General features: G+C 47.4%; 9 protein-coding genes, 2 long non-coding RNA genes and 1 other non-coding gene across 22 annotated transcripts; 6 read left to right on the forward strand and 6 right to left on the reverse strand.

Moving 5' to 3' along the window:
• Positions 1 to 87,670: 87,670 nt before the first annotated feature.
• MYMK (myomaker, myoblast fusion factor) lies at positions 87,671 to 103,336 on the reverse strand. Its single transcript, XM_075015424.1, has 5 exons — positions 103,079 to 103,336; positions 99,170 to 99,284; positions 96,255 to 96,403; positions 92,646 to 92,762; positions 87,671 to 88,393 (listed from the first exon to the last, which is right to left on the reverse strand). The coding sequence occupies exons 1-5, from the start codon at positions 103,211 to 103,213 to the stop codon at positions 88,247 to 88,249; spliced, it is 663 nt and encodes a 220-aa protein (XP_074871525.1). The 5' UTR covers positions 103,214 to 103,336; the 3' UTR covers positions 87,671 to 88,246.
• On the forward strand, positions 101,538 to 111,220 carry LOC142023945 (uncharacterized). The gene is made up of 3 exons (XR_012648346.1): positions 101,538 to 101,587; positions 103,810 to 103,874; positions 111,186 to 111,220. It is a non-coding gene; the product is annotated as an uncharacterized LOC142023945 (long non-coding RNA).
• A 189-nt stretch (positions 111,221 to 111,409) lies between these two features.
• On the forward strand, positions 111,410 to 176,898 carry ADAMTSL2 (ADAMTS like 2). 3 transcript variants are annotated; one of them, XM_075015425.1, is made up of 19 exons: positions 111,410 to 111,511; positions 122,091 to 122,205; positions 124,864 to 125,006; positions 126,873 to 126,948; positions 129,063 to 129,165; positions 132,294 to 132,439; positions 132,543 to 132,666; positions 134,055 to 134,135; positions 137,280 to 137,455; positions 139,751 to 140,093; positions 141,295 to 141,676; positions 150,454 to 150,557; positions 153,717 to 153,843; positions 157,889 to 158,102; positions 161,784 to 161,939; positions 170,635 to 170,805; positions 171,251 to 171,427; positions 173,400 to 173,544; positions 175,938 to 176,898. In XM_075015425.1, the coding sequence occupies exons 1-19, from the start codon at positions 111,411 to 111,413 to the stop codon at positions 176,054 to 176,056; spliced, it is 3,003 nt and encodes a 1,000-aa protein (XP_074871526.1). In that variant the 5' UTR covers position 111,410; the 3' UTR covers positions 176,057 to 176,898. The 3 variants fall into 3 exon arrangements, with proteins under 3 accessions (XP_074871526.1, XP_074871527.1, XP_074871528.1); XM_075015426.1 differs by lacking the exon at positions 111,410 to 111,511 and adding an exon at positions 119,945 to 120,130; XM_075015427.1 differs by lacking the exons at positions 111,410 to 111,511; positions 124,864 to 125,006 and having other exon boundaries at positions 122,114 to 122,205; positions 132,294 to 132,434.
• Positions 176,899 to 177,804: 906 nt separating this feature from the next.
• On the reverse strand, positions 177,805 to 240,010 carry FAM163B (family with sequence similarity 163 member B). Of its 5 annotated transcripts, XM_075015611.1 has the most exons (5): positions 239,513 to 240,010; positions 219,561 to 219,632; positions 218,946 to 219,102; positions 181,536 to 181,651; positions 177,805 to 180,711 (listed from the first exon to the last, which is right to left on the reverse strand). In XM_075015611.1, the coding sequence occupies exons 4-5, from the start codon at positions 181,626 to 181,628 to the stop codon at positions 180,322 to 180,324; spliced, it is 483 nt and encodes a 160-aa protein (XP_074871712.1). In that variant the 5' UTR covers positions 181,629 to 181,651; positions 218,946 to 219,102; positions 219,561 to 219,632; positions 239,513 to 240,010; the 3' UTR covers positions 177,805 to 180,321. The 5 variants fall into 5 exon arrangements, with proteins under 5 accessions (XP_074871712.1, XP_074871714.1, XP_074871713.1 ...); XM_075015613.1 differs by lacking the exons at positions 218,946 to 219,102; positions 219,561 to 219,632 and adding an exon at positions 200,651 to 200,716; XM_075015612.1 differs by lacking the exon at positions 218,946 to 219,102.
• Positions 240,011 to 273,178: 33,168 nt separating this feature from the next.
• Positions 273,179 to 311,283, forward strand: DBH (dopamine beta-hydroxylase). The gene is made up of 12 exons (XM_075015361.1): positions 273,179 to 273,559; positions 276,089 to 276,235; positions 278,710 to 278,967; positions 280,122 to 280,298; positions 281,915 to 282,017; positions 289,974 to 290,140; positions 293,672 to 293,815; positions 294,028 to 294,066; positions 296,408 to 296,467; positions 299,789 to 299,916; positions 300,246 to 300,405; positions 308,924 to 311,283. The coding sequence occupies exons 1-12, from the start codon at positions 273,179 to 273,181 to the stop codon at positions 309,056 to 309,058; spliced, it is 1,899 nt and encodes a 632-aa protein (XP_074871462.1). The 3' UTR covers positions 309,059 to 311,283.
• A 7,899-nt stretch (positions 311,284 to 319,182) lies between these two features.
• On the reverse strand, positions 319,183 to 418,819 carry SARDH (sarcosine dehydrogenase). 3 transcript variants are annotated; one of them, XM_075015402.1, is made up of 21 exons: positions 417,621 to 418,819; positions 412,950 to 413,277; positions 411,476 to 411,654; positions 408,908 to 409,087; positions 407,360 to 407,483; positions 406,938 to 407,038; positions 403,273 to 403,377; positions 399,087 to 399,216; positions 387,708 to 387,794; positions 387,398 to 387,488; positions 376,965 to 377,106; positions 372,318 to 372,401; positions 371,779 to 371,892; positions 369,690 to 369,828; positions 367,686 to 367,799; positions 360,916 to 361,063; positions 359,239 to 359,332; positions 330,611 to 330,773; positions 327,589 to 327,757; positions 326,049 to 326,184; positions 319,183 to 319,550 (listed from the first exon to the last, which is right to left on the reverse strand). In XM_075015402.1, the coding sequence occupies exons 2-21, from the start codon at positions 413,269 to 413,271 to the stop codon at positions 319,425 to 319,427; spliced, it is 2,748 nt and encodes a 915-aa protein (XP_074871503.1). In that variant the 5' UTR covers positions 413,272 to 413,277; positions 417,621 to 418,819; the 3' UTR covers positions 319,183 to 319,424. The 3 variants fall into 3 exon arrangements, 2 of the variants coding, with proteins under 2 accessions (XP_074871503.1, XP_074871502.1); XM_075015401.1 differs by lacking the exon at positions 417,621 to 418,819 and adding an exon at positions 414,982 to 415,250; XR_012648342.1 differs by lacking the exons at positions 319,183 to 319,550; positions 326,049 to 326,184; positions 330,611 to 330,773; positions 417,621 to 418,819 and adding exons at positions 340,342 to 340,395; positions 345,770 to 345,886; positions 414,982 to 415,250 and having other exon boundaries at positions 327,647 to 327,757.
• Positions 418,820 to 420,643: 1,824 nt separating this feature from the next.
• On the reverse strand, positions 420,644 to 803,323 carry VAV2 (vav guanine nucleotide exchange factor 2). 2 transcript variants are annotated; one of them, XM_075015084.1, is made up of 28 exons: positions 802,468 to 803,323; positions 734,013 to 734,129; positions 559,231 to 559,289; positions 525,104 to 525,172; positions 497,370 to 497,472; positions 491,058 to 491,156; positions 488,540 to 488,608; positions 486,567 to 486,667; positions 468,460 to 468,559; positions 464,921 to 465,016; positions 464,049 to 464,117; positions 456,493 to 456,579; positions 454,370 to 454,455; positions 451,376 to 451,508; positions 449,120 to 449,229; positions 448,506 to 448,607; positions 445,732 to 445,820; positions 444,030 to 444,046; positions 443,361 to 443,382; positions 442,351 to 442,478; positions 441,564 to 441,638; positions 437,885 to 437,937; positions 436,662 to 436,778; positions 431,501 to 431,588; positions 431,281 to 431,404; positions 428,872 to 428,958; positions 426,281 to 426,435; positions 420,644 to 425,302 (listed from the first exon to the last, which is right to left on the reverse strand). In XM_075015084.1, the coding sequence occupies exons 1-28, from the start codon at positions 802,669 to 802,671 to the stop codon at positions 425,258 to 425,260; spliced, it is 2,604 nt and encodes an 867-aa protein (XP_074871185.1). In that variant the 5' UTR covers positions 802,672 to 803,323; the 3' UTR covers positions 420,644 to 425,257. The 2 variants fall into 2 exon arrangements, with proteins under 2 accessions (XP_074871185.1, XP_074871186.1); XM_075015085.1 differs by lacking the exon at positions 428,872 to 428,958.
• An 8,877-nt stretch (positions 803,324 to 812,200) lies between these two features.
• BRD3OS (BRD3 opposite strand) lies at positions 812,201 to 816,999 on the forward strand. Its single transcript, XM_075015370.1, has 2 exons — positions 812,201 to 812,284; positions 812,938 to 816,999. The coding sequence occupies exon 2, from the start codon at positions 813,854 to 813,856 to the stop codon at positions 814,121 to 814,123; it is 270 nt and encodes an 89-aa protein (XP_074871471.1). The 5' UTR covers positions 812,201 to 812,284; positions 812,938 to 813,853; the 3' UTR covers positions 814,124 to 816,999.
• An 8,980-nt stretch (positions 817,000 to 825,979) lies between these two features.
• On the reverse strand, positions 825,980 to 888,725 carry BRD3 (bromodomain containing 3). Of its 2 annotated transcripts, none has more exons than XM_075015184.1 (12): positions 888,612 to 888,725; positions 863,629 to 863,943; positions 855,818 to 855,955; positions 853,627 to 853,774; positions 851,359 to 851,573; positions 848,149 to 848,520; positions 838,270 to 838,398; positions 836,826 to 837,017; positions 835,219 to 835,460; positions 830,734 to 831,026; positions 828,176 to 828,334; positions 825,980 to 826,214 (listed from the first exon to the last, which is right to left on the reverse strand). In XM_075015184.1, exons 2-12 carry the CDS (start codon positions 863,827 to 863,829, stop codon positions 826,099 to 826,101), a joined length of 2,205 nt encoding a protein of 734 aa, XP_074871285.1. In that variant the 5' UTR covers positions 863,830 to 863,943; positions 888,612 to 888,725; the 3' UTR covers positions 825,980 to 826,098. The 2 variants fall into 2 exon arrangements, with proteins under 2 accessions (XP_074871285.1, XP_074871286.1); XM_075015185.1 differs by having other exon boundaries at positions 825,981 to 826,214; positions 828,176 to 828,304.
• A 16,852-nt stretch (positions 888,726 to 905,577) lies between these two features.
• WDR5 (WD repeat domain 5) lies at positions 905,578 to 929,105 on the forward strand. Its single transcript, XM_075015483.1, has 14 exons — positions 905,578 to 905,659; positions 909,377 to 909,567; positions 911,379 to 911,487; positions 913,843 to 913,916; positions 915,303 to 915,392; positions 916,114 to 916,203; positions 917,328 to 917,411; positions 918,606 to 918,661; positions 919,105 to 919,151; positions 921,293 to 921,368; positions 922,932 to 922,965; positions 923,438 to 923,512; positions 924,110 to 924,197; positions 925,352 to 929,105. Exons 2-14 carry the CDS (start codon positions 909,487 to 909,489, stop codon positions 925,450 to 925,452), a joined length of 1,005 nt encoding a protein of 334 aa, XP_074871584.1. The 5' UTR covers positions 905,578 to 905,659; positions 909,377 to 909,486; the 3' UTR covers positions 925,453 to 929,105.
• Positions 929,106 to 933,575: 4,470 nt separating this feature from the next.
• LOC142024148 (U6atac minor spliceosomal RNA) lies at positions 933,576 to 933,703 on the reverse strand. The gene has a single exon (XR_012648427.1). It is a non-coding gene; the product is annotated as a U6atac minor spliceosomal RNA (small nuclear RNA).
• Positions 933,704 to 947,465: 13,762 nt separating this feature from the next.
• Positions 947,466 to 951,776, forward strand: LOC142023790 (uncharacterized). Its single transcript, XR_012648312.1, has 4 exons — positions 947,466 to 947,515; positions 947,715 to 947,814; positions 950,178 to 950,318; positions 951,511 to 951,776. It is a non-coding gene; the product is annotated as an uncharacterized LOC142023790 (long non-coding RNA).
• The last annotated feature ends 182,500 nt before the right edge of the window (positions 951,777 to 1,134,276 follow it).

The raw sequence follows: 1,134,276 nt of genomic DNA on the forward strand, positions 1-1,134,276 counted from the left end.
GCGAGCAGCTGGGCGCCGCAGAAGAGGAAGCTTGGTGGGGGCCGGGAAATGTCAAAGAGAGACAGGGAACTAACCCTTCCCTGCCATCAACCCACCTCCAGGGCTGCCTGTCTCACCCCGTCCCCCGCCCCCGTCTGTGACCCACTGCCGCGCTCGCCCGCTCCTGAGCAGGCCCACCTCAGCTCCTGGCTCCGTTGCTTCCTGCTGGGGTGTGAGAGACAGAGAGACTGGGAGGGCAATTCCCCTGTGACCAGGGACAGCTGGCCTCCCCCACATGGCACAGCAAGGGGCGGGTGGCACATTCCATTCAGCTGTGGCAAAGGGAACCTGGCATGGGCCAGCTGAGCAGGATGGCAGGGCCCCCATTTGGTCAAAGCATCTCCATCAGGGTGCCTCGTGTCCGTGTGCGGCCAGGGCGGCCCCCTGGTTTGGGGGAGGGCTCTGAACACAAGCACAATCTGAAAGGAGCAATAGCAACTTGCATCACAACGGGCCAGTGCCTGGCAGCCCAGGACGGGGGCTGCGAAGGTAAGGCCAAGGTCAGGCACAGAAGCCAGACAGGGAGCGTGGGGAGACTGTTCCTGAAGCATCGGGGTACTGCTGTGCAGGCCCTTGACCCTGGTGCCTGGCATCACAGCCGAGAGGGGAGCAGGTGCCTAGTGTGGTAAGTCCCTCACTGGAGACTTCATCTCCACAGACACGCCCTTCCTCAGCCCAGCCTTCCTTACCCTGTGTCCTGGCTGGGCAGGAAGCATGGGGATGAGCCCGGTCGGTGCGCCTCACTGATGATCTCTCCCATCTACCTGACTGTGCCCTCTGCTCACATGCATACGAGCACAGCAGTCTTGCATGGCCAGGGGCCTGCGGGATCCAGAGCAAACCTCACCCCGCTGCAAGATTCAATCCTGTAAACAGCAGCTGGGCAGGGACCCAGGCACAACTAGCCCTGGTTGCCCAGGTGCTACCCTCCAGCTCCCCAGCCAGGATCAATAGTGAAGGGTCCTAATGACAACCTCGTAACCTGCCATCCCAGCACAGGAGGGAGTCTGGCTGTGGATGCAGACATTGCGGCAAATTCTAGGTCTGTGGTGTGTCTAATGCTAACCCAGTGCCCGGCCTTGGGGTTTGGGATTACAGGTCTGTGCTGGTGGGATGGATTTGCAGACATGGGTAAGAATGGCTCATCTGGTGGTGCAACCAGATCAGAAATCACAGAGGAAGAGTCTGGCTTCTACCAGGACCACGGATAATATCTGACATTGAGGGACGCCTCCTGTGACGGGAGGCTGCCTGGGCAGACGCTGCCCTGGGGAGGAGAGCTGGTCTTGACCAATGGCCATTTTTATTTGCTTATAATTTCAATGGATAGAAGCCACGCTTCCTTGTCCCTGCGCATTTTAGAGTTGGTTTGAACATACACAACTGGGAAATTATGTGGAGAACATCAGGCAATGGAGGGGGTCAAGCAACAATCATTTAACCACTGTTGAGGTTGAGATTCAAGAGTGGAAGTTTTAGAACTGGTAAATCACCCATAGACACCATCAAACACCCGAATAGACTTGGGCAAGGGCTTTAAATCCCACACAGACAATGTAAAGGGCCTTCAATGAGATTCTCAAGCAGATTTGACTCATTGATTAGCTGCCAAGTTCTCCATGGAAATAGTTCCTGCTGCTGGTCTGTGCATTGGGCAAAACTGACATTTCCCAGCTTCCCCAGGCCTAAGGATAATACGGTGAGTCCTGGGGTGTAGGGCCCCCTTTTGACCCCTCCCAGTGCTATATCCACAGCAGCCTTAGGAATCACAGGGGAGTCTCTGCCCGGGGATACTTGTCTGATCTGGTTCCTCTTGCGCACAGAGCCCGGACCACAGGAGAACCAGGGCTGCATGAGCATATTGAATTAGAATCTAAGTTGCGCTGGTACTTTATTGCTGGCTGAGGTGCGATTCCCTGAAGCAAGAGAGCTGGGGAGTTTGGAAGCTGAGCCCACGGTTCTGCTCATCCCTCTCCCCCCCACCACCCTGCAGCAGCCCTTGCCCAGCTAGGAGGAAGAGTCTGGCAAAGCCACATTCACTCTGAACGGTTCTGATCACATGGCTTTACTCCCTCCCCCCCACATGCCCCTGCCCCAGGAATCTCAGCTCTGATGTAACACTCTCAGGCTCAGTTCTGCTCTGCATTATCCTGGATTGACACTGAAAGGAGAAGCTGGCCTTTGACAGACTCTGATGAGGAGATGCCAATTAACTCCTCTCTGCTATCAGGACCATGGGTCACTTTCCAGGCTCTGCTGTAATAATGAGGGCCCTTTTCCTGAGATTCACAAGAAGTCTTGTGGCACCGTATAGACTAACAGATATTTTGGAGCATAAGCTTTCGTGGGCAAAGACCCGCTTCATCAGATGCATGAGTGGGGGTGGGGCGTGGTTTCAGAGGGGTATTTGAAGAGTTGGGTCCCAGTAAGAGGGAGGGCCAGAGCTGACAATGTCTATTCAGCAAGGTGGAAATGGCCCAGTATCAACAGCACTTATCAAAAGAGGACTCCATTGTAATGTAATGGTAGTCCATCAATCCGATGATGACAAAGGACTCCATTAACTATGGATTAAACAGACTGGGAGGGGTTTGCAGCTTAAAAGGCAGTTTCTCTGCCCTGGGTGCCAATATCTCCCCATTAGACTCTGACAAAGGCTCACATCCCCCTGTCTGATCTGACTTGTTTTTTTCCTCTTTTGATAAGTTCTGTTGATACTGGGCCATTTCCACCTTGCTGAATAGACCTTGTCAGCTCTGGCCTTCCCTCTTAGTGGGACCCCACTCTTTAAATACCCTTCTGGAACCACCCCCCCCACTCATGCATCTGATGAAGTGGGTCTTTGCCCACGAAAGCTTATGCTCCAAAATATCAGTTAGTCTATAAGGTGCCACAGGACCTCTTGTTCTCAAAACTACAGACTAACTCGGCTCCCTCTCTGATACTTTTCCTGAGATTGTTTAACCAAATGTAAAGGCAATAAATATCTAGAGAGAGGCTAGGAGCAGAGAGATTTACTGTGTGAAATTTAAAAGCCAGCTTTGATGGGGAAAAGCTTTTTGTCTGAACTCACCACAGCTTGGGGAAATCTTCTGCCTGAATTCTGGGTCATCCTAGGGACAATAGGCTTTCAAAGCGTGCCACTACATTGCCATCACGTGGCCACAGGCTGTAACTGCACCTGGTTTTCTGCACTGCCTGAGAATAGGAGCCATCCCAGGAGAAGGGAACTGCCGCGAGCCCAAGAGAATGTGTGAAGCAAAGCCCCAGGGTAGCAGCAGTCAGCAGCAATTTGAGCTTTTAGGTTGCCCAAGAGGAAAGCCTCTGTTTGGAACATCCCAGTAGCCTGTGAGCTGCCCGTGGGGTAACTGGGCCCTGGCACATTGTGGGAATTTGAATCCGAATTCTGAACTTAAGTCTGTTTGAAATGATGATGCCGATATGGGCCACTCAGCAGCCAGCCTGAGCGCATACTAGGCTGTTTGCAAACCAAAGGTCTGTGAGGCCGTGTACCTGCAAAGACTCCTGCACCAGCAGGGGCACTCACCACTCCTCATTCTGGCTCCGCACGGGAGATCTTGGCTTCCTCAGCCCACTGGCTCTTTAGCACTCAGCCATTGGTAGTCCTCTTGTGCTCCTGGACCTCTCCTTCCAAACCTTCACAGCGAGACACAGACCTGTCCTTTCGCAAGGTGTTATACAAGGGCTGGCCTGGGGCAGGTATGTTGCTACAGCTGATTGGGTGGCATTTCAAGTTCCCACTATTTTTTTCTACCCTTGGGTGGAAAAAATTTTGTTATGTGCACCAAGGCATGAGCTACATGCTGTCCACCACCAATAGAAACACACGCTGTCCCCTGTGAGTGGTTGTGGGTGATCTGCCAATCAGCTGGGCAGCTCCTGAATCTCTCTGGGGTGGCCATGCAAACACTCAGCTTACAGGGAAGAATGGTGCCAGATTCCAGCACTTAGTTCAGTTATTTTGCGAGCGCACCCTGGCCCTTGTGGTACAAACATTTGACCCGGCACATCAAGGTTACAGATTCCTGTAACATCCCCAAGATCTTTCCAGGAGATTGCATGCCAGAGCACAGCACAGAGCTGGTCTCATCCCAACCAGCAAGCTAGTGCTGCCCCTGGTCGGGCTCCCCAACACAGCCACAGGCCAGGGGACCGGGTGCCTTTGGTTAGAGAGCTCTGTGATAATTGATACAATAGCTGACAAATACCCATTCTGCATGCCCTTTAAAGCACCCAAGTATAGGAGGTGCAGGCATCTTGCATGGGTCTGTGCTTTAAAATGATGTAGCTCAGTATATCCCAGTGAGGACCTGCTGAGTACTTTGTATGTTGTTACCTGCTCTGGTGGTAGGTTTCCGTTGGCACAGGTGAGGCTGAGTAAACACACCAACTGGCTGTTATAGGTAAGGCTAATAAATTGCATTCTTCTATCAGCTGTGGAAATAGTTCACTGAAGGATGGGAATAAAGGACTGGGAGTTGTTAAGAGGACAGGGTTGTATTCCCAGCTGTGCCATGGGTGACCTGAGGTAAAGTGCCTCACCACTCTGTGCCTCAGCTCAAGTATGCTCAAAATATGGCAAATAAAAGGGCTTTGTCTGCCTGATTGGGTGAGGAGGTATCATTTATTACTCCATGTAAAACATTTGTCACCCTCAGATGAGGGGCAACTATTCAAAATTTTGCCCTTGAAAGAGGCCTGTGACTATCCTGAGGAGAGAATGCCCACAGCTGGGGGTTCCCTGGGAAAGTCCATGGGCTGATGTCAGAAAGGGTGATCAGTGGTAAGCAAATACTGTGGCAGGAGGAGAGCTTTGACTCCCACTCCTTGAACTCACCAGTCCTCCAACAGACAAACAAAAAGGATAAAGTGTATTTTAGGACCAAGAGGAGAACTTGCCTTCAGCAGGGAGGGTTTTAATGTGGCAACACACCTGAGAAAAAAATCTTCACCTGCCTGAGCTTAATTGAGACGTGGAGGAAGTTTGTGGGACAAGGAGCTATGTGGGTTGTTGTCCTGGGAGTCAGAAGGACAGTAAGGTAAATAGTTACATCTCTTATTTCTTTTCTGGATGCCCTAGTCTTGGATTGACTATTTCCCTCACTGTTCCCAATGAACAGCCGAAGGGCCTGAGGTTTTTCTTTCAGCTGCTCCTGGATCCCCCTGTCTTCCAGGTCTCTTTAAAACCAGGGCACTGGGTTTAGTGCCTGCTGGAAATGCTGGGGGAAGTGAGTTCTGGCTTATAGGTGCATGGCATTGAACAGTGCCAGGGCTGTGTAGGGAGGTTAAGGAAGCAGAACCTGAGTCTTTTATTAAGGGGATGCATCTCTGAAATCAAAGGTGTAAAAATGGTGTAAGGAAAATGGTCTTGTCCCAGCTGGAAAGACTGTAGCAAGAAAATAGATATGAAGGAGAAGTGGGGTTCTGTGGCTCAAACATTCCAGTAATGCCTTCCAAGGGACTGTCTTGCATGTTATCAAAGAAGAGGTGTGAGCTGTGGATTTTGTTTCTGGATTTGAATGTAGCTGAAAGTGCCTCACTCTAGTGTTTCCTAAACTTCTTGAGCCCATAAACATCAAACAATATTTCTTATGTGGAACACTTATGAAAATCTTCTTAAAAAAATGGTCAGAACAAAAATAACTAAACAGCAACATATACAGCAAAAACACAGTGAAGTAATTTGATCAAGTATCATAGTAATGAAGAAGTAACACTGTATCTGGTTTTAATAACAGAAAATACATATCTCATCAGTGTATTTCTCCAAATGCTTGTGGCACACCTGCGAATTGTTCACAGAACACCAGTGTTTTGCAGCACATAGTTCAAAAAATGCTGCTGTTTTGTACCTGGGCTGGCTGTCCATTGTTTTCACTCAGAACCAAGAACTCCCTTTCAGCTCTGTCTACTGGCCTCTCTATCTCTGGGAAAATGGCTCTGTTCAGCCTGGGGTGTGTCTCACTCTCTCCTTTTTTCAGAAGTCATTAGTCACTGCTAACCTTCAGAGTGGTCTGACAACATTCTGCTACATCCTAGGAGGCTGTTGCAGTTTTCCCCATGTAGAAGCTGCCTTACTGGGCACTGCGTGGCAGAGTTCACAGCACACACAAGAATTGGAGGCATAGAGTGCACACACAGAACAGACCCCTGTGAAATGGCTTTTGGCTCCAAATTAGGCCCATGTGTGAGAGCAAATGGAGCTGTTTTTACTTTAGCTTCTGAGTTGTGGCTTGGTTGGGCAAAGAATAATTCTGGCACCAGCCTTTACTTCAAATAACTTACTTCTTCAGCCAATAGCCATACCAGAGCAGACTCAATATTTAAGGCACAGAGAACCAAAAATAGTAATCGAGGTTGACAAATCAGAAGAAAAGTATCAAGGTGAGCAAATCAGAGAGCAGAGGGACAGAAGGAGTGGGGGGAGTCAAGAATTAGATTAAGTCAAATATGCAAAAGAGCCCCTATAATGACCCAGAAAATTCCAATCCCGGTTCAAACCACATGTTAATGTGTTGACTTTGAATATAAAAGAGAGCTCAGCAGCCTCTCTTTCCAGACTGTTGTGAAAATTCCTTGTCAGTAAGACGCAAACTCTTCAGTCATTAACAGAATGGCCCACTCCGTTAAAATGTTGACTGACCGGTTTGTGGATCAGGAGTGCTTTTCTGTATGTTTTGTGCCCATTAACCCTTTGTTGAAGAGAGTGTGATGTCTGTCCAATATACAAAGCATCTGGGCATTGTTGGCACATGGTGTCATATATGATGTTAGTTGAGGAACATGAGAATGTGCCTGTGATTCTGTGAATGACCTGGTAGGTCCAGGGATGGTATCTGCATAACAGATATGTGGACAAAGCTGGCAGTAGGCTTTGTTGCAAAGACAAGTTCCAGGACTGGTGTTCCTGTAGTATAGACTGTGGTTGTGGGTGAGAATCCTCATAAGGCTGGGAGGTTGTCTGTAGGAGAGAACAAGCCTGTCACCTAGGGCATCCTGATCAAGGTTAGGTTGTAGGTCCTTAATAATGTGTTGCAGTGGTTTGAGTTGGGGGCTGTAAGTAATGATGGCATATGGCATTATTAGATTGGAGCTGTATGTATGTAGTATCCAGAGGCACTGAGACCTCATCAGGGTGAGTGAAGTCTCTGCTCTATAGCCTCAGCTGAGAGCCAGATGGCCTTTAGCTCATGAGGTAGAGTGCAGGGCTTTAAATCCTATGCTCAAAGGTTCTATCCCTGGTGCTGGCAACCCAGGTCAGTCAGTGTCACACCTATATATGTCTTTATCCACTTCATGCATGTGCCAAGGTGGGTTCCAGCCCAAGAAAGCTTGTACCCAAATACAATGGTTAGCCTTTAAGGTGCCCCAGGATTCCTTGTTAATTATTGCTGAGAGAGGCTAACATGGCTGCTTCTCTTGAGTCTTGTATCTACGGGGTTTCTTAACAATGTTGCCTGTCCCTCATTCAAGATCAAGTGAGGCTGATGTATTTTCGGGTTAGTTGGTTAACCTAGGTGTGGTGGGGGAGTGTGTGTATGCATCAACACACAGAGGCTGCAATTTTTCTTCTCCTCCAAGAGTTGCTTTGTTTCTGAACCTCTTCTCCAAAGTAACTTAGATTCTTGCTTCTTCCCCTCCTCTCCACCCAGCCTGGACATGTTTAGCTGCCAATAACTCAGTGTAGTGTGTTTTACTGGATTAGGGTTATTACCATTGATTTAGGGAAGCTAAAGCACATCCCTCATGAACAATGGCACTCTGCACATTTGAAAAGTTTTGCAAGTATGAAGGAATCGCCCTGGGAGCTAGGTGATGACTTGGATCTGTGAACAGATCATGAATTCCCTGAGTCCTTGTCCAATCACCAGGCATGCTGGGCTTAGGCTGCCCACTTAGTTACATCAGTCTTGTTCTGGTCTAGCTCCAGTGATTTCAATGTAAAGCTGGCCTGGAGGATGGATTAGGCCTATCACCTCTTGTATTTTTCATGCTCCCATCTGGCTGATGGTATTTTAATTTTTTTTTTTTTTTGCTTCCAGCAGTAGAATTTCAAGATCTGCCACCTGAGGAGGAAATGTTGGAGGAAAGCTGTTGCCTCTACCTGAACCTGCCAGCCTCCCTTTTGTAAGCCCAGCAACCAAATGGAGATGGAATCCAGAGAAAGGCAAACGCCCTTGGCATCCTCCGAGCCTGTTTCTCTGAGGCCAGAAGACTCTGATTTCTTGCCATCTGTCAGCCTTGCAGGCATCTTGGGCTTTGTTTTTATCCTTGTCTCTCTCTCCCTGATTTATGGCAACAGTGACCGAGCATGCTTTAACCACATCAGGGCCCTCAGTTCCAGTGGAGTTTGTTCACTGGACAACAGACTCAGCCCGTTTTGTCTGGTTTTCCCAAGCCAGCTGGAAACAACATGGCATGCCCTCCAGCGCAGTGTAAGTAGCCGGCGTTGGGCTGGCCATCCCAAGGAGTTTGGAGTCTCTTTGGTGGCTGTGGGGCTGGGGGACGTGAGGCATACACTCTTTTGTCTCTCAAAATGGCTCCTCTCCCTGATGGCCACAGGAAAAGGTCTGCCTCATTCAGGGAGAGTTCAGATACTAGACGACAAAACTATTCAACTGCCTGGGGGGAAGTATCCACAGACGGGGATGTATCTCTCCATTATTTACGAGAGGGAGAAGTTTACACCTTATGGTTTGCTGGTGACCATACAACGCTCATTTGATGGAAGCCCCTCTGCCACCGATACCCCACTTGTCCTCCTGACAAACAGCACAGACCAGCCTGGAGAACATTCCTTGCACAACTTGACATCCTGTCTAGTGGCCAACATTTTAAGTGGCATCTATCATACTGGCCGGGTACCGGACAAGTTGTGGACCACAGGAAGGAGCCAACCTGTGCTCGTCATAAGGCCTGAACCATATCTAGAAGGTGGTTTTATTTGCTGATGATAGGTGATCTACTGGGCATACCTACTGAAGTCAGTGTCATTGGGTCTGGCTGTTTCTCTCTGGCCCAAGAGGCACATTTTTAAAAGGTAACAGAGAGAAATTTTTAAAAGGGGCTCTCGTTTAGCTACTTGAACATGCTTGGGGCTACCTCATGATAGTACTATCATGGGTCTCTCTGCAAAAGGTCCGGCGCAACAGGGACAAAATGACCTAATAGGCTTGCGTGAAGCTTGGCAGAGCAGGAGATACAGCTGTCACCTCTTCCTCTCTTGGAATCCAAACCTGGACAATCAGTGGCTGATGTCCTTGCTCAGGGCTCTGCTAGCAGACTGGGACTGAGTGCAGACTTCAGAGGTGGCTGGGGGAATATGCGAAGAAGTGGTCACCCCTGACCCACCATGTGTGATCCATCTACATCCATCACCCCAATCCATCTACAAATGGTGTGGTCACGAGACACCATGTGCAGGCATGAGCAGAACTTGGGGACTGTTGTTATACCAGCTTTCCAGGGGACTGCAGTGCAGCAGAGGAGCGTCTGTGGGAGTCAGTCTCTGAAACGCACCAGAGAACGAGCAATGCTGATGGAATATGAGGGCTGATTTGCTTGCTGCTGTAAATCTGTGATGAGCCGTTGACATCTATAGATTATACCCATAATCACCAGTTGGGGGGCTGGCTTTGTGACAGTACAGGATTCCTGGGGTCTTTTTGCCTCTTGAAGGTGGCAGGCAGAAATCCGCAGGGTGTGGCTTGCTTGGTGGGTACTGTGAGAGGCAGAGGGGCTGGGATAGAGGACATGCAATAAAAATTCTTTGTTAAACAGTGCCTCCACTCCACCTTTTCAGAGGCTTTTCTTCTTCCTTTGGGCTCTGTACAGTCTCAGGGAGATAAGTGTGGCTAATCCTTTGATGGTAATGTGTGAATGGGCTGGAACCCAGAGGGAGGGACGAGCTCAGTGCTTGCCCTTGCAAACTTAGGGTAGTGAGTTCAGTCCTCGAGGGGCCCTTTCAAGAGCCTGGGGCAGGTTAGATTAAAAAAAAATTTTGTCAGGGACAGTGATGGTCTTGCTGAATGGATTCCATGACCTATTGAGGTCCCTTCCAGTTCTATGACATAGTATGAGCCAGTGGAAGCTGCTGGAAGTGGCTCTGTTTCACATCTGTAAAATGGCAGCTCATTTTACTTCCTTATCTCAAATGGCATCAGAACAGCTGTGGGTACTCTGTGTGCGAAAGAGGCTGTAGGAGGCTAACAAAACACTTAGCTTTGGGCCAATTCTTGCTTCATCCAGCCCTGGTGATGTACAGCCCACCTCTTTTCACAAGGAGTTTTCAGGATGCTGCATGGCCAAATTTCTAGGTGCAGCTTCCTTTGCGAGGGTGATAAGTCAGAGCAATCAATCTGCTATGGTATCCTTGTCATCCATCTTTCTGCAGCAGTTCTTCAAACACTTAAGTAATTAACGGTAAGGTCTACTAGCTGCCAATGAGCTGTTTGCTTTGTCCAGTCTTGCCGGAATCGGTAATGATGGATTGCGTTCTCTAAGCACCTTTAAATTTCTCCTGCTCAACAAGGAAAGCATGGCTCTTGGCTAGACAGGGCTGGCTGTGGACCATCTTGGGTGATTAATCTTTGATCTGTCATGCTTCACTGGAAATGAATGGAGGCTGTAAACTATTAAACTAGAAGAGCAGTAAGTAATCCAACAGCTGAACGGCTGCCATTGAGGCAAGGTATGGCTTAGTCCTGCAAGCCTCTGAAATGAGATTTATGATCACAGCGCATCCTCCTGATTCCATTTTTAGCTCAAGCAGCGGCATTTGTGCAGTGGGAATGGCAGGGCTGTGATGGAGATGGATAATGGCTAGCATTAATCTCAAGCCATCAAAATGATAGAGGCCCCAACCTGTTCTCTTGTGCATGGGCATGGTGGGAGCAGATGTGTGTGGGAGAGCTGATCATTCTTTCAGCTAAAACAAGCAGACCTATGACACGTTAGAAACTAACAAATTCATTAGGTCTTGAGCTTTCATGGGGTGGGTTTTACCCACAAAAGCTCTTGACCAAATAAAGGCATGAGGCTCTAAGGAGCCACAGGGTTGCTTGTTGCTTGTGAATTTACAGACTAACTCGGCTCTCTCTCTGAGTCTTTCAGCTAAGACACTCGGGCATCTGTTACCCTGAATGAGATGATTTACTGATGGCAGATGAACTCTCCCTGATGCCCTGTGCTAATTTGCCTTAGAGGTGCCTATACAATGGAGCATATTCATCCCTGGGATAATTCCGTTGACTTGTGGCTGCATCAGGTGGCTGGATATTTCAACGAAGAAAGCACATTTGCAATACCAGAAATAGGTTTTAGTCTTATCGTTCCAAGTGCTCAGGAGGTGGGCAGCCCATGTATGCCGATGGACTAGTGGAGAGAGTGACTGCTAAGCTTGGAGAAGGTGGTGTGTTTTTTTTGAGTGGGGGAATAAACCAAATCCAAGCAGTCAAGTGGCTTTGGAGAAGCAGAGTGTGCCACCATGTTCCTATGACCCAAGAGCCCCTATGTGCTGAGATACAGCTTGCATGAAAAATAAGCTACAAAGTAGAGTCTTCCTGGGCTTGTTGCACCCTTCAGCTTGGGGCATTGCCCCACTCTGTGTGTGAGCACACCTTGGATTGGAGATGCAACCAAACTCAGGTCCAGGCTTTCACAGTTGGAGATGGTCGTAAGAGGAGTTTTGGGTCTGAGTCCATTTCTAATTGGCAATTACACCACAGTGGGGCACTACTGCTTTTGCTTAGTGGCATTGTTACTTTTGGGCAAATTGTTGTTGTTCCTGAAGCCTATCCCAAATGAAGACCCGTAACAAAGGGCTGCATTAATTCTGTGGAGGTCTTCTCCTCTCACACTGCTGTGACTGCGTTGAACCCGAGCCATGGCAGAGGGGAGAGAATTAAACGTCTCCTCTTCCGAAAAGCACAGATTTCACAGGATTGCCGTGAGCAGAAGAGGGCTGCAAATGTTCTGCAGTTGTGAATCTGCTCAGCAGAGGGCAGTGGTCCAGCGCACCCTCGCTAATCCCTGACATGAAATATTTAACACGTCCACTTTGTTACGGAGCAGCAACAGTGCAACAACTTGCCAGTGCAGAAAGGTTGGGAGTGAAGTCCTTTGTCAACAGCACCGGCCTGAGAGGGCAAGGCCTAGGGCAGCCTCCTCCTAGTGCCCTAGGTGTGGGACCTAGGGCAACCCCCCCCACTGCGATGCAGGCCCCATCCCTCTCCCATCCTGTCCTCTTACACTCTCCCCCAAACAGTCCAGGGGTTACCTGGGGCGGGGCAGGGCAGCAGGCAGAAGCAGGAGGGGGTCACCTCCCCTCAACCTCCTGCACTCATTCTGAGGGTGGAACAGGTGGCAGCCTGCTCTGCTCCGCCCCCAGCCCGCTGAGCTCTGCTCCCTGCGCCAGGCACGGGGAGAGGCAGGTGCCTAAGAATGCAGTCCAGCACGCCAGGCAGGAAGCAGCTCATTGGAGCGCTCGGGGAGAAAGGTAGGTGTTAAACACTGCCCCTTTCACGCAGACAGGGGCTTAAGTCCAGGCTGCAGGTAGGTGCCTGTCTCTGCTACTGAGCTACATAGCTGGGAACCCCTCTCTTGGAGTCAGGCAGCCAAGGCCTCTCAGTCGTTTCCCATGAGAATGAGTTAGGAGCCTGCCTCATGCCACACACAATGGCTGATGGAGCAACTGCTGCCAACCCTCCGCCCGCCCAGCCACACTGTATAACTGAAGGCTCCACGTTAGAACACTTGTTCGGGGTGTAGGAGACAGAGGTTCAATTCCCTCTCCTGCCACAGGGCAGGAAGGGTTTGAACAAGGACTTTTCTTGCCTGAGGGGCATGCTATGCTCTTGCAGCTGAGCTTTGGGGTAATCTGGTGGCACCTCATCTTCGCTGGGGCAGCTGTTCTGAATAGTGAAAGAGCCACTGGGCCCGAGAGAGAGAAGCACTCTCTGGTCTTGTGACTAGGGCGCCCAGCCAGAAAGTAGGAACCCCGAGCTCTACACCCTGCCCTGTGTCAATGACTCGTTATTTCTCCACAGAAGAACAGCTTCCGCAGAAGAGGCTGAGAGAGCCCTGCAACAGAACGGTTGGTTAGAGCACTTGCCTCAAAGGGAGGAGACCCACATCCAAACGCACCTTCTACCAGAGTGGGGGGAGATGAGGTGAACCAGCATCTCCCAGACAAGTTCTCTACCCATTGGGCAAACAAGCCATAAAGCTGTGTTCTACCTCCTCTTCCTCCACTGGCTAGTGCCAGGCAGCTCTGCACTTCAGAAAGCCACTTTGATGCCCGAAATGTAGGGACTGGCTTCCTCTCCAGCCAGGGGATGCTGGGTGCTCACCAGAGGTGGAAAAATTACCCAATACATTACTTGAGTAAAAGTACTGCAGCTTCGCAGGGGGCAGGGATGTACTTAAATACAAGTAACAGCATCCTTCTGGAAACTACGTGAGTAGAAGTATACATGTGAGAGTCACATCTTGATTGTATTCAAGTATCTAGGAGTGAAAGCAGCTACACTTTTACTCAAGTAACTTTTTGGGTACTTTCCCCACTTCTGATGTTCATCCCCACCCTGGCTTCACACCAGGTCCTGCCCTCACTCCAGTCTTTCCCCAAGACAATACCCACCTCTTCCTGCCTCCACTCCAGAAGGGGGGAAAGTACCCAAAAAGTTACCTGAATAAAAGTTCAGGTTTTGCTTTGGGATACTTGAGTTAGCGTACAAGCATCTTGATTGTACTCAAGTAGTTTTCCAGAGGGTCACCAGTGACATGTACTTAAGTACGTTTCTCCAAAACAGCCGCGCATTTACTCAAATAACTTTTTGAGTACTTTCCCCACCTCTGCTCAGCTCTGCCCCGTAATACTCCACCCTTCTGTCAAGCCCTCATTTCTGTTCCACCTCTCTCCATCCCCCAAGGGCACCCCATCCCTGCTCCCCTCCTTCACCCTCCCAGAGCTTCCTGAATGCTGCCCATCATCTGTTTGCAGTGCTCCAGAAGTGCTGGGAGGGCAGGGGAGGAGTTGGTAAATGGGGACCAGTTGGCAGGCAACTCAGCAGGCACTCACTAATTTTTCCCAGTTGGGTGCTCTAGCCCTACGACACCTTCGGAGTCAGCGCCTATGTCCCCAAATATATTAGAGGCACAGCCCAAACCAACCCTCTGGATCTGAATATCCCTGAAACTGAGGGTGCTTGAAATTCAGAGCCAAGTTCTTCAGTTACAGCATGTCCCTGTGCTCGAAGGGAACTGACTTCAGATCGGGGAGAAATTCCTGATACTGGTAATGACCTAAAGCATAAGTACTGGTTGAACCTCTCTAATCCGGAACTCTTGTCCAGCAACATCCACAATCTGGCATGATTTTACTTAGACTGATGGCCACTTATCATGGATGTGGCCAAGTTTCCCAGAGTCCCATAAAGTTTGTTTCCAGCCACCGGGTGTGGGTCTCAGCGTTCTGTGCTGTTATTTAGCTGTAATTTACCCCTAAATGTCATGTAAGAGCCCAGGAAGCAGTGGAAGTGCTGGTAATGTGCTAGAAAATGTTAACCTGTGGTCTGGCAAATTCTCTCATCTGGGAACGGTCAGGTTCTGAGGGTGCTGGATGAGAGACACTCAACCTGTATTTGGTGTGGATGGAGCTGGAGCTCTCAGGCCAGTCTGTTGAGTAGAAATGTCCCTTTCTCTAATGACCTAAAGGGAGTATCAGAGAGATTTAGTAAAACAAAACAACAGAAATGTAGCACTTTAGAGGCTAACAAAATGATTTATTCGGTGGTGAGCTTTCATGGGACAGATCCACTTAATCAGGTCAATAGCATTTCCAGTACAGATCGACATCTATAAGTACAGAGGTCCAAAAAAAAATTGCAATAAAAACTGACAAATCAAACACATGGGACTGAAGAAGCGGGAGTGAAGGGTGGGGTGATGTCAAGTGTCTTTCCTGAGATCATTATGAACATCAAAGGAAGGGAAGCAGTCCTTACAATACGTGAGGTAATTGCTGTCTTTGTTGATACCAAGTGTTCATGTGTTGAATTTGAATATGAACTCCGATTCACAAAGTTCTCTGCGTTCTAATGTTCTCTTGGGTGTGATGGGCAGTAGGGAACACCAGAGGACAGCCAAGTGATGGTTCGCAAGACCCTTTTGGCTGGGAGAAGAAATTCTTTACAGCATGGGTTGTTGGAGATGGCTGCAGAGGCCCGGAATGCAGAACATGTGTGTTCGTTGCACCTGGTGTGTTTGGGGTGTAGAGGGGAGAGAAATAAATCCTTAATTAGCCGACAGGCAGTTCAGAAATATACAGCAAGAAATAGGGAAGTGGACTTTTGTGGGTTGTAGGAAAATGACGTGGATGGGCTTCTCGTTACTGATCACTCCACCACCCCCACGTCCCCGACTGGAAAGGGTCAAGCCTACCAAAAGGACACAAACATGGACACTTAAGGGATAATATAATTTCCTGAATAGCTTTTGGCTTAGGCGGGCTGGAGAGTGGCTCGCTCAGTGGTATTGTTCTCTTCTGGCAGCTGGGCAAGCGATCATGAGCATTCATTTAAAAAGAAAAATAGCATCAAAGCCACTTGGCAACAGCACAACGCAATTCAGAAATGTAATTTCGATCTCTCTTGTAAGGGAGAGGGAGAAATTTGGTCAATCCTCAAGGCTATCTGTCTCTCTCTCTCTCTCCTTCTCTCATCTGCCCACATCCTTTCATAAATCTTCTCCTGTAAGTCTGAGTTGCTGATTACTAGGTCAGGATGTAATAGTGCTTAGGGTCTGTACGGAGCTCTACACAAACAAAGGGCTTTTGGAATGGCAACTCTAGTTCTTGTCCCACCCCAGAGGTGGTTTTTAGCCCTACTTGATAGGGTCTTGACGCAATTTCCTCTACCCCAGAGCGTTCACACATTTTTCCTGTAGGACTCGCAGGGATCCTAGTGAAGGCCCAGTGGCATTTTTGGTCCATATTATGCAGACCGGCTCTGAGAAGAGCTAGCCAACAGGGCAGCAATGTTGTTATTTACTCCTGAGGGCAGGCTCTGCCTAAAGATTAAAAACTCCACACAGGACATTTTAAAATTCTGCAAGTTTTGTTTGTCAATAGATGAATCCCAAGCTCCGGCCTGGTAGTGGGGAGTATAGGCCACTATGTACACAGGTGGAAGATCACCCTACAGGCTCCTCTCCTCGGACATAGACTCTGCGGTGAAGCTGCACCCCTCCCTGGTGCTGCACAAGACCTGGGCTTGCCGCAGAAACACTCTAGGGCCCTGCCCCTCTGTGCCCGCTGCACCAGGTTTGGGGCGGGCAGGCTGAGCCAGATGGGATCCAAGTGTGAAGGGGTTCAGTGTGGGGTGAGAGAGTTCTGTGTGGGGCCATCTGGGCGCAAGCAGCTCAGGGCTGCTAGGTGTGGGTAGATCAGCATGCACAGGCTCATGGGGGGGTGCGTTGAGGTGCAGGGGTATTAGGGCTCTCCAGGGCCTTCTAAGTGAGCATAGTGCGGGGGGGGGCCTGGGTGCTTAGGCTGGGGTTTGGAGGGCATCTGGGTATAGATAGCTGGGGGTCAGTGGTGTGGGGGTCTGGATATGGGGGCTCAGGGTGGTGCAAGGAGGCTCATCAAGGAAGGAGGTTGACTGGTATGCCTAGTGGAAAAGGCAACCAGCCTAAAGGAATGTTCCCCTACCCGCTTCTGTCATCGGGGCTTGTTCCAGCCCCTTAGAAAAAATAAACTGACTGAAATGTGTGTGCTAACAAACAGGATTTTATCCAACAGTTCAAACAAACCAAACCAAAGAATAAAACTATAACCAGGACCCCATAACAAAGGTAAGTGACGTAAAGTGGTGCATGACTGCAACTCGGGTGAATTCCCTCCACAAGGCAGGACCCAGATAAGTGAGCAGAGGATTATAAACCCAAAACCATTTCCTGCAGCTTCTGATTCTCACAGCGGTGAGACTGCTCCGGTGCCAGGTCAGAGCAGTCAGGTTGTCAGCTCTGCTCCAGAGATGGTTGGCCCACTTCCCTCCTTACGCCATCGTGAGCGTGTGTGTGTGTCCTTGTGGTTGAGGGGTGGCAGCTGGTAGCTCACCCGTTGCCTGCAGGTGAGTTCACCCTCCCACAACTAAAACCTATTAGCTTGGTATTGTCGTATCCTCCAAGCAGCTCCAGACTCTGCAACCTCAGGGGGCAGCCCCTTGGAACTCCAGAGGTAACCCTTTAAGTAAACTGCTGCTGTTGGGCAGAACCTAGGTCACATGTCTTCCCGTCAGAGGGGTCGCCATGTCCGTCTGTGTCCACAAAAACAACAAGAAGTCTTGTGGCACCTTGCAGACTAACAGATTTGTTAAAATATAAGCTTTTGTGGGCAAAGCCCCACTTCGTTAGATTCATCCTAGTTTGACCCCACTTAGACCAACAGCAAGATTTGAATCTGGGAATTTGAACCAATGCTAAAAGTGCAAGCTTCTAACTCCCCTAGGCTCCTTTCAAAACTCTCATGCTATTGTTTTAGCTGGCCACTGTAGCTGATTCATTAACGTCTTATGTGGAGCAGCCACTGGAGGGGGACAAAGCCCCATACTGAGCCAGCATAACCTACATTAGTATTTCAAGCTTTGCGGGAGTGGCTGAGTCCCAGGTGAGAGGTCTAGGGATGTAACTGGCTTGCACCCTGGTAAAGTAGCTGCACGCTGTTTGTTACTTGCCCTAGTCTTTTGGGAGAACTGGTGGTCTTGTGTAAAGCTGTGTTGCAGTTCTCCAGACTGGGCATCAACCCAGTTTCAGCAATCCATCTTCATGGGTTTGTTTTGCAAAAAGATCTCTCCCTCCCCCTGCCCACACATCCCCACTGTTTTCAAGAAGCTGCAGTTTGGGGCACTTTGGGGCAGCCATCGGTTTACTTTTGACCACAAGATTTGCTGAAATGTGTTTCAATGGATGAAGTAACACAGAGTGAAAGAACAGAGACTGGCAGGCTGCATGGTGAATGGAAAATATTTTTTGGGCCTTGCTGGAGTTTGAAGCTCTGATGATGGATGTGTGTGCAAAAGATGGTAATAGCTTTATGAGTATCAAAACAAAGAGCAAAAGAATAACCGTCTGTCTAATAGTGTGAGGAACATATGCAGGGTAAAATCCATTTTGCTCACAAGTGGATGGAAAGCGGCAGTGGTGAAAGATGAATTGGCAGGGGGCTCAGGTGGAGAGTTAGGTTTGTTTAATGTATTGGGGAAAAAAGGGTATGATAAGGCTTAAAAAGAATAAACTTCCACTCTGAATAAGCAAGATCCATATCTCCAGTCAAAGTATAGAAGTACCCGAAAAAGATTGTTGGTCTACAAAATGTTTGCTCTGGTCTGCTAGAAGGTTAGCGTGGCAGCAGGTCACGTTACTGGAGTTTTCAAAATCACATGATTCTGACTACTATTGTGCTTGCTTTCTCTGTGTCACTTCTGCTGCCAATATCAAGAGCCAGTAACTCTAATGAGTAATTTTGAAACAAAATGAAAGCTTTTGTTTTGTCTTCAAATGCTTCATTTTTTAATGAAACTGGTTCGTGTTGTTTGGTTGAATTGTTGAAATTCCCCAGCCCTGGTTCATTTTTGTCCTCATGATCCACTGGAAAAAGGGGAAGAAAGAGTTTTCATCCATATCGCTTTTGAAAAGAGATCTTTCACACTGTTCTCTATTTAATTAAAAGTAGGTTTCCCACCACTTCCTGTTTTTCAGATTTTGCTGTTTGGGAAACAGTTGCATTGTATCAAGTGTGAATTTCCAGAATTCTGAAATGAAAAATTCTGATTTTTTTTCTTCTTCCCAAATTTGTTCAACAAAAAGCCCCCTCACCCCAAATTTTCCATGTGAATGAAATTCTATTTTACAATTCAAATCTTGATGGAAAATTTTCAGCTAACTCTAGTTAACAATAGGGATTAAATGCGAAATTTTCAGTGTTATTTAAGTGACAAAAAATCTCAGGCCAATACTTTGAACCTGTAGAATATGAAGCTACATAACTATCACAATTTTTTTTTTAAAGGACTCCTCTAGATTTCTATGTAGCTTGCCTTCCTGTCATTTTATGGGACAGAGTTGATGGAAAATGTGAATAGGAGACGCACACTGTGCTCTCTTGTGGAGGCTTAATTTGTGTTTGTTCTTGTGAATTCCTTCGCATCGTTTGGACAAAACACAGGGTTCCATTGTGACAGAAACTGGCTTATACTGCATACATCTAATTTATTTAAAGCGATGTGCCCTACTCAGTGTTCCAGGTGAATGGGAGCAAATCCTTTCCCAACTCCTTTGGAAGTGATGATAAGCTTAAACTGCTGGCTGTGATGATACTAGTAGTTTGTTAAAATCTCCCTCTGTTACTACCACTATTTCAGGTGGTAGCCCCAGGCTTGAGAGGGATCTGGGCAGTGGCTGATATTTTTAGCATAGTGTCATGTAGCCCGATTCAGAGCAGATCTGTGTGATAAGGGGCTGGGACCTTGTCTGTCCCTGCACTCCTGCCGGTGCAGCAGTCAGAGCCAGTGACAAAAAGTCGGGAGTACTAGTGACTAACTGTCTTGCACAGACGTGATCTGTGTTGACCTCCATCGCCCTTGTGATCCCATCCCACAGATGCGGCGCAATCAGAGCAGAGGCATGATCTGTACCATGAGCCACATCCACAGCTGGTGCTGTTGGGTGTAGCTCCACTGAAGTCAGCTCTGTGTGTCTAATCCAGAGCTATTGGCAGCCAGGGAGGTGTCCACGTTTTTCCTTCTTGAAGAGTCACATTAAAATTTCAAGCGGGAGAATTTGCATTATCTCATTCTCTGTATTGCTGTCGAAAAGCTCCTCTCCCCCATGAACTTAGGCTCGGCCAGGAGACATGCAATTCCTCTTCCAGATTTTTATTTTCCTCTCAGGCACATGGATGCTTGGAGCCCCACTGCATAAAGCACTGTAAGGATGTGTCTAAGCAGCAAAGGTATTTTGGAATAACGGCCACTAATGCAAAATACCTTTGCAAGGGTCTACATGATACAACTGCTATTTTGAAATAGCAAATGGTTTTTTTTGAATTTGGTAAACTTTGTTCTACAAGGAACACTGCCTATAGATAGCTATATCAGAGTAGGGGCTGTGTAGACCGAGAATAGGGGCTATTTGGAAATAAATTATTCCTGAACAGATTATTTGGAAATAAAGTTTATGTGTGGACATAGTATTTCAAATTAGAGCTCTGGAAGTAGGGCTCTAATCTGAAACAGGCTCTATTGTGCGTGGACACGCTACTTTGGAATCCTTTTTGCTTATTTTGGGGCTTCCCTGTAGCGTGGATGTGTTGTTCCAGAATAGTATATTTTGCAACAATAACTCCGGAATAAGCTATTCCAGAATAACTCTGTTGTGTAGACATACCCTAAGAGGGCGCCCCTGCCCAAAACATCTTCCAATGGGAATAGATAAGGGACATGATTATATTAAGGTTGGTAGGAGCAGGATATCAACTCCTAATGCCTGTCTTGGACCACATTTATTCTGCTCCACCTGAAGGAGAGAATCTATGCAGCTGAAAATTAGAATGATCTTGTTAATTTCCTGTGAGCTGGGGGACAACTCTCAGTGGGAAATAGCCCCCCTGCTGAACTGGTAGGGAGACCCTGAATGAATGACTAGTCTTTCAGACAGATTCCTGAGGGAAGTTTCTTTGCCTTGAATTACAGGGCTGGAACTATGGGTGCTGCCCCCAGGGCCTGGGAAGTGGCACTACGCACCCATATAGAGGGTGTCTGTCTTCAGCACATCCATGATAAAAATTGTTCCAGCTCCTCTGCTTGAGTACCCCCATGTCATGCCACCCTTCCCATTCAGCAGGCTTGTATTAGCTGCAGAAAGGCTGCGTTGGCGGTCTGAAACTCACGGAGGCTCAAAATCCTGGCAGGGTTACATCTGTCCTTGGTCCTGGCAAGGAAGGTAGCTCCCCAGCAGGTGTAAATTAGCATAGCTGGGTTGACATTGATGCAGCTTTGCCCTGCTCTTTGAACCCCACGCAGTTTCCTGGGACCTGAGACTTTTAGAACGCAGATTCTATGGGATTGTTGACTATCCTGTTCTTTTCTGTCCAGGTTCTTTGCATTGCACCCATCACCCTGGTATCTGACCATCTTCTGACAACAAGAAGTGACGTTGGCTTGTCATGTGGTTCTTTGTCCATTCCCCACCCCATCTCCTCTCTCTGTCTCACGTGCACTTTTCCTAGGTCAGATCACAGGCATGCACTTGTCCTTTGGGAGGACCGGCACTTGGAAAGAGTCTCCATTATTCTGAGTGCTATGGCCTGTGACTAGCTCCCATGCTGCCTTCACCACTGAGGTTTGTCTTTGCAATGATAATATCACGTCAAAGGAGCAGAGCAAACCACCGCACTACTGGCCCTCTTGTGGGCAGGGATGTGGCATTGACCGCTGTCGAAGGACAGGGATACTGGGTTAGATGGACCTTTGGTTTGACTCAGTGTGATTGGTCTTACGAGATGCTGCTGGGTCTATAACAACCAAAGGAACATCCAGGAGGACTGAATGGGACATTGTGCCATTCTGGGGAGGGTGTCCTTGTAGTGAGCAGATGCTGGGCTGGGTGTATTTGATCCCCCATGCTGTACAAAATGGGGCGCTTTGTCAATGTTCCCCCACAACTGGGATCACCCAAGGTAAGCGTAAGCCATGTGAATGTGCAGATTCTTTTTCCTCCTGGGCAGGTTGCTCGCTTGTAATCAGACCCCAAGTGGGTTCTGAAATCAGGCCCTCTGCATCCTAAAAGTATGAGCCTCTACTGCATTATACAAATCCTTTCATTTAAAGAGAAGCAAAGACTTTCTTTCCCCTCCCCCTTCTACCATAGCTGAAGCCCTTCAGTGAGCACAAACTTGGAGCTCAGCACAGTCAGTGTCTGCAAAGGCTCCTCCTAACCAGCCCCCAGTCTCTGATAGGACCAGAATGTTCGCCTGTCTTCCCATCTGATTCATCTCCACCCTGGGGGACCATCCCTGGATCCTGCGCCACATACCAGCTGATTTACAGTGTCTAACACGTATCGCTTTGGACAGGAGTCTGGTGGCTCTGCTCCAAGACGTGCACATGGATAATATTTCCTCCCAAGCGAAGAGTGAGCTGGCTGAGTGGCTGCTCCTTCAGACATCATCCAGCCTGCTGGTGGTGGAGACTCAAACCCCTGAGCCCCACTGTCTCGAATCTGCTTATGGTTTTAGGTCTTGGGACTCCCCAGTTCTATTACGTTCACCACCACAGACATCCTCTGGTCTTGGGCCTGTCACTTAATCTCTTCATACTGCATTTCATCCCCACCCTGCAGTGTGAGTTGGGCATAAGAGCACTGCCCTGCCTCCTCAAGGTTTTTGGCAGGTGACTAGATGTTACAGCAATAGGCAGCCATGCAAGTACTTTGGGCAGTGTGGTTTTCAGAGACGGAATTGAGGGAATTTTGGTCATAATGAAACCAAATAGGAGCCCAGAACTTTGTTCCCTCCCTCTGGGCATGTTCTGATTTTTTTCAGGATCAGTACCTGCAGTCGTGGCCTGTCTCTTCTTTCTGTGCTTTGGGTTATAACAGTGAGGGTAGAGGGGGTTATTTGCTTATCCTGAAAAAGTTGCTCTCACAACTTAAAAGTTTCACGTGGGCAGGCTCCCAGGGACTGGGTGTACAGGTTGAACCTCTCTAGTCCAGCACCCATGAAACCTGACTGGTGCTGAACCAGAGATTTTGCCAAACCACAGGAGATGAATATTGTCTAGCAGCACTTCCAGCACTTCCACTGCTTACTGGGCTCTTAGAAGACATATGGGGGTAAATTACAGCTACGGAACAGCACAGAACACAGAGCCAGAACTGTAGCTGTAAACAAATTTTATAGGACCACGGGAAATTGGACCATCCGTGGTCATCCGGCTAACTAAAATCATGCTGGACTACACATGTTGCCAGACCAGAGAGTGCTGGACTGGACAGGTTCAGCCTGTGGTTATTTACTTCCCATCTGTTTCCCTGCTGACCATGGAATGGGCTGTGTACCTGCCTGGGAGCAAACAGGTGTCGCACAATTCCCAAGGAAGGAAGTTAGCATTGCTGATGGAGGGTCCCAATCTAACATGTCATGAAGTCCTGGTGACTTCCGTGGGTTTGTCTACACAACACTCAGTCCAGGCTTTGACTCACATTTGAGCCCAAACTTTCTTCCGTCCGCACACAATCAGACTTGACTTGGGTCAGCAGGCACTTGGCAACTGCTAGTCAAAGCCTGAGTCCCACTGTGATTCTGGCCCAAGCCTTGTCCCTTGCCAGTGTGGATGCAGATCCAGGCTCAGACCCGAATCAGAAGGCTTATGTAGTGTGATATGGCGTAGTTTAGTGTGGGTGAGAGACACTGATTTACAGAGCAGTGTGGCAGCTCACATGCCAGCTTGGAAACAGCGAGTCTACAATTCTCGTTCCCACAGCACTGCCAAACACAGCGGGGTTTGAGAACGTGTTTAACTTAGGTTACGTCCTTTGCCGATTTGGGAGTGATTTGGGCCTTGAACTGCGAGGACCTTAGTCATGCTGAAATGTGACTGTAAGGTGACTTGTCCAAGATGCGCTGTGGGCACGAGGAAGCATTACTAATGAGGCTGTGGGAGGAGAAAGAAGCCATGTGGCTGAGTGAATAGAAAACCACTGACCTTGAAGTGAGGGGTCCTGGCTGTGTGACCACGGGTGCATGGCTTCCCCTTCCATCATTTGTTCACCTTGTTCACTTAGGTTTTGTCTACACTAATTCTTTTGTTGGCAAATCTTATGTCCGTGGGGGTGGGGGAAACCTTCTCGACTGACTTAAAAGTCACCCATAAAAGCACTGGTGTGCGCAGTGCTCCGTTCATGGGAGATGCTCTCCTGCTGACATAGCTACTGCTGGTTGTCAGAGGTGATTTAACTGTGCTGGCAGTAGAGCTTTCTTCCATTGACGTAAGCAGCTATGCAGGAGACCTCGCAGTGGTGCAGCTGCCCCGTACAACTGTGCCACTGTAAGGGCCATAGTGTAGACCAGTATCAGAGAGGTCGCCGTGTTAGTCTGTAGCTTCGAGAACAACAAGAAGTCTTGTGGCACCTTATAGACTAACAGATATTTTGGAGCATGAGCTTTCGTGGGCAAAGGCCCACTTCATCAGATGCACTTAGCAACCCCCAGCATGGGTTCCAAGAGTGGCAGAAGAACCAATTTTTATCTCCACACAGGGCGGGAGCTCAGCCCCACCCCACCTCCCCCATGCAGCTGGGAGATTGCTCAAAGCCATGAGGTCTGTGGGTTAATGAAAGACCAGCTAACGCGGCCAACCACCACCTACACAGTAAAGTTATGTATCTTCATTTATTTATGAATGAGGCTGCTGTAAATAGGACCATGAGTGACTTTAAAAAGTATCACCAGCACCTGGACCATACATATAGGTCAAAAGGTAAAATTTCAGCTCTCTGCCTGGGAAAGGTTGCTGACCCCCCAGTGTAGACCTAGTCTTAGATTGTCTCCCCTTTAAGATATGCATTTGTCCAGCACCTGGCTCATACCAAGAGGTGTCAATCCTGATCAAACCCTGTAAGTGCTGCTGCCGTACAGATGACCAATAGTCCATTAACACCCAGTTTGAAACCTGAATTCATCTCCTACATGGGGCTCACCAGATTGGCAGTGAGAGCACCTGCCTTCTTGAGTAAGTCTCTGGCCCCTCGTCTGAGCACTATCCAGGTGGCAAACTAATGCTCTAGGATTTTGCAGACGTTCCTCTGTCATCCAGAAAGAAACTAAAGGGACCCAGCATGCAGTGCTAGGGAAGCGATTAAACTCCTGTAGTGCCAGTCAATAGCAGCACAGAATCTATTTCTCTTCTGCCTTTTTGCTGCTGGAAACTGATGGCTTCCCCCAGCTGTGAGGCCAAGCCAGGCCACTGATGTCAAGAGCAAAAGAAATGTGTGGCTTCAATGAAGGCTTTAGTTAAATCAATAAGCACTCTGAGCCGCAGAGCTCTTTGCCCTATCTTGGTTAGCATCAGGTGGACAGGAGGCTGGAACAAGAGCAAGACTGAGGAGGTGGGCTGGGGGAAGGAAGGAGCAGTGATGGGTTTGAATTAACAGTGCCGGCAGGACATTTAGGTTCCAGAACTTTACTGACAGGAGGCTGTGGAGCTGCAGACACGGAGGATGATGCATAATGCTGTTTGATTGGAACCACGGGGTGATGTTTCTAAAGGTGTGATCCTATTAAACCCCAGCCTGCAACACTGGGAAAATCCAGATCTTATGGGCATGGCCCAGGACCCCCTGTTTATTCTCAGAGCCAGACTACACCCAGAGATTGCTCCATCTTAACTTCAGTCGGTTTTAAAGGTTCTAGAGTTATGCTGTTGATCCAAGGTAAGTGTAAACTGGATGTGTCAACACAGGGGTTTGCACCAGTGTAACACAATCAGTTCTAAGGACCAATTTTAGTTGAACCCATGCCAGTTTTGTGTGTAGATGGGTCCTGAGGCTTCAAAGGGCAGACCCCATTTTAACCTGTGCTCCTAAGAAAGGCGGCTAAAGGGAGATGGGACATGACTCAGAATCTCTTGAATTTTAATTGGCTCTTCCATCAACTTGTGGTGCTCAACCTTTTCAGAATGCTGTACCCCTTTTGGGAGTCTAATTTGTCTCATGTACCCCCCAAGATTTGCCTCACTTAAAAACTTTTTGCTTACAAAATTGGCCATAAAAATTAAAACACTATTACTAATTGCTTACTTTATCATTTTTACCCTAAAATTGTAAAATAAATTCATTGCAATATAAATATTGTACCTACATTTCAGTGTATAATATTTAGAGCAGTAATAACAAGTAATTATATGAAATTTTAATTGGTACTAACTTCATTAGTGCTTTTTATGTAGCCTTTTGTAAAACTAGGCTAATCCCTGGATGAGTTGATGTACCCTTGGAAGACCTCTGAGTACCTGGAGAGGTATGCATGTCCCTGACTGAAAACCACTGTCCTAACTACCCTATTTACAACGCTCAAGGTCTCTTCCAATCTCTTGCAATCTCTAAAGAAGAGCTGATGATAATTCAGAGGGTGAAGTCAGGAGTAATTAGGTTTCGGGCCAAATTAATCACTCATTCATAACTGTGGGACTTGCTGAAGTCAATGGAGTTGTACCCAAAGCAGGCAGGGGTTTGAGCCAAGGTTTGTAAAACACTCTCAAAATGTTTAAATGCTCTGTATAGAATGGGGGTCAGCAACCAAAACAGCAAGAAGAGCCATTTTTTCCAATTCAGTAAAAAATGCAATAATTCAAGAGCCACAATGCATGTGAATAGGAGATGGTCCTTAATAAACATCAAACCATACTTTTTGTAATCCCTATTTTAAGAACAGCGCACGCACAATGATTTGTAATGTGATCCATGTTTACTGCAGGATGTTCACAAACTTTTTACATATTGTATTTCCTCACACTTTATATGTGTGTTTGTACCACCGTCTTCCTGACTTTCACTCCTGCACCTCCTCTCTCTCTCTGGAGGACGCTAGGGGGAGTTATCTAACGTTTTGAGATCACAGATGGTTTTGCTATTAAGATATGACTTGTCCATTTTGAGGCTTTCAGACATTCACCGTTTATGGAAAATAATCAGGAGGTGTTTTTAAACTTTGCAATTATAGCATCAGACGTCACAAAGAAGTCCTTAAAGAGCCCCATGTGGTTCTGGAATGCAGAGCGGTAACCGTCTGAAAGCCGACCGGAGAGGAAAGCCACAGCTGTTTCAGGCTGATCCTTTATCAGGGCTGATTAGGACAGGACTGAACAGAATGGACCCCAGTTAGAGCCAGCCAAACAAAATAACCAGGGTGTGACATCAGCCCTTTAAGTCAGACACCTGGTCGTCGTCATCATGTGCATTCTTCATTCTATGACCTCCCCGCCGGGAGGCTTTGAACCTCTACCACCACCAGGGGGTTCTGGAGCCCCCATGCTCCACTCCCCTTCATACCTGCTGCCTCCCCATTGGAGGCTGCAGTGCTCCCGTCCCTGGTGCCTCACCCTGGAGCAGCAGCCCCCATAGCCAAGGAGCCCTGACATGGGACAGCAGCTCCACCCCCATGCCCGGAGGTCAGTGTCCCATATTTGCTGTAGCACAATGTAGTCACCTTATGGGTGGGTAAGTGTGTGTGTGTGTGTGTGATTGTGGGAAAAGGTGAAAGACAATCAGGTGAGACATGAGGGAGACTGGGAATTTCCCACTAATTCCCAGGTCTGCAAATGGGAATGCAGCAATTGGAAGCGCAATTTGCCTAGGGAGCTTTCTGCATCCCTTCACCTGCAAAACTGACCATGACAAGCTGGTAGAGGGCCAGATCCCAAACCCAATAAAGTCCATGAGAGTTTTTCCATTGACTTCACTGGGCTTTGGATCAGGCCCTAAAACAAGAGTTTTGTTTAAGAAGCGTTTTTCTTTGTTTGGTGGTAATAGGTTTTTTGTGGATAGCCTAGAAATAATGTGGCGCCGCAGCATAATGCTGCTTATTTAGACACAGCTCACTGGGGCCAGGTGTTTTGGGCTGGAATATGGGAATGAAGTCCCCTCCTCTCCACACCTGCTCCTGGCTCTCCTCCAATATCTGGTGTGGGAGGTCTAGGTTGGATAGGACGAAAACTATGGGTGGGTCAAAGAAAGTTGTATTTCAACAATAAAAGGAAGAAATGTCAATGTTCAAAATACTTTCGGTAGGTGTAAAAAAATTCATTTTATTTTAACTTTCCTTCCTCTCTCCCCCTTTTCCCTGAAGGGAGAAAACGTAAGTAATAGATGAGGAGCTGTTACATGCTCCCCCCTGCCCCACCAAAATAATGTTACCTGCCCTGAAAACGCTGAATGTTTTTTAAACATTTTACTTTGAATCTTTTCATCAAAATATGCAACCTTGTCTCCTGCCTGGTGGGATTGGGAAGGCTGGTGGTGTGGCTCTTGCTTGGTGGTGGTCGTATTTTTCCCTTTTGTACGTTGTCCCCATTTCCTGTTGGTGCTATGAGAAAACAGGGCCAGTTCTAAACAAAGGAACTTTGCAAACTCCCGCATGGTGCATTGCTGAGGCAGGAGCCTTTCACCGTATGAGCTCCATATGATGGGAAGGTCTTTCCATATGTGACGGCAGAGCTGGAAAGGAGGGGGTAGTTATCTGAAGAGGCATTGTTGCGCAGTGGCTAGGACCCTTAGGTTGGGATGCAGGAATGCTTTCTAGTCTCAGCTCTGACTTGACGTGTGACCTGGGATACATTGGGTCTCCTCTCTCTGCTTTGTTTGAATAAAAGGGCAGCTGGCATTGACCTTTGAGAGAATGTTTTGAGATCCTTGCTGGAATGTACCTGTCTGAAGTGCCAAATATCACATTGTTACAGCCCAGCCCTCTTCCTCGACAGCTGGTTTCAGCCCTGCATCACATGCATTGCCTCCTGACCAGGGAGATACTGAGCACCCCTTCTCTTTTAACACTTTAAACCCTTGTACTCCGGGTGGAGCACCAGCCATCTCCAAGTCTCCTCCACTTCACTCTGTCTCTGGGCAAACCTTCTCGCTGACCCCAGGAGTACCCCAGTTGTTGTCCTCCAGTCTCAGTAGATCTCCTCCGCATTGTTCGAGGTCTTCCTCTTTTGCATCTCCCTTGGGGGTTCCATTTGAGAGCTTGATGGACTCTGCTGGATGATGGCTTTCTGAGAGCGTGGATGTAACCCAACCACAGCCAAAGCAGTCAGTGCAGGGTGAGGGGTGCTAATGGTGGGTGAAGGGAGAAAGGTCAATTTGCAGAGCCCTGGCTGAGCAGACAGCTAATGGCACCTGGTAATGCTGACAGATGACATAGCAGAGCTGGAGCAGTCATCTGGATGTGGCGAGCATCAGGCCATCCATCACTACGGCTATTTTTTCAGAAATTACTTACTTCGATGTTCTAACATCAAAATAAGTTATTCTGAAAAGAGGCTTCACCCTGCAAGAGTGTTTCAAAATTGAGCACTGACATCAGAGAGCCCAATTTTGAAATGAAAGTGATGCTGGGATGCCTCCCGGGAGGCCAATTAAGTCGTAATTACCTCTGCTTAGCACACACTGAGCCGATTTCGAAATGGAAAGGGAGAGGTCGGTGAAAGTCGTTTGTTTTGGTGGAGTTACTCTTTTGAGTTAAATGCCCTGTTATTCCAAACTAGCAAGTTTTGCAGTCTGGATGCAAGGGCAATTTTTTCTGGAAAAAGGGGCTTTTCTGCAAAAAAAAAACAAAAAAATCACAGTGTACACAAGCCCCAGTTGGAGTGCTACATGCCGCATTTATCTCATGCCCAGTCTCTCTACCCTCTCTGCTTCCTTTCTTTAAAGCAAAGGTGGCTCTGGGTGTGCAAATGTCAAGGGTGAGGCCAAACCTGCCCTTTCCCCCACCTTCTATCCCTGGACGAAACCCTCTCAATTGGCGGGGGGGGGGGGGCGGGGGGGGAGCATGGTATAATAGCTAGAGGAGTGGGCTGGGAGAACGGAGTCGCAGATGCTGCTGTGTGATTTTGGGTAAGTTGTGTCACTGTGTGTAACGGGGGATGAGGCTGCCTCATGGCCTCAGAATATTGTGAAACTGACTCCAGTAATACTTGTTTGCTGCGATGTGATCCTCAGTTTCAGAAGTACAGAGTACTGTTAACAATGGAGCCAGCTCTCCTGCGGCTGGGCAGCTGGGGGAGCGCCGCCCCGGGTGCTTTCCTGGAAAAGGTGTCACCTGCTGACTGCGCTTGGCATCTGCAAAAGCTTAAAAGCATGCAAAACAAAATCCAGGGTAGGGAGCTGTAAAGGCCCCAGAGTAGCTGCTTTTCCATACTGCACGAGCAGCACATGTTGTTTTGATTAGCTGCTTGCTGCTCCTGGCCAGCCGGCCTCTGTCTGGAGATTGGGAGCTGAACAGTGCAGCCAGTGGAAAACGAGCGAGTGATCTGGGGAAACCTCGGATAGTCCTTGAAACCATTCAGGCCTGCTCCAGCCCAGCCATGCACACTCAAGGCAGGGTGGAAGTGGGGCCTTGGTCTTTTAGGGTCATTGTCTTCAGCAGTATGTCTTGTATGGGATGGCAGTAAAGCAGAGGCCAGAGCCAGGACCTGTGGCCCTCATTCTGTGGAGGTAGAAGTGTTTCTTGCTGCAGTTTTGGTAGCAGTGTGGTCCACTGGATGGTTTGGGGCAGCTGTCCCAGGCCCTGCACTTTGCAGGATCCCTCTGAAACCCCTGGGGAATTACTGGGTGGGGGTGTGTGTGTGCTGGAGATGGGAATCTGATGCCAGCCGTGAGGCAGTGACAGGAGCCATGGGAAGTAGAGTGCCTCAGGCTCAGCCCATTCAGGACTCCCGAGTGACACTGCGTGGTGAGCGTAGGGCTGGGGCTCACCCTCCCTGCTGGCTCCAGGTCGGGTCACTTGGGAGAGGTGGCGCGAGGGAAGGGGTTCAGTGGGGCAGAGCAGGGGCAGGAAGAAGTGGAGTGGGGGTCAGAGGAGGAGCAGGGCTTGCGGGGTGGAGGCGGGGGGCAGAGCAGGAGTGGGAAGAGCCTGGGTGGGGACAGACAAGCAGTGGGGCTTGGGGAAGAAGTGGGGTGGGCTGCAGTGGAGGTGGGGGCGCAGCAGGGACAGGAAGAGGCAGGGGTGGGGTGTGGGGGTTGTCCCATGCCCTAACCTGCCCTAGGAACAGCACTGCTTGTAGCTGAGTTGTGGTGTATCTCCTGGAGAGGGGTTCTGCCCCGGTTTAAAGCCGCCACCTGAGGGAGTATTAGCCGGTCAGCTGTTCTAGTGGGTAATGGCCCTGGCCGTATTTATTTCTGGTCTGACTTTTGTTCAGCCTCAGGTTTGGCCAGTGGGCCTCATTGTCTGCTAGGCTGCCAAGGGCTCCGATACGGAAATCGGCTCCTTCTGCAGGCGCTTCTAGGCCGTGATTAAGTTCTGTCTTCGCCTTCTCTTGGCTTAGCCCCATGGAGCGGCTGTAGCACTCCCTGTGAGGTAGGCTCTGGCTTTCAGTCATAGCCCCTGCGGCTGGCAGCCAGGCAGGCAAGTGCAGGGGCGGCCACGCCGGGGGACAACCTGTAGCTTCTCAGGTGAGACTACCAGGAGTGATGGGGGAAGTGACCTGTGTGGGATATGGAATTCATCTCCCCCCTGTCTTCCTCCTGTCCTCTGATTTCTCTTAGCTCCTCTCGTCTGGCCCCCCTCCCTTCTCTCTCCTCGCCCCTCGGCTAATGCTCCACTCCCCTCTCCTTCCCTCCTTCCTTTGCAGAGCCGTCCCCAGCCCGGCCTGGATCGCGCAGTCCCAGAAGGGCACCGCGCTGTGCGCGACACAGTGCGCTTGTTGCAGCGTCACACTGCTGCGCTGTGCTCTGCGGCTGTGGTGTTAGGGTGCAGCCCCTAGAGCTCTGCCGTGCCAGACCGTATCGGTGTGCCGCAGCACTGCATGGCTGCAGGGCTGTGCAGGGCGTGGTCTTGTGCCTGTTAGCGCCCCCCACACTGCGCCAGTGCAACACCGCATGTCATGCAGCGGCACCACCTTCCTCTCCAGCAAGTGGGTGCTTGACCCCAACCCGGTGCCCCACCTCCTCCCCCAATCCACTCTTCCTGCTCCTCCTGCTGTCTCCCAGAGTATCCCGAATGCTGCAAAGCAGCTGTTTGCAGGTGAGAAGTGCTGCAGGGATGTGGAAGCTTGGCTGCTGGTGGGTGCTGAGCACCCACGAATTCCCCCACCCCAGGTGCTCCAGGCCTGGAGCATCCATGGAGTCACCACCTCCGATAGGATGTCTCCCTGTCTGTGAGGACGCGTCTAGCCTGCATTCAAAGAACTAATCTGATCTAGCTAATTCCAATAACAGTAGTAGTGAAGCTGTGGCAGCACAGGTGACTGCAAGGGCCAGCACCGAGTGCAGGCGTGTGATGCTGTGGCTGCCCTGTCATTGTTAAGTGACCTAGCGAGGCTAAACCTAGCTTGGATGTTTGTGGGCATGCTGTGGTTTGCGGTAAAGACATAACCTTAGTTCTTTACCAGCTGTTCAGAATGGCATGCAACATTTTAGTGACAGTCTTCATCTATTAAAGAGTGGAGCAGGGGCATCATTGTTAATTTTCAGAGCCAACAGGGCACCAAAATTACCTGAGCAGGGAGTTTTTCCCTTTCAGAGCCATTGTTTCAGGCTGTAATCAGGCTCAGGAAGCCAGCTTGTGCATCCATTTAAACTTGGCCTACGTTTGGAAAGTTATCTTTACAACCACAGAGGCTAAGAAATTACTTAAAAATAAAACAAAAGCTTATCTTTGGCATATTGAACTAGAAAATGTAGAGAAGTTCACATATCTGGGGAGCAATATAACATGATCTACACTGTAAGAAGGAAATAGCGGCTAGAATAGCCAAAGCAAGAGCGAGTTTGAAGGCGATGGATAAGATCTGAAAAAACAAAGCAATTAGCTTAAGAACAAAGTGGGGCATCTTGAATACGAGTGTATTCAGCAGCATGTTGTACGGATGTGAGAAATGGGTGATCACAAAAGATTTGAAAAGAAGAATATTGGCGTTTGAAAGGAGTTGTTATAGAAAGATTCTGATAACAGGATGGATGCAGAAGGTCGCCAATGAGGAATTATATTGGAAGATACAGCCAAAAGAGAACCTGCTGCAGAAGGTTATAAAACAGAAGCTACAACTATTCGGACATATTTGAAGAATGAACAACAAATGAAAAATCATGACTCTAGTATTCGGCGTAATGGACTGTTCGAATAGGAGAGGCAGACCCCACAGAGAATGGATAGATGATGTAGTAGATTGGTGCGGAGCTAGTCTACAGAAACTAAGCCACTCTGCACTGGATAGGGAAAGATGGAAGCAAATAGTGAGAGAGGCATCAGACACCAACAGGTGCTGAGCCCACGGTTATTGTTGATGATGATGATGATTATCTTTGGCAGAATCCCAATATGCTGTGAAGACCACATAAAGGCATCACGGAGGGTGGGGGCTTGAGCGATAAAGATTCATTTAAAGAAGACTTTTGTATTTTTCTGAAGAGCGCTCAGTTCAGAAACACCAACAGATCTGAAGAGATTTTAAGCAATGACCTATTCCGACTCCACAATCTCTGTTTTCATTCCTTGCCACCTGCCTTTGAACATATGCAGCTTGTCAGCTGTTTTAGTTATTTTGAAATGACGCTGATTTTTCTTTTTGTGGGGGGAGCTGGATTTCTTTTCTCTTCAGGATAACCCCCCTCCAAAAAAAAAAATTCCTGAGAACACTGCTGTCTCGTTCTCCCTTTACTATGTGAGTTTTTTCCGATTAATATGATTGAAACACACACAACATATCATTTCCTTGATTTAATATCAGCCACTTGTGGCTCTCAGGCTGTTAACTTCATCACTGCTTCTTCCAAGAAAGACCTTTGTAAAATAAACTATCATCCCAGCATACCAGAGCAAAACGCAGACAATCGAACACACCATTTTAATTCTTCCGGGATATTAAAAACACGACCAATAAGGTATGCAAACAAAAGATGGCCATTAGCCCAAGCCCTCAGCAACGTTACCGTATCCTTGTGTGGAAAAAGCTAAAGCCCCTGTCACACAGGTTCTCTAAAATATCTAACCACTTGTTGTACATCTGCTGACGGATACCAACTGGAAAGGAGATTAGCGCTCAGACTCTTGTGCTGGGCTGTCTGCCCTCCCTAATGAGGAACAGATGGAAAGGCCTGTCTATTTTACAGCATGGTACTGCACCGCGAGCCCCGAATGGAGCAAATAGCAAAACCAAGATGGTTGGGAAGGCCCAGCATGAGTTAGTTGGATGCCAGGGCACATGCCAGTGTTATTAAACCATAGAGGACTGCCAGGCAGCGCTGCCCTCTGGCTGTCAGGACAGAGGGGTGTGGGACTGGGCCTCGGGCTTCTTGAGTTTGGGTCTTCTCCCTGGCGGTTCTTAGAGGGTGCCCGGCAGGAAGCACAAGCAAGGTGCAGCCCTCCACTCAAAGCAGTACCTGCTCCCTACCTCTGAGGAGAAAGCCAGAGCAGGGCTTGCAGCCAGCTGGGGCAGGGCATGGGCAGAGAATGGGCCTGTCTGTGGAGACATGAGCTTTGTTGCCACCCTCACCGTGCTAGTGAGGCGCTTTGCTGCACGTGCCCGCTCTTAAGTGCTGCCGGAAAGGAACGACGCAGTGCCGCTGCTGCTCTGTGCTCACTCCGGCAGGGTCAGGCCACTCTGGTCACCTTGCAGCACTTGATGTCTGTGCAGGGCAGCATAGAACTCTGACGAAACATCCAGACTGCAAGGAAAGGTGTGACTGGAGCCCGGGGCAAGCACGCTGGTGCTAGCTTTCATCTTGTTATGTCAGGTAACAATAGTGGTGTAGCTGCAGCGATATGGGCTCCAGTCCAGGCCTGGTAGTTTGTACTTGGCGGCTGGTCCGTGTGGCCATGTAGCCTGTTGTGACACAGGCTGGATTAAAGCAGCCAGTGTTACAGTCACACTGGAGACGTGCCCTAAACCTGGGGTCGTCTTCTGAAAATTAGCAAGGTTCCACTTTAAATTCCTGGAGCTGAGCGTTGGCCAGTCCTGGGGAACTGCCCCTGTCAGAAATACCAAGCAAAACTCAGACCGTGGGCAAGTTTACGTCTTCTCTCCCACAACATGCTGCTCTATCCTGCGGTGTTCCCTGTAAGCCGAGCATTTGGGCGACCACCCAGGAGAGATTCAGGTGCTGCCCAGCTGATCAGCAGAGCACCCACAGATGGGAGCAGGTGTTTCTATTGATGGTGCACATTTGCACATATCTCAGTGCCCACAAGAAAATTTATTCCACACGGATGCTAAAAACTAGAGGACCTATTGCTGTCATGTGATCTAGAATATTTCTGGGGACCCTTCCCTAAATGCTGGGGACCTGGGCCTGTTTTGTTCAGAGTGTGGTGTGTTAAAGACCAGTGGTGACAAATTTTCCCCGGGAGTGATAAAGGAAGAAAAAAGTTCCCCTCTCCTAATCCAAAGGGGAATGGATCTCTGTGCTGAGCTCTCAGGTTGGACTCTGGAACCAGCACAGACTAGGCAGCAGAAATCCGCCTACTCTTTGGAATTAAGTTTGCAGCGAAAACATTTTTTTGCTCCAGTATCTTCCTGCTGGTTGGGAGAAGTGACATGGCATGAAAAATATGCGCCTTATGACTGCATTTTTCTGGGACTGTCCCACTCATTGGGTGCCTGTTATATTGGGGTATCGGCTTTCATGGTTTTGGGCGTGAACGAGTCACCAACTGCCTGGGGATAGAAGGAAATTTCCATTATGGGCTGTTTTATAGCATAATTGTACAGTATGGAGCTCTGACATGTTCCCAGGGCTTGCCACCAAGAGAGACCAGGTATTGGACTATGTGAAGCACTGGTTTGAGTGGTAATCCAGCATTGTGAATATTTTATCTGTGCTACTGGAGCAGCCAGAGGCTCCCCACCAAGATCAGATATCCAGCATGCTAGGTTCTGTTTGAATGTGTAGTGAGAGACCATCCTGGCTCCAAACACAGAGGAAGCGACTTCTCTAAGGACATGTCTACAGTATGAGGAAGATCAACCAGGTCAGGATTGATCTTCCGGAGTTCGATTTCATGCACCTGGTAGAGACATGCAAAATTGAGCTATCTGGGGTTGTCCGTCAATCCTTGCACATCTCGATATTGCAAGGCGTAAGGGAGGGACCTCCTTCTATGAAGATGGCCAGGTCAGTTGATTGCAGATAAGTGGATGCTATCTATGCATTTGCTGTAGCTAGAATTGTGCAGCTGCAATCGACTTACCTGCCATGGTGTGGCAGAACCAAAAGCACAGCCCAGGTCTCCCAGTCCAGCTACCACACTTGCACTGAATGGGCGAGACTCTCTTCCGCAATGGGCCTTCTCTTTAAGTGGAAATGCTAACAATGAAATGAAAGCAGATGAGCTGTCCTTTAACTGCCTCTTTTATGCCTTCCACCGCTCCCTCCCCCACCCCCTGCTGCCACCCAGGCATTGCGAATTCAAAGAAGCTCTCAAACCACCTGGGAAAGTCATTGAATTTGATCCGATCTCATCTTTCTATGCAGCTGTTGTGTTTGTGTCAAGGCTGTGGTGCTTCTTTTCCCACAGGGCTGTGCTAGGTGCACGTTAGTGCTGACTCCTCCTTTGCAGTCTAACAGGGCCCAGTTAGTGCTGGTGGAGGTTTCTGCAATGCAGGCACCGGCTAAAGCAGGGGTCAGCAACCTTTCCGAGGTGGAGCACTGAAATTTGACTGTTTGATCTCAGTGTACTGTCTGAGTTCTGGTGATACTTTTTTAAAGTCACTCAAGCTACGTGTACACTACAGAGTTATTTCGAGTCTACTCTACACACACTCTACTACACTACCCACACTCTACTACAAAATAAATTCGAAATAGTGGATGCATTATTTTGAAAATCGGTAAACCTTAGTGCAGGAGAAATAATGACTATTTCGAAAGAGCTATTTTGAAATAGGCGCTGTTAAGACATGGACTTGTGCTGTTTTGAAATAAACCATAATGGCATCCAATGGCACGATTTGGAAAAAGCACTGCATGTCTGGAAATGCTATTTCAAAATAAGTGGGTGCTATTTCAAAATACATTTTGACTGTCTACACTAGCATTGTGCTGGTGAAAGAGGCATGCAAATGAGGAAATCAAAAATACAAATGAGGTGCAGATTTATATATCTGGGGCCTCATTTGCATATGCTTCTTTCGAAAGAAGAAAAGCAGTGTAGACGCGGCTCTTTTGAAAGTCGACCCCATCTATGAAAACAGCCTTCTGCCCACAAAAAATGGGGTTTACTTTCGAAAGAGCCACATCTACACTGCTTTTCTTCTGTCAAAAGCATATGCAAATCAGGTACCAGATATGTAAATTTACACCTCATTTGCATTTTCAGTTTCCTCATTTGCATGCCTCTTCTGAAAGCGCAGTGCTAGTGAGGACACAGCCTTTGTGTGTAGCTGTGTTATTTCGCAATAGGATTTCAAAATATCTTATTTTGAAAGACCTCTATAGATATAGCCGAACAGTCCTAATTGCAACAGCTTCATTAATAAATAAAGTGCAGAGCTTTGCCATGTAGGTCGTGGTTGGTAGTATTAGCCGGTCTTTTGTCAACCCACAGGAGGCCTGGCTTTGAGCAAATGCCCAGCTGCATAGGGGAGGAGGGGTGGGGCTGAGCTCTTGCCTTGTATGCTGATGAAAATGGGCTCATGTGCCACTCTTGACACCCGTGCAAGTTTGCTGACCCCTGGGCTAAAGCATTGTAGGGTAAAGCTCAGAGGCTCCATTGGCAAGCGGCTTTCTAAGAGCAGAGGACCAAGCCCGGAGCCTCTCCTGCTTTTCAGGGCACAACACACAACATCCGATTTCGAAGACCTTGCGCCAAATCACTTCCTGTGGCAATGGCTGTGGTGGCTGAGGGGACAAAGATTAAAGCCAGTGCCAAGCCCCCTAGGAGCGGTGGAGACCAAGGGGCAAGCCCTCCGTTTCTGCAGCAGTCTTGGAACCGAGCGGGGCAATAAGCCCCGTCAGCAACACCCCAGCGGGGGGTTTCTCCACACAAGATGCAGGCCGAGGTGGAAGCGACGCGAGGTCTGTCAGCAAAGCCTTGGAGCAGCACCTCACACATTCCCCCTTTCCAGTTCAGGCAGCAGGCCTGGGACCCATAGACCATATGTGGATTCATCATTTATTATATTACAGCCTCCTTAAGTGCTTTGCCTCTTGGCAAGATCCCAGGCGAGGAATGTTAACGTTTTTCTGTGGCTAATTCCTGAGGGCCCCGGGCTGGTCCAACACCAGCCTTCCTCCTCCTCTCCACCATTGGCTCGTCTTTTATTTTATGTTTCTTTTCATCGGTGGTTGAATTGAAAATTAAGATGTGCTGGGCCCTAATCCCAAATAAAAATGCCAATACTTTCCCTCTGGGGCCCTTTATTTAACTTCCTAGGCAGACTGTGTACATTACAGCTGTGCATGTGTTACACACACACACACACACACACGCGTGCGCACAGTGGAAAGGCTGCATGCCTCAGCTCTGACCTGCCTTTCATGCCAGCTCTGAGGAGCCTGCAGAAGGAGCTCGGTCTTATTTTCTAGGAGGGATTGGGGCAGGGGAAAGCTGGGGCATCCACTCTAGGCTGAAAAGGGTCTGTCCCCTCTCCTGGGGTGGGAGATGGGGTGAAATAAAATAACAGCCCCCTGGCTCTATTGCATTTCATCTGCAAATCTCAAAGTGCTTTACAGAGATGGTTGGTGTCATTGTATAGGGAAGAAACTGAGGCATGGAGAGGTGAAATGAGTTGCCTGGGGTCACTGTGTGAGTCACTGATAGCCCAGGGAAGAGGTGTGAGTGGTCTAACCGCACTGCTCACCGGTGCAGTATTATGCCCAGAACTAGCAGGGTTTAATGACGCCTCTCAAGCTGATCACTGGGAAGAGGGGTGCTCAGTGGAGGGCAGTGAAGCAGAGGAAATTAGTTCATGAGACACCTGGCTGTTTTGTGCTGACTGTAGCTATTTGGGTCCTCCCCTGCCCCAACCAAGTGCTAAGGCACTGGGGATGTGGGCTGGGTTTTGTGGCATGGACGCATCTTGTCTGGGAGGTGCAGGGCTGCTGGGGTAGAGTGAATTGCTGCACTCGCTGGCGACCATGGTGGGGAACAGCTGATGCTGCCTGTCTGGAGTGCTTTGGATATGGGACCTCCTTCCAGCCCTGCATCCCTAGCTCCACTTAAAGAACCAGGGAGAGAGGTTGGCCGGTGTAAGTTGTAGACATCTACATGACCATAAAATGTGTATGGGGATTGTTTGGAAGGGGCTGCAGGGGGCACCGCGGCTGAATGACTTACCGTGGTAGTCCGTGGAGGAGATGGACTTGATGACTTCTCAAGGTCCCTTGTTGTCCTGCATTTCTAGACTGGCCTTGCCAGCACCCTTGACCATTCCTAATTGTGTGGCATATGGGGCACCTGTTTCCTTTAGCCCCTGGACGAAACCAGGTGTGGCTTGGTTTGGAATTTGCACAACTCAGTGGCCCAGATTGGGTCTTGCAAACTGGTGAGTCCTGGTGGGAAGAGGAAAGCAAGGGCTGCCTTGGATCCAAGTCTGTCTAACTGGAAACCCAGCCTTCTGGGGCACGGCTGGGGTGGACACTTTTAAAGACAGGTTAGCTGAGACTCTGGGATGACTCGGAGCATTGCTCCCTTTAAATGTGTGCTGTGGGGCAAAAGTCTCAGGTAATAATTATAAAAGTCAACCATCATGTGTAGCTGTGATTGCATTGTGCTAGTTCCCAAAGCTATTTCAGGGTACGCCAGCGCAGGGTGCTCTATCAAAACTGAGTCCAGCCTGAGCAAACCAGGATTATAAACATCAAAGGAAACATGGAGATATATACACAGCTCATCGAGCTGGAAGAGACGTCGAGAGGTCGAGTCCAGTCCCCTGCACTCACAGCAAGACCTACTGCCATCCCTGACAGATTATTATTTTATAAATCAACCCCATACGTTTGGGGCTCTTTGTTGTCTTGCTTTGAGACGTGTTTGTAACATTTTCAAGATTCTCTCTGCAATCAGTAGGGGAGGGGCTGAAGGGCTGAAAATTTACTTAAAAAACCTGAATGTTGAGATGTTCTAAAATAACCGACTCTGGGAGCTGTTCTGCCCAGAGGCTCAGAACTTGGTTCTTCACCACTTGATCTTTTGCTCTGACCTCTCTGTGCCTGAAGGAGCCAGGGAAGTGTTATGCAATGGGGGTCCTCTGCTCTGTGGGTCCAGTTCAGCTCTCATTGTACTGAGCCAGTCAGCAGACTGGCCCCCATTAGGTGGCTGGATTTGTAGCTGGGTGAAGCTGAACTCGAGAGAGTTGCACTTGGTTATGTCAGGTCTGAATCGTGTCAGAGCTGGGACTGGAATATGGGCAGTCCAAAGACAGCAGCCACTGTCCGAGAGGAATCTTCCTTCTCCCGGAACCAGCAAGAGCTGTGCTCAGTCTCTCCCCTTGCATCCGCTCTTCCCACATCCAGCAGCTGGCTTGCAAGCTGAACCCAGGGATCCAAACTAAAACCAGATCCTCACTTCTACTTGCAGCAAGGCCTGTGACCCCTGAACAATAACAGTGCTAGGCTCTAGAACAACAAGAAGTCTTGTGGCACCTTATAGACTAACAGATATTTTGGAGCATAAGCTTTCGTGGGCAAAGACCCACTTCAGTGCTAGGGTCTGAGGCCCTAATTCTCTCCATCTCTGACTTTGTCACTTGTAAAGTGGATCTTTCACATCTGTTTGGTCCGGTTTGACTGCACATTCTTCCGGGCAGGGATATTCTTTCACACAGTGTGTATACAGCACCCGACACAACAGGGCTCTGGTTTGAGTCAGGGCCTGTAGTGCTCCTATAATGCCAGTTGATCAGTTAGAAATAATAGGGGAAATGTGCTAAGGATGAGCTTTGCCGCAGAGTACTTTGCCATGGGAGAGAAACCCCGTAGGTTGAGCCAAATAAAATTGTTCTGGATAAAGCACCATAAAAATCTATCCAAGACCAGTGGTTCCCAACCTGGGGTCCAGGGACCCCTGGCAGTCTGTGAAGGCAGTGCAGGGGGGTGTGTGGAGGAAAAAATCCAAATGATCATAGAGAAGTAAGTTTTAAATAAATTGCAAAGTTACATTCAATTCTTATTTTTAAAAATCTTCCAATAACGCTACTAATTGCTACCCAAAAAATCTATGTGGTGGAGCCTTTGGTTACGTTTCCCTTCTTGTTTAATGAAATGTACCTAGTGGCTGGAACTGGCTTTGATGGGGATCCGTGAGTGGTTTGGGGGGTGATTGGGGGTCTGCCCTAGTGAAAAGGTTGGGAACCACTGTGACGTTGAGGACAATCTTGACCTGGCAAAGATGCACAAGAAGGGCCTTAGGTATGTCTTGTCCATCACTAATTTCTACTCTCCCATTTCGGAAGGTACAGAGCTGGTGTCTCTCTTTGGTTAGGAGGTGGTCAGCCATTTTGGCCTTTGTCCAGCATTTATTCTCTCGTGATACTCATTTGCCTCTTTCTGCCTGTGGTAGAGTGTTTTAACACACACCCTCTTTGCAGTATCTGGCGCCAGTTTAGGCAGGTTGACCACGCTCTTCCACCTGCTGGGTTCTACCCTTCACTCAAGAAGCTTTTTGATGCTGGTTTAGCATGAGAAGGAGGTCACAAGTCATTCTGCCCAAGTCAGCTTATTCCTTTTTAAGCAGCCCAGCTCTGACTACATCTCCTCTCCCCAGCCGTGCTAGATGCTTCACAGCTTGCAGGGTGTGTAGGAGAGGTCAGGGAGGAACGGATTGTTTCTCTTGCAAACTTGTGGTTCTGAGCTTATGGCCTTTCTGATATGAGCTGTGGCTGGGATCTAGCCCTGCCCCCTTCACCTTGTGGGCCATAACATTTGGCCTTCAGCTGGAGAGGGTGGTGGAGCGTACGACTGAGGGACTAGACCAAAGCCAGCTGACAGGAGTGGAAAGACTCCCACTGGTTAGCGTTGGGGGTATCTTTAGGCCATAGCTTTTCTTTGGCTTCCTTTTTGTTGCTTTTTCTTTGGAATTTGAGCCCTCAGTCAGCTGCAGGAGGCATAGTGCTGCATGTCCCCACCAGGCAGAGCTGTGATCGCTGGAGTCAGCTGCTGCTGTGGGGAAGGGATGAGGACAAGCCCTTGTGCCATCCTGACAGCTGTGGGCAGAACGGCACTTTGGGCAAGATGAATGTCTGAATTCTCAGCTCCCTTGGCTTGCGGCTGCTGCCAGAGCCAGAGAGGAGAGAGGGTTGTTGTTGTGCTCTATAAAAAGGCAAAGATGAGCTGGGATTTCCATATAAGGGGGAGAACAGGAGACAGAGTCATGTCCTCAAAGCAGGAGGATGGGGAGCTGGTTACAAGTCCATTTTTGCATGAACATTTTTAATCCATTTATCTTTCCTACAGAAGAACTCCTGGATACAACGTAGGGCCTGCAAGTTTCTGCTGTGGTAGAAAGCTCTTAATCTTGTGCCATTCTTCAAACAGGTCCTGAGTATTTCCTGAACAAGGATTCATTAGTTTTATGGGCATAGCATTACTGTGTGACTTATATTACTATAGTGCCATCCATGAAAACAGTCTCAGGTCACTTAATAATTCGAGGCACTTTGAAAGCTGCACAAAATAGGAACCTTCTGGTCTGTGGTTATAAAATATGATTCAGAGCTGGCTGTGTGATCACCAGGAGGTAGCTGGCTCCATAGACCAGGGCCCTGAGTCAGAGACCAGTGAAGTCAATATAAAGACTCTCATTAGCTTTATAAGGCTAGATGCAAAGTGCTAGGTACGAGTCTTAGCTGTATCAAAAATCTTTCTCCAATAACTCCTCTCTGTCACAGAAAGGTTAAGTTCCTTGCCCAAATTCATACAGTGAATCAGTTGCAGAGTCAGAGCTAGTCCAGTGCTCTGTCGTTGGATTACGGACTGAATTTTCAGCTCTCTCTCTCGCTCACACACACACATGCACACTGCAGCCATGGTTTAGGTGGAAACACCTGTATGCACATGTAAAAGATATTAACACCGGCTCACTCACCAGTGGTAGAATTGCCCCCTGTAGATGCCTTTAGGACAAATAGGCTTCACAGGTACAAATTCCTTACACCCATGTACCTACCCACGTGTATTCTTTGGCAAAGTGCAGGAACATGCAGGAGTGCCTATCATACGCCCTCACATGCGTGTAGGCTGGGGGACTGAAAATCTAAAAGAATAAGGAAATACCAGGGACTCAACTTACAAATGGCCAGAAATGGTCAGACGTGTCTGGATTTCACATGATGCCTATTAAAAGTCGAGGCCTTAGAGGCTGAAGTCGTAGCTGCTATTTCTTAAGGCGGAGAGTCCATTCTGGGTGCTGATTCAGGCCCATCCGTACTGGGCAAAGTCTGCTAATGACATTAATCAAAGGGCTTCAGTACAGTGTTTCATCAGGAACCAACGTAGCTTCCAGAAGAGCACTCGTCAATAGCCATGTTCCACTGAGAACTCCTTGAGCAGCATTGCTATGTATCGAGAACAACAAAAAGTCTTGTGGCACCTTATAGACTAACGGATATTTTGGAGCATAAGCTTTCGTGGGCAAAAAATATCCATTAGTCTATAAGGTGCCACAAGACTTTTTGTTGTTCTCGAAGCTACAGACTAACATGGCTACCTCTCTGATACTTGTCACCATTGCTATGTATGCATCTCTTCGTACCCTAAAAACGAGAGAGCAGTATCAATTTGACTTCCTCCCCGAGTCCCCTTTTGTCAGTTTTCTGCAAGAGGGAATAATCCATTCCCAAATCATTCCCAGAATAGTGGTCCTGCAGCACTGGGGCTATTACTATAGGCCACTGTCATGTCTTTTTTTTTTTAATATGGGAAGAAAAGATTTGACTGAATGACTGTATTTGCTTCTCTTTCATTTTGCTGTACTTTCAGAACTAATCAGGCTCTGACGATTTGGTATCCACAGGACAGCTGGTCCTTGAATCACATGATAGCATGGTACTCGGCAGTGCTTTTTTTGCGCCAGTACTTGCTGGTACTGAGTACCAGCACTTTGGCAGCCCCAGATGGGGGATTGGCTGAGGCGGGGGGCTGGCTGAGTACTCGCTCCTCTTAAAACCAGCACTGGTAATCTGAATTCTCCCTCTCTGACCTGTAAACTGACATGGCAGGTAGGGAAGAATTCCTAGTTCCATTTTTTCAGGCATCTTGCAACCACTCCCACAAATTTATTTCCCTCATAATGTCTCCTAAGCTTCCTACACATCCTTCAGCCTATACTGGATTCCTCTCTGTGTGTGCATGCTTGCGTGCATGACCAAATGAGCAGATTTTGTATTAAAGTGTGAGACCAAAATATCTCTCCTCGTGGAAGGCTCTGAGTTTTTGAGAGCACTTGCTCAAATCTCCTGGACCCCCAGTGCCCTGGCTTGTCCAGAGAAGCTAATGTGAAACACATTAAAAGGATAAGAAGAGGGAGTATGATGGCTGAGAATAATGTTGTTTGGGTTTCTGAAACGTGCACATGAAAACACTGTGTGGTTTTCTGACAAATTTGAAACAGCGCTATTCAACGCGCTCCAACATCGCTACTGTTGATCTAGCAGACTGTAAAGCATTTATTGGAGTTGCTTGAGGCGAATTTAAGCATCTGTGGAATAACAAGTCCAGGAAGTAATTGCATCCACAAGGAAAATATTTTTATGTATAATTCAGTGACCCATTTTATAAACATTGCGGTTCCACCTTGGACTTTATTTTTTTCATCCAACCATCTGAGGTTAGCAAACTATGTGGAGCTGTGCTTGGTGGATCACATTTTGTGGCCCATGGAACACAGTTGGGGTCGGGTGGTTGAAAGGTAAGAGCCCCAGTTGACTGGAGAATGAAGTATGGATCTTCAGCTATATCCGGTGTGTTTCCCAACCTGTATGAAGGAATGACTACTGGTCTGACACCGGTTTGGTGCAAGAGGGGTTTACACAACACTTGGAAATGGCTCCACTGGATGTGCTGGGGAAAATTTGGGTTTTGGTTTCCTTTTTGGAAAACGGGGGAGGTGTGCTGGGCAGATTCTAAATTTCAAAACAAAAACAGTGGAACCATTGTAGAACAAGGTCTCACTCTAGTTTCCAACAGACTGGGCGTCAATATAAGCTGAATCATGTACATCTAGAGTCGTGTTTTTTGTACATTTCAAAGCATTTGGTGGGCTAGGCCACGGGTCGGCAACCGAAATAGCAAGAGGAGCCACTTTTTCCAACTTGGTTAAAAAACTCAATAATTCAAGAGCCGCAGTGCATGTGAATCTGAGACCTTCCTTAATAAATAACGTCAAACCATACTTTTTGTAACCCCTATTTTAAGAACAGCACACACAGTGATTCGTAATGCAACACGTTTACTGCAGGACATTCACAAATTTTTGCATATTCTATTTCCTCATGTTTTACATGCGTGTGTGGACCACTGCCTTCCTGGCTTTCGCTCCCAAACTGTCTCGCTCTCTGGAGGATGCTGGGGGGAGTTAGCCAATGTTTTGAGATCACAGACTGTTTGCTATTTAGATGTGAGTTGTTCATTTTTGCGCTTTTTGATGTTCACAGTTATAAGAAAATGAGCAGGAGGTTTTGTTTTTATTTTGCAATTTATAGCACTGGGAACCAGAAAGCAGTCCTTTAAAACCACACGTGTCTCTGGAGCTGCAGGTTGCAGACCCTGGGCTAGGCCAAGGGCAGGCCTGATGACTGGAGGGGTAAGGGGGACAAAGGGCAGGCCCGGCGTTTCAAAAGGGCCCAGAGCTCCGGCCGTTATAACTTCAGCAGTGGTGTCAGCGGCTGGAGCCCTGGGCCCCTTTGAATGGCTGCTATCGCCCTGCGCTGCTGCATGCAGCTCTGAGGGAGCGGGGGCAGTGCCATGGTTTGAACAGTGCTGAGGGCTGACTGCCCTAGGCCCAGCTCCTTCAGCCCTTGGCCCCACCTCTTCCCAGGTGCAGCACCGTGACCCCACCCACCTTGCCCCGGGGCCTGCAGTGGCTGTCGGTGCCACTGGCCAAAGGCACGGGAGTCAAGATTTCTGGATTCTGTTCTCTCAGCTCACTGGATGAGTTACCCAACCTATTTGTGCCTCAGTTTACTCTGCTCAGAAGAGGCGTAGTAGCCATGTCTCTGGAAGAGAGCCTGAAATGTGCTTTGAGTTCCAGGAATGGAAGTTCCAATAGAAGTGCAGGGTAAACACATAACACAACTTGGGACTTCCTTGTAGGGTTGCTGGACAATTTGTATAGTGGGGGGGTGGGGAGGGTAGAGAGCCATTAAACCAAACTGTAAACCTTGTCTATTATGGAAACCACTTCAAGCCAGGGGACAGCAGCATCACCTGCCGCACCCCTAGTTCCAGCACCTCTGCTTCCTTGTTACTCTGCTCCACGTGGAATTTCATCCTGTCTGAATTACGGGTGGGTGAAATCTGTATAGAGAACAGGCAATATTTCTTAGATCCGTTTGAGTCATGAGGTCTTAAGCGATGACTAGTTTTCGCGCTGCTTCTCTGTGAGGGGATTCCACTGACATACCAAACCTTCTCAGCATCATATTTCCTTTATTCATGCACCTTCAGCCATCTGTCATTCTTTGAATGAAAAGTGTTTTGCATTGAGAAATGGTCTTTTTACAAACTCAATAATTTTCCGGGAAAAAATATTACCCTTCGCAAAGATTTTTCTCTGCATCTTTACAACTTTTTTGGATCAATTTTTTTTAAAAGAATTACCAAAATTTTATGTTTGCTGAAAAGCCCAGTTTATGGTGAACTAAAAATGTCCACTTTGAAGTCTACCCCGGGCCAGTCCACTTATTACCAGCTGCCAATCAAACACTGAGCCATTGAGCCCATTGATTTAGCCAGCTTTTTATCCACCTTTATAGTCCGTCCATCCCACGCATACGGCTTTAATTGGCTGGCAAGAATAGGGTGGGAGACTGTGTCAAAAGCATTGCTAAAGTCAAGGTAGGTCATGTCCACTGCTTTCCCCATATTCTCAGTCCCAGTTATCTCCGCAGATGGCAGTCAGGTTGGACAGGCACGACTTGCCCTTGATGATTCTATGTTGACTGTTCATGATCATCTTTCTCTCCTCCAAATATTTCAAAATGGATTCCTTGAGGCCCTGCTCCATGATTTTTTCAGGGGCTGAGGTGAGACTGACCAGTCTAATTCTTCCCTTTTTTGCAGCTGGGCACTACATTTGCCCTTTTCCAACCATCTAGGACCTCTGCTGACCATCATGAGCTTCCAAAGATAATAGCCGGTGGCTCCACAATCACATCAGCCGGCTCTCTCAGTAGCCTTGCATGCATGAGATCTGCCCATGGACCTGTAATGGTCCTTCACCCGTTCTTTCTTTCACCACAGAGGGCTGCCCATCTCCTCCCCATTCCGTGCTGCCTAGTGCACTAGCCTGGGGAAAAAATGTAAAAAAATAAACAAGCAAACAAATAAATAAATAACGAAACAAAAGCCCCAGGAAAATTCTTAAATTCTGCAATGACAACGGGTACGTGTGCACCTGGAGCTGGAGGTATAATTCCAAGGTAGGAATTCCTGCACTAGCTCGGATACAAGCAGTGCACTAAAAATAGAATAGAGCCATGGCAGCATGAGCAGTCGGGTGGGTTAGTCACCCTGAGTGTGCATTCATGTGCTTGGGGCAGCTCACTTTATATCTCCTTCAGCGAGGAGTTAACATCCCTGGCTCAACATGCAGATGTACGCAATGATGCCATCCATTCCAGATGTTACTGCCACGTGCATGCGCAAGATACACATCTAAGGACTGGTCCCTTGCCTGTGTCTTTGTGCAATTATAAGCAGGTCTCTTGAGCTGTGTGGGCTGTGCCAAACACCCCAGTGGCTAAAGTAAAATCATCTTTGGCAACCTGATGATTAGAAATAAGCATTTGCATTCCAGTAGTACCTGTGGGCCCCAACCAAAATTAGGGCCCTCTTGTGCTAGATGTGGTGTGAGCACACGATAAGATCCCCTGCTCTGGCGAGCTTTTGTGAGGACTTCTATCTTGACTGACACGTCGGTGGTTGAACTGGGGATCTGTAGAGCAAATGCTGGGAATTTCTCCAGTTTGAACGTCTGTAGAGGGAGCTGTAATAGACTCTGATGCTCTAGTATGGAGGGAAACCTGTAATACAAATGGGTAAATACACTACATTTCTAATCTAAGTAACCCTGCCATGCAGGGAGCAGAAGGCTGCAAGAGGAACTTTGTTGTCCCAGTGGAAGTGCTGGAAGAGGTGCATTAGATGGCTTTTGGAGGGGAGAACACTCCTTTGGGAGCTGCAGTATCCCACTTCCTTGCAGCCAGTGGCTAAAAGTATGGCCCTGGTGAATAACGTAATGAGACACGATTTACTAGAAAAACAGCAAACAAAAAAAACCATCCTGAAACGGCGGCGAAGTTGTTTATTGTTGGGCAGTGGAGAGGCTGAGCCAGGTATTCCCTGCTCAAACTCCATTATGGGTGGCTTTGGAGTACCATATTTAAGAGCCTGACGGTCTTGTTTTGCAGGCCCTGGGAATGTTTTTGCTGGCTGTTTTCATCCAATCACCTGTGTGAACCTAGCCTTCGGCTGTTCAAATCCTTTGTTGAATTGCCTTTGTCTAGCTCAGAGAAAGGAGTGTGCGTGGGACGTTGGGGTTTGCCCTATAGGTCTATGGACTCTCATACCCTTTCTAAGATGGCAGCGCTGTAATACCCTGGAGGTGTGGCATGGACTAGGCGGAGTAGAGTTGCACGTTAAGCCAGGATGCCCCACTCTTCCAATCAGGCATTCCAGAGGGAGAGACCAGCTCATGGAGGCAGTTAGAAGCCAGTGGAGACAGGGAGCACTGGCCTAATGTAGGGGTCAGCAGACTTTTTACATAGCCCCCAACCTGTGTAAGGTCATCCAAACTGATGGAAATTTTGGTTTTGGCATGTGGGAGTCTGTAGAATGCAAAAACTTTATTGATCAGTATATACGTGTGAATACACAGACCTAAAACAGTAACAGATTCCAACGTTTTTAATGAGCTGGATGAGCCTGAGACCCAGCAGCTGATCATGCTGCGTCCCCCTTATGAAATTGCATGTCCCTTCTCCCAAGTGAGCCAATCCCCCACTTTTCACACCCCCAGCCTAATGCATCCCCAAATGCCTCCCCACTGAAGAGCCTGCAAAGATCTGACCTACAAAGCTCTAAATCAGGAATGGGGAATGGCCAGTCTGGGAGCTGGATCTGGCTTCCTGCTTAATTTCGTTCAGCCCATGGCAAGTCTCTGTGCCACATGCTGGAAACCCTGAGCCCAGGACTGAAGCTGCAAGCCCTGTCTTTTGGTGATCAGACAAGCTCCATATATATATATATATATCTCCTCACCTGCAGGGGCTGACCCCATAGCTCCAATTGGGCAGGAACTGCAGCCAGTGGGAGCTGCAGAAGCGGTGCCAGCAGGCGAGGGCAGCACACAGAACCACCTCCCCCCCATGCCTGGGGTGTAGGGACTTGCTGGCCACATCCGTGAACAGGAGAGGCACAGAGCCTGCCTGAGCCCTGCTGTGCCACCGAACAAGAGCTGCCTCTGGTAAGTGCCCCACCCCACAGACCCTCTCCCCCAGCGCTGAGCTCCCTCCTCATCCCCCTGCCCTATCCCCACTGCCTCCCATCAGAACCCTGACCTCCTTTCACACTCTGCCTCAGCCCTGAGCCCCTTCCTGCACCCAGATCCCTTCCCTGAGCTCACTCCAGCACTCTAACTCCTGCCCAGAGCCCCCTCCCACACCCCAAACAACTTACCCCCAGCTTCACCCCAGAGCCCTCACCCCTCCCACACCACAGCCCTCTGCTCCTGCCTGGAGTCCCCTACCACATCCTGAACCTGTCCTGTTTGGCCCCACACCAGAGCCTAGGGGAAGTCCAGAGACACCTCCACCCTTCTGCGGGGCTGTGTGCAGCCCACAACTGATATTTTTTTCTGGGGGTCTGTGGCCCCTGAGAGGAAAAAAATTCCCCACTCCTGCCTTAAAGGTTTTGGGGCCTTGTTCCCTGTAATATCACCTCTGTCCCTGGGATTGTCACGGTCGACCTTCTGGAATTTGATTTTATGCATCTGGCAAAGATGTGGAAAATCGATCTGTCTGGGGTCGGCAGTTGATCCCTCTACTCCCTGCTATCACGAGGAGTAAGGGAGGTCGACTGGGGAAATGCTCCCTTCGACCTTCCTAAGTGAGGACTGTCACAAAAGTCAATTTTCTATACTGTATGTCGATCCTACGCCATAGCTTGAATTGCGTATTGGAAATCAACTTTCCAATTGTCGGTCCACACTTGAGCTGGAGCATCCCAAGTATAAGACTTACGCCAGGTCTACACTAGACCTGAAAGTTGATCCTAGATATGCAATTCCAGCTACAACAATTGCATAGCTGGAATCGACTTATCTAGGATTGACTTACGTGGCTGTGCTCATAGAGGGAGGTTGATGGGAAAAGCTCTCCCATCGACCTCCCTTACGCCTCATGAGAATGAAGAGTATGGGGATTGGCTGTCAAGCCTGGTTGGTTCAATTTTGCATGTCCACCACTAGGCGTGCAAAATTGAACCCCAGAAGTGTGTATGTAGCCAAAGGCTCCACTGGCAACATGTTCTCTGCAACTTCCTTCTTTCCCCTTGGCCCTGCAGAGCCTAGATGTGCTAACCTACCTGGCAAAAGTCACTTTCTGCACAAAGGGTGTTGAGGAGGGGATTGGGCTTTATTATAGGCAATTCTCTGTCTGCTATATGATTTTTTTTTTTTAAATTGATGGGGTGGCACCCAGAATGCAGGATGGGCACCCACCCTCACTTTTAAGAAATCCAAACAAAGAGAATAAATTTCCAGAGTCTTGAGATGAAATTTGGACAACTCTGCATATTTAGGCTCATGCATCTGTCCATCTGTATCAGAAATTATTGCATTCTTCAGCATGGCCCTCAGTCTCTGTCTGGGAGATGGGAGTAATTGGGGTGTTTGAGGTCAGGGTCCAGCGGAAGCCAACAAAAATGATTAGGAGGCTGGAGCACATGACCTATGAGGAGAAGCTGAGGGATTTGAGTTTATTTAGTTTGCAGAACAGAAGAGTGAGGGGCGATTTGATAGTAGCCTTCAGCTTCCTGAAGTGGGGCTCTAAAGAGGATGGAGAAACGCTGTTCACAGTAGTGATGGCTGGCAGAACAAGGAGCAATGGTCTGAAGTTGCAGTGAGGGAGGTCTAGGCTGGATATTAGGAAAAAACTATTTCACCAGGCGGGTGGTGAAGCACTGGAATGTGATGCCTGGAGAGGTGGTGGAATCTCCATCTCTAGAGGTGTTTACGTCCCGGCTTGACAAAGGTGTTAAAGTCCCGGCTGGGATGATTTAGTTGGGGTTGGTTCTGCTTTGGGCAGGGGGTTAGACTTGATGACCTCCTGAGGGCCCTTCCAGCCACAGGAGTCTATGATTCTAGAATTAAGGTGGAATGGTAAAACTGCGGGACGCTCTGGGCCTAGAAGAGCAGGGATGTTGCAGGCTTGGATATAGGTGCATTGCCAAAGATGTTCTGAATTAGGCATGAGTTGTGTTATCGCAGCTGTACAGAGACACAAAGCAGGTAGAGGGGGATTGAGGGCAGGTGGCTCTCAGCCTGTCTAGGAGAGGTTTGGCTATGGAACTGTCAATCAGGAACTCCAGCTGTAGCACCCACTCCCACTGAAACTTTAGACAACTCATTTAGTCTCACGCCAATACACTTTCCCTACTTTGGAAATGGGGATAATAATTTTACCAGCCTCTCTCCTGGGACGTTGGTGGATGCGGGGGTCTTGTGGGCGGGGGGAGGGGCACTTTTGAATATGGAAAATGTGATGCAAGTGTTAACTGTAATACTGGAATGAGCAGGCTAATGTGTATTTGTACCATTGTACCTGCTGGATAGAATCAGAGCTCCTCAGCTGTGTGTCATACGCCATATGCTGCTAACAGATCATGAAGAGTGGCCGGCAAGTGAAATGTCAGAGGCGTGGGCTTTTAGTGTCAGTGAGATTACATGCTACATCTGCTGCAGCATATGCTTTACTGTAGGATGAGAATTTTGGGGCCAGGACAGTCTTGTTTAGGGATTAGGTTGAGCACTCTGCCACTGCCTCTCTGGGTCAGTCATTTCATCGTCCTCTGTCCCTCTCTGTAAAGAATGGGAGTGGGGCCTGAATCTGAGTTCCCAGTTTCCACCTATTTCTACAGCCACCAAACCTGACTCAGCCATGGCCCGTATGAGACAGTGACAACTGTGACGGCCACCAATTTGTTACAGTGTCATTATTGTAGCATAGCCATGACTGATAAAAAAAATTCCCCCAATCCCCCCAAGATGGATGTTCTAAAAGAGCTCTAAATTCTCTGCAATGTGCCCCGAACTCTTGGGAGGATACTCAGCTGGTGCCTTGGCATTAAAATGTGTCACTGCTGGACTTGTGAGCTCCTTGTCCCTGACCCCTTTGAACAAGGCTGGCGAGAGGGTGAAACACACAGGCGAACTTGGCTGTGATGTCTGAAGATGCACCAGAAGCTAGAGAGAAATCCTCCTGGATGTGTTATTCAATTCATTCCCTATGAAATCGCTCTGTGGTGATACCTGACTACTTGATTCTGTAACAACGACTCATGTACATTGTGCTTCATTGCCCAATCTGTCTGATCGGCTGCTAGAGGAGTACGCATGTGAGTAAAACTCCCAGGCCGGGTCCTTATTATTGCTACTCTTTCCTTATTCCACCTTCAGATGAAGCCATCTCTCTGCACAGTCAACCCAAAACACCAGGGAGGCCAAGAGCAGTAAAACAAACCAGGGTGCTGGGCAGCTTCCCAGAAGGAAAATAGAACAACAGAAAACACTGTGAGTAAATATTATCTGAATATAAAGGAACACTGTGTTTCTCCGTATGGGTCTAGAATTTCTGCCTTTTCAAAGCGAACCTTGACTCAGCCAATATCCACAGCATGCAACCTAGGCCAAAATATTTCTGGGTCTTAAACAGCTGGTTTTCTTGCTAAAATGCCACATGAACATTTTTGGAGGGCTCGATGTTTCTTCAGTGAAAGTGGGCAAGGAGGTGTTTCCACTTGCCCGCTCTCCTGCCTCTTTTCTCTTTCTCTGCAAGGGGCAATAATGCCCGGGCCATTTCAGACATATCCTAAATACAGGCCATAAGAGCGCCCGGGCCCGGCCCGCTTCCCTCGTGCTGGAACGCTGGCTGCAACCTGAGAAATGGGCTGCTGTTTGTTTAACATTCTCCCTTGTTATTCTTGGAACCTGCCTGCGCCCTGACGGAATCAATGCCAGAAGCAATTAGAGGGCTGACATCTTGTTTTGCTGATGGGTTGTAGTATGTCAGAAACGTGCCAGCGTTAAAGCGAGCCGCCAGAGAGGAGTGGGGCTGGGGAAGAGGGAAGACCGGGAAAAGGGAAACCGATTACTCCAAGGTTACTGTGGCAGGTAATGATCCTCTCTAATGAGAGAGAGAGAGAGAGAGAGAGAGAGCCTTTTTGTGGGTGTCGCCAGGTGCTGATTGGTCAACGGGTGTCTTTGCACTTGAATCGTGTCTTCCTTAAAAGGCATTGCAGGGGGTTTTGGGTTGTTTACAGTGACCTCTGGGTTTTAAGAGTTCCTGCCATCTGCTGTACCCACTGCCACCTAGGCTTTACTGTAAGATGTGAAATTTTGGGCCAAGAGGACAGTCTTGTCCAGTGCCTAGAGTGATCGCTCTGCCACTGACTCCCTGGGCAAGTCACTTAATCTTCCTCTTGCTCCTTCCCTGTCTGTAAAACCATGGGAGTAGGGCCTGGATCTGAGTTGCCACCTTACACCTATTTCTATGGCTGCAAAATCTGTAATGCCGTGGGAGCTAGAACCCAAATCGCACTTCCCTGAATGTTTGGCTCCAGGGTCTGGATGTGGGATTTTAGCTTGGGCTGATCTCTCCTAATTACAATTAATAAAGCGTAGCCACTTTGGTCAGTTACTTTGAAAAACTCTATAAAAATACCATGTGCAGTGGCTGGCATTAAAAAAAATCGCCAGTGTTATATAAATATTTAATCTAAGATATACTTATGTAAATAGCTAGAGCTATCCCACTCCGTGCCGTACGCCCCATGCTCACTAGAGGAGGTGCCTTAGGCATGCTGCTGATGTTTAGGTAACATTTAGGGTGCAGGTTTCAAAACAGGCTGAAGGAGTTCATCACCCAAATCCCTTACACCCCTTTGCAAGCTCCAACCTTATCACAGAATCCTGGGGTTGCAAGGGACCTCAGGGAGGAGGAAAGTTCTACCAGTGTCCATTTCAAAGTGGTCTTTCGTGGACTGGTTAAGAAATTAACTCAACCCAGCTGGTGTCTTGGGGCTCCCCCTGGATACAAGCCAGCTCTTCTGTGTGTTGTAAGTGCTTCTGCAAGAGAAGCCTTATTGCACTGACTAGACCCTGGCATAATAAGGACAAGCGCTGTGCGCACCTTCACTTGCAGCTCTGCCAGTGCGCCTCAATCCTGACGCATCAGATCTATGCTGCTCCGGTCACGGACTCTCCCACAGTGCTGCCAATGGCCCTGTGTCCTGACCTGCTGCTCCCTCTGCTGAACAGAGATGGCCCAATTCTGCAAAGGTGGTTTTGTATTTTGCAAGGAAGGGAATAAGATGGGACCACCAAGGCTGTTTTCAGTGGTGCGGGGGGGGGGCAGACTTCTCATTAATCTATTTTTCTGTCCGTCTATGAAACGGGCTTTTCCGAAGTGCTCACTTTTCGTGTAACACTGTTCCCATTGATGTTAAATGTAAAAGTCCCACTGAAGTCAGTGGGAGTGGCTTTAGGCCAATGCTAAATGCTTCTGAAAACCTCCTCCTTCTTATTATTTTGTGGACCAGGGTCTCTCTGTGTACTAGGTGCTGTACAAACATAGAACTGAAAGACAGTTCCTGCCCCCAGGAACTTACAATCTAAGTATAAGACAACGGGACAACAGATGGATACAGACAGATGGGAGAGTACAAGAAAACAACATTGAAGGGTGTTCGTTCTTTCAAAAATGATCTTTAGTTGCTCCTCATTTGAGAACAATGGGGGAGGTCCAGTTTCATGGACCAGGATTTGTAGGCCACTGTATTTAATAGATGAATCTAAGGCTCCTTTTTCTTTTTTGCATTGCTAACATTTTAAGCAAATGCAATTTGCACCTTCTCCTCCTAAGCATCTCAACATTCTTTCAATGACTTTGTAGGCACTTTTGTCTAAGCAAATCTTGCATAAGGAGAGTGCAAGGATTTGGCGTGGTGTTTGAAGGCCTGGTTGTTTGTCAGGGTCAGCAGGCCCGCTGTTGCCCGTTGGCATTATTAATCGCTTGCTCTGCCCAAAGATGCAGCTAGCAGAGCTTTGCCACATGATGTCTTGATTGCTGCAAGGGTCATGTTTTCGAACACACACTGCCAGCTGGAGCAAAAGCAGACCAGTGCTGGCATGATGTGGGTGCTGCTGGCAGAATGATGGATGTAGGAGTTCTGAGGACAGGTTGAGAGTGAGGCGGAGATTGAAAGAGTGCGGACAAGAAGCTTGATCCTGATGTGGTAGCAAAGAGAGGAGTGAGTATGCCAGCAGGAGGTGCAAAGGGGATGATCCTAGCAGCTCTGTTTGGCATGGCCTAAAGCAAGCTCAAAGCGAAGGGGTTGGCAGCAATCAACATGGGAAGAGGACCAGGGTCTCATTGTGCAATATGGGGAGAGGGCAGACAACGACCCAGATGACAGTGTTAGCTGGGTGGGTAGAAAGAACAAGCTGGGTCCAGAGGTGGTTGCCTCATCTCAAAAAAGATATCTTGGCATTGGAAAAGACTTAGAAAAGGTCAACAAAAATGGTTAGGGGTTTGGAACGGGCACCATATGAAGAGAAGTTAAAGAGACTGGGAGTTTCAGCTTAGAAAAGAGGAGAATAAGGGGGATGTGGTGGAGTTCTATAAAGTCCTGAGGGGTGTGGAGAAAGTGAATAAGGAGAAGTTATTCACTTGTTCCCATAGCATGATAATGAAGGGTTGCCAAATAAATTTAATAGGTAGTAGGTTTAAAACCAACAGGAAGCGTTTCTTCATGCAGCGCAGTCAACCTGTGGAACTTCTCGCCAGAGGATGTTGTGAAGACCAGGACTTTACCAGGGTTCAAAAAAGAACGTGATAAATTCCTGAAGGAGAGGTCCATCAATACTTATTTGCTAGGATGGGTAGGAATGGTGTCCCAGCCTCTGTTTGGCAGAGGCCGGACGTGTGTGTCAGGGAAGGGATAGCGCAATGATTACCTGTTCTGTTCACTCCTTTTGGGACATCTGGCATTACCCCCTGCTGGGCTAGATGGACCTTTTGTCTGCCCCAGTATAGCCATTCGTATGTGCTTTATGTTCTTATATACGAGAGAGAAGAAATGTGAAAGCTGCAAATCATCCCCCCTCCCCCAAACAGACTTTCATTGCCCAGAACCTCTTGCGGGAGTTTATTTTGACTGGGGCCTGACATTTCATGGGTCGAAAAACTGAAAGTGACAGATAGGCACTCTGTCGACACAGGGAGATGATATCATCAAAAAGCTCTGGGGTCAGCCTTGGGGGTGCTCCAAGCATTACTAGAGGTCTGGATCCCCATCCAAACGAGACCACTATTCATCATTCTTGCTATTTTCTTAACAATTTTACTTAAGTGCCTTATTTATACCAAAAATGGTTTTTTGCCAAGGATCTGGCTTGGCGTCTTGTACACGTGTGTGTGTGTGTGTGTGTGTGTGTGTGCGCGCGCGCGCTCATTATATTTCTATCCATCCCTGTGTGTATATCTTGCTACGTTTTGTGTGTCTGTGTGTGCGCGCGTGCATAATATATGTATTCCCTTCTCCACGGACAGCTACCATGTGTTTGGAATTAGTGCAGTGATTACAGGGGGAGAAGTCAGCTGGGTTCCTCCCGAACCTTTCAATGCTTAATCTCTGAAGAATGCAGAATGTCTGTCTGGGCATGTGAGCCAAGATCAACTCCGCGGTGCAGGGAGGCCAATGTAAACGTTCATGTTTTGTGTCACCGAGATTTCATTAGATATTTTTTATGTAATTGCATAAGGAGAACTACTGTGATGAAAATGCCACAGCAAGCAAAGGTGATGAATCGCGAAATCTCTCTTTCGAAGAGACATGGGCCTCGTCCAGACGATTCCTATCCAACTTCTGTATAGCCCAGCTCCATTGTGACCTTGTTGGATAAATAATAGGTTGTCTTTCCCACTCGGCTGCTTTCGTTTGCAAATGGTCTGACGTCATGGGGAAGTTGGAATCTCTTTTGGGAAAGTGGGGAGGAGGTCTCATTCACATGTCACTTCTGTGGCCTGTATTTGCATTCTGGGGTTGCTTTGCTGGTCTCATCTTCAGGGCCTTACATGTCCACTGCTCAAAGACTGGCCAGCTGAGCTCTGGAGAAGCAGAGATGCACTTTGCTGCTCGGGATAGTTGAGATGCGTTGGCAGAGTCTCGTGATGTTGCAGGATGGGAATAACGAAGCATGGTGCAGGTCAGGATTAACGTACATTGGTTGATAGTCTTAGAGTGGTACCTGTGTTCGTATAGTTTCACAAATAACTGTAGCACCTAAACCACGGTCCTGTTGCACCTTAGAGACTAACACATTTATTGGGTCGTGAGCTTTCGTGGGTGAAACCTACTTCCTCAGATGAAAAACGTATGGGAGAAAGAGAATCCAGGGTTTACATAGCAGGGGTGGGCAGTTGCTGGGAGGACCAGTAAATGAAGCAAATTAAGAAGGACGTGTCTTATTCCTGCGAATATCAAAGATGGAGAAATTGCCCTTGTTTACAAAAGAATTGTACCACAAGATTACCGAGGGAGACAGCTGAACCAGAATTCATTTATAAATGTAAAACCTTTAACAGGGATCTTAGTTATCTTATGCATTATAAGGGAAATTCTCCCACCTTTGATATTCGCAGGAAGGGGACACATCCTACTTAATTTGCTTCATTTACTGGTCCCACTAGTGACAGCTAACCTTTCCCCTCCCCGACTATGTAAGCCCTGGATTCTGTTTTTCCTTTAGCCTCTCCACTTTTTCATCTGAGGAAGCGGGTTTTACCCACGAAAGCTCATGACCTTATAAATTTGTTAGTCTCTGAGGTGCCACACGACTGCCTGAGACATTGGCTAGACTTGCTCAAACAAAAGCCTACCTGTAGTATGGCTGGCTTCGGCCAGAGCTGCAAGCCAGTTGCTGTAATTCCGGGGAAAGAGAGAGAAAGAAAAATCTTCTTTTTTTGGCTGCCCACTGTACCACTGCTTAAATGATATCATTGTGTTCTTTGATCCTAGCTTAGCTCTTTGAGAGGGTTGTGGGTAGAGAGACGTGTATCCCCAACTCAATACTGTGTGCCACACACTTAGTAAATTAATGTGAAGTTGTAGCAGATTTTCCATGTCCCTGATCTCTGCCCCATTGCCTCTCCACTGATTTAAAACAACTTGGTTCAAGTGTCACTTAACAGGGCTGGTGGATGTCACCAGTTATAGAGATTAATGTGCAATTAATTAAGTCTTAATCATGGGCTGGTCATGTGAACCCCCGTTCCCAGGCATGCGATCCTTCTGTGGTTTAGTTGTCGCCTGGCTCGTCCGCCTGTTAGCTGAGCTTTTTGCAGCCAATCAGAGGAGAGAATTGTTGTCCCTGAGTTCTTTTGCCCTGACACATACTGGAGTCCCCATCTGAGCAGCTGTGTCAATCGCAATTTAAAAATGAGCCACAGCATGGATATGCAAGCAAATAAATGACTGGGCAGGAGAGCCAGGGGAGTGGATAGCATCTCTGCGGGATGGCTTGCTAACGAATGAGGCCAGCGTTGCCTCTGTTAGCACCTTCTCTGGCCCTGCCTAGAGAGCCTGTGTAATATCTGTGGTAGGAGCTCTCCCTGCAGGGCCCCCGAGATGACAGGCTGTTGTCTAGTGTCACTTGTGTAACCCGGCGCTCGGAGTCCTGGCCCCCTCCCAGCTGTCAGCGCCTGATGTCAAGTAGCTCTTGTGAGCTGATTTGGAACATTCCCCTCCCCACCCCCACTGCGCCCCAAGGCACATCTGGTGGGTGGGGACAGGATGGAATTTGGGATATTGTTTTTCTCCCAGGCATCAGTGAGTGCCAGAACCCTGATAAATTAATCACCTCTGACGTGGGTCAGCGGAGGCTCTGGCATGTGACCCATCCTGGCCCTTGAACCACACAGAAGAGACAGCGTTGCTGCAGTTTTACCTCGGGCATGGGTGTGCGCTGTGAAATAACACACTGGCAGCGGTAGCTCGTGGAGAGCCGTGTTGCAGTAAGGCCATGCTTATGCACAGTGAATCCTGCTCACAGGGGGATGGTGCTCTGGCAGGAGTCAGAGTTGTCTGCAAATTTCCGGGGGGGATTCATCAGACAGGGAAGTTGACCTGTGGAGCTATTTAAGAAAAAGCTGTTTTGCACACCACTGTGGGTGATTTTTATACCTGAAGAGTTACTCTGCATTGGAAGCACCCTAATTGTTCTGAAATAAAGTGATTTTTAAAATAAGAAAGTGATTCCAGAACAGTGTCCACATGGGGAGGTTTTCCACAACAGCTGTGCTGGTTGGTTTCCCTGCGTAGACAAATCTAAGCTCTGTGAGTTATTTTGTTCTGTGTGTCCTTCAGGGCCTTGCCCAGTGGAGTCCTGATGTGTGACAGGGGCTGCCAGGTGATCAGTGTCCCCTGTAAGATGAACACTTGGGCGGTCACCCAGGAGGGATACTCGTGCTACTCAGCTGATTAGCAAAGCACCCACAGCCAATAGCATGTATTTCTATGGTGGTGTGCGTACACACAGGGCTTAGAGCCCATAACAAAATTTATTCCACCCACGGCTGGAAAAAATGAGAGGGAACCCTGGAGGTGATACTGAAATATAAGGCTCCAGTGGTCCAATGGATTAGGGTGTAGTTCTCATAGAGCAATACTGCAGATAGGCATGCAGAAGTTATGCATTTTAGGCTTACTGGGGGCATTACTTTTGGCTGAGCACTGGAATAAATTGCCTAGGGAGGTTGTGGAATCTCTATTGTTGGAGATATTTAAGAGCAAGTTAGACGAACATCTGTCAGGGATGATCTAGATGGTGCGTGGTCCTGCCATGAGTACAGGAAGCTGGACTCCATGACCTCTAAAAGTCCCCTCTGGTTCTAGCATTCTGTGAATGTCAATAATAAATAATAGTAATATACCTGGTATGCAGAGGTAGGTCTGAGGGGCAGAGAGCGGGACCTGTAAGTGGGTTTTGGAAGATGAGGGTGGCATGCTAATTTGTCTCCATTTCTGAGAAAGGGGCTCAATTAATTTTACTCCCTCTTAGATTGAGGCATTGAGGGCTCTACCTCCTTTCTTGCAGGGTGTTGGGAGTTGCAGGGCAGGTGTACATTACAGAGAAAAAGAATCGATTTTAAGATGTGCAACTTAAACTATGTGAATTGTGCAGCTGGAGTAGACGTCTATGAAATCGATTTTTTCCTTACCTCCCAGTAGAGGGATGTCAACAGGAGAAACTCGCCCATTGACTTTCCTCACTCCTTGCAGTTGCGAGGAGACCCAGGGTTGAGGGTAGAGCTGTGATGGTTCGATTGAACAGGGTCCAACTAGGTGCGCAAAATCGAACCATGGAAGGTCGACCACCACCATGTTGATCTTCCAGTACGTGTAGATGTACCGTTAGTGGCTGCTTTGCCTCTCCTTTCCTGATGCATTTCAGTGGGTCTGTCTGTGATCTTCCCCATGGATTGTTCCCATCACTGACAGAATAGAATCATAGCAGTGTAGAGCTGGAAGGGAGCTTGGGAGGTTATGAAGCCTAGCCCCCTTCACTGAGGCAGGACCAAGTAACCCTAGACCAGGGGTCAGCAACCTTTCCGAGGTGGCGTGCTGAAATTTGACCTTTTGACCTCTCTGCATGGTCCAAGTGCCGGTGACACTTTTTAAAGTCACTAATAGTCCTACTTATAACAGGTTCATTAATAAATAAATGAAGACGCAGAGCTTTACTGTGTAGGTGGTGGTTGGTAGCATTAGCTGGTCTTCTGTTAATCCATAGGCCGCCTGGCTTTGAGCAAGCTCCTGGCTGAATGGGGAGAGGAGGGGGCAGGTCTGAACTACTGCCTCTCATGCAGAAGAAAATCTGCTTGCCTGTCGCTCTTGGCCCCCGTGCTGGGGGTTGCTGACCCTGCTCTGGACTCTCTCTAGTTTGTCCACATTTCTTCTGAAGTGGGACGCCGAGAACCAGGCATGGTTTTCTAGTTGAGGCCTCACTAGTGCCAGCAGCATGGACAGCTGCTGCAGGCCTGGGTACGATGTGGGAGAGTGCCCGGCTCCCTATCCTGGAAGTGGCAGGACTAGTGGCAGAAGGGGCAGAGCTTACCGACAGCTGCCCCTTTGCCTCCCTGTATCAGCAGGCCCAGCTAGTACTGAGTAAAGAGGAATCATTTCTCCCAGGTCTTACAAATAAGCCTGTTTGCACACCCCGGAATATTAACCTCTTTTGCAGCTGAATCACATTGACTCAGATTCAGTTTGTGATCCCCTGTGCCCTCCCTGCCTGATCCTTTTTCAGCAGTGCTACCACCTAGGCAGTTATTTCCCCATTTGTACTTGTGCATTTTGATTTTTCTTTCCTAAGGGAAGTACTTTGCACTTGTCTTTATTTCTCCATCATCACGGTCATTTTGAACACTAAGGCTGTCCTCCCAAGTGCTTGCAACTACTCCCAGTTTGATTTCACCCACAAATTTTATGAGCAAATCCCCCACTTCCTTATCCAAGTCATTCACGAAAATGTTGAACAGTATCAGACCCAGGAGCGACACAGGCGGGACCTCCTCGGGATACTCTCCCAGTCTGACGGCAGATCATTGATAGCTGCTCCTTTACGTGCTACTTTTCTCCAGTTGTGTTTCCATCTTATAGTAGTTCCATTTAGGCTACATTTCCTTAAAGCCTTACTAAGGTCAAGGTATAACGCATCTACTGCTTCCTCCTCTATCCACTCAGCCAGTGACCGTGTCAAGAGGAGGAGATTAGCTTGGATTGGTCTAATTTGTGCTTGACAAATCCATGCTGGCTGTTCCTTCTAACCCTATTATCCTCCAGGTGCTTATAAACATATGTTTAATAATTTGTTCCAATATCTTTCCAGGTATTGAAGTTAGGTTTACTGGTGTGTAATTTCCTGTATCCTATTGTGCTCTCTCTCCCACAGAGGGCACCGAGTGCCAACTAGTGTATTCCACGCCACTAGTGGCAGCCAGGCCTACCAATCTGGGTGCGGGGGTGGGAGCTGCCTGAGGTTCCCAGCTGCCACTGCTACTGTGGCAACCAGCATCTCATACCCTTTAAATCACTGGTGGAGCTATGCACTGCACAGGCTGGGCAGCTCTGAGGGCTGGCAGGCGGGTGGGAAGGCTGTGCGGTGCTGAGCTGAGGTGGCTGCCCCAGCCCCTCCCCTTCTGCCCAAGGCCATGCCTCTTCTGGGAGCATACAGCCAGCCTTGTCCCTCTCTTTCCAAAGGGCCCAGCAATTCTATTGGCCAATAAGCATCACCACATGGGGATGGTCTCCTCTGAACTCAGGGACCAAGAGGTCCTGGTGCTCCAGAATTCCTGCCTTCTGCAGGTGTGACTGAACGGCTTTTGGATGTTGTCTTAGTCACTAACTCTTCCACAAGCCAACTGTCTTGTGGAGTAGAGCAAGAAAAATTTCTTTCTTTCACTGACCGTGCAAAACTTAAATGATGCCCTAGCTGTAAGTACGGTAAGTACGGCTCCTCATGGCTGTGTGGAGAGCCCTGTTATCGGACCACAGGCTGCACCCCTTGTTCAAGGGTCTGGAGGGGCAGGGGAATAGCAGACTGACTCTGCATTGTATCACGGCTGCTTGGGAGATTAATGAGGTGGCCCGTCAGCCTTGTATCTCAGACCATTAGCAAACTGAGGCATCAAGGTTAAGTGATGTTGTGGCAGAGCAAGGAGGAGGATCCAGGAGTTCTTTCTCCCGGTTCCTTCCATATACAACATCCTCACCATTTTGATGTGCATCTTAGATCTGATCTGGGCTTCAGTTACATCTGAAATATATACAGTAAAAGGGCACCAAGGAACGATTGCAGTGACTCCATTCACTGCAAAGAAATACAATTTTTAAAAAAAATGAATTCACTTATCTTCCCCCCCACCAACACAGACCCCTTTATTTTTCTCTATGCTATTGACTTTTACTGACATTCCTCAACATCTCCCAGTATTTGTCATCCTGCCAGGAACAGTATTTGCTTTATCTTTTTTTCCAGGCTTTCTTGGGACTTTTGCAGTGAAAAGAAAAGGGTGAGGGAGTAAAAAGCCCGGAGGAAAGATTCCCATTAGTGTCCTTGAAAACATTACAGCCTCTGTGTGCATCTTTATTATTGCCAGCTGAATTGTTTTGCGGACTGGCTTCTATTAACAAGATGCTTCAGCTAGGCTGGGATACATTGTTCTGTGTTTCATAAGTGGCTTAGAGAAGTAGGTGTTAAAATAAAAGACATACATTTATAATCTTCCTATTGTAGCTGGGCAATAATCTGAGTCCTTTTTCCTTTCCTTTCCTTTCCTTTCTTCTGTCTTTCTGTCCTGACATAAATAATGCAAACCAAATGGTCTGAACCCAGCTCCTGGAATCCTGAAATCATCTTGTGTGTGGTCTTTCCTTTAACCCGAACAAGGAGCAAACTTATCCCAGGCCTCCAAACCTGCTTGGGTAGAAAGCAGCATCTACTGCATAACGAACACTGTTTGCACCTTCCACTAGTGAAATGGTGCTAGGCAAATAGGTTAGGATAATATAATCCAACTGCCCAAAACTGTTATCTTCCAAAATCCAGCCACACCCAAAAGGAACTTTTCCAGAAAAATTCTGTAACTGAAAATCCAAATGTCTTTCTACTTTTCATGGCTGTCTCTGGTACTTCCTGTTTCTCTCCAAAGGTGGACGTGAACCTACCAAAGCTATTAAAAGGAAGGATTTCCTTGTGAAGTTATTGACGTTGCTGGAGGTATAATGCAATGAAAATAATAGAATCCTAGGGCTGGAAGGGACCTCAGGAGGTCATCAGGTCCAGCCCCCTGCCTAAAGAAGAATTAACCCCAACTAATCATCCCAGACATGACTATGTCAAGCTGGGACTTAAAAACCTCTAGGGATGGAGATTCCACCACCTCCCTTGGTAACATGTTCTAGTGCTCCACCACCCTCCTGGTGAAATGGTTTTTCCTAATATCCAACCTACACCTGTCCCTCTGTAATGTTAGACCATTGCTCCTTGTTCTGCCATCCGTCACTACTGAGAACAGCCTCTCTCCAGCCGCTTTAGAGACCCCCTTCGGGAAGCTGAAGGCTGCTATCAAATCGCCCCTCACTCTTCTCTACTGCCAAATAAATAAGCCCACATCCCTCAGCCTCTCCTCATAGGTTATGTGCTCATGCAGTCATGCACCTGATGAAATGGGTTTTTGCCCACGAAAGCTTATGCTCCAAAAAATCTGTTAGTCTATAAGGTGCCGCAAGACATCTTGTTGTTTTTGCAGATACAGACTAACACAGCTACCCCTCTGATACATTAGGGATACCTAGAACATCTCTTAGAAGTCCAGGTGTTGGTCTAATCTGTTCTTAAAAATCTTCAGGATTCCACCACTTCCTTAGATAACCTGTTCCAGAACTTAAATATCCTTTTATAAGAGAATTTTTCTCAGTATGTAACCTAAGTCTCCCTTGTTACAAACTACACAAATTACTTCTCGTGATTTGAGATCTTTGACGGAAGGCACTAAATAATAGTTGACACCTTTCCTTTGTAGAGTCTTTTGTGTAAGGATCCTTAACATGGGGAATCACCCTAATTCAGTAGATGATGAAACTGAAGTACCCATAAAGCAACTGACTTGGCTGGTGCCATGCAGTGAGTCAGTGGCTGAACATGTTGTGGATAGTTTCACAATCTGGGAGCATCTGAGTAGCATGGTGAGGAATTGCTAAGGATTCCAGGGTGGTGAAGATACAACAGATGCCTAACAAATGGGATAGGTGGAGGTTTATTTATATGACACTGAATGCTAGTGAATATAAAATCTCCCATTTATCTATTTATTTATTACCTTCACAAGCATGAGGGGGAGATTCAGTAACATTTGATTATTGAAAGGAAATACACAACTAGAACTGTATGAGAGAAACCATGGAAGCATGTTTATTCCACAGGGAAATAAAGGAGCCATCATAGGAGTTAGCAGCCCAACCAAGGGTACATCTACACTTATTGGAAGATTGACCCAGTCAGGGTCAATCTTCCAGGGTTTAATTTTGTGCACCTAGTGGTGATGCGCAAAATCAAACAGTCTGGGCTTGACAGTCAACCCCGTACTCCTCATTATCGTGAGGAGTAAGGGAGGTCACTGGGAGAGCTTCTCCTGTCAACCTCCCTCAGTGAGGATGGCCAGATGAGTTGATCCTAGATAAGTAGATTCCAGCCATGCAATTGTTGTAGCCAGACTTGCATCTAGGATTGACTTTCAGGTCTAGTGTAGACCTGCCCCGAGGCAGCCTGGAGAAAGTACTGGTCAAAATGAGAATTCTGCCATTGACTTCAATGGGCCTAGAATTTTGCCCCATACTTCCAATTGATCGTTAAGTTGAATCCACCAGTCTTTGAAACATATCATTTGATTTTCAAATCTCTCCTGGAGAACTCTATTTTCCCTCTTGTGGTGCAATATCACCGTATCATTCAGGGGTCTGACAGCAGGCTGTGGGGCCTTTCCCATCTGGAATATGGTTGAGGACAACGGTGGTTTACAGTCTGATGGCTGTTTAGTGGATGGAAGGGACCTCAGGAGGTCATCGAGTCCAGCCCCCTGCTTCAAGCAGGATCAACCCCAACTATGTCATCCCAGCCAGGACTTTGTCAAGCCGGGTTTGAGGATCTCAATCCAGCCTCTAAAGGACAGAAATTTTCATCACAAAACCCATCCTTATAAGAGGCATCATTGTGTGTGGTCTGGCCAGTGAGGCCAAGGACTGAGTAAGTATAGAGACCAATCTATCTTGATATGTCTACAGATGGGTAATGTTGAGAGTAGAGCTATTCAAAAATGGCCTTTTATTCCATGGGCAATTTACAGTTTTTGATGAATAATCGAAACCTGAGATATTTTGACTAAAAACTGAAATATTTTGTTTTAGAAATGCTGTTATGGTTTCTCAGGTAACTACTAGTTCAGGTGCCTCATGCCCCATTCTCCTATATAGAGTGTGCTTCCTGGTTGGACTACATTTCCCAAGGTGCACCATAGTTTCCCCCTTTGCGAGGGGAGTGATAAATCATGAGCAGCTGTGACTATGATGCACTATGGGAGATGCAGTATGTAGAAGAAGCCTGGCCCAAAGAGTAGAACAGGGATGTGAAGAAGTTAAATGACAGCACCCATGAGACAACATAGTGAGATAGCCAAATTGAAATGTTGTTTTTCAGTGTTTGGAGTTTTTTTAACCAAAACCGCTGAAATTTTCCATGCAAGGCAGGCACTTTTTAAGAAAAATTTCATTTAGCTGAAACTCCAATCTTCCATTTTTTTTTTAATGTTGATGGAAAATTTTCAACCAGCCTTGTTAAAGTACATTGCGAGAAGACCATGAGATACCTGGTAAAGCTGTTGATTATTCTGATGCTTATCTGCGCCTCGTTGGGGGACACACCAACCTGGGGAACTGTCTTGATGAAGCAGTGAAAACCTTCTTTCCCCAAAACCCCCCTTTGAGTGTCAATGTGCTTTTACTCCCTGACCAGGAAATAGACTGTGATGCTGCACCAGAAAAACAGTTGTCTCCACAAACTGCCCCTTGGCTCTCAGGTGATGACAATTTTAAATGAGCGAGAGGTTGAAAAACAGCAAGTGATTTTTTTGTAAGGTTTCCTTGGCAAAGGTGGCCAAATTCTTCTTTGTGAGACTGAGATGCTTTAAGAACTGCTTTATAATTAATCCCAAACATGAGTCTAGCTCCAAAGGAGTGGGACTCGGCAAGTCTGCTGCATGCATTATCTTGAAACACATGCAGGAGTCATGTGGTGATGGTAGTTTTTTCTGGTTGATCTGATTCCCCCATCCCCATCCCTCTGTCTGTGTTAGTTCTTTTTTCAAGCTTGAGTCCGTTGTATTGTTTGTGGAGGTGCAATTGCCTAAAGTCAGGTATGCACAAAAATGCATGATTGGTATTGGACTATTTTGCTTACTAAGGTACTTTTTTTTTCCAAAGCAAGCTGTGTGTGTATAAGGGTCCCAGAGGATTATTCACTGGGTGTAGTCTTTCACCTCTATGTCACTTATTCAAGTCCAGCCTGGATCAGTAGTGGGTGATGGCTGTTTCATAGACTGTAGTAGATTTTCAGAGGCACTCATGGTAGCTGGAAGCGTCAGACCCTTTGATTTACAATGAAGCTTCAGTTACTATGTTTGAGAACAGTGTTTCCCAAATGGTGTTCCATGGAACCCCGGGATTCCGTGAAGTGACAATAAGGGTTCTGCAAGAAAATTCCTTTACAATAGCTGACTCCTCTGCAGCTCCCTGCCTTGCCACAGCTGAAGCAGTAGGACTAAATTTAATTGGTTTAACAGGTGGCAGGGCGGTGGGAGGGACCCAGCCATTAAATCAACTGAATTTAGTTCCATTATTTCAGCGGTGTCAGGGCAGGGAGCTGCAGAGAGCCCCAACTTGCCCTGCTACCTGAGAGACCCCACCCCTCCGGTGGGCATGGTTCGGCTCACCCCCACCAGCAGAGCACCTCCATGCCAGCCTTTCTTCTGCTGGGTGCACGTGGCCACTTGGCTTAGGCACCTCAGCCAGCGCCATGGATGGGTTAGTCCTGGGGGCCAGTTTGGAGCTGAGGTGGGGTTAATCCTGGGGATGGGTGGGGTTTGGGGCTGAGAGGAGTAAAGCCTGGAGATTGGGGGGGGTGGATTTGCAGAATGGAGGGTACAGCTTGGAGGAGGGGGCAGATTTGGGGGCTGAGGTGGGTAAAGTCTGGAGATGGGGGTGTGGGTTAGGGGGCCGAAGGGGTTAGAGCCTGGGAATGGGGTTCCACAAAATTCGTTCAAGTTTAAAAGAGTTCCGTGGACAAATAAAATTGGGAAACACTGCTTTAGAAGATGAGTTAACTCTTGTAGTCTCTTAGGCACTTCTGCAAATTGTATCCTCAACTCTGGGGCAAGAACTGTCTTTCTTTGTGTCCTATGGGGCTATTTCTGAGTACATTCTTTGTACCTAACTGATAAGGATGGTAACTAAAAGCCCATATATGACTTCTCCTTCTCTCTATGAACTTTGTGTGGATTTGCTGTACTTGGCTGGGACCCATCTTCCATAATACTTTACCTTTAGTAGTGTTTTTCCTAAGAGAATCTCAGATAACTTTACAGACATTTGGGAATTATGCTGCAAAAGGCATCTGGTAGGATGCTATTTTTCACCTAATTTTACAGATGGGTAAACTGAGGCAGAAAAAATGAAGAAACTTGTTCAGGATCACAGAGCAGCTCAGTGCTCACTGCCTGTCCCCTGGTGTAAAAGCTACCCTATGCCCCTTCTCCTCATTACCCCAGTGTGGGGGGCTGGTCTCCAAGGCAATGTTTGACTCATGAACCACACTCACACCCGCTGAGGTAAGGGAGTTTGTGCTTGTAGTGGTAAGGCTTATGACAAGTCAGGGAAAGAACATGAGCTTGAGTGATGGAAGGTGAGGTGCACAGTGGCTGCAGATTTGCAAGAACCTCTCAGCCTTGTATCCTGTAGCTGTGGCATGTGGGTTTTAGGGACGTCCAGGTCTCCATACAGCCATGCAGATAAAATATAATAGTAACAATAATGGGTGATGCGGAGGAGAGTGTGGAGTTGGAGGTGCACAGGGTGAGAGTGAAGAATATATCTCTCAGGCCTGTTTGCAAGAATTTCTGTGTGGGTTTGTGTGCTGTCTACTGTAAATTGGACTGCATTTTTTTTAAATATAAAGGAGTTCAAAACAGTCATGCAATGAAAGAGTACGTAAGAAAGGTTAATGAAAATTGAGTGGAAACAGCGATTGGTAAAGTGATTTTGTTACAACCTACTGAACATATATATGGTAATAAAGGTTTTATAGAAATTATCTTCTGGGATCTTGCTGTAGTAGCAAAGTGAAAAACAATTTCCCCTCCTCTCCACTTTCCTGTTGCTAGAGGCCAAGAGCATGCTGGGAAATGTAGCCCCTTTCCTGCTCAGGGCTAGCTCTGTAGGCAGGGAGCTGGCCAAAGAACTATAGCTCCCAGTGTGTCTTGGGTTCCCCCATCATTCTCTGAAGGCTCTGCCTGCACAGAGCAGCAGGGAGGAAGGGAGAGAAACCAGACATGGTGCAGGGTGCGTTAAAACCCTTCCAACACCCTGTGTGTATGAGCCTGGAAAGGAGATCGTATCCGAACTGTAAAAGAGGGCTTGGTTTGGGACACAGGAACATTATGATCTAGTTAAGTGTGGTGTTATTTAATATTTATATTGCAGGAGCCCACAGCCCTTGGTGCAGGGCACCGTGCAAACAGAACAAAAAGGCAGTATCCAAAGAGTATCATCTAAGCTGGGAGCTCCAGAAGGAAAAGTAAAAGATTGTTAAGCAACTTGTGGCTTTTTCCCCATAGGATCATGACTGGTCACTGACTGGTAGCTGCAGTTCAGAAGTAATCTCCTCGCTGAACTAGATCATCCATCAAGGCAGAGAGGATTTTAGGAAGCCAGCGTAGCAAAAGGCTCTGAGCTCCAGAGAGATGTCCTAGAAATGAAAACTAAGACCCTAATGGGAGGTTTCAGCCTGCGAGAGCAAGTGGAGTGAGATTTCCAGGACAGTCATTGCTGAGGCTCAGGAAAGGGCATAGGAGCTCAGCTGTGCTGAACAATGTAAGACTGTGATCTGGTTCTGGGAATGGTGGGAGAGGGGAATCTGAGGGTGCCGAATTATGTCTAAGACCTTGCCAGCATGATTTTTCAGACTGGTAATTCTCTACAGGCTCATTGTTACTGGGGGTAGCACTAGTAGAAAATAGTGCAGATGAGGTCTCAACATTTTAACTTCTGTGTTGTCTAGAGCCGCTCTGAGCAGGGTTAAGAAGGATGGTGATAAAGACCTCTGAGCCATGGGTAAACTAGAGAACTCTGCCCGCCTCAATTTTGTCCCAAAAATTGCTGATGTAGACACAGGCTGAGAAAGCTGATTGTGAACAGCTGACTTGTCTAGGGAATTAAAATTTTAGATCCTACTGAAAACCAGGTATAGGAGAGTGTCCACTAGCCAGACCGTGAAGAGTAATTTTGGTCAAGTCATTCTATATTTACTTTCTTTCTGAACTGAGACCCAACCACCAGCCATGAGTAGCCAGGCAAATACCCACTGCATGTTTTGTGTGTGTGTGTGTGTGTGTGTAATTTTCAAGGGTTCAGTAATATGGCAACACCAGCATGGATATACCTACACATTCTAGCAAACACAGCTTCCTACTGACTTCTTAAACCAGTTGCTATTTATCGGATTTTGCCTGTAGCAGTCTGGGAGAACGTCTGTCAAAATCCCTTCCAGATGTGAAGGTGCTACCTGATACTTTGGCTATAACCTGGGCCCTTGCTCTTGCTCAGATCAGATTAGTTGAGCGATTGTGAAAATAAAAATACCAATAAAGCCATGCAAACATACATGTATCTCACCCAAAACTTTCCTGTCTACTTTCACAATGAGTTCTGGTTTAATGATCAAACTCACAATCTCTTTATAAATGCTTGCTCCATTAGAAAAACTCAGGTAGCTAAAGGAAAGAAGATATATGGTTAATGCAGTGCCAAAAGCAGCATGCCTGTGGTTTTCTTAGTGTTACTAACTTTTCCTCCATTTGTCTAATGCTCCTTCGACGATGGTGCTTCCAGACACGTTAGCTCTTTTTAAGAAATGCAGGTTATGTGCACAATTTTAGGTCAGAGATCATTCCCTCGCATTAAGAGCTTGTGGGTCAGATAACATGATTAGTTAAACACTTATTGAAAAACTATTACAGGTTTGGGTCTGTTTCTAATGACCTATAATATGCAGGCAGCCTACCTAGTTAGCCTCCAAATCAAGCTTCAGTTTCACAAAATATTCTAGGAATAATAAAGGAAAACCCTGGAGCTCAGTGATATCCGTTTGACCCAGCCGCCGTTGTAGTCAGTGTAGTACCCACAGGCCCTGAGACCTCATACTAGGGTGAGTGAAGTGTGTGCTCTACAGCCTTGGCTGAGAGCCAGCTGGCCTTTAGCTCATGTGGTAGAGCACAAGGCTTTAGACCCTATGATCACAGGTTCGGTCCCGGCAGCCTGGGTTTGTCAGCATTACATCAGTAAGGGGCTTACTGCTGATTTTCATTAGAATTGGATCACTTATCTTCGGGAAGTCCATCTGGCCTCTTGATGACAGAATCTCTGTGAGATGGGTCTAAACCAAGATACCAGACCTTAACGCACTGGTACTTGGTTTGGGAGTGGTGGCTTGCGCACACATGGCCCCAGAGTATGCTTAGAACAGTGTTTCCTCAGCTCCTGTCACCCCTCCTTTACTTACGCTACATCGACTAATATCTTTATCATTTTGACCCAGGGTAAAACGATTCTTGAAGAATTCCACAACCTGCACCCCACCATCACTCTCAGCCTTGACTCTTCCACAAGAGAGATGCGTTTCTTGGACAGCACAGTGCAAACCACTGATGGTCAAATCAATACCACTCTCTGCCGGAAACCCACTGACCACTACTCTTACTTACATGCCTCCCACTTCCATCCAGGACACATCACGCGATCCATTGTTTATAGTCAAGCCCTAAGATACACTGTATGTGCTCCAGTCCTACTGACAGAGACAAAAAACTTCAAGCTCTCTATGAGGCGTTCATTAAACTTAAGTACCCACCAGGAGAAGTAAAGAAACAGATTGACAGGACCAGATGAATACCAGAAGCCAACTGCTTCTAGATAGCACCAAAAGGGTTAATAGCAGAGCATCACCTGTCATTACCTTTAGCCCTCAACTCAAACCCATCCGGCGCATTATTAACAATCTACAACTTATACTGGAACATGATGCTTCACTCTCACAGGTGCTGGGTGACAGGCCTGGTCTCTCCGACAGACATCCACCCAACCTCAAGAAAATTCTCACTAGCAACCACACGCCACACCACAGAAATATTAATCCTGTGATCTTTCCTTGCAACAAACTCTGTTGCCAGGTTTGTCCACATATTTATACTACAGAAACCATCCCTGGACCTAACCATGTCGGCCACAAGATCAGGGGCTCATAGCCCTGCACGTTCACTAATGTGGTATGTGTCAGCAATACCCCTCGACCATGTACATTGAACAAACTGAACAATCATTTAACCAAAGAGTGAATGGACAAAAATCAGACATTAGGAATCTGAAGACATATAAACCGATAAGTGAGCATTTCATACTGGCAGTACGCGCTATTCACAACTTAACGTTTTAAAACAAAGATTTTAACAACAGATTACAAAGGGAGTCATCTGCATTGGAATTCATTTTCAAGTTTGATACTCATCACCATGGACTCAACAAAGATCTCTGTTACCTGATGCATTACAAGGACAATTTCCCCACCTTTTGATATTTGCAGGGGTGGCCGACGTCCCACTTTGCTTAATAGACACGTGCAGTGATTTTTTTTTTCTCTCTCCTACCTTCCTTTCCTCCTATTTAGCTGATTCCTTAGGCTTTTTTCTGTTTTTACAGGATTTTGTATCAGATCTTTTTCTCTCAGATATCAGTATTCTCCAGATCTGAAGAAGTGGGTCTCTCCCATGAAAGCTCATCTCCCAATAAGCTAGTATTTAATGTGCTACAGAACTGCTTTCTTGGTTTGTTTTGTCTAACATCTCTGTAATGGGCCAGACGAGAACCGAGGTCAAACACCCCCTCCCTCACACATCCGAATACAGAGGATTCCAAATTTTGATTTTTACAGACTGGACTTATCTCTAATCAAAATCTAACGGGTGAACTCTGCTATCTGTGGCTACGTCTACACGTGCAGCCAACATCGAAATAGGCTATTTCGATGAATAACGTCTACACGTCCTCCAGGGCCGGCAACGTCGATGTTCAACTTTGACGTTGCTCAGCCCAACATCGAAATAGGCTCAGCGAGGGAACGTCTACACGTCAAAGTAGCACACATCGAAATAGGGATGCCAGGCACGGCTGCAGACAGGGTCACAGGGCGGACTCAACAGCCAGCCGCTCCCTTAAAGGGCCCCTCCCAGACACAGTTGCACTAAACAACACAAGATACACAGAGCTGACAACTGGTTGCAGACCCTGTGCCTGCAGCATGGATCCCCAGCTGCCGCAGGAGCAGCCAGAAGCCCTGGGCTAAGGGCTGCTGCCCACGGTGACCATAGAGCCCCGCAGGGGCTGGAGAGAGAGCATCTCTCAACCCCCCAGCTGATGGCTGCCACGGAGGACCCAGCAATTTCGACGTTGCGGGACGCGGATCGTCTACACGGTCCCTACTTCGACGTTGAACGTCGAAGTAGGGCGCTATTCCTATCTCCTCATGAGGTTAGCGACTTCGACGTCTCGCCGCCTAACGTCGAAGTTAACTTCGAGATAGCGCCTGACGCGTGTAGACGCGACGGGCGCTATTTCGAAGTTGGTGCCGCTACTTCGAAGTAGCGTGCACGTGTAGACGCAGCTTGTATGTCCACCATTACTGTGGTATTTGTGCACCTCAGCGGCTTTACTGTGTTTATTTGCATAACACCCCTGTGGCATGGCAAGTATAAGTGACTTGCCCATGGTCATATAGGAAAGCTGGCTCTGAGCAAGGAACTGAGCCTCGGTTTCATAAATCCAGGCCATGGCCTTATTATTGAATCATTGTTCCTCTTGAAAAGTCTCTGTTGGTGCTGTAGATCTGGGCTAATCACTAAAACTAGCTTTATAAATGGATCTGATCCTCCTTCCTGCACCTTTATTTGCAGGTGGGGAAAGAGGAAAAAGAGAAGAAAAATGTAAGCTGTGAAAGGAACAGTCGGTGTTATTTTGATCTTCATTTGGTTGTTAATGCTGTCCACAAAGATGGGTTTCCCTCCCAGTAGGAGGCAGGACAGGTGGGGTTCCGTTGGATTGTTTCCGGAGCACTGCAGAGGATGAGGGTCTGTCCTTGTGTAAACTGGTAACATGTAAATGTGGTGTGTGTGTAATCAGGGAAGGCACTCCGCTTCTGAGATAAAGGACCACGGAAGCAAATCTATGCCTGTGTTGATGATATCACGAGTGATGTGATTTGGGGCCCTTCTTGTGGCCATCCAGTGAGAAAAAGCTTGACTTACTTGGCTTAAACCCTTGCACTCCGAGTGGAGTGCAGGTCTTCTACATGTCTCCTCCACTTCCCTCTGTCTTGACACACAACTTCTAGCTGACCCCATGAGTACCCACGTTGTTGTCTTTCAGTCTCAGTAGATCTTCTGCATGTTGTCCAGGTTCCACTGGAGAGGCTGGGAGACTACGCTGGATGATGGATTTCTGAGCGTGTGGTCTAACCGTACCCACTTTCGTCTCTCGATTTGAATGTCAAGTGGTCCTTCTCATCCTGTTCTGTTCCAAAGATCCTTGTTTGTGGCCAAGTCTTGCCATTTCAAGTAAAGGATGCACCTCACACATCTGTTTATGAATGTCTGTAGCTTGTGACTTTAAGAGTTTTTACTAAAAAGCTTGGCTCCTTGGGAATCTGGGCAGAGCTGCCACCAGCTGTGCAGCTCAGACTACAGGCAGCTGTACCAGCAGCCACAGCCTGCAGTCCCAGGTTGTCTCTGAGCAGGGTAGAACTTGAAAGCAGGTGCAGGACAGGGGAGCTGACCCTGGCCTCACCACCCAATGCAACTGCAGGAAGAGGAGGGTAATGGAGCAAAATGCCCCAGCGGAGACCCTCCCTGGGAGGCAGGAGGCAGAGAGCAGTTACTGGAACCTGCCAAGGGATTGGAGGCTAGAGAAGTGGAGATGACGTAGGCCTGTGACCAGGTGTGAGTGGAGGCTTGGAGATTGGGGAGATTATTGGAGCCTGCCAGTGGGGAGCTGAGCAGAAGAAAGGGCCCTGGGCATGGGAGGCTGGAGCCTGAATTTTTGTGCATTCGTATTTCATATGCAGTGAAGGGTGCATTTTCCATCCTGTGTCATAGTGTGAACAGACAGGAGGAGCTGCAAAACAACAAAAACAGACCCAAAGAGCATCCCCAGTTCTTTTAACACAACTTTCTTGATTTTCAGCTCCCTCTTACAATTGCCTTTTTCTGATTCTAATGGGTGGATTTCAGTCAGGACATCGGCAGGGCCAATGGTAGGTGTAGTACCATTGTTTAGGATCTGGCTCAAAAATGGTACTCGATGTAAATGGCTCAGTGATAGAGACCTACAGGCAGTTGACACAGCTCAATAACAAAATTAGAAGAATTAGAGAACTTGGTAAGTGAATTATCATCTGTGCTTCCATTGGAATTCCAATTCTGCAGTTCATCCAGCTCATGCAACGTTAAATTTAAAGGGCTACAGAGAATTGCTACCAGCAGTTAAAGATGATCCCACCCTGCAGAATGTATAGAATTTTTGGGGATAATAGACTACCAGCCAACCTGTCTCCTGCAAGAACTAATTCTTAATCCAAACTCCAGGGCACCTCACATGATGATCCAAAAATGTGGGAAATTGGCAACCTCAGCTAGACCAAGCATTTGGACAGGGAGCCAGCTGTTAGGGGTATGTGCCTCCTGCATCCCATTTCGTGCTTCCTCTTAATTTTACTGCTTGTTGATGTTAAAATCAGCCACACACCTATCTGAATGACATTGTAGCTAAATCTGGAAGTATTAAAGACTAACATACCAGTACTGGATTGGTTTCACTTTGCAGAACACTGTAGTATCATCTGTTCAAAATCCATCCCCTGTGCAACCCCAGGTATTTTTACAAGTAATGAGACTTTTTACTGTTATATTTAAAATTGCCTATTTGAAAGCTCTTATTATTTTTCTATTGCTCCACTGTATATAACAAATCCAGTTCTGCCTGCTGGATGCACCTAAAATTCCCACTGGAGTCCATAAGACGCTCGAATGCAAAGAATACCCAATCAGGCAGTATTATGTAGGGCAGGGGTGGCTAACCTGCAGCTCTTGAGCTGTGTGCAGCTCTGTGAGCCATTAAATGCAGCTCCTCCTCAGAGTTGCGTGCCAGGAGTGCTGTGCACAGCTCTGCACGTGCGCCCCAGTGCCTGGTGGGAGAAGTGCTTGGCAGCAGTGGCAGTAGCTCTAGTGAGCTGCCAGTATCGAGTTAGAACCAGTGCAGGGGGAGGCTGGGGGTGCCTGGCTCTGGGGGAGGGGGAAGGTATGGCATTAGAGGGGGAGGGCTGGAGAGGGGTAAGGGATTGAGTTAGAGCAGGGCCTGGCTCTGGGGAATGGGGAGGGCATTGAGCCACGTATTATATATTTATTTATAGATCTATAGACAGATAAAAATAAATACATAATATGTGGCTGTTTGCACTCTGTCCATGGCTCTTCATCCCTAACTGGTTGGCCACCCCTGGTATATGGTTTCCAGGAGTGATGGGCAAAGCTGCTGAAGTGCACAAGAAACGAGTTGACAAACGTGGGATTTTTGACAGTGGGGGAACGTGGTGCGGGTGGGGGTGCACTGCTGCTCAGTGATTTGTGGTGTAGGTGGTGAGGGCTAGTGGACTGGCCTGGGAAACCAGAGCCCCCAGAGCTATTTGGTCTGCCTGGAGTCTTTAGGCTCTGAGTTCTCAGAGGTGGAGACCATCCTGTACAGTGCGTTTGTCCACTGCCAAGTGCAAATGGGATGGGACTTGATCTCCTTTGAGGACTAGCCACACAGATCAAAACACTTTTCTGGAGACACAGGTTCTGATCCCCCTCATGACACGAGCGTTGGTGGTGGTCTCATCTTGCTCCCTGTTCTTTATGTGTTGTAACAGATATCGGGATGGACTTCTGCGGTTCACGGCCTGGGGGCTGGGAGGAAAGGCCGCGCCTCAGGACTGGAGTGTATTGAGATCCGAGCAGGCCCCTTGCATGGTGCCTCTCTCGGTGCACTGGCTGGTTTGGTGTCTCTGGCGGCCACTTCCCTGGGGACTCGCCCTCACTTGTGAATTTTGAGGGAGCTAAAAGTGAGTTTTTTCTAGCCTGGCCTGGGAGAGAGTAGCCTTTCCATGAGCATCCTGGTAGGCACATCATGTTCTGTTGCTGTTCATTACAAGTGTGTATATCTCTGTCTGGAGGGATGGACCTTGGAGGATACTGTGCTTTGGAGGATACAAAAAGAAATAATGGGGGGGTGACTCCAAACCAGCCTTTCAAAGCTCACAAGCTGATGGGATATTTTTACTGTGTCCAATGGAGCTGGCAGCAGAGGCTGAGTGAATAAGTCTGTGTCACTGAACCCTCTTTCAAGCCTTAGTTAACCTCCGGAAGGGAGCCGCTCACCCCCCGAGCTTGTGGCCTTGTCACCCCAGAATATTTGGAGCCACTGCACTGCCCTGTGTGGTGAGATCCCATGTTACTAATGGAGGAAGGGCGAATAACTACAGGAGGGTTCTGGCAAGGGTGCTCGCTGTCATCAGCCCCTTCCCACTTCCCCTCCCTGATCCTGGAGCTCCAAAGCCCTTGCTCTGCCCTGCTTCCCTCCCACATCCCAGCTGCAACACACGTCTCTGCCCCACTGTGCCTCTCGGCCTTCTTCTCCCAATCCGGATTGGATTCATTCCTCTCTTCCCTGCTGCCTGGAGCCGTCTCCCAGCCCCTCTCGCCAAACACTCGCTCTCTGGCTTCAGAGCATTTCTAAGAACCCATTTGTTCCACACTGCCTGCCAGCCACTCCTTGGCTGCATTGCACCTCACTGGGCTGTTAGGTCTGATCCTGCCAGGTGCTGAGCATGTATGGGAATGGCTTGTTGGGAACGGCCAGCACTAGTAGGCTCAGACCCTCCTTAGATGATAAACTCTTAAGGATAGAGACTTTTTTTTTATCCTCTGGGAAGAAGGTGATCTAGTGTTCTGGGGGCCAGGAACTCCTGGCTTCCAATCCACACTCTCTGAAACTGTGTCCATCTGAAGTATGGGGCCAGTCTTGCCCAGCTCTGTGCCTCAGTTTCCCTCTCCTTAGAATGCCGTTAATGACATCTAAAGATGTTTGTGAAGGGCTTTGAGACCCACAGGAACCGATGCTGTAAAGTGCAGTGTGTTGCTGTATGGGTTACTGATGGCACGGTGCGGCGGAGCCAGAATCTCTTTGTGCTAGGCCCAATGCTCTGTAAATGGAGCTAAGACATAGTCCATTCACAGGGGGTGGCGTGAGGCCTGGAAGGATGGGGACTGCTACAGAAAGACTAAACATTAGAGCCTGCACTATGTCCTCTGCAGCTGTAAACCCAGCGTCTCTCCACAAAGAACACCAAACGCGTTTTCGCTGGCAGTAGCGTTAGCTGAGTCGATGCTGTGAGCCGTGAGGGTGGTTCTCTGGGATCTCTCTGGTTCTGTCTCTGTTGTGGCTGCCCAGAGTTCTGTGTGGTGCCAGGTCCAAGCGTCGATGCCAAAGCTACCACCTCCACAAGAACTGCGCTTGCCTCCTTCTCTGTAGCTCTTCAGGCAGAGGTTTTTGCAGTGTACCCAGAAGGTCAATGAACCCAGACAATGTGGGAGCTGGTGGAAATGGAGCATGCTGGAGCAGAGTGTGTCCTGGGCCAAGCCCTTCCTGTTTCGTTCTGCTGATAGATGGCTCAGAATCCACTGCGTGGCAGGAGAAGCCAGGACCCTGGCTCAGGTGCCTGCCATTGGAGGAGGTTCTGCCCCTTTGCATACCCAGCATGAAGACTGGGCATAGCTGCCATTGATGTGCTCAGGAGATTAGAGGTTGCTGCTGCCTCCCATTGGTTGGGTACCAAACCACTCCAACAGGGAGGTGCAGAGGAGACGGGGGAACAGAACCTCATCTCTTCTGCGAGCAGAGGGGGCCAGAAACTAATGCACTAGGAAGGGCTGGCGCCTCATGAAGCCCAGTCTGCTCCAGAGCTCCCCCTGCTCTCATCTGGGTGGTAAATGCTGTGGGGGTAGGAGGCCAGCTTTGTTCTGTGTGTCAAGCAGAGACTGGGTTTGTACAGTGCCTAGCACAAGAGGATCCTGGCCTGGGACTAGGGCTCCTAGATGCTCAGGCCTGCTGACAAGGGGTGCTAAGAGGGTAGATGCCCTGGGGCTTGGCAATTCAAAGGGGTGCAGGGCTCCCCTTGCCACCGCTGTCACAGTAGCAGCAGCACCTGGAACCACAGGTCCTTTGAAATGATAGTTGGAACACCACGCTGCATGACTTCGGTCTGGGGGGGGGCATCCAGTGCTGTGGTCTGGGTGGCACTGAGGTGCGGCTGCTCTGGTCCTGCATCTTCTGCCCAGGATGGACCTCCCCACGCTTTGCCGGGGGACCTGCAGAAGTCGTCGGCCTCCGTGTTGATGCTACTGTAGTGCAGGTGACAGCAAAGGCCTGGTGGTGGTCTGTACCAGCTGCATTGCCCCTCAACCATAGCCTCAAGAGATGATGGCATCAGGCTGCATGGCTGATAAAGGCAAATAGGAAAAGAGACAAGGCTCTCCCACCCTTACTTATCCCCGGCTGGGCTCTACACCCCGTACACATGCTGAAAGCTAACTCAGCATGAGCAAAGCTTGCAGAATGTTGCTCTGCGTTAGCAGCACATGGTGCCCGTGCCCCTTAGACAGACGCAGGAGCCCTGCTAAATTAAAATGCAGAGTCTCTGCCATCTCATTTCTCCCTCCCGCCCTCAAAAGCCCAGGCCAGGCATGAAACCTAAATGCCTTTTGCAGTGTCAAGCACGGCTCCCCTAAGTAATATCCCAGCACTGGAGAATAAGACACTCTATGAAGTAGACAGGGAGCAATAAAGACACTTTAAAAGGGGCAATAAAAGTTTTGGGTTTCATATCGTCTTACCGAAGAAGAGAATAACAGAGAGGCCGGAAATTTCAGTAGCAGACATGACAAAGGTCACAGCACTCAGACTGCACCTTAGACAAAAACACCTACTCTTATGAAAACATCAAGAATGTTTGGCAGCGGCTCAAGAGCTGTTACAGGCAGAGCTCTCCACCACGCTCAAAGGTTACAAGAGACTGTTTTGTCTACGTTGCCGCAAATGTTTATAATATTTCTCTGCATGTGTACGGCGTGGGATATCCTGCCTCCCAGATGCAGAATTTGCCAACTGTGCCTCTCATAAGGAAGCCCGAGTCTTTCTTCATAACGAGGGGAGAGGGTTTGCTTTGTTCCGCTGCACGTTTATTGGAATTCTGGAGACCTCTGTGAGGCAGATGGCACCGTGGGTATTGTATGGCATATCAGAAGCATCACGTACGGGTGACAGCCTGATCTGGCATCATTTAAACCAGTGGGAGGCTTGCCCTTGATTTCGGTGAGAGTGGGAGCAAGCCCTTATGGCTGAGTCCTACTGTCTTACTCTGCCCTGGCATGGGTAGGTCTCCTTTGACGTTAGAGGGGTCGTATGCTGCTTTCTCAGCTACCGTTGGGTGTTTCCATCACCATCAGTGGAGTTCCACCAGCAGTGGCAGGTGAACATGAGGGTCCTTGCCCCAGGCGTGAGGGGCTCCATAACTCCATTGTGTTGAAACAATCTGCTTTCATGGAACAAAAGAACTATGTCATGTCATTCTTATTTTAAAATTACTTTAAGTGTAATTTGATTATGCATCATGAGTAATAATAAGCATGTATAGATTTTAAAGCATATGTAACGACATTACATTAATATTTTAATATACTGGGGGGAGGCTTGTGACTATTGTCCCAGGGCCCCACCTGTTCTTATTTCACCCCTGCACACCAGCGTAACGAAGACCAGAGTTGGCTGGATAAGGACTGTAGAAAGCAGCTGCTTTTGTGGGGAGGTGCTCAGTGGCTGCAATGGCAGGTTGCTGTTCCCAGGAGACAATCAGCACCACTTCACTGCCATCTGTGCCTCAACCCCCAGGCAGACAGCTCTGTAGCCATATTTGCTAAAGCAGCCTGTTTCCAGCTGCCTTGGATTTTGGCTCGCCAACCCTGAGACTGCTTGTACCTGATTTTTAGAGGCACTAAATACCTCTGGCTCCCATTAGCTTTAACCAGAGTAGTGGGTGCTCAGCACCCATTAAAACCAACCCAAGATTACTTCAGTTGTGCATCCAAAACCAGACACATGCAGCGCTTTTGAAAATGTCCATGCTTGTGCTTAAACAGGCAGAGTTGCCCCTCCTCCCATCAGTGTAGCAGTTGAGAGCTCTGGGAATGCTCCTGCTGTGTGTTCCTGAGCCCAGCAGCAGGCTTTTCTCCCTGGGGCCTCGGCATCAGCTCCCCGACGTCGGGCTGTTTGTTTGCCAATGTGCTCTCTTCATCAGCAGCAGAGGGACAGCCTGGCCAGCAGCAGAGCCAGCATCCCTCACGCTATCCTGCCAAAGTAGGGGCTTTTCAGGGCAGGAAGGTTGGCCAATGGTTTGTTGGGTTCCTGGCCACTCCTCTGAGTCTGCAAGTTAGGAGTCTAGTTAGAGGGAATGGTGACAGAGGCTGGGCTGCGGCCGCCAATACGTTTCCAGCTGGAACCAAAAGCCAGAAATCCTCCATTTAGGTTAGAAAGATCCAGGGTCTAATAAGGTCCTCTCTGAACTTGGGATTCAGTGATCAGTGTGGCTGTACCACTACAAACTCCCTGTGCAGCCGCCAGGAATTCCATGGATTACTCTCTGGGAGCTTATACCTGCTTGAGTTTACATCTGTTTAAGCCTCAGGTGTCCTGAACCAGGGACTTGTGCTGATGCAGTGAGATGGCTTGCTGGGCACCGATGATTGATCTGGAGCTAATCCCAAGTATAGACAAAGCCTGGGACCCAAGCAATTACTTAGGGAGCAGCTCACTTATTTTCCATGCAATGGCCTGTTAAAGGTGAACTGCAAAGGAAAAAGCATCTCTGTTGTTACTTGAGCTCTTCTTCATGACGGCTGATGTCTGTCTATCTAAGGGGCTTGTCACTGGGGTATCAAAGTAACACAAACAGAAATCAAAGCGGGAAATGAGAGTTCCCAAGAGGGTGATAGTTAATGTTGCTTCTAATTTTTTCCATTTATGTGCAGAATAAGTTTTGTTATATGCACAGAAGCATGTGCACCACCAGTAGAAACACACCCTGCTGGCTATGGGCACTCTGCTAATCAGCTGGATGGAATTTGACTCTCTCCTGGGCGGCCGCCCAAGCACTCAGCTTACAGGGAAGTCTTTCAGACTTCTCCTGATTTGGTGTGGTTTGTTTGCACCTGCCTGACCCAAACATCTTCCTTCTGTCTCAGCTGGGGACTGGGAAAGCTGCTGGTCATGTTTGAGTCCTGGTAGTGTCATTATGTCGCCAGTTCTCCAGAGAACGTCCAGCAACAAAAGCAGGAAAGCCACGAGCTGACAGGCCAGACCCTTTGCAGAGCAACACTGATGCTACCGGCAACTCACCCCCAGTAAAGATTGGGCCTGGTGCTTCTAAAGCAAAAAGGAAGCAGAAGTAGTACCCCCACAAACACCTGTTTAAAAAGCTCTTTGAAACTTTATATGGAACAAACAACGGTGCCTGGCAAATCCCCTTTTTGCTGTATGGGCACCTGTTAAAAGGCCTGATGGGGGCTGGGAGCACAGCCCCACACTGTCTCCCTGGCCATATTTCTCCTTTAACATCAATAGCACAGTGGCTGGGTGAACCAGGCGAGAGACGGAATTCAAGTGGGGTTTGTGCGGAATAGTTTGTGTGTGAATTATCCCACGCTCTTTGGGCTCTCCCTGTTGGGAAATTTCAGTGCAGTTTCCCCTATTTGCTCATTATTCTTGGTTCACTTTCTGCACCGTGCCACTCCTAATAATTCCTCTGCCTCTTTTGTGTTTTAAAATGCGCTGGGGTTAGTGCCACCCCCTTTGAGGCTGCTTCACAGAGCTTGTGTGTTTGCAGGAAGCATTCTGGGTGCATGAGTGGGAGGAGAGAATGAGATTGCTAGACACAACAAAGTGACTTAGGAGCACTGGTACCCTTGACTTTCACGGTGCTCCTAAATCCCCTGGGTGATGTTGAAAGTTGCACTCAAGACCTTCCGCTCCCATTGGTTTACAATGGAAGTTGGACCCCCCCCCTTGCTATATGTTACAGCAACTGCTAAGATAAGTGCTTTTTAAATTTTTTTTTTGTTTTGCACACTCAGTGCAAATCAGTTTTCTCTCTGATCTTTCCTATCTATGGGCTGAATAAATTTTATTTGCACCAAGGCATGTGTGGATGTGCACCACCAATGGAAACAAGCTGCCGGCTGTGGGTGTTCTGCTAATCAGCTGAGCAGCACCTAGATCTCTCCTGGGCAGCTGCCCAAACACTCAGTTTACAGGGAACGCTGGGGCAGAGCCCTGTTGCGTCACCACAGAGGGAGGAAAATGTGCCTTACCTAGTATTTTTATTAGCATACAATGGACCCGTTAACTTTTTTTTTATAGAACATCTAAATACAGGGCAGGTGTGACCTGCAACTTGATGGGCTCATGTAGCTATAATTTACTTAGCTGTGTTTTCACTTATTTGCCCTGAGTTTGCCAAACTGCTTGTTTGCTCATTTTTTTAATGCATAATATGTTCTGAAAGTACGTGACTCCCATTCCTTTATGGATCCAGTTCTTCACATTCAGTGCTCAGATCACATTGCATTGATGTAACAACTCTTATTAAAGACCTCACAGTGCTCTGTGCGCATTCTTGCCACGTAATTGGCCATCTCTTTCTGTATGTATGTACAACCTCTAGAACAGGGAGGCCCAGTTTTAGATGTAGCTGCTTGAGGCTACTATAAGAAGAGTATCTGTTTTTAAGTGATAAATATATGTGGATTGAAAATATATACAGGTTGAACCTCTCTAATCCAGAACTCTCTCGTCCAGCGACATCTGTAATCTGGCATGATTTTACTTAACTGGACAACCACTTATCATGGGTGTGGCCAAGTTTCCTGTGGCCCCATAAAGTTTGTTTCCAGCCACCAGTCCTGGCTCTCAGTGTTCTGTGCTGTTATTTAGCTGTAATTTGCCCCAAGTGTCTTCTAAGAGCCCAGTAAGCAGTGAAAGTGTTGGTAATGCTGCTAGACAATATTGACCTCCCATAGTCTGGCAAATTCATCTGGCACTGGTCAGGTCCTGAGAGTGCTGGACTGGAGAGGTTCAACCTGTATCTGGAACTGTTTTATTGGCTCCAGTTAATAGACTCAGTAATATTTGTGGCTTTTTTTTTAAATGTTGCCTAAATTTTTTTTGAATGACTAGTGGTTTGTGGGGCTTAACCTGAGAGAGAATAAAGAGGGTCTCATGTACAGAAAATACTGAGCACCTGCCCCTGAAAAACCAGACTCCTTTTCAAGTATCTCAACTCCCCCCTCAATCTCACTCATGATTTTTGAAAATAGAGGCTAGTAAAAGGCATGTGCCTGTTTTGGTCCACATGGGTACATAACACACACTTAGTAGAAAACTTTAATTGAGTAGGAACCATTCCACTTCCTTGTGCTGCTAGTAGTTTTTTTTAAAGCCTTCCATGAAGGATTTTCTCCCCCGCCTTAAAAGACCAATTGCAGAATGGACAAGTTAAATACATGCAAATGGTTTCTTTGAAATTATTTTTTGCGTCTGCTCAGGAATCCAGCAAATTAAAGTACCGCTCATGATCTGCCCAAAGTGCATGTTCATGGCAATGCTGATTGTTCATACTACAGAAGCATCTGGTGTCTCCTGTCAGGATTCAGGGCCCCTTTGTGCAAGGTGCTGTACAAAAGGTTAAAATGATGGCCGTTGAACTAGCATTGGAAAAGGTTCAGAAAAGGGCAACAAAAATTAACCAGGGTTTGGAACAGGTGCCGTATAAAGAAATATTAGAAAGATTGGGACTTTTCAGCATAGAAAAAAGGAGATTGTGTGGGTGAGTGGCTGGGTGGGGCAGGATGTGACAGAGGTCTACAAAACCATGACTGATGTGGACAAAGCTAATAGCTTGGCTAGAATTGCATGTCTGGGATCGACTTTTGTCCCTAGAGTAGACCAGGACTTAGTCAGCTAGTGGACAGATCAAACAACCCCTAGGAAGGGAAGAATGCCTTCAAAAACCGTGCATATGAGGGACAAAATGTGACTGTCCAGCAGTGCCCCATGGCATGTTTGCTACCCAGAGGCTATGTGGCCTGGGGCACACCTGGGACCATGCTTATTTCTTTGGAAAACATAAGAACAGTTATACTACGTCAAACCAACGGTCCATCTAGCCCAGTATCCTGTCTTCTGGCAGCTGCCAATGCCAGATGCTGCTGATGGAATGAACAGAACAGGTAATCATCCAACTATCTGCCTCCTGTCAAACTGCTTGTGTAGGTGTCTAATCGGGTGATGAACCCAATCCTGTCTGTGACCTTTGCATGACGCACTAGGCTATGGGACGTCTGTTGTACCTGGAGACAGCAGCAGCATTGGTGGTACTGTTGTGGCAGCGGCAGCCTATTAGTGGCGGCTGGGCCTGTGGTGCTTTTTTCATCTGTTTGTGTTTGTTTTGGAAGCATGTTAACTTTTGGTTGTTACCCTGCAAGCAGGAGGCTGCTCTGATGAATGACCCCCATGGACTTCTGTTTCTGAGGAACCTAGGCTTAAGCTAGGCCTTCAGTGGACATCACTGTATATCAATACTACTCTAATTGTCCATGACATATAGATTTGGCTTTGCTCCCAGACAGTCTAAATTAATCATATATTTCTACTATAGTAAATAGTCTGTTTGATGGCCTGTTATAGGGTTTCAGCTCTTCCCAGCCCTTCCAGGAGCTTCTTTCTGTGCCTCTCATTTTCCACGCTGTTTACATACTAATGAGTTTCTGTGCCGGCACACCTGGTGGACATGTGAGCCAAAGAAGGTCTGCCAGCACAAAGTGCCCAGTGTTGCAGCTGACTCCGAGGCGGAGTGGATTTGGCAGGGGAGAGGCTGTAGCTGGGGGCCCAATCCTTCAGCTCCTCAGTCTGTCTTCTCTTGGGCAAAACTGCCGTCGCCTTTGCCCAGCCGTTTTGCCGAGTGAGGATGGCGTGGGAGCTAAGCCAGAGCATCAGGAGGTTTGCTCAGTACTTGCTAGCGATCCAGTTACCAGCGGGAGGGAGTAAGAGGGGAGAACAAAGAACTGTAGGCTCTGTGCAGCAGAATTACAAGCTTGGCTTTACCTTCCCCACCCCAAGCCCTGCCAGTGCCCCTTTTGGGCCTTCAGAGCCACAGGTGGGAGTAAGATCCTCTCCCATCCAGGGTTTATATAGCCTCAGATTTCAGCTGGCCTCCTTGGACATTCAGAACCAGGGCTTATGTCCCGAGAGTCACGCTGTCGTGACCAGTCTCTTTTTGTCCCCTCTTCTTCCTCATGTTCCTCTTCAGTCATTTCCTCTCCTCCTCATCTATGAACCTTCCACTCCTCTCCCACCTTCTGCACAGGTGTCTTCTCTTGTGTTTGTCTTGCCTTGTTTAGGTTCTAAGCTCTCGTGGGCAGGGCTCTTGTCTCCTCTTTGTCTGTGAGGCACCTTGTCCACTTGTGGCTCTCTCTAAACATCTAATAACAATATTAAGGCCAGGGAAGTTGTGTGACCCTAAACTAGGGTTACAGTATTTGAACTTTCAAAGAAGAGGACACCCTTGAGAGGGAGTGTATCTGTATCAGTATCTACTCACTCAGAAGATAGCGATGGATTGGACTTACCCTCAGAAAAACCAACCACCTGCTTTGGATCAGGTCCTATAAGAGCAATGCTCATCCCATCACGGATCAGTGATAACATCATGAGACTTATTTGACCAGTCATAACTGAGAGGCACAGCTTGAATTTCAAATGTGAAAGCACAAAGTGAACAGGACAGAGCCTGAACTGGATCCCAGAGACCCAATCCTAGGATTTAATCTGGCGTGAAGTGTATGTGAACTATGTAAAATTCCAGAGATGGGGGAATCTTGAACCCAAGGCAAGCCTTAAGTTGGAACCCACAAAGGAAAAGGAAAAGAGGGTACCTAAGAAACACTTGGCATAAAGACCTGACGGCAGACACTAAAAAGACGGGATACACCCAGTCAGAACTGTAAAAGATCGCTCAGGACAGAAGCTGTTGGTGAATGCCGTCAATGGCCTATGCTCCAGTATGTAGGAGTGGAAGAGGTTTCCTACTGCTATATGCTATAACACATAAATACAACGCGAGTTGGTAGACACTGATACAGCTACACTCCCTCTGGGGGGTGCCCTCTTTTTGAAACGTCAAGTATGGTAACTTGATCCTAAACTCTGGTATCTGCTCTGTGCCCAAATCACTGTGCTGGTTCTGTTAGGCTTTACTTCCAAATCAATATCTAATCTGAAGAAAAGGCAGAAATAAAATAGCAATTTTCTAGCAAAAATACAGGTTCTGTTATTTCAGTGTTACAAAAAGCAATACCCCTGGCTTAGCAAACTCAAACTTGCAAGTGCGCAAGGTGCAATGTTAATACTCATTTCCAAATGCAAACAAAATGTGATATCCCTTGGGTCTAGGTAGCCTGCAGAAATCTCTGGCAGAGGCAAAGAACTGCTGGGTTTGTTGAGTAGTAGTGGACCGGATCACTTGCCAGCCAGGAATTCTCTACGGTGGACAAAAGGTTCTCTGTGGGAAATAGACATGCAGCGACTGATAAAATTATCAGCTGGCTACATAGACACGTGGATGCTGGTATGAATAGGGACCAACAGATGCAGCCTTTCAGGTTGGATAGGACCAGTTTTGTTCCTCAACAAATTAAAAATTTGTAACAGCCTACACTTGGGTTTAGAAGGTGGTAGTAAAAGTCCTTTCTACCACAGGAAAAAAAAAGGGTTACAGCTGGCAGCTTGTGTCAGATCACAGTCCCCACTAGAATAAAGAGCAAGGGCTGCATCACTTTCTTATGGTCCTTTTAAGGTTGCAAAGCAGTGCCTTTTGGGATGCAGAAGCCCCGGTCTCGAAGCAGGTGGCAGGATCTCAGACGCAGCAGCAGAGAGTGGAGCAGTCCAGTTTGGCAGGGTTTCCTGCATTCCCAGCCTTCTTGTTCACCTTGGGCAGCAGCAGGACGAAGGACATGGCCAACGCACAATGGTAGAAGCTGTGCACATAGGTGTAATCCCACTCCTGCAACCAAAGAGCATGTCAGTAAAAGAACTCACTGCCAGAGGAGTGGGGGGTTTCTATGGGTTCAAGATTCTCCCATCTCTGGAATTTTAATGTAGTTCATATACACTTTGGACCCGATTAAATCTAGGATTGGGTCCCTGGGATCCAATTCAGCCCATTTCCTGTTCACTTTGTGCTTTGACATTTGAAATTCAAGCTGTGCTGCTTAGTTAGGATTGGTCAAATAAGTCATATGATGTTATTACTATTTCAAGATTGGATGAACATTGCTCTTACAGGGCCTGATCCAAAACCCAATGAAGTCAGCAGCAGTCTTTCCATTGATGTTGGTGGATTTTGGGTCAGACCCATCAGCAGATTTCTAGTGCGAATGTCTGCTGAAACCAGATTTAAAATGGGTTCTGTGCCAGATAGGCTACATTTATCTCTGCTGATGCCTGGAGGTACATGCTGAAAGGCTGCATGCCCCAGATCACTCATGCTTAGACCAGTCCAAATGGATACTTGCAGCAGGGAAGTGAACTTCCTGTTTCACTTTTCTCTGAGCTCGGCTGTTTCTGCTGCAGCCTCCTATATGGGAGGCTCTAGAGATGGGTTTTCTAGACCGCTGGTTCCCAACTTTTTCAGGAACACGGCACACTTCAGCGAGACAATTCCACGGCACACCCACTTTTGTCAGCTGAATTGATTGCTCATAAACATCACATATATTTACATTTACTACGGTTACAGTCTTACTAGAGAGGTTTGCAGCGCAGCAGTGCATCCAACAAGCTAAACAAGGATCAGATGGATTCATGTTTCAAATCCACCATGGAATACACTGTCTTACACAGTGAGCACAGACACGTTTTCAAATCTGCTCAATGCCAGGCTATGAGTTTGAGTAACCACTGAAGGCAGGCTCCCCTCCCTGCCAGCCCATTGGAGCCAGGACATGGCATTTAAACTGCAATCCCCGTCCAACAGGCTTCTGTCTGCCCTCCTTCCCCTGGCCATGCCACAGCAGGGAGCGGGGGCGGGCTCCTTGCCAGCTTATTCAGACTGGAAAACAGCACTTCACCTACCTCCCAGCCCAAACAGGCTCCTGCAGGGTCAGCATTTTCCCTCATAGTGGCTCTGCAAAGAGCCACAGCAGGGGGAAATTGATGAAATTTCGTGGCACACTTGGAGAGTTCTTGTGGCACACCGATGTGCTGTGGCATGCTGGTTGAAAACCACTGGTGTAGAATGTCACAGAGATGCCAGCATGGCTTGGAGCACTGAGATTAAGAACCAGCTTCAGAGCATCTAGCAACTCCCCATCAAAGCCTTTAGAATCACCTCAAGGGGCAGGTATTGGAGCACCTCTCATCTAAGAGGGTACTGGCTTCAACTGGTTCAGTATGCCTGAGTTTAGACCCCGTATTGACAAATCCCCATGCATGGAATATGCTCTCACGTGTAATTTCTCCTTACGTTTGCTAGCTGGGGTCTCCCACACAGGAGCTGTGTCCAAAGGAGCTGCTGGCTACCTAACCCAGTGCAGTTTGCTCACTAACTGTTTTTATCCACTGGAATGGGTCAGGAGGGTTGGTCATCCAGAAGGCCTAGTTTTCAAAAGAGACCAGCGTCTCCATTGGCCAGGGTGAATGCAGAGTGCTTCTTGAAAAGATTCAGGTGCCTCAATGGGAGCGCCGAGCTCTTTGGAAAATCTCACCCCTTGCGGAACATCCCAGGTAGAAACCTCTGTGTGTGTGGTTACCAACCCCCACTCCTTGCACTGTGTTCCAGGCCAGATGGGCAATACCAGCCATGCCTGCCAGTGGAGAAATGAGATCCTGAGACCTTTCCCTCCCTTCAGTGTTGGAAAAGGGCTCCTTCCAGCCCTAAACAGGCAGCAGTGGAAAAGTAAAGTGGATTTAACACAGGCCACTTGCACATTTCCCTGCTCGTGAATGAAGTGTTTCATTACTCTCTTTAGGACAAGCTGGAGCAGAAGGAAGGAGGAGATTGTGGATGGTGGGGAGGGGGAAGGTTGAGGGGAATTTGTGCTGTGACACTTTTATGTTCTGCTAGAAGCTGCAATTACTTAAAGCTTTGAAAAAGAATCCTCTGGCATCCCTGTGAAGCCATATCTATTGGCTCCTACGTACAGAAGGGCTGAACACATGCTCAGCTAGAGGCTGTGTTGACAGTATCTCACTCCTCTTCACTCTCCTTCATGGACATCTGTGATGTAGAACCTTTCATGTAGGAAAAGAGTCTAGTCTGGTGGCTACAAGAGAAGATCAAGGGCCCAAACCAATGCTCATTGGAGTCACTCAGGCTATGTCAACGCAACGGGTGCTATTTTGGGATACCTTCATGTCCTGAAATAGCTGCCTGTGTCTAAGCAACAGTTTTCAAGACAACAGGTGAGCTGTTCTGGCATCTCTGTATTCCTCACCATAGGAAGAGTACAGGGAGGCCGCGAAATAGGGCTTCATTTCGGCATGTGGCATTGTGTAGACAGTCCCACATGCCAAAATAACCTATTTCAAAAGCTACTTGAAGTAAGCTACACAGTTTGTGTCGCACAAATTGCATAGCTCATGTTGAGCTTACGGCACTGTGTAGACATAGTTTCAGTGTCCTTCCATGGACTTCAATGGACATCGGATCAGGGTTTTTCTTAGCACTCCTGGGTTCTGTTCCTGACTCTGCCACAGATTTGTGTTTTGCCCTTTGGCTAAATGACACAGGGCCCGATTTTCCAGTGGCCCATGGTCATTAGCAAACCACTTCAAAGAACAAATACATCTGAGAAGAATGTGAGCGGGCCACCGGCTAGCTGCCAATGGCAAAAGAGGCAAAAAAAGACTTCATCAAGTACATTATTCTCTGTCAATTCTATGCGCAGCTCTGGTTGCAATTAATTGTTCGAGGCCAGTGCAGAGAGCGAATTGGTAGGCATGGGTGATCTAGGAGCCACAAACACACCTGGCGGATCCCATAGACCTAACAAGGATCTCTGCAGGGTTCTATTCATAGCGTGTCGCCTTTTTAAGATGTTCAGCACAATGGGCTGAAAGCATTTCTGTGGGGAGCTGAATGAGAAGATGACATGCCTACAGTGAGACGCTATACGTTTAAATGGTCTTGCAAAGCTCCCCCGAGCACGGTGGTGCAATGAGTTAGGACCGACGAAGGGTGGCATCTGTGAAGGGACTTAGGTGTCGCGACGTGCAGTGTCACAGAGCCCACCTCTGAGATGCCTAGAAAACAACACTGTGGTCCACAATGCCTGAGTGAGGTGCCTAGGATCCTATGCAATGCATGGGGAAGACAGGGCCTTAGATTATGACCCGTAACAGCCAGTGTGCCAGGTGGGCAGCTGCCCAAGCTATCTAATGAAGATACCAAGGAGAGAGGGATTGAACCTGGGTCTAAAAATTACAGACTGGATACGGGCCCCATCCCTTCCTCCCTCAGCTGGATTTTGGAGGGGCCCAAAACTTTGTGGCCCTGGAGTTTGTCTAGTGGATCAGGCTCCATGTGTACCTTGGTCAGCTGAATGCCCAGCTTCCCCTGGTTTGTGAGTCGCTCTGGGGCTCAGGCAGGAGGAAGATGTCCAGAAGCTGAGAGTGAAGCAGCCATCTGCATGTTCAGAGGCAGCAACCTGAGCGCCAGCGGGGCCGACAGCCTCATCAGGCCCCTGGGCAAGGTAGGGAGGGCCTTGCTCCACACCTCCAGAAGGGGTGGGGCCTCAAGCAGAAGGGGGTGGGGCTGAGGCTAGGCAGCCCTCACTGCCACCTGGAGAGCACCGCGCCTTCCCCAGGCAGTCCTCAGTGCTGCCTGGAACATACCACACGATGCTCTGGCCGTCACCACCATTGCAGTAGCGGTAGCTGGAGGCTCTGCTATTGCCAGGCCCCAAGGCAACTGCGTGCTCCCCTCCCACCACACCTTGTTGACGAGCCTGATGGATGCTGAGGGACCTTATACCTGAGGCACAGGTGTTCAGTGAGCTTCGGCCCCTACAGGGTGTGGCAGGTGTCTTGGGGTGGCAAGGATGTAGACACCTAAACCTCCAGTCAGCATAATGTCTGCTCACATGAGCTTCTGGACACCTGTCTGCTGGCAGCTGGACTAAGACCTACCATCTCCTACGGGCAATACTTTTAGATGAATTCTGGCCTGTGCTGGCTTTGAGCCAGAGGTCCTCTTACCCTGGCAATCTCCTTCACACTCTGTCATTATCACCGTAATGTATTGTGTAAATGGGTACCTCAAAAAAGAATCTCAGCATGAGTGCTAAGGCCCCAAAGCAGAAGCCTGGGCCGATCTGTTGTGTGTAGACGCTCTTGTCTGGGTACAGGCCTCTCTTCTCTTTCATCTTCTGCAGCTGGAAGGGAACAGAATGCATGTGAAGCACTCTCAGCCCATGGTCAGTCTCCTCATTCGGCTCCTGAAAGACCCCATGCAAAGAAAAAACAAGCCAAGCTAAACCTCAGCTTCGGAACCCGCTAGGGAAAGGCTGGTGGAGCGGCTTTCTTCGATCCTAGAACTGGACTCTGAGCGCTTGGGACCAGATGAGACTGGGGAGACTGCACCCTTATTCTCTGCATTCAGAAGTGAGTCTTGAGCCAGGTAAAGTGCAGACAGGCACCTGGGTGTTCTCCCCCTCAGCACAGCAAATTTTTCTGTTGTGCCTTCACCTTCTGACAATTCACCTCAACCCTGAGCTGCAGCACCACCTGTTATTCCACAGGGTTAGGCACATAGTTGTGCCTAACCCTGACCTGCAGCATTTTCTGCTGTCTCAGTCCAGGGCTTCTCTGAAAGCTCTATCCTGCACCTCAGTCTTTAGCAATCTCTGCTCTCCCAGCTAAGCACTTGTTCAGCTATGCCAAGGTGCCTGACTCCTGCCTTGCAGCCTGCCTTTCAGTTCTACTCCTTCTGTCTGCCAGTGCTCCTGAAACCTGACCTGCAGCCCCTCCTGAGCTTCACTGAGCAGAGACTGTGCCAGACAGGGGACAAAAATGCCCTCTGATTAAATCACCCATCCATGCATTCCCTTGTGATCCAAACTCAGGATTTCATAAAGAGCTCTTCAGAGCTGAGAGGTCCTCACCACCCTGGAGATTTCTGACTATAATTTGGGTCTTAGAAAGCGAACAGGATGATTAAGAAATGGGCAATTTAACCAGGGGCAGTCCATTCTCGTGAGTAGCTATCCCCAGAAATGCCATAGGGCCAAACCAGTGAATAGCCTCTCTCCATGAAGATGGGACATGGACATACGGAGTCTGCTCGTGCGCCTGCTCAGCTGTGAAAGACCCATGAAGAGCAAGTAATGGAGAATATCCTACACAGCACCCACCAGAGCATGGTGTTTAGTCTGAAGGTTGCACAGGGAGCATGGGAAATGAGGCCATTTGGCCGAAGGGCCAGCCTTCTATCTAAGGTAGGTTGGTTTTTCGGGGTTGGGCTGTGGGGCATCTAAAATGTGCACGGAGAGGGCCACTCTGTCAATGGATGAAACATGAGATTTCCATGGGCTGAGTTGGGCCATAGCCTTGTAGTTAAGGCAGGGCTGTGTGCTTCAGGCAATCTGGGTTCAGTTCTCTTCTCTGTCACAGACATGTGACATTGGGCCAGGGCTTGGTGCTCTCGCTGTGAAATGGGGATGGCTGCTGCTTGTCTAGCTGTAAAATCTTTGGGCAAGAAACAGCTGCTTATTATGGTGGTTTCTCAATCTCTCTCTCCCCGCCTTTTACCTCTCCTCACCCCTCCCTCCTTTTTAATATGTATATTCAGCTGATTCCTCAGTTTTCACTCAGTTTTCCTCTCAGTTCTGTTCGAGAGTATGAAGAAGTGGGTCTTTCCCACGAAAGCTCATTACCTGCTAAATAATGTTAGTCTTTAAGGTGCGGCAGGACTGCTTACTTTGTTCTGCTTATTACAGGTTGGAAACTTTGCCTAGCACAGTGGTTCTTCAACTGCGGCCCCGGGACCACTAGTGGTCCATGACCATCTTGCAGGTAGGCCACAGGGTTGGGACTTCCCACCTGCCTTGCAGCAGAGACCTCACCCTGGCTCTCCAGATTTGTATCCTCCCTTATGTGACAGCTGCGTATCTATGTTTTTGTGCACCAGTAACCTAATATGGATAATGTAGTATTTAAAGCGTTTAGAGATAAATACGTGCACTTTGTCTTCATGGGTGGTTGTCTGGTGGTCTGCAGGAAGTTTGCATTGAGCGGGCTGGGCTGTGAGCCAAAAAGTTTGAGAACCACTGGCCTAGCACCTAGCACAATGAGACTCCAACCTTTGCTGTGGCTTCTGGGAGCTACAGTAATACAATAAACACTAATAAAGGAGTGTTAGCTCTCTACAGAGGTGTAAGTGAAGGTTAGTGATGTTATTAAATTGGGACTTGGCTCACTGAATTTCCGTGATGGTTGGTAATGTTCTTACACAATCTTTGTTCTATCAACTTTTAATCCTTGGAGCTCCTCTTATGTACACAACACAGTGTCTCTTGAATAACGTTGACTCTCTCTCTCTCTCATAAATATGACCTGCACAAACTAGTTTTTGCTGCATAATAATGTCCTGTGAAAGACTGTTGCTTTCCAATTATCCCCAGGTGGCCCTATCTCGAAATAACTTACACAATTTGCACAATGCTATTTCCAGTGCTGCATTTGGCCTTGGGGTTTCTATTTTAGGATACAAATGTATCCCGAAATAGAAACCAGAGTGTAGACGTAGCCCCAGGTGTTAGAAGTCCTCACAAAGAGTCAGACCTGTGTGTGTTCAAACAGAATTATGGCTGTGCTGTGCCGTGTCACCTATTTTTACGCAAATCTTCCATTGATTTTGGGGCAATTTACCAGAACACATTGCCTCTTGATTACTGTAAAAAAAACTCCATAAATATATTTTTGATTATTAAAAGCATAAGAACCTGAGATCTGCTAGAGCGGCTCAGCCCAATCAAATCTTGCAATTACCACAAAAGCTTTTTGTTATTTACCTGCTTTCAGTTTTTGTTGAACAATAAAGGCTGTTTAATCTCCCAGTAGAGTAGCTCCCCTGTTTTACTTCTGAATCTAGCCCCAGAGTCAATAGAATCATGGAATCCTAGGTCTGGAAGGGTCCTCAGGAGGTCATCAAGTATATCTCCCTGCCTAAAACAGGATCCAACCCCAACTAAATCATCCCAGGCAGGACAGGAATTAAAAACCTCTAGGGATGGAGATTCCACCACCTCTCACAGTAGCACATTCCAGTGCTTCACCGCCCTCCTGGTGAAGTATGTGCATTGTGCATACCACATACTTTATAGGGTGACCACATCTCCCTGTCCCAAATCTTGGGGGAGGAGCATCTCCACCAAGCCCCGGGGAGCCGGGAAGGAGGCAGCAGCCGCTGGTAGCCCTGGAGAAGGAGCAGCCACTGGCGCTCTCCAAGCCCCGGGGAAGTGGCAGGGACGCAGCAGCTGCCCACGCTCCCCCTGCTTCCCCAAGGCTCAGAGAAGTGACTCCTGCCAGCAGCTGCGCCTGCACAGGAAAAGGTCAGTGGGGATGGGCTCAAATATGGGACAATTTGTCCCTTTTAGAAAAGAAGTTGGGATGCCTTTTTGGCATCCCAAATACAGGACCATCCCACCTAATAGAGGACGGATGGTCGCCCTCATCCTTTGGTTTAGAAGAAATAAGAGTTTCCCCCCACAGTTTCCTCTCTGTAGCTTAAAAACTCTACTGGGAAACTCCCACTGTTTTCTGGGATGGTAACCTGAGAAGTGGGCACAAGCAGACCTCAGGGTTTGAGTGGGACTGACGAGGCAGATTCTAGCCCATGGGAGGTGGCCATCTGGGATCTAACTTACCCATTTCACAGTTATCGCAAGGACAGCTGTCCCAATTGGTCCCGAGTAGACGCCATATCCCCATCGGTCATGGTAAGTCCGCACGGCTATGGTGAGCACGCCGAACATCACAAAGGTAGACCTCTTGGGCTCATCGAACTCTGCTAGAGCTGCATAGCACAAACCACAGTAAGGGCTTGAGCATCCTCCATTGTTTTAATTTGGCTCCAGATACTTGGTGTGTCTGGCACCTTCCATCCAAGGGCTCAGTTAAGGCTAAACATGGCTGATGGGGGCCTTGAGAAGTTGACCCACCACCTGTCGTCTCCCACCACTTGTCTCTTAAGTTGGCGTTATTATATGGTGTATGGGGAAAGTGAGGGTAGAGAGGCAAAGACGCTTGCACAAGGCAGGAAATATGGCAGAGCTAGGAGTAGACCTCAACTATCAGAGAGGTAGCCGTATTAGTCTGTATCCTCCAAAACAACAAGAAATCCTGTGGCCTTATATAGACTAACAGATTTTTTGGAGCATAAGCTTTCACGGGCAAAGACCCGTCTTCATCAGATGCAGCCTTTGCCCATGAAAGAGTAGGTCTCAGATCCCCTAACTCCCAGACTCCCTGGGGGGAAAATAAAAGGGAATTTAATTTTGCATGAAAATGTTTTTCTCATTCGTTCATTTATCTCTGTCCTCAGCTAGGGCCAAGTTGAGTCGGAGTTGAGAGGCGCATCTAAGATAGCTCCAGCTATAGCTTCCTGATAACTCACGTTACTGGTCCTGCCTCTGTGCAGGAGGGTGGGACTGACATCTTCATAAGGTCCCACTCAGTCTGGCATTTCTAGCATTCTATAGCTTGGTAATAACATTCAGACAATGCTGAACTGAGCTGTGTTGGAAATCACAGCACAGAGGCTATATTCCCATACCATGTGCTTGACCTTTTTGGCTTTTGTTAATGTTGATACATGCAAAACAATACATATAGGAAAACCCAATCCCAACTATATAAATGATGGGGACAAAATAAGCTGTAGCTACTCAAGGAAGAGAGATCCTGGCATTCTTGTGGATAGTTCTCTGAAAACATCCACTCAATGTGCAGTGGTAGTCAAAAAAGCAAACAGAATGAAAGGAATAATTAAAAAAGGGATAGAGAATAAGACAGAGACGATGTTATTGTCTTTATATAAATCCATGTTCCAACCACATCTTGAACGCTGCATACAGGTGTGGTCACCTTATCTCAAAAAATATATTTTGGCATTGGAAAAGGTACAGAAAAGGGCAACATAAATGGTTAGGGGTTTGGAACAGGTGCCATATGAAGAGAGATAAAAAGGCTGGGACTTTTTAGCGTAGAAAAGAGGAGATGAAACGGGGAGGTAATAGAAGTCTATAAAATCATGACAGGTGTGGAAAAAGTGAATAAGGAAAAGTTATTTACTTATTCCCATAACATAAGAACTAGGGTCAGCACATGAAATTAATGGGGAGCAGGTTTAAAACTAACAAAAGAGAGTTTTTCTTCACCCAGCGCACGGTTGGCCTGTGGAACTCTTTACTAGACGATGTAAAGACCAGGACTTCCACAGAGTCCGGAGAAGAACTAGGTAAATTCATGGAGGTTGGGTCCATCAATGGCTATTAGCCAGAATGGGTAGGAGTGGTGTCCCTGGCCTTTGTTTGTCAGGGGCTGGAAATGGATGACGGGGGTGGGGGGGGATCACTCAATGACTATCTGTTCTGTTCACTTTCTCTGGGGCATCTGGCATTGACCACTGTTGGAAGAAGGGATACTGAGCTAAATGGACCTTTGGTCTGACCCAGTGTGGCTGTTCTTATGTAATGCTTTTCACTTTGAATCCTCTGCAATAATGATTTTGCATCATCTTCTGTGTGTGATTCTACAGGACTATTTTGTCCACCCTAAGATCTGAATCTGGCTAACTAGCTCCAGACACAGCATAGGCTGGGCCTTGTTGGCTGTACAAACACCTGCTTGGCATTTGGAACCCTGAAGCCACCCATGCAAGTAAGTTATTAGAGGCTTTTGTTTAGCACAGAATCAGGTAATAACTGATTAAAAGTTATGGATCCCAACGGGCTCCATGCTTTTCCAGCTTACACAGCTGTGTTATGGCTGTCCTGGATTTGCATTCCAGGAAATGTGCCCAAGGGTCTGTGCGTAGCACATGTGCGTTCGATCTTTACAAGCACCGTGGTGGAAAGCTCTCCCTGGATTTCAGTCACCACACCTTCTATGTCCTTGGATCACATTTTTACAGGGATAAACGTCCGCATTTTAATCTGTTTTCCTGCTGGTCAGTAATTTAAACCTCTTAGTCCTGATATATATATATATATATATATATATATATATATATATATATTGATATATATATATATATATATATATTTTAAATTCAATAATAAAGCAATCAAGTTCCACCAAGCTGCAACCAGCCAAGAGATACAGATCAAATCTCACTTCTCTTGAAATTGCTTTCAGCTCGGGAAGAATGGCCCTGGAATCTTACTTGTCTATTCTTTTATATTCATCACTCAGGCGAGTACAAACATGATGGATAGACTATGAACCCTTCCCTTGATTCTCAAACTGTTATTGAGCTGAAACATGTCTACGATTAACTTTTCCCACACTCATTTTAACATGCACATGGTTCATCGTGTTCCTTATTGTGGGATGAAGTACCACGGTGCCTCTCTGCTGTGTAAATGCTGCGTATGCCCTGGATACTCTTGCCTTGAAGAGCCATGGAACGCTGGGACTGGCCCAGTCATCCTTCCATCAAAAGAGGCCAGAGAGCTGGGGATAAAATGGTCTCAAGGCGTGTGGGGAATGTGTCTGTGTAGATTCTCACTTGAGCACAAATACAGCAGCATGTTAAGACATGGTAAAGACTGATGCTTACCCATCAGCGATACCCAAATGGACAAAGCTGTCCCATAGATACTGAAGTACTCCAGGATATCATACCGCATGAAACACAGCACCGATAAGCCAGGTCCATCACATGCATGGTAAATCTATTAAAAAGGACAATACAAAGTCTCGTTACAAAGGCAAAGCTGACTATGTCATTTTTAGCTTCCCCTGTATTGTGGCCCCTTTTCAAGCCCCCAGGTCTTGTTTCAAAGCCCACTGGAGAAAAAGGAATGATTCCCTTTGATTTCAGCTGGTACTGGATCACACCCGAAGGGTATATTTTATGCTGCAGCCAGTAGTGAACTGAATAGCCATAGCAGTGAAGGAGCATAGGCTAGCTGCTCAAATACACAGCCAGGGTCCTGGACAGGTTTGAACAGCCAGTAGTGCTGTGGGCAGACTGTGATTGTGACTCAAGCCAGTGAGATAAAATATCCACACAGTGTTTCCTGTAAGCTGAATGCTTGGGTGGCCACCCAGGAGAGATTCAGGTGCCGCCCAACTGGTTAGCTGAGCATCCACAGCCGGCAGCCTGTGTTTCTGTTGGTGATGCACATCTGCACGCACGTTGGTGCACTTAAGAAAATTTATTCTGCATGTGGATGGAAAAAAAAATAGAGGGAATGCTGGTCTGCATGTGTTGCAATCACATTTCTGTTTGCAGTGTGGACAGGGCATAAGTCAAAGGCCCCAGTCAGGAGCAGAAATCAAGAGTCCTGATTGCAGCTGGGCAACTTATACAAGAAATGTTGCCTCTATTTCTATTGGAGCACTGTCTGAAAGCCTTGGTCTGCAGCTGATCTGTGAACCTCTCATTGCCGGAACCAGTGATTGATGGTCAAGCTGGTCGGAATGGAGACACGGATTACAGGGTGAGTTTCCTTTCTCTTACTCTCAGGATCATGTTTCTGGTGTGAATGAACCCAAAATGGCTTTTCAGGGTGAAATCCTTTCAGAAGCAGAGAGGGTCAGCATTCAACTGAGCCTAAAATGGGACCTGTGTTGTTGCCAGGCTCTGGATAAGGGTAAATTTCATCCTTTGCAGCATTCCTTTAAAATTTGCTGATTCAGTGGATGTTCCTGCCCGTAAGCTCATTTGCTAGAATATTTGAAAAATGTTTTCATGCACAGTGGGCATGAGCACAGGCAGAGGAAATTAAGTGGACAAACCAAAGGAATATTCCTGGGAATTCTTCTGTAGTATTTGCCTAGCTTTAGTCTCTTCCTTTGACAACTAGGCCAGGTCTGTACTGGGAAGAAAATCAATGTAAGAGATGAAATTCTAACTAGCTGAATTTTGTAGCTGGAGTGGACACACCTGACAGCTATTTTCTGTGCCCATAGTTGAAGGCTGATAAGAGAAACTCTCATGTCGGCTTTCCTTACTCCTCACGACTGCGAGGAGTACCAGGTTTGATGGGGTGACCCTCAGAATTTGATTTAGTGGGTGCTTACTAGACCTGCTAAATCAAACCCCAGAGGATCGAACCTTTAAGTATAGTCAAGCTCAAAGGGTATGTCTTTACTACCTGGAATATCAACCTGGTTAGGGTCGATCTTTCAGGGTTCGATTTTGTGCATCTAGTAGGGAGTCATGAAATCAAACTATCAGGGGTTGACAGTCGAGCCCTGTACTCCTCGATATCGTGAGAAGAAGGGAGGTTGATGGGAGAATTTCTCCTATCAATCTCCCTCTTTGAGGATGGCCAAGTAAGTTGATCATAGGTAAGTCAATTCTAGCTACGCAATTGCAGTAGCTAGAATTGCATATCTACCATAGACTTTAATGTCTAGTGTAGACCTGGCTTTAGACTCCACTAGATCCCCTCTTCTCACTCTGGGAAGCTTCTCAGTTCCTGATTTGGACCCAACAAACTGGCCTTAACCAAGTCTTGCTGTCATTTCTCTCTGGAGATACCCAAATCATTTACGGTGAGAAAGTTCTGCAAGTTCTTTGGCTCTTTCTCTTTTGGATAGCAGCATTTGCCATTGCTGTAACTTTTTCCCTGCTTTGGGGTTGGGCTTTCAGAAGGCTGGAAAATAGGAGGCGAGAGTTAGAGAGCGCATTTCTGGCTGACATAGAAGCACTTGTCTAGGATGGACACATGCTTTCACTGGTCTGAAGAATTTCCTGTGGGGGAGTCAGAGTGGGACTACACAATTCAGGCAACAGCAGCAGCTGTGTTGCTCGTCTTGACATACTCTGACAGTCCTGGCAGCTGTCTCCTGTTTCTTACATTTTAATATTTTTGCATCTTCAAATTATTCTCCCAGGGCCTGTTCCATCCATCTCCTGTTGAAATCTATGGCAACTTTTCTATTGGCTTCAGTGGGAGTTATAATAGGCCATAAAATGGTGCAGAATGTGTTGACGTGGCCTGGTACAGTTTTATTCGCCAGTCTGGTACGTTTTCAGGTATTAGCAGGAATTTTTTTCCCATGCTAACGAGGCTGGCCTTAATAATGAGGGCTGAGCATGGTCCAGGGGATGAACCACCAGACTGTGTCTCTGGAGACTTGTGTGCTACTCCTAGCTCCACCACTGATGTGCTTTCATGATGCTAGGGGTAGGTCTTTTAGCCTTCCTGGGTCTGGATTTCCCTACATCTCTAACAAGGGCATAATGATTCTTACTTGCCATTATAAAGTGCTTTGAAGTCTCTGATTAACATGGCTAAATACTGTATGAGTTCCCTTACGAGGTATGATGGAAAAATCCAGTTCTGTTCAGGTTCTTATACCATGCTCATTCCTATAATGTTTGAAAGGTAACTATGTTGATGATGTGAATTCTGCTCTGTATCTATAAGAAGTGGGAGTACAGAATACTAGAGTTAACAGCTGCGCAGAGTTCTGCTCACCTGCGTGACTGGAGCAAGTGCAGTAATTTCTGTATGTGTATTTAAGCAAAATAATTATCCACCCCTGCTAGTACCTGGGAAGGGAGGGCAAATAGATTTCCAGTCCAATTTCAAGACTGCTCTGCCAAACTGAATGGTTCATAATTATCTTTCTTGATAACTCTGTGATGCCTCCCTCAGTCTTCTCTCTGCTACTCCATCAAGTCCTCCTTTTTGAGCCTTAGAATCACAGAATAGTAGAACTGCAAGAGACCTCAAGAGGTCATCAAGTCCAGTCCCCTGCCCTCACGGCACAACCAGGCACTGTCTAGATCATCCCTGATAAATGTCTTTCTAACCTGGTCTGAAATACCTCCAATGATGGAGATGCCACAATCTCCCTAGGCAGTTTATTCCTGTATTTAACCACCCTGACAGGATGTTTTTCCTAATGTCCGACCTAAACCTCCCTTGCAACAATTTAACCCCATTGCTGCTTGTCCTAGCATCAGAGGTCAAGGAGACCATTTCTCCCTCCTCCTTGTAACACCTTTTTGTATACTTGAAATTTAGCCTTAATTTAAACCATAATTCGCTTACTGTAAATTCAGTAATTCCACTGCATGCTTTTGTCTAAAATACAAGACATCAGCATACTTTAAATACAGTTTAAACCCAGATACAGGACGGCCACTTACCAACTGCAGTGGAGAAACAGACAGACAATACCCGACACTAACTTTGTAATTATAATAAAGGGTTTCCAATATATTGCCTGTGATCACTGCTCTGTGTTGGTATTAACTGAAGAATCCTAATTTTGATACTCAGGGCAATACACAGCAGCAAACACATCCAGTAGTGGCTGTTTTTCAGATATGCGGTACATTTTGTTCCCTCCTAGTATATGGTGCTTCCCCCTGCTAGTATTTCATAAAATCCCTGTTTGATTTTTAATTTTTCAGACCACTTGCATATTTATGTCCCAGTGGCAACCCAGCAAAGAAAGGGTAAAATAAGACATTGTCAACAAAACAAATAGAATCAATTCTTACCGCAACAAAGAACATAGTGAAGAAATAAACCATAGCTTCCATGTGGAACCTTCTCTTGGCTGCTATGCTGATGGTGGGGAGGAAGACCAGGCTACTGATAGTTGGGAGAAGAAGTTTGGCCACTAAGGAACCCATTGAAGGATAGGGGAAAAAAAACTGCAGGCAAACTTGGAGGAATATTATGCAAGGGAATAAAGCCCTTAAAAATTCAGCCACAAGACTGGTTAGAGAGGACTCTGAAGGAGAGCACAGTGCAGCTCTGAGGAGACTACAGAGTGTTGTGAAAACAGCTGTGGCAAGCGTCCTTTAAAATTTAAATGCCTCGATGTTGAGTTCGTTCTAGGTGATGTCAGTCGATGACAAGGGCCAGCAGCTGAAGGGGAAGATGGCACAGCTGCTGATGGCTTGGCCTTCACAATCTCTCTCTCTCTCTCTTTTTTTTTTTTAACATTCCTGAAATGCAATGTAGACAAATACCTTTTACCACCAAGGGAAACGCCCTTTGACTCGTCTCCTTCTTGCGCAGCATTTTTGTAAACTAGCTGTTATGGTGTCAAGAGAGAAGCCACACCTACGGGCCAAGTTTTTTTTTATTTTTCTGGGGTGGGTGATTGACTCCCACTGAAAGTAGCAAAGGGTGCCTATCCGTATTGGAAAGCAAAGCAGCCCTCCTTTGGGGCCAGTTAGTGATATGGATGACTTTTACTAATCTGCAAATATTTACATTCCAGACTTAGCAGTGGTTGTAAGGATCTGAACTTCTTTATGACCCACCACCTAGAGAAGAACATACCAGGTACAAACTCTCCTTCATTTATTTTTCTTCAGTGAGCAGAGACCTAGGATTGGTTGTGTGGTAAACCCGGTGGTAGACCCTTACCTAGAAGCTTCCTTCTAGAAGGACAGTATACTGGGTGGTGGGCCAATGCATTTCTGTTCCCTGTGTAGGCCCAGACCGTCATTGGTCAGATAGGCCCTGTCCTCCCCATCTGGTAGCAGGGGGGAAGGTTTTGGGAGGTGCTCCAGAGGAGCAGGAGCACAGCAAAAAGGTACCACGGGGGAAGTGGTGGGTGAAGTGGCCCAGGGTGAGGCTACTACTTTGGGGCAGGGGTAAAGGTCCTGCCGGTTGCCTCTTGTTCTCATAGGGACCCTGGGCCAGAGTCCAGGGTAGAGGGTGGGTCTGGACTCCCCCCACCCTTCCCCCGAGGGATCACTTTACTGGAGCAGGCGCGGGCCTGCAAGGGGACTGGTATTATTCTCCCTGTACTGGTCCTGCCTATGATGAGGATGGCTCGCTAAGCGGAGACCCCTGCTTTTGGAAGGGCCTGGGCAAAAGGGGGGCCTCCGTGAGTCTCTGAGGCAGCACAGATCCACCAGGAGGCACAGGGACCCACAGAGGCTGACAAGGGACTTTGTCACAGTTGTTATCCTTCAGTAATAGCTCAGATAAGATGTAAAGGTGCATTAGTCATTCAGTGGAAAAGCCACACCGGATGGTAATAGGTGACAGACCTTTCCATATTCTTGTCCTGTCATTTGTATGTTCTGACAGAGTTAAAATTCTTCCTGTTTCATGGTGGATCATGTAGCCTCTTAACTCCTGTCAATCTGTCTTAAGCAGTGAAGCAGTAGAACTTTTTGGAAGGTGAAGAACCTCACTGAAACCCCGTGTGTTGAATAGCGCTGTACGAAAGGAGAATAAAAGCCAAGCAAACATTGTTCTGTGAATCTACTTAATGGCCTCTCTCGTTTATTATGACTTTTTATTGTAGACTGGTGGTTCCCCTCCTAGCTTAATATCTTTTCCTTGGAATCTGGGATAGATTCTCTGCATCTTTTCAGTGCAGCTGTGCTTGTGAAGCAGGGAATAGGAATGTTGTGCTTGAGCAATAGTCTTTGGGGTTGTGGGCTCAAGGAGAAGCTGTCTGTTTCTTGTACTGATAGGACTGGCTTGTTATCTACCTGCAAGAGAACTCAGTGAAAGAGATGTTCGGAATGGCAACATCCTCTTTAAATAGCGTAGCCACAGGGTGGGAGAGGTGAGCTCATCCGTTCAGTGGATTAAGGCTTTCGCCTGCCAGTTTTGGGAGTCTATGCCCAAATCTGCCCTTAAGCTACGTGTGGAATGAGTTTGCTGGGTTTCATCCCAGTCCCCTATTTGGCTGCAGCCCAGTAACCACCATCCAGCTTATCCCAACAGGCTCTTTCTGTGCTGGAAAGAAGCTGAGGTGGCAGAGGGGCTGGCAACAGCTTTGGGTTGAAGTGCATTTGCAGGGTTTTGTGGAGCAGCAGATTGGCAAGAGGTGCTGCAGGTCAGGTTTAAAGTGCATTGGGGGCCCAGGAAATGCTTTGGCAGAGTTGTTGGCAAAGTCTGCCCACACTGTGTGACTCCCCTGCCTTTATAAGTAATAAACTCACCATAAACATTTTTTAAACTTACCAAGTTTTCTCCAGTGTTCTCCTTGCAACCAACAAGGCAAACCTGTCGGGTCACATATGCCGTGTGGTATTTCTGTTCCCTGAGTGGTGGAGCATAATTCTAATAATCCTCTATCTAATGTCGCCAGCCTGATTTCATCACCATAGTACTGGTGTTGGAGTGGTGGGAACACGCACAGAAAATGATTTTCACCACGAAGATCTAGATGAATTTTTGCCTCGAGTATTTGGACATGTTGTCCACAAACATTTGTGCCATCACATAAATGTTTGTGGGAAGCAAATTGCACACCTGACCAAAGTGAATTTGTTTAAAAATATGACTGAATATTTGTAGAAATATTCCCCCATCCCCGCCCACAGCCAGTAGTCATTACCCAAGTTCTACTTGGAATCCATTGGAAAGGAAACCTGGTTGGCTGATGGATGCTGGAGGTGCCAGCCATGGAAAGTGTTCTACTGAGCAATAAAAAGTGCTATAGTTCTCAGAAGCAAGAAAACATTCCACAGGTTGTTGGATTTTTTTTTTCACAGCTGCAAACCCTGGGCCTGGTGTTTGGTTTGAAGTCAGTGCTTTAGGCAGCAAAAGGGGGGGAAAAATAAAAATTAAAAAAAAAACACATCAAGTTGCACATGTGTTCCTGCAATTAACAGGAAAAAAAAAGAGTCACACCAAAGAAAACAGCAGGTCCAGGCAAGGCAGGTGGCTGGGTAACCCCATTAATTGTAGCCCTGGGACTGCTGTTTGAAAGACTTCTTCAAACTGCAACCAATATAAGACAATGTGTTGGACGCAAGCCTTTCAAGGCTTCCATAAGACAGAGGCTACATTTTCTTCTTTTTTAAACACAAAGGAAATGTCAATGGATAAGCAGGTTTTCAGCTCGTACACTTGATACTCATGAAAAGCAAATTTTAGGCTCATTTTCTGTGAGCTGTTGTATGACTTAAACTTGGGTGTTGAAAATAAGATGGAGTGATACATCCAGGCCTGCAGATGGGGTCGGGGGAGGTGAAGGAGGCTGTTGCCCCCAGGCTCAGCGTTTCAAAGGGGCCCCAGAGCTTTGGTCACAACTGCTGCTACTTTGGCCCTGGCGGCTGGAGCTCTGGGCCCCTTTGAAGTGTTGCTCCTGATGCGCACGGCTGTGGGGGGTGTCCAGTGCCACATTCTGGGTGGTGCTGAGGCTGAATGACCTCAGCCCCACACCTTCTGCGCGACAGCCCACCACTTCCCGCTGCAGAGCCAGACTCCCACCTTGCCCAGATACGCTCTTAGATTGTTGGGTGATAGGCATGAGAACAGACTAGGACAGTCCTCCAACTCAGCATAGCATCAAAATATTTAGATCAGTGATACTCAAACTGAAGCTCGAGAGCAGTAAGTGGCTGTTTAATGTGTCTCCCGTGGCTCTTGCAGCATGTGGTATTAAAACCCTGCCTGATTTAAATATTACCCAGTCTACGTTATTAACCAGTCAGGGTGCTTCTACTCTGTTAGTCACCAATTGTAGTTGATATAATTGTAAAACTTGCCAGTCATTTTGCCATGAGAATAGTATCTAAGCCTCATGCATGAAACAATGAATTCAGGCTGCTGTGGCTTTTTGATGGCTAATTAGGCTCCTGAAGCACAGGGGGCTGAGTATCTTTGATTTAGATGGTAAACTCATCGGGGCTGGGATTATGTATATGGAATAGCATCCTGATTTTGTTTGGAGTCTCCTGGCATTCCCACACTACAAATAATTTCATATGACAATAATGAGAGAACCAGAGAGAGACCTTTGTTGTAATGCTTTTGAACCAGTAGCAGATACTAGGATCTGAATTTTGGTTCCATCCATTCTATAAAAGGGGGGGTGTCCCCCAAACCTAGATTTGGACTCAGTGGTTCACGTGCCAAGCTCTCCCCAACATTTCAGGGCATTTGAGTTCCTGAGTCTGGGCTCAGGCCCATCCATACCATGGGGCCATTGCTCAGACTGGAAAATAACCCACCCCATTGGATTCAATGGGACTAAACACATAACTGCATTGGGAATATGGTGTGAGAGGTTGAATCACAGACGTTCCCTTAGGGCTGTTCCCTGGTGTGCTGATTACGCCATTAATGCTGTCTTCTTGCAGTCTGGGGCTCCCCATCACCCCGTCCTGCTGGGCCTGATCCTCTGGTCTCCCCCAGGCAAGGCACAGAATTGGAGTTACCAGACCCCTGTACCACAACATAGACACTGAACCAGTTCAACTCTGGGAGCACTCAGTTTTAAGGGCTCAGAACCCAGGACAGGGCCCCAAGTCCCAAACAAAGCAATCTTACTTCATGTAGAAGTTTGACCAGTGAAAGCTCACAAGGTCTGCCCGCTTTATCAGTGAAAGACAGACGCCCACAGTGGTTGCTCCCCTCTCCTCAGGTAACCGTTATTTACACTGGGCATGATGATAAAAATGTTTTTCTGAAGTACAAAAGGTAGGCGTTATTAAGTGGTTGCAGGCAAAACCAGATCAAAATAAGTTACTAAATTACAATGAACAAAAATCCACTTAGCTAGTTCTCTACTAAGAAACTTGTCAAATGCAAATTCTTACCTTAATCTGCTGTTTTTATTTCAGGTAAAGAACTTTAAGTCAAAGTTAATTTTCACTCTGCCCAGGTCTACAGCTTCTTCAAAATCCTTTGTATCCTCTTAGGCTATGCCTACATGAGGGAAAGTAAGTCAATCGCAGATATGCAATTCTAGCTATGAAAATTACATAGCTAGAATCAGCATATCTGCAGTCAACTTATGTGGCTGTCCTCACTGAAGATGGTTGATGGGAGAAACTCTTCCATCAAACTCCCTTTCTCCTTTCATCTAGCGAGGCGTACAGGGGTCAATGCTGACCCCTGATAGGTTGATTTTGAGCATCCCAACCATACCCAAGTGGATCAATCTTATGGGGTAGTGTAGACATAGCCTTAGAGTGGACCAGGCAGTTTCAAAAGCCGTCTGCAGACAAAAGGCTGATGATTTCCTGTTGCTTAAAATAGACTTTTTTCTCAAGGGCAGGAACCTTTTGTTCCACACTTCCCATCCCCTTGGAAAAATACCAGGTTCAAGATAGTTTACAGTACCAGCTGGTTTGGCACATGTCTTTCTAGGAGCAACCAGAGTTAGGCTTATAGGACAAACACAATCTATTCATAAGTAGGTGGTTTGAGTACTGAGTCATTAAGTACCGGAGTGCCAGTAATGGCCCTTATTAGCACATTTAGAACTATAAACAGAGCCACACTTCATATTTTTAAAATCACATACAAAGATGATACATACAAAAATAGGCAATACAGATTCAGCTGATTGTAACCCTAAAATTGATACATTACATGACTTGTTTTGCATAAACATAAGAGTTATGCATATTCAAATCCTTTAGCCAATTTCCATAAAGCCTGTGGGGCAGGTCCTGTGACATACAGTGCTTTCAGCATGGCCTTTGGTGACTTGCCTGGCTGAGCAGAATCGAGCACACAGCTTTGAAACTTGCTGTTGCTCAACAAATTCTGCCAAGGATTGACCAGCAGATGAGTCTGTGCAGCTCCCCCTAGCTGAGCAGACTGGGCAGGTGAACAGCTCCCCTTCCACCAGTAGGTGGGGCTCCAGGCAACAGGCATTACTGTGGGTGATTCCATTTGGTCTGGTACAAAGAAGCCCAGCATTCCCAACCATGTAGTAGCTGAATGGCTTGTCTTGAGATGCAACTCCACTCAAACGCATTCTGGGTTGGTTTTGCTGTGTCTTTGTTAGGATTTACAGATCCCCTTCCCCCCAGTAAGTCTTTCGTCTGGGTTTTTCCCCTTTCGCTCTGTCAATCAGGCAGGAAGCTCCATGCTATTTTGCAATATGGGTAGAAATGTTTGGAATTTCTCTAGGCTTGCCTCTGTCTTTTTGCAAGACCGCCATCTGGCTTTTCCATTTCTACTCCAATCCAGCTGTCACATCACTCTCCTTCTGCTTCTGTTGTTATGTGTATCACATCTTCATTAACAAACCATTGAGATTTGTTGGGCTGGCATCCCCAATCAGAAGTATATCTCCACAGTCAATCAGCTAAGTGGTAACTTTCTCTTTAGCTTTCACTTATATTGGAAAATAATCTTTTCCTGCCTCCGTGGGGAGGGGACCAGAACAGTATCTGATATAAAAAAAAATATCTCGTTACATACATTGCTCATCAGGGCAAAGAGCCATTGCAAGCACCCAAGGTGTTTGGGGTCCTTAATAAAAATGTAATTTACACGCATGCCCCAGCATGAGAATCACAAGAAATACATAAGCTGACAGGTGTGCCTGAAATGCACTCAGAGATTCTTTTTGCAGGCACAAGCTGATTAGCCTGGACTACGGCTCTTGCCAGCTTCCCTTACACAGCTCTGCCAATGCACCTGTATCCTTTTTTATTAGTGGAATAAATTTCCACTTAAAAGTCTACATTCCCTGGAAGGTCTGGCCTTGCGCTAGGTAGCTTTAGCTGAATACCTGCCCTTTAAATCTCCCCTCCACATTTCAAGAAGCCTATTTGGCATTTTCTTTTCAGTTCACTTTGTTTCCTTTGCATAGACACAGACCTTTTTCCATCAGTAACTTTCCCCGCTACCCCATTCAGTGTCTTTTTATACTCACGGCAATTTGTCCAGGGGAGATTCTATTTTCGTTTTTTCAATCACAGATGTTTTCTGTCACCCAGACTCAGGGTTCTAGGAACTCTTTTTTTTTTCCCCAAGCAAACATCATTAAACTAGAATATGCTGTGCAAACAGCAAAAACCACCCGAATAACAGCTCATCTTCATCCACTCAGTTTCCACATCCTGTGGCTCTCATTCAGTATGCTTGAGAGCCACTTCTCAGGAGAGCACGGGCACTGGGAAAGCCGAGGTTCAGCCTCCCATCTGCCCAAGGATCCAGAACTAGGGTAGGACAGGAGACAGGGCTGAGGTGGAAGGGCAGAGCTGGGCTGCAGGCAAAGACTGGATAGCAAGAATTGAGATGCATTGGCAGAGCTGGGTAAGGGTGACTGGCACTGGGTTGCAAAGGGTGTGAATAGAATCAGATTACCTCTCCGTACTATTCATGGCTCATTTTCAGAAGTCCCAAATCACCCCCACAACCCCCAAGGCCAGTCAATTCATTAGTATGTCAATATGTTCCTGTCAGAATCCTACATGTACAAACCAATCACTTTAGATGGACCATGCCATTCAGGGCCCATTGACACTGCTTCTCTGTCATCTGAAGAAGCATTGGTCTCTCGCACACAGGTTGGGGATTTAACAGCATTTCCAGCTCTGCAGAGAACAAAAAACCAGCAGCACAGACGTCTGTTGTATTATGGCACTTGCAGTGCTGTTGGGCCTCTCCCTCTTTTGTCCTCCTTTGGGAACCCCTGTTAGGGCACCATTGCATCCCATCTGTTCCTGGCTGCCGGAGCAGCACAGGGTGGTTGCATGCCCTGGGCATGCCTGGGACAGCACCACAGGCCTGAATAGGAGAAGAACAAAGGTGGCAGTTGAAAGGGACTCAGAGAGAAAGTTAAGTCCCCCTGACAGGCTTATTGCAAATGCTTGGCAGCTAAGTGTCCTATTCCATCCTCACAACACCTCACATGCATGACCTCATCTGCTCTTTCAGACACCCCTATGGTGAAGGAAGGATCACGACCCCCATTTTACAGACAGGAAAACTGAGGCTGAGTGAGCATCCAAGGGGCACACATGGAGTCACTGCCAGAGCTGAGGTGCTACAGGCTCTCTGGTGGGTAGGCCATTGCTATCATTCTCTTTGCTTTGCATGATGTCATCTTGACCATAGCAGTGTTTGTTGAACCCCCTTCCTGCTTGTGTCTGTTGTTACAGGATGCTGCCTCTCCTCACCTCTGGCTCAGAGGCCTGTTCTCTCCTACAGACAGCCACCCAATCCCAGGAAGATTCTCACCCGCAACCACAGGCCATACTACGGTAATGCTAATCCTGGAACTCTTCCTTGCAACAAACCCCGTTGCCAACTTTGTCCACATACTTATTCTGGGGACACCATCACTGGACCTAACCACATCAGTTACAGGACATGGGGCTCATGCACCTGTACCTCAGCCACTGTGATATATGCCATCATGTGCTCGCAATGCTTCTCTTTTGTACATTGGACAGGCTGGACAATCGTTTTGCCAAAGAATGAATGGACACAGAGCAGACATTAAGAATCAGAATGCTCGTAAACCAGTCAGTGAGTATTGCAGTGGAGTGGGCCATACTGTTAAAGACCTGAGAATACACATCTTAAAACAAAGAGACTTTAACACCAGATTACAAAGGGAAACACCTGCAGTCAAACTGGAGTTTATGCTCAAATTCGATACTTTGCTCTTTGGCCTCAATAGAGATACCAAGTACCTTATGCATTAGAAAGGCAACTTCCCCATCTTTGATATTCATAGTGATCACAGACGAGCGACTTAACTTAATAGACGCTTGCCGTAAGTAATTTTCTGGGACCAAAATTCTTAGTTTCAGCCTCCCCCTGCCCCGGTAAAGATCACCTATTTTATCTCATTGTCGCTTCCATACCCCTTTCACACAAATGGTGGGTGGTATCCCACCAGTGGTGTTGACAGCTGCTGTGGGCCCTGGGGCAAGATGGGGGGGACCCTGGCTCCGTGCCCCAGAAGGGGCAGGACCAAGAGTGGAAATCATCCCTCAGCACCACTCACACCTGCTGCCAAAGTAGCTCCAGTCCCCTTTGAAAGGCCGGGCCCAGAGGCAACTGCCCTCCTTGCCCCCACCCCATCAGCAGGCCTGGATCTCACTATGTAAGTTAAGTGTCAGCAACCTCCAGTATGGATGCCAAGCATAACACACACTTTAATTTTCATTGGCACATGAGGTGGGAGCTCAGCTCTGCCCCTCCTCCCCCATGCAGCCAGGAGCTTGCTCAAAGCCATGCCAGCTGTGGGTTAACAAAAGACCAGCTAATGCTACAACCACCACCTAAACGGTAAAGCTCTGAATCTTTATTTATTTATGAATGATGCTATTGTAAGTAGGAATGTTAATGATTCAAAAACTACAAGAAGTCCTGTGGCACTTTAGTCTGTAAGGTGCCACAGGACTTCTTGTTGTTTTTGAAGATAATGACTAAAAAGTATCACCAACACGCAGACAATACATAGAGGTCAAAAGGTCAAATTTCAGCACTTCTCTTTGGAAAGGTTGCTGACCCCAATGTAGCTTAAGGGCACCTGTCTGTCATTCCCCAGTAATCGCCTGTTAGCTCCTACTTGCTTGGACATGTCAGTCTCTGGGCTGGTTAGATACTGCCTGTCATCTGGCACCTGTGAGTGCTACATACCTGGGGAGCAGTAAAGGAATGCAAGTGTTACTTGTTTGTTCAGGCTTGGTAGTATATTGAATAAGCTCTTAACTTTACAGGGTGGTGGAGAGAAAAATATGAAGATATGACCAGCTAACAGCGCAGAACCCAGAAAGCAAAGGAAAAGAACCCCGAATTTATTATTTTTTTAAACCAATCTTATGATTTTGGGGAATCTGACTCATGATTTTTGAATGCTTGAGGTTGGCTGTACTGCGTAGCTTAGATTCCTAAGCGTGATTGTACAAAGCTTTCAAGCTAAAGCTGTTTCATTAATATAAAAGGCCAGGCACTTATTTCATTTTCATAGCGATAAGACAATCCGCAGCAAACTTTGATTCACAGCAGAGTTCTTCTCAGTTTTGTGTAAGAAAATGTAAACTTGGGGAGCAGGTAAAATGAAACAGAAAAATCTGCTGTGGAAAAGTGGCTTTTAAAGCTAATGGAAATATGTGGACATTATTGTGGCATATGCCAGAGATTAGGCAATTTATGGATTTTGATGGGTTCATAGATGCATGTAACATGAGGCTGATGATGATGGCAACTTGGTAATTATCTAATTTGATAAAGCATGTTACAAACATTAATGACTAAATATCATAGAAATGTGAGCTCAGTCACAGAAAAGTAAACTGAGGCACACAGCAATTGGGACAGTGGCAGAACTGCAAAAGGTATCTTGTGTTTTGATACTTAGGCATTCCTTGAAACATTACTATTTATTATTCGTACTGAGGTAGTGGCAGAGAGCCAGAGTCATAGACCAGAACCCTTCTGTGCTTGGTGCTGTACATGTGCTGAACAAGACAGTGCCTGTCCCCAAACCTCATTCTTCTTGATTGAGAGGTGGGTGAGGAGACCAGCCTGAGAAGGATGTGGGAATGTTTTCATGGAGCACACTGCCCTTCTATCCCATATTGCTGCTTTGGAACATTAAGTACATAATGGGTCAGAGATTCTTGGAGATTATTGAGATTTTTGGTGGAGGACACTGCAACAGACAGTGAAAAAGGCTGAGTTTGTTTCCAGAGCCTGTTGTTTTGCTGGTTTCGTCTCATCCCAAATTGACTCCCTGGGCAGAGGACTCTCTGTCCAATAACGGAACTAGAAACAGGAGGTCAGAGCTGCCTGGGAAATTATTGGGTTATTATGGGACCTGCCCATTATGCCCAGCTATGCAGGCAGCTGAGCATCTTGGTCATACATGAATACAATCTTTTCATTTAAAAAAATCTGCAAATTTTCAAATGTCCAGCTGAGCAGGAAACTGCTGTGTGATTCTGAGCTGGCAGAATCTATTGCCTAACCTTGCTTGTTTGCTATAATACACTCTGGGCATTTTGTCTGAGGCACTTCCTGTATCGTGGAAGCCAAAGCCAATGCTTAAGATACATGCGCGTGTTAGGAATGGTTCTAAGTTCTGGATTTCAAACTTCACATGGAACTTCCTCCATTGTTGGAGGTGCTTGGACTTAGATTCAGCTTGACTGTGGGGATCAGTCTGAGACATGGCCTTTGGTTCTAGGTGGGCAGCAATTCTGAATTCCCTGGGTGGGTTCTGCTCTCATGGCAGAGCTGATAACTAGTCTGCCTGCTGCAAAGTCACGGGGAGGTGGGAGGGTAAGGGCTTGATTCAGCCCCTTGCCCTACACAGAGTATCTTACCCCTTGAGTGGTGGGACTGATTTACTTCAGAGAGCTGTATGTTGTTGTATGGGAATCAATCCCTAAGGCAGGTCTATATAGGAACTAGACCAATGACAAGCATCTTAGGCTAGTAAGTGGGCTGCATGAGTGGCCCTCCTTCCTCTCAGTGGGGTGCAAGATTGTCGTAACCAAGATGTTCTCCCAGGAGAGGGTGGTTTTGCTAACCGCACTCGTGTACCTCATATCTGTGGCCAGTGCCGACTGACCCATAGCAGTGCTTTGCTTGGATGCGGAGGGAGCACATGGCTCTCACAGTCAATGTTGTGTGCAGTCAGCACGCACCTCACTGACCTGCCCTTGTTCTACTTTAGTAATACTGGTAGCAAAAAACCCCACACCGATGGAAACCAGCAGAATCTGGCAACCCTGCACATGGGCAAGGGTGGGAGAATGACTGGTGGGTCACATGTACAACTCCAATGGGCCCCATGGGGTCCCCGCAAGGCCAGTTGTCCATCACTGAGCTGACTCAGGCTTGTGGGCCTTGGGGCTGTTTCAGGCTAGAGTGTGAGCCCTGAGAGACCCAGTCGCCTCACAGCATCTGAGAGTCCAATCTCCAGCCATTTGCAGCGTAGACATGTCCCAAACAACCAAAATCCCAAGCACACCATCCCCATTGCTGTGTGCCCTCACTTCACACCAATTCTGGCCCTTAGGGGTGTAATTTCAGTTAAGGCTTTTTTTTTTTAAACGCTTTCACAGAATCATAGGGCGGGAAGGGACCTCAGGAGGTCATCTCGTCCAGCCCCCTGCTTCAAGCAGGATCAACCCCTACTAAGCTGCTCCTTGGCTGAGGGAAAGGTTGCCTTTTGCTCTCATTCAGCAGGGTAGGATCTGCTTTGCCTTTGCGTGCATTCTAATGATACATGGCACCATTTTAAAATGGAAATGCTGACAGGCTGGATAAGGTACCATTTCAGAATTTTCCCCTCAGGGCTGTAGTCAGGCTAAATGTTGTCATTGATACTGCCGTGACAGGCTCCTCCTCTTGCTGTGGAGACATGACATCATGCTGACAGCTATGTGGCTTGTTTACCATCGGGGAAGGTAACCAGCAGACACTCGGAGATGGCTTGTTTAAGGAGACTAATAGTCACTTGAAACGCTTAGTGTGAGATGATGAGCTGGAAGCTACACATTGCAGTAGGTCGGGAGGCATGTGGTTTTCAATACAGCCACTTATTCTCTTGTTAGGGTCTCCTCAGGCTGTGAATTCTTCTCCATGGGACAGAAACAAGTTGCATAACTTTGAGGTATGGTTACCATGTAAAAAAATGACACCCCTGAGAGGGAGTATAACTGCACCAGTATCTACCAACTCCTGTTGTATTAATGTGCCATAGTGTAGGTATTCAATACAACCTGAAGTGGTATATGCTGATATGGATCTAAAAAAGTGGGTCTGTCCCACAAAAGCTCATCACCTCATAAATTATTTGGTTAGTCTTTAAAGTGCTACAGGACTTCTGGTTTGTTTGGTTAGAATATGCACTAAAACGGCTACCTCTTTGTTACTGATATAGATACATTTCCTGTCAACGGTGTCCTCCTTTTTTTGGAACGGTCAAATATGGTAGCCCTTGTGCTGCTCTAGGGGACTGAGCCTCAGACGTGCAAGTAGGAGCTGCTTCAGTTTCACCCAATGCCATGCTGGCACAGCTATTTGGCTTAGATCTGTGTGGACCAGGTGCAGAGGTGGAGTCTAACACACCCTGAGCAATGGGCTACATCCATGCCAAAGCTGAAGGTGTTTGGCGTTCATTATGCAGCTGCAGGGCCCTTTTAAAAATGAGAATCTGGATCCAGGTTTACCCGTTTAAACTGCTTCCCTGGTGCCAGAGGGTGTTTGGATGAAGTTGCTTGTTCTGGCCACTCCATGGAGTGCCTGCAAGAAGAAACCACCACTAAGTTTGTTTGTGCCTACTGAGATGCTCAGAGTTGCCTGGGCTTTTTGTAGCAAAGACTATGCTCATTGGGTAGGGTGACCACATTGCCCCTTGGCAAATACCGGACACTTGCCTCCGGAGATGTTCTCCCGTTTCAGGAGTCCTTCACAATGGAGGCTGCTGCCCTATGGTGAGCTACACACTCTCCTGATGAGGGGGAGCGGAGGATGGGGGCTCAGTAACTACTTGGTGCATGGGGAGGAGTGTGCTGAAAATAGGGGCTTCGCGGCCTCCCAGCAGCGGGGGCCAGGGAACAGGGCAGTGGCTCCACATGGGAGCTTCCCCACAGCAGGAGCTACCTCACCGAGACCCAGGGTGTCAGGGAACAGGGCAGCCATCCCATGGAGGGGCTTCCTGGCAGCAGGAGCTGCATCCGCTAGACATGGGGCACCAAGGAACGAGGCAGCTGCCCTGTGGCAGAGCTTGCTATCAGGGAATGGGGCAGCCTCCCCACAGAGGAGCTCCCTGGCAGTGGGGGTGCTGCCCCAAGGCAGAGGGTTCCAGGGAACTGGGCAGCTGCCCTGCAGTGGGGCTCCCTGATAGCAGAGGCTGCCACCCCAAGACACAGGGTGCCAGGGAACAGGATCCCCATGAAATACGGGACAATTTGCCCATTTTCTTAAAAAAGCCAGGATGGCTGTGGGACAGCTTAAATAGGGGACTGTCCTGGGGAAAATGGGATGGATGGTCACCCCATCATTGGGGGCAGCCCAAGGAAGCTTGCCCCGCTGTAGACGGTGCTGTGTATGTGCAGGGGATACAGAAAGGGTTATCCTGTCTGGAGATCAATTAACCTAATGCTTTTCATGAGCCTGATATTTGCTTTCAAAGTAAAACAACAGCGAACAAATGCCCTTTAAGGTCTATGCATCAGAAGATCTGTCTCGTTATTTCATACTGATGGGCCTTTGTCTCAGTTTGAGCACTGGCTTTACAACTCCTTATTGGTAAATAGCATCTGTTGATTTTGTTTTGAGTCCTGTCAATGGAGTTTTACAGATTTATAACTGCAAATCAGCCCATGGGATGTAATCAAACCCATGATTATTTCACATTAAATGGACTATGTGCTACTGTTTTTTCTGCACATACAGAGAAAGCTAATGGGCCATCTCTATTCCACACCAATACGCTACAGGAGTGCTTTCTGTGTTCCGGTGCTCGTCGGTATTGAGGATTGGCTGGGGCGGGGTGGGAGTGTGGAGCTGGCTGAGTACCAGCATCTGTCTGTTCTTTCTTACAAAAATGCACTGCAGGAGAGCCACAAACTACCTCAGTGTGACAGAGAAAAATCTGAGATCCTCAGCCTCCATTGTTCTGTTTAACCATATGAGGCTCTGAGCCTTCCCACCTGTGAATGAAAGTTTCTTCTACTTTTAAAATAAATGTTATCATCAAGGACTAGTGTACACACTGTGTACACACAGATTTCATAGTATTGCAATAAGGAGGGAGGTTTTTTTTAAAAAAAAAAGACTAATATACCAATACAACCCATAGTATGGAGGCACTATGCTGGTATAAGGGCTGTGTGCATTTTGTCTTTATAGGGAATTAACTGTCAAGGATAACAGAAAAGCTTTTTTTCCACTGCTATTCTGGAATAATTCTGCATGTCCACACTGTATTTCAGAATGAAACTGACTTTATTCTGGAATGATCACTCCACTAAGGAGTCGGGGGAAATATTCTGGGAATGGAGCGTCCCTGCAGGGACCTTACGTCTGAATAGCTAAATTACACTGGAATAGTTATGGGGGAGGAAAGATTTCCTATGGGTGGACAAAGAGCGTAGATCAGCATTCCCCTTCTTGTGCAGGAGTATCAGCACACTCACACCTGGGTGGTTGCACTGCTTTAGCTGTATTGGAATAGGTAAAGCAGTGTGTAGACAAAGCTTTGGATCCTTCCTGGACGTGATGGGAATGTTTGTGTGGTCCAGTGACCCTGAAAGGAATGCCAGCAAGAGATTGAACTCCTGTCCAAGCTGGACAGGTCAAAGGGCAGTGAGCAGGCATAGCAGCCAACAGGCAGAACTGAACCTGGAACCGCTAGGGCTTAGTGGAACAGTTTCTGGCGCCTGAGCTAAACGCCAGCTGGCTGTCCACTAAGGCTGTAGGGGAGACTCACCCTTTTTTCTCTGTAAATGGTTTGAGGGCCATTACAAGGGACGGTGAACCACATGCAGTGGCTAGTTACACTAGAGAGTTTTCTTGACAAAACACGCTGTGCATTTATACACACAATGGGGTTTGTCGACAGCGCGTTGACAAAACTCAGCTCTTTCACTGGCAGCCTTCTGTTTCAAAACTTTGAGGCATAATACCTTCGCCAACAGATTTCTCTCGACAAAACAGCTGTGTAAATGCCCCCAAGGGACCTCTCTTGCCAGACAGGGCATCCGCAACAACGGGCAGCCCTGTGCGCTGTACTTCAGAGTGCCTGTTTTGTCGAGAGAGCGGCCAGGCAGTCCAGCTGCTCTGTCAACAGAGCGGAGCGTTCTCCCAATTTGCTTTTGTGTGCTGCCGCGCTCTCCACAGAAGTTTTGTCGGTAAATCTCTTCCGACAGGGACTTCTGCTGACAGAGCACTGTAGTATAACCAAAGCCAGTAGGTGTGTGGGTGACACAGGCGAAGAGCAGCCCAGGCTGGGGGGTCAAGCGAAAAGCCAACAGCCCGTCTTTATGAAAAAGCTGCTTCTGAGAGCCCCAGCCAGGTGACTTGTCTGAGAAGCAGGAACGGCAGAGCCTCGTTCATGCCCCGAGTGACGTCTGGGGAAGGAGCCGCATTCCGGCGGCCTTAGATGCCCTTTGCTTCCCTCGGGCTGTGCTATAAATCTGCTGGCCTGGCGGCGTGTCTCTTGTAGGGAAAAGAATGCAGCTGTGCTCGTGGGTGGCGTTGCCAGCGCGGCCCGCTCGCTGAGACGGAGGGGCCCGTACAGTAGAATAGCGCAGTCCTGCCTGCGGGGCTGTCTCGCTCGGCCTGGCCTGCCTTCTTCCCCGCTAGACTCCAGGGCTGAACGCTTGGCTCTGCGGGCTGTGTGTGTGTGTGTGTGTCTGACTCTTTCTTGGTGAGGAGAAACGCATGCGTACAGCTCCCCCTCCGCTCCTCCACCAGTCTAGCTGCAGGAAACCAGCTGCTGCTGGCCTGCATCAGGGGAGCTGAGCGGGTTAAACCTGGGGCTTGAGGTGAGGAGGGGGGAAAGAGACATCTCAGGGTGAGAAGTGTGAATTCCTCACAGTCTGTCTGACAGCTATAAAACCGACTAAAGCCGACTTGGGAAAGCCACTAGGCAGCTCCTCCTCGCTGGAAGCCCAGGCTCTTTGGCTGCCCTTTGAAGTTTGAGGAGAGAGTGAGAGGGAGGGAGAGCGAGAGAGAGAGAGAAAGAGTGTATCTGCAGCTCCTGCTCCTCCTTTTGCTGCTGTTGCTGCTGCTGCTGCTGCTGCTACTCCACACTTTCCCCCCACACACAAGCCTTTGCACCTGGTGTCTGGAGCATCTTCAGCCTTAAAACAAACCCCTTGCACCTTGCTGGCACTTCCCAATTTTTCAAGGTATGGCTTATTTATTGTACTTTCATGGCAGTGATACACAAGATTTTAAATATATTGATTTAGAAGAAGAAGACAAAGGAAAAGGAACCAAAATAAGAAGAGACAAACCTTCCCCCCTCCCCCTCCCAACCAAGCAAAATCTGTTGAAGTGCCAGAAAAGCAACCAGCCCCTTTGGGTTCACTTTGGAGCTAGGTTAGACTTTGTTGGAGTCATGTTCTGTGTCAGGAGACAGTTATGTAACCTGGTAGACTTATTGGATGGGAAAGACCTGAAAACTGTCTCTCTCTCTCTCTCCCTTTCTGCTTTGCCATTGGAACACCGGATTTCAATTCTGTCCATAGACTCATTGATTGCCCTTCCGTTTTTGATAGGTTTTTATTTTAGCTGTGGTTTTCTCTCTGACTCTGCCCCACTAAAGATGGATGGTTGGGTGCTGAGGGTTTTTATTTTTGACTGAACAAAGGATAACCCCTGAGCAAGCTGTTTTATTGGCTTTGGACCAGCAGTGTCTGGAAGTCTTAATGAAAACCAAGTGTAAGGCAAGTCTCAGCCACCTGTCCTGGGGACGCACAGCCAAGAATTCTGGGCTTCAGTTAATCAATGAACTTTAAGCTTTGGAAACCATATTCAGAATATTAAGTGAATACATGCAGGGGGGAGGCAGGGGCTAAGAAAACTAACTGATGACCCCTTTAAGTCAGACACTAGCTAAATTTGTGGTGATTTTCACACTAGGGCCACTGTCCCGAAACGGCTACAAAAGCTCAAGTTGAGAAAGGGAGAGAGTTTAAAGGGGTGGAAGAGGAACACTTGTATGCTCCAGATCTGATGACAATCTCCTTTCCCCATGGGTTGTCTGGATCTTACTCAGCTTCCCACTTTATTGAATATTTACTTTTCAAGGGAAGTCTAGTGTTAGCCCAGAGGTTTTTCCTCTCAGACATGTGGTGCTTTGGTTACCTGAAACATGATTTCCTGTAATTTTGCTTATCTCTGTCTCCCACTGTGGGGTTTCACTTCACTCTAAAGTGGACTATGGTATTGAGCTGCATTTTCTTTAAAGTCATGTCAATCTGGGTGGCTGGGTTTTCTGTTACCCTTCCTTTCACAGATGTTCTAGGGTGTAGAAATGAAAGGCTGACATTTGTTGATTTAAAAAAAAAGAGAAAGACAAAAAGAAAAAGCTTTTGAGGATTTCTTTGCTATCGGAACAGACTTTTCCATCAGCAGGAACTAAAGTAGAACAAGAGGAACTGCTGTTTTTAAAAAAGAAAAAATAAAGGGTGTCAACTGTGATTTATTTTAATTTGTGGCATGGCAAAGCTGCAGCAGAAAATATTCAAATGATCTTGCTTTTTAAATACTGCTCTTTCTTTTTCTCTAAAGCTTTCTGCAGAGCATTTGCAACCCTTTGCTCAACTTAAAAACATAGACATGCTCTGCATTTCGGCTAATTCTCTTGCTGCCAAGTGCTTGCATGTAATTCCTTCAGAGCCAGAACCCCAGCTGGTGTAAATCAACATGACTCCGTCGTATTCAGTGGACAGAGGTTTGCGATGGATGACCTAGTGTGAGAATAAATTATCCTGACAGCAACACTGAGAGGAGACATTGGTTTCAAACGGAGCTACATCAATTTACACCAGTTGAACATCTACCCACCACATTTTTTAATTAATTAACTGTATAGCAATTATGGCTACTGTAAAATCCCTCAGTCCTTTTCTTAAGGTAAAGTAATTCTTGCTAGTAAACAGATCCTGATTCTCCTTTATGATCAATGTTATTTTGCTTATTGGTGGTGAGGCTATAAAGTAGGATATTTGGTGCTGTCCCTTATATGGACTCTGTAACCTAATGTGTCTGACACTGTAGTATGGATCTGATCACTAAAAACATTCCATTAATGAAATAACACCTGTGTTTTGAATGGATACTTTTGGACCTCTTGCTTTATAGAATGAAAATAATTAAATGGTGCTGGAGCAGCTTCTTCATCCGTGAAAGTTCTCACCTGAAGGGGACCCTGGCCATTGTGCTTTTTGTAGGAAACATTGCCTTTGTGATCTCCCAGGTAAGTGTATCCACTGGGCAGGTAAATTGCTGGTGCTGAAGGGATAGCTCCATGTTCACCTGGCAGGCTGGTTTCTGAGCTCAGGAACAGAAAGAGGCACGTGCCACAGAGCTCAGGTATTTTCCAGCGCACGCACGTCTTAGCACTCTGTATTTTACAATCTGCAAGCAAAGACTCTTGAAAGTATGTGGCAGTTAGTTATTCCATTGACAGGTTTTTCTTCTGCAACTTGGATCTCACTAAGAAGGATCTCACCTTCTCCACAGCATTTACATAACATGACATTATTGTTCCGTGTTCATTAGGTGAGACAGTCCATTCACCCTGGGGCTTTGGTCAGTTGCTAGATTTTTGGATCCTGTTTCACAGAATGCCATTATCGTTTCTCAGGAAATGCAGCATTCCGCAGCCAGGAGAACGGGTGGAAACGTTTACCCCTGCCCCCATGAAAAATTAATCTTCTCGTGTCCTGGAGATGATACATCTGATGTTTATTGAGACAGGCTGTCACGGTCCATGCGTGGGAGCAGACCAGTCATGGTAATACATTAAAAGCCCAGAGCCAGAACAGGGCACATTCACTCTAGGTATGGAAGTGCACGAATGTTAGCAGAGTCACTGAGGGAACTCCCTGCTGCTGCTCCACAATGGAAGCAGTCAGCATCACCCTGGGACCTTCTAACAGCAGGGTCCTCAAAGGAAATCTGGGGCCTGGGAGCATCTTCCAAGGTGCCAGGCCGTGCGCCAAAACAGGATGCACAGGCTGCAGCTACAGACTTTGTTGCATCCAGGAAGAGGCAGGCTGATCTGCTGCTGAGCTGCTGAGAGAGCATGATGAAGTAGTGGGGGAGAGACATTTCTCTTCTCCCTTCTACTTCACCACCTGCACAAGGCTGATGAGGGTTTGGGTTTGGAAGATGCTGTTGTCATTGCCCTTGTAATTAAACCTAAGAACTGCCATATTGGGCAGAGCCAACGGTCCAGGAAGCTCAGTACCCTGTCTTTGATGGGGGCCAGGATCAGAACTTCAGTGGGAGTGTACACAACGGGTTGGTTGGAGTGATTTACCCCTTTCACTTGCAGCTTCTGGTAATCATAAATTTCAGGTTGCCCTGGAGCATGAAGCCCCATCCAGTGGGGCCAGCAGCCCTGGAACAAGGTGGGAAGAGGCGGGACCTAGGGCCATTAGAGCTGCTCAGAATGTGGCACTGCCCCTCCTTCCCTTCCTCTGAACCGCATGGAGTGGCAGAGTAGCGCTGCTGCAGCATTTCACAGGAGCCTGGAGCTGGGCCTGGTCCCATTCTGGCCATCTGAGCTAATAGCTAATGATGGACCTATCCTCCATGAACTTACCTGTTCTTTCTTCCACAGATCAGCTGTGTGTTGTGTGGGAAAGTACTTCCTCTTGTTTGTTATATCTGCCACCTCTTAATTTCATTGGGTGAACCCTGTTTGTTGTGGGGCAGGAACAATTGAATAATACTTTTCTTCCACATCATAACTCTAACGAGTTCTGTCATATCCCCCTTCCCTTTGATGATCTCTTTTCTAAGATGAACAACCATAATTCTTCTAGTCTCTCCTTGGATAAAGTCATCCTATGGTCTTCAATCAATTTAGATCTTCAACATCTTGCATTTGAATTCAGTGTGGGCCAAGAATCAGAATACACTGACGGGTTAATTAAGAGCACTATCTTCATCTGGGAGATGTTGAGGGCCCACGTGACTCCATCAGAATACCCATTTTAAGTTAATGGGAATTCTGGCTGAGTGAGGACTGAAGCCGAGAATCTTTGTCTCTTGGAAGTGGGCATGGAAGGTGGGTAGAAGTTTCATAAGGTCCTGGATTAGAGCTGGTTGAAAATTTTCTGAAAAAAAAAAAAAATAGAAAAGTAAACAGTTTATGGGATCAACATTTTCCAACTGAAAAATGTATTGCAGGAATGCGTCAAGTTCAATGAGATGTCATTAAAAATAAAATGATTCATTTCAATGAGGCCAAAACATTTAATGCCATCTTATTGAAATGTTTCATTCTGATTTTGTGTTTCAAAATTACTTTTTCATTCTGAAATTTATAATATAATATAATCAAAGTGAAATGGGTACACTGATCTGAAACAATTTTTTTTCAGAAAATACCCTGTCATGAGTGATTCTAAATGTTGCCACTTTGGAACAAAAATCAAACTTTGAAATCATGGAGTTTCCCACAAGACAGCACTTCTAGTTCCTGTGCTGCTGTGTCGCCAGTGTGGTGGGAAATGCCATGTCTCTTCTGTGTGCAGAAGGCCATGCCATGGAGAATTCTCAGGCAGATTCCTCATCCCCAGTGCACTGTGATTGTATGTACAAATGTGCAGCATGGGGTGGGTTGTGGGGGTGGTGAGAACATGGCCTGTGAGCTGCATGGATCCATCGCATGGCAGAGTGCCAGTTGGAGGGTGATCCCATGCCCCTAATAACCTCATTCTCCCCCCACCCAAAGTCCTTTTGCTTGGACTTTGCTCCAGTGGATCCAGTTTTTGCCTCTGAGTGGGGTCTGCTCTCTTGGAGCCTAGAATCACTGTGAAGAACTCCTAGTGACACTAACGCAGCAGTGTAAATGTTTAACGCCTCTTCTCTCCTGAACATGAATGCCCTGCATTGTGAACAGGACAACGCACAGACATCAAACAGCCTCGAAGATGGAGCAGATGTCACAGCATACTGGTGGGGGGAGTGGACCAAATGGACCGCGTGCACAAGAACCTGTGGGGGAGGTATCAAATCCCAGGAGAGGCACTGCCTCCGGCAGAGGTATTGTCACAATAATTAAGTGAGACATATGTACTGGACAGGCAGAATATTGTAACACTGTGTCCCTGGCTTGTTAGACAAACTGCACAGAATTTCTGCTCTCAGGCCCATTCTGGCAACTCCACTGAAATCTCTGGAAGTCAGTCTGTGTATTCCACAGATGAAATTGATCCAGTAAATTCATCTTTGGGGAAATTACTGGACTGAAAGCCCTGGAGAATGAACATCTCTCTCTGTCCATAGAACAGGGACCACACACAAGCTTCCAAGTTCCACTCGCTGCCTTTGTGCTTCAGTCCTGAGCAGGAAGGACAGACTCTCAGGGTGAGAAGTCTGTGTCCCCTGTCTCTGTCCGTTCAGTGAATGAGCAGTCTTTCTGCTCATGCAACCAAATAAGAGTGTCTGTCACTGCCAGGGAGACTGGGTGTTTTTATGGTGTGGATGGTTGTCTTCTAGGAGCTGAGCTCAGTTCACCAGCTCATTACTCACAAAGGAACAGAGTCATAGATTTTAGATCCAGAAGGGAACATTAGATCATTTAGTCTCACCTAGAACTAAAAAGAACTAGATAAATTCATGGAGGGTAGGTCTATCAGTGGCTGTTAGCCAGGATGGGTATGACTGGTGTCCCTCGTCTCTGAGAGCCTGGAAATGGACAACAGGAGAGGGATCACTCAATGATTATCTGCTCTGTTCACCCTTTCTGGGGCATCTGACATTGGCCCACTGTTTGGAGACAGGATACTCGGCTAGATGCACCTTTGATCTGAGCCAGTCTGGCCATTCTTGTGTTCATCTCCTATTTAGTCACACCTGTGCTCTGATCATGCTTCTCCACAGGAGCACCCAAACCCTGCTCCTGGTAGAAGCACCTAGTGGGTGGGACCATCCGAAGCAGGAGACGGGTCTGGGGCAACTGTGCCTCTTTGCATATAGCATAAGTCGTGGGGTTTCATTGTTATTTCTTTATGGGTTCAATACTTTGTACTTAACTAAAGCATATAATCCTGAAAAAGATCTGTCTGTCCATCTATCTATCTGTCTGTCTATCCCTCCTGCATTACTCATATGCATGTTGAACCATTTTTCATGTTTAAATAGAGTAGGGTGACCGCATTGCTGTATGGCAAATACAGGACACCAGCCTCCGGGGATGGGGGACCGCTGTCCCATGTCAGTGCTCCTTGGCAATGCAGTCTGCTGTGCCATGGTGATGCACTAGGGATGGGGCCTCCACAGCCTCCTGGTGTGGGATGGGTAGGGAACAGGGCAGCTGCCCCATGGTGGAGCTCACCAGCAGCGGGTATTGCCATCATGGGGTTCTTGGGGGAGCCACCCTGCAGAGATGCTCCTTGGTAGTGTGAGCTGCTGCCCCAAGGCACTGGGCGCTGCGGAACTGGGCAGCTGCCCTGCAGCGGGGTTCCCTGGCAGCGGAGGCTGCTGTCCCAAGATACCAGGTGCCGGAGAGCAGGAGCCCTGCAAAATACCTATTTTCTTTAAAACAAAAAAAAAAAAAAAATCAGGACACCTGTGAGAGTTTAAATAAGGGACTGTCCTGGTAAAAAAGGGACAGATGGTCATCTTAAAATAGAGTAATTAACAACAATTCTGTGGTGGACTGCCTGTCTATTAGTAAGTGTTCAGAGTACCTAGTATAGTTGGGCTTGAGCCTTGAGGTGCTACTATACTAAACTTAATAAGCACTTATAGTAATATACGTCAAGGGCACCTTTGCCACTGGCGTTAATAGTATCAAGGTTTTAAGGTATTGCCTCTATTTGTGGGAACCCCTATAAAAATAAGGAAGGTAGATTTTATTTGGCAAAGATTTCTAACTCCGTATCTAACCATCCTGTCTTTATTCAGAAGAAAGTCCGTGAGTGGGCTTGCTAATAAAACTTGCACTGGGACATCCAAAAGATACCAGCTCTGCAAAGTACAAGTAAGAATATTCTTTTCTTGTGGGAAATGTTCCAGATCAGAAATCTTTAATCATGTCTTTAGTACAACAGCATTTCTGGGTATTGTGCCAGAGTGGGGTTTGACTGGTACGCTGCTTGTCCAAAACCAAGTGACTGCATTTTGATTCTTCCACTTTTTGATGGCTTCCATAATTGCAGTATCTGCAGAGTCCTGCCAATCTGCGGATATCTGTGATGAATTTTTTGCAGATATTGGAGCAGACGGGGATACTACGGAAAGGGCTCTACACAGGGGCTTGTCCTGCTCCGCCTTACCTGGCACTTACTGGGGAGAAGGCCTGTTGATGTGGGGACAGAAGGGTCAGTTGTCCTATTCCCCCCAGGCCCAGCATTTAAAGGAGCTCAGTGCTCTGGGCCCCTTTAAACTGCAGTGGTTGCACATGGCTGTGACGGAGTAGGGGAGGGCCCAGCATCACAGTCAGGACAGCACTGAGAGCTGACTGCTGTTGGCCCTGCTGCTTCCTCTCTTGGCTCTGCCCCTTCCAGGGTGCAGAGCCAGGCGCACCTTCCACCTTGCCCATGGTGGCTGTCAGTGCTGCTGTCAGTGAACAGGGTGCTCTGACCCTGCTCCTCCACAGGAACACCCTAACTCCACTCCCTGGCATGAGTGTCCTGTGGGCAGGGCCATCTGGAGGCAGGAGGCGGGGCCTTGGACAACACCTCTCTGTTGCCCCAGGCATATGGTCTGGGGCAACCTTCTCACACCCCTGCTGTACTGCAGATGCTACCCCTTCCCCAGCTCTGCCCCTACTCCGTCCCTGCCTGCTCTCTCCCCTGAGCAGCACTGCCTGGGGGATTATGGAGTCTGACACTGTGACAGCAGGGGTCACCACGCTCCCTACTCACCATGTGGGTGGTGGGAGGTGACCTCTGCTGCTGCAATGCCCGTGCCCCATAATCCCCCCAGTCTGTGCTCTCCATTGTGGGGTTGGGGCAGTCATCGCAGGGTCCCCAAAATCACTAGGCCTAAGAAGACTGCCCCACTTTGATGGGTAGCTGTGCTGGTGGGAAGGAATGGGAAAAGCATCCTTGGGATGCACACACATCCACCCATGCAGATGCACTTCCTGAGAGCAGGGAACTGTGAGACCGCTGGCTGCAGTGGAGTTGTAGGTGGGGATACGGGTATAAAGCAGATTGCGGGTCAGATGCAGATTGTTTACAGCAGAGGTGGATTGGAGGTAGATCCAGAGGTGGATTGGATATGGATCCACATTTTTGTGTCCACACAAGGCTCTAAGGATCTGAGCCCATTATAAGACCCCTTTGTAGTAGGGAGCAGGGTGGTCCCTCGTTTAACAGACAGGGGATTGGGGTGCAGAAGGATGAAGTAACGTGGCCTCCCTTGCAGAGTAAGCCTGGAGAAGAGCTGGAAACAGAGCCCAGCTCAATGTCTGAGGGTTTGTTTTCCCTACGCTGGGGATCGACGCTGCAGCAATCAATCCACTGGCAGTTGACTTATCGCAACTGCTTAGATGTGATAAATCAATCTTCCAGCGCTCTCCCGTCAACACCCACCAAACCAAGAAGAGCAGCCAGTGTTGAGGGGAGAGCAGCTCCTGCCAACCTTGCCAAGTGGAAGATTCCGTGGCGAGTATATCGACTTCAGCGACGCAAAGAGCTGAACTAGATTGAGGGCGCCACATAGTGTAGACTAGGTCTGAGCCAGCTATAGCCCATAGCCGGGAGCTGCAGCTGCACCTCATAAGTGGGGGTTTTGGTAGGCGGAACTGCCTTTTTCCTTCTTTCTTCCTCCCCCAGGTTGAGGGACTACAGAGAAAGTTTCAAGCAGTGCCTTGCACTGCTTCCCAACGGCCCTGCAGAAGAGCTGCACCAGTGAGGCTGTGTGTCAGGCACTCTGCTGACAATTCCAGTGGGAGCAGAAGGAGCTGAGCTACCTTGCAGAAAGCGCTCGGTGCTTTGCAGTACTGAGCCTTTAAGAGATAGGAAGCAGCCAGGCTCCAGGGACTGGAATAGGCCATGAAATGCTAATTGTAGAAGTGGCCGCCTGAGGTTTGCCAGAAGGTTTTCCTGCATTTTGTTTTCATCAGGATATTAATGTATCCCATTCTAGGAGTGCCCCCCAACCGGAAGGAGCTTTCGAGAGGAACAGTGTTCATCATTTAACTCCCATGTGTATAATGGAAGAACATATCAATGGAAACCTTTATATCCTGGTAACAAGACATTCTTTGTGCGTTCTATAATGCCTAGCCAAAATATTTTGATAGTGATGAGGCTATATCCTTCAGGAAGACGTGGGGACACCACCTGCTCAAGCTCAAAGGAGCATTCTGCAGACACAAAGCATTTAAAAAAATGACAAATTAGCTCAAAGTTTGGATGCTCTCTTGGGCAAAATTCCTGTTGACGCCAGTGACTCTAGGCTTGCAGACTTAAGATTTAACAGACAAGATAGCACAGAGAGATTTACGAATCATGGTGTCCAACCAGCTCTGAAGCGAAATAACCACATTATTCTGAAAATATATTTATTGTTCAAGCCGACTAGCCACACTCAACTGGCCAAGTGGATAGCATGTTGGACACCACGGAATTAGAATCTGGCTTGTCCAAGCAAAATGTGCTCTGAAGAGTTCAGTGTGGCCAGGGATTGACTCATTTCATTTCAGTGGCATTTGATAATACACACTCATCACCTCTGTAAATAGTTCTTTATTTTATCTAGTGTCATGGAAATGGGACCAGTCAACACAATGGTTACATAAGACAAAACTTTTTTTAAATGGCCTATGTGACTTTTGTGCCTACATCCCATTTTCAGAAATGACTCAGATATGTATTACTGTTTTTTTTTCTCTTGGACTTTGGCTCCTACAGACCAGATTTTTAAAGGTATTTAGGCACCTACTACTGCAGATAGGACTGAGTGAGATTTCCAAAAGCACGTAGGCATTAACTCCCATTGCCATCAGTGAAAGTTAGGCACTTTTAAAAATTCCACTAAGTCCCTATCTCTATTTGTAGTTTCTCAGATAACTTGGAAAATTGTTATTTACATGCTGACCCTGAGTGACTTAGGCTCAGATTTTCAAAGGCATTTAGTTGTTGTTGCACTTAGCAGTATGATACCTAACTTATTTAGGAATCTAAAGTTCATTTTCAAAATAAGATTTAGTTTATTAAATTAAGCAGCGCAACACTGAACACAGCAATACCTAAAGACCTCTGGTCATCTGGGTCTGAGGCTATGTCTACACTAGCCCAGAAGATTGACCGACTCAGGGTAGATCTTCCGGTTCAATTTCTGGTAGGGATATGTGAAATTGACCTATCAGGGGTCTGCATCAATCCCTGTACTCCTTACGAGATGCGAGGAGTAACGGAGGTCAATGGGAGAAACTCTCCTGTTGACATTTTTCAATGAAGACTTCCAGATAAGTCGCTTGCAGATACATCGATTCTAGCTACGCAGTTGTAGCTAGACTTGTGTATCTGCAATTGACTTATTTTCCCTAGTGTAGACATAGCCTAAGTCTCTTTTGAAAATGGGTGTTCAGGTCCCAAAGTTCTTATGAAAATTATACCTGTCGTGGCTGGACTGTGTCTGGGTGCTCAATGAAAACCTTTGCATCACTTGGCACAAGAGCCAGGGCTGTTCAGGGGAGCATTGGGATTGCTTGCATCATCCTAACAGAGGCAGCGAGAGGTGGCGCCATGAACCTCCCCATCCCTTTACTTTAGGAGTGGAGCAAGATGCACATCCAAAAAGAAGCTGCAGCCTGAAAATAGTAGGGAGCAGTTGTGCTTCATGCCATCTCTTTGGTCCTCCTATGGTGATACAAGTCCATGTTGCACCCCAACCCCTGCTCAAGGCCTTAGGGTAGAATTTGGCCCCTAATCTGAAGGTGAATAAATTATTTATCATCAGTAATTTCTTTGGCCAATAATAACTCTTTCAAGTGGCCAAGTGGAAATTTCCACAAACATATTCCCTATTGGAAATTACTCATTTCAGTGAATAATTCTTGAACTGTAGCTGGTATGTAAGCAGCTCCTTGTGAGATTCTGAAAAGGATATTTTGAAATTCACGCTGTTTTGATGGGACATAGAGGTCAGAGGTTATATTCTTCTCCCTTACTAGTTGAGAATAACTTTTAGAATCAGGCTTCTGGAGCAAAACCAATTTTGCAATTTGCTCTCTGCAAATATTCTGCAATATCCACTTAAAATTCAGTGTTTCAGTGAAGGCTCCTGCCAGTGGATTTAGCCACCTGAATATGTGTGGAAAGCAAATGCAGCAGGGGGCGCCCACAACACAAGTGAGTTCATTAACCCATTCAGACAGATGCTTGTCAAAAGTTTGCAATGCTTGCCTATATACAGATGTAAAGCTTCTTTTCTCTCAGTGGTAGTCTGTGTGTTTAATATTTACATATGTATATACAGAGAGAGATTAAATACGTCGGCTAGCACATAGGTATTTAATCTAACCTATATATTAGGTAGTTTGTATATGGATAATGTGTATATATAACAAAGCTTTTTATCATATATATGGAATATAGATATATTTAGTCATACATTTAAGTTATATATACTGCAGCTTCCTACACGGGTGAGTAGTCCTTACTCCTGCAAGTAAGCCCATGGACTCTTAGCTTATAAATACAGGTTGAACCTTTCGAATCCAGCACCCTGGAGACCTGGCTGGTGCTGGGCGAGAAAATTCGCTGGAACACAGGAGGTCAATGTTGTCTAGCACATTACCAACACTTCCACTGCTTAGTGGGCTCTCAGGAGACATTTAGGGGTAAATTAGAGCTAAAGAACAGCACAGACCACTCAGAGCCAGGACTGGTGGCTGGAAACAAACTTTATGGAGACATGGGAAACTTGGCCATGCCCACGGTAAATTGTCATCCAGCTAATTAAAATCATGCTAGATTATGGATGGTGCCAGACGAGAGAGTGTTGGATTAGAAAGGTTCAACCTATATACATACATACATTTTTCAAAGCTCCCTTGGAGATGCCCCTCTGCTTGGCTGCATGGAAAATTCACAGCTATGTTGTATAGATAATTGATGACGTTAGCATGTGCAATGGCTTGCTGGAAGTAAGGACTCCTTACCAGTGCAGGGTTTTGCAATGCTGGGTGTCTCATGCTCCCAGAACTGCAATGTGCAGTCTAGTTTCTAAGCCCTAGAAATGGTAGCTCCCGGCATGTTGCTCGCTGTGCAGTTCATCATACGGTTGCTGTTGTTAGCTAGCTTAGATGACGTTAGTTGATGTTGATTATGTTTCTCCTGTTTTGAATCTGCTTCTGTCCTTTCCCCTTAGATGACTATGTTCACATTTCTAGCAAGCCCTGTGACCTGCATTGCACCACCGTGGACGGGCAGAGACAGTTAATGGTTCAGGCTCGGGATGGAACATCCTGCAAATACACTGATTTCCGAGGGGTTTGCGTGTCTGGAAAATGTGAGGTTGTTAAACATTATAGCAAAAATATTGTCAGCAGCATTCAGAAAATTACAACGGGTGCAATATTTGCCTGGCCCTCAATATTCTATTTGCCCTCTTTTCTAGCCCATTGGCTGTGATGGGATTCTGTTTTCCACCCACATGTTGGATAAATGTGGAGTTTGCCAAGGGGATGGAAGTAGCTGCACTCATGTATCTGGGAGCTACAGAAAAGGAAATTCCCATCTTGGTAAGACTTTACATGACCCTTTCCTGTATTTTTAGCTTGTGTCTACTTAAAATTACAGTCATTTTTTGCCTGGAGCCCCAGGCCCTTTAATCTGCTTGTGGAGCCTAGTGTTGTGCACATCAGACAGCACTGAGAGTGGAGGGAAATGGGCACCCTGGTCCTGGCAGTGCTGAGTAGTGGCTGTCCCTAGCCCCGTCCCTTCCTTCTGAGGCTCCACCCCTTCCTGGGTGTGGAACAGCCCCTGCACCTTGCTGGGGGCCTGGCAAGGCTGTTGGTCCCTCTGAGCAGGGATGTCTTTTCAGAAGAATTCTTGCAGGTGGTGAAGATGTGTCATCATGGGGACATTACACTTGAGTGTATTATGGCTTGGGAAGTCAGTGGTGGAGGGTGGCAGATACAGATTTATGAAAAGTCTGCCAGGATGATACAAACCAAAATTTATGGCAGGTGACTGCTGCCCTACCCTAGAGATGCTTCTAGATAAATTATAACTCCCCTCCCTCATCATATTCATAGACAAGTGTGCCCAGATCTATATGGAGGAATAATTTCTTCCTGACCAGCATGAGAATCATTTTACCTGCTGCTGAATGTGACTTGATTTTCTTTTTCTTAGCAGGTACCACTGTAAGTCTTATTATTGGTCATAACATTATTCTGATTTAATTGCACAAGAAATAGAAATGAGATGAACAGTAAGACACACTGTGGATTCAGAAATACTTTTCTTAGTGTAAACAACACAATGGAGCTGCGTTATAAGGCAGACAGATTCTGGTTTACCAATAGGTTTTTGAGCTCAGTCTCAGTGTGTGAAGGCCCAGTAAAATGTGGCTTTGGGTCTGTCTGCACTGCAGCCAGGTGTGAGTGCAGCACCTAGCTGTGATGTAGTCACCTTGAATAGCAATAGCAGTGAAGCTGCAGTAGCATCGGCTAGTCACTTGACTATATGCCCAGCATTCCAGAGCTGCCATGTCTTCGTAGCTGCTGGTATTCAGGAGCTAACTAGATGAAAGTTAGTGCATCGGTGTACAAGTGCTGCAGTCATACCTCTGATTGCAGCATAGACAAATTCTTATTCAGAGATTACAGGCCAGACACTCAGCTGGTGCAAATTGAGGTCAATCTGTTGAAGTGGATAAAGTAATGTCAGGTTACTGGTATGGAGGTTTTCACCCCTGGAAGAAGAAGCAGGAGAACTACCTTATATGGTTGGCCATTATGAGTAATATGATGGTTACTGACATCTGTCATTTTACAGAAATGTAACTGAGAAGGATCAAATGCTCAGAAAACCTCGAAAGTGGCCAAGCTTGATTCTTGAACTCATCTTTGTTCATATTATTGGTTATAAGGTTTTCCTTTCATTAATATATAGTTTTCCGTAGGCTATTCTTTGGTAACACACATTCCTGCTGGAGCCAGAGATATCCAGATAGTAGAACGGAAAAAATCAGCAGATGTTTTGGGTGTGTATGACCTTTTTGTAGTCAGCTAAAAAGTGTTTGTGTAAGCATGTGTGGGGTGTTAGTATGTATTCATTTTTTCTTTGCAAGGAAAAGCATTTGCTGAGAATACATTTGCCAACATAAGCCAAATCCTCAACTGGTGTAACTTGTCATAACACTGTTGAATTCAGTGGTGCTACACTGATTTACACCTGCTGAGAATCTGATGCAGGCAGTACAACCTTTTAGTTGCTTTAACTCTGAACTGTTGAACAACGTATACGACTCTTGTTGCAGAGAATTGTAACAGATCCACGTACATCCTTGATCTCAAATAATTGCCATGCACTTTCATTTCTCTCTGTCCCGTGGAACTTCTGTGTTTCAGAGAAAGTGCATTGGCTATGGCAAGCATTCAGGAAAAAGAGAGTATGGTTAAGGATATGTTTACACAGGGTCGATCTTCTGGAGTTCAATTTCACATGCCTGGTACAGACGTGTGAAATCGAGCTGTCTGGGGTCGGCAGTTGCCCGCTGTACTCTGCCCTATCATGAGGCGTAAGGGAGGTCTCCTGTTGACCTCCCTCTGTGTAGATGGCCAGGTTGGTCGATTGCAGATAAGTGGATTCTAGCTACACAATAGCTGTAGCTAGGCTTGTATATCTGCAATCGACTTACCTTTCTAGTGTGGACCAAGCCTTAGATAATTACCTTGTTGACGTCTTGGTGGAACATTGCTGATGCCCATGACTGAATGCAAGGTTTCAGATGCAGGCAGTGGCAGATTAACATAAGGGCAAAAGGGACAGTTGCCCCAGTCCCTGCTCTCCCCCACCCCAACCATTTGGTAGGCCCCAAGGTCCCTAACTCCATTTTGTTTCAACAATTTGCTTTAATGGAACCAAAAATGTGTTGTGTCATTCTCATTTTAAAATTAATTTGTGTGATTTTGTTTTGCATCATGAGTAATAATAAGCATGAATAGACTTTAAAGTATCAATAATGACGTTACATTCATATTTTAATATTTGGGTGGGAGGCCTTGTGACTGTGTTCTCCCAGGGCCTCACCTGTTCTTCAGGGAGCTGTAGGTTAGTTATTAGGATGCAGGATTTGGCCGGTGTGGGCACATTTGGTCTGCTCAAATGACTCACACAGATGCTTCAGTGAGTGTCAAATTCTGATGCATCCTTCAAGCTCTGTGGTGAGTTGAATGGGGCTCAGGTAGCGAGATTTCCATGTGCTGAGAGAAAGATAATCTCTTTCATTTTATTAAAAAATGGGACTCTGGGTGCAGTCATGAAACCCAGCTGCTTTGTCTACAGCAGCGGTGGGCCACCAAGAAAAGTGAGTGGGCCACATGAGTGGCCCTTTCATCTCAGTGAGCAGTCTGCAGCCCACGGGGGTTCCACCTGCAGCCTGCCAGTCCCTGTCTGCCCCGCCCCACCACACGCCTCTTGTGCACTGGGGAACTGGAGTCCTGCACTTCCCCTCCCTCGCAACACTTTTGGACCACTAGGAATTGCTGATTTGTGCTCCATCCCAGCTCCTCCACCTCTTTCCCAGAGCCTGAAGAGCCATGGACAGCCGACAGCCTTCCAGCTCTGGGAGGGAGGCAGAGGAATGGGGATGGAGCATGAATCAGGGGGTTTGTGGTGCTCCAGAGGGCGAAAGGGGAGGGTGAGGAGTTGGAAGTGTGGGGCTTCACTGCCCTAGTACGTGAAAGGTGCATGGGGGATGGAGGCAGTTGGGGGATACATGCTCTGCAGGTGGCACCCCTGCGGGCCACAGGTTGCTCACTGCTGGTCTATCTCATGTGAGACCTTTATTATTTTAACATGTGTATTGTAGTAGTGCCAAAGAGCCACATCCAGGCTGGGCCCCATTGTTTGAAGCCCCGTACAAACACCAAGGGCATGTCTACACTAGAGAGCGTTGTAGGCAAAACTGGGGTTTTGTCAACAAAACTCTTGGAGCATCTACACACACAATGCATTTTGTTGACAGAAACTGTTGACAAAAAAGTCATGTAGACTCTCTGGTGGTCCTTTGGTTGGCAGAGCAGATCAAAAGATTTGGTGTGTAGACATGATCTGTTGACAGAAGTTGTCAAAACATCTCTTCCGGCAGTAACTTCTGTAGACAGATGCTTCTAGTGTAGAGACAGTTGTAGTAAATGACAGTCCCTGCTTCTTTAGTCTCATACACATGTGCCTAAAATACTGCTGTCGAAATAAAGTAACAATAGCAGCACACTTAATGGTGTTAATGACACTGGCCTTTGTAAAGCACTTAGGGTATGTCTACACAGCAAAGTTATTCCAGAACAGCTTATTCCGGAGTTGTTATACCTTATTCTGAAATAGCATGTCTGCACACAATAGAGACTATTTCAAAATAGAGCCATTGAATGCACGATGGCTTATTTCAAAATAGGCTCTATTCCCTGTCTACACAGTCCCTACTTCAAAACAGATGCTATTCCGCATACAATGAGGCTTATCTATTCTGAAATAAGGAATCTGCCATTTCAGAATTATTTTGAAAAAGCAGTTGCATTCTACAGACACTAGCAAAGTTATTTCAAAATAGAGGCCATTATTTCAAAATAATTTTGCTGTGTAGACATACCTTTAGAGATCTGTTCCTCAAAAGCACTCAATATGAGATAACTATTATTATTATTTTTATTATTTATTATTATTATAAGAAAATCAATGTTTCTTATTATATGAATACAGCTTTAGGACATTCTTATATAGCAAATGTAATAACGTAAGTAAATGCCAGCTGTTATCAGCATCCCGGAAATAAAGATATTCAACATTGTTATGAGAAGCAAACAGCAATGATTAAGACATAATCAGTGTATTCTGAAGCAAGGGAGATTTAGGTTAGATATTACGAAGAGCTTTCTAACTCTAATGATAGTTAAGTATTGAAAATCAGTTACCAGGGTGGTTGTGGAATTCTGCTGTCTCTGGGAGGTTTTTAAGAGCAGGTAGGACAAACACCTGTCAGGTATTGTCTAGGTAGATTTGGTCCTGTCTCAGCACAGGCAGTTGGATTAGATGACTTATTGAGATCTCTGCCAACCCATCCTTGCTGTGATTACCTATTTCATTGGCCTTAGATGAAGCTGATTTCCTGCGCTCTCTTTTTCAGCTGTTGCAGATGAGTCTGGATATTATTTTTTCAATGGGAATTACAAAGTCGACAGCCCAAAGAACTTCAACATTGCCGGCACAGTGTTCAAGTACAGGAGGCCTATGGATGTTTATGAGACTGGCATAGAATATATCGTCGCACAGGGACCAACAAATCAAGGCTTGAATATAATGGTGTGCTCTGGCTTTCTATATTTGTTGGGATAGAAATGATAGGAAGAGAACAATTATGGTGGAGCCTACACGTTTGTTTTCCTCCGGTTGTTTCTGAACCATGTTCATTACTGATGGTTAAATCGTCTCTTTGCAGCCTGCGTACCAGCTGGGGATCTTTGCAGGTGGCCACCTCCCTACTTTTACGGGCTACTCAACTTCTGATGGTGCCAGTACGTTCTACAAATGATGAAATTAATGCAAGCCGCATGGCAAACAAGGCCCTCCTCGTTTTCCCAAGAATTTGAACACTGTCTGCAGGGCTTGGGAGGAAGGATTCCTTTGCCCCGGTCTGCAGAGTGGCTTCTTTGCTGCTAATGCAGACGTTTCCCCACTGTTTTCTAGCTGTGGCAAAAATGCAGCCAAGGGAGGAGACTGAACAAGGCAAGCAGGGAGAAGAGAGGCAGGTTAGAAGCAACAGGGGCCAGATTCCCCCTGTATCCGATTGGTAAGGCTGCAGAGAGCAGAGGTGCAAGCACCCTGCAACTTGCTCCTTACATTGCAGCCCTAAATGTGGGCAGAGCAGGCCCTGGAAGGGGAGAGCTCAGGACAGATGAGAGTTACATACATTAGATGACAACCTTGGGCAACCCCCTTAGGAATTTATGAAGTCTCTCATTCCCGTGAATGAATGCTCCATTCAATAAACTTATTCCACATGGGGAGAGAGGATGAATATTGCGTCTTGGGGCTGAGCATGGCTCCAAGTTGTTGGCTAATTTACTGTTTCACTTGCCTCTCAAGTTCAGAGAGGACCTGGGAGACTTCCAGAAGCAGAACTGGCTTTAAAGAATGAATGCTGGTTTATGAAATGAACTCTTTTGGCTAGGTGACAAGCCTGGGCATGGGGGTTTTGACTGTTCTACTTGGCGATAATATCTCATCAACCTAAAAGGGCAAGACAATGGGGCCATCAAACAAAAAACTGTCCAAATCTTAAACCACAGTCTTACTGCTATTATCAGTTCCACTGCAGGGAAAGGGAAGAAATTCCTCACTGTGCAGAGCCTGTACGCAGGCCTCAGATCCCTTAAACAGTGCATGGACCTCTTTGCAGGGTGAATTTCACTCTCAGAGCCAAATTCTGTCCTAGGTTCCCTATACATAGCTTGCTATGAAGATGCTGGAACCCCCTCTATGTTTCAGGGTAACGATCAGCAAATAGTGATGGGATGGCTGATGCCTGGAGTTTTCTGCAGCACAACGCTACCTGATATTTCTTGTCTTCTGTTTTTGTCCAGAAGGGATGACGATAGTAGCCATAATGGATATCAAAGCCCGTACAGCTGTTTATTCAGACGCTCAAGGTTTAAATTGTCATCTCTGGTCCTCCTTTTGACTGGGACTCCCTCCTTTTCATAAGCCTGTAAATTTGGACTCTCCTCTGGAACCCCCACAGGACTTGTTTGTTTTTCAAGGTTTAAATGGGGCTTTATATGGTGCAATGCCCTTCTGCCATCCTTCTGCATGGGGTTGAATTCCTCCTCAGTGGGCATTGCACTGATTAGAAGTGCTGAATAACTAGTTCATCTCAGATAATTCACTGGGCAAACTAAGCTTTGTTTTCTGTTGACCAGTTGTCTGTTGGCAGCTGATGGTTCTTCCAGTGTCATTGATTATTGCAAATGTCTTTCCCCACACTTTTCATGTGAAGAGCTCCAGGCACTTGAGAAAAAAAACAATTGTAAAGTTCATTACCTTCATTTGACAGCCTGGGTGAATAAGTGAGAGAAGTGACTTGTCCAAATCATAGAATCCTAGGGCTGGGTGGGATCTCAGGAGGTCATCTAGTCCAGCCCCCTGTCTAAAGCAGGATCACCCCATCTAAATCATCCCAAGTCCTTAGTGTCAGTCAGTGGCAGAGGCAGAGGTAGAATTAGCACCTAGATTTCCCAGTCTGGTGCTATATTCCCTCGGGAACACTGCCAAATAAATTGCTGCAGTGCCAATTACAATAGATATACGATATGAACTGCTGAAGTGGGTTCCAGCTGACGAAAGCTTATGCCTAATTACAATTGTTAGTCTTTAAAGTGCTGTAAGACTGCTCATTGCTTTTGCTGAAACAGACTAACATACCTCTGTCTCTGAAACTTACAACATGACTCGGTTCTCTAATGATACAGCATCAGGCCCATTAAAAATGGATAAACAGACACTAAGCAGCAGCCATTTCCAGACAGTAAGCAACAATATTGAATTCTACGCCAAATGTGCATTACATCTCAGTTAAGTCATTTCATTTGTTTCACTTAGGTATGGAACCAAAATGGCAAGAATCCATCCATAACATTTGAATACACTCTTCTGAGGATGCCACATTCAAAAATAAGTCAGCCTATCTACTACCCCTTTTCTGAATCAGAGAGTGAGGAAAGCAGAGAGTTTGCTGGAGAAGTGCCTTTGGGGTTTAGCCAGCGCAACACAAGCTATTTTGGGGACCTCTCCAGGGAAAGGATAGATTTGGAGAACCAGGTGTTTGGAAGGCAGGACACCGCGGAAGATCTGAACTTGAGCAAAGGTCAGGAAACCAATGAAGTTTATGAAAGATCAGAAGCTGTTGACTGTGAACCAAAACTGAAGGGCAAACAACCCAAAGGTGAGGTGGAGACCTGGACCTGGCCCAGCTCCATTTCAGAGTTTTTAATGAGACAAATTCTGCTGCCTGGATTAATTTTTTTGGCATCCTCAGAGAGCTTGTAGAAATGTCTCTGCTTATCCATTCGCTTTGCCTGGAGGGGCCTGATTTCTGGCTTGGCTGGGCTGGAGGGATGGCTGGCAGTTCCCTTCTCTGCCGCAGGGGGTCAGGGTGGTGTCTGCAATCTGCCTCTCTCCAGCTTCCCAGTGCTCAGAGGCAGCTGCACCAGGGTTCTCCCTCAACATGCTCCAGCACCCTTCACCTCCTGCCCAGCTCACACCTAGCACCTCCTGTACACCCTACCTCCACTCAGCAACCCCTGCACACTCTACATTCACCCAACTCAAGACCTGTGCACCCTACATCCATCCAGCTCTCCCCAACCCCTCCAACATCCTCCTACTTCCACCTAACTAGCACCTCTTGTGTCCCTCTCAGCACCTCCTACCTACCTACACCACCTACAACCACTCACATCATCTCTTGCACCCATGTAAGCTAACCTAGCAACCCCTGCATCCCCCATCTCACTCCTGCACCCTCTTCACCTACCTACATCCACACAACTCATCCCCTATTCATCACACCCCATCCAACCTGCCTCCACCCAGCACCTACTCCCACCTAGCATTCCCACCCAACCCAGCTCTGCTCAGCACCTCCTACAGCCACCCAACCTGATCCCACCCAACCCAACAACACGCCTTGGGGCACCCTAACTCCCCAGCACCCACTCCACCCCCATCAGCACCACCTCCCGGCACTCCCACTACCTCAGTCCCTCACCCAACTCAGCTCCCACCCTGGGTGTGGTCCCGCCAGGGAGCTGAGTCGAATTCTATGTTCTCCACGCTGGACGGAATGTCTGCCATGGTGGGGAGTGGAGCAAAGTTACAATTTACCTTTACGAGGAGCTTGCTCCTGTGACCCATATGACTGGAGAAGCTCCTCATGTCTGGCCACTAGAAACTCTCAGTCCTCCAGTGTGCATAAGTTGTGGGTCTCACACGTCGCCTGCGAACAATGGCCACGGATCTCACCCACCACCGCCATCATTCCTTGACCCAGCCACTCCGACCCCTCTCCTGCACTTTCTGCTTCTCCCATCACCTGTGTTAAGTTTACTTTGTGGTCACTTTCCCCTCCGTTTACTCCAATCCAGATTCAAACGGAACCAGGTCTGCTTACCTGACAGACAGGAACGACCGAGACTTTGACTCAAGATTCGCCTCCAAGGAGTTCCTGTCAGAAAACGCCATCACCGACAAGCTTCTGGACAAATCCTCGGACTCCAATGAATTGGCTGTGAACATGACCATGAACAGCATCTTCGCCCAAGGAGACCCCGTCAACTCGGTGGGGTCACACATCGACAGCCTGTACGTCGACTATGAAGACAACGAAGGGGCGGTGATGTACAGCATCAATGGGACCTACATGGCACTGAGCAACGACAAAATAATTAACGCCTCAGCAGAGACGCCGTTTCCCAACGCTACCATTACCCTGACCAGCCCCCAAGCAAACAGAACCCACAAAGCCAGGTAGGGGAGATGTTTTTAATGATCCTCGATCCCATTTGTCCCTGTGCTGTGCTCTTATTTGCATTGCGCTCAGGGCTGTCCCACTTGCATGTTTTGATCCCTGAGGTAAGTGGGGTGAAAACATCATCAGAAGTTTCTCCTAGAGGTTAATTTTGCGAGGAAAGTTGAAAAGTGCTGCGGGTAAAGGGAAAAAAATGGATTCCTTAAGAAGATGAAAGTTCACTGTCTTCATTAAAGGGCCAATGGCCGGTGCTTTTTTTATAGTTATGGTCGGGGGGCTGACAGCCACTGTTGGCCCTGCAAGGTGCATGTGGGCCCAGCACCACACCCTGGAAGAGGCGGGGCCAAGGGCAGAAAGGGTGGGGTCAAGAGCAGAAGGGGTGGGGCCTAGGCAGTTAACAGCACTGCACCTCACCACTGCATGGAGTGCTGGAGCAACGCTGCTGACGCTTGAAAGGGGCCCAGAGCGCTGGCCACCACTGCTGGCAAAGTAACAGTGGTGGCAGGCGGAGCTTCAGGACCCTTTGAAATGCCAGGCCGTGGGGCAACTTCCCCCTTCCGTCCCTGTTGCCGGGCGTGGTAATCATCATGCTTATTGCTTTCAGTCAGTTGTGACATTTCGTTAGGGGAGGGAACATCATAAAACCTCTTTTTCTACTAATTTGTTATTCTCCTATTTGACCAACCCTTAATTTTCCCCTTCTTCCCTTCCCTGACATTTCTAATGCAGCAGAAGTCGGTACCGCTCCTCTTTGCATACTTCCTTGTGCTTGATGGTCACTCAACTGGATGGTTATTGAGGTCGGAGGAATGTGGGCACAGTAGCTTCTGGGAGTAACCTGTGTTAGTTAACTGTTACTCCCTAGCCAGAGGGGGAATGAGTAGAGCTTTTGTGCAGGTCCTACAAAAATAGGCTGGTTTGTTTCTTTCATTTAATTTAATTGCTTGAAGAAGCAGTGTTGTTAACTGATGTTTATTAAGAACACAAAAAGCTCCCTACCAGCTGCTTATTGTGAGCTAGGTGAGGTAGAGGGTGTTTTCTATTGACTCTATTGTGAAATGTATATAAAGAAGGCATAGAGTGTATTTAACAATTATATGTACAGGCAGGTATGGCATGGATTAAGGGGACTTAGGGACATGTAGTTCCCCTTGTTATGTAGTTTACTAGCAAAGGAATTCCCTATAAGGAGTAAATTATGGCTCTTCTGCCATTTTATCCCCTACCAAATAATTGTCTTTGGAGCTAACAGTACAGAGGTAGAGTACAATTTACTGTAGAGCTCTCCAGAACAAAATTGGCACTGGCCTTATTTACACTTATTCTGTGTGCTGGGAGACCTGGTGGCAGGGGCCCTCCCCTGCTCTGGGGGTGCATTGGGGCTTGAGCTCTGAAGCAGGGGGTGTATTTCTGGAGCACAGGGGCACTGCAAGGCACTCCCAAGAAGTCCTGCACTTCCTCACCATCACCACTGGTGCAGTGACTGCTGGGGCAGGGTGAAGGACACAAGGGGATTCTTGGGAACGGGAGAGTGTATGTCTAACACATGCATCTAGGAGGATTCTGGACTGCCAAGCAGCTGTTAGGCAGCCTCATAAATCAGAGCACCTCTAGGAGTGTTCAGATTTATCTCAAAGGCTCTTTTGGCTGCAGGAGCAGTCCTGCATCCCAAGGGCAAGCAGTGGATTCCAGTGACCTCTGCCTGCCCTACTTCTAAATGGTACCCTTCGGAGATGCCAGGTAGAGTCAGCCTGGGCGTCTGTTCTTGTTTCGGCCATGGATTTACTGTATGACTTTGGGCAAGCTGCTTTGTCTCTCTCTGCCTCAGTGTCCCCACCTGTAAACTGGAGCTAGTGGGCCTTTTGAAGTGCCTGTAGGCCTGTGGATTCTAGGCATAAGAGTAGTGCTCTGGGTCACTGTTATTTTATTTCAGTGTATTTTGGCCCAAGACATAACCATTAAAACAAACAAACAAGCCAGCCAAGCTCCCTGATAAGAGCTTTTTTAAGAGCTGAGAGATACCAGCTGTTAAGGTTATCACTACTTGGTGTCGAAATGGCTTTGCAAGGACTTCTGCTAGTGTCACTGTAGGGTGCGAGAAGAGTTTGTAACGGTCTCATGAGAGCAGATCGACCCCTCTGTGAATCCTCAGGAGAATCTAAACAGACCAGTCTGTGCAAGGTGAAAGCTGCAAACTGCCATGGGAACAGCTGCAGAATAAGCCGCGCTTGCCAAGATTTCAAGGCTACGCTGGCAGTAGGCCACAAGAGATAGTGATAAGAAATGCATAGGCAATTTTAGGCAATCTTATGTTAATGAGCTCAGCTTTATCAGCTAGTGTTAGGAGGCCTGTTACAGAGCCTCTCCCCGAGCGAAGCTCCGGCGCGTCGGGTTTCCCCCCATGGGTGACTGCGGCGTCTCCGGGGCTCCCGTCGCGGGTGTCACGCGCTTTCAATAAACCAAATATAGCACTCTCCTTCTGGGTGCAGCCTCATCTCTGGGGAACCCGAGCCTGGTTGGCTACAGTCACTTAGAGGCAATGCCCCATAATTTAAAGCTGAAAGGTTTGGAAAGAGAGGATGGCCCAGTGATCAGGGTGCATGCTTGGAACCTGAGAGATCAGCTTCCATTCCCTCATCTATTGCCAACTGCTTGTGTGACCATGGGCCAGTTTCCCTGTGCCTCTGTTCCCCATTTGTGAAATGGGGATGAAAGCACTGCCTTGTCTCACATGCTGAATAGTAACAGAGAAGGAGCTGTGTTAGTTTGTGCCCTGACAAAACAAACCAGCAGTCATGCAGCATTTTAAAGACTAACAAAATAATTTATTAGGTGATGAACTTTCGTGGGGCAGAGATATCTCCAGATCTGAAGAAGCAGGTTTGCGCCACGAAAGCTCATCACCAAATAAATTATTTTGTTAGTCTTTAAAGTGCTGCATGACTGCTGGTTTGTTTTGTCTCACAGAGGCACTGTGAATGTTAAATGTATTAAAGAGTGCAAGACATTGGTGTCATCTAGTAATGGGGGCTAGATCAGTACCTAAAAGAGAGAATTCTGCCTACCAGCTGTGAGCGCTCCCAGTGTTACGCGGTGACGAGGAACTTCCTAGACTGCACCATCTGTTCTGCCCTCCCCCAGCCCCTGCTCAAAGACAGTGTTAGGAAGGGTTAATCCAGAGGAATCGGGTGCCCCACAGCAGTTTTCTTGGAAGCCACATTCATAAAATGTTCCCTTTCCCGCCCAACGGAAGCAAAATGCTATTTTTTTTTCAGATCAAAATAATAACATAGGGTTTAAATGAGTGATTAGTTTCTCAAAAGGAGTGATTTTTACCTGAGTCTGGAAAGGCCCCAGTTCTGCGTGGTGGCTAAGGAGGGAGTGGTGCATTCTGGGAGTTAGGGGGAGATAGAAAGATGTATTTTGCACCTGCCTCTCTAGTCATTGCCTGGCTCTGCACTGGCTCTAAACTGTGCCAGTTACCAGTGGTCTCCTATAGTCAGCTGAGAGGGAATGTTCACCACCAGCACCCTGCCTGTTGGCAGCCCGGTGTGGAGGGGTTGGATTAAGCATGCTGAAAAGGGCCAGCTAAGCCGGGGTAGGGAGCTTTACCCTGCTTTGGCAATGTGGAGCTGAATCAGCCCAGCTGAGGCTCTGGCCCGACGCAGTCTCATTAGAAAGCAGGCAGTGCAAAACTGTGTGGGTTTAATTTACATTGTTTTCTTTCCACACTTCACTGAACCATCGTTCTCCAGTGTGGTGGTTCAAAGGGTCCTTATGACGTCATTGGCAACTGATACTTCCAAATATAGCGCCTGTGTGTGTGTGTGTGGGGGGGCGTCTGTGTGAGAGTGAGCGAGTGAGCTAGCTCTGCCAGAAAAGGCCAGGCCATGCTCCAGTGCCTCTCAGCACGTCATGTACGGCATACGTCCACAGCCCGGAGGATGGTGGATTGCGAAGATAAAGAGAGTGATGGATGGGGACGGTGTCTGGAGAGGCGAGGAAAGCTGGCAGAAAGCAAATGGGAAGTGTGTGGTTGTAAAACCGCTGGAGCTTTGCATCACTTGGAACAGACTGGAGCAGAAGGATGGGCCCCAATTCTACAGCGGATGGAGAACAGCTATGCTGTGAGGTCACTGGCAGTTGGAAACCGCTCCATGGTAGAGGGCAGTGACGAGAGGAAACAGGCAGTTGTGGCTTTCTGCAGTCGGTCCGCTTCAGATCCAGGTCGGTGTCTAGTGAGTTAATCCAGTATTGACAACTCCTTAGGGGAGTTTTGTTCCCTGGATTGCATGATGCCATGGCTTGCTTAGGAACGGTGCAACTAGAACAGGGGAGTACGGAAGGGGAGGAAGAAGTAGAAGAAAAAGTGGGCAGATCTCAAGTTCCTTACAGGTCTTCTCCCACCTTCTGTGTTTGTCCTGAGATCTTGGTTCATCTGCGGGCTTAGGGCATGGAAATCTCAGCCCATTCCTTGTGGGCTGGGAACCATTCTCCCGGTAGAGTAAAGCAGAGGGGACACTATGGCCACATCTTCACTCAGAGGAAAATGTTAAGTGTATTTTTAGAACTTGAAACAGGCCACCTATAGACCAGACAACTAGTTTTATGGGTGTCAGCTAGTCCACAGAAACCCACACTCCCTCCAGTGTTGGCCTTCACCAGTTACAAATGCCTGGTCTGGTGAAGCCTGAAAGTGAAAACACAGGTTACCGGCAAACCTAACATGGATTGTCCCAGGGGCAGCTAGTGGCTCTCCGCCTTGACTTCTGCTCTCTGTGGAAGCTGAAAGGGTTACTCAGCTGGTACTGAGAGCAGAATTTCGCCCTGCTGTTCCAGTTGTCTTTTCGAGGACAAGGTAAAACAAAATATGGAACTAATCCCTATTATTTCATTTGTCCCCATAAAATACGCAGGTATCTGAGTCTCAATGGGCCTTTTTCCGCTGATTTCAATGGCAGCAGGATCAGACCCGGGCTTGCTGACAGGGTGGGCCAAGGGGGCAGTTTGCCCAGGAGTCCCGGTGATTTAACATGATTCGCCAGCCCCAGCAGCTGCTGCAGTACCTCTGCCTGCTTTGGGGAAAGTGTTTTGTGAGCCAGAGATGCGTTTGATATGTCCCAGGCAGGTTCCGGGGGAGCGGGGGGTTACTGAGTCCTGGAACCTGCATGGGGTATAACAAAAGCCTCTTTGAACAAAGAGACACTGCTGCAGTTGTATTCGCACACTTAGGTGTGGTTCACTGTCCTGTGTAGTGACACTTAGACTACTTACATAGAGAAGAGACGTGAGTCTCCTCTAGAGCCTTAACTGAGAGCCAGCTGTCTTTTAACTCCAAGTGTAGAGGCTCCTTGCACTAAGCCTGAGGGCCAAGGTTCTAGTCTGCTTGTGGGCAGTTACACAGCTTTTCTCCAGCAGTCAGGTTGGGTCTGGGGAAGGGAGGTGCGGTGTTGTATAGCTACCCTGGGGATCTTCCAAGCAGGAGGGGACAGAGCGGGGTTGGCTCAGGGCTTCTCTGGCTGGGGCGAGGGAGGGAGTTTGTGGCCCCAGCTGAGGGAGAGAGATGGGGCCCATTGATTTCTGCGCTGGGGCCCAGAATTACTGTTGTATCGTCAAGTCCACCAATACAAAATGCTGTGAAATCGTGATGGTTCTTGGGGTTAATCTACTTCACCCTCACTGCATGGGTGTAAAAATCTGAACTAGAGAGCAACAAATGTGAGTTACGTGCTTTGAATATGAAGCCTCCTTGGTTGCTTGTGCTTGTTAGGATTATTCTTCTGTTGCAAAGAACCTTGCTTGAGTCCAGCAGCTGAAACAATAGCAGATTCCAGGCTGGTAATTCCTGCCAGAAAGAGATGTTTGTTTCCATAGCCCCAGGAAAGCTGCTCTGTATAAAGCCACTACGGGTGCGCCTGGCTTATTGTAGAGATGGGGTGGTGCTAATTTTTGTTGTGCTTGCTGGCTTCAGAAACTTTGACACAAAAGCTCGGAGGGTGGGAGGAAAATGGTTGACCTTAGAGCAACCCATAAGAATCAGAATCAGAATTAAAAAGAAAAAACAAAAAACCAGCCTGGTTGTATAATAACTCACTGCTGTTTGCATTTAGAAGAAAACAAACCCATAGTTTTGTCTGTGGTCTCAATGGGAAGAGAACTAACTGTTACCATATGGCGAGATGTCTCCTTTATCTACAAATTGTTTTCGCAACATCATTACTAACCGAAGAAGCTCTTTGAATTCAGATCACATACATTAAAGGGACACTCTTGAGGGAGGCTAATCTCCAAATGTGACACAAACCTATTTGGGGCATGTGTGTGGAGGAGGATTGGAAAGAAGGGAGTAACACCTACATATTCCAACTGCCAAATGCACTCAGGTTTTCCAGTTGCAGTCTGGAGTGACCCTTTTGAAGTCAATGCATTCAGTGACACAGCTGAAAACCTGAGGGGTCCCCAGGCATTAGAGTTATTTTGGAATCACCCTGATGTGACTGAGGCTTGGTCTACACTACACCTTACAGTCAACTGCAGGTACGCAATTCTAGCTATGGCAGTTGCATAGCCAGAATCGATGTATCTGCAGTCGACTGTAAGGTCTGTCCTCACTGAGGGAGGTCAATGGAAGTGTTTCTCCCATTGACCTCCCTTACTCCTTGCTATGGGAGGAGTACAGGGGGTCAACTGCCCACCCCAGAAAGATCCATTTCACACATCTTTACCAGATGTGCAGAATTGAACTCAGGAACAGGTCGACCTCCCAGTAAGTATAGACGAGCTCTGAAAAGAGACTATAACCTGAAGTATATTGACAGTGTTATCTTTCTCCAGACACATTTTAAAAACATAAAAAGAACAAGTATCAGAGGGGGAATACTGTTAGTCTGTAGCTGCAAAATCTTTGAGATGTCCTGTGGCACCACCCTTTTTCTGCAAAACAAAACAAAAGCTTGTGTCCACACTGCAAAGCTTGTTATTCTGGAATACAGGGCATTGAACTCAAAATAATAACTCCACCAAAACAAATGACTTTTGCCAGCCCCCCCACCGTCTTTCAATTTCAAAATTGACTCAGCAGAGGTCATATACTTGATTGGCCTCCAGGGAGGCATCCTATCATTGCTCTTATGTCAAAATTGGGCTCGCTAGCCTGAACGTTCCATTTCTAAATGTTCTTGCAGCATGAACGCTCTGTTCAGAAATAGCTTATTTTGACATTAGAACATAGAAATGAGTTATTTCTGAAAAACCTTGCAGTGCAGACATAGCCATTTGGGCATAAGCTTTTGTGGGCAAAAAGCAACTTCATCAGATGCATGGAGTGGTCTCCAGTCCATGTAGCTTATGCCCAAATAAATCTGTTAGTCTTTAATGTGCCACAGGACTCCTTGTTTTTATAGAAAAAACAGAAGCTGAGCACCATTTTTATGGGGCTTATGGAAAATCATCATTTCGTGCCTGCTGGACAGCAGTAGTTAGTGGAGAAGACAATTGTTGGGACTGTTTGACATCAGTGGATGATGCTGGTCCACAATCAAAGCTGTTTTGGTGAGATAAAGCTCTATGTATAGTGAGCCAAGGTTGTGAATATTTTAAAACAAAAATAGCTACGTTAATTTCAGCTCCATTTCAAACACAGGAAGTGACCGTTTGCCAAAATGACAGAGGCAAAATCAATGGGGAAAAATTGATTGTTTTTAATTCTTCTAAGAGGCCATCACTAATGATGGAAGGAGGGTATGTCTAAAAGGGAGACCATAAAAACCCTCATCAGTGTCCTTTTAAAGCTTTTATGTGGCAGAAGGGATGTGAACTTTTCTTATGAATGCATAAATAAAGCAATTTCAGAGCTTCTGCTGCCTAGAAATCACATGAGCTGCATGTCTTGCTAGGCCCGAGACAGCTGTACATCAGGCTATAACTGTATATATAGTTTTAAAACATTATAGTAATTTCAAGGGTTTAAGCAAAGTTACAAGTGCAGTATTTAAGCCTTTCTAGTTGTAAAGGTGCAGTATCCCTGGTGCATGATCATGTTACATTATATACCTGTACAGTGAAGTTGGGATTCTTGGTTTTGTAAATGCTTGTATGTCTAGCAAGGTAAATTCATAATTCCTATGCTCTGGGCATTGAGTTTGTCAATATAGTGTCCTAAAAGATGAGTGTTACATAAATAATCTAGGAAGAGTGACACAGGGGCATACGTGAACTTGGAATGCCTGGATGTTTAAAAACCAAGATTTGTTTTCAAAAACAACCAGAGCAAAGTGTTCTTCAGCACGTAGGTTTTCAAAACCAGTAAGCTTGTGGGATTTGCAAATCTCACGTCTACATAGGGAATGTTTGTGGGGCCATATCTGAACAGCAGCAATTAGCAGGGCACATTTTTTTATTTCACACCAATATCACTAGGAAGGAGATACTGCACCTTTCATTACGGGATGTCCAGGGTCAGAGGTATTTGAGCAGAAAATGCAAACTTTGTTAAATTCTGAACTGTTTCTACTTGTGGATATTTTTATCCCATTCTCTCTATTTCTAGACAGTGGAAGCTCTGTCTCTAACCAGGCTGGGGATTCTACTTGGGGATCAGGACAGGTATGTTGTAAAAAAACAAACAAACAACCAACTAAACTGAACAAACCCCCCCAAACCAAACAAAATACCCCCCCACCCAACCAAACCACAACCAAGTCAGTCTGAGTGTTTGTTGTGACGTGTTGAGGCTCTCCTTGTAAATGCATTTTTTTTTTTTTTTGCTTATTGCTAGAAACAGATTGAAGTTGTTAAGAAAGGGCCAAGGTGTGAGTGCTGCTGACATGTACAGGTGGAAACTTTCCTCCCACGAACCCTGCAGCTCTACATGCACGACAGGTAGTTATAAGAAGCAGCCAAATTCAGCCTCTGCAGAAGTACTGAAATCACCTGCTGTGTGAGTTGCTTTTCTTGTTCCTTAGAGATGGGGAGGACCTGGCAATGTTTAGGGGCTGGATCTAAAGCCCACTGCGTGAATAGCCTTTGGATTTGATCTCATATGGAGCTGGCCTGATCCACTAGAGCCCGTATTCTGCAATCAGATCTATGCAGAGGAATCCTGTGTCCATGGGAAACCCCTTTTGGATTTGAAAGAACTTTAGTTCATTTTGCACAGGTGGAAATGCAGGGAGTGGGTAAAGCAGACCCACTTCCTCTGTCAGGAACCAGCAGACAACATTTTGAATAGTGCATCTGTGACTTAGGAGCCTAATTCCCATTGACACTTAGGGTTCTAAGTCACTTAGGAATTTTTGAAAATAGTGCCCATCTCCACTCCTTAATTTATTAGGCCTGCAGGGCTACACTGTGGGCTAGGGGACTCTGCCAGATCATAGAGTTTGAACCGAGTTTTAACAGACTGGCTGCTTGAACTTGAGTCGCCCAGCCTGTGAAGTGACTGAAATTCATGTAGCCAACGTTTTTTTTTTCAAACGTTAAGGCGTGACTGTACAGCTCTGGCAGGAATCAAAGTAGCATTTTATTGTTTGAATTTTTGTTTCTCTCTTTCCTGATTCAGAGTCTGATCTCAGTTACATGGGTGCCAATCTGGAGTCGTTCTACTGATAGCTGTGACCTCAGATTCTGTCCACCATTTCACCCCCTCATTTCCTGCTGATGGCATGGTTTCAGATTACCCACTCTCCATGTTTCACTGATTGGAGGGGAGTCATGCTGCCAAGAAATCTGGCTCAGGACGCCTTCATGACTTATCTTGAAAGATGCATATAGGTAGAATGATCATCTGATAGTGGCAAAGAGGTCCCCATGTTAGTCTGTACTCCACCGAAACAAAGCAGCAGAAACGTAACACTTTAAAGCCTAACAAAATGATTTATTCGGTGATGAGCTTTTGTGGGACAGACCCACTTCATCTGTCCCACGGAAGCTCATCACCGAATAAATCATTTTGTTAGGCTTTAAAGTGCTACATTTCTTCTGCGTTGTTTCATCTGATAGTGGGTTTACCTGTGTCATTTCACAAGTAGCACAGCAGTCAAAATAAAACAGATACTTTAGAGTGTATTAGATAAACATCTCTCAAGGATGATCTAGACTGGGGGCAGCAACCTCTGGCACGGGTGCCAAGAGTGACGCATGAGCTGATTTTCATCAGCACATGAGGGGGGAGCTCAGCCTTGCCCCTCCTCCCTCATGCAGCCGGGAACTTGCTCAAAGCCAGGCCACCTGTGGGTTAACAAAAGACCAGCTAATGCTGCCAACCACCGTCTTAACAGTAAAGCTCTGCATCTTTATTTATTTATCAGTGAAGCTGTTGTAACTAGGACTATTAGTGACTTTAAAAAGTATCACCTGAGCTTAGACCGTATACAGATGTCACAAGGTCAAATTTCAGCACTCCACCTCAGAAAGGTTGTTGACCCCGATCTAGATCTTGGTGTCCAACACTTTAGCCACTAGCCACACGTGGATATTTGGCCCTTTGAGTGTGACTAGTTGGCTTGAACAATAAATATATTTTCAGAATAACGTGGCTTGTTTGCTGTAGTGGCTAGTGCTTCAGTACTTGTAGCACACCATGGATCTAGATGGTGCTTGGTCCTTCCATGAGAGCAGGGGACAGGACTTGATGACCTCTCGAGTTCCCTTCCAGTTCTAGTATTCTATGATTCATGGCTTCTGGAATGACAGGAAATGAAAGAGGGGAATAAAAATCATAGGAGGGAGACTTTTTAAGGGAATGAATGCACCAATCTTTTTGTAAGCATGCCAGAGCCATTGGCTTGTCCTGCTGGTGTTGCTACGAAATAAGGACCAGGAACGCTGACAGCTTGTCCTCATTTCAAAATCCCAGAACTCACAAAGTTCTGTCCTAGAGCTCTGTGATCACGAGTGAACAGCTGTTTCCTATCTGATAGAGGCTTTTGACTAGACTCAAACTGTAGCCAGTGGAAAATGGCCTCTCCAAGCCACTCCTCATCTTCTCTTGTTGGCTTGTTGCAGAGGAGTTCGGCAGTGTTAGGAGTCGGTAGGTGTTTCTTAGTTTCATACAACGTTGTGTTTTAGAAACCTGGCTGTGCGAGCTGGAATTCTTGCCACCTGTAGTCAGACTGGTCTCTGGGTCCCAAGCAACATCCCAGAAGGACTGAACAATATATATTCTGGCAAACAAGGCTGCAGGGGACACAGTCCCAGCATAATGGCATTCTGCTTTCTGTGCCTTAAGCACAGAACAGATTCCTCTTTTTAGTAATCATGTAAGAATCAATATGAGACCAAGTGCACTGGGTACAGCCTGCAGGCAGTAAGGCCCAATAGCGGCATGAATTGTGGGTGGGGAGAGGGAGATGAGAACCTACTCCCCAGCTTCTCTGAGCACCAACAGGAGAGCAGGGCAAAATCAGACTCTAAAACTCCTTTGAGAGCCGGGGTGAGGGACCCTGCTAACAAGCTTGCTGGCCCATGGCAGGATGACGAGAACCCCTGAACATTTTTCACCTATGCTAGTTTTGATAGTAAGTGCTGGTTGGGATGTCATGTTGTTCCACCTTGGAACAACACGAAGGAGAACTTCAAAGTGTGCATTAACCAGGTATCCCAAGGGCCACTCTCCAGGCTGCTGGGGAGGAGCCAGGAGGCCTAGGACCGAGCAATTTGAAAGCACTGGCTCAGGGAGGCACAGCATGGTCTGGGCACTGCTGAGGGCTGGATACCCCTAGCTCACCCCTTCTATCCAAGGGCTCACCCCTTCCAGGGGACCTCAGAATCTACACCTGCCACCCAATTGCCTAGAGCTAGGCAAAGTCTGTTACCAGCCCTGGCCATCTTGCTCCTTACAGGCAAAAAGGGCTCTCCATTATTCCTCTCCCCCAGCCACATCCTCGTCTGTCACCAGCTTCCCTGCTGACTTGTCAGGTCCAGTCATGGCCCTTCAGTTTTAATTTGGAACGGAATTTGGGAATGTGCAGCTCAGAAGCCGTCTGGATGCAAGAATCACCAAGCATGCGTTTTGTGTGTGTGTATTTCTTTTAAAAATAGGAGTGATGTCTACATATGCAATGTGTGTTCGTTATGATGGGATCGAAGTGGATGATTCACACTGTGATGCCATGACCCGCCCTGAACCTGTCCATGAGTTCTGTGCTGGAAGAGAATGCCAGCCAAGGTACTAACTCACAAAGGCGTTCTTCACGCGGTCATACGCGTTGTGTTCTTTAGAGTTATTTGGAGCTGGTGGGGGTTTCCTACTCGGCACTAAGGTGACCTATCTCCACTCAGAGGACAAGGGTTTAAAAAAACAACCAAACAAATGAAATCTAAACGCGGATGGGCCAAGCCACCCGGCTGAGAACCCTTCCAAAGGCCTTGAGATGGCTGATTCTGGGATTTGGTGTAACCCATCTCTATTTACAACGGCTATCTCCTCACCAGGCCAGCAGAAGGGGGAGAGGGAGAACTCACTGGCCAGCAGTTTTCCCTCTAATTTTTTTCCATCCTTGGGCAGAATAAATTTTGTTATGTGCACCAAGGTATGTGTGGATGTGCACCAACAATAGAAACCAATGCTGGTGTCTGTTGGTGCTCTGATAAGCAGCAGGATGGCACCTTAATCTCTCCTGGGTGGCTGCCCAAGTGCTCAGCTTACAGGGAAACCTGGCCAGAGTGGATTAATCACAGGTTGAAGTGTGCTTTGTTGATCCTTGGCATGTTTGCATTTGTGAGGGGTGGGACAGCCCTCCTGGGCCTGAGTTCTTGCCTCTGTGGAGAGATGGTGGAAAGTCTGGGACGTCAGAGCTCTTGGGAACACTCTAAGGGCCTTGCCTGTGAGGCTTTGTCTACAGCAGAGAGTTTAAAGTGAAGCCACAGCAGCAGTTTGGCCATGGCAGGAGGACTAGGAGAGGGCTCTCCCAGCCCTCTAGGTAACCCACCTCCACGAGAGATTTAGTTAATTGCTCACGGCTCCCAGCACTGTTTACACTGGCACCAGCCCAACTCTGTGCTCCTGGAAGGGTGGAGCTAAGGGTGGCAGGGGCAGGGCCTAGGGCCATCAGCCCTTAGTGTTCTCCAGACTGTGGCGCTTCCTTACGCTCAGAGCTGCGCGGAGTGGTGTAGCAGTGCTGCCACGGCACTTCAGAGGGGCCTGGTACCCTATGCCACTTTAAAATGCCAGGACCTGGGGATACAGCCCCCTTTGCTTCAGCCTGTCAGTGGGCCTGACTGGAACCTTACAGTGCTGTGCTTGCTGCAGTCACGGAAGGGGTTTTTTTTTAAACCCACCTTGAGCCAGAAAGTAAAGTGCCAGTGTAGACTTAGCCTAAGAGGAGGAGGCTTCCCACTCCCTTTCACCCTGCTATATTTTGTCCAGCCATGACTCCTGTGGCAGGAACTGGTCTTGCTCCCAAGCCATAGCTGCTGTTAATGTACACATTAAACATCCATAATCCAGCATGATTTTAGGTAGCCAGAAGACCACTTACGGGTGTGGCCAAGTTTCCTGTGGCTCCATAAAGTTTTTTTCCAGCCACCAGTCCTGCTCTCAGTGTCCTGTGCTGTTGTTTAGCTGTAATTTACCCCTAAATGTCATCTAAGAGCCCAGTAGGCAGTGGGAGTGTTGGTCATGTGCTAGGCAATAAAGACCTCCTGTGGTCCAGCAAATTCTCTCATCTGGCACCGGTCAGGTCCTGAGGATGCGGGACAACAGAGGTTCAGCCTGTAGAACCTAGACTCTCCATTCTTGTCAGGGGAAGATGAACTGGCCAGTAAGTGTTACTCTCCCAAGCTTTGCTAACATCCGCAATCATGTAAATGCACAATGAGAGACAGCAGCATTCCATTCAAATGAGAGCCTGGGGTTTGAGTCTTCAAACTCCAGGAAAGGTCAGACTCTCACTCCGTTTTGGATTGAACTACATGGTTTGGATCAGCCTCTGCAAAGGAACCCCAAATCCAAAGATTTTTCCATTTGGGGGACACTAAGAGTCCGATGCAGGTTCAAATTTCATGGCTTAGGCCCACCTCCGATTAATTTTTGAAGGTTTTTTTTCTTGTCTGGTTTCTCTAGAAATGTAAGTGATGGGTGGGATAGGAACAGTGCCTGCCAAAGGGGAAAAGGATGAAAAGAGGCAGGGTAAGGAGTGTTATTCATTCTAATGTAGGTGGCAAGTAGTGAAAAGAAGCCAAATTGTATGATGCGTGTTCTGTAATAGCTCCCTGTTAATGAAATATCATAAAAGTGGGTTAGAGCAGTGGTCTGCATAAAACACGCAAACACATGAAATGTGGAAGTGGAGCAATTTGGCAACTGCTGCTGGGTGTTTGTATTGGGTTGGGCAGGTGAGTGTTTGAACGCGTGGTCATACATTGCCCAGTTACATTCACCCACCACACTGGGCCCAAGTCTGGCTAAACTGTTGAGCGTCTCTGAGTGCGAGTGGTACTGCTAAGTGTGCAGAGTCTTTCCAAAGGTGTCCTGCTTAAGGCGCCCAAATCCTTATTTGCATCCTGACCCCTGGAGTGTGTACCAAGCATGGTGACCTTTTTGCTGGGAGACATCACTGCACTAGATCCATTTTGCTTGAGATTTTCAGATGTGCCACCCCTATTGGAAGTCAAAACTTTTGGCCACCCTATCTATAGTTATATAAAAGCAGGAGTAAAAACACCTCTGGGCTCAGCCTAGGTAATTGCTTATGTGATGAAAGAGGTTGAGGGAGCAGATGGAGAATTCTTGACCTTGAGGGATAATGGTGTGTGTGTTTCACAACAGCATGCGACTTCCTGATTGCCTTCCTGACCCCCCACCCCTGGCCCTGGGGATCATGAACCATCCTTTGAAAACTGCTGCTCAAGAGCCACTTATGTTCCCCTCATTTTCCTAGTGGGTAGATCTTTACGTTCAAAGCATGTTTCATCCAAATATCTGCAGCATCATAGCTGCACGATACTCATTGCTTGATTTGGCCCTGTTTTACGAATGTGTTTCTATAACCAGGCTACCTAGGCACTGGTTTCTGAAGTCAGTGGAGTTAAAATGGGGGTAAATGTGGTGCATCGGGCCTCCTGTTCTAAAAACCCTAAATGTACTCTCTAGTATTGGATAAGGGAGCACTTAACTTGGCAGCTCTTCTAACTGTACCCCAGGGGAAAATAAAAGGGTTCACTCTTTGGCCATTCTGTGACATCCCTACCTCCTGTTGAGTTTAATGGTGAGCTGTGTGATTGGTTTATTTCTCCTGCTTCAGACAATTCTAAAGGTATGTTTTTGCAATGTGGGGTGATGATTTGTGCTTTCAAAGGCAGGGGGTGTGACATCAGTACCCAGCCTAGGAGGACAATGCCCATGCCTGCACCGGTCAACAACAGTAATGCATTTGTCTTCAAACTGCTGAGCCTGCCACGGGTGTGGAAAGTTGTTGTGGACGTATATCTTTTTAGGCTAGGCTCAGACCACGGCAGTTATCTTCTCATGGGTCTACCTGGCTCTCTGAAGGTTTTGTTCTAGTGTTTGTTGTGGTGGTGTCCATGCGTCTTACAGTCCCTGCGAACTCAGGTCTCCAGGGTGAAATGTCAAGCAGTCCTGCGGTCCCTAGGGACTAACAAATTTATAAGGTGGGTAAAACCCATGACAGAAAAAGAAAGAGAAAGAAAAAAAGATTAAATATTAGTAGACTGATGCACAACACCACCTAATCTTACCTTGTATGGCTGTAGCTGAAACATTTACAGCCCTGTTCAGGCCCACTGAAGGGGGATGAGAAATGGGGCAGTTGCCCCAGGGCCTGGCATTTCAAAAGGGCCTGGACCGCTGGCTGACCCTTTGAAGTGCTGCGGCAGCGCTGCATGGCTGCAGGGGAGCTCAGTGCTGCAATCTGAGTGGAGCTAAGGGCTAACTGCACTAGGCCCCGCCCCTTCCACCCTTGGCCCCACCCCTTCTGAGAGCGTGGAACTAGTCCCCCCCCCCCACACCTTGCCCTAGGGCCTGTGGTGGCTGTTGGACTCACAGGCCTTGTTACAGAATGTGCCCATGACAACAATTTCCATATGAAAATGATCATTTACAGGGTCACTGGCAGCCTTGAAGAACCATGCCTGAGCTGCAATGACCTCCACCGAACACCGTTTTCCTAATCCGCTGTTCAGCTCAGACCTGCTGCAGCTCTCCCATTCTGAATGCACACACTCCCGTCAGAATCTCCCTCGCTTCCTTGCAGGTGGGAGACGAGCAGCTGGAGCGAGTGTTCCCGCACCTGCGGAGAAGGGTACCAGTTTCGCATCGTCCGATGCTGGAAGATGATATCTCCGGGTTTCGACAGCTCTGTCTACAGTGACCTGTGCGAATCTGCTGATATCACCCGGCCAGATGAACGCAAAATCTGCAAGAACCCAGCGTGTGGGCCTCAGTGGGAGATGTCCGAGTGGTCTGAGGTAAACCCCCAGAAAAGAGTCGGCCGCTTGTGCAGAGAAAGCAGGCAACGGTGATTGGGATCAACCCCCACGTGCCAGGTGCCTCCTTACGAAGTTCTCTTGGCTGTGATTCCAGATCCCAGACATCAGGGGATGCAGGTTTTAAAATTATGCAAATCCAGAAGATGTGAATCCAATGATTTCTACGCAGGCCACGACTATTTTTGCATTGTTCTTCAGACCCATCCCTGGTGTGGCCTGGCTGATGCTAGCAAGGGCATTACTGTAGACAGGCCTGCTGACGGGAGAGAGTTGGGACACAAAGGGCACAGTTGCAATGGGGACCAGCCTTTGAAAGGGACCCAGTGTTCCGGCTGCTGTTGCTGCTACTTTGGGGCAGCTCCGAGCCCCTTTGAAGTGTCACAGCAGCACCTCTCTACATGGCTATGAGAAGCAGAGAAAGCCCTGTGTCTCTGACTGCCTTATGCCACACCCCTTCTGCCCTTGGTCCCGCCCCTTTCAACATTTTGGAACCAGGCCCCCCACCCACCTTGCCCCAGGCCTGTGGTGGTTGACAGCCCACTGGCTGTAGACCAGCTGTGGGTGTTTTAACTACTGGGTCATTTAGACCTGTCCACCATGCCTTGGAATGAGGCCAGGATGCAGGTGGGACCATGGGGTTAAGGTGTTTTCGTGGTGCTTCTCTGCACCTTGCCGGACATGGCTTATGTTTGTAGTACCCAGAGACACTGAGAACTCATGCTAGGGTGAGTGAAGTCTCTGCTCTACAGCCTTGGCTGAGGGCCTGCAGGCCTTTAGCTCAGGCAGTAGAGCACAGGGCTTTAGTCCCTATAATTGCAGGGTCAATCCCTGGTGCTGGCAACCTGTGTCTGTCAGTGTTATGTGTTAATCCCCACCAGACCTCCTCTAGGTCCCCAGTAGAGATGATTTTGCCCCTCCTTTACAAACGTCTAACTGGAGAGGGCCTGAGATCAGATCTCCTGTCTTGGGAACCTTCTGAACTCTGGAGAAGTTTGGATCAAGCCTGAGCTCATCTCTGGTCCTAGCGAGGTTTTGGGATTTTGAGTCTGGTTCCTAGACAAGAAGACTTTTCTCCCAAAGGAATCTTGTTCAGCTGTACAGCAGCTGGGGGATCTAGACCCTTTCTTTGTCACTTCTATGTAAAAGCCTTTGCAACAATTCAGAGCTGTTCTGGAATGTTTTTAGCCATGAAGTCATTCTCAAGATAGGTCAGTCACTTGGGCTTCAAAGCTTCTTTTCTCTCCTCCAATAAGGATCTTCTGAATTCATTTACAACCACTCCATCCTGGTGTGTGCCAGAGTGTATCTGCCAGCATTCGAGGATTTAGCTTTCTAACATAAAACCCTTTAAATGATAAAACCAGTGCTCTTTCTTTGGCTGTCCAGGGCCAGATTTTGATCTTCATTCACTTCAGTGAAGTTGTTATGGATTTACACCTGAGTAATAGAGACAAGCTTTAGTATGGCTTTTCAATAAAAGTGTAAAACTCGCATGTAGGAGTGCAGTCCTGCTCACACACATTGATGGAAAATTATCTTTTTTTTGGGGGGAAAAAAAATCTTGAAGTTCAGTCCTTGTCCATCTGCACAGGAGGGAAAAACACCAAAGCCAAATTGCTCAAGGATCTTAAGGAAACAGAGTTTTGCCTTCCAGTTCAGACAGCTGATCAGTTAGTCAAACATCCTGCTTTGCTTGGGGGCTGGTAACTCCTGTGCCAGAAAATGTCAAAACAAACCCATAACACAACTGGTCCGTGTTGCTGCACGTGGGGAGGTGAATAATTTCCTTCCTGACCACGGGCTGATTAGTTTTTTCTTTGAAGTGCAAGTTTTGGCTTTTCATATATATGTATTATTGCTCACAAGTGAATCCAACTCCCTTTCTTAGCAAGAGCAAGTATAAATTGAAGTAAAGTCTCCACTGGTGCAAACGGTCCCAGATCCACTGACTTCAATGATGCTGCATCAGTTTTCACCAGCAGATATGACATGACCCCTTTTCTTCCAGGAGACACGTGCAATGCCTGTTGCTGGTATTTTAAAGGCATTCTTTACGCTGAGTGCCAGTGTGAAGTAGCCTTTTCTCTGTAGTGCTCCATATTGGAAAAATGTGGTGGTCTCTTTTATTTTGTTTTGACTTTTCAGGAGAGAGAAGCTCACTGGGCATGTGCTAACGCTGGAGTTTGACCAGCTTAGCAAATTGAAGTGGCATGTGGCTCAGAATTCCAGCTACTCCTCTGGCATGTCTTGGGGACAGATTGCTGAGCCGTCTCCCAGAGCAGTTCTGCAGCCAGCAGCAAGGCTAAACTAATTTGGATCTGAATCTGAAGCAGGGTGCCAAATTGGCTTGAAATAGATGGATAGAGTGTATGGGGATGGATAGATAGATACATAAGTATGCTTCAGAACTGTCTGGCCACCATGGCAGTAGAGCAAGAGGAGAGGGCAGACCTGCACTTCTCGGGTGAGTGTCTTGCACAGGGCTGCCTTAGGGAAAATGATACCCTGGGCAAATTTGCATTCTGGTGCCCCTGGCCCCCGTGGTTGTGGTGCCCCCTATTACCCAGGTCCCCTGTGAGCTCCCTAGGCTCCCCACAGTCCCCTGCCCTGAAATTCCTGCATTTTCTTCCCTGCACTATGCTCCCTTGGTCCCTAATATCTGCACCTCCCTCCCTCCTGTGCCGTAACCCCTGCACTGTGCCCCTTCACTCCGACCCCTTGCTTCTCCTGCATCTCCTTCCTGCAGCCTTGTGGGGAAACTGTCCCACCTGGTTGCACAAAGCAGTTGGCATTGCTGCTCACCCCTACAGCGGACGACTGCTCCTTCACCTCAGGCAGCCCAGGGGTGCACAGGGAAAGGGAGGAGAACACAGCTGTTGCTGCCTCAGCAGAGCCAGGTGGGGAAGCGACCTGAGTGTAGGGCTGTATACTGGGGGGACAATAACCCAGCCACTTCGCTCCCTTGGTGATGTTTAGCATGGGGCCAGGATTAGGTGACCAGCTGTCGGAGCACTCTGTGTCCCAGGGGCAGGGGACATGCCGCACCCCACCCTGCCTGTGCTTAGTGAGAAACAGTATGATGGACACCCACCATGGGCCCAAGGGCAAAGCTGGACAGGAACCTGGCTCTGGCCCCTGGGAGGGGCGGGGCCAATGGTAGAAGGGGTGTGGTCAAGAGTGGTAGGGGCGGGGCAGAGGCAGTCAGTCCTTAGTGCTGCTCAGTTCCTAGTGATGGCCCCTTCACCAGCTGTAGCGCCACTGCAGCCGTTCAACAGGGCCCAGAGCTCTGGCCACTGCCACGGTAGCAGCGGCATCCCACCAGAGGTCTGGGACCCTTTGAAAGGCCAGGTCCATGTGCAACTGTCCCCCTGCCGTCCCCAGTGGGTGGGCTGGCAAGAAGGCAGGATGTAACCCACACTGTACGTCAGACTCGTCCGTGGATGCAGCGTGGGCTTGTTTTTGCTCTGTGATATTTTACAAGCCAGATAATACAAGAGGCCAACATGGATCACACCTTAAACCAGATGCCTTGGCTGCTGCTGGGGCGACATGTACCTTCCCCTCGTCAGGAGGGTGAGAGCACAAAACAGCTGCGTTGCATGGCAGGGGCTGTGCCCGGGTTGCGCTGACTCTGTCCCGTTTCACTCTGTGCCCCTCTAGTGCACAGCCAGGTGCGGCGAGAGGAGCGTGGTGACCAGGGACATCCGGTGCTCAGAAGACGAGAAACTGTGCGATGTGAACACCAAGCCACTGGCCGAGAAGAACTGCACCGGGCCCCCCTGCGACCGGCAGTGGACCGTGTCTGACTGGGGACCGGTGAGTGCCCTCGGGGGCAGGGGAGGAGAGGGATCGTAGTCCAACGATTGTATCAGCTGTTTGAGGGGGAGAAGGAAGCTATTATCAGCCGTGCTCCATTACGTCGTTTACCGTCTGCAGGCAAATTCTGCTTTCAGCTGTGCAGCCAGGCCTGGGGAGTTCAGAGAGGCTGCAAGGGGACAGCCTTTGGCTCAGACAGGCAGAAGGGAGGAGTTCCCCCTTTCTTCCCCTGGGTTCTCTTACCAGTGCAGCCAGAGACCTCCTGGCAGACCCTGGGCTAGTCATCAGCAGTGACCGCAGGGCGTGAACTTGCCTTCTGGGCCTCTTTCCCTGGCTGCTCGTGCCGTCTGGGCTCCCAAGCACTTTACAAGGCCTCGGGCATCAGTAGCTGCATTTTACAGCCGAGGAACCAAAGGTGGCAAAACTGAACATAGACTCCGGTCTCCTGAGCCCTACTCCTCTCATGTACCCACTAGCTGTGCTGCCTCACACCAGTAATATGCCGCCTGTGTAACCTTTCCTGACCAGAGTGCTGGGAGAATTAACCTGTGGTGATTACTTAAGGCCAATGCACCTGGGTCGTCGGCAGGAGGGACTGAACCTTTAACTCACTTAGGGGCTAAAGCCCTGTGCTCTGCCACGTGAGCTAAAGGCCAGCTGGGTCTCCACCAAGGCCGCAGAGCAGGGACTTCACTCTCCCTAGCACATGGGCTCAGTACCTCTGGGGTTACAATTATAAGGCACTTTCCACTGAAATACTGCTTGCGCTGCTGCCCTCTGGCTGGAGAGGAAAAACCTCCCTACTCGGGGGACAGCTACGCTTACCAGAAGAGACACAGGGCTGAGGCTGCACAGGTGCCATCCTCTTCGTGGGGCAGGGGATGGAGCCCTGAGTGTGGGGACACCCCCCCCCCCAAACATAGGGCACCAACTGGGCAGCAAGCCCCATCGCTGTTGGGGGGCTTCCCTCACTCTCCTCCACCTGAGTAGCAAGGGCCTGGGGCTGTCCCCTGTGACTGGCAATACCCCCGCACAAGCCAGGGACTATCTGGATTGGACTGTGTTTACACTGGAGCTGCTACCTCACCTCTGCTTCTGGGGGGAGCATCAGGAACCCTGTTCCCAGGCGGGGGTGCTGGGGGTCACTGGGGCGGGTATGAACATACACGAGAGTAATATAGAGGAGCTAATGTATTTCTAGGTTTGCTTGCATTTGAGTTGCACTGGGAGAGGGGGTGGGAGGTCAGGCAAGGGGACCTGCAGGGGGTAAGTGGAGGGGGGCACACAAAAGGGGGGGGGCAGAAAGATGCAGCAATCATCCACCTCCCCCCAAGACTTACGCGAGCAAACGGCTGAACTTTCTGTCACTTTTTTCCCCTCCTTCCATGGCTGGAAATACCCCACTAAATGAAGTCACCAGGGCTCCACTGTTGCCTGTGGTCCTAGGGAAGTTAACGGGGGACTTTCTCCTGTCAACCTTCCGCTGTGGGGGTGAGTCAATCAATTGATTTCCGATCCGTCGACTCCAGCTACGCAATTCATGTAGCTGGAGGTGCGTATCTTAAATGGGTTTTTCTTCGTGGTATAAACCTGGCCTCAGTGACTGAGCAGCCTGTCCCTGGAAGTGCTTCCCCTGGGCCCAGCAGGCCCCCCCAGAGCAGGAAGGGGTGAGAGGAGGACACATGCAGTGTTTTAACAGCACAGACACCAGCAGTGAGCCCGAGAGCTGTATCTCCCTGCTGTGCAGCACACGGTGGAATCTTAGCGGTGCAACTCCAAATGTAGTCGTGGCCCGTGCAGTGAGATACTAGTGCAGGGGTGGCCAACCCCTGGCTCTTGAGCTGCATGTGGCTCTTTGAGGAATTAAATGTGGCTCCTTCTTGGAGCCACATGCTGGGAGTGCTGTATACCACTCTGCGCGTGCTCCCCAGTGCTAGGTGGGAGAAGCACATGGCGGTAGTGGCAGTGGCAGTGGCAGTGACAGCTCTGGTGAGTTGCTGGCATCAAGTTTGAGGATGGGGAGAGCATTGGGTTAGGGCAGGGAGGCTGGGGGTGCCTGGCTGTGGGGGAGGGATGGGGGATTGGGTTATAGTGGGGAGCTGGGGTTGTCTGGCTCTGGAGGGGGCAGGATTGAGCCCCATATTATCTATCTCTCTAATCTATCAAAATAAATATGGAATACACGGCTCTTTGCACTCTGTCCACGTGGCTCTTAGTCTGGATGGGTACCCCTGTACCAGTGAATAAAATTCACAAGCACTGAGAAGTGCTGTGAAAGCTTTTTGGGAAATCCTGGGGCTGCTGCAAATCTTCTCACCATCAGAAAACTCACAGTTAAGATGACCTGGGGATTAGATTAGAACTTGTTCGAGTTCAGCGATTCAGAGACTTTCAGCCTCCCAGTATCGCCCTCCTCTCTGGCCTGAGCCCAATACCAGCTGCAGAATTCTTGCACCTTCTCTGTGAGCCGGTCCTGGCGCCGGAGATGAAGAATGAGTGGGGTGGTGAATACAGCTCTCTCTCATCAGAGGCCTCCAGCTCAAATTTTGCTGTACTCAAATGGTTTGTTTCACCCTTGGGCCCTCCTGGTTTGGAAAGAGAGAACCCAGGAGTCTGGTGTGTCAGTGGAGGTCCCAAGGCCAAGAGATTGGCCCACACTCCCAGCCTCTTCCTGCCTTTGTTAGGTCCATGCTTCTGAACGATTTCCAGCTCTGTTGAAGCCTTTATTTACAACACTTCCCACTAACTGCAGCTACTTTGACACCTGCTCTTACCAGCTGCTGTTCAGAGCAGGAGAGACAGACGGGCTTGGAGCAGCATGGAGAGGGTGGAGAACGCTATCCATCTCCCTGTCCCACAGTGTCTTGCTTGAATAAACAGCTGAGTGGCTCTGCTCCAAAAAAACAAAGGAATTTATGATCACTTTTGCAGATTCTAGCTCCTAGGGAGCAGACGGTTTGACCGGTCCCTGAAATGTGCCAAATATACCAAACTAGCAACCCACACATGAAAATCAGCATCCCCCCAACCCCCCAAGAAGCTGCTTCGGGTGATTTTTGTCATGGAAGCCCCTCGCTATGAACAGGTCCCCGCTGCTACTGCCTCTCTTGCTGTATCCTTCCCTCTCTGAATGGGCAGCACACAAGAGCAAAGGATTTATTCAGGGAGGTCAGGCTCCTTTTCCTGCAGACGTGGGTCCAAATTCTAGCCTGTGTTCCCCAAGGGGCCCCCTACTGACCAGGTAATGGAGCACAGAACTCAGCCCTGGGAGATGTACCTAAAAGGGTGTTACAAAGATGAAGGAGAAAAATTATTCTCCTAACTGTCAGGGTGGTTAAATACTGGAATAAATTGGCTAGGGTGGTTGTGGAATCTCCGTCATTTTAAAGAGCAGGTTTGACAGACACCTGTCAGGGATGAGCTAGATGGTGACTGGTCCTGCCATGTGGGCAGGGAACTGGACTCAATGACCTCTCGAGGCCCCTTCCAGTTCTAGTGCTCTATGATCCTATGAACCCGTGTGTGTTTCCCATTGTTTTTCAGTTTGGGCAAACCTATCTCAGCCTATTGGATTCTGCACCCTATTGTTCACCCTGTGTGATTGGTTGGTACCTAAGTCACATGGTGTTGTTTCTACTGTCCCGTTAGCTGACTCAGAAACCTGCTGAGTCCTTTGCAGATGGCAGATGCTCTCGATGTGCAATTGTATGCAGACATGCATTTGCAGCCATGGCCCCATTCTGCTGACCAAAAACCAGCCTGGAGTGATGGTCAATCAAAAGACGTGCAGGTATCATCAAAGAGAATTAGCCATTTTCAGTCCAATCAATATTTTTTGTCCTTTGGGTCATGTTCACCTTGGGAATATCCAGTCAGGCAAAGCGTCTAGAAGTGCTTTTGTAGTAATAATCTCCCGTTCTTCTCTCCCAAATAATTGCCTTTTTGTCTTTTGAAACGCCGTCGTGAGCAATGTCTATCTTGCATCGTCTAGTGAGTTGGCTGTGCTCCCCCGCTCTCTGTGTCTGTCACATCGTAGTGAGATCTGTCTAGCTCTGAGCTGAAATCTATTGTTTTGGGTTCTGCTTCAATGCTAACTAAAAGGGGAATTCATGCGGGAGGGGGTTGGAGGAAGAGGAGCAACTTTACTGCTGTTACTTTTGATTGTTCTTTTGCACAGACCAAGTGGGAAAGGATTATTTCCCTACACCCCAGGCTGGGCTCTTGGGCTTGTCTACACAGGGGCTACAGTTACACTACAGTGCTCTGTCAACAGAAGTCACTATCGGAAGAGATTTCCTGACAAAACTTCTGTTGACAGAGTGCGGCCACACACAAAAGCCGATCGGGAGAGCGCTCCGCTCTGTCAACAGAGCAGCCGGACTGCCCAGCCACTCTCTGAACAAAACAGGCACCTGGAAGCACAGCAGACAGGGATTCCCATTGACCTAGATGCCTTGTCTGATGACAAAAATCCCCGCAGGGCATCCAGACGCTTGTTCTGTTGACAGAAACTGTGGATGAAAGTGGCAGAGAGGCAGAACGGTCGGTGAACACACCGGGTTTTGTTGAGATACGGTCGACAAATCCCATTTTATGTGTGGAAACCCTGCCCCCCCCACCGACTAGTTTTATTGACAAAACCAGGGTTTTGCCGGCAAACTCACCAGTGTAACCATAGCCTGGGTTTGTTTTTTTTTTTGCAGGAAAATCCCTTTTTTCCTGGTGGGGGAGACCCCAAACCCTTGCGTCCATACTGCAAAGCTTGCTATTCTGGAGTAACAGAGCATTTAACTTGAAATAGTAACTCCACCCAAATGAACGACTTTTGTTGACCCCCCCCCCACCCTTTTCAGTTTCAAAATGGACTCAGTGTGTACTAAGCAGAGGTAATTATGACTTAATTGGCCTCCAGGGAGGCATCCCAGCATTGTTCTTATTTCAAAATTGGGCTCTCTCGTGTGAAAAAAGGACAACTACAAAGTATTCCACTTAGGAAGGAATAATAAGTCTCACACGTACAGAATGGGAAGTGACTGTCTAGCAAAGAGTACTGCAGGGAGGGATCTAGGGGTGATAGTGGATCACAAGCTAAATATGAGCCAACAGGATGACGCTGTTACAGAAGAAGCAACCTGATTCTGGGATGCATTAACAGGAGTGTTGTGAGCAAGAAACCATTCTTCCACTCTGTGCTGATTAGGCCTCAGTTAGAATATTGTGTCCAGTTTTGGGTACCCCATTTCAAGAAAGATGTGGAGAAATTGGAGAAGGTCCAGAGAAGAGCAACAAGAATGATTAAAGGTCTAGAAACCATGAGCTATGAGGGAAGACTGAAAGAACTGAGCTTGTTTAGTTTAGAAAAGAGAAGATAGAGTGGACATGATAGTGGTTTTCAAGTACATAAAAGAATGTTACAAGGAGGAGGGAGAAATATTGTTCTCCTTGGCCTCTGAGGATAGGAGAAGAAACAATGAGCTTAAACTGCAACAAGGCAGGTTTGGGTTGGACATTAGGAAAAAGTTTCTAACTGCCAGGGTGGTTAAACACTGGAATAAATTGCCTGGGGAGGTTGTGGAATCTCCATCCTTGGAGGTATTTAAGAGCAGGTTAGAGAGACATTGATCAAGCATGGTCTAGACAGTGCTTGGTCCTGCTGTGAAGGCAGGGGACTGGATTTGATGACCTCTCGAGGTCCCTTCTCGTTCTAGTGTTCTATGGTTCTGTCTCAGTCACTTCTGGTTATAATCTTTGCTTGACATTGCCAAAGTTCCTGCAATTTAAAACAACCCTGCACCCTATCCCACAGAAAAGAAAGCCTTTCTTTAAGAAAAAAAAAAGTGTCATGTATTTGTGTCACATGAACCTTGTATCCAAGCTATTTTTACACTGATTTTGATTCATTGGCATTGTCTAAAAATAAGTGATCTCCCTGGCAACGGCTGTGCTCTGAGTTGCATCTCCTCAAAGAATTTCAACAAAAGAACACGGGAACTCTTGGTGTTTAAAATATAGCTCTAGACAATACCTGTGGGGCAATTTGTTTTCTTTTTTATTTTTTTTTCCCGATTTAAATACAGGGAATATATTTATAACCATTTACCTTATTTTTCCTAGTCTCTTTGAAAGCTGCCACCTGTTTCCTCAAATGAAGGCAGAACACTTTGCCTTCTGAATTCCCCTGGTGTCCTCTCTCCTGCCAGTGACTAGACATAAGAACATAAGAACATAAGAATGGCCATACTGGGTCAGACCAAAGGTCCATCCAGCCCAGCATCCCATCTGCCGACGGTGGCCAATGCCAGGTGCCCCAGAGAAGGAGAACAGAAGACAATGATCAAGTGATTTATCTCCTGCCATCCATCTCCTGCCCTTGTTCTGAAGGCTAGGGCACCATACTTTATCCCTGGCTAATAGCCATTTATGGACCTAACCTGCAAAAATTTATCAAGCTCCTTTTTAAACCCTAATAGAGTCCTGGCCTTCACAGCCTCCTCGAGCAAGGAGTTCCACAGGTTGACTGTGCGCTGTGTGAAGAAAAATTTCCTTTTATTAGTTTTGAACCTACTACCCATCAATTTCATTTGGTGTCCCCTAGTTCTTGTATTATGGGAAAAGGTAAATAATTTTTCTATATTCACTTTCTCCACACCATACATGATTTTATATACCTCTATCATATCGCCCCTCAATCGCCTCTTTTCCAAACTGAAAAGTCCCAGTCTCTCTAGCCTCTCCCCATATGGGACCCGTTCCAAGCCCCTAATCATCTTAGTCGCCCTTTTCTGAACCTTTTCTAATGCCAATATATCTTTTTTGAGGTGAGGAGACCACATCTGCACGCAGTACTCAAGATGTGGGCGTACCATAGTTTTATATAGGGGAAGTATGATATCTTTTGTCTTATTATCGATCCCTTTTTTAATAATTCCTAACATCCTATTTGCCTTACTAACTGCTGCTGCACACTGCGTGGATGTCTTCAGAGAACTATCCACTATAACTCCAAGATCCCTTTCCTGATCTGTCGTAGCTAAACTTGACCCCATCATGTAGTACATGTAATTTGGGTTATTTTTTCCAACATGCATTACCTTACACTTACCCACATTAAATTTCATTTGCCATTTTGCTGCCCAATCACTCAGTTTGCTGAGATCTTTTTGTAGTTCTTCACAATCCCTTTTGGTTTTGACTGTCCTGAACAACTTGGTGTCATCTGCAAACTTTGCCACCTCACTGCTTACCTCATTTTCTAGATCATTGATGAACAAGTTTGACATGAGTTTAGGGGTGACAAGAGTAGCTTCTCTGTGCTGCCTTGGCAACTTGGACCCTTATTTTGTGGCACATTTCTTCCTTGTTTCCTGACTTGTCCCATTATGTGTTGCTTAGTGAGCATGAGTGGCAACGTGTGTCCTCTCATGTGCATATAAATCTGTGGGACACCCATGTCTGGAATGCTGTGTACAGATGTGGTCCCCTCATCTCAAAAAAGGTATTTTGACATTGGAAAAAGTACAGAAAAGAGGTCAGGAATGGCTGCCCTATGAGGAGATATTAACATGAGTGGGACTTTTCAGCTTGGAAAAGAGGAGACTAACGGGTGATATGAGAGAGGTCTATAAAATCATGCCTGGTGTGGGGAAAGTGAACAAGGAGAAGTTATTTACTTGTTCCTATAACATCAGAACTAGGGTTCACCAAATCAAATTTATAGGTAGTAGGTTTAAAACTAAAAAAAGGAAGTATGTCTTTGCACAACACGCCGTCTATCTGTGGAACTCCTTGCCAGAGGACGGTGCGAAGACCAGGATTTTAACCGGGTTCAGAAAAGAACTCGAAGTTTTCATGGAGGATAGATCCGTCATTAGTCAGGATGAGTAGAAATGGTGTGCTTAGCCTCTGTTTGTCAGAAGCTGAGAACTGGTGACAGGGGATGGATCACTTGATGTTCATTCCCTCTGGGACACCTACAATTGACCACTGTCAGAATATAAGATACTGGGCTAGGTGAACCTTTGGTCTGACCCACTGTGGCCATTTTTATGTTCTTCTATGCCATCAATTTCCTTATATTTTAAAAATAAATGGCCATGGCCATAATATTTGGTGGCCCTTAATTAGTGGGCAGAAGTTGCTGCTTGGCTGAGATCCCCAGCAATTAGTGCCAGGGATTGCTTTTATAAGGTAGGATGATCTTCTGGTTAAGGCTCTGGGCTGGGACTCTGTGTCCAATAGCTGGCTTTGCCACAAACTGCCTGTGTGACCGCAGGTAAGCCACCTAAGCTCTCCAGCCAAGATTTTGTGGGATTTTTGGGTGCTCAACTTGAGTCACCTTAAAGGGCCACTGACTTTTGGGACATGCTAGGGGAATGAAGACTGCGGTTCTTTGTAGGCTTGGTCAGATGCCAGGGTTGGATCAGTTCCTTGTTAGCCTTGGGTAACTCATTCCAGATTGTTGGCTGATTTTGCCTGGTCCTAAATGAATGCACTCAGTGCCTGCCCCAAAGGACTTATACCTGAGGTCAGCTGGAGGATGCCGTTCAGACACACAGGAATCCTGTGCTGTCGAGAGGAGGGTCTGTGAAGCCGTGTGTTTGAAGAATCACTTGGGGAGGAGCTGGGACGCTCATAGGAATGTGGTGTGTTTGGACCCTCCCCTTACTCACCAGCCTATCTGCTCTTTTTGTTTCAGTGCAGCGGTAGCTGCGGGCAGGGGAGGATGATCCGACACGTGTACTGTAAAACCAGCGACGGCCGTGTGGTGCCAGAATCCCAGTGCAACCTGGAGACCAAGCCGCTTGCTATCCACCCCTGTGGGGACAAGAACTGCCCCGCCCACTGGTTGGCACAGGACTGGGAACGGGTAAGAGCTGACTCAGCTCAACCGACGAGTTCGCCCATCCCGTGCGTACATGGGTACGAGCCTTGTGAGGGAAGCGCTGAGGGGGTCTTACCTCTTGGGTCTGGTCCCCACTTTTGACCTGCTGTGGCTCACTTTTCCTGTCAGATCCTCATGCTCCCCAAGTGGGGATAACACTAGAGATCTCAAGTGCCCCCAACGGCCTCTGATTCCATCCCTTGCTCCCCACTGCTATTGGGGTGGGGCAGGGCCTCAGTGGGATCTGTCTGGATGTGTTGTCTTTCCTTGTGGTTGTGCAGCACAAGGGAAGAGCCTTCACATGGAGGCCAGGAGTGAGACCAGCCCAGGCTGGGAGCACACTGAGCTCCAAGCAGTCTGCCAAGGTCACAAGACAATGGCCACCTCACCAGCTCTCCGTTTAGCTCTCTCTGGCTTCTGTCCTTGGCAGTGTAACACCACATGTGGCCGGGGTGTGAAAAAGAGGATAGTGTTGTGTCTGGAGATCCTCAATGGGAAGATCAAAACCCGGAACCCCACCGACTGTGACGTCACCAAGAAACCCGTGGAAGAAACCACCTGCTTTGAGCGGCCTTGTTTCAAGTGGTATACGACTCCCTGGTCTGAGGTGAGGTGCAGTCTGGAGGAACTGGGAGTGATGAGGTCTCGGATGTTTTCTGAGGTGGTGGTAGAACAGGGGACTCATGAGCGGGAGGCAGTAGACAGGTCTACTAGGCAGAGAGCCAAGAGTCCTTGGTTCTCATCCCACCTCTGACACAGTTGCTAAGGCAGGCCATTTCCTTTGTCTGTGACTCAGTTTCCCTGACAGTAAAATGCGAGCAGCCGTACCTGCTCCCCTTCACCTGCAGTTAGGAAGCAGTAGCAAGTGCTCAGTCACCACAGTAAAATCATGGCTCATGGGCATCTCAGTGGGACCCGGTGGCTAACCTGATCGGGGGAAGAGACAACTGTTTTCTACAAGCAGGGGTGAGAGGGGATGGCTCCTCTGTTCTTTGTGAGGCAAGGACTCTCAAATGCTCACTCTGCTGATGGCCCAGTGGGTTTGATCACACACCTGCTAGGTTCATAGGACACTGTCCCCAAAATGCCCCTCAGGGTGCTACCTCCACCCTCTCTCTCTAAAGATGCAGGGGAGTGGGAGGTCCCATGCTGCGTTCCCTGTAAACTGAGCACTTGGGCGGTCACCCAGGAGAGATTCCGGTGTCACCCAGCTGATTAGCAGAGCACCCAGAGCTACCTACAGTGGACAGCTTGTGTTTCTATTGGTGGTGCACATAACAAAACTTATTCCGCCCTTTGATGTAAAAAATTAGAGGGTGCCCTGGTGCCATGCAAAACGGTTTGAATATGTGCACTGAGTGAAGGACACCTGCTCCTCAGCAGCGTGATCCTTGGAAAACTCGCCCCTCCTCTCCCAGTTGCAAAAGAACCAGGTCCTTTCCCTGCTCCACCAGGAAGGAGAACACACAGAGCTTGAAATGCCGTTAGGAAGAGGGAGCACAAAATGAACTGTTCCGGTGTTACTCACAGGGCCTTGCCAGCAATGGCTCAGCCAGAGAGGCGTGTCACAACTGCCAAGAGCTGATTAGCATGTGGCGAGGGCCACCATGACAGCTGTTCGCTGTTTTAGCTGCTCGGGTGAAGCACAGGCCCTGCCAGGATGTAATCGGCACTCACTGGGCTTTCAGAGAACAGCAAGGAAAGGGAGGGTTTGGGTTTGCGTTTGGGTTTCGGTTATGTTTTGCAATTGCTTGTGGGCGTGTGGCTTGGGCTGCAGGAGCAGCCATAGTATCTGTGTAATGGGGCCATGGAGAGGGGGAGATATGGGCTTTGAAGCCTCGGGTCGGCCCATGGCCTTTGGAGCAGTAAAACGCTTCCTGGTGTTTGCTCTGCCGATGGCTCAGTGGGTTAGACTAACGAAGATGGACCTGGTTAGATTTCATGTGCCTGGCACAGATGCTTGAAATCGAACTCTCTGGGGTCGGCAGTCAAACCTGTGCTCCTCACTATCCTCAACGAGAACGTTTTTCCTGTCCATCTCCCTCTGTGTAGATGGCCGGACAAATTGATTGCAGATAAGTCAGTTCTAGCTATGCAATTGCTGTAGAAAGAATTGCATATCTGCCATTGACTTAACTCCCTAGTGTAGACCAAGCCAGAGACAGGCAGTGCTCAGAGCAGCATTGGCTTTGTGTCACAGGCTTTTACGTATGCTGAGACACAGGCCGTATTTGGCCTGACATCTCCAAAGGGCTGGGAAATTGCATCTGGATGTTGCCCAGTGTGCTGTGCAGCTCCCCTTAGTACACCAGCTCCCCAGCATGAGGCCAGCCCTTTGCAGAGGGTCAAAGCAAGGCCTAGGGGCTGCTGATGTGGGATGAGAGCAGCACCTGGCTCTGCACCGTGGGGTGGGACGTGTGAAACCGTTGCACTGTGAAGGGACCACAGGATTTGTTGTGAAAGGGGAGTAGTTAGTCTCTGTGCACCTCAAAGCAGGGCTCATCGGTTTCTCATTGATGTTGTCGTGCATGGCCCTGGGTGACCTCTGCCAACAACGTCCATTTCGCTCTGTTCCCCAGTGCACCAAAACGTGCGGCCTTGGTGTGAGAATGCGAGATGTGAAGTGCTACCAGGGGACGGATATCGTCCGTGGCTGTGACCCGCTTGTGAAGCCTGTTGGTAAACAAACCTGTGACCTGCAGCCCTGCCCTACTGAGCCACCAGGTGAGAAGAAGGAATTTAGATCAGCCCTCCAAGGCAGGGTTTGGGGCTGTGTTTCCAGTGAAAGCCAATAAAGAACAGGGGTTAGACTAAGACCTTGTCTACATGGGGAAGTTTTACCATTTATACGGGTGTCGTTAAATCCATGTGGTTACACAAATTATGCTGGTATAAACGCTGTGTGGAGACAGTTTGCTATAAAAGTGGCATGGATTGGTCCAGCTTAAGTTGCCAAAAAAGGGGGCTTAAGTTAAACTGAAATAAGCCATTCTTGCACTACCTCCTTCTGGGGTGCTGGGCACCTGCTGCTCCACTCCTGTGACACTGTTCACAAGGGCAGAAATCTGGCCCACACTTTACCGCCTGTCATTGTTACACAATACTTGGTGCACATGTTATATGCCTTGTAGCTGCCCGTACCCCAGAGATGGTTGCTTGTCAGTGGCGGTGTCTGTGCATTGGTTGTGCAGTGATTTGGGACAGAGGCGTGTATCTTTATCCATAAGGCACACAAGCTACTGTCAGATGCAACAGAGGCAGTTTGGCTTATTGGACAGCTTGGTGATATTGGACAAGTCACAGCAACAATCGGTGCCTCAGTTTGCTTATCTGTAAAATGTGGATAATGATACTGACTTGTTAAGTCTACTTGTAAACCGTGCTCTCTACAGGATTTTTCTGTCTTTATCAATTTAATTTGGAGGAGGGTAGTTTTAGCTATTTTTGAGTGCTGGGTAGCTGTCCCAAAACTGGGAGCTTTCAAGGCTTTCTGTTTGTATATACACGTAGTACAGTTACAAACTCTCTGTTAAAGTGTCCTAGGGAACCTTCAGTGCAGCATCTACAAGCAACCAATTAATGTATAACACACACGCTTTAGAAATGACACGTTGGCACTCACACCTGGGGAAGATTACATTACTGCTGCCTGTAGAAAAGCCCATGGGTACAAGTTAGGGTGTGGGGACAGCCCTTTATAATCCAACTGCACTGGGAACAGGGACAGGTCAGCATGAACTGAGAAACCATTGCCAATGTTTTTCTGGTGTTTATTATCTAAATACCAGTATCCTCTTTCATAGCGGTTTATCAGTTAACTCAGAAGCCCTGGCGACATACGAGTAGTATTGGTCTACTGGATTTTTCCAACTGAGAAAAAATCTGCATTCAGCTCAGCAAAGGTGTAACATTGGCAGGTGCCCATGTCTGAATAAGCTGGCCCTTACACACACTCACCCTGCAGATGCCCATGTAAAGTCAAAGGGGTGTATTTCAAAGGAATAAAACTGTGGCCTGAAGCTAACTTCACAAGCTGACAGCTGGTAGCCTGTGTTGCTGTGAATTCCCACTAACCTCCTAGTAAGTTTCCGCAGTGCTGTTATTTTAATGACTTAGGTCTCTGGATGCCCTGGTGGGGTTTTTAAATATCTCATTATCAGAGTACGGCGTGGTGGCTCAAAGAACCTGTAGTTCTAATGCACTAATAGGCTTTGGGGCTAAAAATAGTCCTGCATCGAAAGCAGGAATCTGGTGTCATATCTAGGCTCTGTGCCTCTCGCTGCTATGGTCTTGCTGCATGATCTCTGATAACCCATCTGTGCTCCAGCTCCCCAGTCTGTCACCTGGGGAAAGTGATGCCTGCTCACCATTGGGAGGTTTGTAAGGCATGGGAGGTGTGGGGATGGAAGGCAGCATGGATGCGCAGAGCACTGCTAAAAACCCAGCAAACAAGGAGGGATGCCTGCGCATCAGCTAGTGCTTCCGTCAGTCTAAGACAGTGATGGGTCATGGCTGGTGTTCCCTGTAAGCTGAGCACTTGGGCGGCCGCCAGGAGAGATTCAGGTGCCGCCCAACTGTTTAGCAGAGTGCTCACAGTGTTTCTATTGGTGTGTTTCTATCAGTGGTGCACAGTCCTCCGTGCATGTAACAAAATTTATTCCACCCGTGCATGGAAAAAATTAGAGGGACCACTGGTCTTGCTTCCACTCAGCAACCTCATCATGGGAGGGGAGGTTCCCATTCATTTGTCCACTCTCCCACCTACTCCAGATCCCCGCAGCCCATTGCACTGAGAGCGAAGGTATGGTGAGCCTGGATGGGACTGGATTGGGTCTTCTCCTGCCAGTCAGCTGGTCCCACCCTCTGAATTTTTACCATCCTACTGTGCTCATGGTTATTTCAAATGTGTGTTTCGACCCGTTACTGTCTTTATGTTGTGTGTTTCTACAGCACCAGACACAGTAGGGTCTTGGGTGTAGAACCATAAAACCGCCCAGGAGACAAGGTGCTACTGAGCATGGGAAGAAACAAGCACAAACAATACAGGCTGTAAGTTTCTTCCTACTGTTGCCTCCCGACTTCACTCATCTGCATGCCCACATGTTTCTCTTCTCTAGATGACAGCTGTCAGGACCAAGCAGGAACGAACTGCGCCTTGGCAATCAAAGTGAATCTCTGCAGCCACTGGTATTACAGCAAAGCCTGCTGCAGGTCCTGCAGGGCTCCCCACTCCTAGTGGAGAGATTAGACTAATGACTTCAGCACTTGGAGACTGAAGGAATTAGGGGTAGACTTGTTATGAGCACCCAGCATTTGGCAGGAGATGTAACATACACTCCCGGGTTTGACTTTCACACCAGACCAGCCTTGTTCCGAGTTCAATGTGCTGCACGCTTGCGATGAGGAAGTTCTCTTCCACCACTGCAAATCTGCTCTCCTTGTTCCTCTCATTCCTTGTAACGGAGGGCAATGGCACCAACATTTTGTTTCGAAGCTCACCTGAAAGCTTCGTTACTACTGTATATTGGTAGCACGTGATTATCAAAATCTGTACATAGAATCTTGTATATTTGATTCAGTCTGATTCCAAATATTCACTTGTTTTAAAAGGTCTTGTCGTTCTTTTCTGTTATCTGCACGCATTTCAAACTGAGAACGTCCAAGAGACAACCATATGAAATTAAAGCACCATTATGTTTGCCTTAGCAGAGGACCCTAGAACCTCTTTCCGAATTCATCCCACAAGCCTGCTTGCTAGTCTTAATTTCCTTTATAATGGGTTGGGAGCGGAATTTCATTCATTACATGAGTTCAAGCCAAACCCTTTTGTAATATGTAGGTGTATACTTTTTCAGAGAATTTTATCTTATACTCAATCTTTAGTTTTATAGGCCTTATAAAAATCATAATGCTGACATAATGTATATAATAATGAACCATAACTGCACTTTATATCACAAAAAAGACGTGCTCTTTCTAATATATTTGTTTACAAACAGTGAACTTTATCCCTATAATCATTAATTTGTACTCGTATGTATAATGGAATAAAATTGTCATATTTATGGTGGTATCTAATTTTATTCTTGAGTTTTTCATGTATGGTTGTCCCTGGAGATTGGCACCAATGAAGCGGTATTGCATAGCAATCACTGTACATTGGACAAACCAGACCATCTGTGCACCAAAGGATGAATGGACAGAAATCAGACATCAGGAATTGGAACACATAGAAACCAACAGGGGAACACTTTAACCTCCTGGGACATTCAGAAATGGATTTAAAAGTAGCCATTCTTCCTTCAACAAAAGAATTGTACCACAAAATTATAGAGGGAGACATCTGAATTGGAATTCATTTACAAATTTGACACCTTTAACCTTGGCCTGAACAGAGATCTTAACTAGCTTATGCACTCCAAAGGCAATTTCTCCACCTTTGATATTCACAGGAATGGGACACATCCTACCTAACTTGCTTCATTTACTGGTCTGACTAGTGACAGGAAACCCTTTTATTTCCCTTCTCCCCCACCATATCAACTCTGGATTCTATTTTTCACTCCATTCATCTGAGGAAGTGTGTTTTAGCCACAAAAGCTCATGATCTAATCAATTTGTTAGCCCTAAGGTGCCACAGGACTGCTTGTAATTTGTGAAGAGTCACTTACTTTACTATGGGGTTGACCCAGTGAAGTCAATGAGCTCTAAACTCTTTGGGGCAGGGACTGTCTTTTTGTCCTCTGGTCACACAGCACCATTCTATGAGATAGGCATATCTCCATAGAGGAGGCGGGCTCTCCCAAGTAGCCATGTGTTGGTATCACTGGTGAAAACTCACACTGACATCAGAAGGGAACACTGGGACCAGTCCTGGGCACATCTCAAACCCCCTCCTCTGGAAGCCGATGTAATTTGCACAAGACAACATGGTTCCAAACACCACCCATCAAAAAATCGCTCTGAAATCATGGCAAAGAGTCATTTGTTTTTATTATTTATTTTTTTACCTCTGTGAGGCCAGAAGTCCTGTACAACAATTCACCATGTGAACGGAAGGGAAACAGATGACATTGTTGGTTTGTTTCAAAGCTCTACAGGAAAGGGGGGGAAAAAAGTGAGGAAAGATGAAGCTATAAGTACAGCCACAGGAAGTGCAGAGAATCGAAATTCGAGATGCATTTGAAACAAACTTAAGACTCATACAAAGGAAGAGACCCGTAGAAGCAGCCGCTGTTACATCAGATCACTTAGAGGACAGAACACCATTCCCAATAAGCATGTTTATAGCAAGGCTTTCCCGATTAAGAAATAAACCCAGTACAGTTAACTGGTTACAAACCAAGACAAACCACTGCCCCACCCCCCACCACCCAAGATTGTCTAAGCTATTACATTGAAAAGAGAAACATGTACTTTAAAAGGTCTCCCATGGAATTAAAAATGCTCAAGGTCAAAAATATAATTTCCAGGCAGGCTACATACAGGGGTTATAAACCGATGAGTCTGAAACAACCACTTTCCTCTCCACGATAAAGAAATCTTAACCAGAGCCTAGTGCCGAGATCAGCTGTCTATTTGCAGCTAGTCCATTCTCTGTAGCTGGATAAGTTGTTCTGTATGTACAGAGCAATACTGTTGGCCTGGCTAAGGTAGAGTGCCATTACAAAGGAGATGGTTCATAACAAAAACTGTATGCACCAACAAGCCCAGCCATGTGAGTGCGTCCAAGACAGAGTTGCGAAGGACCTTCCTTGCTCTGTTAAAGACATTGTAGATCTGTGATTTGACTGAATAAAATTATCCCTATTGTGCTTTAGCCCGGGAAGTGCCTTACTACATCAGTCGACCACCCTCTAAAACTTCCAGGGAATTGCATGTGAACGGATTCACAGCATCAAGAAGTGACAAGTCTGAGCCTAACTTGAGTGCATGCGTCTCCCAGCCCTTGCACATGAGCCTACTCAGCCCAGGGCATAAGACAGTGTTTAGACACTCATGGTGCTAGCCAAACAACCCTGCGGCAGGCATCATCCGACCTGATGAAAGCAATGGTGCAGCTTTCAGTTCTTTCAGCAAGCTTGACCCTGAAAACTCAGACAAGCCTGTTCCAGAGCAATCCTTGTGCAAAGCTGCATATGGCGAAGAGAATGGGAAACCAGCAAATCGCAGCCTCCACCCTGGCCAGCAGTGACTACACAGCAGGCCCTTTCTGGGCCGTGCATGGCCTTGGCGACTTGTGTTCCCTGTGGCCTGAGCATTTGGGTGGCCACCCATGACAGACTCAGGTGCTGCTCAGCTGATTAGCGGAGAGCCCACAGTGAGCAGCATGAGCTGCTATTGGTGGTGCACATCTCCATGTGCCTTGGTGCACATAACAAAAATCATTCTGCCCATGGATAGGAAAAAATGAGAGCAACCTGCTGGCTACCGCTGCAAATTAGCCAGGCTAGTTAGCCAAGTGATGTCCGTGATTTGTAACTGAGAACGTGACCGTTGCTGTGTGTTAAGTCTGAAATGTGCCAAATTTCCAGCGGGGGCGGGGTGGGAAAAGAGAATGTCATCTTCATTTTTGTTTAGCCCTCACTTTCCTAATTTAGATATAGTGTGTGGCATTATTGGGTTGTTTTTTTTTTTTTTTTGAGGCAGGGGGTAATCTTTATGAAAAGAAAACGTCTTGGTGCACTCTTCTCCCATTCCACAGAAATCTGGTAGCTCCTGCATAGTCTTTAAAAAAAAAAAAAAAACAACACAAAAAACTTTCCAGCAGAACGGAGGTGTGATACGGTTCAGCTCTGGAGGCCTCCACTAAAGGAAGAGACTTTACAAGTGTTGTGCGTCTTGCGCCTCAAGGCACATCCCTTCAGCACGCATGACCAAAAAGTGGGAGCCAGAGAACACTGGCATTGCAGAAAGCTCATGGCTCGTAGGATTTATTAATCAGTAAATTAAGATGAGCTAGAGCGACGGCACAAAACGACGCATGGCAAAGTCCTAGTTGGTCCTGCTTTCTGGGTTTCGGTGGCCTTGGTGGCCCATCTCCTGTGGGAAGTGAGTATCATCCCTAAAGACAGGCTGGGGAGCCCTCTTCCAGGCAGTGCTCTTTTTTTGTCAGTAAATCTGCCTGAAAGATTGAACACTAGCCCAGAGCAATTGTTGGTGATGGTTATGGCAGGGCCTTTTCAGGTCTATGAAGGATGCACAATACCAAAATCTCCTCAGTATAAAAAGAAAACATCTCCAAAGCACAGCTCTAGAAAAGCCACCCATGCAAGCTGCAATCTCTACAGCCATCTCTTGCTGGGATTTTTTTTTGCCTACCCATTACCTAGCCATTTAATATCTTTATATGTCTGTCTAGTGTACAAAGACATTCATAATTTTAAAATACTCCCACTGATTTTAAAAGTTTCACCTTTGTTAAAAGCCACAGTGGCATAGGAAAAAGCCTCAGGCTCAGCAGATACTCTGGGCAGCTTGCCCGTGCGGGGCTCCAGCTACTCAGACATCGGTGCTTATGCTCCGACTGCGAGAGAAGGCTTCTCGCATGGCTGACAGCCGGTTGGGGTTGAGCGCTTGCAGGTTGGTCGCACTGACCGGCAGTTCAATATCTTCCTGGCTGATGGTCTTGTAATTGATGCGGTCGCCTCCATTGTGGGTCTCTTCCGGCGGCTGCAGAAAGAAGGTGGGTGGTTCAAAGTGGGAACAACTGGAGCAGACAGTCCTGCGCTGGGAGTGCTGGTGGCTGAAGGGCGAGGCAGCGGAGTAGAGCGAAGGCCCATTGGTCAGTGCTACATTGCGGTTGCTGTGGAGTGGAGGGATGTGGGAATGCACGGCAAAATCTGGCTCCTCCTCATCCTCTTCAGATTCCTCCTTCTTGCAGCAGTAATACTGAAAAGCCAAGGAAGCAGAAAGCCGCTGAGTACTTAAAAGGCACCTGAGCTCACAGCCGGGTCATTCAACGCAGGAATGGATTTGCGTGTGGCTTTGGAAGCTGCCAGCCTTTGGGTCACCCCAGGAGCATGAGATGGGCCATTGGCTACCTCCAGACTGGCTTTGAGTTTGGATTTTGGATGGGCCCAAAACTCAGAGTCAGGCCCGCTGACAGGAGGGACAAAGGGCCCTTTCAGGCACTGCTGGAGGCGTGAGGGCTGGCTACCGCGGCTCTACCCCTGCTCACCCGAGGCGCCACCTTTTCCGGGAGTGTAGAGCCAACCTCCCTCCCCTCCACCTTGCCCAGGGGCCTGGTCAGGCTGTTGGCCAGGGCGCCATTTTGGGAGGGGGCAGCAGCCATGCGAACCAGGAAGCCACTCGCTCTTCATCCCCTTCCCCTGACTAGCAGGGAGCGAGGGGAAAGAACCCAGATTGCGTGAATGACTCCTCCACCCACTACCCTCCCCAGTCAGGAGTGAGAGGCTCACACACAAGCCGGGCATTTTCCCTCGCTCCCTGATAGGGCCCTGCCTATGGTCATGGTCCATGGTTTTACAAGGTACCATGCACTTGATCTTGTGTAGCTCCACATATGTCAAGGCCTGGCACTAAGCCTCCTTCAGAAGCAGCTCCTGCCCCCTGTCGCTCTTCCCAGAAGTCCCCATGAACTAATTCCCTGCCTCCCAACCCTCCCCTTGCAGGCTGGCATCCCTTGTACCAACTCGTCTCCGTCGCTTTGAAACAAAGAAGCGTGGGCTGACGGGCAACCCCGCGAGGAGTACCTGAAGCCTACAATAGCAGAGAACCGCTATAATGCAAAGCAAAATGACAGTCGCTAATATTCCACCTGTGATGACCACGGTCCCGGCTGTCATTCGACCGCTTCTCCATTAACAACCTGGAAGACAGAAGAGGCTTTCAAACACAGGTCAAATGGGCAGAAGAATTATGCACAGTCCTGGTGCAACCAAGACAAAAGGAAAACAAAAACACTCTGGTGGGGAGTTGAGGGGGCAGCTTGGCACCTAACCCCACTCACGGTGCTCTAGGGGTGTGTGGGGTTTGGGGGCCTGCTGAGGACCCAGCTCTGGGTGGCTATGGCCTTCTTTGGTACAAACAGACTGAGCCCAGCATTCAGTACAACCCTGCTCGATGCTGGTATGCCGGGCTGAGTAGCGGGGGATGGGGGTGGGTGGGAAGAGAGAGAGAGAGAGAGTGTGTGGGTGCAGGGTGGTTTACTCCTGCTGGCCAGTTGCTGCTTGGGCTGCTTCATACTGGATTTTTAGTGGTTGATTTTTTTAGCCCATGTGGAGGCTGGGCCACGAGAGCAAGCAGGGATGGTGGCATAGACAGTAGGCTCCATAACAGCTGTGACTTAAGGGCCACAAGTCAAGGCTTACCTGTGGAACAGGTGGGCATGGGCTGTGGGCTCCTTATCTAGAGACCAGGGCAAGGTCCTTGTACTGCAGCTCATGCTACCCTCTGGCCCTATGAGCCAAGTGATGTATGGGCAGCCACTGGGTGTGCCTTGGGCCAGGAGGTCTCTGAGCTGCAGTCCCCCAGGGACTGGCTATGGAGCGGGGGCAAATTTCTCCTCTGCCTGTGTCCCCTGTTTCCCTTACTCCAGCCAGTGGGGTGGGGTGAACCACTCAGCTTGCAATCACAAATGCAAACACCAGCAGAGATCGTGACATCCGCTGATGTGTCTGGACCTGTTTCCTGTGCATGTCTTTGTGACAGAAGACCACCAAGGCACAGCCCCCGACGCTTCCAGCTAGCGTCAGCATGAGTCTTCCACTAGGCCCAGGCTTGCGCAGATGGCTGGTGCTTGCTGTCTATGCACGCAGTAGCTGTGGGTCAGTGGTACAATGGCTGCTTGGTTTGTACTGAGTGTGCTTAGTAACATGCCTGGCCTCACTCTGCCCTCCCACACTACTGGCTGGAATGGGTCCTGGCTGGCTTTACAGCTAAGCCGGTGCATTAAGAAAACAAAATCATTGCCATGCAGGTGAGCCTTGCTGTGTGCAAATTATGGCACACTGAGATTCCCCAAGTAAGACGCTAACAAGCTAGCTCTCACCCAGCCAATAAAGCACTGCCCAGCAGCTGGCACAAAACAGCGCAAACCTGCAAGCATATGCGTGTCACCCAAAAGGATGACAAAGGTGGAGGGGAGCCGATTCAGGCTCAGGGGCTGTAAACTCTTACCCACAAGTGGAGCTAGTGACTTCAATAGCCAGCCTCAGAGATGATGTGCAGGGCCGGGCTGTTTCACTTTGGTACATGAAACATACTGGCCGGACAGGAAATCAAATTAATGCAGGGCATCTTGAAGGCCTTGAGATGGTAAAAGCATCAGTGGGTTGGCCTGGTCTTCATTTCTGGAGCCAAATGACTGGCACTTGCAGGAGGCCAGCCATTGAGCTGGCTGGTTTACCCAGCCGTTACACGCTCAGTGCTGGGCTGGGTCACGTGCATGTCAGCACAACCTTGGCACCACCTGGTGGAACAGCTGGGAGGGCTGTGGTGATGTTGGACCAGATGTATGTCATATAAATATGCACAAGGAGGGGGATATATTTTTGAGATCATCTTTGGCTAACCTCCCCCTCTCCCCAAGAAAGGCCCTGAGCCTGCCGGGCGTGGCATACTTTCAAACGCTAGCAAGGGCTATGCAGCTTCCCAGAAAATGGGCCCCATGGAAAAAGAGGAGGGGGTGGGAGAAGTATCTTCCGACTTGTAATTAGACCAGCGTGGCTTCAGCAGGAAACCATAGACAATTCCTGGTCTGGCGTGTGTACCCGGCTCGAGAAAGGCAATATTACCTAGCGTGACGGGCTCTCACTTGCACTAAGATTTATGGCTTCAAATACAGGGTGAGTGGAAGTGCTTTATAGGGTAAAGAATTTGAATTGTGCAAGTTGCCTCTGTGCCTGTGATCTATTTCCCGTATGCAACTCATGTGGCTTTGTCTTTGGAATAACTGGAAGTAGCAAATGTTGGCCTACAAAGAACCTGGGGCAGCACTTTTTTGTCGCAGAACTTCAGGGAGCATCATCGAAGTATTCAACTATGTAACTCATGCCTTTGTGTGAATAGTGAACACAGACATGCACCAGTACTGGCAGCTCATATAAACACACACACACACACACACCCACACGCGCTACTCATGGAAAGCTACAATTATATATAACTAATATTAAGGGAGACCATTTAGCAATGCCAGAGTCCAGCTTCCACTACCAGCAGCAGGGAGGGATTCAAAGACCCTTTCTCGGAAGTGGCTTTGCCTCAGCAAATGCCTCTGAATGTGCTGTTCCAGGCTGGGTTGGGCACAAGATACCCTCAGGCCTTTCCAACGTGTGCTGCGGTGAAAAATGACCATATTGGTTACAGCCCTTTGGCACAGCTTTGACTGAGCCTGGCCTTCCTGCCATGGAAATGACTGACTGCATTTTGGACTAATGGAACAACTGTAATTTAGTCTGGGTCTGGCACCAGCCTGATAGCAAGAATATTTGCCTGACATCGATATATCGCTAATTTACATTGACCACGGCTAATTGACCATTGACCGACTGGTTGGTGTGCTTTTTTTCCTAAACCTTTCCACGCAAATCCTTTTTAATCTCAAGTTCGTCACTCTGCATGTGCATGGCCGGTACCGCGCCTTTCGAACGAGCAGCTCAAGAAGGTAAAATACTGAGCAAGCTGGAATGACACCAGACTGATGCAGAGGCTACGCGCATGCGATGCTCCCAGGTCATGCGTTATACCAGGGCGAGCAAACTTTTTACACCAGGCCCCACTTTTCAGCTCTGCAATTAACAGCCCCCCCCATCCCCGCCACCTGTGCAATGTAATTAAGCCGACGGCAATTTTCGTTATATTCATATGCAAAAGAACATTTTTAGTATGTGTAAGAAAATAAGTTTGTGGAATGTAAAAATCTTTATTAATCAGTATAGAAATACGAATCACAGACAAAAGAACTGTCACCTATGTCAACATTTTTAATGAGATGGCTGCGCCTCAGCGCCAGAACTAATCAAGCTGTTCCCCTGCCTCCCCCACTTATCAAATTTCATGCCCCCCCCCATCTGCACACCCCTGCTTTATACATATTGCAAACCCTTGAGGAGCCACAGCAGTGAAAGCAAGTCAGGAACAGCCATTTCTTCCACTAGAGTCCTTTCCGGATCCTCAGCATGACCCTTGTCGAATGACTTGGAAGCTGGTGTGATCAGAACAGGTCATGCAGCTAAGGCTCAGTGTTCCCTCTGGTTGGTTTGCAAGGAAAGCTGCTCCTGGTGCCGTCCCACCGGCTGAATCTGACTCTTGTCCTCTTCTGAAGCAACCCGCAGAGCAAGAAAACCCAAGGGACAAGAAATGCAGCAGGACAGCTCTATTACATGACAGACAAGGTGGGTGATGGAGCAGCTTATACCAGACCCTCTTCTATGGCTGCAAGGGTTCTCCGACAATAGAGCTCTACTTGTAGCTGGGGAGGGAAGCCAGTGTCTGAGTTCTGTAACGTTACAGTCACCAGGCGGGTCGTGCCCCACTGATGTGCATGGGCGGCTGGATACACAGGCACTGATCCTGTGGGTGCACTGGGGCTCAGGCACCCATAGAAAAAAATAGGGGGTTCTCAGCTCCCCCCCACCTGCCACAGGGGTTCCAGGGCCCCAGGACTGGCTGCTGATTGCTGACGGGAGACAGCTGGGGGGAGGTGCAGGCTTGGAGGGTGGGTGGTTCTGGGTGGGAAGAAGTGGAAGGAGTGCCAGGCCTTGGGGGGCTCAGCCCAGGGATGGAGCGTCCACTGGAAAAAGAGAAGTCCGTGACCTTAGCTTGTCACCCCCATAAGTGGGGCACTGAGATTGGCAATGTGCAGCGGTTAGTGGGTTCAGTGCAACCCGCTGCCGTGGCCGCTGCTGGCCCAGCACTCTGCTTTCATTCTGTGCTGTCTTGGGCACTAATTCAGATCAGGCGGGGCTCTGTCGCCCCTCCTGTTCCCCTCCGGCTGTAGCTTCCCAGCTGGACTGCTCCCAGCCATCCACCAGCATGCAGGCCACTCCCCCGTCCAATTGCCTGTCAGTCCACCCGGCTTCTCTCAGCCTTGCTCACACGGCAGGGTGACCCCAACACACGCCCAGCCCAGGCCCTGCTCCCCCAAACTGTCCATCCTGCGCTGCCCCAGCCCTTGCTCCACCCATCCAGAAACACACGTTTCATTACAGCTTTACGGAAATAAACACCCCCCCCATTTATCCTGTGAAATGAAGTCACCCAGAGGCTTTAACCTACGCTCAGTGAATTAGAGGCTGCAGTAAAGCAAGGTTATTCACTACAGAGAGTGAGTTTAAGGGAGTGCAAGTAATGCGGCGTGCAAGGCTGGTGACAAGACGAATGCAGACAAAACACAGCCTGGCTTAACAAACGGTATCAGCTTGAAGCAGAGGTTTGCATTGCACGCTGCCTGACCCAATGCTGCAGCGCAGGCCCCCCTCCCTAATGCCAACCGCTATTCCCTTTGCCTTAGTAGGTACAGGAAACGTGATGGGCGGGGTGGGGGGAGTTGCCCTTTCCTTTTGTGCTTTCAGTCCCCCTCCTGCAAAACAGAGCCAGCTGGGAACAGGAAGACGGACCCCCGCCACCAAGTTGCCTTTGTCTATTTCCGCTGCACAAGCCACCCTGCGCTGCCATATACATAGACAGTGGGAATATGGGTGTATTCCATCACGCACACCTGGGAGAACTCTGCTGGAAAACCTCAGGTTCATTGTGAACTTGCTGGAACAACTCCCCTTGAGCCACTCCTTCCCTTGCTTCATAAAGGGCCATGTGCAGATCTTGGGGTGGGGGTGTGAAAATTAGGGTCCATGGGTCTTATGCAAAGTAGGGATGTTACTGGTTAGCCAGTAAGCCTGTCCCTAAATGGATGAGGCTTACTGGTTACAGTTAAGTGGTAGGGGCTGAAGCAGCCCCTCATCTGCTGTGGGTAGGGGACTGCTCCAGCCCAGTGGGGCCTGCTGTAGCTAGAGAAGTCCGTTTGTGATGTCAGGTTGGGTGGGGTGGTTCCAGGCCAACTGGACTGGAGTGGCCGCCCCAGTCAGCTCCCCCCAACTCTCATTTAATCAGTCAACCAGTTAATGTTTAACCAGTTAACTACTTAAACGGGATTTTTGAACTGTGTCAGATCACTAGCCTTGGTTAAGAGCAACCGGCCTCTTAAAAGTATAGAAAAGATCCTTTGGCATACTCAAAGTCCTCTAGTTCTTCGACTCATAGGGCTAGAAGGGACCTCAGGAGGTCATCTATCTGGTTCTGCTGCTGGGCACACTGGTTTGCTGCACCGGGCAAGTTGAGCACCTCACCCAGCAGGTGCCTGGGTTTTTAGGGAGTGTAGTAACATGCAAAATGTCTTCCTCCAGCACCAGGTCCAAAGGCAACTGTCCTGTAGGGGTTTGCTTCCTAGGGCCAGGCAGTATTGCTCTGTAAGTACCCGGGATACATCCTGGGGGCGGGGGATGATGACCACATTATCATCACAGCACCTCTCAGGATCAGGTGGGTCAGCTAGACTGTGCAGTTCCTCCAGCCATGCTGTTGGACACCCCAATCTTGGGCCAGCGTGCATTCAGCTATAGCAACCTGGCTCCTTCAGCCACCTGCGGGTCTATGACCTGAGAGCCTGGTCTGGCAAGAGAAGCAAAGGCCAACTGGGCTGCGTTTATTACAAGAAACTGCCTGGGCTTTGACCTGCGAGGGCCACCAAGATGCAGATGCCACAGCAGCAGCTGACAATGGAGTTGCCAAGCGGCCTAGAATCTGATTAATTGCCATTAATCTCATTAATGGCCATTAAGCTCATTAATCCGCACAGGCTCCAGGCTTGGCAAGGGGGCCCTGCCCAGAGGACAATCACACCACAGTCTGTTGCAGCAACCCAGTAGTAATCACTGGGTTTATACAAAACACAAAAGCCAGCTGGCTTGCTGCCTCGATCCCACTGTCCCAGTCAGGAAGGAATAAAAGCAGCCAGCCAGCCCCACCTAGCCGCCACACCTCCCACCATTGCTCAGTCTCTCTCGCCAGGCCAGGATTGCAGGCAGAGCAGTAGATACCCAGTGGGGGCTGAAGCTGCTGACAGATGCACACACCCGGGACTGAAAACTGTTTGATGTTGGCCCTCCGTCCCCACAGCTGAGATTGTCACCCATCAGCGATTCTAGCCAGGTACGACCCAGTGCTAAGATACTGCTGGATGTCAAATGCTGTCGGGTAACACTGGCCTGGGAAAGGCTGATGTAGGGTGAACGTCTCAGCTGGTGTAAACTGCTGCAGCTCTGTGGGATACTCTGGAACTTTGGTAATTAACACCAGCAGTGTACCCACCACCCCTTTATAGTTGTATCCATGGAATAAAAGCACTTCTGCAAACTTTGCCACAGGTGGTGTTCCACCGAGCTCATCGCTTGGCCCTGCTGCAATTTCATTGCCATCCTTGGGAGGGCAGAGGAGTTGCTGAGATTTACTCCCTGCGATGAATATTGGCTCCCTGTGTTTGTGTGCATATATCTGCCAGAGCACTAACAGCTTCCTCAGTCCTCTCGCCTGCAGTAACATGGGCGCCGGTATAATTATAAATCTTTAGCAGCGGATGTATGACAGGGCACAGGCTCTACCACGTAAATTACCCAGAGCCTGCCTGTTCCGAACACCTCCCTCACCAGCACTGTAATGCAGCTGGCCCACAGCAGGTTAACACGGAGAACCCTTCTCCTCCCAACTAAATGACTCCAGCACCAGAGGAACATCAGCCTTATCCGTTGAGGATTTGAGTGGATCGCAAAGAAAGTAACTGACCAGTGTATTGGCAGGCTTGCTAAAGTTGGTAAGTACTGACTGGTGAAAGCAGGGTCGTATTTTATGCTGGTGCTGACCAGGCCTGTAGAGAAGCATGTCGTTTAGAGTGTCGCTCTAGCGCTGGGGCTGCAGGCCTTCTGGCACGATGCATCCTCCCCGGGCGGAGCGCTGGGCTCACTCCTGATGGTCTGCCTTGGGCAAAACTCACCGGCCTCTGTGGGCATTGTACCTGAGTACAGACCAAGGCATGTGTTCAAAAACACCTAAGTGACTGAGCAGCCTAAATTGCGTATTCAGCTGTGATGCACACGGGCAGGCGTCGAGTCATTCAGTGACGCAGCAGCGGGTCCCAGCGACTCGGTTCATCTCTGGGGCGGCTCTGTGCGGAGTGCTTCCCTTTCAAATCCGATGCCGCCTGGGTCATCCAGCAGCCTCTCTCCCACGAGTTCTGGGAAATTATCATGGGCCTCTGTAAGTCCTGGACTCCCCACACACAGCACACCCTGGGCCTGATTCAGCTCTCCCCAGGTTCACGCTGGGCTATCTCCACAGCAGGCGTGGGGGGGAGCCGGGGGAAGGGGCACTTGTCACAGCTCCAAGGCCCACTTGGTGCCATGGCAGTGCTGTTCACACCACTGTGATGGAGTCAGGGTGGGATTGACTGGGCTAGGTCCCACCCCTTCCACAGGTGGAGCCGGGTTCTCCTCCCACCTTGCCTTAGGGCTCACGGCAGCCGTAAGCCCGGCTGGTCCACTGACTTCCTGACTGACGCAGGCAGCAGGAGAAGACGACTCATCCCGCCCCAAATAACTGTCTTGCGATGGCCAACCTGCCAGAAAGCCCTCCCCATGTTACACCTGTCCTGCCTTCCCACTGCCCGAGAAGCCTGTGCCCCTGTGCCCTCCCAGACCAGCCGTTGCTACCCACATGCACGCCTGGAAACAAAGGTAACTGAGGCATGAGTGTGGTGATACACTGGTATCATATGCTCCTGAAAGGGCATCTCTCTGTCCTGTGGCTGAAGCAAGGAGAGCGGGAGTCATGAGGTCTGGTGTCTACTTCATGACGCTGTTGGGTGACCTCACGCCAAGCGTCCCATCTGGCCTGGCCTCAGGGATAGAGATGTCCACCCACCATTGTCAACTGCTTTGAGATCCCCGGATAAAAGTAAATTCTGTGTCTTTTGATAATGCGGATGCAGGTTCCTTTCCTTCCCCGCTCATTGAGTAAACAGCCATGCCCTCCCTCATGGAATCAACAAGGAAGGGTCATCCGTGCTGCTTCCCTTCACCCTTGGACACAAAGCCGCTGGCAACAGGACAATCCCGTGTCAGGCTCTTTGGAATTCTCAGACCCATGTGGAGTTTGCTGGGTTTTTTTGAACATATGAGGCTGCTGAAGGGTCTCTCGCTTGAAGCTTTCAACTCTCCAGTGTGCAAGGGGCGGTGGGGGTAGCGGGAGACCTGAAAACTGCAGATGGAGGCCCACAAGCAGAACAGTTCCTGTCTAGACCGCTTTTACATTTGTTCCTCATTTCACGCTCCACAGGCTCCCAGATTCATCTAGTGAGTTATAAACCCACTGCAAAACAGAAGTGCTTTGCTGCACTGCTGTGGTCTTGGAGAAACTATGCAGAAGCCCTGGAATGAGGCGCACAGACGCTGAGAGGTACCACTCGCAGCGTAACACCATATGGTTTCTTCCTGTTCATTATGACCTATTAGGAGCCCTAGCACTACTGTGGCTGCCTGAGGATACTCCCTGTCCAAATCCATCCATCCCCCCAGCACCCAGTTTGCTTTCATTGCCAAGAGTGAGGAAAGACCTGCAGTCGAATGTTAACTGTGTGTGGCCTGAGGTGAATGCGCTCCTTTGTACGCTGGCATTGTCTACCAGCCTCCCCCACCCCAAAGGCACACCTGCTCCCCTTGCTCTTGGCCTATGTGCAATCTGCCCTCTGTGTATAGCCACTCCATCCAGTTTGTCAGGACGCCTCCTGGGGCTGTTTCTGGGTAACAAGCCTGTCTCTGCTCAGGCTTGGTGCTCAGCTCTGATCACTATGCTAAAGGCAGGCCAGGCCCATGGCCAATGCACATGCTAATTTTTTACACCAATGTGCAGATTAAATTTTATGTGCACCAAGATGTGCAGATGTGAACCACCAGTAGAAACACATGCTGCCGGCTGAGGGCGCTCTGCTAATCAACTGGGCAGCATGTGATTCTCTCTGGGGTGGGGTAGGCTGTCCAAGCACTCAGCTTGCAGAAAACACTTTGCCATGCCTATGAGGTAGGAACAGCTGCTGAGAGGAAGATACGGGGTTATGACACAATCCCATAGCTGGTGTGGAGACATTCCCTGCTTATGGACTGAACCCTGAAGCTGCAGCTGGGATAGACCCTCCCGATCCCTGTTCCAGAAACATGGAACAATGGTGGAGTTGGAGAATCTCCTGTGTATAGGCTGCAGATAGAAACTGCAGAGCAGCTAACACACAGTAACTGCTCTGATTCAATCCAGCAAAGGGCGCTCCCTTAAACACATCTACACATGCCAGTATGTTCAAGCCCATGGGTGGGTGAGGGGACCTCAGGAGGCCCAGTCCTAGGGCTTCATAGTAAATCAGTGGCAAATTTAGCTTGGTGAATCATTCATTCTCTTCGCTCTCTGGAAGTGTGCTTCCAACAGGCCCAGCTGATGCCACGTCTTTGCTCTACCTTTTGCGCCCATCTGTTTCCAAAGTTCTGCCGTGGACACACGGGTCTGTCCGGGTAATCACTCATTCAGGAAAGAGAAGGATCTGCCACTCAGTCAAAAATCAACTCGACAGAGGCCATGTGAGCGCCTGGCCCCCAAGAGACACCTTCTCTTTTTCCTTCCCACCTTGGCATGTTTTGGGAGTGGCTGCAGTTGAGAAGAAGAAAATAAACGAGTGGACTTACAAATGAAAGAAGATGGCTTTTCCCTCAATAAACATTCTGCTGCATTTGGGGCAGATGCTATTTCTGTCCCAGGTGTATAAAACTCACGAGAGAAACGTTGGCTGCTGAGGGAATATGAGGTAGGCGAGATCATACCTTTTACTGGATTAATTTCTGTTACTGAGAGGGCCACAGAACTTCACAAAGCTCTTCTTCAGGCCTGCAGATGGAAATGAGGTTGTCTGAGCTCATCACAGGAGTGTTGCGAGCAAGACACGAGAAGTCATTCTTTGACTGATTAGGCCTCATTTGGAGTCTTGTGTCTGGTTTTGGGTACCATAGTTCAGGAAAGATGTGGAGAAATCGGAGACGTTCCCGAGAAGAGCAACCAGAACAATTACAGGACTAGCAAACATGAGCTATGGGGGAAGACTGAAAGAACTGGACTTGTTTAGTTTAGAAAAGAGAAGACTGAGAGGGGACGTGATAGCCGCTTTCAAGAACCTCAAAGAGGGTTACAAGAAGGAGGGAGAAAAATTGTTCTCGGCCTCTGAGGAAAGGACAAGAATCAATGGGCTGAAACTGCAGCAAGGGAGGTTCAGGTTGGACATTAGCAAACACCTCCTAACTGTCAGGGTGGTTAAATATGGGAATAAATTGTCTAAGGAGTTTGTGGAATCTCCATCACTGGAGATATTTAAGAGCAGGTTAGACAGACACCTATCGGGGGATGGTCTAGATGGTGCTTGGTCCTGCCGTGAGGGAAGGGGACTGGACTCAATGACCTCTCGAAGTCCCTTCCAGTTCTAGTGCTCTATGAGTCTATAATTCTAACACGAGTTGGGAGAGAGCATTTAGATTCATTTTCTTCTCCAGACCTGAAGAGGAGCCCTGTGAAGCTTGCAAGCCGGTGTCTTCCACCAGCACAAACCAATGCAGTAATTTATATTACCACCCAACACCACAACGAAGGGAACAGTTCAAAACGTCACGGGTCGCACCATCCCTCCAACAGCGGGGGGCAGTCAATGCCGAAAGCACAACACTGTGTTGCATGTACGCCACATTTTCCAACATCAAAGCACTTTGTAAACATTAAATAAGCTCCACTGCAGGAGGCAGGTGTGCACGTAGGGCAGTACCAGCAAGAGATTATTGGATTTATTGGAAAGTTTGGGGTACTGGTAAGCCTTGGGGCTACCTCAGCTCTGAAGGGAGGGGTGGGGGCTGTGCTCTACTCCCCAGCACCGCGCCACTTCCAGTGAATGTGGGGGGCATCCCCAACACCCCTCTGCCCCCCCGGAGCGGTGCAGCCCGAGAGCAGCATAAGCTTTCTACTCTCAGGCCGCGCCACTCCAGGATGGGAGGGGAGACCTGCCCCCACCCGCGCTGGAAGTGGTGTGGGGCTTCTGCAGGAAGAGGCGGCTGGAGGGTGGGGCTGGGTAGAGGCAGAGCAGGGGCAGGAGGGATAGGGGCATAGCCAGGGAAGGGACATGGGCAGAGGAGGGGCTGGGGCACGTGGCTGGTGCCACCGCCGTAATCTCCACTCCAGTTGCCTTTGGGAGCAGAACGCGATTAGGTAGGGCATTTGTTCTTTATACAGCTTTACCTGCATAATACCTGCACTAACCAACCTGACCCGCAGCTTTGCTTCCTTTCGTTAGCATATGCAGTGTGCTGTTACGTTGCTCAGGTTAGGCGTCCTCAAGAGCAGAGGGGTGAGGAGGACAGCAGGCGTTTAAAATGCTGATTTTTGGGTCTGTTGCTCCCCAGGGGGTCTGAATTTTCCATGGTCATACATCAGAGGGGTAGCCATGTTTGTCTGTTTCGGCAAAAACCATGTGGAGCCTTGTGGCACCTTGACGACGAACAGATAAGCCCTCCGGCTGCAACCTACTTGGTAAGATTTAGTTGGGGTGGAGGTGGTAATCTCCCCATAGGTATTCTCATCATCGTATCAGCTGTTGGAAATGAGCCACTGCTAGTGTGCGAAGGGAAAGTGGAGTGATTGGCCTTCCTCTCCTCCTTTCATGGCAGAAGTGGTCCATTTGGGGTGCAGCAGGAGCCTCAGGGACACCTGGAAGGACACATGGCACCAGGAGCCGAAAGCATCGTTTTACACCTGCATCTGTTTAACAGACACAGTTGAAAAATTTGAGACAGGTCAGAGGGGACTTGGAGAGAGGCTGGGGGTGGGACTGGGAGGATTCACATGGATGATTAGTTGGAGAGATGATGTGTCCACCCTTGGGTCTCTCCTGAGCACAGGCCGACCAAGAAAATACTTCTGAGTGCACCACTGGAAGTAGGCAAGGACTAAGATTGTTACTTTATACATCGAGAGAGCCAAAGAGGCGACCTACCCTGATTTTCATACACAGCTCCAGGTGCGTGGTGCAGTTTTACACCTGCAAACAAGGGACACGGGTATAAGAGGCAAGGGAAGGCAACCCCTCCTGTGGGTCTTCGTGCCCAGCCGCTCACCTCTTCCTATCCCTATGCCGCCTCCTCCTGCAGGCTCTCTCAGAAGGCTGCTGCCGGGTGGTGAATTGTCCTCTAGAGCAGGCGTAAAGCCTCCCAGCTTGCCGGCCCTATTGGCCTATTAGTAGAAGTGTGAAAATAGCCATTAGGTGGGAATGAAACTATTTAACAAGCACTTGCAAACCTGGCGATATATGCTGTCCATTTCTGAATATACTGACAAAAACTGTGGTGCATTACATATTTACTCAGAACCTGTTAGTCTACAGGAATTTAGTTTAAAATTTACTTTAAATATTTTATTAGTTTGTTGTTGACAAATTTAAAATCACAGCTCTAAAAGAATCCTTGCATAGATTTTTAGATGCACACAAATTGAGAATCCATCTTGAACCTTAAATACTTGGATGTCTAGACAATTTTTCAGGTAAACTCTTGTTTTTTTTTTTACTTTTGACTGTTTGAAGAATGAGTTTTAAGAGAGCCCTCCTCCAAAATCATTATCTTAGCAACCTATGAAATCCTTTGTTATGCCTAAAATCTTTGGAAACAAATTTTTAACATAACCATATGGCAAAATTTCACAACCACGTCTATTTTTATTCAGAGCACACAATATAAATCAGTGTTCCCTTTTTCAAAACCAACGAATACTGTTATGAACACCCTAAACAGCTCAGACCGATTAATTTAAAATAATCTTTGTTTCCGTGTGTTAAACATGTAGTAATCTGGAATGATTACTTGATGAAGACTTAAGAGCACATTTCAAATATAAAATAAGCTTAGAAATATGTATTAGGAAAATGTAAAAGAGAGAGGGTCTCCATCACGCATTCCATAATATTTAATACTGTATTCAGCAGGACAGCTGACTTGCCCTTATTACAAAGCTTTCGCAAATAAAGCCCTGACAACCTTCCGGGTATATCAAAGAACCTGTGATTGACACTTGTTTTTATTAACAAATTTAGTGTTTTTAATCAGGTAGCTTCTGCACGTCCAGTCTTCACAATCTGGCATGCAGTGGAAAACAAGCTCCGTTTTCTTTGGAAAGAGATTGTAGAAGAGTTTTTTAAAATGACATTTGCTACACTTAGGTTCAAGGATTTGGCTGGAAGTGGGTGAGCAGAGCAAGGGAGACAAGAAAGGAGGAAGATAGTGAAAGGAATCAAAAGAGAGGGGGGGTGCCTGGGCAGGGTAGGGATGGGATCACAGGCAGGGGAGCTGCCTCCCCAAACGGCAGCTTCACCCACCATCCGTGCCTGCAAATAATTTAGCCTGCATTTTTGCCCTCAATGAATTGCAAGCACAAATATTACCTCCTCTGAGCATGCATGCATTTCAGCATGTTACGCAGCTAGCCGCGAACATTTACCTAATACTCAGTGTCAAAACAAGGACGTATGAGGAAAAAATGGAGGCTGGGTTAAGAACCAGCTCACAGAATGAGACTGAAAGGTCACTGGAGAGTGAGGGGCAGAGTGAGGGATTAGAATCCAGAGAATTTAACACCCAATAGAGCAAATTTCCTTCTTATTCAGCCAGACCTGCATTCTTGCTGGGAATTGCGGGAAATTTACTGAGCCACTATTAACAGAAAACAATTATTGATAACAATGGAACTTCTAAAGCAAAGTCCCAGCTCCGCTCCATGGCTCTGCAGAGACTGCTGAAACACAACCACCATAACACTAAGGCTCAACTCTCCTCCGAACAGCAGTGTGAAAAACACAGAACTGGCCACAGCGACAAAGAAAACAGCACCAGTACAAAGGAAAAATGCAGCACTTTGCAGAGGAGAAAAAATTCACCTTGGGACCATTAGGTGCCAAAGGGCTGGAATGGGGACAAATCCATTAGAGCCTGTTGAAGTGAATGGGAGTTTTGCCTCTGACCTCAACGGGCATTGGACTGGGACTGCATGGAGGAGCGATGTGTGGAAATTCAGTGTCAAAGGCAGAACGCAGAGCTTAGTGAGGGGGTGTCTGGGAGAGGCGAGGGCCTTTAAAACCACTTTGTGCTGAGCCAAATGCCTTGCGATCAGCAAGATTCAAGGAGGCAACAGCAGCTAGTTAACCGCCTCTGCCTCCTCTCGGCTGCCACTGATATAGGTGCCTGGAGTCACGTTTTGCCATCAGTCTCAGCCAGGCGTCTGGCTGCGGTCAGTGGGATGTGTGTCTGAGCAGCATCCAGCCAACAGCCAGGCGTGTGTTTCACTGCTACTGCTTGTTATTAACACAGCTGCTTGGCGTTGTGTGCGGTATGGGAGAGGTCGCATTTTCCTGTCCAATGGGCTGAGATTCCTCAGTGTTCGGGTGCAAAAACATCCCCAAACAGTTCGGTTTCCAGCAAGCACCTGAACATATGTGTGGAAAATTTTAGAAGACCACACCGCTTTTTTCACTGGCGCCAAAAAAATAATTGTGGGGGCGGGTGGAGAGATGCCGTCTCCCACCTAGCCCTGCGACACACAAAGCAAACTCTGCTGATGTGTGGAGCGAGGCTGCATGACAGAAAAGACCCACACGTTGGGCTGACCTGGCAGGGCTGTCAGGTTTCCCAGTTAAACTGAGCGGCTGGGCTATCACCCAGGAGAGATTCCGGTGCTGCCTGGCAGAGTGCTCACAGCACGCCCCAGACAGCAGCGTGTGTTTCTACAAGTTCTGCACATGCACATAACTCTTGGTGCCCATAAAAATTTATTCTGCACATGGATGGAAAAAATTTGAGGGAACCCTGAGTGGGTCCCAAAGAGTTTTGCCTGACTAGCTTGTTGCACTGCCTGTTGGGCCGTGTTCAAAAGCCCAGGCTGCCAGTCACTTCGAGGTGGCATTTGCTTTTGTAGGGTTCCCAGGATCTGCTCTGACTTACAGCCCCTGCAGGGCACCCTGCCCCCACCCTGTGTGTTAGCTTCGGGGCCTTTATTCTGCACCTGGTGAAACCGGGATGAAGCCAATGTGAAGCTTCAGAAAGAGAAGTGCGATGGGTTCTCGTCGGGGAGGCCCCTCACCAGCACAGAGCTGTTGGGTGCTGCATGCAGGTGTTCTCAGTGGGTGGATTCTGGCCGGCTGACAGGCAGACACCCACCTGGCCAAAGCCAAGCAAGGCTGACTGATTGTCAGAAAAAAAAAGCGCCTGAATTTGCAGTGCCACAAGAGCAGAACTGCTCCACTGGCTTTTGTCCTGCGTCACGATGCCGCACCTTTCGTGACCAGGCTGGCACCCAGGCAGCTCTCCCTCAACAGCTTCTCCGGTTCATGCCCCTGTCTGCACGCAGCTCATTTCCAATGGCAGAGGAGCTCGATGCTGGCAGGCAGGCTGGCTCTCGGCCAGTCCTAGCGCCATTGTGCTGGGAAGCTTGGAAGAAGGTTTTTGTCTGGTTCGTAACTCTTCCCATGAAGGCCCAGGAAGGCGGGGCTGTCCCACGGGGGGGGAGAGAGAGGGAAGGGCTGTTCCGGGGGCGGGGGGGCCTGGGGCAAACCCCCTCCAGTGTCCCCAGTGCAGGACCCTGGGTAGCCCCCCGCATTGCAGGCCATGACCATTCCCCACTTCGCCCCCGATCCCCATCCCAGCCAGCCTGTCTGCGGATAGTCTGGGGCAGGGTAGCGGCAGAGGGAAGCAATGGGGGGGGGGGGGGTGTCACTCCCCCCCCACCCCCTTACCGCATGGCCCACGTGGCAGCCTGCCACACCCTCCCAGCCCCTGAGTCCTGCTGCTCTGTGGAAGGCTGGGAGCAGAGGCTGCATCCAACTTCTGAGAAGTGGGGCTCAGTGTGCCGGGAGGCTGTGGCGGAGCAGGGCGAGGGGATCCCCTGCTGCTGTTGCCATCCGCCATCATTGCTTTGCCCCAGGTAATCCCCCCCTGCCCATCTGTGGGACATCTGGGGCAGCCACCGCAGGGCCTGAGGTGGCTGCCCCATCTCATCCTATGGACAGGATGACGCTGAAGAAAGGATTTAAATTCTTTGTTGAGGGGAGATGTGGGGGGGGCGGGCAGGATGGGAGAAAGAACTGTAAAACAGCCAGAAAGAAAAAAAGAAAACATGCTCTGGGAACAGTCTGTGACTTTCTGACAAGAGCCCTGCTGCTTAAAAACCTGATTGTTCCAGGCTTCAGTTCCCCTCAGTTCTGCCTTTCTGCTTCCAAGAACTGCAGTCTGCAAACTTTTAGACTATGTCTACATGAGCGGCATCTGTCGACAGAAGATATTATCGACAGAGCAATTTCAATAGCACCTCTGTCAACAGATTGCATCTCCACATCTTGCTTTGTCGACAGAGACCTGCCAGCCTGCACTGCCCTCTGGTGACAGAGAGTGGAATGGCAGCTCTGTAAACAGGGTTGCTCGGTGAACCAGACACCCGCTCTGTGGACGGAAACATCTACGTTGCACCGCTGTGGAAAGTACACTGGCGACAGAGTGGTATGCCTCAATTTTTTTGAGGGACACCACCGGTGAGGCAAAAGCAGAGGTCTGGCGAGACTCTGTCAACAGATCGCTTTGTGTTTAGCCATTCCCTGAGTTCTGTTGACAGAGGGCCCCTCCTGTCAACAAAACTCCCTAGTGTAGACACAGCTGTACGCATGCAGTGACCTCCTTGACGGTATCTCTGCTGTCCAAGATGGCGAAATGGAGGCCAAGTTTGTTTTTGTTTAAGGCAAACGTTTTCAGGTGCGGCTGCCGTTTTTGGGGTGTTCCCCCTCTCGAAATTCCATGGGCCTGGTTCTCAGACGTGCTCAGAGCCTGCTGTGTTGTTTCAACCCCCTCAGTATAACCCATGTTGGAACGCTATGTGGACTACGATGCTGAAGCCCGTTGAAAAATCCAGCCCTTGAAGAGCTGTCGGTGTTAAACCTCACTGCAAATATGGCCTAAACGTGGATCACAACAGAAGTGCATTCAATTGCCAGGCATCTTGCCCCAGAGTCATACTGGCAGTCTTTGGCAGAGCTGGGAGCTATACCTCTATCGCTGCATCATGAGCCTCAGTGCTAACCACTAGGGATGTTAATGGTTAACCAGGTAACCCGTTAGCCTCACACTAAACGGATGAGGCTTACTGGTTACAGTTAAGCAGTGGGGGCTGCTCAACCCTGCAGGCCATGCTGTGGGCGGGGGTTCACTCCAGCCGAGTCAGAGCAGCCTCCTCCCGCTTCATGCGCCCCACTTCCCATTTAATTTGTTAACTGGTTAAATGTAACATTTAACCAATTAATTAAACGGGATTGTACGGCCCTGCTAACCACTGTCCCACACTGGAAACAATTCTGCTGCTTAGTTTCCCCCATTCAGGGCTTATTTGGCTCTGGGTGGGGTCATCGAGAACAGTTTCTTAACCTTTTTGAGACCCTATTTGTATGTGGAACCCCTATGAAAATTTTCTTCAAAAAATCGTTGTCAGACAAACCAAGCAGACAGCAACGTATAGAGCAAAAACAAAGGGAAGTAATTGCATCAGGTCTCACAGCAGTGAAGAAGTAACTGTATCTGGCTTTAACAACAGAAAACATAGAGCATCAGCGTCTGACATCAAAAAAGTATCTGATGCTCGCGGCACACCTGCGAGTTTGTCCTGGCACACCAGTGTTCCACAGACCATAGGTTAAGAAATGCAGGTCTAGAAGGAAGGGGGATTTCTACGAGCTGGGTGGCAATGCAGCAGACGTAGGTTTAAAAAGGGCCAATTATGTAATTTAGATGCCTATCTTTAAATAACTCAGATGTTCTGCATTCTTCTAACAAATATCCCTATGATCCCACCCACAGATTGTTCCGTGTTACTGATTATTCCAGCTCACAGCTTATTTTATTTTAAATGGAAAATAACCTACCAGCAGCAGCAATAAAAACCGACCATACTTATTATGTAGCTTAGCCCATAAACATAACTGGTATGTGGATGCCATGGGGGCTAGGAGTTGTTATTTAGCTTCAACTCATAAACATAGTGGTTGTCTGTGTGCCATGTAGCATAGGAATGAAAGCAGTGCTTTACAATCAGAGCACCGGGAACAAGTAACCAAGCTACTGTATATGCCAAAATGCAATTTTTGTACAAAGGGGAATCATGCACAGCTCTGGACTGTGTGGTGTAACTGCTTGATCAGGCGTCCGAAACTCAAGATGCCGAAGTCTTCCGTTTCCACACTAGCTGAGCATGTGACTTTTATCTCCCTGTACAGGTTGAACCTCTCTAGTCCAGCACCCTGGGGACCTGACCAGTGCTGGACGAAAGAATTTGCCTGATTGTGGGAAGTCAATACTGTCTATCATTTTCAGTGCTTACTGGGCTCTTAGAAGACATTTAGGGGTAAATTACAGCTAAATAACAGCACAGAACACTGAGAGCCAGGACTGGTGGCTGGAAACAAACTTTATGGGACCACAGGAAACTAGGCCACAGCCATGATAAGTGGCCATCTAGCTAATTAAAATCATACCGGATTATAGATGTTGCTGGACAAGAGTTCTCCAGATTAGAGAGGTTCAACCTGTAGTCTCCTCAGCTGTAAAATGGGGCCATGGCTGCTGCTAGGCTTGTGAGGTCCTCAGATGCAATGTTCCCCACTCTGATACTCTGACTACAGAAGGTGGAAGTCTACAAGAAACTTTAAAAATACCTTGCCTCTGTTGGCTCCTTCTTTGAAGCTTTCCAAAGCCATGGATTCCCTGATGCTGGGAGGTAGCTGCCACCATCCAAGTGAAAAAAAAAAAAAGCAAACCCTTTTTAGAACCCAGCAGACACACTTGGGATGTCTCCCTGTGCGGTAACCCCAAGCTCTTAGCTCTCCCTCAGAAGAGAGCTTGAAAACAAAAAGAAACACTGCAATCTCCGCTTGCTGACCTTTTACTGTATTAGGCAGACATACGCACAAAACCTCCTCTTGGGCACTGGAATCAAATCATTGCCTTAAAAAAGGCGATTTTATTAATGAAACAAAGATGACATACGTGTTTGAGTGTACGTGGTTGCTAGGTGTTCAACAGGCCTGAAAAAAAGGTAGATTAAAACTCAGAGAATTAGTTCCCTGGGATTCACTGTAAAAGTCACAGCGTACAGCGGAGTACATCGGCCAGCCTGAGGAGTCCCACACCAACCCCAAAATAAAAAAAAAGTAGCCTGATCGCGCTGACCAACCATATCCTTTCTACTTACAGTTCTGTTATTCCAAGCTTGCTCTCGGGGACACGGATCTTACTGAAAACACCAAGCCTAGTTTCAGACTTAATCCATCTCTGTCTCTCCCCTCCAGCCACACAAAAGAGTCTCTCAAGCAGGTAACTGCTTCAATTCAAACCCTCCCTTCCCCCACCCATTGGTTCACCCGGCTGGTTGCCTACACAGAACCCACTAGCTCTGGCTATAACCTTTTACAGACAATTTAGTTAATTGAATATGGGGATTCCTAGAAAAAGAGGCAGTAGCTCTCCCATCCATCACATATGTAGGGTAGGAATGAAAGCAGCACCTAATAATCACAGCACTGGGAACAAGTAACCAAGCTAACATCTATGCTGAAGTACATTTTTTTGTACAAATTGGCATTATGCACATCTCTAGCCTGTGTGGTAGAACTGCTGGAGCAGGAGTCTGAAATTCAAGATGCCTCAATCTACTCCCGAACTAGCTCAGCAGGTGCATTGTATCTCCGTGTACTCTGCTCAGCTGTAAAATGGTGCCGAGGCAGCTGTCCGGCATCATGCTTGTGAGGGGCTTTGAGATCCTCGCATGAAAGCTGTTACTGGAGCGTGGAATGCTGAATAAAGACCACTGCGCTTTGCCCACTGACACACAATGATCCATTTCGTATCGCCTACTTTGCCCAGATACTACGCTTGCCTAGTCAATCACAGCTGTAGAAGAGCTCAGTACTGCTCAAAACTGTATCACTCTTACCAATCGAACCTGGTCCAGGCACAGCTATTACCTCAGTCACCTGGGCTAGCTCAGAACAGTCATTACTAGAAACTAATCTCCACAACAAGCTGCCGACGTGTCACGCTGCAGCAACGTCTCAACGGGTCACATTTTGAAAGGTTATCTGGGATAGAAGCCACAGAATTCAACAGCACAACCGTTTTTGTGTGTGCATTGCTCTGTCCAGGGCACATCAGTGCTCCGCCAGTGTCTATGAAGAAGCACTGATGGCAGGAAGCTACTTACCAATGCATCTTAGATGAGCCTGTATGTCAGACCCACAGTAAGAGTTAGCCGGTTTGAATCACAGACTCGTAGGCTATGTCTCCACTAGAAGCATCTGCCGACAGAAGTCACTGTTAGTGACAGAACCTCTGTTCCTCGGATTGCATCTACACACAGCTTGCTCTGTCGACAGAGAACTGCCAGACTGCACTGCCCTCTGGTGACAGAAAGTGGAATGGCAGCTCTGCAAAGAGGGCTGCGCAGCAACCGGAAACCCTCTCTGTAGACAGGCGTGTCTACACTGCACTTTTGTCGCCAGTACTCGGTCCAGAGCTTGTTATGCCTCAAATTTTTAGGGATAATACCATCGCGGAAGATGCAGAGTTCTGTCAAGGCTTTGTCGACAGTGTGCTTTAAGTGTGTAAATGCTCTCTGCCTTCTGTCACCATAACTCAGGGAGCGTTTACACACGTAAATTGTTCTGTAGACAAATTCTCGACAGAACTCTGCATTTGCCTCGACAGTATCATCCCTCAAAAATTGGAGGCACACCACTCTGTCGCCACAGTGCTTTCCACAGAAGTACAGTGTAGACGCTCCTGTCGACAGAGGGGGAGTCTGGTTCACTGAGCAGCCCTCTTTGCACAGCTGCCATTCTGCTTTCTGGCACCAGAGGGCAGTGCAGTCTGGCAGTTCTCCGTCGACAGAGCAAGTTGTGTATAGCAGCAATCCATCGACAGAGGTTCTGTCGAGATTTCTCTGTTGACTGCAACTTCTGTCCACAAATGCTTCTAGTGCAGCATAGTCCATAGGTACAGCCATAATGGATCAGACCAAACCTCCATCGGGCCCAGCAGCCTGTCTTCTAGCAGTGGCCAATGCCAGATGTCCCAGAGGGAATGAACAGAACAGGCAAGTGCTCCAGCCCTTGTTGCTAATTCCCAGCTTCTGACAAACAGAGGCAAAGGCCATCGTTCCATGCCCCTAATCATTTTTGATGCCACTTCCAGAACTTCTTCCAATGCCAAGATATCTTTTTTGAGATGAGGTGACCACATCTGCAAGCAGTATTCAAGATGTGGGTGTACCATGGATTTGTATAGTGGCAAAAAAATATTCTCTGTCCTTGTCCCCTTTCTAGTGATTCCTAACATTCTGATTGAGCTTTTGACTGCTGCTGCACATTGAGTGGATGGTTTCAGAGAATGAGCCATAATGACTCCAAAATCTCTCTCTTGAGTGGCAACAGCTGATTTAGTCCCCCTCATTTCATACATCTAGCTGGGATTATGTTTTCCCATATGCACTATTTTGCATTTATCAACATTAAAATTCATCTGCCATTTGTTGCCTGATCACCTATTGTTATGAGATCCTTTTGAAGCTCTTCACAGTGGTTCCGAACCTTTTCATCAGTGTGGATCCTCAATCATTCCCCCACCCAAAAATAAAAGAAACCGGTTGTGGGCCCCCAACATAGCCAATTCTAGCTGCTATGCACACTTCATTAAATGAAAAAGGAAAGCACAGCATAGATTTTCAGACAGCCATTAATAACATTATTGGAAGATACTGAATTTAAAAATAATAATTGATTGTAAATTTGCAATTTATTTAAAACTTATTTTCTGTGATTTTTTTAATAATCTTTTTATTTTCCCCCACAGATGCCCTTCAATACCTTCATGGACACCCCCCTCCCTGCCCCAGAGAGCCCCGGATCTCAGGTTGGGAACCACTGGCTTAGGATTTAACAATCCTGAGCAGTTTCATATCACTGGCAAATTTTGTCACCTCACTGTTTACTTCTTTCTCCAGATCATTTATAAATACGCTGGCTGGGGTAGGTCCCAGTATGGACGCCTGCAGGACCATACCAGTTACCTCTCTCTCCGTTCTGAAGAGCTGGCAACGCTCTGCGCTGAACATCATTGAACTTTGTCAAAGCTTGACCCTTAGCTTCAAAAATCAGTAATAGAATATCCCCAAATTTGGCATTTCTGCATTTCAAATCTGTCTCCACTTATTAGCTGTCCCCGTGCTCAGGCCCGTGAGGAAGTGAGACGCAGCACCTCCTTGGTCAGCCTGAAAACAGTAAGAGCGGATAAAGGAAGAGAGAAAAGTGCTTTGAGGGAGCCCTGCTGAGGCCACCCGTGTCCTGAACTAACACCAGCCTGCCTTGTTTTGGCTGCACTGCACACCAGTACGTCACAGCCTGCACGCTATGTTCTTGGCAGTTATTTACATGCTGCCTTGTGGAATGGGTGACATTCACCCATGGTAGAAACGGCTCCTAGAATGGAAAGGAACAGCAAAGGAAATATGAAGTGACAGCATGTTCCTCCATTGCAAGTGCCGAACATTGCAAGTGGAGAGGTGGGGAGAAGGCTTCTCGTGGGGAGCAGCCAAGGCTATTTGTGTTCACTTCTGAGAGCCAGCCTGGCTGGCAAACCGGCAGCATCCTTCTGCTCCTCTAAAGATCCCTTTCGGAGCTAGCAGCTGCGTTTTTCTGAACATTCCAGCCCATATCTCATGCTGCTACCCTACTGAAGGAGCACAATAAGGCCTCCTGTGCCTGCCTGCATTGCCAGGTGCATGGAGGAGGTGTTCCCCAGGTGCCTTCTGTTAGTGACCAGGTTGTAACTGAAGTGGTTGAACACAGCTGGCTGGTTGGAGGCCGACCTCACCACCACAAATGTTCCCTCTAATTTTTTCCATCCAGGTGCAGAATAAATTTTGTTATGTGCCCTGAGGCATATGCAGATGCGCACCACCAGTAGAAACACAGGCTTCCAGCTCTGGCTGCTCTGCTAATCAACTGGGCAGCACCTGAATCGCTGCTTGGCGGCCGTCTAAGCGCTTAGCCTACACTGCTCACCACCCCTTTCTTCTCTTGCAATGCAGAGAACCAGTCCATGGGGGTATCAGCATTTAGGCCCAATGCAATCTACTGATCCCACACTGCAGCTGGAAAGGATCTCCTGGAGACAGGTCAGGCTGCTGGGGAAAAGAGGCAGGAATGCACCCAGCAGTGAGAGTGGGGAGGCAAAGGTCTGACAAAATGCAAATACAGAAGCAGCTTGGTTCCCCATCGGCACTCCTTGTGCAGACAATTTTGGTGGGGTAAGGCTAATAGGATCAGGCATCTTATGTGACACTTGGTGGGGAGGGGTTCTGGGGTTGTTTTTAATTGCACAGAAGTGTCAATCTTTGTTGAATATCCTGGCATTTGTCAGCTTGCCTTAACGCCCTTAATGTTAGTTAAGCGCTTTCTTTTGTCACTAATGTATTATTATAAACCAGATATAGCACAGCTGTGCATATCTGACAAGCCTCTCATTTCTCCAGCAGCACCAGGCAGCTTCACCATGGAGCGAAACCACTTTTTTCCGTTTGTTTTATAAATAGCTGGGACTTTGTTCTGAACCAGTTCACTTTCCAGCGTGCAAGCTCACATGCAGAACTGCAGGTCAGTGACCAGGGAGCAATTCCATCCTCTGCGAGACAGGTGTGAGGCACAAGCCAGGTGATTCTTGCTGGGTTGAAGGCACCAACCTGCTCGCTGTCTGTCTGTCAATACATCGCCACTGACTCAGTTCCTGCACTAAGCAGTGACATACTGTACAGAAATCGAAGACCGAGGAGCGGGGAGAAGCCCTGGTAGGAGGAACTCAGGCTGAAGACAGGGCCGTTGCTTCACAGATGGTGATTACATTAGCAGCACAATCTCTGTTACCAGAGCCTTGCAAGCTGCAGGCACCCCTTCTGCAGTTCCTGGAACTTCAGGTGCCTTTGCTAAGGGACTGTGCTGTAAGGGGAGGCTGCCCCCTAGAGTGAGCAGAAATCATGACCTGATAGGGAAAACAAATGCCAACTCTCTCCGTGGCAGAGCAACAACCGGCACAGAATCACAGAATCATATAACACTAGAACTGGAAGGGACTTCGAGAGCCTGGAGGTCACTGAGTCCAGTCCCCTGCCTCATGGCAGGACCAAGCACCATCTACATCAGTGGTTCCCAGCCTTTTCATTAGTGTGGACCCTCAATCACCTGATCCCAAAACCATTTGCAGACCCGCCCCCCCATCAAAGACAATTCCAGCCACAATGTGCACTTCATTAAATGAAAAAGGAAACCACAGAACAGATTTTCAGACACCAATTATTAACATTATTGGATGATATTTAATTTAAAATTAATAATTGAGTGTAACTTTGCAATTGATTTAGAACTTATTTTTCTCTGATCACTTTATTTATCATTTTGTTTTGTTTTTTCACAGACTCCCCACAATACCCTTGCAGACTCTCAGATGTCCACGGACCCCGGGTTGGGGACCACTAATCTACATCATCCCTGACAGCTGCTTATCTAACCAGCTCCTTAAAAGCATGCACAGAGTCCCTGTCGCTGCTCAGCTAACATGCGTATGCTCAGCAAAGGACCGACTGTGTTTGCAGAGCAGGGTTTTGTTTCCAGACAAACTTAATTTTCTGTCTGGTTTATTGCACCCCTAATCAATAGACAACGAAAAGCCCATTTCTTCCAGGAAATGTCCCCCGAGGCTTCATGTCACTTCTGAATTGCTCCCTATCTGCCTAGGTGTTTGCGGTGTATTAAACACCATGGACCCTAGCAGATCTTCTCCTCTGCCCTTCTTCCTATTGATCACCCAATGTGCTGTTACCGATGATGCCCAGAGAGGCATAAAGAAATAAGCATAATAGCCGAGAAACCATTTCCTTGGAGTATAACACACAAGCCATTCAATTTGTTTGTGTATGGCATTTCAAAGGCAGCTATCATTCTCCAAGCTGAGGGGCAATCTACACAGAGGGATTTTTATCAAGTGGTGTTGCTTCACTGGTCACTGATATCAGAGTGTCATTGCAATAACCGTGTGTGTGTGTGTGATGCAAGATGAGTGATGTAATAGAAAGCCAACTGCAAAGTTCCACTGGTCCCTGGGTGGGACTGGAGCTGAGGTGGAATTTTTCCTCTCCCATCTGAGACTGCCAATTCACACTTACCTGGATTGCCTGGCTTTTCAATGGCTGCTGTTAGCATTGGTCAAGGCTGTGAGAAATCTGAATAACTGTTTTCTCAAAATGTTGCTGAGCAAATAGGAAGAAACTTCCATGAAAATGCTGAAACTCTGTTGACCATCTCTAGTTGCTCTACTTTCTGTTCTTCTAAGCATTTGACGCCTAAATGACTCTTACATACTCTGAACCTTCACTTAAATTCTTCCCAGCACCAAATACAATGGGGCCCAGACGTGCTGAGGGCTTCTGGGTGCTACAGTAATAAATAAATGCGCAATAATAAGACAGCATAGATGGAGAGGGCTGGATCTGGGCTTTGTTTTTCAGTTTTGCAAACCTCTCCGTGCTTTTGACAAGCAGGTCCACTGTTTAGAGCTCTCAGAAACTTGGAATACAAAATACTTCTGAACCCACAGGCAATGGAGGATGGAAAAGAGGTCCCAGAGTTGGCCCTTCTAGTTTCTTACTGCAGTTGAGCTCACACAAGGCAGTGTAACCAAGCTGCTACATTAGAACAGGGTGGGTCTATTTGAGGTGGATTAAAAGGATGACTATCTTAGTGTAAGCTGGGTCAGCAGTGGGTGCCTGGGAACGGTCCAGAGCAACGTTTCTCAAGCAGGGGTATGCATACCCTTGGGATTACACCGCGGTCTTCCAGGCGTTACAGCAACTCATCTCGAGATTTGCCTAGATTTACAACGGGCTACATAAAAACACTAGGAAAGTCAGCACAAACTAAATGTTCATTCATGCACTGACTTGTTTCTACTACTTCATAGGCTGAAATGGAAGTACAATATTTCTATCCAATTCAGTTACCTATTAAGAGCTGATAGATATTCAGTAAGTTTTCAGTAGTCATCTGCAGCGAGATATTTGCATGCTTTTGTAAGTTGTTTTAAAGCAAGGTGTAACTTGGTGGGATGCAAAACAAATCCGCCTCCTGCAAAGGAGACAGTAATCTGGAAAGGCTGAAAGACTCTTGTTTCAGGACCTCAGATTACCATAGGGACCATGTTTCTCAACTGGTGGTACGTGCAACCTTGGAGTACGTGACAGAAGTTGTGTGTGGGGGGTGGTATTTATAATGTTTTCAAAAGGGGGGATTTTATAAAAAACAAAAGGTTGAGCATCATTGATCCAGAGCAGCAGTGTATTGTACAGAGTGTTTCCGCTGAGACTCGCAGAAGGCACACAACTGCGCTGGCCTGCCCCTTCAGACCACGCAGGGGGTGAGTGGGGGGGATGTGATCATTCCTTCCAACCTCAATTTGCCGCTGTGGGAAAACCTAGTATTTACGGATGCCCTAGCCTGTGGCCATGGCTGAGCTAGAACTGTGGCCTGTCCCTGCACAGGGGACACAGTGAGGGCATGAGGGTGGGGCGGCCCCCCTTGCTCTGGCCTTTTAAAGATGCCCCAGACTCCTGGCAAGCTGCTGCAGCAGCCCGACGTGCTGCAAAATTTGGGCCAGCTTGGCTTAACCCTACAAGACTTGCCGATCATTCCTGCCAGCCTAGAGCCTCCTGCCGCCCAGGGTTATACACAACATTCCTGCATGGGATTCAGAGCTCCAGGAACACTGCACTTGCCCAACAAGCGACAGCGAGGGAAAGCAACAAATAAGTTAGAAGCCAAGAAATCCGTGGCAGCAAATACGGGCCGTTGTCCTGCATTTGACCCAGCTCCTCCTGTAACCCTACCTAGTCAATGAACAAGAGCAGGGCTGCCAGGGCTGGGTGCCAGCAGAGGGCTTTTCAGTTATGGAGCCAGGAGCCAGGGCAGCTGCCAGGCGTGCAAACAGGGAATGTGGCTTTCCATTAGAAAAATGCTTCAAGTGGAAATCCTGCATCTTTTTTAATTCTCTTCCTCTTGTGAGCAGCGCTTGGGAACTGGAGGAAACATACAGAGCAGCACCGTGGTGGGCTGAGCAGGGAAGGGATGCATTGTGCTGTATATAAATCCATAGGGCACCCACATCTGGAATCCTGCCTACAGATGTGGTCGCCTCAGCCCCTCCCCAAAAAGACATTTCGGCAGTGGAAAAGGTTCAGAAAAGAGCAGCAAAAATGATGAAGGGTTTGAAATAGGTGCCATCTGCAGAGAGGTGAAAAGACTGGGCTTTTTCAGCTTAGAAAAGAGGAGACTAAGGGAGGATATGAGAGAGGTCTATAAAATCATGACTGGGGTGGAAAAAGGAAAAGTTATTTACTTGTTTCCGTAATGCAAGAACCAAGGGCCACCAAATGAAATGAATGGGCAGTAGGTTTAAAACTAACCAAAGGAAGTTTTTCTTCACACAGCATGTGATTGGCCAGTGGAACTCCTGGCCAGAGGAGGTTGTGAAGACCAGAACTTTAACAGGGGTCAAAAGGGAATTAGCTAAATTCACGGAGGTTCGGTCCTTCAATGGCTCTGAGCCAGGATAGGTAGGAATGGTGTCCCTAGCCACCTAATAAACCATTTTGCTAGTCTTTAAAGTGCTACTTGACTGCTTTTTGTTTTGGAAATGGGTGTCAGGGATGAGATTGCTTGTTCTGGTTACTCCCTCTGAGGCATCTGGCATTGGCCACTGTCAGAAGACAGGACACTGAGATAGAGGGACCTTTGGTCTGCCCCCACGTGGCCATTCTTATGCCAATGTGATTGTAGCTGGCAGCAGCAAGTTCTTAGCTGGGGAATATGAGTGGTATGATCAACACTCAGCCCTCTTCACTGCCTCTGGGACGGGGCTTTGTTCCACCAAGGACTCCTCAGTACAGGGCAGCTGGGTGCTGGGCAGCCTTTCCTCTCCGGGAGGCATCTGGAGTGCTCTGGTGCCTCCAGGCTGGTTCAGATGGGCCTGGTCAGCAGTGACTGGAAGATCTGCCTGTCCCGCGAATGTCCTGCGAGGCTCTGAGAAAACAGTGGGCAGTCAGAGGGAGAAATCCACCCTCTGCTTTTGCTGAACCTGTTGCACACATCCAAGCCTGTCCGTCTGACCACTTTTGTGAGTATTAAATTCACTCCTGCCCTTCTTCATGTGCCGGTGGATTTGTCAGCTGTGGCAACCCAGAACATCGTATTCTGAACCTCCACCACCTCTCCTTTACCATCGGTGTCCTGCTTTGCCCCTCTCCAGCAGGCACCCCCAGGCCGTGTGCCCTGTAAGCTGAGTGCTTGTCTGGATGCCCAGGAAAGCGTTAGGTGCCATCCAACTAATTAGCAGAGCACCCATAGCCGGCAGCATATATTTCTGCTGGTGTTGGACATCCCCATATGACTGGATGCACATAATGTTTATTCCTCCCATGGATGGAAAAAATCAGAGGGAACCCTGCCCTCCAGCAGTGTTGGCTCTTTTGAGGTCATTACCCCTTTAGCCGCAGAAGCCAAGTGCACAACTAAAAGGCTGTTTAAAAGGTGTCAGTTACTGAGATTTTATAAGGCTCCCTGCCCAAAACTGCCGATGGATCAGCTCCATGCTCGTTGGGCTTTGTGGGAGGAAGACATCCAGAACTCTTTTCTGTGCCACTACTTGCTGGTACTAAGTACTAGTGCTTCACCAGCCCCAGCCATGGGATGGACTGGGGAGCGGGGGCGGTTGAGCAGCCAGCTGAAAACATGGCTTGCAGAAGACGGCAACATGGTCCAATGGCCTGAGCGTCCACTCACTTACACCAGTTTTGCGCTAGCTGTAATTCCAATGGCTCCACTTCTTTTCCCAGACACACTGGCTTCGTATGGGCATAACTGCATAATAGCTAGCTGTTAAAGACACTTTAGCTTGTTAACCTTACTAGTCATATTTCACCACAGTTCGGTGACCTCAGTGACATAGGCCATTTCAGCCTGATGTGGAATTCTTCACTTCCAAACTGTGTTGTGTTGGTGTGGGATGTTAAACTGCTTCCTTGTTACACCCCAGAGATGACTGAATTTTACTTGCAGGGTGAGCACTTCTTGCAGATAAGTTTACATTAGTGCCCAGTGGTCACACTGACAACGTTCCTTCTTGGTCTAGAGATGACCCATTCTAACAATATTCTCCATTTTAAGTTTAGAGAAGGTGTGTGAAACTGGTGCTAATAGTAACAGCGAGGGAGCTGTGCTAGTCTATATACCACCAAACAAAGAAGCAGTCAAGTAGCACTTTAAAGACTAACAAAATATTAGGTGAGCTTTCGTGGGACAGACCCACTTCTTCAGCCCATAGCCAGACTCAATATTTAAGGCACAGAGAACCAAAAACAGTAATCAAGGTGGACAAATCAGAAAAAAAAATGATCAAGGTGAGGAGTTCTGATTTGTCCAACTTGATTACTGTTTTTGGTTCTCTGTGCCTTAAATATTGAGTCTGTTTCTGGTATGGCTATGGGCTGAAGAAGTGGGTCTGTCCCACGAAAGCTCACCTAATATTTTGTTAGTCTTTAAAGTGCTACTTGACTGCTTCTTTGTTTGGTGGTATATAGACTAGCACAGCTCCCTCGCTGTTACTATTAGCACCAGTTTCACACACCTTCTCTAAACTTAAAATGGAGAATATTGTTAGAATGGGTCATCTCTAGACCAAGAAGGAACGTTGTCAGTGTGACCACTGGGCACTAATGTAAACTTATCTGCAAGAAGTGCTCACCCTGCAAGTAAAATTCAGTCATCTCTGGGGTGTAACAAGGAAGCAGTTTAACATCCCACACCAACACAACACAGTTTGGAAGTGAAGAATTCCACATCAGGCTGAAATGGCCTATGTCACTGAGGTCACCGAACTGTGGTGAAATATGACTAGTAAGGTTAACAAGCTAAAGTGTCTTTAACAGCTAGCTATTCAGTCTCATCTTTACCATACCCTGTGAGGCTCTAGTGACTGCTCACCGCTCCCTTAGCTTTTGCCTTATCAGACCACATTTCTGGGCTTAAGCTGTCATTTGCATCTGAACCGGAAACAAATACTTTTAAAAGGCATTTTATGTACAGTGCTGCACTAAATTATTCAGCAATCCAGATACCACAGGAATAGTGCTGAGGTCTGCAGAAGAGAAGCTGGAGCTACCTACAGGCTATGGTAAGCAAAAAGTAAACTCTCCAATCCATTCTCACAATCTTCTGAGAGACTAACATGGAAATAATCAGCTCTTTGTAATGACAGCGAGCTGCATTTGCTTAAAAACCTGCATTCATGGTTTTGACAGTGGCGTTATCGTGTTAGACAACAAAGCAGGAGTAAACAAGACAAGGGGAGTGCGCAAATCGCATTTCAGAAAGCGTGACGCCTCAGGGACGCGCTTAGCGCAGCGTTCAGGTTATTTATTGGCAGGGTGAAAGGAAAGGATGTTGTTGAAGCCACAGAGAGGACAAGAGGGGCAGGTTTGGGGCTGAGGGCAGGTCAGAACGACCGAGGATGCTGTGGTTGCGAATCTCTCTGTGCTAGACTAGGACTACATTAGAAAAGCAACAGCATTGCAGCTTTGCTGCTTGGAGCCTCACTACAGCGATGGAAGGTCTTCTTCCATCACTAAGTGGGGCTTAGGCTCCTAAATCACCTAAGAGCCTTTGAGAAATGAACCCTAACTTCTTAAACGTCTCTGTGCCTGCATTCTTCCTCTCACCAGGAAATGGCACACTGATCCTTAGCTATCCCACATGGCCATTGTGAGGAGCACACCGTTAATGCCTGTACAATGCTTTGAGCTCCTTCGCCTGAACGTGCTATAAAAGAGCCACATCTTACAAATTCTCTGATGATTGTGGTGTCTAGTTATTACAGTGCTCAGTGCCTTAGAACTGCCCAGATAGCAGAACTGTATTATTTATGATTTGGTTTGTAGTAGGTGGAGAGGCCTCAATGACAAACCAAGTTGTCATTGTGCCAGGCACTGTACAAACACAGAACAAAGTCAGTCCCTTTTACACTTGGGAGACTACAGAGATACACAGACTTTTACAAGCAGCTGCAGGATTCAGACCCTTCCTGTGTGGAATAGTTCACTATCCATTCTGAAATCTCTAGTATTCTGCTGTTTTGTCTCTTTCAGAGGCCAGGCAAGCAAAGGGGTGGGGTGGGGGGTCATTCTCCCCTTTCACCTGTGTTCATCCCACAACATAGACAGTTAATAAAAAGCGCTGAGAGCTCTGTCCATAACCACCACTTCATTGTGATTAACGCTCTTCACTTTGATGTCCTAGCAACTGGACTATTGGTTGGTGCCAAAATGTAAAACAATCTTTAGCACCAGTCTTGTATTCTGCCTTGAACAGGGATTCTCTGCTTCACAGCCAACCGTGCAAACCTCTTGGCTGCATGCCTTGAATAGAGCCCTTTGCAGCACCTGGCAGTAACCGCGAAGCTATTGGCCCCACAGTAGGCTCCTGAACATCCTTGGCAGAGCAGCGCCTGCTGAGACATTGGCTACCTGCCGCAAACAGCTTAATTGTGCCAAGCAGCTCTGAGGCCTCTGTAGACTTCCAGTGGGAAGGAGGCAGCCCGCAGTGAAGGCAAGGGGAGAAGGGTAGTTCTGGGGGACCCACGATCTGTGGATTCTACAGGAAGGACTAGCTGGTGAGGCGCCTACAGGGAATGTCAGATGGTGCGTACCCCAAAGGCAGCTAGAGCCAATGGATAACGAAGAGTTCTCCCCCCCCCCGAGCCCCAGAAAGATCCCCCCAGAGGCTGCATTCTAATCTGACAAGCTGCTTTTCCCTGCACAGATTTCAAGCGAGTGAAACCCAATGCTGTCCAAACCAGGCACACACTGACAGCCATATGATGTCACAGCCTAGCTCCAGGCCCATGGCTTTGTCTCGCTTTGGCCAAGAGCAAGTTCCCCTCCAACCCGGGAGTCCTGGGCTGGCTCTGCACAGCCCAAATCCTGTCCATGTGTGGACCCCCGTGCCAGGCAGGGGAGCTGTAACCTAACTGCGAATCTGGCCTGTAGAATTTAATAGCGAATCTGAGTCTTCCTACAGGTTTCTTGTTTTTTTTAAATACCTCCCGTAGAATTTTGCTGTCCCGGTATAATGCTCTATTAAATTCTGCAGGACAGCCCCAAGCCCCCAAACCTGTTAGAAAATATATCATGGCTCTATTAAATTTTATAGGGGTTTTCCATATGAGTTTGAGAAAACAATGTCTGTGCCCCCACTGTAGGTGCTGCTGTTAGCAGCAACAGCAGCATTATTGTCTCTGTAGAAGATTCCAGTGGAAAGCCGGGCCTCACACACTGACTGGCAATAGGCAGCCTTCGTGACCCCCAGGGACACAGTGACCGTGACTGCAACAGAAGGATACACAGCAAACTGCCTCTCCTAGCCTAGACACCTCATGCTGAGGATTCCAGACAGGGCACAGGCCATGTGTCCCACCACCCATCCAGGGAAGGGCCAGAACAACTTGCTTCTGCCCCAAGCTCCACCTCTCTCCATCCTTGCACCACTTCATCCCACCACTTCCCCCAGTGGAAGGATGAGCAAGGCCAGAGGGCCAGACCCTGGAGCAGGGGACCACAGTCCCCTCTGCACTCACTGGTAGTGGGGAGGGGAGTTTCTGGCTGTGCCATGCCACTCTGCTCCTGGAGAGTACCGGGGTGATCTGCCCCCTCCCTGAAAGCCTTTCTAGTTCTCCCACCAACTGCCCCCTCCCGCCTTTTGTGTGTGTGTGTGTGTGTGTGTGTGTGTGTGTGTGTGTGTGTGTGTGTGTGTGTGTGTGTGTGTGAGAGAGAGAGAGAGAGAGAGAGAGACCCCCTTGTGCATCCCCACGTTGTCCTCTGTGCGCACACATACACCACTGAAATGCACCTGAACCTTCCTCCAGCTTTCCCCTCAAATGACCTCAGAGTTTTAACAAAACACGTCTTCCCCCATCAGCCACCCACCCTACAGTGCTCACTGCCCACAAAAGTATCGAGCAGAGGTAACCGAAAAGGTAAATGGAAAAAGCGTGAGTTCAAGGGACAGTAATGTTCTCTCCCACAAAGGTAGCCTTTTTTCTAAACGGACAACTGAGCTGTAGCTGAGCTTTCTGAATTCCTAGCACCCTTAGCCAGACGGTCTTCAAAGCTAAGCCACCCAGGGAATGCCTGTCCCAGCAGATTGCAGAGGAAATACATACTTCCAATACGAGGCAGTAATGTCATTTCTGGTGACTAAGCCATGACTGATGAAAAAATAATATTTGCACAGCTCATCAAATTTAAATGGGTGTGTGTGCAAACTGAATGCACCAGTGCTGCTGGGGCATGGACTTGGCATGTGCACTTGTGTGTGAACTGAACGTAAAGACTTCCTGCCTTGGGCAAAGGGGATATAAAGGTGGGAAATCAAACCATAGGGACATGGGTCAGATGCCAGGAGATCCCCCACTTCCCATCCAGGATGCCTGCTGGAAACATCTGAGGCTGAACAAGGGGGAAGGACCAGGCCAAAGCTAGAATAACTGTAAGGGTAAGAATTTGCACATAACAAGTTTCTTAGGCTATGTGTATACTAGGGAAATAAAGTCGACTACAGATACACTATTCTAACTACAGCAGTTGCGTAGCTAGAACTGGTGTATCTGCAGTCATCCTACCTGGCAGTCCACAACAAAGGTTGACAGGAGAATTTATCCCATCAACCTCCCTTACTCTTCACATCTTGCAAGGCATACAGGGGTCAACTGCTACCCCTGAAAGGTTGATTTCATGCATCCCCATCAGATGTGTGAAACTGAACGCCAGAAGATCGACGTTGAGTGGGTCAATCTTCCAGGCTCGTGTAGACTTTGACTATTAGGCTTAGCTGATGTGTTTTGTTTTTGTTTTTGTTTTTGTGTTTTGCTTAGTTACTTTCTTTGATCTGTCTGTTACCACTTGCAATCACTTAAATCCCACCTTTTACACTCAATAAAAACACTTTTGTTTATTATCAAACCCAGTGTAAATAATTGTTACATGGAGAAGGGAAGCAACCACTGTCTCTCCCTCTCTCTCTCTTTCATAGATAAAAAGAGCTTTCTCTGTGTAAAACTATGCAAGACAGATCTGAGGTTTTGGTCGTCTTTGGAGCTGTGTCCTGGATGCTCTCAAGGCTCTGGTGCTGAGCACTCGCAGAGCTGAACTGGTTCAGGGTCTGTGTTGTTCTGCTGGGGGAGCTATTAACCCAAATCTGTGGTTTTGCTTGGGGAGACCAGAGTTTCTGGCCCAGCAGGACAGGGGAAGCCCCAAAGGCCAGCTGGGTGGGCTCAGTGGCATGATCATCACACCAGGGACCTCAGCGGCAAGATGACCCTATTGGTGAAGTACTAGCCAGGGGCTTGGGAATGCTTCATGCACTGTCTCCTGCTCCACTAGCAGCCTAGCCTCTGTGCTTTAGTTCTCCATCTGTGAAATGGGAATAATGGGCCTGCCCTGCCTCACGGAGCCATCGGGAGGTGCCCAGATAGTCCCACCTTATGGTACTAGACCTTGGACTGATGTGTTGAACCTACCAGGGCAAAGGAAAGTTAAGCACCAGCTTTAACACCACTACTTGTTTTTCCTCTAGCAACATTATCCACCTCCCCAACCCTCAAAAACCTGACACCCGCCCCCCGCCCAAGCTGCACAGGTATTGTTGGGCAATAATCCTTTTACAGACTGGGGAACTGGCCCCCGGAGATGGCAAGTTACTTGCCCAAGGCAACAGAGAGTGCAGGAAATAAACCTGAGGTCCAGCTAGCTTTCCTTCAGATGCCCAGAACATGCCACCTAGATCAGGTGTCAGCAAACCCCCCCGCCTCCCCGCGTGTGTGCTAAGAGTGGCACGAGAACTGATTTTTACTGGCAAGCAAGGCAGGAGCTCAGCCCTGCCCCTCCTCCCCCCCGTGCAGCCAGGAGCTCGCTCAAAGCCCTGCCGCCTGTGGATTAACAAGACCAGCTAAAGCTACCAAGCACGACTTCAACGGGAAAGCTCTGCATCTTCATTCATTTATCAATGAAGCCGTTGTAAATAGGACTATTAGTGACTTTAAAAAGTATCACCTGCACTTGGACCTTACACAGAGTTCAAAAAGTCAAATTTCAGCACCCCGCCTCAGAAAGGTTGCTGACCTCTGCCCTAGATCGCACCTGTGTGCTCCCATAAAGGTATGTCTGTCTAATCCTTGGATTGGGAATTCTGAGAGTCGGCCTGTTCTTCATCTAATCTTAGAAAAGTCCCTGAGATCTCTCTGGATCATATGTCAAAATCCCAGTCTCCCCCTGCCTGCCCCACTTCTTCCCTACCAGTTGCAGCAGCAGCTGAAAACAAAAAAACCCTAAAAACTAGACCTAGAAAAACAAAGCAAAAACCAGACAAGCCGCGCAGAACCACCACTAAGGGAAGCTACGTTTGTTCTCATAGAGGCTGAAATGGAATGTTTTATATTGCACATGTCTCGGCTTTGGAAATCCAAACAGGGAGACCCAGGGCAAAAGACATCTCTGATTTCATCTGGGCAGATGATAATTTGCAAGATTTTAGAGGGGATATTAAAGCCGTGTCACAGAATTTCACCCCTATCAGTTCCAGCCCTCAAAATCCAATGTGCAGTTTAAGTAGCAGAGAATTTTTTCCCCTACATCAGTGGCAATGAAGGCATTAATCCAACCTACATAACCAGCTTAAATGCTTTAAAAATAAGATAGGCTGATTTTATTTCCCCCTATCATTTCACCACCTTTCGAATTAAGGTTTAGACAGCCTGAGCCATTAGCATCAGACATGCTGTTTCCTGTATTACCAGATAAGCTATTACCAAAGATAAGCTACAGCAATTACTGCTAAACTAGGAAATAAAATCCTAAAGCAGGGAAAAAAAAACAACTCCCTCTATAATTTCTTTTATTAACAATCCCATTTGGTCAGCTAAGAACTTTCTGTAGCCTCAATGTCAGCTACAGACTGCCCCGAGGAGGACTGCGAATCTACAAACTGCCCAAACATAATGAGATTGAATGGTTCAGTCTCAGATGTTTTTAGCTTGGCCCATTTCAATGAGCAACACGCATCTCAGCAACGTAAGAGCACGTCTCAGCTGCCTGGTGAGAAGCGCACACAATGTAATCTGCCGGCATGCAGGCTGAGAGAACATAAAGCCTTAATTATTCAAGAAGAGATGCACAAAAGCAGGAGGGAAGGACGAGAACAATGTTTTCTTTAGACTAGAGGGAAACTTAGGGACCCGCCCCCCGCAGAAATGCTCCATTTTGTTTGGTTAAAGAGAAACGGCAATGTCGACACAGCTCATGAGGATGGGTCAGGGAACGGTGGGAGCTGGGACTCAGTAATGTTAGATGGCTGGTTTGGTGGCAGTGAAAAAGATCTTGAGGTGGATGAGCTCTTGGCTCCATTGCTCCATGGACGGTCACACTGGGGGCTCTGGCCGGCCACAGGGCAGGTTGGAATGTGACCATCACTTAAGTGAATGCTAACAGTGCAGTGTTGGCATCCAGGCTGCCATAGAGCTTGTGCCTCTGGACAGGGCAGAAGCGGGATACGCCGGTGGACTTTTAAAGCGCATCCAGGGAGGAGGGTTCCCTCTGATTTTTAACGTGTGTGTGGAATAAATTTTATTATGGGCACCAAGGCACGTGTGGATGTGCACCACCAACGGAACCATGGGCTGCTGGCTACGGTCGCTCTGCTAAACAGCTGGGCTGCATTGGTATCTCTCCTGGGTGGCTGCCCAAGCGCTCGGCTTACGCGGAACGCTGGTTTAGGGGACCCAGCTCAGTTCTCCGATACCCAGTCTTACCTCACGCTGAATTTCATTAGGTGCTGAACCTATGGATCCAAACGCAGTAATGGGCCCTTGGCATTCTAACTCAGCCTCTCGTTCCGCTTCTCCTAGCATGTGACTCAGCTTGCTCCACGACAGCGGTTTGCTGGTCCTTGGCAGTCAGATGGAGATGCTGAGGCACACAGAGGTGAAATGACTCATACAAGGTTGCAGAGGCAGATCTGAGATTAGAATCCAAGGCTCCTGACTCCCACTCCTATGCCCTATTAGGCCGTGCTGACTCCGGAGAAGGATGTATTTACAGAGTGGCCGTAGGACTAACATAAGGAGCGTAGGGCAGAGTTTTGCAGTCTCCTGGGTATAGAGGCAATCATCATAATACAGGTTGAACTGCTCTAATCCAGAACTCACTTGCCCAGCAACAGCTGGAATCTGGCATGATTTTAGTTAGCCGGATGACCACTTACCATCGGTGTGGCCAAGTTTCCCGTGGTCCCAGAAAGTTTGGTTACAGACACCAGTCCTGGCTCTCAGTGTTCTGGGTTGTGATTTATCTGTAATTTATCCCTAAATGCCTTCTAAATGCCAATAAGCAGTGGCAGTGTTGGCAATGTGCTAGACAATACTGACCTTCTGTGGTCCGGCAAATTCTCTCATCCGGCACCAGCCGGTCCCAAAGGTGCTGGACAAGGGAGGTTCAACCTGTAATAAATATATGTAACTTTGTCATCCCAAAGAACCTTCTAAATACCGGTCTTTGAGGCATACACTACACTGCAACAGGGGAGAGGGATTTTTGACCAAGAAGATGTAACACATGCTAAGTGGGTTTTTGCCCCCCCTCTAGTGACTGGTCCCTATAGATGACAAGAACCTACTATAGCAGCTCTCTAACACAGTTACCCGGTTAGCTCAAACAACATGGCCCTTTCACATTGACATGCCTTGGTTCAATCCCCATGATGGGGAGCCATGAAGCTCTATTCTTTGAGCAATGCCTGGGCTCCAGGACTTTAAGTGTTCATGCAAACCGAAAAGACCCATGTGCAAACAGCCTGGAATGCAGTGGCTCAGTGAAGAGGAAGGGCTACTGTGATTCAAACGTGTGCTACCTGCGACGCTGGGTGTTTCAATGCTTGTTTTTGGACCTGTAAGCTTTTTCAATGGACAAGAACAAAACCATCCCCAAACGATGCACAACGTAGAGCAAAATCAGGGCTGGAAACAGGCCCAGACCAAAACATCCCAGATCCACACAAATCCAAATGTGGGAGAAGTTTGGATCTAGAATCACCTCCAGACAGAGCAAGGCAAACTCCATGTTGCTCCACATGCAGGCAGATGGCTGTAGTGGAGACAGGTGGTCTCAACTCTCTGCAGAGATTTCATTCTCTAGTACGACTCTCTCTGTGCTGAGCCACAGTGAGGATTCCTAGCCCGCTAATTCTAATGCAGCCATTCAGAAGCAAGTCCGTCTGTGGCAATTCCTGCTTCTCTCTCAGCACTTAAGATGGAAATTCCCAGTTCTTGACTGCATCCCACCCCTTTCTTACCCACAGAAGCAGAGTTCAGGGGTTACTTGGCTCCCTGCTGCCTAGGAAGGCACCTGCCACCTTACAAAATCCTGCCCTCTCTTGCAGAGGTGAACTTGAGAGAGGGCAAGAAGTCTTTTTCCCTCTTCATTCCTCAGCAGCTCTGGAGCTGAACCAGGCTGGACCCCGGACTAGCCATCTTGTGAGCATGAGGCTGGGCACCTAGTTTATGCACCTGGCAGGCATGGCTACCTTGTGCAGCTGGTTGCAGACATGTTGTTAGTCAACTTGGGGCCAGACTAATTCACTAGGAAGTCACAAATTTCCCATTTAAGAAAACCCCCTGAATGCCCCCTCCTCGCGCCTCCAAAATAAAAAAGTCAGATTTTTGATTCAAAATATTTTCAATGCTGGAAATTTAAGTTAATTCGCTTTTTTACTATCACTTACAATGAGGTCAAAACAGACAATGTTGTTTGACACAAACGCATATTGGGGCAGGGCAGCAGCTGGGTAACAAGAGTACTTGAGAGTTTGACTTCCCTTCTTCAATCAGGAAGAGAAAACTGACTCGCACCTGGCACGGGGCAGGGAATCCTCTGTATAGCATAAAATCATAGAACACTAGAACTGGAAGGGACCTCGAGGGGTCATTGAGTCCAGTCCCCTGCCCTCACCTCAGGACCAAGTACCACCTAGACCATCCCCGATAGATGTCTGTCTAACCTGCTTTTAAATACCTCCAGTGATAGCAGTTCCATAACCCCCATAGACAATTTATTCCAGCGTTTAACCACCCTGACAGCTAGGAAGTTTTTCCTAATGTCCAACCCAAACCTCCCTTGCTGCAGTTTAAGCCCATTGCTCCTTGTCCTATCCTCAGAAGCCGAGAACAATTTTTTTCTCCCTCCTCCTTGTAACACTCTTTTAGGTGCCTGTTAGTCTAACCTTTCAGAATGGGGGCACATACCAAGCAGAGAAGTTACAGCTGCTTCCAGATCATCTTATAAAATACAAATGACCACAAATAAACAAGGACAAATCAGTGCAGGCTTTTGCCGGCTCTTGCATTGTGTGTGAGACAGCTTCAGCTTCTCAGACTGGCTGCTCTTCTGTGCGGAGGTGCTGCTATGAGAGTACAAATTTTAACAGGGCAACGAAAGGAGCCAGTTGGGGGTACCTAAGGCAACTATCAGTGGCAAAAACGCTTGTCTAACGAGAAGGAGAATAAGCAGACAAAGTTACGGAGCTTGTTATCTGCACCAGTTGAACTGTGGTCTTTTGGGTGAGGTGAATTATCTATTAACATTAGTTGTACTATCTAGGATCATGGACCACTACCCCACTGCAGCAGGTGCTGTACAGAAATGGAACAAAAAGATCGTCTCTGCCCCACAGTGTTTACAATCCAAATAGAAAACAGCAGCAACCAGGTGGATAAACACATACAGATGAAAAAGCGTAAGGCAACACCCAGACAGGGCTGGCCAGCATGACAGGCAGTAGCCTGTACTGTATAGGGTTGCCAGCGTTCCCGACCAGGTGCTCTTTGCCACAATGGCAACTAGTCCAGCTGAGAAAGTTGGGAACTCCAGTGCACACACCAGCTGCTAACCGTTGTCAGCTTCACCGTAGGTTCTGCAGCAAAGGTGAGGTCGAAAGGAGAGTTAGGGACTTTTTAGGGGAAGGAGCTGGTGGTTGTAAAGCGTTTCGTTCATGAAATATGTGCTTTACATTCGAGGGGCCATTGGGCCCAAGGAACGCTGAGGGAGTTGCCTTTGGGATGAGGCTAGTCCAATATTATTCCTTGTTAGAGAATAATTCAGGGTGCAGAAAGTGGGGGACAGGCCCCCTTGTGGAGGCAGCAAATTTCATAAGGAAGGCACAGCATGATCAGCTGCTCAGTCGTGGGTTCATCCATCTCATTAAAAATGTTGAAATGTGTGCCTGTTTTTGTGTCTGTGATTCACATTTATATACCCATTAATAAAGTGTTTACATTCTACAGCCTTATTTTCTTACACATGCTGAAAGAATTTTTTTTCTTCATAGGAAGCTAGCTGCAATTTCCATAGGTTTAGATTACATTAGACAGGTTGTGTGTGTGTGTGTGGAGGAAAAGCGGCCGTTAACTGCAGGGATGAAAAGTGGGGCCTGACATAAGACGTTTGCTCAGCCCTGGAATAACTGATGTCCTGACCATCTGAGGTCATAACAGATCTCAGAGCAGTTTTTCACAGCCGTGGCACTAACCCAGTGATATGGCCATATTCAAACTCAATCAAATTATATCCCCCCGACTTCCCTTCAGTTTCAATTGCATAGCATGACCTGCACTTTCTATACTAAGCTACTGCATAGCATTGCTGCACACTGCTAAATATCTGCTATATCAGGCCAACAGAGAGATGTGTGACCTGATACCTCTAAGACCCTTGCTGACCTTACAAGAGTGCTATTAATGAATGCAGTGGGGTCCTTAGACCAACGGGGCTATACACACACGATGTTCAATGAGAACAGATGAGCACTTTTCACCCATCAGATGTTGATTCTGGCTCCTGGACAGTTCATGCTTTTGATCTTAGTTCCACTTGCTTGGAATAGTCCTTGCAGGAGACAGCTGGCCAGGGAACAGCATGATGGACGGCTACCTTTCTTTCAGGGAAATGGGGATAGAAATTAGGCCTGCTCTGTCCTGTCACTACTGCACAGAACTGCAGTTCAGAGGAGGCTAAATGTCAGAACATTTGTCTCTCCAGCCATGCCATAAACACTCAAAGATTGTCTTAATCAAAACCAAGCCGTCTCCCGAGAGTCTGAGTGATGTGTGGGAGGATAGGGAGCATTTAGCAGATGCAGTCCCTTCCATGAGCAACACAGTATTCATGCTGTTATCCCTGCTGGAAGACTGACCGCAGCAGCTCAGTACCATGTGAATACTTGACGGCTATTGGCCCCTTGATTCGCTCACAGCTGGTCCCAGGCTATGAGAGAGAGAGATTTCGCAGGAAATTCTCACTTGTGTCTGAGGGAACATGCAGCTATTCGGGGAAGAGGAGCAAGAAACCTATTCTTCTGGGTCCAGAAAAGAAGGCTCAGTGGGAACATGTGTCTGCTAGAAACTGGACTATGCTACCGACCCACCACCAGAGAGTAACGACCTATCACTGCTATTAACACAGCCTGGATTCCAAACAACACCCTCGAGGTTTACAGTTGTGCATCGCATGACTGATCCCCAATGCTTTACGTGGGCGTGGTTGACACGAGCATGACATCACAGACAGCCCACCGGATACCAGCCGTTAGGGTTTGTGTCCGAAAGCTGGTTCCTACACAGCCCTGACCGCCTCCTCTTTGTGCCTGGTGGAAAATTCTGTCCATCGTTCTAAGCTCTGTGCACATTCCCAGCCTGAGACATGGGGTGGTGATGAATGAACAGAAGGGAAGGGACCCAGCTGGAACGAGGGTGCTTTAGCGATGGGGTAGGGGCTTGCAAACCTGCCCAGCTGTTCAGGACACTTTGCAGATTGTGTGAGATCTGCTGCAATTTACCTTGTTCTCTAATTTATCATTTACTATTTTTAAATTCCTGGGGTTTAGCCTCCTGGTTAGTTTAAGTGGCATGCAGCCAAACCTCCTCTTTTCTAATCGAAGAGCAGCTGGGGCTCTGTTCTTGGTTAGCAGAGCCCCTCACCAGCCAACCTGGCCCAAGCAGGACCTGTGTCTGTTACCATTCATTTGATTTTCTCCTCTTTGGCGCTACCTTTCTCAGTTTGTAGATTCCAAGACCCGCCAGGACCATTGTGACAGTCTGGTCTGACTCCTCTATCACATAAGTTATCTGACTGCCCTCAATTAATTCCTTTCAGCCAATGCGCTTCCTCTCTCTGCGGTCTCTGTCCTCGCTCACCGCATTCTGCTCCTTTTCTCCCCTTTATCCATTGGATTTATTGTCTTTATTGTTCCCCTGATCTCTTTCGCCCCCATCTAACTGTGACATGAGTCCAACAGTGCCTGAGATTGGGATGAACTTTCATACCCTCTGCTCAGGCCGTGGGGCAGAGGAAGGGAAAGGTAGCAGTTGCTTCAGCGCGTGTGTGGGTCTGAGGGAAGAGGGGAAGCCAATGCATTGGTCTGGGCAGCACTAAGGACTGACTCACCTTAGCTCTGCCCCCTTCAGGGTCATGGAGTCAGCCCCACCCCTCTCCACCTTGCCCTGGGGCCTGCGGAGATTGTCCTCTGTTTCTTCATGAGGTTGGCAGTTAAGTCAGTCCATCCCTAGTCCCAGGAATCAACATAAAAGACATGGCTCCTCGTCTTTGCCTTGTCCCCAAACAAAGGACAGGGAAAAAATTCCTACAGACACACTGGTGCAGCAGGAAAGGGAGCAGCCCTGGACAGCTCAGGAGAGAGATACATCATAGTTTAAAAAAATGTTTATATATACATATATATGAAAAGCCTGCAAGGGGTTGCCATAGCTACAGATTTAAGCGGCTCTCACTGAGCCCCAGGTTCAACCTGTCTAATGAAAACCAGGCAGTGTTATTTCCTTATTGAATGCGTATAAAGTAATCTGGCCGCAGTGCAAACACACAGGCTTGGCAATATGCTGCTGGCCCCGCCAAGTCAGACAAAGTGACCGGGAACAGAGTCTCTAGCTCGCGATGTTGTTCCCCACTGACCTACAGCTCACGCTTGCACTGCGAGCACTTGCTCCAGACAGATCGGCCTGTAAGGTGCAGTGTTCAGAGGTTCTGAGCCCCTGCGATACCAGTTGAAGCTGCAAGTGCTCAGCCTCAATGAGGATAAGGATTTCAGTGTCCAGGGGAGAGGCAGGCTGGGGCTAGTGACTGGTTCATATTCCCCTCTTGCTGTGTAATGCAATACGGTGGGATTACCATAGACACTCTAGTCTTAGTATCGCAGGTCATAGCCCAGGCAGCAGAAGAATGAAAAAAGCCTGCCTCGGTGCTTTGCTCTCACTTATAAATAAAACTATGTGGCCGGATACCATGGGTTTTCCTACAGTCGAGAGGCTGCAGAATCAATTTGTGCTTCAGGGTCTGCATAAAGATTTAAAATACCTACGCTATGTCAGGAGCATAAGGCCATATCTACAGTACTCGGAAGATCAACCCACTCAGGGTCGATTTTTCCAGGGTTCGAGTTCACGCACCTGGTAGGGACGTTTGAAATCGACCTGTTGGGTTGGCAGTGGACGCCTGTACTCCTCACTATCGTGAGGTTTGGAAGGGAGGTCAACGGGAGAAACTCTTCCGTGGTCCTTCCCCAGTGAGGACGGCCAGGTAAGTAAGTGAGTTCTAGCTACTCAATTCCTATTTGTGTGTCCACAATCGACTTACCCGCCTAGTGTAGACCAAGCCTAAATACAGAGAGTAGTCCTCAAAAGTAAGATTCAGGCTCTCTCGGCGACTTACACTAAAAACCCCTCAGTCAATTTTCCTTTTGGCCATGCCTTAATTGTGTCTCAGCTTGTCCCATGCTTCGAGAGCCAGATTTCACATGAAATTCTCACTCGCTGTTGGGTGAAAAGCAGAAAGAAGAGACGCATGCAATTCCTATGGGTAATTTTGAGCATTAACGTTAAGGAAAAAAATGCTCATAAATAGTTCTGCTTAAAAACATGAGGGTTTAAGAGAGCTGCTTAAATCAAATGTAAAAAATACTGATGGTTCCCAGGTACAACGGACTTTGAAGTGACTTAAAGAGGCTCCTTAGTAATGATATAAGAATTAATACACTTCAAACAGTAGCTGATTATTCATCTCACCAGCCCTGAGCAGCAGCACTAAGGCATGGAGATCAGCTGGAATAGGCAAGCCCGGGTTCTGCCAGGGGGCAGAGGGCAGGAAGCGGCTCGGTGTGATGCTGCTGCTGCTTGTCATTCCCCCAGCAGGGGGAAAGAGATGGGGAGCAGAAGCAGCCTTGGCTGCGCTGTCTGGAGGCTTTACCTGCTGCTGTGACTGGCTGGAATGCCAGCCAATCAGAGCAGCAGAGGGCAATGCCTGGGAGCAGAGACATGGGGCACACAGCCATGTACATCCAGGGGGTGCTGCCCAGGTAAGCTGCATGCCCATGGCCCAGACCTCATGCCCCTTGATCGCTCCCGTAACCCCCTCCCGCCCAGATCCCCTCCTGTACCCAGCTCCGGTACAAAGCACCCACCCCCAGTCCACGCCCGCGCCCCGCTCCTTCCTCCGCACCATGCTGCCGAATTCCCAGCCTGCTTCTGCATCCTCCCCCCCCGCTAGATCCAATATGCCAAGCCCACTTCCTGGCAGCCTTTTCCCACACTAAACCCGTCATTCCCCTTGCACACCACACCCCGAGAGACCCACAAACTACATTAGTCCTGTCCCCCCAAAGGCTTTGGGGCTGAGGGCAGTGTCTCTTTTTTGCTGTTTTTCAGTTGGGGACCACATCAGTGAGTTCCTGTTTGCTGAAGTCTGACCACCACTGTAATCTTGTGGAGTCCTCGGGATGTTCTAAGTAGGTTTATTTTTTAAAAAATGATGGATTATTGGGGCCAGGGAAGAAGGGGAAACATCCAGAAACTAGAAAATGCCTCCTGTAAAGGAGGCCATCCTGCTTTCACTGGCCCCAGGCCGAAACAGGAATAACGCTGCTGAAGTCAATGGCTTTATTATGGTTGCAAAGTTAGGTGGGCAACAGGAAAGTCAGGTCAGGACTGCTTTGACCAGGCTTGCACAAATTACATGTTACATCTCCTGGCGCTGGGGCTGAAGGCATGGATGTTATTCCCAGCACTGGCCAGAGGGTTCGCTTAAAACTCAGTATGTTTGGCATTTCCTGCCCTGCAGTGCAACACGCTTAGGTTTTGGTCCTGCCTGGTGCTGAAGGCTGCGTGAGGCGCTGAGTGCCCTCTGGGTTGCCTCCTGACCTTGAGTGGTGAAGGCACTCAGCACCATCCAGGAAGGAACCCATAGCTTAAGCAATCTTCATTTTCCAAGTGTGCCTCTCTGAATTGTGAAGCCTGTTCCTATCAAAGCTGAAGGGAGTTTTGAAAATCATTCAACTGACCACAGACTTACAAACCAGGTTTCTTACCCAAGGCAGTCACCTGGGGGACTTTTAGGAAATCCTTTCCATTGGGCATACATCAGAACGGAAGTGATTTGGCTGTAGTACGCTGTTCCTCATTAAGACAATGACTTGCTGAAAGCCTGAAGACTTACAGGTACAAGGGAAGCTGTCTCCCCAAGACTGGGTTCTCTGATTTCTTACTGGTACACAGAGAGCAAGCTCAGAGAAAACCTCCAGGAAAGACACGTGTTAGGAACATTCCCCAATCTCTGTCTGGTCTAATAACAGTACAGGCTGAACCTCTCTAATCTGGAACTCTCTTGTCCAGTGACATCCGTAATCTGGCATGATTTTAGTTAGCTGGACGCCACTTATCATGGGTGTGGCCAAGTTTCCCACAGTCCCATAAAATTTCCAGCCGCCGGTCCTGGCTCTCATTCTGTGCTGCTGTTTGGCTGTAATTTACCCCTAAATATCTTCTAAGAGCCCAGTAAGCAGTGGAAGTGTTGGTCATGTGCTAGACAATATTGACCTCCTGTGGTCCAACAAATTCTCTCGTCCGGCACCAGTCAGGTCCTGAGGGTTTAAACTGTAATACGCCCATGAGAAAACCCAAACCAACACTTACTACCTATGTACTCCCATGCTCAACCCCAGAGCATTTCGGAGAGTCCCATTTATGCCCTACATCACACCTGTAATCTTCCCAACTAAGATCAGAAGGAGCACTCTTTGCAGCCTTTTATTTCCGGTCCTTAATTAGGCAGGGAGAGAAAGACTGAACAAAAGAAGATATGCCCTTTGCCTCATGGCCTTTGTAGATTGCATGTGGGCAACTTCCACCCACACTGGCTCGCAAAAAGAGGCTGGAACAGATCCCAGATGTCTCACATGGCAAGGTTGTGCTCTCCCACTAGGCTGTCATTAAAGCAGCCAAGGCACCACTGAGAGTATTCAAAAGCCTATAGTAATGCTGAGTCTTTGGCTGCTTGGGCACTGTTTTTTCCCCAGAGTGTGGCCTAGACTTTGTTTACACAAAGGACATCTCTATTTAACACACACGTATTGTTAACCGAGAACTCCCCCAGTAACAAGGGCTATTGTATTGCAAATGATTCCTATCGCTGCAAGTTAAAGTGAGTCAACTTGAAGGAGTATTTTCTGTCTAAGGGGAGGTTAGTGACAGCACTTTTGCCACTGGCTGTCAGTCAGTGAGAATATTCAGCTCTAAAAGCAAAATGAACCTTTCCAAAGATCATCCTTTCTGCATTGCAATAAGGTGATCACTGAAGGACAACATGACCTGCCACTAGGGGAACATGGTGATTTTAACTGTGTTAGTACAGCTGATAACATCCTAAGGACACTGCTTGTTTCAACAGTCACAGGGCCTAACCCTCTCCAGCTGTGTCAATCTCTCAGGTAGCCGAGAGATCAACCTGGTCAGGCCTTGTGGGGCCGCACAAAATTGAACTATCATGGGATCGATAGTTGAGTCCTCTACTCCTATTCCCATAAGGAGTCAGGGAGGTCAACGGGAGAGTTTCTCCTGTTAACGTTCCTCGGTGAGGACGGCCATATAAGACGATTGCAGATACGTCAATTCCAGTGATGCAATTACCATAGCTGGAATTGCCTATCTAGGATCAACTTTAAGGTCTAGCATAGACCTCGTCTCTGCCCTTACACACCTGGCAGTGATCCTGCCATACTACCACCTCCTTTCTCTTTCAAGGTTGGGTTGGTTGGGGTAGTTTCAGCAGCTGCTGGAGGTGCCCTAAGGTCTCTGCTGCCAGGGGGCTGCAATGGGGACGCCAAGAATTGATGCATTTTGGAACAGTGCTAGCTGCCTGTGGGGACTCCTCATGGAAGGAGGTCATCAACCACTGCAAAACCCACTATAAATCCAGATGTGAGATCACCCTGAGGTGGCTGTTAAGGAGATGGGGAAAACCAGCATGTTCTCACAACTCTGCTTATCTGCTAGTATTCTCCAACCAGTGGCTCCAATAGAAACCCAGGCCCCATTGTCCTTGGTGCTGTGCCCCAAAGAACTTACAGTCTAACGAGACAGCACAGATAAAGGGTATCAGACAGGAAGCATTATTATCCCCACTTTAGTGATAGGTCAACTAAGGCATGGAGAGATTAACTTGACAGCTCCAGGGACTCAGGCCAGGTCTAAGTTAGGGGGAAAAAATCGATTGAAGATACTCAACGGCAGCTATGAAAACTGTGTAGCTGCAGTCGGTGTATCTGAAATCAATTTTGCTGCCATCCCCACAGCGGGAGGTCGACATGAGAAATTCTCCTGTTGACATCCCTTACTCCTCGCAACTGTGAGGAGAACTGGAGTTGAAGTCGGTGCCCTCATCGATTTAGCGCAGCCTCACTAGGCACGCTCAATCGAACCCTGGAAGATCCACTGCCAGCACATCGATCAGCCAGTCAGCGTAGATGCGCCCTCAGAAACAACGTCTGAGGAAGAAGCTGGAACAAAAACAGCCGAAAGAGGTCACAGACAGGGACAGCGATGTCATTTTTCCAACAGAAAAATCCTCCCTTTTGGATGGTTGGTCCAATCAAACGACAGCTGCAATTTGTGCCTATCAGTGCATGTTTGGGGACAAGAATGGTATTTGGGAACTTGGATGGCACTTCACTCCAGAGTGAGGACAAACTGGCTCCATTGTAACCACAACAAGTAGCAACCTCAATGAAGTTAATGCACTGCCTTTTGTGATAGGGTCTAGTGCATATTTCTGCTGTGAATGGTACTGCTTTTCATGTCTTTATGTTGCAAAAAATTCTGACCTGCTTTAGAGGGCACTGGTTAAGAATCCAAGGGATGTAAATGCTTTGGTATTTGGTACTATGCTTCTGTTTTCTGACAATTTCAGGGCACATGCATTATCCAACCATCTGTGTCTTTACCGTTCCCTCAGCAAGTGAGACACTTTCACTAATTTTGAGGCAGATTCTGATATTCTAAGGCATGGTCTACGCTAGGCAAGGTGGGTTGATTGCAGATATGCAATTGAACTGACGGCAATTGCATAGCTAGAACCAACTTATCTGCAATTGACTTACCTGGCCGTCTCCACAGGAAAAGGTCAATGGGAAAAACTCTCCTATTGACCTCACTTGCTCCTTGTGATATCGAGGAGTCCAGGGGTTGACTGCTGACCTCAGATGGTTCCATTTTGCACATTGCTACCAGGTGTGTAAAATCAAACCCTGGAAGATCAACCCCGAGCAGGCTGATCTTCCAGGTAATGTAGACATACCCTTATTCCCTTCACGTTACCTTCCTTCTCCAGTAAACAGTCCCAGCCAACCTGTGGACTCCTTACCAGAGGATGCTGGGAAGACCAAGTTCAAAACAGAACTAGATAAATTCATGGAGGAGAGGTCCACCAATGACCATTAGCCGGGATGGGCAGCGAGGGCATCCCCAGCCTTTGTTGGCCAGAAGCCGCAACTGGGCAATAGAGGCTGGATCACTTAATGATTATCTATTCTGTTCACTCCCTCTGGGGCACCCGGCATTGGCCATTGTTGGAAGGCAGGACCCGAGGCTAGACGGACATTTGGTCTGACCCAGTATGGCTGTTTTCATGCTCTTATGACTTGAGATAAGTAAGAGAATCAGATGCCGGCCCTGCTAATACAAAGGGAACGGGTGACATTAAAGAGTTAATTTCTTGGTCATTAAAATCAATGTAAACGCAATGATATTGTCCCCACATAGTCATTTCTGGCCAAGCCACTATATATTAATTTATTACATGATGTGAGCTCTTTCTCCCCAGTTTTAGGGTTTTGTTTTCGGTTTTACAGGAGTCCCACCCAGCACGTTCAGTGTTTTTCAGATAACGAGCTACCGCAGATCAGGATTTTTTGGTGAACCTGTAGCTCCCTAGTCAGAATCTAGCAATTCAGAGGGTCTTGTCTCTTTCCCCACCAAGGAGATGATCTGTGGCCAGCAACTTGGAAGATGAGCAAATTACTCTGGATTGATAGGAAACTTGAGCTGGGTGGAAATTTGAGACCACACAGCAAACTCCCACCCACTTTTAGAGGAGGGCCTCTTTTTTTAGGGTGAGCAGTAGGGCTGACAGCTGCCACAGACCCCAGGGCAAGGTGGCAGAGGGGACCAGGTGCCGTGCCTGAGAGGGGCGGGGCCAAGCTCTTAGTGCCACCCAGACCACGGTACTGCCCCCGCCTTCAAAGGGGTCTGGGACAACTGCCCCCTTCCCCCGCCCCATCGGCAAGCCTGAGGGTGAGGACCACTAAGGGGTTGTCTGGCTGCCTAACTTCACCATACAACAAGATCTTAGGGAGGAAAGAGAAGAGGAAAACACGTGCCATAAGGTAGCAGTTAATGAACTGCGCCGGGGAGATGGACCCGGTTGCCAAACTCAAATCCAGCTGACAAAAAAGGCCCCTGGGAGTACCCAGAAAGAAACCTGCAGACTGTGCAGGGTAAGAATGAGCATTTTCAGAAAGCCAGGTCCACAGCTGGAGTGGATCAGCATTGCTCCACTGGCCAACAATATGATGCTTTCACTGACAAAATACTTCCACCCCCACCATGAGCTGGTTTCACTTTGTCGGCAGGAAAGTGCTCTCCAGCCACCAAAGCAACGTTCACGTCCTGCAGCAAAACGTTGTCATTCCTGGGAGTGGGAAGGACACTTCTGCACCCTTATACCACAAAAGTTTAGTCAAGCAAATGCGACTGCAGATACAGCCTTCAGAGGATTACTGTGTCCTCTACAGCGCTGTTTCTTTAACTATGTTCCACTGAACACTGGTATTCCATGAGCAACTCCCAGGTGGGCCATGAGCATTTAACACTTGTTGAGTATCATACACGTATGGTCTATATTTTCTGTGATTAAAACCAGATACAGTGTCACTTCTTCACTGCTGTGATACCTGATTAAATTACTTCATTTTAGCTCTGCTGTATATGTTGCTGTTTGGTTTTTTTTGTTGGTTTTTTTTGGCCTGGCAATTTTGGAAAGAAATTTTTACAGGCATTATGCTTAAAAATATTATTATTTGGTGTTTCATGGTCTCAGAAAGTTTAAGAAACACGGATATAAAGTACCTCTGACACAAGAGAGCAGTACGGCTTGTCATAGGCCTGCCTTCAGTCATTACGCCAGCTGAAAGTGAGGTTGCTAGAGTTCAGCAAGGGAACTGGACTTAGAATTCCTCTTTCCTGCTCATTGCACAACCATCCAGGCAAGTTTCTTAATCTCAGCAGCCTACAATTTCCCCATCTGTAGGATAAGGTCAGTAATCAGAGAATCCAAGAATTACAGGGCTGGAAGGGACTTCAAGAGGTCATCTAATCCAGCCCCCCTGCGCTAAGTATAATATTTACTTCCTTCTAAGATTTTATGACACTTAGATAATGTTTCTAAAGTGCTCTGAGAGCTTCAGATAAAAGCTGCTTCTGTACCCAAGTGCAGAGCATTGCACAATTGCATTGTCTTGCCTTATCACATTGATTCTAGTACTACTGTGCTGCTTGCAATATCAGAGGAGTCTTTTCACTCTTTAATCCAGGAGAAACTCCACTTTGTCCCTAGATATGTCCGAGAGCATCCTGCTCCCTTTTGGAATTACGTGGCTCTGCCCTGCGGCTGAGCCAGCTACTATTACTGAAATAAATGGAGAAACTCCTCTTGACTCCCTTGCTACGTGGATCAGGCCCTTGGTTGGCTGGTGCTAGCTGCAGCTCGCTCTTGGCTTTTTAACTGCTCTTTTCTAAAGCGTACTTTGAAAAAGCAATTATCGCCTTGCCATTAAGGCTCTCCCCATTGCATGGCCAGATCAGTTGACAGGCGTCTCTGTAAATAACCTTTAAACAATATATCCCCATCTTGTTTACTGAACGTTTCTGAACTCGACAGCGGTGCATACCGATGTCATCTGTGCATACTGTAGGCCTAACTATTTCTGGAAACATACCAAGGGCAAGTTGGATAATGTCAGATATTGCCATAGACAGAGCGTGACAAGATCCCGTCTCGGTGATAAAAGCTGCGGGGCAGAGAAGGAAGCCGGTGGTAGTAACAAAACAAAAAGCAGCCAAGTAGCACTTTAACGACTAGCAAAATAGTTTACTAGGTGAGCTTTCGTGGGACAGACCCACTTCTTCAGCCCATAGCCAGACCAGAACAGACTCAATATTTAAGGCACAGAGAACCAAAAACAGTAAGCAAGGAGGACAAATCAGAAAAAGATAATCAAGGTGAGCAAATCAGAGAGTGGAGGGATGGGGGGGAAGGTCAAGAATTAGACTGAGCCAAGTATGCAGACGAGCCCTTCTTGACCTTCCCCCCAACCCCTCCACTCTCTGATTTGCTCACCTTGATTATCTTTTTCTGATTTGTCCTCCTTGCTTACTGTTTTTGGTTCTCTGTGCCTTAAATATTGAGTCTGTTCTGGTCTGGCTATGGGCTGAAGAAGTGGGTCTGTCCCACGAAAGCTCATCTAATAAACTATTTTGCTAGTCTTTAAAGTGCTACTTGACTGCTTTTTGTTTTGATAGCGTATAGACTAGCACGGCTTCCTTGGTGTTCGTAACAGAGGAAGATTTGCTTACACAATCCATCATCATATCAATCCAGCTTAGAAGCCGTCTGCACATCTCCAGTTTTATCTCAGGAAGGTGCACAAGGCATCCACTCTTCGCCTTGGAAGCAACCAAGCCAGCAAATGGAAGTGCTGATCCTGCTAGAAAGCATTCAGCAGGTTCTGCTGACACACTGTTGCAGGGAACTCTTTACCCAGCTGTCTCTAAGGAAGACAGGTGTATCAGTGCAGAGACAGAGGACCATGAGCAAAGCAGCCCTTGGGGAGAAACCATGGGAGCAGGCAAGCCTGGGGGGCAGGGGAAAACTAGGCTATTTCTGCGTTGGTTTCATTTTGGAATGGAACCAACACTAAGGAAGTGGGTGAGTTCTGACCGGCCCGCAGTTTCTGTGGTCTCTCTGAAGTCAGGTGTAGGAAAACCACCTATTCGTACACACAAAACAGGGTGGAAAAAAATCCCAGAAAACCATTCAAAATAAAGGCTCTGAAAAGCAAGAGAAAACGGCATCAGATCCAAGGGAGTAAACAAACAGCTTCCCCCTCAGCCTGAGTCATCCTTCCTCTTCCTTCATGTTATTCATTCTTTATAGTGAGGATGACTCGATGCCCCTTTGAGAGGAACTGTGGGCAAGAAAACCCACATATCATGCTGATACCCGGAGGAAGAAATAAGAGATACCATGACCCAAATCAGAAAAACATCCCGATGGACTGCACAGGCGAGAGCTGCAAATTATGCTGAGCTTTGCAACAACCCAAGTAAGAAAATAACATGCACAAAAACACAGTAAGATGGGATGCAAAATCCAACTGACTTCTACTCCCAACAGCAAAACCCCTGATCCAAACACAAAACCTACTAAAAGCTACAACACCTAGAAACTGCAGTGTACTGAAAACTGTCATAATTGCAAGATATCCCGAATTTGTAAGGGGCTTGCTGGTCCTGCAGTCAGACTAGGGGTCTACAAAGGGAAGCCTGCAATCAGAATCTGTCTGGAGACAGCTAGCCTAGAGTAAAATGGAATAAAGTGTACTTGGGAGCAGTCTGTTTTTTCTCTCTCTGTTCTTAGGTTTTTGTGTGTTATTGTTCAGAATTTTAATAAAAAACATAGTGCCAGTAGGTTGCAGCTCTCTAGCATGAGTATTTGTTTTTATTCAACATCTGCGTTTGTAATCCAGGAACATAACAGAAATCAAAAAAAACATTTACCTGTTTTTTGTCTACCTCTCCCCAGAACCTGCCTTTTCAGAAATGAAGTGCTAAGTAACTAAGAAGATACTCATAAAAAGAAGTCACCGATACAAAAAGACCACAATAAAGTTAGAATGAGGAACAATTAATGTATCAGCAAGGGCATGGGGTCCTTTCACTAGAAAAAAAATCTTACGCAGCCAGTCTGCACATGGTCTAATGTTGCTGACCAAGGCAGAAGCTCAGCAATAGGCAAAGTCCTGTCTGGCATCAATTTCAGTTTGGGGCATCTTGCAGCGCAGTGCGGCTTAACCTATGTCAGCTGCTCTCAGAGCGGTTTGGTCATTGGCCTGCTAAACCCAGGCTTGTGAGTTTAATCCTTGAGGGGGCCATTTAGGGATCCGAGGGAAATAGATTTAAAAAAAAAAAAAAACTGTGAAGGATTGTGATAGGCCCTGCTGTGAAGGCAGGGGACTAAACTTGATGACCTCTCAAGGTCCCTTCCAGTTCTGTGAGATAGGTATATCTCTACAGATAAAGTTTAGCAACCTGAGAATTCCCATTTTGATTTACAATTTTTCACGGATCCCTCTCCCCAACTCTGCTTTTGCTTTTCCCCAATGGCCCTGAAGTTCTGCTCATCTCCAGGCCTTTCCTCCTCTCCACCTCTTCCCCCAAGGCCCTACCCCACCTCTTCCCAGCCCTGCTCCACTGCTGCCCCTCCTCTTCCCAACCTCCTTCTGCCCCTTTCGGCTAGCATGTCCCATCCTCTCTACTCCCCTGCTTTCCCAGCGCCTCCTGCATGGCACAGAACAGCTGTCCTGGGGCATGCAGGAGTTCATCAGTGGGACCGGTGGCTCTGGATAGGACTCGGGGACCCCAGTTTGAGAACCTCTGTCTATGTGATCTCTAGCTGGACCCTTCTCCTGCACATGGTACTAATCACACGTTGTCTTCTTCTGGAGCCTGTCCCCAGGATTCTGACAAGAGGCACCTGCTGTGCTCTATCTTCTGTACTGCACGGCACCTGGTCATCGCCTTGACAACTGCGTGGTCTGCTAGAAATGTTTCCCTCTTCCTAGCGGCCAAGAGGAGAAGCTGGTGAGCCTGGAACCCATTTTGTCATTGTCTTAGCCAAGCTTTCAGGGAACAAGAGGGGAGCCAACAATTTTGGGAGCGATGTCTGCTAGCCTCCTCAAGCGACTTACTCAAGCGTCGGCTGCTGTGCTGATTCCAGTGCCTGTGGCCTGCCTGAACATTCCTTATCGCCAGAACTCATACAGCATGGCCTCAGCCAGACGGGCTTTCCTGCCCTGCCCTACGGGCCTCTCTTGTGAGTTGTGAAAGGGAGTTTGGTCTGCCATGAAGCTTTGAATCCATGGTCTCTGTGCGGAGGTGTGTTGCTTTAATGCACTTCCCCTCCACCCCCAGCCAGAGGGGAAAGCCAGACCGCCTATATCCCCTCAGGGAGAGCAATAAACCAAGGAACGTGCCCCCGCATGCGCCTCTCCCGATCCTCACCCGTTCCTTTCTTAGTTGCTTCTTTAAAAGCCAATTCTCCTGTGGAACCAGGCACCTCCGTGTCATTACTGACCTTACCAATCGCTGTGAGACTGTTCTGAGGCTACGGCACAAGGCAGCGAGTCATTGCTATTTATCTGTGTGCCGCCACTGCTGACAGTCAACATTCAGCCAAATGCGAAGACCAGCGATTTGATTCTGTGCTGCGTCATATACGTGTGACTCCCATCAAATGAAGGCAGCAACAAAACTGCCTCATGGAGGCAGGGAAGGAAAGTATTTTGGGTAAAACTTTCAAAAGTGACCAAGAGGCAGATATCCAAAGGTGCCGAGTGGAATTACAAAATACCTCAGCAGGTTATAGACGCTTCTGTACATCCCACTGAATGGGCGCATCTTGAGGCACAAAGATACCTTTGAAAATCTGGCCCACATTATTTAGGAGCCGAAGTCTCACTGAAAATCAGAGTCACTTAGGCACTTTGGAAATATTACCCTTAGACTGTGAACATCTTAGGCTAGATTCTGGTCTCAGATCCACTGGTGTTTTGGGTGGAGGGTTGCAATTGATTTGGAAGGGGAACAGGGCTGGACCCAGTGACAGGAATGATTTGAAATGAGTAACTGAAATGCCAACAAGTACCAGAGGGGTAGCTGTGTTAGTCTGTACCCACAAAAACAAAAAGAAGTCCTCGGGCCCCTTGTAGATTAACAGATTTTTTGGAGCAAACGCTTTTGTGGCCAAAGACCCACTTCGCCAGAAATGTCAACGTAACCAAAACGGAGCCTAGTTAATAATCTCTGCAGCTGTTAACTTTTGGGCATGAGCAGGCAACACACACAGGATCTCATTTTATTTATACGCTGAATTCAGGGCTGGAGAACACACAGAGCCAAGTGCATGGTTGCTGTTTCCCTTTTCCTCTCATGCCTCAAAAAGCAGCTCAGATGTGGAGCAATTGCCTTGGGAACGTGAGCATGCCATATGCAACCTATCAGTCCTCATCCTCAAAGGATGAGCCTGGCAGTTTAAATGCATCACTGTAAGACACTGAAAAAATCACGGTTTTAATAAAGACACTGGATTCATGCTTTATAACAATAACTAACCCCTCTTTGGCCCGTGACTCCTGAGGGGTTAACAGGTGTTAACGGAGCTCTTCACCTTGAAGGGTCCTTTAGAATATTAGCAAACTAGTGCCAGGTCCGCTGGTGGGGGGGGAGGGCAAGGGGACCACTCACACCACTCCAAGCAGTGCTGAGGGCTGCTGGGACGAGGGGGGCACTACATGGTACACTCCCGGCAGCGCTGAGGGCTGGCTGCCTCAGCCCCACCCCTTCCACCCGAGGCCCCGCCCCTTCTGGGAGCATGGTGCCAGGACTCCCACCTTACCCAGGGGCCAGGCAAGTCTGTCAGCTCTGATGAATGTTTATGCTAAACTGCCTGTTTCACCTCTATTTAGCTCTGCCACTCTGAGTACATTTCCCAGACCTGTAGACGAGCTCCCTGTAGCTCCCAAAGCTTGTCTGAGTTACCAACACAAGTTGGCCCAACAAAAGATATTTCCTCGCCCACTTGGTCTGTCTTGTTATCTTACAAAAGACGGATACTTGAATTATCATCCTTGTTGCCTCCACCTCTGTGTTTCCCTGTCACCCTAGACTTATGTCCTATGACTGCAGTTCTGACCTGTTCCTCCACTTAGGAGCAGTGAAGTTTATTTATTTTGATACCTTGGGATTGAGGCAATCCACGGGAAGCCCCGTGAATGCAACTGGGAGTTTCCCTGGGTAGCCAGAGATGGAGCTCCAGCTGGGGATGACCACTTTGCCTAAGTGGGTGGCTCCTTTCCTCATGTCCCAAACAGAAGACTGTCCAGAGAGAGAGCAAAACTCAACTTCAGCTCTGACTTCTGCAGCTGTCACGGGGGAGTATGAGCCAGGGGGAGCTACCCCTGGACCAGCTAATAATGCAACCTGTGTACTTAGGTAGCGAGTCCATCCCTCCCCCCAGCAAGAGTTGACATAATGACCTGGCATTTTAGGACTGACAGTGATCTGTACTAGCACAACAAAAATGCCTTTTGCCTTTTCTGGGATTTTTAGTCATTCAGCTCTTGGTGCGTGGGTGGGGAGGATTCACCTGTTCCCTCAACAGGGGTTAAAGAAGCAGGATAGCAGCTAGTGTACAGTCCTCTCTCCTTGGCCCTATTCCATCCAGTCAATCACTGGGAATTCCCCCGGCCAGATTCCCGACCATCCACAACTACATTGCAACAAGGGCTAGAATCTCCCCGCTATGACCCTTGCAAGTACTCCATGGAGCCTTGTGGGTAAGCTATCCAATGGAAAGGAGTCCACAGCGGCAGCATCCCACTCTCCACTGGCCTCAGAGCTGTTCAGATGTCCAGGGAGCAAACCCAGTTTTGGACGGAGAAAAGGGGCGGGGGTTGAGAAGTAAAATGCAAAGAAGAGCAATTGCAAAGGACCGCGGACCCTGCACAGGCAAGGACAGTGCACGGCTGGGGGTGCAGGGCGAGACAGGTGCCCAAACTAGAGAGAGGATCTGGTTGCAAACCAAAGTGCATTTGCAATTCTACAACACGCCCCCGCCCTCACCCCCCACCCCTCTCCCCGCCGCCTCTTACCTTTAACAATTGGAATTGTGCCTGGGTCTCTTTCAGGGCAGCTCCTGGCTCAAAAGCTCCAGCCTGGGGCGCCGCGAGGCAGTCACCAAATAACTACACCTCCCAACAAGCTAACTGCACGCGAGTCGTCCCGAGAAGGGCGGGGGGCTGAAGGGGCCGGCGGGAGGGAGGCGGGGGGTCGCGTCGCACGCTCGCTCTCCGCCCAAGCGCGGCTGGCAGCAGCGGGGTCCCGCCAGTCAAACCAAGTCCACGGCCGGCTAAGGAGCGCCGGGCCTGCCACCCCCTGCAAAGTTCAGCGGGGCGCGCGCGAGGGCTGGCATGAGCAGTAAAAAGACGCGTGCAAAAAACAACAACCCACCACCGCCGGCAGCGGAGGAGTCAAGGAGCTGGAGGAGGCCCCCGCTCCGGCTGCTCCCCGTGGTGCTGATGCGGCCGCCTGAGCGCCGGTCCCGGGCACGCAGGGAGAGCACCACGGCAGGCGCGCGCGGCTGCCGGGTGGCGCGCGCCAGCCCGGCCCCGGGGCGGGCGGGGGGAACAGGGCGCACGCGCTGGGAGCCGGGGGAGGGAGGGGGGGAAGTGGGGGGCCAGCGAGCGCCAGGTAGCTGGAGCACGAGGGAGGGCGGGGCTATTCCGGCGCCCCTCCCCCCCCCCCCCCGTGCAGAGGAAGCAGCAGGATGCCCTAGCTCCAATCGCCACCTCCCCCCCAAAACCCTGGGCAGTTGCCCTGCCCCGGGGGCACTGTCTCCCCAGCCCTCCCCGCTTGGCACAGCTCTGTTGGTGCACAGTAAGAGGATGGCACTGCAGTGCAATAGACCTGCCAGACACAGAAGCGCCTCTGGGCGGCTTTTCCTCCCCCCCCCCCCACTGCCCCCACCACTCTGCAGCTAACAGAGCATCCTTGGATGGCTTTTCACTCCACCCTGCCCTGCTCCAGTACAGCTTCCCCCACGCCTCTGGGGGCACAAATACTCACACAACTTCAACTTTGAAAGCAGCCCCTCCTCAAAAGGCACAGTGGAGATGTCCTAACATTGGCCCTTCTAGGGCTGCCTGCACTGCCCGCTGTAGGGCCTTGCAGAAGTACACAGGCCTGGGCTCTACTAACAGATTGCCTGAGCGGCCGTTCCACAAGGTGTGCATCACCTGTAGGTCTGTGCTCACAAGTGATGTGAAAATAGCCTCTTTGGATCCAACTGACCCTTCCAATGTGAATTCACTCAAAGGGCCATTGGAGTTACTCGGCTCACGCTAGTACAAGTGACGCATTGTCTACACGCAAGAGGTGGTACTTCAACAAAACCAGTATAGTGAAAGTGTTACAAGCCTATGAGTATGCATGAACTTATTGTAGTGTAAAGGAGCTGGTACTGAATAGCTATGCCCATATGGGAAAGGGAATAAGGCATCTTTATGCCAGAATGGCCGTGTCTACACGTGCCCCAAACTTCGAAATGGCCATTTCGAAGTTTACTAATGAAGCGCTGAAATGCATATTCAGCGCTTCATTAGCATGCGGGCGGCAGCGGCGCTTCGAAATTGACGCGCCTTGCCGCCGCGCGTCTCGTCCAGATGGGGCTCCTTTTCGAAAGGACCCCGCCTACTTCGAAGTCCCCTTATTCCCATAATAATAATCCCCATAATAAGGGGACTTCGAAGTAGGTGGGGTCCTTTCGAAAAGGAGCCCCATCTGGACGAGACGCGCGGCGGCAAGGCGCGTCAATTTCGAAGCGCCGCTGCCGCCCGCATGCTAATGAAGCGCTGAATATGCATTTCAGCGCTTCATTAGTAAACTTCAAAATTTTCGAAGTTTGGGGCACGTGTAGACGTAGCCGATGACTGCAGGCACACTCAGGGATTGTACTAGTATAACTATTTCACGAGCAAGTGAAAACTGCTTATGGTACAAAATTTTGTGCAGATCAGGATTGAGAGTAGAATTTGGCCTGTATCAATTTAGTCACTAAAGTTTGGTTGCACTTTGAACTTGCGTTAGCTCTTTCCCAAACTGTGAAGATTTAATGGAGGAAAAGCTCATCATGCTGACAAACCATGTTCTGGAGGAGGCTGTCCTTTGCAGAATTTGAGCATGTCATGTTGAAATCTCCTGACTCTCTACATTTCTTTTGGATTAATTTCTGTTCATGGAGCTCCATGCAGCTTAAAAGATGACAAAGGAGCACCTCCCTAGAGCCAAACCTCTTTGGGCCTCGTGGATCATTAATGAGGTATGTCCTGAAACACCAAGAGAAGCAGGAGAGAACGCACAGAGAACTGGACTTCAAACCTCAGAACTTGTCTTGGCATACTATCCTTCATTAAACTGAGCCCCATCTAATAATAATTAATAAACCCCCTAGGGGGAAAGGAACTGGATTCCATTCCCTCTTGTGCATCAGCAGAATCACTGACTAATTACAGAGTTCAATCACTCATACCTTTGCAAATCTAGTGAAGTCAACAAGGGCAGAATATGAAGACATCTGTGAACTGTGTCACTGTAGGCAGAATTTGGCTTGTGGACACTTCATTATTGATAATGCAAAAGGAAGGCTCCTGCTTGAATCTCGTAGCCCAAACTGAGATTGCAGGGCTGGCAGTTAGGAAAAACTACATATTTTACTAAAAAAACCAATTCCTTTCTTACCATTGAACTCCACAATGCAAGTCATACAGTGGGGTTTTCACATTTTAAATTGCTACCTCAAATTCAGTTTATCATGAGCTTATGTATTGGGAAACATTTGAGTGAAAGTTATTCTCCCAGTGCACAACTGAATGTCTTCCCTTTTCCTAAGGGGGTGACAATTTCTTCCCATACTCTCACCATCTGTGCTACAATGATGACCCACAGCTCTTTAAAATACACATTCCTATTGCTCAGCTGCCTGTTAACTGGAGGAACAAGTGCAGGACTAGGCCTAGTTTTCAGTTGTACGTGCAATTAAACCACAATTGCCCTTTGCCTGCTCTTTCAGCTGCTAGTTCCCCACATCTCTGTTCCAGTGACCCCATCTCTGTTTGCCTGCAATCCCCTTGTATCTGTGGCTACAGCCATCCTTTGCAGGTCCCTAGTGCTCAATATTTGGATCACAGTAAGATAAGAACTAAACACATCCTATGCAGCATTAATTTCAGTGCCAGGAAAGATGATGGAGCAAATAATCCATCTGCAAACAGCTGGAAAGATAATAAGGTGATTGGTAATACCTCAGCACGGATTTGTCAAAAACAAATTGTGTGAAACCAACCTGATAGCTTACTCTGATAGAACAACAAGCCTTGTGGATAAAGGGAAAGCAGTGGACATGGTATACTTGGACTTTAGGAAAGCATTTGATACAGTATCATGTGACCTCAGTAAACTAGGGAAATGCAACCTAGCTGGGTGCATAACTAGTTAGATAACCATTCACAGAGAGTGCTTATTAATGGTTCAGTTATGCTGAAAAGGAATAACAAGTGGGGTCTGCAGGGGTGAGTTTGGGGGCCAGTTCTGTTCAATATCTTCATCAATGATTTAGATAATGACACAGAGTACACTTATCGAGTTTGCAGACGATACCAAGTTGGAAGGGGTTCCAAGTGCTTTGGAGAACAGGGTCAGAATTCAAAGTGATCTGAACAAGCTGGAGAAATGGTCTGAGGAAAATAGGATGAAGTTCAATCAGGACAAATGAAAAGTACTCCACTTAGGGAGGAACAATCAGTTTCACACATACAAAATGGGAAGGGACTCCCGCGGATGCAGTACTACAGAAAGGGATCTAGGGGTCATATTGGATCACAAGCTAAGCATGAGTCACCAATGTGACACGGTTGCAAAAACAGCAAACGTGATTCTGGGATGCATTAACAGGAGTGTTGTGAGCAAGACATGAGAAATAATTCTTCCACTGTACTCTGCGCTGATTAGTCCTCAGTTGGAGTATTGTGTCTAGTTCTGGCCTCACATTTTAGGAAAGATGTGTAGAAACTCGAGAGGGTCCAGAGAAGAGCAACTAAAATGATTAAAAATTTGGAAAATATGACCTATGAGAGAAGATTAAAAGAACTGGGTTTGTTTAGTTTGGAAAAGAGAAGACAGAGTGGACATGATCGCTACTCTGAAGTACCTAAAAGGGTGTTAAAAGGAGGAGGGAGGAAAATTATTCTTCTTGGTCACTGATGATAGGACAAGAAGCAATTGGTTTAAATTGCAGCAAGGGAGGTTTAGGTTGGACATTAGGAAAAATTTCCTAACTGTCAAGATGGGTAAGTACTGGAGTAAATTGCCCACAGTGGTTGTAGAATCTCCATCATTGGAGATATTTAAGAACCAGTTGGATAACTATCTACCAGGGATGATCTAGATCACTGGTTCTTACCCTGGGGTGTACACACACCCCGGGGGTACATAATGCCCTTTCTTGGGATGCGAGACATGCCAGATTTTTTTTAGAAGGTAAATCATCAAAAACACAAATTAAGCACAGGCATGTAAGTACAACTACTTTGTTTCATCGGACCTACATATGAATTCAGTTAGCTGCTAACTGTTAGCACATTGAATAGTAATAGAGAGGTAGCTGTGTTAGTCTGTGCTCCAACAAACCAAAGCAGCAGAAATGTAGCACTTTAAAGGTTAACAAAATGATTCATTCGGTGACAAGCTTTCATGGGACAGACCCACTTCATCAGATCCATTAGCATGTCAGTTACAGTTTACTTCCACAGCAAAACTCCTCAATATCTCTGGGTAGTACTTGCATATTTTTGTATGCCTACTGTACTATTATTTGTGATGAACAACAACATAAAACATATATATATATATATATATATATATATGCATTTAAAAGTGTATAGCCCCCCCATCTCCATTTGATTTTTGGTAAGGGTTCCAAGAACGTATTTTGAGAACCAAAGGGGTACAGGCTGCAGTATATGTGAAGTACCACTGGTCTAGATGGTGCTTGGTCCTGCTGTGAGGACAGGTGATGAGCTCTCAAAGTCCCTTCCAGTTCTAGTGTTCTATGATTAGTTTAAAGATTGTGCTGTCATCTGAAAGCTCTTGAGTTAAAGAAATGCAGACGGGCATAGCAGAATCCAGACAACAACTCCAAATTTCACATTGCTATTATTTCATATTCCTATTAGAAGTACACCCAAAGTGCCCATCCCAAGTGAGACCCCACTGTGCTAGGTGCAGGACAAACCAGAGTACATGATCCTTGCGAGCCCTAAAGCTTGCAGTGCAGGAAAGTCTAAACTGACAGCACCCCTTCCAATATACTCCCTTTGTGACTCTGGCCCTGTTCCTGTGACTTGCAGGGTGTATTCAACTCCCACTGGGAACTGAGGCTGCTCGGCATTGTTCTGGAGGCACTGATGCCCTTGCCTGATCACAGTCTTTGTCATAAAAAAAACAATTGTTTCGTCACTTGGATGGCTTGAAAACTGAAGTGCGTGATTTGGAAGACACCCAATGAAGGCCAGTGGCAGCCTCCAGGACTGTTTCCATTATCTTTGACAGAGGAAACTTTTCCTTGGCAAGCAGACATTTCCATTACTTAAGACTATTGTTACTGTTGCAAAGTTATTCCTAATATTTAAGTTAATTTTTCCCCTGCTGCTTCTTGTTCTGGTCTTGTTGATTAATGAGAAAAATTGGCTCCTGTCCTCTTCACAGAACATCTTTTCTTTTAAGATGGGATCACTTACAGCTCAGTTCTAACACTACAGAGGGGAGAACAGTTCCATTTAATTAATGACTCTCTAAATAAACTAATTACTGCCAGTAATTTCACCATGCTTTGCATGGGCTTTGGAATTGCATGCTAAGATCTGAAGTACAGACCATCTCTTCTGTTGACAGGAAGTGAGAGAACCATGCAGGAAACAGCCAATTGGTGCTGGAAGAGTCCATATGCAATTTTGTGTTATTGATGTTATTAATATAGTACAGCATGGTTACTTTTCAATTTTACTTGACATTTGCTTGGACTCAGGCTAACGTGCAAAGACTACTGAAACGTCATGCAAAGAACAGATGAGCTTGACTCTTTTGGTGGGTCAAAGGTCATTGCTGAGTTATTTGTCATTGCAGCTTGGTTCAGATATGGGAAAAAGTTCTCGGTTGGTAGACTCATTTTGGTTTAGAGAATTGTATTCTGGTATAAAAACAAACAGCCTCTTTGTTTCCCAAACTGCTTTTTATATATAGGTAGAAAAGCAGTTCTGCAGTGAGCGGAGTACAGGACGGGTGACATGGACCACCCGGGTTACAGCACTGGCTTGGACATGGATTGCTTGGGTAGGCTTGAGCAAGCACCATCTCTCTCTGTCTCCGTTCTCTAATACCAGGCTATTAATAATCACCCCAGTTGTACAGTGATGGTGTGAGGATTGGTTAACTGGTTTCTGAAAGGTGGAATTATTTGCACTGTGGGAGTGTCCAGGAGCCTCAGTCATGGAACGTGACCCCATTGTATGAGAAACTGTCCAAACACAAAAGAAAAAGACAGATCCTGCCCCAAAGTGCTGTTTAACCAAAGCCCAGCTAATCACACAGGCAGTCTAGCTACTTTTTGGTCTCCCAGAAGGTGATTTATTCAGAAGGAACTGGCCAGTTTCACATTTCATCTAAAACTCACATCATCTACAAGGTTGCTGATGACCCCAGGGACCAGGAGATAACCAGAGCAGGAATAGGCAGGAGCTCAGCTTTGCATTCCACACCACAGATTCATAAGATGGGTACTAATCTGTTTCCCTCAAACCGGCAGTCACCGATTATTTAGAATCTAACTCCACGGCTATATTCACACACCCAAGCAGTATCCCAGCAGACCCCAGTTCTGGGTTTTGCTGCATTGCACAACACTGCAGCTGTTACATCTTTGTCTGAATCCCCACTCCTGCAGATTCACCAGTCTGCTGCAATAAGTCCCACCCTTTGGTGCCCATGTGCTTCGAAGGCAGCTAAATCTGACATGAATACACCGTATCGGAGAACCACGCTGTGGGGCTCACAGCCAAATATTGGACCCTGTGCGTTTCAAAGCCCAGGTCTGCGCAGCATGGATGCAACGGTTGGGGCACCTCAGATCCACCCCCCAGAGCACCAACTCCCTGCCTGGTACCCCCGTCTCAGATGTGAGACCCCATGGTCCAGGTCCCCTAGACTCCCAAGTCTACTGGACCTCCCTGAGGCTCTCCAGCTATTCAAATGCAGCCCTTCCCAGAGTCCCACCCCCTCATGGGTGCTCCTCTTCATTGTTTAACCCATTCAAGGAGCCATGACCGCTACAGCAAGGAACTCAAAGCCTTTGCAAAGTAACTTCTGATGTGCACACACACCCCACGTGCTTTGAGAAAGCCCAGATACTTACAGACCGACACAACCAACCTTTCTGCAGCAGAACTCCTGCCCTACAATGTCTTCACCGCTCGGAGAGCCGTTGGGTTTTGGTTGGGCCTTTCAGGGTCCCCAGACTGTCATCTGCTCCTGCTCGGCCTTCTGTTTCTCTTCCTGCCCCTGCAACAGGCTCTCCATTGCTCGCTGGGATTGAGCAACCAACCCATTCCTCTCAGCTCAGGGAGCAGGTGTCTTCTTAGCAGCTTCTAACCACTTACTTTGTTCTCCCAGCCTCCTGGGATATTTCCAGCAGGCCTCTTCTCCTCCCCAGTTTACTAGGAGGAGAGAGGCCGTTTATTATATATTTGATATACACTCTATATTTATTTTTATATATCTATATATGGATATATAAATATAAACAAACATCTAATACATGGCTCTTGGCACTCTATCCACTGCTCTTTTGTCTCTCTCTCTCTAACTGGTTGGCCATCCCTGCCCTACTAGAACAAGGAGTGACGCATTCCATAGTTAGTACTCTTTGGATGGTCCTCGAGGGCCTTCCTGATGGGGTGTGACGTCAGGGAGGTGGCAGGCGTTATAAGCTGCCTTTTGACATCTCTTAGTAGTCCAGTTGCACATTCTCCAGGCTCTCCAATGTCAAATGAAGGACACAATGTTGTCTTGGGGGGAGGAATAGCTCAGTGGTTTGAGCATTGGCCTGCTAAACCCAGGTTTGTGAGCTCAACCCGTGAAGGGGCCGTTTAGGTATCGGGAGCAAGCAGAAAGAAAAAGAAAAAAAGGATGGTGCCTGGTCCTGCCAAGAGGGCAGCAGGGGACTGGACTTGATGACCTCCTGAGGTCTCTTTCAGTTCTGAGATGTGTGTATCTCCGTATCAGTTGATCACATGGGCACCATCAGAAGGAGAGCGTCCTCCAGCAAGGACCACAGATCATCCCTTCATGCCTGAGGTTTGTCAACATGATTGGAAACTTGACTGGAAAGCTAAAGTCAGTGGAGTTACACCATTTAAAACCATTATATACAAGTAAATAACCATGAGCTGTTTTGTCTCTGGGAGAGATTAACTAGGATGGGTCGACCCGCCACTACTGTCGGCCAGCAAAAGTCTTCCCTGTAAGACGAGTGTTTAGGTGGCCATCCAGGAGAGACTAAAGTGCTGCCAAGCTGATTAGCAGAGCACCCACAGTGGGCAGCCTGTGTTTCTACTGGCAGTGCACATTCGCCCATGCCTTGGTGCACATAACATTTATTCTGCCCAGGAATGGAAAAATTAGAGGAAACACTACTGCAAGGATACTACTATTTTAATGTATAAAAATATGCAGGAGGCAGGAATTATTGGGGGAATTCTTTGGCCCATGGTTTACAAGAGGACATACTGGATGGTCACCAGAGTTAATGCTGACTTGAAAGTCTATGAAATTATCCCAGCTAATAAAAATCCTTTTTTCAATCTAGAGGTGATTGGGAAATGACTTTTGAATAGAAGTTCAATAAAAACATAAATTTGGTGTGACATGTGCCATTCAAAATTTGCAATGAAAACAGAAATGTCTTTTATAATTTTTATAGGAAAACTAAGTTCCTATGGAAAATCTTCCACACTCTCCAGTTACTAGCTCTATCTATGGTACTTATATGCTCCTCTCCCCCACCACCCCCATGATGGCATCAGAGTGCCTCACAATCTTTAAAGTACTTATTCTAAAACACTTCTGTGAGATAGGGCAGTGTTCCGATCTCTGTCCTAGAGGAGAACAGAGACACGAAACAGCTAAGTGACTAGCCCAAGATCACATAGGAAGTCTGTGGCAGAGACAGGAATTAACCTGGCTCTCAAGTTCCAGGCATGCACCATAACACTGGACCAATCTTGCTCCAGAAAACATATCACAGTGAGCTACAACCAGAGAAACTCAGGGTCAGATCCAACTGCCATGACCCCAGGGTTCCTTGGTTTACTAAGAGCTCATCTGAGGTTCACTCTTGGTAGGAATGAGGAAGAACCCATGTTTGAATGCTGCGGTGGAATATTAAATGAATTCATCATTTTCATATTTATTTCCAATACTTTACAGACCTCACTTCAATGGTGGCTCAGTGGGTGATAATTATGCCACTTCTGCATTCAAGCATTTTTCAGCACCATCAGTTACCCACTGGGCATAGCTTAAATCAAACAGGTGGCCTAGCTGGGATAAAGCACAATAGAAGTGAAGCTGAAATAGAGCTTATACGGAGCAGAAGGCACCCAACATACGTAGACATGCATGCAGACTTCTCTTCTATGTGGTGCAACAGTTGACTCGCATTAGGTTCGCTGCACTCCAACCTGAAAAAACAAAACCAGATTTTTGCAACAGCGTAAGACTGATGGACATGGGATGTCAGCAGGAGGGAATGAACCTGTGACCTTAAGGGCTGAAACCAGGGGCTCTATCCCATGAGCTAAAAGCCAGCTGGTGCTGTAGAGAAGAGATTTCACTCTCCCTTGTCCGTGGTCTCAGTGCTTCTGGGTTTACATATGCATTGTACACACTTACATGTACAGAGATAAAGGTTACATCATGCATGTTATTACCATTCACTACAAACCCCTGCCTTAAGAAACATCAAGTGGATTTTGATGTAGTGAACCAGACACATTAATTGAAGATGGGCTTTCATAAGGTGTCAGTATATTTAAAACATCCATTCATTATGCACTTGTTACCACCATGATGAATTCACCCTTGAAAAACCCAGGCACTATGTGCCCACCCCCAACAGAAGTAACATTTTCAGTCTCTGCCTCTGATTTTAAAAAGACAGCGCTTTTCAATAAAAAGTCCCCGACGCTTTATCTGTGTGTTAAAGGACCTGAATAGTGAAGCCCAAGACACAACTCAAGAGAGTGTGAGAGAGGTGGCCGTGTTAGTCAGTATCTTTGAGAACAAGAAGTTCTGTGGCACCTTATAGACTAACAGATATTTTGGAGCTTATGCTTATGGAGCTTACGCTCCAAAATATGTTAGTCTATAAGATACCACAGGACTTCGGGACCCCACTCTTTAAATACCCCTTTGGAGCCCCCTCCCCCCCACTCTTGCATCTGATGAAGTGGGTGTTTGCCCACAAAAGCTTATGCTCCAAAATATCTTTTAGTCTATAAGATGCCACAGGATTTCTTGTTGTTCTCAGAGTGTGTGTTGAGTTAGTATAAATTACATAAAATCTGATTAAGACCCTCAGGACCCAGCCTGTTATGAATAACCATGTTAAAATCAGCAGCATATAGACCAACTTTTGGCAGAGAGTTCAGTATAAAGATGACTCTTCTGCCCTCAAGATAGGGATAAGCAATGACTTTTGGTGTGTGTGCGCGGGTGGCGGGGGCACTCAAGGAATCTGGAAAGTGGCCAAGGGCTGTACTCTTCCATGATACTAATGGAGGGGGTGCAGGATCTGGGCTTGGAGGCTGGCTGCAGAAGGGAGCTAGGGGCAGGGGACTAGGGAGTAGGTGGGGGTGTGGGGTCTGAGAGAGAGTTTGGGTGAAGGAGGTGGTTGTGTCCTGGGGCAAGGGTCTGGGATGCAGGAGGCAGTGCAGAGGTTTGGGTTATGACCGGGAACAGGAGGGGATTGTTACCCGGGCAAGGGACTGGGGGGGGCAGAGTCTGGGAGGGGGTAAGGGGCAGGAGGAGAGGCGGAGGGTTTGGGTTATGTAGGGTGGGGGGCAGAGGATGGGAGAGGCGGAGATTCTGGAGTGCCAGAGGCCGGCTCTGGCTAGGAGACTTACCCGGGTGGCTCCTGGCCAGCAGACCTCATCCAGGCTCTTTGCCTGCTGCAGCCACAGACTGCTCCAAACTATAGTCTCTGCTGCACGTGGCTCCGTGCTCCAGTTAGAGCGGGGAGGGAGGCTTCGCGTGCTGACCCCACCCGCGCAGAAAAAAAAACCTCTCAGCTCCTATTGGTTGGAAACCATAAACCAGCCAATGGCAGATGAGATATTTTGCAAGGGGGTGGGAGCAGCATGCAAATCATTCCCCACCCTCCCAGGGTCTGGAGCAGATTGCAACAGGGAACGAGAAGCTGCTTAAAGCAGTGGTTGGATCATCTGTGCTCAGGTGGTCTGTGGGCCCAGTCCAGCAGCTGGGTGGGCTATATCTTGCACGCCCCAGCCTTAAGATCTGTGACCGTATATTTGCTAGTGCATCATCTCTGAACAACGTGAAATTAGCCCAAGGCCAATGCACCACTTGCATCCCACTTAACCCATCAAAAGAGGATCTGTGGATTTAACAGAGGCACAGACATCTTGCTGCTTCTCAGCATGACAAATTTCACCCCGAAGCACTGAATTCTGTCCTACGAGACGTGCTTAAACCTCTTATTGAGTCAGCGTGAGTTCTAATGCCCCTGTCTACATTTTTATATGGTATTTAGCACCAAGGTTTTGGTGTGAATTACGTGTGGGCATTCTGAAGGCAGAATTTGACCTCAGACCTTCTGTAATGATGGGGATGGATTAGGCGAGTTACTGAGAACAGCTGGTTTACAGACTTGTGATTTCATCCTCTGGTGATAGCAGTGCTTCAATCTTATTTTGATGTAATTGCCTCATTATTTTTCAGCTCTTCATCCAGACTGGCCAAGAAACGTAGCAAAGCTTGGTGTGCAAAGCTGAATCTCTTCATGCCTCACTTTGCCCACCTGTAAATGGGGATGATTTTACTTTACCTCGGTTTTAAAAATGAATGTGTATAAAATGGGTTGTGATCTCAGGCTGACAGGAACTACACAAACATCATCCTTAGTTATTATTGTTCCAGTATTTGAAGTTATTGAAGTAGGAAGATAAGAGCCTACTTGGAAGATGACAGGGATAGGCAAGAAAGCATCCATCTGGCATGCAACAGGAAGTAAAATGCAGAATAAATTCACAATTAGAGGAAACGAGTTCAGTTATTTTACAAACCTGGCTGCTACTCCTCCCAGCAACAGGGAGCACCACGCATCAAAAGAGATAATATGTACAGTATTGCCAATGCCAACAATTAAATAATCATGAAGTTGACTTAAAACCATAACATATCATTAAAAAGCATAAATATGGGGCTTATTTTATGTGTCTTCTGTTTTTGAATTTCTAGGATGCGCCTGAGTATTGTTTTCAGGTTTTTCTCTGCACTCGTGAAGGCTAGAAATTATTTTTTTAAAGAGCAGAGCTAAGCATCTCACCTCATCATCTGACTCCAGGAGCCAGGGCTTTGAGAGAAGCATGAAATACCACAAGGCTCATGATAAAGTCATGAGAGTTGGCAACAGTGAAAAAAAAAATCACAGTTATTTTTAAAAGCTAGAAAACACATTAACAGCTTAATCAACATTCTAGCCTTCCATTAAATGTACTGGGTGAAATGTTCTTTCCCGGGGAGATTTGCAACTGACTTCAGGGGGCTGTGGTTTCACCCATGAGCACTGAGATGAACCAGGAAAAATAGGGTACGGGAGTAAAAATACATGTTCATCAAACCCCTTCCATGCATTTTCGATGTGGTGTGTCAAGTCCTTCAACAGCAGAAATCAGTTCCGGCAATTTCCATGGTAACTCAGACAATGGAAATACTGTGTCTATTCAGCATCTTTTGACTAGAGTTCATCAAGTGGACACCCCTCAAATCTTGCTGGCCTTGCTGGTAAAAAGAAAAATTCACAGGGAGAAAACTAACAGAGGAACAGATCCTGTCTCCTGCAACAGTACCTGAGTCCACAGGTTATTCTAGGCCGCTTTGGGGCATTTGATTGCATTTGCTATGCGTGGTAAAATTTGCTCCTGTGCAGCAGATCCAGAACAAGGTTTGTGCATCAGGTACGCTGCCAAATAGCTGTGCCTACTCTAGGAGACGTTTCTGGCACAAATATGTCAGTCAGGAATTATACCTCTTTATCTCTAACCAACATAGCAATAAAAGCAGGAGTCCTGTACCCTCACCACTGCACCATTCTACCTCGAACTAAATTTAATTAGCAGCATCTCTAAATATGCTTAACTTGAGCCATTGAAAACAAATGAGCAACGTATTAACAAGTGCCCCGGTAGGTCCCGCTTAACAGCAAAGGAATCTCACACGTGATATGGTTTGAAAAGCAAAGAGTCTTCATCCTCGCAGTGGCACTGAGCCTTCCGGTCCACCTGTAACACTAACCTCAAACTTTATACAGTGGGTAGCTGATAGTGACATGGCTTTAAAAGCCAACGTGTCAATCTCTGAGCTTGGCACATCATATCTGACTTTGCCTGTCTCCTTGTGCTTCTGCTTGGAACATGGCAGGTCTAACTAACTTATGTGGTCTGACACGTATCAAGCAATCCTGTGGCATCACAGAGACTAACAAATTTAGTCGGATACAAGTTTTTGTGAGTGAAATCCACTTTATCAGATGGAAATGGAGCCAAAAACACAAACCAGAGTTTATATAGCTGGGAGGTTGGAGGGAGGCAGTTACCTGTCATTAGGAGGACCAGTTAATGAAGCAAATTAAGTTGTATGTGTCTCATTCCTGCAAATATCAAAGATGGAGAAACTGCCCTTGGAATGCCTAAACCAATTAAGAGCTTTATTCAGGCCAAGGTTAAAGGTGTTACATTTGTAAATTAATTTCAATTCTGGTATCTCCCTCTGTAGTCTTGTGGTAAAATTCTCTTGTAGAAGAACGGCTGCTTCTAAACCCATCAGCCATGTCAGCTGAAAATGTTGACAGAAGTGAAGGCTTGTGGGGCACAGAGAGGTGGATAGTTCATTCCTATAACTAGGCATGAGCCTTCACCAGTGACCCTCTCTGCTCCAGAGAGAACCAGGGCTGGAACAGCAGAGTGGCTGCAGGTGCATTGGAAGCGCCGGGTGGGTTAATTTTGCTCCTGTTGAAGTAAAGGAGAGTTTTGTCATGGACTGTAATGGGAGCAGGGTTGACTCCGGGAATTGCAGGAACACCATGGGAGAGGTACACAGGGGATTTGTGAACCATCTGGGGGAAAGGCTTGGAAATCAGACCCGAGTCCACTCACTGTGGTGTACGGCCAGATATGGTGACACAGCCTCTTACTGGGCTAGTGCTTCCGGGCAGTGGTTGCTCCAGCACTGTGATCGGGCCCCTCCAGCCAGCTCACAAATTTTAATCTCCCCCATTCCAGCATCACACATGTCCAAACTGAAGTTAAAAAACATCTTTAACAGAAACAAAAGCTTCTACCCTTTCTGAGGCTTTTCTTCAGCTGTTTTTCAGGGTCTCTTCCCATGCCTCCCTGTTCAGAGAGCTTGCCTTCCTGTTCACTTGGGGCCTGGAGGGAACCCGCCAGCTCCAGCAGTCTCTTTCACTTGGCAGGCCAGGGATTGGTAGCCACAGATGGTGAGGTGGCTGCATGAGTGGCCGTCCTTCCCTCCAGTGGGCCACAGTAGCCTGCAGGCCACTGGAGCTCCTCCTGTGGCTTCCCTGTCTGCCTCATCTTCCCTCGCACCTCTCCCTCACTGGGACACTGGTGTCCCACACTTACCTGGCTCCTCCCTCTCCCCCTCAGCGCTAGAACACTGCGAACAGCTGATTTCCAGCATTCCAGCTTGGGGAGAGGAGGGGAGGGGTGGGGCTGGAGCATGAATCAGGCCATTCACGGCTTCGAAAGTGCTGGGAGGGAGGGGGAGGAGCAAAGAAGTGTGGGGTTCTGGTGCCCCAGTATGTGAAAGGCGAGTGGGGGAGGATGGGAGCCAGGGGGTCCACGGGCCACAGGTTGCCCACCATTGATCTAGGCCTTCTCAGCACTCAACCCCCGCTCCCTTTATACAGCAATCATCTGATTCCTCTCTCATGGGGCTCATTCTGTAATCAGGGCTGGCTTAGCCCTATGATCGCCAGCCTGCAGGCCAGCCACCATGTTACACACCACACTCATCTCTGACGTGCAGTCAATGCTAGTGGTCCCTCACACCTTTCAGCAGCATCGCCCCTTCCCAAATAATAAATCCATATATGAATCCATCAGCATCAGCATCATAAAAGGCTAAACAGTCAGGCATTTCTCCCCTGCCAGAGTTATGAGAAATAATGATTAGTCACTGCAACTTGCATTGTTTTGAGGCTTGGAAGGATTTGATTTTTATCGCTCTGTGCCAGTCAGTGTTGATTTCATGACACATGCACACAAACCAATGAAAAGTGACTTCCGTGGATGATCGTCAACATTTAGCGAGAGACGCAGTAAGGAAAATGTTGCTTGAGAGCTTGCTAGCTTGATTTAAGACTATTTACTTTGAATATTTTGACACAGGGGGACAGCAACGGCCGAGAACCTGGCTCTGTAGTTTCCATCCTCTCACAACCTCGTTCAGCCTGCCCAGCTGGAGTACTTCAACAGTAGGTGAGACAAACACCTGTCAGGGATGGTCCAGGTTTGCATGGCCTGTCTTAGCCCAGGGAGCTGGACTAGATGAGCTCCCATGGTCCTTCCAGTCCTGCATTGCTGTGATAAAAGAGCACATTGCATAGCATCTGTCTATACCAAGCCTCAAGGAAAGACGAAAACAAACTGGCTGCTGTCTGCGCAGAAGGACAATAGCTTTTACAGTTCTAAGGAGAAGGAGATCACAGAGAAGGGCACCATTTCCAAAATGCACGTGCTGCACCTTGTCCCCCTCCCTAACCTTCTCTGCACATCATCTTTTGCTGCTCTGCTTATTTTAAAAATAACAGGGGAGGGGCCGCCTAGCAGGTGGAGTGGGGAACATTTCTGAATATTTTGCTAACTCGTTTTGCACCATCTCCACCTCTGCAGAATTTCAAGTGATGGACACTGAAGCACGTGCAAAAAAGATGCTGGATCTTTGGCAGCGGGTGAGGTTTTAGCTGTGCCATACATAGCATTGTTTTGATAGAAAGGAGGGGAAGCCAACACACAAAGGTGATCTTGGTTTTGACATAGGCTTGCTGTGTCATCACTGAAATCGGAGCAGGTCCTGGGTAAATTCACTGCCAAGCCAGGGGTCAGTCCAAAACTTCAGCTGTACTGTACTCCGTCTCACGTAAGCTCTCAAAGTGGGATTTAAGTAGTGGAATTGACCTTCTGCTGGCCCCAGGCCCTGGTGGGATTTCACACCTCCCTATGCCCTAAACTCCTATCAAGTTGTTAGAATATTTACCCATCTCCTAGTGGAGCTCAGGGGCTAATTCATTTTTGTTTATATGGGGACCTCAGCCCCTAGGATGGAGGATGATACAGAAGGAGAAAGGACAAATGCCATTAACTAACTGAGAGGCAAAAAATGGATTTGGTGTGATAGCTGCGGAGCTCTCCATGCTGGGAATCTGGCACACTCCATCCAGCATAGGTCATGAAACCTGGAAAGCATTGTCTTCGATCACAGGCAGAGAACTGGAAAGCCAACAAATAGATGCGCAACCATCCCCCGGTGAAGGGCGTCAGGCAGGCTGGGAGGAAACAAGTGGCAACAGGCTGAAAGGATCGGCAGGGAAGAATGACTGCATGTTACAGTAAATACTTTCATATCCGGAACGCTCAACTAACCGGCATTATAACCCTACGTAAATTTTGGTTACTTTTTCCGTAAGTACAGCATAGTGAAAGTAAATACTAATAAACCCAGCAAATGCAGGGTAAGTTTACAGCGTACCATATGCCTGGTGTTGGTAAAAAAAAGTACTCCACATACATTTTGTTTGTTTCTTAATATTTCATCTTGTTTTTCCTTAGGGTTATGCATTGCTAGGTTGACCTCTCTCTTATCCCGAATATTTGACTATCCAGCAACCTCTCGGTCCCAGGGCTGCCGGATATGAAAGCGTTTACTGTACAATGGAGACCAAGGGGGATTTGCAGGGATAGTGCCCATGCCACAGAGACAAGTAGAGTCAGACGCTCATCCAGGGATCCTAGCTCCAGCGTGAGACCTTCAGTCTTCTGTAACAGAATGAGGCTGCAGTGATCTATCTTGGTCGGACCATTGAGACCTGTAAGTGGCGTGTTTTGGGGCTGTCTTTTGGATACATGGGGTTTGGGATACATCGGGGCTGACTGGGTAAGGTTCAGATGCTGGGGTATATTACCCAAGACTGGGATAATAAGAGGGAGGTTCAGATCAAAGGGCATCACAGAGACGTTGCTTCATGGCACATGAAACAATGTTCTTTGTTCAGCGAATGCACAAGGTCTTTACTGTCAGTAAAGACCAGCAAGTGACATGTTTTGTGACTCTCCACAGAGCGGCCGTGACCCACTGGTCTTCTAGTCGCTGTCTGTGCACTGGGCTATCCTTCCTCTGGGAGGACCCTTTCCACTGATGAGCTAGGGCGTTCCTTCAATTCACACCCGTCCCTGCTAGTGAGCCCCCCCAGTCTCGATGCACTCAGGATTTCAAGTCAAATGCAAAACTGTCCCCCTCTCACCCACCCCAGGGCCCTAGCCACAAGGCAACAAAGCCCCCTCTGCTTTTGTGTGTTTCAGCCAGGGAGAATGCTTCTGCCTCTTCCTACTACTTTCAGGGCTTTTAGGTGTTGGTGGAAATCTTTCTTGTTTATATAACAAAGTCACAGCCCAGTGTTTGCGATACCATATCCATGGAAACCCTAATATAGCATGCACAGCGACGTGGGATTTCATTATGTGGATAAGCCGCAGGAGGACTAGGAAGGCGAGGGGGGGAAGTCATCTCTAGAATGCATCGAAAAGATGGTTGGCCATAAGACTGGACTTGAAAGAGGCAAGAGCAGGATTTTCTGCTACACTGGAGCCAATGGGCACTCTTCATTTTCCACATAAAAGCCTCAGCATCTTCATGGCAATCACACAGTGATGTAAAAGAAGCATCAAGTCATCTCAAGCAATTCACAATCCCCTAAATGCCCTTTTAGGCTGTCAAGGAGCCGTAATCATGTGTATGTGTATCAGGCCCTTGCTGTCCGGGTGGAAAAGACAAAGGAGAAGGATAACAGTGAAGCACCCAAATGACTGTACTTGTGCCAGCTCACTCCCCCACACATCCACTGCAACATGACAAACCGGTGACTGGCCATTTCAATCCAATCCCGAGGTCTTTACTCAGAAAAAGTGCCCTGTGGAAATCAGGGGGGAGTTTTACCTGCAGGCTGGAATAGGTTATTTTCTTTGGGACAGATTCTGACCTGCCCTTGCCATACTGAGATTGAAAGGAGAGGGGCACAGCTCTGTTCAGGGTGAGGCAGGGTGTCAAACAATAACCCTTAGTCAGTAACAGACCCCAAAGAACAGCATCTGCCATACTAACAGGAGGTTACAAAACAAGCCAGCAGTCATGGAGCACTTTAAAGACTAATAAAATAATTTATTAGGTGATGAGCTTTCATGGGACAGACCCCATGTCTGTCCCACGAAGGCTCATCACCTAATAAATGATTTTGTTACTCTTTAAAGTGCTCCATGACTGCTGGCTTGTTTTGTTCGAATACAGACCCACACAGCTACCTCTCTGTTACCATAGGAAATTACAAAGTTTTCCAGTTCTCATGCTCCAGGGTAGGCCACCTTGAGAAGCATGAAATTTCATACGGGGGGCGGCGGGGGTTGTGTGTGTGCGCAGAACAATTGGCTGCTGGGTCTCAGGATCAACCATCTCATTAAAATGTTGAAATCTGTTACTGGTTTTATGTCTGTGTATTCCCATTTATATACCAATTAAAGTGTTTACATTCTACAGATGTATTTTCTTACGCATTGCAAAAGGGTATTGTGTTTGGATTGCATTAGACAGGTTGTGGGGAGGCCCTGCTAATTTCAGGGATGCAAAGTGGCGTCCGACATATCAAATTTGCTTACCCCTGTTCCAGGACCCAAACACAAATTATCAGCTGCGGCAGGAAGCAACGTCCCCTCTCTTTGTAGGGCACCTACCGATTATACAGTTCTGTACACGTGCCAGTGGGTAGAGAACTGAATCTGGAATCAAGAGAACAGCATTTCATTCCGAGACATGCCACTGCCTTACTATGTGACCTTGGCTAAGTCACTTTGCTTCCCTGTGCCTCAATTTCTCCATCTGTATAATAAGGACAACAATACTGAGCTTCCTTTGTAGAAACACTGAATTCAATGGATGGAAAGGCATAGGTAAGAGCCCAGCATCACACCCTATAAAGCCTTCATTCTCTGCGGGGCTCAGCCCGACAGCGTTAGTGTCTTCCCTACGTGTCAAATCTCTCTCTGCCCTCTTGTAATTTGCCTTTTCCAGATGTACAGCCTGACTCAGACTCCACATAACCTGATCAGCACTGAGGTAAATTTGATCAGGGCATTCAAGCATAGCACACAATCTTGCAGTGAATGTGAGCTGTGAATGTCAGAGGCCTTCGGGCGCTGAGACCTGCTTTTTCTGCGTGTCCCTTCTTTGGAAAAGCAGATGGCAAGCTTCCTCCCCCCTCCCCTTCCCAAATTTAATTTCCATTTACGGTTCGGTTGCATTTTATTATAGCTGGAAGGAGTGCTGCCTACTTCAATCCCTAATTTAGTGCATCAACATTGTCTAAACCTACTTGTCTGTAAGTAACTCTTTGTTCCATCAGGCAGGTTAGCCCCTTGCTGGTGGGGTCCAGGTAACAGTGCTCACACACTGCTTTCTCAAAGGCCCCAAGGACAACTGTTAGCCGGGACTGATTTCAAGGCTCTGGAAATGGAATCATATCTCTGTATGAGGCTGGGTTTTCATCCGGGGGTGCTGCTGGCACTGCACACTGCAAGGGTAATGGTGGAATGGTTTTGGCACGCCTCCAGAGCTCAGAGGTTAACTTTGCAGCGTATAGGGAAATGGTTAAAGCAACTCTCTTTGGGGCAGGGGCCAGTGTTCCCTGTAAGCAGAGTGCTTAGGCAGTCGTCCAGAAGAGATACAGGAGCCGGCCCGCTGATTTGCAGCTTGCCCACAGCTGGCAGCGTGTGTTTCTATGGGTGGTGCACAGCTGCAGATGCCTGAGTGCACACAACAAACTTTATTCCACATGTGGCTGGAAAAAGAGGCTTTTGATGCCCTTCCTCTTATCTTCCCCTCCCCCACCACTCTCAGTCCTGCCTACACAGCGCAATGGATTGGGCTCCGTCTGCCAGCTCACAGCCTTCTGCATCTCTTAAATGAGCCTATGGCCTGCTCGCCCTTAGCAAGGGGCTGGTGTCGGAATCGGGTGAGCTTGCAAGCGTCTTGGTATTCATCATCATCAACAACCATGGGCTCAGTGTCTGTTGGTGTCTGATGCCTTCCTCACTATTTCCTTCCATCTTTCCCTGTCCTGTGCGGAGTGGCTTAGCTTCTGTAGACTAGCTCCACACCAATGTACTACAGCATCTTCCCATTCTCTGTGGGGTCTGCCTCTCCTATGTGAACTGTCTATTATTCCGAATACCAGGGTCTTGATTTTTCATTTGTCGTTCATTCTGCAGCTGTGCCCCAAGAGCTGTAACTTCCATTGTGTAACCTTCTGCAGCAGGTTCTCTTTCGGCTGTATCTTCCTATATAGTTCCTCATTGCTGAACATCTGCATCCATCCTCTTCTCAGGATCTTTCTATAACAACTCTTCTCAAATCTTCAAATCTTTCGTTATCACCTCGTCTCACGTCCGTACAACATGCTGCTGAATACACACGTTTTCAAGACGCTCAGCTTTGTTCCTAAGTGAATCACTTTGGTTTTCCAGCTCTTATCCACCACCTTCGAACGCACTCTCGCTTTCACTGTTCTAGTCGCTATTTCCTTCTTACGCTCTAGACCGTCTAGATCATGTCATATTGCTCCCCAGATACGTGAACTTCTCTATGTTCTCTCATTCGATCCCGTCTACACTGATCTTCCTATTTCCTTATCTCCAGACACCATTGTCTTCATTTTATCGATGTTCACAATCAGTCCATACCACTTCCCTTCCTCATCTAGTACCTGCACCATTCTCGCTAGCTTCTCTTCATCTTCCTCAATGATGATTATAGCAGCCGCAAATCTCAAGTTGCTGATGCTCATCCTGTCCACCGATATCCTTTCTACCTCTTCCTTGATCTTGTCCATGGCTCTCTCGAGGTGCGTGATGAAGATACTCGGCGATATCGGATCTCTATGTCTCATACTTCTACTCATTCTAAACCAACTTCCCAACTCTCCACTCGCTTTCACTGCTGCCTTTGCATTGTCGTTGATAGCCTTCAACAACCGTATCAGTCTGCCATCCACTCCATATGACTCCAATGCCGCCCAAGTCACTTTCCGGTCTATACTGCCAAATGCTTGATATTACCTTAAAATAATATCCAGAGCCAAGGGTGGAAGGGGACAGCTTTGCTCTTTGCCTGGATGTATGAGAAACTATTCAGGATAAGTGGAATGAAAGTATTTCCCCCCTCCATATCAAATCTGACTGCTTATCTCCACAGCTGAGCTGCTTTCGAGCTAACGGGCCTGTGTTATGCTGTTTTACGGCCAGTCCTTGAGGGAAACAGCTCAGGAATGCCACTTGCGCATGAGAAAAGTCTGGTGGGTTCTGTTCTAACAACCTTTCAGCCCACAGGGTCAGGGGAGAGAGTTGGTGGGGAGGAGAACTGGTTACCTTTCTTTCAGCCTAGTAAGGATAATTTTACCTCCTGCTTTGTTAAGTATTGAGCTCCTTAGCCCAGATATTTTAGAAAGGAACCAAGAGAAATGGAGAAGTTTGTGCATCTGTGGGGGGCAGGGAGAGGCACAACTCTTGTTTTCCAGTCTCTTAGTGATGGCAGTCCCATGAGAAATTGTTGTGTATGTGTGTGGGTATGTGAACGCATGTGCAAGCAAGCCAGTTATGTTGAGGCTTTCAGATAATGATTTCAAAGTACTATGTGAACTCAAGTTAAGCCTAGCACCTGCCCCATCCCTCTCAACAAGCAGCAGGTAAGTAACAGCTCCTCTTCCCAACTGGAGAAACCAAGGTATAGACAGCTTAAGTGACTTGCTCCAGAACACACAGCATGTCACTGGCAGAGCCAAGAACAGGGCCCAAATCCTAAGGGCCTCCCTCTAGCCACCAAGACACACTTCCTGCCTCCAAAAAAGTAAAGCTCGAGGGCCAGATCCCCAGCTGGCATAGAAACAATATCATTCAAGTCATGTGATTTACACCATTCGAGAACCTGGCCCAGAGAAAAGCCAATGAATGTGATGAGCTCACAACTGAACTATTCTCATGCCTGAGCTGCTCAGAAGACCCACTGCCCCTCCCCTTCACGCAAAGCTGCCATTGCGTGGTTGTTCATAAGGGACACAAGTGAAATATAGAACAACGACAGTGATCATGCCACTCATTCTGTGCCAGTGCTACAAAACATGAGCCCCAGAACCCTGGGCACAGAGCCAGACACAGCGTAACCCAAGGGGGAGGGAAACAGACTCATTCGTTTGCTAGAAAACTTTATTTCATGAGGAATCTATGTGCACTTTACCCTCTTCTTAACCCGTGTTTGGGCATATACTGTATTAGCACTGGGTCACCTAACCAGGATAGATGCTTTGCATCAATTGCCTCATTCCAGGCTAATGGTGCATCAAACGCCAGTAAAACCTCATTCAATTACACTTAATGGTGCAAGAATGAGTGATTCACCAAAACACTGATGCCCCAGTCGAACGCTAATCCATTTCATTACATAGAAACAAGAGCAAGGTTTGGGAATCTGGGCTGTCCCTTGCCACACATCCCTAAACACTTCTAGTGACACCTGGGATTGGGCTGAGACAAGGTAGTAGTCCACACCTACAGTCATCTGAGAGGACAGCTTGCAGCCATTGATGAAGACTGGATATGCTGAATTGAAAAGCAAAGCGATTGCTGTGTACCAGAGCTCTAGGCAGTTCAATGTAATTCCAATTAATGGATACAAAATTAGGAGCCAAACTACAGCACATAAAATCTTTAAGGAAAGCGAGAAAAAAGAGCAGGGGGAAAACACACCTTTAGAATGTAGTCCAAAGTCACAGTTGCCACTAAAGAGAAGAAATATCAAATCTTGGGCATCTTTAAAGCACCAAATGAGTTATGCCCTATCTACCAGCCCCACGCATGGGCTGGGTATCGAGGGATTGCTTTCATTTCTTATGCACCGGATACACCCAGGGGACAGGCGATGAGGCAGGAGGAAAAGGGATGGTGTTTTTTTTCAAGTGCTGTTCAGGATCAGGACCTCATTGCACTAGGCTGGGTAACAAAGAAACACAAAAGATGCTAATTTTGGACACCTTTCAGCATCTTCACACCTTTGTATTCTTGAGCTATTGAAACTCAATGAATAACAGCCATAACAAAGGGCACTGCTGGGCTTACCTTGATCAGGGTGGTAATCAGAAGTCGCTGGGGTGGTATCCTCAAAGCTCTCCTGCTCTATCAATGATGACACTTATTTGGCCCTGTGAATACGCCCCCTCTCTCCTCGGTGTATCAAATTGCCCTGCGCTGATGGATAATGTGGTAGATTTCAAGACAGCCCCAAAGACCACAAAATCAGAGAAGGATCAAAGGCACCAGCCCAGGTTTAGTGCAAATGAAGCTTTGCTGGACCAGAGGTCTTTGGTGAGGCTAACACATGTACGTGAATGACAATAGATGCAACTCAGTTAGCGACACAGGATCTATGACTGCCCTCTCGGTTGGACGACGACAGCTCTTTGGGGTGCACTTTTATATTCAGGGATAAACAAGTTACATACCACTCGTTACCATTGATTAGCTTGTACATGATGGTTTAATAAAAACAGCATTATCCATCCTCCTGACCCTGAGTTGGTCGGTCCGTGACTTGTGGGGAGTGTGTTGGTACCAAGATGTTTCTTTAGGAGTTGTTTGTTAGGGCCCCTCTGGAATGCTCTCCCACTCTGTGTCTAGTACCTTTTAGTGTTTTATACCATTAACCTTGTTTGTGTCAGGTTCTGTTAGCAAACCCTGCCTCTTGCTCACAGCTGAGTATTAACACAGTCTTGTCCCCCATGGCTTAGGCCTTTGGCCTCACAGCAGGCCTGTGATACATGGGCTTATATTTCAGGCCCTCATCTTATGACAATCAGCAGACACTGGATTAGCCCTGCTGCGAAGAAAAAGTAGTTCTCCCTGTAAGTTAGCTGGGGCCACTCAGCAAGAAGGAGACCAAGTGAGCTATGTTTCTCTTCTTCACAGTCTTCAGAGCCATGCACCACTGCATATTTAACAGTCCAGCCCTTTCACCTTCCAGGCAAGGAGCCAGATCCTTAGCTTGTCTAAATCAATGGGGCTACACTCATCAGCTGTCGTCGTGGTCCAAACAATCCATATGAGGGTGGCTGCTCCCATGCCCCAAGCTACTTGGCAGCTTTTCAGGACAGAGCTCTGCACCAGCACCCACACAAAGTCCTGCATGGCAGGGAACAGGCCAGAAGTCCGAGCAGAAGGTGGCTAACTAGGAATGAATTCAAGGTGCTGGATGTTCAAGTCCACCTTTTCAAAGGCATATAGGCATTGACCCCTCAGAGCCTTGCTGATCAACATGGTCAGCTGAGGAGTGGTCGGGGCCCAACTTCCCCTTTTAATTTACAGCCTCAATTGGGCAAAATAAAATACACCTGTAGTTGACATGATGGACAATGGACAAGTCCCAGTTGGATAATAAAACACGGCTCTGTGGGAGAGCACCAGGCATGTACAAACAGCAGCCTCTTCCCAGGCAGGGCTCATTACTAGAACTAAAATAAGTGCTAACACATGCCAGCCACTCTGCATTTATTTCTTCATTTAATTAAGGAAACAAACAAACAAACAAACAAAGAAAAGCCCCAAAGCCCAGTGAGAAGCAAAATTTTAACAGCTCTGAATTTATTTTCCCACTTGGGCTGGTCGATTAAATCAACTGCACAGGCTGAAATAGAGACTTTGCACTATAGACACCAAGGCAAATCCAACTGTGTCACGTCCCCCACTCCCAGCGCCTGTGCCAAGCTAATGCCATGCCTTCTCAAACAGCAGCTGCTGAGAAGATAGAGCTTTAGGGTCCCCAGGCCGTGGGATGTTCTCTAGCACTGAATGAAACAATAGAGCAGAGACGGAGTGAACGAATTATGTGCCGAACGAATTATGGAACTCAAAACTCCTCTTCCCCCGCCCCAGAAAAAAAGGAAAGAGAGGGTGCTCCTGCTGCTGGCTTTGTGCTGCTAAATTATTTACTTCCCGAATGAGAAGGTGGCTCGGATACACAATGCTTTAAGGAGCAAATGCAAGGAAGAAGCAAACATTCCTCTAACCTCCGATGGTCGGGTCATTGGTTTTTCTCATCTTCACGAGAGATACGTGGAAGAGAGGCAATTTAGCAGTTGTAGTGGGAGACCGAGGCAGGACTCCTGGGTTCCAGCGGGGCTACTGGCTTTGGTAGGATGACCTTCCTCTGTCAAATGGGGCTAATTTTATTTACCTCCCTTCCAGCGGGAAGAGGTTATGCTCTTGGGGTACGCTAAGATGTGAAAGGTGCCACCTGTCTTCTATTAACATTATGTCGATGGTAATTGTTTTTAACTGGTTTCTCCAAGTGCTAACAACCTAGCAGTGCTCCACTGTGGGTTTATTCCATCCACACAGGAGGTGGGTCTCTGGGGCTTGTTACAACACACGAGCTGTGCTCAGCAATCAAAACAGAGACACATTGTAAGGGTCTGTGAAAGGGGCCTTACAGGTCTCTCGGGGGAAGCTGCCCTAGGAGAGGCCCCCCCTCTGCTAATGCTTTGAAAGATCTTGGTCCCCAAATGAGCGACTGCTTTTTTCAAAGGAGTTCCCCACCTGAAAATCTGGATCCCTGGGTATGTTGAAGCTCACGCAGGAAGTCTCCACGACACAGAGGGGAAGTGAAGCCAGCTCAGCTGAGTCCCAGGCCGATGCCTTCTCTCCAAGACCATCCATCATCCCTGTCTCTGACCTGCCGCTCTGTGTGGATCCCAAGACATTGGCCAGGGGAGCGGCAGCTATATTCACATTGAAGCGGGGCAGAGGAGGTTGATTAGGCTGGCCCCAAGCCCAGTGACAGAGAGGGGCAAAAGGAGCAGTGGCCCCAGGACCTAGCAGTTCGAAGGGACCAGGCGCTCTGGCTGCTGCCACAGTAGCAGCAGCAGTGGCTGGAGCCCCAGGCCTTTTAAATCACTGCCAGAGCCCCTCACCAGGCTGTGCGCTCTGAGAAGCACAAAGGGCTGGTGGGATATGGGTCCCGCTCTGCTGGCTACCCTTGGCCCCACCCCTTCCACCCTAGGCCCCGCCCCTTCCAGGGCGCAGAGCCTGGGCCGCGGCCCCACTTTGACCAGGGGCCCACAGAGGCTGTCAGTTCCACTGGCTGGCCCAGATAAGTGAGGCACACCTGGTCTCTGAACACCTGGGGAAAGCCAGGAATGTGGGCATTCCCCCTGCGCGAGCAACGTTTGTTCAGCACACTCGTGAGCTTGGCACAGAGGCAGGGGGTCACGTTTCCCACAGCCGAAGCGCTGTTGCAGAGGGGTTTTCCCTCAGCACCAGGCAGCGTTTCCCTTTCCCCCTGTTGCTTCCTCCTCACTGAAGTGCTGCAGCAGCACAGTTCTGCTGCTTCACGCAGTTCTGAGGTGAGGGGCTCAGCGCAGCTATCTGAGCGGTGCTAAGGACTGACTTGCCTAGACTCCGCCCCTTTTGGTTTTGGCCCCACCCATTGCAAGGGCTCAGAGCTAGGCCTCCCTTCCACCTTGCCCTGGGGCCCGCTGTGGCTGTCAGCCTCGTGGGTCACCCTGGGGTGGAGGAAGAGGAATTGAAATGACCCCCCTCTTGCTGATGAGAGTTCAGAGTATCATCTAGTCTGCTGCTGTGGCAGTGTTCCCTGGCACCAACCAGCAGTGGCTGGAAGGGCAGCCGAACCATGGCAGGTGGCATGAGTGTCAGAGGTACCAGAAGCTGCAGCATGGGTGCGTTCACAAGCAGATCTACCTCTGTACGTACAGGCACTTTCCAGGCACTCCCCAGTGGCCGAGGCTGCCTTCTTGAAGCAAGGAACCGTGCCATTACAATATGCCTGTGCATAAGGGCTCTAGGGATCACAGCGGACCACAAGCTAAATATGAGTCAACAGTGTGACAAGATTGGAAAAAAAGCAAATATCATTTTGGAGTGTATTAACAGGAGCGTTGCAAGGAAGACACGAGAAGGAATTCTTGCACTCTTCTCTGCGCAGATTAGACCTCATCTGGAGTACTGTGTCCAGTTCTGGACACCATATTTCAGGAAAGATATGGAGAAATTGGAGAAAATCCACACAAGAGTAACAAAAATGATTACAGGTCAAGAAAAACGACCTATGCGGGAAGACTGAAAGAATCAGTTTGTTTCATTTGGAAAAGAGAAGATTGAGGCCACATCTGCATTGCCTGGAAGATCAGACTGCTCCAGGTTGATCTGCTGGGGTTAGTTTTCGCTCATCTGGTAGGGATGTGCAAAATCAACCTATCAGGGGTTGGCAGTTGATCCATGTAGTCCTTGCTAGTGTGAGGAATAAGGGAGGTTGACAGGAGAAACCATCCCATTGCCCTTCCTCAGTGAGGATGGCCAGGTAAGCAGATTTCAGATAAGTCGATTCTAACTATGCAATCGCCATAGTTAGAATTATGTATCTGAAATTAACTTATTTTCTTAGTGTAGACATGGCCTCAGAAGGTCCATGATAACAGCTTTCAAATACCTAAAAGGATGTTACAAGGAAGAGAGAGAAAAATTATTCCCTTAACCTCTGATGATAGGACAAGAAGCATTGGGCTTAAATTGCAGCAAGGAAGGTTTAGTTTGGACATAAGAAAAAACTTCCTAACTCTTAGAGTGGTTAAGCACTGGAATAAATTGTACACGGAAGTTGTGGAATCTCCAGCCTTGGAGATATTTAAGAGCAGAACAGACAGACATCTATCAGGGATGATCTTAATCAGGGGCATGCAAAGATGGGGCCTGATATTTCATATGGGAAGCACAGCATGATTGGCTGCTGGGTCTCAGGCTCATCCATCTCATTAAATTGTTGCAATATATTACTGTTTTTATGTCTGTGTATTCACAGTTATAGCTTGATTAATGAAGGTTTTACATTTTACACACTTATTCTCTTACACATGCTGAAAAGTGGTTTTTTTTTTTTCATATGAACATAACTGAAACGTCCCTCAGTTTGGATTACATAACACAGGCTGGCAGGCAGGGATGGGAGCTGCTAATCGCAGGAATGACAACGGGAGCCTGACGCAAAAAGTTTGCTCACCCCTGATCTAAATGGCGCCTGGTCTTGCCATGAGGTCAGGGGACTGGACTTGGTGACCTCTCAAGGTTCCTCAAGTTCTTGTGTTCTGTGATTAAAGACAGATCCTCAGCTAATGGAGACTGACCTGGCTCCAATGGGGGATTTATACTGATTTATGACGGCTGAAGGAAGATCTGGCTCTAATTTTCTAGGGTCATATCACTAGGGAACACTCAGGCCTCTTTGGCAGAGACATTAAAAGCACTATTCCAGGAAAAGGCAGATGTACACAGTACACAGAAGAGGAGCTTTGGGCAGTCTGTGATTTAGCTCCCACTCATCAGTTCTATGCATAAAATCCATTGAAGAGGAAACATATTTGCCCAACCAAAAAAAGGCAGCATGTGCAACCTACCAGTACCTGCTCACTGCTTGCATCCTGCAGTGCATGTTCATGAGGTCATGGCAGTTAGAGACCAGGAAGATGAAGACTCATCAAACAGTGTCTTGAGTAGACTGCTTGTCCTTGCAGCAGGGACTGTCTTTCTATTCTGCCACTGTATAGAAACTAGCATGAACTCTGCAATTTAAATAACAATAATAGAGTCCAGCCTCCTTCTAAAGGAGAATGCTCTGCACTGGAGGAAGAATGACGACATTTTAAATAAATCCCACCTTGGATCAGTTTTCAGGAGTGTTGTGGTCCATGACTGTAACATAATTGTGTTGCATTTTCCTGTACATAATGGATGGGCTCCTGATTCCTTGCAGAAGGTGACGCTAGGAGGCTAACAAAATGTGACTGAGCAGGGCAAGAGGGAGAACTGACAGCCCCTGCACTTTTGAAAGAAGAGCTTTATTGGGTGAGGCTGCTGGAGTGGAAAGCACTGTTGCTTTCACTCACCAAAGGGGAAGGATATTTCATATACGATCTCATTGCTCACTCATCCTGCAGAGATAAAGCAGTTCCTGCAAAGTGGGGAATGATTTCTCGCAATGCTCTGGGAAAAGCCAAAAGCAGAAGGAATATTTAATGCAGGCCTTTTGCCCAATACTGAAGCCCCCCAAGCTGACCTAGGCAGGCCAGAAAGTTTGGACCTAAACCCAAGAGGAGTATGCAGATTTGTTCTTCGTTCCAGGTAGGATGGGAACTGTCAGCCATGACACGAGACAGGACACCCCAGACCTAGCTGTGCTAGCTTGTGTGTGGGTGCCCATTTCATCTCCAACAAAAACAGCCTATCGGTGGGCATGTTAGATGGCTGCGTGGCCTTGCTATTCCCGGTAACTGTGCTTCACCAGAAATAGTAAGAGTAAGTAGCCTGGGTAAGAACCTGCTGTCAGAGGGGATTGAATTTAGAACTCCTCAACACTAAAAGCAAAAGCCTCCACCTCTTGAGCTAACAGAGCAACTGCTTTATTGCTTAATAATTTACAGTTACTGGGTCCAGCTACCTAGACAAGTATCATTTTTCTCTCTCTCACACACACGCTTTAAACCCCATTAACTCACAAAAATGCATGAGAGCTATGTTTACCCTGCATTCCCCTTTCGAAAGAGGAATGCAAATGAGGGAGACTGAAAATGCAGATGAAGCGCTGATTTACAAATCTTGTGCTTCATTTGCGTAATTTTGCACAATCATGTTTCTGGAAGAGACTTTTTGAAAGAAAAAAAGCCGTGTAGACGGGGTTCTTTCTAAAATGAACCCAGTTTTCGAATAGTAACAGAGAGATGGCCGTGTTAGTCTATAATCTAGCAAAACAAAAAAGCAGCCCAGCAGCACTTTAAAGACCACCTAATAAATTATTTTGTAATTTATTAGGTGGTCTTTAAAGTGCTACTGGACTGCTTTTTAATTTCCAATTTTCAAAAGAACCCTTCTGCCTGGAAGAAAATGCTTCATTTGCATTTTTGATCTCCCTCACTTGCATTCCCCTTTCGAAGGGGAATGTAGCGTGTACGTAGCTAAAAGGTGTAACTGCACACAAATGTAATTAAACCAGTTCTGCTCTGTGTGTGTCCACTCCTAAACTGCTTTAAAGCTGCCCTACTGTAATTAGCTTGCCTCCATAAATATCCAGGCTTTGGCCGATGCAATAGAAGCCTGTCCACACGGGGGTTCGCTGTGGTTCAGTGTAGCTGGGTTTTTAAGTAATTTCAGTTAAACCAAAGCAATCCCTCTGAATGGAGATGTCAGAACTTCCACACAGCTCCTTGCCCACCTGCTCAGCACCTGAATCAAGGGAGCCCTCCCCACCAACCAATTAACGAGGCCTGCTTTATCTTACATCTGCTCTGACTCTTCCTAAATCCTAGGCCAGCCACTGGCTTCTCATTAAGCAGAGGACATAAGCTGAGTTCTGGCTGAGGCAGCTACAACTATCATAAATGAGAGCTGTGTTCAGATCTTTTTGCTTCCTGTAGATTTATGCACAAAAGACTGATCAGCTCTCGGCTGGGCCTCAGTGCATCAAAAGCTCCTGTAACGCCTTATTAAAATGTAACCCTCATGGGGTTGCCCTTCAGAAATTACCTTGACACCTAATCAGAGTATTTATTGTTATTTAATCAGACAGGCGGGCCCCAGCCGTGGGCTTGGAACATGCTACAACTGAGACGCATAATCAAACAGGGCTCTGGGCTTTGATGACAGCAAGCAGGGGAGAGCAGTTGGGGGGTGTTGTGGTCCTCTAGATCTGTGCTCAGATGTGTGGAAAATGCCTTGGAGTTTCATTTTATGTATTCAAAAGAGCAGTCACCAAGGCAGGCGCTTTCTTTTCCTGCTTCAGCCGTTTATCATGTCAGGCTAAGTGACGCAAAAAGGTAACGGCACACAACAGCGGGTCTCTGGATGAGAGTGATGCTGTAGGGTTACCATATCTGAACTGTCAAACAAGAGGACACCCCTGAGAGGGAGTGTATCTGTATCACTATCCACCAACTCACATTGTATTAATGTGTTACAGTATATATAGTACGTTAACAAAATGTGAGTTGGTGGATAGTGATACAGATAATACTCTATCGCAGAGGGTGTCGTCTTTTTTGAAAGGTCAGATACAGTGACCCTAAAAATAGTGGGAATCTGCTGAGCCAGGACTCCAACAAATGCCTTGAGCCTGAAGTATTGGAGGAAACCACGTCTCCAACCTACCCGCGGCTGAGAAGTTCTCCAAGGTCACCACTGATCTGTCCCATCTTCTTCAGGCCTTCTGCAGTAGCCGGGCTGCTCTCAGCCTCACTGATTTAGAGGGAACAGCTCTGTTAAGTGGTGGAGAATTAAGAGGAAAAATCAGTTTGGCAACAATGTTCCGCCCCAATCCAGGGCAGCGGAAGGTGTGCCGGAACCAGGCCTTGCCAGTGCAGCCACCTGTGAAATTAACAACCCTCTGAGCTTTGCTTTCTGCTGCTCTTTCCACTCATCCGAGATCAACTTGCTTTGATTCAGCCCTTCGTAGACTATGCTCCTGTATGCCAGCCTCTCTGAGGAGAGTGGGCACTATCCAGAGAGGGAGAGGCTGGAAAGGCTTCTGGGAAGAAAGGGTGGGTTGTGCCCTGTAGGGGGCCTCAGTTGTCGTAAGAATTGTTTTTCGTGGGTGGGGCTACATCTAGAGTGGTTCCACAGCTGAGCTTGAACGACAGTTTTGTCTAGAGTGGGGGAAGCAACCTTTCTGAGACGGCGTGCCAAAATGTGACCTTTTGACTTCCGTGTCCAGCACAGTTCGAATGCGAGTGATACATTTTATAGTCACTCATAGTCCTACTTATAACAGCATCATTCATAAATAAATGACGATACAGAGCTTTACCATGTAGGAGGTGGTTGGCAGCATTAGCTGGTCTTTGTTAACCTACAGCTGGCCTGGCTTTGAGCAAGCTCCCGGCTGGGTTGGGGCTGAGCTCCTGCCTCGTGTGCTGATGAAAACTGGCTCATGTGCCGCTCTTGGCCCCTGTGCCGGGGGCTGCTGCTCCCTGGCCTCATGCATGTACATATCAAAACCAAAGTCCATTTGTGGGCACGCACAAGCACTGATGCACACTGCCCCCGCACCCCACTGCCCAGGGCACGCATACCAGGCAGGCAGATGGCAACTGACTGAAGTTGCACACTTGCTGGCTATGGCTTTATGGCAAAGAGGGGGGTCTCCTCGGCCCCCAGCTGGGAGATGGAGGATTGCTTGGCAACTTCATTCCAGTCCACTTCCTGTCCCCTCTACACATGGCTGTGCGTATCACAGCTAGGAGGTGGATCTCTGAAGGCAGGAGGGAGGCAGGTTAAAGAAGGATCAGCTGAGTGTCTTTGGGGCTTGTCCACAGATAGGAGAGATCCAGCCAGGTGAGTGGGTGGAAAGGAACTCCCCCTGCCCATTGGTGCTTTGGGAGAAGCCATAGGGACAAGTGCTCCCTATAAGTTGAGCACTTGGGCAGCCCCCAAGAGAGATTCAGGTGTCACCCAGGTGATTGGCAGCATGCCCACAGCCAGCAGTGTGCATCTTTATTGGTGGTGCACATCCACGTATACCTTGGTGCATAAAAATTTATTCTGCACACAGATGGGAAAAAATTAGAGGGAACATTTACATGCACTGTGGGAATGTCTCATTTAAATCAACAGGAAAAGGCAGAAGGATCAGACCCTAAAAGAGATGTGTGAGAAACGGGGAGACAAGGAGCTGTACAGTGTTATCACAGAGGCCTTGGCAGAGATTGAGGGGTGCACAGCAGGCTGCAACTGTGGTGAGAAGGAAAGTCAGGCAGGAAAGATCAGTGTGGGGCTTGGTGAGAGCCGCTCGCAGGAAAAGAGCACTTTTCAACCCACGCCACATGATGTAAGAGAGAATAAAATCAGCCCAGTCTGGTTCAATTCTCATTGATAATGTCCATGTACAATTAGAGCCAATTAGGGTGAGGCAGAGAATGACAAGTGTTTGGCCAGAAGGTGGGGGTGGGAGGTCAAAACAACAATCCAATTTCCCAACCACCAAATGCAATTAAATTACCCAGCTTGCCCAGGAGGCCCAACACATAAATGGCAAAAGCCAGGAGTGTGAGTGCCTTTCTGCCCAGCATGCAGTCGGCCGGGAACAGGCGATCCCGCTGCTCAAGTCTCCGGCTCCGGGAGGTGGCCTCCATGTATTTCACCATGATTATGGTTTTTCTGGTGATCCTGGTGGTGGCCCTGCAAGGCACAGCTCCCCAGGAAAATTATTTCCCTTACAAGGTGCCCCTGGATCCTCAGAGTTTCCTGGAGCTCTCGTGGAATGTCAGCTACCCAGAGCAGGTGGTGCATTTCCAGCTCTTGCTCAAGGAGCCGAAATTTGGGCTGCTCTTTGGGATGTCGGACCGGGGTGAGTTTGAGAATGCCGACCTGGTTGTGCTCTGGAGTGACGGGCACAGTTCCTATTTCGGGGTAAGTTGCTTGAACTTCGCCAGGGTTCTAAGCTCATCTGCCTGTCCCAGGAGTCCCATCCTGGGGCAGTTTTTGCTCTGTCATGGGAAAGGCTTGAAACTTACCCAGTTGTGACTCCCAGTGGCGTCCATAGAGTGCTGGCTGAGTGAGTCCTTCAGGTTGGATCTGTACTATTAGCTGTGGGTGGTTAAGAGGTGCTGGCAGGTTCAGTGAGGAATATGATATAGGACTTAGAACAGAACAGAACAGAATAAGGTAGCTACTGAACCACACATGCTGTTAGACTAGCAGAGAGGAGCTAACAGCTGCTCTCATTTCTTGACCCCTGTGTCTTTATTTATATTTATTTCCCAAGTACCGAAACAGGTGGCTGGATAGCAGCAGCTACCGTATTCACCCACTACGTAGTTCACTTGGGCATTTGTCAATCACATTAAAAATTAGCCACAACTCCAGTTAATGACATCAAGAAAGGGCAAAAGTTATCATCCAGAAGGTCCCCTCCTGCTGGTCTCACTAAGCTGGATGCAAGTCAGATTTGAAGCAGTAGCAAAGATCAACAGGACATTGGAAAATACTATATGATTGACTGCTGCCGGCAGCATGGTCTTAGAAGAAACTAAACATGCAAATGTATTTTAGGGGGACAAAAAAGACAAAAGCTAGACAGGCAGCTGGAGTGCCGATTTCTGAGCTTGCTTTGATTTTGGTATTGAATATTAGCTCTTTTGTTTAATTGATTTTTCTTTCCAGCGGGTGTGTATTTGAAATAACAAATCATATGAACTCCCCGCGGGGCTTTGGGTTGGGCTCACTACAATATGTTTCAAGGTAGAAAGCAATTCTGATTTCATCCCATCAGTTTGAAATTCCAAATAAAATATTCCCTTGCAAGTATCAGTACAGAAATCTACAATAGAAGGATGAAAAGGAGGGCTTAAGCCACTTACTCCTGCTAGTTTTCTCACTAATTACCAACTAATTATCAGTGTGGGATGACCTGAATGCCACAGGTTTGCAAAGCATTGGGTTTAAAAAAGAACATAAAGGAATATTTCTAGTATGGCTTTTACATGCTTATTGTAAGATGTACAGCACTCAATTCAAAAGCACTCAGTGTCTTGACTTTCAATTCCATTTCGGTGCTTAATAGCATCTTTTACAGCTCTATGGAGACCTATAGAAATCTGTAGTCTATTGTTTCTCTCCCTGGAAGTCTTTCTTCTGGTTGTGTTTATTAGCTCTGAAAAGAGACAAATTTGCTTAACTTCTCTGCATTCTGCAATGTTAATTCACACAACAAATTTCTATGAAAACAAATGCCATTCTTGGTTCTTTATTTTCCCTTTCTTGGGACAATATGTTCAAGCAATATAATTCTACGCTTCAAGTTGAAAGGATGCCAGGCTGTCTAGTTCTTTTTATTTCTCAGACAAACATAAAATGAGATGAAATCAGTGGCTGCTCCACTGGAGTATGTGCAGTGAAATATTTCCCAATCTCCTCCTGTACCCAGGAATTGTAGGAGATGAAAAGGACATACTTCCCGAACCAGGACATACTCCCCGAACCAGGACGGTTTTAGGCCTTGATCCACTAAATCTTTAAACCCAAGATTGTTTATTGAGCCAGTTTTGCCACCTGTATATGGTGCCTAACAATATCTTACTCTTAGAGTGGTCTTGCTGAGATCACGGGCAGTATTTTAGAACAAGTTCTGGCTGCAGGTAATTAAGGTCTACTAATGCAAATAATGGCCTGCAGAGTCATGTCCATAGTCCTCCAAGGAAAGGCTGTGTCTTGATCATAGGCCAGTGGCAGCTGGTCTGTGACAAGTCTTTGAAACAAATATTTCATCATGGACAGGTGCACTATCTTCTTACATCCCCGCAGGATCTTCCTACCTCTGTGCTGCTTGTCCAAAATCTAGTCCTTTGCTCAAAGGAACACGAGCACTACTGACCCAAAAACTTAAGATACTTTTTCAAAAGTTACTAGCATCTGCTGTGCTTAGTAAATACTGTTCCTCCCCCACCCCTTCAACAATACATTTTGACTCCCTAAAAATCTTTCTGTGCCATATAAATTCTGGGTAAAATTTATGGTCACACCACTGCGCTATGGTGAAATGCCGCTGACCAATGTAATATTATTTGCATCACAGGAGCACACAGGAGCACAGTTCATGGCCCAGGACCAGTGTTCCCTGTAAACTGAGCCCTTGGGGGGCCACCCAGGAAAGATTCATGTGCCACCCTGCTGACTGGCAGATTGGCAGAGCACCCACAGCTGCACAAGCCGGCAGCATGTGTTTCTGTTGGTGGTGCACATCGGCACATGCCTTGTTGCAATTAAAATGTATTCTGAACTTGGATGGAAAAACCATTAGAGAGAACATTGGCTAGGACCCCAGTGTGCCAGCTTCCTGGGTGCACACAGAGCAAAAAGACAGGCCTGCTAAGATTGACTATCACTGGCAAACCAACCTCGCCTAACTGGTGATAAGGATTTTTTCCCCCTCCTTGGCAGGATGCATGGAGTGATGAGAGAGGGCAGGTTCACATGGATTCCCAGCAGGACTACCAGCTCCTGAAAGCACACCGAACCTCTGAGGGCCTCTACCTTGTCTTCAAAAGAGCCTTCAGCACTTGTGATCCAAAGGACTACCTTATTGAGGTACTACAGTGCCCAGCCATGGGCAGAGGCAAAGCACCAGCTAAGCTGTTCTCTGGTTTACAAAATGGGCTGCTCACTTGACTCCTCTGTCCCGCAGGTGGACAGGTGCATTGGGATCACTTACCACTGAGAGAGCAGTACTGAACTGCTAACGGATGGGTGAAATTCTGAAGTCAATGGCAAAAAGTCCATTGGTACCTTATAGACTAACAGATTTTTTGGTGCCTAAGCTTCATGCATCTGACGAAGTGGGTCTTTGCCCACGAAAGCTTATGCTCCAAAAAAATTCTAGTCTATAAGGTGCCACAGGACTTGTTGTTTTTGCGGATACAAACTAACATGGCTACGCCGCTGATAAAAAGTCCATTGGCTTCACTGGGTTCAGGATTTCGTCCAGTGTGTGCTCTGGTGATGTTTAAGTATCTGTGGTCTAGTGGTTAGAACTCTGGGTCAAAAGTCAGCAAGACCAGGGCTCTGGATTGAAAGTTAGGGTGTTTTGGCTTCTGATTGTGTTTACACTGGTGTACATTAAGAGTAACTCCATTGAAATCAGTGAATTATGCTTGTGTAAAAGGGTGTGGTATCAGAATCAGGCCTCTGGTTGTGGCACTGACTTGCTGTGTGAATGCAGACATGTGGCCTCACCCCTCTGTGATTCAGGTGTACAAACAGAGATACTACTTGCACCGTGGGAGGTACAAAGGGTTAATTCACTAATGAAAAGACCCTTGGAGGAAAGGGGCTTGGATTGGCTCAAAGGAGCTAGATACGTATAAAGTCTGGTTGTTGGATGTTGCATTTGTGCCCTTGTATTGTGGAGGGCCTTGTGTTTTTGACTGCTGCTCATGGGTCAATGGCCTCTCAACTCTCTTGGAAGGAATCAGAACATGAGACTACATCTTGAATACACACACTGATGGTTGTTAGGGAACAATAGCACTCACAGCACAGGCACCATTTTATCCTTAATTCCCATCCCACCCAGCCCTGCAAAAATGCAGAAAACTACATCTTTTTAAAGCTCCCCAACCCACCAACAACCCCACCCGAGTGAATTTGGACCCCACAAAAAGGACACATGCCAGAGAGTCCAGGAAGCCCAATCGGGCCTTTGCTATGACTACTGCTTGTACGGGGAAAGTGCTCAGATACCCCTGTCATGGGCAGCAATATAAAGATGATTAGATAGAAAGGTAGATCAAGTGCTTGCCTCATTGGCACTCACAGTTCAGCTGTTTGGCCCCACACACACACACACGCACGCACGCACGCACGCACGCACGCACGCACGCACGCGCGCGAGAGTAAAACAAACAATTGAAAATCAACAGTTCATCGACACACTTCCCAGTTTTTTGTCTGAACGGGTCTATTTGGCACATGCCTGTAAGAGAACATCAGCGCCCCATCCCTTTGAAGAGGAAGACTTCTACTGCTGTCACTTCTGAGATTTCACTCGCAGTTACGAAAGCCACCTGCAGCTCTCTGTAAGTCTCCATAAAATGTAGATTTCACCCGGGTCCCACTGCACTCTGCCACTTAGCACAGACACCTTAGTGCTATTTAGATGCATTTTCTACATCATTCCACATCACAATGTGCAGCCAAAACCCATGGAAAGCAACAGGAGTCTTTTCACTGGCTGTCGTTGGATCAGACTCCCCTAACAACAACTTTGTCTCTGAGTGTGTGAGCGTATGTGTGAATAAATGAGAAAGAGGGAGACTGACAGAGAGAGCCTTATGTTTAGGGAGGGGGAATGGTATACAGGTTGAACCTCTCTCATCCGGCACACTTGGGACCCGACCAGTGACAGACAAGAGAATTTGTTAGACCATCGGAAGTCAATATGGTCTAGCACATTACCAACACTTTCACTGCTTATTGGGCTCTTAGAAGACATTTAGGGATAAATTACAGCTAAATAACAGCACAGAACACTGAGAGCCAGGACGGGTGACTGTAAACAAACTTTATGGAACCACGGGAAACTTGGCCACATCCATGATAAGTGGGCATCCGGCTACCTAAAATCATGCTGGTTTACAGCTTTTGCCACATGAGTGAATCCAGGTCTAGAGAGGCTCAACCTGTAGTTCACTGTTAATATACAGGCATTAATTTATTATATCTAGAAAAGAGCTGGAATTGTCATAAACCGATACACCCCGAATAAAGTAATTAAAACTATCTAAAGTGATAGTCAACTGCCTCTGACTGGGGACTAATGCTATGAAATAATCGCAGCTAAATTCCCCTAAATCTGTGATGTCATTCTAAGCAGCTCCCTGCACAACATGGCAGTGACAGACAGATATAAAATAACAGTAGGCCTCCAAACTGGCCTGGCTTGGAAAGGTAGCATCACCCTGCCTAACTCATTCCATCTCAAAGGGCATTAAAATTGGCACAGGCATTCTAATGTTCTGCAAGATCTCCCCTGCTGGGCCAGCCCCCTTTGTCTTTCATTTCAGGATGGCACCGTGCACCTTATCTATGGGATCCTCGAAAAACCAGTCCGTTCTCTCCAAGCAATCAACATCTCTGCCATATACAAGGGGCTGCAGAGGGTGCAGCTGCTGAAGCCCAACATCAGTACCCCTGAACTGCCCAGGGATGTGAAGACCATGGAGATAAGAGCCCCTAACGTGGTCATTCCCAGCCAGGAGACCACCTATTGGTGCTATATGGTGGAGCTTCCAGACGGCTTCCCGAGACATCACATTGTCATGGTAAGGAGGAAGAAAGCCTTCTCTGAAGAACTGGGGTATTTCCCCTGGAGCTAATCCCCTAAACTCAGGCAAGTTGTCTCCATGCCCTTAACACCCAGTGGAGGTGTTCCTCTGTTTTGTCCTTCCTTGGCCAGTATCCTGAACACACAGTCCTCTCCGTGCTCCAAAGCCCATCTTTGAGTTCTCAAGGTAGCACATTCCAGAAGATACTTTTAGAGACACCAACCACACGGCAGCTTCCCTGTGGCTTGTTATCTTCACACCCAGCCTCCTTCTGTGACCTTTCTCCTAAAGACAATGTTCACTAGGGTTGACTGGCTGCAAAATCCAAAGATCACAGGCTTCTCAGCAGGCTAGCAGGAGGTGGGAACTTTGTGGACAGGAGCACCACTCTGCTTTCTTGAATTGTCTAGGCAGTAGGTACAACAGCAATGGCATGTCTGGAAAGGAAGTGTCAGATGCATTATTAGATTCTGGACACATGATTTAACATTTGGAAAACACATTCCACCCGGATTGTCAGTTGGATACATTTTCCTTCACTTCCTGTCTTTAACCATTGTCTGTCATTGCTGGTCCTTGTTAAACAGCTTCCATGTTCTGCATCAAAGGTGACTGCGTTTCAGTGGTGGATGAGCAACAAACCTGTATCATCAACATCCAGGCACATTTAGTTTGTAAAGCGTTTTGAGATCTACTCTCTGGATACTGAACAGAAACAGGGATAGGATGGTGATCGGTGCTTTAGATCAGGGCTCAGCAACCTTTCTGAGGCCATGTGCCGAAACCTGACCTTCTGGCCTCTGCGTACAGTCCAAGTGCCAGTCATACTTTTTCAAGTCACTAATAGTCCTACTTGCAACAGCTTCATTCATGAATAATTAAGAGGCACAGATTTACTGTTTAGATGGTGGTTGGTACCGTTAGCTGGTCTTTTGTTAATCCACAGGCAGTCTGGCTTGGAGCATGCTCCCAGCTTCATAAGAGAAGAGGGCCAGGGCTGAACTCCCGCTGCATGTGCCGATGAAAATCATCTCCTGTGCCATTCTTGGCATGCGTGTTGGGGGGTTGCTGAGCCCTGCTTTAGATAATTGCAGGGTCACTATCCTCCATTATTGACACTCATGCCTTCTTCTCGGATCCATCTTTTGCAGTATGAGCCAGTGGTCACAGCAGGCAATGAAGCTATAGTCCATCATATGGAAGTGTTCCAGTGTGCTGCAGAATTCGACAGCTTTCCACACTACAATGGGCCCTGTGACTCCAAGATGAAGCCTGACCGACTGAACTACTGCAGACATGTGCTTGCAGCGTGGGCCATGGGAGCTCAGGTGTGCAAATAAAGGAGTGGCTGGTGCACTGATTTTCACTCTCACGTTGGGTGCATGTTCCATTTGTCCCTCCTTCGTATTAGAGATGAATCGGAACTCCACCCTGAACACCCCCTGCAGCTTGTGGGACTGCAGGTCTAGATCTTGGTATTGGGGTTTGGGTTCAGCCTTGCTGCATATCCCCTCCCCCCCCAGACAGGTGAACCTCATGCATGGGCCAGATGCTCACTCAGTTCCACTGACATGAAAGCTGCGTCTACACGTGCACGCTACTTCGAAGTAGCGGCAGTAACTTCGAAATAGCGCCCGTCACGTCTACACGTGTTGGGCGCTATTTCGAAGTTGAAATCGACGTTAGGCGGCGAGACGTCGAAGTCGCTAACCCCATGAGGGGATGGGAATAGCGCCCTACTTCGACGTTCAACATCGAAGTAGGGACGTGTAGACGATCCGCGTCCCGCAACATCGAAATAGCGGGGTCCTCCATGGCGGCCATCAGCTGGGGGGTTGAGAGATACTCTCTCTCCAGCCCTTGCGGGGCTCTGTGGTCACCGTGGGCAGCAGCCCTTAGCCCAGGGCTTCTGGCTGCTGCTGCTGCAGCTGGGGGTCCGTGCTGCATATACAGGGTCTGCAACTAGTTGTTGGCTCTGTGTATCTTGCACTGTTTAATGAAAGTGTGTCTGGGAGGGGCCCTTTAAGGGAGCGACTTGCTGTTGAGTCCGCCCCGTGACCCTGTCTGCAGCTGTGCCTCGCTCCCTTATTTCGATGTGTGCTACTTTGGCGTGTAGACGTTCCCTCGCAGCGCCTATTTCGATGTTGGGCTGAGCAACGTCGAAGTTGAACATCGACGTTGCCGGCCCTGGAGGACGTGTAGACGTTATTCATCGAAATAGACTATTTCGATGTCGCAACATCGAAATAAGCTATTTCGATGTTGGCTGCACGTGTAGACGTAGCCGAACAGAGCTGTGACAGTTTGTACCAACTGAGGGTCTCTCTCATGTGCAGGGTTGTCACTTGATGAGGGCGGGGCCTTGGGCAACCCCTCCCCATGCCCCACTTCTCCCCTGCTCCGCCCTCACCTCACCCGGTCCCCCCTTCCCCCAGCATCAGGGTCCAGGGTCTACCTGGGGGTGGGGGTTGTGCACGGCAGCAGCAGGGGGTCTTCTCCCCCACGTACCAGGTGGGTGGTGGGAGTGGCAGCCTGCCCCACTCTCACCACCAGCGTGATGAGCATGGGTTGGGGGAGGCAGCAACCTCCTCCTGCTCCTGCTCCTTCTACCTCTGCCACTGCACAACCCCCAGCCCCAGGTAATTCTCCCTTCTCCCATCCATAAGATGACTGGGATAAGCTGCCACAGGACCCCCAACAGTGCAGGGACCGGGGCAGCTGCCCCACCTCATCCTATGGCTCTGCCCATATGCATGCAGTGTAAGTGTGGCAGACGCCTACCCGTTCCCACAGCCTTTCGGGACGGTACCCCCAAGTCCACCGCACACAGCTGTGAGCCAGAGAGCGACCACTGCCTCACATCCTTCCCCGCCAGCTTCTTCTGCCCGGCTCCATGTCGCAGCAGTGCACAGTCCCCTCACAGGCTCTCCTCTCCTGCTTCCAGGCTTTCTACTACCCAGAAGAAGCAGGACTTGCCTTTGGTGGTCCCGGATCCTCCAGATATTTACGGCTTGAGGTTCATTATCACAACCCCCTGGTGTTCAAAGGTAAGAAAAGCCTTCACAGACCTCGGGCTGGGACCAGAGACTCCTGTATGGGGCCAGCACAGCCCGGAGAAATCTGTAACCCAAGGGGTTAAAAAACAAACTATAGACACTCTTCAGCTGCCTGCGACCCTGGCACCAACACCCTGAGGTCCCAGACCACTCCTGGGTTGGTCTCCCCTGGGAGGGCAGATGGCACAGCACAGCACGGCAGCAAACCTCCCAGGCTCATTCCTTGGGAAGGGAGCTCCTGTCCCCCCCAGGATCTAACTGCCCCTACTTGCACAGCTCAGGGAGAGAGATGCCAGGCTGCAACTTGGATAGAACTGCTTTAGTTAGAGGCAGCCGGAATCTAAAGCCTTGCTGGGCCCCTGGGCAAGGTGTGTGTGTGGAGGGGGCAGTTCTGCATTCCCAGAAGGGGCGGGGCCTCAGGCAGAAGAGGCAGGGTTGGGAACAGCCAGCTCTCAGACCTGCCTGGGGCATGTTGCATGGAGTTCTGGCCCTGCCTCAAAGGGCTTGGGGCTCCGGCTGCTGCCACTCCAGCAGTTGCAGCAGAGGCAGTCACGAGCCACCAGCTCTTTTGAACAGCCGGCACCAGGGCAACTGCCCCCTTTGCTGCATCCCCATCGGCAGGTCTGGCAACAGCTGGGGCATAGACCTCGGTCTGCACAGTCACTGGAAAGCCGTCGGAAGCCAGCTCCTACCCAGATCCCTGCAGAGCCCAGCCCAGTGGAGCTCCTTAGCAGGTCTCCCTGAGGGACACAGGCAAAGTGAGCCCTTTCTTTTACGACCTGCTAGCTAGATCCTGCTGATACCAGCCTAGGGCTTGGTATTTATAACCCAGCTGAAGCCAGGAAATACAGGGGATCTCATGCAAAGGCCCTGCCTGTGAGACTTCCAGCGCGAGAGGAGAAGTTTGGTCTGGAGCTGAAGCTCGCCAGCGTTGTCTGGCTTGGCTTGTGCTCTGTGTCTGGCTTGGCTTGTGCTCTGCCTCGTACCCTGCAGGCTGCCAACCTGCCAAGCAGTCTGGCACCATTAAGCCCACTGGCCGGCTCCAGTCCAGGGCTGCAGCAGCCAGTGTTGGGTGCAAAGAGACCTTTCAGAACTGGGCTGAGAAGCCCTGGGAGAACTGTTGAACTGCCTTCACTATGCCTGACTCAAAGCAAAGTTGTTAACCCCTCACACTGGCATGTTCCTATCTGCACCTTTCGTCAGAGTCTTCCCAAACAACAGGAAGCCCATAAACTTGGAGGGTTCAGGCAGCTAATTGCCAAATCCAATGCAATAAAATCAAAGCAGACAAAACAAGTCTGCACAGAAGCAAGATGGCAGCACCACCTGTTAAGTGTTAGAAGTCACTTTCCGGTGGTCTACATGAAATAGCTCCCAGCTTAGAATAGCCTCATTATGAACAGGTATCCTGGCTTGGAATAAATAACAAGAGCATAAATGGTCAATACTGTGCGCTTGCTTTACCTTAGCAATGAGGAGCTGAAAAATGCTCATACAATTAATTTAGCTGCCCAATCCCCGATGAGGCAGAGCAGCATTATTAGCCCCATTTCACAGATAGGAAAACTAAGGCACAGAGTGGTTAAATAAACTGGCCAAAAAAGTCACACAGCGGCAAAAAGAGACCCTAGGAGCAATGGTTATTACCTTTGGACAAAGCAACCTCAGAATCAGGCTATACAGGCTTTTCCTCATGCTCAAGTATTCATAGGGACTTATGGCTGTATTATCTCAGCTCCTTGTCTCTGTGAGGTGCCATCCTTCCCATTGTATAGCTGCAGACCTGATGTGTAAAGAGGCTGAGGGACTTACCCGAGGTGCCACAAGAAGCACATGCCTAAGCCAATACTTTAAAGTGCAGGTCCTGCTAGACTAATCCTATAACCACTAGTCACCACTAGTGACTAGACCATCCTTCCTGCCTCTGGGGTGTGAAAACATCTTCCGGTCCCAAGTATGCAAACTCTTGGTCTCCCTGCCTTCCGCCCCACCCCTCACCCTGCCGCCACACTGCTTTCAAACACCAGGGTTGAATTTCATTCTCGAGGGAGCAGGCTAGGTGGGAGTGGGATGGGGGAGATGTTTTTAGAGTGAATAAATAGCATTTCTTGATAAGTTTGACAGTCGACACATTTTTAAAAAAATGCCGCTAAATTACCAAATTTCTGCATTTACATCAAATCAAATCACTCCACAAATATCCCAGAGTATTTTTAGGAGGCCAGAGCATATGTACTGCAGATCAATCACATGACATTCCAAGACTCGAGAAGCAACATGTCTATAAATATGCCGCTCGCTCCTTTCATTATTTTAACTGCTTTTTCCCTTTAACCAATAACATCACCCCATTTATTCTTACCCGTTTGATGAATCCAACCCAGAGACAAGTTCTTATAAATAAGTCCGAGCTCTCTCAGCTCCAGCTACCCTGGCCTTTCCCTTTACAGCTCAAATCTGAAAAACGTGCCAAGGGGGAAAACCATTGTAGCTAACTTTGTTTTTGCTATTCAGAGAACCCAGGAGTCCTGACTCCCATGCTCTTGCTGTTAGAAAATAGGTATGCTGGATTGCCTGTATAAGCCTATACTTAGGTATGTTAACAAAGGATCAATATCAGTCTATCAGTCTGAGGCCTTGTAAACCAGTAAGGAAGGTAAATTTCATATCAGTCATTAAACCTTAATTTGATGTTTGTCTGGTAAGGACCTACTCCCCATTTCTTTATTGTTTGTATGTCTGGTTCATAGAATCATATAACACTGGGACTGGAAGGGACCTCGAGAGGCCATCGAGTCCAGCCCCCTGCCCCAATGGCAGGACCAAGTACTATCTAAGCCATCCCTGATAGACATCTATCTAACCTGTTCTTAAATATCTCCAGTGATGGAGATTCCACAACCTCCCTTGGCAATTTATTCCACTGTTTGACGGCCCTGACAGTTAGGAACTTTTTCCTAATGTGTAACCTAAACCTCCCTTGCTGCAGTTTAAACCCATTGCCTTTTGTTCTATCCTCAGAGGCCAAGAAGAACAAGTTTTCTCATTCCTCCTTATGACTCTCTTTTAGATACCTGAAAACCGCTATTATGTCTCCCCTCAATCTTCTCTTTTCCAAACTAAACAAGCCCAATCCTTTCAACCTGTTTTCATAGGTCACATTCTCTAGACGTTTAATCATTCTTCTTGCTCTTTTCTGGACCCTCTCTAGTTTCTCCACATCTTTTTTGAACTGCAGTGCCCAGAACTGGACACAATACTCCAGCTGAGACCTAACCAGCGCAGAGCAGAGCAGAAGAACGACTTCTCGTGTCTTGTCTGGTTCTGTGATTGTTTCCATTTCCTGTACAGCTAATTGTTCTGGGTGATAAACCAGAGGTGGAAAATTACCCAAAACGTTACTTGAGTAAACGTGCAGCTGCTTTCACTTCTGGGCACTTGAGTACAACAAAGATGTGATGTGTTTGCACGTGCACATACTTTTACTCAAGTAGTTTCCCATAGGGATACCAGTGACTTGTACTTAAGTACATTCACCCAAAAGCGGCTGTACTTTTACTCAAGTAACTTTTGGGGTACTTTTCTCACCTCTGGGGTAAACCAGTTAATGTGGTGGGATGCAACTGGTTAGAGAATCATGTTGTAATATGTTAGGATTGGCTAGTTTAATTCAGTACAGGTTGACCCTCTCTCGTCCAGCAGTCTTGGGACCTGTCCAGTGCCAGATGAGAGAATTTGCCGGATGACAGGAGGTGAATATTTTCTAGCACAGTACCAACACTTCCAATGCTTACTAAGCTCTTAGAAATCATTGAGAGGTAAATTACAGATAACAGCACAGAACACTGAGAGCCAGGACTGGTGGTTGGAAACAAACTTTCTGGGACCATGGGAAGCTTGGCCACACCCATACTAAGTGGTCATCCAGCTAACTAAAACCATGTTGGATTATGGAGTTTGCTGGACAAGAGGTTTCTGGATTAGAGGGGTTAAGACAGTAGCATGATTGGTTAAGGTCTACCTGAGACTATTACTATATACATGGGGTCAAACAGGAAGTAGGTCGGAAAAACAAGGGAAAAAGGAATGGACCCTTGGTTCATGCTTGTGGGAAGCTAACCCCAATAAACATTTGATTGTTTGCATCTCTGAATTTCAGGAATCACTGTTCTCTCTTCATGTGAGAAGGACCAGAGAAGGGGGAGGGTAAAAGAATAAACCCTCTCACACCTGCTTTAATCACCAGTTGCTGTGTGGGTAGGGGTAGAGTAGAGAATAGCTGTGGGTCTCCCTGTTGGCATTGCTTCACCTACTGCTATACTGTTCTTTACTCTTCCAGGAACAACGTAAATGCGGAGCACAGTGTAACTGGTTCCACATGAGCCATACAATGAGGCTGTAACCCTAGACCTACAGATCCAAAAGCATGAGCATAATACCTGGTCTAAAGGTCTAAGTCTTTCAGCTTGAAGCAGTCATCAATCCTTCATCTCTGATGCGTCCCACTCACCAGCAGGCAGATTACCCCAGTATCACTCCAACCTGCTGGAGGTTTGTCTTGCTCCTACCCACCCAGCTGCCAGCATGGGTGCAATTTCTCCTTTTTATCCCCATTGTTGGAGAGGAAGAGCCTTCCATGGGGAAGGGTTCTGTGAGCTCATCTGGACAAGCCCACCCCAGACAGCCTCCCCAGGGGATTGTCTGTATTTTCAACCATCCTTCCAGAAGGGCTGGTCAATGCTGTGCACTTGCTTTACCTTAGTGGTGAGGAGCTGAACATACTCATACAATTAATTTAGCCTCCCAATCCCCTGATGAGGTAGAGCAGCATTATTAGCCCCATTCCACAGATAGGAAAACTAAGGCACAGAGCAGTTAAAAATTTCCTGTGCAAATCAGCCAGCAGGATTGTGCCATTCTTAATCCATTTCCCTCCACTCTTGGGATGAGGGCCTGGGTTCCACTTAAAAGATTTGCTGGCATGGCAATGCTGCTTAGAGATGTGATTTTTTTCTTTTAACACAAACCTAGTCCAACAAATCTCCTACTGTAGGCAAAGTTCTACCAGTAACATTCAATATACCAATTTCACTAAGTAGTTTATTGTGTTTGGGGAACTGGTGTAAACTGTACTGGCAAACTCTCTCTTTTTTGGTATGAGCCACGTCCCCACTGTGGATTGCAGGGGGGGAGGGTTTTACTGCTGAATCTCTACCTGCAAAGCTTTTCGAGTATAGACAGGGCTCAGTGTGTTGTCACCACCAGTCAATGAATGGAGTGAATAGGAATCATGGTCTGCACACTGCACCTCGAGAGGTTTTTCTAAGAAAAGCATCAAACCAGCCTGCTGCAAATCTGACTCAGACCCTGTCCCCTCACATGGACCTTCCTGTTGTGTTCCAGAAAGAAGGACTTGCGCACAAGCACTGACTGCAGAATAGTTCTACTTTTCCCAGAGCTGAGACCCGTTTTTCCGCTCAGATCAGTTTGCAAAGGGTTAGGCCAGGATCAGAGACCAAAGGGGGTCTTCTGCAGTGACGTTTCACTAAGGCTTTGTCTACGTTGCCAACTAAATGACAAAGCTTCTTGGAAGGGTCTATCTACACTACCCAGGAGATCGACCTGGTCAGGATCGATCTTCCGGGGTTCAATTTCATGCACCTTGTGAGGATGCGCAAAATCAAATGATCAGGGATCCCTGTGCTCCCCGGTCTCGCGACGAGTAAGGGAGGTCGACAGGAGAGTTTCTCCCATCAACCTCCCTCAGCGAGGACAGCCAGGTAAGTCAATCATAGATACGTCAATTCCAGCTACACAATTGCCATAGCTGGAACTGTGTATCTACAATCGACTTTAAGGTCTAGTGTAGACCTGCCCTCAGTCACAGGTACTTAAATCCCCTCTCCCACCCACTCCAAGACAGAAGTTTGCTCTGTCAAGTGGCCTTGTAAACAGCTCTGACAACATGATCCCCCGATCCTGCTCTTAGGGGGTGGAAGTATTTCATTGGCAAAAGTGCCAACAAACAGTGCTTACGCTGCTCAGGTTTTAGCAACACGAGCTGCACAGTGTAGTGTAGACAAAGCCTTAGAGACCAGCCGGTGCATCTTCTGTTAATGACAGCCTGGGGCAGAACCCTCAGCAGAGCGGAAGATGTTGCATCATCGTAGAGAGTGCACATTTCACTGTCCTTAATCTCCATAATTTCTTCTCCTCCTCCACCTCAGCACTAGAGAATGAATACAACAGCTCACGCCCTGGCTCTCTCTCTCTCACTCTCACACACACTTGCTCACACGCCTCCACCACCAGTAACAACATAGTCTCTGTTTTTGTAACAGCCACGCGAGTAGAACAGATACAATCTGAAATTCCCATCCTCCAAAGGCACTCTCAGGCCAGTGGCTCTGGGCTCTTTATCATTTGCTCATCCAAAGCTCCACCCCTGCAGGACAGATTGCACTAAGCAAAGTTCCTAGCACAGCCAAACTACACACAACTATCCACCTGGGAGAAGGGATGGCAGAGGAGAGAGAGATGCTAGTCATGCTGCTTCATCCATCAACAGATGCTCATGTACCACAAATACAAGGACCTGAATGGCATAAAAGGGAACCCCCTAAAGGCCCTAGCAGTAAGTAACACACCCCCTAGGTGATTCAGCTGGAGTCAGTCCAGATTCTCAGGGCAAATTCAGGTAAGTGGTGAATTCTGGATCACTCACGTCTAGCCTCAGGAAGGGCGACTCTGCTCTCTTTTCATGCTAGGCAGTTACCTGAAGGCAGGACAGCAATTTTAGGGATTAATTTGTGAGGGAACCTCGTTGTAATGAGGGGGATGCTCAGAGCTGGGGAAGAAGCCAGGAGATGATGGATTCACATAGGTGCTGCATTCCAGCCCAGGGCACTACAGAGCATAGAGCAAGCACCCTGTCCTTCCAACACCACCTGACTCGACTCTCAGGCTAGGCTGGGTCCGGACCAGTTTGATGGGGCACAAGAGAAGCACAGGGTATAAAAAAGCCCCATCTCCAGCAGGCTACTTACTGGTCTCGGTAACTGGGGGAAGGCTCTCCCCAGCCACAGGAGAGAACAGAGCCCTGCCATTGCAGTGGGTCAGAAGGAGCCGGGCTTTGGGACCACACAGGGCAACACGGAAACACAAGGAACCCTCTGATTCTTCTGCCTGAGATACTGACACACTGTGGGTCCCTGCATGGCCGACGTGGGGTCTTTGGCAGGGACCTAACCCACTTCCAGCGTGCAGGCCAGTGCAGCTTTCCCAGGTTGCACTGGGAAGTCAGCTGCCCCCCCAAAAGGCAATCGCAGCTTACATCTCTTACCGAGCCAGTGGGACTCCAGCTGTCATTTGCATCTCAGTCCCAGGCTGGTTCCTGCCCGGCTTTTGGGCCAGTGAAGCCATACGTTAGCCCTCACTCAGGCTGGAGTGTTGGGCTACACACTGGGATAAAGGTTTAGCCCAGATTGTCCCAGTGCAGCACTAGGCTGGGTCTCGAAAAGGCAGAGAAGGGAGAGACTTCTCACCGCTGGGTCCAAACTGAGCTCAAGGGTCTCATCAAATTCTGCTTCCCGAACATACTCCCACCCGCTGCGGCTGCTCCTGGCCTTCCAAAGACATTCCTGTACGAGTCCCTCATCTCCTCTGGCTACCCCAGAAGCAGTCAGTCCCCGGGCTTGAGACAGGTATTCAGAGACCATTTAGTCCAGTGTCGCTGCTGGTGCAACCGCCTAAGGAGAGAAGGGATTCTAACAGGTTTTGTAAAATGCTAACCCTAGTATGAGGCACGAACGCAGCCAGCCAGCAAATGGAAGAACTGAGCTGCTTTCCTGACGCTTCCCTCACTGAGCTTTAATTTTTCACGTCTGACATTTCCCCCCAAGTACCATTTGCAATATGGTGTCATGTGGTGTCCTCTTGCCACGCCAGGTCGCCACGACTCCTCAGGGATTCGCCTCTACTACACAGCCACGCTGCGACGCTACGATGCCGGCATTATGGAGCTGGGCCTGGTCTACACGCCGGTAATGGCCATCCCGCCTGGGGAAACCGCTTTCCTCCTCAAGGGGTACTGCACCGATAAATGCACCCGCGTGGTGAGTATGCCAGGGCCTGGCAGAGGCCACACAAGCTCTTCCACCTCTCTGCCAAGAGAGGCCCGGGGCTTGTGTTTACTTGAATGAGAAGATTAAGTTTTAGGGAGGAACCGGCCAGTTCATAGCTTCTTCTCTGTACCATATGCACATCGTGCCTCAGATGGCAGGAGACCAGGATTCATTGCCGAGCTTGGTCCATGGGTTGGATCATTAGTTTCTGGGGCCAGGTACTGACGGAGTAAGTAGCTGTTGCCCAGTATGACTACAGCAGTGGGCCCCAACCTTGTCAATAACATGGCACACTTCAGTGCAACAAAAAATTCCAAGGAAAGCCCCACTTTTTTCAGCTGAATCAATGGCTCATAAATGTCTCGTTTACTGACATTTACTACGGCGGCGGTCTTACGAGAGAGGTTTGCAATACAGCTGTGCGTGCAACAAGCTAAACAAAGATCAAGTGGGATGTTGAATTGCTCGCAGGGTGGGGAGGCAGGTCCAGAGAGCAGGTTCCTCTTCCTGCCAGCCCACTGGAGCTGGGATGGGGCATTTAAACTGCATCCCACTCCAACAGCCTCCTGTCCTCCTTCCCTCCCACCTTGCCGCAGCAGTGAGAGGAAGTGGGCTCCCTGCCAGCCCTTTCAGCTGGGAAGCAGCATTGCAGCTGCCTCCTGGCATGAACGGGCTCCTGTGGGGTTGGCATTTTCCCTCACAGCAGCTCTGCAAAGAGCCGTCACAGGGAAAATTGACCAACCCCCTGCCAGGTGGGACTCTGGCAGCTTCCCATTTGAGCCCCAGCTGGCATGGGATACATCAGTTCTCCCCTCCCGCCCACTGTGGTTCTGCAAATTGCCACAGCGGGGGGAAATGGATGAAATTTCACAGCACACTTGGACGGTTCTTGCGGTGAGCCAGTGTTGAGCACCTCTGGTCTAGAGTCATGATCTGCCACGTAGTGCTCGGAAGAAAGCAACGCAGGAATGAAAGATGTTGCAGCAACTTGGGCTCTTTTATGCTGCCATGAGGTGCCCCCGCCCAGATCTGCTGACGGGGGTGGGAGGCAAACGGGCAACAGCCTGGTGATTCTCAAGGGCCTGGAGCTCTGGCCGAGGCTGCTGCTACTATGGCCGTAGCCCCAAGCCCTTTACATTGCTGCCAGAGCACCACGCGGCACACTCGGGGGAGCTCTAAGGGGCAGTGTGGCACGCTCCAGGCTGCAGTAAGGTTGGCTGCTCCAGCCCCCATCCCTTCTGGCAGCACAGAGCCCCCCGCCCCTTACTCAGAGGCCTGGTGTGGCTGTCAGCTTCCCTGCCCCTACCTAACAACAGAGGTGGCTTTGCACCACTGAGGGACATCTCTTTCCCATGCCCCGTCAGGCATGGTCTCTCTCCCCGGCAGACAGAGGTGCAAGGGGAGGTTGAAGCGATTGGCCACAGATCCGAGGACAGAACAGGAACAGGAACACCGGCGTTCCTGGCTCCCAGCCCTTTAGTCAGGCTGTAGTGTTTTAATCTAAACATGGTGCTAGGTGAGTGGGAATTAAAACTGCCCCTTGGGCTCTCAACACATGCACGCCTCATCCGAGCCTCTTATTTGAGCTATAAACAGCAGGAGACTGACAAGCAGCGACATGACCTTGTGTCACAAGCTGAGGCCTGTGTGGTCTGATATCAAAGTTCCTGCGGCAGCAGCGTGTACCACAGGTGTCCTGGCATGGCATTCCTCCTCCTGGTGAAGCCCCCGGGTGTACAACGTGCTGCTCCTCTCACTTCCTTGCAGTCACAGTGCTGCCAGCATCTAATTCACTTCCTGACAAAATTCTTGTGGGGACAGGAGCAACCCCACATTCCAGCCTGTCCTACTGTGAGCCCTCCACAGTTCCACTATAAAAAACCCACTGTCTCAAGCAGAGACCAGGAGTGTTCTCCAGATGTTCCGAGAATGCTGACAGTCCATTTGAAGTCAATGCTCCTTGACAGCCATCTGCTTAATCTCCCTGGTCTAAGAACCATTCCCCAGCTACCACTGGCATTTCAGCACCTAAAAGGTGCTTTTCTCCTTAAGATAACATGAGTTACTTCCACCTTCAAGCCAAACGACTGTGGGTTGATGGGCATTATGCAATTATATAAATCGCATCCCAGTGTAGCTCTCTGTTGGGGTTTATATTTCTCCCATTTAAAGGGCCATGACCAAATTTAATATGCGGAGATTAAATGTCACATAGAACTGGAAGGGACCTCCAGAGGTCATCAATGCCAGTACCCTGCACTCACAGCAGGACCTATATAACGGTTTGCTTCAGGATGTGCAGGTCCTTGGCTCACAAACAATCACCGTCAAAGACTTGGCAGTGGTTAGGGGAAAGGAAGCAACGAAAAGGATTTTTAATTTGAATGTGACAGGGAATGTGGTCTGGATTTGGACTCTCCCTAGTATATTTTCTCGATTTGCACTGTGACATCAAAGAAGTTATAACCAATATTCTTAGCATCCCTACCCAAAAACAATAGCTGGTGGGGCACACTAACATAAGGAAGCCAACAGTGCTGGGTAAATCAGTGCTGGACAGACTGAATTGCTGGTCACCAAAAGCATATTTATCTTCAAGCTGCTAAGAGACTTTAAAAAAACAACTCTACTTAAAATTACTGGACTCTGTCCCTTTAAATGCCTGCCATACCCCTCTCAGACCTGGTCTACACTAGAGCTGTGTCTACACAAGCCCCAAAGGAAGGGGCATGTTAATGAGTGAGGTCGAAAGATGCTAATTCGGTGCTGCCATGAATATGCAGCGCCTCATTAGCATAACGGCAGCCACAGCGATTCATAAGTGCTGCTTTCGCATCACGCGCTGCCGGTGGAGATGGGGACCTTCCGAAAGGACCCCCCCAGTCTTTGAAAGCCCCTACTTCCTAACACCAGATAGCAAGAAGGGTCTTTCGAAGCCTGGGGGGGTCCTTTCGGAAGGTCCTGTCTCCACCGGCAGCTCACAATTCAAAAGCCGCACTTTTGAATCGCCACGGCTGCCATTATGCTAATGAGGCACTGCATATTCATGGCAGCGCCTCATTAGCATCTTTCGACCTCACTCTTTAACATGCCCCTTCTGAAAGGAAGGGGCTTGTGTAGACACAGCTTAGGGTTATAGGCAATTCTAGTAAGGCCAGTAGCATAGCTAGAATTGACATATCAGGATCTACCTTGTTCCCTGGTGTGCATCAGGGATCTTCAGGCTCACGCCCACATCACTTACACCTCACGTCCACATGAAGTATCAGGGTTGATGGCCAAGCCCAGAGAGATTGATTTTGCTGCATCTTCACACACATGGCAAAATCGATACCTGGAAGATCGATTGCAGCATGCCGACACCCGTACGTATAGACATACCCTCGCTGAAGCCACGCTCAGTTCCTCAAGAGTGCTGGTAAGTGGCGCTTGGGAAAGGGGTAGTGATGTTGGTTGATTTAGTCAATGTTCATTATTTTGACCCACACAAGCCTGGACTTTCCCGTGGGATTGCTTTTCCAGGCTCTGCCCCCAGCTGGGATCCACATCTTTGCCTCCCAGCTCCACACACACCTGACGGGAAGGAAGGTGGTGACAGTTTTATCCCGAGAAGGGAGAGAAAGAGAAGTTGTGAACGCAGACAATCACTACAGCCCTCACTTCCAGGTATGCTCCTCTCCCCATTGTCTGCAGCATCAGACTACCCTGAAAACAACCCTGCCATCAGTCAAAGGTCGGTCTTACTTCCACACACACAGGTGCAAATGGGATTCACTGCTGTTCCTAACTAGGCTCATTCGTGCTTAACAGGGGAAGTGGGGTGGCAAAGGAGGAACTGGTCACATCTAACTCCAGCCTTGTTGTTGTTCTTCTTTTAGGAAATTCGCATGTTAAAGAAAGTGGTTTCTGTCTTCCCGGTGAGTTCGCACAAGCACCTATAGCAGCTCCCAAGTATGAGAGACATTTGCTTAAACAGCAGTACCCTGGGGAAGTTCTTTGGCCTGAGGTCAGAGCTCATCAGCGTTTTTCAACCTTTTTTTTTTTTTAAAGCAAAGTAGCCCTTTAACAAATTAGTATTATCCCCCCCATACCTCCAATTTTCAGATGCACAATTTTTTTTCTACCAATGCAACACATTGTTTAAATAACTTAATAGTAAACTGGTTGCTGGAAGCAATGGCAGATAGGCAATAAATTTGCCATTGTACTTATGACAGTGCAAAAAGGATAAGTAAAAAAATTAGATGAACACAAAATAAATCCAATATTTTTTATTCATGAAAAAGGTTGAGAAACGCTGAGTTAATGTACCCTCTGGAAGAGCTCCGAGTTCCCCAGGGGTTCACCTGCCCCTGGTAGAGAACCATTGGACATGATCATAATGGTCCCTGCCAGCCTTTAAAATTGGTGTCTCCCTGGCATTATTTTATCTTACCTGCTATGATAATTAGTGAAGACGACAACCCGGGGCCGGGGGGGGGTGGGGGCAGACCTGTCATACCCCTGGGCAAGCTGTGTGTTAACGGGACGGCTCTTCACTCCTGGAAGGGGCGGGGCCTCAAGCAGAAGGGGCAGGGCTGGCGGCATCCAGCCCTTACCACCACCCAGAGCACGCTGTGCAGCAGTCCACCCCTCGGCCAGCCCTCAGAGCTGTCCTTAGGACTCCATCATGGGCAACATTCGCTTTGCATGTGCCCCAGGTGATCTCTTAGCAGCAGCTGTGGAGCAGATTAGCTCAATTACTCCATCTCCTTCAGCATTTTCCCACTCCCTGCAATAGCTTCCTGCGCGCAAGTCTCCACTCCCAGAAGACTCTCTGCCTCTGGCTACAGGAAAAACATACTCACCATCATTACAAAACACAAACAATAGGAACCCATTTGTCCCCAGCTCTTCCAGGGCTCTCACAGGCACATTATTACAGCAGCACGAATAGACACAGGTGGGCAGAAAAATTTGGGCAGAAAAATTCACAGTACACCTGCAAAATGTCATGTCTAGCAATGCCCTGGCAAGCAGCATGAATAACTACAAAGGAGCGGATGCAGGTGCCACTAGGACTGGGTGCCAGGGAAGTCCATGGGAATTAGATAGCAAGCCTGTGCAGGCACATCTCTCAACGCCACTAGACACCTGCCCATCTGCTGCTGTAGCTTAAAATCCATCCAGAATCTGGCTCTAGATTCCTTAGAACAGGGGTGAGGAACCTACGGCTGGCAGCCGGATCCACCGCCAGCTTGCTTCGATCTGGCCTACAGCCAGGGCCAGATTAATAAAGGGGCTTTTGGGGGCTGCAGCTGGTTCTGGGCCAGCCCATCCTGGCAGAGGGGGAAGGCAGCCCCATCAGCAGCCATCCCTCCCCTCCCCAGCCCGGGGTTGGCACATGTCACTGCAAGAGCTGGAGGAAGCTCCGCCCCCTGCGCTGCTCTCATGTGCAGGCTCCACCCCAGACAGCAGCTCCCATTGGCTGAGTATCGGAGTCAATGGGATCAGCGGAGGGGGGCGGTGCCTGCAGTTGAGTGCAGGGCCATGTGGAGACACCTGTACCCCCCAACTACCTCACAGGAGATGTCCCAGCCCTGACTCCCCTCCCACATCAGAACTCCCTCCTAGATCCCACACTCCCAGCCCTGGGTCCCCTCTTGTACCCTAACTCCCTCCTAGACTGTGACCCCCCAACCTCCTGCCCTGAGCCCACTCCCCTCAGCTCCAGCCAGGAGCCCCTCTGCACCCCAAATGCCTTATCCCCAGCCTCACCCTAGAGCCCAGTTGGGGACTTGCCACACTCCTGCATTCTCCCTCTGGCCTCCATCTGCAGCTCCCTCTCGCACACTGAACCCCTCACACTCCTGCCCCACAGCCGGTCTCTGAGCCTCAGCAGCCCCCCATGGGTCTGTAAGCCACGCACCAGCTCACCCCTCTGCCAGGGGAGCCTTGTGTGTGGCCCCCAAGTGATTTCTCTGTGGGTCAATGGCACCTGCCCAAAAAAAGTTTCCCCACTCCTGCCTTAGAAAGTTGGGAGGTGGAGGAAAATCCCTCCGGGCGACGCCTTGAACCCTTCCCTTCCGAGGATGTTTTAGCATTGTCACACCAGGGCCAGCCTGTGACAGGGCAGCAAGTTGCCTGACATGTCACATAAATGGCTGCAGGGGTGGAGGCTGGGGGAGGTCTCCTACGGCCCTGGTCGTGGTCCTGCACATCTCAGGAATAAGAAGGTTTCAGACGTAAGGCTGCAGCAATATGTGCTTAAACACACAGGGCGACGTGCTCATCACCACCTGCACATACAACACAGAGGACAGGACTCAAGCAACAGTGGTAAGTGTGAACGTGGGCACACGCTGGCGCATGTGGGTGTTTACGAGACAGGGAGACATGGGTGGCAGGTTGCAATGGACAGCAGTACACACAAACTCTGGGTCAATGAGATTAGTTAAGAGCTGTAGCTTAGACGTGCTTAAATACCTTGCTGGCTCCAGGCCTTCAGCCATTTCCCCAAGGAAGAGCAATGGAGGAATGGATGTGTAAGCCGTTCACGCCTTGCAGTCTTCTTAGGTGTTCAGTGAAAGGGAACATGGGACATTCCAATCCCCATAACAAGTCAGTATCCCCGTTAGAAGCAGAAGTGGATCTGTCCCATGAAAGCTCATCACCTCATTAAGTATTTTGTTAGTCTGTGAAGTGCTCCAGGACTGCTCTCTGGTTTTGTGAATCTACAGACTAACACGGTAACCTCTGTGACTATCCCAGTTAGCAATGGTTATTAAAAATAAGCAGAGTTGTTAACAGGTCACATTACGTGCCGATGTTTGCAGCAAGAGTGACTCAGCTACACAAGCTAAGGGGACAGATCTAAACAGCAGTGAGGGACTGCAGGAAATCTACAGATTATTATACACTGCAGAATCTATCATGGTCATTGATCCCTGCTAAAGCAGGGAGATGAGACAGATTAACAGAGGGTGCTATGGATCAGAGCACATGTTGTGTGTGTTGATCCAGGGCTGGCCTTAGGGCAAGGTGAGCAGGGTGGTTGCCTAGGGCCCTGGGCGCCAATTGACTATAGCAGTGTTTCCCAATTGTATTTGGCCACGGAGCCATTTCAAACTTGAAAGAATTTTGCAGAGTCCCTAATAACATTCTTGTACAGGCTTAACCCCTCTCAGCCCCAACCCCACCCCCCGCACCCGGAGGCTTAACCCCTCTCAGCCCCAACCCCACCCCCCGCACCCGGAGGCTTAACCCCTCTCAGCCCCAAACCCGGCCCCCGCAGCCACAGGCTTAACCTGTCTCAGCCCCAAACCTGCCCCCACCATCCACAGGCTTAACCCCTCTCAGCCCAAAACCCGCCCCCCGCATCCGCAGACTTAACCCCTCTCAGCCCAAAACCCGCCCCTCGCATCCACAGACTTAACCCCTCTCAGCCCAAAACCTGCCCCCCGCATCCGCAGACTTAACCCCTCTCAGCCCAAAACCTGCCCCCCGCATCCGCAGACTTAACTGCTTTCAGCCCAAAACCCGCCCCCCACATCCTCAGGCTTAACCCCTCTCAGCCCAAAACCCGCTCCCCGCATCCGCAGACTTAACCCCTTTCAGCCCAAAACCCACCCCCTGCATCCGCAGGCTTAACCCACCTCAGCCCCAAACCAGCCCCCAGGACTAACCCGTCCACCCACAGAGGCCTCTACCTAACCCTGCTGGAACAAACTCTGCCCAAGTTAGCTCCTCCCATTACCTCACCCAACGTGGCAGATGAACCTACCTTAGCCACCGCAGCTCCTCCAACTCTAGTCCTGAGGGCCCGATTTCATTGGACACCCTAGGGCAATGCGAGAGGCCAGTCGCAGCCAATGGAAGGTGAGGATGACACAGGAACTGCAGGACCGATCTGGCTCCCCTTGTGGATAGCCATTGGCTCCCCTTGCCCCACCCCGTTGCGCATGGCAGCTATTTCGTGAGTGAGGGGCTCTCTGCAGCTCCCTGCCCCGCTGCTGCTGAAATAATGGAACTAAATTCAGCTGGTTTCGTGGCCAGATCCCTCCCACCACCCTGATGGCCGTTAAGCCAATTACCTTTACCTCTTCTATTTCAATGGCGGCAGAACATGGAGCCACAGTGGGGTCAGCAGTGTCAGTGTCGGGAGCCTCAAATGACTCCTTAGAGCCATGTAGCTCCGGAGCTGCAGGTTGGTGAGCCCCGATCACTTTCTCATGGAGCCCTTATTTTCACTTCACTGAATCCTGCGTGTCTGCAAAACACCATTTGGGGAACATTAGTCTATAACTTCCACCACCCACCCGCCGGGCCCTGCTGAGTCAGCTCTCTGTTGTTCTTTAATTTTGAGGTTCACATCTCTAGTTAGAAAATCGCAATGGTTTAGTTATTGTTGATCAGGTTTTTTATGCCAGCTATCTATACCCCAGGAACGACTGGGGATTGGGTTCCCCTTCCACAGAGAATTTTTGATATTCTTCGGTCCCCAAAAAATCAAAATCTAAATATTTTCCTCTTTATTTTGACCTCTGTTTTTTTGCCCTTTCTAAAAATATAAACTAAGTTACATTTCAAAGTGCAAAGTCACTCCACGCTGAAGAATCAGAACTTCTTGTTTCAGAAATGTGGAGATGGGACGTTTTGGCAATTTAAAAACCTCTGTCCCCCCAGTATGTGTCAGCTTGGGAAATTTGTCCAAACCACCCGTCGAGTGAACGACCTTGGTTTTACCAAATGGGCATTTTTCAGTGAAAAAATGTTTCAGCCAAGTCCAGAGGTGACTGGTGCGAGTTTGCAAGGGGGCACCAGCCATATGCCCCCGCCCCCTTCCTGCAACTGCCCTACTGCTTCCTTGACCATACTCCTCCCATGACCCACCCCTTCCCTTGCCCATGCCTCTCCCTCCAACCCCTCCCCCTCCCTCTCTCTCCCATGCCCCGCCTTCCACCTGCCCCATCCACAGCTTCTGGTGCATGTGGGACAGCCCCCACCCCCCGGCCCCCAAAGTGGCGCAGCCTAGAAGTAGCAGGAGCTTGGAAGCTTATGGCGTTCTCAAACTGCAGCGCACTCATTGGAAGCGGTGTCATGCAGCACTGACAGTGAGTCAGGGGGAAGCAATGGTGGGGAGTACATGACATCACCTATGACCACATCAGCTGCTGTGATTTCCTATTTGAAACCCAGTAACCATCACAGCAGCATTCAGGGGCTGATGATGCACATGATCCCGCCAGGGTCAGCAACCTTTCTGAGGTGGAGTGCTGAAATTGGACCTTTCGACCTCTATGTACGGGCCAAGTGCCAGTAATACTTTTTAAAGTCACTAATAGTCTTACTTACAACAGCTTCATTAATAAATTAAGGTGCAGAGCTTTAACGTGTAGGTGGTGGGTGGTAGCGTTAGCTGGTCTTTTTTTAACCCACTAGCAGCCTGGCTTTGAGCAAGATCCCAGCTGCATGGGGGAGTAGGGCCGGGGCTGAGCTCCTGCCTCATGCGCTGATGAAAATTGGCTTGCCTGCCACTCTTGGCACCTGTGCTGGGGGTTGCTGACCCCTGCGATACAGCAACAAAGAGTGTCTGTTTATTTTTGACTGAGGTGGATGCATTGAAATCTGCACCTCTACTTGTTTTCCTTTTTCTTGCAGGGTGGGTTTGGCATCATGGAAGAGATGTGTGTTAACTACCTGCACTATTACCCCCAGACACAGCTGGAGCTATGCAAGAGCGCTGTGGATTTTGGCTACCTGCAAAGATATTTTAATCTCGTGAACAGGTACGGACAGAGTCCTCACTTGACTCAGGCTGAGCCTCCACCTGCTTAGGTAACCCCTGTCACCATAGGATCTGAGCTCTGGTAATGTGTCCAATATACAACATAGAAAAATAAAAACAGGGCCTGCTCCAAAGATCCTGTCAATGGTCGCTGTAATTGTGTAACAAACTGAGCACCTCCATATAGTGGTTGCTGTCTTAAGTGAGTTAGGGATGCTCAGAATCGTTCAGGATCAGGCCCTTGTCAAGGAGGAATCAGCTCCTCTGGCATGGAAGAGGAATCTGTACAGCCTCTGCTGCAAGAGCTAACCAATATTTCTCCCGCGTTAGGTTTAATGACGAGGAGATCTGCATGTGCCCCGAAGCTTCTGTCACCCAGCAGTTTTCTTCTGTTCCTTGGAACGCATTCAGCAAAGACGTTCTGAAAGCTCTCTATGACTTCGCCCCAATCTCGATGCACTGCAATAAATCCTCAGCAGTTCGCTTCCCGGTATGTACGGCCCTCTCCAAACAATGCATCAGAAAGTGTAACTTGGGGACTATGTGGGAACAAAGCAAGCAGTCCTGTAGCACCTTCAGGACTAACAATTTTATTTTATGGCCTTACCCGCAAAAGCGCATTACGGAATAAATAAAATTGTTATCCTCGGAGGTGCTACGGGACTGCTTGCTTGGTTTTACAAAGCTACAGAATAACACGGCAACCCCTCTGTTTATAGTTATGAGGCAACAGCAGAGAAGGTCTCCGCGCTGCAGTGCCAGAGGGGCTGAGGCTGGCTAGCATTGCAGAGTGACCCAGCTATGGGGATGGATTTTGTTCTCTCTCTGATCTCATCAAATTCCTTCCTGAGGTCCAACCCGTGATGCCCATGTAAAGCTGTTGAAAACGATGGGGCATAACACAGATTCACCATTTGGCCTAGGGATCCTTTCTTACTGGTGCTGGTCCGTGAGATGTAAAGACCTCAGCTTGATTCTAGGGCTGGACCCAGTGTGAGTAAAGCACCAATGGCTGCGCCTTCGGAAGGCCCCAAAGGAACGTACCTGCATCTTTAGCTGCCTAAATAGCTGTAAACAGGTGACATGCGGGGGGTACACAGGGCCACACGCACCCCTAGTAATGTCCCCTGTAGTTTTGCCCCTCTGGGGTGAGGGAAGGCCACCCAAACCCACTCCAGTCTTGGCCCCGCCCTCGTTCTGAGTGGGCAATGGTCTGTATGGGCTCAGCTCCCCTTTAACGGGGCCGGGCAGGCAAGCAGTCCGTAAGGAGCATGGGAGAGCGTGTGGTAATAGTCACTATAGGCTCAGCCCTTGTGGCAGGGCTGACCCACAAACAGCATGTATGTAACTGGCTTGCCCTGGGGCAGGTAGAGCAGAAGGCAAATGGCTACCTCTCTGGAGAAAGAGGTAGGGGGTGCAGGCCCACCCGCTCCAATGCACCCCACCCTGGGGTCCTAGCAGCAGCTGGGGAGCCAAGCTTCAACACACTGACACTGACTCTGGCAGGACGTCCCCTGGGCTACTTCCTACCTCCAGTTCCATCAGCGCGGGGTCCCACTGAGGTCATCGGGCAATGAGGCAGGTCCACATCGTCCAGGGAAGTGGCCGATGGCAGGTCCGGAGACTGAGGCATGTCCATGTCCTTGAGGTGGGTGGCTGATGGCAGGTCTGTGGGTTCAGTCAGGTCAGAACCGTCCAGGTAGTGAGCCCACAGCAGGTCAGGGGCCCCAGGTAGATCAGGGACCTCTGGGTAGCAGGCAAGCGGCAGGCTTGCAACCCATGGCCTCTGGTGTCTGATCGGGGCAGCTGGCCAACTGGTCTGGTCTGGTCAGTCTAGCACAGGCTCTTCGGCTCCTGCTCTCAGGACCCCAGCCAGGACCCCTGCCTAGCTCAGAGGCCATCCTTTTAATGAGCCACGGGTCCCGCCTCTGGCACTTCCTTCCTCACATGTCAATCTCCAGGAGGGCGGAGCACGTGCTCTGGCCCCACCCACCAAAGCTTCTGAGGGGCTTCCTCTACTTCCCCAGCAGGAGAAGGCCACACCTCCTTGCTACCCTCCCCCCCACTGCACTCACCATCAGTGCTGCTTCTGAGGAGCACGGGGGGTGTCTTGTCCCTTCCCTGGAGAGGTGCGGCCCAAGAGCAGCATGAGTTTCCTCGTATGCACTACTCTCGGGCTGCACTGGGGGGTGGGGGCCGCCCCTGCACTCATAGGAAACAGCACGGCACTTCTGGAGGAAGAAGTGTGGGGGGGGTGAAGCGGGGGAGGGGTGGGAAGAGGGCGGAGCATGGGCAGCGCAGGGGGAGGGGCATGTGGCCAGTGGCACCTCCCGTCCCGTGGGAAGCTCCACACTCGTTGCCTCTGGCTGTGAAAATTAAGCCCTAGAAGTGCAGCATAAAGCTGCTGAGTTAGAATTTAGAAAACCATGCTGCAGTGCTGGGTGAAGCATAAAATACCTCGCTGTTAGATAATTAAATCAGAGCAGGCTGATTGACAAAGTCCATTTCCAGAGTGGTGTCACAGAAGTGACCTTTACACTAGAAGCTCCCACACAAGCAAGGGAAAAATAAAGGGCTATTTCCAGAATTTTGGAAAATTATATTCACTCCCAATAGCGCTAACCCAGCGAACAGAAAATCAGTGAGCACATAGCATAGGAGGCAGTATGGCCTATGGGGTAGTGCATCGCACTGCAGAAAGACTCAGGAGACCTGAGTTCTAGTCCTGTCTCTGCTGCTGGGTGCATTGGGGCAAGTCACATTAAACCCTCTTTGTGCCTCAGTTTCACCACCCAGGAAATGATATAGTGCTTTGAGATCTTTGAATGAAAAATACCATATCAAGGGATGCTGGGCACAGTTTACAGCCTTGTCTCACCAACACTTCTTAATCCCATTTGGGTCAGCGCAATAGAATTGTCAATGATACTCCAAATTATTTGTGGAGCAGGTGTAATCCAAAGCAGTGGGGAGAAACAGATTGAAAAGGATGAGTTTCAATTCTCAATAAGTTCATTTTACCCAAGTCTCCATTTAAGCTGGCAGAGTCCCGTTAAACTCACTGGTCCCAACTCTGCTCTCAGGATAGAGTTCCTCCTTGTGCCGAGGGCCAGAAAAAAGATTAGCTCTATCCCCCTAAAAACCTAAATGGAGGATTTAAGTGGTGCACAGACCTCACACAGGGTGAATTTCTCTCCCAGTTACTTCCATTGAAGCCCCTGGATTTAAAGGGGTCGTATGAGGGCAATGGGGAAGAGAATTAGAAATTAGTAGAGTGCTGACACTAACACAAAACAGGTGATCTGGCGTCTAAAAGTAAACAAGAAAAGAAAATAAGAACTCCCTTCCCTCTGCCTCTATTTGTTTTTTCAACCAAAGGGGTTTTTATATCTCATTTATTCCACAGAATTCCTGTCAAGGGACCACTAGGTTCTAATTGGCTGCTTGCCTTTCTGCACTTGACTGATCCCAAGCCTGTCTTGATTTTCTGGAAGAGCTCTGTGCTTTTCATTATCTAGTAAAATCAAAATCCTTCTCCTGCACAGAAGGTGGTTGAAGATAACATCTGTGTGGTGCAGTTCTGAGGGAGAGGGCCCTTTCTACTGACATCCACTTCGACCAGAACTTGTAGAGTATTTACTTATTTTGATTGATTAACACACACGCGCACACGCACATACACACATACACACAAAAGAAGTGGGTCTGTCCCACAAAAGCTCATCACCTAATAAATTATTTTGTTAGTCTTTAAAGTGCTACAGGACTGCTGGTTTGTTTTGATAGAACACAGACAAACACGGTGACCTCTCTGTCACTATTCAACACAAAAGAACTAGTCTCACGATCTAGACCAGTGTGTCTCACCCAATGTGCCGTGGCACTTAGTGTGCCTCAGAGCTGCATGCTGGGAGTGCCCTCCGCCGCTTTGCGCACGTGGCTCGCCACTTGGCGTGAGACGTGTGCTGCCATTGGCAGTGGCAGCCCTGGTGGCGGTGGTTCTGGTGAATCGCCAGCATTGAGTCAGAGTAGGGGAGGTGGGGGCTAGGGGTGCCAGGTTCTGGGGGATCAGGGGGAATGGGTTGTAGCAGGCAGCTGGGGCTGTCTGGTTCTGGGGGAGGGGGAGTGGATTGGGTTATAGTGGGGGGCTGGGGGCACCTGGCTGTGAGAGGGGATTGGGTTATATATATTGGGTGTGCCATGAAATTATAACGAGTGTGGAAGTGTGCCACGAGGTGATAAAGGTTGCTGAGCACTGATCTAGACAGCCTTATACACAACAAATAGCAGAGGCTCTTAACTACGAACTTAGGGGTATGTAAGCTAAAGCTGTGTGAAATTTTTTTGACAAAACTCTTTTGCCCCCAAAACGCATATTCACTTCAACAGAAACATGTTATCAATTGGCACTAAAATCATTGAATCCTTTTGGCAGTGAGAAAAAAAAAATCCCAAAACATTAGAACTGTTTGTTTCCATGTTCGCTACACAAAACATTTTGATTCAGAATGACTTGCCATGTCAAACTCAACACCCATATCGTTAAAAAAAAAAAAAAAAGACTAAAACCTCAAATATGAAACAAAGCATTTTCTTTGGCAACACCAAGCAGTCCCCTGGCACCTTAGAGGCTAACAAATTTATTAGGTCGTGAGAGTTTGTGGGTAAAACCCACCTCCTCGGATGTGTGGAAATAACAGAATCCAGGGGAGCTGTAGCAGAAAAAAACTGAGGCTCAAACATGACAATTAGTTTGAGTGGAAGTTAAGTTTTTATTTACTTTTTTGTTCAGGAGAACAATTAAAAATGATGGTTTCAGGTTGACCAGAAGTTAATTTTTCTTTTCTTTCTGGTGTGACCACTGAACCGCAAAAAACTTGGTTATTCACACAGCTCTAACCTCAGCAGAACTGTGCAGGGCCCCTGAGTTGGAAGCACGGATGGTGCTGCAGGACGGCAGAGCTCTTCACCGCTCTGTGCTGAGTCCTACCCTGGTATAGCAGCTGTGCAGCTTGGGAGAGACATGCATAGGAAGCCCTGGGTGTTGGGATGTGTACATAGTGCTTTTTCAGACAATGACTAGCCAATGCCGTTGCAGCCCCTCACTGTCATGGCTGCCCAAGTCACGTGACATCTGCCATTGTGTGAGGTGCAGGGCTGCATGTCAGGCAAAGTTCATTTTTCTGCTTTCCTGTTTGTTGGCTGTTCCAGCACCGTCGCCCTCCCCGGCTATTTAAAGCCTCCAGCTGCAACAGATGTCCAGTCCCCTTCTGTGTCAGACTAGAACTCTCTCTCTGCTCGTAGGCAGGAATGACAGGAAGCTGCCTGAATAATCACAGCCCTTACAGACAAATGATGCTCATTGAAGTCACTGACCGATCCCAAGCCGGACGTGCAGCCCTGGTGCGGAACAATCATCTTCCCCATCCCTTAACCCTAAACTCAACTCACCTCCTCCAGGAGGAAAGACTGACTCCACCTCCCAGAGCCCCAACCTCTGTGATGGGTTGAGATGACTGTGGAGTCCACAGAACAACCGCACTTCCCCTCTAGATGAGGTTAGGGTCTTCCGGAGGATACATTAAGCAGGGATGGGGTTCTTGTTGCATGGAGAAGAACTGCTGGCTCTATCGACTGCATCTATGTTTTTCTATGACTTTTACACACTGTGCAGATGTATAAGAGGGCTTAAGTGACAATGCCAAGGCAAAGGGCGAAAAGGTCCCAGTGCCCATTCAGCAACACTCCTGGCACTGAACGTTCAACAACGCTAATGATCTGGCCTCCTCTCCGAAACTGTAATCCCTGAAGACTGTACGTAGCCTGCACACCCAGCCGCAGTCTCTGTAAGCAGAGCGCTTGGGCAGCCGCCCAGGAAGAATTCAGGTGCTGCAGAGCATTTGCAGCTCCCACAGCTGGCAGCGTGTGTTTCTATTGGTGGTGCACATTCCTCATGCCTTGGTGCACATCACAAAATTTATTCTGCCCATTGATGGAAAATATTAGAGGGAACCCTGCCACCCAGGGGTTGAGTGGCAGACACAGGCTGTGGGCTCAAAGCTCAGGAGCCAGCTTGCCCGAAGTCTGGAAGTGATCAGGTCTATGGTTTGTGTTGGGCCTCTCTGGGTGGGAGAAGTTGTTGGATGAGCTTTTAAGGAATACTCTGGACAGTCATGCCAGAGGATGAGTTTGCAGACACGGTATCAGTGAGGTAGCCATGTTAGTCTGTATCTTCAAAAACAACAAGAAGTCCTGTGGCGCCTCATAGACTAACGGATATTTTGGAGCATAAGCTTTCGTGGGCAAAGACCCGCTTTATCAAATGCATGAGTAGGCAGGGGGGTGGGTAAACAAAATATCTGTTAGTCTATTAGGTGTCACAGGACTTCTTGTTGTTTTTGCAGACACAGCAAGCTCCAGCTCTCCGTTCCTTTGCAGTATCTGTAGGACACTTTTTACACCTCAGGTCAGGAATGCGCCTGTCTAATGATGCTTGCCCTCAGATTATGATGGCTTTTATACCGGTGCAATTCCAACATAATTACAGCACTGACAGGAGCTTAAAGCAGAACGCAGTGCAAAGATTTCATTTTTTCTTCATTACCCTGCAGGCACCAAACCGTCCGATCCTCATTATCTCTGTCGTCAGAATGGACTGAAAGTAATTTGCAAACACATACCAGTTATACCTTGTTTCCACTCTTTATGCTTGCTAGCTAGCTCTTGGGAGCTTCCGTGGCACATCCGCATCTGTAACGTAGGAGTTGTCTGTGTGTGCTGAGAGCAGGTGGGAACAGAGGACCATCATTTCCAGCAGCAGGCAGTTCTCATAAAACAAGCTGTGTTATACAACTGCTCTAGAGAAGCAGTGCATGAGAAGCTGGATATGAACTAACGGTGTGCCCTCATAGTCCAGAAGGCTAATGGCATATTGGGGTGCATTAGGAGGAGCATTTCCAACAGATCTAGGGAAGCTGTTATTCCCCTTTATTCAGCACTGATGAGGCCATATCTGGAGTAAAAGTTGAGTTCAGTTCTGCCCACCCCCCCCACACACATTATAGAAAGGATGTGGATGCACTGAAGAGGGGGCTGGAGCACATGACCTACGAGGAGAAGCTGAGTGATCTGAGCTTATTTAGTTTGCAGAAGAGAAGAGTGAGGGATGATTTGATAGCAGCCTTCAACTTCCTGAAGGGGGGCTCAAAAGAGGATGGAGAGAGGCTGTTCTCAGTAGTGACAGATGGCAGAACAAGGAACACTGGTCTCAAGCTGCAGTGGGGGAGGTCTAGGTAGGATATAAGGAAAAACTAATTCCCCAGGAGGTTGGTGAAGCACTGGAATGTGTTACCTAGAGAGGTGGTGGAACCTCCATCCCTGGAGGTTTTAAAATCCTGGCTTGACTAAGTCCCATCTGGGAGGATTTAGTAGGGATTGGTCCTGCTTTGGACAGGGGACTGGATTCGATGACCTCCTCGGGTCTCTTCCAGCCCTTGGATTCTATTTCTATGAAGCTCAGAAGTCAAAAGCTGTAGAATCCACAATGTAGAGCAGCCAGAAATCCAGCCCTGGCTGCTGCTGTGCCTTGCTTCTCTCATTGAACGCGTTTTCCCCAAAGGATGTTCTCATCCAGGCAGCTTCACACTTCATTCCATCACAAGCTCCTACTAACAAAAATTACATGACTCTGGGGAGGGAAGGAGACAAAAGCCTGAGCCCACCCAAGTCCCCGTGCCCGAGGTGGGAGGGCCAAAGTAGAAGCCCAGAGGCTTCAGCTCCAAGCACGGGGGCTGTAACCTGAATCCTGGCAGTCAGAGCTGGAGCCCTCGGGCTTTGACTTCGGCCTTGGGGCTCAACAAGTCTAAGAAGCCCAGGCACCCCCATTAAAATGGGGTCTCACCCTGCAGTTTGAGAACCGCAGCTCTCATCCTACCCTCTGCCTGTGAGGCAGTGCGGTCTCATTGCAATGGAGAATCAGAGAATCATAGACCACTAGAAGTGGAAGGGACCTCGACAGCTCAAGTCCAGTCCCGTGCCCTCACTAAAGGACCAAGCACCGTCTAGACCATCCCCTGATAGGTGTCTGTCTAACCTGGTCTTACATATCTCCAGTGATGGAGATTCCACAACCTCCCTTGGCAATTTATTCCAGTGCTTAACTACCCTGACATGTAGGAAGTTTTTCCTAATGTCCAACCCAAGCCTTCCTTGCTGCAGTTTAAGCCCATTGCTCCTTGTCCTATCCTCAGAGGCCGAGAACAATTCTTCTCCCTCCTCCTTGTAACACTCTTTTAGGTATTTGTAAACCACTATCATGTCTCCTCTCAGTCTTCTCTCTTCTAAACTAAACAAGTCCAGTTCTTTCAGTCTTCCCTTACAACCCATATTCTCCAGACCTTTAATCCTTCTTGTTGCTCTTCTCTGGACCTTCTCCAGTTTCTCCACATCTTTCTTGAAATTTGGTGACCAAAACTGGGCACAATACTCCAACTGAGGCCTCATCAGCAGAGCAGAGAGGAAGAATTATTGCTTTGTATGGAAGAGCTGCAGGCTCTGTAGATTACTCTCAAGTTCTTCGCTGGCTTTTGCACGCTGTGCAGGTGTATTGGAGGGCTCTGTAAACGCTTTGAAAACAGACCCTCAGCTGATGGAAAACAGCATAGCCCTGTGGGCAGAGAAGATAGATGGGTGGACACTTGCTGGGGTCTGGTCCCAGTGCCTGTAAATCAATGTTTCCATGTGCTGGACTCGAACAGGAAAAATCCAAGAGACCTTTAAAAAAGAGAAGCACACGCACTGCCATCTCAGTGCCACCCCCACGGACGTTGGAACAGCCTGGTTCCTGATCCAGTCCCCTGTCTCACCTCCACCTTGCGTGTTCCTGTTATTACTTGTGTTACCACAGAGCCCAGGGGCCACAGTCACAGCTCCCAGCCAGGCCGGGCTAGGTGCAGTGCGAACACAAACAGCCCAAGAGCTCACTTGCTGACATCTCCCTCTCTCTACAGGGCGAATGGGAGAAGCAGCCTCTGCCAAGGATCACCAGCACACTACCGAAAGCAACCCCAAGCTGCCAGCCCACCCTAGGGCCTCCTCCTGCAGCCCCTGCTCTCCTCAACCTGGGCAGGGTAAAGGCTGAGTGAAGCCCCCATGACCTGTCTTCCTCTGCGCAGATGTCACCTGGATGGATGCTCCTCACGAGGGTTGTTTGGGATTTGGCTTGGCTTTTGTAATGCTGCCGCAGATGCGATGGGTGCATGTCAGAGCAACTCCCCACCGGTTGTATGGGCCATCATAGAAAGGCCTCTGCTCACAGCAGCCTGGGCTCCATGCACGAGCTGCTTTCACACCCCAGGGGGCAGTGGCCGAGGTGGAAGAAGTACCCCAAAGTGACTTGAGTAAAAGTGCAGCTGCTTCCACTTCTGGATACTTGAGTACAATCTAGATGTGACGTGTGCTTGCTTTTACTCAAGTAGTTGTCCAAAGGGACACTGGCGACTTGTACTTAAGTACACCTCCCCAGCAGCTATTCTTTTACTCAAGCAACTTTTGGGGTACTTTTTCCCACCTCCGGGTGACGGACATGGGCGGGACACAACAAACACCTCTCCACACACATGCAGGTCCTGCTTCTGCAGACCATTCCCAAATCTCTGGGCTGGGGGGAGGATGCAACACCAGTGCAGAAGCCAAAGAGAGAAGAGACTCTCCTCCAGCGCCATGGGAGCGGAGAGATTTGCAGATTAGCATGTTGGCTCCCGCTTCATCTAGTCCCAGGACCCCTGCTGGGAAGAGCTCCGCCCCGTATCAGACACCCTGTCGGGTGAGGAGCCCCCGTGAGACACGTGCTGTCTTGTGGGCCCAGGCTGGACCCGGGAAACCTAAGATCTAAGTGCAGCTCTGCTGTGGACTTGCCGTGGGATCTCCACCTCCCTGCCTCGGTGTCCCCAAACACGACTAATCCATTGCTTGCTACCTGCCTGCCGGGCTCGTTAGGGCGAACTCGTTCAAGTTCAGGATGCACTCCAACGCCGGCAAGCGCTATTATTAGTGGAGTATTAGCAGTGCCGGTGCTGAGTAATGCAGGCTGCCACCCCTGAAATAACAACGCTGGGGGGCTCCACTGTGCTTTGTAGCCCAGCACTCGCTTCGGTGCCCCTGTGCTCCTGCTGGCCAGGGCTATGTGATCAGTAGGGAAAAAAACGGCCCAGAGGGTGAGCTGCACTGGCCAGGTCAGGCACAGCATCAGTGGGGTCAGAAGCAGCTGATCTGGCACCCAGCCATGCACCCCTCTTCCCCTTAGAGCAGTTCATTACGAGCCCTCTTTTTCCTGGAGCTGACGGCGTAGGCGCCGCAGGCTGAGAGCTGCTGACTTGTCACTGACGGCTCCTTCTGACATTTGCAGCACAGCCCTGGGAATGTCACTAATAGCCAGGGACAGGCTCTGCTGCAGTGCCCCCCTCAACTCGGTGGGGCTCATTGGGGGGCTCTCTCGGTCTCGGGCCTGGGAGGAAGGACAAATCACTTGGCAAGAGTAACGAGTCCATTAAACAGAGCAATCTGCACCGGCACATTCAGCCATGATGCCCCGGGACTAAAGGGGGCTGGCAGCTCAAGCACCTCTTCCGCTTGCCACTGGTCGGGGCACTGTCTGGGGCTCTCCCCCGGGGGTGAGGATAAAGCGTGCAGCAGGCGATGGAGCTCCAGAGGGGCTGAGCCCAGAGCAGCGGACGGTGCCTCTGTCTGTACAGGCAGGGTGGGGCAAGGGGCACATGGGTTGAGTGCAGGCCTGTCGAAGGCAGGACAAAGGGATCATGTGCCCCGGGGCCTGGCCTCTCAAGGGGACCCGGAGCACTGGCCACCACTGCTGCTGCCAAAGTACAGGCTGTACCTCCCTGGGCTGGCACGCCTGGGACCAGCATGGTCCTGAAGGAGGGAATCTGCTGCACTGGGGAGGTCAGACCTCTGCTCCCCTGGAAGGCCACCAGCCTGCTGGTCAGGCTGCCCTCCTGACTGCTCCCTGGCTGCCTGGTGGGGCTCCCTGCTGCTGGGCTGCCACAGGGCTCCCCCGGCCCCGGCTGGTAGGGCGCCCAGCCACCAGCAGGACTCCACTCCCAGCCTGCAAGCCAGAGCAGTGCCAGTCTTTGCCCCAGAGCTGCTGATGGCTCTCAGCCTCACTGGTCAAGTGGAGTGGAAAATCGGTGCCCACGGGTCGGAAGTGTAGTGCCACTTGGCCACTGGAGCTTGTGGTGTTTGTGCAGAGCAAAGACGGGCTTGGGGCGTGAAGGAGCCACAGGAAGGAGCGCGTGGGCTGGATTCTGATCAGTGACTCCTATGTAAATCCGAGGAAGCAAAAACGCACTTGAGAATAAACCCTTGGACTTGCCAAGCCCCATGGTCTCTCTGCAGGTCCTCAGTGCCAAGTCCTCGATCTGCAGCTGCTCTGAGGCGGTTGTTGGGCAGGGGGAGAAATCCCTGCATTGTCTTGGTCACACAAGTGGCCTAGCACAGCAGTGCCAGTGACTGACTGCCGGGGAGTGCCAGGCTCAGGCAGTCCTGGCGCCCACTGGGAGTGGAGAACAAATTGTGGGCTCCCAGAGCAGAACGCAGCCTGCACGCGGCTGTAGCTGGGAGCAGCTCCTGCTGCCAGGGGCTGGTGAGGGCGTCAAGGCTGGCGTGTGAGGAGAGGAAACAGGCCGAAAACGCAGCTTTCGTCCTGGGCGGGGAACACTGCCGGGGATCCCGGGATCTCTCGTGTGTTCGGAAGCTGGTTTGTGGCAGGCCCAGTGCAGGTGGGGTTTAAAGCAAAGCTGAGCGCCTCCGGTCTGGCTGCATCTGGAGAGCAGTGCCCCCTTCTCCTCCCCATGCCCCAGGTGCGCAGGGCCTCCACCGCTCCCCATCTCCTTGCCAGACGTGAGGAGAGCTCCCTCATCGACGTCAGCCTCCCCACATGCCTGGCGCGACGGCACAAGGAGCCTTCCATCACCTTTGAGAACCTGCCTGTGGTGCCCCCGGCACTGCGATAGCTGGCCCAAAGCAGGTGAGAGGGACCAGGCCCTTGGCCAACAGGAGCCCTCCCTCCCTCCCTTTCCACACTGGCTACTGGAGTTGGACCTACCCAGGCAGGTTTGCCCCAGAGCCACCCTGGAGGAATCTGGACTTGGGCTTCCTCACCTTGCCCCAGGGGCTGGAAGCCATGGGAGGGTCTGGGCTCTGCGTATCTCTGAGGTAGCCCCAGGGTGCTTCACTCTTTGGTGGGCCAGTTCAGCAGCACCTGGCACACAGCAGAGCTACAGCACATGATGCTAACACCTGCCATGTGCAGCAGAGCTTGGCCAGTGGCCTCCTCACACTCCATCACAGAGTAACCAACAGGAGCCAGCGATTCCTGCTGCCTTTCTATCAATGACCCCCTGAGCTGGTGGGACCCAGATCCCCCATGGAGTGTCCCAGCAGGGAAATGCCCACCATGGACCAGATGTGCTTATACCCCACTTACAGCAAGGAAGGTGGGATGCTACTCGTCAACAACATGGCCAGGGCAGAGCAGGCTCCCTTCAGCTGTCGCAGTGGAGAAGGGGTTAAGTCCCTGCCCTTCCTTAAATCCATTTCTGACAACCTAAGGGGGGTCAAGTCTGGTAGCCTCTGGGATATCTAAACCAGAGTCAGCCACTGGGTGTGATAATCGCTGTTCAGTATGACGCCACGGTTACACATGCTTTCCCAGCCCTCTAGGCCTTCCAACGTGAGCCACATCTGGGATGGGGATTTAATTGATATAGGTTTAAATAATAATAGCAACAGGACTGTCTAAAAAGGCATCAACACAAAGCCCTCCTGCCTCGTCACTGCTCTGGGATGCAAACCAGCCAGCCGCTCCAGAAACCCAGCTGAACGCCATAAAGGCATCTTGCTCACACTCACCAAGATGCACATCTAGATTTACTCGCAGAGTTCAGAGGTGGTCCCTGGAACTGGGGTTGCACTGCAGACTCACTTGTGGCAGCAAAGCTCCTCTAGGTGGGCTTTCCATTCAAGGGAAACAATGCAGAGAACGAAGGCAATGCAAAGAATGAAGCAAGAGTCCACAGCATGATCTTGAATGGACTGCTGCAAAAAAGCACGTGTGTCTCGGGCAAGGGTGGTATTTGAATGCACTGGAGGGATGGATGATACAGCTCTCTTCAGGACTGCGTAGGAGAAGTCTCCATACTAGACACACATCATTTGTAGGCCTGGTTGGGTATTTTCCAACGAAATATTTTGCCATCAGAAAATGCCATTTTGCCAAACTCTAAACCTCCTGCTGATAAGAAACCAGAACGGACGTATTTTGATATGGATAGAGCCCTGCAAATCCATGGATATCTGCTTTATAGCCACAGTATCCACACCTGCCGATATGGATGTGATTACCTACAAGTTCATTTTTGCAAATGTGGATGCAAATTTTGTATTTAGAACCTGGCAAATCTGTGGATCTCTGCTTTATATCCCCAGGTCTCTGCACCTGTGGATATCTGTGGCTCATTTTTGCGAATGTGGATACAAATTTTGCCAGCTTTTCCAAATGAAACATTTTGATTTTCTGCTTCATTTTCTAAAGTCTTACATTATAAACTGTCCACTTCCCACTATCTCACCTCCCAGCCACAGGGGCCCCCCAAGTGGGCTCCCTGTGGCAGCCCCCCAGCCTGTGGGGACAGGCTGCAGGAGCCCCTCAGAAAGCAGGTACACCGGCAGGTCCTATTGGGAACCAACCCACCCACATTTAAAAGGCTCCTCTCAAAATGAGGGGGGACCCATTAAAGGACCTGGACCCAAATGAATTTTGGGGGGCAACTAAAAAGAGAAACAGGGACAGGAGTGGAGGTCAAAGGTTCAAAACAAGAGAACCAGAGGGGGTCACCGAGCAGAGAACCCCAGACAGCGCCCACTGCGCCCCGAAGGCTTCGAGGGAGCCAGTGGATGCCGCCCAGAGGAATTCTGCCCGGATTTGTGAGTGGAGGGTGGAGCAGAAATAGACCCCACAGTCGCAGGTCTCCCCCTCAGCCAGCCTCCTCTCTCTGGTGTTACAGATAGATGGCTACTTTAGCCATAACCAGGAGGACGCTGACGAGTAGGTCCTGCGAGAATGAAACCTTTTAATTTTATAGAAACCTTCCGATCAACCTAAAACAACTTTTTTTTCAGAACGTCACTTTGCAGGAAATTCCAATTTACTTTGTTTTTCATTCCATTTTGGAAAGAAAGAACATTCTGAAATAATGGAATGTCCCACCAGAAAAAATCCCACCCATCTCAATAAGGCTCCAAATGGGTTTAGCTTTGGGGGGTGGGGAGGGAGAAACTTTAACCTCGACCCTTCCATAATCAGATTTACTCCAACTAAATCTTGTAGTGACCATGCTTGTGTTAAGAGGACGCCCCACCTTGCAGAGCATTTCAGACCAGGCAGGGGTAGGCTTTTTCAAAAACAGTTCTGTCTGCCTGTCCTACTTCCAAAGAAGCAAGTGTCTCATTTTGTACTGGAGAATCTGATCCACTTGGATGAGTCTTGCACGGCGAATGCAAACCATTTTTCAAAATTCTAGAGTGGTGGCGGGTGCTTTCAGGAAGATAAAGCTGCATTATCTCTATCCGGCACACAGCTAATCCCCTGCCATTGCGTTTAACAGCATCATGGACAGGAACACACATCTTCTGTCTTTCTTTCATCTACAGCTTAATTTTAAAGATGACTGTCAAGTAATTTTCATGGCGTTTAAAGCCAACAGGAAACATTGTGCTCATGTTTTGGGTTTGTTTAGAAACAAGGTGGGTGGGGCGGAAAGAGAACCTTAACAGAAGATATTGTGGAAAATATGGTTACATTTTTTAACTTTCCAGTAAAAACAAGGTATATGAGGACTGAAAGCTCTCCCTGTGGTGTTGTTAACTCAAGCCCAATGGCTCCTTGAGGTAAGGGCATGAGAACTTGACAGTGCAAACGACAAAGTGAAAACGACCAGCTCATTTTCACTAAAGTAGCCCAGAAGCAGGGTTATCATTATATGGTACTGATCAGGTCCAACTGAGATGAGGGCCCTATTGTGCTAGGTCAGGGAGGGCCAGGATTTTTGATGGAGGAGGGCGCTCCAGGAATTTGGAAAGTGGTCAAGGGCTGCACTCTTCCGTTATATTAATGGAGGATGTGCAGGGACTGGGGTGGAGGTTGGTTGAAGGAGAGAACTTGTGGTAAGGGCTTGGGGGGGCAGATGGGGGGGCAGATCTGGAAGGAAATTTGGGTGGAGGAGGGGGTTGTGACCCTGAACAGGGGCCTGGAGTGCTGGAGGGTGTGCAGGTACAGGAAACGGTTCTGACCTGGAGGAGAGGGTGCAGGGTTTGGGAGGGTGTTGTGACCTGGTGCAGGGGTGCAGGGTTTTGGGTTATGACCTGGGGCAGGAGTCTGGGGTGCAGGGTCTGGGATGGGGTATGCATGCAGGAGAGGATTCTGACCTGGAGGAGGGGTGCGGGAGGGAGGGTCCGGTAGGAGATTGGGGTGCAGGGCCTGGGAGAGGGTAGGTGTGCAGGTGGGGGAGCAAAGGGTTGGGAGGGGCTGGGGTGCCAGAGGCGGGCTTTGGCTGGGAGGTGCTTATCTGGGCAGCTCCTGGCCAATACCCCAGCAGGTTTCTCATTCAGGCTCCCTGCCTCCTGCAGGCTGCTCAGGACAGCCACCTGCAGAGGCCATGTGCTTCTTTGAACACTGCAAGCCCAGGGGAAGAGGGTATTTCACATGCTGCCTGGCCTGCAAACAGCAACTGGCCAATGGGAGCTGTGAGACTGTGCAGGGGGTGGGAGCAATGTGAAAAACCTTGCCCGTCCCTCCCGCCCGGGCTCACAGCCTTCAGAGAAGCACATGGCCATTGCAGCATGTGGGTATGGAGCAGGCATAGGGCCTGGTTGAGGCTCCCACTGGGCCGTGGGGCAGATCCAGGGGCTTGGCAGACTGGATCTGGCCCATAGGCCATATTTTGCCCATCCCGTGCTAGGTAGCAGACAAGCCGAGAGATGCAATCCCTGCCCTGAAGAGTGTATGACCTAGCAGCCCAGGAAGGATATTTCCTATTTTATAGATGAGGATTGAGGCAGCGAGAGATTATGTGATTGCCCAAGGACAGATAGGAAGTCTGTGCTGGAGCGAGAATGCCTCCTCACAAGCTCTCCTAAATGCCACATCAATGCCTTAACCCCAGGGTCGTCCTTCCCCTCCAGCATGACACAGACACAGCAAAGGGATGAAAAATCACTAGGTTTTCAAACCTTACTTTTAACAAACTCCCATGTTGGTTAGGGTTTTGTGTGTGTGAAATACAGGAGGTTTGATCCAGGGTTTTGTGTGTGTGAAATACAGGAGATTTGATCCAGGGGCTAGAAAGGCATATCCTTTTTGGATTCACCATAAATACACAAGCTAAAGGAGCTCGGCATGAGAGACCTGATTAAACTGAGTGTATAAATGAAGAGGGTTTAACGAAAGGCTCCTGTCCCTCTCTCGCCGCCAGACTGCAGATGCCCGTGCTGGTGAGAACACTCTGGCTAACGCACATTCTGGACAGGAGCCAGCCAAACTTCTTCCCAGTAGTTCTGAACAACGACCTGCAAGCTGTCCTCGCCCGTCTTAAGGTGACATCCAGAACAGAGCCTCTAATCACAGGCCAGTGATATGAGGTTCGTTTGGGTTTAAGCTGTAAGCAGCAGCTCTTTTCCATGCGAGACCATGTTGGAACACAGACTGCAGGGGGGCCAACTAGCCCTCTGGCAAACAAGGCAGCACAGCACAGAGACGACTGGTCTTGCTTGGCTCTCTCTTCTTTTTGGCCAGTCCCCCTCTCCCTCTGCCAGTCACCCTAAACCACTAGCTTGTTTATAAACTCTTTTGATTTTGACGTGAAAGACACCTGCCTACCCTCCATCCAAGGGACAGAGGTTCTGGAACATTATCTTGATCTGATCAGTTGCTAGGAAATAAACATGACCCCCTAGCTGTGTGTATAGTAAAACTTGTCCCACGCAACAGCTCTGCTTTAAAAATTCAGCCAGGGCAGCAATTATCTTCGCAACCACCCTGCGTGTGCGAGCCCATCTTGGGAGATATTTTGATGAGAATTTAAAGGATAGATGCGTTGCAGAGGAAATAACATTTCCCACCTGAATTCTCTGTCTGTCAGGCAGAAGAAAGCCAAAGAGAGGATGGGCAGTGCCAGCCACAAATTGTATCAGCCCAAGGCTGGGCAGGTGGCCTCTGGCTGATGGATCCCCCACTCCAATGCTGGCCTGTTTTCTTAGCTTTGAGAGCTGCACCCCACTGCACCTGGCCTCCTCACAGCTGCAGAAGCAATGCAGGAAAGACCTGGTGCTGTTTTGATGGGACCAAAGTACAGGACTAATGAAGCTTGACCAGGGAAACCACAGGAGTAGCTTTTGGCTATTTAGGGACATGGGTTTGAATCCCTCCGCGGCTCTGTCAGCGTTTGTCTTATGCAGGTCGGGTGAGACACGTGAACTTTTCCTTCTGGTCTTAAATAAAAATAAACCTCAGTTGTTGGGCTAATGAAGAGGGGAGAGACCCCCTTGCTAGGTGAAAAACAACAAGTCCTGTGGCACCTTACAGACTAACAGAGTGTTTGGAGTACAAGCTTTCATGGGCAAAGCCCTGCATCTGACGAAGCGGGTCTTTGCACACGAAAGCTTATGCTCCAAAAATCTGTTAGCCTACAAGGAGCCACAGGACTTCTCGTTGCTTTTCCAGATACAGACTAACACAGCTACCCCTCTGGTCCTTGCTAGGTCATTACCTCAGGACAAAAGCCTCCTATTGCTGTGGTGATAGAAGCTGTCCAGCCCTGGACAGAGAGGATATTTCTTACTGAGCCAACGCCAGCGAATTCATTCAGCTCCCCCCGGCTCTCTTGGCTCGACCGAACCCTGATGGGGCGGAACGGGAGGTGGCATTGAAAGCACCTCCTGTCATGCTCCTGTTTAGCTCCCTTAATTAGGGCCGTGAGTCACCGCCAGGGAGACGGCAGGCTCCCGCTCTTCCCATGCTCAGAGAACAGCTCCTCCCTTGAGAGGAGGCTGAGGGTTTCTGCAAAGCCCAAGTGTGAGACATGGCCGTTTTCTCCTTCGAGCTGCAGCCTGGGAGGAGGTGAGGAACCCTGAGGGTGCTGGGAATCCATGCTGCCCTCTGGCCCTCCAGAAAGACAATCCTTTGCTTCCAAACATCCTGTGCCCTGGGTACCCTGCCACGCAGCCCCTGCAGCGAGAAAGACACCCCATTGCATGGGAAAGAGGCAGAGCTTTATCACCTGGCCATTGGTGCAGGATGTAGGGGTGCGGGGCTGCTGCCGCCCCCAATATCACCACCTTTGGCCAGGGTTGGGCTGCCAACGTGCACCTGGGGTCCCATTGGCTGCCCTGCTTCCGCCTGTGGTCCTGGCTGCAGGATCTGCCCCCAGTAGCTTTGCAGCTCCTCAGGGTTCTGACCACCAGCCCCATGGGCTCTGCTGCAGGTAATGGGGCAGCAGCTGGGAGCCCTGGGCCCTTTTTAATCGCATGGCCCTAGGGCAGTTGTCCCCTAAGCCCCACCCTGCCAGAAGCCCTGGAAAGCCTTCAAGATGCACTAACCAACTCATGCCCAGACATGCTGTGTGGCAGTGTCATGCCCTGGATTCCAGCTGAAGGGATTGGATTCCATCCCCTACAGACCCTACCTGGCTCCCCTGTGGATTGTCCTTTCACGCCAGTTTTGCATAGGGAAGGAGAATTTGGCCTTTAGATACCTCCTTGCACTTATCAGTCTGGAAATGATTAGCATGCTTGTCCTTCCCTAACGAGCATTGCAGAGGAAATGCTCGCAAGAGCCCTGGCGGTGCATGGATCGCTGAGGTGCAGCTCCAGACAACAGGTGAGAAAGTGTAGCAAAACCTTCTCCTCTCCATCACAACCATTTGTTTTTGTGGGTAGCATATGTGGACAATGTTCCCGCTATTCTTTTCCTTCCCTGTGCGGAATAATTTCTCTATGCGCACAGTGGCACATGCGAACGGGCACCACCATTAGAAACAAACACCTAGCGGGGGGCTAATCTGCTGTTCTAATCACCGGGGTGGCATTCATATCCCTCCTGAGCAGCCGCACACACACACCACTTACGGGCAACACTGTAACGTGGCCACACATGCCCCAGGAGAGAATCTGAAAGCAGTTTGGAGCATGCCCGGTACCATCTTTTTCAGCACCTGATGAGCTTTATTGTTTCCGCTACAATGAAAGAGCCACCAGGACAGCACCCCTGAGGACTTGCAGCGTTCTGCAGGGTCTGAGCAGACAACGGTAGGGGCCTATGGTGAAGGTAGCTTTGGAAGACGCCAAGTCCTTGCTGGAGCCGGGAGGTTTTACCTTCATGAGTCAGCTGTTAATATCCACCTCCCTCCTTCCGATTCGCTCTCCAGCTGCAGGCCTGGTCTCTCAGTAGATCCCCTTCACTCTCTTGTTCTCCGGGTCGAACGGTGACTTGGTATGGGCTGTGGCAGGGTAGGTAACTCCCATCCTCTCCAGCAGGTACTCGCCACTCTTCACAAACTCCAGGGAGACCTGCGGTGAGGACAGGGCAGACACAGTGAGCCGCTCCCCTCCGCTGGTTAAACAAGCATGGTGGCGTTTTACAGTCACCCCCCAAGAGGAGAGCTGTGCTGCCCCAACCTGGATGGAGGCTTGTTACCAACTCCGGTGCAGAAAGCCAGGAGCTGAGCAGCGCTAAGGGCTAACTGCCCTAGGCCCCGCCCCTTCTGGGGGCGCGGCACCAGTCCCCCCTTCCCATCTTGGCCCACTGTGGCTGTGTGCCTGGGTGTGCCAATAACTCTGGTGTGGCTGGAGGGTGTTGCTCGCTCTGTTCCCTGCTGTTCACTTCCTCTGCCTCCGCAACCCCATTAACTTTGGGCATTCTAATAATAGGGTGCAGCAGGAGCCTTGATCCACAGGCAAAGAGCCTCAGCCACAAGGAAAGCCTCGCACACAGACACAGCCAGCCACTGGGCTCCATTCCTATCTCTGCCACAGTCTCCTTGGGTGGCTCTGGCTGGTCATTTCCCCTCACCCTACCCCAGTTCATTCCCTCTAAGCCAGATAGAACAATGCTCCCTTCCCTGGCAGGGAATTCCTTACAAAGCACAGGGATGAAAAGGCACTTGCAGAGCTGCATAGTGCAGTTATTACCCACACCGGCAGAGCTGGAAAAAATGGAGACACTGTCGTGTGTATACCCACGGGTGTGCACTCGCACACACACCACTGCCCTCCACTGGACGGAATCAGACCTGCTCAGACTAGTGCCGTATGCCCTATAGTGCAGCAGGCCAATACAGACTAGAACACCTTGCACACCTGGAGCCAGAACATACAGAGCATGTTCTCACTTGTACCCACATTGTGCAGCTCTGTCAGCCCCAGGAAATGCTCCAGGGCTGCTGATTTGTCCCAGTGCCCCCAGCGAATCACAGGTGCACACAGGAGTCCAAAGCTCCGTCTTGTAAGCAAGGACGGTTATCTCTGTGCATGGCTAAGTAACGCCTGCAAGTCTGCGGGGATCCCTTGTAGGCTGAACAAGAGGGGTCCAGGCCTTAAAAGTGTCCTACCTGGGCCAGCAACAATGAGCAAAAATAGGGAGGGTCCAGGATGCTGGGGCCAGGTGGAAGGGTCCTTTGGTTTGCCCTGTGACCTGGGGAAGGTGCCGGCTGCTGCCGTTAGACGTACTTCCCGCAGCAGGGCCGGGAGGTATTTTTATCCTATGCAGATGCCAGTCTCTAGTGGGCACACTGAGCACAGACGTGACAGCTGGGGTGGGACGGATGGGGACAGCCCCTCTGGGCTACACCATCCCTGCCGCCCACCCACCGCTGACGCCTGAGCCGTGGTGGCCTTGCCTGTCCACCCCCACCACTCCTCCAGGAGCTCCCGCTGCCCACTGCATCCCTCCTCCTCCTGGAGGGGAGTGAGGAGGGGTGTGGTGAGCCAGAGGGGGCAGGGTCATCCCAAGGGATGGGGGCAGTGCCTGGGGTACCCCCCACACACTCTGCAGGTCCTGTCCCTTCCCATGCTCAGCCCCTACCAAACCTGTGCCCTGGAGGGGATTACCTGGGGCAGGCGGCAGCAGCAGCTGCTGGAGGTCACCTCCCCTCCAGCCTCCCACGCTCTGTACTCACCTTGCACCTCCCAGCCACCATGGAGCAGTGGGGCTCAGTGGGCAGGAGGCAGTGGTGGAGTGCTGGGGTGGGGGCAGATGAGGCAATGCTGATCCCCTGCAGCTGCTGCTGCTGCCACCACCTGCCCCATGTAATCTCCCTCCTGCAGCCCCTAGGATGGGTGGGGGAGCTGCTGCAGGGCCCCCAAAGCACATGGCCTGGGGCAGCCTATGGACAGGATGACTCTGGCTGGGGGCATCTGGCAAGGGAGTGAGGCGGGTTGGCTGCGTGCCGTCCAGTGCTGGGGGCCCGGTGGCTTGGGAGGGGCAGTGCCCTGCCCTGTGTTTCAGGGATGGGGTAGGGCAGGGCCTGGCAGCTTGTCCTAGTGCTCGGTTGCAGGGGCCAGCGGCTCAGCCCAGCACTGAAGCTGGCCCAGCCTGGCGAAGGGGTAGGGCTTCGGGGCCAGGAGCCTGGCAGCTTGGAGTAGAGTACAGCCAAACTCCCCTCTGGCATGGCTGGGTCCTAGCCCTGCAGCATGGGAAGAAGCCAGATAAAGGTCTTCTGCCAGGCTGCTTTGGGGCAGCTGCCCTGGCACCCCACAGCATGCCAAACTGTACACCCTGCACACAGAGCTCCCTGATGCCTCCCGCAGTGGCAATGGCCATGCAAATCAGGCGGGCGTTACCATACCCAGCAGAGAGATTCAGGCTGCCCATTAACATCAGCTCAATGAGCTACTGGGCCTTCCCATAGGAGGCTTCGAGCTGGTGCCACCGACTGCAAGCAGCACTTGCCACACAATAGAAGCTAATGAGGTTGGGGGTGTAGAGAGAGAGACCACCTGTATGCAGCCCTGATGGCTGTAATTGGGGGTTAACGTCGCCTGGAAAGGCCCCGGAGGAGAGCGGGGGCAGAGCTCTGGAAAACGCCTTCTCTGGCGTGGCCGAGCGAAAGGATCCTTGGTGGTGGGTGTCTGAATGGTGAGTGCGCAGCAGCCTGGCTGCCTGGTGAGCGTTAGCAGAAGGCCTGTGCGTCGCTCCAGCTCTTTACACACAGGAGGGGCCGGTCCTCTCCCCACGTACACCTCCGCCGCCTCCTGGGCTTCACTCAAGAACTCTGTGCTGGTTTCAGGCCAGGAGAAGGCTCGTGGCAGGGAGAGGAGTTACAGGCAGGAGAAAGCAATGAAAGAGGAAGCCCAGCGAAGTGACTGGAGCCATCATCCTAGAGATGGGCCCAAAGGGGAATAGTTTAATGCAATCCCGGTGGGCGAACGCGCTCTGGGGTCCAGCCACGGCTAGCTAATGTTCTGGCTCCCTGCGCATTCCCCAAGGTGCTTGAAGGGTTAACTCTATAGCCCTGGGCTCTGGCCTGCAGACTCATCTGCTTCTTCCTGCACTCTTCCCTGCAGTGGGAGGCGACCGGCGGCTAAAGGGAAGAAAATCTTGCCTAAGGCAGCTCTGCAGAAATCTTGCAGGGTCTGGTGACAGAGGAAGAGGGAGCGACACATCACTTCACAGAGAAATAAGCAGCTCCTGACTCTTACCAGCTTCAAACCTGCCACGTCACTCACACCCGCTGGAGAGGTTAGCTCAGAATTTATCAACCTGGGCCTCTAAACAGGTATCTCCCTGAAGCGTTTCTCAGTGTTGCTGCTGCCAGGCTTCGCAGCTGCTGCCTGCAAGGTCCCCTTTTGCCAGCAGCCATAGTGAAGATTACAGCAGGGGAAGAGAGGAGTTTTTGCAAAAATTCTTGTTACTTCACCAGAGCCTGTTTCCCAGCTCAGCTCCCTCCCCACGTATCTGCAACTACTAAGTGAGTGTGCCCAACCAGACGTATTTAGGCATCCTGAGAGCCTGTCTTTACATGATGTATCCCAATGTCACCACGTGGCACCCAGTTGTCACCATGTCATGATGCTCAAAAGCAAGGAAGGGTTGGAGGGTTGTTCTTATATTTGCATTACGACAGGCTGAACAGTGGAACGGCTCAGTGGGCAGGGTACTTGCCTGAGACACAGGTTCAATTCCCGGCTCCACCTGAGAATCGCCGTGAGATCACAGGCAAGTTTACTAGCTTTTCTGTGCCTCGGGTTCCCATCTGCAAAATGGGGATAATAGCCCTACTGTGCCTGATGGAGGTGATGTGAAGATACACCCAATAAAGACTAGGACGGGCGAACTACAGTAGCAGGGCTGTATAAATAGCACCTTACAGAGGTACTAACTAAAAAAGAACAGGTCAAATTCTCTTCTCATCACTATAAATCCCCCCTGCTTTTGCTAATGCAGGCAAAGGGTAATGCATTGTTGCAGCTCACCGTCTAGCTCACACCTGATTTGTAACAAAGAACAGCTTGACATGGGTTAGAATAATTCTCATTTTGGTAACAGGACCCTCTGGAAAAGAACACATCTCCGGCAAACCTCGATCCCAACTGAGCCTGAAATTGGCTTCCTTCACCACAACTCTAGTGGATGCGCTTGTGTGGTATTTCTTCTACGCTCAGCTCTGTCCCTAAGCACCTGGCTGTAATCCCCCATGTGACACTTCTCTCCTTCTCCCTGGCTGCTCTGCATCCAGTATCCCAGCCGCCTAGCCTTGTGCAATCTGGTTTCACACCAACATCGCAGGCTCCACGGTAAGGAGATTAAAATCAAACAAGCTCCTTCGGTGGCAATTCTTGAAATCTCTGATTCAACACTTCTTGCTCCCTTCTCTGTTGGAAACTGTCCCACCCGCTTATAGTGCTGCCTCTGTCAAGGTCAACAGGGTCTGGGTGGAAGGAGGAGGGGACCTGAACCACAGCAGAGCTCAGCCACTGCCTCTGGTGTCCCCAGATTTAACACTGTATTCATTTTAAAGCTACAGACCTGTGCCTTTAAAATCCCCCCTCTCCTGCAGGAGATCTGAATTGGAGAACACTGAGCTTCAGTGCAAAGGAAACTCTCTTTCCACAGAACAGGTGGGATACAAAGGTTCCAGGGTTGGATTTTAAATCTGGGCATCTCTCCCAGCTACTGGGATCACGTGCTCAAGTTTTCTCTCCTTACTTTCTTCTGTGTTAGTGGCAATCCAGCAAAAGGCAAAGACCCATCAGGAGCCCCCTCTAATTCCCAGGGAATACAATGGTTGCAAAGGCAGAGCCCGCAGAAAGAACAGAGCTGGGATTTTTCCTTGATATCAAATCCTGCATTATTTGTTGCTTTGCCACTTTGCTTTTACATCTCAGTGCAGATCCCCCTCCCTTCCTTTCTCTCTGGCTGCGTCCACACTACCCCCTCCTTTTGGAAGAGGCATGGTAACGAGGGACTTCGGCAGATGCTAATGAAGCACTGCCATGAATATGCAGCGCCTCATTAGTATAATGGCAGCTGCATGCGATTCAAAAGTGCTGCTTTTGGAACACATGCTGCTCATGTAGCCGGGAGCCTTTTGAAACGACCCCTGATTTCGAAAGCCCCTTCTTCCCATTTGGTTTTGAGAAGAAGGGACTTTCAGAGTCTGGGGGGTCCTTTCAAAAGGCCCTGTCTACACGGGCAGCATAGACAGGGAACAGCACCTTCTTCTAAATAAGCCATAGTGTGTCCAATGGCTCTATTTAAGAATAGGCTGTATTGTGTGGAGACACTCTTTTGAAAGAGCTGAGGGCTATTTCAAAATGAATTTTGTGTGCAGCAGCATTATTTCAAAATAAACTACTCTGGAATAGCTCTTCTGGAACAGCTGATTCAGGAACAGTGCTGCTGTGCAGACATAGCCATTTTATTGCATTTGGGTTAATTCGAACACTCCCATTCCACCTCCTCCTTTAAACCTAACTAGGAGCAGGCTATTTAGATTATGCACCTGCTGTGTTCCTATTGGACAAAAGTTCTCAGGGTCAAACTAGGGCTAATACCCTGTTGCAGTTAAACAAGAGCTGCAGTTAATGTTGTAGCTTGCACCTGTGAGCTGGAGCTGTGCAAAAGAATGGCATAAGAGTCACCAGAGAGAAAACTGTTTGCTGCTAAACTGCTCTGATTTCTCCCTCTCTAGAAGCTTTCAGTCCTGCTTGACACAAGCGAAGAACTTGTTGATGGGGCGCGAGGGACTCTTGCAATCCGTCAGTCCCCAGATTAGTGTCTGCGCTCTCTCTTTAAAGATTAGCATGAGTGAGGTTTTCAAAAATGACTGTTACGCTCCCACCCGCTGCAAATCTGCTGACTTGGAGAATGGAACACAGAATTCTCGGCACATAATGTGAATCCTCCGTGCATAATTCTGCCTCTCCCTCCCTGTCCATCCTTGTGTTTTTCTGCTTCCCCTCCCTGTGTCCTGAACTCTGCCAGTACCCTCAACCTCAGCACAACACTTGTCTGATTCTCCAGGGCTCTTCCTTCCAAGCTGCTCCCAGCACCCAAAACATGTTTTTTAAACTATGTTGCTGCCCTCTCTCCCCAGACACCAAGAACCAGACCCAGGCCAGTAACTGATTTTTTTTTTGGCTAGATGACCTGTCCAAAAAAATCTAAAATCATTTCCAAGACAACCTGACATGGACACTTTTCATAATTTTCAGTGACCCAAAAAGGCTGGAAAAAGTTGGCTTTGGATCAAACATAACATTCCCTTCCCTTTTTTTGTTTTTTAACTTTACAAATGTTTGAAAATAAAAATGAAGCAAAGATTGACAGCAAAAGTTGTCTTGAATGAAAAGATTTTGCTTAGAAATTGTCAGAATGATGCATTTCGATCTTGTTGGGTTTATTTTCTAATGAGGCAACCTCCAAACAAATTCTTAGGGTCACAGAATCCTAGGGCTAGGCGGCACTGCAAGTTCAGTTCCTCTGCAGCCCTTCCGATGTAGTTCTGGGTAGCGCTGGATAATTTGGGGCTGCTAACACAGAGGGAGGTAGCATGGATGCATACTCACTGTTCCTCCCTCAGGGTTGCGGATGTACCCGTAAGCAATGGTTTTGTTGATAGCAAATCCAAAGTCTGCCCTGCGGATGTGTCCGACTACCTTCCCGTTTCTCCAGATGGCCTCCAGTCCAAACAGGGGCACCTTCCTGCAGGACCCAGAGCAGAGCAGACCATTAGCAGAGAGCAGCTCAGGAGGGCTCCTGGGTTTTACCAAAGGCAGTTGTTATAGGAACTCAGAGGGTTATATGTGCGGACCACAGCAATGCATTGTGCAGGCAGGCTCTGTGCTAGCTTCCTAAACAGTGGTCTGCCATACAGCTCAGTCCAGACACACCGCACCTCCCGTTATTACCACCCCTTGGACCTGAGCCCTAACCTCCGGCAGACAGTATTCCAGCTCTGGAACCTACCCGGCTCTGCCCGTGAACCTCCACCCTGACATGCTGAGGTGACCAATGGGAAGGACAGAAAACAGGGTCCCTGCAGAAGGGAGGCCAGGCACATGACCCATGGGGCCAGCATGTTAAGAACAGTTGCATGAAGGACAGCCACGTTATTCAGTTGCATGTGTCCTGCTGATGACGGGAGATAATTTTTAAGTCTTCTGGAGCTGGAGAGCGAGTTCAGGACGATACAGGCACAGTGAGAAGGATTCTTAGGCAAATGACTCCAAAATCTCTTCCTTGACGGGTAACAGCTAATTTAGGCTTGGTCTGTACAAGGCAGGTAAGTTGATTGCAGATCTGCAATTCTAGCTATGGCAATTGTGTAGCTAGAATCAACTTATCTACAATCGACATAGCTGGCTGTCCTCACTGAGGGAGGTCAACAGGAGCGGTTCTCCCAGTGACCTCCCTTAGTGCTCGCGATAGTGAGGAGTGCAGGGGTCGACGGCCCACCCCAGATAGTTCAATTTCACCCGTCTCTACCATGCAGGAGAAATCGAACTTTAGAAGATCGACCCTGATCAGGTTGATCTTCCCGGAAGTGTAGACATGGCTTTAGGCACCATCCTTTCGCATGTCTTCTTGGGGTTATATTTTGCCATGTATATTACCTGGCATTTAACCTTAAATTTCATCTGCCATTTGGCTGCCAAGTCCCCTAAGGGTGACGAGATCCCTTTGTAAGTCTTTGCAGTCTGTTTTGGACTTAACTCTCTGGAGTCATTTTATATCATCCGCAAAATTTGTCACTTTGCTGTATATCCTTCTGGCTGTGTCTGGGTCCCTCGACCAGTGGGGAGGGAAATGTGACCTTTTGCCCCTCCTCACATGACTCTGACTTGCGGAATCCCCTGCCATTTTGGTTGGCACCTGACAACCCCACCCCTTTTCCCAGGGTAGACCTGAGAGGAAGGACTTGGGTCAGACAAACCCAACACAGAGCAAACAGCAAAGGGACTTTGTGGCTGAGCTTCTAGTTGGTGTCTGGGCCAGAATCATCTTTCCAGTGACAGCTGGATCATAAACACTAGGGTGGCTGCTGTGTTTAGTACCCACAGGAAGAGCTAACTGAGGCAAAGCCAAGCCTTGGGTGGCCGTACTTACTCATCAATGGTGAAGCAGACCAGGCGCTGGAGCACGCCTGTTGCTTTCTGTGCCTCCAGAGCTTTCCGTCCAAGGAAGGGGATGCTGGACTTGAGTTTACAAGTGAAGGCCAGGCCTGCTTCTAGGGGGGTATCATCAGAACGCAGATCTGCATGCCAGTGCCTGTATCCTGCAGAGAACGAAAGAACCATCGTGGGTCTCCCTGTGTGTTCCAAATCCCAGGAGAGCCAGGTTGAACCTCCCAGGGCTTGGTCTGCCCCTGCTCCACCCTTGACTTATTCAGAGACAGGGAGATGAGAGGCAGCTTTGCTTCAAATGACTCCTCTGTTATGCTCTTGCTCTAGTATTCCCCTGCAACTAGAGGACGAGACAAACCACAGGTGCCACATTCCTGCCCTTGGCCTGGGGACAGCCAAAGACAATTCTGACCTCACTGAATTCTTGGAGCCTGCGTGGATCCTAGAGGAAGTTAGAGCAGCGCTGTGGTTGCTCTAAGTTACAGTAAAGGTGCTGTAGGGTCCCTGAGGGCTGGGAGCATCTGAGAATAGCTTGAACTCAGCATGATCCAGCCATGTCCCCACATCCTCACCGAGTGCCTCAAAACCCATCCTCACTGAGAAATTGCAGTTGTGGACACAGAGCTGTTTCAACTTTGCCAGGTAGGGATCCTGGTATGTGGGCCTTGTTCCCTGTGGGCCTCCCCATGACCATGGATGGACTAGCGAGAATTGTTCAAGGGGACAGCACGGGATCATTTGTGTTCTTAACGTCTCCCCCACTGTGGTCCCTGCCTCCCACCCCAGAGTACTGCCCTAAGCCTGTTCCCTCTGGAGTATTTCATTCCCCTCACAACACCTCCCATCCACCAGCCTCCATTCGGAGTATTTCACCCCTACTCCTCCATGAGTACCTCATCTCCATCAGCCCAAGCAGAACACGAGGCCTTGGGAGAGCCGGCTGAAATCTTCCCATCAAAAGGGATATTTTTTGAAGGAAAACCCATTTTTTTAAAATCAAAATGGGCATTTCCACCATTATTTTTTGCAGGATGGGGTACTGATTCCAAAAATGTTTTGTTTTTAGTTAAAAAAAACCAAACCAAACCAAAACCAAAACCAAAATGTCCTTATTTCCTGAGCATCTGTAGGCGCCAAATCACTCCTCAAGGGCAACGGGTGTATCTACAGGTAGGCAGCTCAGTATGGAAAAGCCCTTGGAGCATCTCTGAATTCTCTGGCCATTTATGGGAAGTCTCCTAGGACGGGGGCTCACTCTGGGGATTTCAGATACTTCCTCCTTCCCCTTTGGTCAGAAAATGGCCTCTTCGGGGGTATTTTGGTGCCTCTGCACTGCGTCCTGTGGCAGGAAGTACGGAGGAAGCTGCTTACAGAAAAATTATGCAGAGCAGGGAAGGAAACAGGGATGCTTTTGAAAAACAGCGCTCTGGTTTCATTCGGACGGTTTCCTCCACTCCTCCAGTCCCACCTGGCTGTAGCTCCTGGAGACAGGCAGGGGCGCACCGGGCCTCCAAACAGCCACAGAAGGAAGGGGCTGCAGGGGAGGAAGCTGGGAATGAAATAGGAGAGGGGAGGAGGAAGCAGAAACAACTCCATTCCAGGTGGAGAGGAACGAATAAACATGCTGAACAAACCGGCTGCCAGGGAGCAGTGAAGCAAGTAACATCAATATCCTCTGCACGTGTGTGGGTGTAGGTTTGTGGGTGGAGGAGTCTAAGGAGGGTTAAGTCACAGAAAAGAGGCATGAGGAGGAAATAAAGGACAGGCTTATTAGCCTGCGCAGGCCCTGACTTAAAGCAAGGCAGTTGCCTTGGGCCCTATGCTTTCAGAGCCTCACGCTCCAATTAATTTCACTATCCACCACTCACCAGCGCAGTCCCGCTGTCAGCATGCTGCCTTGGGCCCTGCCCACCGGCCAGGTGTCCTGGGCCTGCTCTGAGCCTGGGGGCCCTATTCCCCATGGCTAATGGGATGTTGGATGAGTTTGTGGTCAGAGTTCAGCTGCCAGGTCTGCCACAGGCTCTCGGTGTGCAATACTTCCTCTCTTTGTGGCTCTGCTCCGGGAAGGAGTGGCATTACTTCCCTCCTGGGAAGGGGGCCATGCTTGTCTATGAGGGCTTGGATACTGTGGTGAGAAGGGAGGTACAGGGAGCTGGGTCTGATAACTGCAGTTGATGGGAGCTGCTAGTTTCCCATGAGGGCAGAACGGCCCACTTGGAAGTTTTTCATGTACCTTTGTCATAGTGTAACTCCTCAAAGTCTAACAGGTTTTTAACCCCTTTTGGATGTGACCAGGAAGTTAGAACGGGGTGGAACTTAATCCTGGCTCACATAAAAGTTCTCCTGAGGGCAGATGACCCTGCTTCAGCGAGAGAAGAGGATCCCCGTTCCCAAACCTTCACTTTGTGCCAGTAGAATTTTAGTGGACTCATTTCTCAGGGCAGAGAGCTAACAAGTCTTTCCCTCAGGCCCTTAAGAGTTAAATGCAAAGAGAAGAGGTCAGTGGAAATACAGCAAAATAACTCCACACATCCTTCATCCGCTTTGTTTTCTGGTCCCTAACTGGTGGTGGACCAAAAAAACTTAATTTAAACTTTTACCCTCCGTGCAAAGAAAGTGGACTCAATATGGTCACCCCAACCAGTCCCAGTTACTGGGCCATTACGGGGAGTTTGCTGGCCTATCCCTGAAGCTAGAAAAAAACCTGGCCACAGATGGGGGACTAGGACTGACTGGATCACTGTGCAAAGGGCTGGGGGCAGCCGGAGACAGGTGCGATTGGGTCAGCGAATTGAAGGAGTTCTGGCAACACTTCTGAACTCCTGGGAGTTTATTTGAACCAAGCCCACACTCAAACTTCCCAGGCCTGCCCAAGGCCAGGGCAGAGGGACAGATAGCAGGTAATCCGCCATCTTTCTTTGCTTGCCTCAGGTGCACTGATCCCACTGGGTGACAACCGAGCAACGTATGTTAGTACAAATGAGAAGCAAGCCCGCCTGAGAAACCTTTCTCGACGCTGAGAGAGTCGATGGCTCTGTACCCAGCGTTGGTAATGCCGTGCCTGGCACCCGCCTTCATCACAGCCTGGTAAACCCTCACGCAGTCCTGCCTGGGCACATGCAGCTCCCAGCCCATCTCTCCCACAAACGACAGCCGCATGGCTCGTACCTGTGAAACACAAGAGATGAAAATCACCGGCCTTGCTGGTGCCTCTCATTCAAGCACTCTAGAGTGGGGCAATGGGGTCCAGCGTAGGGGGAGGATATAAGGCACAGGGAGTCAGGAGAGGTGCTTTCTGTTTGCAGCTCTGCCAGTTTCCTGCTGTGGATGTGGATGAGTCCATTACTACTCGGTGCCTTAGCTGCCTCATCTGTACAATGGCACTTACCATCCTCCAAGACGGCCAGATGAAAAGAGCTAAGGGTACGTCTACACTTACGGGGGGTTCAACGCATCATGATCGAGCTTCTGGAATTTGATTTTGCCACATCAGTGAAGAGACGGCAAAATCGATCTCTCTCTGGGCTCAGCTGTCACCCTGGGCACGCCACGCTGCTGCCTGGAGTAAGGGACATCGGTGTGAGCTCGAAGAGCACCAATCTACACCAGGGAACAAAGCCAATCTTGGTACATTGATTCTAGCTATGCTAATGGCATGGCTAGAATTGCGTATCTGGGATCCACTTTGATCACTAGTGTAGACCAGGCCTAAGCAGCGTACTGTGAACTTCTTGTGGAAGTCTGGGCAGCACTTTCTGGGGATCAGTTCTATTTATATACAACTTGTTTCCTCTAATCTCTTTATTCTTCCTGGGTCTTTACTACAGAGATGTGCATGAAAACTTTTAAACCTTTAGTTCATCAGGTCCTGATGCTTATTGCTACTGGAAGAGACAAGCTTTGGCCACAACTGACCACTGAACAAACTCAGTTTCTAAGCTCAGTTCTTGAATCTGTCCTTGTATTGCCTCCAAACCAGTCTATTGACAACACACTAAGGATATTCATCATGACAGATCCGCTATTGCAACCAGTACATTTTCTGCTGTATCGCCTTTGTCTGTGGACCAAGTCCTATGCTATAAGATAAAGCAAGGCTGGGTCTGTCCTGTTGGATAAGAATATTCACCTGCTGTTACCTTCAGCCTGTGGCTTTGGGCCCATCTAACAGGTAGTCTATGTAACTAGAAATAACCTACTACAACCACTGGCTGAGGGAGTCACTTCTTAAGTGTTAGAAGCCTATGATGAAGGTCATAGGTTGGAATCCTACTGTTACCTCAGCCAGGGTTGGTCTGTTGGCCTTTCAATACTAGAGGCACTTTTCTGCACTGAGGCAGTCCGGAAGCAATTCTCCAGCAAGGTCTTTGCGGGAGTCGTGCTACTGGGTGAGCTCTGTATCAGGAGATCTGTCAAAGTAACGTTCTCCCAACCCCTACGAAGGTCTCATCCTGTCAGAATAAACCAGAGGTAAGATGCTGAGACACGTAAGCCACGTGTGTGCGACCAAACACTCCGGACATGCTCTTGGTGCTACAAACGAGGCTTGTTTTTGATCCGGCTCTGGGGCTTTCCAGGCAGGATGGGGGAGTTTCCTTTTGTCGCTTTCAGCACCACAAGCAGGTTAGAGAGAAATGCCGGGGGGATCCTGAAATCAAGCCTTGCCTGGGAAATCAGTGTAGTACAAGGTCAAAGTCAGCCTCCAGTGCTCTTGTTGGAGGAGGGAACTTGCGCTGAGTGCAGGGACTCAAGGGTAGCCAAGGTAATTCTCCCTGCAGGCCCGGAACATTTCTAGGCAAACAAGATTGTGCAGACAGGTCAATTTTCAGGCCTGTTTTGCTGTCAAATTATTGTGACAGTCTCTCCCTTTCTTGGGCTTCTGCTTTTCAGAGGGTCTCTTTGTTATCTATGCGCAGCCCTGCGGATGGGGCACGGGGAGGGCAGCCTTTGGACAAGCCTCGTCTTTTCTAACAGTGATTCAGTTGCCAAGTATTCCCTACTCTGCACAAGCTCTTTCTTCAGCCACCTAGAAGGAGACTGAAGACTGATGCGAGCAGCTGTGGGGTAAATGACATTTAATGGGGGGGCGGGGGCACAGGACTGTGAGTTAGGATCCTTCGGTTCCATACACCACTGGGCAATTTGTACTGTCGTGCCTCAGTTTACCCACCTGTGTAAACGGTTTAATGACTCCGTACTTACCAATTTGTAAGGTGATTTGTGATCTATGCATGAAGCAAGCAAAAAGGGGCCAGCAAATCAACACAGCTCCATGGTACCCCTCTTTTACAGCTGGGTAAACTGAGGCACGGACTCATTAACTGCACTTCCCGTGGCCAAACAGTGAGCTGGTGTGACTATGATGTATTGAAGTCAGAAATCCTGATTCCCAGTCGTATTGTTCTATGGAGCTACAGCCATCACACCAGCTGATGATCTGGCCTGAAGCATCATTTCTGTTGCCAAAATGAGCTCCAGGGGAGGAAATGCCATGACTTCACCAGAACTATGCAAAGGAAGACAGCAAAGCTGTTACGTAAGTTACACGGATGAATTTATGAGGTAGTTCGACTTTTCCTTCCCTTTTGTTCCCCCTTTGGTGCCAACAGGCAAACCCTGCTCTGTCAACATCCAGCTCCCAGTCAGAGTTTATGAGCTTGGAGTTCTCTCTGTCTCAGAGGTGCTGGAACTCAGTACGACATGTGCAGGGCAGTAAGAACAGCCCATCTCCGGCCCAGCTGCACTGCCCCCTGGGGGTTGAGATGGGGTTGTGCGTGACTGTCAGTGGTACCCCACTCACTGGCTGAGGACCCCTAGGACCCCTTTTTATTCTGTCTTCTGAAAACTTTCCTGGATGGACCTGGCCATACTCAGACTCCCCTCACCACCCCCGCCCCGACTCTCCCCTTCAATCACAGCTGTGCTGCTCTTTGGTTACAGGGTTTGGATTTAATTCTTCCTCTTTTTTTAAGTCGTGGGAGGATCCATCAGGCATCCCAGTGCGGACTCCTTCCCCCTCCCCCCCTGCTCAAGAGGCTGAGCCAGCACAGCTACTTTCTTTGTTCTGCACAATCTTTCTTCCCTCCCCTCATTCTCAAGGCCCCTGAGTCACCCAAAAGCCCCTCTGTTGGGACCCCAGGCCTAGGCATGGCCTGACCTCCATGAAGACAGGTTGGCTAGCCTGCTCCTGCAGTGCTGAGGACAATGTCACCCCAACAGCTGGCCTTGAGGGGTCCAAACTGACTCCCATCAAAATCAAAGGCAAGACTCCTTTTTGGGCTTCATCATGTGGCAGATCAAGCGTTACTAAGCTGAGAACATGCTCCCCTTTCCTCCCCATAATGCATCCTCCATGACTTCCCAGAGAACCTCTGGACCAACTCTCCCTTCTGTTTTATTCAACGGGATGTGCCAGAGCTGTACGATTTTGACCCAGAACCAAACCGAACACAACTTCTGATGCATTTAGACCCATGGCTCACACTCTTGTAACACATTGCCCCTCCTACGAGTGGGCTGGCAACCTTGTGCTTAGAGCCATGTACTGCTCACATCTCCTCTAAGGGGCTGGGGGTGGATAATGCGCTGATTTTGTTTTCCACCACTCTGACCTGCTTTGCAGCCCTAATGAAAGTGGCAAGGCATTATTCCATTCCAGAGACCTCAGCAAGCAAAATGCTTTCAGCAAAGACAGCCAGGGGAAAAGCCAACATAATGACGGAGGGCAAAAGCAATTGCAAAACTGAATGGTAAGGGCTGGATTCCTTTAAGAAGTGCTTATCAATGGGGTCTAACTCAAAGACCCCCTGAAGACAAGGATAAGTCTGCTGGAGCCCTGTGGCCCGCTCCCGGAGAACATCCCGCACCTAGGACTCTTCAGCTGCTTTGCAGCTCATAAGAATAGGGACTAGCTATCACCGTGGTGCAAATAAAGACACTGAGGCCAGGTGATTTCCCCAGACTGACACAGTGACCAGCACTAGAATGCAGAACTACTAAGCACTGAGCAATCCTAGAATCATGGCAAGGTAGGGTTAGAATGGGCCACAAGAAGTCATTAAGTCTATGGCCTGCATTGAGGTGGGACCAAGTATACCTAGACCATCCCTGATAACTATTTAGTTAACCTAGTCTTAAAAAGGGCAGGGATTCTACAACCTCCCTTGGTAACCTGTTCCAGTACTTCTTTACCCTTAGAGTTAGAATATTTTTGCTAAAATCCAACGTAACTTGCTCTTGCTGGAAAATAAGCATCTCTGAGCAGATGTCTGGTTTTCTTTTACTGGACTCTGCTCCTATTCTGTTTCGCAAGGCTGGATACTGTTCCAATGGACACTTGTTTACCATGGGCGTTTAGATGCACCTGCAACTGTTAAACAAATCTTCTAGGTCTCTTGATTGAAAAACATCGCTGCAGTATTTGCAGCAGAGAGAATCCTGAATGCCGAGGAAATGTCATCTTGAGTTCTAAGGCGAAACTGGAAAGTTTCCGGGCAAGTTTTGTACAATGCCGACAGCTGTTCTAGAAATAGGATTGTACAGATGGGCATGCATGGGGCTAGACAGACAGACACACAGATGCGTATGAGGTCAGACAGACACACAGATGTGTAGGGATCTAAACAGACAGAGAGTTTGAAGTAACCATGAAGTAACCATGAGACAGCATCCAGGGAATACATCCAGACGCACGTCTAGACTGACCGACTGCACATCTGCAGCGAAGCAAGCCTCGCCATGCAATAGAGGGAGGGATTTGTAGACACTCTGCAAGCCAGACTGCATGGGAAGCACGGCTGTCTCATCTCTCCACGGCTGCCACCCAGTGTTACCCAGTCATCTTAGCCTGTCAGACTCAGGACAAGCCTAGGCCCCCTTTGACTTAAACCCTTGTACTCCGCGTGGAGCATAGCCCATCTACAAGTCTCCTCCACTTCACTCTGTCTTGGGATGTAACTTCTAGCTGGCCCCAGGAGCACCCTAGCTGTTATCCTTCAATCTCAGTAGTCTCCCTGTTCTCCAAGGTCTTCCTCCTTTGCATTTTCCTTGCGGGTTCCATTGCGGAGCTTGACGGACTGTGCTGGATGATGGCTTTCTGAGAATGTGGCCTAACTGCCCCGCTTTGTTTTCTTGATTTGAATGTCAAGTGGCTGTTGTCCTGCTGTCTTCCAAAGCTCCTCATCTGTGACAAAGTTCTGCCATTTGATGTGAAGATGTGCCTCAGGCATCTGTTTACGAACACCTGTAGCTTGTGATTTGAAGACTTTTTAGGCTGCCAGGCCTCAATCAATGCATCCTAGGGCTAGGAGGGTCATTGAGTCCAGCCCCTTGCACAAAGCAGGATTGACCTTAACTAAATCTTCCCAGCCAGGACTTTGTGAAGCTGGAGTACAGAAGTCGGGGGGCATTACAGGAAACTCTAATTTTGGACAAGGAGACTTAGCCATGGATGGGGACTGATGCTTACCATCCCATTTACTGGGAGGAAGAAAAAGCCCTGTAAAGGACAAAGGCTGGGCAGACGGAGGTAAAGCCATGATCAGAATGCAATGCCCACTGTATCCCTGCAGCTTCCTACTGTTGTAATTCCAGAGGTCTACCAATATTGCCTGTAAAATTTTACATCCACGTACAGACTTTTTCCATCCATGTGCGGAATACATTTTTATGTACAGCAAGGCGTGTGTACCACCTGTGTACCATCAGCACAAACAAACAAATGGTGGGCACTCCTCTAATCAGCGGGGTGGCATTTGACTCTCCCCTGAGCAGACGCACATGTGCACAGGTTTCAGGGAACACTGAGCTCTAATATCACTGTAAAGTCACATTGTGTGGACCTGTCACTCTTCTAGCCTACTGCCTTTTACAGACTTGAAAACACTCCTCGGCTGTCTAGGTCCTACACTTTGCAAAGGACTCAAAGCACCTAGTGGCATGTTGTGCCAAAGTGAATCTTATATATTAGCAGGCAAACAGCTAATTATTAGCGGCCCAACAGCTTCTGATGCACGTTCTGGTTCACACTTGTGTTCTTACTCACAGACATTTATCTGCTCTCAGTTCATTCAATAGAACTTGTCTTTATAAGAAATTAAATGGATTTAACTCTGCATAGGGCCTGGCATCATTAGAAAAGTATGCTGCTGGAACTAAAATTGTACACCACCACTAGGTAATTAACTAGCTTGTCAATACAGCCTACAGATCTGGAGTCAAATACAAATTAAGTTCTTCAAGAAGAAGAATGGTTATGGACTGGTGGCTATGGCTGAGACTCAGAAGATCTGGGTTGCATTTTTAGTTCAGTCACAGACTCCCTGTACAATCTTGGGTGAGTGTCACGGGGTGGACCAAGTCATGAGGACAAAAAGGAGCCATGGAGAAGTGAAGTCCTCCAAAGAGGCTAGAGTGGCTGCAGAAAATCCAGCCAATCAGGGAGCCAGGAAGGCCTATAAGAAGAAGATGCAGAACCTTGATTCAGCTCATTTTCTCTGGATCCTTGAAGTGGTGTAGACTGTGGCTGGCTGGTTGAGAGAGCAGCAGCACCACGGGGAGCTCCATGGGGTGAGCTAGTGTGGAGTATCAGACTTAAGATAGGCCCCGAGGAAAAAGTGAGGACACTGTCTCTCGGAGGGGAAGCCCTGGAGGCACCACTCTACTAGAGTGGGCAACAGACTCAAGGGACACTACAGAGGGCACTGAGATGGGTCCCTGTTAAATGTACCCCAGAAGGGGTTTAATTCACACAGGTATGTGAGGGCTGAGGAGCTGCAAAAGCTGGTAAAATGAGGCAGTGCCACCATATGCACTCAGCCAGATAGGCGTGCTCACAGCAGCTGATTGCCACCCCATTACAGCAAATCACTCCATCTCTTTGTGCCCCATATCCCCAAACAGAAATTGGAAATAGTAGTTCTTCAGTTTAGACTCCAAGCTCTTCTACCTTTTCCTGAGTATATGTGCAGGACCTAGCACAAAAGGGCCCCAATCTTGGTTGGAGCCTCTACCTGCTGCTGCAATAGAAATAATAATACATTAAGCTATTGTGAGTTGTTCATCTTTGTAACCCTGTCCCCAGCGATCACTTATTTGCTTCCCAAAATCACTGTCCAGTTGCACCCAACTCAACCTATCCAGGTATCGCTCCCAACCAAGCGCAGATCAGTGGGAGGTGCAGTGGGTCATGACAGAAGTGCATGGGTGGAAACTCCTGGAGAAAGGTAAGAGTGCAACACAAAGTCAGAGCTGACTGGGAGCTTCCTGGCCAAAGAGAAGGTCAACAGGCAGAACTGGTGAGCGGCCTGGTGGAACGGTCACATGACAGGATAGAGGACAAATGGCGCATGCCATGAGGTCCTTCAGGGAGCTCTGATGGTCAGAGCTGGCCTATCTGCGAAGGGTTGGAATGAAAACCTCCACTACACCCAATCACAGCTACAGCTCCTTTCAAGCACAAATGCTAAAATTTATCACACAACACATTTAAAAATACCAGGCAGAAGCCTTATAAACTTACAATTATTCACAGCCTCGAGTCCCGTCACACCTCTGGAATACAATCACACACTTGCAATTAGCAATACAATAAAGCAGCTTACGAACACAGGCGACATGACAACCCTTCCTGACTGCTCCAAGGAAATGAGCTGGCAGGGGCTCTTGTCTGAGCTGGCTCTGGAGATGACAGTTTAACGTGTCGCACTGTGGTGATCTAGATTAGGCAGATGAAATATTCACATGTCATAAGTGAGAGCAATTATTCAAATGTGGATTTTGAGGGGTGGGAGGGAGTGATATCTAGGCAAGGAATGAATGGTGGTTACCAATTTCCCTTGCATGATGAGCCCAAGAACAGCACATGGCCAAACAGCAGCAGTATTGATCTTCTAATCAGCTGGGTGGCTTCTGAATCTCCCCTGAGCGGACGCTAAGCAACACAGTCCCCACAAACTCCTCTCTTGTTCCCCAAAATAACACTTGAACCAGGCAAACTCCTGGGACAAGCCAGATCTGAAGTAGAGCTCAGTGCACCTCAAAAACTTGGCTCTTACACCAACACAAGTTGGTCCAATAAATGACATGACTTCACCCATCTTATTCACCTGGGATAGGAGTCAGGCCATGCACAGTGTCCCACAAGGTCAATCAACACTGGGTGTGTCTACACTGCAATAAGATGTGAGACTGCAGCCTGTGCAGATGCAGCTGTTAGTCACTTGAGTGTATACCCAGAAAGGCAAATATACACCGTATATATTGAGGGTCCCAGGTAGGCAAATTTGTACAGCTGTACTGCTGCAACTTCATGGCCCAACTACCTCAGCTAGGTAGATCAAAACTAACTGGGGTGTGCGACATTTCCCATTGCAGTGTAGACACACCCAGTGATGCTGGATCAGCAGAACGCTAAAATCACGCTGGACCTCTGGCCTTAGGCATTTAAATCCAGGTACGGTACTGTTCCTTCTTGTGCCACAACTGCCATGGCAGCTTAGCCAAGAGTCAAGCCAAAGGTTCTACAGCAAGAGCCTTCTCTTCTCTTTCTCTTGGCGGTCACTCGATAGCGAGTAGGACGTCTTCATGTCACTCTACTATTTGTGAGTCCGTTGGTTGACCAGCCTGATTCTGGAACCTCAGGTCCCAGGCAGGTGTTGGTAGCTGTTGGAGGGATGCGGGGCAGTTTTCGCTGGTCTTTTCTTCTTCTTTGCCTCACCTCATCTCCGCTGCGGTGTGACTTCTCAAACTGCACCACCCCCTCACGGATTACCTCAACAGTCCTCAATGGCAGAACAGGCGGAGGATAGGAAGAGTAATGCTACAACAGCTGTGAAGGTGGATGAAGGCTGCAGTGGACAGAAGACTCCCAAACATCCTGGATCCCCTGCCATCAAGTATTGCATGGTGGCTTCCTGTAGATATTACAGCACGAGTAAACAAAGCGCATCATCATGAACACATATTTGCAAGCAAACTATGGACAGGCCCCTGTCATCTACACAGTTCTGGAGTGCCCATGGCAAAGCACCACTTCCAAGAGCTCCACTAGTGTGCCTCTGGCTTTTCACCGGCTGAGCCAAAATTAGCACAACATGAAATGCCGTGAGAGGGAGCTTTTTGTTCTGCAGACATGTTCCAGCCAGCAGAGGTGTCACTGTCAGTCTACCTGCTGCGTCACCACCCAGCAGGAATTAAAACACCAGCTTCTCTTCTTGTGGTCCCCAAGGAGCCAAGTGAAATTTCCTGATTCTGTGAGGTGCAATAGCAGAATGCTCTCTCTCCCAGGAAGAGCGTTAACAAGGCTCCCTTTCGGCATTTAATTTGGATTTCCTCCCTTCACATTAACTTCACTTGAGATGCTTTGGAGTGTCAGCACTTTGGAAAATGTCGCATACCTTCGTTACCTTAAGTGGAGAACTAATTGGCACAGATCTGTCCTTGCAGCAGGGATGCATTGGGCATATTTTGCAGAGCTCTATTTTTATAGTGAATTAAAGATGCCCCAGGATACTGGGCTTTTAGTTTTTGTTGAAGCCTTTTATAGGAATGAAAACCCAACCTTTGCTAACCAGCTTGAATTAAAAGGAAAGAAAAGAAGGGGAACTGATGCTTTCACCCTAAATATTCTGTATTTCTCTAAGTCTTGCACAGCGATTAGGAACCCTCTTGCCACTAAACCTGTTGCAGGTGCAGATTTCATACAGTCTGGACTCAGAGGAGAACTGCAGGTACAAACCTTATTTTTTTGATATGGGATTAATCCATTTTCCTGCAAGACGCTGGCTCAGAGCTTTGAAAAGAGAAACAAAACACTATTTGAAAGAGGAAGACGCATCTACAACAATACGAACTGCTTAAATCAATTGTAGATTCTCTAACCTTGGTTTGTCTTGTATGAGTAGATTATACAGGGCAGAGGCTGTCTCTTACTGTGCATTTAGAAACACTAGAACTGGAAGGGACCTCGAGAGGTCATCGAGGCAGTCCCCCACCGTCTCTGAAGGACCAAGCGCCATCTCTATCATTCCTCTTAGATATTTATGTAACCTGTTCTTAAGTATCTCTAATGATGGAGATTCTACAACCACCCTAGGCAATTTATGTCAGTAATTAACTGTCCTGACAGTTAGGGAATTTTTCCTAATGTCTAATCAAAACCTTCATTGCTGCAGTTTAATCCCATTGCTTCTTGTCCTATTTTCAGAGTCTAAGAAGAATAATTTTTCTCCTTCCTCCTTGTAACACCCTTTTAGATGCTTGAAAGCTGTTAAGTTTCCTCTCAGTCTACTCTGTTCCAAACTAAACAAACCTAATTCTTTTCAACTTCTCTCACAGGTCATATTTGCTAGACCTTTAATCATTTTAGTTGCTCTTCTCTGGACCTGCTTCAATTTCTCCACATCCTTCTTAGATTTGGGGCCCAGAACTGGACACAGTACTCTAGTTGAGGTGTAATCATTTGCACAGCTCCTGGTACAATGGGGCCTGATCTCAAACGGGGCCTTTTTCTTCCTGGTACAAAACAAAGAATAAGGTACTGTAGTAATTATTATTCAGAACAAGCAAGGCTAAGTGAGTAAGTCATTGGGCCAGGAGTGCTCCACACTCAGTAATACAATCCCAAGCATGATGGGGTTGAAAGACACAAAAAGGCACACAGAAAAAGAATCAGTCAGCTTGGGGATATTCCCATTGACTTGGGTGGAATGGCCAAAGAGGAAATGAAGAATCTGACTCACAGCTGATTTTAAGAATACATTGTGCCATTCCCCTTCATTATGACGTTTACTCCCTCCTTAATTTTGCATTCTCTGTGGCCAAATCAGGGAAGACAGAGAGAAGAGCAAAGGGGACCAGAATGCAGATTGCACTTTTTCTGTTTTCATGTAGAAGCCAGGTGGCTAAATACTGGGAACAGCCCATGCCATCTACAGAGAGTTTGCACCCGGCGGCTTAGTGGTCAGTGAACCAACACATCTGGCTAGTCCTACACAAATGCCGCACAGAAGAATGGTTCTGCTCCGCATCTTGTTCACTGTTCGGAGGACCCCCGGTTTTATATTTCTCCACTCTGGTGCTTAGGTCACCCCCGGGAGAGTTAATCAGTGATCAGAATTTGCCAGGAAAACTGACTTCTCCTGCCCCTTAATTACTCCAGTTAAGATCAATTGCAATTAGCTCTTAATAAAAACCAGTTATTTTACTAATTCACCCCAGGACACTAAATTGTTCCTTCAAACACTACAGCCACTGCTAATCTCTAAAACCAACACCTTACGGCTGCCAAACTTCTGCTGCCACTGAATGGAGAAAACCCAAATTTCAAGAACTTGGCTTGGCTGGACTGCCTAATGTTGAAATCCATGCTCCTTCCCACCCAAAGGAAACATTCAGATTCCTTTACAAAGCTTTAGGAACACGACTTACTTTCCATCCAAGAACAACGAGAAGTCCTGTGGCACCTTATAGACTAACAGATTTTTTTGGAGTATAAGCTTTTGTGGGCAAAGACCCACTTCATCTGAGGCAATGTAGTGGAGTAGCCAGAGGCAGGTCTAATTACACAGGCTCATGAAAAGAAGGGAGTCCCAACCAAGAGCAAGGCCAGAGTTGACAATGTCAGTTCCATCAGGGAGGATGTGGAGGTGTGACCACCAAGAGAGGAGAAACTGCTTTTGTAGTTGGCCAGCCACTCCCAGGCTACATCTACACTACCAGGTAAGTTTGATTTTATTACATTGGGTTTTATAAATTGGATTTTGAGTAGCCTCACTCCCCACAAAGTCCACACAAAGTGAGTTAGTGCTGCCACACTAGAGTGGCCAAACATCGGCTGCTGCAGCAGTGCATCGTGGGAACCTATCCCACAGTTCCTTCAGCCCCAAATTCTGTGCCCTTCCCCTGGGCCCTGCGGCACCCCCACCACTTGTTAGCACTCACCCTGCTTCCTGGTTTCCAGGTCCCTGCAGCCTGGGGGAGCCAGGAAACTGACCAGTGCTGCACCAGGGAGCCAGGCGCTACTCTGATCACTTTCCCGGTTCCTGCAAGTGGCAGGCAGCTGAGAGCCAGGTGCAACAGTGCCTCTGGAGGCTAATGAATTTGATTCAAAGACATGGTGCTTCCACACAAGCCTTCATTCAAACTGTTAAATTCAAACTTGATGCAACACCCCCCCGGTTCGACAATATTATGTTATCGATATTAGTGCTCCCTAAATCGAGCTGCTGCTATTTACAGTGAAGACAGTCACTTGGTACAATCAAGCTAATTGCCTTAAATTCAAATTTATCTCACAGTGTCAACATAGCCCCAGTCTCTGTTCAATCCTTGACTGATGGTGTCGAATTTGCAAATGAATTGTAGCTCTGCAGTTTCTCTTTGGAGTCTGCATACATCTGACAAAGCTGATCTTTGCCCACGAAAGCTTATGCTCCAAAAAATCTGTTAGTCTATAAAGCACCACTGGAATTCTTGTTGCTTTTGCGGGTACAGACTAACATGGCTACCCCTATGATAGTTAGACAAGTTAGAGGTCTTCAAGTCACCAGCACCTGATGAAGTACATCCTAGAATACTCAAGGAGCTGACTGAAGAGGTATCTGAGCCACTAGTGATTATCTTCAAAAAGTCATAGAAGGCAGGAGAAGTTCCAGACTAGAAAGGGGGACATACAATGCCAATCTATACCAAGGGAATAAAGACAGCCTGGGGGATTACAGACCAGTCATCAGTTGGTGCAGTCAGCTAAGTAGCCTAGGCTAATGGCCTGTTGTTCATTATTGGTTGCCATTCTAAATTGTCTGTGTGAGCAGACACTGACTTGAATCACTGGGCTCCAAACAGCCTGGCCAGGAGAGGCAAAGCCAACGTCACCATTCCCTGTATGTTTCAGATTGAGCCTGCAGCAAATTCTAACCAGCAGGGAAAGACTGTTGAGTATTCTGGAGGTTCAGCTGGGACACAAAGTGAAGTTCTATAGGGCAAAAACTTTCATGGGCTGAGCCTGCAACTGCCTCACAGATGTCTGTGTTGGCTCAGTGGCCCCATTTAGTAGATCCAGTTGAAGACCAAATTCCCACGTCCTCTTCAGTGCTGGATTCCTTTGTTCCAAACGGGCGTATCTCAGACCTGTATCCCAGCACGTGTGGAGCCGCCCGGGAGACAGAGACTGATTTTTGGTGCTGCATTTGCACAGCACCTAGAACAATAGGATCCTGAACTGTGACTAGGGCACCTTGGTTCTACTTCAGAACAAACAGTACATAATAATCCAGCTTCCTCATCCTTCTGTCAGGCAAGCTGTGGGCATGAGTTCGCTCTTAAATAAACACTAATCATAATGCTATATCCAAATGGGTCAGCACCTTCTCCCCCGCCCACCTTTCTGTGCACGAAAGGCATGTCTAAAATAAAACTTCTCTGAGTCTGAAAGGGGCATTTAATGCTGCTTTGAGATGCCTCAACCTGAGCAACAATAGAAATGGCGGGTGGCTGGGTGGGGGGAGCGCAAAAAGTACTGTGAATGTATTTTGAGCTTCCTTACAATAGAGGAACACTCACTGAGCCTGCCTGCCTTTAACCATTGTCTTGGAGCAAGAAGGCTGGAAATCAGCTTAGGAACACTCAGGCTACAAAAAAGCTTTTTGCTCCATGCTAATGTGTCACCTAATTAGAGAACAGCGAGAGATCAAGGCCCTGTAGTCAGCTCCAGTATTAATCACAGCAGGAGATACTTCAGGCAATGACAGCCAACTCCATGGCTCATTTATCCTGCCTGGGGCGGCTGTACTGCCGTCTTTGGGGAGGTAACACACCTTCCACACAAGAGCAACGGCTTCCTGAGGAAAGCTTAACCCAGCTCACGCTCTTTAAATCACGTGGCATAACCACAGCTGGGGGGACCATTTGGGTCCCAGCCTGAGTCTTGAGGCCATGCAGCCTACAAACCATGCAGCCAACCACAAGGCATGGGTGGCAGTAATTGCTTTCAAGCAGTCTGCAGATCTGATCGGCTGATATACATCCATAGGCCATATGCACCCCCACCCATGCATGCAGACACGCTGCTGCAGCAACACGAGCAGGTGTGCAGGGCTATGGACTAGAAAGGTGGCGGGCTTGAAGTCCCCAACACAGAGATATCCCAAGCTACTCTCGTTAAATTGCAACATCAGCTGTCCTTGCTGGGTTCGCTGGCCAGATGTTCCCGGGAATTGATGTTCCCACGGTATTTCACATGGAGCCATGAAACAGCACCGTGGCCTCTGTCTGTGAATCACAAGCCAGACCTCAGTTTAGTCAGCTAGGTGCACATTTGAGGATGATAATTCAACCACTGCTAAAATTCAAAAGGGTGCAGGCCTTTGATGTAATGCACAACGTAATATGCGGTTGATAAAGACACACGCTTGCTCAGTGACCAATCAGCTGTTCCCAGAAGGCCATTTACTCAGTTGGAATTCTCCTTGCGCGCTGTCACCCCAGCTGCTTGTAAGTATAAACCCAGATGGCAGACAACGTGCGTGAGAAAAGAGGGACTATTAGCTGCATTTTATTGCTGGGGAAACTGAGGCATGGAACAATTAAATGACTTCTCAAGGTCACACAGAGCTTCCACAGCGGAACTAGGATCTGAAATCAGATTTCTGGAGTCCTAGTCCAGTGCCTTAACAACAAGATCACCTTAACTCCTTGCACCTAAGGAATTCAAAGCACTTTACACACACTAACGGATTCAGCCATTCATTTCCACACGCCCTGTTTCACACCTGGTTATAGATACAGGCCAGTTACTTCACTTTCACAAGGTCTCCAAGTGGTGGAATCAGGAACCTAGAAGTTCTGACTCCCAGAGCTCCCACTAGCTGCTGCTCCGCCATCCCACAGACGAGGGAGGGATGACCGGAGATGAATGCAGAGGAACAACTCATGTGGCACAAGACATTTCTGTTTAGTCACTTCATGGCTATTTTATCAACACATCCCTAACCCTCCCCTTCAAAATAAAACCCACTCTACTGTATTTAGAAAACAGACCAGCCAGAGTAACAGTTAGGAATCAAACCACTTCCCAGGCAAGCTGTCTTTTTCTAACAGATAGAGCTTCACTTGTACAGAACAGGTGTCTCCTATCTCCTTAGGCCAGCCTCATTTTACCAGCTCACCTGCATAAGGAAGCAGCTGTCCAGAGAGACTTGTGCTGCATGATGTTAAGGGCCATCCAGAATCTATCTGCAGGAGTCAAATGCTGTCCCACAGGGGGAGGGCTCTGCTCTCTCCACCTGGTAATGAGGAAATGGAGGCCGACTCCACACAGATCAACAGGCAGACAGAGAAACAGACAGCTAAACAGACACCCAAAGGGTAGACAGAGGCAAGCACAGGCAGACAGATAGATGCCCAGTTCCCCTTCACTCAAGGGAGCCTCATTTCAAAATGATTTACTTTTTATGAAATGTCACCTTCAAAAATGCTGATTTTGCAGCCCAGCAATTTGCTTCCTCTGTTTTTTTCCCCCCCAGTGCTTGCAGAATGGCCCATTTTTGCCAACAGAGGTGAAAATTTCACCTTGGTTTTCATCTGCCTGGCATTTCATACTGCAAAATTCAAAGGCAAGGGGGAGGTTGTTTGCTGTAAAATTAGAGCGTTTGAGCAGGTCAGGAGCATCTTCACTCCAAAAAGCCACAATTTCCATAACGTTTGTGAAGGCTCTTCCTGCTGAAAAATTGGACCATTTTACAAATTAGACATGAAATGCAAATATAGTCACACTTGTCTCAAGGGTTCATTTATACAGCTCTTGGGAAGAGTTCATATACAAGAGGTATTATAAGCATGCTACACATGAGCCGTGTATGTTATAAAGCAGTGGTTCCCGACCTTTTCACTAGTGCCGACCCTCAATCACCACCACAAGCCATTTGAGGACCCTCAAGTACCCCTAAACCATTTGTGGACCCTCATTAAAGCCAATTCTAGCTGCTATGCACACTACATGAAATGAAAAAGGAAACCGCAACTCAATTTTCGGACAGCAATTAATAACATTATTGCAAGATATTTAACGTAAGAATAACAATTGATTGTAACTTTGCAACTTATTTAACATCTTTTTTTTCTCACAGACCTCCTGCAATACCCTTGTGCAGTCCCTAGGGTCCACGGACCCCAGGTTGGGAACCACTGAATAGAAGGCTAGGTGTTCATCAGTGGGAAGATGAATAGACAGTTGCACGTAATCTACTGACCTGCTGGACAACAATCTGTACTAATTGATTACTCATTTATTAAAATATCTATTATTAATTTATTAACCCTTTATGAACTATGTATAAACGCACACTTCCTGTGACACCAACACTGCACTTGGTAAGGGTTTCAGACACCTCAAGCCGCCCATTTAAACCAATGCTTAAAGATGGAACAAGGAGTAATGGTCTGAAGTTACAGAAGGAGAGGAGCAGGTTGGATATTAGGAAAAACTACTTCACCAGGAGAGTGGTGAAGCCCTGGAATGCGTTGCCTAGAGATGTGGTGCAATCTCCATCCCAGCTTGACAAAGTCCTGGCTGGGATGACTTTAGCTGGGGTTGATCCTGCTTGAAACAGGGGGCTGGACTCAATGACCTCTTGAGCTCCATTCCAGCCCTATGATTCTATTGGCCGATTGTTAAGTACACTCTACGGGCAGCAACCCATGCATTAGCCAGCTGGCTTCCTGGCTAAGGGTCTGCTTTAATGTGTCTGATACATCCTGCTCCCATGAGACAGCAAGCATCATCTAATGGCATGTTCAGTTCTTATGTAGTACTAACCTGGTCCTTAGCAGAGACAGAGGAACTAGGAAGGCAGGAGTTATGCAGAGAGGCCCAGGACTACAGGTCACTGGCATGCTGCAACACCTTGGCAAGGACAATACCTCCCCAAGAGCATAAGTCAAGGAAACGAAAGAGTTGGCAGTGAGTGGCGGGTGGGACTGGAGCACAGTCTGAGTGGCAGAGCTTAGGCGCAGCTATTACCGGGTCAGCAGCTTTCCCTGTAAGCTGAGCACTTGGGCAGCCGCCCAGGAGAGATTCAGGTGTTGCCCAGCTGATTACCAGAGCTCCCACAGCCAGCAGCATGTGTTTTTATGGTGGTGCACATCTGCACAGCCTTGATGCATGAAATTTATTCTGCCCATGGATGTAAAAAATTAGAGGGAACTCTCCTAGCCAGTGGGTTGGAGGTGGTTAGATCAGGTGGGCCCAAAGCACTCAGTACTGGCCTCCCTCTGCTCCCACTGCAGGCAGCAATAAAATGACTATCTAATTCAATGGGATCGTGGTCAGCCAGTACTTAAGGAAAATCCAGGTGTCGTCTCTAGGAAAGACCCTGGTATATCCTCAGATCCGACCCCCAGGATATCACCCATCAAGGGCCTCACCTGGATATTGCATGTGATAAGCCCCTCCGCCTGTGGGAGTGGCCCCAGCACCAGCTGTGCTGTGAATGCTGTGCTGAGAACACCCCACCCATTCACAGTCACCCCATGGTGGCAGGGCTAACTGCACCTCGCACCAAATATTCCTGCTGGACACCATCAGTCTATCCAGAGACGCCACTCTGCTGGCTAAACAATATCCCCAACAGAGGCAGAAGCATTCTGCTAGGCTTTTGTTCAGCTTACACGCTCATTACTCAGTAAATAAAATTGTTAGTATTTTAGAAGCTACAGGACTGCTTGGTGGTTTTGGAAAAACTGTTTGGTGCTTGTGTGCCCAGTCAACACGAGGGCATAGCTGTATGGATATAGTTACTCTAGTGCATATTTCCTTAATGGAGTCAGGGGTCTATATATTCCCACCCCCCCGCCACCCCACATCATGGTTTACTGCCTTTACGCTGCTAAGCAGATGTGGACATGGAAGAATCACAGCCAGACTCTTCCCGGTAAGATACACCAGTTCCCAATGATCACACACTCTCAGAAGCTTGCTAACGTTAAGCTATATCTCCATCCCCCTTTTTTTTCCCTACCAAGAAGATGGTCATTACTAGGTGAACCCTTTCAGTTCAACCTGTCCTGCACTTCCTAAAAAGGCAGCTCAGTTAAAATTCTCTCTCCAAAACCCATGGCCACCTCTCTTTTCTCAAGTGGACGAGGTCTCTTTGTGCCATGCCTTCCTCTGCCCACTAACCTGCTGTCTCCCTTCCTGCTCCTGCAGCTGGAGAGGTGGTGAGTTCACTATTACAGTCGTTCATGCAAGGTGTAAAGGGCATTCATTGACTCCCCCCCCTCACTATCCCCAGTCCCAGCCTTGCCCAGGAGACCCCAGGGATATCGCCACCCAGAGCCTTTGGGGAGTGCACCTCGTTTCCCATTTCAATGTGTGCTGCTGATGGCAGGGATTGTGCAATGCTTCCAGGCAGAGTCTCTCTTCACCAGCTCTGGGATTTGTCTGAGCAAATTGCCCGAGTCACCTTAAATTAAGTTTTTAGCTCTCTCAGCTAATAAGACGCTCAGAGGCTGTTATGCTCAAGCACCAAGACAGGCAGACACATTATTCATTTTAACAGGAGATGAGACTATAGCCAAAGTCCAGATCAGACACTTGGGGCAAGTGCATGTGTGTGGTTCGGAGCATGAACCCTGATCTAAATTTTGCACCTGGCCTCTGGCTCTGGAAGGGGCCTGATGAACCACCCAGACCCACATGACTCCAAGCATGGGGGATGAGCCAATATCAGGATCTTGCTTGATTGTTTTTGTCATGTGTGTCTTCAGGCAGAGAGTGCTTCATGCAGGGCCCAGTGTGCTTATTCGATTTGGCTTCAGGGGGCACTCTGTCTCTTTCAATGGTGTTAGGGCCATGGGGAATACCCTGCCAAAGGCAGCAATAGGAAACAGCTAGCAGGAGCTCTTTGAAAAGTGAAGGAGGCAAACATATGGAGGAAAACAAACCTCTTATGGATGGGGAGGTGGGCCCACAGAGCATCCTGGGCTGCTGCCAGGACAATGAGCTTCACAGCGCTCGCCTCCCACCAGACTGATGGAATTGTGTCACTCCAAGCAGGACTCACACAAACAAACCCCGTAAGGATCATCCCAACCCGCGGCTCCGTTCATTTCAGAGACGCACGTGGACATCTTTGCAAACAGCCGCATGTGCCTCACATACCGGAGTGCTGAGGTCAAGGCAGACCCTCCGTGCTCCGTCTAGGTTCTTTATCCTCTTCAATTGGTTCAGTCTCTGCTGCCTGGGGCAATGGCTATTTTATTTCCCCACTTCCACATCTGCTTGGTTACCAGCCAGTTTCTTTTCTGCAAACACTTGGATGAAGCTGTAAACCTCAGCTCTGGAGCAAGATTGCTTCCCAGGGCTGTCATTGCTCTTGGAGGATGCAGGAAACTTCACCCATGAACCACTGGCCTGGGCAATGAGACAGATTCTGTCTCCCACTCCAGGTCCATACACAGCTGATGGCATGCTGGGGTCACATGGAGCCCCAACATGCTTGGGGTGAATTTTCAAGCTCCTGACTCAAGCACTGGTGGAGGGAGCATGTGGGAGAGGGCGGGGAAAGCTCATAGAAGATGGCGCTATAGGGATTTGTGATTGCACCACAATGCTGGATAACCCAGCATGGGAGATATTCCAGCCCTTAGAGCATTGCAGGGCATAAAGGCAGCATAAAACTTTTGTCCCCACCTCTGTCTGGGCTGCATCTTCTGTTCTGCACCACCAGGAGCGAATGAATTTAAGCTGTGGACGTTTTGCCCAGCAAACCACAAGAGCTCTAGGAAAGAGAACAGGAGGGATCGGACCCGCGGATGCTCTCACTGGCTGTTTGTGATGGGTGCACCGAATGTCCTGGGGCATCCTACGTCTCCACTGCCTTACTCACATACAGAATCACAGGGCAGCCACCAAGCACCAGAGCCAAGGCTGTGCTTAATCCCTGACCACCCCTGTGTAATTGGGCCCATCTGGTTGACCAGCAAAGGAAAGCAAAGCTATTGCCAGCCACTCCTCAAGGAATCTCACCGTCCCATGGAGATCTGAGATTGGGTGCCTGCTAATCCTGGCTCTCTTGTGGCAGTACAGAGAAGGCTGGAAGCCCCATATAGATCACCCAAAAAAGAGCACTCTCAAAGGCAGGGCAGTGGAAGGCGGAGCCCACCTGCTGTACGTTTGCCCTGAGCCAGGCCCTGAGCTTGGAAATGTGAGCCAAGGTGTGGAATATGCTCAGCTAACTGGGGTCCCCATTCATATGTTCTCACCTCCTCATGTCTGTGAATCTTTGCTCCGAGCCCCTGCAGCCCTCCTACAGAATGCTGGGGTCCTTTTTCCACCCACGGACAGAATAAATTTTGTTATGTGTGCCAAGGCATGTGCAGATGTGCACCACCAATGGAAACACATGCTGCTAGCTTTGGACATCGTGGGGTCTCTGCTAACCCACTGCGCAGCATTTGAATCTCTCCTGGGTGGCCGTCCAAGCGCTCAGCTTACAGGGAACGCTGGTCCCAATCTCTACAGGAAAACTCCCCTTGTTCATCAGCAACAACCTAATGCAGACCCTTGGTAACAGATGCAATGTCAACTGAAAGGATCAGTGCTTCAGTCTTAATTACATTAAATGCTCAGTCCCTGAAACCTCCCTCACTTTAGTCAGCTGGCAGCAGCTTTGCTTTTCTTCCCAGACTGATCTCCTCCTTAATTCTCCTGTCAAACAAGTTTTCCCATGCGCTCGGCCTGCATTTCATCATGAGCCTGAGATAGCCAAAGGTCTCGTTTTCTTTTCCTGCAGTGTAATCCACTCAGCATACCCGGGAGGGCCAAATCTTCCATTGAAAGACAAATAAGAGCCTCTGCCCTTGCAGTGGGAGGAAGAGAAATAAAATGTCAAGAAGGAACTTTGGCTCTATGCTCAGCTAGGACATTATTTACCATTACAGCATTAAATTCCCTCTTCTTTAGAGTGCATCGATGGCGTAATTTACCAGATTAAGTTCTCGGCAGCAGAAGCTCCACTTCACATTGTTTCTGCTTCTCTGTATTAAGGGATCACTCTGATGTAAATACATTGTTCTGGTACACCAATGCAAATTTATCTGGCTAGATGGGGCCTCCAAGGTGTCCAAATCAAAGCTCCAATTCCATAGATTTCTGGACTCTGGGAAAGCCCAGACCTCGATCAGAACTCAATGGCTGGATCCCAATTTTGGTTGAATGTAGTAGCAGATATTGAGCACCAGCATTACATTAAGTGCTGTGCACAGAGGCTGAAACAGTCCTGGCCCCCATGGCGGTCAATGGGACAGGATGGAACTGTGTCATGGGAGAGAAAGATTCTAGCCTACACAGATTCTTACATGTCACCATAGTGTCTAAGCGCCATGCATTGAGCTATGTAATTAACATCTGTCACGAATGGTTTGATCTCACTCTCCCCTCTCCCATGGGGACAACTGGGGTGTTTTGGTAGAGTGTTGGTTTGGGGATTTTTTTTTTAAACGTGCTTCTGCACAGAAGGGAGAGAAAGTGATGTGTGATGCTGGATGTATGGTCAGATGGCTTTTCTACACATCAAGATATTCCACAACGTGGGAGGTTCTGAATTTAAAGTGGAGCAGCTAATATGGTGGTCAGGCTTATTCCATAACTAGAGTGCCTTTTACTGGCTTAGGCCAGGTCTACATTATCCAGAAGATCAACCTATTCAGGGTCAATCTTCTGGGGTTAGATTTCGCATGCCTGGTACAGACACGTGAAATCGACCTATCAGATGTGAGCAGTTGACCCCCGTATTCCTCGCTATCACAGGAGTAAGGGAGGTAGACGGGAGAAACTTGCCCATTGACCTTCCTCACTGAGGACAGCCAGGTAAGTCAACTGCAGATAAGCCAATCCTAGCTACGCAATTGCCATAGCTAGAATTGTGTATCTGCAATCGACTTACCTACCTAGTGTAGACTAAGCCTGAGTTTAATCCATTTCCACTACTCAGGAGTCGTTATTCTAGAACAGCTATGTTCTTTCATTGTCCGTCCCACAAAAGATCATCTCCTAATAAACTATATTGCTCGTCCTTAAAGTGCTACAGGACTGCTTTTTTGTTTTGTGAAGATACAGACTAACACAGCTACCCCTCTGAGACTGTTACACCCTAATAACTCTGTGTATTGATAAGACCAAAACAATGAAGCATTTCAAGAAATGAGAGCACAAATAATAACTTTTTGCCCCATTGCGACAAGGCCAAGGAAACCAAAATGTTTTAAAGTCAATTGATCCCTTCACTGGGCCGGTGTGTGAGTCGCACAATGTAATAAAGACCCCACAACAAGTCCTGACATCGGTATCAGGCCCAGCACTGTTTCAGTTCCACTGCACTGGTTTCACTGAGTACAAAGGAGACTCACGGTGTCTCATGAAAACTGTACATTACAATCCTTTACACCCAGTATGATTGTGTCCACTTTTGCTCATCACGCAGTTCTACAGCCCTAGGACAGGGTTAGCTTGTCTGCAAGTCTTTACGGGGTAATGGAATGAGGCCAGAGTGATGGATTTTTCTTAGTCTTCCAAATGAACATGTATCATAGTTTCCTCAGACACACAGCAGCTTCGCCCTGGGTATTAGCATTAAGAATTACCATTCGCACATTTCACATGCATAGCCACCACCTTTGAATAGAAGGGCTTAGCACATTCAAGATAATCTGCACTGGTACAGAAAGCTTAAAGATGTCGGGCTTCTGTGATGAAATACACAGACTTCTCAGGGCCCCATACCCTGGTATTTTAAGGGGAGAACATGACCTATTTTATATCTAATCAGTCGCCGATTTTTAAAAGAGGGCTCCTGTGTCAAGTGAATCTCTTTTTCACCAGCTCTAGTCCCTCGGCAGCAAAGAGGGCTCTTTTGCACCTTTGACATAACTGCAGAAACACAAGTCAGTGTCCCCAAATGAGGACTTATCACATCAGATAACTGCCAGCTTCTTCTCAGAGCTCAGACCAGCAACGCTAAGAAAGAACTGCGTAGGCTGGGAGAGAATGCTGGGTATTGGCATGCAAATGAGAACAGTGAGCACTGTGGAAAAGCATGCTGGGTATTGGCATGCAAATTAGATCACCGAGCCACCCACTTTGATCCTTGAACTTTTCTTCCCAGCAGAGCTAGAACAGAGGCCTTTGATACACACTCGAGATTTACGCATTGTACGTTGGAGGAACCACATTCTCCTCCTGGCAATAAAGTGGTGCAAGGAATACTAGTTACCATCCTCGTTAACAATCCTGTATGCTGTACTGTAAATGCACACTGCACCTTAGAGACATAGGACAAGACACATTCTCTGCCCTAACAAATCTGCCATGTTCTACCACCCTGACTCATGACAAGTAGCTCACTACTCTGACCTTTCCACTGAGCAAAGTGCTACTCAACATGACGTAGGGCGGCAGCACGCAGCCCTCGCAACCTGTAATAGGCAAGCAAACTCCCACCAAGACAGTTGAGCGAAGGAAGGACCAGGGGAGATCGCTGGTGACAAAGGAGGAAGGAAGGATTTGTAGAAGGGGCTGGTTTTAAGAGAAGATTTGAAGAGGCTTGAAGTGGGAGGCATCTCCCAGCCCAGAAGGAAGCTGAGGGCACTGAAAGGCCACCAAGTGAACCACAAGGAAACAGGGAGAGGCCTGAGAACAAGCAAGGAGATACACAGAGCGTGCAGGAGAATGGTGTGCATGGGAAGGGCAGTTACATTCCCCCAGCGAGGAGTCAGCATTCCTAGCGCTGCTGTTTGTATTTAGTCTTTCCCAGCCCACTGCGGGCAAGGAGCCTGTTCTCACTCAGTTTAGAAACAGGTGAGAGTCACAGACAGGGACTGCAGCTTTGGGTGATGAGCCACAGATGGGTACTGCAGTCCCGAGCAGGCAGGAAACCAGACACAAAGACCTACCTATATCTGTCTACTCACATGGCTGTTTCTCACACACAGGCCGCCTGGGTCGACAGACAGAGACAGACAGGTCTTCTTGCTGGCCTCCTGCTTTCCTTTTTGGTTTGATCCGGTCCGCAGTTCTTACCAAGTACACACTGGATGGGGAGCTGTATTTCCTGTAACCTAAGCACTTGGCTGGCCACCCAGGAGAGATTCAGGTGCTGCCCTGTTGGCTAGCAGAGCACCCTCAGCGGGCAGCAGGTGTTTCTGCTGAGGGTGCACATTCACACATGCCTCGATGCGCAGAACAACATTTACTCAGTGTCTACAGACATAGGAACAAATCGCGTCAGGCCCCATTCAATGGTCCCTCTAATTTTTTGTCCATCCAGGTGTGGGATAAATTTTGTTGTGTGCGGATGTGCACCATCAATAGACAGACAGGCTGATGGCCGGGGGTTCTCTGCTAATCAGCTGAGCAGCATCTGAATCTCTTCTGGGGGGGGCCGCCCGAGCGCTCAGCTTACAGGATTCGCTGGCCACATTCAGCTGGTACTTTTCACATTGTTCCTTCCTCTCTCAGCAAGTCCATTTCATTTCAATGCACAGCCAGGTGGTACTGAGAAGCATCTGAGCCTGTCCCCTTGTGGGGGTGTGGTTAGGGATATCGGAACCTGCAAGCCGGCACGCACATGCACGAAGTTCACGTGTCTCTGGCCAGGCTGTTTGCTCATCAGGCAGCTCTAGCTGGGATTCTGGGCTCCCTACAAGTCCCCAGAGCATGCGAGAGTTCCCAGCACACGCCCAAGCTTCAGTGCAGGTGAATAAGACAAACTGCAATGTTAGGCTCAGAGAATGAGTCTCCCTGCCAGGCTGCAGGGTCATCCAGCAGACCATGACCATAGGAGCTGGAAGGAGGGGTAATGGCGGGCTGCCGGCGGTACAGCGCAGGGAGGATGAGGAAGAGACATGTCCAAAAGCAACACACACAGCAGCTGCCATCCCCAAGAACAATGTAATGCTCTCTATACAGCTGGTCGTCTCTCAGACGCTCCCCCTTCACCTCCCCCACACATGTGCATTCAGTCCAACACTGGAAACCAAAGCCAAGCTGCAGAAGAAAAAAAGAAATCCCGTACTAAGGCCTCGGGTGCGGAGTAGATCGGCTGAGCATCCTGGTTCACAGATCCCCAGGCCAGAAGGGGCCACTGTGATCCTAGGCTGCCCTCCCTTGGAACACAGGCCCCCAGATAATTCCTGGAGCAGGTCTTTTAGAAACCCCTCCCATCCTGATTGAAAAGCCGTTTGTGATGGAGAATCCACACGGACCCTTGGCGACTTGTTCCAGTGGATAATCGCTCTCCCCGTGAAATATGAACACCTTGTTTCCAGTCTGCATGGGTCTGGCTTCAGCCCCCAGACACTGCATCATGCTAGCCTGAGGAGCCCATCATCACACGTGTTCCCCATCCATGTAAGCAGAGGGTGACCCTCTCTAATCCAGCACTCTCATGTCCAGGAACATCCATAATCCAGCACGACCTTAGTTAGCCAGATGGCCACTTATCATGGGTGTGGCCAAGTTTCCCGTGGGCCCATACAGTTTGTTTCCAGGCACCAGTCCTGGTTCTCAGTGTTCTGGGCTGTTATTTAGCTGTAATTTACCCCTAAATGTCTTCTAAGAGCCCAGCAAGCAGTGGAAGTGTTGGTCATGTGCTAGACAGCATGGACCTCCCCTGGGCCAGCAAATTCTCTCGTTGGGCACTGGTCAAGTCCTGTCTCTGATGGCCTAGAGAGGTTCTACCTGTACTTACAGGCTGGGAACAAGTCCTCCTTTCATCTCCTCACACCTGTGTCTCAGGGAGTCGCCAGAGGCCACACAGACCACAAAGTGACTGGGTCGTAGCGTGGAGAGGCACAAGCCACAGTCTTCAAACTCCCTTTGTCTTGTCCCTGAGGGACACTAGACTGGTTCCCCCTATTAAAGAACCATAGGACTGGAAGAGACCTCAAGAGGTCATCTGGTGCGATCGCCTGCACTCACTGCTAGACTAAATATCCTCCAGACAATCCCAAACAGGCATTTGTCTAACATGCTCTTAAAAATCTCTGATAATGGAGATCCCACAGCCTCCCTGGTCAATTTATTTCAGTGTTTAACCACTCTGACAGGAAGGTTTTTCTCCTGGCCAGCCTATACCGCTTTGCTGCAAATTAAGCCTTTGTCGTAGCTCCAGAAAGACGGTCTGAGAGCACGGCCTTGCTTGGCCTAATGCAGAAAAGTCACTGAATACGTTCAGATAATGGAGGCTTGGTAGAATCCAAAGGGGAAAGGGATGGTGGGAACAGCCCAGAATCCCATCTGCTGTTGCTATCCCCTCTCCCTCATGCTCCCTGTAAAAGGCAAGTGCCCCTATTGGCAAGTCACCTGAACCGCAGCCAGCCAGGTCAGCCACAGGGGAAAGTCAATACCCTCTGACCAAGTCAGCAGCCTGTGTGAAATGAGCTAGTCCAGTGCAATGCTGCTTCCAATGCCGCCACCACCCCGACCTGCTGGGTGGCTGCAGAACAGGCTAAGGACTGAATGGACCGTGAAGATAAGACTCTCTTGTCCTAGCTCCCATGGCTGGGCAGCACGCAGATGCCTCCAGTTATGCTCTGCATGTGCTGGGAGACAGGGTGTTTCTCAGGCTCTAAGCTTCCAGTCCAGCATCTTCATCTGGAAAATCTCTTGTTCTTTTCTTCCAACCATGGGACCACTGCTTCCCTTGTCGCTTTAAGCCAGGAAATGCTGGCGGGAGGGGCACAGGGGCTGCCTCTGGGATCAGCCCCAGGTAGGTGAGAATGAAGGACATACAGAGAACTGCACAACCAAGGAGGTTTCAGCCCAGGATTCCACATCCCAGATGTGTCCTCAGCAAGGCTGCCTGATGGGGAGCATCAGAGGGTCAACCCGCATGAATGCTCAGGAAGGCACTGTTTGCAGAGATGCCATGGAGCTGGGGAGGGAGGGGTTTATACACACGCATCTCTTCCTTGCTGCCGCCTTCTTCTCTCCACCCTGCCACTGCCCCAACCCATCACTCAGCTCCATTACACCCATCCGGAGCATCACTCAAACAGACACCTGTCTGCAGCCCTGCAAGAGCTAAGGCTCCTTCCAGCAGGAGACGAAGGACACAGGCTCTGCCTGAGAGCAGGCTGGAGCAGTCTTAGCCCTTTTCCTGGCTCCTGCCCCTCAGGGGGATGAGAAGTCCTCTAGGCCAGTGATTCTCAATCTTTTTTTTTTTTTTTTTTTAAATAAAGTACCCCTTTAAAAAAGTTACAAGTACCGCAGGCTTCTCTTCGGGGTAGGCATACCACTAGTTGAGAAACACGGCCCTAAGGTAATCAGAGTTCTTGAAACAAGCATCATTCAACCTTTCCAGATTACTGTCCCCTTTGCAGGAGTCAGACTTGTTTTGCATCCCACCAAGTTACACCTCACTGAAAAACTACTTACAAAAATCTCACAGCAGATGACTACTGAAAACTGGCTGACTTTCTACCATCTCATTAGCAAATAAATGAATTGGATAGAAACATTGTACTTCCATTTCAGTGTAAGGCACATGAAGTAGTGGAAAAAAGTCAGTGTCTGCATGTACTTTTAGATTGCACTGACTTCCCTAGTGTTTCTATGGAGCCTGTTGTACATCTAGGCAAATCTCTGGATGAGTTGCTGTATCCCCAGAAGACAGCAGTGTACCCCCAAGGGTACAGGTACTCCAGCTGAGAAACATCGCACTAGGCAAGGCAGGATGAGGTCTGAGTGATCATCTCTGTTGGGGGCAGGTTTGGCTCCATTCTGACGCTGCTTCCAGCAGGAATGGAGGGTGGTAAGAGCCTAGGCCAGTGGTTCCCAACCTTCTCACTAGTGCAGACCCCCAGCCACCCTCCTAAACCATTCATGGACCTATTTTCTATGATCATTTTTATTTATCTCCCCCACCCCCCACAGACCTCCTGCAATACCCTCACAGACCCCCAGGGGACCATGGACCCCTTGGGAGCCACTGGCCTGGAGTGTTAGCTTGCACAGGGCAGGTAGAACTACACAGAAGGGGGAGTCCCGCTGCAGGAAAGGCCTGCCAGCCAGAACCTCCAGGAGCCCAGAGCATTTAGGGAGCTCATCACAGGAGCATGCTCTCTCCCTTTGCCCATGCATAACAGCACGTGGCAGGGAGAGTGGATTGACCCAGGAGCTTGCAACAAAGACACAGAGTTTAAGGCCAGACAGAATTACTGGATCACTGAGCCCCTGCCCGCTAATGGGGCAGAGCTCAATAACCCAGCCCAAGGGGTTATAGAGATCTCACACCTTCACCTCCCAGCTCCCTGATTCCCAGCTTATCTTCCTCCTGCTCACACACGCATACCCCAGACCTGGCTTCCACAGCTGCTGGCCGCAACCCCGAGACCTGCACTCAGGTGGGTATACGCCTGCGCTAGTGAGGGGGCATGTCCAGCAGGGGCCTTTTTACAGCATCCTGGTCCAGGAGGCCCCGCTCACAGGATGTGGGATGTGCGAGAGGCTCAGCCAATCTAAATGCTTTGCCGCCCATGCCGGAAAGGCTCTCGCTCACACGCAAGGGCCCCCCAAGTGAAAACTCTCTGGGCAGAACCTTCCCTGTGCAAAGTGTTGGCTTAGGGCTCGGACTCCTACCATGCATCCTGCTGCCTTCACCAGCTTGTGCGAGGAGAAGGGGAAGGCCTCATTGCTGAGGTCAGTGTCGAGAACCTCCTGAAGGACCGCGCGGCTGCCGAGAAAGAGGAGAAAACTCTGGTGAGAGGGAAGCTACAGCCAGTCAGTCACCAGCTCACACACAACACCCTTGGAAGGGTCAGCCTCTGGCATTGCTGAAAGGCTGGCTGGCTGTCCGGTGAGGAAAGACAATCTGCCCAGCCCCTTCCCAGCTGCCTTCTCACCTCTTTATTCCATTTACACACAGCGTCTTATCCCTCATGACCTCCAGCTTTCCTTATCACAACCCCTACAGCAATCCTACATTCCAAAGCAAGGGTAACTCCACAGGGTCCACAGTGACCAAGGTAGCTAAGAGTGCCCAGGGTCTGCACACTGGGAAGGAATTTCTTCCTCTCCTTGTTCTTCTCACCTGTCCCATTGACTCTAGGACAGGGGAACGTGCCAGTGAGTTGCACCGGGGGTAAGTACTTTAACGAGGCCAGAGGAGAAGTTGCACTGATCAAATGGGGGACATGGCAGCCTTAAGCTCAGGAGAAAGCAGGGACTGGGACCAAAAGGAAACCGCTGTGCACAGAGCAGGGACTTCTAGCTGCGTGGAAAGCCACCGTCTTGGGTGGGTGTCCCTGGGGCTGGTTGAAGTTGAGACACCATTGTGCTCCCAGCCGGCAAGCTTGTGGGAGGGGCAGAGCCTTGCGGCGCGGGCCTAATGCAAAGGGTTAGTGCCTGTGGGGTGGAGCATGCGCCAAGCAGTGCAGAAGAAAGGGCTAAATATCTGGTGCTCCATGGTACAGCTTAGCAGCAAAAATAGCACAAAGGGCTGGGCGAGGAGAGGCACCAGGGGAGCCCGGATGAGACCATTCCACTCCAGTGCAGGCAAATGCGCTTGCTCAGGGGCTCAGCCAGGACTCCAGCTGGGGGGCAGACAGTGGGCTGGGCCCCCTCACCCGCTCCCCTGCCCTGAAAGCGATCGCTCAGCTTCTCCCCTCCTTCACCCCAGCACCAGTAGGGATGGGACCCAGCACACACAGGCTGGGGCCATTTCACTGAGCACGCCCCCAGTTTGCTGTGGGCTGGATTGTGCCAGGCCCTGCACAGATGGAGAAGGAGACAGCCCCTCCCCTCCCCACGTAGGGACTGCGAGTGGCCCCAGTGGGAGCCCCCTGCTGGTAGCATCACCCCTGCTAGCCACCTAATTATGGGGGAGGGTGAGGTGCCCTGCTCCCCGCCCCAACACACACACTATGGCCCACTGGGGACACAAGCAGCCCACCCTGAAGCTGCTGAAAGGGGCTTGGAGCTGCCCTAGTCAGAGTCCTGCTGTGGCGAGCTCTCCTCACTCCTCAGAGCAGACCACAGCCTATGCCAGTATTGCTCTAGCCCACCTAGGGCCCAGTCCTTAGCTGCCTATGTAGCAGGAGCAGCCCAGGTTGCAGGGGCAGGCCACTTGCTCCTCCAGAGCCTTCCCTGGGGGTTAGAAAGTCAGGGTTCCAAGGCACCAGCTCAGCTGCCTTCCACCCCCGCACCCCTGGCCTCCGTCACATGCAGCGGGGAATCTGGATGATGTTCAGCTCAGGGCCAGTTAAAGGGCTACTTCCCAGGGGACCCCGGCTCCTTCTCTGGCCTCTCGGCCCTTACCTTGCGGGCCCCTGGGTGCTGATCATGCCCAGCTCCTCGGAGCAGTCCACCAGCTGGCACTGAAACTTCATGTCCTGCAGCACCGTGGTGATGTGCGACCAGTTGTGCTGAGCAGCAGCTCCCCCAACAGCCAGGTAATAGCCATCCCCTGCAAGGGACACCGCCAGCCGTTGAGCCAAGCAGAATCCGTGCTGACCCAGGGACGAGCTGAGCTCCACAGGGCCAGAGCTCAGGCTCCATTTGGTGAAAGCTCCAGAGCTCCGATGCTTCTTGGAGCTGCACGGGTCTGGGGGGGGGGGAGCCTCTTGTAAAGGGCAAACCCTGCAGTCCTTACTCTGCGAAAAGTATCCAGAGAGTTACCTGAACAAAAATGCAGCTGCTTTCAGTTCTGGATCCTTGAGTACAATCTGTATTTTTACTCAAGTAGCTTGGGGGGGCACACCTATAACTTGTACTTAAGTACATTCTGCCCCACAGAAGCAGCTGCAGTTTTACTCAAGTAACTTTTTGGGTACTTTTTCCACCTCTGTACATGGCCAAACCTCTCCTTGAAGCTGATGGGGCAGGAGCCTGTGAGAGATTAGCTCCCCTTGGTCTGCATTTAAACCAGCGAGAGCTGAGGGCAGGGATCAGGCCTAAGGGCATTTTCCCCAGTAAGGACAGAATAAAGCCTGAGAAAGGCAAGGCCCAGAGGCTCTTCTGGATCTTTCCTTTGCTCTTCACCTCTGCTTCCTGCAGCACCACGAGGGGCAGATCCGGCAGCAAAGTAGAAGGAAACAATCAAACCTGGCACAAAGCGGATGTTTCGGACAAAGCTTTGGGTTTGCTCCCCCACGCTCCTTTGTGGTGCTGATTTCACTGGATGGCCTCATACCCTGGACCTGAATCTCTGCTCCCTGCACCTCGCCCCAGCTGCTACCCCACTGGTGCACAGTGGGTGCACGATGTTACCAAGCCAGGACCGGGCTGTCGCACACGGGTGAATGCCTGACACGGAGCAGGGGAGAAGATCCAAACACAACACTTGCCTTCCATTCAGCTCCCACAGTCGCCCTGCTCCCATATGCGGGGGGAAGGGCGGGGTTGCTACCCTAACATTCAAGGGTAACGTCTGTGACACCAGCCTCTTAGGCAATGTCTGCACCACAACTGAGTGCCCAGGGCTGTCCTGGGTCAGCTGATTTGCAGGGCTTGGGCAGTAAAACATCTTTGTAGGCATCGCGGCTGGAGCCAAAGCTCCGGGATGCTGCAAGAGGGGACCAGGACCTGGGCTCCCACCTGAGCCAGAATGTCTACACAGCTGCATTTACCCACATAGCCTGTCACCTTGACCCCCCCGAGCCTCAGACTGCTGATCTGGGGCTTTTATTCCTTGCGTCCTCAGCTATAGCATTGTTTCCATGGGAGCAGCTTCCCAGATTTGCTTAAGGGGAGCCTTGGCTGCTGCTACACTACCCTGGTCCCAGCAGAGGGGGCATAGTAATGAGGCAATTCGAAGCAGGCTAATGAGGCGCTGACAAGCATATTGTGTCTCATTAGCATAATGGCAGCCATTCGAACAGACTTCAAATTTCAGATTGACAGTGAAGATGGGGGCAGCTTTGAAATAAATGCCCCATTTTGACGTTCCTTTACTTCCACAGAACTACGTCAGAGTAAGGGAACATTGAGGCAGGGCGCTTATTTTGAAGCTGCCCCCATCTACACTGTCAACCTGCAATTCGAAGTTTGTTCACATGGCTGTTATCATGCTAATGAGGTGCTGAATATGGATGTCAGCGCTTCATTAGCCTGCTTCAAATTGCTTCATTACCACGCCCCCTCTGACAGGACAATGGTAGTGTAGCAGCAGCCCTTGATTGACCTTTTCTTTCTACGGTGGATCATTAAAGATGTCAGAGCAAGAAGTCCCAGCCCTGCAAACCTTCAACATGCAGCACTCCTGCTCAAGTCAAGGGGGATTCTGTACCCTAGAGCGGGCAGGGCTGGTCATTCCAAGCAGCTGGACTAAAGACCCTCGATAAAGACAGCAAAATCTTTCACTAAGGACCCTGGAAGCTTCTGTATCTTGAGCCAGTTTTCCTTACTATAAAATGTAGGGTGCCATGTGACACAGCGGTGCCAAGCGAGTGAGAAGTGCAAGTCAGAAGAGCCTACGAGTACCTTGTGTGCATGCATCCTCAAGCAACAAAAACACACAACCAGGCAGCAACGTGAAACTGCTGAGCCAGGATTCATACACATATCTGACACCTTCAGAATGGATCCGCATGGAGCCTGGGAATGGCTTACTCAATACCCTAAGTCTCAGAGGGGGAGCTGTGTTAGTCTGCAACTTCAGAAACAACAAGCAGCCCTGTGTCACCTTAGAGACTAACAAATTTATTAGGCCCTGAGCTTTTGTGGGTAAAAGCCCACTTCCTGAGATGGGTTGGAGCAGAAACAACAGAATCCAGGGTATATACAGCAATTCCCCGACCTTTGATATTTGCACTTCTACATCACATGCTCTGAATGAGACACGTTCAGCTTAATTTGCTCCATTAACTGGTCCTACCAAAGACAAGTAACTTCCTTTTCCTTCCTTTTTTCCCCTGCTATCTGTACCCTGGATTCTGTTATTTCCACTCCAACCCATCTGAGGAAGTGAGTTTTACCCACGAAAGCTCAGGACCTAGTAAATTTGGTGGTCTCTAAGGTGACACAGGACTGCTCATTCCCATAAGTAATTTTCCACATTAGGTATTCTCACCTTTTTACCCACATCCACCCTGATTCAATTTGCTCTGGTGTAACATTCCCACCCCTGTACTTTCACTAGGTTCCTTTCTCTTTCCCTTCATACCTCTGACGAAGCGAGCTACAACTTACGAAAGCGTATGCCATAATAAAATTGTTAGTCTGTAAGATGCCACCAGACTCCTCATCATTATTTTTGAGACTGGCCGAGCAACAGGTGACCTTGTCCTCACAGGCGTGTTTTGTATAGAAATGCGCCTGCTGAGTGCCCCCACGGGAAACGTAGCTGTGTAGGTAACCTATGCTTTGTACCTTCTGTCCAAAGGGATGCACAGAAGGCAGGAAATTAAAGTCACCTCTGGAAAAACTCATCACAGACATAATGGGATCAAACTCCTAGGGACAAGTAAGTGGCATGTTTCCCAGCTGCCAGGGTTACAAGGTTAATGAGGCAGGGCTCTTCCACAGACCATGGGGATTTTCTCACAGTCTACATGTCTGCTGCATTCATGACAAGGGGGAATTTCACTTAGCCAGCACTCCTGTGGGAAAACGAGCCCAACCCCACAGAAGGGATTTGGGAGTTGATTAATGCTCCATGATCAACTCTGCCTCTACTGCGCCACACGCCAGTAATCTGTCATAACGCTAATAAGTGCAGCCACCTACTGTAATTGGAAAAAAGCTCTGCTTTTATTAAACTCCTCCATCACCCATCAAACACAGCAACTCCCCAAGCTGCATCCCTCCCTGCGGGGCTGTGCACGTCTGTGCTCAGTGCTCTGGAAAGGGAGTGGGGAACAACGAGGGGGAAAGCCACTTAACACTTCTTAGTCATGGCATCCAACCAGTTCTGAAGCAGTAGCCACTATAGTGCCTATTGCTACAGGGAACCTGCCAGGTAATTCTGAAAATATACTTATTGTTGAAGCCAGCTAGCTGCACTCACCTGGCTAATGCTTGTGTGTTGGACACTCGCCCAACTCAACTGGCCACATAGCCACACATGGCCAGTGGCTGGACACCACAGTCTTACAGGTACTGTTCTATTGTAACCCAGGTCCCTGCCAGCTCTTTAAATAGCTCCCAGTTGGCGTTTGCCACAGCTCACTCCTGGAGCTGTACGTCGGGTGCACATGCTTGTTTTCACCTCTGGGAGAAGCCCTGGATACAGCCAGGCAAAGCACAGGCAGGGGCTGTGTAGACATTCCACACAAAACTCTGCAGGCATCTCTGGGCTCTAGCACAGCTACTCCAGCTCCACCTAGAACTTTCTCATTGTACCTCATTCTTGACTTGCCGGGCTCCCAGCTCCTCCATTCCCCAGCCGTTCCTAGCCTGAGCGCACCCCACTCTGAGGACGAATGAGTTGGGGTCCACCAGCTGGTCCTCACTCAAGACCTGAGTCTAAGCTCTCTTTTCCCTTTGCAGGTGCTCTTCTGACAAGCAGCTAGTCCTCTGCTGCAGCTGCAGACTCATTAGCAAATGGACACCCAGGATTCCAAGCCAAAGCCTTTTGTACATGTGCAATGGAACTTTTGTACATGTGCAATGTTACCTCTCCGCCATTAGTGAGAGATGCATTAGACCCCAACGGGCGCTGAGCCGACGATTATTATTGATGATGATGATGACCCCTCCGCTATGCAGCGGCCTCCTGACCCCACTGCCAACCTCCCTCCAGGATGATTGCTCTGCTCCCTTCTCATTCCCTTTACTGCAGCAGAGGTGGCCCTGGCCTGTGAGCCTTTCAGGGCCACAGCCTCTGAATGAAATCCAATCATGCCAATAAGCACCCACTTTGTTTGCAAGTGCTGGGGGAACAAAGAAAGCTCTAATCTAGTTACAATCACACTCTGCACACTGACCAACAGAAACACCATTCCCTTCTGGCTGTGATGGAAATTAGAGGCCTTGTCAATGTTGCCACACTGCATCCTTTTATGCAGACATAAATCTACTGGTTTCCATGGAGCCTGCACTGTCCACTTGCAGAATCTGGGAGCTCCTCCTATATTGCCCCACAAACTCAACCTATTTCCATCCACATGGTTTGCCCTGGAGCTGGATGAGGCTGCCTGGAGCTTCTTGTGGCAGAGCCCAGCTCACTGAAGTCAGGATGGAGCGTAAGGTGGCTACACAGAACCTTCCAGCTCTTGTACACTGGAGACAGACAGGTACCAGAACAGCCCTGATACAAAATAGAGCAGCTTTGGGGCTGCTCTGCAATGTTCCTTCTGAATTTTTTCATCCATTGGTGGAATAAATTTTCTTACATGCATTGAGGGATATAGGGATGTGCACCACAAGTAGAAACGCAGGCTGCCAGTTGTAGATGCTCTGCCAGTCAGCTGGGCAGCACCTGACTCTCTCCTGGGCAGCCACTCACAGGGAACGCTGCTGCTCTGACTCACGCTGCCTGCACTGGGCTTCTCCTTCTGGCACCATTTAGTGCCATAGAGCAGCTAGAGGACAATGAGTTCCTCCTCCACCTCCCAGCATTCACCTTGCACCGGAGCTGCCTGGTGACATATTGTTCTAGCCCCAGAGAAGACACCTTCTTATGACGGGGTATTCCTCAGCAGGGAGAGTTGCAGCCTGCATGATCTTTTATGGCCTCAGGCCTGGCAGGGAATACTGGAAGGCATGGAACCCAAACTCCTGTAAAGGGCCATTAGAGCATCAGATCAGCATGACTACCTGACATCTACCAAGCCGCTGACAAGAGCCCTTGCTGGAAGGTTGCCAGGACATCTTTAGTCTCCCATTGCCCTGCTGTGTCCCAGCATGACAAAGCTCAAAGCCCTGGTGACTCTCTTCAGCTGCGTTCCCTGCAAGTTGAGCACTTGTGTGGCTGCCCAGAAGTGATTCAGGTGCCACCCAGCTGATTGCAGAGTGCCCGCAGTATGCACAACCGGCAGCATGCATTTCTATTGGTGGTACACATTTGCATATGCCTTGGTGCACATAAAATTTATTCCACCCAGGGGATGGAAAAAAATTAGAGGGAACCCTGCTCACAAACCAGCAGCCAGTGTGGGGGTCTCAGTCCTTGATCACACATTTCAGGAAGGACAGAATATCCAGCTCAGTTATCTACATGAGTGTGGAGGAGTAGCTGAAAACTGAGCCTGGAAACAAAACGAGCACAATACAGCAAGACTCCTAGGGGCAGGACCACAGATGGTGTGAATTACCACAGCTGCTCTGACTTCACCTTTTACATCAGGCTGTCAATTAACACACATTAACACCTGCAATTAACACAGGGCAGACTTAACGCCTTAAAAAATTAACATGCTTTAATTGCAGGCCTTAACGAGTGTTAATTGACAGCCCTACTTTAAAGTGTGCACATAGCGCCAGCCTCTGCTGGTCATCACAGCTGCAGAGCTGCCCATGCCAGAGCTGGGGGAACACCAGTAGCCCCATGGCTGAGAGCGGTTGGTACATGGAGCCCCACAGCAGCAGCCCTGTAGCTGCAGGGAGCCTGGCTGGGGCCAGAGGAACCACAGCTGCCCTGTGATTAATCAAGTGATTAAATAAATTTATGGAGATACACATCTTGCAGAGCTGGAAGGGACCTTGGGTGGTCATAAAGTCCCATCCCCTGCCCTCTTAGAAGGGCCAAGCACCATCCTCTCTTTTTTTCAAACCTACTTGCCCCAGAGCCCTAAAGGGTCCCCTCAAGGGCTGAACTCACAACCCCAGGTTAAAGCAGGCTCATGCTCAAAGCACTGAACTATCCCTCCTGCACCTTTTTTAATGACTTGGCAGTCCTACTTTTACACCATTGATGCCAACAGAGCAATGAGAATTTACAGCAACTGCTTACCACAGCACAGCAACACTACACAAGAGTTTGAGGTATGAAGTACTGGCAGCGAAGAAAAATTAAAAGTAAGAAGACTAAAGGGTACATGAAGTGACAGAGGGAATCTCTGTCCGTCCTAATAGTTGACAGGGGGATCTTCTACTTCTACAGCCAGCAAGGGATGATTTCTCTGCTTTGACACACTTGACGGTTTTACCTTCAAAGGGTGGAGTCAGTGAAGAGACCTGGATCCCAGGACTGATTGGACTAACGGTCAGATCACTCTCCACACCGCCATATTTGTTCAACATGCACGTGTAGGTGGTCAGTCCTAGAAGCAGGAGGAAAAACACAGGCACTGGGGATCAAACCTTCCAATGATATTTCAGCAAACACCGAGTCTAGAAAAATACAAAAGTCTCGCCAGGCACTAGAACTCTTCTAATCACTCATCAGTTCCCCATGTGGCCTCTGGCTGTGCCACATCATCTAAGCTCCCCAGATCTGCTCTTCAACTTGCTGGGCAGCCCTCTGTATTATTCAGGAGTTAGGCCTCCCAAGAGCAGAGACAGCTAATCAAGTATTGCATAATAATTAAAAACGAGGACCAGAAAGGAGACCTCAACCACTCAACTGTCTCCCTTCATACAGACTTGAAGCCAACTCTCTGGAAACGAAAAGGTTAATGAGTTAATTCACAGCCTTTCCACCTACCACAGAACCAGCCAAACTAGTGTAAGCAGAAGTCTAAAGCAAACAGTGAACTCAGGTGGGAAAACACTACAAGCTGAACCTCTCTAATCCAGCACTCTCACGTCTGGCAACATCCGTACTCCAGAATGATTTTAGTTAGCCGGACGACCACTTATCATGGCTGTGGCCAGGTTTCCCAAGGTCCCATAAAGTTTGTTCCTAGCCACCAGTCCTGGCTGTCAGTGTGCTGAGCTGTAAGTTACCCCTAAATGTCTTGTAAGAGCCCAGGAAGCAGTGGAAGTGTTGGTGATGCTGCTAGACTATATTGACCTCCTGTGGTTCGGCAACTTCTTTTGTTCGGCACCTATCAGGTCCCAAGGGTGCCAGATGAGAGAGCTTCAACCTGTAGAATCAGGACTTCCAAAGGAAAACAAGTGCCCTGAAGGATAGCAAAGGGCATTCCCCTTGTAGCTCCAAATTAGAGAATAAAAATAAATGCACATGGAAGGGTCAGATTCTCATCTGGCGTAGCACAGCATAGCGACCCTGAAGTTCATTTAGCTTGGCCAGTTTATGCCAGCTGAGGTTCTGACCCTGACTCCATCAATAGGTGGCCATCTTTAAAGGTGAGCTGCATTTGAACAAGGAATTACAGTTGATTGGGTCTAATTTTCTTCTCTCATCAGTATTGCCTAATTGACTTCAGGGGCTATTGTCAATTTACACTGGGGCAAGAGAGAACAGATTCAGTCCCAAATGCATCATTCTTCTGCTCAGGCTTGGTCTACACTAAGGAGTTAAGCAGACTGCAAACATGCAGTTCTAGCTATTGCAATTACATAGCTAGAATCGATCTACGAGCAATCGACTTACCTAGCGGGCCTCACAGAGGGAGGTCGACAGGAGAAACTCATGAGATTGAGAGGCAGAGGGAACTATCAGAGCCCTGATGTGCATCTGATAAAGCAGGTCTTTGCCCACGAAAGCTTATGCTCCCAAAAATCTGTTAGTCTATAAGGTGCCACAGGACTTCTTGTTAGAGTCCTGATAGTTCAATTTCACACATCCCCACTCGGCGCGTGAAATCAAACCTGGGAAGATCAACCCTGACCGAGTCTTCCAGGTAATGAAGACCTGCCCTCAAATTATTAGCAAATTCCCCACTGACCTCAGCCTACTTGTCCACTAGGTGTCACTATTGCTTATTCCAGTTCATGCATTTGCCCAGCAGAAAATTTTAACTGGACTCTGAGGATCAGCTTCTAATCTCAGCCTCACCTGATTCACAAGTCATGGGGTTTTACAGCAGTGTAAAGGCAGCCTGGGAGAGGGCAGAGAAAATCTTCCCTCTCAGCTGCTTTCCAACATCACCAGCAAAAGCAATAATTTAAAACCTAGCAGTTCAGATCAAATAACGTAGGTCTTGATCAAATATATAATTTTGTAGGGCGGGGATTTTATACCGAGCTCAGCAGAAACATCAATAACACTGGCATTTGTAGCTGAAATAACAAGGTTGGAGCTATACCTGGTGACTTGCAAACATCAGCAGTAAACAGCCAGTCGGCCGCTTTCCTTGCTTCGGGACCCACCAGGTAGAATTTGCCAAAATAAGACATGTCAAAGACAGCCAGTGCATTTCTGCAGGTTAAGCATTCCTTCTTGATCTGAAAAAGTGACGCACGCCCAGGTAAAGCCAAGCCAGCTCTTCTTGCACCACACAAAGAGTCATCAAGACAAATTAAAACCATTATGTAATGAGGCGGGAGAAACAAAAAAAAGAGCGGACATGTGACTCACGCTGGAACTTTCTTCAGCGTTTTAAAACGTTCCTTTAAAAATAGGTATTCAAACGGAGCATCTCCGATGATAACACAGCCTCCCCTCCCCCGCTCGTACCTTGCCTCTCACGTCAATAACTTGTCTCTTGGCTTGGTGTCATCTTGTCAAATTTGTATTCTTTTCTCCCTAGAATTCACCTCCCAGTGGCCCTGGGTTGAACTGAGTTCGGAAGAAAGGATCGAAGCGTTGCAGGAAGGGGACGCTATGGTTCGAGGGAGGACGTGCCGCTTTCAGTACCTTTTTTGTAGAGCTTATAAACTTGTTAGGGGGAAAAAAAAATCATGTCCTTCCCAGACTCACTCTCAACCTACCTTCGACTTTTTCGTTTGGGAAAGCAGCAACCCAAGCAACAATAAAATTCCATTCAGCCAGCTGTTTATTTTGAGATTCCAAGCCTGTAACGAAGGTGTTTTTCACACTTGGAGGGTAGGCCTGCTGACATGGACAGGCATAGAGGGCAGTTGCCCTGGGGCCTTGTGATTCTAAAAGCCCTGGGCCTCTGGCTGCTGTGGCAGTGGTAGCATTTGGGGCCCTTTAGAATCACCGCAGGAGCACAGCGGCATGCTGAGATACATACCGTGCACTCCAACTGATTCTGAGGGCAGTCTGGATGGTGCTGAGGGCCCCATCCTGCCCCTTCCGCCACCACAGAGCTGCCCCCTCACACACATTGCTCCAGAGCCCGACAATCCTGTCAGCTGCCCTGTTGGAGGCTTTTTTTCAGTAAAGATGGGGAAAGTGGGGACTGGACTGAATTTTTCCAAACCTCACCAGCAGCGCTCCCTGTAAGCTGAGCGCTTGGGCAGCCATCCAGGAGACATTCAGGTGCCGCCCAGCTGATTAGCACAGCACCCACCGTGGGCAGCATATTTCTATTGGTGGTGCACATCTACACATGCCTCGCTGCACAGAACAATATTTATTCTGCCCATGGATGGAAAGATTTAGCAGGAACCCTGCTCACCAGTGGGGTTTTGCAAAGCCAATACCAGCAGCACTGGTTTGGCTCCCGGTCTCATTGCTCTAACCCCACCCTAGTCTATGTGGCATGTGAGTATGGTTTTAAGATCAGTCGTGCTGCTTGGATACCTTCACAAATGGCTCTTTTCGAAACTCCCCTTCCTGCTGCAGGCTCATCTCTGACAGAAGAAATGCATGGGGCTGGGGTGCCTTGAAAGCCACACACTACACCTACAGGCCTCCTGTGACATTCCACTCCGTTCTCAATATTACAGAACCATACACACTAGAACTGGAAGGGACCTCGAGTCATCGAGTCCAGTCCCCTGCCCTTATGGCAGGCACAAGCGCCATCTAGACCATCCCTGATAGGTGTCTATCCAACATGCTCTTAAATATCTTCAGTGATGGAGATTCCACAACCTCACCAGGCAATTTGTTGCAGTGCTTAACCACCCTGACTGCTAGGAAGTTTTCCCTAATGTCCTTCCCTTGCAACAGTTCAAGCCCATTGCTTCTGGGCAGCTGAAATTCACCCCCATTGCCTAGAACAATGTCAAGTACTTCTCAATTTAGGGAACCAAAGTGAATTCCAGCCTGAAATAGTCTGAGATTTATGAAGCATTTAATACAGTTCTGCAGTTATCCTTGGCACCTAATGGCTCAGACTGAGACACAGTCCCGCTTCCCAATTCCTTACAGCCCCACAAGACCACGGCAAGCATCTCTGTTGGCCATTTGCTGTTCCACCAGAGAATTACAGAGCAGAATGGTCCCAAGGAGGAGCCTGTTGAGCGCAGGCCCTTTCTACTCACGATGTCGTGATGAGGTGGGAAACCAAAGGTGTATTCATCCCCTAGCAGCTGCTTATAGAGGTAGGAGCCATGGGGCTTTCGGTCATAAGCACCATAGTAGTCGTAGTCCAGAACCTGACCCCAAAGAGGGGAAGAGAAGAGGATAAGGGAGGAAAATCACTGATAGTGAAATATCTGGGGAGGGCTGAGGGGGAAGGAACAGCAGCTGGGTTTGGGTGGGTGAGAGATTCGGAGGAGAGTTCTGCCACCTTCCACCCACACCAGGAGAACAGCCCCTTGTCGTGCTGGGCCAGAGTGCAGGTGCGAGTGTCATTCCCGAAAGCTGATTTCAGACGTTCTCTCTTCCCCCACCTCAGTCCCGACACAGGAAAGGGTGAGAGCAGAGGTGCTGGTGTTAAAGCGTTTCACGCCCATTGCACCCATCAATGCACCGCCCACAAAAACCTCTCCTCGGTGCCCACCACAGGTCTGCGTGTGCTGTTTAACAGGTCTCTGTGGCTTTGCCCCGGTCGTAGCATAAGAAAGGTCGCTGTGCTTACCGGCGCTGCTCCCTGCGGATTAAACCAGCCCGGTCTCTCCCAGCCGTGCCTCTCCTGGAACACACAGCCTTGACGGAGAAGCTCCTACGGACAAGAGGCAGAACAAGCTGTGTGTGAGAAACACCTGGGCCTTGAGCACCTGGTCACCCTGGCCTCCTCCCCCTGGTCACTTTCCAGGCTGTCCCCCTTACTGCACCAGATGGCCCTGGCTGCAGCCAGGTGGGATTTGTCAGCAAACTGGATTCGGCTCCTGCCCTGGAGCGGGTTACAATAGCCTGAGGTTTGCTCTCTCAGTCAGAGCTTCTCAGGCTTTTCCTCTCCCAGGCCGTGCTCCCTGGAAGCTGAGCACTTGTGTGGCCACCCAGGAGAGTCAGATGCTGCCCAGCTGATTAGCAGAGCACACACAGTGCACAGCCTGTGTTTCTATGGGCAGTGCACATCAGTGCGTACCTTGGCGCATGTGTAACCCACGCACCTAATAGGGACCCTGGGGGTGGGTGGCGGTAAGAGTGAATTGAATGTTACTGTTGCTGGGCAGATTTACCACTCCACCCAGAAGTTTCTGGAGTTAGGTCCAGTAGTTTGGGGTCAGATTTCATGAGTAAGCAGGCAGGGCAGATGCTTCTTTAAGGCCTGTGTGAGCTGGGAGAAGGTGAGCCAGGAGCAGAGAGCAGACTGCTCCTCCCTCACTCTGCAGCAGGTTGTTAACCCTCTGCCAGGGATCCTGCACAACGCTACTTAGAGCACGGAGAACCTGGGAGGGAAAATACCTTCTTCTATGTTCATTGTCTGCTTTAAATGCTCTTTTGATTTTAGCCAAACTGTCTTAGTTGCTTTTCTCAGTCTGATTCTTCAGCTTCTCCATAAATGCAGCAATGGGGAAAGAGTCCTTCCTACTGTCTTATTCTCAGGTTGGATTGTTTTTTGGATTTTCCTGCAACAGCGTTTCTTTAAGCCTGTTCACTTGTGAGTTAACTGACTAGTTTAATCAGTGAGCTGGCTGCCTAGCAGTGACCCACAGCAGAGGAAGAGGCTGCCTGGACTTCAACTGAGGATTCCCTACAAGCAAGTGGAGAGATGGTTCAGACTCAGCATATGGTGCAGATGGGATGATCAGAGGCACAAACTGAGGCTTTGGTGAACTAAACCTGAGCTTTTGGGATTTCTTGGTTTCTTCCTACTGTGTTTGTCTGGACAGAACTGTGCAAATTTTAGTTTTCTTTCTACTTACTGTAACTCTGGACCTTATCTCTGGGTTATACAATAGCTGTGCTCTGTTGTAAGAATTAGATTATTTGTTTCTTCATAAGTTTTATGCAGCTATTTAATTACATTCATTTCTTCAGTTTCTTCTGGAACGTGAATGTCAGGAGGCTGACACTGGGCAGTCCTTGCCAAAACTCCTCCAGACTGAACTCTGGGTCTCCAGTACTCTACGGCTGTGGGAGTGGGGTTTTCTTAGGCACTGGAGAAGGGCAGTGAGGTGTAGCCCACCCAAGGTTGCACACACAATAAAATTTATGCCACCCACAAATGGGAAAATTTACAGAGACCCCTGCTCAGGCCCCTCCTGGAACAGTACAAAATGCTGCGACCCACCTTCGCTGCAAACAGGGAATTGCCCAGAGACCCACGCTGCAGAGGTCCCGGCCAAGCTAAGTGGCTCAGGGTTTGGGTTCGGCTTCAGCCCCAGGCATCAGGGCCTGGGCTGCTGCCCTCCACGTTGGTACTCTGCCTCTCTGCCTTAGGCCCCAGTAAGATTAACATGGCCCTGCCTGGCAGATCCCCTGAAACCTACCTGTGGCCTCTGAGGGGGCCCCAGGCTGCTGGCTGAGAACCACTACTCTGTCACCTGCTCAGGTACAGCTGTGGGTGCCAGGAGGGGGGATTGGCGGAGCACACTGCACCATGGCCACCCTCTCTGCTCACCCCCTTGGCTGTGGTGCTTCTTTCCCACTGGAGTGACAGAGAAGAGCAGCCAGCTTTCCTAGCTGCCCAGCTGCTGAGGCCGGGGGGATCTCCAGCACAGAGCTGAGGGGAGGTACCACTCTCTGCTGCCCAAACGGAGCAGCACAGAGCAGACAGGCTCCCTCCCCATTATACCAAACCATTCCTGTGCGGTCACACACCAGCCCCCACATCTCAGCTCTCTGCAGAGCAAGAACTTGAGTAAAGATCTAATCTGGGGCCCAAACCCTGGGGCAGGCCACAGAGAGACCCTCCGACTACCAACCCCAGAGTCCCTGCCAGGGGAGTGGCCCTGATCTCCACCCTGGCACAGGGTAACTGGCACGGTGGCGAGGTGAGCAATGCCCAGCGGCAGCCCATCATGCTCTCGCCATGCTCTGAGCTGAGCAGAGAGCTGGCGTGAGGCTCTGCTGAGTACTAACTCCAGGACCATCACATTCTCTGCCTTTTGCGGCACCGGGCAAGTTACGAACCCCTCTGGGTGTCCGTGTCTGAAGAGCAGGAGTGGACGTATTTACGGCCACCCAGGAGAGGGGGGTGGGGATTTCGTAGCTGGAGAACACTTGGAAAGTTAGAGGCGCAAGAGAAGTGTGGAGTATTACAGCTATTCGCACTAGTGGGCATAGACGTGCTTTTCCTCTGGTTTGTGGGAAGGGCAGAGTTTGGAGTAGGCATAGACGGGGCTGGGGCAGGGAAAGCAGAATCATTCCTAGTTTGCTATTCAAGCACCAGAGAAGAGACAATGGAAGGATACGCACAACTGGGCAGATTATAATGAAAGAAAACAATGAGACAGTCTTGGCCAGGGTGACCACAGGCTGTGTCAAAGATCAGGTAATCCTGTGTTGATTGGTAACCGATGATAAGCATGAGAACCAGATTTTCCCCAATGTAAATTTCTTAAGTAGTAAAAATAATACATTTATATGCCCTCTTTTTTGCCTTGTCTCCATCACCTGCTCCAAAAAAGTTTCTACTTGCAATAATTACATGAACCATCAGGATATTTCTGTTTTGTGTTTATGTTCCAAAAGAACATTTATTATTGAATATTTTAGAAACGATCCACATCTATTTATAAAACTCACGCATATTTTGGCACTTAGTGTATAAATACCAGGCTGTCAGTCAAATGGGCACCACTCATTAGACATGTATTAAAATGAAATTGCATTCTCAGTGACAGAAAACAACTGAGCTGCTGACAGTGGAGTGATGCACATTTATGTGAGGAAATTTCTGTCTCGCTGCTCAAGGCTCTGTACTACAGCGGGGGGCAAACCGGGGGGATTAGAATTAGCAACTAGCGGCAACTGGCTCAGGAAACTTGTTTTCCGATTCTTACCTTGTTCACGTTGGTGCAAAGGTACATGGGGTCACTTCAGATTGAAATCAAGGTAAAGGAGACCAGAACAGAGCCCTTTGGCTTCTGAGTCTGCCTGCGAGCAGATGGTTTGGGTGCTGCTGAGCAATGGTAACTGTGGGTATTGTGTGTGCAAAGCACTTTCGAAAAACCGAGCCTCCGATTTGAAACTTTTGGTCCGCAGGGGTTGGTTCAGGAGGACACGGCAGTGCGGCAGCAGAGGCAGGCAGAGAAGCCAGTGGTCTTGCAGGCTCTCCTCTCCAGAAAACCAAAACGCAACCAGTGGCCAAGGTCACCTGCAGAGCTGCTTCCCATGAGCCAGGGAGCCAGTGTGATCCCAGGAAAGTGCTCACTATTTAAAATGTCCATCTCCATGTTTCTAAGGCCCCGTGTCCCTTCTCCTCAGCCCCCGGCAGAGTCTGCCTTCAGCCCAGTACCAGCCTGGGACCGAATGGAGAGAAAAAGCCCACGGAAGCTTTTCAGCTTCTCTCTTAGCAACCTTCCTTGGCGGTGTCAGCCCAGCCTTCTGGAGGGATTCGGAGTCAGCCCTGACAGCTTGACAACGGAGCGCAGACGCGCCGCTAGTCAGCTAGTCACACAGAGCCATCTGCTGAAAAGTGCCATCTGCCCATGCCACAATCCCCACACGTCAGGCTGGCGAGGCAGCCGGGGAGAGCCAGAGCAGGTTTTTACAGAGACCCGTCATCCCGTAGGGATTCAACTACAGGGAAGACACCCCGGTGGGAGCAGGAGAGCTGCAAACACAGAGTGGCAATGTCCACAGGATCCTGCGATCCCACTATGTACAAGCCAGGAAGGAATCCTAGAGCCCCAGGGCTGGAAGGGACCTCAGGAGGTCATCGAGTCCAGCCCTCTACCCAAAGCCGGAATGACCCCAACTAAATCATCCCAGGCAGGCCTTTGTTAAGACAGGACATATAAACCTCCAGGGAGGGAGATCCCACCACCTCTCTGGGAAGCTTATTCCAGGAGAGCCCAGTGCCCAGTTCACCACCGGTGTATTCAGGCATGGTGCCCTTGATTTCCAGGGACCGATGCCTGGTTGCACCAGCAGTGGATCAGGCCCCGGTAGCCAATTTATCACTCTCTGAGCCAAAAGATGGTAGCAAGTGTGGCCTTTGGCTTTGCTCCATGGCTCCCCATGTGGCCAAATAAGCAGCCCTTTGCTGGGTGCTGGCGGGAAGGCCTGGCCACTACCCCACCACAATCTGGTGAGTGGACACGTGCTTATGGACAAGGCTCGCACGTGGCTCCCCCGCGCCCTCCCACATTCCCCAGGGCACTTGGGCACCAACCTCATGCAGGGGATCTTTCCTCATGTTGCGCCCAGCCAGTGGCTCGTCATAGGGGAAGACGACCGAATAGTTCTTGGCATACGACTCGTGGCTTCGCTCCCGGATCCAGCGGTTGTTGGCGGTGAGCGAGCAGTGAAACCTCCTGAAAGGCAAGACTTTAAGAGGCGAAGCTCCCAGCCTGTGCTCTGAGGGCTCTGTGGCCTTTTAGTCAAGGGGGAAGCCACTATGGATTACAGCAGCCCCTGGAGTCGGCAGCTGAAATCACAGCCCTCTCGTGCTAAGGGCTGTACGTGCTCATCGTGAGGCCGACACGGACAAAGCAACGCCATGAAAATGCCGGCCATGCAGGCACCCACCCGGCTGGTGCAGAGCTGGTATCAAGGCTCTGTGTGGGCCCTGCTTTCAGCCCCCAGGCGTAGGGGGCCAGGGGCATGCCGGGGAGGGAGAATGTGAGGGAAGAACAGGATGCGGGATTACAGCAGATTGAACCACAACTCTTCTCCGCTTCCCAGAACCTACAGACTGGTGCCCGGGTGGACAGCGCTGGCTCCCAAGCAAGCCACTCACACACAGCTCTGCCGCTCCCCGCGGCCTGCCTGAACCACCACAGGCAGTCCCAGGGCCCAGGCAATCACACAGCTGTAGGTCGCCCTGTGAGGCTCCCACTGCTCTGCCTGCCCCACGTCACGCCCTCAGCTTTGCCATCGCCCTTTCTCTGCACCATCGCACCTGCTATCTCACTCCTGGTCTTCCCCCAGCGCTTCTGTACTGCGCCTCACTCTAGAGCAGCCACTCCAGTGCCATCCCCACCTTCCTGCTCTGCCTCTGGCTGGTGTCCGGCCTGTGCCGCCCCCAACCCCCACGAGTCCCCGCACAAGCCCCCTCCTGCAGCCTGGCCACAGGGCTGCCAGTTGATGACCACTAGGCCTGCCTGGGCCTTTCGAGGAGCAAGGTGGGTGCAGGAGGGATTGTGGAGTCATACGGGGAGAGGCCAAACACCTCGTTGTCTCCTGACGAGCTCAGAGTAGTTACCTCAGGTCTCCTGAGGCGAGGTCCCAGCATGCACATTCATACACCTGGTCAGAGTTTGCTGGCCAGGCACACGGCATGCTGGGCTCGCTACCGAACCAAGCCCTCTCACCTCACTCGGCGGCGTCAGAAGGGACCGAGAAGCAGGAAGGAGACAGTGAGGGAACCTTGTCTGGGGCAGGGAGGGCAGAAAGGTTAAGAACAGGAGGATATTTTTAAAGCTCTTCCTGTCTCTCAATGGGGCTCGTCATGGTAGAGAGGAGAACATTCCCAGGACTTGACCATCCCCTAAAGAACTATGTGCTCAGATGTTCACCCAGGGCAGTGTCATGCATGTTGAGCTCTGCCAATGTGTCTGCCATGGCAGCTTTGTCCTGGGGCTTGGGCTTCACACAGGCTTCTCTCGGTCTCTGCCCTGGGTCAGGACGGGGTGACAAACAAAGGCGGTTCCAGGCAGGGAGTCAGGGAGCAGTCATCCCTGCTCACTACACATCCTTTTTTCCCCAGAAACTCGTCGGAGAAGAGCATCCGCCTGAAAGACCACGAGTGCCTGTGTGCAGCAGAGCGGCAGTCTAGCCCAGGGGGTGTGGATAGGGCCGTGGAGGGCAGCAGTGAAGTGAATAGAAGAATCCAACGCATTGTGAGCCTAAGAAATGGTACTTAACTTTCCTCTGCTACACTCTCTCTCGCCCTCTTTCCCCCAGCCACCCAAGATCCTCAAGAAAACCAAGCCATGTAGGGAAAGCAAGAAAAAGCCACGCAGGAGAGGGAAACACTAAGAGCAAAGGGAACTGTGTCTTGCTTTCTGAGCTTGGTGCAGGAAAGCAAGCCAATCGCTTTGATTTCAGTGGGACTACAGCACTTGCCACTGAGCTGTCCTGAATCAGGGCCTCGGTCGCTAGTAACAGATCTTTAAAAGCAAAACTCCCAGCTGAGCGAAGCCCCACAGCCCCCTGTACAATTCAGCCAGCTCTGGGCTCCCCTTACAAGTAATTGGAAAGGTCACCTTTCAATTCTCCCTGCTGCGTCAGGGCGTTCAGATCCCCCACACCCAGATCTCCACAGAGTGGAGAGTAATTTAAAAAAAAAAAAATTGAGTGGGTTAGAGCACAGAGGCAACAGATGGGGAGTGGGACAAGCACAAAGGCTCCTTGTCGGTGGCCGAAGAAGCAGACCGGAGTAGTGTTGTGTGTGAGCTGATCTCCACAGCAGACTTCCACACTGGGCCTTCCTCATGGTATGTATACACAAGATGAGGGTCCCCCAGGCTCAGCTGTGCTCAGCTGCCTAACTCCCTCTGATTTCAATAGGAGTTAGGAGCCCAAATACTTCTGGAGATCCAGACTGACCAGCGTGGCTCCCAGCATGAACGAATAAGCTGTAGTTTATCTGGCAGAATGGGATGATTGTGGAGAGAGAATCCCATCCGCCTTCTCCCTCCTGCACACTCACCCTGAAGCCATCTCATCCTGGGCAAATGGCACACGCTCTAGAAAGGCAAAAGAATCTTCCCCGGGGGGGAAAAATAAAGAGACAGAATTGATTTTAAAAGGGTCACTAAATCCGCCTCGACCACATCCTGGTGTTCCTCAGCAGGCTAACGAGTCCTGAGCGGACAGCCCCAACGGCCATAAATCTGAAAGAGCTCCATCAGTGACGCTCAGATTTCTTCTCACAGCAGGGTTGCTAGGCAATTAAAGATGTTCCGATTATTAAAAGTGGGCAACCTACCTACAGCAGCAGCCTTATTTTGATTGCACTTCCTGTGCGATGCACCTGAGGATTGGGTTGATTTCTGCTGTAACTCTCCATTTACGATGGAAGGATCAAAGACAAGCAGGACCTGGATCCAAAGATGGCCTGGGAGACTTGGTGTGCTGAGGCCTACTCGCAAATAGGACTTTACCGCATACCCTAATTTGGGGCGAGGGATGTGCTCTCTAGCAAGGTGAACAATTTCTTCATGCATGGGCTGGCCTCTGGAATAACACTCTCATAAAAGACGATGGGGAACTCACATCTGCAGGGAGTCCTTTTTAAACGCAGCCATCGAACCGCTGTGAGGCCAGTGCTTACTGCAACGGCTGCTTTCAGTGCCATTCAGAACAGGCTGGCTCACCTCCTGAACTGGTGCAAACCAGAGTACCACCACCCAGCTCCATGCCCATTTACATCAGCTGAGGGCGACACTCAGGTCTGAAAACCGCCTGAGCCCCATCGGCCTCTTCTTTGCACCTCGTGTGACACCTACAACTGCACAGCTGGGTCTGCTTTGTCACCACGCCGTACATTGACCTGCACTTTGCACCAGGGCCAAAGGAGCAAAGATGCCACACACCAAGAGCAGCAGCATTCCCATTCCTTCTGTATGGTTATGGAGTGTGACTGTCCTGGGTGCTGGGCAGTAGTAAAATCTGTCTCTTCTCCTCCCCATTCCCCCTGCCAAGCTGGGTATAAACATATCCCCCTCACACACTTGTCTCTGCAGCTGCCACAATGCACCAGCCGTGTGTCACCTCAGCTCAGAACTAATCAACCTCCTGGAAGAGCCTAAGCCAAGCTGAGCACTTCCAAGAAATTGCCTGACACAGTTCCGCTGTGTTTCCCTCCATTTTCCCCTCATTACCATTCACTGCCAGATGCCACCAAAATCTTGAGGCAGCCCTGCTGAGACCAAGACAAGCCTCAAATGCTGCTTCTTCGAACCAATGTTGAGAACGGGCTGGCACTTCAGGGGGAGGAGGCCTGTGACCAGTGACAGGAAGGGGGGAAAGCACAACAAACCCCAGAATACACTTTCCAGCTGTCTCCCTGATGACAAGATGGACCTGCCACTACCACACTGCGCAGCTAGAGCCAGGCAGGATCTGTGAATGCACATCAGCGCTCAGAGAAACCAGGGCGTAATTAGCTCTGACTACGTCTGAGAGACCTCAGTGCTTCAGTGATGTGCTTGTAAAATGTGTCGTGTGCCTCTAAGAGCTGGGCTTTTGAAGGCTCAGCTCCTGGTAGCTGAAGGAGTTCCCTCGTTAGCTCAAGTCTGTGCTGTGGTACTGAAGGTCTTAAGTTCTGAGCCTCACTTAAGTATTGTTTGTCTTAATGTTTTTTACAGCCATATTTAACTCTGCTACACTGGTACAAATCCATAGATGTATTTGAGACTTGGTCCACACTAGGGAGTTAAGTAGCTTGCAAATACATAATTCTAACTACAGCAATTGTGTAGCTAGAATCTGCTTAACTGCAATTGACTAACCTAGCTGTCTGCACAGAGGAAGGTCGACAGGAGAAGCTCTGCCCTCAGCCTCCCTTACTCCTCATGATATTGAGGAGAACAGGGGTCAACTGCCGACCCCAAATAGTTCAATTTTGTGCATTCCCTACCAGGTGCGTGAAATCAAACTCCGGAAGATTGACTGACTGGGTTGATCTTCGCAGTATTGTAGACATACTACCATACAGTGCTTTGGATACAGAGGTCTCCAGTGCACTTAAGGAATCGTAAATATTATCTTAAATTTTCCAGAGGAGAAACTGAGGCACAGCAAGGTGGTGTGATTTGGCCTCAGCTTACTCAGTTGGGCAGGTGAGGAACTGGGAATAGGGCGCAGGTCCCCTGAGTCCCAGTCCACCATGAGGTCACACTGCCTCCCATTACACCCCCATTTTCAATAGATTACCTGAGGATCTCTACTGGAGAAACTGAGATCCTGCATTTGATTCTTTGGGCAGATGCCACACTTGAGATCTCTGCAGATTAAAAAGTGAAGTGGAGCCTCAGAATTCCCCTTTGGTCCTTATGAAAGCAAACAGAAGAGTGTATGCAGGACAATGGACCATGGCAGGACCTGACTCACCAATTTCACCAGCTGGACCAAACTCCGCAGCCCTGATTTAAGCAGATGTAAACCACTGCGCCAGGGACACAATATGGCCTCATTGGTGGGGAAGGATATTTTAGGCTAAGTTCTGCTCGGCCTTCAGCAAGTTGAGCTGGCCTGCAAGTGCCTCTGTCTGGTGTAAGGCTGTTTGAAACACACCCAAGAAAATGGAAAGCACCATCGATATTCTTTACATTTTTTGTCCGGTTCCTTCCAGACATATTTTCTTCTCTCAAACGGAAAAGCTCCTTGAAGGAATGTGCCACCTCAGCACATGCTCATATTATTACGAACAGAGACCTATAACTCACAGACAATAGCCTCCTGCTCTCTTACTGATGGCACCATTCCCATCCACCGGCTTTGGCAAGCAGGGGAGGGTGCCTTGCAAAATCGCAGCCAGCTGCATTCCAGCCCAAAGCCCCCAGGTCTGCGGAAGGCAGGGAAGGGAATCAGACATCAGGCAAGACAGAAGAGAATTTAAGTGGCCGTTTCAAACAAGGCTTTCGCTCCCGACCCCCTTCTTCATGCACAGGAGGAGGAGGGGCATGCTCAGAAAACAGGATCGATAGAGAAAAAGGCCTTGGTGTCTTTTCAAACACAAGGTTGGGCCCTCTCTGTTCCCTGGTCTGGCCATCAATAGAACTTTTAGGGCACTAATAAGAGGGCCATGTCTCACCAGCCTGCAGCTGAGTTAATGGTGAGATTTGCAGGTTGTCACCCGCCTTGTAAAGGCATAGATGTGCTTGTGTCGGGGGCAGCTCAGGTGCGGTTTTGTAGCTCATACCCATCGTTATCCTCCACTTTGCACCCTTGTTGATCAGCTGTTAGACTAAGTGCAGAGACAGGACACGGGAGCCCCAAAGGCCATGCAGATTTCTCGACAGGAAAGGAAACCCACTGGCAAAGAGCTGTGGCGGGATCGACTCACTGCCATAGGGAGGGCCTCCTGCTGGTCACTTTGAGAATTAGCTCTGCGCCATGACAGGGCGCCCTCTTGTGGACTGTGTCTCACCCATTGCTGCTCTCCACTCTGCTGTCTCTCTTCGGACCCGCGTTGCTCTCAGGACTGTGGCAGCCTCTTCACTTTAGTCTCTTGCCCCCTTCTGGGGGGTATCAGCCATCCCCAGTCTCACCCCTGCCACCATGGCCATCTGCAGCAGGTCTAACCCCTCATCTCAGGGGCAAGCTGCAGTGTGTACAGGCTATGCTCCACAGAGGCTAGGTACAGTGCAAGAGGGAAAGAGGGACCCAGGCCTGCCCACTACTCTGGATCTCAACCCAGGGAACCTCTGGTAGCACCCATCTCCTGCCTTCCTTCTCCTGCATTTACTGCTTTCGTCCCCTGGGCCACTTCCCTGTGACCTTGCATCAAGGCCGTAGCCTGGGAGGTAACAGGCTGGAGCATCTCTACAGCTCCCCTGAGCCTACCCAGCACTGCTGTCTCCAGGTGCTTCTACTCTCTTCTGGGCCAGTGCAAGAATGAGCAACCCTCAGCCCTGCCGCCTTTTATAGGGCCCAGCCTGACCCTGATTGGCTGACAGCTTCCCACCCTAATTGGCCAGGATTGCACAAGCCTCCTCTGTCATGTCTGTAACCCTCTCCCAGCTGGAGTGGGCGACAGCCTCAGGCGACTCAGCTCACTGGGATCTAGACTTGCTTGGAGAGCTGAGCTTGAGGCCTTAAAAGCCACGGTTGTCTGGTTCATCAGCATACACCACTTCACTGTGGCATGCTGCAGCTCACCCGTCAGCCATCTTTCCGGAGCCTCAAGCCATGTAACAGGGCAGCGAACGTCTGACAACATCTGCAAAAGCAGCAACCCTCAGAAAGTGAAATATTTACCAGTGAGCATTTGAAAGAATAAATAAGTGGAAAAGGGAGCTATTGAAAAAAGAACTTAAAAAGTAATAATAAGCAAAGATTAACAGAGAGTTCATGGCTCCAAAACCAGAAAGCAAGCCACAGGCTGGGGCCCAATGTGCATTCTGGAAGAGAGACAAACCAACCCAGAGACTACGAAATCCAATAGGCCCAGGAGCTATCAGAAGCTCACACCTGCCTTTGCCTTGCTTAGATCCTTGTTTGGAAAACATCGCTGTGCCCCCCTGGCAGCACCAGCTGGTTCCAGTATTCTCCCTATGCTGTGAAATGTTCAGCCATTGCCACAATCCAGCCAGAGGTGGCTGTATGTCAGTGGTGGGCAGAGTGATGGATACATACCTCTGCCCACATGGGAGCAAAGATGCCTTTGGTGTGCCTCCGTCAAAGCCAACGGAGTTCCACGAAGTTGCAATTTTTGAGCAACGTATTTTTAAAGAGCTGCCGGTGCCATCGAGGTGCAAGCTCCCTTACTCAACGCTGCGTGCGCTAGGATGGCATGGTGATTATTAGACACTGACGGGGAGGTGTATCATAGCTGCCTGGGCAACCCAGATCCCGTCACGACAATTGAAAATCTCCACTGTGGTTTCCAGACATAAGACGAAGCTGCCGAGCTCTGATCTGGATTACAATCCCCACAAGGCTTCCAAGTATGTGCCCAGCACCTCTTATAATATTGCAGCAGGTTCTTTCCCAACATAACGGTCTCCCTCACTCCTGCAGTCTGTGCACCCCCACCTCTGCCCACGCGCCTCACACGCTGGGGCACTGGAGCTTTGCGCTCCCTTGCTCCTTACCCTCCTTCCCAGCCCCTTCAGAGCACCAGGAATCAGCTACTTCACGGTGTTCAAGCTCTGGGAGGGTGGGGGAAGTGTAGGAAGTGTGGGGCTCTGGTATCCCAGCGCACAAGAGGCGTGGAGGCAGGAAAGGTGTGCAGGGGGCAGCTGGAACCCCACTGAGCCACACGTGGCCTGCAGGCTGTCCACCGCTGTGTTTCAATCTTGTGGCCCACTGAGACAAAGGAGGGAAGCCCACACATTAACCTTTGTTGCCTTTTGCAGCTCTATCATCTGTGAGCATCATGTCTCCTACAGAGGGACTGGCCCCAAAGCTAGGAGCAGGAAGGCCATACACTGTAGTTTTCTACTCTCCACTGCTGGCAGTCAGGTTAACTGTTCTGTTCCCTCGTACCAGCCTATGCTGGGTCTGCCTTTTCTTCTGATGTGACTTTTAAAACTTGCATGTGACAACTTTTCCTGTTCTCGTTCCCATAAAGCAACAAACCCAATAAAATATAATTGAAAACGACAAACCAATTACTGAGCCAGCCTCTGCGCATTTAAAACCTCATGGCCCCTGTCCTGCCATGGGAGGGGGGAGATAATCTTTTGCCATTTGAAAGTGTCACCCTGATTATTAACTTAGCGGATTTAAGCACTGCGGTAATTGAAGGATGACAAAACCCAGATGTAATTACGCTGTTTTCTCTCATCCCTGCAGTCTCCTTACGTCTGAGGGAAGCGGTTTGCATGAAAAAGCAATGTGGGAGAAGAGAGAAACCCAACACGTAAATTCACTAAAGCTATCCAGTGCAATTAATTCCTGCGCTTCAGAGAGACCGGGCAGCCACAGAGAGACTGGGCCTGTGCTCACAGGGTAATCAGCATTGTCAAATGACAGACCCCCGGTTTTGACTACAAGCCATGTAAGCAAAACTGCTTCAGAAAAACAATTTTTCTCCGTCCCCTTTGAGCCCCTCTTCAGGAAGTTGAAGGCTGCTATTAAATCACCCTCACTCTTCTCTTCTGTAAACTAAATAAGTCCAAATCCCTCAGCCTCTCATCATAGATCATGTGCTCCAGCCCCTCAATCTGCCCTAGGGTCCTTAACCCCAGCATATTTAAATCCCAGTTCTGTTGAAGTTGGGCAGGAGGTTTATGTTTCTCTCTCTCTCTCTCTCTCTCTCTCTCTCTCTGATGGCAGAGCAGCACATTGGCTTTTGGGGATAAGAGAATCATGCTCCTGCATGGCTAGACATGGACTCAGGCCACCAAGTTGAGAAAAGGAGTTCCAGACCCCCACCACCCCATTTGGGAGGTGTTTGGAATCAGGGCTTTGGTTTGCTCCATGACAAAGATAATAATGAGGCTATCCGCACAAATGCGATCTAATGTAAGGGATGGATTTCAACAGCCGCGCCCAGGTTTGTGATGGGATTGAGTCTCACCGCTGTGGGGGGGTCTTACTGAAAACCCCAACTCCAGCAGTCAGGTAAACACATGCAAATCAGAGCCATCTTGTTGGAAGAACAGGTTCTGGTTCTCTCACGTTTGTAGAGCAAAACTCTAATGTGAGACCCAGGTGCCCCTTTCAGGCTCTCAGTCCGGGGGTCAGGACAAAGGAAAAGAACCCTAAAAATCAGGGTCATTGTAAAAATCCTGTGGTTTTGAATGTCTGCAAGCTGCCCACACTGTTTCAGACACCCTTAACGCTAACGGGCAGCTGGCTCTGAGCCGGTTTACTTTGGTTCCCTCTTTAACAGTGGGCTAAGAACTAGACTCCACTTGGGGTCAGGGTTGATCTTCCGGAGTTTGATTTCATGCACCTGGAAGAGACACGCGAAATCGAACTATTGGGTTGGCAGTTGACCTCTGTACTCTGCAATATTGTGAGGAGTAAGGGGCCCGAATGGGAGAGTTTCTCCCTTCAACCTCCCTCTCTGAAGACAGCCAGGTCAGTCGATTGCACATAAGTCGATTCTAACCATGCAGTTGCTGTAGCTAGAATTGCCCATCTGCAATCGACTTACCTACCTCGTGTCGACCAAACAGTGCTTTAGTGAGGCTGCTGAGGGAGACTCTCGGGCTCAGCCCTTGTGGGGCATTCAGAAGACGAGGGCTCCCATTGCCTGTGTGAAATTTTGGCCAAGTAATTTAAGTTCCCTTTAATTTAACCTCCATTCCCACCCTGAGCTCGAGAGCTCAGTGGAGTGGGTGTAACAACAAGAGACCCCAACTGTTCACAGGTGGAACTGAACTTGAGACCTATTGAAGCTTAGCGTAGGAGCTAATAGCCAGCTGGCTTTTAGCTAAGGCGGTAGAGCAGACTCATTATTCTCACTCAAAAATAGCAAAGAAGTCCTGTGGCACCATATAGACCAACAGACAAGTGCATGACGAAGCGGGTTTTGCCCACGAAAGCTCATGCTCCAAAATATCTGTTAGTCTATAAGGTGCCACGGGACTTCTTGTTGGCTTTGAAGATTAACACGGCTACCTCTCTACTCTCTCTGTAAGTGATCTCGATGCCACTAGAAGGGACAGTACATCACGCCCAGGAAGTGGGTAGGTTACACAGGCACTCCCTCTCTTGACGTTCACCTTCAGTGCCTACCACAACAGTGCCTTCCTTTGGGCTGCAGGCTATTGTAAGATAAAAAAAATAAGGTGAACAACATGAAATGTTTTCACACCAGCTTAATGGGGATGGAGACGCAGCAGTCTCAGTGCTTCCAGCTCCTGCCAAGAAGCAAAGCTGAACAAAATGCTTCTCCTCCTACCTGCACCATCTTCTTTAGAATCAACCCGTGATGATGAGCTAGAAGAGAAGGAAAGATCCAGGGTGGGGGTAGCTACTAGCCTGATATCATAGCCGTACATATCCTTTTCTGGACGCCCGTGAATGATCCAGTGGGCCAATTCCTTCCCACAGCCACCTCCAAGCATCATCCCTGAGCAAAGAGAAAAGGAGGAGAGGGGAGTCAGGAGATTAATTCTGGGTGCTTTGAGCCTGAGAAGCATGCAGAACACCCCACCTAATTGAGCCAGGAATTGTGTGTCTCCAGCTGGGATAACCCTCTCCTGAGCCCAACCCTCCCCACCGTGAAAATAATCAGGTTTTGCTCTCTCTCTATTTTTTTAAAGACTAATTTTTTTAGGTCTGTTCTTACCTGCACTGTTGAAGCCACAGCCCAAGAAAAAGCCTCGAACTTCTGGTGCTTCCCCCATGAGGGGCTTATGGTCGGCCGTAAACGATTCTAGAACACAGGAAAGACATCACAACCCAGCCAGACAGCCCTGACTGGCCACGTGCTCACAGCACAGTTCAGAGGTAGGTCTCACACGTCCATAGACGGGTTTTCAAGTGTTCTCCGTGTTGGTGTGAAATCAGAGGCAGCAACACAGAGTAAAAGAAATCATTACTCATTACTGTCCTTTGGAACAGGGGTGGAAATTAGCCTGGATCAAGGGAGAATAGTGCTCAGTTGCCCTGGTAATGAGCACATGCCATAAGGACCTGATCCCAATCAGTCAAAAGACCCCCTTTGGCTACAAATGGCATTAAATCAGGCCCTGTCAACAGAGATGAGTAGAGGCGTACCAAATTCACATTCTGTTTTGGTCAGTTTCACTGCCGTAGGATTTTACAATGGTAAATTTCATTATTTCAGTCTCAGATTTCAGGGTGCTGTGAATACAGTGGTGCTGACCCAAGAGGAAATAGTGGGCGGTGTGTCACAAGATTATTCAGGGGTGAGGGTTGTAGCACTGCTAACTTTACCTCTGCATTACTGCCGGCGCTGCTGCCTTCAGAGCTGGGCAGCTGGTGACTCCTGGCAGGAGCCCAGCTCTGAAGGCAGAGCTACCAGCAGCAGCAGGGAAGAAGAAAGAATGGCATATGGTATATTGCCACTTTTACAGGTCTGATGGTGCCTGCAGAGCTGGGCCTTCAGTGAGCAGCCAGCATTCTCTGGGTGTCCAGCTCTGAAAGCAGTACAAAGGGTGGCAATACCATACCCGCCCCCAAAACAACCCCATGACCCTCCTTGTGAGTCACAACCCCCCCCCATGAGAAATTCTGGTCTCCCCCATGAACTCTTTTGATTGTAGGATAAAAGCACACAAGACTGGATTTCACAGGAGGAGACCATAATTCACGGGCCATGACGCATTTTTCTTGGTCGTGAATTTGGTAGGGCTTGAGAGATGAGGCATGACAACGATTGGTGGAAACAATCAGAGACTGGTAGATGCCAGTGAGACAGTCGCTCATTCTGAATGGCCTTTCCCCACTCTTGGAGACCCCAGATACAACCAAAATAGCTCACTGGTATGGTCAGCCTTGGGCAAGCAACAGACGTCTAATGTTACAGCCTATTTCAGCATCTGGGGGCGGGGGTGGGGGCGGGGAAGGGAATCTGATCAGGACATAATAGATCCCTTCTTTCACTGAAAGGCTTCCCTCAAGCCAACACCCACCCCGCTCCGCCAATTCCATGCTACAGTTTATTTAGCACTAGGATATCTAGCTCATTGGTCTTTGGGGGCAGTGGGGCAGACAGCTACCAGGGACCCAGAAGTGGTGGGGCTTGTGCAGTCAGCCGATGGTGCCACTCAGACTGTAATGCTGGGTCCTCCACCCCTCCCTCTGAGCTACACGGGATAGCAGACCAGCACTGCCGCAGCATTTCAAAGGGGTCCCAGAGCTCCAGCCACCAGCACCGCCAAAGTGACTGCTGTGGCAGCCAGAGCTTCAGGCCCCTTTGAAATGCCACATCCCAGGGCAACTGGTCTCTCCCCCACCAACAGCAGGCCAGTTGCGGGGAGGGAGGGTTGCCACAGTGCTAAGCCCCCAGCTTTGCCCAGAACACAGTCCATTCGCCTTTCCCCCAGCACATCAGCAGAACGCTGGCGTGCTTCTCCAAAGAGTCAGCCGAGGCGACGGCAACAGGCAGAGATGGAGAAGATTTTGATCATTGGTCTGCAAGTGAGATCAGATCACAGGCTCAACCTGCTGCTGACAGAGGACTCTTCCCATCCAGCTATTTTCCTAGCTCCTTGTCCAGTCTAGCTCATATCCCAAGTGATGGAGGTCACACTGTCTCAGCATGAGACCCACTACTGGCTGGTCAAAAAGGATTCAGCCTCTGCAGCGATTCCCTGATAGTAAGACTTCTTTGTTCCTGTTCTTTACCCTATCACACCCTGGTTTGTCCTCACTCCTGCTCCCTAAAACATTCCCTTCTCATAGAATGCTCCTGGCACAGGACCCCTTATACCTGTTCACAGAGTTAGCACTGGGCAAGGAGCCTGTTGGGGCAGGAAGTGACATCCTGGAAGTTGTGGACCTCTGCAAAGCTCCACTGAAGCTGAAGCACAAGATGGGCAGCACTGGCCTGCCCCCGACATCCCACCAGACCCCCCTTGTCTCTGAGTCATTACATTGCCAAGCTCTCTAGCGCAGTTCATCCACAGGCCTTAAAATGCTCTCCAAAGGAAGGCAGTGTCCTCAGCCTCATTGTAGAGACAGGAAAAGTGGGGCATAAGCAAGGGGCAGTAACTTGCCCCAGTTCACCCTGCAGGCCAGCAGCAGAGCTGGGAACAAGAACTAAGTCTTTTGCATCCCAGCCCAGTGCTTTACCCACTGACTTCACACCCCTCTTATCCCCTGCACCTGTGTCAGCACAGAGATGAACTTGGCCCAGCAACAGGGTTCCCTTTATTTTTTTCCCCCCATCCTTGGGCAGAATAAATTTTATATGCACCAAGGCACGTGTGGATGTGAACCACCATATATAAACAGGCTGCCCACTGTGGGTGCTCTGCTAATCAGCTGGGCAGCACCTGAATCTCTCCCGAGTGGCCGCCCAAGTGCTCAGCTTACAGGGAACACTGCCCAGCACAGAGAAAAAGTGGGAAGCTAAGCTGTGCTAATGGTATACAAGGACGGGTGCAACCCGTGATTTGTCCCCTTCTGCAAGTCCCTGCCATTGAGACTTTGCCTCTAGTTTCCAGGGGTTCAGGAGATCTCCACAGTGTTAGTTTGTCCCTGTATGTGAGCACAGCTATTTTGAAAGGAAGGCTGCCAGCTGCCTGGGCTGGGAAAAGACCCTGTACAGGAATCGTTAAACATAGAAGAGCCCTTTGTGAAGCAAGATGAATCTTGTGGTCTAACATAATCGGCAAATGCCCCAAGAGTGCTTAATTATTCCTAAATTAGTATTTTAAACAGACATATTTCTCTGGCTTAATCCCATCCAATGCAAAACAGCTGTCATCTTTGCAAGGGCCAGGGCCAGTTAATATTTCTTTATTATTGTTATTTTCTTTTTATCCTCAGCTCTTTCTGCTGGTATGCTTCAGGAACTTCAGATAACTGTGTCTTTATTAACCTAATGGATTTCTGCTGAACAGATGCCCAGGGCTCCTGTGTTAATGATGGCTCATTCTGCCAATTCCCATTCTAGAGAGGGCTGTCAATCAAGAGTAAAAAAAAAAATCCTATGCTGGCTGGGAAAAATCCCACAGGCAAACAAGTTTTTTTTAAGCCTCCATCTGATGGATCTATCACTCAGTTTGTCTATGCACTGGTATGTCAGATCCTGTTTTTAGGATCCCTTGGACCTTCCTTGTGCATCACAAATTTCCAGCTGGTTTCAGTTCTCCTCTCTTGCTCACGAGAAAGGACCAGAACCAATGAATCTGCTCTTTTGGGGAGGGACCATCTTTTTATTCTGCACCCGTATAGCACCGAGCACAAGGAGACCCTAATCCGGGACTGTGGCTCCTACCACAATATAGATACATAAATAATAGTAGATGATATGGCATTACTACTGTGTCAGTACCTCGAGTCCCTGTGCAAACCCACACAGAGTGGCCTGTGCCTTAAAGAGTGCACAGTCTGATGTACATCTTAGCACATACGTCTTTTATCTGAAAGGATCCCAAAACGGGGGATTTGAAGCTCTTGTTTAACTGCTGTGGGATTTGGACCCCTACCTGCAAGGTGATGCAAACCCCAGCTTGCAAGCAGAATTCACTATGTCCACCACTGAAATCGAGCCATCTCTGGAGCAAGAGGTGCCAGGTGCTCAGGGGTGCATGGCAGCTCGACTCAACAATTCAAGACTGGGAAAAGCCACAAATACTGCACACAACTGGAAAACGCAGCAGGCCAAAGGTGATCCTCCAGACTGGGAGTTTGCCATGATTGGTGTTCCCGGTAAGCTGAACTCTTGGGCTGCCGCACAAGATTCAGCTGCCACCCAGTTTATTATCAGAGAACCCACAGCAGCCAGAAACAGGTGTTTCATGCAGTGCACATGCCCTGGAGCACATAAAATTTATTTCACCCATGGATGATAAAATTAGAGGGAACATTGGCTATGACTCCATAATACACTTTCTTTTTGGAAAAAAGCATGACAGGATCTTATTGGCCATATGGTCACTATCTTTGTTTTACCTCCTAACAAAAAGCTGCGCGTGTTGACTCAAGGCTGATTTCTTCTCCATAAACTGTTTTTATTCCAAGTTATTCCTATGTCTAGCCTGCTTGGCTTGAGAGATATGATGAGACTACAGCTTCAGGCGGTATGGCTGCAGACACAGATAGTCACACTGAATCTTCACTTAGGCTTGCTTCTATGTCTGCTCAAGCCAAGCCTGAAACAGCATTTGGCCATATCTGAGCTTGAGGGGCGGAGTGTGAATCCAGATCTGGATCAGAACTTCGGGGCTTCAGCTCACTTCTATTCAAGTATTTAGAAAAAAGCTTTAATCTTCAACAGGGCAGGTTGCCAGACAGCTCACTGAGCAAACATGCAGGGCTATAAATCAGGAATTAAGGGACAGAAACCTGACAAAGGGATTAGAACCCAGGCCCATGGCTTGCCAAGCAGCCACTCTAAGATGAGCTGTGACATGCCAAGATTCTTCTGCTGGTAAATCCCTTACAAGCAAATTGAGTCTTAGATGTTCATCCCCAGATTTGTCTGCTCTGTTCTTGGTTCTGCTTAACCACAAGAACAATAAATTATAAGAAATACGAACTCAAAGCTGGCCAAAACACAGGTTGCCTTCAAAAGAACAGTCTTCTTTGGTACGTGAGGTCTGCTATAACCCTGCATCCAAGATGGGCCATAGCCATCCATTGGCAGAGGGGAAAGACAAATGTGGCTTGGCTGCCTAACATACTGGACTTGCAGAGGGAGTTGATCTGCTCAGTCTAGATATTTATTACACTCTTTGCCTCCAGCTCCAAAAGCTGAACCAAGCTGTGGAAAGAGAGCCAAGAGGGGAAAAAATAGGAGCTGAATGTCTGATGGCAACAGGAATCTGGACAGAATTTTGTGCCCTAGGTAAAAGCAAGTCAAGTGCTTTTAAATCATCATGGTCTTTGTTGGGTGAACTTGGAATTGATACCCAGGAAACAAAAGGCTGCTGCCCTAGTTTTCCTTGCAGAGTTCTGCTGTCAGGCACACAGCTCATGCCTGACCTGTACCGCCTTCGGTTCCAGGTTGGGTTGGTGGGAAACAGATTTCTCCATTTCACAGAAATTTTAGATATTCTAATATTTTCAGTCTTTACGCAGGCCGAAAAGTTGAAATCTCTCAACTCTTGTGAATTGACAATCTCTACACCGTTTTTTGTGTAGCTCAATCAAAACCTTCAATTTCAATCATTTCCAAATACCTCATTTCCGTTTTCTCTTTTGGAAAACGTCTTTTAATCTGAACTTATTAACATTTCAAACAAATCATTCCAACTAATTAATTAATAAATAAATAAATATTTCTCTTTCAAAAGCATAAAGGCAATCCCATTTTGAAAACCTTTTTCTGCCCAAATATTACCAAATCAGGACAGTCGTTGAAATCAACCTAGTTTCATGAATCATTTTGGTTTTGGTGAACTGGTAATTTTGGAAAAAAAAAAACAAAAAACACTCATCTTAAAAAATGCCTATACAACTCCAACGCAGTGCGAATGACGGCCTGGCTAGGGACCTAGGAATCTGGAGCAGAAGAAGAAAAATTCTATCCTTGCAGCTACTATGAAGTTCCTGCTATCCACAATGATCAGTACAACTTTGGCCACACGGCCCAAGATGACAAGGGTCTGTTCCAAAATGGAGGACAACCCTTGTAGTTGATAAAAAGTTTCTGGGATACAGAAGTTTGGATAACTGGGCAATGCTTGTAGTCTCTGTTCTCTTTCCTACTTAAGCCTCTTCCCCCATTGCCAGCCCACCTTCCCAAGCCCCTACCACCTTTACAAGCTGGTCTCTTATGTCCTTGAATTCTATTCATGCCATAAGTGGGGATTTTGCCCCTCCCTCTCCCTGGAAGCATGTTGGGCTGCAAACTGAAAAAGGAGACAAGCCTTTCTTTTACAAAAGATTTACTGCACCATGTGAACAGCACACAGCTATCATTTGTTTGTGTGCTCCAAACCCGCCGTGACTTGGCTTTCCCAGATTGAACACAGGCATGTTTAAAGAAAGCGTGCAGGGGCTGCCAGGGAAGCAATCATTGAGCCTTCAGAAATTACATTTATTGTGTTACAGGTATTGTGTATATATATATATATATATATATATATATATACACATATACACACACACACACAAAAAAGGTGGCTTCCTGGAGGAGACCTGGCTTCTCCCAAGAGACTAGGAGCTGTACTTACACCTTGATTTAATCAAAGTTACACTTCCCAGGGCCAAGGCTTTTACCTTGTAAATGTCATGTCCTATCTGGTTAGGAGCAAGAGATGTGACCTACTTTCCCTTTCGAGCAACTGTGCGGCTCTCCCGGGGGGGTTGGAGGGTTTTTCCTTTTAAACACTTCAGTGAGATGAGAGCAAGTTTGTATGGCGCAGACGGGCTCCAGTAAATGAACAGCAGCTTTGAAATGGAACCTCATGGGCAATGATTCCTCAGACTTCCGTACAGTATTGCAATGTATCTCATTCCTGAAGGAATACCCTTTTATATAAACTTGGTGCATGCCCATCCTAGAATGGTCAATGGTACTGGATTGGCAGATCTGGTAAATATTTTCTACCCCTAATGTCTAGAGAATCCAGCTATGCTTCCTAAGCATATCATGGGGCTATTTCCATCAAAAAGATCCATAATAAAATGGTCATCAGTGCTGACTTTCTAAGGTTTTGTCATTAGGTTCCAGAGTGAACATCAAGCTGCTATAAACTGGATCAACCAATGCTCTCCAGAGCTATTGCTTCAGGGTGTCTGCACCCTAAGAATAGTGCTGCATTGGGTAAATCACAGGTTTTCCTTGCACCTAAAAGGTTTGCAGACATAAGAGCTTTAAATTGCCTTCTCCCTGCCCCCCTCATCCCCCGCAAAAACCACAACCAAGAATTTAAATTCTGCAGAAACTGAGCAGCGACTCATGGTCACATTCCCAGCGCACAGCAACCTCCTAATAAAACCAGATCCGCTATGAACTGGACCACCAGCAACTTCAGTTTAATTTGTGCAAGGTTAGTTCTGAAGCACGGAGAGCAGAAGTGAAAGGCTGCATACGGCTCAGCTATTTGATGAAGGGTAGCGCATGGGGTAGTAAATATCTCCTCCCAACCAGGGCTTCATAGAAGGATGGCTCTTTCTCTTGCTGACTACTTGTGCCTGCTGCAGGGATGACCAGAGAAGATGGACTGGCCCAGCTGTGCTGAATTAAGTCATCCCCTTAGGACAGTGACAAAGTGTTCCGAAGAGTCACAGCTGGCTGGCTCTTGCGGGAGAGAGGAAGATGCTATCAGGAAAAGTGCTCGCTATGCAGGTGTCCAAACCTTGCTTGTGCAGAGCCTTTTCCAAACCCTTCATTTAGAACCTCTGACTTTGGAAAGTTGTCCCTGGTCTGCCCAGGAGCCTAGAAATATTATTTGGACTTCTAGAGTCTAGACATGAGCTTTTAATCCTGCTTTGGGCAGGAACTGGACTCAAGGACGTCCTGAGGTCCCTTCCAGCTCTAGGATTCTAGGATTTTGGTCCCATGTACCACGTAATGTCCACTTTCTGCAAGGCAGCCATCATGGGTCTGATTTCTAGAAGAACTGGAAGCCCATAAGTCAGTTAGCTTTGATTGGAGCTGCAAGCATACTGCCTCTCTGGAAATCAGGCCATCACAGTCCCTGCTGCATATAATTAATATTGCCATGTTATTCCCACTGATACAGTGATGGCCAGATAGCACAAGCCCTCAATCCCAGCCCTCAGGTCTGCAGGGGGCTGTTGCAGTCCAGTGAAAGGAGCTTGGGCTTAAGGGTTGGCAGAGGTGGGCACTACCGTGTGACTCTACCACCAATTTGCCACGTGATCCTTGGAAGACACTGCACCTCAGTGCCTCAGTTTCCTCCTCGCTAAACATGGAAGCAGCAATGCTACTTTGCGATCCAGAGATGGAAAGCACGTCAGGCCCCATTTCTAAAGGCATTCAGGAACTCAAACAGGCAAATAAGCACTTAGTGGGATTTCCAAAATCTGCTAGCTGCCCAATGTGATTGCTTTCCTAGCTGCAGTTTTCAGTGCCTTTGAAAATCTGGCCCTAAGTATTGTGTTTATTTTCTCTAGTGTTAGAAAATCCCTGCTGGCATCCCCATGCAGGAAGCAATTCCTGTGCCATGAAAAGACACAAAATATGCAGCGAGGACAGAGGTATGTGGGGCTGTGGCTGCACTACAAACCCAAAGTGTGATGCGGCTGCTCGTGTACACGCTCTTGTTGAAATAGCGTGAGTGTCCATAGCAGCACAGCCACAGCACCCTGGGCAGTGGCAGTGGAGGAATGGCTGAGCCGTGCCAAGTACGTGTCCACCCAGTTCAGGAGGGTTTGTGGTCAGTCCAACTCAGCTGTGCCTCTGTGAGTGCACTACACAGCCATTCATAGGTACACCAGTTCAAAGAGCGCTACCATGAGTACATGCACATGGCAGGCAAAGCCCAATCTTGCTCTTTGTGTAGACATACACTAAATGTTTAGCAGTTTCCTCCTGCCTTCTTACTTGCCTTACCAAGTCTCCTTACTGGAGTCTCTTTTATCTTAGGGCCCCAGGAAATGGGATTCTTCTGTGCCCTCTGCTAACAACCCCCAACTGGGAATCTGCATTACCAGTATGTTGTACCAGGGTATCCCCTAATTTCAATGTGGCCAAGCATTCCCTGACACTGCCTGAACGCAGCGGGAAGGATGGATGTGTCCGAGCCCGAGGTACCACTGCCTCAGGCATTACTTCTAAACACTAGGCACGTTCCGTCCAGGGAACCGTTCTTCTAATGGGCCTGGAACTAAAATTTCCCACTGCCCCCTGCCCATGGTTACCCTGCTTCCAGGTAGAGCCTTACAGTACACCTGCCTCCTACACTCCCCTCTAGATTTGAAGGCACAATAGATCCCACTTGTGAAGCCACAATTTGGAAAGGTCATGCAATGTGATGAGCAAAGGGAGTCGAAGGAGGATCCATCACCTCGCAGGACCTGTGTCCTAGGCAAGCTGATTCCTCATATGTGCACACAAATCAAGGACCTAGATATCTACTGACCAGAGCTGAGGATGCAAAATAACTTCACGCTTGCAACAGACAGAGGCCAGTGTCTGAAAATCTGGCCTTCAACATTCAAATCTGCTGCTGCAAAGTCAGCAGTAAACGTAAGTGCTGTGGAAACGAGGAAATCTGGGTTTCCGAGAACGAGGAAAAAGCCACCCACTGAAGTGTAATGAAATTTCACAGCTCTTTTCTTCCCTATCATAGGCTTCTGGCACCACCTTCAGGAATAGGATATCACTGCATCCCCTTTTGTATTCCAACAGATTTATTTCCTTCAAAGGACAATCCAGTGCTAACAAGAGCACTCAAGCCAGGTCTGGCCTTAAGGAAGGTGAGCAAAGGCCCCATGCTCCCATTGAATATATCTTCCTCCGCCCACTGGTGGGGCCCCGCCCACTGGCCCAGCCCTGCTGTCAGTATGCTGCCTTAGGCCCCACCCACTGGCCAGGCTCACTGGGCCAGCTCTAATTCAGGCAGAAATCCCTTTGGTATCCATGCCTATTTGGAAGAGCTACTTCCAAATATCCACACAATACCCATCTTGCCAGGACAGAGCCAGCTCTGCTTTGCTTCAACTTTTAGTGCCAGGAGGAGGGGAAAAAAATTATTCTCCTTAACCTCTGAGGGTAGGACAAGAAGTAATGTGCTTAAAGTGCAGCACTGAAGGTTTAGGTTGCTTATTAGGAAAAACTTCCTGTTTGGTGGTTAAGCACTAGAATAAATTGCCCAGGGAGGGAGTGGAATCTTCATTATCAGAGACTGTTAAGAGCACGTTCCGCAAACATCTGTTGGGGTAGTCTGTATGGTGCTTGGTCCTGCCATGAGGGCAGAGGACTGGACTCGAAGACCTCTCAAGGTCCCTTCCGATTCTAGTGTTCTATGGTACTAGCACTCTAGGTCAACCAAGTCAATATTAAAGCCATCTGGTGAAGCGGGTCTTTGCTCACGAACTTTTATGCTCCAAAACATCTGTTAGTTTATAAGGTGCCACAGGACTTCTTGTTGTTCTCGACAATACAGACTACCATGGCTACCTCTCTGCAACAAGTCAATATTAGCTCTAATTATCACTCTCACAAGCTGTCAAGTTTGAGCAGCTTCTGGGAGGTGCTGGATTCTCACTTGCCTTTAAGAATGCTGAAGAACATGTTTCTATTCCCTCCCTCGCACTTTGGAGCTCCATCACTCGATAAAAACAAGGGGCAACTGCTGCAAGGGACAAAATGAGTTGATTGAGGTACCACATGATCACTCCAAGGATTGACTTGTAGAGGCATTTTCCACCCCGTCTTTGTGCAGTCAGCACATTTTTAGGCAATCTGTATATTTACAGGGTCTGTTCCATAGCCTGCTGAAGTCAGTGGGAGCCTCTTTCTTGATTTCCATGGGTGGCAGACCACCTCTTTGTTCCACCTCTCTTTCTCATCACACTGAGGCTTGGTCTATACTAGGCAGGTAAGTCAATTGCACATATGCAATTCTAGCTATGGCAATTGCGTGGCTAGAATTGACTTATCTGCAGTTGACTTACCTGGCCATCCTCACAGAGGGTGGTCGAGGGGAGAAACTCTCCCTTAGACCCTCCTTACTCCTCACAATATCGAGGGGTATGGGTGTCGATCCCCAACCCCAGATAGCTCAGTTTTGAACATCGCTACCAGGTGCATGAAACTGAATCCCAGAAGATCGACCCTGACCAAGTCCATCTTCCAAATAGTATAGACAAGTCCTTAGTGTGCACATGTATGTCTTTCAAGAGAAGCCAAGGAAGACAGACATTTTATCTAGTCCCAATTTGTCTCCTTGCATGGGTGGGTAGGAGAAAGCCAGAGAGACTGATTCATACTAACTCTGCATCTCACTATAATCTTTGCTTGTTCCAAACTAGGAGAATTCATTTAAAATGTCAGCACAGACTCACCGGGAAACCAAGCTGCATTGATGGCATGTCAAGTGCAGTGTCACAATATTACCTGGCCCACAGACAGTGGATTTCATTCCTGTTTTCTCCAGCACCGGGATTCTGTTTATCGCACCTTCAATATGCTGCATGAACACATCCCAGTCCAGATCAAAGAGCCCAAAGGCAAATTTCTCAGAGACCTAGAGGGAAACAGGAGCCATAATACACAGAAGTTAAGTTACAGATGTTTGTTTTATAACAGACTCCCCATTCTGCAAGCCACTTAGTGGCTGCTTCCTCTCAGGTGCTGAATAAATTCATTGTGCAGTGAAATCAGTAGGAACTGAGTTGGCTCAGCACTTCCAGAAATCATCCCCAAGGGCTTAGAAAAGTTAATGGGAGTATTAACATTGTTTAGGGAACTCAGAAAACTAATGCACTCAAAACAGAAGCTGCTCTGGAAACCGTTTGCATAAGACCTCACCTGCCAAACTGTCCAGCCAAGGACAGCCACTGTGATGCCTGCTTCGTACTTTAACCACTTATGCTATGGGTGAGGCTTAGGCTTCCCTGAGTTAAAACAGAACCATCTGCAGATGGGCTCATTCACAATCACCGCCTGCTTTGCCTCAGTGTAAAATACAAGAAAAACAATCTCATTTTCCCTTGAGAGACAAACATGTTAGCTACATTAGTAATTTACACATTCAACTCCTGGTACATTTACTGTGAAAATGGAACTTGCCACTCACAGGACACAGAAGGGGAAAAGGAGGCAAGGAGAGCTGAAGAATAAGCTCCTCATGAGCTGCAGAAATTTACTACAGGTTCAATCTCTCTAATCCAGCACCCTCATGACCTGACCGGTGCCGGATGAGAGAACTTGCTGGACCACAAGCCAACATTTGTCTAGCAGCATTACCAACACTTCCACTGCTTACTGGGCTCTCAGAAAACATGTGGGGTAAATTACAACTAAATAACAGCACAGAGCCAGGACTGGTGGCTGTAAACAAACTTAATGGGACCTCTGGAAACTTGGCCACACCCATGATAAGTGGCTGTCCAGCTAACTAAAATCATGTTGGATTACAGATGATGTTGGATGAGAGAGTTCCAGATTAGAGAAGTTCAACCAGTATCACCTTCAACATCAATTCCAGAAAGACTTCATTAGTACATCTGGAAGCCACTTCCCCATGGCAGAGAGGGAGCAAGGTCTAACCTGGACTTGTATTACAAGCCTCTGTGGTGTCTGATTAGTCCATTTCCGATCATTACTGCTGGTAAAGTCATCTCAGGGTAACTCCCACCACCACAGGGAATCTATTCTCAGGGTTAGTTACCCTCAGTGCTCATTCCTACCTAAACACTAACTGGTCACAGAGATACAGCACCATTTGAGCCAGTAATCTTTGTGGTTTGCCATCTAGCTAAAGCACCGGAATATGACTCAGGAAGTCTAAGTTCAATTTCTCTCCCTTCCTATGTGAACTTGGACAAATCACTTAATCTCTTTTGTGCCTCAGTTCACACTCTGCAAAGCCAGGATAATACTTTCTGCCACCAACCTCTGTCAGATCTACTTGGCACATAAGGTCCTTGAGCCTGTGCGATCCCAGACTATTTGTGCATTGTGCCTAGCACAACAGGCCTATAAACTCAGCGGGGGCCTCTGGTTAGTCTTCACTTTCTGAGGAGACTGCAGAGGGGATAGGAGGAGAGGGTGGCATTTGTGTATGTTGGGCATGATGAAAAGTTGCCTGTTGTGGTAGGTGGACTGAAGGGTAGTTTGGGGGAGACAAATTCATACAGTTTAAGGGCAGAAGGGACCACTGTAATCATTCAGTCACACCTCTGGGATGACCCAGATTCTAGGGTACACCCAGGGAGCCCTGCCTCTAGCTCAACAGCTTATAGTTGAACTGGAGTTTACCTGACAGAACAACATCCCACCTTGACTTAAGGATTCTGAGTGAGGGAGAGCCCACCATTCCAGCCAGCGAATCCGTTCCAAGGATGCTAAAGAAGAACAAATAGCCCACTCCTACTATGGGTGATAACTAAATAGTAACTGGTCTCAGACAAACAACCATATTAGACTCTAATTTCACAAACAACAAGCAGTCCTGGGGCATCTTAGGGTGTGTCTAGACAGCAGCCTTATTTTGAAATCAAACAAAAAGCAGTCAAGTAGCACTTTAAAGACTAATAAAATAATTTATTAGGTGAGCTTTCTTGGGACAGACTCACTTCTTCAGACCAGATCTGATAGTATATCAACTAGCATGGCTTTCTCTCGGTTCTTATTTTGAAATATGGCTGCTACACACAAAAATGAATTTCAAAATAGCACTTAGCTATTTTGAAATACAGCATCTACACACAGGGAGTCTATTTTGAAATAGAGCCATTGGGCGCACGAAGGCTTATTCTGAAATAGGCTCTATTACTTCTCTTAACAGCACTGATATTGAACCAGCCACTTCGAAATAAATTTGAAATAGCAGTTGTTATTTTGAAATTGGTAACCCTCTTTGTACGAGGATTAGCGCCTATTTCAAACGCATTTTATTCAGATTAATTATTTGAATTTATTTACTTATTGTGATTTAATGGCTGTGTCACAGGGATGCTGTTATTTCAAAATAACTATGCTTTGTAGACCTACCTTTAGAAACTAGTAAATTTATCAGGGCATGAGCTATTATGGGTAAAACCCACTTCATCAGGTGGACAGAGAAGGGAAAAACAGAATCCAGGGCTAATATATCATGGACTCGGGGTGTGATAAATGGAGTCACCTGTAACTAGGAGGAGCAGTTAATGAAGCAAATTAAACTAGATGTGTCTGATTCCTGTGAATATCGAAGGTGGGGAAACTGCCCTTGTAATGCATAAGCCAGCTAAGATCTCTATTCAGGCCAAGGTTAAAGCCATTACATATGTCAATTAATTCCAGTTCCCATGCCTCCCCCTTGTAATCTAGTGATAAAATTGTTTTGTAGAATTAGAAATAGTAATTGGTGTTTAGTTCTCATCTTCTGAGCCCTTGACAAACACCAATAAATTCTCAGCACCTTCCCGTGAGGGAGGCACACCTTACAAACGTGGACTCAGGTAGTGAGACATGAGGTTAGCTGCCCCAAGCTACAGAAGACATCAGTGTCAGAGCTGCAGTTAAAACTCTGAGTTCTGGCCCCCTGTCCAAGCCACTATGTACTCCCCCCATGCAGAAGGTCAGCTCCAGGCCTTTGTTCCACTAGTGTCCAGGAGTACCAGAGTAGTGGGCAGTCTTGTGGTGACTGGGGTGAAGCTCATGCTGTCTGAACAAGCAGGCACAGTGTCCGTCTCTCTAAGGTGGACAGGCTCCTTGTGGCTTCTATAACCAGAATTTAGCACCTCCCCAGCTTTAACATAGATACCCTCACAACACCTCTGCAAGATAAGACCAGGCTACTTCCTGAACACAGGGAAAAGAGACTGCAGACTTCAGCTCCCAGGTCCCAGCAGCTTGCAAAGTCCTGCCAAGTTACTGTCTCCTGGCTGCTTCTGAGCTCGCGTGGGTGAGTCACTAGAACTTCGGAGCCAAGGCTTGTGGTTCTTTGCACTGCAGTAAGTGAGCAGTGCGAGAACTGGTCTGTCTGCTAGGCTGCCAGTGGGAATTGTAGGACAGCGCAACAGAACATTTTGCACTCAAGTGGTTTAGTCTGTCTCCTCCCTGCAAAGCGGGCCGGGTACAGGTGAACTCAGAACCTGGGTCTAAGTTGCGCTCTAGCCAGCCCAAATTGAAAGCACCATTTAAACTGGGCCACAGAGTTGCATGTGGAGACAGATGAGGTTTTGGAGGCAATGCATGAGCGAAGGCCCAAGCTAGCATGGAGGTGAAGACATACCTCATGGGGCTTGCCCAAGGTCAAAGACAAGAATCTGTGGCCAGAGAGAAATTAAACCTGGACCTCCCAAGCTAGTGCCACAACCAGGCCATTCTCTTTTTCTCCCATTCTCTCTCACAGGTCATGCATTTCTTCAGGCAGGTTTGGGTCTTGTCTAGATCTAAGCCACGTCCAAACAGAAGAACCTGACAAATTCCCGCACCCCACCAGCCCCTTTACTCTTCATTCAAAGTGTCCCCCTTTCAAGCATTCTGGCTGATACACAAGAACTCAGGAGCTCCCTTCTGTGCCTGCTTTGTCAAAACGGCTTTCATGGTGAACATGTTTTATTGCCTATGAAAACCTCTCAGCACTGCTCACCTCCTCCCAGAATATTGGATTTGACTCATATCCGCCCACGGAAAGGGCATCGCCTTGGAGACGGAGATACACTGAGGCATCATGATCGCGAACGTTCGGCATATTCTAAAGAGAGGGAGAAGGGAATATCATGAACACAGGGCTGGGGGGCGTGGGGAGCACACGGGTTCTGACGCACATGGGATGTTTCTGCCCTTTTGCACCATTCCAACAGTACAGCCAGGCTGAACGACTGTCTTCTGACCCAGAGTTGCCTTGCTGGGTGGTCACTGTGGCACAACAACAGAAGGGTGCAGGTTACTGGTCCCTTTATTCTCCAAATCGTTCCAGTCCAGCAGAGACCCAGGCCCGCTGGAAGCACCAGCAGCTCCTCTGTGTTCCTCTCAGCACAAAAATCCCCTGTAAGCGCCCCGCCAAAAGGCAGAGAACACCCCGCTCCTCCCTGCATGCCCCATGGCAAGACCTGCCAGTGGTCAGGCCTCTTTGTGCTCTGAGGACAGAGCCACCGTGCAGAGAGAGTCAGAGCCAGTCCTGGTGGTTCACTACCTGCCCCAGTTCTGGCTCCCCCACTTGTGGGAATGCCACGTTATTCCTACTCTTCCGGGCTGCTCACCAGTCTATTGCCCTGTGAAGGTTTATCCAGCCTCTTCTTCCCCTGGCTGGTGGCATCTCTGCCTGGACACTCCCCGCCCTGGAAAATCCACCCAGACCACATGACCAATGAGGCAGTTCTCCAGAGGCCTAGAAGAGCCATGAGGAACCACTGGCCCATCAAGACCCAGCAGGCCAGTAAGAAAGGTGCCTTGCTTTTGCTCAAAGGTGGAGCTGGGCTGGACAGCAGCTCCTCAGGGCCAACACAGGCCCAAGTCGGGGCCTTGCTTAAGCACTGCCACAAAACCATTGTGCTTTGAAGGGATTTTCCCCCTCTACTCCATTTAAAGGCTCAGACAGATGGCTCCTGAGCTGCCATTTTGGTGAGAGACTAATACCAACCTTATGCCAGAGGCCAGGTGTGGCCAACTGGTTCGAGATGAAGAGTCAAATAGCGGTGGATAGAATGGAAAGAGCCACGTATTATATATTTATATTTATCTCTCTATCTATCAATAGATAAAACTAAATATATAATATGTGGCTCAATGCCCTCCCCCGAGCCAGGCACTGTCAACTCCCCCACCACTCTAATCCAATAGATCCACCCCTCCCACACAGCTAGGCACCCCCAGCCCTCACCCAAGACATCCAACCCTCCCCCACCCCCAGCCCTAACCCAATGCATCCACCCCTCCCCCACTGCCAGGCACCGTCAGCGCCCCATACACATACTCTAACCCAATGCCCCTTATGCGCGGGACTCGCCAGAGCCGCCCCCCCATGCGCTTCTCCCTCCAAGAACAGGGGCATGTGCACAGTGTGGCCATGAGCGCTCCGCATGTCATTGCTCAAAGAGCCACACGCAGCTTGAGAGCCGCAGGTTGGCCACCCCTCCCATAAGCCACCCTGCCCCAAGCCACTGGCCAAACCAAGGCAGGATGGAGTTGCAGTACCAAGCATGGCCTGAAGGGGGCACTGCTGAGCAGCCCTGCTGCCCACATCACCATCCCTGACTCCAGTGCCATCCAGGCCCTGGGCTAATCACAGAACAACCAGCCGAGACAGGACCCCAAGCTGCCACCGCCCTGCACAGCGTTTGAAGCCTCACTCCAGACATTGGCATGGTACAGTCCTGCCTCCTTACTGCAGATTTCCCTCCCTGACTTCCATTGCATGCGCACACTGGTTTGTTGTTGTCGGGCTGCTTTCGAGCGCTGGCGATACTGTCGGGTGGCTGACAGCACGGATGCTATGCATATTGCTGTGATGCACGTGCTGGGTTGTTATTGTCGGGTGGCTCAGGAGCAAAAGTGCTGCACAGGCTGGCTTGTTATGGTAGGCTGGTTCTTGGTGGCTGCTAGCAGAGCATGCAGCAATTTGTTACTGAGGACTGGGAAATTAATCTGAACGCCCTCTAGCTCCAGCAACAAAGGGTCCTGTGGCACCTTATAGACTAACAGAAAAGTTTTGAGCATGAGCTTTTGTGAGCACAGACTCACTTCATCAGATGCTGTTCGTGGAAATCTGCAGGGCCAGGTATAAATAAGCCAGAGCAAGGGTGGAGATAACAAGGTTAGCTCAGTCAGGAAGGGTGAGGCTTACTACCAGCAGTTGATCTGGAGGTGTGAACACCAAGGGAGGGGAAGCTGCTTCTGTATTTCGCCAGCCATTCGCAGTCTTTCTTTAAGCCAGAGCTGAGGGCGTCGAATTTGCAGCTGAATTGTAGCTCAGAAATTTCTCTTTGGAGTCTGGTCCTGACATTTCTTTGCTGTAGGATAGCTACTTTTAAGTCTGCTACTGTGCGGCCTGGGAGATTGAAGTGCTCTCCTACGGGTTTTTGTATATTGCCATTTCTGATATCTGATTTGTGTGCGTTTATTCTTTTACGTAGCGACTGTCCAGTTTGTCCGATGTACATAGCAACAAACCTCGTTGCCAGCTCTGCCCACATATCTACACCAGCAACACCATTACAAGACCTAACTAGATCAGCCACACCATCGTGGGTTCATTCAGCTGCACATCTACCAATATAATTTATGCCATGTGCCAGCAATGCCCCTCTGCTATATACATCGGACAAACTGGACAGTCTCTACGTAAAAGAATAAACGCACACAAATCAGATATCAGAAATGGCAATATACAAAAACCCGTAGGAGAGCACTTCAATCTCCCAGGCCACACAGTAGCAGACTTAAAAGTAGCTATCCTACAGCAAAGAAATGTCAGGACCAGACTCCAAAGAGAAATTTCTGAGCTACAATTCAGCTGCAAATTCAACACCCTCAGCTCAGGCTTAAACAAAGACTGCGAATGGCCGGCTAAATACAGAAGCAGCTTCCCCTCCCTTGGTGCTCACACCTCCAGATCAACTGCTGGTAGTAAGCCTCACCCTTCCTGACTGAGCTAACCTTGTTATCCCCACCCTTGCTCTGGCTTATTTATACCTGGCCCTGCAGATTTCTAAGACCAGCACCTGATGAAGTGAGTCTGTGCTCACGAAAGCTCATGCTCAAAACTTTTCTGTTAGTCTATAAGGTGCCACAGGACCCTTTGTCGCTGTTACAGATCCAGACTAACACGGCTACCCCTCCGATACTCTAGGTCCAGGAGAACTTAGCTGCTAAAGTGGCGGGGGGTGGGGTGCGGGGGGCACGAAGAGACATACTGAGACGCACATGGGCTTGCCAGGAAAGACCAATCTGGTTTAAAGCATCTAAGCCTTTGTTTTTAAAAGGAGCACACTGACTGTGCAAACAAACAGGCGAAAAAAGTGGCACTGGCGGGTCACAGCCAGTTAGTTTCACCTTGGGCCCTTTCTAAGTGGCCTGTTTTGCCGCCAGGTCTGCTGTCCCCCAGACCAAGAGCACAAACTACAGGGTGCTGAAATGCAAGTGGGTTTCTGGACTGAGCTGAGCCAGACTGAAGATTAACCATCTCTAAAACCTGCCTCCCCTTCCCGCCCCCGGTGAATTCTGAATCAAGTCCCTTCCCGAGCCCCACACCCTGGAACATGCCCCTGTCTGATGGCAAACCCTCCAGGTAGAGAAAAAGAGCAACGTACTGACCTGTATGCCCTCTATCCGCTCCGTCACCACGTAGGCATGATGCATGGCCACCAGGGGTATGTTTACACCAGCCATCTGGCCCAGGGCTCGGGCCCACACTCCTGTCATGGAAACAAATCACCTCTTGGTGAGGGATCACAGCCAATGCCCCAGGCTGACTCTGGAGCCCCTCAGGAACTGCATCAGAGAAAAATCTGCAGTCCTGCCCTTGACGTGTGGCTACAGGGAGTTCACAAGGCCCTTTGGTGCAATGTTACATAGAACCAAAAGATGCATTTCCTTTGGCATTGATCCCCTCGCTGAGCCCAGAATGCCACACTCAAAGATCACACAGTCTCCTTATTGCTGTCACAGAGGGGCTGGTGTCCTCGTACGATTACACTATGTGGGAAGTTTGGAGCCAGGTTGCTTCGATCTCCTACCTGCGCAGTTCACTACACAGGGTGTCTGGATGGCCCCGTAATCTGTTTCCACTGCAGCTACTCTTTGCACACCCAAGTAATCGGCTCTGACCTGAATACCGGTCACAGGGCAATTCTCTATTACCTGGAGAAAGAGACAGAAGCACAGGGACAAGCAGTGGGGTCTAACTGTGAAGTTCTCGGCTCAACACTGAAGGAGAAACCCAGGGGTCCTAGGGGAATAAAGCATTGTTCTTTGGCAAGTTTGACAAATCGAAAGACAAGACGGCGAAACAAGAGACGGCAACCAATCCAAAAAGCTGCCCCCAATTTACATTTCAGAGCAGGTGGACCCACTTCCATTCTGAACACTTCTGAATGTGAAACAGTGACATTAAAGGACCTTTTGAAACAGAAAATCATTTGGGGCCAAACTCTCAAAATGCTTTGGGTTAAAAATGTCAAAACAAATGATCTGGACTTGGGGAACTGGTGGTTTGAGAGTGAAATGAAGTGAAATGAAACTGACACAAATTTGCCACGTTTCAGCTGAAATTTTTGCTCAGTTCTGCTCTGGAGACACAGGCCAGTAGCTTTACCCCACATCTGTCCTTGTCAGTGGGGAAAGCGCTAATCTGTCTGCCCGCCCCCCCCACGCGCCATCAAAAGCATTCCTATTACTGCCAGGGAACGACATCCCTCTTTTTAATTTTGGGTTTAAACTACCCATCAGTGGCCTTTTAAGATGACTGAAAATTAGAACTATTATCATTTATTTGCATGGTGGTAGCATACCTCCCCTCGTCACTGTACAACCACAGAGCCAAAGGCTGGTCCTTTCTCCACTGAGTCAGTGCATTTTACTCCACCCTGACAACTTGTTTTTCCCTGATGTAGCTGTTTTTGGCATACACATTTTTTTTCTCCTCTTGACTTCCCCAGCTCTAAAGGTTCCATATCAAAACCACCAGCTTTTTACATTGGATCTCACTTTTTGTCCCTGGAATGGCAGAGCCTCCCCAACCCGTCTAATGCATTCCAAACCAGGGGACATTTTGGTTTTGTTCATATGTTTTAAAAAAAGCCCTTTTCAGCCTGTGTAAGGAAAAACGTCTGTAGAAAGTAAAAAAACCTGTACGAGTCGGTATATAAATGTGAATACACAGACCTAAAAACAGGACCAGAATTCAACATTTTTAATGAGATGGGTGAGCCTGAGACCCGGCAGCCAGATGTGCTGCGCCCCCCGCCCTTTGAAGTTCCATGTCCCGCCTAAGGAGGCCCACCCACCCACAGTGTGCACCTCGGTTCTCTCTGATGAGGCACATCCGGGACTCACTTCAAAGTCAGCTCAGCACCTCACCCCCATGTGCTAAAGGGGAGGGGTGCTGTTAAGCAGAATGGGGCAACTCAGAAAGAGAGATCTGGATGATGGAGGCTGGATGCAGCAGGAAGCAAAGGATCGTGGGGCAGAGGGGGCTGGGAGTGTACTGAACGAGAACATCCAGCTGAAGCTGTGCAAAAACTACAAGGCTCAGATGCCCACCCGATTGTGCAACGGTCAATTACCAAAGCGCCTCTGGCAGTAGCTGCCCTGGTGAGGGCTGTACAGGTGCCTGCAGGATCCATTGTGCCATCTTTAGGGACGTACAGCGTGCCACAAAGATCATCCACATTCATCAGCGGGTACAGGTCCTTGGTTTCTGCAGGGGACAGGACGTAGGATTCTATGCCATAGACCTTTCCCAGCTACAAATGAGATACGAGAACAGGTGCATGAATGCAAACATGGTGAGCAACGTTCCCTCTCATCATTTCCATCCATGTGCAGAACAATATTTTACGTGCACCGAGACATGGGCGAATGGGCACCACCAAGAGAAACGCAACACCTGGCTGTGGGTGCGCTGCTGATCAGCTGGGGGGCATGTGAAGTGTTCCTGAGCGGCTGTGAAACTCGACAGCTTATTGGGAACAGATCGTGTGGCATCCGTACACGACAGCCAAGGGGAAGAAACCACAGGGGCACCTCTGGGTCCCAAACGCAAACATGCCTTCCCACATATGCAGGGAGGATCTGTCTGGTTTCTGGGGGGATTCCCAAAACACAGAACTGGGTGAGCACCTCTTGTGGGCTCAAACTATTTAAAGGCCCATTACCCTATTCCTACACAAGCAGGCACAGCAGTTGGAAATATTACACTGTACTTAACTGAGATGAGCACTGGACAGGTTTGATTTTGCAAAGCCCAAACCACGGACACATTAGATCTGGGGATCTTTTTACCTGAATCCCAAAAGCTGAGTACAGCAGAAAGAGGTTTAAAACCAACTAGTCTGCTTTCCCTGCCACTACCCCACATGAGCCACACATGTCCAATAGGCCACTGAACCAATAAACGTAAAGCTAGACACTGGTCTCTCCATCACAAATATGTCTGGGGATACAGACAAAACTAGTCTCATGTTACCCATCTTTATTGTGATTCTTTGAAAGCAAATGCCAGTGTGTGCTTCTCCCCAGCAGGAAAAGACAAGAGGGCCACCAGGGCAGCTAGGAATGTATATGTCTTTCTGCTACTGTGAGACAAGAATACAGCATTCTGAGCAATTCCAATACAGCTTTTTAGAGGAGGAGGGTGACCGCATTTGCACGCAGCATTCAAGATGTGAGTGTATCATAGATGTATATAGAAGCAATATGGTAAATAGTCTCAGATGCCAATTGCAAGGCAATTTACCCCACTTGGATATTCGCAGGAATGGGACACATCTTTCTTAATATGCTTCATTTTACTGGTCCTATTAGTGACATGTAAGCCACCACCCGCCGCCCCCCTGTCCCCCACTACATAAACTCTTGGTTCTGTTTTTTCTCTGCAATTTTCGTCGGAGGAAGAGGATTTTACCCATGAAAGCTCATGACCTAAGAACTAAGTTAGTCTCTAAGGTGCCACAGGACTGCTTGTTGTAGACATAATATGATATTTTCGGTCTGAATGGATCAGAGCCAGTTATGCTCAAGGCTGCGTTTCGGTCTATGGACTGCCAAGGGAGAACACAAAGCCCTGACTAGCCATGACCAGTGGAATGGATCGGGCTATTGCAAAGGAGATAGGATGACCCTAGAGCCTGTCCATCTGCAGAGCAATCCTTCCGCTTGGAGACAGCTTTGCCTTCCTGCAGCAGGGTGTACCAACCCCACGGCGGGCCTGCAGGAGTTAACTCCAGCTACTTAGCTGAGAAGGCCATGCTCCCACAGCCCTGATGGCTATGCTCCAGCTGGAGACCAGCTATAAAGGCTCCGTCCAGCTGACTGCTGCCAGGGAGGGAGGTGCTGGCGGAACTCCTGCAGAAGAGTGGAGGATGGCCCTAACCGCAGAGGCCAGCCAGTGAGGAGCAGCTGGAGGAAACTGGTCCGGAGATAGCGACCATGAGTTGGATAGGAAGTAGCTCAGGGTGGGAAGTTATGCCCCCCAAGAGCTCGGTGTGTTTTGGGGCATTCCCCACTGAGCTGGTGGAGGACCACTCCAGCGCTGCTATTAACCTGGGCTGGGACCCAGTGGAGGGGGAGGGCCTGGGTCTCCTTTCCCCCACACACTGACACCAAGAGGGGGTGCTATACTAGCTACCAGGTCATGCTACTGTGCCTGAGGGCGTGTGACTGTTGCTTCCGGCCACTAAGCCCCACTGCCCAGAGCGGAGGGAGTAGTTTATTGCCTGTGGTCGCTGGGCTGGACTGGAACCGATACATATGCAGGATGGCGCACCCTTTGAGGTGCCTCAAATACCCAACGTGCTCCCACTGAAGGAGAAGGGCGTGCCCATCTCGTGACCCCTCTTAACAACGGTCGCACCATCAAACTACAGTCACCACACCCTGACAAATAACAGCCCCAGGCAGAGCTTTTGGTGACCCACTGAGGGAGAAGAGCCCGAGGGACCAGGAAGTCCACTCAGGATTTTGCCAATCTATGTTCTAGTGAAAGTGTCCAGACATCACGGTGATGGGTGGCAGCACAACCCCCCGAGCCAGCTACCCTCCCCGACTTCTCCTGTCCAGCTAACGGGCAGCACCCACCCTGATTCAGTGACCTGTGAATAAGCAGGAAGGCAGGAGATGAGACTTCTGCTTACAGACATGAGCCTTTTGTACTCATCCAGCCGCTGTTGGCTGGAAGCAATGAAGAGTCCACCGTTCTGAATCCACCCTGGGTGCAGACCCGTCTCCTCCTCCAGGTCTTGGCTGACTATTTGGCGAGTGTGAGCCAGCAGCTCCACTTCCACATCGCTCGGACGCAGCTGCCACAGGAGACCTGGGAAGACCACAGAAGTGCCTGTCGGCTCTGGTATCCCTCCCCACTTCCCAACCCTACCTTACAAGCCAAGCAGAGATACGGAAGTCAAGGGTGAGAATTGCGCTACAGCCATTTTAGCAAGAATAAGATTCATGGCCTAGATGTAACCCACACTGTAGTTTGCTGGCTCCCTGTAGCAGCTGGGCCGCATAAAGGTGCCCTGCTAGTGGCTCTCAAGTTAGCTCACTTAGTAGAGGCCTGTGCTTTTAGAGTCAGAGGTCAATGGCTCAACTCCTGTTGCTGGTGACCCACCCAGCAGCCGCAAGTTTTGGTCCATTTGGGCACTAAGCCCTCAATGTAGGCATTAACAGCCCAATGACATGCACTCAGCATCCTTCCAACCATCATACACCCAGGCAAAGCTACCGCTGGGAGCAGCAGTAGCTGGCTTTGTGGGCTATTCTCAGGAGAGATCCCACAGACTGACAGAGCCAGCTTGATTGCACCAGCCTCTCGCCCTAAGCAGTGGCTCCTCGAGGCCAGGCTGGATGTACTCTGGTGGGAACTAACTCCATGGCCAAGTAGCTAGGATAAAAGCCGTAAGTCAGGGAGAGGGGCAGGGGTGCTGGAGCAATAGGTGGGGGTACTGAGAGCCATTGACACAGACTGTAAACCCTGTGTAGAATGGAAACCTCTTCGAGGCGGAGGCTGTCGCCACACCCCGCCTTCAGCTCTTGTTCCAGCACCCACGCAGAGTAGGGAGGCTTCCAGAAGGATCAGAAACCATCTGAAGGAGGTTCCACAGCAGGAGCCTGGCATGGACCTGCCCAAGGAAGGACCCAGAGACCCGCCATGGGAACGGGGGTAAGACTGCTAGGTAATAGCGAAAGGGGTATTTCTTTCCCCTCTACCCTGGGGAGGGGAAGGCCAGATTCTGGTGGCCCATGTTGTCTGGCCTTAGTGATATTCTTGCACGGGGCCAAGGAGTAGTTAAATGAGGTCTGAGAGACTGGGCTCTTAAAGGGTCAGGATACCACAAACGCCCTTAGATGAGAACTGAAGGAACCAAAGAGGCCTCATCTTCATCCAGGCCACAGGATCAAGAGAGTCACAAACATCTTAACCTTGAGAGGGGCTGAGCTCTCCCACCTGGAGCTGAGCTGCTGCAGCTCCCAGCACTTAACTGGGCGCTGAGGGCTGCTCAGCACCCAGCAGGATCAAGTGCCGAAAGGCTCCCTTCTGCAGCTCTAATTTGGAGCCTTTGCTCTGCCAGACACTTGATCAAAGGTTGCTCCTCACAGAGCTCTGCTCACCAGCCGTGTGCCAGGTTGTCCCCGACGTCAGACGGTCTCTTTCCAGTAACACCACATTGCTCACCCCCATCCTGGCCAGGTGGTACACAGTTTGACATCCCAAACTGCCTCCGCCCACCACCACGACCTCGGCAGATTTGGGGAGCAGCTTTGTTGGCCTTTTTCCTTGAGGGCTTCCTTCCTTCAGAGTCTTGTGGTAAGGGACGCTCTTCTCCGTTGTCTGGCCTGCCACACTGCTGAAGCACCTGAGGAAGAGGTTTCTCCCAGCGGCTGGCATCTGGCAGGAGGCAGCTCTTTGGACCACAGCTCTGAGGTAGGCCATGATGACCTGGGATTCCAAAGACAGATCTTCAATGGATCAAGCAAGGAGCTTACCATGTGCAGAACCAGACTAACTCTTCTGAGAGCTTGGGGCTCCCTAGCCTCTGGGGTAGGGGGCTGTGGCTTGAAGCTGGGAGTCAGATGCCAGGGACAAGGGCTGCAGGGTGGGGCTGAGGCACTTGGGGTTCAGGAGGAGGCCGGGGCCAAGGGGTTTGGAATGGGGGAGGTGACTCCCGGCAGGAGGTTTGGTGCGGGAGTTAGGGTGCAGGAGGGGGCTCATCCAACAGGTGGAGATGTGGGGTCTGGGAGAGAGTTAGTGTGGGGGAGGGGGTTAAGGCAGGGGGGTGGAGGTGCAGCATTGGGAGGGGGTTAGGGTGCAGCACAAGCCTCAAGGCAGGGGGTGGAAGTGTGGGGTCTGGGCCCAGGAGGAGGCTCAGGGAAGAGGGTGGGGGTGCAGAATCTGGGCAAGAGTCAGGATACAGGAGGGAGCTCAGGGCTGGGGATTGAGGTGATGGGTTAGGGTGTGGGAGGCGTGCAGGCTCTGGAGGGCGTGGGAGAACATTGCAGGCTCTGGGAGGGAGCTTGGGTGCAGGATGTGGGTTCCAGGCTGGGGTAAGGCATTCAGGTGCAGTAGGGCTGAGGGGTGAAGCCCTTACCTTGGGTGGCTCCCCAAAGTGTCCAGTGCATCCCTTCAGCAGTAGCTCCTAGGCTGGGGCCTTTCCATGTGCCTCTACCCCCAGGCACTTCCCCTTCAGCTCCTGGCCAATGGGAGCTGCGGAGTCCATGCTCGGGCACGGGTGGTACATGGAGGACCCCGCTCTCTCAGGCTACAGAGAGCAAGGGTGGGTTGCAAGCTGCTTTGGCCCCACTCTGACGCTGCTGGTGGTGGCTGGGAACCCCTTTAAATTGCATGGGGCCAGGGCAGTTGCACCCCCAGTTGGCAGGCCTGGTGAAGCATAGTACAGACAGGCTCTGGACTGGCTCCCGGGTGAAACCTCTAACCTCACTCCTTCCCTGAAACTCATGTGTCTGCCCCATCTGTCAGCTCCAGCGAGGTGCTGGCCTGTGCCCCTACAGGCAGGTTTGGGTGTGTTATTTACACAGCCACGGCCTTGCTCTGGGGATGTCTCTTCCCAGATCCGGCAGTCATCAGAGTTAAGGGATTCCTTGCCAGCCGGGGAACCTCGGTCACTGTTCCTCCAGTAGAGACCTGAAACCTCAGCCAGCAGATCCTGGCTCCCTTCCACATTCGGGAGAAAGTTGCTCAGCACTGAGGGGCATGAAAGCCAGACCCCAACCCTAATGCTTCTCTGACTGCTTCTCCCCAGCACTCAGTCACAAGGGTGGGTGAGAGGTTTCTACACCTCTCTGCAAGCTCCAAAAAATCCTTCCCTCTGCCACCGCCTTCTCAGACACTTGAACTGCCCCAAACTTTTGCGGGGAAGCGATGCTGAGAGTCCTGGGCTCAGGCCCCCCACTTCTAAGATTAAGGAAAATAAAGTCCCTGTCTTACCATACACTTTACAGGCTGAAAACATTTAAGACACAACCAGCTCTCTGAGCCTGCTCAAGGGACCCTTTGGCTGCTCAGACACAAACCCCTCTAGTCAGTTGTCCTCTCTGCTTAGCAGGCCTGGCTTTCTCTGCCGGCGCTGTGGGCTGGCAGAGAAGAACACACTACTGTAAAAAAAAACAGTTCAGTTCTCTGTACCTGGGCAGGCAACTGCGAGGTCCTTGTTTCCTCTAACGCTCTCCTGCTGCCTCTCACACGTGTCCCAGAAGCAGCTCCTAGCAAAAGCCGCAGCCAGACTTCACTCACTGCTGCGGCTGGCCAGTCACAACTGTTCCCAGAGTCTGGGAAGTTAGGACAGGCCCACGTGCCCTGGGCTTGACAGATAAAAGGACGGATATTGCCCCGTTGCTCCTTAGCAGAGACTGAAGGCGGCAAGGGTCAGAGACATTAGAGCTGGAAAAACTCCCTCTTCCTTCTGCCCAACGCAGGGAACAAAACAGAGAGCCCAGACAGGAACTGAACACACAGCCGTCAATCAAGGACCCGGCTGGCTTTCCTTTGGGCTTGGCCAGAGCTATTTCAGCTGTGTGCCATCTGTTATGGCCAGAAAGAGAAGCCAATAAGCAAGCACCACCTCTGAACATTCTGCCCAATTTCCCAGCTGTTCAAGTATACTCATGCCCTTAGAATGGCAGCAGAGGAAAATCAAACGTGGACAGGAGCTTTAGCTGGAATTGAGCCTGGGCTGCATGATCCAAAGCTGGGCTTCAGGCCAATGTTACCTCTCTCTCTTTATTTTTCTCCCAAGCCTGTGTGGAATAAATTTTGTTACATGCACTGTGACATGTGTGGTGTACACCACCAGTAGAAACTGTGGGTGCTCTGCTAATCAGCCGGGTGACATTTGAAACTCTTCTGTGTGGCCACTGAAGTACACAGCTTCCAGGAAATACTAGATCAGACCCCAGACTTATTGGTGGTTTTTTTTTAAACCATTTTGTTTAGCACATTCTCCCTCACAACAAAGATGATTATTTGCATTACTGTCATGTCTGAAGTTCCCAAATGAGATCAGGTCCCTTTGGGCAGAGTACAAACACACCACTCGGAGCAGCCTACTGCTGAACAAGACATTCTGATTAAAACACCAGTCTGCAGGGCACCTGGAGGCAACTAAACAAGACTCTCACTTCCTGCGTTTGCTTTCTCTTGCGTTAGATTATTTTGTCTGGCACAGGTAAAGCTAGGGGCAGAATCATTATATTTGTAGTGAGAGAGACATTAGACTGTCCCTAACACCCTGTGATTGATGAGGCTGTAAGTACACTACATGTATTATCTTATATCCATCAGAGGTTGGATTTAGAAGTGAGCTTGTGTTAGAGACAGTATCAGGAAGGGCAGTGGCTCTCAAACTCCCCTGACTACTGTATCCCTTCCAAAAGTCTGGTTTGTCTTGTGTACCTCCAAGTTTCATCTCACTTAAAAACTACTGATTAAGCCTCTCTAGTCCAGGATCCTCAGGAGCTGACCGGCATCAAATCAGAAAATTTGCCAGACTGCGGGAGGTCAATGTTGTCTTGCACATTATCAACACTTCCCCTGCTTCCTGGGCTCTCAGGAGACATTTAGGGATAAATTACAGCTAAATAACAGCACAGAACACTGAGAGCCAGGACTGGTGGCTGGAAATAAACTTTATGGGACCTTGGGAAACTTGGCCACACCCGTGATAAGTGGTCATTCAGCTAACTAAAATCATGTCAGAGTATGGATGTTGCTGGATGAGAAAGTGCCCGGTTAGAGAGGTTCAACCTGTAGTTGCATACAAAACCAGACATAAAAATACGTCACAACTCACTACTGACAAATTGGTCACTTTCTCCTTTTTATCATATAATTATAAACTCAATTCAAATACAAGCACTGGACTTAATATTTCAGCTTATAGTACATGGAGCAGTACACACAAGTCTGTAACAAATTTGAGTTTGCATGGACTTTGCTAGTGCTTTTTCTGTAGCCTGTTGCAAAAGTAGGCTCATATACAGATGACTTAATGTGTCCATGAACGACTGTGTACCCCAAAGGGTATGCATACCCCTGGCTACTAACCTTAGGCATATTACAACAACTTAGGAGGCTCAGCGAATGCAGAGCAGATCTAGGGGCCAGTGATTAAAAGACCAGCATCTAAAGATGTCTTGGCTATAAATTGTTTTCTCGGCCAATTTCACCAGAAGTGAAGCCACAATCGGGGGACTAAGAGTGGTTTTCCTTCTTTATTTGGCAAGGAGCCTTATTGACGCATCCGTTCCCACGTTCCACACGTGGATTGTGTTCCTGGGACGAGAGCTGGGAATGCACTGCAGACCGAGAGATGAAATATTTTCTGAGAACCAGCTGGGATTTTTCCAGGTCATGTAACACCTGGTGGCTAAAGCACAAACGAAGTAGTTAAATATGATGCAAAACCGCAGCTCGCGACAAAGTGCGTGAAGCTGGAAATGTGCAGCAATTTGATTGTTGCCAGGACTTGGCCTCAAGACTGCATGTGGCTTATGCCTCTTTGTCCCTGTGCATCATGCCAGCCTGATTGCTAGAAGGAAGGGGACGCTACATGGGCATGTATGGAAATTGCAGGCAGCTTCCAATCGCATAGGAATGGGAGGCCAGAGACTTGCCTTCTGCAGTCCCTGCCTTGGGCAGGTCACAGCCCTGTTCTGTGCCTCAGTTTCCCCATCTCTCAAATGAGGCCCGTGAGAAAGCGCAGAACAATGGTGGCTAAGATTGCTGGCTAAGAGCTGTAGGATTGCTGCGATTAGCTCAGTACTGACCTCTGGCTCTCTTGTTTGGGGGAAGCCTACAACGCAGTTATGTTGCAAAGACTTCCCGTGTCTCCATGCTGCTGGGCTGTTCAGAGGCAGCGGTGGCTCTGCTGGTGCTTATGGTCGGCCTGCGTCGCTCGCCTGTGCACAGTGTGTATCAGAGACTCGCCTGCCAAGAATATCAAAGGAGAGGGGAGGCGGCTGCACGCAGGCCTCCAACTGGCTCAGCGAGGCAGTGGGGGCGTGTGAGAGGCCAAGCCAGGGAGGCAGGGATCTGCCTAGTCAGCAGTTATAGGGGTGCTGGTGCAGGGGGGGTGGCTGCTGTGACAACTTTGCTGCAGACTCTGGGACTCAGCGTGTGGCACTAGCAGGCTGGTTAAAGGGACAGCAGCCAGCACCAGCCGCATCTGTTTGCTTCTGATAAGAGGCAGCCTTTCCAGCAGCCTGGACTCCTTTTAGCTGGCTTCGTAAATCACAAGTGTCAGCAATTGCCTGTCCTGTGTCCAGGAAAGAGCTTGTGGTGTCTCCTGGTGAATACCCAGGGGGTGCCTGGCCCTCCCTGGTGTCCTGTTCAATGCCTCTGTGCTAATAATGGGATGTGTAAACCTATTGTTTCTCCCCTTGGCTTTAAACTCCCTCCCCTATGCCTGAAACTCCCAGCAGGCCAGATTTCTGCTCCACTCCCCGCTCGAACAGTAATCAGAAACTTACTGTCCTGAGCAGCCTGGTGATGAGGAGCCCTGGCACTAAAAATAAGACCAGTTAGCTCCTTACATCCCACCCCAAACATCCACCGTCACTCAGACAGAGCCATTCCAGGCATCTAGTGACTTACACAGCATCAGCGCAACACTGAATCTCAGAGACCTCCCCGGAGCAGGAGGGTTTGGTCTCTTCCTTCTCTGCCACTGAGCAGCCACCTTGGGGCACAAGGGGATTGGTGCCATTAGTCATAGAACAAGAGTCCTGGGTGGAGAGGGAGGTCATGCATTGACCTGTGCACGCAAGAGCTTAGTAATAACTTCTACTCTTCTGGGCAGCAAGGACCACGGCTGCGATCTGGTGATGGTAGGTGAAGAATCTGCCCCTGGGAAGGTTAATGTCTCTCGGCTCAGAATTCTACTAGTGAATCTGGGGATTTGGCAAAGAGCTGAGTTCTCAGGAGTGAGTCAGGGAGAGCGTCCCCTTGTCGAGTGATGGGGCAGGTGTCAATTCGCCTGTCCCAGGGCGTTACGTGTCTGGCCTTGATTGTTCATCTACAGCACTGGCACTGTTGAGCTACATCCACACAGCAAAGTTATTGTGAAATAAGAGCTGTTATTTGGAAGTAACTTTCCAAGCATCTACACTATGCACACGCTATTTCAAAACACATTCGAAACAGAGACTGAGTTATTTTGAATTTCGTAAACCTCACTGCAGGAGGACTAATGCCTATTTTGCAACACGTGCCGTTAAGACACAGACTAGCGCTATGTCAAAATAAGACAGAATGGTGCCCAATGACAGTATTTCAAAATAGCGCTGTGTATCTGGACATGCTACTTTGAAATAGCTGGGTGCTATTTTGAAACGTGTTCTTGTGCACAGCTGTTATTTCAAAATAAGCTATTTCAGAATAGCCATTCTAGATCATTTTGAAATAACCCTGCTGTGTAGCCATAGCCTCAGAGAACAGAGCCAGCTCAGGGTTATGGCAGATGATAGCAGAATTAAAGGGTCAATGAGACAGAAACTGCAGGAAGGTTCACAGATGGCCTGTCCTGCCCATAAAGATGGAGGTCGGCGGCTGGGGAGGCAGTTTTAGCTCGGGCTGCTGGAATATTCCTCATCGGAGTCACTTTTAAAGCAACTTAGCCGTGGACCAACTTTCTGCACCAGCTCCGAAACTTGGTAGAGAAAGTGAAATGTCACCAGCATAGATTCTGCTGCCCCTAGCAAGTTCTCCCCGTTCATGTCAAAACAGAACAGGGAAAAACTGCAAGGAAACTATGGGGTGGATCCATTTCACAAATATTCTGTTAGTAATTAAACTATATGTCACCTCACAGTGAAATCTTGGGGCCTCCTCTGGTGAAATGGGCTCATCATGTAGAAAAGCCACTAGCATAGTTTTTAAGATGCTTTAAGTTATAGAGAATTCTGCTGGATTCAGTATAGGACTTTCTGCAGTAACTAAAGACCACACAGAGTTATGGTTCATTGCACAGAAACCTGTATCTTAGCTCTGTGCACAAAAGCCCAGCAAGGCCAAAACAAAAAAGCAGCAAAGCACTTGGCCAAATTGACTGACTCTAAACAGAATCTCAACGTTGCACAACTTCTAAGCGACTGTGCTATCAATGCACCTGCATGTTTAATTTTCCCAGAAAATGGAAACAGCTGCTGGGCAGACACAAGACTCCCTGTACCAGAGGTTGAAAAAGTAGCCTAAAAGTAACTTGAGTAAAAGTGCAGCTGCTTTCACTTCTACATATTTGAGTACGATCAAGATCTGACATTGGTGCATGACTGCGTGCTTTTACTAAAGTAGTTTTCCAGAGGGACACTGGTGACTTGTACTTAATTACATTTCCCCCAACGCAGTATTTTTTACTCAAGTGACTTTTTGGGTACTTTTTCCACCTCTACACTGTACAAAGTATAGCAGGCTTTTTTTTTTTTTTTAAAGAAAGGACTGGTTGTTTCATTGGAAAACATAAGTATTCAAATTGTAATAATACATTTTTTTGTTTTTTGTTTTGTTTTGTTTTGTTTTTTAAATTTAGGTTTGGGAAGTCCTATGAGCTCTCACATTCCAGGGTATAAGCAGCCAATCTCTCATTACTTAGTCAGGACCAGACTTCACTGTGGGCAGATTATCTCATAGCTGCCTGGAGCAGGGTTCTTTCATCTTCTGAAGCAGCCTGTTCTGGCCACTGTTGGAGAAAGGAAAATGGGATGAGATGGAGCAGGACTCAGGTCGTCTGGCAATACCTACCTTCCCAAAGCAAACCTTTTGAAACAAGAAGTCCAACATGAAACCAACCCTCTTATGCAGAAAAGAATGTAGGTTTATTTGCAGTAAAAACCACAGTTGGGGAAAAATTCTATCAGCAAAATTACACTTCATTTGTGCTGTGGGATTTCCTTTGATGTACTGTAACTGAAAAAGAGCTGGAAAACCTCATGCAAGAAAGGTTTCTAAGTACCAGCTAAAGTTTCTATTCCAGCATTACAAGCTACTCCAAATGATTTCCAAATCCCAAACTAGAAACTATTCCATAAACAAACTTTGTATCTTACATTCCCTCCCTCTATCTCAATTAGTGCAGTGTGAAGGAAAAATCAAAAACAAAAACAAAAAAACAATGAATTTACATATTATTTTCCAACATATCCCATTACAATTTTGAAGGTTTTGCGATGAACTAAAATATATATACAATTTTCTTGCCATCATAAAAAAAAATTTCCCCTTCTTATTCACAGATATATATCGTGGCAATTGGCTGAACAATTACTTACAAACAAGAAGAATCTTTTTAAAGAAGTTTCTTACAACAATAAGCACGAGAAAGAGAGAGTTTTGTTTTGAGGAATGACTCGTTTTTGCTGAGAGCGAGGAGGGTTACAGGCAGATACTGTATCTGTTACATAGTTTGGTAACTGGCAAAGATACTATACATGCTACATGAGAGAACAAGTAAGGCTCCAGTGAGATGGGACGCATGCTTTTTTTTAATAGGGTTATCCATCCAAAGTCCCTCATAATATAACCATGTTTTGAACAACAGAAATTTTAAACAGGCTCGATGAAGACTTAGGAAATGTCCTGAATTTTCTTTTCTTCGATCTGGACTCAAATCTGCCCTCAGATGGTACCAAAGTTTGAAACAGGCCCTTTGATCTACATTTTCAAAAGTGACTAGTGACTTTTGGATGCCTAACAGGAGACATCTTAAAGACCTTTTCCCCAGAAAGACAGTCCTCAGCCGTTTTTGGAAATCAAGGCCCTTGAGGATATCTCAAAATGGGCACCAAAATCACCAGTCAGCCTTAAGAAGCTTGGCCTGCAGGCTGGGATTCTCAAAGGAGCTTATTGGACGTGGGTACCTGACTCCCAATTCCCTTTCATGGGAGCTAAGCTCACATCTCAGCTGGCTTGTCTAAATGAGGACACTCCAGAAAATTAATCTAAATTAGCTAAGGCCATGAATTTACGTTTGATTAGTTAAACTGCAGTAAGCCACTGTGCGGACACTCATTGGGCATTAAAATGTCCTCAAGTTTGAATTCAAATGTAATTTTCAGGTTTAAAACAAACACCAGGAAGTATTTCTTCATGCAATGCACAGTCAACCCTTGAGCTCCTTGCCAGAGGTTGTTGTAAAGGCCAGGACTTTAACAGGGTTCCAAAAAGCGCTAGATAAATTCAATGGCTATTAGCCAGGATGGGCAGGGATGGTGTCCCTGGCCTCTATTTGTTAGAGGCTGGGAATGGGTAATAGGGGAGGAATCACTTGATGATTACCTGTTCTCTTCACTCCCTCTGGGACACCTGGCACTGGCCCCTGTCAGAAGACAGGATGCTGGGCATAATGGATCCTTGGTCTCACCCAGTGTGGCCGTTCTTGTGTTCTTAATCGAAGTAAACACAACTGAACTAAGGCCACTCTACTTCTGAATAAGAGCATCCACACAAGGATTTACACTATTTATCGAAACCACTTTACACATTATTTTGGATTTATTTTCCTGAGTGTCCCCCTATACACAAATCCTTAGCGCCTCCTTTTCCATCGCTCTTCCTTATTCCCTTTCCATATGGGCAGACTGGGGTGACACAATCCATAGGTAAGGAGCTCATGGACAATGAAGACTGAATTGGAATAGGTTGGCACCAGAGAATAGCCTTTAACAAAACCACAAGCAATATGACTGCTCAGTTCTTTCTATCACTCTGCAAGCAAAATTCAAGAGGAACCACTCCTTGGTTGTATGCAAATTGCAATACCCACCTGACTGCAGGGACATTTAGATGGTGGCATTTGCGCAGCAGGCTTAGACAGTCATTGCGTTCATGGGTACAGTTAAACAAAAACTATTTTCTAATCAATACCGTGCAAATGTAAGCATTTCACTGGCAGCTTTGGCACGAGGAAGACTGCCCAGCTGGGAAGCTTGCACTGATCAAAACAGAACACAGGAAAACATAAAACCCCAATGCCAACATCAAAACAATTAGCAATATTATTCAACTCACGCCTTGTCCCTAAACAGTCATTTACCTTCAAAATTAATTTGTTTTCTTTTTGTTTCAGAGCACAGAATTCTCCTTTTGGCTTTAATATCCCAATCTGGCAGCAGCCAGGCTGCTGCTGTTCCACAGATTACACCTGGAGCTTCTGCGAAATGGCTAGAAACATTTTTTTTTCCATCCACCATAAAACAGGGGGCTGCAGTTCTCCTCTAAATGCGAGTAGCAGCGATCACTTAGGTCGGCACATGCTTGATGTCCATTATGCCAGGGCAAATCTAGAGCTCCTCTGGATTTACATCACTGCGGTGGAAAGTGGAGTCTGGTTCTCAGGACCTCAAAGCCCAGTAGTAAAATTCCAACCAGATGGGCTGCTGAAAAACGCGAAAGATGGGAGGTGGGACTCAAAAGTGCACTGAGAACATGTCGACACTAGACACCTAAGTTGACTTATCTTAGGTCGACTTGCAGCTGCAGTGTATCACGTCCACACTACCTGGCTTCTGTCGGAGGTGTGGGACCTCACCGAGAATGCTTCCACTAACCTAAGAGGAATGGAGAGGCTGGGAGTCCAGGATCTCAGCTCCACAAGCGCCACGCTCTGGGAGGTTAGCTGCTCGGCTGGAGCTGTGAAACTGCCAAGAATGACCACCGCAACCGTGGATGTAAGTAACGCAGCATCAACACAGCCACTGCGCCACGCTAACACCACCAACTAAGTCGTATGCCTCTGGTGGAGGTGGTTATTATGGAGTGCATGGAGTTTCCTGCCACGGACGCGTGCTTGTTTTAAATAGTGCCCATTGGTAGGAAATGCTGGATGGGGAACACTGGGCAGCACCTGGCAGAGGTCACGCAAAACTGAGTCCACTGGATAATTTTGCCTCTCCTATAAAACAGTCACGGTCTGGAAAGCAAGAGGCTCAGGAGCACGTTATTCAGCACAGTGCACTGACGAAAAAGACAAAGCGAGGGGTGACTCAGAGCACTTCCTTAGTAGCTTTGAGGGGTGAGGACAGACCTGGGGCATAACCTAAACGTGCAAGTGGATGCAGGGAAGACAAGACACTTTTCCGCCACATTCTTCAGAGAATGAGCCATCCTGTGGCACTTTAGAGACTAACCAACGTATTAGGTCAGGAGCTTTTGTGGGTAAAACCCACTTCCTCAGGTGGCTTTTACCCACAAAAGCTCCTGACCTAATGGTAGCCTCTAAGGTACCACAGCACAGCTTGTTCTTGAAGCTGCAGACTAACACAGCTGCCCCTTTGAGACTGTCAGGTAGTGCAGGCTGCAGCCTGCAACCCTTACTCAGCTGAGTGAGCCCCGAGATCGATGAGGCAGAGACGTATAATGGCTACACGAACAGGCCATTAGTCCAGCGGGTGCTTCTGCATTCTTGTTTAGCACAGGGACGGGAGATGGCGAACGGCGCACATGCAGGAGCAGATGTTACCCATCTGGAGCTATTTCTGTCTGCACTACCCAGTACGTCAATGGCTTCAAATGCTCTTCTCGGGAAAGGCACTTTCCGCAGCCCCAGAGCCCCATCAGACATCCTGATATGGAGGGGGAGAGGGAAACAGTCCAGGTTAAGGATGGTCCCTTTCACCCTGGGTGAACCAAGAGGGATCAAAGTTAGTCCAAGAGAATGGACCTGTGATGTGAAGCTGGGACTCTCTCACAAAGGCTGAGGGCAGTCGTATTCCCACCCGTCCCCCTCTCTCTTCAGAAACTCATTCCTACTTTAAAACTGGCAACTTACAGAGCTCACAGCGAGAGGCCTCCTCACCTGGCCTCTGCTCCGCTTCCTGAATCACCGCAGCAGGGCCACTGAGTTTGGCTCTGCCGTTGAGCAGGCTGACTTGACAAGGAAAAACATTAGCCAGCTGGGTGCATTCTCCAGCAGCAGGGGAGAGGGCAGGGCAGGTGAGAGAGACTCCTCTGTTACTCTGGGGCTGGCTTGCTCCTTCTGAGTAGAAATCCAAAATGTTCCCTCCATCTTCAGTCCCAGGGTGAGGCGGCTTTTGAAAAGCCGTCCATGAGCTGGGTTTGGATGAAGTGTCTGAGCCTAGCTGCGCTGAGTCCTTCTGCTCAGGCAAACTCATTGAGCATGACGTTCCCAGGACACTCCTGCTGCTGTTACGGACAAACGTTATCGGACAGACACTCTCTCTCTTACACACAAGGAACACAACCCAGGACTGACAGCCAGCGACACCCCTGACACGCAGACACACACTTGACAGAGGACTGATTTTAAAACCAGTCGCAAGAGATTGGTTGTTAAGATTGGATGATTTTTTATGGTGTTTCATTCAGAGCCCTGGGCATCGGGACAACCGTGTACAGTCTGCAGCAGCTTTTCCGGGGTGCTCGATGATTTCTGCCAAAGATCCAGTTTTCATTACACTCCCTCCTCCTCCACGTAGGTCGAAGGAAACCAACCAATCTGCCGCAGAAATGGAAAGGTGAGCAGAACCTTGGGCATGGCTATGCAAAGGGATCCTACCAAAGTGAGTAGAGACAAACTTCCCTCACTGCACAGACTTACTTGCCCAACCATTTAGGTTGCCCCAGAAGTCTGGTACTGCATTCATAGCGCTGAAGCATGCCTAGTATCTTTCACCCAGCTAACAAGAATTAGGCAGCGGTGAAAGGCTCTGGTAGGTCTCCCTACCATGTAGCTACAGCTGCAGTGTGTAGTTATATAGGGTGAACCTCTCTAATCCAGCACCATCAAGACAGGTCAAGAGAATTTGGCGGATCATGGGAGGTCAATATTGCCTAGCAGCATTACCAACATGTCCACTGCTTACTGGGGTCGTAGAAGATATTTAGGGGTAAATTACAGCTAAATAACAGCACAGGACACTGAGAGCCAGGACTGGTGGCTGGAAACAAACTTTATGGAACTACAAGAAACTTGGCCACACCCATGATAAGTGGTCATCTGGCTAACTAAAATCATGCCAGATTGCGGATGATGCCAGACGAGAATGTGCTGGTTTAGAGAGGTTCAGCCTGAATGCACCAAGAGATGCTGCTGACAGATTCAACAACGCCTAAATTTAAACTGGGTTTCACATAAGGCAGTGTGTTCTGGCAGAGCAAGCACAAAGTTGAGAGCACAGAAATCCTGAGTTCTAATCACCTTCATCAAGTCACTTTCCCCATCTGCCTTGGTTTTCTCCATCAGTAAAATGGGGCTGATACTTACTGTTCCTCTTCATGAGCATTAATTAGTAGGCCTGGCTGACAAACTGGGGAAAGGCAATGCTTCCCTCACCCTCCTCCCTTTTGTTTTCTTAAATAAAATTCTCTTTAAAGATTAAAATTTGGACTATTCTGACCTGCTGTACCAGTAAGTTAACATCCCAACTCACCAACTCTATAAAGGCAAAGAAGTGTTACTTAAATAGATACTTACTCTTCCATTTGTTTCTCCCTTCCACCATCCTTGGTCTCCGCCTATCCTGCTGTAGATTTTCACCACATCGCCTTCCCGCAAAGAGAGCTCTCGCATGTCGCGTGCCGCGAAGTTGTACCGTGCCACTGCCGTCCCTATGACGGGTGGTGTGACCACTGGGGGTGTACAAGGAAAGCGAATTAGAAGCTTGAACTTTAGCTCAAGATCAGCTGAAGCCTGGGAAAAGTAAGACTGGATTCAACCTGGGTTTTTAATCAGGAGTCCTCATATTTATTGCAAGATCAGGGCAGAAAACACCTCTGTGGACAAAAAGTCCATTAGGTACTGAGGTGACTTTATTTTAATCCTTCAGCCATGTGTGAAGAGGGTTATATCCCATTTCCAAGGCTGGGTTTTCCATTATCAACACCTCATTGGTCTCAGAATGGGTCTCAGTCAATTGCAACACCACGCTGGTCCCTGGATATAAAACCTTGAAGGATGCTCAGGAAAGGTGTGTATATATATTTCATTGTTAGGTGTTGCTAGAGGCGCTTGATGAAGGGCCATCTCTATGGAAGAGGGAAAGTGGGATAAAAGCAAAGGGTGTACAGGACCAAATTAAAATAAAGGGAAAAAGAAAAATCTGTTCCGCAATTACTCCCATAATTTCCACTTCTGGTGTTACTGCTCTGACAGCCAATGGGCTGCCTCATCTAAGGGAGATTCCACAAAGCGATTCATGTTTAAACTATCACTTTATTAGCCTTTGGGCATAGCCACCATAGCAGATTCTTTCTATGGCATAGAGGTGAGGAAGCTGTAAATTGTACCTCAGGAACTGATCACCTAGGAAGGGGTCCTCTTGAGGACAGTAGGTGCTTTGGTGAAAAGGCCCCCATACAGGACACCATTTTTTAACAATGTCCTAGCAATGGGAAATTTCTTCTTCACCTTAGCTGGTAATCAGTTTCTGTTCTGAAGTGTGAGACCTAAAACGTCAGCAGAACTGCAGATATTCCTAACGGCCATCTCTAAGGAACTGCACTAATTTAGTTATTACAGGATGACCCAAAACTGGTTAATGACATGCAAGAGGCCATCCATTGCTACCGTCTCCCCCAGGATCATGAACTGAACAAGACTGGGATGTGGCGACTGGTGCAGATCTCATTTGCTTCAGGCCAGGAGAGAAGGGCGTGGTCTCCTTTGGCACACAGATTGGAAAGATGATACGGGAAATGGACCACCTGCATTCTCTGCAGTGTAGTCCTGCAAGTTATACAGCCAGAGGGAGTTTGGGGGTTTAATGGTGGCAAGGGCATGATTATAGCAGAGATCATGTGCTCAGAGTCACAGACAAGTTTTTGTAAGCTTGCTTTTTTAGGGCGGTTTGTTTCTTTTCCATGAAAAACATGTTTGCAATTTTAAATTTTTTGCCAACCGAGGTTGAACTGGGTTTGGAGGAAGAAGCTTTGCCCAGGCTTTCAGCTCGCAGGAGGTGAGATGCAGAAGGGAACAACCACACACAGCAAATACATTTACTGTAGGGCTCACTCAGCCTAGTTAGGGGCCCAGGCTGGAGAGCAGAGTGTGAATCATGAAAGCTTTGAACTCTCACCAGAAGCATGCTCAGAGCTGATTTTTTTTTTTTTGTATCAATCTAATTCACTTGCAGGATTCCAATTTCAGAGAAAAGCTCATTGGAGAAGGAATGTTTCTTTTAAACTTACATAGTGTCTAGGACAAAGGAGCCCAGGATCATGGTCTGAAAGAAATCCCTAGACCAACAACATCTTTTAACTCAATCAGCCTTCTCCCTGGGGTGGGGGTGAGGTGGAAGGTTGTAACCAAGCACAGCAGGAACAAGACTCTATTTTCACTCTTCACGCTGCTGATAATTCTAAGTGTTAACAGGCATATGCAGAAAGAAATGACTTTAAACAGCTTTTTTTCACTTCTGATCCTTTAAGGTGCTGCTAGAACCAGAAAAGAAGGAAGAGGCTTGTTCGATGCACCTTGGTGTTGGTGGGTTTCAAAGATCAGAATATTGCTCTAACATTTGGTAGGGAATTCCAGTGCTATCTGGCATGGTGGGTTTCTCCCAGCTGCCCTCATCGTGACGCTACTGAGCATGCTTGGCCAGCAGAGCTCAAAGACAATTGGAAATGAAAATTCTAGTATTATGGTAAGGGAAAAAACAGGCTTTGAAATGGTGTGAGTCTGATGTTCTGTTTCTATGAGAAACACGGGAAAAACGGGTCAAGCTTGAAGCACAGCGTGAGATCCCAATTCACTAGATTTAGACTTCTATCCCTACCCCACCACCCCTTTTCTCAATATTTAGTTCACCAGGGTTTCTTATTTAGTTTCTCACATTTTGTGGGTTACCAGATTCTGCCCCTGGCTGACATAAGGAGGGTCAATACTTTAGCAGAACTTCATATACCGATAGGGAGGGACGGCAGGGGATAGGTGCGGAGGGAGGTCCCACTGCGGATGGCTTTCAAGCTGATGCCGTTTGCATCATGCCAGAGTAGGTACAGGCCCTGCTGCTCTAGGGATGGCCAGTAGATGGTGCTTTCCTCTCAAGAACAGAAGGAGCTATGTACCTGACCAGAAAGGAGTGGAAGGATTCTGAGAAGAAAAGTTGAGGCCCTGAGGACTGAGAAAAGAAAAGTTGTAGGAAGCACAGGAAGCTGCAAAGAGGTTAGAAACAGAGGCAGAAGAAAAAGAATTAAAAAGGAAATTAAAAAACCACAATGCAAGAAAGAGAAAACTATGCGTGCAGCAGTTCTTTGTTCTGGAGCTGCAGCCGTGGCTACATTAAGGCAGGAAAAGTTCTGGGAGGACTTTGGATACCTCTGTACAATCAAAACATAATGGACCAAATTCTCTTCCTGCTTACACTGGTGTCAATCAGGAGCGAGTCCACTGAAGTCAATGGGCTGAATTCTCCTCTTGCATTTACCAGTGTAAATTGGGAGCAACTTGCCACTGAAGAAAATAGATGGAGCCAGTTGAATGTTTTCAACTGAGACTTTATTTTTGGAAGGAAAATGCCTTTTTAACCAAAATGAAAATGTTCACCATAAAAAAATCATTTTTCATAGGTTTTTGTTTTCAAAGGAAAGAAATGTTCAACAAAAATGTTAGTTTTTATGGGCAAAAATATCCACTCTCACTTTTTTTACTCCTTCCCTCTTTTTTGCAGCAGCAGAGGAAGGATGGGAGGCGGGAGCAGGGAGAAGGTTGCAAAAAAGTAGAAGAAAAAGATTTTTTTTTAAAAAATCACCAAAATTAAACTTTCCTAAAAATCATCTTTGAAAAAAAAATCTCATTTTCCCAAATTTTAATCAAAAATGAAATAATTCCTAGGATTTATCTATCATAATTTAAAGGTTCATTTGTTTCAGCACTTTCCACACAATATGCTCGCTGTGGTTTTGACTAGGACTAACAAATCATAGGGGTACAACCGGCATGAGTGACATCAGAATCAGGCCCAGTAAAACTCACATGTGCAGCGGGACCGACAGCCGCCGTGGGTCCCCGGGCAAAGAAGAAAGGACGGGCCTGACTCTGCACCCCCACAAGGGGCGGGACCAAGGGAGGAAGGGGTGGGGCCAAGAGCAGTCAGCCCTTAGTGCTGCCACGACTGAGGCTCTGAGCCCCCAACAGTGGCAGAGCAGACCTAGGGCAGAACTTTAAAGGGACCTTGAGATTCAACTGATGGTGCTGCCAAAGACGCAGTCGCAGTGGCTGGAGCTCCATGCCCTTTGGAAGGCCAGGCCCCCGAGGAACTGCCCCCATTGGTGGGCCTGGACATGTGGAGGCTTGTATGCACTGACAAGCGAAAACCCTGCGTCTCAGAGGTGAAAGCAGTTCCTCTCTTCACACCAGCTGGCTTTGGTCCTTTTATATTTATTTATTGCAAAGGACTTGAAATTTCTCACACTGAAGATACTGACCTTGAATTTTTTTGACACTTGATAATTACGTTCATTGTAGCAATACAGGCCTGTTCCTGCCACATGCGTAGCACCTTCCATCCCTCCCTTCAGCTTAAGCGTGCTTTGTGTCTTGCAAAACTGCGGTCTGATTATTACCCTAAAGGGTTTGGAGCACTGCGAGAGGGATGACTCGCTGCAAGCCCTCTCCCGACAAAGCGAGTTACAGCCGGGTGGGAAAGGATGTTTGGAACAAGACATCAGCTACGTCTACACGAGAGGGTTTTGCTGACAAAACTCGCAGAGCATCCTCACTGAAAATGCATTCTGTTGACAGACCTCAGGACTTTTGACAACAGCCTTCTGCCTCCCCCGCATCTGCCCCAAGGTAGAACATCTTTCTTGACAGCATCTGTCAATAAAAAAGCCATGTGGATGCACCGGGGGGGCCTCTGTTGACAGACAAGGCTTCAGGCTCATCGGGCAGCCCTGTCCGCTGTGCTTCTGGTTGGCTGTTGTGTGGAGAGAGCCGCCGGGCAGCCTGGCTGCTCTCTGTCAACAGAGCAGATCAACAGAACGATCCGCCTTGCTGTGTGGACGCACTCTGTTGACAGAGATTTGTTGGAAGATATCTTCCGACAGTAATCTCTGTTGACAGACCTCTGTAGTGTAGATGTAGCCATCATGAATAGTTACTAAAGAGAAACCTCCCAGCTGGGCCTTCTTCGGAACATGGCCTTCCATGCAACCAGCCCAAGACCCCCTCCTCTCAGCATCTGCACAGGGGGGCACTGAACTTGGACTCAGCTGCTTGACAAAGGGCCCGACTAGTTCAAACTACCCTCCAGGGTCCTAGGTTCAAGTCCCATATTGGGCACACTCCTTTCCACAGGTCAGGCTCAATGATCTGACAGTCCCCTCTGGGCCCTCAAGCTTGTTAACTCCCATTGTGGAAACCAGAGAATGCTCCTGCCTCTATCATGTAGGCCTTTCTCTAAAGGGGAACCAGAGGAGTAGGTATACATGAAATATCTGTGCTGGTGTAGATGTTCTATGCACAGTGGTTTTTACCTGGGGAGCGAGTGAAGGTTCTGGAGGTAGAACGTTCCCGGGATTTGTATGGGTATTTTAATGTTGTATCCAGCTGTTTAAAGCTCTCTTTTAGCGAGTGGCTCTGGTAGTATTCGACCAATTCCTAGAGAAAACACATCAGGTGCACAAGATCACTGCTGGGGCTCAATGCAGCTGAGGAAAAGCAATTTAAATGAGAAAAGCCGATTCAAAAACATACCAAAAGGCTTTCAAATTTTTTGGCTTCTGTGATGTGAATCCAGTTATCCTTCTCCACCACCTTAATGTGCTTCACTTCCTCGTTAAACCTGTGAAAACAATCGCAGCAGGCACTTGAGAAACACCCTGACCCTTGCACTTCTCTCCTGCTGTGTAGTAGCCCTTTGAATGCTTTGTGACCATCACCTCACTTGTCTCAACCTCCTGGCAGAAGCAGCAGCCTCATCCACTTCCCAGAAGGGGAGTCGAAAGCACAAAGGTTAAGCATCTGAAAGAGTCGGTGTCACAGCTGGCAGGGGACTAGAGCTGGGTGCAGTGCCTAGGACAAAGTTTACGTGCCAAGAAGCACAGTGCCGTGTGACCCAAAACTATTCACGAGTTTGCCAAAGAGCTTCAGTCCCAATAAAATTCTCCAGCATTGTTCACGGAACAGCCAGAGGAGGTGGATGTTGCATGAACTCTGCCTCCCTTGTAACTGTTAGCACAGCACTTAGAGCACTAGTTCAGCTCTCCCCTCTGTCGGATGCGGAGCGGGGTTTGGAATCGGGAGGGTGTTCCTCACCATGGGAGGTGCTCCAGCCTACGGGTGGGGAACCGACGGCTCGCAGGCTGAATCCAGCCCGTGACATGCCTTGATCTGGACTACGAGGCTCAGGACTGCTCCCTCCGCACAGTAGGACAAGCTGGTGCTGGTGCTCCTGTCACAAGGGGGGTCATGCGGGGGACACAGCATGGCTGGAGTGCATTAGGCCCCTGGGCTCTGCCAGGCAAGGAGTGAGGAAGTGGCTCTGTGTGCTGCAGGGAGGGTGTTCATGTAACGTGTGGAGCACCTGTGCCCCTGCCCTGGGAGCTGCGCCAGGTGGGCACCCCAACCCACTGCCCCTCCCCCACCCAGACCCTAAACTCCTGCACCCCCTTCTGCCCAGTCCCTGCTCCACACCTACCCACTGCTGCAGCCCATCTCCTGCCCAACCCCCACATCCTACCCTGCACCTGCGCCTCCTCTCTTCCAGAACCTGCACCCTCACCCCCCCATTCCTGCACCCCATCTCCTGCCCAAATCCCCCATCCTACCCTGCACCCGAGCCTGCACCTCCTCTCTTCCAGAACCTGCGCCCTCACCCCCTGTTCCTCCACCCCATCTCCTGCCCAAACCCCCCATCCTACCCTGCTCCTGCGCCTGCACCTCCTCTCTTCCAGAACCTGCGCCCTCACCCCCTGTTCCTCCACCCCATCTCCTGCCCAAACCCCCCATCCTACCCTGCTCCTGCGCCTGCACCTCCTCTCTTCCAGAACCTGCACCCTCACCCCGTTCCTCCACCCCATCTCCTGCCCAACCCCCCCATCCTACCCTGCTCCCACGCCTGCACCTCCTCTCTTTCAGAACCTGCACCCTCACCCCGTTCCTCCACCCCATCTCCTGCCCAAACCCCCCATCCTACCCTGCTCCTGCGCCTGCACCTCCTCTATTCCAGAACCTGCGCCCTCACCCCCCGTTCCTCCACCCCATCTCCTGCCCAAATCCTCCATCCTACCCTGCTCCTGCGCCTGCACCTCCTCTCTTCCAGAACCTGCGCCCTCACCCCGTTCCTCCACCCCATCTCCTGCCCAAATCCCCCATCCTACCCTGCACCCGAGCCTGCACCTCCTCTCTTCCAGAACCTGCGCCCTCACCCCGTTCCTCCACCCCATCTCCTGCCCAAATCCTCCATCCTACCCTGCTCCTGCGCCTGCACCTCCTCTCTTCCAGAACCTGCGCCCTCACCCCGTTCCTCCACCCCATCTCCTGCCCAAATCCCCCATCCTACCCTGCACCCGAGCCTGCACCTCCTCTCTTCCAGAACCTGCGCCCTCACCCCGTTCCTCCACCCCATCTCCTGCCCAAATCCTCCATCCTACCCTGCTCCTGCGCCTGCACCTCCTCTCTTCCAGAACCTGCGTCCTCACCCCCTGTTCCTCCACCCCATCTCCTGCCCAAACCTCATATCCCTACCCTGCTCCTGCGCCTGCACCTCCTCTCTTCCAGAACCTGCACCCTCACCCCCCCATTCCTGCACCCCATCTCCTGCCCAAATCCCCCATCCTACCCTGCTCCTGCGCCTGCACCTCCTCTCTTCCAGAACCTGCACCCTCACCCCCCCATTCCTGCACCCCATCTCCTGCCCAAATCCCCCATCCTACCCTGCACCCGAGCCTGCACCTCCTCTCTTCCAGAACCTGCGCCCTCACCTCCTGTTCCTCCACCCCATCTCCTGCCCAAACCCCCCATCCTACCCTGCTCCTGCGCCTGCACCTCCTCTATTCCAGAACCTGCGCCCTCACCCCGTTCCTCCACCCCATCTCCTGCCCAAACCCCACATCCTACCCTGCTCCTGCGCCTGCACCTCCTCTCTTCCAGAACCTGCGCCCTCACCCCGTTCCTCCACCCCATCTCCTGCCCAAACCCCCCATCCTACCCTGCTCCTGCGCCTGCACCTCCTCTCTTCCAGAACCTGCGCCCTCACCCCGTTCCTCCACCCCATCTCCTGCCCAAACCCCCCATCCTACCCTGCTCCTGCGCCTGCACCTCCTCTCTTCCAGAACCTGCGTCCTCACCCCGTTCCTCCACCCCATCTCCTGCCCAAACCCCCCATCCTACCCTGCTCCTGCGCCTGCACCTCCTCTCTTCCAGAACCTGCGCCCTCACCCCCTGTTCCTCCACCCCATCTCCTGCCCAAACCCCCATCCTACCCTGCTCCTGCGCCTGCACCTCCTCTCTTCCAGAACCTGCGCCCTCACCCCGTTCCTCCACCCCATCTCCTGCCCAAACCCCACATCCTACCCTGCTCCCAAGCCTGCACCTCCTCTCTTCCAGAACCTGCGCCCTCACCTCCTGTTCCTCCACCCCATCTCCTGCCCAAATCCCCCATCCTACCCTGCACCCGAGCCTGCACCTCCTCTCTTCCAGAACCTGCGTCCTCACCCCCTGTTCCTCCACCCCATCTCCTGCCCAAACCCCCCATCCCACCCTGCTCCTGCGCCTGCACCTCCTCTATTCCAGAACCTGCGCCCTCACCCCGTTCCTCCACCCCATCTCCTGCCCAAACCCCACATCCTACCCTGCTCCTGCGCCTGCACCTCCTCTCTTCCAGAACCTGCGCCCTCACCCCCTGTTCCTCCACCCCATCTCCTGCCCAAACCCCCCATCCTACCCTGCTCCTGCGCCTGCACCTCCTCTCTTCCAGAACCTGCGCCCTCACCCCCTGTTCCTCCACCCCATCTCCTGCCCAAACCCCCCATCCTACCCTGCTCCTGCGCCTGCACCTCCTCTCTTCCAGAACCTGCGCCCTCACCCCGTTCCTCCACCCCATCTCCTGCCCAAACCTCATATCCCTACCCTGCTCCTGCGCCTGCACCTCCTCTCTTCCAGAGCCTGCGCCCTCACCCCCTGTTCCTCCACCCCATCTCCTGCCCAAACCCCCATCCTACCCTGCTCCTGCGCCTGCACCTCCTCTATTCCAGAACCTGCGCCCTCACCCCCTGTTCCTCCACCCCATCTCCTGCCCAAACCCCCATCCTACCCTGCTCCTGCGCCTGCACCTCCTCTATTCCAGAACCTGCGCCCTCACCTCCTGTTCCTCCACCCCATCTCCTGCCCAAACCCCCCATCCTACCCTGCTCCCACGCCTGCACCTCCTCTCTTCCAGAACCTGCACCCTCACCCTGTTCCTCCACCCCATCTCCTGCCCAAACCCCCCATCCTACCCTGCTCCCGCACCTGCACCTCCTCTATTCCAGAACCCGCGCCCTCACCTCCTGTTCCTCCACCCCATCTCCTGCCCAAACCCCCCATCCTACCCTGCTCCCGCACCTGCACCTCCTCTATTCCAGAACCTGCGCCCTCACCCCCTGTTCCTCCACCCCATCTCCTGCCCAAACCTCACATCCCTACCCTGCTCCTGCGCCTCCTCTCTTCCAGACCCTGTGCCCTACCTCCTGCCCAGATTGGAAAGAGCCGATGCCATTCTGCCTTGATTTGCCTGACTTGGAGTCACATGTGAGTACTGGTGCTTGTTTGCTGGGCTGGATAATATCGTTCTTGCTGATTATTTAATATTCTGCCCAGACCTCCCCCCACCCTTCTCCTGCACCCTACCGCTCCCCCAGACCCTGCAGCCCTACACATAGCTGATTCCCCTACAGCTCTCTCCTGCACACTGAACCCCTCATTTTGTTCCCTAAGCTACTAGCCCTGAGCCCCCAAAAGAATTAGTCTGGTCCTGGGGGTAAGCCCTAAGCCTCAGCACCTGAGCCTCCAACTCCTACCCTCCATTGGGCTGCAGCTCAAGGGGAGGGAGGTGAGCCTTTTCTCCTGCTTCTCAGCTGTGGGGGGGCCCTCATCACTGAAAGGTTTTTTTAATCTCTGTTTCACTTGGGGGTCAGGTCAGCCAGGATTTGCTCTTTTCTTTTTTGCTTCTCACTAGTGTATGGCCACCGACTGATTTTTCTGTGGGTCTGTGGCCCCACCCTGCTCCTACAAATGGGCTATGGGATATTCTAGTGCAAGTCTCTCTCCTGTTGAAGCTGTTCTATTACGTATAAATAATCAAATTAACTATTGCATGTAGTGCCCAGGTGCTTTACCAACCAATTCATGATATGCTAGATTAACCAGATGGCTCCATAGTGGTGTGCTAAATTTATCAGTGGGGCCTTTACTTTTATAACCCAGCAATCCCCATGTTTAAACTGTCCAGAGTCAATTGCTAAGCAGCACTTCATCTGTGTGCGTTCTTTTACTCTGCAGGAGACGCTTATGTGGATCCTCTGCAAAGCCAAACCCAGCAAGAACTAGATAATCTGCCCTAGCAAATGGGCACCAGTATTAATGAGTCTTACAAAATCTCACTCCAAGTCAGGTAATTAACGAGGCTAACTTGCCCTTTCAAATCTGAAAGGGAAAAGGAAGCATCTTCTGTAGACTGCTTACCTGATATCTAAAGTGATCAGGCCGCCGTTAAAATCACAAGCTTCTCTTGGGGCAGAACCAGAGGACAGTAAAGTTTATCGGTCTAACATGGTCAATTTCACACCCACATCTCACTGCCTAGTGCGGTTATCCAGCAGTCACTTTACCACCTTGTCTAGGCTCTGTTAACATGAGCACACCTGGCTACACTCACTTAATACTGATGGCGAAGCGCTCTGCTTCCGCTGGTCTCTCTCGAATCAGGTACGTCCCGCTGACGTGCGACTTCAGCAGGTTGTCTGTCTGTTGCCTCTCCATGTTTCCTGCAAACCTAAAGGAACACTCGCTGTTAGGGGCCGAGATCACAGAGCAGCCAGGCACTGGCTGTAGGTCTGCTGGATGAAGCTCTGGCTGGTAATACAAGATCTCCACTATGTTTTGAATTGGGTTAGGGTCAGAAAGTCTGCAGCCATCCCCCCTAAATGTCAATCAGCAAAGACCAATCACAGTCACCTTTCCTGGTTTCTGCATGAGCCCACAAGACACTCATCATACCAACAGCTTTTTTTTAAATTTAAATAAGCTTATGTGGCCTTCGCTGTCACTGGTCATCTCCTGGTCCTCCCCAAAGAACATCCTGCATGGTAACATGCTTCGAAGAGAGTGAGCTGCTTGCTGAGACCCAGGACAGAAATACTTTGGGTCACCCCACTTGCAACAGAACTGGAAGTCCTGGCAACAAGTCTGCAAGACAACAACAAATAACCGGTCCAGGCATGTGGGGAGGGGCGGGAGCTTGCGGCAAAATGTCAAGTGAACTGAATGTTAGTAATACCAGTAGGAAAAAAATCGACACGGCTAGACACCAATGGACTCTGGCAACCCTCTGCATGGGCAACAGGAACAAAATGTCTTGCAGACCACTCATAGAGCCCTGGGGGGTACATGTGGCTCTCAGGCCACAGATTACCCACTGCTAACATTCTAGTCTAACATCCAATACCCATCTCCTGAGCAGGGACTGCCAACCAGGCCAAAACCTCAGCAGGCAAAGTGGCATGAGATCCCCCAATGCATTCCCAGCTGTGCTCTGATCCAAAACTCACTGCAGTCAATGCAAAAGGTCCCTTGGATTTCAGTTGGCGTTGGCTCAGGCTGAAGCCAGGATTCGAGCTCGGGTCTTCAGAAGTGAAACGTTAATGTACCAACTGACTATGCCCTCTTAGCCCCGTTTGCCTGAAAATCTGACAGTTCCTGCACGTCAGCCGCAGATTGTGGGAAGGAAGGGGAGGCAGAAAGGAGCTTGCAAAGTGCATTCATAATTTGTCCCATAGCAGCTTCGTGACAATGTAATGAAATTAAAAGGTAAACCCAATACGTCTTTATGCCTGTAGTAAAGCATTTCCATCGGAACGTCTGACATAATGACCAACTCACCAAGGGTACGCCGTGTAGTCTATTTCTCTCGACGGAGGACGGCTGTTGGGAGGCTAGAGCAAAGAGAATACCGCTTATTACGAGGGTGCACAGCTTCTAATTAGATTATAGATCATCCCTGATACACTCCTCCATATGGGAGCAATTTTCTGTGCCCAGCATTTTATATTATTGGCCTCAGAGTCAGAGGAAGAGGGTTATAATCAACTGCTTCTCTCACTGGTACCTACACAGAAACCAGCTCTGTCGAGTCTATTGCATATTTTGATTTATCTGACCCTTTGTGGGGCTGCAGTGAAAAGTCAGGTGCATTCACTCGGCAGGAGGATAGTATAGGGGGTCGACAGACGTCGGGGACAGGGACCATAAAGTTGGGACTTGAAGCAAAATGATTTATAATGAGGAATTTCCCTGATAAGCAATAATGTAAATAGAGGGTGACAGGGACTGTTAGAGCCTCAATTTTGCCTACATGGCCATTTAAATCTTCATGTATCACTCACTTACCATACCAGACGTTTAAAGAATTTTAAGCATCATTTCAAGAAATGATCCTAACCCGAAGGACATTTTTAAACCGTTTTTATCCCATGTGCCGTATGAGACAGAGGAGAGCTGCAGAGGATGCTGGGAAGGTACGTTAATTTTCCCGGTTGTAAACAATGTAATGACTTCAGCATGAGGAATTTTTACATCGTGTTCCTCCACATTTCAGTGGTGTAAGTGCGAAGCAACGTCTATCAGAGTGACTTCTATTGAGGCCTGACTGCCTATGAGCGGGGGAAAGGCCCGAGCAGGGAGACAGGTTCAGCAGGGGAGCGCTACACCGCTAACAACAGTCGAAATACGGAAGGCACCACTTGGGCAGGTAGAGACGATGCAGGGCACCTACGCTAGGGCGCTGGCGTGTCTTTGCTCTAATCACCTATGCAGGGGTTTGCGACCTACGCTGCTATTTATACCTGTGCTCGAGGAACAGGCCATACGGGGGTCTACATCTACACTACAGCCATCTGTTGAGAGAAGTTACTAACTTCTGTTGACAGATCCCGTCCACACACAAAAGCAGACTGAAAGAGCAATCTGCTCAGTCGACAGAGAGTGGCCAGACTGCCCGGCTGCTCCCTCCACGGAAGTGCCAGCCAGAAGCTCAGCGAACAGGACTGCCAGCCCTGTCTGTTGACAGAGGGCCCCTGGAGCGTCAGGAAAGGCACGACACCTGAACACGGAGAGGCACAATGCTGCCAGAGGACATGCCGGGTTTTGTCGAAAGTCTGTTGACAAAGTGCATTTTGCATGTAGAAGCTCCGCTCAGCGTTCCCCTTGCTGCCTACGTGCTAACGATCCCACTCCTTCAGTCCTTTCAGGACTGCTAGCACATGGTTTGCATGGAATGCGGAGCAGCAAATGGCCAGCAGGGGTGGGGAACCTTTTTTGGGTCATGGGCCACTGAACCACAGGGAAATCAGTTGGGGGCCACATAAAAGCAAAAAGCACAACAAAAAATTGCTCACAGATGTGGCCCCCAGCTGAGAAATCGTCACAAAAGACATTCACCTCACCGTCACCCCAGGACTAGGGGAACGGGGGATAGTAGATTTCGTGGGTCACCCCATGCTCTAGGGTTGTGCCAAAAAATGAGGGTTCAGTGCAAGGCAAAGGGCTGCCCCAGGGTGTAGGCTGGGGAAGGGTCAGGGTGGGAGAGAGGGTGCAGGAGCGGGCTGGGGGCGAGGGGGTGCTGCTGGAGTGGGCTGGGGCAAGGGGTTTGGGTCGGGGTTACTGGAGCGGGCTGGGGGCGAGGGGTCTGGGTGTGGGGGTGCTGGAATGTGCTGAGCGTGAGGGGTCTGGGTGGGGGGTGCTGGAATGTGCTGGGGGCGAGGGGTCTGGGTGGGGGTTGCTGGAATGTGCTGAGCGTGAGGGGTCTGGGTGGGGGGTGCTGGAATGTGCTGGGGGCGAGGGGTCTGGGTGTGGGGGGTGCTGGAATGTGCTGAGCGTGAGGGGTCTGGGTGGGGGGTGCTGGAATGTGCTGGGGGCAAGGGGTTTGGGTGGGGGTTGCTGGAATGTGTTGAGCATGAGGGGTTTGGGTGGGGGTTGCTCAAGTGTGCTGACGGCGAGGGGTCTGGGTGGGGGGTGCTGGAGCGGGCTGTGGGCGAGGGGTCTGGGTGGGGGTTGCTGGAATGTGTTGAGCACGAGGGGTTTGGGTGGGGGTTGCTCAAGTGTGCTGAGGGCGAGGGGTCTGGGTGGGGGTTGCTGGAATGTGCTGAGCACGAGGGGTTTGGGTGGGGGTTGCTCAAGTGTGCTGAGGGCGAGGGGTCTGGGTGGGGGTTGCTGGAATGTGCTGAGCGCGAGGGGTCTGGGTGGGGGTTGCTGGAATGTGCTGAGCGCGAGGGGTCTGGGTGGGGGTTGCTGGAATGTGCTGAGCGTGAGGGGTCTGGGTGGGGGGTGCTGGAGCAGGCTGGGGGCGAGGGGTCTGGGTGGGGGGTGCTGGAGCGGGCTGGGGGCGAGGGGTCTGGGTGGGGGGGTGGATGCAGGACTGAGATGTGGCTGGTAGGGGTCTGGAAGAAGGGGTACAAGAGCAGGGTTGAGGTGGGTCTGAGGGATCTGGGCAGAAGGGGGGCTGCGGGAGCGTGCTGTAGGTGGGGGTGAGCTGCCTACCTGGCACAGCTCTGCGGGGCGCAGGGGAATTGAATAGAGACCCCTCATTCTGCTTGCTGCAGGGAAAGCACCTGCCGGCACTGCCCCCGACTCTCCCATTGGCCACAATTTGATCAATGGAAGAAAAGGAGGATGGTTCCTGCACCAAGCACCTCCCTGCAGCATTCACAGCTCTCCCGCTACCAGGAAAAGGCTGCGGGCTGGGTCCAGCCATGACTTGCCTGGATCAGGCCCGTGAGGCTCAGGGCTCCCCGCCACACTGCAGTGATGTGAGCTGGCTGGGTCTGGTGCTTTAGCAATGGCGTCCTCCCCTGATGTGGCTGGAGCTTATGCATCTGAGATGTGTGTGTAGGCATGCATGCAAGCTCAGCCTTGTGGGTTGTAAGTTCCCCACCCCCTGTGCAGAGGGATTTCACCTGGTTACACATTAACACAACCACAGAGCACAGGTCTTCAAAACAGGGCCACTGTTAAGGCGCAAAGCACCACCAAAATAGTTCTTTAGGCCTGAAAAATAATCACGGCTGTTTCTTTAAGTGAAATAATTTGCAGACTCCCATCTAGTGTCCCTGGCTGACCTTGAGTCTCCTTCAGAAAACTCCCCCAGTGCATTCTTCAGGCCTCAGCGCCTGAGCCAGGCCTGCAGGCAAAACTCACACTGCAGGAAGTGCTACAGCCTCTCTTAGGCGTTGCTGGAGGCCCCAGACAAAGCAGCGTGTGAAGCTATGCTCTGGAGAAAGGCATCCATCAAGCCAGCACAGCATGGGGAACTTTCCCTTTTCTGTATAAATATTCACCCACCTCAAACAAAATGCCAACACAAGACAGACTGTTCCTAATTGCGGCTTACACCCGTTACACCCCAAGAGACTCCAACAAGCAGAGAGACTTCAGCTGCATGCTGGGGACCAGCCCACAATTTAAATTAACTTGCTTTAAAAGATGGGCTGCAAGCCAACCCCCTCAGACCAGAGAATGCCCATGCTTGGAGGTGCACAGCTCAGGTCTGCTTTTATGCACTTACCCTGGCGTCCACAGGGCAGGGCTTCACCGACGAACTGGGAAAATAACCAGACTTCTTTGTCTGTATTAACCTCCCCTGTAAACAAATAAAGCATAACCTCAGCACTGTGCCAAGAAACAGGTTCTTTGCTCCGGTTTTGGAGAATTGCATATGCTGTGTCTTCCTGGCGTCAGCTGAAAAATATGCCTCAGAGGATTGTTTTGGAGGATGGCTTACAAACTCCAGTGAATAAAGCTGCTTCAGGGGAAAACAAACAGAAAACAAAATCTGCTACATATTGAGAATTTGTCTGTCTGTCTGTGTGTCCAAGAACTCCTCCTAAATGGTAAGAGCTAGGACCACCAAGTTAAGTATACAGCTTCCGCTTCTCACAACTTAAAGCAGCATAAGAGTTTGATTATGCCAGGAAAAGGGGATGCGCCTGGAATGGCATTGCTTCTAATAACACCAGACGAAAAAGACACAGATTCACCAGGCAGGTGAAGGGGGTTGGCTGGGGGCACCCTGCCATCCAGGACTGTCCCAAACCTGAGTATCCCAGCATTCCTTAGGGAGGACAGGGTGGGAAAGGGCTGACCCCTCCCCCTGAGTCATATGGGGACATAGGGCTGGCTGATCCCCTTCATCAGGGAGCCAGGGGAAAGTGCACAGTTTGCTGCATTCCTCACCCTGGGTGGCAGAGCAGAAACCGAGATAATGAGCCGAGCAATGCCAGGTAAATGCAGCAGTCAAGAAGGACAACTTTATGGCTATCCAGCAGTGCCTGGGTAAGATCAACGTCACTCACCTCCCACCACTGTGAATCTGGGTCCCCTCTTAGCAGCTCTATTACGTCCCCCGTTTGAAACGTTAACACTGGCTTCCCTGGGTGAGCTGGGTTGCCGTGGTAGTTCTGAACTGCCACCATTTTAGGACCTAGAAAGAGGAAAGGAACAAAGCCTCTGGTTACCACAAGACCATCTTGTGAACCACTAACCCCAAGCACATCAGCAGTCAGGATTTGATGGGACAGCACCAGGAGAGGCTCTCTGGAGTCGTCAGCCCAATTCCCCAAGAGGTGGTGGCTAGGTTGGCAGAGGAATTCCTCCTATTGACCTCGTGCTTTCTACAATGGAGACAGGCTGGCTTAAGTGCATCTCTGTGGGGTATGGCTTTTTCACACCTGGACAGATGTAGCTCTGCTGATGTATGTTTTCCATGGAGACCAGCCCTACAATAATAAGGCAGGGAGGGGAAACCATAGTGCTGGTGTAGTTATACTGGGTACGTCTACACTAGAAGCATTGGCCCGCAGAAGTTACTGTCAAAAGAAATGTTCTGAGAAAACGTCTGTCAACACATCGCATCTACACAAAAAAGCGGATCATCTTTTCACTGGCTCTGTCAATAAAAGTCTCCCCCGCTCCCCTGAGTGTCTACACGGCTTTGTTGACAAAATGCATTTTGTGTGTAGATGCTCTGCAAGTTTTGCCAACAGAATTGTCTAGTGTAGACATAGCCCTGGTGTAAGATTGTCCATACTGGTAAAAGGCACCTTCCTGTTCGTATATCTGTGTCTACACTTGGGTTTTTAGTGGCATAACTATGCTGGTAAAAAATCATACCTCCCCCCGACCAGCATAGTTATGCCAGTATAATTTAAGTGTAGACAGGCTTTAGGTGCAAAATCTGCATGAGAACTTCTTGCAGAATTTGCCATCCTCAGGCTCTTTGAGCAAGAAACCAATGCTGTCTTCTCATTTAGAAAACTTTAGAAAACTTTCCCACTTTCCCCATTTAGAAAACAACCCCTCTTACCAGCTCCTGTATTTAATGAGTCCTGCAAAGAGAGAGAAAATAGTTTACATTCAGTAAAACTTATTGCAATTGAATGTATTTAAAGATAAACTAAAATACCTCTAAGTACCCTAGTAACTTCTGCTCTTATCCTGACACCGACAAAACTCCCTGTGCAGTTACTGCTGGATTCAGTTGTTTCCTGATGCAAGGGCACGTCAAATTTTATGTAGCCATAAGTCTTCATGTTGGGGACAGGAAGGTTTCAATTTTCTCTGTGGGGAACCACACAATGTGGCAGGGGAAATGAGGAGGTGAAAATTCACCCTGCTGTCCTGGGTTCTCAATCTACAAAGAGCCCAAAAATGCAATCATTGCAGCATTGTGATTCAACGCACCTGGTGGTGGTGTCCACAAATTAATTACAGGCAAGGTCCATGCGGAACAGGCCAATTCTAATCTAAAATGAGGGACATCTGTCACTAGCTCACATCCCTCAAATCCCTGCAAAATGAAAGGAAGCTGGAGGTGCTCAGCTCCTTGCAGGATCAGTCCCTAGGATGAAGAAACATGGCTAGTTGAAAGCTTGCAGCTATAATTCAATCTGGGCTAATGAAACACAGATATCCCCACACTCCCTGCATGAACAGGAGTCAGGAGGGAATGAGAGGACAGTTAACCAAAACGTACCTGGTCTGCTGGAGAACCTGCAAATAAATGTTTAAAAAATTGGTTAATTTAGGGCAAAACAACCTTCTGCTTTGCACTTCCCTGTACTCCACGGCAGAACTCAAGCGACTGCAGCACCTCATCGTCGTGACAGAAGTGACCAAAAATGAGTTGCTCCAACACCCACTGAATCCCAGGGGTGGAAGAGACCTCAGGAGGTCGAGTCCAGCCCCAGGATTCCAATTCATGTCTCCGGAGCAGACTGCTGTCTAAATGCAGCACCTTGGAGCACTCAATCATCCTGACCAGACCCAGTCAACAGGGGCCTTTCCAGCCACATCACCTGGCTGCAGGACAGGCACCAATTTGCACCCACCTCAGGCCTGAAAACAACTCTGTGGTAACAAAAACATCCTGAGTGGATCTGTGTCAGGCTGTGTGATCTCAGGGTGAGAGAGAAAGAGCACTGTGTGGCCACCCACTCACACACACACCCCTGCCCCGCTGAGGAGTCTCATGAAATTTTCTTTTATTATTGTCTCTTTTCCCTAACCTTGCTGCTCTCGAAGCAGCAACACTAACACTTTCACCTGCTGGGAAGAATATGTCCTCTTCTCAGAGACTGACATGAGAAGACTATGCCAGGGACATGTATTAAAGAGTGCAGTCAGTTACCCCTCTGCCTTCCACAATCCCCAGCCAAACTGCAATTTCCCAGTCAACATCTGTTCACAGAATTGCAGAACACTAGAACTGTAAGGAACCATCAGAGGTCATCAAATCCAGTCCCCGGCCCTCAGGGCAGGACCAGGCACCATCTAGACCAGTGGTTCCCAAACGGGGGTTTGTGAGGGTAGTGCAGGGGTCCATGAAAAAAATAAAAGATAAATAAAAATGAGTTTTAAACAAATTGCGAAGTTACAATCAATGACTGTTTTAAAATTCAATATTTTCCAATAATGTTATTAACAGCTATCCAAAAATCTATGCTGTGCTTCCCCTTTTCATTTAATGAAGTGTGCATAGCAGCTAGAATTGGCTTTGGTGAGGGTCAGCAAATGGTCTGGGGGGAGGGCGATTGGGGGGTCTGCACTAGTGAAAAGGCTGGGAACCACTGGTCTAGATCACCCCCAATAGATGCCTGTTCAACTGCTCTTAAATATCTCCAATGAGGAAGGTTTCACAACCTTCCTAAACAACTTATCCCAGTGTTTAACCACACTGACACTTAGGAGGTTTCTCCTAATGTCCAATCTAAACCTCCCTTGCTGCAATTAAAGCCCATTGCTTCTTGTCCAAGCAAATTTGGGGAGAAATGTCAGGACTGCTCCTGATTTGGCTCTATATAACCTGCACTTCACATCCTACGACAGTAAGTCTCTTCTAAAATTAATTTCAGCAAATCAATCAGTTGGTTGCAGGATCCCACCAATGCATGGTAGGGATCAATAAATATCTTTCCAACCTGTATGTTCCTTGACTGTATCCTGAATATTTTGTGTCCCCTAAAATAGATGTGTAATAGTCAGCGTGTATTACATTGAAGAGCTACGCACAGTGAGTTACAATAGTAGGAAGTGGCTGGAAAGTTCTCAATCTTTTTTCTTAATCTATTCAGACATGGGAGCAGCTTTTACTTCGAAAAAGAAAACACCTTTAATCCATGAGATCATTCACAAGAAGCTGAGCCCTTTAAAAACAGCTAGAAGGGCAAAAAACTTACTGATCTTGCAGGGTGGAATAATTTCCAAGCACTCTTTATGAGCACCTGCTCCGCATTTCATGCAAAGATAGCCTTGGTAGAAAGTTCCTCTGTGAAAAGAGAAGTTGGAAATTTATGAGTTTTCTTCAGTCCAGTTCCCCTCTTGATATTCCTCCCCGGTTTCTGGTTTTACTGCTTGAACAATTGTTTATTCTGTAAACTTTTTAACAGCCCTTCAGTGTATCCAGCTTTCAAAAATAAGAGCACTAGGAAGGAATGGCGCCTCTACTGTAAGCTGGGAGGACCTACATCTAGGGAGATGATGGGTGGTTAGAGCCTTCTCCTTCATTCACCCCTCAGTGTCTCTGCTGAGGGTAGCCCACGTGGCCCATCTGTGCCAACGACAGCAGAGACTTTTGCAAGATAGGTGTGTGACCCCTCAGAAGCTGACTGAAACCACCAGCTCATTTCATGTCAGGCCCCTGGACTCATTAGATTGTAACCTGCAGAGCTTCAAGGTGGTGATTTAACAGTTGGTAGGCTCCATATCCCTTTACCATCCCTGCAAGCCATTCACTTATGAAGGTTACACCCTTATGGAAGGACAAACACCCCCTGATGAAAGCAGAAAATCAACACAGTCCCTCATTTCCTCAGCTGAGTTTGTGGTGTCTGCAGAAAGCTGTAGAGCACCCTAATGTTGGGCTAAAATCTCAGCTATTTTCAAGCAGGGACGGACAAATTCATACAGTGGAAACTTTCAATGACCCCAAAATCCCAGTGGTAAGAATTGGTGCCTTTGTGCAGAGAAGGACTCAGTGAAGGTATCACACTGGTCAGTGGGAACACAAGAACGAACTGGAGGCGAGCATAGCATCTTTTGTAGCATCACTCTCCCACAGTGTTAGTACCAGCAAATCTCCACTGGGCGTGACGTTAGATTGCCCCTGCTGTGCATCATGCTGAAAGGAGGACAGACAGCTGGTGTAGTTAAACTCCATAAGGAATAAGCTTCATCTTCTCAGCTTCCTAAGATTTATTCCCAGTTCTAGAGGAGTAGCCGTGTTAGTCTGTATCCGCAAAAACAACAAGAAGTCCTGTGGCACCCTATGGATTAACACATTTTTTGGAGCACAAGCTTGTGTGTGCAAAGCCCCGCTTCGTCGGATGTACACGACGTGCTATGCTATCTGACCTACATCTGACGAAGCGGGGCTTTGCCCATGGAAACTGATACTCCAAAACAATCTGTTCCTCTATAAGGTACATCAGGACTTCTTGTTATTCCCAGCCCTGTCACTTGATTTTAGGTAAATCACTTGACCGCCTGGTACCCCTGTTTACTCTTCTATGAAGTAGAGCTAATAGGGTTTTGCCAACATTAGGAGGCAGAGATGTGGGAGTGGGCAGTGTTGAAACTCAATTGCTTGTGATGTGCTTTCAAATTCCCCCTATGACATATGTAGTGCAAATGTAAAGATCTCTCCACTAAATGACAGCCCAGCATTAGTGACCAGATGACAAGCTTGCAGAATTGTATGGCAAAAAGCCACATGGAGATGGTGTTGATTTGAAGATGCAACTCTGGTTGATTTTGCTGTTAAATGTTATTGATGGTCCAGCCAATCCCATCAGATTGCCCCTGGAGATGTTCTCAGAATGGCCTATGAAGACCAGCAGCATAACACACTGAATTCCATATACACAAGGAGTTCCTTGATGCACCTTGTGTACAGCTAACGATAATTTCATTTGCCATTTGGTAGGCCAGGCAATTAAGCAGCCCCCCTGGGCGGGTTATAGCTTCAGCATTTGTTCCTTGCATGCAAAATGCATCTATTGACTCAGGCCAGTAGTTCTTGCTTGGTGCCAAAATTCTGCAAAGGTGCGGAAAAGATTACATTGCCTGTCAAGTGGCCACATATTCATCCCCAATTTCCCACAGCACAGGACTTACAGCTCCTGCAGCTACTCGGTTATACGGATGATTGGCATCAAGGGCATTCCTGAGGGCTCCAGTGTTGGATTAGCCATCCTGTGATGCTACAGTAGTAGGAAGTCAGGTGAGCTGCCCCCCGCCCCATGTGGAAATACATCCCAGCTTGTGGATCAATGCGTTAAAATCTATAGGTCTAATGCAACCACTAGTCTGGAGAGCTGGGAGATGCCTATGGGCTCAGCTGCTTCAAGGAGTGGCTGAGCAGTGTGATCACGATACTGCAGAGCTAGCATCCCAGAGGGTGACGTGGAGGAGATGGAGGCTGGGAGTCCAACTGACCTGCAACAGGTGTTGGGTGTCTCACCGCCTGCCCATTGCACCTTAGAAAATCTCCCCTTTTGGGGGTCAAGTGTAGAACAAAGACAGCTGCATTTTAGGGGCAGAGAGGGAAGTGGCAAATACAGCACAAGCCATCATGTAAACAATGGGCAGGCATGTGCGTGAAATACTGGTAAAACCACATCCTCTTCCCACTCAACAATTGTTCTCCAGGGACAGGGCAAAGAGGCTGATTGTGTGGGATTCTGTGCCACCATTCACAATGCTGTTATCACAGTTAAACCCTGTTCTGACTCGTATGAAGAATAATTTTAAAAAATTTACCCTGGTCTGAAATACCGCAACTGACAAGTGGTAAGTTGGAGAATCTCACATACCTAGCTCCACCTACCATACATGTCTTCTCTTGACTGGGTGAAGGAACAGGGAAACGTTGAATGAGCAATTACAGTTTTAAATGGACATATCTTTTTAAAAAGTAACTTTCGCCTGGACGAGCTGGAAAATCATCACTCACCTTAAAAACATCTTGCATGCTTTGCAGTTGGTCGTTTTTTCAAACGTGTACATCTGGAAGTTGTGGTGATTCGCGTTGGCCTTCTCTGGCTTAATGTTGGACCTGATTACAAAGAGCAGAGAAAAATAAAATAAAAAATAAAATAAAAATAAAAAAACCCTCAAAGTTGTACCAACCTGCTTTTCTCTGACTTTTTGAATTCTATGGTCACCGGTCACAGCCACTGTCTGGATTTCAGTTAAGTTTTGAGATCAGAACATGGTATAATATCTTGCATGAGACTTACAGTCATTTGGGTGTTGGGAGGGGCTTACGTGTGACGCCTTAAACTTTTATTGATATATTCCCCATGATGCTGTCTTTCCCCTCCAAGTCAGTCAGTAGCTAGTATTCACTGCTGTGAAGAAGGCAAGTATGAAACTTATGCATGACTTATGTCTTCCAAATAGGACTTAAATAGGATGTAAGGCCCTTGTACTGGCTATCTCCGCAGATGTTGGCTCTTAACTCTGGTTCTTGGGTCAAATACACCCTCAATGTTCTCTCCACCCACCCCTGCCACACACACACACACACTTTCTGCCAATTTTTGTAGAGAAGCTTAAAATTCTCACATTGCCATTTCAAACTGCTCCATCCACTTCCGCTTCATGTCCTCTGTCTTGCAGAAAAACTGGAAGCCCTGCTTTCCTTGTAGGTGAATCAGGTAAAACCCATAGGACCACTGCAACAGGAAATCATGGGTAATAATCAGATGTTGCTTCATTTTTCCTTGCCTCTTTGTGCTCAATGCTTAAGCAACAACTTCCTGGGTGAAGGGAGGTTGATTAAGTTCCTTTTGTAATCAGGTTTACTGGGTTTCCTTTACTTGCTTCTGTGGCTACAAGGGCTTTTCTGGTGAGTGGTGCAAAGACTAGCTCTGTAGTTCTCTTGTACACTGCAACAAATAAATGGTTGACTGTGGTACACACCACGATCGACCAGAATTTCACGGTAGCAGATGGAAAAGAGCCCAGATCCTGCAGCTCCAAAAGCTCAGGTCCCTGTCGCTAAAGCTCAGAGAGACTCTCCATTCCTCATCAGCAATTTAGAGCTTATGACACACAGACAACCTGTCCTGCAGAAGGCAGTGGTGTGTATCCTCACTGGCCGGTTCACTACAACATTAACAAAAATAAAGTGGACCTCGTGGTTGCTTACCATTTTTCCATGCGACTAGAAAGCATAGGAGAGCAAAGTGGAAAAAGATTTCATTAGAACACAAGGGCAGCAATCTCTCCAACATCACAGCAGCAAAGCCACCAATTGTTTTCAAAACGCTCCTTGTTGCTGTCTTGTACATCACTCGCTCACGGGGTGGCCAAAGATGCTAAGCTCTGGAGTCTACTGGGATGCAGCTCTTCCCTCTGCATGGACACCTAAGCCCCAGCTCAGACAGAGTATATCTATCTCTGACAGAGCATCCTGGTTTCGAAGAGTGTGCCCAATGCAAAAAGCCTGCCCTGCCCATGCTAAGTCTGAAAAACAAACACATTTTCTAGGGCTTTGAGAATTGCCAGCAGAAGGACGGGCTCAAGAAGCTTCAAAGATCCTACCATAGAAAGACTTCCACCAGGAGCTCCGGGTCAGCCCTTTTAAAGGATCAGCACCTCTCCCAGGGTATTTGAACTCCAGGACTGATACGCCCATGAAGTACTAGGAAGGAGTAACCATTAGAGAGTCCTTCTCCTGAACAGTTATTGCTGGCGGTTCCAGTCCCATTCGCTCTTTCGAACAATGGGCAGCGATAAACCGCATCACTCAGCCCATGTTCTCTATCCCAGTGACAACATTGGAGCTGGTGCTTGAGAATGTGAGAGCCGCCGCCTCTGTCACTTTCTGCCATTTAGAATAGCGGTTTAGTCTTCTGTAAGATGCACTGAGCGCTTGGGAGCAGGAAGCTTGGAGTTCGAAAGACGACCTACACAATGACAGCCTGCCCTTTCTTCCCCATCCTCACAGCTGTCCCATCAGCTGGACGAACCGGGATGGCTGCCCCAGGCCCCGCGCTCTTGGGAGCCCCATGGCAGCTGCCCCAACCAGCCTATGAACAGGAGGGACCTGGGGAATAAGGTTGGGTGGTGGAGGCAGCAGGGGTCTCCTCCCTCCTCCTTCCACACATGGACAGTGGGAGGGGCAGCCTGTTCTGCTCTGCTGTGGTGCACCACCCACCCCCTCACCACTGCCCACTGCCCCTCACTTCTCCACAGCGAGCCAGAAGGGTGGAGCAGGCTGCCATCCCCACTGCTCCCATGGTGTCTGCAGGGGAGGCGGGGCGGGCGGGAAGAGATATACCTGCTGCTTTCACCATGCCCGGCCTCTGGCCTCAAGTAACCTCTGAGCTCCGTTGCCTGGTGGAAGAGGATAAGGAGGCAGGGTGGGGGCATAGGGGGAGAGGAGCAGGGCCTGCAGCATGGAGGAGGTTGTGTTGGGCCCCACGCCTGGAGCACTGGCTTGCCCCAGGCTTCACCCCTGCCTCAGGACAAACCTGCCCATCTTCCATTCTTTTACAATCTACTCTAATTTCTCTGTGAATTACTCTGTCTGAAAGTTGCTTCTCTAAGAGAGAGCAGCTTCCTCTATTCAGGTTAAATCACTCTCATTTCTTGAGGGCTCCTCAGCAGGCCACAGGTCAGGGCACCCAGCACTGTGTTTCACTTCCAAGCTCTCTGCAAAGGCTGCCCCGAAATCTAAGGGTGGGTTGCCTGGTTTTATAAATGCTATTTGCATTTTAGAAGTCCGATAGGAGAGGAGAACAAGGGTCACTGACTTGCATAGTTATGAGAAGCTCCCCCAGAAAGCCAAGACAATTTCTTACTCCATCCACTCACCTTCTTAATGTCCTTGTTGTTCATGGGATCATCGGTCATTTTATGGAAAAGCAGCTCGATGATTTCTTTCAGCTCATAATTGTACCCTTTCCTTTTACAGACGATCACCACTTTATCGAACAAAAATAAATACCTGCAAGAAACCAAATCCAACATCTAATTATGCACACCTCTCAGGAAGCTCAGCTGAGATTTTTGCCCAATCAGGAGAGTTAAACATCACTAGCTGTATAACGCTTTAACACTGAAGGCACTCGGCACCAATGCGATTCTAAGGAATGACAGACAAACAAGGATGAAATGTCAGGAAACATGGGACCAACTGTCCTGCTGGTCTCACTCAAGTAACTATAAGGGAGGCCAGTTGGCCTGCAGATGATCTTATGGGGCAAGGGACTGGGTGAAAAACAGACAGGAGGTTAATTTCATTTATTTCAAATAACCTCAGAACAACTGTTCTTTTATAAGAAAATGCTCCAGCCCACATGGTGACAGAGTTCTCAGAGAGGGCTGAGAAGGGTTTTTCATATGCATGCCACTTAGCCAGAAGACATCTTGGTTTTGCTTTCTGAGCTCTTCTGACTGTAATCTAGAGCACCCAAGAACTGCTTGATGTTTCGGTTGTAGATACGCTCTAGAGAACACACAATACTCTGTAGTTATACAGGAAAAAACATCCCAACTCTGCCTGAGATTCTCTGAAATCAGCCTCTGGACCAGTTCACCTAGCGCACACAATTCCCGAAGTAGGGATGGAGATTTATTTGGCTCTACAAAAAAATAAAAAGACAGGGCTTTCCTCTGAGTGCCATCTCTGTAGCACTCTCAAGCAGTGGGAGCCTCTTTAACCAAAACATGTCTGACAGTTCCATAGGTTGGCAATGAATCTAGACATAGGGTTACCATATAAAAAAGACGACACTCCTGAAAGGGTGCGTATTTGTCTCAATATCTACCAACTCACATTGTATTAATGTCATAGTATATATAGTACACTAATATAACGTGAGTTGTTAAATACTGATACAGAGACAATCCCTTATGGGGGGTGTCCTCTTCTTTGAGAGGTCAAATATGGTAACCCTATGGGAACACAAAAGAGCTTTCACTTGCACACATTTTAAGTAACAAAATAAGCAACTTAAGTACTTCACTGTGGATGAAACTTGGGGATTCCAGAATTGTCACATTTTTACGATATAAATAACTGATTTGAAAACTTCTGCCTGTGACTGCCTCAACTCCCCAGGAAGTAATTCTTCTGCTCTACTCTGTGCTGGTTAGGCCTCAGCTGGAGTATTATGTCCAGTTCTGGGCACCGCAGTTCAAAAAAGATGTGGAGAAACTAGAGAGGGTCCAGAAAAAAGCGACAAGAATGATTAAAGGTCTCGAGAATGTGACCTATGAAGAAAGGTTGAAAGAATTGGGCTTGTTTAGTTTGGAAAAGAAAAGATTGAGGGGAGACATGATAGCGGTTTTCAGGTATCTAAAAGGGAGTCATAAGGAGGAAGGAGAAAACTTGTTCTTCTTGGCCTCTGAGGATAGAACAAGAGGCAACAGGCTTAAACTGCGGCAAGAGAGGTTTAGGTTGGACATTAGAAAAAAGGTTCCTAACTGTCAGGGCGGTCAAACAGTGGAATAAATTGCCAAGGGAGGTTGTGGAATCTCCATCACTGGAGATATTTAAGAACAGGTTAGATAGATGTCTAGCAGGGATGGTTTAGATAGTACTTGGTCCTGCCATTGGGGCAGGGGGATGGACTCGATGGCCTCTCGAGGTCCCTTCCAGTCCTAGTGTTCTATGATTTTATGATTCTACGATTCTGCCTGTGGCCCTGCCCTGTCTGGCAGTGTAGAGCCACCCCTTCTTGTCCAGGGGCCCAGCAAGCCCGTTGCTCGCCCCCCACCTGTGGGCATTGTGGGATAGATGACTGAGGCCTGAGGAGAAACACTGGAGTTGAACACACACACCCCTCTGAATTTCAGAAGAGTGCTAGTTAACATCTAAACTTGGGCCTTGACATGAATTTCACAGCTTGCTCATTGCCGCCTTATAATGGGCCACATGTGATTGGAAACACACTAGATAGCTGGGCATCAGAAAGCTGAAATCCCTAGGTAAGGCTGACTCCTCATTGCTAGAAGGCTGGGCCTCTGAACTAGACCGGCCAGTCCACTACAAAATGTACAGTAAGAAAAACCCTGCATTGGCAGAAGGATGGATGACCTATCCAGTCTCGTCTGTGTAAGGCAACAGTCTAGGTGGGTTGCCAGCAATGAGAAATGAACCTGGAACTTCTGCACCTCAAAGCAGGGGCTCCTGCTTTCCAAGGTTCATAGGCTGAAAGAATGGAGCAGATTCAAGAAACCTCTGTGCTCCCACTATTATGGGGGGGGACAGAGGACCAAACCTGCAGGTGACACACACCAGGTCAGGGAAGCTCACTCTGAACCTAAGGGTACATCAAAACTATATGGAAGATGGACCCGTTCAGAGAGATGCATGAAATCAAACTTTCTGGGGTCATCAGTGGACCCCTGTACTTCTCAATATCACAAGAAAGGAGGTCGATGGGAGAGTTTCGACCTCCCTCTGTGAAGACAGACAGATACGTCGATTGCAGAAAAGTCAACTCTAGTTATGCAATTGCAGTTGCTAGAATTGCATATCTACAATCGACTTACCTACCTAGTGTAGACCTGCCCTAAGACAGATGTTAAACTTTGTTAGAGTCCCCAGGAGAGGGTGACGAGACAGGAAGTGTGAAAAATCTAGATATGGTGCGGGGGGGAGGAGTATTAGGCACCTATACAAAATATCCCAAGTATCAGGACTGTTTCTATAAGATCAAGACATCTGGTCACCCTATGCTGGGTGCATAGCAGTAAGGGGCTCTGTGTTGCCCGTAGCATTTTGAATGTTGTGGGGTCTTGTAACTTGGCTTTTGGGGAGAATTTTGTCTTTTCTCATGGTCCATTTCTTCATTTGCTCACCTGTCCTGCTTTGTGTGGTTCACTATTGAACGGACTTTCAGCTCTCCGTCTATCTTTGGCCTCCCGAATTCTTCCAGTTTCCCTTGCTGCAGATAGCAAAATAAAGGTTAGTAATGAATGGCTTTTATTTTTGCTCCCAAAAGGTCTATGAATATGGCACAAAACGCAAAGAAACAAAGAAGACTGTTTCCAAAAGACAACAAAGCCTCTCCTCCCTCACCCACCCAGTGTTTCCCATAAGCTGAGTGCTTGGGTGGCCACCCAGGAGAGATTCAAGTGCCACCCAGATGTTTGGCAGAGCACCCAGCGCTGGCAGCATGTGTTTCCTTCAATGGTGCACATCTGCACATGCCTTGGTGCACATAAAATTTATCCTGCACTTGGTTGGAAAAAAATTAAGGGAATATTGTGCCCACCCCCAAGCCCAGCTCAGATTCCAAAATGGACCCCTAACAATGGAGAGCATCACCACTCACCAAAACACATAACCAAAAAGTGAACCACCTCACCAGTAGTGCTAGCTGTGAGGGCCTGGAACAGACAGAGGGAGAACATTCCAAAGAGAGTCAACAGGGAGAAGATGCACTAGTGTAAGACTGTACTATGAGGGCCTATCTGGAGTAGCAGAGATTCATATAAACAGTATCCCCAAAAAACAGATGGAACACCAACAGATGACTATTCCAAAAGAAGATGACCCTAGAGAGGATGTTAGGACTCTGATTAAAATAGGGTGAGCATTAAGGTTTGATGACAAACCTGAAGTTTGAAGACAAACCTGAGGATCTAGGTGCAAAGAGTTCACCTCAAGTACTTTTTGCCAAGATTTCCACTCTGGGTGGCAGAAATCTCATGCGATTAGAGGCTCTCGTGAGATTTTCTATTAAAAATGTTCCGGAATCAGAAAATAGAGTTCTGCCCATTTTAGCTCCTGTCTGGAGCCAAAACCAGAGATTTGGGGGATATTCAGAGACCAGAATCATGGATACGTCTCAGACTTCAAGTCCTTGCGAATGCTACTCAATGGAGCACTGCTGCTGAGGGATACGAAACACTCCACCTACATTATTTCATTCTAAAAAAAATCTTGACGCTTTGCTGTTGATCACAAAAATACATATCTTACACAGCTGTGTGTATAATCTGTGGTTATTTCATTATGTGCCATGTAGGTTTTGTACATACAGAATGAGAATAAATCCATAACTTCCGCTACAGAGAAATGAAATTAAACGCAGAACAGATTGTGTTTGGGATTGATCTGAAAAAAGAAACAACTGCATTGCTAACATTTCATCTTCCACATGTCACACCAGCTCGCAGACTGTAGCACGGGAAAACAGATGCTTAAAACACCCATTTGCATTCCAGTAGTTAAAGAGCACCATCCATCTCATTTCTCATACAAATCATGGCTTATCTGACCATTCCATCAAAACCTATCAGCTGGAAAGGCCTACCTCCCGCTTAGGAGTTTACTCAGGTTTCTCCTGGAAACTAGGGATTGTGTCTCAGTCTGTTAAAAAATCATCTATTAAAGCCAACAGTAGTATGTTCAGATGGATAACGCAGAGAGGTGTGCTCAGGTCTCAGTGACTTCAGCAGATCAGTCTCCCATGTGGTTTGAAGGAGAGATGTATGGTACATATTTTTGGAGTTACTTGCTTAGCAATATATTACTTGTACTGTTCTCTCACTTGTGACTATACTCTTGTTCATAAAAATGTTTATTTATCTCCTCTCTCTCTACCCACATAACAGTGAAATAAAACTTTTAATCAGCAGCCAGAGGTGCAAAGATTCATTTTCAGAAAAGGACAGTCCCCCAGCATTGGTGACATGCCAAAATACAGTATGGGAAATCCTTTCAATGGAAAGAACGATAGCCTCACACTGGGATCAAGTAAAGTTTAAAATGTCATGGTTCTCTTTTTGGAATCTGAATAAAATTAGTACCTGGAAAACGAAAAAAGATTGAGCAAATATAAGTGGGTCTTTTAAAGAAAACAAGTACAGCTGATGAGTGTAATTTGTTAATACTTGTATGGAGAGTTCAAGGATGTCAATAAAGACGGAATAAAAAGTTTGGTCATGTGGAGAAGAGAGAAGATTTTCAAACTCACCAAGTTTTCTATTGACTTCTGAAATTCACGTATTTTCTTTAAAGTCTCTTTGTCTCTCTTGACTTCATTTATGTACATGGCCAAGTCCTTAAGAAAAAAACAAATGGTGATTCAGCATTCTTGTTTACTTTCTAATCAAGAATCATTAAAGTAAAAAGCCAGCATCCAACTTCAGGAATTGCTTCAGTAAGTGAAAAGCCTCAGAGGGGAAGCTGTGGTAGCCTGTAACACAGCAACAAGCAGGTCTTGGAGACTAACAAATTCATCAGCTTCTGTAGGTAAAATCCATTTCCATCACTTGAGAAGTGGAAATTAGAGAATGCAGGAACAGAAAGTTACTTGTCATTAGTAGAACCAATATTGATATTCGTCTTTCTACATCATGTGATATAAATGAGACACATCCTGCTTAATTTGCTTCATTAACTGGTTCTACTAATGACAGCTAACCTTTTTTCTTTTTTTTGCTGCTATATATATCCTGGGGTTCTGCTATTTCCACTCCAACCTATCTGAGGAAGTGGGTTTTACCCACAAAAGCTCATGACTTAATTCATTTGTTGGTCTCTAAGTTGCCACAGGCCTGCTTGTTATGTCAGAAAGTGAAGATATTAACTGTTCTGCCAGAATTAAAACTGCCACTGAGCATGTTGGCTGCATCAGAGAAAATATAAATATGAGACCACAGAACTAGTTCAAAATATTTAGAACAAGTATCAGTCAATCAGAACCAAGTGAGGAAGCATGTTTGGTATCATCTTCCATAATCTTTGCATCAGTACACTGCTCACACATCAAGAGTGCTCAGTACTCTGCCTGCTGTAGCATTCAACCCTTCTGGGGCTCTGTAATCATCCTGGTCCATCCTTTTCTCATGTGGCCATCTAGGATTTGCTGGTGTGGGCCAGTGCTAGCTAACTACCTACGGACTGATTTAGATGGTCTCAAAAAGCACAGTTCTGACTTTTAGTTCAGTTGCTACCTGAGTTGACATTCCAGTTCCAGCCAGCATAAGCAACACAAGAACACTGGGCCAGACCAAAGGTCCATCTAGCCCAGGATGCTGTCTTCTGACCATGGCCAAAACCAGATGCCCCAGAGGGAGTGAACAGAAAAGATGATCACTGAGCGATCCCTCCCCGACATACATATCCAACCTCTGACAGAGGCTAGGGACACCATTCCTACCCATCCTGGCTAACAGCCACTGATGGACCGAACCTCCATGAATTTATCTAGTTCGTTTTTGAACCCTGTTCAAGTCCTGGTTTTCACAACATCCTCTGGCCAGAAGTTCCACAGGCCTACTGTGTGCTGCATGAAGAGAAAATTCCTTTTATTAGTTTTAAACCTGTTACCCATTAATTTCATTTAGTGATCCCTAATTCTTATGTTATGGGAACAAGTAAATAACTTTTCCTTGTTCATCTTCTCCACCCCAGTCGTGATTTTATAGACCTCTCTCATATCCCCCCTTAGTTTCCTCTTTTCTAAGCTGAAGGTTCCCAGTCTTTTTAAACCTTCTGAAGAGAGACAGAAAACTCTTCATTTTCTTTTTCCTCCATTGTTGTCCAAAGCCTTGCACCTCAGTGCTCCCTTTTCTTTCAACTCCTTCTTCACCTTGTGTTCCCTTCATCATCATCCTTGTGCAAAATCCAAGTGCCAGCCATCATTCTTAATCAGGGTACTTCTGCTCATCCTCCATCTATACATTAACTAGACTGACAGTAATCAGCACTGGACAAGAAGCTGCTGTCTGACACCTACTCAGCACCATGGCCCCAGTCCAGCAAACCCCTTAAAACATGTCAGCATTCCCATTGACTTCAATGCAAGTTAAGCCCACATATAAATTTAAGCACGTGCTTAGGTGCTTTGCTGGATCAGCAGTGCCACTGGTGTTCTTTCAAAAGGAAAGCATTTTGCAGAGTGCCTTTGGGAGCACTGGACACGTACAGCCTCTCACATCCCCCTTGCAAATGGTCTAGACATCCGTAAAAGAATTCTTCCAATTCAAGGGAAAGCTTTAGTGGAACTATTCCTGTGCTGGAAGTAGGGTAACCTGATACGCTTTCCTGGTTAGCCCTTCCTTTGGCCAAATTCCTCCATGAGCTGAATTCTGACCCAGAGGGCAGAGAAAGACTTCTCTAACCCATCCACCAAACTAATTTCTTACTACATTTTTAACTGATTTCTCATTTATATATTTATGGCCTGTCATCTAGACTCCTCTGTCTCTTTCCCCTCAACTATAGCTCTTGCCAGCTTGGATTAAATCACAACAATCCTGAATTTTTCAAGACATCCCTTTGGGTGCAAACTTTCTGCAGCTTTCCAACATGAGGACTACTACTCAGAGATGATAATCACAGCCCTAAGCGACAATACTTATATAACATCACGTAATACCCATTTAAATAGTCAGTGTCAGCAACAGTTAGGAAGATACAGAAAAAGGAAAAGAGATCAGGTGAAGTAAGATTCCCCTGCCTGTCCAAGCCATCAGAAGCCTCTTCCCCCAGCATTTTCAGCTGTCTCCTTCTCTGGAACATGCCATCTTGCACACACGGAAACAGCACAGCAGGGAGACCTACAGCGAACTGTCGGCTTGACAAACTGTGCAAACTGGGCCCCTTCACAATGAAACAAGTGTTAAAGCTAATGCTGAGAGGCACTCAGTGATTTGCATGCACGACTGTGTGAACAAGTGCTGGGATTTTGCATGCGCCCAATAGTTAATTTGCAAATCTTGCACAAATGCCATTGCCTTACGCAAATCCTACTGCTGGCTCGTGCAAATTTCCATGAGTGGAAAATCAGAAATGAAGTTGAAACCCTGGGGACAATTCAGCTATCGAAACATCTGGGTTTTCCATCATAAGAGTGTTAGAACCCTCCAGCTAACAAACAAGGCTGGAATCTAAATGAAACAAACCATCTGAAAACTGAACCTTGACGTTCATATCAACCAAAGTAAAATTTTGCTGCTTCCTGTGACTATGGCAATTCTGACACTATTTAATTCAGATCTACACTCTCGTGATGGTTTGAAAATGGAAGCAGAAAATCCTGTCTGATGGCAACTGGCAGCTTCACAAAGAAAACAGTGAACCATTAGCACAGCCCAAGAGTTTATCCCTATCATTACTAGTGTTAAAGGGCATCTTATTCAACGAAGCCTGATCTTTTCAAAATTACACAGCCTCCGAAGAAGTCACATAGTGGAAGGATAGAATCCTGCAACGCGTGAAAACATCTCTGCAATTCTCCTGCTTTTTTAAACCCTCGCCACATTTCACTAATGATGTGGAACAGTGAATTTTTCAGGTGGGGTGTTCTGGAGCTCAGATGGAGCAGCTCACACCAGCACTTCTACACTGCAGAGGAAGACCCACTGCAGTAAATCTCAGGGCCAAGGTCAACTGACTTGGGGTCACCCTTTGGGGCTGAAACCAACAGCATAATTATTCATACTCAGGCTGGAACCAGGGCTCTGAAACCCAGCAAGGGGGATGATCATCATAGGCTAAGCCCCAGCTTCAGCCAGAATGTCTACACCAGTGGTTTTCAACCAGTGTGCCGTGGCACCCTGGTGCCCCGTGAGAACTGTCCAAGTGTGCCGTGAAATTTTGTCAATTTCCCCTCAGGGTGGCTCATTGCAGAGGAGGGGAAATGCCAACCCTGCAGGGCCCTGTTCATGACCGGAGACAGCTGAAGTGCTGCTTCTGGGTCCGAACAAGCTCTTGGGAAACCCTTCCCCACTCCCTGCTGCGGCAAGGCGGAAGGAGGGAGGATGGAAGCCGGTTGTAGCTGAGATGTGGGTTAAATGCTGTGTCCTGGCTCCAACCGGCTGGTGGGGATGGGAGCTGCTTTCAGTGGTTACTTATTTATTCAACATCCCTAGCCTGGCGTTGAGCAGATTTTGAAATCCGAGATGGCGTCTGAGATGGCATATTCTGTGATGGATTGGCAACATTAATACATTTGATCCTTGACTAGCTGCTGTATGCGCTACTGTGTTGCCAGTCTCTCCAGTAAGATTGTAACCATAGTAAATGTGATGTTTATGAGCAATTGGTTGAGCTGAAGAAGTGGGTGTGCTGTGGAACTGTTCGTCTCATTGACGTGTGTCATGTGACTGAAAAGGTGGGTCCTTTACATTGCTGTTTTTAGCTCTACAGCATAAGCCCAAGGCAGCTGACCTAAGGCTTATGACTTGCTGCAATGGATTGTCTGTTTCTGCAGTGTGGACACACTCAGACATGGAATGGTGAGGAGAGGGAGGGACATGTCACAGCATCAGAGAATCCTAGAGCTGGAAGAGACCTCAGCAGCTCATCAAGTCCAGCTCCCCGCCCAAAACAGGATCAACCTTAACTAAAACATCCCAGCCAGGACTTTGTCAAGCCGGGACTTAAAAACCTCTAGGGATGGAGATTCCACCACCTCACCAGGTAACACATTCCAGTGCTTCACCGCCCGCCTGGTGAAACAGTTTTCCCTCATAGCCAACCTAGACCTCCCCGCTGTAACTTGAGACCACTGCTCCTTGTTCTGCCACCCCTCATTCCTGAAATCAGCCTCTCCCCATCCTCTTCAGAACACCCCTCAGGAAGTTGATGGCTGCTATCAAATCATCCCTCAGTCTTCTCTTTTTCAAGCTAAATAAGACCAAATCCTTCAGCCTCTTTTCCTAAGTCATGTCTTCCAGCCCCCTAATCATTTTGGTTGCCCTCCACTGGAGCTTCTACAATGCATCAACATCCTTTCTGTACTGGGAGACCCAGAACCGGACATAATACCCCAGATGTGGCCTCACCAATGCTGAATAGAGGGGAATAATAACTTCTCTAGATCTGCTGGAAATCTGCTCCTAATGTAACCTAATATGCTATTAGCTTTCTTGGCTACATGGGCACATTGTTGACTCATATCGAGCCTCTCAGCCACTGTAATCCTCAGGTCCTTTTCCTCTGCACTTCTACTTAGCCACTCGGTCCCCAGCCTATAAGAAATTACATTACTCTTCTTTCTCTCCTTGTATGGAAGTCACTGATTTATTTTCAAAAAGGGTCTCCTTCCCCATTCCAACCCCGCTGTTAAATCCTGGCTAACCATCCAGATCTATACTGCAAATCTCTCTCTCTATCCGTGGCTTGTGGTATTTCCCCCAATCCCACACAGTTACAGGTTAACATTAACAGTACAATAGGAGAAATCTCTGGGCTAACAATGCAGACAGCTCTATGGGCTTGATGCAGTGCGCACTGAATTCAATATATTGACTCCCACTGACTTCAGATCAGGCCTTACTGTTAGCCCTTTATACATTTTTGGTGGGTGTTGTTGTGTGAGAAATCCACACACCACGACTTCGATTCAACAAGGCACTTCAACACATGCCTGACTTATGGCATGTGAGCAGTCCCATCAATGTGCCTCTTTAGGTTCTCTGAATCAGGTCCTTGGCCTTATTCTGAAAAGTGCTGAGCATCTTTAACTGCCACTGACCATGACAGCAGGTGAAGACACATAGCATGCAACCACCTCATATGCTACCGATGTAATTCTTTACCCTGGCAGCAGGAAAAACAAACAAAAACTTTCAGGTCACTGTTGGGGAAGGTAAGCAGCGACACACTGCATTGAGAAAGTCAGAGGCTGAAGTTAGATAAATCGCACTTGTGGAACCTGCAAGTTTTGGTCGGAGCCTATTTAAATCCAGCACTTTGTTTTAAGCACGGCTCACCCCAAAACAGAGAAATTAAATCACTGATTATGCAACAGCTGGCACAACCATTACAACCCCATATCCCCAATTTTCATCATGCCAGGAGCTTGAAAATTCTCTCATCCAGCCTCCATGGATACTTCATTTTTAAAATAACTCAGCAGCGTAGCCATGTGAGTTAAAAACAGTGAGCAGTCCTGCGGGTTTTACGCAGGAAAGCTCATGGCCAAATAAATTTGCTAGTCTCTAAGTTGCCATGGGACTGCTTGCTCATTTTAGAATGGCCACAATTGGAATCTGCTTTCTGGCCCAAGATACTTGACTTGGAAAACCCTGGCCTTGAGTAATCTAAACTGTGACATCCTTCAAACAACCTTCATTTTCCTGTGACCTACGTAACAGCTCTGGATGTACTGGCTCGAAGGGATAATGCTAAAAAGGGCACTGAACTTATGTAAGTCCTATGAAATGCAGTGTCATTAGAAAAAGAAGCTGATCCTCAGACAACGCCGATTTCAGAACATACAGGGCAGATTATGGGTAAATGCTTTGCGTGGTCATGAAGACAGTCTGGGTTTAAGAACTGGTTTCAGGGGCTGACGCTGCGCTGAGTTGTATGGCGATAAAACCAGAGTCTTGCAAAAGATGCTGACAAAAATGGATGTATTTGTTTTTGATTCAATATTTCTTAACTTTGGGAGTTTCCAAAGTTTTTGTGAAACCCCCACATTTTCAAATGCATAGAAATCTCCATCGTGTGGACAAGCCATTGTCTATCAACCCCCTCCACCCCCGACAAGATAGATGGGAAACTCCCCATCTGCTCCAGCCCTGTGGTATTCAGATCTGGAGGATGATGCATCCCCATCTGTGCCCCATGCAGACACAGTACACAAAGAGGCACAGACCTGCTGTGGGGATGGGGGAGGGGGCAATTGGAGCTGTTGTCCTGGGACCCCTTGAAGTGCTGGTAGCTCTGCTCCACTTGGCTGTGGTGGGGCCAGCACCGCAGTCAGGTGGCGCTAAGGGAAACTGCCCTTGGACCGGCTCCTTCTGCCCTGGGTCCTGCCCCCTTGGGGGCAGAGCTGTGTCCCCCTCCCAATTTGCCCTGGGGCCTATGGGGGCTGCCAGCTCCACTGAAGAGGGACAAATTTGCACAACACTGGTGTAGATCAGAATAAGGCCACACTTGCCAGTGGAGTCACTCCAGATTTGCCAGAAGTTGAATTTGTCACAGTATGTCTACATACAATGGTTATCAATGCAGAATCATCACCCAGTACCAGTTTCCATTAGACTTTGGAGCAGAGATATCAGTGTCAGCTACGCATTCCTTGTGAAATGACTTCTAGCAGCACAGGTACATATCCTAAAGGAAAAGACATCACTTTCCTGTGCCCTGATGTGTTACAATTTTCCCTCTAAAGTTTTTTCTGCATATAATTAATCTTCCTGCCCATCACCCCTGTAGAAAGACTGCATCTAAGGAGTGGTGACACCTAACTCTCACCTGCAGCTTTTGTAAAGCAATTAAGAAGCATGTGTATGACATCTGACCACCCTACGTTGAACTATCAGAAATGGCTATGTCAGAACTCTGCAAGCATCACTATCTTTGAAGAAATAAGTCTGTAGATTTTAAGCTCTTTGGGGAAGGAATGGCTTGTTCTGGGTTGATACCGTGCCTAATGCAACTGGGCACTGACCTCTTGGGACTACGGTACCACAGATAAATAATAATAGGCTAGTCCCTGATTTATCTCCACTGTTGCAAGCTCAAGTTCTATGGTGTGATGCTTCTATCAGTTCCCGACTCTTCTCTCACCTGCATAGCTTCCAAAGCTTCCTTGAGTTGTTGCTTTTCTGGCCGATCAGAGGAATGGCTGAGAAGCTCCTGCAAAAAAATATTCCAGGTGTGTTACATGTTGAACCTCTCTAGTCTGGCACTCTCGTGACCTGACCCACGCCAAACAAGAGAATTTGCCGGACCATGAGAGGTCAATAATGTCTAGCAGCATTACCAACACTTCCACTGCTTACTGGGCTCTTAGAAGACATTTGGGGTAGCTTACAGCTAAATAACAGCATGGAACACTGCAAGCCAGGACTGGTGGCTGTGAACAAACTTCATGTGACTGCGTGAAACTTGGCCACACCCATGACAAACGGTCATCCAGCGAACTAAAATCATGCTGGATTACAAATGTTGCTGGACAAGAGAGGCTCAAACCGTAGTAACGTTTCACACACTACTGTGCACCTTGTGTAACAGTGCACCACTGCGTGCCATAAAGCAATTATTGCATGCCACTGTAAACAGAGAGCAGCAAAGATGTGACGGCAGTTAGCCGCTATGCCCATAAGGAAAGGAACCAGCAAAGCTGTTGGTGCTTGGTGGATCTGTTACACAGAGCTGACGGGAGGAAATTCACACATAATCAGATTACCTGAAAGCTTATTTTATATTAATTAATTGCCTCTCATGACTAATTAGTGCAGAATTACCCTGGGTGATTGTACTTTAAAAGATGCCACAAATATCCCATTGTGTTAAGCAGCTGCAGTCATTAGTTCATTTAAAGAAAAAAATCCCTCACACTGAGCTCTCCAATACCGATTCCATGTACTGCAGGAAAAATCCAGAGCTACTCTAGCAGGAATGGCTGCCACAAGGGAACTGGATACTGAAACACTTACTTTTAATAGGAGATGATACTTCAAGACCCTTTGCATTGGGACCACCAACAAGTCCTGCAATTTAAACTTTCCATCCTGAACCTTTAATGTGCATTCCTAAAAACAGAAAAAAATAAATGAAGAGGTGGGAAAAAATTCATCTAAAGTGACTTTGTTTTGCTTCTGTAAACTCTCAAACCACAATGCATCATTAGTTCCTAACTTTTCCAATAGGGTCGCTGGGGTGGGGGTTTGGGAGAAATGTCCCAGTTTCATCATAGCCATCGTACCATAAACCCTCGAAATGCAGGATTTTCAGTTGCCCTTAACTCTCATTAACACGAGCTAAGCACTGCCGCTCCTGCAGAGCTGGTTGTGCTACCCTGCACTGGGGAGACCTCGGTTAGAGTTCTGTGGCTCTTCTCGCCAGGCACAGGACAGGTGTGCTGGGGAGCAAAACACCCACCTTTTGGGGAGCAGAACCGTGTTTCAGAACACTCAATTAGTGACAACACCGGCTGATTCAGGGACCGCATTGGTTGGTTCGGATAACAGTCTATCCAGCCCATAGAGAGGAAGTAGTGACTAGGTCATAGGGAGAGACTGGCCACAGCCACTGGGCAGGGGTGAGGGAGGACAACCAGGAAATAAAATAAAACAGAGAAACTCTCCCTTATCCCAGACCAAATATTAAACTGTAAGACTTGAGTGCATCACGATGGGTCTGATAAGTGCATTAGGCTCCACAGAGAGAGGCTCTGCTAACAAGCAGAAATGTAATTAAATAAGGAGAGATGGATGAACAGCTGGAGGTCACAGCAGCAGTGCCGCGGACACAGGACATAATCTGGATCCTAATAATTTGACGTGAGAGCCGGGAGGTGGGGGTATAAACAGCGGTTCAGTTCATAATCACATGGCTGCATGTGCAGTGCAAATCAGAAGCCATTTGTAGACAAGAAAACACACAGAGGCAGCCTTGCAACTTGAGATTAACATCACAAAGGAAGCAGGAATTTCATCCGGAAACAACAAGCAGCTCAAGGAGCCTGTCCTTTCTGGCTCCTCCTCCTCCTGGGGTGCTGGGAGGACAAATGCACTAAAGATTGTGAGGTGCTTCAGTACGCCTGTAGTGAGGCCAGAGAAGAGCCCAGACCGGTGGTCAGCAGCCCCCGGCACACGTGCCAGGAGTGGCACACAAGCCCATTTCATTTGGCACACAGCAGGTGCTCAGCCCCACCTCTCCTTCCCCTGTGCACCTTGCCACAGTGCTCCTTGTCAGGGCAGGCAGCAGCCGCCAGCCTGGGGTTCTGCATTCAGGGTTCAGCCAGGGCTCTGTTCCCCAGGCTGCCAGTGGCTGCCAGCCTGGGGTCAGCCAGGGCTCCTGCCCTAGGCCGTCAGCAGTGGCCTGCTTGGAGCTGGCCACCAGAGCTCCCCACCCCAGGCAGCTGTCAAGCTTGGGGCTGGCCAGGGCTCTGCACCAGCAGCTGTCCAGGTGGAGTAGCTGGGAATCTGCACCCATGGCCTCCAGGACTCCCCACCTGAAGATGCTGGCTGCTGCGGACCCAGGGCCACCTGGGCTTTCTGCCCAGCACCCGTGGCTGCTCCGATCCCAGCCAGTCAGGCTGCCCACCAGAATGGTTGAGTCCCCGGTCTTAGCAGCCCAGGTTCAGCAGGTCCTGTCTGACCATGGATGTTGCTGGACCAGAAAATCCAGGATAAGAGAGAGTCGACCTCTATTAAAATCCTGGACAATTTTAGATAACTGAAAACCCAGTGGGATGAAGATTTAAAGACTGAAATGGTAAAGCGCTGCATCTTCATTTATTTATGAAGGAAGCAGTTGTGCAAAGGACTATTAGTGACTTTAAAAAACATCACCGGCACTCGGGCTGTACATAGAGGTCAAAAGGCCAAATTTCGGCACTCTGCCTCAGACAGGTTGCTGAGCCCTGGCCTAGACTAAGAGAAAGACCACGTCTGGTCTGTTAGCCCAGGCCAAACGGATTCTTGCTGATGTAAAGAGAAAATGTTTGGTGGGGGGCAGGTCTGGCTGCCATAGCCACAAGAGCCATTGGGGCACACAACAGAGAGAACAGAACAATTCAGTCCCCCCCAGTTAGTGTAAGTAGGTCCAGTCTCCATTGACTTCGTTAGGTTGTAACAGCTTGTGCCAGAACCGAACGTGGTCCAAAACTAGAGCTCAGCAGGAGGAAGGGCTGGGCTGGGCAGGGCAGACACCGAGCAGGAACTGCTAGATTGGTGGGTGGACATCTGGGCACGAGCTGCCCACAACACACCTGGCTCCAGCACCACAAACACATCTTCCAGGAAGTCAGCACCAACGACACAGGCGCCTGATCCAAAAACCACTGGAGTCAACAGAAAGGCTCCCACTGGCTTTGGAGTGGGCCCAGAACACCCCAACTTTGGAGGCAGGGAGTGATTTCACCTTACTGGGGTGGAGCCGTCACAGAGGTCGGGAAGTGACTCTCAGGCTCGGGGAGTGGAAGCAGGGCTGGGTGAAGCTTATTCACACATGCAGCCCTAATGCTTCTGAGCAATGAAGTACGGAGAAGAGGTGGGCTTTACGGAGGGAAACATAGTGGATGGGAAAGACAGGCTACATGGGACACCTGCTCTCCTGAGCTGGGCTGATCCACTCCTAAACCCTTTTTACTGGGGAAATGGGTAGAATGCTCCGGGGGCCAGTCACGGATCTGCCAGAGACAGTGATATTCTGTGGGGCTCGGAGCAGGAATGACTGAGTGAAATCCTCTGACTTGGGTGAGACAGGAGGTCAGAGAGGACACGATCCTTCTGGCCTCAAACTCCACCAGTATCTGAATGAGCACTGAGGGTGCTCAGCACCTTGCAAGGGGATGACAAATCAGGTCATTCTCTACTAAATCTTTTCCTCTACCCATGGCTGTCATTCACTGGGACACACGCAGCTGGCTGGGGGACGTTTTTGGGCCTTTCCTGCTACAAAGCCAGAGGATTTAAAAAAGAGAAGGGTGCGGGAACCGAAACACGTCCATGAACACAGTCTAAGCGTGCAGCTCTAAATCTTGCACCAGGGAGGTCATGCGGGTGTAAGAAGCTGATTCTACACCCTGCTCTGCACAGTGGCTACCAAACAGTTACAAGGGGCTAAGTAGGAGCTCCTTTAGCACAGGCCCTGCACAGGGTTGGGAGTGGGAGGCAGATGAAGGATGCAGTGGTGACATGCTACAGAGATTCTGGGCTGCTCACTAACTCAAATAAAGCATTCTGGGGCTGCTCTAATGTATGCCAGGGGCACATTGGCAGACCCCCTACCAAGATGGCTGACAGCTGATGTGAAGCTATCTTTGCCCACCAACGCCCTTGCACTGCCCCAGAATCAGCCCCCGTTTCTTCCCTCCCTTTTTAATCAAACGTCTTTGGGATGCCTCCTTAATTGTTCAAACCCAGCAGCAGTTTCTAAACCAAACAAGCAAGTCAGGGATGCAGAACCCAGAAGAGCAACTGGATGGAACACTCGGTGGATTGATCCCATCTCCCTCACCTCCACTTACCTCGACTTTCAGCCGAACGTCCTCTTTGTTTGCAATGAGGCTGTTGAGGGTGTTTTGGGCGCATTCCATGTGGCTGCAGTATTCGCCATAAATCAGAAGCCTGGAGAGGATGGAACGGGATACATTTGCCAACTGTTATGACTCATGAGAAAAAAAGACAGGGAAGTGCAAAGCAAACAGCTAGACCCGCATTTATCTGCTCAGTGAAGATTTGCACCTTTTCACTATACCGCTTTTTTAACGGCTGAGGCTTTCTGAGAAGCATGTTTGAACTGGTATGGGAAATTTGGTGGCCAAATTAGGCTGGGGGGAGGTGTAGCGGGGAGCAGAAGGGAATTATTAATTAATCTGCCCTTGTACCATGGCTGCTCCCTTGACTGCCAGGCCCCAGAGTCCTTACGTAATTCCAACACTGTCCTGTAACTGGACAATCTCTTTGCCAAAGAATGAATGGGCACAAATCCGACATTAGGAATCTGACTACATATTAATGGGTAAGTGAACATTACAACTTGGCAGGGCACACAATTGAAGACCTAATGGTGTGTGTTTTAAAACAGAGAGATTTTTAACACCAGATCACAACGGGAGACATCAGAATTGGAATTTATTTTCAAGTTTGATCCCTATCACTGCGGTCTCAACAAAGATCTCAATTATCTTACGCACTACAAGGATAACCTCCCCACCTTTGATATTTGCAATGATGGCAGACATCCCACTTCATTTAAGAGATACGTGCAGAGGGATTTTTTCCCTCATCTTCCCCTTCCCCTTCCTTCTCCCACTGAGCTGATTCAACAAGTTTTTTCTTTCCCCTTTTTCCCCTATCTTTTTAAAATTCCTTTTCTCTCAGTTGGCAGCATTCTCCATATCTGAAGAAGTGGGTCTGTCCCACGAAAGCTCACCACCTAATAAAGAACATTGTTAGTCTATAAGGTGCTGTAGGACTGTCTTTTTTGTTCTCTATACCCAAGTTTGCTTGAGTGATGTTACCCTGTAATGCAATGCTCATGTGCCATTGCTCTAGACTGCTATGAAGTTCCTGTTAATCCAGGAGGAAAGGACCTGGGATGATTTCCTATCTGGAAATTCATTCATGTTTCGTCTTTCTACTGACTGAAAAGCTCCAAATCAGGCCAGTAGAGGGCATCTGTTCTGTGTTGCTACTTCTTAAACCGTCCATTCTCGGGCCCACACTTTACTTTATTCTTTACCAACTGTTTCTTTTCCAGTAACTTTCCAAATGGAGATGGGTCTGGCTCAAAACTCTGGATTGAAACACATCAAGCCCGTGGCAAAGTTTGGATCTGAATCTAGATCCCAACTTCCTGTCAAGTCCTTATCTCTGTAGGGAGCTGTACCAATGTCCCAGAGCTTACCACCTTAGTGATTGCTAAATTATCTATATTGCAGCAGCACTTAAGAGCCCCTGTCATGGACCAGGAGCTCACTGTGCCAGGTGCTGTACAAAAGACAGAACAAAAAGCCACTGCCTCTCAGAGCCTGCCATCTGGATTAAGGTTCCCTCTATTTTTTTTCTAGCTATGTGAAGAATAAATTTTGTTATGTGCACTGAGGCATGTGCAGATGTGTACCACTAACAAACACAGGCTGCCAGATGTGGGGGCTCTCTGAATCAGCTGGGCAACACCTGAATCTCTCCTGGGCGGCTGCCCAAGCACTCAGCTTATAGGGAGCACTGGACATAGCATCACAATCTTGTGGCTCTAGGCTATCGGCTGGTCAGATACATTTAAAAGGAATCTGTTTCAGGAAGGAGCATTTTAAAATAAACATATAAAAGTGCATCCAGGAAGAACCTCCTTTATAGCATGTTATGAAATGCTCCCGTCAACGGTAATAAGCAAACACACCACTCCAAACACTGTATCTCTTACCCAACGATTGCAATACGAGTTGCACTCCCCACATATGCTATGGATCTGCAAGGGGTGTACAGACAATTGCCTTTGGTTATGTCTACACTGACAAAGACAAACTACAGAGTCAAGTATCTGAACTCAAGTCAATCAGCTCTGGCTTGGAGGGCTAAAAATAGCAGCACAGACTCTCTGACTCAGGCTGAACCTGGGCTCTGAGTGTCAGTGAAGGGGAGACATTTTTGGAGTCCTACCATTTTTAGCCCTGCAAGACAAATAGACCCAGGTTCTGAGACTCGGTTGTCCTACATTTTCCTCTTCAGTGTAGACAAAGCCAGAGACTCCTTCCATGAGATGGGTCGAGTCACGTTAACTCTCTCTGCTTCAGTTCCTCCTCTGTTCAATGCAGAAATTAACACTTCCTCAGCAACAAGTTCTCTGGGACAGAGACTGTCTCACACTGCTTGTCTGCACAGTGCCCAGCTCAGTGGGACCCTGGTCACTAGCTGATAGTGTAATACAACTAACTGTACATTATAATCAGGGTTCCCTCTAATTTTTTCCACGTGTGGATAAAATAAATTTTGTTATGTGCACCAAGACATGTGCTGATGTGCACCACCAGTGGAAACACAGGCTGCTGGCTGCGGGTGCTCTGCTAATCAGCCAGTCATCACCTGAATCTCTCCTGAGTGGCTTACTGAGAACACTGGTTATAATAGCTCTTAAGACACGAACACCAAAGAAAAACACCCAAAACCGCCTAGTTGCGTGTGAAAACAGAACTCCGGCAGCACTAAATCAGAGACCAGGCCAATTCTTTCCTGCCACTATTCAGCAGGCAGACTGCACCGCCTCCCAGCTCTCACAAAAGAGCGAGTGCAAATTGTTCTTCCCAATAGACCTCACCCGCCAAGTCAGTCCCACTGGCTATTCAATCAGCAACAGAGCTCAGTCCATACATAATGCAGCGCCTAAAAATGCTCCTCTAATTCTCTATTTGCGATGCACACAATAAGCTCTTTGCGGAGCAGATATCTGGTATGAACAGCATGAAAATGTGACATTAACACACTCAGCTGCCGCAGGGGGTGTGGGCATTCCCAGGAGGGAGGGCAGAAATTCAGAGACAAAGCTGAACGACAAGCAGAGCTGCAAGATTGGGGCAGGGGGAGGGGAGATTCCCTTTCCTACGAGGTGCATCGTGCTACCACTAGAAACAGGAACAAGCACGCAGTTAGATGAAGGAAGCAGCTGCCCCAAAAGGAGGCACTTTTGGCCTCTTCTGTCGAACAAGCCAGCACCCTCCTCGCCTCCATCCAGCAGTTGTCCACACCAGAACTCTTGCTTTCAAACCGATTAGCAGAGATGAATAATTTCCACACCCCCATTTCTGATTTAGTGCAGGGAGAAGATACTTCCCCAGGAGTTAAGGGGAGAGCAGAGCTTTATTTAAATTGACTCACGATACTTCTCGCTGCCAAGCTTAATGTTTAAAATACCCTCCTCAGAGTCCGAACAACAGGTCATATTTTGGCCTATCTACCGACCTCTGGAATTCCTACAGAGCCATGTCATCCGAACTCCAGTACAGGTTATAGGCTGAACCTCTCTAATTCAGAACTCTCTCTTCTGACAACACCCGTAATTTGACGAGATTTTAGTTAGCTGAACAACCACTTATCATGAGTGTGGCCAAGTTTTCTGGGGTCCCATAAAGTTCGTTTACAGGCTCCAGTCCTGGCTCTCAGTGTTGAGTTGTAATTTGCCCTTAAATGTCCTCTAAGAGCCCAGATGCCATGGGAGTGTTGGTGATGTGCTAGACAATACTGATCTCCCGTGGTCCAGCAAATTCTCACATCTGGCACCAGGCAGGTCCCAAGGGTGCTGCACAAGAGAGGTTCAACTCGTACTACATGGCCCCCTACTGTGCCCCCGCTGGCCCCACGATCTAGCCAAAACAATGAACCATGGTATCAAATAACACTTTGCCACTCCCACACAAGGACTTCAGGGAGGACACTTTGCACACAGTAATGAAGGTTGTCTCACTTCCCACCAAGGGGAGGCTAGGTCAGTGTTCAGAGTTGGGGGAATCTCACTTGATGGCATCCTTCTCTCCTCACCAATGTGGGTCTCAGCAATGCCTCCCCTGACACAGCCCCGGATACACAGAGTGAAATCCATTTCAGTGGTTTGAGCATTGGCCTTGTAAACCCAGGGTTGTGAGTTCAAACAAAAATCTGTCGGCTCTGCTAAGAGGGCAGAGGACTGGACTCAATGACCTCCAATCCTTGCCTCCCTGAAGTCAAAGACCAAACTCCCCTTGGTTTCAGCAAGGCCTGGATTTCGCCCACAGCTTTTAAAATTCCGCCTTGCTCTATTAGAAGTGCATTTCAGTGTCCTGTACGAGCAGCTTTAACACAGCGATAACACAATGAGCCCATAGCAAATATTAGAGCATTATGGAGCAGGCACATGGATAAGCTATGAACCTATTCACAAGCTGTCTTAAGAGCTGTTTATTTCAATTCTCTTTGGCTGCGTCTACACTACAAAAATAACTTTGAAGTTGCTTACTTTGAAGTACAGCTTCGAATTAAGCAACTTCAAAGTAGAGTGTCTACATACACCCTACTTCGAAGTTTAACTTCCAAGTAAGGCATTACTCCATTCCCAGGAATGGAGTAAGAACTTCAAAGTTGGACTCCCTACTTCGAAGGGAAAATGTGTGTAGACTCTCCACTGGCTACTTCAACATAGCGCCTAACTCCGAAGTTAACTTCAACGTTAGTTCCTAGTGTAGACACACCCTTTCTGAAACAAGGGCGGCTGCTCAGAATATAACAGAGAGGGAGTCGTGCTAGTCTATATACTATCAAAACAAAAAGCAGTCAAGTTGCACTTTAAAGACTAGCAAAATAACTTACTAGGTGAGCTTTCGTGGGACAGACCCACTTCTTCAGACCATAGCCAGACCAGAACAGACTCAATATTTAAGGCACAGAGAACCACAAACAGTAATCAAGGAGGACAAATCAGAAAAAAAATGATCAAGGTGAGCAAATTTGGCACACTAACACGTGGTTTGAACCGGGATGGGAATTTTCTGAGTCACTATAGGGGCTCGTTTGCATACTTGGCTTAATCTAATTCTTGAGCTTCCCTCTCTCTTCTACCCCCTACTCTGTGATTTGCTCACCTTGATCATTTTTTTCTGATTTGCCCTCCTTGCTTACTGTTTTTGGTTCTCTGTGCCTTAAATATTGAGTCTGTTCTGGTCTGGCTATGGGCTGAAGAAGTGGGTCTGTCCCATGAAAGCTCATCTAATAAATTATTTTGCTAGTCTTTAAAGTGCTGCTTCTTTTTGTTTTGCTCAGAATGTGTTTTCTGAGGGGACAGAGTGCAGCACAGCATTCATTGGGGTCAGGGAGCCTCAAGGTGCACAGCTCTGTGTGGTGGAAACAAGTTCTAATGCCGTGGTGTCCAACATCCCAGCCACATGTGGCCCATTGAGTGAGGCTAGTTGGCTCGAACTATAAATATATTTTCAGAATAATGTGGCTATTTTGTTATAGCGGTACCCATTGTAATGGCTACTTCTTCAGAACTAGTTGGATGCCACCATTCTAATGGATTCTGCTGTTCTCATGCAACACGCCGTTAACGAGCGCTCCTTCCTTCCCTCTAAACAATTCACTCTAGCAGAGAGGTTCACAGAGGCCAGGGGGTCCTTTAAGTTTTACCCTAACGCAAGTAACAAAACAATGTATGGATCAAGAATGCCCGGCAACAAATTTAGCACCAGAGCATATGCTAAAACCATAAGGATGGAACAGGAGTGAGTTACTCCAGTGGGCCTCACCGCTGCATGGAAATCAAAGCCCCAGCATTCTGAGAAATGACAGGAAGAACGCCGCACTTCCAGAGATCAGAATGGCTTGGAAGAGAAAACATGCTCTAAAAGGATGATGTTGGCTTCGCCTGTGAATGAAGGTGGGGAGTCAGCATAAAGGAGGAGGGAACGACAATGGAAAATGGACCCCTGCAGAGTAAGAGCCAGGGCAGATAAGTAGCTGATACAATTCAATGAATAAATCTTATGAGACTTAGGATAAAAGCAAAGGAAAGGAAAATGTCTTCAGATGTCATCTGCAAGAGGCCCTGAAAGGAGAAGGATTTTAAGATTATACTGGAGGGGAAAACGTATCCGAGACCTTTGCCAGAATGAACATACCAAAAACCCCACCAGACACGGCTGTTCTGCTTTCAACAGTATAAACTGTAGCCTTTAACAAAATAAGGGACCAGCAAGGCCAGATTCTGAATACGGTGTACAGCGCTAGTCACTGTATTGACGGGAACGGATAATTACAGAATATGAACAGAAAATGGGAACTGCAATGACATGGGGTGGGAGGGCTTGGGGTGTTCAGAAAGGCTAGGAGAAAAAAATATATTGGCCAATAGCAGTGTTCCCTCTAAGCTGAGTGCTTGGATGGCCACCCAAGAGAGACTGAGCTGCCACCCTGCTGATTAGCAGAGCATCCACAGCCACCCACAGTGGGCAGTGTGTATTTCATTTGGTAGTGCACATTCACGCATGCCTTGGTGCACATAAAATTTATTCTGTCCCTGGGTAGAAGAAATTAAAAGGAACACAGGCCAACATGTAGATCAATGTCTGCACCATTTCCTTGTAACCTTGTATTGAGTCTATACCACTTCCTTATAACCTTGTCTTAAGTCTTTTTAAACAGAAACCTGGTAACTTCTGAACCATTTTCTTATTAAGCAGGGGCTTATCTACACCGGAGGCTTTTTTGCAGAAACCCCACTATCTCCACAAAAACAAAACAAGCCTTTTGCATCCACACTGCACAGCCTGTTTTTCTGGACTAACAGGGCATTTAAACTGGAATAGTAACTCCACCCTAACAAATGTTTTTGGCTAGGCCCTCCCTTTTTCTAATTTCGAGTTAACTGGCCTCCAAGGAGGCATCCCATCATTGGTCTCCTTTTGAAATTGGGCTCCCTAGTGTGAACGCTCCATTTTGAAATGCTGTTGTGGGGTGAAAGCTTTTTTCAGAAACAACTTATTGCAACACTAGAACATGAGTTATTTCAGAAAAACCCTGCACTGTAGACATAGCCTTTCTATTGAGCTTTTTTCTAGGAATACACAGGACTCTGCATTAAGTCTTTTTGTAGAAACTCTGTATTAAGTCTTTTGGTAACAGACCTCTCCCCTTTTATTTAACTGATTGCCCTGCTGAAAGAATGAGATGTGAATGAGAGGCATGGAAGGCAAACACCTCCCAGTAGCTACAACAGTTGGTGAGGGGAATAGGAACAAATCCAAGGAGAGCCAAGACTTGTCACAGGGTGAAGATCAGACATACTGATGACCTTGGGAGTCAAAAGCAAACATCTTCTTTTGGAAGCAGATTCAAAGAGAAACATGGCAGCATTGAGGCAGCATGCGGAAGGCGGCACCAAGGATGACCGACTGAGTGACACAACCAAGAGTGCATAGGGGTGTCTGGGATGACTGACTGGTATAGATTTGCATGAGAGAGAGGCCATTTTAAATCTAAGGTGTCTTGCAGGGGGAGCCGGGTCTTGTCAATATCAGAGCATCGATCTGGATTGGCAAAAGCCTTGCTCCACCCTCCCCCACGTAACTCATCTCATCAATGATGCTGAGGGGAGCAACTAGTTGGTAACAAAGAGAAGGAGCATGTGTGCTTTGAGTGAGCGCATGAGTATAATATATGATAAAGGAGTGACTGATATATGTCTTACCAAGAGATGTAGCAGTTTGCCTTATCTCCCTGCAAAAACTCGTGCACAATTCTTTGAAGTACAACAAACAGACATATTTCCAATGGCTGAGCTAACAACTGCAGGGGGAAGAAGGGGACTTAGCCATGTCTCTCTCGGTTCTCTTCAGAACTGCCCTGGTGACACAAGTCTACATTCAACATTCCGGTTGCAGAGCACGGTCCCTGTGCACAGCCAGCTCACCATGTGGAAACAGAGGTCTTGGGCAATCAGCATGAACGTGTTAGTTTTCCTGCGAGGGTCCCACACTAGAAAGGGATCTTGATGACGCGCCTGCCTTATATCAGCAAGCCAGCATCCTGAAACTGGGGGGAGTGGGGACTTGGACTCCTTTGCTAAAAAGAATGCTTAACAGGCAAAAGGGAGAGGGACTATTTTCCTATCCCCTCGTCAAAAATTGACAACATTTGCTTTGGAGCCTGTTTGCACTTCCAATTATTTACTTTGCAAGGCAGTAAGGGACTACGCATCTCTGGTAGGCGCGAATGGCACTGCAGTTTCACTCTGCAGCCTGTGGTTTCTCTCCTCCCTCACTGCCACATGCCCCAGGCACATTGTAAATCTGAGCAGAATGCACTGCCCTCAAAAGCCTCACAAGAAGCAATCACCTATCAGAACAGTAAAGCACATACTGACTTTCTGCAGTAAAACCTGCTCTCTTTCGCAGGATCGTTCCCTTGCCCACCCCTCCATTTTCAGATGTAGTGAAGCAGCACTGTGCTTGACCCATTTTTATCATCATCCTGTAAGAGCTGTGACAGATATCGAAAAGAAAAAAGTGTCATTAACTCCCATTTCGCTCCTTGAAGCTTCATGTGGCATATACCAGAGAAAGAGCTTCTAACACTTCGGAGCCAGTTGGTTGACTTTATTTGTTGTAATAACCAGGCCTGAAGAGTAATTTCAAGAGTTTCCTAGCATGTCCTTTCAGGGGGCAGAGAGGGGCTGAGAGAGGATTATATACATGCACTTTATTTCTTTCCAGCTTCTGTTGCATACTGGTGCTAGAAAGAAATAGCCTCCTGCCTACGACCTACTGACTTTGATCATCTTTGCAGGGGAGCTAACTCAATGTTAACTCCCTGGACTGAGCGCCTGCCAAGCACAAGGCAGTCATAAGGGGAGGGGAATCAGAGACACAGTAACTTATCAGGGTCACACAACAGGGGTCACAATGGCTTAGACCAGGGGTCTGCCAGCTGTGGCTCTGGAGCCATGCGAGGGTCTTCAAGGACTTCTTTGTGGCTCCTGATGCTATAATTGCAAAGTCAAAATAAACACACAAATAAATAAATAAATAAATGAATAAATCCTGGTTATTTTCAATATTTTGGTGAATGTCCAAAATCCCAACAATGAATAACTCATATCTAAATAGCAAACAATATGTGATCTGGAAACGCTGGATAACTCCCCCTTTCATATGTGCAGCGCATTGTGGGATGCATGTGTGCACTGTTCTTAAAATAGGGGTTACAAAAATTCTGGTTTGACGTATTTTTATTAAGGACCGTCTTTTATCCACATGCATTGTGGCTCTTGAATTATTGAGTTTTTTTACCAAATTTGAAAAAAACGGCTCTTCTTGCTCTTTTGGTTGCCAACCCCTGACTTAGACCAATGGTCCGTAGAGTCCGGCCTCCTGTCTTAAACCAGTAGCTGGTGCCAGATGCTTCGGAGGGAATGGCAAGAATGGGGTAATTCATTGAGTGATCATTCTGTCACCCAGTCCCAGCTTCTGACAGCTAGAGCTTTAGAAGCATCCACACTTGCCATTGATGGACATACCCTCCATGAACATTTCTCATTCTTAGTTGAGCCCAGTTAGGCTTCTGGCCTTCAGAACATCCCCTGGCAATGAGATCCATAGATTGAGTGTGTATTGTGTGAAGAACAGCCATATGTTTATTTTAACCTGCAGCCTATTAACTTCATTAGGTTATACAGAGTTACGTAAAGGTGTATATCACACTGACCTACTCATTTTTGCCACACCATTCATGATTTTACAGAACTCTGGAGCGTGCTGGCTGTATACTAGCAATGGAACCGTTACAGCTTGAGCTAACGAGCCAATACTATCCAGGTGGGGTTGTAAAAGACTTATATCCTCTGTGGATACAGGTCAGAAGGTCTCCTGTAGCACACATTCATGAATGGGCTGCACTTGCTCATCATGGTAGACTTCAATGTCCCTGCCTGACAACATGACAAACAGGGAATGTGTTTTGAGGCATCTTTCCTTTTGAAGTAAATATCCAAAAGCTTTGAGAGTGGAAACATCCCTGCTGAAACACTGTTCCACCCTCTAATCTCACTTGAGATACCAGGAACAGTCTCCCGTGTAGGAGAAGAGATGGGTGCAGAGCTTGGGGGCATTATTCTCACTCTAGAATGGGCCTTAAAAATTTCTGGCACGGTGCTGACCTGCCAGTTTGCCAGCTGCTTAAACCCAGACTGTTTAGCTGTGATAGCTGATTATGGAAATGCTGGGTGGTTGTCCATGGGGAAAGCTGTATCTGCTGTAGGACTCACAAAATAATTCCTGAGCTGTTAGAGATAGTTGGTTATGGCACAGAAGTTTGACAAAACATTAGGTTCAGCAGTTCTTAGAATTAAACACCCAAACAGGCAGCCAGCTTCTACCAACCCACCGTCAGTCTCTCTCTGATTAGTCTTCCACTATTAAAGATCTATAATTGCACTTAGGTGCTGTGATGGATGGAAGGGCTACTCCCTCTGACGAAGCAGATCTTCCCCCAGGAAAGCTTATGCTGTAATAAATCTGTTAGTCTATAAGGTGCCACTGGACTTCTCATTGTTTTTCCCTTTTCTAAATCTCCCAGCCATTCAGTTAACTAAATTACCTGCATAGAGTTAAACCTGGAGACAATGGGCCCCTGAAAATCTCCAGGAGACATTGACAGGCAGCCAGGTTAGCCAATGGAAAGAGAGAGGAAAATTTGAATTGGAAGCAGTAAGCCATTTGGCAGTCTTTTGTGTGGCCAGAAAACAGAAACAGAGATGGAATGAGCCAGGAACCAGGTATGGAATTTTTCAGTAACATCCATAGCCAGAAAGGACTGGATCTTAGAACAACAGATATGGGAGTAGAAAGGGGATATTTGGTCAAATGCAATCTGTTTTTCAGAGCAGGTGTTTTTCTGGTTTTTTTGAAGTTTGGGTTTGGTTTTTGGGACTTCTCAGGCCGTTTATGTATGCCCCCATCCATTGTCATTTTTAAACTGAATCCCAGGGAAACAATTCTCTGAGCTTTAATCTACTTTTTCACAGTTGCTCTGTAACACCTAGCAACTAGGTGTCCTTAGAAGTATGTCTTCTTTGTTTTGCTAATAAAGCCACCTTCTTAAGACTATACTCTGACTCCTGTGCCCTAGAAAGCAGGAAGTTCTGTGTGCACATACGAGTGGCTGAAAGGTCAGCTATTAAGAAACTGCCATTTGTTCTCAAGCTCTCTCTTGAGGGAGGGTTAAGAGCTTGGGGTTACCCCACAGGGAAGCATCCCTAAGTATGTCTGCCTGGGTTCTCCCAGGGGTTTTTGCACTTGGATAGTGGAAGTGTATCACCCAACATCAGGGAATCTGTGACCCGGGGAGCTTTTTTTTAAGCAGTAGCCGTTAGTGGTTAGGTACTTAAAAGTTCTTGCAGGCCCCCACCTTCTGCACTCCAAGTGCCAAGGTGGGGATCAGCCTTGACAGACAGACAGACAGACAGACAGACACACACACACTGGGAACAAGATGTTACTGTGCCTATTGTGCCTTCAAAATAGGATTGCTGTGGATGGGACTCTTGTTCCCTCACAGCTGTAACGTGGCTTGTAATGTCTCCCCTCACTTACATGTCATAGGCCTATGTTTTTTGCTTGTGGATTTGGAGGTCAAAAGCCAGCGTTCTATCCCTGAGACCTCAGGTGCATGGATGATAGTGTCATTGATTACAACAAGAAGTCCTGTGGCACCTTATAGACTAACAGATATTTTGGAGCATAAGCTTTTGTGGGCAAAGATCCGCATCGTCCGGTGCATCTGACGACATGGGTCTTCGCCTACGAAAGCTCACACTCCAAAATATCTGCTAGTCTATAAGGTACCACAGGACTTCTGGTTGTTCTCAAAGATACAGTCTAACATGGCTACCTCTCTGATAAGTACCATTGATTGCCTACACCACATGGATTTGACTTCACACCCATCTATAGTTTGAAAGGTAAATGAGCGAGGCAGCTGCGTGCACAAATGGGGTAACATTATGTACAAATACATCCTTTTTATTGGTAGCTACAAACCTGCGTGCAGGCACTGAGGCACCTTCTCTGGATGGTGCTTAGGTGCAGGCATGGGAAAATCTCTCCAATTGCCCCCAAGGCCACTCTGCGCAAAACATCCAGCACAATGTGGCCACAAACCAACCCGAGATGGCCCGGGAGAACACCCCTATGCAGCAGAAATCTTTGCTGGGGAGGTGAGTGGGTCCTTTACCAGCCACTGCCATCAACCCAGACACTTGGGGAAGGAACAGTTATGCTAGGATGGAGCATGATGAAACAGAGCTCTGCTGTGCCCAGTTCAAGCTGGCATAAGGTCCCTGAGAGACGTTACTTGAACAGTAGAGTGGTCTTTGCCTTGCACTGGGGCCAGCAGGTTTTGAATCAGGGAACTGAGGCAAGCTTCCTGATGTACCTATCTCGAGCCCATTACATTAGAGAGACAATGATGATCCATTCACTTTCCCCACCAATTACTGGGTAGACCAACTCATGTCTATGCCCGTCACACAACTCTGAGAATATGAGGAAACCACTTGGACACCACGGTCCAAATAATCATGGTTACAAACCACGGACAAGACCATACAATACATGGGCACAGCTGCTGTGTTAGGTTCTGGCAGCTTCTTCAGTAGAGAAGGGGGAGCCCCGCTAGAGGGCTCCCAAGCTCTTTAAAGCTAGAGCTTACACATCCGTTCTTCTGGTTAGATTGAGGATATGTCTCCTCTACCCAGAAGACCACGGTCAAACTTCCAGGGTTTGATTTTGTGCACCTAGTGGGGATGCACAAAATCAAACTTTCTGGAGTTGGCAGTCAACCCCTGTGCTCCTCAATATCGCAAAGGGTAGGGGAGGTCAATGGGAGAGTTTCTCCCATCGGCCTCCCTCAGTGAGGCCAGCTAGGTAAGTTGATTGCACGTAAGTGGACTCCAGCTAGGCAACTGACATAGCTGGAATTGCGTATCTACAATCAACTTTAAGGTCTAGTGTAGACCTGGCCCTAGACACCCACACAAACACAGTCAGAAGAGCACTCCTGCACAGGCACGGGCACCCTGACACATCTGCACCCCGCTGACAGACTGAACATAGAATCACAGAATGCCAGAATGGAAGGGACTTGGAGGAATCATCAGGTCCAATCCCCTGCCCTCACTGCAGAACCAGGCAACAACTACATCATCTCTGACAAACGTTTGTCTAAATTGCTCTTAAATGTCTCCAGTGATGGAGATACAACAACCTCCCAAGGCAAATTTATCCCAGTGTTTACTCATCGCCTTCCAAAGCCCGAGTTATTGCTGGTAAAACCTCAGTTTATTACTGGCACTAAAAGGTGGCAGGTGTCTACATTTGGTGCTACTCAGTGCTGTCAGGTTTTTTGGTTCCCTTGCACCAGTTTTCAAATCCCTCTGGGGACAACAATCGCTTTAAAGCAAGCCCCTTACCTCCTCACCACGAGGCTGGGAAGAGCGTGGCAGCTGTCTCAAGCTACTCTTTGGGAGTGAAGAGGGAAGATGAGTCTGGGAAGAACTGGCAGCTGAAGGGGACACGTGGCTCTGTGCTGAAGGTGTTTCTCCTGTTACGCGTGCACCTGACAAAGGTGACATTTAGAAGACAGCACCAGAAAGAGGTCTGACACTGGATATGTCTACACGGCAAGGGAAGGTGTGATTGTAGGCAAACCAAAGCAACTTCTAATCTAGTTTGCACAGATAACATAACTGCCTAGATGCAGAGGCACAGACTAGACACCGAAGAACCTAGCTGCTAGCTCCTATGTACTTCCTTTATCAGCCTGTGCTGAAGACCATGCCATCAGGCCAACACCACTCTTGTTACCCGTTAGCCACTGTCAAATCACCAGGCTTCCTGAGAGAAGCAACTCTGTAGCTCAACAGGCAATCTCGGAACCGGAGCTAAAGCCTGCTCAGTTTAGTTCCCAGGCCAGACTCAGTCTGTTTAGACATCAATGGTGTGTAAATTAGGCCAGAAAAGAAAGGAAAGGCTTATCTGCAATTTAATAAGAGGAATAAAAATGCCTCTGCAAAACTTCTGCTCCACCCCAGTGATTAAAACTCGCTGAAAGACAGTTCAGAGGAACGTTTTGGTGTGTGAGGTCTCCAGAGCCTGAGGGAGGATTTGCAACTGACAGTCCTGATCTGGCTGCTCACAGCTGGAGGTCTGATTAATTCAGCTGCATATCTGGAAGGTTTTCAGGTTCTTAAAAAAATGTTATCTGTAAATTCCTGTCAAAAATTGGTTGGCAAGTTCACATGCACACAGACAGCAGCCACCTAAGTACTTTGCCACTGCCAAGCTCTCACTCCTCAATAACAGCAGCAAATGTGTATTTATGGGTTCCCTTGTACCCACAGGCCTCTAGGTGCCTCACATGAGAGTGGGGATAAAACAGACACACAACAAAAGCAGCGCACCCTAGGAGTTTTCAGAGAGGCGTTACAAGAAATTCTGAGCAACCCATTCTTAATATGCCATGGAGAGGGATGCTGCTGAGTCAAGACAAGCCTATGGATTGATGAACATAGGACCATTGCTCCTAGAAGTTCTGGCAGTACCACCCTGAACGGACTTCTTAAAACACAGAAGCCTGGGGTATGCTGCCTGTTGGCAGACAAGACACACATTTCTGAGATACCCTGCTCTGCTACTCTTCCTGAAAGGCAACCCTCTGTTGGAGATCTGTTTCCTGAGACCTTGAATCTGTACCTGTTGAGACCTTCATGGGAGAGAAGGGAGCACACTTAGGTGTGAGGAATTTAAAGGAGATTCTTCCTCAAGGCTGCTGGACACAAACAGGCCTAGTGGTTCTCACAGGTTCTCCAGCTCCTAGACTAATATGTCCTGTGCTGCTGTGCATCACCAAGCAGGATGCTTCCAAATCCTGACCTAGGCTAGACAACCCAGAAAGGACAGCCTCCCAGCGGGAGAGTACAAGAACATCTAAGGACAAGCAAAGCCAGGAATTAGGAGGTCAAAAAGTAATCAGTAAGTTTATGACCTGTTAAAAACGTTTTTGTGATATTTTCCCCAAAAGAACCTACTCTTTTGTAATCCAAAACCTTCGCTTTCTAAAAGCAGCCTCATGAATGATGGAATACCTGACCTCATGGCTTGTTATTAATGCAGATGGCATTTCTGCAGTTACTGATTTCTGAAAGGCATGTCCACATCTAGACACTGGTTGAATCACATAGCAATACCACTCTGGCATTATTCCACAATAAATCAGGCCTTTGATTATTATTAAAGACATTATTAAGACTTTCATTAACCTTATCTGCATGTTCCTGGATACTCCTGTTTGCAGCTGCCAAAACTTAGGCTCCTCTGTGTAACTTAATCTAGGCTTTAAATCTATTAATCCTCCCATAGGTGCAGAATGTCAGCAGTGCCAGATGGAGGAGAGAACAGTTGCTTTGATCTACCAGACCGAGGTGCCCTCTGTAGACAAAGGAAATGATTCTGCGAGGGTGCAGCATGTCCTTAATGCTCAGTGACCCTTTGCATCCTGCAGGAGGTCTCCAGTTAAACACTTGTGAAGGCGAGGAATTATTCTGCCTCTGTGAAGCTACAGGCTGTCACCTTTATTTTCCTGTGGCTCTTACAGAGGAAAGCATTAGCTGCAGGATGTTCAGTCCCTAGGACAGCCAAAGGAATCCATGGCACAATGGGGTCTGGGAAAGGTTTAGTCGACTCTGCCTTTGCGTGCAGACCTCCACATGGGTCTCTCTCCCTCTGGGTCCGACAACATATGTGGGTTTAGCAAATATAAGGGGTGTGTCAATCATGCAATAGGACCAGGCAAAGGAAATATCACTGTATATGGGAGTGGTTTTCAACTGGTGTGCTGTGACACACTGGTGTGCCCTGAGAACTGTCCAAGTGTGCTGTGAAATTTCATCAGTTTCTCCTCGTTGAGGTGCTTTGCAGAGGATCTCCTACGTTCTGGATCCACTTCCCCCTCTCCTCCCACCCATCCTCCGCAAGCAACTGAGTAACTGCTGAAATTTTCAATGGTTACTCAAATATTCAACATCTCTAGCATGACACACATTCACTCGCCCTCCTTTTTTCAACCTATCGAAGACGGTGTGTTCTGAAGTGGATCTGAAACATGAATGTATTTGATCCCTATTTCGCGTGTTGTGTGCACTGCTCGGTTACAAACCTCTCTAGTTAGACCCTAACCATAGTAAATATAAGGAAATGTGACGTTTATCAGCAGTCGATTCAGCTGAAAAAAGTGGTTGTGCTGTGGAATTGTCTCATTGAAGCGTGCCGTGTTACTGAAAAGCTTGGGAACCACTAATGTATGGGAAGAAAGCAGTTATAGGACAATCCAGCCAATAGGAGGTTTCCCTTAAGGCTACCATTCCTGATGTTATAACATCCTTTGCAGCAGGGGCTATTTGCAGTCTGGGACAATGGGGCAGAATGAGGTTTCTCTCCTGATGAGCACACTGCGCGGGGGGCAAGCGGATGCTAACTTATCTCTCACACTGTGACACAGGCATTTTTGGAAGGACACTGAAAAAAGCAGAACAAGAACCTGTTTGGAACAGAAGCTCCTACGCCTGGGGTAGGGAACCTGCAGTGCTTCAACTGGAGACTGTTCAGCGGGGTACACCCTTGGTGGGTTGCCAGATGGTTAAGTTACCTGAGTGTCTGCAGGCTCGGAGCCCTGCAGCTCCCAGTGGCCATAATTTGCTATTCCTGACCAATAAGGATTGTGGGAAGTGGTGGCCTAGCCTGCACCACTTTCTACTGCTCCAATGGCTGGGAACAGCCAACTGTGACCACTGGGAGAGTTACCAGTGGCTGTGCCTGAGGACTCTCAGGTAGACAAACTATCCTGGTGGCCCGGCTTGCCAGCAGCTTACCCTGACCATGTCCAGCCTGCGGGCCAGAGGTTCCCCCCTGTGTCCGACACTTACTCTGTCCTTGGCTACAACTGACACACTAGTGGGACCTTAACCCTGGGGTAGCTTTCTTGCATCAGGTGGAAGCTCTGGATATCTGATGTTACTGGGGAATTGGTTTATGCTTCTGCAGAACCCTGGGGATGCTGCCAAGGACTGGTGGGGCTGTTTAGAATTTATGATGCATGCAGGGGAGCTTTTCACACTCCTTCCATCGGCATAAATCGAGTGAGATCCCATTTATATCAATGGAGCGATAACCGATTCACCCCCAATGAGGATATAGCCCAAATGTCATGAAATAGCAACAATGGCTTAATCTGGACAGATCCTCTTCTTTCTTCTTATCTCCTGTACCCCACTGGCTCCTTTATACCTCCATACCACTTCCCATCATTCACCATAGTCTCCCAACCTATGGCCAGAAATCCTGATGGGCAGCAGCCAGGTACGATAAAGGCAGTGCATTCTTTCAGCCCCTTTCCCTGCTGTGCTGGGAAATGAAACTAATCAAAATACAGTCTTAACTATGTCTGAACATGAGAGATTAGGAAAGGACAACTCTCCTGGTCTGTCAAGATCAGTGTTATTCTCTTCAGTACTTTTCATTCTCAGATTATTCCTCGGTAATTAGCAATGCTCAACCAGGGCTTCGCTTGTCAAAATTAAAGTTCCTCCTATGCTGCCTTTGGCTACGTCTACACAAGCCAAAAACTTCGAAATGGCCATGCAAATGGCCATGGCGAAGTTTACTAATGAAGCACTGAAATACATATTCAGCGCCTCATTAGCATGTGGGCGGCCACAGCACTTCGAAATTGATGCGGCTCGCCGCCGTGCGGTTTGTCCAGACAGGGCTCCTTTTCAAAGGACCCCGGCTACTTCAAAGTCCCCTTATTCCTATCTGCTCATAGGAATAAGGGGACTTCGAAGTAGCTGGGGTCCTTTCGAAAAGGAGCCCCGTCTGGACGAGCCACGTGGTGGTGAGCCACGTCAATTTCGAAGTGCTGCGGCCGCCTGCATGCTAATGAGGTGCTGAATATGTATATCAGCGCGTCATTAGTAAACTTTGAAATGGCCATTTGCATGGCCATTTCGAAGTTTTTGGCTAGTGTAGACATGGTCTTTGTGTTTTGTTCGTTTTACCTTTCTTTGAATTCTAGAAAAACTTTTGCCAAGCTGCTTCCTCCAGACATCATAGAGACATCGATGGCTCTCAGGAAATTGAAGTGCACTTTAATTAGGTCCTAAAACAATGAAAGAGATCAATATGTTAAAAAAGCCCAAACTCAATCTAGGCACACATGTAAAGCATGTACTTAATGCACACACATTTCTTTAAGTAACTTTGCAGTCACTTTTTGGCATGTCTAAACTTAAACTGCTGCTGCTGTGGTTCTCCTGCCGGCCTAGGAAAGCTACCTCCCAGAAGGGCAGCAAACAGAAAAATTCTTCCGTCAAGCTAGGACTGGCTACATCAGGGCTCAGACTGGCATAGCTCTGCCTGTCGAGGGTCTGGATTTTTCACCCTTCTAAGAGACAAAATTTCCCAATGTAGATGAGCTCTTTGCTTATTAACTATTTTAATGCAAGTGGAGTCAATGAGCTGTCTTCTTAAATCACCCTAAATACCCGGGTATAGTTAAGTTACAGCCCGATACAATGCTAAATGCATATAGGGATTCTGTGTGTATTAAACTCCCTTGTCTAGTTCAAGTTGGAGCAGTCTGGCAGCATATAGCCACCTCCTGTAATCCTGCTGGGCATTAAGGAAAGCCCCCGCAATGCAGCCTGGTGAAAATGGACCAGGAAGATGAAGCAATGACTACACTAAATTTGAATCAATTCCATGATGGGTCTGTGCTGATAATGGAATAAATGCGTCTGGCCACCTTTGGTTAGGAAAACTCAACAGCTTAATTGCAACCTCTGCTGCTCCCACAGCCACGTGGCAGGCTGAACAAGAGCCAAGCCTCCCATGCTACTGCAGAATAAACAAGCCACGGAGGTGTATCACGAAAATACCCCCACGAGCCCTGACGTCTCCATTAAGAAGGGTCATGCTGTTCCCCAGGGCTGCCAGCTGTCATAGGTGGTACTAGTAACAGAGAAGAGCCATTCATCATCTCACTGCCCCAGATGGCACTTAGGTGATAACACAGTGGCCACCTGGTACAGGATGACGATCTGGACATATGTAGCGATGGAGGCAGCATAACAGGTCAGATAAGTTACTGTCTCTCCTATGACTGGGAAAGGGGGCAGGGGAGAGGCTGGGAGCAGCCAGAGATGGATGTCTGTCTGTCAAAGTGCAAAAAATGGATTGGAAATACAATCTGGAGTTTCTAATTTGCTTTGAATTCATTGGGGTCCCTGCATGAAGGGTGACACTGAGCTAGCAAGAGGACTGGGCAGGCCCGAGCCTGGTTTAAGCAGGACTTAAATACCATGTGGGGCTTATGGTAGCTTTCTGCTTGGGGTGAATTTTCACCCAATGAGTTGCTAACAAAATTTGGTCTAGTATCACAGAGGAGAGCTTTGAAGGCTGGATTATGGCATTGTGGCGAGATCAAACTGGAGGAGAATTTAGGCTGGGTGCACACACGTACCATCAAGAATTCCTCATCTTTATAAAGCACATTTCATCCATTGGTCTTACAGCACTTTGCACAGACGTACCATTATCCCCAATTAAGAGATGGGGATTGAGCCAACAAGGTGAAGTGACTTGTCCAAGTTCTCCAGGCAGGCCAGTTACAGAGCTGGGTATAAAATTTAAGTTTCCCACATCCCAGTCTAGTGTAGCCACACTGCCTGTTCCTGGATGTATGTAAATACTTCAAAACATACACATCTGAAAAAACACACCCACATGCACACAACACTGGCAGTTTTACTTCCTGGCTGTAAAACTCTCTTCTTGTCTTTACACAATACTAAGCTCCACTTGAATATTAAAAGGACCGAATCCCAGGTCTCTCGCTTGTAACAACTGAAACTACACAGACTAAAGCAATGAATTTTACATGAAACATAAGTGCTGCTTCTTAAACAGGACAAAGCGGAAGCTGCATATGAGAAGAGCAAAGATTTAAGCAATGATGGTTAGAGTCTGTTACCTCCAAATTGATAAAAATAGATTCCATCTCTTGCGGAGTCAGTACCAGCTTTAATGGATTCATATAGTTCTGTAAGAGGTAAATGGGCGACATTGAAATAAACGAGCAAATGCAAATACAATGCTTTCTTTTTTAAGCTGAAATTGTGGCAGTGGTTCACATTTCCCACAGGGCATGGGGAATCTTGGTAACATGTCATATTTGCTGAGTGATAAGACAGACAAAACATTTGTTAAAACTGGCTACAGGATGGGCAAGGATCCTGTAAGCTGCTTCCTTGTGCTTGTGATCAGCAACATTTCTGTGAAAACAGGGCTGGCCCTTATGGGAGTGGGATGCCATAAATGTCTTGTATGGTGGTCAAGAACACAAACAAGATTTCACTTGAACGAGAAGACAGGCAAGCAAGTCGTACAGTCCAGAGTGGAAAGCTAAGGCATTCACCACCCACTCATGAAGGAAACTCCAAACTATAACACAGTAAATTTAAATCACCTGTACACTCTCTCTCTGTGGACTAAGTTTGTCTTTCTCAGCCTTGGAGTCCTAAGTCTATTGCAGAAGAAATCACAGTTGTGCCATCCTTATGTCTGTGCTGCCTTCAGAGCTAGGTAGCCAGAAAGCAGCAGCTGCTGGCCAGGTGCCCAGCTCCAAAGACAGCACTGTCACCAACAGCAGCACAGAAGAAAGACTTAGTCTACGCTAGGCAGGTAAGTCAATTGCCGATATGTAAGTCTAGCTATGGCAACTGAGTGGCTAGAATCAACTTATCTGCAATTGACTTACCCGGCCATCCTCACTGAAGAATGTTGATGGGAGAAACTCTCCCGATGACCTCCCTTACTCCTTGAGATAGTGAGAAGGACAGGGGTCAACTGTGTCCCTATTAGGCATGCAAAATCAAACCCCAGAAGATCGACCCCGAGCGAGTTGATCTTCTGGGTAATGTAGACATGGCCTAAGGGTAGCCTGATATGGGAAGCTTGGAATGGGATGGTCACTAAAGCCTAAAATTTTTTGCAAAGGGGTCCCAGCAAAAAAGTTTGTGAGCCCCGGGACTAAGTTATACCTCTTAAAAGGGAGAGGGAGAAAGAGCACAGACCAGGTGAGTTGTGGAAGGATTAATACTTGAAGAGACCCTGGGAAGATGGAGAAAGACCCCTTCCTTTACTTTCAGAAGTTGCTCCCTGTGCATTCTTCCCCATTCAGAAGAGACTTGCTCAGGAAGTTATAATAAGGCTCAACATGTATATACAAGATAAGTACCTATGTAGTCACCTCAAGAGACAAAGATATCTATCAAGCTCTCATGATACTGATCTAGGTACACCAACACAAGCATAGTTCACGATTATTAGTATGTATGCAAATTAAACTCGTAAAACTGCCTGGTGCCCTGCACTTTGCCAGAACAGTAATTTAGGTGGTTCACTGGACTTTGCCAGGCCCTGGGCAATTTGGAAGATCTTGATTCTTGACCTCTGGAAGGGCGGGGCCTCGGGTGGAAGGGGTGGGGCTAGGGGCAGTCAGCCCTCAGTGCTGCCCAGAATGCACCACGTGAGGCTTCAGCAGCAATTTAAAGGGCTCATGGCTCCACACGCCTCTGGTGCTTCCAGAGCAGTAATGGTGGCCCTGAGTTTCTGGACCTTTTTAATCACCAAGCCTCAGGACTATTGGGCCCTCTGTTCCTCCGCCCCGGTCAGTGGCCCTGTTCTGGACTGAAATACCAGGTTAATAGCTGTTTTCAAAGAACAAGTAATCTGAACATCAAAGCATCTCTTTTTAAAAACCAGGACTCTCATTCATTTGGGCGGGTGCCTTTCAGAGGCCGCTGCAAGACAGGCAAACATTTTTAAAGGGGAAAGAAAAAAAATGAAACGATAGCCGGATTTTTTTTTGTTCGTTTTTTAATGCTACTCATCTGTTATCACTGACGGGGAAAATAATGCCCAACTTCTAGAAAAATGCATTGCATCTTTCAGTTGCTGAAGTGTTTGGTTTTTTACGTGACAGAATGCAACCAGATTTTATGAAACCCAATTAAAACCCATGAATGCATGGAGTGAGATGGTTCTTTTAATCCAATTAGTCTCAATAACAAATCAGCACAGCTCCTGCACTTTCAAGAACTGCCTGGAATAAATAGGTTCTTTCAAATTATTCAATGGTGATCACAGAGTGATGAGAAATCTACAAAAACAAGTCGAGGCCACATCAGAATTGAATGTTTCTTATTGCTCAGGTTGGAGGGAGTGAATTCACCCTTGTGAAATAACAGGATGGGTTTTAGTATGTTTTAAATAAGCCGTGATCAGATAAAATAGATTCTGTATTTCTCATTATGGTAGCCAACATGGGCTTAGGTTTGGATGCTTCTGGATGCTGCCTTCTATCACAGCCACCTAATATTACACAGGTCTAGTAGCAAGAACTAATGGAACAAGCATAATGCAAGATCAAATGCAACCTGAAGCTGTTGACATGAAACAAAGTGATATTAAAAAAGACAGGCTCTCACCTTTTCTATGTCTTCAAGTGTTTTGTAATATTTGGCCTCGGTTTCCTGAATTTCTAGTAAACAGCAATTTCTTTTGTCATCTTCTGTCATTCCCATTTTCTAGAGAAATAAACAATTCATGCTTGAATATCCTTAGAGTGATTCAACCTGCTTGCTTACAGTAGTTCTTTAGAGCATCATTCACCGACAGCAAACTCCCAACCAATGCAAGGCTCAGGCAGGCAGAAACCAAAATTTCAATTGTTTATGTGATAGAGATCCATTTTTTTCTGAAAACTTTAGGTGAAATCTTGGTTCCATGGAAATTGATAGCAAAATTCCCATTGTGTTTAATTTCACCCTTCAAATTTACAATACAATAAAATAACCAAAAGATGCTTGTCAGAAGAAATGATTTCTCTTTCTTGCTCTCTTTTTTAAAATATTGTTTGCTTGTGTGAAGCTCCTAACTCACTTTTAGATAGCACACTGGTCTTGTATGGGTCCTCTGGCAGTGTCACTAACTCCAGTTATTTTATCCTGACACTTACAATATTTGGTGCTTTTCTTAAAGCCCCAGCTTCTGGAGTCATGTGATTATCCAAGAATCTCAGCTTCCCTTTTTCGAGAAAAGTAAGATTGTGGCCCTCATGGCTGCATAGAAAAGCTAGAAAATGTGACCTCCCTAAAAGTTCAAAAACTAGAAAGCAAATAAAAATAACCCCATGTGGATTTTTAATCTTGTGATTTTTAGCACAATCTCATAATTTTTGGATGGGGCCCTGAGTCATGATTTTTGAAGGCTTGGGGTTAAGCAACACTGAGTCTGCAATACAGGAGAATTACAACTATTTGTACAACCTATATGAAAGCGTTTCAGACAGCATATTGGTCAGACAGAAACCAAACTCTTGGCAACTGTCTCCTACTTACCTGCATATATCTAATCTGAAGCATGCAGAAATAAAAGGAAAACCAATTAACATTACACATATGGTGCTACAAATTATCTCTTTAGACAAAATTACAAGCCACTGACATACCAATACAGAACTTTGTGCTATTGCTAAACAGAAAGAAGGGAAGCCAGGAGTTAAGAAAACATTGAGGACTAGATTTTCAGCGTCTGTGTATCCATGTAGCTTTCCCTGAGTTGGTCAGTGATTGTCAGTGTCTAAATGAAGTTTAAAAATATTTAAAAGGGCATAGTTATGGATTCACAGACCATCAGACCAGAAGGATCCATTAGATCATTTAGCCAGACCCCCTATATAACACAGACCAGACCAGAAAACATCATCCAATTACCGCCATACTGAGCTCAACAACTTTTGTCTGGCCACAGCACAGAAATGCACCCAGTCTTGATGCGAAGACTTCAGAAAACGGAGAATCCACCATTCCTTTTGCTGCTGGGGTTACTCACCCCTCACTCTTACAAATGTGGGCCTTATTTCTAAAGATATGCTCAGAATTCACCTGGTTTTACCTTCCAGTCGTTTGTTCTTTATCATGCTTTTCTCTGCTAGAGTAAAGAGCCCTTCAGTAACCAGTACTCTTCCCCATTATCAAATCATGGAGTGATCTTTGGCATAAACCAAACAGACTGATCTACCTGGGTACCTCTGCATTGCATATGGGAACTTCCCAGCCCATGTCCACAGACTGGTGTTTGTGAGGCTTCCGCTAGAGCTCTCAAATTGGCTGTGTAGGTTGGGATCTTGAGCCTGGAGGATCAGGCTTGACAATCCAAGCCACAGGAGCCACAGCAGCTTCTGCACGGTTATGTTTAGCATGCCTGATGCTGGCCTGAGAGCTGGCAGCACCTGCCGGCCCGACAAGCCCAGGGCTATAAAGGCTGGGAAGGAGCTTGGGATGTAAAATCCCATTTAGTTAGTTAACTGGTTAAACATTAAGTTTAACGGGTTAATCGATTAAACGGGGAGGGGGTAGGGAGGCTTGAACAATCCCCCTCCTCGCCCACCAGTACAGACAGGGGTGGCTATGGCTGGGCTGGAGGGCTCCTAGCTGTGGTGCTTCTGGGCTGTGCCTGCTGCAGATGAGGGCTGCCCTGGCCATGCTGGAGCGCTCCCTGGTTGTAGTGGGCCATGCAGGGCTGAAGGGACCCCTACCCCCAGTGGACAGGGAGCTGTTCCAGCCCCCACTGGTTAACTGCAGCTGGTAAGCCTCAGCCCTTTAACCATTAACACCCCTAGAAGGAGCCCGGCATGCAGACGCGCAGCGAGCCAGAGGCCATTCAGGGAGGGTGCTGGAAGCCTCAGCTGAAGACTGACTCTGCCTGGAAGAAGAGAAAACCCTACAAAGATGGTCCCTAGTTCAGGCTGGGTGGGGGCACAAGGTAAGGTGACTAAAGACATGAGAGCTGTACAACCCTGCAGTCACTCTGAGCCTGAGCTGGGAGGCCGACCAGTACCCAGGAAGAGGAGCTGGTAGTACGTCCTGTTACAGGGCCTTTGGGAAGGCGGCCAATGCTTGGAAGGTCATTTTCAGGGTGGGATACAGTTTCCCCTGGCTGTAAGATCCCGTTGGAAGCCGCCTTGTATGGTGGAGGCTGCTGAGCACCCACAGCTGAGACTGGATGTTCAAAAAGGCCCTGCGCTCAACATGCGGAGCACTTCGGAAAGCCCCATTCCAGGTGAACCCTGATGAAAATTCCAGCCTAAGTGTGGCTGTGGGGAGAAGTCAGGGTTGGCACCGACTCAGCTAACTGAACTTTAGCCCCACTGTCTCCATCAGTCCAATGGGCTGGATGTCTTATGTTACATTTACCCTATGAGCTAAAACTAACTCCTAGCTTGCCCAGACATGCTGGTGCTAGCTCCCATTTGAGCCAGCGCTCTAAAGATAGCACTGTTGCCCTGGTGGTGCGGGCCACAACGGTGCAGGCTTGTACAGCTGCAAACTCTGTCTTGCCCTGGGACTCGGCCTACATGAGCCTGCATCTCCTGCTGAAGCGGGACAACGTCCACGAGACCTGCCTCTTGCCTCATCACGCTGTTCTCCAAAAGACGGTGACAGACCCAGATCTCAACTTGCATCATACGTTACAGAGATGCGCACGAGAAAGGTGCAGCTAAGCGGAGTAAAAACAGCGCACAGCTGTTAGCGCCAGCATGGAACTGCACCTTTCACACATCAGTCTGATTCTAAGCATCCCCATAGGCCACCTTCCTCGCAGTCGTTTGAAAGCTAGGCAAATCAGTCTCCTACTTGATACACACATTTAAATCCAAATAAACCTCTGATGGGAATAGAATCCTGCCTGGGAATGACAACATGCAGGGAAGTACGTCTCTTGGTTGGCGCTCTTTAACTTACCTTTTTTAATCAACATCTTCATATTTTACCAACATGCATTAACTTGAAAGCATGCAGCAGCTACTTTAAGATAACAAGGGACTGGAAATGGTTTATTGGGTTTTTGAAACAGAGGCAAAAGCTTTTATTAATCAGCCATTAATAACAATAGCAAGGACAGCACAACAAAATCTGAGGTTGTAAATATGGAATCTGCAAAGCAGGCTATGAAAAGCACTGTGAACTAATCCTAGTTTTTTTAGGAGAAGCGTGTCATGCATTGTTTGCTTCCAGAAAGCTGAGGGAAATCTCAGGTGGGGAAGTTTTCTTTCATTTTAACCCTGCTTGCACGAGGGGCTCTGTCAAAAACATCCCGCTAGAGGTATCAGTAGGGGTACATCTACACAGAAGTCTTTTTTTGAAATACACTATTCCAGAAGAACTATTCTGGAGTAGTTTATTTCAAAATAACACTGATACACAAAAATGCATTTCGAAATAGCCTTTAGCTACTCAGAAATATAGTGTCTACATACAACAGAGCCTATTTTGAAATAGAGCTATTGGGTGCACTATGGCTTATTTTGAAATAAATGCTATTCCCTGTCTTTATAGCACCTATTTCAAAATAGGAGCTATTGCTCACAGACAATGTCTACACTAGCCCTTTCTTTTAGAAAGGGGAATGGTAAGGAGCTATACAGCACCTCCTTAGCATAACGGCGGCTGCAGCAATTTGAAAGTGCCGCATTTGAATCATGCGCTGCCCGTGTAGACAGGGGTGTTTTGAAAGGACCCCCTCAGTCTTCGAAGGCCCCTTATTTCTAAAACAAAATATGAATAAGGGTCTTTCAAAGACTGGAGGATCCTTTGGAAACGACCTCGTCTACACGGGAAGCCGCGATTTGAAAGCAGCACTTTCGAATTCCTGCAGCCACCATTACGCTAGTAAGGCGCTGCATATTCACGGCATCTTCTGACCTCGCCCATAACCATGCCCCTTTCAAAAAGAAGGTGCTAGTGTAGACATAGCCATAGAATGAGACTGGCCAATTTCAAATCGCAAAGTGCTATTTTAAAATAAATTTCTGCGTGGCAGCAATGTTATTTGGGAATAGCTATTCCAGAATAGCTTATTTTGAAATAGGGCTGCTGTGTAGCCAAACCCTTACTTTGCTCAGTCTGTCATCACTTGCAACCACTTAAATCCTACTTTTTACACTTAATACAATTCCTTTTGTTTCCTATCAAACCCAATGTAAGTAATTGTGACTGGAGGGGAGGAGGAACAACAGGTGTGCATCTCTTTCATTGATAAAGGGAGCAAACTTCTTGAACTTTCTCTGTGTGAAATTTTTATACAGCTTAAGATGGATTTATCTGGGGTTCTGACCCCACTGGGGCTGTGCATCTGGGTCAAGCCCCAGAGCTGAGCTGATGGTGTTTGTGTTACTCTCCTGGGGTGGGGTGGGCTGTTAGCCCAACTCTGTGCCTTTGCTGGGAAAGGCCAAAACATCTGGCTGAGCAGGACAGGGTGGTGGGGTGCCCCCTGGGAGGGCAGGTAGCAGGCTCAGTGGTATGATCAGTCCATCAGGCGATAATCTCAAGAGGATCATTGTGACTCAAACCATCATGATCCCAATTAAATTAGCAGCCTGAAGTCAGTGGAGTTACACCAAGTACAGAACTGGGGAGAGGTCAACGACAGTTTGCATCACAGCTTTGCACTGAGTCTGTGAAGTTCCTGCCAATCCACACCTCCAATTGCCATCTGCAGCAATCTGTGATTCACAATTACAGGTCTTGCTAAGGGAATTTAATTGAGCAGCGAACTCATCCGTTTAGCCCACTTTCTCCCAGAGTTATGAATTTTGTCAGCTGTAGTTTGCAGACAGAAGACAGTAATTACAGTCTACACAGATCCCAAGGGTGGAAGAATGGCACCTGAATCTCAAAAAGTTTGGGTGAGCACGCTCCAGTGAGGAGCTCTCTTTAAATTTGCATCAGCAGAAACAACAAATGGAGCGTGTCCAAACAGCTGAGAAAAGACCCCCCTTTGCTGTTTCCTTTTTCGTGATACTTGGGGTTTGGTACCATGTGCCAGGAGAACTAGGACACATGCATTCAGGGTGCAATACTACTCTGTTCCGAGACAGCACCTGGCTTCGTGCACAGAGTAAACGCTCCAAGGGAGAAATCTGCCACCATGCAGAGTACGTCAGACAGGACTTAAGGGGTTTGTTGGCCTTGTCCCAACCCCTCTGCACAGTGGGGTGGGGTGGGATTTCAAGCCCAAAAGATTCCAGACAAAGCTTGGTATCACCGAAGCAAAAAGGAGTTCTCCAAAGCCCACTGAAGTCACATTCAGTTGCTGCCCAGGGGCTTTGTGAGCCCTGTCAAAATTCCCAGCTATGGGTAGCTTTTGGCTGAGACCTTCAAAACTCACTCATCATCCTGGATACTCAAATTCCCCTTAACATTATTTAAGGGAGTCAGGCACCCAACCCTCCGAAGCAGCTTTTTAAATCTTCGCTTCAAACTCTACCTAGTCTGGTATATCCCTACAAGCTACAGTAAAAATACCCAAGAGGAAAAACTATAGCTTCATTGCAAATACCTGGCAACTCTTGTTGGCATCTAAAAATACTTCTAGTCTAAGACACACAACAGCCTAATTGTGCAGGTACGAGTCACATTTCCTGCCTGAGAAAGGGATGAAGTGACACACGCTGCTTTGGATCTGCGGCGAGTTACTACTTCTGCACTTCCTTCACAAATGGGACTTACTCAGAACTTCCACCTTCCCATTCATTAGATGCCAGCACCGGAAAAAGCCTTTGAGAAACCCTACCAGACTCGCTCGCTCTCTTCGTCTCATCACCCCATCCCGCTCCGCAGTTCATTTCCAAGGAACGACTCAAATAGGTTTGAGATCATTATCTTTCACTAGGGATGCGTCGTCTGTTCTTTAAACCCCGCTTCCAGACATTGTATTTCTACTGAATAAATTGTTACCATGGGTTGCTGAACTTCCACTTTGATGATATCTTCGTAGATATCATCGCTTTCATCTTCACAGGGGACACAGTCATAAATATCCTCACCCAGATCATGTTCACTGAAATGAAAACGAGAGGATTTAGAAATACAGAAGATATATTCACTGCAGGTAGATTGTGCATGCGAACTGCAGCATCCAGTAAATAATGGGGCGGGGGAAGAGGAACCAAGCCCAAAGCACTCGAATGTCTTCATTTGTCTTTCCCAGTTTCTACGAAGGAGGTAATTATTTCTCGTATTCCTCTCACTCGGACCAATGCAAAACACTCTGTGGTATAAGCCAGCCATGTGAGGTAGCATGATCTACTGCAGCAAAAGGGCCAAATGAGTGGCACTCCTTCATCTCTGAGATTGTCATAACCCCGGCGGTCTCCTGGGGTAAGGTAATTTTGCTAACGGCCTTCGTGGACCCAAAATAATGTGTGTGTCACTTCAGTAATACTGGTAGGGAAACAACTATGCCGATGGAAACCAGCCAAATCTGGCAACCTTGTGCGTGAGCAATGGTAAATGTAGCGTCTCATGGCTTCACATAGAACCACTAGACTGGTCTCGGAGATAGCAAACCAGTGTGGGAGTCAGGAGCTGTGAGTTCTGCTCTTGGGTCTGCCTTGGCCAGCTCACTTGTGCACCTTTATTTCCCTGCTCTCACTCTGTTTGTCTTCTCTAAGGCCCGGTCTGTACTAGACCTTAAAGTTAACTGTAGAAATGCTCCATTCCAGCTACAGCAACCGCGTAGCTAGAATTGACTTATCTACAATTGACCTATTTGGCCATCCTTACAGAGGGACATCAACAAGAGAAACTCTCCTATCAAGCTCCCTTATTTCTCACGATATTGAGGAGTAGGGGGGTCGACTGCTGACCCCCTATAGTTTGATTTCAGGCATCCCTCTTAGGTGTGTGAAATCAAACCCTGGAAGATCGACCCTGATAGGGCAAACTTCTGGGTAGGGAAGACACACCCTCGTACACTGGCAGCTTTCCAGGGTGGGGACCACATCTCTCAGTGTTTGCGCTTTTATCTGGGGCCTTTGGGCACTTCTACAAGATAAATGACACCCCTGTTTACACCAGTGATGGAGGCAGACTGTGTACAACTCCACAGCCGTACTACTTCTAATGAGCCAGCCTATTTCAAACATCAGAGGAAAATGTCTCCCCACCTGGGCCCAAACACCGCAGCTATTTATAGTACTTTCTGCTAAGTGCTGGTTAGACATCAGTTCATTAGTCCTGCTGACTCCCCTTTGCCGTCACAGATTCATCCATTTCAAGAGCAGAAGAGCCCATGGTGATCATCCAGTCTGCCTCCCAGGAGATGTCTACACTGCACATGAAACACCCCCCACTCCCCCGGCCCAACAGGGTCTGACTCAGGGTTGAGCCTAAGGGGTCCACACATACACATCAGTCTGACTCAGATCCCAGGTCCCTGCCAGGTGGATGGGTCAGAGCCCACTGCGACTCAGCTCCAAGCCCACTCATTCTGGACTGTGGGCACAGCTCAAGGTGCAAACCTGAATCAGAAGACCTGCCTAGTACACCACAGATGGGTTAGCACAACTGAGAGACCTGGTCCAGCCCCTGTAAACCCAGTGTGGATGCTCAAGCACAGGCTGGGGAAGACCAAGTCCACAAACGTGGGCTTAGTGTGCTGTGGAATCTGACTAAGTTAGGCCCTCAACTTTGGCTCAGTCTGCATACCTGCTTGGAGGCCCTAGAAGGCGTTGCAATAAAATGAGGACGTGACTGTTGGGCCATGGAATAACCACAATGCGAGGACTGGGTTTTCTTCCACGGTGCAGTATAGACATCTCCCCACAGGCTACCAGCAAGATTGTGCCAAGACGCAAGATACCATATAACCACTGAGCAAGAGTTTCTGCCTCCTGAATAAGAGCATTATTCATTTTACATATGGGTGTGTCTACATTTGCATTCCTCTTTCGAAAGATGTATGCAAATGATGTAAATCAGAAATGCACATGAGGTATAAATTTGCATATCCAACACCTCATTTGTATATTCTAATTTCGAAAGAGCTTCTTTCAAAAGAAGAAAGCCGGTGTACATGCTGCTCTTTTGAAAGTAAACCCATCTTCGAAAGAATCCTTCTTCCCTTTATTTAATGGGAAGAAGGATTCTTTCGAAGATGGGTTTACTTTCGAAAGAGCAGCGTCTACACTGGCTTTCTTCTTTCGAAAGAAGCTCTTTTGAAATTAGACTATGAAAATGAGGTGCTGAATATGCAGAGTTATACCTCATTTACATTTCTGGTTTACCTCATTTGCATACCTATTTCGAAAGAGGAATGCAAGTGTAGACACACCCATGGAGAATCAGACTGAGGTGAGGGGAAATGCCCAAGGTGTCACAGGCAACTGGTGGCAGAATCAGTGTTAGTTTCCAGATCTTCCCACCCCGCAGCCCTCCAGAAGCTGTTGCTTTCTGACTAGCTGAGGGAAAATGCACACAGCTGATGAGGCACCTGTAAACACAAGCATGTGTACTGTTGCTTCTTTGTTGTGAAGTGGATAACAAACCAGATCAATGTTGTTGACATTTGGTTACTCTTTCAATTGCACTCCGGCATGGCTGAACTGACAGCACATGAAGCAATGGGTCATTTATTCCCACTCCACTTAGTAAACACTGGGTCGGAACCTCAGCTGCCCTCCAACAGCGTAGCTCCATTGCTGTGGATGTGGCTAACCCAACTCACCCCAGCTGATGATCTTGCATTTTAGCCATGGTGTTCCAATGGATTGACCCCCCACCCCCCATACACCAGAGGTGAATCTGGCCCACAAAAGTGCTTGGAGCCATAGCTCATACAGTTTTTATTGGTAGCACAGAGTGCACCTCTCTAGTCCAGCACTGCTGGGAACTGACCGGTGTCGAACAAGAGAATCTGCCAAACCACAGGAGATAATATTGCCTAGAATCATTTTATCAACACTTCCACTGCTTATTGGGCCCTTACAAGACATTTACGGGTAAATTACAGCTAACCAACAGCACAGAACACTGAGAGCCAGGACTGGTGACTGTAAACAAACTTTGTGGGACCGTAGGAAACTTAACCACCCCCATGATAAGTGGTCATCCGGCTAACTAAGATCATGCCAGATTACAGATGTTGCTGGCCCAGCAGGTGCCAGATTAGAGCGGTTCAATCTGCATTGGCACTGTAGCAGGGCTCAGAAGGCTGCAAGTATGTGTGGCACCTGCCTGTAGTAGCTGATGTATGAGTACACATGAAAACACAGACCTTGCTCTGAAGAGCTGAGACTCTAGGTTTTAATCATTGACACACACTCCCTCTATCCTCCCAAAAGAGAGTAAGTTGCCTGTGAGCAGCAGGAAAATAATTTTGCACAGATTTTTAATAGTCTTATTTTTCAACTGTTAACAACCTATTACGCTGACCATCTCCTATACATTTCTTACCATAGTCGCACTGTTCCTTACATTCCCAAGGCAGTCCACAGCCCAAGGCACAATGAAAAGTGGCTTTGGAACACTTACATTTTATATTTTTAAATAATTTTGATGGAAAACATTAATTTTTATTTTCAAGCATTTTTAATCAACTCACTTTTTCAAAGTTGTGGGAATTTACTGGGGCAGCGTGGGGTAGAGGGCAGATGTTAATTGGTTAATGATGGGGGATGTGGAGATTGAAAAAGCAAATGCTTTATACAACTGTTTCCGTTCCTTTCCTCTCCTTGGTGGTCACTCCATAATGAGTTGGACATCTTCATGTCACCCTCCTGTTTGTGAGTCCATTGACGGCTGATCAGCCCAACTCTGGCGCTGCAGATCTTATCCCAGAAGGGGCAGGTTTTGGTAGCTGATGGAGCAGTGAGGGATAGTTTTTGACTGTCTTTTCTTCTTCTCTGCCTTTCAGGCTATGTCTACACTAGAAGCATCGGTTGACAGAAGTGTCTACGCTGCACTTTTGTCGACAGTACTCTGTCCAGAGATTGTTGTGGCTCAAATTTTTCAGGGATAATACTGTCGAGGAAAATCCAGAGTTCTGTCGAGACTTTGCCGACAGAATGCTCTAAGTGTGTGGCAGCTCCCTGAGTTATGTTGACAGAAGGCCACTTCTGTTGAGAAAACTCTGTAGTGTAGACCCAGCCCCATTGTCTGCACTGCAGTGGGACCTCTCAAACTGTGCCAGCCGCTCACGGATTACTGCTCTCCACTGGGGACAGTCCTGGGCAAGATTCTCCCAAGTGTCAACACCTGCGCTGCACTTTTTCATGTGTGCCTTCACCATGTCTTTATACCACTGCAGCTGGGCCAAAACACTTCTCTGTCCTTCCTCCAACTCAGAAAACAAAGTGGCCATGGCTGCACTAGCCCCTCCTTTCAGAAGGGTTATGGTAATGTGGTACTTTGGAATATGCTAATGATGCACTGCCATGAATATGCAGTGCCTCATTAGCATAGTGGCAGCTGCATGTGCTTCGAAGCTGCCGGTTTCTCAACGTAGCCACCCGTGTAGCTGGGGGGCCTTGTGAAATGCCCCCCGCCCCCAATTTCGAATGCCCCTTCTTCCCATCTGCTTTTTGGAAGGAGGGGCTTTCGAAACAAGGGGGGTTGTTTCAAAGGGTCCCCGGCTAGATGGGCCACGTGTGTTTCAAACCTGGCAGTTTTGAATCACATGCAGCTGTAATTATGCTAATGAGGTGCTGCATATTCATGGTAGCGCCTCCTTAACATATTCCAGTCATTAACATATTCCGAAGAGCCACCTTACCACAGCCCTTTTGAAAGAAGGGGCTAATGCAGCCACAGCCAGTCTGTTTTGGGAGGTGCTGATCAGACATCCAAACCATGTGACCAGTCTAATGAAGTTGTTGGTGAACGACAATGCCTTCAATGCCGGTCACATTAAACCCAAACTGTCAAAAACCACATTTCACAATGTACACTGCAAATGCCCTTAGATCAAACAAACAAGTTCTCTAGCGGCACGTGTCACTCTTTGATCATCATCCATGGAAATATTTTCCCGTCAGTTTCCGCATGTACAGGACAATCGAAGTTGGTCCACATTAATGGATAAAAATCCATTCCTTCCAAACCCGATTTTCAGTGTTAAAGGGCTTGCTAAATCTTACAGGTCAGAACCAGCGATGTGGCTCCAAAACCTTGAATTGTCAGGTCAGGTTTATACCAACAGTTGCCTGAGCTGTTAACTTCCAAAAGGGCATCGGAAATGTGTTCTACTCCTTTCTTTTAACTCACAGACGCTTGTGGCCATCTTGCAATTGAAACACAAAGCTTTGTTTCTTGTAGCACGCAGGGAAATACTGCTGCTCCATGCCAACGCGGCCTTTAAACTCTCTGTGAAAGAATCAAACATCCTGTGTTCAAAGCTATCTAGGCTCTGGCAACCTTTGCTTGCACAAGTCATTGAAATGCTAGGGAAGATCCCTACTTGGCCAGGGGAAGGAGAGACGATTCAGGTAGAGGGGAGAGCAGAGCAGAAAGAGAATACATGTTATAGCCACAGATCTTTATTGTTATATTCTTGTTAATAAACAGCAATGTGACAGCAGTGCATGGAGTTTGATTGGGACCTACTCAGCTGTTAAGTGCTATTCTGAGACAGATCCCAGCTCTCCAGACAGATCCATATGGATATCTTTCTGTATACTCATGGGGCTCCATGACTTTTGTGGGGCTCTGCACGAGTACACGTGTCCAAAGGGATTGAACCAGGTGGGGAAATCGGGACACAAGAGGAAGACACAGATTACAGCCACGTTCATTCATAGAATCATAGGGCTGGAAGAGACCTCAGGAGGGCACTGAGTCCAGTCCCTGCTAAAGGAAGGACCAGTCCCAACTAAATCATCCCAGACAGGGCTTTGTCAAGCCGGGACTTAAAGACTTCTAGGGCAGGAGCTTCTTCCACTCCCTAAGTAACCTGTCCCAGAGCTTCACCCCTTTCCTGTGAGTCTTCCGATTTTTAGTGGGTTTCCTAAAGTCCCAGCTCCTGCATCCATGTGAATACATGCAAATCTCAGCTCTCATTGTCAGAGTGAGTTTCTACCTGGACATTGCAAGAGAAGCTTCAGAACATCACTCAAGTGCACTCTAAAGACTTGTGTAAAGAAGCAGAAGGCAAATGAGAAGAAATCAACATTTTCTAAAATGTTGAAATTGGTGATAATTGAACTAGAAAAATGCACCTGGCTTCTGCTTGATTTTAAACACATTTCTTTTCTTCCCTTTTTTTTTTGTATCAAAAAATACAAGCACTGAAGATCAAAGCAACATGGACCTTGGATTAACAGGGTTTATTCTGTCCAGTGTCTCAGTAAATATAAGAGGCTAAATGCTGATCTCTGTTATTCTGAGGTTATGTCTACACTGTTCCAGAAGATCAGCCCATGCAAGATCTATCTTCCAGGGTTTGATTTCGCATGTCTGGCACGGGTGCACAAAATTGACCTATCAGGGATCGGCTGTCAACCCCTATATTACTTGTGTATCATGAGGAGTCAGGGAGGTCGATGGGAAAAACTCTCCCATCAACCTTCTCCAGTGAGGACAGCCAGGTAAGTTGATTGCTGATACATCAATTCTAGCTATATAATTGCAATAGCTAGAATTGTGTATCTGCAATCAACTTAGTCTCCCTAGTGTAGACATACCCTGAGGTATTATTCTACTAAGGTATCTTGAAGCAGTCCCAGTCACGGATCAGCAATGCACTGTGTTAGGTGCTGTACAAACATGGCAGGACAAATAATAAATTATTAATAATAGTCCCTGGTCTGTACAGCTTGCAATATAAGCAACTCCAACAAAACCCAGCTCCGTTCAGGCTGCAGTAGTAGAGTCCCCTGCATGAAGCATAGTGTAAAATACCAGGTACGCAAATAAAGTTATCTTTGACCTTCAATATATTCCACAGAGAAGAATCTGGATTGGACAATTTCCAGCTTCATTCCCTGAGCATTTTCTGCCTTGTCTCTCTGCACGAAGCAAAGCAATATATTTTTAGAAACCCGGATTTGGACTAACTACCCCTAGAAAAAATATAAACAACTCTCCAGAATGAAACTCAAAGAGAACTGCTGACTGACGCAGCCAAAGATGCTAACACATCAATGCCCAGAGAATAATGTGATATTCTACAGAATCATAATTGACTGAGGGGCCCTCTTTTGGAAAGCTTTGAAGAGGGCAAACAAACATCCTTCGTTGTGTGAAGAACATTTCCGTCTGCCAAAAGGCAGAAGGGAGCACGTAGACAGAAGCCAAAGACTAGGCTCAGCAAAAGTCCCAGTGCCTTGCAACACAGAAAGAGACAATAAGACTTAGTCTACACTAGGCAGGTAAGTCAACCTCAGATACACAAATCTAGCTACAGCAATTGTGTTGCTGGAATCGACTTATCTGCAGTCAACTTACCAGGCCATCTTCAGAAAAGGAGGTGGACAGGAGAGACTTTCCCACTGACCTCCCTTACATCTCACGAGATCAAGGAGTTCAGGGGTCAACTGCCAACCCCAGATAGTTTGATTTCACACATCTCTACCAGGTGCGCAAAATGGAACTCCGGAAGATTCACCCTGGCTGGGTGAATTCGCTCTTCTCTGTAATGTAGACCTACCCCAAGACAGACACAAAATCCAACTTAGGATCAGGTCTGGCCTGAAAACAAGACTAAAAATGTTTGTAAAAGTGGATTTTCTTTCCCTTTTAAAGGCCATTATCCCCATTTCAAAACACAGACGTCGTAAATACAAGTATTTTTTTAAAACAAATGCACCAGTGTGCTGGATCAGCTCTGCTCCTACAGAGCGACAGATGTTGGAGCTGCTGTAGCTACACCGACTACAGTAACTACCAGCGATCCATCTTCCCCTTTCCCAAGTGGCATCAGATTTCTAGCTGCATCACCATACATCATTCTGGTGGCTGGAACGGCACTAGGCAGCAAAGGCTGAGTTAATACTGCACCTGCTATCCCTTCTATCAGCCAGCAGGATCATGGACTGGGGGACTATGATAAAAGAGTCATATGTGAAGCACCTGAATGTTGCCAGGCCAGCACCACGATCTAATGCACTACCACCACTATAAGTCCTGGTGCTCAGTAGCGTTCCCTGTAAGCTGAGTGCTTGGGCAGCTGCCCAAGAGAAAGTCAGGTGCCGCCCAGTTGATTGGCAGAGCACCCACAGCTGGCAGCATGTGTTTCTATTGGTGGTGCATGTTCACATACACCTTGGTGCACAGAACAAAATTTATTCCACCCATGGATGGCAATCATTAGAGGGAACATTGGTGTCCAGTGCTAGCCCATCATTCTGTTTCTAGCTCCTGCCCTGCCACTGGCTTCCCTCCCTCAAACATGTATTAGGCCCACAGAGAGCTACTGGAGCAAAACAAACACTGTGGATCAAATGCCTCCTGGCCACATGGGCCCAAACCATAGACAGGTTCTCAGTCTGCCAGTCTCAGCAGGCTCAGCACATGTTACTTTAAATGGTGAGAAGTCTCAGTACCGGTGACAGAGGTCTGCCAAAGCCCCCAAGGATAAACAGCAGAGACGGCATCAGTAACTTTCCCTAGATAGATGGCATGGCGCTGCCATTTGTCCCTAAGAGTTTCTCTTGACAGCCCTGTCGAATCCTGATGTCAAGTAGAGAAATAGAAGGCAGCAAGCAACAAGCAGGGTGTCAACACCAATGGCTCTGGTTGCGGGAAGCAGACAAAGCAAGGAAGAAAGCCCTTCACCGCAGGTAACATTGGATGACCTACTATACTAATAGCATTTAACTCCTTGCTGTCCAGGTCAAAAATTAAATCCTCCCTTTGATAAAGGCCCAGGAGTAATCCACAACCAAAGGAAGAAAGGAAGGGAGTGGCCGTCCAGAGTTCTAGGTTGGCTGAAAGTTACAGGGGGCTTACTGTCCAAGGTGCTGAGTACCCCTATCGTCCATTGAAATGCTGGTGCTCAGAACCTTTGAAAGTCAGGCCAAGATTTCATAATGAGACATCCATGTGGTAATTTACACCAAATGAAATTAGGATGTGGTAGAACTCTGGTTGTTTTTTAATGTGGTTTCACTTGTGTGTTGTTCACTGCCAGGAACTGAAACCAGGCCTTCAAGCACTGAACGTCTCCACCACCTAACCTAAAGGGGGTCATTCCTCTACGCGGCAGCAGTAGCAGGCTCCCATCCTCTGTGGCCAAGCTGGTAGGCCTGGGATGCTGAATGCTTGCTTGCCTGCCTCCTTGGACTGAGCTGTCGATTGACAGGTCTCATCTTCTATGACCCCGTTGGTGAGCGACTAAACCAATCCTTGATCAACAGAGCTGATTACTCGTCACATAAAAAGACGCCAACTGCAGGCGTTGTACTTTCTTTTCAGATCCTACGCTCTTCCTGTAGTGCCTGGACACACCAACTCTCAAAGCAATTAAAAGCCTGTGCAGTGGTTTGCACCCAGGACAATCTGTCCTCAACTAGAGTTTCCAGATCATTGGGAGACATAACACATGACTTCACGTTGGCCAGTAAGATGTCTTTATAGCGCTTATACTGACCACCGATAGAGCGCTTTCCATGAGCAAGCTGGCCACAGAAGATCATCTTTGGTATATGTGAATCATCCACTCTCATACCATCACCAATCCAGCAAAAACTGCTGAATACAGAATGAGCAAATAACAAGCAGGACCTTGGAGATTAACAAATTTATTAGGTCAGTAGATTTTGTGGGGAAAGCCCACTTCCTCTGATGAACATGAAGAGAAAAAATCAGAATCAAGAGTTTATATGGGGATGGGGGGGACGAGGGTGAACTTACCTCTCACTTGTAAGACCAGCTATATAAGCCCTGGATTCTGTTTTTCCTCTTCATTTTCATCTGATGGAGTGGGTTTTAACCACGAAAACTCATGATCTCAGACTTGTGTTAGTCTCTAAGGTACAAACAAGACTGTTTGTTACTTGCAAAGCTGCAGGCTAACTCGGCACCCCCTCGGACACTCAATGAGCAGCGACCCACACCTCTTGCTTTAGGTTCAGACCCACAGGTTCCACAAACTAGAGCGTAAATATCACAGGGGCACATCAGGCAGAACCCTGCTAGGGTAACAGTTGATTCTGTGGCTTATTTTAATGCAGGGTTTGATTCTCCCATCCCCACGTTCATTCCCTCCTGTTTCTCACTGAGTTTCCCTTTTTCCTTCTTTAATCCTCTGAATCAGGTCCTTGTGCTGGTTCCCACCATTGACCATAAGCACCCTGGGTGACTTGTGGTAGCATGTGGGAGATGGACCTCTTCCTCTGCCTCCCCCCCCACAATTTTAATTGCTAAATGAGGTGTCCCCTCATGCCCCCTCTCCCCAGTGACCCTCCCTGCACTCCCCCCGTCCCAGGCACCAGTGGCCTCTGATTAGCACCATGCTGGCAGCAAAAGGCTTTTGCGGACACTGTCACCAGCAGCAACCTCATTAGGAGTAGACAGCCCCCAAAGGAACAGCGGCTGGAGACCTCCGAGGCACACAGGCTCACGACTCCCTGCTTTGGGCCTCCTCCCTTCAGCCCTTTCTCTGGGTGACTGGGAGCTGGTAGGGCTGACAGCCCCTCCTTCAATCCATGGCTCCGGTCTTGCACTGCAATTGTGCTCCTAATGTCAACGTGCAAACTCATTTCTAAAGGGCGGGCTGCAGTAGCCTCACTATGCAACAGTGCTGGAGTGGGCACAGACACCGAGGAAGGTATGCTCCCGTTAAGATGGATCCATCCTAGGCTGAAGCCTCAGAATTAAGGGAACAAGGGAACATCGCTAATCCTCCGGAAGAACCAGGAGAAAAGCTAGGAAGGAGAGAAGAATGCGTCAGAGTGGCTGATAGTCCTTCATGTAACTGTTACTCACACCAGCAGTCTCACTGAGAATGGTGATTAACATGATTAAGAACTCCAGAACAGTCCATTAACACCTCAACAGGAATTTTCTCTGCTTATTTTGACGCTTGTGGCTTTTACCATTGATCATTCAGGCTCATGCTTCATAATGCAGTGCAGCAGGCATGTAGGAAAAGAGAAGGAAGAGCTTGTGTGTAGAAGAGAAGAGGAAAAAGAACATGGAGGAGAGAGGGCTAGTTATGGCTCTGCCACAGACTTGCTGTGTGACCTTTGGCAAGTTATTTAACCTCTCTGTGGCCCCAGTTTCTTTGTCTGTAAACCGGGGATGACAATATCCCAGTGCCTCACAGGAGAAAGAGTGGGAAGCAATTAAGTCTGTCATTTAAGTGCAGGGTGCTCAACCTCCCTGTTTTACCAGGAGGCTCACACAATAAGGTCCCATCTCTTGGATGCTACCTTCAGCCAAACTGGGAGATTTTGGGTGCTGACTAGCAATGAGGCAGGGCCAACGGAAGCTGTGGGCAGCAGTGCACAGAGATCCCCCGCTTCTCCCCACTTGCCTAGAAGGGCCACGTGCCAGTCACTCTCAAGAGCCACCTGAGGTATGTTCTGGCTCAGAACCTGCACCTCTCCTGCACCCAAACTCCATCCCAGAGCCCACACCCCCTTTTGCACCCCAGCCCCCTCACCCAGCCTGGAGAGAGCATGGGGGAGAACCAGCAACAGAAAGAGGAGGCTGGCATGAGCAGGGCCTCAGAGAAGGTGGGTACACAGGCACAGCCTTGAGGAAAGGGCAGGGCAGGAGGCAGGGCAAGGGTCTTTGGGTTTCTGCAAGAGAAAGTCGGCAACCCTATGTAAGACATATCCTTGGACACAAGGCTCTAGAGAAGCTCCAATCAGCAACCCATGGTAGTCAGTGTTCCCTGTAAGTGGAGCACTTGGGCAGCTGCCCAAGAGAGATTCAAATGTCGCCCAGCTGATTAGCAGACTGCCAAAACCCAGCAGCGTGTTTCTACTCATGGTGTACATCCAGAGGCGGCACTGATGGTAGTATTACAATAATGAAGTCTTTGTCTGCCAGGACCTCGTTTACTACAACATATTCCTTCGAAAACTTTGCTAAGGTGCGGAGATGGCTGGCAGGTCTTGGAATGAGTTATCAAAGGTGCAGGCTACACAATCTCCCACCACGGACGGCTGGTTGTAAAACCTTGCCGCTTTGTATATTACTGTTGCCATCAGTGCTTTGCACACATTGATTTAATCTACCTTTGCAAGTTGTGTGTCCACACTGGAAACAGACCACTGGTTAAAAAAAGCACATCAAGAGGACTTTAGTCTATAGCAACTTAATAACAGGATCATGGTGACAATGGCCAGATGCTGGCCTGCTGTAAAGAGCACCATGCTGCTGCCATTCTAAGCCACTGGGGTAAAGTCTTCCAAAAAGCCTCACTCCTGTTTTCAAAAGTGACTTCAGACTGTAGGTGCCAAAGTCTTATTGAGACGGGGTTCGGGCTCCAAAGGGCCTGTGATGGATCTCTGAGCAGCCGGGACTGAGAGTTGTGTTACTCCTATGTCCAGTGTCAAGGCCTCTCCCCTGTGCAGGTGTCAGATCCTTCAGTCCACCAGTCTTCCAGGCAGTCTCGTGTGGGCTCTGCCAGCCCAGTCTCTGCCCTATGGGTTAACAGGACATACACCACAGTCCCCAAATCCCTTTGCAATCCTTCCCCTGTGATATCCAGCTCAGTGGTGTAGCCAGACTTCGGGTGGGTGGGCAATATGGGTGTGTGGGAGGGGTTAAGCCCCAGCCCCATTTGAGGGCTACAGCACAAGCAGAGCAGTACCCCAGCCCCACTGCTTGGCTAGAGTGCTGAACAGAGTGGGATAAGCCCGGGTACCCCAGTCTCATTCCCTGGCTGCAGGTGAGCCTGGATGAACAGTGGATGGCCCACAGTCCACTCAATCCCACCTGTGACTACATCATTTATCCCACTCCTAACACTGGCTACTCACGGGCAGTCCAAATTCTCTGCTCCCAAAGAAGCAGTGCAGTCCAGGTTCTCATTTTTCCCTTAAACCGCCACTCCTGGAGAAAGCTCTGCACTGGTGAGTACTTCTGAGACACACATGAAGAGTTAAGTATCAGGGGTAGCCGTGTTACTCTGTATCTTTGAGAACAACAAGAAGTCCTGCGGTACCTCATAGACTAACAGGTATTTTGGAGCATAAGCTTTCACAGGTAAAGACCCCCCTTCGTCAGATGCATGAGTCATGTTTAAGAGAGAACAGATATTAAGCTAGAAACAGAAGAGTGTGGGAAGAACAAATAGGAACAACTGGAGCAGGCTCAGCGGAGGGCAACCAAAATGATGAAAGGGCTGGAGCATATGACCTACGAGGAGAGGCTGGAGGAGAGGCTGAAGGATTTGGGTTTGTTTAGTTGGCAGAAGAGAAGAGTGAGAGGTGATGTGATAGCAGCCTTCAACTGCCTGAAGGGGGGCTCTAACGAGGATGGAAAGAGGCTGTTCTCAGTAGTGACAGATGGCAGAACAAGTGGTAATGGTCTCAAGTTACATCGGGGGGGCAGGGTCTAGGTTGGATACAAGGAAAAACTATTTCATTAGGAGGGTGGTGAAGCACTGGAATGTGTTACCAAGAGAGGTGGTGGAATCTCCATCCCTAGAGGTTTTTAAGTCCCAGCTTGGCATAGCCCTGGCTGGGATGATTTAGTTGGACAGGGGGCTGGACTCAAGTGACCTCTTGAGGTCCCTTCTAGCCCTAGAATTCTAGGAACAATACAAAACAAACATAAAACACCAACCTGGGTATTAATAGTTTATTAATAGTTCCCTTTTCTATCTAAAATACAGTTTCCTTCCCTGCATCCTCCCTGCAATGTTCTGTCTGTTGCAATGCTGGCTCGTTTCACAAGGACCAGGATCCAAACATTCATGAAAGCACACATGCTCTGTAAGTAACAGAGAGAAAGCCATGCTAGTCTATATGCTATCAAAACAAAAAAGCAGTCCAGTAGCACTTGAAAGACTAAAAAAATAATGTATTAGGTGATGAGCTTTCATGGGACAGACCCACTTCTTCAGACCATAGCCAGACCAGAAGAGGCTCAATATTTAAGGCACAGAAAACCAAAAATAGTAATCAAGGTTGACAAATCAGAAAAATATTACCAAGGTGAGCAAATCAGAGAGTAGAGGGGCAGAAGAGGGGGTGGGGGGAAGTCAAGAATTACATTCAGCCAAGTATGCAAAAGAGCCCCTATAATAACCTAAAAAATTCGCATCCCAGTTCAAACCACGTGTTAATGTGTTGAATTTGACTATAAGAGAGAGTTCAGCAGCCTCTCTTTCCAAAGTGGTGTGAAAATTCCTCTTCAGTAAGACGCAAACTTTCAAATCATTAACAGAATGGCCCACTCCGTTAAAGTGATGGCTGAGCAGTTTGTGGATCAGGATCTGCAAGAAATTTCTTCAGTGAGCAGACAAGTGGTCCTCCCTCTGATCTCCCATCTAAACAGTCTTTTGTTTCTATTCATAGGCACCCCCAGCTCCTGCCTCAGTTGTCATGGTCCTTTTTACACCTTGAAGCAGTTTCGGTTGTTTGCAATTGCTGCTGATGGTTTTCCATTAATCTTGGGACTGAGCAAGACTAAACAATTCAGCCTTGCATTACATCACCAAGACTCATTACCTCCCGGTGACTAATTTGTACTGTGAGTCTACAAAGACGACTTAATATTCCTTATGCCTTAAATATTACCCATACAAAGATCTCATAATGATTACGAATCTTGACAAGTTACAAGCTTTCCATGGATACTTACGTTTTACTTTTCGTAGATAACTATGCTACGAGACATGTGTTTGGTGTTTGCAACGCATCAGAGATCCTTTGCTAAGAAGCCTCTGTGCCATGGGACCTAACTTTTGAAAATAGAATTTCAGGGCATATCTTCGCTACCCGCTGGATTGACAGACAGCAATCAATATTGTGGGGTCGATTTGTTGTGTCTAGTATATACATGATAAATCAACCACAAAGTGCTCTTCCACCAACTCCAACACTCCACCACAATGAGAAGAATAAGGTGAGTCGACAGCAGAACTTTCGCTGTTGAGTTACTCTGGTGAAGATACCATGGTAATTAGATCTAAGGTCAACAAGAAGTCCTGTGGCATCTTATAGACTAACAGATGTTTTGGAGCATAAGCTTTCGTGGGCAAAGAGACACTTTGTGGAGCAGGTCTTTGCCCACGAAAGCTTATGCTCCAAAATATCTGTTAGTCTATAAGGTGCCACAGGACTACTTCCTGTTTTTGCAGATACAGACTAACACGGCTACCTCTCCGATATAGATCTAAGTACATTGGCTTCAGCTGTGTTATTCATGCAGCTGAAGTTAAACTGATGGCCCACGATAGAGTAGACGAGGTCTCAGTTGCACCAGTGGTTTTGAAAACTTTACCTCTGATCTATAGAAAATGATCTTGCCAAAGGGTTTTTGAGTCACCCTGTTAAAGCATATAGCAGCGATATGATTCTGTAGTCTACAAAACACCATTCTCTGCTCTATAAAATATGTTTAAAAAAACGTAGACAGCTAATAACTTTCTGTTACATTGTTCTGGACTTTGCATACAGCTGATGCTATCTGGTATCTTGGGATGTGAACAGAAGGATTCACAGGTACTGTTGTCCAGGTCTGACATCTGTCAAAGCAGCTGATTGCAAATATTCGCTTGAAGAAAGATGCTGTATGCAAAAGAAACCGAGGCTGAAGCCAACTACTGTTTTAAAAGTTGTATAAAATTTACCATTAATATAAGAGGCATTTTAAGAAAACTAAACAAATTATTTCTTTGTTCCTTCCGCATTCCTAGCAATCCACCCGTCACAGTGTTTTGGTAGAGTGGTCACTACTGTTGGCCTTCAGCGCTCTGTGAATCATAAGACTGCTTTAAGCTGATTAGATTATTTAAAATGGACCTTAACTGGCCTTCTGCTTTTTTGACTCTTAAGTGGTCACTTTTTCTATGCTCTTCTCTGCAACCAGAGAGCCAGACACTTACTATTTCAGATAAAAGCTCAGGTTCACCTGTAATCACCTGACTCCCACAGCTGGGTCTTTAAGAACCACCCCCAAACACTGCAAGACTTGTTATTAGAGCTTTCAGCGCAGAACACAGAAACCAAGTGAAACTGACCAGAAAGACATAGGACCTTCCACGACAGTCACCCCCACGCAGGAGGTCTAAATTATGCTCCCCACAGTATCATTCCTTTCCAGCTAACAGTTTCACAGAGACACAGGACACAGGCTGAGAAGGCATTGCTTCATCACAAGCACCTGAGAGTTCAGCCCTTGTTCTGCTGAAGCTGGGGAGAACCTTTCAACACATGTGGCTGCCTGTAAAAACTGGACCACACCACTAACTTATCCAGTGCGATCACATATCATAGCAAGGCCAGGAGAGAATCAGAGGTGGCATCACTTCCCTGCTTAACCGCTGCCTGCTCGTTACAGCTGGGGTGAACAGGCCAGCAGGGTAAAAAGGGGAATTTTACGCATTTGTTGCAGGGCAGCAACCCAGGCTGTGCTGCATCTGCTAGTTTCTTGCTTTGAAGAAGCTTCTCGTCAGCCTGGCTGCTTGCAGCTTTGGGGAATACTTGCACAGAGGGGTCAATATGTCAGGAACGTACATCATCTTCATCATCAACCATGGGCTCAGCGCCCGTTGGTGTCCAATGCCGCCCTCACTGTTTCCTTCCATCTTTCCCTGTGCAGTGCAGAGTGGCTTAGTTTCTGTAGACGAGCCCCATACCCATCTACTATATCTACCCATTCTCTGTGCGGCTGCCTCTCCTATTCAAACCGTCCATTATACTGAATACCAGGGTCTTGATTTTTCATTCTTTGTTCATTCTGCAGATGTGCCCGAATAGCTGTAACTTCCATTGTAGAACCTTCTGCAGTAGGTTCTCTTTCACCTGTAGCTTCCTATACAGTTCCTCGTGGGTGACCTGCTGCAGCCATCCTAGTCTCAGGATCTTTCTATAACAATGTCACTCAAACATCAATATCCTTCTTCTCGAATCTTTCATTATCACCCATGTCTCAAGAATGTACGGCTCAGTCAGTGATGGATGAGCCTGTTACCCTCCTGCTTCAAACCTGCTTGAGGAGGATTTTTTTTTTTTTTTGCCTTAAATACTCTTTTCTGGCTAAGCAAGAACTACAGGAATGCACAGTAATTGCCATAGAACCCTTTGGGTTTCCCCCATATTACATTCTGCAGGGCAGCTTCACAAGCATCATTTACTACATCTATGAATCTCACACAACTTCCAAGGAAGACATGGTGTGTGTTTCCAGATCTGTCCCATGGGAGAATCTGCTTTCGTGAGAACAAGCGACATTTTCTGGCAAATCCATCTGTGGCATGAATGCATCAACCTCGCTGGTGTTCCATCAAGGGTGAAGAGCAGCATTCCCTGTAAGCTGAGTGGTTGGGTGGCCACCCAGGAGAGATTCAGGTCCCACTCAGCTGATTAACAAAGCACCCACAGCTGGCAGCACATGTTTATTTGTGGTGCACATCTGTGCTTGCCTTAGTGCACATAAAATTTATTCTGCCCCGGAGGGAAACAATTAGAGAGGACACTGGTGAACATGCCCCCAGACAGACTAAACATAGATTTGCTGCTGAACAGTCAAGATCCATCTCTGAAAGTCTTTTTATGCTTGTCAGTGTGTTGAAGAAGTCAGCTGTCCCTGGAACATCAACTTGACTATGTTTAAAGGAGGGGAAATGGTAAAAAGCACTGTACAGTTCAATGCCTTGAGCAAAACCACATTTCGGGTTCCTCCCTCCGAGTGTATGTGTGTGTATAAAAAGCGTACCATAAAATATCCCATACGACAAGCTGAAATGTGCTATTGTGGCCACAGGCCTTTTTTTGTGCTGGGAGATGTAAAAAGATCATTAAATTGTTACTAGGAAACCAAAACGGACATGCTGCCCAGGATGCATCGTATGTTCTTGTTCATTCGCAGGGGGCAGTTGTGACAGTAAAGTGGGGCTGATGGAGGGGAGTCACACAACGCAAACTTTAATGTCTCTAAAACCAGGGAATGCAACAAGACCCTCCACTGCAAAGTGGTAGGTAGCTGAAGGGGTGACTGGAGCATTTGTGTTTTCACTTCTTCATACCCTTCCCCCTCCTTAATTCGAGTGATCCCAGGAAATCGCATAAATTCCAAAGTCCTTTGGAATTATGAGCATCTTGCAGCATCTGCTTCTTACTCTCCAATGGTCCCCACTTGTCTAGGTTGGGGCTATATCACCACTAGGCAAAGTAAGTCGACTGCAGATACGCAATTCTAGATCGGGCAATTGCGTAGCTAGAATTGACCTATCTGCGCTTGGCTTACTTGGCCGTCCCTACAGAACAAGGTTGATGGGAAAGTTTGTCCCATCATCTCAGAAAGAGTACAGGGGTCAACTGCAACCCAAGAGGTTGATCTGATGCATCCCTGCCAGAAGCACAAAAATCAAACCCCAGAAGAGCAATCTTGAACAGGTCAGTCTTCCAGGCAAGTGTAGACATAGCCTGGGAGTGTAAGGGGATGATCAGAAGAGTGCCCAGAGCGCCAACAGCTGGCATCATGTGTTTCTATTGGTGGTACACATCTGCACACTCCTTGGTGCACATAACAAAATGTATTCCACCCACGGATGGAAATAATTAGAAGGAACTCTGGTGAACAAGCCCTAAACAAACGTGCGGTCAGTAACTCTTACCCACAGTTGGTAATACATGCCAGGTGGTTTGGCTGTCTCCACCTGTGAAGGCTGGGGAAGGCTAAACCTCCGAGCATGTAGCACCAACTGTGTTTTGGAATGCAGGTGTAAGTTACCGAATGCATACCCAAAGCAGTTCCCTTCCTGCCACCTGCTCTTCTTGTGGCATCTAGGAGTTGGGCATTTCATATGTCTCCACTTGATGGCCAAGGGATAGAGGAGACAGGTGCAGCGGGGGGGCAGGGGCACCATCTTTATACTATGCCCATGGTGCAAGCCTAGGAAGAATGATGCACTGGGGTGAGCAAGTTGGTCAGGAGTTGGGGGTGGGACACAGTCATACAAATCCTATTGAAATTCAGTGGGAGGTGGGCACAGAACCTCCTTAGGCTCCTTGCAAAATCACAGCCCTAAATCCAAAGGAGAATTTTAGTGGGGAGGATAACAGAAGAGACCCAAAGCTCTGCCCCCAAATTACCTCCTTTCACATTCGTCCTCCACTCTCCTTTTCAGCTTTTAGTTCACAAAATTACAGCAGGAATAGGCATTTTCAATGCCTGTGTCCTTAAAGAGCCAGAGCTTAACAGTATTCAGCTATGAAGATCTGGGTTGTCAAGTTCAGATTTGTGCTTCCCCCAGTTTTAGGAGGCGCGGAGGGTCAAAGTTCACCAATTAAGCTCATTTACAGGGAGGGACTAAACACAGAATTTGGTTGTGCATCTGAACTTCAATATGCAAGTGTCAGATCTTTGGTTCATCTGCCTTCTGTATGGTGCCCTCCTCACTAAACAATGCAGCCAGCCCCAGGAGTCCTGTATTTTCACTCTCTCGTGTATTTTTTCTATAAATAGAGATTTCATCTGACCACTCTCTCATTCATGGTCATAGCAAACAGGGACAAGGAGCCTTAATTAACAACAACCTGGCATGCTCAGTTTTTAGGAGGAGGGAGTTTAAGGTGTGTGGAGTCTTCAGACTCCAACTGAAGAAGTTTAAATTAACCAGAAATTAACCTTCATCCCCGGGAATTATGGGTCCCAACATGTCTATTGTGGACACAGCTTCAGTCTGGCAACCAAAGTTAGTTCTCAGCTGATCTCACCACTCCACCGGTAGCAACATGTCCTATAGCACTTAATAATGAAAATCTTTCAGGCAATTCCTCCTTAGACTTGAGAGAGACAAAAAACATGCATCACATATACACAGATATGAATAGGGATGAAGATGGTTTTGTATTATATTACCAACTCCATCACAGGTTGAACCTCTCTCATCCGGAACTCTCTCATCTGGCAACATCCATAATCCAGCACGATTTTAGTTAGCCGGAGAACCACTTATCATGGGGGTGGACAAGTTTCTCACGGTCCCATAAAGTTTGTTGACAGCCATGAGTCCTGGCTCTCAGTGCTCTGTGCTCAATATAACAACTCAGGGATACTACACAGAGCTTTCTGAAGATGTAAAGAATCCAGGGATCAATGCATGTCATAAATCTAATGAGACAAAATAAGCAAAATGGGTTTAAGAGTCAGGAGAGAAAATTTAGGTGAAGTGTTAAGTAAATCTTTAGAGCTATAAGAAAGGTGAGGGTAATTCAACGAGCCATTAAGGGAGGCTGTGATATGGACATCCGTGGATATATTCAATGCTAGATTGGACAGCCATCTATCAGAGGTGATTTCAGACTGCTCAAATCCAGTCAGCTGTGACAAAGGGACAGGAGAGTACGGGGGCTGGGGGGGGGGTGAGTGACTAGCAGACTCCCTAGAGAAACTTTAGGACAAACAATGTTTTGATTTTTATCAGCAGGTGCTGGTGAAACAGGCTATTGTGTTATCACGAGACACCAGATCAATTCTGGACGAGCGTTCCACCCGCATCATTTTCAGGGGCCTTTTCCCCATAAACGCTCCGTGAACAAGGCTCTGTGCAGCAGGCTGAGACATCTGACACCCCAGGACTTCAAGAGACACTGCAGAGGAGAGGCAAATAACTCTCCCCCTGCTCCTCCCACTCGCAGCACTCGGCTCACGCTACTTAAACTCACTGGACCTTGCCATCTGCCCCATTCTACTGGCTTTCTTCATTCAGTCATCTGGCTAACTGAAAAGAAAAACATAGGGGGCGGAGGCAGGGAGCTCAGCAACCTTTAGTTCTCCAGAGATTTGTTGTTCCTTAACCTCCCTTTCAACGATCACTCCAACTTTTATGAACTGTTGTTGCAAATAATTCTCTCGCCATCTTCTGAATGGGTTGCCCCCGCTTCCCTGGCAGCCAATTCTGTATTGTACAGAATATGCTCCTTGGAACTTCAGATCAGCAAGCACAATGTGTGCATTGAGGCATGAATGTTCTTTACACGCACAAGTTTCCCTGTGGCAAATTTGACTTGGATTGAAAGAAACAGCTTGTTTGTACAATATGTGTAACCACACAGGTCACGGTTCTATTGATTTGTATCAGTCAGGGATGTTTCTTTTGCAGCAGAAAGTTGTTGCAGCTCTTACAGCAATTACAGTGATAACGTAACAATTCTATGGATGCTGAAGTCATCACAGATATCAGCAGGCTGCATGCACTGGGTTTTCTGAGTTTTGTAGAGAAAACGTAGCTGGAACGCTCATTCTCTTTCCTCAAAAGCACACATTAACTTGAGGTAGAAGACAAAAAAAAAAATTTCAAAGCTTTTCACCAAACAGAAGTTCTAAATTTATTATTATTATTATTTGGAAATGTCAGAATGCTTCATTTCAATATTTTTGATTAAACCAAAATATTTTGAAATTTCAGAAACTGAAATGTTTGTTTTGGTTACTGAACTGACCCGAAAGTTTTTATTTCAGGTCATTTCAGTATCAAGAGTGCATTCTTCACAGTGGTGTAGTGCCTCATGGGAGTTGTATTTTGAGAGCTGAACAACTTTATTTTTGTTTATAGGCCCCGTTTCCTAACCAGACTACATCCCCCATGTTGCATCCAACGTCACACATCTCCCATGATAAGCCACACAGCTCAGTCAGAGGAAATCCAAATTGCATTATGGGACATATAGTCCGTTGGGGGGTGCCTGGCCCTGGGAGAAAATGGAGGCCTGAACTACAACTCCTATAAGGCAATGTGCTGCTGGGGAAACACGGTGTCATGTTTTGTTGAACTTTGAAACTAAAGACTTGGAATAAGTTCATCAAAATTTAAAATTCTGTTTTAGGTCAAACTAAATCTTTTGTAATGGAAACATCAAAAGTTTTCAGGGGAAAGTTTTGATTTTGTAGAAACCTCATTTTTGGTCAGAAAATATTTGTGCTGGAACATGCCCAGCCAGCTCTCTGCTGAGCTCTCTCAAATATATAAATGAGCATGTGAGCAAAACACTGCTCACGTCACTCACAACAGCAATATCACTGAAAACAACTGCAGCACACACAAGCTTTATCATTAACTTCAGTGGGGACCAAATTTCACTCTACAGGACTGCTTGGCTCTGCGATGGGCAACCTGTGGCCCATTGGCATTCTATGTGTGGCCCATGCGACATTTTACTGTTGTCCACAGTGCCGCCATTTTCTGAACACGTGACTTTTTTCCTACTAGTATTACTAAAGTGACACACCTAAAACCAGGGCATGTGAAGCGAGGTGCGTGCTGATTGCACACAACATTGACTGTGAGAGCCATGTGCTCCCTTTGCACTCAGAGCACTGCTGTGGTCTTCTCAGCACACCCTGATAATTCTAGGTACACAAGCGCAATGAGCAAAACTCCCCTATGTTGGCAGACCGTCAGGGTTAGGACAGTCTTGCGACCCACTGACATGAAGGACAGCCACTTATGCAGCCCACGCAATAGTCTAGGTTGCCCATCACTCATTTGTTCCCATGTATGTATCAACCTGTCCAAATATTTAGGGGTAAGTCTACACAAGGCAGGTAAATTGAGTGTAAATATGCAATTCTAGCTATGGCAACCGCGTAGAGCTTTTCTGCAATCGACTGAGCTGGCTGTCCTCACTAAGGGAGGTTGAAAGGAGAAACTCTCCTGTTAACCTCCCTGACTCTTCACGATATGGAGGAGTAGAGGGGTCAACTGCCAATCTCAGATAGTTCAATTTCGCATGTCTCTACCAGACACACGAAATCGAGCTTCAGAAGATGAACCCTAACCAGGTCGATCTGCCACATCGTATGGACATATCCTATGTTTGTCCCACTCTCCCTCCCACAATTCCACTTGTGTACAGTTGAGGCGAGATTTCAAAAGAACTCAGAACTGCCCTAGCTCTCCTCCCATGTAAGTTAAACGTAAAACTCTCAGTTTGCTCCACTGGGAGCAGTTTAGGTCAACTCAGTTTATTGACTACAGATGGAAGTGTTCTATGTTGCAGTGGCTACCCACCACAGGCTGTATCCTGACCCATTGAAGTCGGGTGCCATAACAAGGGGAGCTGGTGGTACTGCCACTCCTCTGGCTTGAAGTGGCTTTCATCACAGTTAAGGTTTGCAGTTTGTCTGAATTGCTCTCAGCATCCCCGCTATACAAATTGTTCCAGCACTCCTGGGCTGAAGCTAAGAAGGAAATTCAGTTCCACTAATCATGGAAGTTTTGCCAGTAATTTTCAGAACAGGGCTACAATCCAGTGCTCCCTGTTAGCTGAGCGCTTGAGGAGCCGCCCAGGAGAGATTGAGATGCTGCCTAGCTGATTAGCAGAACATCGACAGCCGCCCACCGTGGGCAGGCTGTGTTTGTATTGGTGCTGCATAGCCACACGTGCCTTGGTGCACATAACAAAATTTATTCCACCCATGAAAGGAAAAATTAGAAGGAACACTTCTACGATCCCCTATAGAAATAATTAAGAGGTGATAAAACCAGTCCAATAGCTTGCGGTAGAATCATGTCCGTGCAGCTAATGGGGGGAAGACAGAGAGACAGAGCGGCAAAAAGCAATGAAAGTCAGGAAGGATCGTTAACATGCAGTTTTGCTGTCCAGTAGTGCTTGCACTTCCTAGAACTAACGCCTTTTACAGCTTGCTGTGAAAATCATTTCCTAGCACCTGAGAAACATTTAAGGATGGGCTCACACCTCCCAATGGCTGCTGGCTGCTCAATGATCCCCATGTGAAGACAATGGGCACAGGGAATCTTTCCCAGCTCATAAATGATGTCTCTGTTTTGCTTTTAGGAGATTGGAAGCAACATAATAAAGAGTTTTCTCATGCTACCCTGGGCTTGCCAGCATGCCACGTTATTGCACAGTGTATGATACTGTGCGTCTCAAATTAAAGTCTCCTTGTGAGAGAGAATGAGACACCACTACTAACGGATCGTGCTGCCCAGCCCGCTGAAACGGAGGACATTCCTAAGGGTACGTCTACACAGCAGCTGGAGGGATGATTGCCAGCTTGGGTAAACATACACACACTAGTTTGATTGATGGCATTGTACTGGAGCAGCTAACCTGACCCGATCCTGCTGCACTATACACTGCTATTTTTAGCATGTCAGCGCAATGAAAGCTTTGACTCTGGAAATGGCACCTCCTGCTACAGTGGGAAATCTCCTAGTTTTTTATCACTAGGAATTGCCTGAGCTCTAATTCTGATGAATTCCTGAGGCATTGCAATACATTTTACAGTATCAAGTATGTCTTGGGATGCTCCAACCTGTTCTACAGAAAGCTGAAGAACATAAACTCCAAACCGGGGGCATGGAAACCACCATCAGACTTTGGCATCCAAACCTTCCCCCCTGCCCCAGCCCACTATGGGTTCTTCTCTAGTGGATCTCAGCAGCTCACAAACTTTGTAGTTTGGACATCAAGAGACAGAGAGAAATGTGGGGTTAAAAGATGCTGAGACAGCAAGGCAAGGCGCCTTATTTTCACTGAGACACAATGGGTGTTAGTTTCCTAATGAACAACCTCAGAGAGGTAGCCTTGTTAGTCTGTATCTTCACAAAACCAAAAAGCAGTCCCGCAGCACTTTAAAGACTAGCAAAATAATTTATTAGGTGGTGAGCTTTCGTGGAACAGACCCACGTCTTCAGATCTGGGAAATTCTCCAGAGAATTTCCCAGATCTGAAGACGTGGGTCTGTCCCACGAAAGCTCATCACTTAATAAATTATTTTGTTAGTCTTTAAAGTGCTGTGGGACTGCTTTGTTCGTGTCCTAATGAGTTAGCCTGAACAAGAGGTTCCAAAGATGCTGGACAGAGGTTGTTCTCCATGGTGACAGATGACAGAACGAGGAACAATGTTTTCAAAGTGCAATGAAGAAGGTGTAAGTTGAATATTAGGGGGGAAAAAACCTATTTGACTTGGAGAGGTGTGAAGCTCTGGAATGTGTTACCTAGGGTGGTGATGTAATGTTCATCACTGGAGTTTTTTAAGTCTTACCTTGACAAAGCCCTGGCTGGGATGATTTAGTTCAGATTGCTCCTGCTTTGAGCAGCGGATTGGACTTGATGACCTCCTGAGGTCTCTTTCAACCCTATGATTCTATAATTAAGTCACTGAGGTGCTTTGGAAAGGTTTACCATTGATCTCTCTGTGCTTCAGTTTCCAACTGGTAAAATGGGACTCATATACTTCCAAGTTCATGGGACAACTGTGAGGATAAATTCTATCAATACACTATCCATTACCCACAAAATATGGCAACGGGGATTACAGAAGAACATACAGGAAGACAGCAAAAGTCACATCCTAGAAGCTCCAGAAACCAGCAAAAAAGTAATGTGAATCCATTTTAAAGTATAACCTGTTCCTTTTATGGAACACACCAGGCTGAAAACATTTATTTTAAGAAAAAATTGCCAGCCCGCATTGCGTGGATCTGAGCCATCTCCAACAGCCCAAATCAGTTTCACAAACAACAGGAATCCACACACAAGGGTATCCCTCAGTTAAAAACATGCACATGGGTCAGAATCAAGAAATTTAAAACCCAGCATTAAAAGTGATTTTAAGACCATTCAGAAGTGAAAGGTATTATTTGTGAAAGGATTTCTTTGTAAGTTAGTTTATTAAATTATCACCGCTAGGTTTAAATCACAAGGTAGGGCCTCAGATATATCCAGATAACAATAACTTGTGACTTACTCTTCTAATAACTGAAGCCATAAGGAAGTCATTGGATTAAGGACCATTACAATTTACATTATGGAACAATAGTATTTAACTGTATTAAGACATCTCGCCACCCATGCAAATTTTCTCCCTATAGGAAATGTATTGTATCTTGTAGAAATTCTGTCCCCACTAAAGTCAATGGGAATTTCACCATCAGCTTCAAAGGGACAAGGATTTCATTCTCTATAATTCAGTTCAAGGTTTATTTAAGTCTTCAATATTGTCACAACAGCAGAGACAAATGCATACACCAGAGGTAAAAGACAGACACAGACAACCCAAAGGCATTCCCGTAACTCACCATAGGATCAGAAATAAACCCAATGAATTACGTATTAGAAGTCCTAAGAAAGCTGGTTGATGTTTTCAATGTAGCCTAAAGGAATTAGACATCCAGCTCTGACATCACAGTACTCATTGGCCCCTGTGAAAATCCCAGTTCAGATGATGACGCTATTGTGGAACTAGAAGGGCATCAGCCACACTTCAGCTTTACACTAGTGACAATACAAAGAGACATGCCAAAGCCAGGAATCCCACACACCATTCACTGCAGGCACTTGCCTGAGACTCGGGAGACCTGAGTTCAAAACTAGCTTTTACCACACAGGTCCCATCCAGCCATCAGCAACTCACTAGGTCTCTCTGTGCCTCAGTTCCCCACCTATAACATGGATAATATTCCCGGCCTTGCCTATTTAGACTAATGATGGGCAACTGAGACTACTGAGTGGGCCACAAGTGGCCCTCCTTTATCTCAGTGGGCCCCATGGTTGGCAGTGGTGGGAAGCCCAGAGCCCACTGGGGTTCCACCTGTGGCCTGTGCACCCCATCTCCAAACCTCTCCTGCACTGGTGCCCTGCACTTCCTCTTCCTCCCTGCCAGCTCTTTCAGAGCACCATCAATCACCTGAGTCGTGCTCCTTCCCCAGCTTGAACAACCACAAATCAGCCAATTCCTGGTCCTTTGAAAGTGCTGGGAGCGTGGGGGAGGAATAGGCAGTCAGTGTGGGGCTGCAGTGCCCCAGGGCACAAGAAGCGCTTTGGGGAGAGGGGTTGGATGCATGGGACACAGGTGGAACCCCTGTAGGCGGCAGGTTGCTCACCATTGATGTAGACTGACTCCTCAGTAAACACACACACACACACACACACAGAGAGTAAGGATCTTGTTCAGCAACTCTAGTAGGAAGATTCACTGTCACCTCTCTCCTGATCCCCACTGGACCCCATGACGGGTTCTCCATCTCTTCTTTTTCCTGTATGGCCGTTTCTCAAGCATCTGACCTAGACTGGATGTTCTTCAGGTCAGGACCAGTGTATCTTTGCAAACTGCACAGTGCTGAGTGCACAGTTGGGATTAAACAGCACCTAGGGCCCATTGTGTAGAATTTCCAGAATTATGGTCTAAACGGGACCTTCTTGTGTGGATTACCTACTGGTCCCTTATCTCCTAACTGCCCAAGGCTGTCATCAGCAGGAGACTATTACAGACAAGGTCGTCCCTTCTCGAGCAGTCAAGGGAGACACTTATTGCCCCTGTGTATTTAAAATGGGATTTAAAACCATGGAGAAACCTTCATTGTCTTTGCCTCCACCTCCCCATTGAGCTCTATTAGAACTGATGTCTCCCAGTCCTCTACATGGGGGTGGGGGAGGTGGAGTGGGGAGGAGAGAATAGAGAGACTGTTGTAACAGCACAGAAATTTCCTGGCAAGAACATCAAAGAGGCCAGCTGGCCACTCAGATCCCAGCCGCTGTGTGTTATCATTCCTTGCTCAAAATGAACTGCAACTTTTTTTGTTTTTCTGCACGACCACTTACTCAGCCAGCTCCTCCAAGCTCCGGTAGACATCATCGTCATTCTCTGTGGTCTCCTCTGAAGGGAAGGGTCTGGAAGAGAAGAGAGAAAAGCTGTTACTGGTAATGCTGACCACCTGCCTATACAATCAGCGTTTGCTGCAGCCCATGAGAATTCAGATCAGCACTTTGTGCAAAGCGGGGTTGTGCTGAAACAAAAATATTCCTCAAGATTACACTTATTTGTAAGACATCTCCAGCCCCATAGACATCAGCTTTTCACAAAATCTCTTCCCAGATTCAGCTTGGATTCAGGGTTGTGGTTGCAGCAGGAAATTAGGTGATGCTAGAACACGACCTCAAGGAGACCTGTTAATGAATGAAGTGTTAAACAAGGCTCTGCAGTCAACAGAGACACCGAGAAGCCATCGTTCACCTTGTGGCCACCGTGAAGGGTTCATCCATGACACAAGGTCAGACATGACACATGGCTATCTAGGAGGGTTGCAGAGTCATCTTTGGCCTTGTATTTGCTTACACGACTGAGGCTGTACTCTAATCTGTCCAAATTTCCTGATGAATATGAGCTCCCTTGGCAATACATGCACTTGTGACCACTGGGAAAGGCTTTGTGGGCATTCTATCTTGGACGAACATTTAAAGGTGTGTGACTAGAACATGGTAGCTCACTCATGTTCTCTAAAACCCTAGTGTAGACGAGGCAGCTCAGGTGAGCCGGTGCAGAGCTGGTCAGGCTGATGCCTAGACTTCAAGAACACTAGTTGTGGGGTTTCTTTTTGGGGTGGAGGGTGGTGTCTGTTTTTAGGAGGAGGCAGAGGAGGAGGGTTTGGCAGGGTGCTTGCTGTACTTTCAAGGTAAGCACTACCCCAGACAAAGGCCTTGACCTTCCGTGGCCTTCCCTCTCACGCTGGCATTTATACCCCAGGGCAAGAGGGTGTTAAAGGCTATTGAAACCACATCTCCACCTCGCCATTCCTCGCAAAAGCCTTTTTACCATTTGTAATTTTGTATTGCAGTACCCCCAGGAGCCTCAGTCTGGAACCAATACGTCACTGTGCTAGGTGCTGCACAAACATGCCTTTGCTTCTGTAAACCCAAATTCTTCCCCCACTGATGGAAGTGGGGGAAATACGGCAGTTGCCCCAGGGCCCAATGACTCAAAAGGGCCAGGGGCTCCCAGTTGCTGCCACAGGAGAGGTGACAGCCAGAGCCCCAGGCCCTTTAAATGACCGGTGCTCAGGGCTGGTTTGAGGGCTGGGAGATGGAGGGGGACAGAATGATGTGCTTCAGGTGGGGCTGAGGGCTGCCTGTCCCAGCCCCCAGCGTCTGCTTGAGGCTCCATCCCTTCCAGAAGCGCAGGACCCCCTCTGCCCCCCGTGACCTCACTTTGCACAAATGAAAGCGATGTGCACAAGGTGCAGGGAATGGAAGAAACACGCTGGGGTGCTGAGAAGAAGCAGTGCTGTCGCACCCCTTGGCTTGAACCTGTTTCCACCACACATGGGGTTTACAGCTTTCTCCAGCATCATCATCACACCAATCGTTTCAATGTCCTTGGAACCGAATCCCAACCCCGGGGTACCGCAACGTCCCAGAGTGACGGCACGTAACGGGCCCAGCCTTAACGGCTTCCATCTGCAGCGAACACGCACACCTCCAAGCACAGCTCTCGTGGAAAACTGTCTTATTTACTTAAACAAATAACAGCCCAATTGCTTTAAGAAGATAGCTGTCCCAGAGACAGGGGAAACGAACACACACAAAGGAGGGGGTACACGCAAAGAGCAAAGAAATAAATTCCTTGGCTCGTTCTGAAGTAATAATCCAGTAACACATGGAGGAGATGAAAAATACAGCTTTAATTAAATCTGATATAATATTGCTGGCACAAGCCTCGGTGGGCTCCTGTGCTGTTCGGGATGGATGCCTCTACTAAGGAGTCCCCAGAGAGCCCATTTTTCATAAGCAAGCCTGCACTAGACAGCCAAGCTGAGTCCCTGGATTGAGATCATGGTGACCATTCGTCAGAGCTGCTAGCTGCAGGGTGAAACTCCATGACTGAACGAAAGCAGAAAGTTACCCCAGCTGAGTCTTTTCTCCACTGCTGTTGCTAGAAATTATCGCAGAGGGTGTGCAGAAATCAGAGAGCAGGGACAGAGAGGAAGCCGTGCTAGTCTATACACTATCAAAACAAAAAGCAGTCAAGTAGCACTTTAAAGACTAGCAAAATGGTTTATTAGGTGAGCTTTCGTGGGACAGACCCACTTCTTCAGACCACAGCCAGACCAGAACAGACTCAGAGCAGGGAGTGAGACACGGGGAAAGGATCCGTGAACAGAGAAGGCAAGTGATAGAGCAGCGATCCCAACCCACGGGTCACTATTAGATTTGTTAAGTGGCTCTTAAAGAAGCCATTTGCAGCTCCTTAAAGCTGCTACATCCAGTAGCTATTGCTATCAACAGAGAAGCCATTACGCATTTCAAAGACAGCTTCTCCCCCTTCGATATTCTTAGCCATCCCAGGCAAGCCACTTCATAGTCTTGCAATAAGTTATTTTCATCCACTCTTCCCGCCTTTTGCCCCACCTTCTGCTCTATGGAGCTGATTCGGCAGTTTTCATTGTTTTGTTTGCATCTCCCTCCAGCCCTGAAGGTGACCCTCCCAACTCCCCAGAACAAGTGTAACTCCCCCCAGCCTCTGAGTTTGACCCCCAGCCCAAGTGTAACTCCCCCCCAGCGCCCCCAGCCCCTAAGTGTGGGGTTTAAGCTGGGGGAGCAGTTTGGGGATGAGGGTCTTTCCCCCACCACAACTTAGATCAACTATGATAATAAAGTAATTAACTATAATAAACACAATGTTATTGTTGTATTATGAATGTATTTTCCCTTTTTCTATGAAATAACTTCTATGAATATATGAACCTGATGGGGCGCAATTTTCTTCTTGCTTCAGGTGCAAGACTATTTAGTCACAGTGCTTCTCTCCTGTTTCTGAATTGCCGTAGGTTGCTAAGTCTTCCTGAATTGTCAAAATGAGTCCCTGTCTGACAAAGGCTGGGAACCGCTGTGACAGAGGAAGGAACACCAGTGGGGAGGGGGAGCAGTCCTGGGGCCTGCACATTTAAAGGGCCCAGCTCTTCCAGTCTTCGCTGCTGCAGAAGCTGCAGCCAGAACCGTGGGCCCTTTAAATTGCTGCAGCATGCCTTGCGGTCTCAGTGGCATTGAAGGGCTGTCTGGGGGAGGCAGGTCCCCAGCCCTTCCCCTTCTGCCCAAGACCCCCCACTTCTGGGTTGACTGGCACCAGCTCCCCACCCAGGGCCTGTCAAAGGCTCTTGTCAGCCCTTGGCAGCACACTCCCAACAGTACTATATAACGCCGGGCTGTGCAAAGTGGGCCCCCTCCAGAGAGGTGTGAAATTTGCTAAGAGGGGTGCAGCAGGATTAGCTGCTGGGTCTCCAGCTCAATAAAAATGCTGAAATCTGTTACTGGTTTGATGTCTGCATATTCAACTGTATATACCGATTACTAAAGTTTTTACATTCTATAGACGTATTTTCTTACATGTGCCGAAAGGGCTTTTTTTTCACATGAACATAACCAAAATTTCCATCGGTTTGGATTAGATTAGACAGGTTGGGAGGGGAGGGAGCTGCCAATTGCAGGGACAAAACATGAGGCCCAATGTAAAAAGTTTTCTCGCCCTAATACAGCTAACAGTGATCTGATGTTTGTGCCGTAGATGAGCAAAATTAGATACACGTGAACTTTTCCTTACACCCAAGTTCAAATTTCCTCCTCCAGTTTCAGAATAGATTGGTTGGCATGAAAGATTTAAGACCTGGCTCACCCGGCTGCAGATTTTGCTGTTCTTGGATGACTTCACCAGCACTCACCTGCCTCACCTTACTTTTCTCCTCCCTTTGCAATCACATTAGATGGAGCACTCCTTAACAGGGCTCCAACCTGCCATTAGTTTGGTTCACAACCGCACGGCATCAAGGCACCAAACCAATGAGCAAAAGCAACCCTGCTGCCCACTGAGCTACAGAAATTGGATAAACGGGATCGTGTGCCGCGAGTTTGCATTCACGACGTAAAGAACATAGTTGGAGAAAGCAACTTCTACTGGGCTTGGTCACAAAGAAGCAATGATGGAGAATACAGGGCTGGTGGTCACAGCCAGTGTTGCCAACCGTCATGATCTTATCAGAAATCAGGAGAAATTTGAGATGGTCAGTTCTAGCCCTCTTGGTTACAGAGAAAATGAACTAAGTACATCTAAAAGGCTCAGAAAGCAGAAGGCAAAGGAACAAGAACCCAAATGCATAGCATCTTAAAGCAAACCAGTCGTCATGTAGCACTTTAAAGACTAACAAAATGATTTATTAGGTGATGAGCTCTCATGGGACAGACCCACTTCTTCAGACCTAGAGAATTTCCAGTCCAGACCCAGTTATATAGCACAGAGGTGCAAAAAAATTGCAATAAAAACTGACAAATCAAATACATGAACTGACGGAGGAGCTTAAGACAAGATCCACACCTTATCTTAACAAAGCTCATGATTTTTGGGGGCTGAGTCATAGTTTTTAGAACACTTGCGGCTAGTGACCTGGAGGGCCCGTGGTTTTCATGTTATCGACCCACATTTGAGCGTGCGTGTTTCTTTGTCTCCTGCAGCAGTCCAGGGGTTGGTGACTAATACAAGAAATACGTGAACCTCAGACAAATCAATTCCGTGCTAGTCGCCAGCTCCTAATGTGCTCAGCTGAGGATAACACAGAAACTGGCATCCGATTCGGCTTGAGATAACGAAAACAGAGGAGGTTAAGGAGGTGGGTCATTGTGCAGCAGGGCCAGAGTGATTCAAAGGAGGAAAAAGAGCCTCTCCCTGCCATAGGTTGAACAAGGATTTAATACACACAGGGCAAAATGCACCCTGTGCAAAGGTCAAACACAGAGGTCTCCAACTCTCACCCTGCAGGCCAGCTATGGCCTGAGCATGACCACAATCCATGCCACAAAGTATTTGAAAAAAGTTCTTTAATCAGGCCCCTGGGGCTGCCAGCACGGGGCTGGGGGAGGGGAACGCAGGGATGCACCCACACACACAGCAGCACCCAAGCCTCCAGCACCCACATAGTCCTGGCTTTAAAGGGCGCCGCTCAATCCGGGAAGCCACGTTGGCTGCCTATGCCAGGATGTGAACCGTGCTGGCCAGGAAGCTGCTTGAGCCAAAGCGAAGCGCTTCTGCAGCCAGTGGGGCAGGGCTGATGGTTCAACTTATATAGGAAGAAATGTTTTGCTGACACTTTCCACAGAATTTTCTTTCTGCAGATTCGGTGTGTGGGGACCTGATTTCCAGCCACATGACCTTTATCTATCCTGGGAGCTTGGAGTTTCATGGAGTTTGTTGAAGTTTATCTATTAGCCCATCACTGTGCTCTCGGAGCCGGATTAAGAATTAGAGTCACAAGCATTAGAGAGTGAAAACAACTTATTAGGTCATCTCAGTCCAGGCTTACCAAGCCAATGCAGCAACGAAGGGTCCTGTGGCACCTTATAGACTAAGAGAAAAGATTTGAGCATGAGCTTTCGTGAGGACAGACTCACTTCATCAGATGCTGGTCTTGGAAATCTGCAGGGCCAGGTATAAATAAGCCAGAGCAAGGGTGGGGATAACAAGGTTAGCTCAGTCAGCAAGGGTGAGGCTTACTACCAGCAGTTGATCTGGAGGTGTGAACACCAAGGGAGAGGAAGCAGCTTCTGTATTTAGCCAGCCATTCGCAGTCTTTCTTTTCTGTTAGTCTATAAGGTGCCACAGGACCCTTCGCTGCTGTTACAGATCCAGACTAACACAGCTACCCCTCCGATACAAGCCAATGCAGTGTAACATGCATACTTCTGCTTCCATGAGAGACGGGTTGAGTCTGACATGCAGCTGGCTGCACTGTGACATCAGGGAGGCAGATTCCAGCGTAACCCAACACAAGGGAATCAGAGCGAGAGGAAGGTAGCCCACTGAGTAAGACAATAGCCTAGAACCAGGGTTCCCTGTGAGCTGAGCACTTGGGCAGCCACCAGGAGAGATTCAGGTGCCGCCCAGCTGATTAACAGAGCGCCCACAGCCACCCACAGTTAGACAGCGTGTGTTTATTGGTGGTGCACATCTGCACATGCTTGGGTGCATGTAACAAATTTTATTCTGCCCACGGGTAGTAAATCAGAGGGAACCTGCCTAGGATTTGGGGAGAGCCAACATTCAATTCCTTGCCTTGTCACAGGCGTCCTGTGTAGCCTTGGGTAAGTCATTTGATCTCTTTGCACCTCAGTTCTCCCTCTGTACCATGCTCTCGGACACTGGAGCAACGGAGACCACTAATACGCCTCAGCTAGGCAAGCAAAGGCTGTATAATACCGTATAATAATATAAGGCTGTAGAATACCGGTCAAATTCTAACCAAGATTTTTTTTCCAAAGCATTTAGTGTAGAAGAGGAACACGCACTAATGAACATGCTAAAAGGAGGCAGCTCCTTAGCAAACCTACCCGAAGGGCAACCGTTGCTGTGGCTCAGCCACATCCTGCCAGACCAGGGAAGTTACTGGACCAGAGAGCTGCGGGGGCAGGGAGCAGGGACCAGCTGCGAACCTGGTGGCTGGGAGTTCTGGCCAGGGCCCGGCAGCTGCAGCTATGCCAGTGAGGGCCAAGAAGCTGATGGGGCAGCAGCCAGGCTGGAAGCAGGGGCTGGGCCAATGGCGGCCAGGAAGCTCGTGGTGGCTGGGGCCAAGGCTGGAAAGGTGGCTGAGCCAGCAGCAGGAGCAGGCAGGGAGCAAGCTGCATCCTGGACCAGTGAGTTGGTGGTGGGGGCAAGGAGGGAGCTACACCTGGCTCCGGAAAGATGTCAGTTGCAGTAGCCTGGGAACTGGTGGTGTAGGTTAAGGAGGTAGCCCAGGCCAGGACTTGGAAGCCAGCAGTGGCAGGGAAGCTGGCAAGAGGGCCAGTGGCTGGGAGCCCTGCTCGACCCAAAGGGGAGCCTAGTGGTGTGGGTGGGCAGCTAACCATTTGGAGGGGATCCAAGGAGTATTGTCCTCTCTTGGTCTGACAAAATCCCTCGCTCGGGACAGCTCAAGTGCTGAGGGTGCCGGACCAGGGAGCTGCAGCCTGTAGTGAGTCCTGGACCAGCTCTCTCACAACAATCCGTTGCTCTGCACTGGAAAGAAATGCTGTCTGGTGTGGGCCAGGTCAGCCTTCCAACCACATGGACCTTGTTTATTTCCAAGATGTGGTGGCTCAGGAGATACACTGCACAATCGCATCATTCCGATTACCAACTTGCTTTGCAGAACTCCTTCTGGCTCCAGTGTGACCCGAACACCTACAACCTTAACAAATGGTAACCCTGAAATTAATTTTCTTCTGTTACCACTCCTACAAAGGCAGCTTGAAACGAGGCTTTCAATTAGCACAGGGCATTAGGGATTCATTCCACTTCCTGGCTAGTTTTACACCTCTAACGCCAATGAAACTGGGTTCAATTTAAACTTCCGGGTGTGAGAGGAGAGCTAGGCTCTTAGGTGGAGATTTTCAAAAGCCCCCCATGGCTTGAAATGGAACCACTGCACCTCCAGACATCTTTGAAAAAATCCACTTTAATCCCTTAATCTAGTGGTTGGTGAGACATCAACTACTAAAATGATGTCAGAAATGAGATGAGCAAGATAAACAAGCCAGCAAGAGATGAGGCATTTTGAGGCCTGATAATTCACGACCTGCCAGGCACTTGCACGTAAAAGTCAAATGGAAGTGGGGAGCAAACAGCTGACTGGGAATAGGGATCAATGTCAGTTTCTAACACATCTGTTGGATTCCAATGCACCACAGGATACATAAATGACAATAAAGAACATGAATGTCAAAAGAAGGGTGTAAGAATGGTAATTTGCACTCCACACATGGGGACGCTGCAGCAGAGACAGATTAAATGGCATGCTAAAGGCCATAGTGATGTTCTGGCAGGGCTGAGACCAGAAGTCAGGTCTCTATTACCACTGGAGCGTCTATTCCAGGGGTCAGCAACCCCCAGCATGGGTGCCAAGAGTGGCACATGAGCTGATTTTCATCAGCACATGAAGCAGGAGCTCAGCCCTGCCCCTCCTTCCCCATGCAGCGAGGGGCTTGCTCAAAGCCAGGCTGCCTGCGGATTAACGAAAGACCGGCTAATGCTGCCAACCACCATCTAAACGGGAAAGCTCTGCATGGTAATTTATTTATGAATGAGGTGGCTGCAAGGACTATTAGTGACTTTAAAAAGTACCACCAGCACTTGGACTGTCCAAAGAGGGCAAAAGGTCAAATTTCGTTACTCTGCCTCAGAAAGGTTGCCGACTTGGTCTAGACTATTCTACATAGGCTCTAATACCACTCTCCTACTATAGGATTTGAGTGCTTTACAGTTGTGCGTTAAGCAAAATGAACAGTAACATCTGTTATGGGTGGTTTCTGCTTTCTCTGTCCCTCTCTGTCCCCAGGGGAAGAACTACGTGCACACTGGAGAGTCTTCTTTCGGCAAGTTTTATTACTGTTCACGTTGCTCTGTGTTTACCCCAAAGGAGACTGATCAGAGATGGGCACCTGGCACTTGGAGCAGGAGCTGGTGAAGGTCTTGATGGTTCTCAGTCCCTGTGGGAGTTTGCTGTCTTGTCTCCAACCAGCCTCCAAGAGAGCTCTGCCTCTGCCCTGCCCATGCACCGCCCTTTCCGGGGACGACAGTCTCTCATTTTACATTATGCAAATGTGTTCTGTTTACTCCTCAGTCTCCCTAAACAGCACCCTTTGGTCAATATCTTCCCCAAACATCCCTTAAGCACTGGGATCAACTAGACCAGTGGGGGGGCAACCAGCAACCCACGGATCCCCTGTCTGCCCCTCTCCCTCCCATACCTCTCGTGCGCTGGGACACCGCAGCCCCACACATCCTACTCCTCCGCCTCCTTCCCAGCACTTCCGGAGCACCACGAATCTGCTGATTCGCACTCCATCCTTGCTCCTCCTGCTCCCCACCCCAGAGCTGGAACACTGCCAATCAGCTGTTTGTGGCAGGTCAAGCTCAGGAAGGAGTGGGGTGGCAGAGTCGCAAATGCTGGGAGGGCAGGGAAGGAGCAGGTACGTGCAGGGCTCCGGTGCCCCAGTGTGCAAGAGGCACATAGGCATGAGGGGCGAAGGGGAGGATGCACAGGCTACAAGCAGCCCACTGAGATGAAGAAGGACCACTCACGTGGCCCACTTACTAATCGTGGTTGCCCACCGCTGTACTAATCCCCAATCCCAACCGCACTGAAGTTGCTGGCAAAACTCCAAGCAACTTCAAATGCTTCTGGAACGATGCCCTGCAGAATTAGGATAATAAACCTCCCAGAGTAACTTTCTTAACAGAGAGGAAACACAGCACTCAGCAGCGTCTCTTCCAGAGATCAAAGAGCGCTCAACTAGGCTGATCTGAGGCATCTGACTTCAAAAATGAGCACTCTTGAGATGCAGTGCAAAGCACATCCCTGAGCTGATGAAACACTGAGGGTGCGTTCTGGGTCAGAGAGCTTGTGTGCATGTGATGCAATGTTCTCCCAGAGCTCAGCCCGTTCCGAAGCAAAGGCAGAAATAAGCCTCTGACCACACATGACACCAATGGGAACAGTAATTTAATACTTGGGGAGGCTACCCAATATGAAAAAAATCCAACCCATCTTCCAGGTCCCCCCATGCTGGGCTGGGTTTAGTAGCCTGGACATCTCCCGGGTCCCGGTGAATCCTGGAGTGTATAAGTGAACCACCCGCACACCTATGTGTGGTTCACGTATGCACTGAACACCCTCCATTCAGACACACAGCACAGTCTGTGGGCAGCTCTACGCTAGACCTGACGTCGCTCTTAGATACGTAATTATTGATCTGAAGAAGTGGGTCTGTCCCACGAAAGCTCATCACCTAATAAATTATTTTGTTAGTCTTTAAAGTGCTACTGGACTGCTTTTTTGTTGTGCTAGTATATAGATTAGCACAGCTTTCCCTCTGTAATTATTGTGTATCTGGAATTGACATATCTATGATTCACTTCCCTGACTGTCCTCACAGAGGGAGGTGGACGGGAGAAACTCTCTCCTCCACCTCCCTTACTCCTCACAAGAAACATGAGTACAAGGGTCAACTGCCAAGCCCTGATGGTTCAATTTAGTGTTCCCCATGAGGATATTTCTGTTGGGGGATAGAAAACAACCCTTTTCCTTCTCAGTAATCAGCTGCATTGTGACTCCTGCATAAATAAGCCTGTTTTAAGGAGCAGCCCCTTTAAAGTTGAGCAGGAGTGGAAACTTCATAAATAAACGTACACGGGAAGCACAACCAAACTTGAAGGCCAATTGCAACATCATTAGAGCCCTACCAAAGTCAAGGCAAGGAAAAATGTGCCATGGACAGTAAAATCTTATTTTCCCCCATGAAGTATGATTTTTTTACCCTGTACTATAAGGATTTCACGGGGAGAGGCCGGTGTTTCCAAAATTGGGGTTCTGACCACAAAGGGAGTTGCAGGGGGGTCACCAGCAGGGTCAATAGCCTCACCGAACCCCTAGGCAAGGAGGGTGGGGTGCTCTACCCCACCAGAGGGGGAGAAACTGAGGCTAGCTGCTCAGAGTATGCTGTGCTCTCTCCCAGGCAGTCTCACTGAAGGTTACTTTCCAGTCACTGCCTTAGGCTACACCTACACTTACCGGAAGATGGATGTGATGACAAACGATCTTCCAGGGTTTGATTTAGCATGCCTAGTGGCGCCCTTCTAAATCAAATGATCAGGGCTCCACCATCTATCCTGGTACTCCTTGCAGTCACAAGGAGTAAGGGAAGTCAACGGGAGAGTTTCTCCCATCAACCTCCCACTGTGGGAATAGCAGGAAAAATTTATTTGGATAGATGGACCCCAGCTATGCAATTCACATAGCTTGAGTTCCGTATCTTAAATCTATTTTTTCCCCGTGGTGTAGACTTGGCTTTAGATTTCTCCTACATCTGCACAGCCCTCCTGGGATTTAAGGTCTGGTTGTTTTGTGGATAGCCAATCATCCATCCTAGAAAGCAAGTAGTGGCTTGATTAGTTGCTGTTAAATACTTGCAGTGGGTTGCAAATATATTCACCCCACAAGTTAAAATAACGTTTGTTTTACACCTTGGTTCCCTGGAACATCAAGGGTATGTCAACAGTGCAATTAAACACCCGCAGCTGGCGAGAGGAGCAGACTTGGGCTCATGGGAACAGAGTTGTGGGGCAGTAAAACTGTGGTGTAGACTTTGGGGCTCAGCTGGGAGACTTTTCTGGGACTCTCCTCTCTCATGAACCCTTGTTTGCTGACCTAGACCAGCCAGTGCAGACCTGCCCTTAGAGGTGCCTGCTTTTACTCTTGAAGACTGGTTGTAAATATTTGTGAGAGATTATTTTAAACCTCAGAACCACATTTCTCAGCAGGAAAAGCCATGATCTCAGCGATGTGGAACTGCTAACACTGCCAAGCTTTTACCACCTTTGCTTTTCTTACCCCACGATCAGTTACTCCCGAAAGATGAGATCATCCCCATCCCATTACTCTTGTGCTGTCGGTCACTTGCCATCCACTGGCTTTGGCTTCCAGAATTTTAATGGGCCTCCTGGGATCACACAGAAATGTCATCCTTTTGGGCGTGCCCAGGGAGGGGTTCAAAGAACACCATGCAGCTTCAGCACACATTTAATCACAACTGAAAACACACGCCTCGTTGGATTCGGTGGGGAGTGCTGACCTCAGGAAAGTTCCTCTGATGATCAAGCAGCTAGGGCCTTCCAATCAAGAGCCTTCATGTTCTGCCACTAGCTGGATTTCTGACTTGTATAAAACTGGGCGAGTCACTTCACTGCAGTGTCCCTCCACTGCCTGTTCTAGGAACAGGAATAAGGATACTGATGCACATTTATAAGGGGGGATCATAGCCAATGGTGGGCCACAGACTCCACTTGGAGTATGATGGAGTGGACAGTGAAGCAGGACACTGTTGGGAGCACCTGATGGGTGTGTCCTTGCACCCAATCCCCCATCCCAACAGGTGTGCCACACAGGCAGGGCTTGTCTATTCTATGGAGAAGTTCAGGGTCCATTTTCAGGGGTTGGATTTTGCATGCCTGGTAGAGATGTGTCAAACCGAACAGTCTGGGGTCGGCCATCAACCCCGTACTCCTCGTTATTGTGAGAAGTACAGGAGGCCAACAGGAGACGCCCGCTGTGTGGACAGCCAGGTAACTTGATTGCAGATAAGTCAATTCTAGCTACAGAACTGCCATACCTAGAACTGTGTATTTGCAATCGATTTAGAGTAGAGCCACAGAGTAGAGCAAATCCTGAGTGCCGGGTGAGGAGCGTGGGGGCACACCTACTTATGCCCCCCCTCCCATTTTTAAGGGGATCCTGGCTGGTATGTCTGTCCTTCTCCCAAGTCTAGCCAGAGATGGGGAAAGCTAGTCCCTTTATTGCTACCCCCACATCATTTCCTGCCCCCATATGCTCAGGGGCCCACCCACTTTTCCCATCCTGGCTGTGGTTACATCTACGCTACAGGGGATCGATCCATTCACGGTCGATTTTCCGGAGTTCGATTTTGTGCACCTACTGGGGACATGTGAAATCAAACTATCAGGGCCCATTCTTGCAAGGAGTAAGGGAGGTCAATGGGAGATTTGACACTTGAGCTAAGAACGCAGTCGGGATCCACCCACAGTCAAACACTCAAGTGAGTGCAACAAAAGGATTGTGACAAGGAGGAGGGAGAAAAATCATTCTCAACCTCTGCGGTAAGACAAAGAGCAACAGGCATATATTGCAGCAAGGGAGGCTTAGATTAGACATGAGGAAAAACTTTGTAACTGTCAGGGTGGTCAAACACTGGAATAAATTGTCTAGGGAGGTTTTGGAACCTCCATCAGTGGAAATATTTAAGAACATGTTAGATAGATATCTATCAGGGATGGTCTAGATGTTGCTTGGTCCTGCTATGAGGGCAGGGAACTGTTGAGGTCCCTTCTGGTTCTAGAATTCTACGATTGTATGGGTGAGGCACTGATGAGCTAGAATTAATCGCTCCAGTGGCTGGAGAGTTTTGCAAGGTAGCAGCTCTCCTTTGAGCTAGGCTGGCTGCAGCAGAATAGCACCCGCTAACTCCTGGAGTGAAGACATGCACTGAATCCCTTGGAGAGGAAGGTGGAGCTGCACTGCAGGGTGAGGGCACAAAGGGGGAGCTCCAGGAGGTTCTGAAACAGATGAGTGAGGAGTGAAAAAAATAAAATACATGTGGCTGGGGCCATTTCGGAGAACAAAGGGCCATCTACTTACTTGCATCTTTTTGCAGTAGTGGGCCCACCCATACATTTCTTCCACATGCTCATAGCAGGCTTTCTTGGCCAGTACTCCGAGAACTGAACCAAGGATCCCCAGAGCTAACCGCATGAGTTGCTATAACTTAATCTAAAGAATCAAGGTTCGCAGCTCCCTGGCTGAAGCAGACACAAAGCCATAGAAAGGACACAGAACAGAGCCTGTAAAACATACACATATTAGGGTGAATAGTAACAAAGAGGAAGCCGTGCTAGTCTATACACTATCAAAACAAAAAGCAGTCAAGTAGCACTTTAAAGACTAGCAAAATGGTTTATTAGGTTTATTAGGTTTAGTTATTATTTCTGTCCCACGAAAGCTCACCTAATAAACCATTTTGCTAGTCTTTAAAGTGCTACTTGACTGCTTTTTGTTTTGATATTAGGGTGACTGTACCTCCCTGCCCCAAATACAGGAGAGGAAGATATGTGGGGGAGGGACGGCTTCTCACAGCTGCACCAAGCCCTGGGAAGTGGCGGCCCCAGGCACTCCCATCTCTACCCCCAGCCCCCAAGAAACTAAATACAGGACAAATCATCCCTTTTAAAAAAATAAGTCGGGACACCTTTTTGGTGTCCCAAACAGGGGACCGTGCCACCCACTACGTGATGGATGGTCACTCTAACACACATGCCCCAAACTCCACTACCCAACACTTGAAAAACCTCTGACGCCAGGTGCTGGGTAAGGCCACATGATGTATTTTTTTCCTAAAGGGAACAGCACCATTCTGAGCTTGAACACATCAGCCCTAGAGAGTCAAGTGCATAACAGAGTCTGAGAATGGAAAGACAGACCAAGCCATAGGCCAAGGTGGCTTTCAGCAAGCAGGTCCCAAAATGCGGCCGACCACTAACCTTATCACTGCCAAACAAAAGAAAGCAACAGCTCAGCCAAAAGTCACAATTCTTATTAATTCTGCATGGACTACATCTTTTTCACAAATAAAGATAAGAGACACCTATGCAACATGGAACCAAGTTGTACAGAACTGTGATGCACTCCCTGGAGGGGTAACCATTTCTCCAAGATTCCCTGCAATTTCCTGACATTGGTAAATAATTTCATTTTTTTCCCCAAAAAAAGCTATATAATCCCACCCCCAACACGCACTAAATTATGCTTTACCTAAATCTAAGCATGACGTCAAGATATTTTCAGTAGTGCTAGCAGGAGAGATAATCTATGTACCTGTGAAAGCAGTTTACAAGCTGAAGTCAACATAAGAAACACCCATATACCAACAGAAATATAGAGTCCAAGGAGCCAGGACTCTGAGGGATCCAACCCTATGTTCTGGGGGTGCTAACAGTGGCGGCCCAAAGCTGGGGCTGGACCACAGAGAATGGATCACACCAGAACCGCCCAAATCCAGTCATTCCCTCATGAAGCATCTGACACTCAACTTGCTAGAGACCACTGAACCAGATGGAACCATTGACTATAGAGATATATGTATTTCATAGAGCTGGAAGAGACCTTGAGAGGTCACTGAGTCCAGCAACCTGCCCTCCCAGCAGGACCAAGCACCATTCCTGACAGGTTATTTTTAAAAAAATCTATTTGCCCAGACGGCCTGCTCAAGAATTAAACTCACAACCCTGGTTTATAAGGCCAGTGCTCAAACCACTGAGCCGTCCCATTGGTCTGATTGAGCATAGCCATTCTTACATTTCCAGTCATTTTACTGTTGACCTCAACGTCCATTGAGACTGCTTCCAAAGAGACTCAACACAACTGTGCCCATGTTCTCTGCTGTAAATTACTGCAATTAGTTTGGAGATAGGCTCTGATGCTTTGTTGAACAACTTGGGGTCTAGACTGGGGTCATGTGGCCTCAAGCGTGGAGAAGGCTGAGTCTGGAGACGCTGGTGTTTTCTTTATTGGCTCTTGTAGACAGCATTCTAGCAGCAAGAGATTTTTTCAGGCTCTGGGATGAATTCAGCTAAAACAAACTTAAGAGGGGCAAGGTCAGAGAGAGCGAGCGAGCGAGCACCTCTCTGCATTGGCTGATGCTGGAACTCCCAAACCACTGTTGGTCCCACTGCCAAACTCCTGAGGGAACCAAACCAATCAATGCAGAGTTCTCCACTTACATTGCTTCTCACCAGCGACGGACAACCACACATAGTGACTGCATCCCACGAGCAGCCCTTCCCCACTCAGTGGACCACAGCAGCCCGTGGTACATCGGGGTTCCACTTGTGGCCCCAACACATCCTCACATGCCTCTCCTGCACTAGAGCTTGAGAGCTCCACACTTACCTTCCCCTCCTGCTCCCTCCCCTGCACTTTCGGAGCATACAAATAACCTGACACACAATCCGGCCCCACTCCTCCTCCTCCTCCTCCTCTCAGAGCTGAAACAGCTGTGAAGAGCTGACTGGCGGTGTTCCAGCTCTGGAAGGGAGTGGGGACAGAGCATGAATCAGATCTGCACACTCTAAAAGTACTGGTAGGAAGAGGGGAGGCATAGGAAATACAGGGATCCAGTGCCCCAGTGTGCAAAAGGCACTGGGAGTGGGGGTAAGCCAGGTGTCTGTGGGGGGCAGGTGGAGCCCCAGTGGGCGGCATATGGCTCATTGGCCACAGGATGCCCGCCCCTGTTATGAAGTCAAATGGGAAGTTTTCCAGACTTCAGGACTGTCAAGTCCAGGGATTCAACTGAGGTCAGCAGTGCAGTGATCTAAGTGACCTGAGCTTTTCTACAATACAACAGTGGCTTGGAGCTGGGGGTTTTGGTTCCACTCTTCAGCATAGACAAAGCCTGATCATATTTTAAGCCGGTTTCTTCCTTTTCTTCTCTGGTGCCGTATTGCCTTGGGTACATTTCTGCCCTTTTAGCCAGTCCTCAGCTGTTAAGTGTATCAGGCTGGGAAACCATTATAAGTGCCGAGGGCCAGATCGTCAGATGATGAAAACTGTCATAGCTCCATTGACTTCATTGACTTGAAATGAAGCTATGTGGATTTACCTCAGTGGAGAATCCGCTGCTTAATGTCTTGAGGAGAGTCTATTTGGATGTTTTATAGCATGCTAGCTTTTGTCCCACGGGACTTTTCCCCAAGGTTGCAGAGGTAACGTTAAGTCTTGGCATGGAAAAGGAGGTCTGCCACATCTACAGCACAAGCATTCATCACACTGTCAAAGCAATCTGTGGCACTAGCTTAAAGGTGTTTCAGGGCCCTAGTCTTTCACCCCAGCAGACCTCAGTTCAATCTGGATCCCAAGAGAGGTACGAGGTCACCCAATGGTAAGAAGATCGTCTTCTTGGGCACTGCATTTTCAAAAGTGGGGAAAGAAGAACTGTCTTCAGGAGAGCAGGCTTTGTAGAATCACACAACACTAGAACAGGAAGGGACCTTGAGAGGTCATCAAGTCCAGTCCCCTGCCTTCACAGCAGGACCAAGCACTGCCTACAAATGCTCATTCCTTTATTATATCATTAGGGTTCCTACTTTCCCCTATTGTTTGTCTATCATCTCTGACTGGTTTTTAATTGTTTGTGTGCTGTATAATTAAATTTGGTTAGGTGTAAATCAATTACGGTAGTGGGGCGTAGGTCGGCTCCTGCATGGTACTTTCCAGGCAAAAATCGGTCACATCCCCTAAAGTGCGGGCCCTGGGCTGGTTTGTACAGAATGTAGAAATACCGAGTCTCCTCTGAGTTCAAACTAAAACCTCATTTTTTAATATATATTTCTAGACTCTGAACGTTTTCTGCCCCTGAAGCCTGGTGCCTTTCCCCAAAAAAAGGCACAGCGATGGACGTCACTACAGGCACTCGCTGCCTGAAGCATACCAGTTTGGGGTGTATGAATAACAGAAAGCTGGTGCCCTCCAGCAACTGCCTGAGCGATGGGATCTGCCAGGCTGAGATTAAAAACCTTCTTTTGGCTCAGGTAGCTGAGGCGAGTTTGTGGAGACAAAGGAGCACAGTTCTGATCCCAGCTTCCCAGCAGGGTTGGAGAGGTTTATGTAGTAACCAGGCACGTGTCAGGTACATGCAAACACGATGAAGTGAATAACATGGCTTATGCGACCCCCAGCACACATGCCAAGAGTGGCATGGGAGCCAGTTTTCATCAGCAAGTGAGGTGGAAGTTTAGCCCCGCCCCTCCTCCCCCATGCAGCTGGGAACTTCCTCAAAGCCAGGCCAGCTGTGGCTTAACAAAAGACCAGCTAATGCTATCAACCACCACCTAAACGGTAAAGCTCTGCATCTTTATTTACTTATTAATGAAGCTGCTGTAAGTAGGACTGTTAGTGACTTAAAAGTATCACTGGCACTTGGACTGTACATAGAGGTCAAAAGATCAAATTTCAGCACTCCGCCTCGGAAAGGTTGTTGACTCCTGTAGTAAACCAAACCGTCTAGGAGAACAGATCCCATCAGTACTGCCTCAGAATCAATGCCTGCAGATGTTCCCAGTCTTAATCACCAAAGACTTTAATAGCTTGTTGGATTCACATCTGGCTACAGCCGTGTCCTGCATTGATCCACTGTCCCTTGAGCCAAAGGAACTAGACGCCAAATGCAAACAGCTCAAGGGCTGCATTACGCAGGAGAACTTTTTCAAATCAAGATAAAAGATTTTTCCTTCTTGCCCCTTCTCTCCTCTGGAAGGATGTGGCTCTGATGTTTGGATTAGCGGAAGCTCAGTTTTGCTGGCAGAAACACAAACTTCTGGTTCCCATATCACTCCCACACCAAACGTAAGGCTGCTCCCAGCCAGTATTTGCATTCGGTCAAGTAAGGAGAGCGATGCAGGATGGAGAACTTGGCCCCAGCTCTTGATCTGAATTCCTGACGCAACATGCAAGGCGTGGAGGAGTTTGGATCTGAGAGTTGAGAGCCAGGCCAAATGGGGTCCAACAGATAAAGCATTAGACCGGGAGTCAAAAGATTTAGGCTCCATTCCCGGCTGTGCAACCTTGAGAAACCCTCCCCATGGCCTTTACTTCCTTCCCGTCCTTGTGCGTCTCTCCTCAATTTTGACGAAGTGCTTCGGGGAAGGAATTGTCTCATGAAATAACCTTTCCTCCTGCCCCCAGTTTGGCCAGAGAACCAAAATAATTCCTTCAGCTCTAGTCCTGGGTGCATGCTGAGAAACCCTCATACCTCCTGGGGAAAGGCGAAACCCTGGGCATGCTTCTGCTGGGCATGACAGAAACTGAGTTATGGGCACATGCCCCAGTAAGTTAAAGGGGCGCTCTGTGGGCTCATCTACTGACAATCAGCTGTACGGGCAACTCAGGGCAGCCATTGTGCAGTCGGTCCCCATCCCCCTTCTTCCACAGAGCCAGGGCAGGGTAATATATAGGACTGCTGCTCCCTCACTGCTCGACAGCAGGGATGTCCAACACGTGGCCCCTGGGCCAGATTCTGGCCTGCAGTGCCTTTTTATGCGGCCCGCTGAGTTGGCAGCAGCACCATTTTTAAAAGGCAGCTGGGCAGCTCTGAGCTGCATGTGGCTCTTTGAAGAGCCACTTGCAACTCCCGCTGCTGCCACTGGCTATCATACAGCATGGCAGGGGCAGCTCCCAGTGCCCTGCTGCGATGTACATGGGGACAGCCGGCAGGGGTCACTGCAGAGAATGTGGGCTCTGTCCCTTGTTAGGGTTTGGCCCCAAAATGAGTAGTCCCTGCCTGTGCTCATTCGTTCACTCACTCCCTGGCCGGCATGGTGCAGGAATAGCCCTGTCGAGGGCATCAAGCCACTGAGTGCGCCGCTAAATGGCACTGCACAGCCTGCCTACTACAGCCAGGCCAGCATCACTGGGGAGCTGCTGTGGGGCCAGCTCTACCCTACCCCAAGACGGCACCACAGGAGGTCTGCACCCTGCTTGCCAAGATGAGCGGCGTCCTCCAGGTAGCAGCACCTGGACAGATAGACAGACAGACGAACGACAGATGGACTGGCTGGGCTGGGGGGCAGTGGGAGGGTGTTGGCACAGACAGATGGACAGGGCTGAGCTAGGGCACCAATGGGGATGGGGGCGGATGGACAGATGGACTGGCTGAGCTGGAGAGGGAGTGGTGGTGTTGAGACAGATATATGCAGAAGCTGGGCTGGAGGGGTGCATTGAGGGATTAGGTCTAAGGCTGGAGAAGTTTAGGGCTGCGGGGGATTTAGGCCTGGGAGTGGGGGTGATGGCTTGGGGCTATTTTGTGTTCGGCTCCTGGAACATGTAAAAAATTGCCATGTGGCCCCTGATGAAAAAAGGTTGGACATCCCAGCTCTGGAGAAAAGGGGTCCCATAGCCATATAATCTCTCACCCAGTCCAGGGGGGCTGATGGGAGGAAACACAAAACACACATATGAAACCCCCGCCTCTGCCACAGGCACTCTCACTGGCAGCGTTCCCTGGAAGCTGAGCACTCGGGCAGCCATCCGGAGAGATTCGGGTGCTGCCCAGATGATAAGCAGAGCGGCCAAAGCCACCCACAGCTCGCAGTATGTTTCTATTGGTAGTGCACAGCCACACATGCCTGAGTGTGCAGAACAAAATTTATTCCACCCCAGATGGAAAAAATTAGAGGGGGTCATTGCTCATCGGTGATAGTAGCAGGTTACTTAGGCCAGTTCTACACTAAAGAGCAATGTTGAGCTCGGGTACACAACTCCAGCTACATGACTAGCATAGATGGAGTGGACGCACCTTATATCAAGTTACTGTGGTGCCTCCACTAAAGGGAGTCAATTGGGAAACTCTCCTGTGGACTCCACTTATGCTTCCAGTTATGGCAGAGTACCAGATTTGGCAAGAGAGCAATCAGCAATTGATTTAGAGGGTCTTTACTAGACTCACTAAATCAAGCTCTGGGGGGACTGATCCCCACAGAGTGGGGTTGCTGGTAAGTGTAGACAAAGCCTTAGTACAGATGCTCAAGTGACATTGAAGCTGCAGCCTGGGCTATTGCTGGCAACAGATTTCTTCACAGCAGGAGAGGCAGTTATTTTAAAAGTAGTGCTCAGACTGAAGGGTGCAAAATCTTGCTGGTCAGGCTTTGAGCTTCCTGACCAAGGTGGGTTGCAGGAGAGTCACATTTAAGCTAAATCCCAAACATTTGGGGAGTCCAAGTCCAAGGCAGCATCCTAGTAGGCCATAGTCACTACAGATGGTGCCAAATGCAAGGAACGGTATAGTTCTGCAAGAGAAACAGGAGGCATCTTGAGAGGCCTATGCCAGGGTTTCACATGGCCTTGTGTGCTACAGGCGCTAGCTTCCTGCTTACTGATACTTGACAGTGGTTGGGAACAGGGCAGATGTGAGAGCAGCTGGAAGCAGGAACTGTGGATCCACTGCTCCTCAGTTCCTGTTGCTCACTGTGTGGAGGCATAACAGCAAAGGGGGCCTGGGAGATGCGGGGGGGATTCCATCTCCTTTAGCCATGCCTGAATCATAACCAGTTACTCATGGAACAGGAGAAGGATGCTGCACTGTATAATCACAGCCATACAGATTCAAGCCTGGCTAGAAGACATCCATTTAATCCTACTGCCAGACCTCTATTGTCAGATCCCTTCTGCGAGAGAGGTTTAATCACAACGCGCTGTGCCATGACATAACTGGATCTTAAGGTGAATGGACAAAACATTGTTGCACCCACGGTTATATGTTCTCACCAAATCTTGTGCAAAGTGGGCCCAGTCAGGTGTCTATGGAGAGCTGATGATGTGCAGATTCTGTTCACGCTGCTCATACATGTGTCATTTCTGGATGTGAAGTTGCCAGTATTTTCTGTGTACCTGTATTTCAAAGGTTTGTTTCCGAGATATCAGCAGGAGGTTTGGCTAACCTATGGTGAAAGGGTAGCTAGTCAGGTGAATCAAATTACTTGATGGACAATGGGCCACAAGCGGTGCCAATCCACATCAGAAGAACTTTGCTGTGGATGTTCAGACCAGCACGTAAGCCATGGCTGTGATGGAGACAGATGACAGACAGGTGACTTGCTCATATGACAAACCCCGTTTTAGGAGGTCCTTTCAAACAACAACAACAACAACAGAACTCCCTCCACGTGGCCCAGGGTATACAGAGGGCCCTGGGGGATCCTCCATCTTAGTCTTCATTCCAGCTCATCGCTTCTGGAACATATTTGCTCTGAATTGAGTCCAAAAGAACTGGTGATCCCACCCTAACAAAAAGATTTATTCCAGAGACGTATAAAATGGCAGGTTAAGCCATCTCTGCCATAAGCCTGCATCAAGAACTTTGTAACTGGTGAATGAAATTTGATTCCTTTAACAATTTTACTCTCAGTCTTTTCTTTCTTTCTTTCATTACTAAATCTTTAGAGTTTAGATCAAAAAGGATTGGCCCAGCGTGCTCTTTGGGGTAAGATCTGAGGTATAAATTAACCTGGGAATGTGGCTGAACCTTTGGGATCAGAAGAACCTGTTTGGATTTGGTGAGACTGATTTTCATAACCTCTCCTCTGTACTGGTTGTGGCACAGGAGAAGTTGGAGTCTGTAAGGGCAATGGCACCAACAGTCACCACAGGTCTCTGGGCAAGCTGGGAGGGGGGCCCAGCTTTGTGCTCAAGAAGGGGCGAGGCCAACAGCGATAGGGGCGGGACCTAAGGCATTCAGCCCTCAGCCCCAGTGTTCCCCCACTCCTGCTCCCACACAGCTGCACACAGACAGGGCAGCACTACCGTGGCATTTCACAGGAGTCCAGGGGCAACTGCTCCCTTCTCCCCCATTGGCAGGCCTGTGTAGATGGATTGCTTGTGTGACTTCTGGCTGGCCAGTACGGCATCTCTTTACAAATGCATAAATATATAAGTTACACAAAAATAAATACCCAGGCTCTCTCTTTAGTATAATAGTCTTTTGCAAAGGCAGCTTTGTCCCTAACTAGTAGGAGGAGGAGAAGTGCCCTTTACGACTGGCTTGGTGTGCCTCACAGTGGAGGAACCCCACTCTTGGGCTGTAAGTAGCCCTATTGTTAAGCAATTCACCCTGATCTGACCTTCTCAGCAGTGCCCCAGAAATCTCGCAATATTACACCTCCTTTGTCACACAACTCCTGCGAGAGCAGTTTTCATCCCAACGTGCTGCACTGGGCTAAGAGAAAAGAGAAAGAGCATGGGATTGAAAGGCTGAACGCCTCGCGCCTTTACGAACACGGTGACACATTGCTAAGCAGCGCAAGTGACAAGAACAAGTCAAGGACTGAAGAGAAATGCTGCAATTCTTCATGGCACGGGGTCTGTGGCGTACACAGTTACATGCCACAAGCCACAGCAGCTGTAAAAAGAGACAAGTAACACACTGCTTAAGACTTGCTCCTGAACTGATATAAACCTGATCCCAGCTAGCTGTCATTAGCATATGAATGGCTCAATAGGTTTTCATACCTCATTCTTTTGTTCTTGATCTTCCTGCTGCAGAAGTCCTGGCTGGAACATGTCAGCATGAGCATAACTGCAGCATGGTTAAAATCAAGGAAGAAGAAGTGCATGGATTTTTGACTTTTCATCATCATCATCAATAACCGTGGGCTCAGCGCCCGTTGGTGTCTGATGCCTCTTTCACTATTTCCTTCCATCTTTCCCTATCCAGTGCAGACTGGCTTAGTTTCTGCAGACTAGTGCCGCACCAATCTACTACATCATCTATCCATTCTCTGTGGGATCTGCCTCTCCTATTCGAACCGTCCATTATGCCGGATGCTGAGCTCCTGCCTTGTGTGACGATGAAAATGGGCTCGCGTGCCACTCTTGGCACCTGTGCCGGTGGTTGCTGACCTCGGTCTATCACATTATCTAAAAACTTGCTGGCTGTTAAGGCTGTAGAACAGACTCCTCATTCTCTCTATAAGTGACAGAGAGGAGCCGTCTTAGCCTGTATTCTAACAAAACAAACAAGCAGTCATATCGCACTTTAATGACTAGCAAGTGGTCTCAGTTCCACTATGTGAGGTAAGCACACACACCCATTCACTTTCCCTCCAATAAAGCAGAGTCTGTGAACTCTCATGACTTTGCCAGGAGGCTGAGCGCCCTCACTGGGCAAGCTGGTCTTACCAAAATAAGCTTCTACACCAATTGCCAACAGTGACATTTTAAAATAGAAAATTATTTTATTTGCTGCAGTGTCGTTGCAGAGTCACTTCAGGGGTTTCAGTTCACGTATAAGGGATTTGCTTTCAAGAATGGCACTTTGAACCTGTCAGCTCCTTTACACTTTCAAATAGTTGCACTGAGCACACACATGAAAAATGGAGACGGCAGCGTGAGTCGTTATTTCTAAGCCTCCTGCTACGCTGGCAGAAGTGCGTGTGCAAGGAAACATTCATTTCCAACAGATAAAAGGCCATGCTTTCCAATTCCACAGAGCAGCCCATATTCAGCCGGTGGAACTCACTGCCACAAGATATTATTGAAGCCACGTGCCTAGCATTATTAAAAAATGACTTTGGATGATTTATATGGGTGCTGAAAATTTTCAGAATTAGTATAGTGAGGCTTTTTAAAAAACCCAAGATAGTAAAAATGAAATCCTGGCCCTAATGAAGTCATTAGCCTTCACTGGGGTGAGGATTTCAGACAAAGATGTGTGGAAGGAATAGAAAACATCATGTTTTGGAGTGCAAATCCATAAGTGGGATTAGCAGGAATCAATCCGCATGTGCAAGATAGCCTACAGCTGCCTCCTGTAGTATTTTTTGCATGTTCTTTGGAAGTATCTTCTGCTGGTTGTTGTTGAAGACAATATACTGGAACTACACAGACCATTGGTTATGTCTGCTATGGAAACTCCTATGCTCTATGTAAAATAAAGAAATAAATCTGCTGTTCAGGCAGTTTATCAAGGGCAGGGTGCTAATTCCTAACAGGAAAATTTCAACATTTCTACCAAGTGTGCTGCTTGGGGAGTCTATTTCCAAGTGAACATACTCTGAGCTCTAAACAAATGCGAACTAAATATCTAAATGCCCATTTTTCCTTTGTGTATTTTGCTGGGTTCACAACCAGTGCGTTGTTTTTCTGATCACAGAATCTCTTTTAAAACAAAAGCATTCCAAAGTTTTGGACTGTTTCTTTTTGCCTCAATGTGCCAATCACATAACACCCACTCACAGAGGAGAGATTAATTCTTTGACCATTTCCACGAGGAAGCCCCCTGAGGATCACCAAAGAATGCTTTGGTCCTAGACATCCAATAAGCCGTAGTATTTGGTTATGAATTGCTTTCAATAACCTCTAATGACGGCACATGCCTACCACATATGCTGAAATTCTCCTCTTACAATGTCCCTGTCTTTTATCACAATTCAATGGCTCTCTCATTTAATCCAGGGGTGAGCAACAAGCTGCCCATGGATTAGATGCGGTTCACCACAGTTAGCGCCTGCTGGTCCACTGGACACCTGATTTACCTGAGCACCTCCAGGCACGGCTGCTCAGAACTCCCAGTAGCTGCAGTTCACTATTCCCAGTCCCAGTCCACACCACTTCCTGCAGCTCCCATTGGCTGGAAATGTTGACCTGCAGCCAACGGGAGCTGCAAGTGGCCGCACCTGCCGATGTGCTAGCAAATCAACTATCTGGTGACCCACTAGGGGTTAACCCTGGCAAACTGCATCTGACCCACAGGTCACTTAGGCTATGTCTACACAGCAAAGTTATTTCAGAACAATGGCCGCTATGTGAAAATAACTTTGTGAGCATGTACACAACACGACTGCTTTTTTGAAATAGTTTCAAAATAGCAGATGGCTTATTTTGAATTTGGTAAATCTTATGCCATGAGCAATAGCCACGGTCTGGCCAAAGACTCTATTCCAGAATAGCTCTCTTGTGTCTGGACGCTCTATTTCAAATTCGATGCATATTTATAAAGGGTATATATAGTTATTTCAGAATCAGCTATTCTGGACTAGCTCTTCTGGAATACCTTATTCCGAAAAAATAACTGCCATTTCGACATAACTGTAGTGTAGACATAGCTTTATTGCCCGCCCCCAATTTAACCTCCCTGGTTATAAACCAAAAACATGGCTACAGCATGAGACCACACAGCCTCAAAAGGTACCCACTAGTGTCTGGTGTCCTCATTGTGTGAGAGGAGCACACTGGCTGCTTGAAAGATGTTTTCACAATCTAGACGCAATTAAACAGCAGTCACATGCAGGTGGCTAGGAACAAGCCCAGCTGCCGGCTCCTGAGCTGATGCGTTCATTTCTGAGAGACGGACAGGGATCGCACACGACACCAGAACGTTTCCTGCAAGCGCTGTTCACAACCAGGCAAGCACGTGCCACGTCACCGTCAAGAATTCATCTATGCCAGCGCTTGCCCTCAGAGGATGCTAATCATATTGCATCACAAGTATGATCAATTACAGCACAAAGTGAGCAAGCCAGGGTGTCCACCCTGGATGATCCTAAAGGGTATTTGGCAACCTGGTGCCATACAGAATAGCTCTAATTGCCGTGCTCCCCATGCGTGGGTATGCAAGGTGGATTGCAGCACTTCAACGACAGAGAAACAAAACCACCACAGACTTCAGGACAGACTTCTGCACCCACTGAAATCAGATGGAGATCTGCCATGGACTTCAATGAAGGGACCCCAGTAGGCAAGCACCCTTCTGAAAGCCCAGGGCTTGTGTGAACTGCCTTTGGGAGTCTTACCCAGCTGCAAGTGGACGGAAGAAGGAGGGTCATTTGGTAGAGTCCCAGGACTGGACTCAGGTGAATTCTCAGCTCTGCATTGGACATCCTGGGACAAATCACAGTCTCTCTGGCCTGATTCAGCAAGATACTTAATTCCACACCTAACTCAGTACTTTAGAGCTAATGAGACTACCCTCAAGCCTAAAGGTAGGAAACCGCTTGTTGACTTGGAGTATCCCCATCCGGAAGTTGGGACAATGATACTTCTTCAGTTAGACTGTAAGGTCTTAGGGGCAGGGACTGTTTTCCCCTTTGTATTTGTACAGCACCTAGCACAGTAGAGACATGACTTCAAGTTGGGGCTATCTATTCTTCAATGCAGCTGAACAATCATGCCTCATTTGCTATCAATTGTAGGCAAAAACACCCAGAAAAACCACTGCCGTATGTCTCTCTGGGCTTTAATTTACAGCTAGGAAATTGGCCTGAAATCTGTTAATCTCCCTTGCCAAGGGAAATGTGGATTGAGATTCTAGACCAAATGTGATTCTTATTAACAGTGATTGCAGTACGCATTAGAGTAGCGGTTCTTAAACTGGGGGTCAGGACGCTGTTCCAGGGGGATCACTGGGGCTGACTGAGCTTGTTGGGGGCCCATGACTGAAGCCTGAGCCCCACCACTAGGGTTGCCAATTTTGCTTGGATGTATTTCTGGAGATTTTAACCACATGACTTAATATTTAATAAAAGATTAATCTTTAATTCCTGAAGACTCCAGGCCAAATTCTCGAGAGTTGGCAACCCTACCCCGGCCCATGGCCGAAACAGAACCCTCAGGCTCAATTCTGGGTGATGGGACTAAGGTTATAGCCCCCATGCCTTGGGCTAAAGCTCTTGGAATTGCCCCCCGCCCAGCTCCCTACACACTCCCTGTATGTCGGGGCTCAGGATATGTTCCCTGTAAGATGTGCACTTTTGCGACCGCTCAGGAGAGATTAAAATGCAGTCCAGCTGAGTAGTAGAGTACTGTCAAGGTGTGGGGTGGGGAGCAGGGAGGTGTCACCAAACTCTGGACCCCATCTACAGTGAGCTGTGACTCTCTTTCAGCAGGTAAAACAGAAGGCTTATTAGTCAACAAGGACACAGAGTAGAACAGACTTGTCAGCGCAGAAACCAGAAACCGTCAGTACAATCCACGTTGGGGAGAAAGGGCCCAGAAGGGGTCCCCAAGCTGTGGCCCTGGTCCCCCTTCCCCCCAACCTCAAGTCAGCCAGGACACTCCCACTCAACTATCCTGTTCCAATTCAAACCAGCCAGGCCCCTTCTCCCTCCTTTGCCCTGTTTCCTGTGGAAGAAAGGTGTTGCCTAAGTTACAAATGGCACAGAGACCCATTGTGTACAAGGGAGAGGTCATCACATCGAAACCCCCCTAACCAACTGCATGTTGATACCGTGCCTGGGGAAACTGAGGCACCCACATGATGTTACTACAGGAAAGCAGGAAACACATGAAACCTAACCAGGGGAATAAAATCCTTACACACCCTACTTCTTCACAAGTGCCCACATCTAGGCTTGTGTTACTACTGGTGGTACACATTTGCACAGTCCTTGGTGTGCATAACATTTATTCTGCACATGGAGAGAAAAATCAGGACATGGATGGAAAAGATTAGAACATTGAGCTCAGGTAGGGTCAGATTTCATTCCCCCCTTCCTGGAGGCCAGTGGTAATTTTTGTTGTCAGAAGAGGGTCACTGTGCAATGAATTTGGAGAGCCTCTGTATTGCAACATTAATTGCAGGTCACATCTGGGCTCCCTAACTAGCACCATTCGCAATCCTTTGGTGAACCTTCTCAATTATTTTCTTAGGTGGCAGTTATAAGCACCTGCGTACATCATGCAGCATGGAGCATCAAGGAAAGAATTTTTCGCTCTTTGAGTCTAATTGGTTTGGTTATATTGCGCAGCTCACTGGATTATTTGTAATCGTGGTAGCTGTGTGAATTACATAAAATTTCTCCGTAACAGTCTCAGTATCGTAAAGTGCTGGTTTTAGAAAGCATCTCTATGAGAGCAATTCAGTCCCACACTGAGAGCAGGGGATTTTTGCCATGTACATGCTGTTTAAAGTTCCATTTAAAAAAAAAAAAAGTATACACTCCATTAAACCAGCTACTGGAAACTGACATTCACACAGGACCTGCGAACGGCTGGGTTCCCCCAAAGGGCTCTCAGACTCATCCATTTGAGGTGACTGGCCTAGTGACAGCTGCCCTCTTAAAAAGGAAAGGATATGTAATTATAGCAATGGGAGGGCAAAGCATAGATGAAATTTGGTATCGATTAAGATTTCCAGATTCCCTCCTCTTGCTGCCTATAAGACTGCAGTCCATTCCTTCAGTGGCAGCTCTTCCTCTGATGGGTCATTATTTCCCCACCTGCTTCAAGACTCAGGTCAGGCATGAGATTAACAAAGCATCTGGGGAAAAGTACAACAGTCAGCTGACAGACCTGAGATTCACTGAGGAGCAGGTGCACTGGTACTGTGAGAGCAGCGTCAGAGATTTCAAGGAAGGGCACCAAGGACTTCCCAACAGCTACTGATTTTAAAATGAGGCACAAAGATACTGTGTCGTGAAACAGCGAGGAAGGAGTTAAATGGAGATTCTCTCTCTCCGGGGATAAAAAATTACACCAAAACCACCTTCTCCTCTGTACTGCCAACCGCGTGTCCATTTCACACTGTGAAAAAGCACGACACTTGGCTATTACAGTAAGCTGTGCTATAAACAAAAAATAGTACATTTCTGTAATGCCTCGCCCACTGGCTCCCAGCCTTTTCAGTCACACAGCACACTTCAATGGGAGAAACAATTCCACGGCACACCCCCTTTTTCAGCTGAATCGGTTAATCATAAACGCCACATTTTCTTACATTTACTAGGGTTACAGTCTTGCTAAAGAGGTTTGCAACACAGCAGTGCATCCAGCAAGCTGAACAAGGATCAAATGCATTAATGTTTTAAATCCACCACAGAATACACCGTTTTACACAGCGAGCAGAGACACATCTTCAAAATCTGCTCATCACCAGGCTAGGGATGCTGCGTAAATGAGTAACCACTGAAAGCAGCTCCCCTCCTGCCAGCCCGCTGGAGCCAGGACACAGCATTTAAACCACATCCCAGCCACAACAGGCTCCCACTCTCCCCCTTTCCAGGGGGCTGGGGGGACGGCTCCCCACCAGCTCGTTCAGGCCAGGAGGCAGCATTTCAGTTGCCTCCTGGCGTGAATGGGGTCGGCCATTCACCTCACAGTGTCGCTGCAAAGAAGTTGACAAACGCCAGCCCAGCTGGGACTCGGGCAGCTTTGTTCCTTTGAGCATCAGTGGGCCGGCAATTCCCCTCCGGGCTCCGCAAAGAGCCACAGCGAGGGAAAATTGACATTTCACAGCACACTTGGACAGTTCTCATGGTGCACCAGGGTGCCATAGGAACCTGGTTGAAAGCCACTGGCCTGGATCCCCTCTAAGTGACCTCAGAACCCAGTTGTGCCAGGTGCTGCATTTGTATGACACTTGGGCTATGTCTACACTAGCCAAAAACTTCGAAATGGCCATGCAAATGCAAATGGCCATTTCGAAGTTTACTAATGAAGTGCCGAAATACATATTCAGCGCCTCATTAGCATGCGGGCGGCCGCAGCACTTCGAAATTGATGCAGCTCACCGCCGCACGGCTCGTCCAGATGGGGCTCCTTTTCGAAAGGAACCCGGCTACTTCAAAGTCCCCTTATTCCCATCTGCTCATAGGAATAAGGGGACTTCGAGGCTACGTCTACACGTGCAGCCAACATCGAAATAGCTTATTTCGATGTTTCGACATCGAAATAGTCTATTTCGATGAATAACGTCTACACGTCCTCCAGGGCCAGCAACGTCGATGTTCAACTTCGACGTTGCTCAGCCCAACATCGAAATAGGCGCAGCGAGGGAACGTCTACACGTCAAAGTAGTACACATCGAAATAGGGATGCCAGGCACAGCTGCAGACAGGGTCACAGGGCGGACTCAACAGCAAGCCGCTCCCTTAAAGGGCCCCTCCCAGACACAGTTGCACTAAACAACACAAGATACACAGAGCTGACAACTGGTTGCAGACCCTGTGCCTGCAGCATAGATCCCCAGCTGCCGCAGAAGCAGCCAAAAGCCCTGGGCTAAGGGCTGCTGCCCACGGTGACCATAGAGCCCCGCAGGGGCTGGAGAGAGAGCATCTCTCAACCCCGCAGCTGATGGCCGCCATGGAGGACCCAGCAATTTCGACGTTGCGGGACGCGGATCGTCTACACGGTCCCTACTTCGACGTTGAACGTCGAAGTAGGGCGCTATTCCTATCTCCTCATGAGGTTAGCGACTTCGACGTCTCGCCGCCTAACGTCGAAGTTAACTTCGAAATAGCGCCTGACGCGTGTAGACGCGACGGGCGCTATTTCGAAGTTGGTGCCGCTACTTCGAAGTAGCGTGCACGTGTAGACGCAGCTCGAAGTTGCTGGGGTCCTTTCGAAAAGGAGCCCTGTCTGGACGAGCCGTGCGGCGGAGAGCCACGTCAATTTCGAAGTGCCGCAGCTGCCCATATGCTAATGAGGTACTGAATATGTATCTCAGGGCTTCATTAGTAAACTTCAAAATGGCCATTTGCATGGCCATTTCGAAGTTTTTGGCTAGTGTAGGCACAGCCTTGCTGAAGAGCTTACACTCAGCGAGACAAAACAAAGGAAGTAGTATCATCCCCTTTGGGCAGATGGCAATTTGAGACACAGAGAAATTAATGGACTCGACTGTCTCTGAGAAACCAGGAGCAGCGCCAGGAATTGAACGCAGTTCTGTCCAGTGCCTTAACTACATCATCTTCCTTTTCCTTTTAAGGGCTTGAATTAGAGATACAGGCAGAAAATGTCTCTTTTCTTAGGGTAACAGCTCAGCATGCATGGAACACTACTCAGAAAGTCAAGGGATGCCACCCCTGTGGTACATAATGGATTGAAACAGGCCTGCCTATGGGGAGGTGGAGAAAGCAAAGGGGGAAGGTATCCTGAGGCCTGGTGATTCAAAAGGGCTGGGGGCTCCCAGCTGCAGCCCTCCTTCCCGCCCACGAGGGCTTTTAAATTGCTACTCGTGCTGTACTGCAGCCAGCTACAAGCGCTTGCTGGGGGAAGGAGGTGGCAGTGTGCTCAGAGCAGTGCTAAGGGCTGGCTGACCCCGCCCTGCCCCTTCTCTTCTTGTCCTCACAGAGGAGCAGAGAGGCCTGGGCTGCTTGCAGCTTTTGAGCCCCTAACCACAAATAAGATGCAATTGGAATTTTTTTTTTAAACAAATGCTTTTCTAGCCTTTCTTGTGTGCAAATGCTCTAATCATCGAGGGGTGCACATAAAAGCAAATTGCAAAACTGATCAAATGCCAAAAAAACAAACAAGTGTCTAGATTTGAACCCCCCTTTGTTCTTGAGGACACGGCCAAATGGCCCCCCTGCCCCTCCTGTTTTGCCTGAGATCCTTCCAGGAGTGTGGCGCTAACCCCTCCCCCACCTTGCCCACAGCCCATAGGCTCCCCTTGGATTGACACTAGAAAGGCTTTTCTTCTGTCCTGCAACAACCCACAGTACAGGCAGTGGTGGTGGGCCCTGTGGGGAGGGAGAAGTATTTAATTAGTGGAGCGCTGAAGGTGGGAGAGATAACTTACGTTGAGCAAACAACCTTATGCAACAGGTAAACCCATTTTTATCTCACGCAGCCAGAAGATAAGTCAATACAACCCGCACAAACAGCTACAGCACCCCACACAAATTCTAAAATCTGCTTCTGAAACAGTAGCACAGCATGAGGGGTAAACATTCTGTGCAGCCATGCTGTCATGCATTAAAACCAAATTTAGCAGTGTATGCAAACAACGTGTTTCATTAGCCATAGGTGTTTGCTGCTTGCAGCTTGTTCTTTGGAAGAAATGCTTGCTCACTGCTGCATAGCTATTCTGGTAACCAGTGAATTACTCGGTGAAACGGGGCTTCTCTGGTGTGGTTCATGTATCTAGAAAGTCTTCAGTGGGTGGAAAGATTCCTTCTGTTACTGAGTAACAGGTGAGTTTTATTTTGTTTTTCTGTTCTTCATAGGAGATTGCACCGTCATGGAACACGAAAATCCGTATTTTAAAAAGTTCTCCCAGCCTATTATTTTTCTTAAATATAGAACCATAGAATACTAGAGAAGGGACCTCAGGAGGCTATTGAGCCCACTCCCCTTCACCCACAGCAGGACCAAGCATCATCAGACCATTCTTGACAGGTGTCTGTCTAACCTGCTCTTAAATGGACTTCAGTGGAAGCATGTGACCCAGGCCTTGCAGAATGTTATTTAGGGACAGTAGGCTTAGTAGAGTGACCAGCTTCCTCTTCCTAGAAAGTTATAACCTGCTTTTGAAACCTGGGTAAGTGATGAGAAAAGTGTGAGCGAACTGCAAAATGGTGCACACAATGTACCAGCCAGGACCTAACTTTCTCAGTTTATCTTTTGCAACGTCCGTGTATTCTGTACCATCTACCCGAGGGAGGGAAGAGTCTTGCAGATTTACAGAGAGAGGGGACATACCCAGGACTGTAGAAAGCTCAGTACTAGGAAACATCTCCCTCCCATCTGTCTCCCACACAATCAGGCATTGTGCCCATTTCACACAACACATAAATTACCTATATTCTTTGCTCTGCTATTGTCTCACCAGCTAATAAAAAGGCATTGTAAGCAACCCAATCATTTAAAAACTTTTTGCAAAGAATTACTTAAAGGTGACAAGAGGATGATGGATTTGCACCATTGATTTCTTTTTAAAACACCTTCCCTATTGTTCAATCAAGTAAGAAAAGGTCTTAACTATTGTGAAAAATAGCCCATCAGCCAAAATTGTTCCCCTCCATTAATATCTATTCATGCCTTCGCAAACCGTAAAACTGGCAGTTTCTCTGTATTAAACACTCTGGGAATCCTCAGGATGGAAACTGAAATGCAGCTTCATTTTTGTTAAGTCTTTTAATTTAAATTGAGGTGAAGACGTGGGTCTATCCCACAAAAGTTCACTACCTAATAAATTATTTTGATAGTCTTTAAGTTGCTACTGGATTGCTTTTTTGTTTAATTTGGGGTGGGGTGTCTGAAGGGGGAGTCAGGGTAGTATCAGTTATGTGCCGAAGGCCCAAATTAATCTCTCCTCTGGGAAATTTGCCAACAATCAGCTATTACAGGAAGACAAGGCCCCATAGATTGCAGCTCCGCCTGTTCCTTTAGCTCAAGGCAGCAAAGACTCGTAATTTCGTCTAATAGAGTCACCCTAGGTTGCATCCCCCTTTACCAGCAAGGGCAGCCAGTCAGAGCAGAATGTCCGATGATAAGCTCATGATGATAAGCTCATGAAGGCCAACCGCAGCCATGGAGTCACCAACTTTAGAAAATAAGGAGTCCGAAGAAGACGGACATTTGTGAACATTCGTTCTGGTTTGGTGGATGTCCCCCTCCCCAGGCCCCCCATCAGAGGCCCCAGTTCACAGCTGCATGTTCTACGAGAAATCATCAACCAGAATACAACATGCGAAGAGAGAAGGATGGATGAAGTTAAGAGATATCCCACATCCCCTACAGAAGCTTCTCCAAGAGTCTATGAAGCAGACAGCACTCTTTAGTACAAGTTATGATCTGAGAAATCCTTCCATTTGCTGATCTTACATAAGTCAGAAGAAATTCTGTACCTCCCAGGTACATCTGTAAAACATCCCCAGTTTGATCCAAGGAGGAGTCTTTACAGCTTCGCCAGCAGTAGTCAGCAGCAGGGCAGTTCCATCAGCACCATGTACTGATGACAAAGGCTGCCTGTTTAACGTCCAACATTCACACTTCCAATTTATTATCTTTATGGATTCCAATGTGATGAAACAACAGGCAAGTCCGCTGGGGTGTGGAGGGGAAGCTCATTTTACCCAAAGCATCATATTAAAAGAATCTTACCGAATTCCTTTGGTTTGAGCGATACTGTGGTGGGAAAGTCGGGATACAGCTGATATCACCTGGACAGGAGGAGAAGAAAAAAAAATATCAACTGATGTGATTAAAATAGAAAAGGGAATCTCTGGCTAAAAGAAATAGAGAGAAAGATACTTGTGGCTCGATTTTCAGATCTGCTGCTCTTATTGACTACTACTGGCACATGGTACACTACCCTTCTGACAAACTGTCCCTTTTTATTTGTTGTGTAGTTGGTTGCTACCAGTCTGGGCCATTGACTAAAACCAATTGTACTAGGTATTGTACCAACATAGAACAGAAAGACGGTCCCTTACCCACTATATTAAAAGTGAAATCACAACTCCATCAAGAGGCAAAGTAAAACTACAGGGCTGGGTCTACACGGCGCAACTTTCCTGGCAGATCCATGCTGATCAGCAGCCTCGAAATTGCAAATGGGTGCTCATTAGCATGGTCCTGTGGCTCATTAGCATAGCTGCATGATAGCTTGGTCTCAGCAGAGGGGTGTGCCAACAGTAAAGAGGCTGTGTGGATGTGCCCCTGCCGGCAAACAAACCCTCTGTTGCCAGATCCTTATGCCAGGAAAGCTGAGCCGTGTAGATCCTGCCCAGATGTTTCTTTGCTCTCATGTCTTCTGGCTTGTTGGACTGTTGGGAAGTCAACACACAAGGTCTTTAAATATGTGATCAGAGCGTTCACAGGACATTCTATCGATACCGATAGAACTGCGTTTTTTGCTGCTGAATGCAAACAAACAAAAAATTCTAACCTTCCAATATAAAAGAAACAAATAGGTAACAATGTAATGCATGGAAATTCCATCTTGGAGCTCATGTACAGTAATTCTAGATTTGTTCTAATGGTTTTATGCAATAACCATAACCCCTTGATGAATTCTAGCCTTGCAGGCTTTTGTTGGCTGGTTTATAATCTTTTGGCACACGAAATAGATCAAGCCAAATTTCACTTCTGGTGTAAAGTGGGCTCAACTCCCATCATTTCAACACAGATGTGTCTACTTACTGGGATACTAGACTACCTCAGGTCAAATTCACTACTAGTGGTACCGCAACAATTTTAACAGCGGGAGTGCTCAAGGCAGAAACTATGCATTTAGGTTGTTATTACTACTTCAATCCTAGGTCCAGCATGTATTGTCACCACCAACTTGTTTGGTGGATTATGATTCAAAGCCTGTCAAAACTAGAGTTTTCAGACCATCTTGGCTGGAGAGTTGGTGATGTGAAGAGGCAGAGCTTGTATACAGCATGTTGAATCTCTCTTTTAGCTAAGTTTCAAAGATTTCCCACCTCTGACAGATGTGTATCTAACCTGCGCTTTAAAATCTCCAATGAAGAAAATTCCAAAACTTTCCTAGGCAATTTATTCCAGGACTTAGCCACTCTGACAGTTAGAAAGTACTTTCTACTCCCCAAACCAAACCTCCCTTGATGCAATTTAAGCCCATTGCTTCTTGTACTTATCATCAGAGGTTAAGGAGAATAATTTTTCCTCCCTCCTCCTTTTAACAATCTTTTAGGTACTTGAAAACTATTATCAAGTCCTTCCCCCTCTGTCATCCTTTCCCGACTAAACAAACCCATTTATTTCTGTCTCCCCTCATGTATCATGTTTTCGAAAACTTTAATAATTTTTGTTCCTTTTCTCTGGACTTTTTCCAGTTTGTCTACATCTTTCCTGAACTCTGGTGTCCAGAACTGGACAGAATAGTCCAGGTGAGACCTAATCAGAGTAGAGTAGAGCTTCTACTTTTGTATTTACAATACTCCTACTAATACATCCAAGAATACTGTTTGCTTTTTATGTAACAATGTCATGCTGTTGACTCATATTTAGCTACCAACACCTTTAAAAATGACAAAATTCATTTTTTTTAAATCATAGATTGTGGGTTCTTCTCATTTATTTTCAGGCTTTTGAGACTTCAAAATTCACATCTTCAAGCTTTTATTGTAACCACAAGATCTAAATCTTTTCTTTTTTTTAATTACAGAGGAGACTCTCATGTAATAAGACAACGCCAGGAGCTTCGATGGGAAGAAACCACAAATATGAGGAAGTCCACTAGAAAAATCAACGAGTTTGCAATGCTGCTATTCAGCAAAGCACTTAAGAACATGTTTTGGAATGTATATAAATCTCATAGTCAATGCATGCACATATTTGTGCAAATTAACTGCTGAACCTGGGATCATCTGCATGTCGCAGAAGTCCAGTTACAGGTACTACAAAGTTAAAAAACAAAGCTTTTGGCCACTAAAATTTACTAAATACCATCTTGAGTATTCAACTCCACTAAGCAAAAGCTAATGCAATACCTGCAGCTCCCTCTCCAAGGCTTTCTACAATTGTGGCTACTGCAGAAGACCTCCCCCCCATCCTCACACTCTCTCTCACTCACAAAGTGCAAACATTTTGTCTGAAAGGGACACTCCATCAGCCCAGCAGACATTTCCAAGGCTCGCCTGACTTTGCAAACCTTATCCTTCAGCACTTGCCCCCACAGTTGTTCTGCCACTTGAATGTAACTGTCATTTATGATTTGTCAAGAGGTCAGGGAAAAGAATGTATTATTAAGAAGAGACAGATACTTAAACGGAGTTAAATTTACCAAACAAGCAGAAAAACAATTATCTGACCTACAAAAGCCCAGGCTGGAGGCATTCCATCTGCTTCTGCTACATTTCTTTCCCATTCTTGAGCTGATATGAAGAGGAAAAGCTACACTTCATTGTCCCCCGCCTGCTCGCCCCCACATGCAGTCAGCCCCAGAAGAGACACTTCTTGCTCAATCAATCATTCAGGAAATCCAGTGTAGGGGACTCTCTTTAGGCTAACTTCCTACTCTAGGCAATGATTCTGCAATGGAATGTCCATGCAGATGGGTCCCTGCCTCTGCGCAGATCAGATGGGCTCCCACGTGAGCACCCATAGCTCACTGTGGGATCAGGGCCCGGCAGTGCCACCTTGTGCATTTTTTCCCCCTGCATGCTCACAGTCCCACAAGCAAGGATACAACCCCAATGCTGGGATGTGGGACATTCTAGTGCTCCTTGCATCCCAGGGTCACGGAGTCTCCTGCAAGTTAGAGCAGCCTTGCGGTACCACAAGGCTGCTCTGGTCATGCCCCTGACACACATCCTTGACTGAAGGCTGGAAAATAGCTGGTGCAGAGCCCTCAGGACAGCTCTATACCCTCCAAGGATGTAGTCTGCACAAAGGGGGCCTCTCCTTTCATTTTAAGGCTCTAGGCCAGGGGTCCGTAACCTGTGGCACCAGAGCTTCATGTAGTTCTTTAAAGGACTTCTTTGTGGCTCTCAACACTACAAGTGCAATGTGAAAAAACAAACAAGCAAAACAAAAAAACCCTCCTGATTATTTTCCATAAAATGGTGAACATGTAAAAGCCCAAACATTAACTCATATCTAATGAGGAAACTATCTGTGATCTCGAAAGTTTGGATAAATCCCCCTTTAATATGTGCAGTGCATTGTGGGACATGATATTGTATCTGTGTTTTGATCATGTTGCTAATAAAGTTTTGATTTTGAAAAGGAAAAGGAAACTTGTGGCATTCCTGCTGTGAAGGGCGTCACACATTTTAAGAAAGAAAACTGAAATTAAATGCGAAATAAAATTGGCGTAATTAAAGTGGGGTTGGAATGGCTTTAAAAAAAAAGGAAAATTGAGGGTGAAAAAAGAATTTAAAACTAAATGGACCCAATCCTTTGCATTTATATTGAGTTTGGGGGGGGGGGGGCCCTTTATGTCTCATTTGCAGTGAGAAATTCACCAACAACAAAAAATGCAACCTCAAGAGACTATGTAAAAAGTTTGCAAACCACCTGCAGTAAAGATGTACCGCATTACAAATCATTGTGCGCGTGCTGCTCTTAAAATAGGGGTTATGAAAAGTATCGCTTGACGTTACTTATTAAAGACCATCTTGCGTTCACATGCATTGTGGTTCTTGAATTGCTGAGTTTTTACTGAATTGAAAATATGGCTCTTCTTGTCCTTCTAGTTGCTGACCTCGGCTATAGGCCAATTGAGGAGGTCAACTGAGGAGGGCAAAGAAGTCCAAAATCAGCTTGGAAGAATGTGTTCTTAATCTCTCCCATCCCAGATCAAAGACTGCCAGCAACATTCACAGGGAACAACAACAAAAATCAGATGGGACATTTTTCATCGAACCCAAATGTTATCACAGACACCTAATGCATGAAGGGCTTAGGAACTCGTAGGAAAAGCCCCGGTAGACCAGTGTGTCTTAAACTATGTTCCGCAGAACACCGGTGTTCTGCGAACTCTTCATGCTGCAAGCATTTGGAAAAATAATTCCAAGAATATATTTTCTGTTATTAAAACCAGATACAATGTTCCTACTTCACTGCTATGATACCTGATTAAATTACAGGTAGGAATATTGCTGGACCACGGGTGGTCAATATTGTCTAGCACATGACCACCACTTCCACTGCTTACTGGATTCTTAGAAGACATTTGGGGTAAACTACAGCTAAACAACAGCACAGAACACTGAGAGCCAGGACTGGTGGCTGGAAACAAACTTTATGGGATCACAGGAAGCTTGGCCACATCCAGGATAAGAGGTCTTCCAACTCATTAAAATCATGCCAGATGACTGAGTTTGCCAGCCAAGAGAGCTCAGATTAAAGAGATTCAACCTGTACTTCATTTTGTTTTTGCTGTATATGTTGCTGTTTGGTTTTTGTGTGTTCTTTCATGGACAGATGACAACTTATTTTTTTGTTTTTGTTTTGTTTTGTTTTGAAGAAAATTTTCATAGATGTTCCACATAAAAAAATATTACTGTTTGGTGTTCTCTGGTCTCCAAAAGTGTAAGAAACACTGATGTACATCATTTCCCTGTATACCCTACTCCAATTCTCCAAGTCCTGCTCTCCAAGAGAGGTCGTGGGAGGCGGGAATGGGCTGTCAGAGATTCTGTCAATGATGAAACCACCACCGACACTTTCACTTTCACACGGTTCAAAAAATAAAATTGTGAAAATGGGGCAGAGCTCCCCCAGGGGAAGTTTGCTCCTCTTGGAATGTTGTGTGTGGCAACCTGCCCGCTCAGAAAGGCTCACAGTCACCCAGTGGTTCACCCCACAGACAGGCATGGAGTACAGGAGTTTCACGTCTGACGCACCTTCACAGGATTGTGAAAAGAAGAGCAGAGACGGATGGGCTGCCGTGCTACTTCCCCTCACCACCATCCCCCTGTGATGGTCATTGAGCCTGACTCACATGAGGCGTTGTGAATGATGCTTGGCAGTCACATGCATGCCCAGTAACCGACGACTGTTGACAGAGAAGAAAATTACTGACTGTGCTCACTCCTTTGGGCTCAGCACAGGTCTAACGCGATATGGCAGCATTTCTATTGCTGTCCCTTAGGAGAGTTAACAACATACCCCTGGATACCAAAGCATCAAGACCCCTAATGAGGTACATAATCATGAGCTTTACTGATTATTTCTGCTCTGCATGGGTCACTGCTTAGCATTAACAACACTCCGAAGTCCAGTCTCAGCATGTGAGTTCACTGTCAACTCTGAATAATGTCCCCTCCAAGTTTTTCCATCCAGGGCAGAATATATTTTGTTACGTTCACCCAGGCACACACAGATGCACACTACCAAGAGAAACACACGCTGGTGGATGTGGGCGCTCTGCTAATCAGCTGGCGGCACCTTAAACTCTCCGGGGCAGCTGCCCAAGAGTTCAGCTTACAGGGAATACTGACCCTGAATGCTTTCTCTGGGATCATCTCTTCTGCGAGTTTTCCAAAGCCATCATGGGAATTTAGAAGGTACACGCCTGGTGTGTTGATCCTTACCCAGGTATATTTTGAAAAGGAAATCAGAGCTGGCTGAATAACTGAATATATTGTTGGAGTGCTGTAAACAAAATGTAAATCAAAAATAGAATTGAGCCAACCTGGAACAAAATTGTTTAAAATTTGTTGGTAAAATGAAGTGTCAGAAAGTTTCAGTTGGACTGACTCAAAGCCAAAGGGTGTTTCAATTGGCAGCAGGGTGGGGTGGGAGGGGGGCTTAAATACAGTTAAGGACAATTTCAAAACAACACATCTTTCACAAATTAAAAAAATCTCCTTTTTCTCCCTAGCTTGAAAAAAAAGATCAATACCAACCTGAATACATGAACTGTTTTGATTGACCTGAACCTGCATTTTTCAGCTAAAAAGGCTTCTTGTGGGAAAAAAAAAATTCATCCAGCTCTAATGGAACAGTTTATAAGAGAAGTCAGCTTGTAAATATATACGAACCAGGCACTTTAATCAACAGCTCTTCTGACAGAAAGTTCCAAGGAGAAGAAAAAAAAAAGCTCTATTTCCATCAAAGGTACCTCTTGGAACCTGGCTCTATATTTTATCTTTATTCCTGTGCCACTTAGCTTGAGATATTCCCCCATTTACTGCGACTCTGAGAAATGTCAAGTAAAAATGTGGTTTCTGGTCATGTCACACTTTCGCGAACAAATACGCTCCAAATACAGAAAGTGAAAAAGAGACCCACTCTACTTTATAACAAGAGCCGGCCCGCCCTGCAAGCTCCAGGCTATGCAAAACACTGCCTTCCCGTGAATGACAGGACATCAGTCTTAGCACTTTAAAGGACAAATGGGCAAGCTGTCATTGTAATGAGCACTTTTAAATAAATGTGGAGTTTCCCTTTAAAAACGGGAGAGGAAACGTTAAACCACAAAACTGGGATTCAGGGAAATTGTGTTCTGTTTCTAACTTAGCAAAAACACATATGACCTTCCCCCCTCCCACTGTAGGCATGTAATTTAAATGCTCAAAACAAAAAAAACCAGTAAAGTAGCACTTTAAAGACTAACAAGAAGTGGGTCTGTCCCACGAAAGCTCACCTATAAATTATTTTGTTAGTCGTTAGAGTGTTACTTGACTGCTTTTTTCTTTTGATAGTATATAGACTAGCACAGCTTTCTCTCTGTTACTAATTTAACCTCTTGCATGTTGAATAGTAACAGAGAGTAAGCCATGCTAGTCTATACACTATCAAAACAAAAAGCAGTCAAGTAGCACTTTAAAGACTAGCAAAATAGTTTATTAGGTGAGCTTTCGTGGGACAGACCCACTTCTTCAGACCATAGCCAGACCAGAACATGGCTATGGTCTGAAGAAGTGGGTCTGTCCCACGAAAGCTCACCTAATAAACTATTTGCTAGTCTTTAAAGTGCTACTTGACTGCTTTTTGCTTTGATAATTTAACCTCTGTGACTCAGACTAGGTCTACTTCAGCTGCAGAAGATAGAACACTTCAGTTCGAACTTCCAGGGTGCCGTTTCGCGCATATGCAAAACAGCATGTTCTGGGACCAACGTCGAACCCAGAACTCCTTGGAGCCACAAGGAATGTCTGCAGGAGAAGCGCTCCCATCGACATTCTGCAGTGAAGACAGGGACGAATGTTGATGGCTGCAAAATCGATTTTAGGCACACAATTGGCGTACCTAAAACTGCATACCAGCTGTTGATGTTCCCGGGAAGTGTACATATTGCCTCAGTTATCCACTGCTATAAAACAAGGATAAGACTAGAAGTGGGTGAACTTTGACAGTCAAAAACATATTTCTGGGGACACCAAAATATTTAGTAAATTCGGGCTGGTTTCAAATTCTTCATGGTGAAATTGTTCCCTCACCCTTGCCCCCAAATTCCTCAAAACTGAAAATGTTTCAAGGTTTTCTACAGAAAATATGTTGATGTTCTGGTACCCAGTGACTTTTCCTACCAAACTTTCCATTAATTTTATTTTAAAAAACACACAAAAACATTTCAGAATAGCCAAAATTAAACCAAAACATTTTCTTCAACCAGAATTTATTTTTAACACAAGTCTTTGGGGTTTACTCACAAAAAATTCCAAACATCTTTGTTTTCAATTCAACGTGAAACAATTTCCCCCCCATTTTTTCAAAATGATCAGCAAAGCCAAAGGCTGTTATTCACACAGCTCTATATGCAGCCTTTGAGATCCTCTGACAAAAGTAGTTACAGAAGAAGAGAGCGTCACCACAGGCTAGTGGCATTTGAAATGTAGTAGGCCAAATGCATAATGGAATATACAGAGCCACTCTGCAGCATCAGATAAAGTTCTTACTGTGCATGACTTAAAGCAGCACAGGAAAAGCCCTTGCTTGATTTGATGCGACGTACTGCAGTGTGCTATTACTTGTCAGGCTTATTAAACACAAGAGTTAGTTTGCGAGACACAGGCAATTACAACAGCGAGTTTGATTTCCAGGGAAATTAAAGAATGAAGTACCTTGTTCGCTACGTCAGGGTGTTCTTTAAAGTGGATCTAACTAAATTCTGACCATCTTGCCATATCTAAGCCAACAACTCCGGTTCTGATGATAGTGAATATGTGTAATGGGTAGAATTTACAAACAGGGGTGCTAAAGTTAGATGCCTAAACCCATAGCTGGGCATTCGGGCGAGCAGGCCTGCTTTTTCAGAGGTACTGGGGCCCACCACTTTACAAGAACTCAATGGAAGTGATAAATGTGCAGCACCTTTGTAAAACGAAGCCTGAAGAACCAAAGTCCTAGCGCCAAGAAAGCATCATTATCCCAAGCAGTGTCTTGGGACTGATGTACTACATAGAGGTTAAGGAGATCCAGGTTCAAGACCCCACTCTTTCTATAGACTCGATATGTACAAGTCCCGCAAGCCTCAGCCCACCCAAGTGTTTGAATGTGTGTAACTTTAAATCCCCTGTCGATGTCAGGGGGCTTACAGCCATGTTTAAAGTTACATAAGCAATTAAGAGCTTGCTGGGCTGAGGCCTTATTCCCTCTGTAACTCACTGCTGCAAAATACCTGCAGATTTTTCTATCCGTATTGTAAGTTCTTTACAGCAGGGATTGCCTCCTGCCTATATGCATGTACCTCACCCAGCACAGTGGGACCCCCCTCTCAGCTGTAGTCAATAACAGCAATAGACCTAGGGTTGCTATGTGCCTGGCCTTTGACCCGAGCACCTGGACAAAAGGGGACTTTTCCATGGCTGCAATAACCACTGCTTACCAGGCCATTAAAACTCAGTTGGCACAGAGCTGGCAGTCTTCCCATCCAACTCCATATGGCTCCTGGAAGCAAGAACACGTCCCCCTTGTGTTAGGTGTAGTGGTGGTCATGGGGGCCCCGCGCTGAGTGCCAGCTCTGCAGCTCCCATTGGCTGGGAACAGTGGCCAATGGGAGCTGTGGGGGTGGGCCCTCTGGATGAGGGCAGTGCGCACAGCTCCCATGGATACCCCATGCCTGTGAGTCGGTGGGACATGTGGTCACTTCCTGTCAGCTGCCTGAGGTAAGCACTGCTCAAAGCCCCTCCTGTGCACCCAACCCTCATCTCCAGCCCCACCCCAGAGCCCATGCCCCCAGTTGAAACACCCACCCTCTTTTGCACCATCCCTTCCCCGAATCTAGTGACCAAGAGCTAAGGAAGAAGGGGGCATGGAGGGGGCAGGGGGTGGGGCAAGTGTATTTGGTTGTCTCCCATTAGAAAGTTGGCAGCCCTTTAAAAAAACAAACAAACAGGCTGGCACATCATCAGCTGTCTCAGGCTCCCAGGGCTATAAAACTGCAGTCTAGACCAGCGACGGGCAACCAAGGCCAGTGAGTGGCTGCATGGGTGGCCCTCCTTCATCTCAGTGGGGCGCAAGATTGTCGTAACCGAGACAGTCTCCTGGGAGAGGGTAGTTTTGCTAACTGAGCTTGTGGACCGAGGATTCGCAGGCTGTGCGGACAGAACCACAGCAGCACTTTGACTGGATGCAGAGGGAGAGCACGAATCTCACGGTTAACATTATGTGCAATTAGAATGCACCCCACTGCCATGCGGGGCTAGCAGCCAGGACCCAGAGACGGCAGCAGATTCCCTCCCCCACCCCCAGCAACGGGTGGGGCCAGCAGCTGGGACCCCGGGCCCAGAGACCCGGCATGAGGGATAGCCGCAGCGTCCAGGGTGTACATAAAGGCAGCCGGGACCCGGGGCGCTGGGCTGAGAGTGCTGCAGGAGACTAGTCCCACACCTATGAATGCCATTGGGAAATAAAGTACGCAGGCAGAGACCAGCAGAACCCGGGAGCCCTACAGATGGGCAATGCTGAACAAAATGTCTCGTAGGCCACAGACAGAACCCCAGTGGGCTACAGGCTGCCCACCATCGGGCATGGACTGGAGCTTGGGCTCTACGCCCCTTGGAGAGGGGAAGGCTTCAACCCAAACATCTACAACGCGGTGGTGCTCTACTGCAGTGGAGACATAACCCTACCACAACACAGGCACATATTGCTGCTAACAGTAACACAGCTATGGCATTAACAGTAGCAACCTACTTTTTATTGAGTGCCTTCTCTCTTCTTCCTCCAAAGCCCTAAGGAGATGGTAGGTTCCCCCTTCCCTATACGAAGGAGGGATTAGTAACAACGCGGCCTTGCCACAGAGAATTATTAATCCTTTGGCAACGTTCTTTTTCACCCTCTGATTTCCTTTCACCAGAGGTGGGGAAAGCACCCAGAAAGTTACTTGAGTAACAGTGCGGCTGCTTTCATTTCTGGGTACTTGAGTAGAATAAAGATATGACGTGTATGCGCGTGTACTTTTACTCAAGTACTTTTCCCAGTGGGGCACCGGTGATTTGTACTCAAGTACATTCCCACCCTCCCATCCCCCAAAGCAGCCAAATGACTCAAGTCATTTCTGGGTACTTCTTCCACTTGTGCCTTTCGTAAAACCACTGCCAAGTTCTAAACTTCGAACCAGCTGAACCGTGGCAGCTGCAACTTTTAAGCGATATTGTAAGAGGCCCAAGAAATCATAAGTAATCACTTCACAACTGGCTAGTCCCTTGAACCATACTCGCAAGGGCTGTAACCATCAGAACGGCTTTATCGCTTTGGCTGCCTCGCTGCCAGACAGAATCAATCAATCGAGGGAGCACTGGCCACTCTAGCTAGAGAGGCAGTTTTTACCATTCAATAAGCAATTATTGCAAGGGTGGAAATCAGGACAGTGCTTAGTGCAATCTGCCGAGACAAAGATTATTAGTCATTTACACAGGCAGTTTGGGAAGCTATACACGAGGCTCAGAAACCTGATTTCAGTGCAGGTTATGAGGCATATCATTAGGAATGGGTTTTTCCCTCCCCTAATTTCTCAATCGCCCAACAAAACGACGTTAGCCTTACTCAATATGCAGAGTCTAACAAAAGCCTCAGATGCTATTCTGCTGAATATTAGATGCCAGAAACTGAGCTGTAAACGATGGAAACACACACACACACACACACACGCAGAGCACAGTCAAACTCTAAGGGGTAGTAGTTGGAAATACTGTTGCCATTGCACAGAAGTGTGCTTGGAAAGGTGCCCTTGTTTGCATTCTCTATGTTTAGAACGCCTTGATATTTCTGGACATCAGCAAGGAGAGTGAACGATCCAGCTGGCCATTTTCCAATGCAAGTGATGCCTCAGGGAACACAATGAAAAATACTACGTGGTCACCCTGAGCCAAAGTGACACAGAGATGGCACAAAAGGACCCACCAGAGGGCTAGTGAGTTTAGAGGCTCAGTGTGAGATGGCTTGAAGAGGGCAGTGGGGCCGACAGCCACCGCAGGCCCTAGGGCAAGGTGGGAGGGGGCCCAGCTCTGTAGCCTGGTGGAAGAAGTGGGGCCTAGGGCAGTCAGCCTGGAAGAAGGTCCTGATTTTCAGAAAGTAGCTGCTGAGCCCTTTCTGACCACCAGGTGTTGCAAGATAAGGGAATCACTAGTCCAGTGTTTCTTAAACTACGTTCCACAAAACACTGGTGTCCAGGGAACAACTCGCAGGTGTGCCAGGAGCATTTGGAGAAATACACTGATGGGACCTATATTTTCTGTTATTAAAACCTGATACAATGTTACTTCTTCATTGCTTCGATATCCGATTAAATTACTTCACTTTGCTTTTGCTGTGTATGTCACTGTTTGTATTTTTTCTGGTCTGACAACCTTTTTGGCACTTTTTTGGAGGACAATTTTCCTATGAGTGTCACATTAAAAAATAGTGTTTGGTGTTCCAGGGTGTCAAAAAGTTTAAGAAACACGGCACCAGTCCCTTCTGGAAGCCTTGAGAACAGATGGGAATTTCCCCACGTGAATTTCTCTTCACAAGGTGGCGGGGGGGGAGAGTTTCATTTGGGGAGTGGAGACTTTTAAAATAATAAATGAACAAACGACAGGAAAAACCAGCAATGGTACGCAACGTGCCAGCCTTCTCTTTCTATCATCACCTTTGGTTTCTGACGTTTTTTTTAAAGTGGTTCCTAGACACAGAGAGCTCCCCCAACCTCTAACTCTTCTCCCTGACTGACAGTTCTAATAGACAGAAGTATGACTGACCCCAGCCTGACAGCTTTATAATTGGCACGCTAGAAATCCCAGCAGCCTCTCTCTGTCCTAAGGGTTTGCCCCCCTCCAGTCATCTCAGACTCCGCGAGTCTCTTAGCAGGGCTGGCAGTGGCAAGCCAGCCTGACAGATTCGGAGCAAGACCTGAACACCCTGGCATATGTGAGAAGATGCCTCAGGCATCCAAACAAAGTCAGACCTATGCTAAGGAGAGAGGAGCCTGAACTGAAACCAGCCTCTGGGAACACATACTTAAGACACCCTTATAAACAGTGAGGTGGGGAGGACGGTGGTTTCAGAATCCAGACTCGCACCGAACTTCATCTTGCTGTTGGCCCATCCCCATACTAGGCCAAAACAGCCCCCCGAGCTACTGAGCATTCAGAGTCTGGGCCCTAGAGACTGCTGGGCTGGAAATGTTCCATGTGCCGGAGAAAGAAACCCTCTCTCTGAAGGCCCAGCTAACAACACTACAGGGCAGGCCGGTGGAATTCTCACGACCGATGGCAATTTGTGGTGGTAGTAAGGGCTAGAGTAAAGGGGGGATTTCCGGTTAGCCACAGGATCAAGGTTTTCACAGTAGCAAGCATGCAATCAACTGGTGCCAAGAGTAGCATACGAGCCAATTTTCATCAGCATGCAAGGCAGGAGCTCAGCCCCTCCCCTCCCTTCCATGCGGCCAAAAGCTTGCTCAAAGCTAGGCCGCCTGTAGATAAGACCAGATAATACTACCAACAACCACCAAAACGGCAACGCTCTGCATCTTCATTTATTTATTAATGAGGCTGTTGTAAGTAGGACTAATAGGGACTTTAAAAAGTATCACCAGCACTCAGACTGTACAGGAAGGTCATAATGTCACATTTCGGCACTCCGCCTCGAAAAGGTTGCTGATCCCTGGTATAGAGCCTTGTGTGGATACATAATTTGTATCCATATTGGCAAAACTGAGCCGCAGATAGACACACTGGGACCCACGGATGCAGCTACCTGTGGATATATAGCAGATCTGCGCAGATCTGCAGGGCTCTCCAAGTGTGGATACACGTGATAAAGTCGACAGTGCAAAGAACCCCATTTGACTGCACCTGCCCATGGTAGGCTGAAGCCCTCTCTTCATTGCAGAATAAAGGTTAAATGCAGCAGGGTGCAGGTAAGAGCAATGCTGCTCACTTTCACCCGCCAGATTCCAGCAGCAGTGGCCTCTCTGGGAAAGGAGGCCTGTGGCGCGGACATACTCGCACCCAGCAGATGGCTCGGGGAGATGGGATGTGACACTTGGGTGGGCATGCACATCGCATGAATGAGCTGCTGGTGGGAGGCTGAGTTGCCACGCACCACGTTTCACCCTGACAGTCGGGTTTTCTTAATGTCATGTTGAGTTGCAAGGTAGAGATAAATGTGTCAGTTTGCTGGAGCAGTGCAGAGCAGACAATCAGCCCATGGAAAATATATCTTGTCCTGCCACTCCCCCTCCTGCCCACAAACTGCTGTCCCTTGCGTTCCTGGGCTCTTGGCTTCTCTGCCCCTTCATGCTCACTTCTCTCGGGATTTTAATTTAACATGAAAGGGCTGCAGAAAAGGATGGCTCAGCTGTCTCAGCATTGGGTTTAACATAGCACAGGGCAGGGGTTCTGAACCTTTCACTGGGGGGTGTGATGGAGGAGCCGCACTAAACTGTTTGTGGGTCCCCATCAAGGCCAATTCTAGAAAAGGAAACCACAACAGAGATTTCCGGACAGCAACTGATAACGTGATTGGAAGATACTGAATTTAAAAATGATAATTGATTGTAACTTTGCAATTTATTTTAAACTCATTTTCTTTGATCATATTCATTCATCTTTTATTCTTGTCATGGATCCATTGCAATATTCTCGTGGGCGCCCGGGGTCCACGGACACCCGGTTGGGAACTACTGCTATCGGATATAGACTGCCTGGAAACAGCCTCAGACGTGGCAGCACTCTCTGTGACCCCCTCCTTCTCATGAGAGAGAAACTGAGCTCTGGGAAGTTCACACTGTGTGGGTCCCTTGGGATGAAACCTTAAAAGACTCAGTCCTGTACAGTCCCAAAGTTCATGCTTGCAGGTTTTAGCTGGTTGCTTGCTGGGGGGTGCAACAAATGGTTTTTCCTCTCCAATGTGTTTTGGGGGGGGCGGTTCCTGTGGGTGGCCTATGATAGAGGAGATCAGATTAAGTGACTTGGTCGCCCTTCTGGCCTTAAAACTGAGTGTGGATACTGAGGGCTGTAAGGCTTAGGGGCTTCTTGTCCTTGGATAAAATATCCCCTCTTCCAGGCTGCGGTGTGAACCTGTTCTCTCCTGCCCGAGACCTGTTCCCATTTCAGGGACCAAGCGCTTCTGAACATAGACACACTATACAATGCCCTTTGGGATGCAAGGGGCCCAATTAACCTTACAGCATTATAAGCCCTAAGAGTTTACTGCGGGAGACAGAACAATGCAGCGCAGCCATTCCCACTCAGGCTTCTATGTGAGGGTAACCAAGTGTTGCAGAGAAAAGAGAAAGGGAATTTGAAAATAGGTGGGCACACAGCCCATCACCCCTACACTGTGCTCTGCAAGAACAATTAAGCATGACAGCCCAGCATGGAGTAAGATCCAGGGATCAACACATGCATGGTAACAAACAAAGGACAATCTAATGCAGGAGTGGCCAATCCATGGCTTTGGAGCCGCATGCGGCTCTTTGCTGAATTAAATGTGGCTCCAGGAGCTCTGTGCCCGAACTGCTCACCACTGCACTGAGCACACGCCCTAACGCCTGGAAGAAGAAGCATGTGGCTGTGGCAGTGGCAGCTCTGGTGAGACCCAGGCATTGGGTTGTGTGTGGGGGGGTGATGCCTGGCTCTCAAGAGGGGAGGGGGATGGAGTTAGAGAGGTGGACTGGGGGTGCCTGGCTACAGAGAAGGGGGAGGCTTTATTTTTATCTGTCTACAGAGAGAGAGAGAGATTATACAGCTATAGACAGATAAAAAGAACTACATAATACGTGGCTGTTCGCACTCTATCCACTGCTATTTTGGCTCCTTGTCTCTAACTAGTTGGCCACCCCGATCTAATGGTTACATGGGGTTCCAGTCATTCACATGCATCACTTCTGTGGGCTCAAGAGTGGGTCAATTTGCCTGAACCCCTTTCCCAACCTTAGTGCATTCCCCGGAAATGACATCCTTTAAACAGTCTGTAGTGCCCAGCTGTGACGGCCACTGTTGTAACGCTCTGAAGGAGGCATCCATAGTTATTGAAGGGGGTTGAATCCATCCTGCAGACTGCAATTAACTGATCTGATGGTCTCTGTTCAGTCCACAGTGAATCACACAGTGCTCTTTATTTCACGTGTATAATGCTAATGGACCTTTGGGGGGGTCAAAATTGAGATTAGTCAGTATAAGAAACCAGTTCCCACCGCTGCCACCTGTGACAATGGGGTCATGCAATGGAGTGTAATTCCTTGCTTCTTCCAAAAAACACTGCTGCAAGGCATCCCTCCAAGGCAATAAGCTGGATGGCTCAGCAAGGGGAAATTAAAAGCATGTCAGAAATGTAGACAGGAGTGCCATCCTTTCAGCAATCCAGTTCAACACAGCACCACATGGGACACCATTAGCGATCTTCAAGTTAGACAGCAGCTGCAGAATTTCTGGCTCAGGAAAGGTAGATGTGGAGAATTTCCAAGTGTATTTGTGTGCCTAGTTGGTGGGCACACGCATGACAGCTGTAGGTGAAATGAGTCAAACACCTAGCAGGTTACCCCAGATACACAGAGGGTATTGCCTAGCCCAGGGGTCAGCAACTTTTCCAAGGCAGGATACCGAAATTTGACCTTTTGACCTCTGTACGGTCCAAGTGCCAGCGATACTTTTAGAAGATGCTAGTAGTCCTCTTTACAATAGCTTCATTCATAAATAAATGAAGATGCAGAGCTTTCCCGCGTAGATCATGGTTGTCAGCATTAGCTGGTCCTTTGTTAACCCACAGGCAGCATGGCTTTGAGCAAGCTCCTGGCTGCATGAGGGAGGAGGGACAGGGCTGAGCTCCTACCTCGTGAGTTGATGAAAATCAACTCATGCGCCACTTTTGGCACCTGTGCTGGGGGATGCTCACCCGACCTAGACAGCCAGAAGTACAAAGGTAGGTTTACCTGTGCAATTTCCCACGACTGTACATGCACACAATTGTGCATTTAAACACTGAAGTCCCTGGAACTTTTCCAACCTTCCGAGCTCCTGGAAAGCTTCTCCACTAGCTCAACTATTCATTGGAGATGCACCCCCAAAACTGAGAGCCAGCACAGAACACACAAGACCTAACAAACTACTTGCTCCAGATCAATTATTTATGCTGCAGTCATGTTCTTGCTTATTGCAAACCCTTTTGACCTCTATAATACAAGCACACCCTGTACAATGAATGTTAAACCAATGGTTACATTTGTTTATTGCTACACATACTAGAGAACAATGGAGGTAATTACCACACAAGCATTTTGCAGACTTTACTGGGAATAATTTTAGGTAATTAATGTGTCCCGGATACAATCAACTCCTCTACCGAATGGTCTTTACAGTAATCATCATGTGTGAAAAATTACTCTGTGATGTTGCTACAGATCTGTGGCAACACACTGCCAGGTAAAGAAAAGATTAATCTACCGTATGCTGCTTCCTTTGGACACAGAACATGGGCAGATGACTGCCTGAAGTACAGCGTCAGGGCTATTCGCTGGCTCTGTAGGCAGGCTGCAAAGGGCTCTCTCCCCTCTGCGAGCCAGCAACACTTCCTCATTCCACTTGGCTGGCTCTTGCTGGGGATGGTTGTTAAATAATAATTGCCAATATCAGGCCTAACTCCTTCCTGCTCAGAGGGTTTTGCTGACTTCCAGTTGCCGTAGGTTCCAGAATGGGCCAGGCCTGACTAACAAAGGGCAGCTCTGCCTTCTGATTTCCATGTACGCCAGATACTAGAAGGGAGCATGGTGAGACAGTCAGCGGGGACACTTGGTCCCAGGGAAAAGGTCTGGTTCGGCTTTTTTAAGAAATTATCTCATTATTTGCATTGTGGCTGCTTGTAGGCTCCCTTGTCATGGGCCGGGGTCCTGCCATGCAAGGCACTATCCTAACACAGAACATAAAGAGGAAGCAATGTGGACTGTAGTCTAGGAGTTAGGAATCCCGTGTTCTATTTCAGATTATTAGCTACATCTGAGAGACCGTGGAAAGGTCCATCTCTCTCAGTTTCATTTTCTCTTGCCCATGAAATGGCTATCCACACCCACATCATAGCTGTGCACGCAACAGGACCTTACATGGAATTAACGTGAAGTATCAATGCAAGCAGCTTGCTGATCCAGTGGAATGAGAATCATATTGACTTTTGTCAGTCCTCAGCTACCAAGCCACAGGGCTGTCCTTCCTGAACCTGTTCAGCCCTGTTGTTGAATTGGGATGTAATCTTTCCCCTATGTTTGCCAATTCGCTAAGGGCTGAAAACCACACAGGGATGTATGTCTCTTTCACTTCCTGGATTCTTGCACATAAATTCCCCTGAGAGTAAGCGTGGGGCAGCAGTAACAGCTCTTTGTTATGGAATGTAACTCATCTCTTTAGCCGGTGCTATTACAAGAGCTCATTTCGAGGTGCAACACCAGGGTCCAGTGAAAAGGGGTAAACATAGAATCACAGAACACTGGAAATGGAATGAACCTCGAGCGGCCATCAAGTTCAGTCCCCTTCCCTCACCGCAGGACCAAGTACTATCCAGACCATCCCCAGTAGATGTCTGTCTAACATGTTCTTAAATATCTCCAGCGATGGAGATTCCACAACCTCCCTAGGCAACTTATTCCGGTGTTCGACCACCCTGACAGTTAGGAAGTTTTTCCTAATGTCCAGCCTAAACCTCCCTTGCTGCAGTTTAAGCCCATTGCTCCTTGTCTATCCTTTCCCCACACACTTGGTCTGGGTTATCTACAGAACCACAGAATACTAGAATGGAAAGGAAACTTGAGCAGCCATCAAGTCCAATCCCCTGTGCTCACAGCAAGACCGTGCATCACCTACATAGGGAGCTGCGTTCCCTGTAAACTGAGCGCTTGGGCAGCTGCCCAGGAGAGATTCAAGTGCTGCCCAGCTGATTAGCAGAGGGCCCACAGTCTCCTCCAGCTGGCAGCATGTTTCTATTGGTGGCACGTGTCTGGGGATGCCTCAGTGCATGTAACAATTTGTTCTGCACATGGATGAAAAAAATTGAGAGAACATCAGTAGGGGACCAGTTTCAAAAGGACATTAAGAACACAGCACACACTTGCTCCACTGTCTTACAATGGAGCTTGAGAAAATCCTACCCATTAGATGGTGAATGCTGTGGGGGACTGACTGTTACTACTAATTTGTACAGCACCTAGCACAAGTCCCAAATCACTGGTGAAGTGTCCAAGCACAACTGTAACTAAACAGTCATAAGGGCTGGAAACATTTGCCACTGGTGACATCTCTAAAGGACGGCAAGTGGACCACCTGCAAGCCAGTCAGCTTGAAGAGGCAAGTTGGTCATAGCAAAGGAAGAGTTGAGTAAAATAAAGAGTCAAATGAAATAAAATCTAAGGGCATTTGTCAGGTGGTTCAAGGACTCTGCTCAGCTCCCCTGACTTTGCTGGTCCTTCTCGGTCGTTTAAATCCTTTGGTAAGGGTGGTGGGCCAGAGGGGATTTTCCACACTGTTTTTATGAATGATGTGCACGGCTATGACCTCCTTGATTAGAAATTGCTGCTCCTTTCCAGTAGGGAACCTGGGTTGCAGATCCAGGAAGGAGTTAAACCAATCGCCAGATCAGACACTTGACCGCTCAGAAAATCTGTGTCGGGCCTTGGGATAGCTGTGGTGGTGTTCCAGAAACCAGCAAAATTCGTTCACAGTATGAAAGGGAATAAAGTTAAACCCTTTACCAGCCCCTGATCAGGGATGCACTGCCCACAGGAAGCACCATTACATCCGTGAACATCTTCACAGAGGAAGGTCTCCCCCATGACAGTGCAAGGAGTGTCCCCCCCCATCCCCAAACCACGGAGCTTGAGACAGGCTGGAGTTCCTTTCCCAAGCAGTACTGGTGTTAAGCCAACGCTGTGAGAGACAGCCCCTGACCCTTGTGCCTCTCCTCCCCATCTGTACCTTCCGCCCTACCACAAACCCTTTAGCCCAAGCTCTTCCGCTGAGGACTCCTTGGTTGGATGGAGATGGGGAGGACACAGACAGATTTTCTGACTGGTGGCAGGGAGGGAAAGGAGGCTGCAACTGGAAACATTTTGATACCACCGGTATAACGAACAACAACTCAACACACCCACCAGTTAATAGAGTTATTCTTTGAAGTCAAGTGACTGTGGTTGGTGGTTGTGTGCTGACAGTCTCCCCCATCTCAGCGCTTCTAGCACTACACCAATGATGACTATGCACATAGTCCCCTCCACCGTTGCTCTGTTGCACAAAGTTAAGAGAGTCACAAGCAAAGCTACCAGAAAATGTTCACAGAAATCCCACTATTGCTGTTGTGGTGTCGTCCTTGCTGATTTTTATACAACTCGTTCCCCTTAGAAATATATATCTCTTTCCATAAACTTTTTGTTGACTATTGTATTTGACTTAATTGATTTCATTACTTCAACCGAGGTGGGAAAACAGAAACACTTGCTAATTCCTGGGGGAGAGCTGTGGGAGTGTGTAGCTTAACAAAAAAAAAACAAACAAACAAGCAGTCCTGCAGCACCTTAACGACTAACAATTTTATTTATTGAGTGATGAGCATTTGTGGGTAAGACCCATAGGAATATGATGAAGTGGGTCTTACCCACAAAAGCTCATTAATAAATAACATTGTTGGTCCTCAAGGAGCTACAGGACTGTTTGCTTTTTTAAGGTAATGCCACTCACCATTCTCAATCGTCAGCCTGTCCCCAACACAGCAACGTAACAGTCTCACATTTCTGAATGATACTGGGTCCCTCATTCATTAAATTTCAGCTCACCTATTTTAGCTCCTCTGTGCAGCAGCATGCGAAACTGAAACCGGGGATCTTAGAAAGGATGTGATTAAATGTCACTACTGGCAGAGTGCTCTATCCCTCCATCACACTTCGAAAGCTCATCCATTACAAGAACGGAATGCCGGAGGCAGGCTCTGCCTTTTGTCAGAGATATGGTACGTTAATCCTGAAACTGACAGAAGCGATTACTGGAAGGATGACAGAAGCTCCAGCCAGGATCAATATTTTCAGGGGTTGCTAAAAGTTGCACTGGGAGAGCGGCGGGGAGGAAAAGAAAAAAAAATCTAAATTACTTGCATGATTATCTATAGACGGCATGAAAGTATTGCGCCCGGCTGACTGAGGCACAAAGAGATGAAGCATCTTGTTCCGTGTCCTGCAGGGATTCTAGGGCTGCGCCAGGATTTGAACCCATTTCTCTAACCTGCTAAAACCATCACTCCTCTTCCACAAACAACTGCGCACAGAGTCACAGGACAGTACGGCGGAAGGGACTTGGAAAAGGTACCAAGTCCAGCCTCCTGCACTGAGTCATGGCCAAATTAACGTAGAGCAGTGATGGGCAGCCTGCAACCCACCAGAATTCTGTGGGTGGCTCCTGAGAGACGTTGTTCACCGTTGCCCACACACAGGGTTGCCAAATTCCACCGGTTTCCATCCGCAATGGATTTTTTTTTCCTACCAGTGTTACTAACAGGACACACGTGCGAAGTGAGGTGCAGGCTGACTGTGCACCACGTTGCCTGTGAGAGCCACGCGCTCAGTCTGCATACCATCAAAGCGCTGCTGCGGTCCCACCGGCACACCCCACAAACTCAAGGTATGCCGGCGCCACTAGCAAACTCAGCCTCTCTCAGAAGTCCATCTTGCTTATGGCACTCTTGTGGCCCACTGAGATGAAGGAGGGCTGCTCACGTGGCTCACCCACTAGCCTAGGCTGCTCACTGCTGACCTACACCGGCCCTGCCAGGTGTTTGTCATGCATGTGTGGTATACATGCAGGCATACATGGAGCAACTGCAACGCTTCAAAGGGGCCCAGAGTAACAGCGGTGGGAGCCACAGGAATCCCGGCCCCCTCTGAACTGCCACTGGAGCGCTGCTCCACAAGCCTCCGGTGGGACGGAGAGCGCTAAGGACTGACCACCCGAGGATCTGCCCCCTCTGGGAGCATGGAGCTGGACTCCCCCGGCACACCTTGTTCTGGGACTCGCAGTGGCTTTCAACCCTGCTGCGTATTACACACATTTATGTTTCTATGTTTAAATAGTAGGTGTCTATCTCTGCAGTAAAACACCAATTTACCCGACAAAATCGGGACCAACTGATGGTCGGATAACTGCAAATGTTGGATAATCAGGTGGAGGGTCACTGGAGATGGGGCTGCCTAGGCATTTTCTGCAGGGTGGGCAGCTGGCTCCCTGGGTGGGCTGCCATGGGGCTGCTGGCTGCTGCACAGCCAACTCCTCTGGCTGGCAGCCTGCTCCTGAAGGTGGGTTGCCAGCTGCTGCGGAGCCGGCTGCCTGAGGCCAGGGCCAGTAGCCAACCAGGAGGGATGCCAGCTGAGCGGGGGTGGGCCAGAGATTATCTGACCCCAGTTATCCTACATTCCCTTTTATCCCAGACGGTGCCAGACAAAACAGAGTTTTGGATAATCGGGGTTTTACTGTGTGTAGAAATATAGGTACATATACGTACTTCTCTAGATCTAGCTCTGTACAGCCAGACATCAGAATGAGCACGGGCAAGTGTGAGGGGGACAAACAGACAAGACCAGATCCTCAGCTGATATAAGCAGGGAGAGCTTCACTGGAGCTATGCTCTATTATAGCATCTTGAATCTGGTTCCACATCCTATAACCCCTCATAAAAATCATCCTTGCGTACATGATGCTCTGGCAGCCACATAAATTACGCCAGCCACAATTTTGTTTGAATAAAAGCTTTATTAAAATGTCAACAGTCAAAGCGTTCGCTTATTCCTTTGCTAATGAAGTAGAGAACAAACTGCTCTCCCACAAGGCACTGGAGCCTGCCAAATTCATGTAAGAATTTCCACAAGGTGCTTCGACTTGTTATACTTTAGCACCTGTCATGGGAGTTCTTAGAAAACATCAATTCAGCCTTTCTGCACCTGTGAGGTAGGTCACAGTAGGGCAAATGGGAAAACAGAGGCATAGAGGGTAATAGCTTTAAAAGTGCCAAAGGGAATTAATAACCTACATTCCATTTTCAAAAGTGACTTAGGCAAAATTTTAAAAGGTAACTAGTTGCCCACAGATGCAGATGGGAACCTACTGGGATTTTCAAAAGCACTTAGGAATCTAACACCCATGGTTTTGAATACCTTTAAAAATGTGACCCAACATGTCAAAGTTAATTTTGAAACTTGGATTCAGGTTCCTAAGGCACTTAGGTGGATTTGAAAATTCCACCAAGAGACAGCCACAGATATACAAAAAGGAGAAAGGAAAGAAAGCCTACATTTTTCTTCAAGAGAAGGAAGAGAAGAGAAGAAAAACTTTGCTAACTGTCAGGGTGGTTAATTATTGGAATCAGTTGCCTAGGGCGGCTGTAGAAGCTCCATCATTGAGATATTTAAGAACGGTTAGCTAAATATCTAAAAGGGATGCTACAGATGGTACTTGGTCCTGCTGTGAGGGCAGGGAACTGGACTCGATGACCTCTTGAGGTCCTTTCCAGTTCTAGAGACCTATGATTCTGTTCTGCAGGGATGTTTTCAGTTCTACACGGCATTCTGATGCCAGAGCAGCAATGGCATACAAATACCTGGTTATCTTGATACTGTGGCAGAATCAGCAATAAAGTCCAGGAGGCCTGGCACTCAAGCCTCTAACCAATCAGATCACAAATTAGACGTCCTAAAGGGATCTCCGCTCTGTCTCCGCGTCTATTATTAGTCAGTGAAGTTTTAATCCTTGCTTAAGGGGGAAAAAAGGCCACAATGGCCACAGGGGAGGGGCAAAATACAGGATTTGTCAAAATTCACATATGTTATCCAGAGAATACCACTGATGGGCTATAATCTCCATGCAGTTAGTAGCCAGCTATATTTTGGTTCCACTTAAAACAAAAACGAAATACATTTTTAGCAGGGAGGAAAAGACAACTACAAAGTCTGTTTTTATTGGAAATGGTCCCAAAACAGGACTCTGGACCCAAAAACCCTGAAACCCCTGAGAAGAGGGAAGAGGTCTCACTTTTTTCAAATTAGTCTTGCCCCAACTTCTTATGCCAGTTCAAAATTGTCCCACTAGAAGAAGACCCAGGTAAGCACATTCTTTCAATGTATGATTTACATGCCTGTTGTAAAATTAAGGTAAGGTGACCATCCGTCCTGTTTTGGCCAGGGCAGCCCCATATTTCAGGTGCCAGAAAGGCATCTTGATTTATTTTAACAAAGGAGCTAAGTACCCTGTATTCACAGGGCAAATGGCTGCCGCCCAGTTCCTCGCTTGGGGAAGCAAGAAGCCAGACTGAAGCAGCTACTGTGCAGCTCCCCAGCACTCGGGGGAGCCAGGAGATGGACCAGTGTGGCTGCACCTGGCTCCCTATTGCTCAGGGGAGCCAGGAGTTGTATCGGCGCAGGGAGGTCCCCAGTGGGACCGCAGCTCCGTTCTTGGCACTCCAAGGCATGAGGCAGCTGGGAGTCAGAGCTAGCCCCTGCAGCCAGGGAGCACCCCCTGCCCCAGCAGGGTGGCAGCCCCCACAGGGAAGCCACTGCCTGAGGAAGGTGACCAACTGTCCCATTTTGGCCAGGACAGTCCCTATTTCAGGAGCCAGGAAGGTGTCATGCCCCCCACCTTCCCCCCAGGGTATCCCGTATTTAGCCTAGGGGAATATGGTCCCCTTAAATTATGGGTTCTATTATACATGTAAGAAAGGAACATAGCAAAATAATCCAAGGAACTGCGAGCGCCCTAAAACTAAAAGCAAAAAAACATGAAGAGAATCTGACTCAGCTTCCTGGAGCTGCCATCAAGGTAAGTACAAATCTATAAAGCAAATCTGTCCTGCCAGCCGAGTAGAACCAGGTGGCCTCAGTGATAACTTCCCTGAGGCCTGCTCATACTCCAGAGTTCTTCCTCTGTGCGTTTAAGGGACTCCGGCAAAGAAAAAAAAAACGATTGTGTGATCACACTGGCTCCTCTTTTCCACCCCCAATTAACATTGCAGATGATCTGTACTTCATCTAGAAGATGCCAAAGGCTGAACAACTTAGCAAAGATGAGCATCGTGGGGGAAATGCGCCGTGCTGCACATCATGTTTGCCATCTACAACAGGCTTGTAATTTCCAATTCACATGGAAAGTTAAAGCGTTTGTTCATCAAGGGACCTTGATCTAATTAACTAAGACAGAGCACAAATCCAGCACAGATCAATGGCTCAAAAACAAGACATGGGGAGGAGGAAGAAGGATGTTGTCCAGGTTTATCTAGGGTAAAATTCTCCGAGAGAAAACTCTGCACGTGGTCAAGAGACAAACTCCTCTTCTCAAAGACCGAAACATCTTCGAGAGTCACAGAAACCATCAGGCTTAAGTTATATGCCTCACAGGCACCCAATCCAACAGCCCAGTATCTCATCTAGGCTATGTCTACAAGTGCCCCAAACTTCGAAATGGCCATTCAAATGGCCATTTCGAAGTTTACTAACGAAGCGTTGAAATGCACATTCAGCGCTTCATTAGCATGCAGGCGGCCGCAGCGCTTTGAAATTGACACGGCATGCCGCCGCGTAGCTTGTCCCGACGGGGCTTCTTTTCAAAAGGACCCCGCCTACTTCGAAGTCCCCTTATTCCCATGAGCTCATGGGAATTAACTACTTCGAAGTCCCCTTATTCCCATGAGCTCATGGGAATAAGGGGACTTCGAAGTAGGCGGGGTCCTTTCGAAAAGGAGCCCCGTCAGGACGAGACGCGCGGCGGCATGCCGTGTCAATTTCAAAGCGCTGCAGCCGCCCGCATGCTAATGAAGCGCTGAATATGCATTTCAGCGCTTCATTAGTTAACTTCGAAATGGCCATTTGAATGGCCATTTCGAAGTTTGGGGCACGTGTAGACATGGCCCTAGTTATAAATCCATTTATAGTCTGGCAGGGCTGATCGCACGGTACTCTGTATTTCTTAATACATACACAAATATATATGTATCTTACACACACATACCCAGGCACTAACACACACAATCATACACAGCTCTAGTTCTGACATTCATTCTAGAGGAGCACACATGATTCCTATAGATACATACATACAGAAAACCAGGCACATAAATCTTTACAAATACTTAAACAATGCACATGCTGGGTCCACAAGCACTATAATTGCTATTTGTATATCTGATAATTGCACCTGGAGGCTGGGGTACAGAATGGTGCAGTGACTGACATGGGAACATCAGATTTTAACTCCTGTAGCATTATGGTTCTACCGTTATCCCTAAAGCAATGACTAGGGAAATGAATGAAACAAAGCAGCTCCCATCTATTATGTTATGCACACAAAGAAGACTAAGATAGCATTACAACGGCATTCTGGATCTAGCTTCTACTCAGTTCCTTGCTTCTTTCAGCATTTGCTGGTTTGCTCTTAAGACTTGGAAGGATTCAATTTTTATTGCTAAATGTTGATTTCAGCATGCGCGCGCGCACACACACAAATCAATCAACTATTTCACTGGTGATCATCCAAATTTACACACAGGCAGGTCTAATTTGCTGGGGAGCAAATTAGACCTACATGTAGCAATATTTACTTTGTATGTTTTGGCATGTGATGTTGACAATTTATGTTTCCTGGTTATACAGATTAAACCACTCAAATCTCAACATCTCTTGTCATTAAATAATTACGGTCTGGCTCTCCCCATAGTTTCCTAAAACTGAGAGAATTGAAATTGATAAAAACTTTTAAAAATGCTTAAAACACATAAATTTTATGTGACTGTGGAAATGTACATGCCTAAAAATAATAAAAAAATGTTGAAAAATAAAATATCTGACAAATTATACAAAAAATAAAAATGGAATTTTGCTAATCCTATCTCTATTAAACACCATTACCTATATATCTGATCTCCAAAACATACTGGCAGTGTCATCTCAACTACAAGTTAGTTTCCAAGCATGTAACCACAGTAAAACAGTAGTGTAACTAGTATTCTGTTGCATTCGTGGTCGCCTAAAGGGTGGTTTCTGCTCTTCTCTTTCAGAGTAAGATCTGTAGATATTTTAGTAAATCTTCCCAAAAAGTTCCAGGGCCAAACAGAACTGAGGGCCCATGTAACACACTCGGTAACCATGACAGTGAAACAAGCACCCTGTAAGGTGATGTAGGCTTTGTTGACACTGGCAGGTGAGCAGCAAAGCTTTTGTCTTTTGCTGTTTAACCCTCCGCTTCCCTTAATGACAAAAGTGTTACCATGGCAAGTATTAAAGGTTGAACCTCTCTAATCCAACACCCTCGGTACCTGACTGGTGCCAAACAAGAGCATTTGCCAGACCACAGGAGGTCAATACTGTCTAGCACATTACCAACACTTCTACTGCTTACTAGGCTCTTAGAATAGTGACAGAGAGATAGCCATAGGCTCTTAGAAGACATTTAGGGGTAAATTAGAGCTAGATAACAGCACAGAACACTGAGACCCAGGACTGGTGGCTATAAACGAACTTTATCGGACCACGGGAAACTTGGCCATACCCGTAAGTGGTCCTCCACCCAACCACTGATGTTGCTGGACAAGAGAGAGCTCCAGATTAGAGAGATTCAACCTGTATTGCAAACAATGCCTTGTCAGCCTGAGCTCCAACCTCCTGCTCAGCCCTGGGGTTCCACGCCAAACATGGATTCCCTTCCTTCACTTTGAACCCCTAATTTCTGGCCCGACCCCAGAGGCTATATCCCAACCTTGTGCCGCAGCTCAGTGACAGTGAGTGAGGGCAGGAGAGAGTGAGCCACTGAGGTAGGGGGAAGTCAATGAATAGTGAGGAGGGCCTCAAGGACGGAACAGGGCTGGAGTGTTCGGTTTTGTGCAGTTAGAAAGCTGGCTACCCTAATTGCTTGCATGCATTATGAAGCACAAACAGTGAACTATCATAAAGATGCACAGTGCCAAGATATGCAAGTTATTGGAACAAATGAAAGAAACCACCAGAAACCTGCGATCGATTTATCTGGATATCTACACAGAGAGAAGTCAATGGGAGAGTTTCATATTGTTTTTATCATCATTTTTGTATCTGACATGAATATTGGCTTGAGCTATGAAATTCAAATATTTGCTCCTTGGGTAACGCCCACAAGGCATTTAGCCATCACATCTTGAAGGACCTAGTCAAAATGAAGTGGCTCATCCAGGGAAACTTAACTGACAACGGACCATGGGAAATGCCCATCTACACCGAATGGACCTTCCTGTGGATGTTCCATCTGAAGTATAGGTAATGGCCAGTGCTGTGATTAGCATAATTAGGCACGGACATGTGACTCCAGACTTCATCTTGTTACCGTAACGTTCCACAGTAAGAACAATGGATTTCCCTCCATGTGACAGAAGTTATAAACACCTGGAAACACCTTCATTTTTGTCTCTCTCCACCTCCAGCTTCTTTACTACTCAAACCTATGGACTTACAAGGGACTGAGGTTGTTCCTCAGACTTGACTTAAGCCAGCCCTTTGTTCCATCACTGCTACAAGCCCGAACCAAGAACTTTGCAACTATTTTATGTATTTGATTCCTATAACCCATATTAACTCTCCCCTTCCTTTCCTTTTAATAAATAAACCTTCAGATTTTAGATCATGAAGGACTGCAAACAGCGCAACTCTTGGGTAACATCTGAGTTGTACATTGACCTGGGAGTATGGCTGGTTTGGGATCAGAACCACCTTTTATTCAATAAAATTGGTTTTAAAATAAGTACTCATCATTAAATCCAGTGTTGGTGTGATACAAGAACTGGCCGGCCTAAGGAAGCTGCTTTTCTGACTTTTTTTGTTAGCGAGCGTGATGAGGCAGGAGTTTACTTTTATTGCTGGTTCGGGTAGATCTTATGGGAGAATAACCTCCAGCTTTGGGAACTGTTTGCCCTATTTCTCAGAGGGTTGTCCTGAGTTTGGTAGTCTCAGTTGTGGGCACAGTTACAAATAGTAATATAACCAACAATAACAACAAACATCAAAAGCACAGGCGGGGCGTTAAGAAAATTATCCCTTATTTTTGGAATACAATGTTGGGAACCCCTACTCCTGCCATAGCCCCGTATGGAAGCATGGTAAGCTGGCCGGGAACATTGCTGGAGAAGAGACATAGCTCTTTGCTAGAAGCGTTCAGAACTCCTCCCCGCAGCTCTAATCAGGAAAAAAATATCTGCCTGATAGCTCAAATCTTAATTTAAAAGCCCCAGAGCAGGGACCCTTCTGTTTGGTTTTGAGCAAGAGTAGAGACAGGAAACTGGGGACAAATTCAGGGCAGCAGGCTGTCCAGCCCTCTTACACATGGCCAACGATTGTTCCACTTTTATGCAACAGGGGACACCCCACTGGTCAGACTCCTGGACGAGGAGACACACAAAATGCAGCAGCAGGGCTTGCACGCACTTGAAGGTTAATTCAGGTTAGGGGGCAATGTGATTTGGATGCCTTGTTCCTGTTTAGCACAGTGGATTAAGCTGAGCAGGAACAAGTCAAGCTTATTCTGGCTATTCCGGTGTGAGCACCTGCCCCCACTGGGCATTCCTACCATAGATTTCAAGGATGTCTACCTTCTCAAGACACCACTGGAAGGTAAAAACAATAACAAGTCCTGTGGCACCTTTTAGGCTAACAGATTTATTGGAGCACCAGCTTTCATGGGCAAAGACCCGCTCCGTCAGATATAAGTCTATAAGGTGCCATGGGACTTCTTGTTTTTGCAAATGCAGACCAGCAGGGCTGCCCCTCTGATCCCTGAATGGTAGTGAGTGACCATACCACCAATGCCATTTTATGGGGGGAATCCACTTCCTCCAGATACAGCTGCGCCCATCAGAGCAGGGAGAATGTATTTTGCACCCTCCCCCACTGCACCTGCAGGAGTTAAGCAGCCCAGTAAACGGCATACAATACACCTCTCCTTTTCAGATCAAACCGCAGAAAATTAGATCTGCACATGGTGCTCACATTCAACAGTGGCAGGTCACTGTCTAAAAACTTCAGACTAATGAGATTCATACTCCAGGGTCTCGCATTATGTTCTGAGACTGACTCTTAATTATAAGAAACACTAAATAGTTCATGTTAGATGAAGCACATTCTTCCCATCCCTGGAATGAGCTCTACATTAAAGACATCTAAATAACTTCAAACCACCAACAGCGCTAAGGACTCCTGCAACCTTGAGGCTTGGCTGCTGATTTTACATTATATAGTAGTGGCAGGTCGCATGGTGGGTTAGCCCTTCCCCCTTTATCAACTGGATGTGTAGCAACATACAGCTAGTCAAACACAAAATGCGGCTCTTCAAACCTGCTTCCGAGAAAATGGTTTAAGCCTGTATTATGTTTAATCCAGTTTGATCAAGGCCTTCTGCGTAAGTGAAAAATAACAGACTTCCACATATTTTCAAGGATGAACTTCACATTTTCATATTGTTCTGCACTGCAGTTAGCGCAGTTATTTATTTTTATGTGCGCAGCACAAATAGTTGAAAGGTTTTATGAATTCTCATTACGGTGTTAAAAACTTGCCTATAAAAATCAATTGACTTGCACAATGGCAACTTGCCTACCAAAGAGAAACAAACAGTGGGACTTAATCCTTGGTCTATTTCCTTCACCTTCATTCTGGAGCAAGAGAAATGCAATGGTAAGAATGAGACAGCTTGCGCCAAGAATCCAACCCTGTGGAGCTTCTTAAAAGTTTAAAAGAGTTTTGGAAAGAAAGGTGGTGGGACGGAAAAGTGCATTTCCTGAGAACCAGGACTTCAGCACCACCTCCTTCATTCCAGGAAGGACAGAAGCAGGTGCTAGGCAGCCTGTGCACTGGATCTAATTCGCCTCTCCAAATGTAGGCAGTCCTCTGACTTATGAAACCATTGGCTCCTGACCACTGTGTCATAAGTCAATATGCTCCATTGCAGGACCGATCTTCAAAAAGTCAAAACGAATTGTTGTGAGCCAAAATGGGGAGTGGGGAGAGTCCCACTCAGAAATGTTGCAAGCCGTGTTCCCTGTAAGTTGGGTACTTGGGCGGCCTCCCAGGAGAGATTTGGGAACCGCCCACTTAATAGAAGAGCGCCCGCCGTGGGCAGCGTGTTTCTACGGGTGGTGCACATTTGCACAGGCCTCGATGCACATAAAGTTTATTCTGCCCATGGATGGAAAAAGTTAGAAGGAAACACAGATTGTAAGGGTTGTTTGTCCTATGTCCAATGTCATAAAATTGAGGACAGCCTGTCCTAGCCTCTGTCTTATCCAATGAAGACTAATCACCTTGATGCAAGGTCAGAGCACTAGCCTAGCCAGGGAACCTCAGAAGTGACAGATAAATCAGAATCATTGTTTGTATAGAGGCAATTCATAAATTGAACGCCCAGAGAGTTTCAGCCTGCATGTGACAAAGTCCCCACACTTAGGTCTTGCCTATGCCTACCAACACCATTGACCTACTCCAGCTCTGCAAATACTGTAGCTGAAGTCAACACACTCAATCTACAACATACGATAGACAAGGCCTTAGAGAACTTGAGTGAAAAACAGCCAGATTTGCAGACGACTGGGCAACTTCACCAATCACACAACTCCCGGACCTCTCCAAATTGAAGCCCACTAAGAAAAACAAATTATTATATTAAAAACAAAATAGTATTAATACCCTAGAATAAATTCTTTTTTGTAAACTCTGAACATCTGCGTTTAATGTTCTAACGGCTATCCTTAACACGGTTCCTGAGTCCCTCTGAATCCAGTTTTTCATTCACTCCTAGATTTTCCAATCAAGGTAAGGGCTGGGTAGTCGAATGTGCAGTCTTCAAGCTTAAGGTTCTGCAAGGTGACATGTTAAATAAAACCTTCCAAGAAGCAACAATGGGTGGGAGATTTACAAAGGTGCAAAGGGCTGGTAAGTGCTCCACTCCCAGTGAAAGTACCAGACACTCTTCCTCTCTTTTGCCACTTATTTCTGAATGTTCCCCATTTTTTTCTCCAGCTAAATTTATTTACTGAATCTAACTTGACTTCACAAATAACTTCAGTATTCCAAAACCTGCATTTTTTTAAGCAAATAACTGTTTCCAAAGAAAACCATAAAGTTCACCCATCTGCCTCTTCTGAATGAAGTTGCTAAGCTCATGTTTCAGAAATGGACTTCTCCAAAAAGCAAGGGCTGATCCCAAGCCAATCAAGTCAATGGAAGCCTTTCAATTAATAACCCAAGACTCCAAAATTCATTCATAATACCCACACACAACAGCTAGGATAAACGGAAGGCCCCTTTCATCAAAAAGACAAGACAAGACATTAAAGACAAGACACCCCTATATTTTAAATTTGCACAAACTGCATTAACTTCATAAAATCCCATTGTATTAAAAACAAAACCAAAAAAGAACTGGGATCTCCAGAAGCTCTCCCAAGTGTATCACAAAAGGCATCATGATGAATTGGGCTGGGACTTCTCACTCTGACTTATTCAAAGCTACAGCTGCATGCTTGCAGGGAAGTTTGACCTTTTCTTCCGGCACTGCTTTTCCTGCAGCTACGCAAACCTCCCGGAGCATCGAAGAAGAACTCTGCTGGAGCCAACAGACCTTTGAACCAGTCAGCTGTTCAATAAAGCAGGCCGACGTTCATCTGGAAGAAACATTTCCACCTCAGCAGCTTTATGGAGGGGAAAGGACAGAAGCTGAGAGCAAAAGGAAGCTACACGAGAACTTGGGGAGATGTGGGGGAGGAAAAGAAGACGTGAAGCTAGGCTCAAGAAAAAAATTAAATGTGTCAATTTAGGTTTCCTCTTTTACTATCAGTCACAGCACCAGGAGAAATTTTTTGACCAAAACTTCCCTCCCAGTCCTTGGGGGGCAAAAACGTAGACAATATCATACAGTTTGCATGTCTAATTCTCCAAATTGCTTTGATCAGCACTACAAGCATTTTTTAAAAATCTAAACATTTTAACATTTAAAAAACCAAAACACTTTTTTTTTTTTTTTTTTAAAGTTTATGACTTTTGGGGTCAAAATTTGCGTAATTTCATTTTGTTTTTTAAATAAAACTTTAAAAATGCATGAAAGTGAAATGTTTTGTTTGACTCAGAAATGTTTTTTTAAACCCCAGAACTGAAAGTGCACCAAAAATGTATTACCTTATACAGCTCTAGTCCTTGGACAGGACAGGAGATAATTTTGAGGCAGTCAAGAGAATACTTAGAAGGGAACCAAAAAAGTTGCCCCAAAACTGAGAGAAAACTAGAGTACAAATATCAGGACATCTCTTTTGCACCGCATGTTGTGCAGACAACCAGTTCAAAAGTCATTCTTCTCAGATCACCTGAAAGTTCCCTTGTACCCCAGACCTGGTGATAAAGGGTTTGAAAGGCTGACAAACATCTTTAAAGAGGCCAAAGCTAGCAGCAAGCTAAAAAGCAAGCTACTGGATGACCAAGAAAGGAGTCTAAGAAGTAGGTGGGTTCCTCTTTACGGGAAAAGAGACCCATTAAACATGCACCTATGGAAGCTGCATTCAGAGCCCAGCCAAGTGAAACTGACAAAAGCAACCGTAGAGTCTCCAGTTTTGGGGGTGGTGGAATGAAATTTTGAAAAAAGTTAAATAAAATCATAAAATTTCCCATTTCTTCTACCAGCTCGGTGTTACTGATACACGGGCGGAAGAATCATGTGAAGAGTAAGGGCAAAGATTCCAAAGCACTGGAAATGATCAAAGGAGGTCTCCACAGACAGGTATGTTTCACGTCTATCAGGGGGAAACATATGGCAGATGATATTAGCGAGAAAGGAAAACACTTGGAAGCCACTAGCCAGAGATTCAAGCTTGGAAGGTGTTTTTGTTTAAACTACGTTGCTGTTATTATATTACTGCTAGGACATGGGAGAACACAAATAGGGTGTAGTGTACAAAACCTTTCCAAAGTACAGTACCATCTCAACATTCACAAGTGCCACATTTGCAAATTCAATTATTTGCAAGTGGCCTCATTTCCACAGGGATCTGGGACTGGGAGCGCCAGCGGCGTCTGTGGGTTCCCCACAGATCCAGGGCCTGGAATGCTGGCAGCCGCCACGGGTTCCCTGGAGCGCCGGCGGCCACCGTGGGTTCCCCAGGGCTCTGGGGCAGGAGAGCCAGCAGCCACTGCTTACCTGGGCCTCTGGGGCCAGGGTTGTTGGCAGCCACCACTTCCCAGGGCTCCAGGCGGGGCGCGCCCATGGCTGCGGCTTCCCAGGGCTCTGAGCCCCCAACACACACACTTTCATGAAAATCAACATTCACGAGCATTCTGAACACAGAACCCTCGCGAATGTTGAGACCCTACGGTATTCAACAAGGAGCCACATCCAAAGCAAACCTTGCTCTTAGCAATGACAAGCTCACTGGATAACTCAGCCTACAAGGTCAACCATGAGACCTAAGACAACCTCCATCAGTATCTTTCCCTTGGAAGGAAGAGCGGTCTGACCTTTGAACGCACTGAAGCCAGGTTTACACTAGATCTTAAAGTCAACCCTAGATATGCAATAGCGCAGCTGGAATCAACTTACCTGGTCATCCTCACTGTGGAAGGTCGAGGGGAGAAACTCTCCCATTGACCTCCCTTACTCCTCATGAGAATGAGGAGCACAGAGCCAACTGTCAACCCAACAGTTTGATTTTGTGCATTCTTACTAGGCTCGCAAAATCGAACCCCAGAAAATTGACCCTGACCGGGTCGCTTTCCCAGGTGATGTAGATGTTCCCAGAGTTAGGAATGTTGAATTCAATTCTCCACTTTGCACCAATTTTGTGTGTGACCTTGGACAAATTACTTAATTTCTGCATGCTTCATTTCCCATGGAACTCAGTCTGAGTCCCTGTTTAATAAAGAGTGTAAGAATCTGACCCTCAGTGTTGCGGTTTCTACCAATTAATGCTACACAGAAGTCACTTAGACCATAATAACGATCATTCCTCAACACTAACTTTCATTCACTGAAAGAACAATAAGAGAGAGATATTAGAGACAGGGATCTATCTGCTTCTCAAACAACGCTGTGCCGTGTTCATGCTTTATGACTGACAAATAGGGCCTCGAGCATTTCAAAGCATTAGTTATTTTTAGTTGAGACAACAAAGAGATAAGTACATGAAAGCGCATTAACTGAGCTGCAACACAGCACACATGTGCTTTGATTATTTCATTAACTCTAATCTTCTCATGGGCTCTGGAGAGAGGCAAACATCTTGTAAACTTTATTTTTAAGAGCAACAAAAATGATTAAAGGTCTGGAAAACAGGACCTCAGAGATGACTTGAAGAGATGGATTTGTTTAGTTTGGAAAAGAGAAGGCTGAAAGGGACACAACAGCAGCTTTCAAATACTTAAAAGGGTGTTACAAAGAGGAGGGAGAAAAAATTATTCTCCTTAACCTTTGAGGATAGGACAAGAAGCAATGGGCTTCAATTGCCACAAGGGAGGCTGTGGAATCTCTACCATTAGAGATATTTAAGAGCTGGTTAGACAAATATCTGTCAGGGGTCATCTAGCTGAGGAGTGGGGAACCTTTTTTGGGAGGTTAGGGGCCAACGTCCCACAGAAAAAGCAAGCAGCAAAAGAAAGCAAACAAAAATCTGGCCAACACCACACACGTCATTGATGTGGCCCCTGATGGAAAAACAGAACAAGACTCCTCATTCCCCTCACACACCAGCTGCAGAGACTCAGAGCAGGGCCAGCAGGCTCTGGGGTGGGGCCAAAAATGAAGAATTCAGAGTGGGCGGGGTCTGCCAAGAAGTGAGCTTGGGGTGTAGGTCCGGGCAGGAGGGGAGGGGGCAGGCAATCTGGGCAGACGAGGGGTGCACGAGCTGCCTGGAGATGGGGGGTCTGAATAGGATAGGGCTGAGGATGTGGGGTCCGGGTAATGGGGGGGGAGCTTACCCGGTGCAGCACCTGCTGGGGGGGCACACCTGGCTTCCTGTCCTCTGATGCTGTCAGGCATTGCTCTGATTGGCCACAATTCCAGCCAGTCAGAGGGGCGGGGGGAAAACCTCCAGGCACTACTTTTCGGCTTTTTCCCCCCGACGTGCCTGACTCCGGCCCGCGAGGCTTGGGGCTATGCACCCCCTATGCTGCAGTGGGCCAGAATTTGCATGGCGGGGAGGGGGCTGAAGCCTCAGGGGCTGCATTCAGGCAAACCAGGGGTTGTAGGTTCCCCACCCTGACCGAGACGACACTTGGCCCTGCTGTCAGTTCAAAGGGCTGGCCCAGATGACCTCTCGCGGTCCCTTTCAGTTTTGGTATTTTATTATTCCTATTATGTGCTTGCTTTCCAAATGGGTTTCCCCCAAATCACCCTGTTCTAATGCCTCTACTATGCCACTGTCCAGACATCTTAAAATCCCTCCCCCAGGGATGGCACAGGGAATTAAAACAGAACCCCAGCACGCAGGCCCAGGCTTCTGAGGATGTTCCTCAGAAGACACCTATCAAGATGTTTTATGTGCTGTATCACTCATAGCATTACAGAGCTCCTAGGATAGGGCCCCTCTTCCATATGGCTTGTAAGCTTTGACAAGCTCACTTGGGGCAAGATGCGGCAGTTCAAGCGTGGGACACAAGTCAGGAGGCGAATTCTCTTTCTGCAGACTTGTGAATTGTTTAGCTGAACATTCCTACTTGAAAGAATCCAGCCCTGCCACCTATGGGTTGCAATGGGCTGTCCCAATATTGATTACCCTGAACATCACCACAAAGAGGTATCACATCACACACAGACTGAGGAAAGTAGAGAGGATAAAAGCCACATTTTGCAAGCTTAAGTGCAAAACCATTTACAGAGTTTTAAGGTCAGATGGGACCATTAGATCACAGTCCTTTACTGGATTTTGCCATTTTACTGCCAAAGTAGACGATTCACGCCTTATGTTTAAAAAACACAGTCGATTGCTCAGACAAATTCTTACTGAAACTGATTGTGCAAGGGTGAAGAGGGGATTTCATTTCCAAATTCACAGCTGGTTTCTTAGATAAACTTCCTCAACTTACCTCCCCCTCTCAGTGCCTCAGATTTCCCATCTTTAAAATGGGACTAAGGACGGCACCATTCCTTGTCAAGTGAAAGCTTACATCCTTACAAGCATCTTCACTTTCTTGTGCTTCGCTTGGCCCTCAGACATAGCACATCTCACAGAGTTGATGAAATAGGGCTCTAAAGCTGCATGCCACAAGCTCAACTAGCCTCTTCCACAAAGGACAAACAAGGACAGAATAAATCAATTGTTAACTTAAGAGGCTAACTCTGTCCTTGTTCAGAATCAGCAGCACTATGGGTCCAGGACAAGGTGTGTGTGGGGGGGGCAGTTCCATGTCCAGAAGGGGCAGAGCCTCTGGCAGAAGGGGCGGAGCTTCTGGCAGTCAGCCCTCAGTACCGCCCAGAACTCAGACTGGGTTCCCCACAGCCCTCAGAAGCTGCACAGTGCAGCAAAGTAATGCTCCACAGCATTTCAAGGGAGTCTGGTGCTCTGGACCACTGCCGCTGCTCCTGCAACAGCTGGGAGCTCCGCGCCCCTTTGAAAACACCAGATCCCTATGCAGTTAGCCCCCTTGTCCCCGTTCGTTGGAGGGCCAGTTGAGAACACACCCCTAAAAGGGTATGTGGACCAGTTGTGGCACTTGAAAACTGCTTCTCACCCGCAAGGGAAAAATTACTAGTTAGCATTATCATCAACGTCTGTGGTGATACCATAAGTGCTTTACAGAGACCATAAAGTGATGGGGTGAAATTCCAGCTCTCTTGAAGTAAATAACAAAATTCCCATTGAGTGCACTGGGGCTGGAATTTCACTCTCAATCTTTGCTCCAAGAATAAGAACTATGCTGACAAAGAGAGACTGAATTGGGCCTAAAGGCCAGTTATTAAGACCTTTGAACACCTTTAAGATGTCCATGAAGCTTCAATGTCCTCACGCTGATAAGCTTCAAAAGTAGCCAACAGAGATTTGTGCAAGTTCCTACAATGCATTGCTCAAGTGACAGAAAAGACTGAGCTGGTATTTCAAAATATACCGTCTGCTCTCAGTTGGGTCACGTCAGCCCACTGGAAACTGTAGCCCAGGTTGTCAAGATGAATAACCCAGAAGCTGTGAGCAGAGAGCGGCTCTTGGGAAAGAGAGACCCTAACTCAGAGATTTGGGTGGAAAAACAGCCAGACAAATGCAGCTCTCCTCCTGTCGGAAGAAACAATAAGAATTCCCTGCCAGAAACAATGGCTTCATTTTTCCAGACTTCCAAAATAAATCTTAATGCCACTGGCAGGGTTTTTGCTACAGAGCTGTCCAGTTTCATGCTAACAGCCACTGCAGGGAGCTGATAGTCTAACCATTACAGTGTAAAGAAAGGTTACTCACCGTAGTAACGGTGGTTCTTCGAGATGTGTCCCCGTGGGTGCTCCACATTAGGTGTCGGGCTCGCCCGGCGCCGCAGATCGGATCTTCCAAGCAGTTTCTGCCGGACCGCGCATGCGCCGGTGCGCGCCGCTCCCCCGCGCGCTCCCGGCCATGTGCGCGATCCGGTCCCCGCCAGTTCCTTGACCAACCGCCTCGGATGCTCCTGCAAAACACTAAACAGAGATCCGGAGCGGGGAGGATGGGCGGGTAGTGGAGCACCCACGGGGACACATCTCGAAGAACCACCGTTACTACGGTGAGTAACCTTTCTTTCTTCTTCGAGTGTCCCCGTGGGTGCTCCACATTAGGTGACTACCCAGCAGTAACCCAAGATAGGAGGTGGGTAATCGGATTATGTGCAGCTTGTCCCCGAGAGGACCGCTGCCAAGAGACGGGTATCCTCTTGGAATACCCTGTGAAGGGCGTAATGTTTGGCGAAGGTGTCACAGGATGACCAGGTCGCCACTCTGCAAATGTCTTTTAGCGCAACGCCCTTGAAAAAAGACTGTTGATGCTGCCACCGCCCTAGTGGAATGAGCCCTGGGCGTGGCCAGTAAAGGAGTCTTTTTGAGTTTGTAGCACATTTTTATGCAAGATACGATGTGCTTAGAGATTCTCTGCGAAGAGAGACATTCTCCTTTTGATTTGGGAGCGATAGAGACTAGGAGCCTATCCGTTCTCCGGAAGGACTTGGTCCTGTCCATATAGAAAGCTAGCGCCTGCTCACGTCCAGGAGGTGTAGGCGCACCTCTTTGTTAGAGTTATGAGGCTTTGGATAAACAAGGGTAAACAATAGGTTCGTTAGTATGAAACTCAGAAAGAAACTTTAGGAACAAAGGCTGGATGCAGCCGTATGGTTACCGCCTCCTTGGAAAAACAGCGCAGGGCGGCGTTGCCATAACTGCCTCAAGCTCGCTCACCCTGCGAGCTGACGTGATTGCGAGAAGAAAGGTCGTCTTCATCATAAGGAGGCGGAGGGAAACCGTGGCCAAAGGCTCAAACGGTGGTCCCCTTTTCGCATTAAGCACCAGGTCCGAGTTCCACAGAGGTGGAAGCGGTTTCTGAGGGGGGTATAGGCTTACCAGCCCTTTGAAGAACCTGGTAACCATGGGATGGGCGAACACCGTGTGCCCTTCCTCTTCGTGTCTGAACACCAAAATGGCGGCCAGGTGGACCTGAAACGAGGATAGCGAGAGTCCTCCTCTCTTGAGGTCCAGTAAATACTCTAATATCACAGCCATAGGCACCGAAAGGGGGCTAGCTGTTTGGTAGAACACCATGCCGTAAAGCGAGTCTATTTCTGCTTGAAGGTCTTCCTGGTGGAAGTCCTCCTGCTACTTTCTAGGACTTGCTGCACTTCCTCCGTACATGTGCTCTCTAGGGAGCTGAGCCATGGATTAACCACGTTTGTAGTCGCAGGCTTTGGGGGTGCGGATGCACTATGGACCCCTGGGCTTGCGTGAGCAGATCCCGCGCCACCGGAGGGGACCTCAGTGGCCGGTCCGACATGCGCAGGAATAGGGGGAACCATTGCTGTCGATCCCACGTTGGGACTATCGGGATCATTCAGGTTCCTTCCCTCCTGGCTTTCTGCAACACTTTGTGGATGAGCACTGTGGGAGGGAAAGCGTAAAGCAGGGGGCCCCTCCATGAGATCGCGAAGGCGTCCCTCAGGGACCCCCGTCCCAGTCCTGCCCTGGAGCAGAATTGTGGGCACTTCTTGTTGTGCTGAGTAGCAAACAGGGTCTATCTGGGGAAAAACCCCATGCGTGGAAAATCGGTTGCAGCAGATCGGGACGGATCTGCCACTCGTGCGTGAGTGCGAAACGCCTGCTCAGCTGGTCTGCCTTCACATTGCGAGCGCCTGGTAAGTACGAGGCTTTCAAGGTTACATTGTTGGCGATGCAGCAGTTCCACAACCGGACTGCTTCTACACATAAGGCACGGGACCGAGCTCCTCCTTGCCGATTTATATAAAACATGGTGGAGGTATCGTCTGTACTGATCCCGACTACCTTGCCTTTCAGTTGGTGTCGAAAGTGTCTGCAGGCGTTGAACACTGCTTTGAGCTCCAGTATATTTGTGTGCAGTGACTGCTCCATAGAGGACCACAGCCCTTGCGTCACCTCTTCGCCCATGTGTGCTCCCCACCCTATGAGGGGGGCATCTGTAGTAAGAAAAACCAATACGTGTGGTTGGTGGAAGGGTACCCTTGTTAGCAGGTTCTCTGGGTTTACCCACCATTGCAGGGATTTGCGCACCTCCGTTGTGGGCGACGCCATCCTGTGAACAGTGTGTGCTGCCGGTTTGTATACGCTCGCCAGCCAATGCTGCATGCTGCGCATGTGTAACCTGGCGTTCTGTTGTACGAAACGTTGCTGCTGCCATGTGGCCCAGCGGCTGTAAGCACGTCAGAACCGGCACCATAGGGCTGAAGGTGAAGCCTTGCGCGAGGGAGCCGATGGCCCGAAAGCGAGTCTCTGGTAGATACGCCCTCGCTGTAATAGAATTTATGCGTGCCCCTACGAACTCTATGTCCTGTGTGGGGTCTGTCTTTGATTTTGTCAGATTGATAAGCAGGCCGAGCGAAGAGAACGTGCCTGCTGTGACACATATTATGCGTAGTACCTCCTCCTTTGAGGCCCCTTTGAGTAGGCAGTCATTCAGATACTGGAATATAAATACCCCCTGTCTGTGCAGGTAGGCTGACACCACTGCCAAGGTCTTGGTGAAGACTCTGGGGGCTGAGGAGAGCCCAAACGGTAGGACCTTGTAAGTCGAGGGCTGCGAACCAATCTCCATCGTCTAGTGCCGTAAGGATGGAGGCGTTTGTGATCATCCGAAAACGTTGCTTGCGCAGGTACCGGTGAGGCCTCGAAAATCTAAGATGGACCTCCCCGTGAGGAAGTACCTCGAGTAGAACCCTCTCCCTTGCAGTTGCTCCGGCACTCTTTCCACTGCCCCTACGAGCATGAGATGGTCTACCTCCTGCTTGAGCCTCGCTACATGGGAGGTCTCCTGGAGGTGGGGCCCCGGGTGGAGGTCATGGCGGTGGGAGCAACTGGGAGGGGATGGCGTACCCCGTGGCTATGATCTCCAGCACCCATGTGTCTGTGGTGATCCTTTGCCACTGGTTATAAAATGGTCGGATGATGGCCTTGAGCACTGGTTTCGTGCCCTCTGGAAGCGAGTCCATGAGGGAGGTCAACCTAATGTGGTTGTTGAAATTATGGTTCGCTAGATGCGCTGCGTAATTTGCCATTGGCAACAGTAGCGTGGAGGAGGAGTAGACCTTTCTGCCCAACAGCTCTAGCTTTTTGGCATGTTTGTTTATTCCCCCACGTTGCGACGACTCCGCCACCAAAGAATTTGGTTGTGGGTGGCTGAACAGGAACTCCATGCCCTTCGTGGGCACGAAGTATTTTTTTTTTTTTTTTTTTTTCGCTCTTTTGTGGACAGGCGGAATAGTCGCAGGAGTCTGCCATATCATAGTGGCAGGCTCCAAGATTGCGTCATCAGCGGTATTGCTATTTTGGAGGAGGCCGGAGGTCTCAGATTTTTGAGGAGCTTATGGTGTTGCTCTTGCACCTTTGCTGTCTGGAAGCCTTGCGTGAAGGCCACCCTCGTAAAACAGCTCTTGGAACTGTTTGAGATCGTCCGGAGGATGGACGCCCCCCGGGGCCGTAGCCTCATCCGGGGAGGAAAGCGAGGAACCGCTGGGGTACGTCTTTCTGGACCCTTCCGGTTCCTGCTGATGATGGTACACCCTCTCACTAGAGGTGTGCGAGGAAAAATCTTGGGGTTCCATAACCAGTCCCCCCTGAGATGCTTAAGTCTCTGTCCCCGGTCACAATTGCCCTTGGGGGTACGAGATCATTCGTAGGGATCTTTCCCTAGTAGATTGCCGATGGTGTCTATGCCCTGCGTGGTAGGGGCGACCACGGCAGTATAAGCACTGGTCTTGGGAAGGTGACCTAGACCACTCCCTTGGTGCATACCCTTTGCGTCTGGGGGAGGGAGACCGTCGAGACCCTGGAGAGAGCGACTTTGCCTAATAGTCCAGCGGTTCAAATCCCAGGAAGGGTGGAGGTGGTCCCAGCCAGGGTGAGGCTGGTTGCAGAAATGGAGAAGGGGGCTCTGGGTAGGCCAAGGAGGGGGGGGACCCCTGCCTTCTAGTTGGAGTCTGCAACATAGCGGAGGGCTGTGAGAAAGCAACTACACAGCCCTGTGCGGAGAGGGGCTGCAATGCCTCCTCTTGTGTGCAGTCTTCCCCCTCCCTTGAGGAGGTAACTCCGCCCCTGACATACAGGGGATCCCGGCCACGTCCGCACCGAGCTCGGCACACTCGAAGTCGGTGCCGCATGTGCGGTGTCCTTCGGTGCCGGCAGGCTGCGTGCCTGCGCGCTCTGCACCGCCGGTTTTCCAGGGGTCGGTGGTACCGGCGCTTGTTTAGCCGCCGCCCTGCCTGCGGTGCGGGGCGGCTGGCTGATTATCGAAGGGTGAGCCGCTTGCACGTGGCTCTCCGTGCCGCCGCCGATCAGCTGTTGCTGCGGCTGGGGGCTGCTCGCTCCTCCCGTCCCGCTCGTTGTTGCTGCCGGCAGGGATCGGGCTGGGGGGCATACAGGGCATTCCGGCGTCCGCACCGAGCTCGGCACGCTCAAGGGCGGTGCCGCACGTGCGGTGTCCTCCAGTGCCGGCAGGCTACGTGCCTGCGCGCTCTGCACCGCCGGTTCCCCAGGGGTCGGTGCCGCTGCCTGCGGTGCCGCTGGTACCAGCGCTTGTTTAGCCGCCGCCCTGCCTGCGGTGCGGGGCGGCTGGCTGATTATCGGAGGCTGAGCTGCTTCCACGTGGCTCTCCGTGCCGCCGCTGATCAGCTGTTGCTGCGGCTGGGGGCTGCTCGCTCCTCCCGTCCCGCTCGCTGTTGCTGCCGGCAGGGATCGGGCTGGGGAGCATACAGGGGATTCCGGCCCCGTCTGCACCGAGCTCGGCACGCTCGAGGGCGATGCCGCATGTGCGGTGTCCTCCGGTGCCGGCAGGCTGCGTGCCTGCGCGCTCTGCACCGCCGGTTCCCCGGGGGTCGGTGCCGCTGCCTGCGGTGCCGCCAGTACCGGCGTTTGCTTAGCCGCCGCCCTGCCTGCGGTGCGGGGCGGCTGGCTGAGTATTGGAGGCTGAGCCGCTTCCACGTGGCTCTCCGTGCCGCCGCCGATCAGCTGTTGCTGCGGCTGGGGGCTGCTTGCTCCTCCCGTCCCGCTCGCTGTTGCTGCCGGCAGGGATCGGGCTGGAGATACTTTCCTCCGTTTCTGCGCTGATGGGCTGAGGGAGGCAGCTTTCCTTTTAAGGGCCCCGGAGGGTCCCTCCTGCTGCGGCCGCTCCGGCACTTCTGGCTGGAGGGCCTTGTCAAGAAGCAGCATTTTTTTTTTTTTTTTTTTTTTTTTTAAAGCCTGAAGAGGACATTGTTGGTGAGTCTTTGTGTTTTTAAGTGGGTACTTAGCACCTTCTTTGTGCCGTTTTCCCCGTCCGATGGTCTGCCTTAGCCGGAGGGCTAATAGCCCTAGCTCCTGGCCTCCGGCGCTTGTTACTGGGACTGGCTGAGCTGTCCCTCTCCTAGCTTGTTCGTTGTTGTTTTTTTTTTTTTTTTTTTTTTTTTACAAAATAACAAACGGCTAGCTTATAGTAGCCTAAGTGCCTGAAAAACTTTAAGAAAAAACAGATAAAGCCATTGAATACACTACTTGGCCTTAGCCTAGTTGGATTCCGTCTGCAGCCGACGGCGGTTAAGAGGAACTGGCGGGGACCGGATCGCGCACATGGCCGGGAGCGCGCGGGGGAGTGGCGCGCACCGGCGCATGCGCGGTCCGGCAGAAACTGCTTGGAAGATCCGATCTGCGGCGCCGGGCGAGCCCGACACCTAATGTGGAGCACCCACGGGGACACTCGAAGAAGAATCTAAAGCTGCATGATACTCTTCTCTGTCTTAATCTTTAGATGCTTCTAGCCTGAGAACACCTGGGACTCTCAGGCGTGTATGCCTATATGTTTGTGTTTATTGATTTCTCCCTACAGCTGGAACCTGATAGATATCATGTAATCCACACACCTATGGGTGTGGTTCACTGGCCTATGTACTGGCACCTAGACCACTTACAAGAAGAAGGCAGGCTCTTCTACAGCCTTAGCTGTAGAGGCAGCAGGCTTTTGGCTCAAACTTTAGAGGCTAATTCACTAAGCTCCAGAGGCCCCAGGTTTGGGTCCACCCGTGGGCAGTTACAATCACACTGACAAGACCATGTTTCTCTACAGATTTCTTCTTTCTGAATTAGCTAGACACACAAGAGGGGTGGGGCAGTCTCTTTGATTGGACCAACTTTTTGAGAGTCACAACACTTGTTGCTTTCACCCATGTAAGTTGGCCCACTGAAAGATATTACCTCAATTGGCTTGTGTCCATATATTGGGCCCAGCACAGCTAAAACCTAACTGACAAGAACCGAGACAGTGACAATCAGGAGCTTGTCTATACAGAAAAGCTTCACCAGTTATACTATATGGTTATACTGGCATACCCTGTTCCTGCTTGTGACCTTTGTGAATTCAAATGTAAGAGTGGCCTTTTTTCCAGTTCAATTTAAACCCCTTCCCAACCAACGTAAACTAAACTGAAAATGGGCAATTTTATAGCTGAATAAGAATGTGCACACAGGGAAGTTATACTGTTATCACTATTGGGCCAGGGCTAGGCTACATCCCCATTCCCCGTCAATCTAACCTATGCAACGAATGGCGTAGCTGAAGTTGACATACTTATGATGTATTCCATGTGGCGAGGTCAGTGGGGGCTGCTCTCCCGTTGACTCTGGCTACTCTTCTCGTTCTGATGGAGTACCAGAGTCAATGGGAGAGTGCTCGGAAGTCAATTTATCATGTCTTATCAGAGATGCAATAAATCGACCACCAGTGGATCGATCACTGCAGTGTTCATCCACCATCTAGTGAGTCATTTATAAAACATTGAGCTAACATTCCGGTATACACAGGCCTTCTGTTGTTTGCTGTCTCCCTTCAATAGCTCACCTTAGGGTTTTCTCTGTCCCTCCCCCAGCAGTTTACACAAGGCTACAGATGTACTCCCAGAGTACTGGAATTCCGGGTTTTAGAACCAGAACAGGCAAGGACCAGCAACTTTGTGGTGATGTTTCAAGAAAGACGTTGGGGAGAATCAGGGATGCATTTGTTTTATGCTCTGCATCAAGATTTCCTGGAGGCGATGAAGGGTAGGAGAAGTTGTTGGGTTTTTTTTAAACTTTTCTTTTTGTTTTGCTTTGTTTTTTAAATAAAGCAAGTTAACTGAGACATTTCAGGCTTGAACAACAGGACAACGGCACTGCTCTATCTGGAGAATGCAATTCAAGATAACAGCACAAAGCATCAGCAGTCCCCTTTTTACTGGAATAGATCAACCACAAGTACAGTAAAAGCCCGAGTTACGTGGGGGTTGTGTTCCTCGCAACCCCCATGTAACTCAAAGTTTGTGTAAGTCAGGGGAGGGGAACTCCTCCCTCCTCCTCCAAGCCCCCGGGGAGCCTGGAAAGTGACCTGGTGGCTCATAGAAGGAGGGAGAGGAGAAGAGTGGGGGGAAGCCCCTCAGACCTGGGGAGCACTGAGACAGGTGCAGAGGCACTTGGTCTGTTTCCTAGCTCCCCACTGCTTGCAGGAGCTGGGAAACTGACCAGGCGCTGCTGTGCCTGGCTCTTGGCTCCCTGGGGCTTCCCCCACTGCCCCCCCAGCTTCCTCCAGCTGGGGAAAGCTGGAAGGAGCCATGGGGCTGCTAATTCAGCACACCGGAGCCAGCAGTGGAGCACTGAAAGGAGCAGCCCCGCAGCTTCCCCCAAGTAGGGGAAGCTATGTCCTCCCTGGATCCAGCCATCCGCTTCCCCCACCTGGGGGAAGCGAGCAGCTGGAGACTGGGATTTCAACATTTGCAGGAATATCATTAATGTGTATGTGGAAGTCAGGTAAAGCGGGGGTTTACTGTACCCAGGCTCACCCTCAGCCTAAAACATGGCCTGTGCTCATTCATTTCGGGAACGAGGGTGTTTAGCTATAACAAAGTCGTACCAAGAAGTTAGAACTAGCAGGGGAAATTCCAAAATTCTGAGGCAATTGTAGCAATGGACTTTTTTTTTTGTTTGTATGACTCAAACAATATAAATGATGAAATCCTTTGTCTGTAAGCCTAGACATTGCTAGCCTGGCAGAATTGTTGGGTGAGTAACAAAAGGCAGAGGTCTCTATCTGATTTCATAATCTTCTGTCCCTCAACAGCACAATTTATGAAGTTTTGCATATTTGCCCAGTTATTGTTTCAAAAGAAACAACTTTATATATAAATGAGAGAGACTATTGTCTAAGAGCAGGTTTTTACAAGCTTCACGAATACTATTAAGAACGCTAAAAGGTTCCTATGTCTGTAAATGGGGGGTTTATACAAATAAGACAAGTTATGATTATGAAATGTAGCTATAATTTTCTGACTCTAACTATACGTTCAGATGCAGTAAATCAGCTGCTCCACTAGAGGGGAAGCTGTTTTTGAATCTGTATAGCAAAACACTTCTTAAATTGAGGACACAAAAAACATACATTGCTAGCCATGGTAGAAATTTCATTAGGAGCTCTACACTAGAGCTAGTTGGAAAATGATATTCCCCCTTTCCCTCGCCCACCCACCCCTCAAAAAAAGAGAGAACTGACATACATGCAAATAAAAAAAATACTTTCATGACAGTTTTCTGGGTTTTTGTTCGTTTTTGACTGAAAATCTGTAAAATGTTGGGGAAAATGTTTCCAGGAATTTTTTTTTTTATATGTGGGTGGGTGTGGGGGGGAGACTTCAATTTTTCATCAAAAAAATGAATGTGCTACCAGCTGTAATGTACAATTCATCTTTTGCCTGTTGAATGCCTCTGAGCACTGGGGCGGGCAGACAGCCATCAAGGCCCCTGGGGCCAGGTGGGAGGGGGACCCGTCTCTGTGTTCCCAGAAGGGGAAGGGCCCAAGGCTGAGCCACCCTTTACCAGGTCCTAAGCACTCACCCTCTAAAAATCATCTATGGAATTAGCTACCGAAGGAAGGCAGATTAAGACAAAATTTAATCATCCTTAGATCACGCTCCAAGATCCAACATTTACCAAGCTCTTCCTGGTGCAATATAAGTTAAGCAAATACTAGTTGGGACAGAACTTCCTTGATGGGGTAAAAGGCACAATTCTACTCAGGAAAATGGATCTGTGGCCCTTTACACCCACAGAGAATTCAGCCTAGATGAGGAAGCCCTTGTGAAATAAAATACAACATGCTTATTCTAGGCTACAATTCAGCTTATTTAGGCTGAATTGTAAAATCATAATCTAGCAAAACCATGTTGTATTCTATTTCACAAGGGCTTCCTTATCTAGGCTGAATTGTAAAATCATAATCTAGCAAATGCAATTGTAAAATCATAATCTAGCAAATGCAGAAGAGCTAATCTAGCTGTATTTCAGTCAAGTATTTGATATACTTCAACAAGGCTTAATACAAGAATTGAAATGCTGGGGATGTATCAGTTAGAACCAACAGAGGAGGAAGATGTGGGTGTACTGGTCAACCATCAGATGACTGTCAAGTATGAGTGTAACCCTTGCCTTGGAGGATGGGGTTATAATTCAAAATGATCCAGACAAACTGGAGAAACTATATGAGGTAGAGAGGATGAAGTTCAATAAGGACAAACGTAAAGTACTCCACTTGGGAAGGAACAATCAGTTTCATGGATACAAAATGTACAGTGACTGTTGAGGAGGGAGTCCTGCAGAAAGAGATCTAGGGGTCAGAGTAAACCACAAGCGAAATGAGGCAACAGTGTGACGCTGCTGCAAAATAAGCCAACGTGATTCTGGCGTGTATTAACAGGCGTGTTGTAAGCAAGGCACAAGCAGTAATTCTTCCATTCTACTCTGCGCTAAGTAGGCCTCAACCGGAGTACTGTCATAAAAGCCATGCAAAATATTAGCCCCCTAAAGGGATGGGTGTATTACTTCTCACAAGTTACTTGGCGCGGTCGAGAGGTAACAGTCTGAATGGCTGGCTAAATACAAAAGCAGCTTCCCCTCTCTTGGAGTTCACACCTCCAGATCTACTGATGACAATACAACTCAGCCTGCCTGACTGAGCTAACCTCGTTATCCCCAGCCTTGCTCTGGCCTATTTATACCTGGCCTTGCAGATTTCCAGGACCAGCATCTGAAGAAGTGAGTTAACTCACGAAAGCTCATGCTCTAAACTTTTCTATTAGTCTATAAGGTGCCACAGGACCCTTCGTTGCTGCTACAGATCCAGACTAACACGGCTACCCCTCTGATACTAGTCTGACATTCAGTAGCTAAACGATTTCAAGGCAGAGGGGCTGATAGCCACTGCAGGCCCTGGGGCAAGGTGGGAGAGGAGCGTGGGTCTGCGCCCCTGGAAGGGGCGAGGCGAAGGTTGGAAGGGGCAGGGCCTAGGACAGTCAGGCCTTAGCACCACTGAGACAGTGATACCGGCCCCCCCTCTCACAGCTGGGTGGAACAGCGCTGCCACAGCATTTCAAAGGCACTCAGAGCTCCAGAAACTGCCACTGCTACTTTGAAACCCCTTTGAAACACCAGGGCCCTGGGCAACTGCCCCTTTTGCCCCCACATTGGCAGGCCTGTCTGAAGGTCTCCTCTAACCTTATAAATCTATTATATTAATATCAGGTTTGGTTTGGTTTGGTTTGGTTTTTTTTTTTTAAACACAAACATGCAGATGATGTTCCTCGCCAGAAGTTTAGAAAATGTAAAGACCCCCATTGGAGACATTAAGGGTTCCACAGCTGGAATCATCTTGTGCTCATTTAACTGCGTCCGTACGAACGACAGAGAAACACAATCAAGTATAAGATTACAAGAAAATTGGATGACAGATGCAGCATCAGCAGGGGGGGCCTGGGGACAGGAGAGACTGAGAACTGCCTTGCTGAATACCTCCCTGCAAAACATGACCAATTCCAAAAGGCTGCTATTCACATGAAGAACTTTGCTGCTCAGAATGGAGTATAATAAAGTATAATGCAAGAACTACAAACTACGCAGCTCAGTGCTCTCCCTAACCCAGTAAGTTAGGCTGCAAGATGCATGATAGTTACTTGGATGACGTGAAACAGTTTTGAAAAGTGCCACCAGCTGTTTATCTACTGCTAAAATGCAAGTGTTTAAAAATTAATAAGAACATATTGGACAAATAGGGAGCCTACAGAAACCACTGCGCAAGACTGAAATGGCAGAGACTGCACAGCATAATGTCTACACGGTCGCAGTAAAATGTTCATGCGCACAGTCTACAGCGCTTCATGCACGCTCTTTCCTTGATCCCCTTCTTGGGATATCAGGGGCAAGAAAAGAATGCAGAAGGGGTGTAGTTACACCGCGGTTAAAGGAAAAGAAGCATCCTATTACGCTAAGGTGGAAGAGGACGAAATCCCACATGTTGGGGCGTCACTGGAAGAGTCAGGTTTTAGACTGAACATGGATCATCTATTCTGCAGCACGTAAGCCATTAACAACAGCCCTCAGGACAGGCTTTCAAACAAACGTGTAAGAGATAAAGTCCAAATGAGAATGACCAAAATTACAGAAAAAGGCTAAAGATATGTCTACAATGCAAAATACTTCTATTGACAGTGACTCCCCGAGTGCAGGTCCGAGAGCTCGTCTGCTCTCCAGCCCGAGACCAAACATATCCATTGCAATTTTTGGTTCCTTAGCATGAGGCTGACCTGTGCTCTGAGTCTCCCTACCACAGAGCTGCGGGTTTTGTTTTTTGCAGTGTAGACATATCTCAAAAGGTACGAATGAATGAATACTCCGAAGAGGACCAGTCTCTGATCACTAAGGGCAGTGGTGGGCCACCTGCGGCCCGAGGTCTGCATGTGGCCCATCAGGGTTCTATGTGTAGCTAGAGAGAGATTTTGCTGGCTGTTGCCCATAGGCAAGGTTGCCAGAATCCCCTGGCTTTCATCTGCACAGGTTTTTTTTTTCAAACCGGTATTACTAACATGACACACCCATAAAGCAAAGGCATGTGATGTGAGTGCAGGCTGTGTGCTCCCTCTACATCCACTCAAAGCGCTGCTGCAGTTCAATTGGCACAGCCCCCAAATACTAAATGCACGAGTGCAGTTAGCAAAACAACCCTATCCCGGGATTCCCTCTTGGTTCTGACAGCCCCGCGGCCCACTCGCTAGCCTAGGTTGCCCATCACTGACTTCAGGTTTGATAGAAGCCAACAGTAGAAATCATGAAGCTAGGAATGAAATAACTAGGGATACTGTTCCTCCTGTTTTAAGGCACACACTAATAGCTAGCTGCTCAAATGTAAGGGATAAATTACAAGCCTTTTGGTACTGAAAGCAACTAGTGCTGGCCACTGCCAGAGACATGATCCTGGGCTAGAGAGCCTTCGGATGCGATCCAGCTTGGCAAGTCCTAAAACTTGATGTCTTGTGTATCAAGACCCAGGTCTCAAATTCAGGCTTACTGGATTCTTGGGAAGCAGCTTTGGCCATCGAGCTACACCAACTCAAAGCTGCCCTGATGGGCCCCATGGTCTTGCCTCTGCTTGGCTGGTGATACAGAGAACTTCCTGTCTCTTTTGTGGCCTTGCCCGAGCAACAAGACATTGCCCACTTGTTATTACTCAGACCCTGTCTTGCTGCCTCCTCACATTGCGTTCCCTTTGAACTGGATCTGCTGGCCATCAAATCAGATGAGCAGGCACCATTGCTCACATTTCAACACGCTTGTCAATTTCTGCTCAGCGGATGCCAAGCACGAAGTTAGCCTAGAGACTGGACTATCACTTATCAATTTCAGGTCATTGGAAAATGAAAGTGAGAATGTTTTAAACTTGTATGTTCTGGTCTTGATGATTTCACTGCATCAGGGTTAGGAAGAAAACAGGTGAGATTACCAGTGTCAACAATTCATTCAGTGCACAGCCAGAAAAACCCAAGAACACAGATGTGGAGCAAAGATAAAACTGCACCAAACAATATGGTGCAAAAAGAAATACTGGGTGTTAACCCTAAGAAAGAGTCTTTCTGCAGATGCAGTTAAAATTCTAAAAAGAGAAAAGCTCAACTGGGTACAAAATTAGGTGTTGGGGTGGATCCAAATATTATTTCTTCCTGTGTGAAAATTTTCAGCAATAAACTTCCCATTTGTTACATTTTTCACAGATATTTTGGGTTTTCATCAAAAAACTAAAAGCCAAAATATTTCCCCCTTTTAGGCAAAAGTAACCTAAAAATCCTCTTGAGAACAGGCATTTCCAGGGAAACTTCCTTTTTTGTGAACACCTTTTTCCATTTAAAAAAAAGTTTTGAATGAAAAACTGTGACCAGCACCGGTCATTTGGCTTGTACTAAAGGAAATGTGCCAGACAGTGTCATTAAAAGGGAAAAAGGAAAAGAATGGAAATTTCCATTCCAAACAGGCTTTAATTTTATATCAAATTCGCTGTGTTGTATTGAACCAGTAGCATGTTATTGAGCTTTGCAAGAAGCCAGTCCATAGGGATAAAACTGAAAGGCTTGAATAATTCCAAATCAAAATGAACTGCAGTTGGATGGAACTGACTTCTGTGCAGATATAATAGCAGCAGAAGACAGGATTGCAAAAGGAAGGGAAGAAAAAATTATTCTTGTCAAAATGACATTCCCCTGAGGAATATAAACTACATAGAAGCAGCATTTACCCATTCACATTATGTTGTATTGCAGCTTCTATACTATTGAAATACATATGCTGGGATAATCATGTTTGACTTATTTAACAATTTAAGATTCACACGGTCAGCTTTACGGCTCGAGGAATGAAAATTATATGTTCAATGAATGAAAGTTACATGGTTTTTATATGAACACATTTTCTCCCCAAAATTACATTCTCATACGCAAATGTTGGACACATAATTTTCCTCCTCTTTGCATCTTTCAAACTAATGATATTAGATAGCAGAGCAAAGTAATTGCAAGAATAGGCAAATGAGCATGGTGAACTGACAAACCAGTGCTCTGAACTGCCATACAAGAGACCAGAGCTCTCTTTTACTCTGGCTGGTTTCCTTGGTCTATTCAGGGAATACCACATAAGTAACTGGCTTGATTTTCAGCAGTACTGACCATTTGCAAGAATTGCTGCCATCAATCAGTACAACAGATGTTCAGCACCTAAACAAAATCAGGTCATGTTTGGTTAGCCCCAGAGCAGAACCTCAAGCATAAAAGGAAACAACTTCCATACTTTAATGCTGATCCCTATGGCTGACAGAGGGCAGTCTACAGAAGGCGGGTAACTTGATTGTTGTTACACAATTCTAGCAACAGCAACTGAGTACCTAGAATCAACTTACCTGCAACTGACTGATCCGGCTGTTCTCACACAGGGAAGTTGACACGAGAGTTTCTTCCTTCGACTTCCCTTAGCCCGAGTGCTATTGAGGAGTATGGGGGTCAGCTGATGACCCCAGATAATTCAATTTCACCCGTCTCTACCAGGCATGCAAAAATCAAACTCCAGAAGATAGATTTTGACCAGGTCAATCTTCCACGTAGGACAGACCTACCCTTAGAAACAGCACCACCACTACTGTAGGAAACCTATCAAGCCCAATGTCTATATTGTGACTGTGGGTCTGATTTTGCTGCCACTGAAGCCAAATGCAAAACAGTCCTTATCTTCACTGGTGAGGTGACCCAGGGGCCCTGTTTCTTCACTAACGTGCATGTTGTGCAGTCATTGGTACCAGACGCAAAAAGGCCGTTCCACTGCTTGAGATAGTAGCGTTTGGCACCTACTTTGTCCCTAACCACACTAGCCAGAGAACAGGGCCCATGAAGCCCAGAAGGTACACCCCTCTGTAGGGTTAGTTTACCTTGGAAGCACAGGGGGGGGGTTGTCTACTTTGCCACTAGAAGATGTGGCTTCAGCACATGTTGATATATCCAAAGTCACAGCCAGCGGTGATGAGTGAGGATGTCTGGGGGGACCCCACTGGCCATGTGCTCCTGCTCTGCCCCACTCCCACTCCCACTCCCACATCACCCCTTCCCCATCCTTGCCTGCTGCACCGGTTCCAGTGAGGGAGGGGACAGCACTGCCCCTCCCTTGGAGCGCTGCAGAACTGCACTCAGTGGAAACAACATGCCAGTACTGGTGCGGGGGCAGATGCCAGGGAGGGTGTGGGCTCCCCTGTGCTTCTCCCCAATATGGCCCCTGGTCACCGCAGCATGGGCATCAGCCTGGACTGTCTAGCCCACTTGTCTAGGGCCCTGAGTACATACTCAAGCATCTGCTGCCCTTGTTGTTGCAGTTGCCCCCAAACAGCACAGACATACAGCAATGGCTAACAAAAAACCCTACGGACCAGCTATGAGGAGTGAAATGATACATGTCAAGCAGTGATTGCCACTCTCCTTTGGGCTCTCCCAGGGTCACACAGGGCTCTTCGGAAATAATTACAAGCCAATCTTTCCTCACAACAGCACAATGCAGATTCGTATTACCGTTCCAGGCAGCGCCCACCTTCTGCGTAGGCCTCTGTAGCACAGCCATAGTGACCACATGCATGCATTTAGGTAGACGGTCGTCAATCAGCAAGACTAACATTCAGCTGGAGCAAATGATGAAATGTAAGCACGAGCTGAAGATACGTCTCCCTTGCAGCTAGCTGGAAGTGAGGCGAGACCATGGGTGTCTCTGTGTAAATACAGTTTGCTCCTGCTTTGCTTAGATTTGTTATTTAGCAGATGGCGTGGCATTTTGTTCATTCTAATCAACTTAATTTTGACCCAACACCAGCTACGCTTGCATTAAATGTAGTGACAGCTGAAATATGGTTACCTATGCTCGTAATTCTGGAAGAATACAAAAAAGCAGGACTGTTCTAAGTCTGTTCCAAAGAGAAAGGCTCACACTCAGCAGACAGCCTTGCTAAGCCGGGGGCCTATTTTCAGAGCTCTCTCATGGCTAATCTATACTTACAGGAAGATGAACACGCTGTGGTTGATCTTCTGGAGTTCAATTTTGCCAAGCCTGGTTAAGGTTGCTGACCCCGGTCTAGGTATTAGACTCCCTCAAACCGCTGTATGGAGTTGAGACGTTCACACTGTACAAGCAAATGATCTCTATTCGCTGAACCTCCATCAACCTTTGGGGGAAAACCCTCCTGCTGTTCCTCATCTATACCCCAGAGGGTTATTACTTTCAGTAAAGTGAAACTATTGCACGCTCTGCTGCAGGCAGGCAATGCTGGAGCAGGTTTTGAAAGCCACCTACAATACTAGGGGAACTAACTATGTCTGGGCAGTGCTTAACACCTGTGATAGCCAGACATGCTTAGCACTGTTAAGATAGGCAGAGGTTAACACGGCGTGAGAAAGCATCTTCAAAGACAGAGTATGTGAAAAAGACAAATACAAAGAACTGCAACACATGCAGCAAACCACTGGAATAAATTGGCGAGGGAGATTGTGGAATCTCCATCCCTGGAGATACTTAAGAGCAAGTTAGACAAACACCTATCATGGAAGGTCTAGAGACACTGGACGGCGCTTGGTCCTGCCATGAGGGCAGGGGACTGGACCTGAAGACCTCTCAAGGTCCCTTCCAGTTCTGGCGTTCTACGAGTCTAAGTCAGAAGGCACAAACCAGCACGGTTCCATTTAAATCAACGGAGCTACGCTGACTGACAACAGCTGAGGATCTGGCCCGTGGACTGAAAGTTTCACGGGTCAACAGAAAGCCTGGAGCTTTTCCACCCCAGGTTACAGAACTCTGCAACTTTCCATTAACTCCACGTGTCGCCAAGAGGCTGAGATCTTCGAGCTACTTCTTGTCCACTGCTGGCCGTTTCGCGAGCAGCCCTTGTGCTACTGCTGTGATGCACGAAGGGACATTCCCACTGAGAAGGGGGAGCTATGCAACACTGACGCATCATTAGCTGGTGACCCCCTAAGGATGCTAGGGATGTAAAATCCCATCAATTGGTTAAAACGCTAGATTTCACTGGTTACCTGATTAAATTGGGAATGGTGGGGAGTGGCAGCTATGGATGAAGCTCTAGCCCAGCTGGCCTGGAGTGGCCCCCCTGCCATGCACAGGGACTGCTCTGGCCAGGCTGGAGCACCACTGCCCACAGCATGCTGGGGACTAGGCTGCTTCTGCCTGGCTGAAGCATCCCTGCCTATGGTGCTGCCATGGGTGTGGGGGGATGCTCCAACATGGCCAAGGCAGTCTGTCTGCCGTGACCTGGCCCAAGAGTGCTGCAGGTGGGGCTGCTCCACCCGGGCTGAAGCAGCCCTGATCCCAACATATTGCACATGGAGGTGCTCTCCTGGGGCTGCCACAAACGAGGCTACTGTAAACATGTCTGGAGCACACCTGCCCAGAGCAGCCTCATGGGGTTGCAGCAACCCCCTGCCCGCAGCAGGTGGAGGCTGCTCCAGCTCATGCCAGTTAACCATAACCAGTAAACTTCAACCTTTTAGGATGAGGCTTACAGGTTAACCAGTTAAGGTTTAACATCCTTCACAGATGCAGGACACTGCACGCCACGTTACTGGAACTCCTCAAGGGTGTCTGGCTCTTTCCGTGCACTTCTGAGGAGATGCTGCAAATTCCCCTTGTAAAAAAGGAAGTTGTCAAAAACATTAATTCACACACAACAGAGCACTCTCCACTGGCTTCCTAGCCAACATTGTAGAGCCATAGTCATTAGGGGGTCACTTCCAGCCACTGCACTTTCTGGTGGCATTTCTAGCTTATATCAACACCACAGCGGGGATCAATGCTCTGAGATCCATCCACCAGCAGTCGATTTAGCAGGCCTAGTGAAGACATGCTGAATCAACCACAGATCACTCTCCCATCAACCCTGTTACTCTACCCCAGATGAGAAGAGAAAGCAAAGTTGACGGGAGAGTTTCTCCTGTCAGCACCTTCAGAGCAGACCCTGTGGTACCTCCACCTAAAGTCCATCGACTCCAGCTACTACATTATTTGCTACTAATTGAATCACAGCAGCACTTTGAGTGGATGCTGTCAAATCAACATGCACCTCACTTCACTTGCCCTCGCTTCACCTGCGTATCACTTTAGTAATACTGGTAGGAAAAAAAAATATGCAGCTGGAAACCAGCAGAATCTAGCAACCCTGCACATGGACAATGGTCAACTCCAGCTACGCTATTTAAACTGGAGTGGTGTAGCTTAGGTTGATTTTCAGTGATACAGTAGATCTAGTGCATGCCATGGAAACATTGTCTTGACCTGTATTATTACTAAAAACTTGTCTGAAGTCTAATATTACATATTGTATGTATTATACCGTGCTGGTTTTCTCCAGGGCTAAGTACATTCCAAACCTTATATAAGAATTTTAAAGGAAATATTACAACTGAAAGCTCACCTAGGTTTATGCTCATAGATAACACAAATGTAACAACATGCTACAATCTCTCTCCCACAACTCCTACACAGACTCTCAGACTTTAAGGTTGAAAGGGATGACCATGGTCTTGTCCAGTGGTGGGAAACCTGCAGTCCATCTGTGTTCTAGGCAGAATGGATTTTAAATCACTCCCCAAAAAACTGATTTCAATCTAGTTTTCTACTGAGGCTTCTTTGCATATTTTTAAACAAGGACATAAATCTGGTCTCTAAAACAAGTTAATTTACAACTCAGTAAGGTTTTTTTTAAATAACTTGATTTTAATTGATATAGGAAATAGTACATAATACAGTAAAAGCCATATATTCAATGTGTCATATTTGAATATCAAAGAGAATTCAGCAGCCTCGCTTTCCAACGGGTTGTGAAAATTTCTCTTCAGTAAGAACTAATGGGCATAAAACAGACATAAAAACACTCCTGATCCACAAACCAGTCAGCCACCACTTTAATGGAGTCATCCATTCTGTTAATGACCTGAAAGTTTGCGTCTTACAGAAGAGGAATTTTCACAACACTTGGGAAAGAGAGTAACAGAGAGGGAGCCATGCTAGTCTATATACTATCAAAACAAAAAGCAGTCAAGTAACACTTTAAAGACAAGCAAAATAATTTATAAGGTGAGCTTTCGTGGGACAGACCCACTTCTTCAGCCCATAGCCAGACCAGAACAGACTCAATATTTAAGGCACAGAGAACCAAAAACAGTAATTAAGGAGAACAAATCAGAAAAATACAATCACGGTAAATTATTTTGCTAGTCTTTAAAGTGCTACTTGACTGCTTTTTGTTTTGGAAAGAGAGGCTGCTGAACTCTCTTTTATATTAAAATTTGACAAATTAACACATGGTTTGAACCAGGATGGGAATCTTTTAGGTCATTACAGGGGCTCTTTTGCATACTTGACTTAATCTAATTGACCCCCTCTCTCCCCCACACTTCTGCCACTCTACTCTCTGATTTGCTCACCTTGATAATATTTCTCTGATTTGTCAACCCTGATTACTATTTTTGGGTCTCTGTGCCTTAAATATTGGGTGTGTGCTGGTATGGCTATGATCTGAAGAAGTGGGTCTGTCCCACGAAAGCTCATCACCTAATAAATTATTTTGTTAGTCTTTAAAGTGCTACTGGACTGCTTTTTTTTTTGTATCTCAGGATTACTGTATTTCACCTTTCAAATAAGAGGACAACCCCAGGAGGAAGTGTATCTGTATCAGTATCTACCAACTCACGTTGTATTAATGTGTTTATATATAACACATTGGTAGATACTGATACAGATACATTCCCTCTCAGGGGCGTCCTCTTTTTGTATATATGCTCACAAGAAAATGAGCTTGAGTTAGTGTTTGATTCACTTGCTTCTTTACTGCTTGTAGTTTAATTTTCTGGTGAGGGTTTTCTTTCATCAATGTGTCTTGAAGGGCCTTCCAAATTTCAACAACATCAACAATGCAGTGGCAATTTCTCTGAAGTTGTTTAAGCCTACAGATAATAGGTTTCAGTATATTGAGCATATCCTCTACATTTCTCTTTAATTCAGTGTTAGATACTTTGAATGAGATACTTCCATGGATTGCAGCACAGTTTGCTTCACAAGGGTTTATGAAAATAGGCCATTTCTTAATAAATTGCTCAGAACAATCCAGCACAGAATTCCATCGAACATTCTGAGGGAGAATTAGTTTGGCTCCCCCTGCTCTCCTCAGTGAAGCTGAAGCAAAATGGTTTTTACAGGAGCTTTTTGTGACTTCAGCAACACCATCTTTTACTGCTGAAGAAAATGTGCTTAAGTCTTTGGCTAAAAGGTACCTTAAATGGGCACGGCAGCCACATGTTATTGAGGAGCATCCTTCTGTTTCTTCTTCTAAGTGTCTTCTCACCTTTACAGCACTGTCTATGACAAAACTGCACATGTAACAGCTGAATTTTTGTTCCCTGTTTATAATAGCTTTCACTGCCACTTTAAATATTCTGTGGTGTGGACATCTCCCAACGTAGCTATTGCTTCTGAAAGCTATCCAACCCCATCTTCTATTGTCAAGTCACACGGGCACATATTACTGGATCATTGTGTATGCTGGTCTACCCATCAAGGCTTAAAATGACAAACTTCTCCCTCAGCATTTCTGGAACACTGTTCAAGTTCCTTTTTGCACTGTAACTGGCAACCTTCCACAAACGTCTGTTTTACCAGCTAGAGCGTAATCTGGTCGAAAGGACTCAACTATGTCAATCTAGGGGTTTATTGCTAACAACGTGAAAAGAGAATTTGTGACATAAATTAAACAAGCAATTTTTTTCCTCTGTGAGGTCTTGTTGGTATTTACTGGTCCTTACTACAAACCCAGCTGGATGACCCAGCTAAACAAGCCAAAACTACTGAAGTCTTCTCTCATAAGGTCAGTCCTCCAAACCTCAGATCATCCTAGCATCTGCTCTTTCCTCCTGTTCCAATGTGAATTAATCTTTCTTAAACATGAGAGACCTGAATTGCACGCAGTATTCCAGAAGAAGTCTCACCAACACCGTGGATAATGGTACTCACACATCCCATGGAAACATGTCTCTGTGACTCTCTGGCTCATCTCATGAGCCTCTGAGGAAAATGTTGCCCTGTGTCTCCCAAACTAAGTACAAACTCGCACCAAAACTGACCTTTTCCTCTACACAGGTTGAACATCTCTAATCAAGCACCCTCGGAACCTGACCGGTGCTGGACATGACAATTTGCAGGACCAGCAGAGGCCAATATTGTCAAGCACATTATCAACATTTCCATCTCTTACTGGACTCTTAGAAGACATAGGGGGTAAATAACAGAGAAATAACAGCACAGAACACTGAGAGCCAGGACTGGTGGCTAGAAACAAGCTTTACGGGACCACAGGAAACTTGGTCTCACTCATGATAAGTGGTCATCCAGCTAACTAAAATCATGCCAGATTATGGGTGTTGCTGGATGAGAGATAATGCTGGATTAGAGAGGTTCAACCTGAAAAAGTCTGATTCTGCAAAAATCCACTATCTGCAAAATGCTACTTTTTAAAACTGTATTTATGTGCACACAGAATTCTTCCTTCGTATACATTTTACACCCATGTAATTTTGCACGTCATGTAGAGTTACTTCTGGAAAGCGAAGCAGAACTGCATAGTATCTAGAGTGCATGACCACAACCTGGAAGAAGAAAATAGGAGACGCGCACCCAGCAGACACCTGATGTAACAGAGGAGGGATCGAATACCGAACATCTCCTCTGCCCCTCTTCAGGACAGGAAGGAATGGGAGGGAGACTTCTCTCCATAGCAGGGACACTGGAACTACTTTAGAATGGGGATGTGGAGGGCCATGGACCCACACCCTGTCTATGATGGAAAACGCATCAAATCAGGGGTGATGGAGAACCCCTGCCCCTCCTTCTAGCACCTCTAGTTAGTGACAGACCAAGGGGTGTGAAATACTGCCTGAGTTAGGGAGGAAGACCAGAGGCAGTAGGACAGTGGCTCAGCTTAGCACTATGATGTCATTCTGCCAACAGAGAGCCCAGCACTGTGATGGCAGTGCCGAGGTCGTCACAGCCGGAGCTCCTGCCTGCTGCCATTCCTGAAGCCACTCAACAGTTCAGCGCAGTGGGAGGGTCCAGGTGCCCAGGCTCCTAGGCAGAGAGGCCCCCACAGCAAAGCAAGGAGGGAGTGGACAAAGAAACTAAACAATACAAAGAAGAGACTACACAGGCAACAGGAGTTCTGAGCTTCCCATTCCTAAGTTCTCTCCAGAGAGATCCAGACAACACAATGGAGCCACAGAGGACTGAGAACTAGTAACGATATGGAAGGAGGAAGCTGGGAGACAGAAACCCAGAGACGATCAACTGTAACCGTGCAGATGGAGGAGAGATTAAAAACAACATGGTTTCTGCTCTTGTTCAGGACTGAGGGCGTTTCCTCACACAGCCCACTAGGGAAACAGGTCCCTTCCAAAAGGGAGGGAGAGAAATGCTGCCTCACTCATGAGGTGAGAACAGAGGTAGGAGGGGGCGACTCAGCCCTGCACTGTGACATCATCCTGCCAGCACAGAGCCCCACACTGTGATGTCAGCCCTGAGGTCAGCGGGGTCTCCGGGTGGGAGGTGCAGCCTGGCTGCCTTTCCAGAAAGGACTCAGCAGTTCAGCGCAGTGGGAGCAGAGGGGCTACAGGGGTGAAGCAGGAGGTGAGAACACAGAAACTCAACACTACAAAGAGGAGACCAGATGGGCAACAAGAATTCTGGTCTTGGTTGAGTTCTCTGGTGGGAATGCCAAGGAGGGCAACAGGCAGGCAGGCTGTTACCTGGCTTTGCCTGGCCAGGTACGGGATGAAAGGAGAAGAAAGGAGCACTCATGTGACTGACAACCGCTCCATGTGGTGTCCCCGGGTTGTGAGGGCATGGAGAACGAAGGGCAGATCTGCTGTGGTATTGCCACAGGGCCAAAACCGGAAGCTTCCCATTTGCTAACTTCTCTCCAGAGAGATCCGGACAACACAGCGAAGCCACAAAGGATCAAGAACAATTGACAATATGGAAGGAGGAAGCTGAGAGACATTTTCTGCTCCTGTTCAGGACTGAGGGCATTTCCTCGCATGGCCCACTAGGGAAACACGTCCCATCCGAAAGGGAGGGAGAGAAATGCTGCCTCACTCATGAGGTGAGAACAGAGGCAGCAGGGGGCGTCTCAGCCCTGCTCTGTGACATCATCCTGCCAGCACAGAGCTCTGCACTGTGATGTCAGCACTGAGGTCAGCAGGGTCTCTGGGTGGGAGGTGCAGCCTGGCTGCCTTTCCAGAAGGGACTCAGCATTTCAGATCAGTGGGAGCAGAGAAGCTACTGGCTGTCACATGGCCAGAGGAGCCAACAGGGGTGAAGCAGGAGGTGAGAAGATAGAAACTCAATGCTACAAAGAAGAGACCAGATGGGCAATAGGAGTTCTGGGCTGGCTGAGTTCCCTGGTGGGGATGCCCCAAGGAGGGCAATGGGAAGGTTGGTACCTGGCTTTGCCTGGCCAAGTACATGATGAGGGGAGAAGAAAGTAGCACCCTTGGGAATGACAACCACTCCATGTGGTGTCCTCTGCTAAGCACATGGAGTGTGAGGGGCAGATCTGCTGTGGTATTGCTACAGGGTCAAAGGCGGAAGCTTCCCACTCCTAAGTTCTCTCCAGAAAGATCCGGGCAACACACTGGAGCCACAGAAGATTGAGAACTAGTAACAATATGGAAGGAGGAAGCTGGGAGACAAAACGCCAGTGCAAACCCAGAGACGATCGACTGTAACTGCGCCGATGGAGGAGAGATTGAAAACTGGAGATAGTTTCCGCTCCTGTTCAGGACTGAGGGCGTTTCCTCACACAGCCCACTAGGGAAACACCATCCCATCCAAAAGGGAGGGAGAGAAATGCTGCCTCACTCATGAGGTGAGAACAGAGGCAGCAGGGGGCGTCTCAGCCCTGCACTGTGACATCATCCTGCCAGCACAGAGTCCCGCACTGTGATGTCAGCCCTGAGGTCAGCAGGGTCTCTGATGGGAGGTGTGGCCTGGCTGCCTTTCCAGAAAGAACTCATCAGTTCAGGGCAGTGGAAGAAGAGAGGCCAGGGGCTGTCGCACGGCCAGAGGAGCCAACAGGAGAAGCAGGAGACAAGAGGACAGAAACTCAGCACCACACAGATGAGAAGAGGAACCCAGAGAAATCCCTGGCAACAGATAAGTTATTTGCAGATTCGGGGGGAAGGGAGTGGGCAGGGATGTGGGGAGACTTGTGTGCATCAACAGCAAAGAGGTGATCAAGTTCAGGGAAATCCCTAACTCAGTGCAGTTGTCCCATTGCCAAGAGCTTGGGAGATAGGCCTGTGAGCCGGATGGATCCTGGGATTCTCCTGGGGTTGACCGTGTTGGTTCTCGGAGTTTAGCTTATGACTGTGGGAGGCCACCCAATGGAATAAGGGAAGTGGAAGAAAAGAGAGAAGCGGTGTGTCTGTTCTACCTGCGTGGATGGAGCAGAGCACTGAGAATCTGAGAATGTGGCAGGGAGGATGGCCTCAGAGCTCCTTCAGTCTCTGAGTGTAGCTAGGAGCTTGGCCACCAGGGAGAGGTCATGACACCTAAGGGGATTACTGGTCACACAGAGTTTAGTTGTAGGAGCCACTGAGGCCTTGGGTTGGGGAAGTGACCAATTCTCAGCTCTCTTGATCCCCAAATCTCCCACCCACGCTGGACACTGGTCCTGCTCCACCGTGCCACAGCAATTAAAAGTGGGCACCGTCCAAAGCTGCTGGATGGAGCCCAGGGAGGGCCCGGTACAGACGCGATGAAGGGCAGAGCCGAAAGGAGACCCTTGGCACAACAGTGCCACTGGAATCCCAACAGCGAGAGAGATTAGTGTGAGCAGAGAGCAGGAGCAACCCAGTTCTGCTGCAGTCCCTAAGTCTGAGCTGCACCGAATTCCCTCCACGAGACGCTGCAAAGCAGACTAGTGGGTAAGGGCTGAGTGTCGGGGGTCAAAGCCCCGCCCTGAGAGGGAACAACTGCAGGCTTCTCCCGGGGGCTAGTTGCTGTGTTGAATTTAAGTAACAGAGTTCACCCTCTGGCGACTGTCCAATCTGTACCAACCGGTCGACTGCCAGGGGCGAAGAGGGCACAGCCCCTGGCGGAGGATAGACAGCCGTGCCCGCTCACTCAGAGCAAGGGGCAGGGGTAGGGCCTTCGCTGTGCACTGGAAATGTCTGGAATTGATATTCCGGTCACAGTAGGGGGCACGAGCTAGCGCTGTGTCTCTCAGGCCGCCCCCGCTTATTGCCCTGAGTGGCAGAGGCGTGAAGGGGAGGGGTTGAGGGGGACAGTCCCAGAGACGCAGCGCCCGTGAGAGGGAATCAAGGGGCAGTTTCAGAGTCGTGTCTCTCACCGTCCTCTCCCTGGGATTCCAGGCAGCAGCTTAGTGGGGAGAGAACAAAGATCTCTCTGGACCATGGAGAATCCAGGTTGACGGCCCACTTCTGGGGAGGCTGATGTGGGAAATGCCGAGCGGCCTCTGAGGGTCCCACTTTGATTCTCTGGAGATTTGGACCACTGTTACATGTGGTGCATGACACAGAAACTGAATTGCAGCACAGGGAACTACAGCTCTTCCGAGACCAGGAGGTGGATCTACCTCCCCCTGAGTGTAGCTAGGAGCTTGGCCAACAGAGAGAGGTCATGACAGGTCAGGGGACTCCTGGTCACACAGAGTTTGGTTGTAGGAGCCGCTGAGGCCTTGGGTTGGGGAAGTGACCAAGTCTGAGCTCTCCTGAGCCCCAAATCTCCCACCCACGCTGGACACTGGTCCTGCTCCACCGTACAGCAGCAATTAAAAGTGGGCACCTTCCACGCTGCAGGGAGCTCTCTTCTCCCCCACAAAGCTGCCAGCCAGATGGAGCCCAGGGAGGGCCGGGCACGGACCCGAGGAAGGACAGAGCTCAAGGGAGACCCTTGGCACAACAGTGCCACTGGAATCCCAACAGCGAGAGAGAGATTAGTGTGAGCAGAGAGCAGGAGCAACCCAGTTCTCTGCTGCAGTCCCTAAGTCTGAGCTGCACCGAATTCCCTCCACGAGACGCTGCAAAGCAGACTAGTGGGTAAGGGCTGAGTGTCGGGGGTCAAAGCCCTGCCCTGAGAGGGAACAACTGCAGGCTTCTCCCGGGGGCTAGTTGCTGTGTTGAATTTAAGCAGCAGAGTTCACCCTCTGGCGACTGTCCAATCTGTACCAACCGGTCGACTGCCAGGGGCGAAGAGGGCACAGCCCCTGGCGGAGGATAGACAGCCGTGCCCGCTCACTCAGAGCAAGGGGCAGGGGTAGGGCCTTCGCTGTGCACTGGAAATGTCTGGAATTGATATTCCGGTCACAGTAGGGGGCACGAGCTAGCGCTGTGTCTCTCAGGCCGCCCCCGCTTATTGCCCTGAGTGGCAGAGGCGTGAAGGGGAGGGGTTGAGGGGGACAGTCCCAGAGACGCAGCGCCCGTGAGAGGGAATCAAGGGGCAGTTTCAGAGTCGTGTCTCTCACCGTCCTCTCCCTGGGATTCCAGGCAGCAGCTTAGTGGGGAGAGAACAAAGATCTCTCTGGACCATGGAGAATCCAGATTGACGGCCCACTTCTGGGGAGGCTGATGTGGGAAATGCTGAGCGGCCTCTGAGGGTCCCACTTTGATTCTCTGGAGATTTGGACCACTGTTACATGTGGTGCATGACACAGAAACTGAATTGCAGCACAGGGAACTACAGCTCTTCCGAGACCAGGAGGTGGATCTACCTCCCCCTGAGTGTAGCTAGGAGCTTGACCAACAGAGAGAGGTCATGACAGGTCAGGGGACTCCTGGTCACACAGAGTTTGGTTGTAGGATCCGCTGAGGCCTTCGGTTGGGGAAGTGACCAATTCCCAGCTCTCTTGAGCCCCAAATCTCCCACCCACGCTGGACACTGGTCCTGCTTCACTGTGCCACAGCAATTAAAAGTGGGCACCGTCCAAAGCTGCTGGATGGAGCCCAGGGAGGGCCGGGCACGGACCCGAGGAAGGACAGAGCTCAAGGGAGACCCTTGGCACAACAGTGCCACTGGAATCCCAACAGCGAGAGAGAGATTAGTGTGAGCAGAGAGCAGGAGCAACCCAGTTCTGCTGCAGTCCCTAAGTCTGAGCTGCACCGAATTCCCTCCACGAGACGCTGCAAAGCAGACTAGTGGGTAAGGGCTGAGTGTCGGGGGTCAAAGCCCCACCCTGAGAGGGAACAACTGCAGGCTTCTCCCGGGGGCTAGTTGCTGTGTTGAATTTAAGTAACAGAGTTCACCCTCTGGCGACTGTCCAATCTGTACCAACCGGTCGACTGCCAGGGGCGAAGAGGGCACAGCCCCTGGCGGAGGATAGACAGCCGTGCCCGCTCACTCAGAGCAAGGGGCAGGGGTAGGGCCTTCGCTGTGCACTGGAAATGTCTGGAATTGATATTCCGGTCACAGTAGGGGGCACGAGCTAGCGCTGTGTCTCTCAGGCCGCCCCCGCTTATTGCCCTGAGTGGCAGAGGCGTGAAGGGGAGGGGTTGAGGGGGACAGTCCCAGAGACGCAGCGCCCGTGAGAGGGAATCAAGGGGCAGTTTCAGAGTCGTGTCTCTCACCGTCCTCTCCCTGGGATTCCAGGCAGCAGCTTTGCAGGGAGAGAACAAAGATCTCTCTGGACCATGGAGAATCCAGGTTGACGGCCCACTTCTGGGGAGGCTGATGTGGGAAATGCCGAGTGGCCTCTGAGGGTCCCACTTTGATTCTCTGGAGATTTGGACCACTGTTACATGTGGCGCATGACACAGAAACTGAATTGCAGCACAGGGAACTACAGCTCTTCCGAGACCAGGAGGTGGATCTACCTCCCCCTGAGTGTAGCGAGGAGCTTGGCCAACAGAGAGAGGTCATGACAGGTCAGGGGACTCCTGGTCACACAGAGTTTGGTTGTAGGAGCCGCTGAGGCCTTGGGTTGGGGAAGTGACCAATTCTCAGCTCTCTTGAGCCCCAAATCTCCCACCCACGCTGGACACTGGTCCTGCTCCACCGTGCAACAGCAATTAAAAGTGGGCACCTTCCAGGCTGCAGGGAGCTCTCTTCTCCCCCACAAAGCTGCCAGCCAGATGGAGCCCAGGGAGGGCCGGGCACGGACCCGAGGAAGGACAGAGCTCAAGGGAGACCCTTGGCACAACAGTGCCACTGGAATCCCAACAGCGAGAGAGATTAGTGTGAGCGGAGAACAGCAGCAACCCAGTTCTGCTGCAGTCCCTAAGTCTGAGCTGCACCGAATTCCCTCCACGAGACGCTGCAAATCAGACTAGTGGGTAAGGGCTGAGTGTCGGGGGTCAAAGCCCCGCCCTGAGAGGGAACAACTGCAGGCTTCTCCCAGGGGCTAGTTGCTGTGTTGAATATAAGCAGCAGAGTTCACCCTCTGGCGACTGTCCAATCTGTACCAACCGGTCGACTGCCAGGGGCGAAGAGGGCACAGCCCCTGGCGGAGGATAGACAGCCGTGCCCGCTCACTCAGAGCAAGGGGCAGGGGTAGGGCCTTCGCTGTGCACTGGAAATGTCTGGAATTGATATTCCGGTCACAGTAGGGGGCACGAGCTAGCGCTGTGTCTCTCAGGCCGCCCCCGCTTATTGCCCTGAGTGGCAGAGGCGTGAAGGGGAGGGGTTGAGGGGGACAGTCCCAGAGACGCAGCGCCCGTGAGAGGGAATCAAGGGGCAGTTTCAGATTCGTGTCCCTCACCGTCGTCTCCCTGGAATTCCAGGCAGCAGCTTTGCAGGGAGGGAACAAAGATGTCCTTGGACCATGGAGAATCCAGGTTGACGGCCCACGTCTGGGGAGGCTGATGTGGGAAATGCCAAGTAGCCTCTGAGGGTCCCACTTGGATTCTCTGGCGATTTGGACCACTGTTACATTCGGCGCATGATGCAGAAACTGAATTGCAGCACAGGCAACTGCAGCTCTTCCGAGACCAGGAGGTGGATGTACCTCCCCTTTGAGTGTAGCGAGGAGCTTGGCAGGCAGGGAGAGATCATGACAGGTCAGGGGACTCCTGGTCACACAGAGTTTGGTTGTAGGAGCCGCTGAGGCCTTGGGTTGGGGACGTGACCAATTCTCAGCTCTCCTGAGCCCCAAATCTCCCACCCACGCTGGACACTGGTCCTGCTCCACCGTGCAACAGCAATTAAAAGTGGGCACCTTCCAGGCTGCAGGGAGCTCTCTTCTCCCCCACAAAGCTGCCAGCCAGATGGAGCCCAGGGAGGGCCGGGCACGGACCCGAGGAAGGACAGACCTCAAGGGAGACCCTTGGCACAACAGTGCCACTGGAATCCCAACAGCGAGAGAGATTAATGTGAGCAGAGAGCAGGAGCAACCCAGTTCTGCTGCAGTCCCTAAATCTGAGCTGCACCGAATTCCCTCCACGAGACGCTGCAAAGCAGACTAGTGGGTAAGGGCTGAGTGTCGGGGGTCAAAGCCCCACCCTGAGAGGGAACAACTGCAGGCTTCTCCCGGGGGCTAGTTGCTGTGTTGAATTTAAGCAGCAGAGTTCACCCTCTGGCGACTGTCCAATCTGTACCAACCGGTCGACTGCCAGGGGCGAAGAGGGCACAGCCCCTGGCGGAGGATAGACAGCCGTGCCCGCTCACTCAGAGCAAGGGGCAGGGGTAGGGCCTTCGCTGTGCACTGGAAATGTCTTGGATCGATATTCCGGTCACAGTAGGGGGCACGAGCTAGCGCTGTGTCTCTCAGGCCGCCCCCGCTTATTGCCCTGAGTGGCAGAGGCGTGAAGGGGAGGGGTTGAGGGGGACAGTCCCAGAGACGCAGCGCCCGTGAGAGGGAATCAAGGGGCAGTTTCAGATTCGTGTCCCTCACCGTCCTCTCCCTGGGATTCCAGGCAGCAGCTTAGTGGGGAGAGAACAAAGATCTCTCTGGACCATGGAGAATCCAGGTTGACGGCCCACTTCTGGGGAGGCTGATGTGGGAAATGCCGAGCGGCCTCTGAGGGTCCCACTTTGATTCTCTGGAGATTTGGACCACTGTTACATGTGGTGCATGACACAGAAACTGAATTGCAGCACAGGGAACTACAGCTCTTCCGAGACCAGGAGGTGGATCTACCTCCCCCTGAGTGTAGCTAGGAGCTTGGCCAACAGAGAGAGGTCATGACAGGTCAGGGGACTCCTGGTCACACAGAGTTTGGTTGTAGGAGCCGCTGAGGCCTTGGGTTGGGGAAGTGACCAATTCTCAGCTCTCTTGAGCCCCAAATCTCCCACCCACGCTGGACACTGGTCCTGCTTCACCGTCCCACAGCAATTAAAAGTGGGCACCGTCCAAAGCTGCTGGATGGAGCCCAGGGAGGGCCGGGCACGGACCCGAGGAAGGACAGAGCTCAAGGGAGACCCTTGGCACAACAGTGCCACTGGAATCCCAACAGCGAGAGAGAGATTAAGTGTGAGCAGAGAGCAGGAGCAACCCAGTTCTCTGCTGCAGTCCCTAAGTCTGAGCTGCACCGAATTCCCTCCACGAGACGCTGCAAAGCAGACTAGTGGGTAAGGGCTGAGTGTCGGGGGTCAAAGCCCCGCCCTGAGAGGGAACAACTGCAGGCTTCTCCCGGGGGCTAGTTGCTGTGTTGAATTTAAGCAGCAGAGTTCACCCTCTGGCGACTGTCCAATCTGTACCAACCGGTCGACTGCCAGGGGCGAAGAGGGCACAGCCCCTGGCGGAGGATAGACAGCCGTGCCCGCTCACTCAGAGCAAGGGGCAGGGGTAGGGCCTTCGCTGTGCACTGGAAATGTCTGGAATTGATATTCCGGTCACAGTAGGGGGCACGAGCTAGCGCTGTGTCTCTCAGGCCGCCCCCGCTTATTGCCCTGAGTGGCAGAGGCGTGAAGGGGAGGGGTTGAGGGGGACAGTCCCAGAGACGCAGCGCCCGTGAGAGGGAATCAAGGGGCAGTTTCAGATTCGTGTCCCTCACCGTCGTCTCCCTGGAATTCCAGGCAGCAGCTTTGCAGGGAGGGAACAAAGATGTCCTTGGACCATGGAGAATCCAGGTTGACGGCCCACGTCTGGGGAGGCTGATGTGGGAAATGCCAAGTAGCCTCTGAGGGTCCCACTTGGATTCTCTGGCGATTTGGACCACTGTTACATTCGGCGCATGATGCAGAAACTGAATTGCAGCACAGGCAACTGCAGCTCTTCCGAGACCAGGAGGTGGATGTACCTCCCCTTTGAGTGTAGCGAGGAGCTTGGCAGGCAGGGAGAGATCATGACAGGTCAGGGGACTCCTGGTCACACAGAGTTTGGTTGTAGGAGCCGCTGAGGCCTTGGGTTGGGGACGTGACCAATTCTCAGCTCTCCTGAGCCCCAAATCTCCCACCCACGCTGGACACTGGTCCTGCTCCACCGTGCAACAGCAATTAAAAGTGGGCACCTTCCAGGCTGCAGGGAGCTCTCTTCTCCCCCACAAAGCTGCCAGCCAGATGGAGCCCAGGGAGGGCCGGGCACGGACCCGAGGAAGGACAGACCTCAAGGGAGACCCTTGGCACAACAGTGCCACTGGAATCCCAACAGCGAGAGAGATTAATGTGAGCAGAGAGCAGGAGCAACCCAGTTCTGCTGCAGTCCCTAAATCTGAGCTGCACCGAATTCCCTCCACGAGACGCTGCAAAGCAGACTAGTGGGTAAGGGCTGAGTGTCGGGGGTCAAAGCCCCACCCTGAGAGGGAACAACTGCAGGCTTCTCCCGGGGGCTAGTTGCTGTGTTGAATTTAAGCAGCAGAGTTCACCCTCTGGCGACTGTCCAATCTGTACCAACCGGTCGACTGCCAGGGGCGAAGAGGGCACAGCCCCTGGCGGAGGATAGACAGCCGTGCCCGCTCACTCAGAGCAAGGGGCAGGGGTAGGGCCTTCGCTGTGCACTGGAAATGTCTTGGATCGATATTCCGGTCACAGTAGGGGGCACGAGCTAGCGCTGTGTCTCTCAGGCCGCCCCCGCTTATTGCCCTGAGTGGCAGAGGCGTGAAGGGGAGGGGTTGAGGGGGACAGTCCCAGAGACGCAGCGCCCGTGAGAGGGAATCAAGGGGCAGTTTCAGATTCGTGTCCCTCACCGTCCTCTCCCTGGGATTCCAGGCAGCAGCTTAGTGGGGAGAGAACAAAGATCTCTCTGGACCATGGAGAATCCAGGTTGACGGCCCACTTCTGGGGAGGCTGATGTGGGAAATGCCGAGCGGCCTCTGAGGGTCCCACTTTGATTCTCTGGAGATTTGGACCACTGTTACATGTGGTGCATGACACAGAAACTGAATTGCAGCACAGGGAACTACAGCTCTTCCGAGACCAGGAGGTGGATCTACCTCCCCCTGAGTGTAGCTAGGAGCTTGGCCAACAGAGAGAGGTCATGACAGGTCAGGGGACTCCTGGTCACACAGAGTTTGGTTGTAGGAGCCGCTGAGGCCTTGGGTTGGGGAAGTGACCAATTCTCAGCTCTCTTGAGCCCCAAATCTCCCACCCACGCTGGACACTGGTCCTGCTTCACCGTGCCACAGCAATTAAAAGTGGGCACCGTCCAAAGCTGCTGGATGGAGCCCAGGGAGGGCCGGGCACGGACCCGAGGAAGGACAGAGCTCAAGGGAGACCCTTGGCACAACAGTGCCACTGGAATCCCAACAGCGAGAGAGAGATTAAGTGTGAGCAGAGAGCAGGAGCAACCCAGTTCTCTGCTGCAGTCCCTAAGTCTGAGCTGCACCGAATTCCCTCCACGAGACGCTGCAAAGCAGACTAGTGGGTAAGGGCTGAGTGTCGGGGGTCAAAGCCCCGCCCTGAGAGGGAACAACTGCAGGCTTCTCCCGGGGGCTAGTTGCTGTGTTGAATTTAAGCAGCAGAGTTCACCCTCTGGCGACTGTCCAATCTGTACCAACCGGTCGACTGCCAGGGGCGAAGAGGGCACAGCCCCTGGCGGAGGATAGACAGCCGTGCCCGCTCACTCAGAGCAAGGGGCAGGGGTAGGGCCTTCGCTGTGCACTGGAAATGTCTGGAATTGATATTCCGGTCACAGTAGGGGGCACGAGCTAGCGCTGTGTCTCTCAGGCCGCCCCCGCTTATTGCCCTGAGTGGCAGAGGCGTGAAGGGGAGGGGTTGAGGGGGACAGTCCCAGAGACGCAGCGCCCGTGAGGGGGAATCAAGGGGCAGTTTCAGAGTCGTGTCCCTCACCGTCGTCTCCCTGGAATTCCAGGCAGCAGCTTTGCAGGGAGGGAACAAAGATGTCCTTGGACCATGGAGAATCCAGGTTGACGGCCCACGTCTGGGGAGGCTGATGTGGGAAATGCCAAGTAGCCTCTGAGGGTCCCACTTGGATTCTCTGGCGATTTGGACCACTGTTACATTCGGCGCATGATGCAGAAACTGAATTGCAGCACAGGCAACTGCAGCTCTTCCGAGACCAGGAGGTGGATGTACCTCCCCTTTGAGTGTAGCGAGGAGCTTGGCAGGCAGGGAGAGATCATGACAGGTCAGGGGACTCCTGGTCACACAGAGTTTGGTTGTAGGAGCCGCTGAGGCCTTGGGTTGGGGACGTGACCAATTCTCAGCTCTCCTGAGCCCCAAATCTCCCACCCACGCTGGACACTGGTCCTGCTCCACCGTGCAACAGCAATTAAAAGTGGGCACCTTCCAGGCTGCAGGGAGCTCTCTTCTCCCCCACAAAGCTGCCAGCCAGATGGAGCCCAGGGAGGGCCGGGCACGGACCCGAGGAAGGACAGAGCTCAAGGGAGACCCTTGGCACAACAGTGCCACTGGAATCCCAACAGCGAGAGAGATTAGTGTGAGCAGAGAGCAGGAGCAACCCAGTTCTGCTGCAGTCCCTAAATCTGAGCTGCACCGAATTCCCTCCACGAGACGCTGCAAAGCAGACTAGTGGGTAAGGGCTGAGTGTCGGGGGTCAAAGCCCCACCCTGAGAGGGAACAACTGCAGGCTTCTCCCGGGGGCTAGTTGCTGTGTTGAATTTAAGCAGCAGAGTTCACCCTCTGGCGACTGTCCAATCTGTACCAACCGGTCGACTGCCAGGGGCGAAGAGGGCACAGCCCCTGGCGGAGGATAGACAGCCGTGCCCGCTCACTCAGAGCAAGGGGCAGGGGTAGGGCCTTCGCTGTGCACTGGAAATGTCTTGGATCGATATTCCGGTCACAGTAGCGGGCACGAGCTAGCGCTGTGTCTCTCAGGCCGCCCCCGCTTATTGCCCTGAGTGGCAGAGGCGTGAAGGGGAGGGGTTGAGGGGGACAGTCCCAGAGACGCAGCGCCCGTGAGAGGGAATCAAGGGGCAGTTTCAGATTCGTGTCCCTCACCGTCCTCTCCCTGGGATTCCAGGCAGCAGCTTAGTGGGGAGAGAACAAAGATCTCTCTGGACCATGGAGAATCCAGGTTGACGGCCCACTTCTGGGGAGGCTGATGTGGGAAATGCCGAGCGGCCTCTGAGGGTCCCACTTTGATTCTCTGGAGATTTGGACCACTGTTACATGTGGTGCATGACACAGAAACTGAATTGCAGCACAGGGAACTACAGCTCTTCCGAGACCAGGAGGTGGATCTACCTCCCCCTGAGTGTAGCTAGGAGCTTGGCCAACAGAGAGAGGTCATGACAGGTCAGGGGACTCCTGGTCACACAGAGTTTGGTTGTAGGAGCCGCTGAGGCCTTGGGTTGGGGAAGTGACCAATTCTCAGCTCTCTTGAGCCCCAAATCTCCCACCCACGCTGGACACTGGTCCTGCTTCACCGTGCCACAGCAATTAAAAGTGGGCACCGTCCAAAGCTGCTGGATGGAGCCCAGGGAGGGCCGGGCACGGACCCGAGGAAGGACAGAGCTCAAGGGAGACCCTTGGCACAACAGTGCCACTGGAATCCCAACAGCGAGAGAGAGATTAAGTGTGAGCAGAGAGCAGGAGCAACCCAGTTCTCTGCTGCAGTCCCTAAGTCTGAGCTGCACCGAATTCCCTCCACGAGACGCTGCAAAGCAGACTAGTGGGTAAGGGCTGAGTGTCGGGGGTCAAAGCCCCGCCCTGAGAGGGAACAACTGCAGGCTTCTCCTGGGGGCTAGTTGCTGTGTTGAATTTAAGCAGCAGAGTTCACCCTCTGGCGACTGTCCAATCTGTACCAACCGGTCGACTGCCAGGGGCGAAGAGGGCACAGCCCCTGGCGGAGGATAGACAGCCGTGCCCGCTCACTCAGAGCAAGGGGCAGGGGTAGGGCCTTCGCTGTGCACTGGAAATGTCTGGAATTGATATTCCGGTCACAGTAGGGGGCACGAGCTAGCGCTGTGTCTCTCAGGCCGCCCCCGCTTATTGCCCTGAGTGGCAGAGGCGTGAAGGGGAGGGGTTGAGGGGGACAGTCCCAGAGACGCAGCGCCCGTGAGGGGGAATCAAGGGGCAGTTTCAGAGTCGTGTCCCTCACCGTCGTCTCCCTGGAATTCCAGGCAGCAGCTTTGCAGGGAGGGAACAAAGATGTCCTTGGACCATGGAGAATCCAGGTTGACGGCCCACTTCTGGGGAGGCTGATGTGGGAAATGCCAAGTAGCCTCTGAGGGTCCCACTTGGATTCTCTGGCGATTTGGACCACTGTTACATTCGGCGCATGACACAGAAACTGAATTGCAGCACAGGAAACTGCAGCTCTTCCGAGACCAGGAGGTGGATCTACCTCCCCTTTGAGTGTAGCGAGGAGCTTGGCAGGCAGGGAGAGATCATGACAGGTCAGGGGACTCCTGGTCCGACAGAGTTTGGTTGTAGGAGCCGCTGAGGCCTTGGGTTGGGGAAGTGACCAAGTCTGAGCTCTCCCGAGCCCCAAATCTCCCACCCACGCTGGACACTGGTCCTGCTCCACCGTGCAGCAGCAATTAAAAGTGGGCACCTTCCACGCTGCAGGGAGCTCTCTTCTCCCCCACAAAGCTGCCAGCCAGATGGAGCCCAGGGAGGGCCGGGCACGGACCCGAGGAAGGACAGAGCTCAAGGGAGACCCTTGGCACAACAGTGCCACTGGAATCCCAACAGCGAGAGAGAGATTAGTGTGAGCAGAGAGCAGGAGCAACCCAGTTCTCTGCTGCAGTCCCTAAGTCTGAGCTGCACCGAATTCCCTCCACGAGACGCTGCAAAGCAGACTAGTGGGTAAGGGCTGAGTGTCGGGGGTCAAAGCCCCGCCCTGAGAGGGAACAACTGCAGGCTTCTCCCGGGGGCTAGTTGCTGTGTTGAATTTAAGTAACAGAGTTCACCCTCTGGCGACTGTCCAATCTGTACCAACCGGTCGACTGCCAGGGGCGAAGAGGGCACAGCCCCTGGCGGAGGATAGACAGCCGTGCCCGCTCACTCAGAGCAAGGGGCAGGGGTAGGGCCTTCGCTGTGCACTGGAAATGTCTGGAATTGATATTGCGGTCACAGTAGGGGGCACGAGCTAGCGCTGTGTCTCTCAGGCCGCCCCCGCTTATTGCCCTGAGTGGCAGAGGCGTGAAGGGGAGGGGCTGAGGGGGACAGTCCCAGAGACGCAGCGCCCGTGAGAGGGAATCAAGGGGCAGTTTCAGAGTCGTGTCCCTCACCGTCGTCTCCCTGGGATTCCAGGCAGCAGCTTTGCAGGGAGGGAACAAAGATGTCCTTGGACCATGGAGAATCCAGGTTGACGGCCCACGTCTGGGGAGGCTGATGTGGGAAATGCCAAGTAGCCTCTGAGGGTCCCACTAGGATTCTCTGGAGATTTGGACCACTGCTACATTCGGCGCATGATGCAGAAACTGAATTGCAGCACAGGCAACTGCAGCTCTTTCGAGACCAGGAGGTGGATGTACCTCTCCTTTCAGTGTAGCGAGGAGCTTGGCAGGCAGGGAGATATCATGACAGGTCAGGGGACTCCTGGTCACACAGAGTTTGGTTGTAGGAGCCGCTGAGGCCTTGGGTTGGGGACGTGACCAATTCTCAGCTCTCCTGAGCCCCAAATCTCCCACCCACGCTGGACACTGGTCCTGCTCCACCGTGCAGCAGCAATTAAAAGTGGGCACCTTCCACGCTGCAGGGAGCTCTCTTCTCCCCCACAAAGCTGCCAGCCAGATGGAGCCCAGGGAGGGCCGGGCACGGACCCGAGGAAGGACAGAGCTCAAGGGAGACCCTTGGCACAACAGTGCCACTGGAATCCCAACAGCGAGAGAGAGATTAGTGTGAGCGGAGAACAGCAGCAACCCAGTTCTGCTGCAGTCCCTAAGTCTGAGCTGCACCGAATTCCCTCCACGAGACGCTGCAAAGCAGACTAGTGGGTAAGGGCTGAGTGTCGGGGGTCAAAGCCCTGCCCTGAGAGGGAACAACTGCAGGCTTCTCCCGGGGGCTAGTTGCTGTGTTGAATTTAAGTAACAGAGTTCACCCTCTGGCGACTGTCCAATCTGTACCAACCGGTCGACTGCCAGGGGCGAAGAGGGCACAGCCCCTGGCGGAGGATAGACAGCCGTGCCCGCTCACTCAGAGCAAGGGGCAGGGGTAGGGCCTTCGCTGTGCACTGGAAATGTCTGGAATTGATATTCCGGTCACAGTAGGGGGCACGAGCTAGCGCTGTGTCTCTCAGGCCGCCCCCGCTTATTGCCCTGAGTGGCAGAGGCGTGAAGGGGAGGGGCTGAGGGGGACAGTCCCAGAGACGCAGCGCCCGTGAGAGGGAATCAAGGGGCAGTTTCAGAGTCGTGTCCCTCACCGTCGTCTCCCTGGAATTCCAGGCAGCAGCTTTGCAGGGAGGGAACAAAGATGTCCTTGGACCATGGAGAATCCAGGTTGAAGGCCCACTTCTGGGGAGGCTGACATGGGAAATGCTGAGTGGCCTCTGAAGGTCCCAGTCTATCACTCTGGAGACTTGCATGATTGCTTCGTTTGGTACATGGGACAGAAACTGAATTGCTGCCCACCCGACTGCAGCACTTCCTACACCAGGAGCCAGATTCCTCCACCCCCGAAACAGAAAGACACTGGTGTCAGAATGAACATGTGAGTAAAGTTTACAAACCACGTTGTTGTGCTTCTCTCTAGCAGCGCTCCAGCAAAGCAATGCAGAGAGGAGAGGTCGGTGCCTTCGTTGTCCTCAGCTGGGCTGGTGGCAAGTTCCTGCGTGCATTCTCTGTTGGCTGGATTCCCAGATGGTCGGGCGAGCGATGTTCCAACACACCCAGGATTGGTGCAGACAGTGGAAACCAGGGATGAATGCAAGTGCTGCTCCGAAGACAGGAGAGGGCCAGCTGAAGCCTTTTTCTGCTCCCCTGTGCAGGGCTATGGGGAATGTGGACATGATTTCCTCAAATTGTCCACTCAGGGAAAGACATTCCACTGAAAAGTGAGAGAGTGCCTCCGACTCAGGGAGAAAGGACCAAGACAGGAGAGCTGACATCTCCCCTCGGCATTGCTATGTCATCCAGCGCCCAGCACTGGGACATCATTCCTGAGCTCCAGAATTAGCCGAATAAAACAAACCCCATTGCTTCTGTTCTCTGTCAGTGTCCTTCAAAGAGATCCAAGGGGGTGGAGGGGGTGTTTCTCATGCTGTGAAATAACGGCAGTATTTGAGATGCGTTCCCCCCGCCACCCTGCCAGGGCTCCTCTTCAGGGGTGCAATGCACCCTGTGCCTTTGACATGCAGTTTTTAATATCAGTGCCCATTTGGCTCACCCACACACAGATGTGTCTTAGACTCGACCCATGCATCCCTGAATCCTGCAATGCGGCTATCTACTGCTGCATGGACAACCACCCTCAGCTCCTTCTGCACTGCAAACTACCATAAGGGAATCTGCAAAGCAGAGGGGAAAGAAGAGGACAGGTAAAGGGAGCATCCCTAGGGACACACCTCTGGAAGGCCTCCCAGGTATGCAGGACGAGTGACCTCTCCTTTGAGTCGTGGCCCTACTACATTTGTGGCCATGAAAAATGTGTCACATAAGCTGCGTCTACACGTGCACGCTACTTCGGAGTAGCGGCACCAACTTCGACGTTAGGCGGCGAGACGTCGAAGTCGCTAACCTCATGAGGAGATAGGAATAGCGCCCTACTTCGACGTTCAACGTCGAAGTAGGGACCGTGTAGACGCTCCGCGTCCCGCAACGTCGAAATTGCTGGGTCCTCCATGGCGGCCATCAGCTGCGGGGTTGAGAGATGCTCTCTCTCCAGCCCCTGCGGGGCTCTATGGTCACCGTGGGCAGCAGCCCTTAGCCCAGGGCTTCTGGCTGCTTCTGCGGCAGCTGGGGATCTATGCTGCAGGCACAGGGTCTGCAACCAGTTGTCAGCTCTGTGTATCTTGTGTTGTTTAGTGCAACTGTGTCTGGGAGGGGCCCTTTAAGGGAGCGGCTGGCTGTTGAGTCCGCCCTGTGACCCTGTCTGCAGCTGTGCCTGGCATCCCTATTTCGATGTGTGCTACTTTGATGTGTAGATGTTCCCTCGCTGCGCCTATTTCGATGTTGGGCTGAGCAACGTCGAAGTTGAACATCGACGTTGCTGGCCCTGGAGGACGTGTAGACGTTATTCATCGAAATAGACTATTTCGATGTCGCAACATCGAAATAAGCTATTTCGATGTTGGCTGCACGTGTAGACGTAGCCATAGTGTGACATCTGCTTTCTCCTTGTAAAATCTAGTCTTGTGTGTGCTTTTATCCTGTACTAAATGGATTCCCTGGGGGAGACCAGAGTTTCTCCAATTGATGGTCCTGACCCAAAAGGGAATTGCAGGTGTGGGGGGCCCACAAGGTTATATGAAGGGGGTTGTATTGCCACCTTTCTGCTCTGCTGCCTTCAAGGTTGGGCAGCAGGAGAGAGCCAGCTACTAACTGAAGGCCCAGATCTGCAGAAGTAATGGTGAAAACAGCATTATACACCATCCTTCCTTCTGCACTGCTGCTGGCAGTGGCTCTGCCTTCAAAACTGGACTCACGCTCAGCTGCTGCTGCTCCCCAGCTGCCCAGCTCTGGAGATGGCACCACCATCTGCAGCAGCGCAGAAGAGCAGCAGTTCCCCCCCCCGCCACCTGGCAAAATTATCTTGCAAGGGCTCCCCCAATTCCTTTATGGGCCAGGAGTTGGGACTCGTGCGATTACAGCCCCTTGAAATGTAAAATTTCAATCGCTGAAACCATGAAATTTATGATGTTTAAAATCCCATGACCATGAATCTGATCACAATGGACTGTGCAGTTGGTGGGGCTCTATCCATCCCGCAGAGGAAGGCAAAAGTACCCAAAGGGCTTTGCCAATATGACCCAGGGGAAAATTCCTTCCTCACCCCATACACGGCGGTAAGACCCAACCTGCAAGGATCACAGCTCCAGACTGTACTTCTTCAGCCTCAGCTCCTCTTTCTCAACTGAGGTCCAACTTCCCTTTCCCCCTTATTTTCCCCTTTCCTTTCTCTGAAGAGTACTTCTGCATTGCTAGCTCTGTGTTTCCATTGTTCAGTGCCTTGAGATACACTTGCCTGCTAACTGCTGCGTCAGTTCCTCTTGTATGGTGGCGTTGCATTGTGAAGTGTAATGAGTGTGTAACTGATGCACCACTCCAGCACAATCGTCAAATAAACACACAGAAGTGAGTTAAATAAAAATGTGACCTGCTAAGTGCGCAGCTACAGGGTTACAATGAGCACATTCATTGCTGGATTTTTTTTTTCTGAACTTCTGAGCAGCTCATCAATTGGAAAGAGTTTAGTCATTCATGAATTTGCATTTACTATACACGGAGCCCCATGTGTTGCATGCAGGCTACTATAAAATTGGGTGCTGGTAAGACACCCGAGGGGAAATTCAACGGTGATGGAGAAAACTCTGCAGAAATAGTACCGAGAGATGATTTCAAAAAGCCCCATGAAAAATACCCTGATACTGTGGGGCTCCATTTAAGAGGCATATTCCTGTATTAGACACAGGCACAGAAGACTGTTTAGCAGATTTAAATACAGCATAACTGGACAGGTAGGGAATAACAGTTTTTCATTAACACTACAAAAGGGCCTAAGACACAAAGTCTAGAACCAGATCCATGATTTTGCCCCTAGCCTATATATAAGGATCAGCCACATAAGTTCTTACACAGATTTGACTTGTTGCAAAATGTGGGCATGTTACCTTCCAGGCTCTGGCTCTGCTTCATCACTGGCTGAGGCTTTGTTTCCATGTGCGAGTTTAAACACAACAGTGTGGTCAGGGGACCAGCACTGGGTAGAGATGTCCTAGCACTCCCTACACTGGCGCGTTACAGCACTGCAAGCAGCTGCGATCAGGAGGGGGGTTGCGGCTTTTCACACCCCCCGAGCGAGAAAGTCACAGTGCAATAACTTACCAGCGTAGCCAAACCCTGAGAGTCTGTCTACATTGCAAAGGTAGATGTGGTTGCAGCATGTGTAGAAATACCCAATCTAACTAGCTTAAATCTACCAGCTTGAACAACAATAGTAGCAAGCCAGAGCAGCACAGACTTCAGCCTGGCCTAGAGAGAGAGAGAAGGAGAGAGAGAGAGAGAGAGTGCGCGTGTGTGTGCATACTGCAGCCACCCCTCTGACTCCGCTGGAACCAACACTGAGGGTACGTCTATACTTATGGGGGTGGGGGTTGATGCACTGTGATCAATCTCCTAGGGATCCCTTTTGCTGTGCTTGTGAAGACGCAGCAAAATCAATCTCTCTGGGCTTGGCCGTCCACTCTGGTACTGCACACTACTGTGTGGAGTAAGGGCTGTTGGCGCAAGCCCGAAGAGCCATGACCTGCACCAGGGAACAAAGTAGATCCTGATACATCGATTCAAGCTATGCTAATGGCATAGCTAGAATGGCTTATCTGGGATCGACTTTGTTCCCTGCTGTAGACCAGGCCTATGCAACAGCAGATTCATTCATTTATTCCGCGCTTCACTGAAGACCACATCAGTCCATTCTGCATTCCAGAACATGGAGACATCGGTTGCTGAAACAACCAGCTGACAGGTGCTGTACACGCACCAGAGGGGTGGGGACACAGACCCATAGTCTATCTGAGTGTTTATATTGTCATAAACACCATATTTGAATCTCACGTACCAGAACTGACAATTACACAATAATCATCTCAGACGCCTCTGCCCCTCTCTCTCTAATATATCTGGTAAAAGTTGGTTATGGCAAACAAAGATCAGAAAGAGACCTGGCCCATTAAATGAGGAGCTCAAGAATTTGAATTTGAATTCCAAACCAGTAAAACAAGGAGATGGGAGCAGATGACTTAATATTTTAGCAGATTATAGTTCTGAAAATAAAAATAATGATCGCCCCCTTTACGATTCTCGCCCACAGAGTACATCAAGCATTCCTTTGTATTGTCCAGAAAACATGTGAAGCTACGTGACAGCTGCTACATCAGAGGCCCAGCCACTGTCTCACAGCTGGGCCAGATTTGTGGCTAGTGTAAATCCACATTGCTCCACTGACAACGGTTAGGCAGCTGGTTTGCTGCAACTGCTGTTTTGCTTGCTGACCTTGTGCTCCTCCGAACCCTCTCCTCTACTTCCTTGTTGCTTCTAGTCTCACACTGTCAACTCTTGGAGGGAAGGACAGTCTCCTCACTATACATGCGTACAGCACCTAGCGCAGTGGGGCCCTGGCCTCTCAATGCTACCACAATATAAATATTACGCATCTTTAGGGGATGAGTCCTGATGTCCATCATCTTGCGAGGCAGAATGAACCCGACCCATTCCAGTTTACACCAACCTAAGGGAGGGCAGAAGCTGACCAGTGTATTCGCTTTTTAAGGAATGGCTGCTGGGGAACAGGGCTCTATATTATTTCCATACTGGCTAAAATACATGGGGAGTCAAGTTCGTCACTTAAGCAGCAAAGGTCTCTTGGGCAGTCACAGAGGTCCTACAGGCCTTTCCAGGGACCCTGCATTGTGCAGGTATAAATCACACACCTTCTGGGTGTGGTTCACTATGCCACATAGTGGCACTTAGACCACTTACAGAGAGAAAGAATGAGTCTCCTCTAGAGACCTAAAGCTGGCTTTTAGCTCCTGCTGGAGAGGCTCACGCACTAAGCTACACAGGTCACAGGTTCAAGTCCACCTGCGGGCAGTTCCAAATGCCATTCCGCATGAGCGATTCAGCTAGTGAGCTGCAGCAGAGATGAGGTTCTATAACTGCTTTCCCCCATTATCTACTTTGCAAATGAGCCCACAGGGACCATCCTTTGGCTTCATGGCCCATAGAAGCGGGTCCTACCAGGGGTCCCAGAGCACTGAGAGGGAAAGGATGCCAGAAGGCGGAGGTTGCTTAAGGGAAAGCCATCAGTCCAGCAAGAAGGAAGGTTGGGGATAGGAAAACGTGGGTATTGCTGCATTTACTAGCAATGATCTTATGCAACATGGGGCAGCAATCCCCTGAGCTCACCACAGGAAATAGACAAAGCATCTCAGATGCCACCAGGTTGGCAAATGTGGGCAATGCTCCCCCTCATTTTTGCCATCTATTTGCAGAATCAATTTTTACGTGCTCCGAGGCATGTGCATATGTTCGCCACCAAAACACACCTGCTTCCAGCTGTGGGTGCTCTACCAATCAGCTGAGCGACACCTCAGTCTCTCCTGGGTGGCTGTCCAAGCTCTCAGCTTACAGGGAACACTACTCGTGTGAACCCTGGTCCTTCTCTGAGGTCCCTGAAATTATACTGATAGCAAATGTTCTAGTCTCATTACTGCAAGTGACCTGGGGATGCAAACACGGGATCGAAGTTTGCCTTAAAGAGTTTGGCTGCTGTTTGTTTACCCACTTCCGACTACAACCCTCTCTGCGACACCCCGGTAAGTTTCCACAGCAACTCAGTGTGATTTCATAAACACAAGGTGATGGGGAATTTAACAGCAGGGGTCAGATGAATGGTTTTAAGGAACATGGTTCTATTTATCATGCACATATTCCCACTTATAAAGAGTGGCAGGAGATTGGAAGGAGATGGGATGCAACATAGTGGATACTAATTGCTGAAGTGAAATTAGCCTTTGACACATGAGCAAAGAGAACAGAAAAGCCACCTGTCTTCAGCCATCCAATTGGACAGTGACCTCCTATGCTCCCTTCGATCCCAGGCACAGATCTGGGGCTTTGCTGCATACCCGCACTACCATACAGCATAAAGTAACCTGGAGGTCCGGATAAAGATGCTGTGCATTCCACTAGGTCTTTTTGGCTTAGAGAAGCATGAAGAAAAATGCTACTGTCATCTCTAAAAGTTGTGTAGCTGACAATCAAATGAACATATGAATTCTTGGGCCTTAGCAGCCACAGAAAGACATGGTCTATTAGCCAACGTTAATCACATAATTACGCTTTAATAACACTTTCAATAGTAGAGAGAGGCTTTTTGGATTATGTGACATACCCAGTGCAGCTGGCTACCATAGTTTGGTTGTACTGGAGACTGAGAATGTGGGTGGGTGGAATCTGGGACCCCAAATAAATGCAGGGCACAACAAAAAATTAAAACAGAGACAGGCATGGAGGTCATCGGGCCAAAACGAGGGTACAATAGTTTGGTGGAGGGCAGGCATACCGGGAGCAGGGTGAATGGTTTTCTGTTTCCTGAATCAACTGCCAGGTAATCAAGGCAGGCAGGCACCTGAGGCTAATTAAGAGCTTGCCTGAAGCAGCAGGACAATCAAGCACCTGCAGCCAATTAAGGCCTGCTGGGCCACTTTAAAAGGTTCCCACAGGCAAGGGAAAGGAGAAGGAGAAGAGTGAAGGACCAAGAGGAGGAAGCATGTCGCTGGAGAGCTGAGGAAGAGATTTTGTGCTGAAGAAGAAAGATTCGTTCAGATACCAGGGAGAAAGTGCTAAGGGAGCATTTGGGGGAATGACCCAGAGAAAAGGTTGCAATATTGGGGCTGGGGAAAAACCCCATGAGTTGCCCTGGGCCAGAAACCTGGAATAGTTTGTGGGCCTGGGTTCACCCCAACCCTACCCACACCATAGAAAGTCTGCTCTTGGAAAGCAGGGGCCAGGATTACTGAGGAGTTTTACTCCCATCCTTTGACTGTGCCAATGATGAGGTTGGCTCAGTAACCTGTGACCCTGACCTCTACAAAAAGGTAAGAGGCAGTGTGGAGGGTCACAGCAAGCCTCTGAGGTGCACAATAACCACCTAAAAGCAAAAGGTCATGGAGCACAGCTGGAGCTTTGCCACACCTGTCATTTACTTAAACCTTTACACCTGACCCGGACTTCAAAGCTAGACAACAAATATCACTTAGCTCTTATGGATTGTCACAGCAGCCAGTGGGAACGTTTTCACTGACTCCTGCGGGATCTGGAGCAGAACCAGCCAGTGCTTTTAACATCTGATCTTACAGAGCTTTATAAAAGATCGTCACTCTCTTTTTAGAGATGGGGAAACGGAGGTAAACAGCTGTGAACTGTGGGGGTGGGGGAACTTTTTTGGGCCAGGAGCTGCCAACTCACAGAAAAATCACTCAGGGACCACATGCATGTGAGAAACCAAAAAAAGTGAGGGGCAAAAAAAAGCCCTGACTGATCTGGTCCCCAAGCGAGGAGAGAGAAAAAAATTCCCCCACAGATGTGGCCCCCAACTGCGAATCAGGAAAAAAAAAAAAAAACACACACTCCACTCACTACCCTCAAGCTGCACCCCAAAGCCCAGGGAGACTGGGCGCAGCTGATTTCGTGGGGTCACCTGGGCTCTGTAGTGGGGCCAAAAGTGAGAGGTTTGGGCGGGGGCTGGGATGGGGGTGCAGGGTCTGGGCAGGAGGTAGGGGGCAGGAGTGCAAGGTGGGTGCACGGTGTGAATGGTGGGGGACAGGGATGGGTGAGAGCAGAGTGACCATCCGTCCCATAGTGGGCAGGACGGTCCCGTATTTGGGACGCCAAAAAGGCACCCTGGTTTTTATTTATTTAGGGGATGAATTGGACCGTATTGCGCCATCTCCCTGCAGCCTCGGGGAAGTGTGGGCAGCTGTGGCTTCCCCGGGGAGTGCCGGTGGCTACCACCTCCCTCCCGGCTCCCCAGGGCTTGGAGGAGCCGCCCCTCCCCGCTATCTCCCTGGCCTGTACGTGGGACAGGGAGATGTGGTCGCCCTAGGTGTGAGGCAGCTGCTTGGTGCAGATCTGGGGCGGAGGATTGGGCAAGGCTCTGCGCATGGACGGGAATCACTTGCTGATGGCGCACGCGCACACACACGTTCCCACTGCCACGACTAGGCCAATGGAAGCGGTGGGAGGAGGCCTGTGCCTGCACAGAGTGCTTCCCCGTACAGAGCCACTATGTTCCATGGGCTGGATCGGGCCCTGGCTTGCCTGCAGGAGGCCTGTGAAGCTTGGGGCTCCCCCAACCCCCCAGCAGGGAGCTGGCGCTAGCACTCCAGCCACAGGGGCCCCCGCCCCCAGCCCTTACTTGGCTGGCGGGCCAGTTCTGCCTCACGATCCTTAGGGGGAAGGGGAGACTCACCAACCCGGATCTGGGGTGTAACACAGGCCAACCCATTTCACTCATTTACTCCTACATGGAGACTTTTGCGAGCAGTAACCCTTTGGGGAGTTAACCATTTGGTTGAGTTTTATTGCAAGTCTCCGGCGGGCTAGTACACGACCGTATGCGAAGCAATTCCGATTTCAAGCAGCCTGCTTGGTACTAAAAATTGGTTTCCATAGAAACAGGTAGGTAGCACAAAAGCTAAATCTTATTTACTCCATTAAAGAAAGGGCTTTTCTAGCACCATTTTAGACCCTACGATAAGCACCACATTACTGAGGATACAGAAATGTAATGATACCTAAGAACAGTGACTTTACACAAACAAGGGTCAGGATTTTTCAAGCCAGTTAGTGTAATAAGCCTTACTTAAATTATCTTCTGCTTTTTTCTTCCTAGCGATACTAAAATTTAAATTTCATGATCAAAGGCAAATGCTATTAAGAAGATGAGCCACCAAGATTTTTCTCCCCCTCCAAAATCAAAAAGGCAGTTTCGATTGCCAGTCAAAGAAATCTGCAGCAATGCTTGCTGGTTAATTATTTATTGTATTGCAGATGTAAACAGCATTTAAAGTCCAGAACCCAGACTCTGTCAAAAGAGGCATCCTGTATTGGAAATTCATGTATTTTTAAAGATGCTTGATTCAGACTTTGAACTTCCAGATCTGTTTCATTACCCACTCAACCCGACACCCCCAGGACTTTGGCCTGTTAATCAGGAAGCATCAGAGGGTAAATGTAAACCCCTGGATCTGAGCTTGAAGTTCAAAATAACATATGCACTGAAATCACGGCTTTCCCCCATTAAGGGAATACAGAGGCTGACAAGCACCTGTATAGTTTTCACTGCTCTGAAAAGCAGTGCCAGGTGTGGCAAACCATGTCATTTGGAGATGACGTATCACTCTGTTAAGAAAATCTACCATGTGTGTCATAAACCAATTTTTTTTAAACAAAATCAGACTGGATCAATGAGTGAGGGTCAGTTTATAAACAGGTCAGTAAACATTGGCCCCCAGCTGGGCAAGGTAAGTCCCAGGCGTGCTGGGGCACTCTGTTTACCTGGAGCATCAGGAGGCACAGATTCCTTTAACTCCCAGTTGCTGTTCTCAGCCAGTAGGAGCGGCAGGAAGCAATGCAGGCTGAGGGACATGCTGGCCACCACCAGTTGGCTGGGAACGGTGAATTACAGACACTGGGTGCTTCAGGGCTCCATGACTGCTGATGCTTCAGATAAACAAAACATCCCAGTGTGCCAGCAGCTTACCCTGATGGGCTGGGATATGTAGTTTACCAAACCCTGAAATATAGTCAGCTTATGCAGGAGTCTGAGCAACTTTCCATTTTTGACTATCCACCTCAGGGGGGTCGCCTATAAACCACCATGTGAGGGATCGCGTATATATGGTAACAAAAGCATTTTAAACATGCACACACTTTCACTCTCTCTCAACAGGACTTTATTAATGCTTTGAATGTTAATATCAATAGGTTGGATATTTCCTCCAAATCACTCTCCCTTGCCCAGTACAACTGCAGTGTTAGAATATGTATTACTTCAGCTGAATAATACATGACGATAGTGTAAATCCAGTCCCAGCCATGAGCACGCTCTCCCCTGAGGAGACCGGAAGGTTTCCTCAACTCTGCTGTGCTGTCTGGAGGTAGCATTTGTCTCCTTGTTAATGAAGGGAATTGCTACCCAGGAATGGAAGAGGAATGGAACACCAGCTAATTAATGGCATTCAAAACACATGGCTTCACTGCCAGCCTCCATCGCTATGCCGCTGGAGACCATCAGCTCACTCCAGCCCTTCATTGTGGGAGCTGAGGTCAACTTCAAATAAATGAAGTGTCTAAAAACATTTCCTTTCTTGCCAGTTAAAGGCAGAGGGATGCCGCTTAAGGAAAAGCCGTTCCAAATGTGTCTTATAAAACTTTTGAGCAGGATTAAATTAATAGATAACAGGGCCCCATTAGTGTTCCCTGTAAGCTGGGCGCTTGGGTGGCCGCCCAGGGGAGATTCAGGTTCCACCCAGCTGATTAGCAGAGCATCCACAGCCACCCACCACGGGCACATGTTTCTGTTGGTAACGTACATTCGCACATGCTTTAGTGCACATAAAATCCCTCTCCCCATGGATGGACAAATGTAGACAGAACACTGGGCACAATTATCCTTCCATTTAAGGCAAAGGTAAAACATGCTACTAACTGCCCAGAGCAGCCGCTAAATCACAAATACACAGAAGGTGTGTATTCTTGTTGGCACTGTCTGTATTATGGTAACATCAAAAGGCCCCCACTGAGAACAGAGTTCCATTGTTCTGGAGGCTGTGTCAACACAGTTTGCTACAGATAGGGGCAGGGAGACGGCCCGTGTAACCTTGGGCATGTCATTGGTGAGTGGAAGAGCTGGGACCCGAGAGCAGATCTCTGAGATACACTTAGCCAGCAAGCCTCCTGGAAAGAGACATGAGCAGTAAGGGATGAGGCTAGGGAAGGTGGAAGGAGATCATGTCCCTATGTAGGTTCCTGTGGCCACACATTTCTGTAGCTGCTGTATTGGAGAGTTGGCTTTTGATGCCTGTTTGTGAACTCTGCATCCCAGAGGAAATTCACCAGTGCTCAGAGAATTTCTTTCAGCCTACCTTGCTTGAACTTACTTGACTTAAACCCTTGTACTCCGAGTGGAGTATAGGTCATCTACACGTCTCCTCCAGTTCACTCTGTTTTGAAACAAAACTTCTAGCTGACGCCAGGAGTACCCCAGTGGTTGTCCTGAAATCTCAGTAGATCTTCTCCACCTTGTCCGAGGCCTTCCTCTTTTGCGTTTTCCTCACGGGTTCCATGTGAGAGTTTGATGGACTGTACTAGATGACGGTTTTCTGAGAGCGGGTTTCTTCTCTTGATTTGAGCATCAAGTGGTTCTGGTCCTGCCCTGTTCCGAACTCATCATCCTAAATTCCCATGACATCTCGTTTCCTTCTCTTATAAAGCAGACAGCTTTTTCCTAGGAGGGGCTAGAAATCTCATCCAGTGTTTCTTGTAAGCTGAGCACTCGGGCAACTGGCCGGGAGAGATTCTGGTGCCGTCCAGCTAATTAGCACAGCTCCCACAGCCAGCAGCATGTGCTTCTGTTGGCAGTGGACATCCACGCATGCCTTTGCGCACATAACAAAACTTATTCCACCCATGGATGGGGGGGAGGAAAGAAAAAGAGGGAACACTGGTCTCACCTCAGCAGCCCTCAGAGGCCTCCTGCCCTTGATGACATTCTGTCATATTTCTGGTGTCAAAAATCAGACATTTGCCCCCCAACAAGTCATGTACGTGGCCTAAGGTTCTACGCACAGGACTATTTGCAGAGAGGGTTGAGTCTCAGACAAACTTTTCCCCCAGTTATATTCGTAAATGACAGTATAGGGCCAAGTTGGTCATTTCTGTCCTTTGCCTGCTAGCCAAGGCCTGTATGAAATTGCTCTTGGTTCTGTCAGTGTTATAAAGGGTGCAGCTAGCTAGTGAAATAAAATTAATAGATATATATACATATCAAAGTTCTGTATTTGTCACTGCATCCTTAGCCTGTATGACCTTCCCAGTACTGCTCTCTCAGACACAGTCTTGCACATTCATTTACCACGGCCGTAAATGACAGGAACTATTCTAGTTCACAACCGTCAAATCAGAAAGTTTGACTCGGACGCATCTCGGTGACTGAACCTAACCACATCATTTGCCATATCAAGATTAGATTCAATAGCACCCACCAGCTGGTGTTCAGCACTCTTTTCTTATTTGTCATGTGGCATCCTTAGGAGGAAGGATAGCTCAGTGGTTTGAGCATTGGCCTACCAAACCCACAGGTGTCAGCTCAATCCTTGAGGAGGCCATTAAGGGATAGGGGCAAATAGATGTCAGGGATAGTGCTTGGTCCTGCCAAGAGGGCAGGGGACTGGACTAGATGACCCACTGAGGTCCCTTCCAGTTCTAGGAGATGTGTATCTCCAATAAATCCTGGCCAGAACTTCAGGCCAAAATCTGGGAACACAGCCCCACTGTGCTGAGAAAGGTAGCGTGGGCTAGAGATTGACTGAGGGGCTCCGACTCAGAGGGCTGGCGTTCTCTTCCAGACTCTACTACTTGCCTGCTGGGTATCTTAAATCACGTCATGTTACTGTTGTGTGCCTCCGTTTCCATTTGTACAATGGTGGCCACGATACTGACCTACTTTGTGAATCATTTGGCAAAATGCTAGCAAAGAACTTCTTTTATCTATGTATGTTTCTGTTATAATAACTACTGATATTCTAACAGTATGTATACAGCCCCCGCACCAAAGACCTTACAGCAGGGGTCAGCAACCCCAGCACTGGTGCCAAGAGCGACACACTCGCTGATTTTCATCAGCACGCGAGATGGGAGCTCAGCCCCGTCCCTCTTCCCCGGTGTAGCCGGGAGCTTGCTCAAAACCAGGTGGCCTGTGAGTTAACAGACCAGCTAATGCTACCAACCACCACCTAACTGGCAAAGCTCCGCATCTTGATTTATTTATGAATGAAGCTGTTGTAAGTAGGACTATTAGTGACTTTACAAAGTACCACCAGCACTTAGCCCGTACACAGAGATCAAAAGGTAAAATTCTGGCTTTCCACCTCAGAAAGCTTGCTGACCCCTACAGTCTCAACACAATGATGGCTAAGTGGAAGTAAGCACAACCTGTGTGGCTATAGATTGGTGTGTGACGCCCATGCCTGCATCAACCCTAGCGCCCCCGAGCAGAGGTTTTCAACAGCAGTGCTGGGAGCAGAATCTGCTCATGCTGAGCCGTGCAAATGAGGCTTAAGGCTAGTCAGGCACTGTTATCCAGAACCAATAAGCAATGCACCTTTTCTGCCTGGGCCTCTAGCAGTGGTCTGATGAGCAGACACCTGGGCCAAGCTGTACTAACCACTCCAAGCAACAAAATTAAAAAAAATTGCAAATGAATAAAGTAACTGAGCTGAGCGTAGAAACTGGGGGCCTCTTACTGTTGATACCAGTCAAGGAAGGATCAGGCCCTAAATGCAGCAGACATCACACTCAGGGGATTAAAAATCCTCATTACCCTTTACTGTACAATTAACACCAAGAGTATTGTATTTCTACGAGCACCCTCCTGACATCTATGTCCCCCAAAGACCACCTGTTCCAACGTGTTTGTACCGCTCCTAGCGCAATAAGGACCTAGAACTTGGGACTTATGGGCACTCCCACAATGTAAACGACCACCCTCATGCAAGCAAATTGTTTGAGTCAAGACAGAGAAGCCCAGAAAAACCACGAGTCAATCCAGAGCATAAGAACAGCCATACTGGGTCAGACCAAAGGTCCATCTAGCCCAGTAGTCTGTCTGACAACAGTGGCCAGTGCCAGGTGCCCCAGAGGGGGTGGACTGAAGACAATGATCAAGCAATTTGTCTCCTGCCATCCACCTCCAGCCTCTGACAATCAGAGGCCAGGGACGCCATTCCTACCCTTGGCTAATAGACTTCTATGGACCCAACCTCCATGAATTTATCTAGCTCTTTCTTAAATTCTGTTATAGTCCTAGCCTTCACAGTCCCTCTGGCAAGGAGTTCCACAGCTTAACTATGCACTGAGTGAAGAACTTTCCTTTATTTGTTTTAAACCTGCTATCCATTAATTTCATTTGGTGCCCTCTAGTTCTTGTATTATGAGCACAAGTAAGTAAGTTCTCCTTATTCACCCTCTCCACACCTGTCCTAATTTTATATACCTCTATCATGTCCCCCCACCATCTCCTTTCTTCTAAACTGAAAAGTCCCAATCTTTTTAGCCTCTCCTCATACAGGACCTGTTCCAGAAAGGTTCAGGGAGTTCAAATGTCAATTCTTAATAAAGATACATACAAATAATCAGATTTAGCTACTCGTGTTCAGTCAGGTCCATATCATTACTATTGCCCCATCATCTAGAGACCCCGGACAGGACGGGGACCCCATTATGCTAAATGCTATACAAATCCATAGCAGGAAGTAGTCCCAGCTCCTGGACAAGCACTGTATAAAGAAAGGAAAAACACTGGAAACGTGCTAATGAATGCAGGTGCTAATGAATGCAGCAGAGACAAATCCTTTATGAAGGTCTCAGCTCAGTAAAGTAGCGACCCTGAATGATTGAATTCCAACAGAGATTAGGAAACTTGCTGAGGGCCCTGGCTGAGCTCTGAGATGAAAGCCAAGATTAGCAGAAACAAAGGGTCCTGTGGCACCTTATAGACTAACGGAAAAGTTTTGAGCATGAGCTTTCGTGAGCACAGTCTGTGCTCACGAAAGCTCATGCTCAAATCTTTTCCGTTAGTCTATAAGGTGCCACAGGACCCTTCATTGCCGTTACAGATCCAGATTAACACGGCTACCCCTCCAATACTGAAGATTAGCAGAGGAGCAGATGAACTGCTAACTTCTGTTCCTTTGAGGCAATACACACTGCACACCCCCTCCCATTTGTTCTGGTAAGTGGACTCTGAAATTCCCAGATTCAAAGGGAGATGCAGTGCATGGACAGGGACATGTCTGGCATTGAAGTGATGAAATGAGATTTCCACCAACATTCAACACTTGCACCAGGCAAGGTACAGCAGCTTTAGGCTCCAGTAATTAAAACAAGAACTCTGGCACAGGACAGGTTTAAATGAAGAGACCATCAATACATGTGATAAAAACCCTCCTGCTTTTAACAGCAGAAAGGCAGCTGTGCTGGAAGGCGTATTATTGAATGCCTGCTTAGCACACAACATCCACAGAAGACACCAAACAGAGGTGTTCCACGACCCAAGACATTAAACGTCAACAAAACTGCAGCCAAGCATCACTTCAAAAACTTTAAGATAACCCATTTACTGTGCTCAGGTGAAAACTGAAGCCTTCCTCTAATCCCAGCACACTACCCACAGCTTGTAGTAGAATCCTGCTTCAGCAAAGCACCCACACTTGTGCTGAACTTTCAACCCTCTGCATCAGGCCCTCAGAAGACAGACATAATATGCACATGCTCAGGTACTTTGCTGAACTGGGCATGCAATGAGAATCATCTCTCCAGGGTCCCACGCACCTAGAGGTGGCTAAAATTTTAATGTTTTTTTTTTTTTTTTTGTGAAACAGAAGAAGTAGGCCAGCAGCTCTCCAGGTGTGGTCCATGGACCATGAGTGGTCCTCAACCATCTTGCAGATAGGCCACAGGCTCAGAACTTGCCCCCCTCCCTAACCGCACAATGGGGAGCCCACCCTGACACTCCAACCCTGCGGCCCCCCTTATATGACAGCTGCAAATCTATGTTTTAATGCTCCAGTAGACTAGCATGAACAATGTAGTAATTGAGGTCTTCAGAGATACGTGAATGCATTTTCTCACCATGGGTGGCTGCCTCATGGTCTTTGGGAACATCTGTGTTGAGCAGGGAGGGCCATGGGCCAAAAATGTTCGAGAACCTCTGAGGCAGGCAAAGAGAAAATTACTCTCCCCAGGAACAGAAAAGGAATTGTGACTTGAAAAGGGCCTCTACGAGATGTTACAGGTTGACACCTCCCAAATCTGGGACTCTGTGGTCCGGCAACATTTGTGGTCAGGGTCAGAGAGCTCCAGGGCTGGGAGCCAAAAGGCAGCAGGGCCATTGGCCGGGAAGATCTGCCAGCCCAGAGCCTCGTGGCAGGGGGCTGGCAGCCCTCCTCGACTGGAAGCCCAGAATCTAGCAGCTCGACTGGTGTCTGTGGGACTGGGGCTGGGGCCGGGGCCAGGACCAGGGCCTGAGCTGGAGCTGGCGTCCTCCACAGGACATAGGGCAGCATCTGGCAGCCCAGCTAGACCAGAGGTAGAAAAGCCCACTGAGGAGGAAGCAGAGCTGGCAGCAGGGAGAGGCAAAGGGAGGAGAACCTCCCCTATCTGGCAAATTCCCTTGTTCAGGACTAGTCAGGTCCCAAGGGTGCCAGACCAGGGAGGTCCAACCCATACAACTTTATACACTACCACTGGCTCCAGACTCCGTGCCTGATATCACCCCAACTGTAATCAAGCTGATCTGGGCCCAAGTGTATAATCAGAGCTTTAAACTTGTGTGCTGGTGGGGGTGATAGGGGAAGGGCAAAAGCCTTCGAATTTAGACAGGGAAGGAGGATATCAGGATTAACACACACTGTGGGAGAGAAGCGGTTAAATATTTGGAGGTGGGGGGCTGAATCTGTGCGTGGCCTTTTACGCATGAAAGGGCCCATCCCAAGTATTCACTGCGACCTCCAGAGCAGAAAGCGTTTAGGTAGTTAACACGGTAATTCCATTTACATTTGTTTAAGGAAACTGCTTCAACAATGGCTCAGCATTTTATAGCATTTACCCAGGAGCTGCACTGCATTTACGATGTAGATATTTGAGAAAGATGGTCCTTTCGAAAACAAAACGGGCATGGCAGTAAGTAGCTCTCCCTTTCAGAGAGAGGAGCTGATAAGGGGCCAGAGGCATGAGCAGAGGCTCAAGAAATTCCGAGAGAGACTGCAGGATGAAACTCGATAAGCAAAGCTGCATCTCAGTGATAAAAGAAACACTTCGGTGTTTACATTTTAACAGGGGAGGTTTCTAAGTGGAGTGTGTAAACAATAGCGGAGGACTTGGCCCCTTACACTTAATTGTCTGAAGTCAGAATCTATAAATACGCAGGACCTCTGCCCACATCTTACAGGCCTTTGCTCTTAGTTAAGGGCTTTGCATCCCCAGATCTCAAAGCATTTTACAATCAGGACAGTGTCATTGTCCCTATGAGACACAGAGGGAAACTGAGGCACGGGGAACCAGTGGCAAGCGTGACTTAAGGAAGATCTTACAGCAGGTCAGTATCAGAGTCAGGAGGAAAATCTCAGGTTTCCCAACACCAAGCTCAGTGCCCCATCCAGGAGACCATACCGGCCAGGGAGTATTTTGAGGAACATGACAATTCGGGAAGGTCCCCCATCAGGTTTCAGTTCTCTCTGTGCCCTCAAGCCAGACCACAGCTAGCACTGGCAACTTGGGTGGGCCCCAACTTATGGTGGACAGGCTGCCATGCTCCATAGAAGCTGGATGCTTGGGTGTCCTGCCCAGGAGAGATTCAGGTGCTCCCAGCTGATTAGCAGAGCACTCAGTCTTGGCAACATGGGTTTCTATTGGTGGCCCATATCCACACATGCCTTGGTGCACATAAAATTTATTCTGCCCATTGATGCAACAAATTAGAGGGAATCCAGATGGGTAGAGACTTGCTGGTGATAAGTCTGGAGGGTTGGAGACCACCCTTCCCGACTCCTGAATGCAGTGGCAGACCAACATAAGGGCAACAGGGGCAGTTGCCCCAGAGCCCAAGGGGCCCCCAGGCTCCGTAGCTCCATTTTATTTAAAGAATTTGTTTGACTGCGTAATGCCAACGGACCCGGGTGATCAGAAGGAGGGACTGAACCTGTGACCATAGGTGCTAAAGCCCTGAACTCTACCACATGATCTCAGGCAAGACACTTCACAGCCCCCACCCTTTACCTCATGAATTTGTTTTGTCAGTTTTTATTGCCATTTTTGGGACCTCTGTGCTATATATCTGGGCTGGGCTGGAGATTCTATAGATGTGAACAAGTGGGTCTGTCCCACGAAAGCTCATCACCTAATAAATCTATTTGTTAGGTCTTTCAAACGCTACATGACTGCTGGTTTGTTTTGTTAGAATACAAACTAACACGGAAACCTCTCTGTTGCTACCATGAGTTAAAGTCAGCTGGTCCTCGGCCAAGGCTGTACAGCAGAGATTTCAGTGTCTCTGGGGAGTTACAAATGGAACAAAAGAAATGTGTCCCGTCATTCTTACTGTAAAACAATTTAAGTGTCATTTTATTATGCATCATGAGCAATAAGCAAGCATAGATTTTTAAAGCGTAAATAATGGTGTTACATTACTCTACTGGAAGGGAGGAGGCTTGTGACTAACTTTGTCCCAGGGCGCCGCCTGTTCTTGATCTGCCCCCGCCTGAGTAGGGCTGGACTGCAGAGAGAGGTGTCAATGTTTGCTGCAGAGGCTTAACTACAGGTAGGCGGGGGGAGGTAGGTGGGGGTGGAGGTGAGACGTTTGGGCAGAAAGCAGAGGGCGGGAAGACATGTCCTGGGCTGCTCTGCTGCGACGGGAAGCTGACAGAAAGCACCTGCATGGCAGCGAATCCCTGCCCTGTTCCCAAGGCAAGTCCAGGCGGTTGGAGACAGACTGGCCAGCCGGGCCACACGCTGCACTTCACTGCTGAGCAGACGCTTCACGTTAACCCCGCACCGGTGGCGTGACTCCTCCAGGTCCTGGTGTTGGACGGACGCATTTTCCTGCCCTGGCGCCATATCTGCCCAGCCACCCGTGCTCCAGAGCTGCCCCAAGGCAGGCCAGGCAGGCCTGCCAAAGGCAGCATCTAGCCCAGGGATGGAAGAGCTATTTTTAAGTGCGTCAGCTGGAGCACAGCCAGCACACGTCACATCTCTTCCCTATACCCTCAGGGTACGTTTGGGTTGGAAGTGGTTCGAAAGGAAGGGTGCTCTTCGCTTTTGTCAATGGACACACACAGAAGTCTGACTGCATCCAGGCCTTTAGCCTGGAAGAGTCAGCCTGGTGAAGAGGGACTTCCATCCACACTGAATGACCTGTTGGCAGGTACACACAGTATATGTTTTTGATCGCAGTACGTATTTGGGTACAACCCCAAAGACAGAAAAACAAACTACCCAACTGACCATTTGGAAGCGCAGGGACCCGCGATCGACGGCATTCCACATTCCTTCTGCTCTTCAGGATCATAACAGAGAGGAAGCCGTGCTAGTCTATACGCTATCAAAACAAAAAGCAGTCAAGTAGCACTTTAAAGACTAGCAAAATAGTTTATTAGGTGAGCTTTCGTGGGACAGACCCACTTCTTCAGCCCATAGCCAGACCAGAACAGACTCAATATTTAAGGCACAGAGAACCAAAAACAGTAAGCAAGGAGGACAAATCAGAAAAAGATAATCAAGGTGAGCAAATCAGAGAATGGAGGGGTGGGGGGGGAAGGTCATGAATTAGCTTGAGCCAAGTACGCAGACGAGCCCCTATAGTGACTCAGAAAGTTCCCATCACGATTTAAACCATGTGTTAATGTGCCAAATTTGAATATAAAAGCCAGCTCGGCTGTTTCCCTTTTCAGTACAGTGTGATAATTCCTTTTCAGTATTCCTGTCCAACAGACTTCTAACCCCCTTAGACAAAGGGTCAATGGGCACAAAACAGACATCAAAACACTCCAGATCCACAAACCAGTTAGTCAACATTTTAATGGAGTGGGGCATTCTGTCAATGACCTAAAGGTATGTGTGTTACTGAAAAGGAATTATCGCACCGTTCTGAAAAGGGAAACAGCCGAGCTGGCTTTTATATTCAAATTCGGCACATTAACACGTGGTTTAAATCATGATGGGAACTTTCTGAGTCACTAGAGGGGCTCGTCTGCATACTTGGCTCAAGCTAATTCATGACCTTCCCCCACCACCCCTCCATTCTCTGATTTGCTCGCCTTGATTATCTTTTTCTGATTTGTCTTCCTTGCTTACTGTTTTTGGTTCTCTGTGCCTTAAATATTGAGTCTGTTCTGGTCTGGCTATGGTCTGAAGAAGTGGGTCTGTCCCACGAAAGCTCACCTAATAAACTATTTTGCTAGCCTTTAAAGGGCTACTTGACTGCTTTTTCTTCAGGATCATGTGATGCCACCCAATGCAGTCCCACTACAGACACAAATAACCAGAAGTGATGTTGTTTCGATGCTAAAACTCTACAGAAAGTACAGCCAGGCCTACCAATGGGGTGTGCAAAGGGGGCAGTTGCCCCTCAGCCCCTTTGAAATGCTGTGGAGTGGCAACTCTGAGGGAGTGGGGTGGGGCTTAGCATGGTGGGGCCCAGCAAAGCCCCGCCCCTTCCACCTTGGGTCCCGCCCTTTCTGGGGCACGGAGCCAGGCCCCCCTTCCATCTTGCCCTGGGGTCCGCAGCAGCTGTCTGCACCACCGAGCACAACCACTGAAGCGCTGGATTAGCCACAAAAAGCCTTTGTAGTCTTCTCATTGTTTTAAAAAAGACCTTTCTGCGATTGCCATTTCAGAGGCTTTCAGCCATACATCAAGATAACATATCGGCTGCAGCAGCCTGGCTTTCCCCATCCGAGTAATGCAATACAGGCTCAGTGTCTCAGCTGCAGTAAGCAGGAGCAGCTCGGCCGATATCTAGTGGGGCTGCATTGCTTTCACCTTGGCGGAGAAACTGCCCTACAGTATCAATTATTTGGAGCCTGTGTCCTTTGTGCACAGGGGTCTCTTTAAAAAAAAAAAAAACCACGCATGTTCAAAATTGCTGAAAGACCCATTGATTTCTGTTAAGTGGCGTACTTATGCTAAAACAGACAATATACGAAGGTGAACAAAGTGAGCTTCAGGTTAAGGGCTCTCTCACACACACACACACACACACACACACACACACACACACAATGGGAAACCCCCCCCCTTTATTTTTTCAGAAAAAGAAAAGGAAAAAAACAAATGTTCAGACAGCCACGCAGGATGATTCATGTGAAGAGAGATTTTCCTCCGAAATAATTCTCCAGCTCTGTGAATAACTACCACTCACCCTCCCACTCTTTCCAGGTCGAAAAGAAATGTACTGTACGTGAACAAAGCACAGCTATTATCCACTCATGTTAGGGCTCCTTTAATGCTGTGGCTGTGAACTGCGGCTGTAAATGAGAACGCCCCGTTTCGCAGTGCTGTAGCTGTGGGAATGCCATTTTCCAACATTACTTATTTCAACATTAGAATGCTAAAATAAGTAAGGTCGGGAAAAAACCTGCAGTGTTGACATAGCCTAACAGAGGCAGCAACATAGGCTTCAGTTTTTTGATCTTCCAGCTATAACTCTTCCTGATGCATGAACAAAGGAGCTTGTTATTCATTGTGTCTAGTCACAGAGGATCCACTTAATTGTTCCCAACATATGGAGTACTTAGTAAGCTTCTTAGCACTGTGGACGCTAAGCTGAATAAAAAACAAAGCAGCATGCCATGAAACCATCCTGGATGTATTAAGAGCATTGTCTCCTGCCCTATGAATTTGGTTCATAGAGGAAGACATTTATAAGGCCTGGACACTTGTCATTTACCTTTTGCACAGTGACACTAAAGCATATAAAAAGGGATCCAAGAATGAGGAATAATCAGTGTCAGAGCATGCAATTTTACGGACAGGCCCACTGCAATCAATGGGATTTCTTTCAGTAAGTATTGATTGAACATTGGAGCTGCCCTATAGAATAGAACCTCAATTATCAAAATCTCCTTTGCATACGAATCAGGGTTATTTCTCCACTGTCCATCATAGTGAAGACATTTTGTCCACACTTCATTAATGTCCCCTGCAGTATTTTGATAGTCTAAGTTACAACCCGCTCTCTTTCAGACATGGTTTTGGGTAAACGAAGGGAAGTTCTTTACCAGAAAGGTGAACGGGTAGGCTGCAAAAACTTTAATTGAACATACACAGCTACCAGCCAGGTCCAAGTTAGACAGTTTTAGTTACACTGGTGTTTTATTAACAAATCCGTTCAGCACCTCATAGCCTCTCTTTTCTGTGATGTTGTCTTAAAATAAAACACTAAGGCTAAGGCTGTCTGGTTTCTATTTTGGGATATATTTGTATCCTGAAATAGAAACCGCACAGCCAAACACTGCACTTGAAATAGCAGGGCTATTTCCCACGCAGTGTTTCGTTCCCGCAGGGTTAGCCGGAAGTTTGAAATAGCCCCTTATTTCCAACCCCAGTGCAGCATAGCCAGCACCGGATTCAAAATAAGATGCCTTGAAATAATGTACACAATTTGCGCACCACAAATTGCATAAATTAGAGTAAGGGCTCCAGTGTAGTCCTAGACGAAGGGTAAAAATTTTAAAACCAATTTAGGAGGCTACATCCCATTTTCAAAACATGGGTGTAATCCCTTTTGACCCTGCACCTTTGAAAGTTTTATCCTAAGAGTCCAGTTTTCAAGCCTATTGAGGATTTGAGCGTCCAATACTTATTGTATTCATGTGAATGACAGCAAACGTGGGAGTAACTCTTTCCAGATCAGTGGTGGGCCCATGTGCAGGTTGCTAGACCCTGTTGGTTTCTGGCCTCATAGTTTTTGTTCCCTACTGGTGCTACTAAAGTGACACAGGTAAAACAAGGGCACGTCAGTGAGGTGCGTGCTGTCTGCACACAACATTGCCGTGTGCTCCCTGTGCATCCGATGAAAACACTGCAATGGCTCAATCGGCATATCCTGCCAATTCGAGGTACACAAGCACAGATAGCACAACTACCCTATCTTGGAAGACTGTCTTGGTTATGACAATCTTGTGGCCCTCTGAGATGAAGGAGGGCCACTCATACAGCCCACTCACTAGCCTAGGTTGCCCATCACTTCTCTAAACTCACTGCTGAAATGAAATGGATGCAAAGGACTGAGGATGTGCAACCTGGGCTTCCAGATGGGAGCTAAAACCTAGGAGACAAGATCTGCTCAGATGGATCTGGCAATTGGTTTTATTTCTGTCTTGACAGTGGTATAGCCGATGTCCTTGGAGGAAGTGGAGCAGAGAATTCACTTCTGTCCCTGTGTGTTGACTGGTTATTAGTATCTAGAAAAGGGTCATCTAATATAATAATTGAGGGAAAAGAAATGATTTTTCCATGGCTTTGTACTCAATGATTAAAAATAAACTGTTGATTAAGCTATGAAAAGTGGGAAAAGGAAATGCCTCTCTGCTTTATAAACAGCTCAGGACAAAATGGCTTATACTGTTCATGGTTTCAGAAAGAGAAATAAATATTCACTCCTTGGACTCTGGCCTGAATAAAATAACAATCTGAAACCAGTGCTGATGACTGAAGGAATAGAACTGTTACCCCAAATCAAATCATAACTAGACTAGATAAGGTGAATAAGATAGTTTTTTTTTCTTCTCAAAAAAAATCTACTTTTTAAAAAAAGTTTATCTTGAAATTGACAAAACTAGAGCTGATGGTATCCAGGCACTAAAGTACTGGAGAGAAGTAAACTCCCCCCACAAACCCATGTGGAGTTAGTAAAAATGCCTCTGTATCTTAGAGAACAATGAGAAGTCCTGTGGCACCTTGTAGACTAACAGATATTTTGGAGCATAAGTTTTCGTGGGCAAAGATCCACTTCGTCACACACACACTTTCTTTCTCTCTCTCTTTCTTTCTGGGGGCTTAAGTTAAGAGATTCCTCTTTTTAAACAGAAGCTCTGGTGCTTTTTTTCCCTCTTGCCTTCTGCATTCTGCTTACATGTTGAACCTCTTTAGTCCAGCATTCTTGGGACCTGACTGATGCCGGACCAGAGAATTTGCTGGACCACTGAAGGTCAATATTGTTTAGCAGCATTACTTACGCTTCCACTGCTTGTTGGGCTCTTAGAAGACATTTGGGGTAAATTACATCTAAACAACAGCACAGAACACTGTAAGCCAGGACTGATGACTATAAACAAACTTTATGGGACTGTGGGAAACTTGGCCACACCCATGATAAGTGGTTGTCCAGTTAATTGAAATCATACCAGATTACAGATGTTCCTGTATGAGAGATGTTCAACCTGTATTACTACATCATCTGTTACTTGTGGGCCACCTGCTAGACGGCCTGTGCAAGAAGGATGGCTTGGAGCCAAGGACTAGTTTGAGGATCCACACAGGACAATCACTGTTTTAGCACCCCATCAGAGTGCTCCTCTATTGGCTACGTCGCTCTTAAACACATGTTTAAACAGACAACAGAACTCCAAAGCCTATGCCTGAGACCCCATGCTGGTCACCAATGGACCGGAGCCCTATTGGTATAAATAAGGAGGGCGGAGAGAAAGAGATTGATGCAAGAACCCTTCTAATTTAGAACTTGCCCCCAGCCTTGGTCCATAATATCCCAAACCTTAATAGCCACCAGGCCTATTGCAAGGCTCCTCTTTCGTCCCTGGTCTTGAAAACTGGAGGGTGTCAGGGGAGGGCTTGCCAATGGAGAGGCAGGAAACTGCTGCAGGAGAAGAGCTATGTGGTGGGTTACTTTAAATTGGGGCGCTTGCCTTGGTAAATTACACCAAGGGCCACTAGAGCCTGTGGGAAGGCACCCTGAACAGCACAATGGCTGCTTTCTTGGCTGACACCAGAGATGGAACTGGAGATCTGCAGAGCTAAAAACCATGAGTCTCCATAGCATGAGCTCCAAATCACAGCCCCAGTACAAAGGCATGTGCCCTAATGCAGTCGCAAGCCAAGTGACGGATGGGCAGCATGGGTCTCAGGTTCATTCATGTAACTGAAAATGTTGAAATGAGTTACTGTTATGTCTGTGCGTTCACATTTATATCGCAGTTAATAAAGTTTTATATTCTACAGACTTATTCTCCTACGCCTGCTGAAAGTTTCTCAGGTTTTTTGTTGGTTTGTTTGTTTTTCCATATGAACATAAGCAAAATTTTCATCAGTTTGGATGACATTATATAGTTCGAGGGGCAGTTCCAATGAAATGACAAAAAGTTTGTTCACCCCTGTCCTAACGCACTGTTGTAATTGGCTTGCTGGCTGTAATAATACTACCAAACAGAGAACACTTCCCCGGGCACTAAGTCATCCACACAGAACCCCTGTAAGGCAGGTGCCATTTTTCAAGACGAAGCTACTTGACCAAGGTAAAAACACAAGGATTGCACTTGTGCTTCTATTTCTCTAGACCAGTGTTTCCCAAAGTGTGGTACGTGTACCACCAGTGGTACCCGAAAGGATTTCAAGGGGTACAGGGCAGAAAATAAATTATTAAAACTCAGGAGATTAAGCACTGGGACAGCACTAGGAGAGGGGTACACCAATAAGGCCTAAGTCCCGAAAGGGGTATGTGAATGTTTTAAGTTCGGGAAACACTGCTTGAGACCCTTCAGAAACCTCCACAGTACAAAGACAAGCTATGCCTAGAGTGGCCAAGAAAAACCAAGCGTATTTATATGCATGAGCATTAACAGCAGGTACAAAAGCCTAAAGCTATGATCCAACACAGCCCTGTGCAACAAGGAAATGGTGTTTGACATGTATTTTTAAGGAAAGGTTTATGCACTGATTAAAATACACTCTAAGAACAGGGCACTATCTCTTGGATTTACCAATGCACCTTCACCAAATAATTCTGCTCTTCCGGATATAGGTCCCTCTTCAGCCAGGCACACTAAATTTAACCAAACTATCCAAGGAATCTGTGATAGGCAAAAACACAGGCTTTTGAATAAAGTAAGGGCCACCAAAGTCATCCTCACTTGTGATCTAATCCGGCCCTTCAGTGGGAAAAATACAAGTGCATTATACAGGTTGAACCTCTCTAATCCAGCTCCCTCCGGACCTGACCAGTGATGGGTGAGAGAATTTGCCGGATCATGGGAGATCATGTAGTCTAGTAACATTATCAACATTTCCACTGCTTACTGGGCTCTTATAAAACAAAACAGCAGAAATGTAGCACTTTAAACAGTAAACAAAATGATTTATTAGGTGATGTGCTTTAGAGGGACAGATCTGCTTCTTCAGATCATAGCCACACCAGAACAGACTCACCTAATAAAAACCTAATAAACCTAAAAAACACACCTAGTAAATTATTTTGTTAGTCTTTAAAGTGCTACTGGACTGCTTTTTTGCTTTCATAGTAGATAGACCAGCAGGGCTCTCTCTCTGTTACTATTCACCGTACATTTTTAGTTTAGAAAAGAGAAGACTGAAAGGGGAACATGTTAGCGGTTTTCAAGTACCTCAAAGGGGATTACAAGGAGGAGGGGGAAAAATTGTTCTCTGCCACTGAGGATAGGACAAGGAGCAATGGGCTTAAACTGCAGCATGGGAGGTTCAGATGAGACATCAGGCAAAACTTCCAAACTGCCAGTGTGGTTAAACACTGGAATAAGTTATCTCGGCAGGTTGTGGAGTCTCCATCGCCGGAGATATTTCATGACATGTTCGACAGACGTCTACCAGGGTTGATCTAGATGGTGTTTGGTCCTCCCAAGAGGGCAGGGAACTGGACTCAATAACCTCTTGAGGTCCCACCCTAGTGTTCTATGATTCTAGGATCCGGCTAACTAAAAATCATGCCAGGTCACAGTTTGCCAGACAAGAGTGTTCCGGATTAGAGAGGTTCAATTTGTAATTCACTGCCCCCTGGCCCCCTGCAGGGAGAAGCGATTCTAGCAGAGGTCAAAGAGCACCGCCTTTTGGCAGATCAGCCTCGCCCCGTGTGCCAGTCCTGTTAGTCTAGAAACACAACAGTGACCAAGGGATGTTATTGTTGGAGATAAGAGCCGAAATGTTCCAGGGCATGATCGGAAAAGTGAAATGAAAAAAGATGCAGTTTTGCCTCTGTGAAAAAAGAATGAAACATAAACTTGATCATCCAGAGAATAACGTTCTTCCTTTTCTTCCCCGGCTCGATGTGCATAAACATACCCTGGGGCCAAGGCTTTTCATGTACAGCCAGGGAGATAAAGACACATTCCTTCCCCCCTTCTGGGTAGCGGGGCGCGTGGCTGGCTGTGCCAGGAAAGCTTGAAGAATGGAATGCAGTGCAATGCAGAGAAAAACAAAGAGGGCTGGAGAAAACAGAAATGAAAACGACCAAACCAAAAACGCCCACAAACCTCCCAGAAGTCTCTCCGCTCTGTTCTTGGCAGATAAGAAAACAGCCTCCTCTGGAATCATCATTATTTCCATTAGAGTAAGATCAGGGAATTCCTCAGTTAAGGATCAAGGCTTCCCTGTGCTAGATTCAGACAAGCAGCAGAGAGGACAGTCCCTCCTTCAGATACCTTAGTCTACTCTGAGCAGAAATTCAAACCACCCCTCTATGAGAAGCCAAAGCAACACACACCAATAGCTTCCTCTCGATCTCAGTGAACTTGGTGCTCAACAAATGGGGGAAGGAAAGTACTGTTGACAGCCTAGCCATGCACAGCTGCACCATGTACTGCCAAGGTACGGTTGCCAGACGGTCTATAGTTTGCAGGACAGATCCGAATTTCCATGCCAAGTCCTGCATCTCGCATTTATGCAAAAATGGCCTGTGGGGAAATTTTTGTGAAAATGCAGGACACAGGACTCATCGTGGAAATTCCCAGGCCCCAGGCAGGGTCCCTGCGGCTGGGGCTGCTGGTGCGGCTCCCATGCCGCAGCTGACTCCCAGCCACAGAAACCTCGACCGAGAGGACTGGGGGACCCCAGCAGCCCCATGGCTGGGAGCTGACTGGGGTGTGGAGGCCCGGCCAGCCCCATAGCTGGAAGACAGCTGAAATGCAGGTTCCCCTGTTCCCCGGCTGGGGGTTTGCTTCCCAGCCATGGCAGCTTCCTAGTTGTGTGGCTGCTGGAGTCCCCCATCCCCTCAGCTGTGGATCCTGTGGCTGGGGCTGCTTGTCCCACAAACCCTTCCCAAAAATCTGGCAACCCTTCGTCAAGGGCAATGGTGAGGTTAGCCTGGGGTTCTCTGAAGGAGCATAGAACTCAACCTAGACTCCTTCGATGTGACCCAGGGGCAGAGTTTCAAGGGTATTTAGGTATCCAACTCCCATTGCAATGAACGGTATTTAGACATCTAAAAGCCTTCAAAATTCTGGCCCTTAATCTCTCTGGGCCTCAGTCCTCCATCTGTAAAATGGGAGAGATTGGAACTTCCCTTCCTCCCAGAGCACTGTGAGAATAAACGCAAACTTCTGAGGTGCTCAGATACTGGCATGCCGGGCACTGGAGAAGTACCTCCGGAAAAAAGGAGGACATGCAAACAGTGTGAGTTTGGTCGTTCTGGTGACAGGGCCATCCTAGACAACATGTCAGAAGAACAGCCAGGAGTGGGCATAGGGAGATGGGGGAAGAGCGGTGAGTTACAGCATAGCTGTGATAGCCGAGTGCAAGTGCAGGGACTGCCACACAACAGCAAGGCAGAGGAACAGGAGGTAAACTAGCCAGGCTAGGGAAGCTGGAGTTGGGTTATGGTGATGGAGATCTAGCCGAGGTCAGCAGGGGAATTTAGGTTTCCAGGAGCTCCTAGACTGGTTCTTCACACCAGCACAGGATTGACTTCAAAGGCAAAGCTCAAGCCCCTCCACCCACCCACCCACACGCCCTACCTCTCCTGGCAGGACCTCGGTCTGTGCTGGCTAGTTTGTAATCTGATGCCCAATTCTGAAGGTTTATGGGTCTTATCCAGATGAAGCTGAGCATCTGGATGCACAAATTATGCACAAAGACAAAGGGCTCAAAACATGAAACAAGCAGAAAAGACAAAACAGCCGGGCTGAGAAACTATTTGGCATTTAAGCATAAATATCCCAATTCAGGATTGGACATAAAAGGGATTATCTGCACTAATAGAGGTAAAACAAAGGGGGATCATCTCCCATCTCCCAAAACTTGCTTTACGCTCAAATCTTCCTCTATAAAAAGGCGCTGACACTTGTTAAATCAACCCCAAAGCAGAAACACATGTATAGAGCCTTGCTTCCCAGGAAGCTAAAAATACTATCACTAATGACCTTACATGCCCCCTGATTGGTTAGAAATCTTAGCCTGCTGTAGACATCATATCCTGGCAGGTGACAGATGCAGGCCAGTAGGCAGTGGAGGCTGGCCCTGGCAGAGCATGAGATGTGATAGTGAAAGAGACAGACAGTCAGGAGGGGATGTTCTATCAGTGCAGATAACTGGACGCCCCCCAGGGACTGCACACTGTTTAGCACTGTACGGGGGAAAACTTCCATTCCATTCATCATCGAGTTGGGGTTGGTTTTTAATGACTTTTTAAATGGAAACAAACAAAAAGGGAGTGTCAATGCAGCTGTGTCACCATCTACTCCATGAGATTTTATGTTGACTTACATAAAAACTTTCCAGACGGCTCGGACAGGTGAAATGAGGTCCTGCCAAGATTAACTTAGCTTTTTATTCTGTGGCCTACAGACTTCCCACTGAAAACGTTCCACTCTCGGCTACAAAGGCTATTTGGTCTCACGCTGAGAACAGAGGCTCAACGCAGTGCTGCAGGAATGGCAGGACGACTAAGGATTTATTAGTAACAGAGAGACAGCCCTGTTAGTCTATATACTTACAATAAAAACAAAAAACCAGTTCAGTAGCACTTTAAAGACTAACAGAATAATTTATTTGGTGGTGAGCTTTCGTCAGATAGACCCACTTCTTAAGGATTTGTTACATGAAAGATCCCAGTCTTCATTTTTATCCGCTCTTTGCTGGCAAGCACTTAAGCCTGCCTTTGCTGAGCTGTAGGTGACAAAGAAAACAGCAAAGCAAATGGGGAGGGAACCATAAGATCTACACTGAGCTTCAGACAATGAGAGCTGGACCACCACTGACACTCAGCCTGATACTATAACTTTCTGGTTGGAGGCTTGGCTGGTTTTGGTTTGGTTTCCTCCCCCCCCCTTTTTTTTTTTTTAAATCACAAAACAAATCAGCTGGGTCATTGAGGCTTTATACCTCTCCTTACAAATGCCAGGAACATCCTCACTCAGTAAACAGCATCTTATTAATATGGATACAATAAGAGTTCTACTTTGATATAGTCACCAGGGCTTCCGAGGAGGTAGGAACAGAAGGAGACAATGGGTGGGGGAGTTGCCCTGGGGCCCATTAAATCACCACTGAAGCTCTGCATGGTGCAGCCCAGGAGGCACTGAGGTCTGGCTGACTGTAGCCCCTCCCCTTCGGGGGAAACACAGAGCTGAGACCCCGCCCCCACATGCATACATTGCCCAGGGCTCAGCAAAGTCTGACACCAGCCCTGCTTATCATTCGAAAGGACTTCAAACAATGGCAGATCCACTTTACACCAGAATAACCACTATTTAAAAAATAGTTCATCCTGGGACATTCTGTCACGTAAATTGGAAGGTGTCTTGCGTATCACAAGGGACAGGCTACAGGGTTTGCTAAGGGAAGGAGGAGAAAAGAGGAGAGCTGGCAAAACAGAATTAGGGCTTAGGTTTGGAATTTAGCCATGGAGTTCTTCAATGTGTAAATATGCTTTAAAAAAAAAGTTCACAAAATAAACACATGCATACGCGACTCTAACCTAACCTTTCCTCCTTTTTAAGGGATATACACAGAGTGCACATAACCAGACACTAGTAACAGAGAGAAAGCCGTGTTAGTCTATATATTATCAAAACAAAAAAGCAGTAAAGTAGCACTTTAAAGACCAACAAAATAATCTGATTTGCTCACCTTGATCATTTTTTTTTTTCTGATTTGTCAACCTTGATTACTATTTTTGGTTTTCTTTGCCTTAAATATTGAGTCTGTTCTGGTATGGCTATAGTCTGAAGAAGTGGGTCTGTCCCACGAAAGCTCATCACCTAATAAATTATTTTGTTAGTCTTTCAAGTGCTGCTTTACTGCTTTTTTGTTTTAATAACCAGATACTGTCAAACAAGTATGCCCACCTATATTTAAATACACCCTATATATTCAAGAGCCACAGTCTCACTCTGCTAACAAGCTGTAACCAAAACTACCTCAACACCATAGTGGTCGGACATGGTGACCTGAAGCCCAGGGTTACAGTCAGTTGACAACACAGCACCAGAGACTCTAGCAAGAACACAGATACCCTTTGGGTGGAAGAGGCATGGAACCTGGGTGGCAGCCCATTAGTTGTCAATGGACAGATGGTGGCAAGGAGGAAGGAGGCAGCTTATGCCAACCTCCCCATAAAATAGAAAGGCAGTAGCTAGTGGATGCCTTCTAGTGGTTATTTCCTATGGCACCATGAAATGCAAGAGGACGAATACAACCTACCTCAAATTGTGCCACACAGGTTAGTAACCAGTTCCAACACTCAAAGAAAGAAACTGAGGGTAGGTCTACACTAGATGTGAAAGTCGATCCTGGACAGGCAATTCCAGCTAGGACAATTGCATAGCTGGAATCAACTTATCTAGGATCAACTTACCTGGCCGTCCACACAGAGGGGAGGTCGACAGGAGAAACTCTCCCACTGACCTCCCTTACTCCTTATGATAATGAAGAGTACAGGGGTCAACTGTCGAGCCCCCATAGCTCAATTTTGCACGTTCCCACGAGGCACATGAAATTGAACCCCAGAAGATCAACCCTGACTGGGTCGATCTCCTGGTAAATGTAAACATACCCTCAGAGCAGGTGGGTTAAAAATTCCACGGCACAAATTCCACAGCCACCCTGGACCTCCTCCACAGAAAAGGGCCGCCCTAAGCCACTTACAAGCCCCTCTGCTCATCAACATTGATTGCCCACCCCAGTCTACACACCTCCCAGTGAGGGCAGACAGATGTGCCAACTCTGCCTAAGCTATTGGGTTACACACAGCGGTATAGCCCAGGTAGGAGGAGGAGGTCCTACGGGTCTGCTTGTACTCAGACCATGTATGTCTAGGGACAACAGCTTGTTGGAAAAGAGATAACAATGAATTGGCACTAAGATCATCAGAGTACAGTCTAGTCATAAAATTAAATGCTCAACTGTGCAAGACAAGGATATTACTCATGGTGCCCAAAGACAGAGTTATCCAAATATCCTAACAATCATTGCAATACCTACCCAATGTACTGGTTTCCCCCTGAGTATATGCAGTCAACTTACTTTGCTTTGTGTAGACACAGCCTTACTTTACCCCGCATGAGAAAAGTAAGGGAAGTCGACAAGAGTTTCTCCTATCAACCCCACATGATGTAGAGCCCATGGTAACTCAACTTGAGGTGTGTGAACTCAAGCTATGTTGTCCCCATAGCTGGAGTTGCAAAGCTCAAGTCAACTTTCTGTGGTAGTGTAGCTGTAGCCTTACAAGAAGAGCTATGGAGTTGCAGAGCTTGTTTTGGGTAAAATTGGGAAGGGGAAGAATACAATACACTAGAACGGGAGAAAATTAAGTTACAAAAATGCATGTTAGCAAAAGATGCTGTCTTCATAAATATATATTAGGGACAAAGCAGCAGGTCCTTCCTGTATTTTTATGGACCCTTTTACTGTTTCAATTAAGATGCGAACATGGAACAAATATAAAGTGACGAGTCATGCAAGTGTACAGTTCTTCAACCATGTGTGCTAAAGAAAACGTCAAAGCCATTTGAGTAGGGAGAGACATAATACAGAGTAGCAAAAGTTAGAGACAGTAACAGAGATTACAAATAATGAGATGTAAAAATGGAATTGTACTTGATGAACCTTGAATTAAAGTTTATTTTTGGATTCTTCTTTGATCATCAGCTCTAGAGAGTTAGACAGGCTGTCTGGAAGGTAAGAGTTCCCAGCCATGAATGCAAAAACACATCCACTTGTCGCCATTCACTCTGAAGACCACGGTTTTATTTCAGATGGCCCTCTATTGAAAGTGACAGTCACAGAGCACAAACTCAGAATGAATCCTGACCTGCCCTAACAGGGTTTGTTTATTCTGTAGAAGATCTTCTGAATTTTCAATATCCATATGCAAAAAATAATTGACTCCTTTCTCCTCAAGAAACAGGAAGAGAGACTCTCCTGGCTGCTTTCACGAAGAAAAGGAATAACTAATATGTTATCTCCCTTCTCTGGCTCTACTGCTAGCAGCTAACAGGCTGCTCTATATCAGCAGCGTCCAATAGTAATTTGAGGATTGCCACACCCGTGGTTGCCATCCTTCCATATTCGCCACAGGCCCCCTAGCTCTAAATAAATGCCCCCCTCCCCCAGAGACAGGCCTCTCCAGCCTCCTACAACTGAACACCCTCCCGCTTCCCCAGAGCCAGGCACCCCCACCCCGCTCCCTGCTCTAACGGAATGCCCTACCCCAGAGCTGTGCACCCTTAGCCACTTCCACTCCTGCCTCCAACTCTGACTGAATGCTTGCGACTCACCACAGCCAACGCCGCTGGAGCTGCAGGGGCTGCTGCCACTGCTGCCGCCACACGCTTGTTCCACCAAGTGGTGGGAGCGTGTGCGGAGCAGGCAGGCAGCCTTTCATGTGCGCAGTGCTGAGGACCATATTTAATGGCTCCAAGAGGCGCAAGCGGCTCCAGAGCCCAGAATTGCCACACGGCGGTGTCCTGTGCGCCACCTGTGACAAGTGGCAAACGCATTGGACACTGCGGAGCTATGGGGCAATGGCTACCCTGGCAATTGAACAACAAAGATATTGTCTCTGAGAGGGGTTAGAAAAGAGCCCCCTCTAGGGGCTTTTACACACCTGCAGGATTTGTCCTGAAGAAGACAACCACCTTTTTTCTGGAAACAAAAACCAAAACCAAAACGTGGAGCGTTCCCCCTGCCATGCATAAAAAGTCGAGACAAGAGGGTTTTCCCTTGAAATAGTGACTCCAGCTCTGCCAGTGACTTTCATCACTACCCCATTGGGTCAAAAATGAATGCTCGTGAGCAGAACACAGCTCTGATCGGCTTGCGTAAAGGCTCCTTTTGCAATGCTGTGGCTGTGAACTGTGGCTGTAAAGGGGAACGCTCCATTTCACAATGCCGTGAACCTTCCTGTCAACAAATCTAGCCATAAGCAGCAGAGCAGCAGTGGCTACACTGCATGACTTTTAGCATCCCGGCTGCAGCGACACAACCAAGTCCCTGAAAGCAGCATACTGTAGAGTATACCTGAGGTTATGTCCTGGGGAAAGGGAGAAAATCTCATGTTCCTTCTGATCTCGGCTTCCCCACCACCACCACGTGATTTTATCTGCTTGACAACAGCCAAGTGCTACAAGGTTCCACCACAGAGCAGCGTTCGAACCTAACTCTGTCATAGTGACAGAGCTGAGAAGACAGCCCAATCTGGGCTGGAGCCAACGGATATTTGAAGCCAATGGGAATCTTTCTGAGGACTTCAATGAGCTTTGGCTCAAGCCCATAGGACAGGGACAGGCCGGCTGGCCAAATTCAGCCCAACACTTGGATCCGCCCCATGGGTTGCATCTGGCCTGCATACAATTTATATTCCACTGCCAGGGTAGTGGCAGGTGCCAGGAGCTGTGGGCTTTTCAAACAGCCACAGGAGCCCAAGGCAGCAGTCAGGCAGCTCGATAGCAGTGAGGGCTGGGACCCGTGAGCCCTTTAAATATCTCCTATTTAAAGGGCTTCAGGCCCTGGCTCCACCGTACTGCCTGGCCACCACATGGGATTCCTGCAGCTATTTAAAAAGCCTGTAGCCCTTGGCCTCCACCGCTGCCCCGACAGCGGCATACAAATAGTATGTGAGTCAGATGTAGCCTGTGGATCATCTCTTACCTACTCCTGCAACAAATGGTAAGTTTTTCAGGAATAAGGTGCAGCCTCGGCCACCCCTCCAAAATCTGTGGAAAACTCCACCCCCCACCAGAAAAAATTATTGCCCACCCCCGTGGTAGGACATCAGATCTATGTCCACCAAGCAAAACAAAACATAAACAAAAACAAAAAACAAAGCAAGGTACCAAACCCCACCACCACCACACACAATCTGTAGCAATCCACCTGAAATCTTTATGGCAATTCCCCCCATAAAGAAGGAGATGCACCAATTATGTCCTATTCTGAAGAACTATGGGGCCATCGATACTGCAGTCACTGGCTGTGAATGCCTCACGTAGGCACCTTGGAGCTCACCAGCTTGAGTACCAAAGCTGCGGAGCTGTAGCTGCACAACCCAGAACCCAGGATAGTTACTCAGGCTAGCACTGATGTCTGTGCTGAACATGCCTTCACCGCTAACAGGACTTGTGCTATCTAGATGACACCTAGCTTGGGTAAGGCTACACGAGTTGCAGGTACACCCTGTGATTGTGAGATGTATACACCCTAAGTCAGCAGGGTCTTTATTCTGGTTGCATACCAGGGATGAATTTCACCCCATCCTAATTGTACACGTGACAAAGCTCCTTCTTGGGCTCGGTGCCTGCCAGGCTTTCAGAAGGGCCGCTCACCTCAAAGACTCACCACAACCCTCGATTTACATTATTTCCCTGGGGGCACAAACGTTCAGTTTACAGACCCATCCTCATCATTGGCCAGCACGGTGGGAAAGAGACGAGAACCGCCCCCCCCCCCCCCGCCCCCCAACACACACACAGTCTCTGCAGTCCCTCCCAGCAGTTTGAGGACAGACCAGATCCCTTTCCAAAGTTGTCCTTCCCCTCGGGATCTCTCACTGTCCAGGTCGATCCTCCCACGGCAAAACAGGGAATCAGGGGACAGGGAGAACCCAGGCCAACCATCTACTCTAGGTTCCAGCCCAGAGACCCTGTAGATAGCAGCTGCTTGCAACATCTTCTGGCCAGATATGTGACTGACACAGTTCTCTGGACCCCTTCTCCATCACTTTCTTCATCCTTACTGCAGCCCTCCTCCTGGTGCCTGATAGCATTTGTACCTCCCAGTCCTCCAGCAGCGCCGTCTCACTCCAGCTCCTTGGGCACCGTGAACTAACTGGAGGGAAGGCTTATCAACCAGTACTAGCCAGTTCTTCACTGGCTCCAGATTCTAGGGTGACCGTCCATCCCACTTTAGGCGAGACGGTCATGTATTTGGGATGCCAAAAAGGCGGCTCGACTTAACTTTTAAAATGGATGAATGGTCCTGTATTTGGGCTCTTCCCCCGATGACCTTTTGCACGAGCGGCCGCTGGCAGAAGTCGCTTCTCCGAGGCTCGGGGACGCATGGGCAGCTGCCGCATACCTGCCACTTCCCCGGGGCTCCTGGAGTGGGCCGGTGGCTGCTGCTTCCTTGGGGCTCCCAGGGCGGGCCAGCGGCTGCCGCTTTCCTGGGGCTCCCGGGGCGGGCCGGTGGCTGCCGCTTTCCTGGGGCTCCCGGGGCGGGCCAGCGGCTGCCACCTCCTTCCCAGCTCCACAGGGCTTGGTGAAGCTGGGAAGAGCTGCCCCTCCCCCCTCATAGTTCCGTGCTCCCTATTTGGGACAGAGAGATATGGTCACCTTACTTCAGATGTCCTGATTAGTCTGTCTTAACTGGTTCCTGATTGACTCCAGGTGATTCGATTGCCTCTGTTGGTTTACTCACGTAAAAGTGACCTGTTTAACATGAGGCAAATGTACCTGACTTCTATAGCTTTTTTGTAGCCAGCTGGCCTTTAAAAGGTAGGCAAAGAATACCAGGTGCATCCACTTTTTATCGGACGCCCTGTAACTCATGAGCAGTAGTAGGCACTAAACTGAAAATCAGAACCTTGGCTTGGGAGCACAGGAGCTGAACACTCATTTACTTCCCCAGAAACACAGCAGCTGCTCCTCCTGCTCTGTCTCCCAAGCACACCCAGCTGGAAAGATGCACACAGAGAAGAACGGATTTGTCCAAAGCTTCCCAGCCACTCAGATGATCAGCCAGAGAAAAAAGAAATCACACGGCCACCCTCCTTGCTCTGAGTTCTGCGCTCCGCTCCCACGTTCACACGGCTGTCACAGTTACCGGCCCCTTTTTAAAACCATGCCATCTACTTGTGCTAAACAGTTAACGTACTGCATAGATCTTCTATATCTATTTATATGCCATAAAGACAGTAAGTGAATTATGGAAAAAAGGAGATGAGTGGACATTGATTCTCAATATTTTTAGATTTCGTCCAATAATTCCTTTCCACTTGTCAACAAGAATTATACTCTCCAAATATTTTCAAGGACATCATACCATCATCCTTGTCCTGCAAGATTTCAGGTGTCTCTGATGCAGCGTTTTCAACCTCCCAAGAGCTACAAGATTGCAGGGGAAGGAGAACAAAACCAGGATTTTTTTTTAAAACTTTACTGTAGCATTCAGTTCCCAATCCTGCAAGCACTTTGGTAGTCCTACTGAATTCCAAGGGAATGCTACATGGGTAACGTTCCATACCAGAGGGTGCAAGTTTTCGTAGCATTGCAACCTTACATCAAAATAGCCCCAACATCTAATCAATTGCAGAGGACCAAACTGAGGCATTAAAGGGCCCCATTCAACAGAAAATCCTGAGCGTCCACCTCATGGTAGATTAAGAGCATCTCTAGTTGGACTAGCAGCTGGCCTATGGATATGCCATGGTTTTAAAAAGTTTGCTAGTAATGACTTGTCACTTTCGAAAACGTAGGCCTATGTTCCTGAAGGCTTCTACCGGTTCTATTTTTGATCCGTGTCTGAAAAATAGATTTGGACGACAGCAGCCAACCCTTCCCTGAACCAAAAGCCTCCTTCCGGACTCCATACCACAATGTAAAATATTCACAGAGGTAGCTACGCACAGCATGTACATTGGTATTCGCTCCTCTCTGGTGCATTGTTACTTCCAAGCAGAACGCTGCAATAAAGCTGATTCAGTTATGTTAGGCTATCTATGACTGTTGTTTCACTACGTTAACCTCCTAGATTTTGCACAGTGCCTCTGGAGCTGATTTATAATTACGGTCTAAAGACTCATTGTACTCAAAACCCATTTATAGACTCTAGAGGGAACATTTGACATTTTCTAGATCACACACCGTCCCCATAAATCAATTCTCATTCTGCGCCTATGATCCAAGCTCTCCCAGCCTTTTGTAAATAAATGCCAAGCGTAATGAGTTTTGAAACAACCGGCCTGAAAGTAACAAAGAAAATGACACTCATCAACAAATCACTGTTCTTCCAAGCAATCCCAAGTGCAGTTTAAAATTATTACAAAGACCCAGATGCCATGGCAGAGAAGAGCAAGGGTTGAACAAGCTCTTTTCCTAGCTCTTTGCAGGTTATTTCTTTCCTCCTTCAAATCATATACCACAGGCTCGTTAGCAATCCCTCCATGGCAAACAAGCACTTGTAGGGGACAGAAGGAGGCAAGCAACTGGTTACTGTATCTGCAGGTAACATAACACAACGATCCTCTTAACAGCCAAAAAAGCCAATTTTGGCAGCAGTGCAGCTCTAAAGGCCAGACAGCACAAAGCCCATCGTGCAGCTGTCACTCCCATCCCTGTTAGCAAATTGGAAACTATAATTTCCAAGGAGGAGATGTGGTTCCTGCATTATTTTTATCTGGTGCCCTGAAAAACCCTTTTTATAGCTCTTATGTACTTCCCTGTTTAAGGTGTTCCTAAGGTGGTTCAGAGAAGGGACACTAGAATGTTGAAGATCTAGAAAATATGACCTATGAGAGAAGATTAAAAGAATTGGGTTTGTTTAGTTTGGAAAAGAGAAGGCTGAGCAGGGACATGATAGCAGCTTTCAAGTGGTGTTGTGACTGTGTTGATCTCTGGGTACCGGAGAAAAAAGACTGGTGAACTAATATCTTTTATTGGATCAACTTCTGTTGGTGAGGGAAGGAAGCTTTGAAGCTACAGTTCTACGTAGCTCCAGAGCTTGTTCCTCATCTCATATCATCTCAGCCACCTTGTCGTGTAAATCAAAGCAGAAAGATTTGCAAGAACTATAGTTGGCAAGATTCATCTCCTTTATAAACACTTTATGGTAAAAGGCCAAATATCGACTTGTCTTTTTACAGGACTCTACGCCTTTTGTTTGACTTTCTGTACCATTTCCACCTCAATATAAATGTATCAACACTGTCACTGAATGAAACATGGGAAGTGGAATAGTGACATTTTCAATATAAACTAGGAAAGTGGCTCTATTAGAGCGTTTTCTCTCTCTGAACTAGAAGTGATGCTTTCTGACAATCTGTTATTAACAAAAGGAAAGGAAGCTTTGGAAGATATTGAGCCTAAACTGGTAGAATAATGAAAGAAATTATCACAAAACCAACTCCACAAAGCACTAACGTTGTTCTAAAGTATCAGAGAGTAGCCGTCAGACTGCATCTTCAAAAACAACAAGAAATCCTGTGACACCTTATAGACTAACAGATAATTTGGAGCATAAGCTTCTGTGGGCAAAGACATCAGACGAAGCGGGTCTTTGCCCATGAAGGCTTATGCTCCAAAATATCTGTTGGTCTATAAGGTGCCACAGGACTTCTTGTTATTGTTCTAAAGATTCACTCCTCATATCTATTCCACCAATACTTCAGAAAGAGACAGTTTTATGCAGTTGGCCTACAATTCCTCGCTCAGATGGTTGCCACTGATTGCAGATAATGACAACCTCAAGAATGCTTCTACAGTAGCTTAACGAGATGGGCTCAAAATGAAGCATCAAGTCCCCAGCAGCTGATGATATCTTGTGATTCACCATCAACATCATTAGGCCAATAATTCTGAATGTCATGGAAACAAAGATGGCCGATAAAAAACCTCAGATGTGGTTAGTGACCACCTTTCTGATAGGCGTGGAGCCTCCAATCAGGCTTTTAAAGGAGATATTTACTTTACAGTGGCCTGCCAAAGTGAGGACCCCGTTGTTTTAGGCACTGGAGCAACACAAGCAGCAGACTCAAAACGCCCATTGCTTTGGCTGCAGTCAAACCTCAAGAGCACATCAGTTCTTCCAGAGAAATGCCCACAGACACATCAAGTGTAAGGTCAGATGCTGTTCCTGTGGCTCATGAATTCATTTGACTTACAAAAAGTCATTTAAATGTATTTAATAGAAAGGCACATCGAACCCACAGGCTGTTCTCCGCATACAAGTTCCAAAGGACTCCTGACAGATACAGGCCTTCAACAGTGGCTTATTTGAAGACTAAAAAACAAAAACGTTCCCCAAACTGCTAATTATTTGGTGCAAGAGAGTAAAAGTTGGAGACTGGCTAAATCTCCAAAACAAAACCCAGTATGTGTTTAAATTAAATAAAATCCAAGCATATGAGTGGACTTTCCAAAGGAAAGAGAAAACAACAAAGACAAACAAACCCTAGCATTTTCCATCTTAAAAACAACACACAGTCGGGCACAGTTCTGTGTAAGCTGGCTGCATCTGACGAAGACAGACCATGGCTGGAGCAGAAGGCACGCAGTGAAGTAGGATTCAGGTGGACAGGCAAGAAACTTCTTCCATACCCGTCTGCAGCGCAGAGCTGACCAGCGTCCTTTGTCCTGACACTCTTATAAGCACAGCTTTCTACTTTAATGTTGCCAGTATGAAGGAGTCGATACTTGCTTACATGGCTTAGAAGCAGATCACTGCTGTGGAGTTTATCATTGGCAAGATAATGGTGTGTTTTAACTGAGCAAATAGTTTACAATGTACAGGAGGATCTTTCACTGGAGCACAAGGTGTTTTTGACAGGGTCTGAGCTCAAGCATTGAGACCCTTGCCTTAGGCCACGTCGACATTACCCGGAAGATCAACCTGCTCAAGGTTGATCTTCTGGAGTTCGATTTTATGTGCCTGGCAGAGACGTGTAATCGAACTATCTGTGGTCAGCAGTCAACCCCTGTGCTCCTCAGTATTGCAAGGAATAAGGGAGGTCGATGGGAGAAACTCCCCTCGACATTCCTTAGTGAAGATGGCCAGGTAAGTCAATTGCAGATAAGTCAATTCTAGTTATTCACTTGCTGTAGCTAGAACTGCATATCTGCAATCAACTTATCTGGCTAGTGTAGACCAAGCCTCAGGAGACTGGAGATCAGGCACAAGAGAATAGGTGGAAATGAGTGGGAAAAGGATGGGTTCTCTCTGATGCCCGCCCAAGCTCTGGGAAGCAGGAATACCTTGCACATTCAAGAGCTAACCAAAATTATCCAAGTTGTCCTCTGCTTCTAAAAAATACCGTTGTCTGACAAGAGGGAGGCTATAATGTGGATGCATGATATGTGGTTCATGGACCACTGAAAGCCTCATAAGCTATTGCAGCCCACTTTTGAGTATTTGCTATACAATTCAACACATGGTAGCTTTGATGGTGGTAAAAAACCAATCTACTGGTTATCCCATGATCATCTGACTTAATGACAAGAACAAGACACAGAGTTATCCTACATTCAAGGGTGGTTGGACCTCAGCACATGGTTCATGTCCCTCTCCAGTTCAAGCAAAGGTTCCCTCTTTTATTTTATTCTTCTGTTGATCCAGTTAGCCTCCCAGGAGACGGAAGCTGATGTGGACTTGAGATTTCTCTATTGTCCTGAATAGCTGGGATAATTTCTCTCTTTGTGTCGCTCTCAGTTTATCTTCTCTGTTGTGATACCGCTCTCATTCAGCACTCTTGGGACCTGACCGGTGCCACATGAGAGAATTTGCCAGACCATAGGAGGTCAATATTGTCTGGCATATCACCAATACTTCCACTGTTTACTGAGCTCTTATAAGACATTTAGAGGTAAACTACAGCTAAATAACAGCACAGAACACTGACAGCCTGGACTGGTGGCTGTAAACAAACTTTATTGGACTATGGGACCCATAGTAAGTAGTTGCACGGCTCACTAAATTCATGCCGCATTATGGATGTTGCCGGATGAGACAGGTCCGGATTAAAGAGGCTTAACCTGTATATGAAGAGTAGCCTTCTGTAAGCAGGGTGGGCCTCTGGCTGCACACCACACAGACTGGTGCATTTTCTGCCTGGCCTTGTTCCCCACTGCTTGTCTTACCGGTACGGCCAGGTTGCTGTAAACACACACACGATATTGGCACGGAGAAGTTGGTTCCTCTTTCAAGATGCTTTTCCTGTTGGCAATCAGGGAATCTGGGGGTTCTAGCCTCAGATAAAAGCAAACAATGGGGAAGTATCCCGGCTACTAGGGAGAGTGGACACTGCCTCTGTGTGGGTTGCCACCTTGTTGGTTACATCTGTGGATTTAACAGGGGGCACATCCACAGCCGGAAACATGGACTGCCACAGCCTGAGGTAAAGGGCTAGGCACTGTAACTGGGGGTTGTACCAGATGTATATCCTTTCAGGACTTGGTACAGACGGGGATTCATAACACGCCCTGATCAGTGGGTTACTACATTTCCTGGACAGAGGAAGCTCCTTTGGCATCTGATGCCCACAGCACTGCTGCTCAGATTCTGGCTAAGCCTCTGTTTTGTGGTCATCACCCTCTTGACAACAGACTGAGGCAAAACAAAAGCAGTCAAGTAGCACTTTAAAGACTAGCAAAACAGTTTATTAGGTGAGCTTGCGTGGGACAGACCCACTTCTTCAGACCACAGCCAGACCAGAACAGACTCAATATTTAAGGCACTGGTCTGGCTATGGTCTGAAGAAGTGGGTCTGTCCCACGAAAGCTCACCTAATAAACTATTTTGCAAGTCTTTAAAGTGCTACTTGACTGCTGTTTGTTTTGATAGTGTATAGACTAGCGCAGCTTCCTCTCTGTTACTATTCAGACTGAAGCAAGAAATTCAAGAGGCACAAGCATAGGCTTCTCAAGCCCCGGAAAGCCATGGAGCGCCCTGTCAGACAGGTACCGACGCACACCCAGAGCAGGACACCCCAAAGAGCAAGCTCACACAAACAGTGTCATTGACCAACACCTTTCTGAGCACCAGCAGGCCCAATAGCTTGGGCAGGTTACAGGACAAGGTGTGGGGAAGAGGCTGTTCCATGTGCCCAAAGTGGGCAGGGCCTAGGCAGCCCTCAGTCACACCCCAAGAGTGCAGACCCTCCCCAAGCCATCCTCCGTGCTGCCTGGAGTGCGTCACATGGCACCTTGACAGGGATTTATAGGACCTGGGGCTAAGGTGGCCAGGAGCTCTGGGCCCTTTTGTATCACTGGGCTGTGGGGCAGTTGCCTCCTTTGCCTGGCCCTCAGCTGGCCAACAGAGCAGCGGGCACCTTACAGTCCATCCAAGTCCAAGGAATAAATCAAACCACTTGTATCAAAGCACTATTATAGCAAAGCAAACAAAGCCCAGCAGAACCTGCTGGCTGCCCCAGAAAAACAGCACCGTGCGTTGTTAGCCCACTGTTTGCTCCTGAGGAGAGCTGTATCTCTGACCCCATGACCTATTGACCTCAACTATCTTCTACTACACTTCACCTGTCAGAGGGATTTGCTGTGCCAGCCTCTCCTCCCACCACCATGGCATGGCTGCACATGTGCCTCCGTCTCATGGAATGTGCAAAGTTCAGAGTAGCAGGAAAACTGGGGGCAGATGAAAAATAAAAAAAGAGAAGACAGGAAATCGAAATCTTCATGTCAATCAGTGGTGGGAAAACTGTGGCCCATCGGGACTCGAGGTGGGGCCCCTGAGACATTTGGTTTACTGCTGTCCATGTGCAAGTTTGCCTGATTCTGCTGGTTTCTGCCCACATTGTTTTCGCCCTATGGGTATTACTAACATGACATGCACCTTAGGGCACGTGAAATGAGGTGTAGGCTGATTGCACACAGCACTGACTACAAGAGTCACGTGGTCCCTCTGCATCCAAAGGCTGCTCCGGCTCACTCAGCACACCCTGCAAATTCTAGGTATACAAGCACAAATGGCAAAACTACCCGAGCTGGAAAGATCGTCTTGGTTACAACAATCTTGCGGCCCACTAAGATGGGGAGGGCCACTCGTGCGCCCTGCTCACTAGCCCAAGTTGCCAATCGCTGATCTAGCAGGAGACGTTTCCTACTTCTTCCATGTACCAACAGCTGCCACTGCTTCCGAACACACTCTTTTTCTCACTAGAAAATATCTTTACAGAGCACTCCCAGCAATCATCAGTCCAGACCCAAACCCCCTGCACAGATGCAGTGCCTGTATTCAAAGCCCTTCACTCAACTGTTCAAGGAGTGAGGCTGGAAAAACAAACCGAAAACTCCATCTGGTAGCTCCATAAATGTAGCAGGCTGCTAAAGGAAATCTGCAGCTCCTGAGGACAATGATCCCAGTTCCGGACATTGCACAGAACCCCAGGAGATAACTGGAGACAGGAAAAAGTTACTAGATCTTAGATTTGCCCACAGGGAGAGCTCAGTCTTCAGAGTAACCAGCCAGCTGGCTAGGGGTTGATCCACCGTGCTGTGTGTTATGTAGTGATTTGTCAGCTGAAAAACAACATGCATTTTCCTCTGTTATATCAGGGACAGACCCAGTTCAGTGAGTCAGGCAACACTTGAGCCCGTTGATGAATCAGGACCTAAATCTGGAGTAACTTCAGATATTGGCATCAACTCCTGGTGCCTCAGTGTTTGGCCACATGTATCTTTTGCTAGTCAATGCTGAGGTAAGAGAGGAAAGAGGAATAAAAAGCTAATCCCTCGTCTCTGAGAGTCCCGGTGAGGGGATCCTATCCAAGAAACCAGGCCCTGCAGTATCCGCCCCAACACACAGGGCTTTCACTGTGGGCAGCAACTTTCCAAGGTAGCCCATTAGAGGCAGTTCCCCAGAAAGCCCCTGCCCCGATTGCCTCCAGCCACCACTCTCTCTGGAGTAACCTGCCCTAAATGTGAACAATCACCTACCTAGCACCCTCTGTTATTTTCACCCCACTGCTGGAACACCAGACACCTACTTGCAAGCAGAGGTGAAAGCAACTTAAATTTCTTACAGCATGGTTGTATCACACCCCCTCTGCAGAGGGTTGGAGTGTGGGGCGGGGTTGCAATACTACAGGACCGGTGAGAAAGCAAAGAATGGGTGGTACAGGGGGCGGCGGGCTGCAGGAGTCAGGCCAGGGGTCCCGGGTGCTGTCTGGGGAGGTTTGGGGGCTCACAGTATAGGTCCCACCTTCCTCTGCCCCAGCCAGCAGAGAGAGGAATGCCCACAGGCTGTGAGCTCTGCTCTCCCTCCCTGAGGCAAAGGAGGGCAGCAAGCAGCCTCACAGTTTGAATTTGGGGGGCGAGTACAACCCCAGCAGCCCCTTTATCCCACCTGCTCCTGCTCAGCAGGATCCCTGGGAGCCCAGCTGGGGGCACGCCATACCTCCGCATGCAGCCGAGTGCCCCAGCCAGCCGGCTCCTCCTTGCTGGAGCAGCACACTGGCTTATTTTCGCCTCTGTCTGTGAGACTGTCACCTACTCTGAAAGACGAGGTGGAGCACCTTTCCCTTGCGATTCACCAGTCGCCTCTCACCTCACTGCCACTAGCCCAACACCTCTTCCTTGTGGCTGCCACAAGTCACCCCACGCTGCTGCCAGTTCCAGTTTACCCACCTGGCTACACTCCTTCTCTTGATTCTAGCCTCATCTTCTGGGTCCCTTCCCTTTGCCAGCTTCATTCTTGTCCTCCATCAGGTCCCCGTCATTCCTCTTGCAAGACATGTCTGGCCTCCTTCACTTGCCCTCTCCACACAAAAAGAGGACACCCTAGTGGAGCAACCTCACTGCCAAAGAGCCATTCTTGAAAAGAAGATGAGGACAATCTACCAGGAAGCTCACATAAGCCTGGTCCTTCTTTCTCCCTCTCATTCATCATTACCCAGCATGTCTGGTCTACACCAGGGCTGGCCAGACTTTTTTGCTTCGGGGTGGGGGACATGTGGCAATTTTTTCACATTTTCCAGGGTCCAAACACAAAATAGCCCCAAACTCACCCCCTATCCCCAGGCTTAACCCCTCTCTGCTCCAAACCCACCCCCCACCCCCAGGATTAAACAGCCTCAAATAACGAGCTCAGTACGCTGTCGCTGCTCCTCCACGGATGACACCACCACCACCTCCCTCCCCCCATTTCTCAGCAGGGCAGACTTGGCCGCCTCTCCGTCCAGCTTTCCAGTTCACTTCCCTCACCTATAGCACACGTGGCTCCCTACCCTGCACCTGAAATAATGGATCTCAATTTAATTGGTTTAATGGCCGAATCCCTCTCGCCGCCCTGCTGGCTGTTAAACCAATTAAATTTTGCCCTATTATTTCAGCCACAGAAGGGCAGAGAGCCGCAAGTGGCTCCTTAAAGAGCCACATGTGGCTCCGGAGCCATAGGTTGCTGACCCGTACCCCAACCTGACTACAACCCATGCTTCACACTCACTTTGGCTGGCTTGGGTAAAATGGCACCACTGCTGTGGGAAAAGGCTTTGTGGGGAGGATAAAAAGGCTTCATGGACCAGATTCTGGCCCATGGCCCATGTGTGGGCCACACCTGGTCTAAACAGTAATCACAGGCTTTTCAGGACATTACAGGTATATTTTACCGGTCTGTGAAGTGGCATGGACACATCACAGTGCATATATAAATAAGTGCTGCTGTGTGTCTCCCAGCAATGACTGGGCATTGGCCATGGTCCCTGTTCCGTTACTGGGTAGTGCTTCTGAGGGGAAAGGAGTTGGTGGATTCTGCTGATGCAGAGGTGGTGACTCATTACCCCACCTGGATATGAAGGAAAGGAGATGCCATTTAAGGAGAGAGGATCTAAGCTAGGAATAGCCAAGCAAGCTGAGAAGACATAAAATTATCTTTAGGTTATTGTCTAGTTCACATCCTTATGGTCAAAGGAAAACACCAAGAAGGAAAAAGAGTCATGATTTTACACAGCATGGACTGTGTTGGTAGAACAAGCCGGGAAAGGCACCTGCTCACCTGAACATAGGAACCTTGGCAACGAGGAAGCTGACACAAACGCAGCCTCCTCTCAACATTTCAAGGGATGCTGTCAGTATGAAGTGAAGTATGAGTTCTGCTTTCCGACAGAACTCCACTTCCTGAGCTCGGCCCGATAGGTTTAAAAAGCACTTTGGAGACTTTGTCTCTTCTCTCCTTTATGTTTATTAGGGCCAACAAGCAATATAAAACATACACGTCCTCCCCTTCACCCCAGTCCTCACCGTGAGCGTACACACCCCAGCTTTCTCTTCAGTCTCAGCTTTGTCACTGCTCCTCCTGCAAAGGTTTCCAGCACTTCTGGCTGGTTTTCAATCAGCATTGAGAGTGGGAGGAAATTTTCCCCCTAAAATTCAAAGTTTTGATGGAAGTTTTCCAGAAAATACTTTAAAAACTGGGTTAGGGGACTTTGCAACCAGCTGTGCTACTGGCAGTGCAGTTCTAAGTCCACCCTGCAGAGGACAGTGCTGCTCATCCATGCACGTCAGGGGGTGGTTGTTGTTACTATTATTAAAGGTTTGATTCAACATCTGACTTAAGATCCCACTGATATCGTAGTATTTGTCTCCTTTTTTGCCCCGCATCCCCCAAAGCAACTTACCTAATCATGTAAAATTCAGCCTTATTTCAGCCTCAAGATACAACCCCCTGTAAGCAAGCTATCAAACATTAATGGGAATAGACATGTTAGCTGGTGGAATCCACTTCAAATAAAAGATCTTGGAATGATTAAAAAACTTGTCCCAGCATGAACCTGAACAAACCTGGCTGCCCACAATAAATAGGTTTCTTGCTCTTCTGGCGGATAATGCATCCCACTAATGTGATCTCCCAGGTGAATACAGGTTCTCTTAAAGGAGAAATAATTATAATTATATGCAGATGTTACATAGCGCTCTACTGTGTACAGAAGGGGAAACGGCCCAAGATCACAGAGCAGGTCAATGGCACAGCTAGATGCAGAACCCAAGTACCACCATGCCCAATTTATATCCTGTCTCTGGACTACATCAACGCCCTGAAAACCTGACAGGTGTTGGGAAGTCACACGGCAAGCTGAGCAAAGAGCGGACACACACAAAAGGTTTCATTACACCTGAGGGGATGATGCCCTAAAGTCGAGGGCAGTGCAAGGGAGATGGCCAATACCAAAGAGAGAGCCCGTTGTGTATTTTAAGGAAAACTCCCTTTTATGTGCAAAAGCCACGGGAGCATCTATGCTTGCCAGTGACTCCACTAGAGGCCTGCAGTTCCACTGTGCTTTTGCACTGATTAGCAAACGAAGACATGTTCTTGGTGCAGACAGAGCTCTGCAGGACACCCCCCAGCGCCTAGGTGAACACTCCAGCCATCAGCTCTTGCCAACAGGCTTCTGCCCCTCCTCCTAGGAAGCCGTGGGAACTTGACAAAGTGGGATGTGGGAGGATTTTATCCCCCAGTGAAGCTGCATGTGTTTAAGACAGTCCTGTAATAACCTGAGGTGGGTGCCTCAATTTCTCTAGGCACAGCATCAATACATAATTGGGGATGGGCATTTCAGTGTGATGACTTCTCTCACATAGACAATGAGCCTCCATGCATATATGTAACCTAGGCAACCTGCTGACACCTTTCTTCCCCAGGGAAAGAGGACAGAGGAGAAAGGAGGGGCCTGGATGGTTTGAATTGGAACTGGGCAGTTGGGTTGGAGAGTCTGGGTGGACTTATGTGGAAGGAAGGAGGGCTAGGGCCCCGGCTCAGGCACCCCCTCTGGGTCCCCTTTCTCCAAGACAAATCGTATAGGTTTCTGTGCCGACGAGTCTGCTCCACACTGTGGCCCTGTTGCCTAATAAACGTTCAACCCGTAGAACAGGAGACTCACATCTGACTGTGGATGGGGTACAGGACCTGGTGACCCCCCAGCTTGGTGACACTTTGAAAGATCCATGCCTATGTTCTTGGCAAGTGCTCCCTTATCATCTGGCCAAGTGACAACGACTACTCCAAGGAGCAAACAATCCCCTGCTTGCAGCAATGCTGAGTTACTTGACCTGCCCAGTGTTCGGTGAGAGGGGGCTCTGCAGGGACTCAGGATGCCCTGAGATCAACAGCTCATCTTTCCATAAGATCTGCACTGTGGGCAAGATGCCCTCAGGGTGCTGCTTGCATCAGGGAAGGAAGTGCTGCAAATGTAAACACTCTCTGAGGCCAGTGACCCTAAGAATGTACACAAACCAGCTCTTTTCACCAATAAAAATGACAGCACAAAACCACTCCATGTATAGACACAGCCTAAGAGACAAAGGACAGCGCCACAAGATTCTGCAGCCAAACAAAACCATAATTCAAGCCACTGAATTGAGATCATCTCTATTCCTGGTGTTTCTTACTATATCTTTACCCATACTATAATAGTTCCTAGACTCCACAACCGTTCCTAGGCTTCACAACTGAGTTCATCATGGTGGGTGCATGCAGGCCCTACTCTGAAGAGACTAGCATCTACCTAGGTGAGATAAACAAGAGGTTAGAGGGAAAAAAGCAGAATCCCCTCCCAGAGTACAGACAGGGAGTGGAGGTACAGAAAAACCGAGGCTACACTAGAGAAGTTTTGCTGGCGTAGCTCCACTGGCAAACCCTTGTAATGCGGATGAAGCTTATATCAGCTTAAAAGTGCTTTTGCCAGGATAGCTTGTACCAGTTCCCCAAAAGAAACACAAGCTATACAGCTTGAACCTCTCTTATCCAGAACTCACTCATCCAGCAACATCTGTAACTGGAACAATTTTAGTTAGCCAGACGACCACTTATCATGGGTGTGACCAAGTTTCCCGAGGTCCCATAAAGTTTGTTTCTAGCCGCCAGTGCTGGCTCTCATTGTTCTGTGCTGTTATTGAGCTGTAATTTACCCTAAATGTCTTCTAAGAGCCCAGTAAACAGTGGATGTGTTGGTAATGTGCTACACAATACTGAGCTCCCATAGTGCGGTGTAGCCAGACAAAGTCTCCCCCTTACAAGTCAGCTTGCTCGTTGCCCCCCCCACTGAGGAGCACACAGGGCACGGAAATGGCTGCTGACAGCACAGTCTTTGATGCCCTCATTGAGGCCCAGATATGCTGGCTTATCGTGACCCTGAGAAGCAGAAAGTACAGCTAGAAGGCTAACAGGCCAGACTGTCAACATGAGGCGGGGGGGGGACCCTCAGAAATCACCCCAGCTGGCATTGATCAATATGATGCACACACACAATCACCCAGAAGGGGACGTGCCCCGCCCGCACAAAAGAATGTCCTGTACTCCTAAATTGCTTATCTCTTGTCTTACAAGTGCAAACTAAGTAAGAAATGCCCTTGTAACAAACTGGTGTCACAAAGACAGACCAGTATGATCTGGCACCATAGATAAGAAAGAGAATACATAACCCAAAAGGGGTATAAAAGATGGGTCCAGCAGAACTCTAACTTTGAGTGCATTCCACCAACTACCTGCTGGTCGGGTCAGGTGATTGCCTCCCGAGGTCCACAACTGGGGACGCCCAACCTCGTATTCTTCTTTCTGCGGAATTGAGTGACCGATCCGGCTTGGCTACGCTGGTATCGAGAGACGCAGAGAGGGTAAGATACACCCATGCTAGGTCTCTGACTTTTTTTTTGCACAGCTAAAGAATTAGAGCTCTGTAACTAGATGTCATTGTGCCAAGATATCATTGTGCTAGATGGTAACAGATATCTTTGTATTGGATTGTAACGTAACTTGCTAACACCTGTACTTTGCTAGCATATAAGAAGTAAACAATAGCCTTTTGTAACCCCACGCTTATAACTGTAGCTTAAATAAACTTGTAACTAGTTAAGCTCTAAGCCTGACCCTGCTGTTAACCCTTTTGTCACTGCAACACAGCCGGCACAACAAAAGAACTTTAACCGTTTGGTTACTACAGCCTGGCCGTGGGTGAGAGTGCTAGGAGCTGTCTGCTCTAACAGTAAAAAAACTGGGTTGTTTAGGACCCAGGGGAGTACCTCACCGCACATTACCTGGCCACCGGCTAACAAATTCTCTTGTCTGGCATCAGTCAGATGCCAAAGGCGCTGGATGAAAAAGGTTCAACCTGTATCAGCAAAAGCACTCATATGCTGGTGTAAGTGTAGTCACATCAAGGCTTGGGCCAGCATAGTTCTGTTGGTTAAACAATTAAAAAAAAAAAAAAGAAAGAAAGAAAAAAATTACTCCCCAATCAGCTTAGCCCAGGCAGTGTTAAGATTTCCACATAGATCAGGTCATAACCTAATGGTGCTGCTGAAGGTCCTGCTGGGAGTCTTTGGCAGAACCAGGATTCAAATTCAGATCTCCCACATCCCTATCCAACCCAATAACCACCAGAACACTTTTTTTTTCCCCTTGATTTTGCCTCAGGCTTTCCCAAAGCTTTTTACTATGCAGTGGGTTTAAGAGGGAGTGCAGTAACTTTTGAGTCTAGAACCTAAGACATCTTGGGATCAGGTCTTCTGGAGGCAGAGAGAGCAGGGCTTAGAGTACACTACAGTTTGGTGACACCCCCCAGCCAGGTCCACAAGCACACGCTGTGGACCCACACTAAGAAGCCGGTCCGTGGAGGAGCATGGGGAGTGACGCTGCCTTGCAGAGGGAAGCAGAAACGCAAGCCTCAGACTACTTGAAATGCCTTGCACTGTACAGTCTGCAGCGGGGGTCGCTGTGACCCTCGGTCAGAGGCCAGCTGCTCTGTGACAAAAGACACTTCATTAGAGGGCTCGGAACGCACTGAGAGCAGCAGAGAGTTCACATGAGTCACAGACAAAGAATCCCCCTAGTGTTATGCCTTTGGGAGCATGCTGTACACCCAGGACCTGGGGAGCGAGGACTGGTGCAGAGACAAGCAGGCTCCGCTCCTTGTGCTTTTGGAGGGGACAACAGGAGACTGTCCTGCCCTCTCAGTTCTCTAAGACTCTGGCCCACAATCCTGCACTTGCCAGGATGAACAAGAAAGCAGCAGGGAATCCCCAAGTAGCAAGAAGGGAAAGACATCTCACCCTGAAGGATGCAGAGCCCATGTAGCAGGCATCTAATGTGCCACCCTCTGAGACCAAGGGCCAGCCTTAGGGTTTTGGGGGCCCTATGAAATACTATTAAACTGGTGCCCCTATGCCCAACAGCAGCCCGGGGACAGGGAATGATGGTTTTTCAGAGATGTGATTTTACAATCTTCAGCAACACACTAACGAAATATTTTAAAGCACATTTTAAAATAAGGTCCTGTCGATTAACAGTAAACTCACAAAACAAAGAATGCAGCCCTGTAGCACCTTAAAGGCTAACAACATTATTTATTAGGTGATGAGCTTTCATGGGGAAGACCTACTTCTTCAGCTCTGGAGAATTACCAAGAACTAAAAGGAGGGAGGGGGAACACGTAAGAATCAGCTGGATGGTGGGGAAGGAAGGCGTGAAGAGGGGGAAAAAAGAAAAGATACCTCGGCACATGTCTATTAAGTGAAGTGGGATGTCTGCCATCACTGTGAATATCAAAGTGGGGAAATTGTCCTTGTAATGCGTAAGATAATTGAGATCTTTGCTGAGTCCACTGTGATAGGTATCAAACTTGAAAATAAATTCCAATTCAGATGTCTCCCTTTGTAATCTGGTGTAAAAATCTCTTTGTTGCAAAACACAGACCATTAAGTTGTCAATAGAGTGTCCTGCCAAATTAAAATCCTCACTTACCGGTTTGTGCATATTCAGATTACTAAAGTCTGATTTGTGCCCACTATCCTAGTAGTTACTACAAGAATTCCTGTGGTACCTTATAGACTAACAGATATTTTGGAGCATAAGCTTTCGTGGACAAAAACCCGCTTCGTCAGATGCTGATGAAGCGTGTCTCTGCCCACAAAAGCTTATGCTCCAAAACATTTGTTATTCTGTAAGGTGCCACAGGACTTCTTGTTGTTTTTGAAGATACAGACTAACTCAGCTACCCCTCTGATACTAGCATCCACTGTGTCCCAGTAACTACCCCAGCGTCTACACAATGCAACCGCGATTGCGAAATAAATTCAAAATAGCAGTTGACTTATTTCAAAATTTGTAAACCTCATTAGAGGAGGAATAGCACCTACTTCAAAATAAGCCATAATATATCCGATGGCTTTATTCTGAAATAGGCTGTATGTGTTTAAACTATGTATTTCGAAATAACTCAGTGCTATTTCGAAATGCATTTTTGTGTGTAGCAGTGTTATTTGGAAATAGGCTATTTTGGAATAGTTCTGGAATAAGGCTGCTGTGCAGACATACCCTTCTTCATAACCTCAAGCCACTCCTCCGCTCTAGAATAACATGTCCTGTGACACCTTATAGACTAACATATATTTTGGAGCATAAGCTTTCTTGGGCAAAGAGCTGCTTCATCAGATCTGATGAAGCGGCTCTTTGCCCACGAAATGTCATGCTCCAAAATAACTGTTAGTCTATAAGGTGCCACAGGACTTCTTGTTGTTCTCGAAGACAGACTAACATGGCTACCTCTCTGATACTTGTCCTCTACTCTACGCAGCCTATGAAGCATATCTCCAGAGGTGGGGGAAGAGACCCCTGCACCAGCCCTCTACTTCACTCCCTGTGCAGCAGAACTGCTGGAGGAGGACTGAGTGGTCGACAGATAGGTAAGATTTACCCCTTTGACAATTCAACCACCTGTTGCTGTGCAAAGATCTAACTTAACAGACCTGCTCCTTTCCATGAGTGGCTTTTTTTTTTTTTTTTTTGGCAATACGTGGTCTCCTCACTGGGCTAGTCCTACATCTGCCTCCTTACTCTCTACATTGCCTGTGGTATGATCAAGTTGAGGCTTGCATGACACAACAGGTCAGAACCGCGGGCAACCGCATTCTCACTGCAGCACAATCCATCCAGAGCTCTGACACTGCTAAGGTGTGGGATAACCAGATGGGCTTTCCCATAACAATGCCCACAAACAGGGCTGAGGCATAAGTAACAAAAGCAGAAGCCTCATGTTTTGTAAACACAGCCAAGTGTAGAGAACAATGGCCCATGGTTATTCATTGACAGCTATTCAAGGCAAGGAGAGAACGTGTGTTTGGGAAATAACCTTCCCCAGCACATTTCATTCCAGGACTGATGAATAACATTAAATAAAGCTTAGAGCAGCCCAGTCAGGTTTTTTCTTCATCTTCTAGATGGGGAATGAGAGGCTCAGAAAATTTTCAGAAGCAGTTACGTGACATAGGTTGTCTACACTAGGGAAAGAAAGTTGATTGCAGATACACAGTTCTAGCTACAGCGATCGTGCAGCTAGAATCAATGTCTCTGCAACTGACTTACCTGGCCAACCACATGGAAGCTCTCCCGTCAACCTCCCTTACTCCTTGCATCTCGCAAGGAGTACTGGGGTTGACTGTGACCTGAGAGGTCGATTTCATGCATCCCCATGAGATGCACAGAATCAAACCCCAGAAGATCAATCCCAAGTGGATCAATCTTCCAGGGTAATGTAGACATAGTCTTAGGAGCCAAAGTTAACCTTCAGTGGTAAAGCAATGGGACCAGACATAGGCTCCTAGACCATTACGACACACTTGGACACAGTTTCCTATGCGACTCGCCAAAGGTCAAGGAGCTGAACCAGTAGACCATAGAAGAGGATTCACAACTTGAAGCAGGTCTTCGCCCACAAAAGCTTTTGCTCCAAAATATGTGTTAGTCTATAAGGTGCCACAGGACTTCTTGTTGTTCTCGAAGATACAGACTAACATGGCTACCTCTCTGATATCTTCAAGCCTGCAGCTCTAAGCTCTTTTCATCTGTATTCATTGCAACAACAGGCATAAGCCACTAAAAGGCAAATGCTTAACAGTCACCCCCAAAATCCCATGGGGTGAACTCCACTGAATGGCAATGAATCCCTGGGAAAGTGGCCACGACCTGTCTTCAGGCCAGGGAGAACCTGGAAGGTGCCAGGAATGCTGTGTCACACCCACTCCCAACACGGCGAGTTGGAAGGTTCAACTCATGTGACATTCTACTCTGGAGAGACTACGGAGAGAGAAAATTCCCGTGGGAAACTCTACGGTCAGCCGAATCCTCGTCCCTCCTAGCAATTTGACACCATCGTCATTCCACTACGCTCAGGGGAGCTGCTTCTGGTTTACACCCCTGTGAGAGGAGGATCCATTCTCTTTTTTCCCCCAGGGAAAAGGGAGGGTGTTACAACACAACACGAAGCCCAAGCTCTCCTTCAGCAACGTTTCTTTTAACAGACTTTTCCCTGGAGGAGGGCGGGGGTGACTGGAGTTTCAGTCCCATGAGAAGACAATCACACCATGCCAGTGCAATCCCTGGATGTACTTTGCAGGCTCCCAAAGCACTCCACAAACTGCCACTGCCTGGTACCTCCCCAGGGCAGCTGCCAAAAGTATTGGGAGGGTCTTTATGTTAGGCACTCTTCAAAATATAAGAATGAGGCGGGGGGTGGGGTCTGAGCTAACAGCCAGGAGATTCAACTGGCAAACATGCAACAAAGTAGCAGTTCGCGGGGGCAGGGCGGGGCGGGGGGGGGGATGCCCAGAATCCCAGGACAGGTTTTAGAGCTGTTCTTGCCCTTGCCTTCCGGCGCCGGCTGAGCTAAAGTGCAGTTGGATTTCAGAAACTAGGTGGAAGCCTTCCAGTTAATTTCATCCCACAGGGTCACCTGCAGGGCAGTACAGCAGGGCTCCTGGGGGAGGCAAAAATCCCAGTCAAAGGTCAGAGTTCCACAAAGTGTCCAAAGGTCAGACTCCCACAAAGCGACGGGAGCAAAGTTGCAACATAATTCAAGAGCCTTCAACAGACTATTGCAAACAGAAAACCACACACAAGTAGTTGTACTACACATGGCACGCACACAGACAGAGAGCTGCAACCTGAGGCACAGGAGCTGCATGCAGCTCTTTAAGGACCTCCTTATGGCTCCCAACACTAACTACAAAGTAAAAAAACCCTCCTGATTATTTTGGATAAACAGTGAACGTCTAAAAGCCCAAAAGTGAACAACTCACATCTAAATAGCAAATGATGCGATATGGAAACATTAGATAACTTGCCCCAGCATCCTCCAAAAAGAAAGAGAAGGTTTGGGGGTGAAAGTCAGGAAGATGGTGGTACAAACACACAAGTGTAAAGTGTGAGGAAACAGAATACGTAAAAAGTTTGTGAATGTCCTGCAGTAACCATGTATTGCATTACAAATCATAGTGTGCATGCTGTCCTTAAAATAGGTGTTACAAAAGTATAGTTTGATGTAATTTATTAAGGGCTGTCGTGTATTCACAAGCACTGCAGCTCTTGAGATATTGAGTTTTTTTTTTGTTTGTTTTTTTTACTGAATTGGAAAAAAATGGCTCTTCCTGCTACTTTGGTTGCTGATCCCTGCACACAGAGATATGCACACATTGGCTATATCTACACTACAGAGATCTTTAAAAAGAAGAAGCTCTTCCAGAAGATCTCTTCCAAAAGAACTTCTGAAAGAGTCCGCACTGCCCCAGCTCCTCTGAAAGAATGGGCTAAGGATCAAAAAGGAAGACTGTTCTTTCGAAAGAAGGGCCCTGCGGAGAACCTACATGCATTTTCTTTTGAAAGAAGCTTTCAAAATGGGGCGCTCTTCCTGAAACAGGAAAGGAAGACTGATTTCAAAAGGAGCACGCCATTCTTTCGATTTTCTTTCAAAAGAATGCTTTTTCCGTGTAGATGCTCCATGGGCTGTTGCAAAAGAGCCCCCCTTCTTTCGAATAAGTCTTTAGAAAGAACTTGCTAGCATAGATGCAGCCATTGTGTGCGAGGACAGATACACGTGGAATACGTATTTAAATTGCACACATACACACCCAAATCTATACATGTGTACACACACACACACACACACACACACACACACCCCTCCCTTTACATATACATACAGGTCTATGTACAGACATACAAAACACACCAACACCTCAGTTTATGTCTTAACATCCTAACGTGTTATCAAAGTTTATTGTACCATATGATTGTATTTATAGGGCAAAATGATTTGCAGTGTCTTTTTTCTCAACATTAAATAACTCTTTAAAAATATGGAAACAAAAAGGCAGTAAAAGGTCCCAGCCCTAGTTTGTGGGCATTCTCAAAGATCAGTATTCTAGTGACACCAACACCAGTGGAAAGAAACATTTCTTACTAAAACTAAGAGGTGATTGACAGATAAATTGTTTCTGTTTTGGATTAATATGTTACAAAATAACTTTCTTTAAATTGAATCTTCTCACCCCCCAAGCATTTCTGGAAATTTCACAAGACACAAGCAATAAACTTAGTCACTCGAGATGTATTGATTCCTCGCTCATATTAGATGTCTGAAGAACACTTACCAGTAGGGTTGGGCATTTTTTTTTTTGCAATATAACACAGGAAAGCTTAAGAATAAAATTAAATCAAATATATTTTCAAAAGCCTACCCTATTGTCTCAGCGCACACAACCACTGCATGAATCATCAATGCCACAGCATGGGGTTTTATAGAATATCACAGTACACTATATGCTAGTATAGTATAACAGGTAACAAGTATTTTTGCAGACAGCAAACTTCATTACTCTGTCACTGCTGGTTTTTTCTTTTTCCCAGCTCACATTCTCGCTGGCTCACCTCTTTCTTCCTTGGAAAAAACATTAAGATGACAAGCTGAAATTATGCTAACATGAATTTTCTTGCTCTGCATTTAATAGGGATTCTGGTTTAGTCTTTCCATCAGCCACTTCCCTCAACGAGACAAGCAAATTAGTTCAGTGTGTCTGAAATAAATCTCATGTACTCTATTACTGCTGTATCATTACTTCCCTGAAGTGTCTGTTTTGCCATCAGTGTAGCTCTGCATTTATTCTTCTGGGAGGTGTTTACTTGAAAAGAAACCTGCATCTCTATTCGTAGCCCAGTTGTGAGGCTGGTGTTCTGTTAAGGGATCACAACGGAATAGCACGTAATTCCCAGGTCCTCTCAGAACTATTACATTGCGGGGGTGGGGGGTGAAAATTAAGTTTTCAAACCCACAAGTGACTAAACAGAACAAGCAGTCCTGTAGCACCTTAAAGATTGACAATTTCATTTATTAGGCAATGAGCTTTCATGGGGCAGACCCGCTTCCTCAGATTTCCAACACCTATGAAAGCTCATTACCTAATAAATAAAATTGTTAGTCTTTAAGGTGCTACAGGACAGCTTTCTTTATTTTGTGAAACTACAGACCAACACAGCTTCACCCTGACACTATTCACCACATTTACCTGACTCTGTCGCCAACCAAAGAACCAAACCTACAGACACATATTCATGGCAAGAGCTTTACTGAGTGCACATAGCCTGCTGAGTGAGGCGCCAATGTTGCAACCTTTGCTTGTGCAAGACATTTGTGTGTGACTAAACAGACCCCTTGGCCTCAGTGCATAGCAGACAGTGCTACAGGACTGGAAACTGAAAGCACAGGTCTGTACTACAAAGAGACTTTGGCTGTGTCTACACGACACACTTTTGAAGACAGAAGGCAGCTTTTGCTGACCAAACAGTGGAAGCAAGCACTCTGAAATGCTCTTTCAGCCAGTGTAATTCCTCTGTTGTGCAGACATAAGATGACCACCTCCACAAGAGGAATAGGGCCAATGTGGTGTATTCAGGTCAACCCTGCCTGTGTAGATAGTATGTTCCTTACACCTGTGGCTGGCTGTTATTCTTGTCAATTTCACAGATGCAGTAGAGACATGAAATTAACAAAAAAGGCTCCCCCTTTCCCAGCCATACTGCAGTTGGATCTGAGTCTGCTCCAAGCCAGACAGTAGCCTTGTAGCAGAGACCCAGCATCAGCCAAACTGGGATCCAGTTTTGTTTTATTCTTTTCTGTTGTTACTCCTGAAGGCATGGTTGAGCTAACGTTGCTATCCATGTGAGAGCAGGATTTTGGCCTCTCTTGTGCACCAGCTGGACAGCTGTTTACCAAAAGGGTCTGATCCTGCCAGGCGGTATTCAGTGTGAATATGAAGACTTATTCCAAACGTAGTTCCATTGAAATCCCCGTGGCTACTCGGGGAGCAAAGTACACTGGTCAGAACTGGGGTGCCTAAATTCTAACCTATGGCACTTGTAAAACCCCACGAAAGCCAACGGCGTCATGTGAAGACAATGGAGACAGGTTGACTAGCAGAACTGGAGCTGGCTTGACTCTCAGAAGCTGGGCAGAGCTTGCACATCAAGCAGTTAAACCAAGTACATTTTTGCCTGTGTATTTACTACCAGTAATAATAATACTAATAACAATCATCATCACCACCACTGAGATGGCCAGCAAAGAACACCGCTCTGCCATTTTTATCAAGTCACTTTCCAGAATGACTGACAATTCCACATCTGCTCACTGGGAACTAAAAAAAAAAAAAAAACCTTAACATTCAGTTAATGCTTCTGCAATCCCAGCTTTCAATGCTGGGATCACAGTTGCACCAGGAGAACCACTTCCTCCTTTCCAACGAACAAACAAACTCTGTCAAACAAGACAAACAGAAACATGTGCGTGTTGCCCGTGAATATTCATGATTTAGGACACCCAAAAAAGCAGCATGTCAAACAACATAGCTATGGAAACCATCACGCATCTGTTCTCTCTCTGTCGCTTGTCATTTCCCTGGCTCTCCCTGAGTTCATACATATTTTAAAGGGCTGAGAGCTCTACTACTCATCACTTCTTATATTATTGTAAGATTAGATACACAGAGAAAAAGAAAGATGTGTCTGAGGGAAACAAGTCATTGGGATTCCACAACATGGTTTACCCCATTCCTGCTGTCAGAAAGGTTTTAATTTTTTTCATCAGTAAAGGGTGTTTTAGGGGACAGTTGTTTCTGATTTTTTTTTTGTGCCAATAGATTGGGAACAGATGCACAGCTGCAATTTTCTGTGCACTCTGATCTTCAGGGTGTGACACAATTGCTCCCAGCGAGCCTGCCCTGTCAAATGAGGTCCTTTCTTTTTAAACCAATCAGGGCAGGTCTGGGTGAGAATCAGTCGTTTAGAATGCACAGCAAATATCAGCTTTCAATGTCCTCATTGTTCTCCCAGCAGAAATGCCCTGGAAAACTACTAATTATAAAATGAAGCAAGCATTCCTCATTCTCAACAACAAAAGTCCCCCTCAAATCCTCCACTGTTATTAGCTGGTCTAGTTTAACTCTAGATTTTCCTAGCAAAATTACTAAGTGTTTGATCTTGCTCAGGTAATGATGAATAACAGACCAAGAACAGTGAGTGATTTCACATAGAAAATTCCTTAGTTAGAAATGTGTTTCGTTTGCTAGAGAGGGTTTATTTGTAAGTAGTAACAGAGAGAAAGTCGTGCTCGTCTATATACAATCAAAACAAAAACAGCAGTCAGGAAGCACTTTAAAGACTAACAAAATAATTTATTTGGTGAGCTTTCGTGGGACAGACCCACTTCTTCAGACCAGAGCCATACCAGGCCATAGCCATCCACAAGCCTGTGAGCCAGCATTTTAATGGAGTGGGCCATTCTGTTAACAACTTAAGAGTCTGCATGTTACTGAAGAGGAATTTTCACAACACTCTTGAAAGACAAGCTGCTGAACTTTCTTTTATATTCAAATTCGACACATTAACACGTGGTTTGAACAGGGATGGGAATTTTCTGGGTCACTATAGGGGCTCATTTGCATACTTGGTTTAATTTAAATCTTGACTCCCCCCCTTCTGCCCCTCTACTCTCTGATTTGCTCACCTTGATAATTTTTTTTCTGATTTGTCCTCCTTGATTACTGTTTTTGCTTCTCTGTGCCTTAAATATTGAGTCTGTTCTGGTCTGGCTATGGTCTGAAGAAGTAGGTCTGTCCCATGAATGCTCACCTGATAAATTATTTTGCTAGTCTTTAAAATGCTACTTGACTGCCTTTTTTTTTTTTCTTGAGAGTGTGTACTAATCCCTGTGACTTGACCAAATTCCCACTGGGGCTGGGATGTTCTGCTTGCCCACAATGCTGGCTGTGGATTCGTTCTGGCTCTAGGACCCCCCAGTTCATATGCACTAAAACACAACATTTTAGCCAGCAATTCTACTGTGAAATCGTACCAATATTGCCTGAGAAACTCCTGCAATTCTTCACTCACTGTGCTGCTTCACCTGCTCCCATGTGCCTTAGCGAGTGGGATTCTAACACCCTTAAGCCTGATTTAATTTGCTGTTCCTAACGTTTTACCCATAGTATTACATCATCTTTCCTTTTCCATTTGGAAAGTATCTTTGGCATAATGACGAGAGAGAAATTAGTAGAGAAATCATTAAAATGGGTAAGGTTGAAGCTGTGCAAATCAGCCCCTGCCGAAAATTATTTTCCTAGAATAAAAGTAATTGGGCCATCAGCGGCTATAGCAAAACACAAAGGGAGCTAGCGTTAAAAGGCGTAGCAAATTATTGACAGCTTGTGTCTCTCAGTATATAAATGTTTGACGGTGTGACAATGTAATTTTTAAACGCAGCTAGATGGCTGTTTCCCTGGCAGAGAAAAATAGATAACAGAACAGCAACATAGCTGGGACACAGCAATAAAACCACGGCTGCAGTGATGACCAGGAGACACCAGCCAAGATCTTACAAACGATCTAATGATTCTGGATTAAGGCTGATGCTTTATAATCACAGGTAACTGACCCCACCAAAGTCCAGTCCCCTTCTCTGCTTCTTCCCCCGCAGAGTCCTGCCCCATCACTCGCTCCTCTCCCTGACCTTCCCCCATCACCCACTGGATCATTTCAAGGTGCCTGAGGAGATATCAAGTCAGGGCAGGGATATTCTACCATCTTTGGCACTAACAAAATATTTTCATCCATTCTCCAAGAGAGCAGAAAACAGACACCCAAACAGACTGCATCTGTGCAAGCAAAGGAGAGTGAGTAGAGTATAAAAGCTCTTATCTGGCACTCAAGAAGCCAGAAAGGTCAATTAACCAACTTTATTGATATCTTACAATACAAATCTTCAGTCTAGTAAGCAGAACAAGTATACTGCCCGGCATGCTACTCAATTGCACATTCTTCACTCGCCTTTTATGCAAAAAAGAGGCTGAAGACAAGGAAGCAAGCTGAAATCAGGGATTTATTAAAAAAAAAACCAGCTTCTGGGGTGTGTCATAGGGCATTATGGATTTATCCCAATCTCCCACAAATTCTACATCTACAGCGATCACTGCTGTTGATAATGATGACCTGGAGGCATTTTAAGATCCTGACCTGCCTTCTGAATTGCAGAAAGATTAAATTATGTTCAGTATTTTTTTAGACCGGCCACACTACACAGCTTCTAGAAAGTCAGGCATCTTAAATGCTGCTTGCCAACAGAATACTTCCTCCCCATAAGAGCTGGGTTCAACAGGAGAGTGTTCCTGTCAGCAATGAGCTAGCCACCCAGTCACTCACCAGGGCAAAACGTTTGTCCTTCAGGAGAGCACGTGTGGCAGGAGGGAGAAGGGGAAGCAACAGTGAATGACAAAATGTTGCTGTTCAACAGGCAGTACAGATAAATCCTTAGTGTTCATTAGTGTTCCCTCTAATTTAGCCATCTATGGGTGGAATAAATTTTGTTGAGTGCACCAAGGCTGAGTGGATGTGCACCACCAGTAGAAACACAGGCTGCCAGCTGTGGGCGCTTCGCTAATCAGCTGGGCAGCTTCTGAATCTTTCCTTGGTGGCCGCCCAAGTACTCCGCTTACAGGGAACACTGCTGTTAATTGCATTTTTAGTTATCTGAGTGTACACCACGCACTGGCCATAGTAGTTTGCAATGTCGTAAGTTGATAACCTCTATTGTATAGAAAACCTTACCTCTACATATTTAAATGCTTCAGGAAATGAACCAGTCTGCAGTACAGTACTACTACTAGGTTAGGGGTTTCCCTCACATTATTTTATACTTCATTTTATTGTATTCTCATTCCTAGAAAATTGGTATTCCATTGGTGAAGCATAATTCTCAGTTAATTAGAGTATTTGATAAACCAGCACCCCCTTATTTACCTGGCATGCCAGACAGCAGAACTTGTACAGTACTGAAATGCTGGCATCATTGGATGCTATTATAAAAATATATTATTTACAGGTCTGGAGAAGGCTCAGGCAGTTGTATTTTACACAAGGAAAAGAAAAAAATGTGGTGTCTTAGTACAGTGTAATGCTTATTTATGTGCTTAGCTTGAAGACTTTGAGGTGCTCCAGACACCTGCAATCACAGCATCCACAATAGAGATGGTGACCAGAGTCTCGACAATGGTGGGGAACGAATAGTAAAACCAACAGAGACCTATTCTTTATAAAACACAATAAAATAGACACAGGAATTTATTAGCGTTTCTAAAATGTACTTCGAGGACCAGAAATTTTTTATCTTCATCATCGGACTTAGGGGGCGGCCTGGCGTGGTTCTGAAAAGATCTCATGATAGGAAGCAACCCAGCTGTGCAAGAGTACGCCACCATATACTCGGGAGTCCTGAATTCAGTGCTCATCAGGAACTGGCTGGGACGCCATCCTGCCACCTTCTGTGGCATCCATGCTTACTTGTGCCAACACCCTCGTTGCTTTCGGCAAGCAAACGCCCAGCTGTGGCAATGCAGCGCATCCCCAGGTGCAAACGTGACTGGGGATGGGACCGTACTTGCGTAGCCATGCTACAGTCTCATCTTAAGGCTACTTTGTCCAAAACTGCAAACGGGGTAGCGCAACGTGGCAAAATGCCACTCAGAGGCTCAGCAGAGCTGCTCGCATGGGGCTCCCCTCCTCCCACACCCCACCACAAGCGTGTGGAGGCAGCCCCTGCAGCCCTTTCCCCAACACAGGTCCTGAGACTTTGGCCAAGAGTCGTGCGCTGCGCCCGACGATGCTACCCCAACGTGGCTCCTTCTCAGTGCAGCTTGGGGCTGGGCAGCTCCGGTGGCATGGCTCCAGTGAGTCACTGGTGGGGGGGCAGGGTGGAGAGGCAGGGCACCTGGGGAGGCGGGGCAGCACCTGGCCGGGGAGGAGAGGCATGTGGCGATTGGTGGACTTCCTTTTGGACACCACTGTTTTAAGGGCTTCTGAGTCAAAATGGAAGGGGTTCATGTTAACGAATTGGGCACCTTCTCTGAACAAGAGCAGGCATCCCACAAACTAGAACCAGTGTGGAATGGGCTGTTGAAATTAGGCAATTACTTGTGGACACTTTTATGGGCACCGAGGCACAGGAACTCCGCCACCAGATCAGACCCAAGTCCCAGCTCCAAAACACGGGTGATAAACACTTCATAGGAAGACATCAGAACTGCATCAAAGGGAGATTAGACAGTAACATCCCCATGGGGAAAGCTCCTTCCTAACTCCAGGCAGTCAGTTACAGCAGTTACCTTATGTCCCAAATCACGAGAGCTTACATCCCCTAAGCATTTTTATCCTCTAAAGCAACTGTGAGTATTTTTGTTTTTCATAGACATGTCTAACTCTATTTTCTTGCCTTCGACAACACCCTGTAGCCCTGCACTCTGCTGGTAAATTAGTCTATTACTTATACCGCTTGGGGTGGACATAGCTACTGCTGCTTGTTGTGGTTGGTTTAATTTCACTGCTGGGAGAGCCCTCTCCCATAGGTATGGAGCAGCTGCATGGATGATAGAACAGTGGCAGAGATGCAAGGGTGCAGCTGTGCCATGTCAGCTTTAGTGGAGACATAGCTCTACTCTGCACTGATTAGTTGTAGTAGTGTGCCCAATTCTGGACACCACAATTCAAGAGATGCGGAAAAATTGGAGGAGGTCCAAAAAAGAGCAACCAAAAAAAGGTCTAGAAAACATGACCTATAAGGGAAGACTAAAATAAGTGGGGTTGTTTTGTTTGGGAAAGAGAAGACTGAGGGGGATATGACAGAAGTTCTCAAGTATCTAAAATGGCGTTACAAGGAGGAGGGAGAAAAATTGTTCTCCTTGACTTCTGAGAACAGGACAAGAAGCAATGGGGTTAAATTGCAGCAAGGGAAGTTTCAGGTTAGACAAGGAAATGCCTAGGGAGGTTGTGAAATCTCCATCATTGGAGATATTTAAGAGCAGGTTTGATAAACATCTATCAGGGATGACCTAGGTCACAGAATCATAGGGCTGGAAGGGACCTCAGGAGGTCATCTAGTCCAGCCCCCTGCTTCAAGCAGGATCAACTCCCACTAAGTCATCGCAGCCAGGACCTTGTCCAGTCAGGACTTGAAAACCTCGAGGGATGGAGAATCCACCATCTCTCTAGGCAACACATTCCAATGCTTCACCACCCTCCTGGTGAAGAAGCTTTTCCTAATGTCTAACCTACACCTCTCCCTCTTCAACTTCAGACCACTAATCCTTGTTCTGATATCTGACACCACTGAGAACAGTTTCTCACTCCCCTCTTTAGAGCTCCCCTTCAAGAAGTTGAAGGCTGCTGTTAAATCACCCCTAAGTCTTATCTTCTGTAAACTAAAACAAGCCCAAATCCCTCAGAGCATCCTCATAGGTCTTGTGCTACAGCCCCTTACTCATTTTTGTTGACCTCCGCTGAACCTGCTCCAGCAAATCCACATCCTTTTTATACTGGGGGGCCCAAAACTGGACGCAATATTCAAGATGTGGTCTCACCAATGCCGAATAGAGGGGAATAACTACTTCTCTAGATCTGCTTGAATTGCTTCTCCTAATGCACCCTAGTATGCCATTGGCCTTCTTGGCTACAAGGGCACACTGTTTACTCATATCCAGCCTTTCATCCACCATAACCCCTAGATCCCTCTCCATCGTACTGCTGCTGAGCCAGTCGGTCCCCAGACTGTAACAATGCTTGGGACTCTTCTGCCCCAGGTGCAGAACTCTACACTTCTCCTTGTTGAAGCGCATCAGATTTCTTTTGGCCCAGTCCTCCAATTTATCCAGATCACACTGGATTTTCTCTCTACCCTCCAACATATCTACCTCTCCCCCTAGTTTTGTGTCATCCACAAACTTGCTGAGGGTGCAATCCAGTCCTTCATCCAGGTCATTAATAAAGAGGTTGAATAACGCCAGCCCCAGAACTGAGACTTGAAACCAACCACCATCCAGATATTGAGCCATTGACCACTATCTGTTGGGCCTGACCATCAAGCCAGCTTTGTATCCGTCTTATAGTCCAAGGATCCAATCCATATTTCCTTAACTTATGGACAAGAATGTTGTAGGAGACCATATCAAAAGCTTTGCTGAAGTCAAGGTATATCACATCCACTGACTTTCCCAGCTTGTTACCTCATCATAGAAGCTAATCAGATTGGTCAGGCAGGACTTGTCCTGGTGAATCCATGTTGGCTACTTTTGATCACTTTCCCCTCTTCCAAATGCTTCAAAATGGATTCCTTGAGGATTCCCTGCATTATTTTTCCAGGGATTGAGGTACGGCTGACCAGTCTATAGTTCCCTGGATTGTCTCTCTTTCCTTTTTTAAAGATGGGCACTACATTTGCCTTCTTCCAGTCATCCAGTATCTCCCCCAATCTCCAAGAGTCTTCAAGGATAATGGCCAAAGGTTCAGCAATGACCTCTGCCAATTCCCCCTCTGTATCCTCGGGTGCATTAAATCCAGACCCATAGACTTGAGTACATCTAGTTTTTCTAGATAGCTCAGAACTCATTCCTTCCCCCAGATGGTGCTTGATCCTGTCATGAGGGCAGGAGACTGGGCATGACAACCTCTCATGGTCCCTCCCAGTTCTAGTGTTGTCACTCTGTAGCCTCATATGTGAGCAAGAAAGTGTTTCTTTAAACTGGCTCCCTTTGGATGATGCCTTGTTCTTTTATCATGAAAAGAGGTGAGCAGGAGTGTCTGGTGGAGCCATTCGTTCTGCTACCATCACCTCTCCCACCTACACAGCCCAAAATTAAGTATTTCCATGTGCGTCCATATCAGCGTTTTATCCTAGCAGCTGAATGGTGCCTAACCCTTCGGCTGAATCAAGCTGCAATACACATTTTCCTGCCCTGCAATCCGACTGCAGCTTTTTCACACATGGTCCACACACAGGTTCAGTACATCTGACACCAGAAGAGAAACATGCCTATCCATGCACACGGTTTCAATGCATTCAGGGCACAGTACTCTGATGCCACTTAAAAATGAGACCTGTCTCTCCATTAGGAGGCAAGTGTTGCCTCTGAATCACTTCACAGCAGCTGTTGCCTTCCCTAACCAGAGTTCATACTGATAGAATTAATATACTCTCCCCCAACCCCCGACCTGCCAAAGCCTTGACACACAACGCCAGTCAGTCACTTCAGGCAGTTGAAAGCATGTTATTCTGAGGATGACTTTCATACAGAGTAACACCAGGCTTGAGAAGGCAGGATGAATTCACCAAGTCCAGAACACAGTGATAGGAATTCAGCTAAGAAGAGGAATCAAGTTAAGGCCAGTTTCCAAGTTTTAGTTGGGGGTTTGGATGACGTGTTTGTTTGGGCTTATCTTTAGTACCTCTATGAATTCTGTAACCATGCGAGGGGTAATTCATCAACTCAGGAATTAAGAAAAATCTGTCTTAGAAATAACCACAACTCTACTTAATCCTGTGCACACCAGATCAGGAGGTTGGTTCCATGTTTCTTAAGACTCCTGTTTAGCCAGGCCCTAGAACATTGGCCTCAAAGGTAAGAAACTATGTAAATGTTTTGCTTTCAGATAAAGACTGAGTCCTGTGAAACACAACTAGAAATACAGGACAAAGCTATGAGAATATCCCTGCTAGGAGCAATGACTAGGCAGCTAGTTTGCTATGGCCATAACTCATTACACCAACTGCAATCATTGCACTGTTGACATGTGCTCTCTTGTCGGACTGTCAAATCCACTGACTCTCATCACATCCTTAAGACCAACAACTGTCTGAGACACAGACCACCTTTATTATGTATGTGTAAAGTGCCTAGGTACAATAAGGCCCCAAGGCTGCTGCTATTACCATAATCGACAATCATTTGAAAGAGTGTTTGCTCAACAACTTCTCCTAGACAGAGTGAGGACCACGAAATCCGATATACAGCTTCTTCTTTCATAAACTAAAGCAAGGTCAGGGTTTGGTTGTGCCAGGAAAACAGGACATGCCTGGAATGGGATTTCCTCTCATAAAACCATACAGAGAAGACACAGAATCACTAGGCAAGGGAAGGTGGCTGGCTGGCTGGGGGCGTGTCCCAACCCTGAGCCGCCCATCCACCAGGCATCCTTTAAGCAGGGCAGAGGATTGGCCTGATCAGCAACAGCTGATTGACGGCATTGCAGCTCTGGGAAGGAGGGGAAAGAGAGGGGATGGACACAAGTCAGACGATTCACGGCACTTGGAAAGAGCTGGAAGGGAGGGAGGCGAAGGGGCAGGTAAGTGCAGTACTCCAGTGCCCCAGTGCATGAGAGGCATGGGGGCAGCCCACTGACACGGGGGGAGGGAGGGGCCCCAAGGGGGCAATTGCACCAGGGCTGGCAATTCAAAGAGACCCAGAGTTCCTGGTGGGTACGGCAGCAGTAGCCAGAGTCCCAGGCTCCTTTAATTTGCTGCTAGAGCACTGCTTCCTGATGCTCTGGGGAAGGGGGGACAGGTGCGGTCTGGGAGGCACAAAGGTTTGACTGCTCATGGTCCTGCCCCCTCTGGGGGCTTGGATCTGTCCCCCCAACCACAAATGTTGTCCCAGAGTCCATAATGGCCGTCAGCCCTGCTGCGCATGGGGGAAGTGGGTCACCAGGGGCTCCACAAGCCACAGGTTGCCCCACCACTGCTCTAACAGCTCAGAGCTCAGCTCACCTAAGCTATAGGAGAGCGTCTGTTAACAGCAAAGGGTCTAAGTCCAGGCTAGTCAATGAGTGAACCACGGGCCAAATCCAGACCACAAGAGCTTTTAAGTGGACCCTGACATCTTCTCAATTATTATTTTCTCTGGTGACTGGACCTTGACTATATTTCTGACCAAGGAATTTGGCTCCTGACCAAAGACAACTGACTCCCCCTGAGAGGGTATGGGGAATTAGGACAAATCAGCTCTTGCCCTCTTGGTGGCAGTTGCCTGCAGCTACTATAGGGCTATTTCTGGCCATGGCAGCTGTGGGCTCAGGCCAGGATGGGAGATTCCTTGCACCACAAAACAGGTGGCCTTGCGGGGGCTGCCTCCACTCACTGCCCACAAAAACGTTAGGCCCTGCAAAAGGTGCCGATTCATCTTCTAGGAATGACACTAATTAGCTAATTGCACCAGATTGCAGTGCCCACCCCAAAAGTGCATGGCCCAGCCTGGTCACCCCGATTCGCCCTACCCAAGGGATGGGTCTGACCTTTGCTCTAAACCAAGGAGGGACAGTAAACACCTTTGATTTCCAAAGGAGCTGTGCCCATGTACAGCAGGGCCAAGAGCCACCCAGAGCCTCAGGGCAAAGTGGCAGGGGACGTGCATGGAAGGGGGGAAGCCAAGGGCAGTTACCCTTAGCACCGCCAGCACCATAGTGCTGGGCCCCCCACAGTTGCACAGTGCAGAACAGTGTTACAACTGTGTCAAAGGGGCCCAGAGCTCCAGCCACCTTGAAAGGCTGCTCCCCAGGGCAGCTGCCCCCATCAGCAGGCCTGAATTTATGCCAGCTGAGGATTCAGCCCCCAGTTCATGTGTGTGTATAAAGATACTTCTCAGATGCGTGTGAGTCCACATCTAGCAATATTACAGCTACTCACATTGGCGGCTTGTTCTCCAGGAGGTACTACTTCAGAATCTGATGTAGGCCACTGGACAAGCAACGTGAAAACTCATCTTTAAGAAAGGGTTTCAGGTTTATTTTCTGACCCTACATGTCGCACTCATTGTTTCCCTGGAAGGCATCAAACTGCTTTGCTTCAGATACAATTAGCCTCTTCCGGCAGCCACAAACAGCGAAGAGATGAAAACAATTGACAAGCAGCAAAATATGCTGAGCTAAAGCCACTAATTATATAACCACTAATGGCCTGGATTTTAGTTCTCTCTTTTCCTTCCCAGTAAAAGGTCATAGTAATGAGGGACTGGGGGAGAAGAACAGGTCATGCTCTACTATACCTGCAATAATCAAAACAAGTGGATATTGGCAGGATAACTCCCATTCTTCCTAATGGGATCTGCTGTTCAAGTCCCATTACTGCTGAATGCATGGCAGAACTCAGAACAAAGAGAAGCATATTTTAACTCTGTGATAACATGCTGCCCGCACCTCTTACGGTCAGATGCATATTTCATCAGCAGGCTTTGAAGGATAACATGTTTACCAGTAAGTCTTGGTAAACACTGTACACACACACACACACACACTCTCTTCCATCAATAATTAGAATTTACACACACACACGCTTTCTTCCATCAATAATTAGAATTTACACACACACGCACACGCACACTCTTCGATGAATAATTAGAATTTGCACAGAAGGAAATTAAGCAGGATACTGCTTAAGAACTTATTCGTCCCCACCGTACTGTGTACAAAAGCCTTTTAACAAATGCTACCTAAAGATCATATTTACAGCTCTGCGAAAACAGCCAGCTGTGACATTCGCAGAACCAGAGTTGCAGACAATTAGACAATATTGAATCTCAGCGTGTACTGCCATCATTTAATCATGACTCCATCCTCTCATTTCCCACAACTGGGAAAGTTTAAATTGTTAAAAATTGGGGGTGTGGGGAGAGTAAATCAAAATTTGTCAAAATTCTTAAAAATAAATATTGAAGTCTGCCAAGCCTAATCACTGAGTATGGCTGTGTCAACACTACACCCCTATTTCAAAGGGAGGATGATAAGTAGGGTGTTGGGAGTTTATTAATCAAGTGCTGTGCTGCATATGCAGCACCTCATTAAGCAAATTCCACCCCCTCCCCCACGCGGCAACTCTGGTGTTAAACTTCGAAGTGCCGGCTCGTGTCTAGCCGCGGCTCACCCACCGGTACTTCCAAGTCCCTTTACGCCTCAAAATTTGGAGGTGTAAAGGGACTTCAAAGTACCCTGGGCACTTCGAAGTACTGGCGGGTGAGCTGCGGCTAGATACAAGCTGGCACTTCAAAGTTTAACACTTCGAAGTTGCCGCAGGGGGGAGGGATTTGCTTAATGAGGTGCTGCATATGCACCACAACACTTCATTAATAACCTCCCAACACCCTACTTACCATCCTCCCTTCGAAGTAGGGAGGCAGTGCAGACAAGGCCTATATGAGGAGACAGACTGACTTGTGTCACTATACTGACAGCGTCATAATATTTGGTGAAACATTTTTTTTAAAACCCCAGCTCCTGGAATCCCAAGATTATGGGAGAACTGGAGCTTTCAATTAATGGAAGAGCTAATTCTACTTTTTATGATGATTTTTATTTATCTTTTATTTTTTCCACGGACCCGGGGTTGGGAACCACTGCTCTCAGGGATCCAAAAGTGAAAAACCAATAGAAAAAAAACGAAAATTACTGGTATTTTTTTTTAAATCACAATTTGGGGGAGCTTCACCAACGTTTCACCTAATTTTTTCCATCCATGTGCAAAATAAATTGTTATGTGTACCACCAATAGAAACACCTGCTGCTAGCGGTGGATGCTCTGCTTATCAGTGGGGTGGCATGGGAAACTCCCCTGGGCAGCCATCCCAGTGCTCAGCTTACAGGGAACACTGGGTTTGACCCATGATTTTCAAACACTTGACATTGTCACTACAGTATTACTGTTGCGATACTGCCTGGCTGCGGAACAGGGTTCTGGGAAGCAATAGTACTAGGGGCTGTACGAACACAGAACAATAAAACATGTCAGGCAATATTAGGAGACATTCTGTTGAAAATCGGTGGAACAACTCAGGAGGAAAAGAAAGATACAGGCCCAGCCAGTGTCCTTCCTCAAAGGACAGTAACTGGAACTCAAAGTGAGCATAAGCAAAAAAGAACCACCCCAGTCCCAGCTAATAGTTTAGCCCAGTACAGTATGACCCTGGAATGAAAATAACCAGAAGGCATAATGTCCCGCTCTCCCTGCCTCCTGGCACAACTTTTTACCTGCCACAGGCAGAACTAAGTTTAACCCTTTGATCACAGGACCTTTCACATCAACAGGTTGGACCTCTCTAATCTGGAACTCTCTAATTCAGCAACCTCCGTAATCCGGCATGATTTTAGTTACCCAGATGACCACTTATTATTGGTGTGGCCAAGTTCCATGTGGTACAATAAAGTTTGTTTCCAGCCACCAGTCCTGGCTCCAGTGTTCTGGGCTGTTCTTTAGCTCTAAATTTACCCCAAATGTCTTCTGAGAGCCCAGAGAGCAGTGCAAGTGTTGGTAATGCTGTTAGGCAATAGAGACTTCCCATGGTCCAGCAAACTCTCTCATACAGCACCTGTCTGAGGGTGCCGGACGAGAGAGGTTCAACCTGCATCTCCTGGTATGACAACTCAACTCTGGGCTAATGCACTGGGGACCTTCGGAGCTAAATGTGCAAGGTACTACCACTTTGGCAAAAAGTTCCCATTCTGCAGCAGGGGGCCCTCTTGCCTGTCCTGCTTGGATTAGTGCAGCACATGCTCAGTGGCACTTGCAGAGCGTGGCCCGACTGTTTTTGCAGATTGCCTGACAAACCTCGTCATTGTGCTGCGCCAATGTCCAATGCACTCCGCAGCCAAGCACGAAGACAAAACAGATCTCCTAAAACTAGAAGCAACAAGAGAGCACAAGGAAGAGGAAGGGCAAAAAAATGCAGTGGCCACCAGTGCTGGAGATGGGCGCAGACTTTTGCCTGTCTATGTCCCTCCCCTCCTTGTTCCCATCTCCTTCCTCCCTCCTGTCATTTGTTCAGGTTGAGCCTATGACGTTCAGCGATTGTGATACCTCGTGAACTCACACGTGTAAGGGAGGGGCACGCAGACCTTTTCACCAGGGAGCACATCCAACATCACCCTATTGCAGCTTGCCATTAATTACAAGCTTGCAGGGAGGTTAGATTTCATCAATGCTCAAGCTGTATCTGCCAGGGGACATTTTAAGAGTCGATTCTTCACACTCCAATTATTTAAGCAATATTATCCAACGGCCGGGGAAGGGAAAGCTGGCTTGCTGGCGGGTTACTGATGCTGGAAATTGACTGAGGCAAACAAAGGGAAAATAAACCAGGCCCTGGAGGTTCAAGTCTTTCACGTTGGGCTTGCGAGGTCCTGCCAATGGGGGAGGAGCAGCAAAGGGGGCAGTTGCCCCTGGCCCTTTTGAAATGCTGTGGCAGCGCTGTGCCGCCTTTCCATGCATGGCTCTGAGGGAGCTTGGGGGGGGGGCCCTTATTGCCCTAAACCTGCCCCTTTTGCCCTCAGCCCCGCCCCTAGAGGAGGCGGGGGAGCCAGGCCCCCTCCCACCTCTCCCCCAGGCTCCTGATGGCTGTGGGCCTTGCCACTTGGATGTAAACCACAAATCTTTTCCCTTCTGAAACACAGAATTTACTGATTAATTACCCATTCATGCACCTGACGAAGCAGGTCTTTGCCCACGAAAGCTTATGCTCCAAAATATCTATTAGTCTATAAGGCACCACAGGACTTCTTGTTGTTTCTGAAGCATTTACTCAGGCTTTATGACCTGCTCCTGAACCCAGACAACCACTGCCTGCACAGGTGTTTGTGCTCCTGGAGGAAAGGGTGAATTCTCAAGTGCCACATGAGCATTTAGCAGTAACGCTAGAGGTACAGACAGATGCACTACAGGTTGAATCTCTCTAATCTGACACCCTCAGGAGCTGACTGGTGCCAGGTGAGAGAATTTGCCAGATCATGGGAGATCAATATTGTCTAGCAACATTCCCAACACTTCCTGGGCTCTTAGAAGACTTTTAGGGGTAAAAAACAACACAAAGTCCTGTGGCACTTTATAGACTAACTTTTGGAGTACAGGCTTTAGTGGGCAATGACCTGCTTCAAGCAGATCTTTGCCCACGAAAGCCTATGTTCCAAAATATCTGTTACTCTATCAGATTCCACAGGACTTCTTGTTTTTGCATATACAGACTAAAATATCTACCCCTCTGATATTTAGGGGTAAATTACAGCTAAATAACAGAACAGAACACCGAGAGCTAGGATTGGTGGCTGGAAACTAACTTTATGGGACCATGGGAAACTTGGCCACGCCCAAGATAAGTGGTCATTTAGCTAACTAAAATCATGCTGGATTCATGGCATAAAAGACACACAGCTCCAGCTGGTTTCAACAAGATTTGCAGGTGCTCAAGGCCTCTGAAAAACAATCCCTTGAGTGCTACTGGTGGCTCAGTTTCTGGTATTACCAACGGAAATGGAGGATTCTCCTCTGTCTCTGGATGCCTTCCAATCATGCCTGGATGCCTTTCGGGGAGAGACGCAGTAGTCAGACACTATAAAAGGGTTCTATAAAAGGATAACTGGAAGAAATGTTATGGACTGTGTCGTACAAGAGGCGAGACTCAAGTATTTCAACATCACTTGGGATCTGAAACTTTAAACCTACGAAATGCCAAGGCTACTAGCCTCTCTAGTGGAAAAGCAGCGCTGCAAAACAGCAGCTCTAATCTTTCAACAATATTTTGAGAAAAATTAAAAGGGTCCTTTAAAAAGCACGTCCCCTCCATTGTCCAATATTCTCTCTCTCCCCCCTACAGCATGTGCCTCACACAATCTTTCAGAGAAAGACCTCTAATTATTGTCTCAGTTCTTCATGAGAATGGTTGTTCTCCCCCCAGGGCTGTTGCTCTAATCTGTTCTTTCAAAGAGAGGCCCTAAGACACTGACATCCATGCTCCGTTCCAAGGTACCAATTTCTATGTTCACATAATCACTTTTCATCTTTTTTTCCTACTGTCTATGATTTTTTTTACTACTACTTTACACTAAATTGACTTGAGAGTACAAATCAGGCTTCTGAAATGATGCACCCAATCCACCGAGCGGAATTAAATTGGGAGGCTCAGAAGAAGGAGATAACGGAGAAGAATCACTTCTGTCTTCAGAGCCTGGAATTCAAAAGGCTCAAGTCACATCATCAGTATACTGTGATCTCTGTTCTGCTTTTTCAGCACAGAGAAGCTTTTGATGATGAAGTCCCTGCATGTACAGTTGCTTCTGTATGAGAGGGAGAGATTCTGAAGTTTTTTGTTTTTTTTTTTTTAAAACACAATCTTTGGGGCCTAACGACTTGGAAAACTGAACTTCTCCATTCCATCAGAAAGTGATTCCATCACATCAAATGCATTTGTACGCTATAGGAAGAACAGAGCAAGGTTCGGGCTTTGGATCAGCCTTGGACTGTTGTCAGTAAGCAGAACTTTGACAAGTCAGTGTTCTAGCCCAGTGGTTCTCAACCTTTTCACTAATGGAGACCACGTATCACCCCCAAACTGCCTGCGGACTGCCAGTCACACCCCGCCCCCCCGAATGGCTCATGGATCCCTATCAAAGCCAATTCTAGCCACTATGTACACATCATTAAAAGAAAAAGGAAACCACAATGGAGCTTTTCAGACAGAAATTAACATTAGTAGAAGCTATTTAATTGAAAAATAATTGATGGCAACTTTGCAATTTATTTAAAATTTATGTTCTATGATCATTTTATTTTTTTCGATAGACCACCCTGTAATACCATTACGGACACCAAGATCCGAGTTTGGGAACCGCTGCACTAACATCATTTTGTCTTTTGCGCACACATGCAGAACTAGCAATACCATGAGAGCCGGGATTCCCTTCATTTACTTCTTAGGTTTGCACTTCAATCTTGCCTGGATCCCCAGTTCCCTTCACTCACTGTTGCACACTATACCCATCTGAATGCCATTAGCAATGCAGCATTTCCTATTGATGCTTTGGGTCAGCATCAGAGTTTGGCACCTTTCTCAGTCAGAATGGTGTTGCTCTTTATGTAACAATCACTTCTAAAGACCATAACCAAAATTAGAAACTCATTCTGCCAGTTGATGAATAGATACACACAAAGAAATTTAAAGAATTTAAAATCAAACTAGACAAGAAGGAGAAAATATTTTTATCATCAGAGCTGGTCAGAAAGAAAGCCAGGAGGTTTCTAGAAGAACATTTGTGGGGTTTCTTTTCATTTCAAAAAAGACAAAAAAGTATGAAAAAACTTTAGCCAAAACACACAGGCTACATCTACACAAGAAGCGTCTGTAAACAGGAGTCACTGTCAGAAGGGATTTCCCAGCAAAACTTCTGTCAACAAGATTGCATCTACACATGAAAGCGGATCAAAAGGGCAAACTGCTCTGTCGACAGAGAGCAGCCTGACTGCCCAGTACGCTTGCGACAGAATGGCTGTCTGGAAGCTTTACAAACAGGGCTGCCCAGTAAATCAGAAGCCCTGTCTGTCAATAAGGCTATGTTTACACTGGCACCCCCCTTTCGAAAGGGGGATGCTAATGAGACACTTCAGGATAGGAGATGCTAATGAGACACGGGGATATGCTAATGAGGCACTGCAATGAATATGCAGCACCTCCTTAGCATAATGATGGCCGTTGCACTTCGTAAGTGCCACTTTTGATCACGTGCAGCTCGTCTACATGGGGTCCTTTTCGAAAGGACCCTGCACACTTCCAAATCCCGATTCCCAACTGGTTGTAGGAATACGGGGATTTCAAAGTGTGCAGGGTCCTTTCGAAAAGGACTCTGTTTAGATGAGCCACACGATTGAAAGTGGCACTTCTGAAGTGCCGTGGCCACCATTATGCTAATGAGGTGCTGCCTATTCATTGCAGTACCTCATTAGTATATCCCAGAGGGTCTCATTAGCATCCCCTTTGCAAAAGGGGGGGTGCTAGTGTAGACGTAGCCCAAAAGGGCCCTTGAGCATCTACACAGCTGCTTTGTCAACAGAACACTGTTGAGAGAAGTGTTATACCTGAACGGGGAGAGGTGTAACGTTGCCGACAGATGTGCCAGGTTTTGTCGATAAACTGTTGACAAAACGCATTTTGCATGTAGACATGCCACTTCTTTTCCCCGACAAAAGCCCAGTTTTGCCAGGAAGAGGCTCTCGTGTAGATGTAGCCACGCGGTTCTGCTTTTTAACGTTTGGGGGTGGGAACAACACCTTCTTCCAACAAAAATAAGTTTCAGGAAAAGCAGATGCTTCCTGAAATGCTTTTTGTGTAGCTGAAACCCCAAATTTCTGCTGAAGAAAAGTTTTAACGGAAAGTTTTTCAGCAACTGAACTTATTATCCGCATCTTAGTGATGGAGAACTGAGAGGGAGAGAGAGCAAGAATAGCAACATGGCCAGGGTCACCCAGGAAGTTAGCAGCTGAGCCAGGAACTGAACCCCCTCCTCTTGAGTCTCAGCCTACTGCCTTCACCCACAAAAACATCCTTCCATTCTTCTTGCCCTCCTCTGAGCTCTGTAAGTTGATACGTGGTCCTCTGAGACTACACCCCCAGGTGGGCAATGAATTGTTTAGGGTTGTATAAATAGTCCATAACTATGTGAAATGGGAGGAAATTAAATAAAGGAAGCTAAATTAAGTATCACAAAAAGCTTCCGAGGAAGATTAGAAATCACATCCTCTGAGAAATGGGGAAGGTCTCATCTCTTCAAACTTTGACTGACTGATGCACTAGAATTTTATGATACATATGACAGGGAATGTGCACGCTGGTCCCTGGGGGATGGAATGGTTTTGAAGTAGCAGATCTCTTCCAGCGCTAATTGATCTGATCCTAGGAACTGGTGAGCTGCATTTCACAGGCCAGGCAGCCTTCCTGTCATTGCTGTGGCAGGTGTGACACAAAGCCACTCATATGAGCATTGGGAGTGTGTGCTAGAAAAAGAAGACAGAGCATAGCTGCTTCCTCATGCCAAAAATTACAGTTGTACGGCAAAGTACAGGGCAGTCTTCAGTTGCAGGGCACGTTATTCTCCCTATTGGCTCACATTCCTATAAAAGGTCCCACTGTACCTTTGGCAGCGGAACAGCATGGAGATTTTCAAGAGCACCAATAGGAAGCAGAAGTTCCACCTCCAAAATTAACAAATACAGGAACAATGTACAACAAGAAGTCTTGTGGCACCTTATAGACTAAGAGATATTTTGGAGCATAAGCCTTTAGGCTCCAAAATATCTGTTAGTCTATAAGATGCCACAAGATTTCGTGTTGTTCTCGAAGCTACAGGCTAACATGGCTACCTCTCCGATACTTGTCACCATGCAAGGGACAATTTAGAAATTACTCTCCTAATTCTAAACAGACTCCTACTAATGATGACAATTCAGTCTCAGGATACTTCTAGACTACCTGGAAAAATCAGCCCAGCCAGGGTTGATCTTCTGAAGTTTGATTTCACACACCTGATGGAGATGTGTGAAATTGAACTACTCAGGGTTGGCAGTCAACCCCTGCACTTTTCGATATCGTGAGGCGTAAGGAAGGTCAATAAGAGTTTCTCCTTTCGACCTCCCTCTGTGAAGACAGCCAGGTAAGTCAATTGCAGATAAGTCAATTCTAGCTACGCAATTGCCACAGCTAGAACTGCGGATCTACAATCGACTTGCTTGCCTACTGTAGACCTAGCCTCATTTACACTGCACACATTCAAAAAAGCATCACTCACTGCAACTGGATGGGGTCTGATCTTTGCATGGGTAATTCCCTGTTCACACAATTAACTCAGCTGGCTTCAATGGGGCTGGGCACTCTAAGGAGAGACATGGTGGTCATGGCTAAAGCATTAGGCTGGGCCACAGGAGATTCAGGCTCCATTTCTCCTCTGCCACAAATACCCTTCAGCAAATCACTCTATGCCTTGGTTCTCCATCTGCAAATGGGGATAAGAATACTGAGGATCAGACTGTGGGTGCTCTGGTACTGTGGTAAGGAGGAGAAGGGACAGAGAAGAGCCCGTCTGCAAGACTAGATTGTGTTGTTATCCTTTCCAACAAACCACATTCCAAAACCAATGCACAGTGTTAAATGAGTCAGACAATCTGAGTCAGAGCAGCAGAGGACAAGCTATGTTAAGGAAGAACAGGTGTGGATGGTGCCCCAATGTTCTGAAGAATACACTTAACTTGAAGTATCTGAGCAACACCAACTGCTATCAATGAAACTACTCACATGCTTAGCTCCCTTGCTGAACCAGGAGACAGTTCATGAGGAAAAGAGAGGCAATGAGTCTCTGGAATGGGCTACCTAGGGTGATGGAACCTCCATCCCTAGAGGTTTTTAAGTCCTGGCTTGACAAAACCCTGGCTGGGATGATTTAGTTAGGTTTGGTCCTGCTTTGGGCAGGGGGCTGGACTCAGTGACCTCCTGAGGTCTCTTCCAGCCATAGGATTCTACGATATGAGAGTAGCTGCAGAGGAGAAGACACCTCATCAGTAAGTTGCGCAGGGTAAAGAAAATGAGATGCGGTCATTACCAGCATAAGCAAAGGTAGAGCCACCCATAACAATCCAAAAAGCACATCGCATCCCCCAGACGTATGTTTAAATGGTTATTTACCAGATATTTACATATTGCTGCTGTGCTCTGACATAGTCTCCATCTTTCCTCAACTTAAGCAACACGGCTGCGAAATCCTCACTGGCTGTTAACCAAAATCTCTGACAACGCTAAGCAAACCAGAGCTCTAGCACATGCAAAACACTGAGCAACAGCAGACAGGCTGCTCAGTTCCAAAAATTATTAATGGCAGGACTGGGGTGGAAAGACGAGGAAAGTGCTGCTAAGTGGTGTGTGCCCAGGTCATTTAGTCAGCGGCGTTAATGTTCCTCTCTCGCTACAGTGATGGCATTTTAATATGTGATTAGTGGGAAGTGAATGATGTCTACGGTGAGAATGTCTCACTTACAAACACACCATTAAGACTGAAAGTGTAAATGAACTAGCTATAGTATCAACATCTGAAGCTCATTAGATCAATCAGAGATGCTGAGAATGAGTCAGAGCTGTCATTTGACGGCAGGTAGAGCATCGAGCGGCACAGCATGGTTTTCACTTCAGTTAGGTTGTTCTTCCTCCTGTGCGCTGTGCTTTCAGACCTCCACAGAAAATGATATAAGCCAGCAAAATTAAAAGGGTTCATTTAAATAACAATCCAGCCAACCTTTAGGATACTTGAATGGGAAACAGTCTCTGGTCAACAGGATGTTCTGCTTAGGGGCTTATACGAAAGCAGACAAATTTTCTGTTGGCTCAGTCATGTCGGCCTCCTTTTACGTGGCATAGTCTACTCCAGGGGTGCAGCATGATTGGCTCCTGAATTTCAGTCTCTTCCTCCTCATTAAAAATGTTGAAATATGTTACTGGTTTCATGTCTGCGTATTCACTTTTATACACCAATTAAAGTTTTTATAGTCTGCACTTATTTGCTTACACGCATTGAAAGGTGTTTTTTTTTTCATATGAACATAAACAAATTTTCATCAGTTTGGATTACATTAGACAGGTTTTTCAGGGGGGAGGGAACGAGGGTGTTGCTAATTGCAGGGACAAAAAGTGGGACCCCGACATGAGAAGTTTGCTTGTCCCTGGTCTACCGAGTGGCTTTGAAAACCCATTGGAACAAGATCATACCCAGCCCAGACTGGGGATTTCATTTTGGTTAAAAAAAAAACAAAAACCTGAACATCAACCTGCCAAACTATCTTATTTTAGGTATCCTACTGGAGTGCCTTACCAAAGTTGTAAGTTCAATTACCTTGTGTTTCCATTCTCACTTCCCTAGTGAGAACCCTCCCCAGACTATGACTTCATGATGCACTATGACTGAGGTCTCCCATGAGGCACAGCCTCCCTTCAACATGAGAGCCAAGGGTGCATCCTGGGAGACACACAAGAGGATGGGAACAGGAGATATTCAAGAGAACAACTCCGTCTCTAAACTGAAATAGTTCTGGCTTTGACCAACAGATTTTGGCATTCAAATTTTTGCTGAGGAAAAAAAGCCTAAGTTTCCTATGGAAAAAAAGAGGGAACAAATCCTATTTTTATGCACTGCAAAATTTCCCACAAAGCACATATTCTGACGTGCTCAAATAATAAGCTGATCTTTGCATCTCAACGACTATTGAGTGTAATTCTCATCAGTGATGGGACATGAGACCGGGTGCCATTTTAAGGTTCCTGGAATAAAGGAATTGACTTTCAACTGACACCTATTCTTTTATTTCTTACCTGTTACACTAACACAAATATACTCCCAAGTGAATCTGTACAGTAGTAAATCAATTGCCTCTGTTACATTCTAGGAACTTGGGAGAATCCTTATCACCAGATTGTTGCGGTTCCAGAGACATCTAAGCCTAGTGACTGATTTTCAATAAAACGGCAGACTTCTATCTGGTTCCCTAAAACATGTCATGCTATCAAAGACATTAGAGCAAATGGTCATCACCTCCTTCTTCAGGCTATGGTGAATCAGAGGTAAATCTAGCTCCATTGCTTACGGAAGAGCTGCCTGGAAGTAAAAAGCCCTGCAGAATTGGAATCCTTCCCTTTGAACATGTCTCCTGTCCGTGATCCCATTTACCTCAACTGGGCCGTTCACGTAAGTCATTCACGTGTGGTTATGGGTTTGCAGCACCAGACCCTCAAACCACGCCCAATTAATTAAAAGGTATCTAATTACTCAGCTTGTGATCCACACCTTTTAGTGTCACTAACTCTAAAAGCCTTGCTATAAGATCTCACCCCCTAACTGGGCTGCTGAGGGAGGGGCATTTTCCCTGGAGCCTGGCAATTTTAAAGGACCCCAGGGCCCTCAGCCCTTGAAATTGCTGTTGGAGCCCTGGTCTACTAGCCCAAGCCCCACCCCTTCTGCCTGAGGCCCCACCCCTTCCAGTGGCCTGCAGCCACCCTACCTCCACCTGGCCCACAGTCCAGCAGTTCTCTTGGCAGCCTTGCCCTCAAGGAATAAACACAGGATCCAGGTTTAACCTGATTGCTGATGGCATGTAAACCAGCACATAAGCTTCCTGCCCCGAAATAAATACTTTGCATGTTAATGTAAAACCATTCTAAGAAGAAATATGACAATATGCAACTTTTGCTGTTGCAGACAGCAGGTCACCACCCCCCCCCGCCCCCCCAAAAAAAAAAAAAAAAGCACAACTCCTCAGCATTCAGCCTCAAAAATGTAACAGGGCCTGAATGTTTTTTGAAAATGACTCTCTTCTAAACTGCCAGTTACTGATAAAAGTTCTCTTTAAATAGTATTTCCTGAAGCTGCCCTTTGCCACTCTCTGCTCAGAAGCAGGCAGTATTTAAATTCATCTATACAAGGAAAACTGGGATTTTGACTATACACCAAGGGCTGCCAGATGCACAAAGTAAACACTGAAAACACAAAGAGAAATGCACTTTGCTTGCTTCCGGTTCTGGGTAATCAAAGGTCTGACTTGTAACAATTATAGGCTGTACTAAGATTTCAACCACAGATGTGATTTTCCAGTTGATGGTGTCACTTAAAATCTCCTAAACCTGGCAGGAGATAGTAAAAGCTGGTCAGGAAGAACAACCACTAAGGGTTCAAATGATACCAAACAATTGGCAAAAAAAGTTGCGCTGCAGGAAACAGGTTGACTTTCAGGAGCGCGACTTCAATAAATGTTTTACCATTCCCAGCTATATACAAAAAACCTGTGAGCCTCATTTCCGTGGCCTAGTCTAAAATTACCAAGGGCAGAGGTCTGCAAACTCATGGGAGTCCCATGGAAAAGCAATTTATTCATGCTCAATAAAAAAATAGATATTCCCTGATTGATATCTTTGATTACATGCACATGAAATAGTCAAAAGGTTACTTAAGGCCAACCAGCAGAAAGTCTCCTAACCAGACGATGGGAGCTGGGGAGGGTCTCGTGCATACTTGTTTAACCTGAAACATAAATACCCCTTAATGGGATCCTTCAGAAAATCCATGGGAAAGCAGCCAAGAAGAGAAAAGAAAAACTTCCCAGAACCAAGGCTTCTAACTCATTCAGTTTCACTGGAAAGCTGCTGGAGTATAAACAGCCCAGATATGTATGAGGGGAGGGGAGAAGAGACAAGAAAGAGGCCCAGGGTAGACTCACCACACCTCCAAGCTTTTGTGGAGTGATCATTAAAGTCGCCTCCATACTATGCAAGTTTACAATCCCAGGACCTGAATCCGTGATCTTTACATTGGATAGGACTTGCATAGACAGCCACAGGTGATGCGGGGGGGGGGGGGGGGGGCAGGAAATAGGGACAGCCCAGCATCCCCCTGCTGTACTCACCATCAGCACCACAACACTACCGATGAGTGGGGCGGGGGGCACTCCTCCCCTGGAACAGTGCAGCAAGAGAGCAGCGCGGCCTTCCTAGCATGACACTTCTGCAGGAAGAGCTAGGAGGGAAGAAGCAAGCTGGAGCATGTGGCCAGTGACCCCCACCTTGAATCCCTGCACCGGTTACCTCTGTAGACAGCCCCAGGAGTCCCTCTACATTTTTTTCATCCATGGGAGGAATAAATTTTGTTGTGTGTGGCTGTGCACCACCAACAGACACACGTAATGCTACCAGCGGGCGCTCTGCTAATCAGCTGGACAGCACTTGAACCCCTCCTGGGCGGACGCCCAAGTGCTCGGCTTACAGGGAACACTGGACAGTCCCCCGGACTTCAAAAAGGCCATGAGAGCGAACGAATACAACCTTACCCAGCAAATAAAACTCACCCCAGTGCAGAGCCAAAGAGCTGCACAGGCTTTCTACGTGGGAGTGAGTTTCACCCTGGGTCAGGAAGGATTGAGCAACTGGGCCCTGTGTCGACTACAGCTATGCTCAGTCTAGAATCGCAGGCTCTGTCCTTTGTGGGATCCTTTTGGAAAGGGCTTTGTGGACAAGGATGGATTCGAGGTAAGAGCGGGAGAGTGGTTTGGCACTGGAGCCCTGGGAGATGGGTCCAAAACCTATGTGCAAGGGCTGAAGGATACACACACAGACTTTTGTCAGTTCACACCACAGAAAGCCACGGAAGAGGAGAAGCCCACATCCATGGTGCAAACTCCTCATTGCCCCAAGGCATGCCAGGCTCTGGCAGGGCAGAGCACATCTGAGCATCCTGGAAAAGATAGGTACTGGGGTGCAGGGTTGTTTGGTTTCTTTACTTGTGCCATGCCGCGAAACGACAAAGGCCGAGCATTTCATTTTGCGTGAGCCCACTGCTGAGCCCCACAGCCTCAGGGTGAAGTGGAAGGATCCTTTTTCCTCCTAAATGGCAGCGCTAAAGACCTATTAAATCTTGAGCAGGATTCACCAGCTGTAAGTGGATCCTTTCCTCCGGCAGCATCAGAAGAGATGCACAGCTGCTGCTGGGAGTTCCGGTAGCTTCGCAATGAGCAAAAGTCCCTCACCACACCCCTTCCCTCCATGCCCCACCAAGCTGAACAAGAGTGAGCGCTCAGAATGCCACAGTCAAGGGCCAAGGTGGAATGGACTGTCACATTCACCGTCAGCTGAATTCCAATCTGCTGCTGCACATCGCAAACTGCTGGATTTAGGAAGGAATCGTGGGTTGGAAGCAATGTTCCCTGAAAGCTGAGGGTTTGGGCAGCCATCTAGCAGAGATTCAGGTGCTGACTAGCTGATTAGCAGAGAGCCCCCAGCCACCCAAAATGAGCAGCTTGTGTTTCTATTGGTGGTGCACATTTACACAGGCCTTGGTGCACATAAAATTTATTCTGCCCATGGATGGAAAAAATTAGATGGAAACCTTCCTCATACATGATAGTTAATATGGGGCTAACTGTGGCCAAGAAGATGGGAGATGACCCTGCGTGAGGCAGCCCACTGCTTAGCTATAGCACCCAGCATTGGGCTTACGCTACTCCAGAGTCCAGCTGTATTGTCACAAGAAGCTTTGCATTAAAGATCCAGTGGAAGAGCAACTGTGTGCATCCAAACCTTCTGGTGCATGAATCTGTAAGGCAGCGGATTGTTACAAGCCTCTGCAGATATTCACCTGCCTCTCATACACCCTAGTGCAGTTGCAGTCCCCTCTGAGGATATGTCTGCACTAATGGGAAGTTCCGCACTGCCGCGGTTGAGCTTCCCAGGTTCAATTTAGCATGCCTAGTAAGAATGCACAAAATCAACCCTGAGGGCACCCCTGGCGACCGCAGTAATCCTCTGGAATTCTCATAACTTAAATGGAATTTCCTTTCTAGTGCAGACCAGCCCTAAGTTACCTATGGTAGCACAGGATGCATGAGGGCTCCCAGACACACTAAGGCCAGGTCTACATTAGACCTTAAAGGTTGATTGTAGACCTGCAGCTCCAGCTCTGGCAATTGCGTAGCTGGAATCGATTTATCTGCAATTGACTTACCAGGCCATCCTCACGGAGAAGTCAATGGGAGAGAACACTCCCTTATGCCCCGCAAGACTGAGGAGTTCAGGGGTTAACTGTTGACTCCAGATAGTTCGATTTCATGAGTCCCCACTAGGTGCACAAAATCGAACCCTGGAAGATCAACCCTGACCAGGTCGGTCTTCCAGGTAGTGAAGAGCTCCCCTAACTTCTGCCACTTTGCAGTGGTGCCATTTTCATTGGCATCACTTTAAACAGATCTACTCTGGATAGCTGCAGAGTCCAGCATGCTAAGGACTGAAAGGCGCACACTCTTCTAGAGTGCTCATTCTTCAATGGAAGCTCCTTGGTGTGTAATAGGACATTAACCATTCTCAGAGCCCTGGCTCAAAACATACTTTCCCATCCCGAGAGACATCGCTGTCTCATGACTAGAGCAAAAAAGTAGAAATGAGAATGCCTGCATCCTGTTGCCAACTCCCCCAAGTTTCCAAGAGCCTCTAGGACAACCAGGCTGTGCCTCATTTTCCCCATACGGTAGTTGAGAGTAACATGCTTTGCGAGTGTATCTTTCTAAGGCACCTCTTCCTGTGGTGAGCTCGGATGAAAAGACTAACATGTTTGGGTGTAATAATCACCAGATGAGCGCAAGCTGTAGGGCTTTTAAAGCATTGGTTCTCAAACGCGCGCGGGAGGGAGACTCTAGCTCAATGGTTAGAGCATTGCCTTTGTAAACCCAGGGCTGTGAGTTCAGCCCTTAAGGGGGCCTTTTCAGGGCTAGAGGCAGGTTAAATTTAATAAAGAACCAAATCTGTCAGGGATGATGATTGGTCCTGCTGTGCGTGCAGAGGACTGGACTTCAAGGGCCCTTGCAGCTCTATGGTATGAGTAACTTTCCCCCAAGGCAGACCCCACTATCCAGGGAAAGAGCACAACACTTTAAAGCTGTGCTCTGAAATGTACATGTGGTGAGTCTGAAACAGTACTACACCAATGCACCAAGGTATCAGCGAGAGCTGCACAAGGCAGTTAGAGCAAAAGGCTTTAGAATACTTGATCATTTACCCCTCTCTGGGATTCGCTTCGGCACCACACAAGCAACTCGCTCCTTTGCCCAATGTTGACTTCAACGTCCATTTAACTTTATGATCTACCGAATTCCTCATGCAATTGGGCTCTTTCTTGCCTAAAATTTTATTCCAAGGTCAGTTATTTATTAGACAAAGGAGTGTGTGTACTCTTGAAGTCCTGACATACTGAAGAGCTCAGAAATGCATGGAATGAAGATTCAGCTCATGAAATGTGATTATCATGTAACTAAATACTCAGGTTTCACTCCACATAGCGTACCCCTACAGATGACCATACAGCCATTTCATAGGTACGTCTCTTCATCAGGCTTTCAGTTATTATTAATCACTAGCACTACTCAATAGATTTTCAGCCCTATCATCAGAACATGCAACTTTTTCTTGAAATCTAAAATATTTTTTCAGGCACATGTTGATTTCAACCATGTTTCATGCAGAACACATCAAAACAAAGCACTTCAGTTTTTCATTTTTAAAGCACAGGCCCCTGTTTATTTCTTGTTTATTTTTCAACAGGCCAAACCAAAAGCATTCATTTTATTTAAAAAAAAAAAAAAATCAACTCAAGGAGAAAATGTGTTGAATTCATTTCATGGAAAAATTTCTGAAATATTTTAATTCCAATTCAGACCCAAAGCAAATTATGAAATACTGAAATTGTCCACAGAAATGAAATTTAAAGTTGTGACCAAATTTAAGGACCCGTTCTGTTTGGTGCTGTACAAATCTATCGTCAGAAACAGTACCTCCCCTGAAGAATTTAAAGTATAGGTTGAAACTCTCATCCAGAAATCTCAGCTGCCAACATCCCTGGTCCAGCACGACAACACAAGTTGCTGGACCAGAGAGCTCCAGCTGCACAGGGACAGAGTAACAGAGAGAAAGCCGTTCTAGTCTATATACTATCAAAACAAAAAAGCAGTCCAGTAGCACTTTAAAGACTAACAATATAATTTATTAGGTGATGAGCTTTCACGGGACAGACCCACTTCTTCAGATCACAGCCAGACCAGAACAGACTCAATATTTAAGGCACAGAGAACCAACAATAGTAATCAAGGTTGACAAATCAGACAAATAATCATCAAAGTGAGCAAAACAGAGAGCAGGGGGCAGAATGAGGGGAGAGGAGTCAAGAATTAGATAAAGGAAAGTATGTAAAAGAGCCTCTATAATGAGGTAGAAAATTGCCATCCTGGTTCAAACCAGGTGTTAATGTGTCAAATCTGAATATAAGAGAGAGTGCAGCAGCCTCTCTTTCCAAATGGCTGTGAAAATTCCTGTTCAGTAAAACACAGACTTTCAGGTCATTAACTGAACGGCTCACTCCATTGAAGTGCTGGCTGACAGACTTGTGAATAAGGAGTGTTTTTATGTCTGTTTTATGCCTATTAATTCTTTGTCCAAGAGAGTTTGAAGCCTGTCCAACACACAAAGCACGTGGGCATTATTGGCAGACGATGGCATATATGGTGTTAGTTGAGGAACATCAACAGTTGAGGGACAGAGTGGAGCCCCGCTAATGGCAGGGAGCACCGCTGGCAGCCCACTCTGGGGAGCTGGCATGATTAGGGAGCCCCACTGTGGGAAGTCAGCTGGGATCAGGGAGCCTGGGGTATCCCTGCAGCAGCAGGGTAGCCAGCCCTTATCGGGGAGCCGTGCAGCAGGGAGTGAGCCAGGGAGCCCAGCTGGGGCATGAGAGCCCCACAGGAAAAAGCCAGGGTGGGGCGCCTGGCCGGGGTGCGAAGCCCTGACAGCAGGGAGCCCAACCGGAGCCAGGGAGCCATGCCGGGGAGCAGAGTCCTGCCAGGAACCCTGACTGGCAGCCCAGCGGCAGGGAGCCCCGGTAGAAGTGGAGCCCCTCCCAGGGTAGCCCAGAGGTGTGACCCCCCTGGTCTGGCAAATTCCCTCATTCGGAAACACTCAGGTCCTGAGGGTACCAGACCAGGGAGGTACAACCTGTATAAGATCTCCATCCAACTACTGGTTCCGGATGAGTAAAACTCTGGCCCACAGTACCAGGGCCTAAATGTGGACTTTTCTTTAGGCACACAGCATCAGCCATCAACACCAAACTAAAGGCTAAACCCAGACATGTTCAAACCAGTTCCACCAGTCTGCACTGCCCCGAACAACAGTACACATTGTTTGCTGCATGCTTGAGCACCCACAGAAATTTGAAATTCATTTGTCTCGTGTTTTCAGGAAGTACAGTAACCAGGCTTCCTGTCCGTACTTTTAGTATTTTAGCTGAAAACATCTGTTAGACACACTGCACCTGCCGAGAACCACGTTACAGCTTTGGCCCACCCCTCAAATAAACTACATTTAAAACAACATTTGATAAGAGGAAAGGACAAGACATTTGTCTAGTAACTGAGTCAAGATGGGTAGTTTTCCCTCCCTTTTCCATTTATCACTGCAACTGCTTAGTTCAAACTAGATTATGTTTTTATGATCACAGGAGTACAGACAATATGAAGCTTGACATGGTTTCACCCCTGCCAAAAAGCCAAATGGCCCTTGCTTTGAAGATTTTATGAATGTGTGTGTGTGTGTGTTATATAAAATTCAACTCGCTTCTTCCATTTTCTCTGCTAGCTAGAGCCACAGCCTCAAAATGATCCCAAATTAGTTTCAAAATTTTAGTCCAAAATGTCCTAGGACTGGATTCCAGCTGAACTTAAAAAAAAAAAAAAAAAACCCAAAATCAGCTGGCTCTGAGACATGCCAGGATGTAGATCTGCTGGTCTTTTAAATAACCAGTAGGTTATGACAGTCTGTGTAAGCTCAGTGCATTTATTTCAAGAATAGACATGATAAGAATTAGGTGTCTTGATGGGTTCATGGAGTCATCTTTCATTCTAAGTCAAGATCTGCCAATATTATTCTCCCTCTCACACACCCACACTTTCTCTTTCTCTCCCCCTACTCCCTCTGCAGGCCAGTTGTACTACTGCTCTCCTGGGGGATTAATGAACAGACACAGCCATCTTTCGGAGAATTCTTCTTACACCCCACCGCACCCATCCACCACAACATTTGACAAATTCTCCAGCAAGCAGAACTTTTCATCTCCAATTCTGCTCCTTTTTGGATACATATTCCACACTCCTATGGCTGTGGTTCACTGTCCCTTATAGTGGCACCAAGACCACTTACAGAGAGAAAGGAGTCTCCTACAGCCTTAGCCAAGCACGAGACGGCTTTTGACTCAAACTGTAGAGGCTCCTGCACTAAACTCCAGAAGTCCCAGGTTTGAGCCCTCATGTGAGAGGTTAGACACACCCAATTACCAAGCATGGGGCACCTGACTATTCCATGCAGGGATTTACAACAAGGAAAAAACCTGTTCCGTAGGGCATTCAAGGGGCCAACATGTAAACCAACAGGACCAACACCACAGAGGACAAACTCTGGGGCTAAGATCAGATGAGGGTCCATAGCCAATGGCCTTCCCTCTCCTTCCCTCCCATCCCAAAGTGCTATTGCAAAGAACTAACCGAGGGTATGTCTACACTATGGGGAAGATTAACCAGGTCAGGTCAATCTTCTGGGATTTGATTTTTGCACATGTGGTAGAGATGCACAAAATCCAACTCTCTAGGGTGGGCAGTCAGCCCCTGTAATCCTCGATATCATGAGGAATAAAAGGAGTCATTGGGAGAGTTTCTCCCACTGACCTCCTTCTGAGTAGACGGTGAGGTGAGTCAACTGCCAATAAATCGATTCTAGCCATGCGATTGCCATAGGCTTAACTCCCTAGTGCAGACCAAGCCCGAGAGTGGCCACTGTAAAGGAAAACACATTGCAGGCTTATTGCAGCCAAGAAAGAATTGAAAGCAAACAAAGGATGGGAAAAGCAGAGCTGTTTGCACTGCCAGCAGCGTGGCCGTGGGTGGAAGGGTGGGCGTTTAGTTGTCTTTGTTTATCATGGCACAGGAATACATCCACTTATCTAGAGCCTTGTAATTTTCAATTACCTAGATCTTATAATTCTCGCTCACTCCCCCTTCAGTGCACAGAGCACATTATAAATAAGTAACTGGTTCTGAAGGCATACGTTAAAACATAGCCAGAGGGGCATAAAAGTTGAGATTTTTTTTTTAAAAAACATCCCCTAAAACAACAAACAATTAAGAAATTAGCAACCCAAGTGCCAGTTCCTTTCAATGGGAAAGCATCTGCGTAAATCCCCTGTGTAATTCTGGGGAAAAAAGAAATCTCCCTTCTAATGCCCAAAACCAAAAAGAATTAAAGTTATATCCGGCAGTTTTCTGACTCTAGAAATATTTCATACCACAATTGCTTGGAAAAAAATAGAAACAAATTATAGCTGTTGCTGAGAGTGTTCACCCACGACACCCCGGAAGTCAATGTGTTCTGTACCTCTGATTACCAGGCCCTGTCTATGAATTATGTTCTCATTCAAAAAAAGATGACAGTAAAATTTTACTGCATTGGACACCTTGATTTCTGCAGAGCCAGGGCATATATGTATGTGGATCGGTGCTTTTATTGATTTCTCAAGAGATGGTGAAAATATTCATCTCTCTGTGGTTTTCACAAAGGTTCCTATTATTGGGGTACCCAACGGGCATTTTGAGAGCACAAGATGCTGCTTCACCTAACAAGACCTGAGGGAAGGTTAGGACACCAGAGAGGCTGCAAACACAGGAGACTCCAAACATCTGTTGCAGCTTTGTCTGCTGAGATTGAGTCAGTTGCATCCTGTCTGTCACCAGTGCCCAACCAGTGCCACACACAGCACCTCTGAAAACCAAGTTACTGGTGGAGATCTGGAGAAAGGGAAAAGCCACATGCATGGAACACTCGTGACATCAGGTTCAGAAAGTTTTGGACTGAGACAGACCAGAACTCTTCCAAAATATTCCACAGGCCATCCTGGAACCTCTTGGGGGAAAAAGGTGTTTCTTTACATAGGAAAAGATTCCTAATTTTAAAGACAGTGCCGTAAACATTCACGCACTGGGTTTTCATCTCACCGTATAAAAAGCACTATACATTCCGACCAGTCTGCTGTATTTCCCTCTCCCTGAAGACTCCCCTCTTTGCTTTCAAACTGATAGTGCTGCAACCACTCTTGCATGCTACCTTCATACACTACCGCCACTCCCTCCCCTGCCCCCGCCCTGCATTCCTCCTTCCCCAGGTACCAGCTGCAGAAAACAAGCCAAGGGTGTGCACCTCCCAGAGCCAAGCCAATGAGACACTAGGAGCAAGTGAAGAAGCCTGGCTGATCAGACCAAAGATGGGCCTGAAAATCTTTTGCAACCCACTGCAGGTTCCACCTCCTAAAACCAGCATTCTTTGGTTCAGCTGCCAGACGAGGAATGCTCCTGGACCAGAGCTGAGGCCAAGCACGCCTCCCAGCATCCCCACAGGGGGCAGCAGGGCTGGGGCCACAGGCGAGGTCCCCCAGAAGCACCACAGGGGGCCAGCATTCTCCAGCAGCCACATAGAGCTGTGGCGCTGGCATACCCTGGAAGCCCCACAGGGGGCCAGGCTGGGGAGCCGTCATCCCCTAGCAGCCGTAAAGAGCCCAGGCTAGGGCCAGGGAGCTGGTGTCCCCAGATGCCCCACAGGAGCTGGGGTGGAGAGAGGAGACCACTGCATTAGCAAGATGCACCTTCACGGCCAGGGAGCTGCGGCCAGTTATTGGGGGAGGCATTAACCTCTCCTGGTCTGACAAAATCCTTTGTTTGGGAGCGCTGAGGTCCCGAGGATGCTGGACCACAGAAGAGCAACCTATACTCCTCCAAGATTTGAAAAGCGAAGGCCCATATCCAAGTTCCTTTGTTCGGACCACTGAGGGCCGACTGCGTGTGACAGGGATTTGCATGCAAAAAGCAAATGGATTGAGCCTCTGTACCAGAAGCCCACTGAAACAACTGGTTTATCTCACAGCTGCCAGAAGAATCAATATAACTTGACTTATGACTGGACTTCCCCTTTTGATTTTTACAGCAGCCTCACTGGGCGCACACAGTTCAGCATGAGAGAGACCCAGGACTCGTAAAAAGGTTCTTTGAAACATTCCATCAAGTTCACAAGAAAGTCAGGGCAGTTAAACAAGCCAGGGAGAGAAGTGAGAAGTAGCAAGTTCATAAACAGTACATGCCACAGGTTTATGGACAAGGAATTCTCTCTCTCTCTCCGAAAAAGAAACCCCAAAGTGTATTACTGCAAGTGATTGAAAGTGAGTAACTCCCCTGCATGAACCTCACGGCTGCCATGCTGACTCGAAGTGATGAAGCATTTAATCCATATTTATGTACATTTTATCTCGTTGCATCTGGTGCCAACAAACTGAAGAGCTAGGCAGGAACTAAGCTTAATGTTATTGCTGTTATTAAACACAACCAACGTGCAACACAAACACAAAATGTACTTGGACATAATTTTTTCTTCCCTTTACTATTGCAGGCAAATTTCTGCAAGGACTGAATGCTCCCATTGCCTTCAGTGAGGGGTTGAGGGTCTTCAGTATCTCTCTGAAGGAACTTGGTGCATTGCAGAATCTGACCCTAAATTGAAGACAACGGTATGCTGCCCTGCTGCACCCACAGCTGCTGCAGGGATGTCACACATGGGGCTTTGCAAAAGTGACTCGATTTGGCAGGCCCAGCTTGCGATGCCTTTAAGGGGGCTGATTGTACAGAAGGGGCTGATTACCTGCCCTCAGGAAAAAAAAAGGCTTTTTAAAGGCATCTCAAGTCAGGCACCCAGGCATCCAAATGTTCAAAACCATTAGTTGCTTTTGGAAATCTCAGCGTGTCATGATTACAATATTATTGTTTAACAGCGGGGTCGAAGCACAGGAAAAGAGCACGAGAAGCAAGCAGACCGCCTGATTGAAAGTAATTGTTTCTGGCAACTGAGATACACAGCAAGAAAAATTAGGAAACACCCAAGAAAAATACCCCTCTGTTTGCCTAAGTCCTGCATTCCAGCACCCCAGGATGAAAACAGAACTTTTCATTTCTACAGCTATTTCTGCCTGAGAATCTCAAAAGTGTTCACCAGCATCAATCTAGCTGCAACCACCTGCGAGACAAGCCACTAAAACTAGCAGAGGTGCGACTGCACCAAGCTCAATTGCAAAGGAACAGCGGCAGTGCCTTTTGTGTAAAAAAAGAGGAGCAGATTCTCAGCCGGGTCCCTGCTGGGTAGAAATGCCATGGCTGGGGCTGCTAAGGTGAGGGTACTTAGAAACAGGACCAGCAACCTTGACTTGCAGTGTTTCACATTTAAACCACCAGATTATGCTGTGTCTTCCCCACTGAGGCTTGGTCTACATTAGGCAGGTAAGTCAACTGCAGATATGCAATTCTAGCTACGGCAATGGCATAGCTAGAATTGATTCATCTACAGTCAACTTACCTGGCCACCCTCATTAAGGAAAATTGACTGGAGAGTTTCTTCCACTGACCTCCCTTACCCCTTATGCTAGTGAGGAGTACAGGGGTCAACGGCCAACTCTGATAGGTCAATTTCACGCATCATGGGAACTCAAACCCTGGAAGACTGACCCTGACCGGGGTGATCTTCCAGGTACAGATGTGGGCTTCTCTTGAGCCCATCATGGAAGATTCTGTCAGATTCGCCAAGCAAATTCCAATATCAGAGTTAAAAAGTATTCTGTTATTGAGGCAGGACTTTCATTTCTTCAGCAATGAAACAACAGTGCAACTGTTTTCCATTCTGCCAAGTCCAGAGCCTGGTACAAGATGGGGGGTCAGATCTTTCACCCTCCAGGCTGCTCAGACAGTGGACTGCTCACCTCACATGGCAGCTAAGAAATCCTGTGCACTGTGAGGTGACATAAAGGCGGAGATCCTGGCCATTATAGCCAGTGCAATTAAAGCCGCCCAGAGGCTGTTCCACATCTTGCCAAGGACTGAACCAGCCCTCAGGATTATAGTGGTACAGACAGGGATGGAAGCCTTCCCACATGCACTGAGCTCAGACCAACGTTCCCTCTAATTTTTCCACCCTTGGGTGGAATAAATTTTGTTATGGGCCCTCAAGCAAGTGCAAATGTGCACCAGCAACAGAAACATGCCGACAGCATCTGAATCCCTCCAGGTGGCTGCCCAAGAGCTCGTTTTAAAGGGAACACTGGCTCAGACCCATACACGTAAGTGCCAAGCCCTAAGAGTTCATTACAATGCAAATCTAAGATGATAATACACACTGGAGGTCCCTTGGTCTCTGATGAGTCAAGAGGAAAACGGATCTAGTAATAAATCAGCTGATATAAAAATCAGCCTTAGCTCCACTGAAATCTATACTGCTTTAGACCAGCTGAAGGTTCTGCACATAACATAAAGGAGAAAAGCATCAGCTTTGGAAAATATAGCCCATTTCCAGGGGAAGAATATCAGGACTCTTTTAGCATTTTTCTTCTTACAAAGAGCCCAGATAGCGATATGAAACCTCCTGTGCATATGAAATGGTAATAACCCTTTATTTACAGACAGCCTATAAAGATCAACAAGTGACTACAGAAACACTACATGCCTTTGCCTTTTTACTTGATAATTACCCTTCAAGTCCAACGGTTATTAGTGATCACAACCTTCTAGTCTGGAAGACAGAAATAGCTGTAAGTGATAACTGAAAATGGAAACACCCAGTACAGTTACTCTGTACTTACCATATAATTAAATGGTCAACCATTATTCTGCACTGTGTATAAAAGGCTCTCACATGGCAAAATTATCTGGTAACTCAGATGTGGAGACTAATTTTGGATGAGGGGTGGCTCCAAGAATTTTGAATGTGATCAAAGGCCACACTCAATGGAGGAGGTGCAGTGTCTGGGGTGGAGGTGGGGTGCAGAAAGGAGCTCGGGATAGGGGACTGGGGTGCAGGGTCTGGAAAGGGGTGTGGGTGCTGGAGTGCGGCGGGAGGTACAGATGGCCTGGCTTGTGAGCTGGGGAAGGGGTGCAGGAGGGGCACAGAAGGTTACAGGGAGGAAGGCGGAGGGTGCTCAGTGTAGCTCTGGATGGGAAGAGCATACCTTAAGCAGTGCCCAGCCAGCAGCCCAGCCAGACCCTCAGGCAGGCTCCCTGCCCACTGCTGAAAGCAGCCGGCTTGAGACCCAGATGCTCTCTGCGACCTGGGAGCATGTGACCTCTGTGCACCGCAAGCACAGCTCAGGAAGCTCCTCGGCCAACGGGAGCTGCAAGATTGTGCTGGGGGCAGGACGCCAAGAGCACACAGGCTCTGCAGCTCGACACTTTCGGCAGTGTGTGGGGCGCTGCTGCTAGGCCACAGGGATGGGGGCAGGCAAGATCTGGGCCACAGGCCATGTTGTGCCCCCCTGTAACAAACAGGTTCCAAAAAGAATTCAGTGTGTATCAAGTCTGCATTTGGCCAATGGAGATCTAAATTAAAGGTTCCCTTGCTCTCTCAGGAGCTACATGATTGTGATTCCAAATGGAAGGTTATTTTGAATGACTTCCCCATGCTGTTTAACTTCTGACCTGCTTTCTAGAGACTAGCCACACCTAGACTGTAAGTGAAATACAAAAGGAACGGGATGACAATCAGCTGGTATGGCCTCCAAGGGTTAAAATCCAGGCCCAACATATAACTTGCTGAGCCGTTTGGTACCATAAACTACAACAACAAAAGGTGAAAGCAAACCAGCATTCTGTGCAACCGCAGTTCTTTCCCTAGCCCAGCTTCTGGGTATCTCCAGTATCAAAACAACAAGAGTCCCCTGGCATTTCATAAATCATGAACTCATAAATCATGAACACATAAAACAAGCCCCTGCAAGTGCAACTTCCCAAGAATAGTCCCCAAAATAAACCAGGCAATAAATATCATGTAATCTTTCCCCATCAGCCAGTGGAAAGCTATTCAGCAGATAATCAGGAAAGTGGATGTCCTCCTCTTGCGTACGCCTTGCAGCTCAAGAGAGATAAAGTAATGCTTAGCTTCTAAAAGACCTGAGTGACTTAGCATCAATATCACCCAACGAACAGAACATACCGCCCTGCGTGTGCAGGCTTCCCCAGACCCAATATCCATCAAAGTAACATTACAGTGCTCAGGCCATGCAATTCTAGCAAGGAAATCAAACACTTCCATGTCAAAACTATTGAGAAGCGCCCTTCCAGCTGCGTTTCATTCAGAATTCAGTGCTGCCATTAAACAAAGAAAAATAAATTCTCCCTTGCTCTCTCATCTATGTGACACACAACACAAATAAAACACAATTATTGACTGTTGGTTGTTGGCCAGAAAAGCCTTTGGGTGAGTTTTTCAAAAGCACGTAAGGGATTCGCCAGCCTGAAATTTACCCCCCATCATGGAAACAAACTGGTGTGTCTCACTCTCCATTTTGTTAAGTGCACCCACAGGCCTCAACTGAGGTCTGGACTCCACTGCATTCAGTATCACATGTGCACCTATCAAGAGACAGAAGCAACTGCAACAGGAGGAGACAAAATAGACAAAAAGAAAGGGAAACAGAGCTATGAAGTAGTTTGACTAAGGTCACCAGGCCAGAGAGAGTAAAGCAGATCTCCGGAGTCCCAGATCTTTGCTAAATCCAGTAGATTCATTGGCTGCAGGATCATCTCAGTAAGTAATACTATATTTTTATGAGCAGCCATTACAAATAAAGGAAATCTGTTGTGTGCCTGGGAGGTTTCACTTGCCAGTTATTTGTTCTAGGTGGACAGGCAAGAAGAACGTTGAAAGGATGCCACAACAAGGAGGAGGGAGAAAAATTGTTCACCTTTACCTGTGAGGATAGAACAAGGAGCTATGGGCTTAAACTGCAGCAAAGGAGGTTGAAGTTGGGCATTGGGAAAAGCTTCTTAACTGTTGGGGTGGTTAAGCACTGGAATAAATTGTTTGGGGGAGTTCTGGAATCACCATCCTTGCGAATACCGAAAAGCAGGTTAGATAGATGTCTATCAGGGACGGTCTCGACAGTGCTTGGTCCTGCCATGAGGGTAGGGGGATGAAAATCTTCCAGTTCTAACTCCTGTAGAATTGGATCTTTGAACAGACCTGTCAATTGCTTCCTGCATACACCTGCCTGGCATGTGCATGACAGTCCTCAGCCCTGAGTAGGCCACCGGCAGAAGAGACTGAACCCTACGGACACCTATGACTCTGTTACGAGCCACATGAAAACTTGCAATGGGTGGAGTTAAAACCTTGTTAACACTGATGTACAAACGAATCCCCCATTTAAGACAGCTGTAAGAGACAGCTAAGGGGCAACACCTAAAGCAAAGCCTAGCAGAGAGTCTGCCCAGAAACCCCTGGGGACAGAGCGGTCAGCCCAGCATTGGGACCCCAGGCAGGTGTGGGTCTCTCAGAGAACACACAGAAAGAAACAGAGTTGACAAGACTGTGGGAGAGGAAAAAGAGGCAAGAAAACGAAGCAGTTACTTCTGAGTGCAGTACAACCCATGGCCTTGTGGAGGATCTAAGCTATGGAAAGGCTCCTTTTTGTTCTTGGTTCCAGCTGCATTCAGAGACTCAGTAAGTTCCTTGCAAATAAAGGAGACGGCAAGAATAAGTGTGGCCAGTTTTACTCTCAGCTAGAACACCCAAAGAACCACTCAGGTCAGAGCAGGAGCAGGAGTTCTTAGCTTAGTCATGCTATGCACAAGCTACCACTGATAGCCAATGACGCAGCGGGCTTAAAGACCACATGACCCAGCGACCACCAGGGACAGGGGAGACAGCAGTGCCACACGTGGATATGGGTAACACAAGTTGTGCGGAACCCAAGCTGGTAGTACGTGTTGCCCAAGGCCGGGCTGATCATTTCAAAAATGCCCTTGTCTCCAAGCAGCCATAAAAGCACTTCCAACCACCATTTTTCAAACACAGATGAGGCATTAAATTTTTACCTTTCCGAAATCCCGCACATCGAAGAGATCAAAGGGGTCGAACAGCTCGCTGTTCCTTAGCCCAAATTTGTCATGGCAGACTTTTAAGAATGTTCGAATGTTCTTCAAACAGAGAAACTGCAAAAAGAAAGAAAAACAGGGCTGTAATTCTCTAATGGTCGTTAGCTGTAGACATTCAGCAAATTCGCAAGCATCAGGAAGTCAATAAGAACGCAGGACCTGTCTGGTGAGAAGATGCATCTGTTTACTGAGTGTTTAAGTACAAACAGGCTCCCTACTGCTCCATTATGGAGCATGTGCTCTCAGGAATACACCATCCACAGAGGCCATTTGGAAACCAAACTTGAAGCTCAGGGGGGCATTCAGATGGTGTAGGATCTGAATAGCTTAAGAGCAGGATGTTTCCTCTATAAGCTCTAAATCAAGCACAAATTCAACAAATTAAAAAGTGACATAAAATCTATTACATGTTAAACCTCTCTAGTCTGGCACTCTCCATGGTCTGGCCTGATTTTAGCTAGCTGGATGTCCACTTGGTGTAGCCCAGTTTCCTGTGGTCTCAGAGTTTGTTTCCAGCCACCAGTCCTGGCTCTCAGTGCTCTGGGATGTTATTTAGCTGTATTTTACCCCCTAAATGTCTTCTAAGAGCCCAGTAAACAGTGAAAGTGTTGGTAATGCTGCTAGACGATATTGACCACCCATGGTTTAGCAAATTTTCTGGCTTGGCACAAGTCAGATCCTGACTAGACTAGGTGCTGGACTACAGAGGTTCACCCTGTAGGGACTTTGCAACAAATAACCATTTGTATCTATTCCGTGGCTCCCCATGCAACTCTCAGACATCATATTGACAGTGTGCGTATTTTTATACATACCTACCTCGCTATGATTACAAGAAATACAAGTGGCATGAAAAGAAAACGAGGCAAAGAAATTATTTTTTTTTTTTTAAGGACAAACTATTGACAGCTGATCCAAACAGCACTTTACTTTTCCCCTCCACCTTCCTCCAACACACTGATTCCTCAGCTAATTGACATGCTAGAAAACAGACCCACACCCCACTCTGCTCCCTGACCACATTCACAGCTGACCACTGCCATTCTTGTGATCCAACCTGAAATGAAGTTTGTGGACCAAATCAGGGGCAGGTCACTAAGCAGAGAGCATCAGCTTCCAATTAAAAAAAAAATCACAGATAAACTCAGCAAGTCACTCACAGTGCAGATTGTTTTCAGTTTTGCTCATCTCTAATTTTAGCATATCTGAATTCTCATCCTGTTCATGACCGCTGTAAAATGCTTAAGACTGCTCACCCACAAGTCAGACAGCTCATTTGGCTGAGTAAGCCAATGCCTTTAAAAAAATTGCCATCCTTGACAATAGGGTGCTTGAAGACCACTTGTGTGTGTGATCTTCGGAGGTCTCAAAGGAACTCAAAGAGGGCTTCTTCCATGCTAACATGCATCAAAAATAGGAAGGGATCAGAGATGTAAGGTGCTGCTTCAGTTGTTTGGCTTTCACCCATGTTATTAATTAGAGCTGACTAAATGACTGTGCAGTGAATAGGCTTTTTATTCGTTTCTCCTTTTTTCTGTTGGCATGTTTTCCATGAAACTCTCTCCGAGGATTTCTTCATTGCTTGTCCATCTACAGATGGTTCCAAAAATCACAAGCATTCCTAATTCTCATAGTGTTGCAGAAATCAACCAATCAAGGAACAGAAGGAATATCATGTGACTGCTGCATGAAAGTTTCAAATTGCATATTGGACTTCAACAGCCACACAGTTTGTGTTGGGTCAGTAGCATGTTAGTCATGTGGTTAATAGTTCCCAAATGGCCAATTCGACATGGTAGAAATTATGACAGGCTGAACCTCTCTAATCCAAAATGCTCTCATCTGGCAACACCTGTGATCCAGAATGATTTTAGTTAGCTGGATGACCACTTGCTGTGGGTGTGGCCAAGTTTCCCATGGCCCCATAAAGTTTATTTACAGCCACCAGTCCTGGCTCTCAGTGTTCTGTGCTGTTATTTAGCTGCAATTTACCCCTAAATGTCTTCTAAGAGCCCAGAGGGGTAGCAGTGCTAGTCTGCAGCTTCACAAAAAGCAGCCTTGTAGCACCTTAAAGGCTAATAATTTTATTTATTAGGTAATGAGCTTCCATTGATACGACCCATTTAAGTCTTTAAGGTGCTACAGTACTGCTTGCTTTTCTAAAAGCCCAGCAAGCAGTGGAAGTGTTGGTAATGATGCTAAACAATACCGACCTCCCAGGGTCTGGCAAATTCTCTCACCTGGCACTGGTCAGGTCCCGAGGGTGCTGGATTAGGGAGGGTCAACCTGTACTTGCAAAATTTGTCAAATATTCAAACCTACCATACAGAAGTTCTGCGAAGAATCATACCACAGCCTGCTTGGCCCTCCCACACCTCCACGAAGATGACAGCATGAACTGTGAACACTATTATTGCAATTTGGGTTTTATATTTAAGGCAGCACACAGTGGGTTTAAAAGCCCACTTCATTAATGAGGAACTAGTTCAGCTATGCAGAAGGACATTGTATGATTCCACCCACACAAGTCCTGCAGTAGGTAACAGAACTCAGCCAATAAAACACAGGGTAGAGGCATTTTCAGAATGTTCTCAAGAGATGCAGGAAGCCGAACGATAGCGTTAAATCATTCTGCCTTTTCAACAGCAGGGTCAACCGCTTCCATAGGCCCCCAGGCATGAAAGGGGCAGCTCCACACCCCGCTACTGCTCAGACCACAGCACTGGCACCTGCCCCAGGCCTCAGAGCAATGCAGAGTGGCACTCTGGGAACAATTTCACGTGCCTGGGGCTCCGGCCACCACTGCTGCCACAGTAACAGAAACAGCGGCCAGGCACCCCAGGCCCCTCGGGCAATTGCCTAGTTTTAGGGCGACCCTATCTTCTTGTCAGGACAGGGAGATATGGGGCAGAGGGGCAGCTCCTCCCAGCTCCACCAAGCCTTGGGGAGCCAGGAAGGAGGCCCCAGCTGTCAGACCTCCGTGGGAGCCCCAGGGAAGCAGGAGCCTCAGGCCTTCTCCTGAAGCCCCAAGGAAGAGGCAGGGACACAACAGCTGCCCACGCTCCTCGGGGAAGCGATTCCCACCCATAGTTGTGCCTGCGCAGTTACTGGCAGGAAAGGTCAACAGGGCAGGGCCCAAATGCGGGACCTTTCCTCCCTTCTAAAAAATAAGTGAGGACCCCTTTGTGAAATTCCACATATGGGAACGTCCCCACCTAATATGGGACGAATGGTCACCCCTGTGTATTTCGTCCCCACTCCTCCCCCCAGCCCTGGATCTGCTTTTCAGTCTCTCTTCCCAACCCCCTCCTTCCTTTGACTGAAAGCCTCTGCAGAACTGTCTTACGTGCTACATACAGATGGGTGTGTGGGTGTATGAAGCCTGCACATTCTACAACTCAGTCTCCCAGCCAGCCTCGAGAGGAGCTTTCTGCCTATGCAAATGGATTTGTTTATAGTAGGGGTCTGGGTTTTGTTGTTTTGTTTTGTTTTGTTAAGGTCTCCTCATTCATCTCTGGGGCCTGCTTTTTTGTTAACATCTCATTCATCTCAAGTTTCCACTCAGTGGCTGCTTTAAATCCTTTTAAGCCTCCAATTTGAAAAGTTAATGATACAAGTTATAACCATAATTATAGATGAGGGATGGCGAGCTGCCCTTTCATCATCTTGAATGCATAACGGCCTTCTTTTGCAGTATTCATGGCATTGGCCTCACCCAGTCATCCCAATCCACAAGCAGAAATAAGAGTTGGCATCTATGGACAAGGACCATCTCTTGCAGCAGCAAAGAATCCTTGCACAGTCAAAGAGGACTTAAAAACTGAACCCCAAAGATCTATGCTCTAGTGCAGTGGTTCCCAACCTTTTCACCAGTGCGAACCCCTAATCACCCCCCAAAACCATTCATGGACCCTCCCCCCATCAATTCTATTTTCTGTGATCATTTTTATTTACCTTTTTTTCCGCCCATGGGTCCCTGCAATACCCTCGTAGACCCCCAGGGGTCTGCAGGCACCAGGTTGGGAACCACTGCTGTATAGTTCTTCAAAGAATTTGAACTGAAATTCAACTTCCCAGCCTCAGAGTTCAGGAAGATCAAGGAGTGAGCACAGCATCAAGGCATACAAGAAGTCTCATCCTGACAGTGTTTTCACTGGTGAGCGTGCACCAGCCATAACAAGATTTCAAGGTTAGTTTTATCCAGTCTCTCTCATCGCACCTCACTGGAGAAGAGCAAAGAGCAAAACAGAATAAAAAAATCCATCCAACAAGAGCTGCCTGCAGCTGTCTTTGTGCATCTTAGTCAAATTCAGAAACTATCAGGTCAGTGGCTCCACTACCAGTTGCAAAATTAGTCCCAAAAATCCCGCACAACTCCCTCCACGTTTGTATTGCTGCCTTTTCCACTGCGCCAGGTAACCTCAAACATCAAACACCCCATGTGCAACCAGACAGTGGCTGAGGTCACACACACAAGAAGAGTTCAGTAAAAATCCAAGCAACTATTTAAAGAGTCACTGAAAAGGCAGTCAGAAAAAGGAAAACTTTTGACCCATATATTCACGGGGGCCAACAGCCAGCACAGGTGCTGGGGCAAAGTGAGAGGGGGCCCTGGCTACATGCCCCCAGAAGGGGCGGAGCCTAGGGCAGAAGGGGTGGAGCCTGGGACAGTCAGCCCTGAGTGCTGCCCAGACCATGATGCTGAGCTTGTCCACAGCCCCACAAAGCAGCACTTCAAAGGGCCCATAACTCCAACGACCACCACCACTAAAGTAGCAGAGGTAGCAGCTGGAGTGCCACACCCCTTTGAAACACGCCCCCCTGCGCAACTGCCCCTGATTCTCCCCCACTGGCAGGCCTGCATATTCTTAGATAACCTTCATCACCTTCGCATCCAAGCACTATACAGTTAGTGAATTTATGTTCCCCACAGCACTGTGAGGTAATCAAGTTCATTTCATAGGCAGGGAATCTGAGGCAGAGCGAGATTGTGCGAATTTGCCAAGATCTCAGTGTCAGTGGAGTATCTTAACCCAAAACTAGCCTTCATCTCTACCACACTGACACCTGTATTAAGGAGCGCCAATCAACAATGGCTTCTAATCATGCTACAGTGCCTCAGCATCCCCCTCTGTAGCACTCTTACACATCTCCACTTCACATGGGCATTGAGGCTTTTTTAAAAAAAATGTTTGAGAACAAGAGCTCAATCTTTGGTTTAGATGGTGCTGTAGAAGTTCCATGTTAATCATTAGCCACAACTGGCTGAGTATACACTGTCACGAGGTGGTTCAAGGTTGCAATGGCTACCAGCATACAAGCAAGCAATTCACGTCTTAATTCATGTCAGGGCTTGACTCAGCAGAGTACTTAACTCTGTATCTCAAAATCTTTCCAGACTATTGTGCCCATTGAGTCAGATTTGTCTTGCGTACCCCAACTTTCACCTTACTTAAATACAACATAAAAACTCAAGCAGCAAAGCAAACCATTACTGAAAAATTGGCTTGCTGTCTCATTTTTACCACGCAACTATAAAATAAGCCAACTGCAATACAAGTGCATGTACATTTCAGCATATTACATCGAACAATATAAATAAGTTATTGTACGAAATTTTAGTTGCTATAGACTTTGCTCGCGGCCTGTTGTAAAACTAAACAAATACTTAGATGAGTTGACCTGTGTACCCCCAGCAGCTCTGTCTGCCCTGGTGAGAACAGCTGCTTGAGCCCTCACCTAACATTGTCTGTCCCTTGAAAGCTCATCATCAAATAAATCATTTTGATAGTCTTTAAAGTGCTACATTTCTACTGCTTTGTATGCTTAGAGCAGAGCCACTGGGGGGTCCTTCTACCTCCCTTGATCTTAAGGCAGGTGGGAATCTCTCTCTCTCTCTCTCTCTCTCTCTCTCTCTCTCACCCCCACACACACCCACACAGTCTGCTGCAAGGACAGTAAAAGTTGTTGCCTTCTTGCTTTCACTTCCCCTGGAGCTCTGCTGTCCCTGTTTGTGATGGATCACACAGGCTCTGGAGGAAGTGCACAGAGAACAGAGAGGAAGTGCTGATGATTCTTTCCAGCATTGCTCGTGGAGAGAGCAAACATGAGCACATACAACGGGCCCTTTCAGACAAGGCAGAGATTTATTTAAGAAGCCTGGCCGCTCACTGTGCTGTTCCAGCGCTTGGCTCCCCGAAAACTCACAGACCAAGCGCCAGCTGACTGGCACCTCCACACACCTTGGTGGAACAATTCCGCCATTCATTCCGAGCACGCTGCATAAGAAGAGCTGCGGACGCTGCACGCTTACAGCTCCTTCCGAACGCTTCCCTCCCCCTCACGGCACACGCTTCGAACAGAACTGCCTTTAAGTCATATTATGACAAGGACACAAACTTGAACCTGATTCTCCTCCATATCTGTCTCAAACCACTCTCTGTTGCCTACGTCTCTCAAACCGCTGCCCACCCCAGTGGTGACAAGGTAGGTGCAGAGATGACAAATTGCCCCAGTTATTCTACATCTGTATTATCTAACTGCAGGAAGCACCCTGGATCCAGTTCTCCTCTTGTTTTAACAGAGGTAACTCCACTCACACAGGGTGGGGTGGAGTCATGGGAGAGAGGCTTCCTGGTCATCAAGTCCAGGCCTCTGCTCTCCCAACACTTCCATCATATGATCCCATTCAGAAATTTGTTAAAGTTCCATTATAAAACTACAGGCTGAACCTCTCTTGTCTGGCACCAGTCAGGTCCCCAGGGTGCCGGAAGAGAGACTTTGCCGGACCATGGAAGGTCAATATCGTCTAGCACAGCGGTCTTTCCAGGCAGAGTGCTGAAATTAGACCTTTTGATCTCTATGTACAGTCTGAGTGCCAGGGATACATTTTTAAGTCACTAACAGTCCTACTTGCCTCAGCTTCATTAATAAATAAGGCAGATGCAGAGCTTTACCATTCAGGTGGTGGCTGGTAGCATTAGCTGATCTTTTGTTAACCCACAGGCGGACAGGCTTTGAGCAAGCTCCCAGCTGCACGGCCAAGGAGGGGAAGAGATGAGCTCCCGCCTAAGGAACAGAGGGTTGCTGACCCCTGGTGTAACACATTACCAACACTTTCACTGCTCCTGGTCTCTTAGAAGACATTTAGGGTAAATAACAGCACAGAACACTGAGAGCCTGGAAGCTGGAAACAAACTTTATGGGACCCTGGGAAACTTGGCCACACCCGTGGTAAGTGGTAGTCTGCCTAACTAAAATCAAGCCGGGTTACGGATGTTGCCGGCTGAGAGAGTTACGGACTAGAGAGTTTCAACCTGTAGTCTGCTTATTTTTTTGCCTCCACAGCTATCGTCGGGCCGGAGCAGGAGTGAGAAATAATTCTGTGTGGGGACCACAGCAGGATTTAGGTAAGTAGCCAAGGGCTGCGCTTTTCTGTGTGAGGAGATGTGAGGTCTGGGTTGGAGATCAAGTGCAGAAGGGAGCTAGTGGTAGGGGACTGAGGTCTAGGAGGGGATGTGGGGTCTGAGAGGGAGTTTGGGGCAAAGACAGGGGTGTGACTTGGGCAGGATCTGGGAGAGGCTATGGGTGCAGGACAGGATTCTGGCCAATCAGAGCTGAGGGATTTTGCTGGGGGTAGGGGAGCATGCAAAGCCCTACCTCCACAGGGCAGAGAGCCACAGAAAACAGCAGCAGGGTCTGGCCGTGGATCTGATGAAAAGGCTTGGAGGGATGGATGGATCTTGCCCATCTCTGGACTAGAGGATCTACAGTGGGGCAAAAGACTCAGCCCTACATCCTGGATGAAAACGAACTGCACTGTCCGAACACTGCCCTGAGGCTCTGAAGAGCTGGCAGATGCCAGTCAGGGGAGCAGCTCTCCAATGAAACAGCCACTTCTGGGGTTCTTCAGGAAACTGATTTCCCTTAACTGACAGCTCCACATGCTGCACAGCAGCATTTCTGGCGACTCACTGGAGGCACAAGACAACCCAGCAGCCCCTTTCTCAATTAGTTGTGAAAGCAGACGCCTCCAGTGACAAACACACCTTCCACTGCCTGATGGGTATCGGCAGCTCTTCATACAACCTTGTCTGGAGCTGACGCCTCCTCTGAAAGCACTGACCTTGCTGGTGCAGCACTACAGGGGCCCTGAGTGGAGCTGGGAAAGATCTGGGGGGCACAAGGGATGAACATCCCTGGCAATGCTTAATTAGCCAATGAAGAATTTTAAACCAGGGAGGAACTGGGGATAAACCTGCCGTGAGGTACAGGAGAGAGGAAGAAATATGCGTAACACAATAAAATTAGTCCTTGAAGCCAAGCAGAACAAGATTTAAGATTCTTTGGTCAGCTCTGATTAAGAATATGATCCTAAGAGGGCCATAATGGGCCCTGCATTATACAACCTACACAGAACAAGTCCTCCAATTACCTGCCTTCTTCAGACATAGAATCATCATTAGAGTCATGACCCCACAGTGCAGTAAAGCAAATGAGGACTTGTATTTAACAACCAAACACACCAACGACAGTCGGCTGTAAACCGCAGCCAGCCAGTCTGTTCCACAACCAGCCAGCATCCAAATTTGCAAACTGGAAGATGACTTCCCCCCTCTGCAGCCACACCCATATCCTCCGCACGCACCTAGGCGCTGCAGAAAGCTGGTCCTAACTTCCCTAACGAGATTGCCTGATTTCTGGGACTTGATGGATGTACCACAGCAGCTTCTGGGTGTATTTTCTTCTAAATGAAGCTTTTCATTCTGTTATTTATTGTTGTACTGGATTTAATCAGTACAGTGGCTCCTTGGGTTATTTGTTTTCATATAAAATCTGATTTATTTTGGACTGCTGCCAAATTTTCAACTCGCCACAGAATTTTGAACTGAAAACATACAACTGCATTGGAAGAATGTTCAGCAAAAGCTGAGAAGGGGGAATATTGGATGTGTTCAGGTTGGTGGCATTTAGGAAGCTACTGAGATTTTTGGCATATTGATGAAACTATTCTTCCAGTCTCCTTTTATGGGTGGCATGAATATGAAGGTCATGTTGGGAGGAGATGGAGATTAAAACTGAGTGTCCCAGATCAGAACACAGCAGTCTAACCCAAAACCTTCAAACCCACCTCTGAATCCAACCGTGAGAGCTCCTTGGGCTGGATGTCCCTGAAAAGCCAATCAACAGAAAAACAGAAGGATATTTTCAAGTTGTCATTAGGTTTCAGAGAGGTAGCCATGTTAGTCTGTATTCCAACAAAACAAAACAGCAGAAGTGTTGGACTTAAAAGACTAACAATGATTTATTCAGTGATGAGCTTTCGTGGAACAGACCCACCTCTTCAGAGTTCACGATTCATTGAGATCATCCTGGTAGTTCACCACTCAGCACTATTTTGGTTCAAACCTCAGGCAAGCAACCCAGCATCTGCTTACACCCGGAGCCCAGTTCACCGGCTTTCTTCACAACCATGCAGTTTTGGGACACAATAGATTTTTAATTAAAGTTTAGAATCAGGAGCCTATGTTTGGCATCTCAGTGTTGATTCTGTAACACAACTGAGCACACTTGGACTTTTTACACTGACGTATACTGGCTGCTTGATGTTACTTAACATTGCTAAAATATGTGACCCACGTCTCTACATCACAGCTCCTTTCCTTCCCTTTGTCCAGCAGTAACGTGAGCAAGGTTATCCCCGTTCAGGCCCCAGTCGCACAGCCCTAACTCATGCAACAATCCCATGGGAATATTTGCTTGAGCAGGAACGGAAGAGTTTCCCAGAGGGCTCCTTATTGGGTAAACAAGATAAAAATATATGTTATCTAATTAAACCCAAACCAGCTAGTTTAGGTTTCAGCAGGATTCTGGCTTCATTAGCATTTGACACCTGAGACAGAGAAAAAGCAAAAAAAAATCACCAACACAAGGAGATCAAAGAAAGTGCCTCAAGAAAAACAGTCAGGCCCCTTTTGGTCTGGATTTAGCCTAATGGATTTCTATTGCAACCTGACCTTAAGGAAGGCAGCTGTCTCCTGGCCTGTCCAGCAGAGATATCCGCCGCAGCAGCGTGCAAACAGCTGCACTTCTCTCGCAGACCAGCCTAGTTCTCAGCCTCAATCAATTACAGATCCGCAGAGACCTTGTTTTTAAAAGGGTCAAACGCTCGAGGTGTCTGCACGGTCTGGTGAAAGGCACAGGGATTATTTGGCCGTTACACCTCTGTGAGGAAGGAAATACTCGGACCTATTTCACCCAGAAAGGCAACGATGGTAGCAAGGGGCTTGCCAGGGGCAGTGACGTTTTCATCTGGGGAGTGGCGGAGTGGCTGGAACATGGCTTAGCGCCATCCCAATGTCAGCTGGCACTCAGCCTCCACCCCAAAGCCCTGCCCACATCCCTGCTTGACCTTCTCCTGATGCCCCTCTCACCCGCCACTTGTGCCTCTTTGCCCCACCCATCTCTTTCTCCCCTCCTCCAGCCCCAACTGCCCACAGTTCCCAATGGCCTCTTCACCTTCTTCTTCAAGTCCCCATGCTGGTGGAGCAGGGATGGGAACAGGCCTCGCTTTAGGGGAAAGAGGACAAGCAGGACTGGGGTCTAGGAGCAGATGAGAACCCCGTACAGAATCACTGGTCCAAAGAGATTACAGATTAATACATAAAGACGACAGATTAAAAAGAGGGAGAAAAAAAAAAGTGTTCCTAGCCCCATTGTACAGAGGGGGAGCTGAAGCACAGGGAGACTATGAATTGCTGAAGGGCACATGGGGAGTGGGTGAAAGAGTTAGGACATAAGAACGGCCACACTGGGTCAGACCAAAGGCCCATCTAACCCAGTATCCTGTCTTCCGACAGACACCAACACATGATGCCCAAAAGGGAGTGACCAGAACAAGCAATCCCTCTCCTGACATCCATTTCCAATCTCTGACAAACAGGGGGTAGCAACACTATTCCCCACCCTGGCTAACAGCCGTTAATGGACCGAACCTCCACGAGTTTATCTAGTTCGTTTTTGAACCCTGTTAATGTCTTGGTCTTCACAGCCTCCTCAGGCCAGGAGTTCCACAAGCCTAATGTGAGTTGTGTGAAGAAAAACTTCCTTGTGTTAGTTTTAAACCTGCTACCCATTAATTTCATCTGGTGACCCTTAGTTCTTATGTTATGGGAACAACTAACTTTTCCTTATTCACTTTTTCCATTGAAAATTGGACCCAGAGTTCTTGAGTCACCATCCAGCACCTTAATTGTTCGGCCACCCTCTCTCCCTCTCATTTGCATCTGTATTTGCTAAACAGTGAATTGCTTGGCAGTCTAGGCATCAGGTCTCAAGTACATAGGGCCCTGCTCCCAGAACCACAGCAGGGTCCGCTCGGTCCCTCACCCTTCCATCACAGATAAATGGACTTCTTTGCTGTTGCCAGGAGGGTTGGATGATGTCTTCCAGATAAAGCCTTCAAAAACACATCCCAGGCTGCTGAGCATGATCCTGTAGGATCCCCAAACAGGATTTACCAGAGCATCCGAAATCAACACTTCCTTTCCCCCAGATGGCTGTGATGCATTGCACATCTCATGGGAACCATCTCTCCCTCCTCAGAGATGAAGCAATTTACACACACATCCTCATAACCCTCTCTATTTTGCATCCTTTGGCAAGAAAGGTGATAGATAAATAAAAGCAGGGCTTAAATCCTCAGAAACTATTTTCTGGAGCCCCGAAAAGCCCCCAGATGTTGGTGTTCAGGGCTTTAGCTCAGGGGACATGGGTGCACTCCCACAGAATCACAGGGCTGGAAGGGACCTCAGGAGGTCATCTAGTCCAGCCCCCTGCTTCAAGCAGGATCAACCCCTGCTAAGTCATCCCAGCCAGGACCTTCTACAGCCAGGACTTAAAAACCTCAAGGGATGGAGAATCCACCACCTCTCTAGGCAACGCATTCCAGTGCTTCACCACCCGCCTGGCGAAGAAGTTTTTCCTAATATCTAACCTACACCTCTCCCTCTTCAACTTCAGACCATTACTCCTTGTTCTGCCATCTGACTCCACTGAGAACAGTTTCTCACCCTCCTTTTTAGAGCTCCCCTTCAGGAAGTTGAAAGCTGCTATTAAATCACCTCTAAGTCTTCTCTTCTGTAAACTAAACAAGCCCAAATCCCTCAGAGTATCCTCATAGGTCTTGTGCTCCAGACCCTTAGTTATTTTTGTTGCCCTTCACTGAACCTGCTCTAACAAATCCACATCCTTTTTATACTGGGGGGCCCAAAATGGGACACAATATTCCAGATGTGGCCTCACCAGTGCCGAATAAAGAGGAATAACTACTTCTCTAGATCTGCTCAAAATGCTCCTCCTAATGCACCCCAGTATGCCGTTAGCCTTCTTGGCTACAAGGGCACACTGTTTACTCATACCCAGCCTTTCATCCACCATAACCCCTAGGTCCCTTTCCATCGTACTGCTGCTGAGCCAGTCGGTCCCTGGCCTGTAACAATGTTTGGGATTCTTCCGCCCCAGGTGCAGGACTCTACACTTCTCCATATTGATCTGCATCAGATTTCTTTTGGCCCAGTCCTCCAATTTATCCAGGTCCCTCTGGATTCTCTCTCTACCCTCCAACAAATCTACCTCTCCCCCTAGTTTTGTGTCATCCACAAACTTGCTGAGGGTGTAACCCAGTCCCTCATCCAGGTCATTAATAAACATGTTGAATAACACCAGCCCCAGTACCGAGCCTTGTGGCACTCCACTTGAAACAGACTGCCATCCAGATATTGAGCCATTGACCACTATCCGTTGGGCCCGACCATCAAGCCAGCTTTCTATCCACCTTATAGTCCAAGGATCCAATCCATACTTCCTTAACTTATGGACAAGAATGCTGTGGGAGACCGTATCAAAATCTTTGCTGAAGTCAAGGTATACCACATCCACTGACTTCCTCATGTCCACAGAGCTTGTTACCTCATCATAGAAGCTGATCAGATTGGTTTGGAAGTATTTACCAGCTCTCAGCCTGCATAAATTGTTAAACCTTTTACTCCAGCTGCAGCTGTATTGAGTTACATCAGCTGAGGAACTGGCCCAAAGACCTTAGCTTTTGGGGGCTGTCACGGTACAGGGTGAACAAGAACACCCATGAGACTCCCGTTTCCTCAACAGGTTGAATGCTTGATATTAGCCCACATCCCTTCTCATGTAACCTTCCCCATCACCAGTCATCATTAGACTCTCCATATGACTAGACACACAGTGACACCTGTGCTGGCTGGACATGGTAAAACCTTCACCAAGCTTGTCAGTAAAGGCCTCATATGCCATGAGCACTACCCGAAGCAAACCAACAATAATGGCGTCTTATCTTCCCCAGCATTCTGGTCCTTCCTGGAACGTGACAAAAGGAGGAAGCAGTCAAATTAACAAACACCATATACCCCCAAGTTTTTCAAAAGCTAGCTAAGACACCTGGAGTGTTGGAGAGAGTCTTTTGTTCAGGAAAATGAACTCTGTGCAAGCAGTATTTTAATTTTAATAGTCTTCCCAAAGCCTGAAGCTCCCAAAGAGGCCAATCATCCCCAGGAGCTGCGTAAGAAATGCACGGCTGCCAGTATCAGCACTGTACTATCTAGAGTCATTGCATTTAAAGGACAGTGCACACACATAGAGGACATGGGGAGGTGAATGGGCACTTGGAAAGAGTGCAAAGAGAAATTTAATAAAGCAATCAATAAGCCAGGAGGAAAGAGAATGAGGGAGATGGCATGATGGATGGGATGGGATTTCATCAAGGCGGAAGCTTTAGATCCCCAGCCTGGTGGGAACTTTCCACATCAGGGAATTCAAGAGGCAGGAGTTAACTCGTTGGGGAAGAAGTCCATTGGAAGGGACATGGTACATACAATAGACTGGACAGACTGGGCATCAAGCCATGTTGTCAACTGGACTCAGTCCCAGCTGTGGGCTTTAAATGGGCTCCGCAACACGCAAGGAACGCTGCAGCTTGAACGCTGAAGATAACGTGGCGACGAATGACGAAAGGAACTTTCTTTAGTACTTCCTGACCATGATGTAAGATTTCCCCTTATCTCACAGCAACCACAGCTCAGCAGCACAGAGCCAAAGGAAACCTCTAGCGGGAGGCCACGTGAATCTGGTTAATCGCAGCTTTCATGTCAGCAAAACAAAGAACAGATTGGGGGAGGAAGGGGAAGGAAGCATCTCCACCATAGAGCCCAAGAGATGAAACATACAAATTCACCATGATTAATGAGGCAACAGGTATCACCCTAAAACATACCACACACCTGTAAACCTTTCATGAGACACAGTAGGCCTCAACTCCCAATTACCAGAGTGGCATTAAAGGAAGCTTAGTGTGTCACACAGGGCCCCTGGCAAAGAGCAGGGAGGAGTCCATTGCCCCTGAGAACGCACGTTTTCCTGATGTTTCTCCCTGACTGGGGCAGAGCTGGCATAAGAGCTCCACACTGGCTTTGGTGCCAGCCCCAGGCATAGAGGATGTGTTGGAAGCATGTCACAGTCAGCCTACGGTTGCCTCTTCACAAAAGACATCTTGGCATTGGCAAAGGTTCACGAACAGCCCACAAACGTAAGAGGGGTGGAACGGGTGTCGTGAAGAAAGGTTAAAAAAGACTTTGCAGCTTGGAAAAGAGGAGACTACCGGGGGGCGGTATTTATTTATTTATGCACTTAAAATACTTGAGGCCGCTTCCAACATTTTTTAAAAATAAACACATATAGAAAAAGATTTAAAAATACAAAACTCCAAAAGGACATAAAACCTACTAAAACGTCTCCAAAGGAGCAGCACGCTCTGACCTATGCGATCAGGACAGGTGTGGAAAAGGTAAATAAGTGGAAGTTATTGACTTGTTCCCACAGCATAAGAACGAGGGGGATCACCACATGACATTAATGGGCGACCAGTTTACAAGTAACCAAAGGAAGCTTTTGTTCACTCAGCGCATGTCTGGCCTGTAGAACTCCTTGCCACAGGAGGTTGTGAAGTTCAGGATTTTAACAGGATTCCAAAAGAACCAGACTCCTTCATGGAGGCTAGATCCACCAGTGGCTATTAGCCAGGATGGGTAGGAATGGCGCCCCTAGTCTCTGTTCGTCAGAGGCTGGAAATGGATGACAGGAGAGGGATCATTCAGCGGCAGAGGAGGCATGGCTACAACCAGCCCCACTGCGTCCAACAGCAGTGAGGAGGGGCAGCACCGGCAGTGCTAAGGCCTGACTGCCCTAGGCCCCGTCCCATCCAGGAGCACAGAGCTGGGCTCCCCTCCCATCTTGCCTTGCACCCACAGTGGCTTTCAGCCCCACTGGCTAGAACACGCTTCCCTCTTTAGGGATTAAGGGAACTGCGCATAAGTTCGATTCTGCTCCACGCAGCTAACCTCTGAAGGAAGGCGTCACTCAGCAAATCCAAAAGAAATCTGAAAGGGACCCAGAGTGGACAGGACACTTCCAATGGCGGCAAATCCTGCACAGTGTCATTCCTTCCTTCTCCATTTTCCGCCATCTCTTACGCAACGCGGCAGCCTCAGAGATGATCTATGGCGCCGCCGTTTCCAGCATTTTTTCATTTAAAGCCCATTTAGGTTTAGCTTCAAGTCGTGGCTCGTCAATTATTTCAGGCAGACAGATCACATTTCTGGTTGTTACGGCGTCAGATTTATCTGGCAAGACGCGGGGACCAGAATTATTCTTGAACAATTTAGTGCTAAGCAGGCTATAATTTTCCCCCCCTTTGAAAGACATTCCCTTCATAGAATGCTCACGGCAAGGAACATTTCCCTCAGTGAGAGTGATGAATGAACCTGAAACTCTGTTGTGCCTAGACCTCACAGAGCTTTTCCTCTCCCCAGTACAGTGCTCCCTGTAAGCTGAGTGCATGGGCGGCCACCCAGGAGAGATTCAGGGGCTGCCCAGCTGATTAGCAGAGCACCCACAGCCGGCAGTGCACATCCACACATGCCTTGGTGCAAATAAAATTTATTCCACCTATTGATGATAAAAATTAGGGGGGATACTGACTCTATCCTCCCAACTGATCCGGTCTTCATAATAGCGAGGGATGAAAAGTATCCGATGGTTGATGTCAACTGTTCCCTTTAGCAAATACTGACCCTTTTTTATATAGGGAAGCCCAGAAAAATTAACATAAATCAACCAAAGGTATGACATGACACAGGAAAATTCAACTGAAGCCTCAGCAAATAAAGGCCACTTTCTTTGAAAAGGCTTGAACTTATGCACCCTAAATTTACATCTTCAGCTTGGTCTACACTAGGCAGGTAAGTCAACTGCCAACACGTAATTCAAGTTACAGCAACTGCGTAGCTAGAATCGACTTATCTGCAATTGACTTACCTGGCTACCCTCACTGAGGGAGACTAACGGAAGAGTTTCTCCCATCGACCTCTCTGACACTTCGCCATAGGAGGAATACAGGGGTTGACTGCCAACCCCAGACAGTTCGATTTTGTGTTTCTCTAACAGGTGCTCCCAAATCGAACCCCAGAAGATTGACCCTGAACGGGTTCATCTCTGAGTAAGTATGAACAAGCCCTTCAGTGAGCGCCGCTTAACTTTCGTCAGGACTCCCATGTAAACAAGTGCTGAAGGTGAAAGGTCAATAGTCTGCATTTAATTAAAACTTGCAACCAAACTTCCTATTTCACAGCAAGTTCATTCCCCTTCTTGCAATGCTCATTGGGGCTGAAACGCTATACAGAAGAAAGCCTGGCAAGCAAAGTGGTTAATGGGTTTGTTTAAAAAAAAAAAGAGAGAGATCAAATCATCAAACATATTCATTATTTGAAAAGAGCAAGTAACTCCAGTGGTTGATGCACGGGGCCAGGGGTTAAAATATCATGAGCTATATGCATAGGGTGACCATGTCTCTGGAGCCCAAATATAGGACAGGGACATATCGGGGGGGGGGGGGGGGGGCGCTCCCTGGCTGCGGCTGCCAAGGACTCACCTCCCTGGCTGCCCCGTGCCTTGAGGAGCCAGAAAGGAAGCAACAGCGGTGCCAGTGCTCCTTCCAGCTTCCCCAAGGCGCGGGGAGCCGGGAGCTGGGCGGCAGCCGGGCGGGTAGGCTCCCTGCACCTTGTGGAGCTGGGAAGGAGGCTGCAGCAGCAGCGCCCAAGCCTCAGGGAGGCAGGAGGCGGCAGCGGCTTCCCCGTGCCTCGGGGAGGTGAGAAAGAGTTCCGACCTTTTTAGGGCTCCCTACAGGCTCCCTCTTCCTGTGGCTAGGGAAAAGGTACTCACATACAGTATGTGCTCTGCAGCCAATGACTGCACCCCTGCAGCTGAGGAGGGAAAAGGTCAGCTGGCGGGGGGCGAATACAGGACAATTAGCTCCGTTTTAAAAATATGTTGGGAGGCCTTTTGTGGTGCCTGAAATACGAGACTGTCGTGGCTAATATGGGACAGATGGTCACCCTCTATACGCACGACCGTGCGGCAGACCCATTGGGCAAGGCTGGGCTCGTGCTACTGAAAGTCTTGTTCTTGGTGGGGGGAAGCCCTGTCTCGTCTCGACGGCATTACAGAAATTCACCTTTATGGTAAATGCACAGCTAAAACCAGCATCTAACCGCACCATCCTGCCGGGGAGGATACACCCAAAGCGTGCTTGTCCGCACATGTTGCCTAGCTCCCCAGATTCAATACACGGGCAGTAAAAGTAGTTGGGTTAACAACTCTCACATGGAGCAAAATAAAAGAACTTTGTCGATGAGATCTTTGCTTTACACAGGAGCATGCACGTAGTGTTAATAAGCCTTCTTTGCTGACAAAGAGGAATGCGTCCAACTCAGATGGAGTGAGTGCCTCTGAAGCAGTAGCAGGTACAGGTTTAACTGACTGCTTTAGCCATTATTTATCTGGCAGCACTGCCTAAAATCCCCACATGCAATTAGTACTTCAGAGAATTAGGAGCTATACAAACTCATAGGACAAGTCGGCTCCCAGATACGCAGGCAACAGGTGGAATGCAGGGTTCCCTCTAATTTTTTCCATCCAAGGGCAGAATAAATTTTGTTATGTCCACCAAGGCACATGCAAATGTGCACCACCAATAGAAACATGTGCTGCCAGCCATGGCCAGCTGTGGGTGCTCTGCTGGTCAGCATCTGAATCTCTCCTGGATGGCCGCCCAAGCACTCAGCTTACAGGGAACATGAGAGGAAAGGAAAACAGCACCCAAGATGAGGGCACTTGCCCAAGGTTGTGTAGCAGGTCAGTGACTGAGCTGCAGAGAACCAAGGTCTCCCAGTTCAATTCCCTATCCACCAGAGTACTCCTCCTACCTCTTGTAGGGATGCAGGTCGCACGCGCACGTGTGTGTGTGTGTGTGTTCTAAGTATGTCCGTCCTAGGTCCCAAACCCACCAGTTTTTTGGGGCTAATGCACTTTCCTGGTGTAAGCAGAGGAAGATGTTATGCTTCTTGAACACACCACGGTGAAGACTGAGGCCATGTTGACATTACCAGAAGATCAACTCGCTCAGGTAGGGACGCGCAAACTCAGGGGTCAGCAGTCAACCTCTGTACTCCTCACAATATAGGTTGACGGGACATTCCTCAGTGAGGATGGCCAGGTGAGTCAATTTCAGATAAGCTGATTCTGGCTATGCGATGGTTGGAGCTAGAATGGTGTATCTGAAATCAACTTATTTTCTAGTGCAGACCAAGCGTGCGTTTTTAATATTGCCCACTATACGTTTTGGGCTGTGATAAGCAGGAACTTTAGAAAGTGTGGAGATTGTGTTACGAGAAACATTCAGATGTCTGGCTGCTGATCTGAACCACTTGAGCCTGCAAAACAAGACTAGAAATCATTGGAGATTGTTATTTATTTCCTGCTTCTGGTCACACCAGAAATATAAAAAAGGCAGCTGCTCCCACAGTATATTAGAACTGCAGCTTCCTGCCCCAGCTAAAAACATGAAAATGTTCAAGGTAAAGTAGGGGTGGGAAAAGGAATCACACAACAGATTCATTACAGAGGAGTTAAGGCTGCGAGTTTCCAACCGTAATGTTTGGAGGTTAATCAGAGACCAGCTTTTGGTTCAGCCCCTTATTGGCAAGAATGAACTTCTAGAAGCACCCTTCAGATCAGTGTTACTATTTTTATGTGCACCTTGGAACACAGGCAAATTTCCAGCTCTCTTGTTCTTGTCCCATCCTGCAAAATCATTTAGGTGTGCTGTGAATGGAATCTGATGCAGAGCCGAGCTGCATCAGTTTTGCTGTATTTATCTTCCTCGTGGGGAAGTGCAGCAGAATTCAGTTGGAAAGAAACCCGCAAAAAAATCTACAGACATTGTTCCGAAAAGCTCTTGGACTGGATTCTCTGCTGTGGTGCAAAAATGCAGCTAGCCAGAGATGGCCATAAGGGAGTGGAGAGGAAAGGTGAGGGAGGAGACCTTTCCACTAGTGGAAAACCTCTAAACCCTGGCTGAGGACACTGATAGACACTTCCTCTACAGCCAGTCCTCTGAGCACTACATGAGTGTCAGGGTCACAAGGCCACACCTGGTTCCCTATGGTCCCCTCCGTCAGCAATATTACTGTGGTCATGCCTCAGAGACCTCCCCGGAGATCAGGACCCTACTGTGCTAGGCATTCTTCAGACACAGAACACGATGCTGGAGAGAGCTCCCAACCCAAGCAAGCTGTCCACTGAGTTCAAGCAGGGAAGAAAGAGATCTGCCCCCCAGACCTTCTCAGAGATCAATCCCCTAGGGTAGTGCTTCCCAACCTGGAGACAGCAGACTCCTGGGAATCCATGAGGGTATTGCAGGGGGTCCATGAAAAAATAAAAAAGGAAAATAACCATAGAAAATAAGTCTTAAATACTTTGCAAAGTTACAATCAATTATTTTTAAATTAAATATATTCCAATAGTGTTGTTAATTGCTGTCCAAAAATCTATGTTAGAGTTTCTTTTTTCATCTAGTGAAGAGTACATAGCAGCTAGAATTGGCTTTGATGGGAGTCTGTGAACCATTTGAGAGGGTTATTGGAGGTCCGCAGTAGAGAAAAGGTCGAGAACCACTGCCCTAGTTTGTTAAACCCAACCATACAATGTAATAAAGGATGGAGACTCCTGCTGCTGAACTCTACTCTCAGCCCAGTGTAGGTACCTGATAATTTTTCAGATGACCAGTAAAGAGTCTTAAAGTTTCCCTTTGTCATTTAGCCATTTCAAGCTTCATCTAGCAGTAAGGTTCAGAGCAGCGCTCCCTGTAAGCTGAGCACTTGGGCGCCAGCCATCGAGGAGAGATGCAGGTGCTGCCCAAATGATTAGCAGCACACCCAGAGCCACCCAGCAGCCTGTGTTTTTATTAGTGGTGCACTTACACACATGCCTTGGCGCACATAACAAAATTTATCCCACACACAGATGGAAGACAGACTCAGAACCAGTGTCCCCTCTATCAGATCCTAAACCAAAGTACAATGAACACAGTGGGGAGACTGAATGATCTTGAAATGGGTTTTGTCTAAAGTATTTCAATTCTATTTGCCTTTTACATCTGGGACACAGAGTGCTATTGCAGATATCTTTGCCTATTAGAAGAAAATAACCCTTTTACACCACATCAGAGTCAGGATTTTCCCGATTAACATAAAGTGGGAGTGTTTGTATGTGCATTTTGCAATCTCCACTTCAAGATCTCAGTTACTTTTCTTTCCAAAGTAACAAAGACAAGGAAATTAACTAAACGTTCACTGGAATAGCACAAAGCCCGAGGCACTTAAAAGAAGACAGGAAATTTGAAAGCTCATGTATGCATGAGACAAGAAGGCAAAATGAACCTTGATGGGCTGGATCTTTTTTGGGGGGGTGAGGACAGGGGGTTAATATCATTTGTCATATTTGTATTGTCATTTCAATGCAGCTTTTCTTCTCTCGCTAAGAATAGGAAAAGTGTAATTTATTCCTGCAGAACACCGCGTATTATTTCAAATTGCTCAAATGTTGAAATGAAAGCCAGGTGAAAACCAGGAGGAGGAGAGCTGTCACTCCTCAGTCATGACATCATAACTGCAAAGGAAACCCTAACTGTTGGAAAGGACTCTGTGTTCTGAATTCAAACAGATGTAGACCTTCCATAAATCAATACCACATGTAGGTATGAACGTCTCTTCTCTGAGCTAAACTATTCATACTGATCCCGCTGTGCTAAGCGACTCTTCTGTAGCGTCCATTCACTTAATGTGACATAACTGGGAAGTAATACAGGTTGAAACTCTCTAATCCAGAACTCTCTCATCTGGCAACATCCAGAATCTGGCATGTTTTAGTTAGCCGGACAAACACTTATCACAGGTGCGGCCAAGTTTCCTGTAATTCCATGAAGTTTGTTTCCAGCCACCAGTCCTGCTCCCAGTGGCCTATGTTGTTACTTAGCTGTAATGTACCCCTAAATGTCTTCTAGGAGAGCAGTAAGCAGTGGAAATGTTGGTAATGCTCTTATACAATACTGACCTCCCATTTCCCAGCAAATTCTCTCATCCAGCAAGTCAGGTCCTGAGGATGCTGGACTAGAGAAATTCAGCCTGTACACTCATCCCTCACTTTAAGAGCGCAATTGGTTCCCAACTTTCTGCTTGTTGGCATAAACTCGTAAGAGGGACACTGAATTCCGAGTAAGTTACATATAAAAGTCTCTGATTAGTTCCTGGGGCTCCCAACTGGGGGAAGGAGTAGCAGTAAGTGGCGCTGCTTTTGGAAGGTGAGTGAATCTCGGGCTGAGGAGGGTTAAAGGCTGTGGGTAGTTTAGGGCTGTGAGGAGGGAGGGCTAAAATCTGGTGGCAGGTTGAGGGGAGGGTCAGGCTGTCCAACTGTGGGCTGGTAAGGGGGTCTGGCTGCCATGGTTTGTGGCCACTGGGCTGGCGGGGGGTCGGGCTACTGGGGTTATGGGTGGAGGCAGGGGGTCTGGCTGTGGGGCTGCAGGGGTTACAGGCAGCTGCAGAGCGGTCTGTCTGCAGGGGGTACAGGCGGCAGGGGGTGGATCTGGCCACAGGGGGTACAGGTGGCCACCGGGGGGGGGGGGGCTGGCCATGGGGCCACGGAGTGTACAGGGAGCCACGAGCTCAGGCTGCGGGGCCCGCAGGGAGGTCAGGCTGTGGGGCTGCCAGGGGTACAGATGGTGGGGAGGGGTACATGCTGTGGGGCCAGTAAAGGGGGTCGGGCTGCTGCAGTTTAGGGCTGTGGGGGGGGGGGTCAGGCGGCAGGGGGCGTCTAGCCATGGGGCTGGAAGGGGCATCAGTTTGCCATGGTTTGGGGCTGTGGGGCTGCAGGGAGTACAGGCAGCAGTGGGGTGTCAGGCTGCAAAGGTTGGGGCTGCGGGGCTGCCAGGGGGGTAAGGCTCGTATAAGCAGGGGAAGTTCACTCGCGGAATGAACTAGGGTAGGTTAGTGTGTCCCTCTTTTAAGCGAGTACTCGTAAACGAAGTACTCGTTTAACGAGGGATGAGTGGATTTGGCTTTGTAGCTACTTAATCTTCCAGTTTGTAGCAAACAATGCAAGTACTGCATAAACTGCAGTTCCAATAATCCTGAAGCCGCAAGGTGCAGTTTTTCTAAATTAGTGGAAGATTTGGAATCAACCTGAATTGATCCTATCCTAAAACTGGAGTCGGTTCAGATTCAGATGCTGAACTGGGACTCTGCGTCCATCCTCCCTGCCTTTTCTCCAACGGCAGCACTGCCCTGTGGGTGGAACACAGAGTCATGACAATTGGACTCTAGTCCTGGCTCTACCTTTAAATTCATTCTGTAACCTTAAGCCGCTCCACCAATCTGTGCCACTCCATGTTCAAAGTGAGAGTAAAATGGCACACTGTGTGGAAACACTGAGCTCTGTGGATAAAAGTCACGGCTAAGTGGCCAGCACTATTCCTCTGCCTCGAATAGGAACACCCAAGAACGTCCTGTCTGGAATGCTCCTGAGATATGCGCCTCCACTGTGTGCAGCTTGCTACAGACGTTGGCCTGGGATTAGGCATGAACAAGGCAAAGCTGCTCAGGAACAGTTCCCAGCACATGGCAATGTGTGTTACACATTATCTAGGGTGCTTCCCAAAGTGAGTCAGAGCAGTAATTAAGACCAGACAGTTATTTTTGTAAAGGGGAATTTAATGAGGCACACTGGCCCATGCTAACATTGTACTGCAACGTTTCCTGCAGTTTAAAAAGGGATTATGCCAAAATGAACTAAAGACCTCTCGCTTCATGTGGCGGGACAGTGACTTCTTATTAAAGTTTCAAACATATATTTATATCAAGATTTGGGCTATATGCCCGTCATTCAAAGACGTTAAGTAGAGCAGAGAAAAACCTGACGACACTGCAAACTTGGTCTCTTTCTGAAATAGAACCAACTGAGTTTGGGAGCCAAACTATAACAAAGCAGCTCAGGTTTGTTAAAAATCAAACCCAGGCTCAAGGACCTGAAGTGAGTTTCAAAACCAAGTTTTTTTGTTTTTTTTTTTTACATTCGGCTTTTAAGTCCACATTTAGGCACCTGCCTGATTTTCAGAAGCGCTGAGCAGTCGACTGCTTACATTGATTTAATTATTCACCCACTCTCCTCTCTCCAAATGACACTGGCAAAAGTCTAAAAAGCACATGTGGATGAGTACTAAATTTTGAATCACTGCGCCTTGCTGCAAGCATGCTTGGTTAAGGCCACATTCCACCCTTGCACTTGTTTGCTTGTATATTTCCATTCCCTTAGAGCACCCCCACCCCCCCAGTTCAGTGTCTCCCTTTCACCTGTGTGCCAGGCCTATCTAGAACCAGCTATCCCACTACTGGGGACAATGCAAATTTCAGGTACAGACAGACAGGACAGACAACCTCCTCTTTCTCCCGTTTGTTTTAAATCTCTCTAGCAAATGTGAATATTCTACAGTTGCAGGAACAGTTTTTCCCCCCACAGGAGAGGCAGACTTTATTACAACCCAGCACTGACATTACTAATGGGACAGAAATACACTTGTATAGGATGGGGAACATGTATGTAAAATGAATCTTCTGGCTCCTTTGCTCATGAAGCGCCATAAAGGAACCGCTCCTCAGGTGGTGTGAATCAGTACAGCTCCAGAACCCTGCAGAGTCCTTGAAACAAAGCTCTGGAACTTTATAGATGTTATTTTGGAATTTAACAAGGGAAAAAACAAATGAACTAGAATGTCTATCTCCTAGCTCTCTTGCAAGCCGGTAATATTTGCATATCTCACATAGTACCATGGTAAGGTGGGCATACTGCAAAGCTGCTATCACTAAAATCAGTCAGAGATCTTCACTTCCCTTAAAATGGGGACTAGAGAGAGGCAGCCATCCCTTCAGAACCTTTAGAATGAAGTGTAACTGCATTCCTGAAATATCACTGGGGGGAACTTTTCACAACCACGTATTTTCAACCGTGAAATCAAGTGTATTTCATTTTGCATTTTACAACCACTTTATGTCCAGTATTTGTTGTTCTGACAGTACCTCTTATCTCCACGAGATTAACTAGGACTAAAGTCCAGCATCTCAGAGTCTCATTTCCTCTTAGCACAAGAGGAGCTTTCAGCGTAAGATGCACAGACAGGTTTTCAAACAAATGTCCACCCACCCGCCTAGGCACAGGGGTGCAGAGGGTGATGCAGAAATCCCAGATTTTGCATGTGGCTTCCCCATATCCAGGGACTGGCCACACTGCAGAGTCACTGGCCCTGAGCCCCAGTCTCGGGGCATCTCCTTCAGCTTTGGCACCCCCTGGCAGCGCCAGGATCCAGGCCACTGGCCTAGAACTCCACAGTCACCTCCACCTGTGGCTAGTCTGCCAGCTCTCCCAGACTGGACGCCATTTGTGGCAATGGTGTCCGGTCCAGCTGATGCAGAATTGGCAAGCTTAAGTGTGCCCCAGCCTGGGGCAATGAGGGGCACATACAGGAGAGGGCAGGAGGCGGGGACAGCTCAGCAAACCCACCCTAAAAATAGTTCCAGCATCACTGCCCATCCTTTCTGAATCAGTCACAAATCTGTGATCGACATTCAAAACCAACATCTTTCAGAAGGCGACAGGCCTATTTTACACAGTTAGGCTACGGTTTCTAAACCTAGCGGGAAGTTATTTTCCCCCCCCACTGCTGCTTGCTAAAGCCCCCCTGGTAAATTACATGCCGTACACAGTCACTACTGAGCATCATTCTGCTCTGACACCATCCATTTCAGAGAAGTTACTCCTGGTTTATGGGAGAAACCCAAGTGCAATTCCAAACAGCATGAGCTCATTCAATCTACAATGAGAGAGCAAAAAAGGTCGATTTGCCCTCAAAAGCTGGCAGTTGTGCCTTGCCTCCACTTCCAGGATCATTACCCAGCTCAGGGCTGCAGACAGATTTGGTATGGGTGCAGCTAGAGGTGTATAGAGGTACAACAGTCACTTAGCGTGTGATTTTTTTAAGAGTCAAAATAGTTATGCTAATTACAACTGGGGTGGATGCAGTTATGTGGTGTAGCTTATTCTCTTTCCTGTACAGGAACTGCTACACTGCTATAAACAGCAGCGTAATATACAGCCCCATTTACAGAATGGAGTTGTACCGCTGGAACAACATGGATCTAGTTAAAGCAGTACAACCGGTGTGTTTAGCCAGGCCATCAGGGACCTGTTGAGGAAAGACAGACATTTTTGTGCTTCAGTGAGAAGGGAAGGGACGGGACACAACCTGAAACTGCAGCTGACCAGGAATTTTCCTGCTTCCACATTTTTACCCCAGCGATGAAAAGAGCTTCTTTAAAGAGTAGGTTTTCCTCCAGCTCAACTCCACCCCTCACCCCCCTGCAGCCCCAACCCCCCACAGGCTTAGCCCTCCACCCCTCCCACAGCCCCAACCCACGGCTCGGCTTAACCCTCCCCAACTGCCCGCCAACCCCAGGACTTACCTTTCTGCTGCTTCCCTGGTTGCAGAACACGTGTTCCACCAGGGAAAAAGCTGGACCCCCACTTACATGTAATCTGGGTTATGTGAGGGTGTATGGAACAGAACCCTCGCATAACTTGGGGTCTACTGTATTTAATCAACCTGGTCCAAACACCAGTGCGCGCCTAAATACAAGGTCCCACTGCTTTATTTTCCAATGTTTTTACAAAGTTATGCCATCTGAATTCTGTCCGTCTTACCATTCCACCTATCATCCAACTTTAAAATTCATTTTCACCACTTAAACTTCCAGTATAATGACCGTAAAAATACGATCTTTGCTCTGATTTAAAGTAATCCTCTTAGCACCAGCCTGCAACAACACAAATAGTGCAAAGGGTGAGGAGAATTCACTAGATCATATATATATGCAGCAGAGGAAAAGTTACAGACATAACAGTTAGTTACTGCAGACTTGAATTTATGCAAGAGTAAAGAGACATGCTTCATATTTGGCTACATATTGACTAAACCCTGAAGCCTGCAGTGAATTAAAGCAAGCGTCGTATTGCATTTGCAAGTCGTATTGCATTTGCAAACAGATCTGCTCCTCTTAAACACAGAAGCACTAAGCCCATTAAGGTAGCAAGAGCTCATACGCAGGCATTTGTCAGAATAACACACATTCAATTCTACCCAGCCAAAATCAAAGTTAATAAGAACATTCGTTTACAAGTCAGCGTGAGGTTTAAAAGAAAAAAGAAAACACCATCACCATAAAGCAAGTAATCAGGTAGGCCCAGCTTCTAGGAAAATTGCGATGATGCACATTAAGCAGAGCTCTGTCCCACGAAAGCTCACCTAATAAACTATTTTGATGGTCTTTAAAGTGCTACTTGACTGCTTTTTGTTTTGATAGTGTATAGACTAGCACGGCTCCCTCTCTGTTACTATTAAGCAGAGCTGTTCAGGGAGAAATTGCATCACTGCATACTGCAATCAGGGCTAGATAGGAAAAAAATGTTGTAAGTTTACATAATATTTTACAAGGCCATAAACAGCAGGGAACTGAAACATCCTTTCTCCAAGGTGTAGCTTCCCCTGAAACAAGCTGTTACCTCAAACAAATTACAAGCAGCCCTGTGGCACCTTAAAGACTAACAAATTTATTAGGTAATGAGTTTTTGTGGGTAAGATCCACTTCTTCAGCTAAGCAATATTTCCTTGTGTTCCAAGAGGAGAAAGCTCTCTTTTTACGGAATGTGTATGTCGGGGAGAAGGAGAAATCAAATGTTAGGTGCAGTTACTACCACTCATTTCTGCTTATGCACAAGAAGCAGATTGGGATTCCTTCAGAGAGAGACAGACATGGAAGAACTTTCCCTCTCTGGGACTTATGGAGTAACGAACATCTGTCCAACTGACATCTGGCAAGGGGGTGGTCTCTCAGAGGCAGGATAAAGCCGGGGAGCTGTGGAATAGTTTGTGTTATTGAACACATAATGTATCCTTTCGACAAATACCGAGACGTTGTTCTCACTCTCTACCACATGCCTGGCTAACTTATGTCTGAGCTACACTCAGAAAAAAGAAAAAAACACAACCATAAGAACTACAGTTGGGTAAAATCCTCAAAAATTTCTCAGAAAAAAATCGTCCCCCCCACCTCCACCCAAATCAAAAAAAAAAAAGAATTTCCTAGGATTTTTTTGACCAGCTTCACTAATAGTTGCACATGGTTTATACACAGAACACGAGCTGATCTTTAAACTACAGCAACTTCACATCTGCCCAGAGGCTACTGAGGGTATGTCTTCATGATGCGGAAGGTTGGCCCCATCAGGGTCGATTTTCCAGGATTTGATTTCACACGCCTAGTAGGGACATGTGAAATTGAACTAATCTGGGGTCAGTAGCTGACCCCTGCACTCCTCAATATCACAAGGAGTTAGGGAGGTCAATGGGAGAGTTTCTCCCATCAACCTCCCCATGAGGACGGCCAGGTAAGTCGACTGTAGATAAGCAGATTCCAGTTATGCAATTGCCATAGCCAGAATTGCATATCTACAATCAACTTTAATGTCTAGTGTAGACCTGGGCTCAGTGAGAGATACATGGTTCATTGCTGGGCTCAGTCTCTGGACAAGCAGGTGTGCTCTGGTGACTGCACACAAGTCATCAGATGAGAAGAGGGTTTAGGGTGACCAGTCGGCATGTGTGAAAACTCAGGACACCCCCAGCCCAGGGTGTTACAGTTATGTACCAAAGACAAAGCCCCTGATATCAGGGCATCCAGGCACCACCCTAAGGGAGTTCCACGTGCCATACTGAAGAATGGAAGAACACCACTGATGGAGCCCAAAGTGAGACATTGTGGCCATCTGGCTACTGTGTGTCCACCCCCACTGCATGTTGGATGGGATCAGAACTGCACTGCCAACACTTAGCAGGAGTCTATTTAGCACAAGCTGACAGGCAGAGGCCCTGCATTTCAGCAGATAGGGGACCAGATACCCACACATGGCTCTTCCCCCCACCCTGCCCCACCCGCCCCACCCCACCTGGCCACCAGGTGGGGGAGTGGGACACCAGGGCAGGCCACTGCTCTGCCAGCAGGCGCCAAGTGTTGGCCCCGCCCACCGGCCACTCCTTGTGAGAACTGACTCGTGGAGCCCTGGCCCCAGATCCCTGTTGTCCCTTACCTCTAGGCCCTGCATAGCCAGTGCCAAGGTAGCCTTTGGTTTGTTCCCCCACAGAGCTTTGCCTAAGCCCGGGTCACTTATGAATTTGTACATCACCTGGCACAATGGCTTCTTGCTTCAGGACCATCATGTGCTACCATTATATCAATTACAACACGTGAGCACAGGGACACATCTCATCCTCCTGCGCTTTACTCCTGGAGGAACACTGTGCCACTGGGGCCACGCAGCATTTAATGAGGTCTACACAGAAACCACCTTGCCCCCAAATGGACTGCAGAGATGCTGGCACCCTAGAGAGCCACTGGGCCCAGCAGAGCCTGGCTCACAAATAGAAGACAAGGTTGGGGGGTCAGGGGGGGGACTGAAAGGTTCCAAGCAACTCCAGTTCCCAACACATCCCAAAGGAAGGAGGCAATTGGGCAGCACACAGAAAACTATGCAAACCTGGAACCCAGGATCAGGTTGTTCATACCTCTGGACTTCTAGGCTCTGGGGGATAGAGAGTCTGGCCTAGCGACAGCCTCCTGGTTAGGCTTTGCAGGGGCAAGTGTCGAGGCCCCAGGCTGGGCTGGGGAGTAGGGAAGTGGGTAAGGAAATAGAAACTGTGTTTTTCTATGGGTTTTCCTGAACTCTCTCTTCCTGAAAGGCTATTTCTGAGTCTCTCTGTATTGTTACGGACAAACTCGTGATGCACGTTTCAAAATAAATGACCAAAATAAGGGAACTGACCTGATTATACTAGTGCTATTTTAACAGCTGAAGTTTGCAGAATTTTAAAATTTGTTGTGTAGAATTTTTACTATTTTGGCACAGAATCCCCGCCACCCCCTCCCGAGTAGCACATATCCAACGTGGCTGTCGATGGCTGGTTAGCCAAAGCTTTGAGAGAGAGGAGCTTTGGTTTGTGCTGTCTCTCAAGAACGAGACATAAAGCCAATCGGTCCCCAACTAGACAGCTGGTGGGGTGCGTGCCGGGGATGTAAGGATATCCCACCATACAAGCCGAAATCAATAAAGAGTCAATGTCCCCAGTCCCTATTTAAAAAATCCTTCAACAGAAACAAGGGGACCTTTGTGACAAGGCTACAGGAAGTCCTGCTACATGCAAATGGAGAAGCCCACAGTGGAAAACCCAGCCATTTCACAACTGTGAGGGAAGTGGCAAAAGCCAACACCAGAACCCGGGAGGCATTAAGCCTCTTTTCACTTCTGCTTCAGCCGCCAGCCCTGAGGGAAAACAGAGATGCGCTTTCACGGCATCGGAGCCAACGAGTGGCCACCAGTGCTCAGGAACCCAGGAGGCCGGGAAGGAAATCCTGCCATATTTTGTTTTGAAACAGTTGCCGGAGCAACAGCGGAATTTTCCTCCCAGCAAGAGCCATCAGCTCAGTCTGATGTAACTTTGGATGCATGCAGATAGCAGGATTTGACAGACATCTTGACTCCTCCTCAGCCCCAAATACAGACGTCTACTGCCCATCTGAGGCCTTTAAGCCACCTTTTATCAGAAACACTGTCACTGAAAACAACAGCTGAGGAATATACCTGCCAAGTCTTACGCTTTCCCAAGGATTTCTGCCTTGGAGGAAGTGTCCAAGTGTAATATATTGGAGACCAAAAGGTCAAACAAGAGTGCTGTTCTGAAGAAGGGGATCTGTAGTTTAATAAAACTGTTCTCGCTCACAGCTCAAATTTCCTGCTGCTTGCTCCCACAGCCACAACTGTGAGTGTCCTTCAAGCACCCCAGAAATGATGTCACCAATTATGCAGGACAAGCTTCAATGCAGGCTAGTCAGGTCCTGCCAACTGCCATGCACAACCTTAACTTTATGTACCACCCTGCTCCCGCTGCTGGTAAGGGTGTATGTACATAGTTTCAGAAGCAGGACTTACATGAGGTAGGCCTATTTCTTCAGGACAGATATGAGGGGCCAAGTTCACTGTTTGAACAATTTGCCAGTATGGTAAGAAAAGAAAAACAATATGTTTTCAGTCCCTTCAACTTTCTTCCTGGTATCAAAATGCATCTTTCCAGCAGACACACAACTTTTGTCTCCACTTCTGACCTGACTGCACTGAAATTTCAGCTGTTTGTACAACTCAGCTATCCAGACTGATCAGCCACACTACACAGCTGTGAGGTGGAACGGAGGGGGTACGCAGTTATCACACAGGCATTTTTATTTTCCCTCCCACCACACTCCCCCCCTTTACAGTGCATTTGAAGAGCAGAGAAGTGCATAGGTCGCTTTTAGCCACGCGTAACATGGACTACCCCAAAAATAAAGATGCTTCCTCTACCAAGCTGGGAGGGGTTGCAACTTCTTTGGAGGATAGGGTCATAATTCAAAAGGATCTGGATAAACTGGAGAAATAGGCTGAGGTAAACAGGATGAAGTTTAATAAGGACAAATGCAAAGTGCTCCACTTAGGAAGAAATAATCAGTGTCACACATACAGAATGTGAAAGGACTGCCTAGGAATGAGTACAGAAGAAAGGGATCTGGGGGTTATAGTGGACCACAAGCTAAATATGAGTCAACAGTGTGATGCTGTTGCGAAAAAGGCAAACATGATGCTAGGATGCATTAACAGGTGTGTTGTGAACAAGACACGAGAAGTCATTCTCCCGCTCTACTATGCGCTGGTTAGGCCTCAGCTGGAGTATTGTGTCCAGTTCTGGGCACCGCAGTTCAGGAAGGATGTGGAGAAATTGGAGAGGGTCCAGAGGAGAGCAACGAGAATGATCAAAGGTCTAGAGAACATGACCTCTGAAGAAAGGCTGAAAGAATTGGGCTTGTTTAGTTTGGAAAAGAGAAGATTGAGGGGGGACATGATAGCAGTTTTCAGGTATTTAAAAGGGTGTCATAATGCAGAGGGAGGGAACTTGTTCTTCCTTGCCTCTGAGGATAGAACAAGAGGCAATGGACTGAAATTGCAGCAGGGGAGGTTCAGGTTGGACATTAGGAAAAAGTTCCTAACTGTCAGGGTGATCAAACACTGGAACGAATTGCCAAGGGAGGTGGTAGAATCTCCATCACTGGAGCTATTTAAGAAGAGGTTAGATAGATGGCTTTCAGGGATGGTCTAGAAAATGCTTGGTCCTCCCATGAGGACAGGGGGCTGGACTCGATGGCCTCTCGAGGTCACTTCCAGTCCTACTCTTCTATGATTCTATGATTCATCACTCCAGCCAGAAAGCAAGCCAGAGGGAAGCCTCGCCCCCTGTACACAGCCAGCTTTAAGAAGAATCACATGCACACACAAAAAACTCTTGTTCATCTTGTACATCTTTTAGATGCTGGAGAAAGAACAGCCTTCTATCTGCAGACAGGGCCAGTGGTTTGGATGTCTTTCAGGGGGCTGATTTCAGAAGTTCTGGCCAGCCAAAGTCAGGCCCCTTAAAGGTCTCCTCAGATAGGCATCCACATACTGGGAGGCATCCCTAGTAGGCTATCCTGAAGACATAGGCCAATGGCAGGCAACCTGTGGCCCACAGGCCACATGCGGCCTATTGGGGTTCTACGTGTGGCCCACAAAATATTTTACAATGGCAGGGTTGCCAGATTCCACTGGTTTCCATCTGCAGTTTCCCCCCCAACACACATGCACACCTCTACTGTGAAGTGAGGTGTGGTTTGATGGCACGTAGCATTGACTATGACAGCCACATACCCTAGGTACACAAGCGCAGGTACAAAACTACCCTATCCCAGGAGACTGTCTTGGTTCTGACAGTCTTGCAGCCCACTGAGGTGAAGAAGGGCCAGACATGTGGTCACTCACTAGCCTAGGTTGCCTATCACCGACACTGGCCAATGACTGGAATGAAGAGCTTCCTCCCCAGTTCATCCCAAGTAGAAAAATCAGGCAGCAGAAGCCCAAGCCCTCATTCAAATCCCACTTGCGGATTATTTTGGCCCTGAGGCCTTACACTAGCACATGGTTCTTGGGCTGACCCAAGGGTCCTAAGCACAGAATCTCTTTGATGAGCAAAACCCTTGAGCATTTCACTCTCTTGCCTGCTCACAGAAGGAGCTTGCACCACTGAAGAATGAATGCTCCAGCACAGACTTCAGTGGACTCTGGATAAGGACCCGAAATAGCAGACAATGTGATGTTACTGAATTTTTACAATAATTATAAAACTATTTCTGTGACCCCTGTATTAAGTTTGCACCAAACCTTGGGTCAAGCGAGGTGTCTAATGAAAGCCTATAATTCATTGAATCTGTTTATGATACTTGTATATCTGTGCCAACTTTACATGCAAAGTTATAGCTATGGGATCTGTGTCCGTATTAGAAATGTTTTAGAGCTGTGGATTCACAATGGAAGGTGTCATCACTTCCCCAGTCAGGTGACATGGGCTGAACAAAGGAATGGAGGCCCAGACATGGAATCTACATTTTATGGAAATTGATCAAGACTGGTCATCTGGGATGTGGCTATTGGCCGAATGCCACAACAGGCAACATGACGAGATGATCATCTATTGCCTACATTATGAAGGAAGGGATTTTCCACCTGGGAAGTCTACGAAGATATTCCTGGCAGTGACCATCTTGTTCTTCAGTCCTCAGGAGCTAAGCCTTTGTAAACTAGGGGCCCATCCCTCAGATGGATGTATTTTCAGAAATTCAACAGTTACAGCAGTACAAAAACCGTGATTAGGCCAGTCTTACCTACCGAGAAATCTGTTTAGGTTAGGGCTTGATATTCCAATCCAGTCTGCCACTGTGCCATACAAGACCAGGAACTTCAAGTTGAACCTCTCTAATCCAGCACCTTTGGGACCTGACCGACACCAAAGAAGAGAATTTGCCAGACCATGAGAGGTCAATACTGTCTAGCAGCATGACCAACATTTCCACCACTGACTGGGCTCTTGGAAGACATTTTATGGGTAAATTACAGCTAAACAACAACACAGAACACTGAGCCAGCTCTGATGGCTGGAAACAAAATTTATGGGACCACAAGAAACTTGGATACACTCCTGGCAAGTGGTCATCTGGCTAACTAAAATCATGCCAAATTATGGACGTTGCCGGATGAGAGAGTTCCAGATTGGAGAGGTTCAACCTATAGTTCTAAATCGACAGATGATGTGCACACATACACCTCTGCTTTCTCCAAAAGAACAATTTTATTGAAGAGATCTGGTTAAGACAGACCAGTAAAACAAGAGGGACTTCTCATTAACAGCTCCAGAACAGGATGAAAGAAACGTGTTAAATTCCTGATACCGCCCACAACCTTAAATTAGACTGTGGGCAACTCACCTAATTTCTCTGTGCCTCAGTTCCCTGCCTATAAATGTGATAAGTCTTCCTATTTCCCACCCTTCCTCCAACTGCCCACTTAGACCACAAATTCTTCAGGACAGGGACAGTTCCTTACTACGTGCTAGGTGCTGTACAAACACAACGGGGCCCTGATCATAGACGGGCACTCAAAGTACTTCAAAATAAAACGTTTGAGGTTCTTACTTCTGCTCATATAGAAAAGTAAAAGGATTTAAACCAGGATGAGCATATGTGGTATTACGAAATCCCATACAGTTTAATACAGAGAGGTATCCTTTTTGTAGGTAGCTTTAAGCAGTCTATGGAGTTTGTGGCCCTGCAATATAAATCTATGGGGGAAAGTGACTATTAAGTCCTATAGGAATTCTCCTTAACAGTGTTATGAAGATAATACTAAGATATTAACAGGAGGGACAGTGCAGAGCATCTAAAATTGTACAAAACCCAGGCTGTGCATTATCTACAAGTCACTCGATGCTAATTAAATTGCCGGCTCTTAAAGTGCAGCCATGAGGCTTTTTGAAAGCCAGAGAAGGTGTTGCAGAAAACTTAGGAAGGAGAAATGCACAGTCAGCCTAATGGACAGTGAAAATGTTCAACCTGCCTAGAGAAAGGAGCCAGAAATGGCTCTGCTGCTATTCCCCAACACATTGCATTTGACTGGCCTCCTGGGGGGCTGGGACACAAATCAAAGGAGAGATAGCACAAGTGCTTTGGTTACCTCTTCGCCACATGCCAAAATCTGTGTTGACGGAGGGGAGGTTCTGTCAGCCTGTGGGCCCCAGGGCTATATGGGAGGGGAACCCAACCAGAAAGGGCGGGGCCAAGGGCAGAAGGGGAGGAGCCTTGGGCAGTCAGCCCTTAGCACCACTCAGAGAGTGACACTAGGCCCCTGCTGCCCTCACAGCCGTGCTGCTGCGCCACTTCAAGGGACCCTGGAGCTCCAGGCCCCTGTGCAACTGTCCTCTTTGCCCCCCACCGTCGGTGGGCCTGGGTTCTGCTCCTAGAGGCTGGAGGCCTGGTTTGTACACATGCGAGAGGAAGAGCCAATTAAATTTTTAAGAGTCCTTCCTTTGGTATTACTACCGTGCTCTGCCAGACTGTCTCCAAGGAAGAGATGTGCTGTGTTATGTTAAATTATTCATGTTACAGTAGCATCAAGATCAGGGGCCCAGTGTCCTAGGGACCTGTACTTTCACACTGTAAGAGTCCCTCTCTCCAAGCGCAGACAACCTAGGCAGAGGAGGTAAGCCAAGGCGAGAAGGATTACTATTCCCCATTTACAGATGACGAATTCAAAGAAGGAGGTTTGCTCAAGGTCTGACAGGAAATCTGTGAACTGAGCCCAAACCACCAGAGTTCCAGCCCGGTGCTTTAGCTCAGAAGGAAGGGCAGTCCTGTGGTTACTGGCATCTGCTGCTTACAGTCAAATCCTACCAAGAACAAAAGGTGAGTGACAGATAGTAAAAGTAAAATATGTACTGCATGCGGTAAACAGCTGGTAACACCCTGCCTCTCCCCCAGCTGCATTCCACCATACAATACGGTACAGAGAAAGCTGGATTAACTGTAATGTATCAACATTAATGATGCAGAAAAATCATTCTCCAAGCATTTCGTGCCACCCCCATCATGGTAGTAGTTAAACTTAGATATCTCATAGAGCTGGAAGGGACCTCTAGAGGTCATCAAATCCAGTCGCCTGCCCTCACAGCACGACCTATCACCAACCCTCACAGCTTTTAATTTTTTTAAATCTAACGTTCCCCAGAACCTTGAAAGACCCCCTTCAAGGGCCGAACTCACATCCCTGGATTTACAAGGCCAATGCTCTAACCACTGAGCTCTCCCTCCCTTCTCTCTGTATGGCATCCTCAGCAGACTTATTTGAATTTGTCAGGGATTTCACTTCAATGGAGAACATGCCTTCCTGCATCTTGTAAATAATGTCATTTGTGAGGCGAGCAACTACAAAAATAAATTATAGATGTATAGTCCGTTGCTTCAGCACCCTACATCCAGGAAGTCAAAGGGAAGGGCAAGGGATGTGGGAGTTCAGCCATGGGGTTTTTGAGAGCTGTGTGCAGAGAGCTCTGAGCTGGTACACATTCTGTCAGTGTAGCACATTTTAGGATTAAAATAAGGAAGATGGGGAGGAGAAAAGAAAAAACATTAAATTCTTCACATCAGATCCAAAAGTAAATGCAGCTTCCTTGGTTTTAATCCCAGCAAACTCTTCAGCTCAGTTCTTTTGGGAACTTCAATAGATTTCACCCAGGCAAAGACAAAAGGCAGATTTTCAAATGGCCTCTAACTTTGGGTGGCCAATTTCCAACTTCTAATTGTCAGAGGAGCTACACCAGGGTGAAAGTAACTTAAATTTCTTGCAGGTACTGGGCTGTCAAAAAGCAGGTCCCTGCCAACTCATTTAATAGTTCCCAGCTGGCTTTCACAGGAGATCAGCCACCTCGTCGGAGCGGCGTACCAGGGCACATCCACTTTCTTTCACCTCTTGACTGTACTACAACAGGTCCCACTGAATTCAGTGGGAAAAAGCCAGTGCCTCTTACCTCCAGCAATCAGGCATCTAGCATCCAAGGGCTTGTCTACATGGACAACATTTGGTAAGCGGGGGGGTGGGGAGAAATCTACTCCAGCACTACACAACTTTTCATCCACTAGTGAGCTGTTGCTTCACACACCATCTTATTATGCAACAACTGTCAAGCCCAAAGATTGTGCATTTGGCATTATATACTGCAGCACGTCAGTCACAGACCACAACCCTGGCGCTAGGCACTGTGCACACCCAGAACAAAAGGACAGTCCCTTCCTCAAGAAGGTGGGTCTTTACTTTTAAGGGTATTTCTACTGTTGCATTTAAAAGGAGTTGCATGAATTGTACAAGTTCCGCTTCGCAGCTGGGCTGAAATCCTGGCCCCGCTGCAATCAAAGGGAGCTCTGTCCCGCACTGCAAGAGAGCCCAGATTTCACCTGGGTATCAGAAAGAAAGGTGAAAGACAAAGCAGAATGTTCTTCCTCTGGCCTTTGTTCTTGGAGCCGTGTTCAGAGCCATCTCCAAAGAGAGGCCTGCAGCTTTGGCAACAGGATGGAATCACTTCAGCTTTGTTCTTAGTGGGATTTTCCATCATTGTTATTATTGAGGGTGTTGACAAGCGACATATTTACGGAGTTACTGCAATTGAGTTAATCTGAGTGCTCATCTCTCCCCTTCCCAGTCTTGGCCAGATATCCAACTAGGCAACTGACAGCACATAACCTCTGGAGTCCCATAAGGGTGCAGAAGCCCCTAAACCAGCCAGTCATTCACAGGACCAGGGCCTTCAAGTTTCAGCTCTCGGGAGCAGGAGAAGCAATTCAGGCAGGATGAGGCAGCCCGCGGAAGGGGCAGGACAACGCCTTCCACTCCAGGCCCCGCCCCTGCACCACTCCCAATGCCCTGCCTTCTTCCCTGGCCCTCTCCGCAAATGATGTGCTAGGAGAACTGGAGTGAGCTGAAACCATCGGAAGGGTGGACCCCTGCTGTGTGCACCAGGTTCCCCTCCCACGCTAGCCCCTGGGCTGCCCAGAGGCTTTGGCCCCACCAGCTGCTTGACAGCCCTTTGTTCCTCCAACCCCTGGCATTTGGGAGGGCAGGTGCCACCTCATGGCTCCCCCATACGTTGTCCCTGCTTTGGAGCTGGGAGCCGTGACAGCTCAGGTGTGTGACACACCAAGCACAAGCCCAACCTCTGTGTGGAGTAACTGAAACGTGACGGCGGGGCTCCATGCTTCCAGTCCCTCGCTCTGGGAAACTCCTGAGTTGGGCCCACCAAACACCTTTCAAAAAAATGTTGTTTTGTTTTTTTACATTGAGTGTAGGGTTCTCCTGGGTTGTCTGAGTGTCAGGAACTGCAGTGTTCATGTTTTCCAGCTCCTTCCCTGCACCCAGGAGGACTAGAAATTTCCTCTCTTGCTTTTTTGCTTATGAATCCCCCAAGTGCTGGAATTATATTAAGAAAACCCCCCAAAATCACAAGATGCAGAAACATCTCGAGAGTTGTGAGCCACTTTAAGGGTTTAACTCAGACTCACGTGGTACATAGCACGGTGGAATTTCACCCTTCATGATGAGTTAGAGGCCTACCAAAGTACCTTCACCTTCTAGCCAACAGAAAGAGTTCTGAAAGAGAACTTTAGAGAAGCAATCTAGGTTTTTCCCCCCCAAAGATTCCTACCTCTAGTTATCATTTGCTGTTTCTGGGGTCTGAGTAAAAGAGTAAACCAAGCAAGAGGAGTGGAAAGAGTTTTGCATATCTTCTATTCTCAACCACATGTCAGAGCCTATTCACCGATGCAACAAAGAGTATTCCGGGCAACTATTAAGTTGCCTGTCACACAGAGCTTTTTTTTAAATCCCCTTCAGAAAAGCAGGTTAAATACCACTTTTCACAAAGATACCTGGGCTTGCTTACTTACCCTGTCGTAAGACAACCTGTGTGACACTTGCCACAAAGATACTAAGATCACAAGAATAATAATTCTCCTGTGGATGAATGGTAGGCTAACATGCCATAATCCCCAAGCCTAGCCCATGCCTTGCTTGTGTTAGATTGCCACACTAGAACACTGCTAGCCAGAGATAAGCCTTCTGTCCCTCAAAATAGATCAGAAATAAGATTGAAGTAATTCCCTCTTTACAAGTCAGCTAACATGAGGGCTTTGTGAAACACATTCTTCACCATAAGGTTTGCATTTCTCTCTTCTTGGCCCAGTGTTCATCATAAAAGCACTGGAGAAATTGGAAGCCACATCTGTGAAGGTAAAAGCTTTGGGAATTAAAATATTTATGCCACCCCATATTTCTCCCCACGTTGGAAAGAGAAAAGTTCTTCCTCACACTCACTGGGTGTTACAGAATGGTGGTGTGGAAAATAAGTAAATAATTTACTCCTGAAGACAAAGCAAGAGCTGGGAGGCTATAAATACGAGAAAACCTTTTCTCCCTGCCCGCTAGGAAAGTATACAGCACAAGCAACTGAAAGGCCAGGTCTTTGGCAGGTAGAGGCTAACCCGTAGAACTACGCCATCTAGGTTCCATCTCCCTGGTCCGGCATCCTCAGGACCCTAGTGGTCACAAATGAGGGATTTTGCTGGACCAGGCAAGGTTAATGCCCCCTGGGGCCCTGGCCGCCCCTGCTGGATCCGCAGTAGGATCTCCTCCCCAGCCCCACATGGGAGAGGCGGGGGCATCAGCTTCCCAGGCTGGCTCTGTGCAGGGATGCTGACACCCTGGCTGCTGGGGGAATGCCAAGGCACTGGCGTTGGACCCACATGGGACAGCTGGGGAGCCAAAGTCCTGGCCTCCCGTGGGGCTGCTAGAGGACACCGCCTCCAGCCCCAGCACTGCTGCCCCCTGTGGGGCTGCCAGGAGGCCAGCTTGGCTTGCCCTTCTGCCCCAGCCCTCGGGTCCAGGAGCATCCCTCGTCCCGCACTGGACCAGAAAATGCAGGTTTTTTGGAAGTGCAACCTGTATACATTAAATGAGGCTCGCCCACTCCCTAAAGCGTACTCTGTCCCAAGCAGACAAGAGCAATTCTGAAGGGTTCACCCTCGCATTGTATAGTACCGAGCTAACACAGCTGCCCCATCCCATATTACATAGGCCATAAATTGCTTAAAAAGGGTGGAACGATGAGAAGACAGAGGAGCAGGAAAGACCATCTGTTTGGTCACAGGCCAGTGAGCTCTTACCTACAGTTTGGTTAATTCGCCTCGACTTAAGTTTTGTTTGTTCACAGTTAAATGTCGAGCTAGATGCTCTCATTAAGCAGTGCTCAGGGGAAGGCTATAGGTGTGCTGCTGTCAGGGGACATTCTAGAAAACAGGACCAAAGTCTTCAGAAGTGAGCAGAGACATTGGGTGCCTTTGGGTGGGTGGGCACCCCGATTTCTGCTGTGCACCTGCATTCTGAAAGTTAAGCCCCCCAACAAGGCACGCCCCTCACTTCTGAACATCTTCAGTCCTGGGCCCAGTCTTCCCAGAATGAACAACGTGACAAATTTCAGTTGCTTGCAAAGAACACGTAAGGATATTGGAAAGAACCACATTCAGACAAAAGACTCCCACGTGCAGATGTTGTGAGTAACCGACAACACCAAAGGACAGACTCCTCAGTAACTAAAGCCTTGGGACGTTGCAAAAAGTAGCATAAAAAAAAAAAAAGCATGAAGGTTTGGCAGAGCCCAGGAGCAGGAATGAGTAGTGTACTGGTGAATTTGCATTTGGACCACTGGTGCTAAACTTCTCAAAAACTTTCATGAAATGACTCAACAGTGAGGTGGCAAAGTTTGCCAATGCTACAAAGTCACTCAGAATAGTTAAGTCCAAATCTGATTGCAAAAACTCACAAAGGGATCTCACAAAACTGGAAGACTGGACAGCACAAGGGCAGATGGAATTCAGGGTTAATAAATGCAACGAAGGCACTTGGAAAAATATAATGCCAACTATACAATACAAAAATGATGAGGTCCAGAGAAAGATCTTGGAATCATTGTTGCATAGTTACCGGAAAACATCTGCTCAATGTGCAATAGCAGACGAAAAACGAAAAAGCTAACAGAATATTGGGAATCATTAAGAAAGGAATAGCTAATAAAATACAAAATAACATATTGCCTTAATGTAAAATCATGGTATGCCCACATCTTGAATACTGCCTGCAGATCTGGTCACCCCCTCTAAATACATATATCTGATTTGGAAAAGGTACTGAAAGGGCAACAGAAACAATTAGCGGTAAAGAACAGACTCTGTGCGAGGAGAGATTAAGACTGGGGCTTTTCAGCTTGGAAAAGAAATAGCTAAAGGGTGGCAGATGTGTTAGAGATCTAGAGAATGGTGTGGAACAATAGAGTAAGGAAAAGTTATTTATTCCTTCACTAACACAACACAAGAAGGTCACCCAATGAAACATGTAGGCAGCGGATTCAAAATTAACAAGCAGTTCTTCTCTGCCAACCTGTAGAGCTCTGCCTGAGGATGGTGGAGAGATCCAAAATTGTAAGAGGGTTCCAGGAAGAATAGGTCCATCAACGGCTAATGGCCAGGCTGGGTGAGGATGGTGTCCTTACATCTTCTGTTTGCCAGAAGCTGGGAATGGGTGACAGGGGAGTGATCATGATGATTGCCTCTTCTGTTCTTTCCTTCTCAAGCTCCTGGCATTGGCCACTAGTGGAGGGACACTGGGCTAGATGGCCCATTGATCTGACCCAGTAAGGCCATTCTGATGTTCTTCTATAAAGTCAAAATATATCTGCCCCCTGCTATAACCCATTGGATCCCACTCCTTCGCAGATCTCAGACAGAGCCCAGGAGACCTGACACACACACACTCTCTCTCTCTCTGCAGAGTTCGTAACAAAGTAAGAATATATATTAAAATTTTAAGGCAAACAAGTGTCCCAGAATAGCTCGTGGAAAGAAGTCATGGGGGAAGGTGGATGGGGTCTGTGCTGCCCCCCCACCCCCACCGCTTTTGATGCTTGACTTGTACTGAGCATGCTCATTAACACTGGGGAACCCACTGTGCTCAGCCTGACCATGCCCCCCCCACCATGCCCTCACTCTTTCCCTCCCCACATCACAGCATGCACAGGTCACCCATCCTCCCCCCCGCCAAACTGAAACGGCTCCTCTGCATTCAACGAGAGCACAACAGACCAGACTATCGAGTAACTGGCGGATTAGCCATGTGCAAGATTACTCCGCCTTTTATCCCAATCACATCCATTAGCAAACCACCCTCTTGCCACCCGAGCTGCTAGCCCCCATCACTGCGAAGCCTGCACTGTGAAAATCGAGGCCTTTCATTTAGGGGCTACCCACCCCCGTCAGGTTAGCACAGCATTTCCCAACTGGTGCTCTGCTGAACCCCGGGGTTCTGCCAAGTGAAAATAAGGGTCCTGTGAAAAAACCCCTCCGCCGCTCCCTGCCCCGCTGCCGCTGAAACAGTAGAACTCAATTTAATTGGTGAAAGGACCGGCAGGAGAGATCCCGACATTAAACCAACTGAATGTAGTTCCATTAGTTCAGCGGTGGCAGGTCAAGGGGCCACAGGCAGCCCCACACTCACGCCACTACCTGAGCAGTTGCACCCACCCGCAGAATACCTCCACACCTGCCTTCCTTCTGCTGGGTGCCTATGGCCATGCAGTGTAGGCTCCCCAGGCAGTGCCATGGGCAGGTTAGTCCCAGGGGCCAGTGGGGCTGAACCAGGGTAATCCTGGAGATGTGGGGGACGGGTTTGGGACTGAGAGGGCAGAAGCCTGGGGATAGGGGGACAGGTTTGGCAGCTGAGGCGGGTAAATCCTGGAGACTGGGGCAGGTTGGGGGCTGAAGGGGTAGAGCCTGGGAATGGGGTTCCACAAAATTGAGTTTAAAGGGGTTCTGTGACCAAAAAAAAAAAAAAAAAAATGGGAAACACTGGGTTAGCACATCAGACTGGGACACATCCATTCCTACAGCCCCCAGGGAGCCCACAGCACTTCCCAATTGACTGACCAGATCATCTGAATCACAAAAATGGGGTCAAAGGCAAACAGAAATACTCACTGACTTTCCGTGAAATGGGGGAGGGAGCTGGAGGGGGGAAGAGAATGCCACTGACAGGCCCGATCCAGCGCGTGTAGCAATCGATGGCCAGAGTCCTATAACACTCTTGCATTACAGGTGCAGTGACCTTTTCCAGCGTTTTCGGGCTGAGATGGGATTTCCCCTCTCCTCCCCCAACCAAAAAAATCATTTTATCCATGAGTAAACTTAACTGTGAAAGAAAGATTTAACATTCCCAACGGAATCAACTTCCCCAGCGCCTCTCGTGGAGTAATTAATGCCTGAATCTGTTCATGACCTTTTGAATAAATTGTTCTTTTCTGAAGGGAAAGCCACTGAGCACGTTGGCAAATATAATTAAGATGGAAGTGACAGGGGAGGAGGGCACAACGATCTGGAATTAACTCTCTCTCTAATTAAAAATGCTTCCTGCAAGAACTTGGCTTTTAAAAAGAATATTCTATCAAGCTGACAATGTTGCCTCATTAAAGCTTTCTTATTAGGCTTCACGCCCACCTTTTTCAATACCTGAGCTGTCTGTAGTAGGGAAATTTACTCACTAAATAAATCACAACACCCACAAAGGACGTGTTTGTAGTGCAGACAAAGCTGCATGAACTGTACTCCGACAGACATGTGCTTGCCAAGGTTTTAAAAGCAAGTCACTTAAAGCTTACTGATGTCGTGAGTTTTACCCACAAAGGTCACAACCTAATCGAGTGGTTCCCAACCATTTCATTAGTGCGGACCCTGCCAATCACCATCCCAAACTGTTCACGGCCCCCCACCAAAGCCAATTCTAACGGCTATATACACTTCATAAAATGAAAAAGGAAACCACAACATGGATTTTCGGACAGCCATTAATAACATCATTGGAAGATACTGAATTTAAAAATAATTGCTTTGTTACTTCGCAATTTATTTAAAACTTATTTTCTATTATCATTTTTATTTCCCCCACTGACTACCTGTAATACACTCATGGACCCCCAGGGGTCCACAGACCCCTTGCAATCCTCTCACGGATCCCCCAGGGGTCAGGCTGGGAACCAACGACCTTATAAATTTGTCAGTATCTCTGGTGGACAGTACTGCTTGTGATTTGTACTGCAACGTGTTAGTGAACACATTATGGGCACTGGTGGCATTAGCGTGGCCTCAGCTAAGAGCAGGACTCCATCGTACAGTGACTTGCACAACATCTGCATTTTAAATAAAGGAAGAACTAGGGGTCACCAAATCAAATTAATGGGTAGCAAGTTTAAAACTATCAAGAGAAAGTTTTTCTTCACACAGCACAAGGTAGACCTGTGGAACTCCTCGCCAGAGGAGGTTGTGAAGACCAAGACTTTAACAGGGCTCAAAAAAGAACTAGATAAACTAATGGAGGTTCAGTCCACCAATGGCTATTAGCCAGGATGGGTAGGAACGGTGTCGCTACCCTCTGTCTATCAGAGATTGGAAATGGGTGTCAGGGGAGGGATCACTTGATGATTAACCTGTTCTGTTCACTCCCTCTGGGGCATCTGGCATTGGCTTCTGTCGGAAGACAGGATACTGGTCTACATGGACCTTTGGTCTGACCCAGTATGGCCATTCTTATGTAAGAATTATCCTCATTTTACAGGTGGGGGACTGAGGCACAGAATGGTCAAGAGATTTACCTAAAAATTACACAAGAAAAAACAGTGGTATACCAGGGAATTAAGCCAAGATCTCTTGAACACTAGCATACTGGATTAAACATAAAACCATCCTGCCTTTCTATGCACAGGGTGGTGCATTAAGCAAATGCTTAATTACATGGAAACCCAGCCTGTTCCAGTGAAGCTATTAGACTAGGTCTGAATAGAGACTGTGAGTGGCTCTCTCATTACAAAAAGTCTCGGGGGGTAGCCATATTAGTCTGTAACTTCACAAACAACAAGCAGTCCTGTAGCACCTTAAAAACTAACAAAATGTATTAGATCCTGAGCTTTCATGGGTAAAACCCACTTCATCACATGGATCTGGAGTGACAGAGTAATCTTCCCTCTCCTCACATCTTCTCCTGGACTGCTGGGCCACATCCACCCTGACTGAATTGACCTTATTAATGCTGGTCCTCTGCATAGTAACATGAGGACCCAATGTTGTCTGTGTATATACACCTGCCAAACAGAAGTTGCCATTCCATGTATCTGATGAAGGGGGCTCCAGCCTACAAAAGTCTATGCCCAAAAAAATGTGTTCATCTTTAAGGTGTTACACGTCTCCTCATTTTCATTCAGTCTAACTCCTCCTTACGTAATATACTTTGTCAGATCAACGTTATTTTATCATATAAAGAAATCAAATCCCATGCAAACTGGGTGAGAAATGTGAGCAACTCTATCTGAAAAACACATTATGACATGCACTAATGTCATCAGTATTAACATCCCTAGCATCTATAATGCAAATATTCAAGCTCTGGCGAACTGACACCTGTGAAAAAGGTTGATTTTTGATAACACTGAGAATTAAAACTAAATCTGAACTGAATCTTAATTGTTATGTACAAATGACAAGTCTGTAGGAAGATACATATTTAAGCAGGGTGAATGGGTCTTGCCCAGATGCTCAGGATCTAACTCATTACCAGAGCAGGGGTTGGGAAGGAATTCCCCCAGGTCAGATTGTCACAGATCCTGAGAGTTTGGGGATTTTGTTTGGTCTTTGCCTTCTTCTACGCCAGGGGTCAGCAACCTTTCCAAGGCGGCATGCTGAAATTCAACCTTTCGACCTCCACGTACCAGCCCAGTGCCAGTGATACTTTTTAAAAAGTCACTCATAGTCCTCCTTACAACAACTTTATTCATAAATAAATGAAGATTCAGAGCTTCACCATTTAGTTGTTGGTTGGTAGCATTAGCTGGTCTCTTGTTAATCCACATGCACCATGGCTTTGAACAAGCTCCCGGCTACCTGGGGGAAAATGCCTTGATTGCTCTTGAAAATTGTCTCATGTGCCACCCTTCACTGCTAACCCCCAGCTCCACAGCCTGGGGCCTGAGTCACTCGCTGGTTTGAACTAGTGTAAATCTACCACCCAAAACTTGTTTGGGTTTTTCAAACAACGTTAATAAGTTTGATAATTGCAACAGATTTTTCAACTGACTCAGTAATGGCTCCAAGAGCTAAAGAATATGAGTGTTGAAAATTTTTCTAAAAATTCCACATTCATATTTAGAGGTACATTTTCAAAAGTACTCAGCTTTGTCCCAATTTTGCTTCCTCTGGGGTGAATGGGAGCATTGCCATTGGCTTTATGGGAGCCTCTGAAAAATTCCACATGTAAAACACATGCACAAATCGCTTATAGTTACAGGAAAATATCAAAGGTAATATCTTACTCGGCTATTGGATCAGTGAGAGAATTTCAAGCAGAGACTTGTATGAATTGTTCTTAAAACAGAAAACTTAAGAGACCAGACAAGCCAGAGCTGGGTAACTTTTTTTTTTTTTTTTTTTTTAAAAACTCCAGCAAATTGCATTTTTGTTGGTGTTGCTGAAAACACACTTCGAGATCAACTAAAACTGCTTGCAAAAAAAGTAAACTTTTTGTTTTGACCTTTTCAAATTTAAAACATTTTCATGTTCTGTTTAGAAAATTAGCTAAAAGTTTAATTATAAAAGAAAAAAGCACTAAAAACAACTACACAACTTAACACTAAATGGAACATACTTGGATTTCACATTCAGCAACTTGTTGTTTTGGGTCAACCTAAAGTGATTTTTTTTTGTTTGTTTTTTCAGTTTGCCCCTCTGAAAAACAATTAAAAACACCCTGTGCAACTGGTCTGCCAGCTCTGGCCAAGACCTTTATACCTTCCCTGACATGGCTACAATGCTCAGAACACAAATGTTTACAAAATTACCCTGCTGACTCACACTGTGACAATCTTCTCATTCACGTACAGACAAAGTTGCGAGCTGGTCTCTTGTCTACTTCCACCAGTCACATCTGATTCAGTGTCTAACGTAAGGTGATTTCTTCAACTAAGTAATTCAGAATAAAGCCACCAACAGCAGCTCCTGATCTCAGATCTGCATGGCACCATTCCCGATTGGTTTCCTAGCTGTCCATGCACATGCCAAGCATTCTCTTTAGTGCCAAGTGACTGGCTTTGCAAACAATGGGAGCCCACAAATATCAGACTTTAGCAAATCCGCCAGGACGTGAGTAGGGAAACTAATTGGGACAGGTGTTTTGTGGTTATTTTCCTGGGAATATACAGCCCTGGCCAATCAGAGTGGGCATTACAGAAGGGCTGTGCAAGAGGGGTCACATTTCACTCCTGGTGTGCCATTCTGACAACAGCAGTCTGTCATGGGAGGAGGGGGATGCAAACTGCCAATCAATATTTGGGGGGCATGTAAATATGACATCGTGGCTTTATTTCCTCACACTCTACGCCTGCAACAAGGTGAATTCCAAAATGATTTTGATGCAAAACGCACTTTTTGCTCCAAAGCAGGTTCACCTGGTTGCTCGACGATGGATGAAAAGCACACACATATCTTGGAAAGACTCCACGCAAAGAGACGCCATGCTCCAAAGCCATAAATTTGGCCCTGCCCCTACAAGAGAGTTCCCTGCAGATGAACCTCGAAGAGAGAATCACCCAAACACAGTCCCATTTAACTCAGAGCTCCACATACGTGCAGGGGGTTGCCCAAGAACTGTGCTCGGTAAGCTTGAGCCCCCAAGCCCTTACTCACCTGAGCAATCCTTACTCAAACAAATGGGCCCCTTGACAGTGTTCCCAGCAGCAACACTGCAAACATTAAGAATCAGGCCTCAAAAATCATGAGATTTTTCACAATCACTGTGATACTTCTCACTCCAACTTAGCATATGCTTCAAGCGGTTCACTGAATTAGACCCTCAGAATCTGATCTTACAAGCTTCCAACCACTCTCGGATCTTGGATGGGAATTTAGGGGTTTCAGCATTTCATGGCCATCGGGCCCTTTGAGGGCATACAGTACTTTAATAACCAAAACAAAGGCTCTGCACACATTCATGAGACACCAGGAGACATTGATCACTTTCATTCAAGTGAAATATCCTCCAATACAAACTGTATCCTCTGATGACTGCTGGCCTGTCTGTTTGTTCTCCGTATGGTCAAATACTTTCCTTCCATGTGGGAGCGAATCGGATTTGGCAAATAATTCCATGTTAGCAGTAAACACAAATTACTTCTCAGTGCTGGCTTTCTTTTTTTAATCCACAGCTCGGTACTGCTCCCTCTTAAGTTTCTTTCAGATCCCAGATGTTCCACTTAGCAGTTAAACCACTTCATCATCTCTTGGCGAGTATCTTGTACTCATTGAAAGGGCCAATTTCCACCCTCCGCAAACACCAGTGTGAAAGCGCACAGTGAAAGAGAAAATGAAAGTTTACCCTCAGCGAGCACACACTCAAAAAATCCAGTGCAAAACTGAATTCAGTTTGCTGATGGATTGCAGGCCCTGAGTCAATCAAGCCATTAAGCATGTGCATTACTTTTATAAGCACATGTTGAGCTCCCCTTTGAGGCAATGGGATGGCTTAGAGCGAAACCATACTTCTGCTAAATCAAGGCTTGGCTGTCTGGATGAGATCTCACACCCCCTCCCCCCGCCTTTTGGCTGGCTCTACACTTGCTAAATCAAGTTCAGCATCAGGTCAGTTGTCAGTACCGAGCAGGACACATCATGAGCAGCTCGCACAAGTCTGGACAACGGGGCGCAGACATTGCACATATGTAAACTAGGGGGAGAGGTAGAGATGATGGAGGGTAGGGACAGGGTCCAGAGTGACCTAGGCAAATTGGAGGATTAGGCCAAAATAAATCTGATGAGGTTCAGCAAGTAAAAGAGCCCTCTGCACTTGGGACTGAAGAATCCCAAGCATTGTTACAGGCTTGGGACCGACTGGCTAAGTAGCAGTGCAGCAGAAAAGGACCTGGGGGATTACAGTGGATGAGAGGCTGGGTATGAGTCCACAGTGTGCCCTTGTAGCCAAGAAGCTTAATGGCATATTGGGGTGCATCAGGAGGAACATTTCCAGCAGATCTAGAGAAGTTATTATTCCTCTGTATTTGGCACTTGGGAGGCTACATGTGGAGTATTGCATCCAGTTCTGGGGCCCCCAGTATAGAAAGGATGTGGATGTATTGGAGAGGGTCCAACAGAGGGCAACAAAAGTGATTAGGGGGCCGGAGCACATGATCTAGGAGGAGAAGTGAGGGACTTGGTCTTACTTAGTTTGCAGGAGACAAGAGTGAGGGGTGATTTGACAGAACCACCTTTCAAGAAGTTGAAGGCTGCTAAAGAGTATGGAGAGAGGCTTTTCTCAGTAGTGAGGGATGGCAGACAAAGGAGCAATGGTCTCAGGTTACACTAGGGGGAGGTCCAGGTTGGATATTAGGAAAGACTATTTCACTAGGAGGGTGGTGAAGCACTGGAATGTGTTACCTAGAGAGGTGGTGGAATCTCCAACCCTAGAGGGTTTTAAATCCCGTCTTGACAAAGCCCTGGCTGGGATGATTTAGTTGGGGTTGGGCCTGCTTTGGGCTTTGGACTCGATGACCTCCTGCGGTCTCTTCCAGCCCTAAAATTCTACGAGTCTATGTAGAAGGATGGGGGGAGTACAGTCTTACAAAGCCTTGTAGAATTCAACCCCTGCAATCACAGCAAGTGATGGCTGATGCTAGACTAACCAATTCCATAGGAGGAATACACAGCACAATCCCCCGGTGGAGCAGATTTGTCACATAGCCTCATGAGAAAAAACCAACTGAAGGACAACACTGGGGCGTTGGCTTTCCCGGAAGGAGTTGACTGAGCTTGCATGACCCAAAAGGGTGAATTATCAGCCAAGGGAAAACATTCAATGAGAGTCTTTGCTCAACAACCCACGGTACTGCCCAAACTTGACCTCTGGTTGGCAGAGGATTCCTGGGGGGTTTCAAGAGGGTGTCAGTCTCTGCCAAGTCAAAAAAAAAAAAAAAAAAAAAAAATCACAAAATCCGGGGCATTTTTGGCATCATCGCTTCACAGAAGTTTGAGAGATCTCCAGATTATTTGCTGTCAGTGTCCCTGAAAGTCAACTAAATAATCCATGAAACGCTCGCAGGACTTTTGCCAATCTCGCTAATTAACATAGATGGGCCCAATCTGGGAATTATGAATCCAAGACTGGCTCTAAACCAGACCCTTCCTGAAGGTGAACTCTTCAGTTCTACCCCCCATACTTAGAGGGGAGATTGGGGTGGAAGATGAATGCTTAAGGCACCAGAGCCCCATTCAATGGAAGAGCCCAATGTTCTTATACGACATTTGCTGCTCAGCGCATGCCCACACCAAAATGCCTGAGAACACGTCGATTATACCCAGGGAACCAATCCTTGCGAAACCAGCAATAAAGATAAGGCTCTCCATAGAAAAAAAATCCTAAAGACTACCTCCTAAACAGCAAAGATTTATTAACTGTGTAACTACGTCCTTAAGCTCCTTTGCCCCCACCAGTCTTTTCTTCCAGCCTAGCACCGCAATAGACTTGCATGGAAGAGTCAAGGCACTGACTGACCCTGTACTATAAACAGCTGAGGCTGCAAGCCATTATTTAACACAGCTGGGGAAAGGGCCCGGTGGCTCACATGAGTTGCAGTTGCATTGCATCATCAGTGGAAGTATAATCTCGGGCGGCAACCAAAGAAAACATACGGGAAAAAAATCTTTGTTAGAATCAGACTTTCCCCTGGGCGCTCTTGCAGAGAGCTGGACAGTTGAGAAATGCCATTTGATTAAGCCTGGGTTCGTATCAAATGGAGAGGTCTATGAAAAGCTGTTTAAAAAGAAAAAAAAAGAGAGCAAGGAGCAGAAAAACTCCCCCGACCTCCCCACACACACTTAGTAGACCAGTAGCAGAAGGAATGCTTCAAGGGGAACAGATGGTAAATGACAAGGGAGAGTTCAATTAGGTCTCATTTCAAAACTTTGAAGATGTAAATGCTATACCAAAAATGGAATTCAAGTAATTTGTCTGAGAGGAAGGGAGAACAGCCCAGCAGCTAGGGGATGAGCCTGGGATCTGGGGAGGCCAGATTCAATTCCTGGTACCAAAGGAGCCTTAGGACAAGTCAGTTCTCTCAGGCTCAGTTCCCCAGTTGTAAGAGAGGGGCAAAAAAATGAATCATTCCAAAGCCACAAGGGAGCTTTGTGATCAGCCAGTCTGGCCTCCTGTATTATACACATCACAGAGCAGTGGTGGGCAACCTGCAGGCCATAGGCTATAGAGGTAAAAATCTCTACTCCTGCTTGAGATCTTTTCATTGGTTCTTTTGGCCACCGGGTCTCTCTGGGAGCTCAAAGTCTGCTGAGTTTTCTATCATGACCTGTAATTCTCAATTATTGAAATCCTGTGACAGCTGCTTCGTTACTTTACCCAGAATCCATATCAGACAGAAAGGCTTATAATTACCTGGCTCATCCTCTTTACTCTTTTTCTAAAAATATTGACATAACATTCATTTTCTTCCAGTCTTCTATAAGACTTATTGGAAAAAAAATCAATATTCATGGTGCAGCAAGCTCCTTGGCCAGCTCTTTTAAAAAAAGAAGGAAAAAGCCCCACAAAACCAACTGCCCCCCCAGCCCCCCAAACAGTATTAGATGCAAGTTACCTGGACTTGTTGGTTTAAAGATATCAGACTTCGGTAGTGACAGAGAGAAAGCTGTGCTAGTCGCTATACTATCAAAACAAAAAAGCAGTCCAGTAGCACTTTAAAGACTAACAAAATAATTTATTAGGTGATGAGCTTTCATGGGACAGACCCACTTCTTCAGATCACAGCCTTACCAGAACAGACTCAATATTTAAGGCACAGAGAACCAAACATAGTAATCAAGGTTGACAAATCAGAAAAATATTATCAAGGTGAGCAAATCAGACTGTTTATTATCCTCCTGAAATACTAGTGGAATGGAAACAATGTTGTCATACGATTTGACTATATCATCTGTTTTTTCCCAAATAAAGATGTGTTGAATTTTTCTGCATTGTTGTGGATTCTACCATTTCCATCTAGTAATGAACTAGCACTATAGTAAACTCTGATATCTGGATAATGCAGAGGTCTACCGAGCAATGCATAACACTAAAGAAAAACAAGATGAGCTATTAAACAAAAATGTATGCAAAATACTTTATTTACCAACAACAGCAGTGTTGTACACTGTAAACTTATACTGCATTCGCTGTATTTATTCGTATTTACTTTCACTATGCTGTACCTAAGGAAAACATAACTAAAATTTACTTATGGTTAAAATGCCAGTTATCTGAGAGCTCTGGATGATACAATGCTGGATATGACAGTGTTTACTGTATGGTGAAGGGCCTTCTTGTCCCTTGCGTTCTTCACGCAAACTTATTGCCCTTAACTCTGCTGACCACGGGTTCCTCAGCGTCTCTCTGCTTCCCTTATCAATTTTCCTACAATGCCTAGCTTCTAATTTACATTGCCTACCTCTTTGTTCTGCGTGTTATACTTTTTTTTTTTTTTTTTTTTGAATAGCTGCCCTCGCTCCACCTCTAAACCAGGTCAGCTTTTCAACTGCTACAGCCTTCTTCCTCAATTGCAGGGCTGGCATCAGACGGATAGCTGTGTTAGTCTGTATCTGCAAAAGCAACGAGAAGTCCTGTAGCACCTATTAGACTAACAGCTATTTTGGAGCATAAGCTTTTTGGGCTTCTGGCATGACAAATCCCAATTATCTGATCAAGTTCTTTCCTCCCACCGGATCTGGCTCATAATTATTTTCATCTTTATGCCATTAGCCTCCCAAAAGTACCAGGCACACATTTTACTGGCCTGGACTTGATTCTGTTTGCACATTGGAAACATGATCATGTCGTGATCATTTGTACTTCACCACCACGTTCAGTTCTGTGATCAGTTCCTCTTTACCTATCCAGACAAGTTTCAGCACTTAACTGAATTCCCTCGTGTCACATGCAACACTTTCTGAGTTCAGAAACTGTTGTCTATAGCACTTAGACATTCCAAGGATGGGAAAGTGTGGAAGGAAATAGTGAGGGAGGAGTAAGACACCAACGGGTGCTGAGCCCCTGGTTGTGTTGATGATGATTCCAAGGATGCTTTAATACTGACAGCATGACCTCTCCAGCATGTGTCACATAAACTGAAGTCCTCTGATCCCACGGTATTTGCCTTACACATTACAGATGCTGTATAAGGAGCAGGTCATTCTGTTCTCTCATATGATTTGGTGACCTGCAGCAGGCACTAACAGTCACCCCATGCCTTCTCTCTAATAGTACTTCACAGTACCATTGCGAGGATAAAAACCAAGATTGTGCTATGCTCAGACACTCCTGTAATGGGATCAGATAAAATAGATCCCTCAGAATCCACAATTAGTGAAAGCTATTCTACATGATCCTTTTATTACAAGCCAAGTTATATATATGAACACGTAATGAATTTAACTATATGGAAAGCGTGAAGGGTGACAAGACAGCTACCTACTAGCCTAGTGAGAGATACAGAAAAAGGTTAGAGAGGGGAAAATTTTCCCAAAGGTCCAGTTTTGCTCTAAATCATTTTAATTCAAATAAGTAAGAGGCTTAGTTGAAAAGCTCCAGAAAAGCATATGGTAAAGGTTTAATTGCATGATTTAAAATTAGGGGGAGATCCTCTTTATTTGCCATACAAATTGAAGAGCTTAAATCCCTGTTCTAAGTGAAAACTGAACCCCAACCTGAATGCAGAGGCATCACCCAGCATATATAATACTTTGTCATGTGTCTGGAGTGCTCTTGTTTTACTTATCTGCCTCCACCAGTTTCCAGTGCAGGTTGACCAAGCCCTTTTGAACTGTCTGGCAGCACAGCAACCACTAATCTAAATGTGCCCATCACAGACAAAATTCCTACACTCTGTCACTTGTACCTAATTTTAAAATCAGTAGGTTCCACTCAGAGTCCCCATGAAAGACCCAACCCTGTTCTGAAGAGATGGCTGGCTACTGCACTGCTTTACACATTATAATCCACTTCTTAGCAGCAGGCTGGGTTCTTTCATCGGAAGAACCCAGCAGGCAATAAGAAATCAGGCTTATTTAGTGGAAGTTTGGGTGGGAAATTAAAGGGACAAACATAGAAGGGGAAAGCATGAGGCATAAAAGAGGCTTTTGTTTTAAGGATGCAGAAAAAAGCAGAAGTGACTAGTCTGGGGATTCTGGGGGGGGCACTGGCCACATGCCCCAGTCCTCCCCACCCAGGCCTTTCCCACCTCTTCCTGCAGGAGCACTGGGCTGCTTGTGATGAGAGTGGTGGGCAGTCCCCACACCCTCAAGGAGACATGACCTCCCCTGCACTCACCAGAAGCGGTGATGGTAGTGAGTATAAGGAGGGGTAATGCTGGGAGGGGGTTTGTGCAAACCTCCCCATGCATTACCTCAGCAAAAAAAGGCCCAAAATACGCCCTTGGTTAAATGCACGTAAGTCTGGAGTAATTCCTCCGATCTTGGTGGAGTCACTGAGTTTACACCGATGCAGAAGAATCTAACCCCTCGTCAGAGGTCCCAAGGACTGAAGGTGGGGTTGTGAGGCATGGTTAAACTCTGTTCATAATATGCTCATACACAGGGCGTTATCAACTTCACAGTCTACAGTGGTCAATTTCCCAGTCAGGGGATTTTAAAAATAGTAAATTCCATGATTTCAGCTATTTAAACGTGAAATTGCACAGTGATGTAACTGGAGGGGTCCTCGCCCAAAAAGGAGTTGTGGAGGGGGGTGCGCCAAGGTACTGCCACTATTATTTCTGTGTTGCTGCTGGGCAGTGGCAGCTGCTGTAGGAGACAAGCTTTGAAGGCAAAGCCGTTGCCAGTGGCGGCCCAGAAGTAAGAATACCATGGTATGGTATTGCCACTCTTCATTCTATCATCATCATAATATGGAAATATACATATCTCAGAACTAGAAGGGACCTCAAGAGGTCATTGAGTCCAGTCCCCCACCCTTAGCAGGACCAAGCACCATCTCTGACGGATTTTTTTTTTTAAATCTATTTGCACTAGACCCCTAAATGGCCTCCTCAATGATTGAACTCACAACCCAGGTCTACATGGCCAAAGCTCAAACCACTGAGTAAGCATAAAATTCTGATTAACTTCTTGTCCCCTCTAACTAGCTAGTAACAGATAAATATCACAAGTGTTTTTGGACAGCAACCATTTGACACCATTGCTTCCTCTCCTTAAAGCATGACCATGCTACCAGGAAGATCCACCGGGTCAGTGTCAATCTTCCAGGGTTCAATTTTACCTGCCTGGTAAAGACATGCAAAATTAAACTACCTGGGATTGGCAGTTGACCTCTGTGTGCCTCACTATCAGGAGGAGTAAGGACGGTCGATGGGGGAGTTTCTCTGCCAACCTTCCTCTGTGTAGATGGACAGATAAGTCGATTACAGATAATTCAATTCTAACTACGCAATTGCCACAGGTAGAATTGCATATCTGCAATCAACTTACCTCCCTAGCATAGACTAAGCCTTAGAGGGATTTAATAACCGTATCCCCCTTTTATTAGAAGGCCATCCAGAACTAAAGGACATCACTGCAAAAGGTCAGGGAGGGCAGACAAAATCATGTCTTTGCTGGGTGAGAGCCTCAAAATGCAGCCGTACTCCTGAAGGGAGATCAGATTAAAAATAGAAATAAAAAGACACCTTCTTCCTCAAGTGATCTGCCTCGTGCCGGTATTTAAATCATTGCTGAGTCACTCAAATCAGCAAGTCAGTTTTTATTACTTTGTATTCCTCTGTGAGACCTGGAGCTGACAGCGCTAACAGAATCCAGCTCTCTCACCCTCTGCCTTCTTGAGCAACAAACATTTATTACGTTCCACTTGCAGAGTGTGAAAGCGTTACCTGTGCCACCTGACCCAAGGCTTGCACTGAGAAAGCCAAGTATGGTGGGACATCCGCCGGCATGCAGCTTAGATACTGCTGGTGATTCCGGAGCAGAAGGAGAAGGAAAAGAATCCAGCACAGTTGTTGGGTGGAAGGGAAAGCTTGCAGACCCGGCAAGAAGAAATAAACCCCCTTCTCCCCCTGCCCCATGAAACGAACCACATCCAAACTAGACAGCACTGAGATGCAGTAGACATGGCTATGTAAGACATCTACTTTCACAATCATTCTTTGGAGCAGAACTGACCCATGAGCGTGTTCCCTGTAAGCTGAGCACTTGGGCAGCCACTCTAGGGAGATTCAGATACTGCCAACTGATTAACAGAGCGCCCACAGCCAGCAGTGTATGTTTCTATTGGTGGTACACTCTGCACATACCTGGATGTGCATAACAAAATTTATTCCACTCCTGGATGAGAAAAATTAGAGGGAACATTGCCCATTAGTAGCAGAAAGTGAGGAAGAGCCTGCTGGGCTCAGAAAGGACAAATCAGGAGGAAATCCAAAAACATGACTAGATAGCCTGTGCAAATAAAGCTGGTTGGTGTCTGAGCTAGTGGAGAGGTCCAAATTCCACACAAATATTGAGACTTGGTCTACGCTGCCAGCTTATTTGGTTCAACATGTCGCTCAGGACTTCCCACACGCTGAGTCATGCAGTTACACCGGCTGAGCTCCTCGTGGAGACAATGTCAGGTTGACAAGAGGGCTTCACCTGCTAACGTAGTTCCCACTCGTAGGGAGAGTTGTCACTGTGAGCACAGACAAGCCCTTTGCGCCAAAGAAGATACAGCTCTTAGACAGATCAGCTAAAATTCAGCTGACCAAGCCAAGGCAGGTGGCAAGATGAGATTACTGCTAGTGATCTACTCACCCACAGACAGGCAAGATATGGCCCACAGATTGGATCCAATCCGCCAAGGCTTTTCATCTGGCCTGCGGCCCGTCCCTCATGGCTGCGGAGTGGGGAGCGCTTGGCGTGCTGCCCCCCTCTAGCAAAATCTAGTTCCTGGTGCCCAGAAAGTAGTGAATGGGAATGGAGAGATTTCGCTGTGGGTGGGGAAAGAGTGAGAAGTCCTTACCCTCCGCAGTGCAGGGAGCCACACGGGGCAGCCAGTGGCCTGCAGGTGCTGGCACTCAGAGATGCCTGCCTAAGCTCTGCTGGCCGGGTGCTGCTTAAGCTAGTGCCTCCTGGCCAGAACCTGTCTCTGGCTCCACATACCACCACCATCCTGCCCTCATGCACTCCAACTCCCTCCCAGACCCTGCAACTTTCCAACACCCCTCCCCCAGGCCAGAATCTTCTGCTGCACCCATACCCACTCCTCGACCCTGCACCCCAGTCCCCTGCCCCAGGACACAACCCATCCTTCACCCAAACTCCCTCTCAGACCCCATAACCCCTCCTGCCCCACAATCCCCTACCCCAAGCTCCCTTCTGCACCCATCCTCTGTCCCAGACCCTGCACCCACTCTGCAGAAATGTGCAGCCCTTGACCACTTACCAAAATTTTGACGTGGTCCCCCCAGTCCAAAATGACTGCCCACCCCTATACTTATTACTCCTACAGGGTAAACCTCTCTAATCCAGATCTCTCTTGTCCAGCAACTTCTGTAATCCAGCATGATTTTTGCTAGATGGACAACCACTTATCATGGGCGTGGCCAAGTTCCCATGCTCCCATAGAGTTTCAGTTTTCTGAGTTATTTAGCAGTAATTTACCTCAAATGGTTTCTAAGAGCCCAGTAAGCAGTGGAAGTGCTGGTAATGCTGCTAGACAATATTGACCTCCCATCATCCAGCAAATTCTCTCATCCAACAGCGGTCAGGTCCCAAAGGTGTCAGGCAAGAGAGATGCAATCTGTACACCGATGAAACATGCACAGCACCAGCCAAGGCACAACATGCTTGTGCAACTGCTCCCTTTCCTCATAACCGTGTTTACCGATACCCTACACCCATTGCATCGTGTCTTTCAAATTCTCAGCTCTTTCACCATGTACCTGCCTAACACCTAGCACTACAGGGCGTGCAGGTAACATACAATACAAACACCGCCTCTCCCTTAAATATCTATGGCATTCCCGCAAACCAACAGCTGACAGCAAAGGATTTTTTTTTCCCCATCCACCCATCTTAACTCTTCAGTCAACGAGGCTGTACTAATGCTGCATTACGTTAAACATCATGACATGTGAAAGTCATTACAAGCACTGAAGCTATAAAGCTTTCAAGCAACAGCTTGAGAATCCCAAACCCTCATGAATAATTACCAATACTCAGTGTGCCGACATGCCTTGATCTCCCATGTATTTAAAAAAAAAGTTGTCTTAACAAAGGAATGCCTAGATCATCAATAAATAGGCCTTTGATGTCTCATTATTTCACTTCCGTCTTCCAGACAGATGAGCTGTGTGTTCCCCTCACCCCTTCCCCTCCAACAGTTCACTTGATGCATATGTACAAGCAGTCCTGCAGCACCTTAAAGACTAACACATTTATTTATTAGGTAATGAGCTTTTGTGGATTTCACCAACGAAAGCTCATTACCTAATAAATAAATGTGTTAGTCTTTAAGGTGCTACAGGACTGCTTGTTTTTGTGAAGCTACGGACTAGCACAACGACCTCTCCGACATTAACAAGAAGTCATGTGGCACCTTATAGACTAACAGATATTTTGGAGCATAAGCTTTCGTGGGCAAAGACCCACTTCGTCAGATGCATTATTTGACACAATGGATTATTCTCACCCGTTGGGAAAAGTTGGGGTGTCTATTGGTCTTCCTATCAATAGAAAAGATATCCAATACCTTCATGCTGATTACATTCACTGCACGTCACCAGCTTCGAGAGCAGAGGTCAGCAACCTTTCCGAGGCAGAGTGCCGAAACTTGACCTTTTGAACTCTGTGTATGGGCCAAGTGCCAGAGATACATTTTAAAGTCACTAGTAGTCCTACTTACAACAGCTTCATTCATTAAGATGCAGAGTTTTACTGCATATGTGGCGGTTGGTAGCATTAGCTGGTCTTGTGTTAGTCCATAGGGCATGGCTTTGAGCAAGCTTCTAGCTGCACTAAGGAGAAGGGACAGGGTTGTGCTCCTGCCTCGCATGCCAATGAAAATTGGCTTGCGTGCCACTCTTGGCATTTGTGCTAGGGGTTACTGACCCCTGCTCCAGAGCAAACAAAACCACTACACATCACTGGCCACAATTAATTCCCACTATATCTGAACTTGTTCTAAGATATAAACTTTTATGGGCTGAGTGTTATCGATACCTAAAGCTCACCATACTGTTAAATGGTGTCTGGTATCCAGGCAGTTTTTTACCCAATGGCAAAAATTAACATATCCATCAAAAAGAAGAGACTCATTCAGCGGTGCTGAGCACCTACAGCTCCAGGGGACCTCAACACGCACAAACCTCTCACCAACCTAAATAAAGGGACATACGCCTATCAGTACATATGTATGGAAACACACATCTCATACAACTGGAAGGAACCTCAGGAGGCCATCAAGTCCAGTCCCCTGCCCTCTTGGCAGGACCAACCACCATCGCTGAGTTTTGTTTTGTTTTTTTAAATCTATTAAATGTCCCAGATCCCTAACTGGCCTCCTTAAGGGTTGAGCTCACAACCTGGGTTTGGCAGGCCCATGCTCAAACCATATATGGACTTCAACATCATAGCAGCCCTCAGCCCCCAGCTAGGAAACACACAAGCTAAAGCAAGCGGAACATTAGCGCGGAACATGTGTTTTGATAGTGATCACTGTTGACTCAGAGCACTTACTTCTACAGAACGATGTCTTTATTGCCCTGCGACTGCAATTAACTGACATCAACTTGATCACTGGAGATATTCAAGTCCATGCAGTGCGGATCTTCGAACACTGAGCAAAGTTTCATCTTCACACTTGAGAAAATGTTTAGCAGGAACGCTGGCAAAATAAGCTTTTCCTAAAGGGACCACAAGCAGCTCAAGACTTCCAATACCCACTGCAGTCCTGGAGATTTAAAATTCCCTCTGTACCCCAGCAAAGGGCTGGTTTTATTGCAGGAACTAAGTGTTAGTCAACAGATTCCACTCTGCAGATTAGGACATTCACTTAAGGACCAGAGACATTTAAAATGGACAGGGTGGGTCCTGTTGAGCAGGGTACAGTGTTCCAGGTGAGGGATTTTTAAGAGGGCCCTGGTTGTGAAAGGAGTGAGGAATTGATGTCTGTCCTGAAAAGTGTTATTCAGGCAGGGAAAGGGACAGAACATCAAAGGATGCTGAAGGAAAGGAAACCTATGGCTGAGAAAGGGAAGCAGAACAAGAGATAGGATGCATCTCCTGGCCTTCACACCACACTGTACTACAAGCAGAGTACTTCTCTGGGTTTAGCTCAGTGTTTCTCAACCTATTCTTTATAAAGCACCCCTTTTAAAAAAAATTATAAGCCCCACCAGACTTCTGTACATGTACTCCCAAGGTACACATACCACTGCTTGAGAAATATCACCCTAAAGTGATCTGAGGTTTTGAAACAAGTGCCATTCAGCCTTTCCAGATTACTCTCCCCTTTGTAGGAGTCAGATCTGTTTTGCATTCCACCAAGTGACACCTCAGTTAAAAACGACATACTTACAAAACCATGCAAAAATCTCACAGAAGATGACAACTGACAACTTGCTGACTTGCTACCATCTTCTCAAATAACTGAATTGGATAGAAATACTGTACTCACATTTCAGCATAAAGCACATGAAGCAATAGAAACAAGTCACTGGCTGAAAGAACTTTTGTACTGACTTTGCTAGTGCTTTTTTATGTAGCCTGTGGTAAAACCAGGCAAATAATCTAGACATGTTGATGTACCCTGTGGAAGACCTCAATGTTGCCCCAAGGGCACTTGTACCCCTGGTTGAGAAACACTAGATTAGCTAATGCTGCTCAGGAAAGGGGTGTGGCTCTGCTGGCAGAACTCCTGGTGACTTACGATGCCTCTCCGCGGAGGAGCTCTGCCAGCACAGCTCTCCGTCCCAAGACGCTGCCGTCTAGACAAGCCAAAGGCGTTATGGAAACGTTACAGTTACTTAAAGACGGGAATCTCAGCTGCCACTCGCAGCCATGACCAGAAGAGACTGTCAAGTGTTTCCCCAGCAGAAAAGGTTGATTTATCAAAGTTGAAATGTTTGGGGGTGGGGGGAAAAACACACCCACTTCAATACCGCCACTAATATAAAGGCAGCGTGTTGATAAAGTTAATTTCATTCAAACAAAACATTTGGAATGACCCAAACGTAGGTGCCAGCTCTGTGGGTGCTCTGGGGCCGGAGCACCTATGATGGGAAATTAGTGGTTGCAGGGCACTCACCAGTGCCAAACTCCATCCGCCACGCATGCTCCAACAGCCCCACTCTTGCCTACTCTTCCCCCTCCCTCCCAGTGCTTCCAGAGCACGGCAAACAGCTGATTGACTGCACTCCAGCTCCAGGAGGAAGGGGTAGGTGAAGAGTAGGGGGTGGAAGTGGGGAGTAAGAGGGACAAGGAGTGGAGTGGGAGCAGGTCAAGCACCCTCTGGAAAAATGAGAACTCAGCGCCTGTGGATCCAAATATTTCCACACACAGGACGTTTCAATGTTTCGGTTCAAAATGCTGGAATTTCCCACAGAACAGAGACTATAGGTCCCCACCCACTCAAGGCGGGAAGCTGGTGGTGATTTGCTTCTAGATCAGGGAACATCAAGCTCAGCTGTCTTGGAGTCAAGTGTCTAGTTCAGGGATCATCAACCTTTCCCAGGCGGATTGCAGAAATTTGACCTTTTGACCTCTATGTATGCGCCCGGTGCTGGTGATACTTTTTAAAGTCCCTAATAGTCCTACTTGCAGCAGCTTCATTAATAAATACATTAAGATGCAGAGCTTTACCGTTCAGGTGGCGGTTGGTAGTGTTAGCTTGTCTTCTGTTAATCCACAAGCGGCCGGGCTTTGAGCACGCTCCAGGCTGAATGGGGGAGGAAGGGTGGAGCTGATCTGAGCTCCTGCCTCTCAGGCCGACGAAAATCATACTTGGCACCCGTGCCAGGGGTGACCCCTGGTCTAATTCAAAACCAGGGCAAAAGGTGAAGAAAATGAAGAGATCTGGACTTGCTAGACAGAATTTCCCTTAAAGCTGCCTTCCCCCACCTGGTTTTAAACCAAACATTGGTGGGAGAAGACACCAAGTTAGCCTGCTGGAGGTAAACACTATCAAAATGCTGCACAAGTGGGATTCACTGTCTTCCCCCAGAATTTGTTGTTGTTTCCTCTGCCTTGAGAGTGGAACTGACCCCAAGTGACACTCCCCCGCCCTCTTCCCCCACAAGCCCAGAATGTGGTCACCTGCTCCTACAGAACCCTAGAAGGACTAAGTCACAACAGATTCTTGCCTCAACAAACAAAGCAGCCAACACTGTTCTAATGATGCAACTACTGGAGTGGTTGAGTCTTTGGTGACAAAGTATCTGGAAACCCTCCTCCCACTGGCATATACAAGGAGTAACTGAGTCCTTCCAAGGATGCAGCAACCAGTGCAGTAGCATGTGATCTCAGCCAACCGTCGCCAGCTTCTTCCACTCAAACGGAAGCTCTCACTAGCAGGAATAAGAGCTGCTTCTGTCAGTGGCTTTCACCTCATCATAACCAAGATACCTGGGGTGTATCTATGGCCCTTTCCACCCATAGGCCCAAGTTATTTTACAAAAGAATCACTAGTTCCATTTTACAGATGGGGAAGTGAGGGGCAGGGCAATGAAGGGACTTGCCAAGATTGAATAGCAAATCAATGGAAGAGAGGAGATTCAAGCCCACGATTCCCCAACTTCCAGACCTCCAATCAAACCACCAAGTTTCAGCTATCCAGCCTGGACTACAACTATTACCAAACTATGAAATAAGAAAAGGAACTTCTAGAGAGAAACCATAGCAAGGTGGATTAGGTTTTTGTGCTTTTCCTCTTGCAGTATGCCAAATGGTCCCTTCATCCCTGAAAGTTTGGAATACAGACAGAAAAGATCTTTTGGAGCCTGGTAGAATTTAGCCGTCAATGGAGGCTATTATACAAGCAGCTATTTCTATTACAAATCTGGTTAATTAGATCAGAGCATTTGCGAGATATTCCATGGGAAAGTTTGGATTAAAACCAAACCTATCTCCCTATCTGGCAAGGGGGCTCCACACAACTGACCCAGAGCCCCACTGAATGAACTGGGACTTGATGCTGGCACAGATATTTGCCTACAGAAAGCTCCTTGCTTAATTAGGACCTGATCTGATAGCTCACCTCTGACTAGCCTTTGCCACAGCATGAATACAAGTCAAGGTTTCCCTGTCAGCGAAAATTAATTGAGCTGCAATCAAAACTCATATGAAGTCAAACAACGTTACAACCGTGAAAAATGGCAAAACTGTGTCACTGAGTGGAGGCATTTATTTAATTTGTATTTGGGGCAAAGACTTAGCAAAACTACAAGCAAATTTAACCAGCACTAAAAAGGCAAAACTCCAAACTAGCAGTTATCTTTCGAGGAGGCAAAACAAAACCCATCTCCTTGTTTTAATTAGGAAAAGAGCAACTGATACAAGGGAGACAGCTGTACCGTACAACTACTGCTCTCACCAGGAGCCTGAAAATTAGCAAGTGAGGAAGACAAGAGCTCAAGGGGATTTTGATTATGAGTTGGAGGGAGGGCGGGGGAGGCGGACTATGATGAAGTAGGTCCCTCGCAGCGTACTAGATGGGAGACTGAAGAATTTCAATCACTGGGCTGCATGCACTTTGCAAACGAGGATATCCCTTGCATCAGCTGGGTCTCCTGAATACACACAACAGCACTAATCGACAATACAGCCCAATAAGTCCAATAGCAGTAATTGGCAGATCAATAACAGGGGGAGGGGATAAGGGGATTAAAGCCATTTTCTGATTTTGCACCACTTTGGAGATTGCTCCCGCAGTAAGAGGATTAGTTAGCAGAAGTCAGGTTTCCTCCAGCCTTGCTAAAGCCTGCACCAGTGTTCTCTCTAGTTTTTCCCATATGTGGATGGAATAAATTTTGTTAAGTGCACCAAGGCAAATGCAGACGTGCACCACTAACAGAAACAGGCTGCCGGAGGTGGGTGTTCTGCTAATTAGCTGAGGCACCTAATCTCTCCTGGGTGGCCAGCCAAGCATTCAGCTTACAGGGAACACTGGCCAGCACTGATATACAAAATGCAGGCCACAACCAGCAAGACCTCTGCTCACCAGGCCATGCCTCAAAAAGTTAAGGGTGATTACTATGCTGGCAAATCTTATTTTGGTCCAGCAGCAGAAAGCAACAAGCCAAAGTCCCCATGAATGAGCTAACCTGAGATCTCAGCTTGCAGAGCTGGCTTTTTACAGAGTCAGAATGAATATACCCTAGTATGGTGGTTCCCAAACTTTTTGGCATCATGCTTCCCTTTTGATTTTTGAGAATCCCTCATACCCCCAAAACCTCTTCTTTACCATTATCCAGCCCGCCCTCTAACAAAAAATTAAATCTGTAACTTTAAATAAACACAAAAGCTTGATATAAAACGTTATTTCAAATGCACAATAAGCACAAATAATTTTTCTTGGCCTCTTGCGGTTGCCTGGTGTGGCCTCAGTTGGCCAGATGCCTGAGCCCTATGCCAGCCTCCAGAGCTGCCCACACCAGCTGCCCACCCACCTGAGACCTGCGCTGCCAGAGTTGCCCGCCCAAGCCCCATGCCACATGGGCCAGCCATTTGCTCATCCACCAGCTGCCGGGGCCAGCCATCCACCTGCCCGCTGGCCAACAAAGCTCCAAACTTCCTGGGGCCAGCCACCCGCCTACCAGCCCCAGCCCTACTATGCCAGGGCCAGCAGCCTTGGCCCCACAAGTCCCCCAAGCTGGCTGGCCACCCAAGCCCTGAGAGCTGCTCCCCCAAGCTCCTCCCCTGCCCTTCCACAAAGCCAGGCACCCCCAGCCCCCCATCTAACCCCATCCTCCTCCCCCGCAACCCACACTCACTCATTTGCAGAAGGCAGCTAGCTCCACATGAGTCTTTGCTGGCTGCCTGCTTTTTATAGTGGCTGAGCCGGATCACCCATGTAAAATGGCAGGGGCTGAGAGCTGGAAGCAAAGGCTGGATCTTTCTTCAGCTGGGGGCGGGGAAAGATGGGGGGCTGGGTCGCCTCGTGGCTCCCCTGGGATTTCTTCACGCCCCCCAGTTTGAGAAACCATGCCCTAGTACCAGTCCCACATAAGCCTCAAAGAGCAAAAATTCTCATCTGACTGCGCTTTCTGCTATGCACGGTTCCTTTGACCAACAAGTAAAGCACATTATCAGCATGAGGCTAACCTCACAGTAGCATGAAACACAAGCAAATCCTCGTTGCCTTCGACAAGGCTGGTTTTTTTTCCCTACGTTTTAGGATGGGACCTGACAGACCAGCTTCACAGTGCATTCCCCAGGATATTTTTAATGGCTGCAGGTATAATAAAGCCCACTGCTCATCAGCATAAAGGGCAAGTCACAAGACACCAGAGTCCTCTAGTTCAAAAAGCATTTCCTTGTCATCGAGACATAAGTTCACAGCTGGCTTCTGAAAAACCTCTCACCGCAGGCAAAATTCTGCCTCTCGTTACACACCTGTGTAGTACCACTTACATCACCAAAGATGAACAGGTGAAACCGAGGGCAGATTACCCCGCTGCCTGCCTCATGTCTTTATGAGTTTCCCTCTCTCCAGCATTTAAGGTGAAGTGGAGAACTTCTGTAAAAAGAAAGTCACTGCTGAACTAATACGCCAATCTGCCCTGTTTGCACATCTGTATTTCAAAACGCAACATTTGATGGATCTGTTCCTTCTTTACTCAATTGCGTATGGCTCCCAAACCCGTAGTATCCCCCACACACCCCTGTGAGTCAGGGCAGCACTATTCGCCTCAGCTCCTCACCTTTACAATGGGGATAAGTGACTTGCCCAAGACCACATCACAGAGGAAGTATGTGGCAGAGTAGGGAATTACACGTCTCTCAATTCCTAGGCTAGCATCCTAACAATCCTTCCTCTCTTACCAAAGTACTCTTACCTCCAACAGCAGACAACTTCACAGCTCCCTAAAACAGGCTAAGGAGTGGAGCAAGATGACCCTTGATCTATTACAGGTGTTATGTGAAGCCACCAGTTGCCCTTGAAGAATCACTAGCTCCTAAATGCAGAGGCTGGCAGATAAGCATCTATTTCCCAGGTCCACTATGTGAGTGAAAGGGGGTTGGGGCAGGTCCTACATGAAAGAAGAAACGATTTACAAGCCCTTTGTGTGAGACAGACAGCTTTGTAACATTTCAACCTACACCCATTATTAAGTTTTTTAATCTTAATCCGTTTTAAAAAATTAGAAACTTAAAATGTTTTTGCTTTAAAGGGCACTTTGTAAGTATAACTAGAAGAGAAGTATTGGAGGGGTAGCCGTGTTAGTTGCTGTTACAGATCCAGACTAAGGGTCCTGTGGCACCTCACAGACTAACAGAAAAGTTTTGAGCATGAGCTTTCGTGAGCATAGACTCACTTCTTCAGATGCACAGATTCTTCAGATGAGTCTGTGCTCACGAAAGCTCATGCTCAAAACTTTTCTGTTAGTCTGTGAGGTGCCACAGGACCCTTCGTTACTGTTACAGATCCAGACTAACACGACTACCCCTCCGATACTTGACATCCAAACAAACTATCCCTAAGAGATCAAACAACAAGAGCTGCTCCGAAAGGCAGTTGGATCCATTTATAACACAAACAGGGAAAGGGAAGTCTCACTTTGTTGTTACATTTTGGGGAAACCACAATGTTTGGCTTTACTTGATTAACTGATGAGTCTCATTAATAGTGTAAAGAATCAGAGAGGTAGCCGAGTTAGTATGTATCGTCAAAAACAACAAGAAGTCCTGTGGCACCTTATAGACTAGCAGAATAGTTAACAGTGTAAGGACTTAAAAGAGTCTTATTCTTCCTTACAATGGTAATTTGCAGGCTCACAGCCTTGGGCTCCACCAAGGATTTCCACAGGTGGTCAGCTTTAACTCAGTGGCACTATTCATCTTCCTAACCAGGACAACCAGTGTGTAGAAATAAGAGTTTGAATCTTTGCACAACTGGGAGTAAGTTGTATTAAAGTTAGAGTCCTCAAAAACCAACGACTGCACTGTACACTTTCAATCAAAATTCTTCAGTGTGCATTTCCTTAAAAAGGCTACAAATTGCTAGGCAAGAAGTCACAGCGGCTGAAAACATTACTAGCAAACCCAGGCAGGAAACAAAAGCAAGGACAGTCCTAGGCCAGAGAGGATGGGTTCAATGCATACATTTAGGACTCTAGACGAGCTGTCAAGTTAAATTCATATTTGGAAAATATCCCCCTGGATACTTTTGCTGGCTGCCCACATCATTGCCTTGCCTTTGATGCCAGTAAAGCCTGAGGTTATTAGAAAAGGGAACATGTTTACTATCTATTCATTGACATGTATACAGGCTACTTGTTTATTTTCACAGTTAGCTCAGTTTGGACAGTGAAGACAGACTAGCCAGCTTCCTTTTTATTTTTAGCCAATTTCATTTTCTGGCTTCCACGCACTTCTAGAGCAAATACCACAAATGTTCAGATTGCAAAAACCTACAATGAATGCTAAAACAAACCAATTTTTTTCATTTAAAAAAAAAAAAAGAGAGAGAGAACTAGGAAACATTTCTGGTCACGATCATTTCTGTAAGAAAATTTGCAACTCTGAAAACCTCAAGAGCCAAGCTTGCAGGGCAGCCAGACCACTGCACATGTACACAATCCCAGTGGCTGGGGGTTGAAGGGAAGGAAACTGATTTTTATCCCTGCAGAACTGACTGCAGAATTTAACACAGAACTAGGTAAGAGTGTCCCATTACCAGCTGAGCTTTAAAAAAAGGCTCATACATGGTTGTGACACTCTATGGCCCAGTCCTACCAGGCAATCTGCTCACAAACCCCTGACCCTGTGAGGGGGTCCCTTCATTTTATTGTGGCTTCATGGGAATAAAGATTGCTTTGTCAGGTGGGGAGGAAGTTATGCTATCATGCCATGGTTATAATAAGAGTTTAACAGAGCTCTGTAGAATTCTGCTCATCCAAGGCATGTTGGCTATTATTATTTTAATTAGGTGACTACACCATTTTTTTTTTAAATCCTGGCAGAATTTGGGAAGATTTTGTCCCAGGGTTTAGTCGTTTTCCCAAGGCGGCATATAAAGCCCATCCCCAATTCCTTCAAAATACAGTACCACAACTAAAAGGGACCCTGCCACCTTAAAACACTACCAAAACCATTTCCATCCGACTTCTGCATACCTGTTGACCCCATACAACCCTCAAGATGACTCTAGCATGAAGAGACGCTGCTCCATTTACCAGTTGGTCTGACCAGCACTTTTTTCTACACCACCACTTGCACCGGTTCCCCAGGATGTTCACTTTCCACTCTGCTGGGGGCCTGCCACACAAGGGAAAGATGCTTAACACCCCCCCCCCCCAGAAAAGTGTGATAAGAGGGACATATGAACTCCAAGGCATATATAGGACCTGACCCTAAATTGGAATAGGCGATTATTGGGGGGGGGTTTAAACTGACTAGATGCAAGTGGAGGGAGATGAGGATGTCAATTACCCCCACACGGGGTATATTCGGGGCGCCTGATGCCATCGTTTACCTCAAATCCTCCCCCACCCCTTTACCTGTGACATCTGCGGCCTGAAATTGATGTCCTTGAGATCGATAGATCCGGGGGAGAGGTTGTGCAGCAGCTGGCAGAGCAGGACTCCATCTCGCAGGGCCTGGGCCAGATCAAACACCACGGCCGAGGGCCAGACCACCCTGTGGTTGGGGGGCAAAACTTTGCAGTCGATGAGCCAGCGGCCGCACTGCCGCCACTCCTCCATCGCCGGGAGGAAACCGGAGCCTTCGCCGGCCGGAGGCTGCCCGGGCTGAGTCGCTCGCGGCCAAAACTGCGGCCAGGGTCCCGCCTCCCTCCCTCCCTCCTCGCTCAGGGCTCCCACCAGCCGCCGCCGCGCTGGGCTAGTCAGGGAGCTCGCCCCGGCGAGGGGGCGCCCGGCGGCCGCGCCTCTCCATGGGTGCCTGCAGCCCGGGCAGGAAAGCGGGGCACTTCCCGGGCTCCTTTCGCGCCGGCGGCGGGGTGGGGGCAGCAGCTCCCGGGCTCCGCTCCCAGCTCGGCGGGTCCCTCCTCTGCACAGCTCGCGCGAGGCGCGCCGGCGCCGGCTACACCCCGGAAAGGCAGCCCACGTGCGCGGGGGGCCGGGGGCGCATGGCAGCCGGAGGCGGCCCCGCTCTCTCCCTCCACCTTCCCGGGGAGTTGGTGGCCTCGCCCCGCCGCTCAAGCCGCCTCCCGGGGCCGCGGCCGGCGAACAAAGAACCGGGGGCGGGGGGTCGCAGCGCGCAGCGCCCGGCTCGCTCCGCTGTGCGCCCCGGCGCCGGGCCAGGCGCGGAGCGATCAGCCCCTCCTGCGAGCGCGGGCTGCGCCTCCCCTCGCCACAGCCGGTCCCAGGGGGCAGCGCATTGTCCCGCCGCGGGCGCCCCGCGAGGGAGGGAGGGAGGGCTCCGGGGCTGGGGGGGGCCCGCGGGCGGCGCTCAAGAGCCGCCCCCTCCCTGGCAGAGGCAGACAAAGACGCAGCAGCAGCGCCGAGGTACAATGGGGTCCCCTGGCGGCCGGGATCGACTGCCCGGCGGCCGCTGGCGGAGAAGGAGGAGCCCGCCGCGCCAGCTGCTGCCGCCGCTCCCCTCGGCCAACTTCCTTCCCCCCCCCCCCCGCGGGAGGCTCCGTGCGCGGGGCAAGGGGCGGGCGCGCCTCTCCCGCCTGCCCCGGGGGGTGCACCGGGCTTGCAGGGCTCGCTCCCCAGGGGCAGCGCGGAGCGCGAGGGGGCCCCGAGCTGGCTCGGGTTGGGTCAGGCCTGGCCGCGAGGGGTATTTTGGGCGTTAAAAGTTTCCATAGAAGCATTTAAAGCGATGCCGCCAAGTTAACTCAACATCCCCCCTCCCCGCCCCCCGCAAGTCCATCTCCCCCCTTCACGCCACTTCCCTCCCACCCGGAGGGATTTCAGTGCCTCCTAACTTTCAGTACCTTGCAGCTTGTGGGCAGGTTATTCACTCGGCGAAGCCTATTGATTCCCATGGCAGGTTTAGTCCTGTATTTGTTTATATTGCCCTGCACTCACTCTGGGAGGACAGGCACAGGCTAGTCATTTTCACCCTGGTTTATAGTCAGTTTCACTTACTACCGCATTCATTTGTATGAGAGTAGGGGCCAGAGCAGTGGTTCTGGCGCACAGGTTCCCTCTAATTTTTTCCATCCATGGGCAGAATAATTTTTGTTATGGACACTAAGGCATGTGCGGATGTTCACCACCAGTAGACACGCTGCCATCTGTGACCCCTGAATCTCTCCTGGGCCCCCACTCAGCTTATAGGGAACACACACACCTGCCTGCTTGTGGCCCACCCAGCATCCGGCTGCAGTTCATTTAACATCCTCAGGCCATAGCTGTATTGTGAGTATCTGGCCCTCATAACAGAGAGAGAGCTGCATATTCAGCTGACAATGTTAAATAGGTTGAGAACCGGGGACTGTAAAAGTATCAACCAAGATCAGGGCATGTTTAGGCAAGAAGTTGCAGGTATTCTTGGGAAGAGAAAGAAGGCTAACGTGACTAAAGTGGTGATACCCCAATATACAGATGGAAAAGTGAAGCAAAGAGAGATCAACTTTTCAGAAGTTTTCAGTTGCAATATAGAGACTAAAATAAGTGGCCAGATTTTCAGAAGAGCTCTGTACTGCTAGGTGCTGACTGGTTTTGAGCTTCTGACCCTAAATGTCATAATAGGAGCTGTGGAAATTTGAACATAAGTGGCTGTCCTACAGCGAAACTGAAGTCTGTAATGGACTGTGAAGTCCTTCTAATCTTATCTTTGGGTTGTAAATATTGCTGGGAAATATTTTACCCAGACAAAATATTTTCATTGACTTTTGAACAGCAGTTCCTGGTGGCCCTTCTAAAAGCCTTTATCCAGCTGTGTATTATGAAACTGAACTCTTGGCCTTAAACTCCATAGTAGCATCCTCTAAAATTGATCCTTAATGTTCTGCCCTCTTGCCCATCCACAGTCAAGAAAAAAAATAAAACTTTTTATTCTGTTTGCTTGCCCTCCCGGAAAGCTTCTTCCTCACTGAATTGCCATCCAGTGGTTCTACAGGAAAAACTGTAGCTTTGGCATTGATAGTGAAGTGAATGGTAATTAGGCACGTGCATGGTAGAAATGCAGTGATGATCTCTTTCACATTTATCCAACTACAGACAGCAAAGAAGGAATGATTCTTCCAGCGTGATCCAACTGGGGAAGAAGAACAACAGCACTGCAGAATGTGGAACTATTTAATTTCCTGGGAGCAAATTTCTTATTGCCCAACACACTGGTTACCTAGCTGCTCGTGCTGTGTTATTGATCTGACTGTATATAATATCTGGTCTGTTCCAGCAGAATACAGGTGTACTAAAAACTGCAGGGGAGCAACACATAAATTAGTTTCATATTCAGAGCTACACCCTGCTACAGGGGTAGGCAAACATGCTGCCCAGACAACAGTATGAAATTTCTAATTCCCCAGGATCATGATTTCTCACAGCAGCTTTCAGGTTCCTTTTGTTCTTTGTCATGGTTTTCACTGACACACTGATAGATGTCTAATAGCACCAGCTGGGCAAGAATCTTGTTACACCAAGGATGCATTTGGCTCAGTGTGTCAGAGATTGCTTTATGAGATCAGTTGTGTAGTGGGAGGACTACAGCTCGGCTTTTAAAGCCTTTAGCTACACTGGGCTTTTCACTGCTTCATAAAAGTGTGCTTTGCTCCTGGACACTGAGGAACAATCACTGCATCTGCAAAGCAAGCCGTTGTACACATGGTGCAGCCCAGAGCTAGTTTCTCAGCTATCTCTGCAACAATAAAAATGGCTGCTAGCAGAGGTATTTTGATAACTACTAAACTCCTTTAAGGCAAACAAACAAAAACCCACATATTGGCCATAAACTTTGCCACTACTTTAGAATTATATGGATGTTTTTGAAATAGACAAAATATTTCAAGGAAAGCACCAGAGAAATGCACATGCTGTTTGCATGTACCTTAGCTGAGAAGCGGCCTTTATAAATTATACAGTAGTGGGTTCAACTCTGAGATAGATCTTTTTTCTTTCCTTTTTCCTATTGCCATTGTTGGGAGTGATAGCATTAAATTTGTCACTGAGCCAAGGGTCTGTAGAGGTTTCACGCACAGCTGCTCATCTGCTGCCCTCTACTGGAGAGAAAGTGTTGATATATATATAATGCAGCCCACAAATAACAAGCAGTTCTGTATCAGAGAGGTAGCTGTGTTAGTCTGTAGCTTCGAGAACAACAAAAAGTCTTGTGGCACCTTATAGACTAACAGATATTTTGGAGCATAAGCTTTCGTGGGCAAAGACCTGCTTCATCAGATGCATGAGTGTTCAAGCAGTTCTGCGGCACCACAGGGTGTATCTACACATCAAAATTATTTTGGAATAAAGGCCGCTATTTCTAAATAACTTTGCGAGCATCTACGCAGCAAAACCAAATAGCAGACAGCTTATTTTGAATTTTGTAAACATCATTCTATGAGGAATAGCACCTATTCTGATATTTGGAATAGCAGCTGTACAAACAGGGGCTATTTCCAAATAAGATATTCCAAAATAAAGCTGTTGTGTAGACATAGCAGTAGAGTGTTTCCAGGGGGCTCTAATGCCAAATAGGTTCTTAGTGTGTGAAGACATGCAATTTTGAAATACGTTTTGCTAATTTTGCGTCTTCCCAGTAATGTGGAAATTTAATTCCAGAATAACTTATTTTGGAATAATAATTCCAGAATAACTGGAGAACTCTGTAGTATAGAAATGCGCTTCGAGACTAACAAATTTATAGGTCATGAGCTCTCATTGGTAAAACCCACTTCATCAGATGGATTACATCCAGTCACCAGTCATTGCAGAGGTTCTTTAACAACTCTCCTTTGGCAGAGATGTACGCAGAGAAAAGCATTCCACCTTGCAACAATAGAAGAGTAGAAGTGGCTCTGCTGCAGCTTGACCAAATTATTTCAGGGAGTATTTTAAACCTGGGTCTTAGAACACAAAGCTAGAGACCGGAGCAAATCCAACCCACATCCACAGCTACAAAAACGATTGGCAGATATCTGCATCCACAGCCACAGATGTGGATACCGGCCAACACAAAGCAGATAGCCGCAAATTTGCAGAATTTGAGATACAAAATTTGTATCTGTATCTTCAAAAATGAGCCATGGAAAGCCACGTCCATGGATGCCCAAGGATATAAAGGAGATATCCATGGGTTTGAAGGGCTCTACACAAAGCTGTCCTTTAAGATTATCAGGCCTTTCAGACGATAACTATGAGAGCCTCCCATAGCTAAAAGACCCCACAAAGTCCACTGAAGACCATACTATGTTACTTAACTGCAAAACATTTAGATACAGTGGGAGTGCCTCTAAAGAACCCCTAAATGTGATAGACTAGAGGAGCTTGCAAAGTGGGGGGCAGACCATCTCAGGGGGCATGAAATTTTGTAAGGGGGTGCCGCATGATCAGCTGCTGGGTCTTAGGCTCATCCATCTCATTAAAAATGTTGAAATCTGTGACTGTTTTTATGTCTGTGTATTCACATTTATATACCCATTAATAAATGTTTACATTCTACAGGCTTATTTTCTTACACTTGCAGAAAGTTTGGGGTTCCCCCCCATAGGAACACAACTAAAATTTCAATCGGTTTGGATTACATTAGCCAGGTTGGGGGGCCCTGCTAATTGGAAGAAAAGTGGAGCCTGGTGTAAAAAGTTTGCTCACTCCTGGATTAGATGGAGGTGCTTGTGAACTGGTATATATCCATGTATTAGCACTGCCATCTTCTGGATGGAACTGGAAGTGCACTGATTTATCATAACCATTATACTGCTAAAGCTAATGGAGATTCATTTGGTTCCAGTGTTAGGGGCCATCTTAAGTGCTTTCGCTGAAGCATATGAGACTCTTGGTCTCACAATGAACATCAAAACGACCAAGTTGCTCCACTAACCTTCACCAACAGGACAATTTCACGCACCTTCTGTTGAAGTCGATGGAGAACTGCGGAGCACTTCCTATACTTTGGAAGTCATCTTTCCACTAAGGTCAACATTGATGCAGAAGTCCCGCACTGTCTGAGTTGTGCAAGCGCTGCTTTCGCCCATCTGAGACAAAGGGTTTTTGTGAACAGGAACATCTATCCCAAGACAAAGCTCCCTGTATACAGTGCAGCGGTTGTCCCAGTGCTACTGTATGCATGTGAAATCTGGACAACATACAAACATCATCTGAAGGCACTTCAACAATATTATCAACGCTGCCTCAGGAGAATCCTAAATATCTCATGGGAGGATAGGCACAGGAACGCTAGCGTCCTGGAAGAGATGAACATGAACAGCATTGAAGCCATTATCATCCATCAACAACCTCATTGGACTGGTCACTTGGTTCAGACGTCTGATCAGCACATTCCAAAACAGATTCCATTTTCTGAATTGGAGGCCAGCGGAAGCAGTATAAGGACATGGTGAAGACACACGTGAAAAAGTGCAGCATCAGTGTTGACACGTGGGAGAACCTTGCCCAAGACCCACCCCGCTGGAGAATGGACATCTGTGAGAGGGCGGCACAACTTGAGAGTTCAGGGCTGCTTCCCCACTCCGAGTCCAGAAAATGGGGGCCCATAAAAACATTAAAAATACCTTGCCTCTACAAGCACTGCTTGAAAAAGCTCCCCAGTGTCATAGATTTGATGACCCTGGATTGGTAGACTGCCACCACCCAAGTGAGAAAAAACCTTTTAACCCAGGAAGGCACATTTGGGATGTCTTCCTGTGGAGTAAATCCCAAACTATTAACCTTCCCTAAGGAGAGATCTTGGAAACAAAGAGCTGTAATCTGATAGATGACCCTTCAGTCTAAGGCATGAATATACACAGACCCTTCTCTAGGACACAGGAATCAAATCATTGCCTTAAAAAAATAATTTATTCACAAAATGAGAGATGGGCAAAATACCAAGAAAATAACTAAAGCATACTTAGTTTCTTGATGTAATAAAACAACTCAAAACATTCCGATTGCAGCACAGAGAATTACTTCCCTGGGATTCAGCTTAGAAGTTACAGAGTACAGGGGAAAGAAACAAATCATTAACCAACCTGAGAAGTCTCAGTTCTAGGATAAACATAACCTGAGCACATCTAACTGAACATTTCCTTGCTACTTACACATCTATGCACTGATTATGAGACAGCCAAGAGATTTATTGAATTCATTCAAGCACTTCTGGTCTTTCCTTGCTCCAGTCCCAGACCTACACAAAAACCCCTCACCACTGCAATTGTTCTCACTTCAAAAGAATTTCTCTTCCTCTCAATGGCTTACCTGGCGGCCCCCCACATAGAGAGGGCCCTCTAAGGGTTAACCCTTTCCCTGCATTAATTCATGGAACACACACAATCACCTGTGGTGCATTTTTGTGCCATCACACACTGGGACAGAAACCCACAATGCAATGGAGCAGCTAGAACAGAGAGATAGGTTCCCACCGTGCATTGCTGACCAAGTCAAAGCTGGCAGTGCTAATTGGGACACACTCTGTCGACTTTATGCGCCAGCGTGGACATGCACCTTCTACTTTGTAAAACTGAGTGCTCAAAAATCAACCTTACCAAATTTGACCTAATTTCCTAGGTCACACCCTGAGAATAGCTACTTTTAGCCTCTGGTCCCCATCCCATAGTCCAACCCCTGGAGGAGAAGCTACATAATTACTAGTTTTTTATCAATTCCAAGTCCCAGAGGAACCACTGTTCCTCTAGTCATTTCCAATACCATTACCTCTTTGTCATGATCCCTGTCATTTTGATACCTACCTTTCCTCCACAGCACTCAGCCTTCTGACCAGAGAGTAAATGAACTGAAGCTGGACTGCATGCTGTGGCCTTCAGGGCTTGAGTAGACTAGGCTGCATAGTGTTGTAATAGTATAGTGTAACAAACCAGGAGAACGGAGATGCTAAAAGTCATTTATAGGGAAAGAAAAAGAGATGCCCTGTAACAAATTGAAAGATGTAATCATTTCCTTTTGAGAGTGGGAGTCAGGCATTTGCTGGCAAGGGGGCTGCCTTTGTAATACCTATGGCTGTTCTAAAGCATTTATCTGGAAAGAACAGACAATGCAGGGATTCAAAGAGGGCTTTGCAGGCAGGATCAAGTAGCCTGAGAGAGCAGCTGGCTTTTGGAAGCCAGCAGTGTTCAATTCTTTTTGTTGCTCTTAATGGGGTAATGTAATCATTTCAGTTACCAAGCGTTGCTGTAGGCTTGATGATGACATCACCAGTAGACTTCTGGAGAAGCTTGAGAGACTCTGACAATGCCAAAAAATAAATAAATCTGGATCCACTGAGTCCGCACTCTGCTCTCACACTCCCACACACTAGAGTGTGAGTCAATCGGTTTTCTCTTCCATGCTGGTAGAAGGCACAGACCTGATTTCACAAGCAATGTCAGAATATTTCAATGGTAACATTTTTGTATGTTCACTCTGTTGCCTCCTTCTTAAGGTGGCACAGTGGCAGTTCGTGCCCGGTATGCAACGCTGGCCCAATAACACACCGAGAGTGGAAGAAGAATCTTTATTTGGCATGCCAAGTAAGGTGCAGGGGGATCTCTCCTCAAAGCCTGCACACCTTGCAACAAGCAGTGAGCAATACTTATACCTCTCTTCTCCTTTGTTCACCCCCTCCCAACAAACCAGGGGAGAGTTTCTCATAATTCCTTTATCCACTCCCCCAGCTCAAACTGAATTCTTACTGGTCTTATGCCATTCCGCTCTGGTAATTCCCTGTTGAGCAGGAGGTCAAGTACCAATAGATTATTAACAAAAAGTAAATTACAGGAAGGTAGAGTTATTCGGTCGTATAGAACATGAACAGGATCTCATTAACAAAACAATACTGAAAATTAAGGAGGATTCACTAACAATGCTAAATTCAATATTGAACCTTATGAGAACATCAATAAGCATTCATTTACAAAACGATGTCTCTATGAGATCAGAATATAATAACGTTTCCCGTGCCAACAACTCATTCCCTTTTTTTTTTGGATCAACACTTTCGGATTCAAGCGGGGAGAGTAGAGAAGTCATGTATTGGCTGAACCTCTATAATCTGACATTCTCAGAACCTAACCAGTGCTGGAGGGGAGAATTTGTTGGACAAGGGTAGGTCAATATTTTCTAGCAGGATTATCAACACTTCCACTTCTTACTGGGCTCTTAGGAGACATTTAGGAGCAAATTACAGCTAAATAACAGCACAGAACACTGAGAGCCAGGACTGGTGGCTGGAAGCAAATTTTATGGGACTATGGGAAACTTGGCCACACCCATGATAAGTGGTAGTCCAGCTAACTAAAATTATGTTGGATTATGGAGTTTGCTGGCTATGAGAGATCCAGAATAGAGAGATTCAACCTGTATTCTATTCGATGGAAATAATGTGTTATTTTTTAATAAGCATGTGAAAGCCACATGAGAAGGGGAAGGAGCTGGCAAAATCATTAGGTCCCCACAGTGTGAATACTAATATACTATTTGCATAAGAATTTAATGCATCACATATTTACAAAAATGATCAATGATATTCTAGCCCATCAGAGGTGAAAATTGTGAGAGCTGAAATGTAGCTTTATTAGCAGAAAGAAAAATAGGTAACCACCAGATAAAGTTTCTCCTATGTTTGCCAAAAAACATAACAGCTAAGAAAAACCTAAACGTTTCAAAATATGGAAACGAAAAAACGCAGAGAGGGTAGAAAACTATTTACACTGGCAGTTCGTACAGGTGGGTAAATAAGCGTTCATGTGTCAATTTCATACCGGCTTTTCCAAAATACACTTAACTCTGCTCTGGTATCCTTTAGGTTTTTCTTCATCCAGTCCCTAGACATCCCCTGACACCCACAGTGTGTATATTTATCCGGCTATAAACTCCCACAAGCCATTCTTCAAGCTACAGTCCGCCCGCTCATCGAGTATGTACCAGGTGTTAATTGTTCTCCCGAGCCCGAGGCACAGGGAAAGAACGCAACCGGCTGTCTTAGCTTAGCATAGTTTATCTCAGCGCAGCGCAGCGCAGCACGGCAAAAAATAAAGTAAAACAACATAAAATAAAACTTCAGACAAAAACTGGAAGTTTTTAAAGCCCCGGCAGAGACGCAGAGCCCGGGGGGTGGATTGCTCGGCGCTCGTTGCGTCTCCCCTGCCCATCGGTGCGCTCGGAACTCGCAGCCGTGGCGGTGTCGTGGCGACGAGGGAAGCCGAGGCCGGAGAGCGGAAGGGGGAGAGGAGTCGGGGTACCGCCCCCCCCAGAGGTGACACGGGGGTGCAGGGTCCCGCCCCCCCGAGCAGTAACTAGGGGGGCAGCGTTATCAACCCCTCAGCAGTGACTGGGGGGGTGCGGGTATTACCCCCCGGCAGTGAGCGGGAGGGATGGGGGTATTGACCCCCCGTCACTGCGGGGGGAAACTGGGGTGTCGCTCCCCCGGCCGTGACTGGGGGCGTTGGGGGTGACTGAGGAGGACTAGGGGGGTTGACCCCCCCCCCGCAGTGACTAAGGGGGGTTGGGGGACCCGTCTCCCCCGCAGCGACGGGTGGCGGCTATCCAGGTTGTCACCCCATCACTCGCGGGTGGGGGTCGAAAGCGAAGATCGGCGCTCAGGGGCTAAGACAGTCGGGGGACGGGCTCATGAATCAGCTTCCGAAAGCTCGTATCAGCCCCCCCACCCCACAGGGGATCGACGCGGCCTGTCCCGCCAGCCACGTCTGTTTCACTGAGGCTTTCCCAATTCATCATTCGCATTCCTAAAATACCAGCGTGGGAGCGCAAGTGAGGGAGGCTCGTACGCCTCTCAAGCCGAGGTACCTGCTTGGACCCAGAGCCCTGGAACCCAGTGCCGAGGTTTCTTTGCTCTGGCTGGGAGGGCATGCGGGGCTGTGAGCATCCTCGTTCTTTGCGTCACTCTAGGCTGAAGCTGCAGCACAGATCAAGCGACAGGAGGGTGGCGTCTCATGACAGGCCGTTTGGCTATGAGCAGGAAAAGCCTATGAATCAGCTTCTGAAGACCTGTACTGCCCACCCACCTACAACAAGGTATTGACACGGCACACGTCTGTTTCACTGAGACTTTCCCAATCATACCCCAGGCCAAACTGTAACACTTGCTGCGTTTACATTGAATAATCTTAATTATAACTGGCAAATACATCTTTGGGAACTGGAGGGCAAGAGATAACTTAATCAATATCCTTCATATACATGGCACTGATTAGATCCAGGAAGATCTGGTGCCTGGTGCTTTTTAATGAAATGACTCCTGCACATGCCTACCACTAAATCTGTTTTAAACTGTAAAGAAACCAGGCACAATCAGTGAAATGGGCACAAGTCTGGACCATCTTGAACTCTTAGATCTCTTTTGTTTCACCATGTTTCATTAAAATCTCTGCTGTTTAAGAAGTCTGGATTTTGCTGACCCAGCCCTAAGGTCTCTGTTTCACGTAGTTGAAGCTGTTTCTCCATAGACTTGAAGTAGCAAATGGGCTTTGTGCACATTATGTCTTTGCAAAATGACAGGGCATCAACGATACACAACAAATCCTTTAGAAGTCCTGATTTATTACACTAAGAGTAAGCACAAGTTACATGTGGTGCTGTAACATACATAAATCAAAAGCATCCTCAGAATGTGATGCATGTAGCCTTTATGTTATGAACCTCACTAGTGTGACAGCTCAAAGAGATTGCTGTTCCTGTTTCTTTGACATGAAAGGCATTGTACTCTTACTTATACCTGTGGAGGCCCAATCAAGTCAATGGATCCCCTACAGCGCTTGAGAGCTGGTCTGAAACATATTTAGCCTCCAGTCTCATTCTAGTGCAAATGACCAGTAAAGTAATGAATGGCCGGGTACCACTAGCTGAAAAAGCCTTATCTGAGAGCTATGCCAGACTTCGTTACAGAGACACCTCATTGCTCATCTGGCAGCAGCAACAGCAGAAGTTGGAATCTGCCCCGCCTGGTACTTACTTGAGTAGAAGCCGAAGTATGTGGTACTCGCAGTATGGTAATGAAGCCATCCTGGTACGGGACAAAAACAAACTGGATGTCTCCAAAGACACTGGGCAATCCAAGTTTTGCATTATTATGTGATTTTAGTGGCTTAGTGTCAGAAATCTGTGCACATCAGACAAATGCATGAAAGAATCTGCGCTGTGCTGCAGGCAAGTTCTCAACAACATTTTTATTCAAAAGTCATCATTGATATTTTTGGGAGGTTTGGTTACATTGTTTTCCATCACTGCTGATAATTGGGATCAACCTACCAATGTTCAATATGGCATGAAAAGATGAAGACTGGGGATATCTTACTAGAGAAAAAAGGCAAAATGTTACATATTAAATCAGGCTAAATATTAAATGAGGCTAAAAAAAAAAAACCCAACCCACACATTACTATCCTCGTGTGTCTAAATGCTTTATGCTGGATCTACACACTGATTGGGTACCAATGAAACTGTTTCAGTTACAGGTATGATTTGTTATATAAGTATAGTCCCTAATGTGGACGTACATATTGGTAAAAAACTGTCATATCTGTACAGCTTATTCCCCTTTCCTTACAGGAATAGCTGTTTTGGCATAAGCAAGTTTATACCAATACAAAAGTGTCATAAAACCATGGTGGTTGTATCATTTTAACTAAACCACAATCATTAAAGCAGTACAACCTGTACGTGTGGACTAGCCCTGAGAAGATTAATAAAACTGAAAGGATGTTTGAAGTTTAAATTTTTCACCGTTTATGGCACTTATTGATATTTCATATTTCACTGGGACTGAATGATGAAAGTAGCCTAGTCAATTTCACTTGCCAGTCAGACACCAGCAAAATTCTGCAATGGCGCCCTTGCAAATGCAACAAGGGAATGTTACAGTCCAAACTGTTTTCATTTGAAATCATTCTTTAGGATGTTTTAATAAGATTGTTTGGCAAAAATACACAAAACCTTCACTTTGGACCTTTCTTGCCCCTTTTTTATACTTTCCCTATAAAAGATTTCTTTCAATCTCAATTCATGATCTGGCAGTAAAACTGAATAATTTATAATAGTGAGCAGAATAGGGAAGGAAGTGCTGAATGAAGAGGGCCTTAGGCCTCAGCTAAACTAGGGATCAAAGTTAATCCCAGATTCACAATTCTAGCCATGCCCTTAGCATAGTTAGAATCAACATCTCAGGATTAACTTTGTTCCCTGGTCTAGATCAGGGAGTCTTCGGACTTGAGTCAATGTCTCCTACTCCTCACAGCAGCATGGAGTACCAGGATTGACAGATGAACTCAGAGAGATAGAGTATACCACATCTTCACTGATGTAGCAAAATCGAACTCTGGTGGATCGATCGCATCGCGTCAAACCTACAGTACGACATACCCTTAGAAAGATCAAGCTGAGAGAGGAATATGAAGGCTTTGCCCACTGCAAAGCATCAGTTGTTTCTCTATGATGTTACAGTTCAGTATCACAGAAGTAACTGTCTGAAGGCCTCATTCTGTGAAGTCAATATGAAGCCTGTATGAATAATACTCTGCTTAAACAACAGCTGAATGGATCATACATAGTTCAAAAAGGATATCTGAATGACTCATTGGATAGTAAGAGAGTAATAATGAAGAAAGCTTTTGTTAATGAGCACACACATCTTTTGGTAAGGGTGGAAAGGAAAAAAATGTCTTAAATAAAACAGGAGTGACACAGCCATAGGATCAGCTGCAAAAGGGATTTTCTTGTATATGTTTTCTGTATAATTAAACCCTAATGCATGCAGCAGTTAATTAGATTTATGCAATTGTTATTTCAAACAAAAATAATGGGAGTCTCCATTATAAATAACCTAGGAAGGATTTTTTTATTTCATTTTTGACAAACAGCATCCCTCATTTAATTGAAATTAATGTTTTAGAATTCATGTCCATAGATTATTTTTACAGCTGTTAACGTTGAAGACTGGGGTAGGCAATAAAGAAGTGGCAGCCCATCAGAATTAGTCCCTGATGGATTGCCACCACTATACTTACCTGCACCTCCGCAGGAATCAGGTGATCGCAGCTCTTGTTGAACGAGGATCACCCTTTCATGGCCAATGGGAGTGATGGGAAGTAGCATGGACCAGGACATTGCTTCCTGACACTCCCATTGGCTGCAAATGATGAGCCGTGGCCAATGAGAGCTGCATTTGCCTGATACTTGCAGAGGCACAGGTAACTATAGAGGTGGGCTAACCCCAGGTGGACCAGATGGAGCTCGCAATCTGGTATTTGCCCACCCCAGGTTAAAGGATTTTTAAAAAAGGGACTTCTACTTCTGGTAATGAGCACTGCTGACCAGGTGCCAGTTCTGTCTGCCATCACTCCTCCACTGTGTATATGGAGGTGTGAGCTAGTAGGGCAGCAGCAAGCCCTTAGATGTCATGGGCTATGTCTACACTTGCCTCCAGCTTCGAAGGGGGCACAGTAATCAGCGTGATGGGAGATTACTAATGAAGTGCTGCGATGGATATGCAGTACTTCATTAGGCAAATTCTCCCCCCCAGCAATGGCGAAGTGCCGGCATGCTGTGTAGCAAACCCATGATCCCTCGGGATCAAAGGACGCCTACCACTACTGGTGTGTATCACAAAGTACTGTATGTTCAGAAAGTTTAACTTGGGCCCGGACTCTGCCAGCTCTTATGTATAGGCTTCATGTCACACACAACACTGTGGTCTCCTCAGGACTATTCTTGTGTTACGCTTGTCTACAGAATTAGGCTTTGCATGGCACTAACGGGCCATTGTATTGTTTGCTTTTCTGCACATCCCTCTAAATGTGATTGTTTATTTCACATCATTTAGTATTAATGCATTTCCAGAAGTCTTGGTGGATTTGTTGGTACTACCCTGAACTGAGTTTCTGTCGTCAGCTATGCGTTGTTGACACGTGCATTGTAAGTGCGTTTATTGTCTGGGTGTAAATTAAAACAGTTTGAATGCGTCCTCTGTACCAGCTGTTTTTTCTTGTCCATATTAACCGCCTTAACATATCTGATCATTATTTGTATTACACCTCAACATACTGACTAAGGAAAGGTATGGTGCATCTCTGGATTTATGCAGACACATCCAGTTAGGGATTGTCTTAACTAGCAGGAGACCTATTGCCACCTATTCCTTAGCATACAGGTGAGTTTTGCAGAACAGAGGCCTGCAGTTCAGTTTACCTGAGATTAGCGAGTTGTGGCTGAGGCTGGTGTCTCCATGACAGTGATGTTGCACAGCTGCTCAGCTTTGATGCCTGGTTCAACAGCCCAAGGCTTTGCAAATTCTTCCTGTGGAGCCTGAGAAGGGACATGGAGAGCTATCGCTGCTTCTCATTTCATGAAGGGCTACAATGAAGATGTTACAGCGAAGCCACTTAGTTGATTGGGAGCCATATATTTCTCACCTTTTTGTAGATTCCAGGCCAAGAGGGACCACTGTGATCATCTGGTGTGACCTCCTGTACAACACAGACCAGAGAACTTCCCAGATAATTCCTAGAGCAGATTGTTCAGATCCAGAAGAACATCCAGTCTTGAGTTATGCCCAGAAAGGACCCCGAGCAAGCTTGCTCACCCCTACTGGCTAAACCTTCTACTGGCTAAACCTTCAGGCAGTCTAATGAGTGCAGCTGGGCCCCAGTGGAGTCCCCTCATTGACCAAACTGCCCAGTTGGTTGCGGGGGTGAGCACACTTGCTTTTAAGAGCAGCAGCAAGGTGCTGGCTGCTCGAAGCATTCGTTATGATGGCTCCTGCTTGTTCCCAGACCCACTTCTGCCTGGGACCCCGCTGTGCCTCACCACAGGCAGTTTCAACGCCGATTCTTGACCCTGTTTCTGACACATGGCCAATCACTCTAAGACTGACCATGAACTCCAGGTCCTACAACTAGGCACAACTGCCAGGCCCCACTCCCAGCGATGGAATACACGATGACCTGTGTATGTGTGTTGTTCTGACAGTTACTTTCCCTCTTCATTACATTTTTGTACTCTGCATTTCTCTAGCCTTAACTTCCAGCCATTGGATCATGTTCTATCTTTCTCTGCTAAGTTGAAAGGAAATTTTTATTTCCCATCTTGGTACTTACAGGCTGTGGTCAAGTCTCCCTTTAATCTTCTTTTTGCTAAGCTAAATAGTTCATGGCTCTTCTCTGAACCCACTCCAATCCATCAACCTTCTCCTTGAATTGTGGACAACAAATCTGGACACAGTGTCCAGCAATAGTCACAGCAGAGGTAAAATAACATCTCTATTCCTACTTGAGCTTCTTGCTTGGCCACCTTGAGGTGCAGTAGCAAAGTGGATAAGGTGCTTTCTGACAATCCAATGGCTTGTGTGTTCCAGTGTAGCTCAGGTATCAACATTGTGTGTGTGTAGACACTGTTGGTGCATCTACACTTGCATTCCTCTTTTGAAAGAGGTGTGCAAATGAGGAAAATAAAAATGCAAGTGAGGTGCATATTTGGCACCTCATTTGCATATTATTTCAAAAGGGCTTCTTTCGAAAGGAGAAAACCAGTGTAGACGGTGCTCTTTCGAAAGTAAACCCCATCTTCAAAAAAATCCTTCTTCCCATTAAATAAAGGGAAGGATTCTTTCGAAGATGGGGTTTACTTTCGAAAGAGCACCGTCTACACTGGTTTTCTTCTTTCAAAGGAAGCTCTTTCAAAATAAGAATATGCAAATGAGGTGCCAAATATGCACCTCACTTGCATTTTTGATTTCCCTCATTTGCACACCTCTTTCGTAAGAGGAATGCAAGTGTAGATGCACCACGTGAGTTTTGTGCCTTCCCAGTGTGGTGGAACTTTGTCTGCGTCTTACATGCTATAGTTGTTATGGTTCTGTAGCTAGCAAGGGTCAGCCATAGGAGGGGAAAAGAACTCTGATCTCGCCCCCATAAAAACCGTTTTAACTGGGATTTTACAGCAAGGGTAAGTCTATGTGGCAGCACTAGTCTGAAATAAGATATTCCAAAATGGCTATTTTGAAATATCTTATGTAGAAGTAATACAACCACACAAAATGCATTTCAAAATAACATCCAGCAATTTTGAAATAGCATATCCAGGTCCATAGCACTACTTCAAAATAGTCCCATTGGAGCCCATTATGACCTATTTTGAAATAGGCATTATTCCTCATGGCATGAGGTGTACTGGAATTAGAATAATGCACCCGGTATTTCAATTTTATTTCAAAATAGTGTGTGCATCATTTAGATGCTGCCAAAGTTATTTTGAAATAATTGCTATTATTTTGAGGTAAGTTGGCCGTATAGATGGAGGTCAAGATAGCTAATGTGTGTTAGCAACCTTGCTCTTAAAAACCCATCCATCCCTCCTCCCCTTTTTTTTCTTGGCAGCAAGGATGCCACTTTAATGTAACTCAGAATGAATTAGTCACGCCAAGCTAGCTAGTGGAGGCAAGCAGGCAGCTGGGAAGGAGAGACTGCAGACTACCACTTACAAACCTGCGCAGGTGACAGCTGGAATCCAAGTGGTGATGCGTCTAGGATGAAGCCCAAACTGGAATCAATGGGCGTTAGACTGGTGACTTCAGTGTGGCCAGGACCATCCCTTGTAGAGCGCAAAGGGCAGCCGTGCAAGTATCAGGTAGACTATGTCTTCCCTGTTTTTTCTGGAGGTCTCTGGAAGCTCTGGAGAAACATATTGAGAGCTTTTTGAGTCCTAAATCAAGGGACTTGGGAGGTGTTGAATGTTTAACCAAGAGATTTGTCCATCTGAGTTAAGAGCACTCAACAAAAACCCAGATGTTAAGTCATCTGAATAAAAATCACTTCCTTTCTCAGTAAATCAGTTTTCGTGTCCTTAGTGACCACGATGTGATCTCCCCCTAGTTCTCCAGCTGTCCATAGAGTCTTCCAGAAAAACAAGGCAGATGAGACCTGAATTTCTAATACAAAAGCATCCAAGCCAAACCAATCTAGCACCTTCCAGGCCTTCTTTTTACACCATTAAAAGGGGCACAAACCCATTCCCTTTCCCTCCCGATCCTTTTCAGATTACCTTAAAGACTCATGCTGTAGCTTACCTATGACTCTAGTCCCACAAATACCTCCACACTCCATACAGGACCCTGCAGATTTCAGTGGCAAGGTCCAGCCACATGAATACAGTTGCAGAAGTGGAGCTTAAAGCAGGATAATTGCTGAAAAGTAAATCCCATACACATTAGTTAGGGAAACCATGTAAGCAATATTGTTGATCACTCCCGCATTATGACTCAGAGTCGGGAGTGCACTGGAGGCCTGGTCTAGAAGTTTTTTGTACCAGTATAACCAGTGCTTTCGCTGTGCCGGTACGCTGTCCCAGCATCTTGGCAGCCCCAGCCGGGTGGCAGAGAGACCCTGCCAGCCAAGCATCTGGGAGCCAGCTGGAATATGGAGCTCTGCTGGCAGCCCCAGCTGTGGGAACCAATATGGGGGAACTCTGGCAGCCCCAAGGCTAGGAGCCGGCAGAGATGCAGAGCCCCACCAGCAGATCCAGCCCTGGGGACCCTGGTGGGGAAAGGGGGCAGGGAGCCAGCTGAGTATCAAAAACAAAAGAAAAAACAAACAGAAAAAAACCCACCACTGAGTATAACTGTTGGTTAGTGGAATGGGTTTTTTGTTTTATTTTAACCCATACAGTTATGCACTACAACTCCAGCTACAGATGCAGCTAAACTGGGATAAAGATCCCTTTTACTGGTACAGAATTGCTTGTAACAAGAAAAGCCATACTAGTATGAGCACATTTATACCCATATGACTGTGCCCACACGAGGGGGAATTATACCACTTTGACCATACTTATTTCAAGTGATACCTCTTATGTGTGTGTGTCAACAAAGCCTGATGCACATCCTTGTTCAACAAAACACCAAGTATATTGGGACTTATGCATGGGTTTGAAGTTACCCATGGGCCTAATTTAAGTGCTTTGCTGAATAGGAATGAAGTTAAAGTACATGCTTAAACTTCAGCGGGTAGAGTCAATATTTTCAATCTCAACTTCATCATGAGTCTTATGACATCTGAGGGTTTACTTAATGCCCCAGCATCTGGAGTCATGTGATTCTGAGGATCTCAATTTTCATTTGAGAAACTCTTGAAATGATGAGAATATGGAACTTGAAAAGGGCACAAAACCCAGAGGCCAAAGAAAACAAATGCAAGATTATTTTTAAAAACTCTTGTGATTTTTTTAAGCCAGTTCCGTGAGTCTGAGGGTCCCAATTCCTGATTTCTGAGGTTTGGCAGTACAAGTTAGTGCTTTGCTGAATCAGGACCATGTGTGACTTCAACCACACTGGAGAGTGGGGAACAGGAAGGACGCAAGCAATGTATAAAACTTAACACACGCAGGCACTTTTTTCTTTTTATTATGAAAACAAAACAAACGCCCCAGGAGAGGGGTCCATGATTATCAGTAACATCAAAGATTACTTTCTAACTTTTCTTTTTAAATCTGTTGTGTCGAGGCCAGCATTTGCAATAAACAAGCTAAAACTAGTTACATTGACTCATTCTTCAGTAACTGACATTTACAGGAATATACTAGAAATGGCACTAAAAAGTCTTAAGAAAAAGTTATGTGCATGCAAATTTACCGTCATACAGAAAAGTAACTTTTTTTAAATATTAAAAAAAGGAAAAACAAAACAAAAACATAAAACAAATTGTTTTGGAATTGTTATGCCAGTTATTGGGGTATATAAGCTCTAAAAGGCCTGTGTCAAATCTTAGCTGGTGGGTTGTTTTATTTTTTAAAAATGATTTTTTTTTTTTTTAGAAAAGATATGTAAATACCATTTTTTAAAAACGTGTCATCATTAAAACAAGCATGATAATGCTGCTAGTGTTATAATCTCTTCCTGCCTTGTGTTAATCTGTAACTCATAGCTTGCCCTCGATTGCACCAGAATGCTAATTGCCTGTGTTTAGACTGTGTATTTTAAAATCCATTACTAAATTTTTTTTTGTCATGCCCCAACCCCTAACTCCAACCCCAGTTTTAAAAAAGCATCATTTCAAAAACAAAAGGAAACAAATTAAAAACAGGGATAAGAGTCCCAAAAGTAGAGAGAAAATCAGTTTGGGTAACTGTAATTGGATTCCTCCAACTAAAAAAAAAACATGGAAAGAGACCACAATCCAAGTACTACTTTAATGTGCATGTGTGCATGTAAAAAAAGTAGCAACTGGTTATATGCATTTTTACATTTTGAATGGGAATCATGTCTACAATTTCAAACCCTGTTGAGAGGAAAGCTTAAAATCACAACAATAAAAAACTGAATTTGCTTTGTTTTGGCTGTATCTATTGACTGACAAAGTTTGAATCAACACATTTGTTTTCCAGGTGAACAAGGGCCTGATCTTGGGAAGGCTCATGTCCCTCAGCTCTCTACGATGTGACAAGAAACAAGCTTAGGGTAGGTCTTCACTACAGGGAAGATTGACTGATCTTCTGGAGTTAGATTTAGTGTGCCTACTAGGGATGCACTAAAGCAAATTTACCTCCTGCCCCTCGTTAGGAGTAAGGGAAGTCAAAGGGAAAGTTTTTCCCATTCACCTCCCGTTGTGCAGACGGTGGGGAAAAAAAATCGATTTTAGATAAGTTGACTCCAGCTACACAATTCATGCAGTGGGATTTGCATATCTAAAATCAGTTTTACCTGCTAGTGTAAACCTGACGTTAATCTGTGATTATTTCATAAAGCTCTTAAAAGGTCAGACTGATGCTTTTGAGTAGCGACATGCAAATTCTCCTCTCTGCAGTGGGCTTTTTTTGATTCATTTTCTTACAAACTATCGACGTTCTTTTAAATTTAGTTGACGTAAAACACTCTGGGGCAGATCATCAGCTTGCATAAAATCACCCACCAATGACTACGTCCATGAATGAATTTCTTATTAATTTAATAGCAGTAACCCAGATATATGTGAGGGAGGATGACAGTGTGAAAGAAACAGCATGTTTCTCAGGAGTTTTTCCCAGATTGACACCAAGTTGCTCATATTTATTTAAAAGCAAATAGTCCGCAGTTTCCTTTTATACTTATTAAAGGTTGTAACAGAACACAAAGCAAAAACATAAATCCACCCTTGAAAACAATTGCCCCGTAAGCTCTAATTAGATGTGCATTACATTTTTAAAAGTTACTGTGATGAAATATATTACTAAGGATCTGTGGGATGGGGGAAGGGCAGTGCTTAAAAAAATATCCATATTAAAATTAAACTGAGTTTAAAGGAAAAGGAAAATTGTTAATTTAGGGTTATCATATTTGACCTTTCAAAAAAGAGGATGCCCCTGAGAGAGAATGTATCAGTATCTACCAACTCACATATTAATGTCTATATATACACTATAGCACATTAATACAACGTGAGTTGGTAGATACTGATACAGATACACTCCCTCTCAGGGTTGTCTTTTTTATATGGTAACCCTAAGTCAGTGAGATACAGGAAACCCTAGTTCATCAATTCCTTTCAACTGTGTAGGGCCCAATCCTGCAAAACTGAACACCTCCTGTAGGAAGGCTGACCATCCATTGATTTTAAAGTGACTGGCAGCTCTTCAGGACTCTAGAGGAGGCATTCTGTTTCTTACAAAATCAGGCTCCATTATTATTTTGTAATTTAAAAACAGGTACACTGCATTAGAGCCATGTATGACTACCTCACTGTCTTTCCTAAACTGCTGACTGACATTTACAATAGTGTCGTTTGTAAACGGATGCAAGGGTAAGTCACCTATTCAATCTCTCGATAGTCTAGACTCTGACTCCTATAAAATGTGGTTACATGGGAATTAAATGAGGGACAACTGATATTGCATGCAGGAGCTTTTGCACCAAAATGAAAATTTTTGGCAAAGATGCCCCAATTGCAAGCCACGCTCATGTTTCAAAATGAGGTGTAACTCACTGGGACCACTTGTCCCAGGATGCAATATTTCCTTTCCAAGTCTGCAGAAGCTAAGCTTGCTGGGAACATTGCATGCTGGGATTTGCAGTCCTCATGGGCCACCCCGCTGTATTATAAAATGAGTACAGCTGCAACTTGCTTCACTTTGTGACAAGAAGATGCAGCCCCAAGGCTCTTAGCAATCTGCTAATATGGGACTCAGCATGGCAAATATCAAGCCTTCCCATGTTAGAGGCAATGAGGTAACCTCAGCGAATTGGAGGTTGGGACAGGGACAAGCATAACTTCAGTTAAACTCTGTATATTTTTTTCTTTACAATAAAAAGTTAAAAAAAAATAATTCAACTTACTATACATTTCTGCCCCTCGGGTTACAAAGTGTATATTATAAGACTGGGGTTTTCCTAAAACTGGTTTTAAAAAAAAAAAAAGAATGCAAACACAGAAAGATCTGTGAAAAAATTACAAATACAATAAAATAAAATCATGCTGCTGCTGGAAGTCATCTAAGTCTGAAAGTCTCCAAATCCTGTACAAAAAGAAGAAAGAGAGAAAGGAAGAAACAAAACAATAGAAAATTGAATACACAAAACATGAGAGAGCACCGACACAAGAAATAATGGACTGTAGCACCTGTAGGTAAAAAGTCCAATATATTTAAATAAGGTCTCAGATTTTTTTTTTTAGACTGGTTCAAACCATTTTAAAAAAAAACTTCTGCATTTTTGCTGTTCTTCATAATGCAGTTTTCTTAATGTTTCAGACAACCAATGGTGTTAATAAATAAAGTATTTATATATACACACATGAAATTAGGGACAGTGACAACAGAGTGTGTGTTGCAGCAGTGCAGGTTGAAACATTAGGCTGGAATCTCATAGAAAATTGCTGAGCCTTACAAAAAAAGTTTGTTTTTTTTCCTGTTTTTCTTCCCCCTCCCCCTACTTTTTTTTTTTTTTTTTTTTTTTTTTTTTTTTTGAGGTAAAAGTTTCAGTGTTTGGAAACCTGCACCCTGCGAGACACCAAAGTAGCGTTCCCCCCTCAGAGCTCCTTGCTGATACAAAAGATAGGAAAAAAAAAAAACCCCAACATTCAACACCTCTCCCCTACCCCTCAGTGCCTTGGCTCAAACCCAGCCTAAGCCTCTGATTTGGGAAGGTACTTAAAGCACGTCATGTTGGTGATCTTGACGTCGCTAGGCCTGGCTTATTACGGTTGGTTGAATTCTTTTTTTATGGGAAATTGGGTTTTCAGGGAAACAAAGTGTGTTTTCCTGAAAAAATGCTGGTTTTGGTTGAAAGACTGAACACGTTTTATTTTTTCAACAAAAAGTCAACATTCTGTGTGTGTGTAGGTAAGAGAGACTCTGATCAATGCTTACCTGCTTAAAATTAAGCACATGCTTAAGTACCTTCCTGAATAGGAGCCTATGCCTCTACCAAAACAAAAAAAAAAAAGATACATTTTAACAATCCACAGTACATGAGATTTAGTTTTGTTTTTGTTTTTTTTTATGCAAAAAGATGATAGCATCTGACACTTTCATCACACTGTAGACTTGGAGGTTAAGAATACTAATACAAATACACCAACTAGTTCAAAAGCTAACATCTTTCAGATACAGTACCATTTTACAGAGATTTCTTTTTAATTTTTTTTCCTTGCCTCGCAGTGAGCCAGGTTGGGTGTATTAAAAGGGAGCTTGGAAAAAAAAAAAAAATCCAAAAAAAACCCTGTATACTACACCTTGCTGATTTTTCTATGGATCTCTTGTGAAGAGTTCAAAATTCTTGTCATGTCCAAGCAATCATCTTCAGTTAAAACAATTTAGAGAGACTTTATGCAAAGTGATCTACTTATCATAGAGTCTAGTCACGCATAAAAAGATCTTTGACCTATTAAAAGCAGAGAAGAAAATCGTGGAAGATGCCTTTTATAACACTGAATTTAAAAAAAAAAAAAAAAAAAAAGACAAAAGATAAAATCCTGACCACCGTGGAACAAGAGCAGTATGGTAACTGGAACCGTAAAAGGGGACACTGCAGAGTATTGGTGTGTATGTTGTCCTTTTTTTTTTTTTCTTTTCTTTTCTGTAAGAGTCTGTAGTTTATTCTGAATCGCTGCTGTCTGAACTGGATCCACTTGAGCTGCTGCTTCCAGATTCTGAGGAGCTGCTGCTGCTGAGACGGGAAGGACCTCCAGAGGGAGCAGAGCCAGACTTTTCTGGAGGGAAATAGGTTGTGTGTCATATATTTGCAAGCTCGCTGAACTATTCATATAGCTCCCTACGTACGCTGCGATAAGTAGTCTATGGGTTGTTATGGTACAATCTGATAGCTGGGGCAACATTCAAAACCTCTGGAAAACTGGAGAAGGCCTTAAAGTGAAACGGCCCAGACAGCAAGCTTTGGAGTGGGCCAGTTATTCTAATACAGGGTGCATGTCCTTGGTCCAGCACCCTCGGGACTGGGGTGATCCCGAACAAGGGATTTTGCCAAGTAGTGGTGGTTAACGCACCCCTGGGTCCTGCCACTGGCCCTCCAGCTGCCACTACCCAACCCTCCAACCACAGCTTGCCATTGCCACTGGTGCCCTGGGTCTGGTGCATGCTGGTGCTCCAGCACCCTGCACGGCTGCCAGGAGGTGCCAGCAACCCGGCCCCATGTGAGGCTGCTAGGACGGTGGCTTTGGCTTTCTCTCTTGCCCTGGCTCTCTGGTCCAGGAGGTTTTGCCATGCCAGAGTATGCCGGTTTTAGGAAGTGCAACCTGTAACAAACAGTCAGTGGGAAAAGAAAAAAACCCCACAACCCACGATAACATAGAAAAGGAGTGAGCAGCTTTTTAAATCAGGCTCCTCTTTTTGACCCTACAATTGGCAGCCCTCTCTGCCAACCTGTCTAATGTAATCCAAACCAATGGACATGTCAGTTATGTTCATATGGAAAAATAAAACCCTTTCAGCACGGGTAAGAAAATAAATATGTGGAATGTAAAGTCTTTATTAATCGGTATATAAATCCGAATACACAGGCATAAAACCAGTCACAGATTTCAACAGTTAATGAGACGGATGACCCTGAGACCCAGCAGCCAATCGTGCTGCCCTCCACCCCACTTTGCACAGCCCTGACCTAAAACATGAATCTGGTTGGTTTAAACTGAATGGCACAACCACCCTCAAGCCACACTCAGTGTGTGGCACCTGAAGCCAGTGAGCACAGATTCCAGAATGGGAATTACTGACACAGCGAGGGGCTGGGCAACTTTTACCAGCTGGGTTCCAGTTGGCTGTTAAAAGGTCCACACCAGTACAGCTGAGAGGAGAATTCCGCCTGTGGATTCTACTAGGAATACTCAGGCATTTCCCCACAAATTCTGCATTCTGTGCTTCCTTGGAGAGTCAACCCAGGAAATTAAGAATAATCTTTGTTGGTAAAATCTTCCAGTAGGACAAAAAAAGTTCTCTCGTATTATTGATACAAAGGTTCTACCTCACTCTGGTCAAGGTCAAAACTTGGAGGCTGCTGTTCAATCTAAGGTTTTGTCTACATGGGAAAGCTGCACCAGTTTAACTTAGGCTACATCTAAACTCTGAGCAAGGAGTTTCATTTCCCTAGACGTACTCACTGTAACTCTCACCAACTATTCTAATTATAACTAGTAGTGTAACCGTGACAGCATGGGTAGCAAGAGAAAGCCAGTGAAGTGGTGCTGTATGTGTACTCACTGATTTAAGACTGGTCTGTACTCAACACAAGGGTTCCCTCTAATTTTTTCCATCCCTGGGCAGAATAAATTTTGTTATATGCAGCAAGGCATGTGTAGCTGTGCAGCACCAACAGAAACATTTTCCAACTGTCATGCATTAAACCAGAATCAACTTGGTTTAAATTGAAATCAGACTGTGCACACAAACTTTGCCATCTGCTTTAACTAAATAACTTTAAAATTGTACCAAAAGTTAAACTGATGCCACTTGCTCATGAAGACACACCCAAGTTAATAGCGACTGGTAATAAGAATTGCGTGACATCTCCTGTATTTTTTTTTAAGTACATGAGTCAGTCGAAACTTAGCTGTGCATATTGACTGACTCTCTGTCTCTATAGAGTAATTTACTTGGCCCAGGCACTATTCAGAAGTGAAACTTCAGGACATGTAGCCAATGAAGTGTGGCCAATTACCTTTTTTTGCAGGTTTCTTGTTGTTGTTTAGCTGCCCGCTGACATCCTGTAACCGTTTTTCTAACTCTTTCTTCTTTTCCTGAGCTAACTCTTCTTTCGATTTTGCTGCTTGCTTTTTCCCACTTGCAGCTGTGGAGGAGGAACGCACAGTTTCTGAGACTGCATGGTTGGGGGGAAAAAAGAGCGGACATCACTATTTTACAGGGCACAAAAATTTATGCAACTGCTCTGTAGTTACACTGCTAAGATCAGTGACCACACAGCAATTACACTTCCCTACAGAGGACAACACGCAAAATCGCAGTCTATAACAATCAACGTTTACATGATTTTTTTTAAAGATATCTTTGAAAATATTTTAGAAAATAGAAATATCCATGTAATAACCTTGTAGTTACAGGTTACTTACCAGCCACTTATATGGTCAATAGTTACATTGTAATTAAAGAATTGTTACATGAGTTTCTGCCCTGTAAAACAAAGTGTCCCATTAAAGGTTGTCAGAAACAGGCATTTGCCATCAAGAGCTAGATTTTTTCATGCAAGAATTCAGCTGTTTTGTTGCTTAAAAACAAGATTTGCAAAGGATGCAGGCAAAAATTGCAGGTGTCAAGAATGTATTTGCATTAGCTAGGATTAAAATGTTAAGAGGTATCAGCAATCATCCTGCTTCCCATCACAAATTAGTGCTAGCTGAGGTGAGGAAGAAATATTCCCCCCCACAGCACAGTAATGTACACTTTTCACCACTGCACATCACGTGTTGGCCATGATCAGAAACAAGACAGATAACACATTGGCTTGATCCTGGAATGAAATAGCTAAAATTCCTGTGCATTATTTAAAAGGAATGATAAACCAAAAACTGACACAGAGAACCATCTGAAAGCTAAACACTGTAGTAAGCAGAACATGGCAGAAAAATTTATATTGCACTGTCTACAGTGTCACTGCAGTTTGGACAAAGCCCTGTTCATTAGTGCAGGGCATGCAAATGACAGTGCGGGGCATGCAAATACTTGCACTGGTGATTCTCTGGGGTTTTTCATGTTGCCACAGGCTTTGGCTGCAAAAATAAAATGCTCTCCCATTTTGGAGAGACACTGAATTATTCCAGCCATACAGGGATTTAGTCAGAGGCAAGCTGACATGGCAGACCCTCACCTCATGAATGGAGGTTGTTCATAACTTGGAAACGTTCTGAACTCTGAAAAGAACTTGAGCTTTGTCCTTTCAAAAGTGTGCAACTGAGCACTGACTTTGTTCAGTGTTGACATTTTACTTTGCAGAAGACAAATGCTGCATTCCCTCGAGTTTTTAGTAGTTAACATCTAACACAGTATTGTACTGCATTTGCATTTTGTGGGCGTGTGGGTGTCTTTCTCTGCTGCTGCCTCATTGCATACTTCCATTCCACATTATGGCCATGTTTACACGAGGAAGTTCTTTTGAAATGTGTTTAGAAAGAAAGGGCTCTTTTAAAATATGCAGCAGTGTCTACATGCAAAAAGCGTTCTTTCGAAATAAAATCGAAAGAATGTGGCGCTCCTTTCAAAAGAGCCCTTCCACTTCCATTTCAGGAAGAGCCCCTTCTTTCAAAAGCTTCTTTTGAAAGAAAATGTGTAGACACACCGCGGAGCCTTTTTTTCCCCCAAAAGAGCAGTCTTCACGGCACCTGATTTTTTGATTCCTGGCCCATTCTTTTGAAAGAGCAGGGGCTGTGTGGACGCTGTCTTTTGAAAGAGCAGATCACTCTTTTATCTGCTTTTTTGTGTGTGGACGCACTCTTTCGGAAGAAGTTCTTTGGGAAGAGATCTTCCTGAAGGACTTCTTTTGAAAGATCACTGTAACGTAGATGTAGCCTAAATGTGTGACTGATAGGTCAGTTTCGTATGAGGTTCTACTGTACATTAAAAAGCAAAAAAAGAACCAACAAGGTCTCAGAAAAAAAAAATAAGTTTGCTTAGGGCTTGCTGGAGATCACATGGCAGCAAAATATGATCCACTGCACAATTATCTGCTGTTTGAATCTCTGCTCCTGGAGCAGAGACCACCCATCCAGGAAGGCCGTTTGTGCCGATAAGGATATTACGGCTCAATTCCTGGCTCTGCTATGGACGGTGCATGTGACTGGACAAGACACTTCATCCCACCCACTGTTTGTCTCTCTTGTCTATTTAGACATATAGGTGTTCTTCACAACCGGGAACATATCCTGCCAGGTGTAAGCACAGCACCTAGCACAAGGCGGCCTGGATTTTAGTAATGCTTTCTAGATGCTATCATAATCTAAACAACAAGAAATCCCTCACAGGGAGGGGACCTTGGAACTTTCAGCCTTCCATGGAATAGGATTTTCAGGAGGGCAGGAAGGAGAAGGAGGGCCTGGGACATTTCCATTCAGGGAAAGAGGCCTTTAAAATAAATCACCATCAGATTGCCAACAAGTAATCAATACTTGGAAACAGAGTTTGATCAGGAGAGAGTCCTAATGAGCGACCCCTTGCCTCCCACACAGGGGGGTTGATGAAGAGCTCATGAGTCGTGAGGTAACTTACAAAACGGTTTCCTTTGTTTTTTCTGTAAACAAGACTTGACATATCTCTCCAGTTCTCGTAAAGTGGTGGGCTTCAAGGTTTCAAAATCTATTTCTATTTCATCGGGGTTGGAGTCCCTGAGGGAAGGTTCCCGTGACTGGATGATGTGCACCACCCGGCCCAGCTTTTCTCCTGGCAGACGGTTGATGTCCAAGCTGAGCTGCCGCTTCTCATCGTAGGTCATGGGCAAGCCCTCCTCCTCCTCCTCCGAATCGTAGGGCGCAGACACCTGCTTGCCTCCTTTTTTAGGCTGCCTGGGGGGTTTGAAAGCACAAACACGGTGGGTGGTGTAGCATGTTAATTTCTTCTCCCCTTGTACTAACAGGCCTGATCACCAGGGTTCCCTCTAAGGTTTTGCGCTCGTGGGTGGAATAAATTTTATGTGCATGAAGTTATGTATGAATGTGCACCACTAACCGAAAACACATGCAGTTCAACATCTGGGCGGCCACCCAAGTACTCAGCTTAGGGGGAACACTGATGATCATCAATCCCTAACATTGAAGGATGCCCCTGGTTTTGGCTTCAATCCAGCAGAGCAGTTAAGCCTGTGTTCAAGAAAGTGTTGTTCTGACAATTTATGGGGCTCTACACAGAACTGGTTCCCCTACGCGCAATGGCGGCATGGGAGGAATGACAATCATTTAGAAATGTAATTTTTATAAGCTTCCACAATGCACTAATGAAATATGTTTAAAACAAATTTTAAACTAAGCTCCAGTCGACTAACACAGTAAATTCAGAAACTGACAGTTTATACCTGGGATTGGCAAATGCCTGTTTAATGGCTTTTTCCCAGGCTCTGCTAAAGGCTTTGGCAGCTTTTCTGCTTTTAAGTGAACTACATCCCCCCTGGAGGAAGCAGAGCCACAGAACAGGGATGGGAAGAGGCAGGCGGGTAGATGGACATTAAGACCCAGTGGTACCCCCTATTTTCAGGTGCCCTATGGGGCTGTGTATGGGAAAGTATGGCCCTGGTTCAAGGCCCAGCAACATCAGTATGACTGATGCACTTAAGTACCTGCCTGAATAGGGATGCTTTTTGTGGCTTAACTTCCCACCTCTAGAAAGCAAGGGGGAGGGAGAGCTCAGTGGTTTGAGCATTGACCTGCTAAACCCAGTGTTTGAGCTCAATCCTTGAGGAGGTCTTTTAGGGATCTGGGGCAAACAGATTAAAAAAAAAAAAAAAAAAAAGTCAGGGGGAATGGTGCTTGGTCTGGCTAAGAGGGCAGGGGACTGGACTATACTCCTGAGGTCCCTTCCAGTTCTGTGGGATAAGTATCTCCATATATTATTATTATAATTGCTGACACATTCTGACTGGTATGTGGGCTGTTATTACTGACTGTGACAGCACTGCCGCAGTCAATAAGAGGGTAAATAACTTGTCTAGGCTCAGTCAGCCACACCGTACTACACCCTAAGGCTTGCCAGTCCTGGAGAAGGGCAGGTCCTCAAAAAGAGAGGGGCCTGGTGCAGGCTGGAAAGCATTCAGGAACAGACAGACCTAGAGCCCCCTGCCCCTCAGGGATGTCTGCTGGGGCCCCTCCTCAAGAACAAAAGCCGCCTAAGCTCCCTGAGGAAAACAGAGGGACCAGCTTTTTCCATACTTTTCTTGTGGGAGACCCAGGACTTAGCCCGGACTGTTTGGACAAAGGCTGTAAGGAGCTCAGATGCCCTTCTCCCAGGGCTACTGGCCTTTACCTTGCGCGAGATTATGGTGGCCTGACCCTTTTGTAGGCTGTGGAGGTATTCAGGCTTTTTCTTTTGGACTATTTCAATACCTCTCTTCTTCAGAATGGGACCAAGTGCCTCAGGGACACAGCACTGGAATTATTTTTAGGGTAGGGGGACCTGAGCTGTACTCCCACAGGCATCTGTTTGTGCCCCTCCCCACTCCAGGGTGGGGTCGCATCTAGGGTTGCCAACTCTATCAGACTAGATGGACCTGATACGACTGCTGCAAATGGTGTCCAGTCTGTCCGATCAAGGAAAGTTGGCAACTTTAACAACCGCTGGAGGCAGCTGCAGAGCCCTGGGCTGGCAGCAGGACTCAGAGTGGCAAAGCAGCCTCCAGGGCCTGTGGCCTGTCCTCTGGGGAAGGCGAGCCAGAGAGCCCACAGGGACAGCAGGCGGCAGAATCCGTGGCATGTCAAAGCCAGTGGAGCTGGTGGAACTTCAGTGGGGCCACCTGGAGACTGGCACATAGGGCTGGCAGGGCCAGCCCCTGGAAGCAGGGACACCAGGTGGAAAACTTGGGGGTGCCAGCACCCCCCACATCCCTACTTCTTGTACATATGGGTCCAGCCAGATAGTTGTACCCCCAGCCTGAAACCAAGACTACAGTCACGCTGCTGTCCAGAGGAAGACATCCAGGACAGAGAGGTACAACACATCATAGTGCCACACAACTGAACGGTGGATGTAACTGGGGCGGGCTTCCTTTGGAGAGGACTGGAAGAAACTCATTGCTTTGTTTTTCACTTGAACTTTGCTGGGATACGGTTGGGGCCCTTAGTGTGGCCTACAGGGGGTCTGCATTAGGCAAAGATAACCCAGCACAGAAATGAAGGGCCAGGTCCTGGATCCATAATAGAAGCCCCATTGACTTCAACATGAAAAGGGGCCTGGCCCAAAGTAAGCAACCCCAGGCCCTTCTGGAGGGAGCTTTAAGTTCTGAAATATGAAGTTAACTATCTAACTCCATCTCCCCCCATTGCTTAACATTCACAGGCACTTCTGCAAATCCAGCCCCAGCTGGGACTGGCATGGAAGGGCTAAAATACCATGTTCTCACCACCTAAGAAGCAGGAAAAAAAACCAAACCAAACCTGATCTGAAGACACCTTCCTGCATAACAGCTCCACTTCCAGTTCTGTTTTACAGACTCAGGAGGGTCTAATCAGTTTCTGCACTTTTTGAGAGGGCGTTTTCCTTAGGGCTGGCTTAACTCTGCTGTCTTGGAAGTTAATGGGAGCCTCACCACCGACTTCAACAGCCATAGAGCTGGACAGTGTAGAGCGCTTCCGAAATTCCCACCCAAGATATTCTCTGATGTAACCCTCCAAACCTTGTGTGTTTGCCCATCACTGTATAGTCTAAAATTCTACTTCAGTTATAGCCAGTGCTTTTTTGTGTTGGTACGGGCCAGTCTGCCGTACTGGCACCTTGGCAGCCCCAGCTGAGATCCCCGGCTGGGAGCTGGCTGGGGTGTGGTGCTCCACCAGCAGCTCCAGCCCAAGGAGCTGGTTGAGGCTGGGGGAACCCTGGCAGCCCCAGGGCCAGGAGCCCTGCCAGTAGCTCCAGCTACAAGAACCCTGGTGGTGGCAGGGGCAGGAGGCAGCTGAGTACCGGCTCCTCTTTTTTTAAAAAACAAAACAAAACAAAACAAAGCACTGGTTATATCTAATTTAGGATAATGTTGTAATAGTTTAGCATTAGGAAAACTGTGCGTATTTGCTTCTACCGTTAAGGAAAGAACAGACCCTTATGATGATTATTGAACTCAGAGTTAAGATGAACATTGTGAAAGAGAGTGTGATGAGCGTTTGTTAAAACTAACGACGTTCTCTCTGAGTGCTGGTATTGTCTCTATGTTAATGAAAGCTCCCTGCTGGGTGAACGAGGAAGGTATGCGATAAGCACAAGCGCACCCCCAGACAGGGGGAGTTGTAGCACAGTGGTTTGAGCATGGGCCTGCTAAAGCCAGGGTTGTGAATTCAATCCTTGAAGGGGGCAGTTAGGGATCTGGGGCAAATACATTAAAAAAAATTGTTAAGGATGGTGATAGGTCCTGCTGTGAGGCTCAACCACCCTTGAAGGTCACTTCCAGCCCTATGAGAGAGGTATATCTCCATACATGATGCTCCAGGGAGGGACCAAGACAGACAGCTGGCTGGTTGCATATCATCACTCAAACATGACAAGGGGGCATACTGACAGCTCCAGAAGAGGAAGCAGGCAGTTATCAGCGAGGACAAGACAGAAGTGATCAAAATCAGTATGATGAGACTATAGAGAAGCAATGAAAAGGACATCTTAAGGAAACAAGCACTCTCAAACAGATGCACAAATCTAATCACAATGCAAGAAAACTGCTATAAGGGGGTTGCTCTGCCACTTCTCCAGGGTTCTCAGCCAGGGCTGAAAGGAACCTGATCCCAATCCATCTTCATATTTCGTTTGCTTGGCTGACTATTGAATGTGAGCAACAGACTGGTAACTATAGCATCAACTTAACATCAACTGGGAAAACAGTGTGTGTAAGCATATGCTAACTGCTTTCCTACTGTATTCTCAATAAATGAGGCATATTGCCCTTTCCCTTGAAAAAGGTTGCATGTGATTCTTCAAAGCATAACAACTAGGCCAATCTGGATAACAGAAAGCTCATTCTGCAAAAGCAGCAGGTGAAGAGAAAGACTAAGACACAGGCCAAGCACTCACCTGCTAGCTGTGGTCGTGCTGTTTGCTTTTTTAGTGGGTGCTTTCTTTTGCTGTGTCTGTTTTGCTGGTTGGGCCACTTTGGGTTTCTTCTCCTCCTCGGCTTTCACTTTGTGCTTCTCTTTGTCTTTCTCTTTCTCCTTGTCTTTCTTTTTCTTCTCTTTTTCCTTCTTCTCTTTTTTCTTCTTTGGCTTGTTGACCGGCGCTTGTGACAATGCCGCAAGCTGCTCATGGACCGCCTTCAGCTGGAGCAGAACAGGAGAATCAAAGCCCCAGTGTCAACACACTCAACATCCCCCTCACCCACATGGGTTCACATCCCTCCCAGCACATCAGCATCTCTTAAAAGTAATCATGGGCTGAGGCTGTTGATTTCAGCTGGGAGACTGTTTGGCTGGGTCTACACTACAGTGCTCTTTCGAAAGAGGATCCAAAATCCCCTTTTGAAGGAGCACGTCCAAACACAAAAACATGGGTCTAAAGAGCCATCTGCTCTTTTGAAAGAGAGCATCCACACAGCCTCTGCTCCTTTGAAAGAATGGGCCAGGGATTGGAAAATCCGGCGCCTGAGGGCTGGTCATCCAGAACAAGGGCCCCTGGGGCATCAACACACATTGTCTTCTGAAAGAATCTTTTGGGAAAAGGCATTCTTCATGTGGTAGACGAAGAGCACCTCCGAAAAAGGTGCCTTGTTTCTTTCAATTTAATATCCAAAGAACGCAGTTTGCATGTAGACGCTTTGCAAGTTTTTTCGACGATGGCCGAGCCTCTCTGAAAAAACTCAGTAGTGCAGACCCGCCTTTGAGTTTAGATAAGCTACCTTGAAAGGGTTAAATACAGCTCCACAGAAGCTGAGTAGTGCAGAGGAGAAAACTTAGTTTCCATTCTCTAAGCAAAGGAAAAGTAGTCACCTCTTAAGTGGAGAAACCTATGGAAATGTAGGGAAAGTTGGCTCATGCATAGGGCTGGACACCTGGACAGTTGGATTCTAGACCTGGCTCTGCCAGTGACATCATATGATCATTTAGGAGTCTTCTCGTGGCACCTAGAAACTCCAACCAAGCCCCCTTGTGTTTGGCACTGCGTGTACACATAGTAAGAGATAGCCTTGTAGGCCTTCCAGCCTAAATAGCTAAGATAGCCAAAGGGGGAAGAGAAAAGAAGTATTATTACCCCTATTTTACACAAAGAGATTGAGACAAAGTGAAATTTGCCCAAGGTCACAAAGGGAGTGGGTAGTATGTTTGAGTATGCCCGAGTTTCCCTGCACGTAAAAGGGAGGTGATAATCTTTTCTTAGGTCCCCACGGTGTTATGTGGCTTCGTTCAGATCTGACAATTGCTTTGGGATTCTTGGAGGAAATGTGCAATGAAGCACCACGTATGGTTGTAGCAAAGAAAAATTAACCTTCTTATTAAAAACATTTTCTCTAGATTAGGCGTTTCCTGCATCATAAAGGTCCAGGGGATATTGGTTGCCAAGTCTCAGCCCAGAGAGGATTTTCTCAGCACAATTATACCCTCACGTGCAGCTTTAATATGCATTGTGTAGACGTGCACATAGGCACAGCTCACTATCGTGAAGCTGCTCAGAGCTGGCCTGCCTCTCACCTGCTCCTGGAGCTCAGCCAGCCTGGTCGCTCGCTCTTCCTCCGAGTCGGAGCTGTCTGAGTCGGACGAACTCTCCCCGCTGCTGTGGCTGCTTTCTGTGCTTTTACTGACGACTGGCGCTGTCGGAGGAGGTGGGGGCGGGGGCTCCACCGGCTCATCCGGCATCTTGGCAAATCTCATCTCAAAGACGTCCTGCAGAGGTGGTTGGATTCAGGGTGACAAAGATGCCTCAGGCACAAAGACCTCATTCTGCAGTTTTTTAAAATTATTAAGGCCATGCTAGGAACCCTGCTCCATTGTCAGGGCTCTACTGGCATAGCTGTGCTACAAACGAGTAACTGGGAAGCATTCTTTACCCTGGAGAGTTTAGGGTCTCAGGTGGATCCAAGCTCCTTGGAAGTCCATGAAGAGACTTCCAATGGGAATTGGACTGCACCACACTCTTTTTGCAAAATCATCTGAGACCTACTGGGGGAGTAAATTAACAGGTATTTCCCATGTTCTTACACTGTTCTCAATGGTATGTAGCACTGTGTACTGACAAAGACCTGACAGGGAGCTAGTCAGACCCTTGGATGGTTCTGGTCTGGCAGTTTCCTGTGCTTTTGCTTTGCTCGTTAGAGCTTCCTTGCAGCTCTACTAAATGAGTGGACTCCAAATCTAGGATTTAGCGCCTCTGTCCAGTTCAGAAAAAAACCTGGCTGTACAGACACTAACAGCCCTCATTATTTGCCAGCACGAGACCATTTACTGCAACAGCCTGGGAAGCTGGCTGTCGGGCGCTCCATTGCAGACATAGTTTTCAGACAGCACAAACTTTACTGCCTCTTCAATGGGGCAGTCAGAAGGGTGTACAGGTTGAATCTCTCTAGTCTGGCACTCTCTCGTCTGGCCACATCCATAATCTGCCATGATTTTAGTTAGCTAGACAGTCACTTATCATAATGGAACTAAGTTTCCCATGGTCCCAAAAGTTTGTTTCCAGCCACAAGTCCTGGCTCTTGCTGGTCTGTGTTATTTAGCTGTAATTTAACCCTAAATGTCCTCGAAGAGCCTGGTAAGCAGTGGAAGTGTTGGTAATGTGGTAGACAGCATTGACTTCCCGTGGGCCAGCAAATTCTCTGCTTTGGCACTGGTCATGTCCTGAGGGTGCCGGACTAGGGAGGTTCAACCTGTATGGCGTAAACTCACAGTCACACTCCAAGCATTGTGCAAAGTAACGAAAAGCCCATATTTTGAGCCTAGTGTTCAGTGCTGAGCCACACCATGTGAAGAACAAAGTATATCACAGGGCATCAAAGGCCCTTTCCAAACAGGAGGGAAGTCAAGGACCCCTCTGGACTGAGACCAACACGAACTGAGTGTGCTCAGAACCTTGAAGGCTCCTTCTAAAGGGGAACTAAAAGGCAGGGTCTCTAGAAGATGCACTTGCCAACATCTTTACCTGGAGTCTCCTCGCCATGGCTACAACTTCGTGATCAGGGGGATTGTACTTGTAACAATTAGAGAACATTAACCGAATATCCGCTGCAAACCCTTGTGCGTCTTGGTACTCCCGGCTGTCCATTTTTTTCTGCAAACAAGCAAGCCAAAGGGGGAGGGAGGGGAAAAGAGCCATAAGCAACTGCATGGACGAAAGGCGCATCGCAGAGAGAGTTCAGAGTCATCAGGACACGATTAGCCTACAACAGCAGCAGGCTGGCCTAGCTTGCTTAAATCAAGTCTAGGCTTCCAATAATATTGTCAATAAATTAAATCCTTTAAGTGATTTTAACTCTAATATTCCAGGACATTCTGTTTAAATGGGCAGGCTCTGAAAGGTCGCCTGAGCCGATTTTCTACTACAAATGAGGGCTCTGCAAAAAGGCCTCTCTTTGCATCTGCTCAGAGGTAATAACATTCCAGCAGGATGTCAAAGAGGGAGCATGATTCTCAGTATTGCTTCAGGGACAGCCCCAGCCCCTGTCCAATTCCACTGGCTTTTCAAATGTTAAAGGGCTACATCCTCAGCTGGTGCCCATCACTGCCCTGCAGTTGAGGCTAACAGAGACATGGCGATAAAGAGCCACAGAGACTCTGGCGCACACACACACCTGCTCCTTAAACCTCTACTTAGCGTCCTGGAGCTTAAACAATGCATAACACAACGTCAAGGGTAGATGCTGCACAATGCTAATGGCATGAGCAAGGGTTTGCTGGATGGAGATGCCAAGTTCAAAGAGAACAGAGTAAGTAACACTGGAAATTACAGTCATCAGATGGTTGGTTGGGTGCATTACATGAGCATTTCCTTAACGTGCTCGGATTTCTTTCCTCCACTCATAGGTTCATAGATTTAAGGCCAGGAGAGACCGTTAGGGTCATCTCGCTTGACATCCCATAGAATACAAGCCAACAAATTCCACTCGGGGATTCCTGAATTGAGTCCAACTGAGGCAGAGTTAGAATTCGTCTTTTAGGAAGCCAAGTTATCACTTGGGAAACTGTCCCAACCATGAGTTAATTGTTACGAGGTAAAAAGTTGTACCTTTTTTCCTATTAGAATTTTCCCAGCTTCAACTGCAACCCTTTTCAGTTTAATCTGTACACCCTGGGTTTGCAATGCTTGTTTAGAGGAAAAATTACCAATGTCTTGGAGCAGTGGGTTTTTTTTTTTAAATCTCTTCAGTTACAGAGACATACACAGCCTTAAGTCCAGTTGAATGTACTGCAATAGGATATTTTCCTGCATGACTTTCATTCAGACAGACTTACAGTGAGATTTGTATGTGCGCAGTGATTTCTCTTCCAGAATGCGTAAAATCTAACACTGTAGGCTTGATTTATATCAACTGGATGGAAATGCCACAATTGTTAAATGGTTCGAAGCCTCCATTCTGCAGCTCTCTGCACCTGGATCTCTCTTGAAAATGAGGAGGTCTAAGTATGGTAAAATTCACCCCTGCACAAAGGGCGAATGGAAAGTGTACATGCCACTTAAGTAGTAAAGGCCCCAATATTTGGTTCTCATGCTTCTAGACTTTCCATTCATTTCAATGGGAGATAACTCCACCATGGCCAGTCCCAAGCCCAGATGAGAAAGGATGAGGGCTGAACATAGGGCTCGTGCCTCCACCCCGTAAAACAATCCCAGCTACAGAAACACTGATGACAGTTCAACAGATTCCACACCCAGGAGAAAAAAAGACCCTCCTCTTGAGGGAGTCTGATGTGCTGTAATGAAAGCCAAAAGGAAGCTACAACTTTGGCCACCCTTTTATCAACCAGGAAACCCCTCACCATCAGAACACAGAAAGGGAAACACCTGGTCAGATGTTGGGGATGCTGGTCAATGGTTGTCAATGGCCTATGATCCAAGATGCAGGAGGGGAAAAGGCTTCAACCAATGGGAGATACTAAGAGCTATGAATGAACCTTGTAATGAACTCAAAGGGCCTCAAGTGGGACTTCAGTGGCAGATGGCTCTTGTGCTGGCAATGGACACATATGTGAATTTCATCCTTAGTTTGAACTAATTTTGGTAGGAAATCTGCATTCAGAGCCACCACCTTACTACACTAGCACTTCACATTGTGGCTATCCCCAGATGTCCGTCAGGCTTGCTGAGAGAAGACTCCCTTTTTGGGGATTTAATAAGGCAGAGAACGCCTTTAATAAGGCAGAGAACGCTGCAGAGCAGGGGGGGCAGGGTGGGAAGAAGACGGGAGAGGAAACAGATTAGTGCTCCTACAGACGAAGAACAGTTTGGCCTTGAAAGAGAAACATTCCAGGCCCATTGCAAAGCAAAACAATATGTCCAAACTGAAGAGCCCTGTTATGTTAAAATACAGCTTCCTGCATGGAAGGCCTTTTGGATGCTCTTGTGTTTGCTTCGTACATGCCTCATGGCTCCTTATTGCCTCTGACACACGGTTTTCTAACTCCAGGGCAAATTGTTTTGTTTTTGAGAAAATTCACTCAGAAAAAGGCCGGGAATATGGACGTCAAATGGCTGGGTGAAATGTCTCTGGGTTATCGCTTGACTTGTCAAGCTGCTTTGCCCTTAGCAGATGGGGAAAGTTTGCAACTGAATGTCAGAATGAGAGAGTCTGGTGGGAGAGGGGTAGAAAAAGACATAGGGTCAATGGGGCTGACAGCCACCGAGGGCCCCGAGGCAAGGTGGAAGGCACCATATCCTGAAAGGGGTGGGACCAAGGGCAGTCAGCCCTTAACGCTGCTGAGACCATGTTGGACCCTCTACTCCTAAGCCAGGCAGAGCAGTGTTACCGCCGGGCTTCAAAGGGGCACAGAGCGCTGGACGATGCCGCACCACAGTGGTGGCGTTCAGAGCTCTAGACCCCTTTGAAACACCAGGTACCAGGGCAACTACAGTGGACATGCATCTCTGCTGTAATCAGAGGTGTGAGTACAGCACTTGTGGATATACCTGAGCGAGGTTCAGCCCCCCCAGCTTGTGTGCTCTGGCAGCTATTGAAATCTGTGCCTCTGCGGCTCCTGGGATGAGCTGGCCAGAGAGAAGCTAGCTCAGGCATGGCTACACTTGCGGTACAAGTACCTACGACTGCAGTGCAGCCACACCCTCAGACACCCAGCCTTCATGGACTCCCTGCAGCCACTTCGGAGAGCCCAACCGGAGGGCTTAAGGAGTCTTTTACATTAGTCATTTCCTGACCCGAGACCTGCTGCCCCATCTGTGTGGTTCAGGAACAAGGGAGCAGAGCAGATCCTGAGTGGGTGTAAATCACAGTTGCATCTGCCCCAGGACCTGGGGCTCAGGGAAACTGCTACTAGCACACGGTGCCCCAGGCAGTGTGCTCTGGATAGCACTGAAGGGCTGGCTGGGGGAGGCTACCACAAGACCTGCTCCTGCCCAAGCCCTCGCCCCTTTTGGGAGCCCAGAACTGCCCTCCACCCTTCGCCCAGCGACCCAGCAATTCTGTAGGCCCCTCTGTGGCGAGATGATTTACACCAGCCGAGGAACTTGGTCCAGGATTCTTCATAACCCACTCGCAAGTTACAGAAACTGCCTTGTCAAGACTAGCTGCTTTGTACGTTCGTTATTTTAAACCTCACGGAAATTGTCCCCAGGAATGGCTGCAATTAAAGAAATCTTTATAACTCCCTGAAATAAAATGTCCCCCTGCTTTAAAACCCTGAACTTGGCTGCTCCGAAACCACAGCCGTTTGCTACAAGAAAATTAAATGGACTAGCACGTAGCTCCCTGGAGGCCAATGGTTTATTCTGAAAGCAGCACTAAACAAATCCTCTTACACGGCAAACGCTGAGCGTGGTTACTTGTGCCCTCCAGTGTAAATAAAGGGCAAACATATTCATCTTTCTGTCCCCACAGTGACAAAGAGACACCCAACAGGGCCAGGAGTCAGGCGCTCCAGGTTCCATTCCCAGCTCTCACACTGGGTGACCCTTGGGCATAACACTTCAGCTCCCTGTGCCTCAGTCTCCCCATCTGCAAAATAGGGATGATGCCACAGCACTGTACGAACAGTGGACTGATGTTCGTCCTTGGATACAGCTATGGGACATGCAAAGGCTTCCCAAGGAGTCCGGGGTCCATAGCAATTACGTTTTAACCTGCTTGAGTGTAATTGCCAAATAACCTGCAGGCACCAAGTTGTTGCTGTTTAATCCCCTCCCTTTCATTGACATAGTGCGCTCCAGAACCCCCTCAACGCCTCTCATTCCTGCCTGCCACCCGGCCAAACAGTCCCATTCTCTCATGGCCACAGACACTCTGCCACTCGGATTGTGCTCTATGGTATTCAGGTAACGTACCCGGATACATGCTTGTTAACAGTGGAAACCTCCGCAACTCCCTTAGACCACTATTCAGAGAGGAGACCCCCAACAATTATCTCAGCTCTTTCCATTCTGTCTGGGTCTGCTCTACTCTGCGGCGCCCCTTTCGTACACCTCTCCTCTCTGCTGTACAGACATTTTCTCAGCTGGCTGGCCAGTCAGAATCAGCTGTTACATCTCCCCCTTATCTGCTCTCTGGTGGAGACAGTGCTGGCCACCAGCCCAGCCCACCTCACTGGTATGAGCACAGGCAGAAAGTACCCTCCAAACCAGGATCTACCCAGCCATGAAATATTAGCGCTGCAAAAATCAACCCTCACATGTCCAGGGAGCAAATGTGACAAACACAGAATCCCATAGCATATATTCTAGCTGCTAAATAGGTTAATTTCTGCAGGATGCATTCACAGCATCAGCTCCAGGCACTGTGACTTCCCTCCACAGACCAGCACAATGATCATCACTACAGAACTGAACCCAGGACCTCCAGGCTCGTAAACAAAGCCCTCTGGCACTTGGGCAGTAACAGCTGTAATGGCTGGTTAATGGACACAGCATCTAGGGCCCATCCCAATTAAATCATGCTGTGGCTATCTGTGAAAAGGCATTAACAAGCTAGGGGTGATGGGAACAGTTCAGTAGAAACAAATCCCATGCAGCACTTCAAACAGAATTGATTAAGAAAACTTCTACCTCGCAAAAGGCAGTTCCAGAGTCTTGAACTATAAAGACTCCACAGGGTTCACCATTAATTTGTCTCCAATATGCACAACTATACTAGCAAACTACATGCTGCAAATGGTAGAAGAACACCATTCAGTTGCCCAGACAGTACAGTCAGAGAATCACACTTCAATCAAGACCTAGAGATCCATAAGTATATACTCTGAACACCAAGGGAGGAGGACCAGAGTGTGAATTTAGCGCCAGCCAAAGAAACCCTGGCGGTCTCAAATATCCATGTTTTTAAGAAAACCAGACCTAATAGCAAAGAACTCATCTAAAATCTTTTGCATCCATTGGGTCCTTGGGCAAAAAAACTCTGGCCACAGTGAAGTCAATGAGAGTATTACATTTGGCTTTAGCTAGACTCATTGGTTTCATTCCGTTCATTGATTTTAGGGGAAAAATCCTACATACCTTACTCATTTGGGACTTGACCAGCCAAGATGTGAAACACATCTCTGGAAAGGCCCTCTCCTTTCGCTTCCAAAAAGTTGAATGTACTTTGCACTTCCAAAGATCAGCTCATAAATAATCCACACAAGTGAAGGTACTACAGTTTGAACCTCTCTAATCTAGAACTGTCTCGGCTGGCAAACTCTGTATCTGGCATGATTTTAGTTAGCCGGAAGACCACTCCTCATGTGTGTGTCCAAGTTTCCGATGATCCCATAAAGTTTATTTACAGCCACCAGTCCTGGCTCTCGGTGTTCTGTGCTATTAGCTGTAATTTACCCTTAAATGTCTTCTAAGAGCCCTGCAAGCAGCACAAGTGTTAGTAATGTACTAGAAAATATTGACCTCCTGTTGTCCAGCAAATTCATCTGGCACCAGTCAGGTCCTGAGGATGCCAGATGAGAGAGGTTCAACCTGTACTTAAGGTGGACTAACCAAGAAGGATCTGGCCATTTACTGGTTGTTCTTTGCACAAGACAGCTAGGGAAGTTTATTCATAGTCCCAAAAAACTCATATGACCAAACTGGGGGTCTCTACAGGAGTAAGGCAGTAATGACTGGGACAACCAGCTTTGGAACAAATAGCCTTCAAAAAGCCATTAAAGAAATCGGAGAGCTTTACAAATAGCATGGGCTGGATTTGGAATTCGATGCATGCACTAGTGGTGTGCACAAATAACTGCAAGTGTATTTGACAAAGCATTGAATGTCCAGCCGCTCACTGGTGTCCCACTGGTTTATAAGGAACTCACCCTATTGTATCTACAGGTATCTAATTACAGACATTGTTAGGGGCCCTCTTAAAAATTAGGGCCTCGGTCAATTTTTCTTAATTTTTTATTACCTCTAATACTGCAATATCTTCAGCAACTTTCATTAGGAGCCACGTGAAAAGAACAACAACAAAACCCTACAGTCTAACTGCTGTATTCTGAAGACACTCAGGCTCATTAGCAAATTTACTCACATGAGCATCGGCAGCACTGGGACAACGGTGGGCAGTGAGCCATTGAACCAAACAGTAAGCCCTGAATATGATGGAAACCACTTCAAGCCAGGGGGTGCAGCAGCACCCCCAGAACCTCTAGTTCCAGCACATGTAGTGAGCAATCCCAAGGGCCTTAACAGGGCACCTCTTGTTGATAAAATTATTCATGTGCAAAAGAATCAATAAGATTGTGCTTTAAGCCGGTTATATCCCTCTGGGGTAACCTGTCTGTCTGTCGCATAGATCACATCCTGCAAACATGTCAGCAAGAAAGGAATTTTACCCATGATTAGCTCCAATGAATTTGATGGGATTACTCTCCACATAAGCGCTTGTAATATTGGGGCCCTACACTGCAAGTTCTCCGCTGCTGAGACAAACAGATTGTCTGGTTCACAAACATTTCAAGTGCGCCTTCTCCCATTATGTATTACAGTTCCACTGCAGAGTGAGGAGCCAAGTCAATCTAACAAAGACATATAGGCGTAAGGTCGGTAGCTGATGTCAAGAGGTCATCTAGTCAAGCCCCTTGCACTGTGGCAGCTCCCCCCAAACTAAACCAGGCCCGGACAATGTTGGTCTAACCTGTTCTTATAAATCTCCAGTGATGGAGATTCCACAACTTCCCTGAGCAACTTATTCCAGTGCTTAATCACCCAGACAGGAAGTTTTTCCTCATATCCAACCTAAACCTTTCTTGTTGCAAACAAAAGTTGACTGGCTCTTGTCCTGCCTTCGTTGGCCATGCAGAGCAATTGATCACTGTCCTTACTGTGTAAACAATAAGAATCAAAGAAGTCAATCTATGCTAGATTGAAACTACTGTGGCTGAGATGGCTACTAAAGCAAACAGCCAAGTTGTAGGACTGCTCTCAAATGAACTCAGGAGGATCTAGTGTCCATGGGCTGATCCTGCTCCCTTTGAAATTAATGAGTGCTGCCACTAGCTTGGATGGCAGGATTGGGCTCCTGGTCAGCACTGCAGCTGGTGGCATCTGGAAGTGAGTGGGTGAAATGGACACATGAAGCTGACAATAGATTTTCTGGCTGTGGATAAGGCCTGTAATTGCTTCCATGTGGATGGAACCTCATGGCCACCTGGAGCCCCATGGGAATACACAGGAATCTGAAGGGCAGGGGATAGCACAATGCAACCCAAACAGGACAGTGCCCACGCCATGAAACCTAGAAAAGCCTCCACTCCTGGTTATCCAAAGATGGCCAGATGGCAGCTGCATCCGAAATGCAAGGGGAACCTCAGCCCTCCCGCAAGGATGCTAAAGACACCTCTCTCACCATCCTGCCCAAGCAGGGGTCACCAGACAAGAAAGCCCTACCCCCCTCCCCTCAATCAGCACTGCAAAGGACACAGGCAGAAAAGTCTCTTTATCCCAGAGCTCCAGAATTGATACACTTTAGCCTCCTCCTCCTACAAACCTTATTCTGCGTCACCCTTTCCCCACTGACTTCCTACTCCACCCCAGTCTGATTCCCAAGCAACGACGTACACACCAAAGGCAGCCAGAGCTGTTCTCTCGCACTTTCCATCTGGATCCAGCCTGCACTTAGGAGCTATGCTGCCAATCCCCCCCGTCTCTCACCTAGGTCAGAATCCCTTCTCTGCTCTCCGACCAGCGATCGCGCAAACTCAACTCACCCAGGCTTCTTTCCTTCTCTCCTCCCAGGAAGTCGCTGGAGGCCTTTAGCTTGGCTTGGCTCAGTGGCAAATCTAAAACGAAATCCTGAGTGCTGGGGTGGCTCGGGTTTACAGAGTGAGGGCAAGCTCAGAATAATGATGGTCTTTGAGTCCTTAATCCACAAGAGGCTGCTTGCAGCATCTCTGGCCCTGGGCAGGGTAAAAGTTCCTGGTAACAATACTGAGCACGTACATGGTGCCTTACAAGCATCACTTCTTTTAATGCCCCTGTGAGTAGGGAAGTATTACTACCCCCATTTTACAGATGGGGAAACACAGGCACAGATCAGTGAAATAATTTGTCCAAGGCTAGAGTGTTCCAGCTGCAATCAGAACTCATGAATTACTGGGTCCTAACCTCAGGATCCATGATGTAGCACATGATGTCAAAATCACCTTCCTTAAAAAATACTGGAGTAGTTGTCTCAAATGCTGCAGCATCACTTGGAAAATCTTCTGGACCTCTACTGTAGTGCCTATAAGGACTAGGTAGGATTTTCCAGTGCACCTAAGTGACTTAGGAGCACTCTGAAAAAGGAAGGTGCCTGGGAAGCACTGGTGCTCTTAAGGCACTTAGGCGTTTTTGGAGATCCCACTAATTGGTGTTAAGGGGAGCAGGATGAACCCCTCAACATGAAAATTAAAAGCTAGCAGCAGTGGCTTCATCTCTCGCCTGCGGGAGTAAAAGTTTCATTTCAACCAACGGAGATGCCTTCGACCAAATGACCAGGAGAATGTGGAGGCAACGTGGAGCCCTGCAGATGGAGGGAAATCTCCCTGCCTCTAAAGAAAGGCACCTGGAAATTCAAACCAAAAGTAAGCTCAGGCTTCATCTCTACTAGGCCGGTAAGTCGATTGCAGATACGCAATTCTAGCTGTGGCAATTGAGTAGCTAGAATCAACTTATCTGCAATTGACCTTCCTGGCCACCCTCATTGCAGAAGGTCAACGGGAGAGTTTCTTGCATCAACCTCCCTTGCTCCTCACGATAGTGAGGAGTACAGGGGTCAACCACCAACTCCTGATAGGTCAATTTCACACATCCATATCAGGCACACGAAATCGAACCCTGGAAGATTGACCCCGAGCAGGTCAATCCTCTGGGTAACATAGACATGGCCTAAGTTGAAATACCTGCTTCTCTGCAAGGCAGCCGTGAATCACAGTTAGCTAGCAATGCGCCTCTATTTGAATGTCTACCACCGCGGAGCAATCTGGTGATGATGAGGCCCCATCTGGAGTCACACAAAGACCATCCAGAGCCCAAGCCACACCAACAACTGACAGGAAGGCAGTGACTGCTGTGCATGGGGTTCTACAGACCGAACCCTACAAAACATGGCACATCCTGTGTTCATAGCACAATGCTCTCAAGGGAAAGTTTGTTTTTCCTAGCCAGACTATCTGCTCAGGGAGCTGCTGGCACTGCACAGCGCGGGAATAAAGGTATAGGGAATCATTCCAGGATGTGGATAAAGGGAAACAAAATAGAAAAAGAAAAATATTGGAATCGTCCACCAATCCATTCGATTTTTTGCCCTGCCCACGGAGACCCAACCCACTACTAGAGCCATAGCCCATCTTGTATTCGCCACTGGAGTGCTAAGGCACCCTGCGAAAGAGGTGGTAAATGTGGACGTACTTTCACAGTACTGAGATCCATGGGGTGTTTGATAATATCGTGATAGTCATGTAATTCCAAGGCCTCTGCATCGACAGGCTTGTAAAAGGGCCACGCATAGGCTGCGTGTTTCTTAGAGAGCATCTCCTTCAGGATACTGTCACAGTACTTGAGGTGCTCCGAGAGTTTGCCCTTCTTCCCTGCGTGCTGAGGGACCTCCCCATCTTCGAGGTCTTTCTTTGGTGGTTTGATGGGCCGGCCGCCGCTCTCTCGGCGAGCAACAACTTTCGCCTGCTTGGGGTCGGACAGAGGGGTGGGCGACTCACTCCGGCTCGCCGTGATGGCTGAGGTGGTGGGCGTGGTCGTGTCTGCTTTTCGCTTCACTCCCTTTTTCTGAAACCAAGAACAGGTGAAATCAACGAGAAGTCCTGTGGCACCTTACAGACTAGCAGATTTTTTGGAGCATAAGCTTTCGTGGGCAAAGACCTGCTTCGTCAGATGCATGTAAAATAAGTGGTTGTCAGTACAGGGGGGTTGCAGCCAGGAGACTGCGCTAGTGAGGGCTGCTTAGGGGCCTGATCCTGCTCAGCCAGTACACAAGGTCTGAGTCTTCTCTTCTTTACCCCCAGGTTGACATGGCTAAAGCTCCATTGACTGTGATGAGAATTGTCCCTGAGTAATATGGACATGAGAAGAGAATCGAGGAGCAACCACACTGAAGTCAATAGGGCTTGTCACAAGGACAAGTTAAAGATTTGCAGGATCGAGCCCTACTTTGCGAAATCACATAGGTTACTCACCCAGGGCCAGTGTTCTGTGTGAGCTGAGCACTTAGGTGGCCACCCAGGAGAGAATAAGGTACAGGCGAGCTCATTAGCAGAGCACCCACAGCCACAGTGGGCAAGACGCATTTCTGCTGGTGGTGCACATCTGCACATGCCTTGGTGCACAGAACAAAATTTATTCCACCCGGGTGAAAAAATTAGAGGGAATCCTGCCCAGGGCCTGACTGCTCATGCTGCTAAGCCACTACTCAAATGAGAAGTTCCACTGTAGTTAATCAAACAACTCAGGCAGGGAACTGCTTATGAATAGGACTAAGGGCGTCAAAATCTTGCCCCAAGGAAATAAAATACATCCAGTGCATATAAATCCCTGCATTGTGATTCTCCCTGCCAAGCCCCTTCCCACTTCCCCAGAGGCAAAAGACCTTCCTCGCACAACTTCCTTTCTATGGAAAGCTGGGGGGAAATTGTGATTTCAAACTGAAATAATTTTACGATGTTTACGTTCGAACCTCAGCTTCTGGCTAGCCTCTTTAACATGCTGGCGAAATATACCTAAAATATATGAGTGACTATAGGAAATGAGCTGTTTGTGCACAGAGTACAATTGGAATGAAAGAGACTTGTGCAGGCTGGTTTTAGCTCCAACAAGACCTGGGTTACAAACTCCCAAATTCAAGGGTTAATTCTGTGGGAAATAAAAAAGAAACCACCAACCGGTAAGCTCCACAACGCTTAACAGATGGAATCTCATCTGACTTTATGGCACGAGTCTGCAAATTTGTGGTAGGGGTAGGTCTGAAGTGGTAGTGGCCCCTTTGGGAGTAACACGCGAAGAAGATTTAAATGATAGCCATGCCATTTGCGGTGTTATGACATGTATTTGGACATTGTCTAGTACAATAGGCCCCGATCTTGACTATGACCTCTGGGTGCTACAGTGATGGACAACACAGGGTGAACCTCTTTAGTCTGGCATTCTTTCATCCAACAGCATCTGTAATCCAGCAAGATTTTAATTAGCTGGTTGACCGCTTATCATGGGTGTGGCCAAGTTTCCTGTGGTCCTGTAGAGTTTGTTTACAGCCACCAGTCCTGAGACTCAGTGTTCTGTGCTGTTATTTAGCTGTAATTTACCCCTAAACATCTTCTAAGAGCCCAGTAAGCAGTGGAAGTGTTGTTAATGCTGCTAAATAATACTGACCTCCTGTGGTTTGGCAAATTCTCTTGTTCGGTCAGGTCCCGAGGGTGCTGGACTCGAGAGGTTCAACCTGTAGTAGCATCTCACTTTTACATAGTGCTTTTTATCAATTGATTGCAAAGTGCTTTATATAAAGGAGGTCAATTTCATTATCCCCATTCTACAGATCAGGTAACTGAGGCATGAAAATGCACTATAGTTTGGTTAAGGTCCTCTACAGCAGGCCAGTGGCAAAACTGAGACTGTACCCCATATCGCCTATGTTCCAACACAGGGCTCCCTGTCCTTGGCACCAGAGGTTTTCAAACTTTGGGTCCCGGCTCATCAGGGTGAACTGCTGGCCGGCCGCAAGACACTTGGTTTATCTTAGTTTCCGCAGGCACCGCCGCTCGCGGCTCCCAATAGTCTCGGTTCATCATTCCCAGCCAATGAGAGTTGCATAAATGGGTCCAGAGCAGGCCACTGCTTCCCACAGCATGCATTGGCTGGGACTGCCGAACCACGGCCACTGGGAACTGCAAGCAGCTGCGCCTGCGGACGTAAGATAAGCAAAGCATCTCACAGCCTGCCAGCGGATTACCCTGAAGAGCCATGACCCAAAGTTTGAAAACCTCTGCTCCGCACAACCCTCTTCCCGCCACATCTTTTAATGTTACATTTCAAGTAGAAAAAATACCTGGTGTCACTAGACTAACATTTTTATTCAGTTTTTAAAATGGCAGCCAGCCAGCAGCCGTTTGGAGTAGTTATGACATTTACTGAGAAATTAAAATAGCAAGCTAGTTAAATAATAAAGCACAGGTGTACCATTAGCAGCAGCAGACAATCAGGAGCAAAGACACAAACTTCCTGATCTCCACTGATATTTCTCAAGCTTTTGAAGCATGCAGTTGCTTTCAGAATCTGTCCATTAGGGTGCCCGCCTGCAGTCTTTACTGTGACAAAACTCTCAGCGACTTCCCTGGAGTCAGGAATAAAGGATCAGGTCCTTCCTGATTTGCTCTCTTCCCATTAGTTTAAAAAAAAAAAAAGGAAAGCAAGGGTAGTTCTAGAGGTGGTATAGGCTACAGCACTGGGCTCTCCCGAAGCCTTCCCATTCATGCAGCTTCTCAGGTGGCTAACTGGCAGTGATACCTCAGAGCTGGCAAGTCAAGCGCCAAGGGAAATCGCTCGTGTTTCTAACTGGGGTTGCCGGTCTAAAAACACAACATTGCAAAGTGAAAGACGGTTGTTTGCTTCATTTACCTTGACGACAGGCGGCGTGGGAGGAACGACTGTCATAATCGGAGCAGCAGGAGCTGGGGCAGCGGCAGCGGGAGGGGCAGGTACGGACGGGACGTTTGCAGTGATGGTTGGCACAGGTGTGGCGGAGATAACTGGTGTCTGGGAGACAGCCGGAGGGACGCTCTGGAAAGGGACTGGCGGGGTGACAGATAAGACGGGTGCTGCTGGCTGCGCTCCTTTAAAAACAACACAACACAATTCAACATGTCACACAGCCTGCCACAATAGCTGCTCAGCTAGTTAGACCAGCAGATGCCGTTGCTTCTGGACTCTACTGCAGTGACTGTCTGAACCTTTCTGCAGTGTTCGGACACCCAGATGTGAGCAAACTGCTCTAAGCCTGAGAGTTGGCTGCACTGCTGTGGGACTGTCTGTCTATTTCCCCTGCCAATCTCTCTCAGGACTAGCCTGTGCTCAGCAAAGGAGACCGATGGGAGGGTAGGGAACAAATTCCCTAGAATGGATGCTGAGTTATCCACAGCAGGAATAGCTCCACTGGCTTCAATCTGCCATTTGCTATTGATCTACACGGTCAATAAATACCACTAGTCTATGGGGCGGAGCAAAAAAAACAGATTTTTCCCAGTCATCCCCTCGGCCTCCGCAGTAATGTCCATTTTGGGTCACACCACAAAGACCCACATTTATAGGGGAATTGAAAAGTTCACCAGAAAAATTACATCAGGGCAAACAAAATGGTGAGGTGACTTCTGCATGGTTATTTTGCAAGTGAGAAGCAGAAAGGGGAATAGACCTCCGGGTGCTGGATCCCCAGCCCAGGGCATTACACACACTACCAGACTGCCATGCCCATTATACCATGCTGGTTTACCCCAGAGAGGAAGTTGTGGATTAACAGGAAATGTAAAAACATTATTCTTTTTTAAAGCCACAACACTGTTCTATAATCGATTAACGAAATAACCTTTTGCACTTCTGTAGCATCTTCAAAGGATGCATTACAGACTTAGTGCATTAGCTGACATATGCGTAACTTGTGATACAAAAGGCAAACTGGGGCCTGGTCTATAAGAGGGGACAATGTCGACCGAAAGTATACAACTCCAGCTGTGTGAGTAGCACAGCAGCAGTCGACGTACCTGAGGTCAAGTTGCCATGGCACGCCCCCCCCGTGGGGGGGATCAACTTTCCTTAAGCCAGGTCTAGACTGGACCTTAAAGTCAATTGTAGATACACAATTCCAGCTACAGCAATTGCATAGTTGGAATCAATGTATCTACAATTGACTTATCTGGCTGTCCTCACTGAGGTCGGTCGATGAACTTTCCCATTGACCTCCCTTACTCCTCATGTCTTGGAAGGAGTAGGCGGGGGGGTCAACCGTTGACCCCAATAGTTTGATTTTGCCACTAGCCATGCAAAAATCAAACCCTGGCAGATTGATACTGACTGGATCATTCTCCTGGGTAGCGCAGATGCACCCTTACTCTCCTCACTCTGGTGGAATACCTAAGTTAATGGGAGCACGATCTGTGGTCAACTTAGTGGGTCTTTACTAGCCCCCCTACATCGACCCCCAGGAGATCAACATCCATGGCGCTGATCAGTAAGTGCAGACAGGGCCTGACTTGCCCACAGCCACAAGTGGAGTCCGTCTACACAGAAAAAACACATAATTATAATTGGACAGACACATCTAGAACTGGAAGGGACCTAGGGAGGTCACCTAGTCCAGTCCCCTGACCTACTGGCAGGGCCAAGCACCATCCCTGACATCTATTTGCCCCAATCTCTAAGTGGCCTCCCTGAGGATTGAACTCACAACCCTAGGTTTAGCAGGCCAATGCCGAAACTTGCTCCAGTTTAGTTAGATCAGTGCAAACCCCTTTATTTTAACTCCTGAGATGTGCATGGGAGTTTGGAACCCAAATGCCTTTATCTGGCTGGTCTTCAGTCTCTATGTGCTATGGATATAATAGCAACATCCTAACCTCTCATTCATGCTATGAGGGATAAGCACATTAATGACTGTCAGGCACTCAGATGCTACAGCAATGGGCACCCCATAAGCACCTCAGTTAAACGGACAAGCCCTAAAATCAGGAAGTAGGATCCACAAGTTCTGAATCTCATTCAAGTGCTCTAACAATTAGACCACACTCCTTTCTTACCCTCCTAGTCAGGTTTCTATAGTCTGACAGGGTGGAAGTGGGTCCAGACTCAGCAATGGGCTTGCAACATTTAATCGCCACCTGGTTGGCTCAGTACCTGCACTCTGTGTGCCCGCTGCTGGCTTGCGACCTTTGCCTTTAGGGACTGGTGGTAATAACTCGACTTCCTCCTGGGGCATCTGGGCTACCTTCTGCAGAAAAATCTTCTCCAGTGCTTGCGCCATGAGGACGATGTCATCCGTGGGCTGGGTGGACAGAACAAGGCAGCACTAGCATCACGCACACGTGAGACGCGAAGAGGTGCGGAAACCCTTTATGGTAGCCTTGGTTTATTTCTCCCCTAGCCAAAAACGTACATGGCCTTCCAATGAATGAGTGTGCCACAGCACTGAGAATTAAACAACTCCTGACCCCTTCTCCAGCATTCACTCCAACCTCAACCGGTACATCTAAATGGTGATAAAAAACCTACAGGACCAAGCATCATATCCCAGGTCAACTGACGCAGGCGCTGGCTGCCAGGCTAACAGAGCAGTGTAGAGAGCTCTGGGCCTGGGCCCTAAGGCTATGTCTACATGGAGCTAAAAAGCTCTTAGAACCAGGGGTCTGCAACCTGTGGCTCCGGAGCCTTACACGCCTCTTTAAGGACTTCTTTTGTGGCTCCCGATGTTATAATTGCAAAGTAAGAAAAACCCCTCCTGATTATTTTTGATAAACGGTGAAGGTCTAAAAGCCCAACAATGAGCAACTCATATCTAAATAGCAAACATATGCAATCTCAAAATGCTGGATAACTCCCCTTTAACATGTGCAGTGCATTGTGGAATATGACACTTTATCTGTCTTTTGATCATGTTGCTAATAAAGCCTTGATTTTGGAAAGGAAACTTGAAGCATTCCTGCTGAGAAGGGCAGCACACATTTTAAGAAAAAAACCTGAAATTAAATGTGAAGTAACACTGGCATAATTAAAGAGGGTTCAGAAGTGAAAGTCAGGAAGACAGTGGCACAAACATGTAAAGTGTGAGGAAACAGAATATGTGAAAAGTTTGTGAACATCCTACAGTGAACATGTATAGAATTACAAATCCTTGTGTGTGCACTGTTCTTAAAATAGGGCTTACAAAAAGTTTGGTTTGACGTTACTCATTTAGGACCATCTTGTATTCACGTGCATCGCAACTCTTGAATTATTGAGTTTTCTACCGAATTCGGGGGGAAAAAAATAGCTGTTCTTCTATTTTGGTTGCTGACCCCTGCCCAAGTTGGTCCAAATAGCTGATTTAGACTCTCTGGGGTTGTGCTTTAGGGCTGAAGCCCAGCTCTAAGATCCTGCAAGGGGGAAAAATTCCCAGAGCTCAGACTCCAGCCTAAGCCTGCAACGTCTACACTGCAGCCACCCTGAGCCTGAATCAGTTTCCCCAGGCCAGCAGCAGCCATGCAGTGTGTCTTTTATTGCAATGAACACGTCCCCTTTGATTCCCTTCCTTGCCATTACAGTCACTATATACAATCCTCCCTGAAGAATTAAAAGATTGCTTCCTTTAGAAGCCCACTCCACTGCTGTCCTACATATTGGCTTGGGGGCTGCAACAGACCAGCTGCCAATCCCTGTCTGGCAAAATATTCGGGAGAAGAGAATAAAAACCCACCTCACTGCAGTGCCAACTAATTAATTAATTTGTTTCAGCTTGCTCCCCAGCAAGGGTTAATGATGGCATCTCTCAAGGAAAAGAATACAAGAAATAAAACACACTTTAAAGACCACCCCCCTGCTCCCCCAAAAAAGGCATATATAAGCAACCAATAAAGTGAACGAAGGATTTATGGAGTTTATGGAAGAACACATGAGGCATGGTCAGCGGATGTAAAGAGACAAGTTATTTACCTGCCCTCTGCTGCTGAGAGGATTATTTGATATTAGTTACTACTGGACAAAGATTAATAACACTTAGCACGTATAGTCCACTTAACATCTACAAAGCACTGTGCAAACATGAGCTAATCTGAAGGAATTTCTCAGTGAAATTAAAGGGCCAAAGTCACGGTGTAAACCAAAGATATAAATTCTACTACAGTTAAGAACACATTTGCCATTTCAACCAGTGCAGGCAACACAAAGACAGCTTTGTGCATTTCAAGTACTGCAGTTACCATGAGCCATACTGCATGTTGTTGCAAGGAGGGCTCTGCACACAAGTTATCCCTAGTCCAAAACTGCAGCGAAACAGCCACAGGCAGGGTTCCCTATTCAGAGCCACAGCGATGAGCTCGTCTGAGTTCTTTACCTTGTTGTAAATGTAACAATTTGTAAACATGGTGTTGAAGTCTTGCATACATTCGCTGGCGCTCCAGTAATAGTTATGCTCCAGTCGCTTCTTAATTGTGCCCATGTCCATAGGGTTTTTGATTATTTTGTGATAATCCTGTTCAGGAAAAACAAGGGAGATGTTACACCCAACACTGCTTTGGATCCATTTGTTCACAGGCTTGACAGCAAAACAGCATCTCCAGCCTCCATAGCACCAACCCACAGACACATTTGCATTGTCTGATCAAACAGCCAAAACAACCTTTGTTCTCATTTACTCCTCAGTCGGGAGATTTGAACAAAGTCTTAACGTGCAAGAAGGGGCTTAATTCAGAAACCTCAGAATTTCTCAGACAGGCTAGAAAATGTACTCATAAAGGGACACTGGCAATTTATAATGAGAATCCCTCTGTAACAAGTTGGCACTCACAGCTGTGGCAACTCTTCCAGCCTCTAAAGTGCCCCCTTCCGGTCTGTTGCTCACCACCTTGCATCAGGATCTGTGTCCCTCCCAGACTGCAGCACCCTTCCCTCAGGGTACTCGCCCTGCTGCAGTGCCCACAATCTCTGGGGTTCTGACCCTCAGGGAACCCCAACTGCCTATACCCACCTTGTCTCAGTGACCCAGAGGCAGTCATCCTCTAGACTCTGCCGCAGGGCAAACTGGAGTCTGGTGTGGACCTGCTGCCTCCCCTGGCTGCTTCCCATAGAGCCCTAGCATCCTTCAGGCCCCTGTTGCTGGGCATCAGCCTGGAATTACGCAGACTGGGCTCCCCAGACTTGCCCTGCCTTTCCCAAGCATCGCTCTGTGTGTTGTACCTAAGGTGGCAAGCACCTAGGTCCCTCTCTGCCCAGAGCTGGAGCAAGAATATGCTCCTACCTGCAGAAGCCCTTCTTATAGGGTCTAGCTGAACCCTGATTGGCTGACCCAAGCCAACCTGAGATTGTCTCCAAGGTCAACCCTCTCCCAGGGCTATTTTTAACTCTTTTTATGCCAGGGTGGAGCAACCACTCCATCACACCCCTTCACTATAGGCCGCTCGTTCCAGCAAAAGAACTCTGATGGTACAGCTTAAATCAGCACCCTGAGTAAACTAAGCTATGGTGACAAAAGAAAGAATTTTTGCACTTATAACAACATCTACACTAGGGCTCTGGACAGCACAGCTAAGCTGATCTGGGAGTACGATTTTTTTTATCCCCCAACACTCCCAACCGATATGGCTGTGCCAGTAAACGTTTCTGGTGCAGCCCAGGCTGAAGTCAGGAGAACGTCACATTAAAGGAAAACACTATTTTAGTTCTGCAACATTCCAGCTACTATTCCTGACCCAAAGATTTCAGGGAAACCTCCTGCTCTTGGAAATCCGACTGCAAAATTCAAAAAAGCCATCCTTACGCTCGTTCTTTAAGGGTATCTATTATGATATTCTAAATCTGCAATCATATTTAAAGATGGCAGAGGCCTGAGGACCTTCTTAATAAAAAGAACCAAATAAAATAAATGGAAAAAAAAATCCACCTATTGAAAAAAAAATCCACCTAACAATAGATCGGAGTTAATGTAACTTCTATGAAGTAGTCAGGTCTGGGTGTAAGCTTGTCTGATACACAGCGTTCTGGGAAATGCAGGATTGCCCCATTTATTTTACTATGCAGTGTCCAGTGCTCAGCACAGCAACTCTGAGACGTCTCAGGAGAAGAAAGCCCATGTGGTTGAAAGAGAAGTTACTCACCGTAGTAACAGTGGTTCTTTGAGATGTGTCCCCGTGGGTGCTCCACAATAGGTGTTGGGCTCGCCCGGCGCCGCAGGTTGGAATTCTTCCAGCAGTTTCTCCTGGATCGCGCATGCCCCAGCACGCGCCGCTCCCCTGCACGCCCCTGGCCACGTGCGCGATCCGGTCCCCGCCAGTTCCTTGACCAACTGCCTCGAATGCTCCTGAAAAACACTAGACAGAGATCTGAAGCGGGAAGGATGGGCGGGTGGTGGAGCACCCACGGGGACACATCTTGAAGAACCACCGTTACTACGGTGAGTAACTTCTCTTTCTTCATCGAGTGTCCCCGTGGGAGCTCCACAATAGGTGACTACCCAGCAGTAACCCAAGAAAGGAGGTGGGTAATCGGTTTATGTGCAGCTTGCCCCCGAAAGGACTGCTGTCGACAGACGGGTATCCTCTTGGAATACCCGATGTAGGGCATAATGCTTGGCGAAGGTGTCGTAGGATGACCAGGTCGCCGCTCTACATATGTCTTTCAAGGCGATGCCCTTGAAGAAGGCTGTTGACGCCGCCACCGCCCTGGTGGAGTGAGCCCTAGGCGGGGCCAGCAAGGGAGTCTTTCGAAGCTCGTAGCACATTTTTATACAGGACACAATGTGCTTTGAAATTCTCTGTGAAGAGAGGCCTTCCCCTTTTGACCTGGGAGTGAGAGATACTCGAAGCCTGTCCGTTTTCCGGAAGGACTTAGTTCTGTCTATGTAGAAGGCCAACGCCCTTCTCACGTCCAGGAGGTGTAGGCGTGCCTCTTTGCTGGAGCTGTGAGGCTTCGGGTAAAACAAGGGTAAAACTATTGGTTCGTTAAGGTGGAACTCTGAAGAAACTTTTGGAACAAAGGCTGGGTGCAGCCGTAAGGTTACCGCCTCCTTTGAGAATACTGTGCAGGGCGGCGTTGCCATAACTGCTGCGAACTCACTGACCCTGCGAGCTGACGTAATTGCAAGGAGGAAGGTTGTTTTTATCGTAAGGAGACATAGGGGAACTGTGGCTAATGGTTCAAAAGGTGGACCTGTTAGCGTGCTGAGCACCAAGTCCAAGCTCCACGATGGTGGAAGCGGTTTCCGAGGGGGGTACAGGTTTACCAACCCCTTCAAGAACCTGGTAACTATAGGATGGGCGAATACCGTGGGCCCCTCCTCTGTATGCCGGAAGGCTGATATAGTGGCGAGGTGGACTTTCAGCGAGGATAAGGAGAGCCCGCCCCTCTTGAGGTCCAATAAGTATTCTAGTATTATCGGTATAGGACCGTCAAGGGGAGCTAACTGCTTGGCAGAACACCAGGCTGTGAATCGAGTCCATTTCTGCTTGTAAGTCTTCCTGGTGGAGGTCCTTCGGCTACTTACCAGGACTTGTTGTACTCCCTCCGTACATGTGCTTTCTAAGGAGCTGAGCCATGGATTAGCCATGCTTGTAGGCACAGGCCCTGAGGGTGCGGGTGCACTATGGACCCCTGAGCCTGCGTGAGTAGGTCCGGAGCCACCGGTAGAGGGAGCGGTGGGCGGTCCGACATGTGCAGAAGCAAGGGAAACCATTGCTGCCGATCCCACGTTGGGACTACTAGTATCATGCGAGCTCTCTCCTGTCTGGCTTTCTGCAAGACCTTGTGGATAAGCGCTGTGGGGGGGGGGGCGGAAAACGCATAAAGTAGGGGGCCCTTCCATGAAATCATGAATGCGTCCCCCAGGGACCCCCACCCCACTCCTGCCCTGGAGCAGTACTGAGGACACTTCTTGTGCTGGGTGGCAAACAGATCGATCTGGGGGAACCCCAGGTATGAAAAATCGGTCGTAGCAAATCGGAGCAGATCTGCCACTCGTGCGTGAGTGCGAAGCGCCTGCTCAGCTGATCTGCTTTCACGTTGTGAGCGCCTGGCAAGTACGAGGCTTTCAACGTTATGGTGTTGGCGATGCACCAGTTCCACAGTCGGACTGCTTCCGCGCATAGGGCACGGGATCAGTCCTCCTTGTCGATTTATGTAAAACATAGTGGAGGTATTGTCTGTATTGATCCCGACTACTTTGCCATATATGTGGTCTCGAAAATGTTTGCAGGCGTTGAACACTGCTCTGAGCTCCAGTATGTTTATGTGCAGTGTCTGTTCCGCAGGGGACCACAGCCCTTGCGTCACCTTGTCGCCGATGTGCGCTCCCCATCCTATGTGGGAGGCGTCGGTAGTAAGAAAAATAGAAATTTGTGGTTGGTGAAAAGGCACCCCTGCTAGCAGGTTCTTGGGGTTTGCCCACCACGCCAGGGATCTGCGCACCTCTGTCGTGGGCGACACCGCACTGTGAACAGTGTGGGATGCCAGTTTGTAGACGCTCGCCAGCCAATGCTGCAGGCTTCGCATGTGCAGTCTGGCATTTTGTACCACAAACGTCGCTGCCACCGTGTGGCCCAGCAGCTGCAAGCACGTTAAGACCGGTACCATGGGGCTGAACGTGATGACTTGCACCAGCGAACTGATGGCGCGGAAGCGGACGTTGGGTAGGTACACCCTTGCTGTGATAGAGTTTATGCGTGCCCCTATGAACTCTATGTCTTGTATGGGGTCAGTCTTTGACTTCGCGAGGTTGATGACTAGGCCCAGCGAAGAAAACGTGTCCGCTGTGACACGGATCATGCGTAGGACCTCTGCTTTCGAGGCCCCTTTCAATAGGCAGTCGTCCAGGTATGGGAATATAAACACCCCCTGTCTGTGCAGGTAGGCTGACACCACTGCCAGGGTTTTGGTAAAGACTCTGGGGGCTGAGGAGAGGCCTAACGGAAGAACCCTCTACTGGAAGTGTTCCTTGCCAACCATGAAGCGGAGGAAGCACCTGTGTGCTGGGTGGATCGTTATATGAAAGTAAGCATCTTGTAAGTCGAGGGCTGCAAACCAAACTCCATCGTCCAGTGCTGTGAGTATGGAGGCGACTGTAATCATCCGGAAACGTTGCTTGCGTAAGTAGCGGTTGAGGCCCCGAAGATCTAAGATGGGCCTCCAGCCTCCTGTTTTCTTCTCTGTGAGGAAGTAGCGTGAATAAAAACCTTTCCCCTGGAATTGTTCCGGCACTCTTTCCACCGCCCCTATGAACATAAGGTGGTCCACCTCCTGCTTGAGCCTCGCCTCGTGGGTAGCATCCCGAAGGTGAGGCCTGGAAGGAGGCTTCATCGGTGGGAGCGACTGGAAGGGGATCGCATAACCCGTGGCTATGATCTCCAGCACCCATTTGTCTGCGGTGATCTTTTGCCATTGGGAGTGAAACGGTCTGAGGCGATGATGGAACATGAGATGAGAGTGGCATTGCGCAATGGTAGTGATAGTGCAGCCCTCGACATGCCCGTCAAACTTGTTGCCTTTGGGCCTGTCCTGAGGGTGTACGGCTTTGTTGAGAACGTCATCTGGGAGTTCTGTACTGTTGCTGTTGTTGATGTCGCCCTTGGTCGTAGCCCTGTTGGTACTGCGCACGCTGTGGTTGGTACGGGTAACGTCTTTGCTGAGGGTAATATTTTTTCTTCCTATATGGAGGAGTATAAATACCCAGGGTTCTAAGTGTAGCTCTCGAGTCCTTACTAGAGTGGAGGACCGAGTCGGTTGAGTCTGCAAACAACTTTTGCGTGTCAAAGGGAAGATCCACGATCTTCACCTGTAGGTCCCTCGGGATACCCGATGCCTGGAGCCAAGATTCTCTACGCATGACCACTGCTGTAGCCGTTGAGCGTGCCGCCGTATCTGCCACATCCAGGGCGATCTGCACTCCCGTTCTCGAAGCTGCGTAGCCCTCTTGCACAATTGCCTTTAACACCGGCTTCTTATCTTCTGGAAGTGAATCCATGAGAGAAGTAAGCCTGGAGTAATTATCAAAATTATGGTTTGCTAGGTGTGCCGCATAATTTGCCATTCTCAGTAGCAGGGTAGAAGAGGAATATACCTTCCTGACAAACAGCTCTAGCTTCTTGGCATCTTTGTCTGATCCCCCCGATTTGTACTGAGAAGTCTTTGTCCTCTGCCGGGACGACTCGACCACCAAAGAATTTGGTTGTGGGTGACTGAAGAGGAACTCCATGCCCTTTGCCAGGACGAAGTACTTCTTATCCGCTCTTTTGTTCATAGGCGGAGCGGAGGCCGGAGTCTGCCATATGGTGGTGGCTGACTCCATAATGGCTTCGTCCAGCAGGATAGCAATTTTGGATGGAGCCGTGGGTCTCAAATTTTTCAGGAGTTTGTGATGTTTCTCCTGCACTTCTGCCGTTTGAATGCCTTGCGTGAAAGCCACCCTTTTAAACAGCTCCTGGAACTGTTTGAGGTCATCCGGGGGAGCGACATCCCCGGGGGCCATGGCCTCACCTGGGGAGGATGAGGAGGAACCACTAGGATAAACCTCCTTCAAACTCTCAGGTTCCTGCGGCTGATGATACACCTGCTCACTGGAGGATTGCGAAGGAAAGTCTCGGGGTTCTAAATTAACTCCCCTTGAGATAACTGTGTTTCCATCCCCGATCGAGAGTGTCCACAGGGGGATTGGACAGCCGGGGGGGACCTGCCCCTGGGCGTAGGCCTGTGGTGTCTGTGTCCAGCATGATAAGAACGACCGTAGCAGCACGGGCACGGGTAAGGGGACGGAGACCTGGACCACTCTCGGGGTGTGTACCCCCGATGTCTGGGAGAGCGAGACCTCCGCGATGACACAGATAGCGGTGAAACTGGTTTATGGTAGTACTCCAGGGGATCCAATCCCAGAAAGGGTGAAGGTGGCCCAATCCATGGTGACATTGGTTGGAAGAACGGAGGAGGTGGTTCTGGATAGGCTGGTGGAGACCCAGGCCTTCTGGGCGGTGTGTGTAGCACAGGGGGAGGGCTTGTTGTCAGCAGCAGTGCAGCCCTGTGCGGAGAAGGGCTGCAGTGCCGGGTTTTTGTTGTAGCATTTCCCCTCCCCTGCGGGGCTGGCACTGCCCCCTCCCGCGCCGGGGATCTCGGCCCTGCTGTCGGCGCCGCGCTCGGCTCGCTCAGCTGCGGTGCCGCGCGGGTAACGTCCTCCTGTGCCTGCAGGCTCCGTGCCTGTTGGCCCTGCACCGTTGGTGCCGCGAGGGTCGGTGCCGCCGGTTCCGGCGCTTGCCTGGCCGACGCTCTAGGCGCCGTGCGTGCCGGCTATTTTGTAACCGGAGGCTCAGCCTCTGCCATGTGCGCTGCCGCTTGCCTGAGTATGCGGCTGAGGGCTGTGTGCTCCGCCCGTCCCGCTCGCTGAAACCGCCGGCGGGGATCGAGCTGGGGAGAGCTTCCTCCGTTTCTGCACTGAGGGGGTCAAAGAAGCTGCCTTCCTCTTGTGGAACCCAGAGGGCCCTTCTGGTTGAGGCCTCTCCAGCAGGTCTGGCTGGAGGGCCTTGTCAAACAAGAGCATTTTAAGACGCATTTCTCTGTCTTTCCTGGCCCTGGCTATGAGCTTAGCACAGTGGGAACACTTCTGGGTAACGCGTGATTCCCCCAGGCATCGGATACATTCACTGTGCCCAGCGGAGGCCGGCATAGCTTCACGGCAAGACTCACACTTTTTAAAGCCTCAAGAGGGCATCGAGGTGAGTCTTTTACTGTTAATAGGGTACTTAGCACTCAATCCGTGCCTGTTTACCCAAATAGCGTGTATATATACACACACACACACACACACACACGCACATATATTTTTTGATATTCTCTTTGTCCTCTTTTTTTTTTTTTAACCAGAAAAAAACAACAATTTACGCGTAGAAACACTATCTAATCCGACTCTGGCCATAGCCTGAGTGGATTCCGTCTGCAGCCGATGGCAGCTGAGAAGGAACTGGCGGGGACCGGATCACGCACGTGGCCAGGGGCGCGCAGGGGAGCAGCGCGTGCTGGCGCATGTGCGATCCAGGAGAAACTGCTGGAAGAATTCCGATCTGCAGCGCCGGGCGAGCCTGACACCTATTGTGGAGCACCCACGGGGACACTTGATGAAGAAGCAGAGCTCTCCCAGAAGAGGGGACAGAGCAAAGGCAACGGAATACTTACTGGTAAATTCAATTTAATGGCATCGACGGGCTGGTAGAAGGGCCATGCAAACTGATGTTTCCACAAGGTCTTCACCACCACGTTCTGCATGTACTGCAACTGGTTGGTCTTCCGCCCAGGCTTGTTGGGGTTGGTGACTTCTGGGGGTGGTGGATTGACAGGTCCCTGGGGAGCCTGTATCGCTGATGTGACCGTCGACATCTTCCTACCACTGGGTCTCACTTACTGTTGCAGCAGCACCTAGGAAAGTCTCCGTCTTCCTTTATGCTCCCCGAATGGGATGGATATCCCATTGCCAGGGCCCACCCATGCAACCTAGACCACAAAAGAAAGGAGGAAGAGGTGAAGCACAAATAAAAGACATTTCACTGAAACACACAAGTTCAAAAAACACACAGGGTAGAAGTAGCTAAACCCCCCGCCTCTACCTGTTCCACTGCAATTGTTGCCAAGCTCAAACACCAGCATGATGGACATGGCGCAAAATCCTAGACTGACAGATTAGGTCAACAGTTCCCAAAACAGTAGGCTGGTCTCATGATGCTGGTGGTTGTTCCTTGTTTCATTGGCTTCCACCAGCATCTCACATACTCATTGCAAAGAAGAACCTGGACGATCTACCGTGGTGTCCAACCAGGTCTGAAGCAGTAGCCTCTACTGAGAGCTAGCCACATTACTCTGAAAATGTTAACAATTTTGTGAGAAAGAACTTCTGAACTTTGTTTTTAGTTTCTGAAAATTGTTGGGATTTGATTTTAAACTATTTTCTGAATGCAATGATTTTTGAATTTTTATTGTTCAAGCCAACTATCCACACTCAGCTGGCCAGATAGTCACATGTGGCTAGTGACCATCGTGTTGGACACCAAAGAGGGGGAGCCAGCAGTGCTGTATACACGCATTTGCTGTAATTGCCCCAGGTACGTACCATCATTTGAGAACTGGATGTTGACTGGAAGGGGATCTGATTAACTACCAAAGGAAGGTGACCTCAGACAAATTCTCTCTATTTACATGTACAAGTTGCACCTCTCTAGACCAGCACTCTGGGGGCCTCAGTGGCCCTGACGAGGAATTTTGCTGGACTAGGGGAGGCAAACACCCTCCAGTCCCCGGTTGCCCCCACTGGCCTGCCACAGCAGGCTCCCCGGCCCCACACATGGCTTCCGGGGAATGTTAGCACCCCAGCTCCCTACAGGACTGCTGAGGGATGCTGGCACCCAGGCCCACCAGGGGATGCCACACGCAGCCCCAGCCCCACTGCCCCATGCAGGGCTGTCTAGAGGCCAACTTGGCTTGCCCTCTTGTCCCAGCCTTCTGGTCCAGGAGCATCCCTCATTCTGCTGGACAAGGGATGTTGCTGGACCAGAGATTACTGGTTTTTGGAGGTGCAACCTGTACCCCACATCACGACGCTCCTAGGGTAAGGTCTGGCTCTGATTATGCTGACTACCACGTGCACTCAAATTCCATTGTAGGTAGCAAAGTGCTATTACCATTCAAACAGCAATCCAAGAGTTTGTCAACCCCAGGAACAGACACACAGAGCTTCTTATGTTCTTTTAATAGCACATCAGAAAGAGGAATGCACACAAAATTTCATTATTTTGGTTCTGTTTTTCTCTAGAACGCTGAGCGACAAGTTGTGTCATGTCACTATGTCCTAGATGCACAGGTCAAGATTGACACTGCTGCAGTCTATGTTCCAGGGTTTAATTTAGCAACCTGAGAATTTCTCCTGCCAAACTCCTGCAGTGGAACTTTGCTGGAAGTTTGACCTAAGGTACATCAACACCAGCTACGCAATTCGCATAGCTAGGAGTTGCGCATCTACGAAGTCCCCACTGCAAGCAGCTTTGCTTTGTCTTCTTCCCTAAACATTTGATAGTTCAACCCACACCAGAATTGCAGTAACAATTTTCTCAGCAAAGAGACCACGCACTCTTGCTAGTGACAAAATATTTAAAGTTCATTCAGACAAGTACACAAATACTCTAGTTGACATATGTTTCTGGAATATGTGGTGAGAACCTGGTCATGCAAAGAGAGGGAAATATAGAAGCAGCAGTGAAATGTGAAGAGGGAGACCATGCAAAGCAATAACCCAGACAAAATTCTCATTTTTAAGTCATCATAAGCTGAAAATTTAATGTAAATGTAGAACCTACCCTTGCGTAGCTGATGAGATGGCAGTAAACGCTGAACATGTATTGAATTTGGAGGAATTTTACAAAAAAAAAAGTGCATAAAAACAGACATGCAGCCACATAAAGGAGAGAGAATTAGATATAAATATTCTCGGCCGAAGAACGAATTTCCACAGAAAACAGGGAAAGAACATTCTGTGAACCTCTCCATAACCTAGAGAACAAAGCAGAAGCATTTTGTGATGGCAGTGCAATGGTGACCCAAGAGGCAACTCAGCCAATCAGAGCCCACTCTGGGTTCCAAAACAGAACGTTCAGAGCCAATCAGGGGCCAGCTTTTCTGTGCCCCGGAGGTGCTCCTATTTTAAAAAGGGTTTTGTGAAGAACAGTCTTCATTGCTAAGCTAATTCTTACCTGGTACGTTCACAGATGTGTACAGTATGGGAGCTCACCTATGATGTGTGCTTACAACACAGAATCCCACATTGGAATCTAACCAGCATCCGAAGAACATATAATAAAACCTATCACCCTCCCTGCTTCCATAAACTGAGGGGCCTGCAATAAAAAGACCTAGAATGGGCAACTTCTGTGTCCCCTTTTCTCCAACACCATGGAATCCATGGGGCAAGGAAGAGCAGGCGTGGATCCATTCTCTACTGCACAGTCTCCCTCTACCTGCAGATAAGGTAACACTGGCCCCCATCAGCATCTTAGGTTGTTTCCCTTTTGTACAGTGAAACCCACCTGACCAGGAGACTTGGTCATAAACCGGATGCTGGCAACTCCAGCCTGTGTAGCAATGGTGGGTAACCTGCAGCCCACAGGCCACATGTAGTCCATTGAGGTGCCACATGTGTCCCATGACACAGTTTACAAATGCGCAGAGTTGCCTGATTCCACTGGTTTCCATCTGCATAGTTTATTTCCCATAAGTATTACTGAAATGACACTCATGTGAAGTGAGATGTGTGCTGATTGCCCACAACACGAACTGTGAGAACAGCGCACTCCCTTTGCTAACCAAAGAGCTGCCGCGGTTCAGTCAGCACATCCCATAAATTCTAGGTGTGCCCTCGCCTTTAGCAAAACTACCCTCTCCCAGGAGAGGGTCTTGTTAGGACAATCTTGCAGCCCACTGAGATGAAACAGGGCTACTCACTAGCCTAGATTGCTTTTCACGGTAAAGGTTAGGGACGCCCTAAACCTAACCCATGGATGTATAGCTTCCTACCCATTTGCCGTGGGGATTGTTCTGATTTTGCTTTTCCTCTTTTGCATGTCTCGTGTGCCCATCTTTAAATGGAAAGCAAGTGGTGGGGTAACAACTCTGGGGGGCCAAGTGAAAGGGAACAATTTGGAACAGACCAGGGCTAGCAGCTGGCAGGCAGGGCTTCAGAGAAGATTCCAGAGGGTGCAGTGTGACACCTTCAGGAGGAGAACAAGGGCAGAGGAAGTTTAGCCAGCTTTGGGCTTAAGGCAAGAGGGTTACCTTGGGTCCTGTGTCTTCAGGACCCTATGTTCCAACTGAATATAGTGTCCACTGCCCAGGCCCCCACTGAGCCAGCTGTCAGCTTAGCTTGTTAGCAGAGTCTTTAGTTTGGGATGAAGTCCAATCATTTATTAGATGTGTGCTCAACATGCAATCCAATGGGCTTCAGTATTGGCTGGAACAACAGGCAAAGAGTGCGGAAGCAGGATTCAGGGAGCAGCAAAGGCAATAAGTTGTTCCCCGGCCCTTTGGTATTTATCATCATGTACCTATGCATTGTTGACTCAGATGTTAAATACCAACAGAAGTAGCAATTAATGACAGACAGAGGGCCATCTGGGGAAGACACTCTATGCTGATGGGAGAGAACCTTCCAATCAGTGTAACACCATCTCCACGAGAGGCGGTAGCTATGTGAATGGTGGGATAAGCCCCCAACATAGCGCTGTCCCCACCAGTGTATAGGTCAGCATATTGTATGTCTTGCAATGCGCAGCGTTGCCAATTCCACTGATTTCCATCTACATAGCTTTTTTGCCGACCAGCATTACTGAGTAACATAAGTTATGCCAACATACACAGCAGCGCGCAAGCCCTGAGAGACCACAATGTGTCTGATACACCTGATATTTTGTTGATGAAAGACACACACCACATACATTCTATCACATGGCCCCTGACAGAGGTAAAACACAGCTTTAGACCTCAGCTTTGACTGTACGTTGATACCTGAGGTGAAAGTTTCAAACCAGGTAGACGTCTGCCACAAAACCTAAGTTATTTGCTACTTGTACTATCGTAGTGACTGCAGCCTGAGCTACGGGCCAGAATACCATTGCACTAGGGCCCATGCAAACTCCAAACAAAGACAGTCACTGCCTCAAAAAACACACAATCCAGGGTGGATTGATTTAAATCACCAAGAAAAAAAATGACTTGAATCAAGTTACCAAAAAAGCTAAGATTGACTGTGCGTAGAGTGCACTTAATTTTGGAGTAACCCCCATTGAACTCACTGGCACGTCTGCCTTTTGAAAAAACAAGTAGACAAAGAGGTTCCATTGGAAAAGCAGAGGTATGCGTAAGTAGAATAGGGAATTGACTTTTGGCATCCCCATTATGGTCTCTCAGGATGTTCCAAAATAAAGGCAGGTGTGATATAATGTAAAATAAGAAAATCGTGACAAAGGGCCACTCTAGATTTCTCTTACTACAGCTTTCTATATTGTATGATTTCCACTATCCTTGTGGGACACATGGGGGCGGGGGTAGGAGGGTTGGGCGTGGACCACAGGTGGAGCTGCAGTGGGCCACATGCACCCCACGGACCACAGGTTGCCTGCCACAGCACTAGTAGGAATGAATGCTTCAGTCCATATTCATAGATCTCATTGGTAGAGCCTCAGTTCATTGAAGGTCTTTGAGTGATAGATTTGAAACCTAGCTAAATAATTGAAAAAGACGTAAGCGTTAGCTAACCTAAACTTTTTTTTTCTTGCAACATCCAACACAGCAAACAGCTTGGAAATTTCCCTGTCAAATCACATTTATACTAAAAGGCACAGAGAGAGTCTTGAAGAATGACACATTGCTAAGTGAATTATTTATGTTACTAACCAGCTGATCCACTCGGCCATATGCACATCTTCAGCCACATGTTTTTATCCCTGTTTTCCTTATGATGTTTCATTCTTGCAACTAGGCCCTGCATCTCCTTCTAGTACTGCTTACACTTGACATACTTTCCTTTTTAACTCAGGGAACAAATGTCTTCAAAGTATTCCCAGGTGGGGTCTCTCTCAAACCCAGGACAGGTTTTTTCTGTGGCAAAAGTGTGGAGGAATACAAGAAGCTGCGTGTGTGCTGAATAATGTCTTCCCTTTTTCTTTCCAGTCCAGTCCACTGTTTCTTTCTATGCTGCCTCCATCTGTTCCTATATATTGTCTTTCTGACTTTAAGACAATGTCTTAACTAACTCCCTGCCGTAGTTGGCCTCTGTTCACCACCACATAAGCACAGAACAAAAACTATTCTGTGTCCCTCTTTCCACACTACTTTTTAATCTGCTGAGAAACAGCAACTGAAAGCCCAGAACTTTTAAGAATTAAGAGCTAGTAGTTAGGCTGGACAGATGAGAGCCATTAATTCCTTTTTATCAAACTGTAAGAGTACAAGTAGCATGTTTGTGATGAGATGTAATAGTAACTGTGATTTTTAAATATTTCGTAGTTTATCATTTTAAAAAAAAATCTGATTTAAATAAAAAAAATCAGACTTACTTTATTTAAAAAAAAAAAAATCACTGAGTTTTATCCACCCAAGCCGTTAGGAGTGTCAGCCACAAAGCCACAAGCTAAACATCATACAGAAACTGAACAAAAGAACAAGTGCCCCAAAAGAGCTTAGAATCTAAGAAGGAGTTGATCACAATGGTGAGCAAGCTGCAGCTCACTGGAGTCCTGTGTTTGGCCATGAGACACTTTGTTTACCATTGCCCAAGCACAGGTTTGCTGGATTCTGCTGGATGCCATCTATTTAGATTTTTGTTTCCCTACTGGTCTGACTAAAGTGACACACAAAGCCAGGGCTCCTGAAGTGAGATGCGTGCTAACTGCACACAACATTGACTGAGAGCTGTGGGCGTCCAGTCACAGCACTGCTAGGGGTCAATTGGCACATCCTGCAAATTCTAGGTGCACCAGCACAGTGAGCAAAAACTACCCTGTCCCAGGAGACCATCTTGGTTACGACAATCCCGCAATCCACTGCCATGAAGGAGGGTCGCTCAGGTGGCCCATCGGTCACTGAGGCTAGTGTGCAGGACGCATGCCTTTAAAGGGCATGTTTTTAAAAGGTTTACCAACTACGTGTGGACTTAAGCCTGTATTTAACTTTGAGCGTATACGTGTAAGGCACAATTTTCCAGGGTTCAATTATGTGCATCTGGGTCAGGTCGATTTTGCACGCACCATCAGGGTCAGCAGTCGACCCCTGTACTCCTTGCTATTGCAAGGGGTAAGGGAGGTCAAAGAGAGAAACTCTCCCATCAGCCTTCCTGAGTGAGGACAGCCAGGTAAGTTTATCTCAGATAAGTTGATTCTAGCTACGCAACTGCCATAGCTAGAATAGCATACCTGAAAGTCAACTTATTTCCCTAGTGCAGATTAAGCCTACATGCCTTGCTGATTAGGGTTTAAGTGAGACTCTCTTTGAGCCATATTTTGGATTTTAATTCATATCTTTTTCTCCTTTATAGTTCCCAGTCCTGTAAATTTTAACAATTACAATGGCTCTTGCTGTTTTCTGGCTGCATGTCAGCCATTACTGTTTAAATTTCACCCTTACCCCACTAAAGACAGGGCCCAGCTTTGCTCTGTCCACTGCAGGAGATTGCTCCCAGCTTTTTCCAGAAACTAAAAGCAAAACCTGAGCCCGAACTCACAGAGAAATCTTGCTTCCCCTAAGTCAGTGTCTGGTCCTCTTAAACGCACTGCAGTCTCCACCAGTGTGGAATCTGTCAGGGCTGCGGGTTCTGGCTCTTTGCTCAGCTAGCCTCGTCATCAGACCTACTGCCAGGCTGACAGCATTTTTCTTATTTCTTTTTTTGCTTTGCATGGCATTCATGGGTCAGTCGCAGAAAAAGACAGTTGGCACGGAGAAATCGTGTCCATAATTTCTCCATTCTGAGCAGAACATTTCACCCCCAGACTGCCTGCATGAATGGAGGCCGTTTTAAAATAAGCTATAAAGCCCCGCGAAGCACGCCAGTAAGCCTGCTGCCTTGGCAAACTGTTCTGCCGCTTCCTTTGGCGATGTGGAACTCTGAACAGACTGCTCGCTCCATTGCTGCTCTTTGTGGAGGAAGGGAGGGTGGGTTTTTTAAGGAACTCCTTAATGCAAGATAAAAGGTGAGGTATTTTATATTAACATCAGAGCCCACCAATTCTGGTCACTGCAGCAGTTTACACAGTTCCTTTGACAGGTCAGAACCAGAAAGTTCCAACCCACCTACAGATGAGAACTGGGGAAAAAATACGAGGTTGAGTGGAGCAGTTATTTCTGCATGTTAGAGTCTTGTTACTGCACTTCTTTGGAGTGCCACATTACCCTTTATAAGTGAGATGTCCTGGGGATTTTATTTACTGGGTGGGGATTTTAGTTACCTTGTTATGTTGCATCTGATTTCTACCCTGGTATAGTAATCCAGTGTGTGCGCCTCAGTTTCCCAGGGCACTGCACAAATACCTACATAGTGATGGGAGTTTGGGGTGTGACAGCCTTCCTCATTCACACAATGGCTGACCTCCTTCACAACCTGAGCGGGAGAAGGGGGTGTGGCCAGGTAACACCTTTTGCCAGGAAACAGGGCTAAGGCTGCAGCAGGGGCTGGCAGGAGGCTGCTGGGTGGGTGAGTTAGTTTGGGCTGGCTGGGAGTGCGAGGAAGGCAGCATAGCCCTACTTTTGGGTCCCCTTTTCCCAAAATGGATTGTACTGACTGGTCCTGTGATGTCTGTTTTATGCTGTGTCCTTGACTTGTAATCAACCTTCCATTCTACCTGCTGGCTCAGAGTTGTACGTAACTGTGGATGGGAGTGCAGGGCCCAGTGACTCCCCACACCTCGGTGACCATCATCAAGGGCCACCTAGAAACTCCAGTTGGGCTCATGCTGACACCTCCTCCCCGCACCTCCAGCTCAACACGATTTCCATTAGATACAGGGATTACAGCTTGGTGGCTCACAGCACCCCAACTATACAAATCACTCCTGAACCCCTCCCAGAGGGGTTACAATCTGAACTGACACAACAGATAAAGGGTGGAAACGGAAAGGAAATGAAGTGATTTGCTGAAGGTCACATAGTGGGTCAGTGGCAGAGTTCAGAACAGAACTCAGGTCTCCTGTAACTATGTGCCCTATCCAGTGACTAGATCATGATACTCTTGAGAAGCAGGCCTGGAAGGATTCAATCTGCATAATTAAGTGTTGACTTCACTGTGTGCCCACTTACCCAATAAACAAATATTTCCATTGATAATTGAAATTTATAAATAAATAGGGAAAGCAAGAAAAATGCTGCTTGAGAATTTATTAGAGTTTGACTTATGGCGAATGAGTTTGGATATTTTGACATCAGAGCACAAAAGTTTGTCCTTTAACCCTCATCAAGCTTTAATTTCTTGAGTTTCAATGTCTATGGTCACTAAATAATTATCTGACACCCCTCCCAGTCGCTTACCTGTCCCATAGTTTCCCATGATTAAAAATGGATACAGACAAAAATATATTCCAACCCAATAACTTTGCCTAACTGTGAAAATGTAGAATAAGTGAGAATGGAAAAAACAAAAAAAAAACAAAAACACATCAACCATCAAAATTATTAAAAAAAAAAATACAAATCAAAGTTCACCACGTCCACTTGTAAACCAACTAATCTGTTACCCCAAGAAACGGCTACACAACTCATGCAGGTGTGAAGTACATCAGCTGAACCCTTCAGACGGGGCTGGGGAACCAGAAAAGGAGTAGCACAATTTCATTTGGTGGGTACCTCGTTAGGAACCAGGACTCTACTGTAGACATAACCTCAAAGAGTGATTCTGGAATATCTTATTCCAGAGTTATGATTCCAAAACAAGCTGTTCCAGAATAATACCTGTACACTACAGGGAAGCCCCAAAATAAGCAAAACTTATTCTGAAATAGTGTGTCCACACACACTAGAGCCTATTTTGGATTACAGCACTGCTTCCAGGGACTCTAATCTAAAATAGTATGTCTACACAGCAGTGTTATTTCGGAATAAGCTATTCAGAAATAGTGTATTTTGAAAGAGCCTCCTATTCCTTCTCTACATGGACACTATTCTGAAATATCTATTGTGGAATAAGCACGATTCCTCATAGAATGAGGTTTACCAAATTCGAAATAAGCTGTCTGCTAATTTGAAATCATTCTGAAATAGCGGTTGCATTGTGTAGACACTTGCAAAGTTATTTCGGAATAGCAGCCATTATTACGAAATAACTTTGCTGCGTAGACACACCCTGAGAAGCGTATTGAGCTCAGATTGACCAAATCCTTACGTGCGATGACCATCATATTCTTTGCGCTCTGCCAAAAAGAGAACAGATCACAGGAACTGTGTTAGAAAGAGGGAAGCTAATGAATGAAATGGATTTTGTGGCCAGTCAAGAGTTGCCTTGCTGAAGAATGAGTGAATTTCTCTCCCCTTTAGAATTTTACTGTTTATTTCACCCTAAAAACTTAACCTTGCCAGAGGGAGCATGGCGGAGGGCCAAAGGAACAGAAGACCTGGAACAGGTTAGCCAATGACCTGCCGAGACAGACTACCATGAGGCAGTACTGCCTTGGGTCGATTCAAGGGCAGAGCGTTCCCAAGGGAGGCAGTGGAAATGTCAGTCCATGAATTTTCCGACCAGCTGAGCAAAAATTAACACTTTTCCCAAAGGGCAGGGGGGCTGCTGGCACCGGACAGGACTTTGCTCCGAGAAACCACTTGCTCCCAAGCACAGCATCTTCTGCTGCACTTACAATAAGTCTCTTTCAGTGGACAGCTGTTTGCTATCCCTCTTTTCCATTCATGCCCCTGGGAGTTCCCATGTAAGGAAAGGTCCCTCCCAGCTGGGGCCCAGTCTAGCTCTCATTAAAGGTAAAGCCCATGGAGTTACTGTATCACCGACACCTTTGACATCACGTGAGTCCACTGGGGCTGACAGCTGCTGTGGGCCCGTGGGCAAGGTGGGGCAGGGCTTAAAGTTGAGTTCGGCAACCAAAATAGCAGGAAGAGCCATTTTTTTCCAATTCAATAATTCAAGAGTTGCAATGCATGTGAATACGAGACGGTACTTAATAAATAACCTCAAACCAGACTTTCTGCAACCCCTATTTTAAGGGCAGTGTGCACACAACGATTTGTAATGTGATCCATATTTACTGCAGGACATTCACTAACTTTTTACATATTCTATTTCCTCACACTGTGCGTGTGTGTTTGTACCATCTTCCTGACTTTCACTCCCCAAATCCCTCTCTCTCTGGAGGATGCTGGAGGCAGTTATCCAACATTTTGAGATCACAGATTGTTTGCTATTTAGATACAGGTTGTTCATTTTGGGGCTTTCAGACGTTCATTGCTTATCAAAAACAATCAGGGTTTTGGTTTGTTTTTTTTACTTTGCAGTTATAGCGCTGGAAGCTGCAAAGAAGTCCTTAAAAAGCCACATGAGGCTCCAGAGCCACAGGTTGCAGACCCTAGGCTTAGGGCCTTCACCCCTCAGCATAGCCCAGATTGTGGTGTTGGGCCCTGCCCGCTCCCTCAGAGACATGCGGAGCGGCACAGCAGGGCTGCCACAGCACTTCAAAAGGGGCCTGGAGCTCCAGCTGCCGCCGCTATGAACCCCTCTGAAACACTCAGCCTGGAGGCAGCTGCTCCCTTTGCCCCTCTTCTCCCTGTTGGCCGACCTGCGTGAGCGTGGCAAACCAAATCATCCCCCTCATCCTATGCTGAGGCGTGCATGAGCAGCACCCTGCCTCCGCAAGGAGTACCGTTGCCTCCAGTGGGTCTCCCAGGACATGCAGCTGGAGATGGCGTATCCCGTAGCCCCTCCCTCAGGGACTCCCGAGAAAGTACACACTTCCAAAAACCCTTCTCGGCCTCCTGCCCGCTGGCGGCTTCCAGCAGCAACTGACACCCAGGACCGCTCCAAGTGCTCCAAATGCACGCAGCATGCAATGCGCACACGGGGACAGCCAGTCGCTCTAGCATCAGGCCTCGACAGAAGTCGCTCGGATGGAAGTCGTTTCACATTTACACCATCAAAACTTTGAGGAACACACCGTAAAAATTCCTCCCATTTAAGTCATTGTGTTGTTTCGAAAAAACAAAAATATTAGGGCATTCTCCCAGCATCCTTTGTGACTCTCCTCTGTCTCGGATGGCGCATAGGATAAAAATGGACTTTGGGTTAGGATCATTGCTTTAAATGTTGCTTAAAATGCTTTAAATGTCTGGTAGGGTAAGGGGTGGTATGTTAGGGTTTAAATGGCCATATAGGAACTGTCAGGTGTAAATTTGCCTATCCCTCTCTTTTTGTGTTATTTCTTATAGGGGAAAATTCCTCATTATACATCGTTTTGCTTTAAGACACAACTTTACGGTCCCTGTTCCAGACATATATTGAGGACTCCCTTGAAAAACAAGGGCTGGCTTAAGGTTTGGTGGTGGGAGGGGGAAAAGACTCCTTGCAGCTGGCATCATAACAGGACACTGGGAATCTGCTGTAGGATGCCCCTTTGTTACACTGCAGATTCCAGGATGGGAAAGTCCCTCACGGCCTCACCTGTTATTACTTCCCACATTATCTACTCCAAGTGGGACAGATTTATTTGTTAATCCAAATGTTCTGAGGGTCACTCCAGCTACAGTAGGAGATTAAGAGTTGTGGTTACAGTGCTGCCCTTAGCTCACTTCTGCTAAAAAGAAAAGAAATAAGCGTGGAGAGATTAACCCAGTTCCCTGGCTTTCGGCTCAATTATTTGAAAAGATTTTGCCCCGTTTTTCCTTCCCGGGAGGTTACAAAAGCAATCAGTGATTTGAGGAGCTTCATTTTAGACACCCAACTAGAAAAATACCTACCAGAGGGCTGACTTGCAGAAGATATCTACATTTACTGAAAAAGCAAGCGCTTTAAGGGTGCCTTAAACAGGCGCCCCAAGTTACAAATCAGTTTAGAAAACTCTCGCTATGGACATGTTGGCAGGGTTTAAAGCAGTTTTTTGGCCACCTTTAATGAATTGAGGTTTTACCAGATAAATATGGACTGAAGCATTCATTTCTACTACAGGCTGAACCTTTCTGATCCAGAACTCACTCATCTGGCACCTTCATAATCCAGCATGATTTTAGCTCACTGGATGACCACTTATCATGGTCTGGCCAAGTTTCCCCCAGCCCTATAAAGTTTGTTTCCAGCCACCAGTCCTAGCTCTCAGTGTTCTGTGCTGTTATTTAGCTGTAATTTATCCCTAAATGCATTCTCAGAGCCCAGGAAGCAGCGCCAATGTTGGTAACACAGCTAGAAAAAATACTGACCTCCTATCTGTCATCAAGCAGGTCCTGAGGGCGCCAGATTAGAGAGGTTCAACCTGTACTGCAGTGGTGGGCAACCTGTGGCCCATGGGCTGCATGCCACTCCCTGAATAATGATAGTAATTTATGGAGATACACATCTCATAGAGCTGGAAAGGACTTTGGGAGGTCATTGAGTCCAATGCCCTGCCCTCTTGGTAGGCCCAAGCACCTCCCCCGCCCATTTTTTTTTTTTTTTAAATCTAGTTGCCCCAGATCCCTAAATTGCCCCCTCAAGGATTGAGCTCACAATCCTGGGTTTGGCAGGCCAGTACTCAAACCACCATGCTATCCCTCTGCCAGGATCTCTACTTTGCAGCCCACAGACCTCCTGTCTGCTCCCATCCGCTATACCCTCTCACACACCAGAGCACCAAAACCCTGCACTGCCTACTTAATGGACTCGCAACACGGGATTGACACCTGACATAGTTATTAAACTAATCACAAGTGGTTTGAGCACAGCTGCTGTATTCCTTTAAATTACAGGTATGAGAGAAGAGAGCTGTTTTCCCTCCCCTCCTCCCTGCTTCTTTGGCTATCTCTGCTCAGAAGAGATTCAAATGCTGCCCAGATGATTAGCACAGTGCCCACAGCTAGCAGCATGTGTTTCTATGGGTGGCACAGATGTGCACATGCCTTGGTGCACGTAACCAAATTTATTCCACACATGGATGGAATATATTAGTGGGAACCCTGCTCTGCAGTTTCGAATCCCTCCCAAAGACCCATCTGCTGACTTTCAGAGATCACCTGACTGATACCGACAGTTCAAACACCTGGAACTAATCTTTGTCAACACATGGCCAAGTATGGCCTTTACACCTCTGCTTGTTAGCACTGCAAGAAAAACTGCAGACTCCAGCCAAGATCAAAATACCATCCATACACCAAGCTAGAGTCCCTGCCCCAGAGAACATACAGCTTATTTAGACTGTCAAAGGGGGAGAAGAGAACCTTACCCAAGCTCACTAGCAGAGCCAGGAACAGAACAGGTTTCAAGCTCTCCACTCCAGTGCTCTGAGCCACCCTCTCTTAAAGGGTAGCCTCATTGTAAATGATCACTCTTTAAATCAGGAGCTGTAAAGACCAGGCCTCCGTCTTCCGTTCCATCTGGAAAGGGCCACGGCCACTCTGTGCAAGGCCAGTAATGATCACAATTAGAGCCCTGCAAATAATCTGCATCCGCAGAGGTGGATGCAGGTATCCGCCCTCATTTTTGTGGCTATGGACATGGATGCAGACGCAAATAAAAATTTCACTTCTAGAACCCCACAAATTTGTGGAGAGCTGCAGTTGAGGATGCAGATATCCACGGATGAGGATGCGGATATCAGTTTTGTACTCGCACAGGACTCCAAACATCACCAAAATTTCATCCCCCAAGAGCGACCTTCTGTAAACAGACTTTCCCAGTTCAGGATAGATAACTACATTTCTTCTTTAAAAAATAAAAAGGTCTGATGGCATTAGTACAGTGGTTCCCAACCTTTTCACTAATGCAGACCCCCAGTCACACCCACAACCTGTTCACAGACCCCCATCACAGCCAATTCTGGCCACTAGGTACTCTTCATTAAATCAAAAAGGAAACCACAATATAGATTTTTCAGACAGCCATTATTAACAGTATTGGAAGATATTTAATTTAAAAAATTATAATTGGCTGTAACTTCGAAAATAAGTTTTAAATTAATTGCAGTCATCATTTTTGTTTATCTTTTTCTCATGGACCCTTGCAATACTCTTCTGGATCCCCAAGGGTCCATGGCCCACAGGTTGGGAACCACTGCATTAGTACAAACCCTCCCCGCCCCACATCATAGGAACGTTTATGTACATCCAGCAAAGAACAACAAAGCATCCATGCAGGGTTCAGAATTCCTAGGTGGCTTATCATACGTTTTCACTGCAGTAGGTCTTTTTCCTTTTAAAGGATGTGCTCTGTACTGTTCAACTCCAACATAACAGCTCAGAAAAAGCAGACAGCGCTTCCACTTTTCAATCTGAGCATTGTGCCTGATGCATGTTTAGAAAGACAACCACACACTTGCCTTGCTTCAGTCAGATTTTACATTAGGAAATTTATGCACAGTCTTTCCGCTACAGTTCACGGCGTTTGGCATAATTGTTTCCTTTCCTGCCCTCCAACTTTCAAAGAGAAAAATGTTACTGGACAGAAAGCTTTTTGAAGGAGAAAAAAAAACAAAACAAAACACAGAGACTAATTCAACACTGTGAAGAACAACTCCAAGAAGCACGGCTAGTGCAGAGAGTTACACAAAAAGAGAGCAAAGCAGTAAAGGGACTGGCCTGGAACTCTGAGATTTGGCACTGCTGGCTTTGGGCAAATTGATGAGTCTCACCATGCCTCAATTCCCCTTCTGTGGAATGGGCAGGAGTGTACCTCCCAACATCAGCATTCCCTCTAATTGTTTTCCATCTGAAGGTGGAATAAATTTTGTTATCTGCACCACAGCATGTGCAGGTGTGCACCACTGGTAGAAACACCTCTGCCCATTCTGAGTGCTCCGCTAATGAGCTGGGCAGCACCTGAATCTCTCCGGGGTGGCCGCCCAAGTGCTCTGCTTGCAGGGAACGCTGCCCATCACCCACAGCGAAAATCATTCATGTCTGTAAGGTGGTCAAATAATGCAGTGCTAGGAGCATATAAGAATCTAGATGCTACATGGCTCAGTTTAGAAACAGGACTGCTAATTTTCAGCTAAAGAAATTGCAGAAGCTCAAATTCCAATTTGCTTGATCATTCTTCTCACAATATTTAGGCAATCTGCAGAAGGGCATTTAAATAATAAGTACGACACACCAGTGTAGGTCCCTATAAACAGATATCAATTAAGGGAGATTTGAAGTACTTCCAGCTTGTGCTTGCAGACACAACCAAATTCAACTTCTGTCTGGATCTGTTTTTAAGGGGATATATGCAACAGCAACATATTCCTTCTTAATATTCTTTAAAAAGGCAGACTAGTTCCAAAAAGCATGCTAGGCTTCATGTTACAGACAGAGGCAAGGGAGAAAAAACTAAGGTCCTATGTTTTATAGGCTAGTAGGAAAAGCATCATCTCCATATATACCTGATATGCAAAAATGCATAATTCTGGCTATTACTGCACATCTCCTAGTGCTCTTGAGGAGAGCCAGACGCACGGCCCTGAAGCGCATTTCAGTCCAGGGGCCCACTCCATGCGAACACGGATAATGAAGACAAAGTTCCAGAGATGGACTGGCTTGTCCACTGGCTAAGAAGCAATTCACTGGACATGACATAACTTCTACCACCGAAATTCTTCCTCACCCCATGCATTCATTGTGCTACGAGTGGATTCACTTGAATCAAAAATGAAACATAAAGTCTCCGACCATAGAATCATAGAACACTAGAACTAGAAGGGACTTCAATGGGTCATCGTGTCCAGTCCCCTGTCCTCAGGGCAGGGCCAAGCACCGTCTAGACCAGTGGTACTCAACTTTTTTCCCCAAACACAACTCCCATATTTTATTGCACTTGTGTCGTGACCCCCAAGGTTTAACCCCTATCAGCCCCAAACTCACTACCCGACTCCCAGGCTTAACCCTTCTTAGCTCCAACCTCCCCATCACCAGGCTTAACCCCTATCAGCCCCAACCCCTCCCATCCCCAGGTTTTACCTGGCTGAAGCAATGAGCTCCATGCGCTGCTCCTTCACCACTGCCCCTCCTTAAGCTCTCCTGCAGATTTAGTTCTTTGCGCTGGTGGCTTCCTTTTCCGGGGCTCCCTTCTGCCACTGTCTCTACCTGTGGCTCTAGAAGCTGCTGCTGCTTAAAGTGTAAGTAGCAGCAGCCTCCAGAGCCACAAGCCAAGTCAGCAGCAGCAGCACTCGGAGCTGCAAGTGGCTCTTTAAAGAGCCTCACATAGCTCCGGAGCTGCAACCCCGAGAAAGACAACCATGACCCCATTGGGCATCATGGCCCATGGATCACTCACTACTGGACTAGACCATCCCTGATAGATGTCTACCATGAAACAGGACGAGTTTGCTTGAAGGCAAAAGTAACAATGATGATAGTTCATTCTGAATTTAATTTACCCAAAGAGAAGGACACAAAGGAGACATGAATATTATGAGTTTTTGAGGGTTTTTTTTAATTGGGCCAACTGAATGAAGCACCTAATTCCCATTACAACAGTTGGACTTCTAATGTCAGTAAGCCAGTGGTGGGCAACCTGCAGCACACCTGGTTTCCATGTGTGTCCCCCGAGACATTTTGTTTACTCTGACCCACGTGCAGGGTTGCCAAGTTCTGCTGGTTTCTGTCCATGCAGATTTCATTTTGTACTGCTATTATTAAAGCAGCATCCATGTAAAGACAGGCATGTGAAGTGAGGTGTATCCGGATCGTACATACCAGTGATTGTGAGAGCTGTGTGTGAGAGCTCCCTCCACAGCCAATCAAAACGCTGTTTTGGTTCAACAGGCACTCACTGCAAATTCTAGTTACATCAGCACAATTAGGCAAAACCACCCTGTCCTGGGAGACCATCTTGCTTACGCCAGTCTTGCAGCCCATGGAGATGAAGGAGGATGCATGGCAAGACCTATTCAGAATCAGTGAACTGCTGGCTGTAAGTATGCACGCTCTGATAATCAGCTGGGTGGGTCCAGCCGCCAGGCTTGATTTTGCACCCTCCAATCTAAGTGTGTTGATTTCAGCTATAACATAACAGCTTATGCTCCAAAATTTGTGTTAATCTATAAGGTGCCACAGGACCTCCTGTTCTTTTTGAAGATACAGACTAACATGGCTACCTCTCTGATTTCAGCCATCTTACTCACGTAGCTGAAGTTATGTAACTTAGATCAACAGTCCACAGTAGCATAGAGCAGGCCTGCATCCACATTAGGAGCAATTTACCAGTGTACCTATACCAGTGTACACTATACAGGCAAATCATGCCGAGTGTGGATGCAGCTATACAGACGAAGCGCACTTTTACCAGTATTGCTTATTTCTCTACTACCCCACCTAACCACAATAAACAACACTGGAAGGGGGTGCAGGGTTGCCCACATAATGGCATCAGCCCTAATGGGTACTCCTGGCACAATTACGTTGGTCAAGGCCAGGATTCCCTTTAATTTTTTCCATCCATGGGCGGAATAAATTTTATTGTGTGCGCCAAGGGATATGGGACGTGCACCACCACTCACACACGCTGCTGGCTGTGGGCACTCTGCTGATCTGCTGCATGGCACTTGAATCTCTCCTGCTCAGCCACCCAAGACCTCAGTTTACAGGGAATACTAACCAAGGTTAAACCTCTTCACGCACCTGATGGGCATAGCTAGACAGGCTGAAGTATGCAGTGTGGATATAGGTGGTGGGCACTGTCCTGTTTTTGTTATACCAGCATTGCTATAGCAATACCATTTGTGTGTGTAGACAAGACCTTAAGCCAAATAACAGCTTCTACATAAAAGATATGCAGCAACTTAAATATTGGTTCAAATTCACCCTGCAAGTTATGCTAGGCCAACTTTTCCCTGCAGACAAAGCCTCACTAAGTAAGTTTGAGGCCATCTTAAATCCACTTAAGAGCGTCCATGAAGTAGGTTGCATTCATTTACCTAAATCTGCTTCTCAACCAATTTAAAAGGCCTCGTCTACACAAGAAAATTGCACCATTATCACTTAAAGGAGTGCGCATAAGCCAGTGTAATTGAGCAGGTGCAAATGGCTGTGTGTGGGCAGGCTTTTTCAGTTTAAAAGTGTTTGGTCTTGGCTTAGCTTTAGATAGTCAGGAACAAGTTTAATTAAACCATAAGCAGCCACGATTAGGCCTGGCATGCACACTAAAACGTAACTGTTTTAGGTATACAAGTGTGGTTAAAACAGTACCAATTCCCCTAGTAGAGACACGCATATACTAATATAGAAATGTTATCCCAGTATATCTTAGTCCATCACAGGAAGAGGAATAAGCCAGACTCGTATAAAGCACAGCATCTTCACTAAGGGTTGTATCAGTATAAGCAGGGGAAAAAAAAATTCAAAACACTCCCTAACTAAAATACTGGTGCAAAAACTGCATGCAAACCAGGCTTTATACAGAGAGGAGAATGTCCACAAGGCTTTTGCATTGGTTAACTCTATGGGATTCAAGTTATACCAGAGCAACATTCTCCTACAGATTGTCCCTTGTTAAATCAATGCGTATTTGGGCACGTAGACCAGACCCATAGGATGGTTTGGAACACTGAGCTAGGTGACAGGCAAGTAAGCACACCCTGTTATTTCCCAGAACTCTGCTGTTTCAAGGAGTGTTCTAGGCTTAAAAAACAAAACAAAACAAACCTAGCACTCATTCTAATCCATGGGAGATCACTGTAGATTAAACAATTTTGCAAATAGGCAAAGAGGGGAATGAGTGGTGCTCTGTGAAAATGGGGAAAGTGGTGGACATGAGATATCTTGACTTTAGCAAAACTTTTGAAACAAACAATCTCCCACAGCATTTTTGCTAGCAAGTTAAAGTAGAATAGCTAGGATGAACGGTGGATGGCAACTATAAGGTGTATAGAAAGCTGGCTAGATTGTGGGGCTCAAGGGAAAGTGATCAACAGCTTAATGTGCGGTTAGCAGCTGACAACAAGCAGAGTGTGCCACAATTCAGTCCAGGGACCAATTTTGTTTAACATCTTCATTAGTGATGTGGATGTTGGGATGGATTGCACCCTCAGCAAGTTTGCTGATGACACTAAGCTGTTGGGAGAGGTAGATACACTGCAGGGTAGGGATAGGGTCTGGAGTGATCTAAACAAATTGGAGGATTGGGCCAAAAGAAACCTGAGAAGTGCAGTGTCCTGCTCTTAGGATAGAAGAATTCCAAGCACTGCTACAGGCTGGTGACTTACTGGCTAATCAGCAGTTCTGCAGAAAAGGACCTAAGATTACAGTGGAAGCTGGATATGAATCAACAGTGTGCCCTTGGAGCCAAGAAGACTAAAGGCATATTGGGGTGCATTAGTAGGAGCATTGCCAGCAGATAGAGGGAAGTGAGTATTCCCCTCTATTTGGCACTGGTGAGGCCATATCTGGCGTACTGCATCCAGTTTTGGGGTGCCTGCTACAGAGAGCATGTGGACAAACTGGAGAAAGTCCAGCAGAGACAATGAAAATGATTAGGGGCTGGAGCACATGGAGAGGAGGAGAGGCTGAGGGAACTGGGCTTATTTAGTCAGCAGTAGAGAAGAGTGAGGAGGAAATTAGACAGCACCCTTTAAACTACCTGAAGTGAGGTGGTTCCAAAGGGAAGAGAGAGAGGCTGTTCTCAGTGGTGGCAGATGACCGAACAAGGGTCTCAGATTGCACTGGTGGAGGTCTAGGTTGGCTGTTAGGAAAAAAATACTTCACTAGGAAAGTGGTGAAGGACTGGAATGCGTTACTTAGGGAGGTGCTGAAATCGCCATCCTTAGAAGGTTTTTAAGGCCAGGCATTACAAAGCCCTGGCTGGAATGATTGAGTTAGGATCAGTCCTGCTTTGAGCAAGGGCTTGGACTAAATGATTTCCTGAGGTTTCTTTCAACGCTAATCTTCCATGATTCTGGGCTGAGCTGTAAAAGTTACTTTGATTTAAACAAGTGTAGATTATTGAACAGTATGAATTTATAGTACTTCGTAATTCACCGCAGTAAACAGAGAGTAATATACAGTAAAACACAATTATCTGACCCCCAGTTATCCAACATTCCATGTTATCTGACACCACCAGCCCCCAGAGCTCCCACAGAATCAGCACCTATGTCTATACCACCATAGCACGGATACAGCATAGCAGCTGTGCTGCCATAACACCACAGTGTAGATGTTTCCAGTATCTACAGAAAGGGGTTTCCTCTAGACGTAGTTAATCCACCTCTCCAAAAGGGGGTTATCTAGGATGATGGAAAAACACTTCCATTGGCTACCTGTGTTTATACCAGAGCCCTGAGCAACACATCTAGATTGAGCTCATTTTCAAGTGTAGGCCAGGCCCAAGGCTTTGAAACGTATATCCTCGTTACAAAACCTGGCTATGACAAAGAAGCACCGTTAGACCAGTCGTGGGCATCAAGGTTCCATGTGTGGCCCGTGAGACATTTTGTTCACCATTGCCCATGTGCAGGCTTGCCAGATTCCACTTGGTTTCATCTGTGTAGTTTTTTTTCCTACTGGTATGACGGAAGTGACATACATGTAAACCCAGGGCACATGCAGGGAGGTGTGTGCTGATTTTACACAGCACTGACTGAGAAAGCCCCATGCTCCCTCTTCATCTCATCAAAGCGCAGCTACAGTCCCATCGGCACACCCTGCAAATTCTAGGTACACCAGCACAGCTAGCAAAACTACCCTATCATGAAAGGCTTCTCCTGGTTACCACCTTGTGGCTCACTGAGATGAAGGAGGGCCTCTCCTGCAGCTCACTCACTAGCCTTGGTTGCCCATCACACAGTTAAACCACTACGGAACTTATGAGGCCAGTGAGAACCACCAGGTTTACAGATTATCAAGTGAGAGCCAGTGGGATTCTAAGGCCTCACCTATATTACCAAGGATCTGCTGCTCTAACTACCCCTCCAATGGAGACACAACTCATACACTAAGTATATACAGGATGGCTACTCACACAGCTTTACCAATTGGGCTATAATTTTCTGTACACTCCTGACAGAGTGATGGTATCCAAATTTTGCAGATAGACTTGGCCAAAGCCAGCAGTGAGCCAGACTCTGGCTGCACAGGTGCATTTTTGAAAGGTCTGAGCAACAGAAAAGCTAAGCAATGTCATTTTGCACATTCACATATTAAAGATGCACATAGGAACGCACTCCAGGGGTCTAACATTTCAAGATGTGCAAATCACATTGGAGTCATGTACAGGCCATGGGGTTCTGCTCAGACAAACTTGATCCCAGGCTCTGAGGTCATGGTCTAGGTTTATAAGAAGATCTATATTGTACCCTAGTGTTTTGGGATGAGGTTTATATTGGAAATATAATTCTGAGAAGCAGTGGTGTAATACAAAGTGTCTAGCCTAGGAGAAATGGATCTTTGCATTATCAGTATAAATTTTGGGTTAAATCAGTCCACCTGTTAAGTACTAGGAGTGCAGGAAAGCATAGCTGTGGTTTCAAATAGGTTTCATTTTCAGACATTTTCACAAAAGCACCTTCACTTAAAAATAAAATCTGAAAGAACACTACTGCCTACAATATAAACAGTTAGAATATTAGAAGAAAATTTATATATATATTTTCAAATGGCTCAGCTGATGTTTTAAAAAGTGACCACAGATAAAAAATTCAAGATAATTTACACCCCGCAGCTTCATGAAAAAAGAAGTCCTGTGGCACCTTATAGACTAACAGATTTATTGGAGCATAAGCTTTCATGGGTAAAGACCCACTTCATCAGATGCACGTAGTGGAAATTCCAGAGGCAGGTATCCAGATACCTGTGTGTACTGACTAACATGGCTATCCCTCTGACACCTACCACATCTTACTGAAAGTCAATGGGATTTAGCCCCTAAGTGCCCTTTGATAATAGGATTTACACTCCTAAATCATTTAAGCATCTTTGAAAATTTTAGCCTGCATTTACGAACATACATATCTAATAAGGACTTTTAGTATGCACAGGTACTGATGATGCATGGAATGCTATACCTACAGCATGACACATACTATTGTGGTCTAGCTTACAGTGGATATTGAGCAAAACCATTACACCCCCTCACTTATTAAGCATGGTCTGAAAGCCCCAAACACATGCATGTGTGTTTTTAATTGAATGAGGCAAAGAAATGAGAAATACAATCTTGGGGCTTATTCCAATCACATGCAAGAAATTGTGGACCAAAAGCCTGTTACAAAAAGAAGACAGCAAGTAGGCTGGAAGTCATGCTATTCAGATAATACATCCATAAGACTTCTGCTGAAAACTCCCTAAAATTCAAAGCTAACAAAATATACTTGAGGTCCTCTGGTGCCCTCCTGGACTCCTAGTTCTATGGTCTTCAGACTAAACAAGCGCTTTGCAAACACAGCACATTTACCCTTTTTCCAAAGTGCTTTTATAAAAGAACTATAAAACGGTAATTTCAGTCCGACCTTTTGTTTCTTGCACTTAACAATTTATTCCGCTCTTTTAACACCCCCAATGAGCACAATTTTTTCCAGCACATCTGATAAGTCACCTAAGACCTATCTAACACCTTGACATATTGCAGGGTGAGTTAAGGACAGTGTTGCAGCCTTTGATCTTAATTTCCAGTTTAATTGGGAGACAGCTCCTTAGCATGGCTCGCATAACTCTGTGTGCATTAAAAATACTAACTGGCCTGTCAAAAACAGCTCTTCCTCAGCAGGGGACACCAGGTGCACTTTGCTAATTGTGCTTTCCCCTAACTACTATTTAATAACACAGAACAGCTTAAACTGGAGTTTTAAGGGCTGTATTTAAAGAGAGAGAGAGAAAGCTTCCAGAGTATTAACTGATTCTTTTTGAAACAAAAAGGTTGGGTTTGCTTTTTTGCTTTGGATTCCTATAGGAAAAAGCCCTACACAGGAGGCAGAACTGTTACAGAACAAATAGCTAAAACCCATGGAAAAGGAGATCATTTTCTGCCCTACTACCAAGGGTAGCTTCTACAGGGATCTGCTACATTTCTTAAAGAGCCTTGTTTAGTTTACTCCGGATGTATATTCTGGAAGACGTCTCCTTTAGGCTAAAAACACTCCCACTGTGATGCTTGTAACCCAAACATTGCAGCATTATGTGAAAGCCTGAAAGTGAAACTGACTAGTCTGGAAGCAGTGGTCTATCTCCATTTTCCAAGCTGGGGCACTGAGTAAACAAATAGCAGAAATGAGAAAACTGCAGATTAGAGTTTTAAATTTTTAACGCCTGCCTTGCCCCACATCGGAGGCTGTGCCAGTAACACAGGAACAGTTATTTCACTTGGATTTCACACAAAGTATTACCTGAAGCCCGGGGTTTTTTTCGCATAGAGATTTTACACGCAAGAGAAGCCACTTGGGGCAACTATCCCTTTGTTTTAATTGATTTGCAGAAGTTTGGTTCTGCACCATCAAACGTTCACACGCATTTTATAGGCTTATCTAGGCTTCAGACCCTCTCCTCCCTTGCACGGCAGTCAACCAGGAGGGGGGAAATGGCCGTGAGTAAACCAAGTGATCATTCCACATGAGAAGCTTCTCTCCCAGGAAAACCCTTCGCGGGAGGCTGCCTTTTCATGGCCAGGCAGACACCACCACCAGCCTCGGTGCACGAAACCACCACAAACAGCACAGACCAACTTCCACGCCTTCAAAACATTTCCACGCGTTCAACTCTTTTCTCTCCGGCTTCTTGCAACTCACAGCCAAGGGGACGGGGGAGGGAGGACACCCTATGAAATTGACCAGGGGCTCCCCACTGGGGGAAAAAAAAGGCCATTTCCTTGCAGAGGACGGGCAGAGCTGTGACTCCCTCTGCTCGGCCTCGGCTACGAAAGGGTCCTAGCTCTTTTATGACTAGTAGTATTATTTTTAAGGGAATCCTTAAGTCCTCCTTTTTCCTCGCCCCTAATTTCCCTCTTCAAAAGATGGCGGGCAGAAGGAGAGAGCGAGAGGGAAAAAAAATCCCTTCCGTAAGAGAGATGGACTTGCGACCTCCCAGCGCCGCACGAACTCCAGCCTGTGCCTTTAGGGGGGAAAAGGGGGGGGGCAGGATGGGGGGGAAGCAGAGAGGGGGAACCCCGTGAGGGAGGCGAGATCTGCCTTGCAGACATCCCCCGGAGCTCCTTATGGGGCTGCTCTGGGCGCCGGGTTAGAGGAAGAAGGAGGGGGAAGAAGAATTAAAAGGGGGGGGGGGGTGGAACCCGCCGCCACACTGTGCCCGCTTCCCAGCTGGCTTTGTTACATTGTTGCAAGGCACAAAGGCTGCAGAACCGAGGGGAGCGTTAAAGCGCTCGCGCGCGCACACACAAAAAAAGCGCATTAGCCTTTCCCAAGTGGGGTTTGCATTCGCCCCCCCACCCCCGCCCGGCCGGCCCCGAGCCCCCTCCCCCGGCAAACATGGCCCGGCGCGAGCAATGCACAACAAAGCGTCGAACGAATAAAGGGTAAGATTAAAGAGATTACTTTGCCCCGGCAGCTCCAGCAACGTTTGCCTTATAGTCCCTCCAGTTGCTCTTCTTTTTATCCTCGGCTCGGCAGCATAATAGATGCGCTAAAGCGATGGAGGGCTCATGCGCCTCGGCGCAAGGCCATGTGGGGGAGGCAGTTTTTGCACCGAGCACGGGCGAGAACCGCGGTACTCCCGAGGACTACAACTCCCAGAACCCCCCGCGCGCCTCCCTTGTGCTCTATCCCCCACCTTTGGACCAGCGGGCAGGAGAGAGGAACAGGAGGGGGGTTATTCCCAGGTCAGCGGGTGTGTGTGTCACGGAAACGTGCCCCTGCCCCAGCAAAGGCAAGGTCGGGGTTGGTCTGGGGGTGACTCCTGGCACCATCCTGCCAAGGCGTGTGGACTGGGGGCGGGGGAGCTCCCTCCAGGCAGACATTGCTGGGTGCAAATCCGGGCTTCCCTTCCGCGCCTGGCTTTGCTCCTCTCCGCCTCGAAAGGTACAACGACAAGAGCCCTTAAAAGTACAACTGGAAATGTGCACATTCTTTCATGCTTTTTATCTCCTGGAGATATGCCAGCAGTTGTATACCAAGGTCATGTGTGCTGTATTGCTATGGGGTGGTGGAGAGAGAGTTTATGGTTTGTATTGGTAGTGCACTCTCAGTCATTACGCAACAAGCAACACCAGTCAGAATACAAACAGAAGGCAACCAATGTAAGCCACAATAGCATGGCATGAAATGCATCCGATGCAAACCATGGAGTAGTTTAGCAGTGCTTAATGAATTTCATTTATATATTATATACAAAATTAAATGCATTAACCACTGCTAAACTACACCATATACTCCGTGTGTGTGTGTGGGTGTGTATTTACACACGTATACACATATCAACCACTGCAAACCAAAATAAAACAATGAATATAACAAATGCAAATCATAAGAAATATATAGATATTCCTGTAAGTGTAGCTCTTTCATATCTGACAACCCCTGGACCAGGAGGTTTATATATGAAGGGACCTTGAGAGGTCATCCTGTGCTCACAGCAGGAGCTATCACCATCCCTGGCGGATCTTTTTTTAAATCTATTTGCCCCAGCTCCTTAACTGTTCCCCTCAAGGATTGAGCTCACAACTCTGGGTTTAGCAGGGCCGTGCTCAAGCCACTGAGCTCTCTCTCCCCACCCTGTTCAACTGTCAGTTAATAGTTGCTCAGAGAGGCATAGGCAGGGTCAGCACCCCACCCCAGTAACACAGTTCAGCACTCCCTGCCCCCACAGCTGGCTCCCTCTCAACTGCTGACCAGTTACCTTGCACAAGGCTGTGCAGCATGGGCAGCTGCTTGCTTGCATGTGGCCGCGCCACACAGGAAGCCACTCTGGGCAGTGGACACCAGATGGAAGAGCAGAGGAGCCCACTAGCCCCACAGACACGCAGCATGGATGGACACAGGCAGGCGCTAAGTGGGCTACCCCCACACCCCCAGGGTGAGGCGCTGCTTGTACACTCAGTTCTGCTCTCCAAAGGGGAAAGCAGCATCGTGGCTTGGGGTTTGTGCTGATTATCTGAAAGTTCTGGTTGATCGGACACCTGATAAAACAGTTTACTGTATGCATCAACCATTGCAAACCAAAATAAAAAAGATGCAATAATACAACAAATGCAAATCATAAAAAGTATGGCTATTAAAACCACACACTCTAAAGAGCATCAGATGAGAACACTTCTAGAAACACAACCAAATCGTACCAAAAAGAGCAATATATACTGAATTGGATCAACAAATGCAAGCATTAGTAAATAGAAACATAAAACCAAGACATTATTATAATCAAAAGTATTTTTCTATTGCTTCAGCACAAAATAAAATAAAGCAATTTGAAAATGAATCCAGGAGAAGTATTTGAATGTCAGTATAAAATAAGTAGTAGTCAAGGGATTTCCTTCGGGCATCATATGCCAGTGAAGGCTGCCATGCTGCTTGTTATATAAACAGCCAGGCACAGACACCACTTAATAAGTTGGTTTATGGTAACCACAGTTAGAGACACTGTCATTGTGTGACCTTCTTTTCATAGGGTACCTTTCTGAAAAATGTGACCTATGGGACTGAAATGCATCGGGCATGTTCTCATCATAATTGTGTTTTCTTGTAGGAGTGGAGAAAGAAATTAAGACCATTCCATTTAGCCAGTTTTGCAGTTATTCAAGAATGAAATAAAACACAAAATGTTGTATATGGGGTTTTTTCCATTCAAAAATGCATTTTTAGCCCTCTCCAAACTAAATCTGCTTTGTAAACATGGACTTATCAGAAACACATTGGCAGCTTGAAACACATTTTCAAAGATGTGTTATGGCATGTCTTCACTACCCATTGGACGAATGGGCAGCAATTGATCCTGCAGGGGTCAATTTATCCTGTCTAGTACAGATGCGACAAATTTACCACCAAGTCAGGGACTCCACCAAAACTGGAAGAGTAAGTAGAGATGAAGGGAAAGCATCAGCTCTTGATTTAAGCAAAGGTTTAAACTGCAGCAAGGGAGGTTTAGATTGGACATTAGAAAAAATGTCCTAACAGTCAGAGTGGTTATATGCTGAAATAAATTGCCTAGGGAGGTTGTGGAATCTCTGTCACTGGAGATATTTAAGAGCTGGTTGGATACACGCATCTATCAGGGATGATCTAGATGGTGCTTAGTTCTGCCATGTGGGCAGAGGACTGGGCTTGATGACCTCTCCAGGCCTCTTCCAGTTCTAGTGCTCTATGAGTTAGTGTTATGAAGATACCATAATAAACAGACTTAAGTATGTCAGCTTCAGCTACATCATTTACATAGCTGAAGTTGCATATCTTAGGTTGACATCCTGCGGCAGTATGGACAAGGCCTTAGAAAACACTACCAGCAACATATCTGAGGCTGCACCTGCTTGTACACCCAATCCTCTATTTTCTAGGATTTACTGTCATGAGCAAAAATGTTAAGATGTTCATACTATGCTAATTGATGTATATTGGGAACCTGTTGATTAAAAGACTCTAAATTTGTACCAAATGTAACCCCTGCCCCATCGGGGGTAGCCCAGCTTTCAAAACCATATTGCTATGCTGAGGATTTCTGAGCACTTTAATTAAGATCAGCTCTTTCTTGGGAAGGACCACATCTAGCATATCCCTTGATCACAGTCCCTGACCACAATAGTGCATCTAAAGGGAAATGGAGTTTATCCACTTTGCATCTGGGAAATATGGAATTTACCATAGGTTAGGTTTGTGGGTTTCTTTCTTTCTTTTTTTTTTTTTTTAACCACTACAACACAGCCTCCCCATCAAATCACAAGCTACAGATATTCATCAACAGATGCCTGAGATACATCCTTCCAACGGGAAGACTTTGTCACAAATGAGGAGCTTTGGAGCAGAGCAGGACAAGAACCATGTGACATTCAAATCAAGAGAAGAAAGTGGGGATGGCTAGGCCATACACTCAGAACACCATCACCCAGCATAATCCATCAAGCTCTCAAATGGAATCCACAAGGAAAACGCAAAAGTGGAGACCTCAGACAATGTGGAGAAGATCTACTGGTACTGGAGGACAACAACTAGGGTACCTCTGGGGTCAGCTACAAGTTTTGTCCTGACGCAGAGTGCAATGGAGGAGACTTGTAGATGACCTATGCTCCACCCCCGTGCAAGGGTTTAAGTCAAGTCACAGCCTCCCCATGTCACCTAGAACTACTGACATACTCCAACGTCTGAAAATCCTCTGGCTTTCGACAAAGCCACAAGTCCTGCTGCATGCACCAAAGTGACTTTCTCTGGCTTGTGTCACATTTTAGAGCCAACTTTTCCCCCAATCCCCCTTAAATATTGATTCTCTAATGGGGCAGTGAGTGCCAGACACTAGCTGAAATCTATTCTGAGCAGATGACATCCGTTGGGAGGATCAGAGCACTAATTTGTGCCAGGGGATGTGCAAAGAAGCATAAAAGAACCGTACAATTTTCATGTCAGAGAATTTTTCTAGTAGAAGAGGCCGTATGTCAGGCAGCTCTTGCTGAAGTGACCTCACTTGGGCAACTACCCCTATCCTAGATCTGATGGCACAGCCATTTTTAAAACAACCCAGGCAAGCACGTGGGTTTTAGAAACATCCTCTGTGAAATTAGTTTCACCCTTTAGTTTCAACCAGTGTTCCCTATACTTTTTTCCATCCGGGGCAGAATAAATTTTCTTATGCGAATTTAGGTGTGTGGACACACACCACCAATAGAAACATGTTGCCAGCTATGGGCAGCAGTGGGTGCTCCGCTAATCAGCTGGGCAGCACCTGAATCTCTCCCGAGCAGCTGCCCAAGCAATCAACTTACAGGGAACAACTATATGGGTGTCTCCTTCTGCCCCCCCAATAGCTGTCTGTCCTACAGGAGTGTCAAAAAGATAAATTCCTTAATGTTGTGAACTGCCCAGATTACAGAACAATGAGCACAAGAGAGAAGTCTTAGGAGTACAACTCAAAAATCCTTCCTTGGCATGGCAAGTGCCCAGCGTTAGGAGACTGGGGTTTCTGCCTTCTAACCCCAACTGCTTCACTGATATGCTGTGTCCTTGGCAAGTGATCTAACCTCTCTTGATGTCTCCATTTATTAAAAGGTACAAGAGCTTTCACCCACCAAACTTAAAGGATTTGTCAGGTAAATTATTTACTAGCATTCTGATGCTATTTTCAGCCAAAAAGCAAAGTCCTCAACTGTACCTGATACTTCCTCAGCAGCTAGCCCCAGGTATTCAGTACAGAATTCATCCCCGAATAATAAAATCACCATGCATCCAGCCAAGTGGGCAGTGCTAGATAGAGGGCATACTGCCTCAGGGGCCTGAAGGGCTATCAGCTTTCATCCTGAAGCATCAAGGCAATCACTGACCTACCTCTACTCTTGTCAACTTGCTTCCAATGAACCTAGCTGCATCTGCTTAGGATGGAGAAAGGCATACATCTGCCTGGTATGCCTTAAGATCTCATCTACGCAATCACATCATTGTACATTTGTTTGAACAATATCATCAAGGCTGCCTCAAGAAAATCTTAAATATCTTGTGGGAGGATAGGCGCACAAACACTTGTGTCCTGGAAGAGTTGAACATGACCAGCACTGAAATCATTATTCTTCAACAACTTCGTTGGACTGGTCAGTGGTTCAGATGTCTGATCAGCACCTCCCAAAACAGATTCTGTTTTCCCAGTGGGACAGAGGAAGGACAGAGGAGTGTTAGAGACCAGAGGAAGTGGTTCAAGAACATGCTGAAGGCACACATGAAGAAGTGCAGAATCGGTGTCAATGCTTGGAAGAACCTTGCCTACGACTGTCCACAGTGGCAAGTGGTAATCTGTCAGGGTGTGGAGCAGTTTTAGAGGTCCCTCTGCAGCACAGGTGAGGAAAGACAGAGAAGAAGAAAAGGGTGGCAGAGACTGCCCCGCGCCCCTCCAGGAGTTACCAACACCTGTCCCTTCTGTGATAAGACCTGCAGCTCCAGAAACAGACTGTTCAGCCATCAATGGACTCACAAATAGGAGGGTGACACGAAGACATCCTACTCACTATTGAGTGACTGCCAAGAGCGAGAGAAGAGCAAGAGGGACTAAACTAGTTGAGAAACTGGTTTTATTAAACATGTATAACCCCTGCATGTGAGTGCTCTTCTGTGGTAGGAGAGCGCCTTAGATCAATGTAGCTTCAGAGGGAAAGGTCTGGATCCCCAAAGATACAGAGGGACATAACTCAAATCAATGCAAGTCAGGCACCTAAATATTTCTGAGGATTTAGGTGGACGGAATCATTTCCATCACTGACTAAAGTCAGAGGGTTTGTGAAGAGAGATGAATCCCTTCAACTGAAGTCGTTTCTAAATTGAACGAATTAATTCAGTACAATCTTCTAGTACAGCATAGACAAGACCCTGAGAAGCCATAGCTCCAGGTTTCCCATAACAGACAAGAGGGAAGCAAAAAACAAAAAAAAACAAAAAGCAAAAAGATTCAACAGCTTTTTGTTTTCATTCCCAGGGAGCTCAGGACTTCAGCCATTCTGCCTTCTACAAAAGCCCTCTGATTACCTCTGTGGTCCCTTTTGGTCATCCCCACCCCCAATTACCCAATTAGTACCTCGTTACCACACACCTGCAGTTTATTTACTCCTGCACACCACACTGTCACTTTTAACCCTTTAGCACCACATTGCTTACCACACACCCTAATGGATAGCTTGTTTTGGTGCTGACAATGGAAAGGGGTGTCCTCTGTCTATAAAAAACATAGTGCCCTTCTCAGGGCTGGGCTACACTCTGTTTTGGCACTGATTCAGCTACATCTACAGGAAAGCCCATTTAATTTAATCAATGCAAAAAACTGAGCCCAGGTAAGTTCTCAGAGACCAGAGTTATTATGCCCCAGGAACAATGGGAGCTAGACAGCTAAATGTCTTGGAGGAGCTGGTCCTTAGTACCTCACAGGATGGGGCCCTATCTGGTCTTTATAGGGTAGGAGGCAGTGTTTCCTAGAGGTTACAATACAGGTTGAACCTCTCTCGTCTGGCGCTCTCTGGTCCTGCCACATCTGGGGTCCAGCATGATTTTAGTTAGCTGGTTGTCCACTTCTCAAGGGTGTAGCCACATTTCCCTCCCTTACCCCAACCCGCATCTGCAATCTAGAGCTTGCTCCCCTGCCCCCCAACTTTCTGCTCCAGCTCTGGCCACCCCCCCACATGCCTCATCTCAACCTAGAGCTCGCACCCCTGCTCCCAAACTCTGTCTCAGCCCTGAGGCCTGTCCCACATCCCAAAACCTTCAGCCCCAACCCCACCCGAGCCAGAGCCCTCATGCGCCACATCCTTACAAGACAGGTATGAAGGGGCAGGACTTGGACCTGCTGTGGGTACCACCAAAACTTACACAAACCTGCTGCCCTGGCTCAGACCATGTACAAGTTGTACTGCTTTACTACACCAGGCTAGTCAAAGCAGTACACTCCCCTGGATATGGAGACAGTTATACAGCACAGATATCTATATGTATATATGTACAGCTGTTAGTACAGGCAGGAGAATAAGATATACAGCAGGAGACACCTTTATACCAGCACACCAAACACAGATTTGCACCAATATAAGCAGTACAGTTAAAATTCACCCTGTTATCTGGTACAGCTTTCCAGTGTAGACCAGGCACCTGTGTTTGTATAGCTCTAGGCACGATGGAGCCCTGAACTGAGTTGGGCTTCCAGAGACCTCTGTGATTCAAATAATAAGGCAGGAAAGGGTGTTAGTGTTTGAAGGGGAAGAAAACAAATTTCGCTGGCTTACTTTTTCTGAGGCTTTGGAAAAGGCACTTTTCCAGATGTTCCCTTGTTTGTTGTTTACCTGCTTACTTCACGTGGCTGCCATCTGGGATGTGGCTGCACTGGACACCGTATATGCAAAAGAGACTGTTGGATAGTCCTGCAGGCACCCTGGAAGAGCTGATTGAGAAAGCGGGAATATAAGGAGAAAATTGCAGCCAGGACAATTAAAAGGATTCTTTATTTCTGTGAGATTTCATAAATGTCACAGCTCCTTCATCCACACTTACCGGGACATCAGCCTGGTCAGGGTTGATCTTCCAGGGGTCAGTTTTTCATGCCTAGTGGGTATGTGCAAATTGAACTATCAGGGCCTGGCAGTTGACCCCTGTACTCATTCACACGAGTAAGGGAATTTCTCCCACTCACCTCCCTCAGTGGGGACAGGCAGATAAAACAAAGCAGCAGAAATGTAGCACTTTAAAGACTAACAAAATGATTTATTCGGTGATGAGCTTTCGCGGGACAGATCCACTTCTCCAGATCAATTTCATTTCCAATACAGACTGACATATATAAGTACAGAGGAGCAAAAAGTTGATCATAGACAAGCCGATGCCAGCTACGCAATTGTCGTAGCTGGAATTGTGTATCTAGGATCGACTTTCAGGTCTAGTGTAGCTCTGCCCTCACCCACTTGTCAGTCTCCTGCGTACCTGTACAAAATCTTCTCCTATGCACCCTCTAATATTCTTCAGCCTGTACTGCACCTTCGCACCACTGCTCAGTTCAACAAGTGCTACACACCATGCTATAGATTACGGTACCATGTGAGGGCTCGATCTTGCAAACACTTACTGCTGGGCCTGAGGTTCCATTCAGCCACGTGCTCAGCAACCTGTCCCCAATCCAGCAAATCACTTCATTTTAAATCAATCACATTACACACAAATTTGAAGTTAAGCATATGTGTTGCTCTGAACCTCATCTAGCACTCAGCACTTGGCAGGATCCAGCTCTCTAGCTTCTAACTCTTGCTAATAAATGTTTTCAGGAGCTGACCCTGCAGTTGCCCATAACAACTAAGAGGCGGGTTGGCCTTGTTGCTTGGTTGGTTTTGCTGCAGCTTGATTTAATTAGATGCTATTAAAATGCTGTGATTATTTTCTTTGAGAGGGAGAGGGATTATCAAATCTGATGCTCGGCATACACGGACCATGTCTTGAAATTTTGTTTCCACAGAAGTAATTATTTTTCACGGACAATAATTTTTTTTGTGTTAGAACATCAGTAATTTTCCTGTTCCCTGTTAGATTCTGATTCTTGTTGAGCTTGCAAAATAGGAAATTTCATGAGGCCCACAAAAACCTCAGACCTGCATGACTTCTTTGTGGGAACAGGGCTCTATCAGGTAGGATTTTGGCCTAAAACACTGCTCTAGATCTGTCCAGTGTTCTATGAAGAGGCAAACAATGTCTAGGAAATGACCAATATCCCTTTAAATAGTTTGGAAGGCTGCTAACATGCTTCCCTGCCTTCTGTCATAGAAATCACCAGAATGAATCAGAGCAGCAGTGTAGATGTGTAGCAAGACCTTGTATCTTTATGCAAGCATAGTAAAAGACACCCGCTTGGAATCCAACTGTCTCCACATACATTAACACATGGTTTAAATCGTGATGGGAACTTTCTGAGTCACTATAGGGGCTCAGTCTAATTCTTGACCTTCCCCCCACCCCTCCACTGTCTGATTTGCTCACCTTGATTATCTTTTTCTGATTTGTCCTCGTTGCTTACTGTTTTTGGTTCTCTGTGCCTTAAATATTGAGTCTGTTCTGGTCTGGCTATGGTCTGAAGAAGTGGGTCTGTCCCACGAAAGCTCACCTAATAAACCATTTTGCTAGTCTTTAAAGTGCTACTTGACTGCTTTTTGTCTCCACATAGTTTCCTTATCTTCTTCATGTTATTTAGTGAGCAAAGACACACTCAGTGTAAGAATGTGCACAGGTACAAGTGCACAGACTGATCAAACAGCACATAATGGTTGGGGTGTGTGTGCTGTCAGGCAGGCCAGACTGACCCCAATTAGGTAAACCTCTCAGGGGATGCCAAAGTATTTTTCTCACTATCAGCAAGGCCTATAACCAATACAGCTTAAACCTCTCTAGTCCATCACTCTCTTGTCTGGCAATATCTATAAGCTGGTATGATTGTAGTTAGCTGAATGACCATTTATCATGGGTGTGGCCAAGTCTCCTGTGGTCCCATAAGTTTTGTTTCTGGCCACCAGTCCTGGCTCTCAGTGTTCGGTGCTGTTATTTAGCTGTAATTTATCCTTAAATACCTTCTAAAAGCCCAGGAAGAAGTGGAAGTGTTGGTAATGCTACTAGAGTATATTTACCTCCCATGATTCAGCAAATTCTCTTGGTTGGCATTGGTCGGGTCCCAAGGGTGCTAAACTCAAGAGGCTCAACCTGTATTAGAGATTGGGACAGGGAGCCTTTAAGCTAATGAATAACTCTTAGCATTAGTATAAAGCTTTCCATTTTCTAATTGATAAAATTAGAAATAACAAAATTATATTAATAATCCCTAGCTCATATATGTGCTGTATACACATTAACCACTTAATTGCGACACTTTACATTAGTGGAGGAGCAAACCCTGGGTTTTCAGAAATGTCTGGGAGGTGCAAATTCTCCTGACCGCTGATCATCCGAGCAAGACAATGAGTAACTCCAGCTGGGTATCAAAAAAGGGAGGTGGCCTCTCTTCCAAATTTGGTTGTGGCTTCCCAGTTCCCTGGGGGGAAATCAGAGTCGGAGCTGGAATCCATTCCAACTCAGTTTGCTTGATCCTTGTCTGCTGTCAGGATCACGCTGGTTTTATGAAAATGGTGCACTGCTCCATGATGGCTCTTTACTGATGTGTGGATCTGTATATATGATATATGATTATCCTCTTTTGAAGGAAGGCCTTCAAGTGCTATTCAGAGGTTCATAGATTCCAAAGCCAGAAAGAACCTTTGCCATCACCTAGACTGACCTCCTAATGCAGGACAGAGAACTGCTCTCAGCTAATTTCTAGAGCAGATCATTTAGAAAAATAGCCTATCTTGAGTTAAAAAAATTCTATATTGGGTTAAAAATAATCTGCCTGGAAACCCATCAGTGTTTGTTTTTAAAGTCAGGAGAGAATGTGCGAACACGATGTGGCTGTGGTTTGGAGAAAGCAGAGTGGCATTGTCAGTGATCACAGAGATTTTGCAATCTATGATGGATTGGATGATCTTTAAAACACAGCAGATGTCGGTGTCTCTACTATGCCTAGTTTTATTCCTGAGCAAATGCAATTGTTTTCTTGAAGAGTATATAAATTCTTGCTTGCTATTTGGCTTGATACCTGTTTTTCAAGTGTGCACTATTAATGCCTTGGACTAATAAAAACAACAGTTAAGGCCCCCATCTGGTAAACGCTTATGCTAATACTTTGTAAGTGAGTAAGTCCCTTGCTACTCACTGTTGCAAATGTAAGTATTTCTATAAGTGTTTGTAAGACTGGGGCCTAAAGACTCAATCCAATACCCATCACAACTCAAAGGTAATCTTTCCAGGAACTTAAATTTGTTTTGGGTTGGACTTTGAGGGCTTGATCCTGCTGTTATTGAAATCTGTGACAAAATTCCCATTCACTTCAATGGCAACAGCAGTGGGACCTCCAGCTTCAGCAAATGACTTGTTTATTTAGATCAGAGGTAGCACAACCCAGCAGGGGTGCCACAAGTGGCCGGTGAGCTGATTTTCATCAGCACATGAAGGGGGAGCTCAGCTCCGCCCCCTACTCCCTCATGCAGCAGGGAGCTTGCAAAGCCATGTCACCTGTGGATTAACAAAAGACCAGCTAATGCTACCAACCACCACCAAAACTGTAAAGCTGTGCATTTTCATTTATTTATTAATGATGCTATTGTAAGTAGGACTATTAATGACTTTAAAAAGTATCACCAGCACTCAGACCATGCACAGAGGTTTAAAGGTCAAATTTTGGCACTCCACTTCAGAAAGATTATTGAATCCTGATTTAGATTGTCGGGCAAGCTACAAATGGAGCAGGTCATTCTGGATGACTTACAAAATAATGCTGACTGAAATTTACAAGGTTCTTACCATTCTGATCAGCTGTTCAGTAGTGGGCAGCTGTGAAATGGAGAAGAATTATATCCATTTCAGTCAACTCCCCGATGGGGTCCTCAAACCTCATGGGCTGCCAGAGACCAAGGAAGTCTAGAAGCCCTGAAAACCCTGAATCCTCAGTAGACCACACCATGGGCTGAAGGAGATCCAGAAAGCTCTTGTTCCTAAACTCTAAGGTTCCCAGTTCAGCAGGCTGCCCAGGAGCCAAGCAGATGATGAGGCAGAAATTAAGACAGGGTTCCACTGAAGTTTTTTTGGGGCGGGCAAAAAGTTCTACTAGAAGTTTGATTTAAAAAAAAAAAAACAGTTGTCCCAGAGAGCCCCTACCAAAACACTCCCTTTCTTTTTTAAGCACTCAACTTGTGGTAGTGTGGCCTAGACAGAAAAGTGGTCCCAGCCCATTTGGGATCCATATGCCACAACCAACACATTTACATTCCACCAGCAGGCCAATGGGCAGCTGGTAAGATGTCCCATTCAGTGAGCAAGAGGCTGAGTTCCATCCTCTTCAAATGCTGGGGACTAAGGTCATGGATCTGAGCAATCCCATCAAACCCCCAGGGTGCGTCTACACTAGGAACTAACTTCGAAGTTAGGCACTACTTCGAAGTTGTCAGCAGAGAGTCTACACACATTTTCCCTTACTTTGAAGTAAGGAGCCCAACTTTGAAGTCCTTACTCCATACCTGGGAATGGAGTAGTGCCGGACAAAGTTTAACTTTGAAGTAGGGTGTGTTTAGATGCTCTACTTCAAAGTTGCTTACTTTGAAGTTATACTTCGAAGTTAGCAACTTCAAAGTTATTTTTGTAGTGTAGACACAGCCTCATACTTAAAATTGGGCATGGGCTGAACTGGGGCCTATTAAAAGTAGTTTTGTTTTATTTAAAAAAGTTAATTAAAAAACCCACCTCTTTACCTAGTTCTCAGGGCAGGGGAAATGCAGTGTTGTTGAGATGTTTAATTATTGATTGTCAGCACTTTGAGGTCTTTAGGAACTAGCAAAAAAGTAATAAAAAATAAGGGAACTCTGGAAGTAGTGGTGAAGTCTCCAACAGAGGAGGGTATGTTTATACCACACTGCTTATAGCGACAAGGTTGTGTTGACGCTGCCCTGTCTGTGTGTGAATGCAGTTTGTCAGCACTTTTGTCAACAAAATATTCCCCACCCCTCAATGTAGAGGTTTCACTTCATCAACAGCAGACCACTACTGTTGATAAAACATCATTCACGCTGCTACTTGCCATGGCAAAACTTTGTCATTCAGAAAGGTGGGGGCCAGCTAAGCACCCATGAACCACAAAAGTTTTGTCAATCAAATGCAAGTATAGAGATACCCTAAGTGCAGAGGCAGGAAAAGTAACCAAAAAGGTACTTGTGTAAAAGTACAACTGCTGAGGGAGGGATGCCTAAGTATAAGTCACTGATGTCCCTCTGGAATACTACTTGAGTAAAATTATCCACCCACACCAAATCTTTATTGTACTCAAGTACCCAGATGTGAAAGCAGCTACATTTTACTTAAGTAACTTTTGGGGTACTCTTTCCCCCTCTGTCTAAGTGACAGGTAGGGCGCAATACATGCAAATTGTAATCTTCCACAAGAAAAGCAAATACCATTCTTCCTAGCAAAAAGTAATTGAATGACTACCTGCTTTTAAATTGTGAATGCAATCTATTTAAACAAACCATCCACCCCTAGGTTACAGAAAAAGGAGAATTTAACAGGATGTGTCTCTGAATGTAGTCCCATGGGGCTGAGCAGCTTTTCCAGTGCTGTTTCCTACCTTCTCCTTTTCCCCTTCTTCCAGGTTAGCATTATAAGGTTTAATTCTTAAAAAAATCCTGCTCCACGTTTCCTAAGCAGGCAGTAAAATTTTCCTTGAAACCCCTCAATGTTACAGATTTCCCATTCCCCAACTGCCACTAGAACTTTTGGATCTCAAAGATCTTTGTTAAAGGACCAGCCCTTACATGCTTTTCTTGTTATTCTCTGTTCAACAAAGACTGCTTGACATGATGTCTGTGTAGCCATTGGCCTCAGTTCAGGAAAGAGCTGATTTTTCTCAGGAAAGCACTTAAGCAGACGCATAACTCTAAGCATGTTTTCCTAAACTTTTTAGCGCTTTCCTAAAGGTGGACCTTTGTGAGGCTATTCCGAGACCCTGTCAAATTGTCTGGCGCTTGCATGGCACATAACTGGGACAGATCCTGTTTGCTGAATCCAGCCATTACGTGTTGTAACCTTTTCATTTTCATTGTGCGGGGTCAGAACAGTGATTTTATTGTGCTTTCAGCAGGGCCACTTGGGATGCATACTGTTGCTTATTTAAGAGCTTCTTTCAGTTCTGTGTGCATGTGTTTTTTTAAACAAACAATCTAACCCAAAACCAAAGCTCTCTTTTTAAAATATTGGTACACCTGCAGCTATTACTAACACTGATAGACAACAGTTCTCCTGAGAGCCACTGCAGTATCAGATTGAGTCTCCTGTATATACACAGACATCAGTCATCACTGGGGATTGAATCAGACACCTCCAGTACCTAAAGCACAGGGCTCTAATCACTTGAGCTCAAAAAGAGATCATGTAGCTTAGGTAATTACTAGAAGGAGACACAGTGACATGTATTATTAAGACATTGTATTACACAATCACTAGCGCTAAAGACAAAGAGATACAGAGAAGAAAGTGACTACGCTGAATATTTGACGAATATCAGGAATTCTGATTTTCTTTGTTATTGGTACACATTGTTACTTCACTGTTGGTGAAATGAGCTGTATTGTCAGCTCTGGTGACTGGAGTCCTCTATCTACCTACCTACAAAGCAGATACAGCAAGGACCATGGCAATGAAAACGTCATACACGCCACTCCACCAATTCACTTCAATATTGGTTCAGATGGAGACCCATCTGCATGGTTCTGGACTTATATGCTGAGGAGCGAGTAACAGTAGCAGTGATTAAAACAAAAAAGCAATCCAGTAGCACTTTAAAGACTAACAAAATAATTTATTAAGTGATGAGCTTTCGTGGGACAGACCCACTTCTTCAGATAGCAGTGGTTGTGTGTGGAAGGAAGCATATGTGGATACTTAGGTGTACAGAAGTGGATGAAGACCACTAATTCATTTCACACCGGTGACTAACCAGCCATCAAAGGCTGCATTTCTGCTGAAATTTTCCCAATTGTTGAATTAGAACAAATGTCACTACACCAGTACAGATAGGAGCATAGATACGTTGTGAGTATTTTCACTGCTATGTTATCTCTCTGTTACTGATCTACACTCCAGTCTGGACAGGCTAAAGGGTAACAACTTCCAGTCACTACAGCTCATTGGCTGAACATGAACCAGCAAGGCTGAATGAAAAGTCTGCATATTATATCATCCATTTTCCTTTAGTGAGCATTTTCTTACCAATAAGGAAAGTACTAGTGTAGCAACTCAAGAGGGGAATTAGCTAGATCATAAGAATTTGAGCCCTTTAACACCAGCTGTTTACTCATCCTGAAAGTCAATATTGGCAGGCACTCCCCAGGGCTCAAAAATGAAACCAGTCCCTGGACAGTGTTCCTGCATGTCACACCTTTATTATTGTGAGGCTTCATGTTTACACGGTCTCTGATTCCTGATCAAATTGCTCATTTTACAAATCAAACACTGATTTATTTGTTGTGAGCTCGACAAACTTAGCCTGCCTTCTGAAAGATTAAGTTTTTTGGTTTTTTTTAAATGTATCACCAGTAATAAAGGGTGTATCTGAAGTATACATTGTGCTCTCAGGGACATTTTGGCAAGACCATAATCTCCAGCCTGTGTTCTCAGTGGCACAAGGAATTGCACAAGAATCACCAAAAGCATAGCTCGGATATGAGGGTTTTACCCACGCATATAGTATAGTGCTGATGATCTGACTGTGAGGTTCCACATGAGTTACTGAGAACAGAATTTGTTCTGGAGCACCTGAATTACAGGCAATAATTAGGACCCTTCCAAATTGCAGCCATGAAAAATGCACCATAGACTATGAAATTGTGCTTCCTTTGTAAAATCTGGCTATTAAATGGGGGTTGTGGTATTGCCCCCTACTTCTGCACTGCCTTCAGTGTGCAGCAGCTATAAAGCATGCACTGCTGTCTGGCTGCCCAGCTCTGAAGGCAGTAGTTGAACAGAAGAAAGGGTGCCCTAGCATCAAATGGGGTGGTTGTAGTTCCTTGGGGAAGGGACTGTCACAGCTTGAATTATTTTCCAAAGGGGTCCCAGCAAAACAAGCTTGAAAATCATTGGGTTAGCAGACTCCCTTCCCCATGGTGAATTACAAACCTAACACAAGTACAGTCCAATACTATATGCTGTATGAACACAACCAGAAAATTAGCTATTTACCCAACAACCAACCTGCAAAAAATGTGTGATTTCTCAGTGATTTAAGCAGATCACTAACAATAACATATAACAGTAATAATCTGACCTTAAGGGAGACAAATTAGCCCTCAATATATCTGTATGAATGTATACGTTATTTTCCCAACAAAATGACAGACAAAACGTTTTAAAGGAAAATGTTTTACATTTCGTTCATAACATAGTAAAAGCATTAATTACATGGCTAATTACGTAGCTTGGTTAAATAATTAAAACACATAGTGCTTTAGCATCATGTGATGCAAAGAGCTGAAAGAGCCACATTAAAGAGCCACTTACGGTTCTGGTGTTGCGTCTTACTGAGGTGAGAGAACATAGCTTGGGTCTCTGATGCCAGCATGAGTTTGCAAGGCCGGGTGCTCAAAAGCCACCTTTCGGTTTGTCAATGGAAGCCATTTGACCTGGAATCAGCAAGACACAAAAGCCCTGGGACCTGCCTTATAGTTTAAGAAAGTGGGTGCAGTTTGGGGCCCGAGGTTTCCTCACTGGAGTCACCTGTGTTGACTAAAGACAACAGCACGTAGGGTCCCACCTGTATCCAGCCCATAGAACATTCGGACAGGCGTGTGGCCTAAGCCATCCCCAAGTCAGACCTCCCCTCCCCAGAGGTAGCACTGGATGTATGCTTGGCCCAGTGTAGATGGCTATAGCTTGGTCAGGTGTGGAGTGACTTCAAGGGGATTTGCACACGTGGACCTGCGCTGTGCCTAGCAGAGTCTAGCCTTGATCCCTGCAGGAGTGCTGTGTGCATCCACGCCTGGCCTGGCGGCTGTGTTCGGGTTAGGCGGGAAAGGGAGCCGGAATCCACCAAACCATCTCTAGCTCCCACTCTCCAGACTGCCAACTCTTCGCCCAAAAAAAAAAAACCTCTGGCCCTTTAAGGCGTTGCCGTACTGTCGGCGACTCCGTAAGTCCCTTCTGTCTCGCCGTAGCGTCCCCGGGAGAGAGCGGCATTGTACACCCCCCCTACACCTTTAGCGCATGCGCCGTCCCATATTCCCCCGCCTGGCGGCCACGGAGCTGCCGCGGCCGTTTGCCCCCCTCCCCGGCCCTGCTCCCCGCCGAGGAGGAGGTGGCACCCCGCCCCCCCGGTAAGTGACTGAGCGGGGGCAGGCTCCCACCACCGCCGCTCCTCCCCCGCCCTGCGGGGCGCGTGCCGGGCGCTGCGTCCGCCCCGGACCAGGGGGCTGCCCACGTAGTGCGCGTGCGGGCGCGCGCCGCCCTGCCCCGGGGTGCATGGGCCTGCCCCCACCTTAGCATGCGGGGTGCGTGCAACAGTCCCTTTACCTGCTCCCATGTGTGGGTGGGGGTACACCGATCTGCCCCCCTCCCTAGCACCCAGGGTGCATGGATCAGTCCCTTTCCTCGCTCCCGTGTGTGGGGGCTGCACCGATTTGCCCCTGTGCCTTAGCACCCGGGGTGCATGGGTCACTTCCTTTCCCTGCTCCCGTGTGTGGGTCGTGCACCCCCCCTCGCTCCGGGGTGCACCGATCTGCACCCCCGTCCTAGTACCCGGGGTGCATGCACCAGCCCCTTTACCTGCTCACATGTGTGTGTGCCTGATCTGCCCCTGCTCTAGCACCCACGGTGCACAGATCAGTCCCTTTTCCATCTCCTGTGTGGGTGGAGGGGGCATGCACTCCCCTGCCCTGGGCTGCTCTTATCTGCCCCTTGCCTTAGTCCCCAGGATGCATGCACAAGCTCCTTTACCTGCTCCTGTTGGGGGTGGGAGCTTGCACCCTCTGCCCCAGGGCACATGGACTTGCCCCTGCCCTACCACCCAGCATGCATGCACCAGCCCCTTTCCCTGCTCCTGTGGGGTGTGCATGCCCCCCTGCCTTGGGATGCCTGGATATGCTGCCTCTTGAGCTTTTGGGGTGTGGGAGCATGCACTACCCTACCTTCAAGCCCCAGCTCCTGGGGTGCATGGTCCTGTTTCCTCCCTGGCCCCTAAGGCGGGGGGGATGTGAACCAGCCCTTGCCATGGAGTATATGGATCTGTCCCCTTCTTAGTACCGATGGTGTATGGACCAGTCCTCTAACTCCCGTGTGTGGGGTGGGAAGGCATGCAGCTGCTTTTGTTCTGGGGTGCATGGACCTGAACCTGCTCCCTCCCTGGATCTCATGGGGAGGGCATATACCCCTATCTGCCCACTTCCTACCACTTAACTTCCATGCTGGGGGACATGCACCAGTGCCTTTCTCAAGGGCGAATAGACCTGATTCTCTCCTTTGAATCCATGAGGGTGTATGGACCTTTCTCTTTTATAGCTCCTATGTCAGGGATGCATAGACCTGCCCCCAGGGTACTTGGATTTGTCCCCTCCCCATCTTCCATGTAGGGAGGGGGCATGCAGACAGCCCCAGCTCCTGGGATCCATGGACTTGCTCCACTCTCTCTAGTTCCTGTGCCAGGCTGGGGCATGCACCAGCCCATGTCCAGGGTTCATGAGTTTGGCCTCCTCTTTAGCACCCATAATCTGTATCTTGCTTTGTATGCACAAGCTTTTCTGTTCTTTGGTTCACAAGCTCTGTACCCTGTCTTGGGCACATGCCTTATTCCTTTTTTCTCTGCCTAGCTTCTGTGTACTGGTTCTGGGTCGCTTGCATTGGCCATTGTTCCTTGCATGCAAAGAGCCTGTCCCTTGCCCTTCGTTATGTGGCATGTACAGTGTGTCTCATCCTGAGTGCCCAGGTTTCTGTAGGTGATTGGGGGCTGGACTGGCACAGGTACAGAAGTAGATCTCGTACTCCCTTCAGTCAGTTGCAGCTTTAAGCGTTAATGATTTGGGCTTGTTATAAGACTCTTCATGAGCTCAGTCTTAGCCATATTGTCAGCCAATTGCCATTCAGGAAACCTGGACTGAATATTACTGTTTCTGCTGTTTGATGCAGAAAGCTGCCTCTTGTTCCTGTGCTGAATGTTGAGTAGCATAAACAGAGCTAAACACTGAAAAGCTGATGTACAGTTTCCAAACATCTCTTCCAAAATTTCCTATTCCTAGCTCGTCTCCAATAAAGAGAACTCTACTGTAGATAAGACAGGTTTCTCCCAGTACTGTACTGCATAAGCCCTCAAGGATGACATGGTGCTAAAAATGCTACTAGTCACCTCTGCTGTCTCTCCACATATAGCTACTGCGAGCAGAATGGAACTGGTGGTAGCAACACTAATAATTTTTACATTAAAACACACCCTTTTTGTAGGTGGTTGAGATACTTCCCATTGTTGGGCTGAAACCTGGCAGGACTGCAGTAGAGGCTTTTTCGCTCTGCAGTGTAAGCACTGTTTGAAGATACTGGTACTGCGGTTTCAGGTTTTGTTTCAGAAGTGAGTCTGTTGAGACTACTATAAGGCTGGCTCTTAATCAGGTGAAATGTCTTCCAAGTGTAAGGTGGAAATTAGCGTGATTTGCTGTTCTGAAAAGCAGTTAGGAAGGCAACCTTTGGTTGCAATAGAAAAATTGAGAATGTGGAGGAAGCTAATAAGATTTTGAGTTCTGAGTGTGCCATGTTACCTTATCATGGGGTTTGTATCATGTCTGTCATTTCAGGGTCAGTCTATGCTTACCGGAAGATCGACCCATTCAGGATTGATCTTCTGTGGTTCGATTTAGTGCGGCTAGTGGGGACACGCTAAATGTAACCATCAGGGCTCTGCCATCAATCCTTGTACTTACTCCTAACTGTTGCGGAGTAGGGAGGAGTAAGGGAAATTGATGGGAGAGTTTCTCCTGTCGACTTCCTGCTGTGTCTCTTATGCGTTAGAACTATTAAAGTTTAATGGCAGTCTGGGGAGTGTGGTGAGAAATGAATGCACCAGATCCTCCCAGTTGTGTTCTTAGGGGTTGCTGAATGAGACCGTGCAAAGAAGCTTTGCAAAATATGGCAATATGCCATAACTGAGATTCTTGAATTTGCATGCTGTAGACTAGTGGTGTCCAAAGGCAATTTAATGATTGCCACAGCCCCTCTCCCAAGCCAGGTGTTGCCCCCCTCCCCCAGAGCCAGGAAACCTCTTGTCTCCCCAAGCCAGGCGTCCAACCCCTTATGCAAACTGCCGGTGACTCGCTGGAGCTGCAGCCGTGCAAGCTGCCCTGCGGCTGGAACTGCCCCATGGCTGGAGCCACTGCCGTCCGGTGAGCCACGCTGGGAGCAGCCTTGGGCTGCTGGAGCTGCAGGAGGAGCCATCTCCGCTGCTGCCACCACGCTCTTGTCCCACCAAGCGGTGGGGCGTGTGCACGGAGTGTGCTCCATGGGTGTGTCTCTAACGAGCCACTCCACCGCACAACGGTGTCCAGTTTCACACGTGGCGAATGGAAAGCATATTGGACACCATGGCTGTAGACAATGTATTTTCAGGGTATTGTGTGGACCACCTCTCTTACCACTGGTTAACCATCTTGTGGCAACCACAGCAGTTGTTTACTGTTTGTGGATGCTCTTTTTCATGTAATGTGCTCATAGCTGTTTAAATGTGATTTGGTATCTGAGACTGGACAGTAATCACAATGTGGCTAGCAAAAGGCTCTGTAGTTTGGTTTATAAAAATGGGAGTTGAGAGGAGCCTTGCAGATGGTATAGCGTGCTGGACGCAAAACTTTGCGTTAATTCTGTATTTATTTAAGTCCCCTCTTCCAAAACTCAGCTTTCCTGGATTCAAGCTAGAATTGCAAATTGATGATTTTTTCCACTGGTTACGTGGGGACGTGGATTATGGTTTGGATGCACTGTTGTGCTCATTCTCCTCTTTTAGCTGCTGAACTAATTTTCTGAATGGCTAACAGAGGGGTTTCGTTTTCTCCTAGGTTTGCATTATTAGAGCAGTTCCCCTTTTGGTGGGAAAGGCTCCCTTTTGAAGCAGCACACTCATTCATCGCTTCAAGCCCCATACGTCTGACTTGCTAGCTTGAGAACCATGGCAACAGAAGAGAAGAAACCAGATGCAGAATCCACCAAAGCACAATCTACTCCTTCCTCCTCAACCAATCAAACCAAGGTGCATATAAATTTCAGAACACTCTCTTAGTCTGTCAGCACATGTGAAAATTTACTTGCATCATTTACTGGCAAATTTCCAAATAGAACTAGGGTATTTAAAAACTGAATTTTAATAATTTGGATTAAAAGAATTCTGGTTTTCTCCTACCATTATTTAGAGCCAAGATTATGCTAATTGCTACATGGACAAAACAAACAAGAAGGTTCCTGCTATTACTCTAAAGATCTTATTTTGATGCAGGTGCAAAATAGATAACTGAGGTCCAGTGTGGCTTATTGAATTTTACTAATATGGGACGTTCATGAAAGGGAATGTATCTCTCCAAATGTGTAATTTTGTTTTATGGCAACACTTCAGATTATTTGTAAAGGTAATGTAATATATATTGTAACTACTTTGTAATCACAGTAATGTAACATTGGTGTGACATTAATATTAAATCTTCGCTGATTTTGATGCAGGTGCAATATTAATATTAATATTATTAATATTTTGATTTTGATTCATGAAAGGGAATGTATATCTTCAAATGTGTAATTTTGTTTCATGGCAACACTTCAGATTGTTTGTAAAGATAGTGTAATATATATTGTAACTACTTTGTAATCACAGTAATGTAACATTGGTGTGACATTAATATTAAATCTTCGCTGAGAAATTGGGAGACGCTGTCTTGAAATAATAATCACGGTTTCCAGTTAGCCTGGAGGGCATTATGAGGCCTGTCAGGAGTTTAGTTTCTTATAATTAGCAGTAGAAATAATTATGATGTCCAGTCATTACAATTGGAGTCAGATTGGGTGGGGGGAATGTTGTAGTTTCCTACCAAATCTGTTCCCATGGTCCCAGAGTAGCTGAATATTTTTGTTAGGAAAGATCTCAAGTGACATAGCTAATGTAAAAGTGACTCGCAGACAGTTAAAAAATGGCCTTGTGCCCTTTTTTGTTTTGCGCTATTAGAAAAAGGCTTAAGAGTCTTACCAAAAAGTCTGTGCTCACGAAAGCTCATGCTCAAAACTTTTCTATTAGTGTATGAGGTGCCACAGGACCCTTCGTTGCTGTTACCAAAAAGAGTATTTTATTGCCTTTTTCGCTAGAAATTCATGTCTTGTCTACCATTGGAAAGCTCTAGGGCAACTAGAGAACTGGTGGATTTATTAGCTCAATCGAGAAGGGAACACATTGCTACTAACTGTTCAGAAATGCCTGTGGATGTTTGGCAGAGAGGATGTCTTTGTTAAAGATACTTGTCCCATTAAGAAGAAGGTGAAAATTTGTAGCATCACTCTGAAATTCCCCCCAAAGACTTTCAGCAAAGCTAAAGAACGTTGGATTGGATGCTGTTTTCTACCTCTAATATCAGATAATTGTGGCTGGGGATTTGGGGGAGATTTTCAGATCTTCAATCAAAAAAAGAAGCCAAAAGGCACAACCCCAAGTTTTGAAAGTCCTTTGCAAGTTCCTCCACTGATCTCAGTGGCTCAGTTCACACTTTTTAGACTTCTTGGGTCAGCATCCTTCCTGATAATGCTGGCTTGGCTGGAGTTACACCAAAGATGAATTTGACCCATTGTTTGATTTTTGTGTGTGTGTGTGTGTGTGTTAGTTGAGGGAGAAAGGACTGGCTCAGGCGTCCGTCATAACCATAAGGGCTAGAAACATTTTCCCTTTTTTTTTTTTTCTTTTTTTTTAAAAGGATTACATCTGAATTGGCTGCCAGTGCAGAGCACTGCATTGTGGCTCAGCTAATGCTGCAGTAGCAACTGAAAGACTCCATTATGCTTACTCATGTGACTCTCTTGTTACAGCCAGCACCTGTAAAACCAAACTATGCTCTGAAGTTCACACTGGCAGGACACACTAAGGCAGTTTCGTCAGTAAAGTTTAGTCCCAATGGAGAGTGGCTGGCTAGTTCCTGTAAGTATCAGTCTTTGTTAATTCCTTCCTATTCTCTGAATTGTGTGAATGTGAACGTCCTGTTGGGAAGATGGGTAAATGCCTATTCCTAATATACAGTGATCAAAAGTAGGCGGAATGTAACCACATGGTTCATTTTTTAAGAGGACGCACTCAGCTGGCTGTTCCAAAGTCTAACCCACTTTGATGTTGAATAGTAACAGAGAGCTAGCTATGTTAGTCTGTACTTCAACAAAACAAAGCACCAGAAATGTAGCACTTTAAAGAGTTAGAGTACACATTCATATTTGATACATTAACATGTGGTATGAACAGAGACATTAAGTTCCTCACGCATTACAAGGACTGCTTCCAATCTTTTGATGCTTGTAATTATCTAAGATGGGACAATTAACATCCCTCCACCTCTTCCTTTAATCCTATTTGATTTGTCAGTTTTCATTGCAAGTTTTTTCTGGGTTTTTTTTTTTTTTTGGTCCTCTGTACCTTATAAAGGTCGGTCTGTATTGGAAATGAAATTGATGTGATGAAGTGGGTCTGTCCCATGAAAGGTCATCACCCAGTAAATCATTGTTAGTCTTTAAAGTGCTACATTTCTTCCACTTTGATGTTGGCTTTTATGTCCAGTTGTCTGAGATCATCTTCTGCCTGGCTTGAACAAAGGGGTTGAGGTGCCTAACTTGTGCTACTGAGCCACTTTCCAAAAATGAATGCAAAGTTATGCACTGTGGATACATATGAAATTAATTCTCATGCAGCCCTTTGCTCCACTTAAATTTTGGTTGAAGCCTTTAAATTGGGGCTTGCCTGGCATGAGCAACCAGCGGACTTCCTGTGCACTGAGGTGAAATTCACTCAGTGATTCCTGGATCTCCCTCCCCTCCATTGGCACTGTAAAGTAAAAACATCTTGGAGAGACGGTCTTGTATGTTTCACCTTGCTACTTACAAGAAAGTCACAGGCAGACACAGGAGGCGAGGAACTTGGCAAGTATTTGTCTGGAACTCAAAGCCAACTTCAATATTCATTTAACCTTCTCTTAGGTGGTCATTACAACTGCCTGACAGTTTCCTTTTTGAAACACGTACCTTTATACTAAGGCACTGCTGAATCTAAAGCATTTGAGAGGAAAGAAGCAATTTAGGGGATTGCTACTCAAGGTGATGGCCACTGAAATCACCATGACCTCTGGAAATGGGCAGCAATTTTGCTCATTCTCTTTATTGTGACTGCCGTTATATGGACAAGGAGACCCTCGCCATTCGGGGTGTGTACGTTTCCGAGACCCCCAGGGATGGGGAAACGTGTGAATACTGAGAGCGGGAGAAGAGGAGTGACTGTGCCTGTTGAGTGCTCTGTTTCCCCACAGCTACCACCACTGCCACCAGTGCAGGAGAATCTGGATGCCGTTGATTTTCCACAACGGGCCCCTCCCTTGATAATCCCTTGGGCCACATCCCTCATAGGGTGAGGTGCAATGTGCAGGAGAGGGAGGAGGAAGGGGTGGGGCTTGTGGATGGGAATAGACAGAAGAGAGACCCACAAATACACAAAGTCACAACTAGCAGTTCTGTGAATGGCAAGGGTCTGCTGTACTCTGAGAAGGTACTAGGAAGCAAAGTTCATTTGTATGAATCATAGAATCATAGAACAATAGAGCTGGAAGAGACCTAAAAAGCCATCAAGTCCAGCCCCCTGCCCTAGGCAGGATCAAACCCATCAGATCAGCCCAGCCAGGGCTTTGTCGAGCCGAAACTTAAACACCTCCAGGGATGGAGGCTCCACTACTTCCCTGGGTAGACCATTCCAATGCTTGTACTATATGAAGTACTCTCCCTAAACAGTTCTCTAACTTAACATCTGGCAAAGAACAACCTCTCTTTCTCCACTGCAGAGCACAAGCTAACACGATCATGGGTAGCACATTTGTTTCCTAAGAAATGTCAGCCCAAACGATAGATCAGTTTTTTGTTCTCTCAGAGGAAGAAGTGTTCTAGTGACTTGTGTGGTATGGCCATTTTTTTCCTCACTGGCAGTACATCTCCTTGTAACAATGAGAAACCAAAGTCCGCTGCTTGTCAGATAAATTAGAGTGGATCCAATTTTGGAACTGAATTATTTGAGACCTTTTACTTTCAAGGCAGTATATCTAATCTCAACTTCTGTAGTCTGGCATGTGTGGAACTTTGTTATTTAATGTTTACAAGCTCCCTTGTGCACTGAAGTCTGTGCTTGAAAGTGAAAACTGTCAAGTGTTTGCAGAGAAGTAGCCAACGTACTTCTCTCTCCTTAAAGGAGAAAGGTAGCTATAGTTAGTACTGCTTGTTTACTAATTGGGCATCTTTTCTCTTTTAGCGGCTGACAAACTAATTAAAATTTGGGGAGCGTATGATGGCAAGTTTGAAAAAACAATATCTGGTCACAAACTGGTGAGTGGTGAACTCTGGAACAATATTCTGCAATCTAAAGAGCTGCTTTTTAGACTGCAGTTGCAGTTCAGCATTGCATCATATATTGGTTGAACTGATGTGAAAATAAATTGCTTGATCTCATTTGGGGGTATGGTTCATTTGTCCATATGGCAAACTCCCTTCCACACAGAGTTCCTTCTGATGTTTTCCACCCATGGCTGGAATAAATTTTGTTATGTGCAGCAAGGACTATGGAGATGTGCACCTCTAGTAGAAACACACGCTGCTGGCTGTTGGTACTCTGCTAATCAGCTGAGTGGCACCTGAATGTTTGTAAGGCGATTGCCCAAGCACTCAGCTTACAGGGAACACTGCTCCCAAGCCTGTGTGGGGGTGAAGGCCTGGGCCTGTACTGTTGATGAACCACCTATATGCACAATACTCAGCCAGTGCAAAAGTCGTGCTCTTCAGGAGCACTAACGCTACCTGTTTAAACAGCTGGGCTTCCACCTAGGCAAACAACATGGTGTAATGCTCCACCTACAGGATTTGCTTTGAACTTGGATCAGAATGTGGGGTTTTTATTACGGGAGCAGACGCTTCTCATGGCTTTGCCCACTGAAATTCAGGAAGGAAGATCTGGTGTTTGGAAATGAAAAAATACTTTTCAAAGTACTGAAGTCCAGTTTTCAAAAGTGACTTAGGGGATGCTTGTGACCCATTCACTTCCATTGAGATTCAGGCTCTTAAATGTCACTGAAAGTCAGTATGAAGTAGCTGCCCGAGTCACTTTTGCAAATGTGACTTACACTCATAAATAGTGTTCCCTCTAATTTTTTTCCATGAGTGAGTGGAATACATTTCGTTATGTGCACCAAAGCATGTACAATGTGCGCCACCAGTAGAAAAGCATGCTGCCAGCTGTGGGCTGCACTGGGCGCTCTGGTAATCAGCTGGGCGGCACCTGAATCTCTCCTGAATCTCACCCAGGCGCTCAGCTGACAGGGAACACTGCCTATAAGTCACTTAGGTGCTTCTGAAAATCTCTCTTGATCGATTCAGGCAGACAGTAAGGTTGATTCCCTCTCCAGGGGGTGTGTGGATGGAAATGGTTCCCATCCAGCTACATGTTATTACTCTATGAGCTTCAAAAAGAGGACCAGTTTCCTGTTCTTGCAATGCGAGGCTTTGCAAAGCTCAAATTTTTGTGGAGTCATTGACTGTCCTGTGTTAAGAGGAAGAAGTGGTAAGTTGCTATGGTCCATTTCTATCCAGACTATCCAAAGTTAAGGTAACCTTGCTTTTCTCTTTTTCAAATGAGAAACTGAACCTATCTATGCTTCACCTGTTCTGCCGTGAGCAAGTGAGCAAAGAGCAGCATTAAATTGCTTTCCTTTGTTTCAGGGTATCTCCGATGTAGCATGGTCATCAGATTCCAACCTTCTCGTTTCTGCCTCCGATGACAAAACTCTCAAAATTTGGGATGTGAGCTCGGTAAGGGCAGGGCTTGAGTTTTCTTTTCTCCCCAGTCCTCTCTTGGGGCAGCTTAAAATAAAGAAGGCTAATTTGACACGTGAAGGTTGTTGGAGGAGGAATGTTAAGCTTTGGCTCCTCTTATATATGCTCCTCTGTGACCCTGCTTAGTAATGCTGAGCAGCTGTTTGAAATGGACTGCAAAGGGGTGAGTTACGTTGGTCAGAAACGTCCAGCTGATCTTGAGAGGCTGGAGCTTGTACTGCCTGGTTGGCTACAGTGATCATCTCATAGATGGCACCATGACTTTCTAGGCGTTATGTAGCAGTGGAGAGACAACAGCCTTCATCTGAGAAAGCTGCCTCCAAAATGGAGTATTTGTCGTTGTTTTTTCACCAGTGGTGTAGTTTGCTTTCTTTCTGCATTAGCAATTAAAATAAGCTAGTTCTTTTCACTTGTCTCTAATCAGCTTAATGCACAATAAGAAAGGGGCAGGGTTGGGGTTGGAAACCCTTTGTTTTTGTTTTGCTTAACTATTCCCACCCTGTAAAAACTTGTGGGTAGGTATGTTCGTTCTTTAAGAAGCCTAGAGTTTGGGTAGAAATTTAACCCCACATTTTCCCTCTATCACAGTACGAATAGTCCTAAACACAGGTCATCAGTGGAACCTGGAATGTGTGGAAGGTTACTGGTAAATCTACTCTGTGCATATTTGACTCTAATAATGTAAATCTGATTTCAGGGCAAGTGTTTGAAGACCCTGAAGGGGCACAGTAACTATGTTTTCTGCTGCAACTTCAACCCACAGTCCAACCTCATTGTTTCAGGATCGGTAAGCAAATGTGCTCTCTCTGGATTACAGTCGCATACACCCTGCAGAGATTTCACCATGCACAATGTGCAAATAATGAAGTTTTAAAGGGAAAGTTGTTAACATCACTGCCAAGTTGGCTCTTGGGCCCAAATCAAAGACCTTAGCCCAGTCTAGTTAGAGGTTACGGCTGTGGGTGGAGCCCCAAAGTGCTGGCTATAGGTCAAACTCCAGAGGCTCTTCTGACTTGAGAGGACAACATGGACCATGAGCATAGTTACATTCACCTTGTTGCAGAGCGTTATTTAGGTGCTGAGTGCTGCTCTGCCACAAAAACTTAGGCAATAGTAGCTCTTTGCATCTTCATAATACAGCGTCTGCACTTGCTTTGGAAGATGCCTTTCTCTCACCATTTTCTGCATCCTAGGGTATCACTGAAATGTAGCTTTGTACAATTTCAACAGCTTGCTCTGTTGCTGAGAAGCAGGATGCATGTGCCTTGTGCAATGTTTCCACTAATCGTTTTCATCCATGTGTGGAATAATTTTTTCTGCACCACGGCGGGTGTGAATGTGCACCGCCAGGAGAAACAAAGCACCTAGCTGCAGGCATATTGCTAGTCAGCTGAGCGGCATCTGAATCTCCTGTGTGGCTGCCCAAGCAGTTATGGTGAATACCAGGATGTTGAAGGGATTGGTAATAGGGGCTCTTGGATTCTCCTGTCTCATCTGTTCCAGCTCTCTGTGTCACCTTGAGGAAAGTCATTAAACCTGAAATACCTTGTCTGTAAGCTAGGGATAAATACTAGATTCCTTGCATGAATATTGGAGCTTAAAATTCATAAAGCTCCCTGTGATTGGCACAGGAAGCATCAAAAGTGCAAAGCATGAAGGTTAGGGTTTAGTGCCTTTGAAGATCCTCACGCTAAGTGAACAGTACTCAGTGACTATCAGGGAAGAGGAATTACATTAAAAGCTGGGTTACCCCCAAGCAGAAATAAGTCTGGATGCTTGAGGAATGTAATCATGTGTATTTCTTTGCTTTCCCTGACGAAACCCGTTAATCTGTTCTTGTGGTCTGGGCTGTACAGCTAAGGAGAGAGTGCATTTGAAAATCACCGAGTGCGTTTGTCCTCTGATTTTCAGTTTGACGAAAGCGTGAGGATATGGGATGTGAAAACGGGGAAGTGCCTCAAGACACTGCCTGCTCATTCTGACCCAGTTTCAGCTGTAAGTGTCTTCGATACATTAACGTGCTGACATGTTTGTGTTTAGCAGAGCTTTTTCTTTAGTTTGCAAAGAAGAGAGCAGCATCTCACTGTTGCTCTCTGCCTGCCCCTTGGTGAAGGACACTGCAAAACAAATGCCATGTGGCGATTTGTAAGGGTATTGATGAACAATACTTACCACCCTAGAATGGATTTCTGCCTCTGGGCATTGTGATAAGCAGCATCTGCTATAAAAGCACAGATTGTGGCTGCTGTCCAGTTGGCTCAATGGAAATCAGAATTTGCTGTACATCTTGGTTTGCTCCATAACTTGCTTGTTTTTCTAAATCATTGAGGGGGCGGGGGTAGAACAAGCGCACTCCGAAATAAACTTCATTTAAAGTCTTGTCCAATCAGTGAATGAAAGTGACTCAAACTTCATCCATTCACAGTAGGCAAAAGAGAAGGTGTGCAGCTCTTAACAGGGATGACATGTTACAAAACAGAAGAAGCAGGGGTGAGCAGAATTCTGAGCTTCAGACGTCTTGAGCTGTGGTGGCTCTGAACACATGGCTCTCGTATTAAAATGAAGCATGGCTCACAATGCTCACCAGAAACTTGTGGGATTTCTCTTACAATCCTCCCGCCCATATTGTATGTTTAAGTCACTAGCTTTGTGGGACGCAATTGGGTAACTGACAAAAATAAATGAGCAAGACTACAGTGCGTGTATAACCAGATGCTGTGTCCATGCACTCTTCTAATGTGGCCCCACTGCTGTTGGCAAAATTCCTCACTATATTCATGCAGTGAATCAATTAAGGTCTTAATGTTTTAAGACACCCTTTAAACAGTCTAATAATTGTTAGGAAAACTTACCAGCTAGTCTCAATCTATTTGCCCATTCATTACCTGAATAACTGAAATAACTAATCATGCTGGGGAAAAAAAAAAGCAGGCAATGCAAATGAGGCATTAGACTTGCACAAGGCTGACTTATAGTAGAATTCCCAGAGTGTTCTTTTTAACCTGATATGTCTGAACTTTCGGCACCCATCATCGTATTGTTGGATTCTAGTCACCGTCTGCATGAATGGCAGCTTACTAACTGTGATAATAGGGACACAATGTACTACTCGGGAGATAAATTATTTTCAAATGTAAGTTCTTCATAAACATGAATACAGCTGTTTTTCCCCCAACTGTAAAACCACAGGTGCATTTTAACCGTGATGGGTCCCTGATAGTGTCAAGTAGCTATGATGGTCTCTGGTAAGTGCTTATTTTTCAGTCACATTTGTGTTATTCCATAGCCTTTTAGGCTCTATATATAGAAAGCCCTGCGCAGACACAAAATTTGTATCCTCATCTGTATCTGCAAAACTGAGCAGTGGATATTTAGATTGACGTCCACTGATGCACATACCTTTGGATAGAAAGTGGATAGCCACAGATTTGCAGGGTTCTAAATACAAAATTTGTATCTACGTCTGCATCCATACTTGCAAAAGTGAGCCATGGATTTCTACATCTTCTGATATAAAGCTATCTGTGGATTTTCAGGGTTCTACTTCTACAAAAGTTGCTTTAAAAAAAAGAAAGTAGATTCTTTTTATTTTACATTTCTATCATGACTTTGTGGTTAAAATATAAATGTATAAATTGATATTGTAGCTATGGAATGTATTACATTAATGTCTCTCTTTTTTTTCAAGTCGAATCTGGGATACAGCATCAGGGCAGTGCTTAAAAACACTGATTGGTAAGCAAGGAAAATGCGTGTGCTGTGCTTGATTCTGGTGTACTATATAGAATATGAAATATGCAGCATGGCTTTGACTGCTGTTAGGGGGTTTTCTTATTGGCTTTGGTTTCCCTTTTCCTTCTCTTTGTGCTGTCCTTTCTATCCTTGCTGTTGCTTTAAGGGGACATATCCTTTCTCACCTGTGTAGGAAACATTCTTAGGTTTGGGATATTGTCCAGTGTGTGCTACTAATACATTTTAAATACCGGTAACGTCAGGTTTTCTGCCAGTCACTAAACGGCTTCGAACTGCTGTGGCAAAAAAGTCTCATTTCAACTTTCAGACATGATAGCCGTACTCTCCAATGCAGTAGAACATGGCGGTGGGAGGAGACCGAATGTGTTAACAGATTAGGGTTGCGGGTGTTAGAGAATGAACACCCTTTTTAAGACAGGGGCAGCCCGTTGAACAATGCCTGTTGTGCTTCTGTTTACCAGACTCTAACGTTAACAGGAAGTGAGATGGCCAAAACTGCACATTCTAATGTTAACAATGGACGTACTTTGGCAGCAAGGTGTGTCTGTTAGACTAATGGTTTTATGACTAAGCTCATACTTGAATCACAGAGTGATCTTCACGCAATTGTGGCTAAGTTGTGAATAAGACATTGAAAGTTACAGAAATGTAATAGTGGACCTTTATTAATGGCGGTAATTTGGAAGAGCATAAGAGTGGTCATAAGGGGTCTGTCTAGCCCAGTATCCTGTCTTCCAGCAGTGGCCAATGCCAGGTGCCCCAGAGGGAATGAACAGAAGAGGTAATCAGCAAGTGATCATCCTCTGTCGCCTGTTCCCCATTTCTGGCAAAAGATCTATTTAAGGGAAAAATTTCTGGAATGATACAAACACTCAAGTGTTATGTCTGCTAATTTCTAATGAGACATTTTAGTGCAACTATATTATTCATTTTAAGAAAAGACGTCAATGGTACAATATAAAATTCAGAATACTAAAATTCTTAGTGCACCTACTGTGGAAATTGATCCAGTTACTTTAGCTGTTAACATTTTACAGGCATTGAATGTTAATATAATACTATTTGCATATTCAAAATCCATGCAAGATTGTCAACTCTGGAAAAGTAAGCTAATTAAAACAGAAATTGTCGTGGAAGCTAGTGTTCCTCTAAACTTTCCATCCATGTGCAGATTTTTTTCAGCTTCCATGTGCATAATAAATTTTGTTGTGTGTACTGAGACGTGTGAATATGCACCACCAGGAGAAGCACAAATGTAACTGCAGGCACTCTACTAATCACCGAGGCAGAAGTGGCCTCCCTCCTGAGTGACTGCACAAGCGTACAGCTTACAGGGAACACTGGTGGAAGCCTAATATTGCATAATCTGCAAGATGGCAAATTAAGTAGAGCCTTACTTATGATTTCTACAGCCATGTTGTGGACTATAGGGATGGTTAACCCAGGAGGGGGAAGGTTGGCTTCCAGATGATAAAATGTAAGTAATCTAAATATTCTTCTTAGGTTATGTCTACACTAGCCCAAAACTTTGAAATGGCCATGCAAATGGCCATTTCAAAGTTTACTAATGAAGTGCTGAAATACATATTCAGCGCCTCATTAGAATGCTGGCAGCCGCGGCACTTTGAAATTGGCGCGGCTTGTCCAGATGAAGCTCCTTTTCGAAAGGACCCTGGCAACTTTGAAATCCCCTTATTCCTATCTGCTGTTAGGAATAAGGGGATTTTGAAGTTGGTGGGGTCCTTTCGAAAAGGAGCCCCGTCTGGATGAGCCTCATGGCGGCGAGCCGTGTCAATTTCAAAGTGCCGCGGCTGCCAGCATTCTAATGAGGCGCTGAATATGTATTTCAGGGCTTCATTAGTAAACTTCGAAATGGCCATTTGCATGGTCATTTCGAAGTTTTGGGCTAGTGTAGACACAGGCTTAATGAATTATTTCACATTACCTTATTCCCCATATCTCCCCTTTCTGTGAAATATAAAATGGGAGCCAAACAAAAACATAACTAATCTTGAAGTTGGCTTTTGTAATCTGCTTTAGGTCTGTGTTGTCACAATAAGTGCTTGGTCCATGAGAGAAACATTTCACCATATTCTGCATAAAAACTTGTATTTCCAACACAGATGATGATAACCCTCCTGTGTCTTTTGTGAAGTTCTCACCAAATGGCAAATACATATTAGCAGCAACTCTGGACAAGTAGGTATTGCAAAAAACACTTAACGTGCACTCATCAACTTCAAATGCAACCTTTTTCATGCTATTGTATTATTCTTGTGATGGGTTGTAACAGGTTCTCACACTGGCCCCTTTGAAACCCACAAAACAGTCAGACCTTCTTCCTGAGCAAACATCTGTGCCCTTTATTGTCCATGTCCCTTCCCACCACCTTCTATATACAGAAGTTCAGCTCAGAGACTGCTAGCCCCTGCAGTTAGCTAGGGAGCACAGCCTTCTACTCCCTGGCTCCTCCCTTTCATCTCCCTCTCCTTCCTTCCTGCCATGTTTGTATAGTCCTGCGGCTAACCAGGCCTGCAGCTGTTCGCCATTTACCTCTCAGGTGTGGGCTTACTCAGCCAGCTCCAATTACCCTTCCTGCTGCCACTGGTATGGCAGAGCTCTGGTTCGCTCTCCTTAGCCAGCGGGCTGTCACTCAGGTAGGCTCATACTTGTTGTCAAACTTCTATTATCCAGTCCACCAGGAATTATGGTGTTAGTAACATCAGCAGAGTTTATGCTGTTGGTAGTGAGAGCACTGTTGTTGAAATACTCCATGCACTCTTAGCTTTGCCTCTTTTCAGAGCCTTCATCAGGAAGTTGATCTTTGCATTGATCAGCTGGTTCTCTTGTAACACCATCAAAGGCTGCAAGTCTCACACAAAGGCAGGAATGTAACAGTAGCTGTGTGTACAAAGCAGAGAAGCTGTGCAGGTGGATTGGTTCTATTGCTGAGTTCTCCGACTGGAATATTTCCAGGGCCACTGCTAACAAGAATGAGCCAGGCACTATTCTCCACCCTTGAGTATTAATTGCTGTTGTCATCATGGGAATCCTCCATCCTTAAGTCACGTGGTTATCCGTGAAAGGCTTATAAAAGACATGACAGGATTGTTCCTTCTCTTTTTACCCTTTGAGTGCCAAAAAACCCTACATTAAGGCTATTTTGCAGGCTGAATGAGGGGAGTCAACATTGCCCCATACTTGAATGTGGCTGAGTTTTTGTGTTTGCGTGTGTGTGTGTGTGAAACCAGTGACTAATTTCACATAGGCTGCCAAATAGATTGTGAAATATTATATATCATACTTTCTCCTGTGTCATTTAAAAGCTGTCACTCCAGTACAAAGTCCCTTCATCTGCCTACCTGCAGGGAGTTTGTGGTTCTGGCTTGATTTTGCTTCAGACAAAATTTGTTAGAGTTGAGAATTGTTTTGTGCAGCTCCTTCGTTCATTTCCCCCACACATTTTAAGCTGTCAATCGCATGCCACTTCGTAGTGTCTGTTCACACATCAAGAGAAGAGGATGAGCAAACTTGACAAAATGCATTTTTAAAGATGTGCTCCATTTTTTTTTCATAGAGAAGAATACAAATGGTACGTTGATAAAATCCAATTCTTGTTGGGTTAGCTGAAACTCTGCATTCCCAAGCCAAACCGGAATGACTCATGTAGACTCTGGGAAGCTCTAATATGGGAAAACTTGTATGTACCATGAAATCATAAGTGAAATAACACAAAAGCCTTGTTCTCCTTTTGTTTTGTAGCACACTGAAGCTTTGGGACTACAGCAAAGGAAAGGTACAATCTCAGTCTCTTACTGTGAAGTGCTAGGTAGTTTGTAGCTCACTTTGAGTGGTTTCCAAATACCATCCATAAGATTTAAGCTTTTTCTCTGTCACCTGTACAATATAATTACTATAAATGACATTTATTACAGTCCCTTTTCTATAGTACTAGACTAAACAGGATAATTTTAAAAGTTCTTTTACATTTTTATGATGCCCTGAGATTTTTGATTCTGTGTTTCCTGAATGGTAAATTATTTTTCTGTGGTTGTTAGAGAAATTGCAGTCCTTTTCCCCTCCCAGCAAAGTGATTGGTTAGCATTCTAGGGCAGGGATTCCCTCTGAATCCTTTGGATGAGTTGATGGGGTGGGAAATGTGCACCAATATATTTAGTTTGTCTTACAAAGGGAGTTTTTCCTTGACTGCTAGATATCTTATTCCTACCTGCACTTACAGTTTTTGCCTTTTGGCTCTTCACTTCCAGTGTCTGAAGACATACACAGGTCACAAGAATGAGAAATACTGCATATTTGCAAACTTCTCCGTCACTGGTGGAAAGGTTGGTCATTACTGAGCTGCTCTTAGTGATGCTGGTGCGTTGGAGGGTTTATTTTTCTCCTCAAAATTGAGGAGAGGCTGCACATCTCTTGTAATGTTTGTCCCATAAAGGCTGTCCTGCCCTGAGTCCACAACTGTATTCTGGAGCCCAGTCTAACACATGCTACAGTTAATGTTGCAAACTTCCAAGCAATGAGGAGAGATTATAATAGAAGCAAGAGCCCCAAGGTTTCATTCCCCTAGAATCTTAACTTACTATGGTGACGAGGGTGGAATATGAACCGATGTAGAGCAGAAACAACAAGGAGTCTTGTGGCACCTTAAAGACTAAAAGATATATTTGAGTTAAGATTTTGTGGGCAGAGACCTCCTCGGAAGTTTATGCCCAAGTAAATGTGGTAGTATTCAAGGTGCCACAGGACTCCTTACTGTTTTTTGTGAATAAACACTAACACAGCTCCCCTGCTGATAGTATATAGAGTAAATAGCAATTGAAACTGGGCGGGGGGCAGGAAAGACTAAAATGGCAGTTCAGTAACTAACTATTCTCTTGCCTTCTTTTTCTCTTCCCGCCCCTTGCCCCCCGGCCCACACACAGTGGATTGTGTCTGGTTCAGAAGATAACCTGGTTTATATATGGAACCTCCAAACAAAAGAGATTGTACAGAAATTACAAGGACACACAGGTATGAATCTGCTTTTTGTTAATGCTGATATTGATTAAACATTACTTCCCTGACTGAATAACAAGCACACAGCATTTAAGATTAATTTGATGGAGTAAATTAGAAGAATCTCGTGTCAACTCCCATGTGTTTAGAATTGGACAGATGGGATTAGTAGAAAAATCTGTCTGAATGAGGCATGATTAGAGCCCACGCTGTGTTTTCCCTGACACTTGATGGGCATATTTAGAGGAATTATGGCGATACTGGTGATCAAAAACATTGTTTTAATTGAATTAGATGTAAAGAAATGGGACAAGTTTTTCCCAAGTGTTGTGCAACCTTTAAGTGCCTGACATAAGGCACCTCATAATCAGCATTGCTTTCAGGAAACGTTGGCCGTGGGCTGCTCCCAAAGCCACGTTTGTTGACGAGTGAATTCTAGGTGAGCTTGCGGCATCTTTCAGATGCACTGATCCCATCTGTAAAGAGTCTTGAATGCTTATGTCCTGCCCATTCGTGTGCTCGACTTCACTTATGTGAGTACTCGGGGGCATGACCTGTGCGAATAGAATTATGCGTGTGCTTAAAGGTTTGCATGTTAAGTATCTTAAAGCCATAGCCTGCAGATCGGTGCATGAGTTTCATTTTGTGCCCATTGAAGCAAGTGGGGAGTGTTCCCTCTCTGTAAAGTGAAGCATGTGCAGAAGTCTTTGGAGGATCAGGGCTTTCAGTTGAGTTTGGGCCGCTTGTGGCTTAATCCGTTGTCTGTTTGCTTTGGGTGTGGTGTTACCTGTCCCTACACCAAGGAACCGTAAGCCTGAAATGTGGTCAGAACACTGCGTCTGGTTCTTTAATACATTACTGCTGTGAAATAAGTCCCTGAGTTCTGCCTGCTGTAATACTGTATAAACTTCCACCCACTTTCCAACAATTAAGTGCACAGTTGGGGTTGGCCCATTACACCCCTAATGTTATAACATTGCTTTTATTGAGTAAAGGTCAGATCAGATGTCCTAAAGTTATCATATTTGTACATCAGTATCTGCTGTAGAGACACAACTTGGCCATGCCTTGTCATGGGGCGGCTGTGCTCATTTGAGTTGAAAATACCTCCTCTGAACTGAAGAAATTTGGACTGGCATAAATGTTTCTCTCTCTCTCCTGTTATTTAGATGTTGTGATCTCAACAGCTTGTCACCCAACAGAGAACATCATTGCATCTGCGGCACTAGAAAACGACAAAACAATTAAACTGTGGAAGAGTGACTGTTAAACACTTCCAGGATCACATTACAGACTGTCAGGAAAATTGTGGTTTTTAAAAAAAAAAGAAAAAGAAAAAAAAAATGAAAAAAATGAGCCCCTCCCTCCCACATGAGAATAATAATGATAAATCCCAGGTTGGCAGGAAACCTGAAGAATGGTTGGGAAAGTGGTTTCTGTTAGTCTTGGCCCAAAGAGAATGTCTTAGCTTGTTGCTAGAACCGGGCAGCGTGGTGGGAAAAAAAAAAAAAAAGGAGGCCCTTGTTGTCTCTTTTTCGTGCCTGATCACTTGGCAGACAAACAGATCGTTCTAACATTGCTTTAGGAGCATCAGCCTTATATGGGAAGCTCCAGAGATACTGTACTTTGTGCTGAAGGTGGCATTACTCCTTGGCTGTCTGGTTGCTGCTTAAGGAGGAGCTGCCGGTCTGTTTTGTAACAGTAAGTTAAATGGTAATAGTAGGAATACTTGGATTTTTTTTAAATGTCTAATTTTTTTTTTTAATTCTTTTGCAGACCGGTAGGTTCTAGTCTATCAGAAGTTTCTCTATTGTTTTAATAGGAGTGCTGCATCTTTAAGGATGCCTCATTTTAAACACTCAGCTCAAACTTTGTGACCAAATAAAACCATCCAGTTCCAGAATCCCCCACCCTGCCTGTTTTTCAGACTCCTGTGGTGAAATATCTGCTCTTACTTCTGTATAGTTGCTTACCTCTTGTTACGTGTGTTTAATAGATGCTGTTATAGAACAAAGTTACAGCTTTTTTTTCTGTTAACCATTAAAATGATTACTGCTTGTAGTTGTTCTCAGCATATCTGACATTTCTTTCTCTAGTGGAAAAAAAAAACCCCTACAAAATATTGTAAAGTTATTTCAGTGTAGAGAAAAACAAACAAACCATTTTGTATCTTGGAAATCCATCATCTCGCCTGTGTTGCTAATGGCATGATTCTGTATCTATTTCAGCCTCGCTCTGTCTTTCCCTTTTTTTGTCACACTAGTGTGGTATTGACACATCCAAACCAGAACCATATGCCATAATAAAAAGGTGGGATTTTATGTGTATGCCGGTGGTGAGAGTTCGCTATTGTGAAGTGTCCGTGTCCCTTCAGCTCACAAGACTTCTTCCAAAACTGTTTTTGCAATCCATTTGTGCTGCAGAAGTTTTACCAGATCACCAACCACATTATCTCATAGGCTGGGCTAGACTTCTATCCGTGGAGGGATAAAATAATGAGCATAGCTCCAGTCTAGGCATACTTGGAAGAAGCCATCAGAGATAGTTACATTGAAGGACTCTTTAGCTTCATAGAACACTTGAACTGTAAGGGACCTTGAGAGGTGATAGACTCCAGTCCCCTGCTCTTGCGGCAGGACGAAGCACCAGCTGGACCTTCCCTGATAGGTGTCTGTCTAACCTGCTCTTAAATATCTCCAGTGATGGTGATTCCACAACCTCCCTAGGCAATTTATTCCAGTGATTAACCACCCTGACAGTTAGGAAGTTTTCCTTAATGTCCACCCTAAACCTCCGTGGCTGCAGTTTAAGCCATTGCTTCTTGTCCTATCCTCAGACGCCAAGAAGGACAATTTTTCTCCCTCTTCCTTGTCAGTCTTTTAAGTATCTGTAAATTACTATTAGCTTGAGGCAACATGTGACCTAGGGACTAAAGTGAAGAGAATTCTGGCTGTTCTGCTGTCTGAAAGGGAGCAAAACTCCAATGCTAAAGAATTGCAGAGTTAAAGGATTACTAGCTTTTCCAGAAGGCAAACAGAAGTTTGTGATCTAGCTGGAGGTTTAGTTTTTGAACATTGTGACAAAAAACCCTATTGCCCAAAACCAGGCAAACTACTGCCAAAAAACAAGACTTTGGTGGGGTAGAAGATGAGAGAGTTTTTTCCTTGTCTAGTATTCTTTGTGGAGGCAAAAGTATCCAATTCTTGCATCAGACTTAAACATTCACATATGCAGCGCAGGCTTCATGTGTTTCCTGTGAGGAGGGATCTTTCAGTTGGTACAAGTTTAACCTCTCTACGCTGGCACCCTGGGGACCTGACCGGTGCCAATGGAAAGAATTTGCCAGACCATGGGAGTTCAGTATTGTCTAGCACATTTCCAACACTGTCACTGCTTACTGGGCTCTTAGAAGACATTGGGGTAAATTATAGCTAAATAACAGCACAGAACATAGAGCCAGGACTGGTGGCTGTGAACAAACTTTATGGGACCCTTGGCCGCATCCATGATAAGTGATTGTGCAGCTAAATAAAAACATGCTCAATTACAGATGTTGCTGGATGTGAACATTCTGGATTAGAGTGGTTCAACCTGTAGTGAAAGGCAGAGCATTTTAACCACAAGTTACAGTGCAAGGGAGTTCAGGATGCTTAAATAGAATGAAGCCACTAATCCTTGTGGGCAGATGATCTGAAGGGAAGAGTGTGGATACAGGGCTATGGAAGCCGATGTTTGTACTGGGATGTTGATACATGTATGATATCCAAGTGTACACATGCAAAAGTTACTGTGGAATTCTGCCACACATGAGATGGCTTTCTGGAAAGTAAAGAGAGCTCCATGTGTAAGCCTGATGCTCTTGGAAAAACATCTGTAGAACAATTTCTGTGCTGACTGGGATGATAAGGCCATCTGCTAATCATGGAAGTTTCTGAATAATCAGGTTTAGTTTGGGTGTCAACATTTTTATGTAGCTCTTCTTAATTTAATAAATGGCAGTAATTTCTAATGGCCTCTCTCAATAGGGATGTGATTTAGCCTATCAGAACGTGGACCTGTGGAAAGAAGTGGGTGCAGAATATGCCCAAATCTGACAGAGGTGGTGGTCTTGGCATGTGGTTTTTCTAGGTTCTCCACTCCTTGTACCATCTAATATGATGTGACACTTAAGCTTCGGTGTTTTTCCTGCCTAAATACTGGTTCAAGTTGGGCTGTATCGAACAGGCTGTTAAGCCTCTTTACTACGTCTGTGTTTTTCTAATTGCAGCCACTCACAGTACTCCTTGGCGCAGCACCTGTGGGACCTGACCATTGTTCCTTTTAATATTTTCCATCCATGGGTGGAATAAATTTTATGTGCACCCAAGGCATGAGTGGATTTGCATCACCAGTAGAAAGACATGCCGCCGGCTTTGGGTGGCTGTGGATGCTCTGCTAACCAGTTGGCTTCAACTAAATCACTCCTGGGCAGCCACCCAAGTGTTCAGCTTACAGGGAACATCGGACCTGACCAGTGCCAAACCAGGTCAGATCAATTTTGGCTGCTGCTGACAAACTCTAGGCTCTCTGTCCTGGGTCACCAGGCTTCCTGGTCCTGGCCAGAAGCCTCTCTTGCCAGCCCTGTGCCCCCACGTTCCAAGGCGAGCCCCAAGGGCCAGGATCCCAGCTCCACACCTCGCTTGGGGCCCTCTGGTCCAGCAACATCTGTAGTCCTACTGGGACAGAATCCTGGACCAGAGAAGTTCAACCTGTACTGTATCCCCAGTTTGATTTCCACCCCACTCTCATATTGCTTTGTGTACCAGTAGCATCATGTAAGAAGAATCCTCACAGGATATTGTTTTCTGTAAGATGCCATTTACGCAGTTGAATGTAATTTCTTAATGTTTTTGAAATAAACTCTCCTGGTTTTTGTGCTATGGGTAGTAACCTCCCCTCTTTCCACGATGCCTCGCTCTGTTGCTATTGCATTCTACCTGCTTTGCCTACCCTATTGAATGCTGTTTCCAAATGTTGTCAATGTTTTACCTCATTACAGCAAATACCTATTACCGGTTCAAGACTGCTGATTCAGCTAGAGCAGTGCTTCCCAAACTTTTCAGCATGGTGCCCTCCCCTCTGCAAGCTGTGAGCTGGCCACGTGAGCTACTCCCCTCCCCCAAAATTAGGCACCACCAGCCCCCTGCTCTTACCCCATACCCCGAGCCAGGCACCTCAGCCCCGCCCCCCCCCCAATCTAACCCCATCCTCCTCCTCACAATGCACTCTCACTCACCTTTGCAAAAAGCAGCTAGCTCCATGTAGGACTTTGCCAGCTGCCTGCTTTCTACAGAGGCTGAACTGGGTTGTTCATGTAAAAGGGCAGGGGCTGAGAGCCAAATGCAAAGACTGGCTGTTTTTTGGGGGTAGGGGAACGATGGCGGGGGGGTGGGTCACCTTGCACCCCACCCCACAACTGGAATTTCTTCATACCCCCGCCCCCAGTTTGGGAAACCATGAACTAGGGCTTGGTTGCCAGGTTGCATGTGAGGGATTCACAGGCAACAAGCAGTTTTTTTCCCACCAGGGCTTTTGTTTTGCTCAGTGGGCTTCTGCCAAGGAACAACTAAGTGGGTGTGATGTAGGATGTTACCCCAGGTTTTTATAATTAGGGCTTCCACTTGTTCGTAGCTCTCGGACACCTGGCCCTGGTGAGATGATGGTGAAAAGTCTGAGCATGAAAGTCCTAATGGGAGCTGCAGGTGGCTGAACACATCTGAGAATTAGGTTGTAATGAGGTTCCTATCTGTGAAATAAAAAACATGCACCCTACACACCTGTCTGAGCTCTGCTTCTAGAAACAAGTAGTAACCTCCAGCCATCTAATAAAAAGGGCTTCTGGGCCAGTCCAGTGCTACTCCCTCTCTGAGTGGCTAAGCTCAGGAGCTAAAAGGGATAATTTCCACCTCCCTGGGCCAGAGTTCAGCTTTTCACTTTTACAGGCGCCAGCTTGGCAGGTATTTGTCAGTTACCAGCAAATAATCCAGGTAATGGGATTCTGAGTCCATGTGTGACAGAAGAACTGATGCCCTGAGTGTGTTCTAAATGACAAAAAGCAGAGCAATCATTTGGCTGATGTTGAAGGCGAGGAAGTGCTAAATACTATAGTGCCTGTACTATACAGCCTCAGCTGTGGATCCAAGACCCTTTTGTGCCAGGCACTAAAAGAACAAAGAAAGTGGGGGCCCCGCCCCAAAGATCTTGCAATCTTAGATATAAGATAGTGTTACAGGAAGATGGGGAAGTACAGGGATTTCTAGGGCTGCCACCTTTCCTGACCGGACAGACAAGACCCCATTGCTACAAATGCTGTTCGGGTCAGGCCAGCTGGGAAACCCTAGATAGAGCTCCTAAGTAATGTTTGTTCAGCCCAAGCAGACTGTCATAAGGGGAGGAGTAAGGGACAGCCTCCCCTGAAACATTTCTTCTGCATCACTGAAGTGTGCCATCTGCCTGATTACGGCCCTCCTTGCCAGTGCACACAGCACTCTGGTAATGCTGCATGACCAGGTGCAGCCTTAGGGCAAAGTGAGCAAGGCAGTTGCCTTGAGCCCCGCACCTTCAGGGCCCTGTGCTCCAGTTGAAGATAGCATCCACCAGCCAGGCCCCTGCTGTCAGTGTGCCACCTTGGGTCCTGCCCACGAGCTGGGCTCCACTGTTACATACCACCTTGGGCCCCACCCCCAGGTGCTGGCACTAGGGGTGTGGAGGGTGCTGCAGTACCCTGTGGCTTGAAGTGGTTATACAGGGTTTCTACCTGGATTCAAGAGCTCTCAGCACACCCCCACTATAAAAAAATTGTTCCAGCACACCTGGTCCCACCAGCTGGGCCCAGCTGGGCTGGCTCTGTGTGTGTGAGTGACCCTTTTCAGTGTCTGCCCTAGTTGAACCAGGAATGGCTGTCACATCCCAGTCAGCCTTCTGCCATGATGCTGCAGCACAATATAATAAATGGGACGTTGTGCTGATTCTGTAAGTCGATTTGGGAATTAGCACCTGCCCCAGTGGGGCACAGAAGTGTGATCTCAGAAGCGAGAAGGCTGGCTGAGTGTCATCCCATCCATGATAGCTGAGATTAAAGGGAAAAAAAATTCCCCTCTTTTTCTTTTTTCCCCTTCATTAAAATGTCTGGGCCTTGTCATTCCAGTCAGTCAACGTTAGAATGAGCCTGACTCTTACATGAATTATTTAAGAACATAACATAAGAACATAAGCATGGCCATACTGGGTCAGACCAAAGGTCCATCCAGCCCAGCATCCCATCTGCCAACGGTGGCCAATGCCAGGTGCCCCAGAGAAGGAGAACAGAAGACAATGATCAAGTGATTTATCTCCTGCCATCCATCTCCTGCCCTTGTTCTGAAGGCTAGGGCACCATACTTTATCCCTGGCTAATAGCCATTTATGGATCTAACCTGCGAAAATTTATCAAGCTCTTTTTTAAACCCTAATAGAGTCCTGGCCTTCACAGCCTCCTCGGGCAAGGAGTTCCACAGGTTGACTGTGCGCTGTGTGAAGAAAAATTTCCTTTTATTAGTTTTGAACCTACTACCCATCAATTTCATTTGGTGTCCCCTAGTTCTTGTATTATGGGAAAAGGTAAATAATTTTTCTATATTCACTTTCTCCACACCATTCATGATTTTATATACCTCTATCATATCGCCCCTCAATCGCCTCTTTTCCAAACTGAAAAGTCCCAGTCTCTCTAGCCTCTCCCCATATGGGACCCGTTCCAAGCCCCTAATCATCTTAGTCGCCCTTTTCTGAATCTTTTCTGATGCCAATATATCTTTTTTGAGGTGAGGAGACCACATCTGCACGCAGTACTCAAGATGTGGGCGTACCATAGTTTTATATAGGGGAAGTATGATATCTTTTGTCTTATTATCAATCCCTTTTTTAATAATGCCTAACATCCTATTTGCCTTACTAACTGCCGCTGCACACTGCGTGGATGTCTTCAGAGAACTATCCACTATAACTCCAAGATCCCTTTCCTGATCTGTCGTAGCTAAATTTGACCCCATCATGTAGTACGTGTAATTTGGGTTATTTTTTCCAACATGCATTACCTTACACTTACCCACATTAAATTTCATTTGCCATTTTGCTGCCCAATCACTCAGTTTGCTGAGATCTTTTTGTAGTTCTTCACAATCTGTTTTGGTTTTGACTGTCCTGAACAACTTAATCTCTGTTAAATTATTAAACTATGTGTAGTCCATTGGAATTTTCCAATGGGCTTAGTTCTTTTAACCCTATTTAAGATTTTTTCAACCACTTGTATTATTTGCATTATGGTTGTGTCCATCAGGTACTGTGCAAGCATGACCAAGAGACAAAAATAATCTAATAGCTAGCAAATGCTGATTGTAAATTATGAGGAACATGACATATCTGACACTGTGTACCAGGACTTCTGGCTATAGAATGATATTTTACAAAAATTCCCCCCGCACACACACTTTTAAAATTAAAAGAAAAAACCCCATCACGCTCATCCAGTGCCTGTACCATAGTATGACCGTATCGTTTAAGGTGTTTGGCCATCTCATGGATGAAGGGTGGTAACGCAGTATATTGCAATTGTAAAAATGGAGTATTTTTTGGTAGAAAGTCTCAATTTTCACTGGTGATTTTTTTTTTTTAAATCTGACTATATCATTGAAGGTGTTTGAATGAGGGGTGGTTATGGATTATAGCAGATGACCTGCGCTCCATGAAGAGTACAAGGGTTATGTAGTAGTAGTAGTTGATAATATTGGGACGGTAAAAATGGAGTAGTTTCTTTGGTATAAAGTCTCAGTTTGCACTGACAAAATGTTTTTTTTTTAAAAAAAAATCTATGGCTCATTAATGTATATTTCTGTTTTGAAATGCTGGATATCATCATGCATAAATCCCAGGCTTGATAACTTCATATGGGCTGAAAATAAGCAGAAAACTTGGTGCTGCTGCCAGAATTTGCTTCCTTCTTGCAGTATTTATGTGATACTTTGACTTTATGATGCACTTCCCTTGCCCACACACTGGCTACTTTCCTCTACTGGACTATGACAAACCAAAAGTAACACACACAAAAGAAAAAAAAATACCAGCGAGAAAGCCGTGCTAGACAATACCATCCAAACAAAAAAAAGCAGTCAAGTAGCACTTTAACAAAATAATTTATTAGGTGGAGAGCTTTGGTGGGACAGACCCACTTCTTCAGACCATAGCCATACCAGAACAGACTCTAAAGGTACAGAGAACCAAAAAAGTAATCAAGGTTGACAAATCAGAAATACTTGATAAATTATTTTGTTACTCTTTAAAATGCTACTTGACTAATTTTTTTTTTGTTTTGACAAGAAAAAAACTTGGTTAGATGCCACAAAGTAAGTGGCAATGCCTTAACCATATGTGTGTTGTAAAGGCCACTAGGACCTCTTCCATCCTTATCAAGGGGAGTGCTAACCTTCTCTCCTTTCATACAACACACAGCTTAGGCACAGGCTTGGGTTACTTAAATCACTGGAAGATTCAGAATTTTTACATTAGGGTGAGTAAAAAAAAAAAGACGAAAATAAAATATTTTACTTTTTACGCATTTCAACTGTTTAATAAATAGAACGTATATTGTCATACCTGGGATTATTCCTTGGTAATGACATTCAGAAGCCAAATAATTCAATCAAATGAATGAAACTAGGTCGTTGTCCATCTCTGAGCCGCTAATATATTTATCCATTCTAACCAATCAGAATACAGGAACCAGCTAATTAGCATAGAAGTGGTGAATTTTATCCTGGAAAAATTCCTTCATGCAGCTGTGAAGTTCCCCCCAAGGGGCTTGATGTTAGCTTGGCCTGAAAAAGCATCTCAGGCGTAATCAACCACTAACATGTACGCCGAATCAGCGGTTTCCAAACAGCTGAAACATTTACTAGCCATTTTGAGTGTGGCAGCTGCGGCTCGCGGTGCTTATTCGCCTCATCCATGATGGCGGCCGCCGAGGGGCGTTGCAGCTTAATTATTCGCAGGTTCGAATCTCAAGGGGGCCAAAAAACTTTTTACATTTTTTTTTTTTGGTTTGTTTTTGTTTTGGTTTAACTGAAAGCCCCCACACCCAGGGCAGGAGCTCTGTGAACTTTGTGCTTTTCACCAACAGAAGCTGGTCCGATAAAAGATATTATAACACCCACTTGTTTGAGTAAAAACTTTTTAGAACATTTAAATTTATTTTATTCTCATGGTTGATTTAAATATGATTTATAAATATAGCACTTTAGCATTCTCAAGATTGAAAGGAGGCAGAATGTGGGAGCAGAATGGGGCTTCAAACACTCCTTGGGCTCAGAGAGTGTGGCACCCTATGAGGACTGTGAGGCTTCCCTGATCATGGGAGAAGTAACCACCCCCTGCCCTGCCCTATAACACTGATGTGAGTGGAGATCTTCATAATTTGCACCAGTGTGAGAAAGCTCAGATTAGGCCTAAGGGGTGTATCTACCCTTGTAAGCCATGTCCCTGGGCTGCAGCGTCACACTCTTCTGGTCCTGAGACCTTAAACTCCAAAGTGAGGGACTGATTGGGCTGGTCCGCATATTGCACAGTGGCCAAAGAATGCAGGGGGACCCTCAAGAAATTGCTTTCGTTGCAGGAAAGGGAGGCCATCTGCGGTGGTGGAGTGGTTAGTCAAAACCCATGGGACCAAAATCACTTAAAAACTAGAAAATTTACCCAGCATTGCTTGGGTCCTTAACTCAATTAAGTTTTGGGTCTGGAAAAAGAAAAAGAAAATGTACATGATTTATTTGGAGCCAGGTAAGAAGTGCTTCTCCCTGGGCACTGCAGCTCCAGCAGGCACAGGTTGGGGATGGGTGTATGTCCCCCAGCTGGGCCAGGTCCAGGTTCATCTGCCCCCTACACTTTGGAGCCAGAGTGAGTAAAGCAGCAAACTATTATCCCAGTCCCGTTTCTGTCCCCTTGCTGCTCCCTTGTGGTCATTATATAGAATCATAGAATATGAGAACAGGAAGGGACCTCACAAGGCCATTAAGCCCAGTCCCCTGCCCTCACCGCAGGACCAAGCACCATCTAAATCATCCCGGTTAGATATTTATCCACCCTACACTTAAATATCTTCAGTGAGGGAGATTCTACAATCACCCTAGGCAATTTATTCTAGTGCTTAACCACCCTGACAGGTAGGGATCAGGAACGGTAACATTAAAAACCTGAAGGAGAACACTTCAATCTCCCTGGACACTCAGTAGCAGATTTAAAAGTAGCCATCCTGCAACAAAAAAAACTTCAAAAACAGACTCCAAAGATAAACTGCAGCGCTACAATTCATTTGCCAATTTGACACCATCAGTCAAGGATTGAACAAAGACTGGGAATGGCTGGCCAACTACAAAAGTGCTTCTCCTCTCTTGGTGTTCACACCTCCTCATCAGCTGCTGCAAGAGAGCCACATCCCCCCTGACTGAACTGACCTTGTCAATGCTGGCCTTTCTCTTGATTGGTACTCTCTTCTTTCCATGAGCCCGTATATTTAGACATGCCTTATATCTGCCTCTGGAATCTCCACTCCAATGCATCTGACAAAGTGGGTCTTTGCCCACGAAAGCTTGTGCTCCAAAAAATCTGTTAGTCTATAAGGTGCCACAGGACTTCTAATTGTTTTTGCAGATACAGACTAACACAGCTACCCCTCTGATACCTGACAGTTAAGAAATTTTCCTAATGTCCAACCTAAACCTCCCTTGTTGCAATTTAAGCCAGTTGCTTCTTGATGCTAAGGAGAACAATACTTCTCCCTGCTTCTTGTAACAACCTGTAGGTGCTTGAAAGATGCTAGCATGTCACCTCTCAGTCTTCTTTTTTCCAACCTAAATCAACTCAGTTTTTTAAATCTTCCCTCATAGGTCATATTTTTGAGACCATTAATCGTTTTAATTGATCTTCTGCGACCTTCTCCAATTTCTCCACATCTTTGCTAAAATGTGTGGCCCAGAACTGAACATAGTACTCCAACTGGGGCCTAATCAGTGCAGAGTAGAGCATAAGAATTACTTCTCATGTCTTGCTCACAACACTCCTGTTAATGCATCCCCGAATCATGTTTGTTTTATTTGCAATGGTGTCACACTGTTGGCTCATGGTCCACTCTGACCCCTAAATCCCTTCTGCAATACTCTATCATAGGGAGTCACTTCCCATTTTTTATGTGTGAAACTGATTGTTCCTCTCTAAGTGGAGGACTTCGCATTTGTCCTTTTTGAACTTCATCCTATTTGCCTCAGACCATTTCTCCACTTTGTCCAAATAAGTTTCAATTCTGATCCTATGTTCCAAAGCGCTTGCAAAGCATTTGGTATCATCTGCAAACTCGATAAACATACTTTCTATGCTGGGGGGCTGCAACCTGCTGCTCCAGAACCACATGCAGCTCTTTAAGGACTTCTTTGTGGCTACCAACACTATAAATGCAAAGTTTAAAAAAACAAACAAACCCTTCTGATTACTTTCGATAAATGGTGACCATCTAAAAGCCCAACAATGAACAACTCATATCTAAATAACAAATTATATATGATCTTGAAATGTTGGACAACTCCCCCTTTAATATGTGCAGTGCATTGTGGGATATGATTCTATATCTATGTTTTGATTGTGTGGCTAATAAAATCTTGATTTTGAAAAGGAAAAGGAAGCTTGAGGTATTCCTGCTGTGAAGGGCAACATGTGTTTTAAGGAAGAAAACTGAAATTAAATGAGAAGTAAAATTGGCATAAATAACGTGGGTTTGGTAGCGAAAGCTGGGAAGACAGTGGAACAAACACACACAAAGTGAGAGGAAATAGAATATGTGAAAAATTTGTGTATGTCTTGCAGTAAACATGCATCACATTACAAATCATTGTGTGTGCGCTGTTCTTAAAATAGGGGTTACAAAAATTCTGGTTTGATGTTATTTATTGAGTACCGTCTCGTATTCACATGCATTGCGGCTCTTGAACTATGGAGGTTTTAACCAAATTTGAAAAAAAAATGGCTTCTCTCACTGTTTTGGTTCCCACCCTCTGCTCTAGGCCATTGTCTAAATCATTGATGAAGATATTGAACAGAACTGGCCCCAAAACTGACCCCCGTGGAACCCCACTTGTTATTCCCTTCCAGAATGACTGTGAACCATTAATAACTACTCTCTGTGGATGGTTCTCCCAACAGTTACACACCCAATGATCGAGGATGAGTGGGATACACTCAAAGTGAGCCACACAGTTGGGGCAGTCCCCTTCCTTTCTGTTTTATGAGAAGCAGTACCACCTCAGGCACATCCCATTTTCCTGGCACAATCAGAACCTTTGTTTGCTTTAAGTTATGATAAGAGGTACCTGCATACCAAATTTGGTGGCCCTCACTCTTACCATTTAGGAGTGTTTGAACAAACAAGCAGATAGACAGACAAACATTTTCAAATATATAGTAGATGCTGCATGAAAATGTATCAGCTTTTTTTGGGCTTCTGTCTTTGAACAGCTCAGAGCCAGATTCTGGGGCTGGTATAATAAGCTGAACCATCACCCATGAACTAACAATCCACAGACCACGGAAAAGGTCCTTTTCCCAATGGAATGTCCTACCTAAAACACTGGTCTGTCTTCACCAGTGGTTTCTTTAAAGCTGATTTGGGCACGTGGGGCATTCAGTAATGAAACGTGCTGTGGGGTGAGTGCCCAGGGTGGTATCATAGACTGTTGTACTTGCTGTAGTTATTATTTTTCAGCTCTCTGGGTGTGCCACAGTTTAGATTTACAAAGACACAGCTCTTGTGCCAGGAATTTTACAATGTCAATTTCAGATGTGACTCACGCAAGAGAGACTATAGGGAAGTTGAGAGATGGGATAAGTATAAAGGCATATGAGTGTTCTTTCCTTGCATACAGAGACATGAACTGATACAAAAGTTGTCCTATGGTTGGGATATTACCTGGTTGGGTGGCATTTTGTAGGTCTCAAAAGCTCCAGGCCTATGAATAAACGGTTGAGAGGTGGGAGTGGTTTGTGGATTAACATCTTGAATTCTTCATCCCATGTGAATTCTTCCTCAAACCAGTGAAATCTCTCTGGGTTTAGTTCTGTCTCCATTACAGCTGGCAGACTCTGAATGGAACAAATCCAGAACAGTTTCTTTAGTGCCAAAAACAAGGGGTGAAGAATTATTGTGGGGGAGTCTGTGCAGAGCAAAAGACCAGGGTCAGTGCTTCTGAGTGCAAATCCTCAGCTGGCGTAAACTGTCATTGCTCCACTGGCAATTGATACCAACTAGGGATCTGGCTCCTGGTTTTTATCCCTGCTTCTGCCAGGAATACTTTTGTATGTAACCTGAGGCAAGTCATAATCTCTATGTGGCTCATTTCATCTGTGTGTAAAATGAATGCAGTAATACAGACCTCCCAGAGATTAATTAACTGACATCTTTCAGAACCACTGATGGAAGACCAAGGTTTCATTATCTTATTTATTCTTTTAAATTTTGATCACACTAAAATAGGCTCTTTAGAAAGTTAAATTAAAAAATGAGTGTCTAAGAGGAACTGCAAATTCATTGTTTACAGTCAAGAAATATTTCAGGTGCAAACAAGCAGCATGCTGGTTTTTGTGCCTGCAGTGTTCACAATAAACTAGCATTTCAGCTGCCACAGACAGAGACCCATTCACTGGGGGATTTGACTGAGAAGGGAAAATTAGTGCCATGTGATAAATTATGTCTCTGGTTGGGGATGAGCTTTAAGAAGGATTTACTCACAAAACTGCCTAATCTGAGCTCGCTTTATCCATCTTTCTGGGTATCCCAAAGGTTTAAGTGAGAACATGAATGTACCATGAACTTGTTAATCAAATTTTTCTCAATCAGGGGAGGAATGCAGCTTGCTGATTCCAATTGTTCAGTGCTGATAAATCTCTGTAAATTACAAGAGGGCTAATGACACATTGAAGGATGTTTGTGCTAATCCCAAAGGTGGTAACAGCACCACAAACATGCTTTAAAAGAATGGGATGTAAAAAGAAATGAAAGCAAGAAGCCAAGGCAAATCAGCAACTGAAGCACCTCAAGATGAGACCTTATGAGCTAAGCTGCACCTCGCCTCTGTCATTGCTTTTGGAAGAGAGAGGGAGATGAGTCAAAGTACCCAGCCAATTTGTGCTCCATGAAGCGTTAAATACCAGAACTGTTAATTCTAAGGCCTTGTCTCCACTATGTGGTGGATCGACGCAGCAGTGATCGATCCATGCATAGCCGATTTATTGTGTCTGCTGTAGATAGTCATGGTAAATCAATCTCTGAGCTCTTTCTTGTCTACAGCGGTACTTCATCATGGCAGCAATCAATCCACTGGCTGTTAATTTATTGCGTCTGCTGTAGCCACAGTAAATTGCTCTCGGGGCTCTCTCCCATCAACACTGGCACTTCATCAAAACAAGAAGAGTAGTTGGCGTCAAAAGGAGGGCAGCCCCTGTCAACCTTACCACATGTAAGTCGCCACAGTGAGCGTGTCATCTTCAGCTATGTTATTTACATAGCTGAAGTAGATCAATGGTGCAAGTAAGTGTACACAAGGCCTTACTTATTATTGAGGACCTTGCAATCCTCCTTTGAGATGGGAGTGGAAGCGTCACACAGATCCGACTAATTTAACGGAAGTGACGTTTCATTTTGGTGGCCCAAATGGGCAGCATCTGGAGATGCCATATTCATCTTTTGATAGCAGCCTTCAATTATCTGTAGTGGGATTGCAAAAAGGATGGAGTGAGGTTGTTTTCAGTGGTGACAGATGGCAGAATGAGGAGCAATGGTCTCAGGTTACAGTTGGGGAGGTCTAGGTTGGATTGTAGGAAATAATTTTCAGTAGGAGGGTGGTGAAGCACTGGAATAGGTTACCTAGAGAGTGGTGGAATCTCCATCCCTAAAAGTATTTAAGTCCCATCTTGACAAAGCCCTGACTGGGATGATTCAGTCGGGATGGGTTTTGCTTTGAGCAGGGGGGTGGACTTGATGATTTCCTGGGGTCTCTTTCAACCCTATGATTCTGTGCTACCACTTACTACCCTAACTGAGAGGCAGCTATATCCAAAGAGTCCAGCAGTGTCCATGCAAGCTCCACCACGAGGGAGCCAGATTGCAGAACTCCAGCTGAGCCAAGTGTTACCATGACCACATTTTGAACGTCTGCACCAGCTAGTGCAGCAGTTTCCAAACTCTTTTCTTGAATGACCTCATTCTGAGACCTACTGATTACTGTGACCCTGTAACTACATCTCTGCTGGAGACTGAACCACATGTGATGCCAGCATGGACCCTGAACTGAAAGAGGTGCTCCACAAAATGGCATCGTCCAAGCAATGTGACCTTGCATGTATGGTGCACACGAGGTCATGAGGAATGGAAGATGCCGTTTTGTAGAGTGGGTCTGGCTGTATTTGCATTTGGTTTGTGAGTTCACCTGCTGACAGTGCAGACCCAAAGTTTGGGAACTGCTGTTTGATTGAGTGATGTCTCTTTTTGGTGATTCACTTGCGTGAAGCTTTTGTTAGGAGTGGAGCATGAAAAAGTATCACAGCCTTTCTCCCAGTCCTGCTTTGACCACTGGCTGCATCTTTCTGGGTCAGGGGAGCTCCTTTGACCTGAATGGGACAGAGGGGATTTGGGAAAGTAGAAAATATCCTAAACCAGGAGTGGGTTAACACCTTTTCTCTTCCAAAGTGAACCCTGACAAATTTAACGACCCCAAGAGTTCAAGAGTTTATGTTGCTAGAAGTACCAACTTTCAATGAGCTGTGACACTAATGTGTCGTGTCTTCAGAGTATCTCCAGCAGCTCAACAGGGCTATGATGATTTGTATCAGCTGACATCAGATCTTTCATACAATTGGTCTCTCAAGCAAAGTTCCCACTTATCTTCTCCATCCATGTGTGGAATAATTTTTTTCTGTGCAACAAGGCTTGCGTGAATGTGTACCACCAGTAGAAACAAAACCTAGCTGTGGGTGTGCTGTTAATCAGCTGGCCATCATAGGAATCTCTCTTGAGTGACTGCACAAGTGAACAGTTTACCAGGAACACTGCTCTCAACTCAGAACCAAGGTAGTTTATTGAAGATAAAAGATAGTTTCCTCTGCTTGTTGAATCCTAGGATTTATGTATGTACGTAATCAGCCCCAAATATGCACTTGATATCTCATCCCAGGCTTCTAGTCTTCACCATGGTAGATATTTGTTACACTCATATTGTCTGGAGGCAGGGCACAGGGGGTAGTTTCATGAGTTGACTAAATGATCTGCCTTCCTGAGGCAGCTCTCCTGGGTGCCGCTCCTTTGATTGAACATTAATTGGCCATACTGAGTGCTTGCGCTTGACTTAGACAAGTGTGTGTGGCCTCCAAGTGGAATATTAATGACCAAACTTGCTATTGAATAGGTTTACAAGGAGATAAGGCTCAATTTTCAGCTGCTAGTCGCATCATACATCCTAATTAGTGGGAAGATTTCCCAAGGACAAATCTGTACCGTAATTGATCAGTTCTGTTGGAGAAATGGACTCCAAATAGTGAGCCAGCATTTCTCCTGCCAGGAAAGAGTCTTGTTCCATTGATTTCAGTAGCAATGAGGAGCCTGAGTATGCTTGTGGATCTGGACCATACAAACTGAACGTGTGCTAGCTTCCTTGTGATTACCATTGGGCTTCAAACCTAAGATTATCATCTTCAAATCACTGACAGCTACCACTTAAGTTAAATAAGTAAATTCCATTATTAGGTAGCAATGGTAGGATATTTTCCTGGATGGACCAGCTGCTATAGGGGGAAGCTTAATATATGAACCCAGCGGTGGACGTGATCAAAACTGAAAGATTTGGGTGCTGATCCCAGTTCTACCACTGACAGGCTCTGAAGCCTCGGTCAAATCATTTACTTGCTCTGTGGCTCAGTTTCCCCATCTGGAAAATGTGGGTATATGTACGCATCCTTGATAGGCATTTTGATGCCATGGAGTAAAAAGGGGCTAACTCCAGTGCTATGGTGGGCAAAGAAAACACCTTCTCCAATCCAGTCTTTTTCTCCTACAGCACTGGAAACTATGCTGGCCTGGGTACAGCATGGAATGAAAGTAACAATGATCGAAGATTTTATTTCTCTGCTTATATTACCCCTCTCCCACCGTCTCTTCACACATGGAGGCCAGGTCTACACTAGACACTAAAGCCCACTGTAGATACACAGTTCTAGCTATGGCAAATGCATAGCTACAATCGACTTACTTGGCTGTCCTCGCAAGAATGAGGAGTACATGGGTCAACAGCTGACCACAAATAGTTTGATTTCAACTGTCCTGACCAAGTGTGTGAAATCGAATCCCAGAAGATTGACTCAGACCAGGTCAATCTTCTGCACAGTGAAGACATACCTAAAGATCTCCCCTCAGGCAGCCAGTACTCTCCTACTTGTCCCTTGTGACCCCAGCTTCCTGAGTCAGAAACCAGGCAAGAGGGTGTGACCTGGAGAAACCGCTTTCCCTGTGCTGCTAGCAAGCGTTGGACGTCCGTGCTAAGCTGCTTATTTTGCCATTTTAATTTTTTAATCGCATACATTTGGTTGTTCTCTCGGGTCAGTAAGCATTAGCTCTTTAAGTCCAATTAGCTACGTTTAGAGCTTGGTCTGAGGAGGTGGGGGAGCTGGCAAGACTCAGGACACCAACAGTTAGATGGCCAAGAACTGTAGAGGGTTGGCTGGATGAGTGCAGCAGGGATGGAGCTCTGATCCACCTGGTGTATCCCTCCTCCAGGGCATTACCACCAGCAATTGCAAATTCTGAATCCAGCGTGGCTTGTAAGTCATTGAAGAGAGTTTGCCCCTTGTCCTTGCTCTGAGTGCTCTAGCAGGCTATAACTCAGACTCTGCTTCCTGTTCTGAGCCCGTGCCTTATCCCACCTAGTGAACCTGCTTCTGATCCTGCATACCCTGGTGAAAATCAGCAAGAGCTCCGTTACTCACACAAGGACCAAGCATCTCAGGCCTTGTTTCATGTATTGAGTGCTGGGTAATAGCATGAAAGGGCTTCATTTTTCTGAAACAAAACTGCCTCTTTATTCAATGAACTATTTACAGAAATGATGCAACTGCAGCTAGCATTCCAGCCACGTTGACACAGACTGACTTCCTAATGCCTCTTCCAAATGGCTCTTTCCCGCAAACCGTACTCCTCCCTCCAAGTTCCGTGCTGGTTGGCCTGATTTTGATCTCACTGACACTGGTGCAAATCAGCAATAACTGAGGTGTCATTCATGAGACTGATTCTGATCTCAGGTTGGTGTAAAGCAGCAATATCCCGCTCCAGGTCAAAGGAGAGTCATACTGGTCTGAAATCAGCATTTGGCTCATCTCCCAGTTTATGCCCTTTTGTTTTTTAATACATCTGCTGTGCTTGTGCGACTCTCTTCTCTTTCCTCATACAACTTGTTAAAACTTGGGTCTCTTGTCTCTCTCTTTTCCACTGCTGATCTCTCCTCTGGTGCTGTGTGCGCTGTGTACCAAGATGTTTTTAGACTGGTGATCACCCAAAGCATGTGATTGCCTCCTCAAGAATGAAGCTGCTGGCAGGTTTATCAGACTTTTTGAAAACTGGTTGGAAAATTTGTGTCCAATTTTCCATCGGAATACACTATTTCCATTAAAACCAATATACATATGCAAAATCATGTTGATGTCAGTGAAAGTTTAGATCTTTTTTATTTTGACAGGACATTCCATTTCAATCCTTTTAATATAAAAAATAAAAAGTCAAAAATAAAACAGTTTTAATTTGGTTAGTTTAATTGAATATGAGCCATTTTGGCTGGTTTGAAATATTTTTTTGGATGTGGGGTCATGGGGAGAGGATTGCGTTTAATGAAAATGTTCCAATTTTTGCCATTTCATATTAATTCAGGAACACCATAACTGCTTCCCCTGTCTTGGAATCTTGACATTTTCAGATGTCTGACATTCTGTTTTCCGACCAGCTATTGTTTAATGGGAGCACAATGGTAGTGCTAAGGCTACCATGATTTTTCAGAACGATGCAGCTGAACTGCAGATGAGCCGGTGGGAAGGTTTTGGAGTTTTTCAGTTTTTAGTTTAGTTTTTTTTCCCCTCTGGCCTGTGGAACAATCTGGACACAAAAAGGAGTTTCTTTGTGTGTATGAGTGTAGAGTGAGTGTGTGTGGTGGTTTTGGGAGGGTTGGACATGTTGCAAGGCATCAGGACAAAATCTGGAAGTGGAATAAAAGGCAGGTTGAAAGGTAGAGCACAGGTGCTTGAGTATGGTGTCCATTTCTGCCATGCTTGGCTGCTTGATTTTGTTATTGGTATTGTCACATGTATGGCTTTTAGAGCTGTCATCTCAAATTAGTGCCCCACTACAGTAGGCCTGTTATATGCAGCTAGGGAAAGTCAGTCCTTGCTCCCAAGCAGTATACAGTGTAATGGGATGGGAAGAGCAGCTGGAGTAGAGGACAATGAAGTGTCTCACTCAAGGTCACACAGAGGAGTTGAGCCCGGAACTCAGCCCAGTGAGTCAGCTATTCTTGCACTCTTTGTCCGACATAAACAGGACTCTGCCTGGATGGCAGGTGAAATTCATCCTGGAGCAGAAGGGCCATGTGACAGCCCGCACAGAGACAGAAGGGGTTAAAACCTTGTGGGTGGAGGAAGTCCCAACCCACCAGTGAGACTGGGTATGCTCCAAGGGCTGGGCAGTATATAAAGGAGCAGCTCAGCTCAGCTGGGGCTGGACCCTGGAGAGGAAGGACTAACTATGAGAGTTCCAGAGGTAACCTACCCAGAGACCTAGACAGCAGGATCCGGAGACCTGGAAGACCATATCAAGTTTCCAAAGCTGGTGGAGCCTCATGGGGAGATGGGTGTGGTGGAGCCTGAGGACCTTGGAAACTACTTGCAGCCCCTGCAACACCAGACCTGGTAGGAAGTTACCCAGGAAGGGTGCACGTGTGGCTTCTCCCACCTGAGTAAGATCAGCCTGTTGTGCTGGGATTCCCTGCTGAGAGAGTGGTGGGTCAGCTCTCCACTGACAGTGCCCTGTGTCAGGACCTGATAGAGTAAGGCAGGCTCAGGCCCCCCATCAGGGCTTCTGCTTGCAATCCCTTGAACTCTGGCCACTAGAATGTACTGGCCTGAGCCCAAGGGCTCTGCTACTGACTCTGGCCATTAGGACACGCTGTCTCAGCGTGATGAACTGATTCACATCACCTATGTGCATCAACAGTACAAGTGGTGTCCACACCCTTCCCCCCCCATGTCCTGCCCCTCACAGGACAGGGTTTGTTTCTGCCATGACAAGCCAGTGTGAGCTGGGTGTACATGTCCTGTAGATCTTCTGCTCATGAGGGGAATTTCACCCAAGAGGCGTAAAAGTAGACTAGGAAGTAGTCTCCTGAGTCAAGCATTTCTCTCCCATTGAAAAAACAGATTCCTTCTAAAAATTTCATCTTCTTATGGTCACTAGTGATTCGGACCTCTTCCTCATGCATCTTAATGTGGCAGAAGGAAAATGCACTCAAATGAGCTGGCTGAGGTGGAAATTGTTTGAGGATTGAAGCTTATGTCTGTTTTTAAAGCCCTCCAAATCTGGCGGACCAGGGATGTTGGGTCCAGGGGGTCTGTTCATCCTATTGTAAAGAAAGGGAGCAGTTGCAAAGTTCAGATCCACATTTTAGTGAGGATTTTCAGAGCAGCCCTAATGTATTGAAATCCTATTAAAACTAATGGGAAATGAGCACCCACATCTCTCTAAAATGCACATCTAAATTCTTTGGTGTGTGGTCAATAAGCATTGGGGGACCTGGTGGATACAACATCACAATGGACCCTAGATTGTGTTCCTGGCTTTGCATGTGACCTGTTGGGGATACCCAGGACTTATGAGGAGAAGCTGAGGGAACTCAGCTTATTTAGTCTGCTGAAGAGATGAATAAGGGGGGATTTGATAGCAGCCTTCGACTACCTGAAGGGTGGGTTCCAAAAAGGATGGAGCCAGGCCATTCTCAGTGGTACTAGGTGACAGAACAAGGAGCGGTGGTCTCAAAGTTGCAGTGGTGGAGGTCTAGGCTGGATATTAGGAAAAAAACTGTTTCACTAGGAGAGTCGTGAAGCACTGGAATGGGTGCCTAGGGAACTGGCGGAATCTCCATTCTTAGAGGCTTTGAAGGCCAGGCTTGCCAGAGCCCTGGCTGGGATGATTTAGTTGGGGTTGGTCCTGCTTTGAGCAGAGGGTTGAACTAGGAGACATTCTGAAGTCTCCTCCAACCTTAAACATCTATGATTCTTTGATTCTAAGAATCGTTCCTGTGTTCTGCCTCAGTTTCCCCTTCTGTAAGGTGGGGATAATGGTACTGAGCCCTTTTATAAAGTGCTTTGAGATGTGTGGATGAAAAGTGCTTTGTAACAGTTAGGTGTCGTGTCAGGCAGTAATAATGCCTCTCAGGCCTGGTGGGGCCAGGGAAGAGAAACAATAGCAGAAAGACTCCATGACTTCCTCAAGGGCACCCAGGATATTGGTAACGGAGCAGGGAACTGAACTCAGGTCTCCTAAGCCAGGATCTTAATCACTAGACCATTTTTCCTTCCTAATGTTGCAGCAAGGCACTGTTTGGATCTGGGGTTTTACTTTACATCTCTCTCTCTAGTTTAAAAAATAAACTGCTTTCTTTTAAGTAAGCCATTAAAAATCACAAATCCATTTCCATCTTCATCAGATTTTACTCTAACACCATCATCACTCTGGGGGGATATTTTTTGTACTAAAATCTTAATTCGGGGGATTTAAATTCAGTCAGCCCATTTCTCTTCAATAAAATTATTCTTGGCCTCTTTAAATAGCACAATATGGCATATAAAGTCAGCTCACACAGATGAAAAAGCTCGAAGAGGAAAAAGAAGAAAGGGGGAAAGGACCTCCAACCCTTCTGTCTAATCCAAGTGAATTAGAGGATTTCCAAGTGGATTTAGAACTAAATCTTGATTAGGGAGAATTTCTCTCCAAGAGCTGCTGCGCGATAGCATTAATGGGTAACGATCGTGGACAGAGGAAATAGGACAGAAATAACCGAGGGTTACACATACGCATGCACACACGTCTGTTCATAAAGCGAAAGAATCAGGGGAATTTTTCAGAAGGAAAACAAAAAACCCAAACACGGCTGCAACTGAGAAATTTGGGGGACAACTGAAAGAAGATCTTATACGTACGGACTGCCTTTTTCTGTCTATTTCAGCATGTTATTTTAAGGAGGCGTCCATGGCTGGGAATTAATAACAAGATGATTTGCAAATACCACAGAATGATCTACATGCCAAGGGGCTAGAATGGCTGAAAGGGCTAGATAGTCTGTTCTGTCTACACTTTGCATACCTATATTCGACATGTTTTGTTTTTTACCGTAGATTGAATCCCTGGAATTGATCCCCATGCTGTTAAGGCACAGGCGTGGTGTGAGACATGGGGTTCTCTCTCTGATGACCATGGCTTGCATTCTTCCAGTGGGTAAGTGCTTCCGATCAACAAGGATGTCAGTGTGTCAGCTGTCTGTCTGAAATTGCTTTTTGTAAATTCCTCACTGCTAAAATATGGTTTATTTTTGGAGGGCATTTCCAGCCAGGGTCAATCTAGTCATTGATGAGCTACAGCAGTTCAGAAACTGAAGGAAGATAATCACATATGGTATAAAAAGAGGAGCATGGTCTATCAGGGTTCTAGGTTCTGTTCCTGACTCCACTGTGCCTCCTCCGTCTATATAGGGAAACACAAAGATCGGAAGCTGAGAGGGCTTCCGAAAGGGCAAAGTATTTGGAGGTGTGTATATGGGCTGTGGAAGCACTGTCAGGCCTCCAGCATTGGAGGACTGCAGAGGAAGCAGTAGAACAAAGAGAAATCCAATGGTGGTGTATTCGGGGAATTGCCTACTTTTATTGTTCTTATGGGGTGCCGTAGAGATACGCATACACCTCTCATAGAACTGGAAGGGCCCTTGGGAGGTCATCGAGTCCAGTCTCTTGCCCTCTTGGCAGGACCAAGCACCATCCCTGACAGATTTTTTTTAAATATCTGTATGTCCCACACCCCTTGGCCTCCTCGAGGACTGAACTCCCAACCCTGGGTTTAGCAGGCTGAGGCACCAGACTCTATGTTTGCTTTAAAATTTCTGCATGGAAATCCTTACAAGATCCAAAAAACGGAGGTCATGGACAGAGACAGCGTGATTTTCATCCAGGCTCAGACTATAGGCAATTCTCAGAGGACATGACTCAATCCAACGGGAAAACAGGCTACTCTTGAACCCTCAGGGGACTTGGAACATGGGGGTTGGGTCACCTCACTGTCCCAGAAGTGACTGATGATTGTTTTTCCTGCCCCCTCTGATATGGCTTTGTCAGTTTGCAGCACTGCTAGATACCAGGGTTCGACAGAGGGAGAACTTTAATAGAAAAAAAATAAGCCTCCCAATGATGTCTGTGCAAATGAAAGTGAAGTTATTTTTCTTGGCACTTCAAAGTCACAATCGAGATTTCTGTTTGGTTATGAAATGGCTCCCTCCCAGACATCACCCAAGGAGATATTAGGGGGAGCTATCTGACTAGAGCGGGTGACTTGAACTGCACCTTTCAGTATGTGGAAGGTGTATATTGTCTGGGGTACTTGGATGGCAATACAATAGCCTCAAGTAAGGAATGACCCCCACCCAAAAAAGTAGTGATATCAGCCTGGTGAGAAACAGCAGATTACAGAGGGCAAGACTGCTCTGAAAAGTGACCACGGCATCTTGTCTGTCCCCTGTGTGCATTCAGAAGTGCTGACTTTAGTGGCTAGTATAAGTTTCCTGTGGTGCCATGAAGTTTCACAACCACCAGTCCTGGCTCTGAGTTCTGTGCTGCTGTTTAGCTCTGACTTTTCTTCTAAATGTTAGCCCTGCACAACCGACACAGCAGAAGGACAAGGGGGGAATGCACTTTCTCTTGTGCATCATCACCAGAGTGGCTCTCTGAGCTCCAAATTGTGGATGGATGAGTTACCTAGCAATGGGGCAGCACACCTATAACTTGGGCTTCGCCAGTGGATGGCAGAAATAGGCCTGTGGAGCCCTTATTACTGTGATGTGTGAAAAGGAAAGAAACCAGCTTGGCTTTCAGAGGGCAGGCTGCATTTGCAAGGCTCTGATGTAGGAGAACACCCATTTTGACTTCATGCTGAGCACGCTTGAGCTGGAATCAGTGAAATGCAACTTAAACCCAACTCAAAAGACAGGAATAAATGCACCTGCTTTTCACAGCAGAACCTCTTTTTGAAGGGAGGACTGCACAGTATCCTAGACCTGGACTGAACGCTTTGCATTTAACTTCTCAGTTACCTGATGCATTTGTTGGCCTAGCTAATAAGGATGAGAATTGTATCTAGACACAGTCTGTGAAACATACAGAGCTATCCTTTAAAGTCACCAACACTGTATCCTCAGATACTTAGGCTCTTATGGCCCATGAGATTTAGGCACCTAAATAACTGTGAGGCTCTGAGCCGAGAGGTTGACCCAGGGGAGTGTGTGGTACTAAGATGTCTTTTACAGCTTACAGAACTGCTTCTAATGATGTTCATTCAGTCCTGGTCACAGCTCTCTTTCCTATCTCTGGCTTTCCACTGACCTCTAGTGGGCACAAGGAAGGATTGTAATGGTGTGAGGATTATCCTTGGGCCCACACACAAATGTAAAGATGGGTTGACTTCATGATTTAAGGCTTAACACAGCTTGCCAAAGGTAAAGGGCAACATGATATTTTATTAAAGGATCTCTAAAAATATCCTTAAGTATTTGTCCTTGGAAGAATCTAGTCATGGTTTTCAATGGTCTTGTTTAGCTTCTGGTCTACAGTGCTACGGCTGCAATATTATTGTCGGCACAAAGTACGTTGACATGGGCTGCACCAACCCAGAAGTGATCACCTGCTCTCATTCTCATCAGGGCTTCAAACACCGATTCTGCATTAAAACGGAAAGTGGTAAGTCTGCCTCTGGTCACGCAAGTTAAATGCTTGGCCAGGGGTTTTTCTAGTTCGCAACGCCATTATACCAAGACAAATGGATTCATTTTTGCTTGTATAGGTAGAACCTCTCTGACCTGGCAACCTCCATTGTCCGCCATGATTTTAGTTAGCCGGATGACCACTTATCATATGTGTGGCCAAGTTTCCCATAGTCCCATGAAGTTTTGCAGACACAAGTCCTGGCTCTCAGTGTTCTGTGCTGCTGTTCACCTGAAATTTACTCCTGAATGTCTTCTAAGAGCCCAGTAAGCAATGGAAGTGTTGGTAATGTTGCTACACAAATTGACCATTTGTGGTTTGGCAAATTCTCTGGGTTGGCACTCGTCAGATCCCTAGAATGTTGAACTACAGAGGTTAAACCTGTACCAGGCTGTGATTTTGTTGTTTTGCTATAGCCCCATAGTGTGTGTCCTGTAATTCAGCCTGTAAGCCAGAGCATAGAAATCAAAGGGTGTTTCGATGGGTTGTGATCCAACACCCATTTGAAGACAGTGCAGATGTATCCATGGACTACTTTGGAACAAGGCCTTGACATTGGTATGAACAACAAAAGCCATTCTCAGTTGGGTAAAGAAGTCACCAAACCATTGCAAAGAGCCAGTCCCTGGCTTGCAGCGATGGTCTTTAACTGGGCATAGTCGGTGATAGAGCTACTTACATTTCCCAAAGTGCCTATCACCATAGCAGCTAACTGAAGGAGAAGCTGAGAATCCTGTTTGTGTGGCTGTGGACAGTGTGACACAGAAAACATTTCCTGACTAAGGAAATAATGTGTGTCCACACAAGAGTTCCCTTTAATTTTTTTTCCATCGTTGGGCAGAATAAACTTTACGTGCACCCAGGGCGCTCTGCCAAACAGCTGGGCAGCATCTGAATCTCTTCTGGGTGGTGCTCAGCTTACAGGGAACACGGGTCCACACTCAGCTGGTCACACAGGTGTTAGGCAGCTCTCAAGAACTAGATTTTGTAGGACTAGTTGATTCTGCCCTTATGCAGAATGGTGTGAGCTGGCTGAATTCACTGGCATGAGAGTGGGGTGAAATTGAGTAAACAAACCCAGATGCAGGACTGCCTTCTCTGAGGTTCCTGCACAGTTGGCTATATTGCACTGTTTCTTACTGCTGTGTTCTCTCTCCTTGCTCTGCAGTGGTGCTGGGAATCCTACTGACCAGTGGCTGTGCTACATCCCGTCACTGCCAACAGCAGGAGCTGCCAGGTGTTCGGATCCATTGCTGTGATGCGGATCTGTGCAATGGCTCCCCGAGATCTGCCCTCCCACCTTATACTCTGTCCAGCTGCTGCCTCCTGGTGTCCTCTGTCGTTATGGCCTTCCTCCTCCTCTGAGATCCCAGCGCCAATGGGGAGAAGGCCTCTGCTGACTGGCATGAACACTTCCTGCGCTAACATGTTAGATCTGAAAGCAAACCCTTGTTTTTTTTTTCTCTCTTTTCTCTCAATAAAGACACCAGGCTGATTGATGCTGCAAGGTCCCAGGCTCAGTCACACCCCAGCAGGTAGGATACGCCACACTAGCATAGGGCTTTTGTTGTTCCTCCATTGTTGAAAGCAACTGGGGGGCCAGCCCTATGGCTGGGGTTGTGTGTAATCCACCAGTCAGCGTAAGATGTATCTGTAGCTGGGTCTGATCTGCAGAAGATGAGAGCCTGTTACAGCAGCTGGGTATAGTGGCTTAAGTTGCAGTGACCTGTCCCTTTAGCTCTAGCGGTCCCTGGTTCAGTTCTTGCTGTTGCCCAGGATAAAGGCCATTGGCCATGTTCATTTTTCCTCCACAGAAGTTTCCCCACGAGGGGCAGGATATGGCTGAAGGGAGGTGAGCTGCTCTTTAAAGTATGCAGCCAGGCTTCAATGGGTAGGTTAAAGCTGAAGGACTCTAGGGCAGTGGCCAAAAGGAAAATTCCAAGAGATGTACAGTAGAACCCCAATTACCTGACACAAATGGGACCGACGGATGGTCGGATAACTGGACATGTCAGATAATGCAAGGACTGGCTGCCACCTGCCATGGGACTGGGTGCCATGGGGCTGGTTGGCAGAGCAGAGCCAGTTGCTGCAGAGCTAGGGGAGTGGGGCCAGTTGCCTCTCTCAGTCCCCAGAGCTGCCCAAAGCTGAGCCACATTATGAACTGTGTGAGATTGGTCTGGCCTATGCAAGCACATGGTCTGAGGGCAGTGATGGAAAGGCCTTGCAGAGTCATTCTTACCCGCAAGCAGAATGCCCAGTGGCATAGGGCACTCAAAGATTTGGGGTACTCCTAGCTCTTACTATCCACGCACCCACCTGCCTCTTCCTATCCCTGTTCTGTGGCTCTGCCTCCAGAGATGACCTAGTGAACTTAAAAGGGAAGCAGTCTGCCAGATCCATGATTAGCCAAACCCATGAAAGAGCCAGTCAAGTGGTAATGAAGTCATTGACAGGCATTTGCCAAGCCATCCATTCCTAATTTTCTACAGGACCTTAGGTTTAAAATTTGTTATAAAATTACACATTGATGCCTATAAAAATCACATCTCTCAAAAAATCATCATCCCTCTCTCCCTCTTGCCCCTGTGCCTGTTAAAGTTCCTTTTCATTAAAACACAGACTTTCAGGTCATTAACAGAATGGTTCACTCCATTAAAGTGCTGGCTGACAGGCTTGTGAATCAGGAATGTTTTTATGTCTGTTTTATGCCCACTAATTCTTTGTCTAAGAGTTTGAAGTCTGTCCAATATACAAAGCATGTGGGCATTGTTGGCACATGATGGCATATATGATGTTAGTTGAGGAACATGAGAATGTGCCCGTGATTCTGTGAATAACCTGGTTAGGTCCAGTGATGGTATCTCCAGAATAGATATGTGGACAAAGTTGGCAACGGGACTTGTTTGCAAGGAAGAGTTCCAGGATTGGTGTTCTTGTGGTATAGTCTGCGGTTGTTGGTGAGAATCCTCATAAGGTTGGGAGGTTGTCTGTAGAAGAGAACAAGCCTGTCACCTAGGGCCTTCTAGAGTGTGGCGTCCTGATTAAGGATAGACTGTAGGTCTTCAATAATACGTTGCAGTGGTTTGAGTTGGGGGCTGTAGGTAATGACCAGTGGTGTTCTGTTATTGGCTTTTTGGGCCTATCTTGGAGTAGCTGGTCTCTGGGTATTCATCTGGCCCTCTTGACTTGTTTTTAATTTCTCCTGGTGGGTAATTCAGGTTTATGAATATTTGCCAGAGATCTTGTAGTTTTTGGCCTCTGTCAGTAGGATCAGAGCAAATGCAATTGTACCTAAGGGCTTGACTGTAACCAATGGATCTAGTTGTGTGTGCAGGATGGAAGCTAGAAGTGTGTAAATAAGTACAATGGTCAGTGGGTTTCTGGTAGAGTGTGGTATTCCACTGTGTCTGACCGTAACCTTGGATGGGCTCTTCATTGCCCTTCTCCAATGCCTTAGAAGAATAAACCCTAATTACTACAGAAAAGTAGCTGGAGACCCAGGCTACATCTACACCGGCAGCCTCTGTTGACAGAGGTCACTGTCGACAGAGAAATCTCGTCAGTACCTCTGTCGACGGATTGCGTCTACACATAAAAGTGGCTGGAAAGAGCAAGCTGCTCAGTCGACAGAGAGCAGCCCAATTGCGCTGCCCTCTTGACAGCACAGCTGGCTGCCTGGGGAATGGGAAGCCCATCTGTCAACAGATGTATCTACACTGGCACTCTGTTGGCAAAACACTGTCAGAGGTAGTATACCTGATGGGGGAGAGGTATAACACTGCCGGCTGAACAGCTGAGCTCTGTCGACAAACTCTCGATGGAGCACTTTAACCATGTAAACACTGGGTGAGTTTTGTCGACAGAGGCTACCCATGTAGATGCAGCCCCAGAGTTCAGTCTCTGAGGATTTTCAGCAGGGGTTGCTCAGGGTCAGCCTCCTCACATTCAAATTCTCGAAGGATCTCAAGAAATGAATTTAACCACATGGCTTTATAAAATCTTATGATGAAGAAACAAATAATCGATTTTTTTTTTTTTTTTTTTACAACATAACTTTTATAAACCCACAGACATTATCTTGGCAGTTACAATTAATGTAAAACTTGAACAGTTTGATCCACACCAAACACAGAAAGCAGAAACTGCGTGATCCCTAAAGCTTGGCTTTAGTTCACCTAAATCTCAGTACCTTTGGTCACCAAACCTGCACAATTTGCTGAGTCTCAACCATCTTCTCTCCACTTGCTTGTAGGAAACCCCAGTTATAATCCAGGCAGATCCTCGTCTACTGCAGATCACTGCTAGACAGCCAGCAAACAGAGCTAACTGAGTGAAGGGTTAGTCCCAAGTGTACAGGTTTAAAGGAAACCTTGTTCCAACAAAGTACAAAAACTGGGAAGAACAAACTAGAAACGGCTCTTTCCTTTTTACTACATTCACACTGCCCGTGTTCCCTGGCAGAAGGTCAACATCATCACTGCCTGTTGCATAGTGCTCCAGAGTGAGGGATGCTGGACTGCTCTGTGCTCCTGAGATCTTCTCCTCCCAGCTCACCCAGTACACATTGCCTTAGAACAGCAGCTGCCCTGGCTGTCCTCCCTCCTGGAGTCTGACCCCAACTACAGGCACAGAGCCTAATGGAGCAGACCCCAGTGTGAAGTGCCACATCCACCTAGCAACGATGACCCAGACACAACTCCTACTGCCTTGCAGGGGTCTCTTAAAGGAGTATCTCCCTAATAGGTGCATGGGTTACATGAGCTTGATCTAATTAATTAATGCTGGCAGGCTCCATCTGAGCCCTTCTACCACACTTACTTGATTGCTACCAAAGGGCCCTTTCAGCTCCAAGAACCGGCCCCTAACACATCCATCTCTTTGGTCTAAGAGTTGCTTAGTTGTCAGCTGGAATTTCTGCCAGGGATGCAACAGATACCAGAGCAGAGTTTTACAGCTCAGCCATAGGTATTTGTTCACCACATCTCTTCTAGCTCAGCCGGTTCTTTCCACCAGAGAGTGCTGTTGGATCTCTCAGCATCTTCCCATTCACAAAATGATCTGAAAACCCCACCCCTAACCCACAACCACCAAGAGTTAACAAGAAACAGGGGTAGCTTAAAGACCCATGAAGTGCATAAGGTCAACTTCTCCAGCAACTCAGTGTGGCTTACAGGCCCACGCAGAGCTGTATTTTCAAACACATCCATTACATGAACCTTGCCAGTGGTTCCAACAATCCCTTGCGAGGGTTCCTTGGTTTGTCGATGAACTCCCCAACCAATCTTCCGTCCACGGAGATGCAGATGAAACACTCTACCTTGGCAACAGTGTCCCATTGAAGCAGAAGCAGGGGCCAAGAGATTTTACCAAGCCAAGCCCTGTGGAAGGCCACAATCATACAAAGGTGGCAGAATGGCCTCTAGGTACCTGTTTCTATGACCTCCATCTCCACTAATATATCTGCCTCACCTGTAGCATATGTTTCTAGTGGTGGTGCACAAAACAAAATTTATTCTGCCAGTGGATGGAAAAAATTAGAGACGACATTGATGTGCACCATCTCTCATTAATATAGTTATTCCCACTGAACCTTTTAGAGGGAAGAACTGCCCCCATTTTACAGCTTGGGAAACTGAGGTGGAAAGAAAGACTGAGTGAAGGTGCTGAAAAGAGCGATCAAAAACATAATTGTTGATTAATCCCCAAAATGCTGGTGAATTGGCATTTGGCCAAAAAATTTCAATTTTTTAGATTTTTTTTTTTTGACACCTCTCTCCCATAAATAAAGAAAAAATTCAACCCAAATAAACATCTCAATTTCCTTGCAACTGTCACAAGCACAAAAGCCATTTCCTGAGCAGCTGTCACCATTTTGACCCCCATCAATCATTTATTTGTGTAGCTAAGCAGTGTGCTGTACTTTTGTGGTGAAAATTTGCTGGTTTCACCCAATTTCAACCTGAAACCACAAAAAGGACTTACGTCCAGATTCTTTTTGAGCCTCATTCTGGCACAGAGAGACCTCACTTGAGGCTAGGCCAACTCATAACGAGTCTCCAGATCTGTGAACCAAGCTGTGTTTTTGACACTTCTTTTATAGGTGGTACTGGAATAGGAACAGTTTTTTCCTTTCTGCTCTTCATGCTCCTGTAGGTGGCGCCACAACTCACTCGATGTGGCCCCCCCTTCCCCAGCCTGAGTCATCCATCTTGCAATGTGTAAGAGCCTGTTGCAGTTAAGTAGGCTGAAGCGCCTGAATCCTTTAACCTTTGCCCTCGGATTGCTCCTTTTGCCCCCCAGGTAGTGGATCAGCTCCAGTGCACTCTCCAAACAGCGGCAGCTCCTGAGCTGACATTTCTTTCTCCTGCTGGATTCTATTAGCACCCTGAGGTTGAAAATGCTACTTTGGAGCGTTGGAAGGGATTTGATTTATACTGGAAAGCAGGGGCAATTTATCGTTCTGTGTACACACGGGGGGAGGGGAGGGACTAATTCGAGGCGGCAAGACAAAGAGAGATAAATCTGTATAACCTGGACAAATGGTGACTGGCATGGGGAGGTGATTATTGTTGCCAAAGCTTTGAAGGGCCAGTAAGTATTTAGCACAGCCCAAGAGGATTTCACTGTGGAATAATGGGAAGAAATTGAGTCCAGGAAAACTTTGTTTGTAATCAGAAACTCACCTGTTTAAATGAGCCCGAGCTAAGGCTACGTGTACACAGCAGCCTTATTTCAGAATAGCTATTTTGAAATAGGGCAGCTACACACAGAAATGTATTTCAAAATAGCACTTAGCTGTTTCAAAATACACAGTCTGCACACACAGTGCTAATTTTGAAATAGCCCGTTTCCAAATAACTTTCGAAATAGGTGCTGTGAAGACGTAATAGTGCTTATTTCAAAATGGCTATTTCGAAATAACCACTATCCCATGTCTTAGCACCTATAACCGCTGTTATCTTGAAATAACTTGACTGTGAGGCAATAATCTAACTGTCCTGTAGTCTTTGTTGGCCAACCACTTCACTCCGTCAGTGCAAACTTCCAGCATAGCAAGCCCACACCAATTTCTTGAAGGGATGACCTACAACAAGGTGGTTTCACCTATGTGCACTGAGGGGTTCCTCTGTATGCAGCTAGTGACTAATCAGGACTAATTTTCAGGGTAGACTGGGCCTGGAGGCATTTAAATTGAGTAAACTAGTCTGTGGCCAGGTCTGTGCTACTGGAGAAAATCCCCAGCTCTGAGAACAGAGTAGCTGGAGTCAATGCACCTTAGGTCAAATTTCTGCAGCATCCCCGCTAAGGGAGGTTGATGTGAGAAACTCTCCCTTTGACTTCTCTTACTCCTTATGATCTACTTTAGTACTGCTATTGATGGGGATATATCAGTGGTAGATTTAGGAGGTCCTTACTAGACCCACTAAATCAAACCCCAGGAGATGGATCTCCAGAGCATCGATCTCCAGGTAAGTGAAGACATGCCCCAAGCCCTGGGTCCATTAAAAGCATAGGGAGTTTTTCATTGATGTCGGAGGAGCCAGGATTTCACCCCGGAGGGATGGAATCTTGTGTTAGCTGGGACTGGGGAGCTGGGGCAAGACAATCAAGTTCGGGCTTTGCTGTGTCTGATGGCTATGTCAGCCCATCCGCTGGGCTCCCCACAGCTGTTTTACCTTGAAGCAGACCCTCCAGCACGAGGGTGGGGGGGGCACAGGCTGTTTCAAAGGGCCTGGAACTCTGGTCACTGTTGAAGTAGCAGCGGCAGCACCTGGAGCTCTGGGCGTCTTTGAAAGCCTGCAGCATTGGTGCTTTGCCACTCTGTATGGCTCTGAGGGAGCAGGTGCTCTGCACCACGGTCTGAGTGGCGCTAAGGGCTGACAGCTATAGGTCCCGCCCCTTCTGCCCTTGGCCCAGCCCTACCCCTTCTGAGGCCCTGAGTTTGGCCCCCCTACCACCTTGCTCTGGGGCCGGTGGTTGCTGTCAGCCCTGCTACCTTGAAGCAAAATAACTGCAAAACCCTTTGCAGAAAGCTGCACTCTGGTACCTTTGTTAAACTGGAGCTCCTGCGCAGTGCTGCAGCCAGTCCTTTACGCCCACAGCTTCCGCACTGGCCCTGGCTGCCCATCGGTTTCTGAGAGACGATGAAGTAGTTTGTGTTGTGAGCCGCCCTGGATTTTTCACAAGTCCTTTTCACAGGCTCCACCTTCTCCTCCCTTGCTATTTTCTCAGCTTTCCACCCCGCAACCCACTTCGTTTATATGAGATCTGACAAGATCACAGTTTGTCTTGGTTTGACTGCAGGCTACCTCCCCTCACTTACCTAATGTATATGTGAATATCATCTCATAGAGGAGGCAGGAGATGAAAATATGAACTGAGTGGCTCCTAAAGGAAGGCTGATTGGCCTTTAACAGGTTTGACACTCTAGCACCTAGAGCTTCTGCTGGAGCCTAGGCTGAAATCCCAGCAGGGTGCTTTTCAGCTTTGCTACGCAGAGATATTGATTTCCAGGGAGTTTGCCATGTGTTGATTTTTTTGGCCCAGTCCTTGAAAATGAGGCTGTCTGTATTCTGTAGAGGAATTAAACCCTCCTGTCTTCCTCTCCATCCCCCATCCGTTCTATTTTAACTTAAGAACAGGGATTTACCCTGTTCTCTTTTTATAAAATTTCTTCTTCCCCTATTATTGAGCTGTGCGCTTGGTGGTTTCTCTCCTCTGCCCCCCAGAGGTGGCTGCATTGCAGTGGGCCTGTTGTATGTGTTTGTATAATACATTCTGATGAAATGCCCAGCAGAAATGCAAGATATTATTTTACACACTCACAAGGGCATGCATGCACACACCCACCCACACAGCAGCTGGCACAATCCGTTACTGAAAAAAAAATCTAAGCAGTTTCTGTGTCAAAAGCCCTTTTATGAAAACCTCAGTAGCTAAAGAATTGCCATTGTTTTAGTCTCTAGTGAGTGCTGGTCTTAAAATGTTTCCAGCTCAAAGCATGCTTTGACATTCTTTCCAGGCCAGCAAGAGGGAACAAACATGAGTTCGGAAATGCTTCTACAAGACACAGCTCCTTTTTCTGTTTGGAGAACCATGTAAAGAGGCTTCTTGTCTTGTGACTGCATCCCCTCTTCCCAAGTGCTGGGAAAACTCTCCCAATGCACCTCAGAAAAGCAGCAAGGTCTTTGGACTGAACAGCACCTCCTGGTAATAGCAGAGGACAGAGAACTAGCTTTCAAATGGAGGCACATGAGCTGCACCAAAACCATTAATCCACAAAAAATTTGCCCTAGTAAGTCTTTGCTGTGCTGTCACGGGTCAGGATAATAGCTGACCTTCTTTCTGGCTGTGACACAGGCTTGCAAAGGGTCATTCCATCCCCTCTGGCTGATATCAGAATCTGGAACGCTGGGCCATTTAGTCTCTCCTAGCACAGTATAAAACTGAGTAGTGGCAGTCATTGCTTCTAGATTGAGGGAAGAATAAATGTAACAATACTCCTGCACAGGCTGCCGGTGGAGTTTCCATCTCAGATCTTTGCTATTAAAAGCATGAGCCTTTGATGCTTGAGCTAAAGGAAAACCAACCATCGGCTGTAAACAGTAGAATGTTCTTATCCTGTTACTTACACCCACGCTAGAGAGACATGTGATATACTACGAGTTACATAACCAGAGTAGGCAACTAGGCAATCAAGTTAATCTTGTCTCAGAGGGGTAGCTGGGTTGATCTGTAGCTTCACAAATACCAAGGAATTCTGGGGCACCTTAGGCTATGTCTACACAGCAGTGTCATTTCAAAATAAGCTATTCCAGAAGACATTTTCTAGAACAGCTTGTTTCAAAACAACGCTGCTACACACAAAATGCATTTCTAAGTAGCACTCAGCTATTTTGAAATAGAGCATCTACACACAATAGAGCCTTTTTCAAAATAGAGCCATAGGACATACTGGCTACGTCTACACTAGCCAAAATCTTTGAAATTGCCATGCTCGTCCAGACGGGGCTCCTTTTCGAAAGGACCCCGGCTACTTCAAAGTCCCCTTATTCCATCTGGACAAGCCACACGGTGGCGAGCCGCATCAATTTCAAAGTGCCGCAGCTGCCCTCATGCTAATGAGGCGCTGAATATGTATTTCAGAGCTTCATTAGTAAACTTCAAAATGGCCATTTGCATGGCAATTTTGAAGTTTTTGGCTAGTGTACACACGGCCACTACCACTTAATTTGAAATAGGCTCTATTCCCTATCTAAACAGCCCCTATTTCAAAATAGCTATTTCTAAATAGGCTCTATTCCTTGTGGAGGTTTACCTATTTTGAAATAAGCCAAACATTATTTCAAAATTATTTCAAAATAGCAGTTGCATTGTGTAGATGTTGTAAAGTTATTCTGCAATAACGGCTGCTATTTCGAAATAGCTTTGCTGTGTAGGTCTGCCCTTAGAGATGAACAAATTAATTAGGTCACAAGCTTTCATGGGTAAAATGTACTTCTGTCCTCTAATGAGGTGGGTTTTGCCCACAAAAGCTCATGACCTAATACATTTGTTAGTCTCTAAGGTGCCCCAGGACTGCTTCTTATTTGTGAAGCTAATTTTGTGTTCACAGAATTTGGTATATTTTGCACAAATAGGAGAGTTCCTGATGACAGATGGACATGGAATATGCAAAATTTTTGCAGTTTCCCCTCTCCTTGCTCTTCTCCTGTGAGCCCCTCACCCTTCATCACTGCCAATGTAATTCAGCTTTGGCACAGTACTGTCATGTCATCTGCCTGTGGATCTGCAGCTTCCTTTTGTGTCTTTTCCCCCACCCCAGTTCTGATCTTCAGGCCCTTGACAATCCAGTCCACTCTCAAGCTTCACCAGAAAACAAGCTAACATTGCCTGCTGTGGCATTCTACATTGTGTGCTGTCTTTGTGTTATGCACCTCTTACGAAAAAGAACAAGTATTTTGCTTGAAGGCTTGACCATATCATATCTGAGAAGGTCCAGAGAAGAGCAACAAAAATGATTAATGGTCAAGAAAATGTGACCTTTGAAGGAAGACTGGAAGAGTTGGGTTTGTTTAGTTTGGAAGAGATAAGACTGAGAAGGGGACATGATAACAGCTTTCAAGTACTTAAAAGGTTTTTACGAAGAAGAAGGAGAAAAATTTGTTCTCCTTAAGCTCTGATGATAGGTCAAGAAGCAATTGCCTTAAATTGCAGCAAGGGAGGTTTGAGACCTTAGGAAAAACTTCCTGTCGGTGGTTAAGCATAGAAAAAAATTGCCTAGGGAAACTGTGGAATCTCAATCACTGGAGATTTTCAAGAGCAGGTTAGACAAACACCAGTGAGGAATGATCTATATGGTACTTTGCCTGCCATAAGAGCAGGGGACTGGACTTGATGACCTTTCAAGGTTCCTTCCAGTTCTAGCATTCTATGATTCTATGATACACTATATAGTAGTGTGACTATCATTCTATATAGCTATACTGCTGCAGGTCAGCTGTTTCCAGCATTGAAGTGAGGTGTTTTACCCTCCCATAGTTTTTCAGAAGGATTCTTTGAGTTTAATTACATCTTTCCCCAAAGTAGCTGTAGTTTTACTCAAGTAATTTTGGGGGGCACTTTTTCCACCTCTGAGTACTGGTACAAATCTGAAAGTGTCTAGGTCTAGGAACTTCACAGCTGTTAGGATACAATACCATGACTACTGGGAACTTAGCCTCAGTGGGGATAAAATTTGGATCCAGAAACACAGCCTGCTAACACCTTAGCTAAAGGGGAATCTCTGTTAGCTGTATAAAGCATATGACACACAGTTGGACAGCTCTGAGCCACAGAGCCACAGCAGCTATTTAGTTCCAGTATCATTTATTCTGATGTTGTCTCCCAAAGGATCACCACTGCCCTAGCTTTAACTCGGGTGATTTCCTGAAACTTGCATGCACTGATGTGTTCTCATTAACATTTGCTTATTTCTGCTCCTAGTGCTCATGTTGGAGAAAGGATTCCCATTTACCCAACAACATCAGTTAAAATTTAACAAATGCTCGTGCAACTGGAGGATAAATAAACATCACTTAAAACACAGTCACATTGAAGCTGTGCTATTTAATTCATGTACTGGAAGGGCACATTCTTTAGAGCCATTAATTTAAGTAGCTTGTAAAAAGCAGGGTTGATCTCTGCCAAATTTCAGACAAAACAACAGATTCTTATTTTTCTTGTTTGCTTCCTATTGTGTTATGGACTTTCGGGGATTTTTTTCCTACTCTACAAATTTGTTCTTCAGGGAGTTTCCTGCCCCATTCTTCCACACGGTTCCCCCTTCCTCCACACACTTCAATTTTACACACCCACCCACACTCCTCTCTCTCTCTCTCTTCAACTTTTGGGCTACATCTTGAGATTCCCTAAAGGTCCCAATATTCAGAAAGAGCTCTGAACTAGCCTGGGAAAAATCAAGCCCCACTGAGGGATCTTTAGTTGGGCAGCCAAAAATGGAGACACCCAAAACTCAAAGCTCACAAGGCACTTTGGAAAATGGTGGCCATTGTTTAGAAGCAGAACAATATGATTTTGGAGAGCAACCACATGGATTTTTTTTCTCATCCCGCATACTGCCACCATTGTGCGAAAACTTAAGTTCTAGTGATTCAGAGATTCCAAAACCAGCAGGGAGCATAGTGCTCATTTACTCTGACTGCCCACATGGGACAGGCCATAGAGTTGCCCCAAAATAACTCTTAGCGCAGATCTTTAAAAAAAAAAATCCCATACAGCCAGGAGAAAGCTGGACCCAGAATAGCACAGAACAGTGGTTCCCGACCTGGGGTCCATGAGAGTACTGCAGTGGGGCCATGAAAAAAAAATGACAATTGAAAATAAATTTCACAGAAATCGCAAAGTTATAATTAAATATCTTCCAATAATGTTATTAATTGCTGTTCAAAACTCTATGTTGTGGTTTCCGTTTTCATTTGGTGAAGTGTACACAGGGGCTAGAATTGGTTTGGATGGAGGTCTGTGAATGGTTTGCATTGGGTAACTGGGTATTTGCTTTAGTGAAAAGGTTGGGAACCACCAGAGAGAACAGAGGCAGTCAGCTTTCTAGACTAGCAGATTGTGCTGGTTGTCATGTTTTGCTGTTTCATTTCTAATCAGGGAAGTGTGAAAGAAAAGTGGGTCATTAGCAGTTGATTCATAAATCCTCAGAACGGAGGTTCATGAGTTTGCAGAATATGTGCTTGATAAGAATTCAGATAGTTTCTTTGTATTGTTGTAGCAACTTGACAGCCCAGTCCTGGATCAGGACCCCATTGTGGTAGGCATTGTATAGACAAAGAACAAAAGTCTTCTCGTGAGTGAAGATGTTAGACTGAGCATAGGTGATCTTGTCTTTTCCCCAGTGGCTAGGCCCAGGAATTATAATAACCTGCTACCTATCCCCAGCTAAAGAAGTTGCTGCTGCTTTAGCTCCAGTAGTACCAGTGTTCCCTATAAGCTGGTGCTTAGTTGTCCTGAGATTCATGTGTCAATCAGCTGATTAGCAAAGTGTCTACAGTGCCCACAGTTGTCAGCATGTGTTTCTACTGGTGGTGCTCAGCCATATATGCCTGGGTGCACATACTAAAAGTTATTCTGCTCAGGCATGGAAAAAATTAGAGGCAACTGGTAGAGGCCTTTGTTTTTGATGCTGAAGATTAAGTGAGCTTCATCCCCACTGGCTCTAGGTCTGCCACAGCTGCACTGATAAGGATACCAATGTTAGAGAATCAGTGCCACATTTGCTCTCTTTCCACAGAAAACAAACAGAGGGGTCAAAGAGTGGGAAGCCCTGCACATTCTTCCCGCTTTCTGGCAGTGTGCAGGACCGGCCGGGGTGTGGAGTAGGCAGTCATCTTTGGTGGGGGCTGGGTAGCAGTCCAGCATCGCTATCCTTACTGCTCCAGCAGGTCCAAGAATGTTTTCCCCTTTGGTTTGCTTCTGTCCTCTTACATGTGAGAACATGGATGAGGTGAGCTGTAGAAATTAGCAACAGAAAAGCAATTCTCAGGTCAGTCAGTCATTTCCCTCCCGTAGTAGAAGTAATGGTGATTTAGAGGAACATATATAAGAAGATGCTGTCACCAGACCAACAGTTCAGGGCAAATTCACTCTCCCACCTCATCAAATGGGACCCAAGTGCCATTCATTATGACACCAAAGTGCTATGTCCCTGCATGTACAGACAAGGAGAGCATCCTCATTTGATAGCAATGAGCTTAAACTGCAGCAAGAGTGGTTTAGGCTGGACATCAGGGAAAATTTCCTAACTTTCAGGGTGGTTAAACACTGAAAAAATTGCCTAGGGTGGTTGTGGAATCTCCATTACTGGAGGTATTAAGAGCAGGTTAGATAGAGGTCTATCAAGGATGGTCTAGACCATGCTTGGTCCTGGGGTGAGGGCAGGGGACTGGACTCGATGACCTCTCAAGGTCCCTTCCAGTTCTAGTGTTCTATGATTCTGTGAAACCCATAGTGTATTTGAAGCTGAAGTTACTAAGACTGGGAGGGAGGAACCTTTTCCTCTTTACTATAAAAACCAAGCTATAAATTGACCTGCCCTAAATAGAAGAACCAGAGCTGTCCCAATACCATCGGTTACACTATTTGACAAAGAGCAGCTGCATTATTCAAGCAGTGTATCTGACCGATACTGCCTGGCCTGTCTTGATACTCCCAATTAGAGGCACCACGTGTCCAAGTCTGGTCTCTCTGTGTACTGTGCAAAGAGTGTGGGTTCTTCATATAGGCAGGACTGCTCCATAGGTGGCTGTAAATTGGCAAGTTCTCTGCGACAGACTTTGCTTTCTAGTGACTGGCCTGTGATAACAAAAGGCATTCATTTGTGTGCGCTCTTGGGAGACCGATAAATAATGCACGCGTCGGTTGGCTGCTAATAAGTCAAAAGGTGTTATTCTCCTCTGCTCATAAGCTAGATTCATGCTTCCTTAAGGAACCTACTAATGGATCATGTGTGTATTACAATGTCCTTCTTGCCCAATTATCTAATTTATCTGGCGTGGCACAACCCAGTTAAACCTTTTCTTTCCGTACGGTTGTTTTAGCATCTTACACCCTTGGGCCACTGCAGCCGACTTCCCAGATTCTGCTGAGAAGGACGGATGCATATTTATGTCACACTTTGCTCAGTTGTGTCCTTCAGTGAAGGTCGCACGCAGGGGTGGAGGGAATACAATATGAAACAGCAGCCCTCGTACTACAGGATGGGACAGCGTACAATGGAGTGGTTGATACTTTTAAAATTTAGGGTTCCTCTTCCTCTCCCCATTGAAAACTGGAGATGTATCAGTAAATCACAACATGCGTAATGCTATGGGCCTGATTCTCCTTTCACTTGGTCTCATATAAATCTGGACGGAGGCCCAGCCTCAGGGCAAAGTGAGTGAGGCATTTGCCTTGGGCCTCATGCCTTTAGGGCCCAGCCTACCAACCCAGCTCTGCTCTCAGCATGCTGCCTTGGGCTCCCCCAACCCCCTGTTTGGGCCCTGGTGGGCTGGCTTTGTTGGAGGAAACCCCCTGGGGTCTGTTGGGGTTCTCACTGTAACTGACAGGAGTGGAGATTTAGGCCCAACGTCCTGCTCCAGTAATGGCTGCTAACTGTGAATCATAGACTCATAGAATCCTAGGGCTGGAAGGGACCTCAGGAGGTCATCAAGTCCAGCCATCTGCCCAATACAGGAGCAAGCCTATCTAAGTCATCCTAACCGGGGCTTTGTCAAGCCAGGAATTAAAAACCACTAGGGACAGAGATTCCACCACCTCTCTAGATAACACATTCCAGTGCTTCACCACCTCCTAGTGAAATAGGTTTTCCTAATATCCAACTTAGATCTACCCACTGTAACTTCAGACCATTGCTCCTTGTTCTGTCATCTGTCACTGCTACAAACAGCCTCTCTCCATCCTCCTTAGAGCCCCTCTTAAGGCTGCTATCAAATCTCTTCTCACTCTCCTCTTCTGCGAACTAAATAAGCCCAAATCCCTCAGCCTCCCCTTGTAGGTCTTGTGCTCCACCTCCCAATCCTTTCCACTTGTTTCGGGGCTGGATGAACCCATTGCTGGGCCTTCTGGTTGTTTGGTGAGCCTGGAGTAGCATATCAGAAGAGGTGCGTTCCTTTGTGGTAATGCATACAAAATAAGACTAAAGAGATTGACCCACTAGACCTTTATTAGGAGACCAAAAGAGGGGCTGCTCCCCTGCTTGCTCTAAATATTGCTCCTTTTTTGACTCACTCAAGGTTTGGTGACTGATCGTTCTCCCCATATGAGCCACTCTGTGGTGAGGAAAAGGATCAGAGAGGCTAAGTGCATAGAAAAAAGCTGCCATGCTTGGCAAGGAGGGAGATTAAAGATACAAAAACAACTTCAGAGCTCAGCCGAGACCATATTTGTTCCTAATTAGGTGGTTGTGGTTTGCCTGTAAAGTGAAACAGCAGGTGATAAGAACTCTTTTGTTAGCTCACACTTCCAAAGCATCTTGCTGCCTGGAAATCATGTCTTCTGTGTTGGCTGAAGAAGTCTAATTAGTTAATCCTCTTTGAAAGTGTCTACATGGAGGTAGTCCAGAAGAGCCACTCTCCTTTAAATTCACACCCCATCTTTCTCTGGAATAACTTCCAGGTGTACACAGCCCGAAGGACTGAGATGGTGGGGCTAAACCAAGGGCACCAGGAAGTCCTGATTTCCAGTCTCATCTCTGACACCAAAACCATAATGGACCACTAGTATAAACTGGTCCGCCTCCACAGGCCTCAGTGTCATCAGTCACAACACACAGGCCAGGTCCACACTAGACATTAAAGTCGACTGTAGATACACAATTCTAGCTATGGCAATTGTGTAGCTACAATCGACTTATCTACAATCGACTTACCTGGCTGTCCTCATGTGGGGAGGTCAATGGGAGAAACTCTCCGATCGACCTCCCTTACTCCTCACGATATTGAAGAGTACAGGGGTCCACTGCAGACCCCAGATAGTTCAATTTTGTGCAAGCCTTTTAGGCACACAAAATTGAACTCCAGAAGATCAACCCTGACGGTGTCGATCTTCTGCGTAGTGAAGACATACCCTGAATGGCAAGCGAAGTAGGGCTGGTTTGTGAGCATGCAGTTATGCAGTGCCCACCAGCCTGCACTGCTTCCTCTGACTGCTCATAGGGTCACTGGAGGAGAAGGTCAGGCCCAGGGAACTGTCTGGGAAAGCTACAGGGAACAGGCCACTTTGAAGGATCACACCCTGTTCGCACTCACTTGCTGAGAATCCCTGGGATTCTGCCTTCTGGAGACATGCACCGTCTCTGTGCAGCTCCATCCCCCATACTCGTATCTATCTGCCACAATCTGCCCCTCCCCATCTTGGGGAGAATTGCACCAGTGTAAATCTGGAGTAACTCTCTTGCAGCCAATGAGTTGCTCTGGATGAAACCTGTGTAACTGACAGCACTGTTCACCCCTCTGTGGATCAGTTTTCCCACCTGGAATGTGGATGAATTCATACTACATTCAGCACCTGCTTCCCGGGGCTGTGGGATGAGGTGGGGAATGGCAGAAAAGCAGAGTACTAGTCTTCTAGCACTGACACGCTGACCGTTTTCATTTTAAGGCAAGGGTGTCCGAACCCTTGCAGAAATGAGAGGAGGACAAAAAGCAAAAGTCTCCCTTCCTTTTCTATAGGTGGCTGCTCCGGTGGTGAGCCAGCTGCCACCTCTTCCGGCGTCACAAGATCCCCTGGTGGGTGAAAGGTGTAATTACAACACTTTCCTGGCAGAATTTTTTATTCTGCAGGGCAAAAAGTCTGCGGGGGACATGTATCCTGTGCTTATAGCTCTTCTGTAAAAAAAAAAAAAAAGTGTGTGTGTGTGTGTAGGAATGGCCCTCCTACTTTTAAAAGTCAACTCATGACCATTGCTTACAAATGTATACCTTGAAAACATCAGCATCCCTTGCTCCTTGCCCCCCCATGCATTGCCCCCATGGTGGAGTGGGCAGGCTCAGTGAGAAAAAGATTGAGAACCAAGCTGAGAAAGGAGAGACATTGAATGCACCTGTCCAGTTCTCTTTGGCCAGCCAGCTGGAGGATCGCTTCAATCCACAGCCCTGACGGGGAGTGATGAGCTGGTGAAACAGAAGGCAGAGTATGCTGGGTTCGCATTCTGTGCAACACAGATGGTCAGGTTCTGAAGGAGCAGTGAAGCTTAGAAGGATGCAGGCCCCTGTACAGAGAGAGCTTGGAAAATACTTATGTACTGGTTCAGCCTAGGCTTTGCCTGTTTCAACGACCATGACAGATAAACAGACCTTGGGGCGAGTTATTGCTCGTAAGTGGCAGCTTGGAGTTCCTTTAGCAGCCCTCATTGCAGCTCCAGCCTTCCCTTTTCCAGCAGAGAAGGAAGCCAGCCCCAGCAAGACTCTGCACCCCTTTCTTCCATGTGGGGGGCCAGCTGAATCCCTGCCTTAAAGGGAGCCAATGCCACCACAGCCAGTGAAATTGGGACTACCTGCACCCTCAGTGAATTGTGCCCTATGTTGGGCTCTTTGCTCAGCAAGCAGAGAGAAATGGTGACATTCCAAGACTTGCTCCACTGAGCTCAGGAGAGCATTGGAGAATGGAAATTAAAGCTGCACAAGGATAACAATGAAAAGCCTATTAGCAGGCACACCTACAAAAGGAGGTTGCCTCTATTATTGTTAGGTATACGTTGTGTTGAAACTTGCCTTCAAGCGTTTCTGTGCACTGAAGCCAAACAAACAGGCAGCAACAGAGAGCAAATGGAAAATATTTTGCGTGAAACTGGAGCTAGGGGGCTACGTGATGGGAGATGTGGAAGAGCCAAGGGAGACTCCAGTGTCTTACACTTTGTGTGAATTTGGGTGCCCATTAAAAGTGCTGGCTAGACTCCCTCTCAAGTGCTTTGGCCACCAACAGGTAGACAGCACAGACAGTGGCTGTGCTAGTGTCTTCCACCCTGCTACACTGGTGTACCGTGAGGCCAGGTCTACACTAGACATTAAAGTCAATTGGAGACACTCAATTCTAGCTATGACAATTGCATAGCTGGAATCAACTTATCGACAACTGACTCACCAGGCCATCCTCACTGAGGAAGGTCAATGGGGGCGTTTCTCCCATCATCCTCCCTTACTCCTTGCAATATTGAGGACTGGAGGGGTCTACAGCTGACCTCAGACAGTTTGATTTTGTGTGCGTGAAATCAAACCCTGAAAGATGGACCCTGACCAGGGACATACCCTAATTCTCTAAGGCCCCTTCAGTCCTTCACTTCTCTGCTGTGACCACCAGCTCATGCAGTTTCGAGTGTTGCAGATACCTCTCTGATGGGAATGCGTCTGACATCCCTCATCTCACAAACACCATCGAAAACAGGCGATGACAGCTTCCCACCAACAGTACTCACCTGTCCTGGAGTTGAACCTGCAGCCTAATCATAGAATCATAGAACACTAGAGCTGCGTCTACACGTGCACGCTACTTCGAAGTAGCGGCACCAACTTCGAAATAGCGACCGTCACGTCTACACGTGTCGGGCGCTATTTCGAAGTTAACTTCGACGTTAGGCGGCGAGACGTCGAAGTCGCTAACCTCATGAGGAGATAGGAATAGCGCCCTACTTCGACGTTCAACGTCGAAGTAGGGACCGTGTAGACGATCCGCGTCCCGCAATGTCGAAATTGCTGGGTCCTCCATGGCAGCCATCAGCTGGGGGGTTGAGAGATGCTCTCTCTCCAGCCCCTGCGGGGCTCTATGGTCACCGTGGGCAGCAGCCCTTAGCCCAGGGCTTCTGGCTGCTTCTGCGGCAGCTGGGGATCTATGCTGCAGGCACAGGGTCTGCAACCAGTTGTCAGCTCTGTGTATCTTGTGTTGTTTAGTGCAACTGTGTCTGGGAGGGGCCCTTTAAGGGAGCGGCTGGCTGTTGAGTCCGCCCTGTGGCCCTGTCTGCAGCTGTGCCTGGCATCCCTATTTCGATGTGTGCTACTTTGACGTGTAGACGTTCCCTCGCTGCGCCTATTTCGATGTTGGGCTGAGCAACGTCGAAGTTGAACATCGACGTTGCCGGCCCTGGAGGACGTGTAGACGTTATTCATCGAAATAGACTATTTTGATGTCGCAACATCGAAATAAGCTATTTCGATGTTGGCTGCACGTGTAGACGTAGCCTAGGACCGGAAGGGGCCTCGAGAGGCCATCGAGTCCAGTCCCCTGCCCCGACGGCAGGACCAACCACTATCTACACCATCCCTGATAGACATCTATCTAATCTGTTCTTAAATATCTCCAGCGAGGGAGATTCCACAACCTCTCTTGGCAACTTATTCCAGTACTTGACCACCCTGACAGTTAGGAACTTTTTCCTAATGTCCAACCTAAACTTCCCTTGCTGCAGCTTAAGTCCATTGCCTCTTGTTCTCTCCTCAGAGGCCAAGAAGAACAAGTTTTCTCCCTCCTCATTATGACACCCTTTAAGATATCTTATGCAAGGCTCCAGGGGCCAAATTCATATTGGGTGTGACTTCACAGAAACAGATGGAATTACACCAAGGATAAATTTGGCTGTGCACAGTGGCATAATTCTCCTTTGCTGATTAGCCCCATGGGACCCTAGTAAAAGAACATGGCTCTCAATGTACCACATGCCAAGGAGATAAATGCAACAGAAATTATTTGGATTGTGTCTACAGACCTTGCCAAGTTGAGGGTTTGTGGTGTTAGGTGCTGGATGGTCCTAGAAAGTGCCAATACCCAAAGATGGCCCAAAGAAAGCTGAAAGTTTCTGTCAAAACCTGATTTTCAATAAAAGGAGGAAAAATCTCCAGAGATATTCATAGACAATGTTTGAGTTTTTGACCAACTTTTTTTCAGCCATCAAAACAAGTCAGTTAAATTAAAAAATATGACATAATATATTTTTAAAAAATCACAATGGTTTTATCTAACTGGTTTTTCAACAGCTGCACTTACAAACTAATGTGATTGATTTAAAATTGAAAACATGTTCTAATGGACCAATCCAAATGCTAGGTCAGACAAACGTAGCTCTCTTCAGATATGTGCTGGCTAAAATCTCACCTTCCCTCAAATTCCCAAATTAAGAACATTTCTTCCCCCTCTCGATAGGGTGGTGCATAGGGCCAATTCTGAGCTGCTCCAATTTTGACACCTGTGATATTTGCCCTACCACCTCTTCAAGCAAGGAGTGAGAAAATGTATAAGGAATTAGAGCTGTCAGATCCAATAACTTGAAATCTTATTTGTGGCTGTGGGGGAGTGGGGCACAATGGGAGATTTGCTGTAATTAAGGGGAATTGAGGGGTGGGAAAGAAATATCAGAACCTGAAATGTTATCCTGCTTCTTAACAGCCCTGCAGGTAGGAAAAGGAAAACAAAATAAAGAAACCAAATCCCTGCAATAGCCCTATGCACCTACAAGGCGTTTAGCCATTCAGAGTGCTTGAGTCTCCCCCCATCTCAGTGTTCAATTAATCAATAGAACAAATCTCCAGTGTCACACCTCTCACAGCCCCCGTGGGCTCCTTGGAGATTGATTAAAGCAAACATCAATTTTCAGGGCTGCATGCCTCTGAAAACACAGCACTTTTGCAGACTGAATTGCTACTGTGCACTCAGTGTAAATAAAGAAGAGGGAACAATATGGGAGATTTGTTACCTTGTAGGGCAGCTGCTCAGCCTGACGCTCACTCTAGTGTGGTTGAAAAAAGGGGAACAAAATAAAACAAAACAAAGTGAAACCAAAAAACTCCAAGACCAGAGTAATTCATTACATGTGCACGCGCGCACACACACACACACACACACAAAGTGCTTTTTTTCCTTGAAAAAAAGGTGCCAGAACTCAAGTCTGATGATTCCTCATAGGGCTTAGGGTGTTCAGTTTTAATGTCCTGGGCCCCATGCTGCTGTGGGACAGCCAGGGCTCCTGCCCTAGTCCCCGTGCTGCTGCAGGACCAGTAAGGGCTCCTTCCTGGTCCCTGCCCTGCAGTGGGACCAGCAGGGGCTCCTGCCCCAGACCCCATGCTGCCGCAGAACCGGCGGCGAAAATTTTTCTGGTGTTCTAGCAGAAAAAAGGTGCTGGAACTCCATTCGGGTGCGTTCTACCAGTAAAAAAAGCCCTGCATGTATTCAGCCCCCTCCCCGTCCCAGGCAAAGGGGAAACATTCTGTGAGGTGGGAGAGAACTGATGTGTTTGACCTTACTTCCACTGAATGACCAAACCAACGAGAAGTCCTGTGGCATCTTATAGACAAACAGATTTTTTGGAGAATAAACTTTCGTGGGCAAAGACTTGCTTCATCTGATGCATGAACGACAGTAACTCAGTAGTGGGACAAACAAAAAGGGCAAGCGAATAAGAGAGAGAATATCAGATTGCCTCTATATAAAACCCTGGTATGCCCACATCTGGAATGCTGCCTCCAGAAGTGGTCGCCTCATCCCAGAAAAAGATGTCTTTGCACTGGAAAAGGTTCAGAAAGCGGCAACAAAAGCGATGAGTTTGGAATGGGTGTCATATGAAGAGAGATTAAAAAGACTGGGACTTTTCAGCTTAGAAAAGGGGAGCCTAAGGGGGGTAATGATAGAGGGTCTATAAAATCATGACAGATGTGGAAAAATGTGAACAAAGAAATGTTATTTACTTGTTCCCATAACATAAAAACTAGGGACCAACAAATGAAATTAATAGGTAGCAGATTTAAAACTGACCAAAGGAAGTTTTTATTCACACAACACATAGTAGGACTGTGGAACTCCTTGCCAGAGGATGTTGTAAGGAGCAGGATTTAACAGGGTTCAAAAAAAGAACTAGATAAATTCGAGAAAGTTCGGTCCATCAATGGCTATTAGCCAGGATGGGTAGGAATGGGCCCCTGGCCTCTGTTTGTCAGAAGCTGGAAATGGATGATGGGAGAAGGATCGCTCTGATGACTCCCTGTTCTCTTCACTCCCTCTGAGTCATCTGGCATTGGCCTCTGCTGGAAGACACAACACTGAGCTAAATGAACCTTTGGTCTGACCCAGTATGGATGTTTTTATGTTCTTATGTGTGTGGCCCACAAAACAATTTGTTTACTATTGCCAATGCACAGGGCTGCCAGATTCAGCTGGTTTCCATCCGTGTACATTTTTTCCTGCTGGTGTTACTAAAGTGACACGCATGTAAAGCCTGGGCATATGAAGTGAGGCGTGTGCTGATTGCACACAATGTTAACTGTGAGAGCTGTGAGCTCCCTCTGCATCCCATCAAAGAGCTGCTAGGGTTCAGTCAGCAGGCCTTGAAAATTCTAGGTATGCCAGTGCGATTAGCAAAACTGCTCTATCCTGGGCGTCTGTCTTCGTTATGACAATCCTGTGGCCCACTGAGATGAAGGAGGGCCACTCATGCAGCCCACTCACGAGTCATGGTTGCTCATGGCTGCTGTAAGCGACCATGTGAAATCAACACAAGAAAACCCACATCCCATTTACAGAACAAGAGGTGGGTTTTGAAGGTGGGGCCACACTAGCCCGGAAGATTGAATAGTAACAGAGATAGCCCTGTTAGTCTATATACTATCAAAACAAAAAAGCAGTCCAGGAGCACTTTAAAGACTAGCAAAAGACTAATAAACTATTTTGTTAGTCTTTAAAGTGCCACTGGACTGCTTTCCAGAAGATTGACCCCCTCAGGGTCAATCTCTGGGGTTCAGTTTAACATGTCTAGTAGAGATGCACAAAATCGACCTCTCGGGAGTTGCAGTCAACCCCTGCACTCCTTGCGAGACATGTTCCCGGTTTTGCTATAAGCCTGAATGACTCAGCTATTCTGCAGTATGGCCATTCTCCCAGAGCATGGTAATCCTGAGACACCTTCAGCCTTGCAGTAACTAGAGAAAGGGAACGCAAGCATGGAGGGCTCGACGCTCACTCAACCAGGCTGAAAAGGCTCATTCGTCTTCAGTGAAAAGAAATAATAATGAACCCTTTGTTATCCCCTTTTCAGTTGCATTCCAAGGGTTATTGTTGTTTGAGAACCAATAATGCAGGCCTGGCATTGCGTAGATTTAAAGACCAGATTGGACCATGGAATGCAACGTCTCTGTGATTTAAAAAGAGACTGTAATAAAATCATATAAATGGTTCAGAGAGCTCTTGTGTGTGTTCAGATGGTCACCCCCAGCTCCTGTAGTGTGTGTTGCAGCTACACACACCCATATATCATTCGCATGCTTCACCATGAGATCGGGGCTGGCTTCCCAGGAAGTGTAAAACAGCATAGCCCGGGGTGACCTAGATCCATCTTCAAAACCAGGCCCAGGAAGGGAAAGCTGATGATCCAAACAGCACATCAAATTCAGAGATGACGCCTGGTCATGTGCCACCAGAGGCACATTGAGCAGATGGGCAGCAAAGACAGAGACCCTCTGAAGCCAGCTCTGGTCAGAGAGCTGCTTTCTAATCCACAGCCAACCAGCCTAGAGAGTGTTATAACACACAGCTCAGAGCAAAGCTGCTATCTCTGTCCTTCTAGCTGGGATTCACCATACTGACGGCCATGTGTTACTGCTGGAGCTGTCTGAAATACTCAGCTCAAACCACAAAGATGCTTGGACACTGTTTTAACTTGATCTGTGTTTGAGAGCTCATCTCACATAACTGAGGTTGGCCTCGTGGCTGGGAAGCCAATGAGCTTCGTGATCTTCAATCAGCCCTCTTCCATCATAATGATCCCTCTATTTCTGGCACCAATATCCCCTTATAAGTTTCAGACTTGTCTCTGAGGGCCTCCCAGGTACGAATTCTGGGGGCTGATGATGGTGGACCCTAGGCTTGCTGGAGGTGTATGACCGCAGTCAGTCACTCTTGATTTGTTTGACAAATAACAAGCAGTCCTGTAGCCCCTTAGAGACTAACCAATTTATTAGGTCATGAACTTTTATGAGTCAGCTCCACTGCTTCAGTTTGTCCCCATTACCTCTGTAGGAGTTTGTTTTCCAAGCTCCTCTGAACCAGCCGGCTGCATGTGACTTGTAAAACTCATGCTCAACCCCACCAGACAATGGTGACTGTCAGCTCAAGGACATTAGAATTGGCAATGCCGCTGACCAGATGGGCAATACCAACAGAGGGGCAATCAGCCTTGTGAGCAGCCAGGAATAAGCCACCTCTTGCAGAGGGGGCAGTACCAATTATATTTGAGGTAGACCTTCAAAGTAGTGCTGAAACAGGACTTGTTTGGGGCATGTGTAACCCACACACCGAGGTGCGGTTCACCATCCCATGTAGTGGCACCATGACCACTTACAGAGAGAAAGAATGAGGGCTTGTCACTACTTCTGGAATTCAATTTCATGTGTCTGGTAAAGACACATGCAAAAGCGTGGTCTAAACTCCTGGTGCAAGGCGCATCATTCCCGTTTGAGGATCTCACCCACTGAAGACTTCAGTTCCTTCACAGCACAGATCATCCATTTTTCATCTGCTGTTAACAATAAAATTGCTTAATAACAGTCAGCTAATAAATAACCCCTATTCATAATTAATAACAATAACAATAGACTCTTAAGCACTAAGGAATTATAGTGCTTTTTAGTAGCATTATGGGAGTGTATTTGAGAGATCAGTGAAAGAAAAAAATAAGCAGAGCTGCTCCCAAGAGGCAAGAACACAGTACTAAAAGAGTACAAAGAAGGGCTGTCAAGTGATTAAAAAAATTAATCATGTTTAATTGTGATTAATTGAGTGATGAGAGCTCATTATCTAATAAATAAACTTGTGACTCTTTAAGGTGCTACAGGACTGTTTGTTTTTTGTGAAGCGACAGACTATCATGGCTATCCTCTGAGACTGAACACTTTGGCCACGGCTACACTTACTAAAAACTTCAAAATGGCCATGCTAATGGCCAAATTGAAGAATACTAATGAGGTGCTGAAATGCATATTCAGCGCCTCATTAGCATGCCACTGGCCACAGCACTTTGAAAGTGCCATGGTTCGCTCGCCCGCACCTCGTCTACATGGAGGGTCCTTTTTGAAAGGACCCTGCACATTTTGAAATCGTCTTGTTCCCATCAGGTGGTAGGAATAAGGGTATTTCGAAATGTGCAGGGTCCCCATGTAGACAAGCCATGGGCGAGTGAACTGCAGCACTTTGGCATGCTCATAAGGTGCTGAATATTCATTTCAGCACCTCATTAGTATTCTTTGATTTGACCATTAGCATGGCCATTTGGAAGTTTTTCGTAAGTGTAGACATGGCCTTTGTGTTGTGTTGCAACTGAAATCATATCTGAAAATGCAGAAAGCATCCAAAATATTTCACAAGTTTCCATTGGTATTCTATTGTCTACCAGTGTGAATGAAACTATGATGAATCATGATTAATTTTTGAAATTGTGATTAATTTTTTGAGTTAATCGCTTGGATTAACTGTGGCTAATTGACAGCCTAGTATAAAGTGATCCCCACTCTGGTCATGTTATTAGCCACATGAGTGGGAAAGAACCAACACACTGAATATCAAACAAGTTGAAAAGGGTTAGTTTGCGCTCAGGTAATGATAAAATGCAGCTGTGTGGGAAGAGGGCTGCAAAAGCAAGGCCTAATGCTTGTTAATTTCAAGAGGCATCAACTATGTGAGTCAGACTATGGGAGTGGAGGAACAGGGTGGGAAGGCCAAAGCAGACAGCACTCTACGGCTGTGTTTCCTAAGCATAAGACATTTGCATACCCATTTCGGGACTTGGGCCTTATCAGCATACCCACTGCCATCCCAGCGCTTAGCTCCTGATTTTTAGTAATTTATTTTCTGCTGTGTACCCCTTGAACTCCTTCTGCGTACCACCAGTAGTACACGTACCACACTTTGGGAAACACTGCTCTATGGTAATGATAAGTATTGCTATTTCTGTTGCACACTAAAAGGATTCACATACAATTCTGGCCTGATAGGCCAGCCAGAAAGCACTGGAACAATATTAGGTGGGTCTGGGATTTGGAAAGAGTTATATAGTGAACACAGATGGGATTGCATAAAAACTGAGTTGCAGACAATTTGGCTTTATTGAAACCCACTGTTAAATGAATGCTTGTTAAAGGAATACATTTTCCATGCTCTCAGAGCCAAACCAAATATAGTGAGACATACTTAAATGCTTGCCTGCTAAAATAACAATTTCCCCACAAATCAGAAGGTAATGCATGATAAAAGACGGCCCCGATAAAAGAACAGTTTCTCTTGTGTGCCAAATGGAAACATGCTAATAAAGAGCTGAGGCCTTTTAAAGACTTATTGAATTTTTTTTTAGAGTAATAAAAAGAATAATATTTTGGTGCAGTAGAGTCCGTCTGTCTGGTTTCCCATAAAGGTCTGTCTGTACCTATTTAATCCCAGTGAGGTTGAAAAAGAACGATTATGCCCTCTGTGGTCATGGCGCTAGCAACTAAAATCTTGTTTCACCATCATCTCTTGTGTTTGTCCCCATGGCAGAAACACAATGTATACTTCAGCGTGGCACTGCTTTGTCGTTTCAAGAAGCAGTCTTGTCTGAATTCCCAACAACCAGCTGAAATACTAATGCTCATCTAAAGAAAAGTGGGGAAAAGAGCCATGAATAGCTGTGCAATCTCTCTTTTGCCCCAGTGATAGGAAAACAGAAAACTTCTGGACATCTCCCTCTTTATTATACAAAGGAACCTGTAGTCATTTCATTTAGCAGAACAAAGCAACTTGGGCCACTCCAAGAAATTTCTTCAGAGAGTCCCTGGTGTGAAGCATCTGGAATGCGACAGCTGGAATATGGGATACTGGCTTAGACGGACCATTGGTCTGATTCAATAAGGTGATTCTTATATTCCTAGGTTAAAGCAAATATCAGATTGAAGTGACATTAGAGGAGGTTTTGGAATTAATTGATAAGCTGAATAGTAACAAGTCTCCAGGACCAGACGGTATTCACCCAAGGGTTCTGAAAGAACTCAAATGTGAAATTGCGGAGTTATTAACAGTGGTTTGTAACCTATCCTTTAAATCCACTTTGGTACCAAATGACTGGAAGACGGCCAATATAACACCAATATTTAAAAAAGGCTCTAGAGGAGATCCTGGCAATTATAGACCGATAAGTTTAACATCAGTACCAGGTAAATTAGTAGAAACACTAGTAAAGAGTAAAATTGCAAGGCACATAGAAGAGCACGAATTGTTGGGCAAAAGTCAGCATGGTTTCTGCAGAGGGAAGTCGTGTCTGTCTAATCTATTAGAATTCTTTGAAGGGGTTAATAAACATGCGGACAAGGGGCACCCAGTGGACATAATATACCTAGATTTCCAGAAAGCCTTTGACACGGTCCCACACCAAAGGCTTTTATGTAAATTAGGTGGTCATGGGATAGGAGGAAAGGTCCTTTCATGGATCGGAAATTGGTTAAAAGACAGAAAACAAAGGGTTGGAATAAATGGTAAATTTTCACAATGGAGGGGGGTAACTAGTGGTGTTCCCCAGGGCTCAGTCCTGGGACCGATCCTGTTCAACTTGTTCATCAATGATCTAGAAAATGAGGTAAGCAGTGAGGTGGCAAAGTTTGCAGATGACACCAAGTTGTTCAGGACAGTCAAAAGCAAAAGGGATTGTGAAGAACTACAAGGAGATCTCAGCAAACTGAGTGATTGGGCAGCAAAATGGCAAATGAAATTTAATGTGGGTAAGTGTAAGGTAATGCATGTTGGAAAAAATAACCCAAATTACACGTACTACATGATGGGGTCAAATTTAGCTACGACAGATCAGGAAAGGGATCTTGGAGTTATAGTGGATAGTTCTCTGAAGACATCCACGCAGTGTGCAGCGGCAGTTAGTAAGGCAAATAGGATGTTAGGAATTATTAAAAAAGGGATCGATAATAAGACAAAAGATATCATACTTCCCCTATATAAAACTATGGTACGCCCACATCTCGAGTACTGCGTGCAGATGTGGTCTCCTCACCTCAAAAAAGATATATTGGCATTAGAAAAGGTTCAGAAAAGGGCGACTAAGATGATTAGGGGCTTGGAAAGGGTCCCATATGGGGAGAGGCTAGAGAGACTGGGACTTTTCAGTTTGGAAAAGAGGCGATTGAGGGGCGATATGATAGAGGTATATAAAATCATGAATGGTGTGGAGAAAGTGAATATAGAAAAATTATTTACCTTTTCCCATAATACAAGAACTAGGGGACACCAAATGAAATTGATGGGTAGTAGGTTCAAAACTAATAAAAGGAAATTTTTCTTCACACAGCGCACAGTCAACCTGTGGAACTCCTTGCCCGAGGAGGCTGTGAAGGCCAGGACTCTATTAGGGTTTAAAAAAGAGCTTGATAAATTTTTGCAGGTCAGGTCCATAAATGGCTATTAGCCAGGGATAAAGTATGGTGCCCTAGCCTTCATAACAAGGGCAGGAGATGGATGGCAGGAGATAAATCACTTGTCTTCTGTTCTCCTTCTCTGGGGCACCTGGCATTGGCCACCGTCGGCAGATGGGATGCTGGGCTTGATGGACCTTTGGTCTGACCCAGTATGGCCATTCTTATGTTCTTATGTTCTTATGTTCTTATTTAAGAAATTCCTGCCAAGATAGAAGAATCCAGGAAATTTTTATAATACAGTACTACAGGCTGAACCTCTCTAATTTGGAACTCTCTTGTTTGGCAATATCCATAATCTGACATGATTTTCGTTAGCTGGACAGCCATTAATCATGGGTGTGGCCAAATTTCCCCATGTCCTATAAAGTTTGTTTCCAGCCACCAGTCCTGGCTCTCAGCGCTCTGTGTAGTCATTTAGCTGTAATTTACCCCTCAATGTCTTCTAAGAGCCCAGTAAGCAGTGGAAGTGTTAGTAATGTGCTAGACAGTATCGACCTCCCGCAATCTGGCAAATTCTCTCATCCAGCACTGATCAGGGTGCCAGATGAGAGAGGTTCAACTTGTAAAAGAGTCCAGAATAATAATTTCTAAGAGGCAAACTGAAACTTGGAAATTTTCATCCATAGAACCCCACATGCGTGGACACAAGGAATATGTGAATGTGAATATTCTCAGAGGCATAGCTGTGTTTTGTTGGGATTTTTAGGCTTGTTTTTCTACGTGAGTGTGAAGACCATTATTCATGCGTTTAGTGTACCTAGCCATGTGGTTAGTGGAGTGCAAAAATGATTATGCATGCAAAACTGCAGGCCAAAATTTACACAAAGGCCAGACACAAAACTGGCTGGAAAAATCTGTCCATAAATGTTCTTTGGTTCAAGATAAAAGTGTGTGTGTATGTGTGTGTGTATGCGCACATGCTTATTTTACTCTCCTGGATGTTGAATATGTAGGATTTTACTCATTGTACAAAAAATCCCCAGCAGAATTATCTGCTGCCCATGTTTATAAGGTCTTGGATGTGTTAACTGAATCACTAGTGGCAACAGGTCTCCAAGCCATAAAATAAGTACTAAAAATAACCGGATGTAACAAACAACAAAGGAGGCTGTTTTGCATGGCCAGCATTGCCTTGTAGAACAGCACACAGACTGCTGTTGCTAAAACGCTCTTCTGCTGCTTTGTTCCCACCCTTCCCAACTCTTCTTGCTTGTGCCAATAATGTTGTCTGCTCGTAAGAGATCCACCCAGGCTGAGATTCTTCTTTCACATGCATCAGGGGTTTGGGAACAGACTCACCTCCATGCAGTGAGGCTATGTCTACAATAACCCTGAAGATCGAACTACTCAGGGTCAATCTTCCGGGGTTCGATTTCCCCCTGTACTCTTTGTGAGATGCAAGGGGTAAGGGAGGTCAATGGGAGAAACTCTCCCATCAACCTTGTTAAGTAGGGACAGCCAAATAAACAGAGTGCAGATATGTTTATTCTAGCTACACAAATGCCATAGCTAGAATTGCATATCTGCAATCAACTTACTTTGCATTGTGTAGACACGGTCTGAGATGACTTGTGTGATGAAAGCTGCAGAACTAATCTGTAAAGTACCAGGCTCTTAGCAGGCATTTACTAGGTTTATCCTAGCGGAGAACCTGGCTATGTGTGTATTGCATAGCAGGTAGAAAGCATATGGTCTTCCCACCGCACAACTCCCATGCAGCTCTGCCAGAGCCAGAAGGTTTTCTGAGGAACATTGTATCAGAGAGGTAGCCGTGTTAGTCTGTATCTTCGAGAACAACAAGAAGTCCTGTGGCACCTTATAGACTAACAGATATTTTGGAGCATAAGCTTTTGTGGGCAAAGACCCACTTTGTCAGATGCATCTGACAAAGCAGGTCTTTGCCCATGAAAGCATGTGCTGAGGAACATTGTGATCTTTCCAATCTGACAAGAGTTAATTTGATTATTCATTTGCATGAAGATCAAGGGCTCCATTGTGCCAGGTGCTGGGGACACGGACACACACACACACACAGAGTAAAAGACAAGTTCTTGTCCTGAAGAGTTTATAATCTCAAGAACTATTCCTATTATTTATAGGATGATAAAAAACTAGAAGCCCTGTTCAGGGATCAGGGTTCCATTGTGGGAGGTGCTGTGCAATCAAGTGAAAAGAGAGATAAGGTGGAGGAGTGAATATTTTTTATTGGACCAACTTCTGTTGGGGTATGCCTACAGAGCAGTTATTTCGGAATAACAGCCACTATTCTGAAATAACTTTCAGAGCGTCTACACAAGAAAACTGCTATTTTGAAATAATTTTGAAACAGTGGCCAGTTTCTTTTGAATTCTGTAAAACTCATTTTACAGGGAATAGTACCTATTCTGAGATAGGGAATGGGGTTATTTTGAAATAAACTATGGTGCTTCTAGGGGCTCTAATCTGAAGTAGGCTGTATTGCGTGTGGACGCTCTATTTTGAAATAGCTCAGTGCTATTTCAATGAGCATTTTGGTGGTGTCTGCACTTGCCTCCCTCTTTAGAAAGAGGAATGCAAATGAGGGAAATCGAAAATGCAAACAAGGTGCTGATTTACATATCTTGTGCTTCATTTGCATAATCTTTTTTCAGAAGAGATTCTTTCAAAAGAAAAAAAACAGCACAGATAGGGCTTTTTTGAAAATAAACCCCATCTCTTCCAAAATAGCTTATGCTGAAATAACGGTGCAGTGTAAACATAGCCTTGGTGAAAGATGCAAGATTTTGAGTGGCACAGAGCTCTTTTACAAGTCCAAAGGACATTCCTTCTGACATAGAACTCATAATGCTGGGCTATGACAAGAGACAAGGGATGGAAGAAATAGACATAAGGCTTGAGAATGGGTGGGAAGGACAAGGTAACATTCTGTATAATAATGAGTCATCTCCTTCTATCATGGGCCCGATAATTGTCCTCAGTATCACTCCTGTTATTCTGATCCTGGACTATACCAGAGCAAAGATTGACCAGTGGTAGATGTGCTGGGGTTCTGTGTGGGAATTCAAATTTTTTATTTATTGTTTCAGTTTTACCCTCATGCCACAAATATAGGCCACTGAATTTTATGTCCAATGTGACCTATGATAGAATATAACATACCACATTACTGAAAAATTAAAAATGTAAAATGATATATAATTTTATGCAGTTTGCTTCCTTTTTACACTTCACTTGACCAAGTCACTAAACCAGTTGGTTTCATTTTTTTTTTAAAGTCTATTTCACTGACTGTTTCCAGTGCACTAGCGCAATGCTTTTGGGGCAGGGTCCAAAACTGGTAATGTTCAGTTTCAAAAAGGCCCTGTTTATATTAATTTTAATTCAACCGCAATGGCATTTTTTCATGTTTTATAATTTTTTCCAACCTCTGCCAAATACAAATTTCTTCCCCCACCTCTTTTTTAAAAATAAAGACTGAATTTAGGTCCGAAATTACTTGCATCATCCCTTTAAAAGTAGTCAGAATTACTTCATGACTGGAATTACAGAAGTAAACCTGCTAATAAATGGGTGAACCATTAACTTTTATCCTTTTGTCCTTTCAGAAGAGTTGAGCACAGCTTATACTGTGGAACCTATACAGTAATTATACTGCAGTTAGCTAAAAGTTAAATTAGTCAGGCCTTCTCCTTCCCCCACCAAAAAAAGAAGTTGGGCATAAATTAAAAACAGTTTTATTTATCCTGAACTATTCAGCCAAGAATGCACATTATTTAGGTACTGGAATAAAAAGCCATTCACTCTAGTTCAATTGGCCATTTAGTTCAATTTGTGTGCATTACTGTAGGTAATTACTATGGTAATAATGTACTGTAATCTGTGTTGATTTGGAACTTACCCTGTTTCTGTATTAATAATAAGTAGCATATATGTACTAATTGCCAGTTTGTTACCATGGTTATTTGTGTAGATGCCATGTTAACGATACCCTGGAAACATAAACCAAATCACATTTTTTGAATTAAATCTTTGTGGTCTCTAAAAGCCCAATTCACATAAAATAATGACGAAGAAAATGAGATCATCACCGTAGACTTGCCAGCAAGCTGATTAGCTGAACGGCATAAAGATACCATCCTGAAAAATTAAAACCTCCAAAACATTTTCCATGGTTGCTAAGTAACTTCCCAAAGATTACATCACTTGCAGGAATATGTGGTGCCAAATATGTCCTGTGCATATATTTATAGGCCATACAGCACGTGGAGTGTACACTCTTTCTATGAAAGCCAGTCATTTCCTTTGCTGCCACAGGTGTAATCCGCTGAATAGCGGCTAGCAAAGGTGGATAAACAAGAATCCTCTAACGCTCCTGTCATGAGTAACCTACCCATTGGAAGGAATCAGTGGAAGACAGTTCCTAGACTTTAAAGAAGCAGTGTCCAACAAGAATTCAAAGATGGCCACACTTGTTGTTGTCGTCTTTCCATATTTGCCACATTATATGATACAAAATTTTATACAACCAGGCACTTCCAGCGCCCCCATCCCCGCTCTGAATAAATGCCCTCTCCCACCCCCAGAGCCAGAATCCCCCGGAACCAGGCTCTCCCAGCTTCCCCTCGAAATAAGTGCCCTCCCCCACAGAGCCAGGCCCCCCAGTGTCCCTGTTTTAATTCAATGCTGGCAACTCACCAGAACTGCTGGAGCCACCAGTGGGGCAGCTGCTGCCACCCTGGGCTTCTCCCACCAAGTGGTGGGGCATGTGTTTGGAGCAGGTGGATGGCACGCCCTGTGTGTGGCATTTAAAACCTCCAAGAGCCGCGGGTTAGCCATCCCTGTATTCTCCACAGTGTAGTGTTGCTGAACGTACTGGACACCTCTGCTTTAAAGGCCAGATGGGGTCAGCATTATCCCTCTGGTGCAGCAAAGGTCAAAGGATTTAACCCAGAGATTCCTGCAGTGGAGGGGATTATGCTCTCCCAATATGCAAATGAACATATATTATATTTATCATTAACGTTTTTGTTTTTAAATGTGATCTGGTGGAAAGAAATAGTACAGTGCTGGACTGGCTCATGTATGCTGCCCTCTACTGGATGGAATCAGAATTGCTCAACTATGTATTAAAGGTCCCATTCTGCAAAGAATGCGTCTGATGAAGTGAGTCTGTGCTCACGAAAGCTCATGCTCAAAACTTTGCTGTTAGTCTATAAGGTGCCACAGGACCCTTCGTTGCCATTCTGCAAAGAGAGATTCTCCATTAGTTCAAGTGGTAATACCTTGTACTCACAGACCACGGTGGTGAGAGCTGTAGATTTGCATAAGCTCATAGACTTTAAGGTGGATCTGCTATACCTTGACTTCAGCAAAGCTTCTGATAGGTCTCCCACAACATTCTTTTCCATAAGTTAAGCAAATATGGATTGGATCCCTGGACTATAAGATGGATAGAAAGCTGGCTTGATGGTCGGGCCCAATGGGTAATGGCTCAATATCTGGATGGCAGTCAGTTTCAAGCAGAGTGCGGCAAGGCTCGGTTCTGGAGCCGGTGTTATTCAGCATCTTTATTAATGACCTGGATGAGGGACTGGATTGCACCCTCAGCAAGTCTGCGGATGACACAAAACTAGGGGGAGAGGTAGACATGCTGAAGGATAGAGAGAGAATCCAGAGTGACCTGGATAAATTGGAGGACTGGGCCAAAAGAAATCTGATACGGTTCAACAAGGGGAAGTGTAGAGTCCTGCACCTGGGGCAGAAGAATCCCAAGCATAATTATAGGCGGGGGACCAACTGGCTCAGCAACAGTACAATGGAAAGGGACCTAGAGGTTACGGTGGATGAAAGGCTGGATATGAGTAAACAGTGTGCCCTTGTAGCCAAGAAAGCTAACAGCATATTAGGATGCATTAGGAGGAGCATTTTGAGCAGATCTAGAGAAGAAGTTACTCCCCTCTATTCAGCACTGGTGAGGCTGCATCTGGAATATTGTGTCCAGTTTTGGGCCCCCCAGTATAACAAGGATGTAGATGTGCTGGAGCAGGTTCAGTAGAGGTCAACAAAAATGACTAAGGGTCTGGAGCACAAGACCTATGAGGATAGGCTGAGGGATTTAGGCTTGTTTAGTTTACAGAAGAGAAGACTTGGGGGTGATTTAATAGCAGCCTTCAACTTTCTGAAGGGGAGCTCTAAAGAGGAGGGTGAGAAGCTGTTCTCAGTGGTGTCAGATGGCAGAACAAGGAGCAATGGTCTGAAGTTGAAGAGGGAGAGGTATAGGTTAGATGTTAGGAAAAACAACTTCACCAGGAGGGTGGTGAAGCACTGGAATGCGTTGCCTAGACAGGTGGTGGATTCTCCATCCCTCAAGGTTTTTAGTCCCGGCTTGACAAGGTCCTGGCTGGGATGACTTAGTGGGGGTTGATCCTGCTTGAAGCAGGGGCTGGACTAGATGACCTCCTGAGGTCCCTTCCAGCCCTGGGATTCTGTGATTCTGTCAGGAGGGACCCTTTATGATCTCCTCATCTGACCATTGCAGGCCACAGAACCTCACCCATGTCAAGTGGCCACGCTGTGCAGTGTAGTTAGATATGGGTCTGTGCTAAGGGCTGTGGATTCTGGCTGCCCCAGTCCTGCCCTTCCTCAAGTGTGGAGCTGGGTCCCACCTTGCCCAGATGCCAGGAATTCTGCCAGATTCACTGAAACCCATTTGATCTCCCCTTTAGGAAGGTGAAGGAGGTAACTCAAAGGTATCAGTATAAATGCCAGGATAAGATGTCAGGAGTTCCTGGTTTCTAGCCCAGTGTCTTGACTTCTACATTGCATCTTTTTCAAATATTGCTTTAGAAAGATATACCTCCACTGTCCTAATGCGCGTCCAGAGAGAGGGCCAAATATCACACAGTTACACTTGTCCATCTGGGGATGGTGGCACTTGAGTGTCTGCGAAGAGAATAAATCCTGACATTTCCCTTTAGGGTTTAGTAATCGAGTTTATTCTGAAAAACAACCTGCTTTTTCCACCCAGCAGCTAGGTCATTGTCCTAACTGGATCTACATGACAATTAAAAATAGTTCCCTGGCAACAAAAACATTCCTTTTTCAACGATCACACGTTCAGCAATGTGTTCTTCCCACCCCAGTATTAATGACAAACCCTTCGCTCCCCTGGTCTGAGGGGAATGGTAGGGTGAGAAATCAAAGGCAGGGAAGCTTTGTTTCTCTCCAATGCTGATGAACAATACAGATGAACTTAAAGGGCCCAATCCCATTGTAGGAACTGATCCTGTGGTCACTATTCCAGACCATGGAATTAATAGAGACTTTTTGCCAGCATAGACATGTCGAAATTTGTCCTTTGGTGTTGTAGTTTCACCTCAAAGAGACCTTAGAACAACCCTGGTGCTAGTAGAAGTCCTCATGTAGCCTTTTCCGAAGGGTGGCACTTCTTCCATTTCCCAACAGATAAGCGCAAAAACTTCAGATATGTGAAAATCGATGTACTTAGGTCTGTTTACTGCAGTGTCTTCACCACTGTAAGTCGAAGGCTGACATTCTACCATTGATGCCCCTTACTCTTTTTCGTTCTGGTAGAATACCAGAGTTGACAGAAGAATGCTTGATTTATTGTGTCTATAATAGCCACTACAAATCAACCTCCACTGGACTTATCACTGATGGTGGGGACATGCCTTGAGATATCACAGGAGACAACAGCGGACTCTCATATTCTAGGTGGGAGAGAGAGCTTTCCTCACTAGTCAGAAAGGTTTATTTAAAGGGATTAAGAAAAAAGGGTGGAAGGAGAAGACTCAAAAAGTTTTGCTGTCAAGCAAATTGGTGGCCTGAAGGAGCTGTGCTGGGATAATCACAATAGCAAAACAGCAGCCATTGCAATGTTGCAGATAGCATGGGTGAAATTTTGCACCTGAAGTGTTTTTTTCTCCTGGAAAATCCAGATGCAGGTTGACTGAAATGTTCTGTGAATGCACGTTCATTTTGTTGAATTATTTTGGTTTACTCCTGCTCCTCTCGCCAAAATTGTGAAAAAATATAACATTTTGATTTGACATAATTTGTCATTTTGAAATATATGTCAATTTCATTAGAAGTTTCCAAAAGCTAATTGTCCCTCCCCCCCAACGTTTCTTTTGGGTCAAACGAAACGTTTTGTGCTACTCAACATGAATTTTTTCCCATCATTTTGTGCCAGTAAAAATTTCAAAAAGTCTTCACATTATCTGCAATGAACTGTTTCATCACTGTCCTGAACAGCCACAAAAACAAAACAAAATCACCCACTTGCGCAGCAGTAGTTGCCAAGACTTGTGAGACTCACGATGATAATCTGCCAAGTATGGGGGATGGGTATCATAGGTCAGACAATGCAACGCCTTCCTAAACTGCCTCACTTGCCTTTCCCCATTCTCCAGCTGAGGCCCCCAGGCTCCCTCCTCCAGCCTGCTCTTGTGGGTGGCAGAGACTGGGGCAGGTGGGCTGAGGGCCGGGCCAAGATGCCCACCAGCTCCCCAGAACTCCACAGCCACATTATCCTGGGTGCGGGGCCAGTGGCCCCATTGTAGCTGCTTAGCCATTTGGTTCCCAGACTGTAGTAGCGCTTGGGATTCTTCCATCCTCAGTGCAGGACTCTGCTTGTCCTTCTTGAACCTCAGCAGATTTCTTTTGGCCCAATCCTCCAATTTGTTTAGGGTCTCCCTGGATCCTGTCCCTACCCTCCAGCATTTCACAGCCTCTTCCCCTAGTTCCGTGTCATCCACAAATTTGCTGAGGGTGCAATCCATCCCTTCATCCAGGTCATTAATAAAGATGTTGAACAAAAGTGGTCCCATATCATGGGCTTTGAACTGGCTCTGTTTCTTTCCTTTATGTGTTTCCATCCCCCCAGCCCCCGCCCCCCTTTTTTTTTTTGACACTGGGTCACCTTAGTTCCCAGCAGTGGGACATTTAAACCAAAGATTTCAGCAGTTCCTCAGTAGAACAATACATCTTGGACACCATGGCATTTGAATGAGGAGCTACTTAGCGTCCTTTTATTATTTGGTCAATTATTTTTCCACTGAAGCCTGTGATACACAAGACATAAATCAAAGCAGAACAGGAGCCTTTAGAGCTGCCCGTTGGAGCAGGTAAAGATAATAGATTTTAATTAGTGAATCCAGACAAGAAAAGCAAAGCAGGGGTGAGGGTAAGCAGTGGGGCCAGAGAGCGAGGCAGAGAAAAGAAAACAAAGAAAGAAAAACATCACTTGTTTAGGATCTAGTCAAATGTTTCTAAAGCCACATTTTCCACATGACTCCCAGCAAAAGCTCTGGGTTTGATTATTAATCACAGATGCGCCCCCATCCATCAATCCTTCCGGCCATGCCTCCCAATTTGTTTGATGTGCTATTTGATGCTCGCTCATTTCACATCTTCTCCATCCAGAGGAGCTGACCTGGGAAAGAGTTGTTTAAAAAAAGCCCCCCCCCCACAAAAAAAGTGCACACCAGGCAGGAAATATTTGTCTGCGCTTGTTAGGTACCTGACCCTGAGTGCGCTGGAGAGATGCTGACACTTGGAGCAGCTTTCTAAATAGATGGGCTTTGCCTCTTCGCTCATACATCTGCTTAATGACCTCTCCTTGTGGGCACTTGACACGTGATTTATTGGGTATAAATTTTACCTTACACTTAGATGTTGCAATTGGTAATTCCAAAAGGTGAATCTACTTCACCTCAAGGGAACTTTGCCTAATGATATCCTATCCAGTTTTCTTTCTCTCTTTCTTTCTTTCTAAACTTGTATTCTTTAAAATAAACATGGTACCACAGCAGCTTTAGCAAGATTGGAAAGTGGTTGTGTTTTGCAGAAAAAGCAGCATCCCAGCTGATTTCCTGCAAGTGAAACCCTCCCTGCCCCCAACTTTAATTCTTTTACTGGCATCTGTAGTCTCTAATTCATAAATTCATCAGGACTTTCCCAGGATGTCAGTTTTGGCAAATGAGCGCGGAGTTGCCTAATGCTAATGGAGCGGTGGGCTGCCTGACCTCAGGAAATAGAAAGGCCAAACATGAAAAAACAGAGCTGGGTTCAAGGCTGGGGCTGTGAACCCCAGATTCGAGGGTGAGGTCAGCCCAGGGTCAGAAAAGCATTGTGTGCACGCAAAGAGAAAGGCTGGTTTCCATTTAAAGCCTTTCACGCAGCTCAGAGCTGAGACCTTTCACCATTGTACACTGGGAGCTGCCCGACTGTTGGGATATCTTCCTTGAAGACTCCTGTCTGCAGGCACGGGAACAGATTGAAAACAGTCACACTTAAGTGTTACCAGCCAAGCCCTTTCCATACCTTGGAAAGAAAGCCGGGGAGATAGGCCTGTCTCTTTTCACTGAATAACACAGATGGATTTTCTTTGGCATTTAAACGTGATGCATTTGCCAGGTGCTATTCATTAGAAATGATTTGTTGGAGCCGGGGTAGCTTGCTTGCCCGTTAGGATGCATTTACTTCACAGGTTAGTAATGATGGGTGCACTTAATAGTTTTTAAGTATCAGAGGGCATTTAAAGAGCCTTGGAAGGAAAGGATATCAATATTTACAACGGCAATTTGTTGGAGGAGGAAAACAGTTTGTGTGTCCGGGAAAGGGTAGCTGCATGAGGCTGCACAAACAGAAGGCTGGACTCTTTGTGCTAAGTGAGCTTGCTAGCTGTCCAAGGGAAATGTTGGTCCTGGAGTGAGGTTTTAACCAACGGGGGTGGGCAGCAAAGGGAACAGTTGTCCCAGGGCCCGGTGTGACAAAGGGGCCCAGACTCCAGCTGCTGGGGCTGCTACTTCGGCAACGGTGGCAGCCAGAGCTCCAGACCCCTTTGAAGCGCCGCAGCAGGGCTGCTCCAGCTGCATGTGGCTGTGGGTGGGGATCCAGCACCAAAGTCCAGGAGGAGCTGAGAGCTAACAGTTGTTGGCCCCGCTCCTTCCCACCTTGCTTTGGGGTCCGTGGCAGCTGCTGGCACCAGGGGGTTGGCGGAAGAGGACAGCCTCTATGCAGTGCATGTGTAACAGAGCCTTCTGTCGAGGCTAGTAAATAATTATAGGCCTTGTCATCCGAAGTGCTCTGCAAGCACCACCTTGGACTGAGGTCAATGGGAAAGGTGCAAATCTGGCCCATGATGCTTTTCATTTCTGTTAGCGCCATGCGCGCAAAGCGCTTAACTCGTGTCCCAGCCATTTCTTCACCACTGTAACACAGGCATGTCTTCGCCCTGTTTCAAGAAGGGTGATTGGAGGCAGTTTGCCCCATTTGCACATGGCAAGTCAGCGACAAAGGCAGAGACGGAACCAGGCCCACTGATGGGCTGTTGCTCTGGGGCTCAGCATTTCAAAGGGGACCAGATCTCTGGCTGCTGCCATTGCTGTAGAAACCGGGGAGGCAGCCAAAGCTCCAGAACCCTTTGAAATGCTGCGGCTGCACAGTGCAGCCACTCCTCACGCAGCGCTGAGGGAGGAGGTGGGGACAGGGCTGACTGCCATAAGCCCCACCCCTTCTGTCTCTGACCCCATCCCTTTCAGAAGCAGGGAGCCGAGCCCTCCCCACACCTTGCCCCTGGGCCCACGATGGCAGTTGGTGCTGCCGGACAAAACCTAGGCAAGGCCACTGACGTGGAGTAGGATGACTTTGGCATGGAGTGAGAGCCTCCTTTGAAGTGTCATGGCAGCACCACTTAGCTGCTTTGCACAGCTCTGAGGGGAAGGAGTGGGAGGCGCCAGCTCTGCAATCTGAGCGGTGCTAAGAGCTGACTTCCCTTGGCCCCGCCCCTTCCATCCTCGACCATGTCCTTTCCACCGTTGGCCCCGCCCCTCCTGGGGGGGCCCCCTCCCAGCTTTCCCTGGGGCCTGCGGCACCTGGAATCAGGAGCTCTGATTCCCAGTCCTCTGTTTTAATTGGACTAGTTCCTTCCATGGAGATGAAAACACCGATCGGTTTGGGTTCTGCCAGCACGAAAGGCCAGGATAGCATTAGCAAAGGGTCTTTCCCTGAGGAAAAAAGGATGGCTGCCACATACCCATTCTCTCCACCCTCCCCCACAGCCAAGGTTTGACTAGGAGCGCAATCCCGTTAACAATCTTCTGCCGATAGCTGGCCATTTACTTAAGCCCCAATTTTTCATTAAAATAGCACATACGGCCATCAAGCATCGCAAGGTCACAGGGCTGCATTGTCTCAGCTTAATACGATGCCATTAAGGCTAGGCTATAATGTCTCCGATACAGCAAGTTCAGCAGAGTAAGATCAAGCATTGGGCAAGACTGCAATTTCCTCCTGTCCGCTTGCTATGATCTTATCAAAGCCTGAGTGATTTTTGTATAAGAATCTGCCTGGAAAACATTAAATGTCGCATGAAGCTTTGCTCCCACAAGGATGAGACAAGTTTGGGTTCCATGGGTATTTATTTCCCTTCGTGCTATTGAATTGCTCCGTGTTCCATCCCCTCCCGAAGGCTGAAACGATATAGGTTTAGTTGGTGGAAGCAGCCAGAGTTGAGGAATGGCTGTGACTTTGCATTTTATCTTTGTAATTTGTTTTAAAGTTCGATCTTAGTTCAGGCCCAGACGTTTTTGATTCAAGTTCCTGTCTCCAAGAAAGCACAGGGCGAGCACCGTGGAATCACTAATTTTTGCCATCAGCAGCAGCATGCTGGTGCTCCTCTCCTTTGTCTTGGCTGAGGGCAGTTGCTGAAGAGGGAGAAAGGAGGCATTGTGGTCCAGGCAGCCTCCTGCAATTCAAGACCCCCGGGATCCAGCGTTCCCTGGAAGCTGGGTGCTTGTGCAGCCACTCAGGAGAAATTCAAATGCTGATCAGCAGAGTACCCACCACCAGGAGTTTTGTTTCTTTGAGTGGTGCAGATTTGCACACGCCTCAGTCCACATAAAATTATTCTGCACATGGGTGGAAAAATTAGAGGGAACATTGCTAGGTTAAGTTTCCAGCTCTGGGCACCTCACTTAAGCCCCTTCTTTTCCTGAAGCAGTGACAATACTTCTCTCTTCCAGGCTGCTTGTGGTCTGTCTTGTTGATTTCATTAATTCGCAAGCTCCTGTATGCGGGAACTTTCTTACTACGTGTTCATACTGCGCTTGGCACAATGGGGCCTGAGTTTGGTCAAGGCTTTTAGATGTTATTCTAATACATATAATAATGTGATCATTGTAGAACAGAGGTCGCTGTAAATGCACATAGACTGTAAACTCTTTGGAGCAAGGATGATATCTGAATTGCTCTAATGAGCCATGCAAAAATATGCAGCCTGCCATCTGTTGTTTAATATAAGTGGGTAGAAGCCAGTTGTCCACCGATTTAAGGGTGTCCTCACACAAGGAGGATGGGATAATATTGAGGAAAAAGATTTCAGTGAAACTGGGGCAAAACTGCTTGTGGAGACTAGTCCTGACAGAGAGAGGAATGAGGTGCACCACCTTAATAAAAATGACTGATGACCATTTGGCCAGGGTGGGGCAAAAGGGATCCCTGAGTTACTGTCATAGTGAAAAGAGAAGCTAACATCTTCCACAGCCCACATCTGCAGTCCTTCTCTCCCTAGTGTGTACCTGGAAACCCTGCAACCAGGCCTGCCCAAGGGCCAAAAGGCCAGTTACTCTGGGCCCCTCTGAAACACAGCGGTAGCACTGCCCCACCACTGTGTGTGTCTCAAGTGTGGAGCAGTGCCACCATCTGAGTGCCACTAAGGGCTAACTGCCCCAGGTCCCACCCCTTCTGTAGTGCAGAGTACGCCCCCGTCCCACCTTGCCCTGGGGCTTGCTGTGGCTGTCAGCTCTGCTGCCTGCAGCAGTTAGCTGGAGTTACCCCCTTGGACAGGATGGCTGATTGACTTCGCTGAACCCTGGACAAGGTGGTGGAGGGGGGGAGGGTCTGGGGGAGTAGCCTCCCCAGCCCTTCAGCACCACCTGGCATGTGTCACTGGGAATCTGGTGGCAATTTAAAAGGCTCGGTGCTCTGGCCACCACCCTGGCAGTTGTAGCATAAGCTGGGAGCCCCAGACCCTTTAAACCATTGGGCCCTGGGGCAGCTGTCCCCGATTCCCCCTTCCCCCCAGACGGTGGGCCAGCCCCTGCAATTACTCCACTCAAGTGAGCCCAGCTTTGCCACACTGCCCACCCACACCCCAGCTCCCCAGAACGACCGCATTTGTAGAGCAATCGGATCTGCAGCTGCAGAGCTCTGCTGTCTCTCCCTGTGGGCTGTTGCTGCATGCCCACCGCCTCGCTCGCTGGAGGTGTTAGCTTCCAGCAGTCCCCTCCGAGGGTAGGTCTGCATTGCAGCTGTGAACCAGCTTTGCAGCCCGGGGAGATGCGCACATGTTTGAGCTTGAGTGCTAAAAAGAGCAGTGCGGATGCAGCAGCTCTGGCAGAGGCTGAGGTTCGGCACCCCAGCTCAGACCCAGGAGGCTCAAAGTGCAACCTCCCACGGCTCTAACCAGAGCCCTTCTAGCCCTGGCCTGTCTAGACTCATTCTCTCTGCAATGGGGATATCCCCTGCCAGGCCAGCAGGCTTGAGTTTAAAACCACCTTCACTCAAGCAAGAGATTTCTGTGTGCGGATGGAAGTCAGGTGAGGGGCAGCAGTCAAAGTTATGCCCTCTCTAAGGCTGTAGTGAAGACACACCTCAAACACACAAGAAGTGATTCTCTGGCAACTAAACGGAGCACGTCAATAGGTCAGGGACTTCGGGAGGGAAGACACAAACTGTCCACTTATGTGCAGGCACATTGTGCATGTCCCAGGCAATATTGTGTGTGCACACACCATTGCGGTGCTTGGATTGTGCATATCTGGAAGGCACCTTCATATGGGGTTATGCCCGTGTGGATTGTTATTTGGTTGGTGCACATGGTGGGGGGGGGAGGGGGAGAACAAGAAAATCGAGTCTGTGCAATTGAGTTGCCAGCAAACAAAAAACAAACACAAAAGGAAACTAAATTAAAAAAAGCAAAGCCATTATTTCCCATCTGAGTCAGAACGGCTTAAAAGATAATTAGTTAATTGAGCTATGGAAGCTATCTCCCCATAGCTATGTGTCAGCTCCTATTAGCTGCTCTGTAACATTAACTGAGATTACACAGAGACTCCCTGGAGATATTGATCATTCATTTACCAGGCCCCAGTGCAAGAACCCTTCCTCTTCTCTCTTAGGAATGGTTTGCAGTGGATAGCTATTCCATCATGCCACACTGCACTCCACAGACAGCCATCAGCTGCAATTGTTTTCTAGTGAAAATAGATGTTCTGTATTGATCTCTCTCTTCCAGTGGAGTCCAGGGGCCTTCTCCTTAGTTACTCTAATAAAACACAACTAATTAAATTTGTGCCTTGCATTTTCAATATTGTATTATCCTAATTGCTAATTAGGGGGACCACCTGCAAGGGAATAAGCTGTATTTCCTGCAAAGGATCCCCTAATGGCCCGAATGTCAGCTATTGTAGGCAGGAAATCTTTCACCAAAGGCAAAGCCATGAATGAGGCCTGATGAAGAATCCCTAAAGGGTGCCCAATAAATGCTTTTTAACCCTTCAATGGCTGCCTCTGCATTTGCAAATTTGTGGGTTGTCCAGGAAGGCAGCAACGCAAAGACTGCTGATCTGCAGAGCTGCAGATGGGCCCAGACATGAACCACATATACAAACATGTCTTCTTAGGTAGGCTTGACTGATTTGGATCCAAACTGCACTGCTGGACCAAACCACTGGCTCTGGGCAAATCAAAGTTTGGGAAACTGGCTGGACTTGGAAGTCAGCATTGACGGGACTGCTTCCGGTCCATTGTCAACCCAGTGGGACAGCACTGCCATGTGGCGGGAACAAACTGAACTCAGGGAGTTACGCTGGTGGCGAGTTGGTTCCTTTCCGTGGCGAGCACCTCAGCCACATGATCAAGCCCCATGAGATAAAAATACCCTGGTAAAATTCATTAATCATTTGAAGTAATGAATACAGCTGAGACTTTTCCCAGCTGCTTGGGAGCCAGAAAAAGGTAACTGGAAGAATGAACTATTCCAGGCACATTATTCCATCATCTTCGTTAGATAGCATGCTATAATGAAGCCCAGGCTGGCAACAGACTTCACTAGGCAATGGGGGCAAGAGCTTGGCTCTGGGCCCCCTAGAAGGGGTGGGGCCTTCGGTGGAAGGGGCAGGGCTAGGCAAGCCAACCTTCCAGTTCATATGGCCTCTTCCTAGGATAGCTAGTTTATTGCTCCATATATCATCAATGCAGCCACAGAATGGAAAAGAACCCTGGACAAAACTGATGACTGGAAGGCGGTGGCCCCTTGACTTCTATTCTGCATGCAGGTTAAATTGAGCATAGATCAGCTTGGGTTCCTTGCATCTCTTCCTTCCGCTAAGTGATGAGAATCTCAGTAATGAGAGCTAGTATGGATGCCAAAAGTTTTGAGCTGTAAACATACAAACAGAGTGAAAAGAAGCAGGATGCGTATGCCTCTCGGCAGTGAAACCAGATCCTTTTTATTTTTTCGTAGCAGATGTTAAGCTTCCAATGAGAAAAAAATTCGAAGGGAGACATTTAAGGAAGTAAAGCTTTGAGCTCCCGAGTTATCCCTTCAATTTCAACAGGGGCTATAAAGTTTTATGAGCTATTAAATTGTCCTAAACCTTCTTAAACACACCAGTGCTAATGGTGGAGATTAACCGTTAGAAAAAAGAGGTTACCTTAGCTCTTCATTTTCCAGTGTTCAATCAATAACACTTTTATACAGTGCTGCCATTTGCTGCAGATGTATGAATTGTAATGACCTGTCATGCCCCGCAGGTAACTCTATCCTTAGTTTGGATTTGGTCTCTCCTGCAACATGGGGAAGTGTCAGCAGTGGGGCCCCCAGGGCAAGGTAGGAGGGGGCTCTGTGCCCCAGAAGGGGCGGGGCCAAGGGCACAAGGGGTGGGGCCTAGGACACTTAAACCTTACCACCACTTGGATCACAGCACTAGGCCTTCTCCCCGTCAGAGCCACGTAGAGTGGCACAGCAGCACTGCCACAGGGTTTAAAAAGGGCTCAGAGCCCTGGCCACCCCTGCTAAAGAAGCAGCAGTGGTGGCTGGAGCTCCAGGCTCCTCTGAAATGCCAGGCTCCAGGGCAACTCCCCCACTTACCGAACCATTGGCAGGCCTGAAGATGAGATTGGAAATGACGGATTATCTTGTTTTAAGGCATTGAACAGGGACTCAAGATCAATTTTATATTCCTGGCTCTGCCACACACCCTGTGTGTGTTACTGTCACACAATGAGTCTCTGCCTCAGTTCTCCTTCTGCCAAATGGGACATTTTCTTTGTCTCACCCTTTTGTGTCTATGCTGACTGGAAGCTCCTTGGGCTAGGGACTAACTCATACTATATGTATGAGCATCACGTAGAGGGCCTGATCCCCCTGAGTGCTATTATGATGCAAATAAATAATGGTAATTGGGTACTCATGAAAAATAACTAGTAAATAAGAATTCAGAATTGCACTGGTTTAGCTCCTTTCATTGGAGGGTTGTGATGCACTTCACACACATTCAGAAGTCTGGCCACTTTCTCCGTAGGTATTGTATTATTGAAGAATCAACTGAGCCATGGCTTTCAGCAACTCATTCAAGCTCACCCATTCAGTGGCCAAGCCAGGGAGAGAATCCAGGAGTCCTGGCTCCAAGGGGCTTGTTTTATACCCACACCAGAGTCTGACAACTGGGCCATAGGCCTCATTGTTGCCCTGCCATTTGGCATGGCCAAGACACATTTAAATCATGTAAATGAAAAGACGTAGGAAGCTGACATCACCTTTAGCTTTACTACGGTCCAGTTACAACAGAGAAGCCCACACGGCTACATGCTTACTCATCATCCTTACATAAGGGTATGTCTATACAGCAGCCTTATTTCAAAATAAGCTATTCCGGAAGAGCTATGGGGAAATAGCTTATTCCAAAATAACACAGCTACATGCAAAAATGCATTTTGAACCGGCACTGAGCTATTTTGAAATACAGCACCTACACACAGAGCCCATTTCAAAATAAAGCCATTGGACGCACTATGGCTTGTTTCAAAATAGGCTCTATTCCTTGTTTTAACAGCACCGTTTTTGACATAGGAGCTATTCCTCATAGGGTGAAGGTTACCGATTTTGAAATACACCAACTGCTATTTCAAATTATTTCAAAATAGCAGTTGCTTTGTGTAGAAGCAAGGATAGTTATTTCGAAATTACTTTGCTGTGTAGACCTACCCTAAGGCTTAGCGAGGGTGAGTGACTAGGGAGGTTCAGCCTATATGTGATTCTCCTTTGCACCAGCACTGATGGCCTGATCTCCTCCATCTTGTGTGTTATACTTGCCTGTGCGATGCATGTTCAGTGGGATGGGTGGAAAGCCCTTTGCATCTCTAATTTAGCTTGTAGCTCCCATAGGGGAAGGGACACCTCTTGTATATATTGTGCTGCCAGAGTGCTCATAATGAATACTCTCCTGATGTTCTCTTCCACCCAATATACTGCCCAGCAGGACATTTTTCTGCAGGCCAGCTTTAGAAAGACACTAATCAGAGATATATCCCCACATCTCCTCTCTTCCCTTCTTCCCCCGATCAAACTTTGGATCTAGAGCATAACATCACAATTGGCCCCTTGCTGTCTAATCAGCTAAATCAAAACCATGGGTTTGGAGCCTGCTGAGCATTGAGGAGATCTGAATGCAGCCTGGCCACTGCCTGTGCAACTCTTAATTAGTCTGTGTAGCACTGAGATTCTTTGGCATCCTAGAAATCTCCAGGGCAGATTTTACTGCTCAAGTCCAACTCTAACATATATGAAGTGCCCGATGTGTTTGGCCACTAAATAAATAATGACCAGTCATTGCTTTTTGTGCAGCATGGGACAATAACCAAAACCAAAACACCCTATTGGAGCTGAAATCACCCTCAGACTACAGCTCTCCATCAAATGCACCAGCAGCACCCACACCTCATACCACCCTCCCTCTGATCTTTCCCCAGCTACTTCCACAGTGGCCTTATATACCTGCATCAGCTATCCCACAATGCTGTGCTGCTTTCTTCTGACCCCACCTAGGACACAGATGTGGTAGTTTAGTCTTAATGGTGTTGCTACACTCCAATAAGTAGCAAAAAGAGGCTCCTGCAGGCTCCCTTTTTCAAAGAGGTAGAATAGCTCAGTGGTTTGGCTTTGGCCTGCTAAATCCAGGGTTGTTGGCCCTACCCTTGAGAGGGGTAGTTAGGGATCTGTAGCAAATTGATTAAAAAAAAATACTGTCAGGGCTGTTGATAGGTCCTGCTTGGAGGACAGGGGATTGGACTCAAGGTCCCTTCCTGATCTATGAGGTAGGTATATCTCCATGCATTTTTTAAAAAAAACCTGCTCCAGAAGGTAGAGCTCTGTAACAGCATGTGTGTTTCCGGATCCTCTGCAGAGTACTGGTAGTACGTAATAGTGGTGCATGCCATGCAAATGAGGAGCCTGTGGCAATTCCAAACAGTTTGGCTGATTGAGCCTTTCAGTTTCACTGCTTGTCTTTTAACAGATGGAACACACATGGAGAATTCAAACACCAGCAAGAGAAAACCGGACTTTCTGCTGAATCCTGCATGCTGGGAGTGTTTGCATGCAATTGCTAGGTTCAGTCTGTACAGTAACATAATATGTGGAGATACACATCTCATATAGCTAGAAGGGACCTCAGAAGGTCAGGCCCCTGTCCTTTGGCAGGAGCAAGCATCACTGCTAGCAACTCTTTTTTTAAAGCCTATGTGCTCCAGATGGCCTCCTCAAGGATTGAGCTCACAAGCCTGGATTTAGTAGGCTAATGCCAAAACCACTGAGCTATCCCTGCTTCTTTTTTGAGAGACACATAGATAAAGACATGTATATAAGACTTAGTGGGCATAACATTCGGCCCCTTTCAGCACTTTTCATTGGGGATCTCAAAGCACTATATAACATCTCATTTATTTATCCTGACAGCATCCCAGTGAAGCAGAGAAAATATCACTATTGCTATTTTCCAGATGAGAGGCAGAGGCACATAAGAACGAAGTAATATGCCCAGGGAATGCATGGCATAGCAGGAGCTTGGAAGTCCTAAATTAGAGCCCTAACGAACAGCCCATTACAGGCCACTTAGTCTGGTAGCTTTTATATGTTGCAGTCCAATTATTTTCCTATGCTACCCCCATTACAATTCTGCTGATGGTATTTTAACACCAGCAGACCCAGGTCACTAGCAAATAGGAGTGAACCTAACACCTTATGGTCTAAAGCCATAACCTGCTTCTCAAAGGTTGTAGACTTTACTTTCCCTCAGTCTTCAAAGAGCCTCTGGGTTACAGTATTACTCTAATAAAGGAGCAAGGTTGACCATAGGTAGCTGACTGAATGTCAGGCTAAAACACATGCATCTTGATTCACCAGTTTGGGAAGGTCTGTTCCCAGCTAGGCCACTGAATTGGACAAGTCATTTGAAACTATGAACTGAACAGTGACCTTTAATTCCTCCTGCCTGAATTTCCCCAGTATAGAAGCATGTGGACGCATTGGAGAGGGTCCAGTAGAGGGCAACGGAAATGATTAGGGGGCTGGGGCACATGACCTACAGGGAGAGGCTGAGGTGTTTGGGCTTATTTACTTTGCAGAAGAAAAGAGTGAGGGGTGATTTGATAGCCTTCAACTTCCTGAAGGTAGAGGATGGAGAGAGGCTGTTCTCAGTAGTGATGGGTGGCAGAACAAGGAGCAATGGTCTCAAGCTATAGTGGAGGAAGTCTACATTGGATATTAGGAAAAACTATTTAACTAGGAGCTGGTGAAGCCCTGGAATGCAATACCTAGAGAGTTGGTGGAATCTCTACCTCCAGGGGTTTTTAAGTTCTGGCTCGAGAAAGTCCTGGCTGGGATGATTTAGTTAGGATTGGTTCTGCTTTGGGCTGTACTTAATGTGCTCCTGAGGTCTCTTCCAGCCCTAGGATTCTATGAATTTCTCTGAACACCTGGCTTGAAATTCCAAAAAGGGCCATATTTTCAGCCATGCCAAGCATTGACTTAAACTGGAGTGGTGAGTGCTCAGCGAGCCTGAAAATGACCCCTGTGTGGCAAGTGTGGCAATTTCCTGCAATATCCTTGGAAAATCTTACTGAATTAGAGTTAAGTATCTTTGGAGTCCATCAGATGAAATGCAAAGGTTCTGCATTGCGGTGGGCCCGGATGATCAAAGCACTGCATCGAACAATATGGTAGACAAGAACACTCTTTGGGACAAGAAGTATGAGGTGGATTTCCTGGGAAACATCTTGGGGGAGGTGACTGCAAATTTGTCATGCCCTGTTACGAAAAACTCAGCTTCTCAAAGCTGTGCCCTGAAAATCGCGCCTTGGTCTGCTCATCACCTGTTACATAAGGTCACGATCAGAAGCCCAAGCTGTATAAAGGAAGGACTGAACCATTCATGATTGTGTTTGAGCTAAGGCTGTCACTAACTCCTGACCACTTGGTGGGACCTGAAGGACTGACTCCTTGGAGCTGGGTGGGGGATCCCAGGTAAGCTTATTAGGCTGCATGTAGTTTCCTGTGTTGCTTGTAAGATGGTTTCAGTGTAATACTTTCACCTTTTATCAGCTGGCAATTACACAGAGGAAGCAAAATGCAGAAGCTGTCTGGTTTGCTGGGGATATCAAAGCATAGGCAGGGAACTGCATAGCCTAGAAAAATCCTCATCAAGAGGGAAATGCTGGCATCCACCCATGAGCAGGTACAGCTGAGGAGCTGGGAGTCTCCAGGGAAGCCCTGCAGGGGCCATGCAGGAGCAGTTGCCCTGAACTGCAACCTGACTCAGTGACCATTAATGCTGGTAAAAAATGGATGGATATTTTTGGAGAGAAAGGAATGACAAAATGTTCCTAGAAAATCATCGGGCAATAGCACTGCTTTCCGAAACCCAGTGTGGCCGGTGCTGTTCAGTCATTTGCTTATTTTGACAGCACTGGGAGGTCCCCAGCAAAGCTCAGGACCCTTTGTACAAGGCTGTTCTGCAAACAGGCAATGCCCTGAAGGACTGATGCTCTAAACAGGCCAGGCTGAGAGGGGAGACAGCAGTGGAGCTGTCAGTATGAGAGCCATAAATAGAACTCAGGTGTTATCACCCACAGTCTGTCCTTCTCCTCTTGACCGTGCTGCATCTAGCTGGAACATGCTCATCAGTGCATCCTAGGGGACCCAAATAAAGCTTTTAAACTCTTTTGCTCCATTTATTTGACATGCCACAACTATCCCTTTGGCCTGGATCTCAGATGTGTCATTGGGAGAATTTAGGGCAGCTGCTCTAACAGGCTTTGCTAACTATTGCCAAACCCTTTCAGTGTTTCAGGAAAGGCTTGAAACGAGGCTCTGTCATTTCTCCCTCTTCTTCTTTTTTTCAGGACGGATGCCGGATACTCTGGGCTGAATTAATTGAGACGTGCGGTTTTGAATTCTTTTGGCTGCCGGTGATTGAGCCATTCAGCAGTTCTCGAGCCTTCTCCCCATAGGCTGTCATTGTACCAGACAGAGAGGGGGAGGAGGCCTTGGCAACAGCCTGATTTGTTGGTTTGTTAGCTCTGCTCTTTCAAACAGTCCGTAGTGTCCTATTTCTCAATGCTGACAGGGAGAGACATCAGCCAAAATGCTCCTGGAGAGAGCTGCTGCCTGCTTCACGCCACTCGTGGAAGAATTACTAGGATTTTATTTGTACTAAAAATGTTGAGCTTCTTTTTTTCTTAACTGAGGTTGAATCACGGGATCCAGGGTAGTCTGGGATCCTAAAGCACCATATTGGGATGGATTTTTAACACAGAGGGCTGAGTGAGCTTGCTGGGGGACAGGACAGCTGCACGTTGGGGAAGAATAGAGAATCCCAGAGCTTGCCTCCTTTCACCCCAGAGTTGTTTGCATTTCAGCAATGGGGGAAACCAGGCCTATGTATTAATTATCTCACTGTTAAATAGCTCAGGATACCTTCAAGGTGAAGGAGTTTGTGGAGCCCACCTCGTACTGAAGGCAAACACCATCTGTAGTGGTGCAGAATGACAGGCCTGTATTGTTTCAGGCTGTCAGTAGGTGAAGACAGTGTTTCTGCTATGGGATGAACTTTCCTCTACATGGAACTTCTACTAAGAGACTTCCATTAGAAATGTAAAGAGAGAGGTGTCTGAATTAACCTCTGGGGTAATTCCATTGTCTTGGATAGAATCCCATCGAAGATGAATTTGAGCCACCGCTACCATTAGGGGAAACAGGTGCCTCTGGGCGGATGGGTGCCCAGGAAGGGCCACCCAGAGGGCAGGGAGGAGATATGTGGGGCACCCCATTCAGTAATTAAAATTTTGGTGCATATGTGGTGCATCTCCCGAGTGCTATCACAAGCCACCTATAGTTCTATCTATACCAGCCCATTAGACAAGACGATCCTGTCCCTCTCTTACGTCAGCACTTAACTCTTGCTTTTTTTCTGTTCCTTTCATCCACATTTTCCATTCAGGGCTTGATTGGAAGCCCGGTGAAGTTAATGGGCCTAATGGGCATTTTAACCTACAAGCTTTGGTAACTGGCCGCTTCAAGTTCACAGGAACAGCCATGTGTTGAGCAACCCCAGCTGATTCCCACAGCAGCTCTGCAAAAGACAACCGTGCCAAGGAAAGGGAGGACACATTTTGAATTTTCCACTGTCTTGGATCCAACAGTGGGCTAGGGCTCGGTGCCTCCGGTCCTCCTGGGCTTTAAACAGAGAGACTTAGGGTTCAAACTTCTCCCTGTCCTGCAGTGGAGCCAACAGCCAGCATAGGCCTGGGGATGAGGTGTAGGTTAAAAGGTCAATGCCCTCAGAAGGGGCGGGGCCTTTGGTGGAAGGGGTGGGGCTATGGACAGAGGGCCTTTAGCACTGCTCCAAGCATGGTGCTTCCCACCCCTGCCAGCCCTAAGAAGCTGCATTGATCAGTGGAGTGACATTCCTGTGGCATTTCAATGGGGCCCGGAGCTGTGCAGCAGCCAGGAGCTCTGGGCCACTTTGAAACACTGGGCCCTTATGTATTTGCCCCCTTCACCCTCCCCACCCATCAGCCAGCCTGGTTGCCTGGTATCATGCTGCTGAATTAAATGGGGTTACACGGGGGCTAAAGTGACTATCCTGCAACCACATACCGAAAAGTTGGACGGGGAGGGGAATCCAGGAGTGAGGATGGCTCATTCTTACACCCATGCCAATGGCTGATATAGACAAGCTGGTTAACAAAAACTGACTGGGTAGACCCCATAGTGATTGCACACATCACACCTGAATGCGTGGAGAATCTGGCCTTGCCTATACAGGTTGAACCTCTCTAATGCAGCACCCTCAGGACCTGACTAGTGATAGACGAGAGAATTTGCTGAGCCATGGAAGGACAATATTGTCTAGCACACCACCAATACTGCCACTGCTTACTGGGCTCTTAGAAGACATTTAGGGGTAAATTACAGCTAAATAACAGGGCAGAACACTGCAAGCCAGGACTGGTGGCTGGAAACAAACGTTATGGGACTGAGGGAAACTTGGCCACACCCATGATCAGTGGTGGTATGGCTGACTAAAATCAAGCCAGCTTTCGGATGTTGCTGGATGAGAGAGTGCCAGACTAGAGAGGTTCAACTTGCCCTGATTTCAGCCAACACCCTGCGTCATTGCAAAGCCCTGGTGCACACAGGACACGCTGCTGCAGAGTTAAGCCCTGCTGCTTTGTATGCCTATGTGACAGGTTTGCCCAGGGGGAGCTATACACAAAGAGGGCAAATCTGCCAGGCAAACAAGGCCTCAGTGTTCATACTTGAAATCAAAAACCGTAGAGAAAGGAAGGAAGGTACTATGCTCTGGTCGGACCTCTCTGCATAAGCCCATTCACCTGCAGGACTATACCCGTGTAATTACTGTGCTGTAACCATGCTCGTTTCACATCCCTGTGAATAGGCTCTTTCAGGACTTAGAGTGATCTGTTGCTGTTGTTGTTGTTTAGCTTCTGTCTTTTCTTACCACTCTAGCTCAGCCGGCCAGTGTCCCAGTTTAGATCAGGCTGCAGTGGCGGCGCACAGAGGATATACCTGTGGGTGCATTTTGCCCGGCGTACTGAGGTCAGCGCTGAAGAGTGCGGGAGAGGAGTAGGAAAGAATGTGTGCGGGAAGGAGAGGGCTATTGCTACATCCCATGGCGAGTCCGAGGCAGACAGCAGCAGGCAGCCTTACTCCAGCTGGGTTCTTCTTTTGCAATTCCTGTGTCTTGTTTCTCGGTAATTTATATTGACAGAGGCTTTCAAAACACTTTAGGGTAGTTTACAGGGTTGAGCAAGAACATTTTGTCTCCTGTTGTCTTCATTGGTAAAGATTTGCTTCTCAGTCCGTTCCCAGCCTCCGCCACTTCTCTCCTTAAAGAGACATACCCCTCTCACTGCTCCACAAGGCTCGTTTTCTTAAGCTCGAGACTAAAGGAAGACAAATCTGCATTGCTCGTGGGTTAAAAGGAAAGCAGGGTATAACAAGAGCTTTGGCATAACAGGGCTGACCTATACTTGCCATAAAATTGCCGCACTGCAGTTGATCTTCTGGAGTTTAATTTTTGCCACGTGTGCGAAGATGTGACAAAATCAGTCTCTTTGGGCTCAGTGATTGACCCTGGTACACCACACTATTGTGTGGAGTAAGGGATATTGGTGCAAGTCTGAAGAGCCCCCATCTACACTAGGGCAGAAAGTCGTTACTGATATGTCGATTCTATGTACACTAATGGCATGGCTAGAACTGTGTATCTGTGATTGATTTTGTTCCCTAGTGTAGATCTAGCCATAACTTGCTTTTATGGCTAATCAAAAGCTAGACTTTTCAATCAGAGCAAAAGGACGATTTCTATTGCTGGGGCTGGGGGGGACGGACTCCATTTGCTTAATTGTCCCTCTTTGGGTGAATTACGTTTATCACACACTGGGAGGCAACACGAACTCCAGGATGCAGTCAGAGTCAAAAGAACTGGGTTCTGCTTGTGGAGCTGCATTTTAGTCAATGGGTCATGGACCCACTATGTGCCTCAGTTTCCCCAGCTGTAAAATTAGATGTGTTACATTCATTCTCCTATGCCGAACGTTTTGAGATCTTCTCTTGGTGGAGTTAGACCATGGATGGAATTTAGATCTTTGCAATCCCTCTCCTGTCTATCTGCTTTCCAACCACTCTGAACTCCTCTGCCTCTCCCATCCTGCCTTGTTAGACATCCCTGCTTCTCACATCTGGCTGCTTTGACTTTCTCTCATCTCCTGGCTGTCTCCTTCTGAAAAGAGTGCATCCCTGCAGAATAAGTTCATGCTCTTTCCACTAACACTAGGCAATTTTAAAAAGGCTTTTGATTGTTTCCCTTTTGTCTCCAAAAGGCTTGAAAATGGAAGCATTTAGTGCTTTTAAAAAGCCTGTACCACACTGGGAAACATAAAGGGCTTACCTTCCTCCTACAGACAAGCCCTCTGGTTTGTTTGAATTCAAAGTCTGCTCTCCCTGGAAGGCTACAACATCCAAGGACATTGGACTGTGCTAACACAAGCACTCCATGGGGGAGAGAGCTGTTTATTTACATGCAGTTGAGTTTGATTTTAAACAAGCCCTTTTTCATTTGCCGCCTGTTCTCAAGGTGCATGCAAAACCCCAAGCTATCCAGGCTGGCCTCAGGGTACAGGAGCCATTCTTAGTTTCCCAGCACCTTTTCTGGCAATTACCTGACCAGCCATGCAGGATGATTGGGTTTTTGTGATAGAGAATCACACACCATCAGAAAAAATCACCAATGTGGAAAATTCACTGAAAACCTAATGTTTTGCAAGAGTTTTTTGGTGCCTGGCTTTGTGCCAGAGCTCTGTCCAATTCTTACTCTGCTAATGGACTCGTTCACATGAGAGATCAATTAACTCTCTGCTTGATATAGGTTGCACAGACCTCACACTTACCCTGTGATATGCACTGCACTTAGCAAGCCCCGTTTTTGGAATGGAGAAGGTGGGATTAGGGATAAGGGCCCTGATCCTGTAATTTCCCAAGGAAAGTGATGAGCATCCTCAATGAGACCTTGCAACATATGCCTCATAAGCTCATCAGGATGCATTATCCTAGGCCACATTCCTTGTTTTGCAATCTCAATAAAATCACTCATACAAGTTGAACCTCTCTAGTCTGGCACTCTTGGGATCTGACTGGTGCCAGATGAGAGAATTTGCCAGACCACAAGAGGTCAATATTGTCTAGCAGGATTACTAACACTTCCACTGCTCACTGGGCTCTTAGTCGACGTATAGGAGTAAATTACAGCTAAATAACATCACAGAACACTGAAAGCCAGGACAGGTGGCTGGAAACAAACTTTATGGGACCACGGGAAACTTGGTCACACACTTGATAAGTGGTCATTGGGCTAACTAAAATCAAACCAGATTATGGATGTTGCCAGACCAGATAGTTCCAGATTCGAGAAGTTCAACCTATTACCTGTACTATGCTGAAGATCTGGCCAGTAAGTTTCCTCCCAGCACCAGGCAGTCCATGGGGAGCCAAAATGCTAGGGAGTTTTGTTGTGTTCTGTGTTCCCCCTCTAAATTTATTTTCTGCTCTTAGGTTGCCCTTGGTGCAGCCCCAAAGGCTCTGAGCTGCAGTGCCACAAAATGGGAATTTAAATTCCATCCATCTGCTGCTTTTAGCCTGGAGAGAAAGAACAGTCTGGGCCCTGTTCATCACTGCTTTATCCCATGCTGCACTAGGGTAACGTCTTGCACTTCATACGTAAATCTACCGATGCACCATGCTGACCCAAGGTCTCTTGCTTTAAAACAATACGCTGTGCCCCTATGTATGGCCAACACAAATCTAGTCCCTGGGGCTGACTTTCCAGGAGAAGGTATGAATCTGCCAAAGATGGGACCAAGTCTAGACCTTGGGCCTATACAGCTCTGAAGGGAGCAGAGGTTCAGAACCCAAACCGAGATCCAGAGCACGAAGCAGATCACTCCGTCTAGATTCTATAACGGGATGAGGCACAATCCCAGATGAAAAGCCAAGACTGAAATGTTATGTCTTGGGCCAATTAGTTCCTTTGTGCATGCGTATCAACACGAAAAAGCAGTAAAGTAGCACTTTAACAAAATAATGTAGGAGGTGAGATGTCATGTGCATGCACGTGTGTGTGTCTACACATGCACCCAGATTTTAAGACAAATTCAGCATTGGAGATGCTGTAACCTCCCTAGGCAATTTATTCCAGTGCTTAATCACCCTGACAGTTAGGAAGTTTTCCCTAATGTCCAACCTAAACCTCCCTTGCTGGAATTTAAGCCCAGTGCTTCTAGTCCTATCATTAAAGGTCAAAGCGAACAAATTTTCTCCCTTCTCCTTGTAACACTCTCTGTAACACCATAGAGAAGCTGCCTCTATGGGCTTGTTGTGGGGGGGAATAAGGAGTTAGCTCATGGTAAGCAAATTCCATGGGCACTTGAGGCTCGGGCATGAGCCCGATCACCAGGAATCAGACACTCATTTAAAGGGGCTGCAGACAAAAGGGAATTCTATACTGTGAATATGCTGGGTGTCTCTCCCAGTGCATTGCAGAATGGTGGGGAAATGGGGACACCAAGCAGGCTACCAAGGTGGCATTAGGACCCTCATTGAGCTTGTTATGGGCAGAGATGTTAGGACAATGTGCAGTGGGGTTCAGATCCGGGGTGAGCTTGTGTGCTTGCCCCTCCCTCACATGACCCCTAAGCCTGGGCTTGCCAGGGTTCTTGAAACACAGGCTTACAGGGGCTGCGCACAGCACATACAGGGAGGGGGAGTTAGGGGCCCCTTATGCTGCTCCAGCTCTTTTATCCTGTATAGAAGGGCCAGGGTGGGGGTGAGGGTCTCTTCATGGCTGTGGTGGAAGGTGAAGAGCCCAACCCCCATGCCCTAGATATAAACAGCCTGAGATGTGGAGAAAGTTCAGCTCTGGCTCTGAACTCTGGACTAGCCGTTAAGGCACTGGACTGAGGCCTGCTCAGCACCAAAAGTGTACGAAGACCCGGCTCCGTTGTTAAATTGAATTAACCCTGGTGTAGATGCACATAGGTCAGCAGAGGATTCGTCCTGTCAAAGTCGCTACTGCCACTTGCAGGTGGGAAAAATTCCAGAAAAATGGAAAGAGCCCTTTGTTGATGCTGGAAGCATCTAGGCTTAGCATTGAGCAATGGCTCCACTGCAGTACTGTCGCTGTGCCACTGTAATGGCCATCATGCCGGCTCAAGAGACCTGGGCCTCTGCCACAGACTTCTTGTGTGACCTTGGGCAGCTCACTGTGGGTGCGTCCACACTTAAGTGGCTGCAGTGGAGCAGTTGTGCTGCTCAAGCAATTCAGTGAAGACATCACCAAAGAGAAGTTCTCCTGTTGGCAAAGGTACTCCAGCTCCTCAGAGGGATAAGCTACATCAATGGGAGAATTCACCCTTTGATCTACTCAGCTGTCCACACTGGGGCTTTTAACCGCATTGCTCAGAAATGTGAGTCTTTCATAACTCTGGGCAATGCAATTGTAACACCTTTGCTATGTCTACACTGGGATGGTACATCGAAATAGCTTATTTTGATGTAGCGAAATCGAAATAAGCTATTTCAATGAGTAGCATCTACATGTCCTCCAGGGCTGGTGCCGTTGACCACTACATCGAAATAGGTGCTGCAGGGGACCATCTACACACAAAAGCAGCCCAAATCAAAATAAGGGTGCCAGGAAAAGCTGCGTACAGGTCACAGGGTGGACCAGCACTTCCGGAGCAACAGCAAGCCACTCCCTTAAAGGGCCCCTCCCAGACACACTCAGCTTGCACAGCACGCAGTCTGCAGAGCCACAAGCACGCACACCCCATGTAAGCAGCATGGACCCCCAGCAGCAGCAGCAGCAGCAGCAGCAGCAGCCAGAGGCCCACACACCCGCCCCTGGAGCAGTGGCCACCCTGCTCAGTGCCATGGAGGAGGCAGCTCAGCATCTTTTATTTGAGGAAGATGAGCTGTCCTCAGAGGATGAAGAAGCAGCCCCAGACCATGCTGCCCTCCCAGCCTCCCCCCGCCGGACACGCCGCCGGCTATGGAGGTACCCCACTAGCACGGACTGGTGGGAGCGGCTGGTGCTTGGAGAGTGGGACAACGACCGCTGGCTCCGGAATTTCCGGATGAGCCGGCAGACATTCTTGGAGCTCTGCTAGTGGCTCACCCCTGCCTTACGGCACCAGGACACCCCCATGCAACGTGCCCTCACTGTTGAGAACGGGTCGGCATTGCTGTCTGGAAGCTGGCCACTCCAGACAGCTACCGATCCGTAAGGCAGCAGTTTGGTGTGGGCAAGGCCACCGTCGGGGCTGTCGTCATGGTGGTAAGAGGACCCAGGGGGAGGGGGGAGCCCGGGGGGGGCTGGGTGCCCAGGGAGTAGAGGGATCTCGGGGAAGACAGGGAGCCCGGGGGAGGGAGACCTGGGGGGAGGGGTAGCCCGGGGACAGGGCCAGACACACCCTGTACACCCCTCACGGGTGCTCTTTCATGTCCTTCCCCTGCAGGTGGTCCACGCAATCAATGCCCTGCTCCTCCACAGGCTCGTGCGCCTTGGGGACCCGGATGCTGCCATCGCGGGGTTTGCCAGCCTGGGCTTCCCTAATTGCTTTGGGGCTCTAGATGGGACCCATATCCCCATCCGTGCCCCAGAGCACAGCGGAGGACGCTTCCTGAATAGGAAGGGATACCATTCCATGGTCCTCCAGGCCTTGGTGTACAGCCGGGGCCGCTTCTTGGACATTTATGTTGGCTGGCCTGGCAGCACCCACGATGCCTGGGTGTTCAGAAATTTGGGTCTGTGCTGCCGGCTGGAGGCGGGGACCTACATCCCCCAGCGGGAGATCCCCTTGGGGGACACCACCATGCGCCTCTGCCTCATCGCAGACGTGGCATACCCCCTCTGGCCCTGGCTCATGCACCCCTACATGGGCCATATCAGTGCCACCCAGGAGCGGTTCAACACCTGCTTGAACCATGCGCGCCAGGTGGTCAAGCGGACTTTCAGCCACCTCAAAGGGCGCTGGAGGTGTCTCCTCACCCGCCTGGATGCAGGGCTCACCAACATCCCCCAAGTTGTGGGTGCATGCAGTGCACTCCACAACCTGGTGGAGAGCAAGGGAGAGGCCTTCTTCCAGGGCTGGGCTGTGGAGGCTGGCAGGGCTGATGCCCGGCCACCCGCTGCCCCCAGTCGCCAGGTCGACCCTGAAGAGATCTGGGTCCAGGAGGCCCTGCGAACCCATTTTGAGCAGGCTGCAGGGTGAACGCTGGCAGGGCCAGCTGCTGGTGAGCCACCCACCGCCCTCCCCAACCTCCCCCACAGCACTACCTGCCCCCACGCCCACACCACTGAGCACCAGAGTGCACACACCACCCACACACTTCTTTTGTAAATAAACCAACACCTTTTTTTTTTCAAACAAAACAATGAACTCAACATTAAAGAAGGGGGGAACTATGTACATGGGGGTGGAAAAAATAAACAATTTACAAAGACGGGGAGAATATGTACAAAGGAGGGGGGACAACGTCCTTGGCCCTTCACCCCTATTGTCCAGCGCCTGGCGTGGGGGTGGGGGGCGTGACCCACGTCTGGGCTGGAGGCCCTGTCGAGGCTGGGTGTGGGCCTGGAGAACCAGCAGATACGGCCGGGCCGGGTCCTGAGGCCCGCGGTCCCCCTTGGCGGCAGGCTCCAGGACAGCTGCTGGTGGAGGGCGGCTTGGCGGGACGGCAGGCGGAGCGACTGGGGGTGAGGGGGGCAAGTGCTCCGCGAGCCTCTCAAAGACATGAAAGCCCCCCCAGGCCTCCTGGCGCCAGGCCAGCGCTCGCTCCTGCAGGTGGAGCTGCCGCTCCTCCACTGCAGGCAGCGCTCAGACACCTCCAGCTGACGCTGGAGGGTGGCGAGGAGCTGGGGGTCAGCGGATGCCCGGGGATGGCTCCGGCACTGTCGGGCTCGTCCTGGGGCTGGTGTGGGCTCCACTGCTGGGCTGGCCTGCTGCGATGGCCCCCGTGGGCTGTCCGGCACGACGGACGCAGCGCCTGTGCTCTCGGGGCCCTCAGATGGTGCAGCTGCGGAACAGAGGGGGGAAGAGTGGAGACAGCCATTAGTCTGGGCCCTGACCCATGGCCCATGGCCCATGTCCCCCCACCCCTCTGCTGCATCCCCGTCCCCCAGAGATGCTGATGATGATGATGGGTGTGCTATCCCCGCCCCCCAGAGGGGACCTTTAGGTTCCGTTCCTCCCATCCCCAGGGATGGGGCATGGTGCTGTCCTGCTGGGGGGCAGGGGCTGATGGACTCTTCTGAGGGACATGCCATTGCTGTCCTCAGGGCCATGGTCATCTAGGTGTGTGCAGGGCCCTGGTCATGTCTCTTGTCCCTGCCCCTTAACCCTGGGGGTGTGCACTGGGGTACATACCTGACGGTCCGCTCCCGCGGTCAGGGGACACCCATTGGGCGGATGCCCTGCTGGAGCTGCGGGAGGGGAGGTCTATGAGCAGCCCCCCATCACTGGAGGCCTCCTCCTCCTCCTCCTGCTGTGCTGCTCCGGGGGTGGGCTCCTGTGGGGGGCCCTGGGGTGCAGGGCTGGCCTCCGGGCCGGACTGCATCTGTGGGGCCTGCTGGGGCTCGTCGGCCAAGGTATCAAGGGTGGCTGGGGGGAGGAGGTGTACCGGGGGCCCAGGATTTCCCTGAGCTCCCTGTAAAAGGGGCAAGCAGCGGGGGTGGCCCCAGATCGGCTGGCCATGTCCTGGGCCCAGGCATAACCCTGCCGCAGCTCCTTCACCTTACTCCTGATGTGGTCAGGAGTGCGGACAGGGTGACCCCGGGCAGCCAGGCCCTCGGCCAGCTGAGTGAACGCATCCGTGTTCTGCCGCTTGCTCCCCATTACCTGGAGCACCTCCTCCTCGCCCCAGAGCCCCAGCGGGTCCCGGATCTCGACCTCCGACCAGGAGGGGCCCCGCTGCCTGTTCCACCGCTGGCTGGCAGGCTGGGAGCCCTGGGTCCCCTTGGGGGGGTGCCCTGTGGGCGCTTGGGGGTCTGGCTGGCTGCCATGGTGCTGGGTGGTGGGTTGGGGCTCGTGAGAATGTGGAGGCTGGGCACGTGTGTGTGCTGCTGCCTGCACGCGCTCTCAGCTTCCTGCACAGGAAATAAGGGGGCGGGGAGCTTTAAGGGCTGCTACAAGCGGCGACCATAGAGCTGAGGGGCTGGACAGAGCATCTCTCAACCCCTCAGCTGATGGCCACCAAGGAGGACCCCGCTATTTCGATGTTGTGGGATGCGGATCGTCTACACGTCTACACGTGCCCTACTTCGACGTTCAACGTCAAAGTAGGGCGCTATTCCCATCTCCCGATGAGGATAGTGACTTTGACGTCTCGCTGCCTTACGTTGATTGCAACTTCGAAATAGTGCTCGGCACGTATAGACGTGGCAGGCGCTATTTCGAAGTTGGCCTGGCTACTTCGAAATAGCCGGCTAGCGTAGACGGGGCTCTTAGTTGTGTAGCGTAAACTAGGCATTAATATCTCTGCGTCTCAACTCCCCACCTGTCAAACAGTGATAATCAGCCATCCTTTGTCCAGCTGGACTATTGAAATCGTAAGCTCTTTAAAGTCAGGATTGTCTCTCACTGTGTGGCCTCTAGGCAGTACTGTCACAGAAACTTTATGGCTTAGCCTGCTCCCCCAGCTGGGTGTTCATTTGATTTTTGCTTCAACCTGAAACACGAAGAGGAACATAGCTCAAGGGATGACTCTGCCAATGTAGGTATAGAAATCCCTGCAGAGAGAATTTTTGCACAGTTTTGCCAATAAATTTGCCTTCCCCTCCAATGTAGGCATTTTACAGATGCTAAAATGGAGGCATGAGGAAGTTGAGGCTAAAGCTTTCTTGGTTGCCTAAGGTTATTCCCCTAACTCCATATATGCATACATATCCCTTTGTTAAGAGACACTGAACAACAGTAACAGCAAGAAGTTCTGTGGCACCTTATAGAGTAACAGATATTTTGGAGCATAAGCTTTCGTGGGTAAGACCCACAAAGCGAGTCTTTACGCACGAAAGCTTGTGCTCCAAAATATCTGTTAGTCTATAAGGTGCCGCAGGGCTTCTTCTTGTTCTCGAAGATACAGACTAATACGGCTACCTCTCTGATACTTGAACAACAGTAAGTGTTTCCCACTGATTCCAGTGGGAGCTGAAGATGCCTGAGTAGGATAATGAACATATGCTCTCATTGTTCCATGATGCTACAGCTCCCTCCTCCAGGCTCAAAGTTATATCCAAATAATGTTTTAAAACCACAGAAATGAAGCCATTCGGTACCTGATCCAAAAAATGCTTATTTCTGAGGATCGTGATCTCAACTGTGGTTAGATGCATGGAAGCCAGTAGGGTCACTCATAATAATGAGCTCTGTGCACAGCAGTAAGCGTTGCAAGCCTTGGACTCCAAAAGGTCAGAACTTCAGCTTGTGTAACTTTGCAGAGCTCTGCTGAATGTAATGGTGCTCCTTTGATTTCCACCAGCTGAAGAGCTGGTCCTAAGCTTTTATTATGTGCCCACTCCAATTTTTTAGCAAAGCAATCTTAATTTCCTTTATTTAAGGAACATTTAAGCAATAGCTGAATTTTGGCAAGCCTGAAACAACTGTCTGCTACTTGTTATTTTGGGAATTTTTTAAAGATTCTCTCATATTGAAAGGGTCTGTTATAACATTACCCTATTTCATAATATTCAGAACGTGCAAGAGCCCAAAACAGAGGGAGACAAAGCAGGCTGCTCTGTAGTACAAAAAGGCACAATTCACCTCATCTTTGTCTAGGCTGGATGTCTCCAGACAACTATGATCACACTTGCTCTCCTCCCTATAGCGCTCCCTATCTTATCAACAAGAACAGTGTTTAAAGTGATAGCATGTAATTCTTAAAATTTTCAGTACACCATAGGTTTGAACTGGGACCTGCTCACTCTTAGGGGTCCAGTTGTCACCTGGTGTACAATGGCGGCTGTCACCAGTCAAGGATCTGGCCCATATTATATGAACTCAGCCACTGCTTAGTGGCCCTTAGAACATTTCAGCACATGAGGTGAAAAGAAAGCACCTGCCATCCGCCAAACTGCCACCTGGAATAAATTTTTACAGCTGAGTTATGATCAGCCTTGGGAAGTTGGAGGTTTTCATTCACATGACCCATTTAGCAGAATACTTGGGTGCTGCCGCTGAATGGTTTCGCATGAGACCTGCCTCCACTGAATCCTGTTATCGAGTTCCCAGCATCCTCGTACCAGAAATAGGACTATAGGGTGTTGACACAGCATCTCTGTTAGCAATATCATACTGGTGTCCTAACCCTTTGACTACAACTTCAAATAGCAACCTGGAGGTGGCTACCACCGCAGGTAGCCTAAAGCTCATTAAAGTGACATTTGTAATTCACCTTTCACCTTCTTGTCTTGTCATTAATGAACAGGCCTGACTTTTGCAAGGGACTTACACATCTCTGTCTGCTGTCAGCAGAGGCTCCACCATTCCTGTTCCCCTTCTCTTTTCCAGTAAGTATGGCGGTGCTTGCCTCAATTCACCAGAGGGAGGGCTTAAATATTTAGTCCTGTTTTCACACCTGGTATCCAACACAATGGTAAAGTCTCATGTAAAGGCAATGGGTTATAGACCAGGGGTCAGCAACTGCCGCCATGGGTACTAAGAGTGGCACATGAGCCAATTTTTATTGGCGTGAGAGGCAGGAGCTCCGCCCTGCTCGTCCTCCCCCATGCAGCCAGGAGCTTGCTCAAAGCCATGCTGCCTGTAGATTAACAACCAGCTAATGCTATCAACCACCACCGGACCCGTAAAGCTCTGCATCTTCATTTATTGATTAATGAAGCTGTTGTAAGTAGGACTACATTAAACCCTTGATTTAACAGACCTTGATACAATGGACTTTGGAAATAACAGCTTCTGTGTGCCAGCTCCCTTGGCAATGCCAGAGACTCATCAGGGCCACTGCCGGGGCTGGGGCCACCAGGGCCAGAGGATCCGAGGGGCAGGGCTGCAGTGGGGTACAGGAGCTCTTCTCCCCCTCCCGCCCCGTGCATGGATCATGTCAGTGCCCAGCCACCACTGCCTGCAATGGCGCTGAGGAGCAGCCATGGTATCAGAGGCCACTGCCCACTGGCAGGCTGGGAGCAACCATGCTCTACCTTCATGTGGGTGACTCGGAGCTGGGGGCTGGAGAATCTGCAGTGCTGAGAGCTGCAGGAGGTGGAAGGAGCCAGGCCAGCATTCAGCTCCTCTCCTGATATTTGGCAAAGGGAGATGGAGGTGTGAGGGGAAGAGTGGGGCAAGGAAACAGGGGGGCAGAACCTCGCTGTGGGTGGTGCACATTCACACATGCCTTGGTGCCGATAAAATTTATTCCACGCATAGATGGAAAAGATTAGAGGGAACATTGCCCTTAAGTGGCTTGTCTTGTCTTGAAGAAGGTTGGCCACACAGCCAGCCCATGGAAGGGGTTCCTTCTGTGGGAGCACGAGCACCTGGTGGCCGGGCCTCACTCGCAAGGCAGAATGACCATACACTCCATCTTGGAATGCTATCATACAATGGCGGGAAGGTCTGAAGCCAGGCCAGGAGAAAGAAATCAGAAAGTTGACAAGTAGTTGGAGAGTCCCCAAAGAAAACATCCTGACAAGTAGATAGTAAGTCCCCAAAGAGAACATCTTGGTTGTACAACATCAGAGGGTCCTGGGGGGAGGTTCGGAAAATGACCAAGGACAGAGGAAATATTGTAACGTTCTGACAGGCTGGGAGGATAGAAAGCCCAAATTAGGTAACAAACGCTTTAATTGGCCAGGTATTGAACCCCCCAGGTAAGAAACAGTATAAAAGGTGATTTAGCAGGATAAGGGTGTGGGCTCCTGGACACAAGGTGGAGGCTAGCAACTTCCAGTCCAGACAGCAGACCCCGGCCTGATCACCCGGACATCACCACCACAAAAGGTCCCAACCAAGCCGTATCTCTGACTTGAAGGGCCGCTGTAACGTAGTTGTTGGTGAGATGTGGGAGCATTGGATGTTATTGGTAAGTCACATGTAATTATATACAGCTATATGTAACCTAGTGTTTAGCCTATGCCAAATAAATAAATAAATATAAGACAAGTGTTAAGTAATTGTAGTTACGAATAAATGAATCAATCACTATTGGTAAATACCACTAGCTGGACTAGCTGGGGCTGTATAGAGAATTATTGGGATTTAGAACAGCCACAGGGCATTGTGGTGTTCACAATCGGAGTGTTATTGTTCCTGGTACTCATAATACTGTGGAAACCTAGGTTTTAAAGTAGATACACTGAATCACATATTGCTGCTACACTATATAAGGCTGCTATAAAGGTGGGGTGGTCGGTCCCAGGCCACCCGACTCCCCCTGCACGCCCCCACGGGACCCGGAGTAGATCGTCACCTTCTAGAGACAGTTTGGAAGCTGGAGGCTGTAGCATCAGAGGAGTAGTGTGTATGCCTGAAGGCTTGTATCTCTCGCCAGCAAAAGTCTGCCCAGTGAAAGATATTATCGCGCCCACCTCGTCTCGCCATGCGTGTTATATCTGGTGGGTATAAGCACATCGACAGAAGGAAGTATAAATGGTCATAAGCCGTGGCTCCAACCAGCCTATTGGCCTGTTCAATTCTATATCGATTGATTAAAATAGCTATTCATGCTGTATTTACTCTTTATATGCGATTTATAAATGTAACCTTCCTACAAATCGTGACTGCCAGTGTTCTCGTGTCGTGTGGACAGGGCTTTACTGTGTTCTCAGAATCCCAAAGGTCTCTCTGCTAGGTAGCTGAGTTACTCTGTATCTTCAAAACCAACAAGAAGTCCTGTGGCACCTTATGGACTAACGGATATTTTGGAGCATAAGCATCATGCATCTGAAGAAGTGGGTCTTTGCCCACAAAAGCTTATGCTCCAAATATCAGTTAGTCTATAAGGCGCCACAGGACTTCTTGTTGTTCTCTCTGCTAGGAAGTTTTTCATTCATTTATCACAAAATAAAAACGAAAAAAAGAAAAAAATCAGACTTTGCTGGGAACATTTTGATTGAAAAAAAAAGTTTGACTCCAATCTCTCTCAACTGTCAAGGAAAATTCACTTAAAAATAAGGTATATAAACATTTGTTGTTTTACGCCTGACTAATTAGGTAAGTGCACCTCAGACTCGTTAACTAGACTTAGTCATGCAGACGGCCTGAAAAAACAGCCCCCATTACAACTGCCTGGAAAACCAAAGTCACTGCTGTTTGGCTTGGAAGGAAAGCTGCTGGCATTCAATACAGACGTGCTACCTCAGAGGACGACGAAGAGAGCAAGTGGGAAGAAACAGAGACTTTACTGTGGAAGCACTCAAGCACTATGACTCCCACTTCCACACAGTTGTCCTCCAAAACGATTAAGCCATGGGCTTTCCTCACAGGACAGATGGAATTGAATCGTATTCCAACAAATTTTCTGTAGCGTAGGGCACTGAGTGAAAACATGGCTTGCCCTAGCCTAGATTACTATATCACCATGTTAGGAGACAATTGTGTTGCCTCTGGGTGTCTCATACAGAATGAATGATACAGGCCGTTGCATCTCACCTTCCTCCTCCCCCTCACGGTGGCTGCATTCCCTCTCAGAGGAAACAGGACTGAATTAAATTTTGGCAGCTTTCAGGATTTTCCCCTGGAGCCAAGCAGTAGTGAGTCTGATTTTCCAGCTCTGTCTGGGAAGGTTGGCATTTTGGTGTGAATACGGCAATAAATCTGGCTGTGACAGTTCTGAGCCGATCTTGTTTAAGCACAAAATAAATATCCCTGGATTTGCACCAAATTCTCCCTGACTTCCCTCTGAAAATGAGGCTCACTTGAAAATAACAGAGCTAAGGGTTTTTAAATGCTCCACCAATTCCCCTTCTCTGGGCTACAGGGACACCCAAGATCTGCTCTCATCCCAGGGCCATCAGGAGAAAGTCTACTGATGCCAGTGGAGTTATACGGGTGTAAAACTAAACAGGATCAGGCCCCATATGGTCTTTAGCTTCTTCCATTTTGGCTATGTCTACACTAGCACACTACGTTGAAGTAGCCTATTTCGAAGTAAGAACATCGAAATAGGCTACTTCGACATGTATCGTCTACACATCCTCCGGGGCTGGTGCCATCGACGTTCAACATCAAAGTAGCGACGGGGAACATCGAAAGGAGCCGCCCTGGAAGGAACTGAGGAGCGTCTACACACACAAGCACTCTCCGTCGAAATAAGGGGCCAGCAAAGCCTGCAGATGGGGTCACAGGCTGGACTAGCCCTTCAGCTGCTCCCTTAAAGGGCCCCTCCCAGACACACTTGACCTGCACAGCACGAAGTCCACAGAGCCAACAACCGGTTGCAGACCCCGTACACAAAGCATGGACCCCTGGCTGCAGCAGCAGCAGCAGGAGCCAGAAGCCCTGGGCTAAGGGCTGCTGCACACGGTGACCATAGAGCCCTGCAGGGGCTGGACAGAGCGTCTCTCAACCCCTCAGCTGATGGCTGCCATGGAGGACCCCGCTATTTCGATGTAGCGGGATGCAGATCGCTTACACACACCCTATTTCGATGCTGAATGTTGAAGTAGGGTGCTATTCCCATCTTCGGATAGGAATAGCGATTTCGACATCTCGCCGCCTAACATTGATTTCAACGTCAAAATAGCGCACAGCGCATGTAGACACGAGGTGTACTATTTCTACATTGTGCCAGCTGCTTCGAAGTAGCTGGCCAGTGTAGACACACTCCCATGTTACAAGGGTTTATAGTCAGTGAGAGAAAATGAATGTATTTCCAGAAAGACTTTCTTAAAGAAAAACTCTGATGTACTATAATGGATACAAGACAAATGGAGTTCCACAGGTGTGTAATTTGGACCATTCTATTGATGAACAAGGAAGCTGCTGTCTTCACCAAAACCTCAACTTCCACTGAAATGGGATAGGGCAGGGATCTGTAACCTAGGACTCCGGAGCCAGATGCGGCTCTTCGAGGACTTCTTTATGGTCCCAACACTATAACTGCAAAGTAAAAAAAAAACAAAAAAACGCCCCCAAACCCTCCTGATTATTTTCTATACATGGCTTAATTGTAGTGGGTTCGGGAGTGAAAGTGAGGAAGACAGTGGTACAAAACACACACAAAAGCCGTGTCTACATGTGCACACTACTTCGAAGTAGCGGCACTAACTTCGAAATAGTGCCCGTCACGGCTACACGCGTTGGGCGCTATTTCGAAGTTAACTTCGATGTTAGGCAGCGAGACGTCGAAGCCGCTAACCCCATGAGGGGATAGGAATAGCGCCCTACTTCGACGTACAACGTCGAAGTAGGGACCGTGTAGTCGTTGCGTGTCCCGCAACTTCGAAATAGCGGGGTCCGCCATGGCGGCCATCAGCTGAGGGGTTGAGAGACGCTCTCTCTCGAGCCCCTGCGGGGCTCTATGGTCACCGTGGGCAACAGCCCTTAGCCCAGGGCTTCTGGCTGCTTCTGCGGCAGCTGGGGATCCATGCTGCAGGCACAGGGTCTGCAACCAGTTGTCGGCGCTGTGCATCTTGTGCTGTTTAGTGCAACTGTGTCTGGGAGGGGACCTTTAAGGGAGCGGCTTGCTGTTGAGTCCGCCCTGTGACCCTGTCTGCAGCTGTGCCTGGCACCCTTATTTCGATGTGTGCTACTTTGACGTGTAGACGTTCCCTCGCAGCGCCTATTTCGATGTTGTGCTGCGCAACGTCGAAGTTGAACATCGACGTTGCCAGCCCTGGAGGACGTGTAGACGTTATTCATTGAAATAGCCTATTTCGATGTCACTACATCGAAATAAGCTATTTCGATGTAGGCTTCATGTGTAGATGTAGCCAAAGTGTGAGGAAATAGATTATGTAAAAAGTTTGTGACCATCCTGCAGTAAACATGTACCACATTACAAATCATTGTGCGTGCGCGCTTCTTAAAATAAGGGTTCAGAAAGTCTAGTTTGATGTTATTTATTAAGGACTGTCTCGTATTCATAAGCCTTGTGGCTCTTGAATTATTGAGTTTTTATCAAATTTGAAAAAAAAAGGCTCTTCTTGCTATTTTTGTTTCTAACGCCTGAGACAGGGGCATCCAACCAACCCGAACAGGCACCTTTGAAAATGGTGCTTAATGTCATGTACACGCTTTGAATTCATTGATGCTGCTAAGACTTAAAACCTTGCTGAGCAAGCAATTAACCAGTTTGCCGAATGGGGCCTAAACCCTGAGCTACAGTTCTTGCGCAAAAACTAGCCCCACTAGAAAGAATACCTAGTTTTGATAGAACACTTTTCATATGTAGGTCATAAACGAAGGTCAGGGTAATTTTACATTATGGGGAAACTGAGGCATAGAGAGGTGATGTGACTTGCCCCACAGCAGGCCAGTAGAAGAGTTAGGAATACAAGTTGCCCTCCCTCCCCACCCCCCATTGTGTAAGCCTGTCTGCAAGACACAGTCCTACCAGCGTTAGTATGTTATACTCCCTCTATTACCGCTGAGTAGGCATGTTAGATCCTGACCCACATCGGCAGACTGGACTTCCCATTGAGAAATGGCAGTAGTAAGGCAGCTGCCACTAAGGCTCGACAGGCAGCTGTGAAGCTACTGACTCTGCAGGGGATATTTCTAAAATGTCTGTATCCTAGTAAATATTTACTTGCAAGGGTTTGATCCAGTCCAGCCGTAGTTAAATACTGTAGGTGTTCTGCCAGTGACACTCCAGTGACAGCAGGATCAATCCCTACATGCTTGTTTAACTAGCTAAAATAATTTTCAGATCCTTTTAAAAATAATATTGCTCTCCTTTTTTTTTTTTCCCATTGAGATGGTGCCAGTGCAGGACTGGCTGCCTCTCTGAGTTCAACTGCTTCATTTGATTTGATTTCCAGAGAAGCCAAGCAGGGGGAGAAACTGTTGCGAGCCAGAAATTTCACAGCAAAATCTTGGCTAAATTTCATGGTCACCTCTTCGTTTTTTTAATTGACCAGGGTTTGTCTTTGGAAAGAATGGGCCCATCCCAACTCCCATCTGAATGGATACCTGGTTCCATCCTGGATCTGAGCACGATTGCAATGGTGTACCTCACCAATGACTCAGATACAAAAGGATGGAAAGTGAGGTTCAGAATCAGGCCTAAAATTGCTGTACTTTTTTTCTCCCCTGAAGAACAGAGGTGGCAGATACATGAGATTATTTTTTTAAGATGATCATTTCCAACTTCTAAATTAAAAAGAAGCTGAACTTGATTCCCTCTGCACCTTTTGGCACTCTGTGACCCTGTCCCTTCTGAGCGCCCATGTGGACAATTTTCACATGATCTGAGCAATGGCTATGGGTCAACTTCCCCATGATAGCATCTTCTTATTAAAAGTAGCTGTTTGGTTTTTGACTTGACCTAATTGGAAGGGCAGCTCTGACAAGCAAAAGGGACATGGACTATAAGGTCTGTGGTTTTTCCTGGACTCACATTCTGATTTATAGAGGGATTTGTCTGATTGCTCTCTTGGCAGCAGTGGCGCAAAACTAGGTTTTGTGGGTTTCTGTGTGAAGATATTACATGGCACTCATGGGAAACAGCCTTCACCCAGGGATCTCTAAGCCAGAATGGCTCACTCATTACTTGGACAAAGAGACGAGAAAAAGTAAATTGCCCCATCCAATCAGAGATTGGCAAGATCTTGGGGTAAGACACCTATAAGCTTCCCCTTATCTGGTGCTAGTGGACTGCATACTAGGGAATGACCAGAAACGTGGCTCCTTGCTTTATACTTGTCAACAAGAGTAGATGAGCCAGCAAGCATAAAGCTGAGTAATTTTCTGCAGAAACTGCCCATCCTTCCTGAAGGAGGAAGAATTGTGTCTCTCAGACACAAAAGCTTTCTGGTTTGGTGTAATTTATGCACCGTGCTATGGTCCAGCCCTAATTAATAAAGTCACACAACACCTCTAAGCAGTGGGTAAGTATTAACAGAACCCAGGAATCGCATTCCTTTGCTTTAACCATGAGACTACACTAGACCTAATTCATTAAAGATGGGAGACAAGGAGTAGGAAGATTTTTCATTTGATATCAATGCAACAGTGTGGTAGGTAGTCTCACAGGTGTTAGTCTGTAGCTTGACAAATAACAAATGGTCCTGCAGCACTTCAAAGACTAACCAATTTATTAGGTCATGAGCTTTTGTGGGTAAGACACGGTTAGGTGTGTTATAGAAAAAGACAATGGACATTCTATGATGAGGTAACAACTCTGTGGACATGGAGAAGTCAGTGGATGTGACATACCTTGACTTCAGCAAGGCTTTTGGTACAGTCTCCCACAACATTCTTGTCCATAAGTTAAGGAAATATGGATTGGATCCTTGGACTATAAGATGGATAGAAAGCTGGCTTGATGGTCGGGCCCAACGGGTAGTGGTCAATGGCTCAATATCTGGATGGCAGTCTGTTTCAAGCAGAGTGCCGCAAGGCTCGGTTCTGGGGCCGGTGTTATTCAACATCTTTATTAATGACCTGGATGAAGGACTGGATTGCACCCTCAGCAAGTTTGTGGATGACACAAAACTAGGGGGAGAGGTAGATTTGTTGGAGGGTAGAGAGAAAATAGAGAGGGACCTGGATAAATTGGAGGACTGGGCCAAAAGAAATCTGATGTGGTTCAATAAGGAGAAGTGTAGAGTCCTGCACCTGGGGCAGAAGAGTCCCAAGCATTGTTACAGGCTGGGGACCGACTGGCTCAGCATCAGTATGATGAAAAGGGGTTATGGTGGATGAAAGGCTGGATATGAGTAAACAGTGTGCCCTTGTAGCCAAGAAGGCTAATGGCATACTAGGGTGCATTAGGAGGAGCATTTTGAGCAGATCTAGAGAAGTAGTTATTCCTCTTTATTCGGCACTGGTGAGGCCACATCTGGAATACTGTGTCCAGTTTTGGGCCCCCCAGTATAACAAGGATGTGGATTTGCTGGAGCAGGTTCAGCGAAGGGCAACAAAAATGACTAAGGGTCTGGAGCACAAGACCTATGAGGATAGGCTGAGGGATTTGGGCTTGTTTAGTTTACAGAAGAGAAGACTTAGGGGTGATTTAATAGCAGCCTTCAACTTCCTGAAGGGGAGCTCTAAAGAGGAGGGTGAGAAGCTGTTCTCAGTGGTGTCAGATGGCAGAACAAGGAGTAATGGTCTGAAGTTGAAGAGGAAGAGGTGTAGGTTAGATATTAGGAAAAATGACTTCACCAGGAGGGTGGTGAAGCACTGGAATGCATTGCTCAGAGAGGTGGTGGATTGTCCATCCCTCAAGGTTTTTAGCCCCGGCTTGACAAGGTCCTGGCTGGGATGACTTAGTGGGGGTTGATCCTGCTTGAAGCAGGGGGCTGGACTAGATGACCTCCTGAGGTCCCTTCCAGCCCTATGATTCTGTGATTCAGCAGGAGACGGCACATATCAGTTCTTGTTCTTTTAATCTGGCACCAAAACCTGGTAGATCATGGACTCCGTTTCAAATGTTCTGCTGCTTCACTACTCCTGCATGCAGGTGGACTGTGGAAACCTATTGCACCAGAGGGACTGCAGGCAGGAAGTCAGCTCAGTGACTGAAATCCACAGGTGTGACAAGGCTTGCACTCTGACACCAGTGCAAACAGGACTACAAGGAATTTTTAGAACACTGCAGCAATTTGTAGTACCATGTGTAGGTGTGGGCTAGAATCGTCTGATGGGACGTGTAAAGTTACTCTTCTAAAATCTACCCATCAATTACTACGCACTCACTCAATCTACACACTCAGTCACAATGTCTGGATTTTCAGAAATGACAAGGATCCACACATCCCATTGACTTCAGTGAGTGCTCAGTGTCTTTGCAAATCAAGTCCTCTTTATGTAGAAACTTAAGTATGTTTTTAGGAGATTACGTTTAGTCACCCAAGTTTGATATTTGTGGTGATAATACTTATATAAAGTATATAATAATAATAATTGAGAAAAGTATATTTATTTTCCATTTTAAGACCAAAAAGCATATTCACAGGGTTGCCAACTCTCACAATTTCATCATGAGTCTAGCCATATTTGTTTTCTTAAAGCTCCAGCTTCAGGATTCATGTGACTATGTGGGGTTTTGACTTTCATTCTTGCTTGTGGAGAAAAGCTTGAAAACATGGCCGTAGAGTCAGGCCTGCCGAAGAATGGAGCAAAGGGGGTAGTTTCCCCCCAGGCCCAGTGTTGTAGCAGTAGGGACAGGAGCTCTAGGCCGCTTTGAAGTGCCACAGTCCACTGTTCCACCACTCCATATGGCTGGCTGTGAGGGTGGAGGGCAGGAATAAGGGTGAGTGTGCTTGGCCACGCCCCTTCTATTCTTGGCCCTGCCCCTTACAGGGTTATGCAGCTGCGCCCTTCTCCCACTCTGCCCTTAGGACAAGCCTGTACTCAGGAGATTTCACATCCCCAAGGAGTGCCAAGAACTAAGAGAAGCCTCCAAATTTCAGGCTGGAGTGGGGAGATTTGAACTCATTTTGAATACTGATGTGCTGCACAAAAAGCCTCTTGCCAGTTTCATGGCATGGCCTGCCCAGGTTCTTTCCCTTTCCTGAGCCCACCCTGCTGCTGCCTCCTGCACTTCTTTCCTGTGTGCTGGCTGCCAATATCCGACCATTGCAACTTGCCAAGGTTATGCAGAGCCTTTGTCTGTCAACGCTGAGAACTTTCCCTTAGCTCCAAGGGCAGGCCCATGGTCAGATTCCAAACAGCAGAAAGAGGGTAGTAAAGCAAACCCCCTCTCCGCTGGGGACTTGTTGGGGAGAGCACTGAAAAAAAAATACCCTGATAAGGACATCTGTCCTCAGGTTGGGTGATGTTGAGATGGCTGTTCTTGACAGATTTAATCAGCTGAGTGAGCTTCTTCCAACCTTACCTCTCCCCTTGGCACTGGCAGCTGGAAAAGAACGATAAATCCATCTGTCCTGTGAGAGAAGTAAGGGCCCTGGGGTGGCTGCATTCTCCCAGGCAATTCATCCCCATTAGATGCATTCAAAGGAAAGCGCAGCTGCAAAGCTCCACTCAGAAACAAGTGCTCTCTGAGCCACATCAGCTCTCACAAAGCACAGCCTGGGACCAGGGCAATTGTTGGAGGTAACTCAGCATATCAGCCCAGTATGTTGTGGGTAATATGTGACTGGGGCGTCTGGAGGGGCTGCATACCTCACTTCAGTGACAGGACAATTTTTGCTGTTGTGGGACAGAACAAAGTATGCTTAGCACTGGATTTCATAAGTCAGCTCCCTTGCTGGGACAAATAAATTTCTCCCTGGAGAAATTCTGAGATTTCCTCTAGCCCTGGGGGCAAAAAAAAAAAGCCAATATCTCAGAATTTTCCCCAAATATGTAATTTTGACATTTTAGTCTATTTATAAATTTTTTTCCCAAAATATCTAATTTTAACCATTAAGTCTATTTATTAATTGCCTTTTCATGTATTCATTAACTGAGGATATGACTATATTATATTACATACATGAAGGGTGGAAAGATGAAATTGGAACAAAATGTTTTAACCTCATTACAACTGAATGTTTGGATAATTTCCTGCTGAAAATTATGATGATGTGGAAACGCCCCTTGAAATGGGTCAGTGTCATCACAGCAGCATTTGCTGACAGGAAAACCTATACTGCTGAAAACTTTTTGACCTGGTCCACAAATAAGCAGCCAGGTCCTCTCAGAGATCTAGAGAGACCAGGGCCACTTCCAGCTTCCAAGGCCCCTAGCCCTTAAAAAAAAAATTTAAAAAAATGCTGGTACATGAGAAGAAAAGAAGGCACCCAAAAAAGTGAGGGATAATTTGAAGATTTCCATATTAATAATCCAGAGCCTTTTTCTGCACAAATCATTGAGGGATGTGCATCAAAACAAGCTGTGAAGCTTATCAAATGCAAAAAATTCATGAGCATCTAAATTTGAGGTCCCTTTGATCTGGAGACCAAGGCCAAATGGTCCTCCTGGCACTCCCTCTGATTGGCCTTGGACTTCAGCAGATGTGCACCGATTTACTTAAGGTGGGGATCTGGCCCCTCTTCTGTCTCCCCTCCTGCCACTTTCCTCTTCCCCTACTGCAGATCTTAAGTTTAATAGCAGCCCACCAGTGACAAGTTGCCTAGAATACAGCCTGCAACCAACCTCCGTGCTCGAGCAGAAGGGCAGCAGCCAGTCCAAGAAGTGAAAAGGAGCCAGTTCAGAGACAGGGAGCTGGGAACTTTTCCTCTCTTGCTCTGTATAGATGCAGAAAACAAATCAGCTTTGGAAGATATGGGGGCTGCAGGAGGCTGAGAACTTGGGGGCGTAGCTGACCCAACATATCAAGAAGGAAACTGGAGATTTCCTCTATCAGAGAGGGAGCTAATGAGTTTTGTAGGACTTCCACTACCTTAGGCCAACAATAACCCCACCAGCCTCCAGTCACCAGCACTCCCTGTAAGCTGAGTATTTGGGTGGCCGCCCAGGAGAGATTCAGGTGCCACCCAGCTAATTAGCAGAGCACCCACAGCCACCAGCATGTGGGTCTATTGGTGGTGCACATCCACACATGGCAGTCACCTGCAGCCACTGAATGCTTTATCTGTGCGGTAGGGCTGTCCTTGCATCCTAATCAGGATCAGTGGCAACCATCGGAGAGAGGTGTGGGTCCTTTACGTAGGTAGCCCTGGAGGATTTCAGATTCAGCCTTGACTCTCAGCCAAGTCTGCTATCCGTACTCTGGTCTCCAGCATCTCTGAAGCTTCTTACAAAGAGCCCTTGTACCACATGGTACCCATGACATGCCTAGTGCCCTCCGCTTGCACAAGAGAGAGCTGCTATCATTGTCTGAAGAGGCGCCTCCTGCCTTCTTAGCTGGGAGAGAAAGGCCCATTTGTGCTGCGTTGGGGGGTGGGGATTGGGGAGCTGCTGCCAGCTGTTGTGTGGTTTGCTTTTGTTGCTGCTGCTGCGAGGGTAGGAAACAGAGTTTGCAGAGCTCCCCAGATAATGGCTCAGGCTTCTTCCCAGCTGATCCTTCCCCTGGCCCGTTCTCCCCCTCGCTCCATTCCCCTCCAGTCTCTGGTGGGTTTCAGTGCCTGGAAACTGTCTGCGTTTCAAGCTGCTTGCTCGGCAGAAGCTCCCAGCTTGTGACATGGAGGGCTGTTATTGATCGCCAGGGCGGCTAACGGTAATGAAATTGGACAGCCCTGCAGCACTGAGCGAGGCCTGCTGAGCCTGAGGTAATGCTGCCAAGAGGCTCTGCTGCGAACAAGCCTCGCTCGCTGCTGGAGGCCCCGAGTTAGAATTAATCTGATCCAGCCTAGCTGTTCAGCTGGGCAGGTCCGTGCTAAGCCCCTGCTCTGAGGAGCGGAAGGCAGGCCTGGTGAAGGCTCACATGACGGGCACATTCCTGGCGCGGTGCCTGGCAGATGCAAAAAGGAAAAGCTTTCCAGATCCCGGCCTCACCTCACGTGGGGATTAAGAAGGAGAACAAAAACGCCAGGCGCTGGGGGATTCAGAAGGAATCGCACACAGCTGGGCGAGCACTTCAGTGGCATGGTGGGGAAGACAGGCCTCCAAATTCTCTCTGAGGGCTGCAGCTAAGGGAGGGTGGGGGTGACAGCACTTCAAGGGGCAGGAATGACGGTGTTAGGGGAAAGTGCTAGAGTGGTGGCTGGCGAGCGGGGGTTCTTTAACATCAGGTTCCTACTTTTTCCCCCCCGTGGTTTTGTCCAGGGCAGCACTCCTTGTAAGTTGTGCACTTGTGAGGCCATTCAGGGGAAACGTAAATACCAGCAGCTAGGTTTTTCTTACTTCTAGTGGTGAACATTTCCATGTGCCTCAGTGGACATAAAATTTATTCCACACATGGATGGAAACAATTTGTGAGAACATTGGTCCAGAGCTATCTCCACCATCCTCTCTGTCCCTTGTCCATAGGAACTGCTATACCTCCCCAGATTGGTGGTCTGTCTCACCTAGAAGCCTGTCATTAGCAATGACCAGCCCTAGTTACTTTGGGGTAAGGTGCAAGGAAGTCCCTGCAATGGGCACTTCTGGTACCATGGTTGGCTTATGCGCTCCAGCATGCGTGTAACACCCATCTTCTCCTTTCACGCCAGCTAGTGGCTCTGAGGTTGTTCTAATTAACCATGGGCGTGTCTTGTGGCTGTTACTAAGCTCCTGATCTCAATCATATCCCATGGCAGTGAGTTCCCCAGGTGTACTACATCTCCATCCAAACCCTCATTCTGCTACTCCTGCTCCCAATCAGCTGCCAGTCCTGTACTCATTTGTGGCTGATGTTGCTTGTGAACAGGTGGGGGTATTTGTCATTGCAGGGCATCACTCTAGCAGGTGTGTTCAGCAGCCTCACCTGACACAGGCTCACCCATGCTGTCAGGTGGGTCATCCTGAATTCAGGGCAAGCATTCCCCTCCAATCAGATTATCCATTTGGGTGTTTCATGTTGCAGTGAAGAAGGGTCCATGTGCCAAAGGACTAGACTGTACAAGTACAGGTGGGTGATCTTTTATCTCTCCATACAGCTTTCTGCGTGAGAATGGTGTCATTCCCCTGCATGATGTTAGAGGCTGCTGCCATACAGGGTGGACGGTCCCATGCAGGAGCCGCAGCTCCATGACAGTTCTGCCAGGAGAGAGCAGATTCTCATCCCAATGCTTTGGGCCAGCCTTACTCCAGACTGATTTAGCTCAGCAGTTGACTATCTGGAGGAGAAGACTGACTCACTGACCCTCTATCCCAGGGGTCAGCAACCTTTCCGAGATGGAGTGCTGAAATCTGACCTTTTGACCTCTATGTACGGTCCGAGTGCCTGTGATAATTTTTGAGGTCACTAATAAGGTGTGGAGCTTTACTGTTTAGGTGGTGGTTGGGAGCATTAGCTGGTCTTTTGTTAATCCATATGCGGCATGCCTTGGAGCAAGCTCCCGACTACCTAGGGGAAGAGGGGCAGGGCTGAGCACCTGCCTAGTGCGCTGATGAAAATCAGCTGGGGTGCCACTCTTGGCACTAGTGCCTGGGGTTGCTGACCCCTGCACTATCCTTTCTCCTGTCAGAGGGTTTCCTACCACTGAGGGCGGACAGCAGAAACCAGGGGAATGAATCAAATTCTCACTATATAAACAACAAGTTGTGTTGCTTAGTGGTTAGCACCCCCCCCCATGAGTTTCTTCCTGAATTCTTGCCTCGCATTGGGTAAGCCACTTAAATGGCTCATCACATTCCATTGCCGGCACAACAGAGACTGAAATACTCACCTGCCTCAGAGGGGTGCTGGGATGCTCAATTAACCTCCATTTGTAAGGCGGCTTGAGATCACTGCCTGAAAGAACCCTGTACTAGTTCTGTGGTGCGCCAGTTGCTCAATAGACAATAGTCAGAGATATATGTTGCCAATAGGACATGCCAGGTGCTGCATTCGTAGCAGATTATTGCATGCCTGAAGTGTTGCTGCAATGCAGGAGGTTGGGAGGGTAAGTGACTTTAACCATCTACGCACAGCAATAATCCCATAGAAATGAGCTGCCTGGAGTGTTGTTTTCTTTCTTTACCAAAGCAGAGTTTAGCAATAAAAATAAAATAAAAGGCCAGACGAGGACCTCTCTGGGAACAATGCTCATTATTGCACCAACTGGATCCCAAAACCCTTCACACATGTTTAACAGCTGGCCCCAGGGACACATCTTTATCCCTAGTTTACAGCTCCTCAGAAGTTGTGTTGTGGCAGCACCCAGAGATACTCCCATTGAAGAGCTACTCAATTCCCACCCCCTGTGAGCTAACCACTAGACCACACTCTCTCCACCCAGGGAGGGACAGAACTGGCAGCCGTTCAGAAAGCTGTTCTAAGTCCCATGTTCTAAAGTCCTTTTGTCATCCTGTGTATGTAAGATTATCCCTCACGGGCTTGTCTGTACTCCCCTTCTATCTGCTGGCTGCCTACACCCGCTGAAGCAACTTTGCTCTTTGTTCAGTGACAACGTAACACTGGACTTTACCCAACAGGGCTCTGCTGTCAATGAAATAACAGGCAGGGGCTTGTATAAACATTCAGCTTCCAGAGGCACAACCGCACCAGCCATAGGCCTCAATATTGCTCTTTCCAGACAGGCTGGATGGCTGATTGGCTCTAACCTGCTGAGCGTTACAATGGCATCTTCCAGGCCTGTGAAAGAGAGGGGAGGGGGAGGGGAGGTGTTAGATGGCGGCGAATAATTGAATCTTTGCTAATGCGGAACATTCCCTTGAATAGGTTCCTGATGTTCAGTTGCCCATGGCAGGGCTCAGGGAGAGAGAAAAAGCTACAGGGCTTGAGGAGACTCCGGAGCTGTTTTCAGAAGGACACTGTCAGAGAATCATAAAATCATAGAACACTAGAACTGGAAGGAGCCTTGAGAGGCCATCATGTCCAGTCCCCTGTCCTCACAGCAGAACCAAACACCGTCTAGACCATCCCTGATAGACGTCTCTCTAACCTGCTCTTAAATATCTCCAGTGGTGGAGATTCCACAATCTCTTTAGGCCATTTATGCCAGTGATCAACCACCCTGACGGGAAGTTTTTCCTAACATCCAACCAAACCTCCAAGTTCTTTAAGCTAGGAACTGAAGATAGCTTTCACACTGCACCTTCCCAGGGGAGAATGTGTCTCTTGCTATGATGCTGGATGGTGACAGTAGCTGGAGAAAACTGACCCTTTCAGTGTGGAGGGGTTATGAACAACAGATAACGTAGGTCCTACAAATAGAACAAGAGGTGCAATAGCAGATGGCGCACGTGTCTCTGATTTGTCTGCCACATCTGCTTACGTTTGCGATCGTTTGGCTCTGTAAGGACTGAATTTAACCCAGGCTCTCCCCCACTTTCACTAAAATAGATGCACAGGACACCGTTATTTTCATTTTTTAATACATCATCATGAGGTGCCTGCTCCGAGACAGAACACCGAGAGGCTGACATCAGAGGACTGACTCCAGACTGACACTGCCTCGAACAGAGTCTCTGCAAAGGGGTGTCTTGCAACAGGATTTGTGGTGACAGAAGCTAACTAGCAGCAAGAAAAGACCTTAACGCTGGTCATTGTTGGTTTCTGAACAGGGCAGAATTCTTAAGAGCACCCTCAGACGAGAGGGATTTTTTGTTTGTTTAGTAACTAAGGAGAATTAAGAGGGTTAGAAGTGATTAAAAGGCCATTTTTTCCTTCAGCTAGTGCACACCAGAAACTATCCCTGGACAACACACATCCAAGTGTATAGTGTAAAAGGGTGGAATAAAGGCATGCTCTTAAAGGGACTGTTTCTGTTTTTCCTCAGAGTGTTCCCACAAAGGACTGCAAGCAGAAAAAGAAGTCAAGACAGGATAGACACTCAGGTAGCTTTTAAGCTGTGTCATGCAACAGTCCAACGCTAAGTCTATACTAGGGAAATAAGCTGATTTCAGATACGCCGTTCTAGCTATAGCACTTGCTTAGCTAGAATTGACGAATCAGAATCAACTTATTTCCCTAGTGAAGTCCAAGCCTCTTCAGTCTCACATAAATGTTTCTTACTCAGTGTGATAGCGTGGAGTACAAGGGTCAATGGCCGAGCCCAAAGAGGTTGATGATGTCATATCTTCACCAGGTGTGCAAAATCAAACTCTGGAAGATCTACCACAGTGCGTCAATCTTCAGGTACGTACAGACAAGCACATAATGATCTTTCTCTAGCAAAATGCCAACCATGGATTTATCCTGAAGAGGTGCGAGTTCTTAGTTCTAAATTGCACTGATATTTCACAAGCAGAAATGGCAAAAGATAGATAGACAGATGGATCTTTAAAAATGATTTAAACAAAACAGTTCTTGTTCCTGTGTATATTTTGATACTTCTGGAGATGGTGGGAGTAGAAATTACTTAGTCTTCACATAGGTCCTGAGAGTGGCAGTGTTTGGACAGTATTAGGCATGTTGGATGTGATCCTCAGCCGTTTTCTAAATGTGTATTCACTCTGGCTTCAGGTGGGGAAACTGAGGCACAAAGCTGTGACATGACAGGGATTACACAGCAGCTACATTTCCACTTGGAGCTTGTGGGGAGATTCCCAGCTCAGGCTGACATACTGTTGACGAAAGCTAGCATGCAAAAAAATAGCACAGGTTGACTGCCTGGAGTACAAACCCACTGGGACGTCAGGGTCGGTATCCGATGCTGCCATTCACTGCTGCCTGTGCTACTGGGGCTACACTATTATATTTAACATATTAGCTTGATCACAGCTAGTTAGTGCAAGTATGTGTCAGCTCCAAGTGGGGATCTAGCCAGTGAATCAAAGCAGAAAACCTGGATCAAATCCTAGGACTCAACTCCCAGCTTCAGTTCTGACCACTCTTTGGCCCCAGAAATTACCTTCTCCTTGCTTCCTACTATAGGCAACCCTCCATGTTGCCTCCTTTCCAGGATGGCAAATTCGAACCTACTGGATTATCAGATGTGTGAGACAGGCAGGAGAGAAGAAGATTGTGAGATGAGAGCAATACGCTTTCCTGGAAAATCTTGGTTGAAACCATCAATGGCGTTTCCTTTTGGAATAGAAGGTGGAGTTTCTTCTTTTGCACACTGTCTCCAATAAGATTACCATAAGCACATGAGAACAAGATCTACTTTAATATCCTCAGAGATCAGAGCTGCACTACACCTTCCAGTTTGGGAGAAGATCACTCTGGATTGGGTTCCCCAGAAGAAGTACTTTGGGCTTTTGAAGAAGAATATCCAGAATGGACTCACCATGACCTTGAGTCTATTTTGACTCTGTTAGTGCATCTGTATTGGGTGTTTTGGAGCAGCTGATGACTGCTGATGGCCTGGCCAGAAGAAACAAAAAATAAAGTAAATGTCTTCTATGTGGCACATGAACACTAGAGCTGAGCTAACTTTTTTAGCAAATAGTTTAAATGAAAATTTTCAGTTGACTCAAACTACAGGTTGAACCTCTCTAATCCAGAACTCCCTCATCTGGCAACATCCATAATTCAGCATGATTTGAGTTATCCAAATGACCACTTATTATGGGTGTAGCCGAGTTTCCCATGGTCCCATAAAGTTTGTTTCCTGCCACCAGTTCTGAATCTCAGTGTTCTGTGCTGTTATTTAGCTCTAATTTATCCCTAACTGTCTTTTAAGAGCCCAGTAAGCAGTGGAAGTGTTGGTAATGCTGCTAGACAAAATACTGACCTCCCAGGGTCCGGCAAATTCATTCTTCTGGCACAGAGTAGGTCTGAAGGGTGCTGGATTACAGAGGTTCCACTTACATTGACAAATTCATGTTGAACCACCCACATAGTTTTGACCAACCTGAAAAAAAAATGAAATGATCTGGCAGCACTGAAATGAAAAGTGTTATTTTGATCAGACATAAATTGTTTCTTTTTCTTTTGCAAGTCACTGAACAAAAATGGGGGGAAATAAAGCATTTTTTGGTTCAACCAGAAACATTTTTTTCAATATTTTGGAACTGCCAGTGGACTGAAAAACCCATTATTTGCCCTGCTTTAGTTAGCAGGTGGTCTCTTGATTTTTGTCAATAGCCATTTAACATCCCAGCATGGTTCACAAACTGGAATGCGATATGTAGAAACAAAAGCAAAGTCCTCTACCACTTGAATTCAGTAGCAGTGGCTCCAGCATATAATAGCAGTAACAAGCTCATAGTGGGAGATGCTCAAAAGCACATAACAGAGTTAGGTGACTGGCAATAGGAGCTGGCCACCTAATGGCCTTTGTGCCTTTGAAAATCACCTCCAACTGCTAGATGAGAACACAATATATTTAGCCAGTGTGTTACTGCCAGAACAGTCACAGTGGAGTACACATAAAGAGATGTGTAAATAATATGTAATACCTGCAATGAATTAAACCTCGGAGCAGCCTTTGCTAGCCCAAAACAGTTAGATCTATGGTTTTACTTGTCAGAAGAAGGGCTGCCTGCAGCATCCTTTCTGCCTCTGCATCTATCATCAGTGTGCAATGCAGTTAAGATGCAGGCAGGTTAGATGAAAGCAACTAGACCTTTATTAACTAACAAAAACAAATGAGGACTCCCTGCAACATGACAATAATGGCTGAGATGTTAGCACAGATGTTAGCACAGAGGATGAACCCCACACCCTTACAATGGGGAACCAAGATAGTAAGGAAGGACTACACTATGTCCTGTAGACTCTGGGATGACACAGAGGAGGGAACAGGAATGTTGGGAGCTGGATTCTAGGAACCTCTGGAGCAGGTAGATGGACTTTCCTTGATCTGATGTCTTCTGTGTTCTGCTCTTGAGATGCCATCCTGCATGTGGTATACGGACACTCCCTATCTGGTTTTGTGTGTTGAGGTAAATTAAAGGGTCCCTCCTAGGTTTCTCTTCTCAGGGTCTAGCCCTCAGTCAGGATGGCTCTCTGTGCCCCGCTGGGATGACCTGGGTGCACAGCATCTAGAGACACAGAGCACTGTCAGGGTGACAGGCACACCCCCCTATGCACTCCAGTTGCTATGCAGATTTACTGTCAGGCAGCACTCTATGTTCCTGCCAAAAGCCTGAAGAAGAAGGGGCACCAAAATGGAGGCTAGTCGTCCTTTTGCCAGTTCAAGATGGTGATCCTGCCAAAATGGCAACCACGTACACCAAATACATATTGACTCTGTTTCCTTCCAGCACATTGGGAAGTAGAAAGTCATTACTAGATCTGCCCTCAGAGAAGAAAACTTAGGTTATGCCTACACTTAAAATGGTACAGAGGCACAGCTTTAGCATTTCAGTGCAGAAACTACCTCTGCCCATAGAAGGGGTTTTCCCATTGGCTTATGTAATCCACCTCCCTCAGGGACAGTAGGTGGGCCCATGGAAGAATTCCTCTGTCAACTTAGTGCTGTCTACATGGAGGGTGAGGTCAACAAAGCTACTTCTCTCAGGGGTGTGGAGGTTTCATTTCCTGGAAAGACATAGGCTACGTCTACATGAGAGGGTTTCGTTGACAAAACTGGGCGTTTGTTGACAAAATCCACGTAGCACCTACACACAAAACTCGGCACTTCCTCCGACAGTGCTTTGCCTCTCCACGATGAGGAATAACACCTTTTATCAACAGTCTCCTGTCGACAAAAAGCTGTGCAGATGCTCCGGTGGCCCTTTGTCAACAAACAGGGCTTGTGGATCACCGAGCAGCCCTGTTTGCTGAACTTCTGATTGGCCATTCTGTCGACAGAGCAGATTGCTTTTTCAGTCCGTTTTGTGTGTGGACGTGATCCATCAACAGAAGTTTTGCCGGAAGATCTCTTCCGACAGCATCTCCTGTCGACAGATTGCTGTAATGTAGATGTAGCCATAGTGTAACTACCCACAGGTAGACTCAAACCTGGGACCTCTGGGATTTGGTCTGAGCTAAAAGCCAGCTGGCTGTTAACTAAAGCTGTAGAGGAGACTCAGTCTTTCTGTAAGTGGCCTGGTTGCCAGTACAAGGGACAGTGAACCACATGCAGTAGCTGTGTGGGTTACAATAGCTCTACTGATGTACATTACTAGTAACAACCAGGCATGAGGCAGAATGGAGTTAAGCGTCATGCCCATGGTCATGCTCTAAGCCAGTGGCAAAAAGAGGAAATGGATATCCAAGACCAGACTTCCTGCTCCAGTCACTAGACCTCATTCACAAGCAGTTAGATGAGGACTTTGAACCAAACAGATACTCCAGAAGAGGGCAGTTTGCATAATCAGCATGCTACCCTGCTTTCAGGGAGGAGGGCTACCAAATAAAAGGCCTCAAATGCTCAAACAGCTAAACAGAAGCTATTGTCCCTATTATACTTCATTAAGCCTCACATCCCCCTGTGATGACAGGTAAATTACAAGTATCCTATACATGGGTAAAGTGAGGCACAAAGGAGCCAAGGGCAAAATTTTCAAAACACCCATTGCTTCTCCAAGAGACTTAGGTTCCTAAGTGCCTAGGTTGCTTTTGAAAGTGGGACAGCATGCTAGTTAGGGAACAGTCCAGTGCCAGCCGAACCAGGGACCAGATCCCATGTGGATTTAACCACTTAAATATATTTGAGGATCTCAGCCCCATTTCCCACAGAGAGAGACAAAGTGAGGTGACCAGTGTTCCCTCTAATTTTTTCCATCCATGGGCAGAATCAATTTTAAGTGCACCAAGGCATGTGTGGATGTGCACCACCAGCAGAAACACACGCTGATAAATGTGGGTGGCTGTGGGTGCTTTGCTAATCAGCTGGGCAGCACCTGAATCTCTTCTGGGGGGCTGCCCAAGTGCTCAGCTTACAGGAAATGCTGGCGATGACAGGTCTTATGGGTCTAGCTTGCACTGGTGAGAGAGTCAAGTTTTTGAGCAACACAAAGTTCTTCCTCAGGGCTGGGCAAGTCACTCAGTTTCAAAAAAATGTACTGCTAGTCACTTGCCCAAGGTCTCATAACAGGTAAATGCAAGAAGTTGGGATGTGGGAAACAGGAGCTCTGATTCCAATGTTATTGGTATAATGGTTAGACCACATTTCTTTCCCAAACATGCATTCTCCAGACCTTCAAACTAAGCTAGACAGCAAGGCAAATCACCCCTTCGAGACACAAATTATTTGTGCTATTTGTAGCTCTGCAATTGCAGGGCAAAAAGACACGTTGAAAATATCTTGAAAATTTAAAACTTGCAGAGATAATTTTAATGGCATTTTCCTGCTCCCCAGTAGTTGTGTTGCAAGGAGAGCATCTCCACTCACTCTGCAACTGATGCCGCTTATGCACACACTATAAACGTTGAGTGGAGGAGACACTTTTTAATTTCATTATGATTTCAGCATGAAATATGTCACTTCTGTAGGAGTTTGTAGTCTGGTGCGTAATTACTTTATGGCACTATAAAAATATGTATCACATTACAAAGTCTTGCCATGCTAGGCAGAAATAATTTATAGCACCGTAATAGCATGAAACAATATTGGAAGCCATTCTGCCCAGGGTTTAAACAAAAATAGAGGGAAATAATGACTTGATTAAATATTAATTTAATTACTTTGGAGTCTTGGCTAAATCTTTGCTGCCTCTCCCAAGCTGCCAGCTCCGGACCATGCCGTTCATCATGACATTCGAGGTAATGAAGAGGAAATTTTTAAAGTCACAGAAGGGCTGTTAGGTGCCCAATTCCCACTGATTGTTACTCTTGTGTAGCAATACACATGTATGTTTATTAGGCAGGGATTTTTCCACTGTGGCCACTGGTTTGGGTGCCCATGATGGACTTTTCCAGTGAATTAAACCTCAGCAGTTGGGATTTTTCAGAGGTGCTGTGCACCTCCAGTCCCAGTTGTGTCATAAGCTGAACCACAGAAGGCGGTGCAGTAATTCACAGCTCCCCCCATGTCACAATTACTACCCTCCCCTGCATCCTCCTCACTCCTGGAGGGCGTTAATTTTTTGCTGGCCTTGACCTTCAGCAAGTTATGACACTCCAACCTCTGCACTGGTCAGCAATGGGGGAATGGAATCATGGTTTTGCCCATTCCTGGCTCTTCCCTGTCCACTTGCCCTGGAAGAATGGGAATAAGAAAACCCATTGTGTTTGCTTACTCCTGCATGCCTGGAACAAAGATCCAGGTGGCCTATGCTGGGGGTCAGGCTAGTTCTTACACACACTCCCCTTGGTTCCATTTGCACAAGTGCTGAGTCCATGTTGCTAATTTTGTTTGCAGGTGGAGGGGCTCCACTCTTCTGAAGCTCCACCCCTAGAGCCAGGTCTACATTAGACATTAAAGTCAACTGTAGATACACAACTCTAGCTATGGCAATTGCACAGCTGGAATCGACTTATCTAGAATTGACTTATCTGGCTGTCCTCACAGGGGGAGATCTACAGGAGAAACTATCCCATCAACCACCCTTACTCCTTGCAACGTTGAGTAGAGGGGTCAACTGTCTATCCCAGATAGTTTGATTTTGCATGTCTCTAACAGGCACGCAAAACGAATCCCCAGAAGATTGACCCTAACTGCGCCAATCTGCCACATAGTGAAGATGTACCCTTAGTTTTCGCACTTCAACAATCCGTAACCAAGGAAACCCAAAATGGAAGCCACTTAAAAAATATTGGCTATCTTCCCCAGTTTGCAGCCTTGCCTCATGCTCACACACACAAATCCACTGATTTCCTCGGGGGGTTGTTCCACACGACAGCCAAGTCAGTGGATCGGGCCTGTCTACACTAACAGGTTCATCGCCCTCTTCCAGTTGTTAACATAGCAACAAAACCCTCTTCTGAGTGCCCAGCCCTGGATGCAGAGAGCAGGTGGAACAATGGAGTTCAAAGCAACCCTCCTGAACTGAGCTGAAAGCTGAACTGACACCGCACTCGCTGGCTTGGGAAGGCCCGCTGCTGTCATAAGGATTGGCATGGCAGACCGACATAATGTCACCCCACCCGTGTGTGTGTGTGTGTGGAGCTGGGCAGCCGGTGGGCTAGGGGAGGAAAAGATAAAATGCCAACCTACTCCTTTATTCGAGGAAGGTGTCTTCAGTTGATGTTGTTTTACTCAGCGTTACCGGGAACGCTAAGTGAGCAGAGCAGAGGGAGTGGAACAAAGCCTTGGCAGTACTGCTACATACACATCACACCTTTGCATGGCCTTCATTGGTAAAATTGGCCTCACTTTATTTTTGTCTTGAGTCTCAGGGGCTGAGGGCTGGACGAGGAGTGTTGGGTTCTTGAGATATGAGCAGAAAAGAGGAAACCCAAAAACAACAAGGGGAGAAGCATCATATTTGTTGCAGGTGCCCAAGGTGGCTGCTGGCCCCGCTGTCTACACATACTGCAGTCACACCTTTGATTGCTATGGAGCCATCCTCTCTGCTGAACTCGAGCCTTTTCCCCTAATGTAAACAAGGCCTCTGTAACATCCATTTAACCTGTCATCTCGGGCATAAAGCGATTGTCACAATGTAATGACTGATGACTCTCATTAGCTTCTGATGATAGGATAAGAAGCAACCAGCTAAAATTGCAGCAACAGAAGTTTAGGTTGCATGTTAGGAAAAAATTCCTGTCAGGGTGGTTAAGCACTGGAATAAATTGCCTCGGGAGGTTGTAGAATCTCAATCATTGCAGATATTTAACAACAGGTTGGAAGAATACCTAACAGGGATGATCTAGATGGTGCTTGGTTCTGCTGGGATGGAAGGAGACTGGACTTGATGACCTCTTGAGGTCCCTCCCAGTTCTAGTGTTCTATGACTATATGACCTGAAAGCAAGAAAATAATGGCTGAACCCTGAAAACCCTAAACCCCACTGGGCCTATGCTACCATACGGAGGGACAATCAGAGGTCTGCTTTCCTCAGGTGTCAGAGTGGGATGGAATCTACCTGGAGTCCCCTCCTTTGCTCTGAGGAGAAAGGAAAGATGTTCCAACAGCCAGTATCCTTCCCTTTGTCTCATTCACTCTGGCTCCAGTTTGGGCTGGGGCCGGGACAAGGATCTAAAAATAGCAGTGGGTGCTGGATATGCATCTTCAGCAAAGAGACTCATAAATGCAGGCCGGACTGAAAATCAATTCTTTAAAGCTGAAATCAATAACAATAACTAATATTAATAGTGATTATCCTTTCTTTATTGCACTTTGCAGTTGGAAATGAATTGTTTTTAAGGATTAGCGGCAGCTGAACTCTGTAATGCAATGTAAGGCTGAAGATTTACTATGAAAACACAGCTTATGAGGAAAGACCCATTACAGCTGATGGAATACACTCGGGAAGTAGATGCAGTTACGGCTATTGCTGCTGAGCAAAGGAAGACTTTAAATGTGGAGCTGGTGGTTTGGATTTCTGCAGGAGACAGGGATTTTGGTCAGTTATGCTGTCTGGTGTTCTTGCAGTCTGAATGTCTTGTTCCAACACATTCACCAGTATATTTCATTGTTTGGTATCTTTTATCTGGAACAATTTTGATCCTGCCAAACTTGCCGGGGTGTCAGAGGGAGAGGACGGCATGCGTGCAGATGGACATCTCTCTCTTTCTGAATAAAAGATGGTGTTGTCTCGAGGTACATAGAAAGTTCTCCTGTACACACCAGATTTTCAAAAGAGTTTAGCTCCCTCGGAGGCATGCCAGATATTGAGCTCTTTGGGAGATCCATCCAGAAGTATCCCAATGGCAAAGAAGTGCTGGGTACTTTTTCAAGTCAAGTCCTGAGCCTTGGCAAATCTGGCCTTGGGATCTTGAATCTGGTATGTCGTCATTGCAATGCACAGGAAACACACAGAACCAGGAGTCAGGAGACCTGGTTCTGACACAGACTTTGTGTGTGTGATCTTGGGCAATTCACAGAAATGCTCTTTGCCTGTGTCCCTGTCTGTAAAAGGACAGACACCTCCCATTCTGGAAGCAGACTGCAAGTTCCTGGGATTTCCTAGATGGCCCAATTTAATCAAGGAATATTTTTTGACCTTTTTCCTCTGGGGCGAGCTGACAAATAATTAGAGTTCAGGACATGTTGTGATGAGTCTTACAGGTTATCCTCTACACTGTCCTAGTATCCGCCTGCCTTCAAGGGGGTCTCCTGTCTGATGATTGAATGAGTAACTCATTCTCCAAAAGCTCATCTTTGTACTACCCTCTTCTGAAGGAGTCAACCAGACATTTACCTAGTTTCCTTTCTGGAGATATGGACACGTTGAAATGTGGACACTTGAGCAGTTCCTATCTTACCCAAGGCTCCTAATCCTGTTTGTATACATGCTACCAAACCACCATTCATTAGCAACAACTTAGTGCATTGCATTTGAACCAGGGACCTAAGTGTTGTCTAGACTAGGGTAAAAGGTAACAGAGAGATAGCCATGCAAATCTATATACTATCAAAACAAAAAAGCTGTCCAGTCTTTAAAGTGCTACTGGACTGCTTTTTTGTTTTGATAGGGTAAAAGGTATGACGTTAGAATATATTAACTAAGGGGCACTACTAAGATGATCAAGTTGAAGCCTAGTGGGAAGTCTAGATTTTAACTTAATTCACTTAGCACATGCTACCGTTGTCTGCATTCAACTTTTCAAGTGTGTTAGTAAGGCTATGTTAGCGATCATGTTCTAACAGCACACATTTTATCCTGATCAAGGTCTAAGTCGTCTTACCAATATTCTTAGTCCCTCCAAGGCTAGAAGCAAACAGGGAATATGTAAGCTTTGTCTCCAGCAGAATCCAGGGGCAGTAAGCTGAGAATGATAGAAAAACACATGAGGTGAAATCCTGACTTACTGAAGCTAATGGAATAACTCATTGACTTCAATAGGGCAAGAATATCACCCTTCATACTCATATCTTCTAATTCTTCTATATAGGAGATGCTTGTGGGTTCAGGTTTAAAACATCCCAACTTGTGAGTCCCGGGTAGGTTTTACTTGCCCAAATATTTCTATTGTTAACTACTATCAGGCAGAATAAATGCACAGCAAAGACAACAATCGGCCAGTGCAAGTCAGCACAAGAAGAAGATAGGATTTGTATCACATTCGTGATCTCATGGTCAATATTTTTCACATGGGCCGTGTCTACACTCACAAGGTCTTTTGAAAAACACAGGCCTTTTTTGAAAGAACCTGCAGAGCATTCACACACAAAACGCACTCTTTCCAGCTGAAATCGAAAGAATGCAGCACTTTTTCCGGTGGCCTTTTTCCTCTCTTAGATGAGGAAGAGCACCTTTTTGTGAAAGATTCTTGCAAAAAAAAACCCAAAAAACAACATGTATAGATGCCCCAGGGGCCCTTTTTTGAAAGACCTGTCCTCATGGCGCTGGATTTTTTGATCCCTGGCCTGTTCTTTCGAAAGAGTGGGGGCTGTGTGGACGCTCCCATTCAAGAAAGCAGATCAATTTTTTCGATCTGCTTTTTTGTGCGTGGATGTGCTCTTTTGAAAGGAACTTTTTCAGAAGAGATCTTCCTGAGGAACTTTTTTCAAAGGACTGCTGTAGTGTAGACATAGCCATAGAAAGTTTTTTTATGGAAAATAGTTTTCAAAACCCTCACAAATCTCTTTGTGGAAAACAGGCCACATAATCTTTTTCCCTCCAAAAGGTTGACATTTTTAATGGATAGTTTTATCCCAATTGCAGTCCCATTCACAGTGATCAATGTTTTTACCAGTAAGGAAATGAAGTTTTCAATGGCGGATGCATTTCCCTAGAAATTATTATCCATTCAAACACTGTCAAATGAGTTCAAAATTGGAAGAGTTTGCAGCTCCCCCACAGCCTCTTTACCACCCTCTCCTCCTTCTTTTTAAAACCAGCTCTAGTTTCAACAAAGATGCACTTCCTTCAAAGCAACAATCATCAGACACTTTCCCAGGTGGGTCTGGCAGAATTTAAGCCTCCTTAAGTTGGTACCAACCTGGACAGATTTATTGGTGCTTTAATGAGATGGGCATGTGGTGTGCAGATGTCCCCACATGGGCTCAGCTTTTAATTTGCTCTAACAAGCTTTTCAAGCTTGCCTAGTTGCCCATCTTCAGAGAGGTGTGTGGTGGCGAGTGAAAACGGCTTCTGTTTCCAAGCTCTGGGCATGGGTGGGGGTGGGGGAAGCAGGACTCTGTTGCTTTGAAGAAAGGAAGAAACATTTTCTGAATATTATGGACTTCCGGGAACAGAAGGAAAGAGGCCAATACAGCCAGATCCTTAGCACAGTGGACAGTGGCAATCTGGGGCAGGTTTCACCCTCAGGTGAATTGAGAAGACATGGGTGGATTGATAATGCTGGGCTGGGGATGGATGCATGGATAGCAGCATCGTCCATATAACAAAATTCAGGCAAGTCAACAAGTCCCTATGATACCCTTGGCCATATTGTACTCGCTTTCTTGACCATTGAAGAAGGGATGGGGCAGATTGACAGAAGTCCTCCAGTCCCTGGTTTGGCTGGCACAGGAATATTCCCCAACTAGCATGTTGGCTGGTCTAGTTTTGGATGGGCCACACTCTGGGAAAGGGCAGTGCAGTGAACTGGTTTTGCAGTATTTAAAGAACCTGATGCCTTTCAAATAGTCTGATTCCTCTGCTCGCCGGGGAGGGAGACAAATATTATCATCCCTCTGTTACAGAAGGGAAGGCAGCAGCAGGGAGGGTGACTAGCCAAGGCTCTTGGAGGGAACCATAGAGCTCTGAGACCTCTACAGTGTACAGCTATCTCCCGTTGACTTAAGAGAACAGGAGCTACTCTACTGAACACAGAAAGTGGAGGTCTCTTTTCCACGGGACTTTTAAACACACCCACTCCCCCTGACATCTGTGAGATCTTTTTTCTTATGATGCAAGATGATAAAGCCCTGTTTTCTCTCTCTCACCGTGCACGCATGCGCGCGCGCACACACACACACACACACACACACACACACACACGATGCCCAGTAAAAAGCCAGCAAAACACTTCCTGCAGGGGAATCAATCAGTAATTTTCATGGAATCTGCTCTTTTGCCAACATCTCCACTGCCTCCTCCTAACTCTCTATCAGCCCAGCTGTCAATCTGCATTGACATTAACAAAGGGGGAGGAGGGAATGTAGCACAGGGAGAGAGAAATGAGATAACATGAGGATTGATCAGTCCAAAGGTTAAGAAGCTGAACTTATTTAACTCCAGTTGGTTTATTTATTGACCTCAAGTTATATTTGTGACTGCGATGATGGAGCAGATTAGCACAGGATTGCTGGGTAGATTTTTTTAAAGCTTTACTGTTTCCAGCTCTGTGTGTGTGTGTGTGTGTGTGTGTGTGTGTGTGTTATTTTCATTTTTTATGAAGCATAACCATTCTCTTATTCCTGATTCCCATTACGGATGACTATAAGCACTCATCTTTGCAACTAGGGACAAAGAAGGGCAAACATTTCCTTGGTTATCAGATCAGGAGCTAAATTTATGCAAGGTACAACACATTCTCTTTATTGTGCTCTGAAAGCACTGGGTAGTAATTTCTCTGGCCTCAGAATCATGGACACTTACTGCAGTAAATATATATACTCCCGCCTCTCACTGGTGGTAAACACATGCATCATGCAAGATTGATAGAATGTGGATGACTAATGCTTGTTATGGCCACTTCAGACTACTGCTAGAATCAGTAGCTGAAGCTTTAGGGAAGAAGAATGGGATTGTGTACAAAAGTATGCAAGGGCATGAGGCAAACCGAGCTCTACTCCTACCTCTACTGCAGACTTCTTGCAAGATAGTTTAATTCACCGTGCCTCAGTTTCCCCATGTGTAAAAGGGTTTTTCAAAGACTGTTGAGCTCCTCCTGTGGAAGGTGTCTGTATCACAGCAATTTACTGAGCAGATTATTGTTCCCCTTTATCTGATACCTTGCCAAAAGTCAAATAACCATTCAGGGTGAATCAAAAGAAGTTGAGCACAATGCCTGTTTGGGCCAAGAAAGTAATATCAGGAAGGTGACCTCTTGTGAAGAAAGAATGCAGATTAGTGCACTTTCAAGTCTATCAAGAATGCCCTCCGAGGAAAAATCAAGATGGCAACACATGCCAGCCTCTTCAACTCAACAGTATGGCCAGCAGGGGACTCAACAAGGCCGGGCTGATGGACGAGGTGGGTGGCCCAGCTCCATGCTTTAGGAAGGGGTCAGGCTTCAGGCAGAAGGGATGGGGCTAGGGCAGCCAGCCCTCACAACCGCCTGAAGTGCGCTGTGCTGTGCTCCGCACTGTGCAGCCCTCAGAATGTCCGGGAGCACACCGAGGCGATGTTCTGGCAATGATTTAAAAGGCCCAGGGCTCTGACCACTGCCACTACAATGACAGCAGCAGCGGCTGGAGCCCTAAGCCTTTTTGACTCACCAGGCCCTGGGATATTTGCCCCACTTGACCCACCTCGTTGGCAGACTTGACTGCCAGCAGTGTTTATACTGCAGTGAAACATGAGCACTGATGAAGACAGAGGAGCAGCAACTGTCCATCATGGACAGGGCATGTGGCTGGGTCCCTGGAGGCTGGGCTGCCTAGCGGCTAGATTACAATGTCATCCTGGCCCAGGGACCAAGAGTCCAAATTCCCCTTAGCTGGGGTCTTTTGGGGTGGGGGTTCCCCCTTTTCCCAGAGGGGTGGGCTGGGTGTCTTAGGAGCGCCTTTGGCTGTTAAGCAGACAGACTGTGGGTCCTCTGCTGAACCTCCCCCTGTCTTCTTGCAAGTCAACCCCAAACTGAGCCAAGCTCCTTGCTTTTCTTCTACCTCCATGCCTGCCATTGGCTGGAGGTAAAATGGGGTGGGGCTACCTGGGCCCAGTGGTTCTCTTTAGCCCTTTGGATGCCAGGCCCTTCTTTCTCCACTTTCTCACAGGGTAATAGAAAGAATTTTGAGAGTTTCAATCCGCGCCCATGGCTCCAATGAAGCGATCAGACTGTGGAGTGCACAATGTTGTCACTGAGAGGAGACACAGTAAAATGCAATGGGCTGGGCGTAGAGCAAGGCTCACTGACACACTGTGGACTGCAGCTGTCACCGAGGGCTACTCAGGGGACCTGAAATGACCACTCAGGTGACCTACAAACCTATGGGAGGATTTTATCATGAAATGACATGGCTGCACATGGAGAAGGAGGAATGAAAGACGTGTTGTGACTGGTGCAAATCTGTGCAAGGGCTGAAGGTGACTATTGCTCTATGGGTGCTTGGGTAGTTTTCAAGACGGGCAAGATTGGAAACGCGGGAGGGCAGTGCCCAGGGAGTTCAGCTGGGGTAGAGACAGTCTCACACCGAGTAGCAGCACTGTTGTGTGTCAGACACGAGGACTGTTAGTCAGATGTCCTGGCTAATGTCTCATATTACATCAGTGTTCCCCCCGCACCTTTGCAAACAGCCACAGAAAAACACTCTGTAGTTTGTCTCTTTAAAACCCACCAGCCTTGGTGTTTCACAGCCCAGAGAGGCTCAGAGCACAACAGAAGCATGTTTCTGCAGGGAGTCTGAGAAAGGCCCAGATGTGTAGCCAGACCTGCTGACTGGGGTGAGATAGTTGCCTCAGGGCCCAGCCTTTCAAAGGGACCCAGAGCTACTGCCACTGCTGAAGTAGCAGCAGCCAGAGCTCCGGGCCCCACTGAAATGCCTCAGCAGTGCAGCACCACTGCTCCGTGCGCATCTCTGAGGGAGCGAGGAGGGGGCCCGAGGCTGACTGGCCTAAGTCCCGCCCTTTCACCCTTGGCCACGCCCCTTCTGGGGCAGGGAGCCAGGCCCTTCTCCCACCTTGGGCCCGGGCCTGCGGTGGCAGTTGGCCCAGGTGTTTGTAGCCCCAGCTGGTTCTGATTGAAAAGAAAAGCTCCAGCACCGTGTAGGAGGCCCTGCAGCTACAGGGGAGAGAAAAGCCAAGCCCCATTCCACTGCCACTTACCCCGTGTGGATCCGAGCTAACGCCACTGAAGACAATGGAGGGGAATGATCCAGGAGGGAGCTGCTGAAGGCCAAGTGGGTGATGTCAAGCAGGGACATACAGAGAGGGCTGCAAAGTGATACCAGCAATGCCGCTGTTGACTATGGATTAGCCTTTGGTTTTCATATGGAACGAAAAACAGCAGATTTCTCATTACCCCCATTGTCTCCTGGAAAGGGAGATTAAACTGCCCTTTCAGCCTGTGGCCAGCCCCCGCCCCACTACACCGAGCCACTGATTTAAGTTATCTTTGAAAGGGGGAAGGTGGCTCTTTTCCAAAGCAAAAGGCATCTTTTAACATCAGTATTAGCACAGGAGACGAAGACAGGCAGTGTTGTTTCTGCTGCTGTGAGGTGTGCTGAGACCTTCCAGAGATAGGAGCCAGCGATGCCATTGGGCCAGCTCACGCATACATAATTGATGCTATCTGGTTGTCATCCAAAACGAGATATTATCTGTAAAAATACACTTCAGCTGGTGCCTTAATGTTTATTTGTATAATCATCCTGAGCTCCTGAAATCTTACCAAGTGCCCAGCTTTGTCCATTGCCACTGAACTCAGCGCTCCAGAGAATCTGGACTAAGGGCAGTTTGTGGAAATGAGAATTTGGTTCGGGCTAGCTACATAGGCTGCTGATGCTTAACCCCCACAACATGCAGCTGGAGTCTGAAGTCAGCGGTGTTTCTGCCATCATTCTGATTCAGGAAGGAGCCCAAACTGTACAATGTGGAGCAATGTTCCCTCTATTTTTTGACATCCACAGGCAGAATAAATTTTGTTATGTGCAAGTATGGATGTGTGGATGTCCACCTCCAGTAGAAACACAGGCAGCTGGATGTGGGCGCTCTGCTAGCCAGCTGGGCAGAACCTGAATCTCTCCTGGGTGGACACCTAAGGGCTTAATTTACAGGGAACACTGATATGGATATGACTTCAGACATCTAACACCTTGAGGTTTGTCCTGCAATGATGTAATGAAACCACAAGCTTTGCATTCTGCACCTCCCTACATATCAGGGTGTTCATCAGAGGTTTTGCCTTGTGCTCTTCTTCACTACAGATAATAAGGATTCATTAAGATGTCTGCCGAGCCCTAGGAACTTAGTTCCGGATCCTGATATGTCTCCTCATGCTGACTAGTACCTTATTCCACTGTAGCTTCATTGATTTCTTTGGGATTTGTGGTAGAAGAAGAAGTAACTTCTTGGGTTGAATAATGCTCAGAATCTAATCCCTGGCTGCTGCCTGACCAGAGGGGCTTACAGTCCAATGCAGAGAAAAATACTACGCAAGAACTGGGCTTAATCAAGGCAATCCAGGTAGAAGGCTCATGACAGAAATATTTGAAGGACAGGGCCTAGAGTTGGGACATGAGACATTATTCTAGGCCTAGAGAGTGGCATGAAAGACATGAGAAATGGTTCTTCCACTCTACTCAGCACTGATTGGCCTCAATGGGAGAAATGTGTCTAGTTTTGGGCACCACATTTCAAGGAAGATGTGGAGAAATTGGAGAAGGTCCAGAGAAGAGCAACAAGAATGATGAAAGGTCTAAAGAATATGAGCTATGAGGTAAGACTGAAAGAATTGGGCTTGTTTAGTTTAGAACAGAGAAAACTGAGAGGGGACATGATAGTGATTTACAAGTACATAAAAAGTGTTATAAAGAGGAGGGAGAAAAATTGTTCTCCTTGGCCTCTGAGGATAACACAAGGAGCAATGGGCTTGACCTGTAGGAAGGAAGGTTTAGGCTGGACATTGGGAAAAACTTCCTAACTGTCAGGATGGTTAATCACTGGACTAAATTGCCTATGGAGCTTGTGGAATCTCCATCACTGGAGATATTTAAGAGCAGGTTAGATAGACACCTATCAGGGATGGTCTAGATGGTGCTTGGTCCTACTGTGAGGACAGGGGACTGGACTCAATGTCCTCTTGAGGACCCTTCCAGTTCTAGTTTTCTATGATTCTTTGAAATGGGAGGCATATGTGAGTGGGGAAGTCAATGACAATGGCAGCTGAAGGAGAAAACATTGGCGGAGTGCAATGAGCAGGAGAGGGAAGAGGTGCATGGCTGGATGGGGGCACCTCCAATCTCCCTGTCTCATGCTACGAAGTGAAAAGTTTAAAGCTGTTGGAAAGGAGATAGTTCTTAACACAATGCAAACTGACCTGTGGAACTCACTGCCCCATGACCTTATTGAAGATAAGGATTAAAAAAGAGGGAGGTTGAATATTTATGTGGCTAACAAATCATCCAGAATAATAACAGTAAAGAATAAAAAAACACAAGTATTATAGAAAAAGATGGAAAGACGTGCTGTGGGGCAACTTCTAAACAATGGCAGTTAGGAAAAAACTTCCCTGGAGGTAGATTATTAGTTGCCTGCTGCTAGAGGATTTCTTGCATTTTCCTCTGACACATCCGAGATCAGTGACTGTGTAGACAGTGTATGGATTCAATAGACCAGTGGTCTGATTTGATTTGATCTGTCCATTCCTAGGGTTTTTCACTAGTGTAAATGGGAGTAGAATCTGGCTCTCCAAAAGAACTGACGAGACAGCTGGTTACAGTGAGAATAGAAATGTTCCTTGCCCCTGCCCCAGCCAGCATAAAGGGAGCCACGCAATAGGATACCAGTAAACTGAATTTCAGTTGGTTTTTTTTAAAGTCCAAACCACAGTGTTAGAATTGGTAAGAAATTCCCTGGAAAATCAATCTGAATGTTCTAGCCTCGTGCTGCTGACTTCATTGCAGACAGGCAGAGATATTTACTTTTTAGACACAAAGATGTCACAATGGATTTATTTTATTTATAGAAGTGATAGATAATTGACAGGTGGCTGTCAAAAAGATATGAAACCCTCCAGCTAATTACCACAGCCATGGCAAGGATACAAATTACAGAGATATAGCTCCAGAGGTGAGAGACTTGCTACTTTTAACACTGCTGGGTTGAATCGCAGTTCAGAACAATCATACCTAACCAGTGAATGACGTAAAAACCAATGATTTCCTAGTGGCACCTGGAGCATCCACAGACGGTGTTTGAAAGAACAGGCATATGGTTTCCTCCCAGAGTGTCTTGTGTGAGCATCAAGATTGCTGTCTATGGAAGGGCTGACAGAATGGCAGGGCTCCTGGGCAAGCGGGGACAGGGCTGGCTCCATGCTGCTGGAAGGGGTGGGGCTTTGGGCAGAAGGGGCGGGGCTGCAGCAGCCACCCCTAAGCACTGTCAGGACTGCACCACACTGCCTTGTACACGGGCGCCAGTGGGGATTTAAAAGACTTGGGGATCTGTCTTCCACTCCTGCTGCAGTGGTCCAGTGGTGGCTGAGAGCTCCAGGCCCTTTTGAATCACCTGGTTGTGGGGCATTTTCCCTCTTCCCTCCCCCATCAGGTGGCGTGACCATCTATCTATCTGCCAGATTGGGTAATTAGTGTATTAGAGCAACACTTGTTGTTTCTATTGATGGTGCATATTAATACATGCCTCAGTGCACATAACAAAATTTATTCCACTCATGCATGGGAAAAATTAGAGGGAACATTGTATATGCCCTCTTTCTCTCTCTCTGTCTCTCTCTCTCTCTGTCTCTCAGGCTTTTATCCCGCCACCCATCACTGAGATATCTGGGCACCTTTCATGTAAGTCACAAGACATAAGAGAGGCCCTGTGGACTTCATGGAATTTCAGGCACATCTCCCTTCTTAGTGTAAAAGCAGTGCTTGAAGTCAAGATTTTGATTTTGAATTTTTAGATTTTATCAGTTTCTCCCTTTTTATTTGTTTGGGGTTTACTGGTTAGAAGAGGCTATCGTTGTGAATATCCTTATGGTCACCATCATCCAATGTCTGTAGTCTACTGAGGGCCATTCTGACAGCCTGAATGACCCTGGGTTATGGCAATGTAGTGACATTCCCAGATCTGTCTCAGTCCTGCCAATCCACAAATCTCTGGCACAGCCTCATGGAAGACACCAGGCAGAATCACAGCACACACCCCTTTAAGTGTCAATGGACAGTTTCAGAACTGGAGTGTTTTTCTCTATCCTGGTGACATGACCAAAGAAATACTATTGAACATAATCCACAGTTGGAGGAAGACCAAATCTTTGTGAGGCTGTGTCATTTCACACAAAGGCAAACTTCTGATGCTCAACGGTTAGTGCTGATCGCATATATGGAGTGTCTCTAGCCGCTCCCAGTTTCCCGGTAAGATGGTCCAGGTTTTTGACAAATATAGCATTACAAGCAATACACAGATCTGATGGGGATCCTGAACTTTCTCTCCATGCAGAGACATTTTTGCATCCATAAACAGACAAGGTCTTCACACAGCAAGACTTAATTGTTGGAGGAAATCTCTTGTACTACGCACAGTCTCCGGAGATATATTCGTCCGTGTTCCCCATGGTACTAGCTAGCAGAAAGACTTTTTGAAGAGGGAAGGCTTTGCAGTGTTTGCTAGAGATGCTCAGATGTTGGAATCCTCTGATCTCATTTACTAATTTGTTCCATGGCAAGACTTCCTCAGCAAAGGATGCTTTCTTCAGTTCTCTTGAAGTTCACCCTGATCTCTGAATTGACACAGAGACACGCAGCTATCGCCATGGGGCATGGATAAAAACTCAGTCTGTAATGTAGCTGGGCTTTGGTTCAGTAAATGCTTTGAAAATTAGGACCAAAGTCATTTCCTCCCCATCATCCTCTGCCCATTTTTCCTTTTCCATCCCTGAAAAGCCCCCCCCACTCTCTTTGTGTAACTGAAATCAGTCTTTTCTCAGTCTGCATTGATACACACTGCATATATGGACACCAAGTCTTGGTCTATACAAGTCAGGTAAGTCAACTGTACATATGGAATTTTAGCTACAGCAATTGCATAGCTAGAATCAACTTATCTGCAATCAACTTACCTGCCATCCTCACTGAAGAACTTTGATGGGAGAGTTTCTTACTCCTTGGATAGCAAGGATTATGCGGTCGATTGCTGACTCCTAATAGTTCGATTTTGCATGCCCTACCAGGCTCATGAAATTGAAACCTAGAAGACTGACCCTGAGTGACATGGATGTGGCCCAAGGAAGCAAGTCTGGATGGAGTTAAAACCCTTCTGGGGTAGTACTTCAGGGCTCCAGCTAGGAATATTACCCTCTCTTGGATTGGGTACCTGAAGGCCACAAAGGTCTGATGAAGGCCAGGTCTACACTAGAGGTAAAATCAATTTTAGATGTACAAATCCAGCAACAAGAACTGCGTAACTGGAGTCGACATATCAAAAATCGATTTTTGCCACCATCCAACCATCAGGAGATCAATGGGAGAAACTCTCCCATTGACTTCCCTTACTCCTCGCAACTGCCAGGAGTACCAGGGTCGACCTGACAGTTCGGTTGAGTGCTGTCCCATGAGGCGTGCTAAATTGAACCCTGGAAGATGAGCTGCCAGTGGCCCGATCTTCCCTTAAGCGTTGATGTACCCTCAGGCACTGGGAGTCAGTGGCTTCTTTTCATTGGCTTCAGTGGGTTTGGGCAGGCTGCAAATGAGAGGATGCAGAAATTCAAAGTGGGCTGTGAAGTGATGTGAAGTCATCCTCGTCTGCCTGTCTAATCCAACCATCCTACCATGCATCTCCATATCTACTTCCCTCTTTAAATGGGGGTCTACACTGCAGCTGAATGCTTCACAGTGCCACTAGACAGATGTGCTAGCAGTGGTTCATCTTTCATGCTAAAAACAGCAGAGTGGTCATGGCTAGAGCCCTGAAAATCTGAGGATATTCACTTCATATCCATGTGCATCTGCATTTGCGGATGTCAGTCAGTGTTCCCTCTAATTTTTTCCATCTGGGGTAGAATAAATTTTATGTGCACCAAGGCATGTGTGGATGTGCACACCACCAATATAAACACATGCAGCCCACTTTGGTGGCTGTGGGGGTTCTGCTACAATCCCTCCTGGGCAGCTGCCCCAGTGCTCACCTTACAGGGAACGCTGATGTCAGTGTGGAAATCTGTGGCTCGTTTTTGTGGATATAGATGCAGGTATGAATTTTGCAACCATACAAGGCTCTTGTTGTGGCTGCATGGCCAAGTCACTGCCCATGCTTCTCCAGACATATAGCCATTTTGTAGTATACTAGCACAGACAGAATTAATGCCTGTCTGTCTGTCTATACTGTGAAGTACCCTCCCCGTTACTGGGCTGGCACATCCCAAAGGTACTTATATATGTACTCACTCCCTTCTAGTCCACGCTGAAGTCCATGCCACCATATCTGCACAGCTATTGTTATCCAGGGCTGATTACACCAACTTGTCCTCCAATCGCACTTTTCATTTGTAGTGTAGACATACCCTAAGTGTTGCTGACTCTCTGGATTCTTCTGTTTGTCTCATGATACTTTATGTTTTAAAGCCCCAGCTCTCCAATCCTGTGAATATATGAGACTCCCTGTTTTCTTTGCATAAAAAAAGCCCATTTCCAGCCCTCAGATTTCAATGCATGAAGCTAGGAATGACCTGAGTGACTCAACACCTCAAAAACCAGAAGGCAGGTTAAAATAACTCAAATTACGCTATTTAAAAAACTCTTGAGTTTAAAGACATTCTCTAGATTTTGTGGAGGTGGGTGCGGGGGGAGAAATCTTCACTTATGGTTTTTGAGCATTTGAGGTAGACATTATGGTATCTGTCCCCCTAATTATGCAGTAGGCCCCATCACAAAATACTTAGCAGGCATTCAAGAATAAAATTAACATTCAGTCTCTTTCTTCCTCAGTCTTTTTATTCTCAGCCTGCAGGAGAAGCAGATGGTTTAAGTTTACAAGGTTTCTGTGTGTGTTTGTTTGTTGGCTTGTTTATGTTCAAGCATGTCAGTAAATGAGTGTGTTGTGAGCATTTGTGTAAAGAAATTAGTGAGGAAAAGCTACACCACAGTGTTGGCTTTTATTTCTGAGTGAGATAACCACTGTGATCAATATTCCCTTTAATATTTTCCATCCATGTGAGGAATAAATTTTATTAGGTGCATGTGAGGCACGTGCACCACCATTAGGAACACATGGTGCCAGCTGTGGTGCTCTTTGAATCACCCTGGATGGCATTTGAATCTCTCCTGGGTAGCCACACAGCACTCAGCTTGCAGGGAACTCTCTCTGGGATCATTCTTATCTCCTGACAGAGCAAATTCCAGCCTGGGCCCACAAAAGTCCTGCGTCCCACATTCCCTCTAGCTATTGGCTGCCAGTTTCACTGGGCTACTGGAATGTAGCACTGATTGTAAGAGGTGGATGCCATGCCTCAGCTTGCTGGGGCCAGTCTTGTGAAAGGCTTTGACTATTGGGATAGGGACGCTCAGCGGTACTCTGTTCAGTTGGGAGCCAATGCAAAGAGGAGCATCATGGTGATGTGTCCATGGCAACCTGTGCTGTTAGGAAGATGGTTGTTTTTGGTACCTGTTGGGGCTTTTTCAGAGTGGGTTGATTCCTGTGGGGCCAGCTGCCACCACCAGCCTGGGGCGCAAGAGGGAGAGGGGCCTGGTGCCATACCCCGGAAGGGGCGGAGCCTAGGGTGGAAGAGGCAGGGCTAGGGCAGTCAGCCTTAGCGCCACTCTGACTGCACGCTGGCTCCCCACTCGTCAGAGCTATGCAGAGAAGTGCAGCTGTACTGTCGAGTTGTATCAAAGGGGCCGAGGGCAGCTGCCCCCCACCCCGACCTCCCGTCCTCGTCAGCAGGACTGATAGCTTCATCCCTAAATCAAATGTGTTGCAATAACCAAGCTTTACTCATTTTTTCCTAACGTGGAACATGGAGACCTCTGAAGGTCTTCCAGGCCTGGGCTTGCTGTAATTTATTGGATTTGTTGTATGCTCAATATCCTTTGTTTGCAACTACCGCAAATAAAAGCAATTATTTAAAAAATAAACCCCACAAAACTCTGCTCGCCAAACTGGTATGCTGCTGCCTGGGAACCTAGATACCATATGACACAGTGTTTCTATTTACTGGAGTGTTTTACAAGCTGGGTAGTATTTATGGTGTCAATTTATATGGGCTATCAGGGTCTGATGCTACACACTGCAGTGATTCAATGTTACCGTGGGATCAAGAGAGTAACAAAAGACTGCAAATACTCAGGTTTTCCAAGGCACATTATATTCCACCTGAACATCGCCTGTAGCAAATCAAAGTGCAACAAGTACCTTGCATCATCTTGTGGAGCCTGCCATCAGAAGTGTGAGGCCTTGTATGTTATCTGGAGGACAGGGCATGGGCTGTAATAAAAGGAAACTTTATTGTAGACTGTGACAGAGCCAAGAATCCAATGGGTGTTGCCTTGTGGGTTTATTGTAAATTTTCTTTTATGGCCCTTGCAGTCTAACTGCTAATGGAGATTTACAGTGCGAAGGAGGGCTTGTGTTCTCGGCCTAATTCACGCTAGTTTTAGTGCACGTCCCTTCAGCACTGTGACGGGTCTTTTCACTGGGAACTCTGGAGCCTGCTCCAGGAATAGGATAGCAAGTGGATCCACTTTCGACTCTGAATGGGCGGCAGTATTCACAGCAAATCATAGCAGCCTCCCAACAAAGAGCCTTGTAGCCTAAGGCCAGGTCTACAATGGACCTAAAAGTCGATCTTAGATACAGAATTCCAGCTATGACAATTGAGTAGTTGAAATCGACGTACAGGTTGAAACTCTCTGATCCGGCAACATCAGTAATATGGCATGATTTTAGTTAGCTGGACAACCATGTATCATGGATCTGGCCAAGTTTCCCATGGTCACATAAATAACAAGAAGTCTTGTGGCACCTTATAGACTAACAGATATTTTGGAGCATAAGCTTTTGTGGGCAAAGACCCGCTTCATCAGATGCATCTGATGAAGTGTCTCTTTGCCCACGAAAGCTTATTCTCCAAATATCTGTTAGTCTATAAAGTGCCACAAGGCTTCTTGTTATTCTCGAAGCTACAGACTAACATGGCTACCTCTCTGATAATGGTCACATAAAGTTTGTTTCCAGCCACCAGTCCTGGCTCTCAGTGTTCTGTGCTGTTATTTAGCTGTAATTTACCCCTAAATCTCTTCTAAGAGCCCAGTAAGTAGTGGAAGTGTTGATAATGCTGCTCGACAATACCGACCTCCCATGGTCTGGAAAATTCTCTCATCCAGCTCCAGTCAGCTCCAGAGGATGCTAGATGAGAAAGGTTCAAACTGTATTGAAGATCGATTTTTCTGGCCATTCACACAGAGGAAGGTCAATGGGAGAAACTCTCCCACTGACCTCCCCTACTTCTTGTGAGAATCCCCACTAGGAGTGTTAAACCGAACCCTGGAAGATTGACCCTGAACAAATCAATCTTCCAGTAAGTATAGACATGTCGCCAGTCCCAACCCTGTTCTGGCACATCCACAGAGTTTTGACCCTCCTGCAAGCTGGGACACAGGGAACAGGCTTTGGCTGCAGGAGGAAGTCATTTGCATTTCTCCCTGTAGCAAATAAAAGTTAGCTCCAGGTGGTGGTGGGGTGTGTGTGTGTGTTCTTTGGATCTGCACCTGAATGCAGCCATATTTAGAAGCATGTCAATAGATGCAGTGTTTCTCACCAGCTAATGTAATATCTATAGTCATCTTGTGGCATCAGTGATGGCCATGAAAGGAATTTCAGACACCAATTTCATGTTTGCCACCAGCCTGTGGAACATCCAGGGGCCCCAGCTGAAGGACCTAACTGGAGCTCAGGTTGGGTGGAGCTCAGTCAGCAAGGATTTGACTTAAAAACAATGACAAAAGGGCTGGGTGGTATGTCCCTAGTGTTCCCAAAAGCAACCAACAAGCATATCCTGTCTTCAGGCTACAGCCAGCTCAGGCTTATGAGCAGTTATGCTGCTGAGGGGAGCTGTGCTTGGTGTCACTGAGGAAGCCATTAGTGACGTGGGCTCTAGACTTAGATGGGTAAGAGATGAGGGTTGGGTCGTGCTCTGTGTGTTCTGTCAGGCTGTGGAACACCTGATTCTTTGTGCTTGCTTAGATAGATAGATAGAAGACTACACTGAACTGGACAGAAATAGACTTGTCCATCTCCACCTTGCTTTTACAGTTTCAGTTGAGTTTTGGCTCTTAATTATAAGTTAATGTTGTTTATTTCTTATTCACCTTTGGACTTGTTAATACTTTGAAGTTACTTACATTGTCTTTGGTGCAGTTGTTTCACTGAAGTTGTGAGTGCAATGGGCTTTAGTGATATCAGGCCAGGTTCCATCGCACGCTGCTCTGCTGAAGTGAAACCTCAAACCAGCAGGTTTCATGTGGTCAAAGGTTTCTCTGGGAATGTTCCAGGCAGGTCTCCTGAGCAATTAAAAAACCAAGAGCAGGAATGAGAATTGTCCTGCTAATAGTTTGAAGTCAGCTCGTTTGAACCGTCATGTTTGAATAAAGACAAAATTATATCATATCAGCCTGCAGAAATTAACCAGCAAAGTTAAACATTAAGCAGTCTTGGGATGGAAACTTCTATAGTTCTGTGGCTGATCACAGGTCAAGGAGAAAGCCATTATGAATGGCTTTGATCTTTACTAACCATCAGGAGAAATGAAAAAGCATAGAAGAGAGGATAGCAAGCATCTGAGCATTATAAAATTCAACCGCACCTGACTTTTACTTATCTGGAATTTGGTTCTGTGCACACTCAAGACCATGGGAATATTCCATCTGACCTCAATAGGCACAGGAGAGAGTTCCTGTTTTATTTCTCTGGAAAATGGAATAAGCAACCTCATCTAGTCTTTAGTCTGTAGCTAGAGAAGTCCAAGTAGGCAGATCCATAGCTCCACTGACTTCAGTTCCTGAGGACCTGAACCCCACTGTTTAGAGGATGGATCTAACAGTCTGGACTTCTGGGTTCTTTTCCTAACTCTGCCACTGATTTTGGACAAATCACTCCACCTCTCTGCTTAAAATGCTGAAGCATTTTACTGAAGGCATTGTATGCAGATGAGAGAGAGTGTAGCTAATCCACCTTGGTGAGAGGCAGTAGCGATGTTGGTGAGAGACATCATTCCATGAACACCAGCACTATGTCTGTATAATGACATTGCTTAGAGGTGTGGACTTTTCACACCCATGAGCAATGCAGTTATGCTGAATTAAATCCATTGTGTGGACCTCACCTAAAACTGTGGTTGTGCTCCAGGGTGTGACTGCAGCTTAGGTAGACTTGCGTGTACTAGCATAGCTAAAACAAGCCATGTAGAATTGGCAGTGTGGGATGTACAAGCACATGGGAGCTTCTCTTGTCGCTGGAGTCCACACAGACATGTTGATGCTGCTATTTTTTTTTTGCCAGGCTAGCATGAGTAAATCTAGCACGGGTGTGTCCACAAAGTGAGAGCTGGAGCAGGTAGCTATTCCCTGGGGATGAGGTTCAGTGGGAGAACATATGCCACACATGGGAGAGGAGGTGAATTACAACTGACCCCCTCCCAAGCTGGACACGATTACAACTAATTAAATTCCTTTGTCAATGAGGAGTAGAGGATGAACAAGAACACACAACAAAAAGATGTTTTATGTTTGGGAAGACCCTCTTTACAATTAGATTTTCAGCTCTCTGGGGTGGGGGTTTTCTCCCAGGCTCCTAGCATGTTTTGGGGCAATAGATGAACAATTAAATAACAGGTTCATACCTTAGCGCAGGGGTGAGCAAGCTTTTTATATCTGTCCCCACTTGTCATCCCTGCAATTAGCAGGGACCCACCAACCTGTTTAATGTAATCCAAATGGATGGAAATTTGGGTTATGTTCATATGGAAAAAAAAACCTTTTGGCACATGTAAGAAAACAAGTCTGTAGAAGGTAAAAACTTTATTAATCAGTATAGAAATGGAAGTACGCAGACATAACAACAGGAACATAATAGTCCAACATTTTTAATGAGATGGATGAGGCTGAAACCCAGCAGCTGATCATGAGATTTCACACCGGTCTGAGGGGGCCCACCCCCCATTTTGCACAGTGTTGCCTTAGTGGAACTTGTTTAAAAAGAACTGTGGAAATATTATGAGTATGTGATTGGGTAAAACACCCCAAATCCAAGACCCATGTAAAGGTGATGCCAGCAAAGTGAATGGTATTAAAGAGCTGTCCAAGGAGGAGGTAGAAAACTTGTTCTTCTTGGCCTCTGAGGATAGAACAAGAAGCAGTGGGCTTACACTGCAGCAAGGGAGGTTTAGGTTGGACATAAGGAAAAAGTTCCTAACTGTCAGGGTGGTCAAACACTGGAATAAATTACCTAGGGAGGTTGTGGAATCTTCATCTCTGGATATATTTAAGAACAGGTTAGATAAATGTCTATCAGGGATGGTCTAGACAGTACTTGGTCCTGCCCTGAGGACAGGGAGCTGGACTCGGTGACCTCTCAAGGTCCTTTCCAGTCCTAGTATTCTATGACTATGATTCTATGCACAGCTACAAAGTTTTGGAATAGGCATGAGGTCAGAGTATTCACACTGTGGATCGAGGGAAGAGATAGGTAGCTGTACTGAAGTTAAATAAAAAAGCTTTTACAACCTGGCCCTTAAACACATCCCTTCCCCTTTTACCCATTTATTAAGTAATAATGAAACGCTTTTGTCACAGCTTAGGCACAAAATTTTTGACACTAAATCTGCTCTAAAACTAATCAAGAATGAGAAAAATGGGAATATAATTATGGCTGCTGACATCCCTGTATCATTAACCTCTCTGTTCAGGTGCCACACTGAGTCACAGCTGCAAAAGGTTCTGTATAACAGATAGTTAGCTTCAGCCTCGGAAATGAATTTGGATTTTAATAGCCATGTAATGGCTCCACAGCTGTCTAATCTGCCGCTGGTTGCTAGGACAATGGCTGAGGGTGAAGTTTCCTGTATACAATATCCTTTGCTTCCTAGTGGTTTGTGTCAGGATCCAACTAGCACCTAGACCCCGGTGTTAAATAAAGAGTGGTTGAAATTGTACTACATTGAAAAAAAGAGGCAAGGCACAGTCCTGTGGTACACAGCTCCTTGAACCACGCTCATACTTCCTGTAGCACCAGGCCTGCCAAATAGGCCAGGGGGAGAGGAAGGGGAAAGTTGCATACAGGTCTGGCATTATGGCACCAGTGGTGGCCAGTGTTCTGGGCCCCTTTAAACTGCCTCAGTAGAGCTGCTTTGCTGTTCTGTGCAGTTATGAAAGAGGAGAGGGGTCCAGCGCCATGACCTGATTGGCGCTAAGGGCTGACTGCCCTAGGCCCCTCCCCTTCTTCCCTTGGCCCTGCCCCTTCGAGGGGCATGGAGTCAGGCCCCCCTCCCATCTTTCCCCAGGGCCCACAGTGGCTGTTGGCCCTGCTGGGTTGCGCAGTAAGAGATACAACACAGTGCAGCTCATGTATCAGAGGTAGGGATTGGTATTAGTTTCTTTCCAGTGCAGCGGAGTAAGATACAATGTCCAAGGCACAGTCGTTCATGCCAGTCCTTGGCTCCCCCAATGCAGTGCCTCGGATTTGAACATGCTAAGGAGCCCTAACTTCTCCAGACTAACCAAACTCAGTTTTTTCAAGCTTCCATCATGGGTCCTGTTCTCCAGACATCTGATCATTTTTGTTGCTCTCCTCTGGACTTTTTCCAATTTGTCCAACTCTTTCCTGAAACTTGGAACCCAGAACTGGACACAGTATTTCATCTGAAGCTTTATTTCTTCATCAAGGATGAAATACTTGAAACCAAGGATGATTTCATGAAGCATGAAATGAATCCCGGACTGACCCTGAGTGTGATCACAGCACGTGCCTAAATCTTTGCTCACGCTCCTCAACTGCAAAGGAAAGGAAAGCCAAGAACAGGGGTCAGAAACCTCTGGCACGGGTGCCAAGAGTGGCACGTGACCCAATTTTCATCAGCATGTGAGGTGGGTGCTCAGCCCCACCCCTCCTTCCCCCTGCAGCAAGGAGCTTGCTCAAAGCCAGGCCATCTGTGGATTAAAAGAAGACCAGCCAATGCTACCAACCAACATCTGAACAGTAAAGCCTTGCTTCTTAATTTATTTATGAACAAAGCTGTTGTAAGTAGGACTATTAGTGACTTTAAAAAGTATCACTAGCGCTCGGACCATACATAGAGGTCAAAAGGTCAAATTTCAGCACCCCCCTCCCCCACCTCAGAAAGGTTGCTGACCCCTGGCCTACAGGGTAAATCTAAGTTCATCGTTCTTGTCCCTCAAGTCCCCCCGTGTCCATAGTTTGATCTGTCCAGGAAGAATTCTCCACTCACCCCTCCTTGGGCGACAAGACGCTATTATCTAATGTAGAACAGAATGTTGGCTTTGGGTTCAGGGAATCTCCCAGCCCTGCCCCTGTGTGCTGAACCGCTCCGTTCCTGTGCTCCACTAACTGACTGCAACGCAGACCTTACCGCGGCGGGCACACATTACCCTGCCTTCTCTCTGCTGAGAGACTATGAATTGTCTGGCTATACAAGGGTGAGATCAAGCAATCTGTACAAATCATATTACCCAGGCAGCAGCCCCGGGGGCAGCTGGGGTTCAAGAGGTGAGGAGTCAAAAGGTGAAGCCAATGTCCTCTGGATGACTCAGGCCAGACATTTGGTTACACTTTTGCCAGGATGAAAGGTTGAGAGGTTTCTCCTCCACCTGTGGTTACCACAGGAGACAGAGGGACAGTAACAGACATCGGGGATGTCTGTGTTGCCCCCTCCGGCTCCAGCACAGAGGCTGCTGGAAAGGGACGGATCAGTAAGTGATGCCATGGACCAAATTTTGCTCCCAGAAAAATGTGTATAAATTCTGAGCAGCTCCTGTGACTTACTTGGATTTATATCAGGATATTAGTGGGAAGAATTCGACCTTTGCTGCAAATGGGGCTTGTTTACTTCATGTCTTGTTATCCATCTTAAAACAGTCACCAATCTCACTCCCAGTAGCCTTCCTCCTCTGTTTGCTGTTCAATGGGAACTGAGCATTAAGATCAGTTTGCTTCCTCCTCTTGTCTGACATGAGAGGAGAGAAGGGAACTCTCTCCTTGGCTATTCATTTGTGGCATGATTTTGAACAATAAATGTAATGGAGATGATTAACCCTGAACCATTGCCGCTGAAGAGGAATCCTATCAGTTTTGCTTTGGCCAACAGTTGCCTTTCATATCATGTGCCAGTTTCATCTGAAGTGTGGCTATTCAAGGGGCAGACTGGTTTTGCTTTGTAGGCTCTTATGTACATATGTATTTTTGCTTCCTTAAAAGATTTGACTGCTCCTCATAGCAAGAGACTAACACCACCAACTAGCCTCATGTCCCAAACTTTACTGGGTTGCATGCCACCTTCCTAAGAAATTGTTGCAAAGTAAATGGATGGAACATCAGGCTCACATACCAAAGTTTGGGAACCCTTGGACTATCACCAACAGAACAGCTGTGGGTGATACAGAGCCTTTTATCTAGAGATCTCAGGACACATTACAAATGTTAATTAATCCAACCTCCCATGGATTATTTTATAGACAGTTAACCTGTGGCACAGAAAGGTTACAGGACTTACCTTGGGTTGCAGAAATCTGTGTCTGACCCAAGAATAGAACCCAGGAGTCCTGAAATTCAGTTATTTGCTTTAAAGGCTAGCAAACATTTACCCTTAAACTTGCCATCAGCAGTGCCCCTGTTAATGCTAACCTAAGTGATGCATGTGCATTAGAAGACAGACCACACTAAGGGCAGATCTACACTACCGCAGATGATCGACTCACTCAGAGTCGATCTTCCAAGGTTCAGTTTCACACATCTAGTAGAGACCAGCAAAATCAACCTCTAAGGGGGTCACAGTTGACCCCTGTACTCTTCGTGAGCTCATGTTCATGATTCGTTATTACAGCTATTACATTTGTTGACTTGGATTTCAAAATTTATCTCATACTTTCTCTCCAACATTCTCAGAATCTAGACTCCAGAGAAAAGTTGAAAATGTGACCAAAACTCTCAGAAGCCAGAAGACAAATAAGAATCCAAAATTTAGGGTTTTTTTATTAAGTTAATGATTTTTTAAGACATTCTCATGATTTTGCCAGCCTGTGTCATCATTTTGGAACACCTGACATTGTCAATATTGATCAAATCATTCACAAGTAACTTTTTTTTTCAATGTCTCAAAAGTTTTACCTCTAGGCAGTTTGTGTTAAGCAGTGAAAATATCATCAACCTACATTTTATTCTTTCCAGGCACCACTCAAGTATATTGCAATCCTTGGTTCATATGAGCCCATGTCTGTTGGCACTCTGCAGACAGTTGAACTTCACTATGTCTTTAAAATTGAAGTCCTGCTAGATAGAGCAGGAATCAGAGTGATATTCCTTAGATACTCAGAGCAATAAATCACTGGACTGGAAATCACAGTAGAACAAGCTGTCTTGTGAGATGTCTGGCACTTCCTGGTTCTTTTGAGGTCAGAAGTATTGGAATAGCCACAGCATCCTTCCCTGTGGTGTTCTGATGCATCCGGTTGCAGACAGATTCCAGAAAATACAGACATATGAAAAAAACTATCTGAACTTCTTTGTGCTGGGAAACAGTCTGGATTGAGTTTGAGGTTTGGGCAAAATTGGGGATTAGTTCTTATTTCCTTCAAACTGGCTCTCGAATCTGTAATTCACAGGTTCTTGGTGGTGACCAAGCCTCCTTAGTACTATGTAATAAGAATAAATAAATTGTAGCCTTATACGGCCCTTGAGAACCTGAAAATTCAGGGGGCCTGATTCAAAGTCCACTGAAGTCAACGGAAGTCATGTCTTCAATAGTCTTTGGATTTGGTTCTTAGAAAGGTGGGTGCATGGTCCCCATTTTACAGACTATGGGAATCTTGGTCCAACAGAGGATGCCCACCTCGGATCAACTGGAATCCTGCATTTTTGGTGGTAATTTTGCTAGAAGAGTATTAGCATCTGGCAGTTCCAAAGAACAGAAAGCCTGTTAGATATGCTACCCCCCTTCCAAACAAGCCAAAGCAAATGTCTTCCCACTCGTGCACTAGAGAAAGCCTGTTGCAGTAGATACCTTCACAGCTGCTCACCTGACTTCCACACCTAAGGAGAGACCCCACTCTTGTTTGCTTATTTCCCCTCTCTTGTTCCAGCACAGTCTGAAGGGGATTCAAACCACAAGGGAAAAAAAGAGCAAGAGAGAGAGCAGGAAGAGACTCATCTATTATTATGCTGTGCACAAGGCAAGAGGTCTTGGCCTTTTTGGTTTGAGTGCTTATTCCCCATAAAATACAGCTGAGAGAAATCAATACAAGAAGCATGCAAGAACTTAAATCAAAATGCAAGGAAGCAACGCTATGAGTGGGGAGCAACATTATAAAGCTGGATGTATGGAAACTGCAATTGGCTGGCTGTCAAAAACAGGACCTGCCATGTCTGCAATTGTAATGCCTACTGCAAAATGTCCTGTAGCTATATTTCCTAGATTGTTAGGTGCTTCCTGGGTATAGATAGATCTTGCATGGGGACAAGCATTCCAAAAGGTGCTCACATAATGAATGATGCCGTCCCAGGCCTACCAACAGGGTGGCTAAGGCAGCAGTTGCCCCAGGGCCTGGCATTTCGAAGGGGCCTGGATATATGGCCATCACCACTGCTACTTCAGCAGCTCTGAAGAGAGAAGGAGACCCAGCACCACAGTCTAGGCAGCACTGAGGGTGGCCTGTTCCAGGCCCCTCCCCTTCTGCCCTTGGCCCTGCTCCTTCTAGGGGGTGCAAAACCAGGCCAGCTCCCACCTTGCCCTGGGACCCCTGGTGGCTGTCAGCCTCACTGCGGTGCCCTTGCAAACTGGGAAACTGCACAGTTATGTTCATGGAATACACACAGTGAGGTTGATGATAAGGTGCAATACTCTTGCTGGAAGTTTGCAATATAACGCAACTTTCTCCTCAAAATACAGAACTCATGAATCAAAAACAGAGACAGACAAAGCAGGCTGCTCCCTAACACAAAGAGGCAAAACCAGTTCTTGATTTGTGCAAGGCCTTTCTAGGGCTAGTCCTGGCACCTCTAGGTTTGGTAATTCAGAGCCCCAGCACATGTGGGCTTGCTGCTTCAGTTATGAATAAAAAAATATGCTTGAGCATCTCTTTCTTTTATAAGCACTGGAAACAAATAATTTCATGTTATTCCACACTGGTTCTTTGCAGATTGGTTGCTGAAGCTCTAGACAGCACAGGGCCCCCTTTCCTGCAAGAAGGACCAGCACACTCCTTTTGCTGAGAGAGATTGCTTGCAATTTTAACAGTTCTCAGGACACCACCCTCCACAAGACCAACCAGCCACTTCCCAGCACTCATTTGCAGTTTTGCATGCCCAGACCTGCTCCTGCCGTTTAGGCTTTTGGTGGAATATGTAACCCTCTGTGTTGCCTTTGTAGGGATAGTGCCTGAAACCTGCCACCCTAGACAATGCTGCTGGCCAAGCTAGTTAAAGGATACTCAGGGCTGCTTCTAGCTCCTCACCCACTCCTGGGAAACAAGCCTATTCAGACTGACAAAGATCCAAGATGAAGGTCCCAGTCATGGTCCCAGCAAGGACAAGCTTTTGAGAATTGCAAAGCCTGCCGGCATAAAATGTATCAGGGCACGATGCTGTCAGTTCTGATGCCTTCCTAACTTGTTAGTGCTTCACAAGTAGGAGGCCCACCTTGAATCAATCATGTGTCTGATGGGGTGTCCCCTAACGGGTGTAACAAATCTGCAAAGATTTTACCAGTCAGGCTCAACCTCTGCAAACCACAAGGCACATGTTCCCCACTGGGAAACTTGACCCTGTTTCAGGCTGAAAAATCAGAGGAGCTGGGGTTTGGGGTTTTGAGTCTGCCAACCCTCTGGGAGTGTGAGCTCAGTAACCAATGAAATTATATCTGTTGTTTCAAGCAGTGAAGAAAACTTGGGCTGATGTTTATTGAAATTTATGGCTTCCCTTAAGCTTAATTGTCTTTGGGAGCCCTGGATCTTCTTAACTGTTGGGCTTAAGTGGTACTAAGAAGGATGATAATGGCTTGAGTAGTCTGCCCCCTTAGCATCACTCTCTCTTACACATGTGCCCACACACACAATTAGCTGAGGTTTGGGAAACACAGCTGATATTCTCCATTCCTGAAGTCACAGTTAACTCACTGGTGTGAAACTTCCAGAGACAAAAACAGATGTGAAAAGCTCCCCGTGGGTATTTCCCTTCTCTAGCTGGCTGTTGCAGCTTCTAAATTTTTCATGATCCCTTTTTGGGAATGGGTGGGGAAAGTACACATCCAATATCCGTTTTGTTTATTTCTGGGTGGCTGGAAGGTTTTCTGCTTCCCCCAAAAAGGCTGGGGTTTACTCTCTGGGTCAATAGGAGGCAATCTGTGGCCCACTGAGGTGCCACCTGTGGCCTGCAGACCCCCAAGTACTCCCCCCATGCGTCTCTTGTGCACCAGTACACTAAAACCTGACACTGCCTAGGCCTCCCCCTACCCATGAATTACCTGATTTGTGTTCTGTCCCCACTGCTTCCTCTCCCTCCCAGAAATGGAACACCTCGAATCAGCTGTTTGCAGCATTCCAGCTGCTGGGGGGCGCGGGGAGGAGGAGCGGGAGCAGGAGCAGGACCAGGACTCCGAAAGTACTGAGAGGGAGGGGGAGGAGCACATAAGTGTGGGGCTCAGAGGCATGTGGAGGAGCAGGTCACATGGGGGGGGTGCAGGGCTGCAAGTGGAACAACAGGGGGCTGTCGGCTGCTACCCATCCATTATTCCTGGTTTCCCATCCCTGCTCTGAGTGCTTAGGCTCATTCTTCAGATTCAGCAAGACTGGCTGAGGGATCATCGGCTGCTGGGTGACCAGCAGCAATCTCTTCCTGAAGAATTTAGAGCTTGATTTAGTCAGTGCTGGTGTTTCTAGTGGCTTCATTGCTCACAGAATCAGTATCCTCCCATGCATTCTGCCCATCTAGGAAACAAGAGGCTGGAAATTAAGCTCAGGAATCACTCAGGTGGGAAAATCTCTAGCAACAAGGCTACCAGGCCAGTCAGCTGTGTGTGACTTTTACAGCCTTTTAGTGGAGCTTCCATAGAACTTAAAAGGGGCATCACACCCCATGCTAGGGTTCCCTCTAATTTTTTCCACCTGGGGCAGAATAAATGTTGTTATTTGCACCAAGGCATCTGCACATGTGCACCACCAATAGAAACACAGGCTGCTGGCTGAAGGCAGCTGTAGGTGCTCCGCTAATCAGCTGGGAAGCACCTGAATCTCTCCTGGGCAGCCACCCAAGCACTCAGATTACAGGGAGCACTGCCTCATGCTCATCCCAAGGATTTGACAACAGTCAACAGTGGCATGAAAAAAGACTGATGGGTTGGAAAGACCAGGCTGATTTGAAGAGCATGCACCTGACGGCAGGAGAGATAGGAAGGAGATGGAGATGTATTAAATGTTTGCTGATTAATGGCTACATCTACACCAGCACACTATGTCGAAGTAGCCTATTTCGAAGTAAGAACATCGAAATAGGCTACTTCGATGCATATCGTCTACATGTCCTCCAGGGCTGGTGCTGTTGACGCTCCACATTGAAGTAGCGACGGGGAACATTGAAAGGAGCCACCTCGGAAGGAAATGCAGAGCGTCCACACACACAAGTGCTCCCCATCGAAATAAGGGTCCAGCAAAGCCCCAAGCCGCTCCCTTAAAGGGCCCCTCCCAGACACACTTTCCCTGCACAGCACGAGATCCACAGAGCCAACAGCCGGTTGCAGACCCTGTGCACGCAGCATGGATCCCCAGCTGCAGCAGCAGCAGCCAGAAGCCCTGGGCTAAGGGCTGCTGCATGCGCTGACCATAGAGCCCCGCAGGGGCTGGACAGAGCGTCTCTCAACCCCTCAGCTGATGGCCACCATGGAGGACCCCGCTATTTAGAAGTAGCGGGACACAGATCGTCTACGCCTGCCCTACTTCGACGTTCAACGTCGAAGTAGGGCGCTATTCCCATCTTTGGATGGGAATAGCAATTTTGACGTCTCACTGCCTAACGTCGATTTCAACGTCAAAATAGCACACGGCATGTGTAGACGCGACGTGTGCTATTTCAACGTTGTGCTGGCTACTTCGAAGTAGCTGGCTAGTGTAGATGTACCCAATCTGTTTTAGCCTAGGTCTAGGACACAGAGATCGTTCTCTCTCATTCCTGGCTCTGTCATTGGGAACTGCACCATCACCATGGGAAGGAAAGGGCTGGGAAGGATCATCTGTAGAAGGAACAGGACACCTCAGGAGATCAAGTCATCGCTGGACAGGAACTGCAAAGTAGAATCTGTATTCAGAATCTTGGTGGGAGCTTGGAACATAAGAACAGCCACACTGGGTCAGATCAAAGGTCCGTCTAGCTCAGTATCCTGGCTTCTGACAGACGCCAACGCCTGACGCCCCAGAGGGAGTGAACAGAACAAGAGATCACTCCCCTGACATCCATTTTCAGCCTCTGACAAACAGAGACTAGGGACACCATTCCTCCCCATCCTGGCTAATAGCCTTTGGAGGACCCAACCTCCATGGATTTATCTAGCTCATTTTTGAACCCTGTTAAGGTCTTGGTCTTCATGACCTCCTCTGGCCAGGAGATCCACAAGTTCAACCAGCAATGATCCTGAATTCTTCCACCCTCAGAAGGAATTGCACACCGTCATTTTCCAGCACAGAGTGGAGCAATGTTGCCTTGGCCTGCTGACCACAGCCTCAGGAACTGCCCCAGCCAGAGACACATGATGGTGTTCTATTCTGTGTATGGACCATCTTATCTGGTAAATCCTCAGCACTGGAGACCTCTGACAGCCTGGCCTGTCATTGGAAGATGATGCCCTTCACACCTAATTTTTCTTCTCCTCTGGAACCTTTATCTTCAGTGACCCTGTCGGTCTGTTATCTCTAACCAGCCATTCAAGTAAGCCATAGACATGTCATTGTAGGAAATGACCTTAACCTTTTTACTCACCTCGGAAAGATGCAGTGTCTGCCACGCTTGGTACTCACAGCTGGTCCCCAGGAGCCCAGAGTACACATCAGCCCTTCTGTGAAGAGCGGGGAACTTGGCAGCAGAGATAATCACAAGAGCCCTTTAAGGTTCAATGGTCACTTTCATTAATAAACCTCAGGTTTCAGAAGTAGAGAGCTCGGCAATTTGAAACCACATCTGGCTGTAACTTTGCAGGCTTACTGAGACGTCTGGTTATTTCCAACCAGTTAAGCAGTTTGCAAGAGTAACAGTAAACAATGTCATTGTGCTGTGGATTCATGTGCTTCGAAAAGAAACCAAACAAGCTGTCACTAGGCTACTCTACTCAAAGCACGAACTGACCTGGGCCCTACCTTCTGTTATGAGTTGGTTTGATTTGGTTATTTCTTTAAAAAAAAAAAGAGACTATGCTATTGAAATATGCCTACATATCCCTTGCCTTTCTTTGGTGGTTGTTACTTGCGGTTACCGTAGTGCTCATGAAAGTAAAAGATTTAGAGTTGTTGGTAGGCACTTATTAATCACTATTCTTATTTATATTGTTATTTGAGCACCACACAGCTTCAGGCCCCTATGTGTTATACATATGCATAGTAAAAGAGCTAACAGTCTAAAGCAGTAGTCCCCAACCTTTTCACTAGTGCAGACTCCCATCAAACCCAATTCTAGCCACTGTGCACACTTCATTAAATGACAAAGGAAATGACAACATAGATTTTTGGACAGCAATTAATAACATTATTGGAAGATATTTATTTAGTTGATTGTAACTTAGCAATTTGTTTAAAACTTATTTTCTATGATCATTTTTATTTATCTTTTTTTTTCATGGACACCCTGCAATACCCTCGTGGATCCCCAGGGGGCTGCAGACCCCAGGTTGAGAACTGCTGGGCTAGAGAGACAAGGCCTCACTTGGGTGGGACATAGGGCTTATTAGCCCCATTTTACAGTCAGGGAGCTGTGACAGAGATTCAGTGAGCAACCGTGACCACCCACACAAAGTTCCAGGAATCAAACCTAGAGTTCCCTTATTCATTACTGTTACTATGGGAAGCCAACAGGTTCCAGCTGGAATCCAAACCCATGGAGTTTTCATGCTGTGTAGGATGACATGGGACCTGCCCCACTGTGCTTGCAGGTGAATTCAAGACAGGATGTGACATGTCAGCATAGGAAGTAATGGGGGTGGGAAATGGGGTGACAATCATAAAAACGTGCACGCTTACAGGCTGCTGAGGCAGTATAATTCCCTCATGAAGGCTCCCAGCCTAACCTCTCAAGCATAGGAGTCCACTTGCTTCTCACTTCCACCTTAAGACCAACAAAACACTGGTTCTTCATGATACTTAGGCTGATAGAAGGTGTCAGCCCTTTGCTTGATGGTTGCTGAAGCTAACTGAATTCTCAGGTACATCTACAAGTCTCCTCCACTTCACTGTCTCAGGACAAAACTTCTAGCTGATCCCAGGAACACCACAGTTGTCCTGCAATCTCAGTAGATCTTCTCCACGTTTTCTGAGGGCTTCCTCTTTTGCGTTTTCCTTGCAGGTTCCATTGCGGAGCTTGACGGACTCTGCTGGGTGACGGTTTTCTGAGAGAGTGCTCTGGCCATCCCCTCTCTCTTATCTTGATTTGAAAGTCAAGGGGTTCTTGTCCTGCTCTGTTCCAAAGCTCCTCACTTGCGACCAGGTCTTGCCATTCAATGTGAAGGATGTACCTCAGGCACCTGTTTAGTACCCTCTGTAGCTTGTGATTTGAAGACTCTTTGGTACGCCAGGTCTCACATTCATACAAGACCCAGAGAGCTATGCTGGCAGGAACCTACAGCTCCTCCTGAAAGGGTCACCCAAACTGGGCAGGTCAAAGGGCAGAGACTGGACAAATGTGAATCACCCCTCCCTGAGGTAAAAGGGGTTGGCTTAGGGTGAATAACCCTATCCCTGAAAAAAAGTTACAGAAATATTTATAAAGAAACCTGGTACTGTTGCCATTTCTCAGATGGCCAGAGAGGTCACCATTGAGCAATTATTTTCTTCATTAGCTTTGGGGAGCCAGCATCTATGCATCACTTCAGCCGTGTCTACACGTGCACGCTACTTCCAAGTAGTGGCGCTAACTTCGAAATAGCGCCCGTCATGGCTACACGCGTTGGGTGCTATTTCGATGTTAACATCGACGTTAGGCGGCGAGATGTCGAAGCCGCTAACCCCATGAGGGGATGGGAATAGCGCCCTACTTCGAAGTTGAACGTTGAAGTAGGGCACGTGTAGCCGATCTGCGTCCCACAACATCGAAATAGCGGGGTCCACCATGGCGGCCATCAGCTGAGGGGTTGAGAGACGCTCTCTCTCCAGCCCCTGCGGGGCTCTATGGTCACCGTGGGCAGCAGCCCTTAGCCCAGGGCTTCTGGCTGCTGCTGCGGCAGCTGGGGATCCATGCTGCATGCACAGGGTCTGCAAGCAGTTGTCGGCTCTGTGGATCTTGTGTTGTTTAGTGCAACTGTGTCTGGGAGGGGCCCTTTAAGGGAGCGGCTTGCTGTTGAGTCCGCCCTGTGACCCTGTCTGCAGCTGTGCCTGGCACCCATATTTCGACGTGTGCTACTTTGGCGTGTAGACGTTCCCTCGCAGTGCCTATTTTGATGTGGTGCTGCACAACGTCGATGTTGAACGTCGATGTTGCCAGCCCTGGAGGACGTGTAGACGTTATTCATCGAAATAGCCTATTTCGATGTCGCTACATCGAAATAAGCTACTTCGATGTAGGCTTCACGTGTAGACGTAGCCTTCATGGCATTGAAAAGTGTTGGCCACTTACACGCACAGGTGAAATAGAAGCAATCTGGACCGATCCATATTCATGTGACTTCCCAATGATGATGGTCCCCACTCTAGAAGAGAACGCACTCCGCACTTTCTGTCTCCCTATGAAACAAATTATGGCTGTCCTTGCATTTTGCAAGAATTGAAAGCACTTGCCTGCACTGGGGAACTAAACTAAGGGTGGCAGCTTGATCGTGGGTTATTGCCAAACTCATGGATTACTAATGATGTTTCCAAAAGCCCTAAATTAAGACCACACACATACATAGGAGTCTAAGTGAGTGATTTATCTTAGACCTTGAGGGCAAGAGGCAAAAATGCTTGTTTTCCTGACTCATCTGTCCAGAGGAAATATTAAATTGTAATTACAGATTTGGAGCCAGACAAAAAGATTTCTCTGCATTGAAACATATGGAAAATGCTCAGATAACCTGCTCATGGAAAGAGGAGAGATTTCTGTGCATCCACTGTGCTGCACCACACAGTGAAAAAAGGGAATTTCAAGGCAGGTCTATGCTGCTGGGGAAGATCGAATTAAAGTATGCAGTTTCACCTATGTTAATTACATAGCTAAAATCGACATACCTTAATTTGAGCTACTGCGCCGTGTCCGCTAAGGGGAGGTCAAGAGGAGCCTGCCCTCCCATCAACTTCCCTTACTCTTAACAGAGAGCAGAAGTACCATGGTTGACAAGAGCACCCTGTAAATTCAATTTAGCACATCCCCATTAGGTGCACTAAATCGAACTCTGGAAGATTGACCACGGCAGAGTTGATCTTCCCCATAATGTAAAGGTACTGTCAGAGATGTACATGGTAGCATCTGATTTCTGATCATGACTTCTTGGTCACTTGAGTATGGGCATTGGAAGCTAAAAAAAAAAAAATAACAGACATAAGCAAATCCCCAGTGAAGGTCAGGAGAGTTTGGCCTGTGAAAGGTACTCTAGAATTGGCCTTCCAAGAATGGAGGTCTTTGTTTAATTTCCTGGTGGTGGTGATGTTTTTTTGCTATGCTCATGGGTGATGTGACCAGCACTGTCTTATATGGGATTAGTAAGAAAGCACCCAACTACATCAGTCTCACCATTTGTTGCCTTCAATGAGATATTTGTGCATTTCCTTCACCTGTCCTCCTCACTAGGGAGTAGCTCAATGTATTTCCATTGGCCCCAGCAGAACTCCAGTGATGTCAGATTTACGACAGGTGAGCAACACACCTGTGCTCTCCATCCCCACACATACAAAATGGGAAGTGGCTTCCTAGGATGAAGTACTTCAGAAAGAAATCTAGAGGGTCATAGTAGACCACAAGCTAAGGGTCAAGGCTGTGACACTATTGCAAAAAAAGCAAACATGATTCTGGGATGCATCAACAGTAGTGTTGTGAACAAGACACAAGAAATAATTCTTTCGCTCTTCTTTGTGTGGATTAGGCCTCAGCTGGAGTATTATGTCCAGTTCCGGGCACCACATTTTAGGAAAGATGTGGAGAAATTGGAGAGGGTCCAGAGAAGAACAACTAAAATGATTAAAGGTCTAGGAAATATGACCTATGAGAGAAGGTGAAAAGAATGGGGTTTGTTTAGTTCAGAAAAGAGAAGGCTAAGAGGGGACATGATCACAGCTTTCAGGTACCTGAAAGGGTGTTACTAGGAGGAGAGAGAAAAAGTGTTCTCCTTGGCCACTGATAATAGGACAAGAAGCAATGGGGTTAAACTGCAGCAAAGGAGGTTTAGGCTGGACATTAGGAAAAACTTCCTAATGGTCAGGGTAGTTAACTACTGGAATAAATTTCCCAGGGAGGTTGTTGAATCTCCATCATTGGAGATATTTAAGAGCAGGTTACATAAATGTCTATTGGGGATGATATAGATGGTGCTTGGACTTGCTGTGAAGGCAGGGGACTGGACTTGATGACCTCTTGATGTCCCTTCCAGTTCTAATATTCAATGATTTTATGATCCCAAGTCTCATGGTTGGCTCCTAGGAAGAAAAGGGTTAGAGGGGAACTGGCTACAGTCCCAGCAATCCGAGTGAGACACAAACCATCCAAATGAAGAGCTCCTGCCTGACAGCTCCCTGGCTACTGAGCCCACCAGTGCATGACGCCAGATAGCATGTTTAATGCAGCTGTCACTGCATTAGAACAGACACTGTGCAGTGGGACAGGCATGCAAACTGACGTGACCTCTGTCCTGTAAAGCTTGCAGAGTGAAGCCACAAGCAGGAATGACAGGGTACAGAGCGTGGACAGGGCTGGGAGCTGGAAGGCAGAGCAGAGCTGAAGAGAATGGAGGAGCTGTTGGAATTAAAGGACGAAGGTGTGAGGGAGGAGGGGGATGTCTAAATAAAGATGAGTCACATTGGAGGGTGGTGAGAGATGAGCCTTATTTCATGGTCTTATGGGTCAGGGTTAGGAAAGATTAATAGCCCTATCACAGGACAGGGATAGATAGCCGCTCACTGCAGCAGCTCCTCTTACAAGGGTCTTCGGCTTGCTCTACTCTAGGCAGGTAAGTCAATTGCAGATACACAATTCTAGCTGCAGCAATTGAGTAGCTAGAATCGATCTATCTGCAATCAACTTACCTACTCGTCCTCACTGAGGGAGGTCAACAGGAGACTTTCTCCCATCAACCTCCCTTACTCCTTGAAATATCCAGGAGTACACGGGTCAACTGCCGACCTCAGCTAGGTTGATTGCACGTGTGTTTACGAGGTGCGCAAAATCAAACCTCAGAAGATTGACCCTGAACAGGTCAGTCTTCTGGGTAATGTAGACATGGCCTCAGTATGCAGTATATGGAAAACAAGCTTCCCTCTGCTCTGTCCATGAAGCAGCTGGACTGAAGGCCAGAGCGAGACCCATGCCCCATTAAAGTCTCTACCCAGCTTGCACATTGCAATAGTACAAAGCAGGGAGGAAGAGGCTGTGTTTGGCTGGGCAGGAGCCAATTTTGCGGCTCTGTAAGGACTGTTGAGATTTTGAAAATTTTTCCCATCCAGAATTGGGACAAAAAATCAAAGTCTGAATACTATTCACAAGATGAAAATAAAATAATAAAAAAACTGGCACAGGTCAAAGCAGCTTGACATTTCAAAATGATTAATTTAAATTTTTCACTGTTTAATATTTAACTATTCTTAGGCTTAAATTTCAAAATGAAAAGTAATTTTCAGCTGGAAAACCAGAACTTTTCATTCAATAAGTGCCCAATAGAAGCTTTTTGACAATTTCAAGACTTTTGGTGAATTGAGAGTTACGTCAAACTGATTTTTTTCTGGGAAGTTTAAAGGAAACTGCCAAGGAAAAACTTGCCAAATCTAACCCTTTCCATTTTCTGACAGAACTCCCAACAGAATGCTGAAGTTTAATCCTCAAACTGCTCTGATACAATGCCACCTTTAACCATGTCTCTCCCTTTCTCAAAGCCTTGCTAGGCCATGTTCACCCCAGCAAGTGCAGTGCTTGCTGGAAGCTACTGGGAATTTCCCTCCTGTGCCAAGTGTTCCATCCTCAAAGTGCTAATACAGCATCTTTGCGGAGGTGTGTACATGAGACAACATGTTTCCTTAATTAAGGAGCCGCTGAAGTTGGCATTAAGTCTGCTGCAGCTGCTGTCTGCTGATCAGACTTCAGCTCCCGGGCAGTTGTTCTGTCTTCTCAACAAGATGGAAAGGTAGAGTGGTGAGGGCAAAGCTACATTTTGGGGTCACTTTGCTGAGTAGAAAGAATGGTCAGCTGAGACTGAAGAAACCCAATGCAGGAGGAAATTTGAGTCACCAGCAAAGAAGCTATTGTGGTTAAGGTTAAAGTCTAGGAGGTTTGCATTTAATTCTTTCTGCTCATTTCACCTGTGATCCTGGACAACTCATGTGTCCTATCTGCACCCACTTTCTCCGTTGTTAAATGAAGGTATTATATCCCTATTTCACTGGAGTCTCAGAGAAAGGGTAGTACTTAGGTACCATCACCATGGGTGTAGTAGGAATACCTATATGACAGAGATCAAAATCCACCGGCCAGGGATAGAGCATTTCCTGTGATAACAAACTTTCCTCTTTGATGCCCTGCAACATTTTGACATCTTACATTATAGCAGGTAATTTAAAAATCAATACAGAGTAAAGAGGGACATCTTTGGCAAACAGGCCAATGACTAATTCTAAAAACAGGAGCTGTGTTAGTGAGGGTCCATGAGCATCCTCCTTTTAGGTGATGGGAAACATTTGTAATGTATCTATCTACTGTATCTATAATAGGTCTCAACTCCTTTGTCTGGACCCAATATGGATGAGCTTAATCTCCCAGCCATTCACTTAGCCTTAGGCAGAATGGCTGCACCAGTATCTCTTTCCCTTTATCGTGCTTTAAGCTGCGAAATCTCCAACACCAAATAAGTCATCTCCGCAGCATGTGGTAGCATCTTGACCTACATTGCTATTGGGTTTTTTAATTTTTAATTATTTTTTTCCACTCTGCTGTAGACCAGTTTCCTGCCTGCAAATTACTCTGAGTGAACCATTTGTCTGGAAAATAAAGGCTGTGTTCTCCAAGAAGCATTTAGCTCCCTTTTGGAATGATCAAGCTTGTTTTCTGCTGAGAAAACTGCGACCTTTAATTCAGTGAAACCTCCTAACCCAATGACAGGGTAAAACGTACAGATAAAAATCATCCATTTATTTAATGAAATTAAAAAAAAACCCACCCAAACAGGTTATCTGAAGAGTTTAAAATGACTCCTTCAAACTATTAGAGCCTAAAATTCCTTCCTATCTTAAAGGGAGGAAAATCCAGTCTGGCATCCCTAGAACATAACCATAATTGTAGTTTAATGCCATGTTAGGGCATCTTTAAAGATTCTGTTAGAGATTTACCTGCCTTTAAGGGAGATTCATTTTTGAGTGTAAGCAGGCTGACATGAAAAGTGCCCTTTCATTGTTGACTTTTGCAAGAGAAGATGCAGGGAAATTGTGATTTAGACCACAGAAAATATGTTCCCAGGGCTGTTAACTCAATGCCCTTAGACAAGGGAAGGATATGCTCCTAGAAAATGGCCTGTCACTCTGCTGAGCAAAGTCAATGGAGCAGACTCTGACCAGGTAGGGTAGGAGTAAGTTGGGAAATCTCTCTGGAAGTTGACTAAGTTATTCTAATTTAAAACTGGTGTACATGAAAAACCAGTCCAGTGGACTGGCTGAAGTGAGTAAAGACAGAAAAGTCAGGTTACCCCTTGGAATGAGGTCATTTAGCAAGGTACAGACAGATTCCCCCATTGGGTAGCTTTTTGAATTCCCCCATTGAGTAGCTGAAGGCTGCTATCAAATCCCCCCTCACTCTTCTCTTCTGTAGACTACATAAACCCAAATCCCTCAGCCTCAATGGGTTTTGAACCAGGCTCATAACTCATAGGCTATCGAGGTCCTAAAGGGTGGGAGCGATGGAGCATTTCACCCAAAACTGTGTATCACTTACCTGTTGATGTTCAGCCTCAAGAACAGGAGTGCAAGTTGGCCGGCTGGTGGGTGACTCATCGCTCCTTGCTACTTAACTGGCCTGCCTAACAGGTTTTTTATTATTATTTTTTATTCTGTCTCCAGTTAGGCAATACACTTTCCTTTTAGAAATATTGCCCTGGGCTCCCAGCAATGTGAAGAAGAAGGTTGTTTGTTACCAGGAGGAGGAATATAAAGCAGCTCATCTCTGACTGCCTCTGCTCAAACTGTGAGCTAAGCTGTACACAGGATTTGGAAAAAAGACTCAGACACAGAGCTGGAACTAAAATCCTTGGATCCAATCCCCTTAAAACTCTGGGCTCAGACCCGAATCTCACAGCCCAGCCTTCCCTTTAAGCTGAGCTAATCTCCTCAGCTATCCAAATTGTGGAGGGGTCTGTGTTGTTAGAGAGGAGGTGTTTATCCATTGTCTGGTGAAAAGGACACCCAGGCAGTAAAGAGAGGGGAAGAGACAGAGGTCACAGAAGAAAAGCATCTGATGAAGTGGGTCTTTGTCCATGAAAGCTTATACTCCAAAAAATCTGCTAGTCTATAACGTGCCACAGGATTTCTCGTTGTTTTAGGCAGACGTCAGTAGCAGAAGGGACACTAGAACCTGGTGTCCTGCCTCAGCCTTGTGCCCGTTCTGCTAGATACAGAGCTGCTGTTGAACCGTGCACAACAATACAAGGCAATGGTTCAGGACAGGAAGTGAAGCAGAATGTTGCAGCCAATCAGCTCTGTAGCGGGGAAGGTGGTTGTTTCAGGTATGTGGTGCAGTGCAGCACTTTGATTGTCCTGGAGTCATTTTGGTAAGAGTTGCTGGGCTGGTGCTGATGAATTAAAAACCAGCTGGCAGTTTGGATTCAACAGGCAGCTAGGCACTCCTGGGATAATGCAAGGGGCACTTGGGAAAACATATTACCAGACTCCGGTGGTTTAGTAATTTCTGCCAATCTGAGTGCAGCAGTTTAAGTGAATGTCAAATTTGTTTGCTTTTGCATAGGGGGTTGCTGATGGATATGTAATCACAGGGAGTGACTTCCTTAATGAGGGGAAAAAATAAAAGCACACACACACGCATGCACACACATCTGCTCAGGGAGTGAGTAAATGCAGGAGAAGTGATAGGTGTTATCAGGGAGCTCCGACAGGCTGCTTGGCAGCCATGCCCTCTCTGTAATCGTGCATGGCTTTGGCTCGCATGAGCCTGGGCAAGCCTGACTTGCTCTGATTTTCTTTTCTGATTTGCCTTGGATTCATTCTCAGCCCATGAGGTTGCAGGATTGTCAAGGACTGAGTCACGCCTGGGACTCAGTTGCATTTGTGGTCTTGTTAGCCGGCTGGGTGACCTGGTGCCAGTCACTTCATCCCTGTGTGCCTTCCAGGTCTACTGAGGAAAACGAGAGTGGAATTATCAGCATTGTTATTTTAATGGCTACCCCTCAGCACAGCAAGGCCCAGATGGGGGCCTCAGTGTGCGACAAAGAATCAGAAGGACAGACTCAGAGTCACTGTGCATGTAGGAAACAGAGCTGTGGGATCCCAGTCCTTAGTGGAATGAGCTATTTCCATAATTTCAGGTCTGTAAATCTTTATTTCTGAGATGAACCACTTTCCAAAACTAAGAACAGAAGAGGACAACCTGTGTGTGCTGAATGCAGAGAACTCTAGAGACCTCACATGTGATGCCCCTGATGGCTAGGTTTCATAGATCCCAGGGTCAGAAAGGATCATAGTGATCATCTAATCTAACACCTTCCAGAGACAGCTCAAAAATAGCTCCTGGAGTAGATCTTTTTAGAAAAACATCCCATTGTGATTTTAAAATTGCCCATGATGGAGAATCTACCACAAGCCTTAGTAAATTGTTCTGGGAGTTAATTACCTTCAGGGGTTAATTAGCCTGTTAAAAAAGGTGGCTCTTGTTTCCAGGGTCAATTGGTCTAGCTTCAGTTTGCAGCCATCGGATTGTGTTAGACCTTCTTCTGATAGATCAAAGGGCCCATTGTCAGATAGGTGTTCCCCATCTAGGTACTTGCTGCCTGTGATTAAGTCTCCTCTTAACCTTTTCAAAATCTCAGCAGCTTGCAGGGAGAAGACTGGAGAACTCTGCCCCGGGAGATCAATAGCTGTTGGGTGGGTCTGAAACTCTAGGCATTAAGATGTGTCATACTATCCTTGCTGCTGGTTTGCCAGGCTGGGACAGGTTGTCTTAGTGGCTTTTCAGAGTGGCTCAGTATCTCCTTCTGGAGGAGAACTAGGTTGTACCACCAAGACATTGCTTTAAGCTGGGGATGAAGTGGACTTGCACCTCCGTAAGAGAGTCTCAGAAAGGGATAGTGCAAATTGAACTCGGCTTCCTCTGACCTGCCCAAGGCCCTGGGGGGACTGGAGAAGGAGCCATGACTCAGCTAATGGACTGCACTTGTCAGGGAGCATTACACTGGCTGCACCCAGGAATGGAGAAATTCTTTCTCGTGCCAGTCTCACGCAGCCCTCCTCTCCTCGGAAAAACCCACGAACAAAACTGTTGGTGGTATAATTAAAAATATGATTTTTTGGCAAATTGAAAAGTTGAAAAAATAATTTTGGTTAAATAAAGCATTTTGTTCCAGTGGAAAGTAAAGGGCTTCACAGAGTTCAGTGGTTAGAACACTGTACTTGTAAACCAGGGGTTGTGAGTCCCATCCTTGTTGGGGCCCAAAATGTATTTCATGATAACAGCTTTCAAGTACCTAGGTGCTGGATTAGACAAACATCCATTAGGTGTGATGTAAATAGTGCTAGCCCCTGAGGTCAGCACAGGGGACTGGATTGAATGACCTCTCCCGGTTCTATGATTCTATTCTAATTTTAGTGTTTTGTAATATGTGATTATTTTAAATACAATTTAAAGGAAATTTCTAAAGAAGAAAACACTCAATAAAAAAATGAAAGCATTGCAATTTTTTTGGAATGTTTTAGGGTTTTCTTTTCCCCAACAGAATGAATTCAGTGGAATTGGCATACATTTTGTGAAATATGTCTGTGTTTTAGAATCTGCACGTTTCAGTAAGAAAGATGAAGTCGAACCATTTTACCTAGCGTTGCGTTCACACGCATGACAAAGACACTGCCTTCTGCTAGCTGGAATGTCACATTGACTCAAGTGTTTTATGGTGCCGTTGCCTTCTGTGGCTGGAGGTGCACAGCTGCAGAGAGTTGGCCTAACTTTGTTCTCACTGACATCTGCTTTTCTGCTGTCTCTGTCCCCTTTGTTGTCACCTCGCCCTCCAAACCCATTCCCCTTCCATGTGCACGTCTCATCCTCCTCTTATGTGCTGGCTGATAAATATGTAAACAATTAGCTTCCTGGGACAAGGACTGTCTCTTTTGTTACTTGTCTGTACAGCACCTAGCACAGTGAAGGTTGTAGGATTTGTAGGCAAAAATACTGCTCCTGGAGTGTACGGAGGAGATAGTAATAAATAATACATACTAGCCAATGGCAATAGAGGTCACTGCTTTTGGAGCAAACGATTCTGAGATTTGGCCTCATTTACAGCTGAGAAGCTACATGGTTAGGTAATCCCTTTTGGGCTTCTGGAGAAGACATAATAAACATCGGCATGTACACGGGGGGAGAAGGGTATGAGGGGTGAGTTCACACCTCCCCTCTGCCCCGATGGGCCACCCTGTCCCTTCCCTACTCCTCCCTCACTCTGACCCCTGGCCCCCTCCTTGACCAGCCTGGCCAGGAATTACCTGGGGCAGGAGCGCGCAGGCCATGGCTGCTTCAGGGGCTCAGGCTGGGGGTTTGGGTGTGTGCGGGGGCTGAAGACTGGAATATTTTGGATTTTTGTTTTTCACTTACGATATTACTGCAAGATCCCAGAAGGTAATTTCTATAAAACATTCTTTGCTGTATTACAGCTGCAGGGTGCGGGGGAGGCAGGGTCAGCTGGAGAGCTGGGGTGTAGGGGGGTGCTCTGCATTTACAAAAAAAGACCCCCGCCCCCACTACAGAAATTCCTGTGTACAGGTCTGAGCATACACGTAAGACTTGATATTGGAACCACCTGGGTGGGCCCCTTTGTCTGTGCAGAGCCCTTGGCTCTCCTTGTGTATTGTGCTCCATGGGACTGGAGGCAGATGGTCCATGTTCCCCAGCGAAATGGCTAGCCAGGGGATATCAGCAGGGAGTTGTGGTTGGAAGCTACTCAGCCACATGGACAGAGTCCCACTGGTTCAGCATCACTGGTGCTCAGGCTCACACTGCCAAGGGAACACCATGGATGGGAGGGCAGCCTGCATGGCTGCTACACCAGGCGCAGGACCATAATGGGTAACAAAAGAAGAGGGACAGCAGCACGGTCAGTGCCCATATCCTTCGCAGCTCTGATGAACTTCATTGGCACAGCCCATTTAGTCATCTGGGCCAGGCCTTTTTACAAAATCTTGTACAATGGTGTTCAATATTCCCTCTGATTTGTTCCATTCATGTGTGGGATGAATTTTGTTATGTGCACCAAGGTATGTGCAGATGTGCATGACCAGTCAAAGCACAGGCTGCCAGGTGTGGGCACCTGTGGGCGCTCTGCCAGTCAGGTAGGTGGCACCTGCATCTCCTCCCAGGTGCTCAGCTTCCAGGAAAAACTGATTGTGTTTGTTTGTCTAGATGCAAGTATCAGTTCTTTTTTATATGTGCAGGATCTCTTCCCCTGTTTACCAAACCCATCTGATCAACCATACACTCTGAGGGGGAGCAGGAGGTAATTACCTTGGATTCCTTCCTCCTAAACTGGAATCCTTTTGGCTTTCCTCTTTCCCTGATCACAGCAATTCAGAGCTGCAGGATGTGTTTGGATTAATCTCCCCCTGAAAAATGACTTCCTTACAACTAGCAGTTGTTCCAAGGGAGGGTTTTCACTAACCACACAGAGTAAATAGTTCTGACTCAACATCCCGGATGGAATGTTTGTTCCTCTCTCGCTCTGCCATTTCCCAGAGTTGAGGGTGGTGCATTGGTGATCTGGAAAGAGATTGTTTGGGGTGGGATATTCACAGCCAGGGATGTGGCCTTGTCAGCATCTCTGACTCCCGTGTATTTCTGGGATCAATTTGCTGTAGTAATATATGGCACTAAGATAACAAATCGCTTGACTTATTGGGTCTTAATTAGGCCTCTTTTATCTCTGTGACAGCCCCACACCTGAGCTTTCGCCTGGACAAACGGTATCAGAGACTTCACACCAGGAAAGAAATGGTGGAGTTCAGGAATTGATGAGCTTGTGCTCAGTAGAATTACTCTATTGTGTTTATAGAGCACAGAGCCATCGATCTGTCATTCTGCAGCTCCCTTCGGTTCAACCCAGAACATCTATGGTATCAGGTGGTCTTCATCCTTACATATTACAGATGATGGCACAAAAGGAAGAAGAAGGGGGGTGAAAAAACAGAACTACCCTTTCATCCCACTGAAGAAAGGTCAAGCTAGTCCAGGCCCAGGTAAACAAGCTCTCTGAAAACTCCTATTAGGTCTCCTGGGTCATAGATACAGTTGTTATAGTCCCTGACAGCATGAAATGAAGACCTACATCATCATAATGTATTGTCAGCCTGTAAGCAGTCTGCAGCCCTGGAGATGAATGAGTGCAATATCTCTGTTTTAGAGGGGGAAGGGAAAGGGGGTTACCTCTGCTGTTGGCTTGAAGCCTGAACAGTCACGTTGTGGCTTTGAACAAAAAAGGCCTCTTTTGTTTTGCAGGTTGAAGTTGAGGGGCAGGGGGATCGGATCCCCAAGAAGTTAATCACAAACTCCAGCCGTGAAGGGGAATGTCTTGTGATGAGCTCATCCAGCAATGAAATAATCTTGCCCTGTTCTGTCATTGGATGAGGCCCTGGCTCAGCTGACCCACTAGGACAACTACTAATGCAACTGGAGACTGGAGCACGTCCCTTTTAAATCAGCAAGGCCAGCTCAACCGGAGACTCATCTACATGTAGACAGAAATCTAAGTAAAGCATTGAATTAAGTTATTTTGAAATAGGGCGCTCTTTTTTCCAAAATGAGAGTACCACCATGCCTACCTGAAACAACAATACTAATGCTGTGAATTACACCCTATTTAGGTACTTTGGCTCCATTTAGTGGGTAGATACAATGCCCATAACACAGTATACACCTGCAAATACACTCAGCTTGCTTCCTGCAGAAGCACTGTATTTCTGCTCTGGTTCCTTCTGCCTTAGGTGGGTGCTTAACTCCTTCCACATCTGGCTTTGCAAATAAGACTTCTCTGCTCAGGCAAGAGTCAGGAAATAGCTCTGCATCTTTATTTGGGGTCCCACAGCATAAGGTAAGACTGCCTAAGACCTCCAACTTTCAGTGCAGGCTCTCAGGTTTGGGCTACACTAGGGGATTAATTCGAATTAAACTTACTTAGGTCGATTTTATAAAGTATGAGTCTTCACTACAAGGCCCATTACATTGATTTTAAGGGGTCTGAAGTCTGATTTTTATATTCCTAAATTTCATGAGGAGTAATGCCAAAATCAAATTTGCAAGGTTGAGCTTAGGCTTCTGTAGATGCAGCATTATTAAATTTGATTTTATTGGCCTCCAGAAGTATCCCCCAGTGCCCCAGTGTATCCATTCTGGCCATCACCTTCACCTCCGCTGCTGTCCAGGGCTACGTCTACACGTGAAGCCTACATCGAAGTAGCTTATTTCGATGTAGCAACATCAAAATAGGCTATTTCGATGAATAACGTCTATACGTCCTCCAGGGCTGGCAACGTCGATGTTCAACTTCGACGTTGCACAGCACCACATCGAAATAGGCGCTGCGAGGGAACGTCTACATGCCAAAGTAGCACACATCGAAATAAGGGTGCCAGGCACAGCTGCAGACAGGGTCACAGGGCGGACTCAACAGCAAGCCGCTCCCTTAAAGGGCCCCTCCCAGACACAGTTGCACTAAACAACACAAGATCCACAGAGCCGACAACTGGTTGCAGACCCTGTGCCTGCAGCATGGATCCCCAGCTGCAGCAGCAGCAGCCAGAAGCCCTGGGCTAAGGGCTGCTGCCCACGGTGAACATAGAGCCCCGCAGGGGCTGGAGAGAGAGCGTCTCTCAACCCCTCAGCTGATGGCCGCCATGGCGGACCCCACTATTTCGAAGTTGCGGGACGCGCAATGACTACACGGTCCCTACTTCGATGTTGAACGTCGAAGTAGGGCGCTATCCCCATCTCCTGATGAGGATAGCGACTTCGACGTCTCGCCGCCTAATGTCGAAGTTAACTTCGAAATAGCGCCCAACGCGTGTAGCTGTGACGGGCGCTATTTCGAAGTTAGTGCCGCTACTTCGAAGTAGCGTGCACGTGTAGACACGGCTCAGGTGAGCAGGAAGGAGCCCAAGAATTTTGAATTCATTTCCTTTGTGGCCAGTATGGCTAGCACACCTCAGCATCACATCTTGCCATGAGTTCCCAGGGTCGCGAAAGAGCCCCAGCAGGGAGCCTTCAGGAGATCCGGGACTTATCACTGTGGGGAGTGAATCTGTCCTGTTGCAGCTATGAATCAGCAAAAGAAATGTGGACATTTATACAAAGATCTCACAGGGCGTGCAGCAAAAAGGGCACACCAGGGACGCTCAACAGTGCTGTGTGAAAATAAAAGAGATTGGGTCCATTCAGGTTCTGATCCCAGCTTAATCATTGTCTTACCATGTAACCTTGGGCAAATCATTTAAGACATCTCTGTTTACTGGTCCATGAAATGGGGAAAGTAACATCTGGCCTCCCATAATAGACTGAAGAGGTTTCCTTGCAGGAGACAAACCTGGACATGCTTTGTGACGTTACACACAGGAAAGGTTATTTTTAAGTAGTCTTCTGTTTGCCTTTCACATCAGATGGCAGGGTGCTCAACATCCTAGCATAACATTAATCAATAGCAAAGTTATATGCAATAACCTTATATACGATTCAAGTTACAAGGCACACCCTTTTATTGTTCCAATGTTTTCATAGTGGGTGAACATAAGAAACATAAGAAAAATCCAATTCCCACATGTAGTCAGCATAAATTTCTCCTGTACAGTAGTTCGGGCGAGGGTATATGAAGTAATTGCCATCCATCATCGACAATTGTAATGTTACTGACTTACTGATCTAGTTTTGTTTTGTCTTGTGGGAAAGGATCTTCTTCCAGAACCTAATCGCAGTCCCTTTCTCATTTGGTATGTGGGCTAGGCTAGCCAGGCTTGGGGTTTGGTAAGATTTGCCCTTGCCAGAAGCATTCAGGGAAAGGTCTGTGCTGTGCGATTAAACCCTTCTTCTAAGCAGAGAATAAAAACGCTGCTCATGAGCATCTGTGTATGGGTAAAGAAGTGAGGGTTGACTTTAACCATCCTTCTTTATTTGCAAGTCATCAGTGTCCCCTTGTCCCTTTACACCTCCCTCCTCTGTTAGTTGTTTCCACTTGTTGCCTCTTGCTCTGTGCTGAGATTGCAAACTGTTTGGGTGGGGACCATCTTTTCATTATGGGTGAATGCAATGTCTAATACAGTGAGGCCTGTGCTGAGGGATCTAGGCCTTTTATGCAACCGCTAGTGATGATGTATGGGTTTGTTTAGCTTGGAAAAGACGAGACAGTGAGGGGACACAACAGCCATTTTCAAGTACAGGTTGTATCTCTATAAACCAGGATTCTCTGGTCTAGCAACATCCAAGATCTGGCAGGACCATGGATGTTGCAGGATCAGAGAACCCAGGGCTGGAGCCTGTCACAGTGGAGTTGTGGTGGGGGCTGGAGCCCTCACCAGAGGTGCAGGGTCTGTGGCAAGGGCTGGAGCCAGAGCCCTCCACAGTGGCAGAGGCATCTGAGGCTGGAGGCCTCAGGGGGCGGGGAGGGTTTGGGGGGCAGGGGCCACAGCCAGGGCAGGAGCCCTCCATGGCAGCAGAGGCAGCAGGGGCCAGAGTCTTCAGGGGAGACATGGGGGCTGCAGCATGGGATGGAAACCTCAGTGGTCCTGTAGGGGTTATGGCCTTGGCTAGAGCCCTCAGTGGAGGTGCATGGGCCACAGCCAGGCCAAAGCCCTCACCAGGGGATGTCCAGAGCTCTCGGCAGCTGAGCCATGGCTGGGGCCAGAGCCTGCAGCAAGGGAGATTTAGGTCAGACATCAGGAAAAACTTGTGGGGTTCCGCAGGAGTCTGTATTGGGACCACTTGTGTTCAATATCTGCACCAATGATTTAGATATTGGCATAGAAAGTACACTTATTAAGTTTGCAGATGATACCAAGCTAGGAGGGGTTGCAACTGCTTTGGAGGATAGGGTCAAAATTCAAAATGATCTGTACAAATTGGAGAAATAGTCTGAAGTAAACAGGATGAAATTTAAGAAAGACAAATGCAAAGTGCTCCACTTAAGAAGGAACAATCAGTTTCACATATACAGAATGGGAAGTGACTGTCTAGGAAAGAGTATGGCAGAAAGGTATCTAGGGGTTATAGTGGATCACAAGTTAAATATGAGTCAACAGTGTGATGCTGTTGCAAAAAAAGCAAACATGATTCTGGGATGCATTAGCAGGTGTGTTGTGAGAAAGACATGAGAAGTCATTCTTCAGCTCTACTCTGTGCTGGTTAGGCCTCAGATGGCGTATTGTGTTCAGTTCTGGGCGCTGCATTTCAAGAAAGATGCGGATAAATTGGAAAGGGTCCAGAAAAGAGCAACAAGAATGATCAAAGGTCTCAAGAACATGACCTATGAAGAAAGGCTGAAAGAACTGGGCTTGTTTAGTTTGGAAAAAAGAAGATTAAGGGGGGACATGATAGCAGTTTTCAAGTATCTGAAAGGGTGTCATAAGGAGGAGGGAGAAAACTTGTTCTTCTTGGCCCCTGAGGATAGAAAAAGAAGCAATGGGCTTAAACTGCAGCAAGGGAGGTTTAGGTTGGACGTTAGAAAAAAGTTCCTAACTGTCAGGGTGGTCAAACACTGGAATAAATTGCCTAGGGAGGTTGTGGAATCTCCATGTTTGGGGATATTTAAGAGTAGGTTAGATAAGAACATAAGAACATAAGAATGGCCATACTGGGTCAGACCAAAGGTCCATCCAGCCCAGCATCCCATCTGCCGACGGTGGCCAATGCCAGGTGCCCCAGAGAAGGAGAACAGAAGACAATGATCAAGTGATTTATCTCCTGCCATCCATCTCTTGCCCTTGTTCTGAAGGCTAGGGGCACCATACTTTATCCCTGGCTAATAGCCATTTATGGACCTAACCTGCAAAAATTTATCGAGCTCTTTTTTAAACCCTAATAGAGTCCTGGCCTTCACAGCCTCCTCGGGCAAGGAGTTCCACAGGTTGACTGTGCGCTGTGTGAAGAAAAATTTCCTTTTATTAGTTTTGAACCTACTACCCATCAATTTCATTTGGTGTCCCCTAGTTCTTGTATTATGGGAAAAGGTAAATAATTTTTCTATATTCACTTTCTCCACACCATTCATGATTTTATATACCTCTATCATATCGCCCTTCAATCGCCTCTTTTCCAAACTGAAAAGTCCCAGTCTCTCTAGCCTCTCCCCATATGGGACCCGTTCCAAGCCCCTAATCATCTTAGTTGCCCTTTTCTGAACCTTTTCTAATGCCAATATATCTTTTTTGAGGTGAGGAGACCACATCTGCACGCAGTACTCAAGATGTGGGCGTACCATAGTTTTATATAGGGGAAGTATGATATCTTTTGTCTTATTATCGATCCCTTTTTTAATAATTCCTAACATCCTATTTGCCTTACTAACTGCCGCTGCACACTGCGTGGATGTCTTCAGAGAACTATCCACTATAACTCCAAGATCCCTTTCCTGATCTGTCGTAGCTAAATTTAACCCCATCATGTAGTACGTGTAATTTGGGTTATTTTTTCCAACATGCATTACCTTACACTTACCCACATTAAATTTCATTTGCCATTTTGCTGCCCAATCACTCAGTTTGCTGAGATCTTTTTGTAGTTCTTCACAATCTCTTTTGGTTTTGACTGTCCTGAACAACTTGGTGTCATCTGCAAACTTGGCCACCTCACTGCTTACCTCATTTTCTAGATCATTGATGAACAAGTTGAAACAAGTTGATAAGCATCTATCAGGGTTGACGTAGACATGGCTTGGTTCTACCATGAGTGCAAGGGACTGGACTTGATGACCTCTCAAGGTCCCTTTCAGTTCTAATGTTCTATGAGTCTGTGATTCTTTGATGCTGATGAATGGGATGTCATTCATGGGACTGTATGGTGAATGGTTATGATCTATGGTTATCCTTTCCCTGAATATCCATATTCACATGCAAACGTGAAATTGAGGTGCAGAGAAAAGTATTCCCATGTTAGGTGCTGTTTGCCATGTATTAGCTTCCCCTTCATCACATAGGACCTGATCTAAAGCTCACTGAAATAACCTGGAAAGAACCCTGCATTGATTTCAGTGGGCTTCAGATCAGTCTCCACATGCCACAAAGAGAAAATAGTTGAATAGTCCGAATAGTCCATAGACAAAAATTGCAAGTAAGGAATCAAAGTTCAGGATGAATTAATGAATAATTTGCAAATGGGGGAAATGTGGGCTGTGTCGATTAAATAATTACTTACAATGTCACAAATAAGCTGTGTAGAAAGCAAGTCCTTGAACAGATGCTAATCCAGGTGAACTGTGTCCAGCCTGCGGGCTGCTTATTACCCACCCTGTCCTTGAAGCACATCATCAACCAAAGCTAGAACACACTTTGACAGCCCGCACTTGGTAGAGTGCCTAAAATAGCAGGTAGCGATAGCATTCTTTGTAGTCCGAGGTATGTTAGCAGGATTAAGTAGGGCAAGCTTTGAGGAAGAGTTGTTGCTGCAGCTAGCAGTGACAATTGAGAACGTGCTGAGAACACTTTCTATGGAATTCTGCACCAAAAAAAAACAACCCCTTGATTTCACCTTTTTTGGATGGGGGGAGATGTTATTTCTGGGGTCCCTCAATCTTTGGTTTTCCACCATATATTGCAAAATGGCGGTTTTTAACCTCAAAACATGTTGGGAAAGATGGAGCCAGGTCCCACAGTGTAAATCGAAATCATTCAAATGTGAAAATTTGCCCTTGGAGTTCCTTCAAGGTCACCCATCTCATTTTCTCTGCAGAACTGACCTATGTTCAACCCACAAAGTTGTACAATCACGCCCCAGTTGGAAATGGAAAATTCATGAACGTTGCAACAAAACTGGCTTGTCCTCAAGTGTGTTGCAAATTGAGAAAAGACTCAGACATACCTCTCCAATGTCCCTCAAGATGTGGCTGTCGTTTTAGTCCTGAAGTTATGTGCATTCCTCACATTTCATGATCCCTCACTTTTGCTGAAAATGGTTTACATCAGAAATGCAGAATCAGGCAAGGGAGTTACAGAAAGAGTTATTTATACTAAAGGAAAAAATCCCACAGCATTGTGAACTTCCTGCATTCATGGTGCAGTTTATATCCTTCGTCCTGGCTGTTCATCACTGATGGGCTTTGGCTGCTTGAGATGCATGAATTGAAACACAGAACTGATTTCCCTTTTGTTGCAATTGACAGGTAGCTTGTGGCACACCACTGTCTATTGGCCTCTCACTTTGCTGAGGCTCGTCTCTCCCACTCAGCAAGAACAGGCGATGATGTAATTTAAACCTTGTCATCCTTGTCCCATTGATACCAAAGCTATCGACTCTTTCGAAGAGCTAGTAAGTTAGAGGGACACAGCTTTTATTTGTGTTATTGCTGTTGCTCTGTGGGCTTCCTGGGAAAGATTAAGTCTACTGTAGTGTTACCATTCTTGGCTGGACACTGTATACGATATCTGATGTCCTTGTAGTCTTCTGTGACATATGTTTTGCTCATTTGTCTATGTGTCTTACTCTTCTTGCGCCTCGTCTTTTATTGTGTCTAGTGCTTTGGTGGTGTTTTAGTGTTGACTGTTTCTCTTATTCATCAACAGATGTCCATTACAGGATGTTTCGGCTTTAATCATGTATAACTGTTTATGGAAATGTTTTAGATTTAATTGTGTATAACTAGCTATCTAGAGAACTTACCCACCCTCCATTACTAGAGTATTTGAGTGCTTCACAATCTCAAATATATTTATTCTTATAATGCCCCTGTGTGGTAGGGAAGTATTTTCCCCTGCAGTAAAGTGGGGATCTGTGGTAGAAAGGCTAAGTGACTTACCCAAGGACACACACAGGAAGTTTATGTCAAAGCAGGGATGTAAACCCAGGTCTTCCAAGTCCCATTCTTACTACTGGACCATAATCCACCTTCTCCATTTAAAGTAGGACCCTGAGGTGTCTGGCTTTTATGGACTGTAGCCCACAGTAGGGACCCTTAAACGGTGGCCTTTGCTAGTGGTTACCAGTGCACAGAGGTATCAGAAATGTAACATTTGCCCCTAGAGTAGAACACAAGAAGAGGAAGATGTTCTGGACCTGGCCTGGGACTTGGGAGAGCTGCCTTGGTCGTGGACTCTCTGCATGACCTTGGACCAATCACACAACCTCACCATGTCCAAATTGTGACCCTTGCTCTTGGCTGCTGTATCCCTTTGTCCCCCTTTACGCTTATCTTGACAACAACTTTAAGGCAGGGCTTGCCTCTAACCAAGTGACTTTGTGCGCCTTTAGCCTGGCTCACTTCTAGCGTTGTTCTCCTATGGTCTGTGCTTCCAGCATTGGCACAAGTATGCCATGGGCTATTCGTTTTCATGTGGGGTCTTTAACCCCAAGTAGCAGCCTGTATCTGGGTCCCTCCAAACCTGGCCCATTGCCAGTGCAGCTAGGAAAACAATGCAAAAGATATTCAAGCTGCCCAGCTGCCCAGCCTAGATACACAAAGGCTACGTCTATGCTTGGCAAAGTAAGTCAACCACAGATAATGCAGTTCTAAAGCTACAGCAATTGCATAGCTAAAATTGCTGTGTCTGTGCTCAACTAAGTTGGCTATCCGCACTGGGCAAAGTCAACGAGACGCACAAATTTGAACCCCAGAAAATTGACCCTGACGCACTCAGGGTCGACATTCCAGGATAGTGTAGGCGTAGCCAAATACAGGATTTACACGCACTAACCAGGCATGTGTCTGCTCTGCCAGCCCAAACAGTTGTAAGTGTGAATTCAAGGTGGCTGAAAACACAGCTCCTTGTCCTCAGCTTTTGACTTCTCCTGGCTGGAGACCAGGATTTAACTTTAGAGATCAGCCCCTCTGAGTTCTGGGACCTCCAACTCTGCTCCACTGGCTGCCTTCAGTTGAAATTCTTGCTGCATGAGGTGCCCCACCTTCACTGGCCCACTTATGGCCTGTCTTGAAACAAAGGCAGAGAGGGTGCATTGTGCAGGGGTGGGGGTCATCAAAGAGAGTGCTGGGGGTGGGGGACAGAGGAGTATGGAAGCAATCGTTGTTTGTTCAACTTTTGCTCATCAGCGTCTTGATCACAGCAAAGCACAGCGCAGCCAGGATTTAATGAAGCTGGCTAATCTGAAGAAGGTACTACATCTCCATGGAAAACGGCTCCAGTTTAGCTGCTCTGAATAATAAACAAAGCACTTGGGCAGATGAGAGGGAATGGAAGTGATTACTCTTCTGAGCGGTAAGTACTAAATTTGTTTTTAGCTTGCTTATGAATGGGAAGTGACTGTCTAGCAAGGAGTACTCCAGAAAGGACTCATAGTGGATCACAAGGTAAAGATGAGTCAACAGTATGATGCTGTTGCAAAAAACCAAACATGATTCTGGGACACATAAACAGGAGTGCTATGAGCAAGATATGAGACATCATTCTTTCCCTGTACACTGTGCTAATTCGGCCTCAGTTGGAGTATTGTGTCCAGTTTGGGGGACCACCTGTAAAGAGGGATGTGGAGAAACTGGGGAAGGTCCAGAGAAGAGCAACAAGAACTATTAAAGGTCTAGAGAACATGAGCTATGAGGGAAGACTAAAAGAACTGGACTTGTTTAGTTTAAAAAAGAGAAGACTTAGAGGGCACATGATAGCAGTTTTCATGTACCTAAAAGAGGGTTACGAGGAAGAGGGAGAAAAATTGTTCTCCTTGGCCTGTGAGGATAGGACAAGGAGCAATGGGCTAAAAGTGCAGCAAGGGAGATTTAGGTTGGACATTAGGAAAAAAATCCTAACTATCAGGGTGGATAAACACTGGAATAAATTGCTTAGGGAGATTGTAGAATCTACATCTCTGGAGATTTTTAAGAGAAGGTTAGATAGACATCTATCAGCGATGGTCTGGCTGGTACTTGGTTCTGCTGTGAGGGCAGAGGACTGGAGATGATGATCCCTGGAGGCCCCTTCCAGTTCTAGTGCTCTGTGATTCTATGAAGAAGCCCTTATGAGCCAAGCATACCTTGCAGCTTCTCTAATCACAGGCTCCTGCAGATTCGGGTGACTATTTTCCCAAAGGGAAAATGGGATCCCACACACAGCTGGCATTGCCAGTGCCTGCCATGCACACATGTTCTTCTGTGCCCTGCCAGAGGTCACGTCAAGTGTTCCCTCTAAGCTGTGCTCTTGGGCAGCCACCAGGAGAAATTCAAATGCTGCTCAGTTGATTGGCAGAGCACCCATTGCCGTCCATAGCCAGCAGCACGTGTTGCTACCGGAGGTGCACATCCACACATGCCTCAGTGCACATAAGAAAATTTATTCTTCCCATGGATGGAAAAAATTAGAGGAAACATTGCTCCCACCCCACTTTTTTGGGGGGTCACTCCATTCATTTGCCCAGTTTGTTTTTGACAACTGATCACCATCCTTTCCGAAGGAACGGGGATGGGAAATTCAGCCCCAAGAGTTCAAATAAAAAGATTCTACCTGATTCAAAGAAAAAAAACCCGACAATCTGTCACTCTGCACCATATTTCACCTGAAAGATAAGGAAACAAAAATCATTAGCGGAGGCTCAGAAATGCAATGATGGCATATTGCCTGTGACAAAGTAGTGTTGTTCCCAACAATCCTGCCTGATGTGTGTTTTAATTAACCACATTGCACCACTGTTCTGCTGTGGAAACACGCTGCACAGGAGTGTGTGCCTGCTCTGACACCTGTTCCAGTCTGCAGTCACACTCCTGTAAGAAAGGGGAGACTCAGGTTGGGATGGCCGGACATGGCGTCTGCTTGCTTTTATGTTGCTGTTTTCCTGCTACATTTCTGCTCTTATCACATTGCTTCACGACCAAAGGAGTTGGCTTGGCAAAAGCGAGAATATCCCTTGCTGGTTCCTTTTACCTTGCTGTGTAGAAGCCATCTGTATCTGCTCCTAAGGGGACAAAGTTTTCATGTGGTGGGGGCACTGTTGGGGGGAAGGGGGCAGTTTCCCCTATATCCCTTTGAAACACCATGGAGCACAGTGCTGCTGCTCTACGAGTGGCTCTGAGGGAGCATGGGGGGCCCAGGGCTGACACACCCCTATTACCATTGGCCCCATCCCTGGAAGGGGAGGGCAGCTGGGCCCTCCTACCCCCTTGCACCCAGGCCCACAGTTGTCGGCACTGCTGGGTGGGGGCAAGCAACAGGTAGCCACAAATTGCTGCTCCTTCCATTTCTACTATTGTGCCAAAGACACCCAAGGCGGTGGTAGATCCCATCACGGCCCCCTTCGTCCAGGAGAAGGGGACAAATCTGCAGACAATAGTGAAACGCAGAAGTGCAGCACCAATAGTTTCCTGACAACATACTAGCGCATACAGTACAGGTGTCAGCTCCTCCTCATACCTCCAGGGCTGTTCCCAGGACCTCAGTACCTCTGAAATCGCTGTTAATTAGACACTGAGTCTGCCCTACCGACTAGGGAGCAGTGTCACCAGGAGGTGCTGAATGCCTCAGCTGCCTTGGGCGGGTAGGCCAGATAGAGTACTTGCAGATAGGTTGGGGCCGTGAGGCATGGTCTAAATGACTTGGTAACTCTTTTCCTTTTATAATTTCTATGACCTTTATGATTCAGCGCATAGGAGGTGGCACGTGCCCAATGGTTGTGGTTATGTGTATTGTCTTCCCGTCTTGGCATAGATGGGGTTGTCCACCTGTTCAGTTTTCACCCGGAGAGTCCAGGTATGGATCTGTGGGTCTGGGTATCTTGGGGCGAAGTGGCAAAGTAGGGGGTGGGGCAGGGGACAGGCAGAGAAGGGACAGGCCACAGTGGAGGAAGTGGACAAGTGCTGAAGCCTGTGGGGAAAAATAGTCAACACAGGTTGCAGGCCTCAGGGTTCCAGTTACCAGCCATGAGAAAGGTAGCTACCCTAGCATAGATTCTTTACTTATTACTATGGTAGGTAAGCCTCTTGCATATCCATAGATACATCCCCCCATCCCCTGCCAGCTGCTTATATGGTCCCATCACAACACAGGTTGAATCTCTCTAGTCCTGCACCCTCGGGACCTGACCGGTGCCAAACCAGAGAATTTGCCAAGCCATGGGAGGTCAATATTGTCTAGCAGCATTTCCAGCACTTCCACTGCTTACTGGGCTCTTAGAAGACATTTAGGGGCAAAGTAGAGCTAATAACCGCACAGAACACTGAGAGTCAGGACTGGCAACTGTCAACAAACTTTATGGGACCATGGAAGCTTGGGCACACACATAAGTGGACATCCAGCTAACTAAAATCATGCTGGATTACAAATGTTGATGGACCAGAGAATGCCAACTGGAGAGGTTCAACCTGTAGTATCTGTAACTGTCCCAGGTACACACAAAACTCTAGTGAGTCAGGGAAGTATTATTATTCCCATTTTACAGGTGGGGAACTGAGGGACACACAGATTAAATAATTTAGACTTTGTCACCGAGGAAGCCTATGGAAGAGCCAGCAACAGAGCCCACGTCTCTCCAGAGTAGCCCTGTTCCCACAGCAGCACAATTTCTACTACAAAATGTTAACAGCTTTGTTGGTGGGAGAAAAGCTACAAGAAACATACTAAAGAAAACCAAAATGCTTTTCTACTTCCAAAGCTCTGAGTCGTTTGCATTCTGCTACACCAGAACACAAAAAAGAAAATTGGCAGCCAGTACAGGAAAAGTACTGCAAACCCACACTACAGCGTCAAGATGCTGAAAAGCCATTTTACCGGTAATGTGTGGGTACCGTCTAATTGACTGTTGTGCTCATCCCTGAGACCAACGCTGCTCTGCACTGTGGCAGTTAGTATTCAGATCTTTAGGTGTGAGCTGTGTTCTCTCTGCTTCTGTTTCAGCTGAACACTTCATGGTTTGTAAACGGTTTTTGACACATCAGAAATGTTGCCAAATGACTCAGAAGTTTAGAGAACAGGGCTTTTTGCTTCAGAGGGAAAAGAACACATCTCTCTCTATACCGCTGCAGCTGCCTCCTTGAAATAGATCTTTTTTCAAGAGGAATAATATGGTTTAGAGAATTTTGGACATGCTGGAGCATGCGTCATGTCCACGTCATGGATTCAATTACAGCACCGCACTTTGCAGCCGTGTGTTAAATTTTAACTCATTTCGCATGGGTTGTGTGAACTTTGCCTGACATTTTAAGGCACGCAACTTGTGTCATCAGGTTACACTCATCTCAGCAAACACATCGTTGTACCCAGACCAACACAGTCGCTGTGGGTGGAGATGCCATTAATTGAACCTGAAAGATGCTTTCTTTGGGATTATACTTCTTTGGCCAGTTTCACAGGTGTGAAAAAAACAAACTCAACAGCAACAAACAGAACATCTGTGTGGGGTGGAGGGGAGGGTTGTGTATGCTTGGGGTTGAGGGGAAAAGGGGAAGGGCCTTAGGGTTACCAGATGAAGTAGCCCAGGCCTATAGTCCACAAGCTGATCCAACTTCTGCAGAAGTCAAGGAGTGATTTTTCATTGTCTCAATGGGAGCCGGATTGCGCACTGTGACAGCAGGACAGATGGCCCAGGAGCCACTTAAAGCGGTGATATCCAATGCAATAGTCACATGTGGCTTTTTGGCTGGCTGAGTGTGGCTAGTTGGCTTGAACAAGAAATACATTTACAGAACAACATGGCTAGTTTATTGTGTGCTTCAGATTTGGTGGGACACCATGGCTGCGTCTACACGTGCACGCTACTTCGAAGTAGCGGCAGTAACTTCGAAATAGCGCCCGTCACGTCTACACGTGTTGGGCGCTATTTCGAAGTTGAAATCGACGTTAGGCGGCGAGACGTCGAAGTCGCTAACCCCATGAGCGGATGGGAATAGCGCCCTACTTCGACGTTCAACGTCGAAGTAGGGACAGTGTAGACGATCCGCGTCCCGCAACATCGAAATAGCGGGGTCCTCCATGGCGGCCATCAGCTGGGGGGTTGAGAGATACTCTCTCTCCAGCCCTTGCGGGGCTCTGTGGTCACCGTGGGCAGCAGCCCTTAGCCCAGGGCTTCTGGCTGCTGCTGCTGCAGCTGGGGGTCCGTGCTGCATATACAGGGTCTGCAACTAGTTGTTGGCTCTGTGTATCTTGCACTGTTTAATGAAAGTGTGTCTGGGAGGGGCCCTTTAAGGGAGCGACTTGCTGTTGAGTCCGCCCCGTGACCCTGTCTGCAGCTGTGCCTGGCTCCCTTATTTCGATGTGTGCTACTTTGGCGTGTAGACGTTCCCTCGCTGTGCCTATTTCGATGTTGGGCTGAGCAACGTCGAAGTTGAACATCGACGTTGCCAGCCCTGGAGGACGTGTAGACGTTATTCATCGAAATAGCCTATTTCGATGTCGCAACATCGAAATAAGCTATTTCGAAATTGGGTGCACGTGTAGACGTAGCCCATGGCTTTAAGGAAACTCTGATGGAAAGATAGGGCCAGCTCTGCCCGGCTCCATTCTTTCCAAGGGTTGTTGGATTACTTTGCTTCACCTCTGCTGAACTCACCAACCATAGGTGTGTGGGTGCTAATACTGATTTCAGAATAGTTTCTTTTCTGAGGGCAGGTCTACACTACACCTGAAAATCAATCAGATAGATCAGGTAGATAATGCAATTCCAGCTAGGACAATTGTGTAGCTGGGTTCGACTTATCTAGGATCGATTTATCTGGCCATCCTCACTGAGGGAGGTCAATGGGAGGATTTCTCCCATCAACCTCTCTTATTCCATGCGATAATGAGGAGTACAGAGGTCAATTGTTGAGCCCTGCTAGTTCGATTTCATTCATCCCCGCTAGGCATGTGAAATCAAACCCTGGAAGATCTATCCTGACCAGGTCGATCTGCTGGTAAGAGCAGATGTACCCTCCAAATTCTGTCAAGTCCTGATGAAAAGAAGTGGAAAATGAATACCCCCACACACTCCAGCCACACTCTGTATGTCCCTCTCTGAGCAGTGCAGCATCAACCCCATGGATCTCACACCTGCCTTTGGCTCCAGAGAAGGTCATAGAGCTACATCTTACTCCTTTCACCACCCACCTCTGCACCCTCTGCCTGTTTGCCAGTGTGCCATAACAAGGGCGTGGCACAGGGGGCGCAGAAAAATTTAGTTTCTTTTTTCTACAAAATAACTACTATGACTATATGAACATGAGGGGACATCATTCTGTATTCTTGCCGCAGGTGCAAAATTAGCCAGTTACGGCGCAGTTTGCTCATAGTGAGGATTAGAAACAGAGCACTCCAGATAGGCTAGTGAAGCATTCAGGATTGTCCCAGAATATTTCCAGGAGTATGTCCAGCCAAAACTTGCCATCCAAACTGGCTTCAGGTGTAATTCTGCCCTTTGTAGTGCCACTCAAAAAAAAATTGGACAAAGAGAGAGAGAGCTAGAGAGAGAAATTTAAGTGGCACGTAGACCTTCTGCTGGACCTGCCTCCTCCCAGGAGTGAGATTCTTTTGGAATGAATGAAATACTTGTCCTAAAGAATGACAGGTATTTCAAGTGGCTCAGGTAACCTGAGCAGCCACACCACAGCAGTGAATCTTATCCATCAGCTCAGCCAGGCACAATAGAACATGGAAACGGAAACAATGAAGTATCTTCTGCAAACATCAGCCAAAGATTACTGCAAAGTTAGACCTATTCAAAGCACTTCTTTCCATCAAACACTTCTAACATTGGAAAAAAAGCAAAGCCCCAGGATCACGCAATCAATCTTTTTTACCTTGCTATAAGAAATGACCAGCCTGGAGCATCAAAGGAATGGACACCATTGATTTCACGGCAAAATTAACATTTAAGGAGCTTTTGAAAGTCCTGGCTTGCAATAAAAATCCAGATACGCAGTCGCACAGTGACTCAAACTCAGATTTAATGATATTGAAACAGCCTTTTGTTCCTAAATTCAAAGAAGACCCACAGACCTGTTTATAGCATTTCTAATAATGACTCCAACCCTTTTACACAGAATCTAGGAAAGTGATACTTACAAGTCCAAATGCCAGCAAATTATGGCCAGACTGGGCAAAACAGCTTTTGCAGAAGTAGTTCTTTTGCTTTTTCAGATACCATTTACGTTGCTTTTTTCATTGCAAAGAAATTTTCCTTCCAAAACCAGCAAAGCAAGACAGATATTTTCATTCAATGGAACAAATCTCTCCATTGCCATCAGATGGGTTACACCACACTTGAATTGGACCTTTACGAGCAAGATCCTTCAGCTGACATAAATTGACATCATTCCATGGACTTCCAAAGAGCTCCTTCAAGCGAGCCCAATTCATGATCTGCTGTGACATGTGTATAACAATCAAATTGCATCTTTCTCAAAAAGAAAGTGCTCGTACGGCTCCAGGTCAGCGTTCCCTCTAATTTATTTTCCATCTGTGTGCAGAATAAATGTTGTTCTGGACACAAAGACGTGTGGATGTGCACCACCAATAGAAACACACGTTGCTGGCTGTGGGTGCTCTGCTAATCAGCTGGGTGGCACTTGAATCAGTCCTGGGCAGCTGCCCAAGCACTCAGCTTACAGGGAGCCCTGCTCCAGATCTTCATCTGGGGTAAACTGAAGCGCTGAAGTTAAGAGAACTATGATTTACCCCAGCTGAGGAGTTGCAATTTAGATGTGTTTCCGGAATTTTGCCCATCTGAGCGAGAGGAAAACCAGGTTCCCTCCAGTTCATTACAACTATCTTAAGTTACCAACTTGCCTGTGCTCTTTAGAAATGAAACATTTTGCCCACTGCTGTTTCACTTGTCAAGCTGTTTGACACGGCTGACCAGTTTCCCTAGTCAGTTACTGCAACGCAGCACCGGCACACGTGAATAGGATCGAGTATGCTTCTCAATTGCATTTTTTTTAGGCAAGCTTGATCCATGGTCAGGCATAGCTCCCGCCTGCTCTGCGCCAAATGAAGTCAGTTGGAGCTGGCAAAGACCAAACCTAAGCTGCTCCTGAGCAATCCGGCACATTTATTTAAGGCAGGTGATTAAAAGCAGTGGAACAGCCATGCAGTGACAACCGTGAGTTATGGCCCAGAGACTGGAGTTGGATTTCACCACTGTAATCAGGAGTAATGATATACAAGGTCTGCTCCTGCTCCCATTGAAGTCAGGGGGCCTGATCTTGGCTGGTGTAAATTGAGGTAGCTTCCCTGACTTCAACAGAGTGGCAGTGATTTGTATTGGTTCCCTGTGGATTTCTGTGGGAACAGATCAAACAGGTCAAAGTCCCTCTCCCAGGGCAGTGTTTCTCAACCAGGAGTATGTGTACCCTTGGGGGTACACCAGGGTCTTCCACAGGGTACATTGACTCATCTAGAGATTTGCCTAGTTGTACAATAGGCTACACAAAAACACTAGAAAAGTCAGTAACATCTAGGCTACGTCTACATGTGCCCCAAACTTCGAAATGGCCATGCACATGGCCATTTCGAAGTTTACTAATGAAGCACTGAAATGCATATTCAGCGCTTCATTAGCATGCGGGTGGCAGCCGCGCTTCGAAATTGATGCTCCTTGCCGCCGTGCGGCGCGTCCAGATGGGGCTCCTTTTCAAAAGGACGCCGCCTACTTCGAAGTCCCCTTATTCCCATGAGCTCATACACATGGGAATAAGGGGACTTCGAAGTAGGCGGCGTCCTTTCGAAAAGGAGCCCCGTCTGGACGCGCCGCGCGGCAGCAAGGAGCGTCAATTTCGAAGCGCGGCTGCCGCCCGCATGCTAATGAAGCGCTGAATATGCATTTCAGCGCTTCATTAGTAAACTTCGAAATGGCCATTTGCATGGCCATTTCAAAGTTTGGGGCACGTGTAGACACGGCCCTAGAGGTTCATTCAGACACTGTCTTGTTTCTACTGCTTTATATGCCTTACGCTGAAATGGAAGGACAATTCATTCACTTGACAATATGATGGTTGAAAGTCAGTAAGTTTTCAGCAGTCATCTTCTGTGATAGTTTTGCATGTTTTTTGAAAGTCTTTTTTAAGTGAGGTGAAACTCGGTGGTTTGCAAGACAAATCTGACTCCTGAAAATGTGACAGTAATCTGGAAAGGCTGAATGGCACTTGTTTCAAAACCACTGATTACCTTAGACCATGTTTCTCAACTGGTGGTATGTGTACCCTTCAGGGTACACAAGAGAAGTCCGGGAGGTACCCATTTTTTAAAAAAAAGGGATACTTTATAAAAAAGGTTGAGAAACACTGTCCTAGGGAGGCCAACATTAGGATCCAGCCTGACAGCCTGAAAGCTCTTGCTAGCATGATCTACACCTTTCAGCATGTGGGAGCAACCACAGAGCAGCATGGGCCGAAGAAATAATTGGCTGCTACACAAAAACTCGTATCGACAACTCCTGTTTCTCCCTCTGCGCAGATACGACTGAATGTCGCTGCCCATTACAAAGAGAGTCACCAATACATCACGCTGTCTCACAGCGAGTCTGTGGCCCTCCTTAGGGGATGTGAAACCGTGAACGGAGTATCCTAGACAGGATCACAGGGCGGCAATGGCCATTCCGCATCATGATCTCCATTTATAAATAGCCTAGAAATGAGAGATGGGCAGATAGTGGGGTGAGAAAATCCAGTGCCCGCTATCTTGGCTCTTTCTGTACTGGGAAGCTCTTTGCTTTACAGGTCCCAGAGTCACCAGAGTTGCTATATTCCAGCACACAGCTCCAGTAAAGTTAATTATACATTCATTCTTTATAACGGGCAATTGGAAATAGCTGGCATACTCCTGCCGACCTGAGAGTCTTTGCGAGAGTCTGGTCTACTGTACAAACACGTTTTTATGACAGCGTGTTACATCAAAGATTTCCCCCTCTGCCCCCTCCCAATGCAGTAAATACCATGGGGTACTCATAACACATATGATGGTAAGTCCTTGAGGGAAACAAGGTCCTGGAACTGAGTACTAAGAGAAGCATAAAGTTTATTGGTTTGATTTCTTAATTATTTGTAGCTGACAGGACCAGAGGCAGCTGTGCAAGCAGTAAGCTTTTGCATCTCTGGGCATGTGCAGATAAGGAGAATAGACCCCCATGCCTAAGGAAGGCTATCTACGGCACCGTTTGTCCTAGGGTCCGCACCCACTGTGGTAGTGTAACTGCCGATAGACAGACTCGAACATGGGACCTCTGTGCTTGAGCCTCTACAGTTTGAGCAAAAAGCCAGCTAACACTCAGCTCAGGCTGCAAAGGAAACTCATTTTTTCTCTGGGTAAGGGGTTTAGATGCCACTATACATAGGACAGTAGGCGCACGGCTTACAGTAGGGAGTCCCCCAGCCACCTTGTGAGGGAGACCCAGGATTATGATCTGCACACTATGGAGGGGAAAACTAGTCATAAAAGGATGAAACACGCCGCTGGGATTCCCATGGCAACTCAGCTGCAAACTCCTGGAGTCCTGACTTGTGTTTTTGGGAAGCTGAGAGCTTGGGTGGCTGCCCAGGAGTGATTTGGGTGCTGCCCAGCTGCTTAGCAGAGCGCCCACAGCCACCCATTGTGGGTACCATGTGTTTCTACTGGCGGTGCACATCCGCACTTGCCTTGGTGCACATAACAAAATTTACTCTGCTCATGGGGGGGAAAAATGAGAGGGAACTATGGTCTTGATTTTCAGCCCCCTGCATGGGTTGAGAGACACACACCCACAGATGTCGGACTAAGAATGCAGGAATCCTACACCGAGTCACAGGGCTTAAACCATGACGGAGCAAACCTCTCCTTAGCAGTAGCTTCACATGCTCAGACCAATATGCCACAGGGCCAGATCCTGCAATGCCTCCCAGGGCTTTCTATCCACCACTCCTCACCTTGAGGATGACTGAGGTCCCAGAACAAAGAACTCCTCTCTGATTTTAACAGTGCTGAGTATTCAAATAAATTAGCGATGGGGGGATGGGCAAGCCGGCCGCCTGGCTGGCCAAAGACAGACATCAAAACCAGGGAACAGATGCAACTCATCACGTTAATGGTCTTTTCCTTCCCAGAGGCGTCACCCTATTGAGAAGCGGGCGCTTTCCATCCCCTGGCAACACCGAGCAAGGGAAAAAAATGGGCCTGGCTTTTATTTAATTTTTTGGTCCCTTACAGGACCCGCCGGAGAACAAAAGCCCCAAGCAGATTCATCATTTTTCTCTCGCCCCCACCCCTGCCACCTCCTTTTCTTCCCTTTGCTATTTTTTGAAAATAGGGTTACAGCAAGATGGATGGTCCCCCAGGCCTGCGGAATGAGCTGCTAGCGGCGATCATCTTCGCCGACATCCCATTAAGCTCCACTCCGGGAGGAAGCCGCTGTCCTTATTCCATTTGCCTGGGGTGCGATATGGGCACCTCCTCACCTTGCACCCCAAATCCTGGCCTGATCGCCTAGTGCTGAGCCCTCCTGGCCTAGCCCCACCACGCCTGGCACTGATCCCCCCTGCAAAATCTGCCCACTTGGGCCACCCTTCCCTAGCAGCCAGGGAGAGGGGCTTCATCAGTTCTTGTCAGGGCAGGCCTATTAGTCACTAGATAGATGACAGGCTTTTGTATGGCTGTCAGCTCCTCCTGGACCCCCTGCAGAAAGCCAAGTGGCTGGCCCCCTCCCTCCCTGATAAGCAGGCTGAGGCGTGGTGGTGATGGCTGCCTAGCTTTGGACTCTTTTCCCTGGAGCTGACCCGCCCCTGACCTGCAGGCTGCACAGTTGCCTTGCCTGTGACTTCTCTCTCGAGCTGACAAAATGGCAGAGGCTTTAGGGAGGAGGGGAAAAGGGAAAAAAAAAAAAAAAAAGAGAAAAGCCAGGTCCCCCGCCGAGGGGGGATTGGGACGGGCCCACCGGCCAGCGTGGGGCGGGCTGGCAGCCAGCCCACGGACGTGTGTGGGGAGGGAGGAAGGTGCCAACCCGCCTTCCTTTCCTGCCCGCAGCTGCCTCTTGGGTTGCATTCTCATTGCTGTTTCTGCTGCAATGCCTACCCAGGCTTTAAAACCCTCCGGTCGCCAGCAGGGCATACAAATCGGAGAGACTCTCAGAGTCCGCCCAGGACTGGTTTTCTGGTGTAAATCAGGAATCACACCTCTGGCAGCAAACTGTTTACATCACTGCAGTGTAATGGGGTGCAGAATCTGGCCAGCTGGGCCTAGAAATACTAGCTTGGCGATTGGGGTGTATTATATTAATTATATCAGGCAAGCCTGTATCACACCCTGCTGTAACAATACACAAACCAGTGTGTCTGTCTGTACTAACACACCAAAATAGATCTGTGTATGTACACACACACATCAGTGACAGTTACACCTAGTTCTTACAGAGTTTTTTTTTAATCAATAAAAACGAGAATCCTGGGGCACCTTCTAGACTAAGAGATATTTTGGAGCATAAGCTTTTGTGGGCAAAGACCCACTTTGTCAGATGCATCTGATGAAGGGGGCCTTTGCCCACAAAAGCTTGTGCCCCGAAAAATCAGTTGGTCTATCAGATGCCACAGGTCTTCTTGTTGTTTTTGCGGACACAGACTAACACGGCTACCCCTCTGATATTTTTCTTCAATAGATCTCAAAGCCCTTTAAAAAGGAGGTCCGTATCATTTTACGGCTGGGAAACTAAGACACAGAATGGCAATGGTCAAGCAGCCAGCCAATGGCACAGCCAGGAATAGAATCCAGGTCCTCTGAGTCCCAGATCAGTAGCCACTAGGACACACTGCCGTTACATACTTACACACACGCACACACAGAGTGTACGGAGACCCAAAGGATGAGATTTCTATAGGTGCCAGTGGGAGCTGAGTGCCAGACTCCCACCCTCAATTTCAGATGAACTTCCACCCGTAGGCTACAGACACATGCATTTATAAACACGCATGCCCATCCTGTAAAAGCCAGCTCTTGCTTGGTACTTGGCACCTTCAACTCGCACTAAAACTCGCTGCAGAATTCCTTCAGTATGACTAAAGACAGCTTTTGGCTTCGATGGGCCATATACTTGGTGTCCATAGAGGACTGCAGAGAATTTTTTTCTGGGAACAAAACTTGCAGGAAAAGTTTCTCTCATTGAGCCAGTGAGAAAAGCATTGATCATGCCAATAGTCTTTGGACAATGTTTGCTCTTTATTTTATCTTTGTCACATCATAATTCCACATATAGCTGCAGTATAACTGAATTGTTCTATTTATTTGAGGAAAAATGCAATAGTGATGTGTATGGTTTGTGTCTGTGTGTATTGTATTTATTCTGTTGGAAAACACTGCCACGTGTCACTTTTCTAATCCATAGACCCGATCCTTCTTATGTGGCACTATTGCCCCTTACTAGTGTTATTCATTAGAACATAAGAACATAAGAATGGCCATACTGGGTCAGACCAAAGGTCCATCCAGCTCAGTATCCCGTCTGCCGACAGTGGCCAATGCCAGGTGCCCCAGAGAAGGAGAACAGAAGACAATGATCAAGTGATTTATCTCCTGCCATCCATCTCCTGCCCTTGTACTGAAGGCTAGGGCACCATACTTTACCCCTGGCTAATAGCCATTTATGCACCTAACCTGCAAAAATGTATCAAGCTCTTTTTTAAACCCTAATAGGCTGTGTCTACACGTGCCCCAAACTTCGAAATGGCCATGCAAATGGCCATTTCGAAGTTTACTAATGAAGCGCTGAAATGCATATTCAGCGCTTCATTAGCATGCGGGCGGCAGCGGCGCTTCGAAATTGACGAGCCTTGCCGCCGCGCGGCGCGTCCAGACGGGGCTCCTTTTCGAAAGGGCCCCGCCTACTTCGAAGTCCCCTTATTCCCATGAGCTCATGGGAATAAGGGGACTTCGAAGAAGGTGGCGTCCTTTCGAAAAGGAGCCCCGTCTGGACGCGCCGCGCGGCGGCAAGGCTCGTCAATTTCGAAGCGCCGCTGCCGCCCGCATGCTAATGAAGCGCTGAATATGCATTTCAGCGCTTCATTAGTAAACTTCGAAATGGCCATTTGCATGGCCATTTCGAAGTTTGGGGCACGTGTAGACACAGCCATAGAGTCCTGGCCTTCACAGCCTCCTCCGGCAAGGAGTTCCACAGGTTGACCGTGCGCTGTGTGAAGAAAAATTTCCTTTTATTCGTTTTGAACCTACTACCCATCAATTTCATTTGGTGTCCCCTAGTTCTTGTATTATGGGAAAAGGTAAATAATTTTTCTATATTCACTTTCTCCACACCATGCATGATTTTATATACCTCTATCATATCGCCCCTTAATCGCCTCTTTTCCAGACTGAAAAGTCCCAGTCTCTGTAGCCTCTCCCCATATGGGACCCGTTCCAAACCCCTAATCATCTTAGTTGCCCTTTTCTGAACCTTTTCTAATGCCAATATATCTTTTTTGAGGTGAGGAGACCACATCTGCATACAGTACTCAAGATGTGGGCATACCATAGTTTTATATAGGGGAAGTATGATATCTTTTGTCTTATTATCTATCCATTTTTTAATAATTCCTAACATCCTATTTGCTTTACTAACTGCTGCTGCACACTGTCTGGATGTCTTCAGAGAACTATCCACTATAACTCCAAGATCCCTTTCCTGATCTGTCGTAGCTAAATTTGACCCCATCATGTTGTACGTGTAATTTGGGTTATTTTTTCCAATGTGCATTACCTTACACTTACCCACATTATGAGTATAATGGTAGTATGTAGCTATCCTGACCAAAGCTTGGAATCCAATCTGCGAGGCACAGCTTACTTATGATTAGAGCCCTGCATGGATACAAAAATTGTATCTACATCTGCATCCACTTCTGCAAAAATCAGCTGCACATCTGCAGGTATAAAGTGGGTATCTGCACATTTGTAGGGTTTTAGATACAAAATTTGTATCTGCATCCATATCTGCAAAAATGAGCTGTGAATATCCGCATCCGTGTCTGCAGATATTGACATTCGCAGATTTTCAGGTCTGTAGCTATGATTTAATATCAGAGGCAATGCTGTCGTGGGATAACAAGAATACCAGTTTTTGATGATAGAAAAAGACAAACTTTGGAACATCACAGTGCTCATCTTCAGATCTGGGGAAGTTCTGTGAAGACCTTGATGAAACTTAAAAGTTCATCTCTCTCAACAGAAGTTGGTCCAATGAAAGATGTTGCCTCACGTACCTTGTCTCTCTCATATTCCGGCTATAGCAACTCTAAAGACAATAACACTTAGCTCATCTGGAGCACTCTCCCCTTGCAGTGGGCTTTGCAAATATTATTAATAAAACTTTATTTCATTTCACCAGACACCCCACGGTCTCCTCTTACCAAGATTTCAGGATGTTTATAAAACCTACTACCACAAGTTCATTGGTATATTGGAAAGTAGCATCCTCCAGAGGCAAAACTAAATGTTTCAGCCTACAGCATTGGGTGAAGCAGCAGGTTAATGGGCAAGTTGCCCAGCTGGTGCAATTAGATGCAAGAGGATTATGCCAATGTGCATCTGCTGACAATCCAGGCCCAGTTTTATTTATTGTGTTTGTTCACTTGCTAATTTGTAAATATTGGTAATCTGCAATGGATATAATCACCAGAGCAAATGAGTGAGGTCACAGTACAGTCAAAGGAAATTCAGGGTTCTTTGGGCATGATCTCATGTGGATCTGTTAAACAGAGAGGTAGAAAAAGTGAAAACATATCTATTTTCACTTCTTCTTGGGCCCTCCAAATGATCTCAAAGTGTGTGATAAACATAGAATCATAGAAGTGGAAGGAACCTCAAGAAGACATCCGATCCAGTCACCTGCACTCATGGCAGGACCAAGCACCATCTAGACCAGGCATGTGCAATAATTTTTGGTGGGGGGAGCACTGCAAGATTTTGGTAAGTAGTCAAGGGCCCCACTTTTCTATGGAGGATGTGCAGGGTCTGGGATGGAGGTTGGATGCAGAACGGAACTCAGCGTGAGGGACTAGGGTGCAGGAGAGTGTATGAGGTCCAAGAGGGCATTTGAGTGAAGGAGGCGCCTGTGACCTGGGGCGGTGGATTGGGGGGCAGCAGAGGATTCTGCCAGGCGGAGGGCTGTAGGAAGGGGTGCAGGGTTTGACAAGGAGCTGTGACCTGGGGCAGGGAGCTGGGGAGTGGGAAGGGGTGGGGTGCCAGAGGCAGGCTCTGCCTGGGAGATGCTTACCCAGGTGGCTCCAGGCCAACATTCCAGCAGGACCCTGAGGCAGGCTCCGGACATTTTGAGGAGCCTTGGGCTGCCGCAGGCAGAGAGTCTGATGCAGGGTCCTAGGAGAGAAGCCACGGGCTGACTCAAAAGGCTTGGCAGAACAGAACCAGCCCAGGAGTCATATATTGCCTGCCCATGATCTAGAATTCTAGACCATCCTTGACAGATATTTATCCAGCCTGCTCTTAAATATCTCCAGTGATGGCGGGTTCACGACCTCCCTGGACAATTTATTCCAGTGTTTAACCACCCTGAAAGGAAGTTTTTCCTAATGTCCAACCTAAACCTCCCCTGCTGCAGTTTAAGCCCATTGCTTCTTGTCCTATCCTCAGAGGTTAAGGACAATCATTTTCCACCTCCTCCTCTCAACAACCTTTGCGAAGCTTGAAAGCTGTTATCGTGTCCCAGGAAATTATTCTAACCATAACTGTGATGTAGAAAGTGTTCTTATCTCTCCCCTCCCCAACCATCGTGGAGCTGGAAAGTCAGACACAGACAAACACACACATTCTCTCACAGAGCTAGAATATTCCAACTTAGACCTGATGATTAGAGCCTAAAAATTGTGTTTGTCATTGAAGAGGCATTTTTCAGCTTCTTCTTGGCAGAGCTCGTTGCTGAAAGTACCATTATTCATCTAAGAAACTTGAGCATCTCTCTCGATTAGATCTGTGAAAAGCAAAATAAAGAAACCTTTGCGAGAGACGCCAGAGAGGGATGGCTCTGCTCTCATAGGCATATGTGTAATTAGATGACATTACCTACCCGATAGCCTGGAACAGGTGTGTCTTTCCAGCCTCTTTGAACAATATAATTAGCAGGCAGTATGCCTGCAGTTCAAAGCCTTCTGAAAATTCACTGGAAAATGTTCTCTGGTAAATGCAAAATTATGATTCTGAATCTTCAACATCTGAGCTATCCTGCAAAGATCCTAACACAGCAAAAGAAGGCAAAACAAGCAGTCCTGTAGCACCTTAAAGACTAACAATATTATTTATTAGGTGATGAGCTCTCGTGGGAAAGACCCAGTTCCTCAGATTCTGGAGTAGAACTCAGCAAAAGCGTTAAGCATGCACTTAACATTGAGCCTGTGAGAAGTCCTGTGGAAGTCAATGGACCGCCACATGCTTAAGTTTAAGCACAATCTGGATCAAACCCAATGTGCTCCCAACTTCCCTTGAATTCACTTGGAGTGGGGACCACTCAACATCTCACATGATCAGGACCAGGCTGTGTTTTGCTTTTCAAACACCAAAGACCGTAAGATGGAAGGACTTCATGCTGTAAATGGCAGATCTCATTGTTAAAATCAAAACCACGTGTGTAGCCCAGAGGGGCTAGCTTTAGCATTCTATTTTACTTAGCAGTAACGCCAGGAACCTAGCGGTCTGTATCCTGTAAGACATTTGCTGAAACAGTTAGCATATGGTTTTGAAGCTCATGAACTTTGGCATAAATGGCCCCGCAGTCACCCTGGCTTTGGGGGAGCTGGGAATAGATTGCTTAAGAGGCAGCGTCGTTACAAAGTGGTACCAGGTACAGCTGCTGGAACCAGAGGTTCCAGGGTGTGGGGGTTGCCCCTCACTGGTTTGAAGTGGTTTCCATAATATACAGGCTTTACAGTTTGATTCAATGGCTGTTGGCACCACCATGATACACATTGTTCCAGCACCCCCAATACCAGCTGACAGCGGGAATACTGAACTGATACTCGGTTTGTGTACTTAAAGATAAAATGCTGGCAAATGCTTAACTGCTGTGGCAGGCCACAGGCAGCATGCCACAAGAGCTGGGGGGAGGGCAAATATTCTGAGGCCTGGGTCCGTGCCTTTTTGTTCCCCACCTAGGTTCACAGAGTGCAGCCCAGCAGCCAAGGCAGGCAGCTGGGGCTCATTAAGAATCAGCCTGCAGCAAAAAGGCTAATCAGACACCTGAGGCCAGTTAAGGTCTCCTGGGGGACAAGCGGGGGAAAGAAGAAGAGGAGCCGACCAAGAAAAGAGGTTGGAGAATTGAGGTTTGGAAGAAAGAGGGGGCTCAGCCAGGTGCAAGGGAGAAGATGCTAGAGGGAAGAGGCAGGAGAAGTGGCCCAGGGAAAGGCTGCTGTGTTTGGGGCAGAGGAAAAGCCTCATCAGCTGCCACCAGTCTGGGGTATCTAGACCAGAGCCCAGAGTAGTGGATGGAGCTGGGCTCCCCGCAACCTTCCCCTGGAGTGCTGCCCTAATAGAAGGATGGGGTATCAGGACCATCTGAAGGGGTCTTGCCCCTTCTTGTGACTTGCCTATGATGACAGTGGAAGAGCCATAGTGAGTCTCTGAGGCACACAATAAATTCCACCAAAAAGCACATAATTCTAGGGGGCCAACAAAGGATGTGTCACACTGCTAAAATCACTAATATACTAACTAACCAATAGGATAAGGGTGAAGAAATTAGATTATGGACAAGGGAGACTGGGTGTTTGCATGAATGTTCATGACACCCCATCAGCCCTCTAACAGGCCAAACCACCATGTAAGAAGAGCTTGGATGCCAGGGACAGAGCAGGACCTTTGTCTCTCATCACCAGCTTCCAAAGAAATGGTGTGAGTATGGAGCAGGGTGAGCAAAACTTTTTACGTCCCTCTAATTAGCAGGTCCACCCTACCCCCATCTGCATAATGCAATCCAAATCGATGGGAATTTCGATTATGTTCCAATGGGGGTGGTGGGTGAACTCTTTCAACACGTGTAATAGAATAAGTCTGTTGAATGTAAACACTTTAGGAATCAGTCTATAAATGTGAATACATGTAGAAAAACAGTCACATACTTCAATAATTTTAATAGGCTGGATGAGCCTGAAACCCAGCAGTTGATTGTGGTGTGCCCCACTTAGGAAACTTCATGCCTCCTCCTGCCCCCACGAGGAGGCTCATTCCCCACTTTCCACACCCCTGGGTTGCAGGAGTGGTGCAAGATTCTGCTTCAGTTCTCCAGTTTGCTGTCTTCTTCTGTGTCCTCTGTGTGTGTGTGTGTTTTCTAGCTGTGTTAATAACATCTCTTAGACTTTTGCTTTGCCCTCAGTATTCCCTGAGCGCACCAGAGTTCCCAGCCTGATACTGAAGTGGATAACCTTGATTCTGTTGTGCTGGATTCTGGGACTGGGCCCCTACCATCCCCCAGCTCCTTCATTAGTAATTAAGTGGAAATCAATAAGCACTAAAGAATCAGGCGACACTGGGGAGTTATAAGAGGGCTGAAACCACATCTAAACCAGCATTAAATTCATTCCCCCCACAATGAGTTTGCATACCAGCCAGCCTTTAACCTCGAGTGAATTTTTATAGCCAAATGACATATGGTTTGCATGCAGAAAATGTTTGGGGATCTCCTGGCCTCTGAGAAAAAAGTCAACAAGGGAAATAAAATCGGACTAGTTCTTGCCTTGCAATGCAAAGTAATTTCAACAGGAATAAAAGGAGGCCAATCCTACATTCCATGTTCGGACAAATCTCCCACTGAAACCACAAACTGAGCCCTGTAAGAATCATGAAAAGTACAGCACCTGGTTCTGCAAACAATGAGCTGCATAAGTGATCCTTACCTGGGGGAATAATCCCATAGGCATTAATGGACATAAAGGTTTGCAGTAGGGTGCCTATCTATAAGATGATCTTAGGGTATTTAGGCACCTCTCTCCCAAGGGAGTGAGGTACCTAAATACCTTTGGGGATCTCGACAGGGGAGCCGACAGCGTCTGCAGGCCCCTGGACAACGTGTGGGTGCACGGTGGCTTTGTGTTCTCAGCAAGGGCAGGGCTGAGGATTATTGTAACAGCGGTGGTGGCTTGAGCACCCGGTCCCTTTGAATCACTGGGTCCAGGTGCAACCCATTTGCAGATTCGGAGACTGAGATCTAGACCTTGATGTTGAAAAGTATGGAGCAACAGTTTCAGAGTAAGCCATATAGGGGATAACTCAAGCAACAATATACTGGTATTGCAATTTGTTCATAAATGTTCATTTTTCATCTACTGCCCCTTGCCCAGTAAATCATGCATCCTGTAGGACCCTGAGTGTGGATTTTTATCTCTGCATCATTGTAAAAAATAATCAAGCTATTATATATTTCCTACCACGTGGTTGACTGATTCATTGCATTTCTGGGTATTCGAAACAACGGCATCCAAAAGTGCTCTAAACGATATCACAAACAGATGTTCAGAAACCAGCCAAGAGAAAATGTTACCTGCAGTGCTCATCAGGACAGAGCTGACATTTCCACACTGAATGCTTTTCAGTTTGTACTATCATAGTTGGAAGCTGAATTTGGATATATTGCATTTATGGAATAAAAATATTCCAGATGATGTTATGAACATATATAATTATTCTGAGATCTAATATTATGCAGACAAGTTTGTGGATTCAGTGGATTAATGTGGGAAAAAGACACATCTTCAGGGTTCAGTCAGGACATCTAAACTGCATGGTTCTGGTGACCATGTTCAACCCCTTTTGTGAATTCATGAAAACTCTGTGGCAACGACAGTAGTGGATTATGTGGTCAAATACCATTAGCATAGATTCTAATCTCCTTCTAATCTCTGTAATAGGATTTTGTAGTTGGAAACTAGGACAAAAAACAGCATCATGTCACTAGCCAGGTCCACATGATGACCAGTGGATCACTGGTGGTATACAGACCACTGCCTGAAAGCCACGTTATTAGAGGAATTCCCCAGTTTTTCAATATAACTAAGCGATCTTACTAGTGTTCACTCGGTCAAACCCACTGAGGTACAAGGTCACTTTGTGCACAGTGCTGGAATGATGGACATCCAGCTAGGATAATTTTTCCTTTCTTCTGTCTTCACCTTCTCCTGATACAATCTAAGCTACAAATTTCCTTCTCACTGCCTGAGTTTGCTCCTTCAATTCCAGCTGTGGTTGTCCACAGAGTAAGAACCATAGAACACTAGGAATAGAAAGGACCTCGAGGGGTCACCAAGACCAGTCCCCTGCCCTCATGGCAGGACCACACACCATCCACATCTTTCCTGATAGCTGTTTGTCTAACCTCTCTCTTAAAAATCTCTAATGCTGGAGATTCCACAGCCTTCCTATGCAATTTATTCCAGTGCTTAATCACCCTGACAGTAAGAAAGTTTTTCCTAATGTTCAAACTAAACCTCTCATGCTTCAATTTAAGCCCATTACTTCTTATCCAATCGGCAGAGGTTAAAAGAATAATTTTTCTCTCTCCTCCTTGTACCAACGTTTTAGGTACTTGAAAGCTGTTATCACATTGCCTCTCAGTCTTCTCTTTTCCAGACCAAACAACTCCATTTCTTTCAATCTTCCCTCATAGCTCATGTTCTGTAGACCTTAAATCATTTTTGTTGCTCTTCTCTGGACCTTCTCCAGTTTCTCCACATCCTTCCTGAAATATGATGCTCAAAACTGGACACAATACTCCAGCTGAGACCTAACCAGCATAGAGTAGAGCAGAAGGATTACTTCTCATTTCTTGCTTACAACACTGCTGTTCATGCACCCCAGCATGATGTTAGCATTTTTGGCAACAGAGTTAAACTATTGACCTAGACCACTTCTACACACTCCTCTTCCTCTGGGCATAAGGAAAAGGGGGCTTCTGGAAGGACAGTTTCTTCCAGACTCCACATCATGTGGCCATATGCTAATGAGGCATGGGAAATTTACAACCACACCTCATTAGTATCTTCTGGGCTGCTCATTAGAAGCAGCCGTAGGGTATTTCTACACTACAGAGTTATTTCAGAATAGCTAATTCCAGAGTTAGTATTCCAGAAGAAGCTATTCCAGAATAACACATCTACACGACAGGGAAGCCCCAAAATAAGGAAAACTCAGTTTCTATTATGAGTGGACGCACTATTGTGGAATATTTTGGATTAGAGACGGTGGAAGTGCTGGTTCCGGGAGCTCTAATCTGAAATACTATGTCTACCCAGCAGCTTTATTTGGAAATAAACTATCCTGGAATAACTTATTTTGAAGTAGCCCTTATTGCTTGTCTACACAGTCCCTATTTCAAAATATCTATTTTGAAATAGGCCCTATTCCTTGTACAATGAGGTTTACCTAATTCGAAATAAGGCATCTGGTTGTGTTGTGCAGACACTCGCAACGTTATTTGGAATAGAGGCTGTTATTTCGAAATAACTTTGCTGTGTGGACACTCCCTTATTGAGCATGTGGTCCATGATGACACTCAGATCCCTTTGAATTGCAAGACATATCAGGCTCCTGAAAGGAGTGCAGTAGTCTGGTAAGCTTGAGAGCCACAACTTTTGGGGCTCACATCCTCTGTGGATGGGCACACAGCAGGAGCTGTAACAGGCACTGATACTTGAGAGGAAAGCTAAATCCCTTGTACTGCATCTAGCAGGTCCAGTGACGTGTAACACAGGCAGCACAGCTTCCTTCCTGGCCCTGGCAGCACTCATGTTATGCTGCAAATCATGGGCTCTGAATACTATTTTCTTATCTTGCCTATCTGGGTAGTCACTGGTCATCACCAGCAGCAGGACTGGGTCACTGCTCTGCTAGCTTGCAACCTGCTTTAGAGCTCTAGGAAGCTGAGAGTGAAAGGCAGATTTCTGTCTCCCATTCCCTCATGTCTCTATCTTCTCCTTTGTGAGGAGAGCCCAGAGCACATGCAGTTTAGCACACTGTGAGGATCAAGGGAATCCCCGTGACCGTGTTAGAAATTCAAGGGCTTTGTTGTATCTGCCAGAACTCTGGCGACAGGCCAGCCCAAGCACATGCATTTCCCCTGTTCAAACGGCTGAACTAAGGGCATCTCCTCCTGTGGAGCCTCCGGGAGGTAAGACACAAGATTGGAGCAGGCCTCCCAGAGAGGCTTCATTCAGCTAGCTGCAACAGCACCCGCTGACAAGTGAATCCTTCCTTCTCGATGAATGGTGAGATATCTGCCACTTTCTCAACGGAAGTAAGAGTAACATTCGCCCGGGAGGAATCAGCTCAAGGACCAGTACGGGGAGTGGCTCCGTTTTTTAGGTCCACATTCTCCACCCTCCTTCCCATGTCCCATACTCAGAACACCGTGCACAGGGTGATCACGTCCAGAGCACCTGTAGGCCCATACCTGCCTGATGGACAATGGGCATTGTTTTCTTCTTGATCTCTACTTCATATTCAACATTCTTTTCTTAGGCCAACTAACAGCCACATTCTGAGCTCCTGTACACAAGTGCAAATTAGGAGCCAGTCCCTCAATCCCCAATTTAAATTAGAGTCACTGAGGCTAGAGGCTTGCCCAGTGATGTGTTCCCCAAAGAGATGAAACGGCCATTTGGAGAACTAGTGAGCTTTGCTTTTATTGCAGAATCACCAACCAGTCCCAGGCTCGGGTCCATTAGACTAGTTACAGTACTGATCCAGAGCAAAAGAAGGCCTTTGCCCCCAAAGAGTTTACAATCTAAGGGTTGAAGTGTCAGAGGAGATTTTTTTGGCCCCGTGATATGTCCATACTGCAGCCCTATTGATGTTTTTATATTCATGCCCAGTCAAACAACATGTAAATCAGGCTAATTGAAACCACTTTCAAATCTGTGTTTGAAAGTGATCTAAAGCACCCAGGGGAGAGGGTCAGTAGGGAGGTTCCCAACCTCTCCCTTGTCGCTCTAAGCTGAAAGAAAAGTAGGCATGTTTTGGGTTTGTACAGCTCCTAGCACAATGGGACCACAATTCTCAATGGATCCCTAGGTAAGGCTGTAATAACATGATCACTAACAATAACTCAGTGCAAAGGAAGGTGTTGGGAAAGACACATCTGTGGTGCAGAACAGTCTAGTCTCTTGCGGGATGTAATGCTTTGGTCTCATTCTGGTGTTTGTGTTTAGCTTGTGGTGCTGGTTTCCTGTACTATGCACCTGGTCAGACTAGAAGACTGAGTGACTGCAGCTTGGAGAAAATTAGGACACTTCACCAACACTTCTAGGGAGTTCTGTTTTCTCCAGAAAAAACTTAAGAACAGCCACACTGGGTCAGACCAAAGGTCCATCTAGCCAAGTGTCCTGTCTGCTGACAGTGGCCAAGGCCAGGTGCCCAAAAGGGAGTGAACAGAACAGGGAATCATCCAGTGATCCATCCCCTGTCACCCATTCCCAGCTTCTGACCAGTGGAGGCTAGGACCCCATTCCGACCCATCCAGGCTAATAGCCATTGATGAAAACATCCTCCATGAATTTATCTAGTTTTTTGAACCCATTTATAGTCTCGGACTTCACAACAATCTCTGGCAAATAGTTCCACGGGCCCAACATGTGCTGTGTGAGGAAAAACTTCCATTGGTTAGTTTGAAACCAGCTGCCCAATAATTTCATTTGGTGATCCCCTAGTTCTTGTGTTATGGGAACAAGTAATTAACTTTTCTTTATTCCCTTTTTCCACACCAGGCATGATTTTATAGATCTCTCTCATATCCCCCCTTAATCATCTCTTTTCCAAGCTGAAAAGTCCCAGTCTTTTTAATCTCTTCTCATATGGCAGCCGTTCCAAACCCCTTGTCATTTCTGTTGTGCTTTTCTGTACTTTTCCCATGCCAAGATATATTTTTGAGATGAGGCGACCACATCTGTATGCCTCATTCCAGAACTGGGCCTACCATGGATTTATATGGGGGCAGTAAGATCTTCTTTGCCTTATTCTCTATCTCTTTCGGAATGATTCCTAAGGCTCGGTTGCTTTTTGGACTGCCGCTGTACACGGCGTGGATGGACCACAGAGGCTGCAGAAGGTCAGGCGACAGCCAGGGAACCACACTGCCAAGACAAATCATTCACTCTTTGGAAGCCCCACTATAGCACTTTCCAAAGCGCCATTCATCTCCTGTGCTGCCCTGCCTGAGGGGTTTAACTCAGTCTCAGAAATCACAGACAGGAATGATAGATGGACTCATCATCTCAATCCCCCTGGGAGGGTGGGTCATAATTCCTCCGCACAGCACTCTTTATTCTGCATAGCTTTCTCCAGGCCCATTTTCAGAGTCTCAAGCAATGAGATTCCTCCCTGGAAGGACAACAAGAAGTCCCGTGGCACCTTATGGACTAACAGAAATGTTGGAGCATAAGCTTGTGTGGGCAAAGACCCACTTTGTCCGATGCTCCAAAATATCTGTTAGTTTATAAGGTGCAACAGGACGTCTTGTTGTTTTTGCAGATACAGACTAACCCAGCTACCTCTCTGATACTTGTCTCCCTGGAAGAGTAATCCACATCCCACTAGACCTCTTCATTACAGCACTTCCCGCCACCCCCCACTGCACTCAGATCCCTTGCACATCACATTACTGCTTGCTTTGCCACCTGGGGAATTTACACCCTTCCTATAGTTACAGGCTGAGGTCACCTTTCTCGGATACTGAAGGTGTCAGGACCACTGATCCAGCAACAGCCCCACCCCAGTGTGCTGAACTGGCAGTGCCAGACTGTTGCAGAGACCACCTCTGCAGCACATTGTGTTGGGAAAGCTTTTGTGTGTGGCTTCTGCTCCATACTAGAAGGAAAGGGGTCAGTGTATACACAACAAAAAACAGCCAGGAAAAGTGAGGTTAAGGCTGATGCTCCATCCTGAACTGATTTTCAAGCCTGAGCGCCCCATCCCCACAAAGTGTGGGTCCGAAACCAGAGGCCTTGATTTGTCACACAGCCATAGCTATTGTCCTTGTCCCACTCCCCTCCCCCCACCGTAGAACATTCTCCAGCATCAGTCAGAAACAGGAGTCTGCATTCTGTGATGTATTGAAAACTGTTAAACTTCTAGGCTGTCATTTTAAAATTCAGGCTTTTTCCTTTCGTTTTCCTTACAGTTTAGAGGGGTCTCTGTACAAGTGCATGCAATCTGGACTTAACAGTGCAGTGTTTCTTAAATTTTTTGAGACCACGAAACACCAAGCAATAATATTTTTTATGGGGAACACCTACGAAAATTGTCTTAAAAAATTGTTGTCAGGCAAAAACAAAAATAAAAATAACAAGAGTGTGCAAGGGCAAGGGATAGCTTAGTGAGCTGAGTATTGTCCTGCTAAACCCAGAGTTGTGAACTCAGTCCTTGAAGATGCCATTTAGGGGATCAGGGCAGATCAATATCAGAGATGGTGCTTGGCCCTGCCAAGGGGACTGGACTACCTAACCACCCCAGGTCCCTTCCAGCTCTAGGAGATGTGTATCTCTAATTACTTCCTTTAAAAAAAACCCAGCAATAAAAACAAACAAAATGAAGTAATTTAATCAGGTATCACAGCAATGAAGACATATCTGGCTTTAATAACAGAAAATATATATAATCAGCGTACTTTTCCAAATGCTCATAGCACACCTGTGAGTTGTTCACAGAAAACAAGTGTTCCAGAGAACATAGTTTCGAAAACACTGTAATAGTGGTCAGATTGGCAGACAGCCAGCTTAAAGTAGGGTAGGTGAAACCAGCCTGCCTTAGTAAGCAGCCTGTTTTGTCTTCCTCTGGTTTGGGCTCTTGTATATTATTGTTCTGAATACTAAGAAACAAAGTAGTGTTAAATTGCAATCTTCTGGCAGGTGTATTTATATTCTCTATTTAACATCTCTGTGTGTATGCCATGAACATCACATATTCACCAGTGAATTTGTGCTAGCCACTGCATATCAGCGTGCGACTTCCCATTAAAAAAAAAAATCAAATTGCCACGGATATACTTTTCATTATGCTCCTGGCCTTACACGTCATTATTTCAGTTAAGAGAGAGTATTTGCTTCCCTTTGCTTAATTTAAGTCCCGAAAATTTCATTATAATTTTGCCACTTGCTGCAATATGAAGCAAATCACCACTTAATTCAACCTGCCAAGAAAGTTGATTTCCAGGTAAAAATCTCTTTGTAGCCTCTATGCAGGGGATGAAAAAAAATGAAAAGACTACAAATTAGAAACTGACAAGAATCATCGAAGGGGAGAGGAAGGAACAGTGGGACTTGGCAAGAGCAAGATGCAAATCTTCCTTTGGAGCATCCAGATAATCATACAAAATGGATTAATGTGGGGACCAAGAAGAAATGGCTTTAGCTGTTACTCTTATTCAATTCCATTTATTTTTACATGGTATCTTTCAGAGAGAGCATCTTCCCGCCGCTTCACCCAGGGAATGAAATAATAAAGACGTAACATGCCATTAGAACTGCAGACCACGACAGCCCTATGGGCTAGAAAAACACACACACAGGGACTGGAGAAAAGGAAAAGGAACAGGGTCCGTGCGGAGTGGATTTGACTTTCCACATCAGAAGGAAATCACAAGCCATTTTTTTCTTTCAAATTTCAAAACACAATAATATTGCTGAGCTTTCATTATCGTTTCCTTGTAATACACTGGGGGGTGATTCCAATTACATGCTGGTTTTATAGCAGCATTATTCTGATATCACTTTTGCTTTCTACTGAGGCAGTTTCATTTATTTCAACTGAGTTGACTCTTGATTTATGTGGGTGTAACTGACAAGAGAAACAGGCCCCGTGGCTTCCAAGGAGTTACTCCTAATTCCCACCAGGGTGAGTGAGTGGCAAATTAGGACCACTAGAGTCACACAGATATAAAACTGGTGTGAACTTACAGTTAGGTACTTACTCATTAAATAGGCATTCACTATGTTATATGAAATGGACCATATTTAGGAAATCTACTATATATTTGAGAGTTTGTCTATCTGTGAGTGTCTGTCTCTCTGTTTGTTCAAGAACTCCTCCAAAACAGTAAGTGTGAGGACCACCAAATTTGATAGGCAGCTTCCTCTTATTGTAACTTAAAGCAAGACCAGGGGTTGGTTGTGCCAGTAAAATGGGAGGTGTGTGGAATGTGACTGCATCTCATAAAACCAAACAGAAAAGAGACAGATCGCTAGGCAGGTGAAAGAGGCTGGCTGCGGGTAACCCCCCTGTCCCCAAAGACACTGTCCCAGCTCCAAGCATCCCACCCACAGGCACCCCTTAGGAGGAGGCTGAACTTCCCTGCTCCCCATTTTGTACAGGAACTTTGCTGGCTGTTCTCCTTCATCAGGGAGTGAGGGGAAATGCACAGTTTGCTGCATTCTCACTCTGTCTGGGGAGTGCAGGGGGGTAGACAAACCTGGACCTCCCCCAGCTGGGGGGACATGTACCCGTCCCCCAGCTGTTCCTGCTGGAGCTGCCGCAGCCATGGAAAGGGGCTTCTTAGCTGGCCCCAAGCTGCTGCAGCGAGAGAGGGCTGGGATAGTTTTCTCTCCCTGGGACAGCCTGCACACTGAAGCCCTCTTCCCCTGACCTGCCTCAGAGCAACCATTTAAATTAAGCCTGGACATTTTCATTTTATTTTCCTCAAACACACACAAAAAAAATTGAGTTAAGGACCCGAGCAACAGCAGGTAAATCTTGTAGCATAAGATACATGAGAAGAAGGACTAGGATTCAGGAGGCTTTGTTTAAACTTCTGCTTTGCTGCAGTGTTCTTCAAGGGATGTAACCAGAAGAGCGCTGGGCCTCCAAAACCTGTGATTCTCTTCTCCCAAATTGTCCTGTACTGAATTCTGAGAGATCCACTAACTCATTTTCATAAGTCCATTTGTTATCTTAATAAATCTGTGTCCATCCCCATGCTACAAAATCCCAATTCTGCTCACTAAGTCTGTTGCTTTGGATTAAATGGAAGTGTATGTCCCATTTGCTTTAAAATATTAAAATGTAATCCTGGGGAACGAAATTCCTTAAGATATCTGTGTGGTAGTTCTGCATGCCAGATAGCATTTCTTGCCATCTATTGCACAAAGGCACAACAGAGACCAGAGCCATGTGTTACCAGAGTCATAGATTAGGTCACAGATGGATCTGTTTTCAAGGGTAGGATCACATAATTCTAGTTCATTTTTTTCCCCTAAGGCTTTGCACTGGAGTGCTGATCACCGCTTGCCCTAAAGTGTGGTTTCTTTGGAGTACAGTAGGATTTCAACATTCGCGACGGTTCCATGTTGAGAGCCCTTGCGAATGCTGAATTTCATGAATATGGTGCCTGGCTGCTGGCATTCCTGCCTGTGGCCCCAGGGGAAGCAGCGGCTGCTGGCGCTCCTGCCTGGGACCCCAGGGGAAGCAGCGGCTGCTGACGCTCCTGCCTAGGGCCCCAGGGGAAGCAGCGGCTGCTGGCGCTCCTGCCTGGGGCCCCAGGGGAAGCAGCAGCTGCTGGCGCTCCTGCCTGGGACCCCAGGGGAAGCAGCGGCTGCTGACGCTCCTGCCTGAGGCCCCAGGGAAGAGGCTGCTCGGCCGTTCATGAATAATTGAACTCGTGACCATTACGCATTAAAATAGTGAGACCCTTCTGTATATTCATTTGCTCAGTTTCTCCCCTGTGATGTGATCGGGGATGTAGCTAGCAATTTCAAACCTGGCTCATCAGTTGCTCCTTTCTCCTTAACTGCAATAGCCCCAAAGTAGACACAACATAGTGAGCTAAACCCTGAAAGCCTTCTACCTGCTCTCTGAGGTAAGTCTATACTTACTGAGAGATCAACCCATTCACGGTCAGTCTTCCAGAGTTCGATTTCCCATGTCTGGTAAAGACGCACAAAATTGATTCTCCAGGGTTGGCAGTGGACCCCCTGTAATCCTCCTATTATGAGGAGTAAGGGAAGTCAATGGGAGAAATGCTCCCGTCCACCTCCCTCGCTGAGGACAGACCTTACAATCGACTGTAGATATGTCAATTCTAGCTACGGCAATTGTCATAGCTAGAATTGCATATCTGCAGTCGACTGTAAGGTCTAGTATAGACCAACCCTCGGTTATGCAGGTGTCCATGTGAACAATTCCACTGTGTTTTATGAGGTTATCTTGGCTTTATACCAGTGAATATAAGAACATAAGAACGGCCATACTGGCTCAGACCAAAGGTCCATCTTGTCCAGTATCCTGTCTGCTGACAGTGGCCAATGCCAGGTTCCCCAGAGGGAGTGAACCAAATAGGTAATGATCTCTCTCCTGCCATCCATCTCCAGCTTCTGACAAACAGAAGCTAGGAACACCATTCTTTACCCATCCTGGCTAATAGCCACTAATGGACTTAACTCCATGAATTTATCTAGCTCTTTTTAAAAACCTGCCATAGTCCTAAGCTTCACACTTGTGCTCCTAAATCCCTTGGGACCATTTGAAACCTCACCCACTGAGAACAAAATTTTATTTTTTTATTTTCATGTTGCAGAGGCCAAAGTGCCAATAAAGCCAACAGAGCTGCACTGTCAGGGAGTGTTAGAGAGGGTATTCTGGTGTATTGTCAGAAGGACATCAGAAATTGATGCTCAGATCTCTTCTGGAGACATCCCTAAAAATGATTGCGCCCATAATAAGAAACATTGTAAATCTTTCCATAACCCCACAGCACCTTGAGTCACCCCTCCCATGCCAAGATCAGGGCCCCATTATGTTGGGCACTGCACAAATGTTGGGTAGAAACTGCTGTCTAAGTAGACAAAAAGTGTAGGCAAGATGTACTATTAGCTCCATTTGCTGGATGGGAAAGTGAACTACAGAAAAGTTAAGTGACTTGCCCCAGGTCAAACAAGAAGGCTGCAGCAGAGCTTAGAATTCAATCCACCACTCCAGTGGTCCAACCTAGCATTTTAACCACAGGGCAGCACTCCCTTGGTCGTAAACATCTTCCATTTCTCCCTTGCTGAAACTTGACTTCAGCCTTGCAAGAGGGAGGCTGTATTCATAGAATCATAGGGCTGGAAGGGACCTCAGGAGGTCATCTAGTCCAGCCCCCTGATTCAAGAAGGATCAATCCCCACTAAGTCATCCCAGCCAGGACCTTGTGAAGCTGGGACTTAAAAATCTTGAGGGATGGTGAATCCACCGCCTCTCTAGGCAACGTATTCCAATGTTTCACCACCCTCCTGGTGAAGTAGTTTTTCCTAATATCTAACCTACACCTCTCCCTCTTCAACTTCAGACCATTACTCCTTATTCTGCCATCTGACTCCACTCAGAACAGTTTCTCACCCTCCTCTTTAGAGCTGCCCTTCAGGAAGTTGAAGGCGGCTATTAAATCACCTCTAAGTCTTCTCTTCTGTAAACTAAACAAGCCCAAATCCCTCAGCCTATCCTCATAGGTCTTGTGCTCCATCCCCTTAATCATTTTTGTTGCCCTCCGCTGAACCTGCTCCAGCACATCCACATCCTTTTTGTACTGGGGGCCCAAAACTGGACACAATATTCCAGATGCGGCCTCACCAGTGCTGAATAGAGGGGAATAAGTACTTCTTTAGATCTGCTCGAAATGCTCCTCCTAATGCACCCTAGTATGCCGTTAGCCTTCTTGGCTACAAGGGCACACTGTTTACTCATATCCAGCCTTTCATCCACCATAACCCCTAGGTCCCTTTCCATATTATCAGTGGGCTGTAGCTACACCCATTATACACATGTGAGCTCAGTGGTTTAAGCGTAAACCAGCTAAATCCAGGGTTATGAATTCAATCCTTAACAGAGCCATTTAGGGATCTGGGGCAAGTACATTTAAAAAAAAAAAACTGTCAGGGAGTTGATAGGTCCTGCTGTGAGGGCAGAGGACTGGACTTGATGGCCTTTCCAGGTCTATGAGATAGACAGGTATATTTCTCCCAACCTCTCCATTTTTAAAGAACAATTGACAGAATAAGAATGCTCTTCTTAAGGCCGGGTCGGAACCTCAAGAGGGCTTCACTGCTGTTCCTCAAGGCACGGCAATCACTCTTTGTTCTGACAGCTGATCATGTTAGCTGAGCCTCCTGATTATGAAGCTTCAAACCGGCACAATCTGCCTTTCTTTGTCTATTACGTACAAGAGCCATGCCCTGTGCTTGGTGAGGTTTTGGACTATTTCCTCTTGCAGAGTGGCACACACTATTAATAAACAAGGCCTGTTTGTAATTAACAGCCAGGCAATTCCTTCCTGGATCCTGGTGCTTTTACTGCGTGAAGCTTGAGCCTCCTTGCAGGAAAGGATCAGACCTGAGTTATGGGAAAAGTGAGACGGGACGGGGAGACTCAGGTACGGGTTGCTCGGTTGTTATTAATAAAGGAACATAATCAACCTTTGGGATGTGTACAACCTCCAGAGAGGTGAGATTCTCACAGCACTTTGTTATTCCTCCCTCTGCATCTTCAGCCCTGTAACGCAACATAGTCTCAGGGCCTGGACAAAGAGGACAGCTGCATAGTCCACGCACACACCTGGGTGAATTGACACAGACAGTCAATGGGAACAGAACCCAGGAGTCCCACTCCCTCACCACTAAATCATCAGGCACACTGGGCTAGAGTAGCTCCATGGAGTTTTATGGGTTAATGCCGGGTTCAGCAACCTGTCCAAGGAGGAGTGCCAAAATTTGACCTTTTGACCTCTAGGTACAGTCCGAGTGCCAGTGGTACTTTTTTAAGTCCCTAAGGGTCTACACAGCAGCCTTATCTCGAAGTAACGCTGCTACACACAAAATACATTTGAAACAGCATGTAGCTATTTCAAAATATGCCATCTTCACGCACGAGACTATTTCGACATAGAGCCATCGGACATTCTATGGCTTATTTCAGAATAGGCTCTATTCAAAAGTATTTTGAAATAGTGGTTGCATTGTGTAGACTCTAGCAAAGTTATTTCGAAATAACAGCTGTTATTTTAAAATAACTTTGCTATGTAGACCTACCCTAATAGTTCTACTTACAACAGCCTCATTCATAAATAAATGAAGATGCAGAGCTTTACCGTGCAGGAGGTGGTTGGCAGCATTAGCTGGTCCTTTGGTAACCCACAGGTGGCTTGGCTTTGAGCAAATTTCCAGCTGCATGGGGGAGGAGGGACAGGGCTGAGCCCCCACTTCATGTGCCAGTGAAAATTGGCTCACGTGCCACTTTTGGCACCCATGCCGGGGGTTGCTGACCTCTGATCTATGCTGATTTATGCCCTCTGAATTTTAGACCCAGGAATAATTTTGTGCGCTGCTGTCCCCATGCCTGATTCAGAATTCCTCTCCCCTCATTTTATGTGGTGCCCACTCTGGCCCTTTTCGATTGAATTCCTCCAACCTTGCATTGTGTTCAACAGCCTCATCCTGGTGGTTCCCCCTTGTCCAAACATTCTTTATTTACAGCCCAGAAGGAACAACTGACTCCTTGAAGTGGATCTACCAGAAGCCACCCCCCAGATAACCTCCCAGTGACCCAGCATGCAAACTGACACTCCAGGAAGGGGGCTTCTGACAGCCCCTCTTTGCTTTGTAAACTTGGTGCAGGTGGCCTGAGCCTGGCCAGACGGGCCAATAAGGCTGGGGTGCCATGAACTGACATCAGCAGCATAAAATATTACCTTGGCAATAATCTGATAGAACTTGATGGCCATGGGGTGGGGACAGACATTTGAAAGGACAGTTTCTTTCAGTGCATGGCTGAGAAGACCATTAGGTAAACCGTTAGATTATTTTTCTTCAGTGCAAAACTACTGCATTTTATGGCTGCTATCAATAACAGCTATCATATTACTAATGCTACAGTTGCCACATATATAATATTTAAATCACATTTGCGGCTGACAGAGACCTATGGATATTCTCAATCCCAACAGGCTATTACGGTTCATATCATGTCTGTCATATAAATATTATGAATCATTTTCCACTGTCTTTATGGGGTCTACGTTGACATCATCAAAAAGGCGATGGTTCACCAGATACGGGCTGCGTCTACACGTGCACGCTACTTCGAAGTAGCGGCAGTAACTTCGAAATAGCGCCCGTCACGTCTACACGTGTTGGGCGCTATTTCGAAGTTGAAATCGACGTTAGGCGGCGAGACGTCGAAGTCGCTAACCCCATGAGCGGATGGGAATAGCGCCCTACTTCGACGTTCAACATCGAAGTAGGGACGTGTAGATGATCCGCGTCCTGCAACATCGAAATAGCGGGGTCCTCCATGGCGGCCATCAGCTGGGGGGTTGAGAGATACTCTCTCTCCAGCCCTTGCGGGGCTCTGTGGTCACCGTGGGCAGCAGCCCTTAGCCCAGGGCTTCTGGCTGCTGCTGCTGCAGCTGGGGGTCCGTGCTGCATATACAGGGTCTGCAACTAGTTGTTGGCTCTGTGTATCTTGCACTGTTTAATGAAAGTGTGTCTGGGAGGGGCCCTTTAAGGGAGCGACTTGCTGTTGAGTCCGCCCCGTGACCCTGTCTGCAGCTGTGCCTGGCTCCCTTATTTCGATGTGTGCTACTTTGGCATGTAGACGTTCCCTCGCTGTGCCTATTTCGATGTTGGGCTGAGCAACGTCGAAGTTGAACATCGATGTTGCCAGCCCTGGAGGACGTGTAGACGTTATTCATCGAAATAGCCTATTTCGATGTCGCAACATCGAAATAAGCTATTTCGAAGTTGGGTGCACGTGTAGACGTAGCCACGGGGTTGCATATTTATTCACCCCTTATGTATATGTGTGTGTATGGGGAAAGATTTATACAACAATCGTCAGTAATAAATGCTCCTGATAAAGCATATTATCTTCACACTTCATTTGCAAAGTGCTTTGTATGCAGCCAGGAGAAGGCAGGAGGAGAATGTAGTGCTGGAACAGACAGGGCTGGATCCTCAGCGGGTGGGAATCAGTGGCGCTCGATGCACTTCCCTGGAATGATGCTGATTTACATCGACTGAGGACCTGGCCCTACTGTCAGTGCAATGGGAGTTAATATCAGTGGACCAGATCTTCAGCAGGCACACGTTAGCATTGTTCCATTGACTTGGCTGGTGTGATGCTGATTTACATCAGGGCTATGTCTACACTACAGCGATCTGTCAACAGAAATTACTGTTAGAAGGTATCTTCCAACAAAACTTCTGTCATCAGATTACGGCCAGACAGCCAAGCGGGTCGAAAAAGCAATCCACTCTGGCGACAGAGAGTGGCCTGACTCACCAGACGCTCTCTCGACAGAACGGCCAACCAGAAGCACAGTGGACAGGGCTGTCTGGTGACCCGGAAGCCCTGTCTGCTGATGGAGGGCCCCCTGGAGCATCCATGCTTGCTTTCTGTTGACAGATTTTGTTGCCTGAGGCGTTCTGCCTCCTGGGGAAACAGCAGAAAGCTGTCGAGAAAAGTGGTGCTTTCTGTGATTTACGGTCGACAGAATGCAATTGTAATGTGGACGCTGCGTGAGTTTTGTTGTTCTGTCGACAAAACTCTGTAGTGTAGATGTAGCCCAGCAGAGAATCTACACTGTAACAACTCAGTAAAGGGAGCACAGACTCTTTCATAGGTGCTCTATAAATCTGACATTTAATAAGGGACATTTCTTCATCAGTTGGTTAACATTGTCTTTCTTTCAAGTCAACTTTTGCCCAAGACAATCAGCAGGTCTCCATCTACTGTGTAAGGCAGAGGTAGGTTGGGCTTGCCCTTCTTCAGAATCTTTTTGCACGGTTGCCTATGCATTTTACAAACCTGAATTAATTCAGCCTCACAACCACTATCCCTTTGCAACAGAGGAGCAACTTTTCCCAGTGTCCCCAGTGAAGGGAAATGAGGCACAAGAGAGGCGAGAAAGCTTGCCCAAAGTCACCCAGAATAGAACTCAGGGATTCTGACTCTTGAAGATGCTAGACAGATAAACGACATAGCTATAAACAAAGACATGTTCCGCTAAGGTTCAGATGTGGCAGGGTCTTTGATAAGCGTGTTATGTCCCACACTGAGAGCTGACCATATGAGACAGTGTCTCTTGTTCTTCTGATTGAGCTATTTTTTAAAGAGAGTAGGATGCAGTCTTTTTGCCTAATTTTATTGTGGGACTGGGGTTCCCAGGATCAAAGATCAAGTGCTTCATGTAAATTTCACTTAGTATACAAACATAATCTGCCTGTTAAAGACTTCTGGGAAAAATACACAAATAACTTTGACTCTACAGTGTTATGGAAACACCTTTAAGAGAGTTTGGTTTTGCATTTGCAGTGTGTCTTGTAGGAATCAGCAACTGGATGCAACAGGTTTTATCATGACAGTGTACTATTTATGATGGGAGTGCCTGAAAATCCCAGCTGAGATCTGGAGACCAGGCTGGGAACGGTGCAGACACACAGAGAGAGACAGCCATGCCCCAAAGAGCTTACAGTCTAAACAGGTAAGACACATGAAGAGTGGGAGGGAAAACAGGTTTTTCAGGAGGCTCACCCAAATCCTGCCTCGCCCCATGCGCTGTATTTATTTAATCTAAGTAGAACAAGGGAAGTACTGGGCTGAGGGGTGTGCGTTTTGTTTACTCTTTAGGGTCTACTAGCAAAATCCAAAGGTCAGAAGGGATGTGTGGTGGGACGAAGCTTTAGGATTATGGCTACTTGAAAGGCAAATGGAACAGTTTCTAGGTGTCTCATTTTCTGGGGCAAAACATTAACACTACAAAGGACGGGCTGGGAGAGAGGGTTGTAATGAGAACCCTTAGTACTAGTGTTCAGTTTTAAAGGGCATGGACCAAATTCTGACCTCAGACCAGTGCAAACCCATTGAATTTCATGGGGTTGAACTGGTCTGACTGAGGCCCAGAATCAGGCCCTGATGGGTTTAGAAAGCCCTGTAGGTCTGTATAAAAGGTGTCTTGCTGATGTCTGCTCATCATACCTGTTTGCATAGAGCTGTCTCCCTCTCTGCTGTGCTGTGCGTCCGTTTCAGATGCAGCACATCACAAAGGACGTAACACAGGAGTTGCCAAGGTGAAGGAAATGTACCACTGTGTGACAAAGGGAAAGTGATCTGATGTATTTTGGACACTGAACTGCCACATACACTAAAGGTACCGAGATATCTGTAGTCACTGGTCCAATTCACTTAGATCAGTACAACCACAATGAAGTTGTTATAGCCAGGCAAATTAATGCACATAGGATTCTTTCTTATGGAGACCTTATATTTGTTCTTTCTTTGTTCTCTGTTTTCCTTATCCTAGTGTAAAATTAATTCAGAGCAGAGAATACCTACCTTTTGCTCTTTACGAAGGAAAACATGGAACAGCAGGAAACCACGGCAAGTTCTAATTTTGTTCCACTGGCCAACTCTGATTTACACAGGCGATCAAGTAAATAAATCCCACTATGAAAAATAATCAAGGTTGAAATTTTCAAAGCCACCAAAAGGATTTAAGCACCAATTCCCATTCAAGTTGAGCTTGTGCTGGGAAGAGCTGGCTCTATTCATTTTGTGCTACAGACATTGCTTAATTTTATAGCAAGAGCCAAGCACAGCAAAGGGAACACATTTTCTGCTCTCACATGAGAAACAAATCTGAGAGAGGTAGCCTTGTTAACCTGTATCTTCACAAAACCAAGCAAGCAATCCGATAGCATCTTAAAGACTGACAATATCATGTATTAGGTGATGAGCTTCTTTGTTCTGTGGGAAACAAGAGGTCCCCAAACAGGAGCAAAGAAGCAATTATCCTGCACCAATATGATGTGGTGTGATCCATGCAGTCCCTAACTGGAAAATTACAAATAAATTCAAGGCCTCTGAGAGACAACCAAGGACGAACAGAGAAAGTGAGAGGTACTGAAGGTGTTTCAGTGTCAGGCCTCCAAGAAGTCCAGGGCCAAACAGAGTACCAGCCAAAGAGTACCAGCCAAAGACCCTAGAAATGGATCTTTTTTTAAATTATTCAAGTCTTGACTAAGCAATGCAATGCCAGCTCTCACAAAGCAACCTGCTGCAGGTTATTAAAGTCATATGCACATTAAAATTCATTGGGGGAAGGAATGGTTGGTAGAAGCATAGAAATATTTTTGCCAACTTCCTATGTGTCACAGAGGCTGCAAATATGGGACCTCAATCCAGCAGCAAAGGGCAGGAGGACACCAGGAGATCCCAAGAGTATATCTATATTTATACATCTACACAAGCAAGATGATTACCTTGATGATTCCAAGGAGAGCTTGAAGTTCATTGGCTCTATAAACGAGTTCCACCCCGTTAGATTAGCGCATTGAGAATCCATTGATTATAGGGGAATTCAGATTTGGTGAAGCTGATCTCTGTCCTGGCTTTGTTGAGTATTGCAATATTCCCACTGGCAGCATCACCGGAATAAGGACTACAGGAGCAGAATCCTTACTGCCACCACAATTAATATTTGGATTGCTCAGAGCACCAGCTGTTTTGGGCTGCTTGGGGGAAATGCTTAATTTACTCTAAACAGCTTGCTAGGAGAAACACGCTAGATATGAAAATTTCGTGTTTTATAGTCTACACTGGGTCTATTTTCAGTGATCATTGTGGAGTCCTGTGATACCTTAAAGATTTACAGATTTATTTGGGCAAAGCTTTTGTGGGCAAAATTTGCTTCGGCAGATGCAGATCCATCAAGATGAATCTGCCGAAGTGGGATTTTGCCCACAAAAGCTTATGCCCAAATAAATCTCAGAGGTGTGGCCATGTTATGCTGTAGCTTCACAAAAAAAACCACGCATTCCTTTAGCACCTTGAAGACTAAAAATTTTATTGCTCAGGTGATGAACTTCCATGGGTCTTACCCACAAAAGCTCATTGCCTAATAAATAATCTTGTTAGTCTTTAAGGTGCAAAAGTATTGTTTATTTTTCCAAATAAATCTGTCAGTTTTTAAGGTGCCCTGGGACTCCTCCAGGGCACCCTCTAATTTTTTTTCCTCCATTCTTGGGTGGAATAAATTTCGTTATGTGCACCAAGGCACGTCTGGATGTGCACCACCCATAGAAACACACACTGCCGGCTGTAAGAACTCTGCTAATCAGCTTGGTGGTGCTTGACTGTCTCCTGGGTGGCCACTCAAGTGCTCAGCTCATATGGAACACTGGACTCCTGGTTGTTTTTGCGGGTACAGACTAACACAGTGACCCCTCTAATGGGATCAGCTTGAACATGCTTTGGGATGGACCTCTGAGCCAGAGCCTCAGCTGGTGTCACACAGGGGTGCAGCCTGTATACACGAGCTCAAGGGGTAGCCTATTATTATTTACCAATCTATCTACATAAACAGATTCATGATAGTCCAATTTTTCCTTTGTCTTATGCTGATGTGACCCTGGTGATTTGGACCAAGTTGAAGTGGCATCAGCGAAAGAATTGGGATCTACCTATCAACACATGCACACACATTTACCTCACTCATTTCAGGGAGAGCCTGAGGTTTGCTGGCCCTCTAAATGCATTCAGTCCCTGCTAGATTAGCATGTTGAGAATCAACAGATTATCGTCGATTTCATTGATCTCTGCCCTTGCACTGTTGGGTGTAACACACCTGCAAGTATTAAACGTCTGACTTTTGCACAGCTGCACTGTAGTTGGAAAGGTTGGTTTGGCTCCCCTCAAAGCCCACTCCCATTTATTACGATTTGTTTTAATATAACACACCCAGCCATAAATATTGACTGGGAGATGAAACATGACGTGCCAAGTCCCAGCCTGGAAGCAAATGATGTTACCTGTTTTAAACGTGCACACACCAATCTGTTTGGACATGCTTAAATTATAGAAGCAAAGGATAAAAAGGAGTGCGCTGCTTTATTCTGTTTTTACTTCTGCACTTCCCAATGAATCTCAGACTGCACCCGCTTGCTGCTGATATGGAATGATCCATCCTGCTGGCATTTTCCATTACTACAGGTTGAACCTCTCTACTCTGTCACTTTCTTGTCTGGCAACATCCGTAATCTGGCATGATTTTAGTTAGCCGGACGACCACTTGTCATGGGGGTGGCCAAGCTTCCAGTGGTCCCATAATGTTTGTTTCCAGCCACCAGTCCTGGCTCTCAGTGTTCTGTGCTTTGATTTAGCTGTAGTGTACCCCTACATGTCTTTTAAGAGCCCAGTAAGCAGTAAAAGTGTTGGTGATGTGCTAGAAAATATTGACCTCCCATGTTTGGCAAATTCTGTTTCGGCACCGGTCTTGAAAGAATTTTGCAGAGCTCTATTCGCAGACTCTACCCCCCTGCACCCCCCAAACCTGCCCCCCATCTCCAGACTTTGACCACCTCAACCCTCAGCCCCCAAATCCACCTCCTTCACACCTGCCTCCCCATCCCCAGTCTTAACCCCTTTCAGCCCCAAACCCCACACCCCGGGACTGACCCATCCATCGTGCTGGCTGGGGAGCCTACAACGGGTGACCACATGCACCCAGAGAAGCCATACTGGTGTGAAGATGTTCCACTGGCAAAGGGCGAGCCAAGCCATGCCCACCAGAGGGGTGTGGCTGCTCAGGGAGCAGAGCAAGTGAACGGCTCTCTGCCCTGCTGCCGCTGAAATAATGGGACTAAATTCAGTTGGTTTAAAGGCCAGATTCCTCCCACCACCTTGCCAGTCATTAAACCAATTAATTTTGGTTCTACTGTTTCAGCAGCAGCAGGGCAGGGAACGGCAGAGGAATCAGCTTTTGTACTGGAATTTTCCCGCAGAACCCTTATTGTCACTGTGTGGAACCCGGGGTTGGTGGAATGCCATTTGGGAAACACTGAATTAGATGATCAGTATGGTCTTTTTGGACATTGAAGTCTGTGAGACGACCTGAGAAAAGGGAAGAGACACTCAGTGTCAGAACTCAGGCCAGCTCTATGCTTAGGGAGAAAGTTGACAAAAGATACGCATCCCCAGCTCTGCAAATAGCGCAGCTGGACTCAACGCACGTGAAGCTGAATTTCTGCAGTGTCCACACAGTGGGAGGTTGATTTCCCTTACTCCTCCTGACCCGGAGTACCACAGTCAATGGGAGTGTGATCAGATTTAGTGCTTCCCTACTAGACCTGCTCAGTTGACCCCCGAGAGATCAATCTCTGGTTAAGTGCAGACAATCCTCCAGACTCTGCTCCCTCCAGAGGTGCGTGAGCTTGTTCCTGTCTCCCTTAAATTTGCACATGGTGACTTGCATCGGTTATTTAAACATGGGTTTGTGTTAAGAAAAAGGAGTTCAGTGGCACCTTAAAGACTTAACAATTTTACAGGTGCATTACAACCAAAGCTTATGCCATAATAAAATTGTTGGGTTTTCAGGTGCTCCCGCACTACACTCCTTCTTTTGGTTGAAACAGACTAACACTGTGGCTTCCTCTGATACTTGTCACATGTGTGTGTCTCTGGTAGAATGAGGGACCATTTGAACCACTGCTAGCCAGACCAGCTGATTTACCCACCAGTTTTCTGTTGAAGGCTGAGAGATGTTCAAAGCTAGGAATATGAACACTCCCTCCTCCCAGCAACATTAATTCCTTAGTCACAGATAATTAAACATAAATTCCTTAATCACAAAATTTTGCAGATCTGAAGAAGTGGGTCTGTCCCACAAAAGGTCATTGTCTAATAAATCAGTTAGTTAGTTGTTAGAGTGCTAGAGGACGGCTTTTTTGGGTTATAATTCCTTAGGCAGTTTTGGCAAATCTCCACCTAAAGGGTCCCATTTTGCACCCTTTACTCACAGAAATAATCCCATTATTTTCACTGCCTTGCATGGTGACAACTATCAGAGGTGTAGCTGTGTTACTCTATATCTGCAAAAACAGTGAGAAGTCCTCTGGCACTTTACAGACTAACAGATTTTTGGAGCGTAAGCTTTCATGGGCAAAGAGCCGCTTTGTCAAGTGCAATGCTTATGTTCCAAAATATCTGTTAGTCTCTAAGGTGCCACAAGACTTCTTTTATTATTCGCAC

This window comes from Carettochelys insculpta, chromosome 21 (assembly GCF_033958435.1).
Source record: "Carettochelys insculpta isolate YL-2023 chromosome 21, ASM3395843v1, whole genome shotgun sequence".
Taxonomy (NCBI): Eukaryota; Metazoa; Chordata; order Testudines; family Carettochelyidae; genus Carettochelys; species Carettochelys insculpta.

Excerpts from the sequence above, each read along its gene's own strand:
- MYMK (XM_075015424.1), bottom strand. The coding sequence starts at position 103,213 with ATGGGTTCCTTAGTGGCCAAACTTCTTCTCCCAACTATCAGTAGCCTG. Across the intron at positions 99,285-103,078 it reads TCACTATGTTCTTTGTTGCG|ATTTACCATGCATGTGATGG; the intron begins GTAAGAATTGAT and ends CCTTTTTAATAG. Across the intron at positions 92,763-96,254 it reads TTGCGATAACTGTGAAATGG|CTGCAGAAGATGAAAGAGAA; the intron begins GTAAGTTAGATC and ends GTTCCCTTCCAG.
- ADAMTSL2 (XM_075015425.1), top strand. The coding sequence starts at position 111,411 with ATGCTGCCTCTCCTCACCTCTGGCTCAGAGGCCTGTTCTCTCCTACAG. Across the intron at positions 126,949-129,062 it reads ACCAGCTCTGCAAAGTACAA|GAGTGCCCCCCAACCGGAAG; the intron begins GTAAGAATATTC and ends ATCCCATTCTAG. Across the intron at positions 150,558-153,716 it reads CAGCTCTACATGCACGACAG|GAGTGATGTCTACATATGCA; the intron begins GTAGTTATAAGA and ends TTTTAAAAATAG.
- FAM163B (XM_075015610.1), bottom strand. The coding sequence starts at position 181,628 with ATGACAGCCGGGACCGTGGTCATCACAGGTGGAATATTAGCGACTGTC. Across the intron at positions 180,712-181,535 it reads TCTGCTATTGTAGGCTTCAG|TATTACTGCTGCAAGAAGGA; the intron begins GTACTCCTCGCG and ends TTGGCTTTTCAG.
- DBH (XM_075015361.1), top strand. The coding sequence starts at position 273,179 with ATGGCAAAAGCCAGGAGTGTGAGTGCCTTTCTGCCCAGCATGCAGTCG. Across the intron at positions 290,141-293,671 it reads CCGATAAATGCACCCGCGTG|GCTCTGCCCCCAGCTGGGAT; the intron begins GTGAGTATGCCA and ends TTGCTTTTCCAG. Across the intron at positions 293,816-294,027 it reads ACTACAGCCCTCACTTCCAG|GAAATTCGCATGTTAAAGAA; the intron begins GTATGCTCCTCT and ends TTCTTCTTTTAG.
- SARDH (XM_075015402.1), bottom strand. The coding sequence starts at position 413,271 with ATGGCCTACCTCAGAGCTGTGGTCCAAAGAGCTGCCTCCTGCCAGATG. Across the intron at positions 411,655-412,949 it reads GACAACCTGGCACACGGCTG|GTCTCCTGTGGCAGCTGCGT; the intron begins GTGAGCAGAGCT and ends TGGTCTTCCCAG. Across the intron at positions 327,758-330,610 it reads CTCTCTCAGCGTCGAGAAAG|GATACAGGCACTGGCATGCA; the intron begins GTTTCTCAGGCG and ends CGTTCTCTGCAG.
- VAV2 (XM_075015084.1), bottom strand. The coding sequence starts at position 802,671 with ATGGAGGAGTGGCGGCAGTGCGGCCGCTGGCTCATCGACTGCAAAGTT. Across the intron at positions 465,017-468,459 it reads ACGTTCGGCTGAAAGTCGAG|GAATGCACATTAAAGGTTCA; the intron begins GTAAGTGGAGGT and ends TTCTGTTTTTAG. Across the intron at positions 464,118-464,920 it reads AGTATCATCTCCTATTAAAA|GAGCTTCTCAGCCATTCCTC; the intron begins GTAAGTGTTTCA and ends ATTTTTTTGCAG.
- BRD3OS (XM_075015370.1), top strand. The coding sequence starts at position 813,854 with ATGACCAGTAAAGTAATGAATGGCCGGGTACCACTAGCTGAAAAAGCC.
- BRD3 (XM_075015184.1), bottom strand. The coding sequence starts at position 863,829 with ATGTCGACGGTCACATCAGCGATACAGGCTCCCCAGGGACCTGTCAAT. Across the intron at positions 838,399-848,148 it reads TGGATCTCAGTACTGTGAAA|AAAAAAATGGACAGCCGGGA; the intron begins GTACGTCCACAT and ends GCTTGTTTGCAG. Across the intron at positions 828,335-830,733 it reads AAAACAAAGGAAACCGTTTT|TCTCAGAAACTGTGCGTTCC; the intron begins GTAAGTTACCTC and ends CCAACCATGCAG.
- WDR5 (XM_075015483.1), top strand. The coding sequence starts at position 909,487 with ATGGCAACAGAAGAGAAGAAACCAGATGCAGAATCCACCAAAGCACAA. Across the intron at positions 909,568-911,378 it reads CCTCAACCAATCAAACCAAG|CCAGCACCTGTAAAACCAAA; the intron begins GTGCATATAAAT and ends CTCTTGTTACAG. Across the intron at positions 923,513-924,109 it reads TCTCCGTCACTGGTGGAAAG|TGGATTGTGTCTGGTTCAGA; the intron begins GTTGGTCATTAC and ends GCCCACACACAG.